Raw genomic sequence first — 921,148 nt, 5'->3', positions numbered from 1 at the left:
TTGTCTTATATCCTAGATGTAGAATTTTACATTTATCCCTTATAAACTATATTGCTTGTTTTGATTTTTCTTCTGCCTTACTAAAACTTTTCAAATACAGATTCTGCTATCTAATTATGTTAGCCTTCCAGTTTGGTATAGTATGTGAGCTTGATGACAGGGCTTTCTAAATTTTTATTCCAGATATTTATAAAGTGATGAGCAGGAGAGAGCCCTGTGATACATTTTAGGGTCTTCCCCCACCAGGTTCACATGAGTCTATTCATCAACCATTTAGTATCCTTGGTCAAGAAAATGCAAATCTCTATAAATTGCATTATAATTGAATGCACTTTTTTTTTTTTCCCACCGTGTCTACGACAATTTCACAGCTTAATGAACACTTTGCTAAAATTCAGGTGAGTTTCATCTATGGCATTTCTCAACTTTCCTGGTATGGTACGTAGCTCTAAAAGAAAAAGATGTCATTTATCATGTTTTCTTTAGTGAATCCAGGCTGACTCTGAGTGATCACTTCTTAATTTCTAAACGCTCACAAATCATCATCTAAATACTCCATCCTAGAACTTGCCTGGAGAGTCATTGTTGAGACTTTTCACTGCAGATGAAGTAGCTCTGAGTAGACAAACTGGCTCTGAGTAATATTCAATGGGGCTGAAGAAATGATCCTGTGGGTATGCATCGTCTTATCCTTTCTACTTCAGGAGATCGGCCTCCTGTCAACATACAGGAAACTGGAAAGCTGCGGTCTAATAATATAGCCACTGACAGGAAGATTGTTTAGATTGCTCTTCCAGATTTCTCAATTGAATAATGTTGGTGAAGAATGACTACTTCTTATGTTATTTATGACTTTGGATCAACTGTAAGGCTACCTGATTTTATGCAGCAGATGCGCTTCTGCAATGTTGCATATAAATTCTTTTTTTGCAAGTCAAATTCCACCTAAATTGTGCTGCTACGGGAGTTGACTTTTTAAGGCCATCTTGTGGTGAGACATTTTATACAGTCAAGAATTCTTCAGTGATTTATCTGTTTGGATTTAAAAAACCAGGGTTGCTTAAAGCAAGGCAAAGCTACACTGCATATTTATTTATTTTTAGAAAAGAAGCCTAACATTATTTTTGGGACTGTTGCCCTGAGCAAATAGGATTTGGAAAATCTTGGGACAGTCAGACAGTCAGCTAATGCATAAAACTAGGGTCTCCACCCTTAGCCACCTTCTCTGAGGCCTGCTTACTGATGGAAGATTGCTTCTTTTGATTTCCCTGATTGATATTTTTCTCATTTTTCACCTCAGTGTCTCAATCAATAATTCAAAGAGAATTCTATTGACTCATCTTCTCTGAGAATCCTCTTGTCACTCAGCTGGTAGGGGGGCGGGGTTGGCGACTCACTGGTGAGGCTTTGGTCATATTTCTGTGTTCATTACTCGCTTGGGCTGGAGCTCTGTGGAGGTCAGAACCTTAACTTAGTCACTTCTGTATCTCCATAAAACTAGCCAGAGCCTCCCAGCAAATGTGTATTCACTGAATCATGGTGACTCCCAGACTTATAGAACCCCACACCAGGTGATACAATGGGGTCCACCCCATTGCCACCAAGGGGACCATGATGGCTTGGACTGGCTTCCTGCTTCCTGTGATTCCCATCCCCTGAACTCCTGCAATATTCTGTAATTTGAGGCTCATTGGCTCTTAACCAAGATTCCTTCTTTTGTTCTTGTGTGTATGTGTGTGTGTGTGTGTGTGTGTGTGTGTGTGTGTGTGTATTATTTGTATACATGAATAGTCTGTCTAGATTCTGTGTTTAATATGTCTCCAGGTCAGGGGCACCTGGGTGGCTCAGTCGGTTAAGCATCAGACTTCGGCTCAGGTCACCATCTCACGGTCTGTGAGTTCGAGCCCTGCGTCGGGCTCTGTGCTGACAGCTCAGAGCCTGGAGCCTGCTTCGGATTCTGTGTCTCCCTCTCTCTCTGCCCCTCCCCAACTTGTACTCTATCTCTCAAAAAATAAATAAATGTAAAAAAAAAATTAATATGTCTCCAGGTCGGGTATCATGTCCTAACCCTAATCCCAATGCTTAACCTTAATTCTAACCCTTAACTTTATAACCAGAAACTAAAACAACCACAAATTTTCTATACTGTATTGTTCAATGACGATTATGGTTTAGAATGAGCATCCCCTGGCCATGAAAGAGAGGATTCAAATACTTTTGGTATAAACTCTAGTGTTTACTTTGTAACTCAGTATCTTATTGCTATGACAATTAATCTATATGGAGGAGTTAAACTAATCTTATCAGTCAATTGGAGCAGCCAATTGATTAAGACCACATCATTTGCCAATACAGCATATTTACTTATACATTTTTATTTATTGTTTTTTAAATGTTTATTTATTTATTTTTTGATGGTGGGACAGAGAGAGAGACATAGAATCTGAAGCAGGCTCCAGGCTCTGAGCTGTCAGCACAGAGCCCGATGCAGGGCTTGAACCCATGAACCACGCGATCATGACCTGAGCCAAAGTTGGATGCAACTGAGCCACCCAGGTGCCCCGATTTTTAAAAAATCCTTATTCATTTTTGAGAGTGGGGGGAGCAGAGAGAGAGGGAGACAGGATCAGAAGCAGGCTCCAGACTCTGTGCTGACAGCAGAGCCCGACGTGGGGCCTGAAGTCACCAACCATGACATCATGACCTGAGCCAAAGTTGGATACCTAACCTACTGAGCCACCCAGGCGCCCCAATACAGCTTATTTACTTTAAAGTGTGTGCTTTTTTGGGGCGCCTGGCTGGCTCAGTCGGTTAAGCGTCGACTTCAGCTCAGGTCATGATCTCATGGCTTGTGAGTTCGAGCCCCGCGTCGGGCTCTGTGCTGACAGCTCAGAGCCTGGAGCCTTTTCAGATTCTGTGTCTTTCTCTCTCTCTCTGCCCCTCCCCTGCTCACGCTCTGTCTCTTTCTGTCTCTCAGAAATAAGTAAACATTAAAAAAAAATTAAAGTGTATGCTTTTTTTAGTTTCCTTCTCTTATCACTGATTTCATAGGATAATTTACAGACAACATAAAGCAAAATAAAATAAATGAATCAATTAATTTAACCAGAACCACTAATACCCCACCTGTACCTTCAGGACCAGTGATATTTGTGGGGCCTCGTGCAGAATAAAAATGTGGCGAATTTCAGGACTCTCAAGAAGGTCACAGCAGAGCATTAGACTGAGTGCACGCCTGTGCCTATGAAGCAGCCCTCACTTCTTTCCAGATGAGGGAACCGAGGTCTAGAAAGGCACAGCAGCCGCCAGGTCCCAGCTTCTCAGCGCTGGCAAAGTGGCTGGAACCCTGTCACTGGTCGTTTGGTAACTTCTCTCTCTGCTCGGCTTCCTGTTTCCCACTTCTCCTGCTACCCGATGTCACCGCGAAGCGGCAGCTGGGGGACATCACCGGTGCTGTGAACAGGTAGGTTTGCTTTTGCCACTTTTTTTTTTTTTTTACTTTTTATTTTAGAGAAGGGGTGGGGAGAGGGGCAGAGGGAGAGACAGAGGACCTTAAGCAGGCTTCACGCTCGGCGCAAAACCCCACTTGGGGCTCCATCCCACGGCCCTGGGATCATGACCTGAGCTGAAAGCTAGAGTCCAAAGCTCAACTGACTGAGCCACCCAGGCACCCCAGCTTTTGTCACTTTTCTTTAGCGGTTCAGCTCTTAGCCTGATTTCTTTCCTACCTCCACACCCAAGCTTATTTTCATATAGCTTCTCCTCATTGTCGGCATGACCTCTTCCACTGGTTTTCTTGAAAACTCTGAGAAGATGTGTGAGATGCCGGTGAAGTGAGAGAAAAGGAGGGACACTTTGCAAACCGAATTGCTCTCCTTGGCTCAGTGCCTGGAAGGATGTGTTTCTTCACACTGAATTCTCCTCCCTTCCCAAATCCCAACATAGCCTAAATTCTAAGGACAAGCCTAGATGTCTTTGCTAAAGCAACCTCAGGAGAGGCTCCTGAGTATGCTGGATGCTAATAAAGAGAGGGAAAAAAAAAAAATTCCAATTTTGAGAATTTTTCAAATAGAAAGTATCATTACTTCAATCCCTAGGAAACCAGTTCCCAATCTCCTGCCCTACTTTATTTCATTCCCATCTTGAATTAAACATGGGAATGTTTGCCAGAATTCCGTGGCCTTGAGAATTTGATAAAGAATTCTATTTCCTTCTTTCTCTCCAGAGGGACTCTACAGTCAGTGGCCAAAGGAATTCGGACCCCTTTCTTGTGCCAAATTCCGCTGAGCCATAGTCATTGCATTAAATTCAAGATATGGCCAAGCCAGTCCTTCTGAGGAGGCCCCGCTACCCTGACCTCCAAATCTGTGCTGACCCAGCTTGCATCCAGGCCACTGACCAGCCTTTAAGTTTATTAGTAAAATTTAGGCAAGCCTGAAGAAACCCTTGATCCAATGAAAACAAGAATAGCCAGTTATTTTTTAAGTTTATTTTTATTTTATTTTTTAATGTTTATTTTATTATTACTATTTTTTTAATGTTTATTTATTGCTGAGACAGAGAGAGACAGAGCATGAGCAGGGGAGGGGCAGAGAGAGAGGGAGACACAGAATCGGAAGCAGGCTCCAGGCTTTGAGCTGTCAGCACAGAGCCGGACGCGGGGCTCGAACTCACAAACCGTGAGATCATGACCTGAGACGAAGTCGGTCGCTCAACCGACTGAGCCACCCAGGCGCCCCATTTTAGTGTTTATTTTTGAGAGAGAGAGAAAGAGAGAGAGAGAGAGAGAGAGAGAAAGTGTTCATGAGAGTGGGGGAGGGGCAGAGAGAGCGGGGAACAGAGGATCTGGAGTGGGCTTTGCACTGACAGCAGAGAGTCTAATGCGGGGTTGGAGCTCATGAATCATGAGATCATGACCTGGGCCAAAGTCAGACGTTTAACTGAGCCACCCACGTGCCCCATGAATAGCCAGTTGTTTTTTTAAAGGGAGGGAGGAAGGGAAGGGAAGGGAATTTCACATTATCCCTACACGACAGATAAAGAAAAAACATGTTTATAAAGGTTTTAAAAGAATCTAATTAAAGTTATTTATATAATCTCACGTTCCCTCCCCCTTGGCCCCAAAAACTTTTGGAAGGGATTCAAAGCCCAAGCCAAAGTTATAAAGTTGGTGCTGGCTCTACATAGTCCAGAGGCAATGTTCCTGAGTCCTCTTTGCAAACAGTAAGCACCCTGGGGAAATACTGAGAAAATGGAAGACACAGTGGGGTACTTACAGAACTTCTCCAGAAGCAGGTAGATAAAATAAAGACACAAAAGCAGAGGAACACTTTAATAATGATATAAAACAAGCTAATAAGGACTGACTGCAAAATACAGACATGTTTCTTGTAGCGATGGACCGAATGAAAGGATCAGGTCAGTTAACCAGGGAGGGCTTCCTGTAGGAGGCATCTCTTGAAGCAGAGTTTTGAAGGTGGTCTGGGGGAAGAGAAGTGCCAAGGGAAAAGGAGGGAGGAGAATCCCTCTGGAAGTGAGATGATGCTTTGGATTATCTAGTCAAATCTGCTTTTCCCCTTAATTATTGTATTTTGTCGATCACATGTAGTTTTTGCTGTAGTTTAAATGATTCAGACCTCTCCGTCTGCATACATCTGATCTCTGGGGTACCCTCGATTGATTTTGCAAGTATTTACAGCTACATGATAAAGGGTCTTAAAAAAATAGAGTGTGAATGTATAATGTGAAACCTTAACTCTGGATAAAAATGCCAAGATGTGACCTCTGCTGCCTCCTTTAGTAATTACTCATTTCTAGCAAAAAAGCAGATGGCTTAATGTACCCCAAGGGCAACTTAAAAACACTATTGCCAGTTAATTCACTCCCAACCCTGCTCCCCAAATAGTTTTGTTTCCCTTTCTCATTTGAAGCCTCATTTTAAAAATTATCACTCTTTTCTGATTTGTGGTGTGTAGGCATTTAGTGAAAGTTTAATCTGGATAAAGTTAACACTTTCCTCTAAAGGCATTTTCTCTGGGAATGTCATCCATGGAGAAGACCTATAGATTACTTTTGATAAGTGGGCAAATTACGTATATATTCCATGTCTATCTTGATCAGTACCTTCCTGATAGGTGAGCAAAAACCTTCCTGTATCTATTGATACACCCGTCAGTGAAAGCAGGAATTTAGATACTTGTTCTCAGGATTATAAATCATTAAGCTTCACAGATCTGATCCACAAAAGGGGGTGGAGGAGACCTCCTCTTGCTTCATAGAATCCAATTGCCCCTGTTCTGCATCATCTTTCCAAGAGGATTTAAAAGTTGATTTCAAACAGCTGTCAAAATGATTCCCCCTTTTCTTAAGGCACTTATTAGAAAATAAAACCAGATATAATTAACAAACAAACAAACCTATCTGCCTGCTGTTCTGACTTGTTATAATAAGTGTTATTTCTACTTACGAACAGTTTTCCTGTCAGCATCCTGCTGTTTCTTTAATAAGACTTCTGCGCTGGGGAAGAAAAAAGCTCTGCTTTAAAATTATGCGTTGACTTGTCGTCACTTCTCTTCCTGCTCATCTGCGTTCAGATCCAATTTGCTTTGAGGTTGAAAGGAACTAAAATGTCAAAATCATCACTAAGAGAGAGGAGGGACCTCCCTGCTCCTATAGCTGGCTGAAGGAGAGGGCTGCCCTTAGACTCATGATAAACACCCTGTTTCCTCCTCACTCCTGGGCTCGGTGGTTTGCGTTGCCCCCGGAGTATGGAAAACCTATTCAGGTTCCTGGGGTTGGTTTCCCAGCTGGATGATGATGTTCCAGCATCCTTGAGCAAGTTCCAGAAGCCCGTGTGAATGGACAGATCCAGAGGGGACTTTGACCCAGAAGCTGGGCCTGGGGGTTTGGGGACAATAGGATGTTGAACGGAAATATTGTGGCCAATACAGCAGCAGAGATAGTGCTATGTGATCAAAATGTGAGGGATTATGGCTTTTCCTCTTTGGATTTTTTTAAGTGAATTTTTTAAATTCTAGAGAATTTTAAACACATCCAAGGAAGGTAAAATAGACCCATCACCCATTTTCAACACTTCAGCTTCCCCTTCCTGTATTATTTTTGAAGCAGGACATTATATCATCATATACTTCATCTATAAATATTTTAGTTTGTCTCTCCAAAAAGCGAAGACTCCTTTAAAAAATACATAACCACGGTACCATTAGCATCCCTAAAAGTAATTAACAATTTCTTCATACAATCAAATAGCCTGTGCTTACATTTCTAGTTGCCTCATACACGAATTTTTTAAATAGTTTGGTCAAGATTCAAGTAAGTCTCATTTGAGAATGTTTGTTAAGTTTCTCTTTCTCTCTTTTTGAAAATAAATGGTTTATTTTGGAATAATTGCAGATTTACTGAAAAGTTGCAAACACAGTAGACAGAGTTCCTGTGCGCCCTTCACCCAGTTTCCACTAATGTTCGCATCTGACATAATTACAGTGTATTTGTCAAAGCAAAGAGATTAACATGATTTGTTACCAGTAAGTAACCCATGGCTTTATTCCGATTTCACCAATTTTCCTCCTAACGCCCCTTTCCTGTTGCAGGATCCAATCCAGGACACTACAATACTTCTCATCACGATTCCTCAGATTCCTTCAATTTGTGACAGCTTCTCAGTCTCGTTTCTCGTGACCTTCATATTGATCAGGTATTTTGTAGACAGTCTCTCAGTTGGGATGTATTTGGTGTTTTCTCATTATCAGACTGAAGTTATGGGTTTTGGGAAAGAATACCACAGAGGTAAAGTGTCCTTCTCATGGGCATTATGTGTCACTAGGACTTCAGGTCTCTTTTTAAATCTCTTTCATCCATCTGTCCCTTTCTCTCTTTTTCCACTGCAAATGACTCGCCGAGAGTCTGTATGCTTTTCGCTTTGTAGTTGCTGTTGTTTGGTTTATATACAGAGTCCATGGCCACTTTTTAGGCTGAGTGATGGAGGCCTCTGCTCCGAGCCCAGGCTGCTTTCCAACCAACCAGCTGCCATCTTGGCAATTCCTGTTTGTTTCCATCCCATAACATCACGAGACAGGGTTAAATAAAAGTCTAGGTGACTCTGCAGGCTTCCTGACAGCCTTTGATTTTAGGTAGATGCTGGAGAGAAGGTCTGAGAAAAGAGATGCCCTTAGCAGGAAATACGTTTTTAGAAATTCCTTGAAAACTGGTTCCCGTGTCATTGAAAGATTTAGATGAGAATGCGAGTGCGCAGGCACACGCGTGCGGGCGCGCGCCATGAAGAGGCCTCCAGTTTTCATACGGCGTGACGTTAGCACAAGTGAACAAAGAAGTAACAGTGGTCTCCCCCCTGAACACAGAACTTTCCATTTCACCATGTGTCTTTTCTCGTGTTGCTCAATGTCACTGGTGAAGTACTTTCAGGTCAAGTGGGAAGCATTGCCTTTCCCCAGATAAGGAACTCACACAGCTGAGAGAGGCCTTGTGACTTGGTCACAAGACTAGTTATGGATGGAAATGAGGTTAGAAAGCAGGTGTCCTTCTTTTGCATGCTGTTATCAGACAGATTCAGGTTAATGCCATCCAGGATTGACCTTTGAGGACTTTTTGCTTAGGTATCAAATATTTTTCAGTATGAATAGTTAAAATTAGAATTTAAAATGACAGCCCCCAGTTTCTCATCGTGAACAGCCCAAATGTTGATTTAGAGCACCAGATTTGTGCTCTAAATTGGGTGTAGCGTTGCTATATTGATAGATATCTTACTCGTAAGCCTCAGTGGCCAGAGGAACGCATCCCACTTTGCCTTGGCTAGTAAAGTTCAGGCAGCAGCTCTGATCCATTCAGTGCAGGGTCATGGTCAGGAAGACCAATCGCTGACAGTGGCTATGGGAGGTGCTTCTAGGTTCTGAGCTTCCCCAGGGCAAGGTCACACTTGGAGCCCAAGGAGCTTGGCTTCCTGGGAGCAGAAGGATTCTTCTGAATCCAGTCCTTGGTGGTCCCCAGTGGGGTCCCATCACAAATATGGAAGAAACAGTTGCAAAGCGTAGGAGGCAAGGGGGCGGTGAGGTAGAGGAGTGATTCATTCACCAGTGCCCTCCTGGGAAGAAAAGCGAGCACTTAAATATATCTTAACATCTCAGGGATAATTTCTGCCTCCGGTAATGGCGATGCTGACACCAAAGCACTATGGGAATTCGTTCCCCTTGTTAATAGAGGAGTGACTGTAATGAGGGTGCCCTTGAGTATACCTGTAGTTTCACAAGTAGGTTTCTGTTGCGTTTTTGTCTTGCTTGGTCCGTGGGCAGTGTGGTTTAATGATGCTTCACACTGAGTGTGCCTCAACCATGGTAAGGTATTTCAAGAAAATTCTAGTTGGGCTTCTGGATTCTTGGGCCATTAATATTTTTAATGGTGACAATAAAAGCTGGAGGGACTCCAGTCTCAGCAAGGATTTTCGAGAGGCAGTGTAATAATGAGGCATGCAGAACCCTGGGTGGTAGGGCCTCCGGGCTCTTGCTCTGCTCCTGGCTGGTTCTGTGTCCTTGATGTTGCCACTTAACCTCACTTTCTGCATTCCAGTGGAATATGCAGATAAAACTCTCCTTGACCTGCCTAACAGGTAAGTTCTCAAAAACAGCTGATGGGGAGCATAGAAGGTGGGGGAAGTTTGAAAGGAAAAGGGGGAAAAATTACATTTTGGAAGCAGAAATTACTTAATAACAAGCAGTGACAGGATGCCTGCACACTGGAGTTTTATAGTCAGAGTGAAGATTTATTTGGCATTTTGAATTTGTTTTCTCAGTGAGCAGAGGCTATTTGGGGGAGTTGAGAGAAAGGAGGAAAGGGAAAGAAATTTAAAATGCCAAGAATAATCTATGTAGAGGTCTCTACCAAAAATTCTACTGATGCACAAGTCTTTCTACTTATAGAAAAAAAGGTCTTTCTGTCATGATTATTCACACCATGTCTGTTTTCCACATTGTTTTATAGTTTGAGCTTCCTTCTCCCACCACATTCCCCCAGCAATTGTCTAAAGCTCAGAAAGCAAAACCATTTAGATTGTTGGCTCTCTGAGGCCTTAGAACAATGGATGACCTAATTTTTTCCACAAGTCCAATTACCGAGCCTGGGTGTCTCAGCTTTTTAGCCTTCCAACACTGGCTTATCTTGGGGACCTTATGAAACACTGTGCCTCAGAATAACCTGGTGGCTTAAAAACAAATAGACTAAGTCCTGTGTAAGCTTCCCATGAAGGGCATTTCTAATTCCCTCTTGGAAGCTTGATCTTGGATCAGAGTCAGTAGTTGTATTTCAGGGTCACCCGCTGAGTTTAGTTTCCCCTCTGCCCCCTTTTGTCAGAATCGTGCTTCCTCTGACCTTTCTCCCAGTTCCAGAGGACACCTGGGTCATGGCAAAATGTGGACACCCTGGTGATTCTGGCCAGAGAATGTTTCTCTCTCTTCAGATCCAGTTACTGAAGGCTAATGGCTGGATGAGAAGAATGTTAACCTAATGGGAGCCGGAAGGACTACAACTGCTTGTCCCTTTCGTAGACTAAGCCCAGATCTTGCTGGGCTCAGGGGTTAATACATCCATAGTGTCTTAACAACTGTCCCCTCACAGTGTTCCTTGTTCTATTGCTCTTGAGGTTGTTGTCCCTGACTAGTCCTGCCTTGTCCCCCTGGAGGTGGTGTGGGCAATGTGAGGATTATAGAAACATTCTTGGTCATGATTCTGCCACCGGATAAAGGCCTGTGTCTGCCTCCAGCTATCGCTTTAGTTATATTTTTGTTCCTAGTCTTTGGCAGGGGCGCTGGCTACTGAGAGGGCACTTCGCATGGGTAGCTCAACTTTCTAGAAGATTCTATGGGGCATCTTATTCCCATCTTGGACAGGTCTTAGACATTTCCTCTTGCTAAGGTAGTGTCATGGAGTAAGAAGACTACTGGATAGGGAGTCAGGACATGAGGGTTCTACCCCAGCATTACCACCTGCTTAATGACTTGGGAAATAGCCTTGACATTCTGAGGATATTATTTTTCTTTCTGAGGATATTATTATTTTCTTGCTTGTAAGATGATCTCTAAAGGCCTATGCTATAATAAGTATAAAATCGATTTGGTAAGAAAGTTCACAATTGACATGTATCTGTGTAAAATTTACTGAGAAACAAGAAATTGACAGAAGAAACTTCTTATTCTTTCTTCTGCTGTTCTTAACTCTTATATTACAGCATGGAAATCAGTTATTGTTGATTGGGGTTTCGCCTACTTAGTATAATGTAAGGAAGGAGCACTCTACCCATATTGGCCTGCTGGGTTTAGGTTTCTCAAGCCCGCCAGTGGCTATTTAGCACTTCCAAGCGAAATCAATAGTGAAAACCGAGTGCCCCAACCCTCGTGATTTGTAAGGGGCCAGCTATTATTAAACATTAGTGGTGATTTACCAAAACCCTTTCTTTCTGAAAATAAGTTATGCAAAACTGTTGTTTATTTATGAGTTTAAGACAGAAAAAAAAAAAAAAAAGATGAAAGTACTGCTTTAAACCAGACGGAGTGTGGGCAGATGCTGGCCAAGATTTCCTTCCATCCATGGCCCCTTGCAGGCTAAGCATCCAGTCTCTGGGGCAAAGGCAGGCAGTTGTGTTCAATCTTGCAAAATGGAGTGGCTGTTTGGTGAGGCAGTGGAATGAATTGAAAGCAGAGAACTACTTGTCAGTAGCAATCTAGCCCAGACCCGAAGGCTGCAATGATAAAGAAGAAGGATTAACTCTTATAATATACTCTCCTACTTCAAAAAACTTTTTGCAAGAAGCACAACACACACATGTCAGCTTCTTACAATTTTCTAATTGGTATGAACTCATTAGTACAGCATGAGCGAGTTTGGAATTTTCAGCCCAACAAAAAGGCAGTTTCACGAGGATCTTTATAAACCTCCTGTAACCTCCCCAAAGTGTCCAAGATTACCCTCTCCCTCACTTTCATTAGAAAACTGGGTTGCCAATCAGAACCAGGATATAAAATTGGCTTTTGTCTTTCTTCCTCATTTTGTCACCTGAAACCAGTCACTTAATCTGTTTGGACCTCGGTTTTGGTAACATCATTGTTAGACGTTTACATCTGTAAAAGACGTCCACGCTATTTCATTAGGTGGGAAAAGTAGACGGTAAATGATTTACTTATGCATTTGTCAGCTTTGTCACAGAAACGATGCCCCCCCGCCCCCACCAAATCTCAGTGGCTTACAACACTAATTTATTCCTCTTCCATATATATGTTAATGGCTACAGTAAGCTGCATTTCAGCTCCTGTCTCTTCTTATTCTGGGATCCAGAATAAGACTCGGTGTGGCTTATTTTGAATCTCCTGCTCATGGTGGAGGGAAAGAAGAAGATAGCTCACGGGCACACAATGGCTCTAAAACTTCTGCCTGGTGATGGTGTATGTTACAACCACTCATAGGCATTGGCCAAGGCAAGCAACATATTGGGCATGGTGATGGGGTGGGGATAGATATAGTCTTACCACAGAAGGTACTGCAAGTCATTTGACAACTGATTGATTGCCTACAGGAACTGTTTCTCCTCCAGGAAAGGGGAATAAATAGTTGGGAACAATAATACAATGTTTCACCATATATGTATCTGTACATGTAGATACACATAGAAAAAGGTCTGAAATGTTATTCACTAAAATAGTCTTAGGCCAGAAGAGTTGTAAACATAATGTTTATACAAAATCTTGTACATGAATGTCCATAGCAGCATTATTCATAATAGCCCCAAAGTGGAAATAATCGAAATATTCATCAACAAATGACAAATGGGTTGGGAAAAAAAAGTAGTAGTATATCCATACAGTAGAATGCTATTCAGGCATAAAAAAGAATGATGTTCTGATACATGCTACAATGTGGATGAATCTTGAAAGCATCACGCTAAGGCGAAAGGCTCTGGTTACCACAGACTACATGTTGTATGATTCCATTAAAATGAAATGTCTAGAGTAGAGAAATCTATAGTGATTGAAAGTAGTTTAGTGGTTGCAGAGGATGAGGGGACAGAGGAGGGAAGTGACTGCTAATACGTATGGGGGTTTCTCTGACATGAGGAGAAAGTTCTGGAACTAGCTAATGGTGATGGCTGTGCCTGTGAATATACCTGTGAATATACTAAAAAACTCTTAATTGTTCACTTTAAAGAATGAATATTATGTTGTGTGAATTATATCTCAATTTAAGAAGATTCACAGAAGTTATTGGATAATGAGATTGTAGATAATTTTTACTTCTTCATGTATTCATTCCTCTACTGCCTGAACTTTTTTACAGTGAGAAAATATTATTTTTATAGTCAGAGAAAAAGAATGAAGATATGCCAATTGGGGAAAACATAAAAATATCAGTTGAACAAAATAAAGCTCTCTTGCATACAATTCATGCATCCTAATCTCGAGTACTCGCAAGTTTAAAATTTTCACCATCCTTGAGTTAAGCACTTAAAACAAATTCATCACCTTTCTCTATAATTAACCTGGAGAGGTGCAATGGCAATGATGGAAATGTCTAAAATCAGGAAAAAGTGAAAATTGGGCTAATAGGGGTTATTTGTGGCCAACACCAATCTGCCTCATCGGGAGAAATGGTTTTCCAAGGGTCAGAGTGGGCCTGTGGCATAGTGATCTCCATATTCTTGCTTCTCCCTGGTGGAAAATCAAAACCACAGCTTTATCTTTTGGTTCTACCATCGGAAAAAATGAAAAGTTTAATTAAGTCTTTTGGCCGAGGGTCCCATTTTACTCTTGAGTGGACATGAAAATGAATATCCTAGTCAGGAAACAATTTTTTTTCAGGTCAGAGGTCTGGTGCTAAGGGGTTTCCAGAGAGCTGAAATGGAGACTTAGTCTAGAATGTTCAAGCTGACAACAAAGTGTGGGATGTCTCCCAGCAGGTGGGAGTCTGAGAGAATGAACCATATCCGGAGCCCAGAGATTGAGACCAAGCTGAAGGCTGCAGATGGGAAGCATCTCTCCTACCCCTGAAATCCTGCCCGGACCCAGAAAACGCCATTGACCCCTGTGCGTCCGAGGCTGCCTGGAGCATCAGTGGCTAGTGTCTCTCCTATAGTCTGTCCTTCTCAGTATTAAAGGAAGTGAATGAACAAAAATCAAAAAAGCCACAAGAACTCCACCAACTCAGCAGGCATGTAATGTATCCTATCGAACCGGCAAGGCCTCTGCCCACAGGAGATTTATAGTACAATATGGGAGATGAGGGAGGCCGACATGTAATCAGCAGAAAACTAGCACTCAGAAGAGCTGTACTTATGTGTAGGTGTGCATGAGCACCTATTTCTAGAAAGTCCATGGCTTAGGGTCTTTACAAATAGCACACCATAAAAGTAATTGGCCCAGACATCGCTGTTAGTCACAGCTTTGATCTGAAAGGTCAAAGGGAACTGAAAAAAAAAAAACAACAACAAAAAAACCCCACAAACCCTGTGACTCAACAGAATTTTGTTAAATGTTCTTTGGCCGGGAGCAGTCAGACACGATGTGGTGATGTAGCCTATTACTCATGATTTATTATTTGAAAAAGGAAAGGGCAAAGAAATTGTTCTCCCTTATAACTCTGGCAAGAAAATACAAGGTCTCGCTATGCCCTTCCTACAGCAATTTCCTGAAGAACAAAACCAAAGCCACAAACAGCACTGCAGCTCAGACCATTTTTACTGGCATTACCTGTAATATTATGCTAATTCTAATCTGCAACGCAGATTACATTAGCGAGGTGTAGCAAGAAGCAATCAGTGTTTATAAAGTATGTTTTCTCCTTAGCCCTGCCTGACACTGTGTCCCTGAGGTTGCCTAAAACTCTGGGTCTAACATTAGAGATGACAGGCAGGAACTTAACATGTCGCCTGACTGCCAAAGCTCTGCTAATAAGCACTGATACTTGTCTGCACAGAATCTGTATCTTATACTGTGTATAAAATACAAGTCTTTGGATTTTGATACTAATCTGGGAAAGGGTGTCATCCACAGCTAGGAGAGTACATGCTGTTTTTTTTCAAGTACCTTGAACTGTGCCCAGCATATAGTAGGTTCTCAATAAATATGTATTTTTAAATGATAAAATGAATGCATGAAATACTACTAGGGTACCTTGTATTGGTCAGGATTCTCCAGAGAACCAATAGAATGTGTATGTGGAGGAGAATTTAAATATATTTAAAAATTAAAAAAAATTAAATTAAAATTTTTTTTTTTATTTTAGAGAGAGAGAGTGTGTGAGCAGGGCAGGGGGCAGGGAGGAGAGAGAGAGAGAGAGAGAGAGAGAGAGAGAGAGAAAATCTTTTTTTTTTTTTTTTTTACATTTATTTATTTTTGAGAGACACGGCACAAGCAGGGGAGGGGCAGAGAGAGAGGGAGACACAGAATCCGAAGCAGTCTCCAGGCTCTGAGCTGTCAGCACAGAGTCCGATGCAGGGCTTGAACTCACAAACCGTGAGATCATGACCTGAACCGAAGTCGGACGCTCAACCGACTGAGCCACCCAGGCTCCCCTATTTAAATATATTTATATATAGCATATATACACATATACATAAGTGTACATACACAAATATGTATATGTACGTATATAATATACACATATACGTACATATATGCATATATACATTCATATGTAAGTTGGCTTACACAATTACGGGGGCTGAGAGAGAAATCCAGACCAGGAGGGCTGAGTTGGAGTTCCAAGTCAAGCCTGAAGGCCTTGAGAAGCAGGAAAGGTGAGGTACAATTTCCAGTCCAAGTTTGAGTCTGAAGGCAGGAGAAGATCAGTGTTTCCGCTCAAAGACGGCCAGGCAGGGAGAGAAAATTTGTTCTTATTTTGCATTTTAATTTATTCAGGCCTTCAGTGGCTTGGATGAGGCCCACCCACACTGAGGAAGGCAATCTGCTTTACTCAGTCTACCTATTCAAATGTTAATCTCATCTGGAAACATTCTCACACACACTCAGAAATAATTAAACACATATCTGGACGCCCTGTGGACCAGTTAAGTTGACACATGAAATTAACCATCACACCCATATTCTCCAAATACCCTGCCCGCCCCACCCCCATAGTGGGAAAGGTTGTATGAATCAACCACCCTTTTCCTAACTTCTTTTGTAACGAATGATATGCATCTGTGAGGCTTAAAGTCAACTGTATGGCTTGTGGCCACAGATCAGAGTTTTCTGGGCGTGAAGCTAATTGGCACAGAAGGAGTGGTTCCGCGATTTCTGACAGCATTCAGTGCCTGCCAGATACACTTGATCAATTGCTACTGTGCTTCCTTCATCATCAGCCACCCTTTAATACATGGATAATCAACCCGACATCAGAGCGTGGGACGCTGGGACTCACACAGGGCAGGCAAGGGGTGGTATCCGAGCAGGCAGGCTCCGTCGGAGAGCAGAGAGGCCAGGGTGAACAGAAGGGCAGGGTCAGTGGGTAACATCTCCGCTAAGAGCTTTCAATTAGAATCACCCGAGAAGCTTCAAAAACAACCCAGGCCTGAGCCTTTCTCCTGACCAATTAAGTTAGAATTTCTTGGAAGGTGGAAAACATTGGAGCCAAAGTGCAAGTGTGTTTAAATGTTCCTCACATGATTCTAAAGTGCAGTCTGGATTGAGAACCTCTGTTCTGGGCTGTCCAGTCTGTTCTTTATTAGAATAGAGCCAGTTGGATTCAACTTGGGAGAATCCCAAGAACAGGGCTTCTCAAACATGTTGGCACACTGGAATCAACTGGGGAGATTTAAACCCACTTGGGCCTGGGTTACACCTCCTGAGGTTGTGTTTGAATAGGTCCGGGGTACAGCCTAGGCTTTGGGATTTTAAAAAGGATCCCCCAGAAATGGATAATCTCTAGCCCCACTCCAGATCGACCGAAGCAGAGTTTGTATTAAAAATTTTTTCTTTAATTATTATAAAATAGACATAACATAAAACTTAGCATCTTAACCATTTTTATGTGTATAGCTCAGTAGTGTTAAGTACATTCAGATTGTTGTGGAACTTATTTACAGAACTCTTTTCATTTTGCAAAGCTGAACTCTACCCCCATTAAACGGCAGCTTCCCTTCGCCACCCAGGTCCTGGTAACCACTAGTCGACTTTTCCTCTCCATGAATTCCAGGTACCTTATATAAGTGGAATCATACAGTATTTGTATTTTTGTAACTGGCTTATTTTACTTAGCCTAATGTCCTCAAGGTTCATTCATATTGTAGCATGTGTCAGAAATTCCTTCCTTTTTAAGGCTGAATAGGGGTGCCTGTGTGGCTCAATTGATTAAACATCTGACTCTTGAGTTCAGTTCAGATCATGATCCCAGGGATTGAGCCCCGTGTTGGGCTCTGCACTGAGTGGGGAGCCTGTCTGAGATTCTCTCTCTCTCTCTCTCTGTCTTTATCCCTCTGGCCCTCTCCCCAGCTCACATGTGCTCTCTCTAAAACAAAAATAAGAGAGAGAGAAAGAGAAGAAATTAAATTAAAATTTTTTTTCTTAATGTTATTCATTTTTTGAGACAGAGAGAGAGAGAGAGTAAGAGGCGGAGGGGCAGAGAGAGAGGGACAATCTGAAACAGGCTCCAGGCTCTGAGCTGTCAGCACAGATCCCGACATGGGGCTCGAACCTACGAACTGTGAGATCACCACCTGAGCTCAAGTCAGATGCTTAACCAACTGAGCCACCCAGGCACCCTGAAAAGAAATTAAATTTAAGGCTGAATAACATTCCATTGTATGTCTATACCACAGATTGTTTATCCACTCATCTGTTGGTGGGCATCACTTGGGTTGCTACCCCCTCTTGGCTATTGGGAATAGTGCCGCTATGAACATGGGTGTACAAATACCTCATTGAGACTGCTTTCATTTCTTTTCAGTATATCCAGAAGTGGGATGACCTGCCATACTATTTTCCATGGAGTCTGCACCGTTTTATAGTCCTACCAACAGTGCACAAGGGTCCCAACCTCTATCTTTGCCAACCCTCCCTCCCTCCCTTCCTTCCTTCCTTCCTTCCTTCCTTCCTTCCTTCCTTCCTTCCTTCCTTCCTTCCTTCCCTCTTTTATCCCTTTTTCTTTCATTATTTCTTTGTAGCCACCCTAAATGGTGTGAAGCGCAGAATCTGCATTTTATTTTGTTTATTAACTTGTTTTATTTTTTATTTTTTTAAATTTACATCCAAATTAGTTAGCATATAGTGCAACAGTGATTTCAGGAGTAGATTCCTTAGTGCCCCTTACTCATTTAGCTCATCCTCCCTCCCACAACCCCTCCAGTAACCCTCAGTTTGTTCTCCATATTTATGAGTCTCTTTTGTTTTGTCCCACTCCCTGTTTTTATATTATTTTTGTTTCCCTTCCCTTAGGTTCATCTGTTTTGTCTCTTAAAGTCCTCATAGGAGTGAAGTCATATGATTTTTGTCTTTCTCTGACTAATTTCACTTAGCATAATACCCTCTAGTTCCATCCACGTAGTTGCAAATGGCAAGATTTCCTTCTTTTTGATTGCCGAGGAATACTCCATTGTGTATATATATATATCACATCTTTATCCATTCATCCATCGATGGACATTTGGGCTCTTTCCATACTTTGGCTATTGTTGATAGTGCTGCTATAAACATGGGGGTGCATGTGTCCCTTCGAAACAGCACACCTGTATCCCTTGACATATGCCTAGTAGTGCAATTGCTGGGTCGTAGGGTAGTTCTGTTTTTAGTTTTTTGAGGAACCTCCATACCGTTTTCTAGAGTGGCTGCACCAGCTTGCATTGCCACCAACAGTGCAAAAGAGATCCTCTTTCTCCACATCCTCACCAACATCTGTTGTTGCCTGAGTTGTTAATGTTAGCCATTCTGACAGGTGTAAGGTGGTATCTCATTGTGTTTTGATTTGTATTTCCCTGATGATGAGTGATGTTGAGCATTTTTTCATGTGTCAGTTGGCCATCTGGATGTCTTCTTTGGAGAAGTGTCTATTCATGTCTTTTGCCCATTTCTTCACTGGGTTGTTCTTTGGGTGTTGAGTTTGATAAGTTCTTTATAGATTTTGGATACTAACCCTTTATCTGATATGCCATTTGCAAATATCTTCCCCATTCTGTCGGTTGCCTTTCAGTTTTGCTGATTGTTTCCTTCGCTGTGCAGAAGCTTTTTATTTTAATGGGGTCCCAGTGGTTCATTTTTGCTTTTGTTTCTCTTGCCTCTGGAGACATGTTGAGTAAGAAGTTGCTGCGGCCAAGATCAAAGAGGTTTTTGCCTGCTTTCTCCTCGAGGATTTTGATGGCTTGCTGTCTTACATTGAGGTCTTTCATCCATTTTGAGTTTATTTTTGTGTATGGTGTAAGAAAGTGGTCCAGGTTCATTCTTCTGCATGTCTCTGTCCAGTTTTCCCAGCACCACTTGCTGGAGAGACTGTCTTTATTCCATTGGATATTCTTTCCTGCTTTGTCAAAGATTAGTTGCCCATACGTTTGTGGGTCCATTTCTGGGTTCTCTATTCTGTTCCATTGATCTGAGTGTCTGTTCTTGTGCCAGTACCATACTGTCTTGATGATTATAGCTTTGTAGTATAGCTTGAAGTCTGGGATTGTGATGCCTCCTGCTTTGGTTTAGAATCTGCATTTTTATTTTATTTTATTTTATTTTATTTTATTTTATTTTATTTTATTTTATTATTTTATTTTATTAATATGAAACTTATTATCAAATTGGTTTCCATACAACACCCAGTGTTCATCCCAACAGGTGCCCTCCTCAATGCCCATCACCCACTGCATTTTAATGTACTCTTGTTTGGTTATGGTTTGAGAAGGTGCTCTGCTCCCCAGGCTGGTTCCCTGGCTGGCCTCCCTCACTATGCATTTGCCTATATTTTGTAGCCTTACCTATGGTCTTGTGTTCTCAATGTTTATTTGGCTTTCCAGTTTTCTACAAATAGCCATTATGGCTTGAACCTGTTTAACGTCTGTTCTTTACACTATTGTTCGTTGGCAACTTTGGTGAAAAGTGCCCTCTGGGCTCAGATATAGGGAGTTTAAATTCAGAGGGAAGCTGAGTCCTGCTCCTGAGGTCCCATGTGGTCTGATCTCTACAAGAACACAGAATATGAAGAAACAGCCCAAGTGGCCCAAAGTAATGAAAAGGAAGCCTAATCTTACCTTATAGTCACCAAACAATACTAAAAAAGAATCAAGACCAGAACACCCAACAGCATTTATTGAAACCCTTTATCTTTCCTCTCCAGTTCACTACAGTTTCAAAGTGCTCTGGGATCTCTCATACTCCTTTCTCTTCCATCTCATTCTCTTTCCTCTCTCCCACTCTTCTCTGTCCCTCCAAAGTAAAACCTTGGATTGCAGGTAACTTGTTCTGCAAGTGTTCTGCAAGACGAGCAAGCATTTCTACTAAATTTTACCTTGATAAATGAGCAATGTCTTGCAATACGAGTAGTATGTGACGCCAAATGTCACAGGATCACAACTGAGCCAATGGTTATCTTCTCCGTCTCTCTCTCTCTGTCTCTCTCCCTCACTGTGGAACTGTGGGTGATCACCTCCCATACTCAGATACTCAGTCTCAGGCCGTGATGTTTGGCATCCGTAAAATCAATGTTGGAAGGTGCCAACACCTGGCACTAGTGTATTTTTTGTCACTTCAAAGCATCAATGGACAGTCCTTTGCTGTTCCATACAAGAGTAAGCTTAGGAATGCTTTGCTTCATTCTAGGTCGGGCTGCCTGTAGTTATAGACCCTTTCCTCTGCTACCTTATTGCCAGATACATGAAATTCTGTATATGACAAGAGTTTATTAATACTGTACTATAGTCAGCATCCGTGTGAGCATATACAATGGCCCCCAGGCAGAAAAAGGTTGAAAAGAAAGGCAGTAAGAAGGAGATGATTATGGTGGGAATTAAGAAAATCGAGAAGTACAAATGAGGTATGCGAGTGGCCAAAACTGCAAGATTTTATAAGAAGTCTATGTCTGCATCTCGTCTGTAGAGGAGGAGGAGAAAAAAGCAGAGGAATCCCTCACTTCAAATGAGATTAGGGAGATGTGTAAAATGTGGGAAACTGCAAAATTTTGTAGAAAAGCACCACCTGAATAAGGCTGTAGCAGTGTGAGCAATGAATCTGTTTAATGATGATGCAATATTACATTTCTGTGAAATCCTCAAAAGGAGGCAAAAGCAAATGTCATTATATAGGTTCCTTGTTAAAGTTGCACGGAAAGAAAAAGATTCCATTGAACCAATGGATCTCAATGATTCTGTTAGTGATAGTGGAAGTCGTCCTACACAATAACCCTCCTCTCTCTTGTCTCCATCACACCATCCATGAAGGTTTTCAAAGGTAAGTGCAGGTTAATTTATTTTTCTTTGTATTTTGTATTTTCTTTTTTATTTTGTATTATGTTACAGTATTATAATCATTTTTATATGAATATTTTTGGGTTGTGGAACAAATCATCTGAGTTTTCATTATTTCTTATGGGGAAATTCACTTTGATATACAAGTGCTTTGGATTACAAGCATGTTTCTGGAAACAATTATGCTCACAAACCAAGGTTTTACTGTACTTATTGGTACATCTTCCTAGTCTCTTTTATAAGCAGATCTCCTACTTAGGCCTTTATCTTTTCATTTTCCAAGACAGCATCCCCCAGATCCTGGAACTATCTGGGAAAGTTGCCTACTTCTCCAAGGGCCAGGAAGAAGCCAGTGGGCAAAGAAAGACAGAATTTTCTATGTAGGAGGGTGGATAGGTGAAGACTGGAAACTCTCATATGTTAATGGCTAGCTTTCATGTTTGTCTATTCTAGTGGATTGTGAATTCATTGAGGACTTCTTGTTTTACCCCATGTGTATCTTCCATTATAGTCAAGTTTCTGATTCATGGTGAGTGTTCAGATATGCATCACAGCCGACTTCTTGGTGACCTAATCCAGGCATAGGAGAGGAACAAAACTCTCTTTCCCTCTACTCTCCTAGATTCACTAACTGGAGCTCTGCAAATTAGACTGACAAAAGACAGATTAACAAGAGAAAAACAAATAGAAGTTTGCTAACATGTGCATTGTGCATATACATGGGAGCACTCAGAGATGAATAACTCAAAGAGGTGGTTAGAACTTGGGCTTTTATAGTATCTTAACAAAAGAACAATACATTTTTAGAGAAGTGACAAGACAAAGGAAAGGGACTTTGAGTTTCTAGGGGCGCAAATTGTGGAAAGGTGAATATATAGGGGAACTAATGGAAGACAAAGGCTAGTTGGTAAAGTTTATGTGGATTCTTCTCCAGGCTGAGAAGGGTCTAGAGGTGGCTCCAATGATTGAATTCTGTCTTTTCTGGAAGAGAGGAAAGGGGGGGCATCTTTATAAATTTATGTCCTACTTTTAGGCAAACAGGGGAAGGATAGAGAACTTTTCTTGTATCTACTTCTTCTCAATTGCCTTTAGCTCAAAATAATCAATATGTCAAGTGGCATATTTTGGGATGCCATATTCTACTCTTTATGGAAAATCTGGGGTCCAGGTGTTCATTATGCTGCCAGCACTGAAAAAAAGAGTCCCATGATACTCAGGTTATAGCATCACCAAGGATTCACTCCCTTCTTCCCTGATGCCACAGAAATAGAGCTTCTCAAGGGCTTCGGTTCCTCTTGTAGCCTCTGGTGTGTACCTGACATTCTCAATAAGACTCCTTGATGAAGGTGATATTTTGAAAAACTAGAAACAAGCAGATCCCTTTGGAAGGGATATTTCATTGCCACTTTCTCATCTGTAAAATCAATGCTTGTTTCTGACCCAGAGCTGAGTACAGATCTTCTTTCTTATTCATAAACAGTATTTTCTCTAAACTGATTCATCACTCTACACCCTGGCTCCTAATGACAGATGGCAGTTTTTCCTTTTCTTTCCTGCTTTTGAACATGGACATTAATTTGGTGGACTAAACATTAGGGAAAGTGCACGGACTGTCTCCACAGCACATGTGTGAACTTCTCCTGTAGGAAGGAACTTTAATATTCACCACCAGAGTAAGCTATAAATACCACACTGTTTGCTTTAACTTGTAACATTAATCTTTCTGTGGCTCTGGTCATAAAATAATAAGGAGAACACCACAACTTACTACAGCCAGTCAATGGGCTGATAAGATGGATGTTGTTGTGTTTCGAAATTGTGCCAAGTTTATGTTGATAAAGTGACTTTCTTCTGGGAATCTAAAACACAGTGCCTGTGGTTCTAATCCTGTGTGACTCTGACTATGTCTTAGATTTACATAAAACAGGAAATTGGCCCAATATGGCCTCATCCATCTTCATAACTCCTCTATTGATGAAATTTATGGGGAATGTAGTGTTATTATTCTCTCCCTACTAAGGTCTAGAGAGCTTAAGCTTTCAGTCAAACTAGCAAATTCTGTATTGGTTCCAGAACCAAAAGAAAAGGGATAGGTCTGCGGCTAAGTCTACATAAAAACAACAACAACAACAAAAACAAACAAAAAACTGCTATTGCATGATGGGAAGTAGGCTATTTTGTTAATCAAAGGCACTTGAGTCTCACAGACTGAATCCATTTAGGGCTGTTGATTAGAATTGACTTGTCAGTCCCCTGGAACAACTGGTCAATTCAGCCCAACCACCACTTTGATGGATTTTTTCAAAACGGCTTACATGTTTGATTTATCTATTAACTTGACAGCATGTGAACCAGAGCAGGTGGATTGTTACAATTAAGAGAGTCCTTTTAATAGCGTTTGAGATAAATAATTTGAGTCTAAATTCTGATTTATTAAATAGGAAAGGCCCAAAATATCCCCCAATCCTTCTTTCCACACCCACTGACAATGGTATATATTTTGACATGATCCATATTTCTGTTGGGAATTTTGTTTAGCCGTTAATGCAGGACACCTGAAATAGTAATACTTACACAAGATAGAAGTTTCTTTTTTTCACATGTAAAAGATATGTAGAGAATTGATGTAACTCAGAGGCCGGATGTGATGTGTTGTCCCTGCCCGGTGAAAGCAAACTTCTTCTGGTATCTTTGGCTTATTAGGATAGAGGGAAAAAAGCATCTGTAGACATAATACGTGCATATTAGATGGTCAGGATGGTGTCCATTTTATTTGCTTCAGAACAGACATAGGAAGAGGGACAGCAACAAAAGTTACTAAGATTTTGATAACTCACTAACGTGCTCTAAGATCCATTTGTTCGGTGCGCATGTTAGGCAGGTGAGTTCAATCTGGGGACATAATAGAAATCACCACTCCTTCAATTTTCTCTGATGACGATACTCATTTCCAGAATTCTCTTAAAAATATAGCCATGCCTTTGGTTTACTATTTTGTTAGGAGGGGGCAGTCCCACTACTGCTTACTTTAGGTCAGGAAGCCAATTTGAGGATTCTACTATTTACTGAAATTATCCATTCATACTGTAATTCAAGAACTGGGGCAAATAATCAGGGGTTGGACTGACAGAAACTTTGTGCCCACCGTGCAGTGGACTTGGACTCAAACTCCATTTATCACTGGATCCCCATAGATAAGACTGTTCTCTGAGTGTGTGTGTGTGTGTAGAGAAACGGTGATATTCTGAGTCACTGGGATTTAGCACACATTCAAAGCCATGTCCAATAATTTGTGAAAGGTATAGGTATTTCCCTTTCTCTAGTACACAATTACCTTGGTAAATGTATGCAGGTACTTTGAAGGGGTAGAGGAAGATTTTTGTAGGTTCTTACGATATCCTCACTCAAAGTTTTTCCCTTTCATTTACTGAATTGAGAGTCTGGATATTGGAAGATAGCTCATGATTCTCTAGTGATGATTTAAGTCAGATACTATGATTACCTAAGTCCGGTTCACCGAACTTAGAATTGTTTTTCAGGTATACAGGTCAAGTATATCCTTCAGAGGTTGACCATCTAGTTCAGTTTTCGAAACACCATCATCAGTTAATCAAAATATCCCTGCAAGTCAAATCATTCTATTTTTTTTTAAAAGTAAGCTCTATGTCTAATGTGGGGCTCAAACTCATGATCCCAAGATCAAAAGTTCCATGCTCCACCAACTGAGCCAGCCAGGCCCCCCTCATTCTGCTGCTATAATAACCACATCCACTCCGTGCCTGGTAGTTCAATCCTACTGTGTAGTGTTTGCCCTTCTGGGCATCCATCAACCCTGCTGAAATCAGGGAACTATTTTCAACAGCAATATCTCCTACCGTCGACCCCAGAGTACAGAAGAAATTCAACAAAGCACTCTTGAAGGTTCTGATTCTCTCTTCATTAATGTTTTCCTCAATGCCCTAGGAAAGGGAGTGTTCTCTAGGCTTAGTTTGGGTGTATGTTAGATGTTGTATGTTATAAATCCTTTCTAGCATTCTTATCTCTCCGAATCTCTGGACTCTCACATTTCAACTTCCTTTGGCAACAGGCCATAGTAGGATCCAGGTTTCAATCAACTCACCAAGTTAACAATGGTCTCAAGCTAAGAAGAATGAATCCAGAATTTCTGGTTTAGCGTATTCATGCCAATAATTTGGCCCATAAAGTTGTGTTTCTGGTGGAAGACCCAATATCTTCTCCAGATTTTTGTCAGTATTAGTTTTAGAAAATCTTGCAATTCTTTTGGTATGTGAGCCTTTCCATCCATGTTTGACTTTTTAAATTGGCCCCTATGGGCATGCTTGATCTGGAGCTGGTTATAAGTCTGGTGGGAATGAAAGGTCACAGGTAGAGGGCATGAGGACAGCCAGAATTCCTGTATAAGATAACTTCCCCAGATGAGGTTATTGTAAGGTCTTCAGGCAGGACCACGCTGGCATCTTCAGCTAGAGGGGGGAGGGACTGCTTCTTTTTAGTACGAGAGATGCAATGAGGTTTGAGGGTACTCAGAATCATCTAGATCCTCCCAAATGCCCTCATTCCAATTTTTGTGGCTCCCTCTTTCCCAAATAATGCCCTGACTTTCATACAAGATAATGAGGATATGGTTCGACCTACACTGAAATTAACTAGCTGGCCAGATCTGACTCTGCATTTTGCTTTTTGGCCATGCCAGCCCTGGGACTATGAGATAAAAAAAAAATGTTTTAGAGGAGTACTAGAGGCTCCCTGTTTCTCTAACGATACCTTGGTCTGAAAATTTAAATTCTTTAAAGTCTGTCATTCTTTTTAGAAGCTCACTGATGCTAATGGAGGCAGCCATCCCAACCCACGCTTCCTTTATTCCTTAGCGCCACGTAATGGTGTTTGTGGGGAGGCAATCAAAATTGGCTTCAGTAGACACTTTATTCCAAATGACAAAAGGTAATCATTGAAAAGATGTTTATTTTTGAGAGAGAGAGAGGGAGACACAGAATCTGAACCAGGCTCCAGGCTCTGAGCTGTCGACACAGAGCCCAACGTGGGGCTCAAACCCCATAAACTGTGAGATCATGCTCTGACCAGAAGTCAGGTGCTTAATCGACTGAGCTACCCAGGCGCCCCTAAAAGGGAATCGTTTAAGTTGCTGTTTTACTATCTCCCATATCATGGATTACTAGTGTCCTGTCATTTAATAGTCCCCAGATCCTTCAAACCCAACTAGGTCAGGTTGGCTAAGCTTCCTGTCCTTGAAGTCTACTGTTTGCAATCACTTACAGTTCAACTTTTGTATTGGTCAGAGTTCCTTGGGTGCAGTCGATGAATTTACTCTGGTTACTTTAAGCAGAAAGGAATTTGTTAAGGGGTGAAGAGCTTAAAGAATCATTACAAAGGTTAAAGAAACAGACTCTAGGTAGTCTTCCAGGAATAACCCCAGTGTGCACTTCCACATTCCAAAATAACCTTCCAAGGGAGCTGGAGCATATGCTATGCTCAGGAAGCCGCCACAGTGCTGGTTCTAGTTCATGCTAAAAATATGAATATGCCCTGCCTCCTTCCGTATAAACTTTAGTTCTGAATCAGTCTAATATGAGTGCATCTGATTGGTGGGATCTCAATCACCCTAGGCAGCCCAGCACAAGGAGCACTGGGAAATACAGTCTTTTATTTAGTAATTTTTGATTTATTGTTGAGAAGGCAAGATCTATAGAGTAGGGATCTATCGAAATGTCAAAAAAAAAGTGTTCTAAATATTTTTGGCCATCTGGTAAGGAGTGGGGGTGGGATAGAGAAAGGGGAGAGCAACAACTTTTTGGGTTGGGTCGTAGGTCCACAAGCACACGTTGTTTTCTAGTACTTTATAGTGAATACATACGTGTGGTAGTTTGGGTTCTCCAGAAAAATTTACTCTAAAGAATTGGCTCATGTGACTGTGGAGGCTGAGAGGTCCCAAGTCTGTGGTTGGCAAGCTAGAGGCCCAGGAGAGCCAGTGAGATATTTCCAATCTGAGCTTAAAGGCAGAAGACCAACGTCCCAGCTCAAAGAAAAGCAGGCAGAGAGAAAGAATTCTTTCTTAGCCTTTCATTCTACTCAGAACTTCAAGTGGCCCACCCACAATGGGGAGGGCAGTCTGCTTTCCTCAGTCTCCCTGTTCAAACGCTAATCTCACCCAGAAGCACCTTCACGTACACACCAAGAAATAATGTTCAACTGAATAGCTGGGCACCTGGTCACCCAGGCAAAATGACACATAAAACTGACCACCACAATATATGCTACCTACTTTTTATGTAATATATCAAATGACACAGTCAGGTACAAATGGCTGATATGCATGACAAAATGCAATCCTTTTGCTTAAGATTTTGGTGGAGGTTAAGTATAAATGCCTGTGAAAGCAACAGTTCTTTAAGTTGCTGTTAGTCGTTCGGATCTTGGTTTGAAGAATGAGTGGGTTGTTGAATGGAGTTTGGAGAGAGAGAGAGAGAACTTAATCCAGGTGTTTGAGAAGCAGGTGCAGTTGAGAGCACCCTAGGGATAAAGAAGGACAGAATGGGAGTTTGCGGCTCTAAGACAGATTTCTGCTTCTCCACATTTTGGTGGGAACCTGCTGTAACTCCTAGCACTTGCCTGACACCTTTTTCCCTTTTCCCCTTTTCCCCTTAAGGGATATTGGAATTTTCAGGTGCCTAGGAGATGATTGTTAATTTGTTACGTCTCTATCAACAAGCCCAGTGTTCATTTTTTAGTATACATGGCGGGACTCTGAATGAAAACTCTCTCTTCCTCCCTCTCTTTCTGGTTCTCTGGGCATGAGTTCACGCAGTGTGCAAGCTTAGCTTTGGCTAGCTACTTCGTTATCTGCTGCTATTTATTTCAATCCAGGATTGGAGGAGAGAAGACGAAGAAAGTCAGAAGTGGGGATGGAAAAGGACAAAAGAAACAGTTACAGAATGGTTTCCTTGTCACTCGCTCCAGTGGTCTTTTACTTCTCCTAAGAAGTAATTCATTAGTACTTTGTATACTGAAGGGAAATGAAAATCAAAACAACTTGTTCCAAGACATAAGCTGGTGTCTTTCTTACTGATAAATTTCCCCAAACCTCTTAAGCCAGATTCTGCTTTCTCCTTCATGCCACTGCTCTTGCCAAGCTGCCAAACTTCTTTCCAACTAAAACAAAGGGCGGCATTCTCAACATTATCAGCCTGGCATCTGGCTGTTGGGACTCTGTGGGCTAACAGAATGCCTTGAGGAGCTGGGGAGAAAGCAGCAGGATCCTGTTCTGCCATCCTGGCTCAGGGAGCCAGCAATTATTTGTCCATGATTATTTATTCAAATTGTCCTGATATCTTACTTCATTTGACAGTCTGGGAAATGTTCTGCTCAATTGGCTGGAAATGTCCTGTCCTCAGAAGTCCTCAGGCCTATTGAATCCTGGGATATGATCTAGAGAAGTATACACAAGCAGATATGAATGATGATCCTTGTTCAGAATTGTTACAGTAGAGTGACCCTCAGGATAAAGGCAGTTGAAGCAGTGTGCTATTAAAATGATCTCTGAGTGCAGCCACATCCATTCACAATAGTGGGAGAACTGGACCTAGAGTCAGACCACTTGGAATCTCAGCTCTGCTACGTTTATTTTATTTCGTTTATTTATTTATTTTGAGAGAGAGTGTGCAAGAGCGGGGGAGGGGCAGACAGAGAGGGAGAGAGAGAGAGAGAGAGAGAGAGAGAGAGAGAGAGAATCCCAAGCAGGCTCCACACTGGTAGCTCAGAGCCCAATGCGGGGCTCGATCTCATGAACCCTGAGATCATGACCTGAGCTGGAATCAAGAGTTGGACGCTGAGCGCTCAGCTGTGGGCCACAAGGTGCCCCACGGTTAACCTCTGCCACTTTTATGAGACCATTTTGGATGAGACATTGGTTCCACTATTATATAACTGCTTTGTCTTACAAAAGTGAAGGACATAAAGTGAAAAGTTGCCAGAATCCCTTTCTAGCACCTAAATTAACTAAGATTCATTAGCTTGTTGGCAATAAAGGCCCTGGAAAAAGAGGAGAGAGGGAGGTAACTCCAAAGAAAGAACATGGTTCCATAAAGATCTGGAGCATAATAGCATGGAACTGGCAATTCTAGCTGGGAAGCTCAGGTTGTGCTATCCTGTTGACTATGGAGCAGCGAGAGGTAACTGGCATGGCCCAAATCATGGCGTGGAGGGGTCTCTCAGGAAAATTCCATCTACTGTTAAATTCTGCCTTCTACACTTTACCCTGCTTACCATACGTAGGTAGCAGGAGAAGCACCATGGGATATGAGAAAGTATGCGATTGATGGCGGTGAGAACGAACAACGGTATATTCATAGCCAGTTGATTTTATGCTGAAGATATTTATATCCACAGCCCTGTTGAGGAAGGAGATCCCAGACTTGCTGTCAGGTTTCATCATGGGACATATGGACCTTATGCTTTCAGGTTCAGTGATCTCGGTCCAGCTGCAAGAATAACTTATGCATGAATTGGCAACAGAAACAAGCAGAGCTATTGGATGAGAACCAGGTGGGTCACAACCTCTCTGCCCCTTGATACATGTCTGGTGTCTGTAGGGTTGGTCTCATTAATTTGGGCGAATCTGTCTGCTGGGCTCCTAAACCCAGTTTCTAGGGGCTTAAGACACCTGGCCCATTCATCTTGCTCTGGATCCGTTTCCGAAGACCAGTTCCAAGTACGGTCTAAGACTGGCCAGAGCCTTAATGCTGTGTTGGGAGGATAGGCAAGATATTTGCGTTATTAGGTTGTCATAGCAGAGAACAGAAGAACAGAAGTGAGCTCTTTATTTTGCCAAGTCCAGGAGAAGGATCAGGTCCAGAGAAGGGCTGTGATTTACCCAAGATCACCTGGAAGAGCGTCTGGCTGAAGCGGGAACTTTCCAAAAAGGAATTAAAAATGACCAGCAGGCATGTTTGTTACCTTGCACCATCAGGTTGAGTGTGTCCATTGTCCTCATAGTATTAAAAAGGGAAGACATATCTTCTGCATGTTTCAAGGTTTAGCCCACTGACTCAGAAAAGACCATATTGCCAAAAGGCAATTGTAACAGAAGTTATGGCAGGAAGGCACTTATTTTACCAGTTTAGTGCAGCCCTAGATTTCGGGGAAATACCATTTTGGTTCAGAGAGACCGTGGTGGCTATTTATGCACAGCAAATTCTTGGGCCCTGAAATATTGCTTTGTACTTCCTGACTGTCTTTCTGGGCTGCCCATGGCTCACAGTAGAAGAATCCTTATATTATTCTGAAAGTAGCTGGCCAGTGGCTGTATTTTCTCTTTCGTCCTTCCATCTCTCTCTCTCATCTGGTGTTACTTCTTCGTGTTTGGAGGAAGGGTCTCTGATTCCATGCAGCCCTCGGAGGTGTAGACACAGGGCACATCTGTCTCTTTGCCCCAGAACAGGACAGTTGTGCCTCTGCACGTCTGAGGGGGCTCTAGCCTCATTCTCAGTTCTCGGCTAGAATGGGGCCCTGAGGGAAAATGAACCCGGCCAGCCTGCACCCTGACTATGGCTTTTATTGGCTAACCTTTTGCTTTTTTTCCTTGAGATACAATTCATCGTGGTTCATCTTTACTTTTCAGTTTTTCTTTTCTTACTAAGGATCCATTTTGAGACACTGTCCTTTGAACCAAGAAGATACAGTTTTCTAGAAAAACAGACTTCCATTGTTGACCAAAGGGGGCGGACCCTTCCTTTCTCCCTTCTTCATGTGTCTCCTTTCCTTTATTTTATTTTATTTTATTTTATTTTATGAGAGCATGAGTGGGGAGAGGGGTAGAGGGAGAGAGAAAGAGAGGAAGAGAGAGAGAGAGAGAGAGAGAAAGAGAGAGAGAGAGAGAGAGAGAGAACCTTAAGCAGGCTCCATGTTGAACATGGAGCCTGACATGGGTATCAGTCTCACGACCATGGGATCGTGACCTGAGCTGAAATCAAGGGTTAGACACTCAACCGAGTGAGCCGCCCAGGCGAACCGGTGTCTCCCTTATCCTAAGCCAGCCACCTTCACATGGAGAGCCTGACTGGTTCTCAGAAGACATTCTTTCACTCATCAATAAATACTGAGGGTCTGTATTAAGAAAGTTGACCAACTGCCTAGTTTACCTGGGACTGTCCAAGTTTTAGAACGTAAGGCCCTGTGATGCAGGAGACCCCTCAGTTTTGGGAAAACTCGGCCAGATGGTGACCCTAACTGTAAGCAGAATACTGCCTAGGAACTGGGTATATACCTGACCATCAGCTCCTCAGGCACTCAGTGAAGCTGAGAGGTTTCAGATTCTTACACAGGAAAGCACGACATGGGGGGAAGGCAGTTCACTAGAACTGAGGAGGAGCACTGGTCCCAGTTTGACTGTAGAAGAGGCAGGGCTCAAGGGTAGATCGCTGAACTTCACTTTGAAGAGTAGAAATGTTGGATTTGGTGAGGCACCTGGGTGGCTCAGTCGGTTAAACATCTGACTCTTGGTTTTGGCTCAGGTCATGATCTCACAGTTTCGTGGGTTCGAGCCCCACACCAGGCCCTGTGCTGGCTGTGCAGAGCCTGCTTGGGATTCTCTGTCTCCCTTTCCCTCCACCCTTGCCCCACTAGCTCTGTCTCTCTCAAAATAAGTAAGTAAACTTAAAAAAAAAAAAAAAAAGAAATGTTTGATTTGGTGTTCTTTGACTTTTTGACAATCCAGATTCTATAATTCTATTTCTAAAGGAGTGTGAGGAACCAGTTCACACTGATTCGTATTCTTAGATACGAGGCAATAGATAATAAGGTTTTGTCGACACTTGCTGATGATGCTAACATTTACAAGGTCCTTATTCTGTGCCAGACACATCCATTATTTTATTTCATCCTCACAACTTGTTGAGTTAGATGCTTTCTTTACTGTCCTTTACAGAGGAGGGGCTCAAGGCCTAGAGAGGGTAAGTAACATACCCCAAATCACCCAGAAAGTTGTGGATCAAAGGTCAGAACCTGGGAAGTACCTGGTTCCCAAGCCCAAACTTGAACTGTTGCTCTCACTGGCTAGGGATGAGTCAACAGTTGAAATGAACAGGCTAATTGTTTCTCCTCAAAGGACTGGGAAAAGGAAACAGTGGCCATTTGGAACAAGATCTTTGCATTCTGGGCTGCTAAAGGTTATGGTTCCCCAAAACAGAACGTGGTATTTGAGAAATTTGGTGTTGTTAGCTCATAGGAGGGCCGCTCCCTGCTCTTTAAGACTCAAAAAGGTGTGGTGGTACCAACTGAGAATTAGAGCATCCCCCATGCCTCTCTCCTCCTTCCCTATTTTTGGAGGCTTTAGGGTAATTGCAGGCTCAGAGGGTCACTGTCAACTGCTCCCACTGTCTCCTACTGTGGGTGTGAAAAATGATTCCATTTAGGTCAGGCTTGCCTAAAAATGTGCATATTGGGGGGTGGGGTGGCGGAGGAGTGGAGGAAGATTCTTACGAAACGATTCTTCCCTTTCTTTGGAAGGGATGATTTGAAATACAAACAAAGTAAGTCTGTGGGGTCACATTCACAGCAGCTGGTAGACTTTCACTTAATTAAACTACTGTGATTGCTTTCTTCATACATTTCACTCGCCCCATTCCCTTCCTTTCTGACTCCTCATAAAGGAAATATCGTTGGAGGGGGTGGGGTGGAGATTAAACGCTGTTAGTCTTAAGACCAACACGAATTAACAACATTTATTTTACTGTGATTGTCTACGTGAAGGTATGCAGAAGTAAATTTATATTCTGAGAATGTGACTGCTTTGGACTGAAAAAATTCCATTAAAGGGAATTAACAGTTCCTGGGAACTCACCGTCATCTGTTGTAAATTCCCCCAGCCAGTCGTGAAGCACCAGGGCTGGGGGCAGGAAAGGACAGCAAGGGCCAAAAGCTATGGCCAATTGCACTGCCAGCCACGGGCAGGATCATTCGAAAACGCAGCTCTGGCCCGTTTCCTCTCCTGCTGCAAAACCCGGGACAGGTCTCCCTCCTGCTGGCCTGCTGCGACAAGGTGAACTCCCTAGGCAGGCGCAGAATACATTCTGCAATCTGGCTCCACCTCTCTCCGGCCCCTCCCTCTGCCCCTACTCCTGTGTGCCCAGGCTCCAATCCTAGTCCCCCGTCATTCTTTCCACACTGCTGTGATTTTTTCACAAATGATTCCCTTTTCCTTTAATGCCTTCCAAACCTACCACACACCCCTCCTACCAGGTGAATTCTTCTCATGCTTTTAGTTGAAGACCAAAGCCTTCCTCTTCCGTGAAGCCTGTCTGGACCTCCCCAGATAGAGTTCGTCTCTCCCTTCCTTGTGCACCCATATGACTTTGTACATTTTGATCTGAGCGTTTATCACAGTGTGCTGTAATTTTTTTTGGCATGGGTGTCTCCTCCATCAGGCTGTGTCTTGTTTATCCGTGTTATCCCCTTCCAATTGCAGAGTCTGGCGTAACGTTGCACATGGGAGGTATGTAATAGATGCTTCTTGGATGAGTACATTATGGCTGTTATGAGGCTGTCAGTTGATATTTAGTGTGTGTTTACTATGCGTAAAGCGTCACGCAGGTGCCGTATATGCATGTGTATTGAGAGAGAGAGAGTAAAAATCTGAATGATGTGGTTCACGGTCCTTCAAGAAACATAATATTCTGTGGGAGACAAGGGGTTAAAAAGCAAAGCAAAATGATCAGTGCAGAGATAGAGGTGCCCGGTTCCGGCAGCTTAGAGGAATAGGAGTTGGCCTGGGCCGCGGTGTGAAGGAGGCACCACCAACTAAGTGGTGTGTGAAAGGATGTTGACAGATACAGAAATAGTGGAGGAACGGGGGCATCCAGGCTGAGGGAACAGTATGAGCAAAGGCATGAAGATAAGGGCATAGTAATTTCCTCGGAACAAAGGGCCTGAGAGTTCTGGTCTTGCCATAACTATGGGGACCGCACACTTAAAAAAAATCTGAAATAAATCCCATTAATATCAATAAATGCGTTTTCCCCAGTTGCCTATATTTGCATTCTTTGAGCAGGAGTGGCGATTAATCATTTCCAAATCGCTCAAGGATATGAAGCAGGGTGCTCAAAAGTCTTTAGCAGCAGGGAATGCTTGTTGCAAATAAACTGTTTGCAATTTACCTTGTGAGCATCATTTCTGTTGGGACCATGCAGCAGATAACAATAGCAATGGGTGTTAGCTCAGTCCTAACAGAAACCCAGAGAAAATGTTCATAGCCATTTTCTGTTGCAAACAACAGTTTTAATGGGCTTGGCTACAGTTCTAGTGACTTTCAACATGTAGTCAGAAAGCACCCACCATCATCAACAATACGTACGAAGCCCCTAGTTGTTACAATATGCTTTGTACGATATGAGGCCTGTTGAAGCAGAATTTACGTAGATGGGCTTTCCTGCATTCTGTAGAGGTGTTCCCATGTTAGACTCTGTTGGGTTCCTGCATGCAAGGACTTGGAGATGGCAGAATAAAGACAACCAGCCAGCAACGGTCTCTTACATTTCACCCTTGCTCTTCAGAAGTCAACATACCTTCATGTTTGTTTTTTCAGTTTTCCATAACCTGGTGGAGTGACTAGAACGTGAAAGACTGTCCTCACTTTATAGATGAGGAAACCAAAAAGCAGAGGTGATAAATCAGTCTCTCCCGCACACAACTGGTTATTGCCATGGAAAGAGCCAGAACTCTTGCCTTCTGACTTCGTGTACATTGCTACACTACAGGTGCTCATGAATAAATTGACGTCGTGTAGAGGGTTGTGGAGATGGGGAGCCAGGGTAAATATCTGACTGCCATGGAGATCAGCATAAGAAAGTTGACAATTACATGACAGATGGGAGTGACTCAGAGGAAGCCTATAGCTCACCCTTAAGGACAGAGGCCCACTAGCATTGATAGACCTGATGCTCATGTAATAGATCTATTCTCACTAGAATTTGGATTTAAAAACCTCTAAGCCTTTCACAGGAAACCAAACAGCATCACACATCCAAGGCAGTAGATAATAACGGCAGTAATCATAATGAACATCTGTAGAGTGTTTCATCTATAGCAGGGACTGTGTTAAGAGCTTTATACCCACTGTGTCCTTTAATAACAACCCTGTGAGGATGGTGCTGTTACTGCTCATGTGTTACAGATGAGGGAATTGAAGCTGACGTCGTCAAGGTTTCACGACTCCTAAACCACAGAGCTGAGAACTGAACCCAAGCGGCCTGCCCCCAAAGCCCACATGTTTCCAAGACATTATTCCAACGCCTACATGTCAGCTATGCAGTCTGTGGGGTGAGGAAGTGGAAAATGTGCAGGAGTGGAGGGGTTGAATCTGACCCTGAAGATTGAGTTCAAGTGTCAGACAACATCTGAGAAGGCAGAGGGCATGGGGAAGCCCAGGGTCACAGGAAAACAGAACCAACCAAGGCTTTTCTCACTTGGCTTCTCCCCCCAACACTGCGTCCCAGTGAACAAATCTCTGAGCAGGCAAGTAAAGGGCATCAAAGTGCCCAGGACCAAACTGGTTCGAGTATTTTCTCACCTCTGTTTACCTCTTATTCTTCAGAAGTTTATTTCTGCTTTTTTTGGTTCTGTTTGAGGGGTAATTTTCTAGGTCTTGGTTTGGCTGCAGTAGAATTAGATTTCCATCCTCTTGAATCTTAGGCTGTTTTTTTTTTTTTTTTAAACTCTTAAAAACCCACTCCTTTTGAGGAGGCAAAGTACACATTCCTTAAACATGAGTGTGATGGTCTGTGTCCCTCCAAAATTTTTGTGTTGAAACCCTAATCCCAGTGTGATGGTATCTGAAGGGGGGAGGGTCTTTGGGGGTGATTAGGTCACAAGGGTGGAGCCCTCAGGAATGGGATTAGTGGCCTTATAAGAGGAGCCCAGAATGCTAGCTCGCTCTCTTTTCTGCCATACAATAGGAAGTTAGCCATCTGAAACCCAGAAGAGTGTCCTTCTCAGGACCTGGCCATGTGGGCACCCTGATCTTTGACTCCCAGCCTCCAGAACTGTGAGAAAATAAGTTTCTGCTGTTGATAAGCCACTCCGTCTATCGTGTTTTTTTACGGTAGCCCAAACTGACTAGGGCAGTGGGATATCCAGAGTCTTGCCTCTCAGAGGAGAACACTTTCTGTTCACCTCCACGTCCTGCCTCTGTTCCCAAAGCTTAGGCGAGAAGCAGAGCCCACCTGCCCTCCTGGGACTCTGTCATTTACTCTCTACGGACTTGACCTGTTCCTACTGAATCTCAAAAGAAATGCCATGCAGCAGCCCTTTGAAATGAAATGCTTTTCTATTGAACCAGAAAATAATCACATCCTCCCATTTACTCTTTAGGGTACAAATTGATCTGACTTGATTTGTCAGAGAGCCAGAACTGCAGGCAAATAGACGCCGGAGAAATCAACCAATCTTTTAAGCCAGCAGTAATTGTTCCTCCTGTCGCCCAGCTAAATGACTTGTATCTGGAGGAGATGCTCAGAATGAATCAGAATGCCCGAGGTGACAGAAGCACAGGGCATTCCAAAGTGGGCTCTAACAGAGTGTTTCTTCGTGTCTTACAAGGGTTTGGTTGTGTGTTTCCACCCTCTTTCCCTCTTATCCTGTCTCCTGGGGCTAGTGTCATTGGGCAGAAACCAAAGGTGATGCATGTGTATAACAGCGAGGAAAAACAGTTTGTATGAGGAGAGAAGCGATGAGTAGTGGTGTTTAATCCGAGGATGTACTTTCTTGTACCTCGGTCGTTAGCAAACCCAGGAAGTTCCTTTAGAATAGGCACCACAGTGGAAGGGGTGAAGTCCCTTTGCTGGTAAGCTGGTGGTCATCTTTAAATTTTAAAAAAGGAAATAGTTTAAATATACAAGGAAACTGTGAAAAAACTATAACCGATATTCATGTACTAACTACTGAGATTTGCCATTTTGCCACCCTAGCGTTGGTTACCCTCCTTCCCTTCTTCCTTCTTCCTTTCTTAGAAATAAAAGGTTGCAGCATAGCCACATCTCCATATTTTCACTCTGCTGTGTTATTCCTTTCTCTTTCTTTCCAGAGAGAACTGGTATCACAATAATTGAATTTATCTTTCTTGTTCATTAAAATTACTTTCACTATGTAGATATATATACAGAAAGAATATGTCATCCTCTTTGGGGTTGGGCTTTTAATATTAACTCTTGTGGGGCGCCTGGGTGGCTCAGTCGGTTAAGTGTCCGACTTCAGCTCAGGTCACGATTTCACAGTCTGTGAGTTCGAGCCCCGCGTTGGGCTCTGTGCTGATCGCTCAGAGCCTGGAGCCTGCTTTGGATTCTGTGTCTCCCTCTCTCTCTGCCCCTTCCCCGCTCATGCTCTGTCTCTCTCTGTCTCAAAAATAAATAAAAACATTTAAAAGAAAAAGAAATTATTTAATATTAACTCTTGTGGTTTTTCTATAAGTATCCTTTTAACACTTTTTTACATTTGACATTATAGTGCAATTTATCCATACTGATACCAATACATTTAGTTCAATTATCTTAGCCACGGCATTGTATCGCTTTCCAAATTATTTCACTCTCCCCTATTGATGAACAGGCTTTTCCCTACTACAAACCGTGCTAGGATACATATTCCTGTTGAGGTCTTCTCAGACCCAGGTATGAGATTTTCTCTTCTGAATATATAACCAAGAATGGAATTGTGGGGTTATAAGGTAAGCCTTCCTTCAATATCATTGACTATTATCAAATTTGTGAACTGGGCACTTGAAAATCGTTTATATGGCTTTCTCCTAATGGTTAGACTAAAAAGGAATAAGCCATAGGAAACCAATACGACAAATGTAACAAAAAACTAGGTGAATCAGGCCAGTTGGGTTTATTCTCCATAACCTGGTCCATGATATATATGGTTGTATTTCCCTTCTTGAAATAAGAATATGCTGCCATCTGTTTCCTACTTGAGGTAAAATAGTGCCTGAATTAGCATTTTCCTATATTCTCTCTATATCTATACATGACATCTCTATATAAATAGATAATAGGCAAGTAGCTGGAAGAGAAGTCCTAAGTGACCCCTCTGAGCTCCAAACTTGCGTTCCATAACTTTACCCTCAAACTTAGTGGAAATATATACCCAGCTTGGGAAGTTACGTTCGTTTTGCACCTGACCTAAAACGCCTGTGGGAAACCAGCTCCTAAAAAAGGAAGGATGTACAAAGCACCTGGATGGTATCAGAACATCTGGTGCAGGTCATGGGAATCTCTAACAGATCAGGAAGAGAAACTGAAAAAGATCTTAATTTCACTGGGTAAACCAGCCTGTGTGTGCATGTTTGGACACATTCCCTTTGATGCTGCAGGTGGGGCCTCACCCGCTGAACCTCCTCTCCTTCTCCCCAGAGGCTCCCCTACTAATCTCAAGGAGGTCCCCAAAGTGTTGGCGTATCTTGGCAGCTCAGTTTGTGTGTCAACTCCTTTTCAGGGGCCCTTATCTTTGTATTGGGTGACTGGGCTCTCGGTAAGAATGGGGCCCTAGTAAGCACATCCATAGTCTTCCCTCTGAGGAAGGCCAAAGCTGCTTTCTATGCATGTTGGAGTTGAGGCAGGTGAAGAAGGGAAGAGAGACCCTGTCCCCAGCTCTGTCTCCTGGGCTCTAAAGCAGCACGTGTGTGCCTAGATCTCCTCAAGTTCTTCCTTCAGCTCTGGCATCATTCCCCTTTATTTTTTTCTGAAATTCAAAATTAGTCCTTTGCAATGGGTTTGAAGTCAGGGTGCAGAGACGACTACCCCATCCTTGCCATTGTCGCCTTGCTTTCCCATCTCTTCTCCGAGGCACCCCATGTCGGCACCCTAAATCCCGTGTTTGCCCAGTTTAAACCCCAAAGCCCGCAGGCATAGCCCTTCATGGCAGTGGGGAGATAGGACAGGACTATAGTACCTTTGAGCATAGTTCATACATCCTTGCTGCAGTTCGAGCAAGACATGCCGTGGTATCAGTTTCGTATTAGTTATGTAGGTTTAGTGTCGCTAAACATGTGAAGAGGCCTTTTGGGGTGGGGAGCATTCATTGTTTTTCTCACGTGGCAGATCAGCAACACAAGCACGTGCAGTAACCAGACTTGTGAATGGAGAACAGAGCTCTAACTACACAGAAGGAAAAGCTTGATGGGAGCTTAATCAACTCTCTCCCCTTTCCCCACCATTACTTAAAACACGGAATCGTGTTTGAAGGGTCTCTAGATGATCTGTTCCAGCATCCCACCTATTTTAGTTATCTACTGTTGCATACCAAACCGTCTGAAAATGTAGCGACTGAAAACAACAATGATTTCTTATTTCCCACAATTCTAGGGTGGCTGAGTGGTTCCTCTGCTGTTTTCACCTCACTTATGTGGGACTCACTTATGTGGCTGTACTGAACGGGGAGGGCGGGGTCCGAGATGGCCTCCTTTGTGTTCTGGCAAATCGTCCTGGCTGTTGGCTGCAGTGCCTCATTCTTCTCCACGTGGCCTCTCCTCCTAGTGGCTGGACTGGGTTCCTTACATGGTGTTCTCAAGGCAGCGTTTCAAGAGGGAGGAGGCTGCAAGGCTTCTTGAGGGCTGGGCTCAACATTCGATTGGTGAAAACAGGTCACACGGCCAGGCCAGATTCAAGGCAGAGAAACAGACTCCACCCCTTGAGGAGAGTTGTTGCACAATAGTGTGGCCATAGTTTTCCATTTACTACATCACTCAGTCCTTGCGATAGCATCTCTGATATTGGTCACTTGAATAAGATTAGTGAAGGGGTCCTTGTTTTTCCCTGAGGAAACCTGCTTCAGATTGACCGCCCACAGCCTTCTCCCTTCATACGAATACCCCTTTGGTTCAAAATAAGCTTCGGGGTCCCATGCTTCTTTATCCAGTCCTGGGGAAACAAAACATTTAGTGGGATGAGTGAAAGGAAGTGCACATTTAGGACACAAAGATGGAATAACTTCTTTTGTCCAAGTTCTATTTGAGCTAGGTATGCCTTTTGGGGGCGACAGCCTCATTCTGAAGGGCTAAATTGGGCCAGTATGGGGCTGAGGGGAAATAAAACTAATGAGCTGACGGGGCCTGTACCTGGCTTTGTCTTGAAAGGAGAAGGATAAAGCGGGCCCTTGAGGATTCTAAGTTGTTCAGCTTAGTTCACTGGAGCAAGGCAACAGATAAATTAGTTGGGGAGCTAGTCCTCGTCGGGCATAAAACGTACCCAGGGCTATATATCTCTCAGGAAATTAAGTATTGTCGTAAGTAGTTAGATGGCATGATGATAAGGAGAGGTGAAAGATGCTCACGTGGTTTTGGTCTAGCGCCTCATTACTTGTAGTGTGTTCACTGGGACGCCGGGAGAATCTTGGGCTCACCCCAAAACTACTGAATCAGAATCTGCATTTTAACAAGATCATCAATTAACACGTATGCTCGTTAAGGTTTGAGAAGCGTTGGCCTAGAGGGCCTTTCTGAAACCATTAAATCATATCCCATGGGAGGCCCCACGTAAAACTGGCCTTACTTCCAAAAAAGAACTGTGCTTGGTACCACCCAAGGCTTTCTGGGAACAGAGAGGGCCCAGTCTCACTAGGGGCACACGTAGTCTATGGCCCCTTTCTCTAAGCAGGAATTCTTAGCTATTTTTTCAGAAACAGCTTTAGTGAGACGAAATTCACATACCGTACATTATGGTATAATGCATACCCACTTAAAGTATGCAATCCAGTGGTTTTTAGCATATTCAGAGATAAGTGTAACCACCATAGTCAATTTTCAAATGCTTTTATCACCTCAGGATGAAACCTCATATCCTTCAGCTATTACCTCCCCCCACCCCCACCATTCTTCTGTCCCCCTCTTCCATCTCTACCTTAAGAAACAGCTAATCTACTTTCCTGCTTCTGGGCTTTCACACGTATGGAATCAAATAGTATGTGATTCTTAACTACTGTTTGGATCACGGACACCCATTGAAATTCTGCTGGAAGCCATGAGCCCTCTCCCCAGAATGTACACACATAATTGTATACCCCCCCCCCCCCAGAATTTCCTAAAGTTTCATGACTCCTCTGAAGCCTTTGTCCAGGGAGCCGAGATGAGCGACTCATGCTCTGCGGCCAGTCAAAATGGGTAGGTATTGCCAGCAGGTCCCGCTCTGGTTTGAGCAGCGCTGGCAGAAGGGATGGAACCACGCAGGGATAAGGCACGCAGGGTTCTCACTAAGGTGGAAAGCGACTAACGCAAAAAGCAAAAAACAGGCACCAACTGTTTACAGAGCTAAAGAAACTGTGTTTAGAACACATAGTTTGCTGAGGAGGGAGTGATAGTGAACAGATGTGTCATTTGTAATTATTCCTAAAGATGTTAATTATGCAAATGGAATCTCTGATTAGGGTTCTAAAAAAAGAACCCCATATATTACGGGGTGTTGGATGTGCACAATCAAGCATGCTTGCTGACTGTTCCTCTAGGTAATCACTGTTGGTGCCAGACTCATCACCTGGGGCTCTTGTTTTAAAATGTGCCACCCTGAGAGCCAGAGAGGGGTTCCGTGAAGTGCTTTCCAACTGCAGAATGTCAAAGCTGGAAGCCATCTTGGAGATCATGGAGTACAGCTCTGTCCTTGTAAAGAGGCAGAAACCAAGGCCTAGAGAAATTAAGCCACTTGTCACCGGTAGCACGGGGAGAAAAGCCCCCGTGTCTTACATCATCAATTCGCTTCTCCTTGCCTTATTGTGTCAAAGAGGACATAAGGCGATTATCAGCATTCTATTCGGAGTCTACTCTGTGGAGTGAGGGCCAAGGCAATGCTGTGAACCAAAGATCTCCCTCACCCACCCGGGGTACACATGTCAGTATGTGCGTAGTAGGGAAGGGGAAAGTGAGTAACCGGGATGGCTGAGGGGTTTTATTCTAAGCTGTGCTGTTCAATGAAGGAGCCAGGTGCTAGTCATCTGTGACTGTTTAAGTTGAAATTAAATAAAATTTATAATTTAGTTGCCGTAATCGTATTTCAAGTGCTCAGTAGCTACTTGTGGCTGGTGCCTCCCATATACCGGACGATGTAGAACATTTCCATTACTGCGGCAAGTCCGACGGGGCAGGGCTTTCTGGAGCCTGGTGTCAGACTTTCTGAGTCTGAGTCCCAGTTCTGCCAGCTTCCGTGCATTAGTTAGCGTTTCCTAACCTCAGTTTCCTCATCTGTAAAATGGATACAAACACAATATGTGCCTCACTGGTTTGCTGCGGAGATTATGAATGTAAATGAGACAATGTGTGTCAAGTGCTTAGTAAAAGAAGCTCGTACTTGTGAAGCACTAAATAAATGTTATTATTATCCTCATGAAGCATCTCAGCATCCTGCTGACGACTGTGTTTGGGGAGCCTGGCTGGCTCAGTTGGTAGCACATGCGACTCTTGATCTCAGGGTTGTGAGTTCAAACACCATGTTGGGTGCAGAGATAACTTAAATTTAAAAAAAAAATTTTTTTTAACGTTTATTTTTGAGACAGAGAGAGACAGAGCATGAATGGGGGAGGGTCAGAGAGAGAGGGAGGCACAGAATCTGAAACAGGCTCCAGGCTCTGAGCGGTCAGCACAGAGCCCGACGCGGGGCTCGAACTCATGGACTGCGAGATCATGACCTGAGCCGAAGTCGGCCGCTTAACTGACTGAGCCACCCAGGCACCCCAGAGATTACTTAAAAATAAAACCTTAAGAGAAAGAAAGATTGTGTGGAGAGGCAACTTGTTTCCTGGAATAATAAGGACTTGCTGGCTCTGGGCATGGGTTTCCAACAAGCCTACGTCTTCGTTGGGTTGTGGGGGAAGGAAGTCAGGAACATGGAGATGGAGGCGGGAGAGAGGGAGGCGGGGAGGCGGGGGGAGGGAGGCCGGCAACATGGTGTGATTTGTGAGAAGCAACGGAGGGCAGCGAAGATCACCCCACTCAGCAAGGTTGTCAAGGGCTGGCCCGACAAGAGACATCCACCCGTCTGTGTGGCTGCTTCCAGACTCCTCACCTCCTCACGTCCATTGTACCAACTGTGTGCCTGCTTGTCCACAAGAGGGAGGCGAGGGAAAGGAGAGAAAGAAACCCTAAAAGTCCAGCTGGTTCTTTGCCGGCAGCTCTGGTCAAAGGTTTGCTGTGGAGGAAGAGGAAGTTCCCGATTAAAATAAGACTGCCTTTCACAAAAGCCAGCAGGTCTCAGCTGTGTTTTCCCCGAACCCCTCACCTCAGTAGAGAAGATTTTTCCCAAAGGCTGTGTCTTATCCAGAAAGTCATACTTCACGGCCTCTCCGGAGGGCTAGGACCGTTTTCACACCTGCCTCGAGGCTGGGCCAGCGTCCCAGCCACCCTCGAGACGGCTTCACAGGCGCAGAAGGCAGAAGGTGTGAGTGGAGCGGGGAGCGTGGCGGTGATCCAGGTAATTTAGCCACGTGGCCTGCCACTCCACAATATCGATGGCGCTCCCAGCTCATAAAGCATTGTGTGATGGGCTCATAAAGCTTTGTGTGAGGCGTTGGGAGAAGGTATTAAAAAATAATTCCCTCTGCCCTGAGGGAATTTTCATCTCATTCAGGAGCTGGTGAGCCAAAGGACAAAGGGGCAAAGGGGACTTAGGGTGGCCAAAGAGAAAGAACATGGCGGTAGGATCTACAGATGTATTTTACTCCCTGGTCTGCCATTAATCAGCAGCATGACTCTGGCCAGTTACCACGGTTCTCTGCGCCTCCTTGCCCTCATCCTGAAGAAACTTAAGCTGCCGGACTGCGTGAGTGTAAAGTTCTCCGTGTCTAGAACTCTGATTCAGACGGTGGGGGGGTGGGGATGTGACCGCCCAGGCCAGAAAGGAAGAGCCTCCCACTGGGGTTGTCAGATTTATCACATAAAAGTATAGGATGCCCAGCTTCCCCTAGCACATCTTTTCAGTGCGTGTCCCCACGCAGTATTTGGGATGTTCTTATACTACGAGATGATTCGTTGTTTACCTGCAATCCGAATTTAACTGGGAATTCTGTGTTTTGGCAAACTGCCTTCCACCAAACAGGTCTGACCCTCTCACCATGAAGGGGCTTGTTTCTGCCTTTCTCCATCCTCTTGCTGGGACCTCTCTGGCCGCTGACTGACGAGGACAGCTGTGACTAAGGCAAGATCTTTGGCTTCCACTCAGGCTTTCACTGGACTCTAGAGCTGAGGGCTCTCTTCCCCTCCTCTCTTGCACAAGGGAAGGAGCAGGAAACTCTTTCCTGCTACCCACTGCAGACCTCATCCCTTCCGAAGGCTGAGAGAGCGAACTTGCAGTCAGTTCTGAGGGCGTATTCATCGCAGGCATGCCAAGGGCTCAGGCCCCAAGGTATAGATTTGGGAAGGAAGCGGTGGCCCCATTTGTCCTAAAGTTTAACCTGTTGTCCTCCCATCTAGCTTTTACCAGTGAACTCTGCCTTTGGGCTATTATTGGGTGCGTGGTGGCCTAAACTGACACTTTCCTTCTAACTGGGCCAGTGTGTGTCTGTATTTTCCTCTTTGGCCTAAGGGAAGGGCTTTGGGTCCGAAGCCTCTTACATCGTTGTTGTCTGTAAGATTCAGACTTCTTGGCCCACTTAGACTCAGCCTCATTGATGATAAAAAAGAAAAAGCGAAGTGGATGGCATGTGACATCACTAGGCGGGGGTAGGAGGAAAGGATCAGATGTAGGCCATCCTGGTACACGTCTTATTTATTTATGGAAATGATCCGAGAGCTTCATGTTGTGAATAATGGCTTGCGGCATGAAAGAAGGTGGGGAGGGTTACTCAGCCCTGATGTTTCCAGTTCCAGACGTTTACCTGAGACGGTTATCAGAAGGTACTTCTTTAGCGTTTATTTATTTTTGAGAGACAGAGACAGAGCACGAGTGGGGGAGGGACAGAGAGAGAGGGAGGCACAGAACCTGAAGGAGGCTCCAGGCTCTGAGCTGTCAGCATAGAGCCCGACACGGGGCTCGAACCTACAAACTGTGATATCATGACCTGAGCCAAAGTTGGATGCTTAACCAACTGAGCCACCCAGGCGCCCCTATCAGAAGGTACTTCTTGAGATCCTTTCCCAGTGGAGGTTGTTCTTCGATCATCGGCGTTTTTATAACTCAGGCTCTTACATCCTGCCTGGATCTTTGCCGCACAGCATTGTGACGGCAGGCCTCCTGTACTTGGTTGTCCTAAACACAGATCTGATTATGTCACTACGCGGCCTGAGTCTTAACTCTTTTCTACAGAAGCGAGTCCAAACTCCTTAGCATGGTACACAAAGCCTTCCCGGACTGATATGACACTCTTCGGATTTCAGCTTTTCTCCAGCTGTCCCCTCCCTGCTCCCAGGCACCCAGATACACTGCTGGCGGTCTCCTGAACATTCTCCCCCACATCGCCAAACCTTTGCGCATTGTTGGCCCGTCTACTTCGAATACCCTGCCTCTTCTCTCTTTGGAAAACATTGTCTCTTGAGAATGAACTCAAGTGTCAGCTCTCCAAAGCCTTCTTGAATCTCCCTCTCCCTGGCTGAATATCTGTTCCCTTCCTCTGTGTTCTCAGACTCTGCCATATTGCCTTGTAACCATTGGGCTGCCAGGTGGGAGACGCTCGTCAGGTATGGGACAAACATCTTGTATCATTCATCTTTGTATCCCTTCTTCAATGTCACACGCCTCTCCTATTTCCTCTATTACAGTGCCTGTCGCAGAGGGGGGGCATTCAATAAATAATTGTTGCATGCATAAGGACAAAAGAATATGGCCCACCAAGCTGATGTTTAAATTGTTTTCATTGTGTGATGTGTGTGAATAGTCAGACCAAATAAATCTTCAGGGTGGAAATGACTGCATTGAAATGTTAGTATAGGAACATACTGCAGCCCATAAAAACCCAATAGATACTGTAATTTAAATGAGGGATATTAAATCTTTATCTCAAGGCACAAATCAGAATGGAGCCACAGCATGAAACACTTGTAATGGACTAATGCCAGCATTAGGGTCAGCATTCAGTAATCCTTCTTTCTTTGGGGTAGAGAATGCCTATTTTGGTTATCAAATCACATCTCATCGACACGTGTATTGTGACTATGACTTATCAAAGGGATTTTTTTTTCTTTGTCCCGTGAGATCCAATAGACGCGCAAAACATCTCTATTGGCAACTTTGTGAGAGGCTCTAAGACTGATCACAGGGTCAGGGGCATTTATTTGGTACTTTGCCTATACGAAATCTGGTGCGACACCTCTTCTAACACTTGATTTCCTTCAATATACATGGAGCATAAATTTAGCTCTCAGTCTGAAGATCTTCAGGGGCAACCCCACAAAGCTAGATGCACTCTGGAGAAAGAGCACTGGACTTGGAGTCCAGGTTCTTGACTCAGCTCTGTTACTAACCAGATGTGTGGTCTTGGGGAGGTGACGCAACCTCGGAGGCCCTCGGCTTCTCAATCTTCATGACAAGGGGGCTCTACTCGTGATCTGTGAAGATATTTCTCTGTTCTGTCATTTTGATCTTATGTACTCCTCTGCATGGACAGATTGACCATGAACTTAATGGAGCTTCAGCTTCAGGGCTCTTTGCTTGCGTAGCTCCTTCCAAAGCCCTGGGAGGGACCCCATCAGAGTCCTTGACATGGCTATATATTTTTATAAAGTTTCAAAAGTAAAATATTTAAACAGAAAGCTGCCTCTTACTACTCCCCACCTTCATTACAATTCCCCAGGTGTTGGCCAGGCATTTCTGGCATCCAGATAAAGGGAAGCTGAGTCGGGCATATGTTGATTTTGAGTTCAATGATATGTCTTTATGCAGGCTATAGTTACTTCTGGAGATAGTTACACTGTAGCTTGCTGTTCTCGTGTCGGTGTGGCCTCCAGGAACATTTCTACCACCTACTGTGCTGGTTTAGTCACCACTGTGGCATGAAGAGGCAAAGCCATACCTGGTGTCATAGAATGAACTTGATCCTACGACCCTTAGCACTGGAAGCCTGTGGGGAGTGGGGGTGAAATGAGGCTTGAAATTTGCAGAGCCAGAAGCTGGTCTGTTGAAAATTCTTTCAATCATCAAATGTGTAAAAGTAAATAGAGGAGTCAGTTCTCAATGATGCCTTAAAAAAAAAAAAGGAAATATTCTTTCATCAAGAATATACTCAGTAGTACAGTATATGCCATTATAAACATACTGTTTTCTCTTTTCTTTTAAATTACAAGTGCTGAAAATAGAATTTACCAGAAAGCCTGTGTTTGTAGGAACAAAAACCATAATACTAGTACTGCAAATAGTAAGTCTGTGATGTTTCAGGTTTTATGCATCTCAAAATAAGTCTTAGCATAACTGACTCATCTTGTCTAGATGAATTCTGTGGGTTTCAGAAATAGCATGTAATATTGATACAGTGCATCAAAAAGCCCCAAAGAACCAAAGGGTCTGGTGACAGAACTCCTATATTCATCAGCAAGGCAACTGATGTAGTTAGAAGAGTAATTTGGTTATCCTATTACGCAGCTCAATATATTGTAGACACAATCTAAAAATGTATTTGATGCACTCCCGTGATGCCTTAGTTTCACATTCATTTTGTATCAGTTTTTGGAATGGCTGGTTATGCTAAAATCCAAATACGAAGGGAGGGATGTATCCTCCTGGAAAAGGAAGAAGACCAGCAGAAACTTCAAAATGTGGAAAACTCTCTTATTTGATCACAACAGAAGCTAAAAATTTTGGTGGTCCAAAGCATAAAGACAATCAGGAGCATGATGGCAAAGAAAATATACACAAAATGATAACAGAAGAAGGAAATTTATGTGAATTGGCACATTCTAGGGCAAGAAATAGAAAAGCAGAAGAAAAGAGCACCTGGGTGGCTCAGTCGATTAAGCGTCCAACTTCAGCTCAGGTCATGATCTCACGGTCTGTGAGTTCGAGCCCCACCTCGGGCTCTGTGCTGACAGCTCAGAGCCTGGAGCCTGCTTCCGATTCTGTGTCTCCCTCTCTCTCTGCCCCTCCCCTCTCTCACTCCGTCTCTCTCTCTCTGTCTCAAAAATAAACAAACATTTAAAAAATTAAAAGAAAAGAAATAAGCAGAAGGATGGAAGTAATGGCTCACACAAAGACGTGGGCTACAGAAAGGTTCATAGAGTGTCATTGCTACAAAGGGTATTTAAAATTAGTGACTGCACAAGAAACATAAAATACCATGACTCTTTTAGCTCACAGCTGAAAGACACTGGAGAGAGCTTATCCCAGATTTGACAAAACTCTAAAGATTTGACATGACATTGTATGTAACAAGCTGGAAGTTGAAAAAAAAACTTTTTCTAAATTATCAACATTAAGAAAAACATTTCTTGGAGACCGGATTACCTTTTTCGTCTCTCTATAGATAGAAAAATTATAGAACAAATTGTTAATCATATAATAAGATGGCTAAAAATTTAGAAAAATATTATAGATGGGTGTTATCAGTTCAATAGTATACATGTTTTGTCATTTTTCCCCCTGGATTCTGTGATGTTTGTGATATTTTCAGCTTGTAGAAGTTAGTATTTTATTGTGACTTATTCCTTCATTGTAAATGAATATTCAGTTTGGACTCAATTTTCGTTTGTAATTTTGTATTCACTTTTGGTAAAAAAGGTTTCCCAAATTATATGAGCTTTAGGTCCCACAAAACCTGGATGTGTTGCTGTTCATCTGACAGCATCCTTTATAGAGCAGCGCTTCTTAAACTTTAATGTGCATGTGGATTCCGCGGGGAGCTTGTTAAAATGCAGCTTCTGAAATTCTGCATTTCTAACAAGCTCCCAGGTGTGATCTAGGGAGCACGCTTTGGGAATCAAAGATCTAGAACAATGTTCATAGCTGGCTGTGCAGATCACTTGCAATGCTCTTAGAAAACAGAGACACCCAGGCCCCACCCCTCTAGATTCTCCCTCAGAAGGTCTGGATTAGGGCATTACAGTTGCATTAAACACCACCACCACCACCACTTTACAAGTACAGAAAGATGCCCTTTTATTTATTTTTTTTAACGTTATTTATTTTTGAGACAGAGAGAGACAGAGCATGAACGGGGGACGGTGAGAGAGAGGGAGACACAGAATCTGAAACAGGCTCCAGGCCCTGAGCTGTCAGGACAGAGCCCGACGCAGGACGCGGGGCTCGAACTCACGGACCGCGAGATCATGACCTGAGCCGAAGTTGGACGCTCAACCGACTGAGCCACCCAGGCGCCCCGGAAGATGCCCTTTTATATGCCATTGGTGGGAACTTAAATTGATGCAACCATTTTGGAGGTTGATTAGGCAATATTTTTTAAAAAAAAATTTAATATTTATTTTCGAGAGAGAGAGAGAGAGAGAGAGAGAGAGAGAGAGAGAGAGAGAGAATGAGCAGGGGGAGACAGGGACAGAATCTGAAACAGGCCCCAGGCTCTGAGCTGTCAGCACAGAGTCTGACGCGGGGCTTGAACCCACGAACCGTGAGATCGTGACCTGAGCCAAAGTCAGATGGCTAACCAACTGAGCCACCCAGACGCCCCTGATTAGGCAATATCTTCCTGGAAGAGACCAAAAACGAGGTCAGCCAGCAAGTCAGTCTGGGAAAGAGTCCCACACCAGGGTCATAAAGCAGAGGATGGGAGGATGGGCTTTGGCTGAGAGCACTAGATACATGACTGGCACACAATACATTTTCTGTGATGTAGTAGTTCCAATTCTAGGAATTTATCCTAGTGATATTTATATGTATCAAGATACATGTGCAAGATTATTCAATTCCATATTATCTGTAATAGGGAAAAATAGGCAGCAACCTACATGCCCATCAATAAGTTATACAAATTATGGAACGCCTGTACAATGGAGTAACAATAGTTAACATTCACTAAACAATTACTCTGTGCCAGACATTGTTCTAGATTATTTATAAGTATTAACTAAATTACTCTTCACAACTATCATGTTTCCATTTTGCAGATGATGTGATTTATATGCATTGACATGGAAAGCTGTCCAGGGATATAATAGGCACAAAACATGTAGCAGAATATTAAGTGTGATATATTATGCATTGCCAGTATAATACACTAGCAACAAAAAGAAATACATTCCATTGGGATGCACACTCCCTGGGAGATAACTACTGATCCAGAACAGAAACGAAAGGACATTCAGTTACATCAAACAAGCTGTTTTCATGCGATGTAGTTAACTGGTAACACGTTCAGAGAGAGACAAAATAAAAATGATCAGGTCGATTTGGTGTTTTAGAGTATGCTATCAGTCAGTGGTCAAATAGGTAGGCATTCTGAGTGATGGCGACGCAAGGGATGATGGGAAGAACTGACCCACAGGTGTTCCTGTATCTCGTTTCTTTTAGCACACACGCTAGGGAGACCTGCGCCGACGCAACTTGCCCAGGCTTTTCAGCTCATCCAAATCTTTGCATCATGCTGTTTCACCATTGTGACACCATTCCTCTTCTTTTAGTCCACAGCAAGTTTTTTTAAAAAATGTTTATTTTTGAGAGAGAGAGAGAGAGCATGAGAGAGGGAGGGACGGGGGGTGGGGGTGGGGGGACAGAGGATCCGAAGTGGCTCTGCATTGACAGCAGTGAGCCCGATGCAAGGCTCGAACTCAGGAACCACGAGATCATTCATAACCTGAGCCTAAGCCAGATGCTTAACCCATTGAGTCACCCAGGCGCCCCACACAGCAAGTTTTTAAAAAAATACTTTTTCACGGGCACCTGGGTGGCTCAGTCCGTAAAACTCTCTGCCCCTCCCCTACTTGTGCTGTCTCTCTCTCTCTGTCTCTCAAAATACATAAACATTAAAAAATTAAAAAAATATGTATTTTCAGCATTTTGCTGTGGGAATTTTAAGATATACAGAAAAGATAACATAAATTTATAGGGAGCATTGAGCCAGATTGCATAGTTAACATTTTACTACCTTTGCTTTATCGTGTGTCTATTGGTCTTTCTATGCATCCAGTGACCCACCTCATCTGGGGGACGCATTTCAAAGTAAGTCACTGACATCAGTCAACTTATGTTCCCCTAAATACTTCAGTATGCATATCAATGGCTATAGTTAAATATTTGTTTATAGTGCCTTTTCTTTCCTTTTGAGGTAAAATTGGTACACAAAAATGCACAAATCTTAAGTGTACCGTTTGATACGTTTTAGCGAATACCTACATTTGCTTAATTCAAACCTCTATCCAGAGAACACTTTATCACACCTGAGAGTTCCCTCATGCCTCTTGCCTGGGGCACTTTTCCACCTCTGTATCAATCCCCCCTACCCAACGACTGCTCTGATTTTTTTTTTCCACCGTTGATACCTGTTCTAGAACTTCATATAAATGGAATGATACACTATGTCTGTTGTGTAATGCTTCTTTCACTCAGCATAGTGTTTTTGAGATTCATCTATGCTACTCCTCGTGTTAATAGTTTGTTCCTTCTTACTATTCAGTAGTATTACATTGTATAAGTACAGGACAGCCTATTTTCCTACTAATTGACATCTGGGATCTTTCTGATTTATTGCTATTATGATGAAAGCTTCTCTAAGCATTCTTGTACAAGTATTTGTGTGGACATACTTTCATTTCTCTTGGGAAAATACCTAGGAATGTAATTACTTGGTCAGAGGAGATCTATCTATATATCTCTATCTCTATCTCTATCTCTATCTCTATCTCTATCTCTATAATCTATCTATCTATCTATCTATCTATATGGGAAGTAATTCTACAGAAATAATGCTTGTTCTTCCTGGTTCACCAGGAGCACATGTTGTCACCTCTTCCCACCACTCACCTTGGTTACTCGATCATGTTGTCTGTTGAGTCTCTCCCCCCTAAATTCAACATTTTGGCTTTTATAATTGATTAGTGTTTTATGGGAACATATTCCGAGATTAATCGATCTTCTATTCCTTATTAAACTTCTGCCTTAGCATCCATTGACTCAATGGACCACATTTATGAAGGTTGCCAGATGGTGAAATGTCTAGTTCCATCATTTCTTCCATGTTTATTCGTTGGCATTCTACTAGAACGCTTTCCTTTTCCCTCAATCATTCATTCATTGTGTATATGAATATGTACACATGGATTCCAATTTTATTCGGTGGGTTGTAATTCATTATTACTATTCTTGTTTGAGCATTTATTTGCCCCAGATTTGACCCTATCACGCTGGCTCCTGTATCCTTTTGACATCTCCCCATCGTTCATGAGCATTTCCTTATTTTCTGGCATAAATGATGTTTCAGGTTCAACTTGTACTTTTTCTGTTGCAGCCCTGGTATCCACCATTTCCCCAAGGACATCTAGTTTCTTCTTCTTTTAAAATTTTGGAGGGAGAGAGAGGGTGGGGAGGGGCAGAGGGAGAGAGGAGAGAGAGAATCTCAAATAGACATCATGCTCACTCTGGAGTTCAAAGAGGGACTCGATCCCATGACTCTGGGATCATGACCTGAGCCCAAATCAAGAGTTGGACACTCAACCGACTGAGCTACCCAGTCTCTCCTCTAGTTTCTTTTAATAAAGGACATTTAGGGGCCACCTGACTGGCTCAGTTGGTGGAGTATGCAACTCTGATCTCAGGGGTGTGAGTTCAAGCCTCACGTTGGGTGCAGAGCGGACTTAAAAATAAAATAAAGGGGCGCCTGGGTGGCTCAGTCAGTTAAGCATCCGACTTCAGCTCAGGTCATGGTCTCTCGATTCACGAGACAGCACAGAGCCTGCTTTGGATCCTCTGTCTTCCTCTCTCTCTGCCCCTCCCCCTGCTCTCTCTAGACAAAAATAAATAAACCTGAAAAAATCCCCCACAACAATATCAATAAATAAACAAATTACTAAAACTGGCTTAAAAAATAAAAGACATTTAGGAACCGACATGTAGGCACTCAGTGTGTTAATTGGTAGTGGGGTACATCGCTTTTAGTCTCACTCACTCAGTGGACAGAGATACTGTACATTATATGTGTATATGGATATACACGTGTGTACACATTTTCATCTGTGACTATTTCTGTATTTATCTGTCTGTCTGTATATATCTACACAGACACACACACACACACACACACACACACACACACAGACACCCACTAATAAAAACATAAGTTCATACTGATACCTCAGCTCCAGCCCAACACCTCAGGGTTCTTTCTAAACTTCCTGTTTCAGTTTATAAATATCTTCTCTGGCAATGAGAATTTTGGCTCGTATAATCCTCAGTGTATTTACCTATTTGCTCAATCTCCCAACCACACCAGCTGTCTTTCTCCTGCTCAGCTCCATGTCCCACACCCTTCCTGCCTGGTGCCTCACCCCTCCCTGCCCTGGATCCTTGGGCTTGGGGCTCCCTGTCCACGCCTCTTTGTGGCTTCTCAAACGCTGTCACTGCCCTGTGACTTCAGTCGTTATGCTGACTTCTCCATGCTGGGGGTGGAAGGGAAAGGAGCCTGGTGAACGTTTTGGAGGCGAAAACAAAAAAATGAAAACGAACAAAATCCACCTTCTGTGTGTGCCTTGTGCCGTGGTTCTATTTCCCAGCACCTGGTCCTGAATTTTCACAAAGGGAAGCACTTGTGATAGAAGGGAGAGATTGAGTGTAATAAGTTACTGTCTTATTTAAGGTCCCAAAGGAGAGATTTTATACCAGGCAATCAGAATTACCACCCGTGCCTGCTGTGGAATCAGGTCCAAGTGGTCACACAGTGTTGCCCAGCAGGGGCTGAGGCCGTGCCATGACAAGTGGACGCGCATGTGGCCTAGGAAGGGGTTAATCAGCAACAAGGAGTAGCAGCATAAGCCTCTGCAGAAGAGCCGGCTGTCCTTGGGTGGGCACAGCAGAGGAGGAGCCCAGCCGTCCGCACGTGTCCTTGGCGTGTGCGAGGTCTCAGCTGTGACAAGCTTTCAGGCAGGGATGTCGGGCTTTCCCCCGCTGACTTGAGCTTCATGGGCGCCTTCTCACCAGAGCCCTTGCCTATCACCTTAGGGGAGAAACACTGCAATAGTTAGTTTCACGTTTCCGAGTCAGAGAAATAAGCTGGCTTTGGAAAACCGTCTGCCAGCCCTTTCTGGAAATCGCGGGAGGGAAGCGCACCTTGAGTGCACTGGGCACCGTGCAGACGCTGGTTCTTTCATTTCTAGCTTGGCGTTTACTTGTTTCCCCACTGCATTCCTTGCACTCACCGGAAAGCATAGAGTTTTAGCTTAGTACAGATCGGGGGGGCACAGAGCTGGGCACTCTCAGGGTCTGCCTTTATTTCTCTCCACTCCACACTCTCTCCACTTACCAGGAAGCCCACTTAATTTTCTCTGCAGTATGCTTCATTTGCAGGCTTGAGGCAGCTCATGACCTAAGACAGGGAAGGCAAATGTCTTTCAATACAAATGGGAGCTCTGATTAATTGTTAGTATAGGCTGTATGGTAAAGGAATTTGTTGCCTCTTTAGGGGTCAGTGGGAAAGAGTGCTATGATTGATTAGTGATGTCTGCCATGAGCATGGAAGGGAGGAACGGGATTAATGAATGCCATTTTTGCCAGCCCTATCTTAGGATTTAACCTTACGTAGCAGAAGATAGGTAAGACACTCCTGCCGAAGGGAGTTAGTAATTAATTTCAAAACTGTCTGATTGGTACTATGTCATGTCTATTGGCCTTATTTATTTATTCATATTTTATATTTTAACACGTGTTCCTTGATTAATGACAAGAAAAGAAAGGGAGAGGGGCGCCTGGGTGGCTGAGTCGGTGAAGCGTCCAGCTCTTGGTTTTGGCTCAGGTCATGATCTCACAGTCGTGGGAGAGAGCCCTACATCAGGCTCTGTGCTGATAGCGTGGAGCCTGCTTAGGACTCTCTCTCTCCCTCTCTCTGCCCCTCCCCCCTCTCAAAATAAATAAATAAACTTTGGGGGAAAAAAGAAAAGAAAGGGAGAGAAATGAATATTTATTGAGCAACTATTAATTGTCAGTTACTTCTTTTGGGAACTTCATGAAATATATCTCACTATATATTCAAAGGAATTCTATAAAATTGGAATATTACTCCCCTTCTTAAAATACTAAATAAATTAAGCCTCAGAGAAGTAAAACATTTGCCCAAACCATAATAGAAAATTTTGACTCCAAAGACGATACTTATTCTGATATACTTGGGCAGGGGTTCCAATCTTGGGAACTTATTAAAGTCTCTTGGGGAGATTTTTTAAATATTTGAAAATTTTGATGACTACGTCTCATCCTGAATTGGTTACATCAGAATCTCTGGGGCAGGGGAGGCTCAGGCATAGGAGTGGTTTAAAAAATTCCCCCGGTGATTCAATTCTGCAGCCAGGGGGGAGGACTGTGGTGCAAAGGGAGTAGGAAGCAGGACAATTAGAAATCAGGATGCCCGCTCTGAGCCCAGCTTTTCCTTTTGTCTTTTTTCCCCCATACTCTATCTAATTTAATTCTCATACAGTTCCTTAAAGGAAGCATCATCAGCTCCATTTTACCCATGAGAAAACTGAAGCTTGGAAAGTGTAAGGCAATTGCCAAAAATCTCCTGGGAGAAGTGGAATTTAAATGCAAATCTGTTTGCCTCCCAAGCACTTGCTGTTGCATTAGATTCCGAATCCAGGCTCCACCCTTAACCTTAGTGTTGAGCAAATCTGGATGCCACCTAGCTTCCAAATTCCACTCCAAGCTATCATCCCTTTCCCTGACTTTGTTCTTTAGTTCTGGCTGGAAGAACCATTCATAGTCTCAGCACTACTGGTTTCATGGTAGAGAAACACAAGAGGCTCGCCCTCTAGCTACCACCTCCTCTCCTATGGCCTTTGGGAAGCTCAGGGTGAGGCTGTGAGTCAGGGGTCCTTCACAGCGACCCTGCCTCTGAAATACTTCCGTGTCTAGGTCAGCCTGATAAGTTTGCAGTCACCTCTTTCGTCCCCAGGCAGTTCAAAGAGGCACAGAGGAGCTGTGGCCTGATCTCCTATACCTACGAGTCTCCGGCACCTGTGTTTCTGTTTTGGCTGTTGTGATGTCACACTGACCTCAGCGTCCTCGGTCAGAATCTTGCGTCTCCATGAGATAATTGAGTACACCGTCAGAACCTTAGAATGCAGCGGACCTCCAACTTGATCCGTTTCCAACACCTGCCTAAGGCAAACGTGGCCTCTGTGGCTCCGTTGTCAGGAAGAAATGCAGATGCTGTTTAAATGCTTCCCAGGAGTGGAACAGCTCCGTCCCCTGCATTCGCTGGCACATTGTTAGGCAGCCGGGCAGTTCGGAAATGGTTTTGAAATTAAGCTTATATATTGCTCTGTATAATTTTCAAGTCCTTCAGCTGATGGATTTTCCTCATTCTTATGAAAGGCTGATTTCTATTAAGCTGATCCATCGACCAAGTTGCTTATGCGAATTAGGACAGACTGAGCACCGTTAGTTCCTGGCAAACATATCAGTAGGGTCTCCAGAGGAGCCTCCTCCCAATATCCGTACTCATGCTGCTTTCCTTTAGGGGGGCGGTCGTGCTCACCCTCTCCAGTCTAACTTTTCTTCCTCTGTCAGAATCCCTGCTGTCAGGAGGAGTCTGGAAACTCAGCCACCATCAGGTGTAAGTGACTGAGAAGGCCTGTGGCTGCCCCCTCCTAAGAGCTTTTACCGTTTACTGAGGGTGAAGCCTTGAAAGGTTTGTTGTAAAGGAACAGATTCAAAATGAACTGGAGTCATCAGGCAGCTCGAGGGAGGGTGGGGGGGGGGGAGGGAACACAGCTTCCCAGAGTTTCTGATACCTGTAGGGACACCTGACTCACCAAGGTACGTCTCCCCCTTGGGGCTGCTGCCTGGCCTGATGCTGCTCTCTGCTCTCTGAACACCGCTGGTCTCACGGGAGTTTGGAACGGAGCAAAGGGACCTGTGTTATTTGAGACCTAAGTGCAACAGGAAGTGACCGGTTTGCTAAACTTGAAGCCCTGTAGGATTTGAATAGCCACCCTGGGTTTGACGGAGGATCTGTTTTGATTCTCTTCTCAAACATTGCACCTCCAACAGTGCCATTTCCATTCAACCATTCCTGCTACAAACACAGGAGCCAGCAATCATTTAGAGGGAAGATTTCCTTGGAACAAACGGCAGTGTCCCTGGATGCAGGGCAGAGACATTCCTTAGAAGGCTTTCTGTTCGAAACAGACAAGGTCCCAGCCCGCCTTCCTATCAGAGAGATGAAAACATCACAGCCTGCAGCGGTTGAGGGCGCCGTGGAAACTAGACTCCTTAGCCCGGAGGTGCGGAGATGGGCGTGTGTGTTTTATTTATTATTCACTGAGAAACCTGTCCAAATACTGCATTTTAGGAACTGGTAGGAAACACCGATGGAAATATGAGTACCCAAGGCATGAAAGAGCCTTTGAAACCAGGACAGACTTTCATTAGAGCCTACCTGGAGTCTGTGGGCAAGGCAGTTTGTATGCACTACACTCTCATCCTCACAAATCAATTTTTAAACTCGGTTTAGACTCCGGGAAGCAGTGAAATTGGGGATTTCAAATGAGCCTTTCAGTCCAGATGTGTCCATAATAGGAACCACTGGGCAGTGGGGCATAATTAACCATCTCTCCTTCCCTGAGACCGCAGAATGGCATTAATTTTGCCAACTGGGCTTGACGTGAATTGGCTAGAATGTCTGAGTAGATTTCCAGCTGCTGCTCCTGTCGCTCTGGCTTCCAGCGCTATCCGCATTCCAAATAAAACGAGGCCTGAAATAGATGTGTGATACACGTTCAAAGCTATTTTTAATCAATGATCACTTAGTTCGCTGTGAAAGATTATCAGCAGGTCACAATCCATTTCGGATTTTGCCGTGTCCTGCAGAACGGGTCTAAACACACACTGACTTCAGTTTCCCCTGCGGTCCCTCTGCTTCATCAGCTCTGTGGATGAAGGGGAGGAGGGCACTTCAGTGGACAGCAGATGTGTTCACAGTTACAAGTACCGCAGCTGGAGGGCCACTTACTTGGGCTAAGGCCCTGTTTGAATTTGTCCTGGTCCCACAGAGAGATTTTTGTCCAGCAATCATAAGCCCAAGGGTTCTGTCCCCTTAACATCCATCCTGAAACCCACCATGCAACTGTCCAGCCAGCCAATCAACTTCAATTCATGGGAGAACTCAGACAGGAATATTTATTTCTCATTTGCTAACCCCTGTCTAGCTGTGGGGATGCTGTGAGCAGTGTAAATTTCTTTATAGACAGTATCTTCCTGGAGGCTTGAGCCTTCTGTAGGGATGGCTGCCAATATCATCCATTCGTTGTTGTTGTTGTTATTTAAATAATAGCACCTTACGTTTATTTAGCATGCTTACTGTTTGCAAGCAAATCTATAATCTCGTTTGCAAAAGGCATTTACATAGCATGAATACTTAAATGATTATAATTGCATATTAATTTTGTGTAACAGAATATGCTAATATTATTTTCCCCTCCTCTATTTCTTCCTTTTCTCTTTCGATAATGTGTTTTCTTTTTTGATCCAGTTCTTTTGACATTTTATTATTATTATTTTTTACACATGTGTTGGCAACTGTATATCAGTGTATCCCGATGACCATTAGTCTTGGTGCTTTATTTTACTACTCAAAAAAAAAAAAACTTTCTGTCTTTTATCCATAATATTCATTTTTCCCTCTTTTTTCCATCATCCCCAAATATTGCTTTGTAGTTTCCAAAAACATTGCATGGTTTATTTAGAGTTTAGATGTGACTTTGTCTTTTTTTTTTTCAAGTAAGTTCTCTTAGGTACATTTCTTTTCTCCTCTTGAATTGTATAAGGATTGATCTGTCCATCTGTCAAGAATGTTTGATTGCTGTGTACATGAAGGAAGCAGGTAGGAGCCTGGAGGTGAACATGGATTTCTTACAGACTTGAAAAAAGCCACGGTTAGGGTGACCAACTATCTCGGTTGCCTGGGACTGTCCTGGTTTTAGTACTGAATACGCCACATCCTGGGAAAACTGACAGTCCTGGGAAATTATGATGGTTGATGGCTCTAGCTCCCGGGGTGGTTTCCAGCAGGAAAGGAAAAAAAAAAAAAAAAAGAAAAAGTAACTGACCAAGAAGACAGAGCTTTGATGCCTTCAGTTCCTCTTTGTGCCTCAGTTTCCTCACCTGTTAATTTGAATCCATTAGTTATTGTGAGGAGAAAGTGAGTTATGTGTGCTTAGGATGTGCCTGGCACTTATTCTGGTTTTGCTGAATGTTAGCCATTATTATACTGTTTGTCTCCCTCCACTAGAATAAAGAGCAAGGTTTGTGCTGAATGTTTTCCATTAGCTCCTTTAGACCCATGCTCAGCCTTCTCTGTCCTACCCACTGACCCAGCAGACTGGCTTATACACGCTGCATCAATAGTGCTTGCTTCTGGCTTCAGGTTGGGTTTTGCTAATGTGGAGCCCCGACAGGAGACTGGGACAAGGGGGGAATGAGCTGGGAAATTTTATTCCTCTGGGTCACATCAGGATAGCTGTTGGCCTTGACTGAAAGTCACAAGTCCTGCCAGGTGGCCTCTCCACAAGCTCTCTCTCCAGGCTCCAAACCACTTCTTCCCTTTGCCCAGTGGGCTCAGTGGTGTCCCCTGTGACCATCCCTACACCCTGCCCACACCTCCTTGATTCGTCCCTATTATTAAACTCCTCTCAGGTTACCCAGTGTGAGCGTGTTGTCTGCTTTCCACCAGGATCTTGATGATAGAGGGAACTAGTTTGTTCACTGTTCTTCCCCAGAGTCCTGGCATAAAGTAGAAGCTTAATAAAATTCTGTGGAATGAATGGAATCAATGAATGAATGTACAAACAAGTGACAGCTGAGGGATAAGGAGGTGTAAACCTGTGCCGTAAGGTGGAGAAAAGTGTTCCAAGAAAGAGACATAATAGAAAGGCTTGGCGGAGACAGAAAGTGGCATTTTTCAGTAACTGAGAGAAATCAATTATGGCTGGATTGTGAGGTTGTGAATGAGAAATGAGACTGAAGAGGGAAGAAGGGCCAGGTTCTGGAAGTCTTTTTTTTGTGTGTGTATGTTAAGGACTCAGGACCTTTTCCTGAGGGCAATGAGGAGGTAGGGAAGGAAGTGATATGACTGTATGTGCAATGTTGCTTTTTTTTTTTTTTTTTTACAAAAATTACAAACACAGGATATGACTCTTTCCTAGAAGCCCATTGTTTCTATAATAGCAGTATCACAGCCAATCTGAAAAGTACAGAAAAGTATAAAGACAAATATATGTCACCTGAAGTTCTAAAACCAAGTGATATGACATGAGATTATATAAATAGCAACCATCACAAGAGCTATCTTTGTTTTGGTGCCTACTTAAGGGCCAGGCACTTTATAGGTACTTTATTCTTAATGACACGTTTCGTCCTCATGACAAACATGTGGGCCAGATGGAAGGCGACGTGCAAAGTATTAGGCCCATTTAGTATAAATGCTTAAAATATAGAAATTCTTCAGATTTCTTGCCAATGAACCTAACTGGTGCTCCACATGACTCTGTGCTTGGAGCAAAGTTTTAGTTAGTAGGTCTTCCCAGCCCTATGAACAAGTTAGACACTGGGAACTAACACCAGCACAGAAGCAACAACAGCTATTGTTTCTAACTTTGTATTCTGTATAGTTTTTTTGTTTTTAACAATGATTTCATTTTTGAATTAATTTTTTAAGTTTATTTATTTATATTGAGAGAGAGAGAGACAGAGAGAGCGAGCATGAGCAGGGGAGGGGCAGAGAGAGAGAGGGAGAGAGAGAGAATCCCAAGCAGGCTCTGCACTGTCAGCACAGAGTCTGATGTGGGGCTCAAACCCACAAACTGTGAGATCACGACCTGAGCCAAAACCAAGAGTCAGATGTTTAACCGACTGAGCCACCCAGTGCCAACAAAGAGTTTATTCTTCAGGAATCTCTACACCCAACGTGGGGCTTGAACTCACAACCCCAAGATCAAGAGTTGCAGGGTCCACCGACCCAGCCAGGCAGGTGCCCCTAACTTTTTGTTTTGAGAGAAGCCTAGGCTTACAGAAGAATTACGAAAATAGTACAGAGACTTTCCGTATACCTTTTGCCCAACTTTTCCTAATGCTCATATCTTACATCACCACGATACGATGATCAAAATGAAGAAACTGACGTTAATACTGTGCTATTAACTAAACTACAGACTGTATACAGATTTCATCGGTTTTCCCGCTACGTCTCTTTCCTGTCCCAGGAACCGGCCACAATCTCGTTGCATTATTCTTCTTTAATGTGGGACAGTGCCTCAGCCTTTCCCGGACTTTGATACTTTTGAAGAGTCTGATCAGACAGTTATAGAATGCCCCTCTGTTTGGGATTTCCTCATGTTTTCTCATGATTAGATTGTGATTATGCAATTTAGGAAGGATCTTATCGGGATTATATACCCTTCTCAGTATACCACATTGGTGGGTAAATGAGTCAATATATTTCATTACTAGTGATGTTAACCTTGATCACTGGGTTACGGTGGTATCTTCCAGGTTTCTCTACTGTACAGTTACTATTTTCCCATCATAGTTAGTAAATAGTTTGTGGACAATATTTTGAGATTATATAAATATCCTGTATCTCTTCAAACTTTCACCCACTAATTTGAGCATTCATTGGAAGATCTAGCTGGTAGCAGTTATTACTTTATTGTTCCTTTTTTTTTAATGTTTATTTATTGAGAGAGAGAGAGACAGAGAGAGACAGAGTGCTAACAGGAGAGGAGCAGAGAGAGAAGGAGACACAGAGTCTGAAGCAGGTTCCAGGCTCTGAGCTGTCAGCACAGAGCCCGACGCGAGGTTCGAACTCACAATCCATGAGAACTCACCTAAACCGAGGTTGGATGCTTAACTGACTGAGCCACCCAGGTGCCCCATTACTATTGTGTTCTAATGGTGATTTTCTATGACCCTGATTCCTTATATATTTCTAAATTGGAATTCTTGTATAAGGAAAAGTTATCCTTTCTCTGTTTACTTACTTAATTATTTATGTACATCAATATGGACTTGTGAATATTTCTTTTATTCTTCAGATTGTAACTTTACACTATCATCATTTATTTTGTGTTGTAAGTTGATCTAGCTTTGGCTACTGGGAGCTCCTTTAGATTGGCTCCTGTGTGCTTTATTTTATTTTAAAGTTTATTTATGTATTTTGAGAGGGGTCAGAAGGGCAGAGAGAGAGGAAGAGAGAGAATCCCAAGCAGGTTCCATGCTGTCAGCGTGGAGCCTGACATCCGGCCAAACTCACAAACCATGAGATCATTACCTGAGCCGAAATCCACAGTGGGACTCTTAACTGACTAAACCACCCGGGCATCCCTCCTGTGTCCTTTGATGTCACCACATTTTTGTGATGTAACCACTTCCTTATTTCTGACACCACGAGATGCTTCAGCCAAATATGTTTTTTTTTTAATTACTAGACTTTATTTTTTCAGACTAGTTTTAGGTTTACAAAAATAGTGAATAAAAAGTGCAGAGAATTCCCATACACCTGCCTCAGTTTCCCCTATTAACACCTTACACTGATATGCTATATTTGTTACAATTGATGAATCAGTGTTGTTACATTACTATTACCTGAAGTCCATAGTTTAAATTACGATTCACTCTTTGTGTTTGTACATTCTAGGGGTTTTGACAAATGCACAATGTCATGTATCCACATTTACAGTAGCATACAGAGGAGTTTCATTGTCCCAAAAGTCCCTGTGCTCAATCCATTCATCCTCCCTCTCCCTACCCCAAACTGCTGGCAACCACTGATCTTTTTACTGTCTCTATAGATTCGCATTTTCCAGAATGTCATATAGTTGGAATCATACAATATGTAGCCTTTTCAGACAGGTTTCTTTTACTGAGCAATAGGCATTTATGGTTCTTCTGTGTCTTTTCATAGCTTCATAGACCATTAAGAAGTTTTATGTCATGAAATATATAGATTCCTGCATGTCATACAACATTTACAAAAACTGTCCATGTACTGGACTATAAAACAAGTCTCAGTAAATTTCAAGAATTGGTAATTTACAGACCGCAAACCTTAAGCACAGCCCAATCAAGGAATAAATCAATAACAAAGGGTAGCTAAAGGATAGCTAAAAGAAAGATACCAGGCTGGAGAGAAATGAAATATTTAACTAACAGTATTTCTGAGAAGCTGTAGCTATATTGAGACAAGCTCAGTATTTTTGGTGGTGCTTGTGGGATAGTCGATACATCTTTTTAAAAAAATTTTTTACATTTATTTATTTTTGAGAGAGAGAGAGAGAGAGAGAGAGAGAGAGAGCATGAGCAGGGGAGGGGTGGAGAGAAAGGGAGACACAGAATCTAAAGCAGGCTCCAAGGTCTGAGCTGTCAGCACAGAGCCCAACGTGGGGCTCGAACTCACAAATTGTGAGATTGTGACCTGAGCCGATGTCAGAGGCTTAGCCAACTAAGCCACCCAGGCACCCCAGGATACTCTATACATCTTGCCTGATTCTTGATCAGGAGTTCCCTTGAACAAGGCTAATTTTGGCCCTCTCCCAGGATTCCCTGTAACTTGGGCATATTATCTAAAGTTAACTCTTTTCTCAGAATCTCTAAATTTCAGGGTTTTCTTTCTTCTTTTTAAAAAAAATTTTTTTTTAACGTTTATTCATTTTTGAGAGACAGAGAGAGACAGATCATGAGTGGGGAAGGGGCAGAGAGAGAGGGAGACACAGAATTGAGGCAGGCTCCAGGCTCCGAGCCGACAGCACAGAGCCCGACGTGGGGCTCAAACCCACAAACCGTGAGATCATAACCTGAGCCGAAGTCGGACGCTCAACCGACTGAGCCACCCAGGCGCCCCCAGGGTTTTCTTTTTTAAAAAAAATTATCCTAAAATCCATTTTATCTTCCTGAAAGTAGCTCTAAGTGTTGGGTCCTCCAAGCTTGTTCTGGTCAGGCCTGAATCTGGGTAGTCCTTGGGATGCTAGAGTTGTCCTGAATTTCATGTTATAGCAGAAAACAGGGAGCTCACTGGGTTATCCTGGTCAAGGTGTCAATGACTTGTACTTCTCTGTGTGTGGCTGTTTCAGAAGGTTGTGTTAGAGAATCAGAAATATAGCTCATTTCTTTCTATTACTATATAATATTCCATTGAAAGGATGTACCACAATTTGTTTATCCGTTCACCTGTTGAAGAACATCTTGAGTACTTCCAAGTTTGGGCAATTGTGAGTAAAACTGCTATAAACAGAAGTTTTCACTCATTTGGGTAAATACCTAGAAGTATGAATGCCGGATTGTATGGTGACACTCTGTTTAACCTAGGGAGTAATGGCCAAACTGTCTCCGAAAGTGGCTGTACCATTTTGCGTTCTCACCAGCAATGAATGGAGGGTTTCTGTTGCTTCACATACTTGTCAGCATTTGGTGTTGTTGGTATTTTTGGATTTTAGCCACCCTACTAGCTACGTACCAGCTATGATATTTAACTGGTCAAATCCAATTAAGAAATGCCCCCTGACATGCATGATGAAGGATGTGACTTGAGAATCAGATTTCTAGGAATTGGGAAAGGCACCTAGGAGAAGCATAGTTGAGAAAAAAATGGGACGAAGAATCACCCTAGGATGATGGATGATGGCAAGATCTATCTGAAAGCACAAATAAAACTTAACTCCCAAGCCTAGGGTCAAAACCGTTTCCTTCAAAACTGAGGAACTATGCCAGTATTTTTTTAGTATTTGGACATCTTCTTTCTTATATCTTAATTTTGGTTAGCTAGAATTCTTCTTCAAGTACATTTTTCAAAAAAGATAGCTGGGTAGTGTATTTTATCATCCCATGAATGTTGGGAATGCCCTCAAGCATAGAAGACAAGTATGTCAGAATGATGGAACATCTATTTTGCTTTTCTGCTCAGTGTCATGTTTTTGTTTTTGTTTTTGTTTTTGATTGGGGAACATTTATACCCCCAACCCATGTATTTTTGGTGCAATTATCACTTCAGAGTGAGTACATCCCTAGACCTGGTTGGTTGTGATAACCTGTCCACAGTGATTGGACTGGGTGGATGTATAATCCAAATAGGGCCAATCAGGACGCTTGAATTAAATTACATGTATGGACCATGACCTATATGGATGTAGGGTTGGGATGCCAGTGGCCATCTTTCCTGTCGTGTGAACAGTCCATCTGTAGTAAGACAGACTGAAGCCACCATGAATAAAATGAAACAAGCAAGCAAAACACAAACAAGCAGGTCTGAGAGATAGAGAGAGACAGAGACTGAGCTGGTGGGAAGAGAAGGAGAAACAGAGAAGGGTCCAGGTGAATTGTTTGAAATCTTTGATCTAGTTGTGCTTGAAGTTTTACTTTTGGGCTTTCCAGCCACACAAACCAATAAATTTCCTTTGTTTTTCTTAAGATTGTTTGAATTGGTTTTCTGTCCTATATAACCAAAAAAAAAAAGGTATAGAATTGGTATTAGGAATAAGCCATTGGTAGGTACAGACTCTATTATGAGGATTTGGATGAGTCTAAGTGTGGCACAGGACGCAGAGGACCCCTGCCTGCCCCTCCTATCAAGAGCAGGAAACTTGACAATCTTTGTTATGCTCTTCTGAAATATATGCCTGAAGGGTCACCTGTTGTTTCTTAGGACTCGGACCACATAACTGCTGACACTGGAACTTTAGAAGCGTGATCAAAATTTTACTTTTATTAAAAAAATTTTTTAATGTTTGTTTTTGACAGAGACAGAGCATGAGCAGGGGAGGGACAGAGAGAGAGGGAGACACAGAATCCGAAGCAGGCTCCAGGCTCCACCCGACGTGGGGCTCGAACTCACAGACCGGGAGAGCATGACCTGAGCCGAAGTTGGACGCTCAACCGATTGAGCCACCCCAGGCGCCCCAAGGGCTGTCAAAATTGTGGAAGGCTGCCTGCTTTTTGCATATCTTTAGTGAAAAGAAAAAGTTTCAACATAAATTGATCCCTTTGAAAGCAGGAAGGAAATACTTTGTAACTTTGTTAAGAGATGCCCTTCCCCTGTTTGGCTGTGAGTGGTAATCTAAGACTGCTGTGGGTCAGATAATCACGTGCCTCGTGGAACTACAGAAGCCAATAACCCTGCCCCAAGCGGAAGTTAGTGTTGGCTGAAGTGGGGAGGTGGGAGGGGACTCAGGAGGAATTTGAGAAATCTGGAAGCCTGATCCTTTAAGGCTTTCTTCCAAACTATCCTGCTGAGCATTTGCTGGTGGTGAAGTAATAATTCACTCTCTGGTAAACAGTCGACCAATGGCCTCAGCTTGGGCACAGCACTGATGAGCCATCATTTAGCTGAGGAGTCATTTAGCTGGGAGCTAAGACCTGCTGCTAAGGGACAGATATGCAAAAGAGTCTGGTCTGTAATCAAGGACAGGATAAGACAAGATTTCTGGTTTTCACTTACAGAAGTGGGCTCAAATCAGTAGAAGACCGGGGTTTAAAAAGAATTGAATTGGGGCATCTGAGTGGTTTAGTCAGTTAAGTGCGTGACTTCAGCTAGGGTCTCACGGGTTCGTGAGTTCGAGCCCCCTATTGGGTTCTGCACCGCCTACTTCATATTCTCTGTCTCCCTCTCTCTCTCTGCTGCTCCCCTCTCTCGAAAATAAATAAACATAAAAACAAAGTTAACAAAAATGTATTGAATTGCCAGAGGAATGACAACTCCAATGTGCTTGAGATGGTTAGGTTTCTAAGGCAATCCCCAGGTCCTTGTGAGAACACCCCACAAAAAAGAGATGCTAAGGGGCAGGACGTCCAGAAGAATTTTTGTTCTGCATTCATTGCAGGCATACCTTGGAGAAGAATGAACTTGGGTGATCTGTCTACAGGGCAAAGCCTGCGTGGCCAGATTGGTTCCACTGTCAAGATGTAAGTTATTCTACAGGGTATGGCACATGCCATGCTGGTCTTTCCGAAAGGACCTTTAATTGAAGATATGCTGTTTTCTTTCCTCTACTATGTCAAGGAGGTATAGGGGATCATTGCAGCGGTCATTTAAATTTTTTTTAATGTCTATTTATTTTTGAGACAGAGGGAGACAGAGCACAAGCGGGGGAGGGGCAGAGAGAGAGGGAGACACAGAATCCGAAGCAGGCTCCAGGCTATGAGCTGTCAGCACAGAGCCCAACGCGGGGCTCGAACTCACGGACCGTGAGATCATGACCTGAGCTGAAGTCGGACGCTCAACTGACTGAGCCACCCAGGCACCCCTAACATTTAATCATTTTTGAGAGGCAGAGAACAAGTGGGAGTGGGGCGGAGAGAGAGGGAGACACACAATCCAAAGCAGGCTCCAGGCTCTGAGCTGTCAGCACAGAGCCAGATGCGGGGCTTGAACCCACGAACTGTGAGATCATGACCTGAGCTGAAGTCGGATGCTTAACCGACTGAGCCGCCCAGGCGCCCCTAAAGTGATCATTTAAACTGCAGGTTGTTGGATCAAGAGGACCCATAGCTGGATGTCAGAGATGTGTGCATCACCCAGAGATCCAGGACACGAAATGTGACACTGGGTTGTCTCTCTTGGCAGTGAGTGCGATTTCAGTTATATATTAGTTGGAAAACCGCTAGGTGGAGACACTTTTGAAATTATATGTGCAGAAAACAAATGAATAAAGAAGCAAACAAATAAAATGCAGAAACAGACCTGAAAATACAGAGAATGTTAGAGGGGAGGGAGGTAGAGGAATGGGCAAAATGGGTGAAGGGGATTGGGGGGTACAGACTTCCAGTTAGGGAGTGAATACGTCATGAGGGTAAAGGCACAGGGAATATGGGCAACCATATTGTAATGCTTGTATGGTAACAGAGGGTAGCTATGCACAACTATATTGTACACCTGAAACCAATGTAACATCGTGTGTCAAGGGTACTTCAATAAAAAAAGAAATGCAAGCATATCCTTACTCATTTTTATATTCATTACATGGTAGAATGATAACATTTTGGGTATACTGGTTAAATAAAATATATTATGAAAAAAATGTATGAGATTAGATGAGCAGTTTTGCCTCTCTTGTTAATTTCTCTTCCTAACCACTGGGTACGGGGATGCTATGTTCTTACACATTGTAATTGCTTATCTATTACAAAATACACTTACATGACCTTGAAGAGAAAGTAATGATTCATATAAGCAGAGAATGGGAGAGTTTAAAGGGATAATCTAGCCTAACTCACCATCTCCACTCTCATTTTACTGTTGTTTAAGGTCACAGTGCTAAGTAGGACTGGGGCAGGAATAATAATAATGAGGAGGAGGAAGACCGAATAGTACTGGCAATTTTCACAAACATCATTGTGTTTAATGTTCACAAAGATCCTTTGAGCCTTCTATTATTATTATAGCCTGTTTACCAGTGAGCAAATTACGTTTTAGAAATGTCAATGTATTTGTTTAAAAATATTATATTAAATCTCTAGACTTTTGGTCCAGTCCTTCCTCTATTATTACTCAATGAAACCTCACTGGTTTTTGTTCGCTCAACTGAATTCTAATTAAAAATACTTTTCAGGGGCGCCTGGGTGGCTCAGTCGGTTAAGCGTCCGACTTCGGCTCAGGTCATGATCTCACGGTCCGTGGGTTCGAGCCCCGCGTCGGGCTCTGTGCTGACAGCTCAGAGCCTGGAGCCCGTTTCAGATTCTGTGTCTCCCTCTCTCTCTTCCCCTCCCCTGTTCATGCTCTGTCTCTCTCTGTCTCAAAAATAAATAAACGTTAAAAAACATACTTTTCAAATTTGGGTCTAGAACTATCTTTTAAAAAATTACGGTAAAATGCACACACGGTATCTAGCACCAAGATCTGATTTCCTATATTTCTTATAGTCTATATCACAAGTAATATTTCCCATGCTCCTTGATATCACACTGCTTTGTGTTATTGTCTAGTTTGTGTGTATATGATTTGTGTTGTCTGAGCACAAAGCCTTTTCCCTGCTCAAAATCTATTAACTTTCTTTTGCACTCCCTCTTTGTGACTTCTCTTAAGTTCACCCAAACTGTCAGCTCCTTCCTGCCTCTCCAGGGCAGATCGCCAGGTTGTATATATCACGCTTTTGGCTGTTTCTGTCAGCCATTGCAGCAGATTTTGTGCAAAAATCTTGTCAACAGTGTCTTGCAATGTCATGGCCTCTGCTACTAATTCCTTCTTTCTCTTCCTTTTAAAATGATGCTCAGACTCTGTTTCATGGGGTGGACCATTTGACCTTCCTTCTACGTGCGGCTAGGCTTTTCTCATGGATTTAGTAGAAGTCAACACCAAACTTTTGACAGTCAAGGGCACTTCTCCTCTTGTTCCTTAAATCCCTCGCTCCTTTGGTTTCCATTAGGATCCCTAATGGAAGCCATGTAATGTTGAACATTGATCATGTCAAAGAGTCATGTCTTTGAATCCTGGCCCTGCCATTTTCTGGTTGGGCCAGCTGGGGCAAACTTCTCCAACCTCATCTTTGGGGTGGTATCATGTTGCACATACCTCCCTGGCAGAATTGAGAAAATGGAATTAGATGAGAAAGTAAAGTGCCTAGGATTGGGTTTACTTAAAAAAACAAAATGTTGCTGCCCACTTTTATTATTCCTGTAGATAATTCTTTCTTTGGTTGAAGTTTCTCTTTGTGGTCATGCTAACTGCTTAGTCACATGTCACAAGCTCACCAAGGCTGTCTCTCTTTTGAAACATTCTAAGTCAGCTGTTTTGTTTTTGCCTAAACTCTGTATTTCTTGAGCATCATTTTTTAAGTCGGTTTTCAAAAACTTTTTAATTTTTATTTTTTAGAGAGAGTGAAAGAGTATGAGTGGGGGAGAGGGGCAGAGGGAAAGAGAGAGAAAATCTTAAGCAGGTTCCTTGCTCAGCTCAGAGACCATTGCAGGGCTTAATCCCACAACCCTGGGATCATGACCTAAGCTGAAATCAAGAGTCAGACACTCAATCCACTGAGCCACCCAGGCACCTCATGTATTTTCTGAGCATCTTGATCTCAGGAAGACACCTCTCTTTTTAATCATTTTGCTTCCTTCTTTTGCTAAGAGTTTTACTGCCTACTACTCTCTGGCATCTTTAGATTGGAGAAATAGTCCCTGTAAGTCATTCCTCTGACATTTTTAGTCACATCATATTGTCATGATAGTTTGCAAACTCCACATTTAATCTGATACGCCAATCCCCAGGAAGTCCTTTTGTTAAGATAGCGGAAAAATTATTACCTATCACTTACACTGATATGTTCTGGTAGTTCTGGCTTATTTCCTGTTTTTTTTCCCCTAGGCTCTTCAAAAACATATTCACATAAATAAACTTCAATTCTGTATCATTCATATTAACTTCACAGACTGTGATTGATAATTTCGAATTCTATCCTCTTTAGTCACGGGGCCATCAAGATCCTCTTTCAATTCTATTGCTTTCTTTTTTATATTCAGGAAATTCCTCATTTATATTTATCTATAACAATGACCATAAACAATGCTAGTATTCAGAGATGCAAAGATAAATAAGATAGTCCACCCTTCAAGGAACTCATAATAAGTAAGTTGTCCCTTTCTTATCTCTTTAAGAGATATTCATATCCTCCCAAAACTGAAACAGGAAGAAATAGAAAATTTAAGTAGACCAATTATGAGCAATGAAATTGAATCAGCAATCAAAAATTCCCAAAACCAAAAGTCCAGGACCAGATGACTTCACAGGTGAATTCTACCAAACATTTAAAGAAGAGTTAATGCCTATTTTTCTCAAACTATACTAAAAAAAATAGAAGGTGAAGGAAAACTTCCAAATTCAATTTATGGGGCTAGCATTACCCTGATACCAAAACCAGATAAAGACATGCCAAAAAAAAACACCCAAAAAACAAAAAACAAAAAAGGAACTACAAGCCAACATCTCTGATGAACACAGATGCAAAAATCCTCAACAAAATATTAGCAAACCAAATCCAACAATACATCAGAAAATCATTCACCATTGATCAAGTGGGAGTTTTTCCAGGGGTGGTTCCATGTTCAAATTAATCAGTGTGATACATCACATCAAGAGAAAGGATAAAAACCATATGATCATTTCAATAGATGCAGAAAAAGCATTGACAACATTCAACATCCATCCATGATAAAAATCCTCCATGAGGTAGGTTTAAAGGGAATATACCTTAACATAATAAAGGCTGTAGATGAAAAACCCACAACTAACATCATACTCAATAGTGAAAGCCTGAGAGCTTTCCCCTAAAATCAGGAACAAGGCAAGCATGTCCATTCTTATCACTTTTATTTAACATAGTACTGGAAGTCCTAGCCACAGCAATCAGACAAGAAAAAGAAATAAAAGGCATCCAGATGGGTAAGGAAGAAGTAAAACTTTCACCATCCACAGATGACATGACACAATATACAGAAAAAACCCTAAAGACTCCACCAAAACAAAAACAAAAACAAAAACTACTAGAAGTGATAAATGAATTCAGTAAGATCATAGGATATAAAATCAATATACAGAAATCTGTTGCATTTCTATATGCTAATAATGAAGTAGCAGAAAGGAGAAATTAAGAAAACAATCCCATTTATAATTGTATCAAAAAGAAGAAATACCGAGGACTAAGTTAACCAAGGAGGTGAAGACCTATACTCTGAAAACTGTAAAACTCTGATGAAAGAAATTAAAGACAACACAAAAGGAAAGATAATCCATGCTCATGGATTGGAAGAACCAACATTGTTAAAATGTTCACACTACTATATATTATATATAATATTACTCAGCCATAAAAAGAATGCAATCTTTCCATATGCAACATTGATGGATCTAGAGAATTTAATGCTAAGTGAAATAAGTCAGTCAGAGAAACACAAATACCATATGATTTCACTCACATGTAGAATTTAAGAAACAAAACAAATGAAGAAAAAAAGAGACAAACCAAAAAGCAGACTCTTAACCATAGAGCATAAACTAATGGTTACCAGAGGGGTGGTGCATGGGGATGGGTGAAACAGGAGAAGGGGATTAAAAGTACACTTGTGATGAGCACTGAATAATGTACAGAATTGCTGAATTACTCTATTGTGTACCTGAAACTACTATAACACTGTATGTTAACTATATTGGAATTAACATTTTAAAAAGATTTTATATCCTTTTATTTTTATAATCATTAAACTTGGCTTCTTACACAAATGACTATGTGGTCCTACATCCTTGGAATAATTCTCACTATCAGGATTATCCTAAGGCTTATATTAAGGTGAAAAAAAATAATTAGATGGTTCCCAGAAGAAGTGGTTTGTGGTTTGGGTATAATTTGCTTAATATTTGCATATGCCTATTTTGAAAAGACTTCTTGGTTTCAAGTTAAAATACTTTGGCTATAATTAAACATACTTGCTTTATGTTTGGCTGCTACAGTTAATATAGATGGACTCTTCCAGATACATAGAGCCAGAAGTGAGTTGATAGTTAAATGGAAAAGAGAAGGAAAAAAAAAAAGCCTCAAGAAATCTTCCAAGACAGTTATAGCCCCCATCTGGAATTTTCCTCTCTTCTGCAAGAGCTTTTGCAGTTAATTAGAGTGCAGTGTGACCAGGGGAGGTCTGGCTTGCATGGTGAGAGTTGACGGTTCCTTGAAGTCTGCCCCATGCTCAGTTATTTCCCTTACTGGTCTTTGAGTTACAGCATGGAATAACCCCCTGTCAAAATGGAAATGTTTAGCCATAGAATTCTATTGCTGCAAGAAACCTTACAGATTTCTCAAGCCTTTTCAAGTGCGAGCATCCCTTTTTGACCTCAACATATCTTGGTTTCTCATTCAGTAGGACTTACATGTTACGTAGCATCCATGCATCTAGCACCCAGGACACAATAGGTATTGTAGCATGCATGGGTCAGAAGGTGCACAATGACAATATGCCCCTATGCATTCAACAATCATTTGCATGAATTTAAACTTTATTAATCAGAACAGTAATTACATATATTTGAAACAACTAACTATATCTATATGAGTGTAACGTGTCATTTGTTTCAGCTATAGCATTCTAGGTGCACACAAGGATTTGGAGAGCCCAGGGATGTGGAGGCTTCCAAAGTGAGACTTGCACTTTGGGAACCACTGATCTAATCGTATTTATTTATTTATTCATTCGCAAGTTAGTTGGCATACAGTGTGGTCTTGGCTTCAGGAGTACAATCCAGTGATTCATCACTTACATATGCCACTGATCTAATCTAATCACCTATTTTAATAGACAAAGATAAATGTGGTTCATGGAGATTAAGTGACTTTCCAAGAACACAATTAGCTAGTGGCAGAGTCCAGTTCATTGGCACCTTTTCTGCTGTCCCTCAATGGTCTTAAACTTTTCAGAAATTGTCATTCATCCAGATCAACAGAGAGAAGTATCATAAATGAATTAGTTCTACACCACACACAGAAGGACATGCTCCTATACTTATCAACAGCAACAAAACATCTTCCAGGTGATTGGATTGTATACAGAATTCTTGCATAACCTGTCTAACCTGGCAAATGTTTCTTGAGGATTGCAGGCAAGTAGAGACCTGTGTTGGGTACCTTTTAAGCATAGAGTAAATTCAGGAAATGTTGGCTTTCTGGCCAAAGCTGATAGCCTCCCTGCAAAAGATGAGAAATTTTTAAAAATCTTAAATATTACGGATTTCCGGCAATGAACAGGCACAAAAGTCAGCAAAAGTGGGCATCCTCAACTTCTGCCAACTAGGGAGAAGCAGTTCTGGCTGCTGAGTTGAGAAAAGAAATGAGAAAATTCGCCAGCCAACTAATGCATTATATTATTGGCAAGCATAGGAGGAGGACTGTGTCAAAGATATTAAAAAACCTTTCAATGTTAGAATGACTTGATTCAGCTGGGGAAAAATGAAAAGAAAAATCGATATTTCTTAGGTATTTTTAATGTTTAGATACAGAGGGTGTATCAAGAGTAGTCAGGTTTCTCTGACGCCCAAGGTTTCTATGAGTGATGGATATGAGGTGAAAGATGGTGATGTGAATATAGTTCAAATCCACTCTCTCCCTGGATGACCCATTTCTGCCAGAACTGCATTGGTTTAAAAGAACTATTGGGTTCCAATAGACTAGCTTTAGGCCTCTCTTGGTCTGAATGACCTTGAGGAGCCTGAGTGAATTCTGATTCCTGTGAAAATTTGGGTCATTTGGGGGATAGGTCTCGCAGGGTCCAATCCTATCTTTCGTGTGGATGTAGTGATACTGAGGGGTCATTCAGTGGGATCCAACATGTCTTAAGAAGGTCAAGACTGCTTACCTAGATGTTATTGTGTGTGTCTATTTTCCACAGATAAGAGCGTCTAATCATAGGAGCAAACGTCATGATTTAAAACTGTGAGTTTCACAAGGAATCTTAGTTGGGGGAGAGAACTGAACACAGACAATTCCATTCTCACCACCGGAAGCTGTAACTCAACCTGCGTGTCTTTGGGGGATGGCCCATGTGAGTCTTAGAGAAGCAGAGAGTAGATCTAATTGGTGTCGACAGAAAAGCTGTATAAACAGATCACGATGAATTCCGTAGCCCTTGCAGCTGAATATAATAAAAGTGGGGTCCAGGGAGGGCTGCTTTGCATCCGTGTTCCCCTACCCTCTCCCGAGGCTCTCAGGCGTTGTAGGGAGGGACCGGTGTTTGCCAAGGAGCAGAATCCTTTCTCTCGTGTTCACCCTCTGTCAGGGCCGCAGGGCTGGCCTCCGTCCTGAGGACGGCTCTGAAAAGTGGGCGGGGTGGCCAGAGCATTCCCCCGCGCCCGCAGGCAGACGCGGCTGCCTCGGTAAAGTCCCCACGCATCGGAAGAGTGGCTCATTTGCTCCCCTTTGGGGGGCTCCAGTGCTCACCCAGGCGTGGCCCCCACGAGAAACCTGGGCCACTGGCGAGCTGGCGCCGGCTCAACTGTGAACCCTGAAGAATAAGCAAACAAAATAGTCGATTTTATTCACTACTAAATTAGTGACTACTAAAAAGCGGTCACAGGAGAGTTTTCAGTGTCAGGGCCCTAGGGCCGGGATGGCAAGTTATGAGGGAGGAGGGAAAAGGAAGAAAAGAGGGGATGGGGGGTACATGAGGAGAGAGATTGTCAGCAGTTGCCTTGGGTGGAGAGAATGGTCTAGAAAAGGTTTTAAGGACGTAGCCTTTATGATACGCTGGGAAAAAACCTCTCCCCCTGCTCCCTTATGAAAATCACTAAATATCTACAGTCTGTTCTTTCCAGCGTGGGAGCCACGAGCCAGGTGCGGATACGGAGCCATTCAAGCGTGGCTGGTCCAAATTGAAATGTGCCTGGGATTTTGAAAAATTATATGAAAAAGAGAATGTAAAATATCTGTGTCATTGATAACTTTTTACAACGAAAATTGTTGAAATGATAGTATTCTTAACATATTGGATTAAAGTGAATTATCAAAATCAATTTTACCTGTTTCTTTTTATTTATTTTTTAAAAACACGTAGCTACTAGAAAACTCAAAGTTACCTAAGTAGCTCACATTGTATTTCTATTGGATACAACTAATCTACATCATTCTTCAAAGCTTCTGGGGTTAGATTTGTGTTTATTTTGGATTGGCCTGGGCTGTGCTGCACAGCTGTCCAAGCAAACCTTCACGTTCATGTCTACTGATGGCCAGAATGGAAGGATCAGACATGATGTCTCAGGCTCCAAGAGGAGCATTTGTCATGTGTGCTGAGACTAGGGAGACATTCAGAAAGGTTCCAAATCAGAGAAACATTCAGAAGAAATGGTGCCTGACTTAAATATGTCAGAAGCGTTCCTACAAGAATGGAACTGGTGTTAACAGAGAAAGCTCAGAGGGCAAGAGTTGGAAACAAAGGGGATGCCAGAGTGGCCCTGGAAATAAGACGTGGCCTTCTTGGTGAGTGTGACCACCATGGGTCCTGCCTCAGTAAGAACAGCTGGGAGGGAGGAGAAACAGTCAAAGAAGAAAGGAAGGAGGGGAATAAGGAGAAGGAAGGGAATAGACAGAACTGAATTGAGAAAAGTAGCTGGGCGAGACGAGACATGGTTCGTGTGGTCTCTAACCAATGCTGTGTTTGAAACAGCTTGAGAAATACCACCCAAGGAGCAGAAACCCCCTGTAAAACCACCACAAGGGAAAAGAAAAACACAAGTTTTCTAAATGTTTAGTAGTAGCAGCCCTGAGTTTATTTGAGAAGTGGCTTGGGAGCTGTCCTAATTCTTAAGATAAGACTGGGGAGGAAGGAAGCATTTGGCTTAGTGGTGAGGCAATATGGCAGTGGAAGGTCCCTTTAGCGCTCTCCGACAGAAGGTCAGGGCAGCCTATATCTGAGGGAGGCCCTGGCTACATCCCTGGTATGGGATTATCATGTAGCATTGTGTATAACTCAACTATGCAGAGCACAATTGGGCCCTTCACTTCACCAGAATAGCATCCTGTTTATGCAAGAGAAGTTTATGGCATCTCGGTTTACGGCAAGATACTTGTTCCAGAGTTAGGAGAAACATGTAAAACCCTTCAACAGAGTTCAGCCGATGCTCTGAGTCTGAACAAATTCAGTCCAATTTCTTATCCTGTAATTCCGTCCTGGGCTTTGGAGCCAGGCAATGAAAATGAATGTTCTAAATAATGACCTGAGGCGCTGCAAAAGCCTGAGTGCCTCACAAATCATCAAAGGAAGATGAAATTATGTCCTGTACTTACCAAAGCCAAAAAGTGAACTAATAATATATTTTAGAAACGACTGCTCCAGGAGCTGAAACTGAAAACGTGGTACTGATTAACCCCAATTCAACTAGAACATCTAAGTAACCAAAAGGCTCCACTCTTAAAGCTTCCCAGTTACTTGATGATTCTTTTGCATATTGGTAACAGGTATGAAGAGCTTTTATGTGTTAGGTTTTCTTCGAGGCGGAATGGTTAATGATACCAGCCTGGCAGACCAGTTGCACTGGTCTAGCTAGAAATGCAAATTCTCCGGTCTCACCCTAGACCTACTGAATGGAAGTGGCCTTTTGGCAACATCTGGTAAGGGTGGGGGCGGGATTCAAAAGCACACTGAAGTCTGAGAAGCACGGGCCCAGGGGCAGATTCTAGCTCTTGGCAGGGGAGAAATCCTTTTGCCTTCAAGAGGCCTCTGGGAGCTACAAGTGCTTATTCTATGTTCTAGGCACCATATGGAGAACTTTACATGGCTCACTTATTTTAATCTTTCAACAGCCTGATGGACAGTAGCATAGAAATTAATCCCATTTTACAGATAGAGAAACTGAGATACAGAACCAGGAAGCAATTTGCCTAACCCCCCCACACTATATAGTGCAACCTGAATCCACATCTAGGCTGCTACTTGTTGGTTTTATAAGTGCAGGTTATAGTTTTGTCTATTTATTTATTTATTTATTTATTTATTTATTTATTTAAATTTTGAGAGAGAATGAGAAAGAGAGCATGAGTGGGGGTGGGGGCAGAGGAAGAGAGAGAATCATACATAGGCTCCACGATCAGCGCAGAGCCCGACTCAGGGCTTGATCCCACGACCCTGGGATCATGACCTAAGCCAAAATCAAGAGTTGGACACTCAACTGACTTAGACACTCAGTCACCCCTTGTCTTTCTTACTTAGGTTTCGAGCCATCTATCTACAAGCTGGGCAGATATGGAGTCCTGTTGATCTTGCACCCATGAGTTTTCTTTATCCTTTTCAGAAAGCCTGGAATTTCCTGCTTGAAATACCCCCAGAATCTAGACAATAGAATGACTTTCAATAGTCGCTCAGTTAATAAGGGAACCCTGGCTGGAGGGCTTGCTTTCATAGGTTACAATAAAAACAAAAAACAAAAAACAAAAAACAAAAAAAACTGAGACCAAAAAAACTGATCTGAAATTCCATCTTTCAGAAATAATATGTTAAATTTAGAGGTTTATTCTTCTTTAAAAACTTTTTAAAAGTTTATTTGCTTATTTTGAGAGTGGGGGAGTGGCAGAGAGAGAAAATCCCAAGCAAACAGGCTCTGCACCGTCAGCACAGCACGGCAGGGCTCCAATCCCTCCCCCCCAACTGTGAGATCATGAACTGAGCGGAAATCAAGAGTCGATGCTTAACAGACTGAGCCACCCAGGTGCCCCCCCCCCACCCCAGGTTTATTCTTATCTGACTCAAGAGAGCTCAACTAAAGGGGATTTATTTAAAAGTGGGGAGAGGAGAGAGACAATGAAACCCCTCCTCCCACTTGTCAAAGTCACCAAGCCCACAATCTTTGTTTCCCCGTTTTATTCCTTTCCTCTCTGCAGGCAAGTCTTCTCTGCTTCCTCCCCCATTTGCAGATGGCCACTGGAGCCCTGATTTGATAATACCCTTCAGCTCACAAGTCAGCAGTCACGGCAGCAAGGTCTTCGTGTCTCTCCTTTCTAGGTTCCCAGTAAGAGAATTCAGGGCTCGAACTCACGAACCGTGAGATCATGACCTGGGCTGAAGTCGGATGCTTCACCGACTGAGCTACCCAGGCGCCCCTAGGATAAATTCTTTAAAAACGAAATTGCCAGGTTAACAAGTATAAGCTTTTTAAAGGCTTTAAAAGTACATATGCAAATTACCTTCTGGGAAAACTGCACAAGTTCATCCTCCCACCAGCAAGGTAGTACACCTACCCACACCCTCACCAGAACTGAGGGTTATCCTTGTTTTCTTTTTTTTTAAAGTTTATTTATTTATTCTGAGAGAGACAGAGAGAGAGAGAGAGGGAGAGAGAGAGAGAATCTCAAGTCTGCTCCACACTGTCAGTGCAGAGCTCCATATGGGGCTTGATCCCATGAACCGTGAGATCATGGCCTGAGCCAAAATCAAGAGTCAGGGATGTTCAACCAACTTAACCACCTAGGCCAATAAACCCTGGGATTATTCTTTTTTACCTTTGCCAATTTGATAGGCAAAGTCTAAGGTCCTTGCTCTTTTAATTTGTGTCCTTCCTGAGGAAGAGTAGTTTTTCATATATTCATTGGCCTTTTGTATTTATTTTGCAGCACAGTTCTTTTTAAAATTTCCTGTACTTTACACAGGAAAGAGATGTCAGTGCTTGTCATCAGCTGTCTGCTCGATCCTTACTCTAGCTGCAACTAGGGACTTTTTTTTATTTGATTACCCCCACCTAAAGATAAACCAGCATCACATTTTCTCCCTTAGGATAATATTATTTGAGTCTTAAAACAATATGTAAAGTCAAGCCTATAGTCTGCTGTACATCACTGCCCCATAAACCCTTTATGGGGATGTTCTAGGAGAGGAAAATTGATCGTCCAAGCTATGTGATGAAGTGGCTGAGACCAGACTACCCAGGTGAGTTGTACAGGTGGCATTGGAGCGAAGGGAGAATGTGAGACATGTCAAGCTCATCCACTCTCACGGCAGTTGAAGTTAGCGAAGGAAGAAAGTTTTTCTTACCACCCTGATCTCTAAAGAAGGGTTGAGGAATCTGTATGGGAAGCCAACTGTTTCTATTTCCTAAATCCTTGCTTTACAGCCAGCATTGAAAAATGGACCCCTATCTCTTATTAAAGTTGAAGTCCGGGTAATTTCGAGTTTTCTGAACAATTACTGCCAGAGACTGTGAAATGATTCAGGATAGAAGATTCCCAAGACACCAGATTAAGGGGAGAGTAAGCTCACTGAGAATCACAGGCCAAGACATTTTGACAATGACTTTGTGGGATGGTGGAGCTGGGTGCACAGCTCAGGGATGTCCCTCTGCATGGGCAGTAGCCTCTGTAGTTTGAGTCAGCAAGAGTTTCCCGAGCTTCCCTCATGACAAAAATAACCTGATGCATTTGCTAAAAATAGCCAATGGCTGGCCCCATCTGAGACCCATTGATTCAGACTCTTCAGGTGAGGATCCGGTGATTCCACCATCAGGGAAGTTTGGGAAACTGATTTAAAGGGCCTGAAGGCAAACCTCTCGTAGGAGATAGTTTTTAGGATGCCCATCCGGACAGTAAGGTATTAACTAACACGTCTCACTACCCACACGTAGGACCTGAGTATTCATGTTTGACCTATGTCATCCCCACATCCCTGGCCATGAAGGGAGCCAGGCAGTGCCAGTCAGATTTCCTCTCCACACGTTACAAATGGTTTTTAGGGATGGGCAGTATCTCTCTAGAAGTGTAACATAGAATCTCAAGAACATGGGACAACTTTATTCTGCCATGTGGATAAAGAAGCAGTTGAAGTGGTCTATAGGAGAGAGGAGAATGAAACACAGAGTCCCTTTTGGCTTGAATAGGCTTGATTTGCCTTCAATAACTTGTACCCCAAGACCAAGATGTTTTAATGTATATATTTTAAAATCACCTACACTTAACTAAAGCTTTTACATTGAGGATCAGTTGGAGTTAATGGGTCTTCTACTTTAAAAATGCAAATTCTTCTGGAAGGATTAAGGCTCACAATTTAATATAAATTACTTTAACCAGATGACTGCAAAACAAGGGAATAGGAGTGTTATTTTTAGGGAAAAGGGTGGGGAATGGCAATGCAGGGGAGGTGAGGAGGGGCAGACTGGCTACCAGTTTTAGAGACCAACAAGGGAATATGAGGACTGGATATGGTCATTTGTATCTGGTGTTTACACCTTTTCTCCTCGTGATGGTGAACGTGCCTGTATTTCCAATTCAGGCTGATCTGTCCACCAGCGTGGATGTCAGGGGGCATTTACGATCTGTCACATTCGGATTTTCATTGCTGCACACAATATCTGGTTAGGATTCTTGAACTGAAGCTTAGAAACATGAAGGGGTCATTTGAAGATAACTCCATGGGCTCCATAGAGTTAATTGGGTGTTCATTCAACTAGTCAACTCCTGGCACAACTAGTTATGTCTAGCCCTTGCCCGGGACACAAGGGTAAGACAAATTTTTCCTCAGCAAGGATCTGGCAGTGGTTCCCTAACTCTTAGGGCTGGGTGCATATCTCTCCTGGGCATCTTGACCTATCCTTCCCTTTTGTTCATGATGAAATGGCTTAGGGACGCCTTTGGGAAGTTGTCTCAGTGTTCCATTATGATTACAATTTCTAGACTCACCTAGGGAGTCAGTGAGTTGTTAAACCAACTGAAAATTCTCTTTTGCTTTATTTAGTCTTATTTGATTTTGCTATTTCCTGTTTCCCTCGCTATTTTCCTATTTATTATTTTGTGTGTGTGGAGCTTGTGGGAGGGGAGCTCTTTATATTCTCCCTGGAGGACTTGCTGTTGTAGAGGGAAATATCTGATTTCTCAGGATCTCTTTAAGACCTTTCATGCTATTCTTCTTCTTTTTTTAAAAAGTTTATTTATTTATTTTGAGAGAGAGAGAGCAAGCAAGGGAAGGGCAGAAAGAGGAAGAGAATCTCTGGCAGGCTCCACACGGTCAGCGCAGGACGCTGCGGGGCTCGAACCCACGAATCCATGAACCGTGTGATCATAGCCTGAGCTGAAGTCAGATGCTTAACCAACCGAGCCACCCAGGCGCCCCCATGCTGCCCTTCTTTAAAGGAATCCGCAAACACCTGGAAGGAGGGGAAGATGCTGAAAGTTGGAGGTGTTGGCAAACCTCTTAGGATCTGATGCACTCCCACCTTTAACCTTTTGTTGCCACATCAGTGATTCATTTTGTTTTTTTTAAGGGCTTCTTTTCCTTTGCCAGGGAGGTCATTTGGAATTTTACTCTAAGATCCTGAGAAGCTGCAAGTGTGGGCTTAGTCTGGGTTGTCTGATGCAGTTGCCTGATGATCTGGGAAATAGATTTAGAAAAGGAGTTTCCGAGGGCTGGTCCTGGAAGTCCAAGCCTAGATCCCTGGCGGAGTTCACAGGAAAAACACACGGCGAGGAGAACACAGCGGATTTCTAGGAACCAACAAGACCCTGAGGGTGCATTCTGATGGCCCCCTGGCACTGGCTCTTCAGCTGGGGGCTGGGAAGGCACACCAGAGTGAAACTCAGATAAGCTATGTTTTCTCGATACCTTCTTAACGTGGGATTAACATAATGCGTGATTTGCATGTGTCATAAATTCCCGTTTATGAATTCTTATGTTGGTTTTCAGGGTGCTTTGCAAATAAATACGAGTTCGCAATCTCCTTGCATTTGCGCATTATCTCTCATTTATGGCTGGGCAAACAGAAGGACAAAGACAGACAATGGCTTGTCTGAGATTACCAAGTTAGAGCAAGAGGCAGAGCTGATGGCTTGATCATCTTTTAGTGCACGCCTTGCCCAGCCCGGCTGCCCTCACACTTTGTCTCAACGTCTCAACGTGACAGCTGCCTTTCACAGCTCCTTAGGAAAAGGAAGATCCAAATGCACATGAAGGAAAAGGAAATTGTTTTCGTCCGGTGTTCTCTTAACATTTAATCCAAACTGGGGCTGCTGGGCTGACCGCACCCACGTGATTTAATACAGTCATGAGTAAACTAAGTGTAAAGAAAAAGGGTGTATGCACAGTAAACTAACACTAATGCATATTTGGGGAGAAAACTGCTGACTTAGGCGAAATACACCCCATGAACTGTAGTGACTGCGATTTGTTTCTTTCTGTTCAGTCAGGGATTAAATTGAGTTTAAGCAGCCCGGAACAGTTTGATGGCTCTTCCTTTCAGCCATGGAAGATGCCAGGTGTCCTGCCTCTCGAATCTGACATCCTATCGGCAAGGATAACAATCCACAACAGAGATCCTTTGGCTCCTACTAGGCCCATCTACAGACTGATTTATGTTAGAGTTGTCAGTGACCTGAGACATAAGTCAGAATAATGCAGAGCCTGCTAAGAGCATGCATTTCGGAGACAAATGGTCTTAGGTTCGAATTCTGCTACTTAGTAACGGTGTGATTGGGAACTCTCTGAGCATTACCTTTCAGGTGACTATTAGACTGCAGATGATAGATGGGAAATAAAAGTGATGGTAGTGATAAGGATAATTATTAAAGCAGCTACCATTAAATACAAGGCTTACTACACACCAGCCACTGTGCTCAGTGAACTCACGTAATCTTTACAACAGGATGAGGTGGGTAGTGCTAATAAATATATACTTAATCAATGTCAGTTGCTTTCTTCCTCGACCAAACAAGTATTTATTGATTGCTGGTTACAAGTAGACGTGCTAGGTGTTGGTGCTCCAATGTCAGAAAGCTTGTGACCACTTCTCTCAAGGAGGTTTCATTTTCTCGGGGGAGTGGGGAAGAAAACAAAGGAAATACAAGATGACAAGGGCTATCAGGGCTATGTCGGGAGCAAAGGGAGAGGAGAATATAAAGTAGACTGTGAGTCCGGGAAGGCTGTGTGGCCAGAGACGTAGCTGGACTGCTAGAGGTTCAAGTGGGCTTGAACCCAAGTGGGCTTCTGAGTTCAAGTCAGTGCCCTCTGTTATTCCCTACTTCTTGGAGGGGCATCTTCACTGAGACAAGGCTCTGCGAGGCTTCTTCCCCAGGAAAGGATCACGTTAAGAAAAAAAAAAAAAGATGTTTCGGGGCGCCTGGGTGGCTCCGTCGGTTGAGCGTCCGCCTTTGGCTCAGGTCATGATCTTGTGGTCTGTGGGTTCGAGTCCCGTGTCAGGCTCTGTGTTGACAGCTCGGAGCCTGGAGTCTGCTTTGGATTCTGTCTCTCTCTCTCTCTCTCTCTCTCTCTCTGCCCCTCCCTCCCTGTCTCTCTCTCTCTTTCTAAAAAATAAAGATTAAAAAAAAAAAAAGATGTTTTGTTGTGAAGTTTTCAAATTCACAAAAACCGAATAGAATAAAAGACCCCTTTAACCGTCTCCCAGATTCAACAGTTACCCACATTTTGCCACATAAACTAAGTGAAAAGGACAATTTTAATGGGGATGCTTCTGTTGCAGACTCCATTGGTGATTCCAGAGACTACATAGATCCTGTGTCCATTGCCCTTTCCCCTATCTCCCGAAACTGGATCCTCTTCCCGCCCTCTCTTGGGAAGACACCCCTAGATTCTAACAGGGGAGTGAGCATGTGGCCTGCCCCCGCTATAGCATTAATAGAGTAAATCGGCCTGCACATATGCTGGAGTAGCATCTCCTTGTAAACTAAAAAGAGTATTTTTATTGCTGTGATCACATTTGCATTCTGCATATATGGCTTTTTTTTTTTTTTTTTTTTTTTTCCAACATCAGTCCTAATGCCTGGTTTGGTGAACAATGCCTTAATCATCACGTGGTCAGAATAGTATGGGCACTTTAACAAATGGATTGGACACAATGGGCGTCTTAGTTAAGATGCTAGACCTCATCAGGTAACTGTTGCCACTCACGTCTATTACTTTGCAATCATCCGGTGAATGCTGGATCTGATTGTGCAAATAGATTTGGACTTTGTCTTTTCTTCCCTTTTTTTTCTGTCATCGGCCTGGGTCCCCGGAATGGAGCCAGTGACAGGCTGCATGCCCTGAGTGGCAATTCTCAAGGCGGGAGAAACAACAACAACAAAATGAGTGCTTAGACTACTAACCTGTGGGATTTATTGTGTGGTACATTTGTTTGGATTATAAAAGAACTGATCAAGCGTAAGTCATTTCTGGAAGGGAAATTCTTTTTCGCATTCGGTGAAGGGATCGACAGAGGTTTACCGAAGTTGGAATAGGGCCGCTTTTGTTAAAAAGGAAGTGATTAGGTACAGGAGAAAGCACTTTGAATTGTCAGGAATCCTAAGTTCAAGTCCCAGGCTCTGCCTTTGAGGAGCCAGGTGGTATTTTGCCAGGCACTTCACACCTCTGGTCTCAGTTTCCTTGCTGTAAAATATGCAAGATCCTTTTGTAGTTTTAAGAGAGTTTATTTTTGTATAAATATTTTGTAGTCGTTTTTTTTGTTTGTTTGTTTTGGTTTTTTTTTTTTTTTGTATTTTTTGTAGTCTTAAGCTATCTTGTAGTTTTAAGAGAGTTTAATGCAGGGCACTGGTTAAAAGGAATCAGATAAAGCTGGATTTTAGGGCTGTGCCAGCTGTTTTTTTTTTTTTTTAGCTGTGTGATCTTGAAAAACCTACTTAACTTATCTGTTCTCCATTTCGACATCTGTAAAACTAGTACTATAGTAATAGCTATAGCCCAGACTTCTTATAAGATTAAATATATTGTGCTTAGCATAGAGATTGGCACATTTAGACTCTCCATAAATGGAATATATGATTATTGTGTGTTCTTATTACCCTTTATACCCTATTCTACCTAAACAATCAGAGATGCTGAAGGAAAAACAAAAGCCCTCAACAAGATTTTATAGAAAAATGAAGCAAAATGCTTGCCCTAGCTAGCATTATTTTCACAAGTACTTTGCTCTAACACAGGGCCAACGTACATGAAGAAAGGATGCATTATTTGCTCAGGGTCAAGTCTATGGTTCATTTCTAATCTCATTCATTTAAGCAACCCACCAGAAATTCAAGGCGTGTTACCTTGTTCACTGTGTGTTTCTTTCCTTGAGCTTTGTGAAAATTCTCTTGGATTTGGAATTCGGAGGCCTTGCCACTTTTTAAAAAAATATATTTTTTTAATGTTTATTTATTTTTGAGAGAGTCAGAGACAGAGCGTGAGTGGGGGAGGGGCAGAGAGCGAGGGAAACACAGAATCCGAAGCAGGTTCCAGGCTCTGAGCTGTCAGCACAGAGTCAGACGTGGGACTCGAACTCAAGAACCCTGAGATCATGACCTGAGCCGAAGTTGGATGCTCTACTGACTGAGCCCCCCAGGCGCCCTGCACCACTGTTTAAGGTTGCCCTAAAGTCAGATTCCTCTGTGATCTTGTTCGGTTCAAAGGCAGTTGCTACTTATATCCCCAGGCCACACAATCAATCTTAGATTCCCCAGGCTGAAGTCCGCAATCAGTCCGACTCTTTTTTTTTTTTTAATTATTTTTTAAATGTTTATTTTGGGGAGAGACCGAGAGACAGCGCAAGCAGGGGAGGGGCAGAGAGTGAGGAGGACAGAGGATCTGAAGCGGGCTCTGTGCTGACAGCGGAGAGACGGATAAGGGGCTCCTTGAACCCACCGACCCGCGACATGGTGACCTGAACCGAAGTCAAAGTGGGACACTTAAGCGGCTGAGCCACCCAGGCGCCTCCAACCAACTCTTCTCTTCCTAAAAACAGTTTATTTGGAAGAATATTTGAAATAAACTGGGAGAACATGCAGATGCTTGTATAGTTATTTGAAACAAAGGAGCAAACAAACAAATCAGAAGGGTGAGGAGACTTGTTTCACTTTAAAACATACTAAACTTGGTTACCTTACACGGAGTGCTCGCTATGTGCCCCGCAGCGCTGGAAGCTCTTTGTGTGTAATAATTCATTAACCCTCACAACAGCCGCGGTAAGTAGATTTTATGATAATTCCTGCTTTGCTGGTGAGAAAAATCGAAGGACCGCTAGGGTGAGTAATTTGCTGGTCAAACAACCAGTACGTGGCAAAGTCGGGATTTCATCTCTTTCAGTCTCAATCCAGAACCGGGTTCACATCCAGTAGGTTTGGAATAGCACAAGATATTTGTAATAATTTTCTATTGTTTTATTGAATATCGAACTCAAGAAAATTAAATCACAGCAGACTGCAAAATATAATTCAAAACTTTTATTAAATGTCAGAATATCGGATCCTTGGATGCATTTCACTTCTGGGCAATTATCCAGGTTTGAAGCATAGATTTAAGTATCCGCTACCGTGATTATTGCATTGATTTATAGCGGCAAATCAGATTACCCAGCAAGGAGAATTAAATCACAGACGTTCGCTTTTGGGAGGATACCTTTTGAGCTGGGTGTGTGAGTTCAGATGTTACCTTACAACCAGCAGGCCTCTCCTAGCCTGAATCTTGCCTTTGAGTTACCTCCTCTTTTGACAAAGTTGTCATCCAACTTGGAACTGGTGAGTTGTGAAGTGGAAGTTTATTCTTTTTCCTTCCGCAAGGTGCAGGCCCACTGGAAGTAGGTGCTCTTGGATTGTGAGTACATTTATAGCCACTCGTCGTAACTATTTTCTGTTTAGTTTGGAAAACTTAAAATGCTAACTATACCACCTTTCTTTTTTTTTCTTTCCTAAAAGTTCTCTCAAACATAATTCTTGTTAGTGGAAATAAAAGATCTTTCTCTGTGTGTTTCTGATACTAGAAACGGTCATTTTTTTAAAGTCTGTCTCCTCCAAGAAGTAGCCGTATCACTTACTTCTTGTGGCCGTCTTTTTTCTTCTGGCTTCATCTTCCCTAACTCCTTAAAGCTGGCTTTAAAATGGCCCCCATTCTGGGGCGCCTGGGTGGCTCAGTTGGTTAAGAGTCCAACTTCAGCTCAGGTCACGATCGAATGGTTCACGAGTTTGAGCCCTGCGCCAGGCTCTGTATTGACAGCTCAGAGCCTGGAACCTGCTTCTGGTTCTATGTCTCCCTCTCTGTCTTCCCCTCTCTTGCTCGTGCTCTGTCTCTCTCTCTCTCAAAAATAAATACACATTAAAAAAAAAAAAAAGCTCCTAATTCTAATCTCATGTCCACCTCAGTTCCACAATCAACTCTGGCAGGGGGCCTCACCTTTGGAATTAGTTCATGGAATTAGTTCACATTCTCAGGCCTTGGTCTCCAGTCATATGGCCACAAATACTGGACTTGCGGTTGGCCCAGAGTTCTTCCTTATCACACAGTACCCGCCAGCCACCTCCAGCCTGCGATCACAGCTCATTCTGCCCTGAGAATCTCTCGCTGGTGGGTTCCTCCCTTTGGGCCGAAGCTCCGTGTATCCCCAAACTCTGAACCAGGGCTGACTTCACAGTCTCCTTTGACCGTTGTGCCTCAGGCCTGAGTCTGATTCTTTCTAAGCCCAGAGCCGAGGGCAAAGTGTAATCTGGGAATGCTGGGCTAAATGCTCTGTTGCCTGTGGGGGCAGTTACAGGAGTTAAGTCCTAAAGACAGGCTTGGGGGGCCATGATGCTCATGATTCTAGAAAAGCAGTTAAACACGTTCACATGAGGAGGAAGAAGAAATGTCATAAGCCTGGAGGTGAAGGGGTGGGTTACTGTACAAAAAACCAGATGGACAGAGTGCCCAGGTAGAAATGGAGCTGAAATGCATGGCTGGTGAGCACCGAGGGCAGGCCGGGCCCCAGCAAGGGGTGGGTGGGTGGGAGGAAGAGTGGATCTCTCAGGCCCTGTGGCCCCTCTACCTGCCACGCAGCGTGCACCTGTCAGACTGGACTCAGAAACATCAAGTTTGCAGCTGGCCTGGCTTCTACTTTGCTTCACGATGCCCATTCCTGCCTGCCCTTTGCTGCCAAGGCCCCAGCAAGCCTCCTGCCTGCCTAAGTCTGGGCTCTGTCCCATTTTCGGTTTAATAGAATTGATGTTACTCAGCGCTCCCAGGACACATGGCATTGTTGTTTGGCTGAGGCCCTGGTTTCAACAGAAGGGGAAAAGAAAAGAGAGCTGCCAACAAGGCCATTTCCTTCGACTATAAGTCCCACCGTGCCTCCTGCTTCTCTGAGTGACAAGCCTGAAAGACTCTGAGTGGGATTTTTGAATTCAAATATTTTATGTTCTCAATCACAGAACATAAATAGTAGAGGGAAGAGATCATCTCTAATTAACGTCAGCAAGTGTTTATCAAAAGTCTACTGTTGATCACTCTTACTCAACATCCCTAACCTAGTTATAAAATCATGGAGGCAAAAATATAAAGTGTGGCTCCAGACTTCAGGGCTGTACCCAGAAGTCATTATGACATTAAATCATCTCATGCATATAGAAATGTGACTAATACTTCAATATGGCTCATGGATTTAGATGCTTGATGACTCAACTTATGCCAACTGAAGAGAAACCACCCAGAGAACCTTTGTTGTGGTCTTACTTTCCAGCACCAGTCTTTCAAAGAATTCTAACTTTAAGCTCTAAAGTTCTTGAGAGTCTGTTGTTGTAACTAGTAATAAAATCACGCATGCATGAGTGGGTATGCACACACACACACAGACACACACACACACACACACACACACACCCCTTTACCCCGCACATCGCTAACGAGTTGGATCAGACAGAAAGTTGGCCAATGAACAACTACTGATTGGCTGGGTGATGAGCCTGTATATTGTTGGGCAAATTGGATCAAGCCACAGAAAAGTAGCCTTGGATAAAGTGGACGATTTAACATAATATGCTTTCTCATAGTGAGAGGCTCTATTTAATTTTCGCACCCCTGTGTCTGATGTCCTTTCATGAAATATATTAGTCTACTTCTTAAAACTTCCCTGCTGGTGAAAGACATGCATTTATTTTTTTTAATACATTCTTAATTTGGGGTCTATAGGAATAAACTATGCCTCTGGGAAAGAAATGCATTGCATGGATACACTTTGTGGAGGTAAACACACAGAGGCATTCTGCTTTCTGTTAATTAATGATAGTGATGCCAAGCTTTTATAGGAAACCAATTTTGCTTTTGAACACCAGGGAGAACTTTGAACATAAGAAACGTTTCAATTTAGGAAAACTGTAGCATAGCCACAAGTCCAAATGTAACAGGTGAATTACAGTTGGTCTAGAAAATTGGATGCATTAGGAATTCGTCCACGAATGTTCAGTAAATACAATTGGACTCCTGAAAATATTGTCTCAAAGCTGAAGATAACTCCGAAAGTTGGGGTTTGTTCCAGCATTTTCCCAGAAGATGGAGTTCAGATGCACAGGCTGGGACTGTGGGAGCTGAGAGAGGCTGGGTTGTAAGCAGCCTCTGGGTTGTAAGCCTGCCTTGGGCGTGCCAGGGCCTCTCCTGGCTGATGAGAGATCCATATTCCGTCTCCAAATGGAGAGCGAGTCTGACCTTCTTGCAGAATGGGAGTTTCAGCGTCCTCTGGTTTTTATTCATTAGGAAGTTATTTATGAATGCTCACTCACTGTGACATGACCTCCTTGGTATATTTAAAGCAACCCTAGGCTGGTGTTGTCAAAAGTTTCATTATACACACAGATGCCTTGAGTCGGCAGGAACGCGGAGTTTGACAGGGAGAGAGGCACATGATGTGAGGGCTGAGTCACTCTGCAGAGCGCGCCAGATAACCTCTCTTATGCAACGGACTCTATTCTAGTGCTGCATCATCTAGACTGCCTCAGCCTTGGGCTTGTGCACAATAGTCAGCCTGGAGGAGGAGTTGGTGGGAAAAAATGATGAAAGTCAGGACAGTTACTTACAGTGAAAACATAGAAGTCTGGGTCCTCTGAGCCTTCCCAAAGGGTCTACCCTTTGACTTGCAGGATCAATTCTACAGAACTACTCAAACAAATGTCCACAAATACCTACACCGTGAAGTTAATCATGGAATCATGTATAGGCTTGACAAATTGGAAACAACATAAACGGGAGGGAGCCTTCAATTATGATACAGTCATGCAGTGGAGTATTACGCAGCTGTGAAAGCAGCCAGGCAGCCTTGTACGGAAATAGATGTCCATCATGTATTTTTAAATTTTTATTTTATTTTATTTTAATTCCAGTGTAGTTAACATTCAGCGTTACGTTAGTTTCAGGTGAACAATAAAGTGATTCAACATTTCCATGAATTATTCAGTGCTCATCAAGATACGTATTTTTAATCCCCATCCCCTATTTTACCCATCCCCCCACCCCGCTCCCCTCTGGTAACCATCTGTTTGTTCTCTGTAGTTAAGAGTCTGTTTCTTAGTTTGTCAACTTTTTTTCCCTTTGTTCATTTGTTTTGTTTCTTAAACTCCATCCAGGAGTGACATCATATGGTATTTGTCTTTTTCTGACTTATTTCACTTAGCATTATATCCTCTATATCCATCCATGTTGTCGCAAATGGCAAGATTTTATTCTTTTTTATAGCTGAGTAATATTCCTATGTGTGTGTGCACGTGCGTGTGCGTGCGTGTGTGTGTGTATCACCTATTTTTTATCCATTCATCTATCAAATGGACACTTGGGCCGTTTCCATAATTTGGCTACTGTAAATATTGCTACAGTAACCATAGGGGTGCATATATCCCCTGAATTAGTGTTTTTGTTTTCTTTGGGTAAATACCCAGTAATACGATTACTGGATCATATGATAGTTCTATTTTTAATTTTTTGAGGAACCTCCATCCTGTCTTCCATGCTGGCTGCACCAGTTTGCATTCCCATCAACAGCGCATGAGGATTCCTTTTTCTTCACATCTCTGCTGACACTTGTTTTTTCTTGTGTTTTTGATTTTAGCCATTCTGTATGTCCATAATCCATAGATTGCTGATGAAAACATACCAAATGGCATATATACATATATATAACCTATCTATATGATTTGATCCCATTTCTGTGTTTTAACAACTGTATGTGTATAACAGTGCTGTCTTTGGGGATTGGAGCTGGGGAAGGTAAGGGGGGCGGTGATCACTTTAGCTTTCTGCATTTCTGCGTTACTGGAAAGTTGGCAATTAACATGTATTACTTCTGTAACTAAATACATATTTGCAAAAGGAGATTAAATAATTTAAAAGCTTTTCAGTCAAGACTCCCAAAGTAATCCTGGGATTACACAGTAGCCCAAAAAGAATAAATCCATAATTACGAACAGAGGTTCTACAGTAGCTCCAGGCTACTGGTCGACGCATTTCATCCCAGTGTCTTTCTAGAATATGGGTTCTGTCTTCTGAGAGAAGGTAGAAGTAGAAGTCTAAGCCGTCTATTGATCTGGTCCTTTTATTCTGTCAGTTTAACAATCCTATTAATAATATACGTCTTTCATTTCCTATTTTACAGTTTACAAAGCACTTTTCACATCTTGAATAATACAACAAAGCTGTGAAGGGATACTGTTATCCATATTTTCGGAAGGAGTAATTGAGGAATAGGAAAGTGAGTTGATGTGCTCTAAATCACCCAACTAGTTTGAGCAGAATTGCAGTAGGTGTCTGACAGGGATCCTATCCCTAGTTAGCCATTATTTCCAGATAAATCACTATTTTTCTAGGTCTCAGGTTCCTCGACTACTAAGCCAGGTTGGGAAAGCTTTCTAAGTATAAAAGTACACGATGACTTAAGTGAAACCAAGTAAATGCTTTTACCCCCCACCCCCAATGAACTTTAGGACAACTCCATGCATACGTTCAAAAATACTTATGTCATGAAGACATGACAGACATACTTTCTATTAGCATATTTAAGTGGAAGTAAAAAGCTGTATATTTATGAAGAGATTTAAAGGGCTAATTATTACAAATTAGTTGGAAGGAACCCAAGGCAATGCAGTCTCATCATCCCTGCTGTGTCCCTCCTTCCCAGATGGGACATAAAGACGCTCCTAAACACTGTACATCTGTACTGACTCAGGTGGTCATGGCCCACCTGATAGACCTGTTCTTCTATCCTGGTCTAGGCCATTTCAGCTGCTTATGTAAGGATTCCCCTTGAATTAGAATAGAGAGATGGTTTCATGCAGATCTAGTTGATACATGGTAGGTCTAAATAAATATTTGTTAAGTAACTGAATTTGCAGCGTGGATATTTGGCAAATTTAGGTCAGAGCAAAGGAATTGACTTTTCTTATGGTTGAACTATCACCTTGGTCTTATCAGTTCCATCTCTCAAGCACGTGAATCGTAATGTGTTGATAATTAACACAGTTTTCATGAGCCTACACACATTAAGGCTTGGGGTTTGTTTGTTTGTTTGTTTTGGTTTCTTGGTTTTTTTGCTTGCTTGTTTGTGTTTTTCATAGGGCTGTATTTTAAGATGTAGATTTTGTTTTTATTGGTATGGTGAGGCCAGTAGATCAAGAGATGACCACCATTAAAAAGATAATTTGTTACTGACGGTTCCCAAGGGGAAGGGCTAGGCCATGCCATGGGGGGTGTGGGGGTATGCGGGGAAGCACCAGCATCAGTCAGGAGGCAGAGGGAATGAGGGGGAAACAGAGCTTTTATTATAGTTTCCACCTGAAGAAACAGGTGAGCAGGAGAAAGACTTAGGATTGGCTAGTTGGAATGAATTCCAGTGAGTTCTGGGGTGGAGGGGCTGTCTCTAGTTGTCTGGCACCTGGCTCTGTGGTGATTCGGGCAGGCAACCAGGGTCTCAGCCTCCTATGTGCCCAGTAAAGCACAATGAAAGAGGTGGCTTAGGTCTGGCTCTGGGTTGGTTGGTCTGCCTATGGAAGGAAGGTGGGTGAGGTTTTTAGTTTCTCTAGGAACTGCTTAGCCTTGGGAGGAGCAGTCTCTTCATGGTCAACAAAGCCCCAGATGTCAAAGCATCGGAATAAAAAGACATGTTTAATATAGACTGATATGAATTAAGTTGGCCTCAAAAGGAAGCAAAGAATTGGCAAACAGGAGTGCTGGTAAAATTGGATCTGTAACCTGTAACTCTGTCTAACGTGTGCTAACGTATTACTCTTTTTATTGAGGATCACTGAGTTTTGCGTTAGGAATTTGTTTATTTATTTACTTATTTGGGGGGAGAGGTTTATTTGTATGTGTTTTTTTTCCAAGACCACTAGATTACTTTGTCACGGGAGATAGCCTTTTTTTTTTCTCACTTTTCCTGCAATTGCACTATACAATTACCAGGTGGCAGTGGGTTCTTAGTGGTGGAATTTTCTAGCCACTCCCATCCCACCCCCTACTCCCTTATACACACACACATATATTAACTCACTTGTCAAGTTGAGAGGTAGTATATATTTATAAAAGTGTGAGGGTGCATGCAAGTTGATATATACACACGCCTTTCACTATCTACCTTTTATCAAGGTGCAGGAAGATAAAATATAAACCTTAATAGAAGTACTGTGGAATTTTAACAAAAATCGATCTTAAAATTGCAAAATATTTATCACAGTATTGCCCCTTTAGCCCGAACACCTGCCACTTCCCTTGACTAGTTAAAGAAAAGATCCCTGAAAAATGTACCAAAAGCACACATCTTTCATTTTTGTTTTGTTTTGTTTTGTTTTGTTTTGTTTTTTGTAGGAATGACTTATGTAAAGACATTATCAGGATCAAGGGATTTGTTTGCTGTAACTTGTGGTGCCCTTAAGCAAGTTTACATCAAAATCTAGCTCACATACATTATGGAACTTTGGTTTTGTTTTTACACTGAATGATTAGTGCCACCGACTCTATTCTCTTCGACACCTACCCTCTTGGGCCGGCACACCCTCTTGAATGCTAGTGAGATGGGGTAAGTCACAGAGCACGAGGGGGTCAAATTGGCTTTCGGCCTATGTGTTGGAGGTTTTCTTCCATGTGGGGCTGGCAAGACAATGTTTATATACAAACACCTTTTTTTTTTTTTTTTTAAATACCTACATCCACTTGTTGGTTCAGCCAGAGAAGCAACAAGGGCCAGGAGCTCTCTCTGTTGGAAAGCTATGACTGCATCCTGTAGACATAACCAGTTTCTTTCTTTCATGACCTCATTTATGGCTACACCAACACCGTTCCTCCAAGCCCCTACTCAGATCTCCTTCCCAAATGATGCTAATTAGACAGGTAGTCCAACTTCTAATAACTAACTAATGTAATTTTTTCTTATCGCAACGTCATTGACAAGGCAAAAAAACCCCAAAAAACCCACTGCTAGGGCAACAGAGACAGGAGCAGGTGTAATTCAGCTCAGTGGAACCCTCTGTGCTCTATGACTAAACCCCAATTGTTTTCTTGACACCTTTCAACTTCTATAGTGTTAAGAATATAAACGTTCTTCAGTTTCTCCTTCCTATTTTCTTTTTTTATGATAGCTGTTTAAAAAAATTTTTATTTTTTTTTATTGAAGTATAGTTGACATACAAAATTTTATTTCACGTGTACGACATAGCAATTCGACAATTACAAACATTAGGAAATGTTCACCACAATAAATGTAGTTAATATCTGTCACCATATGAAACTCCTTCCTATTTTTTTTTTTTTGGCTGTTTTTCCATAAAATATTCACCATCTAGCCACACTCCCCTGGGTTTATTAACTTAGCACCTTTTATTTCTACTGGTTAACCTTGATGTCTTTCCTTCTTGCTGTACAGTAAATTTTTCCTCTGGATCAATACTGCTCACTCAGTTTATACCTGCCTTATAAGTAACTCTCAAAAACCTTGGGTCTTTTTTTCAGACTCAATATTTAGAGTCCAAAGGCAACTGCTATGGCCTTGATTACTTGGGTTTCAGTAATGGGGGCAGTAGTTATACATTCTTCTTTCTGGTAAACACCAGGTGGAAATTCATTATGATGGAGTTCAACGGGAAGCTGAAAGGAAAAAAAAAATCTTCCCGGCTGTTTGAGACAGAAAACAGTTCATGGTTCTACATAAATCTGAAGAACTCACTGGATGCATCTTTCCTGTGACTGTAACAAACACTTGTTTGCACTTGGGTTTCTCTGTTGCCTACCATTACTGTCAACCTCTCCTATTCCTGGATGGCGGCTGGAGCAGCACTTTGGGCGAGGGAAGGAGTGCTCAGCCAAAATAAATGCCTGAGAAACATGGCCGCCTGGGCTCAAGAGGATTGGCTCAGACATTCAATCTCCAGCTGTTAGGAATTTTAATTGTCATCTCTTTTGGAATTCAGTAGACCCTTGGAAGCATGATCAAAGAGGGAGAAAGGTAAAGGAGGATGGGAAGTAGTGGGGAATTGTAGGCTACCTGTCTGTTTCCAGTTGTTGGTATAAAAGATTGTCACCACCTTAAGGACTTAAAACAAGACAATTTGTTATCTTACAGTTCTGTAGGGCAGATATTCAGAATTAGTCTTGCCAGGCTAAAGCCAAGGCATTGGCAGGGGCGTATTTCGAAGAGCTCTAGGGGAGAATCTATTTCCTTGCCTTTTTTAGCATCCAGAGGCTTCCTGCATTCTTTGGCTTGTGGCCGACTTCCTCTGTCTTCAAAGCCAGCAACAATACGTTTCTCTCACCCTACTCCCATTGTACATCTCTCTCTGACTATAGCCAAGAAAGGTTCTTTGGTTTTAAGAATGCATGTGATTAGGGGCTCCATATGGGTAGCTTAGTCAGTTGAGTGTCTGACTTCAGCTCAGGTCACAATCTCACAGCTTGTGAGTTCGAGCCCTGCATTGGGCTCTGTGCTGACGGCTCAGAGCCTGGAGCCTGCTTCAGATTCTGTGTCTTCCTCTCTCTCTGCCCCTAACCCACTCGCATTCTGTCTCTGTCTCTTTCAAAAATAAATAAACATTAAAAAAATAAAAAAGAATGCATGTGATTATATTGGACTCCCTTAGATAATCCAGGATAATCTCCCCATTCCAAGATCTTTAATCACATCTGCAAAGTCCCATTTGCCATGTCAGGTAACATATTCATAGGTTCAAGAGTGGGGAGAAGAGTTATCCTATCCTAACACAACCACGAAGTTTATATCCTCACTGAGATAGAGAAAGGAAGACCTTTAGACCTACTTTTTTTTGTCATCCTCAGGTCTAATGGGATATCCATAGATTAAAAAAAACACAAAACCAAAATCCCAGGGTGCCTGCATGGCTTACTCAGTTAAGTGTCTGACTTCAGCTCAGATCATGATCTTGCGGTCCTTGGGTTCAAGCCCTGTGTTGGCTCTGTGCGGACAACTCAGAGCCTGGAGCCTGCTTCAGATTCTGTCTCCCTCTCTCTCAGCCTCTCCCCCACTCATACTCTGTCTCTCTCTCAAAAATAAATATTTAAAAAAATTTTAAAAATAAATAAAAAATCCCTATTTGACATCAATTCAGTTTGTGACAAATGAAATTATAGGCAAACAATAATAATACTAATGATATACTTTTTTAATGTTTATTTTTGAGAGAGAGATAGAACACAAGTGAGGGAGGGACAGAGAAGGAGGGAGACACAGAATCCGAATCAGGCTCCAGGCTCTGAGCTGTCAGCACAGAGTCCAATGTGGGGCTCGAACTCGTGAGCCATGAGATCATGACCTGAGCCGAAGTTGGACGCTTAATGGACTGAGCCACCAGGCACCCCAATGATCTCATACATTTTCTTTATTCATTTTTATTACTTTAATTTCCATTTTAGGGATAAATTTGTTCTCTCCTCTCCATGTCTTCTCTTTAAACATACATGAGCTTTCTCTGCCTTCAAAAACTTGAATCTTTCTGACCTCTAGTTACAGAATGATTCCTCTCCCTCCTTTGACTGCCTAAGTTCTCCAGAAATTACTCAACATTTGTTACTTTTTCCCCCTTCAACTTCTATTCACCCCTCAGAACCCGGAAGTTTTTTTCCTGCTTTATCCTCTCCATTGACACCAACCTGCCCAAAGCCCTGGGGATCATGTCACTGAGGCCTTTTCTCTCCCTTCTACTGACTACTGGATGTTCCTGAAATTCTCGATCCCATTGACCAGGCCCTTCTTGAAACTCCCTACCACTGGCTTGTGTAGCTCGCCTGATTCACCCACAGCTGCCAGACCCTGGTTCCCTGCCCTCCATCTCTCCCTGGCCTCCAGACACGACCCCTGCTGCAACATCGTTGCCTCTAAGTTGGATACCTGCTCAATGTACTGTCCAGATAGCTGGTGGACATTTCCATACAGATATCCTTCTGTCCTCTCAAATGCAAATGGCCAGAGCTTAAGCCTCCAAATCTATTCTCCCTCCTGATTTATTTACCTACTTGCTTATGTAAATATTCTTTATTTGTTTTAGTCAACAGATCCATCATTGTCCTAGTCATTTTGGCTTGAATCTCTAGCATTTGTGTCTCTTTTTTTTCCCCCCTTTGTTTGACATATTCGCCATCTTCACTCCTCATGTTTCTGGCATCTCTTCCTTTGAGGCTAATGCCACCATCATGACTCCCATCACACAGGCCTCGGTGATCTGAAGTCCTTCCCACCACGTACTTCACCACCACTGCTAGAGTTAATTCCTAATCTCCCTTCTTTCATCAATTCTTCTTTTCTTCATTGCCTAAGATCTTAGCGTTGTTTAAACCCTCTACAGTCTGAATCTAATCAGTATTTCCAAATTTATCCTGAATTCTTCATCACAAACCTTCCATTCTCGCAGGATCAGGATGCTCGCTGTCCCAGAAACATAGCTTGTTTGTTACTATATCTGGGTGCATGTGGTTTTCCATCCCTGAAGTATTCTCCTCCTCTCCACCAATTTACTCCCATAGATCTTTCAAAGCTCAAGTCCCAATTTCCTCATCAGTACTTCTTTGGCCATCTCTATTTATAAGATTTCTCCTTCCTCTGAACACATTAACATTTTCCGAGCGTATTATAGATCAGCAGAGAACTTCCATAAGGACCAATCTCCACCCCCCCCATCTTCCTGCAACTGCCATCATGTCCTCAATTCCTTCCACTGCTCCTAGGGATGAACTCTGCATGCATCTACCTAACACAACCTCTCCACTCATCTCCCCTTGCCCATCCACTGACTTTGATCCAGCCATTCTGCTTCTCTTTTCTATATCAGTTTCTCCATCCCTCCTAGGTCATTCCCATTAGCATGCAAACATGCTGTTACCTTCTCATCTTCAGTACAACAAACAAACCCTCTCCTAAACCCACTCCTGCCTCTCCTAGTATCCACTTTTTCTCCTTCGCCTCATGGCAAAATTCCTTGGAAAAGTGATCTGTATCCACTGCCCCAACCTCTCTCTCTCCGTTCTCTCTTGAATGCATTCCAGTCAAGCTTATATCCCCAACACTCTGCTAAAAATGCTCTTTTTTAAAACAAATGTTTATTTATCTTGAGAGAGAGAGTGAGTGAGAGAGATAGAGTCTGTGAATGAGGGGAGGGGCAGAGAGAGAGAGAGAGAGAGAGAGAGAGAATCTTAAGCAGGCTCCATGCTCAGCACAGAGCTCTATGTGGAGCTCAATTTCATGAACCTCAAGATCGTGACCTGAGCCGAAATCAAAAGTTGGATGCTCAATCCACTGAGCCACCCAGGTGCCCCAACTGCTGAAAATGTTCTTATTGAGGTCACCAAAGGCCTCCACTAAATCCAATGCTCAATTCTCTTTTTCTCATTTTGCTTGACCAGTCAGAAGCTTTGAGTCCTTGATCCCCTATTTGAAACTTTCTTCACATGGCTTCCAGGACTCCACACTCTCCTGGCTCTCTGGCTACTTCCCTCAATCTCCTTTGCTGGCTCCTACTCTTCTCCTAGAACTCAACCTGTAGCAGTGTACCCTGTCTCAAGCCTTGGCCCTCTTCTCTCTCTCTCTCTCTTTTTAAAATTTATTTTGAGAGAGAGAGAGAGAGAGAGAGAAGACATGGGAGGGGCAGAGAGAGAGAATCCCAAGCAGGCTTAACACTGTCAGTGCAGAGCCCCATGTGGGGCTCAAACTCACCAACTGTGAGATCGTGACCTGAGTAGAAATTGACAGTCGAAAGCTTAATTGACTTAGCCACCCGAGTGCCCCTCCTCTTTTCTATCAACACTCCCTCCCTGGGCGACATCATCCAGTCTCATGGTTTAAAGTTCCATCAGTATATAGATCCTGTCGGCTCCCAAACTTATAGCTTAAGCCTGAACTCCTCCCCTGAACCCTAGATGTGTATTTTTAATTTCTCACTGGGCATCTCCACTTAGATATCTAATAGGCATCTCAAACTTAGTACACTCCAAGCTGGGCTCCTGATATTGTCCCTGCTCCAGCCTGCACTTGCCATAGTCTTTCCCATGTCTGTTGATGATAGCTCCATTTGGTCCCTTTCTTTCTCTCACCACACATTACACGTATCAGCAAATCTCGTTAGCTCAACTTTCAGTATCTTTCTAGAATCACCCCACTTCTTGCCCCTCTACTGTTACCACCTGTTGTAAAACACTGTCATCTCTCTATTAACCATACAGATAGCAGTTAAGAGTGCAGGCCTTGGAGTCCCAGCATGCAGGCTTTAATCCTGGCTCTGCGACTTACTAAGAGAATGACCTCGGAGAAATTATGTACTCTCTCTGTGCTTCAGTTTCCTCATTTGTAAAACAGGGATAATAATTTTAACAATATGACTACTACTAATTGCTACAAGGATTAAATAATAAAGAAAAACATATGAAGTGCTTAGAAAGTATTTAGCAAAGAGTATGTGATCAACAAATGTTAGCTACCTACAGTTATTCTATAGGTCTTTATGGAACTCTGTGATAATAGATAAAAAGTAGCAGGCAAGATCAGGGAACTGTGGAAATGGCCATTCTGCTAAGCACGAGCCATTCAAATCTTTAAACACCCAATCGCTTCTCAGCCTTTTGGCTAAGATCAAGTGCAAGTCTTTAAATACCCAAACCCACACTGACCGAGGCTTGGGAATCATTGTTCCAACCCACTGACCTGGGCCTACTGCTTAGTATCTTGCTTATTTTGTACAGTTTTTACCTATAGATTTATAGAACAGTAGTACATAGGTAATATTTTTTGATTGTGTACTATTTGCTATTGTCCCCTCTTTTTCCTTTGTCTTGAGAACAATTTCTGTAGTTCCTCTTCTCCAAACTTCCTTTTAATATCCAGGAAACTTAGACAGCCTTAGTTTCGATGCTGGCTATATTCTGGGTTGATCTCCCCCTTTCAGGATTCCATATCTAATTTGCTGTCATTGTTACCAAATATAACATTTAAAAGGTGCTCTATAAATCCAGTTAACAATACGGCTGTGAGAGCCATTTTAAGTTTTCATTTTATTGGCACAAAGAACCGGAGCTTCCTGGCAAAAGAGGCTGATGTGGAATGGAAAAAGGGGAAAGTGCTGAGTGAGAGTGGAAAAAGTAACTAATACAAACTATCCCCACAGAATTCAGAACCACAAAGGCCAGGTAGTAAAGGAGATTGAGACATTAAAGAATTTCCCTAAATGTCCAGAGAACAACCCCTTGACATTGAGATTAAACTTCAATGTTTAAAACTTCAGGGATTTCTTTTAGCTAAATACTAGAATTCTTAGGAGAGAATCCCTTTCTGTTGTGCTTTTGTTTCAGCGGGATTCATAAGGGCACATGGTCATCTGGCTGGAAAACCCTAAGAGACATCCCCCCTACCGCCAACCCCCTCCCTGACTTGCCACTCACATAGTCCAAGGCTCTTGATCACATACAGATTGCAGACACCAAATAAATTAGGCAGATGGAACTCATACATCAAAGCCACCTACTTGGATTCCTTTTTGGCCATTGGTGCATTTCCTCTCTCTCTTTTTTAATCGGCCTCATAAATCTGACCCTGACAAGGTCCTACCTCTCCATACCAATAGTCGGAGGTGAGATGGTGATTTGTCCTCCAGCTTCCATTTGCGGCTCCACTTGAGTGACCCTCAATGCCACGTGGCACCCATTCATTACAGGGGCTCAGGTGCGGCTGTGGGGAGGTGTGTGCCAAGTCCTGCCAAACTGGTTGCTCCTTCCAAAAGAACAGGATGGTTCTCCAAGCACTGTGCACATCAGATGATTACACTCCACGGTGCCTGATAAAATCCTGGCATGGTGACAGCTGCAGAGAATACAATACATTGTGGTGTACTCTTTGGAGTGTCTCATTCATGATAGCTGTTCACGTACTGGTTAATGATTCCCTGGACTCAATTTTCCAAGAGGTTTATCCAAATCAAGAACTGAAGGTAAAAAAACCAAGTTGTTCAGGACGGTGATCTCTCTGAGGTGGAGACACATGCCTGCAGACCTCGGTTGAATTCACCCTTTCCAGGGACGTAGGACTCAATTTTAGTCTCCTGGTCTTGAGAGTGTGAATCGGGAATGTTGACCTGGCTCATGTGGGCGAAGTGTGGATTTTCTCATCATCTGTGGAGAGCTTTCTTCTAACTTGTAGCAGCTGATCTTGGCTGAGTCTTGGGTCCTCTTTGAGTCTTCACTCTCTTCTCCCCGTCCTTACAAGGAGTCTGTCTGTTTTACTTCTCTCATCCAGATGCTACCCACAGCTGGTTTAGCGTCTCCTTGCCTTCTCGTGGATTCCCCATGGGGAGGGCAAGATGGAGGCATTCTCTGTCTTCTCCGAACATGATTTGTACCCATAAAATGCAGTAGCTATGGGCAGTGTCATAGAGGCCTTTCTCTCTAGTCCATTTAAAGACCTTGAGGAATGGAGATACCTTATTGTCATCTGGCAGCTTATTTTGGCTATTCACAAAATAGCATTAAACCTCTTTTATGGGCTCATAACAGAAGAACCTATTGGAAGAGCATAATGGTTTCTCATACTTTTGAGTGCCTTTCATTCCACCAATACTATAGAAGATTCATATTTTAGGGACCTTATGGTAGGCTTCCATGCTTTTCGTTAGGGCACAGTCCCTAAGAGAGTGACGTTCTGTACTGTACCTAGGATCATGGCTTGCAAATGTGAACAGCCACTAAATGTTATTGTTGCAGATGATAAATAACAGTGACAACAGCTGCTGTTTATATCCGGACCACTTATTATAGGTCAGCCTTTACATTCACTATGTTGCTAAGTGCTTTATGATCACTTACTTGGATTTGCTTTGATTTGGATTTGATTCTTACGGCAACCCTAAGAAGAATATTACTACTTGGATCCCCATTGCTCATATGAGGGAACAGAGGTGTGGAGAGGCTATGTAAGTCCCTCTTCCCCACAACAAAATCACGCTAGAATTTGAACCCAAGTCTTGGACTCCACATCCCAGACTCTGTATTGTCTCTCTATGTATCATCAGGACATATCACTGGACCCCCCTGCCTTGGCTGGGAGGGGGGGGGCATGCATTATCTTGGTGTGCTTGAGTGTTTACGAGGAGGCCTTGATGTGAACCTCTCAATTCTTCTAGCTACATTTCCCCCTAAGCAATCTTATCTCATCCCAAGAATTTAAATATCAACATACATACAACACCTATATGCTGACATCTCTACAAATCTAAATCTTCATTCCAGACTGCTTGCCTGCCTCTCAGGCTCATATATCCAACGGAGATTTCTAAATGGCATCTTCAGCCTAACAAATCCAAAACAGAATTTTTACTTCTCCCCCAAGTATCCTGACATCCCACACATAATACCACAGTTCGAACAGACCAGAAATGGGTGCCTGGGCCTTGGTTTCTCCTTTCCCTCATCTGGACTCCCAGTAATTCTGTGACTTCAACCTCTACCCACTTCTCTGTGTCTGTTGTTGTCTCTTTAGTCTAAACCACTAATAACCCTTGTCTGGACTATTGCAATAGACTCCAGACTGGTTTCCCCTGCTTTCGTACCTGCCATCCTCAGCCCCAATTCACTTTTCCCATAGTCTTCTGAGTGACATTTAAAACACAAATCAACTCATGCTCCACACCTGCTTAAAACTCTTCAAAGGCTTTCATTTGACTAAACTCCAAACTCCATAGCATGGCCTTCAAGACCACATCTGATCTGGCCCTTGGTTAGGCCTGCAACTGAATCTCATACCCACTCACTGCCTTACTTCTTGCTCTCTGGCTATAGTGGTCTCTTTTCAGTTCCTCAGTGGTACAAAGCTCTTTCGTGCCTCAGTACCTTCGCACTGGCTGTTCCCGCTACCTGGAATGTTCTCTCCCTGGCCCATAGGCGCTCAAGAAACATTACATGAAAAAATGAGAATAGTAGATTGCCTCTCCTACAAAAATAATATAAATAATGTGAAAGACATCACGTCATTAATAACTTCTTTAGCCATTTGTGTTTATGATATATAAATGAGGTGAGTTTAAGATAATTAGGTTATGGATTTTCTGAAGCCTGTTTATATGGAGTAGAGAGAAGAAGGTAGTCGGGGGGAGGGTGGGGGATAACATATTTAACATGCGGTAATCATGAATTGTGAATCCTGTGGGGTAGGTGTTGATATCCCTTTTTGTTGAAACGTAGGTGATTTGGAGATGTCAGCTAACTGGTTAAGGGTTAGCAGGCAGGAAGCGGCAGGTCTGGAATTTACAGGTGGTCTGACTCCAGTGCCTCTGTGCGGTTCCCAGATCTGGGTGACTTAGAGCAGACACAGTGGAGGGAGGAGGTTCAAAGGTAAGAGAAAGGGAGTCACCTGGAAACACTAGCTCTTTTGTTCACGTGGACAGCGTCCCCGGCTGCCGTGGACTGGAGAGGCTGAGTATCTCAACTATATCCAATTCTACACTGGTTGTCAAACGTGGCCTCAGTGAGCTGCACTAGACCCCAACTTCAAAACCCAGTATCCACATACACAGACAAGGCAGGAAATACAGTTACGTATGGCAATTAATAAGTTACCATCTGCTGAAACATCACACTCTGAGTGGGATTTAACATGGCTCTGGATTTCTTTGAATGTGTGTGTGTGTGTGTTTTTCCCACCATATGTGTTTAAAGGCTCCAAAAAGGAAACAGCTTAATCCAGGAATGTGAAAAAAATTGGTGACATTCTGTGGTGTGTCACTGAAATGAGAAACTTATCAGGCACCGTCTATTTCGGGGGTTTTGTGGTATTTTATGGTTCCAGGGTTTGAGTTAGTGACAAAATGGCACTCCCAGCGTGACTTACCACCTGCGTGGGGTGCAGAAGAGCACTGTGGTAGGCACCACGTTTAAAATTTACTTTTGGCTTTGCCCTGGGCTGAGATGACACACATACAGAAAATATGCCTTTCCCTCCAAGGCCTAACTGAGATCGCGTCTATTCCACTTGGCTTTACCTATATTCTTCCCAGTGGAAATTAACCTCTCTGTACTAGATTTTCCTCTGTGAACCTCTGTGATGGCGCTCATCCCAGACAATCCTTCCTTGCATAGCCTCTTGCATTTTTATTTTCCTTCTCCACGGACTTAAACTCCCTTGAGGGCACAGGCCCTGGTTTTTTCATCTCTGCATAATCCGGTCGGACCTAGACGTCCTCAATATATGCTATTGAATGAAATTAAAATTGTTTTAGGGAAACAGATCGGGATAATGACTTTAACACAAGATACCTCAGTTATTTGCAGAAACGACATATTGCATATCAATAACATCGTTCACTAGATCCTTATGTGAAATGCTAAAAAAAAGTCTGATATTACCAAAAAAAAAAAAAAAAAAAGCAAAAAAATCCCATTCTTTATTAAGCCAGGGGGTGGTTTGGTTAAACTTCACAGTCTAAATTCTGTGGAATCCAAATGTTTGAAATGAAGAACGATGTTGCTTTTGGTCTCAACATTGGGGCAAAAGGGTGAAAGCCTTTTAGAATGTTCATGGTTAGCATGGGTAGCTTAGCATAGGTATGTCAAAAAATCATTGCCATGGCTCTGTGACAAGTGGAGGTTTGTGCACACACACACGGACATTTTGTAAGGAAATATTTATTTAAGAACTTCCTGGTTGTGAAGAGAAATACGATGAACGTCACAAAGCACCTAGATATTATGATGTGTGTTTGCAGAAGACAAAAGTATTTTGTTTTCTAAATATTTAAACATGGCCAACACACCAGTCGGGATGTGTAAACGTTATGGGAATAAAGAAGGACTGTAGAGTAATATAGCGGATAATGTGAGTAATATAGTGGATAATGCTCTCGAACCTGGAAAGGAGAGTTGGAAGCCGAAGGATGACATAATCAAAGTCTTATTTGAGAAAGAGGCATTTGGCAACAGTATCCAGGATAACTTCAGGCAGTGCTGCTCGTGAAACCATTGGGTCCAAAAGGGAGGCTGTGACAATAATCCAGATGTGAGGGGATAGAGACATAGTGATGGCAAGTGGCAGAAATGTAGAGGAAGGACTGGCTATAAAAGATGTTTCAAAGGAAAAACCCCTGTGATTTTTGTGAACGTGATAGATAATTCTCCAATACTGAGTTTGAGGACTTGAATGACCTGTCAACACCAAGGAAGGAGAAGTGGGGAGGGGCAGCCAGACCACAGGAAAATAGGAATTTGCTTTTGCACATGTAGAATTCAATAATGCAGTGAGACACCCACATGGCAGTTCCCTGGCTCTACCCCCGTCATTTCAGGACGTTGTGGCTCCCTGAGGGATGCAAAGGGGATATCAGACCTTGCGATGGCAAAGACGGAATTTAAAGCAGATGAGAAACCACTTAAGTTTGAAAATGTTGAGGTCATAACATGGCCACAGCTGAGACATGCCACCATGTTCTGGTTGGATATCTGATCTCCTATCTCCTTGACTCTCTGCCAGGCTAAAAGCCCTCACACACTGACCGTATTCTGGCTTACACTTCTGCTTCTAGTCATCTGCAAGCATTTAGCTTGGCGTCCCGCATTAGAACATGCTGGCTTCAAGATTTAAAAATGTGGAAAACACTTCTTATTTTACGGTGGCCCCAAATATTAAAGCCTCCAAGCTTGTGAAGTAGATCTGTAAATCAAAGAGGTACATTCTGACTGTAATGCCAATATCTCTGATCTAATCCTCTTGGTAAAGTTTAACGCATCCTTTGGAACTAACTCAGAAGTTACTCTCTCTCTAAGTAGCCTGCCTGACTCCCCAGGCATGTTTTCATTGTCCGTGTTCCCACAACACTTTGTTCTTATTTCTGCTAGAGCACATGGGACTGATTATGTGATTCTCTTACCACTGGCCTGGGAGCATCTTGAAGAGGGGAACTGTTCACTCATCTTTGTACCTCCACGCCCCTAACAGAGTGGGGGTTAGTGGGTGATACTTCATTGTCAGAAATATCCAAAGGAGAATTTTTAGGAACATGGACGGTGCGATGTGCAGTTGCCGTAGCAAAGAGTGTGTATACATCATGTGTCACATCCCTGCTGATGCTGTTAATGCTGCATCGGCAGAGGCAGGGCTCTCATTACATGCTGCTGGCCCATGTTTGTAATGTGTGACATTTTTTACGAAATACTATCAAGGGTAATCCATCATAGAGTAACCTTTGGATTATATGCTGAGACTGGTTTTGACCATAGGCATAAATGAACTTCAGAAATAATTCTAAGGAGGGTATGATCAAAGAGTTCCGGCTAGGAAAATAAAGCAGAACATTAGGTTCTTTTAAGTTAAACAAAAGTGCCTGAAAAAGAGGTTTCCTTCTGTCCACTTCAGTTGGGGACAGGGTTCTTGTGTGAAGATAATCAGGTGACCCTGAAACGTGGCATAATATTTATTTCTTGCAGGATGTCTGTGCATGAAAAAGGGGTGAGGGCTTGCTAAGGTCTGATGACCCTTGGGGCTTGCAAGGTTTCTCTCAAGAGGCATTTTTTTTTTTTTTAAATAAAAAGACATGTGACAATTTGAGTGAATTTCAGATGTCAACTTTTAGGCTCACAGTTAGAGGTATTTCTCTCTTGTGTATCCACAAAGATCGAGGATTTTACACACATTATAGAGTATAAATAAAAGAAAGCTTCTAAGGCTCATAATTTTTGTGTAAATCCAGATAAGACTCCTTTGATGAGCTTAGCGTTTCCTGTTAAGGAAAAGCTTATAGGTGAGAGAAACACTAAAATTATAATTCTTTGTCTTCCTTAATTAGACCAGAGCTCCCCATAGATTGTGCTGAAGCTGTGAGAAAACCCAGGCCATAATTCACATTGTCAGGTCAGCAGATATGGGCACGGGGGTCCGATGTGCGGAAAGGTTTGCTTAAGCGACCTATCTGTGAACTACACAGCTCAGAAGAGGTACACCGTCTTCATCAGAAACATATGCTCCGAAGCTGCCCAGCACAAACAGCTATGGAAATAAATCCCAGCAAGATTCTCATGCCACCTTCACAGACACCATTCCAGAGGAAGTGTATAAATCCCATTAATACCAATTGATGTGGGGCACTAATTAATAAGTCCCATTAAATCATGCAGTAATGACATTTAGCGTCTAATGAATGCCTCATAATCTCTTGATCATTAATATTTTATAGCACAAGAACACAAGAATTGGCATCCCTGGGCTCATGCAGCAAGGTTTTCTGTCTGTGACATGGCCCCAAGGGCATTAAATGGCACCAGGGTATCGCACCTCTGTAGTAAGACGACACAACATAAGCCGTTGAATCCCTCAGTTACCCCCTGCCTTCTAACACTTCCTCATTTTAGGAAATGTGAAGCTGTCATTCTCCTAATTAACATCTATGACCGCCGAGTGCCCTGGAAGACCAGAAGAAGGCTGAGCTGTGGACTTTGTCGTGCAGCGTTGCTTTTTTGTCGACCCTCCTATCCCATGCAAGAAACTTGCGCGGGAGAAAATCATTTCTTTTTAAATCACTGATCTATCCCTGGGGGCTTTCTTTATTCAAATGCAATAATCGCCTCACAGAGCACGTGCCATTGCAAGGGTTCGTGGATCCTCTGCTCTTCTAGAAATTCCAGGAGGCCGTCACTCTGCCTGGAGATAGGGGTGGTCTACAAAAAAGCAGTCGTCTCACAACAGGCTCAGGGGAAGTGGAAGAACATCCCCCGCCAACGTTCCATCGCTCCAGTGACACTCGGTGCCTCTCCCGCCCCCCCAGCCCCCGCCCCCAGAAGAGGGGCTGGAGCAGAGAGAACGCTTAGAGGTTGCAGTGGACAAGTGAGAGGGAAAGAGAGCACCGACAGAGAGCGGCCAAGGGGTCTAAGAGGCTGCATCCTTCAGGTGTCGAGAGACAGGGGCTCCAGCTCCAGATCACGATTCCAAAGAGTTAAATATCACCACGCAGCCAGCTCTGGATGGGATTTGCTTCTGGGTGCAAAACGGGACACTGATCAAAATCAACTTGGACAAGTGACAAGACTGAGTCTGATTTCGGTGGATGTCTTTTAAGGTCGTTGGAGGGGAGAGGACGCGAGGCAGCGTGCTCGGGGGTAGGTGGAGAGAAGCTTCCAGTCCAGGGCAGGGGTATAAAGGGACACGGAGTCGGCGAACGGCGAGACCAAACGAGTGGGGAAAAGAGAGAGGAAGAGTTGAAGAAAAGTAGGGGGAAGTGGGGCCAGGGTTGAGGGGGGAGAGAGGAGGACAGGAGAGAAAAGTGAGGGCGGCGGGGAGGGATTAAAAGGGAAGGGGGATCGCCGGGGAGAAGGGCGGACGGCAGGCTCGGGCGGTGGAGAGGAGGCGAGGGGAGTGAGCGGGTGGGGGGCGCCGCGGGGCCGGGGAGGAGGGGGAGGGGGAGGGCCAGAAAGTGCGAGCGGCGCGGGGGGCGGCGGGGAGCCGGGGGCCCGGTGGGGGCGGGGGGGGGGGGCGGTCGGAGGAGCGGAGCCGGGCGGGGAGCCGGGGGGCGGGGAGGCCGCGGGAGGGAGGGAGGTGGGGGGCAGGTGGGGGAGCGCGGGAGGGAGCGCGGCGGAGAGCCGAGGCCAAGTGCATTGTGTCTGGCGGCGGCGCGCGAGCCCACCGGCGGCTGCGGCGGGGCGGGAAGCCATGGAGCCGCGGGCGCTCGTCACGGCGCTCAGCCTCGGCCTCAGCCTCTGCTCCCTGGGGCTGCTGGTCACGGCCATCTTCACCGACCACTGGTACGAGACCGACCCCCGGCGCCACAAGGAGAGCTGCGAGCGCAGCCGCTCGGGCGCCGACCCCCCGGACCAGAAGAACCGCCTCATGCCGCTGTCGCACCTGCCGCTGCGGGACTCGCCCCCGCTGGGGCGCCGGCTGCTCCCGGGGGGCCCGGGGCGCGCCGACCCCGAGTCCTGGCGCTCGCTGCTGGGGCTCGGCGGGCTGGACGCCGAGTGCGGCCGGCCGCTCTTCGCCACCTACTCGGGCCTCTGGAGGAAGTGCTACTTCCTGGGCATCGACCGGGACATCGACACCCTCATCCTGAAAGGTGAGCGGCGGGCGCGCCCTGCGCCCCGGGCGCCCGCGCGGGGAGCGCCGGTCCCCGCGGCCGCGTCCCCGCGCCCCTCTCCCCGGCCCATTCTTTCATCCTTCCCGGCCGCCTCGGTTCTTCCTTTCTCGTCCTTTCTTGCTTCCCCGTCCCTCCCCTCTTCTCTTCTCTGGCTCTTAATTTCCACGACTCTTCCCTTCTCATCCTGCCCTCCCCTCCTTCCCTCAAGCCTGTGCTGTAGCCCCCCCTCCCCCCCGGCTTCTAGCTGCTTCTTTCTTTCCCTTGCCTCCTGTGCCCCTCTTCCTTTCCTCGCCCCTCGTCCTTCGCTGTCTTTGTACACCTGCCAGACTTGGGATGCATGTGCAGCTTTTCTCGCCGCTGCTCCCCTACGGAGGGTAACAATAAGAAAGACCCGACCTTTCCGAGCCGGCCACCTCTCAAGTTGTGCCTTCCTTTTAGAAATACCTTTGGAAGTAAAGTGGTGCAAGCCTCAGAAGAGGCAGAAAGGGGCTTTTTCTTGTATTGTGCTCCTGTCGGCATTAGACGGAACTGGTGTGGTCATCCCAGCCTGGCAGGCTAATGGGAAGCTAAGGAGGCCCGAGGTTTTCTTCCCAACCCCAAAGTGCAGGGTTCGTGTTGATTAGACCTCAGATAGCATTAATTCATTGGTGAGGCAGCTGCACGCAGATAGGACGTCTACTTTTTTTCAAGCCTTCCGGATCCATCACTCCTCACACCATCCTCAGTGTCTAGGCACGCCAGGGTGAGAGGAGAGAACCCTCCAAAGCCCTTTAAAGTGCAGCTTTCTGGGTTTGGAGTGGAGTCTCTCGTGTTTGGGATACCGTGTAAGGCTGCTTTTGTCGTTTTGGTTTTGGGTACTGAGTTGTAGAGCATCAGTTTGCTCTTCTGAAGTCTATGCAACACCTGGGTCCCATGCATGTAATCAAAAGTTTGATTTTTTTTTTTTTTTTTGGTAATCTCATTCATGTAAAAATATTCAACGAGACCGTCCTATGGGTGAAGCTTCCTTCTAACTTTCAGGGTTCCACTCTTAATGTACATTCTTTTTCTCTGAGATGAAAAAGCATACCTTCTTTCCCTTGGACTCATTCTTGCAAAAAGGAAAAAGTCTAAAATCTGTACGTTTTAGTATCTAGGAGCCATTCAGGAAAGCCAGAGAAGGGACTTGTGTTGAATTATAGTGTGGAACGGAATCCTGTAGAAAGGTTTGGCCTTCAGAGTCTTGTTAGTTGGCATATTCTTCATTTCTCATACATGTCAACTTCCTCCTTCCCATGGCTAGCTCAGCTGGGGACTGCCATCTGAAACCTGTCTGTGCATGGAAGGACTCCAGAGCTTTTGTGGGGGGGGGGGGGGATAAGGACAGAAGCCTTCCTTAAGGAAGTAAACCTTTTTCTTTCCTCTCCTAACTCGCATCCAAATCTGATTTCACCTCATGAAGATGCTGCATAATTAATTCTGATAGTAGCATAGTACATGAACAAACTGCAAAAGCTGAATTTGGAGGCTCAGTTATGGAATGCTCATTTAGGCAAGGCAATTTTGAAAGCTAAGCAGCGTAGTCTGTCTTTGGAAACGAGAGAGCTGCATTGCCTTACACTCTTTCTATGCCTACAGTAGTTGATTGCATGTAAATTGGCTAGAGAGGAATGCCTGGGACAGCAGGGCAGAGTCTAACCTGACAACAGGAGAGGGACCACCTCCCCACCCCCACCCTGGGATACTGCACCTTCCCCACCTCTGGAAGTGCCCTGGCTAGCTGTGGTGCCCAGGTCTTGGGCAGTCCAGAATCAAATGATCCTAAAGGTGGAAGGGACTTTAGAGGTCACTGAATCCAATCTCCTGCCTATTGTTCAAAATCCCTTCTTCTACAGTCTTTCTGGCAAATGTTTGTCCAGACTACAACTTCCATAAGATTCCTATACTAGTTAAAAGAATTATATTTTTCTCATCATGAATGCGGTGTTTTAGATGAAAGCAGTATCAGCTTTGTAATATTGATGGTGTTTAGCTCATTCTTTGTGCAGAACACTAGAGGGTTCTAGGCTGTAACCAGAAGACACGGGCTCTGCTGCTCAGTTGCAATGTGTCCTCCAAGAAGTGTCTGGGTCTCATTGGCCTTCAGTTTGCTTGTCTGTGGTATCAGGAAAGCTGACTACTCTTTAGGGAATTTTCTAGTTCTAAAATTTAACATTGTTGTAATAATAACAGTGTAAATTTAGCTTTCTGGGAAGTTAATGAGCTGACATTATTAAGACATGAGGAGTTTGGAGAAAATGACAGATATCAGTACATTATAGGATCATAATTTGTTTTTTGGGAGATGGCCAAAAATGTGTCAAGTACTTTCAACATTCCTACTAATCTACCTTGGGCTGGTTATATAACTCTTATGGATCTCCGTTTCATTAGCTGCGAAATGAATGGGCAAAACGAACAGCTTTAAAATTCTGTGAGTCTATGAACAATTTGATTTTGGCATCAGTATTAGGGAAACATTATTACCTTTGTCTTGGCATCGGACCTTAGTGGCTGTGGTATGAATTTCTTAAATGAGTCATATACATCTAGCAGTTGAAATCACATCTCACTTAAAAATTTAGATAACTAGGGTCTTATGTTCTATTTTTACTTTCTTCTCTGAATTGCCTTGTTTATGAGTTCTAACCTTTAGAAATTTTAACCATAAGAAATGAAGGAAAGTAGATTCAAATGGGAGAGTGGGGTGGGGTGGGCAAGGGCCACAGACCTGCCTGGGATAGTTAGTGAGCTTTTGAGAGAAAAAGAAAGAGATTAGCTGTTCTACATACGGACTTAGAAGGCCAAGCGTGGAGGTGAGTAAAGTTGCGGAGAAGAAAGTGTGAGTTGATAATGTGGAAAACATTCTCATAGTTGGGATTGTTTGCATTTCGTGTTCCTGGAGGCCAGGCAAGTATATCTGAGAGATGTAGAGGAGACAGAAACAGTCTCAATGTAGAGAATGAGAGATTAGTTTAGAAATGACACGGATAGACGGATAGTCTATGTCATCTTACTCTACTGAAGAGAAATCACATGGGCCAGAAAAGCATTGGTCTCGATGGGACAGATATTTGGGAAAAGTCACCAAATTCTGATCGTCACCCTTCACTTATGATTCTAGTTCACTGCTAGCCCAGCGTGACCCTAGGAGGTCTAGACTGGCCCTACAAGCAGGACCTTCAATGAGAATGGCGGTGAAGTTATTATTGATAAATCCATTAAGAACCAAGACTAGATAGAGCCTACCAGGCTGACAGAGGGCCATTCGACAGCACAATTGGAAGACATTTGTTTTTCCAGCTGCAAGTCCTCTAACCAGCCCTACGCTGACCAGTCCACATTTCACTCTCTTGCCCATTGGGATAGCTTGTAAAGGCTTTAGAGATATTAGGTTCACACTGTATTTTTCCATAGTTTACTATCCAGTGCGGTAAGTGCCCACTGAAAGCCTATTATGTTCAAGGCAATATGAGGAAGATTTGCCATGTGCGGCTCTTTTGTGTTTGAGCTGGTCCGTTGATTCTAAATTATTCTTCCATGTAGTTCCTTCTTGCAGCTAACTTTTGATGCTAAGGAAGCTTCACTGGTCAAAGTAGGGACTATATCCAAAGAAGTCATCCTCCACTTGCCAGTAAGAATATAAAAGTTGAGAGACCCTGGTTGCAGGAACTTGAGAGAATAGACTTAAAGCATAGAGCCTCAGGCGCCTCAGTGCCACCAGGACTGCTAGAATTTTGAATGCGACCTGTCCATGCAAAAGTCACAGAAAGCCAGTAAAGCAGGTAGACGTGGCATGGATTAAATAAGAAGCCCAGGAAATGAGAAGAGGTGACCTAAAGACAGGATCTTCATTCATTCATTGACTCATTCATTCATCCATCCGATTTATTCACTCAACAGATACATATTAGGTACCCTGTATTACTGTAAGTGTGGAGGATACAGGAATGAATCAATGCATACAAACATCTGACCTCGTAGAGTTCATATCAAGTGGTGCAGTTAGTTTCTAGTGGGTTATGTAGTAACTGCACTTAGTAGGTTATGGGAAGAGCACTTGGGGAGGGCAGCTAGCACTGGTTGGCAAATGATAGAGAGTAAAGTGCATAGTGATGGAGTGCTCTGCCCTTTGGGGTCCCCGGCCCTTCTGTTCCAAGTACAACTCCTCTGTTTAAACCACTCGATGAACATTCAAATAGGAGGGCAGATGGAAGGAATCTCAGTTGGAAACATTATATAATGCTGCTTTCAGTAACTGAAAACACTGATTTTAATAAATAAACATTGATGAGACTTGTGAATACATTATGTGGTGAGCTTTGGAGAAATTAATTTTGAATGGGGATTAGTCGTTGAAATTATATCAGAAGTTCCAACTGTTCTTACTGGCCTTCACTTTAGTTTCCTAAAATTTTTTAATTAAAAATCTTCATTAAAAGCAATTAACATTATGCTTCAAATATATGTGCCTTGTTGATGGAGATCAAATTCTGATTATATATTGCCTGCAATAAACAAAAAGAAAATTAATGTTGCAGTGTTTTGTTTTTATGAAATTTAAAGGGATAGAATTTCAGAAATGTGAAGATCATAATTCTGTATTCATAATGTTAACTTGTATAAATCATTTGGGATTGAATTCTTGAAACTTGAAATAAAACATGTCCTTGTGGTTTCAGAAGCATTTTTCATCTAATGAGATAAACAGAGATATCAAAGACAGTGGGACACAAATACTTTGTCATTTTGTTCTCTGCAAGAGAAAGAAAATAGGAAAATTGGTAGGAAATTCACTGGATCACTCTGCTAATGATTTATCTGTTTCCCTTGTTGCTTATTTTCCATGAAATTAATAGTCTGTACAGGACCCACAAAGTTCTACCTGACACAGAATTAGATTGATGCTTTTCTTCAGCCCATTTGTAGACCAAAGTATCATTTGTGTTAGAATAATTATCTCCCAAGAGTAGCTATATCTAGGAAGGTTGAGAGACTAGCACTGTTTCTCCCCTCTGACCCATTAGGTCACATATTGTTCCCAGATCTTCTCTTGGACCGGAAGACGCCGCTGGCAAAGGGATTCCTTAGTTTTGGGGGTGCTGGGGATATCAATAAGACTTCCTTTTTCTTTCTTTTTTCTCAAAGCAAGTGGTCTCTGAAACTGTTTTGAGCAGCACTCCATATCGCTTGTATTTATTCATTTTTAAATTATGTGCATGGACCGTACTAACACATGCATCATAAAGCACAGACAGAAGCAAATTTTGAAGGGATGTGGTAATAGATATCGACAGAAGTTCAACTCTTTTCACCCTGCATTCCAAAAGATGGCACGTACACACCCCACTTTGAAGAGCGTTTCTCTCCCTGCTCGTTAGCAGAGCCAAGTCTCTCATCTGAGCAGAGAAAGGAGTGATCTTTCCCATCCTGGCTGAACTTCATGGGGGATCTCCCAGTGCACTGTTATGTCACACACATTCATCTTGCACGAGGGGAAGAAGACACATTTTCTTTCTGCATCATTTCTGACACTAGGCACAGTATTAAATGAGCCCTTTTTGATTAAACAACCGCCGGCTCATACCACACAACTCTTAACGACTAGATTTGTAGTTTTGCCGCACAGCGTTTTGAGGCTGAACAGAGTGTGTTTCCACACGTTCTATTGCTAACGCTCCTGAAGGTTATCTTGAAGAGAAATTAAATTCTGACTTGCCACTCTGCTAGCAAAAAAAAAAAAAAAAAAATACTTGCTTAAATTCTTTCCGTCTGCACATAGGAATTGTCTTTTAAAACGGACTTCTAAACACAAAAGTGGATGGTGTGTTAAGTGGCTTGTGAACAAAATTGCCAGAATCAATGACATTTGTATCCACCATGTCTCATGGATAACATTTAGCAATGGCTTTGAGGGAGAAAAAAGGAAGAGTTTTTGCTATGTCATAGAAAGTTCATATCCAATTATATCCAAGTTGCTGTGATTTTTTTGTGTTAGCTACTGATTTTTCTTCTCCACAGCTCAACAAGAGCCCTCAAATCCCATCAGGCAGGCTACTGGTAATTGCAAGTGTTCTTGATTGCTGTAGAAGATAAGCTTTTGTTAGGGGAGCATCTGGACGTTACATTCCATTGAGGGAGTAAGGGAGACTCCCAGTGTGGATGCTGAGCTGGAGACCGTAATGAGTGGGAACATTGAAGGAATTTAGGCGGGCCATCCGGTGTTCCCAACACTTACCAAGCATGACCTTTCCTTTGATCTCCCTTATACCTGAAGTGCAGTGCACCCCAGATTATTGGTCTGTGACCTCTGCCAAGCAAGCTGTGACCTTGGTGTGGCTGTCTCCTCATTCCCTCAGCCCACCTTGCTTGTTCCCATCTTACCTCTCAGGGAGCTTCCACTGTTCTTTGCTACCCAATTGCGTGAACATCTGGGTTCCATTTTCTGGTACTGCTTGCTGGCTAAAAGAATAAAAATAATCAGATTTGGTCATCCTCTTCACTTCCTCCCCCCTTGCAAAAGCAACTGGTGAAATAGAAAGGCCAAGTTAAAAACAATCAAACTGGAAGATTGGTAAATACGTCACATAGCCAATATGTCTCTTTCGGAGTAAAACCTAACTCCACATTTTGGGGCAATTCAGCTAAGATCATTTTTAAGACCGTGTAGACTTGCTTTAGGTTTAAAAAATTTGTTTTCCTACAGTTACGATTAAAAAAAAAAAACAAACCCAGCACAATATTGATATTGTCTAAAGCTTTGCACAACTGGTTGTAAAGATTTTTATCAAAATAAAGGCATCTGTAAATAGAAAGTGGACGTTGTCTTCGAAACCTGATAAAATTTATGTCAGTTTATTTTTTTCCCCACTTTCTTACAGTGTTTCTCTGTGGTTAAAAGTGATTGCAGTGATTAATCTATTTTATTGCAAGTTTTAACTAAAAGGATGTGACTGAACTTGGAGCATGAGAGTAGGCATTGGCCGTCTGAGGCCGACAGCCTTTGTTTGCTGCGGAGTTAACTGGAAACTATATGTCGCGCTCCATCTTTCTTGGAGTTCAGCCAGATAAACTGATTGCAGACCTAACAATAATGTCATGGGGCATCCATCAGAGGATGCATTAGCAAGGGGAAAAAGGGAAACAATACCAACCGTATTTTAGTTTCTGTGATCTTAAATTACTGCGGACACATGGAATGATTTTCTAGAACTTGCTAGAAAAGTGTTCAGACTTTTCGATGTTTTGTTCACAGGTAAAAATCAATCGACTCATTTCTCCTCTAAGGACCTAGAGGATGTACTATGTTCCCTTTTGGTTTCTCCGGGTAATTTGATACCATATAAGTACGGAGGGAAAAGATTCCAGGAACAGAAGTTGGAAATTCTGAATGTATCGATAATTCCAGGGGGGCTTGACTGTCCCTTTGCAACAGGTCACTCAACTGCAAATCAACACTGATCCTTTCATCTGCCAATAAGCACTGACATGCAGACTTCCGGTCTGTCGCAGGGGAACAGGCAAGGTTGGGAGAATGGTGGAGTGGGGAGGGTGGGGAACCTATATTTGGCTTGGATCTCTTCTGTTTAACATTTTAAGGAATTTTTCTTTGGTGTAGGGGATGTGAGCATTTGCTTCACTCAGTGATCAGTCAACAAATATTACTGAGTGTTGGAAAGGAAATGCCTTTGAAGATAAGAGGCTGCTTAGTGAAAAATATGGGTGCTATGTCCTCCCGTCTTGTGGGGTTGTACTTTCCCTAACCATACCCAGAGCAGTGAGGAAGGAGGTTTGGGTAGGTCGTTAATTTGGGTTCAAAAGCCATTTCTTAAGTTCTCATGATTTTGAAAACTGCTTACAGTAACGGTTACAGCTGTCATGGAATTTTAAGCATGTGCCTGCCGTAAAATGGTCCTCAATGAAGTTATTCCGAAAAACAACAGAACTGGTCACTTGTCATGGGATTGAGAAATCATGAAACAGATCATCACGGTGACAATGGGAGTTACAATGGGAGTAACTGAGCCCAGGCCAACTGGAGCTCAGTATTTGTTTTATGTCACTGATGCTTCAGAATCACTTCTTCTGGATCATTTCCTTCTTCGCATCCAACACATTGGAGGAAACTTTGGTGTTCAGACAATGGAAGCTTTGGCTGAAGAAAGCTAAAACTCACAAGCACTAGACAAATGATGAGACGAGCTGAAGAAAAGTGTGGCGGGAAAAGTGACAGTGACTGCTAACACGAATGTTTCTGAAAAACGTCGTCTTTTTGTTCGGGTGTCGAAACAAACAAAACAAAAGATGCAAGGAAAGCGTTTACTACTCAGCAGTAGAAGAGAACATCCAGCCAGAAGATGTCCGCCCAAGAAGCATCAAAGTCAGGTTGTAGTTCTTTCCTCCTTTTTTCTCAAGAGTTACCTTTTCTTTCTGAAGGACACTCAGCATGGTAGGAGGAAAATAGGTAAGCACATGTAGAATCAAAGATCCACAGAGTTGAAAGGAACTTTGAGCAACGATCCTCACCCAATTTTTTTGCGACGATGCCTGGGGTAGAAGATTTCCACGTGTGCTGCGAATGCCTATCAATTACATGCAATTCCCAGCACACCGGCCCGAATTCCCTCCTTTTCTTCCTGAAAGCCCATTATCAGAACGCCTGTGAGGGAGGGGATGTTGTAATCAGCAGCATTTTGAATCTGTTTTAATTTATAAAACAGTCTATCATTTGGAGAAAGGAGGCCCTTCAATCTTGTATAGAAGAAGCTGAGAGATTGCAGTCTGACAGGCAGTGGGGGGCTTTATCCACATTGCATATTCCTCGTGGAGGGCGGTGAAGGGAGCTGATGGATATTGTGCGCATGGGCGCTTCGGTCCCCGAAGTCATCCTGGACACCACTACTGACTTGGAAAATTGGGAGCTGTGTAAATAACTCATTACCGGTTAGTCTTCTGAACTGGCCCCAGCACACCTGATTTGGGACAATTTTTTAAAAGTGACAGGAGCACAGTTTTGTATGCCCTCCAAATGTGACACGGTTATTGAAATAAATATGTCTGAGAGCCTCTGAGAGACCTTAAACGGAGTCACTCCCTGTTCTCTAATCCACACATACAGATGATTCTGCAGTAATATTTTAATTACGCCACGGGGGAAATTGAGCGCTTCTTCCTAATTGGCCAGATTTTCATTTTGGAGATTTGTGGCATGGGTACTTTTTAGAGCATGTTTTTTTGTTTGTTTGGTTGGTTTTTTATTTCTAAACTATCACAGAGTTTTTGTTTTAGCATGCTTCCAGTTCTATTTACAGGTTAAAATGGCAGACTTATTTCCTGCCCCTGGCCAAGTAGTCTATATATGGAGTTTTCTGGAGTTGTTTTTATTTCTGCAAAGGTCAGGTAGAGCAGCATTTCTTTTTTTTTTTTTTTTTCAACGTTTATTTACTTTTGGGACAGACAGAGACCGAGCATGAACGGGGGAGGGGCAGAGAGAGAGAGGGAGACACAGAATCGGAAACAGGCTCCAGGCTCTGAGCCATCAGCCCAGAGCCTGACGCGGGGCTCGAACTCACGGACCGCGAGATCGTGACCTGGCTGAAGTCGGACGCTTAACCGACTGCGCCACCCAGGCGCCCCAGCATTTCTGATTAGGTATGAAACATTATAATTTGAGCTGTGGGTCTAATTTTTATAAAAGGCAATTAATAAAGTGCTTGATAAACGCCCACGTACCTAGGTGGGTTTATCAGTTGAGGATCTCTTAGTGCCAAATGACAGAAAACCTAAATAAAAACGGCTTTACCTACAAGGAAAATGTATTATCTCCCATAACAAGAAGGCTGGAGGAAGCCTGCACCTGGGCTGATTAAAGATTCAGTGCTATTAGGCTTTAGTAGTCCCAACATGGCTGTTTTTGCCTCCAGGCTTGTCTCTTCCTGGTCACAGCGGTGCCATGAGTCACTTCCCCATACAGCAACAGTTCAAACTAGGAAGGAAGGGAGACTACCCCATTTGGTGAACCTCTTTGATAAAAAGTGTAATTTCCCGTAAGTCTCCCAGCAGACTTCCCAGAGGTCTCATTGGTGAGAATTCTGTCACATGACCGTTCCCTAAACCAATCCCTGGACGTGGAATGGAATGATCAGAATTCCCGTAGACCAATTAAGTTTTCTTCTGGCCCTGGAGAAGGAAGGGCCCAGTCTTCCCGGGAAGCATTTGGCTGCCTGACAGGGCAACAAGATTTGGTTTCTGTTAGCTAAGGACATGTGGTGGTTGTGTTTACAACCATAGTGCCTGCCGCAGTAGGGAACTTCAAATGGCAGTCCTGTCCCAGCTGTGGTTATTCTGCAGGTAGATCAGGACTGAGAGGAGAACCCAGGTTTTCTACTCGCTTTCCCAGATTTACTATGTTGTCTCTCTGTATCCTGCCCTCATGGGCAAAGGGGAAGAAAAATACCTTTTTCCCTCTGCACTCCTAGCTTCTCTACTTGGGACCTTATAAATCAGATTTATGGAATTCACATTAACAAAAGGAAAACAACAGAAATTTAACATATGCATGGTGCATATACACAGGAGCACTTAGAGATGAATTTCCAACCTTCCTGGTAGATAGGGGAAGGAGGAGGGCAGAGAAGTATTCTTATATCTACTTCTTCTCAATTGCCTTCAGCTCACAATAGTCCTTATGCAAAAGTAGCATGTTTTGGGGCAGCATATTCTGCTTTCTTGGGCACACAGTAGTGCCTTGAAATCCCAGTGCCTTTGTTGTTGTTTTTTTTCTTTAATTTTTAAAAAATGTTTATTTATTTTTGAAACAGAGACAGAGCGTGAGCAGAGGAGGGGCAGAGAGAGAGAGAGAGCGAGAGCGAGACACAATCTGAAGCAGGCTCCAGGCTCTGTGCTGACAGCACAGGCTCAGCACAGAGCCTGACGCAGGGCTCGAACTCACAAACTGTGAGATCATGACCTGAGCCAAAACCAAGAGTCAGATGCGTAACCGACTGAGTCACCCAGGTGAAATCCCGGTGCCTTTGTGAAGAGCCCGTTGTGATTCTTTACTCTCTAATGACCTAGAGACTTCATGATTATTTCTAAGGAGGCTTATTTATAATTGCACTTTTAGACATGGAAGGTAAAGTGTTCAAAATTGTGTGTGTTAGGGGCTATGGATGTACTCTAAGACTTGATAGTGCAGTTGCTATAAATCTGTTGCACACTACTTTGGTGAGTTCAATGTTTTTAGTGCTTCCTGGATATACATTTGCCCCCATCCCCAACCTCCCCTCCCCCCACTCAACCCATGTAGAAGTTCAGTGCACAGTAGAGAAGAGCTCTGTGGTGACCATTATTCTGAATATACCTTTCTCCCCACCTCAAGCCAGCTTGGTTTATAAAAATCTGTTCACCCCATAGTATGACTTGTTTTAATTTCTTGTAGGAAAACCATGGTGACCATAACATATTTCATTCTCATCCCTTGACTGGTGACCGAGTGGCCATTATTAGAGACAGCATGTGTCTGTCACTACAACAACTGGAGAAAGGAAATGAGCAACTCACTCCGCGGTTGTCTGTGTCCTGATGTGTTGGTACAGGCACGTAGTCAAAACCTGAGAAGCTAACCAATTCTAATCTGAAGAAGAGCCGCTTTACCAGTGTCTTTACGGGGCTTGAATAATCCTTGAGATCTCTGTGAAGAACTGTTTGCTTTCAGAATTGCAAATCCAGAAGGCCACGTGAGGAGGCAGTTGTTTGGTCGTGTATGATCTTGGGTTTGGAGGAGGGGGTGGAGGGAGACTGTGTCAGGATGAATCTCAGTCATCTCAGCAGGAATGTTCAAAGCCAGCCCACTCCAGCGCACCTCACATTTCTTGATGGAATTGCTATGCTCCTCTTGGACGTCTTATTTGAAACTGAGCGGCCTATTTATTAAAGCTTGATACCTCTTTAGAGCAGGAATTTCAAGGCAAGAAAATAATCTGAACCATTACAGATGGGCTGAGCTAGCAGGATTTTAGCACAGAAGCCTCAGAAGATGGTGGAGAGCCACAAGGTATGTGGGTGGACATATATTTGGACCACCAGATTGCATGCCAATTTGTAGGTTCAAAAAAAAAAAAAAAAGGCAAGAGAGCAGGCAGGAAAGGAAAGAAAGCAGGAAAGAACAAATGAGCAACTATTTGGTGAATCGTTGGAGGACCATCTCTATGGGGATCTTATTTCTTTAAATATCTATTAGTGCATTAATCTTTCTAAAATACAATCTTATCATGCCTTTCCTTTTATTAAAAGTCTCTGTCTGCAGGGTTCCTCAATAAATTAAGCACAGAATTACCAAATGATCCAGCCATTCCACTCGTAGAAATAAACTCGGAAGAATCGAAAACGGGGACTCAAATGAAATCTTCTACACGAATGTGCCTAGCACCATTCATATTAGCCCAAAGTGGATACAACCCAGATGTCCATCCATTGATGAATAGGTCAACAAAATGTGGTATATTATACCATGGAACATTATGCAGCCATAAAAAGGAATGATTTGCTGATGCATGTTTCAATACAGATGAATCATGAAACCATTATGCTAAGTGGAAGGAGCCAGACACAAAAGGCAAAGTATTGTATGATTCCATTTATAGAAATGTCCAGAATAGGCCAGTCCACAGAGAAACACCGTGCCCTCTTGTCCATCTGGGCACTCTTCCTTGAAAGCTTAGTGCCTTTGTTATTTCCTCTCTAAACTTCCTTGACCCTAGCCTCAGCCCCTTGCTTGGCAAAATTAATTGCTTTATTAGCTGAGACCCCAGTGTGTTTTATACATTCCTCTATGAAAGCACTTCTTACATTGTATTGTGGTTTGTTTCCTTGTCCGTTTTTCTCCCTACCTTACGGCCAGGGACAGATGCCACCCAGCTCAGCATCTGGCACACGGTGATCTTTCCATAGAATGGCTGTTGAAAGAATTGCATTGGATTGATTCAAATCGTGGTCATCCTATCTGGTTCATTTTCTTGCCACCCCTTCCATCATTTTTTGTGCAATTCATGGGCAAGGAGAAGGGAGAATTATTCCCAGTTTTCAAAGCCTAGGACTCTAATAATGAATTCAAGACAAAGTACTTGGCATTTTTAAAAAGTAGTCATAGTTTAGATGTAAAAAAGCATTTATGACCTGCTTTTATTTTTGAAGTGTTCAAAACAATCAGTGTAAAATTAACAAAGTGCTTCTGTACGAGGGATTTTCCTCCTGAAATGTTCTTAATCCTGCACTAAAGGATTATATTATTATTGAGGTTTTCTTGTCTTTCTGCTTATCTCCACAGGAAGTCTCTCCCCTCAAGGAACTGCCCAGGTTGTCCCTGTTCACTCACAGGACTTAGCAGGGCGCTTTATAAGTACTAGGAACCCGGTACATACGTAGTGTTTTGCAAAGCTCGTTCTAAGTGTTCCTTTGTACAGTTTTGGTATGTTAAATACTCTTTTTTTTTTTTTTTTCAATAGCATTGTTGCAAGCCCAATTACATACTTCCTTTGACCAGCAACCTGAATAGCTGGAATAAACTGCAGAAAGACCTTTGGCTGTGCCCTTCATCAGGCTCGATACGGAGCTGTCCGCTGAGTCGGGCTCATTACTAGAAGGCTCTCGTCAGCTAGAGAATCGAACGGGGTACAAGAGCACTTTTAGGGCTCTCCCAGCAGAGGTGGCTCTCCAGGAGCTTTGCTGGCATTCTGAAGTGATCTCTCTCCAACACGTTTATTTTGCAGTTTTCTGAGGAGACAGGAGTCAGGAGACTTGGGGCATCCTCACCCCTCTGTTATTAACTCACTCTGTGACCTTGGGCAAGTCGCCTCACCTCTCCAGCCTCATTTTCTCATTCGTACATACAGAGATTGGATCAGCGTAACCTGTAGGGTCTCTTTCACCATTACCTGGTGGTAATTACAGGATGCCCAGAAAACAGCAGCTTAATTGACTTTGCAAAGTGTAAGGATAGGAAAAGGTCAGTTCTCTCTAGAAGCAGGTGAGCATTAGGACAATTCAAATTTGAGAGGCTTTTCCTGTGTTCAGATTGTTCCCCCATATGTCTTTCTTTTCTTTGCTTTTTTGAATGTGACAGGCTTTCTTATTGCTTAATTTTCTTTTTCGTTTCCTGAGGCTTTCAAGGGAGAAAGCAGGACTTTTCTGTATTGTTCCGGGAATTCTCTTCTGTGGGAGCAATGTTTGCCATTTGGTTGGAAGAATTCACCTGTATAATTTTTTTTTCTTCTTAGAGGATTTTATAGGGAATTGGTAATAATAAGTTATATCTGGTTTTAGGGACTAGAGTCAGAGTTTATAATAGAGAACAAAAAGGATTACCCTTTAGAAAATTGCATAGTATCATTTAAATATTGCCTTACTTGCTCATTTTTAAATGTCTTTGAGGAAGTTTTGAAAAGATTTTGATGAAAGAAAAAAACTCATATTTTTTTGTTACTACAGAAAAAATTCTAGCTTTATTCCTTCTTTGCTTCGAAGAGTGTTTAATACTTATAATCCACGTGAAGTCAATGAGAAGTCTACAGTTATGTGTTACACTTCATTTTGTTCAAAAGTTTTAAAGATATGCTTTCTGAATTTAATATTCCACTGTGTGTGATACCTGGAAGTTATATTTGATCAGTTTAATTTAATTCTTGTTATGAATCCTGATTATTCATTTCAGTTTCTTTTTCCCCCCCTCAAATGATATTTTAGGTTGCTTGCCACATATTGTAACTGACATAATAGTTAATTTTAGGGGCACCTGGGTGGCTTAGTCGGTTAAGCGTCTGACTTTGGCTCAGATCATGATTTCATAGTTTGTGAGTTCGAGCCCCGCGTCGGGCTCTGTGCTGACCGCTCAGAGCCTGGAGCCTGCTTCGGATTCTGTGTCTGCCCCTCTCTCTGCCCTCCCCAGCTTGTGCTCTCTCTCTCTCTCTCTCTCTCTCTCTCTCTCTCTCTCAAAAATAAAATAAACTTTAAAAAATTTTTTTAAATAGTTAATTTTACTGAAAGCCTTATTCAAAAAATTTGAACATGCCATGACTTTCCTTGACCCCAAATTTCCTTCTTTGCCGAGGAAAGGATATACCCAGGTAACCTCTTTAGTCATCCCTGGCCGTGATAGCACATCTGCTGCTCAACTTCTGATCCTTGATAGGAACAGTTGTTTTCACTGAAATCCTTCCACACGAAGCAGAGAATAGGTAGACAGGTCAATTATCTACATCATCTCCATTGGGGTCAGGCTGGTTCTCACCGAGAGAGCCAGAGTGTGACTTCCAGAAGACAGTATGTGGTCTAAGGTACTGAGTGTAGTCCCTAACCTGGCCCCTGTCGTAAGCATTTGGTTATTTGGAAGACCTACTTAGAAGATTGTCTAAGAGGAGGGAAAAAAGGTTAAGGAAACCACACTGAATGGTGATGGGAAAGATGGGAGAGAAGCAAATCCATGGAGAATGAGAGGCATCACAGAATGGTCTTAATTTTGGTCCCTTGATTTGGGAATATTTTTCTTAGAAAGTTTCTTCATTCTTTTGGGATTTTGTTTCTCTCTTTCCTTTTATAAACAGTAATGCTAGGGAAGAGTTTTATACAATCCCTGGGAGATTATGAACTAGGTACGTGAAATTACTCTGTCGTAGCCATGTGATGAGCATGATGCTTATGGAGTAAGAAAAAAGCACCTTAAATGTACACAGCATGTTCCTTTCACGTCACTCGAAGCAGCTTTTTACGAGGAGAAAGAGGAAACGTGTTTCCAGAGTAAGCACATGTGGTAGAGGAGAAGGACATTAGAGCTGCTGGTAGTTACCATTTGTATACAGAGGGGGTTCAAGTGTTCCAGCGGTGGTGGGATATGGGGGCAGGGGGGAGATGAGGAAACCTGGGCACCAGGAGCTACAGGCCTACCTGTATGCATATAAGACCTTGCCGAGTCACGTAAACCTCTCTAGACCTCAGCTGGACGTATGTATGTGTGTATGTATTTATTTATTTATTATATTTATTTTTTTATTTAAAAATCAGTGAAAGTTATTTCCTTATTTTTATTTATTTATTTATTTAAAAATTAATAAATTTTATTTGAAAATAAATTTATTGATTTATATTTAAAAATAAATTTTATTTATACTTAAAAATAAGTTTATGTATTTATATTTAAATATAAATAAATGTATATATTTAAATAAATAAATTTATATTTTAAATATATTTAAATTTAAATATTTAAATATTAATTTAAAATATAAATTTATTTATATTTAAAAATAAATTTATTTATTTAAACATATAAACTTATTTATTTAAGAATATAAATAAATTTATTTAAGAATATAAATACCTTTATTTATTTAAGAATACATAAATAAATAAGTAGAATAAAAAGAATAGATAAATAAAATAAATTTAAAGAAGGGGGGCAGAGAGAGAGGGAGACAGAGAATCCAGAGCAGACTTTGTGGTGTCAGTGCAGAGCCCCACCTGGGGCTCAGACTCAAACTCAGGAACCGTGAGATCACGACCGAACCGAAGCCAGACGCTTAACTGACTGAGCCACCCAGGCGCCCCTCAGCTGGTCATTTTTAAAGTGAAGGGTCGGACTTCATGAATTCTAAGAGTTTTCCAAATTATTACATTTTACGGTTTATTTATAGCATCAGGACGTCGGGGTGAGTTTTCCAGATAGCTGAAACCTGCCTTTCTGTGCATCAATACTGGTGTTTATCTAAATGGATGGATATATTTATTCAATGCCTTATGCGCATCCCTGCCTTCTGAAACAGCACTAAATTTAACTTTTGCGTAGTGATTCAGGTGATCGTTATGAACAATGATGTAGTACTTAGGTACCCGTAGGGAATGTAGTGAGTGTGTAGAACTATTGGCCTCAAGACTAAGTAACACCACAGTCTACTATTCTTAAAAAAATTGTGCTTGCTCTCTTTTTTGTTTTGTTTTCGTTTGTTTGTTTTTTAAGGCTTGCTGCTTTTCTAAATACCACTTCCTTTTGCTTCTGTTATCTGACCCGCCGCCTCTAACTTCCCTTTTTATATTCTACTTTGCTGGTTTGAATGGGCTAGGAACAGGGGGCTGGAGACAAGCAAGTAGGAATTAGGTCTGAAGTTAGAGCAAACGGCCTCTAGGAGGGATTTCAGGAGGTATTCCTGCCAGTGAAGACCTGATTGCCAGCGCTTGAGGCTTTTGGGGGCATTCTTCCCCGTTGCAGTAAGTAAGCCTTGCATGAGTACAGTATGAAGGTATATTTACGGAACGATGTAAAGTTTGTGACCATTCTCCTTGCAGGAGAAAACATGAACGGTGGTAGGGCAAGAATGCCAAGAGGGCTCAGAAATAGAAAGGGGTCACTGAGAGGGCAAATGGGCGGATCTGTGAGAGTGTCAGATGATGGACAGGCAAGGCCAGGTCTCATTTGTAGGGCGTCCCCCACCATCATCCTGTTCCCAGCCTTGGCTTGCCAGCCATTCTCTGCCGTGACAGCCCATTACTACCTCCTTTAGATAAAGCAGATACAGGGAATTGGCAGTGGCCGAGTTGAATTAGGACCCATGGATGCTGAACTTCTGGTTAATTGTCATCGTATTGATCCTCAAGGCCACTTGTAGAAGATTAAGAAAAGGCAAATTGGTTATTCATTTTCTGCATATTTACATGGAAATGCCACTTTATTAGCTTGCAAAATACAGTATCTTCCCTTTCAGCATAAATTTGGACACTGACTAATTTGCACTTGTTTAATCTTGCAAGCTTGGCAATTTTGGGAAGCCTCCTACACCCCCCCCCCCCCATCCTCCCTCCCCATAGTCTCACCTCACCCATCCGGCAAAGCCAAGAATGTTGCTTCACGCTCTAGGAGCCATATTAAAAAATACCACTGGGTTTCTCTAAGCTTTTCTGAAGTAAATTAATTAATTAATAAGCATCGCATAGGTTGGTCTCTCCTAGGGCTCTCTTTGCTGTGCTTTCTGGGTGCACCCAGCGAAGCAGTGAGACCTGGTGCTTCCTGGGACCACAGCTCCCTTGCCCAGGTGGGGGACAGGAGCTCATCCTGGGTAGGAGGGGAGCATGGGGTCTCTAAAGTCGGCAGCTGTGGCTTCATCCAGGATCGTGTTTACGTACCTCTTGAGGGTAATAGGGAGGTATGGGGGGAAAGCCACGAGGTGATCAGTAATTAGAGAAATGGGGCTACATGCGCCACCTCTTTTGTCGTGGAAGTTACGTGTGCCACGATTGTGTACCACCTGTGTTAGCTTTGTCCTCCCTTTTAACACAATCAGCGTGGGTGACGATGGGCACAGGTGCGGAAGCAACTTCTGCTTTCTTCCCTACTAATGCTGTCCCCGCCTCACTTCCAGAAAAATGCTGTCAGACTTGAGCTCAGGATTCTGGAATATATAACAGTATATATAACAGTATAGCCTGTGGGCTTATTTATCCGAGGCTTCGGATTGACTTCTGCTTTATTGATCGGGGCTGATAATCATGCAGTCTGTTGGGCTGTTCCTAATTGTTCTGGCTATCTTAATTATTGGATTGTGCATGATCTGTTCTGTTCAAATAGTTTCTCAGCAAAAAGAATTGAACCAGCTGAAGAGTGTGTATACATCTACCTCGTTCCTATCTACTCTGCCTCTAGCCCTCTGTGTCACGTTAAATGAATCATTTTCGCCTCCCTGTTTTTCATTTTCCTCTCTGTGAACACAGAACGATATGATCTTGTGGCTTAAGATTTAGGGTCACTGGATATCAGGCACTAGCAAAATGTCAACTGTTGCCACCAGTTTGGTAGGACCATTCGTGCTGACTTTCTGTCGTTTAAATCTTGATATTTTTCTCATTATGAGCTTACAAAAACATATGCTCGTCGTAGAAAACAAAAATCATTTATAACCCTGCGACTTAGTTATAGAAGCCTGGTAAAGCTTGATTTCTTCTCATCCAGACTTTACACAAATGTATACACAAAGACGTATTTGGGATAATATACTATATACTGCTTTGCAGCCAGCGTTAAGCCACAAGAATTTTTGCAGTTTTCATCATTTTTAATATCTGCATAGTATTTTAATGTGTGGACGCCCAGTCTTCTAGTTAACTATTCTTTCTGACTCTCCTATGTCCTCATATCCCTTTTTTTCCCCCCCCAACTGACAGAATCTTCTATCTGAAATAAAACTTGATCCTATCACTGGCCTGCTGAAACCCTTCTGTGGCTCCTGATAACCTACTGGGTGAGGCCTTGCAGTGGGGAGAAAGCTAGGCTGCCAGCTGCCTGCCAACCTCTCCTTTCAGATCCTTATTCTTATCACTCTCCATCTCACACCTCATGCTCCGGCAGCACTGACCCTCCTGTCCGTCAGTCCCTGCAAACGCTCCTTCCCTCTGCACTTTTGCCTTAGCTCTTCCCCTGTCCGGAATGCCCATTCCTTCCCCTGACGTCACCACCCGTGACCTGGCTGACGCTGACTCAGTTTTAAAATTCATTCCTGGATGGCATCTCTGACTTCCCCCTTTCACGGGGAACGGGTCTCTCCGGGCAGTTCTGTAACAGCCTGTTTGTACCCCCATCACTTAAGTGACTCCTGGCCCCCTCCAATCCGTTCTCTACATGAAGACAAGAATGAAGTGCTTTATGCTTGTTTCAAAAACAAAAAATCAATTCTGAGCCTGTCCTCAATTCTGATCGTTTGTAATCTGTGGCGACTCCCATTGAGGCTCTGCCTCAATCCGCCTTCAGGCTCTCCATGTTCTAGTCCCCACTCAGCTCTCTAGCAACACCTTCCCTGGCCCCCTCACACTCTGCACCCCAGTACCTCAGACCCTCCTCTTATCGCAGGATTTTGCAACTTTGAAGAATGAAGAGGTGGGCACAAAATGAGCAGCAGGCAGAAGTTTATTAGAGTATAAGATTGGAAAGGGAGAGAATAGTAGGCAAGCTCTCTTTACAGAAAGGGGGCATTCGAAAGTGAATGCCTGCGAACTATAGGCGAGGGTTCTTGTTTTATAAGGGTCTGATGCCCTCCTCCTTCCCTTCCCCCTTGTTCCTTCTCAGGTTCTACCCTTCTTGGCTTGATAGTTTTAGGTGCTGTGTTGTCCATTCCTGATTGGCTCATTTCCATTGTAGGAGGGGTGGTCTATGGCCATCTTCTGTCAGATTCCTGAGGGAAACCTCAGGGGGAGTGGGAGGTGTCTGTTACATTCTTGACAGGAACCTTATGCCTTCAGGGGGTTTGCTGTGGTCACCTGTTCCCAGCATTGTTGCAGAATAAGTGTTTTCCCCACCCAGGGACCTCAAGTCCCATCCTTTCCATCTCTGACTATTTTATCCTATCTTTTCCTATCATACTCTTCAAAGTCCTGTCCATGCCCTTCCTTCTGCCCCATGAGAATATTCCTGCCTATCCTCAAGGCCTCAGCCGTCTTGGACTGCCCTCATGGCTCAGGCATCCTGTCCCATGGTCTCAGGGAACTGTGTGCTTCTCCTTCATGTCTGAGTTGCAATGTTGCATCTATTTGTGCTATTATTTCAATAACGCCAGTGTCTTTCACTAGACTCTAAGCTCTCTGAGGGTAGGGCCTCTGTTCGTTTTCATCCAGTTTATAGATAGAATTGGATTGGGGGAAGAATCCCCACATCCAATAGCTGAGGTTAGACAAAGTCTTCAAGAGATCGAGCTGGATAGATGTGAGATAGATGTGACCAAGTCGGGCAGCGCAGGAGCTGTGGATTAAAGGTGGTCGTGCATAAAAGTACCTGCTCTTTTATAGTCCTGGGCATACCCTATGAAATCAATACTACCAGCCCCATTTTACAGGTTAACGAAGACTCAGAGAATTTCATAAAGATGGCAGGTGGTAGGGCCATAATTTGATGTTGAGCCATCCTTCAGGATGGGGAGGCAGCCTGGAATGAAGGACAGGCCAGTCCAGGCTGTCTACTAGGAAGTGATGGACCTCTTGGGGTACTGTTGTAGAGCCCCACATGTTCTTTATGTGCCCCAGGTTGTCCTTTGGCAGCTGGCTGACTCGTTTGCGTGGTCTGAAACCGGCCAGGCAGCAAAGACGTGCAGCCAGAAGCAGGGCGATCGGCAGAGGCTGATTTCATCACTGCACATTTGTGCCCCTGGCAATTAATGGTGCTCTCCCGGTCCTTTTGCCTTGCCCTACACAGGTGGGGGCAACTCCTGGCCAGGGTACCGGGATCCTCGGAGGGCACTGTGCTAAGTCCTGGGCACAGCGCTGAGACTAGGGAAACAGGTATTCCGAGCCCTGCGAGGAAACCGAGCTGGCCCTTCCGCTTCTAGTCCAAGGCTTTCGAAAGTTACCCCCACCCCCACCCCTACAGGAGGCTGAGAACAGTGGGGTTCCCTGGAACGCCAGACTTCTAGCCCCAGGCTTTGAAAACCCAACAGAGGCAAAACATAAGTCTTCTGGCAAAGGAGAATAATCCAGAAAGGATGCTGCCAGAGAGTTTTAAAAAAATTCTTCAGGATTTTCTTAAATTAGGTTTCCCTTTTAATTACCTAGTTATCCTTCAGAAACTTGGAACAGTCCCATTCCTTATCAACATATTCTTTGTCAGTTATGCACAGGCTCAGGCTTATGGTGCCGAGGGTGATGCTTAAGTACCAGGCAGCTGGAAGTTTTCCCCTTGGGTTGTGGGGGGTGTCAGGAATGCTAATGCGCTGTGCTCTGGGCTGAGCTGGTGGCTGAAGGCAGAGGCCTCACTGAGCGCTGGCCCAGGGGCAGGGCGGGGAGCAGATAAGAGGCTCGGGGTCTGCACTGCCCTCCCCAGGGGGAGGGAGGGTGGCCCCCCCGGGCGAACTGGGGGGCTGAGCGTGAATCTCTAATTTTTGTGATTCTGATAGACCCTCCCCCACTCCCTGGTTCTTAACACTGCATTCTCAGAGGATCGGAATGATGCTTAGCAAAACTGCTTATTGGCACTTTTTTTTTTTTTTTTTTTTTTACCCTGTCTGGCTGTCTATGTCATTCAGGCTGCCTGAGGTAAAATTAGGGCTGGAAACATCGTGCGGGCATGTTCTGATGTGATGTGGGCTGGAGCGTGGCAGGGCTCGTGTGCGATGCGAGGCCACAGTGGTGAGGTGCAGGTCTGGACCATTCGCGAGTTATCTTGTCCCCTCCACGTCCTCCGCCGAGGCTTCTGGGGGCTGCATGTGATAAGCACAGGTGGTCAGAGAGAGAAGCCCAGCTTCGCTGCATGCTGTCGTTGGAACTGGACCAGAAGTACGTTTTATATTTCGGGCCCAAGCACTTGACGGTTGTTTTGACCCTTTGAGCTGTGTGGGTGGGTGGGGAGTTGTGGTAAGAGGAAGAATGGGGACTTCACTTTGGAGTGTGCAGCCGCGGGGGTGGGCCTCTTTCCCCACATAGAGATTCCCAAATGGATGGAGGTTCCAATTTGGCCCAGGGGGAGATTTTCCCTTCCCATCCTCACTCTAGGTTTGGAGTGTTTCCCCGCCAATCTGGGGCTCAGGTGTGGGGCTCTGGGTGACAGAGAGATGCAGTCGAGCCCTCATTCCCGGCCACTGTGCTCCACCTGCTTCCCTCTCCTCAGGCACCCCTGTGCCCCTTCTGTTTGTTCTCAGCCCTCCTCCGGGGTTTTAGGCACCTGACTGCCTGCTCGGCCAGCAGGGAAAGAAATCTGTGCATGCAGAGGTTTGGACAGTGGTTTCCTCGAGTATTTCCTTCTGTTTCCTTGTGGGTAGAGGGCAGCAAGAGAACAAAGGAAATGGAAGCATACAAATAATACTGCGGATAAAAGCAACGCACAAGTCCAGCCGTGCCTGCCTGCTTTGTCCTCGTCCCTTTAAGGGGACCAATTGGGCACGATCAGGTGTAGTCATTAGTGACTCACATCTGACAAGGTCTGTTAAGATATCTGAGACTGGCTTTGGAAGGAGATACAGATTCCATGCCAGCTCTGTTAGCCCTGGGACTTTGGACAGATGGTTTAGCCTCACTGAGCCTCAGTTTCCTCCTCTGTAAAACAGAGGTAGCCTCAGAGTCTGTCTCACGAGGGACATGTGAGCAAAGCTCTGAGCCTAGAGTCTGGCGTCATCTAGCAATCCTTCAGTAAGCTATGCTCACAACTACTTATTTCTTTATTTATCTAAAATCTTTGTATTTTTGGAGAGAGCAGTGGGGGAGGGGCAGAGAGAGGGGGACAGAGGATCTGAAGCAGGGTCTGTGCCGACAGGCTGACGCCAGCGAGCCCGATGTGGGGCTCGGACTCACGGATCGGGACAGGCCACCTAAGGGATCTGTGCCTTGTTCTTCCTATTTGTAAAAGGAACGGAATGTCGTCCGTATATGACTTGTGAGGATGTGTGACGAGACACTCTGAACACAGCATAACAGGCTACGTGATAAATAAAAGCATGATTATGCCATTTTCCTACCAGAGCAATTCTGGTGGTCCCGCACCTGTGCTTACCTGGCTGCAGATTTATGCCATGACTTAGGGGTGTCTGTGGAGCTGCTGGACGAACCGGCACACACGGGAAATAGTGGGAAAGAGGGTCCCGCCCGGACTCTCATCTTCCTTGCCGCTGCGTCAAAAGGCTCTGGGGATGTGGTTTCTTCCTACCATAAAGTTCTTGCTGCTGGGAGGTGGTGAGTGCCATCCTCCATTGTTCACGTTGCAGTGAATCCTGGATAATCCATTCAATTTGGAGATTTTGTCCCCCTTCACTTCTTGTCTCTGGTGTCTTCCCGGCCACCTGACTATGAAGGGGCCAGAGAAGGGAAAGGAAATGAAATCGGACTTGTCAGGTTTGCTCGGTCGTTGCTCATTCTTGATCATTACTGCGAAAAAGTTGAAAATATTGTTTCCAATCAATTTATATTGTTTTTTGAAATTGATTTCAATAGCCTACCGAAGCCCAGGAGTACAACTCTATCAATTATCGAGCCAGCAATAGAACAGGTGCTCTCTATAGATCCCGAAGTCTGGCTCTAAAGGGCTCCCAGTTTCCATTTATCTTGATATGTATCTGTGACATGTCTCATCATAAATCCAGCAGCCCATCTGGTGAAGGGGACATAAGAACATTGTTCATGGTAGCAAATACGTTTAAATTTTTTCACAGTTTGAGCAGATCCATTACCCTTGCCTATACTGCCATAAATTAGTTCTACCAAACATTGCTTCCCTAATCTCCATATCCGCCAGTAATTAGTCAATTCAGCTTGATCCAGGGTTCACTTTCATAAAGGAAACAAACTTCTGAAAGTGTAGCTCAATTAGGAAGACTCTATGAAGGCACCTGGAAACAGCCAAGAGTGCATTGTTTTTAAGGATAATTTGCCCTGGAACACTGCCAACCCACTCCACAATGGGCAGTCTTTCTCCAGTAACTTGCTCTTTTCTGAGTAGTTGGGAAACTGCTAACGTCATCAGAAGTTATGGGTCCCCATGTGGCATGTGGGATATTTCTCTCCCTCTCTCTCTCTCTATCTCTCCATCCCTCCTTCCACCCTCCCTGTTTCAGAGTCATGGCATTTTTGTGGAACCATAGTCTAGATTCAGAAAGTAGGTCTTCTGTCTAGAAGGCACTTGCTAAATAAAAGTTTGTTGAACAAATGAATAAATGAATGAGTGAAAGAAAGACTAAATGAGGAGATGATTGACTTTTGATGGCAAAAGGTAATGACTGATCCTTGGCCCCTAATTTTTTCCCCAAATGCTGGAGGTGAGGATGAGGTTACAAGTATCGCAGTCCCTCAGGTCAGGACTCATACTTTACTGGTGCTACTTACAAAGACAGCAGGAAGAGGGCGTGGATGACCACTGTCCCTGTGCACTAGGCACTGTTAGGACACTTTATATATATTATCTCATTTGGTCCTCATGACAATTCTGTGAAGTTGTATTACCTCTACAGTACAAATGAGCAAAGGGAGGCTCAGAGTGGTTGAGTTTATTGCTCTAAGTCACATAGCTGGTTCTAAAAACAATATTCTCCTTTACACACTTGTGTGCCGCTGTTTCTACGCACATACTAAATGTAGAAAAGTCCCGATATTTGAGAGTACTCAGGTTTAAACTTCCAATTAAAAAAGTCATATTCATCAATGTTCATACTACTGGAAAAAAGTCACACTGGAGAGTGAATGAATAAAGCTGAGGTTTGCTTCCCACACCGACCGGATGCCTTCCAGAATCTAGGAGATTTGAACTTCAGGTGTGTATTAACAGCTTTAGACTCGTGTACTATTAAGACAGGTTTTGTTCAGACTGTATCGATCTCTCTGAGGTCAGCAGGTCATGATCAGAGCAAGAGTAACCAGCAGCAACTGTTGGCCTGTCCCTGTAACATGACATCCCCCGTGGGAAGGGAAATACCACTGTGTGCTGAGCTGGAATGTCCATTGAGCCCGTGGCTGTATTTGGTCTCACCTGGGTCGGGGCCCAGGGAGCAAGGTATGGGACAGGTGTCAGATCTTGCTTGTGTCTGCCTTCTCACCAATGGCGTAATCATATCTCCCTTGCCCACATCGGCAGCTCTGAGATGGAGAGGAAAGAATGGAACCTAGCTCCACATTGTGGTTCACCATCTCCCGTTAGACAGAGAAGGTAAAAGGAAGGAGAGGAGAAAGTGGAGGGAGAGAGAAACAAGCAGACAGCACTCCGGTGGGCTGAAATCCCCCATCAGCTGCATAAAATCACATCCTGTCTTTAATCTCCAATCGTGAATCCATGTCCTACCAGCTAATCACCAACTGCGTGCTCTCACGGTTTTGAGAAGCTGAGAATCCCTGGTTTTGATTTTTTTAATTCTATTTTTTTTTTATTGTAGATATACTAACTACACTAAAGGAAATTGAAAAATGGATTCAGCAAACCAGCGGTCTTTCACTGCTTTAACCCCGTGACAGCTGCTACCTGTGCACAAGATCATGCTTGTTTGAGCACTGTTATTTCTGGTTTGCTCCCCTGCTCCCCTCCTCCTTTCAACTTCCTGTGGTGATGTTTACTCTCTCTACAGTAGGTTGAATCTGTCAGACTTGTCACTGAATCCTCCCTCTTTGGCCCCTAGAGATCATGTGTTTACAGTTCAAGGAACTCACTAGAGTCTTGCCTTCAAGGAATAGTCCAGTTGTCTGGGTTTGTTCAGGTAAAAAAAAAAAAAAAAGTAGCAGTAGCAGAATAATGATAATAATGAATAATAATGATAAATATAATAACGATAGTGATAGAAGCTAACACTAACAGTATTATATGAATGCCTCATTTAATCCTCTGGGATAGATGGACTACCCCTGTCCATATATTATAGCTGAGGAAACTGCTGTTAGGAAGTTTGCTGAGGACACACAGCTAGTGAGTGGTGAAGCCAGAATGCAAATCCAGTTGTCTTGCTTCAAAGGGGACATAGAGGGGCACCTGGGCGGCTCAGTCGGTTAAGCATCCAACTCTTGATTTTGGCTCAGGTCATAATCTTGTGGTTCGTGGGATCGAGCCCGAGTCGGGCTCTGCACTGACAGCTTGAAGCCTGCTTGGGCTTCTCTCTTTCTCCCTCTCCCTCTGCCTCTCTGTCTCTCTCTCTGTCAAAAATAAATAAATAAACATTTTTTTTTTTTTTAAAAAAGAGAGGGAATTGGGCGCCTGGGTGGCTCAGTCAGTTAAGTGTCCGACTTCAACTCAGGTTGTGATCTCACAGTTCGTGAGTTTGAGCCCTGCATCAGGCTCTGTGCTGATGGCTCAGAGCCTGGAGCCTGCTTCGGATTCTGTGTCTCCATCTCTCTGCTCCTCCCCCACTCATGCTCTGTCTCTCTTTCTCCTTCAAAAATAAATAAAAACATTTTAAAAAATTAAAAAAAAATAAAAAAGAGAGAGAATATAGAGTGAACACAGATATAATTCCATGCAAGTGAGGTGATTCCCCATTAGTAATAAGAAACAAGAGTAGCAGAACAAAGTAGTGTGTTATGGAGAGTCTAAACAAGAACGACTTTGACACCTGTCAGGTACTTCCTAGATCAAACACTTGCTCTCAGTTGCTTTTACTTCATTTGGAGTCTTGTTCACCTTCATCTGGAACTTTCCTCTCTCCGGTACAGTGGCCAGCAGCCACGTGAGACTGTTGAGCTCTTGGGATGAGACTTGCTGTGCTTTAAGTGAAAAACAGCAGATTTTGAAGATTTAGTGTGAAAAAAGTATGTAAAATATCTCACTAACGGGTGCCCGGCTGGCTCAGTTGGAAGAGCATAGGATTGTGAGTTCAAGCCCCATGCTGGGTGTCAAGATTACTAAAAAAAATAAGTAAACTCAAAAAAATTCCACTAATACTTTTTAAAATATTGATTTTATGTTAAATTAAAATAGAAGATAATTATTCTTGCCTATTTATTTTTGTAGCATGGCCACAGAAAACTTGAAGTTCTATATATGGCTTGTATTTCCACCGGTCAGTGCCACTCCACAGTCACTAACTTTGTACCTCTCTCCTCTCAGCTCTGGAGACCTGATGATGGGTTTGCCCTCAGGGCTTGACTTCAGGACTGGTTTTGGCCATTTGAGGCTTAAAATTGCCAGCATTAGCGCACTAAACTCACTGTATTTGGTTTATTTATCTCAGTGAGGGCTGTTCGTACCCCTTAAAGGAGGCGACAAGGAAGACGTTCTCTTTTGTCTGCTTAATACCTGATTCCCTCTGAAACGAAATCTCTCTGATGAGAACATGGCAGCCCCCTTGCCCTGTGACCCCATGATGGATCTTTCCTTTCAGACTGGGATGCGTGTCGGCAGAGCTGGTGTGAAAAGAGTTCTTTATTTTTCTGTCCACGGGCCAGTTATGGAATTCCACGTTGCCTCTGAAATGTTTTAGGAAACAGTGAAAGCTGTTCACTCACCCTTTCATCTGCTAGCCATAGCTCTTACACGTCAAGGACCCAGAAAGGAGTCACAACCTCAGCTCTTAAGGAACTCGGGACACTCCGACGGAGGCAGACTCTCTGATCTATTAGGAAATGATCCAGAGCCAGATTGTGAGGCTCAGCCCCTAACATCACAACACCAGAGAAGAGAAATGAGCTGCGACGGCTGCTGTGTTCCTTCGGGAAGGCATTTTGAATGAAGGTGTTGGGCTTGGGGGGCTTAGGGGGTTTGGGGTGGTTCCAAGGTGATGGCTGTATAGCTGTAGGAAGAAAGGGGCCTGACCCTGCCAAGGCACATGTCTGGGAGTGGTGGAGATATAGCCCTGGGGACCAGTTGCAGTAAAAGTAAGTGAAGTGGGGGGCGGGGATAAGTGACAAGGGCCTAGAGCCTGGTTTTGATTAGGGGGAAGCCAATGGTATGTTACTATGTAGAGGCAAGACAGAGCCAGATGATGAAAACCTCAGGCTTTATTGCTCTCAGGGACCACGAATTTTCTCATCTTCTGTTTGCCCAAGTGTGGAAGTTGGTACATTGGCACAGCATTAAAGCTATTTAATAAACAGGTGGCATTTACTATGTGCTGGGTACTTCATTTTAAAATAAGTACATAATTCTACAATAAATACCTAATTACATTATGGGAGGTAAAATTGTGTCCCACTTGTAGTAATCAATGTAAAGAAACATATTAAGTGCATGGCACTGTAAATGGCGGGTGATTATAGCAAAAATCTTGTTTTTTTAAATTATTTTTTAATTTATTTATTTTGAGAGAGAGAAAGATCGTGAGCAGGGAAGGGGGAGGGAGGGAGAGAGAGAGAGAGAGCGCGAGAGAGAGAGAGAATCCCAAGCAGGCTCTGCACTGTCAGCACAGAACCCGACGTAGGGCTCAACCTCACCAACCCGCGAGATCATGACCTGAGCCAAAATCAAGAGTCGGACACTTAACTGACGGAGCCACCCAGGTGCCCCTTAGAGCAAAATCTTAAGGGTTGTCATAGTCTGCATTACAGATGGGCAGCTGAGGCTCCAGAGGCCCCAGACCTTTCCACAGCAGATTTATCCGGCAGTGGCAAGAGGGTGGGTTGGAGGGTGGAGAGAAGAGCGGTAAGGAGGCCAGTCGGCCAGCTCTTCAAGAGTGTAGCGATGGGAGTCTTGCACTGAGCGTTGAGTGGAGAGGAAACACGAGAGCCATTGGGTAGACCGCCGTTCAGGCGTTCCATTGCATGTGTTTATCTCTCTGTACACTTGGGTTAATCTGCGATGCACATTTGGGGTGCAGACTCCTTGTGTGTGTGGCAATAGTTCTGTATGGTGAATGTGAGCAAGTGCCAGGAGATATTTCGTAACCAAATGCTGACATTTATCGAGTGCTTCGACTGGCTGCGTCCCATGCTAAGTCCTTGAATGACCTCTTTCATTCCTCATAATAACCACAGAAGGCATCTGCCGTTTCCCACCCCCACCCCCACCCCCCGCCTTGTACAGATGAAGGCACAGAGGCTCAGAGAGTTTAAGTCACTTGCCAAAAGTCGCACAGCCGGGTTTCAAATCCAAGTCTGTCTGACTGCAAGACCTTTAGCCACCACATCATTGCCTGGTCCTAGTGACTTTTTACAGCATCTTCTGCTGTTTGTCTCTCATTTAACCTTGAGTATGAGTTTCTGTGACTTAGCTTAGAATTTGATTCATCTCCCTAAGCACCAGAAACAACAGATATTCACCGGACCATAAACCCTATTCCTAACCTCTGTGCAGTATATTTATGTATCTTCTTCTGTGGTTTATATCATCATTAAAGCGGCTCTACTTGGCCCTTTAAGAAGCTAATTAATCACTAAATATAGATCACAACTTGTTCTTTTCAACCCTCTGCATGTTTCTTCCCCCCATTGTGTGATGCCATCTGGTACTATGAGCTCATGCTTTTTGTGTTCCTTTTCAGAGAGCCAGATTCATTGCTGTCTATACCCAGAAAGCCAGTTAATTTCAAAGTTTGCATGCATGGCTTTGAAAAAATTGGAAGCTAATGCCTCCTTGTGGATTTCCACAGTATCACTTTTTAACATAACATCGCAGGGAACTTCAGTCTTTACCACCATCCACACATACACACACACATGTCTTTTCATCAGAAGGACCTAATTTGTCTTTGGCAAGCTGTCAAGCAACTACAGGTCTTTTCCTGTGTGATTTTTGTCAAGTTTCATTTTGTCAGTTTAAAGCGTATGCTGTAAGGAGCCAGACCTTAATAATATACTCCCCCCTTCGAATCTATTTGACTTTCTGAGACAGCAGCGGAGTTTAAGAACAAGAAATACAACAGCTAATGTGGGCCCCTGACACTGCTGCTGATCTGTCCTTCACTCCCACTTTCTCTCCTAATTCTGCCTGGAGTCTTGATCATCTTCCAAGGGAGTGGAGCACAGGAGCCGTAGACTGTTTTCTTGCAAGCTCAGCTGAGGGGCTCTGGGCTTGCCAGCAGGCTCCCAATCAGTGGGATTGTTGAGTACTGCTTGTTACCGTCCGGTCCAGACCTTGTCACTCTCCACACCTCCTTTCTCTTCTCGTTTCAGAGCGCTTGGCAGTTTAAATTTAGCCTGGGAGCCTAGCGGGGAAGGAAAGGTAATTTGGCTACGTGAGCACTGCTTACCTCACTCCTGGCACATGCTGGATGCCCCTGGGGAAGCAGGAGAGCATTGGCCAGCTGCCTTCCTCCTTTCTGTGGCTCTTCCTCCTGGGATCGTGCCTGTTCCTAGCCAGGGGCTGAGATGAGCCCTGAGAATGTCCCCTGTGATGTAAAAGGAACCGTGTATTTCCCTAGCATAGAAGCTGTCCTAGGGCCAGCCCCTCGCGCTCTCAGAGAACGGTTTCTACTCAGTCCACACTCCATTTGAGCATGAAGCAGCTTCTGTGAGATGCAGGTAGAATGAAGTCACTGAGTCAGCCGTAGAGCCAATCCAGTCTCCAGATAACATTGTCAAATGGTATGGGTAATATACAGACAGAAGCCTCAATTAAGTTTTGTTTCCAAAAGAGCACATGTTGTTACTAAACCAAAAAAAATGGGGGCGCCTGGATGGCTCAGTCAGTTACGCCATTGACTTTTGATCGGTTGCACGTTGAAGCTCTGCATTGGGCTCCATTTTGGGCGTGGAGCCAACTTAAAAAAAAAAAAACAAAAAAAATGTGCTTTTCCCTGTAAATTGACAATTTGCTTAATAACTCGTTGTAGCCACCCACAGAATTAAGATGCACTTCTAAAAGATTAAGGATTTCTAACTTTCCTGAGTGACTAGTATACAAAATTTGGATAACAGCATATATGTTAAAGCTTGGTTACTACTTTGCACTGTGGCCTTAGGCTAGTTGCTTAATGTCTCTGAACTTCAAATTTTTCTACCTACTTAATGGAGCAAATCATACTTATTATTTTTTAATCTGGTTCATAGGGTTGTGGGTGAGCATCAAATAGATTTTGTCAAATGCTTTTTCTGCATTTAGGAGATGATCTTGTGGTTTCTGTGCTTTATTCTTTTCATAAGACCTATTATATTAATTGATTTTCACATATTGGAACAATCTTGCATTCATGATATCAATCCCACTTGGTCATGATGCATAGTCTTTGTTATATGTTGCTGAATTCAGTTTGCTAGTGTTTGTGGAGGATTTTTGTATATAATAGTCACAAGAATATTTTGAAATATTCTTTACTTGTTATGTTTTTGGTTTTTGTATCAGGTGTAATATTGACCTCCTAGAAAGATTTGGGAATTCTATTATTTTTTTTTTGAAGAGTTTATGAATGATCGTTATTCTTTTTCAGATATTTGGTAAAATTTACCAGTAAGGATGTATGGTCCTGGGCTTTTCTTCACTGGAAGATTTTAATTGTAGAGATTTTATTTTTAAGTAATTTCTACACCTGACACGGGGCATGAACTCACAACCCCAAGAACAAGAGTCTCATGCTCTACTGACTGAGCCAGCCAGGCACTCCATCATTGGAAGATTTTTAATAAGTTATTTACTACCTTAATCTCTACCTATTATAGATCTTTTCAGATTTTCTATTTCTACTTGAGTCAGTTGTGGTAGTTTATGTCATTCTACAGATTTCATCTGTATAATCTAATTTGTTGGCATATAATTTTTTCACAATGTTCTCTTACAATCCTTTTTATTTCCATATTGGTAATGCCCTCTGTTTTATTCTTGATTTTAGTAACTTGAGTCTTCTTTTTTTTTTTTATTTCGGTTAGATTAACTAAATTTTATTAATCTTAATTTTGTCAATTTTATTAATCTTAGTGCCAATTTTTGGTCTTGCTTATTTTCTGGGTTCTTCTATTCTCTACTTCATTTGTTTCTACTGTAATTATGTAATCTCTTTTCTTCTGCTTAAGGTTTAGTTTGCTTTTCTTTTTTTGGTTTTTTAATGTAGACAGGTTATTGATTTGACATCTTGTTTTTTAATGTAGGCATTTGCAGCTATAAATTTTCCTCTAAGCACCACTTTAGCTGCATCCCATAAATTTTGGTATGCTGTGATTTAGTTTTCATTCATCTCAGAGTGCTTTTAAATTTCTCTTGTGATTTATTTTTTAAACACTTGGCTGTTTAGGAGTGTGTTACTACATTTCCACAAATTTGTGAATGTCTCAAGTTCTCTTATTGATTCTAACTTCATTGTAGTGTGGTCAAAGAACATACTCCATATGGTTTTAATAATTTTAAATATATTGAGATTTGTTTTATTGCCTAACATATGGTCTATTGTAGAGAACATTCTATGTGCACTCAAAAAGAATGTGTATTCTGCTGTGGTTGGGTAGAGTGTTCTATAGATGTGTTTTGTCTAGTTGTTTTAGAGTGTTGTTCAAATCTTCTATTTCTGTGTTGATCTTCTAAATGTTGTACCATGTTTGAAAGTGGGATATTGAAGCCTTCAACTATTCTTGTTGAATTGTCTATTTCTCCCTTCAGTTTTTGCTTCCTGTATTTTGGGGGCTCTGTTGGTAAGTAGGTGCATATGTGTTTATAATTTTATAAATTCCCAGGGGATTGACCCTTTTACCATTCTAAAATGTCTTTGCCTATAGTAAAAATTTTCGTCTTTAAGTTTATTTTATCTGATGTTAGTATACCATTCCCATCTCTCTTTTGGTGATTGCATGGTATATCTTTTTCTGTACTTTTACTTTCAACCTATTTGCATCTTTGGATCTAAAGTGTGTCTCTTGTGGACATCATATAGGTGGATCACGTTTTATTTATAATGCCAATCTCTGTCTTTTGATTGGAGTGTTTGATCTGTTTAGATTTAATGTAATTCCTTATAAGGGAGGAGTTATGTCCGCTGTTTTGCTATTTGTTTTCTATATGTTCCTCTTTTCTTCCATTACTGTCTTCTTCTGTGTTAAATGGATGTTTTCTAGTAACCTTTTAAATATGTATTATATATGTATGTATACACACACACACACACACACACACAAGTTGCCTTGTGAATTACAATTAACATTTTAATTTATAGCAATCAAGTTTGGGTTAATACCAACTGAATTTCACTCGTATATAAAAGCTTTGCTGCTTTATAGCTCCATTCCCTCTCCTCTCCTTTGCATGGTTATTATCATACACATTACATTGTATGATCCTCAACAGAGATTTACAATTATTGGTTAATGTTTTGTGTCTTTTAAATCAGGTAATAGAAAAAAAGTTACAGCACAGATAGTACATTTATATTGTCTTTTATGTTTACCCATGTCATGACCTTGACAAATGTTCTTTATTTTTTTCTAATGTTTATTTATTTTTGAGAGAGAGAGAGAGCGGGGAAGGTGCAGAGAGAGGGAGACACAGAATCCAAAGCAGGCTTCAGGCTCTGAGCTGTCACTACAGAGCCTGACGTAGGGCTCAAACCCACGGACCGTGAGATCACGACCTGAGCCAAAGTCGGACACTTAACTGACTGAGCCACCAAGGCACCCTGACAAATGTTCTTTATTTCTTCATGTAGATTCAGTTACTGTACTTTCCTTTCATCCAGAAGGACCCCCTTTAGTATTTCTTGTTGGACAGGTCTGCTAGTGACATACTCTCTGAGTTTTTGTTTTGCTGGAAATGTCTTAATTTTTCCTTCATTTCTGAAAGATGACTTTGTTGCATATAGAATTCTTGATTAATTTTCTTTCTTCCATTGCTTTGAATATGTCATCTCACTCCCTTCTGGCTTCCATAATTTCTGATGAGAAATCATCTTCTACTCTTTTGAGGAACGCTTGTATGTGATAAGTTGCTTTTCTCTTGCTTCTTTCAAAACGTTCTCTTTAGCTTTTGGGAGTTTGATTATGATGTGTCTGGGTGTGGCTCCCTTTGAGTTTATCCTATTTGTGGTTCATCAAACTTAGATGTGAGGATGTATGTTTTTCATCACATTTGGGGAACTTTTGACAATTATTTCATCAAATATTCTTTTTGCCCCTTTTTCTCTTTCCTCCTTCTTGCGACTCCCATTATACTGACATTGATATAATTGATGGTGTCTCACAGATCTCTGAGGCTCTGTTTATTTTCTTCTCTTCTTTCTTCATTTTTTTCAGACTGGATAATCTGACTTATCTTCAAGTTTGCTGATTAATTTTTCTGCCCCTCCAGTGGATTTTTCATTTTATTTATTGTGCTTTTCAAGTTCAGGATTTCCACTTGTTTTTTGTTTTTTTTCTTTTTATCCTTCCTGTCACTTTACTGATATTCTCTGTAGGGTGAGACATCATTCTCATACTTGCCTTTAGTTCTTTGAACACGTTTTAAGCAGCTGATTTAACGTCTTTGTCAGGTAAGTCCAACATCTGGGTTTCCTCAGTGATACTTTCTACTGAATGGCTTTTTTCCTCATGCATGGACCATATGTTCTTGTTTCTTTGTATGTTGTATACTTTTTTAATGAAAACTGTGCATTTAAAAAAATATTATGTAGCAACTCTAGAAATTAGATTCTTCTTCTTCCTCCTCAGGGTTTGTTATTATTTGGTGGTGTTGTTGGTTTCTTTAGTGTCTTTCCTTAACTGATTCTATAAAGTCTCTATTCTTTGTCATATGTGGCCCCTGAAGTCTCTGCTTGACCAGCTGTGTGTGAAGCTAATGGACAGAAATGTCCTTAGCTGCCTGGAACTAATAAGTCCCAGTGTTTGCTGATGGGCTCTGTGTGGATGTCGTTCATGTCTTCAGCTCTGCCTTAGCCTTCACTCCCTGCTTTACAGAGCCTCAAGGTCAGCCAGAGGATGAATACCGCTTGGAATGACAGTTTTGAAAAATACAAATGCAAGCTATTAATACATTTGCAGCATGTTATCTGCTACTATTCTCATCCTAGATTGTTTGTTCTTTTTAAGCACAGGCGTTTTCTGACTTCTATGTAAACATCTAACTTATGTGCCTTAGACCACAGAACCACTGCCACGGGCCCATGTTGAAAAAACAAGGAGAAAAATAGAGCTTCGAACTTTGAGGGAATTGGTGGTTTCATGATGAAAAAAAAAAAAAACGAAAAATCTTCCCCAAAGCAGAGGTAGTCTTGGGGCAGTGTTTCTCAAAGTGAGATTCAAGGACTGCCTGCCTCAGAATTACTTGGGATGTTTGTTAAAGTTCAGGTTCCTGGCTCCATCCCAAATCCTTTGATTTAGAATATCTTGGGTGGGGTCCATCCAGGAATGTACATTTTTTTTTTATATAACTTGAAAGAAAAAATTTTTTTTAACGCTTATTTATTTTTGAGAGGCAGAGAGAGACAGAGCACGAGCAAGGGAGGGGCAGAGAGAGAGGGAGACAGAATCCGAAGCAGGCTCCGGGCTCTGAGCTGTCAGCACAGAGCTGGATGTGGGGCTCAAACTCACCAAACCATGAGATCATGACCTGATCCGAAACAGAGTCAGACGCTTAACCGACTGAGACACCTATGTGCCCCCCAAAGTTTTATTTCTATAAGTAATTAAATTCCAGAAATTAGACATTTATTTGCATCTATGAGGATTTTTTTTTTTTTTTTAGTAGCTGCAGGGTTATCATAGGATTCAGGCTGAATCATGGGACTCAGAAGATTTTAGGGGAAAAATAAGCCCGTATTTATTCATGCAATAAAAGCATGGGTTGGGAGAGAGGGTAGGAGAAGATACTAGATAAATCAATGGGTATACTTGCTCATTTCAAAATATTGTGCCTAGGGCTGGGCATGCAGCCAGAAAAGGTAGGGAAAGTTTTTTCTTTCTCCTCTCTACTTTAATTTTCGTTTCCCTCTCTACTTTTAGTACTACTCTTTCTCTTGGGACCCAGAATTTAGGTCAGTAAAATTTATATTAAGGAAATGCATCAGCTGCCCTGGGGTTAAATAGGCTCTTGAGGCTTATCTGGTGACTGAATCACCACCTAAGCCATGGAATCACCACCTAAGTCTTCATGGAATAATGTCTTCTGGTTTCCAAATAACACACTTCCTAATGAACTTTTTGATGCAACCCGTTTGAGAGTTTGAGATTGGATCAAGTTCAGACACATGTAATTTATCTGGGTTAACTTAAAATTTTAAGCTGATTTCCCCCAACCACATGTATACTTTTAGGCCATTTTTCCTTGAGGAGTTTTGCGTTTAGTTAACACAAACTCAGCGTTGAAAAACAATTTGGGGAGTTTAGATCTTTATCAAATTTATGACATTCACAAGTGACACGTGATTTAAAAAATTATTTCACATTTTAGATTTTTACTGCTCTGACTTGCCTGTATCACTGAGAGTCATCAGGTGATTCCTATCCCTCCCCCCATTCAACCCAGTTCAGGACACATTATTGGGCTGTAGATCTCCAGAATTCTATTACAAATACACGGACTAGTAAATCGCATTTCTTATTTCCTTCAAGGTATTGCACAGCGATGCACAGCCATCAAGTACCACTTTTCTCAGCCAATCCGCTTACGAAACATTCCTTTCAATTTAACCAAGACAATTCAGCAAGATGAATGGCACCTGCTTCGTGAGTATTTCTGGGAACGGGTCAGAGAGGAAATGGTGTCTTGCCGCACAAAAAGTATTCCCACCAGCCCTCTCAGGTTTGGACGTAAGGACATTGTGCTGATTCTATGTGGGCCCAATCTGACTTGGTCAGCGACTCAGGGAGTCATTTCGACTCAGGGAGTCATTTCGCTAGGCTGCAGTCACAACTTGTTTACAGGTGGAACATGTGAAAATCAGGCCTGAGGCTTTTTGAGACAGGGCAGTGTGTGTGTGTGTGTGTGTGTGTGTGTGTGTGTGTGTGTGTTTCTGCCCTGGGGGCATCTGTACCGAAATGGCCTCCTGCATCTTTTCTTTACCAAGTCATCGTGCATGAAGATCTGCTCTGCCACTTAGGTTAGTAAACCAAGGAGATTATACCTTAGGTACTCTCGGTTTTGTTTCGTTTGTAGAATATTCATTTTAGCTACCACGTCTATCTCAGACCTTGGTATTTCTGCCAAAATATCTTTATGAGTGCATGTTGTAATTTTCTCACAGGAGGTCTGTTATCAGAGGACATCTCAATGATGGGAACTACTCTTTTTCACTGTCAGGAAAATGTGAAAATCTAGAAAGGACCATGCCATGTGATACTAAAGAGGGCAGATATCTACCTGAAAATTGCTGACTCATGCTGCCTGGTGATAGATGACTCAGGAAAGCAAAAAAAAAAAAAAAAAAAGAGAGAGAGAAAAAAACTAGACCCTAATCGGAGGCCGACACTGTCATTTGCCAATGACATAAGCAGCAAGGACGTTGGTGATCCAGTTGGGTGGCCAAGGCCACTGCAGAAAACCAAGCAGAACCTCATTTTGTGAGGAAATCTCTGCAGATGAAAGGCTCTGTTTTGAACTCCACACCCGACCATGGAAGCTCTTATGACACGGCTCCAGCAGCAATCTCAATGTTACACATACTCTGATTGGCAGATTTAGGACTTGGAAAGTCATTGGCTGAAATGTGTTTTTTTTCCTTAGTGCTATGACTCCCTGAGAACTCTCTCTTGTTGGCTGATCTTAACAAGCATTTCTCAGCAGGTCTGAGAGTTTTATCTAAGTGTTCTCACATCTGAATTCTTTATGAGCGTGTTTGGAGTTCTTTGCCTTAATCAACAAGTCTAGAAAGCCACACAGTCACTGATTTTTCTGTCTGGTGAGAAAAGATAGACATAGGAACCTGAGAAAGAGTGTCACCTCTGTACTCAAGGAGTCTGTGCCCTGCTGTTGCCCAGCAAGACGGTATTTGAGTGTTCCCTTCATCCTCTTGGAGGTTCTCCCAGAAAGAGACTTTCGGTATCTGCATGCATAGCCCTTTCTGAGAAAGTTATATTTGGTGATTTGTACTATGTTTATCAGATAAGCTTAACATGTCTGGTACTGATGCAAATCCTATGTGGATTATATCTGAACCTTGTACCTTTTAATGGTCATAGACAAGAGAATTACTACTGAAACCACAGGGAATTTAGGGAGTTGAGATACTAATGATTGAACTCTTCTGACATTTCCCCTGTTCAGATGTGGATGTCTCCAAATGACTTATACCCTTAACATTAAACTCAGCCCCTTTAAATTATCACTGTCCCTGGCCCTTGGTCTGAGGTGTCTACACTTCCTCATCTAGGCAGAGATGCTCTGCTTTCATTTAATGCTCTGAGCTGAAAATGGGAAATCCCTTTGAAAGTAAATATATGATATCACTCATATGTGGAATTTAAGAAACAGAACAGATGAACATAGGGGAAGGGAAGGAAAAATAAGATGAAAAGAGAGGAGACAAACCATAGGAGACTCTTAAATACAGAGAACAAACTGAGGGTGCTGGGGGGAGGTGTGGGGGGTATGGGATAAATGGGGGATGGACATTAAGGAGGGCACTTGGGATGAGCAATGGGTGTTATATGTAAGGGATGAATCACTAAATTCTCCTCCTGAAATCATTATTAAGCTATATGTTAACTAACTTGTATTTAAATAAAATTAAAAAATAAAAATATATACATATATAAAATTAAATCAAATTAAAATAAATTAAAAAAAAAAAAAGGAATGGTCCAAGGGTGCCCAGAGCTATTGACTGGCCTCAGGGGCACTGGATCTCTGCTCGAAATCTGTTGTCTTAAGAAGGGTCACAGGTATTCAGCTAACAATTTTAAAAATGTACATTTGTTCAAACAAAAGGTAAGGAGATAGAAGAAGTGAAATAGCAAAGGGTGGGCAATCAGAGCACTGCTTGAGGGTAGCAATCAGAGTGACAATAGTCAGGTGCCTGCAGTCCGTCCATCTCTTGGTTTTGCCTAGGAGGTGGTGGAGGGGCTGGGTTTTTGGCTCTGGGATCCCGATTGCGTCTTTGTGACAGACCATACCTGCCGGTTGTGTCTATGGCAGACCCTTGGCCATGAGAAAGGTCTCTCCTCAGCCTGTGGAAATGGGTACTTGGGCTGTGGGGCCTGTGTTTAAGGGGAGAGGGAGTTTACGAGCAGATATCCCATATGTGCACTTTGGGCCCCATTTCAGTCACCACGATTGCCTCCACTTTCTCAAATCCTTTTTGAAAATAGGCGGGAGTAGATGTAAACGAGAAATAAAACAATCGGCCATCAAGGTGCTCAGGTAAAACCATATTTCACTGTAACACACTTTGTGGGCTCTTTCTCCAAAGCCGGATTAAGTAGAGCCACTACAGTGGTGGTAAGCTACATTTCCCTCACTGTGTTAAGGGAAGTAAAGATATTTCTCTTACCTACCTCACTCTCAGTACATTAAGGAACTTGCTATCTATTACCCAGGTTTACCCTGGCATTGTCCTCTGGCCTACTCTCCGTGGGGTACAGACTTCTCCGTGGACTCAGAGAAGGTAGACTCTGCCCCCTGGATTTGCTGGACCCCGTCTGTCCTCTTCTGGAATACCTAGGGAGAGACTTCCCTAAACCACCTCGGCCCCACAGACCCTAAGACTGCCTGTGTCACTTACTAGTTTTGACAATGTATATTCAAAGCTCTTCGTTCTCTGGTTTTCAATGACTTTGCTGCTTCTGCTTTTCATTGGGAATGTTTGTGTTTCGAGAGTAGACTTGAGAAGAATCACTGCTGGCTTCCTGGGCATGGCTGTAGCCGTCCTGCTCTGTGGCTGCATCGTGGCCACGGTCAGTTTCTTCTGGGAGGAAAGCTTGACCCAACACGTGGCCGGACTCCTTTTCCTCATGACAGGTACGCCCAACACCTCAGCAAAAGTGGAGGCTGCCTGCCTGTGGCCAGCCTCGCTCTGTTAATTTTGCTTTCACTTGTGCAAAGAGCAACCAGAGGTCGTTTGGCTTTTGTGGGTAATACACAATTTAAAGAAAACAGCAGTGTTAATAGTACAGGCCTGGTTTCTCCACTGTGGGCCCCGAGAAGGTTGGACAGAAATGTCTTGGGCTTGATCTCCGTATGAGCCAGCCCTGTATTTTCTGTCTCTGCTTCATACCATGTCCCTAGCCCTGGCCTGGACTCCTGGCAAGCCCTGGTCATCATTTATCAGGAGCCCGCAAGGAGAGAAAGAGTGATCAGCACAACCCACCCCCAAGGCTGAAAGTTAACTCAAAGTACTTCTCTTAGTGATGGTGTCTTTGGTGTCATTTTTCTTTCTTTCTTTCTTTCTTTCTTTCTTTCTTTCTTTCTTTCTTTCTTTCTAGAAAACAAAGACAGCATGAGTGAGGGAGGGGCAGAGAGAGAAAGAGAGAGAGAGAGAGAGAGAGAGAATGAGAATCCCAAGCAGGCTTCACACTGTCAGCACAGAGCCGGACGCGGGGCTCAAACCCACAAACCGTGAGATCATGACCTGAGCCAAAACCAAGAGTCAGATGCGTAACCGGCTGAGCCGCCCAGGCACTGTGGTGTCATTTTTACACACAAATTACTCCACAGATGTTTTTTGAGGACTTACTACTCTAGGTACCAGAGACACCATGAATAAGGCAAACAGAATCCTTCTCCATTTCTGTCGCAGGGAGACAGAGACCATAACTTGTGATAATGATAAATACTGTGAGGAAAACAAAGAAGGTGGAATAGGGGTCTCAGGGAACACCTGGCTGAGGTGATTTCCCAGCTAAATCATGGAAAGCAGCCGGCAGAGGGCGGGCATGTGCTGCAGGGCGAGCCGCGTCCTGAGGCAGGGGTGGCTTGGTGTATCTTGAGCCATGGAAAGAAGACCAGTGTGGTTGGAGGGCAGGGAGAAAAAGGATAGTGTCTCTTGAGGTGGGAGATGCAGGCAGTGGCTGGATTTCAATCCAAGGGTAATGGAAGCCACCAGGTTTTAAGCAGAAGAGGGATCTTCAAGCAGGGTATTGGAAAGGGGGTAATGTGTGGAGACAGGCCTGTGGTCTCTTTGATTAGCAGGTGAAGGGTGCTTTTGTCTAAAAAGGAGTCAGGAGCTGAGTTGACAGCTAACACTGAAGGCGGCTACAGGGAAGAAACCTTTTTTTTCCCCGTCTCCTCTTTCACAAGGTAATTAATGTATTAGTGATTAGTAAATGCCAAATTAACAGTTTCACAAGTATACTCAGTATCGGAGCCAATATGATTCTGCATATGTCGCCATTTTGAACAAGCCTATTGCCTATTTCTCTGGAGTTCAGTTTTTCAAACGACCACACCTGGGTTTGCTAGTGCTTCTTCCTTAATAGCCGCTCCCCCACCGGTTAACTGGAGGCAGTGATGCCTGACACCATTGGCTGGCACCATTTCCTGTCTGTCCTTCTTTCAGGGTTGACACGTAGGTGGCGCTTTGCTTTCTGGTGTGGTCGGACAATCGGCAGCCTAAGTAACCCAAGTCACAGGCAGGGGCCCTTCCTTCAGCCCCTTTCTCTCTCTGTGAGCAAGATGGGTCATCGTCGTCGTCGTAAGCACCCTGACAGAACCGTCTGAGGTCACACGGCCCCTGAGTAGTCTGAGCAGAAAACCAAGTTGAGCTTTCCATATTTTGGTGAATGCTCTTAGATTGTAGCACAGGGAGGCTAAAATTCTAGGTCCTGAGGTTTTGGAGGAAGATTTGAACCCTCCAGACTAGCCATTGGGTACCTCATTTAAAATCCAAATTGCAGAACGGATGAGTCAGGGTAGCAAAAAGCAGAGAGGCCTGTCTGCCCAGAGGATCCCTTTAAGCCTCTGCTGGGGCATAATGGTCGTTAAAAATCTCATCCATGTTCTTCCCTCCCATTATTGGTTGAGCCCCCATTTTCCTGACTCTCGTCCGTGTATACATCAAAGAACTGCAGATTCGCCTCCCCTCCCAACCCTGGAAAGTCTCACCTTATATCCCCTTGTCAGGAAAATGAGAGAAGCTATAGACAAGAAAACCTTAGTGGTGGTTTTAAAGCACACTTTAATATGGGTAATGCATAAATAATTTAGGATGCTCTTAGATATAAAACAATCGTTAGCAGTAAAATAAATCACTGGGCCATAAAAGCCAGGGCTAGTGAGAGTTCCTAGGAAGGTCGCAGGCCGGACTGGTTTTAAATAAAGCGGGGTGGTTGGTGAGCACTGGGTAGGCAGGGAGAAAGGCTAGCAGCCAAGCGTCCTGCCCCCGATCCACATTTCCATGCTCAGCCCTTATTTCTGATCCTCATGTGGACTAGAACTCCGAGCCAGATTGACTCAGGCATCCTCAGGATTTATCATCAAAAGCCCATGTGCAATTGTTAAACAAAAACGAAACAAGCAAAACAATAGCCACAATCACAAAAACCCCACAACAGCCAAAAAAAACATACCCCAGGCTTAGAAACTTGAAGTCTGATGACCAGTCCTGAAGGACTAACAGACACAACATAACATCGTCCAGTTTTCTTGGCTTTTGGTTGGCCAAACAAATGTTTGGTTGGCCCAACATTTGGGAATAAGGAGAAAATCCTCTTGTAGATCCCACCACCTGAAAAAGGAGGTTGTTGAAATATTTTTCTTATTCTGGACCAAATCTTGCCCATGAGTTTGCCTCATTTAAAAAAAAAAAAAAAGATGTTCGTAACCATGATCACAGTAAAGTATTTAGTCTTCTGAGCTTCCATTTAACATCCTCCATTTGGGTTCTGTGTCTCCCTGTCTCTCTCTGCCCCTTCCCCACTTGCACTCTGTCTCTCTCAAAATAAATGAACATTAAAAAAAATTTAAAAAAGAAAGGGGAGATCCTGGGTGGCTCAGTTGGTTAAGAGTCCGACTTCGGCTTGGGACATGATCTCAAGGCTCATGAGTTCGAGCCCCGCGTCGGGCTCTCTACTGACAGCTCAGAGCCTGGAGCCTGCTTTCCCTTCCCTGCTTGTGCTCTGGCTCTCTGTCTCTGTCTCTGTCTCTCTCTCTCTCTCTCAAAATAAATAAACATTATAAAAAATTAGGAAAAAAAATAACATCCTGCCATAAGCTTTCCCCACATTGTTCTGCTGTTTTTTTGCTCTGTTGTTTTCAATGGTATTCCATAGTTACATGCTCTTCCGAGGGGTGGATATGCTGTGTTGTGTTCATCTGTTCCCTTCCTTGTAGGGTTTAGAGAGGTTTGTTTGATTTTTGCTATTTCAAATCGTGCCTTTATATTTCCTTTGTAAATGCCGGGGTAGCCACATTAATCCACTGCACGAGATAAATTAGCTGGAGGATGTTCATATGTAGTAGCAGTGGAAGAGAGCAACTAAGGGTTAAAAGAATTGATTTTAATTAAGCAGAAGTGTCTTCAGCAGCGCTTGTCAGCATCTCTCCCACAGATTTCTGATGCTAAACTTAGCCCCTTCTAATGCGCTGGCATCTTCGTTCTCTGCCTGAACTTATTAGCCAAACCTTCAATGGAGAGCATCAGGGATGTGACAGTTTGAGATGTTAAAATGGAAACTTTGAAACAGTCTTCCTCCTTCTGCCTTATTGCATACAGACAGCTCTTGATTACCCACATGTGGACCAGCAGTGCTGCTGACTGTTCACAATGGGAGCCGCGTTCTGGGCCCCTTCCCCCCCTTTGGGGCCTCTCCAGGGGCCTTCCAGCAGGACCCGGGGAAGGCCTCACATCCCCCAGAGCCCCCCAGATACAGCCTTTCGACTTCATGGCGTCTGAGCTCACCCTCCCCCCCCCCCCCCTCTCTCTCTCTCTCTCTCTCTCTCTCTCACACACACACACACACACACACACACACACACACGATCGAAGAGGCCCGAGCAGAGGACTGAGGGATTAAGACATCCTCAGGTTTATCTTCTGCTCTTGGGGTGCTGTGAAAGCCTATTTCCATCAACATTCAATGATGCATCGCCGTGGTGATATAATCATGATACTTATAATTTCAGTTATTTATACACAAATCTTTAAAAGGGTTAATTTATTCAAAGCAAACATTTTAAAATGTAACGTTTATGTTGCTGTTGCTTTTGTTTTATTATCTTTTAAAATCTTGGGAATCTCAAAAATTGGGTAAAGCTTGGGCCTTTCTCGATGGGGGCCCCACTGCCCACTGGGTCATTCCCCTTCACAGGCAGGGCTGTCCAGTGAGTGTTGTGACAGCCAACAAAAAGTGACAGAGCCCAGGCTGCCCAGCAAAGCTCAGGGACAGTCAACACCCATGTTGGGTTATCCCTTCCTTTGCTTTGATGCATTAAAGGGGGAAAAAAAAAGACTTCGCTGTAGTAGATAAATGAAATTATCTAGGTTATCCATTGATTATGACCTAAAACCACAGGTCCTTAGGACCTCAGTTGAAACATTTGGGGCCAGATGTGTTTTGGAATTCAGGATTTTTAAGTTTCATTTTAGAAAAGTAAATATGGTGAATATACCTTATATTATCTAACACCCTCAGCAGGGTCTGAAATCAAACACATTAACATTTCTGCAGCAAAACATATGAATATTCACATGAAGCAGGATCAATAAGGACTATAAATAGACTCATGTCACATCAGGTCAGGGTTTGCATTAAACAAGATTGCTGCAAACTTTCAGGAAAAGAGTGGATGTTTTGGATTTAATAATTGCAGATTGTGGACCTTCTATTTTATTTTATTTTTTTTAAGTTTTGTCTGTTTCTGTTAGTCTTGCCTATTCATTTAGGAAAGACAATTGAGGAATGGCTTTTTGGGCAATCTGCGTGAAAAATCGCAGGAGGCATTTTTGCGGGAAGAGCAAAGAGACCAGAATGATGGGCAGGCTGTCTTTTGAAGGAGTGAAAAAAAAAAATCAATGTTTATGCCTTGGGGCGTTGCGGTTGTGTTATTTATCAAGCAGGCTAACCAGGGTGAGGCGGCCTCACTCCTTTCGGACTGTTAAGCACATCAAAGGAGGATGGTCAGAAGAGTGGGCCCAGTTACCCTAATTACAGCTTGCCAGCTGGCCACAGGCACCTTGAAGATTTCAGGGAAGGAAATTAGGTTGATGATCTGGGACGGCTGCATAAATTTACTTCCATCCTGATCCGCAAAAGATCCCTTCCAACCCTATAATTCTGTGATATCCTGGTATCTTCTAATTAAGAATATTGGTAGAAAACTTTTTAATATTTTATAAGAAAAGGAGTTGCATACAGGGCTTTTCAGAACCAGTAATTATTCACTGTTTTTGCAGTCAAATGCTCTACCCCTGAGCTATACCCCCAATTATTCACTGTTTTGAAGATGCTACCAGCAATAACCATGATCGAGGCTGGGACTCAAGAACCTCTCTCCCCAGGCACCACCAGCTGGGCTGAAGACTGTCACTGGTAGCTGAGGGGGACTTCTGGCTGGTCAGGGAGTGAGCGAAAGGGAAGGAACGCCTCGGAGAAGAATGGAGGAGAGACGACGTCTCTCTCCATGGATCATCAGGAAGGACCATTAGATTTTGAACTTTCTGAGTGCAGGCGTGGTACCTTATTTATCTTTTCATACCCCTGCCCCATACCTTGCATTAATTAGATTGCTAATGATAAAAATGCAGCATTGACAGCAATAACTGGCTCTAGGGGGTAAGTCCTACACGGGGTAATTTGGGATGAACTGGTCCTTAGATTGGTAGAACTCAGTGTGTTGTAGAAGTCAGTTTCATTCATCAGGTTTTGTTGACTCCATGTGCTCAGCTCTATTAGACTCCATGTGGAACTTACCAAAAGTCTAGGAGGTCTCTACTACCTTGCCCTGAGATGCATGCTGGAGAGCAAAGTGGGTTCCTGATCATGGCGACGTCAAACCCATCATGGCTGTGACCAACAAGGACTCGTTAAACCACCTCTAATATAATCAGAACTGGATTGGGACATAGTAGATGCTTGATAACTAATCACTGAATAACTGATCAAGTAACATTTAAAATAGTAAACTCTTGCTAAGACCTATGAAAGGAATAGAAATATACTTCACGCATTGACTACACCCACAGATGATGTTACGGACTGGGTTGTATCCCTCCCCAAATTCGGATGTTTGAAGTTCTAACCCCCCTTACTTCACAGTGTGACTGCATTTGGAGATGGGGTCTTTAAAGAGGTGATTAAGGTAAAATAAGGTCATGAAGGTGGGCCTTAATCCTATAATATGATCAACACTCTTTCTTGGTGTCTTTAGTGTTGGAGTTTTTTTTTCCTTTTTAAAATATCTTCAGTGGGTTAGGCCTCTTTTATAAAGTCTTTTTGGGCAAGGTGGAAACAATGTGTTGTCTCCTGTTAGTACATTTCCTGGAAATAATCACAAACAGGCCTTCCCATCCCACAAAAAGCAGCTGTGGCAGCGACCTATGTTCAAGCTCTCTGAACGATGTGAGAGTCTGAAAAAGAGGAACTCTCGCATATGCTGTTTTGTTCATCTTTGCTTTCCTCTTTCTCAGAACAATTTCAAAAGCATCTTGGAAGAATTAAAAATGTCACCGAAGGGCAGCTTGTGAGAGCACTGGTGGGAAGGGAGAAGGGCAGACGGGGGAATTTTTGTGGGTTCACAGTAACCCTCCCGCCAACTTTAAGCAAAGTGAGTAAAGGCAGCAGAAAATAAGGCATGTTTTCATCCAGATCTGACAAGTGCCCTCTTCCAAAAAGAACTTGAGAGACATAGATATCTCACCATAAAATAAATACAAGTAATACAAATATGACAAAGGGACAATTGGGTTTGCAAGGCAAGATGGGTCCGAGGGTGAGATCAGTAGCAAAAAGCATGACATGAAGTACCCAACTTTTGCTCATGGTGGGCCACTGATTAGCTTTAGGGAGTTTCAGGAACTTGGTCAGAGAAAGAAATTTCTTTTTTTTTTTTTAATGTTTTATTTATTTTTTTAAGACAGAGAGCATGAGTGGGGATGGGGCAGAGAGAGAGGGAGACACAGAATGCAAAGCAGGCTCCAGGCTCTGAGCTGTCAGCACAGAGCCCAGTGCGGGGCTCAAACTCACAAGCCATGAGATCATGACCTGAGCTGAATGAAGTCAGACACTTAACTGACTGAGCCACCCAGGCGCCCCAGAGAAAGGAATTTCTGTTAGTGACATCTTTCCCAGTCTCCATGAGCTCCGTAGACATAAGGCACAATCATTCATGACACCAGGGGCAGAGAAAATCATCCTTCTGGTTAAGCCTTCAGGGTAGATGATTTCTTATAATCCGCTTCTATTCAGTGTAAACCGGTGGTGTTATACTAAAATTCATTTCACCAAAAGCAATTTTATGGAGTTGGCAGGGGAGAGGTGCTAATAAAATCAATGTTCAGTATAAAATCAACGGGAGCATATATAGTATATACATGGCATTCTTTTTTTGGTGGGGGGGTGGGGGTGGGGAATGTTCTTGCTCCGTGCCTTTATTTTGGAATAACAGAATCACAGAAATCTGATACTGTAAGGGTCTGCAGTAACTAAGTCCCCATTTCTTTTTCCCGGTTGAGGAAACTAAGACTCGGGTAATTTCAAGGTCACACAGTGATCAGCGGTAGATCTGGGGACCAGAAGACACATTTCCCGCATCTCAGCCCAATGCATTTGGACATCAAAGGATGCTTAAAAGTCTTAGTTTGAACTCAAGTTTTCAGAGGTCATTAAACCTACATTACTTGTAAAAAGCCTTGCTTTTAGGCATTCAGCTCTGTGCAGACAGCTGAATGCAGAATAGAGTTGTTTTTCCTATGAATGGGTCATTGTTCTATTATGATATTTTACCTGTTGATACTCCAGAGATCATTTTTTCTAACTGCCTTATTGTTCTATGACCAGCATTCCTTAGAAGGACTTTGTTATATAGAAACACTGGCTTTGTTTTCGTGCCAGTGAAAACATTCATGTAAACGTAAGAACGTTTGCTCTTCATGAGGTTTGAAAAAAGCAGAGGAGTATTATTTTTTGACTGGCCTGTTCCTTTATGGAAGAATTATTTCCATCTGATCTTTGGGGAACTCAAAATGATATGTTTGCCATAATAATCTGGAGCAGGAAGTCAGAAGATAAGATTGTATCCTTTTTGGAAAAACAGAATTAGACAAAGAGTCGGAAATATCAAATTATCTCAGATCAAGTATCCCCTTAATTTGAAACATTTCTTTTCTAAATGCACAATTGGAAAAGGATTCAGGCAATGTGCCCTTATGTGATTTAAGTGCAGGCAGAATTCTGGCACTTAAAAATGGCATTAAGGTCACCTTTATTTTCTCCCAATTGCTGCTTGCACTGAATTTGGTTTTCTGCTAGTGTTTCTGATTGCCAGAGCTCTATTAAAAAGGATGGAGGGAAATCTGTTACTTTAGGCCCTCTCTTTTTAGCCCTCAAATCTATGTCTATTATCTATGGAGATGCTCAATATATCCTCAATGCAATTTTCAAGCAAATAGATACAACCTCCATTGTTCCCTGGGATAAACCAAAGTATGAAGCAGAGAGGCACCGGACTTGGAACAGAACTGGGCATCCCATTACTGCACTAGGTGTTCATTTCTGTTTTCATTACCCATCGTCAGCAACTGCCACATTCTGATCCCCTGCCCATCAAAAGGAGCACCCCTGGCAGTCCATTGTGGTGGAATAGACCATCTATATCCTTGGAACACCACTTAAGTACTAAAAATACTGTGTTTGGGGAATTTTTATCAAAGTCTTGATTTTAGCGTTCTGGAAAGACAATTATACATACGTGTGTTGGTACAAAAAAGTAAAATTTGGGGTCTGTCCATTTTCTTTTTTTCTTTTCTTTTTTTTTTTTTAATGTTTATTTCTGAGAGAGAGTGCAAGCAGGGGAGGTGCAGAGAGGGAGAGGGAGACACAGAATCCGAAGCAGGTTCCAGGCTCTGAGCTGTCAGCACAGAGCCGGACCCGGGGCTCAATGTCACGAACCCTGAGATCATGACCTGAGCCAAAGTCAGACGCTCAACTGACTGAGCCATCCAGGGGTCCCGGTCCATTTTCTTTATGTCACTCAAATTGCCTCCTATATTCTGAATGGTTGAAGTATATTATCTCCTAACTCAGGTATTTTACATCAATTCCAACATCCTGGATTTAATTTATATTACTTAAAAGCTTTTATTCATCCATTGAAAAAAACCTACAATGATTTGTTGAGGCCTTGGTATATACCATGCTCTGTGCCTTAAAACATAATTGAGCACTTGAAAATTTCATGTAAGATATTATTTACAGGGAACATGGTAAATACTAATGAAAATAGTAATTGAAAAAGAAAATAGACTTTGTGTGATGCTTGTAACTGCATAAAAATGTATCCCATCAGGTACAGAGTAAGGGGAAAGGAAGACTCTCGTATTAGGTGTGAGTGATTATAGAAAAGATCGTTTCCTCAAAAATAGTTAGAATTTTTATTTTATTGTTTTAAGAACAAAAGCCAAGGGGCGCCTGGGTGGCTCAGTCGGTTAAGCTTCTGACTTCGGCCCAGGTCATGATCTCACGGTCTGTGAGTTCGAGCCCTGCGTCGGGCTCTGTGCTGACAGCTCAGAGCCTGGAGCCTGCTTCGGATTCTGTGTCTCTCCTTTTCTCGTGCTCTCTCTCTGTCTCTCTCTCTTTGTCTCAAAAATAAATAAACATTAAAAAAATTTAAAAAAAAAAAGAACAAAAGCCAAAAATAAGTTCAAACATACATAAAATCCAAGCAAGCTAATTCTGAATAATTCAAGATGTCGGAATTTCCTCCTGTATTCTTTCCTCTTCTACCTCCAACACCTCGTGTACAGCCTGGTGCACGAAAGTTTCTCCAGTGTTTGTGGAACGAATTCAGGCGACTTCCAGTGCGGGAATTACAGCTCCTTTACAAATTTGGAGTGACCACCTCATCAGTTGGCCCGATTTTCACAGAGGCCTGTGTGGCACTTGCCTTCTAGCAGGCAACACCGTAACCGTGTTCTCTTTTGCATTATTTATAGGGATATTTTGCACCATCTCCCTCTGTACGTATGCTGCCAGCATCTCCTACGACTTGCACCGGCTCCCGAAGCTCATTTATAGCCTGCCTGATGACGTGGAACATGGCTACAGCTGGTCCATCTTTTGTGCCTGGTGCAGTTTGGGCTTTATCGTGGCAGCTGGAGGTCTGTGCATCGCTTATCCGTTTATTAGCCGGACCAAGATTGCACATCTAAAGTCTGGCAGGGACTCCACGGTATGACTGTCCGCACTCAAGTTCACTGCTCGGTGGCCCGTCCACAGTGCCGACGACTCCTGAGAGGAACATGGTGGAATTCAAGTCGGGATCCCAAGCACAAAGTGGTCTTTTACGTTCCGAACCGTTGCCTGCCAGCCCTTTCTGGACGACTGATAGAAAATCACGCAAAACCTCCATACCTTTCTACGGACAAGACTACTGTGGATTCAAGTGCTTTAATGACTATTTATGCTTTGACTGTGAGAAATTGGGAGCAGTGCCATGGAACATTTCTAGGTTTAGAAAAAAGGGGAAATTGCAATGGGAAAATTTGTATGATTGCCGTTTATTTCAGAAAGTTTGTATATAACAATTACCCGAGAGTCCTTTCTATTTGCAAAAGGGTTCGTAACAAAGCAAGTATAATTTTCTTGTCATTGTACCACGCTTGTTAAGTTTTAATGCGGTCCCTTCGGCACGTGTCCTAATGGTGTCTTGTGTCAGCACCAAATATCTGTGCATCATTGGTGGGTGTTCCTTGTCACGGGAAGATTCCTCTTCTGTTGCCTTATTTATTTATTTATTTATTTTTAATGGAAGTCTCTTCTCTGTCTTTGTACCGGCATCCAAATCCTAGGAAGAACAGACCAACCGTGTAAGAGCTAATCTGTGACACTATGCAGTATTGTTCGATGTCTTCCCTGTTGGTTAATCTCTGTCTCTTTCTGTTAACTGGATTTCTGCATTAAATGACTGCCCTCTTGTTAGTCTGGGTGTGCTTTCTTTCCGCAGTGGTAACGGGTCTCCTTACCCATGTGCACAGGGAGGAATTCTGTTGTTTTAGTAAGACTCTTGCTAAGGCTTACTAGTTGCTTCCATTAGGTTGGTTATAATTTATCTTTTGTGGCAGCCACACACTTGCTATTTGTGTGTGTCATTTTCTTTTTTTAAATTTTTTTTTCAACGTTTTTATTTATTTTTGGGACAGAGAGAGACAGAGCATGAACGGGGGAGGGGCAGAGAGAGAGGGAGACACAGAATCAGAAACAGGCTCCAGGCTCCGAGCCATCAGCCCAGAGCCTGACGCGGGGCTCGAACTCACGGACTGCGAGATCATGACCTGGCTGAAGTCGGACGCTTAACCGACTGCGCCACCCAGGCGCCCCGTGTGTGTCATTTTCAAACTTCTTTCCATAGTATTTAAAAATTTTTCCTCTCTCTTCATCATCTATCTGGTAGTCAGCCCATGCTAAGGAACCACGGTCTCTCCTTTGTCCCTGGACCTCCTAGGCCAGCGGGTTTCAATCTTGGCTGCACATGAAGAATCACCTGGTGAGGGGCGCCTGGGTGGCTCAGCTGGATAAGCGTCCGAGTTTGGCTCAGGTCATGATCTCGGGGTCTGTGAGTTCGAGCCCCACGTCGGGCTCTGTACTGACAGCTCAGAGCCTGGAACCTGCTTCGGATTCTGTGTCTCCCTCTCTCTCTGCCCCTGTCCCATTCACACTGTGTCTCTCTTTCTCAAAAGTAAATAAACATTAAAAAAAATTAAAAAAGAAAGTCACCTGGTGAATTTCTCAGCCACATCTAAGCTAGGCCCCTCCTCAGACTGATTGACTCAGAATGTCTGCAGCAGGGCCCAGGCTTGAGTATTTTTGAAGCAATATCCCAGAAAATTCTGATGTGCAGCTGGATTGAGGTCCCTGTTCTGGGCCAGCATTGTGGTAACCTCCTTAGTAGTTAGCATTTATTTCACACTGAAGGTGTGCCAGTAAGTGGGCTATGTCTTTTTTCCCCCCAGGTATGATTTCATTTAAAAAAATTTTTTAATGTTTTTATTTATTTTTGAGAGAGAGACAGAGCGAGTGGGAGAGGGGCAGAGAGAGAGACACACATGCACACAGAATCTGAAGCAGGCTCCAGGCTCTGAGCTGTCAGCACAGAGCCCAGTGCGGGTCTTGAACTCGTGAGCAGTGAGATCATGACCTGAGCCAAAGTCGGATGCTCAACCGACTGAGCCACCCAGGCGCCCTGGTATGATTTCACTTAACCTTCTCAAAAGCTCTGTGAGACAGGGACTTTTATTCTATTTTTATGATAAGGAGCTGAGGATCAGACTCCGACTCAATTTGCTTCATTTTTTTCTCAATCTTTTTCCTATGTCAGGGTATAGGACAAAAGTTAAAATCCTTCTATTGTGTTTCCTTATTTTTAAATAGAAGGGTGGACACTAGCGAACTTCTAAGCTTTTCCTTTTCCCTCTGACATTATCCTGTTTCCTGCACGCAAGGTGTGCTAATGCTACTCTGTAAAATAGGGGAAGATGCCATATCCGGAAGTAAGACATTGTTTCAGATTTTATTTTCGTGCCAGATATGTTTTTCTTTATTATAAAAGCTGCTTTGGTACTTGTGGAAGGATAACGATAATGATCATCTACCCCCTCTCCCCTCCCGTCCCCTACAAATAAAGCCTGATTTCCAAATGACAGTGTCCACCTATTGTCACATAAGCCTATTGGAAGAGGTTAAATGATTCCAGTGACCACACAGGCTCTCGGGGCCTGTGGAGAGATTCCTCAGCAATCTCTCAGGTCTGTTTAATAAACCCATCCCTCTGAATGAGATCAGAGACATATAGCAAGGGGAATTATTTTCATTTATTACTTATGTGGGAAATGCTCAAAGCAGGAGAGCTGTTTCTTTGAAGTCTTCTTTAAAGATCCCCATAGAAGATGTCAAGACACTTCAACATTTATATTCCAACCACCAAAGCAGTGTCTGAGTGAGTGACTTTTGAAGTTTCTGAGAAGCTTCCTAGGGATTCGAGGTGAGAATGGAAAAAAGCCTCGAGTGACAGAAGGTTGAAGGGTTCACACACCACAAAGATGCCCAGAAGCCAGGGGGGTTCAGTTACATTCAAACGTGTGCTGGCAAAAACAGAGCCCCCCCTGCCTTCCAGCCAAAGTGAGCTCAGAGCAAGGAGTGATGTGCCCAATGGTTCCTTGCTTTCTATTTACTGTGAGCAAATGTTGCCCAAGTCAGGCATTGGGTCCCCAGTCCTTGGACTTCTCTTAGGAGTGTTTTCTTAATTGGCTTATCAATGAAGAATGATTGAAATGGCCGCTCGGTCCTGCATGGAAGAGAATAATTTATTGAGACGATCTATTTGTTCTCTTCACGTCCTCTCTGTCCCGCTTCTATCTGCATGCTGGTAGCCGGACTATATTCTTTTGCCTTGGGGATTTTTCTGCTGGGCACAAAGCAGAGGTGGTTGAGTTCATTGAAATGATGCAATGGATCCAGAAAGGAGGACAGGCTAGCAGGCTGACTTTGTGGGCTCAAAGTGCTCAAGGGCATCTCAGAGACTGAAATAGACAATCATGATAATCACATGACTGGCTGGACCGTACCCTCCCCGAAAGGTATCAGGACCACAGAGAGGATGGCTGTGTGGAGCGTCCAGGGAAACCAGGGTGTTCAGGGAAACTGAAGCCCTTGGAACAATGGGCTTCTCAGTCGTAGCCAGTCTGACCCCTGGCCCAGGGATATTGGCACAACCGTGTATGTGTGTGTTTCCCCAATAAAGACTGAGGGCTAATTCCTGCCTTCCTCCCCCACTCCTGCAAGATAAAGCTTTGAATAGAAAGTAAGTGGATTTACAGAACACTTGGGATTGACTAGATTAAGAGTCATGTCCATATGCCATATATAGAAAAAATTTACCAAAAAAGAGAGCTTTATCCTAAACCTTGATGAGGTAATCATAAGCCCCACAGGCCTCTCCTTTTACCAATGTTGTCCTTGGTTTCTTTGCAACATTGGGACTATTGCAGCCCACTCTGAGGGAACCCCAACCCCTCTTTCATTGGAGTATTATGGACCCTTCATAGTCAAGAGTCCAGGATGTAGGAAACTTACACAGAATGTGATTCCTCTATAAGAGCACTATATCTTTCAACAGTTATTTATTGAGTGCCTACTGTGTGCCAAGTACTATTCCAGGCATTTGGAAAACATCAATGAAGCAAAACAAAGGTTCTTGCCCTCGTGAACCTTATTCTAGTAAAATGCGGCAAAGTACAAGTAAAAATTAAAGTCGCCCTTTTAAGCCCCAAATGATTTCGTAAATCCAGGATTAAAGTAATTCAACACAGTTACTAAAATAAGTTTCTTTTGAATTACACTTTCATTGGCTATGCACTTCATATCGAATCTATCCTCAGTTACACAAAAAGTACATTATTAACTTTTTGGGGGTGCTGGGGCATGGCCTCTCCAGGATTTCCCATTTGAAATTTAAACCTGAGAACAACAAAGATGTTTGGCACAGGTAAACCTCAATTTACCTGAGCTGAGGAACCCGGGTTCTTGGGCATTTAAGGTTACCTAAGCTAAAGATGGAGAGGAATCTAGGATCCTGGAGACTCAGAAATCTGCAAGGTCAAGATGAACTACCCAATAAAAGCCAGTCCATCTGGGATGCTAATGCCACATGGTCACTGCCTCCAGGTCTCTGCTCAGGCTGTTTCCTCCATTGGGGACTCAAACTTTGCCTGGCTCACGCTGACTTTTCCTTGTGTCTCAGCTTCCGTGCAATGCTCCTGGAGCCTGCCTTTTGCCAGTTACGCTCTGCATGCTAACTGGGTATAAACTGTGTCTTGTTTGTGTTTTGTCTCCAGTGCTCAGCCGAGGAACACAGTCGGTGTTCGTCAATCTTTGTGGAATAAATGCATGAATTCCGAGTCACAAAGATAAACTTTCATCTCTCCTGGACAGAAGTGACTCCCTTTGTACCACTTATAGGGAGCTCATCAAAATATATACGGTAGTATAATCGGCTAAATGGAATGAGAATATAGCTTGGCAAGCAAGTAAGCCTCATTAGAATAATTAAAGGGACTATTAACCCAAACTAGCCCAGATGTAACTTGAAATGTGTTATGAACTAAGTACTATGGAACATTTACTTGATGGCTCAAATACTATTAAGTTAGTAACCTCAATATGATTCTACACCTCAATTTAAAGCTTTCCCATTTATGTGCGGGTATGTTTTAAATCTCTAATTGGAATTCCGAAAGGAACACTTCAAAAATGACTTCCTTTGAATGCAAATAGCTATACTGACCAAGAACCCTTTTAAATTGTGTTGGTTGAGTTTCTCCAGGACCCTGTCCTTAGATTCAAAGGAGATGAGGACAACCACAAAAGCTTGAAGATGCTCAGGGCACCCCCATTGGAGACTGGGAACATGGCTGTCCCATGTATTTCCCCCCATATGCAATCTATATTTTTCCAACCTTCAAAGCAAGATTTCTACTTCTTCTAAAACCTATTAGCATATGTCTTCTGGTAGCTTCCATAAAAGGAAAACAAACTGGTCAGCTATAAGATACTTTTCTGTCCTTCTTTTCTTTTTTTTTTTTTTTTTTTTCCTCCCCATGGCATGTACTGTAAAATACTGCCTGCTGTCTGCTGTCTGGGGCTGTGCTCAGGCTTCTCTGCAGACCGGAACTGTGAGAAGACCACGGGGCTGGAAAGGTGAGAATAAAGGGGCAGAGGAGCAAGTGAGATTGCAGAGATAAGGCAAAGGTATGTTGGCTGCCCTAAGGAAGCTGGGTTTCATTCTGGCTGCGGTAAGCCATGAGAGTGTTTAAGGAAGCACAGTGATGTGATCTGATTGCTGTTTTCCAATGTTGGTGTGGCCACTGGGTGAAACATGGATTGGAAGAAGCCAGTGGAGGTGAGGAAGCCAGTTGAGGAGGAGAGTGTTGCAGGAGTCTGGGAGACGTGATGGTGGCCCGGACCAAGAAGGTGAGTGTGGATATATTTCAGAGATGGGTCTGACAAGACTTGCTGGGTGGATGGAGAGGCGGAAATAAAGGGACATTATCAAGGATGACAACTAAGCAATTTTTAGAGTTAGGTTATTTACTAAGGAAATTATGATTCTTGTATTAAAAAAGTGATACGGATTTGAAAAGGAGGGAAAAGATACTAAGTTTCATGGTGAACCCAGTGTCACCTAGGATGGCATTTATCCTCAACTGAGTAGAACCCAGGACTGAAAAGCTACGGGTGAGAGTATGGTCCAATGACCCCAATGCACCTTCTCCCTAATTGATCCAACTACCAGCCTCATCTTCTTTGATTTCTAGTTATTCTCCAGAAGCTGCCTATGCCCAAGGCACTAATCAGTTTGAGTGTGAACTTGAGAAATTAGCGGTGACTGTGAAGATTTCAGTCCAGGCACAAGGGGAAAGCGTGTAGTGATTGGAAGCGAATGGAAAAGACAGGTCATACACGGGCCTCCCCAGCGTACATCATACCTGATAGACTATTGGTCTGCTTTTATTACGTTTCTATCATGTCTTAAGACTGGCATTGCCAACGTGCACAAGATGCACAGACCACTGCCCCATGATCTGCTCATTTTGGATGACCGAGGCTCTGATGACACCATACCCTCGAGTGCAGGTTGTGCGGATGGATGAACTATACCTCAGGCTCTTAGGGAATGTCCTCAATCCACAAAGGACCTTAGAGGTAAATTCCCCCAGTATCTGCATAGATGTGGAGTGACATCCTCTGGGAATTCTGGAAAGTACACGGAAGCCTTGCTAGAATGGGGGTTCCTGGAGGGTCTACTAGATCCGGACAAGAATCTGGACTGGGACTCCATTGACTACATCCCCAGAACACAATAGGTACCCATCAGTCCCAGCCAGATGTCAAAATCAGGGTGCTTAGTTCTTGAATCATATAACACCTTTCATTTTTATCTTCAAGGTTTTGCCTGCCAGTCAAGTTGACTGTGATGAGCACATGAGTACTTGCTTTACAAACTTGTCTGAACCGAACTTCACTCAACAGTGGCTTCAGCGGGCTTCAAACTCATTCCCTGCCCGTGACACACATCCTGTCTCACCACACGGGTTGAAACTGTTGAGCCTAAGAGGACAAAAGGAACCCAGAAAGCTGCAGAGATTGTTGAGGCTTTCTCATTTCTCTTGAAGCCCTGAGCTTCCTTTCATTACTTCCGGATTCTACTGGGTGCTCAAAAAAAACCCCACCTCTCTCTCTTTGAAGTCCCCGATTCTAAACGGATGGTGCTGGAGTTCCATTCCGGCCAATCTGGATGTCTCCTACGTTCATGTAAATGTTGGATGTAAACAAGAAGTGGAAAAGAAAGCTCTGACTTTCCAGACCCGTCTTTTGGCATTGAGAAGATGCTACATGTAGGACTCATTCAGCATTTCCTCAGTGCCAAACTCTATCTTGTTATTATCACCTCTACATTATGGATGGCACAACCAAGGCTTCATAGAGGTTAAAGAACCTTCCCTAAGATCCTAAGTGGCAGAGCCAAGGTTTGGTGGTGAATTTTTCTGCTTTCCCACATAGCATCCTACCTGAGACCCAGCACAAGCAGCAATAGTGCATCTTTAACCATATCTGAACTTATTTCCCCCGATTATACACATCTAGATAGATTCACATTCCCGCATGGTTTTCGTGGTTCCCCTTGGAAGTTACCGTTCTGCAGTTTTTTTAAGTTTATTCATTTATGTTTTAGTAATCTCTACACCCAACATGGGGCTTGGACCCTGACCCTGAGATCAAGAGTCGCATGCTTTGCTGACTGAGCCAGCCAGGCACCCCTGCTCTACAGTTTTTAATCAGGTAGCTGCATTTCTAAACCAGAGCACACACACACTACCCTTTGTAATTCTGTAAAGAATGCCAGACCTATTTTTATAAGCACAGAACCTCTCCTTACTGATTGACCTTCAGGAGCCCCTGTCCTCTGCAGTAGCCTAAAGGTATGACAGCAATTTTAATTACCTTCTTGGCACTGTTCCCACAGAACATTTTGAGAAATTCCCATGTCACCAGGACTGCTCAAAGATTAATATTTAAATGGGTAGATCCTCCTTACTTTGTCCTGTGAAAGCATCCCTGGTGGCTTTTTAAAAATTATTCAATGAAAGCAATTACTCAAAAAAGGAGGCTATATAGTCTTGTGGTTAGAGATAGGATAGGAACTCAGAGACACATGACGTTTAGTCTTTGTTTTGTGACTATGTTCCACAAAGTCAATCATCTCTCCTGAACCTCTGGAGACATTCAGGAGCTCATGGGCTTTCCAGGGACTCTGGCAATACCACACGTTTAAGAAGCCTGTGAAATACTTTGAACACCTGTATAAACTTTTATATTCTTTTCCAAGTTGAATGTGAACTAATCTTTTGTAATGTGAACGAATTTTAAAAATACAGCATGTAGGGGCACCTGGGTGGCTCAGTCAGTTAAGCATCCAACTTTGGCTCAGGTCATGATCTCACAGTGTGTGAGTTTGACTCCCTCGTCAGGCTCTGCCCTGGCATCGTGGAGTCTGCTTGGGATTCTCTCTCTTCCTCTTTCTCTCTCTGCTCCTCCCCCACTCATGCTCTCTCTCTTAAAAATAAATAAACACTGGATTGTGATCAAGATGGCGGAGCAGCATGGAGACCCTCCGCTTTTCTCATCCCTGAAACACAGCTGGATAAGCCCCAAAACATTTCGCATACCCAGGAAATTGATCTGACTATTAACACAACAATCTGTATAACTTGAGACAGAGAACTTGGCAGGTACCCAGTGCAGGTGTACTGGGGGAGAGGTGAACTGGGGGAGAGAAAAGCCATGGAGGGCAGGGAGCTGTTTTTGCAGAGGAAGGACAGAGAAAGGGGGAGAGTGCAGCACTTTGGGAGAGTGCAGGAAAAACACTCCCCTGAAAGTAGCTGGAGAGACAGAGTAAAAACACTCGCAGGCAACTGAACAAGAAATCTGTTCCCCAAAACCACTGATGGGAAGAAAGGAGAGGGTTTCAATACCACCAGGATTCTATAAACAGTGGAGTGAGAGTCTGAAGTTCCAGAGCTCAATGCCTGGTGGTGCTCTGGTGAGGAAGCAGAATGAATCCCCAGGAGCAGACAGCTGGGTCTGAGGGGTCTGTGTGCACACAAGGAGAAGCAGTTCTCTTGCTTGGAGAGCAATTGGTAGAGGCCATACAGCCTCCCCACAGGCAGAGGTGGCCACTAAACCAGCCCCACAAGAAATTTTAAGGGGAACTCTTTAAGTGGAGAAAATAAAAAACAAAACAAAAGAGACCAAAAACAACAAAGATGAGAAAGGACCAGAGAATGTCACCAGAAACACCAACTCTACCCGCAACACGATGACACTCAATTCATATCTTCCAGTACTCACTCTCAATGTCAGTGGACTAAATGCTCCAATCAAAAGACATACGGTATCAGAAATAGATAAGAAAACAAGACCCATCTATGTGCTGCTTACACGAGACTCATTTTAGACTTAAAGACACCTGTAGATTGAAAGTAAGGGGATGGAGAACAATCTATCATGCTAGTGGTCATCAAAAGAAAGCCAGAGTAGCCATACTTATGTCAGACAAACTAGATTTTAAAATAAAGACTGTAATAAGAGATGAAGAAGGGCATTACATCATAATTAAGGGGTCTATTCACCAAGAAGATCTAACCATTGTAAATATTTATGCTCCAAATGTGAAAATACCCAAATATATAAACCAATTAACCACAAATATAAAGAAACTCATTGATAATAACACCATAATAGCAAGGGACTTCAATGGCCTATTTATAGCAATGGACGGATTGTGTAAGCAGAAAATCAACAAGGAAACAGTGGCTTTGAATGACCCACTGGACTGGTTGGACTTAACAGAGATATTCAGAACATTTCATCCAAAAGCAGCAGAATACACATGGAGTGCACATGGAACATTCTCCAGAATAGATCACATACTGGGTCACAAATCAGCCCTCAACAAGTACAAAAAGATCGAGATCATACCTTGTGTATTTTCAGACCACAAAACTATGAAACTTAAAATCAACTACAAGAAAAAATTTGGAAAGACCATGAATACTTGGGGATTAAAGAACATCCTACTAAAGAATGAATGGCTTAACCAAGAAATTAAAGAGGAAATAAAAAAGCACATGGAAGCCAATGAAAATGGAAAACATGACAGCCCCAAACCTCTGGGTGATCATAAGAAGGAAGTATATAGCAATCTGGGCCTTCCTAAAGAAGGAAGAAAAGTCTCAAATACACAGCCTAACCTTACACCCAAAATAACTGGAAAAAGAACAGCAAATAAAGCCCAAAACCAGCATAAGAAGGGAAAAAATAAGGTTAGAGCAGAAATCAATTATACCAAAAAACAAAACAAAACAAAACAAAAAAACAGTAGAACAGATCAATGAAATTAGAAGCTGGTTCTTTGAAAGAATTAGCAAAATTGATAAACCCCTAGCCAATCTGATTAAAAAGAAAAAGGAAAGGACCCAAATAAATAAAATCAAGAATGAAAGAGGAGAGATCACAGCCAACACAGCAGAAATACAAACAATAATAAGAGAATATTATGGGCGATTATACGTCAATAAAATGGGCAATCTGGAAGAAATGGACAAGTTCCTAGAAACATATAAGCTACCAAAACTGAAACAAGAAGAAACAGAAGATTTGAACCGACCCATAACTAGTAAAGAAATTGAGCTAGTAATCAAAGTCTCCCAAAAAACAAGAGTCCAGGGCCAGATGGCTTTCCAGGGGAATTCTACCAAACATTTCAAGAAGAGTTAACACCTATTCTTTTGAAGCTGTTCCAAAAAGTAGAAATGGAAGGAAAATTTCCAAACTCACTCTATGTATCCAGCAGTACCTTGATTCCAAAACCAGACAAAGACTTCACTAAAAAGGAGAACTACAGACCAATTTCCCTGATGATCATGGATGCAAAAATCTTCAACATGATGCTAGCCAACTGGATCCAACAATACATTAAAAGAATTATTCACCATGACCACGTGGGATTTATATCCAGGATGCAGGCTGGTTCAATATCTGCAAAACAATCAATGTGATACATCACATCAATAAAAGAAAGGACAAGAACAACATGATCCTCTCAATAGATGCAGAGAAAAGCATTTGACAAAATACAACATCCTTTCTTATAAAAACTCTCAAGAATGTAGGGATAGAAGGATGGTACCTCAAGATCATACAAGCCATATATGAAAGACCCACCGCTAATATCATCCTCAATGGGGAAAAACTGAGTTTCCCCCTAAGGTCAGGAACACAACAAGGATGTCTACTCTCACAACTGTTATCCAACATAGTGTTGCAAGTCCTAGCCTCAGCCATGAGACAGCACAAAGAAGTAAAAGGCATCCAGATCAGCGAGAAGGAAGTCAACCTTTCATTCTTTGCAGATGACATAAAACTTAAGTGGAAAACCCAAAGCCTCCACCAAAAAACTGCTAGAACTGATCCATGAATTCAACAAGATCGCAGGATATAAAATCAATATACAGAAAGCGGTTGCATTTCTATACATTAATAATGAAGCGGCAGAAATAGAAATCAAGGAATTGATCCCATTTACAGTTGCTCTGAAAACCATAAAATACCTAGGAATAAACGTAACCAAAGAGCTGAAAAATCTATACGCTGAATACTATAGACAGCTTATGAAGGAAATTGAAAAAGACAAACCCACACACACAAATGGAAAAACATTCCATGCTCATGGATTGAAAGACCAAATATTGTTAAAATGTCAATACTACCCAAAGCAATCTACATATTCAATATAATCCCTATCAGATTAACAACAGCATTCTTCACAGAGCTAGAACAAAAAAATCCTCAAATTTGTATGGAACCAGAAAAGACCCCGAATAGCCAAAGAAATCCTGAAAAAGAAAACCAAAGCTGGAGACATCACAATTCCGGACTTTAAGCTGTATTACAAAGCTGTAATCATCAAGTCAGTATGGTACTGGCACAAGAACAGACACACAGATCAATGGAACAGAGTAGAGAACCCAGAAATGGACCCACAAACTTATGGCCAACTAATCTTTGACAAAGCAGGAAAGAATATCCAATGGAATAAAGATACTCTCTTCAGCAAATGATGTTGGGAAAACTGGACACAAAATGCAGAAGAATGAACCTGGATCAGTTTCGTACACTATACACAAAAATAAACTCAAAATGGATGAAAGACTTAAACGTAAGACAGGAAGCCACCAAAATCCTCGTGGAGAAAACAGGCAACGACCTCTTTGAACTGGCAGGCAGCAACTTCTCAATTGACACGTCCTGGAGGCAAGGGAAACAAAAACAAAAATGAACACTTGGGACCTCATCAAGATAAAAAGCTTCTGCACAGCGAAGGTAACAATCAGCAAAACTAAAAGGCAACCAATGGGATGGGAGAAGATATTTGCAAATGACATATCAGATAAAGGGTTAGTATCTAAAATCTATAAAGAACTTATTAAACTCAACGCCCAAAAAACAAATAATCCCATGAAGAAATGGGCAAAAGACATGAATACTTTTCCAAAATTAAAAAAAAAATTAAATAATTAAAAAAATAAAGTGAATGTTTTCACTGTGAAAAATTTTAAAAATTTAAATCGTAAAAAATAAATAAATAGGAGTGCCTGGGTGGCTCAGTAAGTTAAGTGTCTGACTTTGGCTCAGATCATGATCTCATGGTTCATGAATTCGAGCCCTGCATTGGACTCTGTGCTGACAGAGGCTGGAGCCTCCTTCGAATTCTGTGCATCCCTCTCTCTCTGCCCCTCCCCTGCTCGCACTCTGCCTTCCTCTCTCTCTCAAAAATAAATAAAACATAAATAAATAAATAAATAAATAAACATTAAAAAATAAATGAAAACATACAGTGTAAATTACAGAAACAATGGCATGAAGCTATCTGATGTTGAGTCAATACAAGGATATCTTCCACATTTCCTATTACACATCAAGAAAGGTACTTCATTTTCTGTTTCTCTTTGAGAGGTTTGTCCCTGTGCATTGACTTCAAAACCAAACCTTAGGACAGCCTTGGGAGTATATGGAGGCTCTGACTGCCATTCCTGTCAAAAATAGAGGAAACTGAGACTCTGAACAGTAACCTAAAGTCTTTTGGCCAGTCTCTGGCAAGGTGTCAAACTCCCTAGCAAGTGAGCTAAGTAGGTTTTGAAGTTCACATAGCTAAGTATCTGTATTCCTGCAAACACGTAGATAAACCACTAGCCTCTGCTTGAAATGCCTCTGCGGTGACTACAGTAAATCGCTCTCATGCCAACACGTTTCTCAAATAAAATGGACGTGGGAATTGAAACTAAACCAACTGTGAAAGGTAATCTGGGGGAGATAACATGAGTGATTAATGCAGTATTGATTCAAAGGATGAGCCAGTTCTTAAACAAAGAGTTTTCCAAATAAAGTAACAGTTTAAAGAGTGTTCACAGGAATGGGGAATGGTTTTCAAGAGAATTGGAGCAAAGTGAGGGAGGAAGGTCAGAGGCAGAGTGAGGAGAGGTGGGTTGAGGGACAGAGCCTCGAAAGCCACAGGCAGCCATGCCACACAGGACATGTGGATGTACCCCTCTCTCCACCTTGTGAAAAATACCAGTTCCGGCAGGGAGCCAGAGGAGTGAAGAATGCAACGGGTTAAGATGGAATTTAGTGCAATTTCATTATTTTTAAAGCAATCAGCCTGTGGGTCTGTGATACGCCTACATAATCAAGAAAGGTGTCACAGAAAATGTCAAGCTTTTACCTAGGAACGATTGGTTCTGTGTTGCATGATTCCATACATCCCAATGTCACAAAGGAAAAAAAGGAAAAAAAAAAAATCTTCCCTCAGGGAATAACAGTTGAAACATGTTTTCCTTTTCCCTTTGTGACATTGGAATGGGAGGATTTGGTTCGGGCAAGGGGGGACTTGGTCTATCATCCTGGAACTTTCTGGTTTGTTCGCTTGGTTGGGCAGATGACCTTGAAAAGTAACCTGTGTGTGGTCATTTATTTATCAGATCTATATTGAGTGACTAATATATGCCAGTGACTGACTTCAGTGTGGGGAATCATCAGTGAGCCTATCAACAAAGCCACTCCCCTCAGGAGCTGTCGCAGTAATAGCCAGAGAGACAGACAACAAACAAACATGTCCCTTGTGCTGGGGCTAGGGGCTAGGAAAAGAAATAGAGATGGTGAGGAGAATAGTGTGAAGGGTGAGGTGGTGGTTTGTTTAGGTAGGGAGATCAGGGATGGCCTCGCTGATAAGGGGACATTTGAGCAGAGAGCCTGAGCAACGCAGGTGTGGGAGGAAATGTCCCGGGAGAGGGATCAGGAAGGACAAAGGCCTGAAATGGGACGAAGCTTTGCATATTCCATGGCCAGCAAGAGGACAGAACGAACGAGTGTTAGAGATGAAATTAGAGGCCACATCAGGACGCCAAGTTTTATTCTGAGTAAAATGAAATGTCATTGGAAGATTTTGAGCAGGAGAGTGATATGTCTGACTCACACAAAAATAAAAACAAAAAACTTCTGGCTCAGTGAATTAATTTTCCTTGGTTTCCATGTTAATATCCAGAGGCCAGTACTGGGTATTTGGAGCACACAGGCAGAACACATGGTTAATGTATCCGCTCTTCCAAGATGAACTCAATCTCAAATAGTGTGGAGGTATCACGGGCAGAGTACAAAATGGCAGCTGGAAGAATGACCACGAAGTGGTAGAAATAATTAGTAAGAGAGAGGAGGGTGGGCAGGGGGGGGACCTGGAGTAATTACTTTCCTTTGTTACACCCTCGAGAAGGCAGTTACTCGTTGAAGGAACTTGATGAAAACTGACAATATTAAATGATTGTCGCATTCAGATGGCAAAATTATACTTCAAAAACTCCGGATTCTTTTGAACATAATAGATTCATGGAAATTAACCGAAAGACAAAGAAAGCTGAGCTCTTCTTATATCTAGGCATGTTTTCAGTTGTTTCTTTAAACTCCCAACGAATCCATTGCTTGTCATTCAAACATTTCCTGGATTTCGTTCCTCTTTCTTGGTCAAGCTTTTTCTGAGTGGTTTCATCCCTCCATTTCCAGAAGTCGGGGATAATCTCTTCTCTCATATACTCAGACTTCCAGCCGGCACCCCACCTCCCTCCCCACCTGCCTTTCTTTCTACAGAGCTGTCATGGCAGCATTTCAGGCAAGGCCAGTCTACCAAGGAGCATCCCTGGAGCTTGACACATAGCAAGTACTCAGTAAATGCTTGATAGCTCAGTGAAAAAAGGAGTAAATAAGTGAGCAAAAGAATAGGAGAATAGAAGAAGCTACATACACTGTAGGAAATAGTGTTGGTATAACATGTATAAAAATACTCGAGATTTCTTCCTTTTTAAAAAAAAATTATTTATTTTGAGAGAGAGAAAAGGAGAGAGAGAGAGAGAGAGAGGGAACTGGGGAGGGGCAGAAAGAAGGAGAGGATCCCAAGCAGGCTCCACACCAGAAGCACAGAACCCAACTCGGGGTTCAAGCCCAAGAACCGTGAGATCAGACCTGAGCCGAAATCAAGAGTCAGATGCTTAACTGACTGAGCCACCCAGGTGCCCCACACTTGAGATTTCATAATGACCAGGATTTCTCTGTGAAGAGTTTACATCTCACCTAATTTTAGTCCAAAGGCTTTCTTGCATAGTGGTTTGAACAATCATATTTACCTTACATCTAAGTGAGTGGTTCCTCTTGAAAATCAATATATCTTGAATCCCTGATGAGACTTAGCTTCCTAGATTCTATAGGAAGTAGGTATCCCCCTGACAGCTGTCTATCTCTTGCATGGCTTTCTGAATGTCCCTTCACTGTCCTCAGATCCACGAGTATTTATCTGCTCCCCTCTAACAGGAGCCAGTGCAATGTAGTTCAAGAAATATTAAGTGTTCTCATGTGCTATGCCCTGTGCCAAAGGGGAAAAAATACTACAGAATATTCCCAACTAGAAGATAATTTTCAAATTTTGGAAAATCCTCAAAAGGCTTTATTGCCTTATGCATTTGATATTAAAGATGCTTTAGCAGAACCTGAAACCATGATTTAATTCTGTGAAATACACTAAGATCATTAGAACCACTGCCTCCAATGATCTCTGCTGCTGTCATTCAAGTCAATGAAGAAACACATTTTTCTCTCTGTCATTTGCTGCCTCTTGGTTACACACACAAAGATGTCCACCCCCACATGTATTTTTTTTTTTCTCCTCAAGATGAAAATAAGGCTTAGACACAGAATAAAAAAGGCTGTATTTTTCAAAATCTTTAGGAGGCCAAAACATTATGAAAGTAATTTGGGGAGGGGCCGCAAAACAGAAAATCGAGACCTGGAAAATATGGCCACAGGGCAAACGCAAACCATACGAAGCACTTCAGTGAGACTGGGACAGGCCGAGCCCGCACGACAGGAATGTGCTTAGTGACCGAGGTGTGTGGGACAGAGTTCCCCGCTGCCATCAACAGAGTCTACTTTAGGTGACTTAGAAGAAAAGGAGTTTATTTTAAAATATATTAAGGTGTTTAAGAGGGCCAGAAAACCTGTCCGGCTGGCTCTACAACTGGGAACACCATCCAAACTGTATGATGGGATTGTTACCGCTGACACCTCCGCTGAGCACCCACACCACGGCTTGCACCATCGATGTTGGGCCCTGAATGCTGCCCTCTGTCCCTGCTGACCCTTGGGACCAGATGCTTATTCTACCACCCTTCCAGAAAGTGGGCTCCATTTTGGGGCTTGCTTAATAAGAGGTGATATGGTAACCGACACCCCTCCCACTTTCACCCATTGGTCTCTGTCTTCTGATTTTGGGAGAAAGAGCACCATCTATTGGTCACTGGATCAGAGCACACACAGCATCCTGCAGGGAGGCATTGCCCCCTCTCAAGGAATAATCTCTGCCACCACAGTAATGGAGCGTTCGGTAGGCTGTACCACCATGCCATGAGACCTTCTGTTTTAGGTGGTGGGGGACACGGTGAGAAATCCTCTGAGCATAGGCTTATCATCTCCCTCCCATCTCTGTAACTGAACTCTGGTGAGAAGCATTGCTGCCCGGAAATAAACGATGCTGAAGAAGATAGCTTGGCTAAGTCCATGCGACGTGCTGCCGGCCTGGAGAATCCAAACCCCGAATGCATCGTTATTCCAGTGGGGACAAGTTATTGCCCTCTCCACGACGGAATGGGTCTCCACTGTAATCTTCCTGCTGAGTGTGGTATTACAGCAAATCTCAGGGCTGGTCACTGCTCCTGAAAGTGAATCAGCAGTGGGCAGCAGACGCTTGGTGAGGAGAAGTCCTTGGTGGGCCACTGAACTCTCTCTATGCCTGAAACCACAGCTACTTTGTCCATGAAGCCACTGAGCAAGGGTGGCCAGGGAAAAAGGGAAGGCACAGGACAGGCGATCTCCCACCTGCGCACTCAGAACCTCCTCCACGGTGGTAGCTTTTGTGGCCATTCCAGTGTGACACAAATATTCTCCCATAGACTGGGCCCAGCTCGGAGACGTCCATCCCGTTCCTTTTTCCCAGACCTTCTTTCGTGACGCTGACCGTCCTTTCAACCTGGGAGCCACTACCACGACATGGTTAGCATCTGCCTCTCAGGCTGTCTCTCCTGTTCAGGAAAAGTGTACCAGGTGGACTGCTCCAAGTTCGGCTCCCTGAGAACATTTCCTTTCCCCATTGTCTCTCAGCCCCAGTGGGGCTGAAGAGCCCCCGCAGTTAAATTCCAGTAGGTTCCAGCAAAATTTGCAGGACCGTCTGCAAACCAGATGTGACTTTTTTCCTCTTTGGCGAACGGCTCGGTGTGGATTCCCCCACGGGAACACGGCAGTGAGGGAGGGGAGCGGCGCAGAAGTCAGGAGGCACATGGCAGGATAAGGCGCCGACTGTTCCTGTGGCTCATAAGGCCCATCAGCCATGGTGGTCGTATACACCCCTTCCATCTGATGCAAACGTGCTGGTGGGCTGGGCTCACCGAACTCTGTTTTGGCGGGTCAAATCACTCTCAGAGGCGCCTGGGTGGCTCCGTCGGGTAAGCGTCCAGCTTTGGCTCAGGTCATGACCTCACGGTTCGTGAGTTCGAGGCCCCACGTTGGGCTCTCTGCTGTTGGCCCAGAGCCCGCTTCGGGTCCTCTGCCTCCCTCTCTCTCTGCCCCTCCCCCACCCATGGTCTCTCACTCTCTCTCCCCCAAATCAAAATACACATTAAAAAAAAAATTCCTCTGAGTTCAACATGGGCAGTTTAGGTCCCAGGGTCACCTAGTGCCCCGTGGTCAAGCCCTCAGGGGCCAGCCAAGAGTTCTTTCTGAAAGGAGAATAATTACTTGCATGGGAGAGCTTGGCTTTGCTCCAAAAGCTAAGAGGCGACAGCTATGCTTCCCCTATTAGGACTTGCTGCAGGCTCTGCACAGCGGCCAGGTGGGTCACAGGCTTTCTGAGCACGGGGTCATAAGGACAAGTATGCAGAGCTGCTCGCAGGGGGCCTGGGCCAGCTGGAGAGCTCCCTCCCTTGCGCGAGGCTCCATTAAAAGTAAATGAGTCAGAGCAGCAAACCCGAGGGTGACATCGATTGCCTTCTGTTGCCAAGGAATTCCGCGAGGCCTCCGTGCTTCTTTCTCCTTAATGGCACGAATCGTTGCAGTTCCTACAAAGGAGGAACTATTGGTTTTGTTTGGCCATTTTAGCAGGAAGGGGGAGCCCCGGGAGGATGGCCTCTTGGCCCTCCATTAACAGACGCCATGCTTACCCCCATGCTGTGGAAGCCATTGTGGGGTTTCTGCATTTGCTGAGGGCACCGTTCCAGGCACAGAGGCAGGATCTGGGGAAATTACCACATAATTTCTCACTGAGAAAACTGAAGCAGGCAGAAGAGAACTTCCACAGCCCTACCACCACCACATCCGCCCCCCTCCCAGCATCTGCTCCCGCTTACAGTCTGTTCTACAATGCGTGCTTCTGTAATAGGCATTAACTCAAATATTATTGCTAGGTGGGGGATGATGTCACTATAATGGGGAAATTGGGTCGGTTCCTAAGTGATGTTTCCCCCATTAATATTTTGTGCCATCAGATAAGAGCAGCTGAATGTGGAGACACCAGTGGAATGAGCTGAATGAGCAAACTGCCGAAGAATCAGGTACTTTACGTGAGCCCTTTTCACTGCATCTTCTTATTGGGGCCGTTGGGCTACAGGTTCCGTCTTGGAAGTGCTTACTGTGTACATATCTGCTTCTACCCTTCCTTCTGCCAAATTCTATCAAGCTGCCTTTGCCTTCTTCTTGGAAAGGCGAAATCCTTTATTTACTGATGTACAGTTGACCCTTGAACAACAGGGGTTCGAACAGCAGGGGTCCACTTTTACGTGACAGCAAAAGCCACAAGGCTTTTATTTACAACTGCCCACCTCCGTCTCCTTGGGAGCAAATCAAAGGCGAAGGGTACAGAGGTCATGGCCGCTGCCCTCTGAGTATTTGGTGAGGCCATCGAGGCCATCAGCAGACCCCAGGGGCCCAGGACCAGGCAAGGCTGCCGGTCCCCCGTGTGCTGACAGGGTGGCTGGGCAAAGGGCCCCGGCTGGTGGGCAGGAGGCTGGGCTGAAGCAGAAGACCATTTCCGGAAGGCGGGGAGAATGCTGCAGGAGCTTAGCCTGGAACGTCTCGCCTTGGTCTTCCTGGCTCCTGGCTCCAGGACTGGGGCCTCTGCTGGGCCAGGTGCAGACCCCTTCCTGCGGGACGGTCACAGGGTGGAGGACACCTGCAGGGAGACAGGGCAGCTGTACTGTACTTGGCCAATGTCGCTACCCACAGGCCTGCCCTCTGGCTGCTGCTGCTGAGCCAAGGCCACCAGGCTTCGACCCTCTGCTGCCACTGCACTTGACCTGCTCACCCAACCAGCCTATACTTTGTTTTCAATAAACACACCTACAGTGCTGCAAATGCGTTTTCTCTTATGACTTTCTGAATAACGTTTCTTCTCTCTAGCTTACATTCATATACGAATCCAGTGTATAATACACACAAAAAAATATATGGTAATCAGTTATTTATGTTATCGGTAAGGCTTCAGTTCAACAGTAGACTATTAGTAGTTAAGTTGTGGAGGACTTAGAAGAAATTATATGTGGATTTTTGACTGTGTGTGGTTCAGGGCCCCCTAGCCCCTGTGTTGTTCAAGGGTCAACTTTATTAGGAATGTAACATGTTCTTTTAAACTATGTTAATTGGTGTTTTTGTTGGTATGCAATTTCCAAAGTTGGACAGGTTTGAAATGGTCTGCCCCATATTTCTTCCGTGAATTCTGTTATTTTTAGTGCATGAATTTGAGAATAAGAAATTTTCAGGAGCACATTTATCACGTTATTGCAGAAATGCCTGTGTGCCGCCTTCCCACTCGTAACCATGGAGAAATTATTCATGCTCTTATCGAACGCTAATTCCCCCATGTGTGGAATGTATTCCAACCCCCTTTTCAAGGACACTGCTCCAGCATTTATCCTTTTCCTACCTCATGAATTTTTTGCCTTTCTCAGAGCAGTCTCTTCAATATGAAAAACATGTTGCTGCTTCTCCCATCTTAAAAAAAAAAAGAAAAGTCTTGATTCCACATCCCTAACCCACCTACTAACTCCATTCTTCGCTCCCCTTTTCAGCAAACTAGTTGCAAGAGTTGTTTGTACTCATTACCTCCCGCTCTTCCCCTATTTTCTCTTAATTCCAACCCAGGGTGACTTTGCTCCTTCCACACTCCACCAAAACTCCCATTGCTAAATCCAAGGGTCAATTTCCAGTATCTTATCTAGCAGTACTTAATAGGTCACTTCCTCCTCCAGACCCTTTGCTCATTTGCCTTCCAGGCAACCACTCCTTTTCCTCCTGCCTCACTGGTTATTCCTTGTCAGTCTCCCTTGCAGACCCCTTCCCTTCTCCTGACCTCTTAGTGTTGGAGGAACCCCTGTTCTTCCTTCTCCTCCATTTAGTCCTTCAGCAATCCCATCCAGTTTCATGGCACCACTATGCTGAAAATTCCCAAATTTATATCTCCAGGGCAGAACTTTAAGAACTTTGGACTCTTGTATTCAATTGCCTACTCAACACCCCCCACTGGGATATTTAATGCGCATCTCAAAAGTCAGCAAGTCTAAAAATGAGCTTCTGCCTTCTCACACCCAACCTGCCCCCTCTGCAGCCTTTCCCCATCAGTTGATGGAAACTGCACTGTTCAGGTTGCTTGGCCAAATATCTTACAGCCACTCCTGTCTCCTCTCCACCTATCACACCACACATCAAACACATCCGCAGATCCTGCTGGTTTAAGAACCAAAATATATTCAGTATCTAGCTGCCTCTTACTGAGTCTACTGCCACTGCCCTGGGGCAAGTGACCATTTTCTCTTGTCTGGATTATTGCAAAAAACTCCCAATGGGTCTCCTTTCACCTTTGCCTGTCCATACAGTTGTCATAGTGATTCTGTAAAATGTAGGTTAGATTTCTACTTGTTCAAACCCCTCCAATAGTTTTAAGTCAAAGTCAGTCCTGCTAGAAGTCTTTAAGACCCCCTTTGGTCTAACCAGCCACCACCACCTGCCACTCACGTATCTCCAACCTCTCCTTCTCCCCCTCTTTCTCTCTGCTCGGGCTAAATTTCCTCTCTGCTGCTCCTCAAATGCATCAGGCAGGCTCTTGTTTTACGGCCTTTGCAACTGGCTGTTCCATGTGCCTGGTACACTCTTCCATGTCCTTCAAGTATTTGCTCAACTCCCATATTCTCAACGAGGCTTGATCTATTTAAAAATGGAAGGCACTTCTATCCCCATCCTCCTGTGTTTCCCAAACCTTTGCTCTACTTTCATTCCCCCAAACCCACACATATCACCTTCTAAGCCATCAAATAAATTATTCATTATGTCTACTGTTTCTTCCCTGTCTCCCCGACTAGAGTGTTGTCCTCTGAGGGCAAGTATCTCTGGTTCACAGATGTGAACAATGCCTTGGCAGATAATAGCTGTGCAATAAATATTTGTTGTATGAGTATGTGATAGGCTGGGTCCTGCTGGGGTTACTGTGAATTGCTTTCAGATCAGTAAGGTAGTAACTAAGTAAATTTCATTTATCACAGGTGCTCCACTAGCCCCAGACTGATTGGTGGGCCTAGCTTGATACTGGGCCAAGGTTACATGCCACACCCTAGCTGGAAAAGAAGTTTTCTGCTTCTGCTTTGGAGAGGTGGGATTCACAAGGTGAGAAATTGCCTAAACATGGAAAGGTTGTTCAAACAGTACTAAAGCAGCCAAGAACCCAAGTCACTACTTTATTGAAAAAAAAAAAAAATGAAAACCATATTTGCATCAATTTTCTATTAAGAAGATTTTCTTCTCAAGTTGTAAACACAAGGAATGCATTTCATTTAAATAAGAGAGAGGTGACATTTAAAAACATTTATTAATGTTTTTAGAAAAAGAGCAAACTTTATTTTCTATCATGTTGGAGGATACTGGCTGGATTCTTATTGCTATTATTCCCATCAATGTTTTACATTATAAAATGGGACATATAAAAGGGGCATATGGGACATATAAAAGGTATTGCAAATAAAAATTATTTTCATTCCAATGGAGAAGAAAATTACCGGCTTAAAAATTAAGTTTAATATCAAAAGAAGTAACACATCAAAGTTTCCACATTTAAAAAACTTTGATAGTTGGGGGTGCCTGAGTGGCTCAGACCGACTTTGGCTCAGGTCATGATCTCACGGTTGGTGAGTGCCCCGCATCGGGCTCCGTGCTGTCAGCTCAGAGCCTGGAGCCTGCTTTGGATTCTGTGTCTCCCTCGCTCTCTGTCTCTCAAAAATAAATAGAAATGTTAAAAAAAAATTTTTTTTTAAAAACTCTGATGGTTAAAATATCATCAACCTTGTGATGAGTGCAATATACTTTATGTGAACCTCTGAAAATTTGTGTTCCAAGTTGCAGCTCCTTCTCAGAAACTGCAGGCGGGGCACAACTCCTCACATTCCAACAGAATTCAAAGTTTGAGAGTTCTTTAGTAGGAGTATTCATTCACCGGTCTTTGGCAACTTTCAGCTCTTTCCAGAATGAAGCTGGAACTCGTCCAGCAGCCAGGCCTCCTGACCCCAGGGGAGTCTGCTTCCCTGGAACTCTGTGGCCCCATCAAGATCCTATGACAACTACCTTCGCGGCTGTACGGCTGGCTGACACGTGACACGCGAGGACTCCAACCGGCTTGCAGTGGCGAGGCTGCTAGAGTCCCAAAGAGTGCAACTTCCTATATTTGCATATGAATGCATCCGTTCTCCCAAGGCTAACTTTGTGGCATTCCACTGGCACTAAAGAGCCAAAGGGTGGTGTTTTGTCTAAGCACTCCTGGCTACTGGCTTCGAATGAAGATGACACTGTCTCTGATGTGCCAGTTTTTCCTCCAGGCTTCAAGCACTTTTTGATTGAAGGTTCACCTGTGTGGCTGCCCTCGGAACTCAAAGGGATGCTGCTCTGTTCGCCATCTTTAAGGCGCCTGTGGTGCTCTTCGCTAAGCAACAATACAATGGCTCCGCCAACGTGAAGCACCCTGTGACAAAAAAAATGGTAATTGGTATGAGTACTTCTTTCTTTTTAGACAACAAACAATCCCACTTTATTTAAAATATTTGGGGTTTTTAATTTGAAATTTAATTTTATCTATTTAAACACAAGGATTTTGATAATTAGGTAGTATCTTCCATAATGCATATTCATTATAGTAATTATGGAATCATGAGCACAAATCTGCTTTAATTATCTATTTTTACTCTACTTAAAAGGCAAGCCTCAAAGTAATTCATAGTCACATTCTAATAAGTGATTGTACAAAGGAAAAGGCGGATGAAAGAATCCTATAGAATCAGCATACATTAGGCTGATGGCAGAAGAAAAGCACCGGAAAGAGTGAGGACGTGGACAAAGGAATGACAACGGGGAAGCTCAGAAAGGGAAAAGGGGAGGCCTCAGAATGTCAGCCTGTTGAGGAGAATTGCTCAATCACTTGACCAAATTCTGCAGAGCACTTCTGTGTGGAAAAAGTGATGCCCAACCACAGTCCCCGGAGTTGCTAAAGAGATTACTGAAAGCGGGAGAGAGGCGAGTGGAGAGTTACAGAGGCTGGCGATGCCACCCTCCAGGCAAGTACGAGGTCCCCTGGGAACACATGAGCTGGGTCCCAAACGTGCACCATGAGTTAAGGACAAGCGGGACCAAGCCAGGCCAAGTGACAGCGAGGAGCTGGAGCGAGGCAGGGAGCTGGAGGCAGAAAAGCAGCAGAAAGGAAGAAGTGAGGAGGAGGAGGCACTGAAAGAAATTCAGCGTGAGGGTGAATCAGAGGGGTGGGAGGAGGAGGGAGGAAAAGAGGGCTGTCTGGAATATGCTGAGGGACCTCAGGAACAGGGCAACGTGAGCTCCAATCCACAGCTGGATATACAGCCTGGAGGCGATGAGACCAGGGTTCCAGGTAGAGATTTCGGAGCTGTCAATAGCACACGGTAGATATAGCTGTGATGGTGAATGACATCACCTGGGGAGGCAGGTTAGCGTGAGAAGAGAAAAAGGGCCCAGGAACAGAGGCTTCACAGTTAAGGAAGGAGAGAGGAGGGACGGGCCATGGAACAAAATCCCGGGAGAAAGTCTGGACAACAGTGATGGCATGGAAGCGAAAGGTGCACACTTTCAGGACGGGAATGGTCTCCACAGCATCTAATGCTACAGGATGAACAGGTGACTAGGATTACAAGAGGTCCTCAGTGAACCTGGGGACAGCAATCCCAGTTGAGGACATGAGAAAATGCTGGTCTGCCAGAATCGAAGGGGGACTGGAAGGTGAGGAAGCAGAGATGTCAAGTGTAGACTCTTCTTTCAGTAAGTTTGGTTGTATAGGTAAGGAGACAAGGTGACAGCTAGAGGATCAAGAGTTAAAGGGAATCTCCCCCACACCCAACAAAGATATCAGGAGCTTAAGTAGCTTTCCCTCATCTAAAAAATCAGTGAATCAACACAAGTTTGTCTCCGAACTCCACTATATCAGGCTCCACTGCCTATATAAAACCTCCAACTATAAAAACTGAAAAATCAAACCATAAAGGCTGTGGGCAGGTGTCAAGGAAGCGTGGTCATAGGAGTTCCTTATGTTCAAATACATACACTTTTCAACTGATCCTACTGAGGCACTGAAATTATGGGGGGAATCTTGAATATCTTCTGGGAAGTTTCAGGTTAAATATAAGTCACTGCTTACACATATTAGTATTTCACTATGAGTTGGCTTAATAGTGTGGCTGGTGAATTACCTACTGGGCACAAAGGCTGCGGTAATTAACACAGGCTGCAGGACAGAATCACCTTGGGAGTGGTTAAGAAATACACCCACGTTCTACTCTAGACCCATTAAACTGGAGAGGTGGAGAATGAGCATCACTGTTTTTCAAAAGCCCCTGAAATGATTTTAATATGAAGTCAGGGTTGCAAAATCTGCTTGAGGGGAAGGTGTTATCAGGCAGAAGGGCGTGCAGGCCTGAATTATAGGTGGTGCCCAGAAAGAGATCTCAGGTTAGGTAACTGTGTGACAGGGGAAGTTACTTAGAAAGAAGATAATCCAAAAAAAGTGTGGAGCATCCAGTTCACCAGATGGAGGTGAGACGGTTCTTAGTTGGACTTAGACTTCATGTCAAGTCTTCATATAAAGTTAAGTCTTTAATTTTCCCTACAGAATGTTAGCCTTGACACTGAATTTTCTCCATCCAAAACCCATGGCTCATTTTTTCTATTGGTGACATTATTTATATACAGGTTCTTGACCATTTACATTGTCTTGCTCTATCAAATCTCCAACTGAGACAATTTAATGAATTGACTTCTTGGTCATATCTATTTATTCCTCCATGTGTTCTAGGTTCTCTCCTTTACCAGCTTAAATGATCAGAAAAATATATATTCAGGCTTCACTGTTTGAACTTCTCAAAGAAATACTTTCCCTGAATTATATTCCCTGAGGCCAACCTTAGACACCCTGACATGAATAACACCTCTAAATTTTCATTTTACAATCAGCAGTGTTGTAGCCTCTCTATGATACTGAATGCTCCTCATGTGAATTTTGTTGTGGGGCTTAGTAGCTGTGATCTTGAGAAAGTTCATCTTTCCGGGTCCCAGTTTCTCATCTGTAAAGTGTGGCCGATTAACACATTAGGAGGCAGGGTTTTGGTGAGGTTTATAATATGTAAATTACCTACCTCAGTGATTAAAATATAGGTCACTAATCCAGATACTCGAATTTTAGCCAATAATGAAAACTCAGTACCTTTTTTGGAATAAAACTTAATATAGTATAAGATGATACAGAATAACTATTTCAATGATAACCTTCTGATTTGAAACCTTAGAAAATTTAAGTACAAAAACTCTGGGAAATTACTAAAATGCAATCAAATCTTAGCTGAAGAACTAGGATATATTTCAGTTAAATGACCAATAACTCAAAAATCATGAAAATAAACTTAAAACCTACCTCTCCATTTCTTGTAGAATGCTTTTGATGTCTTCCCCTAACTTAAACTTTTTCCCAAATGGAATGTCAGAAATAATAACATCGACACTTTCTGAAGGCAATGGCAAGTCTGAAACACAAAAACCAGAGAAACCCGTTACATTAAGTTCAAATATTTACAACCTAAATATGAGAAAACTGAAGTATGGAGAATTATTTTTGCATATTAAGTACAATTTAGGGTTGCTAACATTGTCTCCAAGAAACTATAAGTTCCTGAAAGGCTTTTCAACTGAAAAATAAATGATAAAGTTATTAGATTCTGTTCTTTGAAAATTGGTTTTTGTTATGACAAAATATGACATAAGTTAAGCAAAATCTTAAATTAATCAGAAAATTGAATTCTCTAAACATATTACATGAATACAAAGTTGCCAGACCCAAGAAGAAACACATTAAATTGTCTAGAAAAAACTTTTACAAATTATATGCTCTTTCATTTCCTTCTTCATACTTACATATAAAATTTTGCATGTGTATATCTGTGTGTTTTTAAAAGGGAGATGATCTTAGCTTTCACTGAAATTTTAAAGGAGACCCAAAGGGGGGCGCCTGGGTGGCGCAGTCGGTTAAGCGTCCGACTTCAGCCAGGTCACGATCTCGCGGTCCGTGAGTTTGAGCCCCGCGTCAGGCTCTGGGCTGATGGCTCAGAGCCTGGAGCCTGTTTCTGATTCTGTGTCTCCCTCTCTCTCTGCCCCTCCCCCGTTCATGCTCTGTCTCTCTCTGTCCCAAAAATAAACGTTGAAAAAAAAAATTAAAAAAAAAAAAAATAAAGGAGACCCAAAGGTTAAGAACATGGACATAAATCCTAAGGCTAGAGAAAAGGCTAAAAAACAAATAATCAACAAAATGAACATTATTACTAAACAAAATTAAATGTAGTATTTGATTACTGAATCTGAATTTTTTTCTCATCTTTACATTTCTCAGAAATTAGCTTCCCAGGTCATACACATAATCTTAACTTCCACATTTTCTGAGTGTACTTTTCACTTTCTACTTATTTTACTTCCCACCCATCATGTAAATTAGTTGTATATTCATAAGGTAGATGTCCCAATTTTCATTTTTTGAATAGCATTTAACTCTGTAAGAACAGAATACAATTTAAATAACCTTTGCTCTTCTAAATACCATATACATTTTTGTTGGCTGGAAATTTAAAAACAAAACAAAAAAATCCCATTATCGGGGAAAGTCTAAGGAACACTTGATGATCTTTCCTAGTTCTAACCCCTACTTGAAATTAGTAGAAAAAATAATAGGTCGTCAGAAAAAAAGTCTCAGGATAATATTCTTTTAAAGCTAGACATGAATTCTTTTTTTTTCCAGGTCATATTTTAGCTTCATGCACTTAGTTTTAGGATGTTGCTATAGGACACGTACATTTAAATACTGTTTCTATACTTTATGCAGGGCTACTCAAGGTAAATGTACAGTGAAGGCAATCATGGTTATCAGATGTTTTATACCGGAGAAACCATGCAGTAGTTGGCTCTAGAGTTTGAGTCCACATCTTTCTTTTGCATTCATACACACACACACACACACACACACACACACAAGCTGCCCAGTTTGGTCAGGTTTGGTAACATTTTTTTTTCTTCTGTCAGTCTCTATTTTTATTTGCAACTTTCCTACTCTGTATTATATAATTTGCTAAACTGCTTTAAATAATTTTAGAAGTTGAAGGAATAAACTTAAATGGAATAATTTTTTTTCAAAAAGTTCTAGAACTAAGTGATGCTATCTTACAATAGAGCATAAAGCAAGTTTTTGCTGATGTGTCTGAGAGTGCGGGCAGGCCCTGCTATTAGACGGCTTGCATCTGGCTCTGCCACTAACCAGCAGTGGGACTTCGGGAAATGACTGCTTTAGTTTCCTCGTCTGTCAAGTGAGGTAAGGGTACCTATCTCAGGGTCCTAACGAGTGAGGTCACTTATGGAAAGCACTCAGGACAGTGCCTGGCACCCAGTGAGCACTCGATGACTGTGGTGATTATGTACAATGTCCTCTCTGGGTGTACAGCCAGATGACGGCCAGGTGGAGACCGGCGGGCCAGAATCCCTCAAAGCAGCTCTGCAGAATCCTTCTCACGGCTCCTCAAATGCCCAGCAGGGCCACCGCTTCCAGGTGGGCCTCTTTCCTGCTCTTCCTCCAGCAGCGGTTCTCAAGGCTGCAGCCATCCCTCCTGCGCAGCATCCCCAGGAGACACCAGCAGCATCAGAATCTCCTGGGAACCATAAGTGCAAAGTCTCGCTCCCTTCATCCCAAACCTACTATGTAGTGCGTATCAGAACTGACCAGAGGGTTGGTAGAACACAGACCGTTGGCCTTACCTCCTGAGTTTCTGATGAGGAAACTCCTGAAATCATGAACGCCTGACCCATAATTTTCAACACATTAAATCTTTTCAATTATTAAATGCCTTGAACGGCCTGTGAACAAAGAGTTTGCTTGTAGCTAAGGAGATAAGATTCTGAAATAGAAACATAGCTCAAAACAAATATATAAAACTCATCCCTTTTGTACGACTCTGCAGGATGACTCAAGAACATGAAAAAAATGTAAAATACTGGTGTATCTTGAACAAAAGAACTGCTCTATTTCTCCCTCTTGCCAGAAGAAAAATGGGTAAGAACTGCTTAAAACTCAGAATTATGGCTCTAATATATTTTCTTCCAATAGGTTTTAAGAGCCTTCAGGATATCTTTTTGTGCCTTCATTTATTTTAAAGTTTATTTATTTGTTTTGAGAAAGACAAAGACAGTGTGAATGGGAGAGGGGCTAAAAGAGAGGGAGAGAATCCCAAGCAGGCTACATAGCCAGTGCAAAGCCTGATGTGGAGCCCGACATGAGGCCCGAACTCATGAGACCATGAGATTGTGACCTGAGCTGAAACCAAGAGCTGGATGCTTAACCGACTGAGCCACCCAGGCGCCCCTATTTATTTATTTTTAAATGTTTATTTTGAGAGACAGCAAACGTGCACAGAGAAGGGGCAGAGAGAGAGGCAGGGAGACAGAGGATCTGAAGCAGGCTCTGTGCTGACAGCAGAGAGCCCGATCCGAGCCAAAGTCGGATGCTCAACCAACTGAGCCACCCAGGTACCCCTATGGATTTTCTTTTCGAAGCATCTGATAACCCTGAAACAAAACTGGCAACGTTTAACTGTCTGCAAAGGTCTTCTACTAATGGAACCAACAAATTAATAGCTATAGCTTCATTTTGTTTATGTACATAAGAAAACTTGGTATTGAAGATGAGCAAAATTAATTTAGAATAGTCATTTGATCTAAATGAAAAGTCATGCTTTACAGAGTGATAGTTAAATGCGTTTTCTTTAGCTGCATTTGATAAATGGCTGTCTTTGGGCTCTGTCCCCTTAAAATACCTGCAATGTTTTGAAATAAATGCTACACACTTCTATACACAGATCTGTTTCATTTGGTCAGTGATATCACCATGGCCCTCCCAGCGGATGATAAATGTCAACAAACATTTTACTTAAGATATGTGTTCATCAGCTTTCTTACAAAATGGCAACTCTGTATTCACTTTTTCATTAAACATATGCTTTTAAGAACTTATTAATGCTGAAAAAGTTTGTTTCAGAATACAAGTGTTGCCAAACAATAAGAAATGATACCATACAATAAACTGTAAGGCCACTGTACCAAAGAAAACACTCAATCACTCAATATGGTAGGCTTCTTATCCCCTATTTCAACATACTTTACATACACTTAACTCATCACTTCCCACATTTCCTTCTGATTTCCCAAACACGGAGCCTGGCAGCTTCATGAATCTTGCAAAATTCGGCACAGGCCACAAGACATGTGGATGGAACACCAGGGCCCAGGCCAGCAAGAGCAGGAGAGGAATTAGAGAAAAACACACTGATATGAAAGAAAATGCAGCCACTACATTACGGGCAGCTTGTGGGTGTACTGAAAAAGCATGCCTTATTCCTACAAGGGTGGAAATGAATAACACCTAAGAACAAAGCACAGTTGTTGGCAATAAGCTTGTTATAAATTCTCACTGAAGTAATGTGTGACAGGCTATAGAATGTCTAACTGAAAGGAGTGAAAACATTCCTTTTCTCACCTGTCAACAATTTTGTCATTTTAATTAATTTATATACGTGTTTCTTTTGCTCAAATTTGTATATATTACAGCTCTCCATCTTATCCTAGGAATGTATATGTATCTGTAGATTAACAGAAAATAAAGCCTAGCCAATGACTAATTAGTTCCTAAGATGGCCTGCAACATAATACTCATTTGGTTCCAAATTTTCATAAGTAAAACTTAGGAATAAACACATGCAATTCCTGCATATTAAAGGATCATCTCTTTTTATACTAGTAGAAAGTTGTAAGGTGAAAGTTACTAAAAAGGTAGAAAAGATATAGTCATTAAAGCTCACAAAGAGAACAAAGATAGTGATTCTGCAGAAACAAATCACAACGGGAATATTACTAACTTCCCAGACATCTCCATGTTTACAGAGGTCCTTAATCATGCTGTGTGTCAGGCAATGTGCTCTGTGTGCTTATGTGATAAATCCTCACCACAGGCTCTATGAAGCAGGGATTACCTTCAGACTCTAGATGATAAAATACAGAGGTCCAGGATATTGCTGAAGGCCACAGAGTAAAGAAAAAATGGTGGAGCCAGGATTTATACTTGGTCTGTTTGATTCTGAAGTCTTTACATGCTCTTACTTACTGTAGTAAAAAGATGTGAAATCCTCACACCTGTGAACGTCAAACAATTAATGGGTCTCCCCACTCTAAGTTGTGTTTATGATTAAAGCTTTGAAACGTAAAACCAAATTAGCGAAGAAAAATAAACACTTGGATCCAGCTACAATTCCACCTCTCAAGCAGAGATGTGTTATGAAGGGCGAATTATTAGTTAATATTGGCCCCTTTGCACACAAGATATATATGGTTCCCTCTAGACTGAAATTTAACATTAAAAGGTTAGGATGATGAAACAATTTAAAATAGATGGTTTATTCTTTCCTCCAGAGTGTTACCCTGAAAACAATTAATTTGCAAAAGAAAAATCTACAAATGACGTAATGTGAAAAATGTTTTATCTCACTAGTAATTAAGGAAAAGTAAGTCTGAAAAATGCATCAAATTTGCAGTTTAAAAAAACTGCAATAAAATGATAATACCTCGTCTTGACAATGGTTTAGGGAAATGTGCACTTACAGCAGCAGCTGGCGTGGAGAAACCACGCACAACTTCTATTCCCAAGTGCTTTCCCTTCTCTATTTATCCTCATTCCCGAGGTGATCTCCTGGATTTAAACGTTACCAGGCTGCTGATGCCTCACCTCTCCCCTAAACTCCAGATCTGGGGGTGGGGCTACTAACCTGACATCTTCTCCCCTAGGTGCCTAGTGATCACGTGGAATTTAAACAGGTTCCAAAACTCCAACTGGTTCCCCAGCAGTTTTCCCCAACTCCGAGGGTGGCCACCCCACCCTCCAGCTGCTTAGGTCGTCACTCTTGTTCTTTCACATGCCACATTCAATCCAACAACACATCCTGCTCACTCCACCTTCAAAAATTATGTATCTGACCTCTTCTCAACACCCCCACGAATAGCACTTTGGGCCAAGCCACCATCATTTCTTACCAGATTATCGCACTAGCCTGTACTTAGTTTCTTTGTTTCCTGTTTCCATCCTGTACTTAGTTTCTTTGTTTCCCATTTTCCATCCTCCCTGCTGTAGTCTATTCTTGAATGGCAGTTAGACTGATCCTTCCAAAAACTACAATTTATTTGACTCTTTGGTGCCATAGAGAACGTTGTTTTTAACACTTTTATTATTATTTTTAAGACAACTGTGCCTTTTGCTTGTTTTTAAAGTGAAATCTTGTGGGAAAAGCCCCCCACATGAAAACAGATAAAAATGGAGTTGTGGTGGAGGACAGACGGACAGCTCAGTACTTCCTTCCCAACGCGCCCGAGGCTCAGGAGATAGTAAAGGGTTTGAAAAACCACCGCGCTACAACAGCTGATGAAGCCAGTCCAGTCCTCTTGCAAGTACCCCCCTCCCCCAAATAGCTTTCTGAAAGAAATTAGAGTTCACGAAAGCTGATTTTGGCCTCATCACCCCTTAGTTTCCTCTGGAAACCTGTGTCTTATCCCATTAAAAACCTCGACAGAAAGGTTGAAAAAACAGTCGTTGGCAGCAAACAACTCTGAGATCTCAATCAACAATATACCATCTTGTTGGGATGAGCATTGGGTGTTGTATGTAAGCAATGAATCATCGGAATCCACCCCCAAAACCAAGAGCACACTGTACACATTGTATGTCAGCCAATTTCACAATAAATTATATTTTAAAAAATTAAAAAAAAATAAAAAAAACCCAAAACCCCAATACACCTTCTCCTCTGGGGCTGCTTTACTATGTTTTTACCCATAGTTACCCTAATATCTTCTTCTTGATACTCTATTATTCCTCCACTACATTAAAAAATTTCTTTAAAAAAATTTTTTTTAATGTTTATTTATTTCTGAGACAGAGAGAGACAGAGCATGAGTGGGGGAGGGGCAGAGAGAGAGGGAGACACAGAATCAGAAGCAGGCTCCAGGCTCTGAGCCGTCAGCACAGAGCCCGACGTGCAGCTTGAACTCACAGAACACAAGATCATGACCTGAGCCGAAGTCAGACGCTCAAGCGACTGAGCCACCCAGGCACCCCCACATTAAAAAATTTCTAAACGATTATTTTGTTCCTCCAGATTATAGGTTTAACACTGGGACCATCTACTAAGAGAATGCCATTTTCTTAGTTGGGAATTAAATGTGCTCGTTTCTAAGGGAGAAAGATGTACTAGGGGAAGGGGAGAAAATAAGGAATGTAAGCCTTGTCTAAAATGGTCTAAACACCATTTTAGATGGATGGGTCTTAGGGAAATATTATTTTGATTGGACTCAGTAGAGTTGATTCCTAGTCTGTTTGTCACTGCTGATTCCCCAACAGGTTTCCCTCTACCTCACAGGGTGACCAACTATCCTGGTTTGCCCCAGACTTGCCTAGTTTTAGCCCTGGAAGTATTGGTTTAGCAGACACGGATGGCTGGTTACCTCATTCCTATATACCACAGGACTATTGTCCAATGTGAGGCAAGAGAAAGATAAGATAATTCAGAACATTTCAGTTTATCTGAAAGAAATCCAAAGAAGGTGATGATGATGATGATGATTCTGTCCTCTTTATTTTATCCCTATATTAAGTGGTCTGTGGTTATGATATGAGAACAGTTCACATACAACAAACACATCTTAAAAAGGCACTTGTGGGCCACCTGGTTAAGTGTCCAACTCTGGCTCAGGTCATGATCTCGTGGTTTGTGGTTTGGATCCCTGTATTGGGCTCTGTGCTGATGGCTCACAGCCTAGAGCCTGCTTTGGATTCTGTGTCTCCCTCTCTCTCTGCCCTTCCTCTGATCACACTCTGTCTCTCTTTCTCTCAAAATCAACTAAACATTAAAAAAAAAAAGGGCCTTTCACTTAAATGCTTAGGGATACTATATAAATGTTGGTACTAATAACCTTTTGAAAAATAAGTTATAATTATAGTATTGGAAATCAACCAAGTATTAGCCCCAAAGAATTCAACATATGGAAACATTTACATATGGAAAGTGAATTTTGTTTAATATTATGATTCTAAGTATATTTACATATGTTCATTTTCCCAAATGTTTGCATTTTTTATATCTTACCTATAACAGAAACTTGAAGTAACTCAATTTTATTCTTAAGGCCTGCAGCTTTCAGATTGTCATATGCACCTAGTAACTGTGAGTCACTGACATCAGCACCCACATAATATACATCCTATGAGGAAAGAAATTCATATTTTAAGTATAAATAAGACTATCAGACATTTTACATAGTTAAGAAAACCTACTTGCTTTTTCTCAAATAAAGGAAAATGAATTTAATAGATTTCTTAATTCAGGTTAAAACAAATTTGTAGTATTTCTTTAAAATGATATTCAATAGTAAAAAATTAGAAGTTTTTGTTAATTTTTAGAAACTATTAGTATATTTTCCAGTAACAAATGCCTAAAGAATTTGGGGATTATCATAATCTGCCATGACTAGTTATTGAAATTGCTCACATTTTCCTAAATTCCCTAAAATACGATTTCCTAAATAGTTGTTTAAGAAATGAAACAGTGATTTAATTAGCCCTTCATAATCCATTTTGACAATAGTACATAGCAACTCATGTAGTCAAAACTAATACTCCTGAATAGACAATCTACTTATAAATAACTGGTCAGTGAAAATACATATAATGATTAAAGTAAACATACTGCTTGATTTACCAAACGTGAGTACTTACGGGCCATTCTTTAGCAGCTTCCAAAAGTATTGTTCCGAGTCCACACATTGGATCTAAAACAAATGCACCAGCCTGCAGACAGAAATACTGATTTGTTATTATTCAGTCTATCATAATATATATTATAAAAGAAACCTAAAACTTGAGGAATCAACATTTCAAGAGCAGAGATTCTTTTTTACACTTTATTAGGAATTTCAGGTGGTCAAAGCCACAAGGCAGGTGTATGCTCCACATGTATGAAGATTAGGAAGGTCACTGGTGTGGCCAAAGCACAGTGAGTGAGATGGAAAATGTGGTGTTCACATTAGAGATAGGCTATTCCGTCAAGATGGACTGGGTTATGGGGCGCCCGGGTGGGTCAGTCGTTTAAGCGTCGCGACTTCAGCTCAGGTCGTGATCTTGCGGTCTGTAGGTTTGAGCCCCGTGTCAGGCTCTGTGCAGAAGGCTCAGAGACTGGAGCCTGATTCAGATTCTGTGTCTCTCTCTCTCTCTGCCCCTGCCCCACTCACATTCTGTCTCTCTCTCTCAAAAATAAATAAATATATATATTAAAAAAAAGATGGACTGGGTTATGCTGCATGTAGTAACAATCCCCAAATCTCAGAGGTTGAAAACAACACATAGCTAATGCTACATCTCCACAGAAGGACATCTGGGGCTTCTGGAAGCCAAACTCACAAAGTGGTCACCATCCAGAGCACTGCCATCAGAGGGGAAAAAGAAGCATGACAAATCGTGTACTTTCCTAAAGGTGCCATCTAGAAATGAGACACATTACTTCCACCAACATTTAATGGGCTAAAGCATGTCAGTCACATGACACACGCAGTTTGAAGGGGCGAAGAAAGTGTAATCCTACTTGTGCCTGGGAAAACAGGAAATTTGGAGAAAAAACTAATTTTTCCCGTTCTGGGGGAGGGATGTCTCATTACGTCACATCTTGTAGGTACCGTAAGGATTCTGGTTGCCTTCTGAAGAATGGGAAACGACTGGAAGGATCTGAGCAGAGGAGTAACAGGACATTACACTTCAAAGGGCTCACTCTGGCTGCTCTGCTGAGAATGGACCAGAGAAGGGTAAGAGTGTTAAAAGGGAGGCTAGTTAGGGGACACCAGCAAGAGATGATGGTGACTTGAATTAAGAGTGGTATTGGTACAAGTGATGAGAAGTTGTTACATTCTAGATATATTTTAAAGGTGGAGCCAATGGGATGGACTGGATGTGGAATGTTAAAGAATGACAATAGTTGGAAATGACTAAAGGTTTTGACCTGAGCAACTGGAAGAATGGACTTCCCTGTTACTGAGATGGGAAGAGATGGGGAGGTGAAGCTTTGAAGGAGACAGGAGTACGGTTCTGGACAGGTTAAATTTTGAGATGCCTCTTAGAGCAAGTATGGATGTCAAGTGATTTGTTGAACATATGGGTCTGGAGTTCAGGGGAGAGGTTCAGGCTACAGACATGAAGTTGGGAACACTCTGTGTTAGTCATAAACGATATTTAAAGCATCAGAACTACATGAGTCACCGAGAATGTGAGAGAAGTTAAAAAAGAAAAGTCTATGGGTTGGACCCTGGTGATCTCCTAAGTATAGATGTTGGTAGATGAAGATTCAGCCTTGCATACTGACAGCAGCACATACTGATGTAGGAGGAGAGCCAGAGCGGTGTTCCAAAAAAAGTGGAGAAACATGTTTCAACAAGGAGAGTGATGACAGTATCAAAGTGCTAGCAGGTAAGTGTGATAAGCAGTGTCAGTGGCGTGTTGGTGATGACAGCCTGACGGAAGCGGGCACAGGAGACAGGGGATGGGAGGAAGTGGCGACACCAAATATGGACAACTATTTTTAAGAGTTTTTCTGTAAAGGGAAGCAGAGAAGGAGCATGTGGGTTCAGGAAAGGGCTATTTTCTTAAATTACAAGATACTAAATCAAGTATATGTGCTGATGGGCATGCGCAGCAGAGAGAAAGTCCTCGAGTGGGCACGAGGCGATGGAGTCCGGTCCCCAAGCACTGGAGTGAAACAAGGACAGCTCCCTTGTTGTGATGGCGATGAGGCAAAGCATGTGGGTGCAGGTTCCAGCATGCTGGTAGATTCGGTGAGGAGAACCCGCTGACGTTCTCTGCTGATTCCAGTATTTAAGTCAAATAAGGAGCGGGAGAGTGAAAAGCGTGGGCAAGGAAATGACTGTCATGGTAGAACGCAGAATCCAAGCCATGAAGCAGCGATGAGGACAGGTGAGGAGCGATGGAGGGTGGTGAGGGCAAATGACTAACCCCCTGCGGGGCTAAGGAACTGTGTGGCAGGACACCAGAGGAGCTGAACGGGAAGGAGGAAGGTGCTAAGAGCAGGATTCTTGAAATTGAGATTCAGCCTCTGGGCACGATGAGGTACAGGATCTGAGCAGGGCAGATCGTCAGAGGTAGGGAAGCCAAGAGACTAAAGGGTCAGGTTACAGAGCGGATTCTGACATCATAAAGAACTATGACAGGCATAGTGGCCCATACTCTGTTAGAAATGATAGAAGAGAGGTCTGCCTACGACTGGGATAACTTCCCGGCACGTGCTTCAAAGGCACAGAGAGGTTCTGGGCAGAAGAGCAGAGAGGCTCAAGCAGGACACCTACCACCTCCAGGCCCTTGGTCCCTTGATAGGTCTATAGAGGAAGCAGAGCCCTCAATGGACAGCCAGGTTTCGGTCAGAGCCAGAGGACACCTAATGGAAAGAAGCACAATGTCGTTCAGGAGAGGGAAAGCTCCAGCAGGAAATTCTAAGGAGAGTATCCTATGGATGCCCCCACGAAGGGGCGGCAAGTAGAAAGAATTTAGTTAAAATTTAGTCAAAAATAACAATGGTATGAGAACTAATTTTTATTAAGATCTTGATATGTGTCAAACACTGTGCTCTTCCCCTCTCCAACATGGTCCTCGCTGAATGAGGTAATCTGACCTTAGTATCTATAAATGTCTTTACGTTATCATAGGACCTTGTCTTGCTGTGACATTTGGGTACACAGGCAGAAGCAGACAAGCATTTCTGTATCCTTATATTAATAACTAAAACTTACAGAACTTGGTTTTCCTTATTAGGATTTTTTTGTTTTATTTATTTATTTTGAGAGAGAAAGCACAAGTGGGGAAGGGGCAGTGAGAGAGAGGGAATCCCAAACAGGCTCTACACTGTCAGCTCAGAGCCTGATGTGGGGCTTAAACCCACAAACCACGAGATCATGACCTGAGCTGAAATCAAGAGTTGGACGCTTAATTGACTGAGCCACCCAGGGGCCCCTTCCTTTTGAGGATATGTAGGAAGGAGGACAGTGTGTGGTAAACATGAAAAATATCTAACATCCTCATGTTTAGATCCCACTGCTAATAGCACTGGCTTACCCAAGGTTGAGCTGTCTACGCACTGCTCTGGGTACCATGCTCCCTAGAGGGGACTGGATTAAGGCTGAGTACTGTGATCGTTTACACTGTGGGTCTTGACTAAACTCCTCCAAGACAACTGTGCTGTGCTACTTCTTACATGTTTTAACATTCCGATGCTGGTGGTCACATTTAGAGAAACATTCCTTACTCTCGGTTCTGGCAAGGCAAACTGACAGTAAGGGAAAATTTTAACAAGCATCATCTTTAGATATATTTAATTTACTTTTCTACTTTTCGGACAAATGGATGTTTATATCAAGATAAAGGTAACATTTCAAATTTGTAGGTGGTTATATAAATTTTTATTTATATAATACACACACACATATATACATGTTGTTATATAAACTGTGGTGAGATCACTGGCGTTTTGGTAACTCTCTCCTTAGACTAAAAGAGATTTGGACTAAAGATTAAAATCAAATAACAAAGAAAATCATGGATTCTGGGAACATGATAATCTTAAAGCAGCTTTCTTCTTTTCTCTCACCTCCAAGCTCTTTACTTCCCCTGAGCCCAAGTGATGCTCAGACCTAGAGGCAACTAATGCCAAGAGAAGCCCTGGGCTTGGTTTGGGTCCTGGAAGAAGGAACTCCATGGGGCCTCTTTGCCAAGGCTGGATGGGGGATTACAGACGAGCACTGGAGCCCAGACGGGGAAATCACTGCAACCGGGGAGAACCTGGTCTTCAGAGATCTACAGATCTGCCGGGAGACCAGTGAACAGAAAAGTGTTCACCTAGAAAAAGTTTTCAGCACGGCTGACAGATTCTCCTTCCACTGCCAAGCCCGGTAGTGACACAGATCCACTTGCCTTGTAGCACTTTTAGGATTTTAGCCATTTCAAATATTTTAGTAACCACAATTGACTCCCAGTGAGCCAAAAAAAAAAAAAAAAGGTAAATCTAAAAGGTAGGGGTCTACCAGTAGTGAGAGAGTAAACAGACAGAACAATCTGAACATACATCTAATGAAACAGAACTCCTGCCGGACATAGATAAGTATCTGAAGAAAAGAGGTAAGGGCTTCTGGAGATATTCAGATGTAGTACACACACAAAACTTTTCAAAGCCAAAAAATAATGATTTTTAAGCTAAAACATTCCAATGAATAAAGGAGAACATAATTCTATGACTCCTGTTATAGCCTGGAAGATAACATTCAAGAATAAGTCAAAACGTAGACTCAAACTATGGAAAGACGGAAACCATGTTCTGGAGAGAGGATAGGCAACTTGGGAGACTAGCTCCAGGAGGCTTAACGTGTTTATAATTTCGGAAGCAGGAAAAGAAAGTAGTTTAAGGTAAAAGCCACTAAAGCAAAACAGCCGGGACAATAATAATTAAATAATGAAAGAAAGAGTGCCTGAGCCAGAGAAATAGTAACAATAACTTTTGTAATTATTACACTTACTACTGGCATAGCAGCAGCGAATACTTAAACACCTCCTATATGTCACACACTGTTCTAAACCATTTAATTCATGCTAATTCACTTAATCCTCACATGATCCTAGGAGATTGTTATTTTCATCTTGCAAATGAGAAACTGAGGCACGCAGATGTTAAATATAAATATCTTGCCCAAAGTTTTCTAGGAAGTGGTGTAACCAGAATTAGAACTCAGCTTGGGCTGAATAGAAAACACACATATGTAAGTATATCCTGCTAATATTCCCAAACTTTGGAGGATTAAAGAGAAAAGTCTTACAAGCCCCTAAGCAGCTCTAAAGGAAAAGGAAATCCTACTGGCACATACCGCTCACCTGGAACACAGGAAACTAAATGACAAAGGGACAGCGTCTACAGACCTCTGAGGGCAGGGGACTGACACAACTCTTAAAGCCAGCCGAGATGGGTCTGTACCCCAGGATGAAAAACAAATTTGAGGCTGTATAGGAATTTCTGACTATGTACTACTTGGACACCACACTTGAAGAAATTGCCTAAGAAAAGACTTTGACCAAGTGACAAATAAACCAGAGCAGAGACCTCAAACAGGGAAGAACAGTGGGGAGGAATGATACACCTTGGAACACGTCTTTGCTTATACGAAAAAGTGTGTGTGTGTGTGTGTGTGTGTGTGTGTGTGTGTGTGTGTGTGCGCACAGTGATACCTTAATGACTAAGGACAGGCTGTGTAATGTAAGTGCTAAATAAGAACTTTTGAAACACAAGGGGTGTATTGCAAGGGAAATTCTTACACATGATAAATAATTTACTACAATCTAGTCGTTGGGGGCTGATAGTGGAAGGGTGCAAAAACGTTTCAAAGGTCTCATTGTAGGGAGGAGTAAAGGGGGGTCAGGAGAAGAGAAGAAAAGCACTCGAGAGGCCTCATACTGTGCTAGGGAAGAGGGTAAGCTTAGAGGATTTGGGTGGTAAAAACAGTGTCCTGACACAGGAAAGAGTTGATATCTTGTTTTAAAGCAACAGCAGAGTCCCACGTGTCTAATTAAGAGAGCTGGCAACCTGAACCATTAGTGGAACAGAACAATAAAGTATAATTTCCAACCTCAAGGAGAGCAATGAAATGATTATCAAGTAACTTGATCAAACCAGTAAAAACAAACAGTGTCAGAAGTTGTAAACAGAGTAAAATAGGAGGAACACAATCAAGTGTGTGTCATAAACACTGAATTCCCTCCCTGGAGGATAGGGACCATCGAATGGGATAAAAACAGAGCTGGGTATTTGTATAAAAAACAAAACAAAAAACAAACAAACAAAAAAACATACTGAAAGCAAAGCTGAAAATAAAGCAATGGCAAAGAAATGCAGCAAATGCAAAGAAAAAGAAAGGACTAAAAAACTATTAATAAGACACAATGAAATTTAAGTTGAAACTCACTAATCAAGATAAAGAGAACTTTATGTTACAATGAAAAGGCACCATTCCTGATGAAGCAGTAAGTCATAAATGTGCATATACCAAACTAGACCACAGCTGACGACTAGCAAAAATGCAAATACGGTTAACATGATGAGATTTTGAAATACCTCTTTCAGAATTGTGCAGATAGTAAAACATTAATACAGCAGACATTTGTTGACTAAAAAATAAAATTACTTTCTTATGTCCACAGAACATTTACAAAAATTATCAAGATCTTGGCCACAGAGAAAAACTTAAATTTTAAGAAGTGGAGGATTTACAGACCACATGATTGTGACATAAAAGATTAGAAATCATAAAAACGCAGCTATCTTTGGACTCAGCATTTTCATAGCCAAAACACTCTTAGAAGTTCAACAATATATAAAAATATCGCTGTAGCAGTTCAGAAGTGTAATGGCAAGAGAAAGAGAAGGGTAGAAGAAAAAGAGAAATGAAAAGAAGGGAAAAACAAAGAAGCAACCAAGATGCCCATCAATCAGTTGATTACAGAAAGGACCTTGCTATCATAAGATGAAAACACTTCGTCACCTGAATTTCAGCCAGAGAGGCCAGTGCCCATGCTATGGTAGACCTCAGGCCTGCTGTCTTGATGTAAGCTCGGCTGGCCAAAGGAATCCTACAAAGAAAAGAACCTGATGACGTACCCAATATTACTGTATGTTAAAGAAAAGTGTGATATAAACAAACTGATTAACCTGTCGTATCTGTGACCTCCTCCTTATATATTCATCTAACATACACTAAGTTGCCCTAAGTTACAGAATATTTTAACCTTATGACAAAAATCCCTTTTTTCATTGGCACCTCGTCTGACCAGCCAGTGTGGTATTTCAGAAAGGTACATTTGTAAGACAACTGAAATTTAAACTCTTAGGTATTTAACTTAGAAAAATCTAATCACATATGAGGGAAGTATTTCTCAAGTGTTAATATACTTCCCTGTCTTCCCATGTGGAATAGACCTTTTCTTGCTGGAGTCATCAAGAGGAACATACTGTGATAGAGATGCGGTATGGGAAGTAGGGCTGAATGGATGCTAACCCTTGAAATCTGTTTTCTAGAAAAAAATCCCTTTTGTAAGTTTGCTTTTTGCTCATTTGCATCTTTCTCAAAAGATGAAATGAAGCATTACATTGCATTGTCTAAAATAATTTATGGAATGAAGGGCTGAAGCAGACATCTCCCAGGTGAGTTCACTGGCCTCCATTATGTACCACTGCATACTTTATCCTTTGCTTCATTACTGCTACTATCAATGTTTCCAGATTTGATGGAGGTTTTCAAAACATTATTTCTATCTTTCCAATGTAATGAAAAAGCAAGCTTGATAAAAGCTATTACAATAACCTTAAGCATTCTTTTTTTACATCCTGCTTTGGGCTTACAGATGCATAAATGTGAGCTTAGGGAAAATGGGGTATTCCTATAGAATTTTTATAATCTTTGAAAATATTCCATGCCTAGAATCTAGAAAAAGGGTATCTACATCACATTATACTACGTAAACAGGGATGTGTATATAAAATGTTTTTCATTAAGATGCCAACAATATCTACATGCTTCCAAGGAACTGGAAATCACTGTTTTCATCCAATTAGCTCTCTCTTCCTAAAGCATCTAGAAAAATACCTGTTATGTAAGTGTTCAACAGATATTTTGAAATAAGGAAATGAATCATTTGCATTTATTATTATATAGTACCCTGCAAGATTAGAGAGATACCTACAGTAGATTTTAAAAACTGGAAATAGGGGTGCCTGGGTGGCTCAGTTGGTTAAGCGTCTGACTTTGCTCAGGTCACGATCTGACAGTTCATGAGTTCGAGCGCCACATCGGGCTCTGTGCTGACAGCTCCAAGCCTGGAGCCTGCTTCGGATTCTGTGTCTCCCTCTCTCTCTGCCCCTCCCCCACTCACTCTCTCTCTCTCAAAAATAAACATTAAAAAAATAATTAAAAATTAAAAATAAAAGTTGGAAATACTCTCCCACGATAAAAGAATAATGGCAATAAAATTTGTAGAATGTGTAAACGTGAATTTTAAGAAATGTGCTGTATTTTCTATTTTAATAAAAACTCCAGATGCCAACAGACTAAGGGCCTATGAAAATCATTTAATAATAGAAATAATTAGATATAATTTTTCAGTACGAATCATGTAATCAGTGCATGATTATAATCAAATCTTTTAGAGCTCTAACTGGCCAGATTAAATCATATGCGTTATGTACTAAGAAAACACTTTACTGGCTCAAGTAGAGAACTCCGATGCTTTGTCCTTAGCCCCGCTCTGTTACATCGATGTCTTATACTATAAATAAGAGCATAAAGTTCTTACTTTCACAAACTCTAAGGGACAAATCAGAAGCTTACAGAACAGTCTCTACCTGAACACAGGGATTCCCACCACAGAGTAAATGTCATTTAGATGTATGAAGATCTGAAAGAACAAATAGAGAAGTTAGAACAGAACAGGAAACGCATTACCAAATGCACTGACAATTTGAAAACTTCTATTCTGAAGCTGTATATAATCTAAATTTTATCTTTTATTTTACTTTTAATTTTTTAAATAATCTATATTAAAAAAATTCTAAGGCCTTGTTTATAATATATGGAAAAATGTCCCATTATATATATATATTTATTTATTTAATTTTACTTTATTTTTTAATTTTTTTAATTTTTTCATTCATTCTAAGAGAGAGAGCACAAGTCAGGGAGGGGCAGAGAGAAAGAGGGAGAGAGAATCCCAAGCAGGTTCCGCATTGCCAGTGCAGAGCCTGATGCGGGGCTCAAACTCACAAACTGTGAGATCGTGACCTGAGCCAAAGTCAGATCCTTAACCAACTGAGCTACCCAGGTGCCCCACTATAATATTTTTTCTTGGGCAGAGGCAAAGTAAATTTTCAGTACATTCCATAGGAAGATTCTGAGGATAGTTCATTATATGAGGTATTATATATGGAGAATCATGTTCTGAAGACATCTTGGGTTCTTTCTTCCCTGGGGTTCTCTGAACTATGACTGGGTCAGACTTTTCAGCATTTGGGGTTAGAGAAGACTTTCTAACCTTAATTCTTTCCACCTTAATTTTAACTTCAAATTGAGACTTGAGGTCACACAGGATCATCATAGGCTACACATATTTCCAGGGTAACATAATTTTCTTCAGGCCAAAGATATTATAGCAAGGGTAATCTTTTCTCTCTCCGCTATCCGTGGGTGAGTTTCTTTCTCTCCATTACCCTTCTTCTGTTAGGTCACAAAGAGGATTTAAATGTCTCAAGTTATAATTAGTAGCCCAATTAAATTTTAAAAGTTAGAATCTTACTTTTGTATAGTTTGATGAAGTTTATGGAATATTCTAACTTCGTTGTTTGATCTCAAGAGCATTTGATCCCTGATACTTTCACCCTAAAGTTATTTTTACTCTATAGTTTAATCAGAATTACTCCAATATTGACAAATTTTTATTACATACCGAATGATCTGGAGTGGACTCCAGTTAGTCCATTAAATCCTTGATCAGCAAAGTAAACTTTCCAATGTTTTGCATTATTCATTTCAGCAAAAGTATTTATTAGGATTCTTTTCTATTTAAAATTGATACTAAAGGTAAGATATACTGATATTTTTATATATCAAATATTATTGAGAATAGCTTCTCCCACTATAATTTTTCTATTAATTTTATCAAATAAAATCTGTTAAGATTTGATTCTTCTGTTAATTTTGTTCACAAATTTTACTGTGTGATTTTACTGTTGTCAATTTTGCTCTGTGTTATTTCTACCAATAATAGCTATTATTAATTACATTAAATACTGATAGGAATTAAATTAGCTATATTTATTTAGGAGCTAAAACTATGAGGAAACTAATTCTCAGACAGTGAGATGGGGCCAAGGGGAAATGGGGAGACTGAAACTGGCAAAGCACAAGATAAGGGAACTGGTGAGGGGAACTGGGAGGAGGACCCCCTCATGTTACAACATTCTTGGGGTCAAAATATTTTTCATGACAGTAATGAAGGACATACACCAGGCATTACTTTGTAAAAGTGAAAATACCAAATAGAAACATTAAAAAATGAAACAACACAAAATGTTCTAATATGGCCAGCTATTATTCTATTTAAAGCTATATAAGAATAAATTTATGAATCAATGAATCATGAAAAGGACTAAACCACCTGTCAAATTTATCAGACAGTTTTCAAAAAAGTGAAGAATATTTTTTATGGCTAGCATTGGTTTCCCCATAGAAGTGTTTTACTTTGTTCCAATGAGAAACAGTGAAATCTAATTAAATTAATTTTGAAAACAGAAAAAAAAGAAAAACATAATCCCAGAATCCTAACTAAGCCATATTAACATACTATTGAATTTTGAGTGGGCATTTTTGTTTTCTATTCATTTTCCTTTTTTTTTTAACATTGGCTAGATTTATTTATTTATTTATAGAATTTTCTATTTTAGAGATTTGTTACATATTCTAGTGATTGTAGAGGTCATCTCTAAAATTCAACTGTGGCAAAATAATTCCAACCCCAAACATCTTATTTGGATAAGACATTTTTACAGTGAAAAATACTAGGAAAATTATCTGCACTACTCCACTATTAAAGAGAAAAGAGACTGCTGGATCCACGCAGACATGCTTTTTAAAAACTCTGAAGCAAAACTGAAAAGTACAATAAGGATAGCTGACGTGGTCTTTAAACAATTAGGTTATAGGCACAGAGGATAAAATGAACATTCAGTACCTCTAAATTTGGATTCCTCAAATCTGCTTTCCATCCAAACTGTTTCATAAGAGCAATTCCAGTTATTCTTCCTACCTCCTGGAAAAGCAGAAAGTTACAGAAAGGAGCACTAAAACTGAAAATTTTATGTGTAAATGTAAGCAAAAACTAAGAGAGCATGCAGAAAAATCAGGTCAGACTATTTGATGGTAACTTAGGGCTGCAATATAAGAATATGACACTAAAGCATTTTCTGTTCAAGGCAAGCAGGCTGCATTTGACCTCTTCACCCCCCAAAATATCTTATGGCACTGATGCTTCCTCATGTGTAATCTGTCTTCTTGTAACTTTAGAGAGCTGAAATAACCAGATCGTGAATCGATAAAAATGGTCATTGTGGGTTTTAGCAAACAAACGCAAAGTGAAAGATGAACTATTTCAGCAACTACAATCCTATATGTTTACAAATTACCAGAACAGTAGCATTAGACTCAAACTTTAGGGTTTATCTGATTTTAAGGCTGGTGAAAGGACTCAGACCTTTGCCCCCCGACATCACTGAACTTTGTAAGGGCCGAGTAATAAAGTGTTTTGAAGGAAACCGTGGTATTCGCTCTCACGGAGACCTCGAGTGTCTTGTGCATTTGTGTATTTGCAGTCTGGGTCCTGGTGACAATCACACACACAAGGCAGAGCACAGAGCAGCCATTTAATAAACACAGGACTGAACTGAAGAGAAAACCCAAAAGGTTAGGACAATAACACAGGATTTCCAAACGTCAAGAATACCTATGAGTTTAAGGGAAACTTTGAGCGAGAAAGGAAAAAACGGAGGTGATTACATGGAATGGCATACTATTACTCTTAAAGCATCTGAGGTGAAGTTAAAAAGGCAAATGCATTTTTAGGGGTGCCTGGGTGGCTCAGTCGGTTAAGTGTCTGACTCGTGATCTCGGTTCAGGTCACGACCTCACCTTCTGAGAGCTTGAACGCTGCACTGTGTTCTGTGTCGGCAGCGTAGAGCCTGCTTAGCATTCTCCCTCTCTCTTTCTCTCTGCCCCTTTCCCGCGCTCTCTCTCAAAATAAATAAATAAACATTAAAAATTTAAAAAAAAAGAATGCATTTTTTAAAGAGATTTAATTATATGACATTAGGCCTAGTGATGTGCCTCGGCCTACTTAACTGTTCCGTGAAAGGCTGTCATCTCATTTTAAAGCTAAGGAGTAGTTAATTCTTTGAGAAAATGGAACCCCACCTTGGGAGGTAAGTGTACCTGTGCAGTAAAGGTCTTTGCAATAGCTCCACTGCAGCGACAGGAAACTCTGAACGTCAAGTTTTTCTGGTTTTTGGCATCAGCTACTTTTACTACATCGTTCTGAAATGCTTCTTGAGATTTTTCTCTTTCAGTGAGAAAATCTCCTTGCTCCTGTGTTTCTTCTTCTGTTTGCTTTTCCAGCGAGCATTCCCCACTCTCTTGTAACACTTGCAATTGTTTTGTTTTTAATTTCTTAGCATTGATGATCTCATTTTCCTCCACTTTTCTTTTTGGTGGGTTAGCAGCTCTTTGAAAAAGTTTGTCCTTTTTTGCATCAAGTTCAAGAAGATTTTTCCAAGTTGAGATGGCATTCAACCAACTTTCTGGATCATCATTTATAAGTCTCTGTATCTCACTTAATATTTTTCCTAAATAAGTAAGATGTCAGTTAATCCTCTATTGAAGCTTTAAAGACAGTCTATTACATCCATCACCCCCAAATTCCATTACCTTTATTTCTTTAAAGTCAGTTTTATTAAACTGCTACATGAATAGTGAATTCACCTTTACCTGGAGTTTATATAATTTAACATAAAAATATTGTGCAGAATAAAGTTCATTTTTTTTAAACAAAGTTAGTTTGTTTATTTATTTATTTATTTATTTTTAATTTTAACGTTTGTTTATTTTTGAGACAGAGGGAGACAGAGCATGGACGGGGGAGGGGCAGAGAGAGAGGGAGACACAGAATCGGAAGCAGGCTCCAGGCTCTGAGCCATCAGCCCAGAGCCGGATGCGGGGCTCGAACCCACGGACCGCGAGATCGTGACCTGAGCTGAAGTCGGACGCTTAACCGACTGAGCCACCCAGGCGCCCCCAAAGTTTATTATTTTGAGAGAGAGCAAGTCAGCGCGTGAGCGGGGAGGGGCAGAGAGAGAGGGGGAGAGAGAGAATCACAAGCAGACTCCACACCAGCAGCACAGAACCCAGCACTGGCAGCACAGAGCCCGACGATGTGGGGCTCCAAATCACAAACTGTGAGGTCATGACCTGAGCCAAAACCAAGAGTCGGATGCTTAACCGACTAAGCCACCCAGGCGGCACTAAAGTTCATTCTTATATTTCATAATTAATATCAAATTATTTTAAAATCCTATAGAATTATCATGTATTTTAGCAAGATCATTTGTCTTATGATAATATATATCTATATCTTCAATATAAGCATAGGCCTAGAGTATGTATTGATCTTTGAAATAATGCAGATCTTGCCTATAAAAACTAAGTTAAGAAACAGAATAAATTGCAAAACAAAGCTTTGAAACAAGAGCAAATGAATCTTGAGACTATCTTAAACCATACACTATTAGCATACATCATAAAATGAGTTTTCATAAAGCAACACTTCAGATACACAACCCATTCATAAGTTAGGGACTGTCAGCATGCGCAACACAATGTAATCTTTTTTTCGATGAAGAAGGGCCATCAAGATGACCCAACAATAATTACAGTGTTCTCTAAAGATGAGAATGTAGAATGTTGGGATGAAATTATATCGACCCCATAGTATAACACCTTAGGATTTGCTTTAAAACCACATTTCTGCCCTGTCTTGATTTCTTGCCATTTATATCTTTACTGACACAGTTTAGTGCAGACTGTAATATTACATGATCTCTTGTGCACGATCAGCAATTAAAATGAAGTTTAAGGCAATGTTTAGTCTAGCAGTATCTGACTATTTTTGGTGCTTCTATTAAGATCCTTAAATTATTTTAGCAGCATGTGTATAAAATTAGAGAGCGAAGAGGGAATCTCTTAATTCCCTTTAGCTGTAATGCTTTATTAATGGGCATAAGTTTATTCAAAACTTTAAATTTAAGGTCACCCAAATAGGAAATTCTATAACATAGTATTTTTTCCAATTATATAATTCATCAGTTAAAAAGTACTAAGTGATAGTTTTGATCAACTTATTAAAACCATGCATTCCGGGTTATTATACACTTCTAAATCTAAACAGAAGCAACTGATCACATGTATCTTTAGAGAAGGTGTCTGATCATAATTAACACAGAAGAAATGTGACTCAGAAAATAGGTAGCAGGTTGCAAAGAGACATAATTAGGTGATAATATGATTAATATGGTGATAGTATTCAGGAAATACAGAAAAATACATAATTGGTGATTCCACAGGTATGAATGAATCTTAAAAATATGAAATGGATACAAATTAATTATCAAGCAGAAAACTTTGGAGTACAATATATCATGTGGGTAAAAGCAATAGGCATATACTGTACCTTTACTTACAGAAGAAACATTAAGTGGAAACTGCTTTTTAATCAGCAAAAATAATCTTTCTGCAGATTTTAATTTTTTCAGCATATTTAAGTCAGAACAGGTGGTGAAGAAAACTTTTCCTGAAATATATTCAACCTAGAGACAGAAAAGATCAATGTAGTCCTGTGTCAGAGTAAGAATCATTTCCCTTTTCCCCTCTAAATGAATTAAAACATAGCATCTAGATTAACAATAAACAACGATTTCTGAAAGATGTACTACTTGTCAGACATGCTACTAGGCACTCAGAACACATTTTCCCCCTCATCCTTATAACAAACTTCTATGGTAGATTTTATCACCCCCATTTCTCAGATTATGAAACTGAGGCTTGGATAGGTTAAATAACCGGTATGAAGCCACAAAGTGACCAAGATCATAATCTGTGCCATGTTACCATTTGTAAAGTACACTTCTAGGACAAATCAGGCGTCTAGTCCAAGGTTAACATCATCAGTAGGGATTTATTAAACACCTACCTTGTGGTCTACCAGGAAACATGCAACATAAATCCTAAAGATGAATAATAATGTAACACGTACATACTGACGTACAAATTAAAATATAATATTTACAAGAAAATAACTTGAATTAAACCCAAAATAAAAAAGTTAATATGTAAATGCACTGATAAGCTGTATGTACAATAAGTAGCACTGAATATGGAACCATCATTAGTAAAAGTCTTGGGAAAGAACTCTGTAAGATTTGAGAAGAGAGATTCTAACAGAAGAACAAAGGGCAAGATGCAGAGGTGGGAGTGACAGCCTGGCTGAAGTAAAGTGTAAGTCAGCATGGCAAAATTTGCTGTTTACACTGATTGATAGTGTCAGGTGGATGGATGGTGTAGCTCAGACCAGCTTGATAAATGGTTGTGAAAATTTGAGTACCCCAGATGGTAATGGTCAACCATTATAGAGTTTTGATGAAAGCTATGACAGCACTGAATTAGCTAGCAGAAAAAATTACTTTGGAAGAGGCATAAAGTACTGAGTGTAGAATGTGATGTCAGAGGAAGAAGGAGACTACCAAGGTAGAAATAATGAAACTTGGCTGTGGAACTGGAAAAGGGATAACAGCAAGAAATATGCATCACCAGAAAGAGGTTTTGGAGGCAAGATGGATATGTGGTAAAAGCCAGCGAAGAAAGAAAATGAAAAATGCACTAACTATAGAGTCTAGTGAGGTATGGGAAATGGATCTCAAAACCAATGGAGTCCTAAAACTTTTGGAGTCAACCCAACCCTCTCAAGCTCAGGATGGATGTGGAATGCCTTAAAGTTTTCCTTTTAGCAGTGGCCATCAGCTGATTAATATGAGTCTCAGTTATCTCCTAGAACTGAGGTAATGGGGAATTTGGGGTTTCCCATGTGTTTAGGCAGCTCCCGTCCAATGGGAACTTGAACTCCAAGTGTTTTTGTATTTTTGATCTGACATGGTCTAATTAAGCTCTGGGGATGGTAATTTCTGGGGTTACCATTCCAGCTTGATGAAGAAGAATCTGCAGAGGAAGCCCTAGGTTGATACCAATTAAAGCCCAAATACTTCATTATAAGATTAACAAGTTTTGGGGATCTAATGTACAGCATGGTGATTATAGCTCATACTATATTATATAATTGAAAGCGACTAATAGATCTTAAATGTTTTTACCACAAAAAAGTAAATGGTAATTATGTGACTGGATAGGGGTGTTAGTTAATGCTCTGGTGGTAATCATTTGCAATTTATAAATGTATCAAATCAACATGTTGTACACCTTAAACTTACATAAAGGTATATGTCAATTATATCTCAGTAACGCCAGAGAAACAAATAAAAATAAAAGCCCCAGCAATGCATCTGACCAAGATAGATGGAGAAAGCAGGGAATGAGAAGAACGTTTAGGAATCAATATTTAAGGTCATAAGGAAGTAACTAAAATAAGAACTTTTGGCTTCTAGAATTTACTTCTTTCTCATTACAAAGGTGATGTTTTCCCATGAAGTCAAAACTAAATACATACCTCAAAATGCTTGGAACTTGAAAACAAAATATTCAAAAGTAACTTTTATTAAATTGTTTTTTCAATGTTTATTCTGAGAGAGAGAGACAGACAGACAGACAGACAGAATGAGAGCAGGCAGAGAGAGAGGGAGACAGATTTTGAAGCAGGCTCCAGGCTCTGAGCTGACAGCACAGAGCCTGACATGGGGCTTGAACTCGTGAACCGCAAGACCATGACCTGGGCCGAAGTTGGCCACTTACCCAACTGAGCCACCCAGGCTCCCCTTAAAAAGTAACTTTTAAAAAATTTAGATTTTATGTTACCTGACATAAAAATATAGCTGATATTAAAGCCATCACAAAACAAGTTAACAGACATGAAATACATTGCCAAGATTATGGGGTAATTGAAATAAGTATTTTACTGAAGATGTATGGTTTTAAGATTCAAGTCCTATAAACAAACTGATGCAAACATCTGGACCAGTGATTTTAATCTAAGTAGTCAGTGATCTAGATATTAATTTATAGTTATTTAACTGTACAAAGATCTTTTCTTACTTATTTGAAATATGAAGGGAAACAATTTACACAGCAAACTTCCTTTAAAAATATCATTATTTGGGGGTGGTGGGAAGAACAAATAAAGAACATGATTGAAAATCAAGTTAATTGAGAGGACCTAAAAGGTTTAATTTACTGGGGGAATCAAATCATAAGAATAAAGTCTTGAAGCATTAAAATGCTAAATATATTCTCAAAACCAAAAGCAACATTATTTTCTTTCTTTAAAAATTAATGTAAGGCCTACATTCCTTTTACAAGTAATAAGCATGTAATCAAAAGTAGTTTACTAAATTGCTAAACAGTCACTATGAGAATCAAATAATCATATACATGAAAGCACTATAATGTTGTACCCTTTGTGAAGATGAAGTATGATATCTTAAAGCAGTGGGGAGAGTGAATTTTGGTGCTTATGACTTCAAAAACTGCTGAAGCTGGTGTTAACCTTTTCCTTTGTTGCTTGTAACTGAGCATATTCAATTATAATACTTAGGGGAGAAATGTGGCATTTTACAATACTTCACCCTAATATTTGTTACTTGAAAATTTATTTATATATACAATCTGTTTTTTCCATTTGGAATGAAATCATAACGAAGTGTCTAAAACCAGCTGGTTTTATGTCTAACACTTTCAAAGATGAAATAACAGCCTTTATTAAAGTAAAAACACTTCTGTTATCAGCTAGAATATCTAAGCAGTTAGCATTTTTGCCTTTCTTTTAAAATTCAGGCATTCAAGTCTAACACAAAAATTAAAAGTTTAAGTCTTGGCAAAATGCATAGGAAGATACGGAGATACCAAAGTTCTCCTAATTCTACAAATACCATTTAGTTTTAGAATTAATTATACATTGCTAAATGAAGAGCTGAGGTGGTATGTGAGTTTTTTTGGTTCATTTTAGAAGAAAGGATTAAAAAATATATTTTAATTAATTTTTAAAAAAGCATTCAATCTGCAAGAAATGCATAGGATATTAAAAAAATCAACCTACGCAATTTACTCCTTTAAATAAAATAATTATGAAATAATCCAATTATCTGGTTAGCTCTACCCCACTACCTTCTATCACCATGACCCTACTAAAAAATGAAAAATTGGTTGGCTTATTCAAGTTCAGGTCCTGGGTTAAAAGTCTTTGCTATGTGGGTTTATAAAGACCAATTAATCCATTGACAGGGCCTTTCTGGCTAGCTGGTATTAGGCACACCTCTATTATACTGAATTTTCTCTTAAAAATAACTGTTCTTGCTATTATTGTTATAATAGCAGTATTTAATACATTATACATTGTTATAGCTTAATTTTTCTTAATTTTAAAGCAATCTAGGTAAAATAAACATATGTATGTATATAAAATAGTTTATACATATAAAAATACATAATTATACAATATAAATTGAATATTTAAAAATACCCAGGAACCTATAAATAAGTTTGCCCTACCACCAAGTGAAAAAAAAATCTAATCTGACTCTGACCAAACTCTAGATACAACTTACAAGATTCCAATTGATAGGAGATAGAGAGGACAGAGAAACATGTTAAACTACACTATGGAGATGCAATTAGCAATATTTAGATCAGGGGAACTTCTAGCAGTGCTGTCCAACAACTTTCAGTGATGAGGAAAATATTCCATAACCTGTGCTGTCCAATGCAGTCAACACTAGCACATATGGCTTCTGAGCACTTGAAATGTGACTAATGTGCCTAAGAAAGTGAATTTTTTTGTCATATATTTTAATTAAAATAGCCACCATACCCTTTTGGACACCACAGCTCTAGACTAGGGCTCAGAAAATGAGGCCTGGTGAGCTAAGAATGGTTTTTACATTTTTTAAGGGATGTAAAAACAAACAATAGCAACAAAGAAGAACAACAAGTGATCCACATATGTGAACTACAAAGCATAAAATATTTATTATCTGGCCTTTATTTTACACGTAGACTCCATGCACAGTGCAGAGCCCAACATGGGACTCAAACTCACACCTTGAGAACAAGAGTGGAGCCGAGATCAAGAGTCGGAAGCTTAACCGACTGAGCCACCTAGGCCCCCAATCTGGATCTTTAGAGAAAAAAATGGCCAACCCCTGCTCTAGACTATGGGATAAACAAACAACCCTGCTTCTTTAACAAATAATAAATTGCTGGTGGTGGGGGGGGGGGGAGAGATGGAGGGGAAATCTACAGATTAAAAGAGACTTAAAATTTTTCTATAACAAACGAGATTTAAAAGAGTATCAATCACAATACATGGTCCTTATTTGAATCCTCATTCAAATACACAGACTTAAAAAGAAAAGTGACATTTATGAGAAAGTTGAGATTTAAACACTTCCTAGATATTTGATAAGGAATTATTTTTGGATGTGATGATATTGTGGTTTATATTTTTTTTAATTTAAATTTTTTTGCGAGGGAGAGAGCGCGCAAGCGCGCGCGCACACGCATACACACGTGCGCGCGCAAGCGCGGGAGATAGGCACAGAGAGGGAGACAGAGGATCTGAAGCAGGCTCTGCGCACTGTGAGCCTGAGCCACCCAGGCGCCCCTGTGGTCTATATTTTTAAAAAGAGCCATTGTATGATGTCTTCTATATTACACTATATATATTATGCTGTGAGTCCTCTCATTATAGATATACAGTAGCCCCCTTATCCACAGTATAGCCTCCTGCCGTCACTGCATTTAACTGCATGGTTCCTAAGCAGATGACCCCCCCCACCTGTGACGTAAGAGCAACAGCCTAAGGCTACGTCAAGCACAATCCTCCTTCGGAAGTAGAAGTACCGTCAGAAAGTCAATAGTAGCCTAACGTCATGCGCCACGCTTCGTCTCATCATTTTGTCATCTCACATCATCACAAGAAGGGTGAGTACAGTACAAATAAGATATTTTGAGAGGGAGGGAGGGGCAGAGGGAGAGTGAGCAAGAAAACATGTTTGTTCACGTAAGTTTTATGACAGTATATTTTTATAATGTCCTATTCAGTTATTGTTAACCTCTTACTGTGCTTAATTTAAAAATTAAACTTTATTATGGGTATGTATATATAGCAAAACACAGTATATATAGGGTTGGTACTATCCATGCTCTCAGGCATCCACTGGGGGTCCTGGAATATGTATCTCCCATGGATAAGGACGACTACTATATAGGCAAACATTTACAGATGAAGTGATATCTTGGCCTTGCCTCAAAATAACATCGGTGGAGCGGGAGGGGCATTAATGGAGCAGAATTCACCGTGGGATAGGTGTTGCAGCGGGTCGGTGAGCATGTGAGATTCACCACACTATTCTACTTCGTGTATGTTTGAAATTCTCCGTGATAAAAAGCTTAACAGAATACACAGGACACTTTCTATTGCAAGCTGCATGTTGGAGGAAGCAACTGCATCAGTCCTCCAAGGAGGGAGAGCTTGCAAGTTAAAATGCAAACGATTGAGCTATGTACATTCCTACCAAAAGAAAAGTTTTGGGGGGTGGCAACTAGGGACACACATTTTCAACAAGCTCCCCTGCGTGATTCTTACCCACTAAAACACCGATTAGAAAGGCGTGACTAATCTGTAAAAGGAAACAATCACTTTCTAAATTCATTTTATAAATGCGGACTTCACAATATTAATTTTCTTGAAGCAAATCAAAGTTTCTAACACTCTTATTACTGCACGAATGGTTTCAAGTATTCCTGTGCAACTCATTCTTTGGGAACATTCATTGATCACCTACTAATTGCAAGACATTGTGCTACACGTGCTATCAATTTTTATCTCAAAGTTTGCTTTAATCCTTTAAAGTAGGTATAATCTTCTCCATTTTCTATCCAAGGAAAGTGAGGCTCAGAAATTCGAGTATTTACCCCAAATTCAAAAATCTATGAAAGGAAGATTAAAATTTGAACACACGTTTTTTTGCCTCTGAGATCTACATATACTCTTTTCCACGCTGTCACAGAAATAACTTACAAGCTTCGGGGAAGTTCCCACTATAATTTAGTGTACTAGTAAAGCACCTGGGCTTCAAAGCAATAAAGATCCAGATACAAGTCCCAGCTCCACCACAGAGCATCAGTTTTCTCTTTATTTCTTTGTAAAACAGAGGGGGGAAATGACGTCTCCCATAGGATTCTTCTGTGGATTAAATCATATCATGTACATAAAAGTGTCGGACACGTTTTAAGTGCTTTATAAATGTTAGATGCTATCATTGTTCTTTCGGGATTGCTTTAACTTTGAGAGTTAGCGAACTAGAGATGACATTTCAGAAGTTATTTGTTCAGATCCCATTTCCAAGCATATCTGTCCTTAAAACAGGCACAATCAAAATATGGAAATCACCAAATCTTGTGGTTGATTCCTCTCATTGCCAAGAAGTTTGTCCTATAATTAATTGAACTTTTTTGCTGTGAGGAGACCCCCTCCCCTCACATCTCATTTTGTCTTTAGAGAAGATGGAGGACAAGCAGAGAAGATAATTTTGGTAATTCGACGTATTGCAGTTGGGTGAAGGCTTCTATTTTTCATACTAAGAGCTCTAGGTTAATATTAAAAAACAAAAACAAAAAACCAGTGCAGCATGATGTAATGGAAGGAACTGGACCTGGGTACTGGCCTGCCTGGGTTAAACATGATTATATACTCATGCCTGATTTCACAGCTTGGGTTTGAATCCCAGGTCTGCCATTTTACATGACTTGAATAATTTCTTGGACTTAACCTGTGCTTCATTTTCCTTTTCTGTTACATGTAGAGCCTACCTCACAGTGTTGTGAAAATTAAGCAGGTGAGTACAGATTGAGGACCTAAGAACATGCTTAATCAATGTGGGCAATTCTTACATTGTTGCTTTTTTAGATTAGCCGTATTCAGCGCTCTATTAAATTCTGCGACCAAAACCACAAGTGGCTGGTAATCTAATAAAGCTGATGTCATTTTTCGTGACCCCCTTCTATCCCCCATGCCCCCCAACTCCCTCATTGCAGAAAATCCTTTTGTGGCTTCCAACACTATAGGGGCTGCAAGACTGACGTGGTCAATTTCATTTAGTAAGCTTTCCTTTTCCAAAAACACATGATTCACACTGTCATATACAGCCCATCAAGTCAGTGGAGTCTGTTTCTATTACATCTTTTCCCTCTGCTTTCAAGAAGCCAGCTCAGCATGTTCTAGAACCTAAACTTAAGTTTAAAACCTTGTTCATGTCATTGAAATTAACACCAGCAATTGTTACTTCCCTCCAGAAGCTGGACTACGAAGCCTCCAAGACTATTATTTTTCTAGCTACTATTTACTCGGTGTTTAAGGTGTACTTTACGCACATTGTATCAATCCCATGGGGTAAATACCATCATTGTCAGGAAACTGACAAGTCCAGTAACAACCTGAAGGCTGTACTTGTATTTAAAGGCTGGAGAAAGGCTTCTGTGACGGGTCTAACTATTGGCACTATCCAGTACCTTCTTGTAAAGAATCTAGGAAATACCTTGCCTCAAACTCCTTCCCGCCTTAAAAAAAAATACAGGCATGAGAGATACGCGGTAATGTGGAAGGGAGAACGACTGGCGATTCTTTCCTGCAGTAATTAAAGGACGTGTCAGAACTCCGAGGCCTGGGGCTTGAGAGCTGGGGGGCTCGAGGCTCTTGCTTTCCAGAGTCTACACGGACCCTGGCGGGGAGGGAGACCCGGCGCGGACGGGGGCAGGGCCGCCCTCCTTCCCGCCCGGGCGCGCAGCGAGGCCGACTCACCTGCGTGGCCGCCAGCCGCGCCCGCACCTCCCGCATCAGGAAGGGCTCCAGGCCGCGGCCCGCGGTGCAGAAAAACCGGGCGCCCGCTGCAGGCCGCGAACCGGAATCTGTAGGAACCGCCGCCATGGCGGCTCGGGCGCGGCCCCGCCGCTCGGGGTCACGTGGCCTGGGGCGCGCGCGGCGAGTCCCGGCTCTCCCGGAGGCGGGCACTGGGGCCAGGGGGCAGGGTGGAGTCAGAGGCTAGGGTTGTCAGGGAGACCCGGGGTGACGGGGGCTGGTGGGGGCCGGTGGGGCCCGTGGGGGGGCGGGGGAGCGGGTCAGCTCGGAGGGGTGGCTCTAGGGCTCCTTGGTTAACTGCTCGGAATTTCCCTGATTAGGTATTTGGAACTATTTGGAGTCACATATGGAAGGCATACAGTTGGGATCTGTAATTGGAATCTATATAAACGGTATATATCATGTAATCCATTTGCCTTATTTTTGAGATTGAGGAAGCTGATTCCTAAACAGGCCAAGGGACAAGTGGCATAGAGCTGAGGTTGGTCTTGATAGCCAGTATAACGAGCTTCTCTTTCTCCCAAATTTCTTCTCCCCTCTTCTTTATCACTCGCCATTACTCTCCTGACATAAGGAGCCCTATTCTGTCTTCACCAAGAATTGGGCCAAAGTTGGGAATCCTCAGGACCAAGAGCAGAAATTCTCACTCTCCAGTGGAATGCTTTTATGTTCACATTTCTTGCACTTCTAAGTTCATTCACCATGAAGGTAATGAATGCACTGTCTAGTTTGGGCCACCTGGTTTAATTGGCTGTCTTAACAGTATTTGAAGGGACTACTCTAATTTTGAATTTTCTTTCTTTCTTTTTAATGTTTATTTATTTATTTTGATAGAAAGAGCAGGGGAGGGGCAGAGAGAGAGAGAGAGAGAGAGAGAGAGAGAGAGAGAAAGAATCCCAAGTAGATTCTGCCCTGGCAGCAAAGAGCCCTATTTGGGGCTCAATCTCACAAACCGCAAGATCATGACCTGAGCCCAAGTCAAGAGTGGGATGCTTAACCAACTAAGCCACCCAGGTGCCCAATTTTGAATTTTGAATTGGCAATGAAAATATTACTTGGGAGGAATAGAATCCATATGACAAAGTGGACAGCATTACATAAGCTCTGTTGTTGTATAGAAGTCGACATGTTGTTATATGAAGAGACAGTATATAGAAACTATTAAATGAATGGCTGGCTGTCTTTCTGGCAAGTGCCTCTTATGTGGTTCAATGGGATACCTAGGTGAATGGCAGATACTACCTCTCTTCCTCCCCACCTCACCCCAGCTCATGGTCTACTTGGACAGTATTATGAAAATTCTTATGGAATCATGTAACATGACTGTATCAAAGTTTCAGTCCTAAAACTTCTTTTCAGAACATTTCATGTTGGCACATTCTTTAGTTTCCTTCATTCTTTTTTTTTTTTTTTTGCCTCCATATTTATGTTTTCATTCTTTTGGCAGTTGACTTAGCTTTATGCTTTGTGATTCCTGGTACTCTAGTATGTCTGGGGACACCCAGGAAACCTCCTTAGTACTTCCTACATTCTGTACCCAAGATAGTAAGCACCCAGACATATAGTTGAACAACTACTGGATACCCACTCTCTGCCAGACTCAGATGCAGATGTGAGTGAGTATTTGAGTGTGTGTGTGTGGGGTGGGGTGGGGCAGACAGGAAGGCCCCATCAGCAGTTAGGTGCTATTAGAGCATAATTACATGAGTTGGGACGTTGATGGAGATCAAGGTAGACAGGTGGTAGGGCTAATGTTATGGTAACACTGCCCATGGAGGATGAAGAAATGACTTCTCCAGTGTAGGGCTGGCTAGCAACATGCTCTCCTGCCAAACCACTGCTGAGCTGAGGCTCAGTCCTGCAGAGCCAATCTTCCCCTTATATCCTCTTTTCTCTTCTTCTGTGGTCTTTCCCCCACCCAGAACCTTTGGTCAGCACTATCAGTCTGGAGCTACTCTTGTTTCAGTTGGGGTCGGGGAGTCAAGTGCATTTGCTCATCTTTGGGCCTTGCTGTAGCACAGCGCTTCTGGGAATGCCTTTCATCATACAGTATTGGAGATGAGAGGAGATAGGTGGAGTTTTGCCTCTTTAGGGAGAAAATAATTGGTTCCCTGAGAGGAGAGTTGCCTGGAATTCTCTCTGTGTGACTCAAATACTCTTTCCTCCATCATTTCTGCTTCTCATTAAAAAAATGTCTCTACTGGAAAAGAACCACTGATCCCTATAGATGCTTTGCATATCCAGCTGAGCTTTGCAGTTTCAATATCGCATATTCAACGGGTAGGAAGCTGGTGGTTGGCAGAAACAATTTTACAACAGATATACTTTTAAGTGGGAGTGTTTAAGGAATTTAGGGCTTGATTATTTGCTTCAAGATCTCCATGTTTTGGTGCAATTGGCATTTCCTTTCATTCTTAAAAGCGTTTGATGCATGTACTTAGATATTAAAATGCAAATGCTTTAGGTTGTGAGATCCTTGAGGATGGGATGATCTCATTGATCTAGGCATCCATAAAGAGCACATTGGCTTGCCTATGGTAGGCTCTCCATCAATGTGTGCTGAATTGGATGGAATATAACTAGTTGGAAACCCACTCACTAGAGACGTCCTCTTCAGCTGGCAGGGATTGCAATAACCACCACACCAGCAGGGGCCTTTGTGAGTGCGATATGGGGATAAGGGTGGAGGACTAAGGCCAATGGAGGGCACTGAGGGGATAGAGGGACCCCGTTCTCTGTATCCCTCCCCACACAATTTATAAATAATATCACTTAACAAGGAATACTTGTCAGAATGACCTTAGGGGTCTTTTCGATGTCATATTTGCCCCCCACCCCTGTATTCTGGTACAGTTGAGTGGGGTTGGTATTGAGCCAGGCCCCTCTCCTAAGGAGAACAGGAACCATTGCTGTATCCCAAATGGATTCGATTGCCAACTTCTTTGAAACACCCACTCTTTCCCTCCTCCTAGGCTTTTGCTTCCACTGCTCCCTTTGTCTAGAATTCTCTCTTCCATTTATTTTCTTTAAGGCTGAGGCAGAATGCCACTTCTTCCAGAATGCTCTCTCCTGCCTTTCTAGCATGCTTCCATTTATATAATATTTTATACCTTTATTATTTATTCATTCATAAATATTTATTGATTCCATGTCAGTATGTCTGTAAATACGACAAGGTTCCAGCCTGTGAGAAACGTTCGGTTTAATGGGTGGTAATGGTGATGGTGCTGGATTGCTGAGAGAGACATACAAAGAATGACAATAAAATGTGATATATGGTGAGCAAAAGAAAGCAGCTGAGCCTGGCACATGGTAGGCACTTAGTAAGTAAATGAAGTTGAATAAGTGAACTTATCCTGAAGTCCAGTGAACATTTGTTATGTTTGTGGTTTCTCGTCTCCCTCTGAGCATCTTTGCCAAATCAGGACATTCTCTGTCTTCTGAAGCTCCCTGCCCAAGGTTTGTGCATACGATGGAGATACAGTGGATTTTGCTCACACAACCCAGAGTAGTAACTTTAGGATCTTACGATTTTTTTAGAAGTCAATGGAGTTGTGGCATTGTGGTAAAACCTCAGATACAGGCACAGAAGTCTGTTGGACACACACATTCCAACCAAGTCAGTGCGGATTGTGAAAGAAGGAAACAACATATTTTTACGGCGGCAACTGCAAACGCAGTTTGAGAACAAGCTATGGGCCGTATAGTAGTCACTTACGTGCACACGGTAACCACCTGGAGTGGTGCTTCCTTGAGATACATAGTCAGAAAAGAGAAAATTTAGCAGAACATTAATGCCTTGTGTATATCAATACTGCCTGTGGAGCATTATTTATTCATTAGTGTTTATGTCACTGTAGTTTTAATGTAACATCAAAATTCAAAAAGTGTAATCTCCATGTTGTGATCTAGAGGGAAAATTCCTTTATATGTATTATCTTGCTTTAGTTATGCAGTACATGAACTTATTATTTCATTATTATTTTGATGTACAAATAGAGTCTAGGTATCCAGTGCTTTTTTGGAAAAATGTGACGTGCATTTAACACATATTTCAAAACACTAGTGGTTTTGATGTGATTTTATTTGTTTAAATATATTTTGAGCTCATAAAACTGTATTCACATCTGACAGACCTTTATAACATCCCATCTGGAAGGGGGTATGGAAGTTATTTCTTTGATACATTTGCTGACTGAACAAATGACTGAATATACAATTTTCTTTAATTTACTTGGATCAACTATATTGCCTAAATAAAATAAAGCCATTTTCTTGCAGTTATGTTCACCTCACTCAGACTGTTGTTTTAATATTCCTTTTCTTGTACTGCATTTATGTGTATATTTACTATGAATTCTTTTCCATTAGAGGCTTGTTATTAACAGTCATCCTATTTCTTAGTATGAGGAAAGCCCCTCAAATATCCCAAACCAGCTAGGACTCCCATATTTTGAAATTTCTCTCATTTTCTGGTAAGACTCCCTCCTTTCTAGTAGATGGTCCTTTATTTTGCCTGTTTTATCAGTGCAATTTAAACAGAATCACCTTAAAACTCAAGTAAATGTGATCTACAAATAAAAACAACCAAGGTACAGATTCTATCTCTTCAGAAATACAGACAGAGTACCTTGTTTTAATGTGAATGGTATTTGGCAGAATAGAATCTGAAGATTTTATTAGAATGTTGGCCTAATTCAGTCAACTTTCCTTCTATTGTTGGCATGATCGTTGAGAATGGACTGTGGAGCAAGCAAGCTTGTTATGTTTTCAACTCTGTATTGTTGTTGTTGTTGTTGGGGGCAATAATTTTTCACTGCCCGTGAACATTTTGTGCTATTTTGAAAAATAGATTTTAGCACCCTTGAAAATTTATTTCTGATACATATCAGAAAAATATAATCAGGCTTGCCTTTCAACAATTTTCTTTCAAAACGTTTGATTATGGCGTGCCTGGGTGGCTTAGTCCGTTGAGCATCTATCTGACTTTTGATACAGGCTCAGGTCACGATCCCAGGGTTGTGGTATCGGGCCCCACGTTGGGCTCCATGCTGAGTGTGGAGCCTGCTTACGATTACTTCTCTCTCCCTCTGCCCCTCTCCCCCTCTCGTGCACTCTCTTTCTCTAAAATAAAAAAAAAAAAGTTTGAAATTTAATAATTAAGAATATACTACTTATATTTAATGTTACAATTTTTTATAATATGAATTACTTGGCTAAACAGAAAAGCAGTATAGATACAAGATAAAAGCATGCAACCTGCAATATAGGGTTAGGCTATAATTTGGTTCCTCCTTGAAATACCTTCAGAGTAGGACATGATGCCGGAAATTATTTGGTACTAGCTGAGCGCCTAGACTATAGGCAGGTAATACTCACATCTTTAATCAAGACATGTTGTTTTATTGCCCTGTCACTTTGGTCAACTTAAACGATACAGATTATCTGCCTCACAAAGTTCAAAAGATCTAAATGTAGCCAAGTTGGGAAAAATATTAAAAGCTGGCCTCAGAATTCATCTTAGGTACCAAATCATCTTTAAGAAATATCCTTGATGGAATTCAGCAAGGCTTCAAGTCACCAAGCGGAGAAATATGGAAATTATCAAACTGTTCTGTATAAAAGTCAACAGAAGATAGGGAATGTCCTGAGGGGGGAAAGACCTGATAAGGAAAGGGGATTTATGGGGCAACAGTGTGGGAAACTGAGGCTGGTGGGGTTAAACAACCAATGAGAGATGGCCTATAGTATGGTACCTGAAGGACTTCTAAGGATGTTCAATACTCAGTTGAAATTTGTTTCTGGTGCTGCCATGAACTGTCTTCAGTGACCCCAAATTTCAGTAAAACAAATAGACAAAACATAGCTTTTTGCCTGAGGTATTTTAGGATTCAAAGTGTCAGGGTGTTGTGATACCCTTTACATGGACTCTGGTTGACTTTGGTCAGAAAATTCAGCAGAATCGGAAACTCAGAGCAGAGCTGCCAAGAGAAACCTAAGTGTGTGGGTCTATTAACAAGGACTGTGCAGAGAGGGGTGCTGCAGGCCAATGGCAAATAATGAAAATGCCGTTGACAGCTGGGTGCAGCTGAATTTGTCCCTCACCTGGAACAATAAATTTGATATAAACCAAGTGTCTAATAGTTAAGCATGGGTAGACATTGCAATCTTGGGGCAACCCAGGGCAGGTTAACTAAGGGGGATTATGATCAGGGGTTGAGCCTAACATTCTCAATTTTATATTTTTGGATTTTCACTTTCTGCTAGTTTTTCTATAAAATTTCAAATAGTACTAGCTTTGCACTAGCACATAGATTAATCACATTAATCAGACTTGTGTAAAGCTGTTATCCGGACCTTGTACATGGTTTGTACTGGATGTTATATTGGTTGTCTGCATTGGATGTTAGATGCTGGTGTGGATTTCCCAGACTTCAGGCTGAACACACATGCTCCGTAAGTTGGCAGCATTCTCCTCACTGTGGTAGTGAGTTTGGCTTCTTTTAAATGATGAGTTTCTAAAGTTGTGAAAGAGCGTGTGTGTTGGAGGAGGGGGGGAAAACGCTGTTACAAACTTAGAGGCTCTTTGTCTGTGGACTAAGAATAGCAGTGACATTTCTAAAGGGTTTGATTTCCTCACAAGGTAGAGCACTTATAACAAATAATTCAAAACCATCATTAATCCAAATAATTCCGGAGCAATGTGATACACATTTGCTCTTTCAGACTGGTCATACACAGAATTAAAAATATTCCTACACATAACTTTTGTTGAAAACTGCATTAGGTGATAACTTGATTTAGAAATTTCTTGCTCTTCTCTCTTCTTTAAATTATGGTTAGCCTTCCCCCCGCCACCTGTCAGCACAGAGCCGGATGTGCGGCTTGAACCCATGAACTGTGAGATCATGACCTGAGGCGAAGTAGATGCTTAACTGACTGAGCCACCCAGGTGCCCCAAGAAATCGCTTTTTAAAAAGGTTTATTTGTTTATTTTGAGAGCGAGAGGGAAAGAGAGAGAATGGGGGGTGGGGCGAGGAAGAGAGGGAAGCCCAAGCAGGCTCCATGCTCAGCACAAAGCCCAATGCAGGGCTCGATCTCACGACGATGAGATCATGACCCCAACTGAAACCAAGAGTTGGATGCTTAACTGACTGAGCCACCCAGGTGTCCCAAAAATTATGGTTCGCCTTGTACCCAGGTACTCTCAGTGATATTCAAATATTTGAGAAAAGAATGTCTGAATAATAAGATAAATCTGATGGGAGCAAATTCAAGGAAAAAATATGGAGAAAGAGTAGGCACACGTTTAATCCAAATCTAGCTGTTATAAGCCTAACTGCTAAAGTGGACTATAAGCTAACCACAAATTTTATATTTATTAACTATGATTTAGCATGGTAGTTTTCAGACTATTATAATCATTTCGTTTTGACATGGATATGAAAGTGGAGAAGTTCAGGGAGAAAAATTAAAGAAGGAGCTAAGGAAAATAAATCTTACATGAAAGGTTAAAAGGAATTGAAATTGTTTAGCTTGCTGAAATGAAGGAAGGTTAAGAAAAGCCTTCAGTATCTTCAAATATATGAATGGAATCATCAGTGAGATACTGGCCTATTTATAAAGAGGACTGAAAAATGGTGCAGGCTCAATCCTTTAAAGATTTTCGGAACACGTACGTGCCATGGTCTGATGTTCTGGCTGTCTGGCCTGCTGATTCCTTTCCCATTATGGTGTTTCTGGGTGTCCCAGAGGGCAGCGACTGACGTTTACCTCTGTTGATCCCTTTCTAAGCAAGGTAGGTGTCAGATCAGATCACAAAGCCTGAAATCACAGGGCAGAGACAGATAGTTGCTGAAAAAGGTAGCTGGATCATTACCCACTTGCAAAGATGTTGATGAATGAAAAAAAGTCATTCTTCTCCCATTAGCTCTTGAGCTTTATCCCTCTATTTGGATTTATTTACCAGAATGGTTTTTTTGCTACGTTTCTGTTTTTTTAATTGTGGTAAAAACCACCTCGCATAAAATGTACCATTTTTAACTGTGTGGTTCAGCCGTGTTGACTGTAGTCACTTTGTTGTGCAACAGATCTCTAGAACTTTTTCATCTTACAAAACTGAACAACTTCCCATTTCCTTCTTCCCCCAGCCCCTGGCATGTTGGGTTTTGACAGATTATTTTTTTCATTACATGGTTGCCCCCTTCACTAGTCTCTAAATTATGGAACTTATTCATATTTTGTTCCCAGGGGCCATCACTTAGGAGGAGCTTAATAGATGTCTGCTAATGAAGGTCAGAAAGAACATCAGAATGAGTCTTTTCAAGTAGAGTTATGGGACTAATAGTAAGTGAAAGGTTGTGGCTGGCATTGTTATTTCCTTTCCTAACCCATCCTCTTTATTTCTTCTCTTTTTGACAAAACCCAGATTTCCCTTATGATGACTAGCTGCCTCATCCTAGACTCTTGAATGATCCAGTATGTGGCTCTCATCCCTACCTGCATATACAGATTCCTGCTCCCCCCGCTCGGTGATTCTGATTTAATTGGTTTGAAGTGGGGCCGAGGCACTAGGAGTTTAAAAGTCTCCTAGGATAGAGAACCATTATAAGGCTATCCTGTTCTTCTTTGCTAGCTATTTGCTTTTCCCAGCTTTTTATTCCCTGAGGATGGCCATGTGACCTAGTTCTGGCCAGTAAAATTCTGCTGGGTCTTCTGGAAAACTTGTTGCCTTCCTGATAAAAGAAACAGATACCAGAGAACTCAATGGTGTAGCCTCTTCCCTTTTTCTGTCTTGAATGCAGATATGATGCCTCATGCTTTGGTAGCCATTTTGCAACCACGAGGCAAGTATTAAGAACAGAAACCCAACAAGTTAATAATAGGGAAGCAGAACGTTGGAAAAAATCTGGATCCGTAATAACATTGTTGAACTCTTGGACTACCTACTTTTCTTGTTAAGTAAACAATAAATGCCTTTATGGTTCAATCTCCCTAACAGTGGCTCTCTCCTTAATTATCTGCTTACAAAAGCATCCTGAACTGAAACAAAGGGTATCCTAGACCAAACTCAAACTACATGCAAATAAATCCCCAGGATGAAATGATTTTCAGAAAACCCGGCTAAAACTCTAAAACAATTTGTCTAAATGTGTAACAGCTATCACAAAAGCTCATGATATTTCCCATAAAATATATTGGGATAAAATGATCAAAAACAGACCATGGCTGGTATAATTCTTACTCAGTTTACTTTTACTCAGTTTACTTTTAAAAAAGTAAACTTTTTTAAAAAGTTTACTTTTTACTCAGTTTACTTTTAAAAAATAATATCCATTCATTGAGCAAAAAAATCTTTCTGAGCATCAGTCAGCCCTGTGCCAGGCATGATTTTAGCTAAGCACATGGGAAGGAAACACCAGTGAACAAAACAAGTGTCTTTGTCTTTAAAAATACCTCTGTGGCACTTACATTCTAGTTAGGGGGTGAGGGAGGCAAGCAAAGAAACCATTATCATAATAAAGAAGCTATGTAGTGTATCAGAAGGTGGGAAGTTCTAGAAGAGACTGGGGTGCCTGGGTGACTCAGTTAAGCATCTGACTCTTGCTTTAGGCTCAGGTCGTGATGCCAGGGTCATGGGATTGAGCCCTGCGTCAGACTTCATGCATCTCTCTTTCTCTCTCTCTCTGCGCCTCCCTCCTTCTCCATCTCTAAAAATAAATAAATAAATAAATAAACATAGAGGTTCTTGTAGGGATCACAGTGGGGAAAATTCTTCACTAGCTACACCTTGGCTTATTTTTTAAAAGAAAAGTAATGTTTAATTACTTTTATTTATTTATTACTTAAATTTATTTATTTTGACAGAGAGAGAGAGAAAGGCAGAGAGAGAAGAGAGAGAATCCCAAGCAACCTCTGTGCTATCAGCACAGAGCCTGATCTAAGGCCCCATCTCACGAACCATGAGTATATGACCTGAGCTGAAATCAAGAGTGAGATGCTTGGGGCGCATAGGTGACTCAGTCGTTTAAGCGTCCAACTTCGGCTCAGGTCACGATTTCACAGTCTGTGAGTTAGAGCCCAGCATCAGGCTCTGTGCTGACCGCTCAGATCCTGGAGCCTGCTTCAGATTCTGTCTCCCTCTCTCTGTGCCCCTCCCCTGCTCACGCTCTCTCTTTCTCTCTCTCTCTCTCTCAAAAATAAATAAACATTAAAGAAATAAAAAAAAAAGAGTGAGACGCTTAACCAACGGAGCTATTCAGGCGCCCCAGAAGAGTACTCTTTTAAATGTACTTGGGGGATAAGGAATAGAGCAAACACTAAAAACCAGGAAGGACGCCTTTTTTTTTTTTTTTTTTTGTAAAAATACCCATGAAAAGGGAGATATCTTCACCATTAGCCAAACTGTAGCACTATATGGGAGTCCTCATGTTCTCTTTAGAGCAACCGATAATCATAACATTTTGCTTATAAAATAGTTTTGCAGGAGAAACAGAAGTCTCTAGAGGTCAGGGCCTTCAAGAGATGTGGTCTAGGCTGCCCGATGCCTTATGGCTGCATGGTTTTAGCCCAGTTTGGTTTTATGAAGTGAGAGGAGAAAAACAACGTTCTGTTTGGACTGCACTGTTCTGTTGCCTCCCTGAGTTATTGTGATGGCCTTGTTTCTGGTCTCAAGTTTTATGGCACCAAATGAAAACTGTTTATTTTATCCAAGCTTCAATATCTGGCAGAGGTAAATCATCCTATGTGCATCCTGGATTAAGTGTAAACAGAAGTGTGGTAAGATACGACCTGAGGAACAAATTTAAAAAGTAGTAATCATCACGGGAAACAATTTTTTATAAGTGTTTTCCTGTTTGTGCTATTTGATTGCATTAACACTAGCACTGCCTATAGAAATGATATTTTATGAAGTGACATTATTCTCTCTCTCTCTCTTTTTTTTTTTACTGTTCAACAAGTTCAGTAGATAAGTGTCAGAAGGAAAAATGAATCAAATTCCAAGTTGCTTAGCGTTGCTGCTTTGATTTTGAAAATCAGCAAGGCTATATGTTTTGTGTATGGTTAGGCATCATTCAATAAAAATATTTAGAAACCAAAAAAAATCTTTTTTCAATATACTCTAGGAAGAGGCACATCAGTAGATGGAGTGTCTATAAACTTGTTCTAGTTATTTTTCCTTTGGAATTGATACTATAATTTATTTAAATAAAAAATTTTAATTCTACCAGTGAAACCTTATGACAATGATACAACTCAAACTATTAATTTTTCAGAGTTTATTTTGGGTATGTCTAAATAATAGTCTCAATGAAAATGACCAGTTGTGATCCTTATGGCTGAGCCTTGATGAGATAATAAGCATACTACCCTACAAGGACTTACAGGCATAGGAGAAAAAAAATGGCTTTGGAAAAAAAGAAGGCCTTAAGGGTTTCCAGTGATCATTTATGAGGTTTCCACATTTTATATAAAGGGTCTCAGATCACATGAAACCCATGATACACAATGTCAGCCATGAATCAATTGGTTCTATTTATATAAAGGATAATATTCACAGTTAGAAATTTCCTACAAAAGAGATTCATAATCTTGGAAGAAATTTTATCTGAAATGATGGACATACTCTAATCTTCCTCCCTAGGCTTCCTTCATTACAAAGGTTATGGTTATTTTTTGAGTATACAAATTAAAGTGTTTTTCAAGAGGTATGTAAAGTTGAACTTTCCCCCAAGTGTCTTTAATGACCTATTCTGGGTCTAAGTTCTGCTCTTAAACCAGATCTTTGAGTTGTGAGCTTTGCCAGTTTTTCTTGCTTTGCCTTTATTTTTGATGCCTGTATGATAAGAAATGGATTCTCTAAATTGTGGTGAAGTCTGATAACCCTGTTTCTATATCTCTTCACCCCTGATCAGAATGAGTTAGAGCTTTTTGAACAACAGCATCATGGTTAGAGCTAAGAGAATATATTCTTTGTACTTCTGTTCTTAAAATTGATTCCCTACCAGAGAGAACCTTGCCACACATCTTGCTTTCTATGGTATTGATCATAAAAACATCTCTGCCTTGACCATCATTTATGACAGTCATTATTAGGAGATATTCACAGAACTAAATAAAAGATAGCCTCTTAAACGTGGATTTCCTTACATTTTGAATCTATTCTCCCTTTACTATACATGTCAGGCTCTTTCCCTGCCTCCTCTCCCACAACCTCTTTGCTTCTATGCTTGGATATTCTTACTAAATGAGAAAATAGTGGATAGCAGCAAACTGGTCTCTCAAAATATGGCTGCTTCAGTGACTAAAACAGGAAAAAGATTAAAAAAAAACGTAGAAGGAAGTAATCTCACAGCACATTGTTTCTGGAGTCATGGTGGTTTCCCAATTATCAATTGAGTGGTATCCCATTTATCAGTAGATATTATTCAGTAGTATCATAGAAAACTTCCTGTGTGTTGGGAACTATGCTAGTCCCCTTTCGTTTACATTATCTTGTTATTACTCCCAGTAACTCTGTAATCAGGTGGGTGTTATTATTAGCTTCATCTTACAGATTAGGAAATCGAGGCACAGAGTGGGTAAGTGACTTCTCCATAGATACACTGACTGTTAAGGGGCAGAACTGAGAAGAGAATTCTTGCTGCTTGACCTCAATGCCCAGGCTCTTACTGGCTTTCTCTTTCAAGAGATGTGCAGTAGATACTTCAAGTAACTGTACAGTAAATGCTTATTAAAAATCCGTTGACTAATAGTCACAGTTGCATTGAGATGTTTTACTAGTCCATACCTCTGCACTCATTTAAATTAGCCCCAACGATCTGTGCATTTCACTGTCACATTCAAATGCCTTTTCTTAAGGCAGTGATTTTCATCTTATTTATTTGGCCTTCATGTTTGTTTATTCTATAATATTGTGATTAGGGTTATATTTTGGAGACCTGTGTTATTGTGCAAGGAGGGTAGAATTAGAGCTTTATGGTAATCAATGCACTGTTTGGAAGATGTGCAGAGTCTCTTCTCTGGGTATAATGCTCGTTATATCAATGGTTGAGCAGGTTAATTTTGTTTAAATCTTCTATTGCAAGTGCTGGCAAACTTTCCTAAAGGACAGAAAGTAAGTATTTAAGGCTTCGCACGCTATACAATTTCTGTCATAACTACTCAATTCTGCTTTTGTAATGGAAAAACAGTCATATATGATATGCAAATAGATAGCATAGCTGTGTTCCTATAAAATTTTATTTGCAAAAATAGGTGGCCAGCCTGTAAGCCATGATTTGCTGACCCATGTTCTATTACTTTGTTATCTACCTGACCTATCAATTTCCATAGGGTATGTTAAAATTTCCAAATTTATCATTTATTCTTGATTTATCTCCTTTAAAACCTGTCAGTTGTTACTTTACAATCTAGAATATTAGCAGAAAATAGAGGTTGAGAATGTGAACTCTGAATCAGACAGTCTTAGCATGTTCTGTGTCTTAACCCTCTGTGCCTCAGCTCCCTTCTTTGCAAAATGGGGGATGATGATAATATTTATCCTGTGGGGTTGTTGAGGATTAGTTGAATTAATACATCTAAAGGTCTTAGAATAGTGCTTGGAATATGATAAGCACTAAATGAAGGGATATAATCATTTTACATTTTTGGCTTTTATGTATGTATGTATGTATGTATGTATGTATGTATCTATCAAGAAAGAGAGAGAGCATGAGTGGCGGGGAGGCAGAAAAGGAGAGAGAGAGAATCCCAAGCAGGCTTCACAATATCAGTGCTAGTGTGGAGCTCTTTCCCACAAACCACGAGATCGTGACATGAGCAGAAATTAACTGAGTCACCCAGGAGCCCCTGGCTTATATCTTTTAATCCATGTATCATATTCATGTTTTTCCCTGCCATTTTTGGCCTTGAATTTACTTTTATCTGACATGAAAATTTCTTCTCTGGCTTTCTTTTTGTCATACTTGCCTATTATATCTTTTTCTTCCTTTTCATTTTCAACTTGTCTGTATTAAGTTTATCTCTGTAGATGACTTGTTTTTGCATATTACTTTTTGTTTATTTTTATGCCAATCTGACACTCTATTTTTCTTGGTTAGTTTTAACAATTTACATTTATTTTAGTTATGGTCATATTTAGAGTTACTGAGGCCATCTAATTAAAATTATTTCTTTATCATACTTTTGTATGGTTAATTTATTTCTCTTCTCCTTCCTTCCAATGGATAAATCAAATATTCTTACCCTGGACGTAAGACAGTTACATTTTATATTTTTAATTATCTGATGGTTACTTAAACCTTACTAAGACCTCTCTTATGTTTATCTTTTCTTTCATAGTTCTTGATTTTATCAATACTTATGTCTTCCCCCTTGAAGACTGTACTCTGAATCAGATGGTCTGACTTCTTAAAAAAATGCTTTTGTAGCGTTTATTTATTTTTGAGAGAGAGAGAGACAGAGCATGAGCAGGGGAGAGGCAGAGAGGGAGGGAGACAGAATCTGAAGCAGGATCCAGGCTCTGAGCTGTCAGCACAGAGCCTGACATGGAGCTCAAACTCACGAGTCGTGAGATCGTGACCTGAGTTGAAGTTGGACACTCAACTGACTGAGCCACCCAGGCACCCCAGATGGCCTGACTTGGAATGATTGGCACTGCCTCTTACCAGCTGTGTGTCCTTGTATAGGTTTCTTAACCTCTCTGTGACTCATTTCCTCATCTGTAAAATGGAATCTTTCTTCTCTCTGACTACAACCTCTACTTCCCTCTTCTCTGAAGCAAGGTACTTAGTATCATCCTGTTTTAGTTATGGATTTTTATGTATTAATATACATAATATACATACCCCCTTCCTTTTTTAGACAAAATAAACCTTATTAAATTATTTGCTCACCCTGATTTCCTTTATATCTGGCTTTATTTATTTTTTCTTTCTGTTAAAATATTCTTTCTAAGAATGTTTTCACAGCAGGTCTTTGTGTGGTAAACCTTCTGAGGCTTTGCCTCCCTCTCTTTCTGTCCCTCTCCCACTCATGCTCTGTCTATCTCTCTCTGTCTCAGAAATAAACATTAAAAAAAATTAAAAAAAGGCGGGGGGCACCTGGGTGGCTCAGTCGGTTGAGTGACTAACTTCGGCTCAGGTCATGATCTCACGGTTTGTGAGTTCGAGCCCCGCGTCGGGCTCTGTGCTGACAGCTCAGAGCCTGCAGCCCGCTTCTGATTCTGTGTGTGTGTCTCTCTCTCTGTCCCTCTCCCACTCATACTCCGTCTCTCTCTGTCTCAGAAATAAATAAACATTAAGAAAAATTTTAAAAAACCGTCTGAGGCTTTGTATGTAAAGGATATTCTTACTGCTTTCTATTTAAATGTGACTTACTGGACTTAAAATATTAAGTTTAATGTTCTTTTCTTGAAATACTTTAAAAGTATTTTTCCATTTTCTCTAGTGTAGCTGTTGAGAGAATGAATAATCTGAATTTTATTCTTTGTAGTTGAATTACTCTTTCTTTCTAGAAGTTTTTAGAATTTTCCCATAGACTTTGAAGTCCTTTGGTTTTCCTCCACTGATAATCTGGATTTTGGATTTTCTTCTCCTTTTCTCTCTCCTGTTTGTCCCTTGGCACTCTGTATGCTTTCTTAACCAGATGTCTTTTCATCTTTGATTCTGGGAAACTATCAGTCATTAATTCTTCAGATATTTGCTTCCTTCTGTTTATTTTCCCATCATATTATTAAGCAGAGGGTGATGCTTTATTTTCATATCTCTAACATATACTCATAATATCCTACATATATTCTGTTAATCCATCCCTGAATCCTTCTAGACTGGTTCTTAGTCTTGGTCTTCCAGCTCACTAAATTAGTTTTCCACTCCATCTATACTGCATTTCATGATTCTTCATTGGTTCTTTAAGATTCTTATTTCTGCATCATGTCACCAATACCTGATCTTCTGCCGACTTTAAACTCTTAATCTGCTCCTTCTGTTAATTCAGCTCTGTTTGCTGTTTGCTATTGTTCATTGTCTTTTGTTTTATAGCATTTATGTTCTTTGTATGCCATTTTTCCTTCCGAGCTTATATTGCCTGGGGTCTTTGCTACGTGGGCTTTTCATGAGTATCCAGGGAGAGGAGTCTGAAGCTCAGGCCCTGGTTTATAAACCTTCTGGTGAGACTACCATTTCCAGTCCACTCACAGTCATAATCATTTTCAGTGTCTCCAGGGGTATCTTAGGAGTTTTATGTTAGTTTTTGAAAGTACATCTGATTCCTTCTTGGTTGTTTTTTGCTTTGTTTTACTTTCACTTCTTTAGGGTAGGGTTCAGGAGAGGGAGACAGCAGCCTGGGCTAGTTCAGTGTCATGTTACAAGTGTAAGTTCTTCATAGCATTGCCGGTTTTCAAGCTGTATCATGGTGTTTGAAAAGGACGGTGTATACCATGGCTCCTTCCCGAATTTCAGCGATTTTAGGAATTGCAGTAATTTTAATAATTAATCTTCTGGTGATTACTGTATAATGGACTTGGCAATATCAATCACTATCTCTAGAGACTACTGACATGGAAAGAATGGTGTGCCTGGAGTATATGGACTTGACCCAACTTCTTTTTTTTGTGGCAGGCCCGAAAGGGCCAACACTCTGCTCCTCAGGGTATAACTCATGTGCTCGAACGATGGTTCTCTGGTTCTACCTCTAGCAATCCTTACTACGTCTTGATGATTTACTTTGACAGGAAGGTCACATCTTAAAATTGATGTTATTTTAATAAAAAGCTTAAATTGGATTTTACTTTCATTGATTTCCACAAAGTCAAGCAATTCACTTCAGCATTATAAATTCTGCGACTACACCAGGTCTGTCAGGCAATAAGGTTGAAGAGCGATTCTTTCCGTTTTTGTGCCACTTTCTACTTTTATGTCTTCTTGTGGGGAGGTTTGCCTCAGAGTTCCACAGGGCATCTTACCACCAGCCTTATAGAACTCATATAATATTTATCTTCCTGGAGGAAAAATAATTAGATTTAAGATGTAGGTTAAATTAATTGGGTTTGTTTTCTTTTTAAAAGAAATTCCTGTTCAAGTTGTGAATGATAATTCAGTTGAAAAAAAGAATTTGTGTTAAGTGCTAAAATTAATCACCGAGATGGCATGTAAAAATCTTTCTCTGGAGGTCTTTAAATATAGGGTACATTTTTAGCTTTTTGAGGTGTCTAGTTTAGGGTTATTTTTAAAGATGGAGGGATTGAGGTGATATCTCTTCGAACTCTGTTTGAGTCCTTTGATTGAAACTGCTCTCCAATTTGAGCTGAAAAATGCACCTTCTTTAAAAGCGCTTCTGTGCTAATGATATTTTTCAAGGGATGTAGGTTAAGACAGACATACAGCCTTGGAGGAATTATATTTCATCTGAAATTTTATATTAACCAATTCTTCTTCTCAATCTCTCCTAATCATTCCTATCTGCTCTGGTTGCTCTTTGTTTTTGTCCTGATAAGTGCTGGAAAAATCTGAGACATTCTCCTTACTCCTCCCTAACCCTGGTAGAGGTTTTATAATTTTCTTAAGATTTACCTTATATGTACCCTCCCTTCCTCTGTCCCTAACCTCTCCTCAACCAAATATGTTACAGTGGCCTAGACTAGAGCAATAAATATTTCTATGGTGGTGGGCGGACTTTTCCCTAGCTTTATCAATCATTGTAATATTCTTGACAGTTCTCTGTCCCCTCATACATTTCTTTTGTGAAAAGTTAATTATTTGCCTAGTAAACGTGGGAACAGGAAGTGGGCATGCAGACACCCTTCCCCTCTGCTTTGCTTTGAGATCAAATTGCCCCAAGGAAGAATGCATTTTGTTCTGTTTCTCCCTGCTGCAAAATTTACAAGGTGGCTTGCCTCCATCGGTGTCCATGAGAGGCCTGTGACTGTTCCAGCCGTTACTGTGACTAGATGAGGAGGGCTTTCTAGTTCTGAGTCTGTCCACTTACTGAAATTACTGCATGTTTGGATTTAAATCTACCATTTTATTATGTGTCTTTTACTTGTCATACTCATTCTTTGTTTCTCTCTCCCTCTCTCTCTCTTTTTGTCTTCTTTTGAATTTAGTTATATAATTCCATCTTTTAAAAATCTATTATTCAAAAAATTATACATTTTATTTTATTCTATTAAGGGTTACCTTCAAAATTAGAAGTTAGCTTATAGTTACCAAAAAATAATCATTAATGATGTGTGAAAGTCAAGGGGTGCTTGGGTGTCTTACTAGGTTAAGTGTCTAACTCTAGATTTCAGCTCAGGTCATGATCTCATGGGTCATAAGATTGAGCCCCGTGTTGGCCTCTGCTCTGGGCTGACAATGCAGAACTTGCCTGGGATTCTCTCTTTCTCAAAATAGATAAATAAAATTAACAAAAATAATTTGTGAAAGCCTAAATTAATCAAGGTTTTTACCCTTCTCCAAGGTAATCCAAGAATCTTACTATTCCATTAATTACCTTCCCAATATGCTATTGTTTCCAGGTAATCTTGTTATTAAAAATTTATTTAAAAATCATAAGACATTATTTTTAGTTTATACAGCTAATATTCTTTCATATTTAACTCCTATTTTTACCACCTTATTCATCCTTTATCCTGTGCTGCATTTCAGATTCCATCTCAGATCTTTATTTATTTATTTTTTTTTGCATGAAGTATATTTTTTAGAATTTCCTTTAACATGGGTCTTCTGGTGATGACTTAGTATTTTTTCCTAATTTGAAAATGTTAATATTTTGTCTTCATTTTTGAAAGATATTTTTGCATTTATTTACTTTTGAGAAAGAGTTAGAGCATGAGCAGGGGAAGGGCAGAGAGAGAGGGAGACACAGAATCTGAAGCAGGCTCCGGGCCCTGAGCCTGAGCACAGAGCCTGATGCGGCGCTCGAACCCATGAACTGTGAGATCGTGACCTGAGCTGAAGTCAGATGCTTAACTGACTGAGCCACCCAGGCACCCCAGATTTTTGAAAGATATTTTTGCTGGATATGGAATTCCACACCCATACTTTGAAGATATTCCATTGTTTCCTGGATTCAATTATTGCTATTGTGAAGCCAGCTATAATTCTAACTTTTGATGCTTTGAAACTCTTTTTACTCTGACTGCTTTTAAGATTTCCCTTTAGTCTTTGTTTCTGCCTTTGTGATATGATGTGTCTAATTGTGGATTTCCTTGTATATATCCTACTTGGAATATTTTTGTCTTCTTCAGTCTGTGGATGCATGTCTTTCATCAGTCTTCAGCTATTGCCTCTGACACATCCTCTTTCTCTTTTTCTTTGGGAACAGCAACAAAACATTTGTTGCTCAACATATCCTCCAGATATCTTTTTTCTTTTCTGAATTTTTTTGTGCTATATTCTAGTTTCTTTTCACCTTTCAGTTGACTTTCAGTGTTTCAGTTGACTAAATTTCTCTGTATACAATATATTATTCAAACCATCTGCTGAGTTCTTGATTTTTAAAAATTGTATTTTTCAGTTCTAGACTTTTAGTTGTTTTTCTTCTCGCCTTTGTTATTTTTTATGGTTTTTAGTTTCAGCAAAGTTTTCAATCTTGACCTTTATTTATTTCAACATAATAAACATGGTTTTGGTTTTTGTTGTTCTGCTTTTTTAGTAGTGTATATTTGGCAATTTCAATATATCATATAAAGTTGACCCTTGAACAATGTGGATTTGAATTTTGTGGGTCCCACTTACATGGAGATTTTTTTTCAATATAGTACAGTACTGTAAATGTGTTCTTTTCTTCCTTATGATTTTTTAAATAACATTGTTTTAGCTTATTTTAGTGTTGACTGTTTATGTTATTGGTAAGGATTTCGATCAACAGTAGGCTATTGGTAAAGTTATTAAGGAGCCAGAAGTTATACATGGATTTTTGACTGCACAGGGGTTGGTGCCCCTAGCCACAGTGTTGTTCAAGAGTAAACTGTATTTGTGGATCATTTCTGTTACTTGTTGTTTATATTGTTTTTTTCTTAAGATGTTTATTTCTTTGTATGCTTGGTTACCTTTAAGTCTGTGCTACACATTGTATTTAAAAGATATTTAGGGAAATGTTTTGATGCCTAGGATGATGGTGTCTTCTCCCAAAGAGGACTTTCATCTGGTTCAGCTAGGTGTTTGGGAGTGCTACCATTCTGGGACCTCTTTAATCTTGATTCAAAGCTTGAGATTCCTGGACATCTTGCTGATTAGAGACTAGATTACAAATTCCTGCTGAGGTTTACTGATTTTTAGTTCACATCTATTCTGAGGGCATGTTTTTCTTAATTTGAATTGAAATAAATAAATTGAAATTTCAATTTCATAATGAAAGTGGGAATTAATTGATCAGAGTCCCATCCCTTGGCAGTGTCCAGGCTTTGATTCCTATCTCTTTGGCCTCAAGAGGACACCAAAATGCAAATGAACTTCATAGTTTCTTTTCCATCATAGGCAAGTGCCTTTGGAAAAAATGTAGCTTTGAGCAGCTGGGCTTACTTTTTCTAACTCTCGTCTAGTCTTGGCCTACCAGTACTGCATAATTTTGTAAGTTAATTTATTTTATTGGTCCAGTTTTCTTAGTTGTCCTCAGTGAGAAGGTTAGTTCAAATTACCTAGTCTGCTCTTCCTTTCTTCCTTGAGAGCTCCCTGTCTACAGAGATCAGGAATGTTGGTCTGCTCTTGTCCATGACCCTAGCTTGGTAGTAAAGGCTCTGGTGAGGCCATTAATTCTGTCACGTGCTTCTTAAATTATATTTGTAAATTGATTATCTGATTAAATATGCTTTCTCTGTGATATATCCTCGTCTACTTCCTTCTAGGCATTTGTTTCTGAAATAAAAACTGGTTTCTCAAACTGGATAAGTCCTCACACAAAATCCTGTTAGCATGAACTTTTATAATATAGTGGACAGTCACTGAAAGACTTGAGAAGCCACAGAAGGAGAAAAAATGGTCAAGGAAGACAAGGTAAAATATTAAATGAATTTGGCAGGCAAGAGATCATTGGCAACCTGGGCAAGACTAATTACTGGTAAAGCAGCAAGAAGAATGAAGGGGAGCTGAGGGAGCAGAGCATGTTTTATAAAAGACTGTAAAGGAAAGAAGAGAAGTCGGGCAATAGTTAGAAGAGTCATGGGAGCAAAAGATAACAAAGATGAAGAAGATGAGCATATTTCTATGCTGAGAAGAAAGAGCTTTTATGAAAGGAGAGGATGAGGCTCTAAGAGAGATACTTGATAGAATTATTAAGTTAATCGATTTTCAGATGATGATGCGCTCAAGAGTAGAGATGACTTGGTCCTCTGATTAGATTTTGAAGACATCTTCCACTGAGTTTGTTTGCTTCAGGACTAGGAGTCTTTAGGAGTGAGTCTGAGTATCAGCACTTAGAGTAAGTCTTCTTATATATGCTCCTAGGATAAACTAGATGCCCTCCTGTGTATGCTATTATGTATATGCTATTATTAAATCAATGAATTTTAATTTACTTAGAATTAATTCTAAGCCCTTCTCTGGCCTGAAGGTGACAACCAACTTCTCTCAAATCGCAAAGTACAAGTATTCTTATGGTAGTTAATCCTTTTTCACTTGTTTTCTCAGTTACTATCTGTGTTGTAGATAATTGAAGTTACCAGAAGTTAAGCTATGTTTTTTTAACATGCCATAACAAATGCTTGTGCAAATGTATTGAATAACGACTGTGACATTTTTCTTTACAGCTCAATAGACTTTGATTAAACTCCACTAACGTTAATTGGACGCCTACTCCCCACAAGCCACTGTGGGTGATACAAAAATGAATAACACACAGTCCTTGCCAAATGGGAACTTTCATTCTATGCAACCACTTGGAGAAACTCCTATAACTCTTCCCTTTTATATTCCCTTCATGTAAGGGTGAAAGGTAGGTAGTAACAGATGGAATTTCTCATTTTATTCAGCTTGCAGTTTTGATAATCACCAAATGTGATAGTTCTATTTTACGTTATAAATTATATCCAAGTCCTATTGAGCCATGTTTGACTCATTTTACACAGGTGGTAGCATTGTATAATAGGCCACCATATTAAAATGCAAATTTAGCTAAAAGATTGTATTTGCATATGGTACTCATTTTTTTATGTTAAAAAAAAAAAACATTTAAAATCCAGCCAGTTGAAGTTACTGAATCCTTTAAAAAAATATACACATATTGCTCTAATCTCAAAGCATGAGACAGTGAATTAAAATAAATGCTCTTAAATGATTCTTCTATTTTCATATGCAACTGTAGATGTCAATTATACATCTTAGATTTAACATGACCAAAAGTCAACTCTTGATTCCTGCACATCCCAAACTGTTCCTCCAGTCATCTTCCCAATCTCGGGAAGACATCTCCAATCTGTCTCCAATCTTCCCTTTCCACAGGTCAGAAACACTCGTGTCATCTTTCTTCCAAATCCCTTATCCAATCCACTTGTAAATACTGTTGGCACTAACTTACAATGTGTCCAGAATCTGGCCAGTTTTTACCATCTGCATCCAAGATGGTGATCTTTTTCCAAGTCATCATTACCTCTTGCCTGGCCAGCGCATTTACATCTGTTTTATAAAACAAGCAAATAATTTCATGGTATAAAAGGTAGGGATATATTATAGTTTATTTAACTATTCTATTTTTTACTAAGTCGTTTCTAGTTTTTCAAATAAAGTGCATTGAAATAAGCCAGTCACAAAATGACAAATACTGTATGAGTCCACTTATACGAGGAACCCAGAGTCATAGAGAGAGACAGTAGAATGATGGTTGCTAGGAGCTGGGGAAGAAGTGAATGAGGAGTGTTCGTTAATATGTGCAGAAATTCTGTTTTGCAAGATGATGAGTTTTGGAGATTGGAGGTACAGCAGTGTGAATGTACTTAACATTACTGAACTGTACACTTAAAAATGGTGAAGCTAGTACATTTTATGTGTAGTTTACTACAATTTTTCAAAAGGTAAAAAAGTAAATAGCATGAGGAAAAATGTCTAAAACTCAAGAGCTATAAAAGAGACTATAAGCCAGTTTAACCACATAAAAATTGAAACCCTCTCTAATAACTAGGGAAAGGCAAGTTGTTTAACAGATTTTATCCTCTCAGTCACTGTTTGGTAACAGTTGACAATACCTGTTGTTGCCAAGAAAACAGGGAAATAGGCATTCTCAAACCCTGTTGGTAGAGAGCACATTAGTAAGACTGTTTTGGTGCAATGTCAGTTTATTGACAAAAAATTTGAACGTGTATACATTGGACTCAGCAAATTCACTTCTTTTCTATAGAAATACATGCTTACAAAAATAATGCACAGAGGTGTTAATTGAAATTTTTCCTATAAAACTGAAAAATAATGCTGAAAAAAGTTTTACACCACTTTTACCCATAGTTTCAAGTATTTTTCTAGGAAGGGCACCTGTGGATTTCTGACTCAAATGTTTGTACGTTTAAAACATGAGAAGGTACTTCTTTCCAAAAAAAGCTGTGCCAATTTACACTCCTTTGAGAGTTTTTGCTAGTTTTTCCCAAGATTGGATATTATCGATGTTACTGATTTTTGCCAGCTTTTTAGATAAAAGAATGATGTCTCATCGTTGTTTGAATTTGCATTTCCCTGACTACTAATGAGTTAGAGATCTTTTCATATGTATGTTCCCCACTTGTATATTATTCCTGTGAGTTTTATATTCATATACTTCACCCATTTTCACTGTATTTTTATTGTTTTGCAGGAGTTTTAAAATATACCGAATCTGGATTTTGATCTATCTATCTATCTATCTATCACCTATCTGTTTATCAATCAATCTATCATTTATCAGTTTTGAGTCTGTAACTCCAGTCAGGTGTGTAGGAACTACCGCATTACCTTACATTCTTTAAATGCAATTATGTGCATCTCTCACAATACCCTCCCGGAGATGGACATTCATGATTAGTCATCATTGGGGTTCTTCTCCTAAACCTTCATGGATGTGGGAAGATTCTCTTAGGCAGAGCAATATATTTGGCCAGGTCCTTGGGCTGTATACTCCCTATGGATATCATCCATATGCCTGCTTTTCAAGCCCCATTGCCTCAGCTACCCTGCTGGACTTGAGTACAAGATTCTTTCCTGAGATTTGAGACCTTATTTCTTTTCATTGCCTTTTCTAGTTACTTCATTATTTATTGTGTTTTGTTTTATTATTTATTTTATCTTTAGATCTTGAACTCATTGGGAAATCACACATGCCTGTGTGTATGTTTAAGGCCTGTAGTAAGAATCTAAATTTTATTTCCTTCTAGGTATCTAATTGCCTGTTTACCGTTTACTGAATAATCAATCCATTCTTTTCATATTGTATTTTTTTAAGTTTTTTGTTTATTTATTTTTTATGTAAGTAATCTCTACTTGAACTCACGACCCTGTTCCTCCAACTGAGTCAGCCAGGCACCACAATCCATTCTTTTCAGACATGAAATACAACCTGTTACAAATATTAGACTGATGAAGGAAGTCAATTTCTGGGAGGAATAAAGGCTCCAAAATCTAGGCAACTTAAAGTGTGATAGAAAAAGAAGAAAAGAGGCTACTGGCACATGTAAGATATATAAACACACTGAACCAGAATCCAAAGAAAAATACCATAAATAGAATTAAGATGAAATAAAAAAATTGGGGAGAATATTTTGCACTTAGGTGCTAAAGGGTTGATTTTGTTAACACACAAAAAGACTATTCCAAAAAATATAAAAAAGATAAATAATTTAATAGAAAAATGGACAAAGTATTTGAAAAAGTAAAAATGAAGATAATCATATATAGTGAAAATATGTAAATATTTTGTCCACTAGGACAAATGTATCTTTTAGCAATGAGACACTGGTTTTCACCTATCAAAATGGCAAGGTTTAAAAATGTGATAAAACTCAAATTGCCGTGTGAAAATATAGCTCAAGGAATGTAAGTTGATGCAATGTTTTAGATTGTCACATTGGCAATATATTTCAAAACTATGTATTTCAAAACTCTTGAAATATACATATTGTCTTACCCAGAAATTTTATTTTTGAGGACAACTTTCCTAAGAAAATAATCAGAAATGTGCACAAAGATGTACAAAGTATTATTTGGGAGAACTACCTAAGTGCTTAACAGTTGTGGTGAGGATGGGGGTTAAAAAATATATCTATATAGACAACTGTTGTCATTAAATTCCATGCCGTGGGCAAATGTCTGCACACACAACATGTATATTGAAATCATTTGTTTATGAAACAGTTTGTGCTCTGATGTTATTTTTATAAAGTAGCATAGGGAGCACCTGTAAACATGGTTTAAAACCTCTCTGAAAGCCTTTGATGTGTCTGGTTGTTATAGAATAAGCTGCAGAGGGGCTCAATGGATGGATCTCTGTGTTGTGCACACGTATATCTGCCATATCTGGTGATGTGATTTCAGCACGTGGAGGAAACACAGTGGACCTCGGTCTTATTCGTCACTGACAATTAAAAGAAAATACCCCTCTCCCCAAATTAGATTTTCTGAAAAGCCAGAAGTTTGCATGTAAGGTTAACTCCCACAAAGGTCATGACAGCGTCAGAGTTCTTGCCTTCCTTTGGTATGAAATTAACATTTTAGGAACACTTTTGCTTCTTTCTTCCATGGCCCCAAGCTGGTAGGGCTTTCTTTCCTCCTTCCCTGCACTGTGATTAAAACTCTAACACTGAATTGCTATAAACCTACAGCTACTGTTTTCTACCCCAGAAATAGGCCAAGTGCTTTTAGAAGCAAACTGCTTGAGACTGTAATTATAGGAAGGGTTAATCATTTAGGCTAAGTTAGCAAGGAGAGAAAAATCTCAGGCAATCTGAAAATCAGGATCCCCGCCCCAGTAGAATAGGGCGAGGAAGAGGTGAGCGGAGCTGCGTGGAAAGCATCGTGTTCCGGTGGTTTGGCTGTCACATTGTGTTCAGTAAACCAAGCACCTTCCACCCACTGCTCTCTGTCTACTGACAGCAGCTGCAACCACAATAGGGCAGGAAAGGGGCTGATCCTAGAGGGAAAAGAAATTTAAAAATACGCATAATTGCTCAGAACCAGATGTCCTGTTCCAAACTGTTTTGCTCCCAGGGAAAGTAAGCTTATTGAAGTAAGTCATGTTTGTGCCACAAGATGCCACCCTTCCCTTGAAAAGAAGAGACTAAGATAACTAGATAAAATGCAAGTATTTTATGAGTCCATTTCTCTTGCTTTTACATCAAGGAGCTTCATCTTAGATGAAGGAAAAGCAATTGTCTTTTGTTCTATCACGTTTTGGGGCAAGGAAAGAAAACTAGTGCCTTATTGGCAATTTCCAAAACTCTTTTAAGCGTTATGGAAACATTACTTTTCCATCTTATCTGACAATGGATTACAGTTGTGTGCACAAGCTTTATTACTTTAGGTTCTTGGTATTAGCCTAGCTTTTCATGTAGAGTCAAGCTGTTACAAAAGGCCACAAAATAACGTTACTCTCCACAATTTGAAGCTTCTAATTTTCTCCGTGAGAGATGTTTAGATCTGTTGTCTATGAAAGCAAAAAATGGATACAGGGTTTGTTTTTGATTTGGTTGATGTTACTTTTATGAAAACCTACACCCCTCTATGCACCCATCAACACACACTCATCTAAATGTAAAATTGAAGGCTGTCACAGCAAAGCTTTGACTTATAAAGTAGAAATCAGTGTAATTCCTAATCAAATTGTCTTTATATTCTTAGCTGACATCTATACATATTTGTTAATCATAATCTTTGAACTCATCTTTGAGTTGTGTTGAAAGCAAAATGTCAAGAATTACCTATGTTGTCCTAAGTCTTTTTTGCCTTTTGCTTACCATAAACCTCCTAGTCCGAGTAAATCAGTTCACTGCTGTCAATGGTTGGTCCTCAATCACCTTTCTGCCTTGGTGAAAAAATTGGAAAAAATTCAATTATTCTTCCTAAAGGGAAGTCAGGAAGTAGATGTGACCTTGAACAGCTCATTTAACCTGTTGGTACCTCCATTTTATTTGTGAAACAAGGCATGTAACTCTCCACTCTCTAAGTTGTCGTCTGTACTTTTGAGATTTTTATGATACTCCCTCATTAAAAATTCTGATAACCAGACTAGTAGTATAATTAGTAAAGGAAAATATTGAGAATTTGAAGGACTACCAATATTTATATTAAATTCTATTTTGATTCCTATAATCCTGTTTTCACAAACCAATCTGCCTCCTGTAGCAAGGCTGATAGTATTGCTATAAAAGCTCATTTGCATATAGATATATTGATTTTTAAGATTGACATGAGGGAAGCATTTTATATTTTATTCTTCCATTTGAATTTTGTCATGGAGATGAGTCCAAAAAGATCTAAGTGCTTTTTTACCCCCATCTGAGAAAAGCAGTTCAAACTTTTTTTAATATGTATATTTAAAATTTTTAATTTTATTTGAGAGAGACAAAAGACAGTGCGAGTGGGGGAGGGGCAGAGAGAAAGGGAGAAAGAATCCCAAGCAGGCTCCTCGCTGCCAGCACAGAGCCTGATGCGGGGCTCGACTCACAAAACTGTGAGATCATGACCTGAGCGGAAACCAAGAATCAGACCCTTAACCAAATGAGCCACCCAGGGGCCCCAGTAGTTCAGACTTTTATATCTGTATGAAATTTCTGTGGTTTCTTCTATGTTTGTAGGGCAAACCATTTCTGGCCACATTAAGGAACAATGTTTAAGGCCAAGGCATGTCAGGACGAGTTAGTCATTGGAGAAGCTTGGTGTGAAACTCAATATGGGCACTTCTTTTGGAACATAAATGAGAAGAAGTGTCACTAGAGTTTAAATGATCTTTTTTCCCCATATACTAACCTCTTTTTCCAGTTCCTCTTTAGACTTCAGATAAAAATAACAAATTTTTTTGGTATAGTATATCCCCAAATTACATGCATATTATACTAAAAATTAAACTATTATACTAAATTATATTTTATTCTCATTACACTAAAAATTAGTTGTTTTTTAAAATCTGAAATTCAAGTTTAATGGTGTATACTGTATTTTCACCTGATAAATGCAATCTTAACTAGGCCCAAAGAGGATATAAGGATGCTGAAATGGTTTCTGTGCTATGTACATCCTCACAAAGAATAGCAATAAACCATTCACCTAAAATAATATAAATTTGTATAAGGTGAAAATTAGCCAGTGCATTTATTTGCGTTTCCTAGTATATCCATATGTGTATATGCTTCTTTCAGACTTTAAAATTTATGCATTTTGCCTTTTCACTTAATTTATACAATATTTCTATGAATATATACAACATTTCTATATCAATATTACTATCCAATGTCATGTTACAGATATTATTAATACTTAGAGTATATCCTTTTTTTTTTTTTTTTTGGTTTTCTGCTATAAGTGTTACAGCAACTTCTTGATGCACATAGTACTTTTTTTGTTGTTGTCAAAGTGTTTTCCTAGAAAAACTTCCTAAGAGTCAGATGACTGAGGCATCAGGATGTGATCGAATTATGCCTGAATAATCACATTAAAGTTTCCCTTTTCATCCCGTGTTAAAAGAGGTACAAATTGGGAAAGGAGAAGAGCTAGGAGTAATGCACGTGGATGCAATTTTAAATCTTACTAATTCTGCAAGTGGGAAATCCCTTTACAAGAGTATTTTAAGTTTCTGAGAGGAAGCCATTTCTATTTTTAAACTAGTAGTAAAATAACAGGCTTGAAAGTGGGTTTTTAAAAAATTCATCTGAACATGAAATAGGTTAGTAAACTATAACTTCCCCCTGTCATCCATTTCTTACCAATATGCCACCAGGCTTCTCTGATCGTCACAAGTGGCCTCATAAGTGCTCCTGGACTGACATGATTGCTTCTTAAGTATGTTTTTTACGGTCACATTATTGAAGGTATCTGCAGTGTGCATCTGTTCATAAACTAATCGTGCATTTCTCTATCAATGTGTTGGAGATGAGAAATAGGTTTGAAAAAATTGCTTCTACAACAAGGTGGCCCAAGTGATAAACCAATACCCAGCTGATTTAATAATCTTACCCAGAGAGGAAAAGGAAACACAAAACAAATGAGTCGGGGCTATCTTCTTTTAAGGAAAAAAAAAAAAAGAGAGAGACAAGAGAAGGGTTGGGAAAGACAAATATAATTGAATAATTGTAATTTACTTTCCTTTTTGACCCCGAGTATCACTTAAAGCAATTTAAAATCAAACAGGGAGGATAAAATAAAAGAAAAATATATAGAACTGTGAAGACTCCAAATCAGAGTTTTCTGTAGTTTCTTTGGCTGGTTAACTTCAGCATTATCCAAATCAAATTAGGCACCATCAGGAGATATGTTGCTGCTCACAGCCCCCCAGGGAAGCTCATAGAGAGCTAGGTTAGGCCTTGCTGGGAATACGCTGCCTGTGAGAAATTAAGCTTTCGTGGGAACTATGAGTTTAAGTTGACAGTGAAGTAGTATTTCAATAGAAAGGAATAACAGTTTGATAATGAGAGGAATATAATTCAACAAAAGTCCTCCTCTGTCTTAAACATCTTCTTTAGTGCCCTAGCTTGAAAAAGATTCTCTCCCTTCCCAACCAATCTGTAGCTGGGAGTTCTATGAGCATTTACCAAACTGTTTTTAGAGGAACACTGGTAGTTCATCAGGAATATAGTAGCTGATCTCCAAAAATGAGTTGAAATGAACTTGGAAAAGTTCTTGCTATGTACTCCTCCCTTGAAGATCCAGGATGCCCATTAGACGTTTGCAGTAGAAAACCATGTTTAACTTACAATTTCCCAAAATGTAACTAAGAAAGTCATCTTTACACAATCCTGATGTACACTACGAGGAATACCCATGTTCTAAAGAACGATCTGTGCAAAACTCTGAGTTAAATCTATCTCAATAATAAACAAAGGGGTGTAGAAAGAGTTGGTTGGAGACCTTTTCAGAATAATGTTTGGTATGTATTGTAGCCTGGTAGCTTGTCCTGCCTACCCCAAACTTCTCTACATCTACTGAATCACTTGATATGAGTCATCTATAATTTTCTACAGAGATTTGAGTCTCTCAACAGGAAAATAGAGGAGAAAGGTAAAGGTTACCGAAGTTTTATATTAGTTTATTCTTCTAGTTAAATCCTATGGCTGTAGAATCAAAAGGAGAGTGGGGAGGTGAGTTGGCTATAAATACAATTTAGCAGAGCAGGATTTTATCTAATAAATCATGACTTCTGAACAAAAAGACAAGACAGATTAAGACAAAATACATCTCATACACACTGAGAAAGATGTGGTTGGAAGGACAAATGTTTAATTAATTAGGAGGGCTTAAAATTGAATTGGCCGGTGAGAACATAGATTGGGATGGAAAGATAAAATTAGGTCCCATGGGGGATGATGCATGGCAGAGAAGGAAACATCCCAGTAGAGGCAGTGGTGCATTATTTTCAAGCAAAATTGCAGTTAAATGATTTGGAAATAATACGTATCATTTCAGATGCCTAACTACCAATGCTCAGACTCTGGAGTAGAAAAGAACATTTAAATTTTTCTAACAATAAACTTGTTATTTAATTAAATGAATATTGATTACCTATCATGTGTAGCATAGTAAAAAGGAACTTTAAAATACAAAGGAAAAATTCTTCTTTCAAAGAAGGAATATTATACATATTTTAGTAAGAAAATAAGCACATACAAATAACATATAAAGTAGAATACTGTCATTTTGAGCAGAAGAATTATGTGATAAGAACTGAATTTTGAAATATTAATCTACTGGTGATATCCAGAATGGGTTGGAATACATGTAGTAGAGGTAAGGAGACCAGAGAAATAGGAATGGATAAAAGTCCTGATTTTCAAAATGGTAATTAAGTCATGGGATTAGTAAACTTTTTCTGTAAATGGTGAGATAGTAAATATTTTTGGCTTTGCAGGCCATATGGTGCCCGTAGTGTGCAAGCAACCAGAGGCAATATGTAAATGGGTGTGACTGTTGTTTTCTAATAAAACTTTATTTACAAAGACAAGTGATAGGCCTGACTTGGTCCACAGGCTAGTTTTCCAACTCCTAAATTAAATAAGGGAAGCTTAAAGTTAACTGCTGGTGAAAATATAAAAAATCTATTAATATATCATAGCAAGGGGTGCCTGGGTGGCTCAGTCAGTTAAGTGTCTGACTTCAGCTCAGGTCATGATCTCACAGTTCGTGGGTTCGAGCCCCACATTGGGCTCTGTGCTGACAGCTCGGAGCCTGGAGCCTGCTTCGGATTCTGTGTCTCCCTCTCTCTCTGTTCCTCCTCTGCTCTCACTCTGTCTCTCACTCTCTCAAAAATAAATAAAGATTAAAAAAAATTAAAAAATATATATCATAACAATATAACAAATATGATCTTTAGAAACATTAGTGAACAAATCAGGGTTTACTAATCCATTTAAAATAGAGTTATTTGGATTTCCATGTCCAACAATGACAGAACTGGCTTGTTACTGACCAACTCTTGCATTGAAAGGAGAAAAAAACTAGAAAAGCTGAGTGCGTGTGCATGCATGCACATCAGGGAGCTACCATGGCAATGAGGACTTGCGGGGTTTAGAATATATGGAGAATTAAAATACATGGCAGAAGGGGATATAGAATTAACATGTTCAAAGATCCTGGCACTGTTCAGCAATTGGTAAAACCACAAATTTAAATTATATTTTAATAAAACAGGGTTGCATTTGTAATTTCTATGGTTACTATTACAAGAATAATAAAAGAATGTATTGTATAGCTGGGAAGCTAATGGAGGGGAAAATGGGATAATAAAATACTACTTAATCCAGAATAAAGCAAGAAGATGAGAAAAAAGAAATAGAATAGTTGTGACCAAAAAAAGTAAATGGTAGATTTTAAACCTCAGTATAGGGTAATTATATCAAATGTAAATGGACTAAACACACTAGAAAATAAAGATTGTCTGACTGGATTAAAAAACAAAATTAACCTGTATATTGTTTATAAGAGATACACTTTGATTTTGAAGCTACAGAAACATTCAAAGTAAAAGGGTATAACAAGTATATTTTAAACAGAGAATAGACTGGTTGTTGCCAGAGGAGGGGATGGGGGAAATGGGTGAAGGTGGTCCCAGGCTACAACTTCTGGTTGTAAGACGAGTAAGTTCTGGGGATATAATGCACATTATGGTGAATAATTTTTTTAACATTAAAAAAAAAAAAACAATGAGAAGGGATCATCTGTAGTGATTCTCCAAACTGTAAAAAGTGGATCCCTTAAATAGGCATAATCCAAGTATTTAGACCCACATGAAGTGAGAATATCAAAGGGATTTGGCTTCTGAGTAAATCTGGTAGAACTCTAACCAGACAGTTGAGTAAATATGACCTTGAAATGTAGGTAGCCTCAAGCTCTTTATTCTCTTCTGGTAATATTTTCCTTTATTTTTGTCCATAACGAGATGGGCGGGGCAGCATTTACTCATGATTTTTCCATGAAGGCCATACTTAGCACCTTAGTACTTCCAGCTCAGCAGGATGGAGCACCACTGTTGCAGCTGGCCACAGGAGTAAGAGAGGTAGCTAGGTGGGTATTCGTCATCCCAGTTTCAGGCCTATGCCGAGCGAACCCAAGTTGGTTTTCTTATGCTTGATGGTTGTTACAATATCCATATATGAATTTGCCAGGAGAGGCTTCCTTTCATATGGAAATGACCTGGTGCAGAGGGAAAGTCTGGACACCCATGTCTTCCCTCAGAGAACAAAGACTGGAAGGGTATGAACTGGGTGGTATTTCAGAGACTAGAGTGCTGAGTCCAACGCTAAGAGATCCTGAACAACTTCTGTTCAAGAGTTGTGTCTTATTGTTAAGAGAGGGCTCAGCAGGACCCTTCTGGGGCTCCGAAACACCAATGCTTGTGTTTCTATCTCTCAGTGAGACGCCAAGAGCCATGAAGGCTGGAGAGACCCCCCTGACAAGGCACTGCCTCTGGCAGCTTCTGCTAGTCCATCTGCTGGGCTGGAACTCGCTTGAGAAAGAGCTGCTCCCAATTGTTGACTTAAGACTTGTGGGAAGGACACAAATTGTTGGGCTTATTGTACTAGTCATCAAGGAGGGAGAGTGACAATCATCCCCTATGATATTTAGAGGATTTGAGAGACACATTTTGGGTAGGGGGTTGAGCCAGTTATAGAATCCCTTTGATTTTCAGCTGTGTGCATGTAGCATTGGGACAGAGAGTTTTCCAGAAAAGGTGCTTGTTTCTAAAAAAGGGTGACATATATTTCTGTCTTGTTTTTAGTTGAGTGAGCAAGTCTGTGTTGTGCTTAAGAGGCCCGTGTGTGTGTGTGTGTGTGTGTGTGTGTGTGTGTGTGTGTGTGTTAGATTCTTTTGGGAGCTCTTGAAGCTCCTGTAACCTGCCCTTCCCAGAATCTGTTCACACAGCCCTTAGTGAGGGGTTTAATGCAGGTAATGAAGAAACCCTCCTTTACAGCCAGAATCAAACTGTTTTGCCACAAGCACAGCCAACAAAATAGCACAATGCTGGCAGGAGACAATCATTGCTCTGATATCTTTCAGGCTGCCAAAAATGAAAATACTGTAGTAAAACTGCTGTTCCAAGCAAAAACTTTCAACTTTTGGACTGACACTATTTTATAGGGCACCTGTTCAATCAGAGCCTGCATTAGGTGAGGTTGTTCAGGTGACAAATGACCCAGCTCTATTATTTCATAATTTCCTATCTATTTTTCTCCTTATGTGGGTCCTACTTCTTGTTCATCTACCCCATAGCTGACTCCCCTTGTCCCTTCCCCCTCCTCAGATATCCTTTATCTAGGATGTTCCCTTTATCAGTATTTGTCTGGACCACTTTTTCTTTCCTGTTTTCAACCTCTCCATCAAAACATTCACTTCCTGTAAATCTTCCTTATCGTGCCCTGATAGGCGGTTGCTTTTTTATTAAGAATTTTGGGTATATCAATACGAGGGAAGACAGATGAGGTTTACAGCAGACCTATCCACAGAAACTTGGCAGGCCAGGAAGGAGTGGCAGGATATATTCAATGTACTGAATCAAAAAAATATGCAGCCAAGAATTCTTTATCCAACAAGGCTGTCATTCAAGATAGAAGGAGAGATAAACAGTTTCCCAGACAAACAAAAATTAAAGGAGTTTGTGACCACTAAACTAGCCTTGCAAGAAATTTTAAGGGGGACTCTCTAAGGGGAGAAAAGATGAATGAATGAATGAATGAATGAATAAATAAATAAATAAATACCAAAAGCAACAAAGATTAAAAAGGACCAGAGAACACCACCAGAAACTCCAACTCTATAAGCAACATAATGGCAATAAATTCATATCTTTCAGTACTCACTGTAAATGTCAATGGACTCAATGCTCCAATCAAAAGACATAGGGTAACAGAATGAATAAGAAAACAAGATCCATCTATATGCTGTTTACAAGAGACCCAGTTTAGACCTAAAGGCACCTTCAGATTGAAAGTAAGGGGATGGAGAACCATCTATCATGCTAATGGTCAACAAAAGAAAGCCGGAGTAGCCATACTTATATCAGACAATATAGACTTTAATAAAGTCTCTATAAAATAAATAAAGACTGTATCAAGAGATGAAGAAGGGCATTATATCATAATTAAGGGTTCTATCCATCAAGAAGACCTAACAGTTGTAAACATTTATGCACCAAATGTGAAAGAACCCAAATATATAAATCAATTAATCACAAACATAAAGAAACTCACTGATAGTAATACCATAATAGTAGGAGACTTCAACACCCCACTCACAGCAATAGACAGATCATCTAATCAAAATATCAACAAGGAAACAATGGCTTTGAATGACATACTGGACCAGATGGACTTGACAGATATATTCAGAACATTTCATCCTAAAGCAGTGGAATATACATTCTTCTCCAATGCACATGGAATGTGTCCAGAATAGACCACATACTGGGACCCAAATCAGTCCTCAGCAAGTACAAAAAGAGCGAGATCATACCGTGCCTATTTTCAGACCACAATGCTATGAAACTCAAAATCAACCACAAAAAAAAATTTGGAAAGGTAACAAATACTTGGAGACTAAAGAAAATCCTACTAAAGAATGAATGGGCCAACCAAGAAGTTAAAGAGGAAACTAAAAACTATATGGAAGTCAATGAAAATGATAACACCACAACCCAAAACCTGTGGGCCGCAGCAAAGGCGGTCATAAGAGGAAAGTATATAGCAATCCAGGCCTTCCTAAAGAAGGAAGAAAGATCTCAGATAAAGAACCTAACCTTAAGCTTTAAAGAGCTGGAAAGAGAACAGCAAATAAAACCCAAAACCAGAAGAAGACAGGAAATAATAAAGATTAGAGCAGAAATTAATGCTATCGAAACCAAAAAAAACAGTAGAACAGATCAATGAAGCCAGAAGCTGGTTCTTTGAAAGAATTAACAAAATTGATAACCCCCTTAGCCAGTTGATCAAAAAGAAAAAGGAAAGGACCCAAATAAATAAAATCAATAATGAAAGAGGAGAGATCACAACCAACACAGCAGAATAAAAACAATAAAAACAACAATAAGAGAATATTATAAGCAATTATATGCCAATAAAATGGGCAATCTGGAAGAATTGGACAAATTCCTAGAAACATATACACTACCAAAACTGAAACAGAAAGAAATAGAAAATTTGAACAGTAAAGAAATTGAATTAGTAATCAAAAATCTCCCAAAAAACAAGAGTCCAGGGCCAGATAGCTTTCCAGGGGAATTCTACCAAACGTTTAAAGAGGAATTAACACCTATTCTCTTGAAGCTGTTCCAAAAAATAGAAATGGAAGGAAAACTTCCAAACTCTTTCTATGAGGTCAGCATTACCTTGGTTCCAAAACTAGACAGAGACCCCACTGAAAAGGAGAACTACAGACAAATTTCCCTGATGAACATGGATGTAAAAATCCTCAACAAGATATTAGCCAACCGGATCCAACAGTACATTAAAAAAATTATTCACCACGACCAAGTGGGATTTATACCTGGGATGCAGGGCTGGTTCAATATCCACAAAACAATTAATATGATTCGTCACATCAATAAAAGAAAGGACAAGAACCATATGATCCTCTCAATAGATGCAGAGAAAGTGTTTCACAAAATACAGCATCCTTTCTTGATAAAAACCCTCAAGAAAGTAGGGATAGAAGGATTATACTTCAAGATCATAAAAGCCATATATGAATGACCCAATGCTAATATCATCATCAATGGGGAAAAACTGAGAGCTTTCCCCCTAAGGTCAGGAGCAAGACAGGGATGTCCACTCTCACCACTCTTATTCAACACAGTATTGGAAGTCTTAGCCTCTGCAATCAGACAACACAAAGAAATAAAAGGCATCCAAATTGGCCAGAAGGAGGTCAGACTTTCATTTTTCACAGATGACATGATACTCTATATGGAAAACCCAAAAAATTCCACCAAAAAATTGCTAGAACTGATTCATGAATTCAGCAAAATTTCAGGATATAAAATCAATGAACAGAAATCGGTTGCATTCCTACACACCAACAATGAAGCAACAGAAAGAGAAATGAAGGAATTGATCCCATTTACAATTGCACCAAAAATCATAAAATAAATCTGATCAAAGAGGTGAAAAATCTATACACTGAAAACTATAGAAAGTTTATGAAAGAAATTGAAGAAGACACAAAAAAAAATGAAAAAAGATTCCATGCTTCTGGATTGGAAGAGCAAATATTGTTAAAATGTCAATACTACCCAAAGCAATTTACATATTCAATGCAATTCCTATCAAAATAACACCAGCATTCTTCACAGAGCTAGAACAAATAATCCTAAAATTTGTATGGAACCAGAAAAGACCCCGAATAGCCAAAGCAATCTTGAAAAAGAAAACCAAAGCAGGAGGCATCACAATTCCGGACTTCAAGCTACACTACAAAGCTGTAATCATCAAGATAGTATGGTACTGGCACAAGAACAGACACTCAGATCAATGGAACAGAATACAGAACCCAGAAATGGACCCACAAACATATGGCCAACTACTCTTTGACAAAACAGGAAAGAATATCCAATGGAATAAAGACAGCAAGTAGTGCTGGGAAAACTGGACAGCGACATGCAGAAGAATGAACCTGGACCACTTTCTTACACCATACACAAAAATAAACTCAAAATGGATGAAAGACCTAAATGTAAGACAGGAAGCCATCAAAATCCTTGAGGAGAAAGCCGGCAACAACCTCTTTGATCTTGGCCACAGCAACTTCTTACTCAACACATCTCCAGAGGCAAGGGCAACAAAAGCAAAAATGAACTAATGGTACCTCATGAAAATAAAAAGCTTCTGCACAGCGAAGGAAACAGTCAGCAAAACTAAAAGGCAACCGACAGAATGGGAGAAGATATTTGCAAATGACCTATCAGATAAAGGGTTAGTATCCAAAATCTATAAAGAACTTATCAAAGTCAACACCCAAAAAACAAAGAATCCAGTGAAGAAATGGGAGAAAGACATGAATAGACACATCTCCAAAGAAGACATCCAGATGGCCAACTGACACATGAAAAAATGCTCAACATCATTCATCATCAGGGAAATACAAATCAAAACCACAATGAGATACCACGTTACACCTGTCAGAATGGTTAACATTAACAACTCAGGCAACAACAGATGTTGGCGAGGATGCAGAGAAAGAGGATCTCTTTTGGATTGTTGGTGGGAATGCAAGCTAGTGCAGCCACTCTGGAAAACAGTATGGAGGTTCCTTAAAAAACTAAAAATAGAACTACCCTGTGACCAGCAATTGCACTACTAGGCATTTATCCATGAGATACAGGTGTGCTGTTTCAAGGGACACACGCACCCCCATGTTTATAGCAGCACTATCAACAATAGCCAAAGTATGGAAAGAGCCCAAATGTCCATTGATGGATGAATGGATAAAGGAGATGTGGTGTGTGTGTGTATATATATATATATATATATATACACACACACACACACACATACACATATATATACACACACACACACACACACACACACACACACACATACACACAGACACACAATGGAGTATTACTCGGGAATCAAAAAGAATGAAATATTGCCATTTGCAACTACGTGGATGGAACTGGAGGGTATTATGCTAAGCGAAATTAGTCAGAAAAGGAAAAATATCATATGACTTCACTCATATGAGGACTTTAGGATACAGAACAGATGAACATAAGGGAAGGGAAACAAAAATAATATAAAAACAGGGAGGGGGACAAAACATAAGAGACTCTTAAATATGCAGAACAAACAGAAAGTTACTGGAGGGGTTGTGGGAGTGGGGAGGGGCTAAATGGGTAAGGGGCATTAAGGAATCTAGTCCTGAAATCATTGTTACACTATATGCTAACTAATTTGGATATAAATTAAAAAAAAATAAAATTAAAAATTCTGAAAAAAAAGAATTTTGGGTATATCAGGAATTATTTTCAAGACCCATTTATTTATGCGAGCAACAAAATCCGATACGCAGAGAGGTTAAATGATAGCCATGTAGGGTTTCAGTGATCAGAGGGTACTTAATTTTATTGCTTTATTAATTTATTTATATTCACTGATCCATTCAGTTGTTCAATAAATATTTATTGGGATAAGTGAGATTTGGTTTCTGCCCTTACAAAGTTTCTAGTCTAATGAGAAAGCTGGTGATATTTCAAATAATCACAAAATAAATGAAAAATTACACCTGTGATGATACTGTGAACATGTATCGTAAGGAGAATTGGCCTATTATGGGAGGTGAGAGAAAGCTTCTCTGGGTGAGTGAGAATTGAGATGAGACCTAATGGAAGACTAGATGTTGACTGGAGGACAGGCATTATGACAGGCAGGAAATAACATGTACAGAGGCTGTGTGGTGTGGGAGAGCATGACCGGTTCAAGGAAGTGAAAAGATTCTGTGATAGGACTTCAAAGTGTATTGCTGAATTTCCAAATAGCTAATGTGAGTCACTCAAAAAACATTTTTGGAGGAGGTTACATTATCAGATTTATATTTCAAAAAGAATACTGATTTAGACGGGCCGATGATTGGAAGAGTACATGGAGGTAGACTAGCGAGGAAGCTCTCAACTATAGTCCTGAGGAGAGTGGGCGTGGCTAGATCGGGTTGGTGTTGTGGTGGAGATGGAGAGAGGTGGGCAGAAATGAAGACGTAAAGTTAACAAATGAAAGGTATAAATTAGTAAAACTTGGTAATATGTTGTGCCTAAGAGGAGAAAGTGAAGTCACGCATGGGTTTTAGATTTCTGGCTAGCTCAAGTAGATGGGTGTGGAGCGATGGATGAGAACCAAATTCATGGTGGAAAATCACAAGTTAGTTTCTTGTTAGATTGAGATGCTTGGAGATTGTTCAGGTGGAGACGTCAGCGGATTCATGCATCTGGAGCTCAAGAGAGGATCTGGAATAGAGTTATAAATGAGGAAACCAAAGCTCCAAACAAACCATGCTGAAAGCCACATGGCTGTTAGGGGTAGAGCCATGATTAAATTTGAATCTTTGTGCTTCTTGATCAGACTTGTCCTTCATGCTACAAAGAGAAAAGGGTAAATGCAGTAAAGTAAGCTTATGAGATAGGCCTAGTCCCCCTCTCCTGCCTCAGTGATTCTACTGATGATGAAAGTGCAAAGGTAAAATATTAGAAGAAAATAGTATATTAATGCGTTCTTTTTAATTTGACTTGCATTGTGAGATTTGAGAGTTTTGTTCACATTTTGATTTTTCTGTTTCCTTATATCCTAAATATTAACAACTTGCTGACAGGTTAGATGTGACAAACCCCTGAGGGCCAAAGATATTATTCAATAAGTTAATGGAAAAAGGTTGAAATTGATTGCAACATCTTGTCAGGTTTTTCAGAGAGGGAAAAAAATGTGGGTAACTGAAGGATGCCACATGTGAGTCCTGCTGTGGTCTATTTTTTAGAAGACACAGAAGGAAAGAGTATAGGAGGGGCCATGGTTATCATGACGATAGTATAGGAGTTACTGGAAAAAATCTACTGTTTGTGTATATCCTAGTGAACAAAGGGCAAATGTGGCTTTTCTTCAATTCCAAGTGTTTGCTCTGAGATCAGGATATATAGAAGCACTGAGCTATTTAATACGGGAGCTTCACATTATAATTTTCTAGTGTATGCGCCCAGAACAGCATTTTTAAATGTTAATGCTACTATTAATTCCCAGTCTCTATTTTCAGATTTAAAATCACCTATTCCTCTGCAGGGTTGAAACCTGACTTTCTGTTATGTGCCATAAAAATGTCTCAACTCCTTGATTTGTTTTGCAAGGAAAAGATGATTTCAATGTTTTCCATTGTCCTTTCTCTTGTCTCAAAGATGCTCAAGGGGTTTATAATTCCAAAATTTCCATTTCAGTTAAGTCTGAAGCTGCCTATAGAAGACTCCTGGCAAATTCTCCCTTCCCTCTTCCTCTCTCTCCCTCAAGTCCACACCTCTTACTCCAAACGTCTAGGAGGCTAGTCAGGCAAAGTTATGTGTCATGTCCTCATAGAGGATTTCCTTCTGAATCCATTTTCTTATGTGTTCTCATTGTTTTCCTGGGGATTGCTTTGTCCAACACCTGCTGACATCAACTTTGAAAGAAAACATTGCTATGTCATTTCAACGTAAGGAGTACAATGATACAGTATGTTTTGAAAGCCATAAGAAACACTTTTAATCAGAACCCCCAAGTATCTTTCTTCTGGGTTCTAGCACAATACTCCAAGGCCCCACATTAATTACTGAGTTGAAGCATTGAAGTGTGCCTAAGATGTGACCTTCTTCCAGAATGGACCCAGAGGTGGGAAAAGTAAGGTATTACAGGGCATTGCGCATGCTTCTTGCTCTAACAGGGTGGTTATGTGTGAATGCCATGAGGTATTCTGGCTGATGTTCTCTGTAATGTTAGTGTCAGGTCTAGGGATCTTGCTTCATGGCGAAATAATCTGACATAGGACTAGAACTTGGAAGTGTTTCAGGCTGCCATGTGTGGTTGTGCAGTTTGTGTACTGTGCAACCAAACATTGCACCTTGGGTTAGAGGGATGGGTGGTTACCATGCTTCTTCCTCTCACAGCAGTAATAAGGGAGGGGTCTAACAGAAGCTCCTCAGGACTCTACTGAGTCAAACCTCGAGCAGCATTAGCTACAGCTGATCACTCTCCACCTCTGGAGACATGGTCTTCCCTTCACTGACTGGCATCTCTGAAAAGATTTCTTAATAAGTTCAACACTGCCTTCACGGCTTTCATCCTCTGAGCATGCTCCTTGTTCAGTCTTTTCTGTTTCAGGAAATGGCAGTTCTATCATTCCAGTTTCTCAGGCCGCAGCACTTGGAGTCACCATTGATCCCTTTCTTTCTCTCCATCTCATTTCTTCTCCTTAAGCAAATCTTCTGGGCTGTATCTTCAAAGCATATGCAGAAGCTGACAATTTTTCACTACCTCTACCAGATCTTTATTTTGGGTGTCCGTGTGCCCAACTAAAATTGGGAGGCACTATTATTATGGAACAAAAAGAAAAGTTAGATTGGCTCTGATACAGTCTGCCTGTTTGACCATGTAATAATCTGTACTTATTCTTCTTCCCTTTACAGAGTACATCCCCAAGGTCAAGAGCCCCAAATGCCATCCAACCTCAAAGTCAGGATCTCCGGGTGATACAAATTCCTTTCCATGATCTCAGATGTGGCTCTTGATGGCCCGGCAACCCATAAACTAAAACACAAGCTCTCTGCCTCCACATAGCACAATAAAAAATGGTGGAGTAGAAACAGGAAAACTGGAAGAGAGAAGAATGAGAAACACGTCATAGGCACTGGTCCATAGCGATTATCAAAGCGTGCTAGGCAAAAATGTTGCCGATTCTTTTCCGGGGCAGTAGTGTAGACTTCTAGAGTAGCTCATCCAGAGCCCCTGGTTCTGCTTTCTGGAAAGAACTCCTTTATCATTTGTCCTCTGTGACCCCTGGTTCTGTCCTTGACTACAATCTTCCAGGTTAAATCTGAGATCTTTAAAGAGGATGCATTTCTTGGGGGCTCCATAGTTTACAAAGATTGCTTTATGCTGGTGCAGATTTGAGGGCCAGGGTGGGTCCAAGGGTGAAACCATCACAGGCTTTTATAGACTAGGCTTAGGGTGTCTTTGCTTAGAAAATTCTCGAGCTAATTTACTAAATTTCCAGGAAGCTCCATGTGTGAGTATCCATAGCCAAGTTCTTGGCTGGACATAGATTTAAGGTTTAAGACAGTGATGGTGTTTTTTTTGTTATTGTTTATTTGTTTGTTTTTTGCTTCCTGGACCCTATGCTGTGCTCTTCTTGCTTTCAATTTAATGTTGCCTGTCTTGAGGCTGAATGAAACAATGGGCTTGGGAGGAAAGGCAACAGTTAATCTGGTGTCTAACAGCAGGACTTTATGACCTTTATGTGACCTTTATATGCCAGAGCATCAGTGATCTCTTGTTAAGGCTGCAGCTTTAAGTCTGCTTATTATTGTTTCCATTTAGGATGTAAAACCAGTTGGCTTTTCAGTCCGGCAAGGCTCCAAATTGCAGGCAGAAAGAACATCCATTACAGGGCTTCTAACTTTCCATCTCAGCTTGCAAACTAGTTAGCTCCAGGCTGCGCTTATCTCTTTCATAATCAAGAAGCACAGATTGCGACATTCTGGTTTCTTTTTTTTTTTTCCTGCCATTTCCCTGAATGCCACAGCCTTTGTCAGCACATGCTCTCCCAAAGTACAGTAGAGGAGAGTATAATCATGTATTCTGCCACTTTAGACAAGGATACCAGCTCTCTGTCCTATTTAAAAAAAAATTTTTTTAATGTTGATTCATTTTTGAGAGACAGAGAGAGAGAGAGACAGAGCACAAACAGGGGTGGGGCAGAGAGAGAGTGAGACACAGAATCCAAAGCAGGCTCCAGGCTCTGCGCTGTCAGCCCAGAGCCCAATGTGGGGCTCGAACCCATGAACCGTGAGATCATGACCTGAGCTGAAATCAGACGCTTAACTGAATGAGCCACCCAGGCGCCCCTGTCCCATTTTATCTGTAAACTTCTTTCTCTGCCTCAGTAGCCCAGTAGCCTAAGTCAGTGACATGTATTCTACTTTTGGTTCCATGTAGCCACCAACTTCCAGCCATAAAATTGTTAAAATCAGTTAAGATTAGGTTCAGCTGAGAATAATAGGAATGCCTGCCTCTTTGCCCCGCCAATTCCAGTGACTTACATAAGATAGAAACCTATTTCTTTCTCATGTGGAAGTCTGGGAATTGGCAGTCCAGAGTTGTGGCAGTTCTGGCCACAAAGCTCTCAGGGACCCAGACTCCTTCCAGCTCACCAATACACTGTCCCTAGGGATGGACCTTGTTCTTGTGTTTCCAGCCATCACGTCGATGTCCCAAGGAGCTAGACAGAGAGAGGGACAAGGAAGAAAAGAGGCAAAGGGTGCATGCCAGCTGAAGTTTCTGGATGTTACATGACATTTCCATTTGTATTTTGTAGCCACAATTTGATCATATAGCTATGCTGGCTTCAAGGGATCTTATGTAAGGAGAGGGGAATGGGTATTAAAGACACCTCAACCACAGTGGCCTATTCAATCAACACCAGTTAGCTTACATTCTTTCTACGGCAGCTCCTTTCTTATTGCAATATTAAGATGACTTCCCCCTCCCCCAGCTTTATTGAGGTATGATTGACAAATAAAAACTGAATATATTTAATGTGTACAACTTAGTGTTTTGATATATCACACCTTATATACTGATTCTGAGGTAACTTTTCAAATGCGAATCAATGACATTATAAGATACAGTGGAATCCAGATTCCAAAGCTCCATGGTCAGGGTTTTTTTCAATGTTCACATTACAAAATAGAAAAAAAAAGAATTCACTCCTGGTTTTCTCACTTTTCAGCTACTTTCCTTGGCAGGAGTTCCACCCAAAACAACCCTTCATGAAATGATTTTCTCCAAGTGATGCTGTTAATATGAGAAGTAGGGCTAGCACTTGGTTCTTTTGGTACCTAAACTAACTTTCTTTCCACTGTATCATTATTATCATTATGTGAATACCATATTTATGTGTAGAGACATAGACTTGGAGGACATTTTCAAACTGGTTGATAAATCACTGAACATTATACCACAAGATATTAGTGGATATGCCATGGAAAAGGAAGTATTATGCTCAAATTTGAGAAAAATTAGTTGCCCAAAGAAAACTGAGATTCTTCACTGCAGGATTTCTCAAGTCTTCAAAATATGCATTGTGAATCTTTGACATTTATATTACAAATTTATTTGACCACTGAACGTTTCACTCTACACCCTAGTAACATCCTCTGGAAAAGTTTGCCATTGAATACAATTTGGTAAATGCTCAGATACTTAAGGAACAACTATTTCACAGTGTTGGATGGTGTGGAGCCTGCAATGAATAAAACAGCCCCCTCTCCCAACAACACAAAATCTAGTTGGAGAAAGAAACCATGAATATATGAAAAATGAAATTAAATTATGTAAATTCAAGTAACATTTAACAATTGCCTAATTAGTGCCTCCTCTATGACATTTACTATTCCAACCCCTGGGGATAAAACTGTACAACATGCATGTACCTTTTCCTTTAAAGAGTTTACTGTTAAGAGTCTCTTATGGTTTGGCTCTCTCCCTCTCTAACTTTTTTTCTTTCCTTCCCCCATGGTCTTCTGTTAAGTTTCTCAGGATCCACATAAGAGTGAAAACATAGAGCCAAGCCATAAGAGACTCTTAAAAACTGAGAATAGACTGAGGGTTGATGGGGGTGGGAGGGAGGGGAAAGTGGGTGATGGGCATTGAGGAGGGCACCTGTTGGGATGAGCACTGGGTGTTGTATGGAAACCAATTTGAGAATAAATTTCATATTAAAAAAAATTCCATACATCAAAAAAAAGAGTTTACTTTTAAATGAATAATATAGCAATTGAAGACCATCCTCATTTTTGGCCAATACTTATGAAATGACTAGTGTCATTCCCAATCTTCGGACCATACATCCCAAGGGCTGCAGAATTATGAGATTCATGAGTGACTTTACAAGATTCATGAGTGACTTTATATGGGTACAAAGCATCTTCTGCAGAGTGAATAAGTAAATCAAAGTATAATTGTGTTGGAGTCTGCATCATGTTTTAATTTTAAATAGATGTTACATGCGTCATTGAAGGGCATTGTTACAGATAGAAGGAGCTATAGATTCACTGAAGAGGGGATCTATATAATAATGGCACTGGGTTTGGAGGTTAGAGCTAGTAATTGGTTTATTTTTGCTGTAGGCTTATATAGGAAAAATGAATAGACTTTTATTTTATGCTTCACTGGTATAGCAGGCCATACAGGTCTCTCTTCCTCTCTGTTGGTGTCATAGGTCTAATAGTGGCTTTATTGCAATTAGCCCCACAGCTCATTTCTTTGTAAGCAGTCGCAAAATAATCTATGAAAGAGAGAAATGATCAAGAGTCACCCTTTACCTCAAAGCAGAGCATTTGGTGGTCTGCCTTGAACATCCACCATGATGCGGACTCCTGATTAAGGCTCATGGGCCCACCTGAGGGAAGGCAAAGCTGATGCAAGATGTTGGCATCATCATGGGGGGATTGGCAGTGATGATGTGATATCCACTCTGATGCTGGCCTCAGGCAGATCCTCATACCAGTACTAACTGGGGTGACCGCTGCAGACCAGGTCTGAAGCAGTGGGATGTGGAGCACAGTCTTCTGGCTACTGTTCAGCTTCTATATCTTCTCCATTTCAAGGAGAAATGCTTGACAGTGGCTCTGCTTGAGAGAGTTTGGTTTTGTGGCACTTTAGCTTTTATTTTGGGGAGGCTGATATACAAAGAAAGGCTATCCTGGTGAATCATGTTCTTAGTGAATCATGAGTGCCCTGCTATCCCATAGTATTTATTGAGCATGTAACATGTGCCTAGATATAGGGTAGGTGCTGGGAGGGACTCATATGTATTGAGGAACACTCATTCTCAAAAATAGACTGCAGAGTCAAGATGAAGGCAGGGATCAATGGGAGAGTATATGGGTCAGTGTATAGCCATGTGATAATGTATGGCAGCAGAAGTTCAAAGAAGGGAGACATTAGTAGGGTGAGAGATTCAGGGTGTGAAAGAAGTAGAAATGAAAGATAGATAGGATTCAGGGTGCCTGGGTGGCTCAGTCAGTTAAGCATCCGACTTCGGCTCAGGTTATGATCTCACGGTTAGTGAGTTCGAGCCCCGCATCAGGCTCTGTGCTGACAGCTCAGAGCCTGGAGACTGCTTCAGATTCCGAGTCTCCCTCTCTCTCTGTTCCTCCTCTGCTCGCACTCTGTCTCTCTTTCTCAAAAATAAATAAAGATTAAAAAAATTAAAAAGAAAGGTAGGATTCAACCATAACATCTGTTTCATTTTCTACTGTTTGAATCAGTGAATTTGTATTCCTTTGGATACACGTTCCTTGTAGCCGGAGAGGGCCATGAAAATACTCTTCATTGGTATTGATGATATTCAGCTTATTTTGGTGGTTAAGATTCTGCTCTACTATTCAGGATACTTTAAGTCAGGAAGGTCGAAAAACAAATCAATCACTTCTGATAGTTCCCGGTAACTGTCAAAGGATATCTGTGGTCTGATGACTGGACATGAGAGGGCTTCAATCATAATGCGCTGGTTTCTCCTAAGTTATCTTTATGAGGAGATTGGAGAGTATGGATTAATGTTGCACACTAAGTATCATGGTACAATACAATTGTGGAATCTATTTACAGGTACATTACTAGCAGAAGGCAGGGCCTCCACTGTCCCTTTAATGTCACAATGCTCAGATGTCTTTCAGAATTACAGTGAGGCTGCTATGCAGACACCAGGCTCCAGGTGTGGAGACAGAGAGCAAGAGCTACATCATTTTGCAGCCCCGTGGGTCAATAACAGAAGGCTACAAATGATCTGTGAGAGTGCCAAGGATTCTGAAATAAGACTATTTAGGGAAAGAACAGTGATGGAGACTCACACGAAGGTGGAAGAATGACCACCACCACTATTCCCTCATCTGTTACAGTCAAAGTTTATTACCAGTGGATAAACTCTATACACAGCTACATGTGAATATGTATAGGAAGTTTCTTACAATTTTTACTGGCAAATGTACATTTGGTAATCCTGACAATTTCTTTTGTCTTCATAAAGTCCTGAAGTTAAAGATGCTCTCTCTGGGCAATCTGATAGCCAACAAGACCCTGATCCCCAGTGAAGGCAAAACCAGATAGTCAGCACCCCCAAATATTTCTATTTGGATGTGTTACATAGTTCACACCTCTAGCCAGGAAGATGTAATTCCCAGTTTATGATGTAAATTCTTGCTCAGTTTATGATGTAAAAATTTTGAAACAAGAGGCCGCACAAGATTTTAAAAGTTTATTCTATTATAGTGCTTTCAAAAGCTATCTCAGAAAGGAAATGAATGAAGAGAAATTTTGTGATACACTTAATAAAACAGTAGAGTTGATGAAAATAGCTTCAAAATAATAGTCTTTGGAAAGTGTAGCTCCAAAGCTAGGAAGCTAAGTATCAGGAAAGGGCTGCAGATGGGTTTGAAATGCTGCCATCATTTTTAGAAATCCCATTGGTTTATGATGGAAACTGCTAATATGAGCTGGAACATTCTGGATAATGAATACTACATAAGGGACGGGGAAATATTGCAAAGAAAGCTATAAGAACAAAAGAAATTAAGCACTATTGAATCCCTTGGCTGAGATTGTTGTGCCTGGAGAACAAATATCACCCCAGACTAAAAAGAACGCCACCCTTGTAACAGACACTGACTTATTTTAATTTTTAAAAGTTAATTTTTTCCACACTGGGGTGGATTTTAATGAAGTTTACTTAGGCTGTAAAGTAAAACAAATGAATAAAGGCAACACATTCTCCCTTCGACTATTCTCAACAGATACACTTTATATTATTTCCTAATTGGCAGTATTAATCACAGCATGTCTTATTAAATGGAGTTAGTATTTGTTGTAATGAGTTCTTACATTTGCAACCCTTGTTTTGGCCACATTCTTGATTTTATTGTCTTGAGCTGGACACAGCAAGAGGTTTCATTTCTTGGATTGGAACCAACTGATTCAAGTGAGCTGACTGTGCTGTGTTGAGAAGTGTTCTGAGGCTCCTTCAGGGCTAAGCAAGGAAGAACATGATCAATTTGAGATGTCTGTTATGGATTTGGAGGGAGCAATGGTAGAGGTGGGTGCCATGTTTTTATTAGTCTTAGAATTTTAAGTCCTCAGCCATAAAACTCTGAAGTTGTGTCTACCAGATTCTTCAATACTCTGACAATGCAATATTTAGTAGATATTGATGCAATATTGAAGTAAGTAGATACTAACTTTCCCAAGGAATCATTGAGTGTATCAGCCAGGTATAGATTGTTCAAACTACTTAAAGGAAAATTTCTCTATTCAACATCTTTGGAACTTAAATCCTAAGCACTGACTCCATAATACTGTAATATGAGAACTGAAGAAAGACGTTTAGTAAAATTGGCTCTGTGCTTTCAAGGCACTCTTTTTTTTTTGTCTCCAATGAAGGATTAACATATTTAAAAAAAAGAAAAATTAAAATTATCCACATACCAAAGAACAGAGTAAACCTCTCATGCATGAGATCTGAATCAGAAACACCAAGTAGTGGTAGGGCTGAAGACCCAGACTGACTGGAATCAGGACTAGATGCATGCTCGGTGGCTGGAAGTTTGGTCCCTCTGGGTTGATGGTATTAAAAATTTCCCACAAAGTGGGAAAACAGAGTCAGGGTGATCATTTGAAACCAGGGCCCTGGTAGTACTTCCGCTTCTTGTTAAAGGAATCTGGGAGAAAAAAGCCCTGTTGTTGACCAGTGCCTTGGGCTGAAGCTTTAAAGACCAAGGAATAGAAAGTACCTCAGATCCAGGCTCTTAACCAAGAACCAAAGCAAGGTGCTCTCTAGACAGAATATCTGTCATATTCTTAATACCACTGTAGGTCATAACTCTTATCTGTTAATACTCTTAATTCTGATCTGGGAGTAAATAACCATGAAACCTGTCGACAGAAAAGGGTGGCAGAGAAGAAAAGGAAAGAAGAACAACTTCGATACAAAAATAAGCTGGCAAATAAAATCCTAAAGGAAGAAATGAGAAAGGCAGCCAATATACTCAATAATGAGAGATGAAAAAGAGGAATTCAACCCACTTGAAATGAAAATAATAAAGCAACTTTAAAAGCCAGCTTTTACACACACCTTAGTAGTTTAGCAGTATGGCAAGGATCCTCTAGGAGATTCATGGAGGCATAATAACATTTACTTAAAAAAAGAGAGAGATAAATTCTTAAATAAAACATGAAGATATGAAACAAATACGGTATATACAAAAATAAAGCAATACAAATATTGGAAATAAAAGTAGCCACTGACCTAATGCAAGATACCATTATCAAATTATAATACAGAGGAATTCACCCAGAAAACACATTTTGAAGATATTAAAAGACAGTTAAGAGATATAGAAGACAGATTGACAGGTTCCAGTCTACATCTAATAAAGGAGAGGGATAGAGGACATAAAAGCAATATTTGAAAGCTAATGCCTGAGATTTTTCCAGAACTGAAGAAAGACAATTTTATTTCAGATGAAATAAAATTTAAAAATCCACATCTGCCCATATTATTGCTGACTAAAGAATAAAGAAATATCTTAAAAAATTTAATTACAAGAGAGCAAAGTCAGCTTTTTTACAACAGAATGACAATTAGACAAATGGCAAAGAATCCATCAGTAACAAGACACTGAATTAAACTGAAAAAATATTTCTGGAGTCATCAGGGAAAAATAGTTGTCTGTTTAGAATTGTGCATCCTAAATTATTACGCAAAATAAGACATTGTGGTAATACAAGTACTCAGAGTTTACTACTGATGAGTCTAAAGCAAAAGGAGTGTTAAAAGAACCAAAAGTAAAAGTAAACCCAGAGGAGGGTGTAGAGGCAATAAACTGTGGTGATCACAAGAAAGGATGAAATGTCAGTAAGTTTTAAGCATGGATTGTAAGAATAATTAATTTTGGTCTGTACACACAAGAACATAGAAAGTAAAGTGTATATAGATATAATGAGATGGGATATATTTAAAGGAATAGTTCAAGCATTTAAAAATCTTTATCTTGTTCGGAAGATAGAGATAGTGAATAACATTAGAATTTAGAAGATAAACCAAAATTATCTGGTATCCAGGAATAACTTTAATGAAACAGGTGCAAGACGGTTTTGCTTTTTAAGGACATCAGATGGTATTTAATTAAATGGAAAGTTAAAAAATGTTCATGGAGCAGATGACTATATATCAATATCAAGATATACCAATATCTTGATATCAGTTCTCTCTCAATCTATGAATTAAATGTTATTTCCAGTGAAATAAAAACTGGGATTTGTGGGGGAATTTTGACAAATTTTAACATCCTAAAATGTCCAGAATAATCTGATAATTTTTAAGAAGAGTAGTCCATTTTCCCCACCAGAGATCTAAACTTAGTGTAAAGTTATATTTACCTAGTGTGGTATTGACCTATGGAAAGGCAAAAAGACCAATTAAAGTAAGTAGAGAAACCCTAAATACCCAACATATTTAAGATGAGACAACCTGGCTTATGATAGAGGTGGTATTATGTGGCACTGAGAAAAGGATGGGTTATTCAAATGGTGCTGGGTATCCACATGGGAAAAAAGTTAAACAAATTTCTTGTTTTAATCATTTATAAAAAAAAATAATATAGATGGGTTAATGACTTGTATGTTAAAAATGGGATTTTAACACTTGAGAAGAAAATAGAGGAGACTGTCTTTATAACTTTAAGAACAGAAAAGCCTTCTCAACATGCTAAAAACCAAACTATGAAGGAAAACATTGCTAAATTTGATTTCATCAAAAACATTTTTTTTTTTTTGTACAGAAAGCCACAAATACATTGAAAATACAAGGCACGGACTATAAAAAGACACACATAACTGACAAAGGATTAGCGCTAGAATATTTAAATAACTTATAGAAATCAATGAGTGAAGAACAAACAATTCAATACAAAAATGGACAAAGAATATGAGTAGATGGTTCACCAAGAGTAAAGCTGAATGGACTATAAACAAATGGAAAAGTGATCCATCTTGATAGTGATCAAAGATATGCAAACCCAAGCAAAATCCAGTACCGTCTCATAGGATTGGCAAACATTGAAAAAGTCTGAAGATACCAAGTGTTGGAAAGGATATGAAGGAGTGACAACTCCCCACTAGTGGGGGTATAAATTGATACGACTGCTTCCCCGGTTAGCCTGGCAATAGTTAAGAAAGTTTAAGATGCACCTACCCACTAATTCTACTTTGAGTAATGTGGAGAAATTTTTGCACATGTCTTTAAAAAGGCATGCATGATCATTTAAACTAAAGTCCTGTTTGTAATCAGGAAATGTTGTAATAACCAAAATATGCATCAGTGGGACATGGAAAAATAAATCATGCTATAAGGATACATGGGAATTATATAGTACATGTGGATGGGCCACAACCGCTTTTATCAGTATAGATACTTAAACTGTTGACTGAAAAAACAAGTTACAGAATTTTTTTTAATGTTCATTTATTCTTAGATTGAGAGAGAGAGAGAGAGAGAGAGAGAGAGAGAGAGAGGAGCAGGGGAGGGGCAGAGAGAGGGAGACACGGAATCGGAAGCAGGCTCCAGGCTTTGAGTTGTCAGCACAGAACCCAATGCAGGGCTTGAACTCAGGAACTGTGAGATCATGCCCTGAGCCAAAGTTGGATGCTTAACCCACTGAGCCACTCAGGTGCCCCACGTTACAGAATGTTTTATGGAGTATGATAGCATTTCTTTAAAATGGAAACGCCCATAAAAAAAGGGGCTCCTGGATGGCTCAGTTGGTTAAGCATCTGACTCTTGATTTCAGTTGGGGTCATGATCTCATGGGTTGTGAGATCGAGCCCCACATCGGGCTCAGTGCTGTCAGCGGGGCCTGCTTGGGATTCCTCTCTCTCTCTCTCCCTTTCCCTCTCTCTCTCTCTCCTTTTCTGCCCACCCCCCCTGCTTGCTCTCTCTCCGTGTCTCTTAAAATAAATAAACTTTAAAAAAAAAGGAAACATTCATGACTATATGACTGCGATTACCTCTAGGTAGGAAGAGAGGGAATGGGATGTAGGAGTTGTTAATAGAGGGCTTTAACAATTTCTTCAATCTTTTATTTTTAAAGACAAAACAAAGAAACAAAGCACTATTTGAAGTGCATTGAAAAAAATGTCAACGTGTGTTCATGTGGGTTCTTGTGCGTTCATTATTCCTTATACTTTTCCATATGTTTGACTTATTTCAGATGTAAAATTATTAGTAGAGAATAAAAACCAAACCTGTGAATTCTCATGTTAGCTGTGGAATGGAGTTTGGTGGACACCTGTTCTCCAGGATACTGCATGATAATTTTCCAGGGATTTTCAGGAATCTATCATATTTTTAATGTATATGTATATTTTTAATTTGAGAGAGAGAGACAGAGCATGAGCAGAGGAGAGGGGCAGAGGCAGAGAGAGAGAGAGAGAGAGAGAGAGAGAGAGAGAGAGAGAGAATCTTAAGCAAGCTCCATGCTCAGTGCAGAGCCTGACGCAGGGCTTGATTCCACAAACCTATGAGATCCATGACCTGAGCCTAAATCAAGAGTCCCCTGCTCAACTGACTGAGCCACACAGGCACAGCGAACCTATTACCTTTTTAAAAGACAAGAATTAGCCCAGGGCAGGGACGTATTCTCCTTTACCCAGCCATCTCTAAAATGCAGATAAAAGTAACTCTCAATTGTATTTGTATCCCCAGGAAAAGTATCACACAGCTTGCATTTTGTGTGTGTGTGTGTGTGTGCGCTTTTACCCTTGATGCTTCATGACTATTCGGTCATTTTTTGCATCAGCGTCCGTCTCATCAACTTAAATGCAATTTCCTTGTATTTTTTGTCACTTTCTAAAAAATATTTCATATTCTTGGGTACTTGGAATCTGTGACTAAAGCTATAATTTTTGCCACTATGGGGGCCAATATTTGCTAAAATATTTTGCTTGTGATTAATATTAGTATTAACTTTCCCATAAAGTTTCCCAGATATATGTATATAAAGGGTATTTTAAACATTTTTGGAAGCATGCTTTTCTCATTATCCTAAGGGTACAAGGTCTGTTAAAAGCATTCTCTTTAAATATTTTTGAAAGGAATAATACATTATTTTTTACATTTTTAATAAACATGACGTGGATGAATAAAACCAGCTTCCTCTATTTAAAATACCTCAATGTAGTGTATATTTTAGAAGGTAGTGTTAAGTTGTGTAAGTGTCTCTGGAACTCGGAGAAAGAGCAATTACCACCCACACGGGTTGTAGAGCCTGGATGTGACTTGCTCCCCTCGCCAGTAGGTGGCGCTGCCGAGAGTCAACTCTGGGTACTGCTCCTGCTGACCCAGGCTACACGCAATATCAAGAAAATCGAATCTTTGCCGAGTGAATAGTATTGGCATGTAAATGTTCAAAACAGAAACTAAAGAGATGCAAGAATTTCATGTTAATATTTCAGGGAATAAGCTGTGGGAACCAAAAGGTTTGCTGTTCACTAAACAGCCTTAGATGTTTGGTCAGTGGGTTGGATATTTTTTTCTTCCTTCAGGAGCAACACAGATACATAGCCTTTATTTTAAAAATGAAATAATAAGCTTTTTATCAAAATATAACTTGGTCGTTCTTTCTGATGCCTGGTCAATTCAGAGATACTGATATATGGTGTGTAATGTAATAATTGCTATGTGTATAGAGCTTTCATAATACTTTGTCTCACATGATTCTTACCAGAAATCTGTGATATAAATAACTGTGTGCAGGAACTGGATTCAGGTCCAGGATTTGTGACTCCAAAGTGTGTGCTCTTTCTTTCACTATGGCCACACTTCCTGGTTCCAGTGTAAACAAAACAAAGCAAAACAAAAATCTCCACTCTCTAGAAATTTATGTCCATGGAATTCTGAGACAGATTTCTTTCAGAGTATTATGCTTATGTCTGTCTAGGGAAGAAAGCAACTGCTTTTTTTTTTCTTTTTTGAGAGCGAGAGAGTGGGGCAAGGAGGCAGAGGGAGGGAGAGAGAGAGAGAAACCCAAGTAGGCTCCATGCTCAGTGTGGAGACTGATGCAGGGCTCTATCCCATGACCCTGAGATCATGACCTGAGCCGAAATCAAGGGTCTGGATGCTCAACCAACTGAGCCACCCAGGCACCCCAGTAACTGCTTTTTAATATAAGTATTAGTTTATTCAACCACAGGGATCCATTTGGTTACAGATGTCTCATTATCCAAAATAACAACTTTATCTTTTTTTGTACAGTCTTCCAACTTATAAAGCATTTTGCATGCATATAATTTATAATTCACCTTCACAACTCTTTCAGGGATGTGGGATGTCATCAATATATAAATGAAGATTCCAACTCCCAAGAGATCCAAACTTCCATTCAGAATATCTCAGTTTAAAGTGGCTGTGTTTGTCAATGTCATGACTCTGTTTAGAAATTGCCTCTACTTCCTTTTCAATTATTTTTTGTTGGTCGATGTTATTTTAATCCTTTACAGTGTAATAGAAATAGTGTGGGAAAAGGTGTATCATTAAAATCTCTGGAAGAGTTGGGATATGTATGTAGTTTGGGGGATTAGAGTAAACCTGCTCATATCATAATTCTGTTTTTGAAAATGAAATATGAAGCCATATTTGGAAAATGAAATGAGTGGCCATTATTTTTGTAACATAAGCCACTGAAAGGACGGTTGGCAGAGATTCTAGGGCCGGAAGTGGCTGAAAAGGTTGAGAAATACCCATGTAATGAGAGGCACAAGGGCTATGAGATCAGAGGTTTGGGTCTGAATCCCAGCTCCACAGCGCAGTGGCTGGGTACCTGCAGCAAGTTACTCAGTCTAAGTTTCCAGTTTCCCCCTTGGAAAACTGAGAGACTAATAATTATTTTACAGATTTAGTGTCGACCTCAAAGGGCCATGGACCTGGGGTGGTGAAGGAACTGAGAAAAAGAGACGACAGTATAGCTAGGCACAGGGGACCCAGAGCCAATAGCCTGAGGCCCCGAGGTTTATTGTACATCTTTATATATACATTTTCAGGAAAAACAGGTCAGCGATGATTAACAACAGAAGCTTAGCAAAGCATGTCAACAATGTACATCTGATTCAACTATCATACATATGTATCTTGCGTATGAGAGCAGTTTTGCAGACACATATGTTTTGATAAGAATCTTTATGCTAGAAGCAAAGACAAAGAAGGGAGTGAATGGACTGTGCTCTATACCTCTGGCTTCCTTTGAGCAAAACATCCGTATTTGCGTACTAGAGGACAGACCATATTTTCCAAGGGCAATTCACTCAAGTCCTTTCAGGTTGTTTTTAACCTTAGGATCTCGAGTTTTCTCAGAGATCTTGGAGCCTGGATGAATATGCGCCTGTGGTCACTGTGGTGTTCTGTTTCCCACGACTTGGTGTCAAGATGTATCAAGTAACATATACATACAGATCGTCTAGAACGGTGTTTGGACCATGGGAGGTGTTCAAAAAAGAGTTTTCTTTCCTTTTATTAACATTTTTAAATGTACTCTTTTCACTCTTTCACTCGAGTAACTGTTGAGTTGCTTTGACTTGTCAAAGCTGGTTTCTAGCCCATCTGACACAAAGTTAGGCAAACACAGACTGATTAAAATAAAGGCGATTTTGGAAGAAGGGAGTCATCACAATATTTTTTTTCTTCAGCACGGGGAGAGGGATGTGTTTCACTTTGCCCAGTTTGGACTGGGATGGCTTTTCTCCCTGCCAAGTCCTCAGTGTGCAGAATGAAAACGCCTGAAAACGCCTGGGTTTGGACAGGATCCAAGTGGTGAGAGGCCAGTACACGAGAGCCCTCGGGAAGTGCTTTACCTCTTCCAGCCCGCTGAGGGGCATTTAGCACCCATCTGTCTTCTCTCAGTGATGGGAAAGATGCACTCCAAGTTTGAGACAGGGAGTGGGTTGGCCCATAATTCCCGGGTCTCATGGAAGTTTTAATGACAACAGTCTTTGAAGGCCATTCTTGTCACAAGTGGAATATTTAGAAGTTCCCAGGGCAAAACTGGTTCCTTAGCACAGCAGATTGGCTTTACCAATGGATAGAATTAGGTTCTTTCCTTCATGGGGCTATTTGCTACATGGCTGTGAGGCTCCCTGTCTTGAATATAAGACACATTCAGAAATCCCTCTTTTAGAGATTTGCTTCCTTTCTGTTAAAAATGATGGGGTGGGAACTGTAGATTGGGTCTCTCAACGTCTGTTCTGATCTTTTGTGCCCTGCAGAGGCTGGAAAACTATAAATTTTCTTTCCCAGACTTCCTTGTAGTAGGGACTTGGATATGATTTGGGTTCCACCAACTGGGTACAGTCAAAGGAGACTGAAATTCAGAAATCAGTTTGGAAGGGAGAGTGGTGGTGTTGCAGAAGGTGTCCGTTTTGCTCACGAGAGCCCAGCAGGCATGGCACTGCTCCAGGACCAGCCATTGTAATGGGGCCTCCTGGGGACACCTGGGTGGCTCCCTCGGCTAAGTGGTCATGATCTCATAGTTCTTCAGTTCGAGCCCCTTGTTGGGCTCTGTGCTGACAGCTTGGAGCCGGGAGCCTGCTTCGGATTCTGTGTCTCCCTCTCTCTCTCTGCTCCTCCCCCCCCCGCCCCCCACCTTGCGTTCTGTCTCTCTCTTTCTCAAAAATAAATGAACATTAAAAAAAAAATTTAAAGGGGTCTCCTGATTCTCAGATTACCGCCGGCAGGTGTGACCCGGGCGCCAGCAGCTGGAACAGCATCTTCCTAATTCCAGATTCCTGGCTGTGATGGGGTAGAAGTTGCACTGGTGGGCGGTGTTGCAGTGGTGTTTTGAGAGTCGGGCACAGCCTAGCCCCTGCTCCTTCAGACCTTCCAATAATTTTGTAAGCACCCAATCACTTGTATTGAAATTCTTTCTCCCGAGCATGGCTCTAATGGCTTTTATTATTTACAACTGGATTCAGCAGTCACATTTCAAAAACCTTAAAATCTTTTTGCTCACTAGATTACATCTTTCACAATTGTGGTGATTTGCAGTAGGAATTTTTATAAGGTGAAAAGAGGGAAGCAGAGTGACATTGTGAAGAGGTTGTGAGCTCTGTAGCCAGAGCACCTGGTTTTCACAACTGCTCTGCCATTTACTAGTTGTGGGTCTTTGAGCAAATTGCCTTCTCCCTGTGCTGAGTCTCTTATAAAATGGGAATAATACTAAATACATTTTGGGGATGCTATGAGAATTAAAAAATGTAAAAATACATGAAAAGCATCTTCTGTATAGCAGGCAGTAGCTAGATACATATTAGATATAATTATAAATAACTACCCATAATGTATGTGGATACGTAAGGTGAAGGTATGAAAGACTGCTGGAATGTGTGTGTGTGTGTGTGTGTGTGTGTGTGTAGGAGGGCAGAGGTAAAAATGGTAAGGAGGGGGACGTGGATACTTAGAAGAGGCATCAGGAAAGGAATAAAATATTTTGAAAGGGTTGCTGAGAGGCCATCGCTATCTGCCTTTATTGCTTCACAGTCGTGACAAACCATTTTTCTTGCTAAAATGACATATTTCTCACACACACAAATCCTCCCAGATACCTTAGCTTTAATTCATTGGTTTTCGTAATGTGAGAATATGGACTCTATTCAAATCAGGTTTCCAATCCTTGCTTGCTCCATGACCACAGGCAAGTTACTGAATCTTCCTTTGTTGCAGTTTGTTCATCAGTAAAATGGGGATTAAAAATAAGACCTATCTCACTGAATGTTTTTAGTTTTAATAACTTAATACATGCAAATCATTTAGAAAAGTGCCTGGCCCATGGGGAGTGCTCAATAAAGTTACTGTTGTTCTTATTGATGAATTCTAATTTACTGTCATGGGGTCAGCCTATAAATGCATGTGCAGGTGCATAGCTTTGTATATAGGTGCTTGTGGTATGTACATGGGTATGCACATGCATGCTTATTGTGCACATATATATTTCAACGCATATATACATGCACGGTGTGGTGCATGTGTACTTTTATGTATGTGAATGCCTATGTGTTAGGTATATATATGCTGTGTGGTGTATGTGCTTGTATCTGCATGTATGCATTAGTGTTTATGTATGGGTATATTTGTTGGAGGTACTTGCGTGTATATGTGCCTGGGTATGTGTGTATATGTTGAGTGTGTGTGTATGGACATGTGTATGTGTCTGTGTTGGGTATGTACATACATATGTTCACATATGTATGTACAAGAGTTGCTGTGTATGTTTGTCCAGGATGTTCAATATAGAACATAAAGACTGCCTTTTGCCTTATGGTCTGTGTAAGCGCACGACCCTATGAGGTGGCACTGTGTGTGACTTACAGAAGTAGGAGACACAGTATAGGTGCCATGAGAGGGCTCCATTTCCCCCTTGTTGAAATACAAAAGCTGTAGGCTTTCCTCTCCTTTTTCTCCACTCTGCTGGAAAGAAAGAAAAAAATGAGGTAACTATCTATTTTGTGCAATACGCATTGGCCTAAACTACTTTATGCCTGGTTTGGTTTAATGGGTTTTACACTTATTGTTTGTCATTGTTTGACTCCAGCACAGCTGGTTTGGCAATCCAGAGAACATTACCACTTTGGAAAGCACATACCAGCCCCAAAGTAATCTTGGCCTAAGCCATGCCAGAAATCTTGGCAAGAGCATTTCCTGGTAATTCAGGAAAGTTATGGGCCTTCGGGATGGAGGACCAAATATCACCCAGAACACTACTTCTCATTTGCTGAATTCAGTTTTCGTAAAATCATAGGCCTTTAGACGTGGCTGCCACTTTGGGGAAAGATGTAGGGTTTTAAAATCCTTTATCTGTGTCCACACTCATCGTGTGTGGTACAGTCCTATCAGGAACATCTCTCCTGACTGAGAACCATTAATTTAGAGCAGCAACTTCTTAAATGATTGAGTGTCCCCAACGCTTAGAGTAAAGGAATTTTTCCAAAGTCAAACAGCCACGTGGAACTAGAGTCTAGAGATCTTAGTCCTAGTTTAACCTTCACATTTATATTTGTTTTTATTTCTGGTTTGATTACCAGGCATGGATTCTAGTCTGGTGCTCATGAAAGCATTCTTTCAAGGGCAGGCAGGATAAACACCAAAAAGTTCAAATCTTTATCCTTGCTTTATAGGTTCCCTATGAAAAAGATGAGAGTGTACAGACCCAGGAGGAGTGGAATGAATTTTTCCAGCTCTTGTATTCCCTATCCTGCTATCTCCTCCGCTTTGGAGATAATTCTTGCAGTTCAGTTTTGATGCTAAAGAGAAGCATCTATAAAAAACATATGTTGAGTGGGGTTTAAATGGTCCCTATATAACCTTTCCCAGCTTCTGAATAAAGTATCCTGGAAGACACTGAAAAATATAGGGAATATGACTGACAGTTAATCCATAGCCAGAACTTGAAAGAACTTTTCACAAACAACGTGGCTGAAGAACTGAGTTGAAAAACAGTCGCCAGTTGCCTGCGCTTAGAAATGAACTAAGACTGCCTTCCTAAGAGTATGGACAAAACACCCTTTGTAACCACTTCTCGTGGGCTACCCATACATAAAATGTGAGATTGGTATCAACCAGAAAACCATATATCCAAAGTATATATCCATTACTCCGTGGCTGATGTGCTAATAATTTAATGTTGTTACAATAGAACCTCCTTTTTTACTTTCAGGGTAGGACCTCCACTCAGAGACTGGGACCTCTGTGGGCAGGAGGTGGTGGTGGGGGATTTGTGGGGCTCGTGATATCCTCATTGGTACTGGCTCCATGAGGGTCTGTAGGCAGATGCAGAGAGGTTTTTATTTACTCCATTTGTTCAGTACTCCACAGAAGTAGCCAGCCAGGGTTGGGGAAGATGTCGCAGAAGCCTGGCAGAGCTCCTGTTGAAGAAAGTCCACTCAAGACTGGAAACTGGTCTGAATTATGCACAGCACCCTACTGATTTGAGAAGGGATTTTAAACAAGGTTTAAATGGAACAGAGAGTTGGGTCAAGGACAACTCAAACTCCTCGTCCCTTGGTAAATGCAGGCCTGGATAGATAAGTCCCTCATTTGAGCTTTCATAAAAATAAAAATTCAAAAAACTCCCTGACAATATGCTTCCTATGAGATAGAACTTTCTGCAAAATAAATGAGAAGCTATATAATCCTGAAAATTCAGAGGAAGAGCAGACTTATTAAAATTATTTATAGTAGGGACCACAGGGGAAAATATAATAACTATTTAGCTGTCTCAATAAAAAGCTAGAAGACAAGATACCTATAAAACAAAAGCAGAAAACTGTAAAGAAAGAACAACCAGAAATGTAATGCGGACAACTGATGTAATAAGAAAGTATAAAAAATTAAAAAATGAAGTAGAATTTAAATTCTCATTAGAGGCAATAATGAGAAGAATGGATATTACTGAACATCAGATCAATGGTGTGGAAGGCAGCATAGCTTTCTCAGAATTCAGGGGAAAAGGACAAAGAGATAATAAAGATGAAAGATAAGATGAAATTCTATACCTATGCATATCAGATAGTATATATACTTGTACATCCATACATACGTGTACATTTGTGTATGTATAGATATACATACACACATGTTTGCATAATAAAGAATAGAGAACCAACTTAATCCCTTTATATGTTCTCCAGGATGCACCAGAACATTCCAAATAGAAGTAGTAACCAACAATATATTTAAACTTAAAGAAAACCTTCCTGAGTTGAAAAAAATTTTGAATAGGCTGATCGAAAACCCTCTATATTATCAAGTGACCTAAGGGTCCAATTTTGAATTGCAAGCCTATAGGATTGTGCAAAAAGTAAAAGGAGAGATTACACGAAACAGAAAGAACCAGCATGGTCTCTGACTTCCTAGCTGTAAGTGTCAGAAAACAAGGGGACCCAAGTATACAAAATCTTGAGGAATGTGATTCCTCACATTCTGTGAAATTCTGTGATTATTTCCTTTCTCTTTATCAAGAGGCAGTCCTTACTCTCCACCTCATTCTAGAGTTCTTTGTCCACATGGCTGCTGTCCTAGAGCCGATTGAGGCTGGGGCATCATTGTTGGGAGTGTGTCCAGCAGAGAATCCTACATGGTGGGCTCTCAAGAGAGATTTGGTTGCATGGAAATAGGAAGGTGTCAGGTGCAGAGCCCTCAGATTTGGACAGCGAGAGCACCTGAGTTAGAACTCTGTCCACAGGATTATTCTGGGAAACAAATTAGGCAATGGAGATGAAGGTATTTTGTAGATCACCTCACACTCTACAAGAATGAATGGCTATTTTTTATTCTGTTGCTTATTACTTTGAAGTAGATGTTATCAGGACTAAAAAAATGGGATAAAATCCATTGTTGATCCCCAAGGGAGACTTCTCCTTTTCTATTCTCTTCTTCCTTAGGTGAGTCTCTGAGTTTTGGTCTATCAAAGCCTGAATTAAGGCTTAGACACAAACCACTTACATCATAACAATAACTTAAGGACCGGGAGTATTTGGGTTCCACCATTTTCACTCCTCAGTTCAGACTTCCCTAGAAGAGAGTGTTTTGTTGATGTTGAGAGTTTTTGAGAAAATTGGGGGCAATATGGAATTTTGCCAAACAAGCTATACCCTATAGAATATTTTAGCAACAAGCCCACCCTGCCCTCCCCAGTCCAGAGTTTTTGGAGGAGTAGAGGACAAAACAGGCTTTTGCAGGGATTGGGTCCTAGAATAGAGTGAATTAGGAAGCACATGACTGTGATAAGTGAGGGAAGTTCAGACTATCACTGCCCTTTTGGGCTCTATGGGGAGAAAAGAAACTTTTGCAGTGGTTATTGATGTTCACATATTGGTTGCTACCAACCATAAGCGCTTGTGATAATTTTCTTAGGAAAAATTTCATTATGGGAGGCATCGTAGGGCATGTACAGGAGTAGAGTTCATAATCTCTGACTTTAAGGAGTTTATAATTTAGTGGTGGAGATGAGATACACACACACAAAAAAATTAGATGCTAACATAGCAAGTAAGCCTGTAAGGAGTGGGAAGGCCAAGTGCTATAGGAGATTGACTCGGCAAGGGAGAACATGCTGTGGATGGGGTGGCAAGAAATAGATAGTTGGAAGTATATGAAGTTGAAGTTCAGCTACTTGCTGGTGTCTGGAATCCTTCAGTGACCCATGAACCCATGTGGACCGGATGGTCAGAATTTGGTGGTGGTGATGAAGGGCTTGATATGACTTGGAAGGATGACTAAGGGTGACTATCAAACAGGTGGAGAAGGAGGGGGTGCTGGAAAGAGACCATTTCAACTGGGCAAAACAAGGCCCACAGGTTTCTAACTTCTGGAATGATTAACTCCCTGCTACCATGGGACTTGCCCCTGGAGACTGAAGGTGGTAGTGGAGCACAGGAGAAGTTCATAAGTGGTAAGAGTTGCTGGCCCAGCCTAATAGCCCACAGAGGAGATCGATGAGGATGGCCGCCATTCTCACTGGTTTACAGGTGAGGGCACTGAGCAATCAGTGGAGAAGGAGGAGCCTTGGGGATTTTTACTTCCACGAGGTTCTCAACCACCTTTCCCCGTGGACCGTGTTGCTTCCCTTTATATATTAAGGTGTCTGCCCTAACTGGAAAAAAATGGGAACACAGCAGATCAGGTGATAATCTGGAAGAGAGAGAAAACCAAATTCCCTCCAGCCATGCAAGCTGGCCAATGGCCCTGGTTGGGCATGCTGGACATCAGGAACCAGCCTGCACGTAGATGGGTGGCAACCAGAGAGGTGAACACATGCAGTGTTATTGCGTGATTCATTTCCTCCCCCCAGCTGGTGCGTTGGAGCGGGCTGTGCAGCTTTCAGCCAAAAGAGTTCGGTGCTCCACCAGGGGCCTGGCTCTGCTCTACTGATGTGCAGATTTTCCTTGCCTGCCTAACGCAGGCCCCGAGCTCACAGTCACAGTGCTCCAGGGCTATGAAGTGCCTGTCATGCCTTCTGTTATGAACCTGGCTCCTTGGAGAGAGCACGGTATACCCCCACCAGCGTTGAGAGCACAGGAACACTATCCGTTCCAGAGCAGCTTTGCTCCTACATGATGCAAATTGATTAAAGGTCCATTTAGTCACAGGTGGAAGGGAAAAAAAGGCCACTGAAGGATTCCAGATACTGGAAAGTAGCTGAACTTCAGTGAGCAAAGAGCATCTGGAACGTGGGGGAAAGTCTCCTTTGTGATTCAGCTGACAGGACTCAATTTGGCTAATTAGCTTTCTTGGAAGCTGTTGGGGGGCAGTACTGATCTTGGGAAGCACGTGGGTAATCACTGTTAATGCTGAATCGACAGGCCTTCTGAGTCTGGAAAGAACTTCATCTTTGTGTTAGGATCTCCATTCCCCCTCTCTTTTTCTCCTTTGATTTGCATGGCTTTGATTATTAGCGAGGTTGGGAATTTTTATTCACTTTTATTTCTTGTAAGAATTTTTAAAAATGTTTACTTATTTTGGAGAGAGCACACGTGTGCAAGCAGAGGGGCAGAGAAATCCCAAGCAAGCTCCGTGCTATCAGAGCCACTCCTGTGCTATCTCATGAATGATGAGATCATGACCTGAGCCAAAATCAAGAGTCTGAGGCTCAACTGACTGAGCCATCCAGATGCCCCTTTATTGTGGCATCCATTAACATGGCATCCATTCAGCAAATTTTTATGTGCACAATATAGTATTGACTACAGGCACCATGTTGTACAGCAGATATCTAGAACATGTTCATATTGCATAACTGAAACTTCATAGCCATTAAGCAGCAACTCCCCATTTCTCCCTCCCCCAACCCCCCAGCAAACACCATTCTATTCTCTGCTTCTAGGAGCTTGACTATTTTTTTTTTAAGTTTATTTATTTTGAGAGAGAGACAGAGAGAGAGAGAGAGAGAGAGAGGGAGAGCGAGAATCCGAAGCAGGCTCCATGCTGTCAGTGCAGAGTCTGAACCAAGGCTCCATACAGGTTTTCTAAGTAAACAGAACATCAGAATCCAACAGGTAATATTTAAACCTGAAGCCAAGTGTATTTTTTTTCCTTTTTCTTTTTTATTGTGGTAAAAACCCATAACCTAGAACTTTTATCATGTTAGCCAATTTTAAGTGTACAGTTCACTAGTATTAAGTATGTTCACATTGTTGGGGCACTTGGCTGGCTCAGTTGGTTAAGCATCTTGGTTTTGGCTCAGGTCATGATCTCATGGTTCATGGGTTTGAGCCCCGCATTGGGCTCTGTGCTGACAGTGCAGAGCCTGCTTGGGATTCTCTCTCTCTCCCTCTCTCTCTGCTCCTCCCCTGCTCACTCTCTATCCCTCTCTCTCTCTCTCAATATATAAGTAAACATTAAAAAAAAAAGTATCTTTACATTGTTGTGAAACAGATCTCCAGAACTTTATCTTGCAAAACTGAAACTCTTACCATTAACCATCTTGCCCTCCCCCACCCCACCCCCAGCCCCTGGTAACCACCACCAACTTTGTTTCTATGAATTTGACTACTTGAGATCCATCATGGGTGGAATCCTACCATGTTGTGTGTGTGTGTGTGTGTGTGGCTGGCTTATTTCATTTAACATAACGTCCTCATGCCTCCTCATGTGGTTTTCTTTCTTTTTTAAAGCTGACTAATCCATCCTATGTGTATGCCATTTTTTGTTTATCCATTCATCTGTCAATGGACATTTGGGTTGCTTCTACCTCTTAGCTATTGTGAATACTGGTGTGAACATGTGTGTGCAAATATATTTTCAAGACCCTGCTTTCAGTGCTTTTGGGTACACAGCCAGAAGTGGGATTGTTGGATAACGAATACTGGTGAGGATGTGGAGAAATTGCAACACTCGTGCCCTGTTGGGGGAACAAAAAATGGTGCAGCCAAGATGGAAAATGGTATGGAGTTTCCAAAACAACAACAAACAGAATTATTGTAGGATCTGAATCTTCTTTAACATGGCGGCATGTGGACAAATCCATGTGTTTTCTTACTGACTCTTTGTTGAGCTACAATAAAGCTAAAGCCTAATATATTTGAGTACGCATAAAAAGGTAAGTCAGAAAGATTTCAAAATAATGGAGATTAATGCCTGCTACCAGACAGAACAGAACTGCGACACTGCAAATAAAAAGCAAACCTTAGTCCCTGCTTAGACTATAAGGGAATAAGCCACAGGTATGCACAAGGGAACAGCTGTAAGTTGTTTACTATAATACCTATTTATAAGGGCTCTAAATTGTAAATAACCAAGTTATCAAACCATAGAGGAGATATTGGAAGATATTCACAAAAAGATGAATAGTGTGCAAGGCCCCTGTGTTAGTTACCTAATATACGTTGCATTCTACGTGAAACACAGCCCCGGGGTTATGCAGTGCAGTGGCCTTAAGTGGTTATTTCTGGGTTGTGGGATCACAGGTGGCTTCAACTTATTTGTAGTGCTTTGCTTTTTTGTTGTTTTTTCTTAAGCCCCATGACTTCGATTTTTTTCTTTTAATAAAAAGCATAAAAAGTGGCAAATGAAGGGACTTTGAACCTCGGAACACTTCAGGCACCAGGAACAGCGTCCTAAAACTCCCACCATGGTGCGAAGTAAGCAGAGGTGCTTGGACACAGGTGAGCATTAGGATCAGGAGGGCGTGGAAGCAGGCTGGCCCCGCCCCCAGAGTTTCTTATTTAGTGGGGCCCGTAGATAGGAACACGCGTTTCTAGTAAGACGTCGTTGTCTGCTGCTGCCGTTCTAAAGTCGCATTTTGAACGCTGCTGGAGAGGAGAGCGTTTTGGCTGAGAAAGGTCTAGGTACACTCTGGACTGGTTTTCAATTTCTGTGGTGACCGTTGTTTTTGGAGCCTCTGCTCCAAATTCTAGCCTTCCGTGGCGTCTTGTCTTCCCCACTCGCGCTGCCGGGGCCGTTTGTTACTCGGGGTGAAGTCCTAAAAGGTAGGGCCTTGACTTTCAACTTTTCCAGGCCAGGGACTAGAGAAACAAAATGGACCTTGAAAAGTTCCTTTTGACGGACTTGCTTTGTGCCTGGGTTCCCTTCTCTACAGCAGGGGTAATATAATTCTTTGTGGCAGGTGTATCGTGAGAACAGGGAATGTACTTGAGACCTTAGAAGACTTGCTCGGAACAAAGCTTCTCATCTGTTAAAAAGGAGAAAAATCTCTGCCTTTATGTACAGCCAGAGTTCTGGAGTTACATAAAGTGCTTTTAATCCCCCACAAGGGTTCAAATGAGGCTTTGTGAGCACCAAGTGGAGTGCTGTTGTGCTAAATTCATGGCATGTGGTTTAAGACGCCTTTAGAAAGATTTACATACATTGCTTACTTTGTTAATGTAACAACACTGACCGGTAAAGTCGACTTTATAACAAGAGCCTTATTGTAGATTCCAGAATGTGCTCCAAAGGTGAGAGTTGTTTGTTCTTTGGAGAAGCAAAATAAAGGACCCCCCCCCCTCCCCAGCAGTCGAGCTGGGGTGACTGGAAGCCCATGCTGGTGGCACTTCATATGTGTTGCTTTGTTTTTCTAAAACACTGGACTGGTATGTATATTTCTTAATGTTCATTTAAGTAGGCTTGGCGCTGTGAGCACGGACTCGGACGCGGGGCTCGGACTCCAGAACCTTGAGATCTTGACCTGAGCCAAAATCAAGGGTCGGCAGCTTAACCACCAGAGCCAGCCAGGTGCCCCTGCTTGACTGGTTTAAAATGCTTTCAAGTTGCCTCACTTTCCCCTACCAAACGAGGCAGGCTAGGTTCTGTTACTCATGTCTACTTTTACAGGTCAAGTAGTCGAAGTGTTGGGACTTGCCTTGCATAGTGAGTTGTGATTTAACCCCCAGTGTTTCTACTTCAAGGTTTTTCTCCCAACATATGCTGCTTATTAAACACTTGGTCACTTTTTTTCTTTAAGTCTCCTGGGGAGTGTAGGAAAAGTGTGCCCTATTCAGAAAGCTGTACCATAGTCCAGAACTGTTCTGGTAGCATTATGGACACAGAATTTCCTGTGATACTCTTTTCTTAAACTTATGACGAAGAATGTTTTTCTTTTTCTTGAAAGACAAAGTTGGCAATATCACAGAATTGTGTAATAGGGCATAATTGTATAATTCTAGAAACAACCATCAAATGAACTCCTTTTTAGCATTAGACGAGAAACAGCCTCCTTCTTTCTAATTCTGATGGGAAGGGATTTTACATTTAGAAAACCGTTCTTTTAATTTCCCTCTTTGGCACTCTCCTCTGCATCTTAAGAGCCTGGGTGATTTCCTGGCAAGAGTTCTGTTAAGCCACGGCCAAGTGTTGAGCTAGGAGAGGGAGGGGTGGAGTAGCAGCCTAAGACTGTTGAGATTCTGCTTAGTCATACTTGAGGAAAGGGTCTCAACCTTGGAGTCACGAAAACCATGGGAGGCCACTTGTTGGGGGGAAAATGGTCACTTGTCGAGATCACTTTGACAGAAGGAGCCTTGATGTCTCTGCAAAATGTGTAAGCTGGGTACATCTCTGGAGAGGAGTTCACGGCAAAACTCCTGAGTTTGAGGAGAAACTGGAGAAATAAAGGCTTTTACCTCAGGATCCCCATAGGCCTAATATTCAAATGCCAGGCATTGAACCTGGAAGCTGGGTCAGAAAGGTCTTCTGGGAGGTACGAACACCTGTCAGCCTGTGCTGGCACCCCACGGCTGTCCGTGATGGGGTCAGCCCCCCAGCCACAGTCCTGCATCCACAAAAGAACCCAAAATGGTGTTCTCAAATTCTCTGAAGCTTGAGGCTCAGGCAGTGGCTGAGGACTTTGTCAAATGAAAACAAACCTGGACTTCTGTAAGGAGAAACATTAGTCAAAGAAAAAACTGTAATAAGGAGGCACACTCGGGTCTCCAGATCTACAAGCATCTCAAAACCAAGCAGTGGAAAAGGCTTTTCTTCCATAGGGGAGGGGAAACAGGACTAGGAAGGAGGAACTTCTGTTGGGGGAAAAATGGGGCAAGTAAGTAGGATGGACAGACAGCAGGGTGGAGTGGTTGGACGGGAATGTTCTCAGGGTGGTTGGCCTACCCCAGGTGTAAGCTGTTAAGAGCTCCATGTTCTGCATTTTAGTGCTTGCTCAGGCTTGGGGCAGGTCAAAGTTCAGGGGCCCGTGGGGGAGGAGAGAAACCTGGTTAAGTCCGTGGGTAATCGGTTATCGTGAACACCTGGCCAAGCTGGAGCCCTGGACAGCAGTGGTGAGCTCAGCACCCATTCCTGAATATGGGCCCAAGACTGGCTGTACCTTGGGGGCTTATCAGAAACCAATTCCGTAATTCCACCTATAGTGGAATCTCTAGGTTTTACAAGCTTCTAACACTGATGCTTATTGAAGCCTGGGAACAATTGAGGTCATAAGCAACAGATGTAATCATCAGAAGACCTCATTTAGAAGAGTACATCTACTTGTCAGCTGGATAAACCACTTAACTACACTTAGAGCCTCTGTCTCTTGATCTGTAAAATGGGACTGCTACCTACCTCAGATCGCCCTCATGAAGACTATATGATGCTAACGTGAAGGTTCTAATAGGAAAATTTTAAGCACTAGGTTGTTACCATAGATTTTGTTTGGGTTTTTATTCCTATTTAAAGAATTTACCTTGGCAGGTCTAAGCCCATTGTGCCACACTGTGGGCAGCTCTTCACCTAACTCGACATGCTGTAGAGAAATTTCTTCTGTGTACTGCAATAGGGAAGACCTTGGGAGTATGACTTGGACAGGCTTTTGAGATTTTGATTCCATAGTGGCTCCAGGATTGGAGTCCGTCTTGTATCTGTCCAGCATCCTGGAAACTCTGTACTCCTTGGTAGGGTCATAAATCCAGAGCTAACCTGGATGGAATGTATACTCAGAACCACAATTTCTCCTGGACATGGAAAATGGGTTGGGTGGTAGACCCTTGGCAGTAGGGTGATGGAACTCTGGTCTTTTTAGGAAGTACTTTTTGCTGCTGTTCAGTTTTCATATTAGTTTGTTCTTAGACGGTATCCACACAGGGAAAGGAAAAAGGCTTGATTTGCGGTGGGAATTTTGCTGATTGGGGATCTGACCACAGCACTTTCTACCACTTTTTTTTTTAAACTTAGGACTTTCTCGGGACTCCTGTTTTCACTGTGCATGAAAGTACACTAATCAGGAAGTCACAGGTGCAAATACAGTATTTTTCCCCTTATCTGCGGTTTCATTTTCTGTTGGTTACCTGTTGTCTGGAAGCAGATAATACTCCTGACAAATTGTCAAGAAGTCTGTAGTAGCTGAATGCTATGTCACCAAGCCTACATCACTCCCCTCCACAGATAGACGTTTTATCATTGCATATCCTCACCCAAAGGTAAGTACCATGCAATGAGATGTTGAGAGACCCCATCACCTGACTTATTCGAGTCTCTTATTGTAACTGTGCCATCTCAGTTGTTAATCTTACTGTGCCTAATCTATAAACCAAGTTTTCATAGGTATATATGTATAGTGTTAAAGACCAAAATTCACTCAAGTTAACTTGAAGATCTACTTGGTTTTATTAAGCCAATCTCTCTACTAAGGGATTCATGAATTGGGCAACCTCTTTTCCAGTAAGTACTATGGGGAGAAGCTCTAAGTAGTGGTACAAAATGGAAGGCTTTTATAGGGAGGAGGTCAGGGCGAGAAGTTGTCAGCAAAAGAAAAGTTATGTGTTTTATTTTTGCAGGGGAAGGAATGGTGGAGGTTTTTTACCAAGCAGCTTATCTCACTAGTACCGATCAGGAAACCTACTGGCTGTTAAAAGGTCACATTTCCGGGAATAAGTTGAAACTAAGTCTTGGTTTGCTCTTCTTGGTGGGGGCTGGGGGAGCAGAGGACTCCTTTTGGGGCTTGCTTGTTTTGTAACACTAGAAAAATATAGGGTTCATTGCTATCTAGGGTTTTCAGCTTCCTTGGAGTCTGGAAATGTAACCTCTGCAGATAAGGTATGGGGAGGTGCTGTTGGATTTTCCTAACCTTGATAATGTGTCTAATGTGTATCCTTCTTCCTCTTATTCCTTCTCCCTTCTGAACTGTGTGTGTGTGTGTGCATGTGCGTGCCAGCACTGTATTAGATACTGTATTACATTCTGGACTATAAAGCAGAATTAAAACAGAATTCCTGCTCCCTTGGAATCTGTCCTTGTTCTCAGTGGGATTTGGACCTGGGAATGATTCCTATGGCCTCATCTGCCCAAGGAAAATAGTTAAAGACTACAAATTCTATGTGGGGTACAGGGCCCTTTATTAAGAACCCAGGGACCTGGGTCCTGTCACTTGTGAATGAGTGATTTGGCATTACACCTTCTGAAATTTATATCTTGGTGTCGGAGGAAAATCCTGAGGAGTAGGGAGAATATTCTTACAGGCTCAGGTGAGGTAATGCATATAAAATGCTGAGGGTTATAAAGGGCTTCACAAGAATATTAATGGGACTCCTAGAAGCAGTGTTACTACTAGCCAAAAGGCAGAAACACCCCGAAGGTCCGTATACCAAGTGGGTAAACAAAATGTGATATCCTCACACAATGGAATATTCAGCCATGAAATAAACGAACTACTGATACATGCTACAATATGGATGCATCTCAAAGATGTTATTCTAAATGGAAGAAGCCAGAGACCCAAGGTACCCTGTTACAAGACTTCATTTACATGAAACCTTCAGATCAGTAAATCAATAGAGGACAGACTAGTGTTGTCAGGGGCTGTGTGGGGTGGGGGAAGCAGGGGCAGTGACTACCTAATGGGTATAGGGTTTCCCTCTAGTGAGGAGTCCCTTGGAACTAGAGATGGTATTTGCCCAACACGAATATTCCAAATGCCCCTGAATTGCACACTTTAAAGATTAATTTTGTGTGCGGCTTTATTTCAATTCAAAAAGCAAACCAGGAAAGCACTAGGACTGCTTAGGATCCCATGACAATGTAACTTCTCACCCTTCACGAGGAAAGCTCTAGGGAAAAGTCAAGTTCCTTGTCTGCTTGAGAATCCAGTTTCATTGAAATGGCTTGTTACAGTCCAGGGAAAAAGTGTCTCCTTGCCTCACACACCTGGAGTCGGTCTCTTGGGGAATGACTTCCCTTAAAGAGTCTAGAAAACCTCTTTTGCTAACAAAGTTAACCTCAGGAGTTTGGGGTTAACTTGATGAAGATTTTTGCTTCTGACCTTTTAGTTCCTTCACCCTCCCCCAGGGTGGTTTGCCTAGGTGAATTGTTACCTGTTAAGGTGAAAATAACCTCTTTAATTTTTTCCCCTGATACGTGAGTATTGCTATTTCATTACTCTGTAGATCAGGGAGTCTGTCTCCAAAGAGCAGATGTGATTTAATGAACTCTCAATCCGAGACTTAGCTAAGGTTGAAAACTGGCGTGAGGGTCCAGGAAATGACTAATTACCTGAATACACCCACATGCTCAGTCATCAAGAGTCTACAGAGCTCATCTGAAGTCCAGCTACTTAAGGAAACCCACGTCTCTGCTGGTTCCCCATAACCAGCATTTTGGGGGGAATTCATAGTCCTTGTATATGTGGCTGCTTATTTGCTTTGTTCCATGGCCCTTTCTCCTGAAGGGCTTTTTTAAAAACTAAGGTTTGACTTCTGTGGCTCTGTTTGGTCTTTTAAAAGCTGCTTGCTTAAAAAAAAAAATACCTAGTATCTACTGGAGTTAATGGCCAGTGGCAGAATTCATGGGGTAGGATGAATCTTGCCCGAAGGCTTCTAGTTACTTCCAAAGCAGTAGAAATGGTGAAGTGCTTGATTTGTTCCTTAGGTAACTTGAGTATAACCCTAGTCTGTTGTGGCCCAGGATATGTTGATACTGCTTCAAACAAAGTCTAATTTGAGAAGATGTGAAGGATGTTGTCTTAACCATGTTTTGTTAGAAGGGCAGTCTAGGTAAAGTGTGTGTGTGTGTGTGTGTGTGTGTGTGTGATTTTTGAGAGTGTGTGCATGCTATTGGAGGGGCAGAGCGTGGGGAAGAGAAACCCAAGCAGTCTCTGTGCCATCAGTGCAGAGTCTGATGTGAGGCTGAAACCCGTGAACCACGAGATCTTGAGCTGAGATCGAGAGTTGGATGCTTGACCGACTGAACCACCCTGGAACCCCAGGGCAGTATAGGTTTTTTTTTTTTCCCCTCCAGCCTTCCACTCAGAAATCTTCCTAAAAATCAGCAGTCTTCCTTTCTTGATTGCCAGTTCATGGCAGCTGCTGAGGCTGTTCCTCCTGGCTCTCACTGCATGGCCCCAGTCCTTCCCTTCAGCTTCTGTACTGTGGCCTTACTCCACTGCCCTTTTCTCCAAAGCCTCTATTCTCCATAAAACTGTTTCCCAGAATGCAGTTCCCTGGAAAGCAGGAAGGGTGTGCCTTTAGTCATCCCATGGTGCGGGCCTGTCCCTGTCTGTAGGCTGGCTCTCCCAAGTTAGAACTGGCTATGCCACCAGCCTCTTCCCTAAAGCCCACATCGACACTTGGGGCCTGAAGCTGCTGAGGGCGTAGAGCTGCTGGTTTCTAGGTCTACCCACTTAAACAGCAGCTGAAAAATCTTGAGTGAGAACACTGGGGTGGCCAAAGCGCTGCCCTGGAAGACCAGAGCTGTGGAAGGGGGTGCATCCCAGGGCAAGAGTCGAGGTTCTGAAGTCTGGCAAATGGGATTTGGGTCCTTCATTTATTAGCTGTGTGACCTTTGCAAAGTTCACCCCTTTTAAGCACCACCATTCCCATTGAAATGGGTGGAATCCTATGGTGTTTCTTGTCCCAGTGCTCCAAACCTCTGGCAGGGGGTGCCACTTTCTGAGCTGATCTGAGTGGTTTGCTTTGGAGACTTCATGGGTCTTAACCTCTGAGAAAATGCCTCTAAGGGCTCCCTTTCTTGGGTGTTAGGGGCCCAGTCTGGACTACAGAAAGGCCAGCCACCCAAGTAGTTTGCATTCTCCTCTGCTTCACTGTTCAGGCTTGGTGGGGGGTGAGGTTTTTCTATTGCATCCTTGATAAAACAGGCTGCAATAGAGGTGGTTGTGTGGCTCAGTTGGTTAAGCATTCGACTCTTGATTTCGTCTCAGATCATGATCTCCTGGTTTGTGAGATAGAGCCCTGTGTCAGGCTCTGTACTAACAGCTCAGAACCTGCTTGGGATTCACTCATATTCTCTTTTTCCATCTCCTGCTTGTGCACATGGGCATGCGGTCTCAAAATAAGCATTAAAACTGCAATATAAGTAATCTGCCATTTGCTTAGTAACTTTATGACCTCTTTATTAGTTTTCTCCTTTAGGGTTTACAAGACCATCCAATGAAAAATCTCCTTGTCTATTAAGCAGATGAGCCAATGCATTAAGCATCATTCAGCCAATGTGGGAAGGTGGCAAGCCCAATAAAGAATGAAGTTGTGGCACTAAGGGGGGACAGGAAAGCATGCTGAGTCATTAGAGCCTGCTCCAGGGAAGGAACTCTAAATGCCAAACTGGGCCTGAACAGAAGGGCCTGTGTCTGACCTTGGATGATGAGTGTGGCCAAGGCTAGCTGTAGACCTCGCAGGGCCCAGAGCAACATGAATGCAGGGCCCCCTTCTTAAAGGTGAGGGACTTCAAGACCACCATGACAACATGAAACCAAGCTTGAGATCCTGCAGAGCAAGGGGTCCTGTATAATCACAAGTTGTACACCTACAAAGCCAGTCCTGAGGGTGGCTAAGGTGACTCCCCCGTGTGTTCTCACTGTGGCATTTAACCTATCGTGTTCTGATGGTAGTGTTGGTCTGTAAGCTTCGTGAGGGTGGAGTAAGGGTGTGCTGGTAAGGAAGCCAGCACATAGGGGGCAGAAGGAGAGGGAGGGAAGGGGACTCTGATCTAGGTTACTTGACCTTACCACCATCCTCTCCTCTCCTCTTGGAGCTCCAACAAACGAGCTAGAAGTAGACCTTCTCTGATGTATAGTAAACCTTGTTTAATCTCCCAGAACTTGGTTTCCTTCAAATTCCAGAAAACACTTGAATCATAAGGTCTATAAAAGGATTGGGTCCTTAAGGTTGAAAGGAAGATGAAGAAAAAAATACTTTGTCTATTGAAAGCAGGTAAAATTGGAGTCTGTTCATAAACTGGATTTGATTTTTGAATAGAACTTAATATCCTAGAAGCAGGGGTCTTCTAGGGAAACCAAGTGCTATTGAAGAATGGAGGTGGGGGCTGACGTTGTCCAATCGATTGGTTAGCAAGCTTTAATCTTGAGAAATCCTTCCCTTGGTCATTGGAGAAAATCCTCTGTTCTGGCTTCAACTCCCAAGTAAATTCTCTTCGAAACCAAACGGTATGAAGTTTTACCAATGTTGAAGACCATATTTAGAAATCTATATTTTTACGATTCTTACACAGGTAACTTTAACAGTGAAGATTTCCTGTAAGTGCTTTATATATATATATATATATATATATATACACACTGGAAAAGGTACTGAGTTTAGCTATCCCCTGACCATGGGTGATGAGCATATGCTTGAGTTTGGTGGCTTTAGTTTTTGAACTTAGTCTGTTGGGCCCTGATAGCTGCTGAGCACCATGGTGATGAAAAAGAATCCAACGTGGTGGGGGTATCCTGTAACTTGAAGTGTCCTTCTGAATCTACATACTTTGGAATACATAATTCACCTTACCCTCTAACCTTTCCTAAAGTAAATCTGAGAAAGGATGTAATGAATGTTAAGTGGTCTGCTGACAAATTAACCTAATGTATAGAAGAGGTCAGAAAACTGAGCTTTTAAAAATGTTCCATGAAGCAAGGACTTAAAAAAAAAAAAAGCAAACAAAAAACAAAACTCCACACCTTTAGTACTAAAACCTGCACTAAGAATATTTCAGATTATGACCCATATCCTAAAACTGAGTTTTTTCCCTTGATGTAAAGGATGCTCAGTGAGCCAAGAGTGACCATAATCAGTCATATTCTCTAATGTAGAACAAAACTGGATGAGGACATCTGAGTTATTGGCCATGCCAAAGACTTCTCAGAAGATTTGAGGATCTTCTAGTGATCCTGAAAGGCGAAGGACCTAGAGACAACATTTGAAATATAGGTGTGCTAAAATGTGTGAGGAAATATTGCCTCCTACTTAATAGTCCTAGCAAGTCCTCCCCAGTGTCCTTGAGAACCTGAAGTTTAGGTAGCATGTTCAAAGGCAAAACTGAAATGAAGACTTTCTATATACAAGATGGAAGTTCCGTTCTCCCAGACTGTGGTAAGGTGCTGGGAGGATTTGCCCATGTCTGTTGATGAACCAGCTTTGTTGGTCCCTACCAACAGGTGGCGATACACTGAAAGTTTCTATTATCCAAGGGAAGGGATTTTGTAGGGTATGGCCAAATTGTAGATGCGGAGAATGACGGAGGCAAAATGTGCTTATCTTAAATTGGACTTGTCCCTGTTTGACCAGCTTTCCAAAGGGATTTGATATTTTTTTTATGGCAAGTATAGACTTTCTAGGGTAGAACTAACTGAAATCTTTAATTTTGTGGGAGAGAATACTTAGTATAACCTATACTAAATGATCTAGAAGGGGTTAAGCCAGGGGAATTAATCTTAGCTGCTTATAAAGGAGGTTGTAATCAAAGACCGAACCCCTGGATTAAGGTGCCCACTGTGCCCTCTTAAGACTAACTCTGCCTCAATAAGAGTAGGCCAAGCACAGTAAAAATGGTGAATGGAATTCTGACAGTGATGCAACTGTGAATATCCCCATCTTCACAGCCATCTTTGGGGTTGACTAGTCAATCCACAAATTCTGTACATTTTTTAAGTCCTATAACTGAGGAAGGTGGTGTGATCACTATATTGCATGTGAGAAATGGAGGATCAATGAGGCTAAATAACTTTATGCAACATGGCAAATGTAAGTTGGAGCCAGTTAACTCCTGTTTTCCGAATTTATACCACTGCTTTTGTCTTGAGGGATTCTGAGAATGCAGGATCGGTGCCTACCCTTGGCCAAGTAGGATAAGAGCCATGCTTAAGCTTAGTTGGAGGATGGAATAGTTAATAGTTTCTTGCCTCTAGCATCTACTTCCCCTCACGAAAGCTATATCCTGATAGTCCATTGGGGGAATCCTCTGTCCACCAACTCTGCTTTAAGACCTAAGGGATCCTAGGTGGCTCAGTCCCTTGGGCATCCGACTCTTGGTTTAGGGCTCAGATAGTGATCTCTAGGCTCATGGATTTGAGGCCTGAGTTGGACTCCAGGATGACTGTGTGGAGTCTGTCTGGGATTCTCACTCTCCCCCTCTCTCTCTGCTCCTCCCCTATTTACCAACTGCATGTGTGTGCGCTCTCAAACTTTAAAAAAAAAAAAAAACATAGGCCAATCAAAACCTCTTATTCCTCTAGCCAAAGTGGTTGGATTAGAGACCAACATCTGATCCAGGTAAGGCCAGTAGGAGTTAATGAGACTCTGTTCTGGGACATTGGTTTGCCATCATTGAAGCAGATTCCCTCTTTTCTGCTGAACTTGAAATTAGAAGGATTAGAGTGCGACAGTCTCTTGTCCCAGAATAAGAGCTTACTTGGAGTCAGAACTAAATGCAGAAAAAAGGCAGAGCTGGAAGGAGACCCTGAGTCCTGGTGCTATCACTTGACCCCTGCCCCAAACTGTACCTGAAACTGGTACGTTGGACTTTCTAGGTACCTTGGATTGGGTTTTCACTTGCATAAAGCGTTTTTAGCATCTCCAGATAACAGCTGAATTGTGTGTCCACGGTCCTCCTTTTTCTCTGGACTCAGGTACCCATGTCAGTCCCACCTGCTCTAGAGGTATCACTTTGTCCCCTCCAGGTATCTCAGCTGATGTGCTAGTAGGCCTTTATCAAGTATCTTTATTTTTTTTATTTTTTATATTTGAGACAGAGACAGAACATGAGCAGGGGAGGGGCAGAGAGAGAGGGAGACACAGAATCAGAAGCAGGCTCCAGGCTCTGAGCTGTCAGCACAGAGCCCGACGCGGGGCTCACTCACAAACCGTGAGATCATGACCTGAACCGAAGTCGGTCGCTCCACTGACTGAGCCACCCAGGCACCCCATGTATTTTTTAATGTGCGTATTTCATTTCTCACTTTTCTTTTGGGTTAGGCAGGTTTCAGACCCTATTCTTGAAAATGTAGCCTGCTTCTCTTGTTCAAGGTTGTACTCAACTTTATGTGGTGAATGAAGTTTCTCTTAAAGTGAAGTAAAATGACAGCAGGGAGTTGGTTGGTCTTGCTATAAAAGGATCCAGAATTCTTGGAGGGCCAGAGACAGAAAGGTGGGTTTATTTTTCATTCAACAAATATTTACTGTGCATCTACATTGTGCCAGGTGCCATTCTAGGTGCTTATGGAGCTTCTATCCTGACGGGAGCTGATGGAGAAATGTGTTTGACAAGATTGTCCCAAGCAGAAGGAAGAGCAGTTACAAATTTGTCCTTGTTTGTAATACTGTTTGAAACTATTTTCAAGGCCACGTTCAACATGTAGTCACTGAAGGCAGCTCGTTGTGAAAAGATGTGTAAGAAACAATAGACTCATCAGGCTGTGAAGTGATTCTTGGGTCTACCAACTTATTAAAATAAAGATCAAAGGAGGCAGTGGAAGGAAGAGCTGAAAGAACTTGGGAAAGCCTGGATGTAGGCCCAGGTAGGCCATTAACCCTAAGAATAGTAGACTCCATTTAATTCTAAATCAGTTTTATAACCTATGAAATGAAGATGCAATATGTTCTGTCAAACTTTGTAGTCCTGAGGGTCAAAAGGAGACCTTTTGATATGGGAATGTGGGAAGTACTGCTCTCTGAATGTTTTGACATCTATCAATACTTCATACACGTTTTAATAAACACCTAAATCTATATATAATATAAAACGCTGGGAAGGAGCAAGCAAGAGTTGGAGGAATAAAGATTGGTTCCTGATCCCCTTCTGTTCCAGTTTTCAGTCCCTCCTGTGACCTCCACTACTCTTCCTGCCCTTAAGATTCTGGAAGATCCCCCTGAGTCCTTTCGGTAAAACTTCCCCTTGAAGTTCCAGTACGTTTTATTACTTTGTTTAAAAAGTCTTTAGAGAAGAGTGAATCCTAGGCTGCAGATAAGAGTTGATTTAAATCCTAGATTTTCCACCAAATTTAAGAAGCCCTCCTAGCCTCCTTGACAGATGGTAATTTGGCTTCTGACTGAATACTTCCAGTGATGGAAAGCTCACTATGACCTGATGAGGTCTATTGTCAAATGATTGTCTTTAGATAAACAGAATCAAGTTCAGACAACTAAAGTCATTTCCCTATATTTTATACCCTCTGCTTCTAGTCTGACATGCAGAGAAGTACACGGTAATGCCTTTAGGATGCTGCTTCGACTGTTGGTGAAAGTTCTTGTGATTCTTCTTCTGAATTGGAGAAAGGAGAAAATCTTTTACATATAATAGTCTGGAATCAGGCAACCACATAAGGAATCTGATTTTTCCTTTAATTGTTCTTTGATTGACTTTATATCCTACTTAGTTACCCTGTTCTGGATAATTCAGGTACATCAACCACTGTCCTTCTAAATATGGCCCCTAGAATTTAGCAGTGTTCCAGATGTGTAGGAACTGGTAGAACTTTTGAATTCCATAATTCAAGCAATAACCTCTTAAGCAGGCTCCATGCTCAGCATGGGGAGTGATAGGGGGCTCCATCCCATTACCCTGGGTTCATGGCCTGAGCTGAAATCAAGAGTTGGAAGCTCGACTTCGCCATCCAGGTGCCCCAATATTCCTGTCATTTAGCCACTACAGGACTACCTAATCTTCTCAAGTCTTTATGATAATCTATGATCCTTGGTTATCACTGAATAATATTTTAACTGTGGAGTGGTAGAATCCATCAAAGGATTCCTTTTTAACAGTACTGATTGGTGTGCAGGAAACCTACTTAAATAAATGGCAGCTATGTGTATATAAACTAAGTGTCAAATTAATATTCTGTCACTCTTAGTAAAGCATGCATATAGCTTTGGATCGCTAAAGAAATTGAGCTTTGGAGGTATCCAGTAGTTCTTTCAGTCTTTGGCCTTGGTCCTTCTAGATCTTGGTTTTCCCTTTCTTGATGTACTGTTTTACTACCAAGTCTTACTGAAAATATCCTTTTGATTGTGTCCTTAGCCTGGCAGGATTGGGGCTCAAGGAGGGGTTTCTTCCTTCTCTGCACCCCCCTTTTTTTCCCTTTCGGAAGGAAAAAATCATTGTAATGTACGAGGTTCTTCATAACCTTGTCTTTCTTAATTTTCCCTGTAGTGTCTCCCCTGCACCCTTGGGTCCACATTTTTCAATCCTCTGTCCCCTGGATTTTCTCACCTTTGCATTTTGTTTGGCATGGTGAAGTACCTTTCCCTTTTTATTCTGCCTATCATGATTCTAGTCATCTTTGAAGACCTGATTCTAATCTCTGTGCACCTTCCTAAGTCTTTCCTGTTCACAGTAATTCCTCTGGCCTTATTTTCTAATAGCGTTCAGTTTTTCTGTACAGAACAAGTAATCCTACTCATAAAACTTTCTTATGATCCTCTGTTGAACTTTTACTAATCTTATATATTCCATTTTCCTGCTCTAATACAGCTGAAAATTTTAAATGTTCTAATTAAAATTAAAAATCTATATCTTTAATGAAGGCAGGAATCTTGTGGGATTGGATGTTTTTGAGAGTCCTTAAGGTGCATTGTACTTGGGTACTTGAAAAAGCTGTCAGTAGCTTATTTATAGCCTCTAATCCAGGGATCATTTAAGGAGAAAGAAAGACCTTTCAATGAAGTTTGGTTTTAGTGTGTTTTCAGGCACAGAATGTAGAGGAGAATGAAAAATATTCTCTATCTCCTCTTTTTTTTTTTTTGAAAGGGGGGGGGGGGGAAACTAGGGCCAGTAGTAACTTACTACAATGACTAACATTTCTTAGCTTTGGAAAATATCCTCCTGCCTTAATTTGTGGCCATACATCTTAAGAAAACTTGCCTTCTCTATGGTGGGAAGTCTAGAGTTGACATTCAAATGCCACATACCTATGATCTTTTACTTTCCTCCTCTCATTCTCACATTCAAGTTTTAAATCCACACATACCTTAATTCTTCTTACTTTAATATCTATTTTACAAACCTAAAGATTTAGTCTTTATTATAGGAGATCATTGATGCATGTTGACTGAATTCTAATGCCAAACCTCAAAGAAAAATCTTAAAATTCTATGTTCCGTTTGCTGGCCTTTGGGACCTGCTAAATGTCCTAAATATCAAGGATTTGCAAAAAAAAAAAATTGTGGTTTGAACTCTCAGGCGTACCTACACTTCTTTAAAAATACTATTTAACTGCAGGATTGTTGACCCACAATGTTAGTTTCAGGCATATAACATAGTGGTTTGACAAGTCTATGTACGTTACACTCTGCTCATGTAGCTGCCATCTGTCTTCATGTAATGCTATTACAATGCCGTTGACTATATTCCGGGTGCTGTACCTTTCATTCCCGTGACTACTTCTATAATGGAAGGCTGTGCCTCTCACCCTCCTTTGTTTCACTACCAGTTATCCTCTGTATGTATGGGATCTGTTTTTGCCTCCCCCCACTAAACACATTTTTTCCATCAAGTAGGATTTGTGAAGACCATTCTAGAAAATTTCTTTCAGGATTGCAGAAGGAAAAAGAACTACTTTAGTGTTTTCTGCTAGAGTTCTCATCAGCTGAAAAAGAGCTGGCTTTCTAGGTCTTGATAAAAATTGCTTTTCTGAACTATACCCTATTTCCATACATATTTGGGCTGGGTTTGGACTTCTGGTACGAATCCTTAAATTCTAGGCACTCAAGTTTTGACATCAACATGTTTTGGTAGCCTGTCTTCGATAAACATTTATAGCCTGAAAACAACTTCTGTATTTAAGGAACGGTCACTGGAATGGAAGTTTGGCTTCCCTGGTTGGCTCTAGTTGGAAGTCGGCCGCTAGGAGGCTAGCTGGCTGCTGGTTTGGTGTCTGATGGAGGCCAACAGTGGAGTAAACTCCACTCCTAGTGGCTCTCCAGGCATCTCCTAGATCTCTCAGGCACTATGTTCTAGAATAGTCTTAGTTAAGGTCTGCTCTGACCTGGACCTAGGATCCTAGGGAAAGTTGGAGGTCCTGCTATAGGGCTGTGTTTGAAGCTGGGTCCTTGGCCTGACTTCCTGGGTCTGCTCACTTGAGGGTGCACTGACTAGCTAATGCTACCTGTCACTTAGCAACTAGTTCTCCTGTGTTCTGGTTTAACAACCTACTAATATCAGTACTTGTAGTCTATCATGTACTTTCTTACTCACATTTTGTGTCTTAAAAGCTAGACAAAGCATTCTATGCCCACAAGATTAAGGAAAGTCACTTGGTCAAGGTCATGAAAATGGCAGAGCTTCATTTAGAACCGGGTTTCTCAGCGTCACTATTGGAAATTTGGGGTAGAGAGATCTTTGTGGTGGTGGAAAATCTTGTGCGTTGTAGGATCTTGAGCCATATCCCACTTATACCTACTAGATACTAGTTGTAAACTGCCCCCTGTCCCAAGTTGTGACTGTCAATGTCTCCAGATGTCTTCTGGGGACAAAATTCTCAGTTGGGAACCACTGATCTAGAATAGAGGGATTTCCCACTTTAGGTCCCTTTTTTATGCTGCAGAAGTCCCACATTGCTTTGGTCTCATGTAATGCAATATTCACAAAACTAGAGTTTTATGAGGAGAGACCTTATGTATAATGAGAACTTCCCATATTCTAGTAAGAAAAAAGACAATTCTGTACTTGAAGTGAATCCTTTCTTGATCTTTAGAAGAATTAACTGTACTTTCCTGTTCTTCCATTGGAGTATGGAGTATGACCCCAAGCTACTTTCTACAGTTTACCAATTGTTCCTGGGAATGTTCAGTTTAACTCCCACTTAATTGAATGTGCAGGGAATGTGTTCTCCATGTGAAGTGCCAAGCTTGCCTTAAAGAGGTTAATAAACCACCAATCCAATAAAATAAGGATATATGAAGTTTGGCCTAGATAGCAGGTAATATTTTGAGCTATATCTGATGTTCAAGAGACAAACAAGATATGGCTTAATGGATCTTAAATACTTCTTGAACAACCATGTGTAAGACCCTGAGCTAGGAGCCAAAACGGATTACAGAAACTCTGCCCTTCAGGTACTAGAATCTTCTCCAAACATCAATACATAATATTACATTTTGTTAGAAGGATGTGAGGATCTGCCAGCAGCGGGAGTGTGGCATGGACTCAGCGGGTAGGGTTTAAAAATTGTATTTAGGTATTTCTAAGTAATACAAAAATACAAAAGAAATGAAAACATCCCATAAAATTAGAAAATGATTTTGATGTTTTGGATAATGTAATTCAAGCATTTGAGTATAACTGTTGAGTCATGCCTATTGGTTTTCTTCAGTCGTCTTGAGATGTAAGTAACCTATAACCTTGTGTAAGTTTAAGGTCTATAATATGTTGATTTGGTATACTTGCAAAGTGGTCGGCAAAATAGCATTGGCTTGCAACAGTCACAGCCCATAATTAGCGTTTCTTTGTCACATTTTTTTTAAAACTGCAACTTTACCAAGTGTGGCAAATCTACATAATGTCTTAGTGATAAGATTTATAATCTGTTTATGGAGGTTTGTTTTTCCATTGTCTTCTAGAATATTTTTTTTTTGTGGGGTGGGGGGGGGGCGGGGAGAAAAACCTCTAACAGCCAGATCTTGGGGGATAGAAAGCCTACCCAGAACTAAACCCTTAATAAAATCTGATTTTTTTTTTTTGAGGTATGAAGACTTTTTCTGGGAGCTGTGCCACGGGGAAGATGGAAGGAAGGAAATCTTATTTGAAAGCATATTAAGTACATTTTGTCTCCCACGTATAAGTGAGGTTTATATAGAAAAGGGAATAAGCTAAAGGAAATAGATTGGCTAAGGGTAGATCTTTATTCAAAACTCTTTATCCATTGAGTTATACAATTGCATAAAGAAGTATGTGGGCTATGACAAAATTGGACTGAGCTCTATTCTGTTGGGTTGTATGTCCAACTTTTCAAACACTAGGAGATGGAGGGGTGTCATGGGACCTCCCCTGTGAGGAGTTGGGGGAACTAGCACTTGTTAAGCATTTCCTATGTTTTAGATGACTCCGTACATATTAAATAACTGATAGTGGCACAACAACCTTCTGAACCAGGTGGTGTTAGTACCGTTTTACAGGAGAGAACTCCGAGAAGCCATGTAGTATGTGACTGGAACAGACGTGGTTCTGTTTCATGATCAAGCCTTTCTTCCCTGTTCTCAACTTCAGCTTTTTGTGCCCTGATGATTTTTATCTTGTAAATGTTATAACAGTTTGTGCCTGGGAATTGCATACTTATTTATATCCCTTCCTTCTATCCCCTTTTCCTGTTTCCAGAATAGTCTGGGGTCTCTAACGGGCCACTCACAAGATCAGGGTGTGTGGGAGAGGGACCGCCGATTTGGGATCGGGTAGTGCTGTTTCCAAATGCCAGCTCTGCCACTTAGTAGCTCTGTGACCTACGGCAAGTTTAACTAGTCTTAGCTTTGGTTTCTTTAACTGTAAAATCTAAGCAGTAATGTATATTGTGCCTGACATCCAGCAAACACCCCATTGGTGGGAGCTGCCGATCCCATTAGATCTTCGGGAAGGAGGAAGCTGTTTGTCCATCCCTCCCCAGAATATTTCCACTTTCTCCACCTTAGTTTTCAATTTTCTCTTCAAGTTGTAGCCCTGAAATGTACATAACTGTTTCTGGCAAATTTTGCAAATCTAATTGCATCTGGTATCAGTCAAGGTCTTCTATGACCCATAGTTTGAAATAGACTTGGAAAGAAAACTACCTGAGAACAAACTATGATCAATAGAAAATTATCTAGCGGGCAGAAGAGGATAGACAATTACCTTTGGTGGTTAACTTGGTTTATAGTGAGCTATTCTGAAAAGTCACTGCTGTTGGTGACCAATGGGTCCCCACTGGATCATGAGTGTCAGCCAATATCCGAGAGCTCCAGATTTCTTTTCCTTAAAGATTCTAGTATTTCCCTGAGGAAAAACCTAAACACTAACAAATTTCAGCCTTGGTCAACGTACAAGGGATCTACAGTAAATGTCACCATTCCCACTCTGGGAGGAAAAACTCAAGATGAAGTCTCCCAAGGTCACTCAGTGCTAGCCTGTCATCCTTCCTGCCCTTCTGAGAGGCTTGACCCTTTGCTAAACAGCTCTTTTAAGGTCTGGAATTAACATATAATGCCAAGATGAAAGCAGGTCAGCAGGTCTCTTGTTCTCTAAATGTGGTGTGCTGTTTTTTGTTTTTTTTTTTTTTTCCTTTTACTCCATGAGCCTTTCCAGGGTTAGAGGTGTGATGGACGCCTAGGTCTCCATTAATAAAGAACAGCTGGAGAGAAGGTATATAGCCATAAGAATTAGGATGTTAACTGGGCCAGAAGGTTTTCTCTAGTCTGAACTTAATATTTAAAATGTATTCTCTAAATGTTCCACAAGAAAAATGGAGGACTGCTGGAGGAATTGGGGTGAAACTGGGACAGCATGGGCTCTGGGACCAGCAGCCTGGATGCAGGGTGGGACCCCACCCCCTGCTAATTGAAGGTTCTGGGACAAGTGACCTTTGCTTTCTGAGACTCCTTTCTTAACCTGTTAGACAAGGCTATACTACCCTATTTCTATCCCTCAAGGTCTTGTCCATTCCTTAAAGGTTGGTTCAGATGCCATCCCTCCGTGAGACCTTTTCCTGTGTCTTTCCTTGGCACTCTGTGCATGATTCATCTGTGCTGTCCACTCTCTAGCAATTTGCCCGGATCCTAATCCTAAATGTATCCTCATTCAGTAAGAGGGAATAAGACTGCTGAGAATAAGAGACTGTCTTCTCCTTTTGTGCCCACTGCCTTAACTAGAATGCCTTCAAAAGCTGTTAACTGAATGTATGAAAGCTAAGCAAAAGTTGAGCAATTAGCCTAGACCAGGCACAGGTGAGATGCTTTAAATGGATTATCCTATTTAAACCTCCTTAACTTTGAGGGAGACCCATGGTTTTTCTCATTTTACATGGGTGAACTTCGTTTTCTGGAGGTCTGGTCATGGATTTAAATACGAAGATTCAGACCAAATGGATCTTAACCAACCTGGCGAATATGAGGAAATAAGGATTAACTTTTATACAGCCATCTTCTATATCAAGCACTAGTCTAGGCATTTACACAAAACTAACCCTCACCACAATCCCATGAGGTAAATCGTACCCATTTCATAGATGAGAAGATGAAGGTGCTGAGAGCCTAAATTTTTCTTTTTTTAGGACCACATAGCAGGGAAGTGGAAATTCAAATTCAGGCAAATTTTTGGTTTTCAGTTAAATTCTTGTTACCTGGGTAAGTGCTGCTTTGGGTGGCTTCTTAAGTGGGGGGGGGGAAGACACTAAGACTTGTTGAGGTTATGTGGTACAGTTTCATTACTTGGAAGAATTAGTTGCCCTCTAGTTTTTAATTGCCTAGTTCAGGAAACCTAAAACAGCATAAAAACAGCCTAATCTGTAAGTCTTTATCCGTGTTAAATTTTTACGAAAGATATGAAGAGTAGAAGTTGGTTTTTTTTGTCTTTTTTGTTTTGTTTTTTAAAGCCTTTCTGGTTTGGTCTCCACAAATCTGAGAAATTCTTCATTCTCCTCCTCCCTTTTTTCCAGGGTAGTTGTTCAATGAAGAGAAAGTCGGATGAAATAGCAGATCAACGATTGTTGCTTAATATCCTATTTTCACCCCTCTCTGGATTTGTCTCCCAGATGGAAATTTAACTCTCAAATGTGTAGGTGTGATCTGTTCCCATGATTAAATTGGGAGCTGTGGGTCATCTGGGTGGCTCAGTCGGTTAAGTGTCCAACTTTGGCTGCGGCCATGATCTCCCGGTTCGTGAATTCAAGCCCTATGTTGGGTTCTCTGCTGTCAGCTTGGAGCCTGGAGCCTGCTTTGGATTCTGTGTCTCCCTTTTTCTCTCTGCTCCTCCCCTGCTCGCTCTCGTTCTTTCTCTCTCAAAAATAAACACTGAAAAAAAAAATCGGGGGCTGTGGGTTGGGTGGAGTGTGCAGGTTTTAGAGTTCCCAACCTTAGTGACCTGGACAACTCTGGGTTCAAGTTTCCTTGTCTGTGATGTTAAGGTGGCTTTCCTCTTGTCTCTTGTAAGACCATGACTAGAGTATTGGGTTCAGGTAGGATGTTTCTATTTATCATGTGGTAATTGTCACTGAAATGAAGGCTATGAGGAAGAACTTGTGGTTTTAGAGTAAAAGAGCTGGCCATTTGACCTACATGGTTAAGGGAAGTCAAGAAAGGTTTTCAGCCTCTTCATTGACTCTCTTCCTTTAGACTCCTTCTACTTCTCTTGATCAACCCTTTTCAATTGGATTCTCTTTTCTGGACCATGACTGTCAAACCATTTACCTTATCTTAATCATTAAAGCTTCTAGCCCCTACCTCTGCTCCCAGTTCAGACTCCCAAAAACCACAGAAGAAAGCTCCAGTTCCTGCTTCTCTGGGAAGGGTAAATTGGTCCCCTGCACCCCCATTAAAATTTCTATCACCGTATTTGGCCAACGTCCCGAACTGGGCTACCATTGATATTCATATACTGGACTAGCCATAGGGACAGCCTCACATGTTTGAGGCCTAGTTTACATGAAGGTTTTGGTGAAACCTGTGCAAAAATTAGAGCTATTCATTTCCCATTAATCCAACAAGGTATTTTAAAAATTTCATTTAAATTCCGGTGAACATGCAGCCTAATAGTAGTTTTAGGCGTACAATACAATGTGAATCAGATTTGAGAACATCAGAATCCAGTGGGTAACATCTAGACATGAGGCTGAATACATTTTTTTTTCTTGTGGTGTAAAACCCAAAACTTTACCATCTTAACCATTTTAAGTTTAGTAGGGTTAAAGTGTATACACATTCTTATGAAACATTTCTAGAACTTAATGTCACAAAACAAATTCTGTACTCCTTAACTCTTCTCTCCCTCCAGCCCCTGGCAACCACCATTCTACTTTGTTTCCATGAATTTGACTACTTTTAATACTTCATAAGTTGAATCCTGCAGTCTTTTTTGGTTGGCCTCTTTTACTTAGCATAATGGTCTGAAGGTTCATCCATATGGTAGCATGTGGCAGGCTTTCCTTCCTTTTTAAGACTTGATGATCTGCTTTGTGTAAATCATGCTGTTAATCTATTCCTCTGAACGTTTGGGTTGCTTCTACCTTTTGGCTGTTAAAAATTGCTATGAACATGGGTGTACAAAAATCTCTTGGAGACCTTGCTTTCAATTCTTTAGGGTATAGATGCAGAAGTGAGATTGCTGGATCATATGGTAGTTCTATTCCTAAATCTCTCTAGGGCTTTTCATACTACATTCCACAGTGGTTGTACCATTTTGCATTCTCCCAAATCATGTTCAAGGGTTCCCTTTTCTCTATATCCCCAACACTCGTTTTTTGGGACTGGGGTGTGGGAGTAGTAATTATCCTAATAGGTAAAAGGGGTTTGTTTGTTTGTTTGTTTGTTTGTTTTTTGCCTTGAAGGATGGACGCAGGCTTGTGGGGAACTTCAACTTCATTTTTTTTTTTTTAATGTTTCTGACAGTGAGTGAGGGGAGGGGCAAAGGAAGGGAGACACAGAATCTGAAGCAGGCTCCAGGGTCTAAGCTGTCAGCACAGAGCCTGATGTGGGGCCTGAATCCACGAACTGTGAGATCATGAGCCAATGTCTGATGCTCCACCAACTGAGCCACCCAGGTGCCCCTCAACTTCATTGTTAAAAGCATTATTGCTTTTCTGGGAGCTAAGTAACCGGGGCCAGATCTCTTACCATCCAGAGGCCAATAAAAGAATTATCCAGAAATCCTCACTATATCCATAACTGCATCTACCCTTTTGCTTGCATAGGATATAAAATTTCTGTGAATAAAAACTCCTGGAACTGGCATGGTTAAGCAGAGTGAATTCTAGAAGACCGTTCTTTTTTAATAAGTCGGGGTTAGAAAATGTGAATGGTGAAAGCTTTGGGGAAAATTAGTGAAAAGACTTGTGAATTGGGGGGGGTGGGGTAGGTGTGGCTGGCTAGAGTAGGAGGCAGGATAAGGATGAAATTCCAGGGTGAAGTGTGCCCTGGGAGAAGCCTTGAAGGTGAGAGTGAAAATCTCAAATGGTCACAAAAAACCAAGTTGGGGAATGTGGGGCTGGGGGATAGTATTGAGGAGCTGAATGAAAAAAGGAAAGCGTGAAGTCATGAGGTGAAGGGCTTTGGGAACCCATTACCTTGTCCATGTCTCTAACTCAGCAGGAAGTAGCTATAGGCTGTAAGGAGTTGGTGGAGGAAAAAATCCCCTTTGGCCTAAATGTTATTTGATGTTCATTGCTTATGTGATTCACTAGTTGAGAGATGGTCAGGGCCTTGTCTACGCATCTTGCAGGAGAGGAAGGGTCAAAGTGTAGAGTGATGTCTTCATGTTCTCTTCCTGCTTTAGATCTTCACATATACCATTCACTTTGGCTCTCTTCTATTTTGTCCTTTGTTGTTTGCAGGGTTTCTGTTACATGAAATCATCATTAGAACATCATTTGTTCTGCCACTTTTTTGATAAGAGTTCAAAGTGAAACCTTACATTTCTGATGTTAACATTGTAAATGTCGATGGCTTGCATTGTAACTTTCATTCTTCTGTATAACTTTCAGATGGTTATATGCCTATTCTTTCACAGATGACCTCTTCCACTCTTAGACTTGGCCTTTGGGAGGAAGAGTAAAAGTCTGGTTTTGGTTTAATGGCGCCTTTTCTTCAAAAAATGTTTTGTGCAGCCAAGAGTTTTCTTCCACTGCTTAGCTCTTAAGTCCGTTCAATCTGATCTGCCATGTAACAGTGCCGTTTCATTGCTATTTCTCATGGAAGGCTGACCAGGATCCTTAGCCAGATTCAATAGCCCGTTTTATCCCTATCATTGTTTAAGGTGTTAGAATTTAATCAAAGTTACACTTCAAGAGAATTGCTAATATTCTGCACCCAATCCCTTGCTATTTACTGGGGTTTAAGGAGGAATTGATAAATCACACCCCTCTTTTTTTCTACTTATAACCAGTTGAAAAGTTCAAAGATGAAGAAAAACGTTCCATTACTAATAAAGTTGATTCCAGAACATGCCTTGACACATAGCCAGTTGGGTTTCTTAATTCCCTACCATGCCAGTTCAAATGTATCTGACAGCTCATAGGCTACCTTTCTTCTCTTGACAGCTACCTCTCCTCTCCTATCAAGGGCTTCTGTTTTCCTTTCTTGATGGACAGGAACTGCCTCCACATTTTCTCTTGCCCCAGGTGGTATCTGCCTTCCTCTTCTCTAGGGCACAAATTGAAGGGCTGTAAGGAAATGGTTACCAAGAAGGGCAAATATGCTAGGGGATACCAAAAAATTTATACACATAGACAAATGGCATTTGGACCCAATTCTCTCTTCCCTGTCTGTCCCTTCCTAATTCTAGGTTTGCTTTCGCCAAACAGGTAGTGCCCATTTTTGACAAATGACTTCTTTCATCCTCTTAGGCTTGGGTTTTGCTTGGGAGAAGCCAACAGCCCATGAGATCTTGAGAGGGTAATGTCAGTGTCAAACCCTGAGTCACAGGCTAGGCTTCCAAGGTGGCCAGATGCTTGCCAACTGCACAGATGAGGTTTCTGTGAGCAGGGATGAAATCCCTACGATCAGGCTAGAAGTAAAGGTTTTTGAGATTTCACAATTTTGGTAAATCCTGTAACTCCATACATGGAGGCAGAAAATGAAATCCACTTGCTAAGGAAAAGGGGGAAGTATCTCAATCACAGCTTGTTCACACCCTCCTTAATAATACTCCTCAGGTTTGATGCTGATTTTTCTCTTAAAGACAACAGAGAAACTAGGACTATTAAGCAAGTGTCAATAAGATCTGTGAGTTTTTTTCCAGGAAGAGGAAATTTATGTATGGCAACACTTGGAACAAGTCCCTTTAGGAATTTATCCAGAAACTGTGCCAACTGCTGTCCAGGACTAAAGTCCAGAGCCCAGTCTGCCTTAGGTCAGGTGGTTGAGTCCGGATTCTCAGAGCCATGACTATCCCTCTGAAACCATTACTCCCTAATTGGCAAAACACATCTGGCGATGCACACACTGCGGTTTTTGGCATTCCTGTGTGTACTTGGGCATAGTGTTGAGCATGGGGTGGTAATCCTGATTGCCTCCTGGTGATGGGAAGGGGAGTGAGCAGGGAATTCTAGAAGAGGGATTATAGACTCTGATGCCCATGGTGCCAGGCAGGAAACCCAAGTAATCAGCTGTTTAAAAATAAAACACAACAATAGCCCAAGATGGTGATAAAAGGCAAGCTCTGTGGTAGGGACTGTGATGATCTAGAGAGTATAGTTCCCATCTGGGGAGGCATCCTCTGTTCAGCACAGGCAGGATGTTGGCTCCAGTGCTGCTGGGCTTTTTGAACTCTGAATTACTTACCATCCTTTAAAATCAAAGATTCAAAAACACTGGACAGACAAAAGGAAACCTGTCTGGGCAATTCGACTCTGATTTGGATTCTTATTATTAGAAGACCCAGTGTTGTAAAGTGAGGCAGGGCTTTGGTTCATGTAGGACTAACACGTGGGAAGTGTGGGGCTTTCCCTTTAGACTTCTCTCCCCTCCTCCTCCCCGCCACCCCCCCCCCCCCCAGCCACAAATCCATGGTTTTCTCCAACTCGGGTTCTCCTTGACAGAATATATGAAAGGGGTGAGTCTGTCAGGCTTCTGCTTTCCAGAGAAAAATTTGAAACCTGTGGTATTTGTCTTAATTGGCTGTCTCCCTGACTTTCACCCCTTCAGAGGAGAGACACTTGGTCTTTATCTCTGGCCATAGACACACATGTGCACTTGGACACCCAGAGGAGAAATCTAATGCACAAGCCAAAAGCTTCACTTGCTCTGTGAAATAGAAGCCAAATCCGTTTCTTCAGAAGATCCAGGCATGGTTCGTATATACTGCAGGTGGAAAGTGGTGTCCTGCTGACCAAAGGCAGCAGAGATCACCCAGGGTTACATAAAACCTAAGTTGCGATATTTATGGGTAGGCATGCCTCTCCCATTTTTCACAGCCCACAACCTGTGGCCCACCTCTTACCCCACACAGTGGTCCTGCCCGCAAGAACTCTGGGGCCACATGGATTTGTGACCCCTGGCCTAAATATACCTTAGGATCAATTATGATAGAAACCGGTTCCCCCATTATATTATCCCCACCATAAATGGACAGAACAAGGTTTACTCTAAAGATTCGTTGTTTGATATGAAGTGAGCTGCACCAATTTACTGTACTTGGTGTATTCTGAGATGCTTTTTACCTTCTCTGTGCTGCCCATCCCCTCTTCACTTGGAGGACACTAATTGAGATTTACACAGAATTAAAGTGATCCTAAAAGATGGGAATCTGATTACAGGCTATATCCTTTTAAAAATGTTCTTAATGTTTATTTTTGACAAAGTAGGAGTAGGGGAGGGGCAGAGAGAGGGAGACACAGAATCTGAAGGAGGCTCCGGGCTCTGAGCTGTTAGCACAGAGCCTGATGTGGGGCTCAAACCCATAGGCCACGGGATTACGACCTGAGCCAAAGTTGGACGCTAACGGACTGAGCCACCCAGGCACCTCCAGGCTATACCTATGCTAATGCTCATGGTGGGGGTGGGCAGAAACTGTATTTAAGGCTTAAAAAATCTCCATCTAGTTCCCTAAAATCCCTGTCTACTCTGACATCCTCTTATAGCCAATACCTGAACACCTGGGGTTGTGGTCTGTCTATAAACATCGAGATTCTGGCTAGTTCTAGTCAGATGCTTTCCCCATTATCACCATCAGTAGTAGTTGGGAAGTGACTATGAATTATTAGGATTTGACCCCTCAGACTTGGAACCTCTCTAGGCTACATCTACCAGGTTCCTTGAATACCAGTGTGTCCCTTGTATTCCAAAGAAGCCTGAGTTGTTCAGGCTTCCAAAGGAGATCTGTGTCTGCATTCTATTTTTTTTTATCCTTACAAGAAAACGTTGTATCTCCCCACAATGTATTTACCGGTCACCGGGGTAATACTTTCAAACTTAATAGTTTGGTTTCCTTTCTCTCAATACAACTGCTCTTGCTATACTTCACTCAGTTGTCTGGGGGTAGGGGCTTGGGAAGTTCTGGGGAACAGGATATATTATAAAGGTCATGCTAAAGGGAAGAGCCAAGGATATACTCAGAATTTGATCAAAATCCGATTAGTTAGCAAGATAATGGTTAGTAAGCCATGGTAATGGTCTAGAGGAAGGACGTTCCAGTTCCCTTAATATCCACAAATAAGGCTGGTAGGTCAACAAATGAGGCCTCTTCCTCATACCTGGGAGGGCTCTGCTTGTCTGTTAATACCATCCTGGCCCCTCTGAAGAGGAGAGGAGAAAATGGAAGAGAAAGAAAATACTACTTCTGTTGTGTGCAGAGAACAGAGATGAGGGAGATGGCAGGACATTTGCTGCCCCTTTGTCCTTCAGGTTTAGGCTTGAGAAATAGGTGTGTTGGGTATGTGAGGCTGGTGCCAAAGAGGGGGAAAACTGCCTTGTTTCTCTGGAGTGCCACTGCAAGAAAGCATACTGGGTGGTCAGCAGAGAGGAGCCGGCAGCTGAGCTTTACGGAGTTGCCCCAATTCTTGTCCGGAAGTCACTGAATCAAGAGCCCAAGGGCCTATGAAAGGGGGTTGATGGAGTCCTGTGTGATGACCCTTGACTGAGGTGATGTTGAATAACTTGTGCACCTGTAGCCTGTGGAAGGCAAGCCGTAGTGAGTTAGCACAGGAGCCCATCTGAGCTGGGAAAAGGAACCTGAATTCTGCCGACTTCAGAGGAAGCCAGCAGACTGTTGGGGCACCCAGGAAGACTAGGACTATTGCTCCTGCAGCCTGGTACAAGGTCAGGATCCCCAAGGATCCCCAAAGACTCACACACCTGACTCCTCCATATACCTGGATGCCAAGTCGGGAGAAGTCCGCAAAAATTTTAGGGGGAAATCATAGGAATGTTTCAAGCCAGGAGATTGTCACTTAGAAAATTCTACTTAATACATAAAATGGTGCAGGCCGGCCACAAAGTCTTGCAGTCCTTCTTAAGGTTAGCCAACAATTCTTTGCTCACTTAATACCTTCTGTACGTATAGCTCTTCACTCTGTAACACACCTTCAGATGAGAAATCTCACTTTATCTCCCCTTTGATAGGGATCTGTTGAGCTAGATGGAGATACTTAGCAAGCGAGAAGGTAAGACAGTACTAAAGTCACTATCCTAATGTACCAAATTTTGTAGGTGGGCCTTAACCTTTGATTCCAGGTCTACCTTCAGCTCCGTGGCCTCTTATCCGTTGCCTTTCCATTTCTACTCTAGCATCACATGGATGTAAAAAAAAGTCTATATGATGTGTCCAGGATTTTGTTGGCAAACACAGCGTTGTGAGGTGTGGTTGTGGGCTCGTGAAGAGGTTGGGTCAATAAAGGACTGTTGATCAAAGACTGTCCTGAGGCTTCTCTCAGTCTGAATGGTATATCCTGGTAAGCTGATAGTTCTGTAAAAGAGGAATCCTGTTAATTAGAAAATACCATCTTGTTTATATTAATCATCGAAAATTCCCTTTTTATTTTTTAAGTATGAAATTCATTGTCAAATTGGTTTCCATACAACACCCAGTACTCCTCCCAAAATGTGCCCACCTCAATACCTATCACCCACCCCTCCCTCCCACCCCCCATCAACCCTCAGTTCTCAGTTTTTAAGGGTCTCTTATGCTTTGGCTCTTTCCCTCTCTAACCTCTTTTTTTTTTTCTTCCCCTCCCCCATGGACTTCTGTTCCCTTAATATTCTCGGGTTGCTGAGGCCTGAGAAGGGCCTTGGCATCTTGAGGTCAGTGTGGCTCATAGAGGAGATGGGGATTAAAGGGCTGTGGCAGGATGCCTGTGTTCCATGCTCTTGGGTATGGACCTGAGGGAACTGTGAAAATGTATCAAGCATGAAATCAGGAGATGTGCAAATGGAAGAGGTGATGCTTGCAGGGGTTGACTCCATCCAATGGACAGGGCCTGTATAGACCCTTTAGAAGGATTATGGAAGTGTTCAGGAGAAGAGCTAGATGCACAGGCTGAGATGTGAAATGCCAAAGTTCTCCTTGCCAATAAATGCAGGTGGATGGATAAATGGGGATTCCAGGAAGAAGACCTAACCTGTGCAAAGGACAAGTGAGTGGAGTCAGTGAATATGTTTCATATGACTGCAAGTAAGCTAGTTTGGAACTCAGGTTGTAAGAAATTGAGGATGATGTATCTGGAGATCTAAATGGGACAGAATGAAAAGAGCCTTAATGACTTACTACCATTAAAGACCTTAAGGTGGCAAGAATCTACCCTGCCATAAAATGCACTAGACCCAAAGGGTTTTGTAGTTCTTCAAAGCACACCTAGTATTGTATCTTCAGTGTTTCCATAACTTGAGGAAAACTGCTTGAATCCTTATACAGGGGTTGAATAACTTTGATATAAATACCAGACAACTCCTCAAAATTAGGACTATTTCATTTGTGAACATAAAGACCTTTGTATTGTGTAGACAAACTTGATGGCTTTTTAGATGGGTCATAAGCAAGTATAGCTGACCTCAAGGAGTGATTCAATGTCAGAATATGTAGTTCATGACAAAAAGGCAGATTTGAGAATGGTTTCCTTCTGTCAACACTTTTTTTTTTTTTTATAAGGATGAAAGTTGAGCTTTAATTTTTATCCTGATAGTTACTCCTAAATTGAAAGCCCTGGGCTGCCTGGGTGGTTCAGTCGCTTAAGCATCTGACTTCAGCTCAGGTCATGATCTCACGGTTCAGGAGTTTGAGCCCCATGTTGGGCTCTGTGCTGACCGCTCAGAGCCTGGAACCTGTTTCAGATTCTGTGTCTCCCTCTCTCGCTGTCCCTCCCTCCCTCACACACTGTTTCTCAAAATAAAGGAAAATTAAATATAAATTGAAAGCCCTACTTATACCTATTTCCCCCTATTTATAAAGTGCATCTGTCCTGCCTGCCCCCACTCCTTCATCTCAAATAAGAAGACTGTAGCCTACTCTGACCTCGCTGTTGTCTCTTGTCCTACCGCCGTTTCCAAATTCATTTCTTAGTGTCAAAGTTCCTCGTTTCCAGAGTAAGGATCTATTTTCTTGGTTTTCTGTTCTTTTCTGTTGTCTTTCATTGCCCTCCTCTCTGTCCTCCTCATCTCCACCTCCCTCTTTCTCCCCACCTCTGTTCCTCTTTAATTAAACCACAAGATTTAGAACTCTATCTCTACTTACTTCCTATATCTCTTCCTACTGTATTCATCTCTCCTCTTCCTGTAGAGTACCTTTCAAACAGCTTCAGTGTAGGCATATTTTCTGATTGCTCATAAATATGAAAACCTTTCAAATGCTAGCATAGTAGGACGCAATATTCTAGGGTTAACCATCTCTTTAGCAGTTTGAAGATATTAACACGTACTTATGTATCCAATGCAGATGAGAAATTGGAGATCAATTTCAGGTTTTTCTGAAGATTTGCTTCCCTCAAGAATGACTTTCTCAAACCCTTTTACAGTCTAAACTCTTTCACAGATCCTACTGTCTGGTTCTGGGAAAGTCTCTTCTGTAATTCCTTCAAATTTCCCTCCTTCTTTGGACAGTTATACTACTTTACATCTGTTTTTTATGTGTACTCCTTAATATCTGTATTTTTTGTGTGTTCTGGACAATTTCTTCAACCCAATCTTTCAGCTCACCAATTTGCTATTTAACTTTGTCCACTCTGCTGTTAATTCCTTCAACTGAGTTTTCATTTCAATGCATTATCTTTCACGTATATGTCTTCAAAATATTAAAATCCTTTATCTTGTTCTGGCTTTAGGTTTTGAACATTCATTGTGCTTATTTTATCTTCTGTCAGATCTGTATCTTTGTTACACCTGTTTCAAATACCTATTCCAGTGCTTTTCCTCATATGTAGATTATTCCGTTGGTTGTACTTCATAGTCCAGTTTGACCTGATTGTCTTGCTTTAGCAGCTCAGGACTATGTCACCACAGGCTGAGCACAGCATCTCCTCATTTCACTTGGGCTCATTAGCCCCAGTGCACTAAATGAAGATCAAGACTGAATATTTGTGTTCTCTCCAAATTCATATGTTGGAGCCTTAATCCCAAATGTGATATTTAGAGGTGAGGTCCTCGGGAGATGATTAGATTGAGATGAGGTCATGAAGGTAGATCCCCTCCCTTGGATTAGTGTCCTAGGAATAGAGGAGAAGGTTAGAATGATCTCTTTCCCCAACCTTCCCCACCACCCCCCCCCCCATGTGAGCACAGCAAGCACGCAACCATTTATAACCTAGGAAGAGCATTCCCAACAGATCTTGACCCTTCATTCTCTAGAACTCTAAAAATAGTCTAAGGTACCTTAAATAGTCTAGAAATTCAAATGGAATCGTGTTGTTGGTGGGTAATCGGAGAAGATATTTACCTGCTAGTCACATGGTCTGGCACGAATGATTTAGTATGAAGTTGTGTTTTTTCACATTAGAATTTTTAACTTTTTTCTTTTTATACTTATTTTTTTGAGAGACCTAGAGAGACCGAGCACAAGTTGGGGAGGGGCAGGGAGAGGAGACACAGAATCCAAAGCAGGCTCCAGGCTCCGAGCTGTCAGCACAGAGCCCGACGTGGGCCTTGAACTCAAACTGTGAGATCATGACCTAAGCCTAAGTTGGACACTTAACCTACTGAGCCACCCAGGTGCCCCTTACATTAACATTTTTTAAAAAACCTTTAATTCCCATAAGTCATTTGTAGGGTGGAACCTACAGCACCTGGGACAGGAAAGGAAACTATGGAAAACTGAGAAGTAAGCCAAAGCTAGTATTTCTGAAAAGATGGAAAAAAAAATCTATCTGATGCAGGAAGAAACTTATGGATATTAAAATGTAAATTCACAAAAAAATCTAGCTCCTGCTCCAGCTCTTGATCAAATAGCTTGAGGAAAAACACATCGTTTTTCATTCTGTCACTGTTTTCACTTCATAGCCTGTCAGGCTTCTCAACCAAACTGAGACAAATTCTCTTGAAAACCATTAGGAACCCAAAGTCCACATTCAGTGCCATTATTATCCACTCCGTCATCCTCTGCTAATTCAGATACATTTTCAAATAAGCCATGGGTTATCATTTTAGTGTGAACTCTCCTCAATTGCATGAAAAAGGAAAGGGGAGGGAGGAGTAGGCACAGGGGTTAGCTAGAGCAAGCCATCTGTACTCTTCTGTCCATTTGAATGCCACCCTTGCCTTTTTTTCTCCTAAAACTTCGAATGTATACTTCTAAATCTCCCCCTGTTCTTTCCCTATAGGTTTTCCTAATACACCATCTGCTGTAGGTCTACTTTGTATTAATTTTAGGAGGCATTATTTAAAATATTGTGCTTAGGTTAAGCAAAGAGATGGAGGTGAATAACTTTTATGAGATAATGTGCGTGAAACAGTGTTTGTTTGTCCTGCTAAAAGAGCCATACCAACAAAAATAGTAATTAGATGCTCTGTGGGCCTCTACGTTAAAATCTGGAATGGCCAGAATTGCATGTTTGCTCCTGAATATGAGTATCTACAATTTGAATTTGGTAACTTAACAATGTTTACTGCTTGCATATGTTCTTCCCTAATTGAAGGCAAGTAATAGATCAGAAACCTTGTCTTCATATCCTAGAATGTAGGAGAGTTCCTGACGCCTAGCAGTGTCAGCAATTTTTGAAGGAATCAAAGGAGGCAGACATGGACATAGTCATATTGTAGGTTAGCTATGAGCTGCTTAGACTATCTTTGACCTTCTTGTATAAGGTAAGAGAATAGACTTTGAAGTTGGATACCCTTACATCTTGAGATTTCCGTGTACTAGATACATTAATTGTTACATAACAAATTATCCCAAATCTTGGTGGCTTAAAACCATACATTCCCAGTTTCTGTAGGTCTGCCATCTTGGTGCAACTCAGCTGGATCTTGAGTCTCCCACAAACTAGTCAAACTGTTGGCCTGAGCTGTGGTCATCTCCTGAGGGTAGATTAGCTTCTAACTCACTCACATGGTGGTTGGTAGGAGTCCGTCCCTTGTGGGCCGTTGGATTGAGGGTTTCAGCTTGTTGCTGACTCCCGGCCAGACCCACCCTCTGTTCCACGGGCAGCTCACATCATGACATCTGGCTTCACTGTGGTGAGGAAGCTAGAAACTAGTAAGTGCTAGCAAGTCAGCAGTCTCTTGTAACCCATCCCTTTTGCTGTATTTGTTAGAAATCAGTCACTAGTAAATGTGAATACCAGAAGGCAGGGGTTGCTGAAGGCCATTTTAAGTCATGTGGCCTTGGTAATTTACCGACACTCTTGCTTAGTTTCCTTATTTAAAAGGAATACTGATAGAACTTCCCTATTAAGGCTTTCATAACAAGAAGGAGAATTGGCACATCAGTGGCTTGGTGGAGTGCTCAACCCATAGCAAAATCACTGTGCTATTGCTATCTTTTTTAGGTCCTCTTTTGTGGATTCCTTACTTGTAAAGTGAGTGAGTAGATGATCTCTTTGTAAGTCCTAGATGCTTGATTTTTCTAGCCCCTGGAATCTATGGACTTCCAACAGTCTAACATTGTTTGGACTCAACATCAGTAGTTTTTTTCCTTACCCCTCTAATACATCATTGGGATCACATTTTAAAAGACTGTTGCAGCTGTAGGGGCTATCCTCTTGATGTTTGGAGCAAATCAAACATTGTGGCACAGTGCCCTTAGAATCCGTAAGTTTTCTGAATTCTAGTCTGTTTCTGCTAGTTGTTAGAGGACTTGTCTGTCATCTTTGTGTGCAGTTCATCTCAGGGGAGAGTGGGTGACCTCTTATCCCGTCTAGTTTTAATAGCCTTTGGACCTAACTTAAATTTGCTGCCTATATTGGTTTTTAGTTCTTCTTGCCATATTTTTCATACTTAGGATCAAGTTTCTTGCCATAATTACTTAGGATCAAGTTTCTGAGATTAGTTTTCAGGCATTTAAAAAAATATTCTCAATTTCCTAAAGACTATAGGATTGATAGGAGTATAGTTATATCACTTCAGGGATAATTAAAATGTAAAGAAACTGAGACCTGATAAACCTCTAGGATAGCCTCTAAGATTCAGAGGTCATTTCTAGAACAAAAATGAAGTCAGATGTATGTATCAGGAAAAATTACTCCCAATTGATGAAACAGATTTAGGGGCCTTTAGCTTGGCTGGAATTAAAGATAAAAAAAAATTTTCTATAATACAAGTTATTGGACACTTCCTGAAGTCTCACTTGTCTTGTACCTTTTAGAGATCTACACATACACAAGCTGTATCAGTAAAATGAGGAAATGAACTAAAGGCAAAGCAGATCTTGTATATCTAATTTTTGTAAGCTGTTCTAGCTTCTTGAAATTCCTGAAACTACTTGAATCTTTTAAACATGCTCATTCTCTCTAGTGTTCATTTCTTGAAATCAAGTCCATGCTCAAATATCATTCAAAAGTAAGCACCATGGATTGAGTGATCAAACTGGATAATACTTCCTAGTATAGAAAAGGAACAATAAGAGGAGGGTAGCTTTTTTATCTTGTATTTTAAAAAACCGGCTTCAAAGTATTTCAAGAGAAGTCATCAGATTGTTTAGAATAAGGAATCTATATTGAAGAAAAACTTAAAACTTTTGCTAGATTTTGGGGGGAAAAAATCCCAGTCTCACAGTTTGTACGAAGTTCTTTGATTTGAACCTGAGCCATTTGATAGTCATTCAAATTCTAGCTAGTTGTGTGACTTAGAAATATGTGCCATTAGGAAAGAGTTGGTATTCCGAACTTCATTTTCACTTGTAATCTGGTATGTCACAGAGATAAGCATTAAATGAGATACGTGAATGTCTCTCAAACTCTAATGGGTAACCCTCAGGATAGTTAACATTAATGATATTTTATGCATGATCTCTTATCTAGATTAAATGAAATCACTAGACTCCTATATTTCACTAGATGATAGGAATGCTATTTTTCCCATTAGGCACTATACGAAGTTCTCACATAATCATATTTAACTTAATCCTTGTGAACATGGAGTTTCCATTTTACAAGCGAGGAAAACTAAGGTTCAGAGAGGTTAATTTTGCCCAGATTATAAAACTAGCAAGTGACGGAGCTGAGTCTGAGATCCAGATCCAGATGATCCTTGAGATGATTCTTTTAAGCCCTTATGCTAAACTGTTTCTGGCATCCACTGTGAAAAGGAATGCACACGACCTTCTCGTTCTGTTTCACCAGTGGTTTGCAAATGTGGCTGCATAGGAGAATTAAGTGTTAAAAAAAAACTGCCAAGTCCAGGGCACACTTGAAACCTATTAAATCAAATTCCTTGAGGGTTGGACCCAGATATTAGCCCCCGTCAAAAAAGAAACCTCTTCAGGTGACTCCCAACATGCAGTCAGCCAGCCCTCAGACTCCCATGTGTTAAATGCTCAGCCCTGGAGATCTAGCCTAGTGCTTAACAGCCCTGGGCTTGGGAGCGAGAGGACTGACTTCCATTTGGCTGCTTTCAAGTTGTGTGATCATGGACAGGTTTCTTCTTTAAACTTTGAAAATGATATGAACAATGCCATATTCATGAGGAAAATAACCCATGAAATGTTTCCAGCACACTGTCTGGAACAAGGGTCCTGCCCATGGAGGTAGAACTTCCTATCTCTCATTCATGCTCTGCAGAGTTTTGGTCGCTTCGTTCTTTTGAGCATATGTTCTTCTGTCCCTGGGTGGAAATAGGCTATTGGACCCTAAAGGCTCTTTCAAATCATTAATTTTATGCCCTTTCTAAAGGGTAGCATGGGACTTGTATTTGTGTAAGAGATCGACAATATTTAGCAACAGAAGTGATGTGTTGCTTATCCTGGGAGTAACCCAGATCACTTAGTAATGAGAACAGTTATTCGATGCCTTGATCAGTTAATGTTGGGGTTCTGGAAATGACCACATACATGCTTTTATAGACAGGTTTTTCCATTGTCGTCCTTTCTCCTTATAACTTGTTTACTTTCCTCACACAGGTGTAGGCAGCAGGGTTTGAATTAGTCTTTTAAGTGAGTGTATAATGGAGATGAGTAATTGCTTGCAGCTGCACATATCTGTAGGGATTTGTTTTCCTTTTAGTAGGGGACAGGATAATTTACCACAGAACTTTGCAAAGTGTAGTCTTGGTTGTCCCCATATGCTTGAGGGTGACTTTGCCTCTTGAATTGAAAGGCCACTGGAGCTTCCACCCATCTGTGAGACGACATGGTAGCTGGGGGACGGGCAGCCAATTTTCTTTACAGAGGTGTTTCCCCCTCCCTTCAATAATAAAGGGGTCAGTATGGTTTCATTTTGAGTAAAAACTAGGAACATGAATAGTGGATAGGTTATCCAGGGTAGAAGAGAGGTTTCAAGGGACTGGGCTCTTCCAGCTTAACATCTAAAATATCTTTTGAAGATGAGGCTTTAGGATGTGCTAGATGCAGCTTGAAAATACAGCTCAAAATACTAGTATACAAGAACAATTCCATTGTCTGATTGTAAGACAAAATATGGTGTGACCTTCAAATGCGATGTTGCAGTTACTGACCCAGAAAGTTGGCAGATGAGGATTTGTTTCTATTAGTGCTGATGGATTCACAAATGTGAAGACTCACATTACCTAGCTTTCTCCTGTCCTAATCTCTTTTGAGGCCTGGCAGACCATAGCTGACCTGGGATCAGAAAAAGGCAACAATGGCCCCTTGAGAATGTAGTACCTCTAGCCGGATCAACCTTAAACTTGTTCCCGTGTTTTCCCCTCAGTGAAGACTGGATTTTGAACCGCTGGCACTGTTGAAAGTCGAATTTTGAGATCTTCTATTTAGAAACAGGATTTTCCACAGAACTTCTTCTCTACAGAAACCTGGTAAAGGAAAGCATGGGATTGGCAGCAGAGAATGGGGATTAAGGGTCCTAGCTGTGCCTTTCCCAGCTATGTGATCTTGGATGGTCTACTTAACTGTCTTAACCTCCGATGTATAAAATAGGGTATATTTTCCTGGGTCAGCCTTCTTGTGAAGATGGAACTGGTCTTCAGTGGTTTGAAGAAACCACATTTGCTGAACCAATGTCAACATTTTGTGTGTTCAGTTTTCTGGTTAATAGACAGCAAATAAAATGGGGGTGGGTGGGAACAGTTTTTAGTCAGAAATATTTTGACTCTTGGGCAGTAGCTCACTTCTCTGTCCTCCAAAACCTGGTCAGCCTGATCTTAAGTCTTAAGAATAAGCCATCAGTGACAAAAATCTCCAACTGGTCTTCTCTACCTGCCTGGGCTTGCTCTAAGGATATGGGACAGCATAGTAGGAGGGCGTGGCTGGAGTTCAGGTGTCTGGGTTCAGGTACCCATCCAGCCACATACTATGTGACCTTTACCTCACTTTCCTGTAGGGGGCTTGTGGTAAGATTAAATGAGGTATTTCATATAAAGTATCAAGAACAGTGGTTAGTATACAGTAAATCTATTGCAAAAAAAAAAAAATCACTAAAAGTTACGGCTTTTACAGATAAAGTCCTAGGATCCTATCTTGGTAATTGTAGAGGAAAGGCTAGTATTCCTCTCATTTTTTTTCTAATTCTCCCAAATGACATTTCACCTATTCTTTGTTTCTTGAGCATGTGTGAACTGGTACAAATCTGTACCTAATAATGTCCTTTATTGAGTACCTATTATGTGCCAAGAATTGTATATGTTTTCCCCCCACTTTGTAAGCCAGGCATTATTTTAATCCCCCCCCTTTTTTTTTTTAAAGAAACAAGGCATCACAAAATGGAGTGACCGGACCAAAACCCTTAACCAGTGGCAGGACTGGATCTAAACTTGGATTGGAGATCCTCCTCATGTGTCTTTTATCTCCTGTACAACCCCTTGAACATCCTTGTCCACTGAGGAGGCAGAAACCTCCTTTACCCTTAAATGGCAATGAAAATCTCTGTACTCACACCATAGGTGTATTTCTAGAGTTGTGGGGAAAAGACCTCACTTTTGTAAATCAAATTCTATTCCAAATTTACAAGGAATATTGGTATTTGAACAGAATCCTATGACCTCTTCTTGAGTTTTTTGGTATTAGTGAGGCTTGAGTATGATCGCTAACCTACCAGCTACTACTGTTCTAGCATGCTTAATCCATGACACTATAGAATGAATTCGTTTTTAGGAAGCAGAAAGCCCTCTTGAGTGAGGTTGCTTTTGATGAGGACAGTACTATGAATCAGAAAAACCTGAGCAAACAGGCGAGTTCGGTTCTCAGGCCAGCCACCTGCTCTGGCCACTAGAGGGTAGTATTGGCATTGGAATGACACGTAGACATTGACAGCTCTTCACATTGAGAGGAAGCTGTGTGTGAAATGTGGGCTATTGCTAAATTTATACAAAATGGTTTGATGAAACAATTTGATATGACAGGAAACACCACATGACTGTAATTGGATTCTGCTGTTACTGGCAGCATACATCCTGAAAGGAATTCTTAAGGTCTGGTGCCCGTGGGTCATGGGGGTGGTTTACCTCCGGCCACAAATCAAGCCTGTGCCATTTGGGACTAAAACCGTCCCTTCTCCCTTCTCCACTTCAATTCTGCTCCACTTTGCCACTTGCAAATCGTAGGCGTATGACCACCACGGAAGTTGATTCCTCACTGAAGTGTCTTGGGGAATTCAGTTCTTGTGCCTATCCTCAGGAGGGCTCTGTGTGGTAGGTGGGGACTGCTACCCTCGTGCCCTTTTACATAGACCAAAAGATGAAGTCCTTGAACCTTCAAGCCTCCCTCCGGTTTGGCTGTAGAGCAGGAACTGGATTAAGGGCTGCATTTTGTCCAACTCGGTTGATTTCAGTGCTTAGGTGTGTGACCTTCTTAGCCCTCTGTCCACTCTGCTTCCCCTAGTAGTCCCTAGAACCATCAGGCTGAAGGTAGTAGGTATCCAGGGTGAGCTATTTAAGAGTATTTTCTTCAAGAAATACCCTTGCTGATCCAAAATCTTACACATGCAGCATGCCACCTATTTAAAAACGCTTGGTGACTGTACATCTCAAGATTGTTGCTTTTCGTGAGCTTGAAGGAAATCATGCGGTGGGTTCCCACGTACTCTTTACCTGGTTTTTTCCCTGCCGGTAACCTCTTGTAAAACTACGGCATAGTATCTCAACCAATCTATCAACTCTGATCGAGTCAAGATACAGAACATTTCCAAGGGTACCCGGGTGGCTCAGTTGGTTGAGTGTTTGACTCTCGATTTTCACTCAGGACATGATCTGATGGTTTGAGATCGATCCCCATGTCGGGCTCTGCACTCACAGCGCAGGGCCCGCTTGGGATTCTCTCTCCCCCTTTCTCTCTGCTCCTCCCCTGTTGATGTGTGTGCCACCCCACCCCCACCTCAAAATAAACTTAAAAAGATTTTAAAATACAGAACCTTTCCATCACCACAAAGATCCTTTATGTTCTCTTATATAGCCACACCTATTTCCCTCCCTGTTGAAACTGCTACCCTGTTTAACATTTCTATGATTTTGTAATTTCAAGAATTACAAAATAGAATTATACAACATGTAACCTTTTTGGGATTGCTTCTTTGCACTCACCAACTTCCTTCTGGATATTTACCTAAGTCATTGAGTGCATCAATATTTTTTCATTGCTGAGTAGTAGTCCATGGTATAGGTACACCACGGGTTAACCACTTACTTGAAGGACATCTACATTATTTCCAGTTGGCATGGTTGTGAATAAAGCTGATATGAACATTTATGTCTAGGTTTTTGTGTTGTAAGTTTGCCTTTCTATGAGAAAAAGATCCAGGAGAGCAATTGCTGGGTTACATGGTAACTTTATATTTTAAAGAAACTATCAACCTATTTTCTAGAGTGACTGCACTCTTTATATTCCCCTCAGCAATGTGTGAGCGATCGGCTTTCTCTGCTTTCTCATCAGCATTTGGTATTGTCACCATTTTTATTTTGGTTATTCTAATAAGAATGTAATTATTTTTAGAGCTTTTGAAGTCTTTTATCAGCATTGTGTAGTTTTCAGCATGTCAAGTTTGGTTAGATTTACACCTTTGTTTTTCTTGAACAAATGGTAAGTGGTATTTAACTGTCCGTGTTCAAGCATTCATTGCTAGTATACAAGAATACTGTTGATTTTCTGTGTGTTTATCTTGTATTCTGTGATCTGGTAGTCTCAATTCTAGGAGAGGTATTTTTTAAGAGCGTAGATGTCTTGGGATTTTACATAGACTATGTCATCTACAGTCAGGGACAGTTTATTTCTCTTCCCAATCTGTGTACTTTTTTTTTTTTTCTCTTGCACTGGCTAGAATTTCCGGGATAGTAATGGATAAAAAAGTGGTGACAGCAAGCATCCTTGTTTCTGAACTTGAGAAAGTATTCGGTCATTCATCATGAAGTATGATTTTAGCTGTGGGGTTTTTGTAGATTCTCCTGATCAAGTTTAGAAAGTTCCCTTCTTGAGAGGTTTCATTTTTGTTTTTAAATAAGTGGATGTTGAATTTTATTGAATGCATTTTCCATATTAATGGAATCATGGGATTTTTCTTTTTAGCCTGTTAACAGATTATATCGACTTCCCAAATATTGAACCATACTTCTATTCCTAGAATAAACTCCACTTTGTTATGATGTATAATTTTTTTTAAATCGAGGTATAATTGACCTAGAATTCAGCAATATATAAAAACTATATTTGCTGCTATTTAAGGACTTTAGACCTCCATGTTAAGAATATTCTGTGGGACGCCTGGGTGGCTGAGTCGGTTAAACGTCTGACTTCAGCTCAGGTCATAATCTCGCAGTCTGTGAGTTCAAGCCCCGTGTCGGGGCTCCAGCTCAGAGCCTGGAGCCTGCTTCGGATTCTGTGTCTCCCTCTTTCTGTGCCCCTCCCCTGCTCATACTGTCTCTCTCACTCTCACAAATGAATAAATGTAAAAAAAAAATGTAGACTTCTTTGAGTATTGTCTGGTTTTGGTATCGGGGCAGTACCAGTCTAAAATGGGGAGTGTTCTTGCCCATTTTCTGAGAAGAGATTGTGTAGAGTTGATGTTAATTTAAATACTTGGCAGAATTGCCAGTGAAGCCATCTTGGCCTAGCGAATTCTTTTTTGGGAATTCTAAAATTATCATCCAATGTCTTTACTAGTTATAGGGTATTCGTTTTGTGCATCCTACTGGATGAGTTGTAGTTTGTGTTTTTGAGGAATTGGTCCGTTTTGCCTAACTTGTTAAGTGTATGCCTGCTGGGATCTTCCTAGTATTCCCTCATTATTCCTTTGGTGTCTGTAGTGCCTGTAGGGATATTACCTGTTTGGTTCCTGTTATTGGTAATGTAGGTCATCTTTGTCAGTGTTAAGATTTGACAATTTTGTCTATCAACTTTGTGTCTCCTTGATTTCACAACTGTTTTTCTATTCCCGTTTTATTTCCTTCTACTTGTTTACTTCTTTTTGGTTCTTGAGGCATGAGTTTGAGAGCTTCCTCTTTTCTAACATAGGCATTTAGCACTAGAAGTTTCTCTTAGTATTGCTTTAGTTGTGTCCCACGAGTTCTGATCATGTCTCATTTTCATTCTCCTTCACTTCAGTGTATTTTTAAATTTCCTTGGAGACTTCTTTGATTCATGGATTCCTTAGAAGTATTTTAGCTTCTGGTGTTTGGAGATTTTCCTGTTACCTATATCTTCAGTTCGGTCTCATTGTGGTTAGTGATTCTAGGACTTACTTTAAATTTGTTGAGGTTTGTTGTATGATCCTGGATGTGGCCTATTTTGATCAATGTTCTATAGGTTCTTGAATGTGTATTCTATTTTTGGGTGGAGTGTTCTGTGTTTATTAGGTCTTGTTGATGGATATTGGGTTCTTCTATATCCTTGCTGATTTTGAGTAGCTCTATTGGTATTGAAAGAGGAATATTGAAGTTTCTAAGTATAATTGTGGATTTGTCTTTTTCTTAGTCTATCAGTTTTTGCTTTGCATATGTTGCAGTTCCATTTGTAAACGTATACATATATGATTGTTTTCTTGTGGGTTATCTTTTATCATGATAGAACTTTTTTTGGAACCAGTAATTTTCTTGCTCTGGAGTCTACTCACCTAATATTAATATAGCTATTCCTGCTTTCCTTTGATAACAGCATGATATATATCCTTAGCTTTTTTTCTGATACCTGTCTATATTTTTGTATTTAAAGGGAGCTTTTTGTAGATAGCCTATAGTTGGATCATTAAAAACAAAACAAAAACAACAAAAAACCCAGTCTGCCATCTTTCGTATTGATGGATTTAGACCACTTATGTTTAATACAATTTTGTTAATATATTAAGGCTTAAATCTGCCATTTTGTTTCCTGCCACACCCCCCTCCCGCCCCACCTTCCTATGGAATAGTCGAAAAACTTTTCAGCATTTTGAAATATCTATAGTGTTTTGGAGTCTATTTATTTTATATACAATGTCCAGGGAGTTTCCGTTAAACTTGGCAGGAGAGGGGGAATAGGGCAAAGTATGTCTACTTTGGGAAGCAACTAAACCTCTCAGGATGATGATCTGTAACCTAAGGGAAGCTGGATTAGGTGCTTTTAATTCATCCTTAACGGAGTTCAGGGAACTCCGAGAAAGAAGAAAAGTTTGGTCTGAGAAGGCTTTATGATAAGACACAGGATTTGTATTAGGCCTTGTAGTCAGTCTGGCATAGCTTTTATTAATGTAGTAGGCGGAGGACTCCTCTGATGCTGTCCTTCCTCTGAAGGAAATCTTTAAGCAAACCTGGGGCAAAGGCCCCCCAGAGGGGAGGATTACTGTGTCCAGACCAAGCTGGTTACTGCTCACAGCCAGTGTTTACCTGCATGCATCGCTCCACCTGCTGCGCTTCATGCTGGTGCACTTCTGTGTCTCCAGGAGTGCCCTCCTCCCTCTTTCGTGTCGTTCATTCTAAACATTAGACTTCTGAGTCTGTCTCCTCCAGAAAGGAGTTCTGAACATTTACACTCTTAAGGCTTTGTTATTTAAGATACTTCTATAGCTCCTGTAACACCGTACGTTGCTCTGTTCTGTCTTAATTTATATCTCCAGTTCCTGGAGAGCACAGCCATCTTGTCTATCAAAGCTCTGGAAGGGGCTTTAGAGATGGTTCCTCAGTGGATTATTTGTATTACTTGCGAGCTTTAAAAGTTATAGGTTCTCAAAGCCCATCTTCTACATGATCAAATTTTATGTGTGTATGGAGGCATTGGCGAGGGCAGGCTGGGTTAGAGGGATGTGAAAAGAAGCTATGTTTTGTTTTCAAAAGCGGTCTATAAGATATAGTGCCTCCTGATCTATATGCATAGCATCTAGTTTATATAGCTTACTTCCTGGTTCTTTGTTCAACGTAGGAATCCTGAGGTTTCTATCACTTTCTATGACCATGACTCAAGTTCCTAAGAGGGATAATTGTGTGTTCTTAGAATGGACAGCAAGCCCAGCGGAGTGCCATGCCATTCTTGTATAGAGTTGTGCTCTGACGGGTCTCCAGTAGTGTGCTCTGTACGTCGTAGCCTGAGTTTTATTCTCTTGTCTTTCTACAGAGTTGAGGAGGCCTACAATAGGCCTGATGACTCAGGAGATCTTAATGATCTAGCAAATGGACTATTTACTACTTCTGTATAGTAGAAAAGGTAATGTCTAGCTAAAAGTGTGAAGAAAATAACTTTTTTTTCCCTTTGGAACACGAAGGCATAATTTCTGCGTTTGGTGTCAGGAGTTACTTAGAAAATCCAAGTCAAACTTTTATAAAGACGGAATTGGATTCCTTTGGGTAAATCTAGTGGAAAATTAATCATACAAAATATGGTGCCAAGAAAGCATTTGCAAGAGTGCAGATGCAGGGGTATGAAACATTACATTTTCCAGGCAATGCATCTCCTTATCGGAGCAGACTCCTTCGTGACTAGAGTGATCATTACTCAACAGTGATGGGTAACAAAAGCTCTTCTGTGCTTTAATCATTCCTTTAGAACTGATTGCGGAAGGGGGAGAAATGCCCTCTTGTTTTTGTAGTGCCCGTCGCACAGTAAATGGGACACTCGAGGGTCTCTCCTCCCTGCTTCAGGGCAGTGCCTCTCTATGGACTGAACCCAGTATGGAGATACGTGCATCCTGTATTCCAACGATCTGTCTGATAGTTAATTATCACATTGAGTAGAATGTTTTGGTGCTTTGTGACCAGAGGAAGAAACAAAAGCTCAAAAGGCTTTATCTGCTTCTTCAGACTGTTTAAGGTGGACTAAATGTACAATAGTGTCCTGGAAGCTGTGCTCTGGAGCGGGGCCAGACATGGCACAATGCCAGGGGCAGCCATTGGTGTGACAGCCACTCGTGTTACAGCTTTTCAGTGGCCTGCACCCTGAGACAACCCCTGCTACTTGTCTAGGAGATTTGTTCAACTCTTATCTTCTAAGATGTACTGAATTCTAATATATATATATGGTATTTCTAATTTTCACAAACTGTGTTGTTCCACAGTGTTCCTTTTTACTCTTTAAAGCACCCATTTTTTTTTAATTTAAAATTTTCTGAACTATTCCATTGGGATCAGTTCACAACTTAGTTCACCATACATGGGTGATGAGCATTGAGGAGGGCGCTTGTTGGGATGAGCACTGGGTGTTGTATGAAAGCCAGTTTGACCATACAGTAAATTCATAAAAAAAAAATCTGTTAAACTTATAAACTTAATATTGACTTTTAAGTACTTCATCTTATGGACAAACAAATCTGATACTTAAGGAATTAATTTTAAATGTTAAAAAATGCAGATGAAATTTTATTGACCATAACTTTGAGATCTAATTTATATACAAGTTGAAGGTGTGCAGCATGTTGATTTGATACTTACTACTTTTGATTTGACTTATATATTGCAAAATGATTACCACCATAACATTAGCGAACCCCTCCATCACATCATATAGTTACCATCTCTTTTTTGTGGTGAGAACATTTAAAATCTAACCTCTTGGCAATTTTCACACATGTAATATAGTACAATGTATACAGTATAAATTGTGAATAATGCTGCAGTGAACATGGAGTGCAGATATAAGATCCTGTTTTCATTTACTTCTGATATGTGCACACATATACATACAGGAGTAGGATTGTGGATCATACAGTGATCTTAAGTTTTTGGGTAACCTACATACTATTTTCCATAATGGCTGTACCAATCTCCATTCCTACCAACAGTGTGTAAAGATTCCCTTTTCTCCATATCCTTGCAAACAGGTTCTCTCTTGTCTCTGCGATGATGGCCATCATAATAGATGAGGTGATCTCTCATTGTGGTTTTGATTTTCGTTTCCCACATGACTAATGATTTTAAAAAACTTTTCAACTCTTCAGTATTTTGATGGAGCATGGGGGGGGGGGGCGGGCAGACACACACACCCACCCCTACCTGAAGCAGGCTCAGGCCTGTCAGCAAGAGCCTGATGCGAGGCTCAAACTCATGAACTGAGATCATGACCTGAGCTGAAGTCGGCTGCTTAACTGACTGAGCCACCCAGATGCCCCTCATGACTAATGATTTTGAGTACCTTTTTATATACTTGTTGTCCATTTGTATGTCTTTTTTGGAAAAAGGTCTATTCCGTTCCTCTGCCCATCATATAATCAGGTTGTTTGAATTTGCTATTCAGTTTACATATTTTGGATATTAACCCCGCATTAGATCTATGACCAGCAAATATTTTCTCCCAGTATGCCCGTTACCTTTTCATTTTATAGATTCTTTTGCTGTTAAATCTTTTTAGTTTGATGCAGTCCCACTTACTAATTTTTGCTTCTGTTGCTTGTGATTTTGGTGTCCTATCCAGAAACTAATTGTCAACATCAAGGAATGGTTTTCCTACATTTTCCTCTAGGAGTCTTATGGTTTCAGGTCTTCTGTTTAAGTCTTTAATTCCTTTTGGGTTAATTTTTGAAAGTGGTGTAAGGTAGGGGTCCAATTTTATTCATGTGGTTATCCAGTTTTACTAGCACCATTTATTGAAGAAAAGATCATTTTGCCATGGAGTATTCTTGGGTTCCTTGTCAAATATTGACTGTATATGTGAGGGATCCATTGGACTGTGTCTTTGTTTTTTAATACCATATTGTACGGTTTTTTTCACTTTTTAAAAAGATCATAGCTTTGTAGTATAGTTTGAAATCAATGTGCAATGCTTCCAGCTTTGTTCTTAGGATTGCTTTGGCATATTCAGGGTTTTTGTTTCCATACAGATTTTAGGATATTTTTTTTTCCTATTTCTATGAAAAATTCCATTGGAACTTCTAGGAATTACATTGAATCTGTAGATGGCCTTTGGTAAAATGAACATTTTAACGATATTCTTTTGATCCATGGACACAATATCTTTGTTTCCTTTGCAGTTTGTCGTCAAAATCTTGTAGTTTTCAGGGTACAGGTATTTTGCCTCATTGATTTAACTTTATTCCTAAGTATTTCTTTATACCGTGAATGGGATTGTGTATTCTTCAGATGATTTGTTAGAGTATAGAAATGCTGATTTTTACATGCTGACTTTTTATTGTGCAACTTTACTAAATTTGTTGATTAGTTCTAACAGTTTTGTGATGGAGTGTTTAGAATTTTCTGTAGTAGAAATTACATGGGGATTAAGGAGTGCACTCACTGTGATGAGTACCAGGTGTTACATGGGAGTGTTGGATCACTCCTTTGTGCACCTGAAACTAATATTACATCCGATGTTGACTGACTGGAATTTTACATAAAAAGTTTAAAGAAAGACTATACCATTGGCAAAGACCATTTTACTACCGTTGTTATTTGAATGCTTTTTCTCTTGTCTGCTCTGGCTAGGATTTACAATCCTATGTCAAATAACAGAGCAGGCTCCCTTGTCTTGTTTCTGATTTTAGAGGAAAAGCTTTCAACCTTTTACCATTGAGGGTGATATTATCTGTGGGCTTGTCATATATGACTTTTATTATATTGAGCTATATTCCTTCTAAATTTTTTGAGTTTCTATCATGAAAGGTTAATTTGCAAAATAGTTTTTCTGCATCTATGCAGATGTTTTTAATCTTTTGTTAATATGGTGTACCACATTTATTATGTGGATGTTAAATCATCCTTGAATCTCAGGAATAAATTTTTCTTAATGATACATGATTTTTCCAATGTGTTGTTGATCTTTGGTTTGCTAATACCTTGAGAATTCTTGCATCTACATTCATCAGGAATACTGGCCTATGGTTTCCTTGTAGTTTTCTTACGGCCTTGGTATCAGGGTAATGGTGGCCTCCTAAAATGAGTGTGGGCATTATTCTCTCCAATTGTTTCTGCAAAGTTTCAGAAGGATTGGTACTTATTCCTTGAATGTTTTGGTAGAATTCACCAGTGAAGCCATCTGTTCTGGACTTCTTTTTGGAAAGCTTTTAAGTACTGGTTCACTCTCCTTACTTAGTATTGGTCTGTTCAGAGTTCTTATTTCTTTGATTCAGTTTTGGTAGGCTGTATATTTATAGGAACTTACCCATTTCTTTTAGGTTATGTAATTTGTGGGCATATAATCATAGTAGTCTCTTATCCTTTGTATTTGTGTGGTATTGATTGCAAAATCTTTGATTTGATTTTGAGTCTTCGTCTTGTTAAACATCTGTCAATTTTAAAGCAGCTCTTCATTTCACTAATCTTTTCTATTTTTCTGGTCTCTCTTTCACTTATCTCCTGTTTTCCTTCTGCTAACTTTGAGCTTAGTTTTCTCGTTTATCTTGTTCCTTGAGGTGTAATTATAGGCTGTTTGTTTGAAATACTTCTTAAAGCTTACGGTGATAAAGCCTACATTCCTTATCAAACTGCTTCTCATTATCTCCTAGCCTTTGATATGTTGTGTCCATTTCCATTTTTTTCAAGATATTTGATATCCATTCTTTAAAATGTTTGAGAGAGAACATGAACACACAGAAGAGCGGCAGAGGGAGACTATGAATGAGTGAATGAATGAATCCATCCCATACAGGCTCCATTCTGTCAGCAGGGAGGCTGACATGGGGCTTGATTCCATGAACTGTGAGATCCTGACCTGAGCCAAAATCAACAGCTGGATGCTTAACCGACTGAGCCACCCAGGCTCCCTGTTTCTTTAACCAATTGCTTCAGGAGTGTATTGTCCAATTTCCACGTGGTTGTGATTTTTCCACCTTTTCTCCTGTTGTTGGTATCTAGTTTGATGTTATTATGGTGGGAAAACTCTTTGTGGTAGTATGATTTTAATCTTAAGACTTGTGACCTATGAACTATCTTCGAGAATGTTCTGTGTGCACTTGAATGTATACTCTGCTGCTGTCAGATGGATTGTTCTGTACATGTCTTTTAGGTCCATTTGGTCTAAAACATGGTTCAAATTAATTTTTTTGTTGGATCATACAGAAAGCCATTGTTGAAAGTTGATATTCAAGTCCCCTACTACTGCATTGTAGTCCATTTTTCCCTCCAGATTTTAGTATTTATGTATTTCGGTGCTCTGATGTTGGGTGAATGTTTTTATCCATTTTCTCAAAGAATTGGCCACTATATTATATAATGACTTTGTCTCTTACCGTTTATTTTTTTTGAGACAGCATGGGTGGGGGAGGAGCAGAGAGAGAGGGAGACACAGAATCCGAAGCAGGCTCTGAGCTGTCAGCACAGAGCTTGATGCAGGGCTCAAACTCACAAACTGAGGTCATGACCAGAGGTGAAGTCGGACACTCAACCGCCTGAGCCACCTAGGCGACCCATCTCTTACCATTTTTGACTTAGTCTATTTTGTCATGTAGAACAATCCCTGCTCTTTGTGTGTCCTTAAAGCTAAAATGAGTGTCTTGAAGACCACCTACAGTTCACTCCTTTTTCTTCTTACATTTAATCTATTCAGCCACTTTTTTTGGGGACTTCAATCCATTTATATTCGGTATTGATGGGTAGGGACTTACTGATACCATTTTCTAGCTGTTTTGTAATTCCCTTGTTCATTTATCTTTGGCTACCTGCATTTTTGAATTGGTTATTTTTGTAAAAGTATGTTTTGATATCCCTTTTGTGAATCTGCAGGTTTTTGCTTTGTAGTTACTATGAGGCTTATATAAAACATGAGCCGATATGCTTCTACCAATGTGTTGTACATTTTCGTGTTACTAACTAGTATTCTTACCCACGCCAATGCATCCAAACTCTTCCCCCCCCACCATCCAAGTGGGTGCTGGAACTTCTCTGGAAACCTCGTCTGGACTTCACAAAAGCTCTTTCATCCATGGGTGATGTCTAAGACGATGTTTTCTAAGGGCTCCTAGACTGCAGCTGAGATTGCTAGAAGTGATTCATGGGCTACAGCCAGGTCCACAGCTTACGCTCACGTCTATCTGCTAGTCACCTGGTTTATGGGTGGATGAGACTCCTTCCAGGTCTCTTGGCAGTTAGTACTGGACACCCCCAGTGATTCCAAAGGTTCTTTTGTCTATGGATGGATGCTGAATTGATTGGGGGGGGTGCAAAAATGAGAAATATCATACGCCACCATGATGCTGATATCACCTCCAAGCACCTCTTTCTTGTGATGTTTTCAAAACTCTTATCTCTTGGAGCATAATGACTAATAGTTCTTCTCAAATATTTTCTTCCCTGCATTATTTCTCCTTCCTATTTTTTTCTGTTCCTGTTTTTTTTTTTTTTTTTTTTTTGGTCTAACTTAAAGGTATTCCTAAATCTTGTGATCCTGGGCTGGGCATTTTAAGAGTGGGGTATTGAAATACTCTTTGGAAAATCTCATGTGAGCATGGGACTTACTTTTGAGATCACATTTCATTGTGGAGTACTGGATGCAAAATTGAATATATGTGGATCTTTGTATTGTTTTTCTTAGGGAGAATTCTCCAGTCTCCTGGCTGGGGAGCATATGTCTGTCTGCTTTGAGTTTGGAGAGTTTAACTGGGAAAAGAACTAGAGATTTCACATGTAGTGCACGTGGGTGTGTGTTTCCTGAATTCCCATGCGTTCCAGAGGCACTTGGTACCTCCAGGAAATTCCTGTGCCTAAGGAATTTGGCCTGTCCTTTGAAATGAATTTATTGCAATTTTAGTGGAGTTGGGAAGAAGTGAAGATAAATGTGTGTTCAAGTTAGGTTTAGTTGGAACCCCAAGCTTGATACTGAGATTGATGGAAAATTCATTTACAGTCAACGATTCTGTAAGAGGACTTTAGATAGAAGGAGCATATGCAGTTTGAGTAGCAACTGATCAACTAGTGACTCTCTGGCACCAAAGAACTTTAAAGTAGTGTTAAGGACTAGGGCGAACTGAAAGACTTCTAAGACCTCTGGCCATGGATATGTGGCAATGAGCTTTCAAAATATCTAAGGATATAACTTGGGATATAAAAGAATTTGAGGACACTGCCCCTCTTTGTGATATGTATGGTTTGGGGCTTATTTTAATCTGACTTGTCTCTAAATTGGTCTTCAACTTTCCAAAGATTGACCTCAGAGTTGCTAAGGCAATACTTTATACTTGCTGAAGCTCTTCCATGTACATTTGCCCTTCCACGTTTTTTTTTAGTTATGAAAGAAATGCGTAATACACTTATTGCCACAATAGTAAAGAACTTCACAAATACCAAATTGGTTATATATCAAAGCTCTTCTATGATAGTCCCTAGTAGTACAGTGGGTAGAATTTGATAAAATTTAACCAGAGGTTCATTATCATTCTTTATTCTGGGCCCACCATCCCCCATCCCCCATCCCATGGACCTTTAGCTAAATGCAGAGCTAAGTTTCCTTTCTGTACTTCAAAAGTGTTGAGACTACTTGGTCTCAAAGAGCTAAACTGTTTGACTTTATAATTTAAAAGTATGTCTTTACAGCAGACAGCATTGCATTTCAGAGGATTGTTTTCTTTAGAACATGCTTCTTTCCTGTGTATTAGATTAGGATTTCCCTACAGCAATCAAGTCTTGTCTTCGCTGTGGATAAGTTCATGTGCATTTGCTTAAGCCACTAATGATAGGAAAATGGAAGACCTGGCTGGAAAACATATGTAGATAGGATCTTCATCTTCTGTAGTCTGAATCTGATGTAGCACAACACAAGTTAGACAGCTGAGGCCCCAAGTCTTACACAGAAGAGTGAAATGTCCAGAACTGGGAATTAATTTGCATTAAATAAACTTTTGTGTATTTTTGGGCTTTCTGTTGGTTTGCAAACTGGCTGCCTTATGTGGAGGGCAGGGAGAGACCAAAGAAAGAGACCACTTCAGATTGGTAAGTGGCAATTCTAATAAGGTTATTTATAAGGCTTGTCTTGGGCGGCCATGAGACAAGTAGATCTCCACACCTGGCTGCCAAATCTTAAAAATTTAAGTATAGGCCCTAACTGGGTTCTTAGGTATACCATCCAGATGATCTCAACACCTGAATGTTTCACTGAGGGGCACCTGAGTGGCTCAGTCCATTAAGCCACAGACTTAGGCTCAGGTCATGATCTTGAAGTTTGTGGGTTTGAGCCCTGCATTAGGCTCCGCACTAAGGGTGCAGAGCCTGCTTGGGATTCTTTCTCTGCCCGTACCCACGGTCATACCCATGGTCTCAAGATAAACTTAAGGTTTTTGTGTCCCCCCCCCCCCCCCCACCTGAAAACCTGGATGTGTTCAGGGACCTTCCGCTAGGGGATATGTATGGTTCATAAGCTGGTTCCTGAAACAGAGTCTAGATGGGAGAGTTACAGGTATGAATCTCTTGAAGTTAGTCTTGGGTCTTGGCCTGTAGGTTTTGAGAGCACCATATCTAAAAATGGGTTCAGTTTTACTGCTTTGTTTGCTTTTATTTGATCTATTATCTCCCAAACAGCAATAAAATATGGTGGACATGGTCTCCGCTGTAACTGGACTTGAAGAAGCCTTATACCCAGGTTTCAGGCAAAGTAGTCTAAGGGAGAGGAGTGGCCCAGTTAAAACAGTAACACCTGAGATGGTGGCAGGAGGTTACATATGCAAGTGTTAGTCTACATAAGATGCCTGGAGCTGAGTGGCTCGCTCAGGTGTCCGGTGACCAGATGGATTTGAAGAGCATGCATGCATTTCCCAAAGAGTCTAGAACACTTAGGATGGAAATTTGAAAAAGGCTAAACTTCTCCAGTCAAATAGGATAAGGATCTCTCAGATACTGTAATTTGGGAATTAGGGATTCATGAGAGACCTGGACCACACTGGTTACATTTGATGAAACAAATTACTTTGTAGTTTTCATCTCTCCTTTCGCTTCTATAAAAACATGCTCTATTCTTTTGATGTCCTCCTGGACCCTTATGGAGCAACAGAGGTGATTTATAATTCACGTTAATGACTTAATGACTTCCTTTCTCTTCTCTTCTCTTAATGAGATCCAGACAAATGTGTTGGTTTTCTTTTGTATTTAGTCTGATCGTGGTTGTAAACCCACTCACCAATCTCCTATCCTCCACACATGGTTCTAAGTTCTCTTGTACTTTTGAAGCTGCTGCTGCTTGTTTCCCACCCTCCTCTCTTGAGCAGGTACCCTACCACCTTCCTTGAGCTTTGTTGTTGCCTAAACGAAAAATGTATTAAGACGTTCTATGTGCTCTCTTCTCCCCCTAATTTTTTCAAGATGTTTCAGGAACTCTCCCAAACTCTGCCAACCTGGTGACTTTAATCAACACTTCAGGACTTGCTGGTTGTGTATCTGTTTCCAGTCACTTATCATTCTGTTTGTCAGTGTGTTTGCTTTGCTCAGGGTTTTTTTTTTTTTTTTTTTTTTTTTTTACTGCCAGTACATCATCTCTAGGCTTAGGGAAGTAAAAAGAAACCTGTCGCTCACAAAATGTCTAAGAACCCTTCCTTTTTGTAGGTGTAAACCTTCTTTTAAATAATTCACTGTATTTTTCCTGTTTTTGTAAATTTATTTCTTGGTTAAATATCTAGCTCCTAGAGTAGTGCCTAGTGTCGAGTAGGTGCTTAACAAGTATTTGGGGGCATGATGGATAAACCTAAAATGAACCAAAACTTGGTTTCAATTCTAAATTCTCAAAGGAGGTGTGCCTATATCTTAGGATTTTGGAATAGGGGAGGATTCTCTGGCACCCTCTTCCTTTTTAAATTGTATTAAACTTGAGATAGTTGATATCCTTTCTTCCTGCCCCCAGGCTCCCCAACACTCTGGCTTTCCTTTTCTTCAGAAAGCCACCTGTTCCTTCAGTGTTAGCGTTAGGGAAACTGATTTACGCAAGGAGAAAACGCTCATGAATAACTTCATGGTTTTGTTTTTAATAGTTAGGGTGCGATGTTGGCATCCTAAACATTTTGGTGATTTTTGTGACTGTGGTCTAATGATAGTTGACGGTCTTATAGTAGGTTTACAAACCTTATGTTTATAACTACTTATTTAAAAGATTGGTTTCTAAAGACTACTGTATTGGTGTGTCCTCTCTTCCATACTTGCCACACCTTATCACCCCTGCATTTATTTGGCACCTGTTAAGAGTCTGGCACTATGCCAGAATCTGTGGCCGAGATTCTCAAGTACCTATGTTCACCTCTCTTCTCAGTTTAAATCTCCTCAGTGTCTTCTCATTTTCTTAGGCTAAATTGTGAACACCTAAGCATGACCTTAAAAACCTGTCTCCCTCCATTCTCATGTCCTCGTCGTTCTCTACTCCCCATCCCAGTTCCCATTTTCACCTCTTCTCTACTTACAATCCCCCAAATAAATGCACTCTCCTGAATTTCTTCCAGTGATGCTGTCCTCTCAAGGTTTAACATGTCCTTCTTCTGCCTGGAACACTATCCTCTCCCATTTGTCTAAAACCTAATTTTAGTTTCTGGTTAAACTCTCCACAGGGAGGTTTTCTAACCCTCGTAGTCTGGGTAAGGGGCCCCTTCGCACCACTTCCTGCAAACCCTGTGCTTCCCTGATTGTAGATAGGCAGGGTTCTGCTTTCCATTTCCTCACCACATTGTGCTCTCAGTACAGCGCCATTCCTGGCCAAGACACGGCCACGCAAAAGGCTGTTTGGAAAAGGGCAAGTATTTTGATTATTAAAATTTTAACCGCATTTAAAAATAGGGAAGCGTTTCCTATTAGCTTCATCTATCTCGTTTTTTTCCTGGAAGGATTGCAATTCATCCATTTCTCTTCTTTGAGCTCAAAGTATACTGAAACCCTCTAGAAAGCAGAAGGAATTGATAACAGGAAACCTCTTATATTTGGTAAAACTCGGTGCTTTGTCACACATTTTGGAAACTTCAGAATTGCTTGATTGAAAGTTGTGTGTTCCCTGAAAGAAACAGGGAGCTTCCCTGGAATCCCTTGGATTAGCTATGGGTGGGTGAAGACACCTCTGAAGTTTGTGTGTGGATGGAGGTTCCAGTTTTTCTAGAGGCCACCAGCTGAACATAGTCTTGGCCTTGGTTGTCAGGGGAAGGTTGGGATGGGGTTCTTGAGGCAATGATTAGCTCCTTCAAGCATTGCTTCTTTGGTGGAAAGGACAGTAGGAACCGTTTTTCTTTTCCCACTTTACAGCTTACCTAAACACATTTGATTGGACTCTGTGAAAAATGCAACCGTAGTCATTTCCTTGAGCTACTCCTCTCATGTGCTCAGTTCTTGGGCATCACAAGAATGCTATCTATACCATGGAATGTAAGGATGAACTTTTTTGGGAGACTTGTTTAATTGCAAAACTAAGTTTCATATAGGCTCAGATTTTACAGTTAGATGCTTACATTCACCTTAAAAAAATAAAAACTAAAGTATTTAAGTCACTTCTTGTGACTCAGCTGTTAGAATTTTGGGCAGGAGTGAGGAATCCAAATAGCAAGGAAATGGTACAGTAATAAGAGGAAATGTTGCATTGTAACTGTCAAACGTCATCTGCTTAACGTTTGATCTGGTTTATGCTTCTAGCAGGATACAGGTGGAGCTGTAGAAGAAAGTGCAAACCAAAAGTACAATTTCTCTCCCTTTTCCATCGTGATCCCTAGACCTGACTTTGATTTATACCTGCCTTTTCCTTCTGTCCACCACCAAATGCATCTATTCTCCTTGCTGCTCTTGCCAGCTGTTACTCCTTTATGTGGGAATGGACCTACTGCTCCCTCCTCAGAGCGGCCCCATCCCAGCTCCCTCTCCTACTTCCTGCTGCAACCACCAGTTACTGCAATCACACTGAGCCTAGAGGATATGGCTGCTCTCAACATGGAATCTGCCCAATAATGAAGCCAAAAGAGGAAAAGCAGAGCTTAGAGCTGAAAAGAGATAGTCATGATTATATTGTTTGGACCCTGACATCCAGCCATGCCTGAAGCCAGTACTACCTTATAGACTGTTTTGCTTGTACTAGTTTTAATGACCTTTTGACAGCCTTCATATCTTGGCTAATAAAGGTCCCAACACATTGTTCCAAGGCTGTGGTCATTAAAAGCCTTAACTCCTTTCCTAGAAGCAAGCTAATGCATGCTTTTGATAGTATTTCTTGATAGTCCCAACTGGGCCTACAGCAGTGGTGGCAGCGACAAAAGTCTGTTTTCACCTCTAAGCTCTGCTGGCTTCATTATTGGGCAGATTCCATGTGGTATCAGTGAAGGTCCCTAGAAGCTCAAGACTCCTATCCTCAGAAGAGAAAGCATTCTTTTCTTCTGGAATTGGTAGAAAGATCTTGGAGGAAGATCCTGAGTGGCTTGGCTCCAGTCAAAGACTAGACCGGTCCCTGAAGCAATTATGACACTTAGGGAAAAGGAAGCTTTTGACAGGCCAGGCCTGATTTCATGACCTTCATTTGGGGTGAAGATGGGGGCAACACCATTAAAACAGGAAAGATGTGTTCTCAGGCTGATGATGAAAGGGATTATGGGAATATCCATTTGGATAAGCAAGGGCTACTCCTTGCCTTAATCTTGGTGTTGGACCAGGTCCTTGGGGAAACTCATGAACACTACTTTGTTTCTGGGAAGAGTGTGTTCCCGTCTGTGGGTGGGGAGCCTTGATGCCTGTCCCACAAATCTTCCCCCCTCCCTCTTGTATGAATACTACAGCTGTGCCTGCCTATTATTTTTGGTCTTATCCTGGTTTCACCATAAATCAGAGCCCGAGGCAGAGGCTTATGTGCTACTTCTTTATTAGGGGGTGCAATCCAAGGGAACAGGAGGAAAGGAAAAATGGAAATGGGAGAGGAGAGAAAGCCAATACAAAGGTGCTATTAAACCAGCTACCACTTGGGGTGTTAAGAGCACCCAAGAGCTCAGTCTTGCAGGATCACCTTCTGAGAGATTGTGTTTGGTAAGAAGTCTGTAAGAAGTTCTTTCCAAGGGAGAAACGAGCTCACGGATAGGAAGAATTTATCTGCTGCTGTTCAGAAGTTAACCTTTGGGGTGTTAATTTCTCTGAACTTCTTGAATATGCATATGTGGGCTCTGCAGTGTTTCCCATCTCAGTATCAACAAGAAGCCCTGGCAGGAGCCTAGAAATACTTGGTGCAGGTATGGGAAGAGGTGTTAAATTTTGCTGCTATACTACAAAATGGTGCCCTGTTGGGAAGGAGAGTGTTGTCACAGAGGCTCTTTCAAGGTAATGGCCAGCTGCAAACTCTGAAAAGACTTGGACAATGGTTTATTTTTTTTATTTAGGGGGTATTTTAAATATTTCTTGATTTATCTTTAATTTTTTTTAAGCTTATTTTTTGAGAGACTGGGAGAGAGCTAGAGCTTGAGGGAGGAGCAGAGAGAGGGGGAGAGAGAGAGTCCCAAGCAGGCTTTGCGCTATCAGCACAGAGCCCGCTGCGGGGCTTGATCTCACAAACTGTGAGATCATGACCTGAGCCTAGATCAAGAGTTGGACACTTAACTGACTGAGGCGTGCAGGTGCCTCTTGGCTGACTTTTATCTTTAAACTCTATACCTGATGTGGGGCTTGAATTCATAACCCCAAGATCAAGAGTTGCATGTTCTATTGGCTGAGCCAGCCAGGTGCCCCGTCAAAGAGGTTAATGAAACAAGTGTTATATAGTTGCTGTTGTCACAGGGTGCTAATTGATATTTATCATCTCCCTCCTCTAGGTCTTCTAGATTGTCCCCACCCATGACCAACAAGTCCAATGGGTATGGAATTCTAGGTCTTGTTGATGTCAGGCTGTGATTGCTTCAGTTGTTTGTTGTTCTTACTGAGCAGAGAAGCCCCAAGGGATTTCTCAAGGCATCTTCTGCTTCTAGACTGGCTCCTCCTTTCATCCATTGTGTAACAGCTACCCTGGGCTCCCCATGGCAGTCAGGATCAAATCCCTCCTACCAATAGAATGACTAGTAGCATGAGGAAGCCAGTGACCTTTGGTACTACACTGAACTCTTATGCACACCATCTACCCATGGAGAAATCTGTTGTTCATTCTTACCCCATTTCTACCCCCACTCAGAATTGGAAAATCGGTTGAGCAATGCATATTCTGTAGTCATCAGGAATAAGGGCCAATCCTATTTCATTCCTTGGTTTCTGAACCTCTGTATTCTATATTGAGGACATAATACTTATTCCTTAAATATACATACCATATTCTAGGGAAGAGCTCTTCAACCTCCTAATGGTTGTCCTCAGTTTGGCACCTTAGCTGAGCTTTTAACAGGCTGTTCACTGTTTTGTTAGATTGGCTGCTTTAGGGTAACCAGCAATTGACCACATGGTCATTGGTCAACCACATGGTCCCTGGGTCCAAAGCAATATTAGATGGGAAATAGTGTCAGTAAGACAGACATTCTGTAAGTTCTTAGATGGTAATATTGGCAGTAGCACTGTAGTAGGAAAGGCAAGCCTGTATCCAGAGTAGATAGGGATTCTAGTTGGGATCAATTGCTATCTCCTCCAGGATAGAATGCATCGGAGAGAATTACCCTGTCATCAAATGGTTGGTGGATTTCTTCCAGAATAGTGCCATATGAGGGACCAGCATTAGTCTTTCCTGCTGGCAGTTTGTGCCTTAAGCAGAACTAGATGAGTCTTGCTGAGAGGGAGTCAACGCTACAGTGTTCTTGCACAGCCTCCATTCCTACCACCATGGTCTCAGCTCATGGGCCCATTGTGCCATTTTGAAGTGCTCAAGGGGACATCCTGGCTGATGTCTATAGGGCGAATCATTCCTATCCATTTGGTTTTTAACAGTCTTCTCTATGGTAAATGTTCTCTGAAGGACAATGTGAGACAAAGTTTTGTCCATGGTCCTATGTTCTATTTCTTTCAGACCTTTCTCTCCACTCTTCTAATATGTTCCTGCCAGGTCCCTGACCAGCTGGCCAGTTAATTCACCAGTGCCCGGGGTTCCTTGTATATCTATACTTCAGGCCATTTAGGTCTCCTACAAAGTGAATAATAAAATACACTGCTCACATCTCTGTTAAGATATCCTTAACTACTGTGTGGGGGCCCGGGCCCTGGTGCCACGCTGAGACCAGGTCGAACAAAGGCTCCCTGTCGACTCAGCCAACCTGGTGGTTTCCCCTCCCATTCATGTGGGAGGCCGGGCCCCAGTGCCAGGCTGAGACCGGGTCGAGCAACGGTTCCCTATTGACTCAGCCAACCCGGTGGTTCCCCCTCCCATTCCCCCACTTTCAAGGGCATACGAAAGCCTTGTCAAGGCTGAGAAAGTTAATTCCTGAAGCCTGTGGTCTGCAGGTGTTGGCAGTAATGCTACCTCCCTTTTTCTACCCTGAGTCAGATAGAAACAAACATGGGAACTGTGTTTTGCTAGCAATCTATCAACAAGGTCTTGTGACCCATTCAGAAAGTTCACAAGGTACACAGAACTAAATGTTTTGGCTGGCAGTCATCATGTGAAACCCGTTTATTCTTAGAATGACCTGATCCATAAGAGTCTTATAAAAGATTGCGTACAGCAACAATAAAGCCGTCACTTGGGCCATCAGCCCAGGGGACCCTCCTGTTCCCAAACTTTCTCTTCTCTCTTTTTTTTCTTACATTCCCCTACCCTCAGGACCCTGATCTGTGTTTGTTGCACCGGTTGCAACACTACTGGTTAGGATAAGACCCGAGGCCTGAAATGCAAGGAAGTGGGAGTGTAGGAAGCATGGAGTGTAGCAAGGAAGGTGGAAAATCTACCATGATGGCATGTTATCAAAGTGACGTCAAGTGGTATTGTTCCCATAAATGACCACTTCTCAGGACTGTTTGCAGAAGGGAGAAGACCTATATCATTGGTGAGGGTTTTTTGCCCCAGGTATTCTTCACTTCACGTATGTGTGGTTTGCATTTGGATCCCATAGGGCATCACTCCCATCAACAGGGAAACCTTGGGGCAGAAGGCAAGAGAGGGGATGTGATAGGGGTATGTGGTGAGATGCGTTGTGCCCATGTGAAGTTGGTCAGATTTCCCACAGACTTGGTAGCTACTACAGCCACTGAGGCTAGGACAAGTGGCCAAATGCCCTACGGATAGATAAATGTGAGAGGCTCTGACCTGGTATGTAAGAAGGGTCTTGTTCATCTTCCCTCTTGATAGATCCCTTCCTTGAAAAGTGATGGTACACTTGCCAGTATGTTTCATACAGTCTGCATGGTTCCCCCCAAATACCTCCATGAATTAGGCAGGTACACTATTTGAACACATATGTTGTATCCACAGGCAAGGTTGAGGACACAAAGTTGAGTTAGACCTGGTCAGTTTTTTTTCTCTCAAGGAATTTGAAGTCTGTCATATCCTCATTTAGCAGATGGGGAAAATGAAATTAAAAAAGATGGCGACTTTCTCCAAGTCATTCAACTGGAATGTGACAAAGCTGGATCTATTAACATTTTATGTTTGTAATAGTATTCCAAATAAATCCTACTGCCTATACCAGTTATTGGAGCATTAAAATAGCAAATGACTGGCAAGCACAGGTCATGCCTCATTGCAGAGCTTTGAGTTTAAACAATAACAGTACATGAGATTTGTAACTTCTTCTGTAATGCCATATTGGTGAAGGTAGATTGGGAGTATTTTTTAATGTTACGTTTGCAGCAGGTGAGAGGATGGACAAAGCTATTGCTGAAGGATATTTACCCTTCCGATTGCAAGAACAGAACTAATTGTAGTATCTTCAGAAAAGCTAAACCAAAAAATACAAATAGATCCGATAACGCCAACACCAACATAAAATTTTTTGATCTTAATGTTATGACTATCTTCCTATATCCCTTAATATTTTACTACATCCTCATTTTAAGGATACTGTATTCCATTATATGGTTATAATGTGCTTAACCAATTTTGTTGGTTAAATGAAACAAATGCTTCATTATATAGCCATAGAGCTATATCTTTGTGAAACCTGTGATTTTTTTAGTGACTTCTTCCATGTGGAAGTCCTGATTCAAAAATAATGTACTTTGATGCAGATGCCTATCAGCATATGAAAGTACCTGTTTCCTTACTCCTTGCCAACCCTGGGTATTAGTTTTTCACTATGTGTTCATGTGATAGAAAAATACAAATCCTCATCTTCATGCTGGGAAGGCTTTTTTACAAAGATGAATTCTAATCCAAACAAGGATAGAGTTAACATGTTTGACATTTATATTGTAGTAAATACTTTCAAAAACGGCCATTTTTCCTATTGCCATATCTGACTTTTCCAATGTGCTTTTTGCTAAGATGAGTGGATACCTGCACCTTCCTGCCAGCATCTTTAAAAAAAAAAAAAAATCAACTTTTAACATTCATTTAAAAAAATTTTTTAACGTTTATTTTTGAGACAGAGACAGAGCATGAACGGGGGAGGGTCGGAGAGAGAGGGAGACAAAGAATCTGAAATAGGCTCCAGGCTCTGAGTGGTCAGCACAGAGCCCGACGCGGGGCTCGAACTCACGGACTGTGAGATCGTGACCTGAGCTGAAGTTGGCCGCTTAACCGACTGAGCCACCCAGGCGTCCCTTAAATGTTTATATAGAGGCTTTGAAAGGGTCTGATCTAAATGGTGTCTCCACAACCTCTATCTCTCAAGACTATATCCTTGAAATGGTTGCTAGTACGGGAATAATAGGATATGTATTCAACGTTTATTTATTTTTGGGACAGAGAGAGACAGAGCATGAACAGGGGAGGGGCAGAGAGAGAGGGAGACACAGAATCGGAAACAGGCTCCAGGCTCTGAGCCATCAGCCCAGAGCCTGACGCGGGGCTCGAATTCACAGACCGCGAGATCGTGACCTGGCTGAAGTCGGATACTTAACCGACTGCGCCACCCAGGCGCCCCTAGGATATGTATTCAAAGAATAGGGAAGGGGGTGAGAAGGCTCTGATTCCCTGGGTCAATGAGCAGTCACAATGTCTCCATGATCTCCAATAACATGTGACTTCCTTTGACCAATAAAATGAAGCAAAAATGGTATTTGCTGTTTTTGAGCCTAAGCCCCTCAGAGGCTTTTGTACACTTCCATTTGCTCTCAGACCAGGGGACTACCATGGGAGTAAGCCCAGGCTGCCTTCTGGATGATACACACATGGTCCAGGTACTCCATCATTCCAGGAGCTATCTAGTCAGCCCCCAGAAACGGAGCTGTGCACTGATCTGTAGTTAGGCACAAATGTGAAGGAGTCCAATTAACATAACCATTCAGGTAAGCACAGCCTAAACTGCTGCCACTTAGATTCCTGAGAAAAATAAGTGTTGTTTTGTATCACTACACCTTTAGTTTGCTATCCAACAAAAGTTAACTGTGAAACACTCATGATCTTAATTTGGTGAAGATATGATCATACTTGATGTAAAATTATCTTAAATGAAAAATAGAAATGTTTCCACAACCATCTATGAATCTATTTTTCCTGTACATCTCCCCTGAAACTATTTAGGTGTATAACTCAGTACCAGTATATGCTCAGGAAATGTGTACATTTACCAAAAGACACAAACAAGGATGTTTATAGCAATGCTGTTTACAATAGAACAACACTAGAAATAACCAAATGTCCATTGAAAATAAGTAAATACTGCTATATTCATCTAATGAAATGCTAGGTAGTAATTAACTGCATGTAACAACATGGGTAAATTTCATAAATGTCATGCTGAGTGAAGGCAGGCATAAAAGAGTCATATGCTGCGTGATTCCATACATAAAGTTTAAAGGCAGGGAACACTAATCTCTGATACTTAGAAAGTCAAGGGAATGGCAATTTTGGGGCATGGGTGGCTAATGATGAGGGAGGAGGAAGTGTTTATCTTAAGGATTTTAATGACAGGACACAGATGGGCTTCGAATATGCTGGAAATGTTCTATTTCTTGGTCTGAATGGACGTTACACAGGTATGCTTACTCTGAATATTGGGCCACTTTATGACTTGTGTACTTTTGTGTATTATACTTTAGTAAATAAGTTTATTTTTTAAACCAAGAGTATAGCCTGAGAGCTGTTAAATAGCTTCCATAGAACAGTCATGGTGTTGCAGATCACAATGGCACCTACATTTAGCAAAAAGCTGTTTCATTAGGAGGACCAGCACGTTGGTGCTCAGTACCAGGTCTTGAGTAGTCTGGGGATCAAGAGACCCAGAGGGAGGGGGCCAGGCCCAAACACTTTGGCCCTAATTGATGATGCAGCATATAAGCAAAGATCACAACTGGAGGGTTTGGGGAGATCGTGGAATCGACATTGGGTAAATCTTATGAATTCAGAGAGCAATGTTGAGGTCAGAGGAATTTGCAAAAATCAAAACAGAGTTGGCGAATTGAGCTCGACAACCAAATATCCTGAGCAAATAAAGGGTTTTGATAGAAATGTAACTTACAGGAGATCATCTATTAAGGAACAGGTGGTAGACAGGGCTCAGACCAGGCGATCAGGGATTTTGTGTCCTTACATATGAATAACCTGCAACTCTGAGACTGTGGCTTGCCTGTTGATCCAAGGGTGACAATGGTCTCTTCTGGTAGGTGGAAAAATTTCCTTCTTGGTGAGGACAGGGCTAATTTTGCCTCTCAAAGTGAGGCAAGAGTCGGTAGGGACCTAGTAGTGGAAGCACAGGAAGAGTGAAATTCTCTGGAAAAGGTTCAGTTCTCACGGTTGTAGTGCTGCAGGAAGGAAGGATGATTCTTGTAATTCTGCTAGTGGCCAGGGAAAACTTACTGATGTGTGGGTGCAAAACAATTAGAACTAAAACCATATAATTGGAAGATGTGCTACCTTAGCGGCTATGGCTTCTAAGCATAAGCACAAACAAAAGTTGGTCTTCAAATGAGAATCGTGATATGGCGCGAATCCATCTCCCTGAGCACGAGCCAACATGTGTTAGGAAATGGCAAGTAAAATAATGCCACAAAAAGATCTCCTTTTATGCAGCACAGTTTTCTTTTCAGAAAACTTGGATAAATAATCCCATCTGAAACTCAAAACATACTTGAGGGAGGGAGAGTTTTTCCCCACCTTAACAGATAAGTCAGCTGGGCCCCAAGGAGAAAATGGCATGTGCAGGCTTACAACTCAAGAGCTCGGGTATCCCTTACCTCATGCAAGGTTTTCCTGGCTAAGCCACGATCTGTGCTGGCAGTGGGACACTAACCTGAAGGTGGTGTGGACTATTAAGGATTGTGGATTTTTTTTTAAACTTTGGAGATTTCCCATTGCTGTTATAGGACACTTAGAAATGGAAGGGTGGCATGTGGACCCAGGTACTTGTTCAGTTTTCTAGGAGCTGAGCGACACCTGGGTATCTGGGATTCCAATGGCTGGCTTGCGCTTCCCTTGATAAGACCTCTGAGCTTTTGGCAGGAAACTCCTAATGCTGCTCAGGCTTTGTGCATTAAAGTCCTCATGTGTGTATATACGTGTTAAAATGCGTTAAGACTCCTAGGTTCTGGAATGAGGACTGAGGTCTACATTGCTGGCAAGTTTGCAGCCGACACTGCATGTTTCCAGATGGCCTGTGCAGTAGTAAGGATGGGACATGTTCTTGTGGTCACTGTGGACAAAGTGCTTTAGTGTGGAGTCTTAGGGACTGAGACGTCTAGAAATGAGCATGTCTGTCAAGAAGTAGTCCACATAGGGGTGCCTGGGAGGCTCAGTCAGTTAAGTGTCTGATTTCGGCTCAGGTCATGGTCTCGCGGTTTGTGAGTTCAAGCCCTGCATTGGGCTCTGTGCTGACAGCTCAGAGCCTGGAGCCTGCTTCAGATTCTGTCTCCCTCCCTCCCTCTCTCTCCCTGTCTTCCCCTCCCCCACTCACCCTCTGTCTCAAGAATAAACAAACATTAAAGTGTACATGAAGCTACATTTAGGAAACTCAGTTTTGGATCCACTGTAAAAAAAAAAAAAAAAAAAAAATTCCACTTTTTTTGTTCACGTTTTCTGTTGCCCAGAAAACAGAATGATGGGTCACAGGAGGGCCTACTATATGGAGCCACAATTTTAGACCCTGAGGGTAGAGCAGAGCACAAAATGGAAACCATCCCTGTCCTCGGGGAAGGGGTGAGTCACAACAGATGTGAATGTAATTTGCAGAATGGTTACAAGTGATACCGAGGACAACATTCTCTTAGAGAAGGCAGTACAGTATGAGTGTGGAGTGGCAGCTTTAAATCGAAAGGTTTCATTGATAAAAGGGCAACCGGCCTAAAGACAAGGGGGTTAGAAAGTGAGCTGTGGGAATATCTGAGGGGAGAACATTCTAGCCCGAGGGAATCACAGGTGCAAATGTCTTTCCATGGAGTGGGTCTGGCATAGTTTACAGAATTGCAGAAAGGCACGTGTGGTTAAGTAGGGGAGGGAGGGGGGTGGTAGGAAGGTGAAGATAAGTCAAAGGGGCCTCTTAGAGTGTTGTAGGCCACTGTAAAAACTTCAGCTTTTACTGAAGAATATGGGATGTCATTGGATGGTTTTAGAATCATTCTAGCACCTGTGCTTAGTTCTGTAGACAATAAAGGTAGAAGCCATGTGGCCAAGCAGGGGGTTGTTAGTCTAACTCCAATGAGAGACCAGGATGGTAGCTGCTAGTGTAGTGATGAGAGGTGGTTAGGTATATTCAGATAGGTGTGGTTTTTCCTGTGTGTTTCCCTCGATCCGAGAGGAAACCAGGATTAATTAATCTGGGGACTTGGCTCCCGAAGCTCCTGGCGGTTGTTGACAGTTATGAGACTTTTTTTTTTTTTTTTAAAGCGTACTACTTCATTTTGTCTCTGCTGCTGGATTATTTTTTTAGCCTTTAAATTTCTGGAATATTGCAAGCAATAGTATTTGAGGTTAACCTTCACCAATACAGACTTTGGAACAATTTAGCAGCTTGTATTCCATTTTTAAGTTTTATATCACAGATGGGTGTCTTATTAAAAAAGAGTGGCAGCAATTGTCAATGTTACTTTTCTCATAATTTCAACTTGAGTGTTAAAGATAGAAACTCTCCAAAGAATTGATTTTTCTGGGGATGGCAGATACGTAGCAAATGTCACTCTACTACTTTCTCACCAGTGGCAGACATTGCTAAATGATCATAACATCCTTCATCACTGAGCCCTGTTGGAGCATTGGAATCCTTATCAAAATAACCGCAAATAGATTAGAGTTGGCCTGAGTTAAAACCTGTTTGCCATTTGTGTGTGTGTGTAATCACCCCTCCTAACAGCTTAATAGGATTGGACGGGAGACCTCACTGGGCAGTGGTGTTGCTGGAGCCAGACTTCATCTTTGTCTTACAAATCCTGTCTCTGTCACTTGCTAGCCCTTTGATCCTACACTAGCAACTGAACATTATTGAGCCTCACTCTTCTCGATAAAACGGGGAAAAGTTTAATGACTACCTTATAGGGAGCTAGGAGAAGAAATGTGAAGTGCTTAATTCAGGGCCTTACCAGATTCATTTAGACACTTAATCTCAAACATTACTACTTGAGTTTGAGTTTAATGTGCTGATTTCTTCAGTACAAAAAGTCTGTAGAAGCATCCTGCCTTTTCCACCTTATCTTTATTTTTTCTTTAAACTTCCTTATAAGCATGCCTGGATTTCCTCCAGGAGAGGAAATCCTCCTTGAAACTACTTCCGTGCCCCACAGATATTCCTGGAACTCCTCCTCCTTTCAACTGCCTCTGGGTTTGGGGTTGGGTTCAGAGGAGGTAGACACCTGGTATAGTGCAAAAGCCATGGCTGGAGGAAAGGACTGTGGTTTGGTCCTGGATCTATACATCTTACATGGGATCTATATGTGGATATTCCCTTAGGGACAAGACCCCCTTAGTTAAGGTGGTATCCAGTGATCTGTTTTAGGTTCATTATGAGCAATGCAGGTTTTTGTCAGGTTGGTTTGAGACCTAATCATTTTGTTGCGCTGTTCATCTGGGAAAATGTCCCAGTTTCCAAAGGCTTTATGTACTTTAAGAACTAAAAAAATAATTTAATTCCAATGTAGTTAACAAATGGTGTTGTATTAGTTTCAGATACACCATGTAGTGATACAACATGTCCTTTATAGTATTTCAAACATCCGTTTTCTTTGCTCTCTTTAAAATTTTTTTAATGTTTATTTTTTTTTAATTTTTTTTTTCAACGTTTATTTATTTTTGGGACAGAGAGAGACAGAGCATGAACGGAGGAGGGGCAGAGAGAGAGGGAGATACAGAATCGGAAACAGGCTCCAGGCTCTGAGCCATCAGCCCAGAGCCCGACGCGGGGCTCGAACTCACGGACCGCGAGATCGTGACCTGGCTGAAGTCGGACGCTTAACCGACTGCGCCACCCAGGTGCCCCTTTAATGTTTATTTTTTGACAGAGTGTGAGAGGGGAAGGGGTGGAGAGGGGGACACAGGATCTGAAGCAGGCTCCAGACTGTGAGCTGTCAGCACAGAGCCCATCATGAGGCTCCAGCTCCCAAACTGCAAGATCATGACCTGACCTGAAGTCGGACACTTACTGAACCACCCAGGCTCCCCGTGAACCTCCATTTTCTTAATGCGGAGTCTGCCTTTACAAAACCAATTATGCTGAAATCCGTGCACATGAATGCCAAGCCCTTGTTGGGGATAGTGCAGTTAATCAGGGCTAGTCTGGTATTTGCTCCCTTGAGTTTCATCTTAAGTCTCCATGCCACAGGAATCCATTTCTCCTGAGCTGCAGGGGACAGGTCTCCGTGCCAAGTACTTGAAGACTTTCCAGTGGTGTGCTCCCTGGTGTCATTCCATTTACTGAACACAAGTCTTCTCGGAGACCTGTTCTATATATTAGCTTGATTCCTGAAATCTTGTTACATAAACTTAAGTGCCTGCCTTTTGAGATTCTGGCCATAGGAGAAAGGTGTTTTCTGCTGCGGGGTTGTAATTTCATGGAGCCTCACGGTGGCCCGTAGCTTAGATGGATCTCACTCACTCCACTCTGAAGCTTTACTTGCCTTTGTTCTGATAATGATGGACAGTAATGATGAAAGGATTTTTTTTTTCCCCTAACAGGATTGAATGAACTTTAAAATCCTTCTAAGAAGATGTAACTAGGTAATGGAGGAAGGTTTTATTTTGTACACCCATCTGTCCTCTTTTGCCTAAATCAAACTCATTTTTATTGATTCCATCAAGATTTTTATCCTCGTTCCTAATCTTGAACAGAAATCTTAATCTCATTGTTCCTTTTTTTTCTTGGTTACTCCAAGAAACCTTCTTGTGTATGTGTGTTCTGTAATTTCAGTGGTTTTTATTCTTGGGATTCCTTATGTTTCTCAATATTAAGATTCTTGTCTTTTTTTTTTTTTCCACTCTAGGCTGTGGTCAGCTATTCCTTTTTTGAAATTGCCTCTCCATTTACTCCTAGCTGTAAATTAGAGCGGCTCTTTCTCTTCTGTGCCTCTTAACATTTTATATTTTCTAACTCTGTTTATTTCATTCTGGATTTCTGTAGATCTGTCTTCTGGTTTATTAAGTCACTGAAATCATCTATTCAATTTCAGTGTCTGTATTATATTGAGACATACTGTGATTTGTTCAACTTTTTTTTCTACATAAGGTCTCATTCTTGAGCTTCTGACTTTTTTTATTTAGTAACATTTCATATTTTCTTCAAAATTGTGTAGATGAAATTCTCCTGAATTGCATATCTCTTGATAGTATCATCATAGGACTTCGATTCTTCCATTAGTGTATGTAATAATTATACTTATTTCATATTTTCTGTCAGATTCACACACTAGTAGCTGGCATTTTTAGATCAGAGTGGGGATTTACAGATGGAAGCTGTAACTGTTTTCACTTAGCATTTGGGAAGTCCCCTTCTTTATAAGTAAGTCCCAGCAATGCATCTTAAAGATTTCTTTGTTTTTCAGAGAGTGTCACTGGGGGAGAGGGTAGGAAGGGCAGAGAGAGAATAAGCAGGCACCACACTCAGCATGGAACCTGACATAGGGCTCAATACCATGACCCTGGGGTCATGACCTGAGCCAAAATCAAGAGTTAGAGGCTCAACTGACTTGAGCCACCCAGGCACCCATTAAAGATTTCTTATGTTTCATTAGTATTTGTAGGTGTTTATAGTAGAATTTTGAAGTTACCTTATTTTGCTGTCACTTCAAATGCACTTGTTATTGCATTTATTGAGCACTTGTTAATAGCAGAAGATGCTGAGAAGTGAGAGATTTATTGGGGGTGATGACTAGAAGAGACAAGTCTGCAGTGCAAGTCTCACACTTCTGAAAGGAGAGGAGGAAAGAAGGAAGATTCTGTAGATTCATAGCCTTAGACTGTGCTGTAAGAAATGTTTGCCAAACTAGGAGAGCTCTAGCTCTAGTGATTGTCCATAGGAGGAAGAATCTGTGTTGGGCAGAAATGGCCAGGCCCACGGAAAGGAAAAGTCTGTGTTGAGCAGCATCCCCGTTCAGTGCTCTGCTCAGTAATTGCTGCAGGGGCTGCCAGGTAACAGCACAGCCTCTGTTCAAATTCTGCAGCAGATCCCCAAGATGTATAACCACACTCCTTTTGGCAGATTCTCTCTTGAATCTCCATGGCTGCTATGCCCCCACTGGAAATTTCATCAACTGGACTTCCAGTTTATATAGAAGTCTCCTATGATTTTAACTGTGTACCTGTCAGTAATACTCAGTTCATTTCTGAGTCTCCAGTGCCAAGGGATATAAGATTGAAAATAAGAACCACATCGTGATGGATTCTTCTAGGTGTGATGTTCAGTCAGCCTCAGCCCTCTTGTCATCTTTCCAACCTGCCTGTTTTTGGGCAAAAACCTTTGTTTGGTGCGTAATATGCCTGCCCTTTCTGTCCTAATTCCTCCATATTGTCCTTCTTGCCCTGGTGATACATCATTTTCATTCTAGGTGTGCTTGTTGGCCTATCTTCATCTAGACTGGAGAAGGCTAAAAGTTACACTATTAGAAAACGTTGAGAATAATTATTCATAGAGGGATTTGAGATATTTTAGAAAATATCAGTATAAAAGATACTAGCAGACTACTATCATACCCTTCGAGGAAATTTTTAATTGCTGAGATATTTAACACCTGTCATGCAAAAATCAGTCACATAATTTGAACCTTTGAAATTACAGGGTGTTCTTAAAAATTTGAGAGTGAATTACTGAGGAGTCATTTATGTTCCCTTTGTATACTAACCACCTCATCAAGACTTAAATTCACATGCACCTGTCCTTGAAATCCTTGGAGTATAAAGTCGAGGGAATGTCTCTGCTTATAAAGTTTTACTTTCCTTATTTTAGGGTACATAGAATGGGATTAACAGCATGCTCTGGTTATATACCTCAATATTTCTGTTGTCTGTGCATAGAACATCATATTCTTATCTGTCCTTGAGATTTATTTAATCTGTTACGTTGCAAAACAACATTGCATAGGGGCAAGATCTTTTTTCCTTTTTTTTTCCCCCAAAGAGAATTTGAGTTCTATGAAACGCATTCTACATTTCTAGCCTTCACTAAGACTCAAGGGGTGTATTTTTGAGACGTATTTTTAAAGCAAGTCATTTGGACACATCAATCCAAACCACATTTTCCTTGGGAACCGAGTCAAGCCGCCAAGTACCTTAGCAAGTAGGTTCAAGGAATATATAGCTTCTGTGCAAGAAGATGGGAAGAAGGAAATAATCCTTTTAAAAGTTACCTTTGAGGTTAAAGAAATGGGCCTAGAACTGCAAGAAGGTCTTTTAAAATTGTATGATGTTTTCATTTACAGTCAAATGCTGGAGGTTTTCCTGAGGAGTTAACGTACATGTGGTTGAAGGCCAATTTAGGAAGGTAATCTAAGACTTGGTGCCTTCCATGGGCACAGAAGGCCTAATTCCAGACAAACTCGCTCATGCATTTCTTCCCTGTTACTATTCCAAAGTGTCCTATAATCACACCCCACCTATGTTTCCAAGACTCCTGGGCGTATCTCTGATTTGAAATGAGTATGTGTATATGATGCCTAAGTAAGGAAAACCTCTTGTAGGATCTCATCAAAGAAAACTAGTAAATGTGCAGATATCAAGGAAGGATATAATGAAATGGATAGCAAAGACCTCCAGAGCCCAAACCTCAGGAGAATATGCATATGCAAATTAACTCAGGCTACATGTTAACTGCTCTTTATACTTATTCTGCTGTTTATATAATTACTCCATTCTTTTTCTTGTGTTTTGGTTAGAGAATTCAACTAAATGTTAAGACATCAAATGAATAAACAGAACTGCAATTGTTTGGGGGTGATGCCAGCATTGAGTATCATTATTAAGGTTGTAGGTTTTAGCAAAGATAAGATTGATACTGATTATATCTAAATACTTCAGTGGGTATGTTAAAAGCTCTTTGGAAAGAGTTAAATTTTAATGTTATTTTTGAGACCGAGACCGACAATTCGAAGCAGGCTCCAGACTCTGAGCTGCCAGCCCTGAGCCCCGATGTGGGCCTCAAACCCACAAACACAAGATCATGACCTGAGCTGAAGTTGGATGCTTAACCAACTGAGCCACCCAGGTGCCTTGGAAAGACTTTCACATGTGGTATGCATTTCTTTGACAACTTCGTGCACCCCAATGTTTATAGGCGTGCTTTCAACAATAGCCAAATCATGGAAAGAGCCTCAAAGTCCATCAACTGATAGATGGATAAAGAAGATGTGGTTTATGTATACAATGGAATACTACTTGGTACTAAGAAAGATTGAAATGCTGCCAATTGGAACAATGTGGATGGAACCGGAGGGAATTAGGCTAAGTGAGACAAGTCTGTCAGAGAAAGACAGATATCCTAGGTTTTCACTTATGTAGATCCTGAGAAACTTAATAGACCATGGGGGAAGGGAAGGGGGGGAAAACAGTTGCAAACAGAGGGGGAGGGAGGAAAACCATAAGACTTAAATACAGAGAACAAACTGAGAGTTGAAGGGGAGTGGAGGAGAGTGGAAAATCGGTGATGAGCATTGAGGAGGGCACTTGTTGGGATGAGCACTGGCTGTTATATGTAAGTGACAAATTTACCCCTGAAACCAAGAACACACTGTATACACTGTATGTTAGCTAACTTGACAATAAGTCGTATTAAAAAAAAATTTCATCACCCCCCCCCCCCAAAAAAAAAGACCTCCGCTTAAAAATGTATCCTGTAGGTCCTGACAAGAGATCTCTCCTTAATTTTTAAGTCTACATTTTCATTTTGTATTTCCCCTTAGTAGTTTGCTAAAAGGCATTTAGATTTCAAGATGGACTTTCTATTGGTTAGTAAATTCTAGTTCTATTGCTTTGATCATGAAATAGAAATATTGCAAGTGACACTCTGAATCTGAGGGTTGTGCTGGAGTGGACTTGTGTATCTCTCTCTTCCCAACTTCTTGATCAGTGACATTCCAGGGAGTAGCTTTGGCCAAAGGAGGATTTACATCAGAAAAACCAGCAAATGCTGTAAGTCAGGGCTTTTTTTTTTTTTTCCTCTGAAAGAGCTGCTGCTTTTCCATCCTATCAGTGAATTTACTTTGTGTAAATGTACAGGTTGTGTGACTGTTGAAGGAGCTTGAGAAGATGTACTCTCTATTGGGAGGGTATAGAGTGTGGGTGATACTTGTTCATAAGATCTTCTCCATTGATCATGTTCAGGTCTCTCATTTTTTTTGTCCAACTTGTCATGCCTCTCGACTGCTGCATGAAAGTGTCCTATTCCTGTGATTCTATGTTTCTTTGCATCTCCTGTATTTTTTACAAAGATTGCTATGTTATTTGATACAAAATTATAAGGATAGATCTACGTTGTGACTTTCCCATCAGAAAGTGCCTCTAGTTTTCTGAGGTTTTCTGGTTGGATTTTGCCTTTGACAATCTGGTTTTACCCGTTTTTGTTAGCATGCTTTAACTCCCACCTTGTATATTGCTTATACAACAGTCAACGAGCTTATTCTCATGTTCACAGCATTATTCACAACAGCTAAAAGGTGGAAGTGTTCCAAGTTTCTGAGGATGAATGGATATGCAAAGTCTGGTGTGTGTGTGTGTGTGTGAGATGAAATTTTATTCAGCCTTCAAAAGGAAGGAAATGGACACCTGCTTACAACATGAACCTTGAGGACATCCTGCTCAGTGAGATAAGCCAGTCACAAAAAGACAAATACTGTAGGGTGCCACTTTTATGAGGCACCTAAAATAATCAAATTCAGAGAAACCAAAAGTAGAATGGGGGTTGTCAGAAGCTGGGAGGGAAGTTATTCATAGGGTGGAGGTTCAGTTTTGCAAGATACAAAAGTTCTAGAGATGGAGGATGGTAATGGTTGTACAACACAAAACAAGAATGTGCTTAATACCACTGATCTGTACACTTAAAAGTGGTTAAGATGGATTTTAGGTTATGTATATTCCACGAGAAAAGAAAAAGTACCCTTTGTCATCAATTTGATTTTCGTCTAATCTCAGACATACTACCCCTACTTCCTTATTTCTTCATCTGCCTGGTGTGCCTTTGTTCACTCATTTTTAGCCTTTCGAAACCACTTTGTTTCAGGTATATCTCTTGTATACGGTATGTGTAGTATATAATGTTTGAGCTAGATTGAACGTTTTCTTTTAGTCCAAGAGTTAAATCTATTTAGTTATTGATGTGACTGATGTTGGTCTTCTCTGTGGCAAAAACACTTGTATTTTTGCTAAGCTGCTTTTTCTATAAGGTGCGTGTTCTTTGCTCTTTAATTTTTTTTAGCTTTTAGAAGTATTTGTGTTTTAGGATTATCTTTGAACTTGTTTAGTGCCTCTAATTTCTTGGCATTTTTTGGGTAGGATTTTGCTCTTGAAGATAGGGTTTACCATTCTTTGTTACCCTGCTTTAACTCCTACCTACTGCTTATATACAGTCAAAAACCTTATTTTATTTCTCTTCTCCCTTTCCAGCTGCATTATCTACTTTGTCACAACATACAATCATACTGTAGACTTCCACTCCCCTTCCCACCAAGTTTTTATTATATCTACATTTAAATACTGAAATATTCACCTGAGTTTTAGGATTTTCAGCAAAATCCTTGGGTTGAAATTTTTCTCAGTCATCTCTTGGTTAGGTGAAGCTTATCCTGACCAAATCAAACCTCTTCAATTCGTTTTGTTACTCTACAACTATGTTGCCATTTTCCACAAAGTAAATTAGTGGCTAAAATACCAACTACCAAATATACCAATAGCATTTATATACAAAATAAGAATTGATTAGGGGGAAATAACCATTCAAACAAATGAAATCTCAAAATCCTCATTAAGCTACAGGTCTTTACATAAAATTTATCCATTTCACCTAGATTTTAAATTTTACGAGAATAGGGATTATCAAAATTGACCTAACTAGAGTGGGAAAGTTCAACTTTCATAGTAGAAAATAGTTACTAGAGAACTATTGCACAAAAAAGGCCAGGCCCAGATTGTTTGAGAAATTCTAGTAAATCTTCAAAGTCCAAGTAGTCTTAATGCTCTATAAATTGTTCAGAGCTTTGAGAATGAGGGGGAAACTTCTTTTTACGAAGCCAATATAATATTGAACTTAATCCTGTTAAACACTTGACAAAAAGGAAAATCAGGGACCAATATTTATGAGTATTGATGCAAAAACAATGTAATTCAGTATTAAGATGTACACTAGACCAAGTAGAATTCCATGTTTAGCTTTAATATTAGGAAACTCATCACTCATGGTATTAATAGTTCTAAGAAAAAAAAATCATCTATTTCTCTCCATAGATGCTGATAAAGCCATTGGTAGAGTTCAGTTTATGATAAAACTTAAATGAATTGAGGGGTACTTTCTAAATATAATGAAAGATACGTTGATCTTACAGCCAGTATCTTATTAATGGAAAAATACTAGAAGAATTTCTGAGACGAATGGATAGCATGGATGTTACCATAGTCACTAAATTTCAACTTTTTTTTTAGAGGTATTAGCCCATGTATTAGATAAGAGAAATCAAAGTATAAGAACGGATCAAGTAATAAAATGATCTTTATTTGCATCTATCATATTTGACGAACCTGAGAAATCAAAGATAAGAGTAACTCGGATGCCTCATTATAAAGATGTCTGTTCTTTTCTGAATTTACCATAATACTGATAAAATCTAAATAAGCTGCTCCATGGAACTTTCCAAGTTGATATTGAAATTCTTTGAGAAAAACAAATGTTAGAAGGATATCCAAGAAAACAGGGAAAGAGAAATTGAGAGTGGACGAACCCCATCAGATATTAAAACCTGCTATACAGCCTGTTTTGATTAAGTATTGGAGCGTGAATCAGTGGAGTAGAAAAGCTCAACAGACCAGAGTTCATATGGAAATTTGGCAGAGGATAAAAAGCAAAGATGGGCTTTTTAGAAGCTTGGGCAACCTGGCATAGCCACTTGAAAGAAAAAGATTCCATACTTGACACAACACACAAAATTAGCTCAATGTGCATCAAAGATCTAAATGGAACACTGAAACCAGTACTGTAAGAAAACAGGAGTGGATTCCTGTTTAATCCTACTGTGGAGAAGCTTCAATCTATAGGTCGTAAAAGATAACTGATAACGTTGATTACATAAAATGTTTTCGCAGTCAAAACATCAGCCCTGAAAACCAGGAGACGGTATTTACAACATATACTGCAAAGGCCAGCTATCCCTTACATGTAAAGAAACTTTAAAGGTTGAGGAACAAAAGACCAAAAACCCAACAGAAAAGTGAGAAAGTTGTGATGCCTGAGCAGACCATTTACAAATTAACATGTAAAAATGGCTCTGGAACACTGGGAAACCTTTACATTTAAAAAATGCAAAGTAATAAAACCCACCGTGATGCCGTTTTTCACTTGAGATTGGTGAAAATCAAAGTATGTGTGGTATGTTCTATTGGTGAGGCTGTGGGGAGACCATTACTCCTGCACCTGCCACTTGATGTTGCAAACCAGAGCAACATTGCTTAAGTGTTATTTGGCAATCCCTAACAAAACACTGTAAGTGCTTACCTTTGACCCAGCCATCTTTGAGGAGTCTACCCTGAAGATACAGCTCCAACAGTATGAAAATATAAATGCACAAAGCTTATTTGTAACTGAAAAATACTGGCAGAAAATCTCAGTGTCCATCCATAGGAGAGGTTGCATTGGCTGTGGTACTTGCATACAGTGGCCTTCTATGGGGTGGTAAAAAGAATTCTTTTCGAGCTGATATTGGAGTGCTTTTCAGGGATATCTTGGTTAAGTGAAAAAAAGCAAAGTCCAAGTATTACCTATGATAGTTTTTTTCCCTGTATTTCTTTCTTACATGAAGAGTATTCTATCTGCTCATTTGTTTGAAGTAAATGTAGAAAGTTTAAATTAGAAGCTGATGACGGGCTCTGTATAAAACTGGTACCCTGAACTCAGATCCCTCCTCCATAGAAGTCCTTCCTAGGATTAAGAATACTTACCATGAGGTCTATCCTCTTAAAGTTCTTAAGTGCATAGCACAGTATTTCTCAACAAGTACTATGTTGTACAGATCTCTGGAACTCCATTTTCAGTATCTGGGACTTTAGACCTGTCAAACAGCAACTCCGCGTACCCCTCCCACCTACCCTCAGGCCCTGGAAACCACTGTTCTATCTTCTGCTTTAAGTTTGACTATTGTATTTGGCCAAGGATAGGTTTAGCTTTTAATCAGATACTAAGGTCTCAAGGGCTGAGTTAGAATGATTCATTCAACTATCTTTTAAGGGGGTAGTTCTATTTGTCACTCTGTTAAATATTTGATCTTCCAACTCTTAACGATCAGGGCAAAGAAATTATAAATTGATGCAAAACCCCCGTGATCAAACACTTGCCCTGAACCAATGGAGTGTGTAGCTTGAGGTATCTGCAAATCTTCCTCCTGCTGTTCCCATATTATGGCCTAAGGAAGCTTGTCCTCAGATACCTCTGATTAAAAGCAGCTCTGACAGCTCCTTGATAGAAGTATCTCCAGTGTCCAGTGGATAATGATCAAAGGCAGAAATAAGAGCTGAGAGGTGGAATTTTGGACACATGATACCTGTATCTACGTTTATATTTCCTATCAGTTGAAATGGGAAAACCATTTTGTACCACCAGTCATATAAGGAGAAAGGAAGGATTTGTATCAGACCTGGATTTAAATCTTGATTCAAGCACTTAACCAGTGCAACTGTGGCAAAGTGCTTAGCTTTTCTGAGCTTTAATTTCTTATGTGGAAAGGTAGGTCACCCCCTTTGTTGAATTATGAGAATGGGGTAAAGCACTGTATATATTTGCCACATACTAGGTTCACAGTGAGTGGTAGGCCATTCCCTTAAGTTCTTCTAGCTTTATATTTTTACGTTGATTTCCATATTTTTTCTTTTAAGTTCCCATTCCTCAGCTGTTTTACCGGAATTCTCCATGGTTGACTCTGCCTTTATTGCTCTGTCTTCTATAGAAGTCTTCTTTATATCCATGGTCTTAATTACTATTTCTCCAAGAAGTAATATCTGTATAAGAACTGTTTATACTAATACAAGAGAATATTGCAAAACACTTTGATTTCCAACATATGGATGATTTAATCTCAGTATTGTAGCCTTCCTATGTATAAGGTATTATAATACATAACATATAACCTATAAGTATATTATAAAACTTAAATACTTTTAAAGTGGAAAACAAATTTTAAATAATGAAAGCAGAGGATACAGGTAGAACAGATGCATAGAGCATGTTATGGGACATTGCAAGAGGGAGTCATTAATTATGGCCAAGGAAATCTTTGTAAAGAAGTTGCATTTACTGTAGATCCTGAAGAATTTCAAGAGGAAAATCCTGTGCAAAATTATTTGGTGACTTAATTTTATCTGAAGCAAAAAAAATCTAAAGGGATCTAAACAAACCAGCTCATGTCCCTCAAGTTTCTCTCTTCGTTGAGTGAAAGATTTATACGGTAAAGAGTTGTGAGAAAAGGCATTTTTTCCCCGTTGAATTTTTTACTCAGTTTAATTAAAAAATCTTACTGAGACTAGCTAAGGAGTTGGTTTAATGGAAACCAGATAAGGTGAATAATCAATTATGATTATCTCTCATCTTATGTGGAAACAGTATTGAAGCTTAACAGAAGACAGATGCCCAGAACCTTTGATATGTGAGTTTGGAGACATTGGAGGGAGACACAAGTCTAGGTTGCCTAGGTTTTGGATGGAATTTGTAAAATGATTGCCTTTTGAGCAGTTGTCAGAACTGATTTCAGTAAGAATACTTTGTAGTTTATCGATTTGTATGGTGCTTTGAACAAAACAGCAACGCAGATTGTATTTGTGAGGGGCGTGACCTCTAGATTCAGGAAATCTGGGCTCACAGCTGTGTGACTTGGGGACCTTGGTTTCTTTAATGAGTGAACGTTAATTCTCACCAGAGTTGGTGAGATCAAAGGTTCAAGGGCAAATGCACCCGGTTTAAAACTGTTAAGGGCTTCCATTCATCTGAGTGACTGTTCCAGGGCACAACATTAATCACCCAACAAATTAGCACACACATGGTATAGTTTACCATGTCACAGGAGAGCAGGGATTGTTCTCATTCTGTTGGAGAAAGCTAGGAAATCATTATTCAGTTCTTAGGTGGTTTAGGTAATAGTTTGACTCATGACTCTTTCTTCCAAAACAGTGTTTTTCAAACTGAGCTCATTGTTGGGCTTTGCAACCAATTTGGAGTTGTCTCTAAGACTTTTTTTCCCCCCCCTTAAACAGAAAAAGTAGAGTAGGCTAGAACTATATTTCACATAAATGTACAAACTTTTTCATGAAAAATTTATTGTCCTATGTCTGTATACAAATATGTGCACACACATGTACTTTAACAAGTAGTAGTGAGAAATGTCAAATGTCTTTCTTCAAATGTCTTGCAGTCAATAATTGAAAAACTTTCCTCTAAAGAATTTTTCCTAGGGAGTTAATGAATTATCCTTTTGAATCTTTTATGAGTCTTACTTTCTATGTTCTTATCTTCCAATAGACATTTTCTCTGGGTTGTCTAGCTTTTATCTCAAACTAATATTCCTAAAACTGGACTGTCTAAATCTTCAACCATTTTATTCTAAATTTCTATTCACTATACTCCTAGTTAGTCTTGGTCAAGCCCTTAGTAATTTTCAACTTTTGCTTCTCTGCCCCTCACTAATTAAAAAGAAAAGGAAAAGACACTATGGAATGAACATAAATTAAGTACTTGACCTTTATCAGGCAACTTGCCAAATATTTACGTATGTTGCTTTATGTAATTCTCACAATACCCTTATATTGAAATGAGGCTCAAAGAGATTGAGTTAAACAGCTCAAGGTCACCTGGATTGTTTATTTTTTTTTTAATTTTTTTTCAACATTTATTTTTTTTGGGACAGAGACAGAGCATGAACGGGGGAGAGGGGCAGAGAGAGAGAGGGAGACACAGAATCGGAAACAGGCTCCAGGCTCTGAGCCATCAGCCCAGAGCCCGACGTGGGGCTCGAACTCACGGACCGCGAGATCGTGACCTGGCTGAAGTCGGACGCTTAACCGACTGCGCCACCCAAGCGCCCCGTGGATTGTGTTTATATAGAGTAACTCTTTTAGCTTTGTCAGCTTAGGTATCTGACTCCAGATACAAATGTTGTGTTATATCCTGTCACCTTCCCAAATGTATTTCCACAGGAGCTCAGAAGTGATGTTAAAGTGGTAACAATCCAGAATAATAATCACTACATGATCTTGATTTGCTATCGGGTACCATATTGCTGGAAAAGGCTTCAGAGCTCTAAACTGTTATTTTACAGAAGACCTAATTAAGACACAAAGACAAAGTGACTTGACTGATTTGTGGCATATCCTTGGCCAGAAATCAGGTCTCGATTTCAGTACAGTGTTCTTTTATCTTTCTTCCTAGTCTCAGGAACTAGAACAAATGGTGGATAAAGAAAAAGAAAAAACAAAAAACAACCCCGGAATCTATATGGTCAAGAATTCTTAAACACCCCAAGATGTCAGTCTTTAGATGAGTTTGACTTCTTACCAAATCCTTAGGATCATAAATCTGTTGATTTTTCTTCTGAATCATCGGGGATCAACATACTATTAAAACTCTTTAATAACCAATGCTTTGTGGTTAGAATGGAAAGGTTTTCAAGGAAGGAGAATAAAGTTGAGGGGGGCAGAAATTCTATCACTGCCGCCCTAGGGAGTTAAGGATTTCAAGTGTTAGAGAAACAGACTCACTGTGTCTTGTTCTCATCTTTCCTTCAGGGCTTCAGCTGACTAAGCTAGGGTGTAAGGGTACAAACTTTTTCATGAAAAAAACTTATTGTTCTAGGTCTGTATACAAATGTGTGGGGTTTAAGCACATTAAGCTTAAGATTGTGGAAATAGCAAGTTAGTTTTATATGCCTAGCCTTCATCCTTCCATTTTATCTCCTGATAAGCTCAGTTCTACCAACCTTGGTCCCTTGAGTCACTCATATCAACTTTGGGTAGATACATTATGGTGTTTTTTTAATTTGGTTCGGTTCAAGATAAGGTTTCCTCCCGTTTCATTTTTCTTCTCCCACCCCCCAGTAAAACCACTTTCCATTCCTGGAAACACAATCTTCATTTATATTCTTTGAGCATTAGATTTTTTTCAGATTTCTGGCAGTTTTGCAGATAATACTTGGTAAGGATGGCACAGTGGTCAGACAAGGTCTTTAATATTGGGCTTCTGTTCTTGAAATAGAAGAGTATCAAAAATAGAATCTTTATTTGAACACAGTCTCTTTAGGATGGAAATTACTTCAAAATGCAAAAGAGGTTTTGATTTTTGATGGACTTGCTTGAGTTTTCAGATTAAAGATGTACATTGTAGAAAGACTGTTCTATAAGTCTTTCACAAAATAGGCCACTAGGTAGGAGACCATGAATAATCTCAGATGAGAGGTCACATGGATATCCTGAAGTGGTATTTGTTTTTAGTTAGAAGGAAAACAGCATTCCAGAATAAAAATGAAATTCTACGTTGTATGTGTCAGGGTTTTTCTTTATGCTTTGTACTTGGACTAATCCCTCGTACCTCCCATCTTCAATTCCCACTTAGCCATTTTCTTTTTTTATTTTTTAAATTTTTTTTAACTTTTATTTATTTTTGAGACAGACAGAGCATGAATGGGGGAGGGGCAGAGAGAGAGAGGGAGACACAGAATCGGAAGCAGGCTCCAGGCTCTGAGGCATCAGCCCAGAGCCTGACACGGGGCTCGAACTCAGACCGCGAGATCGTGACCTGAGCTGAAGTCGGACGCTCAACTGACTGAGCCACCCAGGTGCCCCAGCCATTTTCTCTTTAAATCCTACCTGGTTAAACAACGTTTCAGTTACCAGAGAGTCCTTGTCAAATCCTTAGGACCAGAAGTTCTATGAGATATTCTTCAAAATCATTCTAAATTAACATACCACTAAAAGCCCATTTTTATTGGTCACATGCTGTGTGAATTTGAGTAGAATCCTATCAAGTAAAGAGAATAGTTAAAATTTCTGCTTGTATCATGAAAATTTACTGCGCTAGGGCCTCACACATAGCCCAGCAGTCTCAGCTCCTATACTTAAGTCTACACAGCTTAGCATTAATTTTTCTCTAATCATTTTGGATATATATATTTTTTATATCCACATGTAGACAAAATCTATATATACCTAAGTGTTTACCATAGAAGTCATTGCTTGGCCCTGGGAGAAGATTTTTTAAAGGTGAAATCATTACTGATCTCAAATCATTGACCCATTCATCCAATCATTTTAGCATTTTCTGTGGGATAGGCCCTGTGTTAGGTCGAGGGATGTTAATCAAAGTCACTTGGCTGTAATCAACAGGAAACCTGACCAACAGATGCTTAAATCAAGGTCAGTAAACTTTTTATGTAAAGGGCTAGTTAGTAAATATATTAGGTTTTTCCATATGATCTTTATTGCAATTACTCGGTCATTGTGAGAGCAGCAAGAGACCATATGTAAGTGAAGGGGCATAGCTATATTCCAATAAACCTTTATTAAGACATGGGCTACATTTGGCCCATAGTTTGCTGATTAAAACATGGGATTTTATTCTGCTTAGGTAATGGGATGCTCACCGATAACAACTATAGTGTTGCTATTGAGACTCAATTCAGGTTAGTTCCACTGTCCCTGAAATATCTTGGCTTTTCCCTATACCTGTCCTCCTGCTATTACAACATTTAAGGTAGTAATAACAGGAAAAGGAAAAGGGCTAGATCACTGAATATTAGGAGAGAAGTCCTCATGGCAGACTTGATGGCAGATAGGCCATAACTCCTAGCTACAAAGAAGGCTAACAAAACAAGCACTAGAGTTTGCAATCTGTAATGGGAGATGTGGCAAAGGAGGGGGCTTTGCAGATGGCTCTGGGGGGAAGCTAGGGTCTACCATAAATACAGTGGTCAGGACAATTCCTGTCCTAGGGAGTTAATAACTGTCTGGGGAAGATTGACAATACACAGGTAATTCTACAAATACATGCAGTAAGAATCCCTATAGAATTTTATAGGAGCAGACAGAAGGGGAATAGTTATAGCCATGTGGTGGGCCTTAGGTGTTGGGGGATGTCAGGATGATAATTTGAGTTATCAAGGAGAGGAGTGGCATGTAGACAAAAGTATTAAATGCCATATTATGATGGAAACCAGGAGTTATAAACATTTAGAGGGGAAAGAGATCAGATGGCTTGTACATTCTTTGATAATTCTCCTATCTAGAGGTAGGTTCTAGATTTTTTTTTTTTTTTTTTTTTTTTTTTTAAATCTTGAGTGGAAGGGACCTAGGCCAGTTTCAGGGCCTTAAGAAACTTCCTGTCTCTTGGGACTTTGGGCATTCAGCCTCCATGCTGTGAGGAAGCCCAAGTAGCCTGTGGCATGGTCCATGTGGAGAAGCCCCCCCAGGGGGGTTGGGAGTACCTCAAAACTCAGCCCATCCCAGCTTGCCCCAGTTTACCAGCCTTGGAAGTGGATCTTGTCCCAGCTGTACCAGCTTATGCTGCATGAGCAGACATGAGTCTTTCCTGCAGAATCACACCTTTGTGAGCTAAATGAGTTGTTTTAAGCTGCTAAGTCTTCAAAGATTTATTACACAGCAATAAATAACCAGAACACTTCCTATATATCTTCTTAGACTAGATTCTTAGGAAAGACTCTCAGAATATAAATATTTTTTAATTTTTTTTCAATGTTTTTTATTTATGTTTGGGACAGAGAGAGACAGAGCATGAACGGGAGAGGGGCAGAGAGAGAGAGACACAGAATCGGAAACAGGCTCCAGGCTCCGAGCCATCAGCCCAGAGCCTGACGCCGGGCTCGAACTCACGGACCGCGAGATTGTGACCTGAGCCGAAGTCGGACGCCTAACTGACTGAGCCACCCAGGCCCTCCAAGAATATAAATATTTTAAAGGCTGTTGATCGTTATTGCTTTGTGGACTTCAAGAAGGGCTGTATCAGTATCTACTCCCATCATTAGTGTAGGAGAGTGTCTGTTTCACTTGCCAGCGTTGAATGTCAAAAATCACTTCATTTTTGAATGTTAACATCTTTGTATTCGCTATCGTATATGAACTATTTTTCTTGATTTATGGAAATCTTTTAATACAGCATTCTTTTTATCTCATTAACCTCAGGAACTAGGACAGAGGGTGAAAAACAGGTTCTATAGAGCAAATATTTTTGTACCCAAAACCCATTTTGGTTAGTCCTTTAATTAAAAGGATACTACCCTCTTATATTTGTGACCTGTTTCTCCAGCTTTTAAAACTTTTATCCTTTTAATTTTGTTCATAATTTTTACGTAAATGAATTTGTAATCAAGTCTGTTCTCTCCATGAAAGAATAAGCACAGAAGGTTAATCCTTACAAAATGACCAGAAATAATACCTGAGGATCCTGTAGAGACAGCCAGATCCTAAAACAAAGCAATCTGTGGACATCACATGTATGGAGGCAGGCAGCAGTAAGCTGCTTTCCAGAGGCAAGTGCTTGGAGCTATGACTGTATCACCAGGGAAGGACGAGTTCCTTTGGGAATTATCAACTCTGCAGAAAACACAGATGAGAAAACCTCTCCCAAGTCTGTGGATCGGTTACACCTATATTAACAGATTATCACTTCTGTAATCTCCCTATGTAATGGGCTATCTCTAGGAGGGAGATAGTGTCGTCTTAGGAATCCGCATTTTAATGTAGATAATGTAAAGATGACTTATAAAGCCAAGCATTTATTTACATGTTATATAGTTCTCTTTAAAATCATAAACTTAGAATGTATTAAAGTTCTAATTCTCAAAGAAGAAATTCTACATTTTCATTAACCAGACCTATAGCTATTAACATCTTGGCAAATTTATTTTTTAAGCATTTAAAAACCTTTTTTTTTTTTAAAATATTTTTGAGAGAGACAGAGACAGCATGAGTGGGGGAGGGACTGTGAGAGAGGGAGACACAGAATCCGAAGCAGGCTCCAGGCTCCGAGCTGTCAGCACAGAGGCCGACGCGGGGCCCGAACCCACAAACCATGAGATCATGACCTGAGCTGAAGTCGGATGTTTAACCAACTGAGCCACCCAAGCGCCCCCAAAAAACCTTTTTTTAATGTTTATTATTTATCTTTGAGAGCGCGATAGAGACAGACACAGACTGAGCACGAGTGGGTGAGGGTTAGAGAAGGAAACACAGAATTCAAAGCAGGCTCCAGGTTCCGAGCTGTCAGATTCCAACAAAGGACTCCAACCCGTGAACCGTGAGATCATGACCTGAGCTGAAGTTGGATGCTTAACCGACAGAGCCATCCAGGCGCCCCATTTTCTAAGCATTTTTAAGATTTGAATTCTTTTTGTGTAAACAACAATGTGTCCTTCCCTTCTCACTTAAAGTGCTTTCATTTAATATTATCTAAACTATCCATAAACATTTTAACTACATGATGTAATAGTCATTTTGTATCTTATTTAGCTTTTCTCCGTTTTTATGACTGTTACAGATAATCTTGTGATGAACATCTTTGTGCTTTCTCCATGTTTATTACTATTCCTTAGATGAATTCTGACAGTCAAACCATGTGAAGTTTAAGTCTCATAATGTTTATGGCAAATACAGATACTTCTGAAACATTGGTGTTTTTCATAGGTCTAATTTTGCCTGGTTCACTCAATTTCTGGTTTCGATTTAAGGGTTTTAGATTGATGTGTCCTTGTTAGCCTCAGACCTCATCAGAAGGAAGGCTAAAAGAGGGGTAAACATGGCAGTGGCCCAGAAATCAGGCTTCACATGAAATTGCCCTCTGAATATGCTTGTGCTTGGGGGTGGGGGCTTATTTAGTGACCTCCCAAAGCTTCCTTATACAAGGCTGTGATATACTATTAACATAAAGGCTCTTCAAAAGCACCAAGAATTCTGTGGAAGACAGGCATAAATAAGCCTGGGGACCTTGTTGGCACGATGAATCAGTCCTTGCAGTGCTAATCCTGCCGGGCTTGTGCTGATGTATTAGAAGCCCTGTGTCCCTCCAGGTGTCTGTGGGCAGACATATAGGATGGATGACCAGCTACAGATAATGGGTCCATGCTCATGGAGGAAAATCTGCTTAGGAGAGCTGCTGAGGGGAGATTTATTTCAGGCCTGAATTTACTTTGTAAATTACATTGAACATGGCGGAATTAGTAGCTGAATTTGGAAATTCTTTTTCAACTTGGTTTGGCAGCAAGTTTTTTTTTCCCCTCATTGTATAGCTATTCTTAATGTTCACGGGGGACTAAAATCACCTGTGGAGCTTATTAAAATGTACTCTCAGGCCTTACCTTGAGAGACTCTGATTGAATAGGTTAGGAGTTGGGGCTCGGGAATCTGCCCCTTTTGGGTGAGGCTGATGCAGGTGGTTGTTTGCGGGTAGGGAAACCCTAATCTGGGACTGTGAGGGACAGCCAGTTTTGTCACCCATGTCACCTTTCCAAAAAGGATTTTTGCCCCCATAGTTGGGAGTGCCATCAGCAGATTGCTGTCAGCTCCACAGACCCTCAGAGGTTGCCTCACCTGCAGAAAGTTGCCTCTCCCACATTCCACCTCTCCTATCTGGTAACTCCAGCTGGGAGCATTAGGGGCAGTTCATCCTGTCCTAGGCCAATCTGGGCCATTTAGATCCGGAGCACCCCATGGGGTCAGCTGAGGCTGTGGGCCTTGCTTCACAGCTCAGCTTCCACCAGAATTGACCCAGAGGCCACTTTCTGGTTAAATTCCTTGCACATTAGACTCTGTCTCAGAGTTGGCCTCCCAGAGAACTTGGTTGTAAGCAGGTGCTCTTTCAGGCTCTGTCCTCTGGACAGAAGAGATGATGGTTCACTGAAATGCCCTCTGTTTCATTTGTAGCCTCCTCTTCCCACCTCCCCCCACCGCAACCCCTGCCACTTTGTCCTCTGCTATATACTGTATCTTCCCCCTTACCTTCTGCAAACTTCTCTTTTTTATTACCTAAGATTTATCCTTGGTTCATTCTTTCATGATTCAACAAACCTTTGTTAAATCTTAATCAGAATTTTTCTGTTTCAAAATATTAGTCTGGAAGAAACATGGAGTACACAATGAGATTTGTTCCAAGATCCCCTCCTCTCTAGAGAGATCATGGTTTATAAATCTCTCTGAACTTGTTATGAATCAAAGTGAACTGCTACGAGTCTTGAGTCTATTTGTTCTTTCCTTAGCTCTATCTTTCATCCATCCACCCGCTTCACCCACCCCACCTACCATCCATCATCCGGGATGCAAGGTAGAACCAGAGACTACAGTGTCAAACCAACTTGAGACACATAAGACCTCAGTAACAACTGAGCTAATATTTACAGGGTGTTCATTCTTTACTATGTGCTGTTGATTTAATCCTCACAGTTGTATGGAATAAACACTGTTAATTTCACACTACAGGTGACAAAACTGAGGCCTAGAGAGATTAAATAACTTATTGGTTACATAGCTAGTAAGTAGCAGAGTTGGGATTGAAACCCACCTGTCTAGAAGTATTAAGCTATCAAAATATCATTTATAGTACTTGTTAATAACTATGGAATCACCATAATTATTAGTGTGGGGAAAGCAACTACTTTTTTGTCTCATCAAACATCTCTTAGGACTCTCAGAAATCTTCCTAATCTGGAAAACCAATGGCTGAGGTCCAGTATAACCATATCCATTTGTCATTGAGCAGTATGTTTAGCCTGTTTTCCAAGATTGCTGGACATGAGGTGATGCTTCCACAGGCTTCATTCACGTTGCGCAAATCATTAAGGTTGTTATTCTGAGAAACATGAGTTTTTACAGAACTGTTTCTCCAAAGTTCTGTCCATTTTGACACCAGTTGCTCTCTGCAGACGATCTGTAATTGGTCTCCTATCCAACACCTAAACATTCCTGGAAAATTGGTGATGGATTGGTGTTTCAGCAATGCTTATAATGCAAACACACTTCAGAACTCCTTAGATGGCTGCTCTTGGTTTACGTTTTCATTCTCTTAGCCCATGTCCTTATTTACACCAGACCTGGAAAAGGGGGGGAAAGCCAAATTCTGAAGCAAAACTTTGGAAATGAGATGAATTCCATCTGGCTCAGCAAAAGGAAGCAGCTGTATTCAAGCAAAGCAAATGATAAAAACTGGATTGCCCTTCCTTGCTAAAGAGCAAAAGAGCTTCAAGATGTTTGGGGGAAAAATGGAATTATTTTTTCAATTTTAAGTTCAGTTTAGCTTAAGGCATCCTCTGGAATGCAGATATTTTAATCTTCCTATAGAACCAGGAAAAATGGTCTTTTAAAAAAGTGACCTTTAAAAGTACATAGAAGATGAAAACACATTGAATACTTTTTTTTTTAGAAGTGAAAAATGTTTTAAGTTTGTCACCAAGTGCTGAAATCCTCCTCATCATCATGATATACAATTGTCAATTACTGAAGGTTTACTGTGTGCCAGTCCCTGGGGTACACAGATTATCTCTCTCTACATCATGAATGTAGCTCAACACCATGAACATCTGACCTAACTTTGTACAATATTCTTTGCTCTCCTGTTGAAAATGTCATAGTCCCTAGTTAATTTCCAATTCATTTGTTTACATATTAATCTATTCATTTATTGAACTTTTGAGCATCTAATATGCACTAGCACTGTATCAAGTGCTCATAGCCCACTAGGGGAGCTGGACTTAGTCACAATCATAGTGCGGTCAGATCTGTGCTTTAATGCAAGCACTCTTCAAAAGGAGGAAGTGTCCTTGTTTCTTAAAAGATTTCAGGGAGGCTAGGGATGCCTTGCTGAAGAAGAGAAGAGAGGAGGAGATGCTGAGCTGGTCTTGAATGAGGAGAAGTTTTCTAGATTTTGCTCGGGGCTTGATTCTCTTACTGTGTTTCACAGGCCTTGAACACTGCTCACACATGTTTTTGGGGTACCTGTCCAGCCTTTGCTCACAAAAGTAGGTCATGTTTGTATGACAGGGCTTCATCTCATCACCACAGTTGATTGGACCTAGGATGAATCTCTAACCTTAGCTGCACAAATAAGATTCTCTTTAAGCTCTTAATAGACATAGAGACTATGGGGACTAGAGAACACTGGAGTCAAAAGATCAAGACTAAAATAACTCAATAATCAATTCAATGGTGCAATAATTCAATAATTGCATAAACTATTCAGATGGGCTCTGGGACATTATAGCTTGACCCGATTAAATCAATAAATGATCACGGGCTGCTAGGATAAAGAATATGGGATTTGGCAAGGGAAGTGGAGGAGATTGGCAGCCCCTTGGGATGGTGTGGTTAGAGATGGAAGCCACTTTAGTTTTTGTGGTTAGGGAAGGCCTCTCAGAAAAGGTGGTGTTTCACTTGGGGGTTGAAAGATGAGCATGAACAGGCCAGCAAGGAATGAGGGCAAGTGCAGTCCAGGCAGGGGCAGAAGCGGGCGCATAATCCTGAACTCAAAGCAGCATGGCTGGAGCAGTGATGAGAAAATCTGGGCCAGATGATACCAGGTATCATTGGCATTTTATTCTAGATGCAAAGCAGCAGCCGTCAGTGAGTTTTTAAGCAGACCGTTGACACTAAGTATTTTAATTCATTTCGAGTTCTCCATGATCTGACAGTAGACTGTCCTAGCACATGGTGTAGGCTGTCGTGATCAAGCTATTCCACATCTGTCTGGACTTCACTTGGCCCGATCTGGCCCTTATTTTTATTTATTTTTGGCTCCATCCATATTATAGTTTGCGAGCATTCAATGGCATAGGAAATTGATAATAATCCTAATGGGAATATTTATAGATCCCTTTTTATGTATCAGGCTGTAAACTTTAATAAAATTAATTTGATCGATGTGTATTAGGTCAACTAAATACTAATGGACACTGGGGGATTATGGTTATCCCCAAGCTGAGAGAAGTTCCATGACTGGTCCAAGCATGCAGCCAGTAAGTAGTGGGACTGGGACTGAAATTGTTTGGTGTGACTCAAAAGCCAGAATACTTAACCATTTTTATCTTGTTTCCTTTTCTGTTAGAGCTGAGGGGACTTGTAAGCCGAATGAAGTCCTACACTCTCATTTCAGAAACGAGGGCAGTCATGGCCAAATCTTGAGTGGTCTGGGAAAGGCTGCACAACAGTTAGCTGGTGGCCTCGACTTGTTCAAGGCCCTGTACTTACTAGTTCTCACAGACAGCATGAAACTGCATGTGTCCTGGTATCACGCGTGTTGGTGCTAGTGACTTAGGTTTTACCATAAGAGTCTTTGGTTTTGTGACACTTACAAAAAACCACTTGTGCACTGAAGACAAAACAAGATCACTGAAGAATTAAGGAAAGATGATTATCTGGGAAAGGAGGTCAGGTGATATGCTGCACAAAGATAGCTCAGTATCATGTGGTCCCTTACACGTCCATAGTAATGGCCAAAAAGGTGAAAGACTTCCTATGGTAATGCGCATCGCAATGATTTTGGCTAATCTGCATCTTCTATCAGCCAGAAAACACCTGACACAATTACAACCCCCCTTCTCCCGCCACTTGCTTGTCATCTGTGAATACCAAGTGGGGGTAATTTTATTTTTATTGTTCCTGGGCTCTGTCCTCTCTCTAGGACAGAGGAGAGGTTAATTAGGAACATTGGGATGATGTTGGGTCAGTCCTTCCCGAAGTGTGTTCCTAGAATACCAGAACTGCAATATGCTAAGAGGCATTATGGGGGAAAGGTTCTGTGGCACAATAGGTTTAGGCAAGGCTGAGCTTTATCAAACTAGGTAGTTTTTACTATTAGAAATCTCAAGGTCTTTAATATGTATTGTGAATATCAAAGACAGGTAAAGAATATAGCGTTTCTCAAATATATTTGACCGTGGAAACCTTCACTCAGGATTTCCCCTAAACTTGCAGAACTGTAAGCGCCATTCGTTCTCTGACCTAATTCTCAGGCATATAATCTGCAACAGCGAGGCTTGCTCTATATAAATAAAGCCTGCTTCAAGTATAATGGCCAAATTCTTTTCCTCCATACTCTTGATCAATTTCTTTGCCTTTATCTCCCAGTTTTTTTCCCTTCATTTTTTCTCCTTTGTAGCATCAGCACATGGCAATTTTTTTTCAATTTAAAAATGCAACTTGATATATAGGTAGAGAAATATCTAGTCTGCATAGTATAATTTCAGAAGCACAGAAAAGGTCCCTTTGCTTGAAAATCGATTTAGCTTCAGCCTATTACTTGACCTGAATGGTACACTTAGTGATTCCTATATATTATATATTATTAGTACTTAGAACATCTTCCAGCCAATGATGCATTTGGTGAATTAGATTCTCTCATTCTTAGTCCATCGCCCCCCCCCCCAAAAAAAAAACCTTTAGGGATGGGCTTTGACAAGGTGGAAATTTTGATGAGGGCTGTGAGGGCTATTGCACTCTACCTCAAGAACCCTCTGGCCCAATCCATTGTTTACCACCTCTACTCGTCCCTGGTCAGGATGCTCCTGATTCCTCAATCCACTTTACTTTGATTTTAGAAGATCTGCAAATCTAGATGAATGTTGAATAGGCAAATCTACATTTTGTTCTGTGAGGTCAAACTATTTGAAGTGGCTGCAATCATGGTTAAAATGATGCACTTGGAAATTGTATCCCCTTCTGGGGGATGTAAGGATGCTGTTTGGTAGCTAGTAGCTACCTAGATAGATGGTTATTTTACTCAGCATAAGTTTGCTTTCCTGGATCCAGTATGTCCAGCTTAAGAAGAGGAGGGTGGAAAGTAGTGACTAAGTGCAGTGGTGTTGGTGATGGAGGAATTAGCTATCCTATCTCATGGTGACCATGTATCGCAACTAGAAGGGACCTTTACACTGAGTTTAATTGCTGTGTTTTTAGAGATGACTCCTACCAGAGAGAGTGACTTACCTACAGACACTTACCAGAATCAAGGCTCAAGCCTTGTGCTCTCTCTCATTAGACTATCCTGCCAGTGACCTATGGGCTGGGTAATGTTGAAAGGGGGGTGGAGCCAGGAGAAAATGTGGGTGGAGTGTCCTCCTTTATCCCCTCCATTCTCCCCCTGTCCCCTCAATGTCTTCACAATTTTTTTCCTATTTGTCATAAAACCATCTCCTTCTTTCCCTTTTGGCTACTTTTGTTTCTCACCGTGTTTCTCCACTCTTTTACATTCCTTTCTCTGCCCATAACTTTGTTTATTCATTTTTGTCCTATGTCTTAAGTTTGCTCCTTGGTTCCATTCAAGGTGGCTGTAAATCACCATACATCTGAGCACTGCACAACTCTAGGGGTTGCAATCCACAAAAACCTCAGTATGACCAGTGTGGTCCCCTGGTCCTATCCCCAACCAAGAACTTGATTCCTATGTAACAAAATGGGGGAAAAGAAAACTTCTATTAGCTATGACAACTTCCCTTTAAAGAAAGTAGAGCTTATATGGTACTTCTGAAGAGCTTGTTTGGTTTGTTGAATGAAGGTAAGCTGAAACTGACTTTTGCTACCTTGAGAGAATTGAATGGCTTTGCACAACTGAAGAAGAGGAATTTGGAGTTCTACGAAGAGGAGGTTGAGATGAAATAAATTGGACAAGAAAACCAGAAAGATGGGTGAAGAAGTTGGTGTCATCAAAGCAGCTAGTGGAAATTTCCAAAGGTGAGGTGACCAAAAGGCATTTTAAGAACGAGGAGGCATAAAAGTTGTGATAGAACACCCTCTTATCTCGCCCCTCACCCAGATCCTTAAGTTTATTGAATTACGATCATGCGTGCTTTGGGGATGTGTTTGAGTAGAAATTGCTTTATAAGGCCAAGTGTGATATTTGGGGAAATACAGGGCTGAAAAAAGAAAGCAAGCACATGAGGAATAGCCTTGAGCAGAGGTGACCAGAAGAATGAGACTGCCCAGGAAAAATCAGAATTTAAATGTGTAGAGGGGAGGACCGATATTTTGGATGTGCATTGGGCATGGAACAGGGATCAGAGCTGATTTTTATCTACATTTCAAGGGGCCGGGATTCTTTGGCCAACATCTGGTTTGCACATATATGATTAGAACACTGATGGGTTTCCCTGGGTCCAAATTACAACCACATAGCATCTGCTTCTCATAAGCCACTAAGAGGAGAAGGTCAAAGAGGCTCTTATCCAAGGACAATGGCATGTTTACTTTTCATTTAGAAAGAAAGCATTGGAAAAAATCAAATGGATAAACTTGTTAATGCAGCAAATGTGAAAAACCTGAGAGGGGTCTCTTAACTCAAAAGCCTATTGCCAGCTGGCACAGTTCAGTTGCCTGAAGACTTGGAGAAGGGCTGGGGGGAAGATTACAAACCATTTTCACTCACAACGGAGAAGAGATGCCAAGTAGGAAAAGTGTTGACTTCTACAATGGGAAGACACTTTTCCTAATAAAATGAACTAGGATTGATTTTTCTTCTGGAATTGACTCAGATGGCTCTGTATTTGCTGTAACCATCACCCCTTTGATTACAATAAGTATTGGGGAGCTGACTTGGGCTCGGGTATTGGCGAGCAGAAGCAGTGGTCCTCAGTTTCTTTCAGAGAAGTAAGAAAGGTTCCAACAAAGAGGGCCTCTTTAAATAAGAATGTTTAACCATTAGGAAGTATTTATGTACCAGGCTTTGTGCTTCAGTAAATTCATCATATGCCTCAGTTATATTTCTCAGCACAGGTATTTGTGGCTGGTGGAAGTCCTGTGGTTGTCCTACTTGAGCAAATGTTGACTTTTTAGGTCTTTGGAAATGACTGAAGTAATCTGTCACCATCCCTGTTGATTAAGTATCAATTTTTTTACTGCAGTCTTCCAGCTCAAAGAATGATTCAAATACAGCATCTTTTATAGTTGGTGAGCTTTACAAAGGTTTGTTTTAAAAATATGGACTACTTTATTGATTACTCCTGAAGTCCTTGAGACAGATCTGTGGAAGTAGGAAAAAGAAAACCCGGTATTGGGGCAAAGCCAGGAAACTTGGGCTATGTAACCTTGGATAAATTAATAATATTTCTTAGCCTCTGATTTCTTATCTGTAAAATAAAGGATTTGAAATCTGAAATCTTGCTCCTCCAGCTGAAAAGTGTTTTTTGTGTTTTAAAGCCCTGAGAGCAGTTACTGTGTATTCTATGCTGATTTGCCTGAGTCCTGACAGTGGCCCTTATAAATAAGGGATGAAGTGTGGATTAATCATTCAACTGAGGATCAGGACACCTGATGTCCCTGAAACCAGCCCAGCAGTTTTTTTGTTCCTTTCTCTCCTCAATTGGAAATGGAAACTGTCCTCACTTTTTCTAAGTAACAATAAATAGGATCCATTCAATCTCCTCAAGTTCCATAGAACAGAGTCTATATAAACAGGACCTCACAGCTAACATGGATAGAAGTTCTAAACATATTGTTGCAGAAAAGCAAGTCACAGAATATGCACAGTGTAAGATCATTTGTGACATAATTTTATGTATGTTTGTGTATGCCTATAAATGCATTAAAATGATTAAGGGTAGTGGTCAAAGAGCATTTAAGGCTTATCTGTGATTTTAACAAGATATTTTTTATTTGAATAATTAAAAGCAATAAAACTACACTGTCATTTTTTTTTTTTTGGTGATAAAATGATTTGCATCTTTAGATGGAAACTACATTGGGCCCCTGAGAGTGGACCAGAAAAAATTGGTCAGCTGAGTGAATGCAGTTGGTGTTTGTATGGTGGGAAGGGGGGTGTGAGGGTGTTGGAAGTGTGATAGAAATGGAACAAGTGTGTATTGCTCTATTTGGACCACGTGAGTACCAGCCTCATATTTTGCTCTGTGTCTTGTCTTCAGAGGATTTGGTGTAGGTCATTTTGGGATGTGGGCTTTGGCTGGACTCCCCAGCGACTTATTTGGGGTTACTGAAGTTCTCTCAGCCCTGTCCCATCAGCCGGTCCTACTTGCTTCCCCTGCGGGCTGTGGCTATCTCCTGAGCGTGTCCAGCAAAACTCCAGCAAAACTAACATTCTCCAAATGTTAGTATACACTGTAGAGATGGTAACCTAAATAAGACTGAGGTGAATGCTCTGATGTCTCCAGATACTTGAAGGGAATGATGTTGCTTTGAGGAAAGAGGCCAAGTATATGCTTTTCCTGAGAGAAAGATGACATGGTGCCTATGCAATTGAAGACAGACGTGCGTCTGTTACATATGTGCTAGATGTTGGAAGAATATTATACCTAATTACCATTTGTCTAGGCTTTATAGCAATTAATAGCTAAAAAATTTTTCAAAAACTATCTGGGATCAGAGAAATTAAATGATTTGCGTAAACATATCCAGCATGTAAGTGACAGAACTAGACTTCTAATTTGCTTGATCTATCCCCAGCCTCTTGGTAGCCCACCTCTGCTGTGAGCTCAGAGGGCTTGGCCTGATGACACAGCTGCCTGCATGGGGTTATGACTTTTTAAAAAAATTTTTTTTAATGTTTATTTTTTATTTATTTTATTTTAACGTTAATTTATTTTTGAGACAGAGACAGAGCATGAATGGGGGAGGGTCAGAGAAAGGAGACGACACAGAATCTGAAACAGGCTCTGAGCTGTCAGCCCAGAGCCCGACATGGGGCTCGAACTCACGGACCTGGAGATCATGACCTGAGCTGAAGTCGGACGCTTAACCGACTGAGCCACCCAGGCGCCCCAATGTTTGTTTATTCTTGAGACCGAGACAGAGCATGAACGGGGGAGGGTCAGAGAGAGGGAGACACAGAATTCGAAGCAGGCTGCAGGCTCTGAGCCATCAGCAGAGAGCCTGACGCGGGTTTCGAACTCACGAACCATGAAATCATGACCTGAGCTAAAGTCGGACACTTAACCGACTGAGCCACCCAGGTGCCCTCATGGGGTTATGACTGTTAAAGGAAATCAGAAACAGCACTGGGCATCCTGCTGCCCATATGATTTGATCCAGAAGAAGTGGCAGATAATGTTATTCCTATGTATTGCTCTAAACATTTGAATTCCAGAAAACAACAGTCCTTCTGACTTTGATAAGATTCTCTGACATTGCTCTTCAGCGTCCCACTCCTTCCCACCACCTCCCGACTTCCTTCCCTTTGCTTTATTTTGCTGAGCACAATTTTCTTTTAAAGCACTGGTGGTTGCTATTACCAGAGACCTGTTGTTCAGTCTCCCAAATAGTTTGGAGTCCCTGACAAAGATTGAGGGCTCTGGCCTTAGCTGTTTCAGGAGGCAGTGGTGTGCATCTGAATAAACTTGGCTTAATCACGGCCAGTCCTGGTTGGCACAGTTTATCAGTGACATAACATCAAATAAATAAATGGCTCCTGGAAAACAGCTCATTCTAAAGCCAGCTGTTTTTATTGCTGAGCTCTGATTTCACTGTGATTAATGAGAATGTGTTCCCTCATCCTCGGAGATCAGAAGAACAGCTTCTCAAACCACTCCCCATTCCCCCCAGCCCCCCCCCCCCCCCAGCACTATCTTGCCATTAATCTATAGGACTCAAGATGGTTGCATTTCATGAATACTCCTTGGCTTGGGGAACTGGTCTTGCATGAGTAAATAGGATGGTGGTAATCTTTGTGTTATTGTAAGACTCAGTCTCCTGCTAAGAGAAATGTAGCTTCGGAATAGCACTAGTAATAATCACCACCACCCCCGCCCCCCCCCCCCACCTTTGCCTCATATACTTTAGCTCTCTGCAGTGCCCTTGAAGGATTCACTGGCACTGAAGAAGGGAGATATTCCTCTCAAGTATTCTAATTTTGCTGCATAACTGGGGTCTGACCTCCATATTCTTTGGATTTTTGCCTTTGAATGTTCCTCTGGGCTTGATCCTGTTGTGTTGTCTTTTTGTTATGACTTCCTTTATGACTTAATATATTCTCAAATAGGCTTGAAACAATACAGAAGCCTAGAGGAAAAAAAATATAGAAGTCCCTCTTCTTTCTCATTTTTTATTTCTTAGTCCAGAGGTAGCCACTGTCAAGTTAATATTCATCTTCCAGACCTTCATTAATACATTGACATACATGCATGTATTCATGCTTGTCCTGTGTATTTGTTTTGCAGGATTGTGATCCTTCTAAATGTGGTATTCTACGATATAGTCAATAATTCTTAGATTTTAAAAAAATGAAGTTTTTCAGGCACTAGAAAAGAGACCATAATATAAATCTCCACACATCCATAACCTAAGTTTTGTGAAATGGTTACATTTTGCTGTATTTGGTTTGTGGGTTGCAGTGAAGTTATATATTAGATGTATTGATATTTCCTTTATACCTTTCCTTTGTCCCTTTCTCCCTTCAGAAGTAATCTGTTTTGAATTTAGTGCTTATTCAACCCCAATGCATGTTTTTATACTTCTACTAAATGTTTTCATAAAAATGTTGCTATATTTTGAATACAGTTAAAATTCTATAAACGAACTATATATACCTATATATAACTCTATTCACTCTCCTATTCACATGGCTAAGTAGAATTCCGGTTGCTTTATATACTTCATGTGAACAATACCTCAAGTTATTCAGTTATTCTCCCATTTGGGTATGTGGATAGTGTCTCCAGTACTTTAACAAACAAAATTGTAACAATTATCATTGGGAGTCTTCCTGTTGTGCAAGACTTGAGAGAGTTTTTCTAGAGCACTGACGCATGAGTGGAATTGTTGGACTGTAGCTTCTGTGCTATTCAGCTTTAACAAGTATTGCCAGATTTTGGGGGGTGGAGTGAGGGGAGATGTAATTTTAAAAATTATTTTTTCCATATATTTCTCAATACTTAGTATTGTCAGACACTTTAATTTTTGCCCATGACTTTTTTTTTGTTTTAACTTGCATTTCCCTAGTTGCTAGTGAGGTTAAGAGTATTTTTTGTTTCTTGGATGCTCAGATTTCTACTTCAGTGATTGCCTTTTTATATCTTTGCTAATTTCTTATTTTCATAATAGCACCTAACACAAAACACTAAACATTGGACAAAATTTATAGGGCTTTATTTTATATGTGTGTGTATATGTATATATGAATTCATTTAACCTTAGAGTCATGTGAAGGGCCTCACCCAAATTCACATCAGTGGTAAGTGGCAAAACAAGGATTCAAACTCATGAAATCTGGTTTGAGTTTGTGTGCTTAACCATTATGCCAAGGTGTCTGGGTAGATAGCCTTGTTTTTATTCATATTCTTTCTTTGTATATTTCATGGCTATATTTCATGGGCCTTTTCCCTATGAGTTTCAGGATTATATGCTTATCTTCCAAGTGTGTAATAGACCATATTCTTCCAAATCTGTTGGAATTATTTTTAATAACATGGAAAGTATAGTTTGGGAAGACTTAATGCTTTCACACCATCGTTTCTTCCCATAGCTGTGTTCTCTTTCCTTTATTGACTTTTCTCTCAAGTGATTTTAATGGTTTTTAAAATCTTGTTCATGAAGGGATGGCATCTCTCCATTCTCTATCCTCAAATTTATTCTTGAAAAATGTATTGTTTTTGAATGCTGCTGTAAATAGTAGCTTTTTATAAAACTTTTAAAATCTCTATGTAAGAACATAATTACAGATTGTATATTCAGTTTTTATCCAGGAAATTCCCTATCTTCCTCATTAGTTTTACTAGTTTGAATATGAATCTTTTGGATTTTCTAAAATCTACAGTTATAATTTCAGTGAAGGAAAGTTTTTTTCCTTTCCAAATCTTACACGTTTATGGTCTCTTATGACCCATGTCTGATACCACAATCCAGACTTTATTGGCCTCTTAAAGAGGGAGAATTTCCTTTTTTTTTCCCCTCCCTGTTCATATTGTCAGGAATACTTCGCATAATCTAATATCCTCTATCCCTTGAATATTTGGTTGAACTTTGTTATAAAATCACTGGGGGCTTTTTCCCCCTCCCCCAGTAGGTAGATTTTTAATTACTGTTTCATAAACAGTTTTAGGTTTATTCTTGTTCGATTTTGATTTTATTTTAATAACACGTTCTTTAGGAAGCTATCCATGTGTTTGGTGTTAACACAAAATTCAAATTTTACTTTAAAACGCTTAACATCTTAAACCTGTTGAAAAATACATAAAATAATATAACAGTTCTATAACACCCATCAAGTTAAATAGGTTCTAACTGGAAGCCTAGAGGCTTCAGATCTCTCAGAGAAAGGAAGATGGGGTGGGGGGAGGGCAGGAGGAAGGAAATCAGGAAAGGAGAAAATAGTACAGCTCTAGCTAAAGATAATCCTCTACATTCCATTTCAGTGCTCTTCTCTCCTGAGATACCCATCAACCTGAAGCAACTGCACATCACATTTCTGTGTTTTTATACCTTCACTATGTATGTTGTGCACCTTTAAATACATACTATTGTTTGGTGTGGTCAGCCAGACTTATATATGTGAGGGCTAGAGGAAGAATAGTGTTCAGAGATTATCTGGGAACCAAATTCATCCCTTCTAAGAACAAGTGTTATTTTTTTTAATCCCCTATGAATGTATCCTTAACACCACGCTGTTCTGCTTTCCTTGTAATTGGGCTTTAGTATTCTGTGTCTATAGTCTCCTACAACTTGTTCTATCCACTCAATGTGTATTTCTAAGGACCACGTATGTTTTCCACATTGTTGCATTGATTTTCCATTACTAAATATTTTTTTGTGCACATGCCACAGTGTATTTATCCACTCACCTATTAATGAATATTTTTTCCCAGATTTTTGCCATGGGCAATGCTGAGCTGCCCTTTCTTCCTTTAATTTATTCAAAGAAAAAAGTATTGAATACTAATATGCCAGGTACTATTCAAAACACTGGGGATGTAACAGTGTAGAGGGCAAACTAGCAAAACAAGTAAAATGGATAGTCTGTTACGTGGTAATGAATACTAACGTTAAAAAAATAAACGGCAGAGAAAGGAACCCTTGGACACAGAGGAATTATCATTTTGGGAAAGATGCCAAGAAAGTCCACATTGAGGAGTACTTCGTGAAGGACCCAGATGAGTGACAGAACGAGCTATGCGTGTATCCAGGGAAAGGGAATTCCAAGCAGAGGAAGCAACAAGTTCAGAGGTCCTAAGGCAGGAGCATGCCTGGGGCACTCATGAGCCTGCCCAGAAGCCCAGAGAGGCTGTAACAGGGTTGGGAAGGGAGGGTGACCCAGAGGTAAGGTCAAAGGAGTGTAGGGGGCGGTGATTAAAGAGTGGGGAGAGGGTTCAGGTCGTGCAGGACCTAATAAGATATACAAGAATGTTTGGCTTTTGTGGTGAATGAGCCAGCAAGTCCTTTTTCTTCCATTTCTAACAGGATCCCTTTGGCTACTGTATTGAGAAAATCTGTAGGGGCTAGAATATAGGCAGAGAGGCCAGTCCAGTCCAGGAATCCAAGTATGATATGGTGGCTCAGCCAAGGTATATACTTGATCTCCCTTATTCCTCAGAACAACTTTTTAAGGTAAATATATTCTGCCTATTTCCCAGTGAGAAATCAAAGTTTGGAGGAAGTCGGTCAGCTCTGTGTCTAACTCTGTCCTACAGGCTGTTCATGGCAGAACAGAACTTGAACCTGTGTCTGACTTAAACTGCTTTGCCATATTGACAGAAATCATTCACAATTAGAGCAAAACCGTGTTGCTTAATTTAAAACCCAAAATCTTGACAAGGGATCTTGCAATGGACTAGATAACTGGAACCTGGCATCTGGCAGGAAGTGTCAGCTGTGGTGTTTCTGCTCTCAGGTTATTCATGTTACATAAGGAAGAGGCATCATTGAAAGGAAAAGGTGGCCTCCACGTGGGAAAGAGGCTATCAGAATTGTCAGCTGCAATGGTCCGCAGGCACAGCCCTCCTTGTTGCCCTCTAGGTTCAATATTGGCATAATGTGTAATCAATAGATTATAAACGAGGTTTTGTGTTCTAGAATTTCAAAGGCTTCTGTGGTCTCAGGGAGGCACTGCTAATGGTAGAGTAGGCAGTGCGGCCTTCTGCCGTGGAGTTCACATGGTGTCCTCGGGCTTCAAGCAGGAAAGAAGCTCACAATTAGCGTACTGCCTTTATTTTATAGAAGGAAGAAACGGAGACAAAGAGAGCCTGTTTAAAGGTATTCGTTGATCCAGAACTGAGCAAAGCTGTTCCGTGAGGGGCTCCAGTGTATTTCAAGGAAAACACTTTTAGGTATTAGACCTGTCTCTCCTGTCTGGCTGTGTGACCTTGGGAAAGTGAGTTAACCTTCCTAAGCCTCAGTTTCTCCATTAGTAAAAGCCGGACAATAAATATCTTGTGGAGTAGTTGGGAGAATTATAGACGTGTCAAAGCTCTCAGGTGCTGTCTGGCACTGGGTAAGCTCTAGGTCTAATTGGTATTTTTTGAGTTAAAACCATGTTTTCAAGCCTACTTTGTAAATGACTTCCAAGTCGAAGTCCAAGCCAAATTTTAAGCCTCCTCTACACTGACAAATCAGCTTTGACCCATTTATACTTATGTCTGATACATACTTGAAATATGTAATAGTGAATGATGTATTTTATGAAGGGCCTAGGGTTCCAAGCAAAAAGGAAAAAAGGGGCTAGTATTGAGTATATGTTTCAAAATTGAGGTATAATTGACACAGAATTTTATTTGTAGGTGTACAACATAGTGATTTACCATGAAATGATCACAGTGAGTCTAGTTGTCTGTCACCCTACAAAGTTAATACAATATTGACTGTATTCCGCAAGCTGTACATAACATCCTCATGACTTATTTTATAGCTGGAAGTTTGTAACAACTTAATCCCCTTCACCCATTTTGCACCCCACAACTCCCCTTCTCTCCCCTCTGGCTATCACCAATCTTCTGTCTATGTCTGAGTCTGGGTTTCATTTTTTCTTTAGATAAGTAAGATCATATGGTATTTGTTGTCTTTGAACTTGTTTCAGTTAGCACAATACCCTCAAGGTCTATCTCATGTCACAAATAGCAAGATTGCACTCCCTCTTTTTTTTTTTTTTTTTTTTATGGCTGATTAGTATTCTGTGTGTGAGAGGGAGGGAGAGAGTGCACGCATATCTTGTCTATTGTAAATAATGCTGTAACAAACATAGGGGTGCATATCCCTTGGAATTAGTTTTTGTTTGGTTATATATACTCAGTAGAATTACTGGATCATATGATAACTCTTCTTAATCTTTTGAGCAACTTCCATACTGTTGTCATAGTGACTGCACCAAATTACATTCCAATCAACAGGGCACACCCATTCCATTTTTTCTACTTTAGAGCATCTCCGTGAAGGAAATAGTTTCTTTATGGAACAAAAAGTCATTATGTAACTTCCCATTTTTAAGGGCCTGAGGGTCTCACATGTGCACCCAGCCCGGGATCTTTTGCCATGGTGCCACAAGTGTTTGAAGTGTCTTATTCTTTCTAAACACATTTCTGGTATGCTGTAGGGCATTTGATTGCAGTGAGGTAGACTAGATGAATTTTTTTGGGGTGCTGGAATGAGAAGTTACCGGATTCATAAGTTTGAAGTACACTTACCAAGGCTTCACAATAAAAATGACTCCTTATTGTTCTAACTTCTGCCTTTAGAACTACTGTTCACCAGAAACACTAAAACCTAAGCATGATAGTGGGGAATGAACTTGATCTGTTGAGAGAACACCGTGTTGTTGGAGCAAGACTGAAGAGTACTTAGGGAAAACATTTTGTCTTTTCTGCTTAAAAAAACTGATGAGTGAAGTCAGCTCAGCTAAAGCCTTACTAGATACTTCTTGATGGGGATGTTATGAATTAAGGGCAAGAGATAGCTTTCGGGATTCAATTTTCCCAGAGTTCCTGCGGCTCTTAGATACACACACTAAGCCCCCAAGAAATATGCGATGAGCCAAGAGGTTAATCTATTGATTTACAGTGGGGCAAATGCCTTTCTCATGATTGGACTAATGTGTTCGGTATCCAGAATGTCTTCTTGATGTGGTATTTGGCGCCCAAAATTAATGATCATAAAGTTGCTTCCAAATCATGGAGTCAGAGCAAAAGCAAGAAAGTTGTCCTGAAATAGATGCTATCCAGATTTTAGAGCAGTGTGATGATGAACCATGCCTCTTCTATAATAAGGCATTGATCTTAACTAGAGAGGATCTACCAACGAATACTCAGGAAATCTCTGTGTAGACCACTCAACTTCTTTAACACAATATTCCTCAGATTTTACAACAAAAGATTCCTTTGTAACTTTAATCAATTGCTGGAAGGCTATACTGATATGGAATGTATCCCTATTCTTGAGCAGTTTGGTTGCAAACCACTTCAGTCATGTGTCGAATCTTCAGTTTCCTTCTCCAGGGATCACTTTATCTTTAAATTCTAGGAACCAGTATTTGCTGTAGACTCCTACACTGTTTGACCCTACATTTGGATATCATCCTGCTGTTCATGGGGCTCATGATACACACTTGGAGATGTAAACACCAAAAGTGGTAGAAAGTAGAGGGGGGTAGTTGAGGACACGAGGACTACTGTGCCACGCAAGCTTCAAAAGTTGATGAGCTCTCAAATGAGTTATACAAAGTAAAGCAATATGTATCTTTCGATCTTTTTAAAAAATTTTAAATTCCACTAAAGCTAACATACAGTGTTACATTTGGCCTCAAGTGTGTAATACAGCGATTCGACAATTCCATATATCACTCGGTGCTCATCATGACAAGTGCATGCCTCCACCCCCACTGCCTATTTTACCCATCCCCACACTCACCTCTCCTTTGGTAACCGTCAGTTCTCTATAGTTAAGAGTCTGTTTCTTGGCTTGTCTTTTTCCTCTCTTTGTTCATTTTTTTCTAATGTTTCTTAAATTCCACACCTGAGTTAAATCATATGGTATTTGTCTTTCTGACTTGTTTTGCATAGTATATTCTTTAGCTCCATCCATGTCATTGCAAAAGACATTTTCTTTTTTATGGCTGGATAATATGCTATTGTGCATATATACCACATCTTTTTTAATCCATTCACCTATCTGTGGACACTTGGGCTCCTGCCATAATTTGGCATTTGTGAATGATGCTGCTCTAACCATAAGGGTGGATGTATTTTTTGGTAAGTACCCAGTAGTGTGATCACTGGATGGTAAGATAGTTCTATTTTTAACCTTTCAAGGAGTCTCCATACTGTTATCCATAGTGGATGCACCAGTTTGCTTTCCCACCAACAGTGCAAAAGGGTTCCTTTCTCTTCACATATTTGCCAACACTTGTTTCTTTTTTTGATTTTTAGCTATTCTGACAAGTGTCAGATTGATCTCATTGTGGTTCTTGGATTTTCATTTCCATGATAACTGATGTTGATGATCTTTTCATGTGTTGGCCATTTGGATGTCTCTGGAGAAATGTCTGTTCTGCCCATTTTTTAATTGGGTAATTTGTTTTTTGGGTGTTGTATAGGTTCTTTTTATATTTTGGATACTAACTATTGGATATGTCATTTGCAAATATCTTCTATGCAGTAGTTTGCCTTTTAGTTTTGTTGATTGTTTTCTTCACTGTGCAGAAGCTTTATTTTTGCTTTTGTTTCCCTTGCCTCAGGAGATCTATCTGGAAAAATGTTGTTGTGACTGATGTCAGAGAAATTATTGGATTCTTAACTAGGATTTTTATGGTTTCATGTCTCACATTTAGGTCTTTCATTTTGAGTTTACTTTTTGTATATGGTGAAAGTGGTCCCGTTCCATTCTTTGGTATGTAGCTGTCCAGTTTTCCTGATACATATGACCATCTTTGTCCACTTTGACTTTTATTCAAAATAGTACTAAAAGTCCTAGCCACAGCAATTAGACAACAAAAAGAAAAGGCATCCAAATTGGTAAAGGGTGAAAGTTTTACTTCTTCCTTGAACATGGCATGATAATACAGAAAACCCCAAATACTACACACACACGCATGCGCACGCGCGCATACACACACACACACACACACACACACACACTGATGAATGAATTCTGTAAAGTTGAAGGATACAAAATCAATGTGCAGACATCTGTTTCTATACACTAATAATGAAGTAGACAATTAACCACATCTATACACACTTACATATATGTATATAACTATTTTTTCATTTATGTACACATTTTTAAATACTTCACTAAAACGTACTTCATCAAAATTAAACTCTGTTCTTTAAAAGGCACCATTAAAAGGACAGACTACAGAATTGAATAAAATATTCACAATGCATATTTCTTCTGTCAAAAATATATAAAGGCCTCTTAAATTTAATGAAACAAATGACCCAAATAATGAGAAAATGGTTTGAACAGGATACTCCACTAATGAAGATATACAAAGGATCGATAACATTTAAAAATGTTCAACATCCATAGCCATCAGAGAAACCTATATTAAAACAAGATAGAACAATACACCCACTAAAAGGGTTAAAAATTACTTTTTTAAAGTTTATTCATTTGAGAGAGGGAGAGAGCGAATCTCCACCAGGCTCTATACTGTCAGCGCAGAGCCCAACATGGGGCTCGATCCCACATATTGTGAGATCGTGGTCTGAGCCAGTATCAACAGTTGGATGCTTAACTTACTGAGCCACCCAGGATCCCCTGGTTAAAAATTTAAAACCAAATTGTGGAGAAGATGTTAATCAAATGGAATTTTCCTATATTGCTGGTGGGAATGTAAAATGGAACATCAATTTTTCAGCACTGTATAAACTAAAACATCTATGTGGTAAAGTAAATACTTTTAGGTATTTTCCAGAGAGAATGAAAGCATATGTTCAAAGACCTGTATCCAACTGTTCAGAGGTACTTTAAAAAAAAAACCACTCAAATGCCAACCAACAGTTGAATGGGTTAGAGAATCCTGGCATATCCTGGCATTACCACTCAATGAAAACAAATGATACATGTATTAACATGGATGAGTCACAAAATACGTCAGGTGAAATGAGCTAGATCTAAAAGATATTCTGTATGATTACGTTCAAATGAAGTTGTGGAACAGGCAAAACTATAGTGACAGAAATCTATTGTGGCATATCACTGGTTGCCTAGGGCAGAGGTTGATGGGGCATAAATCCACTGTAAAGGGACACCAGGAGAATTTTTGAGGGATGGAGATGATCTAGATCTTGACTATGTTGATTTGTCACAATTCAATGGGCTTGACTCTTAAAATACACCTACTGTGTGTAAACTAGTTTTCAGTAAAGTTGTTTAAAAACTAAAATCACATCTAGGGTTGCACAAAAATATGTAGGAATAAACCTAATCAAAGAGGTGAAAAACCTGTTCTCTAAAAACTATAAAACAGTGCTGAAAGAAATTGAAGATGAAACAACTGGAAAACATTCCATGCTAATGGTTTAGAAGAAAAAATACTGTTAAAAGGTCCATACGACACATAGCAATCTACAGATTTAATGACATCTGTTAAAATACCAGCATCGTTTTCACTGAACTAGAACAAACAATCATAAAATTGACATGGAACCACAAAAGACCCTGAATAGTCAAAGCAATTTTGAAAAAGCAAAGCAAAGCTGGAGGTATCACAATTCCACACTTCAAGTCTGTAGTAATCATAGCAGTTTGGTACTGGCACAAAAATAGACACAAAGATCAGTAGGATGTAACAGAAAACCCAGAAATTAAACCCATGATTATATGGTCAATTAGTCTTCAACAAAGCAGGAAAGAGTGTCTCTGAATCTTTTTAATGGATAAAACCCAGTTGAGATGGGTATTCACCACTGTTTCATCCCAAATAAGGTTGTGACCTTATTTGGGGGAGCAAAACTGTTGTTAGCGTGTCATGTTTTAGAACAAAATAGTTTGTTTCTTTGCAAGATATTTTATGCAAAACACTGACATTAGGCTTACCTACTTAATAGCTCCTTCACTGACGCCATGTAGGCATCATTCCAGGATGATCTGTCAGGTTGTCTGTATCACCCAGAATCACACAGTGTGAATCCACTTTTCACAATAAAGACTAGAGATGCCAATAAAGATGCAGTGGAGGCAGGTTTCTGGTCTATATGTGAGGAGAACTCCTCTACCTCTCCAGGTGATTATGGAGTAATTCTTTGGCTGATTTCAGCAACACTTGGCAATAGGTGGGGTATCAGCTGTTTAAGCAGGTCTCTACCACTTGATGAATGTCACCTTTCTTTTCCCAGGATTAATGTCATTCTATTCCTTCCCTTTCCTTATTTGTCTTCGATCTTGGGTTGTGGATTAAGAAGGTGAGGGGAGATCCTAAACTCTTTGGTACCCGTTTCCGCCTATTCTTCATAGTACTCGAGGGTCTTGCTCCCAGTTTATCAGAGTCAGTAACAGACAAGTTGGGTACTTTAGGGGCAGTATGGACATGGGGCAGCCATAGCGTTGGAAGAATATCAATCCCTGTTTCTGCCCAGCTCAAATGCTAAATTGTAAAGCGTTGTAAACCTTTGTTGCCTTTAATTTTGGATACTAAGTGAATTTTCTTGGGGTGTGGCCAAATCTGCCTGAAGAAAGTTTTATTAAAGAATAATTCAATAAAAGATTGGTGGCTGCTCAGTTCTGCAAAAGGGCCAATGATGAGTATTTAAAGTTAGTAACTAAGTAGCTCAGAGACCAGAATAGCAGGACTTTTGAGTTCACTTCCTTGTTTTTGTTCTTTTGAGCACTTTTTCTTTCACAAAAATCAAAAGGAATTTTCTTGAATATTTTGTAGACCAAACTGAAAACAAGTGAGCATTGTTTTCTCATTGAATCCTGTCCTGTGTAGGCACTTGAGGAGTGTGTGTTGACCAAGATTGTTGGAAAGCTGTTAGGTAAGGATACATGCTACATCTTTTACCCTTTGGCTGAAGCCACTCACCTCCTAGGAATGTATTTTCTCACCTGGCACCAATGTTTTCGCCCCAGAAATGATGGTTTTATGTAAAATATGGCTAAGTAGCAGCTCTTTGTAACAGTCCACTCTAAGAAGCAGCTTTATTGTGGCTCCTCCTAAAAGCATCCAGAAGTAAGTTATATGCTGGGACCGCAGAAAAAAATTTCTTTACGGTCTGGCTTCCACCCATTCTGTTCTTTGCCAGTACTGTGCCCTCTTCCATGCGAGTGCTCCCACCCTTAACCTGCTATCCTGAACTCCTTAGATAGGAACAGTGTTGCTGGGCCTCTTGTGCCACACCCTCTTGTCCTTCATGATGTCCACTTGCCTATTTCCCATTGTTCTTCTTTCCACGTCCTTGCATTCAGTGTTCCTGTCGCATTCAAGCTGGGTCTCTGTGTGTTGCCTGCCTATGTTGGAGTTTCTTCTCATCTTGTTCAGGGCTGAAGTAGTTTTGCTAGGAAGTGCATGCCCTATATTGGTATAGCCTGGTAGATGTTCCATTGTTTCAAAAAATCCATCTGTTTTTCCCTTTGATGGAGAGGTTAGGAGAGGCAGGAGGCCTGCGGGTGTTGTGATTCCTCAGAAGCTGTGAGGTTAAGTTTACCTCCATTTTATTGTGAGTATACTTTAGCTTTCTTGTTGATGAAGAGTTTCTGTAATCCAGCAACAGGATGCCCTGGGTAAAAGAGGTGGTGAGGTAAAGAATCTAAGAATCTACATTATTGAAGATGGAGCCTTGTGAGAGGCACCTTCAGCCCATGATACAGAATGAGGAAAGCCTTGCACTGCATGCTGGAAGGTTGGCTCCTGGTGGTATTTACCAAGAAACTTGGATTTATTCCAGTAAACCAGCTGGTTAGCTGTGGCCTGGCAGGGTTGATTTACGTACCGGAGAATTCCTTCAAAAAAAAACTTCCCCTGAAACATGTATGGTGTCTGTGGACTTCGTAGTCCTCACGTTTTCCTACTGAAAGTCCTGAAGGCTGACGGAAACTTTGTGTCCCCACTCTGCAGTATTTCTGCTATTCAGTGCCATGTAGGAATTGACTGGGATTGACATGTTCTTTTCCTTGTTACCCTCTTTCCTTTCCCTCAAAGGGAACCTCCCAGGAGAGTGAATTTGTGTATATCTGTTACATTCTCTCCGTGTAATCAAAGCAATTCCTTTCAGATGCCTGCATGACCGCAGCAATCATACCTTTCCCAGAGATTCTCACTGGCTCTTGTGATGGGAATGTTTTTCCCAAGGAATCTTTGCAAATCCTATTTATCACAGGGCCTACCTGCAGTCCTATTAACTGGGGGAGCATTTTATTCTTGTACAGTTTAATGGTTTTGCTAGAACTCCTTCAGTACTGTCACCCCCTGAGCTTTGTTTCTCCTTCCCTCAACCTATTTTCACTTGGTTATTGGCTTCCTCCCAGATCTCCCACATCTCAGACTTTCTCAAGTTTTGCTCCTGTTTTTCTTATTCCTCCTCCCCCAGTGCCACTACTTCCCTTTGTTTGAATCAGGTCGGCTCTGCTTCTCATCTTTCCTCCTTATGCCTTGTTAATTCAGTCCCTCCCACAGCCTCCCTGGATCATCCAGTCAGCATCGGGATGATGATATTTAAAATAACAGCCACAACTACTGCTTTACTGAGTACCTTCTGTGTTCTATCCCTGCCCTTGCAAAACTCATTTCAAAGAAGCCTCTTAAAAAGCAAGGTGTAGATGTCATTATCCCCATTTTACAGATGAGGAAAATAAAACCTAGACGCGTTAACTGTTCCTAAGTAAACCAGTCCCTAGTTGGCTGACATGAGATGCAAACCCTTAACGCTCTGTGAGCCTGTGCTGCTTCTCCTGCATTCTGCTGTCGGACAAGAGAGCATATACCACTCCTATGAAATGACCGTTCATTTTTTCTTAAGATCTTGGCCATAGTCCTGCTAGAAAAAACTGACTCAGAAAGGTGATGACCTTGCTCATAGCCAGAGGCTTGTAAGCAGCAGACAATTCAGGATCAACATGGAGCTGTGTTTTGCATCCTATCCCCCCACTGCTTGGGGAAAACTTTGGTGCTCTTTAAAGTGTGGCTGCTGAATGCTGGATGTGATCAGCTCCATTGCTGGCTAATAGAGACAAACTGGGTAAAGATTATTAGAAAACTTACTAAAGGTCTGTTTCATATGTCATGTGGTAATTTTTCCTGCTGGCTTGAGGTGATGGACATCCATTTAGCTGCTCTACCCCCTCTTTTATGCTCACCAGCCAAGGGTCAATGTTTGAAGCTATTTTTATCTCCTCCCCCTCTGACTCTTGTAATGGCTTGACTCTCCGCATTCAGCATGAGGACAGCCACTGGACTCCCATCATCTGAGGTCAATACACAAGCTCATATTCTGGCTTCAATGTTAGAAAGGGGAGGTCCTTAAATGAGAAAATGATGCGTTGTTTTTTTTTTTTTAAGAACACAAACCTGTCTAATTTTACTAGATGGAAACTGGACACCTTATTGTAAACCTTTGGATTTTGTGCCAAAGAATTTTGCTTTATGTCAGCTCAGGTTTTATTAAATTCACAAGGGAATTATTGAAAGATTGGCTTTTAACATTAGCCAGAACTTAAAATCACTCTCCTCTTCTAAGAATTTCTTTGGAATTTTCCAAATTAAGTAGCTTTAAAATTGTATGACGTGCCTTCTAACAATCTGACTGGATGCCAGTTCTCTTTTATGTGTTTTGAGATTAAAATCCATAAATAATTACTGGGCATTATGGGAAATCTTTTATACTGGTTTAGATGTGCAGGGATCATTTGAAGCTGGAGCATGCTTGACCTTCATATGATGGTTTCTGTGTTCTTTCAATATAAATTTTGATCACATCACTGATTAGGTTTTATATAATCCATGGTTTGGGGACACCTGGGTGGCTCAGTCAGCTGAGCATCTGACTCTTGATTTTGGCTCAGGTCATGATCTCATGGTTGTGAGATCAAGCCCTGTGTAAGGCTCCATGCTGAGTATGGACCCTACTTCAGATATTCATTCATTCATTCATTCTCTCTCTCTCTCCCCCTTGCTCGCTTGTGCTCTTTCAAAAAAATAAATCTTATAAAAATAAATCCTGGTTTGATTCAGATGTTTGTTTCATTCATTGTTTGATTCAAATGTTTTAATGTCCTGACAAAACATTCAGTGATAGCTTGGTTATTTTGGCCATACAAAGTCCATCTAAACATTACTATGAAAATTGTCTTAAAAATCTATTAACTTATTTTTATTTTTATTTATTTTTTTTAACGTTTATTTATTTTTGAGACAGAGACAGAGCATGAAGGGGGGAGGGTCAGAGAGAGAGGGAGACACAGAATCCGAAACAGGCTCCAGGCTCTGAGCTGTCAGCACAGAGCCGGACGCAGGGCTCGAACCCACAGACTGCGAGATCATGACCTGAGCTGAAGTCGGACGCTTAACCGACTGAGCCACCCAGGTGCCCCTATTAACTTATTTTTAAAAAAGTCCTAGAGGATTGTCATTTGGGTTTTCTTTTTTTTTCCAGTGTGTGTATTCATCTATTTCCTTGACTCACTAATTCAGCTTGAGTTAATATACAATTTTTAGAGTTGAGAGCTTTGCTGACAAACCACTGTATAAGACTTTCTTGAAGACATGTCTCTTTCATTAGACAGTAATATTTTAATTAATCTTTAGATGCCTTAAATATAGATTCGACCCAGTAGGTATAGTCCAGACTATTTTGATCTAGAAAGAGCCTACCTGGGTTTTATGGTAATAAGCTCAACTTTTACATGCACATTGCTCAGTATCTTTATGAGGTTTGCTCTTCGTAGCAAGGCTTAATCAGCTAAGTTTTTAGTAAGAGGAACTAACAGAAGGACAAACTAAGACTCAAAGGGGATTGAAAGCAGAGATTCTCACTTGTACTCAGAAGCCCACTGAGTGCCAAATAGACCTGAAAATGGTAAACTTGGTCAAGGGTCAAACAAGACATTCCCTCTAGCTGAGAAGGAGAGGAACCTTTGCAAGTCTGCAAAGAGATACACACAGGTGACCTTCTGGAAAACAAATGCCATCAGCACATCTCCAGCACACTGTTAGAGGATACCCAAGCTTTGTAGCTGGCCTAGTTCTCCTGGGTAGATAGATTTCTTCTTGTGAATTATGTATTGACTTTGGGGCGTATACATCTTATTTTTCCTTCAATGGGCTACATGAAGCAGGGTTTAAGGATTCCTTGAAGACCTTGATTTGTAGCCATGACAGAATACCCTCTGGGCACTGGCTGGCTTTCCTGTCAGCACAGTGGTGCAGGGCTTAAACTGATAAGATTAAAACTCATGGATGATACATTTTGCCTCAGATATCAAAACGTCAGGATAATTAGTTTTGGAAGATGGCAAGTTTTCCCTGTTTACTAATGAGATTAAAAAAACAATGGGATGTTTGTGAGTAAAAAATTAGAAGGGATTAGAAGAATTTACATAAAAATGTAACAGGTCAGTAATCTTGATCATTTAAACCCTGAAATTGAGTTAATGTTGCACTTTTATTTTTTTGGTGGTGGTATCACCGTTATCAGATTCATCAAAAAATCCTGTGAACTAGCTTTGTGCAAGACATATGTCAAACACTCGATACAGAGAGCTAGTAACATAGCCCTGCCTTCACAGGGCTCATATTGCAGGGGGACAGGTTGTGTGTACTGTGGTGGTAACCTACGGGCACTGCTTTTTGAATAACTTGGGGACTTGGTCTCTTTGGTACCCATTACATCATAACTCTTCAAAGATGACTGTCCCTTTTCTAGGATCAAGCATGATGAGGCCATCCTTCTTTACTTTTTTTCCAAACCGTAGAATATTTTGGTGTTTACGTATTTCTCTTAGTCTTAGGCGGTGGCAGGTAGGAAGGAGGGGTGTGGGGTGGTATTTATGGAAGGAGAAGAGGTATGCAAAATATATAAAGAGGAAGGAATTTTTTCCCAATTGCTTCAAAAATATTGATTCTAGCTCATTATGGGTAAACCCAATAACCTTGGTGTGAGGTCTTAGGGGGATTATTACTCATCTACTTGATCATTTCCAGGACTATGGTGGTTTAAACCAAAACGAGGAAAAATCTTGTTCTTTCTCTGGTCTCAAGTCTTAAATCTCTACTCATTACCTCCTAAATCTGGAAAATATGTTGAGAGAAAAAAATGGAAGTTGCAACAGTGATCTTCACCATAGGGTGCTATTTATATATTTTTAAAAACCATTAATACAGTACTATGTATGTTTATGAGTTACATACATGAAGTAAAAAGTGTCATACATCAAAATGATAAATGGCAAATTCAGGGGAGGGTACTTAGCTGTGGGGGGAGGGAGGGAGGGTAATGCAAATGAGAAAGACTTTCTATGTGTTGATTGTATTTTATTCAAGTTGGTGTGTGCACAGATGGTCCATTATATTGTCCTCTTAATTTTCTTGGTAAATGTATTTTTTAAAAGTTTTCTTTTAAAAAAGAGGGGGGATAGAGAATGTGTTATTTTAATGCATCTATTAAATGTTGGCTGAAGTCAGTGTTACTTCATCTCTGCTGGAAGTTCATGAGCGAAAATACCAAACCTAGTTTGTGGGACTGAGTACTTTCTGCTCTGTAGAATCTGTTTTCTATCAGCCTCAGATCAAGGATGGTTGGCCATGCAAATCTGAACGTTTTCTGGATGGCAGCTTTCCACGCACACACTGAATGCTTTCTTCACTATTGATTTTGCACCAGTTGTCCTAGGCAGCTTGACTTTGGGAAATTGCAGTAGGGCTCAAAAGCATTTTTGTCCCCCCATCATTAGTACTTTGAGCTGCTTAACTCATCCCTAAGTTCAGCAGTTGTTTCCTTTGATGGAGGATCAACTGTGTGAAGGCCCAGAGCTGGTGCTCCTTAAGTCAAGAGTGAGGCTGATATCTTTTCAATGGAGACACTTCATTTTGAGGAGTTTCTGGGTATTAGTATTCATAGGTGTGTCACTGACCAAGGTATTTAAAAGTGATGCCTTTTGGCGTCCCTGGGTGGCTCAGTTGGTTGAGGGTCTGACTTGATTTTTGGCTCAGGTCTTGATGTCATGGTTTGTGAGATGCTTGGGATTCTTGCCTTCTCTCTCTGCCCCTCCCCTGCTTGCACACTCTCTCTCCCTCTCAGATAATTTCGGTTGGTTGGTTGATTTATTCATTCATTCTGCCCCATTTAATCGAGTGAAAGGGCTGTCCCCTTCCTCAAGTTTTCATAGATAGGAAAGGAACTACCACTGCCCAACATGGAACATGGGAAAGAATGGGAGGAATGCACATGGCTTTTCCTCAGCCCTCACTGTATTTCTCAGGGAAAACGGAGGACAGAAGATCTGTGAGTGTGGAAAATACAGGGATTGAACATGGAGAACCCAGCTTTGCCCAGGTGTCTATTGAGACGACCTGTTCTCAGCAGTACTTCTTTGCTCTTAACTCTGATGAGCTTTGTGGGTAGGTTCCTGTCCTCACAAGGGGTGGGGGAAGCTTCCTCTGGGGCAAAGTAAACTTTAAAAAGATTAGGAAACTCAACTCTGGCTATAGGTCAAGACAGTCTCTTGAGCTTTATCAGGAATGATGCTGTCATTTTCTTGTTGCTTATATATATATATATATATATATATATATATATATATATAATGGATTATTTTATATATATATATATATATATATATATATATATATATATATATAGGATCATTTTAATTCCAGTATAGCTAATATACAGTGTTATTAGTTTCACGTGTATAGTATAGTGATTCAACAATCCTGTACATTACTCAGTACCCACCATAAGTGTACTCCTAATCTCCTTCTCCTATTTTACTCACTACCCTCATCCATCTCCCCTGTTAACTATCAATTCTCTTTAAGAGTCTGTTTCCTGGTTTGTCTTCTTTCCTTCATTACTTTCTTAAATTCCACAAAAGTGAAATCATATGGAATTTGTCTTTCTCTAACTTATTGTACTTAGCATTCTACCCTCTAGATCCATCTACATTGTTATAAATGGCAAGATTTCATTTTTTATGGCTGAATAATATTTCATAATAAATGTATAATCTCTTTATCCATTCATCTATCAACAGACAGGTGGGGTGCTTCCATAATTTGGCTGTTGTAAATACCGCAATAAACATAGGGGTGCATGTATACTTTTGAATTAGTGTATTCGTATTCTCTGGGTAAATACTCAGCAGTGAAATTACTGAATCCTATGGTAATTCTATTTTTAATTAAAAAAAATTTTTTTTTGAGAGTGAGAGAGTGTGAATCGTGGAGGGGCAGAAAGACAGGGAGACACAGAATCTAAAGTAGGCTCCAAGCTATCAGCACAGAGCCCAATGCAGGGCTTGAACTCACGGACTGTAAGATTGTGACCTGAGCTGAAGTTACATCCTTAACCAACTGAGCCACCCAGGTGCCCCTCTATTTTTAATTTTTTGAGGAACATCCATATTGTTTTCCACAGTGACTGCATCAGTTTGCATTCCCATCAACAGTGCATGAGGGCTTCTTTTTTCCATATCCTTGGGAACACTTGTTTCTTGTGTTTATTTTAGCCCTTCTGACGGGTGTGAAATGATCTCATTGGAGTTTTGGTTTCCCCGATGATGAATGATGTTAAGCATCTTTTTATGTGTTGGCCACTTTTATGTCTTTGAGAGAGATGTCTGTTCACTCAATGTCTTTGGCCCATTTTTACTTGGATTATTTTTTTAATGTTCTTTATATATTTTGGATACTAACCCATTATCAAATATGTCCTTTGCATTTATTTTCTCCTATTCAATAGGTTGTTTAGTTTTGTTGGTTGCTTCCTTTGTGCATAAGCTTCTTATTTTGATACCATCCCAATAGTTTATTTTTTCCTTTTGTTTCCCTTACATGAGGAGACCTGATCTAGAAAATGTTGCTATGGACAGTGTCAAAGAAATTACTGGCTGTCTTCTCTTTTAGGATCTTTATGGTTTCAGGTCTCACATCTAAGTTTTCCTCTCGAGATTATTTTTGTGTCTGGTATAAGAAAGTAGTCTAGTTTCATTCTTTTGCATGTTGCTGTCCAGTTTTCCCACTACCATTTGTTGAAGAGAACGCCTTTTTCCCCCATTGCATATTCTTGCCTCTTTTGTCAAAGCCCATATAATTGTGGGTTTATTTCTGGGCTATTTGGTACCATTGTTCTGTGTGTTTATTTTTGTGCCAGTTCCATATTGCTGTGATTACTACAGTTATGTAGTAGATCTTGAAATCTAAGACTGTGGTACCCCTAGTTTTGTTCTTTATTTTTTACAGTTGCTTTGGCTATCAGGGTCTTTTGTTGTTTCATTTACATTTTAGGGCATTTGTTCCAGTTCTGTGAAAAATGTGGTTGGTGTTTTGATAGGGATTGCATGTAATTTGTAGATTGCTTTGGGTAGTATGGACATTTCAACAATATTTGCTCTTCCAATCCAGGAGCATGGAATATCTTTCCATTTGTATCCTCTTCAATTTCTTTCATCACTCTTTTATAGTTTTCAGGACACAGGTCTTTCATCTCCTTGGTTGAGTTTATTCATAGGTATTTTATTATTTTCGGTGTAATTGTAAATAGGATTGTTTTCTTAATTGCTCTTCTACTTCATTATCAGTGTACAGGAATGCAACAGATTTCTGTATATTGTATCCTGTGACCTTACTGAATTCATCTATCAGTTTTTGTAGTTTTTTTGGTGGAGTCTTGAATTTTCTATATATAGTTCATGTCATGTGCAAATAGTGAAAGTTTTACTGCTTTGCCAATCTCGATGCCTTTTGTTTGTTTTTGTTGTCTAATTGCTGTGGTGACTTCCAGTACTATGTTGAATAAAAGTGACAATGAACATCTTTGTCTAATTCCTTACCTTAGGGGAAAAGCTCTTGGTTTCTTTTTACCACTCAATATGTTTGCTGTGGGTTTTTCACATAAGGCCTTTATTTTGAGGTATGTTGCCTCCAAACCTACTTTGTTGAGGTTTTTTTTTTTTTTATCATAGATGTATATTATAGTTTGTCAAATGCTCTTTCTGCATCTATTGAAATCATTTTTTTTATCCTTTTATTGATGTGATGTATTACATTGATTTGAAAGGATCAAGCTACCTTTGCTTCTCAGGAATAAATCTCAATCGTGGTAAATGCTTTTTTTTTTTTTTTTTTTAAGCATGTTGTTGGACTTGGTTTGCTAATATTTTGAGGATTTTTGCATCTATGTTCATCAGATACATCGCCTATAGTTTTGTTTTGTTTTTGTCTTTATCTGGTTTTGGTATCAGGGTAATCCTGGCTTCATGGAATGAAATTGGAAACTTTCCTTTCTCTCCTATTTTTTGGGAATAGTTTGAGAATAGGTGTTCATTCTTCTTTAAATGTTTGGTAGAATTCACCTGTGAAGCCATCTGGTCCTTGGCTTTTGTGTGATTTTTGAGGTTTTTGATTACTGATTCAAGTTCATTGCTGGTAATAGGTCTGTTGAAATTTTCTATTTCTGGCTTAGTTTGAGGAGGTTATGTTTCTAGGAATGGATGCACTTATTATAGGTTGTCCAATTAGTTGGGATTTAATTTTTCCTAATATTCTCTTATATTTCTGTAGTGGTTGTTACTCTTCTATTTCTGATTTTGTTTGAATCCCTTCTGTTTTGTTTTGTTTTTGATGAGTCCAGCTTAAAGGTTTATTTTTGTTTTTGTTTTTTTCCAAAGCTCATTGTTTCACTGATCCGTTTATATTGGCTTTGTTTGTTTGTTTTGGTTTTTTTCTTTTTTATAGTTTCTATTTCATTCTGGTCTAATCTTTATTCTTTTTCTAGCTCCGTTAGGTATAAGGTAGATTGTTTTTCAGATTTTTCTTGCTGTATCTCAGGGGGGCTGTTTGTTATGCTGTCTCTTTAAGGGTGGAGACTCCACTTACTCTTAACCTCTCAGCTCACCCAGAACAGAGCCCACTGATTTTAAAGTTCCCAGTGTTAAGCCCTACTGATTGTTAGGCCCCTCTGGTTTTCAAAGCCAAATGTTATGGGGATTCATCTTCCCATGTGGGTGGGTCCTTGTACCTGGTACCTGACATGTGGTCTTGTTCTCTCCCCTCTTTGTGCCTGCAGCCTGTCCCTCCCTCCTACAGACAGTCCTTTGGGTCAGTTTGGCTCTGTGTCTCTGCCCTTCCTGCCCTCTTTGTGGGCTCTTCTCTCCATTTAGCTGTGGAGAGTCTGTTCTGCCGGGCTTTGGGTTTTTTTTCTCGGTTACTTACACTGGCGTGGGTGTCCTCTATCCATGGGACAGAGTAAGCTTAGGATCCTTCTACTCTGTCATCTTTCCTGAAAGCCCAGTGCTGCCATTTTCATGATCATTTGTCCAATTCTGTATCCTATCAAATGGAGTCAACCTCTTCCCCACCCCCCTGCCCCACAAGAGAGCCTGAGCGAGCTAGCAGGGGAGGGGCAGAGGGAGAGGCAGAGAGAATCTTAAGCAGGTTCTATACCCAGCACACAGCCCAACTCAGGGCTCAATCTCATGAACTGTGAGATCATGACCAGAGCAGAAATCAAGAGTCAGACACTTATGTGACTGAGCCACCCAGGCGCTGCTGGAGTCAAACTGTTAGTGAAGGATGTAGTTAATGATTATCTCCCAACCCTGGTGACTTCCATGGGGTTCTTGCATTTGTAAATGTGTGTGGAATGAGACAAGGAAGGGATATGGTGGGGTCCTTGGTTCTTTTCCTGGGCCAAACTTTGGAAAATAGTCTGTATCTGTATATCTAAATTTTTTGTCTCTGTATAGGGTTTCTTATTCTCAGCACTACTAACATTTGAGCCTAAAATTGTTGATGACTGTTCTTGCATTGTAGGAAATTAACATCTCTGACTTTAGTCTATTTTGTGCCAATAGCACCTACCCAGTTATGACAACCAAAAATGTCTTCAGGCTTTGCCAAATGTTCCCTGGGAATGGAGAAAGGGGGGCAAGCTTACTCCCTGTGGAGAACCACTGCTCCTTATGAAAGTCAATGCTTGTTTCTTACTGTTTTGTAAGCCAGACAGATGGAGAACAGCTTTCTTTAAAACCTAAAAAACTCCTAGCACTGTAAATTGTCATTCCACATGCTTCTCCCTAATATACCAGAAAAGGAGTAAGAAGGCCCAGGTTCTAGTCTTGACTTTGACACACACACACACACAGCTGAGTGACCTTAGGTAATTTACCTCCATGCACCCTAGATTGAATTTTTCTCATACATAAATTATCACATTTGAATGGTATGCGATAGAGTCCTCATTCTTCTTATTCCACATGGGGAGGTACACTTAAACTTTCAAAACTGGTTTTATAACTTTTGATCCATTAATTTTACTTCAAGTAATTTATCCTAGAGAAATACATGTGTATGCAAAATGTACATGCAAGGATACTCCTCACATTGTTACTCGTAATGGCAGATAATTGGAAATCTGTTGATTTTTACATAGGTAGAAATGCAATACCATTCAACTATTATAAAAGATAAGGCTTGGTAATATACATACATATACAAATCTATACTTATAAATGTGAAAAGATGCATTATATACGTTTGTAGGTAGAAAATAAAATTTGAGGGACACATGGGTGGCTCAGTTAGGCATCTGCCTCTTGATTTCTGCTCAGGTCATGATCTCCTGGTTTGTGAGATTGAGCCCTGGCAGCACAGAGCCTGCTTGGGATTCTCTGCCCCTCTCCCACTCAAGTGTGTGCTTTCTCTCTCAAATATATAAACTTAAAAAAAAATTAAATCTAACTGACATACAAACCTATTTATATTTACAAAATGATCTCTGTATATGCAAACACATGAATGGAAAAAACATTAAGGCCTATACACCAAGTTGTTAATATTTGAAAAGGGTTGGGTTATGAATGACTTTCTGCATTGCGTGTTTCTGTAGTTCAAAATGTTAAATTTTTTAAGAAAAAAATGTATATTTTTAAGTTTATTTTGAGACAGATAGCACAAGTAGGGAAAGGGGCAGAGAGACAGAATCCCAAGCAGGCTCCGCGCTGCCAGCTCAGAGCCTGATGTGGGGCTCAAACCCATGAAACTATGAGATCGTGTCCTGAGCCGAAACCAAGAATCGCTTAACCAACTGAGCCACACAGGTGCCCCAGGTGTATTTTTAAAAGATGCATATTTTCCTTCTTATTGGACTGAGGTGGGTAAAACAGTAACTTTGGGTCCTTGTTCTCAACTGGAGGTGATTTTGCCTCCTGACAGGACATTTGGCACTATCTGGAGGCATTTTTAGTTGTCATACCAGGAGATGGGGGTATTCTTGCCATCTAACCGGTAGGGACAGCAATGTTGATACACACCCTGCATAGGACAAGCCCCGCCCCCACAACAAAGAATTACCAGGCTCAAATGTCAATAGTGCTGAGGTTGCTATCTTAGCCTTTTGATCAAGAACAGCTGATAGAAATGTACAGATTATGATGAAGTGATTGTTAGAAGAAATTGCCTCTAAAATCTTCAGGGAGTGTTCTAGTTGAACCTGACAGATCTATTCAACAGAGATCTTGTTCCTCATCCTTTACCATGTTTTGTTTTTTGTCCTTTATTAAAAACACTTTTATTCGTCTCTCCCTGTTAAAAATCATGGCTACAATGAGTGACCTATTTTCAGCCCACTGGCTCAATGATGTCATCAAGGTGCTGTGTCTTCCATCTCTAGAGTCTCCTGTTCTTTATGTGGGCTTTGTCTTTAGCCTTGTTGTGAAATGCCTGTTGCAGTTGTAGGTGCCATAGTTAAATGCAGAAACATCCAGAGAAAGAAGGGAGAAAGTCTCTTCCCGTGACTGTCTCATAGGGACTGCTTAGGATATTTGCTCTCCCATCTCAAAGGCCAGAAGTGGTTCATGTGCCTATCACTGCTGTAATTTCTGGCCAGAGGAAGAGAATTAACTTCAGAAGGATCCACACTCCCCTGAAGCTATGGGGAAGGGAGAGTTGGTCAGCTTTCTAAAGACTCCTGATAATGGGGTAGGGAAGGTAAATACATGAACAGAATTGGGTTCTGTTTAAAAAGAGCATTGGCTGCTGGGAAGAGAACTCAGCGTCTGCTTCAAAAGAGCATCCCTGTATGCTCCCAAGTAGCTCAATGACCTCCCATTCAAGGGCAACCCAATCCTGATTAACTCTGCAGTAAGCTGAATTAGTTCTGGATCATAAACTTCTTGAGAACAGGGATAAAGATTTGTTCATAGACTTATTAATTATTTATGCTTTGACTGCTTTCAAAAAGGACTTGAAATGACTTACAATAAAAATGTGTACAATAAAACTCTTAAAACCATGGTAACCAGAATCGTGTTATGAAAAGATGGGAATAAGATTCATCTTTACCTTTCATATCACTTAGCTTAGTGCTTTACACACACACACACACACACACACACACACACACACACACACAAATTCTTAATAAATGTTTAAATAAATGGCCATCCCAACCCTTGGTTGGGAGCATAAATTTTATGAAATACCAAGAGAATCATTTCACAATTAGCAGCCAGTGCTTCCCTGAGGAAAGGCATCAGAGTTGCTTATCAGGCTAAGGTTGAGCAGATTTTTCATGCTAAGGGCAAGCAGTACAAATGATGATTGATCTTGCCTTTGGCAGCCTCAGAGAGATGGATTGTTGTCCTTACACTGATCTTTTCAGCAAGGTAGTCTTACCAAAGAACCATCTAGATAGTATCTATATAACTGTAGGATTAAAAATGTATCTAGATCAACGTGTATACTGGTTTGTCCCTGTTAACTGTATATCCGAAGGGTTCTGGGAAATCATTCCCACCAGCTAAACTATAACTTAAAGCACCCAACATCTCCTCTTGTGTTCTCTGCCCCTAACCCTACCCTCCTTGAAAATGTAAATGCACGATAGGCTGCTCTTGGTATTTGTATTTTACATAGGAACAAAGCCCTTCAGCCAAAGACCTCTTTCAAAGGTGCCCTCCTCTGGGCACTTGGAGTTGCAATGGTGAACTAGGTCATTTGGGCCAATAATTCCCCTGGGAATAGTGGAAAAGCTGGATCAACTATGGAAAACAACTGTTCTGAGACTTAACAACATAGCAAGACAGTGACAACTTAGGAATCAAAGGTTTGGGGGAAGAACAAAACCCAAAGAGGTGAGTCTGGCTTTGGGGGCTGCGTTCCTGTAAGAGACTTCTACTTAAGGAAAACTCAAGGCTGAGAAGCTTACTCAGAGCTTTGACAGCCTTATAGGGCTGGTGAGACAAACACCAGAGTTGAAGGTTCACTAAGGAGGGAGCTCTGCCAAAATCACAAGGTTTTTGTTGTTGGAACCCCAAAGGTACACTCCCAAGGAGAAAGGGTAACTTGGAAGTAGGGGGTCTTGAATCTTGTCAAACCCTGATTGTATTGTGGTGATCTGGAATTGCGAGCCACCCCTAGCCTAGGTGTAGAAGCAAATTTAAAACTCCTAGGTAGGAAGTTGCTATGTTGTAGAGCCTCAAGTTTTCTCTACATATTTCCGTATAATATGAGGAACTACAACTTTGTAACCACAAGCAAAAAGAAATAAGAAACAAAGGAACCAGACCTGCAGCGGATCCAGGTAATGGAGTTATGAGACCTAGCCTTTAAAATACCTATGCTTAATACTTTCAAGAAAATAAAAGGTGAGATGGAGAGTGAGGGAATACGACAGCTGATATTTAAAGAGATAAAAGGTGTAGAATTCTTCCAGAAATGAGAAAAACCTTCCAGCCAGAGATACGCACCCCAAACTGGACTAGTACAAAGAAGACAAGATATTCAAGAGGAAAACAGATTAAAAATAATTCTATAAATCTGAAAGAAGCCAAGGGGAGGAGGTGAGGAGAAGAGAGAAAAAAAACCAAAAAACAAAAAAACAGACCAGATGGAGCCAGTAGAAAGTAAATAGTAATATGATAGTTTAGACTCAAATACATGAGTAATTACATTTGAAGTAAACATGCTGAAAATATTCTAATTTAAAGATTGTCAGGATTTTAAAAACCCCAAAATTTGACATAGTGCTTATGGGGGATCTCCTAAAATGTACATACACATGAAGTATAAGGGTACAGTATTTCAGACCCTTGAGCTAAGTAAGGCAGGGTTTGGGACAGGAAATGCTTAGTATGCTCAAAGTAGCTGCAATACAGAGCTGTCTCTTCTATCTGTTGGACTGGGTTTGTGGCTTGAAGGTGATTTATTAGGACCTTGAGTAACTGCCGATTGATTCATCAGACCTTTTGCCCCAGATTGCATTATGAGTGTTAGGGAGTAGAAATTAAGGATTCCTCATCTTCTCACGATGAGATAATTTTTTGTTTCTCTGAAGTCTTACGTTATTGGATGTTAGGCAAGAGTAGAGGCAATGGTAGGAAGATGGTGGAGGGATTTTTCTGTCTTCTTGAAATCTCTCAAAACAATGGGGTGAGCTTTGAGCAGCTCAGCAGACTTGGAATTAGCCAGGTGAGTTAACAGTGTTTTTTTCTGGCTAAAAGAAACTGTTGAAACCTGTGGGCATTTAGAAGGGTAGATGAGGAAGTGAGGAAACACAGGTAATCATCTCAGTAGCTAGGTATCAGAAAGAACCAGACTCCAGTGCTGCTTGTGGGTACAAAAAGGGTCACCTTATCTTCTCCTTAGAAGTCTTTTTCCAGACCTCTAAATACGTGTTGTCTTTCTCCCTGCCATTGGGGGAGTGCCTCCTTATTGGAGGATAGGGGAAGTAATTTCAATTGTTATGACTGCTGTTAATAATTGAAACTAGTTTAAGATTTACTTTCATGAAGTAGTCATTACTGTGATATCATCAGTAATACAGTTTGGTATAATTAATGCTTTATAATCATTATAATAGTTGTCTATAGTAGTAGTATTAGCATGATAATTTTTATCCTAATAGGGTTCTGCTATCCCCTCTGCACACTACTGCTTGCTTTGTGTGCTTGGGGACAGAGGGCATGAGAGCAAAGACAGCTTTGGTTTTAATAGCACTTCCCCTCTCTCCAGTTCCAGCTCATCTACGCTTCAGTTTTAATTAAGTTCTGCTTTCACATCAGTGAATGCTCCATCTAGTTGATTAAAAATAATAAGGTTACTTCATTTGGGGGATTCTTTTAAATTGTGGTTACTGGTCTTAGAATCCAAGACCATTTGGAATAAAAGGCAATCCTATATTTTTGCGTTCCTGGGATATAAGGCAACTGACGGCCTCTGCACCTTCCTTCCACACCTCCAGTATTTACCACAGCCAAGCCTTCCTTGTAAGCTTGTTGAATTGAATCCAAAGGTCAAGTATCTGAAAGAAGGAGCCTTGGGACACTATATTAATTTCATCCATCCATTAAATCCTATTCCATATTTTTAATGTACTAATGCACCATTTAAAGGAAACCTTCAGAGAATCTTGTGTGATAGAACAGATTATTTTAGTAATTTAAATAAATCCTTTGCTACTTATCATACGTAATTTGTACACAGATTTTGGGCTGAAATCTTAGAATCTCATACATTGGGTTTCTCTAAAGTGAGGAGCACCTTTAACTTGCAATGTGTTTCAAGAGATATTCTTTCCTTGAGGTCATTTACTTACTGCATTTATCAATATTTTGGTAAAAGATCAAACATTTTGAAATTGGATGAAAAATAGAAGGCGTACAGCTAATTTGTCGTTTTAACATACTGGATACTGGATAAAGAGAAAATAAAAGTATTCTTCATCATCAGAGTAAACTAGTTGATGTATGCTATTTACATTGAACCCAGCATGATTTCCCAATTTTTCTATCCTAGCCACCCGCAGGGACCCTGAAGTTGCATGCATCCGTGGGTTAATGAGAAACATCATCAGTTTCCCAAAGGCAGCTATAAATGAGAGGAAAAAAAGCTACATTAAATCTAATCCTCATCTCTAGAAGCCTGCTCTTGATGGTCTTTCTTGTCTTGATATTGTGGGTTAGTGCTCACCAAGGTGCCATGGCATGGGCTAGGTAGAGCCATGTGCATTTGTATAATTCCACTCAATTACACTCATGGTTTGCCACCAAATCTGATTAGGTCAATTTATTGTTTTCACTATCATTTTCAAACTAGATCTTCCTCTCTCCCTGGAATATATGATCCGTTAAAACCCTAGAGTCAATAAACACTTATGAGGCTTCTATTATGCAAATAATTGTGACTAGGGATGGGAAAGGGCAATGTGATTAAGACTCGGCATTTTCCTTTATTGAATTATTGAACTTCCCATATGTGAAAACAAAAAAGAATTAAACTTTTTAAAGGATACCTTAACAAAAGGATCGCTTTGTTCCTATTCTGTAGCTTTCTGGTGAGAAAAGTGATAGCTGGCCCTATCCTACAAGCCACAATAAGCATGATTTCAGTGCTTCACCGCGGTTATTCCTCCTAGGGCTGTCTGTCACATTTACTCTTTTGCTGGAGTAGCCAGAGCAGTCAGCATAGGACTCTCTACCAAATGAATACATCACAGACAGAAAACTTTTATTTGGAAAAAGAAAAAGATGAATGGCCACCAGTAGGGTCAAACCAAGTCAGATGGAAGGGCAAAACCTTAGAGCTGTGAGGTCTAAGATGGTGACTTTTTGAGAAGACCTCCCCCTGGAAAAGATGATTGATTCCCGAGCCAATGTCGGGGAGGAAGTCCAGGTATACTTGGAACAGCGTTGAGTTTGAGTTCTGATTCTACTGCTTAAGAACTCCTGGGGCCTTGATGTTTTCAGCTGGAAAATGGGGGTAATACATGCTTAAGGGTTATTGAAAGTTAATAATATATGTAAAATGCCTAGCATAAAAACAGCCCCAAATAATGTGGATGATGAAGGCAACTATTGATAATATCAGCCTTGAAAACTGTTGAAGCAGCTGACCTCAGCACATCGGATTCCCATGGATTTATGCCTGCTCTTTCCTGGAATTGAATTGGACTTTCCCACAGGCACAATTTACTGTTTATCACAAATAATCTCATTCTGCTTCCCTTTTCCTAATTCCTCTTGACTTATTCACACCAACTTTGTCCATCGTAATGTTGTTTGGAATATAACCAATTCCCCAACTTTAAAGGTTGAAAGTTTATTCAACTAAGATATTTATTGAGGTCCTACTGTGTGCTAAGTGCCGGTAATTCAGTAATAAGTAAAAATATAGTTTCTGCTCCCTGGCCTATATACCCTGGTGGTAGCCCTACTGGAAATGAGGCCAATTAAATAATCATCCAAGTCAATAGAAAAATGTAGCTGTAATAATTGCTATAAAGGGAGCTACATGTTGCTATGAAAGTTAATACAGTCTAGGAATGGGAGCTGTGATCCAGAGAAGGGAGAGTTATAAATTACTGGATATCCTCAAAATATTTGGTGGTAGCAGAATTTTGTGACATGAGTTACTAAAAGGCAGAAAGGGAACACATACTCAGTAACTACCATTCTCTTGACAACTGCTCGTGATGTCTCCTGATCTTTTAATTCTTTAGACTTTTCTCAGTGAAACCTCTAGATATTAAGAATTATTCACTAGTCCATTATCAACATGTATCATTCTCATCAATTTTATGGAGAATCAGAATAGACTCCTTCCCGTTTTTTTTTTTTTAATACTTATTTTTGAGAGAGAGACTGAGCTTGAGCGGGGGAGGGGCAGAGAGAGAGGGAGACACAGAATCCGAAGCATGCTCCAGGCTCCAAGCTGTCAGTACAGAGCCCGATGTGGGGCTTGAACCCACGGATGGTGAGATCATGACCTGAGCCGAGGTTGGACGCCCAAACTGCCTGAGCCACCCAGGTGCCCCTATTACTCTTAATCATAGGTTCTAGTATATTCTGTGACCTACAGACCACAGCTCTGCTTTCATTAAGGGACATCCTAACATTTCTACCACATTGCCTCCACCATGCTTGTTGGCTTTTAACTGAGTTTGGGAAAAGTGTTAAGTTAGCTTTAATTTCTTCAGAATTAGTAGTCACCCTATCGTGAACATTTGGTATTGGAAGTTATTTCAAAAGGCTTAGCTGTCTTATTCCTTCCCTTATCAACACAGTTTCTGATTTTGATGGGCTGGATGTTGTGTATGTTCTGGTTTATGAAAGCTCTTTTCCCATCTCTGCTTTCCCCCCAGCACTTCACTCGCAATGTATTTTTATGCACAAGTGTGGCTCTGGCAAGAGCCTCCTGGTTTAAAAACAAAAAAAAATTAATAAGGAAGTGAAAAATTTTTGGTGTCTTTTAAACAAATGCAATGTGCAGACCCACAGGACAAGAGGAAGGCTAAGTTGGTCCAAGCTAGCAGGCAACACCCTTCAATTCTCTGGTGGTAGAGATTTTGTTTTGTTCAGCCTTGTATCACAACATCTTGAAGAGTGCCTGTTGTATGGTAGACGCTCAAAGAATTGGATGATTAACAACCTCCAAATTTGATTTGATCATAGGCTCATTGGCAAGTTTCACTTCCCTTTGCGATTGGAAAGATCTCAAAATCTAGCACAACGCAGAAATTTGTACTCTTCTGTCTCAGCTATGTTGTGTTTTCTTTTACGTATTCACCTTGATCGATTTTTATGTGTGAATCATGTCAGACTTTCCATTGTCCTCTGGCTGCTTTATCAACTCCGTTTCCTCATTACCCTCCAGTTTCTTAAACTGAACTGGAATTGGTCAGCATTTCAGGCTGGCTTTCCTGAGGTAGAGAGCTAGAGGGTATGGCTCCTGAATACCATGTTGTGAGCAAGGGAGAGTGAGGTGTGAAAGAGGCATAATCAGGATGCCACCGGCTAGAGAAAACCAGTCAGTGCCTTTGAAGACAGCTCTAGTTAAGGTTCAAGAGCAGCCACTGCTGTTAGTGTAATTACTATCAATGAAAGTGTCAACACCCATGGTGAATCAGACCTTGTTTCCCGAATAGCTGAGATTCTAATTGATAACACACAGAGAACACAAGCAAATCAGGAAGGAAAGGAGACTATTAATTTTGAGTATGAACTACATGAAATGAAAATGAAGAACAGGAAAATGAGTTTTAACAGAAAGAAATGGCTCCGTGCTCAGAATCAGCTTCTCCTTTTTATGGTCAATTGATTGTTTTAGGATTGTGCTAAGTGTTTTACATGCATTCTCGTGTAGTCTTTTACCAATGCTATGTATGGCTTAAGATTATCATATCTCCCTTTAATAAGGAAGCTGAGGTTCAGAAACCTTAAGTTTCCAATGGGAACAGGCAATATAATGAAAAATCCACAAATTTTAGCCGCTCTACCATTCTGCGTATATTATCTGGGTACTGATCACAGCTACAGTAGTACTTTTCTCTCACTTATTTCTAGTTGCTCATTGAGGATGATGTAGTTGTATATATTTTCGGTTCTTTTGAATTCATGGTTTCCTTTGGGTTGAACCTAAAACCGGATACTTGGACAAAAGTACAAGGTCTTTTTACTAGTTAACTTTGACTACTTTTCCTTTTAATTTTGGGTAGAGAAACACAGCCCTCAATTTAGAGGAGGGAGAACTGGGTTTGAATATAAACAGATGCACTAAGGCATTACATATGAAAAGATCTCGAATGGTGCCTGGCACATAAGACTAGGTGAAGGTGGGGGTGATAACCGCAGGAAGGAAGAGAAAGCAGAACATATGTCTAAATATGTAGGACTGTACCAACTAGAAGCCTTTCAACCTTCTGTCACCCCTTCACTACTATTCTCTCCAATTCCTGATTCACATCAAACATAAACACAACTGACAAATGAATAGCTCTCTTCAGCTAGTAAAGATTCACAGTGAACTAAACTCCAGATGAGGGTTGTGTCTGTGGAGCAAAGTTCCATGTTTGTCATCTACCCCTCTTCCCTAAGAGGGGAGCACTCAAGAGGAAGAGTGAAAAGCGAGCAGAATGGAGGAACAGAGAGCACCAGAAGAGAGGAGAAATTGATTTTTTTGGGGGGGGTGGTCAGGATCTGTCCTAAATAAATCCCATGCTTCAAATGCAATGGGAGATGGGAAGCATTTTCTAGACCTTTTCAATGCCACCAAGTGCCTGAGACTCTTCTCTGGCTATTGAAAAGGCCGTGAAAATGCTCACCTTATGTGTCAAGTATGTTAGGTCATAATGAGCTAGTTTAAATGTAGAAACAAAGATTACAAACTTGTGTCCGCCTCCAAAGTTGAAGCGGTTATGGACTCCCCTCTCTCCCCTTCAGCCTCCTTCCTTGGTTTCGGGATGCCAAGCTGAAAGACCCAAGCTACACACAAGCTATGGGGCAGAGGGATAGGACTGGTGACAGTGACTTGTGCAGTAGTCTGTGTACTTCAGATGGCTCAGCATGCTCGTAGGTCTTGCTGTTAATAAAATGTTCTGGTTGACTGAGAGGTACTAGTTGCCCACAGATGGACTGCCCGTTTTTGAAAAATCCTACAATTAAACTTAATTCAATTTTTCTTTGATGATAGCTCTTGAAGACTATGCAATTAGTGTTTCTGTCATCATTAGCAATATAAATTCTCCTCATACCAGCAAATCATGGAAGCAGTGGCTCACGGAGAGTGGATGTTAAGGGAATGTCAATGAACCCACATCTGTTCTCTGAGGGTAGCTAACATTGTGGAGATTCTGCTGGAGGCAAAGGATGTGACCACTCTAGAGGGGGATGGGCAGAGGAAGCCTCTTGTAACGGATGCTGTCACTGAAACGGTGCCCATTTGAACTGATTTGTAAACTAACAACACCGACTTCAACTATCTTGTGCTCCTGGGTAACCATGACAAGTCATAAAGGTCCACTGTCACTACACAGTGCCCTTCTAAGGTGCACACTTTGGTTGTCCTGCACATAGTGATTCAGAGGCCTGGCTTTGAATCTGTGTTAGTGCTGGCTCATTTAAGAGAGCCTTCAAGTTTTTGTTATGGCTGTGGCGAATTAAAATCTAATTGAATTCCCCAGGCATTTAATAGTGCATCTAATGTAGGCCAGGCTCTATACTAGGTGATGTAGAGGTACAGAGATGTAAGGGCTAAGGGTTGGTGCTTGGTGTAATCCAGGTTTCCCGATACTGTGAAGCTCTGAGCAAAGGGCCCCTGCATTATAGACCGATGTGAACAGGCTCATGATTGGTGAAGTGTTGACTTTCTCTCTTAATTCACATCTCCTGCCCCCCAAAGCAGACCCTGCTGGGAGTAGTTTATCTGGGAAGTGATCCCAGGAAACATGGTGGGGTAACGGGGAAGGTGAGACAGGGAAGGGAGAAAAGTCAATAACACTGTTGTTGAGCAAGCAGGTGGGGGCGGATCTCACTGGAACTCTCTGAAGTACCCCGTGGCACGCACACCAGAACTGACCTACCACAGAGTGGGGAATTTAGATGTTTACTGACTCTCAGCTCCCATAAGGTGGGGGTTGGCCCTGGGGTTCTCAGTTCCACAGCACGTCCAGGTGCCCAAGGCTGAGCAGGTGGTCCCAGTGTTTGAGGAAGCTTTCTGACGGGAGAGAAGCAGGAGCTGGAGGAGGTAGTTGGGGTTGTAGCAAGCTGGAAACCATTTATTGGTGAAGCCACCTCAGCCAGGAGATTGCTGCTTATTATAGCAGTGACATGTGTTCACCATGAAAGTTTGGAAAATTGAGAACATTTCATAATCCCACTTCTCAAGAAGTAACATTCTGCTGGATTTCTTATGAAAAATTGCTTTTCCCTAGTGTGCATGTATTCTATATGTGTATATTGGCGGGGTTTTCCTTTGTTTTGAGACTTGGTGTTTTTGTTTTGTCTCCACCGTTCAATCCTAAATACTTAGCTCAGAATTTTGAAGAATTGAAAGTAGATAGTATGTGAGGTTAGGGCATTTTCCTGTCTCTTGTAAAGACCTGAAAACATTGTGGAGATTATTTTGGATATTCCGGAGGAAAAGGGGAAACCGGGGAGCCCCTGAGTCTTCGTTTGGGTTACTATAACAGAATATCACAGACCAGGGGGCTTATTAGCACCCAAAACTTGGGGCGCCTGGGTGGCTCAGTCGGTTCAGCGTCCGACTGTGGCTCAGGTCATGATCTTAGAGTTCGTGGGTTTGAGCCCCGCGTCAGGCTCTGTGCTGAGAGCTCAGAACCTGGAACCTGCTTCAGATTCTGTGTCTCCCTCTCTCCTCCTCCACTTATTCTCTCTCTTTCAAAAACAAACATTAAAAAAAAACCCTAAAATTTCTCACAATTCTGGAGGCTAAAAGTCTGAGGTCAGGGTGCCCAGTATGGTTGAGTTGTGGTGAGGGACCTCCTCAGTGTGCAGGCTGCCAACTTCTAGTATCCTCATGTAGCAGAGAGTAGTCTGGGGTCCCTTTTATAGGGGCATTTATAAAATCCCATTTCATGAGAGTTGCATCCTGGTGATCTATTCACCTCCCAAAGACCCCACCTCTAAATACCATCACTTGGTGGGTGGGGGGTAGGTTTTACTATATGAATTGGGGAGCTGCACAAACCTTCAATCTTAGCACCTTAGTAGGAGCAGGGGAGGAGGAGGTTGGACCCAGGGTTGGAGGGATGCTACAGGCCTGAGATTCTCACATATATCAGGCTTCTGCCCAGTCTGTGGCTGTACCCTGTGTGAATGACTTGGGTGAAAAGATTGGCTTGAGGCACAGTGGTTCTCAGCCTGGCCAATGCTCCCAGGACCCCACAAGAGGTACAGAAGAAGCAGATTTGCCTTTCTGAAAGTCTCAAGCCTGCTGGGCAGTGGCATCTAGGGTTGGGGTAAGTGACTGATGCAGGCCAAGAATGATGAATGATAGAGTGATGACCTAAGGGGGCTCCCTGGGTCTTGGCTCTGCATGATGCTATAGGACTTTGCCAAAACCCTAAGGAAGGTCCCCCAGAAATGACTGATGGGAATTCTATCTTGCCTCTGTGGGTGTGGGCTTATAATTGCCTTTGGTTTAAGAAATACAGCAAAGTGAGGATTTAGATTGCCTTTGGTTTAAGAAATACAGCAAAGTGAGGATTTAGATTTTAGAGTCTGCTGTTTCCTGGGGAATTACTTTCTCATGGCCTCCTTGGCCTCTGGCTCTGATGCAGCTCACAAATATGTAAATCTTTCCTCATTTTTGACCAAAAAATAAAAATCACTTATTCTCCTTCATCTGATCAGACTTACTACAGACTGGGGGTTATAATGGGAGAGATCACATTATCTGGAGTCTCCTGCCATCTCCCCAGCTATCTTTTTTTCTATGTCTCCCCTTTCCTTTAGGTAGCAAGAACAGGTTCCTGTGGCTACCCAGGCTCTTTAGGTTGGTGTTTGTTCCTATCTGGTCTGTTCTGATTAGTTGTTAAGTATAGTCCGTTCTTGATCATCCTTCTAAGAAGCAGAACAAATATCTCTCCTTCTCATTTTCTTGCAAGTTACTAGTGTCCTTCTGGAGCTTTGATCATGCCCTTGAGAGTCTCCTATCCTTTCACAATTGCCTTAAGGAAATAGTTTGAGATAGAGACTGTGCCCTTCTTAAAAGGCCTTCTGGTTTGTTTTTTTTTTTAATTTTTTTTTTTTTCCCAACGTTTATTGTTTATTTTTGGGACAGAGAGAGACAGAGCATGAACGGGGGAGGGGCAGAGAGAGAGGGAGACACAGAATCGGAAACAGGCTCCAGGCTCTGAGCCATCAGCCCAGACCCTGACGCGGGGCTCGAACTCCCGGACCGCGAGATCGTGACCTGGCTGAAGTCGGACGCTTAACCGACTGCGCCACCCAGGCGCCCCCTAAAAGGCCTTCTGTTAACGGAAGTTATACTTATCGTATATTAAACAGCCTCTTTAAAAAGTTTGAAATTGAGTAATCGAAAGCATTATGGCAGACGCACCAAATCCCATTTCACTTTGCCTGGGCACTCAGGAAGATGTTCTCTGGCTCCCCTTTTGGTTAGGTTGTAGCTATGTGATTAGTCTGAGCTCTGAGCCAGGAGCAAAGATGGCAGGTGTCACTTCCGGGCGGAGTATTTACTAGCCAGTGTGCTGCTCTCTAGCCTCCTGCCGCAGCCCTTGTGGAAGCTAGGTGCTGAGGTGGCAGAGCTACAAAATGGAAGCAACACGGACCACGGGGCCACCTTCTGGAGAATTGCTTGACTATACCGGACTTTGTGAACTAACTGGGAAATAAGCTGGTATTTTAGGTCACGAAGATTTAGGGGTTATTTTGTAGCAGCATAGCCTAAGTTAACAGTAAACCTTAAACTGACTAACATGACCAACTCTGGAATCCGACTTCCTAGGCTCCATTGCACACCCTACCACTTACTAGCTGTTTGTGCAAAAAGAGTCTCCAGGAGACCACCGATAGGAGGTGCCTAATATACTGTCGGGCACATAATAACTGTTCAAAATGCAACAGCTTCTTGATGACAGTTATGCATAAGGATGATTAAACCCTAAAACAAAATTGTTAGTATAAGCGTGCAAGTACTCCCAAGCAATTTCAATGCCCATGTCTTTTGTTTATATTTAGAACCAATTATTCATCATAGGAAATAGCATTGGGAAAGTTATTGGTTGCGTCAATATAGGTTTATTTACAGAGGCAGCCATCAAATATTTGAGCCTTAGTTTTTCCACATTTATTGCCACAGAGTTGCCCGTAGCACTATTTTATAAATATTTTAATCTTCTGCATCTCACACGATTATGTGTATTTATCATTTCTGAGCTAGCCTATTTTTGTTCCTTTTTCTTTCTAAATCTGACTTGTTTTCACCAACTCCTCTTTCCGTAAACATATGGCCTGTCCTGCCTTTTTTCTGTGAGTGCACCTGGCAGTTTTTCTCTGATCTTGTCCCTGTCTTTGTTAGGCTGGTGGCAGGGGGTGATGGCGGGAGGGCTTGGGAGGGACCAGACAAGATGCTTTCATGGTTTAATGCCTTGTGGCGGGGAGGGGGCGCGGGAAGTTTAGCAGTGACCACAGTGAAGTGGAGGAGACGATGAGATAGGTTTGTGTCTGTCATGCGTGAGCATGCACTCTGGGGACTAGGATTTCAGGTGGTCAGCACAGAGTAGTTTTGCCACATGAGTTTGTGGTGCTGCAGAACATGGAGGTGGAGACATCCTGTGACCTTTTAGAAATGCAGAACTTGAATCTTGGAGAGATTGCTTCTGTATTTACCAATTATTTATTTTAGAAGCTAAAAACAAAGGGGTTAAGAGGGAACACAAAAAGATGCCTTAAGGTATGGAAGAAGGAACAAGAGCCAATTAAGACGGGAGAGGAGGAGCGTGATAAGAGGACATTGCTCTGAAAGCTAAGGAGGAAAACTTCATGGAGAGTGGCACCCAGACACTAAATATTTATTATTATTTTTTAATGATTTTATTTTGCAGGGGGCGGGGGGGAGGTGTCAGAGGATCTAAAGTGGGCTCCAATGCGGAGCTCGAACTCACAAACTGTGAGATCATGACCTGAACTGAAGTCGGATGCTCAACCGACTGAGCCACCTAGATGCCCCTAAATATTAAATAAATGAATGGAAGGGCATTCAACCATGCTAAACGGTACAGGCTATTTAATGAGAATGCGGTAGAATCAGCCTCGCTCCTGGCTCTATTTTCCATTCTTTTATATTCATTTGTTAATTTTATTGTTTGGTTTGGTGTTTCTCCCTCACTTCTAATTTTATTTTACCTTGCTGCCTTAACTCATTTTGGAACAAAGTAAGATCCTTATAAAAGTATTTGCTAAGTAATTCTAAATTAACAGGGTTTGAAAAAAAAAATAAGGAAAATATTTACTATTCTAACCTCCCCAGGAGATTTCTACTGAGACATTATTATAAAGCTCTGCGTAAGCACATTGTCATAAGGATTATGCCCCAGATGCATCTGGATAGCAGTCATCATTATAAATAGATGTTAATTCATAAAATATTTCCATGTAATTTCTATTCCAGTGAACGTAGTACTCTTACATAAGGGTCTGTATTCAATGCCATGTTAAGAAAAGGGGAGTGTGGACAATAAGTGATAATGGTAGTGATATCTATCTATCTATATAAAAAGATAAAATTCAGAAATCTACCTACAGAACATTTCTGGGAGAATCAAGATGTGACTGTTTATCCGTACCTTGAAATTTTTCTTTCCTAGATATTGAAGAAGTTGTAGGATTTTGGCTGCTGCCAGTCCCATATCCGTCCCAACTCTCCACAAGCTGCATTTCCTGCCTTTCATTCAACTTAAAATCCAAGACCTTGCCTCCAGCTAACTGAGCCCACAGTCTTTTCCATCCTGCACACAGGTGGCAGCAGCTAAGGGCTGCCGAACCTGTAAGTCTACCTACGGAGGCTGCTGGCTCTCTACCTCCAGCTAGTGGCACTGCGCATTTTGCTGCCGGAGGCCAGTTTCTCTTTCTGAAAACTTTCTGCTCCTTTGGCAGCAAGACCCAGAGGTAGAGTGAATTGGTAGTGGGCATGGGTGGGTTGGAAGGGAGTGGGACTCAGCAGAGGGAGTCTCAGCTGCACCCACAGAACCTCGTAAGCATGAGGCTGTTCTCGTGGAGTTGGCTATTCTCATTTATATCTGACATAAACTGCGGAAAGATGGACTGGAGAGATCAAACTAGGTAGGATATTCCTCTGATGGTGGAAACTGTATCTCTACACCATTTTATGTTTTCAGAGCACTGTTGACCGAAACCAGCTTAAATAAATGACTGTTTCTAATTCAACACATGAATTGAGGCTAATGCAAATAGATGTGGCTGCATAAGTGCAGGAGGAAGGATGAAATCATAAAGTATTTTAGAAATCTTCAAGATACGTATCTTCATGCTTTCCCCATTTGGGGACACATGCAAAACAAGTAACATGTAGGAAAATCCCCCCCAAAATGAAAGAAGCTTGCTTGAATTATTGCTTAATGCCAAATCATTAACGCTCCATAAACTTGGATTCCTTAGGTCTTGCTTCAGAGCTGACACTTATGTACCACACATATAATTTCATTCACATTTAACACCAGGTGAGAATTTTCTTTTTAAAATCAAAGTTACAAGTAAATATTGTACATTACTAAATGATTCAAACTTTAAGTTCCCAGAGTTCCTTAGTGATGAATCTTTGAATGTGATAAGGGGGCAACTGCTGCTGCTATTTAATTTACAAAAATCCTTAAGTGTTGGCATTTACCTATTTATTTCATTTTTTCCTGTACTTAGTAAACAGCTATTTAGCTTTCAAATAGTATCTTTGGAACTAACAAACCAATGTCATTACCTTGATGGATGGGCTGTTTGAATTTTAATCTATGTGGTTAGTTATGGTGGCCTACTTGAAAATGAATAATCACCATATTATTTAATTTGGCAAATGGCTCTTATTACCTCTTGTAGGAAGCGTGTCTTCTCTAGATCATTTCAACTGATTTTTTTTTTTCTGACTGCTGATATCACACCTGTCATTTTGCGTTGGGTCTATGATTTTTCCAAGCTTTTAGAGTAATTGAAAAGATATTAACTTTAGAAATTTCATGAGTAAGTACAGTCTTCTATATTAATGTGGAATAAGAGATGAATTGGAATCTCTCTGTGGTGCTTGGGATGGTCTTTGAATCCCAAAGAATTTGAGTTCTCTATCTGCTCCTTTTGTCTATACCTTCCAAGATTTTTGAGTATTTCTTTCTTCCGTTGCACTTTTCAGTTATTCTGCATCGATGTTAATCTCTCTGAATGCTGATGACTGTTATGTTTGATTATATGCATCTGTGTATATATATGTGTGTATATACATATATATATGGATTATGTATTATACTGTTGGATTATCTGAGAGAATCCAAGTAGTTAACATTATAGAGTATATTTTATGTTGAAGTGTAATTTTGTGATTAAATTTGAATTGCTGTATCTGGAGTGCTGGGAATTACCAGTATTTCCTTACAAATTATGATGTCAACAACACAGAAGAATGCTAGGAGACAGCTCGGTTCTCCTGTCTACCATTTCTTGACAGATGTCTTCACTCTCATTTCTGCTGGGCGTAGATCGTACTCTCAGAAATAATGCATAGACCCAGTCCAAGTCCTAAGTGATCTGTACTTCTTCTGTCCTCCTATTCATGCCGACGCAACTTTTTATGGGAATAAGGGAGAATATTAAATCTTGTTTCTTGAGTATTTTGTTTGAGCAAAAAAGGCTTCATAGAAAACATAACAGGTTTCTGATTGCAAGCAAACCACCTTAACAAAAAGGATGCTTGCTGCCCTGTGGCTAGTCGGAAGTCTCTAAAGTGATAAGCGACTCTCAAGATCCAAGACTGGCAAAAGGACAAGAAATCAAGAGAACCCTGGAGGTGGGGCAGCCAGGTACCCAGCTGGGATCACACTATAAAGCCCCTTTTGGTCCAAGTGATACTGCTCTTCTATCACTTCTGATTAATTTGACCTCTAACTGTCCTGCCTTGGTTGCAGTTGCTCAGGATTCTGGGTTCTAGGAGCAAGCATCCGATTGATCAAAGATCCCATGAGTTTCCATAGGAGGAGCCTGCTGGGGGAGGCAGGTGTTAGAAATCACCCTTCCACAAGGCCTCATAGAAAGATGAAGTGCTGATTGGAAGGGATATAGATGCTAGACAACCACAAAGAAGTTAATAACCAATACATAACTAAATTCTGTCTTTATTCTTAGTTGGTAATCTTCAGAAGCAGAAGTCTAGCAAATAGTACCTGAGGAAAAAGTCTAAACTGTACCACACTCAGAGTATTGCAGCTAGCTGCCCAGCAGAGAGGAGTCCTCAGGGATGATGTGCGTGCAGGGTATCAAGGTCCCTGCTCACCCTTTTAGGCCATGCACCTGCTGGTCCTTCATTGAACCAAAGGCAAAGGAGCCCCTTGCTCCATTTCAGAGCCCTAGGGCCTTCTCAGCATGGACACTGTGAGGTCTGGCTTCTCAGTATCCCGGTTGTTTTCACTTCATATCACTATCTTAGGCATCCTCCCAAGGACAATCCACTCTGCGCTTCTGTGCTTTCCAGTATGAGGAGATTAAGGCCTGTCAGAATTCTTAGAAATGTTGGAAATGTGGAGCTAAGTTAACTCAGATTTCCTTATGAGAAATGCAAATTTGCCCCACTTCACCTAGGACTCTCAAATAATAGTCTTCAGTGAAAACACTTAAAAAAATTTTTTTTTGTTTCTACCGTTCTCATCTCTGTGCCTACACATCATATTCCTCAGTCCTAAGATCATCCAGCTGGCACCTCATGTCTCAGTTGGCTAGAAAAACTGAACAATGCGTGGCATTGTTGCATGTGCTAAAAATGAGTGATTTATTATTTAAAATTCAAATAATTTAGTATGCTTTCCAAGGAATTGGTTTAGACAATCATGATGGAAAACTGAAGGAGAAAAACTACAAATAGGAAATGTTTCTGACTTAATAAAAGTTCATCTTATTTTGGGTGGATCTAATGATGGTTCAGAAAATGGGCCTTTGGCCTCCAATCTTGCCATTGGGACATTATCTCAGGTTCTGAGATTGCATGGCATAATTTTCGTTCCTTAAGGTTTCCAGAGAATGATTCTGCTACTTCACTTCTCTGAGGCTCCTGAGTTTGGGCTCCAGCACCCTCTAATTTCTCCTCCTTACTTTTATCTACTTATTATATCACCTAGTCACTCCTCCTCATTGAGTTTTTAATCCTGATTGTACCTTCCCTCTGCTTCCAAAGTCCAGTCCTTATCCAGGGTGATTTTCATGCTCTCTGGATGACCCATCCAATGCCATGGTGTGTCTGTCTGTCTGTCTGTCTGTCTGTCTGTCTCTCTCTCTCTCTCCCCCTCCCCCCCTTCCCTCCCTCCTTCCCCAAGGATCTCTACATCCCTTCAGTTTTACCCTGGACAGTTACAGTCTGGAGCCCCTGTCATCAGCCAAACATGTTGCAGAGTCATAATTCAGACTCATTATGGCATCTCTTATTCTACCATATCAAGAATTCTCACTGAGTCCTCTACGTTCTGCATCTCCCATACTCTTATTCAGCTTACGTACAATATTCTATCATTTCAACTACTCTCTTGTAATAACCTAATCTCCCCTGTCTCAGGTTCATTACACCCACTTAGAGCAACCCTGAATCCTAGATGAGTCTTACCCCCTACTTTCTCATATAGCTGTATCTACTTTCTTGGGTATCTCTTGAGAAAATGACTGGCACTTCTATAAATTGGTGGTCATCCTCTTAATCTGAGTGTATGATACTACCCAGAATATTCTTTGAAAATTGCAAGTCTGATTATACTCCTCCTGTTGTTCTAGCTTAAATGCCTTCAATAGCATGTATTTGTCCTAAAATTAAATATAAAACTTGATAAACCTTTGCCCACCTTGCCGATCTCAGTGCCCCCTGCTCCCATTTAACCACATGGCTACCTACAGGTATCTTTTAGCTCCTCTCTTTCCAGGTGTTTAAACATGCTCTTCCCTACAACACTGTTCACCATGCTCTTCTGCTTTGCTAACTCCTGTTAATTCTTCATGTTTGATACTGTCCCTTCCTTAGTTGAGCCTGATCTGACCTCCAGGCAACTTTTGCCATTACATGATTCCATAGCGCTCTCTGCTGCATATATCCTAGTACTTCTCACACCTTTAAAAATGTATGTAGTGTCTGTATTCTACACTAGCATTAAATCTGGGACTCTTGCTCACTACAGTTTCCCCAGTATGTATAATAGAAATCTTTGCTGAATGAAAGGATGGATGGATGAGTGAGTGAAACAAATATTCATCAATCTGAATAATTCACACCATTCCACCCTATTAATATAGTTGACTTGTATATTCCTTTTGTTGTTTCTCCTGATTTCTGAATTCTCATTTTGCCAGCCTGTGGAGTGTGAGATAAGGGGAGACAGAGGAATGGGTGATATATCTGTTTTTTATTGTTAGTAACCAAGATTGTTTTAATTCCTTGCAAGTCCTCTTCTGAGACAGACTCTTCTGATATCAGACATAATCAGATCTGGAAGACCCTTGAGCCTGTCCAGTGATTCTTAATGCAAAGCACCTTGTATCCCTTTGTATGGGGTTGGCAAACTAAGGGTGAGTTTTTGAAAAAAATACTTGGTAAGTCCAGCCATTTCAATTGAGGTTTAGATTAAATCATTTCCTGAGGGTTTCATTTTATTGCTGGTTTCATTGGCAGATATGTCCTTACATTAAACTACATAAAAACAGTTCTAAAGGAATTAGCTCCAAAGGTCATTCTAATATTTTTCGTAGGGAGGCAATTACTGGCCACATTTAACAAATCAACATTTCTACTTATTGGAGATGCACGTTGTTACCTTTGGAGCATTTTAAAGAAGAGAAAATGGAAAAAATCTCTTGAGTATGATCTATAGATTTCCTTTTAGCCTCTTGGAAATGACAGAGAAAAAGAAATTAGAAAAGATAAAGTGTGGGAGGATAAAGAGATTATTTTTCTTTATATTTTTATTAGTTGGCTGAATATCTTAACCTGACATTCTAAACTTTTTTAAAATGAGTGTGGAATTTCCAAGTATCTACCTGTTTTCAGAAAAATGTGGGTATTGGGGCAGTGGGGAGACTGATCAGTCTTTCCTTGAGGTGTCAAGCTAAACATAGAGAAGTTCAGGAGCTATTGCCAAGATGAGGAATCCATTATGTGATGTGACTTCAGGGGAATCAGTTATGAGCAGGTCCCCCCCCCCCCAAAATACTGCCATCATGAACCTATCACAGTGCCAGAATTTTGCCATTAATTATTTCTCCAGGATTAAGGAATGATATATTTAGGAGTTGTCTTTGAAAATGCAGTTTTTTTAATGAGATCTTAGAAGTATGCACATATGTGCACACATACCCCACTTCTCAGTTATGAACTAGGAATTAAGTAGCTATCCTTATGGGAAAGAAACACTGGGAAAGACATTCTAGTAGGTGAAACCAGCATATAACAAAAGGAAGTTTTGTCTGTTTCTGCAAAAGGAAGTGTTATGCCTGTTAATAGTAACTTATTGGAAGGACAATGGTTGTGCTCAACATTAGAGGAAGAGACAGCCAACCAGGCCTTAAGGACAAAAATAAGGGTAAGTCTGGGAACTTAGGCAAGATGATTACCTCCTCATGCCTCAGATTCCTCATTTAGGAACTCTGGAGAACTAGTGCTGACTTCGTGAAGTTGCAATTAGGATCAAATGAGTTAATACTCATGAAATTCTTAGAACAGTGGCTCACACATAGTAAGCACTCAATAAAAGTTCTCTCTTAGCCTGAATGCAGAAAATCTCAGGGGCTGCCGATGTGAAGATTGGCTAATGGAGAGATGGCACAGGCCAGGGAGATAGTGGGTGAAGTGATACGAAATCCATATTCTGGATTTACATAGAAGGTATAATGCCAACTGTATTTGCTAATGAATTAAATATGAAGTGTAAGGAAAAGAATAAAAAATGATGTCATGGTTTTGGACCACAGCAAATGGAAAGTTGGTGGTTGCCACCTATTGAAATGCAGACGGTTGAGACAGATAAAGAAGCTGTCTTTAGATATATTACATTTCAGGTGCCTATGAGACTTCTAAGAGCAGGTGTCAAGGTCAGCAGGATACAGGAATCTGGTGTTCACTAGAGAGGTCCAGGCTTGAGTGGCAAATATGAGACAGAAGAATACACATAGAAGCTGAAATAATTCTTTACTAATTACTTGCAAGTGTCTAGCTGTTAATGAATTTTCTCTGACAGTATTCATTCTAGGCTCTCCCTACCTCTAGCCAAAGCTTTAACTGGGTTTCTTTGTCTAATGAAGTGATCTGAACCTTTGTTCCAGAGGTTTCTGGGTCTTTTACGCAGCTATCAGTAGTACATTTGCTGGAACCCTCCATTAACATTTCCTGTTGGATATGGTAGATCAAGGTGGTACCCAGAGGATCCTCCTGGCTGGACGTGTCTTCTGCAGTTCTGCAGAGGGGAGCTTGGCAAAATAGGGCCATAGGAAAGCACCCTGGGGGGAAAAAGGACTGGGAGTGGGAAAAGGGTGAAGGGAATGTTCTAAAGACAGGTTTTGTCTGCTCTACTGATCACTGTTCAATGTCTTCAGGGAACTGGAACAGCCTCAGGCTACACCCAGTACTCTCTCCCCGCTCCCCCACCCCTGGTGCTCAGCGGGAGATGTGGCTGAAGGACTAGCAAGACGACCTGCCTCAGCTCCACACTTGAGCACGCAAGGTCAAAGCGTGTTGTGCTCGACTCTTCCGCTATTAATCTTCATTACCCAAACAGTCATTAAATGAAACTCAGCCCACGTTTTTTCGTTCAATTTTTATTACCACCACCTGACTAATTATTAAAAAGCAAGCAAGCATCAATTAGCTCCAGACACATACATGACAATTACACTGGGGAGACACGACAGGGTTGAACCACACATCCCCCTGCAGTGCATAATAAGCTGGCAGAAACCAGAACTCTATGTATAAGCAGCAAATGTGGCTAATTGACTTCCTGGGAAGTGAGGTCCTCATGTAAAAACATCTGGGTGCAATTTTCTGGGCATTTAAGCAACTCTAGAGAGACATGGAGTAGGCCCTGGGCTGCATTTTGATTGGATTTAAACCCCGCCCCTGCCACCTTAGTGCCTTATCCTTGGTCCTTTCTACTCCTTGCCCCACGTGTGTGTCCTTCTCTGTAGTTCTTGGTCCAACTCACCTATTATGGTTTGAAGTGATGGGCTTTTCTTCCCACATCTCATCAGTCCTCTGCCACACTGAATTTCTGGCCATTCTATAGACAGGAAAGGAGGGGCCGTAGGCACTTTGCACATGTTCTTTGCCCCATGTTTTGCTAAAAATGTGCATGTCAACTCCTGGCCTAAATGTCACTGACTTAATGTAGCTTTTACTGACTGCCCCCAAGCAGTTAGCTGTCTCCCACTTCCTGTTTCTGGAATAATACTTATCAAATTTGTGTATAATTGAACTGCTCTGTCTTTTCAACTAATGTGATCTGCTTGAGTTTAGAGAATATGTGGTTCTGATTTTGCCATCTAAGATCCCAGTACATGAACCATTCAGTGAATTTTGTAGCATTAATGAATTAGCATTCGCTTGGTTAAACAAAATAATTAGGTTAGAAAATATGGCTGAAAAAAGTTTTTATTCAACAGTTGGTATTGTTTCCCTGTGAACAGCTCACTAAGAAATATTGGTAGGTTTCATATTCTCACATTTGCACCTGTGATACATGATAGAGGAATGGTTCTTGGTGTTGTCAAAGGACCATCAGAATCATCTGGAGGGGCTTGATGGGCATGCAGATTCCTGAACCCTATTTCAGATCCTTAGACATGGGGACTGGGAGTCTGGATGTTCAAAAACTTTCCTCAGTGAGTCTTATGGACACATAAGTTTGAAAAACACTATAGTAGAAAGGAGAGAGAGGGAGTAAGATGTTCCTTCGTAAATGCAGCCAGGATGCATTATGGTATAAGATGAAAACCATCAGAAGTCAGGAGAGAGGTGAAACCGTATTCCATCCTGTTATACGAGAGGGATATCCTTTTATCTTTAACCTCTCTTGGGGTGCCTGGGTGTCTCACTTGTATAGGCATCCAACTCTTCAACTCAGGTCATGATCTCAGGATTGTCAGATCTAGCCCCCCGGCCAACTCTGCACTAAGCATGGAGCCTGCTTAAGATTCTCATTCTCTCTCTCTGCTCCTTCCCTGCTTGTGCGCATGCATGCATGCATGCTCTCTCTAGGGGGAGGGGGGAACCCACCTCTCTTATTGGCATTCTCATTCCCCACCCCTTCAGCCCTGATGCTGTGCATATATCCTCAGGCCCATATGCTTCACAATATTTTTTTTTTCAACGTTTATTTATTTTGGGGACAGAGAGAGAGCATGAACGGGGGAGGGTCAGAGAGAGAGGGAGACACAGAATCGGAAACAGGCTCCACGCTCTGAGCCGTCAGCCCAGAGCCCGACGCGGGGCTCGAACTCCCGGACCGCGAGATCGTGACCTGGCTGAAGTTGGACGCTTAACCGACTGCGCCACCCAGGCGCCCCTCTTCACAATATTTTTCATGAGTACCCCTAATAAAGGAAAATGAAATTATACTTCTGGAATTCTGGGGGTTGGGGGATTAACCCAAAGCAGCCTCCCGGGGAAAAAACATTTCTCTTAAGGCTTTAATATGCACTGTTTTTAAAATTAAAATGTTTTAAAGCACTATTGAATAACATTTAAGCTGGAAGAGGTTCTGCCTGTTTGCTCTTTGCTATAACTGCAGATTCACTGCTTTCTCTGAGAAGGCGGCATCTTATAAGTGGATAAGGATTCTGGTAAGAGACAAACAGTCATAAAACTAATGTAACTATAGACATTTAAAAAATGTATTGAGGGAAAACATAAAAGAAGTGCTAGGCAGATAATCTTAGAGTTTACTGTTAAAACAATAGGGCTTAATTGTCAAAAGTAATATCCTCAGTAGATGAAAACTTTTCACGTAGAAGCAGAATTTTGTCTGGGATGCTTTAACACACAAAGGTAAGTTTTGGTTCATTTTTGCATTTTTTCATCCAGCTAACAGAATAGGAAAGGAGATAAGAATTCAGAGACAGGATCTGAAGAATTTTTAGAGCAGTTTCCTCTAAAAAAGTATAATTAATTGAAGTACCTTCCCATGCTGGAAGTGAAACTTCCGCTGCTTGTCTGTATGGCTCTTGGTAAAAACAGAGGTAAGTGGAAGATGGAGACTCTGGGGAATTTGAGAGGGCTCTGTCTGGAGAGCTACATTTTGGGTATGTTGCACCTGGCAATACACCTTGTCAGGTGTTAAAGATTCAGTGAACTCCAAGTATTTTGCCTATTTTCCATTTGCTTCTCAACCCCCTGTACACTTAGGTGGCAATTTAATTCATCTGCTTCCTACTCATTTACACCTAACTCATAATAAATGTTTGGAGGGAAAGCTGAGAACTCTCACCTGGGTTTAGTTAATACAGATTTTCAGTTCCAGAAAGGAAAGACACAGGATCATTTAGTCTAATTCATAACATGGGAGCCCTCTCTTCAAGCCCTATGCAACATTGTGACAGAAATATCTAACCTATACTATCTCTTGGTGTCCTACTCTTGTATGTCCTGCTATCTTCCCATAGTACTCCAACCTCATGATCACCTAACACAGTTCCCTATATCTTTTTAACTCCTGCTTTACTCATTGGCACACTGTTCATCTGATAAAGGAATTCGTGCTATGATCATGGACAATATTGGGATGGAACCAGTAATACTCAAATTTTATTGAAAGTTTACTATAGGTCAGAAAGAGGATTAGTTTATTGTACTCTCATAACCACTTGAGGATAGTGTTGCTATCCTCATTCAGAGAATGGAATTTGGGTGTGGAGAAGTTGAGGGACTTGGCCTTGGTCATACTGCTTGTGTGTTGTGGAATAGAACTTGAAATACAGGCCATCTGACTTGGCTCGTACTCTTAACCCCCGTGCTCACTACCTCTTGTTGACTTAGAACCCTCCCAACGTGTTAGCATTTGAGTGGTGGTCTCAGGATCTTTAGTCTTAATGTCTAAGGGGTAGGCACCGAGAGCTACAAAAATAAGTCCTTAGGACTCTTGAACCATAAAAGTTGGGTAGGAGGATGAGAGGATTACTCCACATTCATCTAAGGCTGAGTCATAAGATGCTAAGATACAAAATTATTTTGTGGGTCTAAATCTATTATTTGAAGAATTGGCCCTTGGTACCATACCTTCAATGTAGACAACAAATGTTAATTTAAAAATCCCCACTGGAATGCAAATTGGTGCAGCCACTCTGGAAAACAGTGTGGAGGTTCCTCAAAAAAATAAAAATAGACCTACCCTATGACCCAGCAATAGCACTGCTAGGAATTTCCCCAAGGGATACAGGAGTACTGATACATAGGGGCACTTGTACCCCAATGTTTATAGCAGCACTCTCAACAATAGCCAAATTATGGAAAGAACCTAAATGTCCATCAACTGATGAATGGATAAAGAAATTGTGGTTTATATACACAATGGAGTACTACATGGCAATGAGAAAGAATGAAATATGGCCCTTTGTAGCAACATGGATGGAACTGGAGAGTGTGATGCTAAGTGAAGTAAGCCATACATTGAAAGACAGCTACCATATGGTTTCACTCTTATGTGGATCCTGAGAAACTTAACAGAAACCCATGGGGGAGGGGAAGGAAAAAAAAAGAGTGGGAGAGAACCAAAGCATAAGAGACTCTTAAAAACTGAGAACAAACTGAGGGTTGATGGGGGGTGGAAGGGAGGGGAGGGTGGGTGATGGGTATTGAGGAGGGTACCTTTTGGGATGAGCACTGGGTGTTGTATGGAAACCAGTTTGACAATATACTTCATATATTGAAAAAAAAAATCCCCACTGGATTTCCCAGGCAGCTTGAGGCCCTGAAACCTGAATTTGCCCGCCTTCCAACCTCCCTAAGACATCACTACTCAGCCCCAACCCTCAGGCCAGCCTGGGTATCTCAGTGTTGTGGTCTTCCAACCCAGCAGCACCTGAGAACCTGTTGAAAATGAAGATACTTAGGCCCTGTCCCAGACCTACTGATTCAGAGACTCTGAAGCTAGAGCCTAATAATCTGTTTTAATTAGCATTCCAGGTGATTCTGATCAGTGCTCAAGCTTGCAGACCAGTGTCTCTGGGGCAGGAGTCAATAAAATGGAAAATGGGTCCTTATTTCACACTGTGCTGAGAATGGTGGATCAACCAAAATGTGGCTAGGTCTGGCTCTATTGGCAGCAAGTATATGTGAAATACAAAATATCAGTTCTGCAGGGGGGGAAACCTTAGAAATCAAAGTGAGGAGGTAGAAAAAGCTTTAGCGGCGACAAAATGCAAAGGACTGAAATGTCTACAGAGTCCTTGTAGACCAGAACAAGTGTGACATTTGACCCCAGATACCCAAGGTCTGGGTGGGGGCCCAAGAGGAGGGGGTACATGGCAGGAAAAGGCACCAGGGTTGGCATCAATGTATGGCAGGCTGGGTAATGTAAACATCAGAACTTAGAGTTCTGGAGGCCAGAGGTCTGAAATCAAGGTGTCCTCAGAGCCCTACCCCCTCTGAGGCATAAGGGAATGAACTATTCCATGCCTCTCTCCTAGCTTCAAGCATTCTTTGGCTTCTAGATGTACTCCTCCAACCCCCCATTTTCACATGGCATTCTCCCTATGTGCTTTCACATTGTCTTCCCTCTGTATATGTCTGTGTCCAAATTTGCCCCCTTTTATAAGGACATCAGATAAACCGCATTAGGGCCCGCTCTCATGACCTCACGTTGTAAGTCCATTGCCTCTGTAAATACCTTATTTCCAAATGAGGTCCCATTTTCAGGTGGTGGGGTTAGGACTTAAATGTATCTTTGTGCGGGAACACAGTTTAACCCATGACAGTGTTTAGAGGAGGAAAGTGAGAATTGAGGCAGGAGAAGAAGAGGGGAGAGTAGAGAGTGATCCCTTGGTGTATATATAAGAGAAGTGTGCCCTTTGGAGCTTCAGTTGACCCTTTTGTGATTTTTTCCTGCTTCACTTTAGATGCTACAAATTTTGGATTAGCCCCACCCCTGACACTGGGTTCCCCCTTCCCAAAGTTGGCAGTACAGTGGAGTAGAGAGAACACTGCATTTGGGATGAAGGGTGCAAAGTGGATATTTTGCTCTGTTTATAAACCCTATAAACTCTGTAAAGAATTCAGTCCCAAGAAAGTATCATGTAAGCTGTTAACAGCTTAGTGAGCCCTTTCTCCTCCTCTGTTCCCCTCCTCAGTCCACATGGGATTTTTAAAGGACTTTGTGGTTTTATACCAAAACCTGTGTGGCATGGGAATGGGTGGATGGGGCAGGGCTGCTGCTTCAGAGCGCAAATTTTTCCAACTGCTTCTAGAACACACACTGCACAGATAGGGAAGAGACTTTGGCAGAGGGATACCGGACCTTGACTGCAGACTCTAGTTTTGTGATGGAATTGCTTTCCTCCAGTTGTATATTGAGCACTACAGCATCCACCAGTTCCAGGAAAGGCTGTTAGAAGTCATGTCCCTAAAGGAATTTACTGGAAGCAGGAGCAAATGCCACATGCCAGATAAATGGGTTTACTCGTCTTCCCACAGGGAGATCTTTTATACTGAAGAGTCCTTTCTTGGGAGAATTCCTTTTTAGGTTTCTAAGATTCCCAGGAGTGATGAAGGCTCATAACCTACTTCTGCCTTTACTCAGGGATTGTTCTGTGGCTAAATGGAAGGGGAATCAAATTTAGAACTGCCTGAAAGGAAATCTAGATAGAAGCTATTATTAGATGAGAGGCGAACTGAGGTGGTATCAGCTGGTAAGGTACTATCAATTGTGCTTGGATTTAGGAGAGGATCTTAAATAAGAGCATGGACCTAAGACCATGAAAGCAGGAGGAATAATGGGCTTTGAAAACTTTCACTCTTCAGAAGCCAAGGTCACCACCATGGCTTATATATAAGGAGGCTCACTTCACGTAATAAGAGAAATAAAAATGTGTCCTTAGGAAAGGACAGGACACTAAGGAAGAAAATAGTTAATTGTGTTTGGAGGGACTCTCTTAAAATTTCCAATGGTGTTGTAAGATGGGGAAAAAGAGAAAATACAGAGTAATAGAGTTGGAAAGACCTCTCCAGCTGCCAAACTTCCCCACCTGGCATTTAAAATGGTCTTTTCATACTCTTGGTCTCACTTTACCTGTGCAGCTTTGCAGGATCTTGGTGATCTAATTCCAAAGTCTTTGCCTGATGGATACAAAAACTGTTGACCAGAGAGTTTAAGGGATAGCTCACTCTTACACAACTGGTTAACATTAGAATTGAAATTAGAAAAGTTAAATCTCCTGTGAAATATATGGTTAGTAAAACTTGTATTAAAGAGTACATCCCACTCGTAATTGTGTGTGTGTGTGTGTGTGTGTGTGTGTGTACTCATTGCTGAATGACTGTGATTGATTTCTAGTTTCTTTTGATTGTATTTTCCTCAATATACTTATGCTTGGGAAGCATACAGGCACTATTTCAGCAACGGCCCAAACAAGGGGTGGAAAGCAGGGTGCTCTTATTCATTAGATTTCTTGACCCTGTTTCTCCTTGTGTTGGCCTTATTCTCACCTCCCTTGAGGATGAGCTTCCTCCTTGTGGCCAAAAAAGATGGGCGTTGGTAACATTAGTCTTTGTCTACACTCTGTAACACCAGGAGAGACCGTGTTTCTCCACAGGATTCTAATTGGTCCTTCAGTCATGTGACCTAGATGGATTCATAACTGTGGTCAGGAGGGGGGGGACATTCTCATGGACCCAACCAAGTCCTGTGCCTCTCCTGTCACTGAGGGCACATGGTAGATACTCCTGACAATACTTTATGTATTTCTATTTATCTTTTTTATTTTTTTAATGAAATTTATTGTCAAATTGGTTTCCATACAACACCCAGGGCTCATCCCAACAGGTGCCCTCCTCAATGCCTATCACCCACTTTCCCCTCCCTCCCATTCCCCATCAACCCTCAATTTATTCTCAGTCTGTATTTCTCAGTACAAAAAAAAAAAAAAAAACAAGTCTTCTGACTTTTCTGGTCTCTTTCCATCATCCTGTAGATCTCTCAATTTACTGTCCTTACAACTTTCCACTCCCACCAGACTTAATCCTGTCTCTGTGATGATGTTGGGATTTCCCTCTCTAACTGAAAGGAGCCTGTGACCTACACAGAGACCAGGGTTCTAATCCAACCTCTGCCATTAACTACTGAGTCTTGATGGCCCATCTCCTTGGGCCTCAGTTCTCCTAAATACTTGAGCACATGAGGATGGAACTCCAATGACTGCCACATAAGCATAAATACGGGGAGACTCCAAATAAGGTGTCTCCCATTTTCCCTTTGTATCATAGGCACACAAAATGAGTGTGTTAAGTTATACTTTTCAGGATGCACATGAATGTCAAAAGTTAGTGATGCAGACATGTTAAAATAGCGTTTTTCATAAAAATTAGTCATATAGTATTTTTTCTCATGTTTTATAAATTTTAAACACATATTCAGCATTGGCATCATCATGAATAAAGCCACTTTTGGACCATCTCACAGTTTTCCAGAGTATGCTGTCTTTACTTCCAGCTAACACATAGTCCCTTTTGAATCTGCGTATGATGTTTTAATTGGCATTTATTGTCCTCACGAATGCTTTCAAAAGACATTAGTATACTTGATTTTTCTTTTGTGCTTGATAGCTACAACATGTTGATTTTTCAAATGATCTTTTTTTAAAAAAAATTTTGAAAGTTTATTTTTGAAGGAGAGAGTGAGCATGTGAGCAGGGGAGGAGCAGAGAGGGAGGCACAGAATCCAAAGTGGGCTTCAGGCTCTGAGGTGTAAGTACAGAGCCCCATGTGGGGCTCAAACTCCCAAACCTTGAGATCATGACCTGAGCCAAAGTTGGACGCCTAACCGACTGAACCACCCAGGTGTCCTTCAGATGATCTTTAAAAGCTTGTTTGTAATGGCATCTAGTACTCACAATTCTGAGCTCACACCCCAGGAATAATTACTACTCCTTGATTAGATTTCTCATTTCCTCATTGTCCACAAGCAAATCTGTCATGTGACCTCTATAAACCTTTAACATTGCTTACGGCATTTAAGGCTAATAGGTTTAATTCAGAAGATAATTTATTCCAAATCAAGGGGCACACTCTATAAAGCTTTATTTATTTTTTTTTTTTGAGAATTTTTAAGGACGTAGATAACATGATTCCCTCTTTTCAGAGCAAACACTTTGGGAAAAACCCTCACCTTAATATTTGTGATGGAAAGGGGGAGGCAAGGAGAACAGTTGATTACAGCTGACTTTAAAACTTCACATGGGAGAGGAGAGGCGGGTAGGATGCCAGAGGAGGACTCAGTCATGCAGAGAGTTAGTCTAGGGTGATTTCCCTATAGACTGGCACAAAGGCAGGTATGGGCTGTGTTGAGCCAGTGGAAACCTCAGAGGGACCGCGGCCCCTGGAAGTATAGTTGGCATGAGTTAAAGGAAAAGGAAGAGAGGGTAAGGTTTGGAAGGATCTCCACATGGAGAAAGAACAGGGGAGAAACAGGTCACCCGTTGCACCTCAATTCTCTTCAGTATAAACATGCCCTTTCTGTAGGGCACTGGCTATTCATGAAATGTCAAATTTCAAACCTGAAACTGTGTGAAAACTTTTGATGAATATCACTGGGGAAAATGAATAGATGAATAGTGAGTAACCTCTTATTTTCTGAAAGGCTATATGAAATTGCTTACTGGATGTAGGGATGATACATGCTCATCCTCAAACGCTTGCTGTGTCTGAAAGTTAAGACTGTTGAAACGTCTGTTTCACACGGGATGAGACAACAATGAGTTGGACTTGCCTTGGTTAATTAGCACAAGCAAGGGAGGCATTTGGGGATCTCTGTCAGATGGCCCATTGTACAGGTAAGCTAGTGTTTTTTGAAACCTATTTCAGGTACGTAAACAAAATAAATGACAACGTGTGTGGATGAAACATTTTCACGAACGTGATTTCATTACACAAACCTCTGAAGGAGGCAACCATTATCACTCCCAGTTTGCAGATGAACACAAAATGGAGATGTGGGGTGGTTAAGTGCTTACGTCTACCTCTCAAAGAGGTAACCCAGAGAATGTTGGATTAGTGATGTTCCCTGTTATGTTGAAAGTTTAGAAACCATTACATAGACTGACATCCAACACTAGGTGACATTTCCCCACTCCGTTCCTCAGCAAAGTCCAGGCAGTATAGCTGCTAGGAAGAACTTACTCTGAAGGAAAAATGCCCAGTTAATAAAACTTTACAGGTTCAAAGGCTAGAAAGTTACTGTGTTTCAGAGTTTGTTTTGCTGTTGTGGGCTTAGTAAGACCTGAATGGGCATATTTCAAGTAGTACAAAAGGTTACAATAAAACATGTTTTTATGTTGTGTTCTCTTGACCTTCCTCTTCTAGTTCCAGTCCCAAGAAGTAACTTTCAAGCTACTCTCTTGTGAATGCTTCCAGAGAATTCTCTATACCTGATCATTACTTATTCCTCCTGCCAGTGTTGTTGTTTTTTTTTTTAAGCACAATTGGCAACACGTTGAAAATCTTACAACTTCTATTATATTTGAGTTTATTACAGATCATTACACAAAAATTGACCTTATTCTTTATAGGGGCTATTTAGTATTCCATTACGTTTCATCTACTGAATAGATAATTTATGGACATTTGGATTCATAAACAATGCTGAACTACACACTTTACTATTCTGTTCTTATGTGGACATATCTTTACAAAAACCCATCTAGGTGTATATATCCTGTATCAGAAAGTATGCTTTTAAAACTGGGAAATTACCAAATTGTTATCCAAAGATGGTAAACTAAGTTGCTCTCCTACCAGTTAGGAATGACATTATTTCTTTCACTACTGATTTGGTTTTACATTACCAGATTTTTTATTAGGGTCAGTTTACTGGGTGAAAATTTAGTTTTTTAAAATATTTTTTATTGATTATTTTTGAAAGAGAGCAGGCAGGGAAGGGGCAGAGAGAGGGAGACACAGAATCGGAAGCAGGCTCCAGGCTCTGAGTGCTCAGCATAGAGCCCGACGTGGGGCTCAGACTCAGACTGCGAGATCATGACCTGAGCTGTAGTCGGCCACCCAACCGACTGAGCCACCCAGGCGCTCCAAAAATTTAGTTTTAATTTGTATTTCATACATTAAGAGTTGGCATAGCTGAAGATCTGTTTAACAATATGAACACATTGAATTGTACACTTTAATGGTTAAGATGGTAAAAGTCGACATAAATTTATATATTTTAATATATTTAAACCCTTTTTGTACTCTTCCTGTCCTTTGTCCATTTTTCAATTGGTTTAATGCTATTTTCCTTATTGGTTTGTTGCTGTTTTTATTTTAGGGAGAGGGAAAGTATGAGTGGGGAAGAGGGGCAAAGGGAGAGAGAATCTTAAGCAGGCTCCCCACTTAGTGCAGAGCCTGACCTGGAGCTCAGTACCGCAACCCTGGGATCATGACTTGAGCCAAAATCAAGAGTTGGATGCTCAGCTGATGGCACCACTTAGGTGCCCCTCCATGTTGGTTTTTAAGAACTCTTGTTATACTAAAGAAAGTAGCCCTTTGCCATATGCTGTGAATATCTTTCCCAGTTTTTAAGTTTTATGAGGCTTAGAGCATTTTTTCCACTTAGATTTAAAAAAAAAATCGCATGTATAGTTCGAAACCAATTTAGATATTTGGTCTTTAAGAAATTTCTTTTGTGATTGTATTTTTTTGTCTCTAATTTTACTTTCATTTAAATCCTTAATCCATCCAAAATATTTTTGTCATAGGTTATATTCTTGCCTCACTATCTGTAAGGTGAATATGCAGTTCCAATGTGTTCTATTGTTTTTCCTCTGCTGAGTTAGAATGCTACCAAATTTCCACATGTAACTTTATTTTTGGACTCTTAACATTCAACTTATTAATCTTTCTCTTCATTTACGTGTTCTAAATTTATTACTATGATTTTATAATGCATCTTATATACTTAGAAATTTAACATTTTTATGTTTTACTACAAGTTGTCTTACTACTGATAAAGTGAAACCAGAATGGAGGCCGCAATTTGAGTATACCTGTAAGCCAACCACCCATAGCCATGATGTAACCAAAACTTAAGCTGTCCCGATTTCCCTGAAATGCTGACTCTCACCTTAAATAATACTTCATGTCAGCATAGCCTTGTAGTTTGCTAGGCAATCAGCTGCAAGCAAGTAAACTTAGTACTATTAATACTAAAAAGAATATAAGTTTCAGGAAGCTTTCTGGGAAACATGGTGGAGTAGGAGGATCCTAGGCTCACCTAGTTTCCAGGACAGTGTAAATAACCCAGAAAATGACCTGAAGACTGGCAGAATAGACTCCTCACAGCTAAATGTAGAGAAGAGGGCCAAACTGATGCATGGGACTTTCCCTGGAAGGGAGGGATGCCACATGGAGAAGGAAAAGGAGCAGACCTCCCCCGCCAACCCAGGCACAGGGGACCCACACTGGGAAGACAAATCCCTATGACATTTGACTTTGAAAACCAGAGGGATATAATTTTGTGAGTTATTAAAATCTATGGGGCTTAACACCTGAAACTTTAGAAATCAGGCTCAGCTTTGGGAGAGCTGGAGGATAAGAAACTGAGTCCCTGGTTTTTGAGAAACAGCACAACTAACAGTTGTATATACTGTATACCACGGAGATACAGTATAGAAGCAGTCTGAAAAATCCCTAGGGTATGTGGGAATGTGATTTATTTACTAATCTGTGCGCTGAAGGGGCAGGGATCTTTGGGAGACTTCCTGTCTGTGGGTGCCGTTTCCCTAACCCTGCCTGAACTGCAGGAACAAGCACAGCATTTATGCTCTGTACCTAGCTTGTTAATAGTGTGCCCTGCCATGTGCTCCTAGAAGACTTACCTTCTTCATCCCAGCCTGGGCAGTTTCCTGAGGGGCTGCAGGTCCCTCCTGCCGCTGACAGCACAGACCTGCTGGCTCTGCCCCAACCTTGCCCTCGAGTTATGTGGGCCTGCCCCCTCCAATATGCCTTTGGCCAGAGCCCATCCAAAGTGGTGCCACAAGTCAGGCAGTGTCTAAGCAGCCCTACAAGGGCTGGCACCACTCTTTCTTGACTCCTGCCCCAGGGTGAGGGGAAGGTAATCACACCAGCCTGACTGCATCCCCAGGGGTGGGATGGGGCAGACATCTAGTCTGTCTGTAGGTCCCACCCACCAATGAAAGCTCAGGGGATAGGAAAAGTGCCCTGCAATTTGGTGCTACTGAATTTCTGGCAGATGCGTGGTCTGACTTCACTCAAGCCCGAGGCAGCCCCAGACTGGCCCATTAACACAGGAACTGAATCCTGCTGACAGTAGACCATGAGAGCCATTGCAGATGACTGCCTGGAGGCAAACACAGCTCAATGACAACAGCAGGGTGTATACAGCACACAAAGACACCCCAGAAGTGCAGGTTCTGGTGAACAGGGGACATTGCACTACAGGGCACTACAGCATTTCTTCATAAGGCCACAACTTTCAAGATCAGGAGATGTAGCTGACTTTCCTGATGCATAGATACAAAGAGCTAGACAAAAGGAAACAGGAATATATCCCAAATGAAAGAACAGGACAAAACAATAGCAAGAGAGCTAAATGAAATGGAGATAACATGTCTAATAGAGATTTGGAAGTAATAGTCCTAAGGATACTCACTGGAATTGAGTAAAGGATCTCGGTGAGACCCTCAACAAAGAGAAAACTTTAGAAAGAACCAATCAGGTGAACTCTACAACTGAGGCCAAAAATATGCTAGATGGAATAAATACAGTAGAGGAAGCAGAAAAATGGAATAGTGACCTGGAGGGTGGAGAATGGAAAACAAGCTAAAAGACAAGAAGAGAGAAAAAAATAGACTTAAAGGAACTCAGTGACACCATCAAGCATAATAACATAGGGATCCCAGAAGGAGAAGAGGGGAAAGGGGGCAGAAATTTTATTGGAAGAAATAATAGCTGAAAACTTCTTGAGTTTGGGGAAGGAAACAGAAATCCAGATTCAGGAGGCACAGAGCCCACAAAAATCAACCCAAGGATGTCCACACCAAAACACACAGTAATTAAAATGGTAAAAGTATGATAGAGAATTTTTAAAGCAACAAGAGAAAGTAGTTACAACAAGTGAACTCCCATAAGGTTAGCAGCTTCTTTTTCAGCAGAAATTCTGTAAGCCGGAAGAGTGGCATGATATATTCAAAGTGCTGAAAGAAGAAAACCTGCAACCTCTATACTCTATCAGCAAAGCTATTATTCAGAATAGAGTTTCTTAGACAAAAGTTAAAGGAATTCATTATGACTAAACCAGCCATATAAGAAATGTTAAATGGGACTTTCTGAATGGAAAGGGACAACCATAGGCAAGAGTAAAAAAGTAGGAAGCAGAAAAGCAGTAAAATATCAGGGGTTTCAGATAAGGATGTAAATTATGATACTGTATACCTGAAATGTGGGGGGCAGGGAAAAGGAATAAAGAGTTCAAATTTAAGGAACTGTCAGTTTAAAATAGATTTATATTTTTATAAGTCTATAAAGTATATGGGACATATAAGATGTTATATAAAAACCTAATGAGCAAAAAATGAGAAAGGAATAAAGTATATCACTAGAGAAAGCCAGCAACTGTGAGAGAAGAGAGTAAGAGAAGAATGGGAACTACAAAAACAACCATAAGACAAGTAACAAACCCACAACTGGTACGTACTTATCAGTGATTACTTTGAATGTAAATGGACTAAATGTTCCAATCAAAAGACATGGGATGATGGAATGGATGAAGTAAGACTTATCAGTATATTGTCTACCAGAGACTCATTTGAGACCTAAATACACAGATTGGAAGTGAAGGGATGGGAAATGCAAATGAATTTATCATGCAAATGCAAGTGAAAAGAAAGCCGGGGTAGCAATACTTATTTGGGACAAATAGACTTTAAAACAAAGACTAACGAGATGAAGAGGACAAGATCCTAAAGGGAACAATCCAACTAGAAGATACAACAGTTATAAATATGCTTCCAACATGGAAGTATCCAGATACATAAAGCAGCTAAAAACAAACACAAAGTAATTGACAGTAATACATTAATAGTAGGGGATTTTAACACCCCATTTACTTTGATGGACCATTGAAACAGAAAATCAACAAGGAAACAATGGCTTTTAATGACACCTTAGACCAGATGGATCTAACAAGTATATTCAGAACATTGCATCCTAAAACAATACGCATTCTTCTCAAGAACATGTGGGACATTCTTCAGAATAGCTCACGTTAGGCCACAAAACAAGTTTCAACAAATTTAAAAAGCTTGAAGCCCTACTGTGCATCTTTTCCGACGACAATCCTATGGAAGTAGAAATCAGCTGTAAGAAAAAAATCTGGAAAGAACACGAATACATGGAAGCTAAATAACATGTTACTGAACAACGAATGGGTCAACCAAGAAATCAAAGAGGAAATAAATATATGGAGGCAAGAGAAAATTAAAACACAGCAGTCCAAAATCTTTGGGATGCTGCAGAAACTGTTATAAGAGGGAAGTGTGTGGTAATACAGGCCTACCTCAAGAAACAAGAAATATCTCAACCTGGCCTTATAGCTAAATGAGCTAGAAAAAGAACAAACAAAACCTGAAACCAGTAGAAGAAAGGAAATAAAAACAAAAGCAATAATAAATAGAAACTAAAAACAATAGAGCAGATCAATGAAGCCAGGAGCTGGTTCTTTGAAAAGATCAGCAAAATTGATAAAACTTTTGTCAGATTAAAAAAAAAAAGAAGCAAAAGTAGAAATGAGAATAACCAACACCACAGAAGTACGAAGTTATAGAATATTTTGAAAAGTATATGCCAATACATTGAATAATCTAGGAGAAGTGGATAAGCTCCTAGAAACCTATAACCCCCTAAAACTGAAGTAGGAAGAAATAGAAAATTTGAACAGAGTACCAGCAATGAACTTGAACAATAATTTAAAAATTCCCAACAAAAGCCTGGGACCAAATGGTTTCACAGGTGAATTCTACCAAACATTTAAGGAAGAGCAAGTATCTATTCTCAAGCTGTTAAAAACAGAAGAGGAAGGAAGCTTCCAAATTTATTCTAAAATGTATTCAGGGCAGCATCACCCTGATACCAAGACCAGTGAAAGACACTACAAAAAATAAACTACACACCGATATCTGTGATGAAAACATGCAAAAATTCTCAATAATATATTAGCAAACCAAATCCAATAATATATTAAAAAGTCTTTTGCCATCAAGTGGGATTTATTCCCGAGAAGCGAGGATGGCTCAGTATTTACAAATCAATCGATGTGACACATCACATCAAAAGAGAAAGGATCAAAAACATTTCAATAGAGACAGAAAAAACATTTGACAAATTTAGAGGGAACATGCCTCAAAATAATGAAGGCCATATCTGAAAAGCCCACAGCTAACATCATACTCAGTGGTGAAAAACTGAGCTTTTCCCTTAACGTCAGGAACAAGGCAAGCATGTCCACTCTCACCACTTTTTTAATTTTTTTTTCCAACGTTTTAATTTATTTTTGGGACAGAGAGAGACAGAGCATGAACGGGGGAGGGGCAGAGAGAGAGGGAGACACAGAATCGGAAACAGGCTCCAGGCTCCGAGCCATCAGCCCAGAGCCTGACGCGAGGCTCGAATTCCCGGACCGCGAGATCGTGACCTGGCTGAAGTCGGACGCTCAACCGACTGCGCCACCCAGGCGCCCCGACTCTCACCACTTTTATTCAACATAGTACTGGAAGTCCTAGCCACAGCACTAAGAAAACAAAGACATCCAGATTGGTAAGGAAGAAATAGAACTTTCACTATTTGCGCATGGTGTGATACTATAGAGAATCTTAATGACTCCACCAGCACAATACTAGAACTGGAATAATGAATTCAGTAAGGCCTTGGGATTATAAAATATGTAGAAATTCATTGCATTGCTAGACGCTAATAATGAAGTAGCAGAGAAATTAAGAAAACATCCCATTTACAATTGTATCAAAACAGGGGCACCTGGGTGGCTCAGTTGCTTAACCACTGAGTTGGTTAAGCATCCAACTCTTGATTTCAACTCAGGTCAAGATCTCATGGTCATGAGATGGAGCCCTGTGGTGGGTTCTGATTCTCTCTCCCTCTTTCCTTTCTCTCTCTCAAAACAAAAATTTCACCAAAAATAATGAAGTAAGCTTAACCAAGGAGGTAGAAGATCTGTACTCTGAAAGCTATAGACATTGATGGAAGAAATTGAAGATGGGCACAAACAAATGGAAAGATATTCCATGCTTGTGGATTGGGAAGACAAATATTGTTAAAATGTCCACACTATCGAAAGCAACCTAAGGACTTAATACAATTCCTATCAAAATACCAACAGTGTTTTTCACAGAACTGGGACAGATAATCCTATAACTTGTATGGAACCACAAAAGACCCTAAACAGCCAGCCAAAGCAGTCTTGAACAAAACTGGAGGTATCACAATCCAGAATGGTACTGGCACAAAAATAGACACACAGATCAATGATACCAAACTGCCACCCAGATAAACCCATGATTATATGGTCAGTTAATTTTTGACAAAGGTAAGAATATGCAACAGGAAAAAGAGCGTGTTTTTAACAGGTAATGTTGGGAAAACTGGACATCTACATGCAAAAGAATGAAACTGGACCACTTTCTTATACGCAAAAATAACCTTGAAATGGATTAAAGACTTAAATGTGAGACCCGAAGCCATAAAAATCCTAGAAGAGAGCACAGACAGTAATTTCTCTGACATCAGCTGTAGCACCATGTTTCTAGACATGTCTCCTGAGGCAAGGGAAACAAAAGGAAAAATAAACTATTGGGACTACGGCAAAAAGCCCATGCACAACAAAGGAAACAAACTAAAAACCTGGAAGGTAGAAGATATTTACAAATGACATTCAATAAAGAGTATAAGTAACTTTTATGACATAAAAAGTAATAAAAATAGGTAGAAGATGTGAACAGACATTTCTCTAAAGGCCTATAGATGACCAACAGAGACATGAAAAGATTCTTAATCAACATTGCTCATCATCAGGGAAATGCAAATCAATACCGCAATGAGATCACCTTACACCTGTCAGAATGGCTAAAATCAAAAACATAAGAAACAAGTGTTGGTAAGGATGTGGAGAAAAAGGACCCTTGTGCACTGTTGATAAAAATGCAAACTGGTTCACCCATAGTGGAAAACAGTTTGGGGGTTCCTCAAAAAATTAAAAATGGAATTACAGGGGGCACTGTGTGGTTCAGTTAAGCATCAGACTTTAGCTCAGGTCATGATCTCGTGCTTCATGAGTTCAAGCTGACAGCTCAAAGCCTGGAGCCTCCTACAGATTCTGTCTTTCCTCCCCTCTGCCCCTTCCTTGCTCATGCTCCTTCTCTCTCTCAAAGAATAAACATTAAAAAAAAATTTAACGGAATTACAGTATGATCCAGTAATTTTACTACTGGGTATTTACCCAAAGACTACGAAAACACTAATTGAAAAAGATAAATCCACCCCTCTGTTAATTGCAGTATTTACATTAGCCAAACTATAGAAGCAGCACAAGTGTCTGTCTACAGAGGAATGGATAAAGGAGAGTGGTCTATATATATAATGGAATATTACTCAGCTATAAAAAAGAAGGGGATCTTGCCATTTACACCACCACTGGATGGATCTAGATAGTATAATGCTAAATGAACTAAGTCAGAGAAAGAAAGATATCAATATGCCTTCATTCATATGTGGAATTTAAGAAACAAGAAGAGAAAGACCAGAAAACCACACTCTTAACTGTAGAGAACTAACTGATGGTTACCAGAGGTGAGGTGGGTTGGGGGATGAGTGAAATAAGTAAAAGGGTTTAAGAGTACACTTACTGTGATGAGGGCTGAGTAATGTATAGAATCGGTGAATCACTCTAGTGTATACCTGAAACTAATATGACACTTTATGTTAACTCTATCAAAATTTAAAAGAAAAAGTATGTAAGTTTCTAGTAACCAATCACAATGGGGAAAAATGCACTTTCCTTTTCATGCTTTATAAAGTGTGGCGTAATTGCCGAGAGCAGTTTGTTTTTCCCTAAATACTATCAAGCACAAGCTCTCTGAATTTTCTTTTGACACTCTTGTCTAGGGGGGCTATCTCCTCATTTTATTTCAATTTTTTAAATGTTTATTTTTGAGAGAGAGAATCTGAAGCAGGCTCCAGGCTCTGAGCTGTCAGCACAGAGTCCGATGTGGGGCTCAAACCCAACGGACCGCGAGGTCTTGACGTGAGCCGAAGTCGGACGCTTAACTGACTGAGCCACCCAGATGCCCCTCCTCATTTTATTTTAAAATACTCTGAACTACTCTATATTTTTCATTTGAATTTAAGTGTCATCTACTGACCCTCTCCTTAGTCTAAAACACTGTTGGTATTTTGGGGGGGGGATTATATTATAGATTAATTGTATATAATATACCTTGTTACTGAATCTTTCTATACAAGACTAGAGTATTTCCATGTATGCAAATATTCTTTTAAATCCCGTCATAATTCATTAAGAAAACCTTTTTAAAATATAGCATGCAGAGATATAAATAGAACAATAAAGAAGTAAATAAATAGAACATTGTCAGCATCCCAAGTATTATATTTCCTCCCAATTACCATGCCACATCTTGCTCCAAGATAATTCCTGACCTGACTTGTAGCATTAAAACTGTTTTGTTTTTGGACTTATACAAATCATACAGAGTGTATTTTTTTTCTGGCTTCTTCCACCTTAAATTTGGGAGATTCATCAAATCTTTGAATAAATAGTTTCAGTTTATTCATTTTAATTTCTATGTTGTATCCATCACATAAATATACCACAATCTGTTAAACCATTCTATTATCACACATTTTTTTCCCAGTCTGGGTTATTATTTTGGTTAATATTGCACACATTTCTGTTGAGTACTGGGGTGTAAAATTGTTGGGCCATAGGATATGTGTATTTATAAATATACTAGGTGGTGCTGAATGATTTTCCAAAATGATTCATCTAATTTACACTCCTACCTGACAGGGTATGAATTTCAGTTAACTCCTGTTCTTACCAACACTTGACATTGTCTTTTTTTTTAAGTTTGTTTATTTAGAGAGCACAAACAGGGGAGGGGCAGACAGGGAGAGAGGGAGAATCCCAAGCAGGCTCTGCACTGTCAGCATGAAGTGCAATGTGGTGCTTGAACTCATGAACCTGTGAGATCATGGTCTGAGCCAAAATCAAGAGATGCCTAACCAACTGAGCCATCCAGACACCCCAACATTGTCTTTTTAATTTTAGTTATTTTGGTAGCTATGTAGTAGTATTACTGTGTGTTTTTCATGTGCATTTTTCTGGTTGCTGAAGTAGTTAAGTGCCTTTTTGTGTTTTGTTTTGGTAACTTGGATACCCTATTTTGCAAGTGCTGGTTCATACTCTTTTGTCCATTTTTCCATTAGCTTCTCATTTTTTCATATTTATACATAGAAGTTATTGGAGATTGTAAGATCTGTATTTGTTGGCGTTATTCCTATATTTTTAAACTGGCATTCCGAATAAGATATGGTCTACTGTTATGTATTCTAATGTGGTTTTGTTTTTTGTTTTTTTTTTCAGTGTCTTTGGATTTTTCTAGGGACAGCAAGACTCCCTAAATATTTTTTCTTTGATGGTTCCATTAGTGTCAAAGTTTTTCATTTTGCCATCTTCAGTTTGCAAAAGGAAATTCCTGTAAGTAGTGACTGACATTTATCTTGCTTTTCTTACTGTTCTCATCTGGACTGTTGCTTTGACATGATATTGGTCAGTAGAGGCATTTTTAAGAGTTTTTGATGTGAATGTTGGCTTACTCACTGATTCTGCCATAATAGAATGTCCAGCCCTCAACCCCAAAGGCCTCTAGTCACAGTACAAAGGTCACTTCAGGACTTTCTTGGAATTACACACTCTAGTCTCTGGAATGGATTTGTTCCTTAGCAGAGAAAACACTAAGTCTCTTGGATCTGTAATTTGGTGCCAGAGTGAAGGATTTTGCCTGTTTGTGAATTCTGTTCTCACCTTCCGATTCTATTTCCATAACAGTGTTGTGTCCGTCAAAACACCCGTAGTGTGTCATAGTAAACAGTTAGGTCCCCGTCTTATTCACTTGAATTTGAATTCTGCCTATGTGGCTTACCAGATGCCCTAATTTCTCTGAAACTGCGGATTTATTTGACCACCATAAATCTTCCCAAGGTAGAGTACTGCTTCTGGACCTGTATCCCCAGAGTCTTTTGCCAAGTCCTTGGTGCTGGGTATCCTACTTTGCTGCTGTTGTATTTTTTCTTGATGTCCTGCTCTACCCGCTTATCTTAATGAAATTCAGTGGTTCTAAATACTGTACATTAGAATGTCTTTGGGGGATAAGGTTGCAGATATAGTAAGGACTTCTAGTTAAATATGAATTTCAGAAAAAGTTTTTAGCGTATATTCTGTATAATATTTGGGATATACTTAAACTAAAAATTTGTTCTTTATCTGAAATTTAAATTTAACTGGGCATCTTATTTTTTTATTTGCAGAACCTGTTAACTCTACTTGGGAGAGTTTTTGAAAAATAAACATCTACCATCTACCATCATGTGTCAAGATTTTGATTTAATTGGTCTGTAGTGGGTTCTAAGCCAAGTATGTGTATTAAATACTCCCCTAGTGATATTAATGTGTGGCCAGAGTTTAAAACCAGTGCTCTAACTGCTTAGGACTGAAATCTTCCCAATAACCTGACCTACCACAGTGGACCCTGACCTACCACAGTCTTGTCTTTAGACCCTGACTATTCCTGGGTTACCCATTCATCCACCCACCCGTCTTTCCTTCCTTCCATTCATTCATCTATTTAATACATAAGTGCCAACTCTAGGTCAAGCATACGATTTTAGCTTAATTTCCTAAACATCTTCAGTGTGACTTAAGGCAATTTAGTAAAATGAACCACCAGAAATAGTTGAGAAGGATTTCTGTACTCTGGCATATGAGGTGGGTGCGGCGGGTAGTAAATCTTCTAGTGGCTCTAAAATATTCTAACTCCTCTTTAATCCCACTTAATCAGTTACATAAAGACAATAGTTTATTCAATGTTTCTAATTATCAGTAGATCAAAAGGAAATGCCCTATCCTGGTCATAGATTTAGTCTTAAATTCTTATAAGCAGTCTTTTATGCAAAGTAATTACCCTTAAATCACTTCACCGATTAAACACATGTTATTCTTAAGATTCTCATATGCAGCATGTAAGTGATCATTTGTCATCTTCCTGGTTGGAGGAAATTAATCCCAACTTTGAACAACGACTTGCTCTCTTGTGCCTGATATGGATATAGTGTTATACTGTCATTACAGTGGAATGAAGAGGACAGTACATAAAGTTTCCCTGGATGATTAGTGACCCTGCGTCTTTCTTAGGGGCTCTTCAAATATTTGTTAAATTTCTTCCCAAAAACATACTTCATGGTCACAATAAACATGTTCTTTCACTTTCTGACCTAGTGCTACGGAAATATTGAAGGAACTATGAAAGATTCATAAGAACTTTGTCAAGTATGCTATGATGCAATATTAACTTCAACATCATTTTCTGCAATTAGTTTTCCTATGAAAAAGATTTATATGCATTTTAGAAAACTGTATTTCGGCTTAGAAAATGATATATTTCAGTCTTCTGGAATGTAATAGTTTATCAAACATAAGTGCCTGTGGTTATAAACCAAACTTCCCATTTTTTCACATTTTTTTCACATTTTTCCCCATATGGGAAAGTTAGAGTTGACTTATAATATTTTCATATGTGGGACTTAAATATGTGTGTGTGTATATATATATATATATATATACACACACACATATATAATATGTATATTACATATGTAATGTGTGTATATGTGTGTTCCCACACAATGTGGTACCTGTTATTACAGAAACTCTGTATTTCTGTAACTGAAGGGCTCCTACCACATTACAAATATATACATATATATATTATTTATATATTCATTATAGTTATTGTATGTATGCAAAAAAAATTCGGTTCAAGCAGCTTTCTGAAACTTTTTTTTTGAAACCGTACTTTTTTTTTTTTTTTTTGCATACATACAATAAACTATAATGAATCCGCAGAGTCATTAAGACCATCAAAGAGTAAAAGTTCGTTGCTACTGGTGGACTCCTATAATATAAAACTATTACTATAACACCAAAAATAAAACTACAAGGAGGAGAACAGTAAATTGCAGGAGCCAGATTTTTTTACGGCTGCTTCCATCTAGTTGAACATTTGGGTTTCTCCAGGACTGAATCTGTGTCCTGATGCCTGTGTGGGTATGAGTACAGCACAGTGGTTGGGGGTACGGCCTCTGGAGTCAGACTGGTCTTCATCCTGGCTCGGTATATCACACAAACTTCACACATTAGGAACCTCTTTAGTTTCAAGTTTTCCATTTGAAATACGGGAAGAATAATACCGGACTCGTGGAGGGTTTTTTGGTATGTGTATGAAGGTAGAATGAGATCACGTATGCTACGAGCCTAGCAGTGGCTGGCACTTTCTAAATACGAACTATTGTTATTGCTGCTTGTTACATAGTAATAAAAGTTGTGGAGTACTTTAGCAGGCATCACTAATTGTATCAATACTCTAACCCATCAGGTCAGGTTTCCTTTCTTCACTTCCCTTTTCTTCTTTTACATGCAAGGAGTCCCTTCAGGATCCTATGTCATGTTAGCACTTTCTCTCACTTTTGTACTTTTTCCATTTGTCTTTTCTCCATTGTGTACCAGTGGCTTCTGTTCGCCTCCACTTCTTTTCCCCCAAACATTAGGAATCAACTCATACTCCACTATGGATGGATAGCAAACAGAACCGGTAATAGTTCTCTCTGTCATGGCAGAGAGGATAGCAGGTGACATTTACATGGCACTCTTTTAAGTATTTTGTGTATGTTAACTCATTTTTACTCCAGGAAGTAGGTGTCGATATCTTCCCCATTTTAGTGATGAGGAAACTGAGGCACATAGTAGGTCGCTTGCCTGTGATGACAGAGCTTAGCAGAGCCAGGGTTTGAAACCAAGTACTGTGGCTTCAGCATTTATGCTCTCGGCCATTATTCTATAGTGCTCCCCCCCCCCTGCCCCCCCGGAGGCATATTGGGAGTTAAGCAACTGCAATACAGTGACGCTTAGACTCGCATGTTCATCCTACACAGTGAGAAGTGAGGCCTGGCAATTTTTCAAAGGTCACAGCAGGTCAAGCATGAGTGCGTCCCATGACTGCAAACATGTTTCTTCATCTCAGGCTTTCACTGACTCAAATAAAAATGAAGTGCCCTGGTTGACTGACCTTAAAGGGTCTGACATTTGTTTTTATTTTTTTATTTTTCCCTGTTTCATCTTTCATCAGTTCTTAAAAGACTCCGACATTTCTTTGTTCTACTTGTAGAAGAACATTATGTGTGTGTGTTGATTGCTTTTTGGACAATTGGAGGTTTTCCTTTTTTTGACATTTGAGCGTCGCTTCTGATCATCTTTGGAAAGACATGGGTACTTGAGTCATTTGTTGCTATTGAATTGAAATGCCTTTGGAGAAGGACATTTGAGAGAAGGCTCCATTCCGATTTGTCAACAGAAGGAGATTAGTTAAGAATTTTGAGTTAATCTTTCCTTTGGAATTTATGGAACTCTGGCTTACTAGGAGTCTGGATGAAGCATCATGGAGGTTCCAGTCACAGAAATACAGGTTTTTCTGTAATCAATAACAGGAACTGCAATTTTTGCCCTATTTTTTTTCCTGCAGTGTCTCCAAACATGAGTGCTCTCTGATTAATAAAAGACGAGATTTTTCTTTTTTTTATTTGCATCTTTAGGTCTGGCTTCTTTAGGGCTGGGACTTACATACAATTGGAATTTGTTGGCTAGAATTTTAAAACAGATGGCCACGTTCTTTTTTCCCCTCTAGGAAACTTGCTGGGTTGTTTGTCCTCTAGTTCTCATGGTAACCAAAGAGGGTTAACATTTTTCCTCACAAAGTAAAATCAGAGCTGTCACAACAGGTGCAGCTGTTTGTTGTAGTTTCTAGTTTGTGGAGTTCCTACTTTGTCTTGTAGTTTCTAGTTTGTGTTACTGGACTCTTGGGACACTTGTAGCTTGTTTTTAGTTACATATGGTAAGAAAAGAACCTAGAATAAATTCTCGTATTTGGCCTTTTAAATAATTTTTCATTGCCGTATGAAAATACAAATTTCCTCGCAAAATCAAATCTTGGGTAATGCAGGCCAATGTTATTACTCAGATGAAATGATTTCCTTTCATAGATGGGATATGCATGGGACCATTGTGGGTAACCTTCATATATTACAGATTTATTATCTCAGAATTTCTGAAAATATTTATGTCATTCTGTTTTTAGCCAGTAGTTGAAATGTGGAAGCAGGGGCATGTACAAAGCATCTGGCTAAGGTGCCTGCCCAAGGATTGAATGTGAACTTCTACTAATTATATATTTGCAGTGTAGCTACCATTATTCCTTGAAATGTGGTGAGGCTTTATCTGCCATTGAATGGTTGAGCACTGATCCTGGAAGAGCTACTTACGGTTCCATACACATAAGCACGTAAAGTTGTAAGCTATTGCAAGTCTACGCTTAAATATGTTCAATTTTTGAAGTTGAAAAGAAAATCAAGAGTTTACTGGCACGTCTCTGGATCTGATTATATTGTCCTTCCTTGTCAGGGTGACTACATAACAGAACACACGGAGACTGGGCACAATTGGACAGACACAGTTCACAGATGATGAAAATGGTGCTGCAACATGGCGGGTTTTATGGACAGTCCTAGAACAAAATGGTCACTTGTGATAAGGTAGAACTCCTGGTGTACTCATGCACATTTTGGTCTGGTGATTGTGCCCATTCATGGATTATCCACATAGGCATGTCCTTGTTGCTCTGGATTTCTTAAAAGAATCCTGCTCAAAATTGTGAGCGAAATTAGACTTTCTTTGGTCCCAAATCAGACATCTACAGGTAAGCAGGCCCAAAGAATAGAAATAAATATGTCCGTTCCTCAGGATTGTCTGAAATATTGAAGGTGATGTTGGATGAGCTGTGTCTACAGTGACTTTGATGAGGCATGAAAAACCTAGTGAGCTTTCCTTGCATCTTGGGGCTATTAGCTAAAGTCTCTTTACTGATATGACATTCTATAGGATTTCTTGTCACAAATTAAAAGATCTATGATAACAATGCAGGATTGTTAATGTGGAGTTGTACATCAAATCTCTATGGGATTTTTGACTTATTCATGGTGATGTGTTGCATATTTTGGTAGACATTGCTATCAATTAAAAAAAGTTTCATTTTTTTTTTTTTTTGAGAGAGACAGAGAATGAGCAGGGGAGAGCAGAGAGAGAGAGGAAACACAGAATCAGAAGCAGGCTCCAGGCTCTGAGCTGTCAGCACAGAGCCTGATATGAGGCTCAAACTCGGACCATGAGATCATGACCTGAGCCGAAGTCAGACGCGTAACCAACTAAGCCACCCAGGTGCTCCTAGATATTGCTATAGTTTTATGCCATGTAGGGAATTTGCTCAAATCAAATAGATACTTTCAAGATTTATAGAGACTTAATAACATAATGATCACAAACTTGAGCTTTGGAGTCAGTCAGACTTGAATTCAAATTCTGGTTCTGCCACTTAGTAATGTGATTTTGGGGGCAAATAAGTAAGTTTTCTAAGCCTCAGGTTTTCATGTGTAAGAGGGCAGAAATTATACTCCTTTTAGAGATTTTGGTGAGGAACAAGGATATCATCCAGGTTAAGTGTTTAGTATGTTGCCTGGTTAATAGTAAGTAATAAATGTTGGCTAAGTCTACTATAATGAAGACAGTTAGAATTAAGCACATTTGGTCTTCTCATTTCTCAGTGTGGAAAGTGATACTGGTGTTAAAGAAAAATTTATTTTCAGACACCTGTTAAAGACAGGAAAGTTTTATTCAAGAAGGGGACTGCTGCAATGGGGTTTTGCAGTAAGGGAGAGAGACTGAGCTCAACTCTGAATAGAATGAAGACATTGGGGATTTATATGCAACAAGTGAGAAGGAGGCCATTGGATGGAATATTACTAAGAGGATACATCCAAGCTAGGTAGATTTTTGCTAGACTGACTCCACAGGATTCTTGCTGAAGGCAGGTCAGAGTGTTAACATGTCAAGGATGAGGGATGAAGAATTTGATCAGATACCAAGGTGGGAGGGTTTTCACTAAAATGACACAGCAGGATTTTTGCTAAGATTGGACTAAGTGGGCCCGGGACAGAGCCCAAGGTCAGGGCCTAGTCAAGAAGAGATCTCAGAGGAACATGACTCAAGTGTGGTCAAGGAGAGAGCTTTGGTCACTTGCATTAAGGGACGTAAATATTGTATGGGCCATAAATACCAGCTAACGTTTATTGTGTGGATTATGCATATCAGGTACTATTGCCAGACATGTAATAAATGTTAATTATTTCATTCAACTCTTAGGACAATTCTCAAGAGCAGGTGTTCTTAGTCTGATTTTATATTCCAGGAAATTGAGGTTCTAAATGGTGAAGGGATTTTCACAAGACTAGATTACCCAGGTAGACTGACAAAGCTGGAATCTGAATCCAGAGGCTTCTGACTCTGCAAAGCAGCGTTGGTGGACACTGTTTCATCTTGTGTATGTGTGGCTGTATGATAGATCTAATCTTGCCTCCAGTGAGTAGCACATATTTACAGTGACTGAGTGACTTAATATGTGTGAGAATGGCAAGTTACAATTGGTTTCAATAGGTTCAGAGAAACTTCAAATGTTGTAAAAAAAAAAAAATTAGTGACACAAGGTCAAGGCATAGAACACCTGTCAATCTCATTACTGTGAGCACCACAATGGCAGGAATCACAAGGTTTTATGTTTCTTCCAAGGTACTCAATTGCCTTGGAACTTTGGGCTTCATTCTTTGACCAAATTGCTGATCTCCTGCCTTCTGACTTGGATGGATCTGAGACTCCCTTATCTCTGTCATAGCAACAATTTATCTTGAAAGACAGTAGAGGCATCTCCTTGAATAATAAAAAGGAGAATGTGCCACATTTCAGGTGTGGATTTTGCTGTCCGTGGATGGGTGCATATCTGGTAAACAGATAAGGTAATGTAATGAAATCTGTCATTGAGAAAGTATCCTAGATGTATATAAGTATCAGTCATATTCTGTGGATAAATATTTATCCCTTCATCAGCCATTTTCCTCCTCTTTCACAGAATTTCTTGATCTCCTGCAGAAACATCATTTTAGGGAATGTTAGCAAAGAATCTTAGTGTTTGAAAACCAACGCAATATACACATTTCAAGGGGAGACCTTTTAAGCATTTCTTCAGAATTAGGGTCAAATCTCTTAAACTGGGTTTTCTTTTAACTTTTAGATACGACTTTAAGACGTTATTTCTGTGAGTGATAGTTGCATTTTCTTTGGGCCGAATGGACTGTATTTTAATCCAAGATGTGTAGATAATTTCTATCTTTGTTATGTCAGAGAAACAAAATAATTTCTTAATTCCATGGAAATTATAGAAGAATGGTATAGGGGGAGTTCAGAAATTCCTCACTGGGAGATAGAAGCTTGTGATTTCTCTGTTTCTTGAGAATTCTCCTGATACTTGGTATAGAGCCTAATTCATAGTAGGTGGTCAATAAATATTTGCTGGATGAGTGAATGGATTTTTGCCTAGATGAAATGTTCCTGAGCCTGGGCTGGACTATGACAAGGAAGGCTTTGATTCTTCTTTGTTCCAGTTAGTTAACTGAGTCACACTGAAGATACATAAAAGTTGATTAAAAAAAATGAATGGCTAATTTACAAACATTTATATTTAAGTATTAGGAAATATGGTTAAAATTAGGAAAACAGCTAAGACAGTGATTTGTACAGAATTGACTAGTTCAGTCAGCGAACACATCAGAGATTACAGTTTCAACAAGATTAAATGTTACATAAAACATATATGTATGACAGACAGTGCTTTTGATTTTTATGTTAACATACCATTGATTATACACATGAGAAATCTTGCCGGTTCAATTTTGGGTTATGAAATATATAATTTTTTATAAGACATTTCAAATTACAACATATCTCAGGCAGCATGCAGGAAAAGTCATTTATTGTACATTTGTGAGAGTACACCTTGCAATAAGCTTCCAGTTTTGGGTAGTTAGATCAAGAGTATAGAAACCATTGAAATGATAGTATGGTTGAAATCAGCAGTTGTGTTTACTGACTGAGAGAGACCATTTCTGGTAAAAATAAAACTCTGAATTCATTCATTAGGAAAATGCACAGTGAGCATAAACTCAATTCTTTACGAAGTTTTTTTTTTCTCCACAATTAATTCTCATTTATTGGTGATATAGCAGCTGCAGGAAATCTGAATTCTGAGAGCTGGTTGTACATAACAGCAGGAATTCTGTGGGCTCACATGATTACAACAAAGATGCTTACCATTTGAAATCACATATTATAACAACGGTGCTATACAAACATCACAAATATTTGGTGTTTCAGAGTCTTAACAAATATTATGCTGTGGTTATTTCACAAAGAGACTAGATTAACAGGCAGTGTAAATCACATATATCTTAAGATTTTAAAAATACATTTTATACAATAGGTTTCTAATTTCTTCACTAGAATTTAATTTTGGTTTTGTCCCATACTTAGAGTCCTTAAAGAAACTATGAATCTCTGGCTCATGCCAAGAAAGTCAATAGACTTGATATTTCCCCACAGGAATATGGCTGAGTGTACATTGAATCACAGAGTCAATAAAGCAACGTCAAACTTATAACAGATTATTTTTAAAATTCAAATAAAATCTAAGTATTTTAAAAGCAGTTTGAACAAAACTATAGGAATCAAAAAATTTATTTACAAAACATTTGAATATATTTTGTAAATGGCTAGTTCTTACTAACTGCACAAATGAAGTATCCTTGGTGCATATAGTCTGTTAACCTTCTATGCAACGTTGTTAGACCTCTGAGTTGTGTGAGATGATTAGGTGGGAAGATTAGATGGTAATTTCCATCCACTCATGGTACTTGAAAGGGGACATTTTAATGCCATCCATGTTAGATAAGATCTGTCACTAATGTTGATGCCTTCATTTAAAAGGATTGACTGAAATTCCCAGAAGTGACTTAGTGCAGTCTAAGAATTTAGGAAAGAATGATATATTTACCATCAAATGTTGGAATTCTAATCCAGCATTATGCAGATGATCCAAGTTACTGTGCCTTTCATTCCCAAGGTGTCTGTGCATTACACTGATTTAAAGAATATTTTTCTTGTCCCTTAGGAATACAAAACATTGATTTCTCAAAAGAGAGAGAATGATAGGGCAAGCATTTCTTACAATCACATTCATAGTGAAAGAAATTACGTTTTCATTAAACAATGCTCTTTGGCAAAAGACTTTGTAAATAACCTCTATTTTTAACTTTTCATTTAGTCCATTTTCCTTTTTAATAATATCAGGTTTCTGGTGACTTGTTCACTACTATAAGTTAATAGGAAAACACCACAGATACAAAAATGTTTAAGTTTAGCACGTATTTTTGAAAGTTGAATTCAAAATGTATTGATTCATTGATACTAGAGAAGGTATTTTACACAGGCATTTCTAAGAGTGTTGCTTAAGATTATAATTTTAACAATATGGTCAGCAAGGAGGATATTCCCCACTACATGTTATCGCTGAAACACACTGAATGAATCCACTGGACTCTTTATTTTTATACATTGTGTTTCCTACAAAATAAGTAATGATGCACATACCTTAATATGTGTGCGTGTGGTTGTGTGTGCGCGTGTGCGTGCGCGTGTACTCTGAATGGCAAGTTTAGAGATTACATTCATTGGCCTAAAGAATAAAAACTGAAAAACTCAAGTATCCAAATCCATTACTGACCTACCACCATTCAGGAATTTCAAAGTGCGGTGAAGTTTTTTTATAAATAACTTTAGACATGTGAACATTTTCCAGGACCAACTAGAGGAATATTAGGATTGCTTACTTCATCTTTCAAGGTAAGATCTCTTCCTCTCTGTTTTTATTCTCTTCTTTCCACTCTCTCCCTCTCTTTGAAGGTTATTTGCAATGGGTCCTTGAAACTTTTGCATACGGGAATAAGCTGTTATTCCCTTTTTTGCCCTGTGCAGGGGATTCATGATCACCTCTTAGGGAGAGGTGGTTTCTGGCCCAATGACCTGCCACTTTTTTTTTTTTTTTTTGTATGGATTGCCTATTCTGGCTCAGGATGAGTTCAGTTTACTATGAAAGTCTTTACCAGGCTTACTCAGTGGGAACGAAAGCTGTCCGTAACCACTGAAGGCAAGAGAGAAGTTCTAAATTAGTTCCCGTTTAAATTCTCCCTTCTCAGTTGTCTCTCTTTAGAATACTTGCAGTGGCACAGAGCAGTGCATATATACCATATGTACAATATGCTAATTCCTTTCATTGCCCTTGTCTAGGAAGCTACAAATGTCTTCTCAGTGTGAGCTTCCTGCTGTCTACAAAAAATTAATAGATGAAACCCAGGGAAGTCCCCATTGTAATAACAGTTGTGCCAACAATTATTATGGCTTATTAGAATAGTGTTGAATTGCACCACGGACCTATGAAAATCACCATGAATGGCACTGAAAGGCAAAGCTATTGAAGATTAAAACAATTATGTTACCTTCTAATATCAAGGTCTTTTTGATGTACCACATAAGAGTCTTTAGCGCATATAACTTTTTTCTCCTAATCTTTCTGAAAGAAACTTTTAATCTAGGTTGTTTAAAGGTTTTCGGACTTGAGTCAATAACATAAACCATGAGTTGTGGACTAAGGTCAGCAAGGAGGATATTTGCTACAGCAAAGCCACCACTGTAACTCTGCCTTGGATTTAAGAGTGTAAAAATACCACAGTGGACTCAAGTTCTGCAGGAAGGTCAAGGCTCTGGACCTGCGTGAATCCCAGGCAATCTGATTCAGCACCCACCCCTGCTCCCCCAAGGTGTACTTTCCATCACCAAAGTGTCTGGACATTGGTGATTATTCTAGGAAGCATCCTCTTAGTGAGGCTTTAACTTTTAGTAAAATGATATGCAAATGGCTATGTGCACAATGGTGGAGACAGAGGAAGGAGGTACTGCTTGAGCTGAGCTGGAGCTTTCTGATGATCAGGTGCGGAAGAGACATAGGATGATTGGGAAAGAGCCAATGAGGAAATGTTTTTGGAGACAGAAAACAGACACTTAAGATGTTCAAACTTTGACCAGCAACAGGAGAGGAGCACAGATTTTAGAGAAGCAGGCAGAACACATTATGATCTATCCTTTATTCTTTTTCAGTAATTTCTAAAAAAGCAGTCATTCCAGAATATCTGACAAACTTGACTCCTTTAAGGGAGGCCTGGAATGAGTGACAGTTATAGAATTTCTCTCCAGAATATCATGGTTGAGCTTCCATTTTAAGGCCTCCTTTTGTACACTTTGCATTATTTTTCTGGATCCCCAAAGGAAGGGGGTCAAAATATATATGGATGTTTTAAGTATGATCTTTTCAGGTTAGATTTTTAGGAAACATGCACACACAATAACAATCTTAAGTTCTACTTTCCGAGATCTCTTTATAAGCAAAGTCACTTGCTGACTCTCCATTTCTGCACCAATTCAAACAAGAGCCAGGAAGGGTGCTCCAGAGGGACTTGGGATGATGTCTACGTTATCTGTGCTTTTTATGAGGTTTTATGAGCCATACTGAGATTTTGAAACTATCTTCTAAAACCCAAACTCACTCATAACCAGTAGTTATTTTGGCTTAATTCATACTCAGTTTTCAAACCAACAGACTGTGTCATTAAATATAACTCAGTACTGATACACGATGATGTAGTATTAAGGCAAATGGTCCAGAGCTAATCAATTAAAAGGGTCCAAGGTCATTATAGAGGCCCTGCGCCAGTCAAGCAAAGCAGAGTGACTGTTGGTTTTTTGAAAGAACAGGAAAAGCTGATTAGAAATCTCGCTGATTGTGGAGAGCCTGCCTGAAGTTCAGTTATGCCAGGAAAGAGTATTTGCAAGGATTAATTTTCCTTCAAATTACATTTTAATTCCAGTGAACATTTCTGTCCATACATCAGAATGTACAGGGCCCACATGAAACCTACCGTTTAAGCTTTTTCTTGTGAAGATGCAGAGTTTGACGGTGGGCCTATCAAACCTGAACATGCACCAGAATCCTCCTCAAGACCTTGTCAAAACCCACATTGCTGGGTCCACTTCCAGAATTCGATTCATAGGTCTGGGCTGGGGTCTCTGGTAGAACCAGAGAAGTTGTATAAATAACAAATTTCAAAATTGTTGCTGATACTGTTTTGTTGGGGACCAAATGTTAAGTGTCACTGTATAGCTTATTCTAGAACACACTACAGTTTTCCAAATCACCTTAATTGTGCTCCCAGGACAAAGCTTTTCCATGTGGAACGTGAAGGTCGGTATTGGGTTTCCCCCCCCCCCCCGATGTTTTTGCAATGTAGGTAAGGGACAGATTTGATAGATGCTGATTTAATATTAAAGAAAGGATCTGAAGTTTAAGTGCCTTATCTGCTTATACAACAAACCTGTAAGTGAAATGTAACCAAACTCTAACCTATGACCTCTGAAGGGAATGTTTTTCCATATCATCAAATTTGAGTCTCTAAAAGGCTTTTTGGAGAAAACTCTACAGTTTCTCTTCTGAGGGTAGTATTTTAGCCCTACCATGAAGTTCGTCATCACACAGGTGATATTCCCTCTACTATTTCAGGGTGGTTAACATAATAGCTCCTTCATAGTTTTTTACTGAACACAAAGGTTGATTGTTTTTTTTCTGGTAAAATCCTCTTTAAAGTATATCAAATCTAAGGGCCTATATGCATGAGTACAGAGAGGGCAAGATCATCAAGGGAAAAATCCGAGAAATTCATCTGATGGGGAATTGAACAAGATGTCAGCACACTTAGAGATTTGCAGTTTGTTTGACAAGTGGAGCTGGGTCAGTTCAGGAGGCTGGATTGGTACAGGGACTTGAGGAGGAAGAGACATGAGGGTCTGAATGAGCAGCCATCTATGCAGAAGGGGGACTCAGTCTACTCACAGGCTCTCTCTGCCTTACAGCAAGCACCCACCACTGATGGACAGAGCTACCTAGATGGCTTAAGGCAGTCATCTTTGGAAAATGCTTCTGGTGCAGATTTGTGTAAAAAAGACAGAAAATCCTACCTTTCCAATTTAGGATCTCCTGATCAAATATGAAATGGGGGTCAAATTCAATGTGAGGGACTTATCAAAATATAAGAATCCCATGCCTACTGCAACTGAACAGCGGCTCTATATAACAGTTAGTGATGAGAAGGAAAAATAAAATTTTATCCCTCAGTGGAAGTCAGAGCTACTAATATAGTTATAAAATAATGTTACCTATTTTAATTTTTTTCTCTCGACAGGCTCACAAGATCACTTGATCTGTTACAGTGTTGGGAACATTTGTTTACTTTTCCCCCGACAAATTTGGCCCTGTGCCTCAATGCTAATAAAGCTGGAATATACGACTTATGATGTTGAAATGGTTTTGCCATTTCTAATGACATACTAACTGGGATTCCTTCAAGAGAAAGCTTACATTTATTCCACTAAAACATCCTTTGTTTATGTAAGCGGAGTTCACCACTGTTGCTTTTTCTCTTCCCCATGGCAATGTCTATTGCTTCTTGCTATGTTTTCTCTGTGTGCAATTTCAGATTGCTAATGAAGCATGTGGGCTGTGGGCAAACCAGATGATTGCTAGGGGTGGGATTTAAGTCTTTATGAAACCTTTTTGAGTAGTCATTTTCTCCACAACAAGGGAGGCTTTTAAAAAGACAGTTGAATCTGTAGCATAAATGAAATTCCTTTTTCATCTTCCTTTACAGTCTTAGTATCTTGTTGTCCAGTCAACACGTATCATGTTTGTATTCACTCCCTTTGGTGTAAAATGACTGCTCTCAGTCTTCCTCCTAAAAGATTGTCATTAAGTACAAAGAATGAAAAGTGGGATTATTATGGGAAACTGTATGAACTTACACTTTAAGTTCAGAAAAAGAGTGGATTCAGCCTTACAAAGGTCACTGGTGTGGAATCCATTCCAATCTTGTTAAATTTTCTATTGTAGGTCTACCGCAAAGGGAGAAACTTTTCACTCCCTGTTTGGGAAGGGACATTTTTTTTTTTCCAGCAGTGCACAAAGAATTATTTCAAAAGAGACTTTTAAATTCCCATCAGACTTAATGTGGTTTTATTGGCTTGACACTTGCAATCAAGAATTAGGAGGAAACTTGTTCACAGTGGAAAGCACCTTCAACCCATACCCAGTAGATAACAGGGAACTACCAGATCACATAGGGCTTGATGTATTGTGGGAAAGCAAGCTAGAGGTAAAGTCCTTCCTTTAATGATGAGGAAATCCAAGTTCAGAGAGAGCCAAAGATTCATAACCCTCTGAAACAAAGACTAATTTTCAAAAGAGGAAAGCCTTCGGGTCTCCTCTCTGATGACTAGTTGATGTTGAAATGAAGAGGACCTTGTGTATTCAGACGTCGGGACTGAGGTCCCTCCTAGTTGGCTGTTAAAATGTGACAACTGGAGTTGTAACTCACTGAAATGTATATAGCCGGATACCTCAAGAAGAGCAACAGGCAGAGTGAAGAAAATCCAGTGATGATTTAGTATCCACACTCAATAGAAAAAAAAAATTCAGGAACGGGAGGCAAATGATCTTTGAAGTCAGTTTTCCCCAACTTGAAATGTTGAAGACTGTATATCAACCTCACACAGAGTTTGGCTCATTGTACACTCAGGATCTGTTAGTGGAGTCTAAATTCATTTGTTTCATTGGTGAAAGACTATGAAGTTAACAGACTTAGTATTTCTATTTCTGTTAAAGAAAAGCTTCTTGATAGGTTTCAGGATGGCTGCATTAAGCAGTCTCAAATTGATAAAATGCCTCAACCAAAATGGAAGGTGACTTTGAGTGCCACAAGTGGCCTCTTCCTGACTGAATTCAGGGCTAGTGTTAATTTTCTCGAAATTACTGTGTCTTGAATTCTTCATATCCTCTTAGAATGCCTAATACAATACTTTGCACAAAACGCTTGAGATTTATAGAATTATAGGATTGAAAAATATAATAGACTCTGCCATTTGATTTAAAAATGGTTCCACAGCCTTGACTGTATAGATTTTTAAGTTTTAACTACATACAACATGCATCAATGGTTCTGGAAAACATACTTGCTAAATTGACTAATTTCCTGTTCTGTTTGGTTTAGCTTCTGATTCTTTTTCCTCCAATAATGTGCCATTTGATGTTTTTCTAGCCTCAGTAACCAGATCTGAATTTTAACTGATCATCACTGTCCAGACACTCTCTGCATCTCTCAAGTTTTATTGATTTGTGAGGACCAGCAAGGAAGATAAAGTGGCATTAAGATCCTAGTGTCAAAGCAATTTCTGACTTTTGATTAGGAGTTGGAAATATCAAATCTTTTTATTGGATTACAGTCACAGTCATGTTAAAGATACTCTGAATGGTCTGTGCTTTTGTAAAAACCTTCTGGATCAACCAGAAGGCAGCTATTCTTTCTGTTTTTCTTTTATATTATGAGCTAAGGAATGGCTGTTTCTCCTGGGAGAATTAGGAAATAAAAGGCAGACTCTGGAATTATGTCAGTGTCCTCCCACAGAATGAGTATGGGGAAATACTCCACTGGGAACCCTGACAGATAAAAATTTACAGGGAAGAGCAAAACATTAAGAGAGCCTGTCACAAGCTCTGCCCTCCTCTTTAACCCAGAAGCCTGTACTGAAGCCTTTTCATTGTTTTCAAATATTATTACATATCTTGTCTGTTGTTTTAAAGGGACCCAAACCAGTTCAGGTTTGTTCACAACATAAAACTCAGTCTTTGGGTAAAGTCCTAATACTACCACCCATGGATCTGGTTTTGGTTAATGGAAGCACTAAGCTCTAAAGAGGCATGATTTCTAACAGCGACAAAGCAATTATTATTTTCATTTTACTAACAGAATGACTTCAGAGTTGGGATGCTAGTGTATTGGCCAGGAAGAAGAAAACACAAGCTTGGACTCCTTTAAGGGTAGACTCCTTGCTAGGTCCAATCCACTTGGCTCTGCTGCTTTCGTAGTGTTTTTAAAAATTGAGTCCATGGAAACCAGTTTGAAAAGATGGGTTCACTCTCCAGGCAGGTGACAAGTACGACTCTAAAGATCTGAGTCAAAACAGCCTGGCTCAGAGCAGAGAGGAATCGCAATAGGTAATATTCATATTAAGTGAAAATAATACCCTGGCATTGTTCTAATGTTCATAGACCATATCCATCATGGGGGTGAGCAAGGGTGGGGTTGGGCTCGAGACTAGGTTTGGACCCATGTATCTTGTATAGTTCCCGACTCCACCTAGTATTTGAATGGTGACGTGACTTATGACATTGATAATGATTTGTCTCCCCTTCCCAACTGCTTGTTTGCCTCTAGAGACTATAAGTGGATGGCAAGTGTTGAATACTGATGTTACTAAATCCTATGTCTCAATAATTATGTTTTCTTTAAGGCTTTGCCATAGAGATCTTGGCTTCAGAATTGGCATTTAAAAGCATCTCCATGGGTATTTAAAGTTTTAAATTTTAATTTTTTCAAGGTGATAAGCAGATTTAGTCCATTTTGAAAGTGAGTGCAACCCTTTTAGCTTTCTCTTATCATCTGCAGTTGTTTCTGAAAGATGTGCCATAGAGATTGAGTCAAAAGTATGAAAAGGGGCATAGAAGCAGAGTCGTTGATACAACCCTACTGCTCATGGCTTCTTTGGGTACTAGATTTTTTTCTCAACAAAATGAAACCAGTTGTTGGGAAAATTCCCAATCTATTTTGATGAGAAAGATACTCATTTTTTAAAATGTAAATCTATGCAGGATCTGTGAAGACAACCTGAGAACTTCAAGAATATTTTAAGCCACTTGCATACATTTACCATAGGATCATCTGTCTCTAAGAAGGTTCGAAGTGTCAAATTTCCTAAGGGATTACTAATGGCAGCAAAAGTTTTGTTGTTCTTAAGAGTTTTAGACTAAAACTCAAAGATAATATTTTCCTACAAGATGTAACAATAGGAGAGCTAATAAAAATGACTTTCAGTTTTTGCATGATGTTATCCTTTGCTTAGATCCAATACCGCAAAAATTTTGTTGAAATAGCAATAAGATAAAGTCCTTCCAGTATTTCTAATATTGGGACAATAAGTGTCCCAAATAAGGTCCGGTATGTAATGAAGCAGTTGGTTAAATAGGCTCCAGTGACCTGATGTCAATAGTACTACCCCTCTCTGTACCCACTCCTTACCCTGACTGGACCCCTTGGAGAAATCTCATGTACTGGTTGGTTGAAATGGTTAGTTTGTCTGTTAGTAAGATCTTGGAGGGAAAATGCTAGTCACAACACAGCCAGCGTATGTGCAAGTTGACGGTTGCTTGAGTGAAAATATCTTAGTTAAATTACAGCTAGTGGAAGATCTACATGGTTGTAGATGATTAGGTTTTTGTGGCAGAACTGGGTAGGAGTCTCATTCATGCTTTCCTATTGTGCCAAAACATATTTCTAGAAAATGTCAAGTGATGTATGGGAGCCTGCCTGCTCAGTGCTATGTTTCCAGGGAAAATATAAAATCTCATTCTTTTAATCCCTCAGGATTTGACCTAGATGAGCATAATTTTTTTTCAAGAGCTGTTTTCAACACCCTCCAAATAACAGAGGGTAATTGGAAAAGTCAGAAAGGTGCTCTAATCGATCCTAAAGACTGTCTATCAAAAATGCTTGCTAAATGAAGGGAAGAAAAGTGAATTTCTTTCTTTTAAAGATCTACTCCTGTTTTTAGAAGGATATATATGATTAACATTCTAGGCAGCTTTCAAACAACTTTGAATTTGCATCTTTAGCAAAAAAAGAAAAGAATCAGGAAAACATTTCTTTCTGTATCTCTCTCCCTGTTTTCATTTATAAAAATTTTTAAAAATCTTTATTTTTGAGAGAGAGAGCGTGAGCAGGGGAGAGGCAGAGAGAGAGGGAGACACAGAATCTGAAGCAGGCTCCAGGCTCTGAGCTGTCAGCACAGAGCCCAACGTGGGGCTTGAACCCACAAGCTGTGAGATCATGACCTGAGCCGAAGTCGGACGCATAAGCGACTGAGCCCCCCAGGCGCCCCCTCCCTTTTCTCATTTATAAAAGATTCTGATAAAAATGAACACTAACCTGACACGGGCTTTTAGGGTAATCTTAGACATCCAAAAACATAGTTCAAGTTATCTGGCATACGTTGTGTGTTTTTGTATTTATATATATATCTCTCTATACTCTAGGGAGAGATGGGACAGAGGAGATTTAATGCTGAAATTGTGTCTGATTCATATCGAAATAATCTTCAAACCACCATTTCAAATGTTTTTTTTACACTGGTTGAAATGGCAACTTTTGGTAGGAAAAAAAGATTGAAAACAACTCTTTTATTTGCATGAAAAGGCCAGTGTTTCAGAAGCCTTTCAACTACTGATAGGTCTGTTTGAGCTTTATTGTTTATTTGGGTTAGACTCAAGCTCAATAGCCCATCTAATGATTATTTAAAATATTAAAATTCCGAAATGTTAACATCAAAATGAAATCAGCCTTTTATAAATTGTCAAATTCTGAAATGTAGAAACTTCCTGCCCTCCCCCTCCCCCCAAAAAAGAGGGAAATTATTGAAGGCATTTTTATGAGACACCTGTATAGATCCAGTGTATTCCATAAAATAACTCAATAATATGGAAAAGGCTGCCCAAAGCATACTTGCATACTTTTTGGGGGTTGCCAAAGCCAGAAGTTATGTATGCCCAGCTTTGATTTCCATATAAAAACAATACAAGCTGAAATTGTCCTGTTTTGGGAAACTGGAAATTTATCTTCCTTAAAGTTAATGACTTTCAAATATTTTAGACAAGAATAGTGATGAAATCTTACCTCATACATTTTATTCGTGCTAAATTCTCTCATTTTTAAGTACGTTCTGTCAACAACTAATTAACTTTCACCTAAAACATTATTTTATCCATATTACTCACTTATTGAACATTAGAATGTAAAATCTCGAGATTTCTTCTTTGGAGCATTTTTCCAAGTGTAATGGTAAATATAAGAAGGCAGAGAAATGTACCTATAGAGAACATTAAACTATTTTTCTCAGAACTAGCTATCTGGGTCATATAACTTTTATCTTAAATATTTATACAGTTGATTTAAGTGAAATATTTTGAAAAGTGGTTATATATTTGGTTATTAGAATTGTTCCTTCCACTTGGAAAGAATGGAAACTTCATATTAGAAGATAGGTCAAAACAAATAGTATCACATTTTTAAGAAAGCTCTCCCTAGAGAATTTATCTCTTGTCCTACCATGTGGCTTCAAGAAGGGTCTGACAAAAAGTTCTGTAAATTAAGTGGGTTATTTCAACTTGGGAATGTAGGGGAGAGTCTTTGGAAATCTCTGGACCAGATCCTTCTTGGTGGGTAAACAGCTTCCAGTACAGAGGGCTGCCTAGGAATTCCAGTACGTTAATTCCCCTGTCACCCCCAGTACACTCCTGGATTTGGCTAGGTAGATCTGTCTTTGCAGCCAACAAATAAGGAGAGCTGGGCTGTGCATTAACTGTCAAAATCGATTCAGTAACACTGAAGTTAGCTAATTTCTTTTTTGGTGTGTTTGGTTATTGTGAAATTTTACTATCCTTTACATGCCAGGAATATAATACCCACAGAGAAACTTTTTTACCCACTCAAATTTTTGGGGAGGCATGAAAGCTATACGTTAGGGTTTTCTAGGTTTACATGCTTCACTTTTGTAGAAACTTTCACAAGAGTTGAGTGTGTGTGTGTGTGTGTGTGTGTGTGTGTGTGTGTGTGTTGGGGGTGAGCTCCTTAATTCTCATCCATACCTACATATTTTGATAGAATAAAAAGCTAGGTAGAAGACACTGAAGAATGAAAAATTCAAAAGGAAATAAAATCAATAATACTGTTGCAGTATATAGCTGTAGGGTATAATCTGTCCCAAACATTTATAGAGATACCTATTGTAATGATTGTTTTCGAAGTAGAATGCCATTATATTGGTTTCTTCCTATGGTAAATTCACTTTCAGAAAAACATGCCCAGAGGACTTTATCATGAGCCTCTCCCTATTGCTGAGAGGTAATAGTGAGCAGTACTAACGATGATGAAATATGATGGGAATAGCCTTGGAAGAAATACAAAGGTTTGGAATTAGGGAAAAGAAAGACTAAGATTGCATATTTCCAAGGGAACACCTCTCTGGATCTTTGATAAAGGTTAGGACAGCCTGATTCTAAAGAATGTGAGCAGACCAAGGAGCTGTGAAGACCTGCACTGATTACAGATAAGGTGATTCTGGGCAAGCAAGTCTTCCTGTAAAGATAGGAGTCGTGGTTTTAACTACAAAGTCATATTGCCTTTTGAAGTTGTGAAGGAATGTTCTTTCCTACAAATAAATCAAAATAATAATATATACAATGACTGTTGATTTGAATGTCCCTTAGGAGATTAAATCAGAGGAAACTTGGCAAAATTGAAAATTGGTAGAGCCTCTGAGGAAATCTTTTGGGACATCTTGGCAGGCAGGGAAAAAGTCACAGAAAGCTACTCACCAGTTCTTGTGGGCTGGAAAGCTTAAGTGCTCTCTCTCTTGGGAGACCCAACGCTCAGTGGTTGTTCCTTCTATAGGTAAGACATCTCTGCCTTGGGAGATGATTAACCATGGCCTGATTAAGCTCCAAAAATGAAATATCTAACTGTTGGAATTGTTTCCCCTTCCTTTGTCATCCTTGTAGGTGGAATACCATTTGGACCACACAACACTTTAAATGTGCTGGGTGGAAGACCATGAACATGGCTAGAAGTGATAGGAACATAATATTGAAAAGAAGAGTAAAAGTGCCGTCCATTAACAAAAATCTGTACGTAGATCTGAAGGAAAGCTAATACATGCACTCATAACAGCATCTTTTTAAGAAAAATATGATTGTGTAAAGCTCTTCTGCCTAGTGCACTCACTTGTTTATCCATTAAAATGCTCAATTTTGCCCATAGCTAGAATGCTTTCAAGTGATTACTGTAACAAAAGCTGTGAATGCCAGGTGTAGGTCTGGATGAGATCTAAGGTGGTGCATTGTCAATCACGAAATGGCCATTATATAGTTATGAAACTAGATGCAAAACTTGCTCTGAATGCAACTGCCCAAGATCAGAGACAGAAAAGCAGAATCAAAAGAGACACTCAACATCATGAGCCAGGAAATGCTTTTTAGAAGAAGTCTTAAAGGGGCTGACTTATATTCTTGAGGAGGTAAAGTTTTGACAGTGTTTGAGAATGGAGGGCTTCATCATCTACCGGAGGAAATTTTTTTCTAATTCCTTCCACAAAGTTCTCAGATATGCGTAGAACAGACCAGTCAGATTGACAGATCAGTATCAGGGATCCTGGGTTGTGGAATCAACAATGAATTTCCCTGTGTGGAAAAGGCAATGTGCTTCTATTAACTGAGACCACTGGGGGAAAGATGCTGTGTTAGGGATTCTCATTGCAAATGAGATCCACCTATCAGAATGCCTGCAAAGTGGTTTAAAAGAGCAAAATTTATAATTTTTTCTTTGAAAAGCAAGAAGAAAATGTGTGTGCTATATAGAAAGCAAAGCTCTCAAATCTTTACTGGTGGTAGGCTTGAATCATTATGTTTGAAAGAAAATTATCTTCTAAGAGGTTGAAAAGCATTGAGCCAAGGCATTTCCTTGAAGGGTAAACAGTCAAGACTACTCTGGTCATTGAATTACTCTTTGTTATTTAAAGAAATAAATATCGGCTGCTCATTTTGTGTTATACCAAAGATTGGTAACTGGGAGACATTAATTGCTGATCCAAGAAAATACTTAAATTATACCTTATTTCCTTCACATGTGAAAGTGTGCCACATTATATACGGACATAATGAGGAATTCTAAAGCAAATTTGAAAGACTATCAGATGAATATCATTTACATGAACACAGTGGATTCTATTGTAAGAACTAAATCCACTGATAATTTATGTGGGCTTGCAAATAAGTACAAACTAGAGGTCACGTTTTTCCCCCTGCAAATGCTTATTTCTGGTGTCACCTCTTCCTATATTATTGATTGTATGACACACAAAGTCACTAGCATGTAATTAGTCAGAAATTAATGCAAGGAAGTTCTATTAGGGATCAAGAGGAATATAATATATCGATACCAGAAGACTATCGCTTGGACCAGTTTTATCAGAACTGATTTATTAGCTACAATATTCTAACAAGTGGTTGGATGTGTAACTGTTTATGGGTTAATGTTCTTGGATGCAGAAAGGAGGCAGGTAAAGGGTACTAAAAGATGTAAAAAAATTAGTGAAATGGAGAAACATCCAACATTTATCTCCGTACCATCAGATAGATACATATTCTGACACTGTGCTCTCTTGGGACATTAAAAAGGAAATACTATATGACCAAAGGGTTGACATTTGCAAGAATCTGAATACTGGGTATCTATTGTCTGTCTTTTGGATGAGGATACCAATTGCACAATAATACCTTTTTGGTCTTTATTTCTTCAAAACATGAAAACAAAAATGAAGTAGATGACAATGAGAGAAAACATTCCATACAGAATATGCTGTATCACTAGTGATTAAGTCAGAAACAATTAGAAACTTTATTTGTGCCAATAACGTGTACCATTTATAAGGAACAGCACAATTAGTGCACTTCCCCCCTAAAGCTGTGCACAATACACACAAAATAAAATAATTTTACACAACTACAATTATTAACAACCCTGAACAATCAGAATCATATTTTCCCTATAACATGAAACTTTAAAAAGCAAACAAACCAAAAAGCTTTGAAATTAAAATTCAGTGGCAAGAATTTCTGAAAGTCCTCTGTGAAAATCTGCGGGATTATTGACATTCCAAATATGCCTAAAATTGCAAAAATCTAATATTTAAACAACTCATGTCCTTTGACTATATTTACTTGGTGTTTCTAGGCTAGCTTTCCATTTACTAAATCTTAAAAAAAATGGGTTAGAATGTGCCCCCAAAAGAGGCCACCAGTTTTGGACCACGGCCTGCTGGGGTGAGTCTCCTGGAGATATGAGGAACAGTAGAGGTGTGGGGCATAGAAAAGTACTGTTGTCCAACAAAGATAAAAACTGGGATTAATTGGACCCGTTCAGTCCTCTGGATCACCAACATGATTGCCTTTCTTGGCTTACAATGGGGAGATGTACAGATCTGCAAGATTGGCCAAGGATACATAGGATGCTTCCCCTAACCTGTGCTTTATCTCTTAAGTTAAAATCTTAGATATTTGGACAATTGTATTTGTACAGTTTCAGTGTGTTTATGTTAAGAGTTTTATAATTGTTTTTTCCCTGCAAGATAAAACTGTTTTCATATGGCTGTGATCACTTTTACCCACCGAGAGAGCAATCACATTAGCTGTGAGCCCACTGAGGGCAGGGATCTGGGCTGTCTTGTTCATGGTTTAGTCCCCAAGAGTAGCACAGTACCTGGTATATTGAGTAATAACCAGCATTTAATTATTCATTCAGTCACTGGATGTTTATGAAATGATGAGTGATCATGATTAATGAGTGGAAGAAGAGAAAGTAACTCTGAACAGCTTTTATCTCTTAAGTATCTTTGAATCGATACAGAGGGCCAGTGGTGTCTCTGGCCTGGGATGCTCTATAGAGAAGTCTCTGAGACAGGACCAAAGTCATTGCATTTTGCCTCCTTACTAGACTCACTACTTCGGAATGTTGGGTTTATCCATGCTCTTTGGTATTCTGAAATAGAAAGAGCCATTCCTTTTCCAGGGTTAAAAACCTCCCAGTGCAATCCTCCTGGGAGGCACTAATCTCATTAAATTGCTTCCTCCTTAGTCACAAGTACAGAAGATGCACTTTTAAAGGCCCATTCGTCTCCCTGGCTTCATTCCTACTCAGGAACTGAGTGCAGGTACAATCAGAGGAGTCTGGATGTTGAAAGTAACAGGGCTCAAAATAGCCTTTTACATTAAAAAAAAAAAAAATGAACAAACCACTATCTACCATCTGTCCCAGACAGAGCAGAAGTGAAATAAATACTTTGGGGGCAGGGCAGGGGTGGGTGTCAGGGAGGTAGAGGCTCTCAAAGCCTGGGCACATCGAATCTGGCCACTGCTCTACACCTTTCTCCTTCGCCCTCCTGAATCATCAAGAGGTGATTCTTTAGAGGCCTCTGGTGTATTCCATGTGGCTAATTTTCCATGAAGATAGTTGGTAGTTTGCCTGCTGTCCTCTCAGTAGCTTTAACTTCCCAATGAACTGTTATTGCTTCTTAGAAACGAATGTGCAAGTCCATGAACAATAAGCCATTTTCTCCTTTTATCCCTAGTAAAATCAAACTCACAACACAAACGTTACAACTCAGGTGAAAAGGAGACTCACTTATATCTTCAATGTCCAGTCAACGTTGCTGAATGGGAGAACAGTATGCGCTATACTCTACTATATACAGATACGCTTATTTTGTTTTTCATCCATGCACTGTGTAACAGGTATCACGACAACATTCCCCAACAGGCACACGAAGAAGGAGCAAATGTTCAGTCATGACTGGAACAGGATTGTGCAAGCCATGGATACTTTCAAAAATAAAGCTGACAAATGATCCCAGGCAACAGCGAACATGGGACTGGGACACACATGATGCAAATGGAAAACGATGATGTGCTTTTTTGAATGGGGTTATTCCTGTTTGCCTGAGAGATGGTGGGCAGGAGGAGGAGGATTGGGATGGGGGACCTGGGGGTTAGCCAGGCTGGAAAATCAGAATAAGGGCCTTGCTAATCATAGTCCAGACCTGAAGAGATAAGAAATAAATGATTTTGCACATTCTTGGGAATCTAGGCACGTTATTCCTGTACCTGTTAAACAGGACTGTCAGGCATCATATCTTTAAATGTCAGACTGTATCTAGAGCCATCACTTCTCCTGGCTCCATTCAAGCGCCCATGCTTCTTCTTGGAGGCAGCTTTATCTCTGCTCATGTCCCAGAGAGAAGCACGGAATTTAGTGATCGAGCGAAGACCTGCCTCTTCTTCAGCGCCCATGTCCTTTCTGAATCCCAAATAATTTGTCAAGTGTTTGGAAGAGAGGGCAATTGTAACGATTTAAATTTTTACCAAAAACCCATTTGCACTTAGATTGGTCATCACCTCCCGCAAGGGAAACAGAAACTTTGACCCTCCCAACAAAATAATACAAAATAAAAGTCAAACGTCAGCCACCTCCCAGCCCCCACCAAAAACAAGCGGAAACAGAAAACAAATCAAAGACTTAATGATTTATGAACCTGGAGAGAACACAGTCCTTCTAGGCTGAGCTGCAAAGATGCCCCTGCCTCCGTGCCTCGTTCAAAGTGGCGATGCCCCCTGGGAATAAGAGGTGATGGTTTCTCACTTCCGCCCTAGTACAGAGTATGCTCTTGAAGCTGGGTTCCATCAGCAGGTAAGTGAACATGACAAATGTCAGTTTCCTCTGTTCATTATACATAATATTTTATGTATATATTTATATACGTATATATATATATAAATTTACTATATCTGTTCCTTTAGAAGCCTTTTATGTGGCAGTAGGCCTCCAGGGAGGAGAAGAAAATGTACAAGAGCCATAGGAGCACGAAGAGGCAGGATGTGAGGAGCTTGGCAGTCCGGGGCCCACCCAGCTCACCTCCGATCTCCGGCCTTCGCCGATACAGCAGCACCCCCACATTGATGAAAGCAAAAATGGTGAAGAGAGTGACAGAGAAAGCTAGCGTGCCAGGGGACACTTTGAACTGTTCCCCGTTGGCTGCGTGGTAGATGGCAGCAATGGACCAGGCCACGCCGATTCCCAGGAAGACGTTCACCGCGTTGCTGCCAGTGACGTTACCTATGGATGCATCTGCGTACTGGTCCTGGGTGGCGGCCACTTTGCTTGCAAACGTATCTGTGGAGGAAGAAAAAAAAGGCAGTGACACTCAATATTTTAGGTCCGTGGAGTACTGGAAGCTTCTGCGATGTACTAGGGTCAAATCCCCTGACGGAAACCTCGTGACCAGGAGGAGGTTTTCCTCTTCTCTGGAGTTCCCCTCCTGTGGTCAGAACAATGGGATCTAGACATCAGAAGTCAAATGTTTGGTGTTGGCTGTGTTACCAGATGATCTTGGGTCAATTTCTTTGCCCACAGGTAGCACAGTTCTTTGTGAAACTGAGTTTGCAGGGCAGCATTTTTCAGAGTGATCATGACCCGTCTACATTAGAATCACGTGGGGTCCTCAAGCGTGAATGGTACAAGGTTCCATCCAGCTGGGCTGCATGCATCAGAATCACCAGGGCCAGGAATCTGCTTTAACAACATCCCAAGAGATTATAGGTCACTAAAGCTTGTGAATGGCTATTGGAGGGAATTGCTAAAAGGTTCTGTATCGACAGCTCTAGGTTACAGATGAGGAAGCTAAGGTATCAGGAGATCTTTCCAAAGATTCAAGAGCAAATCCTCAGTGGAACTGAAGCTAATTGAACCATAATAATAGCTGGCATTGGCCTAGAGCCTTAGGAATAGGAAAGCCGACTCACCTACATTACTGCACTGATTGTGACAATTCTATGAGGGGGCACACTTTATAGGTGAGGACACTGGGCTTCTGGACGATAAGTGATGGGTGCAACATCACGCAACAAGGGAGAAGCCATCTCGGGGCTTGCGCTGGGACTTCCCGCCGTCACTGCAAGTACTTGTTCACTGCAGGCAGCATCGTACCTTTCACTATGCCATGCGTACCAGTGGCCATTCTCAAAGCTTTGTTCACCAGTAATCCCGAGTGCATCTTCTTCTGAAGATAGGAAAATCGTGGTCCATACAAGGAGTAGGACAAGTGACTGATATTTGTGATGAGTAGAGCATAGGGCATGTTTGTGCCATCAAATCCTGTCGTCACAACTGAATGTGTGACCCCAGGTGGATTACTTAATTTCTCAAGCCTCAATTTTCCAATCTGTGAAATGGGGATAGTGACACCCACCTCAGGGTGCTGTTGAAATGCTATAGGTAAAATGCTTATCTATCTTGGTAGAAAGTAAGAGTAGCTCTCTTTGTTCTTTTGCAAAGACCATGTGGGTAAAGCTGGCTGATCAGTTTACTAAAAGTTGAGGCAGGATCCGAAATCGCTCCTTTCTTTAAGCACATAAACAGAACTTGCAGGATACTCGGTTTCTTTTCTGTTCAGCTCCCTTGTTAGTATCGAAGCCCTCTCAGTTACCTTGGCAGAATACCTTGCACAGTAGGCTTATAGAAGACGTGAATAACTGTGAGATTGAACTCCTATTTGCAAGAGCCGGTAACGGCAGGTGTGATATTACCGTAAGGTGCCGCGTCATCTACTCTGGTCCTCTGGAGGTTCCTGGGATGCTCTGGGCAGGCATGGACTTGTGGGATATCTGGATCACTTTCTCCCCTCTTTTGCTACCCTGTTGCCACCATCCTCCTCCTGTAGATCTCCAAGGGGGATGGTACATCAAGCATGCAAGCTTCTATCAACCTGTAGATTTTTGTGCTTTACTCTGGGTGAGTTGGTTATTTAGGTTGCTCAGAGGATAGTTCCCAGCGGCATCCCTTTCTTTTTTGAAAGGAAGTCAACATGGAGGGCCCATCTCATTAATCTTGACCTTTCTGGTAGAAAGCAGGTTTTACTTAGTTTTATAATTAGACAAACGCTGCCTGCTCTGTACCAGGCACTATCCTACATGTTACACGCGAATTCTCATTCAACCTTCTTAGCCTTAAAGATTTTATGGTTTGGGAACACCTCTTGGACATGTCAGTAGAACAAGGATTTTTAAACCAAATTGTTATAACTTCAGAGCCCATTCTCCGTACACCCTGCACTGTCCCTCCCAGAAAGGCTAAAGTTTTCCCTTCCTCATTTCAGATGGCCCTGTCCCTTCCCCTCAGAAACTCTGAAACTGGTTATCCCAGAATGCTCTTTCCTGTCTCAGAGCAAAGGCTGCAGGAGGGGTAGGCGGTTTGCTCAGCCACCCGCCTGTATTTGAGCCGCTTTGTGTATTCAGATCACACACCGCAGCCCCATCAGGACTATCATGGAGACTGGCGAGTGAAAGCCAAGCGAGGCAGATCTTAATGGTCTCTTGCACTTCATCATTAAGAGTTATTAGGAGCTGCAGCCTCCACAAAATGAAGTCGTTTTGCTTTTCTCTTTCAAGGACAGAGGGCTGAGCAGGGGAAAGTGAAGGCAAAGAGTAGAAGGCAAGGGAAAGTAGCTCATGGCTCAGCTGCTTCGGAGGAACACTTGAGATGTTCTGTGCTGACATGGCTGTTGGCACCAGCTGGTGGTGAACAGATGGCTGTGTTAGGCTGGGCCCAACAAGGTAGGGGATGATCCCTCCCCGTGCTGCAGGGGCAGGCGACCTGGCACTCACACCTGCTGACCTCCCTTGGCCTGTGGCACATGGCACACAGGACTTCCTGGGTGCCCCATCTCCACTCCAACCCTACGCTTTTCTGGAGGCTTCTGCCACTGTGCCAGAAGGCGATGAGGCGTAAAATCAAAGATTCCCGGGGCCCAGGGACCCTGAACACCCAGACCAGTCCTTTTGCCTGAAAGACGTCCCTGGGTCTGCAGGGATGTCTCCCTCCCTTGTTTTTCAATAGCCTATTGTGAATACTGAATTGGAGTTCTTGTAACAACAGGTTCCTGTTTTTTCAAATGCCTTTCTCTGGATTCCCTACAAGATGAGTAGTGGAAGTAATTAGCTGATCAAAACAGTGAAACCTGTTTGGGGCCTATTTGAGTCTCGTAGGTTTTATTTACCTGGGTTATACATCAGGCCTTTTATCTGCTTTAATTCAAAAGCTATGTAAAAATTACAGAGACACATGCAAACCCAGACCAGTAACCTTACCTCCATCAGAGACGACTCTGTTTTCCAAATAAAGTGTGATGGGATCTCCCCAAATTGCCTTCTGTCACTGCTCTGCTGCTTAGTGCAAAGAGCAACGCATCACCATACGTTAGACTGCCAAGCCTTACCCTGGACACTAAGCTCATACCCTGCTTATGGCTGAGCAAGGCAAAGCCACTCAAATGCCATTCCCCAAAGCAAAATCCAAGAAATAACTACCGCTGTGGTCTCAGAGGGGTTGTAATCATATTCAGAACTTGGCCCATTTAACAAACACATGAATCAGGTTTCCCATGTGATTGGCACAAACTAAGACATGTTGATAATTACATATATGTGTCTTCCTACCTATACAGCTTAGGTCAGATTTCTAGTAGGAATTGTTGCTTTTAACTTCACCTTATATTCTGAGGCATTTTGGATTAGTCCTATAGTCTTAGACTTTTGGTTCTGCCTCCTGGTACCTATGACTGTAAATCAACAGGGAAGATTCAGTCGGGAGACAGTGTGGCTGGAACTAAACCATACATCACAGAGTCAGGACATCACTGTTCTCTGCAGACCTATCCTGACTCTGTATAACCTTGGCCAAGTCATCTGGTAAATGTGCACAATAGGTCGGCACATTCTCCTTTCCTCCAGGAATTGTTACCTGAATCTTGCAAACTTTACAGCGACATACAGACCAAGCCTTAAATGTCTCTTCTGTAAAAACGGAAACTTATTATATTCCTGTAGGTCACACACAAGGTTGATTATCTAGAGCAAGGGTTTCATCCCAGACGATTTATTCTTGACTTTTAGCCTATTTGGGGGGCCAGCTGTTCAACCCTCAAGCACTTTGTGCCTCAGGAACTGACACCGATGGTGATTTTAATTGCCTGCTTGTCAAGGCATGGTTACTTCCCCAGCACCTGTGAATTACAATATAAGAGACAGACCAGGGGGTACAGAGCTTCATGATATAGTAGTGAGAGAAGCTCATTAAGGAGACAATCGTAGGTCTTATGTGCGTTGTTGGATAAGACACTTCACTTTTTTTTTAGTTCTAGTTTCTTCATCTAAAATAAAAAATTTAGAAGATCTCTAAGACTATCCCTAAGTTTACTGTTTGGGTGGTGTGCAGAATACATCAAAATACTAAATTCATATGTATGATTTTGCTGTGTTCTTTTTTGTAGGAGTTTGTACATGAGCACCCATCTTCATTAGAACCGATTAATCTCATTTTAAAGAATGGCCTAAATGAAACATTCAAAGATCCTAGGAAGAAAGGTCTCTAGACCCAAAGATATTGCCATTGATCAAATTGTGGCAATATTTATGAAACTAAACCACACCGCCCGGAGTCATTTGCCTTTTCAAAATAGATAAACGTTGGCAAAATTATTTACTTGAAACCCCTCTGACCAGCCAGCCATTTATATGCGTGACCCATGGTATATAAATGGCGGCAGTGACGACCTTTGCAAACTTGGTGGTTACATCAAGTTTGCATACCACTGGCATGGGAAATACTGGGAGCGCCTGGTTCAAAGATCTGGGGCTCCACCCTCAACCCACTTAATCAGGCTGTCTTAGGAAAGGACACATTTTAACAAGGGCCTCACGTTATTCTTCTTTATACCAAGGTTTGAGAACCATGGCTCTGAGCCAGGGAAATGGCTGTTGCTCCAAACACCCATTGTTTGGGGGGCTTTGCTGAGAGGGATAGATGTTTCCGTTTGGGGGAAGCAGCTAATTTCTCTTGGAAACAGTGATGCCCTCCGGTCTAGTGGTGGTTTGACTCAAACCCACACTTGGGTGGGTTTAATGGAGGGGCCGGGGCTGCCCCTCCAGTTCTAATGCCCTCCAACTCTTGAATTATGCTATGTTCTTATTATTTTTAAACCTTGTTCCAGCATGAATGCTATGAAAGACCAAAGGAGGAAGGAAATTTACTTAAATTCGTAGAATTCTGGCTCCACCATTCACCAGGTAAGAAGCTTACCTACTTCAGAGGGTTTTGAAAGAAACCCTGTTAACCTGAGCAGCACGCAGATTAGGGCCTGAGACCTCATGAGTGTTCAGCATTATTGGCTATTTTTATAACCCAGTAGCACCAGATCCTAAGAGAATAAGTGGTGGGGAATTCTGACTCAATGTGATAATTCTAAACTTTCAGGGAGTTATAACATCCTTTAAAGACTGCCTAACTTTATGATCATGTGCATTTAAAAATGCGATAAAGCATAACATTATTCTCAAAAATCAAAGCGATTCTTTATTTTGAAAATTCCATATAGCCTGAGTCATGGAATGGCATTGGAGCTCTTCTAGTTTTAAGGCCCTAATCTCACTAGTGACTGAAAGGCAAGCAGGCAGGCATCTATTCTCTTCTAGGCGCTTTTTGTCTTGCTTTTTTAGCATTCAAATGAAAATCATTTACATGCGAATTCTTCTGTCACTGAGGACTTTGAACAAGATTTTGTCTTTAGTTGTGACATTTACCCAAGTAAATACGAAAACCACACTGCCTCACACACTCACTCCATTGGTTCATCTCAAAAGAATCCTTATTTGACTTTCAGGTGAAGTGCAAGAGGTCAAGGAATTACTGATGCTGATGGATTAATGACCAGTTAGGAATTGTAAAAACAGAAAAAGGGAAGAACACTTCAATGAGATTTCTGCCCATAAAAGCTCCCTGAAAGAGTGTAAAAAAGAAATGGAGATGGTGACGTGACTTATTTTTAGAAGGGAACAGAGGTAAGTAAGCTCCAGAGGATTCGTGTTGGCACATCGGAACACCTGCTTCTACTCATTTTTATCCCCAACTGCAAATCAGAAGCACCAGGGCAACATTTGAAAAATACTAGCTTCCTAGCCCCACCCAAGCTTCTGTTTAATTTGTCTGGAGCACCAGTATTTTTTAAAGCTCCCCCAACCAGACTGCGATCCGCTAACCACTCAGAGCCTTTGTTTCTTCATCCGTGTGAGGACAATGGCACCTCCCGGATAGCGGATAGCCTATGGAATAGCCCTGATGCACAGATCCTCGAAAACCAGCCTTGTTTTGTTACCAAATAACTGTTTTCATTTTGATATCTTTGCAAGGGTACCTCCAGGACATTGTTTTCCTGTTTTGTATTTGAAATCCTGGGAGATTTGAAATTCAAAGAGATTAATTCTAATTAAAAGGGCAAAGTAATGGGGGTTTATTTTTCTGAGGAACACAAAGTGGAGGAGAGAATGAACACAAACCAACAGTGCTATTTGATCTGCCTTCCAAAATGTAATTTGATCCGTGCTCTCAAAAGAACATGATAATACTCCACTGTTAAACACACCCATAATGGGATGATTGTTCAGTATGATGTCCATGAAGATTCAAGAGAGGATCCAAGGTTCCCCTTCCTTATTTAAACATCTAGCTTCATGAGGTTTGCTGAAATTTTCTCAAATCCCTGGTTCTAAATCTTTGAGGTCAACAACAACTTTTGAGCCTCTCAAAGAACTCTAAAGGTTTGTCTGAGATGGGGCTAATTCAATTCAATTCAATTCATTCTGTTCAATTCTATTCACTCCTCCCCATGCCCACTCTTGACCTTGAAAAAAGCCCCAAACCAACTAGCTGGGTGTGGAGCAAAGAAGTGGTATTCTGACCTGGTTGTCTCCTGAGACTTGCATTAACATGGTCTTGGAGTGGACCAGATTATGTATGTTAAGTGGGTTTGGTACTTTCACTTTGGGGGTCCTCCCTGTCTATTTCCCCACATAAAAAGGTTCATGCAGATTATTGTGGTGGAAGCTGCAACGTGTGCCTGATAAAATAAGGGGTGCAGGGTTGACTGACTTGAGAGAAGTCTCCTGTCTCTGTTCAAGTGGTAAACAGGCAGCTTGATGATGACCATAGTATTCCACAGTTCCCACTGAGTTCATGTGAATCATTGGTTCTGCTTGGCATTGAGAGCCTTAGTAAGCAGAGGTCACTGTCCATAGTTCATTCGGTCACCTGATTCCATGTTACTCTGTGGTTAACCACTGTTGTTACTGAAGGATGCCAGTGCTGATTACTGTGGACTGCATAATGTCTCTAGTTATAGTAGGAAGGAGCCTAAGCTATGGAGTAAGACCTGGTCCTGGTCCCATTTACCATGTACTGGGTGTGTGGCCTTGGGATAGCCTCTCTTTAAGACTCTGATATCTGTAAAATAGCGAAAATAAAAGTTCCTATTTATATAGCCATAAAGATGATCAAAAGAAGCACTACAAAATGGCTCAGGATGGTGTCCGGAAGTTAGTAGGTGCACAGCGAATATTTCCTATTTCAGAATTCTTTCTTCTGGTGATAACAAAGGGAATGTTAATGATATTAACCACTTTTTATTATGGTTTCCTTCAGCTAGGTGATTTAAGGTTAATAAACCTATAGGATTTAGGGAGAATGTGTTTCTGTCTTTGATGTCCACAAATGATAGTGGTGATAAGGGCAGTGATAGTTAACATTTATGAGACTCCTAGGCGAGGCTCTATATATGGCTTCCCATCGGGGCACCTGGGTGGCTCAGTCGGTTGAGTGTCTGACTTCAGCTCACAGTTCATGGGTCTGGACCCCACATCGGGCTCTGTGCTGACAGCTCAGAGCCTGGAGCCTGCTTTGGATTCTGTGTCTGTCTATCTCTCAAAAATAAATAAACATTAAAACAATTATATATGGCTTCCCATGTAATCTACAAGACAATCGTATGAAGTAGGAACTTTTATTATCTTCATTTGATAGATGAGAAAATTGAATCTCTGAGTATAAGAAAGTTGGCTAAAGTTATCTAGCCAATAAGAGGTGAAACTAGTATTCACAAACTAATGTGCTCCTAGCCAGAATTCATGTTCTTAACCACAAGTGCACTGTGTATTGACTGACTTTATGCATAAGAGCGTGGGGTGTTGACAAGGACTAAATAACATACCTGAAATTTGAAAATGGGCAAAGGGTTCCAAGAAAATATCCAGAAACCTTATAATGTTCACCTCTGACTATAACTACACAATACTAAAACAGCTTATCAGTTGAAAGAAAAGGATTAAAATGGTTGTACAGAGAAACATCAACCTGACTCCTTTAGAAAAATATTTGTACGGGTCAGAAACAGATTAAGAAGGGGCTATTTCCATGGATGACCCTTCATACCTTTAGGACAATATTAGAGATCACTGACAAAGTAATTTTTTCAATTCCTAAGTTCCTGGCTTCTCTTGCTATTACATTATAGTACATAAAAACAGGCTTGAAGGAACCTACTTTTAAAATAACATCAAGGTTCTGGTATTTTCAATTTTGAGCCAGAATTTTATTACTTTTATAATGAACCTTTATTAATACCAAGTCCATGGGGGTAAAACATTGTTGAGATTTAGATCAGCAGCATTTTGCTAATTTTGAAAAGGCAAAAAAAGGGCAGGTTTGGGGCTACAGCAAGTAGCTAACTGTCACTTTCCCAAGCCATTTTGTTATTAGATACAACTGGAACTCCTTGCCTCCAACACAGTCCAGGGTTGCCTTGCGTGAAACAGTCAGTGTCTTCCACCTTGCTGTTCCTTCCTTCCCCATAATCTCCCTCTGTCCCTCAACCCTCCTTGCCTTTGAAGCCTGGTTTGTTCTTCTATGCTTTGTTCTATTTCTGGAACATCTGTCTCCTGTCTGAATCTTCTCAAGTCCTGCTTTAGAGATGGTAAAGCCATAGGTGCCCCAAGCCTTGCTAGAACTACAGGTAGCTGAGTGGGACCCGACAGAAAGACTGTACTATAACTTGGAGAAAACAGAAACGCTCACTGCCACTTCCAGATAGCCCTAGTAGGTTACAAGAGAACTTCCCTTTCAGCTGGGCTATACTGGTATAACTCAAAGTCTACAGATCTAGATAATACGCTGAAGACCCCCAACATGTGCCCGTGTCCTGTGGATGGTTACCCAGTTATTTATTCCTCATAAACCTTCTTATTTTGAGAGGGGTTGCTTTGTGCACTATGAGTTCAGGAAAGCGTGTACACTACTAAAAGTAGGCAAATAGAGTCATCTCAATAAACAGTAAAGGTCACTTTCAGTGATCAGGGCTATGGTAGTGGGATCCTAAGGGGGAAGGCATCATAATACTGCACACACAGCAGGTGCATCTCAGCAGGCGTCAGGATGAGGAGGGGGGTGAGAGTAATGAAGAGATTTCCTGGCCATCAGGGGTTTCCTGGCCTGGAATTTAGAATTAGGAAGGTGCTCAAGACAGACCATAAAGTGGAACAAGAATCTTGAAAAACAAACTTCATCCACTATAAAACTTTTCTGAGGACGAGCTGTGAAGGGGAGAGATCTATGGGTCCTTGTTTCCTTCGAACCATTCTTGTCAGGCAATGATGGACTACATGACAAGGCCAGAATCCTCTCTAAATTCTGTATCTGTGTTATGGTAACATTATATTGTATTTACTGAAAGTATATTCCATTGACTTCAACCCACAAAATTACTTCGCATGTTCATTTGTTAAGAGCTCTGTGCCCTTAACATGTCTGAGAAGGGATATAATACCCAAGCCTTCCATCGTTTGTACTTGGGCTCTTACTAGAGTTGTAATTTGGAATGCGGAGACTAGAAAGTAAGGTGTAGAGCTCCATCCAGGGTGCTAAGGATACGTGATGAGGCTGAGCTCTAATGTCATATTTTGTTCTTGTCTCTTTCCCAGGCACCTAGCACTGCTCTTGGTAGATAATTTTTAAATGACTTTTGACAAAAATTTCTTATTTTTACATCTGAGAGCTTTCAGAGCTCTTCCATAGATGTTCTACTATTTGTTCTTTCTGACAATTCAGTGGGTGGGTGCATGGATGGGTGGGTGCCGTGTTGGTTTTTTTTTTTTTTTTCAGGGGAGGAAGCTGAAGCCCCCTAGGAGGCAGAAGGAATGTGAATGCAGGGGTGGGCTTAGAATCCACATTTTGTGATTTCTGGTGCCCGGGGTCTCATGCTGGAGGCTTGTTTCCAGGATCTCTCATCAGATTCCATTCTTGCCAGATATTATCCCACGCTCTGAACCTGATGACACATCTAGATTGCCTAACTTCCAGGGCTGCTGTGGATATCAAAGAGATAATTTATACAGATGTACTTTTAAAACAATGAAGCTATGCAAATGTGGTTACTGTTGAAACACTTTTTGTGTTAAGTGCAAATGCCCTGCCCTCATGAAATCATCATTCACCACTGATGCCTTAATGTGGATCATTTGTTGGATATTCCAAAGTAATAACTAACACGGAACATTTAGATTGGGAGGGGAAGAAGTATTGGGAAGAAAAACCCAGGGAAGTTGGGTACTATCCCCTAAGAACAGATGTTGGTAGGGGTAATAAGAGAGTCACAGCTGTCAGAGAAGAAAGTAAACCACCGAAAACCTCAAAAGGGTTATGTAAAGGAATAGGTCAAGAAAAGGTAACGCTTTTTCATAATTTTTAAGGTTAGAACTGCTGGGATAAGTTTGCAGGGGGATAACCAGAGGTTTGAGTGAGTAGGTAATTTTCCAATGATTGGTGTATAAGGAGTCATACTACCCTATTAAAATACCCCTCCGTGTGTATAGTGTATACATGCTCTTGAGTCCAGGATTCCATAATCCTGTTTTATTTTCTTCTCAAGAATGTTCATCTCATTGCTATCCGAAACTTTATCCTATTTTTGTTAAGTATCTGTTTTCTTCCCCTGGGGTATGCACTTTGTGGGATTAAACATCTGTCTCGTTTATCCCTCTGTATCTACTATGTCGAATGGGGTATACTACTTAGTGGGTACTTAATACTTGTAGAACACATGAATCAAAACACATGCAAAATGGCTCTGAATCCTATGCCTTGCTACTGTATTATACTGCTTCCTTTGATCTGATGTTTAAAAAATGGTTTTAAACTTAACGTCTAATGACTCGTGTAGAGGGAAGATGTCTGGAATATTTGATGATCGAGAATGCCACATTGTCTCACACTCAGTTTGTGCTTCCTGGCATCATCTGTCAGAACACAGTTTTTATTTTGAATATTCTCACTATTCCACTGTAGCCTGAGCTCTGGTGTAGAAGTAGAAGAAAGGGCTTAATCCATACTCTCAGGAAAACAAGACTTGGTCCTGAAGTTATCAATGTCAGGTTCTTCTAGGTGGTTTGACCCTTGTCTCCCTACATGTGGAACTCTGGAAGCACAGATGGAAACAGACAAAAGGATGAGCATTTTCTGGTGTGGTCTCACGCTGGATGTTGACCCCTTTCTGAGCACCCTGACCAGCGTCTTCTAATTGGACAAGTGGGTTAGTTTAGGGCTTTTGCTTTGCCATTTTTCAGCTGTCTGAAGCATCATCATACAAAGAATCCTTCCGAGAAGGACATTTTCATGATCTTTTTGCACATTTGTGGTTAGTTGTTGTTTCACAACTCTAACTTAGGAATGGCAAGGTATAATTTGTCCTCTGCTGGCTCCATTTGTGGACCCCAGTGGGGATCATTTCAGTTTGGAACCACAGCAAGTCTCGCTTGTTGTCTCAACCCACGAGTTTTTAGGGCGATAACCTAATAATAGCTTACAATTTATGGAGGACCCTGTCAAAAAGCCTCCTGGGCTCCAGAACAGGAGGGAGAGAGGGGAAAGGAAACAAACACGACACAGCATTTCCTGATTGTAAATAATAGAACCAAAGTGGCTATTTTCTCCTTAGCACGAAACGTAGGATTTATATGTGCTGAGTTAAACAAAGGTTATCTAATATGGCCACCAATAGATTTGGCATTTCTGGGTCATGCGCCAGAAAAGGTGGCTGAAGAATGTGAGGCATTTTATGGATTTAAATCCTTTTTGTGGAATGAAGCGGAGTATAAACTGGTAATATATAGCTTAAGTTTCAGTCCTGGGCAAAGGCAGGATGTGAGGTCTGTGCGCTGAGGAGCATTGATGGCATTCCAGCTGGCTTTGTACTTAAATGCCAAGCACCATGATTTCATGTCTGTGATATGCACTATCCCCAACAGGTATTAAAATGCTTTTACAGTCCCATGTAAGATTTGCTTTTTAAATTGAATTACCATTTTATTTGCCTTCTCTTCTAAAAATAGCAATGAGCCTTAAAGTCATTTTGTTTCTCATGTGGTGCCCATGACATGGCAATTAGGTTCTGCTTTTTTTTGTAGCCCAGTTTTTTTTTCTTTTGAATTCAGTGATAATATTCTGTGTGCAGGAGACATGTTCACAGCCTATGTTCTAGGCCCTGGTCTCTACTCTCTTCCTAATGGTTTTCATGGATTTGTATTGATCCAGGGGCCAATGACCAGTGTCTACAGGGTGACAGCTAGGGCTGGGGATAATAGTAAGAAGCTGAACTCATGAGAGTTGCCTCATTTTCAATGTGTTATGATTACCTGACTGAATTGGCCACGGATATTTAGCCTCTATAGATCATTAAATGGGGGTTTTACCCCAAGATTCACAGTGCTAATTCTAAATACCATTGTGTGATATTTTCCCCCAGCGATTTCAAATATATGAGCTAAGGCTACTGTTGTGGGGAGGGTAGTGGGATTGTTTTAAAGGGTGCACATATCTCTATATTCACAAAGCAATAAAGACCAAAAATATCTCATATTTGTAGTTTGCAAATGACTATAGAGATGTTATGGTGAATAAAACAAAAATTATCTTAAAATTTTACAGAATCTGAGGTAAATCCCTACATTTATGTATTACTAAAGTATAGTTACCATCATGTGGAGGATCCATGACATTTTTACATTCAAATTGGTCATGGAGAAACGCTGAAAGAAGCCGAATCTGTGGGGTCTTCAAAGTTACATTAGTGGCTCCCTGGGGCAGGAGGCAAAGGTGGGGATTACCTGTCTGTAGCCAAGAGGGAAGTTACAAGAGGGAAGAAATTCATATGGGTAGAGGTGGGGATTACCTGTCAGTAGCCAAGAGGGAAGTGATGAAATGTTCTAAAGCTGGATTAGGGTAATGATTGTAGGGCACTGTAGATTTGCTAAAAAAATAAAAAAATAAAAAACTCCCTAAACTGTACATTTCAATGGGTGACTTTTATGGTATATAAATTATGCCTACAAGGTTGTTTAAAAATGCAGCCTGAGGCCTGAATTTAAAAGAAAAAAAAAGCACAACAGTGGTTCTTGAAATTTTTCATTTTCATTATCTAATTTCCACATGTGAGAAGGGAGAAATGAAAGTTATCACCTCAACATTATTTTCAAGTCACTTCTAAGAGACCCAGGCTATTGTTAGTCCCCTTGGAGCAAACAGGCCTAAGGTCTTCACTTGTTTTTTTTTCCCGTTTGCAATATACCTCAAGACTAAAAAGGAGAGGAAATCTACATTCATTCGCATTGCACATTCATAACACCAGCTCTCTGAATACAATACACACACACACACACACGCACACACACACACACACAAACCACTGAACGGCATGATGTTTCTGCCAATATCCTTGCTTTGTCTGACCTAGACTAGGCAGGAAGGCCCAGAGAAGACTAGGGTGAAACATTTTTAGTTTCCCTTCTTTTACACCATGATTTTTGTGGGAATGAGTGAAGGTGGTTGGCGTGGGATTGGGGCACTAATCCAAAGACAGGCTTATGTCACATTGGGCATGACGCGTGCTGCATTCTCAGCTCCCCGGGGCCACCTCCTGGTAGATGACATCATTGTCAGCATCCTGGTCCCCCTCCAGCCTTGTGCTCCATGCCAGGGACCCCATACAGTGCTACCTCTTGATACAAATTAAAGATTGCAATTGCCAACAAAAAATTTGTAAGTACTAAATACAAATTCTTCTTTTGGGCTGTAAGAATAAGGGATTCAAATAGTTTTGAAATGGGTGTTTCCCAGGTTTTTACAAAAATGCTTTGGGTCTGCTGCACTTAGTCTATTCCCCACTGTGTTTTAGTTTAGAATAACAGGCAGTTCTTGTGCCATTTGTGGAGCAAATCTTGTGAAATCTGGTATCCAGCCTTCCTTTGTTTCGCTCTGTCCTTAGAAATGCTTGCTTTTGTAAGCTTCCTTCAAGTCCTATGACATCACCTATTCATGAGAAAGTGTGCTGGAACATTCCGAGCGTTTTACCTCCAGCTGGCTGGTCACTGGTGTGAGGGTGAGAGAAGGTCCTGTGGAAAGCCCTCTGAGTGATTAAGGGTTGCCCAGTGCTGGACCTCTGGCCGTGTCCCTGGGTGGCTCTGCCTCTTGGCCTGACTGTGATCAGAGGGCCCATTTTCAGCAGCCCTGACCTTTCTTGGTGGCAAAGAAACTGACTGCTTATTCAGGTATCAGAAAACAAAATATACCTGCCCTTTCGGATCTTCCTGGGGGAACCAACATTATAGCCATGGGGAAATCCTGGTGCAGAGTAAAGCAATTCTGTTTTCATTCCCATGTAAGCTGTTGTGAAATGTTAATCACCCGATTAAATTCGAATACAGGTAATATGTAGCTATGGTATGTTCTCTTCAACCGCGTCCGAGTTGAAATGCCAATGTTGAGTGTAAAAGCTCGGGGTAAAATTGCAGGAAACAGGAACACAATTGAGAATGTCCACCAAACCTGAATTCCTAATGTAGGAATTCCTAACACACGACCTCATAATGAAGATGGGCTGCGAATTTACTTAGTTTGCTATTTTTCACTTGCTGTGATATAGCTGAGCTAACTACCGGGAGGCCTAAGTCTATTTATCAGTACATTGAGGTAGAAAGGAAAAGAGATCTAATATTTTTTTCAAGCACCAATTATATGCTGGGCCCTGTACCGGGTGCTTGATAAAGGTGCTCTCATGCCATCTTCACTACAACTCTGAGGTAGATTTTCATGTCCCCATTACTGTTATTCAGATTAATGAACTAAGGTTGACAGGAGTCAAGCAATGTGCCTCTAGAGGTGGGGTGGGTGGATTTGAACTCACGTTGACCTGACTCTAAAGCTCATGTTCTTTTCTACCGTCTTGTGGAGAACCATGAATACCCCACTAAGAGATGATTTTGCGTAATTCTTATATTGAGGCTGTTTCCCAGTTAATCCGTGAACCCAGAAATGAAAACACCAAATCTATCTGAAGTAGGATGGAGGGAGAGGAAATGGTTGTATCAGTCAGATGCCTCGTTATTCTCCAGGGTAGATCAGATGGCTGTGGGATTTCAGAATGGCTGGATACAATTTACCCTGAGAAGAGGATCTGATTGTGCTGCGTTTCCTTCTGACCGCATCTCTGTTGTTAAGTAAGGGGGAGGCTGAGTGTATGTACTGATAGATGCCTTGGATAGTTACTTCTAGTGATTGCTACTCCCAGGCTCCTACTCCTGCTCAGAGACCTAGAAAACGGCTTGATTTCCAGAGTTTCCAGTAAGTCTGCCGAACGTGACTGCTGGGAGAACATCCCCGATATGCCCTTCCTGATCCTGACGCCCGTGCCTGGCCAGCCGTGTATCACAGGAAGCTTTGGTCTCGGCCCAGAATGACCAAGCCTCCTTTAAATTTTTACAGGTAGGAAATGCTAAGTGTTTATGGGTATAGAAATAGGCCTTTATCATTTCTGTAATTTTTTGAAGCATGTACCCTACTAGGTGCTTTCCATGCCAAAGGAATAAGGATATAAGGTGCCTGACCTCAAAGAGCTTGAATATAATTCTACTGTGGCATGCTTTAAAAGTAGGAAATACTAAATTGAAGCAAAGAAAGAAGTAATTTCCCACAAATTATAAGATACGTGGGAAAATATGGGATACTTTAAAAATAAATCCATATAAAAAATAAATCCACATAAAAAAATAGAGTGGTTGAGTACCAGATTATGGTAAGGAGAGACAATTTGTCATCGATTGAAACTTGGACTGAATATGAGCAAATAATTTATTCTCTGTGGGCCTTAATTTCATTATGTAAGTGAGGATATTGGTGCTGTCTTTACGTGATAAAGGGACTTTTAAACAGAGGCACCGCTGTCTATACCACCTGCATGACTGTACTAGTTATGTTAGGATCCCCTGGGAAATAAAGCAGCGGGATTTAATAAATTGTACTGTCTTTGTTACTCAAGTATACTCTATGATGTAGTTTTCAGAGTTTTTAGAAGTTAGGAAAGTAAAAACCAAAACATGTTAACCATGAATAAATAATATGTTTTATATATGTTATATATATATATATGTATATATGTATATATATATTGTGTGTGTGTGTGTGTATATATATATATATATATATATATATATATATATATATCTGCAATGTTTTCTAGCACAATGCCAAAGAAGTAAAAAATAAATTCACTTTTAGAGAATGGTTGGGTCTCAGGGACAAGAAAATCTCAGAGGAGACAAAAATCACTTCATGTAACTTAATGATATGATCTAAATGAAATAATAGATAATATAAATACAGTGTGTCTGCCTAACACACAGTGGAGTGGTAAAGTTTTAAAAGTTTCCTTCCCTGATCATAATATTTTTCCTATTCTTTCTCATTTTCTGATGGTTTCTATTCCTTTTGACATTTTGAGAGTTGATGTCAGTGTAGAGAATGTTATTTCCTAGATTTATAGCAATTTTCGGTTGACAAAGTGCTCTGAGATCCATATTACTTTAATCCTCTCATCAACTCTGCTTAAATTGCCATGTATCGGGGCTCCTGGGTGGCTCAGTCGGTTAAGCATCTGACTTTGGCTCAGGTCATGATCTCGCTGTCTGTGAGTTCGAGCCCCACGTCGGGCTCTGTGCTGACAGCTCAGAGCCTGGAGCCTGCTTTGGATTCTGTGTCTCCCTCACTTTCTGCCCCTCCCACGCCCGTGGTCTGTCTCTCTTGCTTTCAAAAATAAATAAAACATTAAAAAAAAGTTTAAACAAATTGCCATGTATCATCATGCCTGTTTTACAGGCAGGAAAACCAAGGCTGAGTCAAACAACTGATTCCAGTCATACAATGAGTAATGGTTGGAAGTCCAGCTTCCTGGATTCAGTTCTAAAGCTCTGTACCTATAGTTCTAAAACTCTCTACCTCCTTGGTGCATATTCATGACGCTTCACTAAGCAAACATAGTGAACAGCTAGTATAACTAGTTTTTTGTCAAATTCTTCCTATGGTGTTTAGAAACCTGGAAGTAATGTAACTTAAAAATAGCATACATTTTCTCTAAAATAAGGTTGTATTTTTTAAAAAAAGGTTCTATATACAGAATGGGAAAAATGCCTAAGATCATCTCTTTTCTTTCTCTTCATGATTTAAAGTGTCTACAATGCAATAATTCCTACTTGACAAAACTCAAAGGATATTCAAAACACTGGAAGTGAACAGAGAAATCTAACAATACCAGAGGCTAAGAAGCAGCCTTAGAATGCCCAATTTTAAAACTGTTGTGGTCCTAGGAGTAAACAGCTCCTAATGGGAAGATACAAGGGGCAGTAGGCCAGCTTCAGGCACAAGCCTAATCAAGACGTATGGACCACGACCAAGGTAGACTGAGTGAAGTCAAAATATTCCCAACTCATTAACATCTAAGAGTTTTCTCTGTAAGGAAGAATGCTTGCTTCTACTTGATTCCAATAGAAGCAAGAGATGCAAGGAACACCTGTGTTTGGAATGTGATATAGAAGCTGGAATATTTTGGCCCAATGTACCCAATTTCATCCAAGTAAATGTATGCAAAAACAGTATGTGCTATAGGTGGTGCCTCATACAAAAATGGCTGGCTTCTAAACTTCTTGCATTAATTTCTTTGAGATTTCGAGCCTATTTCCCATAGAAACAATCTGACATAACCTAGTTATGGTCCCAAGTCAGGCTACTGCAGAATGCCTAATTAGTACTACACAAAATATACCTAAAGTTTTAAAAGTATTGGCCTGAGTTCTGGATCTGAAAATCAGCGATGATAGAGAAGAGAATGAAGAAAGAGACAAAAAATATCTTGCCCCTCATCACCCTTCCCATCATAGCCACATTATGAAAGAGGAGACTCACTGCTCTCAAGTTATCCTTGCCTTTCTTACTACAATAACCTGCCCAAATATATTCTTCAAGAATAATCCACACTATAAAAGTATCTACTGCTCATCTCCCTCAATCATAACTTTCTTACTTGTCTCTAGAAGGTGTTAAGAAAGTCATCTGAGTACTCACAGTAAAGTGTCAATGGATGATTTGTCCGTTCATTTATAGACACAACACATTCACATACACGGCCAAACACATGGGCACATGCAATTGTATTATCTGTTATCTGGGCATCATTTTCGAAGCCAAAAATATGAGAGAGAGACATTAAAAGGGCAAGGTTTCTGCTCCCATGAAGCCTACATTTCAGTGGGGAGAGGTAGACAATAACATTCAAAAATAAACCAAAAAATCCAGAAGGTAATAAAGACTCTATGGAAAAAGGGTGATATAACACAAATGAATTGTTTGAACCACTTCACATTGTGTGGTTAGGAAAGGTCTCTTCGAGGAAGTGATATTTAGGATGAACTATAATTGAAGACAAAGAACCAGTCTTGGGTAAATGGAGGGGGAAGAGCATTTTTGACAGCTAGTGCAACCTTGAGAAAGGAACGAACTTGATGTGTGGAGGACAATAAAAAGGCCAGTGGGGCTGAAGAACAAGGCGGAAAACAATGGAAAGACAGGCAAGGGCCAAGTCACATAGGGCTTTCTTTGTAAGCCAGGAGGATACTTTTGAAGTTTATCTTCAGTGAAGTAGGAAGCCCTTGGAAGATGGTAAGCAGAAATGCGGTCTGATTGCCATCTTAAAACAATCCCTAGAAGCATGGAGACAAGAAGCTACTGTAGGAGTCAGAGAGAATGGCCTGTCTGGACTTGGTTATAGAGAACTAAGTGGTCCCATCATGATGTACCGTAGTGGTAAGATCCGCAGGACCTAAGGATGGCTTGACTGTGGGGACAAGGAAAAAGAAATCAAGGACACTGGGTAGATGATGATACTGTTTTCCTGAAAAAAGGCAAGATCTGGAAGGAATAGGTTTGGCTGAAGGATAAGGCAGCTGGGCAGTGGAAATAAAGCCGTTCCACTCTGCACATGGTGATTTGGAGCCCCAACTTCCACATCCAGCATCAATATAGGGAGGGCAGTTGGCATATGAATCTAGAACTCAGGAAGGTGGAGACTGGAGATACACGTTTGGTAATCATTGGCACGTTGGCGGCATTTAAGCCATGGAGACTGGTGTGATGGGCCCAGATGGGGAAGGGGGAACTGGAGACTAGGCTCTGCCTATGCCACCATTTAGAGGTGGGAGAAGACTATTCAGGAAGCCCCTCTTCTCTGGAAAAGAAGGCTCTTGCTCTGCTAGCAGGTGTGAGTCCTTAAGGTCATCTCAGCATACCTAATGTTGAGGGGGAGTGCAGACCCTCAGGGGTCCTCCTCTGCCAATAGGCTAGAATGAATATTTGATACCAGTGGCATGAGGGAGAAGCTCTTTTCCTCCCATAGAGTTTGAAAAATATGATAAAAATATAAAAAAACAACAACTTTGAGATATTTAAATACTTAATCCTGCTTAGGGCAGGCCCCCAAGCTGAGAGTTCAAGGGTCTCACCACAAAGAGGCAAGCAGCCCATCGAACACTAGCCGGGAACCCTTCTGCTTTAGGAAAAGTGTCAAGACATCAACCTAGAGAAAAAGTGGGGTCTCAGGACCAGTGCCGATTAATGGTACACTTTCGGTGAAAAGAATTAGTCTCTCCTTTATTCTTCTACCTGTACCAACCGGGCTTTGTCATCTGGGAACAATAGCATCTTTTTTTTTTTTTTTTTTTGAGGAGTCAGAAGCTATAATAAAGCATTCTCTGAATCATCAGGGTTGAAGAATCAAGTCAGAAATATTATGTTTGCTCAGCATCTCGTTCAATTTGCACAGCTTTTTGGGGGGGGATGTCTGTTTATATAAATATGATGAGATTACCTGTGAATATATTGTGTGGGGAGCATGCTGTGCAGCTAATATTGCAGCAAATTACAGGAATTCTCCAGGTAGCAGAGCGAAGGAATCTGTTTTCCGATGGGAAGAATTTTTGGCGGTGAAGGGAAACCGTTCTGACAGCTAATGATTCTGTTGGATTCTCCCCAACAGGCTTTCTTACCTCTTGATGCCCCTACCTGGGTTCTGAGCTGGTTTTAAGTGGCAGAACAATGACCCCTCCAAACACTGAGGTTTAGTGTCATCCACATTTCATGTTCCAGAAAAAAAAAAAAAACAAAAAACTTAATGATATGGTATGGCTGCCACACTTTTCAAGAGTTTAAAACAAGAGAGGCACACAAGCACGTTGGAAGACTGGTATATAGGGAAAGGAGCCAGTTTTGAGGTATTGAAATGAGCTGGGAGATTTTTAAAAAATGTAAATATTTAGAAACAAGGATTTGACTTAGTAAAATCATTTCTTCTGATCCTTTTGAAAACAGGAGATGCATTTGGTAGGACCACTGGCTGCGTTTCCAGAGAGGTAAGCTGATTTTGAGTAATACTGACGAGAGACCTAAGTTTTGCTTTCGTTATCCTAATTTGCACATATTCTCCTCGAGGGTTAAACCCAGGGCCAACAGTGCATGCTAACCTGAGCACCAGCCTTAGGGAGAGTAGATTCCAAAGCATAGTTTCCTATAGTAACCTGAGATAGAGCAACGGATAGCTGTTATGTTTTGTTCCTTTTGGTACAGTTGTTCTCTAAACAGAACAACTCTCAATAAAGAATATTTTAAGGTTCTCCTCCTGCTTGCTAAATTTCTGGTTATTTTCGGGAAAAAATTCAAAGTAAAGATCAAAATGGAAACTGCTAGAAACAGCTGGGGTTGAGAGGGTGTCTGCTTCCTGCCCCCCCCCACCCCCCCACCCCCGAGGATCAGCAGTCAAATGGAAGACTGCATAGTCCTGCTCCATGGCAGGAGTGAAAGTACCCCCTAGATCCTCTGGCGCCTCCATCATCTCAGTTGGACACCGGAACTACACCGGACCCCTTGATCAGGACTCCCAAATGGTCCATCAGTTGGATAATACCATGTGTAATATAGCTCACCAGTATAAATCTGGACAGTTTATTCCCGGTTACTCAAAGATGAATTGTCCAAACTTACACCGGTCAGACCATCCTCAGCCATTCATAAATAACTAATTAACAAAAGCTGCTGTTTGAATCAAATTCCTTCTGTTTCAAATGTTTTCGTAGATGCATAATTTATAGGTGTCTTCTCCAGTCCGTACCACAATTCTGCAAGTTATATAGGACTCTCCCAATTTTACAAATGAAGGCTCAGAGACTTGTCCACAGTCACTGAGATGATAAATGTCAGAGTGCAGAAGAACAGCTAGTAACTTCCAGTGAGGAGATATATACATGATTTAAGCTGTACTTGTTTTCAGACTCAAAACCAAAAGCCAGGGTTAGCTGTATATCTGCCATGATGTCAACTAGTGCTGGGGACTGGATCCAGAACTTCAGTTACAGTAGGCTCTGATGTGCACCAGAATCACCTGTGAACTTAAAACACACATTGTCTGGGCCTGTCCTCCAGATCTTCTGACTCCTCAGGTTGATGGTAGGTTCAGGGTATTTGCATTGTTTTAAACAGGCTCCCAGGTAATTTTGATGCTCACCAAAGTTTGAAAATTACTGCTGTCAATGTCAAGTTTGGGAGGAGGATTTCTTAGAAGTCTGAGCAAATATAACGAACTACAGTTGTAGGTGGGAAGAAAAATTCAGCTTATAAGGAATGCATGAAGGGACATCCACGAAATGTGTAGCTGCCCTGCTCGCTTTGGCCAGAATTACTTTTTCCCTGTCCTGCTCAATGTCGACTTTTTTTGTAAACTTATTCCCATTAACATTTGGGTCAAGAGAATATTGTATCAGGTTTTCAGTAGGTATTTATCTCAGGTATCCAACCATACAGTTTCATGGAAATTATCCAAACGTTAGTAAATATCGAAAAGACAAATTTTGTGCTTGAAGATGATCCTGTAATTTCGTGTTTTTGAAAGTGCTAATTGTAATGGGAAGCTGATCTATCGATCTATCCATCAAACCAATGTGCTCTCTCCACGCAGGCCAGGCAGTCCCTCTGGGAATGCTTTCCTGTCACCATGATGATACTGGCCAGCGTTCTAACCTTGAAAACTGCCATGACAGTTTTCTGGCAGTGACATTATTTATATCTCTGGGCTCTTGTCTTTCATAAGCCTGGTTTGTTAGCACAGTCCTTGAAATTGTGAGAAAGAAAAGGTCAGGAAGGCACATGGGCTTCCACGTCTGGGGGAAATCATATACGAATGCATTCTCTACCTGGTACCGAAGTTCCAAGCGCGACGAACACTACCGCAGTCACAGAATCTTTCAGGCCAATGGTGCATCCGAAGTGGGAAGCCAGGTCTCCAATGAAAGCTGTCAGTATGCCGATCATGAGGATGGAGACAATGAAACAGGCCCAGCCATTCCAGTATTCTGTAGGGGGGACGAAGGCGAAGAGGACCTTCCAGAACACAGTCAGGAAATGCATCACATAATCGAAACAGGAGGGTAGCTTCTCCTCCCCACATTCATCGTCGTCGTCATCTTCCCCTGGAGACAGGAATGAAGCACATTTCATCACAACCTGCACTAATTGGGCTCTTCCTCTCTTCAACTGCCTCCTTCCTAGGCCTGAGTAACCAGGAGGTCATTAGAGGTGACTGAAGCTTAGGGTTTTCCAAGAGCCAATCATAATTAGTCAATTAATTATTAAACTACTGACATACCCCCTCACAGTGGTTCACCGGTCACTGGCAAATACTTAAGCCCCACCCAGTTCTGGTTATACTCAATCAACACACCCTTTCTACTGTCCTATCACCTTCAGAGAAATGCAAAGGATTTCTTCCAACAGACTGGGAAGCCCTGTGCCAGGCTCAGAAAGAAGCTTCTTTTGATGCAGGGTAACTACGACAGAGCCCTTTGGCCAAAGTTCTTTCCTTCCAGCTTGAAGGCTGGCTCTGGAGATCCATGGTGAAATAATCACCTACAGGACAGTGTTCAAACAAGGCCCTTAATCACAGCTCTGGGCCCTACACATTTCTTCAGCTTTATCTCTTGCAGTTACTTCAAACTCAAACTTCATCCTAGCCAAATGGAATCGTCTGCATTTGTTTTCAAACCATATGTACTTTCTCCAACTTTTGTCCTTTAGAACTAAATGTGTTTGGCATGTCCTAATCCCTCCCTCCCTACCCTTCCCCACTCATCCCTTAAAACTCACTTCCTTTGTGAAACCTCTCATGGCCCCCTTGCCCTCCAGCCAGTACTTCCAAACCACCCCCCCCCCCTACCCCGACACTTGTGACACTAGATCAGGGTTCTCAAACTGTGGTCCCTCAGCCAGCAATATCAGCATCACCAGAGAACTTGTTAGAAAAGCAAATTCCTGGCCCTGCAGAATCAGAAACTAGAGGACTGGGGATGGAGTGGAAGGGGGGTGGCACAGGCGATTTTGATGCACACTCAACAACCAGTCTCTCTCCAGACTGTCCATTCACTTTCTTTTCCAGTTGACTGTGAGCCTGTCGAGGGCAGGAGTTTGTTCATTTTTGTGTCCCTAGTGTTTGGTCCCATCTCCAGCATCTGTGATAAGCTGGCTAAGTGCTTGTTAAATGAAGTAATGCTTGCATGAATTTCCACTGACTTTATATAACTACTTAATTACATAATATATACACACACTGCACAATTCTGCCAATTACATCCTACAATCAGTGCATAAAGAAATGCACCAAGCTTATTATTTAAAGGAACCAGGAAATCAATAATAGCATTCTAAAACAGACTTCTTCTAGAATGGGATACAGTTCTCATTCACATGTTTGAAAATTGGGATACTGAATGTCAACTCTTCTTGAAGTGGTGGCCAATATAATTTAATGTGTTTTGTGCCATTTTGGGAAGAACTCCTTGAGGACTTTGTTCATCCCCAACTGCCACAAATCTTGTCACCAAAGATCCCCTTTGTCCAACGAATGCAGTTGGCAGCAGCAGGTGAGGCTGTCAGACTTCCCATCTGACTGTGTGACCAGAGACTACCAGAAAGGAGCAAATGCATGTGCACTCTGTGAGGCACTCTGGTGGTGAAGCCATCTGGTGCAGATCATTACGGGGAAAACCCTTACAGCAGAGGAGCTTTGAGGGAAGAGGGTGTCTCACAAAACACGAGAAGAAAGTCTCCATTTGTCACCTGTCACCTCACAGAAGAGAGACGAGGCAATGGCTTGCTCTCTCTTTGATGAGCACATGCTCATCATACAAACAACCTTTGGGGATCTGTGGAGAAAACAGACTCCCCTTGGAGGCTTTGGACCATCTCCAACAAAGTGTTGGTAGGAAGCTCCCAGCAGATGAATGGAATCACCTTTGGAGACTAGGTGGGTAGGGAACTCAAGTCAACCAGCGGGTTGTAAAATGTGTGACTAACTAGAGTAAGAAAGCATTATTAACCATGTTAAAGTCACTGAAGGAGGCCCTTGGACTAGGGTGGCTCTAATGTTTTGGTAATCTATGTAAGCAAATCAAAACCTAAACCAGATCAATTTCCATAAATGCAGTCTTGTCTGAGAAAACAATTTTAGAGCAACCAATCACAGGCGGCCACCTGGGCTTTACCAAATAAGGCAACCACTTAAGCGACAGCCAATCAAGTAATTTCCTTGCTTTGCTTCCTCCTCTGCTGTATAAAGGCCTTTCCCCTAGCTCCTATTGGCTGAGTGCCCCTAAACCACTTTGGGTTGGCTCTGCCTGATTCCAATACATATTTGCTCCAATAAACTCTTGAAATTTTTAATGTGCTTCAGTTTATCTTTTAACACCCATCTCCTTCAGTGTCATGTTGTACACTGATTACATATTTGTAACATCTTGCCTGAAAGGAGATGATTTTAAATAAAAGCACATGTTATGGGCTGAATTATCTCTCCCAGATTTTTAAGGTGAAGCCCTAAGCTCAGAGTGTGACTGTATTTGGAAATAGGGCCTTTAAGAGATGGCTAAGTTAAAATGAGGCTGTTAGGGTGCCCTCATCTAATCTAATCAGACTGGTATCCTTTTAAGAGGAGGATATTGGGACATACACCAGGGATGCATGCGAATAAAGATGACCATGTGAAGGCACAGCAAGAAGGCTGGGCTGCCCCCAGTCAAGGAGAGAAGCCCCAGGAGAAACCAAACCCACCAACACTTTGGTCTTGGACATTTATCTTCCAGAACTGTGAGAAAAGAAATTTCTGTTGTTTAAGCTACCCAGGCTGTGGTCTTTTGTTACAGCAGCCCTGGCAAACTAATACAGTCCCTTCGGAAGCCTCCTGGGTCATGACACTGATATTTAAGGACAACCACTCAGTGTTTCTATTACCCACTCCTTTCTTATTTGCTTATCCATTTCTTCTTTTTTCCCCTCTAACTTTTCTTCTCATTTCCCTTTCACCCTATGCTTTGGGTCCAGAAGAACTCACTGTGAGAGCAGCTGTTGTTAGGGCTTATTGGAGAGAAAGAGGAAGAAGAGAATCCTGTTAATTTCTCCAACTCCTCTTCTTCCCAACTCCCCATCCCAAAGATGGGAGAGTTGCAAAAATACCCCACGGAAGCTCAGGAAAAACACTGGAGTTTCTGGTTATATTTATTTTGTATATGAGCCTCTATATTTTTGGACAGTTTGTAATTTCATAGGATATATGATTAAAGCAGTTTGGAAAACATGGATTTTAATTATTTATAGAAACATTATTCTGCCTCTAATTCTACAAAATTACTTAATTTGGGGTGTCTAAGACTCATTATGAAGAAAAAGCAAATAGTGAAGCTTCTCTGAAGAAATGACACTTGTAAATCGAGAGTAGACATTATATTTGTCTTCAGGATGGTAATAATAGCACCTTTCCCATGAGGGATGTGCAGGGGAGTAATTAGATCATCTCTTCAAAGTGAGGATATTTCAAGATAATGATTATCATGGTAGTTATCATTATTTTCCCACACTTGGGATTGTACTGTGTTTCCTTGCCATTATTTAATTGATTAGTCAACATGCTGGGTCCTAAGGTTACTTTCTAGGCTTTTAGAAACAAAATTGAATCTTGTCCTCTGGAATTATCTTCATGATGTATAAGTGTGCAATGCAAAATAAGTGTGTGCGTGTATGAGAGGGACAGAGAGATAAATTTCCTTCTGTAGGTCTCCAGCATTACAAGGTATCTGAAATATATATATATACACACACACATATATATATGTGTGTATATATGCACATATATGTATTTATACACATATATACATATATAAAACATACACGTATATTATATGTATATAAAACGTGTGTGTGTGTGTGTGTATATATATATATGTATGTATATGTATATATATATATATATATATATATATATTTTTATATTTATTTTTTTTTTTTTTTAAGAGCGAGAACATGAGCAAGGAGCAGAGAGAGGGAGAGAGAGAATCCCAAGGAGGATCTGCACTGTATGGAGCCCAATGCGGGACTTGAACCCATGAACTGTGAGATCATGACCTGAACCAAAGTCAGACGCTTAACCAACCGAGCCACCCAGGCACCCTGGTGTCTGAAATATTTTAACACATAAATCTGGAATGGGAGGGCCCATCTGTTTTATTGCATTTCTAAGTAGAAGTGCCTTCCCATCCTTCTTCCTGGGATCACACTGCTCTTTATAAATTTTAATCTCCAACTCAGATGCCTAAATATTAAAAATGACCATTAACTTCCATGTATGAAGCACAATTACCCTGTCTTGGAGAAGGAAAAATACGATGTTTGTCCATCACCACCAGGACTGAGAAGTTTGTTTCCTGCAAAGAGCAGTGGAACATTAAAAAACAAAAAAAAAACACCTGGAACATCTTTTCTGTGATGGCAAAAGTGATAGCAATGCTCCAGTTCTGTATGTTTGCCAGCTTAGGCTTACTGGAGGCTACATGATTCTTTCAAGTCCTTCCTCTGCATTAACAAAGAAACAGGCAGTTTGGTGGGTTCCCTTTTATAGGATCCCAAGCAAAGGATCTTCTTATGTTAGAATCCTCCTTTTCAGCTTTATGGATTCCACTAATGGAAAGATAACAAGCTATATTCGATTAATCCTTCCCATGGCCCTTCAAATGATTTCCTTGAGACCTGCTGGACTTCCTAAATATAGCTACAAAAATAGCCAAATCATTAAAACCACAGAGAAGAGAGCATCAGTTCAACTACTGACATAACAGAACTTGAACTGACCCTGCTCTGGAGCATGGGAACAAGGTAGCATTAGCATGATTGATCATGATAGAGAATCCTCACCTTGGGACCTGCAGATAACTTAGCATCTAATGTAGACCAGGTGTTAGAGTGCATCCCTCCCAAGGTACCCAGGATTTGGCCTCGGTAAGGGCTTTATCAACCAGAAAAAGAGGTCTCTGGGGTATAGGGGACACTTAGGTCAGAAGACTTAAGACAATTTCTAATTCTCATAGCTTCTTTGGGAGCAAGACTTGACCTTCCTGAGCCTCAGTTCCTCATCAGTCAAATGAGTTTCTTAACTCCCACATTACAGATCTGTGGTAAGGACTGGAAGAGGAAATGTTAAAATCTTTTGTGAAACTGTGAACCTCTTTACAGACAGACGTCTATGTTCCTTCTCTATTGCTAGTCAGAAGGAAGGTAGTAAATCAATATGATCTGAGGATCCTGATTTCACAGAATCTATATTCTGTTTGAGTCATTATCACCACAGCTTTCCCAAGTTGCTTGAGTGTAAGAAAAGAAAAACGGAGAGAACATGATAGTGTCTACTAAGGCACTAAACTTTTTCACATATCTGATCTTATTTAATCCTTACAATAATGCTACAAGGTAAACGTCATTAATCCTGTTGTACATACAAAAACCCTGAAGTTCACAGGGTTTAAGTGATTTTCTAAAATAATCACACAGTTGGTAAGTGGCTGATTTGGGATTTGATCTAACAGCCCAGGAAACATTTTACCACAGGTGATGTCTTTTTGAAGCAAGTTGAGAAGTATAGCATCTATTACATATTGATTCAAAGTTTGAATCTGAGAATACTTCTAATGCTTAGTGCTGTATAAATACAATGTTGCCTTTTTTAGGAATTTGAAAACATTGATGTACCCTGTTTGTATCGTAATTCATATGGTTTCTTTCCTAGATCTGATACATTTTTGGGTCAGGTCAGCTGTATGATCTTTCCCAAGACCTTGGGGACCAACTAAACATAGAAAACAATAAATAAAGGGAGGGCATCATGGTTATGACCATTTCAAAATTTCTACTTGAGTGTAGCCAGTTCTTATTTCCATTTCTAGTTGTCAGAGGTCAACCATGTAGTTCTGAATCAAACACCCTGCCTACATCTGGCTCTTCTCTCTAGAATTTGGGAAACTGGCCTATGTTGTCACATAGGGGACATGTGTGCTGTTGTCACATAGGGGACAGTTTGGGGAATGTGTGCTGCTATTAATCTGAGGAAGGGTCTGTCGTTCAATTACTTCTAGGTATTTACCTATCATTAGTCTATTTTTCTTTTGCAAGAGTATCCTCCAATTAAGGGAATATGAGAATGACCAGATACTTTTCAGGAGTATGACAGAGTGGATTTAGGATGACATCTGCCAATTGCACCGCCATCCATATGACCTGAGCCCCACATACATTACTCCACAGCCCCATGTAATATAGAAACCAATAACTGTGAAGCTTGATCACCCTACAGTGGTTTTCTATATTCAACACACATTGTTTTGAGCCTAAGTTCTTTATGAAATTTTATTCCTTTTTTTCCAAGTGGGATTGATTTGATTTGGTGTCTATCTAGTCTCTGAGCACAAAGATTTGTTCAATCCAATGAACAGGCTCATTTGATTGAGCTTTCTCCTCCGTAGCTATCACTTTTTTTTTTTTTTTTTTGCAACATGATACACAGGAATTACCAAAAAAAAAAAAAAAGTTCTCTTCAGTTGTAGACTTCCATTTTTCTTTGCTTTCAAAGGTTCTGACAGAATCGTAAAGCGTTAAGACAAAAGAAACCTTAGCAATCTGTGAAATCAACCCTCCCCATTTTAAGAGGAAAAACTACAAGTGGATCTGAAAATTTTTTGTTCTCTTGCTTTCCTGTATCTCTCTCTCCCCTACTTCCCCCCCATTTGAAACATAAGGTTTTGAGTTAAACCCAGTAGCTTTTACTGTCTTGCTCACTCAGGGACCTAAAAACTTTTCTCTCCATTCCCTCCCTTTTTTCCCCCTCAATTTTAATGTTTATTCATTTTTGAGGGACATAACATGAGCAGGGGAGGGGAGGGGCAGAGAGAGAGGGAGACACAGAATCCGAAGCAGGCTCCAGGCTCTGAGCTATTAGCACAGAGCCCAACGCAGGGCTCGAACTCATGAACCATGAGATCATGATCTGAGACAAAGTCAGACGCTTAACCAAGTGAACCACCCAGGCGCCCCTCCATTTCCCCCTTTAAGTGTTTCTATGTTATTTCTAGTGAGAAAACATTTGTGCGTCTCTTTCCATTCTTAACAGTTTCTATATGCCGCTAAATTCAGTGACCCAAAGATTCATTCCCAAACAAGAACTTGTCTCTTGTTCTGGATTTTGAAGAAGTGCTATAAACATTTTCCTATGACGTAATGGCTAGGAAGTATTTACTTTATGTATATTCTCTGATGACAAGTAGAAGATATCAGCAATTTTTCCACTAAGTACACTGCAGGATAACTCCTTACTAAAAGAAATCTCAAAACACAGTTTACTCAGATTACTATATCTGTGCATTGTCAAAGCACAGAGGAAAAAATGCAGACATTTGCTTTTATCAAATGAAACATGTGACTATTAGAAAATGCCTGGACTTAAAGCATTGAGAGGGTTTCAGAGCTTTCTCAGGTCAATTTTCTGCTTAAGATGAATTCCTTTAAAATCTGTCTACCAAATGGTCAACTGTGCTGCACTTGAGAGTCTTAGCTACTGGACAGTTCATGATCCCACAGTCCAAGGTTTAGAGGGCTCTGGGTTAGGTTCCGTTCATTTGCCCAGATCCCATAGGCTCTCAGGCCATATGGAATAGGTCCATCTTGCTCCGTATGCCATTCCTTCAGGCAACTGAAGCTGGATACTCTCATATCGACCTCAGTCTTTGCTCCAGGTTCCTTTGGCAAGCTGGCCGTACTCCTCTGAGCACTAAGTCCTTCTCCTGTTTTAGAATACAGTATGTGGAGCTGAGTGTAACTTCAAGAGGCACCTAACTCACCTGCACTGTGGGAAGGTCTCTTACCTTTCGCATCCTGGACACCATTCACTTTCATTAATGTACACACTGGGCTTTTGGTAGCCACCTCAAATACTGTCCTACATAGAACTTACTCGTACCTGTATGTCAACAACTCTTTCAATGCCATTTCTAGGTCATGACTCCCATTTCCCATACTAGTATAACTGATTTGGGGGGGACTAAAACTATACAATGTTTTATCTGTCCTTGTTATGCTCTTTAAGAGACATAATTCCTTACTGTCTGTTCAGTCCACTAAAACTGAATATTATAATACCTGTACTTTTTATTAGAATACCAGGTATTAGAATACCTGCACTTTTGACATCATGCCAGCTCTTTCTAAGAACTTTCCTTCTTGAAGCTTTCTTCAAAATGTATTTGGATTGTGAAAAAGTCCCTGGGAAGCTCATTGTCCTTCGGGAGAGTGTGAGGCTTGCTGTTCATCTCTAGTCTGCCTTAGTCCCTGCAGGCAAAGGCCTGAGAGCAAGCCTAGGGGAGAGAAGTCCATCTTCACAAACTAGTGGGGACTTGAATTAGCGTGGAGACTCGATGTCTAGAATACAGTGTGCCTGCACACCCACATCTAAGTGTACTCCTAGAGACTTGACTGCTCTCTAGTTTTTATTCTGTGTCCCTAGATAAGTAAATGCATTGGATATCAAAACCACTGTGCATGAAGTTTGAGTTCAAGATTGCTATAGATTTGTAACTTGGACCTCTGGCCTGTTCTGAGATGGAGAGGACACCTACATAGACCTTGTTACTCATCCCCAACCCCCAATTCCAAGCCAGAGACAGCTATGGGCGATTCTGCCCCATAGGATCAGTGCTAATTTCAGCCCATGCTTGGGGGGTTAGGGTCATGTGATGTGTGACAGTGCTGGAAGGGACACAAGGCAACTCAATCCCTGTGAATCCGTTCAACCTTGTCTGGAATAAATGAACCCCTGGGTGAAAGAACAGAATCCCTACTAGCTTAGGCCATCATGGACCTTATTAGGACAGTTGGCTCAAGAAGTATCTCCCGTGTCAGAAGTATTTCTCAGCAGATGTGGCCAGTGTCAAAATGAAAAGCGATCCACTAAGGAGTGCTCGTTCCAAGTAAGTCTGAATATTAGCAAAACGAATCAGTTTAAAGCTGAAAACGGACTGTGTAGCTTCACCCCCTTTCTCTTTGTAAAGAGTTCCTTAATGTGAGTTGAGTGTTCCTAATGATTGTAGCTTGACATAATTAGTCATGCAATTATGCCCCAAGCTTTGTCTTTGCGAAATAACTCCAAGTCAGGCTAAATATCTTGAAACTCAGTGTACTCTTACCCTTTATTGACTGTAGGATGAACAGAGTTCCAGGCTTCTGCAGTAGAGAAGCATATTCCCTATAGACTTGAGCACCTACGAAATAAACTTCAACAAGCGGAATTGATACTCGGCAAGTGTGGATGCCTCCTGCTAGTTTAGATGGTTTAGTTACAGTGGGTGGATTGTGAGCATACCAGGTTCTGAGACTGGCCTGAGGGCTCTGATAACACTTTGTAAATATCAGCAGCTGAGTCTGAATTACCCTCCTAGAGTGTAAAAGTTGAGCTTTGGAGGAACTCTGGGCAGCAATAACCCTGTGATTTTCAACAAACAGCTCAATGTTATGTCCTAGGAAAATGCTGAAATTTATGTAAAGGTAGACATGTACCAAAGCCGGCCTCACATGCAGAGCAGCATAAAGACTGGATTCTCTTAAGATATTGCTGTGATCAAGCTAGGAGTTCAGGTTCACTTACTGAGTGTGTACTCTCATGCACATGGGTAAACAGATACATCCCATCTAATCTTCGTCCTTGTAGCAATCTGGTCAAGGAGGTATTATTTTCTCCATTTTAAAGGTGAAACCAAACCTCGAAGAGTTTAAGTGACTTGGTTATGAAATCTGAACCTCTTTCCACCACTTCACTGAGATTAACTTGACCCAATGTTTCCAGTGGAAAAAATTCTCTGTGGTTTGTCCAGCAGAAATCTAACCTGATAAAATCTAAGCTCATTAAAATATTCTCCTTAAATACTCCTAAAAATACTCTCCTTAAAATAACCCTCTGCATACATCATGTATAAAATACTGAATGCTCTTTTGGGGAATGGATGGATGGCCCTAGTTTCTTCTTCTGCAAGAGTCTGATTTTCCTTTCATCTTAGGGAAAATCCTCTACTGGTGGTTTATATTGGCCCTGTTGAGAAGTGGGAACCTTTTCATTCTGGTGGCAAACATCTATCTCTCTGCATAGCAAACAGAAGGAATCCAGCTCTTCAGGAGCTCTTGCCCACCCCTACCCCCAGCACCCCCTGCCCCCTGCCTGCCTTCCTGGTCTCAAGATCACTCGATGAAACTTTGTTCTTTTTGTTTGTTTTTTAATTTTTCAATGTTTATTTATTTTTGAGACACAGAGATAGAGCACAAGTGGGGAAGGGGCAGAGAGAGAGGGAGACAGAATCCGAAGCAGGCTCCAGGCTCTGAGTTGTTAGTACAGAGCCTGACGGAGGGCTCAAACTCACTAACCGTGAGATCATGACCTGAGCCGAAGTCAGACGCTTAACCGACTGAGCCACCCAGGTGTCCCAATGAGATTTTGTTCTGATCTCAAGGTTTGTGAGTTGATTTGCTGGCAAAGTGGCGATGTACACTTAGTATCTAAAATTAGAATCATGGCTTTGGTTCATACAATACAAAATGATTGCAATTACTTAGCACCCCTCATCTGCTTGCCTGTGTTTCCTTCTCTCTGTTGTGATTTTCAGCGAGGCCCCAGTAAATAGGCCTGCCGCTGACAACAAAGGGACTTCATGAAGTGATTTACATGTTCTCGGGCACAGATTCTCCATGTGCTTCAGTTTCAACTCCTGGAAATTGAGGATAGCTATTACTAATTTAATCCTTAGTGATGAGAGAGCATAAGGCAAGTTGAGGGCAAAGCACAAGCTAGCACGCCCCCCTCCCCAGGGGCTGTCCAAGAACAAAGGAAAGGGGAAAACAAATGGTTAAAGATCACAGTCAGGCAAGACATCAGTCTCCATCAGTTTACAAATACATTAGTAAATTATAAGCAAAAGGCAATCTTACCAATAACCTAATCTCCAGAAACCTGTAGACTCAGTTTCCAGGAGCCCCCAAAATCACCCCTCCATAATGATATGGGGAACAGAGGCAAGAAGGAAATTGCAGGTAAAATTAAATTTCCTTATAACCTGCAGCCCATTGACAAATACTTGAGGCAAATAAAGAGAATAACATTTCCCCAGTAACTCTCTACTGTCTTAATGTTAATGCTTTGCTAGAGGGACAAACAACCTTAGCTTGACAATGCCTAGGCCTCCCACATCCTGTGAATCTGCTTCGGCGTATGAAAATCCTTTTGGAAACTACCTCTTGACGGTATCTCCCCCAACTCCATAGTATATAACCAGTCACTCTTCACAACCCCGGTGCAGCTCTTTATGACCATGGGTCTGTCCCCATACTTTAATAAAATCACCTTTTTATGCTAAAGAAGTCTCACGAATTCTTTCCTGGCTGTCAGCTCTGAACCCCTACCATTCCAAAACCCCATCATTAGTTCTGATGACAAGATAAATGAAGTTTTTAAAAGAAGCTGTATGCTTCTATGTAGTAAAATCTGTTTTGGACGGGAGGATTAGCTCATCCAGATGGGGTACCTCCATTCCCACCGCTTGTGTGCACTTTCCATAAAGGGTAGGCTGGTTACAGTGGGTGTTGACAATCAAGTTTGTCTGCCAGGAGCTTTTTAATCTTCCATAAATAATAGCCCTGATGGAGCTCTGGTGATGGTTTTCTTCCATATAAACCATCTTAAAAAGATCTCTTTCCCTCTCCTTATCTGTAAGTCTATGGCCTGTTTTTCTTATCTGGTTAAAGCACAGAACAAATGCGATTAAGTTTATGGGTCGGAACTCTAAGAATATTTTACGTCGCTGTTTTGTACGCAACTCTAGGCCGAACCTCTAACCTGGACCAGTATCTGTAGTCAATCTTTAAAGGGAATGGAGTGGTTGAAAGAGTGACTTTATTTGTACCATTCATTTTTTTTTTCGGTGAATATTTAGTAATAACTTATGTGTCACGGAGAGTTCTAGGCATTGGAAATATACACAAATAAAACCCCACAGAACTTCCATTCTGACCGGGAGAGATAGATAGCAATCAAGTAAAACAAATGAACAAACCTCATGATTTCAGATACTGATATGGGCTAGGAAGACAGTGAAGTCAAGTAGTATATTCGTGTGAGAAGTAAGGGAGGTGATTCATTTTCAGAAATATCAAATAAAAGCTGTGCTGTCTAGTTAACAATAGGTTTCCAACCTAATGAAAATATGTATGAACCCCGCTCCCACCACAATGGAGTCCCAGACCCTTGGACACTTCACTTTTTGGTCTTTTCCCCCCTCTCTATCTCTTGGGCTTATTTTCACAGGCTTTGCAATGAGCATGCACCGAAGAACAAAGGAAGGACTGTACATCTCTGAGTCACCTCAGGAAATGTACATTTGTTCCAGTCAGACTACTTGTTGCTTTACATGGGCAGAGGTGACGTCCAGGTAAGGCTGTAACCTCTGTAGAACTCAGCCAATGAGGAATCAGGGGTGGGACTTATATGCTGGGGGATAAATTGTCTGCTGTAACTACCCTGAATGTGCCTGTCCATCAGATACCTGCTCTTGCAAGAACGTTGATTGAAGCCTCACTTCAGTGTGCTCCAAGTCTCCATGTCCCTCCTTTGATTGGATCAGTGGGCTTATTCTCACACTAGTGACTGGGTAGTTGAGACACTCCTCTGAAGAGGTGACCTGGAAGCTGATACCTTAATGGTGAGAACATCCAAACAGAGGGAAAGCCTTTCTTGTGTGTGTGGGGAAGCAGCTTGTGCAAAGGCCCTGAGGCAAGAGCATAGTGTGAAGAAAAGGACTAAGCCTATGGCCTACAGGCATTAAACTCTGGAGTCACAAGTGTGACAAGATGGAAGGAGGATTGAGTCTAGAATCAGAACCTATAGGTTGGGGTCTGAATCCTAACTTCTGTACCTCCATCTCATAAATGGGTTCATGGATACATACTGCACAGGGTTGCTGTGTGGCTTGTGTGAACAGGAAACTGTCCACCATTGGTGAGATCATTCACTCATTCAGTGCTGCAGAGTTGTTGACTCAGGAAAGTTTTGGTCTTTGCTTTGTCTAACCCTAAAGTATCACATCATCAAGAGACTCAGAGGTCCTTGGGGAAGATCAGGGGCCAGGCATGGATGGAATAAGTGCTAAGGTGCTGGTTCTACAAATACCAACTCTAAAAGAAAAAATGAGAGCAATACTATAAAGTTTGGCAAGGGCTAACAATTCTAAAACAGGCTCTGTGTGACCTTGGATGAGACACTTTCCCTCTCTGGTCTCAGTTTCTTGTTTATCAAAATAAGGGGAGGTTGGAATAGCTGCTCAGTAAGCTCCTTTTTAGCTCTGGGCAGATTCTGTTCTAAGATGCAGTTTTTTTATTTTTTTATTTTTTTTTTTATAACATTTATTTTTGAGACAGAGAGAGACAGAGCATGAACGGGGGAGGGTCAGAGAGAGAAGGAGACACAGAATCTGAAACAGGCTCCAGGCTCTGAGCGGTCAGCACAGAGCCCGACACGGGGCTCGAACTCACAGCCCTCACGGACCGTGAGATCATGACCTGAGCCGAAGTCGGCCGCCCAACTGACTGAGCCACCCAGGTGCCCCTAAGATGCGCTTAATAGGACAGAAGACATAACACCAAGCCAGACGTGTTGAGACAACGGCAAGGCAGGAGAGCTGAAATGGGGTGGGGGGGGTGTGTGTCCAAGCCTGTTGCTTCAGGTAAGTGGCTTTGGTTGCAAGAACCAGCATGACACGGTCTTTACCAAGGAAGCAGACTGAACAGCAAGAGATAATGCTGCAAGTCACTTTTATGAGGCTCCCCTCTGCCTTTGGGGTGTGTGTATGTGGTGGCCGTGGCCATGTTTTCTCCTCCTTCCACCTCTTTGGATTATGCCGAAATGTCTCCCCCACTGAAAACAGTGTACGAAGGCTCTCGCCTAGGGATGAAATGCCCCCCATGCCTCATGCATTGATTTGTAAGCAACCTCTAGAAGAACTGTATTCACATCTCAGCAGCCAACGCCAACAAAAGACCTACTGGATCCAGTGATGGAGCATTGTTTGCAGAGCTGAGCTGCTGCCTCTCCAGACAAAAGCTGCATCAGAGACGTGACTTCAGGCTTACAAATAAGAGCCGCTGAATCATTCTGGAGCCCTTCAGCACTGTGTTTTCCTGAAGATTTTGTAATAAGCAATTTAAGAGAAAAACAGCTCAACAAGCCAATATTCTTTTCAGAAATATCAGCTAACGCATATCCAAGGGACAGAAGATAACTGCTTATTTCTCCCACCCTCTCATACTCCCGCCCCTGCGTAGCTGGCCTGCGCTGTTCTAAAACAGGGTCAAAGCTACCTGGTTCAACATTTTACCCTGTCACCACTGACATTTTTAAGATGATAGATATTCTAGATTTGCTTTGCCTAACCTGCGAATAGGGCCCCAAATAGTTTTCTCTCTGGAAATTTCTGTAACCCTTTGTTCCTCATGCCTTGTGCCTTTCCTCTTTCTTAGTTAGGATCAGGATTATCAGCTAAATACCGGTAAAATTCCACTAAGAAAACTGACAGAAAAAAGCCACTTTAAATATAGATTTGTACATTCAATTTGCAACATACAAAAAATATTTTATGTGTACAAACATGCATATGAGTAGCTGCATGTTCTATGTATTTGTATTTATTAGACAAGAATTATGTATGCCTGAACGTTTTTGAAACATGGCATCTGTCTATATGAGAGTCTGTACGTATTTATATAGATTTTCTTGTAGATCAGACATAGCTGCATGATGTAGTGAAAACAGGCTTTTAATCCAGTTACATGTGGATTGAAAAACATTGACTCACACATAAATTCATTCATTCTTTTTCCACAAATAGTTATCATGGCTTAATATTGTCCTAAGTGCTAGAGAAATAATGGTCAACAGGACAGATCTGCTGTTATTTAAAACTGAAAAGGATTTTAATTTAGATTCTTAATACTTCTAAGAGGATCTGAGCGGATCTGTACCTACTAACAGAGCATAACATACTTTAAGATAAAATAGGACACAAATATCCAAAGAAAGCATAAATAAAGGAGGCTTTCAGACACGTGAATTGAGTGAATTTTGACCAGTTGGGGGAAAAAACATCAAGTGAGCTTTCTGACAGCCAGAGCGAATAAGGAGACATCGAATTATACAGTTATGATTTTCTAACTGCAGAAGTGATAAAAGTTAATTTGCTGGGAAAATAAAATGTCTTTAAAGTAGGAATTTATCATGCTTTATAGTGAGTGACATCATGAAGAATTATTCTAACTCTAAGGAAAGATAAAACAATACTTTTCAAATATTATACTTTAAAGATTAAAATTATAACTAAATTATAATTCAGGGAGGGCAGTTTTGAAAAGGACTCTGATAAAAAGGTAAAGAAGCTTTATTTCTTAATATCTAATTCAAAGCAAGGAAGAGCAGCTACTGAATTTAGTTAATGTAACCATCAGATGGTGTGTCTTAAACATTAGATGTCTCAAATGAGCTTCAGCCACGTTGGTGTAATTACCCAATTTATCAAACGTGTACTGTAAGGCAGATACTCCACTTGATTAAAGTCAGAGCTTTAAGTTTCAAGTAGTAGGACCAGGGAAAGCAAGTTGACATTTATTGCTGAAAATGAAGGGTCCATCAGGGGACCCTTTCATATTTCCATGTTCCAGAGACTGACGTCACCTATTCCAATCCCCTAATTTCACAAGTGACGTTAGAAGATTTGTCTAGAGCCGTCCAACTAGTCGGCGGCTCTTTGATCATTTGAACTCAAGTCTCCAGATAAGCCAGAGATTCCAGTGGACGATTTTTACATGAAATGCTGTCACCCATGTTACGTGCACTATCGCAATGCAAGTGAATATTTTAGCTGTATGCTAGAAGAAGGAACGAGAACCAAGTTGGAGGGCAACAGTGTTGTTCACATCTCCTGTTAGAGTTTAAAATAATCATTCTTCCTATTAGTTCAAGCATGCTGGTGGTGCAGAGCATGAAAAACCTGCCTGAATTGCTGATCATACCACCGGGAAACAGCAGGAGCTCGAAAAAAAGAATGGGCATTGATTCTGTTTTGTTTCTGAAGACCTGACATGATTTCTAGCAGGAGATATAAATACAATTCCAAGATCACAAAAAGAATGTGGAAGCCCTTCTGGGTTCCTCATGATGGGATTAGCCTTGCAGTGACTGAACCTGTCCATTTCCGCACCTGGTATTCTTTCTGGTCTTTCTGTGCCTCTGTCCAGTGCTTGCAGACTCATTTCTAAACACTTCACTTGCTGTGTGTAACCAAGAGTAAAGGACTCGTCAACTTTGTCCCTTTCTCTTGCATTAACTCATTTGAAATCTAGCCACTTAAGACCTGAATGAAAACTGTAGGAGGGACAGGGCACCTAGGTGGCTCAGCCAGTTAAGCATCCAACTCTTGATTTCAGCTCACAGTTGGGGAGATCGAGCCCTGCATTGGACTCTTCGCTGATAGTGTGGAGCCTGCTTGGGATTCTTTCTCTTCCATTCTCTCTCTGCCCCTCCTTCTCTCTCTCTCTCTCAAACCTTAAAAACTTTTTAAAAATTGTGGGAGGGACACCCAGGGTTTCACTGAAAGCTTATCAACTTTGAACTCAAAACAATGGGGCTTCCTATTCTAGCTGGCCACTTGCTAGTTGTGTGACCCTAATGAAACACGTTATAGAAGCAACCTCAGGACTGTAAGCTCATGAAAAAAAAATACTTAGGATATAGCTGTGAGGATTAGAAATAATAGAGGGTATCGGCCATGTAGAAGACAACCAATAAATGGTAATATTGTTTAAGCAGATGTGAGCCACAATTTCATACAGAGGTATAGGCTGTTGTGCCTATTTCTCATGAAACCAGCACACCCTTGTTCATTAAATGAAAAAGTCAGCTTATCATTTGTAGGTAAAGGATAATTAATCTGTAGAGTCACACAAGAAACAGGGCAAAATGGAAACTCCCAGTCTCTAACACCTTCTCCCTCTACTTTGCCAGCCCTTCCTTCCTTCCTTCCTTCCTTCCTTCCTTCCTTCCTTCCTTCCTTCCTTCCTTCCTCCCTCCCTCCCTCCCTCCCTCCCTCCCTCCCTCCCTTCCTGCCTCCCTCCCTCCCTTCCTCCCTCCCTTCGGATTGTCTTATAGTTATGCTGAGGCTGCGCCAAACTTGACCCAGCAGCATTTTTTTAAACTGCTTAAATGGGCTTTTCAAATGACCCAGGGTTAACACATTAAGTAACGAGAGTGCCTCTTCCTTAACGGTGTTCAGTAATAGGAGAGATGCTAGCATGATTCCTGCTTAGACCAGATTGCATGGCAATCCCATGCTCACTTGAGGCACCATTTTTATTATTTTCATTTAGGCCTATGGAGTGGGTCTGTCGTCAAGTTGACAGTATTTTCAAGTGAATTACTGTCTGGGGCACCAGAGTTGACAGTTTTTGCTATGAAGTAATTCAATTTAATTGAGAACACTTATTTCTCCACATAGCATGCATGGATGATGAGTTGATGACGAAGCGTCCCCCAAACCTGAACTAGTTTCCACACTGGCTTGGTAGGCATTGGGAGAGCATGCCCTCCTTCTGTAGCTGAAGTCGGGTCTCTGGTTGTAGTCTACTGTGAAGTGGAGTGAGTGTGGACAGGCCAGCCACATCCACCAGCCTGGCCGAGTTTTGAATGTCTGTCCTACAGATTTCACAGACATTTCTGATTTCCCATTAAGGAGCAGGAAGAAAATTCAGCACTTTCAAAGCATCATCTCACTTAGATTCTTTGAGGCTACACTTTAAAGACTATCTTCCCGTCCCTTTCCTTTTGGGAGAATGGGTGTGGACCGTATACTGTTACTGTGCAGAAGAGCTAACTTAAGCAAGCCAGGTGGGTGGGAAGAATAGAGGTTTCCATTGCCGAAATCAGGTGGGCCGTGAAACACAATGCTGTCAGGGGTACTCTAACACTATGCCGTCTGCTGACAGAACTCCCAAATTTCAATACTGGATGGGGTCTTTCTTAGAACTTGCCTAGTCCAACCCTCTCATTCCATTGCTGCTGAAACGAAAATTCAGAAAGGTTAAATACTTTGTCAAGGTTTTACAGCTGATAAGATACAGAACCGAGACCACAAGAAGGATTTTTTTTTCTTTTGCCGCCTTGGAGTGTTCCTTTGTTATGAGGATGCCAGCAGATACTATGTCGGATATGCAAACTCTATGTCAAAAGTAGTAAAAGAATTCCGGAAAAATCCCTAGTGCCGGATCCCCAAAATTACCAGATAAGAGAGAGGGCAGCGTGTTGACTTTCTTTAAAGAAGGTCACAAATTATGAGGCAGGAGAAGTCTATGGATGCATGTAGGCAAACATACTTCTTGTTTGGGGAACTGGCTGGTGTATCCTCCCTATGGGCCTATAAACTAGGCTTAGGGAGACTTAACGAATATTAAAGGGAAAAAAACCCTTCATATTTTAAGCTGGGCTCAATTATCCAAATGACGAAAGATACATGCTGTGTAAGATACACGTGCGTGTCTGTACGCGTTGTGCGTATCTGTGTGTGCACACGTCTGCGCGTCCCTGTGTGTTCATGTGCACACACGTGCATGTCTGTGCATATCAGATATCCCCTACCAGATGTGTGTTCCATACGTGTATCCATGTGTGTGTGCACGGGCACAGACTCAGTCCCCAGGTACAGCGAGTGAGTGAACCCTTCACACTGGAGAGAATCCTGGGCTGACCTGTACCGTGGCGCTGCCATTTACCAGCCTTGCTTCTTGAGCAAGTTCTGTTGCTTTTCTGAATCTCAGTTTTTTACCTATTCAGTGGTGTGCCTGATACTCACTACAAAAGGGACAGTGGTTTTTAGTCACTTCGCCATTTTAGCAATTAAACTGAATCGACTGTATTCACACAAAATTTGGTTATGTTGGAGACTCTTCAACAAGATTTGTCTCCCAAACAACCAACTCTGTTATCTAAGTGTAGAAACAGCCCTCATGAAAAGATGAATTGCCTTGACTAATCCTTATAGCAACTCCATAGGTGAGGACTAGTTATCTCTGCTTTACGTTTGAGGGAACAGAGATTTAGAGGGGAGGTAATCTGTCCAGAATCACCCAGAGAATTTCTGGAGATCTGGGACACAGATCCACATCTGACTCCAAAGCCAGGCTTGCAACCACTCTCCTTCACCTCACCATGGCCCAGGACTGCTGTGAAGAACAACAATATGGTGGTTGTGGAGTTGGGGCACTGGCATCTGGTTCTCTTCACCCAGATGGAGTCTGCCATCTTCCTTGACCTAACCGTGTCTCCTCTATATCCCAGCTGGTACACATTTTCTTAAGGTCGGCCCTCCATTCTGCCTGGATGGAGACACTGGGAAGAAGGAGGACATGGGGACAGTTCATACTGGACATGGCAGTGAGTGCTAGCCTCTCGTCGAAGAGCAGCTGTCTGCTGACACATCTTAGAAGCACCCGACGGTCGCTTAACTGCTTCATGCTACTGCTCCTGGTATCCCACCCAGGAGGCGACAGAAGGACCACCACGGGGACGAGACTGTCTAGACCCTACCTCATCTCTGGAGTCTTATGAATCCTTGAACTCTTCAACTGTTAGACTCTAAGAACTTGGTTCCCAGAAACAGTAAGGTTATGGGAAGCCCAGGTATTGAGCCCAGGAACTGAAGTTAAGTAAAAGCAGGGGAACAAAAAGACTGCCGGGGGGTTACCTCGAAACTAATTTAATCAGTGAGAAACAGAAGTAAAATCCTATTTCCAAAATTATTATTTGTTTGGCAAGATAGATAGGCTCAATTTTGCACAGAAAATTGCATAGGAAAAAGCGTCTCAGTAGAGCCGTTTAACAGCAATTTAATATTTTAATAAGGCAAACGGTTCTGATTCTCAACTCTTTTGCAATGAAATCTTAAAATCCAATGAAAGTCTGTTTTCAATACCGCTTTACAAATTTTATTGTCCATTTAACAACCAAAGAACATTAACATTCTTTAGACACTTAAATTTAATCATAATGACAAATATTGAGCTTTCTAACTGCCCTTCTAATAATTTAGTGCTTAAAAAATATGGGTTTGCTTTTCTGATATTTTGTCTCAAAATTGTAAATAAGGTCAATTTACCCAGCGGCCTGCAAATGTCTGAGCAATTTTGTGTTATTCCCAAGCAGTCATTTAGTAACATAAAACACAACATGCTGCATGACAAATAAGAACACTCGAGAGGTTTTGTATTTCATTCATTAACAACAGTTCAAAGGATCTGGGCAGGAGTCGGTCCCATCGTGAGAGTGCTGAAACCATGGCACCAAGAGAGGGGACAAAACCAGAGTCCCTCAAGCAGACAGAGGTGCAGAGGGAGCAATTTGACTCATTTTGAAACTTCTCTTTCTTAAGGGTAGTAGAGAGCCCACTGGACTAGCATTTGGAAGACTGGGGTTCTGAGCATTGTTCCAAAGACATATTGCCTCACCAAGGCTCAGATTCTAGAAGATCAGGGTAATCGTAATACCTCTCACATACGATTTTGAGAGGATTTAATTCAACGTTATAAATGAAAGTGTTTGCAAACCAAATATGCCCCTTGAAAGTAAGGAAGCATTAGCGTCTTTATAGTTGGTTCGCTGTATACCTATTCTGACCAGGATCACAACTTTGGTCTTGTGTGTGGCAAAATCTCTCTCACCGTTCTAAGCTGCCCTTTTGCCACTGTGAAGGACTGGCCATTAAATGTGTGTGCTGGTCCCTGTGAATTACAAAAATGTGTGAATAAACGAACACAAACCCACTCCACTGCTCGAAAAGAAAATGCATGGCTAATGTGTCTATTGATGGTGTCTTCTTGGCCACAGTCGAGTGCAGCCTCACGTATATTTCTCATCTCTCTCCACAGCTTTGTTGCTCTCCATGATAAGCTCATCGTCATACACACACTTGATTTTGTTTGCCTTATTTGCTGCCTCCTTGGGTAGAATATAAGCTCCACTTGGGCTGGGGTATTTGTCTGTTTCCTGTGCTGTCCTATCTCTTCCACCAAGAACAACGATGGACATGTAGAAAAATGAATTAATGATGTCCAGCTTGTGACCATTATATAAATGCTCATATGTCTGCAGCCAAAGGAGACCTGTGAACCATTGGGAATGGTTCATTAAAGTTTATGCTACTTTTAATGTTTTTAACGTTTCAATTCTGCTGTAACAAAGCCCATAAAATAATTCCATTATTTTTAATGTTTTCAACTGGTCTCATCAGCAACTTCTTGTTCAAGCATTTTTGTCCTTTTAGTTTTTGACTCTGTGAAGAGGGAGTATAAAGCTCATGCCTCAGATACTAATGTTTGGTTTAAAGGAAAACATAAGACATAATGAGCGAGTACTGTAGACTGTGCCCCCCACCCCCAAATTCATATGTTGAAACCTAATCCCCAATATGATGGTATTAGGAGGTGGCGCCTTTCGGAAGTGATTAGGCCATGAGGATAAAGCCCTTATAAAAAGGACCCCAGGGGTGCCTGGGTGGCTCAGTCGGTTAAGCGTCTGACTCCTGATTTTGGCTCAGGTCAAGATCTCATGGTTCATGAGTTTGAACCCTGCAACGGGCTCTGTGCTGATGGTGCAGAGGCTGCTTGGGATTCTCTCTCTCTCCCTCTCTCTGCCCCTCCCTTGCTTGATCTCTCTCTCTCTCCCTCTCTCTCTCTCTCTCAAAATAAATAAGTAAACTTAAAAAACAATAAAAAATAAAAAAGATCCCAGAGAGCTCTCTTGCCTGTTCCTCAATGTGAGGACAAGTCAGAAGACAGAAGTTCCTGTCTGTGAACCAGGAAGCAAGGTCTTACCAGACACCAAATCTGCCAGTGCCTTGATCTTGGACTTCTCAGCCTCTTAAACTGTGAGCTTGTTTGTAAGACACCCAGTCTCTGGTACTTGGTAAAGGCAGCCCCAAGGGGCTAACACAGGGAGTTTTCCCCTCCCCCGAGGAGAATTTGCATGTAAATTCCAAATCTGCTCTCCAAGCAATTTCCCATTATTTAAGGTTCATAAGTTTCCTTTATTTACTCAATTGCAAGAAACCAAAGTGTGATTATAAACAGCATTAATAACAAAGAGGCACAAAAATCCTACCACCCTCTGTTCCCACTTCGGAGCATCTGTCAGATTATTCTACGGCAGATTGGAAAGAGGGGGTTGTGTTAGCAGTCACGACCTAACGGCCAGTGATGTTGGTTCCATACTTTTCAGTGGGAATCACTATTTAGAACATTCTAGTCTTGTTCAATAGCTGCAACAGTAGAAGATGGACCTGTGGGGAGTGCTAAAGAGAAAGAACCAGTCAAGATGGAACGGAAGGATTAAGGGGGGAAATCCCACAATGGTGTTGCTTTCATGCATCTTTGAGAGGGGCTTTCCTCTGTCTTTATACGATCATACAGACAGTGGACAAGGTTTGAGAAGCCAAGAAAAAGACCTTTCTTTCTATATTTAATTCCCTCGGGTCTCTGACTCCTTGAGTTTGAAAACAACTTCGTTTTGGTAGGATTTTCCTTTGCACTTCTAGAGCCAGTGCAAACGCTGATCTGTTAGACACGGTTGAAGAGAGTGTAAAATGATACAGATGGTAGTGATAAAGTGTCTTAATGTCACCTTCTCCCACCTAGCATTTTGCCCCTTCCTTAGTGACCTTCATTTGGCCACTTCTCCTGCTTCAGGGAAATTTCCGGACAAAGACTCGTGATTGGCTGTCTGTGAATTAGAGACACAAAAGCCTTAAACACCTTTACGTTTATCTTGTCTATTTCCAGAAAGAAAGACACAGTGTAGATGGAGAAGAATGCCATGTTTGAAGACGTGTGCTTCATCTAGAAACTCCAAGGCAGTCTCTGAAATGTGCAGGTATGCTACCAAAACATTTATTCCTCTTTTAATTTTACCCTGGAAGGTCGTTGGTGCTTTGACATAGACCAAGTGGTCCCAGTAGGAAAAGCAAGCTCAGTGTGGGCCGTTGTCATTTACAGCATGCAGAGAAAGGTACTCACCAGCGCTGACAGTGATGGCTTCGATAAACTGCTCTCTCCAGCTGTTTGTCCCAACCACAAGGGCTAAGTTTGTCTTCTTAATAAGTTTGTCCACGGTACTCTAGAAGGGTTGGAAGGAATAAGATAACTGTTGGGTTGGTTAAAGCCTTGGGAAATCTAAGACCTTGGTGATTTTGAAACCCCAGAGTTCTACGAAGGGTAGGGGATGTTAGGCTCAGAACAACAGTATTGACATCAAACACTGTTATGATTATGCAAACGAGCATAGCCCTTGGCTGGAACCATTCGGAAATAGAAATTGCTTCATAGCAAATTCGAGCCTCTTTCACTGCCTAATGGCCAGTGAAGAATGGCCTCAGTGTTTAGAAGAGCAGACGTTGCAGAAGCCCATCCCTTCCCCTTGAATGCTTCATGAACTTGCTTCTTTCCCGGCTTCAACTGTGGCATCCTGTCTATAACTGAATTAGTATATGGCCTGCTCAGCATTACACGTTTCTGAATAGCTGGAATTGGCAGATAGATTATGGAACTAAAAACTGTTAGTATTGTGCTTTGGTTTATCAATGAAATGCAGCCAGAGAGCAGAGCCCCAAGAATTCTGCTGCAGGATCATCAATAAATGGATTTTTCTGGGCTACTGATTTTGTCAGCCTGGCGGCTGTTAGAGAAGCCACTCTAACGCTACTTCTGTTGCAAACAAGAAAAGGCGAGACAAGAGAAGTTTAATTCATATGGTTTAGGGCACATTGCAATTGATGTTGCACTAGATTTCCCTCTCTGTTACTTTTCTCTTTAGACTTCTTTTTCTCTCTTAGACTTCTTTTTAAGCACTTGGCTTTCTACAGTGAGCACCCTCTAACTTTTTAAATGTCAGTTAAGGTAACAACAACAACAGCCAAACATTCACAGGAGAACCAAGCAGGCAGATACACCCAAAGCACTACCACCAATCATAGCGACTACAGGGAGAAGGGTCACTCCCAGGACATGAGGGTACCCTGCCCAGAGAGACTATCGCGTGGACTAGTCTACCACACATATCCACACTTACTGTCAGAGCATCCTCGAATCCCCACTAATTGCAAAGAGGCAGAAAACACATATTATTTGTCTCGGGTCAACATCTATACACGTTTAATGCAATGCACGTCAACTGACTATGGCTTGGGAGAGAGAGAGCGAGCAAGTTCTCAGCCAACTGGGAGTGAAGAAAATGTGATCTGAGCAGCCTGTACAGAAGGCCAAAGCTCAGTCGGAATGTCAAGTGTGTTAGTTCAACGAGAGTCATCCGAACATGGAGATGATAATAAGCATGAAAGGGCCCACCTCCAACTGGCCCACTCTGTATTTTCAACATCATTCCTTGCTAGATGTTTTCCTTAGGGTGGTGACCTTTCCGCCCTAGCCTTGTGTCTAGAACTGCTAGCACCCCTGATAACCGCTGTAACCGTCACTGCTCTTGGCCACAGTATCTTCAGGCACAGGACAGGCATGTCTTTTCTCTCTGGACTCAGCCCCATTTTATCAAGCACACTGAGTGTCTTGGCTGGTGCCAACTCACAGTTCTGTGCAGGATATGACAAGAAATGACTTTGATTTTTCCTAACTGTAATGGAAACTTGGGGAAGGTCTTGCCAAAGGAGCCCTCTGTTCTGATGCCAAGGCAGAGAATCCCATTACCTGGGAGATAAACAGTTAAAGAGATAAACTACTGTAATAGTTAAACACACAGAGTTGCCTCAAGAAACATCTCTAAAGAACAAAGTTTTAAAATAAATGAAAGTTAAAATTTATGTGTATGAAAAACCCAGGGTAGATTGTAAACTTTGGTTCATGTTGACTCTGGGGGACTATGGGACAGCCTGGTTCCTCCGAGGGCTTAATTTGCATACGTGTCCTCCCTTGATCCACGGGAAGAGGGGACACTAAGTAAGATGAATTTGAACTCTCACTGCACTGGACCTGTAGGCTATTGTCATAGCCTCACCATCAGCAGTGGGTGTCAGGAAGCCAAACCCTTAGTCACAAAATAGTAAACAGGAACCCAGCAGGCAAACGCAGAGTGGGACATTGTGAGGTACCACCCAGATTCGAGTCTCTCATATATTTCTAAGAGCTCTGAATAGGTTCTTTAAAAACAGCTATGGACCTAGAAAAATAAATTTCTTAAAAGAATAATATCATATTGATATTCGAGGGCACTTCAGGAACATGCCCTCAACCTCCCTTTCCTTTTAATAGTAACTACTGGTGAACTTTGAGGAGACGGGAGGAAATAGCCTATGGAAGCTATTCTAGAAAGATAAGAACCCCGAACAAGTGGACTTCTGTAAAGAGACTGGGGAGCTTTCAAACGTCCAGGTCATTGGAGTGGTTACAGGAGAGAGCTTTGGACCCAAGAACGCTTTGCCGCCTGGAAGACCGTGCCCTGCCACACCCAGTCCGATGCTTCCTGCAGAAAGTTTCTATGACTGCTCTTTCTAGTCTTGGGTGCATGGAAGGGGAAGGCCGGCTGTCCCATAAAGGAGAGACAGCCTGTCCCATAAAGCCTGTCCCATAAGGCAGGCTGTCCCATACAATTATTCCCCATGAGAGCCCTGGAGGGATGGAGGGCAAACTTGCCCAGAAATGCCAAGTAGTAGAATCTCCGTTACAGCAGGTGGCACCAGGCACTCTGATTCCAGGTGAAAAGAGGGGGCATGAGGAAGAGTGAGGTTGGCTACATCTGGACAGACTGGTCCGTGGAAATGGACAGTCTGAGGTATCTGCACCCCTGGGATCACAGGGAACCTGTGTATGTGTGTGTCAGTCCGCAGGTTCTAGATCAAACAACAGGTGAGCTCCGATACTTGGGGTCTGCCCAGAAAGCACAGGTCCCAGTGTTTACCCCTGTTCCTTTGCATGGGAATGAGTGAAAGAAACAGAGATTTGCAGCAGCCTGAAGGGGAACGTTTAATTGCATTTTTTATTTTTTAAAAAATTTCACTTCAATTGCAAAAAGACATTTTCCCTTCTACCTGTCTCCTCTCAGGCACCTCTGTTTGTGAACTAATTTTAAAAAATAATTAATGGATGCAGCTAAAGGAAAAGAGGCCACTACTATGAAACATCGAGATAAAATACTGAGGCTTCTAAGGTCCTGGCCTGATTGTCCCTGTTGGGATCCTCATTCTGGTTTTCCAAATAGGAGCAGAGTCTGCTTTTGAAAAATAATTGGGGAAGATGCAGCTGCACCATGGGTTTGTAGTTCTGGAAAACCAGAGAACGAGGTTCCTTTTCATGTCCCGCTCCAGAATTAGCGTGTGGCTCTCCTGGGGTCTTAGCTGTCAGGGCTGTGTGAACGAGATGGGTGGGAGGTAGAGTAGGGACAGAGGGAGCAGCTAAAATGGACAGCAAGTTTCGCCTCAAAATTCTAAGCTCACCCTAAGGCCCATCTGCTTAACTTCTGAAAAATGACTTTTCATCATCCAGAGGACCAGGAATCCAATTTCGTCTGCTCAGTTGTGAACTCTCTGGTGACAGGCACTATATACCTTTAGTATGTTGACTGTGCTAAAATGTCCTAGGATCTGAAGAGGAGGACTAATTATAAATGAGAACTTGTCAATGGGGTGGATGTTTTATAGGGAGAGCTTCCCATTCCCCCTCCAGAACAAAAGCCTCCTAACTGTCTGCAGTGTGAACGGTTTGCTTCTAATGGATTCACTGGCTTCTTCAAATAGAGCTTGGTTTCCTCCACACATCACAATCTCTTGGAATCCACCTTTGCTTCTTCCTTGCTCTCCCCTCAGACAAAGTCCTCCCTTTGGGGCACCTCTGACCCTGGGCGGTGACAGATGCCACCCACTGGCCCCTGGTTCTGATGCTGTTCAGTTTGCAGGACCTTTTGGTTCCCTACCTTTCTAATTCTAGTTCTGCCCTGAAAAAATTCTCAGTTCATGAGCCAGTTCCTGACATTGACGGCAGTCTGGACAGTCTGGGTCCCGAGATGGGCCTGGCCTCCCCCGTGGGCAGCATCGGTGAGCATACCTTGAATTCGTAGGATTCTTCAATGATCACTTCCAGCTTGGTGTGTTCTCCCAGAATGGGGCGCCCCATTTCTGCAATGCGCCTCTCCTCTTCCTCTTTGCTGGTCAGCGGCTGCTTGTCATCACATTCCTCTGTGAAAGGGAAGGGCAAGAAAGTTAGCCCGGTGCTCAATTTTCTTTGGAAATCCCTGGGTTCTGCTACAAGAAAACCGAGAAGGAAGGAAGCCCTAATGACCTACTAAAAGTCCCTTGGGTGAGATCATGAGGCCGGAGGGGAGAAGTGCTGGCATGTCATCACTTCACATCACATCACTGTTAACAGCAGGTGACTGTAAATGACCCACAACCTGAGCACGAGCCAAAGTGCAGATCAGGAAAGCAGCTTGTATGGGCATATCCCTGGGAAAGACTCTGCCTGCACGCCGTCTGTGCTGAGGGATCACCCAGCTGTCCCCTGTGATGCTGGTTCACCTGGCTGTTTTTATACATTCCTTCAGCAGGTGACCAAAGGAACCGTAATGAAAAGCGCTGGAGTGACACAAGGGATGGGGGGATCTGGCCTCCTCCTCTCCACTCTCCAGAGGCAACAGAAAATGCCCCAGCGCCAAAAAATTGGTTGAAGGGAGATTCTGATCTGAGCCAGAGCCCCTGTTGCAAGTTAAGAAGCAAGCCATCCATTCCGTGTTTCACAACGATGCCTGTGTCCTCGTGCTTCCGCTCTGTGGTGCAAAGTTGAGAATTGTTAGGAAGACCTTGACCACGCTCATCTTAAAGTAAACGGGGGGCAAAGGTGAAGCCTTTGGGAGTTAATACCACTCACCATGTGAGCATGATTATTTCCAGAACCACCAGGTTCCTTACACTCCAGGAGAGGCTAGTGGGTGTTAAGAAAATGTTAATGGACTTGAGAGTCCACTAATGAGGGGAAGCTCACAGTTGGCTCCTCGCTATGTGAAGGTCATTAGGATAAATTTCAGACTGAAAAAGGCCATGCACATGGCAAACACCATTCCTATAATCACTCTACCTCCTTATCCTTCAGGCCCAGGATGCTGGAATGAGACAGGCTACTTGAGTCAAGTCAAATGTACCTCATCTCCAAGGGAGTCGTATGGGTGGTATGGAAAGACCTCTGCCCTGATGCCTTTGCTTCTAGAACTTTCCAGGCAAACTGCCTGTGGTAGGAATCTGTTGACTGAGGAAACATGAGAAAGGGAGGGACTTCTAGCCCAGTCTTCTTGCCTTTTGTGTTTATTTAGGCATCAGCTTCTGCAGGAGTCCATACCTCTCATTCCCTCCAAAGACAAGTTTTCCCTCTGCTGAGGGCCCTGCTGTGGTGGTTCCATTGCTCTAGCAAATTTTGTAGAGAACCAGTTCCTAGGCCAGCTCACTGCTAGGGCACAGAGAAGATGGGCTAGGGATACTGCTAGCTAGCATTTTAAATACCAAGTGTCAAAACCAACCCAAGGCAAAAGCAGGATGTAGCATATTAATGCTTTAGTATGTATTCATAGTGTCTTCCTAAAAGAATATTTTAGAATCTGCTTTTCTATCCCCAATCCTTACGTGGCCTCAAGGAAATTAGACGGAGACTAAAAAATAAGTGATTTTGGACTGACCAGAAAGTGCTAAATGTTAAGAGATACAAAGGAGAGGGGCAAGGAGATTAATTTTAACTGCAGAAGTAGTAGAGATTTTTATAGCAGGCTTGGGAAGTTATGACCCAAGAGAAGGGAAGGGTTCCAACTGGTGTCCTCCAGATTTGTCCTTGAAATTGTATACGTAGTCAAGGAAGTAGTTAGTTGAGATATGTGATGTCTAGTCTACCCAGTGCTCAAGTCAATCGTATTTTGATTCCTTGCTTTCTGATCCTTGAACTCAGGATAATGTTATTGGTAGTTTTCGTAGCAGTAGGTTCTTTTAGTGTCTTTGTTCAAAACCTTGGCTGAACATGGATGTCTTAGAGACTTACAGCAAATAAAAATTATTTTTCCAGAATAACAGCCAGGATTATTATTTGAATTGCAAAACCATGGAGAGAGAGTATTTATTATGGCTTCCTTTTCCGTAGTTTACTTATAAGTGATAAGTTGCTTTAAATGGGACTCAGGCACTTTATGTAGAAAATTGGAGAAATTACAGAAGAAAGGTGATGTGGTCACATTGTTTAATGCCACATTCCACAAAATGAAATTATTTGGAACATGGCATTGAACAAATGGACATGGTAGCAAACGAAATTGAATTACAGTGATTAAAAACGGTTATTTATTCCCTTTTTAGTCATCTTTCCATCCTTCTGATCAGGATGAAATGCTTAGTTTGGTGCTATTATATCTGTAACTAGTTCCTGACATTTGCTGTATATGCATATAAAGATCCTGTTTGTTGTTCACGTGAGAAGTGAGGTATAGAGATGGGAGAGCTTAGAATGCAGCGAGGTGAGGCTGAGAAATCAGGGTGGGGAAGCAGCTTGCTCTGTCTAAGGGAGTCAGGGAAGCCTTCAGAAAAGAGGAAATATTTGAAATTGGCCTTGGAACCTGCAGAGCAGCTTGCCAGGTGAAGTTGGTGGTAAGGTTGGCTAGAAGGTGGTATAGAAGGGGGCATTCCAGGCAGACAGATGTCCAAGCACAAAGGCATAATGTCATGGAAAGGTCAGGGCTATTTGCACTTAATAAATGTCATGAACATTTAAGAGAGAATTGTATGTGATGGAAAGGAAGCAACTAGATAAATCCTGGTGTTGCTCTGAAACGATATTGATAAATTAGTATCTGTGGTACAGATTTTTGATGCTGGCAAATACTGGTCTGTTTTTTTAAAAAGTGTCCTCTCTTGGGGTGCCTGGGTGGCTCAGTCGGTTAAGCGTCCGACTTCGGCTCAGGTCATGATCTCACGGTCTGTGAGTTTGAGCCCCGCGTTGGACTCTGTGCTGACAGCTCAGAGCCTGGAGCCCGTTTTAGATTCTGTGTCTCCCTCTCTCTGCCCCTCCCCTGTTCATGCTCTGTCTCTCTCTCTGTCTCAAAAATAAATAAACATTAAAAATTTAAAAAAAAAAAGTGTCCTCTCTTTGGAGATACCTGGATGGCTTAGTCGGCTAAGCGTCCAACTCTCAGTTTCGGCTCAGGTCATGATCTCACAGTTTCCTGAGTTCGAGCCCTGTATCAGGCTCTGTGCTGACAGTGGGGAGCCTGCTTGGGATTCATTCATTCATTCTCTCTCTCTCTCTCTCTCTTCCCCTCACACTCATGCTGCTCATACTGTCTCTGTCTCTCTCAAAATTAAAGAAAGAAAGAAAGACAGAAAGACAGACAGAAAGACAGAAAGACGGAAAGAAAGTGTCCTCTCTTTAAAAAAAAAAAATCCTCTCTTGAGATATCTTTTATTGGTTGGGGGAAACAGTTTAACATCATTTGTTTGGATGGTCTATTATATTTGTTTCCTTTTCACTTGGTTGGTTTTTGTTTTTGTTTTGTTTCCTTTTCATTTTGAATGCTGGATCAAACACAGTCCATTTTACTCTGGCCAAGTCAGTTTCACATCCTTACTTATGCACAGTGATAACATACTGGAGTTTTAGTTTGGCTTGTCAGAGAATTCATTCTCTGTCTCTGTCTCTGCATACATATACAAGTATTACTTTTAAAATTCACCATATTTAATTGAGAAGTTGATAGTAAATCACATAACATCATAGGCTTAACCAACCAACACAATTTAAAGATCAAATGTGTAATTCATACTCACTGTAAAAATCAGTATTTTTTTAGAGTTTATTTTTTAGAGAGAGATTGAGAGAGAGCGAAGCTGAGAGAGGCAGAGAGAGGGGGAGACAGAGGATCCAAAGTAGGCTCTGTGCTGACAGCAGACAGCCTGATTTAGGGCTCAAGTCCACAAACTGTGAGATTATGACTTGAGCCGAAGTTGGATGCTCAACTGACTGAGCCACCCAGGCACCCCATAAAATTGGTATTGACAAGACATAAACCAAGCCTGTGATAAAACCACAGTCAAGTCTGGGTATCATGATTATTGAGTGGGTAAGTGTGATGTGAGGAATAGGCAAGTCCTACTGGGGCAGGAGGAAGTGTTTCTACCACAGTAGCCAGTGATGGCAATAATTGAGGAATGAATATCCCTGTCCTCATCCAGAGACTTGGAGACGCTGCCTGGGCTCTATGCTTATGGTAGATTTGGGATGACTGCGTGGTCCTCTGGTCACCTTGGCAATGTTCCCTCTAGAGAACCCCCCACAGATGTATTATCATCAGTGTGTATGTGGCTATCATCACATTGCCTGGAGGCAAGAAAGGCAGGCTCTGGAAAGAAATACAGCTTGCTTTTAAAGAAACTTCATTATACTTGGAAAGAAAGACCCATTTTGAGAAGCAAGACTTGCGAGAAATCTGGAATATGTTGAAACTTGAGAGGGAGAGGCCATGGGGTCAATCTTCTCTTTAGGTCCATTTGCTCCCTTGACTATGCATCCTGTCCTGTGTGGATATGCTTGTGTTATTGTTGATGACCCACCATACTCCCAGCTGCAGAGAAGCCACTGTATCCTTTAGCAATGTTCTAGAGGGGACAGGGGCCAAACTGTTTCATGTCTAAAGACTTCAAGAACACTTGAAGGCAGTTAACTTCAAGCTAACTAAACTGTGGTTTTCAAGAACCATGATGCAATGAGTACCTGCAATGGTGATTACAGTAGAAGGGATCGGATGTTCTCTAGCATGAACTTTCCGGAAGACAGGCTGGCCTAGCAAAAAGGACAGGCAGAAAATCAGCAGAATGGATGCACTGGTTTGCTACCAGAGCTTTGTGGAATTAGTAAGCTAAACATCACATCCAGATGCACACATCACAAGCAGTGTTAGTTTGGGGATTGAGTTACTCCTATGGAGGTCACAGAAGTGAACAAATAAATGAAGTAAGTGTTCTAGGAGCCAAGCCAGATTATGTGAATGAACCACACCCTCCTCAGTAGGGGGTGCTGCTAGATTCCTGCAAGCGTCTGAGGTGGAGTGTCCATGCCCTTCAAGTGACTGCTTCCAGAGGCCTCACAAAACAATGGAAAGCACTTGGTGTGATGACAGGTAACCTGGTTTTGAAGCCTACTGGTGCCAATGACATAGCCAATAACCTTGAGCAGGTTATTTCCCAGTTTCCCCACATGTAAATGGGGATAATAGTACCTGCTCCATCCACATCATAGGTTTGTTTGAGGGTCTAGTGACATAGCATCTGGGAACATGCTTATTTATTTCCTGGGCAGTCTGAATAGGAGAATGTTTTATCCACTGGTAGGCTTTGCAAGGGTACACCATCATCACAGTAACTCTTGGGTTATTTGGGCCTAGGGTTTTCGTTAAACTTCTGGCTCAATCAACTGCCAAATCCACCTGCCGTTGACTTCTACTAAGAGCTACCTAGAACTGATCTGAGAATTGATGAAATCGACTTGGTGCCAACTTTTGCCAAAATGCTTGCCATCTAAGTTTGGGCAAAGCATTCTCTTCTCTGAGACTCAGTTTCCTCAACTGTAAACGAAGCTAAAATTGAAGGGGTTGGTTCCTCTACCCTAGGTACTGCAGTGATTGAAGTGTGTTACAATGTCAGAATTTTCATACTTTGGCTTTCTTAAAAAGCCACGTACCTTGTTAAGTCTACTGTATTATGAGAATTATCTAACTGGGAGAGCAACTTTTAGAGAAGTATATTGACTTTTAATATACAACTCTATGGCTGCCTGTTTAGGGAATCACACATGCCTCTCTCTTTTCCAAATTGAACTGGAATACTTAATTTTTTTTAAACAATCCAAATTAATGCGCTCTAGTTTCACATCACAAGCAGTGTGATGCACACGCAATGAGTCCCCCTCATTGCTCATTTGACTGGAATTCACACTGATGGCATTTATGAGCCATGGCTGGGCTTTGGATTGCAAAGGGGTTAAGATGAAGGTAGGAATGGAGAGGTTGAAACGGAGGAAATGAAGGTGCTAGAACACTCATCATTAGAGGGACAGGCTCTGAATCCAGATCGGTGATTTGGGGTAGATTGATTAATCAATTGATTAATCTCTTTCAACCTTCATTTCCTTCACATAGGTGAGAACAATATTATCTTTGTAAGGTTGAAGATTAAATGGTATACCAAATTACAAACTCTAATGAGCTATAACGTATAGGAGGTTATCATGTTTTATGCCATAAAGGTCAAGGGAGAATGAGATCATAGGTCCCAACAAGGGCCTTTCAATGAGGCAAGGTCTAGGAGCAACACATAAAGATTTGCAAATTCCAAAATCACCTCCAGCACTTAATGTCCACCACTAATGAAATCTCTGAAATATATTGGGCTGTGAACCAAATGGCTTTTTCAATTTCCATATATTCTGCTTCAGATTTAGATTTTCACACTCAGCTACACAAGACTACAGAAAAGCTGCAGGCGGAGGCCAAGGGCTAGATTAATTCTTCTCTACTGCCCTTGCATCTCAAAGCCTTGACTTCAAAGCCTCAAAGTGACTTCAAAGGAAAGTTCTTTAGGCTTAAAGCTGCTTTTCACTGTGTAGACCTAAGTTTTAGAACCTTCCCCAGGGCATCTATAGCGTGTGGATCCCAGGTATTCTGACCCAGCTCAGGAGAAGAAGGGTCATCTAAAGTGAGAGGGGCCTGCCAATGTGGAGATTCCCAGAGAGTTTTGGAACATTCTCTTGTTCTAACTGTATCAATTTCAAGTGTTGGGAAGAGGGGGGCAAGAACAGAAAATCTCTAGTTCAAATTAAAGCCTTAAGAAAGATTTAATGAAGTAAGTACATGAAATGAGAGAAATCTTTGGAAGGAGTGATTCTGTTCTCTTGAACGCAAGATGTGTCCAAGGCAGGAAATGTTGGGCATTACTGGACAGATATTCTAGAACATGATATGAACAATTTCTGGGGAAAGAAAACTAGGATCCTGTTATTACCTAGATATTTAAAAGGGAGGGTGCTTCAAGTGACACAAAAGGAAGGCCCAAAAAGCAAAATCCTGACATAGTCAATTATCAGGAAAATAGGAAAATAGCTAAATACATCAATGTGTTTTAACAAGGCACTATGTAGCCAATGATTTTCTAGTGAAGATCTCATTATCAGGCTGCACAGAACTTAAGGTGCTGCTAGACCCTACAATATTTCTCCAATGGTTGACTTTTTCATTTCTAATTATTTCAGAATCCATGAAGGCTACCTTGCCCAATTTCCACCTCCCTCAAATCTCACAAGGACAACCAACTTATTGGGTGCCAGGAGCAGAGGATTTCCAAGAAGCCTTCAGTGAGTTCAAACATGGGATGAGAAAAATAAGATAAAAGTTTTAAAACTAAATGCAAATTCCCACACTTGGATTCAAAACCAGCATCTTCAGCAGTGCACAACTGGGGAAACTTGACGGCGGCGGGGGGGGTGGGGAGAGCTTCACATGGTTCAGATTTTAAAAACCCTCTGTGAGGACTTGTCCTGTTTTAGCATTTTTATCCTTTTCAATGTCTGTCTCTGAGAGTCTGTGGATTATTTTATCATTAAATGCCGTGTCCGGGGAGGAGAAGCAGAGAGCAAAGACCCCCTGTGAAATTGCTCTCATTCAGAAAGTTCCACTTTGGACAGAATCATATTGGAACGACCTGATCATGAGTTTATATGAACAGTGGTTTAATTAATTCCCAACTCCCCCACCATAGCATTTGCAAAATGGAAATTTTTGGAAATATTTCCCCCCTTAAATATTTTGGTTCAGCTGATTTCAGGAAAAAAAGAATGCCACTGTTGGTATCTGCACAACATATTGAAAATGCCATGGCCATTAGGATGCCTTTAGAGACATCTTCAACCTTCACCTTCACACAGATCAGACCTACCATTTATTATTTCTGTCCCTCTCTAAATCTGCATAGATGATTCTGAAAAAGTGAGAAATTGCTTAGGGTCAAAAGGGAGGATGCCGTAAGGAAACATCTTCCTTCTGTACACAAGAAAATAGCTTTAGAGTGTTTGGAATAGTTTAATGTAATCAACACAGGCTGGATACCAGTATGAATTTGAGAGTTTTAAACTTTTTGACTCGCAGTTTGGGTTTTTATAGAACACTCTGTAATGCACCCGAAGAGGCCATGATTATAAAGCTCAAACTGAAGTCCCCAAACAGGAGCTCAGACTGGTGCTGTGGGGTGAGGGGAAAGGACTGCTCTGTCCTCTGCTAACCGGGCATCATGTATTAGTAGGAGCCTGAACTTGGGCCATGGAGCGGTCCTAGATGTCAATTCCTCTGTTTCCTTAAGGCCAGCAATTGTCTTATTTATTCTGGCACTCTGGAGCATCTGGCAGGGGTACACAGCACATCATCAGTGCTACGTGAACATTTATAAATCGACCAGTATCAAAATGTGAACAATTACAGGTTCTCCATACAAATGTGCATATACAGGAACACAACACACACGTTGTTAATGTGTAAAACGTTAAATGTGTAAAGTCAACAAGAACACACCATGTGCCACGGCTAAATGTTAACGCAGGTTACCTAAAATGTGGTTTTGGTTTGATTTTTAAGGGCATTTGGGGGAAAATGAAGAACATTAAAAAAAAAAACTGTCTTACCGTACAGGTATTTTCCTTCATAAAAGCAAATAAAAATGAGAAGTGATTTTTAAAAATGTAAACAACACATGGTGAAAACAGCAAAAAAAAAAAAAAATTGACGTCATTAGCTTTAAAAATTCATACCTGTTATTGTGAAGCCACCTAAAAAAGAAAAAAGAACAGATGTTACAATTTATTTAACTTACAATCTAAATAACAAATACTAGTGACATTGGCTGCCTGACCACCCATCTAAGATACAGAAACTTGCCAAATTATATTCACAATTAGGAAAAAACTGAAAACATCTGCACATGATTTAATCGCTACTCATTCTTTTAAGATTACGGGGCTTAGTGCACAAATTTAATTCTTGTGCATACCTAAGCAACCGCTGGTTTTTAAAGAGACTGCACTGAACTAAAAATGGAATATAAACTATCTGAACTACACAAAAATGAGGCCAGCGGCCCTACACAACAATATGGCTAGTAAACCAACAGAAATAAAAGAAGAGTCAGAAAGGTACTGTATCACCTGACATTCATGGAAAATAACTTAGAAAAATGGAAAGGAAATGCAAGAAATGAAATGCTTACCAAGCTCATTCAGTAACAGGGCTGTGAAAGAAACAGACAAAGACAAACACAGAATAAGAGACCAGATGAATAATGAAAGTAAGAGGAATATCAGCAGAAAGAAATCCAGGCAGATCTGATTACAGTGGTAGGGGCCACTGCTAACATGGGTGCACCCCAAGGAAATGTGGCATTGGGAATATTTTCAAATAAACAATCCCAACGCTAATTTTTGCAAATGTGTGTGGTTGATTATATATGTGTACAGTTCACCTGGGGACTTCATAAAACATTTCTACTGTATATGTTTACATATACTATATGTATCCAGTTTACCACACACAGTAGAAATATTTTACGGAGTTAATCTTAACTTTATTTGACTGAGTCTTCCTGATTACATATTGCCAGAGAGTTACTGAACTCAACATACGGGAGTCTTAAATCATCCAGGATCTCAGGTATGATACCTGTCGTTCAATGACGATAGATAGACCATCTCAGGAAATTCTATTTTGGCTGCCCTGCCTGACGGAGACTTTGGCACAAGGTAAAGCCCTCTCTGGAGGTTCTACTTATTTGGTATTCACTGGCCATCAGGGGATGCTTATGTTTTTTAAACCTTCAAAACTTGAGTCCCAGGAATTAGCACTTATGTGTGTGTCCTTATCTATGACTTATGCATATTATAAGTGCACGATCACACTACTTCTTGTGGACCTGTAACTTCATGGAAACCGACAAGGCAGGTGGAGGTGGGGTGGGGTGGGACATCCGTGATTTATCTTCCAGGTTATGTGCTTTAAACCCAGACTATACAGTGGCGCTTTATTTTGGTGAAAGCTACCTAGCTAAACATATACCAATTACTTCAGGAGTTGTGGAGGAGAATGCTACAATTACATTTTCAGCCCTGTTTTCCTGCTAATGGTAGTGGCATTAGAGGATACTTTCTAAAACAAGTCAGTAATTTCACTTATAGTGACAAGAATCCACTTGGAAGGGTGCGAAACCAGATAGTGCTATCAAGGAATTTTAATTTGCTTTCACATGAGGGCATATTTTACTAAAATGGCAATTGAAAGAGCTGTATCTAAGATGCTCTTCCTTTAGATAAAAGACAGTGTTTTGGAGGAATACATTTAGAAGTAAGTGCTTTTTTCCTGTATGTTAATGAGGCATTTTTGATCCCATCTTTGTAAGAAATCAGCTCAGTTTTCTAAAGTGTCTTTTCCTTCTGCCTACTGCCTATGGAGCATATTAAATAGACCGCATTAAAATGAGTCCCCAAAATGTTCCTTTGGGACATGATTAAGTCAGGACATACACTTTTTTTTTTTCTGATGGACTCTGAAGTCTGTGAGTTCTTACAAATGTGAGATCAAATTCCCCCAAATGTTGAGTCTATATAGGAATAGACTATATTTGATTTTTTTTTCTTACATGTAAAAGTATAAATTTCTTACCAAGTGGTCTAATCGTCTCCTATGCTACTGCATTCATGTTTGTATGCAGTGAGTAAGAGCTATTAATGTGTAGAGTGCTCATTTACATAATCTCTTTAAAATGGCCACTAGTAGAGGGTAATTATATGAAGCCCTTGTGATAATTCAGAACAAAATATTATCTTTAAGGGTGGTATAAAGTTCCTGTCCTTCCTTATGAAAACTAGGCAGTGGAAATAGATATAAAATCAAAGAGCACAAAGAAATTGGCTTCTTTGTTCAAATATTTTCTAAAAATATGTAAGTACAAATCAACTAAAAAAAATCTAGTTTTAAGGATACTGCTATTTATTTTTCCTTTTTACTATATATATTAGAAAACTGTCAATTCTATAAGGATCAAAACATTTTGGAGCATAAGGCTGGCTAGGCCTTAAGCAAGGCCTAAATTCGTGTCTACCTCTTGTCCCTTGGAAATGTCATATTTGATGATATGAAAAATCTTAGGCCAAATGGATGCTACAATGTGTACAACAGTATTCTTCAAGGGTCTTTGCTCTTATTAAATATCTATTTTTTGAAAACTGGGTTGTGGAAAGGAGCCTAATTACTGAATTATCTCAAAAGTTCCTATTAGTTGCCATTAGACTAATGGCATTAGTTATAAGTCATTACTTATTAGTCATTACTAATAAGCATTATCACTAAGTTTTTATGACTAATGTTCAAGGGGAGATTTGGTAGTCAGAAGCACATTTTAGAACAATCCCTGAATAGTGAATAACTGAACACAGAAATCATGCTTTTAGATCATCACTTCTGATTTACAGAAATCTCTTACGGTATTTCTTAAGTCTGCGTTTCAATCCAGGTTAGTGGGCATTTCCTGAAGAGAGGGGGCATTTCTTGGTGCACTTGTGAATGAGGGAAGGGGATGCAATTGCTAAAGCTTCCAAGGAAATAAAGGATAGTACTTGGAGCCGAGGAAGAGGAGAGAGTTAAGTGTGAGAGTAGGAGACACGGAGAGAGAAGAGTACAATTTCTCGCTGGTATGTCTTTGTATACTCTCACACCTGTCATTCCTCTTCTTATCCATTTTGGTTCCTCAAGCACAAGGGAGAAACTGCACTCTTTCTCATATTCCTCACGGTCAAATATTCTAATGGTAATGATCTTCCTGTGGGAACACAAGACAAAGGCAAAACAAATGGTTGGCGTCACACGCTCATGCTAGGTGTTCACCAAGCTGCATGTTACTGTGATGTTATGAAGGTTGAACTGGCAACACATGGACCTCCAGAAGTATGTAAAAGGGCATCACGGCTACTCCCAGCTGGCCCCGGTGACGTTTTCTTCCAATTTACCACTTACACCATTTCTTCCTGCTTCACTTAGCCGTCAGGAAGTATCCCAACTTAGGAAGAGAGATCAGAAAGTTGGCTTCATTTTGGCCTGGCAAACATTAGCACCATCTTTCCCAGAAATGGAGGCCTGATTGACTGCACTGAACATTCGTTTCTCAGCCCTGCAGCGTGCAGAGTGGCCAGAATTGGCTGATGGAGCTACAGGTTGGGACCGCTGTGCCCCCCGGGGGTGAGATCTATGCCCTGTTACATAGGTGGAGGGATGTGTGTGTAGTGAGTCACGTCTGAAGAGTGCAGGCATCCAGGGGTGGCACAGGCCAGCAAGAAGCTGTTGGGCTCAGCCCTGGAGCAGCTCCCCCACCTTTCTTCTCACTCATCTCCACCAGGCGGGGCTCTCCAATCTCAAGGAAGAAGGTCTTGTTTTTCTCATACTCCTCATCATCAATTACCTTGACTGATATTGTTTTGCTGAAACAGAGAAGAGTAGAAATTGACGAACAAGGGAAAGAGAAGGAACATAGAGAAGAGGAAAGCAAGGTTAACGAGCTGCACTTCCAGACAAACTTCTGTACTTCCAGAGAACCTTCCGTACTGTGACTTTATTCTTCCAGAATGGGTGTGGGGTAGGTCTGTAAGATTATAGAGGTCACCCAATGCATAGCTCCCCTGCCCAAGGCCATGGAATGATTTTAGGCAACACGTAGCACTCAGGACTAATAGGTTTATCATCAGCATCATGAGGAGGAAAAGCAGAAGAACACAGATCACAATAATAAGAAAAAAAATATTTACTTAGTAAATGACTTAATCGTAGGATTGTCTGAGCTGTGCCCGGGAAATCAATCCTTTAGAACAAATAGGTAAATCACATCAAAATATCAACAGAGGTTATCTGTGAGTGACTGGCTTATGGGTCATTTTTTAATTTTTTTACCTTTATTCTGCTTTACTGTATTTCCAAACATAATAGTTTTATCATAAAGTTTTATTAAAGTAATAAATGTATAAGACCATCACAAAATAAAATCAAACACTTTTATGTTACCCCACCCAATGTCCTAGAATCAGACTCTTCTTCAAGTTAGTCAGATTTTCCACCTAGATCTCAAGGGGAAGGTGTTCATGTTTTATTTGTCTTTCTAAAGAAGAAAGCTGAGGCCTCCCAATAGCTGTTTTGGAAGGTGGGGGATGGGGAACCATGATGTTATAGTTATTTTCATCCCTCCAAAGTTGAATTTCAACCCTTACAAAATATACCATTTATACTATTTCCAACTCTAGCAATACACCAAGGCATTTAGTTAAGAATTCTTCCTGTAATCCATCCATTAGCACTTGTAGCCTTACGGTCCTCTGGTTGAGAGTGACTGACAGACAGTAGGACAAATGCAAATATTATGCAAATGTCAATTTCCCATAAGCCTGATGACTGTGAAAAGAAATCTAATGTTACCTTCTAATTAATAAGGGCTTAATCACTTCCTATATTGCAACTTACTCAGAGCCCCCTAAACACTTGTTTGTCCTTGAAAAAAATTTTTTTTCCAGTAACATTGGCCAAGAACATTTCTGACTAAAGTTTTTGAAACAATGAATTTACATAGGCACAGTTTTAATGTCATGGACGTTATTTAGTTTGAGTGGAGTTTTCTAGATCTTCTGGAACAAATTTTGTTTATAATCTTTTTTTTTTCTTCTAGTTATTGACCAAAGCCATCAAGTTTCATTTAGACCTATGTATGACAAGGAGCTTCAGTGTTCTTTCCTAGTATTAAATAAAGGTAGAAGTTGCTTTTAATTTTCTGAAAATCCTAGTTCCTAATGCTAAATGCTTTAGTCTTACTTTCTGGGGTTAACATTGTGGAAATGAGATCAAATGATTGCATCTGGTCCTTTGGAGCCCCATAACCGGCTCTCTGTTCCTCAGCTAAAGAATATCCCTGAATGATGCTCATATCTAATTTCTCATTACTGAGGAATTGCGGTTCATAACAGGGCCTTTTCTATCTCAGCTGTGTTCTCAAAGACTGAAATACTAAGGCCAGGTGAACATCTGTAAATGACTAAAACAATAATTATTTTTATTTTTATTTATTTTTTATTTTTTAAATCATTTTTAAAGAGTAGTTAGGTATTTACAAAACTACCAACAATGTGATGAAGTCCAACTACGTGTATACAGTGAACAGTTCCTGTCTAACTTCTAGAATTGTTTTCTGGAAGTGACCCATTTACTTAGAGAGAGAGAGAGTGAGAGAGTGTAAATATATAATAAAATCAGCCTGCCCTGACTATATTAAGATATCTGATCATTCCTCAATCTCCAAAAGTTAAAAATTATAAGAGAGAGCACAAGAGATGTAAGCCATGATGATACATGAACTCTTTATTTCAGAACTGAATTTGATGTTATCAGTGAAATCAAGTTTATTTTGCAAAACCTGCCAAATGTCTATCCTCTTTGTCATTGAATTTATGCATTTGGGGTATTAATTTCCATCTTCCTGCCTTATAGTCATAAACTGCAGTTGTACAATTCCACTAAAGAAATCACCCGTAAGACCAAGTGTGGCAAAGTGCTGATGGGCATTAGAAGGGCCCTGCCACCATCTTCTGGACTTGATGGTCTAACATGCCTTATCAAGGCAGCTTCATGAAGTTGAATGAATGTAGCTTAATGTAGTTCAGCTACATTAAGCTGAATGTTATGTTGCAATGCTCTTGCTTATATTACCTAAAAACATTTGACTTCTCTTTCTGCATCTTGCAGTCCCAACCCATCCTATGTGTAATCCCACGTTTTTTTGATTTGCATAAATAGAGCACCATAGAGACGACTGGAGTAGCCTGGCTAACCGGGTAAGTCTGTTAAGAAAAAACTACCGGTTTTCTTCCCAAAAAGCAACATGATCACTCATTCACAAATGAATGGAAGTAACCAAATAACATTGTTTCATATCCTTTGTGAATTTAATCCTCTATTGTTGTAGCAGCTTTATTTTCTATACTCTGGAGTATGAGAAATATAAAATCCCACACAATTTGTATAATACAATAAGCACTGAAAGTTTACCTTTAGATTATCAATATTTACTAGGTCCATAATCCTTAGAAAATGTTTCAGGATTTGATAACTGTAAGACTGGAAAATCAAAGATGAAGAAAGAGAAAACAGTACCTCTGTAGGTGCCTGGCAAAGACACCTAAAATAGATGGGATTTGCATAATGGCATATTATTTCAAAATCATTAATAATACCATCAATAGTATCCCTGACAGGAGGAACCATTAAATTATAAATTGATTTTGGTGCTCTTGCATAGTAAAACTATTAATAGGCAACTTGATTATTGAAGGACATTTCAGTCCATTTAAAGAGGCAGGATAAAGTTAATCCTTATGAATTAGCCCTTGAAATCAAGAGAGGCAAAAATCAGAAGAGATTGCTAATGTTCACCTTTCACTTCTCCCCCTAGCAAAGGTAGCAAAGGTGAAAATGACTAACATAATTTGAGAGAGAAAGAGAGAGCGAGCACGAGCAGAGGAGGGGCAGAAGGAGAGGGAGAATCTTAACCAGGCTTCATACTCAGCGCAGAGCCCAGCCCAGAGTCTGACTTGGGGCTCGATCCCAGGACCATGAGATCATGACCTGAGCTGAAATCAAGAGCCAGAAGCTTAACCGATTGAGCCACCCAGGCACCCCCTAACCAATGTAATTTTTAAGGGAACTTATCCTTAGGCTGTCCTTTGCTCACTTTTCAGAGCCTAATGCCACTTCTTCCATCACAGGGGAAGTTACATGAGATGGGGTGGATTTGGTAAGGACTCCAGTTATTCTAGTTTGATAATCAGCAGAAGCACACCTCTGTCCCTCATAATTTTGCAGTGGATATAGAATCTCAAGGACTGAAAAGATTAAAGGCCCTCCCATTTGCACCCCACCCCCACCCCCCATTGCCACACCAATCCCATATTCAAAGGGCTTTTGCTTTATAACAGGGACTCCCTCTCCCTGAGAACACAGATTCCTGTTGGCTGTCCTTTTGTTCTCTTTACTGACAGGTAGCAGTCAAGTCAAGTTTTATTTCTTTAGACTGAAAGGTTAACCAAAACAAGACTGGAAGACTCAGGTAGACATAGCCCTTCAACCAATGACAACTCTTGTACTCTGATTGCCCTGATAAGGAACAAATAGAAAAGCTGGTATCGTGCAATTTTCATCTACCATAATTATGAAGAAGGTAATGAGAACTTTTCACTTGATTTTTTTAAAACATCTCTCTAAAGTTGTTGAGTGTACTATAAAAAAGATGTTTTCTGGAAACTAGCAAAGTAGTTACAGATCTTATGATAACATTAGATGATTTCTCAATATGGCCAAAATTTTTATAGTAATACACCTTGGTTCCATTTCTAGGGGGGAAAAGATTTTAAGGAAGATCAATTTGTTTAGTGGAAAAATACGGGCTATTCCTTTTGATTTCTTTGTAGTGCTTTTTCTCTGATAATAAACCAACAACTATTTTGACTTCTCAGTCTCTCTGGTATCTGATGGGTCTCAAAAGACCCAAACACCTTATAACATTTGGCCAAGGAGTTTGTATATCTGGTGGTGACTCAGGCAGATGGTGGGAAAGGAAAGGAAGAGGTGGCTTTTGTAGCAGAGGTTAAAAAAAAAAAAGAGGAAGAAGAAAATCTCTGTAAAATATATTCTGATATCTCATCAGTAAGTCAAAGTAGCATCAGGGCCTCTTTTTCTATGTCAACCTCAATTTGCCCTTCTGTGGTTTTTCTCAAGACTGTTCTTGATGTTAAGAGAAGTGAGAAAAAGATGAGTTTGGGAGGTTAAAGAGAAGAGACTCTACTTTTAAATCCCCATGTAAAAGATTTTAGTGAGTATTTCACATATTTGGATACTGCAATGGCTATTTTAACATTTATTTAAAAAAAAAACCTAAACTCTCTTTAGGCCTACTGAGAAGTCAATGAACCTATGAGCACTTTACATTTCTTAATTCACCTGTCTTCATAACAGCCCTAGAAGTAACTTCTGCTGCTTAACATTCACAGAGGAAACAATGACTCAGAGAAGTTAAGAAACTTCCAAGGTCACAAAGTGAGACTCCTATGACTGGCTTCAAAGACCAATACCTTCAATTATATGACGCACAAAGTTCCTTATTCATTCAGCTGTGCAGTATTTTTAGGACCACTTTAAAGGATCTGGATCATTATTTTAAATTAATATAGAGGTTTATTGTTTTATCTTTTTGTTAAGGATTGCCTAGATTAGCAATAATAGAATTTCAATTCTATTTTTAAAAGGAGAGCAACACATATATTTTATGATGGCTGTTCTAAAAAGTGGAATCCCTGAGGAGATAGAGGTCCTATTAGAAGTAATCGAAAAGTGCCATGAATATGTAGGGACTCACCAATTCTGAGAACTTTGAGCCACCGATCAGTAGCCTCAGCCTCATAGGGAGAGGTGGGAGGCTTGATGGAACTTCAGAATCTCAGGCCTACCCCCAGGCCCACCAAATCAGATCTGTGTATTAATAAGATACCCAGATGACACTATGCATGTTAAAGTTTGAGAATCACGGATCTAGAGAGGACAATGCGTTCTTTTACCAAGTCAGATAACAAATTAAGAGTCTGGTGATAGCTGGGCTTGTGTTTCGGTTCTGTCTGCATACTAGAATCACATGTGGAGCTTTGCAAACTTTAAGTGGGGGGCTCGGCTCACTCGAAAGCAGTGAAATCAAACACTCTGGTTGTGGGGCCCCAGCAAGAATACAGTTTTTAAAAGTTTTCCAGGTGATTCCAATAGGCAGTAGGGGCTGGCAACTGGCTAATGGGGAGCAAGACTGTATGCCTGATGTTTAAAAGAATGTATTAAATAAAGAATAGATAGAATTGTGAGAAAGTCAGAGTCAAAACTAAATTTCAGGTCTAATTAGCAACCTAGACTGAAACATGGGAGAAACATTTTGCTTTGTCCTTCACTAAAGTGGATTATATAGACTATTTAAATTGCTCTTTTCTCCTCTGAGGAAATGCTGGTCTCCTCAGGCCACCCTAATAGTATAGGTGAGAAAACACCTTGAGCATTCAGGCAGCAGGGTTTACACTCATACAGAGTTATTTCCTTCCCAACCAAGTGATAGGAACTCTGGTGATAGGCTTTTACACAATGGAAGTTCTACTGGGAGAGTAGGAAAAATAAGGATTTCAGTTGCCACAGAAGATAGTAACGCCTCATATCCCCACTCTCAGCTTCTGAGCCATGTCAGTGAAAGGCATGTTGGTGGAACTGAAAACTTTCCACATTAGGGCTACCATACTGAGACTCAAGAAAGAAGTGACCCAGGATTGATTACATCTGAAGGGAAAAGATCTGGCAACGTCTCCGACCACAGCGTGATGTCATCAGGTGAGGCAAATTTGAAATTTAATGTTAAAAGCTTTGGTATAGACTATTACTCAAAAGGACAAGCCAACTGGCAAATGGGCAAAGGATCTGAATAGACATTTCTCCAAAGAAGATCAACAAATGCACAATAAGTATGTGAAGAGATGCTCAACATCATTAGTTAGTGGGGGAAATGCCAATGAAAACAGCAATGGGATACCAATTCAAACCCACTAAGATGGCTAGAAGCAAACACACAGGTAATGACAAGTGTTGTACAGAATGTAGAGGGGTTAGAACTCTCTTACACTGCTGGCAGGAATGCAAAATGCTGCAGAAAAGACCTAGCAATTCCTCCAAAATTAAAAAACAGAGTGACCGTATGACCCAGTGATTCCACTTGTAGGTCTTCACAGCAAGATTATTCATGAAAGCCCCAAGGTGGAAACAACCTAATTATCCATCAACTAATGTGCGAATAAACATAATGTGGTCTGTCTACACAATGGAGTATTACTCAACAAGAAAAAGAAATGAAATTCTGACACACACTAACTGAAGGATGGCAGAACATGTCACGTTGGTATGCTGATAATTTTGAGTAATAGGCACTCGAAAAACAGCAAATGCAGGCACAGCCTTTCTCTGAACCGCACCCCCTGCCCCCCGCCCCCCGCCATCTGCCTAAAGACAGATACTCTAAAAGGAGCTTGACTGTCACAGATTCCCTCCCTGCGAGTGTCATCAGCCATTACCACAGGAGACGAGAGTACAAGTGGATGTCACATCCTGACAAACTTTGTCACAAACTGTCATACTTCCCATCTGTTCTTCTAAGGGTCTAATCATCTTTCCTAAAAATCATCTACTTGCTTCTCAGAGGCCTACATTCCCCACCTCTTCCCCTACTAAGATGGTATGTAAGCATGCGTTTAAGTACCTTAGGGAATAACTAATTGTTCCCTGGGTGTCTCTCATGTAGACATGAAGTATACATGTTAGTAAGTTTTATTTCTCTTATTTATCTTTCTTCTAGTCCATGGTCTCAGCCAAGAACTCTAAAAGGTAGAGGAAAAATTATCTTTCCTCCCCTACACTTCAACAATGGTTGAACCATGGAAACATTATGCTGAATGAAAGAAGCCAGACACAGAAGTTCATATATGGTATGATTCATTTTTATGAAAAGTCCAGAACAGGCAAATCCATAGGGGCAGAAAGTAGATTAGTGGCTGCCTAGGGCTGAGGTTTGGTGGGGGGCGGGGGGGGTTGTCAGTAATTGGATGGTGACTATTCATGGGAATGGGTTTTCATTTGGGGGTGATAAAAATGTTCTACAATTGATTGTAGCAATGGTTACACAATTCCAAAAATACACTAAACCTCATTGAGTCACATATTTTAAATAAGTGAACGTATGACATGTGAATTGTGTCTTCATAAAGCTGTTATTATTTTTTTAAAGCAAGCTTCAGGGTAAATCCTAGTCTTTAGAAAGAACTGTGTCTTGGGTGAGAAAATGCTGTGAGGATGTTGAGGCTTTCTGGTACGGAGTTTCAAATTTTGCTGGTCCTGCTAAACAGAAAATTGGAGTGCTGCATGCCAGAGACAGGGAGGGCCATGTGCCCCAAAGCTAAGCACCATTGCTCAGTCTGTCAGCACCATGGGCCCTCAATCCATCCCTTTCCCCAGGTTTCCCCACAGAATCCTGCCCTCCAGGATCAAGGGTTATTGATGTTGTACTTTGACATGCTAAGCATTTCTGGTGGCTCTTACCTCAGGCCTAGCTTCCTTGGCTGGTTTCTTTTCCCCAAAGTACAAAGTATTATGAAATGTCAGAAGTGGCATTTCCCTCATGGCATTTATTTAAAAAGAAAAGGAAAGGACCGTAATCATAGGTCATGCTGCTGCCCCTTGCTGAGTCCACAGCTCTCTACGTATCACCTCGGGCATTATCCAGCACCGTTGTTGACATTGATTTCTCTCTGCCTACAAGGAAAGATGAGCTTGCTATGGATTGCCTTTGTATGCTTGGTTTAAATTCCTGGCCCATTTTAAGCTTTGTTTGTTTGTTTTTTCCTTCAAAAATTGATTTGATGAGTTAGTTGGGGATTTGGAGTAACAGAGAGAAAGGGGCAGTCAGAGAAGACTCACGCATATATTCTCCACACTTTCCATAAGTGACCCAAATCCACTCCCCTAATTAACATTCCAAATAGGATAAAACACGCTGCTATTCATATTATTTCTAATAATGTTTTCCCATCATCTTTAGATTAGGAGAAACTCTGGGTATAGATCTACTTGGGAATTTGCTCAAGTTTCCACGCTAAGATGGGTCATAAAGGAGGGGCCAGGCCATGACTCAATCTGTTGTTTCCTTTGTTGACAGGTCGAGAGCATCAGACTGGGATGTGGATTACACAAATTCATTAGTATCTTGATTCGGCCACTTTCTAGCCAAGGTATTTGGACCAGTTCTGGCATCCTTCTAAACATCAATGTTACCATCTATCAAATGGGGATAATAAAGCTCACTGCACAGTAACTGATGTTCACAGTGTCGTGATGATCAAATAGGGGGTGTCATCAGTCATCAACTGTAGATGATACAACTTCACAGGTAGTCACAAAGATGAAATAACACAATGCATGCAAAATAATTTTGCAAAGGACTCTAAAATGTTATGAACAGTTGTTATTATTAGTTGAAAAGGAGTGGCTTACTCTGTAGTTCTTACTTGCCTGTTTACCTAGTCACCTCAAAAGGGGCAGTTGGCGGGGCGCCTAGGTGGCTCAGTCAGTTAAGCGTCTGACTTCAGCTCAGGTCATGATCTCGCGGTTTGTGAGTTCTAGCCCCACGTCGGGCTCTGTGCTGACAGCTCAGAGCCTGGAGCCTGCTTCAGATTCTGTCTCCTCCTCTCTCTGCCCCTCCCCTGCTCATGCTCACTCTCTGTCTCTCAATAATGAATAAATGTTAAAATTAAAAAAAAAAAAGGCAGTTGGCAGATGGTGGAGGTGGGGGTCAGGAAATATTTGATAGAGTCATGGGCCATACCCTCAAATTCACTCTCCTGTGTAGCTTGGGATCACATCCTATATAATGGCCTACCTAGTACAGAACCCTGAAATCAGAGAAGCAAGTGGCATAAAGGCTAGTAGTGTTCAGCTTCCCAGTCCCAGCTCTGCTAGGTCCCCTTTTACATCAGCTAGTTACACAGAGGGGACTGAAATCATGCTTTTCCAGAGCTCCTGCTCTGAAGAGAGGTTGACAAACAGGGATAGTACTATTCTGGCACTTAAATAGACTCTGAGGTTGAGAGTTGCTAAAGTAGCTAAATGAAGGGAGTTTTTCGGGAGGCTTGTCATCCATGCCCTGATCTCCACATTATCAAGTGGTAATTGAAATGATTGCTTCAAGCAAGGCAAGAGGCAGGGCCAGCTAAAATCCTGCTATTCTCTTGGGATACCCACAGAATTTTACAGAGCACTGGATCAGGGGTTTTCCAATGGCGGCTTACCCTATTTTATTTTTTTCTGCTTACTTTTGTAACTGAAAGGCAACCAATTTATTTTTTCCAAATGCAAAATAGGAACAAATGTAATTCATTTTTGATCTTTCTCCTTTCAGCAAGGTCAGCTTTTGTCTCTAAAGAAAAGCCTGTGAGCTCCCTTCCTGTCCTGTGCTGGTTGACCACTTGAAAGAAACATTGCCGGGACCCTAGAATTATTGCTCTAATAAATAATATGCTAAGAATTCTAGTATCCCCCAGGGTTCTATTCTATTATAGCAGGCTAGTGTGAAAACTACATGAGTAAAGTTTTGAAGAGAAAATGGTATGAATGTGTTAAAGTGACCATAATTTTGTGATATATAAAATCTATACCTTACCATTGCCTCCTTGCTGTACAGTCGATAAACTTTAGTCTTAAGGAGGGTAAAGATCCTGGGTTTGTTACCTAAATGTACATGCTGACAATTGGTCAGTATAGTGAAAAATAAAATGGATCAAGCATTGGACATCATGTTGAAATACATGAAAACAGATCTTTGTCTAGATGTTTAAAGACCGTTTAAAATTATTGGTGTTGTGCAAGTTCCATGAGAGAGAGACTTTTAACCAAATGATGGCGGGTTCTCAGCATCTTGAAACTGCTCCCTTAACTCGTCAGGACAGCTTAAGTGTCCACAGTCTGAGATCTTTGCTGTACTCCATACAGGGAATGGGAAAGGCCAAATTCTGTAGAAAATGTTGTTTTGACAAATCCCTCGAAGTTGAGGATAATGTTCAATACTTTGTGGCATCAAGGATAACACATAACACATAAATATCTTTGGTTCCATTTTTGAAACTTCTGTCAAGTCCTCAATTTATAATTTTTTTTTATAAAAGGCCACTGCCCTTAATAAGAATTTGGAATTAAGTGAAATTGATGCTGGTGAATTGCAACAAAACTTTTGAGTTCCCATCCTTTTCAAAAGCTCTCTTCATATTGGACATTTCAAACATTGCTGGGTTATTACTGAATCTCTCTCCAGAGATTATTTCTGCCTTTGGACTTTCTTCCTCTGTCAAGATTCTTTGTTCAATGTAGAGTTTCCCTGGAAAACAGTGGAAGGATTTCACTCCTAGAATGTTACAGAACAGCAGCTAGTGTATGCTGAAAGCATCTCTATCCAAAAGAGTCCAGCTTTAAAAATAGAACATCATGAAATAGGGCTGGGCTTTCTTACATTTTTTTATTTACATGCTTTCTCTCTTTTTCTTCCTTCCCATCCTTTCTCTATGGCCACAAAATAATCAATGGCAAATCAGTCTCTCTGCATGCGTTCATACAAAATATTCTAAAAGACAAGATGCCAGATATTTTCTTGAACAGAGCCAATAATCAATAATGAGTGAATTGTTGCTGAGTTTTGTACTTTGCATTTCTATTGCATGTCTAATATTTTATTGCTATTTTACATTAGATTAAGCAATCAATCCTTATGTGTTCATACTACATATTCTACAAAGATGTTTGGACTTTCGTTTTGCATCTCACAATGGGGGCTTATTGATTTACAAAAAATAAAACAATAACTAATAATATTTATTGACTACTCACCCCATGGGGTATAATGTGAGAAATGCAGGTGGGGCTCTGGTTTGTTTCTACTGGAGGTGTCATGTAAGAAGCTCTCCAGGAAGTCTGTTAAACTATTTCAGTGTTCATTTATTTCCATAAATAACATAATTATTAAGGCTAATCAGGACACTGTGACCGTGACCATGGCTCTGAGTGACTCCACAATAGGGGTGCAAAAAAATGACCTTCTAAAATGCTTTCTTAGGAAAGGGAATCAGGTTGCAAACTTCTCCTTCTGTCATTTATTAGCTGCACCCGTGTGAGTTACTTATTCTTTCTAAGGCTCAAGTGCCTGCTCTGGAAAGTGGTTATAATGATGGTATTTATCTCATCTGATTGCTGCAAACAGTCATTGTGATAATACATACAAAATGCTTAACACAGAGCTTTAACACAGGCATTATAGGAATAGGAATATTAGCTATTCCTATTATGACCATGATCAATATTATGTCAAGTTAAGAACTGGGACTTTTGGGAATGAACTGTCTATAACTCCTACAAGTGACTTAATCTATAAGTTTGTCTTCTTGTCTATAAAAATGGAATAATTATATCTATGTCATAAGGTTGTTGAGAGGATTATATACAAAAACAGAATAGTAAGCAATCAACAAATGATGGTTGTCAAAATTATTATTATGGAAACCAAGGAGAAGACAGACTAGGAACTAAAGTATTTCAGTAAGGCTTTTTTACTGACATCAAGCTTAGTAGAAATCGATAGGTTAGTAGTAGAAAACTGATAGGTTAGTAGAAATCGATAATACAACCCTTTTTCTTTTAAATCAGATTTTCAGTGCCTATCTTTGGCTTCTGCTTTCTCTGATAATCTAGAAAAAAAAACTTGATTCGGAACAGAATTCTGTCCATCTTCATGTGAAATATCAGCTAGTCTGTATTTCATGGGTTCTTTTCCACTAAATACAATTAAAATAATATGAATTACTTTCAGTTATTCTGTGTTCTTTCTCTTAAATTGTTTTTCCTGCCCATCAAGGTAATACTTACTCGTTGTTGAGAATTTGACAAATGCAGAAATGAAGAAAAATGAAAATCACCCATAAGCTCACCACTAGAGATCACCATTTAACATTTAAAAATGTTGACTTTTAGCTTTTAAAATATACAGCTACACAATTCAGACTATATATATATGTGTATATGTATATATATACACGTATATATATATATGTATATATATACACATATATATATATATCCATATATGTATATATATACATGTATGTATGTATACGTATATATATGCATATATGTATATAGTGTGTGTGTGTGTGTAAATAAAAATTGGTATCATGATTTTTCACTTAATGTTCAACATTTGAACATTTCCCATGGCATAAAATTTTTTAAAACTTTTCTTTAGAATGGCATAAGATATTCCATGAAATGTCTTTACAATAATGTAATTAACTCTTTATGAATGGATTGTGGGCCATCGTTTTTCTCTCTACTGTCCCTATCTGTCTAGACTGATCTATATTTTATAGGGGGAAAGAAATAAAACAAGCCAAAAATATTATGAACTTTTTATGTTTTCCTATGGATGCATTACTTGGGATCAGTTCTGTTAAGGATGAATGTTTATTTTCCTTGTAATCTTCTTTACATGCTTGGGTCCCACGCTGGACTCCTACCACAGGTGGTAACCTTCCTCAGCTCCGTTTTCTATTGGCCCTTTTTGAAATTCTTGTCTGGATTCTGCCATGTAGAAAATTCATACATCAATTTTTAAAAGGGGAAATTCTCTTCTCAGTCATTACTAATCTTCTGGCTAGTTTTGTTGGAAAATTTTTTCAGGAATCCTCTGCCAATGTTGTTTCCCTAGAAGGCCATTCTGGCTACCTCACTAAGCTCCTGTTCATTTTGTAACAAATAATTCCTCATGCTAAATCACTTGCAAATACTCATGGTTATGCCCTTCTCCTGATCACCCACTCCTGTTGTCATCAGAATAGTATTAGTCATTTTCTACTCAAATTCAGTCCTTGCCTTCACCAACACCCTACCCTCCAGTCTAGAAGCATAATCTCCCAATGCTCCCCCACAGAAATCTCCCTCTTCACCTCTCATTATACAGGTGAGCAAACTGAGACTCACTGACATTGGCCAACACCTCAAAAGTAGAGGATGCCAGAGTCAGGATTAAAACTCATCTCCAGAGTTTGAGTCCACATCTGGTATTTATCTATTCTGCTATCATCCGAGTGTTTTTCTTCTCTCGTGCTGATGGAATCCAATTCACCACTCTTTGTAGAAAACCTTTCCTTCCCTCCTCTCTTTTTAATGAACTAAAAACTGATGCCGATAACAAAAGGAAATGACTGGTTTTGTTAACTTGCTGCCTTTTTAAATCATTGTCTGTCATCCTGATGAATGCTTTATAAATTAAAGGGCCCATCCAATGGAGACATGGACTTCCTGTAGTAAGGATGACTGTGTAGAGTGTGACCTGGTGAGTCTTTGACATGAAAACAGTCTGAAACATCCACAGAAACACTAAAGAATAAATCAAAACCAGCCCATAGTCTTATTTGTATCCCAAGTCTCCTGGGCATCATGTTTAGCAGTTGTCTATCTTTGCATTTTTCTATGCTTCCTTCCTTCTTCCCCCAGAGTCATAGAATATCCCTATTAGCCACTAGACAAGGAACCTGAAGATCTACTTGGACTGAGATGAGAATGGTCCATAATTATGTGTAATTTTTTCCACTTAAGGAATAGAATTCAATTTTTTAAAATTTATTTTTAGAGAGAAAGCACAAGCAGGGGTGGGGCAGAGGGACAGGGAGAATCCACGCTCAGTGCGGAGTCTAACGTGGGGCTCGAGCCTAGGACTGTGAGATCATGACCTGAGCCTGAAATCAAGATTTGGATGCTTAACTGACTGAGCCACCCAGGCACCCTGATTATGATTGAATTTTATGGGGACTCCATTTCCTAATTCAAAGAGAGTAATTTTGGAAGGAATTAGCTTTGCAGCAATATAGGGAGCCATAAATGCTCCGGGTAGTGTGCCTCTATATGGTGAAATACTTCCTGAGTGTCTAATCACGACCAGGTAAACATTAAAAGTGATATAAACTATCAAAAATTATTACCAGCAAAATATCAAGGGTCTCAGTATGCCCCCTGCTTTCTGCTGCTGCTTTCCACTCTGCAAAACACAGTGATTCACTGGCTGTGGACTCTCGCTGAACTTTACAGCACAGCACTTGTTTGGATGTTTAAATCTTTTTCGGGTATTCTACTTGGTTTAAAACTTCACCAAACAGTTATTCTTTTGGAGCTCATATTTTTAACAGAAGGGACCCAAGGCACTTTATAGGTAATCATCGCAAGAGAAAATCAGCAAGAAGACAATTTAGCCTCCTGTGGATGCCAGCAGTTTAAAGCTTAAAATCAAAATTAACCAAAACCAGAATAGAGTTCATTGGCTTTGTACCGAAAATGTGTTTTGCCTTTTTCCCTTTTATGTTTTTAATGGGAGTTGTCCCCAGTTAGACTTTACAGAACCAGAACAGGTTTATAGAATGCAAATAAAGCCATTGTTTAACAAAAAATTGAGCCACTAGACCAAACACAGTGAGAAAGTACTTGGTGAGCCATTCTTGGATTAATTACAGGACTTCTGATGAGATGCATTTAAAGTGTGCATTGATTTTAGGAGGAAATATGTAAGTCAGCTTTTAAATTTTTTAAAATTTTTAATTTTGTTATGGATTGTATAATGTACACAGTACACAAAAAGCAAATCCTCACTATTATTTTTGCTTTTGACCCAGACATAATCTTCTTACAGGGAAAGGTTATTATTGTTATGACTTGTGCTATTTGACAAATTCTCTAAAAAGTCTACACTTTTGTTCAGGGAATCTGGTAGGTCGAAGGGGACATATGATATCTAGATTGGCATTGGCATTGACCGATTTGTAGCTTATAGCTGTAAATATATAAATGTAACAGCTCTTACAGTAGCATGACCTTGGTCAAGCCACTTTCCCTCTCCAAATTTCAATTTCATCAAATGTAAAGTAAGAACCCCATAGACCTGACACGAAAAACCAGTGAAATAACATATATGAAAGAACCTTTCATACTTAGAGTATTTTCAAATGCTGCTGCTTTATTATTGCTATCTAACTCAATCTTTTCTCATTTTACAATTGAGCAAACTTTGGTCTCTTAAAATTTTTTTTCATGTTAATTTGCTTTTGAGAGAGAGAGACAGAGCATGAGTGGGGAAAGGCGAAGAGAGAGGGAGACACAGAATCCTAAGCAGACTCCAGGGTCTGGGCTGTCAGCACAGACCCTGATGTGGGGCTCAAACTCTGGAACCATGAGATCATGACTTGAACCGACGTCGGATGCTTAACGGACTGAGCCACTCAGGCGCCCCAAGCTTTGGTCTCTTGATTCCAACCATCTTTCCATTAAAGCTTCCTCAGCTCCTCTCTAAAATATATATGGTGTGTTAATCCTAATATTCCAATATTCATTTTGTAAAATAAGAGTTTACTCTGTAAACAGAAAGTCGGTAATATCTGACACGTATCCATGGATCTCCTTTCAGAGTTATATTTTATGTTTATATCACTAAAACTTAGAAATTATAGTAGCAGATATAATTGACTTCTAGAACATGAACTAATACTTTATTAACTATGTATTATGATACTATCCTATTGGATTTTAACTCTTCTATTAACTTTAATCTTGTAGAATTGGATTTGACTCATATTAATTATAATAACTGGTTCATTTCATAAAATGAAGAAACAAGGGAGACATAAGAGTACATCTCATGGACTGGTTTATGTATCCTGAATAAATGCTACTAATTCAGTAGAAGTAATAATTTTTTAGTATTTTGTACTAAAAAATGAGACCAGAAAAGGCTTAAAAGTTTATTTATGGATTTTCTTATCTATATTAGCTTGCTGTCTTGGTGTAACATTCATAGGGCCTAAAAACTTTTTCTATTAAATCATCTTTTAGTTTCTAGAATGATCAAAATCCTCTCCATAATTCTAGCTAAATTTCTTTCACAAGGTCAGACTTCCTGATACAGATATGCAAAGGTTAGTGAAGCCATAAAAATACAGTTCTGGGTCTTCAGAGCCCCAATAATGCAAAATCTTCTGTCTAAGCTATCCATACTCAATAGTAACCCAGCTGCCAAGAGCCAGGATACCACTAGGTACGCCATGTGCATTTCTTATGACAGTGGACATAATGATGGCACGAGGTATTTGCTTCATAGACATTTGTGATGATACAGCTATTCTCACTGTCACACTTTTGTACTTGAGTTTGTGTTGCTTTACCAAGGTCTTGGAGATTTTTCGGTAAAAAGCACCCCACATATTGTTTAGATGAAAAGATAGGCTTCTTAGTGTAGGTTTGGCCATGAGAGTGAGCAAAATGAACAGTGTGTAGGTGATTCAAGCTCACGACTTGGACCTCACCACAAAAGGCCAAATGAAGTAATCAGGCACACTCTGGATTCCTACAGCATGTTATTCTGTCCAGTCATTCCACAGACCTTCACCTAGTATCCACCTATGCATCAGGCCCGCGTTAGGTGTCAGGGATAGAAAGAAGAATATGAATCCACAGCTTAGAGGGGTGACAGACATGCAGACTGAAGACCACCTACCCCCTTACGTGATACTTCTTAAACAAGGGCTCTGTGCAGAGAAAGCTCAAAGGGTGGGGAAGTTTAAAATGGCAGGAATAACTGGGCTGGGTCTTGAAGGAAGAGCAGAGGTTTGTCAGGCAGAAATACATTTAAAGCTCAAAGACAAAAACAAACAAACTTGGTGCAAATAACAGAGAAACGAAAAGATGTGAAAAGTGTGAGGTGCTGTTGGGCTCCTGTTTTTGTGCTCAGGTATGTGCAAGAGGGTTGATGGAAGGTGAGCCAGGGAAGAGGGCTTAGGAGAAACGTTTAGGGTTAAGAGAAATGCTAAGTCATGTGGGCACAATCTTGTAACAGAAAGCCAATGGGCCACTTTGATTATGGGTTGTCATGATCAATTTTGACCTTTAGGACAATCGATGTTACTGAGTAGAGCTTGTGTTGTAGAAGAATAGAAAGACAGTGAAGGGGAGAGGGCAGGGAAGCAGCCACGGAGAAAATGCCGTCTCCCGGATGGGCAGAGCCTAATGTCCCTGCCAGAATAGCTGGCCAGGTACCCCGCCAGCAGCATGTTTTGAGAAACTGTTTGGCCCCCAGCCTCCAATCTAGATCTGTCAAAGCTTTAAGAAATAGAAATTGCTTTAATGTTTGAATTCCTTTTCTGCAACCGCTTCTTCCGGAAAACTTGTCTGTGGGTTAGAGAAAACAAATTGAAATTCCATGAAATGGTCTCTTTGAGCTCCTGCTTCCTCTTGCAACAATCAGTTTCTTCAAGCCAGGCGAAGGTAGTAACATACAAATTCTTCTGGAGAAAACATCAGATTGTAAAGCCGACCTGATTTTCATGAACAGAAAATCTAATTATCTGCCATCAATTCCGGCCTGAGCACATATTTCATTTTACTTTTATCAAGTGTGAGTGGTTTTGGCAAGCATTTTGACAAAATATCTAGATGTACACACTGAGTTTTTAAATGAAACTATCAAAAACTGAAGTCTCAGGCTAATGAATTACATGGAAAATTGCTATCACATTACATTATCTTATACAGTATTGGCAGGAGGACTGGTGAGAGAACTGCAAGCAAAATGATGTAATAAAATGGAAATTTACAAGTTGCGGTGTAGGAAAGGTTAAAAAGAGTATCATTCTTCTCATAGAGTGAGCAGAAAAGCGACTGACTCTTAGGTTACTTAGCAAGCCGTGTGTGTGCGCGTGCGCGCACACACGCATACATGGCAGAGAAAGAGAAACAGAGAAAGAAAAAATAGAAAGAATAGTGTCTTGAGGTCTCTGATGAGAAACAGCAATTTGCTATAGGAGGTAAGTGAGACGTAAGAAGACTGAAGGCATGAATAGAATGACATCTGCTCCTTGCTCTTCTTTGTTTAGGCAGACAAGAGCAGTGAGCGGTTTAAGGCAAAAGAGATAACAAGCGTTCAACAGCAGCAACTGCTCTTATGTCCAAGGGCCAGCCCTGATTCATCACAATGGGATGAACCAGACTGAACGACGACGAGGCTGGAACAAGATCTAGCCCACTGGACCAGAGCAGGGAGCTGGAAATGACAGAAGCTGTACAAATCCACCCAGAGGGAGGAGGCCCATTCCAACGCAGAAGAACATGGCACCCAGAAAGAACGGAAATGGTAGAGGGAAGCTAGGTAAACCACTGTGTGGGATGGGCAAGAAAGCATGGAGCTGAGTGATGTAGACTTCAGGATGAAACAAAACCGAGAGGTCAGGCAAAGCACTGCATACAGCATCACGTGGCAGAACCCTGTTCTCCTGAGAGGTACTAATCCTCCAAGGGAAATGATTGCAGTAATGATGGGCCTTCATCAGGATGAGGTAAAGTCTTAAAGTCAAGACAGGAAGACAGAAACTAGATAGGAAACCAAACCTGACTTTCAGATAGATTTCAGAAACCTAGCAGTTTATTGGGTTTTTTTGGTGTGTGTGTGTGTTTGTGTTTGTGTGTGTTTTTCTTGAGTGCCTGGAACAATTTGTAGCAATTTCATGGTGTTTGGTAAATTACAGACTGGACTATTGGAACTGGAGAACAGGTCAGAATCTGATGATCAACAAGCTTATTGTGATGCTGAGGTCCAGAAGGCTAGGAGGGTTTCTAAAATCCCTCCTACTTCAGGTCAGGGTGGGGTGGGGCTAAGAAAGCTGGGTGGGATCAGTCCAGGGTGGTGGAGAACTACAGGAAAGGGATAAAGCCGAAAAAAATTTTGGAGAAAAAAATTGCAGCCACCACAATGTCTTTCCTTGGGCTCTTTCTACCTGCTTCCTCCAAAATCTCTTCTGTATGGTCCTATCTTTCCTTGTGATTGTGTACAATTATAATATACTTAAATATTTAATATACTTAATGTATTTAAATAAATACAACTATAATATATATAAATATATATTATTTTCCAAGGAGATAGCTGACATAATAATATGGAAGGCTAAGGAATTTTGTGCAGAGGAGATAAGAAACTCTGATCTTGACATATTTAATTTAAGCTATGATGGGAAATGTATTACGCTATGTGTGGAATATGGGACTTCAGTGAAGATGAAGTGTCTAGATGAAGACTCTCTATATATTTGCCATGAATGTTGAAATGGAAATTGAAGCCATTCATGTGAGTTGATAGACTCTTTCCAAAGGAGTGACCTTGGAAAAAAAAGCCAAGGAAGATAGAACCTGATACTATAATATCTCTGGTAACAGTGTGAAAAAGAGGACACGTGCGCGCATGCACACACTCACCCACACACTCACACACACACACACACACACACACACACACACACACCCCAAGGCACCAGTCATGGGAAGGTGAGAAATTGAAGCTCAGGGTAGGATGTCTTTAAATTTGAAGAGGGAGGCTCTCACATGTCAACATCAGAAGCTCCACAATTGTAGACAAAAAAGAGGGGTCGTGATTTGGGCCAAGGAGAGACTTTTGGAAATAAAGCCAAAGAGCTGGTTTGTGTAGTGATTCAAAAGAAGATAGGAAAGATTTTTGAGTTAGTAATGTTGTTGTTGGTTTTTCTTTTCCTTTTTTTTAAAAAAATTTAAGTTTATTTATTTATTTGAGAGCGAGAGAAAGCACAAGCAGGAGAGGGGCAGAGGGAGAGGGGGAGAGAGAATCCCAAGCAGGCCCTGCTGCCAGCACAGAGCCCAATGCGGGGCTTGAACTCACAAACCGTGAGATCATAACCTGAGCCAAAATCCAGAGTAAGACGCTTAACCAACTGAGCCACCCCTGTGCCCTATTTTTATTGGTTTTAACACAAAAGAGAAAGTAAACAAGATGGCCTATAGTATGGGTAGTCATAGTGAATGGCGACTCTCCACATAGGAAGTGACCAGAGCATGGATTCCCAGTAAAAATAAGATTTGTGCCATGTTGAGAAATCAGATTGCAGACTTGTGTGGTCCTGAGGCTTACGGAAGGAACATAACATTAGACCAACAGGTCCTCAGATCCAGCTGACCATTAAACTTTCCTGCAGAGCTTTTAAAAACAAACACACAGATTTCTTGTCCTTACCATAGACAGAATCTTTGGATGTGTAGGGGAAAGGTGAGTGGGGGGCTCTCTCGAGTTAAAAATCTCCTCTAAGAATTCTAAAGCAATGATCCATTGATTGTCATGAGGAAAATATTTTACTCGCCCTGCACCTCTCCCCAGCTTAAGAGGCTCAATAGCAAATATAATTAAGAGAAGAGCCTTTATATAAACCCATCTTTCAGGGGTGCCTGGGTGGCTCTGTCGGTTGAGTGTCCGACTTCGGCTCAGGTCATGATCTCACAGCTTGTGAGTTCAAGCCCCGCATCAGGCTCTGTGCTGACAGCTTGGAGCCTGGAACCTGGAGCCTGCTTCAGATTCTGTGCCTCCCTCTCTCTCTGCTCCAACCCACTTGCATTCTGTCTCTGTCTCTCTCAAAAATAAATACACATTAAATAAATTAAAAAAAAACATCTTTCATGTTGTCTCAGTTCTCATATTTAAGTAGTTCCTGAAATTTATCCTTTTCCATAATTTCTTAGATTCATCAGATATGACATTAGCTATTGTTTCAGGGTGAAAGCGGAAGGTGGTTCTTCACAGCCTTTGTGGATTCTGCCCACTGTAATGTAGCAGGCCATTTTTCTATCAAGTCTAATCTCAGTACACAGATTAGTAGTAAAATCCATTTGTTATCTCATTGAGTTACTAAGTCTATAAAGCATTCTGCAGAGGGGGTATTCTTTATGGTAGACCAATTTGTTCTGCAACCTGTATAATTGTCCCCTTAGAAGAGCTCATGGAAATGACCCTGGACACATCACATACATCAGTGGCTGCAAATAAAATGAAGTCTGGCATTTATCATCGTGGAATTGCACCAACTTGGTCTGGCACGACTCCACGCAGTCGTTTGCCCCAGTTCCTATTTAGGGGCCAGATGAAATAATATTCAGTGTGCTTCAACAGTCATATCCTCCCTGATAAATTTAGCATTTACTGAGGGATCCACTTTCCATGCACGCGGTAACTGCACTATTGTCTCTGAGCCCAGAGATTATTGGCAGAAGTAACAGCTGGTGCCTCAGGACGGAGCTACAATTTTATGGTGTGGTGGCTAAGGCTGGAAATGGAACTAGTAAACCACAAATGCCAAAGACATCATAAAGAAAAATGTTCCTTAGGAAGCACTCGCCAATTTCTGGGCAATCAATTATTCCCTAACCTACACATTGACTTTTATGAATAAAACAGCCCAGGAAATGCATTTAATTCAGCAGACAGTTTCGATAAGGTGAGGTGCTTTCCCTCCTTAGCAAGAGACTTCTCTTCCACACCATCCTCTGGCTTGCACCCTTGCCCTCTGGTAGATACACTTTTGGGTTCACTTCTATTTCTCAAACTCTTTTGTAAACAAGGATGGTCAAGCAAAACTGAGTGCTCTTTGAATAAAAGAGAACTGAGTATTGAGAGTGAAACTGATTGTCTCCAAGACTCTTTCCTGTTTGGAAATTTTCTCATCTGGCTACATCTTTTCTTCCCCACCTCTGTGGAACCAAGAGAGTGGTGTTATCTGTGAGGTTCAAAACTGCATCCATTGCTAAAGTTCCAGGAGAGAATGCCTGCCCAAGAATGTTCCTTGGGGATGGCTTTAGCAGAGGAAAAGCATGCCTCTCTCCTGTATCTTCAGTTCTCTCACTTGCCTCTAGTGCCAAATAGAAGTCAGGTTCAGAAGGACCCTCATGAGTGCCCATCAGAACCATAAAATTTAGCTTAGGTCCAAACTTCTAGAAGGACATGCCAGCTCTAGTTAGGCCTTTGAGAAGAAGGAAATATTGAGGGTCTTTGAGTCTATTTCTCTGTGAAAGCGTAAGGTGAAATTATGTAATTAAAATTTATTTCTACCTTAAACAACTGACAACATTGTGTGTGTTAACTTCTCAAATGAATTTGTGATAGCTTAAATGAAAGATATAGGTACAAAGAAAACATGGGTAAAACATACAGATTAGAAATACAGGAGGAGTTAATGATAGAGAAGATAATGATAGCAAAAAACAAAGCAAAACAAAACAAAAACAACAACCCTTTTCTTGGGAAACAATTGTGTTTGAAATGTAGCATCAGTCACATGCACACCAGCTTACTGACTGAACATTCTTTCAGGGAATGCTACCAATCTGAGCTGGTACTTGAATTTCCCTAGCCTAGAAAGATGATAAATAAATATCAGTATTATATATTTATGTAGGGATAATCTCTTAAATCCCCAAACACTTGGTGACATATCTAACTTCTACAAGTTCTATAAAATATTTCAAGTGTTATTAATTTCATTTGCTATGAGAAAATTATTTATTGATTTTTTTTTTTACCAGACTGCATTTAGTAAAACTGACTCAAACTGTAAATGCAGAATGTAACTCACAATGAAAAATGAATTCCTCAGCGGTATGGAAAGTGAGGAGAATCTGAAGTCAGAGACCTTGATATCTGATATACTCTCCAGTTTTCCCAGAAGCAATCTTTGGAAGCATGTAAATAACACTGGCAGAATACTGGGTGGTTCCTTCTTTTAGCCACTAATGACCCTGAAGTTTAGACTGATTTTCAAGTGGAGCGCTCGGGCCCTTATTATAGTGACAAATTCATATTAACTCAATTGTCAGTCCTTTTCATTATGGATACAGAGTGGAAGGGATCTCTCGGCACTCAGTTCTTTGAGCTTGTAGAGGCACTGCACAGCTCTCTGGAAAGCCAATTGAAGAAAAAATGTAAAAGGGGTTCAACTAGGATCTGTTTTAGGTCTCATAACATGATTGCTCATTAAGTTTCCTGATGGAAGGCATTATTTTTTAAGTTCTGTAGTAATGCACTTAATAAATACAGAAATTGGCTAGTAATATAATGGAAAATGGTTCAATTTTAAGACTCCCAAAATTAACATGATCCCATTTCAAAGTGGAGTTAAAAATATTTCCATATTTTTCAGTCATCAGATTGAAGGTATGTGATGAGGCCTGCTTGGAATCCTGGAAAACAGAGGAATTAAATAATATAATATGCATTATACAGCTCTGCTTGCTGTGGTGGAAAAGGAAGCCACTCACTCTGAGACCCCCGTTTGCATTAATGTTGGCTCACTGGTTCGCTTAGGATGGGGCTTAGGGTACAGGGCCATATCTCCTGAAGTAGGACTCCTCTAGACCAACACATGATGCTCTTAATGCATCACAGTCAGACTACAGAGAATAGGCCTCCACAAGGATTATAAGTAGAGCCTGTCAGTACTATACCACAAGTGATCTAAACACTGGCAGCCAGTAGGATTTATTTTCCAATGGATGGAGTCTACTCCAGAATAATGATTAGGCAACAAAGGAAGGCTTTAATGATTACGCAAAATTGTTCAAGGTGCAAATCCTTCTTTGTATTGCCCAGACCATATGAATTAGGATTCTGGAAGCAAGCAGAGCAAATTCTCCTATACTACTTGCCAGGAAACTATGTCCTCAAAATTCCTCTCCTTATTTAGAAAAACACAACTACAAAAATTCAGCTTCAGAGTTTGTGCATTTTGATACATGTTGATGATTCTACCTGGTAATTGATCACTTGGAAATTGACAGGACTTACATTAGGCTCTTGTTCTCAGTTCCAGTCTTAACAGGGGAACAAGGAGACGCATAAAGCATTACTCATCAGTGGCCGTATTTGGCAAAGGCAGGTCTCTCCCCCCTACTGTTATCATTCATCCTGATAGAGCCGTGACACAGACCAGATGTCATTTCAATGTTAAAATTACATTGTTTTCATAACAAAGTCAGCTTACATCACTCTTAAATAGATCACACTAAGGTTCTTCTGTATACTGTCATGGAGAGAGTGAGCTAGATCTTTCCAGAGGACTTGCCAAGCACAAACTATAGGAGAAGTTAAGATTTTCTCAGGGCACTCACCAGCTGGCTCACAGCCTATATATCTCCATATCTCTCTGCAGCATACTTCGAGTCATTGCAATATAGAATGCCCTTTCTACTGATTTCTTTGATTCCTGGAGGAAATGACAGGTACTTGTTCTTGTGGGACGTAGAAGGCCAAAGATGTCATTGGCTGGAGCTCTTTTCTTGCCTGTTTTCCTTGTCCTTTCTTCTGGAGCCCTAGTGACTTTGAATTTACAGTCCACTGTGTAACAGTATCATGTGCACTACTTTTCCCATTGGACAGTTGGAACTTGGAAGATAACAATTTTGAACCCAAGGTCAGAATCCATATGGACTCAGCCCATGGAAGCCATGATTTTGGAAGCTTAGTTCCTCCTCTCTCCCTTATCTCTGTTACAGCCCCACTTGCCTTATCACCTCTGTGGCACTGATGATATGTTCGGGGAACAAGGGCTGCAGGCACTAACAAAAAATCATCCTCAGGGGACTCTCATGGTAAAATGCCAAATGAGGACATCCTGTGCTGACCGAGTCCCTGAAACACTTCAAACTATTACGATGAACCTAAAGAAAGAACGTTTTCCTTTTAGTTTTGGAGATTTTGCCCTTAATTGACCTCATGCATCTAACTATTCACAATAGACATTTTTATATGAAAGGTCATACTGGAAAAAAAATACAATCCACTTAGATACCTGTATATGATTATGCAGATAGATCATCTGCCAATGATTATGAGCAGGATTGGTAAAACAGGCTAATATGTTGAATATTCTAGGGAATGCTAACATGTCTTTAGTTCCTCGCCACACTCCCTTCTCTTGTTTTATTTTCTACCCCCAGTTTTTTTTTTTTTTTTGCCTTTTAAGAAAATAGAAAAACTCAAAGGTAGACTGTAAATTACCAGATGAAAATACCCAGAAATATTCTATCCTTGAATGGGGACCCTAATCCCTCAAAAAAAAGATGAAAAATTATTCATAAATAATATACTTCTCCTTGAAGATTGCTAGCAGATATAAATGCCACCATTGTTTCTCATGGGTCTTAGTGAAATTTTGTGGTTTTCTGTTTCTCAGTTCCTTTTGACTTAGTTAAGGTATGACAGCTTGGGATATAATCAGTGTTTCCTACTTATTCAATGCCCTTTAACTCTATAATCAAAACAAAATTAAATTTACTGACTTTTTTTTTCTTTGCTGTATATTTGAGATTATCTATTCCCCAAACCAGAGCTTTTAAGGCAAGTATTTTATTTTGAGGAGAAATGACCATGAAGCTTGATCTAGGTGATCAACCTCAGTAAAGTCATCCCTTGCTGAGAAGCACTGCCATTGCCTGAAGGCACATCTCCACTTTCCCCGAATGACTACATGATATTTGACTGAGGTCTGGCTCTGAATATTCAAACATAGAGGGTCCTGCATACTCTGGTTTGGAGAAACTTATGCTGATATGGATCATGTAGACCAAAGGGCTATACGATCTGGAACATGTTTGGTCATAAGAAATGCTGAACATTTTATGATTAAGTGTGTGTGTACATGTGCGCCTGTGTGCGTGTGCACACGCATGCCCCAGACTTTTTTCTGCTATATTCTCTTTACAGGATGGGTTTCCAGAAATTAGATCAGCAGCATGCAAAGAGCAAGGGATAAAGATGAATCCACTGTTGTTAACTCAGTGTAGTCGGGTGAACAGGTAAAAGTGTCAGAGTTCTCATCAGGATCTGACTGTATTTACTTTTTGATTCTCTTGCCCCCACCTTCATCATGCCTTTGTAATGTCCAAAGCCTATTCAGTCTTTTAAGATAAAGCTATAAGGCCACCTCCTCCACAAAGCCATCCGTGCTTCATCATTTAGAATTCCCTGTTTTCTGAATTTACTGTCACAGTTATTTTGTAAATTCACATGGAATGTGTCACTTTCTGATTTGCGAGGTGAGTATGTTCCTGCCTGATCACGAATACTGGGCTAGAAACACTTCGAGAACAAAATCTCTCTCTACTTCAACTTTGTATTTCTGAGAAGGGAAAACAGTCAAGAAGTATTTATTGAATCAGAATATATGACTATAGCCATATATATGTATTTTTTCTTCTACGCTAATACCATTCCCCACCTCCCCCCCCAACCCTCACCATGCCATTGTAAAACAAAAACCAAAACATTTACAAAAAGCACTGAGGCTCACAACTTAACGGTAGCAAGGTCAGGAGTACCACCGGAGCAAACTGTGGACACCCACACAAGCAGGGAGAAGCTCACCTGACAGAGTCATTGGAGTCATGGCTCTGGGCAACCAATATGTCACTTCATTAAAAAGTCACTGTTCATGAATTGCAATTACCATTTGGTTTGAAAGCATATGTTCATGACTAAGAAATTGTCTCTAGGCCCAGAGAAAGGATCTTGCTGGCTTTTCTAGAGGAAGTGAATGCCAACCAGAATGGCATCTATGTAAGCAACATTAGGCATGCTTTAAAATGTGCCCCCGTGATGAGCCATGAGAACTGACTTGCTGCATGAAAGAACTCAGTGACTCTACCCCCATGCTACGCTCCGTGCCCACTCAGACAATAAGTTGGGATGGCTGTTTTATGCTAACTCTTCACATTCAATAAAACAAAGGGAAAGCTTTAGGCAGCCTTCCCTTCTTCTCAGTAATTGACGTTATTAGCGTGCTTTGCTCGGGGGGCCCCCCCTTAAGCATGTTTATTTGCAATTCCTTCCAAATGTCACTTATTAGAAATTCCGCCTTCCTGATCCTGGAGGTAACAAACCTGGACACACAGCTTTCAACAGCAAATGGAAAGAGGCTCAGTGTGTATCCAGAGATAAGCAAATTAAAGGGCATAAAAGACTGGGGCAATTTACAGCTAAAGAGCATCAGTGTAATGTATGTAGAAATCACGCACTCTATTGCCTCATAACATTGCACTCCTACTGGCTCTTTCCCTTTACCCGGTGTGGTTGCCAGCAAAACCTAAACACGAAGTGTTCCACAGCCATGAACTAGTCCCAAATCACTGGACTGAAAAAATGCCATTCTGTAGTATGCCTACTGCTAAAGCTTCCATTAGTTGCCCAAGAGAGTGGCAAGAATAGCTCAGAGTAAGTCTTAGCCAAAAATACGTAATGACAACATATGGAGAAAACCAAAAGAATTATAAATGGAAAAAGATTAACAAATTCAGTGCTGCTAATGGGGCGGGGGGAGCTTTATGAGTTCTTTATGAGCTTAATGAGTTCTTTCATTCTAACATGGTGAGGGTTAAAAGCAATTTTATAAACCTAGTTTAAGAGAGGAAGGAAAAAGCTGCAGAAAGATCTGTGTGTTCTTTAGATGACATTTGAAACACACTTACATGCTTTTAAAAGCCATTTGTTGCTGTTACCATTCAGGTGGTATGCTTGAATGCTCAGAAAACAGCTTAAATTTGGGATACAGTGTTCTATCCTTAAAGGTTGGTTTAGATCGCTACTTTACAATAATTGGGGAATTATTCCAGGTGTAATAGGTATATAGAAAATTCTAAGGTCTGAAAATTCCCATATAAAGGCATTTTAAATTTGTCATATTTCCCATGATCCTTTAACAAAATCAACTACAGATTTTCAGATTATTTTCCCATCCCGATTAAGGGTAACCACAATAACAACTACGTACTTCAGTGTTTAGCAGAACCGACCACACATTTTTGCCCTTAACTGAAGGGAAAACAACCATATGGACCTTGTTCTTAGCCAGGGCTCCATTAGCTAATTGAATTGACAAAGCCCAAGCAGTGAGAGACCATGGATTAGCCACATGTTAATGATTCCATTCCTTTGGCAGAGCTAATGGTGTCTTGTTTCAGCGCAGCCTAGAGAAGTTTGCCTTATTTTGAACAGGTTAGACAGATCAGTGCAATAGTACCAAAGCGCACCAAATATATCATTGTTTTGAGGAACAAGAAAAGGCAAAGTTAATTGCAGTCCCAGACCTTAAATGCCCGATATACCCAAAATATTATTCTAGCATATAATCAATATAAAACTTGTGGAGGAGATAGTTTATATTCTTTTTTTCATTCTCGATCTTTGAAATCCAGAATATATTTCACAGTTGCAGCATTTCTCAATGTGGATTGGCCACATTTCAAGTATTGAGTCCTTAACAGCCACATGGATTGGTGGCTAGTATATTGGACAGCATAGGATTGAATGGTGACGTGTCACTCCCATGTCTTTCCGTTGTTCATACCCATAGTCCTTTTAAGAGTTTAATGCTTCATGTTTATTCCTAAACACGAGCTGGACACAGAGCCATTCATAATGGTAAATTAACCTAAAGATAAAAGAATAACAGCTAGCTTGCTCCCTGTTAAGGAAAACTGGATCTCTAATGAAAAACACATAATTTGTTAAGGTCTAAAAAGTACTAGGGGCAGAATATGGCCATTTTGATCTGTTTTGATCCACTTTGAAATAAGTGATCACATAATGCTTCAAGCCCCTTAAGGCATGATGTGAAAGTGTGGGTGTGAATAAGCCTCTTCCAAAATTTTGTAAACTTTCTGCTTCAGTTGTGTTGTGTACAACTAGCCTAGGGGGTATAGTGATCACATTTTCCTATCTGGAAATAGGGAAACATGATCTGACGAATGAATTGTGCCTGTGTGATTTGTTGACACAAAAATCCTCATCCAGTCATGAGACTAAAATATGTTTAATGGAAAGACTGGACTGGAAAAAACAGAGTTATAGAAAATTAGGTTGTCTTCAGAGAGTTCACCAAACTTAGGAAGAGTAAATAACTAAGGTTCTAGTTGGCAACGATAATGGGACCAACGAAAAGATTAGGGCTATGAAGAACCAACAGAGAATCCATTAGATTGCATCCTTACCTAATTTCTGGGATGCCAGTGTGAATAAGCCAGTGTTATTACAAATAACCAGAATTTTAAAAAATTGCTGAATTTTATTCCTAAAGTCAGGGTATCTGCCACTTCCCTCAATATCTACTTCTAGAATTAAAGGGTGTCATTTCATCACCTTGGGACATTTATTTTAATCTGTCCTGAATGTAATTATTCCATCAAGCTATTGTCACAAAATCCTATTAACTCAAAGAGTGATTGCATTATTCACTCCTTACTCATTCCTTGATTTCAGTGCCTATTAAATGCAAGTTTCAGGCAGCCAATATGAAGGATAACCTTAAGGGTTCTTACATCTTTTTGATTTTAGGCATTGTTTTCTACCTGGTATTATGAACATTGGTCTCAAAACGAGAATGTGCTAATATTATAGTTCATCATAATGATGCGTCTAGGCTTAAGAAATTCAGAGAAGGCCTAATAAAATTTATTAATTTTAATAAAAGTTAAAAATGAGGTTCATCAAGTGACTGAAATACTTCCTTTGATTATCCTAAAAGGCAATCATCAAAAGCACCAGATTAGAACCAGTATAATGATGGATTCCTACACAAACAGTGGGATTCTACTTCTTGAATAACCTCTACAGAAATCAGGATTACAGTTTCTTAAACCTGAACATGTGATCCAAGGTAAGACAAAAGAACTTTTTATCTTGATTTGCAAATTTAATTACTCAAAATGACTTTGAACACTTTACAAAATGGATTATATTTATACATTGAACAAATCCACTTAACTAAAAAGATAAAAATAATATGAAATGATTGCTGAAGAAAATATGAAGTAGGAGGTCCCCATATCATAGATGCTGGTTACAAGTTTCTAAATTAGAATATGGAGTCATGACTTCCGGAAAGTTAGGTTTAATCATTTATGTGGTTGGCCCTAGAAAATGTCTTAAGTTGGTGAAATGTAACTTCTCTCCCCCTTTTTTAGCATCAGTGGGGTGCTCCTCTTTGGAACTCCCACTAGTTGCATATCCAAAGATATGACCCTAAAATATATCTCTCTTCAAATTCAAAGTATGCTGCAACTCTTTGAAAGTGGCCAGATTGAAGTAACCTTAAGGTTTACGAAGCAGACCTCCTTGATTGCCATATCACTGGAAGGACTTCTCTTTCTATAATTCAAGCTATCCAAAAGAACTACTATAAATGTTTTATGCACCGCGAGTACCTACAGCCAAGGAAGAAGAAGAGAACATAGAGGGTGAAAGGAGGGGCAGGAACAAGAAAGGACAGTCGTAGTGTCTAGCTTATAGAAAGAACCCAATGTATGCCTTTATCCAGTGAGTATTGAAGCACTTTCCTAAATTGATCTTTGGGGCCTCTCGCTTTCTAGGTCTAGACCTCTCTCCCTGGTCAATGTTCCAAAGGCCCACCTCCTCCTCCTTGCAAGAATAGATCTAAATATCATTTACACACACATGACAGGTAACTAGTTAAATCTCTCCTGGGAATCAGTAGGCACTCAATAGGGAGTGAAATTGAAGTCAAGTGAATACTGTGAATGTTAGTTGTTCAGGTACCACTGGGCAGGAAGGAAGGCATGGGAAAGAGATCTTAACACTTTGTTTCAGAGAGCATGGCAGTTTGTCTGGGAATGCAACTGGAACCCTTTTATTTTTAATTAAATTAATTAATTAATTAGTTTGTTTTTTAATCCTGGGGTTCGGGTTACTGTAGTTGGAAGTAAAATTAAACAGAGGGTAACAGTTTTCTCTTTGGCACATTAATCAATTGCTCTGCTTAGGAGGTCCCTTAAACAGAAAAGAGTGAACAAATTTGGGCACCAGAGGAATCCTCTGGGCCTGAGCAATCACCTCCTCTTACCTGATGGAAAGCAAACAAAAACTGAGCCAGGGGGCAATGATGGTCTTTTTCCCCTTCTCTTCTCATATGCCCATTTAGGCTTAAATGTTCTTTAAAGAATTCAGAACTCTGTGCACTACATGAAGGCTTACTTTTGAGGGGAAAAGAATCAGAGAATGTCAAATTTAGATTTTTTATAAATGTTTATTCATTTTTGAAAGACAGAGAGAGACAGAGCACAAGCGGGGGTGGGGCGGAGAGAGAGGGGGACACAGAATCTAAAGCAGGCTCCAGGCTCCGAGCTGTCAGCACAGAGCCCGACACAGGGCTAGAACCCACAAACCCTGAGATCATGACCTGACCCGAAGTCAGGCACTCAACCAACTGAGCCACCCAGGCACCCCCAGAGAATATCAAATTTAGATTGTTCTGTCCAGAGACCAATGATTCCATTTTTCCTTCCCCCACTCATGCCAGATATCATTCATTTATCATTCATTCGGCAATTATTTACACACACCAATTATGTGCCATAGAGACTGTTCTTGGAGCTAGATATAGATTAGTGAAACAAAACAGGAAAAGGTCCTTGCCCTCTCCTTGAGGTGAGACATATGTATACTATATATATATATATATAATAATGTATAGAGTATGTTAGAAGTGCTACGAAAAACATAAAAGGAGAGTTAGGGAGAGGAGTGTTGGGTGGGGGGTGGCGGTTGTAATTTTAAATAGAACGTCAAGGTGGGCCCTATTGAAAATTTTGCACTTGAGACTTCAAGGAAAGGAGAGAGTTATCTATACAGATTGTTTTTTCAGTGGGGGTTAGGGGGAGGCAGTGGTAAGGAAGATCATATGTCCTAGGGAAACGCCTGTCTTTTTATGGTTTAAGGAGGTTACTGTGGCTGCAGAAAAAGTGATACAGAGGTAAGAGCAGGATAGGGGAGGAGGGTGGTCGGTGAGGCCAAATCAAGTGGGCCACATAGAGTCTTTTTTTTTTTTTAATTTTTTTTTTAATGTTTATTTATTTTTGAGAGAGAGAGCGAGCACGAGCAGGGAAGAGACAGAGAGAGAAGGCAACACAGAATCTGAAGCAGGATCCAGGCTCTGAGCTATGAGCATGGAGCCTGACATGGGGTTGGAACTCACAAACCATGAGATCAAGACCTGAGCCGAAGTCAGATGCTTAACCAACTGAGCCACCCAGGTGCCCCGGCCACATAGACTCTTGAAAGGACTTTGGTTCTGAGTGAAATCAGGAACATTGTTTTGAGCAGTCAAGAGATTTAATTTGACTTGAACTTTAATGGATCACTCTGGCAATTTGTGGAGAATAGATCCTTGAAATAAGAATGTAACCAGGAGGCTACTGCAGCTAATGTAGATAATGGTGCCTCTGATGGGAATAGTAACACTTAGGAAGGCAAATTTGTAGCTATAGACACTGGCAGATGGGTTGGTGTGGTGGCAGGAGTCTGTGGTAAGTCTATTCTGATTGCTTCTCTTTCCTCAGGGAGCTAAGAAGCCAGATCATCAGCTGAGAGTGGGGACAGAGGAGAGGAAGTGCTGGCCCTAAGAGTAAAGAAGAGGCCGGGCTGAAATAGCTGGATAGGGAAGAGGAAATGAAAACTAGGGAAAGACAGCATGACTACTGGCATCAACAGTGCTTACTGCTCGGTACTGCCTCCGTTCCCACAGGTATCAAAATCTTCCTTCGCCCAGAACCTCCCAGCAGCCCTATTGATCGATCTGAGTTGGCAGATGAGACAATGTGTATTTCCCAGTTCTGATCTAATCTGACCTACTCCTATGGTAAATTGAAGTCCAGAGAGTGTCTTTTAAACTGCCATCTTTGAGGATCATTTGAATTACCAATTAGCAAGTGCTCTAGTAAGGAAAACAATTAGAATGCCTATCTAAATATCATGCACCACGAGGGCCTGATAACTACGGCTCCTGGGAATTCATGCTATAGGATAAGGGTACCAAGGGCTGCAGCTGAGTGTCTGAAACATGAATCATATTAATGCAGTGGGAATAAGACACCTGCTCAATGGATTTCTAATTAACTCTTAGATCTTTACATTCTGGCTCAAAGTTATATCTACTGCACATCCTGGCTTTAGTTTTCAAAAGGTTCCAGGGAGATCAGCCAGAGTTTGTCTTTTGAGTAGACTGGCATGACTTTTCAACAGGACCCAATAGAATCACATTTGATTTCAAGAAATTGAGGAGATAATTAAGAATGTGCTAGTCACTACTGAATGTAGTTATGTATGCTTGCTTCTGCAATTTAGAAGGGGGAAAAAAAGGTCCATTCAAGTCATCTTAAAAGGGTTCTTGCTATAAAATAAAAGAGGAGGGGTAAATCTGCAACGCCAATGATTTTCTTGCTTTACCAGTAACTTAGTATTACATAACGAATGCTGAATTATCAAAGCATTTACTGACATTTCTTCACACACACTGGGAATTGGTTTGTGGCCTTCAGAACTCTCCACTCTTCCTAACTGCTTCTCAAAGTTCTCTCTCTCCTCTCCTTCCCACTCAGTTTACTTCTTGGAAGCCTTGTTGACCTTTGCAATCATTTCCTCTCTCTTACCTGATCTTCGTCTGCTCCTAAGTCCATCCCTTTTCTCATGTTCAGCATCTTAGAATGGAAAAGTTTATAAAGCACCATCAACACCACAAAGCCACATGCAATTATGAACAGGTGCCCAGGGCTAGCTCACACATGACAGAGTCCTTGTGGGATTTTATCAAGACTCTCATTTTCAAGAGGGCTATCCCTTTTAGAAAAATCAAGCCATTCTTAAGCGGATCTTTTCTTTGTTTTTCCAGTCCAGAAATAATTGCTATGTCAAGTTCAATAATAAAATGAATGGCTGCTGTTGACTGAGGACCTACTCTGGGGTGTGGAGCTAGTGAGACTCTCCTAGTCATCTCACAACAACCGTGCCAGCCTTGTCCCTTTTCATTTTTTTTTTCCTGTGGATACTCATTAGATCTGAAAGTCCTACAGATTGGCATCTCTAAAGTAAAGCAGTTTGTCCTATAACATTTTTTAATGATGTTAGGACTTTTAAATTCAGTTTGTGACATTTTGTTTGTCATTTTAAGGAGCCAGTGGAACCTCCAGTTGGTTTTTTTCCAATAGGCAGCCACTAATGTGGACCAGAAGTTTACAACAAAGATACAGATGAGAAAATCATCGATGCTGAGATGCGAGTGATAGGCACAGGTCTAGCAAAAGAAAGAGATCCTCGGAGGCACAAGAAATGGCTGACAGCAGCATCTTGGGAGATTTTCATATTTTGGTAGTGGGAAGAGAAAGACAAGCCATAAAAGGATCCAGTAGGGGCAATGGAAAAAGCTAAGTAGCAGACTTCTGAAAGAGTTAAGGAAGTCGAAGGAATAACTCTTTAAGGTGCTTCAAGTGGTCAGGGCTATAGAGGTCAGCACCATAGAACTCTTATAGATATGGAACTTAGAAAAAAAAATCATGGAACTTAGGAAGAAAATCAATCATCCTTAAGAGGGTTAACAGCAACATGGTGGGTGAAAAAGACAGGTTCCAAGGGACTAATAATACTCTTATTTCATGGGAGTGGATAGAAACTTGGGGACAAATGGAAGAATGTTACTTTTAGAGTGAAGGGTAGAGTGATTCATGGGTATCACAATAAAAGCCTAAGAAGTGGTACATGAATTGAATAGGGGACTGTATATGATACCATAATTCTATACTTAATAAACACTCAATAAGCAAAATGTAAAGCAGAAATAAAAGAAGAATGAAATACACAATGAAAAATGATTTAGCCATAAAAAGAGGGTATAATGCTAAGCAAAATAACCCAATCAGAGAAAGACAAATACCATATGATTTCACTCATATGTGGAACTGAAGAAACAACACAAATGACCAAAGGAAAAAAAAAAAGAGACAAACCAAGAAGCAGACTCTTAACTACAGAGAACAAACTGATGGTTACCAGAGGGGAGGTGGGTAAGGGACGGGTGAAAGAGATGATGGGGATTCAAGAGCACACTTATCACGATGAGCACTGAGTAATGTGTGGAAGTGTTGGATCACTATATTATACACCTGAAACTAATACTAACCATTGTATGTGAACTACACTGAAGTTAAAATTAAAAAAAAAAAACTTGAAAAAAAAATAAAAGGAATTTTGAATAAATTCATAATATATTCTCCAGCACACTGCATTTCTCTTCATTTTTAAAATATATAAATATTTTATGTAATTTAAATAAACAGTGAAGAAGAGGAGGAGGAGAAAAATAAAGAATCTCAATATGGCTCAGAAAAGGGGGCTGAGGAGGGGACATAATTCTTAGGCATCCTAAGGGAGGAGATGTAAGTGATAGTTCCTTTTTCTGGTGACTATCTGATACTTATCATTAAGTGCTAGTCAGATGAGATGCAGTATCTTGAAGGCATCATGAACACCTCAAAGAAGGAAGGGTAGAGCACTAAAGAGTGAAGGCTTTTGAGCCCCCCTTTTCCCTCCAGGAAACATTAAAATGTTTTCAAATTCTAGGCCAAGTGGCTTAGTTTCAGAGTTCCTCTTATGCAGCCGTGCTGTCTCCTTCCAGCAGCCACATGTCCTATGGATGGATCTATAAATTCGGGACAACAAAGTGAATGTGTAGAGGCCGGGTTGGGGGTGGGCAAGAGAGGTAAGACTGAATCAGGGCCAGCGGCTGCCTACAGGCAACTCAACGGAACACTCATGTCTGATTTGTGGAAGTGACATCATCATTAGCTTCAGATCAATACTGGCCAAAATTGAAGAACTCAACTGTGGTGTGGCAGCTTTAAATCTTTAAAATAGATGACCAAGTTGACTCTTCCCTGTAGCCCCCCTCTTGGACTTCAGAACTGATGGCACATTTTCATTTCTAATTTTCAGCCTCATCCAGTTCCTGGTTGATACTAGCCTGCACAGATGATTTGCTGGGACAATCACAGTGTGACTCGGGAATAAAACCTGCTGCTTTAGGTTAAAGATGTCTATTCAGAACTGCATTCCTTGCTTTCTCCCCCACCCCATCCTCCTGTGCACATGGTCTATAGTCCAGGGAAATAAAATAGCCTTTTCAAGACGAATGTGTTTTACCAGTAGATGGAGTAAATGCTTCCCAGAATCCTGTACCTACTAGTTAATGGACTGGTGTCTCAAAAAGAGACAAAGCCACCACCAACAACTGATTCTGGAACTTAATGTATAATAGCAGGTGGCGAACGTGATCAATGACATGGATGGCTCTTGCCTGAAATGTTTTGTAAGAGAGGAGACACTTATTCACATATACATATATGAATAATGAATAAATGAATATATGAATAAATATATGGATAGATGAATATATATGAATAGATAGATAGATGAATAAATGAAGGTAAGCAAGAGGACACAGAGGAAACTTGGAGTACTCACAATCCCTTCATTTCTTCACAATTTTGCCTAAAATGAGCCCAGCACCTGGGGTACGATCCCAAGTGCAATTTTTCCCCCCTTCATCTTAAATGTTTTTCAAAAGGGATCCTTTTACTCTGTGGTTTGGTGAAAGGGCAGGATGGGGGGAAGTCCACTTTGCAGCTGGTACAACACAGAAGAGAGCTGCGTCAACTCTCAAAGGCTGCCAAGCCTTTCTTTTGGCAGAAGCACTGGGGATATTACACTGGGGATAATTTATCACGCTTGCTTTGGATGTTCCAAATTTGCAAGCCGTGGCTAATTTCCAGAGACAGCAGGGCAATAAACTCCACTTTCCTAAGAGAAAAACAGTAACCGCACCACCTTTCAATTAAATGGGCCATGGAAAACGAAGAGCCACCCATGATCATGGATATTCAGAAATCCTCAGAAAGCCTGAGTGTGGCCACTAGTGGTGGGAATAATGACTGTGCACCCGGAGAAGCCTGGCTTCACGGATATTAGGAATTGGCATGTGCATCTGCTTCCACATTTGTCTCTTTCTGTACATTTTCCTGTATGAACACACAGGCACACATGAACCCTCACGTGTGCAAGACCAAAACACAAGTATTGGATGCTCATGGAGGAATTATAGCCTCTTCTGTTATGCATCAGGTGAAGTTTTCCTCACAGTCTCTGGGATCTCCTTTTCTCTGCTCTTTTCTTAATCTCCTGGTGCCTCCTTGATCATCCAAGGCCCCTTGGAGCAGGAAGCAAACAACTCCTCCCTCTAGATCAGTGAGCCACACTGGGCAGTTGTCCTCAACCCCTCAACACTTCCTAAATAGGTCTGCGGTCTTTTATGTTTCCTGAGCCAGGTGTTCAGAAACTGTGTATCGTGTTAATGAATCAGTATTTTACAGGGGGTTCCAAGCCACCATTCAAAGGAACGCAGATGGTGGGCATTTTGAGTGGGTGACTGGGGCGTAAAAAGGATGGATGTTTGGGGGTGAGAATCTCATCCTAAGTGGGAAGCCTACTTTCAGATGGTCCTACTACTTTTGTGGTCCAGGATCATGCCATCTGATTACATTAACATCTCATGTGTTCATTACAGAATCCAGACCAGGACCACACGGTGCCTCTAACTTCAGAGAAAGTGAAGCAACCCCATTAGTGTGAGGTTTACACAACCTTTGACTCAACGGTCAGTTTCTCTCCCCTCTCCAGTTCCTGCAGGGTAGGCCGCCAGCTTAATTTTTGTCTCCTGATTTTTGTTTCTATGGATATGTTAATGGTTTTACAGGATCATTTCCTATGGTGCAGAGGAACACCTTGGGCCAGTCTCTATTTTCAAAGTCAGAAATGCTGTGAGGTCAGGCAGGATCTCGTGAATTCTGTAATACGCTAGAAATATCTTCTAATTTCTTTTTTCGCACTAATCCGTAAAGGTAACTCAACAGTTTCCCTTCTTTGCCCTGATGAAACATTTATAAAAAAATATGCATCTAGAAAGAGGCCAATAGATGTTAGCTCTTATTATTTTTATCCTATAATTGCTGAAGCTAATCCTATTTCATGGTTTGCAACCCCCAAACCAGTGGATGTTCCCTTTTGTCAGGATCCTAACAAACTTCTCTGCCCTGGTCTGATACCAGCAACTTGTGTTTAGGTGTTTATGGCTGGTGGTGGGTTGACATATATGCCTTCCTAGTGCATGTTATTTAATGACCTGACCTCTTCTTCGAGCTTCAGCTGCTTTCGGACTTCTACTCTGTCCTGTATGGTCTCTCAGATGCGTCTCTTCCAGACCCTGTTGAGGCAGGTCAAGGTCATCTTCTGAGTTCAGAGAATTCTCACTTTTTAGTGAACTGTGATCACAATCTCCACCCTAGACCATGTACAGGAGCCAAACTAACCACAAGGTCAGGCTTTGCTAAAATTATCCCGTCTGTCAGTCTCCTGGCAAACGACTAGTTTGAAGATTTTAATCACAACATTGACACACACAATGCTAATTTCATACAGTTATGTAACTTAACTGATAAGCCCATCTAAGCTTTACCTACATGGTAAGAGACCTGAGGTTAAAAAGTGAAACATATTAACTAACCATGTGCTTAATTTATATTTACCCAACAGAAAGCATTTCTGAAATCTGAAATAAACAAACATGGGGTGAAGGAATTGCGTGAAGGCAGGTCTTCACATCCAGAACCAATATTAAGAGCAAGAGAACAACTAATTTGTCTCAGTGGGGTAGCAAAGGGACACAGCCTTCAGAATGTCTTCGGAGATTATATTTCAATGACTTACAGTTAATTTGAAAACTGACTTAGCTCTGGCCCTATTATTAATGACAGTTTCAATCAATGACCATTTTGTATCTAAATTTCACTTTATCTGTATTTCTCCTCTCTTCTACCTATTAGGATTCCTGGACTACCTGACTTACATTAAAAATGTTCTAGTTTCTGTGGCTAGTTGTGTTTTGCTTTGATAAACTCATTGCAAAGTGTGTGTAATTATTGCATTGCGAACAAGGGCATGGCAATAAATTTAGGCATAGCATTTTTGAACAAAATACAAGCAGCTTGAAAAACTGTTTCTGAATGACAAGAAATTTGGCATGACCAAGTAGGTGAAAAGTACCATTATACATCTTTATGTATTGAAGTTTATGTCTATAGAGCAAAGGGAGAAAAAGAGGAAGCATACTGGAGGTATTAGCCTGTGTATTTTTCTGATTTTACGGATGATCACATTTATCTAGGGCCTATAATACTTTATAAAAGATGAAAACATTCTTGTGGGAGGAAAAAACCAATTAACTTCCTTGCTTGCAGAGATGGGTAACCTTGTTTCTTCTATCTTAGATTTCAGTAGGACACCCCCATCTTTGGATGAAAAATGCTGACCGGTGTGTTCTGGGAATCTTGGCTCACCCCGAGGCTAATGAGCACAGTGTCCTGGCTGTGTGCCCAGCTTTTGTGGCAGGGAGTTACCCCCAGTGCTTTTTTTAACTTACACTAAAGTTTGGACTTAGAAAGCAAGATCTGCCAGCGCATCAGAGGAAATAGGGCTTTCCCTCTATAACCATCGACATCAAATTCTATTTCAGCCTGCAGCCCTGGAATCAGCCTCTTTGGTCTGATTTAATCGCCATATTCACACCCATCTCTGTTGGCGAAGTTAAAGAGGGAAGAGTGCGGGTAGGACTCTTCTAGTTTGGGGGAACCCAATCTATGTGCCCCTTTCAATGGGGACGCAGGAGAGGGGTTGGGTCGTGGGGATGAGTCCTAAGGAGTGTATATATGCACCGAGGAGGAAAGGCAGAGCATGTGACACAAAGGGCAAGTGCAGAAGAGTAGCTCTCACTTGACCTTGTTAGGCTTCCTGCATGGAATTAAATTTCAGAAACTGGCGAGGCTCGCAAGGAGTAATTACTGCAATTGCCTCACCCCCTACTGTCAGCACATGGCAAAGTTTGCTGTGGGTAGGGCAGTAGGCAGTTCTTTCCGAACATTTCAAAATATTGGTAACATTTTCTTAAATTTCTCACCAACCCACAGAGATGATTTGGAGGCATCCGAACTCTTCTGTCCAAGTCAATGCTCAGAAAGTATCCCAAAGCAGCAGGAGTAGAAATGCAGTGACAATGTATGCATGCATTGATGTTCTCTGATATACAACGCGACCGAAGGGCATTTTTACAAAGGCCCCAAGCACCAAAATCACAAGGTAATTTTTCCCCTTCAATCTTTCATTTAGTAAACTGTTAGCCTAGCTCACAAGTCTTCTGAGATCACTTCAGCCTATAGCCATGATGTTTTTATTTATTTTTTTTAACGTTTAAAAGTAGCCATGAAGGAGTCAAATCAGTATCTTCACTAGTTTTACTGAGTCCATAGGAGAGATGTATTACAGTTCGGTTTTCCATCCATGAGATGGCTTGGAAAACGATGCAGCCCAGTACAGCCACCCCTACCCACCCCCCCCCCCCCCCCTGCCGGAGAGAGTGATTTTTTTAAAAGCGGTATATCAAGTCCAGTAAGGCAGAATTTGACTGAAATTGCAAGTAAATAAGATGATTTTTGTCTTCCTGAGAGAGGTGGATCACTATTTCTTATGTTTCTTTTCTTTTCTTTCTTTCTTTCTTTCTTTCTTTCTTTCTTTCTTTCTTTCTTTCTTTCTTTCTTTCTTTCTTTTTCCTTCCTTCCTTCCTTCCTTCCTTCCTTCCTTCCTTCCTTCCTTCCTTCCTTCCTTCCTTTCTTTTTTCATCTCAGGCAAATGAAGCCAAAGTCTCTTGGCTCTTGTTGTACCTTTGAACCTGCGGCCTTACAGCTGGCTAGCAATGAACCTGAAAAAGAATCATCATGGCTATGACTCTATAGGTTTTTCTTTGACGAAAAAGAGGGAATAGGAACAAAGAAGAGGAGAGAGAGAGAGAGGCAGGGAAAGAGGAAGAGGGGGGAAAACAGTGGAGAGAAGAGGAAATGGAAAGGAAGGGAAGGTCAGAGATGTAGGTTAGAAAGGAGGAGAAAAAACAATTGACGCATCAGGGCTCCCCGGGGAGTGGAACTCTGACCGCTGAGGCATCTCTTATTTGGCTCCTTCACCTGCCTAGAGAGAGAAGAGCGCTGTTTTGAAAGGGGTTCATTAGTGAATCAGGCTCAGGCTTGATGCTTTAGCCATCAGGGTTTGGGTGCTTGTTGCGAGGGCCCTGCTTGGGCACAGGTCTTTGCCCTTTTGCTTTGCCGCTTGCTGACCAGCTAACCAGCGGATCCAGAGACTGGTTTCATCTCACAGCTCTTCAGTTTTATTTTCCTGACAGTGCAGTACTTCATTAAGAAAAAGGCACTCAGCTATTAATTTCTGCTAACGCTTAGCCTGGCCAATGAAATATAAGCATGTGCCATTCTGTGTCTATTTTAGGGTAGGGATGTGGGGGCGGTTAAACTCTGCTTGGCTTACAGCTCTCTGCATTCACCTCATTCTTCCCAGCTCTGTCTTCTTTGTTCATCCTTCTCTTGACAGGCTGCCTGATGGTTACAAGAACGGTGCAGAATTGTAACAGGCTCAGACTGGATGAAGGAGGGAAGGCGATCAGGCGATCTTCTTAATAGTTTAAAACATACATATAACCTTTTCTTAAGAGAATATCTGAATGCTCTGAAGTATTAGTCACTGCTGTTTGAACGTTTTATCTTCCTAGGGGGAAAATTAAAATTCTCCTGTGCCCGCCTTCCATCTTCTCTCTCTTCCTAGCTTGTAGAAATGACTGGGGGGATCGGGGGGTGGGGGGGTGGGGTGGGGGAAGACCCATTTGTAACTAGTCTCTGGTGCTGTATTGATCACTGCTTTACAATATCTAATGTACGAAATGTTGGCCTCAGGAAAGCAAGCAGCAATTAATGGGTTAAGTATACAAATGATTAAATATCTGTTGGATTCACTTCCATTAAGTAAATATTTTTATCGCGAGAACAACTTTTTTCTCTCATCTGTTGGATTGTCAGTGTATTAGAAGTGAGCATATCCTGGAGGCGCCTGGGTGGCTCAGTCGGTTAAACGTCCAACTTCAGCTCAGGTCATGGTCTCACGGTCTGTGAGTTTGAGCCCCACGTCAGGCTACGTGCTGATAGCTCAGAGCCTGGAGCCTGCTTCGGATTCTGTGTCTCCCTCTTTCTCTGCCCCTCCCCTGCTCATGCTCTGTCTCTCTCTGTCTCAAAAATAAATAAAAACAAAAAATAAAAAAAAAAAGTGAGCATATTCTGATTTACTATAGGAAAGGGGGGCGGGAGGAGGATGAGCGAGAGATTTGCCTTGTGTTTGTAACCATCAGAGACAAAGCAGGAATGAGCCTTCAAGAACCAGAGCAGGTCTTGCCTAGAAACTACACAGGGGGCCACCTAAGTGGGTCCAATGTAGCTCAGCTATAAATACGCCCACCACAAAGATATTAAAGGGCCTGAAATTTTCATTTCATCAGGACTCATGTGACATTTGACAGGGAAATGACAGTGAAGTGTCTAGTGATATAACCATCCCTTAGCATCATACTATTTCAACCGAACAGAAAAGGTATGGGCATAGCATGAGATAAAGCTGTCTCCTAGAGTCTGGTTGGCGTCCTGGGGAGGTCAGAAAAGATTGGGATTCTGCTAATGAGAAGTTTCAAGAGGCAGAGGCAGAGAAGCCAAAGAGGCACCTTGCCTCTTTTACAGATATGATGGGAATCAGGCCTTCCTAAAAGCCCCTCGTTAACTTCACTATTTAGAACTGGAAGGTACTAAAAGCTACAACTCCATCCTTTTATGAGAAAGGAAGCAGAATCTCATGGAGGTGTTAAAGAAGTCACAGCTGGAGAATAGGAATATTTTAGTATGTGCTTGGCACTCTGCTAAGTGGTTTGAGGTGCGCATACCTCATCTAATCCAATGATTACCAGCCATGGCTGCGCATCTTAATCACCCATGGAAACGAGAAAATACATAGTTGCATATGTGTTCCAATCCACCATCCACTGGACGCTCAGATTTCTTACGCTTTGGGGTAGAACTAGGTGAGTGTAGTGTTGAGTTTTCTGTTTTGTTTTTTTTTTCCTTTCTTTTTTCTTCTTCTTCTTCTTCTTCTTCTTTTTTTTTTTTTTAGCTGCACAAATGATTCTGAGTCACCGCAGGGTTGAAGACTATTTGTGTAATTCTCACAATTTTTGACTCAGGAATATTACTCCATCTTCTCCAGAAGATGAAAGTGAAGTTCATGTCTTGAGGGGACTAGAACCCAGGTCTATACTTTCTGGTTCCTTAGTTTTTTTCCGTTTAACACAACTTGCCCGGAGGGCTGAAGTCTTGGGTTTAGAGTAGATAAGCGCGGTTCTTCCAAGTGTATTCCACTTTATCCTCTGAGTGTTCCATGAGAAACCAAGGAATATATTTGCCGGCAGCAGGGTGTATGGAAAAGAGCACAGGGATTTGCACTGCAGTGCTTTTCATGTTGGTTAATTGCGTGACTTATGGGCATGCCACCTTGCTAAGCCTCAGTTTCTCATTTCCATAATGGGAATGGCAAACAATATCTCAAATTGCATAGGAATATGAAATGAGAAAAAAATCTATACAGTAGTGAAACGAGTGCCTGGAACATAGTAGTAGTGTACGAACCGTTCACAGTACTGAACAAACAGCAATTCTTTTTGCTATGTTTATGGCTACTAATAGCTTTCTCTTTGCCAGACCATGGCATTTATCCCGTTTTGCAATCCTTTCCCCTTTTCTGTAAACAAAAGAAAGTAGTGACTGGGGAGATGGCACTAGAGGTGGGATAGAGTCAAAGATTATAATGAATCACGCAGAATCTCTCTCACACCTAGTGTAAGATGCATAATTTCTATACACGGGGCTTGATGGGAAAATGAGGTTGGAGCAGGGGATGTGTCGGGAAGCTGCATTTCTGCCTATCAAACCCTCTATTTTTTCTCAGATGGAGACGGGTGGGGGAGGTGAAGGTCCCTCCCAGAGATGACACCACTACCTAAGCATCACACTACCTTGGCCTCACTTGGATAAGCACATTTGTCTGGTGTAATCCTAGGAGCTGCTAGACATAGACAAGTACTTTCATCACTTGAACGGTGAGCTTCAGTGTTAGAGTTGCTCTATTTATACTTTGCTCTGCAAGCAATCCTGATGCTTTTACATAAGTGGCAAGCTCCACTACCTTAGCAAACAAGTAAATAAGGTGATAAACAGTACTCTCTTTTCCGTAGGGGCGTGTGATGAATTCCCAAGCCAGCTTCACTTCCCATTATTCTGGCCAACTTACCTATTTTAAATCACTTGAAATGACAGTGGGTTTTATTGTTTTCCCCTCTCAAAGCCGGGCCTTGATATGACAGTTAATTTGCAAACACATGGGAGCTGGCTGGGTGACAGGCAGGGCAAGGGATGGCGAAGTGGGCTGGTTCAACTCTCGCAACGTAATTGCTCAAACTTAGCCTTGCTGGGTCTATTCAGCACTTCTGTGATTACATACTGTTCCAAGACTCAAGAAGATGAAGGTTTGGAAGCATTGCATACCATGTGTATTTTCTCGGCATTGCAAACTTCTCTGGTTTCAAGGGTCAGCTTTCTGATCCATGCAGAATTAAAACAGAGGCTTGGGAAATCAGAGATTGCATGGGGGAGCCACACACCTGCTCAGGCACAGGAAAGGCCTGGAATGTCAAGGCACTTGAGCATAATCTGGTTTCTGTATACAGACCTGGATCCTTCCTCCACAGATGAGGCAGTTACAGACACTTAGGATTCTGGAAAATACCTGGATGCTCCTACCCTACCCCTTCTACTCTGAGGGCAGAGGAGAACCAACAGTATAGGTATTAGACTGATTTACATTTTGTTTCCTTCTTCGAGATGAAGTGGAAGCACTCTTGATTAATGTGTCCACACTTGAATGTCCATAAAAGTAGCAAATGCTGGCGTCCAGCTGTTAATGAATGATCTAAAAGATTACTTGGTAGCTTTTAGTATAATCCTGAAATTAGTTAATGGAAGTGCCACTAATGAACATCTATTAATAGAGGCAACTGATGTTAACACTGCTAATGTAACGGCCAGGAGGTGTAATAAAACGTGTGGACAGAGCAAACCTAATACTGTTCTATATCAAAGTAGCTCCCTTGAAAAATGTAAAGCCAGGTAATGATTACAACTAGGAAGCATTTTAACAACAGGGTCATTGCTGGCAGGGCTCACCATCGAGTTTTAAATAGAGTAGCGGACAGCTAATACTTTGAGACCTTCATTCTCTGTGGGACCTTTCTTGATTACTCTTACTGGGTGTCAAAGCTCTGATTATTTCTCTGAACTCTTATTACATAACAAGGAGCTTTTTAATTTGATATTTAAGTTTCTTTATGGTTCTTTGTCTTATGGGTGTTGTAAATTATGAGCAATAGAAACCAGGGACTCTCTATCCATAATAGGACGGCTTTTTGTTTTTAATTTTTTTAATGTTTTATTTATTTTTGAGAGCGAGAGACAGAGTGTGAGTGGGGGAGGGGCAGAGAGAGAGGAGACACAGAATCTGAAGCAGGCTCCAGGTTCTGAGCTGTCAGCACAGAGCCCGATGCGGGGCTTGAACTCATGAACTGTGAGATCATGACCTGAGCTGAAGTCTGACGTTTAATCGATGAGCCACCCAGGTGCCCCAAGGATGTTTTTCATCTCACCCGGGGCTGAGTCCCATCCTCTGTGACCTCTTAGAGTGTTTTGTTTCTTTATATCCTAATCATACCAATGTGCAAAAAAAGAACCATTAATTTCTCTCCTTTACGAGGTTCTTTGGAATTAGGCATTCTGTCTTGTATCTCTGATTCCCTACCTCCGGCACCAGGCTCTGCAACAATGCCAGGGCAGTGCTGATTATTGTGGCCAAAGAGATAATTGTGTCGTTTGGACTCAGTTTGTGCCTTTGTCTTAGGAAACTCAGAAAACAAGGGGCTGCTCCCTGCCTTCCAAGGGCTCACAGTCTAGACATACTTATGTAGAATTCAGCTCATCCTGGGAAATGAATTCCCGCAAGAGGAAATGCACTTAGCATATGTGTAGTGTGTGCTGAAAATTGCTTTTTTCTTTCCAAATGAAATCATTTATTTCATTAAAAAAAAAAAAACAATTTCCCTTGATTACTGCCCTTCGTAAATAAAATTATCGTCAAGGCCCTGACACAGCTCTCTGCTATGAAATACAGAACTCCTGAAAGTCAGTTATTCTCCACCTCATCGCGTCTCAGTGTAAAGGATACCCACGCTCTAGTATCACACACGTGAGAGCTTTTCTTTCTTCCCGCAGTAGATATTAGCGTTCACTCTGCCTATGCGCAGATGACATACACAGCTACGCCTCCGTGGGAATTCACGTACATAGAAGCAGCAAGATGGAGCTAGTTTTAGCTTTGGGGGCCACAGGATGATGTGGAAAAGCCTGCCGTCTACACCGGCGTGGCACTGGAATGACAGCCAAATGGAAGCAGCTGCAGCCTCCTGAGAAACAAAGCTGGAGAATTTGACAGCAGAAGCAAGCGGCTGCAGCCCAAATCCCCGGGTGTCAAGAGCCCTGCTGTGGGGCCTGGCGAAGGCAGTCGTGGATTGGCACCACTGAAATCATGGGTTTCGCTAAATGGCTTGCCTTTTATGAACCTTTGAGAAAGGGAAAGCAAGTGTTCTCTCGTGTATTCAAGCCGTTATTTGTTGAAAGGCTACTGTGGGTCCGTCACGATTCATTTCATAATGGTTATATGCTAAAATGCTCACATGTTAATAAATTGTATTTATTTTTTAATGTTTATTTATTTTGAGAGAGAGAGAGAGAGAGAGCATGCTTGTGAGCAGAGGAGGGGCAGAGAGAGAGAGAGAGAGAGGGAGAGAGAGAATCCCAAGCAAGCTCCCTGCTGTCAGCGCAGAACCTGACGTGGGGCTCAATCTCATGAACCCTGAGATCACGACCTGAGCCAAAATCAAGAGTTGGACACTTAACTGACTTAGCCACTCAGGCACCCCAAATTGTATTTATTTTTATACGTAATCTAATAACCATAATCATGATGCTGACTGATTTCAACCTTTCATTTTGACTATGTACTAAAAAGCTGGTTACCTGGCTGCTATTCACATATAAACCGAATTTCTTCTGTGTGCAATTAACATGGATAAAACTTGAGTAGAAAAGGTGCCAATTAGAGACAGCTAATGACCTCTGACCCCACTGAGATGCATGAATACCATTTTCCAAATTATAAAAAAATAGAAAAATAACAATGCAGTTCAGAAAAATATATTTTCCCATAAATAAAGATAATTTGTATTGAAGAACACAACTTGGGAACTAATTAAACAGAGAAAACACTTCAAACGATTGCCAGAGAAACCCCTTAATTCTTTTCAAAGTAGAACCTGTCCTCGTATTTCTCTCTCTCGTACTCTCTATGCGGCTACAACACTTCATTTGTTTAGTCAATCAAGAGTTGACATTATCTGCAAGATGCTCTGCTGACAACTCTCCCAAATACTTCTAGATCATTCTATTCCCACAGCACTGCACCACTGTTGTTGATGTGCTCCATCTCCATGTCCTTTCCTGGAAGGGACTGTGATCTTCTGAGCATCACCCGATGACTATGCTTTTCTAAAAATGCTTTGGAAACAGCCCGGCAGCATTTATGTTGTGTGTCATACACATTATCTCTTTACCCCATTGTATTTTGTGCTTGGTTCCTTAAGGAGCAGTTATTCGTGTGTAAAAGAAAGACTGTTAGGAAGGAAACAGTATGTAGGTTGAAGCTACGAATGACGTACATCTACAAGAGTCAAGTTACTAATGACCATGACGTTGGTACAAAAAGCTGGGTTAGTTCCTGTCTCACTAGATGGATTCAGATACTTTTGTGGTGGTGGTGTTGATCTGTGAAAAGCCCAACCAAAACTCAGAACTAAGGTCTAGGAAGATGAACTGATTTTTTAAAATACAAGTTCCAAATCTGGCGCTACAACTTCAGCTACCATATATCTCTATATCCCCAGTTTGCGGCCTTTGTGCAGACTCCAGGCTCAAGGAGAAGCCACTGTATTATGAGAAGGCTTTGTGAGCTTATGGCTTACGTGAGCCCCAGCCGGTCCAGAGACATTATGGGTTCCCCTCAAGATTAAGCTTTTGTAGGTTTGCCTTGGTTCCTCAGTTCTGTATACAAATCCTCAGCTCCAGACAAACCCTGGGCACTTGCGCCTTCTTGCTGTTCTTACTTTGTGCCTTTCCCGCTTCTTGGAATGCTCTGACCCTCATTACTTCATTCAAGTTCCCTTAACGCACATTCTAGAGGATGGCTTTCATCCTAACAACTCAGGCATTACATCTGAGGTCAGATGAGAAGCACTACTTAGCTCTACACTGTAAAACAAGATAAACACTTGCCCTTACCTGTTTTACAATCTTAGTTCGACAAAGGAGATGGTTACAATTTTCCATCTCAGCTTTTACTTGATTGCTAAAAGGATGCAGGAACACAGTATGCATGGTTCGGTAAATGGGAAGTGTTTATGTATTGTTCAATTTTCCGTTAAAATTATAATTAATTGAATGTTGTTTAGAATTAATGAGCCTAGGCAGATATTTCATATAAAATGTAATGCAAATTTTGTATGTAAATCAACGTCTGCTCTTTACCATATTTACTTTACAGCCTGCACGAACAAGAGCTAATAGTACGTTTGTCAACAAATTAAAAGGATGACTTTTTTTTTTTTGCTCTCCATTTAGAAGAGCCCTTTCGTCTTTGTTTGAAAGCTTCCTTCATGTGGGAGGAAGTTTTCCCTTTGCCGATACCTGCTGCCATATATGTGGAAGGCAGAAATGATGGATATGGCTGACAGCAGTTTAAAACAAACCTGTCTCGATGTACCAGCAGTTAAATGCTCAGACTGTATCACCAAACTAAGAGGGAAGGGAGAAATCAAGCCTGACCTTTAACACCTTTCTCAAGCCTTGCTCGATTCTCTGAACGGGCCCCATCACTGCTTGCTAAAATCTTCCTGGTCTGCTTTGTCTTAGGACACACCATAAGGAATACTCAGTATTTCCACAAGAATAGTAAATGCCACATATGCAAGAGAGGTACTACTTCTTGGCAGTTTTTTCTTTTATTCTGAACTGAAAAAGGTAGTATGCGAAAATAAGGCAAAATTCAAGTTAGATTTTGAAGAGTTTCATATCCATATCCGTATAAGAAATAGAAAATATCCATCACCCTTTTGGCATTAACATCAAATTTTGGTGAGTATACCTGATATACATCTACAAATCTTCTTTTTTTTATTTTTTTAACGCTTATTTATTTTTGAGAGAAAGAGACAGAGCATGAGTGGGAGAGGGACAGAGAGAGAGGGAGACACAGAATCAGAAGCAGACTCCAGGCTCTGAGCTGTCAGAACAGAGCCCAACGCAGGGCTTGAACTCACGAGCGGTGAGATCATGACCTGACCTGAGTGGACTCTTAACTGACTGAGCCACCCAGGTGCCCACATCTACAGATCTTTTTGATGGCTCAGGACTCCAAACCTTCCCACTTATTTTCATAGGTGACACTTTGGAGGAGTGACTATTTCTCTCAAAATGGTTGTATCGGGCTATATTTTCATCCCCTTGTTTTTTCTTCTTGATTTGAGGTCAAAATACCCATTCTTTTCTTCAAATGGGTTTTCCCATCTATGGTGGTGAATCCAGAACTCTTACTTTTCTCTGAAAATTAATTCTTCTGCAGAGCTCCTTACACGGATCTCCTCCCCTGAGCTTTGGGCAATTACATTCTCTCATGTCTTTCACATAAATCTCACTTAGAAGACAAACCCCTCAGGTTAAACTGCTGTTGGGTGTGTGCATTTCTCATGGAGAGCCAACAACACCTACATCCACAGCAGCCACCTTCACCGCTACCTGTGAAAGCATCTTACTTTGGGAACCTATTTTCTTTTTTCAGCATTCTTGTTTGAATGTGAATCCAGCCCAGGACAGGGACACTGGAGTCAGGCTGGCCACCCCCGGACTCTGGCCTGGGACACCTATGATGTGGGGAGGCACTGGACTAGGAACTAGAGGGGTGTGGTCAACAAGAGGGAGATGAAGTTTCTGAGATGAAGAAGCCTACAATCTAATAGAATGAGGCCGTGTCCTAAGACAGAACAGGCCAGGAAGGTGTTAGCAGGCAATGGGTCTGGTTCAAAGAGGAAAGCAAGGCTTGAGAGAGGTGGTAGGTCATTAAAAGTCAAGTAGACAAAGGGTGAGAATCTACTTAGGAGTTTGTGGAAGCAGAAACCCGGAGGAGACCTTGGATATGATCCAAAAGACTGTGCTCTTTTGGACCTTTAATTCTGTCTGGGCACCTAAGTCACTGGATGGTCATTAAAGGCAAAGAAAATCAGGGGCATGTAGGTAGGGATGTCCACATTAGGCTGGCACATAGATGCTCCAATTACAGTGTGTTATTTTAAGAGAAATGGAACATGTGAATGTGGCACAGATCACTATTTTTTTGGTCTCCAACTGTTTTCCGTGGAATGACAAGGTATATATATTCATAATGATGTGCTGTTTAGACGGCATCTATCTACACAGAGAGACTGGAGATTAGAAGAGTAGGATTGTATAGCAAAGGGGGGGGGACTTAATGCATATCTTCGAACTCAATGGCCTTTGTAGGAGTCCTAATCACTTTTTGTTACTGTCCAGCTTCCTCTTCTGTTTCACACTAGCAATACCCCCTAAGAGCTATGACGTAAATCTTCCAAATTCCTTACAACATTTGCATATTCTAGGAAGTTAAGTATGAGTTTCTGTTATATAAAATAACTCAAATATTGTTCAAAGAATTTCTTTTGTGGACTTTTTTTTCTTCTGGAGGAGATTAATGTATATTATTATCTATGGAAGCCATTCTCTCCTAAGAGCAACAATGTAGGTACTTGGATGTTGTTTGCTATGGAACTTACCTTTACAGAGATAATTGCAGTAACCTTTCAAACGAACATATGCATATACCCGAACTTGCACCTGTCACTGTTGCCATGGAAACGGTTCCAAAACATAAGATATGATTCTATTATTGAGGCCGTATAGTTTCCCAAATAAATCTTAATGGAAGTGTAACAGGAAAAAAAAAGAATTTTATGGAGAATAATTTTAAATTATGTAGTGAAGTTTGTGACCACATCTTACTCAAATCACATCAGTAACCTTCATCTGAATAGGAAGCAACAGTCAGTAAATGTCAAGCATACATAAAGAAACATAAAGGAGGTTTATTTTAAGATAAGTGAAGTGCCCAAATGCTACCTCTCTAATGTTCATCTTCATCATTGTTCATTTTCGATCACTATTCCTATCGTTGGCTGAGGCATAGCATTAGCTGTCTGGGTGGCGCATCCTGAGGTCACGGAGTCATCTGATGATTTTTCCAGTTTCTGGCATCTTTGGACTTTCTGTTGTTATGGTAAACAGACTTAGATCTACAAAGCTTTTAGAGCTGAGAGACCTAAAAGATGTCTGTTCCAGCCCCTTACTTTGCAGATGAGGGAACCGAGGTCCAAAAAGATAAATGCTTTGTCCAAGGTACAGAAAGAAGTTCATGTGGCTGAACTAAAACTCAGGTCCCTGACTCTCCTCCCCACACACAATCAGTGTGCTGCCTTGGGAATGCTATCCACATCCCTGCCAGTTAAAGCTAGTGCATTCTTTCCTGGAGAGAGGAGTCAAGCTCTGGAATTGAATATCAGGACCTTCACTGCCCACGTATATATTCAAAGGAGCTAGTCCAATTTGCTAAGTGAAATAAAATTTTAACTCCTCCCTGAAAGTATGTATCTCCTCACAAAAATCTATTGATTATGTGGGGATTACTACTTTGCACCTTAGAAACTGAACTAATGCCTTAATATAATAAGAGAAGGAAAGTGTTTTCAACCTCTTCTGTACTTTGATGTCACGTGAATCAAATGACCCAGGTTCATAATAAAGCCAACTGTGAAATCAGTGTTCACCTCCAAGTCAAGTGCCTGGGAAACCCATCGGTGGGGCTTAATTTAAAGCTATCTGATGATGGTTGGGGTTTCAGTGTATTATTTTGAGCACATAGTTATGGCATTATATGTGGGGAAAGAAAGCCCTCCTGGTCATAAATCATGACTGGCAATGGGTTCTCCCAGGGACAGAGAATACTTATTATGTAACTCTCGTTAAGGGTTGATGGGTGGCCGACTCTGAGCTGAGTCTCTGGCAGAGCCGAGGACTCCCCAAGCTCGAGGAGGCCCCCGAGACAATGTGTCATGCAGCGATGATGGGTGGAAAATACTCTCACTGTTCAAGTTGTGATTGTTTTGGCTTCCTCTGGGGTAGGCTTTTGGCACTTGAACTGGCCCCAATGTAAGACCGCAGCTGGAAAATGCCATTATTTGGATTGGTTAAGAGGAGTTTTTGAATTGAACTCCACTGTAGCATTAGGGAAGGAAAAACGTTCCTGCCACATTCCGCAAGTCTCAGAGTAGCCATCTTCCTACCGTTCATGTCTCTGCAGATGAATGGGATTATAAACACTTTTTTGGGGTATAGATACACAGGTATACAAGACGCTCAAAGTTATGTAAGTCTAGAGTACTAGAGTAATCCACTCCATAAATACGTATTGAGAACACACGAAGTACCAGGCATACTGTTCCAGTATGGACACATGTATACACACACACATGTAGACACGCACGTGTGTCACTTTTAAGACAGACAGTGAATTCCTTCCTCACAGGCATTAAAAGACATAGCATGAGTAAAGCACATGGGGTGGAGAAGGCTGCCATAACTATTAATTCCCCTTACACCTTTTCTTCGTCATCCCCCAGCTTTGGGATATCAATAACCTTCCTGCCCTTCCAAATTCTGCAAACGACCCTCAACAAGGGAGAGACGGAAGGGTGCGAAAGTGATCTGTTGTTGGCCCAGTTCAGAGCCTGTGACACCCAGGCTAAACCTTCTGCTTCTATAAAGGGCGCCCACAGACTCTAGCTTGTTACCTTTCGGGTCTGGAAGGGATGGGAGTTTTTTCATCATGAATATCTGCTAATTTGTCTAAATGCAGTGAGACCAGACACATAGACATAGGTGTGTTTCCTAACAATAAAATTAATACATTTATGTTGCTAAATATTTGGGGTAGAAAAAAATAATTATGCATAATCCTACAATTCAAGCAATGTTACCCCAGACAGTTTGGTGTATTTCCTGTAGCTTGCTACTTGCTCTGGGGCAGACTCCCAAGAAAGGAACACAATGGCACCATGTTGTTTCCGTTTTGACTACGTAATTGCTATATACAGCAGCAATGACTTATGACTTCCTGAAGCAGAGGAAAAGACGTGTAGTGTGTGAGAGACAGAGAGAAAAAGAGAGAGAGGAAGGTGGGGAGAAAATGTATATGTGAATATTGAGGCGCAATGAGTCTGCTAGAACTGAAAACATCCGCGGTATTTAAGTAGGCCTGTCTAGTTCTTTGTAAATACCATTGTAGAAAAACAAGCTAAAACCTAAGGGTAAAAAGTCTCCATTTCATTCCATATTTGCAAATAAAGCCCATTCCATCAACAGTAAAATTGCTTTGTGTAATTTGCAATCTCATTGTCGTCCTGGCTATCCCCCCGTCAGGCTGCCTGTGTTTATGTAGCTTCTCCCCATGGCACGTGCTCGGAGCAGAAAATGATATAATTATAGATCTCCATCCACTCACAAGAACAATGGCTGCGCCCAGCCACTGGACTCTCCCTTCTCGAAGCTCTCCATAGGAAACAGAATGGCGCAGCTACTGTTTTGAATGTCCAAGGCCTAAAAATGTTAGGAAGACAGCTGCCACAAGTTCTTTGCGCGAGGCGCCTCTTTGAACGTTTACCCTCGCTATCGCTTTATTCATCCTGTCAGGAGCAGACCAAAGACCAGAGGTTTTAAGATACCCTGCCTATAATTACTCAATAATAGCAGAAGACCAAGAGGGATACAACCATAACGCGGTTCAAGACTTTCTACGCTCGCTTAGAAAAAAAAAAAAAAGGAAGCTAAATTTGCGTCTCTGAGCAAAGTCAGCCCGGGCCATTTCAGAACCCTTAGTTTCTACGTAAAGTAGCTATGATGCTTTGGATACTAAGGAAACCCCTAAATGTTTAGACTAAACTAAGTCAATACTTACTGGAGTGATTTCCCACTCATGAAAAGCAACTGGAAAAATTTCTCAAGTCTAAGTTTCGCTATCAAAATATTAGTGACATCATGGCTTGAGAGTTGGTTTTACCTGTTTTAGACTAAGAAACCCATTCAAATGGAGTCTGTGGCCCATGACCTCACTCCAGGAAAACGAGAAAAGGAATGCAAAGTGACATCAGCACCATATATCTTCTGAAGGGTATTGCACTCCTCCTCTGTGATGGATTGGCCTGTGCACTCCAAATATATTCACTGTGGCAAGGGCACCACCTCTGCTGTGCATTTAGAATTGAGTATGTTTTTTCCCCCAGGACAGATACAAAATATTCAGACGGTATAAGAATTTCTATGCTCTAGGACCTCCCCCTGATAGGTCTACAGAGGAGGATAAAGAAACATGTCTAAGACCTCGAGAGGACCACCTGAATCAGGAACAATGTAAAAGGAAAAGAGGTAGAATGGGCACAGCTTGTAGACAGCTTGTGACATTTCTGAGTAATTACTGAGTGCAGAAGGTTCTGGAGTTGGAGGGCCAACTCTCCATCAGCAGCCCGCCTTCTCTGATACGAAAAATGAACATTTGAGCAATTTAATGGAAAGCCGTGAAAACGCAGCTGCAAGCATTACATTCCAGCTAGATTGCTTCCTCTAAGCTTTCCTATTTAGAAAATTTGAAGTCTTCCAGACCTTCTCCCTAGGATATTAGGAAGTAAGCAGAAGCTCTGGATTCTTGGATTTAGCAATGGGAGGTGAATCAGGAAAGACTCCATGCAAATGAAGAGGGCCACAGGATAACCACCGCCATTTTGTTTATTGAGCACCTACTACTACGTGAGTGTCCGTCCTGAACATTTCACATCTGTTATCTCTTAAATTTCCCAACAACGCTAAGGTAATGACAGCCTTTCCTGCCAACCTATGAAACCCAGGCTGGGAGTTGTCCAGTGACTTTTCCTGTATAATCTCACCCTAAGGGAAGACGTTACTCTGATTTTTCCACCTCATGTTTTTCCCTGGCAATTGCTGTGAGAGAATGTTGTTTTTGGAGTTGGGTAGGCAAGTGTTGTGCATGATATGAAAAACCGAAAAGAAAAAAAAAAACAGAGAAAAAAAATCCGACACAAAGCACTAGTCAATTTCAGCCCCTCTCCAAATGATCAAGGCCTTTTCCTACTGCTGGATATTTTGAAACGAACAGGTTTGCCTCAATTTTCAGCCGGGCTTTTGCTCTTTGTGGAGTGCAACCCCAGCCAGCCTCAGGAGAATCAGTGAAAGAGGATCAGTTACACTCTGGAGCAGCCACACGGGGGCACTCCTGAGATCCTGAGGCGTCTTCCTACTAAGGAAAGAGTTGCTGGAGTCCCAAGTGATCCCGCGGGTGTTTAACAAAGGGAAGGAATGTCTAGAGGATAAGACTCTGTGCACTCACTCTTTGGAAAATGTCTGCTGTATATATTTGCCAAGTGATAAGGAATCTAGTAAATCCAGTAAATCAGAGGCCATTTGATGATTTACAGTGTTCAAAGGTAGCTTCCTAGCTCTTGAAAGAATTATAAAAATGGCTATTTAAAAATAGGCAACCAATATAATTGAGCAAGCTGAAATGGGCTATGATACAAACCATATGTTACGGCCATGGAAAATCAAAATAAAAGTAACTCAGTATAAATTGAGAATCATTCCCACTTGAATTGACACAGTTTCATGGAAGTGGCACACAGCTTGGAATTCTAACCCTTGTGCTATTCTAGATAAGGGATCTTTCTTCCCAACATGACACCCTCCTCTTTAGTTTTAAGGGTCTATTCCTGATACCCCTTTCTGCCCAACACATGCTACACTACGTGGTCACACGAAGTGCCTGTAAACGAAGAGATACGTTCAAGCCATTTTTATCTTGTGACAAAATTAGCAGTAAAAGTAAACAGGAAACAGGAAATGCCCACCTGGAGAGAATAATGTGTAAACCTCAAGTAGATTGGTGAGAATTTCTCAAGACAGAGTGCTTGGGAGGACAATTTAGCAAAGCATGGAATTTGACAAGGTAAAACTTCTGCACATTCTGACTTTATGCTGTACTCATCTGTTTGTTTCTGACTAGAAAAGAACCATTAATACACAAGGCTCACTGGAACCATCTAGTTCAGCAGAATAAACCAAACCAGAGAAAGCATGTCGTTGCATTAATATTTTCATTTGATTTCATCTTATTTGTAAAGTTGACTCTTTAAAAAAAAATCACTTAATCTTATATACACCCCTATGTTTATTACAGTATTGTTTATAATAGCCAAAATGCGGAAGCAACCCAAGTGTCCATCCACAGACGAATGGATAAAGACGTGAGATATGTATCTATCTGGAATATTACTCAGCCCTAAAAACGGATAAGCTCTTGTCATTTGTGACAAAATGGATAGACCCAGAGGGTATTATGTTAAGTGAACTAAGTCACACACAGAGAGATAAATGCCGTGTGATTTCATTTATATGTGGAACCAGAAAGCAAGGAAACAAAAAGCAGAATCTGACCTATACAGGCAGAGAACAAACTGATAGTTGCCAGAAGGGAGGGAGGTGAGGGGACGGGCAAAATGGGTGAAGGAAAGTAGGAGATACAGGCTTCCAGTTCCATTATGAATAAATCACAGGGATAAAAGACACAGCATAGGGAATACAGCCAATGATATCATAATGGTGTTGTATGGTGACAGATGGTGGCCACACTTGTGAGCACAGCCTAATGTATAAACTTATTGAATCACTGTTTCACACCTGAAACTAATGTCACATTTGTGTGCCAACTACATTCCAATTTTAAAAAGTAGATAAATCGCTCCTTCCCTGCACTATTTGCCGCTCTCTTGAGATGCCTATTGTGATAAATGCAAACAAATGTTTTACGATAATGGCAAATGTCCCCAAACAGACATCATGTCCAGTTTCTAAGCTGCAATGATAGCTTACATTTTATTATAATCTTTAATAGAACTATATATAATTATGTATTATGTGTCAGAGAGATGTTGATTGTTTTATATATATTACATTATTTTATTCTCTAAAACCTCTTTTATAAATGAGGAAACATTAAATGATGTTTAAAGAGGTCAAGCAACTTGTCCAAGTTGGCACAGTTAGGAAGTAGCTGAACTGGGACTTGACAGGTTTGTCTCAGTGGCCTATGATTTTAGTTGTTATACTATATGATCTATCTTGGACTAGTTGATAAAACAGCTCTTTAGTTAACCTCTCTTCTTTTAAGAGTTTTAGCAGATTTTAAATATTTCTTTCCTAGCTAGTCAGTAACTTAATTTTTAAGCTGCACACATACACAGACAAGTTCAGATGAAGAAAAAAAAAAAACACACAAAAAAACCAAACACAGGCTCCAGATAGACTATAGTTGCATTTCTTGCGGATCCGTGGTTGCACCCACACTACAAGCTCATGATACACATCCCTCCAGACCTGGCTTTAGAAACCCATTTTGAACAGGGGAAACTTGAAATATGCAGACTGCGGTCTTGACTCCCCTTAAGAATGCCTGCTTTTATTGGGTTTACCCTGTAATCCTGCAACTTTTGGCCAGAGTCAAATAGGGCGACGATGTTTTTCTACTTGTCTTCTACACAATCCGGTTCATTTCAAAATGCTTCCAACTAGTCCCCACTGCAGACTTTATTCATTGCAGTACTCTTCTTGACTTTCATTAAGCAGAACCTCAGATCAGAGCAGCGTGGCCCAGACATTGGGCTGGTCGGTCCACTCAGGAGTCGATCCTTCTGTGCATCCACCTTTAAGACCCACCAGTTGAGTGTGTTGTGTTTCCAACACTGCATTCCAAAGAGACCTTTTATAAGGAAAAGTGGCTGCTGTTTAATTCATTTCAGAAAGTAGATGGTGAACCCTTATTGCTTTGATCTGCTTTCACACTAAGTCCGTTTGTTCATGGGAGGTTTGCATTCTCTTCAACATAAAATTTGTTTAAAAAAAATCCGACTCCTTGTTCCTGGGCTTCCATAATGACGTTTGAGAGAACTTTGTTTAATTCGGTTTTAATTCTGTCCCTTTCAAGGAAAATGGTCAGATGCGACCAGGACATGGAAACATGATCTTGCTGTCAGTGCCTAACAAAGCTTGCAGTCTAACAGACTTCTATTAACAAACAAACAAACAAAAACAAACAAACAGAGCTTTTTCCATTATTGCCTCATATTCTTCCTTCTTTCCCCACATTTTCTGAAATGTAATTTCTAACGGGTGGGAAACAGTCATTTTAGTGTGAAAACTTGCTAGAGTGGAAAGGCCATTGTGTACTTCCTGTAGACTAAAACGCCAGAGGAGAATTTGCCAAGGAGAATCCTTGGCAGAAGGGGGGAGGTGGTACCTTGGAATCAACTCTTAACTATGTGAAGGCTTTGGGTCTTGGTGAATTTTCCAAGCATGGGGTATTGGCTTTCTGGAGGCTGGACTGAAGAAGTCTACTGCCCCCTGAGAGCATGCCAGGGGCACTGCTTAGCTGAGGCCCACCATTGTACTGACCAGTCAACTAGGCCACATCCAGAAGGGCTTTGCTTCACATCACTTGACAGGTGATTGAAAATGCTTAATGTCAGAATACAGAAGAAGCCTGACCAAAGCAACTTTAGAACACAGCAAAGATGTGTGGACTTGTGTATGTGTGTGTTTGGTATGTGTGTGGTGGGTGTGTGTATGTGTATAGAGATGGGTCTGAGGCATGGATTTTATTAATGTGATTATTTAAATAGACTCTCCCAAATGCAAGAGCAGCAGATGTTGCCACAAAAATGAAGAAAAAAGGCTCGGGGCATATATGTCACATTAACTATATTGGACAGCATTCAAATGATAAACATTTTAATCACTCCAGGTTATAGTTCTGCTTTAGATTTTGTTAATATGTTAATAGAAAAATGCAAATTTACACATCGGATTCTAATAAATATGCATAAATAATTAGATTTTACAAGAGAAAAGGACCTTAGGGATTATCTCCTCCAGTCCTCGTGTTAAAGGTGAGGTCAAGACTTTCACCAGACTGCAGAGAAGTTCAGTGCCTTGCTAAAGGTCTTACAGGTAATTAAGGGCAGAACTGTGATTGAAATATAGACTCTCTGACTCCAGGTTTAGTGCTGCCTCCTCTATCACCTGTAATAGATTCAGAGGCAAAAACATAAACTTGTGTCTGCTATGCTCAATTCCCAACAAAATGTTGCAATGATATTTTGTGTCTATTTCCTGCCTTGAAGCTTGATGGAAGGTAGTGATTCTGAGTTCATTAAAACAGATGGCTTGACTTTTTTTAAACCTTAGTTCTCTATCACACTGAAACTATTTCTAGAATTTAAAAAAATCACTTTTTAGGGGATAAGTGAATTTAAAAATTCAGTGTTTGAGGACATTAAGGCATATTAAGCAAACTAAATACTCCAGATTGTATATTAAACATCAAGTACCAACTATAGGGTGCATTTTTCCATAGTCATTTGAAATTTATTTTAAGGTTTTCCTATTGAGATCCTATTGGGGGAGATAATAAGATATGTCAGGTTTTGTTTTGTTTTCTCCCTAGGTTTAATAAGTCTCCTGTGAGTGACATATAGCTGGGAATAAATGGATTACATTTGTAACCAAATTAAGGTGATGGTAGACAGGAAGAAGCCAGAATATGACCTACTGCTTATTGATAGAGAAGATGTAGCTGGAATCTTGAGAATCTTAGGTCATTTTTGGCTTTGAAATTGTTGTATTATTTGTTCACTGTAAAGTAACGTTTTGCCCATAAACAATTTCAAAACAAACAAATAAGTCTACACCCAATGATGTCTTCTGTGGATGATTCCCCATCCACCAGGGGCAAAATGGATTTTTATTTCTAGGGACATTCGGTGAGAACAGGATGAGCCGAAGATGGGGTAAGCCTGCCAAATGTCACAGGACTGTGTCCTTGAGCCCTTTGTGTCCTGCTGCAATACCTTCTAGGAAACAAACTGATGAAAACCTAATTCCACAAAACGATATCGCTCTGGAGATGGTATTATGGCTCCTTCCAATTTTCTTCATGATCTTACAGGCAGGTGAATAAGAAGTTTATTTAATAAAACAATGACTTGCTGAAGGAGACCAAGCTAAGAGCTGCATGTCACCGTGACAACTAAACAGATGGATTCATTTGGTGTGGCCCCTCTCAGGGCTGCCATTAGCCCATCAGGAAGGTCTCCATTACAATGCTGACCAAATGGAAAACAGGCCTGTTGATCTACAAATGCCCCTACAGTCTTGAAAGTAGTTCTCTCAAAACCTTTTGAAATAAATAGAATACCAGTTACAAAATTGTAAGTACCTTTACTTGGGATGAGTGCTGAAAAACAAAACAATGTGTCCCATGACATCAGTGGTTTTCAAAATTCAGTGTCTGTATGATTCATTCGCATAATTTACCATGTTTCACATTTTCAAAAGCTTTCGTGCTTCTCAGGTAAGTGGGGAAGCCTGGGCCTTTCCCTGCCAGTCTCCATCAAGGTGGTAAGAGGGATGGGGTGCCTGGGTGGCTCAGTCAGTTGAGCATCTGACTCTTGATTTCAGCTCAGGTCATGATCTCACAGTTTGTGAGTTCGAGCCCTGCATTGGGATCTGTGCTGACAGTGTGGAGACTGCTTGGGATTCTCTCTCTCTCTCTCTCTCTCTCTCTGTCTCTGTCTCTCCCCTGCTCACTCTCTCTCTCAAAAATAAATAAATAAACTTTAAAAAAAAGGTGGTAGGAGGGAAAGGAGGTGCTGACTTTTCCATTTCCCACCCTGAGAAGCATTATTCTCCATGAATCCTCAAGAAATATCCATGCTTTCCAATATCCATGGAAATATCCATGCTTTGAAGAACTTTTTTTTAAGAAATTTTTAATTTAAAGTTGGGAATATTACCATTGTTTTGTTTCTCAGGTTGTATGGTAGTAAAAATTGCCAAAGAATCATTTAAATAGTGAGAGTACTGACAAACTATAATGTATTATGTGGCTCAAAATGCTTCCTGATCTGATTAGCTACCAAGACCTTATTTAAGACAAGGAAGGGTGGAGACTTCACTGGAAATGACTCATGGATGTTCAATTTGTGGATTTTATTTGTGGAAAAAAAAGTATTTTGATAAGTAGAGATAGCTGTTTCAAAGAAAAGTGTTGAGGCTCTATTAAGAAGTACACATTCAAATCTATTAATCTAGATATCTAGTCTCAAAACGTGTATGTATGTGTGCATGTGTGTGTGTGTGTGTGACATTTTTAAAGTAATTTAAACAAAGCCATTGTTTCATACCCTGAATTAACAACCCATGAAACAATTCCCTAATTGTTAAATGGATATTGTGATGAATATTAAAAATGTTAGCAGAATAAAAATTGTCTGGAAATACAGAGAATCGTGTCTTAGGTATTGCTTTATTATTAGGGGGGAAGACATTTAGTATGGTGTAAGGAGAATATATTTTTGGAATTAGGTTGAGTTAAAGTTCTTGTCTTATCCATAGGTGGCATTAGACAAATCACTTAACATCTTGCAGTTCCCTTTCTTGATCTAGAAAATGAGAATAGCATATGCATTATGAAGAGATTGTAAGTACTAACTGGATAAAACAATCTAGGACATGCTTGGCAAATAATCGGTGCTTAACATCACTCTCATTAAAGTTGGTGATTATTAACTGGCACTTTACAATTAAAATACTCTGGACAAAAATAAATAAATAAGAATGACTGGTCCAATTAATCTTTTCAATAGAGGTACAGACAGAATATATATTTTATATTTTTTTAATGTTTATTTATTTGTAGAGAGAGAGAGCATGATAAGGGGAGCAGAGGAGAGAGAGAGGGAGAGAGAGAGAATGCCAAGCATTCTCAGGCTCAAGCAGAGACTGATGTGGGGCTTGAACTCATGAACCGTAAGATCATGATCTGGGCCGAAAACAAGAGTCCGACACTTAATCGACTAAGCCACCAGGCACCCCTGGAATATTTTTTGGGTCACCATTGCAGTGATTTGCTACTGAAGAAACCTTCTTTCTCCTCACCAAGTCTCTATGGCCCGTATTTAATTTGGGATTTGGAGAAGGACAGGTGGGATGTTTTCCCAGAGTACTTCAGTGCTATATAGCTGAAAAAAAACCGTAAGTATGTTAAATGCAAAAAAGTGCCTATGAATATTCAGTAGTTCCGCTAATGGGATCATAGAACTAAGGGAGGTAGGAGTTTGATTCCCACTCGGGCCTTTTAGTTTTCTTGGCTTCTCAGCCTCTGGCCCCCACAGGCCATTGCCATGAAGGTATCAAGCAGCAGCATGTGTATGGATCTACAGAACCTCCTGAAATTACAGAGCAGAGTTCAATGTTAGCAAGTTGTAATAAAGAAGACATGTTTTGTTCAATAATCATACTGAAGGTTTTGCTTCAGAGACCCCGCTAAAATACGGGATGTCTGAATGGCATACTACTAAAATATTAGGGTGCGAAAATCATTCTTCTTTTTTTTAGACTGCATTTAAAAAACTCACTACAAAAGCTCAGTGTGTGAGGTGGATAAGCTTCAGACAAAGGAAAAACCAAACCTGCTAGTCAGCGGTACAAAAAAATGTCAACTTCTACTTCATGTTGCCAAAGAGACCGGGTAAACAGACTTAAACAAAGAGAAGTGGCTGTCTTGGCAAGAAGGCTAATGTGGAAAACCTCTTCATTGTTGTATGGCATGCTTCTTTTCAGAAGAGCAGACAGGGAGAGAGGAAAAACAAGAATAGAAGCATCTTTCTTCCAAAGAGGGGCATCTGCGTCCCTGAGAGATGAACTTAGCCGCCCAGGGACGACATCTTAGTAAATCACTTGGAAACAAAGCTTGAAAGGCCTATGGATTGTCTCACGATTCCCTCACTACTTTACCCTCTGTTCTTTGATCAGCTGTGTGAGGAAGTGGTCTCATAGGAGATCTTTTTATTCAAGCTTTCAGCCTGTGTTTACTCTGTGTTTTCCAGGCAGGGCAATGCCTGGAAGTTGGGGGAGAGGGTGAGTAACGGAGTCTGTCTGACTGATGAAGGTCACCATTTAACAAGTAAATACAGAGTTAAGTCTCATCTGACTTACATCTCTTTCCTCTTAGAAGTTTATCCAATCCAACCACATAGCCAGATGCCATTATTTCCCCCACATTAGCTTCAACACATACGAGGCATTACAGATAAATGCAATGGCGTTTCAAGTGATCCCATTCCTCAAGATATTTACAGTACATGGTATAGAAAAATGCTCTCATTATAGGCTTTGGTGAGAAAAATGTTGTGTTTTTACACCACCATATATGCAGTATGATTATACATCTGTAAAGCTCTTCAGCAAACGATAAGTCAACAGTGATCATTAATGATGGATACAAAAACTAGAGGTTACTGTTTTCTTCCTTCTATTAATGTCTGTCTCCAAATTTTCTAGAATATGTCCATATAAGAATTTATAATTTATTAATGTGAATCTGGTTTCAGATGTTGAACTTTGTGGTTTATTCTTTCATGCAGTTTGAGGCGAGCACAATGAAGTTTGCCAAAACCAAGATATAATGAAACAGTTCTTTCTACATCTGCAAGTTTGTTTGCAAGTTTTTTAAAAAAGAAAATGCCTTTCTTTTAATGTGTGTCTTCAAACCCGTCACCATAGAAGTTGCTTGTTTTGAAAGGGAATAAAATAAGATTGCAAACCAGCTCTAACTTCATTGGGAAGCTTCCACCTAAGCAGAAGGCAAATGTTAGCACTGGTAAGTTACACATTACAAGAAAAAGAGTTCTTTCCAATTGCTAAGTCATCAATAGGTTAAAAATAGACATGAGATTGGGGTCTTAAGTCATTTCCCTACATTGTAAGGGTCAAAAAGAACACCACTTTGTAAGAAGTCAGCCAATGCTCTGTGCCCAGACTTGGCACGTTGAATTCATAACACTGCCTATCAAGTTGCTCTTAACGAGTGATGTTAAACATGCATTCTTTGCAGGCTGTTACAGTGCTGCGTCACACAGATACAGCCTCTTCCTCTTCCGAAAGGTCATCAGAAAACATGAAGTTCAATGCAGCAAAGAATTACTGTTTGCAACTCTTAAAAATGTCATTCTCTTTATAGAACTGGGTTAAAAATCTACTTGTTTTTTTATTTCAAATTTCACTGCAGAGAGTGGCGTCTTAACCTACAAGACACCCACTCCAAGGTAATGCCATCCTAGTGAGGGCTAGCTGGTCTGAAGAGCTGGTCAACTTGTCAGATCTACCAAACTCTTGGGAGATTGTAAACTTTTGTGGGCATATTGGTTTCTGTTCATTTTCACAAGATTGACAGGCTCATTATGGTAATACGGACATCTCTACCTGAGAGCTCATACTGTGCAATTGTAATTTTGCATATGCTAATGAGAAGACAATTCTATCAGAGTGAACATTTGGGCTGAGGTGCAAGGCACCATTTAATTATAAGAACAGTATGGGATTGAGCTCTGTCATGGATTCTTCCATTCCTTCCACCTTGTCTCTTTCCAAATTCTTCTATTTCTTCCTAGATTTCCTTCCTCCTCTGCTTTCTCTCTCCTTAATAAATGACAGATCCTTTTTTTTTCTTATGCCATTTCTATGGCTGCACTTGAAACAAGAATTCTTTCCCCCTAGTTGTTGGTTAACATCTGCAAATGTGAGAGAATTTTAACATGACAAACAACAAGGAAAGAAATAAACTAAAATGAAACAGTGTCTCTTCTCTCCCCCACCTCCATGGTGGAAATGATGATATCCTCACCATCTGCACATTCGCAGGCTGTGAGTGGGCAGAAAACCAGCTGGAGACACAGCCCATGGCAGGGATCCAGAGCCTCAGCTTCTGGGAGGTCCTAGAAGTTCAGGATGCCTCCCAGCTATTGGATTATCTCTTGTCACGTACATTCAAAGGGACAACGTAAAACACTCTTCCAACCAATTTTGTGTAGAGAAGATCTCCACTAAGGTAGAGTAGGGGACGGTGTTCTGGAGTTAGTGTCAGGGAACCGAGTCCTTGAGGGTCATCCATTTGCAATTGTGGGATCTTAGGTCTGTCACTTTACGTCTCTGGAGTTTGGTTTTCTCACTTAAAAAGTGAGAGCTTCTGGCTTTACCATTCTATAATTTTGTTATGGAAAATATGTGCAGAATTAAGAGAAGAATGAAAATAGTTTAGGGATGCCTTCTTTACCTTGGTTGACAAGTTACATTAAGAGTAGAATATTGCTGTGCTCCCAAAATATATCTCTGAGGCAAGAATTGTGGTGGAAAAGTAAATAGAGTGCCATACTCTTCCCACCAATTAGGCGAGGAAATGTGATTACTCTGAGCCCAAGAGACTTCTGCTAAAAAAATGGAGGCAATGATTCCATTTAGTGCCCTCACTGGCACCCACCTGTGTCCATGTGTGTGTCAGAACTGAAGTTAGGGCCATGGTAAGGTCATCCCTGTTTGCAAACTGGGAGAATGGGGCTGAGAGACCCGAGGAGCTGTTCCTGGGGCTGTGCTGGAACACAGAAATCCAACATAAGCCGCAAGAAGGATAACCACCAGGAGACAGTGGCATGACCATATTTCTGTGAAAAGCTACCTTGTGACCTTGTAAGTAATTTATAAAACCATGAGATACACAGTATTTTAATATGATTCCTAAAATGAACATCCAGTGAAACTGGTCCCTCCCACTCCTAACTGAATGTCATGTCAACACTGTCTTAAGGACACTTTGCAAATTCTGTGGAAGAAGACTGGAGAGATATGGAATATAAATTTACTTTTGTGGGGGTGGCTCCTTGAGATTCTAAAGGTTTAACTCTAATATGTTTTAAAATCAAGGCTCATTGGCCAGGTATACTTTTGTGAATTTGAGAATATATAATGGTTATGATACAGCCGTACACATGTGCATATATTTATATATGACAAAATTGTCAAAGTGAATGTGAAAGTTCTCTTTTCAAATGCTCTTTAATGGAAATAATTCTGGTTTTACCATCTATATAGTCTTTTACTGCATATATTTAGTATTCATGTTTCCTCTAATTAAGTTATACATTCCCTTTTGGGCACATTTTTGTTCTATACATGAGCTTGGTAAGTTTCTTTTGTTTGTTTGTTTTTGTTTTTGACATCACTCAACACTTCCTGGTGCTTAAGCCAAGCAGTCAGGGGAAAGCAAATAATCTGTAGAGAAGCCAGAAAGCTTTTCCTCGGTCCTGAGCTGGGCTTTCCCCAGAACATATCCGGGCCTACTGTATGGGTGAGGCCAAAGGCACTTGCTGCATCCACAGGCTTGGGATGCTGGATCTGTTTTTCCAACAAGCCACCTGGGAGAGGACAGCCTATCACACCACCTCTGGTGTTTCTCCCTCTGTAGTTGGGGGTAACAACATGGGGTGGAGGGAAAATACTGCTGCAATTTAAAACAGCAGGTGAGCCCTGGGGTGCCTGGGTGGCTCAGTTGGTTAAGCGTCCAAGTTCGGCTCAGGTCACGATCTCATGGGTTGTGAGTTTGAGCCCTGCATTGGTCTCTGTGCTGACAGCTTGGAGCCTGGAGCCTGCTTCAGATTCTGTGTCTTGCTCTCTCTGCCCATTCCCCGTTTGCTCTCTCTCTCTCTCTCTCTCAAAAATAAATAAACATTAAAAAAAAATTTTTAAAAAGAACAGTAGGTAAGCCCATCGCTAGCCCAGCCCCACAATCTCTGCAGCTCTATCTGCCCCAATATTGGACAATGTCCATCAAGAAAAAAATACATTATCTATATGTATGTGTATATGTATATATGTGTACATATATTTCATATATATGTGTGTATATGTGTAAACATATACGTATACATATATTCATAGTTCTCAGCCTAGATCTTATAGTCAGTTACAACCTTTGTAATTACATTTTAGCTAAAGGCATGGTGAAAATTGCTTGCAGATCTTAGCTCATTTGAAATGAACCCCGGTGTGCTGTGGAGGCTTTCTAACACATCGACACTTTTCCATATATTTCAGAAAACCTTTTTAGATACAGTACAGGGGAATATCTTTTAAACAAGCTCCCTTCATGCAGTTCCTAAACAGATGATGGCATTTGACTCACTATGTCCCACTCACTCATCATCAGCTACTGGGGGAGAAGTAGATGGGCCAGAGTCAGAGGAAACCTGAGAAATGATAATGAAACGCCTGTAAAAAAAAAAAAAATCAATGACACTTATGGAAATGAGCTCTTTACCACCCTTTCTATGACCTTTCCTTCCTTCTTTTTTTTTTTTTTTTTTTTTTTGACCCTTCTCATAGGCAGCCTTAGTTTACAGCAGGAGCATCATCCAATGAGGTTCCAGAGAAAGAAAAATGATTACAGAGATAGCCACTATTTGCAAGAGCATATCAGATCATGGCAAAGCACATCATGTCAACACTCCCCCTGCGACAATCTAGTTTTTACTGGAGTTAATTAAAGCAATTAATTCCCTTCCCTTGCAAAGCAGGGTGATTACATAAATAGATAATTTCCCAATCCATACCCATAAGGCAAGTGATTTCTCTGCCCTTCCCTCAGTATATCAAAGAACGTAACTGAAGTAAATTATCCTTTTTTAAAAAAAATATGACCTTTCAGAAATTCTCCATCAACTTTCTCCGCTTTGTTTTCCTATCTGGTTGGATGGTGGAACCACATCTCCACACAGACACAGGACTCCAAGGTTAATTAAGCCTTTCACATAGCAAAGATCGGTGACGTCCAAACTGTAACCCCAGTGACAGGAGCAGAATGACAGATGAACACTCTGACAGTCACCACTGAGTCCTCTTCAACAACAATTTACCAGTGTGGGTGATGCTGACAATAATTAGGCAAACAAAATGCCAAACAATTGTAAGAAAAGCTGTCAAACATTTTGTGTTATTATCCCCTGCACAGGCCTGTGATTTATCATCACAGAAAAAGTACGTTAAAAAAAAAAAATCTCTAAACAGTGACATTTTGTTCAAATTACAACCCCCGGCTTTCCGGACTGCCTGCAGACTGACATCTCCAATGTCAGATGTGACGCTCAGCAATTTGTTCCCTCCTTCGTTGAGCGGGTCGCTGGGGTGGGTTCCTGCCACTGTCGGGGAGAGCTGGTGTGCCAAGAGCAGGAGCAAAGCACCTCTCAATGCACGGGAAGCCACTCACCTTTCAGATGTCAAAATGAAATACAACAACTGCCATCTACATTTCGTTCTTCGATTCTTTGGGTCATGCTGGTCCCAAAATTTGAAATACGGTCTTTTGCACCAAATCTCCTACCATCACCTCTTCCTCCCTTTCTACCCAAGACCCCATTTGGGATTCTGGACTTGGATGAAGTATACTTTAAGGGCTTTGATTTTTCAATATAAAATCGAATTTCCAGGTAATGTCCCCAATGGCTGTAACTGGACCAGAAAGAAAAAAAAATGGAAACAATACTTTTCTAATTCAATTTCTTTACAGGTTGGCACAGTTCTACAGATAAATTCGGATACACTGAGAAGTACTGCAGGGGACCTCCTTCCAGGGATGCCAGGCCAATGAGACAGACGTAAGGTGCTAATATTACGATTTTGTAGAGAGTCCACCGGCAGTCTCTAACTTAGATGTCTGGGTTGCTAAGTGTTGAAGTGGACCCTGGAGGTCACGTAAAATACCTTTTCAACTAATGAGAGAATTCCTGTCTATGATACTTCTGGCTGAGGTTCTGAACTGGAACGCTTCCAAGGATGGGGGTGAGGCAGCCTTCTGCATTACAAACACCTGAAAAGCCTAAAGTTTGGGTCTTTGCTGTCTGCAACAGCCCCTCCTACCCTGTCCCGACATCAAGATCCACTCAAGGGTAAGGACCCCTACTCCCTATATATCGCCTCGTTTGAATAGCCATTTCTTTCTATCCTGGTGAAAGGGCTCCTTCTCACTCCTTCCTTCATCTTTGTCTCAATCTTTACACACACAAGAGAACTTTATCTTTTGATGACGCTCTTTTGTGACAGTTTGGTTAGTCATTGAGTCTCATCAGTAGAGTAAATCTTCATTTTATTTGGGTTTTGATTTTTAGAAAGAGCCAAGAGTCATTTTACTTGAAATATGGCAAATCATGCAGGTTAGCACACAGACTCAATGAGCTCTAATTTCCCCCCGACCATGTATCTTCTTCTCTTAATCTTTTCACAAGGCGTTCAATAACTCCATGCTGACTGCTGGCTACCCAGGGACCCTCTCTCTAGAGTAAGCCCTGGTGGATGGCACTTAGGACCTTTTCCAACCATCTTTCCTACCAAAATCCACATGCCCTATGTCTCATATCCGAGAAAGGTGATAGTGAATTCCGTGGAAAAATGTAAACTAGGGTGTTGACAGCTTCTATCAGAACACTTTGATGTGTTGCAACCTAACGTTTACACATCAATGGTGACTCACTTCCTTAGCCCAGCAAAGTAAAACTAAGGTTTTATTCTCTCTTTTTTTTCTTCCTCTCTCTCCTTTTTCTCTTTCCTCTTTCCCATTCCTCTTCATAGACAAATGTAAGTTATCCCCCACAACCTGTTCATCTAATTCTGGAAGCTGTTTCTCAAGGGAAAACCCATAAGGAAGGGCTAGGTAAGGGATGTGCAGAACTCACTGAAAAGTCACTTCAGCTACAGAAGGAAAACTCAAAGGTCTACAGTCTGTGGAAGGCAAGTCTGTGGTATCCACTTTGAAGATAAAGAACAGTTTTGACGAACTTTACCAAATTGATTTTAACACCCTTTGGTCCTGTGGACTTCCAGCCTACCCTGATTGATCTAGGCTGATGAGACACAAAAGCATTAGCAGTAAAGACCAAAATAAACGAGCTTTTAGAAGTCTTCCCTCTCGTTCAAGAACATTTAAATTTATATGAGTTATACCCACAGTCACTGGAGGAAAGGTAATATGAATTCACCCTTCCAGTAAAGAAGAGGCTGAAATAATAACTTTGAGTTCCTTTAAACCCAATTGTGACGTAGTCTAACATGTGACATGGCTGAAATATATTATCTTTCCTTTCTGACACGAGAAGTTGAATGTGTGTATGAAGTTTTATTTCTTTGTTTGTTTTAGATCTTCTACAGGTAACCACAGTCTTTGAAACAAAGTGGCTCATTTTATATATCTGGACCCTTTCAGGCAACAAAGCGAGGTATACAATTTTTTCTCCCTCATAATCAGACCTAGGATATAGGGCAAACATTTCAGAGTTCAAAGTTTTTTCATGAACTTTTCATCTTGTTTCCATCTAGATACTGAAAGGGGTGGAATTACCCAACGGAGTCACAGATGGAAATATAGTTTGGTGAAGAAACAGGAAGCAATAGAAATGGAAGGACTCCCATATATTTTTCTTTACAGTCTAAATATGCTGCACACATGAAGACTGCAACAGATCCAGATCAAAATGGCCCTTGCTGTGCTTTGGGAAATCTGGGCTGTGAAGATCTTCTGCAGTAGAAAGGGTGGTTCTATCACGCTACCTGGAAGGCCAGTCTGGGGTGTGCTCACTGGATGTGTTGAGATCAATTACCCACAAGTCCCCACGGAGCCTCTCTTCGGTAAGAACAGGGGAAGCCCGAGCCATTGGTATTCTGTGCACACATACTAACAGCTTGTGTGCAATCATTTCTTGCAGAGGCAATCATTTCTCAGCTGCTTTCAGATTCTATTTATTGTTTATTTTCCCCTTGGCTGAAAAGGTTTCTCCTTCATACTAAGCAGAGGCACCAATCTAGGAGAATGCATTAGAAACTGCTCTATTGGTATCCTGCTGGATTTCCCATGGGGTTGAAATGCTCCAACAAAACGTGATGAAAATTTTAGGGTGTTTTGGGTGACTTCAGTCCCAAGGTGTCACTAGGGTGACTTGGTTTCCTGCTCTTCGAGATTTAGGCAATGCTTGTTTCAGAAGGGAGATCTGGCAGGCCTTGAAAATGAGGCGGCTTTTACATCAGCCTTTCAGTGGTGGAAAAATCCATGTACTCGCGATGTCAAGATACTATGCCCTCGTTTGGGTGCAGGTGTGAAGGGTGAATGAATTCCTTGAAGAGGAAAATGTGGCCGTGGGCACTGTGTAGTGGTGCAATTCAGTCTTTGCACTGGGTTTTTCAAGAAGTCCAAAAGGAAGTACAAAGATTTTCTTCTCACGTCTTCCTAAGACAAACAGATGATGATATAAAGGAAGCTTTGGGGGTAGAGAAGAGAAGGTCATTCCTTTCCTAATCTTACCAAAGTTTACAATTTGTCTTCCTTTGGGTAGTGTCTATTTGGTGCTTGCCCCACAATTGAGTTGTAAGCTCCATGGAGACAGGGAACGTGTTCCTGCTCTGTTCATTACTACATTGCCAATACCGATCACAGTTCTTGGCACAGTGCAACAAAGGATAAATAAACACTTAGTCTCTTTTAACCCATTGGTTCTCCTTCTCCAAGTGTGACGTTGGTATGGATTTTCTTGAAGTTTGATGATGACCAAAGCCAGTAGTGGAATGAAAATCAGCTGGAAAGCGTGGTCTCTGATTCACAGGGAATTCTAATATTTCCTGGTACATTTTGGTGTATGGTCTGTAACCCATTTTTAAGCCATAAAACAGAAACACCAATGCTGTCTTTTTTAATGATAAAATATAATAGCGGTCATTTATACAAGTCAAGAAATATTTTCTGAGCCCCTATATTGTGCCAGGAACTGTTCTTGATTCCTGATGAACATGGCACATGGTTGTTCATGGAGCTTTCAGTCAAATAATGCCTATATGATTGGAACTGGTGGGCATGGAGTTCAAAACAGCTGTTCTAAGCCAAACTGCTCTAAACAAATGATGTGGATATCATCAGGGACTTGCTACAATTTTGATTATATTTAGCTCTCCTGACACCTCTCTCACCAGCTAAGTTGGGTAGGAAGAGGTCTACCTGGGAAGCACAGAATGAAGTGGGAAGAGAGGTACCCAGGGGTCAGTGCGGTAACACTGTTCTTAGCAAATGGTCCCCTGGTAATTTTCAAGAAGGTAAGATATTGAAATATTGAATTGATCTCATGATTGATCTCATGATATGGCCACGACAGCTCTAAAATGGTTCTATAATGTAAACCTGCCTTCAGTGAGTGATCTAAAGTTTGAACAACTTATGGAACAGGGTGGGGAGTCAGTTGGCACAGATAATTGAAGTCGTGGCTCCAGACCACTTGCCGATTGATTCATGAGAAATTTATTTTACATTTCTAAGCATCAGTTTCATATGTAGAGAGGAGATAGCATTATATACAGGGTTGTCGTGAACACAATATAAAATGATATAGTGCATTGTTAGCATGGTAAGTGACACATAAGAGCAGCTGAATACGTTATTATTCAACAGAGATTGAATATTTCAACGAATCACAATATTCATTAATCACTACATTTCATTAATTGCAACACTCAGAGGAGAGGAGCGCAGGACTGGCAGATAAGACAACTGATGCTTAAAGGGATAGAACATCAATACTTTCACTGCTCTGGGCACAGGGGAGGCTTGCACTTCACTTTCCCATTGAAATTAGATATGGCCATGTGACTTGCTTAGGCTAATGAAACATGAAGAGAGAAGCAGGTGTTGGTTTTGGGTGGAAGCCCCTAAAAGCCATCTTCCCTTCCCTGCACCACCACGTAGAGTGATGTTTCAGGAGGTGGACCGTCCAGCATCTTGTGTCCTGAAGTGAGGACAGTGCAGAGCAGAGCCCCCAGCTAATACTGATGGAATGCAGCGTGAGCAAGAAATAAATGCCCGTTGTTTTTGCCACTGAGATTTTCGGAGTTGTCTGTTATTGCAGCAAAACCTGGCTTATCCTACTTTGCCCAAGATTAAAACTATTTGGATCCAGGATTCAAACTCGGGTCTTATGAAACTAAAGCCAATGCTTCTTGTACCACCTTACAGACATCCTTATCACTTATTAGTAATAAAAAGCCCAGTGGATGTGACTTCGTCAAGAGAAATTTGACTTTCCTGTTCCTCTTATCCTTGACTTGGAACAAAATTAATTTTTTTGACACAGATGTAGGGAGAAAATTCTCAGATCCAAGGTCAATGGAAGGTAACGAAAAAGTTGGAGAGAGGTGGGAAGGTAATAAAGCTGGTTGAAAAGATTCATTCGTTTTGCAGAACTCTCTTTTGCCAGCAGGTTCATGACCTGAAGATTACACAGGATGAAGGGAGGTCCTTATCAAAAGCCTGCAACTCTGTAGCAACTAAATCAATTTTTAAATGATTTATGTGATGTTCTTCGGGACCAAAGGCAGTAATTCATTCCCCATGTGGCACTCAGGCTGCTGCTTAGTTGTTGCAAAATGATTAATTTTTATTTACAGCGTGCCTCCCCTCCTACATTACTGGCACCAAGATTCGAGAGCATGACATTTCTATAGCATGGAATTATTTACTGGGGGAATTCCTAGGCAAAAAGAAAAACAAACATTTACTAAAAGCCAAAGATCTCAACATACGCTAAAACAGCCACTGTAGAAACTTTCCAAGGCCAATTCTTCCAATCTGTTCAGTTCAGTCCATTTAAGGTAAACAGGCCAAATTAATTTCCCAAGGGGAGCCATTGTTACCTCAATTCAAACTTAACACTAACTTCAACAAGGAGAGGATAAAGACCCTCGAATTCCTATGGTTCTTATTTCCCTAGAAGACTGAGTTCAAAAAGTTTCTAGAATTTAGAGTACATAGCATATTTCAACTTAATTTGAAATAAATGTGGCATTTACAAAATGCTATAAGGATGTCTCTTCTGGGCCACCATATGTAGGTATGTCTTTTTTTTTTTTTTTTTCAAAACTGCAGAAGAACTATATTCCCAGGCTTCCTACTCTTTAGCTTGCCAGTCTGAACCCAATATGTCTATCACTAGCTGAGAACCAACCCCCTCAAAGTAAGGTTCAGATTTTTCTCATCAGCCATATCCTAACTTGAAACTCCTAACCAAGGGTCCACAATAAGTTGATAATGAGGAGTTATTTTGTATTTCCTTTCCACATGAGATTTTTAGGTTTGGGGTAAGGACCTTATACAGCAAGGAGGGAAAAATAGAAACTACCCTGAAACCATTAGAAAGAAGTCTGCCCATCGCTCCCAGACACAAGAAAATTAGAAGGCCTGGAGAATGGTGCCTGCCATTTTCCCTTCTCCCATCTTCTAGGACAAAATTTCCCAAGGGAACAGTTAGGAGAAGTCAGCTTGGCCACTTACCAGTTCCATACCAGAGACTATTCACAGATTCCTGTACATTTCATACCACATCCTTCTCCTTGGATCATCGCACACTTTCACCTCATCAGGCTAATGATACTGGTTACACTGCAAGCTGATGCCTGTGGATCGCTATTTCCTGAATCATGATGCATGCTGTATCCCACAAGTAGATTATGGATCAAATTAGTACTCTGCATCTACTCTAAGTTGGATTGTTTAAAAGACATGGCTAGCTCATCGGCAAATGGCTTGAACTGGTATGACGAAGGATGAAATATCTCGTCAATTTAGGTTATTTGTTAAGCCTTCTAGAAATAAAAGCTGTGAAACCAAAGGGCCAAGGCTGAGGGTTTTTCTGGCTTGTGGTTTGTTTTGTGCATCAGCAAACTTTGGGAATCCCAGTTCATCAGGTTTGCAGGTGGGCAAACCTGTTGTCGGGCAAAAGGTGGGCAAAGTTGTTGAAAACAGAGTTAAAAAAAAAAAAAGAAAGGAAAAGAGGGCTCTTCTATCACCACTCTACCACCACTAATGTTGAAGCACTTTCGTTGACTGGAATATAAAACAGGAAAACAAAAGAGCAAAGGCTTTGCTGACATATTAACAAGACCCTAGATCCTCCCCCTGTAGGACCTAGGGGTCCCCTAGATATATCTTATGTCTCCAGATAACTTCAGCTGTAACTCTTATTTGAAAGTAACGGAAGTAAAGGGATGTAGACTGGGAGAATACATGGACTGATATCCTAGGAAGTTAAGAATATTTGCTTAGTGAGCGAGCTCATAACACATACAATGACCAATTTTTTCATTAACATTTTCCTGTCATGTCACTTTTCTGCATGCTATGTTTTTCTTCTCCTCACGTCCTGGACTTGCTTCCACAATTACCAGTCCAGAGAAAGACACTAAGTACTCAACCCCCAGTACTTGCCTACTTCCCCCCATTCAGTTGTAATCTCTGTGAAATTTACATGGACTGTCTATCCCAGCAGCCATGGGAGTACCTGATGTGCAGAAGGTTTTCAGCAACTATTTGTGAAATGAATGAATGGATGAAAAAAAAAATGATAAAAGCTGCCATTTACTAAGCACCTATTACGTGGTGGGGAATGCTAGGCATATCACTAACCATGTTTTGAATTCTCATAACAACTCTACAAACTAGATGTTTTTTTGTCTTGTATTATAGAAGAACAGCTTCAGTGACTTTCAGGTGTGTGTCCGGCATATAGGGAGCCATTTGTACAGTGATGCCCTCCTCTGTGACAATCGGGGCCCTTCCCACATATTTTCCTGAGTATATGGTGTCCAGTCAGCAGGACGGCATGAAGAAGATGGTTAATGACAGCTTGCCTTTACTGTTGAGCACGTGTCTCTTGGTCAGCGGGATGGGAGGGAGAAGGAAAACACAGTCATTGAATTGTGCTGGGTATTTTACACATTTGATCACATTCAATCCTGAAAACAAACTTACCATGCTGACATTAGCGGTCTTGTAAGCAAATGAGCGATCAAAAGTGAGGAGAGATGAAGTGACTTTTCCCAGACTCTAACCCATAGTGCATAATCTATGGGTGCTGAAGATGAAGGATCCTGGGCCCTGCCTGATTCACTAAAGTGGAATTCCTCAAAACGGGGCCCCAGAACCTCCTTTTCTAGCAACTCGCTAAATGGTTCTAATGGCAACTAAAGTTTGAGAAGTGCTGGCCTATGTCCAGCTGCCTCGAAATGCATATTCTTGGGGCAAGAAATTTTTCATGGACTTGCACACCACCAGGAGCCAGATGTTCTATAAACGGAAGAAATGTCCCTTTAGCAAGCATCAGGGCTGCATTTGCAGCTCAGAATATGAAGAATGCCTTAGTACTCCCCATTAATGTTAATGGGAATCATGTGGCTCATTCTCTATATTCCATGCTGAAAAGTGTTCCCTTTAGAACCAGGAGAGGCTATATTTAATCAAACCATCTGGATTCCTATGCACATGTATAAGGGCAGAAAATAGGTCACAGTTGGTAAGCTACTTTCTGGAAACAATTGCATTGTATCAGCAAACTCCAAAGTCCTGAAAGGGTCCCTGCTCTCCTGGCTCCCTCAGTGAGTGACAGCCCCACAACTAGGAGGGGTCAGAGAAATTCCAAAAGTTAAAGAGATGAAGTTTGAATAGCAAGACAATGCATAAAGCAAATCATCCCCAAAAGATAAAGTGTGGAATAAACTTGTTAAAAGCTATCAACCTCCCCCAAATAACACGTTTCTACTCCAAAGAGCCTCACTTGCAGCTTAGAGAACAGCATGAAATTAAGAAACATAATTGGGACAGCATAAGAACTCCAGATATGAACTATGGTGGCCATCAGGTTTACAGTCACTCAAGTGCCTATGAAAACTATAAACCCTGAGAGAGTCAGAGAACCTGGTGGAAAAGAGTAGTAAGCATTCACAAGGCTTTAAGGACTCAACTCTATTATTGGATATTTCTATTAAAAGAGAGAAGTTATAGAACTGGGTGAGGAATCTGAAGACAAGAAGAGGACTTACCAAGCTCAGTCTAGATATGAACCTCAGTCAGGTCTTGGAGAAGGAAGCTACTGATTACAATGGAGTGTGAGGACTGCTGAGTACTAGGTTCAGCAGAATTTACAGGTCGTTACTCCCCGTCACCACGTTGCCCTTAGGTTACTTCTTTAAGTTTATTTATTTTGAGAGAGAAAGGGAGAGAGAGCGGGGGAGGGGCAGAGAGAGGGGGAGAGAGAGAGAGAATCCTAAGCAGGCTCCACACTGTCAGCACAGAGCCCGATGCGGGGCTTGAACTCACTAACCATGAAATCATGATCTGAGCCAAAATCAAGAATCAGACGCTTAACCGACTGAGCCACCCAGGTGCCCCATGCCTTTCAGTTACTTCTTATGGGTCATTTTGACTGTCACTCTTTGGAAAGCACCAAATAAGCAGAGGCAGGAGAAGGTGGAACACTGAAGTCTCCCAAGGCCTGTGGCATGGGGGATGAATGGCAAATCTTACACCATTTGCCTTTTGGTGTGCCTGAGAGCCTGAAGCTCCCTAGGAGTCCCAAGACTAAAGCCCCTAGGCTACAGTGAGCAATTGAACAAAAACCCACATGATAAATGATCAGTAGGCTTTCAAGCCAGCACTCGTGGAAGCCATGCCATCCTTGAGGTATTGGGAAGAGAGCAGAGCCCCATAATTACCACTACTGTGTCTATGGGGAAATTCAAGAGCCCAAGTTATGCAAGAATCTCCTCACTTTCTCCATCCTAGGATCAGGAACCTTCCAACTCCAGCTTCAGATCCAAGGTGGTGCCAGGAGCTCTGACAAAGGGGATGGCATAGGAGGGTGTCTTCATTTTCTATTCCTGATGTAACAAATTCCCGAAATTTAGGGGCTTAAAACAATACAAATCTATTATCTTACGGTTGTATAGGTTGGAAGTCCTAACAGATATCACCAGCTTGAAATCAGAGTGTCAGCAAGGCTGTGCTCCTTTCTGGAGGGTGTAGGGGAGAATCAGTTCCATTGCCTCTTCTACCTTCTAGAAGCCACACATATTCCTTGGCTCGTGGCCCCTTCCTTAAAGCCAGAAACACTGTGTCTCTCTGACCTTTCTTCCATAGTCGCCACTGACTCCAGACAAAAACGGTTCTCTGCTTCTAAGGACACATGCAATTAGACTGGACCCACTGAGAAATCCAGGATCATTTTCCCATCTCAAGTTCCTTAACGTAATCACATCTGCCAAGTCCCCTTTGCCAAGTCTGCTAACACATTCATAGGTGCCAGGAATTGGGACATGGACATCTTTGTATGTGTGTGTTTTGGGGGGGGGCATTATTCTGCCCATCACAGGGGTAAAAAGTGGTGAAGGAGAGAGATTCACAGAGATTCAAAGGATCCTAGATAAGAAGCTCTCTGGAGGAGGCTCCCTTTGTGGGACTTCAGATTGGTGCTATTTTTCCAGGACCCTTTAAATAGTTCAGGCTGGTTTTCCAAAGTCCCCACTTTTTAAAAAATTACCTTCAGGGCTACCGTTATCATTCTGGTCCTTCCCTTCTCACCTGGATTATATGCTAATCCTTCCTCACTGGTCCCCTATGGCCCTACATGCAAATTTGCCCTGCCCCAGGCTCACTTTCCACACAGCAGCCAGTTATCCTTCAAAACTGTGTCTTGTTATGTCACTCCCATGTTTAAAACTTTTTAATACTTTTCTCTCCTACTTACACCAAGACCCCCAGGCCCCTCACCATGGCCAACAGAGCCCTACCCGGCATGACCTAGGACTCCTCTCCCATCTGCCCTCACCCTACTTCCCCCCGGGGTCACCGGGCTCCACCAGCACGGCTTCTTTGTTGTCCCTCCAGCTCCCCAAGCCAGCTCTCGCCTTGGCCTCTACGGCACCCTTTGCCTAGAAGGGTTGACTCCATATCTTTGTGTGGTTTCTTCCCTCCCTTGTTTCCAGACCTAGTTGAAATGTCACCTCCTCAGAGAACTCAGACCATTCTCACTCCCTCTGCCCAACCCCTTCCTTCGCTCTCTATCCCCCTAACTGAACATATTTATTTAGGTTTCGTGTTCCTTACACTACCTGACATTACATTTTTGTGTGTGCCTGTTCTCCTTGTGGATTATCTGTCTCTGCTACCAGAACGCAGAAGGTACCTGAGGACAAGGAAATGCCATGAGCTAAGAATAGTGCCTCACACGTCAGAGGCACCCAAATACTTGCCGAAAGAATGAATTCAACACATATCTGTTGAGGAGCAATTTTAGGGAAGGACACTGTAATATAACGATGAAAATGACGGACATGGTCTACTCTTTTCCCCGAGTGTCCCCCTGATTGACCGGTTTTTCTGTCCAGAGTCAACTGTTACTGATGACCTACGGTTATTTTTAATTCTCATGTCCATCTCATGGCTCTCCCTGTCCTCATTCATTCTTTTATTCATTCATCTAATCACGTATTTATTTTGAACACCTAAGCTAGATCCGTAATAGGTCCCCGTCCCTGAAATAAGATTATCAGTTAGGGAGGTTACTTTTGCTGGTGGCCATGATGGGAAGCAGATAAGGGATAGAAAGGTTCTATGCACACTCCTCTAATCCCTCCCCTTTCTCATATGAATTCATTTGCAGACAAAGATGAAAGCATCTTAAAGTGGTAATAGAGACTCCTTAGATAATCAAAGGATTCCAAGGATGTAGGCGTCAGGAGACATGATCCCAGCACCGACAATGCGAAGATTGTGCCATGTGGATGGAGTCAGGTGACTGAGGATCCTGCTGCATGGGTCTAGAAGGTCACTCTAGAAGGTCTAACTGGCCAAGTTAGAATAGGTGTGTAATCCTAATCCCCAGCCCAGCCTCGGTGGCAGTGCACCAGGAATTGCCCTTTTAACATTTTCCACTCCTTATTCACCATTAGGCTTGTAATTTCTGTGTTTTACTTACAGAACACATGCTAAGTGAGTGGTTCTAAACTAGCCTGAGCTAATTTCAACCTCGAGCTCACTCTGCTGCCTATGGCAAATCAGATAGGGGATATTGACGCATGCCCTATGTGTCCTACAAGATGCGTTATGCAGAGTTAGTTTGGGCTCTGTGTGGGAAGATGCACATGTTTCAAATACTCTTAATAATCAAGACACATAAGGAGATGCTTCCTATGAACAGATGAGCCAAGAAGAAGCTACACAAGGTACACAAATCCCAGTCCTGCTCACTAGTTTGTGGAGGAGAACAAAGAGCTGGATGTCAGAAACTGTATTTTGAAATACTCTGCAAGCATAGTTCTTTCCGGAAACATGCTTGTAATCCAAAGCACTCATACATCAAAGCAGATATCAAGAACCATTGGCTCAGTTGTGATCATGTGACATTCGGCCTCACGTACTACTTTGCATTGCAAGACATCGCTCGTTTATCAAGTTAATCTTGGTCAGAAATATTTGCTCGTCTTGTGGAACACTCGCAGCACAAGTTGCTTGCCATCTAAGGTTTTATTGAACAAGCAACATGGAAAGCCACAGAGTACTTTACAGGGCGTCCAAAATTTGATGCTATTTACTATGTCTAATGAGGACTGATAAGGGCGAAGTATAAGCTTTTACTCTGAAAGCGAGGCTCAGTAATCAGAAATTAATTAAACAAGTTTGTTAAATAACACCTTAGCATTTCAAGCTCAGTCTGAACTTTTCTTCTCTCTGATTTAATGCTTCAGGATGGGGTGAAGTTCCTAAGCCATTCAGCCAGGTACGCTCACACAGCAAAGAGGAGGCGGAAGAAATAATGTGTCATGTTCCTCTCTTCCTTTCAGCTCGGCTGACAGACAGTCTTCTGTCTTGGCCAGAGCACAGAGAGGTGGTCCTGCTTCTCTGCCAGGCTCTGTGTCTCCCAGGGCAGCTGGGTGTTGCTACTCAGTATAGGGTCTGCGTACCTCTCTTACGATCCTGCCCTTCAGACTCTTATAAAGAAAGCACCACACTGCTGCTTCTAGATTTAGTTACTTTTGTGCATTTCCTTCACTGAGTAGTCTCGGATGAGAAGACCTTGGAGGATGCAGGCCAGTTCTTCTGGATGGAAGAGACTAGGGGCCCCTGCCTTCCCAGCTGTTTGCCTCCTGTGATGACATTCACATACCGTCTTCCACCAAAGAAACCCAGGGCACAGCCGCTTATGTGCATAGCCCCATCTACATGGACTAATTTATCCAAATTTGCCCGTTATGTACACAAACATAATTTCTAGGATTAAAAATAAACTAGTAACACCAAAGCTAGGCTGTCTAGCTTCCGTGCTAAAGGGCTATGGAAACTGCGCCCCAACACTTTCCAACCACAGCCACATGAAAAGCCACAGAGTGGAACTGTCTGGAAGATGAGAATATCAGAGAGGCTTAGGAACTCTGTGTGGGGGAGGATGTTATCAAGAGATGGGAAACTGTCCTGACCATTTGACTTTATAAATGCTCATTAACAGTTTTGCAAAAGACTTGGTAAAGACGCAGGCATATCAGCAGGCTTCTCTTCGTGCTGTAGGGAATCCGGATATAGGGATTCTTGTTCTTTTTGTCAGAAAACTAATTTCACTACTGACAGTAAATCAAAATGCTACATGGCCACCCCAATAAATGTAAATGACTCTAAGATGCATATCTCCATAGAAAAAAAGAATAGCAAACACTTATAAAAACGGAAAATACTCCTACATGTAATCTGACTGTTCTGAGTGGGGACTGACTTATCAAAAGGTCTCTCTAGAAATGGACCAGAGTTGAATCTGTGTTGTGCGTCCACCATTTGGTTTTTTCTTTATATTAAATTGAGGCTATATATAGATATGAAATTATAATGGCACAAAGTGCCTGTTTTCCATAAGCAGTCGGTAGACTCTAAAAATAAGAATTCATTCCTCTCTTTGCTGCAAAAGGGCACCAAAGCTGAGGCATTTTTATTTAACATACCAAAGTTAATCAAATTGGTATCAAAGTATGTGGCAAATGGCTAAATCCCCCCCAATTACCTTATTTTAAATGAATGGACGAGGAAATACATACTTCGGTTTTGTAATCAGAGCTTATTATGATCAGGCCGAAACTACTGTATTACAGTTTTTATTACCTTGGAACAAATGAATAGACTGAAGAATCCGTCCACACCACTGGAGTTAGGTCACTAATTCTGACCTCGAGGTACCTACATGCCATGCGACTCAAATTGTTATCTGAACAAAGGAGAGAACTGTTTTATGTTAAGGGTCCACAGAGTTGGCCGTCGACGACAAATGTCACTCCAACCTGAAATGCAGTATACAGGTCGTTGCAAATAAGCCAGTCTACTAACTGTGGAGAAAAATCCTTAAAGTTAATTTCCAAAAGCAACAAACTCTATGCTGGTTGGGGGAGACCCTGCTTTTATCCACAGTAGCAGATTGTCTGGAAGTCTGGAAGGAGAACAGGACCTTAAGTCAGAGGCCTGGGTTTGAGGCCTTTCTTGTCAGTTGGCCTTTATGTAAGCTCGGGTAAACCACGGTCCTCAGTAACCTGGTTTTCCCTGGATTAAAAAAATGACCTAGCATTGGGGCACCTGGGTGGCTCAGTCAGGTAAGCGTCTGATTCTTGATTTTGGCTCAGGTTATGATCTCACAGTTTGCGAGATCTAGGCTCTGCGCTGACAGTGCAAAGCCTGTTTGGGATTTTCTCTCTCTCCTTCTCTCTCTGCCCCTCCCCTGCTCTCTCTCTCTCTCAAAATAAATAAATAAACTTAAAAAAAAAAACAAACCTAGCACGGTCTACCTCGAAAGCCTGTTGTCAGGATCACAGGGGATAATTATGTGAAAGGTGCTTTGTAAAGTGAGAAATACTCTCCTAAGGCAGGGCACTGGGCCTTCCACATTTGAGTGAGGATGTTCTGCAGGGAGATCAGCCTGGATAGACATGGGGTGAGGGTAACTTCTCTGCCTGATAGTTACCTCCTTCGAGCCGTGGAGGCTGAATCCCCCTCGGGCTAGACCTGTACACGGCACCTTCGGTTATCACGAGAGCTGACTGAGCACCGAGGATGTCTCACTTCTAACTTCTGAACGAGTCTATACAGCTGGTCGTAAAACTCAAACAGGTGAAAATCTGGCCTAAATTGTGCCAACTCAATGGCTTCATGTTGGCAAATTTGGCAAATATTTGGGAAGGTGACCTTTGGGAGCTAATTACGAGCTGCTTTCCCTTCGCTTACGTATTCTTGCACCTGTGCTAAAGCCAGAGCAAGGAGAAGAGAGAGCAGAGAGCAGTGGGATTTGCCGCCTGATGATCTTCGGGGCCTCGCTTTGTGACAGTCTTGTTCCTTAAGTGGAGATCTTTGTAACAGAAGTCGGTTAAGCTGCGTCAGCACGTGGGGAAGACACAGGATACAACACTGAGACTATGTTCCCCTTCAAATCTCCAAGGCTTCACGACACGATGGGTGAAAACAAAAGGGCCTTAAACAGATTTGATGCATTTTCCTCATTTCAGACAATGTCTGTTCCTTACACGTTATCTTCTAGCCGACAGCAAAAACATGCCAGCTCATCCTTACTTCGTGGACACTGTGGCTTTAAAGGGCAGAAACCTGCAGCTCCCAAAACAGTCTAGTGAAGTCAACTCATATCAAGGTCAGCAGAGTGGATGATATAAAATATTCAGGGACGGGTGTGGTGAAGAACAGGGCTTTCTTTCTTTGTCTTACTCAGTATGTTGATAATTCTACTTCATTAACCTTTCTTTTTTTTATTTTTTAACATTTATTTATTATTGAGACACAGAGAGAGACAGCATGAGCAGGGGAGGGGCAGAGAGAGGGGGAGACACAGAATCCGAAGGGGGCTCCAGGCTCTGAGCTGTCAGCACAGAGTCTGACGCGGGGCTCGAACTCACGAACTGTGAGATCATGACCTGAGCCGAAGTCAGACGCTTCACCGACTGAGCCACCCAGGCACCCCACTTCGTTAACATTTCAAAATGCATTTTAAAGAAGCCATTGTTTTCATTGGACATCTTTATTCCAAAGTGCACCCATTTTTTGTTTCTCTGCTTTATTATTATCTATAGTAGGCATTTCCCATGGTTGAAGTGATGCACATTAGAGGATTTATTCTGGACACTGTCAATGCACAACTTGCCTTGAGAATTTTATGGGGGAAACTTAACCTTTTGTGGTGGTTCAGCTTAGGATGGTTATTTTGAGTGAACTGGTCTAGGTTATAAAGTCTAGACAGTGAGATTCTACCCAGTGGCCCAAAGTGATTCACCTAAAAATAATGTGACGCACCAATTAAAAATCAACGATGGAATCCTGCTGCATGAACTTCATTGCACAGGGTGCAAGGATAGAGGAAGAGGAAGCTAATATAACAAACGTAGAAACGGCTTATGCTGTTAATAACAATGACACATATGGGCGTATTCTGATTCTGCTATTACCACTCACTAGCTTTGTTACTCCGACAAGTTGCTCTCCCTCTCTGTGCCTCATTTGTAGCTTTTTTTCTTTTTTTTTATCTTTAAAAGAGGGATAGTGATAGTAGCTACCTCATGAAGTTGTCATGAAAATTAAATGAAATAATCACTACAAAGTATTTAGCAGAGTGTCTGAAATATTGTCAATACTCAACAAACACCAGCTGTAATGAGATCAGTAATGCTTATTCATTTGACTACATGGATAGATTAAAAACTAAGAAGAACCAGGACAACAATAAGCATGTACACAGTTTGTTTACTATATTCTGGGCACTGTCCTAAATACATACAAGCATTATATCTATTAATGTACTTAATTCTAACACCAACTTCATGAGGTAGCTGTGTTATTATCCTCATTGTACAGACAGGGAAACCAAGGAACGAAAGGCAAAGTGACTTACCCAAGTCTCCATGATGGAGCTAGGATTTGGCCGGCCAGTCCACAGGTATCTCAATGTTTCCTGAAGTTAATTAGCACATTTTTGTTTTTATAATCTTGTTTATTACATCATGAGTTTCTGTCTTTTAAAATGTGCAATGGTTGGGGCACCTGGGTGGCTCAGTCCATTAAGCGTCTGACTTTGGCTCAGGTCACGATCTCACGGTTTGTGAGTTCGAGCCCCGCCTCGGACTGTGTGCTGACAGCTCAGAGCCTGGAGCCTGCTTCCGATTCTGTGTCTCCCTCTCTCTCTGCCCCTCCCCTACTTGCACTCTGCCTCTCAAAAATAAATAAACATTAAAAAACTTTAAAAAAATAGATTCAATGGTTATTTGATAGCAGCCATCAGCTGTCATTTATTTACTTGTATCTCTCAAAATAAAGGCATCACAAAATGATGATATGGGGAAATTGGAGTTACTTTGTGTATTATTCATTGACACGTGGGGAACAAAAGGTATCTCATGCCAAATGTGGGCAAAGCAATATACTTTTGGGCTTGGAGAATGAGATCTGGAGCTTAAGGGTTTTTTGATCTCTCTTCTAATTTTTCTTACAAGGCATAAACTGATAGGATGCCCGGATTTATGACAAGATGGCCCTTTATCCCCTCTTTTCTTTCTGTACATTGAGCTCCTATTCTGTAACCAATGCCTGTATAAGAAAACAGAACCCCCTGCCACTGCTCGCCATCAGAGCTCTTAAAAATCTTGTCCAATTTCATCAATATTCCTTTTTTACAGTTTTTCCCCCTTCTTATTTTATAATGATTTCCCCCTACATGTTTTTCAACTTGTCTTCTAAGCCCAGATGCTTAAATATTGGTTGCTCTGGGTCTTAATGGTTACTCCAGAGCCATGGAATTTTAAATTTGATCTCAGACTTTTAAGACGTGACAGCTTGATTATTTTACAAGGCCAAAACCCTGAATCAAGTCTGTAATTTTAAGAATCAAAACTGTTTTCCCACTGATGTAGACATTTTGAAATGTGTGGTCCACAGCTATTTATGAGTGGTTTACAGCTGTTGTCTCTTTGTGCCCGAGATCACGGAGAGTCCAGAGTTGATCCTCTGGGACTGCTATCAATTTAGCTCTCATTTGAGACAGCTTTTCCTTCAACTATCAGTTTTTGGCTCTCTTATGCTTACTGTAGTCTCATGCCATTCAGGCATTCACAGGGCACTTGGACAATTTAGCGATGATCTATAATACAGGCTTTTAAAACAAGTGACTTATTCAAATGCCAGTGAAACAAAAAATGACTCTTGGATTAAAAAAAAAAAAGCAAGTGCCAGCAACTGAGAAAAAAATTCCAGAAACTAGTGTGAGGGGTAGGTCACTTCTTTAGCATAAGGAGATGTGATTAATACAATACCAGTTTGGGGCATCATGATATCTGAGACCCAATGCAACGATTCCTAATGTTGTCACCGAGGAACTCAGTGGACTGAGGAACTCAAAGGAAGGCTCTTCAAGGCAAACTTACTGATTTTTTATTGCACTTGGACCTGATTTTGCAAGTGCTCTATCAGAGGCCATGTTTGATAGGGCCCGGCACCTCATTTCCCAAGCGTGTTCTGGAAATCCTATTCCAGTCCTTCTTCTAAGGGAAAAAGTCATTATATCAGCCTTGAGAATGGGATAAACCTAAAGTTCACAAGGTAAAATCTGTTACCAGGGTGAAAAATGGACACGTTCTGGTTTGGGGCTTAAACATGCCTCCAGTGGGCAGACTTCACTAAAAAGCTCTAGATCTTGACCCTCCTATGGCTCACGTTTGCTTTTGGTCCTTGATCACTTATGCCTCAAGCCCCCTACATTAACATTTTATCCCTTAGTTTCCTTATCTATAAAACGTCAGTAATAATAATACCATGGGATTGTTACAAGCGTGAAATTCACTTATATTTGTAAAATGTTAGAATTATGTCAGGCATAGAGAAAGCACTATATAAATGTTTGATTATAAGAATTGTTCCCTGCTTCTTTTCTATTGTGATAAAAAGAAATCTGATTAATACACAATTATATCTGAGTATGGTAGACTGTGCAGACCATATGATAGTTGAAATCATGGAATCCATTTTTTTTTTTTAAAGAATGAAACGTTTCTGAATTGCAAACTCTGGAGAGCACCGAATGCCATATTGAGAAGTTGGATGAGGAAAATAAAGAATTGGAAATACTAGACGTTTGGATATTGGTTGCAGCTTTTTAGGATTATCTCTGGCCCATGTAAATTGCAAAAGCAGATGTGAACATTGACAGTGTAAACTCGACTAAAATACTACTCTAAATATGAATGTCTGCTATTATAAAAGAATCTACTGATAATAAAACCTGAGGAAATAAACAATTAGAAAATAGCAGGTTATTTTCTCTTCCTTAAAAGTCCTGAAATTTTAATTTCACCATGCATGGTCACAGGATAAAACATCTGTTCTAATGGAAAAATAACAAAAATCCCTTTCTGAAAAGCCCCACAGAGAATTTTTCACATGAGTAGATGGAAATATGTATTCCATTTTTAGATAACTACTCTTTCTTGATGCAAAAAATTTGGTGGTTAAAAAACACAAATATATCACATTTGCCTTCAATCACGAAAGCCTAATAAGCACCAGAGTTGCAAAACCGTCATGCTTAATGAACTCATTCATTTATTCATTCTTTCCTTTCGAGAAGTGAATGACATCCAGGCACTGGGAAGGCTGAAATAAAACAATTAATCCCTGCTCTTAGGAGTTCACACTTTAGCCGGGAAAGTCAAACCCCAACCCCAATTAAAAGATGATGTCATTAGCCCTGAGATAGAGATACACACAGGAGTGACTTGAGAAGGGACAAGGAATCCAGATCAGCAGTATCCGGAAAAGCTCCTAAGAAGAGGTGACATCTGAATGGTGCCTTTGAAAGCGCTATGAAGACAGCCAGGCAGAGATTCTCTAGACAAGGAGGAATGATTTATGCAAAATCATTGATGGGTAAAAATGCACCAATCAATCTCATACACAGCACCTGAGCGTGTTGCCTATATTTCTGTTAGCATGAATCTTACGCCTATTTTTATGGGCTTTTATGTCGCCCTTGGCAAGCAGTATACTCTTAGAAATGGGCCGATCCATTCCCGTGCTTCCTATTTTGTCTTGCACTTACAACTCGTCAGCATAGGTTCGATGCAATGAAAAAATGAATTACTGTGAGGTTTAATAAGATCATTTGTGAAACATACACTTCACCAAAACGTCCACAGAACCACTCATTAACAAGGGCAACTCTTGGGGTTTTGCAAACATGGCCCCCTTCCCAGGGCAGGGGCAAGGGAAAGTCTCTAGTCTTTTCAAAGAATCTCATCCCCAAGGCATTTTTGTGGTCATGTGGAAAAAGGGTCTGGGAAATGTGCTCTCAGATGGCATGGCTGGAATGAGGAATGGGAACAGTTTTGCCTTCTACACAGTTTCTGGAAAAGGCAATAAGAACAAAAAAAAGCATCAGTGTGGGTCAGCATTCTCGGTGCCTGAGTTGAAAGGTGCTATAAACAGGGGCGAGTCTGATAGACCATCTCCACCCCGGCCCCATGCCAAGAATAGCTACAGGGTGGCAACTCAAATCAGGGCTGGTGAGCTCTGTCTCACGACTTTGGAGTCCCAACCAGCATCTGGGAAAGTCGCTCTGAAGAGACAGCCACCTTCCCGGGCACAACGAGCGTCGTGCCCAGGTCCCACACAGAAAGACGTTCATCTCAGAGCAGAAACAGGGCTCCGCTCCCTTCAGGCAACTTACAAAATAAAGCTTTAAGTATGGGGAGCTGGGAATTTCTGGAAAGAGGGAGGCCTATCATCTAAACCTGAGTTCTTTTTTTAAAGCAAGTAAAGCAGAGAACAGCAATTATTTCCATGCCAGTTCTCAGGGGAATTGCTGTAGCCAGAATCAGCTAATGATGGTTATTAAAGGTAAATGTTCCCTGATCCTCAGGAAGTGATTTTTCATCCTGGTGCTTTTGAGGCTTTGTCTGCACTTGAATCCTGGGTAGAAGAAAGCCCTCCTGGATTCATCCTAATCTAATACTCAAAGTGGGTGATTCGCAGGAGTCTGTTTCTTCTTCTAAATATTGTGGTAATGGGAGATTCACTCTTGGCTTCGACTCTTCACCCCAGCAATAGAAGAGTACAGCTTTAAGACTAGAACTGGTACATCTGCTTATTCCCTTTTATTTACTTTTTTTTTTTAATTTTTTTTTAACGTTTATTTACTTTTGAGACAGAGAGAGACAGAGCATGAACGAGGGAGGGTCAGAGAGAGAGGGAGACACAGAATCTGAAACAGGCTCCAGGCTCTGAGCAGTCAGCACAGAGCCTGACGCGGGGCTCGAACTCACAGACCGCGAGATCGTGACCTGAGCCGAAGTCGGACGCTTAACCGACTGAGCCACCCAGGCGCCCCTGCTTTTTCCCTTTTAACAACAAAATAATAAAATGCAACAAAATGCCACTGTTTCTGTTTTTTCTTTTTTCCTTCTTCATCTTCTAGGGTATTTACCTTTCTTACCTAATTCAGAAGCATGCTGGGAAGTCTAACTACATCTGAAAGGGGATGTTCTGTAAATCCTTAAGATCGGAGTAGTAACAGGGAGTCATTTCTAATCCGGGATAAACTCCACTAATCGGCTTTCTTACCCCAGGTACAAAACACAGTAAAGCCAACCAACATTTGGAAGAGGAAGGAAGAGCTGTTATAGTTGCCCAGTGAAGTCCTTTTCACACTCAGCAGAGGGCAAATACTATTTCCTCCGTATCTCTATGCTAGCCAGAACATCGCGTATCATGTCGTCAGCAAGCATGCTGCTTCCTGAAATGCAAAGGCTGTCTACTTTTGAAGTTTGTGTGTGTACGTTTGTTCGTGCACTCAGGCACATGCAGGCTGCTAAACTTATTACTACCCAAGATTAAGAAGCGTAAATGGAAACTGAATGACTCTGCTCTTAAGAGACCTTCCTTCCACCAACTGCAGTGCTAGGTGAGAGGTATCTGTTTCATTTTCACACCCTGCTTTGTTTGATTGGGCCTCGTACCAAAAGAAAGACATGTTATAGCTTTGGGGGGAAGGGTGAGGTCCAGTTCTTGCTGGAATCAGTTACCAGAAATTTTATTTACTTATTTATTAAAAAATTTTTTTTTTAATTTATTTGTTTTGAGAGAAGAGAGAGAGCACAAGCAGGGAAGGGGCAGAAGAGAGGGAGAGAGAATTCCAAGCAGGCTCCAAACTGCCAGAAGAGAGCTAGATGCGGGGCTTGAACTCACAAACTGCGAGATCGTACCTGGGCTGAAACTGAGAGGAGGATGCTTAACGGACTGAGCCACCCAGGCGTCCTCACCAGCAATTTTAAAAGGGATCATCCCTTTTAAACCCCGTGTTCAGTCCTGCCCAATAATAAAGAATTGCTGTTAAAACTATCCAAACACTGGCTGCAAAGGGAGCCAGTATAAACCCAACAGATGCAAACATCCTTCCCACATCCCTGACCGTGCCCCTCCCCTGCCAGAATATTGAAAACCCTGGAGTTAGCTTTATTTTTTGTCGCTGCAGACGTGGCCTGAGCATATTCCTGAGGAGTCCTGCCTCATGAAGGCTTCTTCTTGGAAGAATCTTCTTTTCATCAGCGTTCTCTCTCACTCACTCATTCTCAAGACAGCCTGGATTCTTTATCAAGTCACTAGTTTTGCTTTATTAAGTTAAATAGTCTACCAGATCAAGACAATTTAGGAGCTATTGAGGTGGGAACATGATGGCAGACAAAACTGGTCCATTCAATGAAAACAAAGGAAACTCCAAAACCTTTGAACACTTTTCCTTTTCTTCCCCCAGAAGAAGGAGAAGGATGTCTCATCCAGTTGTACTGGGGTCATAGGAAGAGCTGGGTGCTCATATTACCTTTGGGTTTTTTGATAAACCTGAGGAGCAAGCAAGACAAATGGTAAAACATGTGGATCTCTGACAGGCAATGACATAAAAGAGAATCGCGAACAGCTATTTGGAGAGTGGTACGTTATCCGGAGAGTGTTATATGGTTCATCGGGGACCCCTTTAAAGGTGTTTGTTCAGAGTCTACCTCTCGAAGACACCTACACAAGAGCCGTCAGCTGCCGATTACACGGAGGAAGATTTATACATCATCCCAAGAGTCTTTACGACTGCCCTTTCCAAAATCACGAAAGAAAACAAAGACACAGAACAAAGAACCACAGTGGGTGCTGCTTCATATTCTCTTGCACCCAGCCCTTGAAAGTATCAAAGCAGAGCTCCTTATCAGGGCTACACTTCAGCTCTCCTTTTATTTTTTAATTTTAATTTTTTAACGTTTATTTACTTTTGAGAGAGACAGAGACAGAGCGTGAGCAGGGGAGGGGCAGAGAGAGAAGGAGACACAGAACCCAAAGCAGGCTCCAGGCTCTGAGCTGTCAGCACAGAGCCCTAAACGGGGCTAGATCCCATGACCCGTGAGATTACGACCTGAGCCGAAGTTGGACGCTTAACCGACTGAGCCCCCCAGGCGCCCCTCTCCTTTTTGCCACAGGCAAAACAACTCCATCTCTGGAAGAATCTGAATGCCACACTCTATCCTTAAATAGCCTTCCCAGCAACAGACACAAGATGGGGTAGAGTTAGACTTTCACTGACAAGGAGGGCTTTGCAAATAGAGAGCTACAATCAGGCAGAAGGAAAATAACTGGAAGAGTCAGTGGTTTGGCCTATTCACCCATCCCCTCCCCCACATTTTTCTATTTTCCTGAAAAGCAAAGCTGTATGACCATTTACCCCAGGGATTCTGGCCAAGTCCAGGAAAAGTAGGCTTGTAATTGTTCATGTAATTCTAGTGGTTTAAGAGAAGCAGTGGTCTCGTCCATATTATAGACGACTTCTGCAAACATGTATAGCCCAGATGCTCAGGAGGTTAATCTTCAAAACACATTTTTTATCTGTATAAAGCCGTGCACACGATTCTTATTTCCATTTCTTCTGAAGCTTTCAAGCTTTCAATTAAATAGTTCTTTATTATAAATATATAAATATATGTGTGTGTGTGTATATGTATGTGTGTGTATATTTTTTTTTCCAATTGAAAGACTTGACCGCACATTAATGATGGGTTTGTAAGATGGGAAGTCTGACTTCTAAGGCAGCTGGGCTGAAGTAGCAGTCTAATAAACTTTGTATCACACAACTTATACTGGTGTCTCTGTCCATGGATGACCTTCTGTCTAGTTCTGAGCTACAACGGCCAACTATGTTCACGCACAGTCCATTGAGAACCAACCTTAGAGTAACTTTCAGTTGAAAACGAATAACCGTGGACCTACCATGTGCAACTTAGAGCAGCGGATGATTCTAGGGCTGCATGGATCACGCTTCTAAGTCACATGGGTTTAATTGGTCAGACCAAAGTTATGACTGCACCAGCTCTGCACGTGTGTTCTTCCGTGGACTTTCCACTTAGACATCCCTTGACAATAGGCAGGATGGAGTCATGCCCTCAGACCAGTATGAGTGCGATTGGGAATCAGACTTCAAAAAGTGACCCCCTAGGTTCCTTAAGTAATGTCTAGCCCTCTTCCAGAGGAGTAATTAGCCATCAAGTTCCCTTCCTCCCCCACTTTCTAAAAGATATTTCAAACAATTTAGAACTGAATGAGTGATTATTATACTCAACTTCCAAGTCTTGTTTGTCTGGCAGAGAATATTTAAAAGGATGTAACATTCACCTTGTTCCCCGTCTGTCAGTAAATATTTATTGAACAATACCACCTCGAGACAAGAGCAAAGTATAACATGCAGTCCTGTCGTGTCTAGTTGAATAGAAAAGACCAACACAAATGCAAAAATCATAGAACAATACAAGGTAGCCTAGGTGTAGGATTGGTGGTTGTTGAAGATGTCAGTGGGTCAAGAGCTTATAAAACGGTTGTTTCAAAACATGCTTGTGAGTTGGCAGCAGTCTCTATATGTCCTCAGAAAACTAATGGGAGTCAGGCTCTTACAAAAGCTTACATTATATATAACGCCCCTGAACCAGAGACTTAAGAATACGAACTCATGACTTGTTATTGTTCCAAGAGGAAAAATACCTGGAATATACCTGGTCCAGGAGCTCGCTGTAGAGGATAAGAGGATACTTCTTCTCTTGGGGGGAAGGGCAGAGAGCGAGGGAGACACAGAATCCGAAGCAGGCTCCAGGCTCCGAGCCGTCGGCCCAGAGCCCCACACGGGGCTCCAACTCAAGAACCGTGAGATCATGACCTGAGCCCAAATCGGACGCTTAACCGACTGAGCCACCCAGGCGCCCCTGTAGAGGATAATTCCATTCCTGATTCTCTCAGCCGGCCAGGCAGGGGAGAGGTCGGGTGTCGGTGAGCACGTGTGTATACGGACAAGGACAAAGGGCCTCGCAGCTCCGGCTCACGACACCGGGAGGACAGGGGCATGGGGCTGGAGTGAAGGTCAGGGAGGGGGAGCAGGGATGGAGGCTGCAGGATGGGAAACTAAAATGGGGGCTCTGCAGGGTGCGATGATGAAGAGCCATCCTGGCAAGTGGGAGGATACAAGTTTGTCTCCTCTCCTCCCACCTGCTCTACATTTGCTCACTGTATGACTCCGAGCCAGGCACTTTCTCCCTCTGCGTAAAGACAGAACAGTGCAGCGGTTAACTAGTACCCTGCTGTTGACTTCCTTAACTCCTGGCTGGTGCCAGAGGGCAGAGAGGAAAGACGGAAACAGAAGGCACTTTCCCTTCGCTTCCCTGCTCATCACGGATCCCAATTCTGCCTCGCCAAGCCCCGCACCCGATTATCGCTCCTGCAGGGATGCGGGAAAGGGAAGAAACACACACCAGGTTATCAAACCTTAGTAAGTCGCGGCCTGAAGCAACGAGGAAGAGAAGAAGAAGGGGATTGTAGTCTGAAAACACTGCCTGATCCTCTGGTTTAGAAACCACTTCTGCTTTCCCCTCCGCTGTCCCCAGCCGCACTGCCCCCTGTAGACTCCGCAAACCATAGGGGGTGCTTAAGGCAAGGTGGTCTGTTCCGTTAATAAAACTGCCTCGGAGACGGGATTCGTGACAGCATTTCCACGAATTTTCATTTCAGGAGCAAATAAAGACACTCCCGGAGAACGACTCCTAGGGCCTCGCACACGAAATGACCTTCTCATCCGCTTTGTTTTCATTCAACAGAATCACATTGTAGGAAAGCGAAGTCATTCGTCGTTAAAAGACCTGACGCAGAGAAAGGGTTTTAGGAATAGCCCTCCCGGGGAATGTGCCTTCAGATGAAGAAGAAGAGAAATGGGAGGAGTGCACCGGGGAAGTGTTGGCTTCAGCGTGGCTCCTGAGGAGGAGGAAGTTCTACCTAACTTGGGCCAAGTTCTCCCCACCTCCCAGCCCCTGACCTCTACTCCTAACCTCAGCTCAAACGCCGACGCTGAGGCGGCCTCCACAGTGAGTATAACTCCCGTGCTGGGCAGGAGAGACTCAATTGTGCACACACCCCTTCCAACTCTACGGTCAGCAAATTCACGTTGGTAGTTTGAAATCCTCCATCGCGGAAGAGTTTACATCATGGGAATAGACCAATTCCACAAATCGGGACTTTTCTTTGGAGGGGACAGCCTACCAGCACACCAGTGGGTAAAAGCAAACAAATACATTTCTTCCCCCAGAGAACCTCAAAAAGTACTTCACTTCTAAAATATCTCTGCCAGATGACCCTATATTTCGACTTAGAATATTATCACATGTTCTATAAAGCCATGGTTTACGAGCTACATTTAATGCTCAAGTACAGTGATGATTATTTTCTTACTCAATTGTGTTACAAAATCCTAAGCGATATCATTTTTCCTGTCTGGGTAAAGTATGGGGATGTAAGCTATAAAAGAATAAAGAAGCAAGGAGACTGACCCAACTGTGTGTTTTCAAAGAATAATTTGACAGAGTCTGATAAACATGTTACATTATTTGGAATACTGTTTCCGGTTATACAATTTATGAGTATGGCTTGTGTTACAACATGAAGGGCAAAATTTTTCTTCTTTAAGTTACAAATGTAATTTCACATGCGGGGTAGATGAGGGACTCCCAAAGGGTTCCTAATGAATATTTTGCCTGTGTGCTTTAAAGCCCCAAGTGTCTTTCTTACAGTCTATCTGCAGCATTGAGCTACTCTGTCGAGACAATCTCATTAAAATACACATTGGTACCCCGGATAGGTAACATGGCAACAGAAGATTATCAAAAATTGTATATTTTTTGTATCAGATTAGTGGACAGACATAGGGTTTGAGGAGTGGGGTGAAAGACAACCATATTTTGGTAGATAGCTAGCTGGACCTATGAGCTATGAGGAGTCTTGAGTAAGCATTCTCTTGGAGGAGTAAGAGATTCAGAATAGTGAATTTGGGACAACATAAGGGCACTTGGAGGACCTGAGGGAGGGAGAGTTTCAGTCTCAGTGTATAGGCTAGACAGCCGGCTCCAATATATCAAGGACTCTCTGATGGCACCTGGATCATATTAAAGTTCAAATATCCATTGATATTTGATATTGAATGAGAAATGTGGTAGGGGAGTTAAAAAATCACCGGTTTTCAAAATTTTTGTGTTTTTATCTTAGTTTAGAATATAAGTGAGATAACACAGTGTTAGGCAGATCCTACGTCTTCTCTTTGACCCATACGTGGCATCGATTCTCACCAGGTGTGGCGAGAACATCGGCTCTTACACTTCCGTTCTTTCCACACTGATGACCTCTTTCCTTCCAATAGATGAGGAAGCCAAGCTAATGAACTGTCAAAGAGAAAGACCATGGCAGAATCAGGGCTACATTTGCAATAATGTATTTCCTGGGATAGTCTGCTACTTTCTCATTATCCAGGTTTACTGCCCTATGAGGTTTTGTTAGGTGCTCAGAAATAAGAGAATTACAGCAAAGGGACACTGCATCCCTAAAAAAACAACAACGCATTTTTTAAAAACCAGGAAACAAAGCAGGTTTTGGTTGCTGTGGGTAATTTTATGTTTTAGTCATCAGGATTTGAAGGACCCCAAAGATCCCATTACTATGTTTTATGATAAGCAATGACTTTCCCTCCATTTCCGCAGACATTTTAAAGTGGTTCGTATCAGTACCTCCCTCTCTTCAACTTTGATACCCAGCAGTTAAATAACAAAAATAAACATACAAATGTCTCAAGCAACCTGGTTAAACTCTAATTGACTCCCCTGACAACTTTGATATTGTCCCCCTGGTTTGCGCCCATGACCAAAATGTATAACCACTGGGCATATTTTCTAGACATAAAAATTCAATGTAATATACGGGCAGGCAAAGTTTATGCCAACTCAATGTCTGTGTTTTTTTATTATAAGAAGTGCTTTCTCAAACAAACTTGCCGGACTACAATGTAAAGCCATAGGTGAAACAAAGAGAAGGAAAGTCCAGAGTGTTAAAATGAATGGCTTCGGGAGCTTATGAGTCCACGGCTTTAAATCCAAGTGCCTTACTGTGCTTAACAAAATTTTGAAAATGAAAACAAAGTCTGTCCATTAGCAATAGGGAGGTTAGTTTCCCGGCTGAAGTTCTGGAAGTTACCAGGATCCCAAACTAAGAGGCCCTTGATGAAACCCAGGGTTCTACTGTCACAATATGACCCACCTCTGTTTGCAGATGAGTCACTGGGGCATTTCTTCAAAGAGGCAGGAAAGCGGGGGCACCCTTCTAAAAATGGCACCATGGGGATTTGCATTTTGGAATGGCCTCCGGGTGATTCTGCCCCCTTGTCACTCCAGAGCAGTGTTACTTCAGGCACCTTTGAAAGAACTATATGACCTCACATATTTAAAGAGCAACTTTCCATCTCCCTCAAAAAGCCCTTTGTTAGTTTACATTAAGGTAATGATCCACTGGATCTTTCAGTTAATGTAAACTTCTTGTCTTCATAAAATAAGCTAAAATGGATACACTCTTAATTTTTACTGTGAGATTGAGGTCTTACTGCGTCACAAGAATGCCCCGACTATTGGGAAAGGTCCCTTTATCTCTATCACCACCTACCAACTCGCTTTTAAAATCTTACACGTTGCAAATCACTAAAAACACCTGTACAACCAATATACGTCAACGCTCTAATATCACACTAACCCCCGGCAACACACGGTTAGCGGTTTCATTATTTTATTTTGAGTCGTCACATGTACTTATGAGTTAAATACGAACTACATAAAGAGTTTTACATGTGAAACAGTGGCAAACAATCAAGAAGAGAGGGAGGAAAAACTAAGCATGAAACCAACATACAGAGTTTTCTCTTTCTATGACATGTGTGCTCCCATCAAGGCAATGACAAAAGAAAATACATTTTTTCAGGACTTTTCTACCACAACACTAACACACACCGGAGGAGACTTCAAATGCCACCTACTGACAAGTCAGACTATCGACCCATCGTCTCTCTCATTTTTATTTCCCCTGCACCGTAACGTGATGGCCTTTGGAGAGTGAGGCAACAAAACCACCAAAGAACCAGGGACTCTCATGTGGGGCTTTGGGCTTTGTCTTCAGTGTCTGAGTTGGATTTGGAGTCATGCTCCTGTGGAACAGCTGTTTCCGGAGACACCCCTCTAGAGACATACCTGGTCACTTGCCATGGTTTACGTGATTATCCGTTATGGGGGTAAATGCATCCAACGAAAGCTCATTTCAGAATATAATATGGTATGGATTGAAGACCTAATAGAAGTGTACCCAGAGGGGTGATTGTGATCTTTTAAGTCAATAAAACCTTGGAAGCCTTCTGTAAATTGACTTAAAAAAAATGGCTCCCTTCTCAACACCCCACTGTAGTTTTTGATTTGTCTTTGGTTAAGTCATTCTGAGCAAAAGGCCAGGCCAGGGTATTTTAAACCTTGAACAGTGTCACCAAGGGATACAAAGAATGTTCTATTATCTTGTTTATTGTCTTACCAAACTTAGCAATACAAGCTTCTCTTCCTTCATCTAGTGGATTTTCCACGGATATGAAAGCCTCAAAAAAGCAAAGAACATGTCTGCTATCATATAACAGGAGCTAAGTAAATATTTGCCATAAAAAAGAATTTTTTTAATAATTGAATGAATAGAGTTTCTGAAAAAAATTGGCAGCAATAATTGTGGACTTAAAAAAAATTTTTTTAATGTTCATTTATTTTTGAGAGAGACAGAGATAGAATGCAAGTGGGTTAGGGGCAGAAAGAGAGGGAGACACAGAATCCAAAGCAGGCTCCAGGCTCTGAGCTGTCAGCACAGAGCCCGACATAGGGCTCGGACTCATGAGCTGTGAGATCATGACCTGAGTTAAAGTTGGATGCTCAACCGACTGAGCCACCCAGGCGCCGCAATAATTGTGGATTTTAAGTAAAGCTGTAGTTGTGTCATTGTGTTCAATTAAGTAAACTTTAAACTAGGAATGTAGAGCTTGTACACAAATCAGTGGAACTTTCAATAACACATATTTAAAATTTCCATTTTTCTGAATACAAAAATGTCCTCTAGGTGAAATTTATACACTTCTCTCTTCCCTCAATATCAAAGATTTTTTAATATCTAGCTTTACAGGGCTTTAGAAGTACAAGAAAAATCACTGTATTGATGCTAAGTGAAGGGTAGAGAAAGCAATTATATTAAGCTGTTGACCTAGTTTCTTTCTCTCTGGTTTCTTTAAGGCAATTGAAAAGTCCTCAACTGGGTACAATTCAAGGGTGGCTATTCCACTGCTGTCCAGTCAGAAGCACATAGATAGAATGGCTTTTATAGACTTATCTGTTATATTCACTTATATAATTTTCTGTCATCAAGAAGAAAAAAAGGTCAAACTCTTGAGATTACTGGATCCACTGTAAAACAAGGTATCCAGATGTTACATTAGAAACAGTACTGATTGGTACAGAGTTCAAGGCATTTTCAATTATGATATGAATATATATATTATATAAATGTCACATATATATATTATATATATGTCACATATACATATTATATGTGACAGGTTTATAAATCTTGTGTATAGAAAGTATTGGGATTAATAGAATCCATGACAACCTGTTTAATGTTTTAAACAAAGCACTGAGTGGTGTGACGGAAACCAACCAGAATCTGCTACCGTTCACCTAAAACTGCAATGAGATATCTTTATGGTTGAAATTAGCAAAGAGATTACTTATGCATGCCCTTTATCCAGCAATTCCAGTTCAAAGAGTTTATTTGACAGATTGTTTCACAGGTATATGAAAATTCTCATGTACCATTACTGTTTATAAAATAAAAACCCTAGGAAGCACCTGGGTGGCTCAGTCGGTGAAGTGTCTGATTTGATTTCGACTAAGGTCATGATCCCAGGGTTGTGATTTCAAGCCTCATGTTGGGTCTATGCTCAACGTGTGGAGCCTGCTTGGGACTCTCTCTCTCCCTCTCTCTGCTCCCCCTCTCTCTCTCTTTCTCCCAAAGTAAATAAATAAACCTAAAAAATACCCTAGAAACTTTTAAATGTTGATCGATTTAGGATTTTTTTTTTCTCTCCAACATACACTGTTTGCTGTCTGCCAGAAATTGTTCCAAGTATTTTTCACACACTCAGTTAATCCTCAGAACAATGATCTTCTGTCTCCACTTTACAAATGAGATAAAGTAGCTTGTGGGAGGCCACAGGGATATTAAGTGGCTAACCTAGGGCTTGAACATAAGCAAGTATTGTAAAAAATAAGATAGACCTAAATTTAGTGAACCAATATCAAAGACATATTTTTAGGTTACAAGAAAGAAGCAAGTTGCATATTAAATATAGTTCTAAATAAAGAGCACATTCTCTCTATATACATCTACATATGCATACAAGTGCCTAGAAAAGGTCTAGAAGTATCTATCCAAACCAATGATCTGTTAACTCTTATTTCTAAACAGAATTCTAAGGTGGGCTTTCACCTTTTACATTTTTTACACTTCTGAATAGTTTAATTTTATATATTTAAATGGCAAAGAAATGATGTGTTTATTGGGTTATTAAAATAAAGTTAAATGCCACCCACATTCCCATCCATGCCCTAAAGACAGTGATTAAAAAGGAAGAACACTAAAAATAAACAAACAAATAAATAAAGTATAACATTTACTGGTTGTATTTTTGTTTGTAATAATGAAAAGATGTTATTAAAGAATCCAACTTTATACAGTCTATAGTCACAAGTACATGTATTCTGTATGTGGCAAATGTATAGTCCGGAATAGAGGACTTTCATGGAAGAAAAAAAAATACACAAGGAAAATTAGATTATTAATGTTAAGTTCAGAACTATTCCCAAATTTCTTTAGACACACAGCACATATATGAGAAAAACAATGATAACAATGAATCCATAAAGATAACAGTATTACTTAATGATAGATTTACAAGAAACAGAGAAATATATTGAATGTGAAATCATAATGGGAGTTGTAATGATTTGGTATATACTATACTCATGCTTAGAAGATTCATGTTCAAATTTTCAAATATTTAGTTTTTTAATTTATTAAAAAAGTCTGACTATAAACATGACTAAAGAAATGGGAAAGTTATTTATCCTGATATTTGTTATATTTATTTAGTGTTATGCTTTGAAATCCATCTATAAGATGAATGCTGGAAGGCAGGATTACAGCCCATTATAAGATTTTAATCACAACAAGGAAATGTGGTACATGTAACACCCTGAACAAACTGAGGGTTGAAGGGGGAGGGGAAAATGGGTGATGGGCATTAAGGAGGGCACTTGTTGGGATAAGCACTGGGTGTTATATGTAAGTGCTAAATCATTGGATTCTACTCCTGAAGCCAAGATTACAATGTATGTTAACTAACTTGTGAATAAGAAAGAAAAGAAAGAAAGAAAGAAAGAAAGAAAGAAAGAAAGAAAGAAAGAAGAAAGAAAGAAAGAAAGAAAGAAAGAAAGAAAGAAAGAAAGAAAGAAAAAAGGAAGGAAGGAAGGAAGGAAGGAAGGAAGGAAGGAAGGAAGGAAGACCTGTGAATCGTGACACATTGGCATGGAATTTTGATTCGTCTTACATAGCAATAATGTGATCAAAAGATTATTAGCCCTGTAAATTAAACTCAATAAGCTCCTGTGAACCCAAGCAATTTACTATCAGTCCACCCACAAACAATACACATTTAGAATATATTACGTCTAGAGACACAGCTACACTAGGACTTAGTGGCAGATCCTCGCTCTTGTGAAGAGATGGAGGAAAGACAGAGGGTGTGCCTGATGGTGGTGAAGAGAAAACGGAAGTGTCCAAGTGCCATATTGAGAATTCATGAAGTGCCCTTACTACCTGTAGAACTAGTCACTGCTCTTGGATTTTGGCTAGAAAAATCTAATCTTTTTTTTTTCCATATGAAATTTATTGTCAAATTGGTTTCCCTACAACACCCAGTGCTCATCCCAACAGGTGCCCTCCTCAATGCCCATCACCCACTTTCCCCTCCCTCCCACCCCCCATCAACCCTCAGTTTATTCTCAGTTTTTAAGAGTCTCTTATGGTTTTGTAGAAAAATCTAGTATTATACTCAGTTTTACAAAGAAATGAGGAACAGCCCTCAATCCACTCTTCTTAATCCGTTTAGTCAGATCCGATTTGCATTGTACATTAGTACTCATTCCATGGCAACTGAAGAATATTAAAAGTGATTCCAGAAAAAAAATATGCAAGAAATTGCTTCAGGTATTTTCCCCTTACCTGAGAGAGCCCAAGGGCAGAATGAGTAGGCCCCCAAATTTCTAGGAATGACATCTCCTTGTTGAGAGCAACCTGAAATATGCAGTTGCTGTAGCCTAACTCCTAAGAGACACCTCCAGTTATTTAAAGAGAGTAACGATAACACCAGCCAAGCAAAAGCAGTAAACTGATTTCTTTTTTATGAATAGGTATGCCTCATTTAGGAGATCTATTAAACTTCCAGTTAAAATGAGATTTTTCTACCTTCTGTAGCTGTAAGAAACACTAATCTATTTTCTCTTATTAACCACATGGGTGGGGAAAACTAGTTGGTGGCTTCTTCAAACTCTCCACCTACGAAATGACCTTTTGTAAGCGGACATTTGAAATGGGACCTGAATGGTAACCTGGATAATTTCTATACATGAATGCATGCTAATAAATGAAACTCTAGGAGTATAGCTACTATGTACTTAAAATGCCTACCATTTCTTCTACAAATGTGTTGAGACAAAATACTGAGTATAAAAGATTCACTATCTAAGGCACAAATTCCTAATTGTTGCTTTAAGGCACTAAGAAACCCACCCCTTGATATATACTCATAGTAGAGTTTCCTAAATCTTCCTGATTCTTTTTTATTTTTCTTTTTACCAAATAAAATAAAGACAGAACTCTGTTAAAAATATTCACTGGAAATAAAGTAGCTAAGTCATTTTAATTAAATGTATTTATCATCAAGCTAGATGGTTCCATGCAGTATTTTGTATTTATTCCTGTTACTTTTCCTTATTTTATTGTTAACTCATTTTCCATCCTGTGGGGATTGTTAATGCTGAGACTGTCACGTAGAGTTTTTGCTCTCTTTCTTTTATGTCATCATCAAGTTCATTAATCACCCAGTGATTACTCAAGTAATTGACAAAGCAGTGGATGGACCTCTCTGAGGACTCTTCTATGTGTCTCCACGTGAGACTCCCTTTAGGCCAGATTGAGACCAAGCATCACACTTTGGTATGGTTGTTCCTTAATAGTTCCATAATCCAGCCCTCTTTGATCTCAGAGTTCTTTGTGTTGGTCACATGACTATAATGAAAGCTTTTCTTAAATGTTTCGCTGAACTAAAAGCACATAATACACACGGTATTCTCCTGGTCTTATCAGTAGGAACTAGGTCAAAGACATAGAAATAGCAAGCGGCTTCCTTGATGTTGCAAATGGCAGACATTATATCCTATCCGTCTCTGAATTCCCAGTTTCAGACCCAGTGACTACATGACATTAAGTATATAGGTTAAATAATTTTTTATTGGGAGAATCTCAGATTTTTAAAGAAGTGTTTTTGTGGTCCTAACTATGCCATCTTCACAACTCTTAGTCTCTATGGATCTGGTTCTAACTCTGCTAAGAAATTCTAAGATCTCTTTCAGATATGAGACTCTTACCTAGATCGAACATTCTTTAGCTTATAACTTATACCCTCTTTCCCTAACTCTATGCATTCTTCTGAAAGAAATTTAAAAAATATATTTTCAGCTTGTCAATACATACCAAGGTAACAGCAACTATGTTTAATCTCCACATGTCTAAAGCAAATATTTAATCACATGTCTAAAGACTCAACATGGTGCCAATCATTTGTAAGCTTGCAAAAATAATGCAGTCCGATTTTTCTTCCAGCTATTTAACATATGTAAATATGAACTTAGAAACCCTAAAACACTTTACTGGAAGTGTGATAATCTTAGCATTAGATTGGTATAGATTGATCATTTCAGGGAATTAGTGAACCCTTAATGACTCACCTTCAATCAATCTTCTAAAGAGGAGGGGGCTACTATTTAATTTGTTAAAATGAAGAATTCTGGGCACAACTAGGAGAAACGTGTATGATTTAAGTATGAACTTCATACAGAATGGGTGAATTGTAAAATCCATATTCTAAAAATCCCCAGTGTCTGTTTACTATGGCTAATGAGTGGGTGGGTGAGAGAAATGGAGAGCACACGCCAAATATAAATTGGCTACTCTGTCCAGTAAATTGCTTCCACCTGCCTCCTACTGGGAGCCACACTGACTTCTTGGCTATTTTCTTCCTGTAAATGATTGGGTTATAGGTTTGGAAAACTCGATATACTTTATTTTCAGCAGCTTTAGTTAAAGTGGGCTTATGAATGAAATCTACTGTTTTTATTAAAAAGAGAGTTTTCTAAGGGATGGGGGTGAGGCATATGGGAAATGGATGGAGGTGTTACTTTCAGGGAAAAAAACTATACACAGATAATATTTACCAACATTTTGCTGTCCTTCAAGCTGATAAACTAGTTTAATATTTTTAGAATAGTTCCAGAGAAGTCCTGACATTTACTCTATGTTGAAAGAAGTTAAAAAGCTATGGTTTCAACATTGTGGTCAACATTTAACTTGTAAAATGGTAATAACTTACACAATCTGGGGCACTATGGTAAGGATCATGCGGAGATGGCACAGGGAAGCTGACTGAAAACTATAGAAGGTTCTATGAATATTAATTATAATTGCAGAGTACTGTTATTGATGGTGAGATATCATAGATGATCATTTATCTAGAATTTAAAAATGTTTATGTAGACCACTCAGACTAAATGGTTTAGATATTTACAGCAACTATTCAGTTGGTCCATACCCTGCCCTGGGCTCATCCTTCCTGCCTCCCCCACTCTTCCCTGGCCACATACAGGGAGTAAGAAGAGTGGCCATGAACCTGGATCCACTGGGGGGTATAGGCTATTCAAAGAGTAATGAAAAACAAAGTTCCAGACTCAGTTCTCCAGCAAGGCAGCTACTCAGACACCTCACCTCCAGTGACCTGGATTTGGAGCTGGTGGGCATTACCCAGCCCAGCTCTCCGGACAGCAGAACCACGTGAGGAGGCTGTACAGCACCTAGCAGCTAACGTTTCCATGGCTCTGTGTCACAAACAATTTGTTTCTACATCTTGTGCCATCAGGATCCCGGGAAAGATGTCCATACTCATTATCCATGAAAGGAGTTGATTGCCTAAGTGATTTGCCTGCTTTCCACAGAGTGGGGAAAAACTATTAAAGGCACTTTTAGCCATAAGATTGCACCGTCAGCAGCCAGGCTCTCCCTCTTTCTTCCTCTTTCTCACCCTCATTCTCTAATAGAAATTGTAGATCAACTCATTCCCTGCCCGGATTGTTCATCTCGGGGTCAAAAGCCCTGGGACATCTGTGAATCCTGTCCTGAAACCGGATGTGACACGAAGAAGGGGAGGGACACGTAAGAAAGTTAGGAGGTGCTGCCTCACTTCCCAGGAAGGGGTGCTGAGAGGTGCTTAGGAAACGTTTGGACTTGTGAGAGTGATGATCCAGGGAACTGGAGGACTGGCTTCTCACCTACATCCTCCCTCACCTTCCATTCCCTTGCTCTATATTTTCGCCTACAAGAGTTGCCCATCTGTCTCTGCCGAAACATCCTCTGAGGTGAAAACGCATTTGGGTGGAAGGGGGTTTTAGCACAGTAAGCCCTAAGCCATAGTCTATGCTCACGAGAAAAATAACTCGAGTGACTTTCCACGGAGCAGATCTTTCTTCACACTGGTCAGTTTGGGGCAGTGGGAACGAGGCAGTGGCAAAATCTCCAGAACAGTCTCCCTGTGAGCATCCCTGAGACTCCTGAACTCCTGAGCCCCAGGCACGCATACATTACTCCCATCACAATCCTGACCCTTGGGAAAGAAATGAGCACATAGCACTAGTACTTCTAAAGGGAAAAGACATAACACCAACTACTGGCCTTGGTGACGAACATCAAACACAAGCATAGTTTTACATTCCCCGTGCACCAACGGCTCTCTGAGTAAAATCTAGGACACTTAAGTTCCTCTAGCAAATGCCAGACGTGTGCCCAATACGACCTCATTTTGTCCTCACAGCAATCCTACGAAGCCATTATTATTATATCCATTTTACACATGAGAAAACAGGTTTTGCGAGGTCACATAAGTAAAAGAAAATCATGCACTTAGTACATCGTGGAGCCAAGATCTCCATCCAGCCCTGGATGATTCCAAAGCCTTTATGTTTCACTGCATTAGAGAGCTGGCTGCTTGAAATCTAGGATGTTCTATTCTATAGAGAAGACAGTGTACATTTCCTATTTGTTTCCTAGACTGGCTCATGATAAAGTATGTTTCAGCGCCTCGGAAGAAAGCTGTGGCAAGAGATGCACGGGAGCACAGGAGACTAGAATTCTTCTCGGTCCTATTGTACCCCAGGGACGAAGGCATTTTCTGCAGTTCAAACCTAAGACATAAGCTGTGAGGTGCAGCCCCCTGAGCTTTGAATTTTGCCACAGCCTAGAAACTGAGCTCCAACTTGGGACTAGAAACCCACCCATCCTGATCTCGGAGAGGGACTGGGATATTACCACACATGACGGCTATCCAGAAGCAAAGTGGGCTGAGCAGCCTACTCAGGGAAAGGCTGAGGACAGCAGCCTTCTAAGAACTTACACCAGCTCCAGCAGGGCTCATTCTTTTCTTTTCTTTTTCTTTTTTTGTCTTATAGAGAATCTTTGTGCTTTGATGGTCTTAAAAAGCCATATGGAGAAGTATTTAACCAAATCTGTAGGCCAAAGAACTGAAAAGGGGTTACCAACATATGCCTCACGCTGGTGGGTTAAGGCAACTCAACTCACATTCAGGAAAAATCAATATTTAATCATCCTTTTTGGGGAACGGTTTTGCAAGGCAAAGAGACATAGGAAAATGTGATTAAGCAGTGAGGTTTTGTAGGCACAGAGGGAGGAAGGCGGGTGGGTGGTCAAGTAAGTTCGCACCCCTGGGAGTCAGTGGGCCGGGTCTGTGTCCTGTCTCTTGCACTACCTAGCTCCATGACCATGCACAATAACAACAATACAAATAGTTGTTTGTTCCCTGAATTCTACATGTTGAAATTTTGCTGAGTGCTTTATATGTATTGTTTCATTTAGGATTTAGAACAACCCTATAAACTAGGTGTTGTAAGTCCTCTCTGAGGGATTAAGAAACTAAGTCAGGAGGAGTTGATATAACTGGCCCAAGGTCACAAAGCTAGTTCACGGCGAAGCTAGTAGTAGAACATAATGAATCCAACATTCAAAGTCATGGCCTCTAGGCTACTCCGTCCTTCAAAGCCTCCATTTCCTTTTCCACAAAATTGTGAACTTGGGCCAAAGGATCTGAAAGCTTGCCAGCCTAGCTCTGGGAGTCCATGGAGTTCTAAACATCTGAAAGAGGCAAAGCCAATAAGGCGTTTTCAAATTCTTCCCTCCTTGCAGACTGTAAGCACTAGCAAAAAGAAGTGAATCTGTGCACCATGACTATACTCTATCAGAATCTGAATCATTTTGGACAAGCGGCTGTCTCCAGAGGTACAATTCTCAGCTAATGATATGATGCCATGTTCATTCAGTTTAAAAACTGCACCATTCCAGGTTTTATACCTCCAACCCCCACACCCATTTGCAGGAAACAATCCTCCCAAAGAGGAGGACATTCTACTTCGGTGACCATTACCTGCTTAGCTGAAAACATGCTCCACACTTTCAGAGTCTAATCAGTGGCCAGAGTTCTCATGGGACCAACACTGGGTGGGGTGAGTGGAAGGAGGAGGTATTGTTTGGGCACTGAGCACTTTTGTGGGCAGAGAGCACTGACTTCTGTCAAGTATGACCCATGCCAAAGTCACACTAACTTGACTTTGCTTTTCTTGAACCATCGCCAAGTTTAGGGGATCCCTAGGTGTCTGGTCACCTCCTAAGTTCCTGTGTGCTCCCAAAGGTATTAGCAGAAGAGAAAAGCATATACGGCAATAGTTACAATCTGAAATGAAGTTATGGACACAACTCAGAAGTATAATTTGCTACTAAAACATACTCAGAGGGATCACTGGTGAATTTCCAGAAGATTAAGCAACTTGTCCTCTTGGCAACAAGAAGGGATTCTGGGTTTCCCAGACTTCGTGTTCAAGTCTGAGATAAGTCTGACACATAGACAATTGCCATAGCTAATCTGGGGCAGGAAAAGGAAGACCCTTAGTCTGCTAAAGTCCTAAAGCAGTCCCTTACTCTACTAAGGGACATGGGTCTTCAGGCCACAGTCTGGGCAGCTGGCAACTTTCTTTCATCTTCCAGAGCAAGTAAAATGTCCAGGTGATGGTTAGGCTGTGACAGAAGCTCTGAACAGCAAGACGTCATTTACCAAGAGAGCTTGGTTAAGTCAACATCTCCTTAAAAAAGGGCTCCAGTGGTTTGTGAACAGACAATATCAAAGTCTTTTAACATCTGTCATATGCTTTAATAATGTCACAATGTTCCAAAACAATGGTTGTATTTTGATCACAGGCAAATACAAAAAGGCTGCTGGGAAACCTGACAAATGCTACCAGAATGAGATTTCCTTCGTCTAGTTCATTTTTGCCCTTTCGCTCAGATTTTTCGTCCACTTGATTCTTCGTGAAGGAAATAAGGAGGATGTTGGAATAGCAATTTTCAATATCCAGATTCCAGACATATCAGCCTGCTACAGACAGAACTCAAATCCAAGGCATTCCTGGAATCCCCATGTTAATTACCACATTATCAGGTCCTGGAAGGACTGTGAGCTATTGTATAAGGATTCTGAGTAACTCGATTCCCCTAATGAACTCAAGCCACCCAGACAATGGAATGAACAGCCTGTAGCCAGTCTGGGCCGCTGCCTCTCACCCCCGCAGTCTCAGAGCCTTGGCCTCTCCCGGGTTTGGCACATGGCCGGTCCTTTCCCACTGTCAGCCTCCTTGGTGCTGCCTGGCGCTCTTTCTCTTCTACATGGACCGCCCAGAGTCTTGTCCCACCCCTTTCCTTGACCCAGCCACTGCCACCCGTGTTGCAGTGTCTTCTCATTCATCACCACCACTGCCTTCTAGTCTACTGGTATTGCACCGTTTCTCCTGGGTTACCAGTTACCGCTCTGTCCCCAATTCCAACTGTATTCTGGGCTGTACCCGTGCTCACCTAAACCCTGTGCTACACAGATAAATCCACAGATCAATCTGTGGGCTCACTGCTGCCAGGTGAACTTGGACCATTGCTTCTGAAGCATCTTCAGCCTATCCACCTCACCCAGGTAACTGTAAAACTCTTTTGATCAGGGTTTCTCCACTTTGATGTACAGGTGAATCACCAGATGGTTTTGTTAACATGCAGATTAGACCATAGTAGGTCTGGAGTAGGGTTTGAGATTCTGCATTTCTAAAAACTTCCCAGGTGACAGCAACTTGACTGGTCCAGGATCAAACTTGAGTAGCAAGTCTCTAGAAAAGGGGCTTTGTTCTACTACTCTCTGCATTCCTGGCATTTCAACCTTAGTCTCACAGCCACCACTTGAAAAAGTCCTTCTACATATGTGGTAGCAGAGATACAAAATGATTATGACACACATTGATAGATGAATGGATAAAGAAGATGGGGTGTGTAATACAATGAAATACTACTCAGCCATAAAAAAGGATGAAATTCTTTGCAACAACATGGATGGATCTAGAGAGCATAATGCTAAGTTAAATAAGTCAGAGAAAGACAAACTTCATATAATTTCACTCATATATGTGGAATTTAAGAAATGAAACAAGGGGTGCGTGGGTGGCTCAGTCGGTTGAGCGTCTGACTTCGGTTCAGGTCATGATCTCGTGGTCCATGAGTTTGAGCCCCACATTGGGCTCTGTGCTGACAGCTCAGAGCCTGGAGCCTGCTTCGGATTCTGTGTCTCCCTCTCTCTCTGCTCCCCCCTGACTCGTACTCTGTCTCTCTGTCTCTCAAAAATGAATAACGTTAAAAAAAAAAAAGAAGGGGCGCCTGGGTGGCTCAGTCAGTCGAGCATCCGACTTCAGCTCAGGTCATGATCTCACGGTTTGTGAGTTCGAGCCCCGCATTGGGCTCTGTGCTGACAGCTCAGAGCCTGGAGCCTGCTTTTGCTTCTGTGTCTCCCTCTCTCTCTGCCCCTAACCCAGTCACATTCTGTCTCTGTCTCTATCAAAAATAAATACACATTAAAAAAAATTAAAAAAGAAATGAAACAAACAAAGAAAAATAAAAAGAAACCAAAAAACAGACCCTTAACTGTAGAGAACAAATGGATGGTTACCAGAGGAGAGATGGGTGGGGGGGATGGGGGAAATAGATGAAGGGATGAAGAGTACATTTATCATGATGAGCCCTGAGTGATGTACAGAACTGCTGAATCACTATATGGTACACCTGAAACGAACAGAGCACTGTATGTTAACTATACCAGAATTAAAATTTTAAAAATTGATCATGACACAGTCCCTGCCCCCAAGACCACACAGTCGGGGGCAAGGTTCTCAACCTTAGTATTATTCACATTTTGGGCTGATCATTCTTTGTTGTGGGGGCTGTCCTATGAATGGTAAGATGCTTAGCAACATCACGGGCCTCGAGCCACAATGTATCAGCAGCACCTCTACCCACCAGATATTGAAGCACCTACCTAATTGTGACAATTAAAAAAATGTCTTTAGGTATCGCCAAATGTCCCCCGCGGGGCAAAATTGCCCTGGCTGAGAATCCCTGGTCTAGGTGGGAGACAGACTTGTAAAGAACAACTGAAATGAAGGATCAAGTTACAGAGCACAGTTTAGGAAAAGGGATTGCTAACATTTCAGAGTGTGTGATGAGCATTAGGCACATAGTAAGTGCTCAAGAAAAGTTTGTCAGGTAACCAAGTGAACTGCCGATGTCCTCACATCCCCTGGTAACTGTAACAATTTACCTTTCTGGCCTCAGTTAGTGGAAAGGACATTTGCACATTCCAAAGATAAACATCTAATTACTTCCCGACATCATGAATTTCCATGGATACATTTACCAGGTGCATCACAAGGGAAGAAAGCAAGCTTATCTTTCAGAATAATTCAAATGGAGCGTGGCTATTTGGAAAAACATGAGACTCTTACAATAATAAATCACATTTTTTTAACGGAAGTTGGTACTGTTTTCTTTGACATTATAAGCACACTCATACTAGAAAATGACAAAAAGGAGTGTGGGTACATGTAACTCTGTAAATGAATTCAAGCAGAATGGTGGATTTTGTAGCTTGGCTCACCTTAATGCATTCTCTTAAGCAGCTGCGTCTTTTTCCCCTCCAGGTTTTGTGAGGATGAATGCATTTCCAAGACTATTCTGAGATGCTCATATTCGTACACAGATGCATCTGACATCTGACCACGCATAAATAGGAGGGCGAGTCAGCAAGCAGATAAGCTTAGGGAACCCGAGTCAGAGGGAAGCCAGGAAGAGTCCACATTTCGGGAATGGAGACCTCAGTTAGCATCAAGTGGCAGAGCAAAGATTATGTCAGCATGTGGATTCATTAACAGGGCCGCACAGTCAAGATGTTTAGGTGATTTATCTTAACAAGGTGATTTATCTCAATAAGGAAGCAGGAATAGAGAAGAGTCTGATTTGGAAGCAGAACAATGAGTCTGTGACTGGAGAATACGGAGGTGCAAGGGCATTTGAGGACAAATAAGAGGAAGGGACAAGGGGGGTGCATAGCATGGAACATTTCAGTGCGAACTTTCAGACACGTCCTTGGTAGATGTTATTATCCCTTAACATTTTGTAAATGGAAGCCAAAAATAGGCCCACGAGGAAAGTTCTTGGAAATATATACTGATTGGACTGGAATACCCATAGTTGCCAAAGGAAAGTGTGACACTTGGTCCCATTGCCAAAGTCAGTAAGCCTTGGCCCAGATCATGGCAAACCTTTTCTTTTAGAATACAGTTTCTTAATTTAAACCCCAACTTCAGTCCCTGCACAGAAGTGGAAATCAGCAGGTCTGATGCTGAGGCCAGGGCTCCATGGCTGGTTGGCTATGTGAACCAACCTTTTTGCTCCAATTTTCCTATCTGGAAAATGGGGAAGCTAATACTTTCCACCAATCTATGCTAAAGGAATATTGTGATAAGTCAGAGGACAAATCTCTGATTTATTTTTTGTTGTTATTTCATGAAGGGCATTCCTGCACTTAGTATGATAACAGCTTCTGTTTCAATCCATAAATTTGAAAAAAAAAGCAATAAAATAAATAATTCAACCTAAGAAAACCAAAAACTCTTGAATAATACCCTTTGGTTTTTCAGACATTAAATGGAAGGATACAATCTCTGGCTAGATTTCTCAGCAAGGGCAGTTAAGGCCCCTGTTTACCAGAAGCATCTGGTTAGTAACACCATTCATAGAAAGGAAACACATTCACAAATGTCAATTTAGGACTATTATCCCATGTTCTGTCTAGTTTGTGTCTTTCAGTGCCATGGGGTAACAGCAAAGCCTCTGGAACCATCTAGAAGGGAAAGTGGACAGTCAGTACCAAGTCTGGGTTGGCGGCCATTGACAGCACAGAGTCACAATTATGTAACATCCAGAGCGACCAACTCTGAAGACAATTGCCAGTTCTGCGTCATTAGGAGCAAGCAAGAAAAAAAAAAAAAAACCACTAAGAAATAATAAAATGAAAAAAGGAATAATGAAATGAAATGAAATGTCACAAACCAAAACAAACACTATTCAAGAGTGTTCTGTTTCTCAAGCCTAAGAAACCCATTCTGGCTCAATACACCAGAGGATTTCTGGTCCCTACCAAAGTACAGAGTGGCTCTTTTTTGGTGGCAGCTGCCTTTTGCTAGTTTCAGAGCAGACAATGCCTACGATTTGCTGCCGCGATACTATCTTAATAATTCTTACTGTTGTGAAAGGAGCATGAATCTAACTGGAATGATGGGGACCTAACAGAATGGCAGCGTGGCATGCTGGGAATAGGGAACCACTCAGCTAGTGCCTCAAGGTCTGGACTCTCAGTCACCACCTTACTGGATTGTCTCGGGCAAGTCTGTACCTCATCTTAGTTTCTTCTTCTGCAAACGGACAAGACTGAGCTCGATACCTCGCTAATCTGCCAGGAAAAGACGGGGGGTAAAGTGGAAGGAGTCAGAGGACACACTGAGGCAACATGTGATGGAAAGTAACCAGCGACTGCTCAATTTGGGTGAACGTGGGTCATTTGTGTGGGGCGGTGAACGAGAGGCAGCAGCTTGGGAAATGATGCTGTAACGCTCCGAGCCACCGGGGTTTCTGGGGATCATCACCAATATCTTAGTGCTGTACTTTACTCTGGAAGCGGAAGGAATGTCTCTGTTGGAAAAATACTCAAAACAAAAATAACAACAAACCCCTAACGGTGTGTTGGGCTCACAGTTATTTCCGATAGTGGTTCGGTCCCGTGGGGGAGGAAGGAGCCAGGTAGAAGCCATGGAGATCAGACACCTGGCCAATTAGCTCCACAGGGAATGCTGCATAGGGCAAGACTCTGTCATCCCATCTCTTTGAAGAAGCATCTTCTCTGGAGGCCTTTAAAAATAGGACACACTCTCAGCGGGTAAGATGACGAGGTATAAAGCTACCTGGGGGAAGTGAATAGGGAAGACGGCCTTCCATAATATTTGGGGCATTGGGTCCTATAGGCAGACTCCAAAGCTAACTGAAAATACTGACATGATGTTTATTCAACAGAAAGCTTCCAGACCCAGTGAAATACCCAGCTGAATCAATTTTTTTGAAGAAAAAAAAAAAAAACTCTGCCAGTGAAATCCAACTTGTTTTTCTTATTGTTGATGTTTCCATATCTATCTATGTATCTATGTATCTATTTATCTATGTATCTGTGTATCTATATATCTATCTATCTATCATCTACTTATCTAATTTGCTGAATTTAGCTTTTGAAGGGACAGATCCCAAGGAGACAGTGCTTCAGGCAAAATCTCATTTCTTCCCTATTTACCTTCTTAGTCAAGACGAATTTTTAATGTTTTGGACAGGAACTACATTAACAACCCAGAAACAAAGTTTACAGACGTTTGCTGTGCTCTCTCAACAGTAACCAAGAGAATCACCTCCCTGGGAAAGGAGGGTGTTAGGCCTTGGAAGGCACCCAGGTAAAAAGCACCTGTGTTTTGGCTGTATCTACATGGTCTTGACCACCTCACTAAAATGGTTACTGAAATATTTCCAAATGCTTAAGCAATTCATGTCATATAAATAATGATTACCTGAATATATTAATCAAATATTTTTGAGATATAATTCATATACCATAAAATCTACCTTACTAAAGTGTATAATTCAGTAGTTTTTAGTGTAGTTCACTAAACCATCATCGCTCTCTAATTCAAGGACATTTTAATCACCCAAAAAAGAAAAATACCTTGTACCAATTACCAGTCACTCCTGTTTCCCCCTCATCCAGCCCCTAGAAATTAATAACCTATTTTCTGTCTCTATGTATTCGCCTATTCCGAATGTTTCATATGAATGGAATCATACAATATCTGGTCTTTTGTGATTGGCTTCTTTCACTTAGCACAATGTTCTCAAGTTCATGTTGTAGTATGTGTCAGTACTAATATCTTGTACGCAATTACTATGTACAAGACAGCTAGGTATTGAAGTTTTCCTTCCAGATGTATGGAATTGAAGCAAACCCAACTCACCCTCACCAACCTTGGATGCCACGGGTCATAGACCACATGTTTGTGGTGCAGGCCAATGGTTACCAGGGCCAAAAACAAGTGGGGTCACCCAACGAGACACAGCAGGATTTCTCAGTACACAAGCAAGAGACAGAGCATAACTGGAGAGTGAGGAAAGAAAGCGTAAGATGAAAAGGAGGTATCCGAGGGGCACAGTTACGCTCTAGGTACCAGATGAGAAACCAACTAAGAAAGAAAGAACAGTGGGTGAGATGAACTCAGTGGCCAGAGATATAAGCCAATTAACCAGGGATGAAGTATATGGGTCTGTAGCCACAGCCCTGACTAAAAGCATGGGCTCCAGAGTTCTCAGATGCAGAACCACAGAATATCTGCACTGGAGGAACTTAGACCTACCTTCTCCAACTCCATCATTTTAAAGATGAACAATCTGAGCCCCAGAGAGGCTAGAACACCTCCCCAAATTCACAAACCTTACCCTCTTAGTCTCCATCCTCTCAGTAGAATACATTTTCCACAGGGGCGCCTGGGTGGCTCAGTAGGTTAAGTGTCCGACTTTGGCTCAGGTCATGATCTTAGGGTGCATGGGTTTGGGTGTCGCAACCGGCCCTATGCTGACAGTTCAGAGCCTGAAGCCTGCTTCAGATTCTGTCTGTCTCTCTCTCTCTCCTCTTTCTCTCTCTGCCCCTCACATTTTCCATAATAGCTCATTGCCACAGGCCAACAATACAATTTGGTCACATGTTAGTGTCAAAATGCAGCTTAGCAGGCCTGTGCTCCTATACCCTCACGGTATGCAAGAACTCGCTAAATGTCTTAACATATTTTCACATTAGTTTAAAAGAAAAACTTGGGATCCTTTGACCTAATGCTTTTTGGCTAACTGTCTAAGCATACAAGGTTCCCTAATATGTTAAATAAATTTCATAAATTAGTATCAATCTATAGAGTTAGAAACGGAGGAAAACAAATGAGGTTCCCTGAGAGGTCAGCCAAAGGAAAAAACCTAATTCTGTACCATTGTTAGACCAGTGATGCCCAGAATATGCACATAAATATCATGTAATGACCACTAAAAAGTCCTTAGTGTTCAACAGCATTGTAAAATTAACAGTTCAACAGGCAGGACTCCAAAGCACTTGGCCATTTAAAATTCAGAGCTGTAGCTTTTTAATCTATTTTTGCTAGAATTATGTTATACAGGAAATCTTTGTTCCTTCAGGAAAATGAAAAATTAAAAATAAACAGACCTTAACACCTTGAAATGGTTTAAAATTTTTTGGTATATTCATATTATGAAACAACTGAAGGCATTAAAATGGTGGTATAGAGGTATATTTCTGGGCATGGAGACTTTGATAATTTGTTAAAGAATACAGGCTACAGAGGAATATTTAAAGTTTGATGTCTATTTACATATGTATTTTGTATTTAGGCATAAATACAAGGAAAACATCTGGAAGGACATCCATAAATTATTACAGAATTGTGTCCCCACGTGGAATTATAAGAGGAATTAACTTTGGTTTTGTTTTGCTTTTTTTTTTCTTCTTTGCTCTCAAATTCTAATTTTTCTACAATGAAAACAGATCACTTGTATCATTTAAAATGTTAAAAAGAAAATTCACTTTGAATATCGTGATTGTTAAGACTGCTTCATTATTATTCGTTCCTACAAAAATATCTTTTAGAATCCACAACAAAATAAACCTTAGTTATCATCTTTGGAAACCCAGAACAAAACAATCCTTCTACATCAAATATGAATCAATACAAAAGGAAGCTTGTGAAAGGAAAGAAACACGTGGGGTCTTGGTTTACTTCCCTCCCCTCCCCCTTGGCACCCACGCCCTTGTAGCTCAAAGAGGTACAGTTTCTTTTCATTTATTCTGATGTGTTAAATCAGTGTCTTCTCTCTAGATCACACATAAAACTCATGGTTTAGAATTTATTCTCACGCTTTAGGCTGCCTAGTCACCTCTGTCCTGTTGCCAAGTGTTCAGGGTCCGTCACTTCCACAGGCTTATTTTCATCCATGAGCTTGTTTATTGAGGTTGTTTTCACCGATGTTTACCTCAGAGAAAAGTCCAATCAATAATAAGGCACTTTGGGGCGCTGGGTGGCTTAGTCGTTTCAGTGTCCCACTTTGGCTCAGGTCATGATCTCAAGGCTCGTGAGTTTGAGCCCCGCATTGGGCTCACTGCTATCAGTGCGTAAGCCCACTTTGGATCCTCAGTCTGCTCCCCACCCCCGCCTCTCTCTCTCTCTTTCCCTCTCTCTCAAAAATAAATAAATGTCTGAAAAAATAATAAAGCACTTTGAATCACCCCATTCCCTAATTCATGGAGTTGAAAGCCATAGATCATGTTTATGTTCCAAGAGATCAAACTACCAAGGCCATCATGAGGAACAATCGTGAGAGGCACCATTTTCACCATCTGTTACAGTGATGGTTTTCTCTAGAGTTGTGTAGTGCACATTTTCTAACAGTGCTCCAGGAAACCGCATTCTGTAATCTAATTTAATTTCATATAATTCCATTTTTATTCATTATTTGACTATATAGAGAGGCACATTCTCCTCATGTGTCCTATAAATTTCAAGGATATTTTTAAGAATAGACTTCTAATTCTAAAACCAATGGATCACATTCACTGAAAAATACAAGATACGATTGGATAGCAAGTTGATCATATAAATAGAAGCAAAAGCTCCTACCTCTAGATTTAGAATCATGGCTTGTCAAACTTGGTGTTAAGTTTTATTAATAGTAGCAAATGTGGGATAGTTTTATGTCTCATAATTTTTTATAATTATTCTCATGTTCTCAATATCTATAGCTCCATTTTTTAAAGAAACAGTTTTATTGAGATGCCACTAACATACAATGAGCTGGATATATTTAAAGTATTCAATTTCACAAATCTGCAAAGTTTTGAAATATGTATCTATGAAAGTATTGCTTCAATCAAGATAATGAACATATCCAGTCACTCCCAAATTTTCCTTGGACACCTATTTGTCCCTTTCTCAGGCAACACTGACCTTTCTGTCACTATAGATTACTGTGAATCTCCAAAAGTAGAATGACCCATCATTATATATTTTCTGGAGGAGGATGAGTCTGGCTTTTGCATTGGGCATCACTATTTTGAGAGTCATCCACATCGTTGAATGTATATCTTTTTTATTCCTAAACAGTATTGTGGTTTAGGAATACCACAATTTGTTTACTCATTCACTTGTTAATAGATATCTGGGGTTGTTTTTAAAAGTACAAGTCTTTGTATTGATAAATGCTTTTTTTTTTCTCTTGGGTAAACACCAAGAGATAGAACAGCTGGATCATACAGTAGAGATATGTTTAACTTTTTTTTTAATGTTTTATTTTATTTTTGAGAGAGAGACAGAGTGCAAGTGGGTTAGGGGCAGAGAGAGAGGGAGACACAGAATCCGAAGCAGGCTCCAGGCTCTGAGCTGTAGCACGGAGTCTGATGTGGGGTTTGAACCCACAAACCATGAGATCATAAACTGAGCGGAAGTTGGATGCTCAACTGACTGAGCCACCCCAGCACCTTGAGATATATTTAACTTTTTAAGAAACTGTCTTCTCATGCTCACAAATATTTGATATGGCCTTTTAACCTGCAGCCATTCTATTTGGTGTGCACTGAGTTTTTTCATTGTGGTTAAATTTTTTTTTTCAACGTTTATTTATTTTTGGGACAGAGAGAGACAGAGCATGAACGGGGGAGGGGCAGAGAGAGAGGGAGACACAGAATCGGAAACAGGCTCCAGGCTCTGAGCCATCAGCCCAGAGCCCTGACGCGGGGCTCGAACTCACGGACCGCGAGATCCTGACCTGGCTGAAGTCAGACGCTTAACCGACTGCGCCACCCAGGGGCCCCTCATTGTGGTTATAATTTGCATTTCTTTAGTGATAAATGCTGCCAAGCATCTTTTCATGTGTTTGTTACCTGATGTTTTCTTTTTTAACATTTATTTATTTTTGAGACAGAGAGAGACAGAGCATGAACGGGGGGAGGGCCAGAGAGAGAGGGAGACACAGAATCTGAAGCAGGCTCCAGGCTCCGAGCTGTCAGCACAGAGCCTGATGCGGGGCTCGAACTCACGGACCGTGAGATCGTGACCTGAGCGAAGTCGGACGCTCAACCGACTGAGCCACCCAGGCGCCCCTGTATGTTTTCTTTAGTGAAATGTCTCCTCAAATCTTTTGGCAAGTTTTATATTTTCTTAACTGTTGAATTCTGAGCATTCTTTATATAGTTGGGTAGAATTCTTGTGTTAGATAAATTATGTGCTGATATTTTCTTTCAGTCTTGCTTATTTTTTTTTATTCATGGAAGGGTATCTTCAAAGAATAGAAGGCTTAAATTTTATCAATTTTCATCATGTTTTTGGCGAGGCCCCTAAGAAGCCTATAGTATGAGGTATCTTTTTCTGCATATAGGTAGCCAGTGTTTTCAGCAACATTTGTCCTTCACTGAATCGCCTTTGTGTTTTTGTTTAAAAAAAGTTGTTCATTTTAAAAAAGTTGTTTATATATGCGGGTCTATTTCTTTCTCTTTTTTTTAAAGTTATATTTAGGTAATCTCTACATTCAACATGGGGCTCGAACTCATGACCCTAAGATCAAGAGTCTCATGCTCTACCAGCTGAGCCAGCCAGGCTCCCCAGTGTGTATCTACTTCTATACTTTCCATTTTGTTTGATTGATCTTTTATTTTTATGCTACTACCACACTATCTTGATTATTGCAGCTATAAAAGAAGTCTTGGAATCAGGTAGTGTTACCCTCAAATTCTGTTCTTCGTTTTCAAGCTGCTTAGCTATTCTGGATCTAGAATAGATCCTCTGCCTTTCCATATGAATTTTTAAAGAACTTACTTGACAATTTCTACCAAAACAAAAAAAAAAAAGGTTGATGCAATTATTGCTGTAATTATGTTGAATCTCTGGTCAATTCGGAAAGAACTGATTACTTAAAAATACTGAATATTCATAAAAGATACGTCTCTCCATTTACTTATGTTGTCTGTCTCAGCTAGGTTTTGAACTTCTCAGCGTACAGGTCTTGCCCATCTTTTGTCAGATTTATCTTTAGGTATTTCATGATTTTGTAACAAATTGTACAAAATCTTGACCTTTTTCTCAGGTCTATTTGCATATATTACTAGTATATAGAAATACAATTAATTTCTATCTATTGATCTTGAATCCTGCAAACTTGTGAAATTCCCTTACTAGTATTAGTAGTTTCACTTTTACAAAAGATTACACTAAATTTTCAATACAGGCAATCGTGTTTTGTAGATTCCACTAAATTTTCAATACAATCATGTTTTGTAGATTACACTAAATTTTCAATACAGGCAATCATGTTTTGTAGATTCCACTAAACTTTCAATACAGACAATCATGTTTTCTACGAATACCAGGTTTTATTTCTGCCTTTCCCATCTGGATGCTTTTTTTGTACTGACTAAAATCTCTAGTCTAATGTTGAATAAAACTGGTGAGATGAGATAGCCCTGTCTTCTTCCTGATCTTAGGGAAAAAGCATTCACTCTTTTACTATTACATGTGACACTAGTTTTAAGTTTCTGATGGATATCCTTTATTAGAACAAAGAGCTTCCCTTCTATTCCTAGTTTTTCTGAGAGTTTTTACTAGGAATGGATATTGAATTTATTCTTTTTATGCTTCTACTGAGATGATACTATGTTTTTCCATTTTCAGTTTGTTAACGGCACTCATTCAGCATAATAATATGTTTAATTTATTTTTTTTCTGCTGTTAAATTCTCAAGTGAAGCAATTTCTGAATAAGCAGAAGGCTAGTCAAGGTTGCTGCCTCCATAACATTAGATTGGCCTGAGCGAAGTAAATAACTACTTTCTATTCTAGGAACAGTTTTGAATTTCAATTGTTTAAATCTGTTATAACTGCCTTTCTGTCTGTATTTGGTAGATCCAATTGAATTAGTTCTGAACTAGTATTAGCAAAGAGAAAATGTGCAGTGAATTTTAAAGTTGATATGTAACTTAAAATGTGTCCCCAAATTGGATTCTGTGTCTCCCTCTCACTTTGCCCCTCCCCTGCTCATGCTTTGTCTCTCTCCTCTCTCCTTCAAAAATAAATAAACATTAAAAGATTTTTTTTTTAAACGGGTGCCTGGTGGCTCAGTCGGTTATGAGTCTGATTTCAGCTCAGGTCATGATCTCACAGTTTGTGGGTTCAAGCCCCGCATCGGGCTCTGTGCTGACAGCTTGGAGCCTAGAGCCTGCTTTGGATTCTGTGTCTCCCTCTCTCTTTGAGCCTCCCCTGCTCATGCTTTCTCTCTCTCTCTCTCTCTCTCTCACTTTCTCTCTCTCTCTCCTTCAAAAGTAAATAAACATTAAAAAAAATTTTAATGTGTCCCCAAATCATGATTTCTGCCTGAAGAATTGGTCAAAATAGATAATTTCAAACAAAAATGGGTCACATATCTTGAATGGCACTCTCTTATCCAAAATAAACCTTCTGGAATATTTACCTAGAGTCTTTTCATGAAGCCGGAGTAGAATCATCTTAGAAAATGATTTCCAGTAATGGGGTCCTAAAGAGATAAATTTATCTAAATTTTACATGATTCTATGTAAACTTTGGCACATGGTTATAATACATTAAGCAACAAAAGGGGGGGATATTCAAAAGCTCCTTGCAATGAGAACATTTATCACAGTGCTGTATCGAGAAATGAACTTGGGCACACAACCAAGATAAGTAATTGTACTGGTCCCAGGCCAATTTAAATTGTGTACTATAGACCTTCTATGTAGAAAAAACAGCTCATAGGCTTTGTATTCAAACATTATGTGGAAAAAACATGATATGAAAGTCTTTTGTTCTCCAATCAAGACCTGAGTTTCTGTTGGCAAGACAATCTCTGTGGATGTGTAGAACTCCTTGACATAGTATGTGTGGTCCAAGGGGAAACACTGGTTTGGGCTGATCACGTACAATGAAAACATATTTGGTCTATAAGCCGAGATCCATTCACACTGGTATGATTCTGGACTAAACTAGACTTTCTTTTGTAGTTCAAGGGCATAAGGAGACTGACAAGGAGACTTACTAGAAAAAAAGTAATTATTAAAAGGAACACCACTTGAATAAGTTTAGATACCTCTGCAAAAAAATGTGTTCACTTCGCTGCAAAAGACCTAGAGACAGTCAAAGGGCTTAAGGGATTAGAAGAAGGGATTTGGGGGGGGCGGGCATTAATTTGGGCTTTGTATATGAACATGGAATTTGGCTAAGTACTAATAAATACATTTTGTGTAAAAAGTCTGCTTAGCTCATTATAAATATTAAAATTAAGAGCATATTTTCTTCGTTTAAGCATGATAACAATTTAGCTAAGATCACAAATTTCCACAAAACAGTTTTCCATTCTCAAAGTTCTTTTCTCTTTTACAATAGCTATAAGCATGAATTCAAGGACATCAATTTGTAAAGAAAATCTCCCCACCATTTTTAACAACTAGCCAGCATTTCTAAATCAATTTATGATAAAAAGTCTGAATTGTTACAATAGGTCATATGGGAATTACAAGTAATAACAATACTAGTAATGCCCACAATACTAAACATAAACCAAGTTCCAGAACTACATACATCCATACCAATGTTCATTGATATTTAACTGTTTAATAAAAAGGAAACACTTGTTGATCTCAAAGTGTACTTTTACAGAATTAAAGAGATGAACATTTTACCCAAGTGATTGTTAATTCAGATAAAAAATTATTTGATAATATTACTGATATTCCTATAAACCAATTAGTTATTGGTGATGTATAGGCCAAGGCTGCCTGGGAGGTGACATGATGATCTGTAGACCCTGAATACCTCCATATAGCGTTCCTACATGACTTGTGAACTTCAATGAGTTTAGTCAATCTGAAAAAAAACTCAGTCAAGGAAGAAGGTGGATGTTCCATAAATACTTCTGGATAAACGAAGTGAATTCAAAAATAAAATGAATCTAGAAAAGAAAAGACTAGACTACCTTACGAGGAATATGATAGAGGATAACCCCAGTCAATTTGGCCAGTATGGTCTTCTAGGTACTGAAGTATATTTTCCTCAGACCCTGCTTGCAGTGTCTCTCAGTTATATTTGTGAATGGAAACACAATGGATTGAGCAAGTTCACTTGTAATTCCAAGGCTATGGATTCTTGAGCGCCTGGGGCCTTCCCTTTAACAGATGAGGTTAAAAATTTAGCAAGGTTGATACTACTCACTTCTAATTCCCCCTCTACCCCCTTCACCAGGCATTATCTGGGTTTTGAATGTATGTACCCTTGGGAAGCAGTATACTATATGGGTTTGTTTTTCAAGCTTTCACATCCTCATTCAGTGAAAAACCTGTATAACTGCTTAAAGGTATCTCAGTGAAAAACTTAACACAAAGATAACCAGTGTGCTGAAAACTGAGATAACTGGAGCGTGATAGGCGATGCTGTCAGCTCAGTGACATTCTGGATTCTCAGAATACCGGCTACCACCATTTTGGAAAGTTTCACCAAGCACCATCGAAAGCCTCCGATAAATGGTCCTACCTGCTGCACACACAGGCTCGCGTGTCAATTCACATCATGATGTATTGCTTGCACCTTAAAACATAGCCCTCAGTCATGCTAACCAGTGCAAGGATGTGGCAACAGAAAAGGAAGGAATGCATGCCAGTGCTAGAAATAGACAAGTAAACCAAACAACCCCTATGCTTCATTTTACTGGTATGAGGGAGACATAATCAGTGTGAGCATGTGAAGGAGGAACTTTCAGAGGAGAGTGAGGAGAGAAGGCTTCACAGAGAGGGTGGCATTGAAGTTGTACCTGGAAAAATGAAAAGGTGTGGGCTGGCAGATAATGCAGAAGTCACTGATGTTTGACTTTGAGGCGTGTTTCCAAACTACCTTTGAATAATGGTGAATTTGCGATTAGAACTGGAGCAAAGTTCCACTAATGTGTAATAGTAGCTAAGCCAGACTGCTGGGTTGTGTATACCAGTTCTTCCACGAAGCTAATAGTACAGTATCGGCATGTTATTTACTTTTCCTGGGCTCAGTTTCCTCATCTTCAAAACAGGGATAATAATATATCGTACCTAACTTACGGTGCTATTGGGAGGATTACCTGGCATATACATTTAACATGCTTAGGACGGTACCTGATACCTAGTAAGCACTCAACGAATGTCATCTATTATCATCAGGATTAACATTATCCTCATCTTAAAGATGATGAAACAGAGCCCTGGTGCCCCCATTCCTAACCTGTAAAATATGTTTGGTAAAAGATTTTAACTGTCAAGTGCTGGCTGTGGAATAAAGGTTTGAGCGTAGGGAGTTTGAAGTTGGAGCCTGTGGATAGGACAGCCACATTCGAGGATGTTCGCAGCATATCTGGCTGCCGCAGCATTGTGGACACAGCTGCTCTGATATAATGTGCCTAACAGCTTAACAAACCCTGTGAACTTCAACCTACCTTTGCCCCCCATAGGCGATTTCCATATTGCCCCATTTGTGAGCCATTTTTAAATCCTTGTTTCTTCTAATTCTAGGCCTCTCTTAATGGAATCATGTAATTTTAGTAATACTAAACATCAGGTTTTGTTATGCTGTGGGGTGGAAAACAAGAAATGGTGTACCCAAGTCCCCTGCTCTTCAGAGAGACTTTTCTCCACCATCAGAGCCTCGGAGATCGGACAGACAACTTCAAAGAGCTTCCTTGCCTTAACAAGGGGGGTCCTTGGGGCTGGTCAACAGCCCTATTTATCGAAATTGTTCCCGGAGAAGGAATGGAAGACAGAATAAAATTCCTTCCCAGGCGAGGCGCTTCTTCAGAAATAAGTCTCCAGGATGACCTGATGGTCCTATCAGACACAGACCACAGAGCTCCTGATTCAGTAGGTCTGGGCTGGGGTCTGGAATTTGCCTTTCTAAGAAGTTCCCCCAACAGGAAGACAGTTCAGAAGGAAAAGAAAGCCACCACAAAATGAATATAATAATACATGAGGCCAATGGCGATTCCCCTCCTGCAGGTTTTGCCTGATAGTATTTGTATGCAATCCTCCCCACTTTGCTTCTCAGATCCACTCTGAGCATATTTCCAAATAGGAGTCTATCTTTACATGCAGAGCCCTGGATGGCTGCCATCCAAACACCTCCCTGGTGATAGTCCCGCCTCTTAGAGTGGTCAAAATCTAATTTCAGTCTTATCAGGACAAGAGAAAACAACCAGGTTTAAGGGCCTTTGCCATCCCTAAAACTCTCTAGAGCCCCCTTATGCTGCCTTACGTTACCACCGCCTGACCCATTTATTTATTTCTGCCTCCTTCCACTCAAATATAAGCTCCATGCGGACACAGAATTATGTTCACTGGCTGGTAGTAGGTGTTAAAAATCTTTGTTAAACTGATAACATTCATCTTAGTAGTATTAGTAACACTGAAAATAAGTTCTCCCCGAAATAAGTTGGTCAGCTTTTTAAAAGTTCAGCTTCTCTGAAGATACCTTCGGCAGGGACAAGGTTAATTCTCCCTGACTCAAGTACAGATACCATTTTCAAACTTCTCTTGTTCAACTTCTCTCTGATTTTTATTCCAGGCTGGAGACAGACAGTATCCATCTCGTCTCAGACTGATGCAAGGCAGTAGTAATAAAATAAGCTACCCACATCATATATTCATATTGGTTTTATGATTCATATTTTTCTGAGTTAGGAATAATGGCTGTTTTGGTTTAGGCTGGAGTAGAATTCTGACTCATGTCAACAAATCACTGACAAACTGGGCACCGACAGAAATTAAAAACTGAAAGCAGCTTTTATTAGGGCGAAGCTATAACAATGCTACACAACTATTGGCTAATTACAGGTTGGCTCCATATCCTTTACAACAAAAACACACACGGGCAATGTGCCAATAATTTAAAAATAGAATATGCAATTAGAAAGATGGGGATGTTTATTTAAAAGGTTATTCGGCATGGTGCTTCTTTTTAAAGATAAGAACTGCTGAAAAATGAAACAAGTTCAACTTGTAATTTGGATCCAAAATTCTGCAATTCCTTTAAGTCTGTCACTTTAAGTGGTCCTTGTTCAAGAGAACTATTTTTAATCTGAAAATCATGGCAGCATGTAAAGACAATAAGCTGTGCTATTTCCTCAGTTTTTAGAAATTGCATTTTATTCTCCTCACACTAGAAAACTGATGCTGGCATTTGCTTCCCGCCTGGAAGTGGGGTCTGAGTTCTTTGATGTCACTGCTGTGGATATTCAGCGTGCAAGGACAGCACAGATTTCTGCAGGAGGCAGGGGGCGGGGGTGGGTGTGGGATCGGGGCTGAGAAAAGTATGAGAGCAACAAGAGGCCAAACATGATCTGGTTGGAAAAGAGTGGCTAAATATGGATCCATGGTAACAAGTGCTAAGTTTCAAAGGGCAAAAAGTCAAAATCATCAGGTGATTTTCGAACTCTGGTGTGCCTCAGACTTTCCCGGACAAATGCACTCAGACCATGAGCATCTGAGCTTCATCTCAGAACTGCCTGATCAGAGACTCTCATGAAGGAGGCTGGACATCTGTGTGTTTAAAAACCCATTTCAGGTGATTCTGAGACTCGGCACATTTGCACAGGTGCTGGCTTAGACTTCACACTTGCTATGAACCACAAACTACTAAATCATTTCCGTGTATACCCTCCGCTACAACTCTTATGAGGCAAGTATTATTATTATCCCCATCTTGCAGAGAAGGAAACCAAGACGTGGTAACTTTCCCCGGGTCACATGACTAAGTAAGTGGAAAGAATAGAATCATCTGTTCCCAAACTCACACACTTAACCACTGTACAAAGCTGCCTCCATCCATATGGAGTATAATGTCCCATATACATGGAGACCATTGCTGTCTAAGTAAAACATAGAGCTATTTATGGGAACTGGTCCAAAAATAATGCTACTATTTTTATCTACTGAGTGTAACCAGTAAAGAAAAATACATACATTGAAATTCAGTCCTCAGGACTCTTGAAGTTATATTAGGATCGATCTGGCAGGAGCCTAACTGTTGTATTAAGTGCCTTCTGTGTGCAACGCTTGGGAAGGTTATTCTTGGGAATTTTTTTTTTCCTTCTCACCCTTTTAATGAGATGTTTGGATGTGAGATCGGTGCCTGGAATAAAAAAATTCCTGCGGATATTAGAGTGACTAGGATTTGAACAACGGCTGCATGGATTTGTCAGTAGTATAAAAATGCCCACTGGAAGGCTTTCAGCGTCCAGGAAACTGGACTTGGAAAGGAAGACGTGAACAGGCAGCCGCGTAGGTAATCTAGGTAGACACAGTGAGAGGCCTTAATTTCCTGGCACAGTCCTGTTTATAGGGGGTTGGGGCAATGGCTTCACTTCACATCAGAGAGAAATCAAAGTGACAAATCATTTTACAAGATGCACGCCATTGCAATGAGGATTTCCAGTTTCCTAAGTGGAACAATTAGCAGGTGTTCATGAAGCCTCTAGCAGGTAATACCGTTTGGAATAAGACACAGATTGCTCAACATTGACTCTATTTAATTTTGCCTTTCTTACCCGGCTCAGGGGCAACTGGACTGAGGGACCAACTGTGCCTCACCTGACGTCACCGGGCTTTTATTCCTCTTTGGTTTCCTGCAGCATGGACTTTTACAGTTGCTATTCAATTACTTCTTAGAGCTTCCTTTGTTACCTGGCTGCTCCAGCTTTGTCAGTATCGATCCCTCCCTAGGCCATATGTTCTTTATAGGAGATGTTCGATACATGGTTTCCTGAACAAACAATTAAATTAATGAAAGAATGCATGCCTCACTAAGCAGCCCATGCCATAATCCCGTGCATGAGCAGTTCTGCCTGTCATAAAGCTGCTCATGTCACACAGTACTCTCCTTCATTCAGCCCTCTATTAGCCACAGTGCCGCCTCTCTGGGCCTACAAACAATCCCCCCTGCAAGCAGCTCCTTTAATATCTGAAAGAAGTTACAATGAACTCTTACATCCTAATTCTTCTTCCACATTCTTGTCAACTGTTTCTTTATAATATGACTTCCAGATGGTTCACAATTTTGATCGCCTTCCTCTGGAAAGAGTTTGCCCTTGTCCCCATGAAAAAGTGGCGCAAAGAATTGAGCACAGTATTCCTGATGGGAGCTGAACACTGTAGTTTCCTTTGAATCTTTACAGTTCTTCTCCTCAACACCCTTGCTACTTCCAAAATTAGTATGTTTTATCAACACAGATGAACATAGAGTTTATGAGTTATTTTAGGTGAACGGTGGCTTACGATGAACGAAAATGTCATCATTTTTCCTAAAGGCTGCACTGTAAAAACATGGAAAGTAAATACTAGTTTTTGAACACCCACCACGTGGAATGTACTAGGAGGTGCACTTAACATATTCACCTCTGATGCATTGATCTCTGTGTCATTCGAACAAAGAGGAAGTATTCAATCCACGTTTTCCTGAATACACGATGGTTGCTCTATCTTTTTGTGGGGTTTATGGTACCTCCCTTGTAAGTTGTGGCGGGGATATGGGATGTAGATAAACTGCCAAGTGCAGAACGATGATGCATTGAGTTGGGATTCGATTAATATTAGTATTTGTTGTCATCATCAGCATCAGCATCGCCATTACCAACATCTAAGTCACAGCCTATATAGTTGCAGGTGCTTGTTGTTGTTGTTGTTGTTAACTTCAGTGCCATATAATACATTTGTATACATGTACACATATATATTCAGTTTGTTCCAGAAAAAAAAGATGAGTGATTATCGTTATTCAGTGCAAACTTAATAGACATCCAACGGTCTTCATCAAAATACTGATTAAAATATTGGCAGGGCTGAAGGGGGCGGGGGGAACCTTATCCTCCATTATTCCATAATTCCCCAAACCACTATATCCCATAGCGCACCTATGCTTTGTTGGCTGGTCCACTTTGCCTGAGATTAGCTGATGCCTTTTTGAACATAGAGTCTGCTTTTGTGTTTGTTTCAAGCTATAGATAACCCTAAACAAACCCACAGCAAACTACAACTTGATGTTAACATTGAAAAAGGATGGGATCTTCCCAAGCTCAGAAATGTATTAAATAGAGTAGTCCTCCCTTATCCAGAGGGATACATTCCAAGACCCCCAGTAGATGCCTGAAACCATGGCTAGTACCCAGACCAACTTACATATATTATGTTTTTTTTTTCCTCCTGTGTATACATATGTATGTTGAAGTTTAATTTGTAAATTAGGCACTGTAAGAGATTAACAACAATAACTCATAATAAAATTGATTATAATATACATACTGTAATAAACACTATGTGAATAACATCTCTCCGTCTCTCAAAATATCTTACTGTATTTTACTCACCCTTCTCTTCTTGTGATGATGTGAGATGATAAAATATGTAGGTGATAACATGAAGTGAGGTGAATGATGTAACGCTAGGCTACTACGGACCTTCTGACAGTAAGTCAGAAGGAGGCTTCTCTGCTTCCAGAACCCGGCTGGCCGAGGGTAACTGGAACCACAGAGATTGAAACCAAGGATAAGGGCGGGGGGGGGGGGGGTGGGTAGTGTAATAAGGAAATCGCTTTCAGATGAGCAGTGTTAGGTCTCTTTAAACTCTTCAGCACTTCCTTTTTAATCACTTTGATGTGTATCTCATTGTTAAGAAGAGGGAAGAATGGCTTGATCTTAAATGGATCACGTAAGATGTATCATACTTAAAAGGGACATTTTCCTCCATTTTCAATAGTTTTTAAACTTGATCTTTTAAGACTCTCCTCCAAAAAGAATTTGGCGAACTAATGAAAATGCATTAAAATCAAACATGGCTGACTTCTGTCCTCCCTGTGCCCTCAGAACATTCTATCAGAACAAAATTAGCCAATTTGGCCATTAGTCATCAATAGCTTTTACTCCCTGATTCTAATAGCCTGTCCCCCTGGCCTTCCCATTTGAATCATCCCATTTGAATGGAGGTGGAGAGACTGTGAATGAGACAACGCCATGTAAATCAAAGGCAAAATACCGTAAAATCCTCAGTTTGAGAGTTGGTAATCCTGTGTTAGATTTGGCTCCGTATGTTTTTCAAGGTCATACATCTACTTATGGTTCCACTGTCTCAATTTCCTCATCGACAAATTAAGCAGTATATGAAACTTCACCTTTCCTAAGTCCCAGGGTATCTCTCTTTTTGTCACATAAATCCAACAGCTGGATTTTTCCTTTTGAAATAATTATTTTAACATTGCATAGAAAATAGCTGTTAAGAAATGTATTTGATTTTTCTGATATGCTGGTGTGTGCTTTGCACACATCAATTATCTAAGGCATTCGTGGCAACCATGACCATTTGTATCAGTTGTAACTGGGATGCTGTCCATCAGAAAAGAAACTGAGCCTCAAGATTGATATGCTTAGGGGCGCCTGGGTGGCTCAGTTGGTTGGGCGTCCGACTTTGGCTCAGGTCATGATCTCGCAGCTCACAAGTTCGAGCCCCGCGTTGGGCTCTGCGTTGACAGCTCGAAGCCTGGAGCCTGCTTAGGATTCTGTGTCTCCCTCTTTCTCTGGCCCTCCCCCATTCGTACTCTGTCTCTCTCTCTCTCAAAAATAAATAAAAACATTAAAAAAAAATATTGATATGCTTCGACAGGCAGTGAATCTGGAAACAGACTAGAAGACGTGCACTAAGGCATGGGGTCTATGTGTTAAATTCCATGTCAGGAGTCACCTGAGATACAGGTACATAAAGTATTTCCTACTCATAACAACAATTCACAAGCATTTGGTAAGCTTCTGCTGTCTGTTTCAACTAAGGAATCCTGTTACTCATTAGTCACCTTAAAATTTGCTGCCGAATCTCTAAGAAAATGGCAAAGACCATGATGTCTGCCACTAGAGCAAATATAACATTTGTTCATAAAATTCACACATTCTTAAGTAGTAAATCAATTTCTTTGATCTTCCTTACTCCTGTTACACTTCACTGAATGAGGCAAAAAAAGATTGCATCAGTAATGATTTCAGGAAGGCTGCTCCGTGGCTTTGCATAATATAAGAACAAAGGTTTCCAGGTATCCCTTGGTTCATCAGTTAAGGTTCTCGAATCAGAAAATGATTTCATTCATTTTTTTTAATTCCCAGGAACTATCCCACAGTAAGTATGATTAGTCCATAAATGGTTGTTGAAGGAAAAATAAGCCATCATTTTCTCACTTTAATACCTTCCCAAGTTGTTATTAAGTCAAGTTTGAACAATATCAGTTTAATCAAGTTAGTATGAAATAACAAAGTTGACCATATAAATGCCACTTGTGTTATGCCCGTCATGTATCACGTATGGGGTAATGTGTATGAGTGTGCACATATATATCCATATACACATATTACTATGTACACACATATATCTACCATATAATCTTATAAATAATTATATAATACTCTATAAATATAAATATATTCATATTCCCATTTAATCCTTAGAACAATCCTTTATGGTAGGTTTATGATCCATAATACAGATAAACAGAGATGTATTTAGCATTATTCAAGAAGGAAGAGTCACATTCCATTGCATTCCTACTAAAATTTTAGTCCCAAGGCTTTTATAATTTAAATCTTATTTGATTAAATAACAGTTGAAATTAACTAATGATAGGTAGATTCTCAGGTTACTGACAGAGGGGGAAATATCTACAGACGTATTCTTAATTCTTTGTAAAGCTATACTGCACAGACACGATAATGCTTTCCTTCCCAAGAGCCTCTACTGTCTCTATCATAGACAAATTACAAAGTTGATAATCATTTTTCTTGAAAAGCTATAAAGATTGACATTCATAGCATAGTAGGTACTTGATAAATAGTCATCCTGATTTTTATCAATATTTCCTTTTCAGGATTTGAAATACAAATAGAAGGAACTTATTACTCTCATAAGAAACTGCTGTCCATGAAACGTTCAAAGGTCTTGCAAATAGAATTGTCATTTTTGTGTCTCAAATTATCTCACCTTTTTTTTTTTTTTTTTAAAGGTCAATAACCCTGACTGAATAATCTATTTGACATGAAACAAGTCTGGATTTCTGGCTCCCTTGCTTAGGATAATCTTCTTTTTAAAATCCCTGATTTAAGGGACACCTGGGTGGCCCAACTTCAGCTCAGGTCACGATCTCGCCATTCGTGAGTTCGAGCCCCGCATCAGGCTCTGTGCTGACAGCTCAGAGCCTGGAGCCTGCCTCAGATTCTGTGTCTCCCTCTCTCTGCCCCTCCCCCCCCCCACACTCTCTGTCTCTGTCTCTCAAAAATGAATAAACGTTAAAAAAATTAGAAAAAATAAATAAAATAAAATCCCCAATTTAAGAATCTATTAACACCCATTCCACAAATATTTGTATGGCAAAATTCAAGTACCAGGAAATAGCATAATGCAAAATTAACAGAGCGGCATTATCAAGGAGCATATGACCAAAACAGCTGCCACTTGATGATTATTTGTCCCACTGCCCAGTTTCTGGAAGGGGAAATACAACAAAAACAAACTCTCTTACCCAAGCAGCTTCTGGGAGTGTTTAACCAGACTCTAAATGCATTGTAGGGATTTAGAAATATTCCAAATTATTTAAATGATTTGAAATGATGTCAGATAGCTCTCTTAGCAAGGTGTTTATTCCATCTTTGAATAACAAAATTATGAGAGAGGTGCTTCCAGTTTTGTGAACGTAATTTTTTTAGAAGAATTATTAGAATAAGAAGTAGGCTGTAAAAATCTTTTTCTCATTTCCATGCATGCTTAACTTATAAACAGAATTACCATATGACTTCTATTCTAAACTAGGACATGGGGTGAGTAAAAGGAGCACTATTAAAAATGATAATGTGTAGGGGCACCTGGGTGGCTCAGTCGGTTAAGTGTTCAGCTCCGCCACAGGTCATGATCTTGTAGTTTGTGGGTTCCAGCCCCGCGTCAAGCTCTATGCTGACAGCTCAGAGCCTGGGGCCTGCTTGGGATTCTGTCTCCTTCTCTCTCTCCCCCTCCCCAGCTTGCGTGCTCTCTCTGTCTCTCTCTCCCTCTGTCTCTCTGTCTCTCTCTCTCTCTCAGAAATAGTAAATTAATAAACCATTTTAAAAAATAAAAATAAAAATAACATGTGGAAACTAAGATTGTCTCATGAAAACCGGGACATGCAGTCACCTTATTCATAAATATACTTATATAATAAAGAGACAGAGATATCTAAACCGAAATCCACAAGACTGAAATATGATGAGCTTAAAAATTAATAAAGAGCTTTTAACATTTAAACAGACACAGGATTAGAAGATGTGGCTTTAATTGATACTGTAAATGCAAAGGTAAGAAAGACCTACATTTTTAAGCAGAGAAAACATCCAGAAAAATCAAGGAATAGGAAGGGGCGTTGCATCTGGTTTTGGAGAGACAACTGTAAAATGGTGTTCAAGGTTAAAATGAGGCTATCTCAGAGGCACTTCCTAAATCTACAAGGCAGGATCATTTCAACTTCCTGTCGTACGCCTAAATAGGACGAAACATTCCATTTTCTTTTCTCCCAACTCTGTAGCAGTGTCCTTTCCCTTTCTTGTCACTATAAGAGGAAATGTCAAAAATTCCTGTTCTAAATATGAATCAAAGTGAAGTGGCTCATGCATTTATTAAGAATGTAAGGCTTTCGTCTCCACAATATGGCCACTTTGTGTTTTCTCTTTTTCTCTCTCTCCCTCTCTTCCTCTCTCGGTCCCCCTGCCTGCCAGCCTCCCTCCCTTTCTCTCCTTCTTTTGATTCGAAGCATACCCGTCTGAAACCTGAAGTTCATCAGAAGCTTACTACTTCTGATTCCTCGCAAAGGCTGTATCTTGCCGACCCCTTGGTTTAACCGGAAACGTCACGGCCCTGGGACGTGTTATAAAAGCACTTCTACCCACCCCATCTTCTTTCAGGTGAGTGTTACCATATCTCACCTCCTGCTATGGGAGGACAGAATGGCTGCCAGAGGATGTGGGAAACATGTGGCCCACGGTGTGTGCCACAAGTTTTAGCCCCTGCTTACTTCCTCCCTGTAATTCCCTCCAGAGCCTGACGGCGTGCTCAGCATACTCCTCCTGCTGCACTCCAACCCCCTTTCTTTATTCCCTGGAAATTCCCAGCACATCCCTTCCCACTCTTTCCTTAAATAATGACCCAATTTATTTATTTAAAGGCCTGCTTTCTCCCTACAAACTCTGTAGAGAAGATCTGCAATTAATTCCTGCACGGAGAAAACATAGTTTCTGTTTCATGACCAGAAAGACAGTTGACTTGTGAGGCTCTTGCTTGATGTGTGGTGATTTAAGGGAGAACACAACTCTGCCCCTTCTAGGAAATGCAATGAAAAAACTTGACCTCTTGAGCTCAGTCAGAAGGAGAATGTTTTTGGAGAAGACCTTCGGGCCCCTGGAACCAGGGAGGAGGAGTCTTAGTCTAGCCCAGGGGTGCCATTCTCCCCTTTCAAACCAAGAGTGCCAGTTGATAATTTGGCTAATGGTGTGCCTGAGAAAGGCTAGGCGGATTGGCTCCTTTCTCTAGAAAGTCATTAACCAATTATGAACAATGTGAGCATGAAAGAAGGTCACAACTATTTAATATTTTATTATTATGCATTATAATGTACATTTTATATATTATACATTTTATAGTATATTAATATAAAATATTTATTTATTATGATATATTATATATATTTACATATTTATTATTATTTATATATTTATATATTATATTATACATTTTTTATATATTATACATTTTATATACTATATGTTTTTATATATTATAAGAATGCTATTTCAAAAAAAAAAAACAAACCTTGGTTCAGTTCCCTTCAGATCCTGTCCTGAAACCTGAATCAAGTGGTGTCTGATTTACCGTCATGAAAAATAAACACCTCTTTGCTTTGACATCTTCTTTAAGTTTCACTTGCCTTTATAGATTACCCGGAATGAGGAGAAAGTTAAATGGACACTAATGTCTGTGCTGGGGCACCCTACTGGGCCTGTGTTATGTGGGCAAGCATCGGTTGTCTTCTTCAATAGCCCAACAGACAAAGCCTGCAGCTCTGAACCGTCCAGAGCCTATTCGATTCACAAGCCTGTGTTAGGCACCCGTGTAAGCTGTTGTGCAGTTTGTGTGGCGTTAGAATCAGGGATCATTTGTTCCGGATTTTTCAGGCAAGTCCAGGCAGCAACAGCTCAATCAGCACCAGACTTTTCAAATTCAGAGCTAGGAACCTTAACGTGGTAAAGGCTAAATGGTGCCCGGGGAGGGCATCCTATAGTTTCCCTATGAGCCCACATTCTTACTTTCCCTTCCTACTAAGGTATTCTATTTACCCCATGATTTTGTCCGTGTCTTGGCTGCAAGGCTGAGGCTCCCACTTCTGGTATAGTACGCTCTGTGATTCAAGAGAGTAGGTCTCTTTCTTGCCAAGACCACCTCAGAATATTGATTAGAGGAAAGATAAAAAATAGTCCTGGCTTTTGAAAATACAGTGCTTCTGTTTGAAAGGTTCCATTGAGCAGCAGGGAAGAGATTTTTTTAAAAGCGAAGAAAAAAGCATCAGAAGGAGGCAGACACACTTATCTTTGAGTGAAAAATCTTTCTTCTCTGCCCTTGGTCTTTTCTTGTCTCTTCCTATTTCTTTTACAGCCCACTCAGTTCCTCGCTCCCCTTCTCTTGGACCTCCACCCTCTTGACTCTCCTCTCACGGTTTCTTTCTCTTTTACCCTTACAATTGCCAACCATTAAAAGACAAGATGGTCCACTTGTCCAAGATTGTAAGCTGAAACAAATTGGTGGTGCTGATCAATGGTAATGATCACTACCATGGGCTAGTAATGGATCCTGCCAGCCTGGTAAGAACTTGCATATTTAAAGAGGGCACTTTTTGGATGAGGGGATGGGAGAAACAGATAAAGCAGATTAAGAGTATACTTATCACAATGAGCACTGAGAAACGTATAGAATTGTTGAATCATTATATTGTACACCTGACACTAATTTAACACTGCATGTTAATTAAACTTGAATAAAAAATGAATAACAGAAGCAATGAATGAACGAATGAATGAATGAGACACGTGTAGCCCTTCCAGAAGGGCCTATACCTTAAGTATGTTGCCTTAGTCAAACCTATCTGATCTATCTGGATCAACAATGTAAGGTTAAAGATGATTGGGTGGAAATAAGAGAAGGGTCCTAACCAGAGTGCAGACGTATTGATCCCATGATCTTGGCTCATTAATAGAAACCTCTAATGGCCCAAGTAACCTTCTAAGTTCACTGCACATACTAGGTTCTCCATAGGAAAACAAAACATCACTTTGATGTATGATGACTTATTACGATAATATATTACAGCAAATTCTAAACAGGAAAGAAACCACTTGCAATGTTGCCTCTCTGAAAACTTACTTTCGTCTATTCTTTTCCAATATTTTCCATATGCACATTTTATACATTTGAAGCCACAGGGCACAAATTATTTCGTGCCCTGCTTTTTAAAAAAATATTAACCACGCTTCTAAGTTGGTAAGTAGTCTTCATACTTTTTAACAGTTGTATAATTCCATTGAATGAAACATTTATATAATTCACATAAACATTCCATTATTACAATACTGGACCTTTGAACTGTTTGGAATAGAACCCCGGCAAGTACGTTTGTGTGTATGATGTTTTCACATTGCAGATTATTCTTATAAAATATAGCCCCAGAAGAGGTATTAATATATCAAACGTGTCAACCATTTTACAACACATAATACATATTACCAAATTTCAAATCATAGCTTTTTTCCAAAAAAAATTTTGCATACTTTCTTCATGCAAAGCATTTTGGTGGACTTTGAAGCATAAATGAATGGATTTAAAATACAGTCTTTGCCCTGAAAATCAGACAGTCCAGTTGGGGAAGTAAGGCATACACATGTGAAACGAGAACTAACTGTATCAACTACAGAGATTCAGAGAAGAAAGAACAAGATCGTTTTCAGCAGGAGTAGCTGCAGAGTTAGGCTTTTGAGTCTTAGGACATTTGTAGGTTTGAATGATTTGAGATGGAAGAATATTAAGGCTGGTAAATAATATGATAAGAAAGAAAATTAAGCAGTCTAAGGAATTCCCTGTGACTCAAAGCACCATATGAATAATTTAACTCATTAGCCTGATACACATAGATTGCAAACTCTCCAAGGATAGTTTCACTACTAGTAATGGTTATTCACACTTGTCCTTGAAACTTTCTCTCCTCTTGTTACATTTGATATGGTACCTCTGAGGTTCATCTCCTCTGCCTCTAACCAGTCCTTCTTTCTCTCAAGTTCTTCCTCTAATAGCCTCTGCAAATAAAGCATTTCTCAAAGTTTTCTTCCAGTCCTTTTGTGCCTTTATATTCTTTCTGTAGGTCATATCACTTGATCTGTTGGCTCTAACTATAACTTCTTGCTTCCAACTCCCCAATCTCTCCAGCTCTCAACTGTCTTTTTTTGGTCTGATACATACCTTTCCACCTGCCACTGACAGCATTTGAAATCCACCATGTCCAAAAGTGGCCCCTTCCTGTGTTCTCCAGATCATTTGAAAGCACTGCAGTTCAGAAGAACATTACCTTCTATGGTTCTTTCATCCTCATGGTTCACATTCAGTCAGGTTTCCAAATTTGTTCCAAGCTACACAGCGAATTCCAATTTCTTCCTATTGTAGGCCATCAAAGTCCCTCACTTAGACTATTGCAAGGATTCCTATCTGATCTGTTTGCCTCTAGCCTCATCCCCTTCAGTCTGCACTCCACACCATTACCAGGTGCCTTCTGAAAGCATTATGTCACCTGTCTACTCAAGGACTTCCAACAGATCTAATCAGTGGGCACAGTTGAATCCAAACACATTAATGTGTCTCCCCTGATCCTTTATTCTTTGGATCCACTCTATTTCTCTAATTTCATCTCCCCATCCTACAACTGTCTACACACACACACACACACACACAGCTTAGACTATTTAAAATTCAATGAAAACAGACATGGCTTTTCAATAAGCTGAATCTCCTGCAACTTCCTTAGAATTGAACACTCTCACACACTCTTGTCTACTGAAATCTTATACAATCTTTTGGTCCAACCAACTATTATTATCACTTCGAAACACCTTCCTCGACTTCCATCTCCTCAATTTGATCTCCTGTACTCTAACTAACTAGCACAAAGTAATTTACATTTCTGTCTGTACAACTACAGTGTTCTCTTTCTGAAGGCCAAGTTGAGAAATTCAATAAATGCGGGTGTGTTTTCGTTTTTATTCTCTCTGGTCAAAGGCTGAGCTTCCTCCTGCTACTTGATAAATGGCCAGTAGAAGATCACCGGCTACACCCAAAAGCCTTCAAGAAGATGTTCAATAGAATCTTCATCTAAAAGGTGTGGAGAGGAGGAGGGGCAGAAGGGAGAAAGAGCTGTGAGAAGTTACCCATGATTTTCCTCTCTAATCGGCCCTAGGCCGTATCTTCAAAATGAAAGCCAAGACCTCTAATCACTTGTCATGGTGGGTTCTTTAGCAATAATGTAGCATTGTAAATTCAAGTTCTTGTATTAGGCTCTTTTGTCCCCATTTAAGACCCTTGCTGAGTTTTCAAAGTGAGAACTTTAAGTTCAGAAGACTCTCAGGCTCCAAGTGCTTCCCAATTGCTTCATGTGATGCTGACTGGTGTCCCAGCACACTGTGGGATGCCCGGGTCTCCAAATAAATCTGAGGTAGGATAGAGGGGAGAAAAAGGAAGGGAATTTGCAACTAACACTCCAACTTTATTTATCACTTACCCTGGGAAAGTCCTGAGCTAATAAAAAGAGCCAAGTTATTTAAAGAGCAGGAGCTAAACCATCAGAAACATAAACTAATGTTTCTAAATAAAAAAAGGGTGTGGAGCATGAGTCTTTTTTTTTTTTTTTTTAAAGTAGATGCCATATATTAAGAAAGCTGAGTTTTAAAAGATATTTTTGAATGGACTCTACAGTTTGTTTATTAGGATTCGGGGTTATTCCCAAGACCCATTTCTGACTTCTGGGGTTCATGACATTAGGTGGCAGTTGTGTTTTTTCCATTTGCGTCGTAGAGCCAGGATAATGATAGTATCTGCTTTTGCCTGAAGTGAGATTGGTAAAAGAAACACATTAAAAATGAGGACAAATGGTCATGTCTCATTAAGCCCAGTTCTTCCTGCAATTCTTCAGGTTAAAATTCCCCGTTATTCAGTTTTATTTGTTCAAACACAACACATGTTGTTGGATTAAAGGGACGAGAATAAAATAACCAGTGAATAATAAAGGCGGTCTCTAAGGCTGACTACATTTAATAAACTAAAGGGAAAGAGAATGCTACGAGACATAAAAGCAGCACCTGATGCTTTTCCTAAATCACCATATCAGCCAGTTATTCCAACCCGGTGCATGTATGCCAACAGACCACAATCCCAAAGACAGAAGACTATACCCAGAGTGCCTCCTATTTTGAGTCTGTTGGTTGTATTTGCAAAGTTGAGTACAGAATCCACCATTTGCTGGCTCAGAAAAAGGAAAAAAATGAAAACATAGTCCCTTTTTCTTTTTGCACTGACAGCTTGGGAACTGACTGTTTATGATTCAGTAAATTAAGGCCTTGTGGACAAATGACAGAATTCGCTAATTTGGAATCTGATGAACGCACCTGCTAAATCCAGGCCTATATCTGTAGATAAATATCTGCTCTAATGCTATCCAGTTACCTGTAAATAAGAGCCACAACATGGAGTAGATCAAATCATCTCAAAATAATCATAAATCTTTTCTTTTCCTCAAGTATACTAAAGTATTATTATGCAGTTTGGAGCAGTACATGTATAGGCTGGGAGCCCTGGCCTTATAGGTCCACAGGCAAGGGTTCAAATCCTGGCTCGGCCAAGCCCTCACCGGCTCATGATTTCAAGAAGTTGACTTAATCACTTTGTACCTCAGCTTTCTCTCTTGGAAAATGAGGATGATAATATCTATGTTATGAGATTGTTATAAAAATTGAGAGAATGCCATAAATCATGCTAAGCTTAGTGCCCGACACGCAATACATTCTCAATAAATGTGGGCTTTTTATAAAAATTATTATTAGTGAAGCTGAAAAATTGAACAGTCTAGACAGTGCTTTTAACATCATATACTACAGGAAATTCATAGAATAATCTAGTTCAAACACACACACACACACACACACACACACACACTGAAAATATTTCTCCCGGTGCTCAACTGTGTTTGGTATTTCTCTGATTCACTTCCATGGCCCATTCTGATGCCTACACAACCCTATAGCAAAGAACTCCCAGGAGAATCAGAAAATATCCTATATATTAGTGGGATTTTGTGTGAATGAACTCCATTAAATAGAATGGGCTTTGTATAGAACCTTGTCAATTATTTTCCTTTATGATGGCTTTTCTAAATGGAGATTTACTAAAGGATTTGTGTAGTGTCTTGACAAACTATAAACATTTTATTTCTAAATCTTTTTATGTCTTTGTAAAGGTCATGGGCTGGGGCTACGTAATTCTCTTTGCAGCACCACATCTAATTGGCTGCTTAGGAAATGCTTTTTGAGATGGTGAAGAGCTCTGTTTTTCATTAAGTGGCTTTGAACTTTGGCACTGCAAGTCCTGACTCTGGATTTACCCTTCACTTTACCACATAATTCAATTCAAACAGTAAAATGATTATCCTCTCTCTCTAGTACATGTCGGGGGAGAGGAAGGGGTTCCTCCTGTGCCTTCTGATGTATCTTTATCAAGCTAGTGCATTTTAATAAAAGGATTCCACTCTTCTCTAAACTTCCTTATTCCGACCCTTCTTTTAACGTTATGCTTCAGCACTGTGTGGTGAAGCTAGGGGGGGAAAAGGACCAGTGAGTCAAAAATGGGTTAGGAACATAATTCTCTACCATGCTGCAGAAAAGAAGAAAGTTGGCTAAAATCCAAAGGTCAAGTATATACAGACTTTCTTATGGGAAAGGAATTTCAAACCTGATTAAAAATCTTCTGAAGTGAGTTTATAATCCCAGACTACCAAAATTAACCATCCAGTTGAATCATTCTGATATTTCTGTGAGTTATGTTACATTGATTAACCTTTCCAGGGTTATCTGTTATCAGATAAACACAGCAATATATTTTACATAAATACTTTTGAGCAAACTGGCAATGTGGAGCACAAGAAGTTTAACAGATGCCCTCTAAGACTGCCCAAGTTTTTTCAGACAGAAAAAGCAAATTAGCCACATGAATGTAGTTTTCAACACAATACTGTACAAGCTGAAACAAACATACCGTCTTCTTTCCTCACTTTTTATTTTTAACGCTTCTAAATTATGTTAGAATTTGAGGGCTTCCAGTTGAAGGTTGGCTGAGTAGGATGATAAATTCTGGGGGGAGAAAACTCTTAACAAAAATGCTTGTTGCGCTCCATAAAAAGTCACTTTCATTCCAGAATTTCATTCGTCAGAATGGTGAGGTACCCAATGTTATGGGGATTCTCAAGTCTATTTTATTTAAGACCCAGGAGCTTATTCTGCTCTGTAATGGAAAACATACAATTTTCTGTCACCCTTATTTTCTCAATAGTGTAAGGAAGAACAAAAGAATTGATTTCTAGGGCTTCTATAACTTAGTATTATTTCAGCATATAATCAATTGTCCTCTATTAGCGTGGAGCCAATAATCATCACATTGTAAATATATCTATATGTATACTACTTGGATGTCCCATCTTGTTGTACCATCAGCAATATATACACAGAGACACAGAATGTTAGAGTTAGTTAAAAGGAGCTTCAGAGATTATCCGGCCACCTTATTTCGGAAGTAAATAAAATGGAGTTCAGGGAGGTTAGTCATTTTCCCCCAGAAAAGCTTGTATCTGATTTCCCAACCCCCACCCTGAGTTCCAGTCCAGTGTGATGTTGTGGATGGAAGAGAGTAAAATGCCCATGTGCTGAATATTGTATGAGGCTTTCCTGCCTTTCAGCCCATTCAAATATCCTCAACAATTTACTATCATATAGATTATCATTTCAGTTTTATATATAGATGTCTTAGCGTAGCTTAAGGTCACATACCTGGACAATGACCACATTTTTAGTCAGTGCGCACAGTTTTGAAATAATATTAAAAATGAAATTTATGAATATAATTTAGTTTATAATAAATAATATATATACATTAGCATTCGTAAAAGCTGCATGGTACCAGCAACAAAAGCATTACCTGTGAGTCTACCATGGAGAAAGAAGGGTAACTTCAGTAATGCACTCAAAGGCAAAATCATTCTAAGAAGAATGCCCTTAAAATGTCCCCCAAAACATTTTTATTCAGCCATAAATATGAATAGCTGAAGTTGAGGGTTATAATGACAACATTCTCAAACCATTGATGAAATGGCATGCCCTATTTTCAGACAGATAGCTCCATAACAACAAAGAGAAAAGATATCTAATTTGTGTCTGAGACGTTTAAATTAAATCCAATGACAAAGAACTACTGAAGTGTCCCTTCCTGTAGTCATTCTCCCTCATCTTGAACCGAAAACTCATCCCTCAGACTGCTGGGGTGGAGTAGGGGGTGGGGAGGCATTTAATGCCATCCCGCCATTATCTTTTTCTCCCCCTGACCTCTACAAAGGCCTTCAGTAAAAACTGCTCATCCCTCTGATAGCCAAAACCCCCAAAGCCTCATTCATACACCTCATGGGAAATAAACCATTAACCAATAAAATAAATAAAATATATTCTATCAAAATATATATATATCATAATATATCATAATATATATATATATATATTTTTTAAGTTCTTTTTAAAGTAACCTCTACCCCCAACATGGGGCTCAAACTCATGATCTTGAGATCAAGAGTCACATGCTCTACCAACTGAACCAACCAGGTGCCCTGATTTTATATTCATTATGTATATATGTTCATCCTCCCACAGGTGGCTTTCATTCTTATTATCTTAGAAATTTAAGTTGTTTAAACAAAATACACAGATATATACCCAGAAAGTTAGCAACATGTTCATATATTTTTCTAATTTCCTAAAATATCAAAGCATAAATAACCATTCAAAGAAGTAACATCTACCATTTATTTGCTTTCTTTCAGATTCAGATATGGCTTCATCTGGAAAACACACTCCCTCTAACTAAACAAAAATGGTTGCTCTGTAACTGTGATTAAATTTACATTGTTTTGCCAAATTAAATATATGAAGAATGCTGTTCATAAACAGAAAAATAAGATAGAAATGATAGTAAATTAACTTCTTTTAGTAAATATGATGAGCACAGCTTCCTTTCCCTTACTTGTATTTTTTTTAAATCATGTGAATAATACAAAAGTACCTTCTCTTCAAACTTAAAACTATAACAGCCCTAAACAAAGAGTAGAAGTGATTCTTTTCCATGGACCCCAGGGCCAGCCCAGGCATAGTCCTTTACTGAAAACTGCCTGGCTCAATTTAAATAAGCTGATTTTTTTTTCTCAACAGAAGATGAATGTGTTTTGAGGCTCTGTCTTTTTCATGATCAGCTGGCTGTGTGTGAATATAGGCTCTTTGGAATCTGACCTTATTGTATAAGTGGAATGGCCTTATTCCATAAGTCAAGAAAGAGATAGATGAATGAGTTTGGAAGGCGCTGCTAGTTGGTATATGAACCAAGTGCTTGGGAATGAGTGGGATGAAGGAAAGATTCCTCAGAGGAAGTAATGTTGGAGCTACATCTTGAAAAATTTGGGATTTAAAGTCAGAAAAGATAGCACTGTATATTTCCCTATGATGTCATGCCATGGTGACAAACTAAAATCTCTGCCTATGTTGAAGGGCAAATGGCTGGTCTCTAAGATTCTCCACTCTCCTTCAATCTCAAGGACAACTGTGGCTTCCCTTGGACCAGTTTGGGTGAAATCCTGAAGATGTGAGCATCTTTAGTACAGCAGCGATTACATTGAATTACAATGATCTGTTTGCATGTTTCCTCCGCTTAAAAGCAGAGGATGTATTTATATCACGCTGCAACAATGCCTGACATATTCTACACCCGCAAATGACTAAACACATCAATGCACAAATGAAGATTTAACCAAGACAGCAAAGGCCTTGCAGGGGCCACTCTGCCCACAGTTTATAATGATGTTCACTAAAAAAGCTCAGAATGCTTCATACTATAGACAGTTCTGAGCACCCCTGGTAGGTCTAAATTAGTTCAGAGGGCTCCCCAGACTTCCAGATAAATCTTGCTTAACAAAACTCTCTTCTCTGAAAAATAACTTCACATCCCTTAGGGAGGTTATTTAAACTGGCCCTTTCTACTGGGACTCCTCCAACTCCTGGTCTAGGCTCCATTTCTGGAGATGCTATCATAGATATGGGTTGCTAGGTTCACTTTGGTTCACCACCAAAACAGGCATAAACTTCTGTGTCCTGCCAGCATGTTCCATTTTAGGACACCTTAATATTTTTATTCCTGGTTCCTTTTAAAATAAAAAATGAAAAAAATATAATATTAAGTTCATGGAAAGTTCGTGGACTTTGGTGTCAGAGATCAGAGTTTGGATTTTGACTCTGCCACTTTCTGTTTGACCCTGGGTAAGTTAACTCCCTGAGCCTCAGTTTCCTTAACTGGAAAATGGGGATAATAGTACTTACTTCACAGGGGGTAGTGAGCATTAAATATGATATACCAACACAGTGTACCAAATAGGTATTCTTTTTTTTTTCAATATATGAAATTTATTGTCAAATTGGTTTCCATACAACACCCAGTGCTCATCCCAAAAGGTGCCCTCAATACCCATCACCCACCCTCCCCTCCCTCCCACCTCCCATCAGCCCTCAGTTTGTTCTCAGTTTTTAAGAGTCTCTTATGCTTTGGCTCTCTTCCACTCTAACCTCTTTTTTTTTTCCTTCCCCTCCCCATGGGTTTCTGTTAGTTTCTCAGGATCCACATAAGAGTGAAACCATATGATATCTGTCTTTCTCTGTATGGCTTATTTCACTTAGCATCACACTCTCCAGTTCCATCCACGTTGCTACAAAGGGCCATATTCCGTTCTTTCTCATTGCCCTATAGTACTCCATTGTGTATATAAACCACAATTTCTTTATCCATTCATCAGTTGATGGACATTTCGGCTCTTTCCATAATTTGGCTATTGTTGAGAGTGCTGCTATAAACATTGGGGTACAAGTGCCCCTATGCATCAGTACTCCTGTATCCCTTGGGCAAATTCTTAGCAGTGCTATTGCTGGGTCATAGGGTAGGTCTATTTTTAATTTTTTGAGGAACCTCCACACTGTTTTCCAGAGTGGCTGTACCAGTTTGCATTCCCACCAACAGTGCTTGAGGGTTCCCGTTTCTCTACATCCTCTCCAGCATCTATAGTCTCCTGATTTGTTCATTTTGGCCACTCTGACTGTCGTGAGGTGATAATCTGAGTGTGGTTTTGATTCCAAATAGGTATTAAATAAATAGTGGCCTTATGCCTAAGAAAATAGGAACACTTTTGTAATGTGCAAAAGCCAATCGATTTTTCTCAAGATGACGAAACAAGGCAAAGGTCTGTTTGAATATAAACACGGATTGTGTTAACTATTTAATTAATATATGGGGCATATTTTTCAGCTGCTGTTTATCTTTAAAAATGTAAAATACATTTTCTTTTCATTTTAAGAATGGGGGGAAGGAAATAAATCCACTGTCTCAGAACGATGTTTTGAGATTTATATTTGAATTGCAACATTTTGTTAGGAATGACTTTCCAAGAAAGGATGCATCATCATAAAGAATGATACTGTTTTGTAAATACTGGAATGCTGCTCTGAGCAGTTGATTCATGCAGAATATTTTTTCTTTCTTGCCTTATGACCCTGAATTCTCTAAGCGTTAAGAAAGTACCTAACTAGGGTCGCCTGGGTGGCTCAGTCAGTTAAGCGTCTGACTTCGGCTCAGGTCGTGATCTTGCAGTTCATGGGTTCACCGCGGGGGCTGCTGACAGCTCAGAGCCTGGAGCCTGCTTGGGATTCTGTGTCTCCCTCTCTTTCTCTCCCCCTCCCCTGCTCATGCTCTGCCTCTCTGTGTCTCTCAAAAATAAATAAATGTTAAAAAAAAAAAAAAAGGACCTGACTCAATAGAAAGCTTATCAAGGGGGTGAGGTAAAAAAGCAAGAAAAACACAAACTACTCATTTCCATCCACCCCAACCTCAGTAATGCAATAGTAGTTAGTAGATCCAAATAGCAGGCATACAGGGATTATATTCAATATGGATTAATCTCTTACTTTTCTCTTTCTCTATATACTTTTTCCATCGTCTCTTAGACTTCTTCCCTTTGGTTTCAATTCAATTTATTCTTTATTAGTTACATTCCTGTATTCCTATTTATGACTCTAGAAATATATGAAATCATTCTTCCTATTTGTGGAGAAATATAGTATCCTGATGACTCCAGGAAATCTGTCTGTTTCAATTATTGTACTACATCAACATGAAATTCCTTGATTCTTTTCACATATCAGTCCTATCTCTTATTTAATAATCCTAAATCATCAAAATTAGATCTGTTTTACTGGTATTTAGCTCACAAAATCACATTTCATTATGCAATGTAACTGTATAGGAAAGGTCTGAGGCACAGAGAAGTAAAATAACATAAACAGTATCACCCAGCTCATATAAATGTAGAAAATATGGAAGTTCATAAGCTGTGCTCTGTCTTAACCTTCTTCCCAATCCCTTCTCTCTCTCTCTCTCTCTCTCTCTCTCTCACACACACACACACACACACACACACACACACTCTTCAGTGAGGTTATAATTCAGCCAATGGATAATCCTTGTGGGTCAGCATCTGGTAACTTTTTCAGAAGGCAGAAACATTTAAAGATTTACAATAGAAGCACGGTCATCCTGCCATGCTGTAAGACAAATCTTAACACACATAAAAATAACTTTGGTACCTACTAATCTATAAAACAAACAAACAATAGTGTGTGTGTGTATGTGAGAGAGAGAGAGAGAGAGACAGAGACAGAGACAGAGACAGAGAGAGACAGAGAAAGGCAGTTTTCTATAAACTGGATAATATGAATGAATACCAGCTATTCTGAGAACACTGAGCCTGCTGACTGAAGATTAGTCTAGAATGTAACGTAACCCAAGTTAAAGCTTCTGGCCCACAAATCATGGCTTTGATTCCATTGCTGCTCTGTAAGCTTCCTCACATGGCATCAGATTCTACTGAAAGCACTCAATAAATGTATGTGAATAATTATTTAAAAGCAAATTAGGGGCGCCTGGGTGGCTCAGTCGGTTGAGTATCCGACTTCGGCTTAGGTCATGATCTTGCGGTCTGAGTTCGGGCCCCGCGTCGGGCTCTGTGCTGGCAGCTTGTAGCCTGGAGCCTGCTTAAGATTCTGTGTCTCCCTCTGTCTCTGTTCTTCCCCTGCTCATGCTCTGTCTCTCCCTCTCTCTCAAAAATAAACAAGCATTAAAAAAAAAATGTCTGGCATCTACATGGTGATGATGTTGTGAGCTGTAACCAATTTCGGAAGAGTAAAGAATTAGAATTCACCTTGGGTGCCTTTTATCATCTGACACTACTAACCTCAGTTATCCCCCCCAAAAAAAAAAAAACATTCCCAGGGCGCCTGGGTGGCTCAGTAGGTTGAGTATCCAACTTCAGCTCAGGTCATGATCTTACGGTCTCTGAGTTCGAGCCCCGCGTCAGGCTCTGTGCTGACAGCTCAGAGCCTGGAGCCTGCTTCAGATTCTGTGTCTCCCTCTCTCTCTCTGCCCCTCCCCCACTCATGCTCTGTCTCTCTGTCAAAAATAAACATTAAAAAAAATTTTTTTTAAGTTTTAAAAGCAAAATTAATGACATAGGCATGTTTCTATCAATAAGTCACAATAAAACAAGTTTCCATCACAAAAACTAGTGATGATTCTTCATCTGAAATTAGATGGTGAATGTGTTCACTAACTGGATTTTCTGCTTTTTCAAATTTCCTAATCGGTGCCAAAAGGCATACACTATACCCCACAGGAATACAATAAAATACTAGCTGAACTTGAAGTCATAGCTGTGTTTCAAAAGATTTGAAAACAAGATGCTATATGTCATAAATATAAGTAAGCATGAATATTAAAATAACTGAAATGAAAAACAGGGATTAAAATTTGAATGCTAAATTAACACATGATCCTCTGATGGAACTATCGCTAAGCCAGAGACAATGAACTTTCCTGGAAAGCAAAACGTTGGCCTTGGATAATGTGCTGTTCTCATATTCCTAAGGCAAAGAAAATTAGTTACCCTACAACACGGATCACATAAACAAAGAATCTGTCAAATTTCAAGAACCAAGACGATTTATATTAGTAAACAAACGCTATTTCCTTCCAGCACCTTCTTCCATGTTTGTTTAGTTCTTAGTGAGCATGGAAATAACAGATCACTCATTCCCAAGATGCCATTATCGGCAGGAACCACTGTCTTTCAGGCTGTCATGTTTCATGTCAGACCACAGTATCTTGTTTAAAGATGGCCAGAGATTAGATAAAGGTGCCGTGCATTCTCTGGTTACACTTTATTTTGGTAGAAGCAGCAACGCTTTGAGCCTCTCTCAGGAGCTGCAGCAATCCAGCTACAGGGAAGTTGAGAGTTTTCTCAAGTTAGGCAGATCCAAAATTCACTTCACTATTTTTATACACACTCGGTTTTGGAATTTGTTTTAGAAACATGTATGCTATCCTTTCACAATACCGGGTTGTGAAAAGAGAATCATCGAAACAAGTTATGTACATGTATGAAAAACTGTCCAGTACATGGACATGTCCAGCACACGTCCCTGTGAAGTGAATAATGGGGGTTATAGAACAAAATGCAATCTAGGATCCTGTTTTGCCATTTTATAGGTAACCAATGAGTATGCACAGGGAAATTTTGAAAGTACCTGATTATTAGCAATGAACCGGGGTAAAGAAGTGTGAGTTGGGTATTTTGGGATACTTTCAATTTCTAAGACATACCTAGATAGACAGATGTATAGATAGATGTTACTATGTAATTAGAAAATCTTGAACAAATATCATGATGTAGAAAGTGATCAATATACAATGCATCCTATTGTATACCTATTGTGTATGCCTTCACAAATTCAGTTGAAGATGCTAGGCAGATAAAGAGAAATATATTTCATCACTTCATGGCTTTTCAGAGTTTTTAACCTGCACTCTGGATGTCTATTGGGAATAGAACCTCTCATTGCTCATCGTAGCCTGTACCCCTGGGAACTTTTGGCCAATTTTCTTTTAGTTAAGATATATTAGGTACTCTCTGGATATTAAAAATGGAGATCTAGGATATTGATCAACGTATACCTCTAAGAGCCATGAGGAACATGTCCATTTCAAATGCCCTGTCCTATTTCTGTGGCTCACTGGGGCAAATGGGTCACAAAAGGAGTTGGGAGGCTGGGTGTGTCAAACACAGCTCCCCATCCCTTCCTTGTGAACCCCAGGTTTAGGATTTTTGCTCTGTAATCCTCTGCCTAGCAGAAGGGCCCCACAGGGCTCAAGGTTTTTGAGTTTAATTCCTAAGTCTGGCCTGGGCTCATCCATTTCTTGCTAAATTGCCAGCTCAGTGTGGGAGTAGGGAAAACGCAAATTCATCAGGCTAATCAGCCTTATGGGTCTTGAGGGTGGGAAGAAGTCTAACGCCGTTATTTCAGAGGCAGCTTGTCCTCTCTCTGCCTAAAACACGCTGGATCGTTATGTGTGAGTTTCTGTTCTTTTTGCTTAAGGCTTCGATCCCTGCACAGACGCAAATTACCTTGAGAAAGCTCACCCTTTGAGCTATTACCAGCCATTTTAAAACCTACTATGAATTGTTTTATGTGATCCATATGGGAGAGAGAGCTTGAAGGGGGCTGATGCCCTGGAGTAGAAAGCGGTGCAGTGGAGTGCAGGCGAGGAAGCGACCTGGCCTGTTCCCTTGTTTGCTGTGGTACCAGCTTTGCTTCACGTGCTCCCTGGTCCTTTGTGCCTATTTTTTTGGCATATAGAAAAGCGAGATCAGCAATTCATTGGCTCCCTGAAACAGGTTAATTTATCTTCAGGGAGGAGCTCTAACAGCACCAGCTCTAACGGTACCAGCAAGTACCCCTCCCTGGGGTTAGCTTGATTTTCAAATGCACGTCCCCAGTTTGGATGGATATGTAAGAAAAGCCAATGGCAGGGGTAGCAGTTGCCTACTTACCTGGCCTTGACTACCCTGCTAATTAGAACCACAACACCATGACTCATTTAGATTACTCTGGAGTCCAAATCAAGTAACTGAGATGGGAACGCTGGGCATTTATGCAGGTTACTTTATAAAATGAAGGAGAGTCCCTTCTAGGACTTTGATGGTTTTGCAAGGCCCTTCCTTAATTTGCCCTCTATGAATTAAGGATGGTCTCTTTGTTAAAAGTGACAAAAGTGTTTCAATGTTTGCAAAATAGAAAACAAATCAGACTATTGTGTCCTTGAGGTCTTAGGAGATCCCAGAAAATATCAACACACAGTTAAAATATCACACTTCCGGATCTAAACTTCTGGTCCTAGGCTTTGCCACATATTAACATTACGTTCTGGGGAAAGTTTCTTAACTTCTCTGAGTCTGTCTTTTTTATGTATAAAACACAATTAATATCGCCTACCTCTTAAAATTGTTTTTAAGATTACATAAGTGTGTGTGAATGTACTCTTCTAAACTACAAGGTTATTTTTAGAACATTATTAATGTTGGTTTTATGCATGACTTCCATTTCTGACATCCACAGGGCAATAGTGATCGTAGGTCAAATCCCACTGCGTGCACCACCAAGAAAGAGCACAATTCTTATCCTTGAAGTAGATTTACCTGTAAATGAATTCTTCTAAAATTATGTACCCTATCTGCCTAGAGCATGGCCACTGTTTGTGATAGTAAGGAAAAATATTTACAACCTTAGAAAAAGGCAAATGTGAGTTGCACGTCCTTTCAGTGCCATATGAAGGCAGAGACATAATCAAGGGGTATTTAATTATTTAGGGAAAGTGCATTTTGTTGACTCTCTTTATTATTGATGAAAGTCCAAGACTTAGTGAAGTGTCATATTAACCTGTGTTTGGTAGAGATACCAATAATTTTTGTCTAGTGAAGATAACCCCCAAACTTGCAATTTATTGCCCTGTAAGATACATTTTAACCACTTCTGTACCTAATGCAGCAATCTTATTGTAATATTTATTAAATGGACTGTGCAGGCTCAGGTCTTTCAAATGATCTTATCATCTTACTAGATCCTAAGTAATAAATGAGTTGAATGAATTTTTTGACACATAGTCGTTTTATGTATGTAGGTCATGTTTTTAACTTTTGAAAATTGTACTTTCACTGTGATAAAGATATTTTGCTGTTGTGGAGGTAGTTATAGTGGGATTTGGTGGACGGTAGAATATATTCTGATGTTGGGAAAAAGAGCATTAGAATGTGAATGGGAAGAAAGATGGATGGATGGCAAGTTAGGAGTGAAGTTTCTGGAAAACGTAAGTGAAAATGTTAAAATTTGCTTCCTCTCTGTATTTCTCTTGAGGGAGTCAACATGCTGTTATATGGTTTATGGTCAAAAGGTGGGGATCTTGCTTAAAGAGCAGTGCTTTCTAATAACAGGAATATATACGATTACAATTGTACTCGGTGATTCTAAATCCTCACAGAATAAACTTCAATGAACATTATCATCCATTTACACTTTATGTCTGAGGTAGTGGAGACCCAGAGAGTTTTGGGGTCACCAAAAAGACGAGTCCCTGAAAATACAAACAGTACTCAGTGTCCTTGACCCTGTGCTAAGGGTACTAACCACTTCTAAGATTTATCCGTGGGTGAAATGCATCCGCACAGAGGTCCTCATTGCATACACCAAGGGATGGTATGCACGTTTCCAGGCATATCCTGAAATTTCTGCCTAAGCTTGAGCTTTTAAGACTTAAGTTTTTAGGACCTCATTTCAATTTTGAGTAACATGAGGATATTGGGCTAATGCAAATTTCTCACTCCTCTGTGAAATGTTCTATACAAAAAAAACAGGGAAGGCAAAAGACATCTGACGGATTGTGAAACTTGGGAAACACCTCCTTAAAAAGCAAGTCAGGGGGCGCCTGGGTGGCGCAGTCGGTTAAGCGTCCGACTTCAGCCAGGTCACGATCTCGCAGTCCGGGAGTTCGAGCCCCGCGTCGGGCTCTGGGCTGACGGCTCGGAGCCTGGAGCCTGTTTCCGATGCTGTGTCTCCCTCTCTCTCTGCCCCTCCCCCGTTCATGCTCTGTCTCTCTCTGTCCCAAAAATAAATAAACGTTGAAAAAAAAAATTAAAAAAAAAAAAAAGCAAGTCAGAGCAACATATAATTGACCCTCAAAAGAGTTCAGCTGCAAATAAACCTTTTCAAACCTGTTTAGCCATGCACGTCCTCAAACTGGCCATGGGCTGACCCTCCTCTGCCTCACCTTTTCTTGTCCATCACCTGTGAATGTGCCTATGAATGTCACCTATTAACTGAAAACACAAATTTCATGCGGTACTTTAGGAAATTCTGTATTAATCACCTCTCAGGTCACTTGAGCACAAGTACTTATTCAGCACTTAGTACCTGCCAGGCAGGTATCTATTCACCTCAGATATCAACCCACCCCGATCAGGTAAAAATGCACAAGATGTTTAGAATTTTTTGCTATATTCTTTAAAAACATTTTCTTTTAACATTTACTTATTTTTGAACGACAGAGAGAGAAAGAACAGGAGTGGGAGAGGGGCAGAGAGAGAGGGAGACCCAGAATCCGAAGCAGGCTCCAGGCTTTGCGCTGTCAGCCCAGAGCCCGACGCGGGGCTCGAACTCACGGACCGCGAGATCGTGACCTGAGCCGAAGTCGGACGCTTAACCGACTGAGCCACCCAGGTGCCCCTTGCTATAATGTTTTACGGTGTCAAGGACTGAGTCTATGCCAACATAGGCGAGGTAAGATGCATTGAAGGGAAGGATTCAGTGCAAATTGGTAACAGTTTCTATCCAACCCTCCCTTGCTCCCCAGTGACAAAAAAGTAAAGGGACAAGAAACCAGATCACTCCAGGTGTGTCCTACAAACATTTCATAGTGGTTCTGGCTCTGAGAAAGTTCATCTTTGAATAAGACGCCCAGATTCGCTATTTGTTTTAATGTAAACTATTAGGAAAACGTCTGGGAGGAATGCCCTCAAAAAAAGCATTTGTTGAGAGTAAGCCGTCTAGTGAAGCAGTATTTAAATTCGATGAGCAGAAAGAAACCCCAAAACCTCAGGTCTCCTAGTAGTAGCCTTAGTCTTGGCCCATCTAGCCCAATGTACACAAATCTGAAATCTTGCGGCGGGGACCTGCCAGGAAACTCTTGTTCAGAACTGGGCGAAGGTCGTGTACCTAGCGGGACCTAGATTCCCAGACCGATGCCAAGAAATCTTGAGCCTGACGCTCAAAAGTAAGTATTGAAGACAATAATGAGTGTGTGAGATCCCAGGGCACATATACAGGCTTCCCCCCCCCCGTCTCTCTCTTGCCCTGACACCCACGTTAAGAACCAATCATCACAGGCCAGGAGGAGCACACGGTCGAGAGCTCTGGGAGTCACCTTCAGTGTTTTGTCCGTCTGGTTTCAAAATGGGCAAGCCGTGGATTTTCACCTCTTACAATTGGTTCAACTGGAGTAGTCCAGGCTTGGAAGGCAAAGCTTTTCTAATATTTGCTCCTCCAGAGTCAAGGCTCTGTCTTCATTTTGCAGTGGGTGCTCATGTGTCGTGGTGATGAGACTGAACATTAGACATTTAATATTTCCTCTCCTTGCAATGCAAGCAGATACACGCACAGGAAAAAGCATGCACTCTGGGTCCTGCTACCCTTCCCAGATCCCTATTTCCTGTCACATGCTTGAAAAGGAATCAACACCCCTGCCTCGTCAATAACCACATAGGTTTTTAAAAATAAACACACTTGTGGGGCACCTGGGTGACTCAGTTAGTTAAGCCTTCAACTCCTGATGTCAGATCAGGTCATGATCTCGAAGTCTGTGGAATTGAGCCCGCGTCACACTCTGCCGACAACAAGGAGGCTGCTTGGAAATCTCTCTCACTCTCTCTCTCTGCCCCTCCCCTGCTCTTTTTCTCTCTTTCTAAATAAATAAATAAATAAACATAAAAGAATTAAAAACAATAAACAAGCTGTTTAAAACATTTGATTTCTTTCTTTACTTATTTATTTATTTATTGTAGAAAGAAAGAGAGTGTGAGCAGGGGAGAGGGGCAGAATCTTAAGCAGTCCACACGCTCAGCCCAGAGCCCGACGTGGGGCTCAATCCCACAACCTTAGGATCATGACCTGAGCCAAAATCAAGAGTCGAACACTCAACTGACCGAGCCACCCAAGCGCAACCCCCCCCCAAATAAAGATGTTTAAAAAATGTTGGGGGTGCTTCATAAATTATATTTCCATTTACCTGCAAAGGAAATTGGAGTGATGGGGAAGAAAACATGTGTGTATCTTAATTATGTAGGAAAGTAGTCAAAAGATTACTGTGAGCCCAAAGAGAATGTCCGAGGAAAAAATACACTTAAGAACAAGAAAGATGGTTCCCTTCAACTCTGGCAGGGGCAGGGCCACTGATTTATTCCCAGAGTCATTGGTCTATGAATAGAAGAAAGAAACAAGGCAAATTTGTGTCTGAGTATCCCCAACTCTGAACCAACATGCTTTACAATGACCAGCAAATCTGCATTTTGAGAATGACAAATTTTCTTGTGGTTTCTCAACTGTAATCTTCAATACTAACAAAAGCTGGCATGAGACTCTGAATCTGTTCATTTCTTGGGAAACTTGGCTATATATCTCTATTTGTGGGGTTGCCGTAGTTCCGCTCAAACAGTGAGTGATAGATGGAGTGACGAGACAGCTAAGCCTTCCCTTTCTCGTGCTGTTCTTTCATTGGATTTGGGATGGGCAGTTTCTTGCCCCATCATGAAACTCACTGCACCCCAGGCTCGAGTGGATCGACATCGCAGGGGACTTGTTAGAAATACAAATCAAGGGCTCTACCTTCCATGAACCAGAATCTCTGAAAGTGGGGACCAGCACTCAGTGTTGCAACAAGTCTGCTTTGCGGTCAAAGGGCCACAGCCTGCCATGAGTTAGTGTGACCCTTTCTGGGAAAGGGGGCAAGTTTGAGTCAGTGTTTTATTCTCTTCCCCCGGAACTCTTGCTGTGATGGAATTTCGAAGTCTGGCCTTTCAAGTGCAGTCCCCAAAATGGAATGCGGCACACAGGAAGGCAGAGAGGGGAACGAGTCTGAGAGCCAAACAGAGAAGAATGACCTGTATGGCTAAGTTGTTTTGTCTGCATCCTGTCTAAAGGCACCAAGATTTACAGAGAATAAACTAAGGGAAGGGGGAAAAGAAATTGGAGCTCAATGATCTTTCCAGTTTGGAGTCATTTTATTTATGTATTATGTATTTTTACACTTACTTATTTATTTTTGAGGCACAGAGAGAGACACAGCACAAGTGGGGGATGGGCAGAGAGAGAGGGAGACAGAATCTGAAGCAGGCTCCAGGCTCCGAGCTGTCAGTACAGAGCCCGACGTGGGGCTCGAACTCACAAACCGCAAGATCGTGACCTGAGCTGAAGTCGGACGCTCAACTGACTGAGCCACCCAGGCACCCCTTTTTTTGGGAATCATTTTAAATTGAGCAGTAATCTGAGCAGATCTTCAGCCATTATGTGTGTTCCACTGAATTTCAGGCTGGCTTTTCCTCCCCTGAGTAATCAGCCCACACACAGGCAGGTGAAAAGGTAGAAAAAAATGCTTATTTCATTTTCCATTTCACACATCTCCTTCTGTATACACATCGACATATAGCACTTGTCAAGAACACCTTCCACAACATCAAGGTAATAGAATTTTAGATAGACTTTGGGTAGTTTTCTGTGCCTGGGTTCAAATTCTGTCTCTGCGGTTTACTGGCTATTTGAAATGTGGCAACTAACCTACTCTCTGTAGGACTCATTCATTTATTGATTTATTCACTCAACAATGATGCTTTGAGTGGCTACTATGTACCCAAAGTTGTTACATACATACAGAATGCATACACAGAGAATAAGAACGATGCTCTAATCTCATAAAACAAACATTCCAAAAGAAGACATAAAAAAAAAAACCCAATCAAATAATAACATACATGAAATAATACCAATGCTACAAATAAAAATAAAACAGCATAGTGGAGATAGAAAATGAGTGTTAGTGAAGGTGCCATTTTAAACATAATAGGTAGTAGGGGTTGCTGGGTGGCTCAGTCGGTTAGGCATCAGCTTCTTGGTTTCAGCTCAGGTCACGGTCTCACGGTTAGTGAGTTCGAGCCCCACGTTGGGCTTTGCGCTGGCAATGTGGAGCCTGCTTGGGATTCTCTCTCCTTGTCTCTCTCTGCCCCTCCTCACCTCTCTCTCTCTGCCTTTCCTCTGCCCTCTCTCTCTCACTAATAAATAAATAAACTTAAAAAAATAAACATAATGGGTAGCAAAAGCCTCTTTGATATTTGAGCAGAGAGCTGAATAAAATGAGAGACAGGACACTGTATGGAGAAAACTTTTTTTTTTATTTTTTTTAATGTTTTTATTTTTGAAGGAGAGAGAGAGACAGAGCATGAGCGGGGGAGGAGCAGAGAGAGAGGGAGACACAGAATTCAAAGCAGGCTCCAGTCTCTAAGCTGTACGCACAGAGCCTGATGCGGGGCTCGAACTCACAAACTATGAGATCATGACCTGAACTGAAGTCAGATGCTTAACTGACTGAGCCACCCAGGAGCCCCTGGAGAAAGAACTTTTTTGAAGAGAATAGTAAGTGCAAAGGTCCTGAGGCAGAAATGAGTTTGGAGTTGTTGGGAAATCAAGAAGGTATGGTGGCCACGAGGCATAAGGAAGGACAAGAGTAGAGCTAGACCACATGCAGCCTGTAGCTAATGGTGTGGACTCTCATGCATGTGTGATAAGGACACTTAAAACTTAAGATCCACCCTCTTAGCAAATCTTTAAGTACACGATCCACTATTGTTAACTAAAGGCATCATACTACACAGTAGATACGCAGGATTTATTCATCTTGCAAAATTGAAACTCTGTACCCTTTTACTAATCCCTCTCCTATTTCCCTTCCCTCCATTCTCTGGCAACCAGCATTTTCTCTCTGCTTCTATGAGTCTGACTACTTTGGAGTCCTCATATATGTGGTATCAGGTAGTATCTGTCTGAGGTCTGGCTTACTATTTTTTTTAAGTGTGCTAGAAACACATTGGAGGTATTTAAGCAAGAGAATGCTAGGGTCTGGCTTAGACTTCAATGGATCATTCCAGGGGTGCCTGGGTGGCTCAGTTGGTGAAGCGTCTGACTCTTGATTTCAGCTCAGGTCACGATCTCACAGGTGTGAGTTCAAGTCCAGCATCGGGCTGTGGAGTCTGCTTGGGATTCCATCTCTCCCTCCCTTAGCCCCTCCCCCCTCAAAAAAATCATTTCTAAAGGATCATTCCAGCTGCTGTGTAAGAATTCTCTGTGCCGCTAACAGGAGTGGATCACACGCGAGAAAAGAATCAGGGAGACTGGAGAGAGACAGTGTTGTCTTGGACAAGCTGTAGACATGATGAGAGATGAATAGGTAGGACGTTTTTCTGTAGGAGGAGCTAACCAATCCACCGATAAAACAAACCAGGGACAGCTGCCAGGTTTCTGCGCTGAAGAACTAGGTAAATGGTCATCGTGTTTGGTGAAATCAGGCAGCCAGACAGAGGAGCAGGTTTGAGCAAGGAGAAGAATGTAAATCAAGAGTTGCTTTGGATGGGTTAAATTTGAGATACCTATTTCCTAATCTTTAGCTATATAGTAGACACGTCCTGGAGTGTGCAGAGCGTGAAATGGACATAACACACATCCACGTGAAACCCTTACGGTGGGGTAAGGCATGTAAGAAACATGCAGTAAATCAATAGTAAGGAGACACGTAGTATCTCAGTCATTCAAGGGAAACTGGAGTGTTATCTTCTCAGGCTGGAAGATCATTTAAGAATCATGTGACTGTGGGGTTGGCACCTGGGTGGCTCAGTCGGTTAAGTGTCCGACTTTGGCTCAGGTCACGATCTCACGGTTCATGGGTTCGGGCCCCGCATCGGGCTCTATGCTGAGAGCTCAGAGCTTGGAACCTGCTTCGGGTTCTGTGTCTGCCTCTCTCTCTGCCCCTCCTCCACTCATCTCTGTCTGTCTGTCTCTCTCTCAGAAGTAAATAAACATTCAAAAAATGATAACAAAAATAATCATGTGACTGGGTGGTGAGCTTGCGATAAATGGTAAACCAGTGTTATTTCAACACTTCTTAGAGTACAGAAAACCACACCTCATGCTTCTAACCTGTAAATTTAAGCACATGAAAGGCAGAATCTTTTTGAGAATCTCCTCTCCAAGCTTTCTCCTACCCCAGACACCCTTTTAAACATACTATCAAAGAAGTCAGCATGGAACAATGGGGACCAGCCATGGTTCTGAGCCAGACAACTTGGGCTCAGTGTCTCACTTCACCTTTCGCTATATATGTGACATCAAAGAAGTTACTTATTTAACCTCCTGACCCTTAGTTTCCTTCTCTGTAAACAGGTAGAACACCCACAGCACAGACCTCTTGGAAACATTCAGTGAGAAAACATGCCATTTTCCCTGAGTGATACCAACATTTTCTTTTAGCTGTGTAGATCATCTACTAGTTTAATTACTAGGTAATTAAACTCTGTACTAACAATTTTTAAATAAAGGAAACCAAATACTTTCAAAATATTCTACATTGCATTCACTTATGACTCCTGAAAAAGAGGTCAAACTTTATTGGCCAGAAGAGAGATATTTATTTAGTCCCCACTTACTTATCTCTTTGGCTGTTCCTTTCTTTATTTTAGAAGACATCACTAAATAAATGCATCCATTCATTGCCTATGGTGTCTTTTGATGTGCAGTCAAGCACAGCAGCCTTGTTTTAAAAGGGAGAAACAGCAGTGAAATCGGAGATAAGAATACACACTTTATGTTAGATACAAAAGAGGATGCTTCAAGAGTTAGTAGTACAGGATACTGAAAGGAAATAATACACAATTAAGGAATTTTGTCTTTTTATATGGCATTCTATCCCATGTAGATTTGTTAGTAAGGAGATTTTAGCACCTCCCTCCCCTATCATATATGCTTAGTGAAATAAAAGTTATTAAGTTTCTTCTATAAAGCAGGCTACTAGGGGCTTTCATAGATCACCTTCTTTATTCTTAATGACACAATAATTTATTATTTTTATCCCCATTTTACATATTTGCAAACAGGCTAAGAATCAGCAAATGAGAAAATCAACACAGATATAAGTGTCTAACCCTGAGTTTAAACCAAAATTTCTCTATGTCTAAAGCCCATGTATTTTCACCTTTACACCAACCACATCCTGAATAATAAAGATAAAAAAATGAAATAAAACAATGGCTTACTGTCCATGTGTTCTGTGTGTTCTAAAAAGGCACATTCAGGGGCGCCTGGGTGGCTCAGTCGGTTGAGCGTCCGACTTCGCTCAGGTCACGATCTCACGGTCCGTGAGTTCGAGCCCCGCATCAGGCTCTGTGCTGACAGCTTGGAGCCTGGAGCCTGCTTCGGATTCTGTGTCTCCCTCTCTCTCTTCCCCTCCCCTGCTCATGCTCTGTCTCTCTCTGTCTCAAAAATAAATAAAAACATTTAAAAAAATAAAATAAAAAGGCACATTCAAATTTATAAGTAATCTGAATTAGAATTTTTAAAATGTAATCTAAGGTTGTAAAAAATAAGCTATATTTGCTCCAATGCTTGCATATCTACTGAAAGAAGAAGGTCAGTAATTTGGCATACATTTTATGTATGTATTATTATCTTAAGCTTAATATATCTCTTGTACAAAACTGGAAGATGTTATAAATTATAAGGGCATAAGAACTAATCTTTGGATGATAAGTATAAACTACCATTTTTTGAATACCCGTAATGAGCCAGACTCTCTGGTAGATACTTTATATAAATATAATAACCTCTCATCCTCAAAATACACCTGTAAAGAAGATAATTATTACTGCTGCCATTTTATAGTTGATGAAATTGGGACTTCTAGAGATATGTGACCTGTCACAGCACCCAAGTAAAGCATTATTACTGGATTTTGCTGAGAATGAAACTCCCCACTGGACTTTGTATTGCATTTTACAATATTTGCATGTTAGTTAATTATGTCAGGGGTCATGTCGTACACACTTTAGAAGGCAGAGACTGTGCCTGAATTATATTTCTGTACATGCGGGCATCCAAACTCTGAGGATACGTGTTTCATCCAAACTATATGAAGACAGTGTTTGCAGTGGGAAGTCCTAAAGGAGGGAAGGATATACCAGTCACAGAGGCTCTAACACAGCACTTCCCCCTCCAAGGTGGCTTCCTGGCTGCCCAGGACATATCTTCTGAGATGCTTCAGTGCCCTAATCTCCATTCGAGAGTCTGTTCCTAGCAATACATTAGATCTGAGACCAGCCTACTGAGTATTGCATTCAACAAAGAGCCAGAAGACCTGTATTTTAGTCCAGTTTCCACCCAAGACAGACTAAACACTCACAAACAACTCTCTGCATATGCTAAAATCTGCCCCTTTGTCATTAAATTTGAGAAAGACAAGGCTGGGGGTTGGCGTGGGGGGAGATGGTGTTTGATGGAGACAGTGAGGAACTCTATGTATTACAGTTAATGGATTAGCTTGCCTGAGTATTTGAGATTGTGCAGATTATCCAAAAGAAAGATTCAAACCAACAAATCCAAGGGACTCCCCTGTGATCCAAAGGCAATGTACAACAAATACAAATTAACGGGTTTTCAGAAGACTCTCTCATACTGTGCAAAATACGTACATATATTTATAAAAAATTCAACTCTTATCCAAAAGAAGCAAAAAGCCAATATAAGGAAAATGGAGAGGTTTTTTAAAAGGCCATTGCTTATGTCAATCTAACGAATAATTAACCTAGCAACTGTGACAAGGTAATCCTTCAGGAATGAATTAGATAAGTGGTTTTATGTGCTTGGTTTGCTTTTTGTTGTTGTTGTCATTTTTGTTGTTATTGTTGTTGTTTTTAAATTTAATCAGAGGAATTTAGAAAAGAAACTTGCAGTTGTATTAAAGTTTGGAGCCAATGTATCCTGTGAACAATTCAATTTAAGAACATACTCAATTAGGGAATTAAAGTAGCAGGAGCTAAACTTAGGCCAGAAAATTAAGATTATTATCTCTGAAATAATATTTTCCAAAGCTAAGAATAATCCATGATGTTTATCGTGGAGCATTAGATTTCAATGAATATCTCAAATGGCTACCATATGTGTTCCCGTGCTGTTCCTTCCATTGTGGAATGGACATTTCTATTTGGTATCCAAAAGCTGGTAAGTTCTCTTTCTACAATCTCTGGGAATTCAAAGAAGCCTGTGAGTCATCAGAATTCATCATCACAAATAGGCATGGCATCTAATTTCCTACACAGATTATAACACACAACTTTGGTCTCTATGAATCTGGATGCAGTGTTGGCTATGGGCAAAGAATGACTTAAGCGACCTTCCTGATAACGGTCACATTTTAGTCAGAAAACAATTAATTTTTTCATATAACTTGATTAACTTAAAAAGTAGACTACTGCTTTAAATTAATACCAGGGTGCTAAGTTACTAAAAATAGGCACTGATGTTTGTCCCTTGGACCCAGGTGGGCTAGTCCCTACTCTCCAGTCACGTCTATACAAGTAAGAGTCTTCCAAGTCTTTGTAGCTTATCTGGTGTATCTATGAAAAATCAGGGAGGGTGTTAAAAGCTGGAAGGGTGTAAAACTCATTTACGGAAAGTCCACACCCCACCTTATTTTTAATGTCCTTATCTTTGATTCTCAAAAGGGGTGGAGATTTCATAGCCATGCTTTTGTGTTCAGCTTCTGACTCCTCATTCATCTACAACCTCCTGTCATCACTTACAAAGTTACATGGGGGGGGGGGGGGTAAATCTTTTTCAGAACCAGATAAAAAAAAATATTTTTTTATGAGAATTTTTTTAGGAAACCTTCTGCCTGCTCAAATCCACCCTTCCTCAAATACGCATTGGCCATCATATGGCTAGAGCTTGAAGTCTCCTTGGAGGCCACCTCTTGACAGCTAAAAATAAAGAGGAAGTCCTCCTAGAGCCCTTCCTTCTGGCCCTGTCCTTCTCCCGGTCATTCAACTATGAAAACTTGCCTTTATCTGTGATCCCCCCCTCCCCCCTCTCCCCGCCACCCATTCTTCCCAGGCTCTCAAAGGACTGTTGGTTTTTCATTAAGGAAAATGGCCCTAAACCATTATTAAACAATTTCCACCCCAACCCCCTCCTCTCATGGCCCCATTACAACATCACTAACACATGGAGCCCAACACTCTAATACTATGAGTACGACATATTCTCTGGAGCTGTGAACTGTGAGAAGAATCCTCAACTGTAGTAAACTTTGGGCATGGCAGAATCCACCTTTCTCCCTTAATATTGCCCACATACGTTTCTACTTCTTCCCCCAGATCCCACTCCTATTTATCCCTTTGGAATCTTCTGTCCCATTTTCATTTCCCGAGTTGGTCCCCAATGGTGGTAAATGACACTACCATAATTACAGTTACCACTCAGCTACCTGTACACCCTTCAGTACAGGTAAAAGCCTTTGAAGGGAGGAAGGGATCAGAATAGGAGTCAGTTCCTCATGGCCCCAGATCCTCTGACTCAGAGAAGGGAAGGGGAATTAGCCATTGAATAAGCATATCATTTTAACTGACACGATCACAGTAAGTGGTCAAACAATTAAAAACAACATCAAATTGAAAAACATTATACATAAGTCATTTCATTCTTGTGCAGATGTTTTTATAGGACAGAGTCCCAGAAACGGGGTTGCTAGGTCAAAGGACAAATGCATCTCCAATTCTGTTAATTATTTCCAGATCTTCCTCCAGAAGGGTTATACCACTTTGCACTCTAGAGATGTACAAAAGTGCTTGTTTTCTCCCAGCTTTGAAACAGAACGTGGCATCAAACTGCTGAATTTCTGTTAGTCTTATGAATGAGAAATAGTTTCTTGCTGTGGTTTGAACGTACATTATTGTGAGTGAGATGATCATATGTTTACGGGCCATTTGTATTCTCCCTCAGATTTCTATATTTGACAGAAGGCATTTTTCAATCCAAAGCACTGTTTCCTTAACTTCAAGTCACATCCCATAGGCAGCCTACCCACGTGCTAGATGTAAGGACAATGCTGCTTATACATGTTCTGCCAATTCAGTGAAGATGGATGGGACGCGCGTGTCAAAGGAGCAAAAGGACTTCAAAGCCTTCATGCTCCTCAAGATCAGCCATCAGTTACTGGTTTGGCAAAAGCTGAATGAAGTATGAAAAGGTGACTGCAGACCACAGTAAGGAGGGATCACCTGTTCTGTGCATTCACATTCTGTGTTATTTGGGGAATCTTGCCTGGATGATTTGTGTCCTCCTTTTTCTAAAAGGTAGTAACTGTATTTCTGTAACTTGTGCAGATTAGAGAGAGAGAGAGAGAAGAGAAAGCAGGAAAGAAAGGAAGGAGGGAGGGAAGGAGGGAGGGAGGAAGGAGGGACAGAAGGAAGAAAAATAAGAGAGGGAGGGAAGGAGGAAATATCAAGAAAAACTTCTCACATCTGGCCATCAATGTGGTTTATAGCATTCCATTTCCAGACATATCTCATTGAATAAGTTTTATTTACTTATTTATTTTTTATTTCTTTTTTACTTCTGGTTTTTTTAATTGAGATATACTTGACATATAACATTATATTAGTTTCACATATTATAGCTCATACCATATCATATTCATGGGGAATATGGAGGGCCCTGATGGTACCCTCTCCCCACCAGATGGCCTTCAGAAATATCCCTGGACTTCAGGAGTAAGGTAGCATAGCACAGAGAAACACCTCTTCTAGAGTGGCAGTTCATAATAAATTTTGTATTAACTATTAGTAAGTACTCCTTAAAAAAAATGTTCTGTTGGCAAATACATATGGGAAGTGTGGGATCGAATAAGGATAAGCAAGCTCTTCTCTTGCAAGATCTCTCAAAGCCTTAATATGAAGACGCCTTAAAGTAATCAGTGTCTCCCAGCAGAATCTGGCTGCAGAGTCCTCGTCCCAGAAAGCAATAACAACAAAATAACAAGCAAACGAAAGAGGACCTAGCATTGGGGGTAATGCTGGGAAATGGCAGAAGAGGGAGAGAAGCCTCTAGCGAGGCGATCCCGATGAGTCTGAAACCTGAGGACGGGTTGTGTGTCCCAGCCTCTCAGGGCTCAGGTCACCCAGCTCTAAAGTGGATGCTTCTACAAGGTCACTTTCGGTGACCACAAGTGACTCCCTTGGTCCATCTCAAGGGTACCGTGTGAAGGGAGTGAGATCGACGCTTCTATAATGGCATGAGAAACAGCCTAAGAAACATTGAGGGTTTTCTCTCGCACGATATCATGGAGAACATGAGACTCATTGTCATTCTTCTTACATGTAGAGCCTGCCTTCTTCTCATTGATTTTCACGGACTTACCAATGTAGGTGGCGGTATACCCTGAGTTCAGGTCACCAAGTCAGTCAGGAAACAGCTTTACTTAACTTGTGGTGACTGCATGTAACATACACCTGTCCTCCGCTCCTATTCGGTATTTCAATACCAAAATAAACCCACAGGCGGTTCTAATCACTCTGTTTCTTTGGCATTCGCTCTTCCTGGTATTTTCTGTCAGTTTATTACAACAGAGATTCTAACCTGCCAATGTTACTAACCTATTAAGATGTAATCGGTTTCTGTGAACCCCTGAAGTGGGATTTGTTGGAAAAGCCCAACGCTTTGCTTGGCCCCTTCCCTCCTTCTGTCATGAGATGTATTGAGCCTACAGGTGCCAGGCACTCTGCTGAGAGCTACCGGTGCAAAGGCATTCATGGTTGCGCACACAGTTGTTGTTTGTTTGTTTGTTTTTCTGAATGCTCTGACACACTCCCTACAGATGCAGTCAGACGCCTCCTCCTCCAGGAAGCCTTACTGAAGCATCACGTCACGTCACGTCAGTCTGGATTATGTGCTACCCACTCCTGGGACACACACACTCCCAGAGAGCTCCTTCTACAGATATACAACATTTACACTTACACTACTGTATACCTGCCTCCCTCTTAATCTCTTATCACCTCAGTATCTATGGCAGTGACAGCCACATAGGAAGAATCCAGACTTATGGCTGATCGACTCAATCACAGTAAGAGAAACAATTCTTTGTTCTCACAGATGACATAAAAAATCCAGTTCAGCTTTTCCAAGTTCACAATTATGTTTTTTTTTTATTTTTTTTTTAATGTTTATTTATTTTTGAGACAGAGAGAGACAGAGCATGAACAGGGGAGGGTCAGAGAGAGGGAGACACAGAATCTGAAACAGGCTCCAGGCTCTGAACTGTCAGCACAGAGCCCGACGTGGGGCTTGAACTCACGGACTGTGAGATCATGACCTGAGCCAAAGTCAGCTGCTTAACCGACTGAGCCACCTAGGCACCCCTCCAAGTTCACATTTGAACTCGCAGTTCATATGTGCAATGTCTTAAATGCAAATTGCATGAAAATGTCTTACATTCACAAATATGTTTGGATTATGAAATGTTCCTATTTCCCTTTCAGAGGTAAATCTGCATAGTGTTAAAATTATTTGACGTTGGTCTCAAGCTCAGTCACGGTCCTGCACACAGAGAAGGACCTGAAGTGGAAGCCAGACTAGAACACAGCTGCGAGAGACCTATCGCATTTCCCTCTGTTTAAACCTGCCTGCTTTGGGGGACCGTCCTCTCTTCGTACTTCCGCTTTTGCACGCCTGTTAATGTGAGGAGAAACCAGTGTGAGACGTTAGCAGTAACATTTCTAGTTTAATTACAGAAACACAAGCCTTACATCTCTGTAAGCCTCAATTATAAAAAAAAAAAAAATGACAAAAGTACATGTCATGTCTTCTCTGCTTCTCATCACCAAGCATCTTGTCCTATTATAAACAAAGACGCTCCACGAGTATTCAGAGCATAATTACAATACAGCAGTCAGTCTGCCAGTGACATCTGCAAAACACTGCAATGAGAACTTGCCTAAATGTATGTTGGGGTAGGAGGCAGATGGGAGAGAGGGCCTGCTTCATCTGAGCAAATCACCTGGAAGAGCGTATTTTTTATGATAATCCCATACCCTTGAAATGACATTCTAAAAGACATTTAAATGTAGTTCTTTATTTAGAGAGAGGGAGAATGTGAGCAGGGTAAAGAGGCAGAGGGAGAGAGAGAGAGAGAGAGAGGATCCTAAGCAAGGCTCCACACTCAGCATGGAACCTGCCGTGGGGCTCGATCCCATGACCCTGGGATCATGACCTGAGCAAAAATCAAGAGTCAGATACTCAACTGTCTGCGCCACTCAGGCGCCTAATATTTAAACGTATTCAAAGAGAGACTATAAACAGCAATATTTCTGTGTTCAGTGTACAAGTTACTGCCTCCCATTACTACCAATATATAAAATGCCACTGAATAATGATCAGATAGATTCAAACCTCTTGGCTTATGTGGCATTCCTTTGGTGCACATGATTCTTCTTAAGGAAAGTCCACCTGATGGCTTCTCGCTCCCCCTTTCCCTCTCTCTTCTATCCCCTGACTTTAGGGAGACTTAAGCTTTGGGGAAGACAAATCTTTGTTTTTGAGTTGCCTGGTTTCTCTCTGCTTCCAGATATTTTATCCTGATGTGTTTGTATAGAAAGGAATAAAAGGGAATCCATCACAAAATTATTTTTGCTCAGTGAATGCCAAAAATTATGTGCAACCGAAGCAAAAAAATAAAATAAAATAAAGAGGGGGATGCTGGTAGTGACCTAGCCCTCATCCCTGTTATGACAGGCAAACAGGAAGAAGACTGAGGAATGCATTCATCCATCCACTCCCCGCCCCATTCCCCATCCATTCATTATTCAAGCTAAATTCAGTAACTAGCTGCAGGTTTTATATCATTCCTCAAATGCATACACTTTTTTAAAATCCAGGCAGAGGATTAAAAAAAAAAAAAAAAGCCTACCACATGGTGCCTATGTTTAAATATGTCCTAAAAAGTGTGGTTGCAGAAATACCCACAGTCCACATAAAGCATATTTTCACAGATACCCTGATAGCTAAAGAACTGGGTACTTGGGAACATCAAATACAATGCCTGCGTCAGAAAGTTCCCAAGTTTGGATTTTCTTCCTTATTGTTGCATCAAGGAGAGAACAGAGGTTTGGAGCAAGAAAATCCTGTTTGAGACCTAGCTGTGTCCCCTCCTACTTATTCTATTACTTTGGGGAGCTGGATTGAGGATCAAATAAATTAATCCATGCAATAACCATTTGATTGATTGATTGATTGATTGATTCATTCATTCATTCATTTAACAACCTTTGCAATGACCAGGGTACTGTTCTAGGTGCAGGAGGAATACAAGGATGAGAAAAAAGGGACAAGGACTTTACTCTCATGGGGTTCTTCATCTATGAGGCAGCCAGATGCTGATAAAATAACCACGCTGATGAATTTATAATGACATATTAGAGTGTGTGCTCCTATGGAGTGTGTGCACTGCTCCGAGCTTGATAAAGGAACCAACAAAGACAGGGACACTATGGCAGACTTCACTAAGGGAGACACTTTATAGCAGAGAGATAAAGGAAAGAGTACCGGGTGAAAGGGTGGAGGTCGGCGTGGGTAGAACAGCATGTCTGAACAAGACAGAGAACCGTGGTAAGGGGGTGCTGCGAGAAGGTCAGTGTGGCCATAAGGTTGGGAATGGGCAGGAAAGAAGGGAAAGTGAAGAGCAAGGTGGGGGGTGGGGTGTTCAGCACATATGTAACTGTTGGAAATGAAAGGGGATGTGAATATAAAATTCACACTGAGTTTGGAAGACATAGCATGAAAAAATGTAAAATATATCAATAACTGTGTATATTGGTTACATGTTGAAAGGATATTTCAAATATAATGGGTTGAACAAAGCATATCATTAAAATTAGTTTCATCTGTTTTTTTTTTTTAATTTTCTGAAGGTAATTACTAGAAAAGTTAAAGTTACATACATGGCTTACATTCTATTTCTATTGGACAGTGCTAGCCATGCGTGCAGAGCCTTTGAATTCTGGACAAGAGTTTTTATCCTGAGCACAACTGGGAGGAAGCGTTGGAAAGCTTTAGACAGAGGGATGATGGGATTGTTCCAGCTTCTGGATGGAGAACAGATCAAAACACAGCGAGAGGGTATATGGAAAAGGAGCCCTGGACAGCACTCGACAGGCCAGAAGCCTCAGAACAGTGTGGTTTAAGGTCAAGGAGGACAGAGGTGACACATGGAGGGAAAGGAAAGATGTGTAGGGGGGAAACTTCAACAGGCCCCAGCAGCAAATGGGCTATGGTATCGAGAACCTTCACAGGGCAGAAGGCCAGCTGGGAATACAAAGATACATATGGAAATGTAAAATCTAACACTGTGAGTCCTATCCTAGAGATCTGAATTCAGGGCAGTTGGGAGCACAACGTGGGAAGAAGTGCTTTACACAGCACACAGCACGGCTGTGGCTGCTTTTGTTTTAAGGTGGGCTTTACTGAAAATCAGCTTCTAACATCACGTCAAGAAACTACATTCTGGTTGGAACATTAAATCTCTTTTAACCAGAGTTGATCTGAAATCAACAGATGCATAATGAGTGTTGACTATGTGCAAGGGACCACGGAAGGGCTTGAGGAGAAAAGGTAAAGGAATTAACATTTATTTAGTGTCCACTCTCATGTGCCAGGAGCTTTTATGTTTAACTCATTCAGCTCTCCTAAGAACTTCAGGAAGTCATCTCATTATCCCATTTTAGAGATGGGTAAAATGAGACTCAATGAGGTTAAAAAGCTGACTGAAGCTCCATACAGACACAGGGCATGTTGTTGGGTTTTTTTTAATTTTTTTTTTAATGTTTATTTATTTTTGAGACAGAGAGAGACAGAGCATGAACGGGGGAGGGTCAGAGAGAGGGAGACACAGAATCTGAAACAGACTCCAGGCTCTGAGCTGTCAGCACAGAGCCCGACGCGGGGCTCAAACTCACGGACCGCGAGATCGTGACCTGAGCCGAAGTCGGCTGCTCAACCGACTGAGCCACCCAGGCGCCCCCAGACAGAGGGCATTTTGATTTTGCTCCCCACCGTATCTCTAATGTCCAGCATACTGCCTAGCTTAGAGTAAATACCCAGTAAATAAAGGCAGCATGAGTGAATAAAGGTTATACAGCTCATAAGAGGTAGAGCCAAGTTCCAACTCTGTTGTATTTGACTCAGGCACAGCGTAACAAACTTGAAATTAAAACAAAAAAATAGAAACAGAGACAGCTTATACATTTGTATGTGGTTAACAGGTATTTATGTAAGAGCCCTTTATCTATGACAGATGGTTATCCCACACTTCATTGAATAATAAAACTTGTCAACATTTCCTGAAAACTTACTGTGTGCCAGACACTGTTCAAATCATTTCACTTGATTTATATTATTTATGCTTCATTCTTAACAACTCTGTGGGGTAGGAACCATTATTTTCCCCATGTTACAAATTGGGGGAAACTAAGGTACAAGAGGTTCGGTCATTAGCTTCAAGTCACGTGACCGCCAAGACATTAAACCCAAGGAAACTAACTCGAGAGCCTATCCCACACTCTTAGCTACTGTGAGACTGAACCCTCTACTCCATGAGACTCTAGTTCTTACGAAGATCTCCCCGGGATTAGGGCAAAGTCTGCCTTCGCGGCATTGGTCCCACACCCTTTCCTGGGGCCACACAGTATGATGCTTTATTAGGGCACACCTTTTGTGAATCTAGGAAATCATTCAAGGATAAATAGTGAGTCAGACATTTGGAGAGTCGGAGAAAAGCGAGCACAAAAGAAGCCCATGTATCTGTGTGCATCTCATTCAGTGCAAAGAGCACATTTATCCTGGATCTTGAAGTGTCCACTGGCAGAAAGCTATCAATTGTCTCCGATGGCATCAGATAGAACAGGGAAAAGATGTGAAGCAAGAGCGTTAGTAAGCTGAAAATTTCCCAACAGCCCAGACCATCTCAGTAGGGTGTTAACAAGTGAATTCAAGAGACCCTCGTTCACTAATGGAGCTTAATAGTTAAGATACTCTCTAAGCACACTGGGTGTTAAGTGCTTGCTAGCAGTTCAGGTAATGAACTGGATGCTTATGACCAGCCATCCAGGCATTTTCTATGTGCCATTTACTTCAAGTGTCAAATTACAGATTGATTCTGTGATGGGTAAGAGGGCTTAGTGCTCTGATTTGGAAAATCTGTTGGCCAAATATGGACCTAATGCGAACATTTCACTTCTTTCAAGACTGTAACATTGCCATGCACATTAGTAGAGCTCCTAAAGGAATCATATTTTGTTTTGTTTTTGTCTTTCTAAAAAAAAATAGTTGCCAATACTGTACAAATTTTAGAATAATATTCAGTACCTGGCAGTTTGATATAAAGGGATCCCACTGGTGCCCCATCAAGATGATCTGAAGGGCAATCAAGGTCTCATTATAAAGTGGTCTAATCTAGGGGCGCCTGAGTGGCTCAGTCGGACAAGCGTCTGACTTCGGCTCAGGTCATGATCTCTCAGTCCATGAGTTCGAGCCCCGCGTCAGGCTCTGTGCTGACAGCTTGGAACCTGGAACCTGTTTCAGATTCTGTGTCTCCCTCTCTCTTTGACCCTCCCCCGTTCATGCTCTGTCTCTCTCTGTCTCAAATAAACATAAAAAAATAAAAACAAAGTGGTCTAATCTAAGTGCCTCACTGCCTATAGACTGACATCAGCTTGATGTTTCCCTACTCTTGAGGTCAACTGTAGCCACCGCGAATCATGGAAGCAGACCAATGCCCTACGTGCTAAGTGGACATACATAGCAGATGGGGAGGACTGTCCCTGCCCCCTGGCAACCATGAGAAGTAATTCTGCCAAGATTCCCAACACTCACTCTGTCAGAGAACATCTTATACCGTATTAGAATTGCTTGTCTAATTTTCTCTTCTTCTAAACTAATAACCCCAGGAGGGCAAATCCTGTATCTCTCTTTCTCATTACTACACTCCTAGTATCTCGTGCAACATCTAGCATATAGTAGGCACTCAACACACAATTAATGAATACAACTACTTTTGCATGTTGCATTATGTTGTTGGTAAATTATCAGTTTTAGAAGACATTACGAAAACAGTGTTCTAGAAATGTATTCTCCACAATGTTCTCTGATGGCCTTTACAAATGTGCTAACATTCAGATAAAATTCTAAGACCAGAAAATGAAGGCTTGGGATTGCGGTGAGGAGAGAGGAGTTCGTAGAAAAAGGGGTAACTGAAAGTATTTGAGAAGGTAATGAATGAAATAAAAAAGGAAGTCAACAATATTTAGTCAGATATATGGAGAGAAAAGATCGGGAATTAATACAAGGGGGGCCAGGGTGGGAGGCTTTGGGTTTTGTATTTTGTAACACAAAACAAAGAGGAACAGCACATTATTTTTACCTTAAAATTCATCTAGGAAAGGGTTCTTTGAAATACATGTACCTTCTTCTTGGAATATTGCTTCTCAGATGCCTGGGTGGCTCAGTCAGTTAAGTGTCCAAGTCTGGGTTTCGGCTCAGGTCATGATCTCAAAGTTCCTGAGATCAAGCCCTGCATCAGGCTGTGCTGATGGCACAGAGCCTGCTTAGGATTCTCTCTCTCCCTCTCTCTCTCTACCCCTACCCTGCTTGTGCTGTCTCTATCTCTATCAAAACAAATAAACATTTAAAAAAAAGAATATTGATTCTTTCTTTTAAATACCATACCAGATATTTTTAATTTGAATTCAGTCAAATTTAATGCAGCAGTGATTTCCATTAGTTCCTCAAGTGTAACTGATGTGGAACATTCTGGACCTGGTTCTGAATGATGGAGGGAGGAGAAGATGAAGACTGATGGGACCCTGGCTCTTCACATCATTCCCAGGTAAAATTATAGTTGTAGACAAAACCAATGACTGTGGCAAACTTTGTTCAAGTGGGAAAGTTTAAAGAAAGTTAAATCAATATTTGGTGTTTGTGCTTCTTCAGGTTGTTTTCTCTTAGAAGATCAAATAATTTGGAAACCTGGATTAACTTCACAAGATGGGTCATGTGCTTCATGTTACTTTTAAGCTTGCTAAGACATCGCCTCTATCTCTCTTCCACTTCTCAACTAATATAGAAGTAGTCCACACCTCTACCTGGATGTCCCACAGATATCTGAAGTTAAATGGCTCACACTCCCAAACTAACCTAGTAGGTCCCCATAGACCTCCTTACTGCCCAGAGTTTTCTACCTTGATGAATGGACATTTACTCAAGGTGCAAACTTTGGGATCATGTTTACTTCCAGGTCATTCTCCTGCTTCCTTCTTTCATCTGCCCATTTCCGGTCAGACACCAAGTTTTCTCAATTTTCTTTTTCAAATACCTCTTAAATCCCTGTCCACATTTCCCCTCCATTACCACTCTGGTGGTTCCAAATTTAAATAACTTGCGAAACTGGCTTCTTTTTTCCCAGTTGGCCCCCATCTCCCAGATGCTTTCCCCATTATGTCGTAATTATCATTGTAGAATAAAAGCCTCCTCATGTCACTTCCCTGCTTAAAAAGCTGTGTAGCTCTGTGTTGCTTAGGGTGAAGTTACAACTCCACAGAACAGCATCATCCAAGTTCTTTCCAGCCTGGTCTCACCTGCCTTTCCAGGCTTATCTCTTCTCCATCTGGCAGTTTACCTTGACCAGGTATGTCTCCCAAACTATGTGAACCTATAAGTTAAAACAGATCCAGGGGCACCTGAGTGGCTCACTTGGTTAGGCATCCGACTCTTGGTTTTGGCCCAAATCATTGGTTTGTGAGTTCAAGCCCTGTGTCAGGCTCTGTGCCGTCAGCACGGAGCCTGCTTAGGATTCTCTCTCTCTCTCCCTGCCTCTCTGCCCCTCCCCTGCTCGTGCTGTCTCTCTCTCTCCAAATAAATAAATAAACAAAACAGGCCCACACCAGCAGGAACCAAGAGTATGTCCATGGCTCCATTTCTATGCAATGTGAAAGAATAGTAACCCCTTAAAATTCCTCACAGCCAGTTCTTGGGAGATCCTGAAAGGAAATTATTTTTGTCCTCACATGAACTATAATCCAATGTGATAATCTTTTTATCACATTCAACACCAGTTACATATTATTACTTCATGAAAATCATTCCCTAGGAAAAAAATAATAATGAATGAATGTCTAGGGGATTGGTTCTAAATTAGCAGGATTTCCAGAGTTTAGCTTAGCATGGTGCCTATCAACCTCACCAGATCCAGTTCCCCTTCATAACAAATATTTTATAACACTCTTCTTCATTACCCTGAAATGAAATTCGTAGGTAATTAAACCCACCCATCCATAATCAAAGAGAAACATATAGGTATAATGCCTAGATTGTAATATAAGTGAAAAATGAAATAAGTTTATAATAAAATATTCTATAAAAATTTCTAATAAAATATGTAATTGTTCACTAATTACATTAGATAGCCAGATGGTTATACCTTCCAATCATGAATAGCAAGAATGTAAAGGAAAAGATGAGAAGCCATTCCTGTCTAAAGGATACTGAAAAATTAAAAACAGATACCATATTAGATGGGTTCCAGAAAAAGAAAAGGAAAAACAAAACCAAAAGCCAGTGTTAGGTTAAGTAATGAAAGACAGATTTCTTTCTATAGGAAAGTAGGAAAATGTAAATAATCTTAATTTAAGTAAGAATGAATACATCCAGGACAAATTACCAACTCAAATTGAAGAAAGGAAGAAAGGATTTATCGTTGTGTCCACAAGGTTTTTTAGTACATACAGTGGCAAGAAATAAAATATTTCTACATGCTTTGTAACTTCGTGTTTATTAATAATATATTATGTTAGTAAAACCACATATTTTCACGTGACAGTTGTAACTGCAGGTTGGTATGATGTATTGTATTGGTGACTCAAATACCCCAACTGCTGCTGCCTAGGCGATGTGATTTTCCAAACTTGTGACTAATTCTGGGCAAAATACTAAACCCAGTCAAGTGCAATCTTCCCTTGATTTACATGATAATTGCATTACTCAAACATTCAGTACATACTAAAACACTGCTAAGACTACTTTGTGTTTTGTAGTTAGGTTCTATGGATCAGACACCTATGTACTTATAGTATACATAAGTAACTGAAGTTTTACTTCTGGGGATTTCTGGGAGACACTCAGAGTGACCTAGAACTCAAGGAGATTTTTTGTTACTTGAGACCATGCCATGCAAGGTAGTTTATGCGCTCCTGGGCCCCCACTCAGTATAATTCTCACTCTACTCCCTCCTAGTCACTAGAATAACAATAACAGGCCCCCATAAATATCCCAAATCACCCCCCTCCCAACCTATAAGCCCAGGAGGTACCACTTTCATTCAGACTACTGGCTTAGGACTCTTCTGTATCGATTTGTACACCGGATCTGGAGGAAGGAGATCGTTTTTACTGATGAAGGTTGGTATTAGATGAGTGCTATAATCATTCCTCTCCATGTAAATAAAACCCAGACCCACAAAACCCTACTTTCAGTCAATGAGATAAGCCATACATTCAACATACTTTCTTTTTTAAACTTAAATCTTATTGCCCAAAGGATAAAAAAACAACTGATAGTAAAAATTGCCTTCTTCTCTTTTCCTGCCCAACTTCTGGACCCCCTGAGATGATAATGACGATTTACGTGAGGATAGCTAACATTTATTTACTTAAACACTTACTTGGTGCCACCGCTAAACTAAGTGCTTTAAATAGCACTTAAGCTACACAACAGCCCTGAGCTTGTTAGTGAGGTCCTTGTGAAGACTTAGAGGTGATCCACGAGAAATAACGTGGCATACCATCTGCCACATGGTAAAGGGTTAAAAACCAAAAGCTATTGCCATTAAATCCCAAAGCACCCCGAAGCAATAACCCAATATAGCATGTCTTACCATCATGCCAGTTGTCCGGTAATTATTTATTTATACCATGGACAATACAATTCTTAAAATATGCATGGAAACAAGCCCATCAAAGCCAGAGACTTCCTTTAGATCTGCACCTCTTGGGCAGACAATAACACGTGGGCTTGGCTTAGATTATGTATAACTGGTTGTCATTAGGACCGTGCCTACTGCAGCAAATGGTAGCTTTGTGTTTGGGCCCTGAGTTGTAACATTCATTTCTTCAAGGTTGATCGATTCTGGACAGTCACATTATTTGCCTGTTCAGTGGGGCAAGAAATTTTCCGAGGGAGAATTTTTTGGGTAGCGTTTACACGTGTACCTGTGAGTCTGGGGAGAAAAAAAAATGTGAGTATAATATGAGGAGTTTTAAAAATGACTAATGAGAATTACCCTGGATTTTTTTTTCACCTTGTTACCTCTGCACCCACAGCCGAGGTTTTATAAGAGCAGCTTATATTTCTCTCTCAGTCAGATGGTAAAAAAGTACACCTGCCTGACAGTACTTTGCTCTTACAATCACGTATGCTTCAGACTTTTAAGAAAAAAATAACAGCTAATAAAAGCAATTAAAACATATCAGTTGATACTATTTTTCTCAATGATCAATAGATGAATTAAGTGATGGGAACATAAAGAAACAAAATAATTAAGCAAAAATAGTTCTAAAACCACGAGGTCTTAACATTATCAGATTTCAAACTCACTGAAATCGTCCAGTTACTAAGAGGTGTGTGTGCGTGTGCGTGTGCGTGTGTATGTGTGTTTTAGGGTAATAGGCTTTAATCATTCATTTAAAATGTAAATAAAATAAGCTAGAAGGTATGGTAAGTGAAGCTAAAAAAATTAGAGCCTCTCCATCTAAAAAGTTCACAATCTAAAACAATTGAGTAACTTTATTTTTGGTTCCTTCTCTAAACAATTATTTTGTCCCATTCATGTGTATGTCCGCCAAATATTTTCAATGTAATTTTCCATCATCAGGTACTTAGATTACCTTTGTCTGGGAGATGACAAATTGTGCCAGCTGTTCTTACTACTACCCACCCCATTCATTTATACATGCACCATGGGGAGAAATTGTTTTTTAATTAAAAAAAAATCCATAGCCAGCCTCTTTTCCTCTATTTAAGAAGATCTTGCTCTCCAAGAAGGTCCCCGCTTGCCAGTCTGTTTCTTGGCATTTTTATGGGGAAAACTGGGAGGAAAGAATGAGGAGATGAGAAAAAGGACAGGCAATGGGTGCAATTTTTTATCCTTTTTAACTGTTTTTTATTGAGAGAAGAAAGGGAGCAGCTTGCGGGTATGTCAAATACCAGATGGGAGAAGAAAAGGGGATTTTAAGTTTACTGCTGGAGCACAGGTCTCTTTAATCAAGTAAGGGACATGAGTTATTTTACGATAATATTAGATTTCATGGCGCGCATTCTTTCAAGCCTGACATTACTCTGGGACTGATCCATACTGGCCATGTTCTCAATGAGTTATTTATGGCACTTGACCATTTTTAGAGTGTATTTAAATGCTTTCCCTTATTTGAACCTCAGAAAACCATAGGGTAAGCAGGGAACAAATTATACTCATATTTTACATATGACTGAATCAAAATGATGAAAATGGGGCAAGACTTTCTAGCGCCCACGTTGGTGGGCATTTTATCAGCAATATATTAGTATATCATGTTGGGATACTTAGTTTAATGTGGATTTGCTTCAGAGACACATCATTACAAATTCAAAAACATCTCAATAACCTGCAGAAAACAAAATCAATGATTCATGTGTTTATAATTACCCAAATATTTGGCATTCATATATAACTGAGAAATGATTAACTGCTCACTTCACTTTTCACCTAGATATATGTGGCCAAATAGTATTTTTCTACTTTTGGACTTAATCACACCATTTAAGAATTCCTACAGTACGGAGATTCTGAGTCCCCTTTGGAAGATCTCTTCAGGAACAGTCCTTCTTATGGAGATGACAAAGGTCAGGTTTCCTGTTCAGCTAATGTCCTGACCACACCTACATTTACACACACCAATATGTCACTCATTTGCATCGTACTTGAGAGTCTAAAAACTGCTTTGCTATACTTTTAAAACACAGATTTTGGAGCCGGAGAACCAAGGCTTCATTCTTCCCCAGGACATTAAAACTCCCTAAAAACAGGTAATGAATATATCTCTTTTATCTCTATATTCCCTGTTTGTAAAACGAGGATAATGAGCACCTGACTCCATAAGATCTCTATCGAATGTGCTAATAACATACGTACGTACTTAGAGCAACTTAACAGTAAGCACTCAGTTAACGACAGCTTTTAGTTTTATTCATACTACATTTGTCAATGCTTCTTAAGTTAGCTGTAGCACACAGTAGTCACAAAATAAATGTTTATGGGGTGCACATGATATGCGTGCACCAGTTCTGACAATGTGTGATCTGTGGGGAAGTTACTTCACCAGGAAAATCAGAATAGAACACCAACAATAATGAAAACAGCTTCACAAGGCTGTTCTGAAGAGCAAATGGAATAATATATGTCAGAGATGCTTTATAAATTATCAAGTGTGCAATGCATGTTAATTATCATGTTGATTCTCTATTTTCATTCTCACAAATACACTCTTCTGCAGACGTGATTATCTTCATTTTATAGATGAGGCAACAGGCTTAAAGAGGATTATGTAACTGCTCAAGGTCATCTTGATGCTTGGAGGAATACTCAGACCAAAAATAGGTCTTTTTTTGTGCCTCCAATTCCAGTATTATTTCTATGTATTTCTATGCTTGTTTTTTTATATATAAATGGACTTCGAGAATGTTGATACAAATATAGGTTTTATTTTAGGGATACTGTGTTATTGTCAAAGAATTAAAAAAAAAGTGGGTGGCAACAATCCAATGACAGCAATTAACAAATTTAATCACTCTAAAGCCCTCTTAAAAGGACTTCATCTATCAGTTTTAGATTACATATATTAAAACTAACCATCTCAAAATTTCCCCTGACGTTAACCTTGGGCATCTGATTTTGAAGGGTTTGAAGGTGGGGTCATCAAAAAAGACAGCTGAATTGCTGTGGTTCTGGGTCATTTCATAGGGATTTTTCACAAAATCAAACTGATAGAATTTAAGGCCCCCTTAGAGAGCCCAGTCCCCTGACAGTGTGCTTGTCCCCAAAGGCAAGTTTTCACATGGCGAAAGCTCACACCAACTCTTGATTCATCAAGTGGATGGCACCAGGTAGGATCTGTAGTCCCAGCTCTCTCCATATCTGTGCTGGACTCTGAGGCACCACTTCTGGCCTCCTCATTCCTCCTCCTAGTCTCTGCTTCCATTTACCTCCCAAGATCAAATGGTGACCCTATAGCTCAGAATCTGCTTCTGCCCACGTCTTTCAGCCAGTTGGAATTTCCTGACATTGGCCCCAGCTCACCTTCTCTGCCACCGCACAACAACTTCTAACATCCAACTCTGATCTTTTCTTTGCCCTCCGCATTCATGGTACCTACGTGTCCCCTTTTCCCTTACTGATCTCCCACCAAGTTGTGGCTTCTTGAGATACTAGCCCAGCCCCGTTTCTACCTCTACTCTCTCGATTTCTGATTTCTGGTAAACAGTTTCTTCTAATTGGAACACAATTTACTAAACTGTGGTACGTCTTTTCCTTATCCTGTTGAAAACCACTGTCAAGTGAGACAAATGTGCATGTATTATCAGTCTGTGCCACTCTGCTGTAGATGTTAACCATCTCATCAAGATAGCTCTAGACTGTCAATGACATCTGAAGCTGCAGGTCTAAAATGGAATTGAATAAGGGAGCTGTGGTCTACCCAATACAAAGTGTAGGTAGGGAGACAATGACACTGAAGGGTTCTGGATACACTGTTTCTGTTAAAATGCCATCTAGGGTTACATTAGCTTTGTTAACAGACACTTTATACCAGTAACTCACATGAAGCTTGAAGGCAACAAAAACCTTCATATCTCGTCCACAGGAACTCGTGCCAAGGGTCTCCCACATCCTCACTATTCACTTGGTGTTTTGTTAAATCAAAATTCAGTTCTTTATGTTATCCCAAATTATTTCTACAGTCTATTTAATATTAATGAGATTGTATTTACTTATTAGAATATTATTCATATAATCAATATAACATTAACTTAATCATTCACATAAGAGTCATTCTTTCACTATAATCTAGCATTAATATTCTGACTTCAAATTTTATTGGGAAGAAGTAGGATTTGCCGGTTCCAGGATAATTCCCCTCCACTTTCATGAAAATTGGGGAACATTTTGTATTATTCCTGTTTTTGCCACTCTCGTATTGTTAACATTTAAGATGGGTTGATTCTTCTGTCTGCAAACCTCCATGATGCTCAGGGAGAGAACTAGATGACAGCCATTAGCTAAGGACATAGAGCATTAAGTTGGGAACAGAAGCCATCAGCACATAATCTCTTAATTGTTAATGTGCACGGGCTTGAACAGCTCCACTCTGAGGAAAACTGGATAGTGTTAGCAATGCTAATTTTAGGACTTTGTCTGGTTTTTCAGCCTGGGATGTTTCACTGGACTCCAGCCAAATCTCAGTTGTCTCTGTCATGCTTAGTGGGTCATGGACTAGCCAGCCCCAAGGCCCCTTTCTTTCCATCTGTGGCCGTCAGCCATTTCAGTATCATGGAGCACACAGGCAACAAAATTCTGGCAAGTCCCTTTTGATTCTCTTTAGCAGCTCTTATATATGTCTTTCCAGTTAAACTGTTGAGCTGTTAGCTGGAGCTGATTTGAGGGACCATCTAGAGGTTAAGCCCGGCACCCCAATTTCGAGAGCTGAGCATCATGAGAAGGAAGGGTATTACTCCACTGCTACTGGGAGGGGACAGAAAGGAAGTAAAACACTGGTCAGAAACACTGGAGAAAGAATACAAACCTTCCCCTTTGGGTTGACATCTTCTCGATATTTCCTGAAGGATAAAGATGTATGAAATAAAGAGCACAAAGATATAAAGTGGAGCTAACCATAAAACTTTATGTGATGCTTATGTTGGTCTTTGAAAACATGGCATGGAGACATGCAGCATTCGAACAGCTGCACGTCCATAATTTCTGGCTACGAATTCTGGGCAAACAGATTCAACAGAGATATAACGCAAATTAAAATGAAGGAAAAGCATCTCTTTTCTCTGTTTGTCACTGAGTCACTGTACGGACAGAGGTGATAACCCTTTCAGAACCTCTCCCAGAACCATACCATAGGTTGGCGAGTTCTTAGGGCTCAGGAATTTTTCTAGAAGTTAAACAGAGGACAGGACACCAGACCGCTAGGAAATCAATTTACACTTCCAAATTCCCTCCCATGTACACTCCCCCCAACTTCTTGTCTCAAATGTCTTCTTTTCTCATTTCCTCTTCATTTCACCTCAACCTTGTGTGTTGGCCTTACTGGCCTAGTGCTGTTTTTTAAAGCAACTTTGTTTTTTCCTGTGTAATTGACAGCCTATCCTATTCTTGGGTCTAACACAATCTCCTGGGAGAAATTTTATTTTTTACGTGTCTTATTTTTATCAGACTGGAGCTTCTTGCTAAAAAGTGTGTTTACCTCTAATAATGAATTACAAAATAAATTAAATTTACAAAGTACATTAAGGTAATATATATATTTCAGTGAGAGCAAAGGAAGCCTCTATTATATTTTTGAATCAGTATCTCAAGAAATTAATACCAACTCTAGAGCTTTACAATTTACAAAGCCTTTCACATTTGCATTTTTATTTAATTATGACAACCATAGTATTAACTATGTAAAAACTAAGTATTTAAAAAAACCTTTTTTTAACGTTTATTCATTTTTGAGACAGAGAGAGACAGAGCATGAATGGGGGAGGGTCAGAGAGAGAGGGAGACACAGAATCTGAAACAGGCTCCAGGCTCCGAGCCGGCAGCACAGAGCCCGACGCAGGGCTCGAACTCACGGACCGCGAGATCATGACCTGAGCCGAAGTCGGACGCCCAACCGACTGAGCCACCCAGGAGCCCCAATACTAAGTATTTTTAAAAATTTTAATATTTATTTTTGAGAGAGAGACAGAGTATGAGCAGGGTAGGGGCGGAGAGAGAGGAAACCACAGAATCTGAAGCAGGCTCCAGGCTCTGAACTGTCAGCACAGAGCCTGAAGTGGGTCTGGAACCCACAAACTCCAAGATCAGGACCTGAGCTGAAGTCAGACACTTAACGGACTGAGCCACCCAGGTGTCCGGTATTAACAGTATTTTGAATACCACATTACTATGGTCATCTCCATTTTACAAATAAAGATATCAAAGGTCAGAGGAATTAAGTAACTTGAGATATTGAGGAATTTAACCCCAAAGTTCATGATTCTAAATTCAGTGCATTTTTGGTTTTTTACCCAGCTTCCTAGTAGTTCTCTGGAAACACACCCCCTCCATAGCTATAAGGACCACCTACATCTCATTTTCAGTCTTAGGAGGCTTAAGGCTCTCTGCTCCCTCCAAGTTTCAGAAAGGTTTGTTTTAAAACCAGAGGAGTCTCTTTTTCCAAAACTGTGCCCAGGGCTCAAGGATTTTTAAGTATGATACTGGTTAGTGGTCCCAACCCCAAACCTGGTATGATTCTAGTTTACTTAATTTCAGGGTCTTTACACAAGAATCTGAATTTCAAGTGTAGGGGTCCGCTTTGAATTAATCTGAGAAAATTTCTCAGATTAAATATTCTACATTGGTGTGGGGTGCCTGGCTGGTTCAGTTGATAGAGCGTGGGACTCTTGATCGTGGAGTCATAGTTCAAGCCCCACATTGGGTATAGAGTTTACTTATAGATAAATAACAAACAAACAAACAAACAAAATTTTAAAGAAATTTCTGCATTGTTATCTTTCATGTCAACATCACAGCTCCAGAGATAAGGAAGCTTTTGTGGGTGGGATAAGGGGAAAAGGGGCCAGAGGACCAGGGCAGCCCCTGTCCACTATCACGGATCTGACTGGGAAAATCAAGTATAGTTTCTGGTGCTTCTGAACATGGGTTTTTGTGTCAGACAAAGCTTGACTCCCAATTTTCCCAAGGCTCAGTTTCCCAATTCCTAAAGGATAGAAGAAAGTAATATCTTCCACCTCAGGGATTTGGTGAGAATTGAATGAGTTAATGAATGTAAAGCACAATGCGTATTGACTTGCACATAGTAAATGCCCAATCAACCCTAGCTCTTTTTGTTAGTATGAGATACCATCAGATTCTGGAGATAGAACAGAGACGCACATATTTAAAGAGATAGGTGAAAAAATGAAAGGCTGAGCTATAATTCTTTGGAATGGGGTATGCAAAATTGTCTCCGTGTAGGGTTGACCCTGTTCTGTGGAAACACTGTCTCTGGCAGGCAGATTCTGGGCATGTGACATCACTGGCTGGTTCCTCTGTTGCCTTAGCAGCAGCCCAGCAGCCAGACAACACACTTTTACAACAGAACAAGGTCCGGAGTCAGTCTCGGGGGCAGGCAGGGAGACCCAAAAGCGGAGCTATTTTCGTACATGAAATTGAGATGTAATGCCCTAACCATCTTTTAATTTATAAGCATTGCTTATTCCCTACAGAGCAAATTCAATGCCTTTCCAAGGCATGGTTGCAAAAGCCAACTAATTTAAAAAGAAGCAAATTATGATAAGCCCCTCTTAATGCAGGAAGGGTTAGACAGCTTGCTACTAGAAATCAAGAAATATTTACAATAATCACATTCAACTCCAGACTTTCATCTATAAATCTAAACAGAAAACTTTAATCCTACAGACTGTGAGCTGATGCCATGGATGGCTATATATGGTCACAGAACTCCTAAGGGGAAGCAAAAGGAAAAGAAGTTGGAAAAAACCTCAGATGTCATGTCTCATAATTTGTGTATATGCTCCACCATGGGGACCTGTTAACTCTGGCAAAATTTACAAGTAAGATTCATTAATCAGCTTTACTCAAGCACACGTAGCACTCTCCACTTTAAGGAGCCACAAACTCCTCTCCCTTTGGGAAATCTCACTGTTTACCATGCTGAAGTATTTTCTTCACAGATAAAACTGTTATGACAAACATCAAAGACAGCTGGATTACATATTCTGGGGGCTCGACAGCCCCAGAGGGGCAAAAGAAATTAATTTTTCTTGCGGCCGACTTCATGAACGTTCTCTCAACTCTTTTTTCTCCCCCTCCTTTCTCTTTACCTCTTTTGGCCTATAGGTTAGAAAGAATATATCTTGAAAGTGTTCAAATATTCTTGGAAATGGCCACATTTTCCTGTATTCTTTCTAGGCTGAAGACACTTCCAGGATAAATTTGGCTTCTAGGGAATCTTGCTGAAGACACTTCCTCCCCTGCAGTTAACAATCCATTGTTTATAGGATGATATTTTGTTGTTTCATTCATTTCCCCAGTGTAACAATGGAAAGTCATTATCTCTGGCTTTGGTCTTAACATAGGAAGGGATAGCAAATTGCCTCACCTACTAGTGAATGGAAGGGAAATCCCAGGTGTTTATGGGGAGAGGTGTTGAGGGAATACAAAGGAGGAAGAATGCTAAAGGGAAAAAATAAATTCTTACAAAATATCAACATCAGCCTTATTAGACCGCATTTAAACTTAACAAACCAACTTGGAAAAAAAAAATTAGACTACGTCATCAACTGTAAACTAAAGAACAGAGGCCAGAAATCTCAAAATGCTTATACTATCAACATTTTTATTACTTTTTTGCTCTAAAGGATGTCTCTTTTAAAACCTATTATTAGCAGATTTTGTGTTGTCACAATATTAAGAGTGAGTTTATAAAGCTGGAAATGCCATGCTTCCTGATTTCAAACTACACTACAAAGCTATAGTAATCAAAACAGTATGACACTGGCACAAAGACATATAGATCAATAAAATAAAATGGAGAGCTCAAGGAGAAAAAAACATGCATCAATGGTCAAAAAATCTGTGGCAAAGGAGGCAAGACAGGCTCTTTAATAAATGGCATTGGGAAAATGGGACAGCTGCATGCAAAAAAAAAAAAAGAAATTGGATCACCGTCTTACACCACACACAAAAATTAAATTCCAAATGGATTAAAGAGTTGAATGTAAAATGCCCAGAAGAAAACATAAGCAGTAATCTCCTTAACATCGGACTTAGCAATATTTTTTCTGGACCAGTCTCCTCTGGCAAGGGCAACAAAAGCTGAATAAATAAATGGTACTACATCAAACTAAGAAGTTTCTGCACAGTGAAGGAAACTATCAACAAAATGAAAAGGCAGCCTACTGAATGGGAGAAGATATTTGAAAATTATACATCTGATAAGGAGTTAATATCCAAAATATATAAAGGACTTGCACATCTTAATATCAAAAAAACAAACTACCCAATTAGAAAATGGGCAGAGGACATGAACAGACATTTTTTTCCAAAGAAGACATACAAATGGCCAACAGGAACATGAAAAGATGCTCAACATCACTAATCATCAGGGAAACGCAAATTAAAGCCACTATGAGACATCACCTCATAACTGTCAGGTTGGCTATCATCAAAAAGACAAAAAATAACAAGTGTTGGTGAGGATGTGGAGAACAGTGAAATCTCACGCACTATGGTGGGAATGCACATTATTACAGTCACTATGAAAAACAGTATGGAGGTTCCTCAAAGAATTAAAAATAGAACTACCATGCAACTCAACAATTCTATTACTGAGTGTTTACCCAAAGAAAATGAAAACACCAATTCAAAGAGATAATATGCACCCCCTATGTTCATTGTAGTATTACTCACCATAGCTAAGATACAGAAGCAACATAAGTGTTCATCAACAGATGAATAGACATTTGAATATATAGTGGTATATATTGAGTATATAGTGGTATATGCATACAATGTAATATTACTCAGCCATAAAAAAGATAATGAAATCTTACCATTTGCAACATGGATGGACCTAGAAGGCATTATGCTAAGCATTATGCTAAAGACAAATAATACCATATGATTTTGCTTATATGTGGAGTCTACAAAACAAAATGAACAAAAAAAAATAGAGAAACAGACTTACAGATACAAAGAACAAACTGGCAGTTACCAGGGGGGTGGGGACAGATGGGGGTGAAATAGGTGAAGGGGATTAAGGGGTACAAACTTCTAGTTATAAGATAAATAAGTCCTGGGGATGTAATGTACATCACAGGGAATTTTAAAAAAGAGTGAATTTATAAAAAGGTGAATCAGTTGCAAAAGTAAATTTCTCTCAGCATATATGACTGTCATTTTACGAAATATACAAAACTGTCTTACACTCACTTTTCTCCCCATAGGTCTCCGCTGGGGTCAATCTCAGTAAAACAGGGATCTTCATAAATAGATAATCACAGTCATCATCAAATCCTCCTTGCTCAAAATTTACAGCTTATAATTCAATGTCAATATGAATAATATCCTAATTCGCCAGTAATAAAGTTATAGTCACCCTCTTTCCTTCCAGCTAAAATGACCCAAAGACTCATTTAGGGTTTGAGGGAAAACTGAGATCTCTTGAGTATCTATTTTAAGGTACGCATTTTACAAGGTGTTTTACATGTACTATGCTATTTAACTTGCCTCAAAACTCACTGGAATAGGTATTAATATATTTAATTTATAGATCAGGAAGCGAATGCTCAAAGAACCTGGGTAACAAGTAAGATCTGCAGCCCAGAACTCTCATGTCTCTTGCCAACAAACAAACAAACAAACCAGTAGATATACAAAACAGGGTAAAGATCAGTGGCAAGTGGTCTGGAGGTAATGGATTTCATCATAAATATATCTCCACCCTCCTTTCTCCCATTCTTTCCTATTTGTGCTCTACATCTCTTAACGCTGCCCCTAAAGTACTAGGTTTAGGTATTCTTCATAAATCTTCAGAATATGAGTATGGATCAGATGGTTTGGGGGGTGGCAACTTGACAGAATAAATGAGTTCATGTCACCTTCCCAAGAGATCTCAGTGATATTGGTCTGGGCACAGATATACTCCTTGCTGACACAGTGTGAAAAATGAAGTGAGAGTCTGGACTTTTTTACCCTCGGGGCACCCACAGGTTCACTAAAGATTCACAACAACAACCAGAAATAACGTTAAATTACAGAAAGAGCTCTTTAAATGCCAAAACTCATACAGACAATGAGAGGGAAGTCGCTTTTTCAAGTGATTAGGAAAACTTTAAAGGAAGAATGGGATGAATGAATAGAATTTAATAGAATTTAGATACAGAACACGCTTAAGGCTATTCTGGTGTGTGTGTGTGTGTGTGTGTGTGTGTGTGTGTGTGTGTGTGAAGAATTTTGAATTCTAGACTAAATTTTGCACAAGGGAGACTAGATCATAGCAAGGAAGATGAATTTGGCTATGAATGAACTAGGCTTGTAAAGGGGGAGAACTGGAAAAAAAAAACCATTTAGAAGCTATTACCCAAGTCCAGTCTTGCTGAAGATAAGGTATACAAAGGTAGTGGTACAAAGAGAAAGGTCCGTCCGTTTCCCAGGCTGACTCCCGCACAGGATCTACAAGAACCCCATCACTCCATATTGTGATTATAAGGCCTTTTCAACTGCTTTGTGAATAACCAAAGATGACATATGTTTAAGAAGATACCGTGTTTTTTGGTGCTGAGGCACTGAAATATAGACTAGGCATTTTAAAAATAAACTATCCTTCTCTTTTAAAAAAGAAGCCCCTTGCAATGTCATCTTTCTTGTTTACTAGATCTAGCTACATCAGGATGAGGGAGAAAGGTAATTCCAAAGCAATAAATCTTCCATGGAAAGCGCTCTACCTCTGGCTGCTTGATAATGAATTTAATCAGTCGGGAGAACAGCCCTGTCATTACAGATTAATCACCAAAGACTCTGTTTTGGTAAGTTAATTGATACTGTGTTTGCAGCTGATGGTGGGCACAAGACACACTTGATATTTTAAAGAAATTTAGAGATCGAAGGAATGCTCAATCCGTTCATTAGCAACTGCAAAACACAGCAAACAAACACAAAAATGGAGTTGTCTAACTGCAAATACTCAGATAGCTGTTCCTACGGGCTTGATGAATTCAAGCCAGGAGTGACTCAAATTATTGGTAATATTTCTCTTCCTGTTGGTTTGTTTTGTTTCTTTTCAACTCAAATAGGGAATTATAAGACAATGGAGTCTGGAGCAGGGGTTTTTCCAACTAAAAAACTTACAATATACCATTTTGCAAAGTGCAGCTTGTTTTTCAAAGATATATCTTAATTGGACAGTTTTGAAAGATTTTTTTATGTGTTCTATTTTCAACATGATGTCAAATACTGTTCATCTTTATTAAACTTCCATGTATAACGTATGACTCTAGATCATTAGCACAGAATTCAATGAAATTGATTTAGAGTTTTCTAGCCAATTATTCTCTCAAAACATATTATGGATTTTAAATAGGGTGTGAGCCATCCCTCAAGAAACTAAACTAACTGAAAAATTCAGCAACTCTATGGACCCAGATTTAGGGTCTCTAGGTTGACTTCTGTAGGTCAACTTCTTTAGCAAGGTATTTAGAACTCTGAATAAAGACGCAGACTTTCCAACTTAAAAGTTTCCCCAGAGTACATTTTTTCCAACATCATTATCATGCTATTTTTAAGTTTCACTAATTGCTACACAAATTTGTGATTTACTGTTACCCTAGCCTTCTAGTATTTCTTGGCAACCTCAAGTGTGTGAAAATGCACAGTGTAAGCGCCCTAATGAATTCTTTCTCGTGTAAGCTGACCTAAGCCAATTTGCTTCTCAATATTTTGGAAAAGCTTCACCTGAAATTAGAGGTAGATGGTAGCTATGGTCTCTCCTCCTACAATTTCACTATCAAGTGGGCTTTTCCATGAAAGTAAATCTCAAACTAAATTCTTTTAAACTTTAAACACTTATTCATAAGTGGGCACAAAAATGGACACGTATTGTAAACCCAGGGAGGTCCCACTCTGTTGAGAGTCTGACATGTGCCTCATGAGAAATGCTCACGCTGAGGCAGATATAACTGTGTGGCACAGTAGGACCACGTAATCATATGGTCAAGTTGGGCAGCAGATCCCCCCGTGAAATGGGAGAAAATGGGACCAATGGCTCTCTTACCAAAAGAATTGTTTCAAAAGTGCTAGGCAGCTGGGCTAGTAGCTTCTACACATGCTTAATACTGGCACAGAGGGACCCATAAAATCTCTCTGGCCAACGAAATATTCTGAACAATTCTTATTTCCAAAATGGAAAGTTATCTCTCTGTGAGTTTTCATATCATGAGATATGAGTTCTATCTCATGATAATTAGCAAACTGTCTAGGATGGTGTGATAGGCACAATTCTAAGATGGCCTCCAGTGGCTCATGACCATGTCTATTCTCTGTCTCTTCAGAGTGGGAAGTACTTGCTTCCAACCAATGGAATATGGCAAAGGTGATGGGATGCCACTCCTAAAACTAAATTACATAATATAGCAAGATGAAGATAGTAGGCAAATGTATTAGGTCCCTAATCATTTGACTTAAGTTCATCAAAGAGAGTTCTTCCTGGCTGGGTTTGATCTAAGGAAGGTCTAGGCCTTCATTGAAAGAAGATACTCCAAGAAATTCTCCTGCTGGCCTTGAATAAGTGAGCCACCATGAAGCCTGTTGATGCAAGGAAAAGAATTCTGCCAACGACCACATGAGCTTTGGAGAATACCCCAAGCATCAAATAGACCCCAGCCTTGGCCAAGGCTTGACTGCAGGCTTGTGAGACCCTGAACGGAGGGCCCAGTTAAACTGTGCAAGCCCTTCTAACCCATGGAAGTGGTAAGGTAATAAATGCATGTTGTTTCAAGCCACCATGTTGCTGGTAATTTGTTATGCAGCGACAGAAAACAGATACATACGGATTATGATAAAGAGACTTGAAGGGATTTCTTTAAGTGCCACTTCTGGGATGGGTACTTCATATGCTAAGTAACAGCCCTGGAGCAGAGCTCAAAAGGAATCAATACACACATGTGCCATGCCGTTTCCTCATATGTATATTTCAGTAAATGTCTACATAGACGATAATATATTCTGTCCCACATATTTGGTCTTTGAGCTCTAGGTATTACACTACAGAGTAAAAGCTGGAAGTATCCACAATGTTAGTCCTCTCCCTGCCTCTCTGCTTCTACCACGCTCTCCCTATTAGAGACAGCCAAGTAGAGTCATGGGAAGTTTTGGCGACTTCCTCAAGGCCATTCAGTTGAAGACTAAGACAGAAGCCTCACATCTTGAAAGTCTCACAGCTATTTGAATTTTTTTTTACTCTACCCAGCTATATAACCCTTCTCGCCCAGCTATAATGCCTACTTAAACTCACCTTCAACCCACAGGTTTTGGAGAAAATTATCCTGTACCCCATGGCATCCATTCATCCACTCATTGAATATTTATTACACATCTACTATGTGCCAGGCATTGTTCTAGGAGCTGGTGTTAAATAAAGAATAAAAGAGACAAAAGTCCCTGTCCTCACGGAGCTTAAATTCTGATGAACGGGAAACAGATAATGAATGAAAAAAAAATCAAAACATGTAGTAAATTTGATGTGGGTTAAGTGCTAAAGGGAAAAGGAGAATAGGGAAAGACAAGGGAGCCAGGATTTCCTGGAGTCTCGGGGTAGACCTCTTGGAGAAAGTGACATTTGAATCATGGCCTAAAGGAGAAAAGGAAGCAAGCCAAGAAAATGTTTAGAACAAAAGTGCTTCAGGCAGAAGAAAGAACAAAAGCAAAGGCTGTGTTTATATAGAGACCTTGAAGTATAAGACCTAGAAAAAGTGAAGGTGGCCAAGGGGGCTGCAGCAGGGTAAGCAATGGGGGTGAGATGGGGGGTGAGAACGGTCTGAGGGGCAACAGAAGACCAAGTCTGGGGACCATCATGCTGAATGAGGCAGGAATCCAGGAGAGGGTTTTGAAAAGAGGAGTGCCTGGGAAAATCAGCATCCTTTCTCAGGAGTTTTAAATCAGAATCAAGTCAGAGTAGAAGTGGCCTCCTCCTGTGGCATAAGAAGCAAAGTCCCATTTGCAGAGAAAGAGGGATGAGTCATATCCATGGAGAAAAGCTGAGGTCGGAGCCTGGGAGAGAGCTCAGCCTGGTGTTCCATTCCTGCTCCTGGAACTCTTAAATTTGTCTTCTGGCCCAGTCCACTCTCTGCCTTCTTTAAAGTGGCTTCGCCTTGGGACACCTGGGTAGCTCAGTTGGTTAAGCTTCCAGCTTCAGCTCAGGTTTTGTCATGATCTCACAGTTCATGAGATCAAGGCCCTCACTGAGCTCTGGGCTGACAGCACAGAGCCTGCTTGGGATTCTCTCCCGCGCTTGCTCTCTTTCTCCCTTTCTCTCTGCCCCTCCCCAGCTCGCTCACTCTCTCTCTCTCTTAAACTAAATAAACATTTTTTAAAAATAACAATAAAATGGCTTTGCCTCTCAAATGTCACCTCCTCAGACAGGTTTTCTCTGACCACATCTCCTAAAATATCAGTCTCTCAAGCTCCCTCCCACGATCTTGCTTTGTCTTCATAACAATTTCCCGCCACTTTCCATCATTTGTTTATTGATTTGTTTACCCTTTGTCTCCCAGACCAGAACGCACACTCCATGCAGGCAGACCCTCTGCCCACCTTTTTCACCTACCTCTAGTTTCTAGAAGAGTGTCTGGCTCATGATCGATGCTATTTTAATACTTCTTTGAGTGAGTAAACGAATAACTACAAATGCTTAAATTCCCCATTGTTATTTACTCCAGTATCAGCGGTTCCTCTATTTGGAGGACTTGCTGAAACACGGATGGCTGGACCCTCTTGCCAGAATTCCTGCTTCAGGTTTGAGGTCCCAGGTGACGCTAATGCTGGTCCTCTACGGGCCACACTTTGCCAAGGACTCTTCTCTCTCCAGTTAGCTTCTGTGACTATCAAGAAGTTTTGGTGAATAGAGAGGACTTGGATTTTTTTTTTTTTTAATCTAGTAAAGTTCTCAAGCTAAAGTTAATGTAAAACACATACCCGTTGTAAAAGCTTAACAGCTCACTCAAATATTTTGCCAACATGGAACTATCAAGAAAGAGCTCTGGGAGATCTCACACCGTTTGAGGTGTGAACATTAATAAAGCACTTCACATCTGGTTTATGTAACTCGATACCACACCCCAGCAATGTGTGGCACTATACTTGTGTCATAATGTCCACAATGAGTGTCATGAAACATCGCAAATTAATACCTTTAACTTACTTAGTGCTTTGCAATTTGCACGGCAAAACACCCTTGAAAAAGAATAAATCGGTCATTAGAACTGCTATGAAACGCCACAAATGTAGGCATTAATGTGTGACCGACGTGTGACTTACTCGATCTCTTCATGAGACTCTACAGTCTCCATAAAAAAGTTTCACCAGGAAAAAAAAAACTTATCTGTGTCATCCCCCCCCCCGCCCCCCCCCCCCCCCGTTTTTTAAACCAAGGGCTCTAAGACAGATGTTTAGATAATTCTTTGATTTGTTGGTCGAAGTTTGACCGAAATCATCACTAATTATTCCACACAAGTGGGTTCTGCCAGCTGCACTTGCATGCTTCCTTGTCCTAATAAAGCAAAATAAAGTCACTTGGCAAGTGACGAGCGTCTTAATTATTTTACTGCTACACTTACTAAGATTTCAACGATCGTACTTAACAGAATTTCCTGAGTAATGAGGGTCCACACGGATCCGAGTGGGCTTTTCACAACTTCAGGAAGGCAGAAATTACTTATCTGGCTACAGCCAAATTTGGCCTTTCTACTAAAATAAGGGTTACCAGGTGTCCTACTTCTTTAGGGAATGTGCTACTTTTCAACAAATCACCCTGCATATCTGACCCAAAGTAGGGCAGTAAAAATGTCTCTTTTTCCATGACATGCCAGATTCTCCTCCTCCCTCCGCTTTGACTCACTGAGTTTCCACACCTTTTGGTGCTTGAGTTTGAAGTTTTTCCCAGAATGAAACAAACCAGAATCTCTGGGCCCCATGAACCTCTATGCTTCCTACAAGAGAATGTGATCCCAGGGAGAAAATTTTCCACCAAGCAGGCTAGCCAACTTTACCAGTTTGTATATCCACATGGACCACATCTGAGGTTGTTCCAGACATCAGAATCAGGGGTTGGCTATGCTCTGCAATAACACTCACCTTACCTGAAATCGTCTGCGGCATGACTGTCACTTCCTCCAGGAAGACTTCCCAGCCATCACATCCTCTACTCCCCCCAACCCCTCGCACCACACCCCCAGCTGGAACTAACCTTTCCATTCCCCTGTCCTTCAAAACTTTCTTTTTATACTTGTCTTCAAGTGATTATAACAAGCTGCCTAGAATCATAGGGGCTCCAGCGCGATAAACGTCATTGCTGCTACTTCTTATGTATCTCGGTGAATTTGTAAACCCTCAGCCTTTATTTCAAGAACAGTCTTCTCCCTCTTCAGTTTGGCAAAATTGTATTCATTTTGCAAAATTCAGGTCAAATGTCCTCTACTGTGCGCCCCTCTCCCCGCCATTCCTCCTGTCTCCATACAGCGAGTCTAACCTTCCCTCACAATTTCAGACACTGACACATCCCTCTGTTGAAGCACTTAATACTATATTGTAATTACTTCTTTTGTAGATTTATGTATCATTGATGCGCTGAACTGTAATCATTTCTTTACATCTCTGTCTACACTAGACCGTGAATTTATCAAGATAGGCTAAACCCAGTGGCCTTCCACAGAGCCTAGCACATTGTAGGTGCTCAGTAGGACTTGCCAGTCGAAGCTCTTGTAACGGAGCTCTACTTAAAATGATTTTTTTTTTAACGTTTATTTATTTTTGAGACAGAGAGAGACAGAGCATGAATGGGGGAGGGTCAGAGAGAGAGGGAGACACAGAATCCGAAACAGGCTCCAGGCTCTGAGCTGTCAGCACAGAGCCCGATGCGGGGCTCGAACTCACGGACCGTGAGATCATGACCTGAGCCGAAGTCGGCCACTTAACCGACTGAGCCACCCAGGCGCCCCATCGGAGCTCTACTTAATGATGAACTGATGATGACCTTGATGACAAGCTTAATGCTCTGCATGGCACATTAATCACCTGCACCTAGTAGATTATTCTCAGGTGTGCTTGGATGGCGTCACTGCACGGTCACCATGAGTCAGTTTGTTTATTCCCAGCGTGTTATGCCACTTCTGTTGTTGTCATTACATAATTTGATCAAACGCTATTTGAACTAATGGGATAGGACTATTTAAAAAAAGTTATTCCTATGACAATAAAGTGGAATGCTTTTATAAACACTCAACTAATACTAGTTTTTAAAAAACTAATTTAATTTAAGGAAGACCATTGTAAAAGGTTGGGGAAAACATGGATGAACTCTGCAATGAAACTGCGTCACAACTCTCTTCAAAGAAACTGAAACTGAAATCATACATTATGGGTGTGGTTTAAGTAAATAAGAAAACAAAGAATTACAATTGCTGGATCCTTACTTAAAGAAAAATTCTAATTATTCTATGAAAATATTACCGAATGAAAGTACATATATGTTTTAGTTAAACTGTTATTTATTTTAAATTTATTTAAAATTCCTGCTGAGTAAAAAAAATAAAAATAAAATTCATGCTAATTTGATTAGCTGCCAGGCATAAAATTAGAAGAATTCTACTGCAATTATTGTATGTCCTTCTTGATTGATTCATTTGAATATTTGATAAATACTATACTTCTCTTGCTTTTATATTACCTAATGCACAATCTATTGTCTAATGATTATAAGCCTGTTGACCTACGAGTATAGGATACAGTGGCTGGCAAATTAGAGGTACCCAAGGGTTGAATAATTAATGAGTTAATGAGCCTGTTAATCCTTATTTTGATTCTGTTTTTTAAAACGTGTCCTTTTTGACATACCCTCTTAATAGGAAAAATGTAAAAGTGGGGTAAAAGTGGGAAGAAACAAGTTTTTCATGAACTGGCTAAAGTATTCAAACTTCAAGTATGTTTTTCCACATTTTTGCAAAGCTAACTGAAACCAGATACATAACTCTGTAGCCAATCTACCTAAGAGGGGTTGACTGTTACTTCTTGGTTGTTTCTGACTTTTCCTGCTACATATCTGTATGAAGGGGCACCATGTAACTTATGGTATATAAAATTTACATGTATTTTCGTAATACAACTAGCTATGCTGATTACGTTGAACTAGACTTTGCCGGCAAGATATTAACTTAGAGTTAAAGAATTACGACTCTCTCACACCAAGTAATCAATTTGGCCAAATTGATATATAGATGCAATTATAGTGCAGATAGAAGCACAATCCTGGTAAGCATCTCAGATTGACCGCTGGAAATTGTGACTGAAAACTACAGGATCCTTTTTCAAAGAGAGTCACTGAAAAATGTTTCCTCTTAGGCCTGAAAAATAAATGTTTGTGTTACTGATGAATGGAGCCATTTGGAAAAATCATCATAACTTGCTTTAGAGATCGCTATTATAGACATTGATTAGGACACTACATTTGAGGGTGTAATTAAATGCATGAAAGTGATTAAACTCGAATTGCTACAAAATATGGCAGCCCTTTGGAAATGTTTATGGATCATGTTAATGCAAAATATCCCGAGTAAACAGAAAGCATGTCCATACATTTCATAGGAGATACATTTATCTCAGGACGATCATAACTCCCCACAGAATGCAGAAAAAAAGACTGATCATAGAAAAAATCCTGAAAAACATCTCTTTTTAGTACTGACTTCAAGTTTCCAGACCACAAGAAGGGTCTATTTAAGACAAGCTCATTTACTGATGAGAGTGGGCAAAACAAAACCACCCTGTACATCTAAACTACCCTGTGTAATATTGTGAGTGGTTCATGCCACCTTGGTAAATGCTTTTGTTAAACCCACTGCTTTCTGGCAACTTTTGTTAAATGTTTTCCTTCTCTAAATATCTTGTTTTGCTCAGAAGTTTGGTCAAATCAAGTGATAACTCAAAGAGAATTATGTGAATATATTTATTCATATTCATATTGACTTATATAAAATAAACAAATATATACATACACACACACACACACACACACACACACACACACATATCCCACCATTAACCCTTGGATATTTTAGCTGCCCCAGAGCGTCATCTGAATCTCTTATCCCCAGTCACCTGGCGAAGGCCCTGTGTACTAAGGGGGTGATCTGAACACCTAATTCCTAAACTTTTGTGTGCCCAATGGCAATCTTAAACCATGAATTCACACTTCCTGTTTATAATCTAAGTTAAGCTTCTAGAGTTTTCTCACCCTGATAGATACAACGGACATTTTTAAATATTTACCATGAAGCCTAAGTTTTAGGAAACAAAATTGTTATACTATGGTTGTGACTAACTATGGTTACAAAATTCTCTAGGTCAGTTACCCAAAATCACAAGTCCACTGCTCAGACTACTTTTATGTCTCACCTGAAAGCACACAGTGCCCCATGATCTCCAACTGAAGAAGCGGCCCCAATCCCCCCACTGTTATGCTTTTTCTAATCTCATGTCAGTTTGGGGGTCTTATAACCAGCTGCAGGGGAGCAAAGAAGAGTTTAAATTATGAGAAATTGTTTTCACGTACATTTTTATGATTAAACTGTAAAAACTTGGGAACGATGGAAAAGCACAATGAAGAAAATTACTGTTCTAATAATTCAGTCTCCCAAAAAGGACCACAGCTGATAATCTGGTTGTTTGATTCCAATTCGTAAACACACACACACAGACATACACAAATTTGGTATTCTACTGATCAACAATATGTCATGAACATTTTCTACTCGTCATTCAGAATTCTTCAAAATTACGCTTTTTCAGTGGCTCCACGATATTCCATTATATGGATACAACATAATTTATGGTTGGACAATAGTAACCGAAGCATTTTTCTGGAAGATCTGGGTTACGCCACCTCATCACTATAGTAATATAAGAGTATTCAGAGAAAGTTTAATATTTTCAGATGCTGTGTAAGTAACAGATTCAGCTGCCTTTTCCTGTTCTCTTCATTGGTGTTTCTTAAATGGAAGGATCTGTTTATCTTGCAGCTATCTCTTGGCTTAGAATCATTCACCACTTTTTTTCCCCTAAGTTTTCGATTGCGAACAAGGTGTTATCTTAAGTGGGGCTGATTTACCTCAACTACAAAACCTATAGCGACTTCTCACATACTTCCTGCTAATTATTCTAAATAGTTACAGGAGTATAATTATGATCCCAGTGGTCCTCAGATTATGCTCTCTGGACCAGAAATATCAGAGTTACCAGAGAGTTTGCTAGAATAGCAATTCTTGGCACCATTCCAGACCCACTAAATCATAAACTCTGGCGATCAGATTTAGCAACCTGTGTGTTAACAAACCTCCAGGTGATCTTGACGCTTGCTCCAGCATTATCTTACAGATTGACCACGCTGTTGAGGTAAGCCACTTTCACACTAGCGTAAGCCACCAACACATCCACCAATCCTTTTAACAGTCCTATGCATAGCATTCATCCCAACAATACTTTAATATCACTAGTCTGCATTGATCTTAATCGGAACACTTTCCTGTGATCATTCCAAAGGCGCTGCTTAAGAAAACGAGAAGTACATTTCTTCAAAGATCTCTAACCAATTTGACGGAGGTTTTACCTCATCCTAGCATTTCTCACCCCACGTAGGAAACCGCCTGAAGGGGCAACAGTAAATACGGAACCTACCAAATGACTCTAGGTAGGTTGATCTTGAGGCGGGTCTAGAGTGCTGTGGAGCTGTATCTAGCTAGACTATTGGCAAGATAGATCATTTCACAGAAGCTGTTTTTATCTTCTTTGACTTTTTTTCTAACTTGAAAAATGTGCCTCTTAAAGAGTGCTCCTCCACTGTTCTCTCCCGCCAAGTGTTCTTTTCTCCTTTATGTATTAGGGTATATTTTTAAACATATTACATGTAAATAACTCCATTTTAGGGGAAAGGCTGCTTTGAAGAAAAGCAGTTTATTATTCAGAATGGGAAGGCGATGCTGGTGTGACATTTTTAAGGGATTTGTATAAATAGAAATATGCATCCTTTTGAAAAAGCAGACTATAGAAGTAGAAATACTTCCTGGAAACTCTTATCTCCTATTTTAAGAATCAGTTGTTCGGGCTAATGGTAAACCAAGAGCTTACAGCCTAATTTCTCTCTCCCCACTCAATGTGGGGTAGTCATACAGCCATACGGGATTTGACACTAACCATAAAAGCTTCTCTTGTAAATCTCCCAAGATTTATGACAGCATTATGTCTTTCATGCTCTTTCTTTCCCAGATTTTTGACTTCAAAGTCTTCTGGGACTAGAAGAGCCACTCAGCAGTCATCCAGCCTCCACACTGTAAAACTCTGAGTCACAGACTCTAGAATTACTGAACCTAAGAGGAAATTTAGGGGGCACTGAAACCATTTGTCAGCTGGTAAAATGCAGTCAGGTAGACAAAGAGTGACAAAAAGCCAGGGCTCCCCATTTTCATGCAGAGCCCTTAGTCTAAAGTCACTATCCTCCGTCACTACCAACGTCATGCTAGTGACTAAATGTCCTTACTGTTGGAATATTTTTACACAGAGCTAAACTAAGTTATCCCTGACCAAGTTCAACATCATTTCTTCTCATTCAATCCTCAAGTGGAGACAGCAAAATTCTGGTAAATCCATTTACCTAGAGATCTTTTATCTTAACTTTTATCGTAGAATTTCAGATCAGAGGAAATCTCAAGAGGCCATCTTATCTATGTCTTGCACCCGGACATTACTGAACAGAGAACAAAACAGTTAGAAACTTCTCTATTACTAAAGATTTTTAGAAAAGAGAAGAAATGCCTTGATAAATTCAGGTCACATAAGGGTGTAGGCCTTTTTACTGATGAAAGCGAGCAAAACGAAATCACTCTATGTATCTATGTAACACTACCTTGATACACACACACACACACACACACACACACATATATATTGTATCTTGATATATAACGAGCTGACATTAATTGTTGTAGGCAAATGCTACTTCCTGAAGAGCTACCAAATTTGCTTTGTGCTTTTGCTACAACATCTCTGAAACTCCCAAGACTTTTCAAGATTTTGCTTACTCTGTCTATCCTGTCTAGCTCCTTCACATTCACCCATTTGTTGGCAATGAAATGCTGACAATCAAAATATTCAAGGGAAAGATGAGAAAACAAATAAGAGGACGAGGAAAACATCATGGTTGTGATTTACGGAGCAGAGGAGGGCTTCTGGTATCAACGTTCATAAACATTGAGGCAGATTATACTATTCATCTCTGGGTTCACTTATCCTTCCCCTACGTGAAATTAAATACTTATTTAGGTCTTGTGAGAACCCTAATGATCATAGTGTACCAGTATATGCACATACTTCCGGTAACGTGTCAGCAGACAAAACAGGGGCAGAGAGAGAAATTGCCAGAGCAGTGTTGATACTGACTGAATTTTATCTTTCATTTTTAACCCAGATATATAAACACATTCAGTCTTTAAAAACTATGTAAACTGGGGGCACCTGGGTGGCTCAGTCGGTTAAGCGTCCAACTTCGGCTCAGGTCATGATCTCACAGCTCGTGGGTTCGAGCCCCACATCGGGCTCTGTGCTGACAGCTCAGAGCCTGGAGCCTGTTTCAGATTCTGTGTCTCCCTCTCTCTCTGCCCCTCCCCTACTTGCACTCTGTCTCTCTCTGTCTCAAAAATAAATAAACATTAAAAAAAATATGTAAACTGTCTAATCTTGTAGAGTGGCTGAGTCTTCTTACAGAATTATAAAAGGTCAAGAACAAAATGATAGTATCCAAAGTACACAAGTTAGCATCCCCTCTATTCTTTCTCAAAATTCAAAAAGTGTGGTGATTAGAACATGTTTCCAATCTCACAGCTCTGTATTATTTTATTCGGTAAAAATCCCACCAACCACCCAAGACTATTCTATTGTACTTTGGGATCATTTCTCAGAGTGTGTACGTTAAGAAACCCAGCAATCTTTGCTTGTGGTCACTGTCTCTGGCATTATATAATACAACAAAATCTCACAAGTAAAATGTATAAGGCACATATAAGATCAGAGGAAGGACCCCTATTCTCCAAATGCTTATCTGTGCTCTTTTAATTCAGTGGTTTTTCAGTCCATGAGAACAATCTGCACTCCCATTTGCAGTAAAATATTACTACACCCTTTCCTTATTTCCATTGTGAAGTCTTAATTCCAGATACATACTCCAATTTATGTAAATCCTTCCCGATTCCTTATAAAACCATATGAAGATGCTCCCAGCAAAAACAGTTAAGGAAATAACTTTTTAATGTAGAGAGGTAAAGGAGTAAAGATTTGGAATATTATCCCCATGTTCTTTGATTTGTCAAAAATCACCTTGTAACACAATTAAATACCGCAGCTGGAAAAATCAGTCATTTTATTTATATAATAGGCTCTGTCATTAGACAAAGAAGAATGTAATCCAAGTGGGTTAAATCACTGAGTCATCCAATCAACCAAAAAGTTGAAAAGTTCAGCATTCATAAGTTGGCATATTGCCCTTGGCGAGGCAGTGGGCTCCTTCAGATATTACAAACCCTGGGAACACAACTAGGTTACTCTAAACCAGTGATCATTTGCCCTCTAGGTGACAAGTGGCAGTGTCTAAAGACATTTTTAGTTGTCACAATTTGGGGGATGCGACTGGCATGGAGTGAGAAGGGCCCAGGAATGGTGCTAAACATCTTAAATGCACAAGACAGCCCCCAGAACAAAGGATTATCTGGAATAAAATGTCAAGAGTGCTCAGGCTGAGAAACCTTGTCCTAAACATTACGAAGAATCTGGACACCCAATGCCATTGCAACATGTTATACAAATCTCTACGTTCTAGGGGGGCCGGGGTGGGGGAGGATAGCCATTCCAGGGAGAATCATTTGTTCCACTTGGGGTGTTTGTGACCTCTGAACCAGCAAGATGTTCATGCCTCTGAAATGGATTTATCAGGAAAACGAAATATAACTATTATATTTAAAATACGATGTGTGCTCTTTGTGGGTTTGTGTGTGTGATTCTCTGAAATAGAGATAATTGTAACAAAGCAAATGACATTTAATTTTATCATCAAATTTCTGCTACACTCTTTGAGAAAACCGTTCAGAGCACGGAGTAGAGATCTAGTACATATTTATTGACTTGTGGGTGGGGTGGGGGGGTAGTTCACAAACTGATGTCTGCTCTCTTCCTTTCTAGAGAACTGCAGTTTCATTTTCCCTCTTTTTCTAATATGTCTAGAGTACCTGCTGCCATAGCAACCACTGATCTAGCACAACAACATGTTTTTTCCTCCTTCTTTAAAAAAAAAATGAGTTTCCATTCTTGCCAAGAAGGAACATATTAATCTACCCATTATGCTAGCTTTGGGAAGTTGAAAGCCATGGAAGTTGTCACTTACGCAAAAATTCCAAAAAGTTAATTGTTAGTATCTTTTGTGCCAAGAACTCTACCCTAGTCCCAGAGAGGAAATGGGACACTGAACTAAGATTCTGGAGCTAAGGAGGTGAGATCTCTCTTCTTTCCCACAAAGTTTCCCAGCAGGGTGTAAACCCTCCAATTCCCTGGTAGAATATCATGTCTGGCTAAACAAGCTAATCTCCTACTGGATAATGCTTTAAAAGATCACTGATGTCCAGAAAACAGTGACTAACTACATAATGCTTCTTAAGACAAAAATTAACCTTAAAAATTAATCTACTTACCTTTGAGGGTAGGACAACAACAACGATAATAAAAACACACAAAAAATCCTTGTGGTGACTAATACACGACGTAGGCAAACCTTGTTGAAGAAACCAAAAATCAACTGTTCAGTTCTTGATAAAACAAGAAATCCTGCTTAGGTCTCCTGACTGACTAAATTCCTTCTAGTATTAGGTAATCATATCTCAAATCTGATTTAGCCTTGCTCTTCCAACCATGGAATGCCTATAAACATACCTACCCGGAACTGTGTCCAGGCCTGTCCTATGACAATGGTTGGTGATATCCTGGATTTTTATAACTGACACTCCAATCTGTGAGAGCCAGATTCTTCCCAGTTTTTCAAGACAAATCCACTGGGTGTTCTGTCTATGGTGTTCCACATGTGTGCCCAACACCTGATGGGAAATGCCACCAACGGGGGCCAGAGCATTTGAACCAGAGGAAGAAGGAAACAAAGGTTGACTTCAGACTCCTTAAAATTCCAGACCTATTTACTGTCCTAAGAGGAGAAGAACTGAAGGATTTTCAATATTCAGAAACGTCTGCTTATTATCAGAGCAATGAGAATTCAAAATTTAGTCACTGGGAAAGAAAAGATTCAAGAGGGGGAACTAAAGCTGTCACTTACTCAAAGGCTTTACAGAATTGGATCCTGGCGTACGTTGGAGCCTCAACACAAGAAAGACCTGCTGTAAATGAGAACAGATGAAGGGGAGGACCATTCACTTTTACTAATAGTACACATGGAGAATGAACACACAACACCTTTTAAGTAGACCCTTAGAACTACCCAGATTGTCGTGTAAATTCAGCATGTTTCTTATTGTTTTCCACAACAAACAAAGACCTGGCTATGCATTTCCTTTTAACTTCATGGAAATGGGCAAGGGTTTAAAGGGAAGAAAGATATTACTTCCTGAAACCTTGGATGTTTTGCTGAAAACATGCTTAAAGGAATGAATCTCTGTTACAATAACAAAAACATTTGACAAAATGCTTTTAAACAATTCATCTCTAAGGGAAAATGTGGGAAATATGTAACTGGGAGTAAATATGCATTCAATTGCACTGTTCTGCTTTAGATCCTCAGTTCAGAGAAAAGTATTTGTTTAGTAGGCAGCAACTTAAAAGGTTATCACCTTCCCTCCAGATGTCAGCTGTTAATTCACACATCTCCAAGGTTACATGAATCTATGAACAGTCTGCAAACCATTTAAAAGTCCAACTTCAATTCTATTGTCAGTAATCTTAATAATAATACCCCCATTCTATTCCAGTAGTCTAATACAAATTTGAGATCATTAGAAAATGATAGAAATTTGAAACAAACAAAACAAGACTGCCTGAAAAGATAACTGGCAATGTAACACCTTTCAATTGCCTACACAGCTTGGGAAAAAAAAAAAAAAAAAAAAAAACCTGATAATGACAAGTGTAATAAGAAGCACCTGACTAACACATTAAATTTTTCTGGAACCTGATATTTCATGAAAAAGAGAAGTTATTGGTGCAAATGAGCTTTTATCTCTGTCAGGCAGAATCCTTTGTCTCTAAAAAGTAGGTAAAACACAGAAGAGTTCCATGAAAGAAACAAGCCAGAGAAACTATAGGTTGCTGTGTCGACAGCAAGTAATCCAGTGATGAGGACTTGACTTTCTAGGTCAGTCCTCCAGTCTATAGGGACCTACCTCTCAGGGTGGTGCAGGGAAAGTGTGCTTTCTCAGTCTCCATAAAATTTGACAGGTTCTAGGCAGAAAGAACGGGATTCAAGTCTGCAATTCCTATGGCCTTGCAAAAGTAAGGTCTTGATGTTACTTCCTTAACTGAAGAGGGTGATGAGCATCTTTCAGCACCCCACATAGGTAATGGATCAGCAAGTTTTATGAAACTGAAAAAATGAACTGTTGTTTTATGGATTAAATAAAAATAAATGCATAGCACCTAAAGCAATTCCTGATACATAGCAAGTATCCAATAATGTGTCTTACTCTACCTTTTCCCTTTCTCTCTTTCTGAGCCATACTCTGGTGTTTGATATAAACACCTCATTATATATACCATATATTATTATGGTATAAACATCTCATTAGCCAATATGTTCCTTTGACGGTCTAGCTTATGGCCATCAGTCCAGTTTTCTCAGCTGATAAAATGAGTATAACGGACAACAAAGTTCAGGATCAGTTCCAACAAGGATTAGTTGGCTCTTATTCCATAGTCAAAGGCCGTCTCCACCAAGTTTTCCATTGCTTACAAAGAAGATGAGGGAAGAGACCAGCCACAAATCTGCTTTCACTGGTGGAAAACCAATGCAAGGAGCATCACCCACCCATCATGGGCATGAGCACCATCTATGCACTCAAAATTTTCACTGTGCCTTTATTATACATCTGGCTACATTTGCTGGGTTTGACTATTCTAGATGAATCTTCTCAATACTGGCTACACATGAGAATCATTTATGTAGCTTCATAAATATGTCAGTGCTCAGGCTCCACCCTGAGAAAAGTGGAGCAAAGCTTCCTGAAATGGAAAGGATTCTCACCAAGATGACCATCCTGAGAATCAATAGAAATAGAGATCATGGGTCAAAGGCAAATATTCTTTCTCCTCTGGGAATCACCAGCATTTGCACGGATCTCTATGGCTGGCTACATGACCCAGAGCACTTTCTTAAAGTGGGACACAGTGTGCTCTGAATCCAGACCTGATACTGAATTTATTATGGTTGGGTAGATGCTGTTATGGCCCATGAGACACTGAACTTACACATTAGACAGCTGAGCCAATGGATGCTTCAATAGCCAAGAAAATAACAGAGTGGGGAGACCCTCTGTTCATCTGACATGGGTGCCAGCTTGGCAAAAGAGCATTTTTTCCCTCCAGAAGTCACTGAAAGAAAATAATGTAACAACACCCATAGCCTTTTAGCTCTTAAAATACGGAGTCATGGTTTCTTTTTCCAGTTTATTTTCAATGCAAACCAGATTCCAGGTTCGACAGGAACAAAAAGCATGCCTTGGTGCCTCTTGCAGTCCTGACTTGCTTTTTCAATTCCTCTGACTGAACTGGACTCCAATCTGGTTGGCTTTCCAGACAAGTCTATCAGCACTGGCATTTTGAGCTCTGTTGCTAACAAATACCCCATATCTGAGTCCTATTCTGTACCTGGTTACTGGTGGTATATTGATTTTTCTACCATATGTTGTTAAATTTCAAATAACTGAGAAAATGATAATATCAGCACAAGTTCATTATAAAATATATAAATAAACAGAAAGAAAATATCCACTATACTACCACCAAAGGTCAACACCTGTTAACACAATCTCCAAACACGTTTCCTATGTACATATTCTTTTTTGTTTTTACAAAAATATGCAACCACAAAATTCTCAATATTATATCATTTTCCTTTTTCATGAAATAAAATGTATGAATATCTTTTTGTCAATAATCAGTAATTTAGAATATTATATTTACTGGTAGTACAGTCTCTCCTTGTAATTGACATAGCCATCTCAACATTGATATTTAGTTGTTTTGAATATTCTGCTGTTAAAACCTACGCTCCCATGATACTTGTAAACTCTTCAACTGCTACCATGCCATCATGACCGGCTGGTGGCCTAGGAAGAAGGAACAGATTCTGATGTTTACAAAGTCTGTCGCCGTGTCTTATCAAGAAACAAGCCAATATGTATTATCGTCACATCCAGTGCTTCAAAAGAAGGAAGCACTGCCATTAACTGAAAGGAGAGTTTATGTGTGTGTGTGTATATATATATTACATATGTTATATAATTACATATACTAGATCTATAAAATCTCCTATTTGTCACTATTTTGTCACTATTAGTTGGGGAAAGAAAATGGGTTACGAGCCAGTCTTAAGTTCCTACCCTGTTATCATTTAAAATTTAAAATTTATGTTTAATTCCTCGGGGCACCTGAGTGACTCGTCGGTTAAGCGTCCTACTTCGGCTCAAGTAATGATCTCACAGTTGGTGGGTTTGAGTCCCACAACAGGCTCTGTGCTGACAGCTAGGAGCCTGCAGCCTGCTTCGGATTCTGTGTCTCCCTCTCTCTGCCCCTCCCCAGCTCACACTCTGTCTCTGTCTCTCAAAAATGAATAAATGTTAAAAAAATTTTTTTAAATAAAATAAAATTTACATTTAAGTTTTCAAATCACTGTCAGTGCTAAATCACTGAAGTTACTAAATTAAAAAAATGTTTTTTAATGTTTATTTATTATTGAGAGACACAGAGAGACAAAGCATGAGCATGAGAGGGGCAGAGAGAGCAGGAGACACAGAATCCAAAGCAGGCTCCAGGCTCTGAGCTGTCAGCACAGTGCTCGATGTGGGGCTCAAACTCACAAACTGCGAGATCATGATCTGAGCTGAAGTCGGAGGCTCAACTGACTGAGCCACCCAGGCGCCCCTTTCTTTCTTTCTTTCTTTTTTTAATTGTAACATATACCTATCCTGTGAGTAGGTCTGGGTAGGGGGGGAATGTTCGCTGTAGCCACACTTGGTACAGGCCTAGAGCTTACAAATCCCTTGTTACTGGGGTGTCAGAGTGGGCGAACAATAAAGGCTATCATAATGCAAATATATACCCATTTGGCAAAAGAGTTTAAAAACTGACTTTTAAAAATGAAATGAGGAATGTGGAGGTACAAATGGGAGAACATCTCTCAGAGAATCATCAGTTGGGATTAGCTACTATTTACAAAGTCTACTATTCACTAACCTTTCCTTTTCCACTAACCTTCTTCCAAAAGAAGAAAGGATAAGTCAGGTAGCCGAGGTATGACTTCATGCCTTTTGACTGGGTTAGACCAGAACTGCAGAAGTGCTGGAAGATTCTCCATCAGTTTGAGCTTCTCTACAGGAAACCTGGAAGGCAAGCTGTGACTAATAAGGCGCCCTGGGGAAAGCAAAAGTGGGATTGGCTGACATGACCTTGTGAGGCCCTTCCTCAGCCCCCCTTCCTCACCCCACCCGAGGATCAGGTCCATTTGGGGAACACCGTCAGCAGGACCACATGCCAAACTGGTTGTGGTCACTGGCACTTTGCTCCAGGTCAGGACCACTCTAGCATGATTTCTGCAGAACCCTTAGAGAAGAAGTCAGTTGAAGGAATTTTACTCAGGTCCGGAATGGCCCAGTCTCTAGAGGTCTGGATCCAAAATATAAAGAGACTGCAGTTTTTTTTTATCTGACTCTCACCAGAATGAAAAACGATTTAAATGCTCCCTAGGGGCCTTAAATCGTTATGTTTCCAAAAATGCTATACTGTGGGAAACACTAATATTCAATAAATAGCCCCTCTCTCTTTTACTCAGACTACTTGAAAAAATAAAATCACTGATGAAGAACTGGATGCTATTTTAAGTTATCAAACCTGACAAAATGAAAACCACCATTTTTCTAAATTCCACAGCCAACGAACAACCTACATCACTAGTCACAACATTAAATTCCATTGAACAAAGAGGTATGTTAAGTTGAAGGAGAACAGAGCTAGAGGCTGAAGGCAGATCCTCGAGTGGAAGCATGAAGGTAGATCGTTGAGGGTAAGGCTCATCCAGCAGAGGAAAAGAAAAGGCATCGGTCTGGCTGTCTGAGAATTCACCAAGGAAACTACAAGCTGTGTTGGTCACGATGTCCCTAGCAACACAGCAAATTCATTTAAAATCAAGCCATACATTCACTGGATTCTTCTCTCCCAATCTCCTGTTTTTCTTGGCCTCTGGGTAAAGGTCATTTCTTAAACTTTCATGGGTCAGATGGGGAGGAAAGGGGAGAAGGAGCGGCAGACAGGCAGGGAGGGAGGAATGAGAGGGTGTTCCCACTGGCGAACTCAGCAATGAATGACTTGCCTACTCCAGAATGAAGTGGGAGGCATAGCGTGCCACGGGGGTACAAGAAGCCCATTCCCTGGCAAGTAAGGGGGCAGGGGAGGGCTCCTCTCTGAAAACTGGGAGAGATTTTGGTGGCGATGTCAGAAATGGAGCAGCTGCCTTGTAAGGACTTTGCCAACTGGCATAGGGGGCACGGTCCAGAGTGCCAGTTCTCTTTGTAATAAGGAAAGGCAGGAAATGGGCAGGGAGCATCAAACACGGGGGGGGGGGGGAGCCAGATTTGAAGGACAGGAGAGGGGAAAGAAAGGGCCCCACGTGGAATCATGGTATTCTTGGTGAGGGAGACATCCATATTTTATATTTGTGTGGTGTTTTACAGTTTACAAAACACAGACACTCTTGGATCAAAACCTTGCAGTGATCTGTGAGATGGGCGCAATTATCACTATTTTCCAGATGAAGAAATAAGTGATATAATCTAAGAAATAAGTGATACACTTGATTGCAAGTCTTCTTATACAGGTCAAATGTTCTAGTGTTCTTTCTACATGTATCTGAGCAGTTTTACTGGGGCAGGTCTGCACTGAATGAGTCGGGTGAGAAGGGCTTTGTATACAGCCATGTATTCTTAAATTACTAGTTATTACTATTTTCAATGTTATTAGACCAGTTCACAATTAATAGGAACAGTCAATATTTCCGTGGGTAGAAGGAAAGAAGACACAAATTCTGAGATTAGAGGTTAGATGTTCAAGATTTTTTTCCAATGCTTACCCAGTTCAAAACACCATGATATCAAGGGTCTAATTCATCCATTTCCCAACAGGAGAGCTTCCTCTGACCTCCAAATGAGTGTCCCACAAAGGGGATACATCTTGCCCTCTCCTACCTTCTAAATCATCTTACTTTGCAGCCTCCCCAGCTGCAGCTTCTATGTATTGTCAGCCCTCTTTACGAATGCTACAGATCAGTGACAATTCTATAACAGCAGGAAATAAATGGGGATACACTATCAAATCGGAGGGTTCTGGTGAATCCAAATACAGTTCTGATTTTGTTATGTGTTCGAATATCTCTTTCAAAAAAGTCACATTTCCTTGGTTTTGGAATCCTCATTTAACTTAATAGTACTCCAGAGCATACTGAATTTACTGTCGAATCAGGCCCTGGTTGAACATCTGGGTTCAGGCAGCTTTTGCCATGAATGGGAACAATATGGCGTCACTAATAGGCTGCTGGAAAAGAAGGATAGAGACCCAAATCTCAAGTCTGATTCAGTCTCCACCTCCTAGTGACATGCTAGGAAATGCTAATAGTGGCTATCTTTGAGTGCTTATTATGTGCCATGTGCTTTACACATAGTATCTTTAACCCTCATGGTAACATGCAAGGCATATCTAAACCCCGTTGTGCAGATGAGAGACTGAAGCTCAACCAAGGTCACTCAATCAGCACACAGGGAAGCCATCTTTCTCAGCATCTAGAACCATAAAACTTCCAACTTTCTCTACTGTACACGAAAGTTGTTTTTCCCTCATCTACTTTATAAACATCAAAATGATGGACAGCATCTTTTGGAGGTTGCCTTTTTCTATTATCTTTTAAATAAGTCCGACATTCCATACATCGATCAACGATGGTTGACGCATTGATTCCACAAATGGTGACTGAGAACCTACTGTGTGCCAGCCTTGGAGGCCCAGCCAAGAATAAAAGCAACAACTGAATGTTGCCTTTAAAATAAGTTTGTGTTCACAGAGCTCTACACACCTATCTATCTGTCCTTTGGCTTTCTTCCCCTACCTGGTGGACCTGTTGCTTAGTCCTAGGGCTGAATTCCACCCACAGGTCAGTAGCCTGGGAGGTGAGTCCACACTCCCATCCACTGAAGAGTCACACTGTGGTAACAACAGCTTCCTCATCACTCCAAAAGCTATAAATGGCACACAGCTGATGACCAATAATTACATTTATCCGTCATATACATTTCTTAATGAAATTTAGCGACAAAAAATTACAAATCCTGTTCTTCACTGTATGCAATGCAGTGTAACTGCAGTTAACGTGGCACTTCAGGTTGAATTTCTTGTAAATTTGAATATAATCACAAAATAAGATGCCCAATTTTGGTATTTTTCTGTTTTTAAATGTAAATTTCAAACCATAGCGTCAAGAACCTCGAGTACTCTGGCTTTGAAGTGGCTTCCCTCCATCCCAGTGCCTTTCTCTTTATTCTACTGCATACACAACCATCCTTCAGGAACTGCTTAAAATCCAAGATCTGAAACTCTAAAATCCCCCTTTCAACCCTCAGTCTCCTTTCTGGCCACTCCTTATCTGTCTTTTTTACTGACTTCAATCAGTTGCAACACTCTATAGATTCTTGGTTCGCAGTATCTGGAAATGCCATTGGATCTCACAAAGGCACATCCCTTCTTTCCATTTTGCCTTCCTTTGATGTTCAAGGTTTTTTCCAATGCTTATCCAATTCAATTAACAAACCTATACTAACGTGCCATCAGATTAACTGTCATAGAACGTGAACCTAACCTTTTTTTAATGTTTATTTATTTTTAAGAGAGAGAAAGTTGGGGCGGAGGGGCAGAGAGAAGGAGACACAAAATCTGAAGCAGTCTCCAGGCTCCAGGCTCTGAGCTGTCAGCACAGAGTCTGACGCAGGGCTTGAACTCATGAACTGCAAGATTATGACTTGAGCTGAAGTCTGCTGCTTAACTGACTGAGCTACCCAGGCGCCCCAAACATGAACCTAACTTTAAACTTCTGCTCAAAATCGTTCAGCCATTTGCCCCCTGAATATCAAAAAATCAGCTTGGCATTCAAAGCCAAGTTGAGCCCGACTAACCTCGTCAGTGTTATCTTCCAAACACCATTTATTTTCAGGATACTACACTTTAGGCAAACTGTATTCGTACTATTCTTTAGACAGGCTGCAAGGTTTCCCTAGCTTTATGCCTTTGCTCATGCTATTTTCTGCCTGGTAAACTCCTTTGCCCAGTTTGGATTGTTAGAATATTACCCGTATCTTTAAACATCTAAATCTCCATGTTAACTGTTTTTCTTCTATGATATTTTTATCATGATTCTTTGTATTGAAGACATGTATATACATTTCTTCTCCCATACTAAATTTAACTTTGAATTCATTATGCCTAATAAAATTCTTTGCATACTCTAAGAACTTAGTTTCAGATGAATGGCTAGCAAAAGCAAAAAAAAAAAAACCTTTTTGAGTTTTTAATATATATTTCTTTGTACATTAAATGAAAAATATTCCCTAATGCCAAAGCAAATTCTATTTACAACTAGTGCAAAGTTTTACTAACTGAATTCTATATCCCATATTTATGGAGAACTATCTGTATCTATTTCTATATGACATAATATTTTGTGTGTATGGTTATAGAGCTATTTAATTATTAAAATGAGTGAAAATTCTTGGGGGTGCCTGTTTGGTTCAGTCAGTTAAGTGTCCAACTTCGGCTCAGGTCATGATCTCATGGTTCATGAGTTCAAGCCCTGCATTGGGCTCTATGCTGACACCTCAGAGACTGGAGCCTGCTTTGGATTCTGTGTCTCCCTCTTTCTCTGCTCCTCCCCCAGTGGCTCTCCTTTCTCTCTCTCTCTCTCTCTCTCAAAAATAAATAAACATTAAAAAAGATAAAATGAGTGAAAATTTTTAATCTTAGTTTAGTTTATGAGTCATGTCTATATACAGAAGTCAGTGCTCATTGAAAAATCATACATAGATACTAAAAATACAAGTGCTAATTGTCCCATATCTGGATTTCTAGCTTTAAATGTACAATTAATTCTAGGGTTGCCTGGGTGGCTCAGTTGGTTAAGCGTCCAACTCTTGACTTCAGCTCAGGTCATGATCTCAAGGTTCATGAGTTTAAGCCCCACATCAGGCTCTGAACAGACAGCACGGAACCTGCCTGGTATTCTCTCTCTCTCTCTCTCTCTCTCAAAATAAATAAACTTTTAAGTGTACAATTCTAAGTTTTTATTGATTAAAACATATGTGCTAACCAGAACCTCAAATTTTACATTGACTTTTGTCATGACCCAGGTTAGTATTCATTTTTCCCTTAGTTATGGCCACCATGTTTCCAGTGTTGAAGAAAAACCGTCTTGAGGCAGCTTGGTGGCTCAGTCTGTAAAGTGTCTTGACTTTGTCTCAGGTCATGATCTCACAGTTCATGAGTTCACGCCCCGTGTCGGGCTCTGTGCTGACAGCTCAGAGTCTGGAGCCTGTTTTGGATTCTGTGTCTCCCTCTCCCTGCCCCTCCCTGGCGCGTGCTCTCTCTCGCTCTCTCTCACGCTCTCTCTCTCTCTCTCTCTCTCTCAAAAAGAAACAAACATAAGAAAAATTTTTAGAAAAACTATCTTCACCACATCATACTGCAGTGCTTCCCTCCTACTTTTCCCATCACAGGAAAGTGAAAAGAAAGCTTACAGGTGTTGTTCTGGAATCATCCTTCAGCTAACCCACCTTGACTATACCTCCTTGCTCAGTAAGTGCCCCTCGCGGATTAAAGCCTTTGCTATTAGCTACTGACACAACTGCACCATTTGATTTTTATTTGTGACTTATTGCTCCACATCACTGTTGACAAAATTAAAGCCATGAATTTCTCCCCCGATAAGGCATTTGTGCCTTTGATAAACAGCACTCAAATGTATAACATATAGGTTCTGTGCACAATACACATCAATAGCACCACATGAAACCATTTTGGAACTTAAATTTAGATTCAAATTGGTATTTAAAGTTAATCCTCACTGAATAGGAAACATTAAAAATGAGGCAAGTTTGAAAAATACCAAGCAATTTGGCATTATGCAGTGTTGCATGCCAATTCCCTTTTTCGAAAGCAAACATTTTTCCAAAGCAAAAAATTCTCCCATTAAACTCAAGCATTAAGAAGAAAGTAGAGTCTTAATTACTCAAGGAGGAAATTCATTTGCTCCATGGTTAGCTGTGTAAACAGCCCGGGGAGCTTTCTCAGTGGCTGGCCTTCTAAAGAGCCCCAGTCAGACTCCATTCCTTCATTCCCCCCAAACCACAGGGGCCAACACCTTTGTCCAATAGCAGCAGTTTCCATATTGAGGAAGACGTTATTGTGTACCTGACAGCAGGGAGTGCTCACTCAGGTCTTTGCCCTCACTTTCCCTGTTTCCTATTTTGTCCTCACTGTCCCAACTTCCCTGGAGGAAATTCAGTAGAACCTTTAATTGGTCTGAAGCAGTCAAGTCACTGACCATCTGACTCCTAGGTGTTTCAGGCCATCTCTCAGTAATCTAGACAACCCTTTGGTTATAACTTCCTCTCTTCGTTATTCCTGTGCTTATACACAGTTAGCTTGAAATTCAACATTAGCTTCAAACTAGTAAGAGAACATTTATTGTTTGAGATTGAAGAAGTACAGAACCTATTCATAGAAAGCACTCTGGCATCCAAAACAAATGTGTAAGTAATAATGAATAATAATAGCATTGTCTCTGAAAGCAAGAACACGAATATATAGCTATGAAGTAAAAATAAACTCCTGACAGGGCCATATGTGCCCTCAAGGAAATAAGTAGAAAGCTTTTCTTGCTTTTGAATATTGTGTCACTATTTCACTTGATTATTTTAAAATGTAACTTTTCATAAATTTAAGATAATATGTATTTGCAGATCCACTGGAATCTAACACAGCACGTTAACCTGAGACTGACAAGATAAAGTAGACCCATGAATTTTAATATATTTCTCTACAGCCTTCTCACTTGCCAGTCATTAGTGGGAGAAATGCTTCCCTCTGAGCATATCTGACAACAAATCTTTTTTCTGTTTTTTTTTTTTGTTGTTGTTGTTTTTGTCCTTCTGTGTGTATGCCTATGATCACCAAACCTAGCCTTAGTTTTAGTCATTAGCAAACGCCACGATCACGTCTACAGTCCCTCTGTAATACATGGATTTACCTGATGCCTGCAGGAATATATTTTCTGAAAAAAATTCATAAATTGAAAAGGCCGTATTAAAACATCTCATTTTATGCAACAGCTATCAAATTGGCAAAATTCAATAGCCGAAGGAGTTCATGCATTTTGGGGAAACGAATCCGAGAAATAGTTAACCCCATTAATGCATCATCATTTCGTCACTGGTCATCAATACCCGAGATTCACTAAAAATTAGAATATGGGCACTAGGCCTGCTGGTCTGACTCACAGTGACATTTCCTGCATTTTCACGATTGGAAAGGAGAACTAAAGCATTTCAGCAGTTTCAGGCTGACACAGAGTGCTTTGCTCCCTGGGTTGAAATGCATAATTAACCAGAAAAGTAGTTGCTGAACAGCTAAACAGACTGTGTAAAAATGACCCCATTACTGTTCAAATGAATGCTGAAAAGTAGGGTGCCACGGGGAGGTTTGTTTTGGAGAGAAGCTAAATTCAAGCAATTGACAAAGACTGATTTTTCCTCTTTTCAGAAGCTGATGAAGGCTTATGGGTAAGCCTTCTGTTTGTGGATTTATAATCCCATGAAAATTCTGTAATTTACGGAACCACTGAGCAAGACCAAGCTATCGCCCCTCCCAGCCCCATGGGACGTAGCTCATTTCAGCAGAGAAATAGAGTCAGTGTTGTAAAGGAGGTAGTACTCATAGGTAGAAGGCAAACAATGTTAGGAAAACATGCTGCCCAACTTCCATATGAAACACCCAAATTATTGGACAGAAGAGCCAATCCGTTTCAGAGCACAAGTGAATCCCATTTTTGTTGCTAAGTGAAGACGTCAGGGCAGAATTAGTGGCTTACATTACGATGGGCTGTGTACCTATATTTGATAAAGCAATTACTACAAGAAAAGATAAACATGGGAAATATTGTGGATCAAAGCCAAGGGGTATCTTAAATATAGACTGCTGAAGAAAAGCACATGGATGTTCCCATATCTTGTCAATGGTAGCTTTTAGGAGGTTATCTTTAAAAGAAAATGGATGAGTCATGATATAACAGCTGGCCCCTTTCTCAGCACATTCTACAAATTAGAATTCTTGGGAGACCTCGTGCCCCAATTCATCTTCCAATTTCCAACAGACAAGGTACTTCACCTTTTTGCACCGCATTGGCATTTGCATTGCGGTGCCTGGATTATGGTTAATGGCTGGTCTGGGCATGTTTCCTTTTTAGGAATGGGAAGGATGAGATCATTCTTCAACTGTCTTAATCTTTAACTATTTTAACAAAATGCAGTGTTCATGCTTGAGCCATCAGGTGTTTTATTTTTTCCCTGTCCACTCTGCTTTTTTTTTCTACTCTAGTCAATCCATGCAGCACTCTAGCTGCACATTCTTCTGATTATATTAATAAGCTGTGGCATGAAATCTAACTTAAAGTTTCATAAATTTGCCTTGTTCCTTGAAAATAATTAGCATGAGTTTGAAACATCTGTTGGCTGAATTCTCAAAGACTATCACAATCCTGGCAAAATCATTTACACAATATGTCTTATGTCATTATATGCTACATCTATAGCATCTTTTTTCCATTGGTTGGAGCTTCTAAATGTTTTCCACTCATGAGAAAATGCTATTAATAGTGGATTCATGTGTCATCAGTCATCTTGATAATATATGCATGTATAGAAACAGAGAAGCTCCAGTTTTTAAATAACGCATTTCCTCAAAAATTCATACAAATAAGCCAAAGATTATGCTAAGTAGGTCTCGAGAAACATTTAGAGCATGCTCCCTGTTATATGCAATTTTAAAATAATAGAAGATATCATTGCTCTTGGAGCTTTGGGCATTCCTGGACCTGCTAATTCTTTGTGAATGCATTGTTACTTTGGCAAGATGCCAGAGTGTTGCCCAAGCGATGTTAATGTAACATTAGGTATATAAATGCCAAACAGGACATTTCAAAACTTCTGAATGGGTTATGGATCTATCAGTGTCTACAGCTTTTTACTACCAGACAGGTAAGAGTAGAACGGGTGTTAACACCTGCCCCGTGGTAAGGGCTGAGTGTCGAGCGTATGGCAGGAAGTTACAGGAGTGGAGAGTCTTCCCAGACCAACTGATTACATCAGTGTGGTGGAGCTGTGGGAACGCCAAGGGTCCCTGCCCCCTAACACCGTGGCATGTTTGGTACTGAGGGCCTGGCCATGAAGACAGAGCTGGTGTGGTCGGACATTTCCAACAATCCCGCCATCTAACCATTGTCAGCTCATCCTCTGTTAGTTCCAGGCAAAACCCTTTTGTGAGTCACTTCTCCGAAGCTCAAAGACATCCACAGAAGAACCTAATGTCCCACAGTTCCCCTTAGGATTTAAACTCAGGAAAGTTAGCATCTGATGCATATTCCCCGTATCTAAGTCATGTGCTGACTGCATGCACATAAAACAGGAACAAGTCAGTCTCTCTCTATGTTGTGTTCTCCCCTTTTTCCCCACGATTTTCTTCCTTCATCATGCAAATGCAAAAAGTGGCCAGGAGGGTTAGGCTAAGTGGGTTCTAGGTAGTTCCTACTGTGTGATCTTAGTAAGTCACTTACTAAGGCTTCTCTTAAATGATTTCCTTATCTGTGAAAGGAGATGTTTAAAACTCAATGCTATCTTTGGTTCCTTCACTTCTAAACGTCAATGGTTTCTCCTTTCTTGGTACTATGCCGTCTCCCTGGCTGTTGCCTGTGTCCATTTCTTCATTTCTATTTTAGGAAGTAGTAATCCCTCACACCCATGGAGCCTCTCCCACCCCACCCCCCACCCCCCACCCTGGAAAAACACCACCAGTCTGTAATGGCAGGTCCTCTAGCTCTGGGTATATTTTGTTTACACTGCTCTGCCTCTGTAAACTGTCAGTTTCTTCAACAAACACATTCTCCACGTTCCCAACTTTGGGAAACTTGGTATGCACTCAGTAAGTATCTTGTGAATAAATGACCTTTCTAACCTTCTCCTGGAGGGTCTCTTCAGGCAAAGGGAAGGGTCAAGAGGAGTCATCCTTTGCTTTTCTGGACAATTCTCTTCACAAAGAGCCAGTCTTGCCTCCTGTCTCTTCTGTCTGAGGTGACTTTTTGAAGCTGTGGGTCTTCCCTGGTGATTGGGATTACTGATCACCTCGCATTTACTCACAAGTGTAGGCAAATAACTGTATTGGGTATCAAGGAATATATCCCATAAGTAATAAAGTCACAATTATGTTATCTCTATAACAATTTGATAATCTCCTATCATACTAGACTATGAGTTTGGCTATAGGAAGGGCCATATTTTCTTCATCCCTGACATAGTCTGAGGCATCAGATATTAGGTTTCATACATTTTCACTGAAAGTTTGTTTGGGGTTGAACCAGATCCCATTCAGTCTGAATTCATGCCCTCAAAAGCATTTTATATTGCTCCCTGTAAGATGCGCAGGCACTCTGGCTTTAATTTATCAACGTTTTCTTTGATCTATTTTCTGGGAGGCAGGATTATCAACAATTTTTTAAATTAAGATATGATTGACATGCAACACTGCATTCGTTATAGGAGTACAACACAACAATTCACCATATGGATAGATGGTGAAACGGTTACCACAGTAAGTTTGGTTAGCACCCGTCCCCACACAGAGTTACACTTTTTTTTCTTGTCCTGAGGACTTTTAAGATTATACTCCTGGCAACTTTCAAATATGCAGTAGAGGATCATTAACTACAGTCACCAGGCTGTATGTTATATTGTTTTATTTTCCACATTTCCCTTTGGAAACCACGTGGGGTTTTGGTACTTTACACATTCCCCTTTACACAATAAAACATAATTCAACTGCCTGCATCTGGGCGAAGGGAGACAGCAATTAGGACAGCTTTGGGAAATAAGAGAGTGACAAGTAGGTGGCCTAACTGGGGAAACTGAATTCACAACGACAGAACTGCTAATTAACAAACCATTGCACACTGAAGCATGCCTTCATGCTCACAAAAGTGGTAAAGCAGCACCAAAGGCCCATATTTTGGAGAGGCTCTAGTGAGATACTTAAAATTCATGAGCTTGATCAAGGTTTAGCAATATAAATGACTTGTCTCTTGGGCTTGACCAATTCTGCTACGCTGAAAGATACAGCATTGGAGCACATTTTATTTTAACTGCAGTATTGAATTAAAAGACATAAATATAGGGAATAATTTATAGCCTCAAGATGCCTTAAAAATGAATTCTCCTTGGTAACTTAACTGCAAATGCACAGGAATGAAAAATGTTATAATTATATAACATGCTGAAGTCAGAGTAAATTTTTACCTTTAAACATTACTTTTGATATGATCGCAAAACACCCATTCAAAAAAGGTCTATAAAATTCTTCTCAGTGTTGAGACCCTGAAAAAAGAATGCAAGATGCTTTCCTCAGAGAGAGCCAATCTCCCTGAAGCAGGCACACTGGTTCATTTGAAATTGCCTATTAGTTGAATAAACTAACACCTCTAAGTAGCCAGTAGTATTTTTTTTACAAGGCTCTATTCTGAACTTTTTTTTTCCTATTGGGAAAACAAATCTGCAGATTCAGGCTTAGAAATACACTCGGAGTCGGTAGAAAAAGCAGGGTTTCTGCCTTGCTTCCTAGCCAAAAGATAATGGATCCTTAGGCAGTTTGTCAAGAACTCTTGCTTCAGAATTGTCCAAAGCAAGCAGCTGGCCAGAAATAAAATTTGAACCCCCCAAAGATTTTTTTAATTCACAAACCTCCAGAAACATGCCCACAAAATACCACCATCAGAGCTTCAGTGTTTCGAGTGTGGGTATGTAGTCAACAATCTGGAATACTCTAACTCTCACGGCATAACCTCCATCTGTCATCTAGCTTGCTGAGGAGAAAACAAGTTGGAGGTGATAGCAACTAATACAGCTGGAGAATGGAAAGGAATAACAAAAAGTAAGATCCTCAGGGTGTTAGAAGTAATTACAACAGAAATCATCTCGCTCAGAGTACAGTGGAAATTACGCCTCCTGGTGCCATATTGTCCAACGGTTGCCCCTGTCAATCTACAGGGCAGAGGTGGTGACAAGAATGTACTCATCCATGTACGGGCCCCTCGTTCCTGCTTTGCCTTCAGTCTCAAAACTGCCTATCAATGAACCGATTAGGCCGCAAATTTGCTAGCAGTGCTATTCCATATCTCCCATACCTTCACAACCAAAAATGTGCTGTGAGCTGTGCAACAGGGGCCACCATGGGCGAAGAGTGTGAAGAGTAAAAAGGGGGAGAAAGAGAAAAAAGAAAGAGGAAAAAATGAAGAGGTAACCTGTGGAAGCAGGAAACTAGAGGAAATAAAAACTTTCTAGTTTAACTTCTCAATGAGTCATGGGGGCAAGGGAAAGAACGCATGCCTCTTTTCACTAACGCTTTTGACAGTAAATCTTAGAGATGGTGTTTGTTAGATTATTACCGTACCCCTCTGAGAGCAATAACAAGATGCAATTAAAAAAAATCAGGACATCCGAACACTAAATTATCCCAATTTACAGAAAGCACAGCAAAATCTTTCAGTTGTCACTGGCTGAATCAGAATGAAATCCACATCCCGTACAAGAGATCACACTGAAAGTAGTTTTATTTGGTTTTCATTAAAAGCTTTCTAGATTGTGGCTAGTAAAAGAGGCCTGTATATTCTACCAACAGTTTAGTGTTTATGAGCATTACAGGAAAGAATAAAACTTTGCAGATACCTATTTGCAGAAATGGCAGTGGAAAGTAGGGTTGTGAGATTTTTCTACTGTATAAATATAATCATCATCATCTCATCATTCTCAGGCCATTTTAACTCATCTTCCCACTTTTTGAATTCACCTACAAATTACCTCCAATATTTGCTAATAATAATATTACCAAATACCATTTTCTCATTTAAGAAGCATTTTCACATACCTCATCTCATGACATTCATCCCAGCACTTTGGTTAAGAATTAATTTCATGATTTTTCAGAAAAGAAATGGCATCTTAAGAACACATAACTAAATTAACTATGCCCCTAAAGCCAGCGAATTTGGTTCAAAATGAGATTTTTTTCAACACCAAAATATGCCCATTCTATAATACTGAAATATAGCTGCAAGCTTGATACATAATTTTGAGAAATAGTAATTTTCTTAGATTGGATTGATTTGGGGACCATCAAGTTTTTGGCACTGACTTTTGAATAAAATGAATGATCAGGCAAGACAGTGCCATATGAAATTTTTAAAAAAGAAATTACCTATGGTTCTGAAGATAATTTCAAGAGAGGAATTTAAGATTTTTCAACAATAATGGTATATTGGAATCCAGGCGCACTTTAAGGGTAACAAATTTAAAGTATGATAATGGCTGCCACAATATTTTGCACCCAGTAGGCATTCAATAAATACTCACAGAAAAATTTTAAAGGAAACATTCCCTATACAAGTACTGATAGGATTTCCTAATAATCAGTTTCATCAGAAAATTATGCATAGATATTAGAAATGCAAATTGGTACAGATGCTCTTAAAATAACTTTGTGAAAGCTATGAAGAGCCTTAACATGTCTACATATTTTGGTCTATGTATTCCAATTTAAGGATTTAACCTAAAGAATTAACTTAAGATGTCGGCCAAGATTTTTTCTTTTAAATGTTCACTATGACATTCATTATTTATGTGTACCCATTTGTAAAAAGAAAAGAAAAAACAATAGCAAAACAAAAACCATTAATAGGGGATTCATTAAGTAAAACTGTATGCATATAATAGAATATCATTCAGCTGTGAACATATTATTTTAAAGAATTTTATTTATGTAAGGAACACTTGAAACACAGACCTTCAAAAAGCAAGAGCACAACAAAGACTCCATATACCGCAGAGTAAAAAGTAATCATCTCTGATTTGTGTGACTGTTTACAATTTTCTCCTTATCTTTTGAAAATACTTTATTTTGGGTACATTATTTTTATAAAGACACCTAAGTTACAGTCAGTAACTAAACATGGGTGGAGTTTTTAGCATGTGTCAGGCAGGGTTCTAACCTTTTTACACATATTATCTCATTTAATTCTTATAAAAATTATTGATACACAGCTAGTTATCCTATTTAAGAAGTGAGGAAACTGGGGCAGAGAGATGCTGAGCAACTAACCCCACATCACCTTCCAAGTAACTATCTGAGCTGGGTTTCGAACCAAATCATCTGATTCCAGACCTCCTACTCTTTCCTGCCATAGTATATTCTCCTTATCACACGGGCTGCTTAGTGATGTGCCTGAATACATTAAGGTCATGGAGCAAGCCATCTCTGACAACTGTGATCCTTGTCTACGAAGTTTTATAACCCTATTGGTGAGCTGGCTTATGATTCTGATGGCGTGTTCAGTGTGCTTTACTCTCTCTATAACCAATTTTCATGAATGTGTTACTTCTTCATCTTGAGAACACAAAGGTTATTTAACAGAGAGGGACATTACATCCATTTGCATCCACTTCGTGATCATCCATGTATGGTATATCAAGCACTGAACTAAAGTTGAGAATAATTAGCTGGTTAGAGCTCTCTCTACCACAAATTTAACACTACCTTGGAGGGGGTATCTGCTTTTAATTAAAGCTATTTCTTGACCATGAGAAAAGAGCACTACTTTAAGAGCAGGGAGATTCAGATTGTTTCTCGCTAAAATTGCTCCTTAGCCATTAGGGCCTGCGACAATCAAAGACAGCACAGTAATTTCATTGGTTTCGGAAGTTCCTGTTAAATTCACTGGCAAACATGTCCGCAAAACCACAGCCGCTAAAATTTTAGAGGTGTGAGTCAGTCACGATAATAAAAATAGAGAGTATTATAATGATTGTATCAGGTAGGAAGACACAAATATAGTTTTACTATGGATGAAAGCTATCAATAGACACTTTTGTTACTGATTCTGTTTAAATGCCCTCTGAAAACTTAGAGTCTAATATAGAGTGGGTTTTTTTCTGGTTATTATTGTTGGGTTTTACAATTACCTATTTATAATCAGATCCCTTTTTTTCCTTTTTAAAAATTTTTTTAATGTTTTCTAATTTATTTTTTGAAGGAGAGAGAGAGAGAGACAGAGCATGAGTGGGGGAGGAGCAGAGAGAGAGGGAGACATAGAATTCGAAGCAGGCTCCAGGCTCTATGATGTCAGCACAGAGCCCAACGTGGGGCTCGAACTCACGAACCATGAGATCATGACCTGAGCCTAAGTCAGCCGCTCAACTGACTGAGCCACCCAGGCGCCCTGGGATCCCTTTTTTTTCTTAATAAACAAAAAGTCGGGAAGACTTGTCACTAGCATGTTACTAGCACGGATTTACTTTATACCTTAAATTTGTTCCTTCTCTCCAGATACCATGTGAGTCTCCTATCAAGTACAAGTGAGAACACCCTTGTCCTATAGCCTGTCTGAAGCTTTATTACATATATCGTTGCAAAGCATAATATAAATCAGCATCTTTTTGGCAACAACTCAAAGGCATATATAGGTATAAGGTGTGTCAGTAAGTTTTATTCCAATTTTCTTTGCTTATAAAGCAGATATTTATTTCTACTAATTCCAGAATAAACAGGTAGGAGTATAATAGATGTAAATAGAAGAAGGTCCATTATGTTCTCATAAACTATGAGTTGACCCACTGCAAGTATATGATGGGTGTATCTCTACATGTTGCATATAATAATACATACTGGTTTACCACCTAACAGCTCCTATGAAATTTGGTTCCTGAGTACTGTATTTTATACACGTAATAAGAAACTTAATGGCAATCATACAAGAGAAATAACCTAATGTCTAAAGGCACCTTAATTCTATGAACAATTTACAAACAGAAAATTACTACCTTGATTTCTACAAGGTAAAAATATTGTTCCTATCCTTCAAGTATTTTATAAAATGAAACACAAATCAAAGTGGATACAGAACTACTAATGATTGAAATTGCAGTCTTTTCCTTCTATTTTAGGTATTGATTTTATTGGAAAACAATATCCTATATTGAGACCAAAAACTCTGGGAACTGCTGAGGTTCTAGCCACTGAGACAACAATTGCGTAGGGACGCAAATATCTGTACACATTAGCTTCCATTTATATGGTCCCACGGGAGATGTAGCAATAGATTAAGCAATATCTTAATGACACAGTGTAGCTGATATATGCCAAGCACACGGGGAGCATCACATGGTGTTACCTGTACATTCTGCTGAGTAACTTCAAACTAACAGTCAATCCAAACTCAGACATCCAAAAAGAAAAAAAAATATTCTTTACTTTAGAATATTTCCAGGTCTAATGACTCTGATTCTTGCCTAATTGATTTCCTTGTGCTAAATTCTGTATTGTCCTCCCCTTCACTGATCTATAATTACCTATCACTTCATTAATTAACATATTTAATTCTTCAAGTATTTTTCTGTTCCATCCGCAGTCTTATGTTTAAGTGAGGACTTGTTTTCGTCTCTTGGAGGTTCATTCATTGTTCATGCACTTTTGCAATACCTTTTCCCTCTTTTTTTTAAGTTGATAAGTAAGCTTCACTTGAGATACTTTTAAGATAAGTCAGTATATATGGGAATGAATTGCCTTATGCCTAGAAATCAATATATTATTCCTTCCACTCCTACAGCCATCTTGAAAATGCTATTGGTTAAATAAAAACGATACTGATGTATGTTTATAATAGAACAACAGGCATCCATTTGACAAAAAATCCTTTGTAGGTGGCTTGACTGGGGAGAGGGCGGGGAAGACACAGACAGATCTGTGTCATCTGCATACCAAAGAACTTGGCCTATCTGACTGGGATAGTTGTTGCAGAAGAGAATGGGAGAGTATTTAAGGACAGAGCCCTGAGGAGTGTCCACGGACATTAGCACAAAGAAGGCTGGTGGGGATAGCCTAAGGAGGCATGGTACATTGGAAGCAAACCAAGCATTCCTCTATGCTTGAACAACCAAGACTAAGAGAAAGATAAGGTGAGACAAGGTCGTGGGGTCTCAGGAGAGTATAACGCTGCCAAAGAATTGCTGGAAGGGACTTCGGGGATTTTTTTTCTTTAATAAAGACATAACTGGCAACTTTTTGAGTGCCACAGAGTCAACACTATCCTTAAAATCTCACAGATCTATTTCAGCTGCAACTCTACAAGCTCCCTTAAGTCAGAGAAGAAAAATCAATTATTTAATCCATGTGAAAAAAATTAAAAAAAAAAAACTGCCAATGTGGTTTGACTAGCAAACCACTGGAGTTGTGGTTTGTGCATAATGGATTCCCTCTTCCATTGCCTCTAATCTAATTAATTCCTCATATCCGTCTCCATTCCAGCAGACGTGTTTACTAGCCAAGTTGCATTAAGATGATTTTGAATAGCTTCATTGAAAAAAAATGGATAGGAGGTGGGTAAGTGAAGCAAACAGACAGAAACATCAAATACAAAGTTTTTCATTTCTGTGGGCTGTTTCTTTCTTATTACAAAGGTCTTCAATAGAAAAGCAATCTCTACTTTTCTGAGACACCATGCATATAGAGCATGGCTAAAATAAGGTGGGCTATACCACATTTCCTAACTATTACACCTGCATAATTATTCATAGTGCCCCCTTTTACTCAAAAAAGTGCTCTGATTTGGGCAATAAAATTATATGGTTCCCATAGATATGTTGTGACAGGAATGCCAATTTACATAAGACATTGAAACAAACTTGATATGATCCCTTTAACAGATCAATACAGTGGACATATATAATTTTGCAAGTTCAGAACTGATCAAGTTTTCCTAAGAAAGGATTTAAGTTCCTCTTATTTGTTTTTTATATTATTTGTTGTCTTTCAACATGCCTCTTTTTAATAAAAAGCTATGTTAAGAAAACTAAGACAAAAGGGGCTCCCAGGTGGTTCAGTAGGTTTGGCGTCTGACTCTTGATTTCAACTCAGGTTTTGATCTCATGGTTCATGAGATTGAGCCTCATGAAGGACTGTCTCTCTCCCTTTCTCTCTGCCCCTCCCACTCCTCCCTGTCTCTCACAAGTAAATAAATAAACTCAAAAAAAGAAAACTAAGTCATGGAGTGACTAAAAATGAAAAGAAATACAAATCAAGTCTCCTCATGCTTGACTATAAATCTTATTCAGTGTTATGTGAATTTTTTTCAGTGTTTTCTCTCACAAGAACAGCAACCATTTTTGAGATAGAGGAAAACATAGATCATTTACTTCAACTCCTTGATTCTACTTTCAAGAAAACCAAAGCTCAGGGAAATGCAATGACTTGCCCAATGTCACAGGTCTGGTTAGTGCAGAGCTAGGTCTGAAGACCTGGTCCAAACACTGCTTAGTTTGCATTTCATTCTGTCTCCTGCATTAGACTCCTCATTTATTTTATTACTGATGATGCTCCTGGCAGGGAGACAGTCCTCAATATCTAGCTTTGCCCTAAGCCTTACATTTTCCAATAGGGAAAGGTAGAAAAAGCGAAGGATCCCACACAAAAATTTCCACTTACCAACTTTTCTGACAGGGGGCAAAGCAAGGTAGTGTCTGTAAATCAGCATTGTAAAATCTCTTAGACTGCTGATATTTGACTGTTCTTTTGTTAAATTTTTTAGGTTTCTTTATTTTTGACAGAGAGAGAAAAAGAGAGAGAGCACAGACAGGGAAGGGGCAGAGGGAGAGGGAGACACAGAGTCCGAAGCAGGCTCCAGACTGAGCTGTCAGCACAGAGCCTGCCACGGAGCTTGAACTCACAAACTGTGAGATCATGACCTGAGCCAAAGTCAGTAGTTTAACCCACTGAGCCCCTCAGGTGCCCCTGACTGCTTCTCGAAATAAAGCAATCTCTGTGTCTTGTCCCTGATTTCAATGCAACAGAGTTTAATGTTTTTTAAGTTTTATTTTATTTTTGAGACATAGAATGAGCAGGGAAGGGACAGAAAGAGAGGGAGAGAGAATCCCAAGCAAGCTCTATGCTGTCAGCACAGAACCCCGCCCCCCCCCCCCAACATGGGGCTCGATCTCATCAACAGTGACATCATGACCGGAACTGAAATCAAGAGTCAGACCCTTAACTGACTGAGCCACCCAGGTAGCCCAATGCAACAGACTTTAATACAAAAGAACAGTAGGGACTTAGGGAAAACTGGCCCATGAAACATCACTGGGAATTCTGAGTTTAAGAAAAACATAGTCAAGATTTATTTCTTAACATTCAGTGTAATAAAAAGTTTAATTTGTTCTAAAGCAAGTGTTAGGATTAGTTTAGCCAAAGAATTTAAAGGTAAAATTTTAAAAATACAAATGTGTTTAAAGCAATATACTTGTTAAAACAAAACTACTGTAGTAAAAAAACCATTTTAAGTGCTTTTATTTCCTTTATGTACCGTGTTAGATACTGAGTTGAATCAGAATGTGCATTTGAATCAGGGGAATATATTTGTTTACTGAATTTATATTATCAATAAATTCAAGGAGAAGCAATTGCACTAATTGGATTTTAACACACTGAAATTTCTTGCATGAAGGTTTAATACATATTTGATGACCCCATCTGTCCTACACCTAAACAAATTTAGATGAAACATGTTTATTGAGAAATTATTTTCCATCAAGGAATCAGTCAACATGATGTGACTAACCAAAAGGGTCATAATTGTAAAAAAAAATTATTGTATTTCCAGACAGCTCAAATGATATTTCCACATATTTTTCACAATTACCAAGAGGATTTAGTTCTTTATAGCAAACATATCCTCAGATCATTTTAAAAAGAAGAAAAAGAAAGGAAAGAAGACAGGAATTAAAGTAGTACAATTACAGACCAGAGTTACTGAACTCCCCTGACATTGTATATACCTCTCTATCATCAGAATTATATCACTTTGTAAAATCGTATTTCTTTTTTTTCCCCACTAAATGTTAAGCTTGAATAAAAGGGACTCTCTTGATATTCTTCACATCTCTAGGTTAAGCACAAACAAGCCACAATTAAGAAGTTAATATATTTGTGGGGTGCCTGGGTGGCTCACTTGGTGAAGCATCTGACTGTTGATTTCAGCTCAGGTCATGATCTCACCGTTTCGTGAGTTTGAGTCCGGCATCGGGATCTACACAGAGAGTGTGGAGCCTGATTGGGATTCTCTCTCTCCGTCTCTTTCTGCCCCTCCCCAGCTCGTGTTCTGTCCCTCTCAAAATAAGTTTTACAAATTCAAAAAAGAAGTTAATATATTTGTGCTGAATTAACTGATTGATTAATACATGGATGGATGGAGAATCATGGTTGGTGAGGAATCAAGATAAGTTTAGACAGTAAGGATAACAGTAGCATGTCAGGTGAGATGAGGATCCATGGGCAAGCTGCTAATGGAACTGGCTTCTTTCAAGGCAGCATCGACATTGAGGGAAAAGGAACCACTCAATTCCGCACCTGTTTGTTGTGGGTTAGGAGTAAGAACGTGATCCAGGCAGCATCGCAGGAGGAATTTCATTTCCTAGCAGCCGTAACAGAAGTGAACATCCCACTACTTCGATACAGCATATGATTATTCTTACTATTTCAATCGTAACTCTCCCCCAACTCTAACCCTGAATAATTTGATGTGTCTTATAAACACTTCTCAGGCATATTTACATCATCATCATAGATATTCCTCTGAGTCAAGGAGATGCAGGACGTAGTTTTGCCCTCCTTGGACAAACAATTTAATCCAGGTGGAAACCTGTAAAATACTCTTCAAAAGGATCACAAGGCAAATAAGATGTGATGAAAGGGGCTGAGTGGGTACCCAGGCAGGAAACTTCTCCTGAGTCGGCCTTGCTGGTAGCAAAGGTAAGAGCCACAGGCTAAGTCCCAGACCTAACAACTTCCACTCGGGAGGGTGTCAAGATCACCAGAGGAGGTGTCAACGCACTTAGTTTCCAGTTTGGGCTCTGCCACTTAGAACAATTCATTTAACTCTTTGAACTTGAATTTCCCATCTATCAAGGTCTTTGATGCTTCCTTCTTTCTTTCTGCTGTCTAACAAAAAACCATTTGTTGAGCTCCTATTAGGTATTAATCACTGCGGCACTCCTCTGCCCTAAAATAGATGTGCTAATGCTAATGCCTCTTTGAAGATCAAAGAGACGAGATGTGCAGGAACCTTGTAAATAGCACAGTGTTATATAAAAGGAAAAAGCCTTATCTCTGACCCCTCCCATGTTCCCTATCAGCTTTAACACCCTGGGTTCCACATTCTATCTTGTTTCCCTCCCTTCCCTACCAAAATGATGATTGCATTGATGAGGCACACTCTGGAGAGAATCTTGTTATGATTTTGATCACTTTCTATAGCTGTCATTTTTACTAGGCTATTCAAAGAAAACTATACACCTTAGAGTGCCCCTACTTTAAATGTGAGCACGCACACAAATACACACTCATGCACACCATATACAGAATCACAAAATACAACAATGTGCTTTTTTTTTTTAAGAAAAGAAGCACCCTGTGCCTAATTCCCAGCAAGACTAGATTAGATCTGTGTGAACAATCATCTGGAAAGTAACTAAAAGCAACAACAATAACAACTAACACTTACTGAGTCCTTACTATAGGGCAGGTACTGGCTAACTGGATGTAACCTTTTATAATAGGCGCTATTACCCTCATTCCGTAGATGATGGAACTGAAATGGAACGAGGTTAAATATTTATGCATTTATTAGTTTATGAGTGAGAGGAAGGATTTAAACCCATGCTAGTCTGCCCCCAAAGCCTGTGCTCTCAATCATTCATGTTGCTGCAGAAGATGCCTCTGGGTGGCCACAATGTCACGAAACCCACCTGCTAAACGAAATGCTAAGCACGACTTCATAAGGTTGTCATTTGGGTCCACAATGAATGTGTACCATTCACTCTAATTCTGTGGGCAGGTTTGAGAGGCAACAAATTTAAAATGAACATGATTAGAATTAGGCACACTGATAGCCTTACTGAGAAAAGGAAAAACATATTTTCAATATATATGTAATATATATGTAATATACTATATGTATATATGTAATATACATGTAATAAATATACAGAGAGAGCACATGCAAGGACTCAAAACTCAGCAGAGCAGAAGACCGGAAAACTTTACTGTAGGGCCCGAGACCCAGATCCACCTCAAAATATCTCAAAGCTTCATATGCAGGAAGGAGTCATTAGGTTAATACCCAAATAAAACCAGATCAATTTAAGAGAATACAATATACAAGGATTACGGAAATCATGGAAATTAGGAAAGATGTTCCTTTCCTGAAAGAATTCAAACCTATAGAAGATGCTTCAGTTATTCAAACAACTAAGTTTTGCAGGATATTTTAGCCCTAGATATTGCCAGGTTTCCATCCAGATGAGGACTTCATATTATACTATTTACCTTATCATTTTATTATGTTTATTTTTATATTTTTATCTATACACATGTTTGTACTGATTGTGTTATGAATACATTGTATTAATATTGTTAATAATCTACCGTTCGATTGGACTATGTGTAGGTCAGATGAATCATTTCCTTGGAATATATAAGTTTAAAGCAACCCAGGTTTCATCCACCTAGAGTTCTTTTTTCCATAGTAACACACAGCTTAAAAAGACTCCCTGCAGCTTTCTGTCTTTCCTTGCTAATCTATGTGTCCTCCTTCAACACCCTATCAGGATATTCTGAGATGCTAGCCTACCTGAGTCTGAGACCCCGAAGGCACTAAGCCCCAGTCAATTCCTAGCTAGGAAGCTATGATGTCTCTAATAGCCTTGCTTGTTCATGCTCAGTAAAGTCCTATCTTTTAGAGGAAGGACTCAGATGGAGCAACATAACTTCACAGGATTAGAAAGCAGTGGAAGACAGGTGAAACCAATACTGGTACATTTCCTTACTTGACATCCCTGTGAGTTCATTACTGCTATCAACAAAGGTTCAGATTTGAATTGTTCCCAATATCTATTGTTCTGGTCTCCATTAAAGAGGGAAGCCAAACAGGGACAGGAGACCCCCGGGGTGGAGACCGGGAGGGAGAAGACTCTTCTAGGGAAGAGCAGGCACAGAGTGGGTTGCCGCTGTCAGAGGTGGCCGGTAGGGATGCTGGCAGCTCATTATCATTTGCTCTCAGCCTAAACACAGCAGCAGAGCCCCATCAGTGCTAAGAGCACTTGAGAGGATGATGCCAAGGAAGGCACGGTGGTAACGAAACATCCGCACTGGTGTTTGGCTGAATATCTGCACCTCCACCTCCAGGAGAGCAAAAGACACGAGGTTCTCTAGGGCAGGGGCCATGTTGGAGTCACCGATGTCGTTTCACAATCTTGCCAGGAAACGTGACACGGAACAGGTGCTCATAAAACATTTGTTGCAAGCAGGAATCAGTGGAAAGGTACCAGCCCTATCCATTCTATCAAACCTAGGAAGATTCCACAAGCTTCCTCTGGCTCCTCAAACATACTCAGGCAGTTGTAAGTACATTTGATTTCAAGGACAAAGTTGCTGTCTATTTTTAATAAAGAAGCAGCTTGAGTGAATCCCTTGTCTATTTTCTTACTCTCTTATTGCCTTTTGTTTGCTTGAGCAAGAATCTGGACTAATTTCAGGCTTCACTTCATTTTAGTAATAACTGAAATCTAATCAGGGCTGCATATTCGTTGCCTGTGTCTCTGTCCCTCTGCCTGCCCCCTCTTCCCTCCTCCCTTTCTCTGCCTATCCCTCCCTTTTGTACACTGGGAGCCTCCCCTCTCTCTCTCTCCCTCTCTCTTTCCCACTATCCAACGTCCTCCTCTTCCCTCTGACCCTAGGTACCTCTCTGCCCCTCTCTCTTTCCTTCTCTCTCCCTCTCCTTCCCTTCCTTCCACTCTATCTCCCTGCTTCCTTCCCTTGCTCTGTTTCTGCCTCTATCACAACCACCATTCTGTCTCCCACTGCCCTCCCTCCCTACCTCCCTCTGACACCTCCCCCTTGCCCCATTTTTGGTCCCCAATCTGCCCCCTCTGACTCCTCTCTCTCTGCCTCCTCTCTCTCTCCCTCTTTCAGCTGATAGGTAGAACTCACACTCAGAGATACACACATTGAACTAAATAGCTCATTTAAAAAACTGTGTCAAGTTAATATTATAACATTTAGTGTGTGAGAATGAAAGCTGTCCTCTGGGAATTGTTTTTGTTTTATCATGCCCTAAAATTTAATCTCTACATAAACAGGACTTAATTTCACTTTCCCACCTTTATCTCTGTAAATAATGTGTGTGTGTGCGTGCGTGTGTGTGTGCGTGCGTGTGTGTGCCAGAGAAAAGTTCTCTGTTGGGAGGGAACATTTGGAGGCTTCTGTTAAAGGTTATAATCAATTACATTTATAAACATATTGACAACAAGCATCCTCTGGTCCTGCCTCTCTGTTGTCATTAATTCACACTGTCTTGTAATATATAGAGAGGAAAAAAAAGACCAAGAAACTACTATTTTAAGTATAGAGAAAAGCTACATTCATTGTTCAGCCATATAAGGAAGTTAAACAGTAGAGGGCCAGGGCAGACAATGACAGAAAGCTACTAATAAAGACGTTTCGTTTTTATTTAGGAACGAAGGAAACATAAGAGAGACAGAAGACTAGATAGTCATTGAACAGGTCAGGTACCTGGAGGGCTTATAACATCAGCATTTTTCTTGCTTTTCAGACTCAGTCTGATCACGGATCTTTTAGGTTAATGGAGAGTGGGGGTGGGGTGCAGTGTGGTTAATGCATGTTCAAGAATTCCAGAAAGATAAATGACTACTGTGTTCTGTCCATTCTGAGCTGCATTGAAGGGACGTTGTAGTCAGGGTCAAGGCACGACAAGCCCCCTGCGTGTCCATTCTCGCCTATGAAAGCCATTCAAGAGGAGAACAGTCCCTGAGGCAGCAGCACAGATTTTGCCCTCAGGCAGTCCTACCGGTAAATTCTGGATCCAGCCTTCTTAGCTGTGTGACCCTGAGAAAGTGAGTACTCTCTAAGCCTCAATTTCTCCACCTGTAAAATGAGTATAGAAGCATCTAGCTGATGCAGGCGCTGTGAAGATTAAATCCAAAGCACATCGTAAGAAACACAGCACAAAATCTGGTTCTCAGCACATCTTATAACACTCCCATCACCACCAAAATCACCGCTGCAACTGCCACCATCCCCATCATCCCCACCTCTACCTACATCATCCTTTCTTTCCAGCGAGATGAGCGTAAGCAACTTCCTGAGAATCACAAAGCTTGTAGGGGACCAAGGTAAAGCTCAAACTTGGGTCTGGAATCTCAGTTGAGGACTCGTCCCAAGTCCATCTTTATCTCAGGAAGTCTAATGTGGAAAAGTGGAGTGCTCTTGGTGTCAAGGGTCATCACTGGGCTTCAAGAGTACCCAGAACTCCAGATATCTCATGCCTAAGCCTACCGGAAATAAAATATCCTAGGCTGCTTCCTTAATATCTGAATCACCAGGTGTAGGAAATTTCCCTGGTTGCTCTGTTATCGTGAGCACCAGCCTGAAAGGCCAGGGACCAAAGTTCTGCGTTTGGCCCTGCTTTTGCCCCCTGCCTCCGTATCTTCAAGTGTCACCAAAGAACAAAATGTCTATTTCCCTATCTGACCCCGTGGAGACATTGCAAGAGGGAAAGAAAATGTCATCTAGAGCCCAAATCCTCAGGAGAAAGGCAGGAAATGAAAAGGCATTGTTTATTTCGCCTGGCTCTGCAGTGAGACAGCTGTATGGGCCTGTGAATAAAAAAAAAAAATGAGCCCTGGCTGGCTCAACCTTTGGCAAATAGATGGGTATTACGTGGGCAGGAGGCTGAGCCAGGAGAGGAAGCAAAGGAGGAGATTTCCTTTAATTCTGCCCATATTGTTGACTGCTTGTTTTCCCTCCCAGGACCTGCTGGACTTCCCCGCTGCCAGAGCACAAAGTACAAGGCAGTGTGGGAAGCCAGCAGCTAAAGCACCAGCTGCCGCAGCTGCTTGCCTGCTCCGTCAACACCTTCCACAGGGCTCCCCTCAGCGGGCTCACCCTGAGCAGCTACAAAGATCATTGCTAGTGCCACTGACTCACCTTACATTTGGCTGTCCTCTCTTCCCCTCCTGCCACCTGGCCCAAAGCGACTTCTATTCTATCCTTGCAAGGATAACGCTTAAGACTTGCATGGCCTGTACAACGTAATAGGGGCCTAACAGCTTTTGCATCCCCAAGACTGCAGGTCCAGTGAGCAGGTATCGGTATCCATGACCGAACATGAAGGAGACATTTTATGGGAACACCTCTATGGTTCTCAAGATACTGCAATCCATAGGCAAGTGTCTACACCTCAGCAAACAAGGACAGAGCAATGTAACAACAAATAACCCCATTATAGGCGTTATACCCTCAAGGTTGCTCCATTCAAAAGAATTAAGCTTACTGAAGTCTCTTTCCCTGGGTCACCAGTGTCCTCAGGAAGGAAGGAAGGAAGGAAGGAAGGAAGGAAGGAAGGAAAAGAAAAAGAAAGAAAGAAAGAAAGAAAGAAAGAAAGAAAGAAAGAAAGAAAGAAAGAAAGAAAGAAAGTCTCTTCCCATTTCACAATGTGGTATAAAATCTTCTCAGGTTTTACCAAGATGGTGGCTATACGCTGCTAATTCTGAAAAAATGCGGCTAGAGTGGGAGGCACATGGGTTAAGGGCTGCTCAAGGAGGTAGAGGATTAAAATAAGTCAAAACCATTCATAGACATCAAGGACTAATTCACAAAGTGCAAGATAAAATACTGACAACATTTTGCTAGAAATCTTGTTCATTTTCCTTAGAAATACAAGAGGCAATGCAGTACGGGGCGGGGCGGCGGGGGTGGGGGGAGGCAAGCACATAAGCTTTTTTTTTTTTAATAGAGCAGTTCTTTTATTTATATTTTTTAACTTAATTTTTTATTTTATTGTACTGAAAAAATCTTGAGATCTACTCTCTTAACAGATTTTAAGTGCACGATACAATATTGTTAACTATAGGCACACTGTTTTATGGTAGTTCTCTAGAAGGTATTCATGCTGCATGATTGAAACTTTATACCTATTGATTAGCAGCTCCCCTCTCCCCCCCCACCCCTTGCCCCTGGCAACCACAACTGTGCTATTTCCAGGACTGACAATTTTAGATATTTCAAATAAGTAGAATCATGAGGTCTTTGTTCTTCTGTGACTGGCTTAAAGGGATATATGCTCAGATTAATTTAAATAACTTCATAATGATTTTAAATCCCATTAAAGAAAATAAATGTCCACTGAGGTTTTCATTCAGTTTGATACCCATGCTGCCTGTTTAGTGAAATTTTCCATACTTTCAGATTTACCAAGATACTACTCCATCTTAAAAAAACACATTTTTCTCTCCAGTTATGCTTTCTGGTCCTTCAAAAGCAAATGCAAATATTTTGTCCAAAATTAAGACTTCTCCTACAGCTTACACCATGCCTTCATAGTGATGTCTGACTTATCAAAACATGAATTATCTCGTTATCTCCCATTTTAGAGTATCAGGAGTGTATTTCTTCTGTTTCCTTCATAGTAACTCACCCAGTGCTGGGCACAAATCAGTAGCTTATTATGCATGTACAGATTGATTGATATATAAATTCTTTTCTAGCCTTAACCAAGTGAAGCAATCGTCCCCCTGTGGCATGGCCTTGAATGATGATTCAGAAACGAGTCCGTACTTTAAACACTTCAGTGTGTCTGAACTATGAAATTTCCTCATTTGGTAAGATAAAATTTATTTACATAACTATATTATAACCCTAAACTCTAATTAGTAGCGGGAAAATGAGATGACAACAGTAAACATGGAAATCTGGTAAACAACCCTGCTTCACATATCAATTTAGGCTCCTGGCAATAGCGAATGGGAAGTCAAAAACTTTTTTGGCGCTTACCCTGTCTTATATTTGTAATAGTTGTGCATACATGAAAATATGCATTTGTAAAAGCACTTCTTGTAGCTTTAATTTAGATTTGCAGATGATACTATATGTGGTGTGGATCTAAGAAGAGATAAATATTCCAGTCTGAAAAGATAATCCACCAAAGCAGAAATCCATTAAAATCTTTAAATTATTCCATCTAAATTTCTTTTTTTAGTATATTACCTTGGAAAATTTTATGTCAACATAAAATACCACGCTTCTATCATTTTCATAGGTTAAATGTAGCAAATAAAATTCTTCCTCCATAAAGTAAATCTTGAGTATGTTGGATTCAAATATATGCCAATGGCCTTTCTTGCCTAACATTATTTTCTATAGTATTTTTCATCATTTCTGATTCCCCCAAACACACCTAATTATTCTTCCATTCTGACCACTTCAGGCTTTCTTACCATTTTTGCCTCATCTCTTTTTTTTACAGCTGGCTGTTTTCTTGTATTACATATTTGTTCTACTCTCAAAATTGAATTGCCATCTCATAGAGCTAGGTCTTTACTCCCCGGAATTCTATAGAGCAAGAGAAGAACACTGGTGATATAAGTAGCAAAAACAAAGCATTTACTTTCCCTGGAATATAATAAGAAGAATGCCACAGACCCTATATAATAACAAAATTTCATTTCTATCTCTTTTTCCAAAAACAGGAATATAAATATTTAGTGCCAAAAAAGCTATATTTGTTGAGATGTCTTGCATATTGTATTTCCTAAAGGGAATGGAGTTACAATCACACTTGAAAATGTACTAGTTGTTAAAACAAAATTAAATTTGGACAGACCCATTGTTTAATAAATTATGCTGTGGCTAGGAACGCCCAGTAAACTGATTTGCTAAGCAATATGTTACACAAAATCTCCAACCTACATACCTTGTCCTTCAACTCTGCATCTTAAATATATAATAGTAAATGCTCATGATCTTTGAGTCATTCTCCAAAAATATTATTGGGTTACGACTAAGTCATTGAACTTGATTTGTATCTACGTTAGTTAATTAACCTTAACATTTTACAGAACAGTCAAGCTAATGTTGGACTTTGGAAGACCAAACAACATTTTGTAATAAGTATTACCATTAAACTAGCATCATTAAAAAACGGCCATTAGCAGCACTTCAAATTTGTGGATATCACCTACCAAACCACAAATCAAATTAGCATGTTCTTCATTCTTTATTAGCTGTTGACATTAGACAGAATTCCCTGTTAAAAGTCAAGATTAGCTGGCATGGGTTTAGTATTTGTCATTGATCGAGTTTATACAAAAGCACGTGCTAAATGTTAATTATATCTATTAATGGGTCTTTGCATTGTAATTGTAAAATGTCTTGTCGAGAATACATTTTATTTAAGACTACAAGCACCACTCATCACTTATCAGTATCTTTGTCAGATACATATTTTGATCTTAAGCAAGGTCAAATTGAAATAATTCAACTCATTTATATAAACATGTGAATGAATAGGTACAGATATGCTTGTATCAATTTAAATGACTTCTACAAAAATAAGGTCAAAGATTAGGAATCTACCTTGATCTTGATACCAAAGAATCAATAAAGTTGACTGCCTTTTGATCTCCATCCTTGATCACATTGGATCCAAGGCAGAAATGGTTACCTTGGTTAATGGCTTCTTAAAATAGGTAAGTTTGTTTTTTGTTTTGTTTTTGTTTTTGTTTTTGTTTTTAAGGCAAGGAAGATTTTATTTAAGACTACTGCAAAAGAAAAGAGAGATTAAACTCAATTCTATAGAAACAAAAGGTTGGAGAATTTTCAGTGCTGAGTGAAATCACAAAAAAGTATTAAAGGACAGGAAGGGAATATAATCCAGGCTTTTCCAAGAATCTCTTTATGGTGTTCTGGAAAGAATCATAAATTCTGACTTCATGCACAGCATTAAACAAAGACAAAGATTTTTTAAGTGGTAAATAAAGTTCAGTGGAATCAACAGTCCTACCTATACATCGCAGGTTTCTAAGAAAGTCACCTCTCAAGATTAACTGCATAATTGGATGAGTTATCAATACATTCTTTAAGAGAAACTGGGTTGAGTCCATATCGTTCACCTTCACTGCCTGATGATAAGCTCTGTGGCTTGGATCTGATAGTGTGGATCTGGCATTAGGAACAACACCTGCGTGGCTCAGTCGGTTAAGTGTCTGACTCCTGATATTGTTTCAGGTCATGACCTTGTAGTCATGTGACCAAGCCTTGCATCTGGCTCATGCTGAGCATGGAGACTGCTTAGGATTCTCTCTTACCCTCTGCCCCTTCCCTGATTGTTCATTCGTTCCCTCTCTCTCTCTCAAAATAAATAAATAAAATTAAAAAAAAAAAAAAAAAGAAACAACTTCCAGAGGAAAAAATGATCCACTTAAAAAAAAAAAGAAGGGATCATTGGTAATATTATGTTTTTCTAGAAACACTTGTTGAAATCCTTGGTGCCTAGCTGAAGGCTAAGCCCCAGTCACCTAAACAAATTTATTTGAGCAAGAGATATATTAAAAGCATCTACAAAGCTTGTCAGTAATAACTCCATAATGTCAGGATGAAGACTCTTTAAAATTAAAATTCTAGAAAAAAGAAAAAAAATTGAGGACCATAATTTTATTCTACTGATAAATAAAATGTTTGCCATTTCTAAAATTTCGTATTTCAACTTAGTGACTAAAATATAGTAAGAGTTTTATTAAACTAGGAACGAGTGATTGATCTAGAATACTCCAAAGAATACATACACAGAGGTAGTATGCCAATAATTCTACCCGTTCTTACCAATTTTCACAAGATATCTAAATTTCTAAAGCTGGAATTTGGCAATATTCCTTCCTTAGCAAGAATTAAATCAATTTAATAGCATAGGGCAAATGTTTTAAATGGAGCTTGGCAGAATAAGCTATTCCATCAAATCAATGTCAGTTGTTTTTTGTTTATTTGTTTGTTTGTTTTCCCTTCTTCTTCCTCTTCTACACTGTGCCCAAAAGAAGGTTTATGGTTTGGTAAAAGTCCTGAACGGCAGAATAGAGAAGGAAAGACCGCCTCTCAAATAAAGAAGTACAGATCCATTATTAACAAAGTCAAGACATTTCCAGGAGAAAACATCCTAAGTAAAATGAATAAACAAAACAAAACAAAACAAAACACCCATTTGGTCATATTTAAGGGCTACCTTGTGAGTTCACTTAATAATATTCAATATTACTTAAGTGACATGTAATATACTTTTATATAGATCACAAGTGCTATCTAATACAAGAGGGTTCAATAACTGAAATGACTAAAAAATATAATGAGAAAAAATTCCTACCAAAGGAATAAAGTTTATGAGCTAATGTGGGCAGGATCACATTCAATGCAAGGCCTCTGGGAAAATCCTTCCTTAAGTATGCAAGGTATTCATTTGCTTCTATATTACTATCTTTCAGTAAAATACATGTCCCAACAAAACACATCCCAATAAGGGGAGTATTAGCAATATGAGAACCAACATAAAATAAATATTCATCCGAAGTTACCCCCACACACACACGCATCTGAAGATGGATATCATAATCTCTGCTTTGCTTGATTCCATCATGATACCACACTCGGTAACTGTCCATCTTTATAATATAACATCAAAGAGATGTAAAGACATCGGAAGCCATCTTCAGGAATATCTGTTCCCTCTGCCCATCTTCCCCTGCCCCCTCACCCTCACTCTACACTTTTAGCAGGAGAATGTAGTTTTGGAGAGAACATACTTGGCATTTGACATATCACATAACATTTACACAAGAGTTAACCATTTTTAGAACAAACTGTATTACATATTTTTTCCTGGAAATTCAACCAACATAATCATTCATTTTAATACCCTTTGTTGTCCTGGAGATATTACAGTTTCCTCCCTTTCCTCCTTTCTTCCTTCCTTCCTTCCTTCCTTCCTTCCTTCCTTCCTTCCTTCCAGTTTGGACATTGCTCATTGACTCAAACTTTCTGCTTTGCATTTGGTGAGTGCAATGCCCCCTCCTAGGTAAGGAAGGAGAAATAGCTCTAAATAGCAGCTGTCAATGGAAGAATCATCACACAACCAGGCACTCGGTGTGACAACATTGGCAAGTGTCACTGTAAAGTGTCAATAGGAAGAGTAAATTGTTCCCAATCCTTTTCCCTAACCTGTTCCTTGTCAAAGAGGATGCTTGAACAGAACCTTATTCTCTCTCCGTCACTATTATCAGTAGGGTAAAAGGGTTCACGTAATCATGGAAAGTACAATCAGACTAGAACTAAATAAGAGCTATATGACTTTTCCCACGTTGGCATAAAACTAAAAAAAGCAGAATTGGTCATGAAGTCATAATTAAGCATTAGCATGGAAACAGAAACATTATCTTATATTGTCACAAAAACACAGTATCAGATACAAGCAGCAAAAAAATGTTCCAGTCAAGCCCTGGTAGCCAGGAAATTCTTTTCAAAGGTGTTTCCTTTTTGGGCTTTCCCAATTTGTACTCAGTAAAGAAGTTAGGGGCCTAACGTGAGGGTTTAAATATTCACTTTCAACAAATAAGTAAGTAAATAAATATCTTCTTTTTTTTTGTATGTATATCATGTGATTGAAAACAGAATGCACATTTTCAACCCATCGTAAGTAGTTTGATAAACTGTGTCACAAAACTCATTCTATCATAACCTCTATAATGTACTTAAAGTATGCAAAAATACAAAAAAAATAAAACCAAATCAAGATCTCTATATAGACCATATTGATAAGTGGCACGTGAGGGAGCACTAGTATTTTTTAAGGGGCCTTTACAGTAAATATTCCATTCCTTGTATGCCTTTTCATTAAAAAAAAAAAATGCATACGCTCTCCCATTCACAAATGCACTCAACCCCACACAGGTGTATAAAAAAAAAGAACTTACACAATTTCGTCGTTCTGGAACTCAAGCTCTCCGCAAGTGTCCTCAAAGTCCTCCCCACCACCTCTGGCAGTCCCTTCGATGGTTTTATAGGGAACGATAACATTTCCTCGAGCTCCAGATGTTCTCAATACCTTCACCTCCATAATGCCAATGCTCTCGCTCACATGAGTCACAGGTTCCTCAAAAGTAAAGATGCCAGCGTGGTCATCATCGAAGATAGTCACAGTGGCAGTGGAGGGAGAGCCAAGGCAAGCGAGTGTAGAAACATGATTGGCTTCCAGGATGCCATCTTCTGAGGCTTCGGAAGATACTTTAACATTGCTCAGATGCACAAGGAAATTTTCATCCTCCTCAAAGATATCGTCATCAATGATGCCAACTCTGATTTCCTTCTGGGTCTCACCAGGCTTAAAGACCACAGTTCCTTCGGTAAATTCATAATCAGACCCAGCATTGGCTGTGCCATCTTCTGTTCTGAAGTCAACAAACACAGTGTTGGTCAAATCACCACCTCTGCGGAGAATGGTCAGGGCTACAGTACCACAGTTCTCCAGACACTGGTATGTCCCTTGTTCAAAGAAGATCTTACTAACAGGGTCATTTTCAGCCACTTCAGTGTTGACCTCATGCATGCTGACTGCCTTCCTTGCCTGGTCAGCTGCATGCCTCTTTAAAATGTTGCCAGCTCCAGTCATCAGGCGAGTAGCTTGGATGCGGTAAAATGCTCGACTTTTTTGCTGCTGACTTAGGACTTGGTAGTTAGCTAATTCTATTAATTGCTCTATTTCTTTCTCCGGATGTTTCTGCTTGAGCTCCTTCAGAATCCTAGCCATTTCTCGCCTGGCCTCTTCATCATCTTGGTCCCTCTCGTCAACCTCCAGAACCAGGGCACCATCTAAGAAATTGTCAACGTGGGAATTGACCACTTTCCCATCCATTTCAATTTCAGTCTTGGAAGATGGCCTGTCTCCTTCATGTTCAATAATCATTCCCCTCTGCTTGCCAGCCCGATACCTCTTGTAGACATACTTGTAAAACAGAAGCCTCCTATCTGCTACCCAAGCGAACACAACACAGATGGGAAAGAAGAAGAAAGTAAGCAAACCTTCCCACACCTCCACGACCCCAGGAGAGATGACAGACAAAATAATGTAAAGCCAAGTATAGGCAAAGATGCTCCAGGCTGCTGTCACAAAGAACACACGCAAATGCTTAATCTTCCTCGTCTCTCCATCTGGGACCACGTAAACACAAAGCGCGATAATGATGAACATATTGAATGCAGCACTTCCCACGATGGTGCTGGGACCTAGGTCTCCCGCAGTGAAGTTATGGCCACACACTTCAATTACCGAAAGGAGAATCTCTGGAGCAGAAGATCCCAGGGCCATCAAGGTCAGGTTCGAAACAGTCTCATTCCAGATCCTCACAGTGGTCTTGGTGGTCTCTCCATTGGGTTTCTTTATGGTTATTTCTTTTTCTTGAGACGTGATGACTTCTATAGAGGACATGAACCGGTCGGCAATGATAGAGACTCCGAGAAACATGTAGACCATGGCCACGAAATACACGGTAGCTCTAGCAATTTTGTCTCCAAAGGAAGGGTCTTGGGGCTCCCAAATAGGTAAAATCACCCCCTTCTTACAGTAATATGAGCCGGTACACTCGCCAGTTTCATTGCCTTCTCCTTCCATTTCTGTGTCAGCACTTATAAGGTCCACATGGGAAAATAAGAGAGCCACGAAGGCTAACAGATGAAATCCCACTGAAAATGTAGGTGAGAGTCTTAATCGCAGCATGTTGTACAATGGTAGACTTCCAACTGTCCCAACCTACCAGTAAAAATAAGATGGAGGGAGGGTAGGGGAAAAAAAAAATCACACCATCAGAGCCAGATCCAAAGCATGACTAATTAATTACTTTTATTACTTTTACCAATGATTTGTTTATTTTTGGCTACCATAACATCTATGGTGAATCATTATTCTAAGTATCCATCATTGATTAAGCAACCCTTTGTAAAACTCACAACTCAATCTCTCTGCTTTTCTACATGAAGCCTCCATTCCCGGAGCAATGTATACAATTGACTTCCTGGAAGTGAAAAGTTGAATTATAGGTTTGCCTTGTTGAATACATAGTTAGGCATACTAGCAGCCAATAAGGGGCAGGGGCGGGGGAAGACTTCTGAAGCACTGAATAATTTTCTCCTTGTTGCTAATGCAGGTTTTCTTTTAAATTTTGGTTACTATAATCACCTTCCAGAAATGGTTTCATTGCCAAAATCACCTTATTAAGACTGCTGTTTTAATGTTCAGACTCTAAAAACTTTACCAACACAAGGCCTCTCAATGATCTTAAATTCTGGAGCACACCTTACACTGCATTTTATGAAATCATGTCCTATGGCTCCAAGCTTACTTGGAAACACAGGGGTATCTTCAAGGTTTCCCACAAAGTCAATGGTATTTGTACTTGAGAGGAAAAATATTCGGCTGTAATGCAGTATTTCTGCACGTTAAGTATAGTTTTTAAAAACATATTTTGAGGAGAGTACATTTCCTCCTAATTTTCAGCAAGCCCAGTTCCCCGGATACGTTAGCAGTTGGGCATCTGGTTCTTGAAGCACAGCTCTTCGAATCTGGGTACAGATCTCGCTTTAGAATCTACAGGCTGTCCACAGCAGGAAAGGGAGATAACCAGGTCCGGGTCTAGTCGTGTGTTAAGGCTCTTGTCTGACAGGCTGTGAAATCAGCTTTCCCTAGCCATAAAATGTTCCTTCTCGGTGTTGATGTCATACTTTTCCATGGTCATTCGAAAACATATATTGGTTCTGCACAGGGTTCAAGTGACCAAAAAATCCAGGAGCAATAATTCCATCTAAATTAGCTCATGTGGCAGAACAACAGTGACCACAAAGTATATACATGATGAAGGGCTGTAAGTAATTAGGGATCTAGCAGCAGAGTCACTGAGCCACATAAAGCTTGGTAAACAAAGCAAAGTTGTGGACTGGAAAACCATGGCACTAACCTCACCCACCAGCTCAGGCAAAACTCCACTTGGACCATACATCACCTCTGCCTCTAAGGCTTGGTTAGGTGCTGACATAGAGGAAGGTCTGGTCCAAGTCAGGGTAACTCTGGTCTGGAAGGCCAGTTATGACATCAGATACAGTGTTGGTAAGAAGAGGTCCTGAGTCAGAACATCACCTTGTGGCCTGATAAAAACTTAAAAGTGGAGGTAGACTGGAGCTTTTCAGAGCCTGGGGCAGTCTAAGAGCCTCCCACACATTCATCTACATTCTCTGGCCCATGTTTGCTACTGATGGCATATAGTGGAAATTCACCATGGCCCAGGAGAAACCCCCTGGCCCGGCACATTCTGGCAGACCCTCAGAGAGCCCACCGTTGCCAAAAAGCCCCTTTTATCTCATCGCTATTGGGAGATAAGCTTTGACATTTTCCCCACACTAAAGACACAGCAGAGGGTCGTGGTAGCAGAATTACATTCTACATAAAAGGCCGAAAAAAGAGAAAAAAGCATATTTTTAAAATATGCAAGATTCATGGTCCGTGATTCTACTTGTTCGGTCATTATAGGGCTTGGGTAGGTTGTGGGATCGCCACTTAAAACAGGGAGACATTGAAGCAACCTGCAAGAGTAGTGGGAGACCTAGTTTAAATTCCCTTATGCAGCCATTTATTCCACAAATATTTATGAGTGCCACCTACTACATGCTTTAGAATGACCTGCGGGGCTCTCTCCTAGGTCCTAAGAATTCATCAATGAATTAAAAGCAAAAAAAATACAAAGTCTCTGTCCTTGAAGACCTTATGTTCTATCAGGGAGGAAACAAATAAATAAATGTCAGATGCGAAAAAGTGCTGGAGAGGTGGGGGCAGAAAACAATATAAGTAGGAGAGGGAGTCCATGTGTGTGAGAGCATGTGTGAGTGTATATGTGAGTGTGTGTACATAGCATACATGATTTTATATTGGATCGTTAAGAAAGGCATCCCTGATGAGATAACATTGGAGCTAAGTCCTGAAGGAACTAAGGGACCCAGCCCTGTGGATATCTACAGGAGGAGAATTCCAAGTAAGTGCCAAGACCCTGTTGGGACTTTTCTTTGCGTAATCTAGGAGCCATAGAGGAACCAGTGTGACAAGAGGGCATGAGCAAGGGGAACAGGGCTCAGAAGCTGGGGACATAGTGGGAATGGAATGGATCAGGAAAGGAATGGAGTCCACCTTAAAGCACCGGCTTTGATCGTGAAAGAGATGGAAATCATGGGGAGGTTCTGATCAGAAGCGTGAGATCAGCTGATTTTCCTATTACAAAGATCTTTCTGCTTGTTCCCTGAAGAATACAGTTATAGGGACAAGCAAGAAACAAGGAGACCAGGTTTTGCCTTTTATTTAAAAATCTGGGGTCACTTGAGTGGCTCAGTTGGTTAAGCTCCTGACCCTTGGTTTTGGCTCAGGTCATGATCTCACAGTTCATGAGTTCCAGCCCCACATCTGGATCTGCACTGACAGATAGATAGATAGATAGATAGATAAATAAAACTTAAAAAAAACACCCTGAATTATAAATGATCCCAATGCCTGGCAGGTATAAAAAAGGATACAATAAAGATTTCTAGTTTAAAACCTTTGGAAAATTTACAACTTAAAACGTCTTGGGAACCTGTGAAGATCAGAAAGGTTAAGTATTTGCTCACAGAGTGTAGTATGGAATGGAGAGAGGAAACCCAGAACGGAGATTCCAACCTGTGCCTGTCTCCAGGACTGATATAATTCACCATTTGCTTCAAATCCCTGCCAAATCTCATCATTCCATTTTCACATTTCAGCCAAAATGAGCTTTCTAAAGTACAGCTCTGACTCTCTCACTCCCCTTAAAACTCTTCTTTGGTTGCCTATTGCCCTGAAAACAAAACCCAATCCCCTCAACAAGCTGTTCAGACCTTTTAGGATCTAGCCTCTGAGTTCTAGAATATGGAAATTCTTTCCATCCCCTGACCATGACCATGCGTTCTTACCTCCAGCTCTTCGAAGACTGTGTGTTCTGTGCCCCCAACTATTTTCTTTCTTAGAAGTAAATGTCAAAACAGCACAACAGCAAATCATGGCCAATTGCCTGAGAGATTAACAGGAGGTTCTATTTACAAACACTACAACAGACTCTATGCTAAATTCTTTATATGTATTCTTATATCTAATACAATAACCAGCATTGCTATTTTGTACAACTCCTAGTGTTGCCATTTACATTACAGTCCATGAGAATAGCACTGCCTGGAGTTATGTAATGCTCAGTGCCCTTACAATCACCCTATGCAGTAGATATTATTAGCCTACTTCAGAGACGGGCTTCACTGAGGCACAGACAGGTTAAGTACTTGGTGGAAGTCATAAAGATAGTAAACTCCCAAATGAAGATTCAAACCCTGGTCTGTCTCTGAGACTGGTATCATTAACTGTTCCATAACAGCATCCCTGATAGTGCATGAAGTAATCTTAGAGAGCTATTGGATTTGGACTTGGACTGGCCCATTGGAAAACCTCTTGGCTTCCATGAAGAGTTAGGAGGGCCTCAGTAGCAAAGCCCCATGGAAGGTTTCCAACAGCCTCACTTTGATCTTGTGGATTAGGGACTCAAACAGACAAACATTGAGAGCTGTGGTGTAATGTACAGGCTGGCATGTTCCTAGACACAATTGCCCTAAACTTGCTTGTTTTTTACCAATTACCTGGCCACCTCTTCCGGCACACACTCTCAGGGCAATCCCTTAGGTCAGCCAAAAAAAAAAAAGTCCTGCCCAACCCACATCTCACAGCATATTCTTAGCCAAAAGGGTACAGATGTCTAAGGACGGATGCATCAGTAAAAATTCCTATCAGAGAAAAAGGAAGGGGGTTTCTGAGGTTAACTTCAAAACATCACAATTATATTCAAAAGGTGGTAGTATTGTAATCTGTGAAATCAGTGGACACAAAACCCTGATACAGATTTTTGGCAATGGAGCGACTGGAAAGAACTCTCTGGACCTCAGTTTCTTTCTTTACTAAATTAATTACCAAATCCAAATGCTTTGGAGGATGTGGGGCAGATGTTATCTAAATAGGAGTTCCTTCTTCATTCTTTTGTTTCAGGGTATTTCCTCTGTCATCAGATTCAAGTAGAACTACCTGACCCTTCCCACTGTCTCCTTAAAAACCTATTTCCATAAAAAATTAAGCAGGGAATAGAGGCTGTTGATATGTCATTCTGTTGCCCAGCTTTCTTATATTCTGCCCTGGTCTACTGAACTCTGTAACAAAGGGGAGGCTATTTTTCACAGTGGTTTCAAATCAACTCTTACATCAAAGGCTGATTCTTGCTTAGGAATATCCATTACATCATCTAAATGAGCCTTCGGCACAAAGTCAAGAATACCCAGATCGTCTTCTGCTCACTATTTATTTTAAAGGAAAACTAACAATGCCACATCTACAGATGTGAATGGCAGTGATGAAGGTTAGTGAAAAGGCCCAGACACCAGTGTTGAAGGTGGCGAGGTCATAGGAATGGAACATGCACCTGTAAGACAGATGTTTACCAAGACAGATTTCCTTGGTAAAGAGTGGGGAAGAGCCCCCCACTGCAGGGGCCTGAGGAATAATCAGTGTAAGGGTTTCCCCGTGGGGGTCTGTAGCCAGGTTTGACTACCAGAGAGGACCCGACTCAGAGAGAAGAAACACCTTTGGCACCCCCACCAGTCCAGTGCACAGGGCAGCCTAATCTCATTCTATTGACTGGCAGCTTGGGTTATTCAAAGGAACTCCTTGACTCCCTCATCAGGACCTAGAATTCCTTTCTATGTAATTCGTGCTGACTGAATGCATCAAAGCTAAGCAATTAATCTGTTTCTAAGGCAACATTAAAGCAACCATACGTTTTTACCCACTATTGAGACAAGCACTTGCAAACACTTTAGACAAAGGGATGATGCCAGAGGATGATCTTCCTTATCTAACTAGCCATCTAGGGTGCAAATTACTGTTCTGGCACCCAACCTCAGGCTAACAGACCGTGACCACATGTTAGGAAGGATCTCTGTTTCCACAACGACTCTCCGCTATTATCTTTTTTTTTTTTTTTTCTCAAAGAGAATTTCCTCTTTGTTGTTTAATACTTTGGGACAGGTCCTCCAGAGTACAGGCAGTGAGAGGTCATAAAAAGGGCTCCCGCCCTCTGGCTGAACGTACTAGACTACAGTCAGGATCCTGTCCCATGTCAGAAAACACCCAGCTCACTCATCAAAGGAAGCAACTGGGGTAGTGGTCAGGCAATGTGGCCAAAAAAATAAAGATGAATTTAGGATTTAAAATAATGAAGAAGTTATTGGAAAGTCATGAGATGTACTCCCTACTTTGTTTTCCTATGTAGGACTTATTACCCTTTACGTGCTAATATAATTTATTTAAGGGTTCTTTTTGTTGCCTATCTCTCTCTGATAGATGTAAACTTTGTTACAGGTGAAGATGTTTGTCTCTTTTGTTCATCAACGGAGCCCCAGTTCCTGGAGCAGAATCTGGCACATGAAAGATACACAGCACCTGCTTATTGAGTGAATACAATAATTCTCAGAAAGTCATGTGCTGATTTCACCAAATCTCTGAAGGTGAATCAGAACCTGAGAGCTGGGACTAGGCATCTGATTTTAAAACTGTGCCCTGTGCGAAGTAGATGCCCCTAAACTGAGTAGAGGCCGGTATCACACTGAAAAGCCAATGTCAGCATTAGGTGGAGGAGAGGAAAGGGGATTCAGGTTCACGGACAGAGAACCTCACCCTGGAAAAACTGACCTCCAGCATAAAAAGAGGAACTGGGGCTTTGACAGTTTCCCCAGGTCCTGGAGGTGGGTCCTCCTGCGTGAGCTCTGGCTTGCTGATTTCTTTTGGAATGCCAAGTTCATCCTGATATTTTGAATATCCCCAACAAAGCCTATCTTCTCCTTGCAGTAAAATAAACAGACATCTGGTCAAACACCAACCAAAAATGACCTCCATCAGGGAGGTCCCATAAAAGGGAAAGCACATCAGCACATCAAGAGTATACATTTAAATATAGTCACTCTGCATACTGGCGTGGAAATAGGAATAAGAGAAAGAAAGCTGGACAACAGAGTCTTTCAATAAAAAAGGGAAGCTGCTCGGCTAATCTTGGACCAGGACTGTCCTCAGATTCATTCTGCCAGTGCCAAGGGCAGAGGAAGGCCCCCCGTGAGGGTATTTATGACAATAATGACTGCAACCATTGACTGAGCACTTGCTTTGTTCCAGAGGCTTTACTGACTGCTTTGGATTCACTGTCCCCGAGGTTTCTGACAACATCGCAAGGAGATACTATCCTTCTAATTTTACCAATGAGAAAAATAAATGGTTCATAAAAGTAAGCCGGTTGAAGTCATACAAACCTAAGTACAACTACTAGGAGTTTAATCCAGGCACTTTGCATTAATTACACCATCATGCTTTCCAAAATGGCAGCCTCTTTTTGTTTCCACTTCCTGTGTGAACGATTCTGTTATTTGGTAAAAAAGAGCCCCCTGCTTAGGTGTTTCGTGCAAAATACCTTTCCATGCCACCCTCCTTTCCCCCTAAATAAATGTCTATCGTTTATACTATCTTATCAAGAGCTTTCATGGCCCTCTCTCCTGTCTCATGCCTCCTCACCCCCTGAGTAAGCATTTTATAAGCACTCCTATTCATCACATAGTGAGGGAAAGATGATCCATTTGGGGGATCATCAGCTAAAATCTGAGGTCTGAAATCACTCCAAAATCATGCAATAATCTCAAGGATTTTCCCTTTGGTCCGGAGAAAAGAAAATAGAGAAAGAAATCCTAGCAGGGAGCATGCAAAACTAAAATAAAACATGGGTGGGGTAGGGAAAACGATACCAAATTTTAGCATGACATGTTAATACTTTGCTCTAGGAACAATAAGTCAATATTTTTTCAAGAATTTCAATGCAGCTCACAATTTTGCTATCTTGGGGTCATGACTTCTTTTTTTTTTTAATTTTTAAACAAGTAAGTAATCCAACAAAACAGGAAAACACATTCATTCATGGTTTTGTCTGCCAAACTTCTCTTAGCCACTCACATACGCCAGATACTGTATTAAAAAGGATGAATTAGAGGGGTGCCTGGGTAGCTCAGTCAGTTGAGCATCAGACTCTTTCAGCTCAGGTCATGATCCCAGGGTCATAGGATCAAGCCCTGCATGGGGCTCCATGTTGAGCGTGGAGCCTGCTTAGGATTCTCTCTCTCTCTTACCTCTCTGTCTCTCTCTCTCTACTCCTCCCCAGCTCATGCACTCTCTCATAAAATAAAATAAAATAAAATAAAATAAAATAAAATAAAATAAAACAACACAAAACAAAATAAGATGAATAAGATAATATCCCCCAAGAAACTCATATTCTGGTGGGATGTTATAAAAGCCAAAGTGTAGGTCCCCCTTCTGGAACAGAACTCTTTTGTTACTAGAGAATCACAGAAAAGGAGAGACTTTCCAGGCATTCAGACCGTGAGATCATGGATACACCTTGACACACTCAAAGTGGATCTCCTCATTACCAAGTTAATGCACTTGAGCTCTTGGGTTAATACAACCAGGGTTCTAGAAACCTCAGACTTCCCAGCCTACATCTCTACAACCCAGGGTTTTTAAGCATAGTGAACTCCTCGAGGCAGGGCCTCGGAACACCTCATCTGTGCTCTGTGACTCTTTCAGGGGCCTCGTTATGGACAATAATAACTATTTCAGGTAATAATTTGTTCGGCATCCACCCTGAAGAGAAAGAGAAGCCCTTCTTTGAGGTCTGACCTTACATACTGGGAACCAAAAATGAGGTCATATGCATGCGTTTATATCTAGGTCACCAAAAAAGATTTCCTACCTAAAAATATTTTCCACACGAGCTTGTTGACATTTCATCTTAAGAAATTTGGGTTTTCTGAGTGAAGTACAGCCCTCGGTATATTTCTGGCTCTAGACAGTGGACCAGTCATTTATTCATCAAGCACTTATTGAGTGGTGTCTATGTGCAAAGCACGAAACCAAACACTACAGGGATTACAAAAATGATTGCACCTGCACCTGATGAACTCACCGTCTTCAAGCAACTCAAATAGTTAGTTACTCAAATTACCACGAATACTAGGAAGGATATGGAATACTCCATAAAAGGAGAGGATCGAGGGGTACCTGGAAGGCTCAGTCGGTTAAGCATCCGGCTTCGGCTCAGGCAGGTCATGATCTCACAGGTCATGGGTTCAAGCCCCGTGTCGGGCTCTGTGCTGACAGCTCAGAGCCTGGAGCCTGCTTCAGATTCTGTGCCTCCCTCTCTCTCTCTGCCCCTCCCTTGCTCTTGCTCTGTCTCTCTCTGTCTCTCAAAAACGAATAAATTTAAAAAAATTTTTTTTAATTTTTTTTTTGACGTTTATTTATTTTTTGAGACAGAGAGAGACAGAGCATGAACAGGGGAGGGTCAGAGAGAGAGGGAGACACAGAACCTGAAACAGGCTCCAGGCTCTGAGCTGTCAGCACAGAGCCCGAAGCGGGGCTTGAACTCACGGACCATGAGATCATGACCTGAGCCGAAGTCGGACGTTTAACTGACTGAGCCACCCAGGCGCGCCCCCAAAAAATTTTTTTAAAGGACAGGATTGGAAGGATGACAAAAGCATCCGATGTACAGTACCTCTGAAGAGAAAACCCAAATTCGAACTTTAATAAGCACCCCAGCTGATTTGATATGGGCAGTCTTGGCAACACCCCTCAGCGGCATTGGATTAAAGGGAAGAACTGGGTAGAGAGTAGAACTGGCATGGGGTATCTTCAGCAAACACAGACTGCAGAGCAGAGCACTTAGACAAAGTACTGGACAGAGACTAGTACTGAAAAACTAGAATTAGTGTTTCTTGCAAGAGCAGCAAGGTGTTGATGTGAAATAATACATCAGAAGGGCTTTTCTTCCCACAGATTGGCACTCCAGATGGCATCAAAATATGAAGCCCCTTGGTGAGTTGGAGGGTGGGGGGTCGGGAGGTAGGAGAGAAGACAGTGGAAGAGAATGGACGCTAACAGGAGATCACGGGGGCTCCCAAAAGAGATTAAAGCATTGGGAGTCATTTATGCCTACTTCATAATTTTGCCAAGGGTTAGTTCTGCCCTGTTGAAATAGAAACAGCTAAGGACTGCTGGGACATTACATCAACACATGACAAAGACCCAGGATAAATGGAAGAGTTTGGAGACTTTCTATCCAGGTTCCATGCACAATTCCTGAATAGAGGAGACAATATGCAGAAACATAAATCCCAAACCTGAAGCTTTAGATGCTGAGGAAGGCTGTGCTCTTTAAATTATAGGGTCTTTGTGGGGCTTTTCACCAGCCCCTCTGTTCACTTCAACTCAAGGCTAAATCTTTGTAGTCGCTTTGTGCATTCTAGTTGGCTCTTGGGACTGGGAATATTTAATACAGAATCCTATTTCAAGCTATGTGATAGGAACACCCGGAATGCCTTTTTTTAAAAAAAATCTTTTTTAACAAGGAAAATGCTGGTTATGTGAGCAGAGGCTGGTGAATTTCATCAGCTTTTTCCCTGAGTCATTAAGCTTCATCTTCAAGTAGATTGCTTTTCAGAAGACGGAACCCTATCAACTTGAAGTTTGTAAGTCTTTTAAATTTTTCTGCATAGTGTCAAATCACAGTCCTTGAAAGAATAAGATGTTCTTGAGAAACGCAGTAGTAGGAAGGGAAAAGAAATATTCTTTTAAAAAACTCAAGTTGATAGATGCTCGTGTAATGGTGACCCTTCGTCAATATTCTATGCTACCGTTTTCTAAAGTTTCTGACAATATACCTAATGTCATGGCTCTAAAACTAGATGCACATGTATATACAACAAATAGATTTTTTTAAATGGAAGCAGGGTAGAAAGGAACTAGCCAAATTCTAATATTTAGAGGAATAAATTGAGTAGTTTATGGGAAAACATGAAATTTTTACACAAATCCCTGAGCACAGTTTATGAAACATACAATTTCTCCACTAGATAAAGCATCTAGTGAATATGCCCTTTAAACCAATCCCATATACCTATATTTGAAGAAGTGTTTAAATATTGGCTGAAGTGTTATGGTTTTAATGTTATGTAACCATGCCAAGACGATTATGTTATGGTCTTTTTGTGATAGGCCAGGATTGGAGAGGAGCCAGTGGAAAAGAGTTGAGAAAAAAAGTCAGTGGAGGAAGAAATGCCAATCATTTAATCATTTAATTAGCAAGTGAAGATAGTAACTTACGCCTTTTAAGCAAGGATTATTTTCATCAATATCAACGACTTATGAGAGAACGTTCACTCACTCATTCAACAAACTCTGAATGTCTATTACCTGTCTGGAATGGGAGAGGCACAGGGGCTAAAATCATGAGGTAAACAGATACACTCTCTCTCCTCCTGGAATATATTATGTAGCTGGGAAGACAGACGACAGATGTTATTTTAAATTAGTTCAAAAAGAAACAATTGTTAACTCTGATAAATGTTGTAAAGGCAACACGCAGTCCTGCAAGGGTAAGTCATAGAGAATCAGACCTGCTAGGGAAGGCTTTGCTGAAGAAATAACATGTGAGCTGAAAATTAAGATAGTCAGCAGGAACCCAGGCAAAAGATTGTTGGAGTACAAGGTCTTGGGTTAAACTTTTTGCAGTTCACCTTCTCTGGAATGGGGTTGGTTACCGACAGACCTAATTTCTTAGATATGCTAGGGGATGCTTTCACATTTAGAAAATACTGAAAGTGGCTTCTGCAATTTTTTTGAGACTTGCCCCTCTGAGGTCACAATCATGTAATCACAATTAATTTCTTTCCATCGCTCTGCTAGGGACAATGGGGTAGACGGAAGGGTCATCAGTCTGGGGGCCAATGACTGCTGATCTCAAGGATCAGTCCTGTGGCCTTGGACAAGTCATTTTCTCCTTCTCGGCCTGGTCTGTAAAACTGGGGAATTTTGCTAACAATATGAAGTTACAATATCCTAATCCCTCCCTTTGTTGTCCATGGTCAACATTCACAATACAGCACATGTCTATCTTCCCAGGATTTCTGTTCCTGGTAATCAACTGAGCTACTAAATAAAAATTACCCAAACGTGCACAGTTTTCCCTTCTCATGCTTTTCCACCAGCCCTCCATGATCCATCTTAAATGTACAATCTCCCTTCATAAAACTGCTTTTATTGCTAGGAAGTCCCCTGAAAGCCTAACTAATTTGCCTCTACTCCCTTTTCCCAACATGAAAACTCAGGCCATGGTAACTTAAAAGACCTTTCCAAAGCCACACATCTCAGACTTGCCAGAGTTAGGCTCTACCACGAGGTCTTGGATACTAGGCTCTAGGCCACCTCTCTTTGCGCAATCCCAACCCCAAATGCTAGGATTCTTCTGACTCACTAATATCGCCTTTGGGTCTCTCACAATCTAGCTGTATGTCAGGAGTTGCCAAACTATGGCCATCAGGTCGAATGTAGCCTGTCACCTAATTTTATAAGGCTCATTTTGTTAATTTTTTTTTACCTTCGTAAATAATTGGAACAATGAAAACATGTTTTTTGATGTGAAAATTATATGATGTTCAAATTTCAGTGTCACTAAATAATGTTTTGTGGCACACAGCATGACCATTCATTTGTGTATCGTCAACGGCTGCTTTCCTGCTACAACAGCAGTGTTGACTAATTGTGACAACCCTATGGTCCACAGAGCCAAAAATGTTTACTATGTGGCCCCTTGGAAAACAGTTTTGTGACCGCTGGTGTATGTCATTCTGTGTGTCCTTATCTTCCTCCTTCCCATGGCGACCTCCCATAATTACCCTGTTCATATAAAAGCATACAGGCAGGGACAGAGCCTCACCATTCATCTCAAGGAATAAGAACAAATTCTTATTGAGCGCTCACGTGCCAGAAACCAGTCCAAATGTTTCACAAGTATTAATGTATTATTCCTCACAGAAAAACCCACATGGCCTTTTACTATGATCATTCTCATTTAATAGATGAGGAAAATGAGGAAAAGGGAAGCAAACTGGCATGATGCTAACTATCCCTTTTGCTGAATACACATCAATATTATGACTATCATGATATGTCTCTTGACTTCAGAGAACTTTAGTCTGAGTATTCTAGGGCCCTTCATTTTATTAGTCAATACCCTCAGTCTAGAAGCAAAAGTCATAGTTCCCTTTCCACCTTGGGGAATCATTAATAGACATCCGGACACTCCTGAGGCCAGAAAACACAGATACATTTCTGGAGGCCTTCTATATTATCAGAGAAGAAAAGGAAGATGGGACTTTGTGGAAATGACCTCAGAGCCCTACTGAATTCAACTGTTTCCTACTTCACTCTGAAAAGTCATGTACTTTCCTATGGCCTTCATTTGCTTATTTGTTTCATTTGCTTATTTGATCTCTGCTGTTTCTTCCAGAGCTAGCTGTGGTTCAAAGCAGCAAGAGCACAGATAAGGAGCAGCTCTTCAAAGGGGCCACTGACAGGTGCATGGCCAGGAGAAGAGAGGCAGCAAGGAGTCTGGGGGAAAAAGAGCCAGCAACTCTGCCCAGTCCCAACTCACACATGTCAGCTCTAGGGAGCTCACATCCTCCAGCATTTGGCAGGTAGATTATTTTGGAAGAGCGACTTGGAACTTCTGAGAGACATTCGATATATGACTTAGCACCTCTCCAAACTCTATCCTTTTGCCCCTGCCCGATGCCACTCCCTCTGGGGACTCTGCCCCAGTCTACGCAGGAAGTTGAGGTCTGCGGGTAGGGTAAGCAGTCTGATTCTCTAAACTTGCTGTTAGGACTGGATGCTATACATCGAGCAGAGCAGAGCCACAGTGGGCCCTGGGCCTTATGTTTTAAGGAGAAGCAGAAGTGAGGAGGTGGACAAGTTCAAGAAGCTCAAGGGAGAAAGCACCAGAGCCATTCAGTGCCAAAGAAAGAAAGAAAAACCACCTGTAATGGCCCAGAAAGCCTGACCATCAAATTTCAGGGAGGAACAGATTGGCAGGTGGTCTGTCCCTTGTCTGACCTCTCGAACTGTTACAGCTTCTTTCCTTAAAGGTCATGCTGGAAATTCATCCTGAATTTGGGGTTTACTTGTAAAATACACGGATACAGTGGCCTATGCTATCATTGGTTCCAGATCCCCTGTTCCATGCCTGGTTCTGACTAGACACACAGCTGATTTCAAAAGCCTGGAAATGGCCCGAACATCGCCCCAGGGTTGTCCTTGCTATAAATTAGCGGGGACTGGTTTACAGGTTTCAAAAATAGCTAGGCTTGATTTATTTTAGAAGTCCTTTTCACTCTTTGAAAATGAACTAAAATGCCTCTTCTTCCATGAAGGCTTTTCCAATATTCTCTTCTTCCTTTCAACTCTATAGAATTTTGCTCATTAGACAATCATAGCAATAGTTCTCACTTGGCCCAGCATTTAGGTGCCCTAGACCTAAGAATAGAAAACATGGTACAAAGAGCAGGGCTCTTGAACAACGTCAAAAACTGGTACTGTCACCTACTAGCTCTTGGATAAGTTATTTAACTGAGCCAGGGTCTCATCTTTAAATTGGGAGAACGACGCTTTCTTGCAGGGCACTTAGGAGCATTACATGAGAAAACATACGCAGGGTGCTTAGATTGGCCTTGGGCATGCAGTGGGCACTCAGCAAATGTCAAATGACTCCTCTTCATTATCTGCATTCTCTGAAAAGCCCAGTGCAATGCCTTGCATACACTGAGTGCTCAATAAATATCATGGTTGGGTTGGAGTAAATTGCTGAATCACCCTCTTGTCTGTCTGACTTTTCATCTCACGTTCGATTCAATGAAGAAATTATTCATTATTCTGACTTCACATGTAATGACATCTACAAAGTGATTATTTTTTCTGTCTTTTTAAAAATTAAGATGAATTCTAATACTTGAATTTATTTTTCTGTCTATATTATATATGCATGAAACCATCTGTCTGAATTGGTATCGTATGTGCATTTTGTAGGTTATTGGTATGAGTATTTTAAAATGACACAGAGTAGAAACCATTTGAGATTTTAAGGATAACATTTCACACGGGGGGATACAATGTGCCCATTCTCAGAAGAATTTAAAAAGCTAAGTTTTCAAGAAAGGATCAAATTTTTGATATCTTTGCCTCTGTCTGGCTACTCTCTACTTCCTCTGAGGGCACTCAGGTCCCTCACACTTCCCCACCAGAAGGAGCCTCTGAGGGCACAAACTGGGCACCAACCCAATTTCAAACTACTTTCACTTCTGCTTCACCTTCCTGTGATCCAGGCCTTCAGGACTTGTCTGTCAGCTGATCTGATAAACCAATACAAGTTAACGAATACACAGACGTCAATGGTTTATGAGAATTAACGGTAGCTCTTTCCTGGGTGATGTCCTTGCGTTTTATTAGGGATCTACTAGATAGAATTACTTAATTCAAATGAAGGTCCCATAGCGAGAATTTCTGATCTTATGTTTACAGATGGATAAACGCTTCAAACCCAAAGATGTTTTGCCCCCCTCCAATCACTTTATAGGCGGCTGCCTACAATGTACTTGCCCTTGACCATAAACACATTTCCTTCACTTGAGCTGCCAGTCAGGACTTTTCTCCTTCCATATGTCCTCCCCCTCCTCCTGAAATGGGCTACAAAGTTTCAGGTAAAGAGAAAATGTGATTCTCTTGAACCTTTGTCTATCTCGTTACATACTACACTCTCCTGGAGGGGCGGAGCAAAGGATGATCATAGATGTGGAAATAAAACACTTAGAGTTCAATAAGAGTTGTCAGCCAGGAGAGCCCACACAAAACACTTGAGGCAGCAAGGGCTGCAAGCAACCATCTTCCAAGTTGAGTCAACACACTGGAAAAAGGCACCCAGTCTCCTCATTCGTATTCTGAACCGCTCTCGATGAAAACATGCCAGTGAGAGTAGCTCACCCTAGAAGTCTCCAGTTCAGAAAATGGATTGTTTGATGTACAAACCTTACTGAGAGCCTAATTATTGATTAGTTTAAGCATGCAAAATATGTGTTCTATAAAATATATTTTGTGGGGTGTGTGTGTGTGTGTGTGTGTGTGTGTGTGTGTGTGTGTAAGAGCCTGGGAAGGGAGGGAGGCAGGGAAAGAGAGAGATGGAGAGACACAGACACAGACACACAGGGAAAGAGGTATCTTTTGGAAGAGAAGGAAAGAAAACGGAAAATAATCTCACTGTATTTAATGAGGCCCCACCGGACTAGCTCTGAGTCCAAATCAAAATCTCAAAAGCTGACTGTGAAAGCTCACATTTCCGGAATCTACTCCATCCCAATGGGTCAGAAAGCATCTGACATGTACTTTCACTAAATCTCAAGTATGTCTCCAGGGGGTAGATTTCCCTTTGTTCAGAGAGAAAACTGGAAATGCCTAGTTCAGCAGCCCACTGTCTTGGTCAGCCACAAATATTACTGAGATTAGAACCCAAGTGATAGGCAGCTAACGGGGCCTTGAGGGATGGTAGTTGCGATTCTGAAATCTGGGGAAAGTCAGGGAGAATATTTGCCACAAGAGGGAGCAGGAGAATTTGATCAGATGGGAGACTATTTGGTAGAGGTTATGATGAGGGGTCTAACTATAAGGTATGGACAATACTGGGAGATGTTCTGGCAAGAGACATCTATCCCTTACAAGAAAAAAGGGTGGGAGGTGGGGGGGTCGAAAGGAGCAGGAAGAAGAGAGATTGCCACGTTTTGATTCCTAAATTCTCTGCAAATGTAAAGCAACAACTTAACAATTTTTGGTTAAAAGCAACATTCATTCACACTGCAAAAAATATAAAGCATGCAAGATATGTACTGTACCATCCTCTTTTACTCATGTGTTTCTTTTTCCAGATTTAATTTCTAATTCAACTGGGATCTTGTTTGTTTCCATGCTGGTGGGGCAGACAGCTTGCTTCTTAACCTCCAAGCTGTGCTCCCTCTACCTGAAGGCATCATGCAGAAAGGGCTCCTCTCACTGAATTGCAACATGAAAATCATATGGCAAAGTCCTAAAATGCACTTACTTTGGGAGAAACACATCCATGACCTAAATGGATGCTTTAACTTGCTTTAAAGCAGGAATGCAACTTCATTGGGTCTGCAGAGCTTTTATCCTCATTTATGTTTTTCAAAGAAACAGATTAAATACTGAGAGGGAAGAAGCCATGCGTTTACTTTGCAAGATAAATAAAAGTCTATTTTTGTCTGATAAAAAACATGTTAAATATAGCTTGCTAACAAAATACTGAAGCTCTCTTGGAATTTTTTTTTTTCTGAAACATCATAAGCTTGAAAGAACAATTAATGTGATTCCTGCAACTAGTCCTGACTATACTTCATCTTCCTTTTGTAATTTTATTTGGAGTTCAAACACTGCTATTGCTGTATCACCTCTCTTCCCCTTTATGGTCAACAAAATGGTTATCTAGCCCCTACTCTTAATCCAAAATGATCTAGCAGAAACCATTAAATAGTAATGATAGATAGAAAGATAGATGTATAGACAAGTAAGTAAGTAGACGGATAGACGTAGAGACCGACAGACAGATAGATATAAAGCACAGCCTTCATATTCTTTTGATTCATTACTCTCCTCTTCCAGCCCTGTTAAGCTTTCAAGACGGAGTAAATGAAGTCTGATTGTCGTGGATACTTACATCCTTTGCAACCCCTGCACAGCTCAACAGTCAATGATGGTCTACCTCTGTCCAGTTCTTTATCCCCTCCCCCAGTAATTAACATCCCATATTTCGTACAAGACAACAGCTATTTGGGGGGGGGGGGCAGGGAAGCAGGACTCATTTTTTTTAGTAGGCGGGAGAAATCTTAGCAAAATAGCACTTAGAATCAAATGGAATTCTTCAAGCAGGTGGAATTTGTAAAATGAAAACCACTCAAGAAAACACATCTTGCTTCTTGATGAAATAAGTGGGTCTTCCCCCACCTTCTCACTCACAAGGCCCCGAAGATGGAACTGGCTCTCCCTTCCTTCCTCCTTTCACACCAGCCTCAGCTCCCAATTAAGCAAGTTTAGCAAACCCATACCAGCGAAATCCAAGTAACACAGGATTTGAAAGAGGAACCTAAAGGCAATCACCCTTATTCTGGTTTCGTTTTCTGATCTGAAATGAATGAAACATCTAGACACATTTTCCTCCCTCCTTTCTGGACTTGCTGCAGGAGTAGCTCTGAGAGAGAAAGAGAAAACAGGCGTGTGTGTGTGTGCGCACGCGTGTGTGTGTGTGTGTGTGTGTGTGCGCGCGCGCGCGCGCGTGTGTGTGTGTGTGTGTGTGTGTGTGTGTTTTGTGGGGCGTGGGTGGGAGGTATACTTGCAGAATCCCCTCTTGGTTGCTCCCCATTTCCCTTAGGAAATCTTCACACAGATGCTGGATTGTGGGTGTTCAATTGCTCATATTTGGAGATACTCAAGCGATGCCTTTAACCAGATCTGATCAGAATCTCCACCTACTCCGCAGCTCCTCCATGATCTGGATGCCAGTACTGTCTTTACCACATCTGTCATTTTTTAAAAAGCTTCTTCCACTACACCTCCTACTGATATCCTTTTTTCTCTTTTTAGTCTTTACACCTCCAGCAGGACAAAGTTTGTATTGTTATAGTCACAACCACTAGTGGCTGACTAGCAGGAGAGATAAAGAGCGCCAGCCAGGGAGCCAGGCTAAGGGGGGGAGGGGGGGTGGCTAAACATACCCAGTGCAAAGCATGACTTTCTTTCCAGTGACTGCGGACACCATGCACTATTATAGCTCTCTTCAAAAAAAAAAAAAATTCTTTGTTAAATTTGATCACTCTGCTTTCAACCCAACCACTGCCACTTTGTCTGGAGAGGGAAATACAAATTGCCAGCCCCAGTCATTCATCAAATAGTCAACAGAATCCTGGGGGGGCGGAGGGGGGGGCGGTGGATTTTTAAAATCAAGGACGCACACATACTGTATTTTTAAAAGCATCGCCGGGGCAGATTTGGTGTCTTTAGCCGACCGTCCACCCATAAGACCTCCCTCTTCTTCATTAAGGAGGAGCCAAGAAGGATATCCTCACATCTCAGCACACAGACCATTTCCCCAAGAGCCAGCAAAGCTCCAGAGGCAGATAATGCAGCTGCAAAGTTCCCTTCGAATCTCGAGGGGGAAAGATGCCTGTGCGCGCCCAATCCCCACCGCACACCGCTGCACGGTGTCCAGAGACCGGGACCCTTCAGCCCACTCCCCGCTGCAATCCCCCCTTGCCTGTTCCGTCTGCCCTGGCCACAACTCCCTCCTCTCCGCAGTCCGTGGCGAAGGAACACCTAGAGCTTGCCGGAAAAGAGACTCGCGAGTGTGGCCTTGGGGGAAGACCCCAGGGATTACCAGGAGGAGGGATGACCTCGGAGCAGAGCCCGGTGGGTGGGGACGCCTGGATGCCCAGCAGCGCAGCATTCCGGGCGGACTTAGCTCTTCGCGCCCTGAAGCCTCCGAGCCCCGCGCCGCGCAGGGTGCAGCATCCCTCCCTAGCAGCCCTTTCTTCCTCAGGCAGCCGGCGCTGGCAGGCAGGCACACTCACGCCCAGACGCACCAGCCCGAGCAATTTCGCTCCCGGAGAAGCGCGGACACCCCAGAAAACGTGGAGGGGCACACGCACGCGCGCGCACACACACACACACACACACACACACACACACACAAAATTTAGCAGCCGGTCCTGTGCCCAAGCGGAGCGAAGTGTAGCCTTAGGAGCACGAAATGGAAAAGAGTTGGCGGTAGCTGACCCCATCCCTTCGGCTGCCCATCCTAAGAGCCTACCTGGTTCGGGAGAGTGTGGCTCGATCCTTCCCCCGTTCCGCGGCGCTAGCAGGCAACGCGGCGCGCTCCCTCCTTTTAAATAGCTCCCGACCGGGAAGAGGTCGCTCCCATCTTCTGGGGGAAGCACAAAGCGGGCGGCGGCGGGCAGGCTCCCGTGCAGCGCCGGCGCGAGCGGGAGCGGCGGCTGCGGGCAGCCGGTGCGCGCGGGCGGGAGGCAGGCGCGGAGGCCGGGAGGCTGGGAGGGCCGGGGCCCGGGCGGCGCGCGCGCTCCCCCTCCCTCCCTCCCTCCCGCGCACACTCGCCCGCCCGCTGCCCGCAGCCTCGCACTCGCTCACACGCGCGCTCGGCCCCGCCGCGGCCCGCCGGGCCCCGGCGCCCTCGGGGACCGCCCGGGGGAAGAGCCGGCGGGTTGGTGCCGCCCCGGGCGGGCGGGGAGCCCTCCCGGCCTCCGCCGCCGCCAAGGTTTCTCGGTTTGGTCCCGGCCCTCGGCCCCGCAGTGCGTTCCGGCCGCGCGCTAGCGCTCTCTCGGGCACCCAGCCCATGGATTACACGCGCAGACGGGCGCTGCAACTTTTCTTTTCAACCTTCCTCGCCTCTCCCCGCAAGGCAGAACCCTAACCCCGACTTGCCTGCCCATTTCTCACCTCTGAAATTGTTACTCCAGATGTATCTCTCTTCCACCGCCTTCTATCCCTTGTGCTGAAGGAAGCTCTCGTTTAGCAAAGGGATGTGGGGTTGCATCAATGATTTTCTCTTACCCCCTCATTGTGTTTTTCCTACATGTAGACGTGCACAGCAGTACCGTGGCTAGAAGCTGCTGACACAAGCAGCTAAGGACATGGGGGTGAGGGGAGAGGTGGTCCCCAGCCAAGATCTCTGAAGGATTCTCCGTGTGGCTGTTTCTCTCAAAGATTGCAGCTCACCTGGGAATGAAGACCAAGAAGCTGTTTAACGTGAAAGCCGTGCAGCTTTTCAACTACAGAGAGGAGTAAGAGCTGAGCGGTAAGGTTGAGTTGAGAAAAATCTAATGCAGCAATCGACGAACCATTCATTGGCCTTTCCAAGAGAAGCATTATCATTGCCAATACATCACTTCGCCATAATTAATAAAGGAGCATTGCACCAGGCCCTTGCTCTCTTGACAGCTCATTCATCCTTACAAATCCTTAATGACTTGGCAGGATGAAAGGCTAGACCCACTGTGGAGTTCACAAACCTGGCCCCACATCAGACACACCTGGGAAGCTTGTTAAAAATGCAGATTGCAGCGTCCCATCTCCAGACTCTGATGTTGAAGTTCTCAAGAGAGACTCCAAGCTCGTGTGTTTAAAGCCCCCGTGGACATCCACCGCTGGTGCAGTCTGGGCGGTTGGGGATGGGGTGGGGTAAGGGGCAGCTGTATGGAGAAGGCGAGAGGAAAAGAGCACCAGGGAGAAAGTTCAGTCCTTAGCAGGGTTCTCCCCGCTACTTACTGTCAGTTCTGTGGCAGCCAGGCCACGGGGGAAAGGAGAATCTGACTCTAGGAACCCCACAGCTTGAGTATGGGGCCAGTGGCTCTCAACCCTGCCTGCACTTCAGAATCTCCTGGGGAGCTTTTAAAACTCCCAGTGCTTAGGCCACACCCCAGACTGATTAACTTGGAATCTCTGGGGGGTAGGACCCAGGCAGCAGTATTTTTTTCCTCTTTTCTTTCTTTCTTTCTTTCTTTTCTTTCTTTCTTTCTTTCTTTCTTTCTTTCTTTCTTTCTTTCTTTCTTTCTTTCTTTCTTTCTTTCTTTCTTTCTTTCTTTCTTTCTTTCTTTTTTTTTTTTAGATTCCCCGGTTGATTCCTACAAGTAAACGAGGTTGAGAGCCACTGTTCCGGGCCACTAGCCCTCAACCTTGAATGTGCATTTGAATCTAACCTAGGGATTGCGGTTTCTTATGCAGGCCTAGGATCTGCATTTCTAGCAAACTTACCAGTGGTGTTGGTACCGCCTGAATGAGGACGGTGATTTAATTAACAAGGGTGTTCTGCATGGATCTAACAGTCAGGGGTGCACAGCTTCGCGGAGGAAACCAAGCTTCTTATCTCGTATGTTCCCAGGAACCATTCTCCCCAAGCAACATTGTCCTTGCCTTGCTAGAAGTTAAAATGTTCTTGACTCTCCACAGACTTTTTGTTAGACTGCACTGACTAGTGGGTGTAAACAGAATGACATGTGGGGAGACACAGAAGGTCACTACCTCTGTGTAAGAGTATGTCCTTAGCCAAAAATTACTTAGGGTACTGATTTCAAGGGAGTGTGAGAGGCAGACGTTTGGCTCACACTCAATGAAAGGGACTTGGAGAGAAAAGCGGCTGCTTTCTAAATGACACGGAGCAAAGCATGTAACTAAAGACTCCACCCCCAGGAAACAGGACCAGGCTAACTGAAGGACACTTTTTCCCCCAATCTAGTCTTTTTTTCCCAATCTAGTCTGATAGTAGGTTAATTTGAATTTTGGGGAGAAAAAATCTACATTAAGGTCCTCTCTTTACCTAACGCCATTAAAAGGCAGCCTAGGACCCAGTGATTTGGCACCCTTTTTTGATTTGGCCCCATTTCTGAATACTAAATTTTTTTATTCTTCTTCTTCTTCTTTTTTTTTTTTTTTTTGCCTTTTATTTCTCATTAAAGGCATCTTTACAGGGGTTCCAGGGCCCGAAGGCAAATCAAACCTTTTGCTCCCTCCAAAATGTCATACATGACTGGATTTTTATTGCAAGAATTATCAAAGGCTACATCACTGGCACAAGGCTTAAGGTAAGGAAATTGAGTGGTTTCTGCAGGCTGTGGCTTTGGAAAGAACTATTGTATGTAGGAAGGTGGTGATTTACATTCCAATGCCAATAGTATTTCTTAATTGTAATCTTGAATATGGATTTCCATTCTTTTCATTGAGCTTGGTTATGGATTGCTAATGTTATGTATCCAAAGCAGTATGGTATGACTGTCTGGGGACTCCACAGGGAAATCACTAAGATTTGATATATTCTCACGATGGTTCTGATTTTCATGAACCAATTCCCTTCCAACCTTCAGGAGATCTTTTAGCAAACTTATTCTCAGACCAAGTAGAAATGTGAATAGGCCCTATTTTTTCATCCAGTCTACAGAGCAATTGGACATATGATCAGGGCTACCAAAATTTGTTTTTTAATTTTTTTTTAACACGTATTTATTATTGAGAGACAGAGAGAGACAGAGCAGGAGCAAGGGAGGGGCTGAGAGACAGGGAGACACAGAATCGGAAGCAGGCTCCAGGCTCTGAGCTGTCAGCCTAACGCGGGGCTCGAACTCACAAACCGCAAGATCATGACCTGAGCCGATGTCGGATACTTAACCGACGGAGCCACCCAGGTGCCCCCAAAATTTGTTTTTAATGTTTAATATTTTACTAGAACCCTCAATAATCTTTCCTCATAAGGAAAACAAGTACATGAGTTGTATACAAGTACACAAGTATAAAAAAGTAAACAAATTGTAATATCTTTCATTTTTACTTTGAATCACTTAGGTCAGAGGTACCATTGTTGTTTTTCTAGTCTTGGGTCTTCTCCAGGGCATGAATTTGGAGCCAGTTGGAGCCAGTCATTCCCCACCTCGTTTCCTACTGTGCTGGCCTTCACACTCAACTACCTGCTCATTCTTGGGCTTAGTCTGATACAGATTTGTACATAAGAAACAAATAGTATAGTCTCCGGAGCCTAATCAGCAAGCAGAGCTTAGCCTTGGCCACTCTCCCACATCTAGGAACTTCACGTGGACCACTGGCAACATATGTGCTTTGGGTTTCCTTTGGAAACAGGGCTTTGATTCAGGGATGACTGCAGGGACTTTCTAAGTGCTATCGTTCTAAGTGCTTTCGTTCCTCCTCACTGAGATCTTGTTCCTGCAAGTAAACTTTTACTTCTCTGTTTTGTTTTGACTAGTTGAGCACCACCCTGTGAATTCCATCCAGTAAGTGGACCCTGCTGCTGGGTGGGAGCAACCTCCCCAGTAGACTCAAACTTATAACCCATAATTCCTTCACTGGCAGATCGCCTACTTCCTCTGAACGGCTCACAGTGTTTGGATCAGGGACCTGCACTTCCACATTTGAGCAATTTATAGTCAAGGATTGGGCTTGGACCAAATCCTGACACTTTTGTTCTCCATTTCTGCACCTTATTACATTAAGGATATTACCTAGTCAGTGTCCCACAGTTTTACCAATGATAAGGTGACCAATGAGTAACTCCATGGCAGAATCATTAGCTAGAGCAATTAGTGGATCAGTAAAGAACAGAAACTGGTTAAGAGTTAAGGATTTGGAGTCAGAATATCTGGGTTTGAATCTCATCACTGGCTGTGTAGTCTTGCGGAAGTTCTTTATCCTCTCCAAGTCACAGTATCTTTGCCTGGAAAATCTAGATGGTAAAAATATCTTTAAAGGAGCCATAGGAAGGATGAAATGTATATAATATGCTTGACATAGTTCCTGATCGTAGTAATTATTTAATAAACGATGCCGATGTTATACTATTGTTGGTAAAGTTCCATAAAAATGATATTCATAAAGTAAGAAAAAAAGTGTCTATATAATTGGGTTCTACATAATCAGGCCATCTCATTATCAATAATGATCATGCTATCATTTGCACTATCCAGAATTCTATACAATAAATAAATCCAGGAAGACGGATGCTCTACAGTAGAAGAGTACTTTCATTCACTGTAATGAAAGAAGCTGTTGTGTACTTTCCAATTTTGTCTTAAGTACAGAGTGTAGTTATATGTTGGATAAAAGGGGCACCACATTTGTTATATTGGTTTGACACGATTTCAAATCCACTTGTTTATGACAAAGACCAAAAAAAAAAAAAGTTGCTTTTAGAAGTAAAGTTGTTCTGATATAAGAATGAAGGAAATTGTGTCAGGATATCATCATCTCATCTCTTCTCACCAATAAGAACTCAGCAGCTCAGCTGCTGAGGGCCCCCGTGAGGCTTCTGGATAAAAACACACAAAAAACAACTAAGGCAAATGGGCATTTAGACTATAAATACCGGAGAGTTTGTAAGGACTATCTGAGAGTGTTCGGTCTGGGCAAGGCGACTCCTTGCTCATCTAAAATAGCTCTCCAAAGACCTTGGGGCATTAGCTCCTGCCTTGGTAAAGGCGATTCTTACTGGCAGTGATGAAAACCATCCAGCAGCCCTTGCAAAGATCATCTTGCCCATCAACACCAGAACTACCGTTCCCTAGCAGCGTGGTCTAGCAACAGGGAACTTTTACTTTTGCACTGACAGCTGGACATCAGCTCGCAGTGGGCTAACCCATCTCTCCCAAGTGCCAACTCCTATAAAGGTACAACTGAAGTGAATGTGGACTTTATTCCTTTCCTTTCCTCTTGCCTGGAACAATAGTGTGGTTAATCAATCATCGATTTGGAGTGTATTATTTCTTCATTGGAGGCATGTTATTCTTTATTAAGAGGCATCCTGTATGCTATTGACTTGTGACATTCCCGCAGTGAATCTGCTTCAAAGACATATCTGGCGAAACAAACTCTGTCTCTGGGCACTAATTTGCTTTCCAAAACAAAACAACATTCTTACTGGATCACAGTATTTCTTTTCCTTTAGGTCTGGGTATTAACTTGATCCCATCTCTGTGATAATCTGAGGGTATGATTTCCAATAGAGTCATTTTATTTTTTTTAATTTTTTTAAACGTTTATTTATTTTCGAGACAGAGAGAGACAGAGCATGAACGGGGGAGGGGCAGAGAGAGAGGGAGACACAGAATTGGAAGCAGGCTCCAGGCTCTGAGCCATCAGCCCAGAGCCTGACGCAGGGCTCGAACTCACAGACCGTGAGATCATGACCTGAGCTGAAGTCGGACGCTCAACCGACTGAGCCACCCATGTGCCCCTCCAATAGAGTCATTTTAAACAAATTCCACTACAATGAAAATTTTGCTTATCACATCAATTTTATTAACAGATGAACTTAACCTGCAGGACATAAACTTCTTCACTAAGTTTGCACAAACGTTCCTCAGTGTTGATTCAAGGACTCTCTACCAACAGAGATTCAAGATCAAAGCCTCCAGGGTACTCTGTACCAGCAAGCTGTTCCTCGCAATCTCATCAATCCAGTTCCGAAGCAATGTCCCTGCGAGATTACACTTCAGCTTTTTTCAGTAAATCTCTTTTCTAAAGCATCATCTATGACATATAGCTCCCTTACTGCATCTTCAATTGCTGGCCACTGATCAGAATATTCTGAGAACCACCAATGTTTTAGCAGTTACCAAAGTGTCCAGACAGTAGCCCTTGAAAATGGTGACAGCAAAGATACCTAAGAAGGACATAGACTGAATTTACGGATGTCTTCATCCGTGGTTTTTAAGATGCCGATTCTGCTACCACCAGAAGTATCTGGAAATAATGAAACTATATGCCTTTGTCTCTAAAAATTCAGAATCTTTTCTAGTGTGGCCTAGAGTCTAGCAATCATGAGCAAGAAAAGTTCCAAAGCTACATTCTATTTTTCTTTTCTTTTAAAATCTTATGCTGTCACTCAAAAAGCTTAACCGTCTTTGGATTTGCTTAACGTTTTTTGAGAGTGTATACCAAAAGAAATGTCATTTGTGTAGCTATTGAAATCATTTGCCATATACAACCTAACTTGTGTTTACGGAATCCTTAGGAACCAATGAGGGAGTTATGATTACCCTCATTTTACAGACTGAGATAGTTCAAACAGATTTACCCAACCCCGGCTACGCGTAAGTATCCATTAAGGATACTTAAGCCCAGACCCACTCTTGGAGTTTCTGTTCTCATTGGTTGGAAGTGAAATATAGGCCCTGGAAATGTTTTCAGTTCCTGAGTGGTTCTAAGTTTCAGCCAGAGCTGAGAACCACTGGCCTAAGATCAAATAGGTAATTAGTGGCAAGGACAAGTGAAACAAAAAAATCCCTTTACATCTGCCACAATGCTGCTTGTAGTCTGCTATTCCATCAAACATTGGTATTTAACAGAATATAAAAATAAGGACTCTTCTTGGAAACTTAAGAGAGCGTGCAAATGTTTGAGGGCCTTTTACATCTCTAAGGGGCATAAGTGAGTTGTGTAATTGACCTGACAAAAATATACAAGCAGATTAGAAGAGATGATCAAGAAAACTGAGTCCATTGGCTGCGTGGCCTCTTTCTGTTTTGTTGAACACTTAATCCCCAGCATGTAGAGCAGTTTGGGTATATGGTAGATGAATTAATAAAGCACATATTGTCCCCTGTAAAGGACTGGCCTGTGTGGACAGAAGATGGGTTTTGGTTCTAGGGTAAAGTAAACTCTTTGGCCCCTGTCCAGTGCAAATTGCAACTCAATAGCAATCATCTCCTTGTAGCTATAGTGCAGGCCCTGGTTAGCAACTGACATGTCACCATATCCACACCCACAGTCCTGCCTGGCCACCTGCTCTGTGATGACAGACAGATTGTCTGTGACATTGCAGGAGGCCAGACCACACAGAGATGGCAATCTGACCAAGCCTCAGGCGTGCGCCTGTAAACTGACCCTTTGTCAATTATCTCAGGAATTACTTATAAGCTCATTTGGCCCACTTTGTAAGAATGTCAGAGAATCTCTTATTTCCTGTTAAGAGAGGCTCTTTAGGCATACAATTTATGGATATGTGCTTGTTTTTTCATATATTATTTTTCAAGAATCAAGGAATCTGTGAATTCTCTGATATGTTCAGAGTCAGTCATCAAGCAACTCTTACTAAAGGCAAAAAGTGAGGAGGGGCAGAGACAAATAAAATGCAGTTAAGAATAGTCATGTTCATTCATTATTTCATTCATTCCTTTATGTGTTCATTCAACAACTATTGATGAAAGCCTACTCTGAGCCAGGCACCGTCCCAGATCTGAGATACAATGGAGAAAATATCAGTTAACTTTCCCATCCTGGGGGGACTGACATACTACTACAAAAAGAAGAGGCGGGTGGCCACATAAACAAATGGACACATAATAGGGTATCAGATGGATATACTGCTATGGAGGAAATGAAGCAAGGCAGTCAAGATCGTGACTTCAGGAAGCAAGCACTAGTTTAGGTGGTCAGTTTCGCAGACACCTCAATGAAGTTGGAATTTCCTATTGACCATGCGATCCCTTTTTTTGAGAGTCCCAAACAGACGAATTGATAGAGTACAGTGTTTTGTTTGCTTGATCATTTGAGTTGATCTGCCTTGAGCTGAGGCTCTTTTAGAAATTCCCACCTCAGAGTAGCTGGGCATTATCAGTCCAAGTTGCAGAGGCACAGACACGTGGTTTGCACCTGTGCGTTCAGGTGCATATTCGTCTGAAGTAAATCCAAGAGTTGTTCCAGAAAGACAGCTCCCAGAGGTCGCACATAAAATGCCTGTATTTCTTCTAAGGCAGAGCTGCTGCAAGAATTCTGAGTGTCCCTTCGGTTTTTATTTAAAGGATGGTGACTTCATACAACTGGATGGCAAACTTTACATAAGAGAGCTGTCAGACCTCTGATCACAAAGTCAACAGCACTGGCGAGGAGGGAAGGGAATAACATATGTGTAGTTACTGATGGTTCTAGTGCTTCCTCCCATGAGTTTGTCACACCTCCTGTATCCTTCTTTCTACATTCTTATCTGAGATCACAAAATACATATAGCACACACACACACACACACACATATTGAGCTCACACACACAACACTCTTACACAAACGCACACGTTTACAAGCACAAATCTTAACTGTGGCTAAATATCTAATTATTGGTAAATCATCATCTGTGAATTTGCAAAAACACATGAAAATAATAGCTGACTTCTAATTTTTTTCTGACTTTATTTAACCTTAATTGTCTTCAATTGGCCAGATCTTAAATACTGAGTTTCACATCTACTTAGCAGCTCATAGGCTAACACAGAGTACGACCCATGTACTGCCCTCTTTCAAAATGAATGATGATAGATTTGAGGCCTAAAAAAGAGACTTGATTTATGTATCTTACAGATCTTAAGAGACATTTGGTTTTTGTCTTCCTGTTTCTTATGTCAAAAAAAAAATCTCTGCATCTAGAAATTGCTCAAAGAAAACCAGATTTGATATGGAAATTATTCACAGCAAAATGCCAACCTAACTCAAAATAGATGATCAATACATATGTGTTGAATAAATGATGCAAATTAATGGAGCATGCCTTATTATAGGGCAATCATGTAAAGAAACTTTGCAGATTTACTGGCGGAATTTGTAAATCATTCGGGCAGCAAATAGTAAGTGACTACTCCATTCAGTGCCATGAACTAAGTCCTGTGGGAGTTAAAAACATGAATTAGATACTTCTAGGAATTTAACTCCACAGTGAGAATCAGACTCTGAAAATTTTTGAGCACATGAGGGCTAGAGCCAGAGAAGCACTTCCTAAAGGTACATCTTGAGGAGGGTATGAAATGTGTCAAAGTGAACATGGTCAAGGATAAAGAGACCAGTAAGGAGATGATCGCAGTCATTTCACAGTAGGCCCCAACCAGTACGGGGACTCTAAGCGATGACTGGAAAACAAAGGAAGAATATGTTTCTCTTTCTCCTTGGCTCAGAACTTCAGCAGAGTCTCATTACTACTGCTCCTTCCCCAGCCCAGTATTTTTTTAAATCACTGAGTTTTCACTTTCAGAGGAAGCCTTCTGGATAGTTCCAATTGGAACACATATGATTTCTGTAAGGCTGTTAGTATTCTAGGAAACAAGTCTCCTTTAAGTGTGTATACTAAAGGGGTGGGGGTGGGGGGTCATCTGGCCCAACAGGCAAGGAGAGTATTTCATCCCTGGGATGGTGCATGGTGATAATAAAGAGTAGACAACCCTCAGTTAGTTTTATTATTATTTTTAAATTCTCCACAAACAATGAGTCCCCTATTTTTTGCACCTTAGTGTTACTGTTCCCACTGCCTGACCCCCTTGATGAGGATTACTGCCTTTTTTTAATAGGATATGGGAAACTGAGAGTATCTGGTCTTCTTTCTATGACTTATATCTGACTTGTAAGTAGAGAGCAGGTGAAAAGATCCTAACCCCCTCACCCCACCCTTACAGCCACTCCACTAGTAAATTGTCAGACATTTACATCTACTGTGTGGGAAAGCCAAATGGAGCCAAGTTTGACAAAGTATGGCCTTTATAAAGAGCCTCTTACTTCCCCTTAACTAAAACTACTTTTAATATTATTTTAGAAATATATAGAATAGATGAAGAAACTCTGAATGTAGTCATAACATTTAATCAAATATTTTGTGTCTTTTGATCACACACACACACTCACTCACTCACTCACTCACTCAGAAGAACACTGTTTTGCTGAAAGCAGTCTTATTTGTTGGATAAAAGATTCCGGAAGAACCAATTAGCTTGATTTTTCATATGTGTCTCTGACATCTCTTGTGACACAGCCTTATTCTGACACAAATTAAAAAGCTGTACATTTGTCATTAGGAGAAATCTAGTGTTAATTGATCACTAACAATACTTGGCATTGTAAGATATATTTTTAAAAGGGAAAGCATGTATTAGATGTTTAGATCTTCATCCTTTTGTTTTAAAGTGAAATGTTATTATGCATCCCGATGTTTATAGCAGCACTATCCACAATAGCCAAAGTATGGAAAGAGCCCAATGTCCATCGATGGATGAATGGATAAAGAAGATGTGGTGTATACACACACACACACACACACACACACACACACAATGGAGTATTACTCGCCAATCAAAAAGAATGAAATCTTGCCATTTGCAACTACATGGATGGAACTGGAGGGTATTGTGCTAAGCAAAATTAGTCAGTCAGAGAAAGACAAGTATCATATGACTTCACTCATATGAGGACTTTAAGAGACAAAACATATGAAAATAAGGGAAGGGAAACAAAAATAATATAAAAACAGGGAGGGGGACAAAACAGAAGAGACTCTTAAATATGGAGAACAAACAGAGGGTCGCTGGAAGGGTTGTGGGAACGGGGAAGGGCTAAATGGGTAAGGGGCATTAGGGAATCTACTCCTGAAATCATTGTTGCACTATATGCTAACTAATTTGGATGTAAATTAAAACAATAAAATGAAAAAAATAATAAAATAAAATAAAGTGAAATTTTATTTATTTTATTCAAAAAATTTAAGACATTTGATTTTTTTAATGTTTATTTACTTTGAGAGAGAGATAGAGCAGGAGAGGGGGCAGAGAGAGAGAGAGAGAGAGAGAACCCTAAGCAGTCTCCATGCTGTCAGCACAGAGCCCTACACAGGGCTCAAATTCATGAACTGTAAGATCATGACCTGGGCTGAAATCAAGAGTCAGACACTTAACTGAGTGAGTCACTCATGCGCCCCTAATGCATTTGATTATAAATTAAAATTAAGTTTTAATAAACTTATTTAAATAAAATTGCATTAATAAAGGAAACTTTTTTTTTCCTTTTTCTGTGAGAGAAAGTATCTTATGGTCAGAACAGATGTGAGCTTGAATTTTGTGGAAATGGGCTTGAAATTTGGTAGTTACCTGCTAGCAATACAATCACAGATAAAAATCATTTATTCATGCAATCATTTATTGAGTTTTTAAAAGTAACTCTTAAGAAAGAGACCGTGTGAGACATAAGGAATTATCGAGAACACATGAGAAAATTGGGCTTTCATACTGAGGAAGAAAAGAGACATTAACCAAATTGCCCAATTTTCTACTACAGGAAGATGACCATTTTTAGAAGAGTCTGTTCTTTTTATATCTTCCATAAATGCTTTCCCAAATTACCCTTTTACACCTATAGATAAGAAGAAATATTGATAGCCGAAGTGAACAAATTAATTCTGGTTCAATTCTGAAATTGACAATGCATTTCATAACTAAAAGATTCCTATATTTCCACCTGTTTACTTGAAGTTAAAATTTCTGCATTGTAGTATATATACAAATAAGCAATTATGCACATTGTGTTATGTACTCTGTCAGGAGTTGTGGGAGGACAGTACTCAAAAAGTTCCTCCTCTTTGAGTAATGAGAGGAGGCTCCCAAAGGAATTGTTTTAAAGACTGTAAGAAGCAGAGACTGATACCTGATTTCCCAGTCTTGTCTCCAATTTGCTTTTGAATTATAAAGTCCTGGGGTGATGAAAAGACCACCAAGGAGAAACGGGGTGTGGTGGTCTCAGAAGTGGGGCTGTAGCATGGAGATGAGATAGGGCTGTAGACCCAAAACAATAATCCAATCACACAGAAGTTGTTCCGTGCCTGGAAAAGATGCTGAGGAAAGGGTTCCTCCCCAGTGGGAACAGTTAGGGACTTTACCTGACCACACGAAGCATATAACCAATGGGATGGGTCAGCAGTAGGATCCAACATGAAGGAGTTGCAACCTTGCCCCTAGAAGTGTTCCCCCTCCTGCATCCCTGCTGGAATAGTACAGGAATGTAGAAGAAAGAGGGTGAGCAGAAGGTAGACAATATCCCTTCCTCCCCAAGTCTTTAGAGCAGTGGTTCTCAGTTGGGGTGGTAGGGCTCCTTAGGGGCAATTTGGAAATTCTTGGGGGTGTTTTGTTGTCACGATAACATGGAAGTTGCTATAGACATTTAGTGGGCCAGGGTCAGAGAGGCAACGCATATTGCAATGTGTGAGCCAGTTCCATACAGTGAATAATTGTTCTTCATTTCATAGAACTTTCATATGTTCTATAGGACACTCATATAGGTGAAGAAACTTACTATCAGAGCCTAGAACCTAACTCTCGTTTTTGTAGGAGTAAATATTTTTTGCATGTTTTGACTTAACGCTGATTTTTCCAGGAATGTAACAACTGTGTGTATTCAGGAAAGATTCTACTTTGTTTTATTTGAAAATTAACAAGAGCTGTCCACAAGTTTGGAAAATCACTTCATTGATGGCAATGTTGCTTGTTAACCAACGTTTGTAGCTGTTGCCCTCAGGGTAGTTCTACATAATGGGACAAGCATCTGACTGCTCCAACAGATCTTTTGGAATGGTGATACCTGAGTTTTATAAATTGAACAGCATATTAGCTCATTTTTAGAATATTGGCATTTATTCCCCTTTTATGGTATAATTAGAACATTTTACAAAATTGTTAAAAATTATACATGGAATAGGTTATGTTATCCATTAATTTTATTTCAGAATCATGAAGAGCTTGCGACAGCATATTTGTTGTAGGCGAGGGAAGTTGGATGTGAAGGAATTGATAACCTCTCTCAGTTTGTAACTGTCTAATACTTGCAAATGTAGTCTGAAGTGTCAAGGACAAGAATTGGGGGAGAAATCTGCATCAATTATGAGCTTGAAATTTAACGATACATGTGAATGAGTCAATTACAATAATGAGGCTCACTCAATAACTCAAATTGACCAAAAATTTTCTGCATTGGTATGCCTTTTAGGGAACCACTGCTGGAGAGGAGTTCCACCAGAGAACTCCACTGGAGACAATCATTCCAAAATGACTTAAGGACCTTCCCTGTAGCTTTTATATTCCAACTGGATGATCACATACTGGAAAGGTGGAAAGAATGTGTAGTTACAGTTTTGCTACTAACTAGTCGCTGCCAACCTTGTCTCTTTTCGTCTCTTCTACAGAACGATGATTTGCTAACTTTTGCTTCTTCATTAAAGGTCACAACAGCCCTGAGCTTTGCATCTCTTGCAAACTGAGAATTCAAATAAATTTTCTGTCTCTTTCAATATGATTCTGAGAATCATAAAGTGCAAGAAGCATAAAGTGTTTGCAATGACAGGAACTGTGATTCTGTACCTTCTTACATTCCAAGATACTCAGACCCATAGCTCATGTTGATTGCTTGTCCTTCTCCCAAACCCAACCCAAGGAGCATAGATGCTAGAAAGTTTCACTTGGTCTTTCCACTTCCAATGGATGATGCCAATTTCTTTATTCACATACATGATGTACCTGAAAAAACCTATTTATGATTACTTAACATCAGTAACTCATTCTAAATGGCCCAAGAGGGCACTAAATATAGGAGTGTCTAGATGTTGAGATGAGTTAATCATATATTCGTATAGGAACAGGTGCTCTAAAAACAAAATATACAGAGAAAGAAAGAAGCTGGGTACGTGCTTTAAAAGATGGATTAATTTGAGAGTGAAATCCCACCAGGAGGGAATAGTTAATTAAATCCTCTGAAAAGAATGGAATGGAGCCCCAAGGCTGGCTGGAGTCTAAACTGATAGAACACAGTGTTTATCATGCCCCTTAGGGTTTATATCTGACCCTCGGGAAGGTTGTTCAGCTTCAATTTTTTTCTGTCCAAAGATTTCACTGTTAAGCCCCAGTTACCCATCTTGAAAATGTCTCCTACTGCCCAGAGATGAGACAGGGGTAGGGACTGATGTAAACCCAACGCCACTAAGAGGACAGCTCAACGTAAAAGGATCTGCTTTATAGAGCATGGCCCATAGATCACACAACAGCACTGCCCTCCTTAACAAGGGTCAGCATCCTGATGGTTCAAGTTGCTTCTGATGAGGGATGATGGTGCTATTAATTGTTTAAGTATTATAGAAGAAGGAAAAACTCTAAACTGTTCCATTCACTTCTCTAAATTCTCTTTTTCCTCTCAAAAACACTGCTAGCTACCATTTTTGTCTCCCTTTGTTTCTTCTATAGAACGCCGACTCGCTACTTACTACTTTTTGCTTCTTCATTAAAGGTCATGTGATGTCTCTTTGCATTTGACATTCACATAAACAACTTATGTCCTTTTATTCCCTCCAGAATGCTATTTTCTTTCATTAAGTCCTTATTAATTTCCACTTTTTCCCCCCAAAAACAATAGTGGTTTCCTTTGATCCTTTGGAATTTACTATGTGTTCACCATCTTTTTCTACCACATTCATGATACTACATTTTTATGGCTATCACCTTGTAATCTTCACAAAGTAATTTGCAATAACAACATTGAAGATTTTTTCAGATATTATCATATTCCTGTGCAAAAATGAATTATTATTAACTGTGTCTATAATGTTAAGCAAACTGGTTCAGGATCCTAGATCTCAGGTTGAATGTATACAAAATGGGTATTGAACTGATTTCTGTCTCTTTCCTCCATTAAACCATTGAGATTTCATGATATAAAGTCTCAGCATTCACTTTAGGTTTCAAAGCTCATGTTCCATCATTTAGTCTACATCATATGTCACAAGAGAGGTGATGTGGATTTATCAGCATCCTCCTCCATATTCGGAAATTCCCTTATCTTGTTCAAAACACTGTCATTCACTTTTTCTGGAAAGATAACTTTGAGACAATACTGACTGTAGTGGTGTTTACTTACTTAAAAATTAGTGGCGTTTGTGTATTTTTTACTGTTTATTGCTATTGCTTTTTACAGAAAAAAAATGTTCTTTCCTGTCCATCTAAACAATAATTTTCAAGTCAACAATCACTCAATTGTTTTGATGAGGAAGACTTTTCATGTCTTTCCATGTGGTTCCCAGCATCGCCCATTAAGTTTAAGTAAGCTCCTCATGAAAGCAAAAGAATTTTTAGATTATCATAATTTTCTATCTTTATTGTAATTTCTCTTAATTAAAAGTAGATTTTCTTTTCTGCACTTTGTGTCTAACTCGGTGTGCAGAAATTTTTTGTACATAATAAGCTGCCTTTAAATACATCCCTCACCCTTTATCATAGTAAATTTCAAACATAAGTAAAAGAAGGATAAGTAGAGCTAGTCCCCAAGTACCTACTTTCTGCTTCGCCAGTTAACAACAAATTGTCGAGTCTGCGGCATCTAGATGTCTCCTCTAGTTGATATTGTTGATATCAACTAGTTGATATTTGTTGATTTGTGTTGATATTTCAAAGTCACTCCTAGATATTACATTATTTTCATCAGTAAATACTTCAATGTATATTTCTAAAAGAGGACTCTTTTTCATAACTGCAACAACATTGCCACACTTAAGAAATTGACAATAATCATTTAATTCCATCAGATATCCCGTGAAGAAATGTCTCTGATTCTCTCATTAAACAATATGTTTGCCATTAGTTTGTGAGAATAGTGATCCAAATAACATTAAAACATTACATACGTATGAATTGTCTTTAAGAACCTCTTTACCTATAAATCCCTCCTCTCTTTATTTTTGCAGTTGAATGTTCTAAGACATCAAGTCCTTTGTTCTGTCAAGTTTCACACATTCTGGAATTTGCTGAACACATTACTATGATATCTTTTAATGGACTTCTGTCTTCTATCTTTTCTATAAATTTCATTGCTTATCTGGCATGACTGTGTGATAGGGAGTCTTGTGTATATACCTCACATTTTGTCATATCAAGAAGTAAATAATGTCTGGTTGCCCTCTTTCTGTGTTGTTAAACTTATTAGTGTGTTCAGGTATCCTTGGCTTGATTCATCTATCATAAAGTTCCCATCTAGGGGCGCCTGGGTGGCACAGTCGGTTAAGTGTCCGACTTCAGCCAGGTCATGATCTCGCGGTCCGTGAGTTCGAGCCCCGCATCAGGCTCTGGGCTGATGGCTCGGAGCCTGTTTCCGATTCTGTGTCTCCCTCTCTCTCTGCCCCTCCCCCGTTCATGCTCTGTCTCTCTCTGTCCCAAAAATAAATAAACGTTGAAAAAAAAAAACTTAAAAAAAAAAAGTTCCCATCTAGTGTTTTCAGCAACCATTGATGATTATTGCCAGATCCTTTATTTCATTGGAGATTTAAAATTAGAAATATTCTGTAATTACTTCATAATTTACTAATTGGAATTCTTAAAAGCAGAACTTTCTCTTGAAAGGGAGCAGTATTTGCCACCCCAAATATGTCTCTTTGGTATATGGATTATTTTAGAGTTATTATTTTTTAGAAATTTTTGTTTTGTTTTGTTTGTTTAAGTGTGTTTGTTTGTTTTTGCACGCGAAAGATTGAGAGTGTGTGTGCACAAGCAGGAGAGGCAGAGAAGCAGAGACAGAGAGAGAGAGAGAAGCCCAAGCAGGCTCTGCACTGTCAGCTTTGGTTTTGTTTTCGTGTTTCTTTTTTTAGGTTTATTCATTTATTTCTTTTTGAAAGAGAGAGAGAGAATGAGAGAGCATTCTGGCGAGCAAGGGAGGAGAAGAGGGGGAGGAACAGAGAGAGAATCCCAAGCAGGGTCCATGCCATCAGCACAAGCCCAACATGGGGCTTGAACTTGCCAACCGTGAGATCATGACCTGAGCCCAAACCAAGAGTCAGACGCTTCACAGACTGAGACACTCAGGTGCCCTTAGAGTTATTATTTTTAAGAAGCAGACAACACAGGAGAAAACTGAATAGAAGCTACCATTTTGTGAGAAACATTTACTTTTACAGGGAAATCTCCTTCTCTGTACCAGAAGGAGGATGACCAACTTTCTAGAAATTCTTATCAATGGAGAAGCCATGTATTTAAATCTCAATAACAACCATATACTTGATTTCTGTGCTTTTCTTGATAGCCTTTCATAACTGGACACCCTCAGCCCCAACATTTTTCTTTTTTTTCTTCATCTGCAGATGGCATTTAAGGTGATGGTTTGGGCCATTTTAGGAGTTATTCAGTATTCCTGCATATCTTCCAACATTTATACAAGAGGTATACACGCTACTAAACTTCTGTTTATTTTTCTCCTGTCATTCTGTCTTTTATTACAGGGGGTCTCCGCCAAGAACCTAGAGAAGCACAGGGAAAATTATTTCTCCTCCTCTACTCTCATCAACTGTTAGGTTACCCTGAAGTTCGATTTGAAGAGTGTTTTAATACTTTCAGTAATCCTACTTATGCACACTCTTTCCCTATTTTCTCCTATTTGGCTTAATCCACTTTTTAATGTATCCCCCCCTTAAAACAGCATTTAATTAAAAACTGAAAAACAGCATTATTTTAGTTAAGTCTCCATACTTTATAGAGACTTAAACATTTCCTGTTATGTTTAAATCCAGGCAGTTTTTCTAGAGGGCAATCTGGCAAACTTTTTATTTTTAATGCGCACGCCTTTAGTCAGAGTAATTCTGCATCAAGTAACCTAGCCAAAGAAAATAATTGAAAAGTATGCACAGATATAAATGCACACAAATTCAACACAGCATTGTTTATAATAGCTAAAAATTATTGCAAACAATCTAAATGTCTAGCAATAGGCTATCTAACACATTGTGGTAATCATGAGCAACCATTGAAAATGGAATTATAGATCCATGTTGACATGAACAGAATGAGCTATAGATCAATATAAGATACAGATCTATACTGACACAAACATATATTGTGTTAAAAGCAGGTTACAAAAAATATCATGTACAGCTAGATGCTATAATTATAAAAGGAATAAATTCATGAGAATAGATACAGATATACAGTTATATGCATAGAAAAATTCAGAAAGCTTATCCCTTCAAATGTTACTTATATAGATTTCTGGACAGTGGCACTGAAGTAATTTTCTCTTTCTACTTTACTTACTTTCATAGATACATGCCTTTTTTTTCACAATTAACAATGAAAATAAACCAAAATTTTATTTATTTTTTATGATTAAAGAAGACTTTTCAATCAATAATAAAAAAGTCTTTAATTGCAAAGAATCCAATAAATCAATTTTCAATTTGTAAATAAAGAAGATCCTTGTTCACTGTCACTTGAGCCTAACACACACCACTCTTTCTTCTTCCCTTAAATGTCATGGTGCAGATTACAGTTAAATAGTTTTGCTAGTGCTATGATTTCCACCTTCCAACTTTTAAAATTTTATGTCTACGCTTGATGCTTCTTCTTATCACCTGTGAAATTGCTGATTTTATACTAAACAGGGCTGCTGGAACCTTTACACTGAAGGCTAAGTTTCTCAAAAAGAAGCCTTTGCCATTGCTAATGTTCCGTGGTCCGTGGAGACTCTGTGCATATTATGCTCTTAAATTTTTAGTCTCACTTTGTGGTATAAGTATCGATAACCTCACTTGACAGAGGAAAGGCCATGTTCACACAGCTAATAAACTCCTAAGCTGGGAATCGGATCCAGGATTTTTGACTCTAAAGTCCATTCCTTGCCCTCTTGACCACCGTATCCCCTATTGGTCTCATTCACCTCTTTCCTACCTTGAAAGTCTCATCTGACAAGTCTTAACCACACAGAGAAGAGCTTACTTAATTCTCTGCCACCACATTTATTGGGATAGATTACCTTATCCATCAATGTCTAACCCCTCATCACTAGCACAACATTAGCTCCTGTGAAAGAGGGACATAATACTTCTTTCACCACCCTATGTACTGAAACAGTCATAAATTGCGAGCCAAGCACACTGAATTGTTATTGCTGCCTAGACATAATGTTTTTCCATCAGTCAGATAGAGGAAGCACACCCTTCATTCAAGTAAGAAGTAACCAACCTCAGACATCTGTCTGGAAATACCCTACTCATATACCCCGTGGCAAGAAAGTTGACAGGAAATCTGAAATGATTACTCCAATTGCAATGAGCTGAAACAGGTTGTTTAAAACTACAACCAGTGCAAATATCAGATAACTGGCAAGAGAGGGCAAGATTCACGTTTCAATCAAAATTTCTAAGGCAGAAACTTTAATATGCATGTTTCTATATCACATGGGCAAATCTTAAAAAAATTAAGAAGTTTTAAAAGATATGTATCCATCTATGATGCGTCACCTGAGGAATGAAAGGGGCAGGGCATCAACTATGTAGGATAGAGCACTCTTCCGGCTGAGGGGAGGAATGTAGTGAGAAGGACAATGGACAAACTTGACCTATGTCTAAGCCAGGGGGATCAGGTGGGCATGAAAACAGAGGAATCGAAGATGTATAGAGAGCCAAGTGCTGTCAACAGTGACCTAACCTGCATGTGATAAAGCAATGTCCGTTTGCATGACAGTCTTGCAGTAAACTTACCCTTGCATGTTGTGAAGTAAAAAAAAAAAAAACCCTAAGACCTTGAATTGGAAGATCTAGATTCCAGCTTGACAACATGTATCACTCAAATTAATCTTTAATCTCTGTGAGTTACTCCTTTTATAAAATGGAAATGAAGCATTTCATCCCCGCCCCCAACCCACGGAGTCACTGAGATTGAATGAGAAAACACTAGGCATAGCATAAAGCATCATGTTAATGCAAGGCTGAGATTTTAGAATTATTTGCCAACTACCTGATCCTAACTGTGTTCTTGCCTGTTTCAGAGATGCATCATCCGTCAACAAATGTTTTCTGAGAGCCTACTTATGTACCAGGCCTGTTCGAGGTGCTGCCCGTACAGCACAATAAAACTGACTGCCCTTCTGGAGTTTACATAGCCAATCAGTGGAGACCAAAATTATAGACTACTAGATTTGTGAGGGCCATTAATGCATCCAACTCAACAGACATTCCTGAGCACCTCCATGGGTCAAGCACAGCGATGGAATGGAATGTACACACCATCTGTTGTAGAGCTTATGGCTTAGAAGCCTGGCGTTGGCCAAGTTTAAGGTGAACCATAATACAGCATCGTACAGCTAAGATAATGCAGCGGAGACACACAACCCCTGTTTAGGAGTCAGGAGAGCATCCCGAGGGAAGCAGTGCACATGGCAGAAGACAGAATAGAGAAGAGAGCTAGTGACAACTTTCCCATGCTACCCTGCAGTTTTGAGTACAGTGTTCCTGGCTGCGTGCATCCAAGGAAGAGACCTGAGACACAGAGGATCTAGAAATTGTTAACACATGGTACATGATGAAAACAACCCCTGATGATATCTATCTTGGAATATTAAAGACTTAAACATAATAAATATCTTATTATAAATAAAATAAGCTTATTTGGTGTGATTCTTAATATAAAATTTCAGTTTAATGGCCAAATATAAATCTTCCTAAAATCCCCATTCCCATTTCTTCTGTTTTTCTGGAAATACCCTTCCTTCACTCTTTAAGCAACTCACATTGCCACTCCTCCACTCCAATATTCCTTATCCTCTTCCCTGCTTTTCTTTTCTCCATAGCACTTAACACCTTCCTACATGTATATATTTGACTAATTAATTATTAATCTGCCTTGTCTCAAAATAATATGTCATGTGAAGACAGAGGTTTTATATGTTTTGCTTATAGCTATATTTGAAGTTCCTAGATAAATGTCTGCCCTATAAATATTTGTTGAATAGATGAAGGAGACATGTCCAGAATATGAAATGCCACATAGAACATGTTATTTCTATTGTAGCCAATTGAAGGTGATGGCATTATTTCTTTGAGTATTAATGCAGTGGGTAAAGAGTATAATCAGATAGACCTACGATTTTTTTTTCTGATAGAAAAATATATTTTTCCTTTTATGCTTCCAGTGGTAAGGAACTCATTACCTCAGGCAAGGTGGATAGACAACTCTGATCTCTCATTTTTCTTCTTACATTAAACCAAATTCTGCCACTTTGTAAACTGTCCTTAGTGATATTAATTTCAATATAAATTGATATTCAATATAGAGGTAGACATAAATCGGTTTAGGGTTGAAAACATGCCTACAAGTTATAGTACTAATAAAAAAATAACTTTCATGATCTAAGGCATTCCATTTAAGATTAGTCCCACTGTTCTCCTTTCTGCAGTGCAAATGATGAGACTGGCTGTCTCTCAGTAGGTTGTCTTCTTGCAAGGCTGGTTTTCACGGATCCCATTATCCTTGATCAGGACAATTGCCCTCTAGCTATATGATTTTAACTATGGCATCCTGGCCTGGGAAGCAATGTTATCAGATGATGTTTTTAAAATTTTTTAATGTTTATTTATTCTTGATAGAGAGGGAGAGACAGAGCATGAGCAGGGAAGAGGCAGAGCCAGAAGGAGACACAGAATCTGAAGCAAGCTCCAGGCTCTGAGTTGTCAGCACAGAGCCTGATGCAGGGCTTGAACTCATAAACCCCGAAATCATGACCTGAGCTGAAATCAGATGCTCAACCGACTGAGCCACCCAGGCACTCTGATATATTTAGCCCTAACGGATTATCTTTTCCATAATTACTAGTCATAATCTGCAGTCTTTGTTTTCTTCTTTGGGGCATATGTTTAATGTGCATAATGAAGCCTTATCTCATGGCTACTAGATAGAGTACCAGAAAGGGAAATTTACTTTTGGACAAAAATATATATGATTTCTCAGAAAAGGATACTGTCTCAATGGTAAGATTATATTTACCCTTCAATTTATTATTATTTTTTTTTTAAGTTTATTTACTTATTTGGCAGGGGTGAGGGAGGGCGGGCAGAAAGAGAGAAGGAGAAAAAGAATCCTAGGCAGGCTCTGTGCACTCAGCATGGAGCCAGATGCAGGGCTTGAACTCACTAACTGTGAGATTGTGACCTGAGCTGAAAGCAAGAGTCGTATGCTTAACCAACCAAGCCACCCAGGCGCCCCAAATGTATCTTTCAATTTCTAATTACTTTGAAATCATACCTCCTAAAGCTTTGATGTCAACTTCTTTTTTCCTCCACCGTGCCTTCTAATATTTTGATATTGTTTTCAGTAATGAGTATAATGGTAGCTGACATTTATATTGACATTTATATTGACTATAATAGTAGCTAAAATTTATTAAATGTACTTAGCACTGCTCTGAACACTTTATAAGTATGAAGTTACTTAATCTTCTTACCAGCCCTTCGACATAGTCGTTGATAGTATCTATGCTTTAAAGTTAAAGAAACTGAGGTACAGAGGCGGGGAGTAAATTCAGGCAGTTTGGTTCAGGAGAATCGTGCTCGTGACCACAGTGTTAGAGCTTAAATGGATTCACATTTGGATTCATGTTTGCAAAGCTTTAGTTACTTGTATGTGCAAATAAGTTGAAACAATAGTCTAAGAGTATACTAAAATCCTTTGTGGAAAGAGGAAGACATAATGAATGCAAAAAAAAATCATGACTTTCTTGGAGTCCTAAGAAATGTATGTAACTAAAATAATCAAGCTATTTAACTATGTCTTCATCTTAAACTTAGTTATAAAATAATTACTTAGGGATCTATCTGTTGATAGCTTAGTGTCTTAGATAGGCAGTTTTTGAAATTTGTGGGCCCAATTATACTCTTAAAAATCAGTGAGGGCCTAACAGAGCTTTTGCTTTTGTGGTTATATCTCTGGCTATTTATTAGAAATTAAATTTATTAGAAATTAAAACTAAGAACGTATTCGATATGAAGTTACTCATTCAGCAAAAATAATAATATGTCCACTACACGTTAACATAAGTGATAAATTTTTACCAAGATAACCACATTTTCTATAACAAAAATATTCCGCAGTGAGAATGGTCTTGCTTTCCAGATCTGCAAATATTGCTAACGTTTGGCTTAAGAGAAGGCAGCTGGATTTGCATATCTGATTTTCCATTTAATCGGATTTGTCGCAATATCACGCACTAGGTAACTTCTGGAAAACTCCAGTGTACGCTTGTGAAAAGATGAAAAAGAAAATGGCAAATTACACCTTCATATTATTATGAAGAAAAGAGTGTTCACCTGAAAGAATTTCCAACACGTTCAGCAGCACCCGCCTCACACTTTAAGAACTGCTGTCTTGCAATGACTGACTAGGAGAAACACAAAATAAACCTTAGGACTTCCCGTAGATACTTACATAAACTAGATTCTCCTACTTTTGGTTCTATTGAAAAAAAAAAAAAACCCAAAAACAGCAACCAAAAAACAACCACATAGCTTTCGATGATGTTTCTGAAGTTCTAAGGAGTTCAGAGGAATTTTGCTCCCCTCAGCAATTTTCTATTCAAAATGTAGTTAACAACCTTAACATAGTGCCAGACTTGTTTTATCTCTAAAGGGCTTTTGTTTCCTTTGAAAGCACGGAACTAAATAAGTAATGAGGAATTAAAAGCAAGTTTTACAAGTCAGTTAAAGCATTTTGAAGACAATTGTGGACTGTTTTGATTTTGCTACATAAGTGTCAGATTCTCTTAAGAACTATGATCTTTTCCTGTTGACATACTCTTCATATCATCCAACTTGCAGCAACCTATTTTCCTTTGTTTTCCTCTAAAGGGACCCTATACAATCTCTGGGTCCAAGGCCTAAAGCAGAGTGTTGTCTCAGTTTCCCAGGGCCACCACAGGCTATTGTCCAGACTCCTTTGCCTTGATACCTGCTGGAGTTCATGCATTCATTTAGGGCTAGAAAGATCAAATCTTACCCTTCTGAGGTTTGCCTTAGACTGAAAATAGACAAAGATATAATCTAATGTTAGATAATAATAAGCCCTAGAAAAAACGTAATCATGTCATGGGGATAAAGAGTGACAAACAAGGGATTTAGGTAAAGTAGGCAGAGAAGGCCTCCCTCAGCAGATAACATTGGCCTAGACATCTGAATAAAGTAAGGGAAAAATCTATTTCTGGGGCAAGGGCAGTCGTGGTAGAGGTCCTAGAAAATGCTAATTCCCTCATGCCAAGAAGCTTGGATTCTTTGCATGCGAGGAAAGAGCAGGAGCCAGTGTGGCTGGAGCAAAGAGAACAAATGATAGAAATATAGGAAAGGAGATGAAGACCGAGAGAGGTTGTAACAACTTATTCTAAGAGTGCTGGAAACTAATGGAAGGTAGGAAGTAGAGGACTGTCACGTTTGAAGAGAATGGCTCCACTGTGGGGAACTGCCTCAGGGGCATGATGGAAGCAGGAAGGCCTGCGTGGGGAGAGTCGCCAGTGGCTTTCACTAGGATGTTAGCAGCGGGGAAAAGAGGGATCCAATCTGAGATCTAGTTGGACGGTAGAAACAACAGAATTCGTTGACGGATCAAAAATGGGATATATGAAAAAGTAAGAAAACAAGGCTAAGTGGATTTTTCTGCTGAGCTGCTGGGTGAATGTAGTTTGCTCTTTACTCTCATAGGGAATGTAGGGGTGAGAAATGAGAAGTTTGGTTTTGAATGTGTTAAGTTTGAGATGCCTCGTAGAGCTCTAAGAAGGGACGTTGACGTCTCGGTTGAGAATGTGAGTCTGAAACACAGGGTTGGGGCCTGACATAAAAATTGGAGCATTGGTGACATGTGCATCGTTGCTAAAATCCATTTAAAAAGTTGGGAGCACGCTGGAGCCTGGTACTTCCAGGATTAGCTTTGTCCTGATGATATGACTATATCAAGAAGACTAGAGTATCTTGTGAGAAATGTACATTTCTTTTCTCTCCAAGAAAAAAAAAAAAGCTAATTGCAATGGAGAACATGCACTATTCTCTTGATTTCTGAGCATCTAGGAATAGTGATCACCCATTTCAGATTTTCTAACATAATTACCTCTCCATAGTCTGTCCTTCACTCCGTTTACATCACCAAACTTAATGCCTACTGCGTATTAAGTACTCATTAAATTTTTGAAGGTGTGAGGGAACCATTAAATCAATGAATAAAAACTTAACCGTCTATTTTCTCTGATATTTTGGTCTGGAAAATATGGTTATGATTAATGTACAGGTACATCTTACTTATAGCAAATGTAATATTGCAGTGACAGTGTGATGCGTTATTTGTAGCATTCAGTGTTTAAAAACATATAATACTATCCTCTGAAAACAGGAATAGAAAGCTTGTGAAATACATACGTAAATTTCTTGGGCAACATAATCTTTTAAAATTTATGTAGTGATTTTAAAGTTTACTTATTTATGTTAAGAGAGAGACAGCGCAAGTGGGGGAGGGGCAGAGAGAGAGAGGATGAGAAGGAATGCCAAACAGACTCTGAGCTGTCAGCACAGAGCCTGATGCGGGGTTCGAACCCATGAACTGTGAGATCATGACCTGAGCCGAAATCAAGACTCTGAGGCATAACCGACTGAGCCACCCAGGTGCCCTTAAAATTTATTTTAGTAGGCTGAACTACCATGGAGTCTGAAGAAAACGTCAGGTTTCTTTTATCTTAACAGACAGAGGACCTTACCATGTAGTCCTAGATTGGGGAGCTAAGGTTTTGTAGCTCCCTATTCCTGGAACCCTCTGAATGCCTGCGAGTAAATCAGTTCAGTCCTCTGTGCTTCAGGCTGTTATCTGTAAAATAATCAGCCTGCTCTTGTCTCCCTACCCGCTCCCTATTTCTTTGTCTCACATTATTAAAAAGAGGTAATTTCTTGGGGGACCTGGGTGGCTCAGTCAGTTAAGCATCTGACTTCGGCTCAGGTCATGATCTCACAGCTTGTGAGTTCGAGCCCCGCATCAGGCTCTGTGCCGACAGCTCAGAGCCTGGAGCCTGCTTCGGATTCTGCGTCTCCCTCTCTCTCTGCCCCTCCCCAGCTTGTGCATGCACGTGCTCTCTCTCTCTGTCTCTCAAAAATAAATAAACTTAAAAAAAAGAGGTAATTTCTTGCCACTTAAACAATATTTTAGAAATGATTGCTCAACTTTACAGTCACTACCCAAATGAAAAAGACTTTTGACCTTTTGCTGAAGGAAGAAAAGGGGGTCAGTTGGCATGGAAGTTTTCTTCCTTTGGCTGAAGATGAACTTAACTGCATTTTTTTTTCTTCTCTGTACACTTAAGCCGCATGAGTAATTTATCCTTGTGTTGAACTGCTGAGTTTCAGTAGGGGTGTGTGTGTGTGTGTGTGTGTGTGTGTGTGTCCATGCATACGTGCCTGTGCATGTGCATGTTTGTGTATAGGAGACTTGGTTGACGTAGGAACTAAATACAAAGACACTGGTTGATAAACTTTCAAGAGGCCTAGAGTAGGCTCAGTAAATGTTCATTTCTGAATTACAGTAGCTTGATGTGGCACAACGAATTTCCAGAATAGTTGTGACTCAGTACTTTTCAGGAGCTATCTGGACTGCAGCTTGGAAAAAAGTCAGAGATGATCACAATGTGTTAACATCTTTTCAGAAAAAAAAAAAAGCTCTATTAATACATAGCATTATTATTATTCCAGCCTGCCTCCTTCGGCCACACATTTCGGCATCAACTTGTAAAAATCCAGTGATACAATTTCTGGAGGGTTGTTTCACTCTCTCTCTTTTGCCTATTCATTAATATTGTTTGAGAGGTAATTTCTTTTTTCTGCCTTTTTATATTCAGCTGTATCTTGGTTGGGGGTGATAGAAGTCCTTTTCTTTCTCAGTTTTTCTGCTCTCCACACATACATTCTCTCTCTCCTTCACACACACACACACACACACACACACACACAATTACCGATTTTCTGAAAAACAAAGCAAGTCACTTGTTTAAGGCTGTTCTACTTGTCATAGGGAGGACAGTTGTTATTTGAGCCATAATCAGCATAGTACTGCACTGAAACAGGCAGGTGTCTTTCAGTCCCTGTTTACATATTGCTGAGGCCGACTCAACTCAGTGTGACCTTTGCAGAGCTAAACTATCCCAACAAATTGCAATCGGCCGTCATGTTTGTATTTATAAATTCAAACAGTGAAAAAATTATTTAAAGCAACGTGTGTTAGAGAATCAAATGTACTGTCCATTTAAAAACCTATGATTTCATTTGAGTAATAAAACGTCACGTGCTTAGTTTTTTTCATTATACATATACATTTGCATTATACATATATACATGATACATTTTTCCTGTATATATAGAGTGCGTGTTTCTCTCCCTTTTAAAAGATCAGTTTCTGATGGGTTCCAAAGGATCTCAGTGATAGCAAGATTTCAATATAATTTTATTCTTTGGTGGATTTTTCTGGGGAATTTCACATCCATTTCACGGGATATTGCATTTCATTATTGATCAACTAATTTTAAATTTCAGGAAAACTTGCAAGTCCATCAATTCAGCACTAATTCAGAATGCAATCATTTAGACATTGATTGTTACTGAATAAACATTTAAAATATCTGACTAAATTTCTGAGGTCCTTTTGGGGGAAATTCAATTCTAAATCAGTATTTTAAGAAAATAAATGATTAAAGGATATCAGAATTTATATATTTTTGTATGTAATTTTAACTTACAAATTTAAAATTGATTTTTTGTGTCAATGTTTTTCGTTGTTTACAGCATATAGTCACAATGAATTCTTGTTCCACTAAAACCTGAAACCCAAATTTTTGATATACTATTTATCTTTTAATCAGGATTTTTCTCAGGCTTAGGAAAATCATAAGTGTTCTTTAGATTCATAGAAATCTTTCTCTTGGTCACCTGGCTGGATACCACTTTTTCCCTCAAGTTTTCCTGATATAAAGATTATAGTGATAAATACTTCTTACATTCCATAGATGAGGAAACAGAAATTTCTCATCTTGGTTAGAAAGAGAAAACACACCAGGAGAAATAAACAGAGTTTTCGTGTTCCTATCTCTTAAAACACTACCTTCATTTATTTTTTTTAAATTTCTGTAATGTTTATTTATTTTTGTGTGAGAGAGAGAGAGAGTTAGCAAGGGAGGGGCAGAGAGAAAGGGAGCACAGGATCTGAAGCAGGCTCCAGGGTCCAAGCTGTCAGCACAGACCCCGACGTGGGGCTCGAATTCATGAACTGTGAGATCATGACCCAAGCCCAAGTCGGATGCTTACCTGACTGAGCCACCCAGGTGCCTCTCACTTCATTTCTAATTGAGAAAGATCACTAAAATATGAGTGATAAATATTTCCATCTTAGCTTGGATTATAAGGTGCTTTGACATCTTAAGGCTTCTGGACTTGCGGAAAACATTTTAAAAGTTGTGAATATGGGAGAAAAATGCAAGACTATTTAACATCATTTGCATTGTTTATCTCTTCATAGTGGTCCATTTAATAGCTGTGTAACTGCTTATCCTTAGTCCCCACCCATGGGCTGCTCATTAATGTACCCGGGCAATTTCTTCCTGATGCCACAGCTATTGATACAACTATGAAAATTGAGGGCCAATGATAAGATTGCCGTAGTGACTCAATTTTACCGAGGAATGGGAGAAAAATGGGACAAGGAAAGGTCATATGATAAAAAAAACTGCATAGTTTCATTACTGTTTTCTTTTTTTAATTACATTCTGATTTTCTGTGGTGCCAGTGGAGAGGCCATCAACATTTATTCTTTAGAACTAAAACAAACAAAAAAATCCCTCATGAAACACTGAAAGAGGAAACCAAAAGTTGCTCTGTTCCCCAAATGCAGTGCTTTTGGTTGCCAAATGTTAGTTGCCCTAATGATGCTTTGATGAAGGATGTTGAGTGTATTAGTTGAATCCCAACCAACAGTTCTTGTTGGGGTGCAAGGTGCTCATTTCCAAGTTGTGCTGAACACATTGGCCACTCTAGAATACATCTCTTCTCTCTGTCCATATCTCATGAGGAATGAATGAACTCAATGACATGGTAAGAGAGGAAGACCATGATATTGTGCAGCATTTGCAAACAGTACTCACTGTCTAATCTTACATTTTGAAGAGATTCACCAGTGTCTATAACTGCATTGATTTGGTGCTTAAGCACAAATATCTAGTAACATAAAAGATCACAACCACAACCTTTTCATTATAGAGATATCCTTTAATGTGGGAGGGGGAGAGAGGAGTGTGTTCTTTGCCGTTAGATACAAGGGCAATTTATTGGTTCTGAGGTATATTGTATCATAGCATTTTAAGGTTTAGGCTGTGAATGTCACCGCACATACAAATGAATGCTATATTTACTTGTAAGTGCCATGGTGTTGGAGAACAAAACAGGCTTTGGATTCAGTCATACCTGGGGTTGAATCCCTGAAACATGCGAGCTATGTGCTTTTATGCAAGATTATTTCATCTGCTTGGGTTTTAGTTTTCTTCCTCAAAGAGGAACATGGCACCTTTCTTGCAGGATTGCTCTAAACATTCAACAAGATCCCATTTGGAGAACATGTAACAGTGTGTCTGAGAAAGAGTGACATTGACTCTTAGATCCCTCTTCTCTCCCCAGAAGAGAATATAGCTTGATTTGGGTTAATAGAATCTCCTATTGTAGAGAATGATCATAATCTTCACCACCGGGCTTATGAGTAGGGGAAGAAAATGAAATATTTTATTTATTCTTGAAAATAAACCAAAGAAGAACGAATTGTTCACAAGTCTTAACGCTTTTAGACAAGTTGTGTTTACATGTTGAAAAGTGGGATCTCAGCTTTTCATATCTCCACCCCTTTCTGTCTGTCTCAAAATCCCAAGTATGCCTTGCCTTGGGCAAATCCTGAAAGAGGAGGACAAATTTCTGATTCTTCCACAGAACCTTCTGATTCTTCTTTTGATTGGTGCTTTCTCAATCAGGATTATGCAGTTTAAAGTTAGAATTTCAGAGTTGGAAGAGCTATTACAACAGTGTCTTAAATCTTAAGGCACATGAAAATCACCTGAGAAGCTTGATCAAAATGGAGATTTGCAGCGCCTATCCCAAAAGATTCTCATTTGGGAGGTATAAGCTCCCTGTTCCTGCATTTTTTTAGATTATTTGAAAGTTGTTATGTAAATTCCAGTTCGTTTACATACAGTGTCTTGTTAGTTTCAGATGTACAATTGAGTACAATTGAGTACGATTCAGCACTTTCACACATCACCCAGTGCTCATCACCACAAGTGCACGTCTTAATCCCCATCACCTATTTAACCACAGCCCACCCACCTCCCCTCTGGTAAACAAATATCCCAAGTATCTCTGATTCAGTTGGCGACACACCCACGTAGACCATCTCCAGCCTTAGGGCTGCCTAATTCAAGGTTCTAACTAGTGCAGGCGTCTGAGAGCTTCTGATTCAGCTGAGCTGCCAGGGGAGACTTTGGATTTTGTGTGAACGGAAGCTTACACAGTTTGGAGTCTGTGTTAAGAAAAGAAACAAACAGGGGCGCCTGGGTGGCGCAGTCGGTTAAGCGTCCGACTTCAGCCAGGTCATGATCTCGCGGTCCGTGAGTTCGAGCCCCGCTGTCGGGCTCTGTGCTGACGGCTCGGAGCCTGGAGCCTGCTTCGGATTCTGTGACTCCCTCTCTCTCTGCCCCTCCCCCGTTCATGCTCTGTCTCTCTCTGTCCCAAAAATAAATAAAAAATGTTGAAAAAAAAAAAGAAACAAACAAACAAACAAACAAGTTACTTTTGTAAATGTTACCAAAGCATAGGATCATGTGAACATGTTACCAGGCCTTCTCCCTGGGCCTGGGAAGGGACCCATGGATATGAGGGTCCCCGGACATAAGCTTCCAAGCTTCACAGTACGTTCATTTCTGAGTCCCACCAAGGCAATCCATCCTTGTTATTGTCCCTATTTTACACAATGAAGAAACTGAGGAATGTAACTTGCTACGGCCAAAGAGCTAGTAAGTGGCAGAGCTCGGATTTGAATCCAGGGCCTGTCTCCAGAGCCTTTGTTCTTTTTACCATGACAACATAATCTCTCTTACAGATAGTTCCTGTTTTCTGAAAACCATACAGAGACGATACTTCGTCTTATTTCTGTTACAGGACCCACAGTTACACTCTTACTAGACGAAATAAAGGTCTGATGACAACAAATAAACAGATAAAATGATTAGTCGAGTAGTTTTGCATTGTTGATTACTATGAAGTTACTCTCCTTGTGTGTTTTTATATTTTAAAATCTAAATTTAAAACCCACAATCACTCAGAATATGTATTGAGGCATACCTGAAAAGTAGTTGATGAAGGCTCTGGGGGATTAAAAGTAAAAGAAGGTACATCTATCACCCTGGAAATTTATAATCTAATGAGCCAAGGGTGTTCATAGAGTGGTGGTATATCCCAAGGGTGAAATAACCCTGAACTTTACAAACAGCATGAGCAAGTATGTGGAAGGATTCCACATTTAGAGAGGAGAGAAAGCATAATCCTAACCTCCACAAAAGAATAGCTACATTAAACCAAAACAAAACAAAATTAAAAAAAAAACCAAACAACGAAAGAGACAGCTAATTGTTTAGTCCAATATTCTGTTAGCAACACGCCCCTCCCTTTTAGCTGCTTAGAATAAAGATGACTTTGCCGTGAACAGCGGGCACATGACTAAGTTCTGCCTGATGAGATCAAAACAGAAGTGTTATGTGAGAACTTCCAGAAAACCTTCTTAAAAGACAGCTGACTGCTCCCTTTGTTCCTTTCTCTTCCCCTTTCTCCTTTCTGCTGGCTCCAGTGTGGATTTATGGCTGGAATTTGAGCAGCCACTGTGGTCCATGAGGCAGTGTACTAAAGTTTGCAAAGCGTCAGGATACATAGGAGTCATAGTGACCATGAAGCTGCTCTATCAGGCTTGAACTGTTTATTTCCAGGTTATGTTCACCAGAGAGAGAGAGAGACCACTATTTATTTAAGAAATGTTTATTTGGGGTTTCTGTCATTTACAGCTGAATTTAATCCTAACTTATAAAAACCTGTACCATGAATGCTAACCCCAACTGTCATTGTGTTAAGAAGATTTTAATTGTATAAAGTAGGTATAACTAACACTATACAACGACACTTTAAATTAAAAAAACCAAATGCATCATTATTATGCATCCAAATAAAATAAACACTTGCTAACTCTCACTCTGGGTGAAAATATGATCATTTCAATCATTCCATGTTAGCCAAATTAGCATTAAATCTTTTTCTTTGGTAGTGTGTTCAGATGATTTGCATACATAGCTTCTTCCAAATTAGGTCCCTGTAGTGGATATTTATTGTATTAAAGGTAGTTAATAAAATTAATTCTACCAATGCTAGGATTTCTGGCAAAAAAAAAAAAAAAGGAATATATTTTATATATAGTACCTTTCTGGTGATGCTCAAAAAATATGATGCAGAAGATTCCATATATGATCTGAGCATATCAGGCATTCAGTGTTTGTTGAATGAACAATTTGATAAATAAATACTGTTCTACAAATAGCACCATTGGTGGCTATGATGCAAATGAAAACATCTGAGATATAGAGCTTGAAGTTGGTGGAAAGTGCAACAAATCATTTTCATGGGATAAGAGGAAATGTGTAGATGGTAGGAGCAGATGTTTGATCATTGGAGCAGGATCAACAATGCAATGCTTGGACAACCAATAGTACTTATGAGAAATCAGCCATATTGTAAAATAATCACTTTTAGAGGGATTAATAATTAATTAAACTAACAAAGCATGATATTTCAGAAAAGAGAAAATCGATTTCTTCCAAATTAATTGATTAATTCAAGGATCAGAGAAAGAATCAATTGTTCAATAATGATTTGTTGAAATCCTGTTAAGTGATCAACGCTGGGAGATGACATATACTCTAAATGTGCCTCAATGCTATGTCTATTACTTGTAATTTTAATGCTAGTAATTCACAGTCAAACATGTTCTGTATTTTCCCCAATTGACCGCATTTTTTGTTTGTCTCATAGATATCACAGTTATAGAGGTGGAAGAGATCTTGAAGAGTGTTTCACTAATATTTAGGCCAAATTTTGCTAAATGCAATTTTTTACCTGCAGGGCATTTTTTTTTTTAATCATAAACAAGCTTGATATAATCTTTTTAAAAAGTAGGCTAGGGGCACCTGGGTGGCTCAGTCGTTGATGTGTCTGACTTCAGCTCAGGTCATGATCTCATGATCTGTGAGTTCAAGCCCAGCTTCAGGCTCTGTGCTGGCAGCTCAGAGCCTGGAGCCTGCTTCGGCTTCTGTGTCTCCTTCTCTCTCTGTCCCTCCCCCACTCACATTCTATTTATCTCTTTCTCTCTCTCTCTCTCAAAAATAAATATAAACATTAAAAGAGAGGGGGGGGCACCTGGGTGGCTCAGTCGGTTTGAGCGTCCGACTTGGCTCGGATCATGATCTTGTGGTCCGTGAGTTCAAGCCCCGCATCGGGCTCTGCGCTGACAGCTCAGAGCCTGGAGCCTGCTTCAGATTCTGTGTCTCCCTCTCTCTCTCTGTCCCTCTCCCACTTGCACTCTGTCTCTCTCTCTCTCAAAAATAAATAAATGTCAAAAAATTTAAAAGTAAATAAGTAGGCTATCCATGATAATGATGTATAAACAGCAGGACTATGTTACATATATTTAATGTGGCTTCCCATAGTACTGTATGCTTTTCTGTTGTCCATGCATTTTCATGTTGTTTGTATAGAACTGCTACATCCATTCTATAATCACTTTAAAGTTTGGTTGCTATTTTTTCATCACTCAGCTCACTAGGGAATATGGTATTTCCTTAAGAAAACTTTCCCTGCTTACCCAGACCAGATCAAATCCCCTGCTATGCACCCTATACTTCTAGAAATACACTTACCATAAGTGTAATGAGTTAAAAATGTAATTTGGGTTTAATATCTAGCTCTTCAACTGCAATATAAGAGCAAAGAATGTTCACTCCAGTGTTCCCAGCATAGTACCTTGCACAAAGTATGGGCACCCAGCATAATGCCTGGCCCATACGAAGTGCCCAATAAATGATTGCATGCATGGATGAACACAACGGGTAGTCATTGAGAACCTACTTTGTGCTTCCCACAACTGTGCAAATTATTTAATAGCAGGAGTTTGATTTGGGGCCCTTTTTCTTGGCCAACCTACTACTTTGCTTCATCTGAGATTGCTGATTTCATACTCAGGCCCCTTAAGAATAGTTCTCCTTTGCTCCTTCAATTAGTATCTGTTTTCACATGCTATGTGTGAAGCTGAATTTATCTTTGGAATCTTCCACTTACTGATAATTTGCTAATTGTATAATTTTTAGTGAATTGTGGGGTTCCTTGGTTGGCTCAGTTGGTTAAGCATCCGACTTTGGCTCAGGTCATGATCTCACGGTTCATGGGTTCGAGCCCTGTGCCCGTATCTGTGTTGACAGCTGGGAGACTGGAGCCTGCTTGGGATTCTGTGTCTCCCTCTCTCTCTGCCCCTACCCCACACTTGCTGTCTCCCACTCTCTCAATAATAAAATAAACATTCAAAAACAATAATAAATAAATAAAGTATTTCAATTGCAAAGTGCCCTTAAAGACTATACAGTCCAAAATATTTTGTAATAAAATATTTCCTTCACTTAACATAGCTGAAAATTAGTTGTCTGGCACTCTTCGAACACTTTTAATCACCCTCAGGAAACACACTTCTTTGCAAGGAAGCACAACCCCTTGTTGTACCTCTCAAATCATTGGAAACTTCTTTATGTTGTTTGGAGCTCTTCCATGCTATAAAATCTCCAGGGGGTGCTGTTGTTATACTCTAAACAAAACCCTTAACTTTTGGATGATGGGCCTCTCCATATGGGAAGATAGCTCTTATGTCTTCTCAAATAAATGTAAACACCATGTCTCCTCCACCTGTGTGCCACTCAAGTTTTTCCCAGATGTTTTGCCTTTCTCATTTATATTTCATTCACATATTTATATTTTAACTCTTCAAGAATGAGTATATAGTATTCCCCAGGTGAACAATTTGGCGCTTTGGACAATGGGGATTTTGCCTTAGGTAAGGATTCCTTCCTAAGGATCACAGGATTCAACAGTAACTCACTGGCAGTTTGTCCTACGATCACAGGGCATGATACAAGGACTTGTTTTGTAAGGTAAACTGTGCCCAATGCCACAGGAAAATGAATAGTCCAATCACCGGCAGAGGCACAGTTATATTTTATCAATTCATTTCTGCTCACAAATGTCAATGATAACGAACCCATCAACCATTGCTTTGGACTGATCTACGTATCTTCTCTACTTTGACAGGCTGATGATACGAAGGAATGAAATTGTTTATGCTACAGAATTTTAAAGAAATGATCAACAAATTTATTCAAACAATGTCTGCCAGAAAAATACATTCATGTTGTAAGAGAAATAATATAGACTGTGAAAGAGAGTATTGATATCCTCTGCTTCATTCTGAGTATCAAATACAATGGTATTTATTTCAGCATGCCTCAGTCTGGATGCTTAATTCTGTTCTTAGACAATAAGATCTATTCCTCTTTCTAACAATTCTCATACCCCATAGTGGGTATTATGTGAGCCATTCTGATGTTTTAAAATTTTTGAAAATTGTAACACTTTTGCAAAACACAGAATATAGCATATCCAGAAGGAAAAGTTAGAAAGAATACGTAGAAATGGGAAAATATGTCCCAGAACACCATAGGAGTGAGGTTTCCTATTGGTATCGTCCTAATTTATTGTCTACAATATTGTTACATAAATATTTTTTGAAAAGATGGTATAAATAAACCAAGCATTGTTGAAATATACACTTCATTTTTTTCCAATTATTCAATCTACAATATGCATTATATGTAGGAAACATGCCAGCCTATCAAGCTGCCAGAGGTTTAAAACACATCCTGTCAGGCTTCGTTGAGGAGGTTGCATTCGAAATGAAATATGTAAGATGTAGAAAGCCATACTGTTAGACACGGATTTACCACTACTCAGATTTTCTCCTTAATATTTAGCAATTGTCAACAATTTAGATCCACAATGTACATTTTCCCCAAGTATCCTAGAAATTACTTTAGTTATAGAAGATGGCTGATTGGGGAGGACATTTCACCTTTCCCTCTTTTTTTAGTTCTCCAATTGACGTTAAGTCTAGTTTGGATTTTTCTTCCAAAACTAATGTCTCAGATCTCCTAATGACCTTTTATTTTGCTTGAATACAGCAGCATGGAAGTCTTTACTATTCTGGAAGTTTTGGCAAAGATAATTGGATATACTGACACAGTACAGGGAGGGGAAAAAGCGTCTTCCAACTCACTACTCCAAATGACAACAGCAGTTCAACTGAGATACTTCCTTTAAAATAAGCAAAATTGCCATCTCCCCCTCCTTTGGTGTTTACTCTGACTCCAAGGAGAGAGGAACAGGAATGAAAGGAGCCCGTTGCGGTGCCTGCTGACTCAGACTGGTTTTCCCACCGCTGCTAAAAAGGCAGAGCAGGCTACATAATTGAGAAAGCTTAATGGTTGGCCATGGCTTTGACACAGACACTTGGGCTTAAGCACTTTTTCATGCCCCGGTAAGTAAATTGTTAATGGACAGATAACACCATCTTAATCTCCGACACTACTTCATGGAAAAACCATACACCCAGTCCCAGGGAAGGAGAATTTTAAAATAATAGTACACGAGGTTAAAAAGTTTAAAGCCAGCCTGACTGCCTATCTGGCTTTGGGTTTAGCATTAACCTTCAGATAGGAATGAGTATTTGCATAAGTTTACCCTTTGAGAGGCATGAGCTATTAAAGGGTGGATAGGCAGAAAACTAAAGGTCTTTGTGCATGTGTGAAATATCGCAAGTATCACAAGATTAGATGAAATGCCAGACCAGCCTTTGCTGTCACCACAAGGGGGACACCTTCTGTGTGCAGAAATAAATAGACTGAAAGAAAGTGAAGGCTTTTTTGTCCATATTCCTCCTCTCTCACTCCCCCCAAGTTCACTGAGAAAGCTGGTGAAAGACTATAAATGCCTGGGAACTTCCATGAGATAGACTTTAGGAGATTTGGGTCCATTAATATGCTCTTAGGGTTGACTGTTGCCATCTCATTTCATAGACGTGCAGGCAAATTCTCTTGAAACGCGATTCCTAAACTGCTTACTCTCCAGTTTTTTGTTCTTTCTGTGTGTGTTTTTTGTTTTGCCTTTTTTTTTTTTTGATCCTGCCCAGCACGTGGAAAGAATAAGCATGTTCCCTTTTAGTTGTCAAAAGGGAAGTCTCAGATGACAGTGTACTTTTCAACAAAACCAACTGCTTCTCTTTTTAAGTAATGTGACCAAAGGGGGTGGGGGGAGGCAAAGAAATCCAAACCTTTCGCGTGGTTTACTCACGCATTAATCTCCTTATTCATAGTTTGTTTTCCTCCTAACCAAAAGGTGATTCGACTTCACAGGAATTCTCTCCTTGTGCCATTTTACTATTAAGCATCATTTTATTTCTTTACTTAACTGAGACTTTACAGGACTGTGCTCACGTCTTAGCATTATTAAGACCTTCAAGAGGAGCTACTCATTGTAATATTTCAGGGAGAACAGAGAGGGGATACACAGTGTTCTCTGACTGAGCCTTCCAACTGCCCCGAGGTAGATTGCAATGGTGTGTGAGACTATGGCCCTGTGACAGCAAAAAGAATGGTAGGCTTAGACGTGGAAGACCTGTGCCAGAATCCCACAAGATAGCCTTAATTGTGGAAATAATAATGCTCTAGTGATAACAACTCTTGTTGATTGAGTGCTGACTCTGTGCCAGGCATAACACCGAGTGCCTAACAAACATCTCATGAAGGTGTTGCATCAACCCAGGGACATTATCAGGATCCCTGTTTTACAGATAGGACAGTGAGCCTAAGGTGACACATTGCTGGTCATTTATAGCAGAAACAGAATTCAAAATCAGGTCTCCCTGCTCAGCTTCACCATCTGTAAAACCAAGGTATAATTTCCCTCATACTTTGCTGTGCTTAAATGGGAGGGCCTGGGCCTTGTACATCAAAAAGAAATACACACACACACACACACACACACACACATATATATATACAGCATAGCATTTGTGTTAAGGACCACGTGACATATGGACTTGATGAAGAACTGAAAATGGACTCCTCATAAGGTGGGGTACAAGGCAGAGGAAAGTAGGAAGAACTTTCCTTCCCAGGGTCATGGTTCTATGCCATGTCACCAACCTAAAAGTCTCTTCTTGTTTTTCTGACGTTCAGCATTCCTCCCAGGAGATGCCAGAGAAGCTTTTATTTTTTATTTATTTTTTTTTACTCTGGTGGTAAGGGGACTGTGGCATATTGCTGGAAGGGGAAGTGGGCTGGAGACTCAGTTTTACTTTGGGTTTAGAACATTTCAGTTGGAGAGAGAGGGCAGAAGGCTGGAGGGCCAAAGAGCAGGCAGACTTTGTCCTTTCCCTTGAGACAGATGCAGCATTTAACTCTCAGGCTCCCGCTCTGACAAGAGCCATTAAATGGCGTCCTCACAACCTTCCTCTGTGCGGTTGGTCTCTGAGCAGGAAAAGGATCAGGTCCGTTGGCAGAACTCTCCCATAGGAACAATCTCAAAACTTTAGCCAATCAAACAGTTTTCTAAGTCCCCAAGGAGCCAATACAGCGTCGCCTTATTAAAAAGCCAGTCCTCAGATTTTTATAGCCCAAGGTGAAATGAGGGAACTCACTCGCCTTCACACGGTGATACACTTCTCACAAAATTTATTTGTTATAGTTAAATACACATAACATAAAACTTACTATCTTAACCATTTTCAAGTGCATAGTTCCATGGTATTCAAGATATTCATTTTACTGTGTAACCAGCACTGCCACCTATCTCCAGAATTTATTTTGCAACAGCACAGGTGAAGCTGGAGAACACTATACTAAGTGAAACAAGCAAGACGTAGAATAACAAATGCTATATGATCTCCCTTACATGTGGAGTAAAAAACAACCAAACGCAACACAACACAAAACAAAACTCCAAAACCCGAACTCTTAGCAAAAGACATCAGACCTGTGACTCTGAGGCAGAGGGTGGGGGTAGGGGGCAACTGGAGGAAGGTGGTCAACGGGTACAAACTTCCAGCTAAAAGACGAGTAAGTCCCGGGGATGTAACGTACGATGTGGTGACTACAGCTAACACTGCTGTCTGGTATATAGGAGAATTAAGAGAGTCAAATCCTGAGAATTCTCATCACAAGGAGAATTTTTTTCTTCTGTGTTCTTTCTTTCTTTTCACTGTATCGGTATGAGATGATGGATGTTACCTGAACCTACTGTGCTAATCATTTCACAATGTATGTAATTCAAGCCATCACGGTTCACATCTTAAAAAAATTTTTTTTAACGTTTATTTATTTTTGAGACGGAGAGAGACAGAGCATGAACAGGGGAGGGGCAGAGAGAGAGGGAGACACAGAATCTGAAACGGGCTCCAGGCTCTGAGCCGTCAGCACAGAGCGCGACGCGGGGCTCGAACCCACGGACCGTGAGATCACAACCTGAGCCGAAGTCGGACGCTTAACCGACTGCACCACCCAGGCGCCCCACGGTTCACATCTTAAATTGACACAGTGATGTATGCCAATTGTTTCTCAATAAAACTGGGAGAGAAGAGCTGGATTCATAGTAATATAGAGTATAAAGGCAGTTACCAGAAACTGGGGAGAGAAGGAAGAGGGGTGTTTAAAAAAGGGATAGAAAGAAAGAAAGAAAGAAAGAAAGAAAGAAAGGTGGTTGCCAGGGGTGGAGGAAGGGAGGAGTGATGATACACTTCTAACATTTTACATGGTGCCATTAAATCTGTGTTAAAGACAAACACACACAAAAATATTTTTCCCTTACCTACCGAGACACATTCATGAGAACTTTGATGGCATTAAGTACGTACAAGTTGTTGTTGTTGTTTCCACCAATAAACTGGTGAAAGTGTGTGGATATTTTACTTCCACCAGGGAAAAATATGCATCATTTAAATATCACCAATCACTTGGAAGGGGCAACCATGTATTTATGAGGGCAGAGGCAATGTGCCTGCCTTTAAAACACGTGGCTTATTGGAAAACATGGAGAGATGGGTTTTTGTTAGTGTTTTAACCTTTGAGGATTGATGTGGATTCTAAACAGAAACTTCAGTATTTCGGAAGGCAATAAGCACAAAATAGTTTTGTTGTGAAGTTTTCAGATCTTCATTCCTTTCATATCCTCTGTTTTTTCTGAAGCTTCTGCTCACATATGGAATGCATAATGTTAGGCTTCTTCTTATAAATATGAATATATTAATTCATTCAAGACTGATTAGAACCTCCCAGATACCTAGCATCTCAGTAAGTGTTGAGGACGCAAAGATGAGTATCTTCTAGGTACTTAATGAATCTTCATTATGGAAAGTTTTAAGTACACACTGAAGGTGCAAAGTTGAAGGTAATGCGGTAATATTTTGAGTTGATTTGTGGGGAGCAAGATGGAGTCAATTCACAATTGCTTACTCCAATAGCCAGGGATGTCCAAGGATAAAACTCAAAATGTAAGATGTCCAATGTCAATCTGACAAAGATATTGAACACAGGGTATCAATAACATCAGTGAAAAAGAAGCAAAAAGTATAACACATGGTAAAGTTTTCTGATGGCTGACATCTAGTTGGAACAAATGGGCAAAGATGCTAATCATGTTATAGAGAAACATGTGTTATACTAGACACAGAAAAGGATATCTACAAGTCAGTAACACTGAAGAATTGGTAAGCAATGTTTTCTCCAATCTGGATTTAAAAACCGTGCCATTTGGGGCGCCTGGGTGGCTCAGTCGGTTGGGCGTCCCAATTTGGCCCATGTCATGATCTCACAGTTGATGGGTTCGAGCCCCGCATCGAGCTCTATGCTGACAGCTTAGAGTCTGGAGCCTGCCTTGAATTCTGTGTCTCCCTCTCTCTGCCCCTTCCCTACTCACGCTCTGTCTCTCAAAAATAAATAAACATTGAAAAAACATTTTTTAAAGAAAAACAAAAGTAAAGAAAAAGAAAAAAAAAAAAGAAAACCCTGCCATTCACTATACTTCTACTATAGTTACACTTCTTCATATAAGAATGTGAACATGACAAGCCTGATGTTAAAATACAGAATTTCTATTTTGAAGTTTTAAGGCCAAAAGACAAACCAACACCAAAGAGATTCTTTCCAGATAAAAAAGGATATTTCATAACATTATCTGTGTTTCTCCTGTGAATACAATTTGACAGTTGTGAGGGACCTTTGGTAAACGTCCAAGTCAGGCTCTTATTTTATGATCAGAGAAGCTTCGATCCAGAAAATGAAAATAAATTTACTGAGATCACAGAACTGGGGCATTGGAAAACCAGGCTTAGACCCCAGTTCTCCCTCCATCATAATCCAGCAATCTTTCCCATATTATTTATGCCAACGGACAATCAATCGGTAGTTATGTTCTGTCTTTGTGATGGAGTTTCCTCTTCTTTATTTTCTCTGTCCCAAGTTGGTTAATACACTTGATACTTATTCCCTTTTTGCAGCTCTGAGAAACTTCAGGTCAGACCTGATCCACCCCAAAGTGTGTGCCTTCTCCCCTCTGCAGGCCTCTGCAATCACTACAATCAAATAGTTGAATCATTTGGCCCAAATTCGAATAACGGGCCTGACAGGTCTGGCTGTCCCACTGCCTTTTGGTGACTCATCCATTTAACTTGTAATTTCTTTCAGGTACCTGGACATTTTTTGTCCTCAATCCAACAGCTTTTCTGAAACACATTTTTACTGCAAACGCTAAAAATAAGCTCCAGCTTCCAAAGAGGAAGCACAAGTGTGAGAAATTGGTTTTGAGACTAAATAAATTATAATCATGTAAAACCAAATGGGACCTAGAGATTATTTAGTTCCACCTTTCCTTTGGCTGATGTTCAGAAGAGTTCATGTCATTCATTCCTGAGTGTAATTCGTGTCAGCCATTAGCGGAACTGGGATCCAGAAGTAAGTGCTTCTGTCTTTCTGTCTGATGATCTTAGTTGTATTTTCGGAGGAAAATATTGGGAGGGGGGAGGAAAGCAAATTCTTTGTCATGTGTCATGTTTTTAAGACTTCTCACCTATTATTTCATTTGCTCACACCCCCTCAAATGCAGTGTAATCATTGTTATTATCATTCATTTACAAATGACACCTGAAGCTACAATTGAAATGAGAAGTCACAGCACTGGGAGATGAATTTTGATGCTGGATATATCAACTTTGTACTTTGTTTACTTTGAACAGAAACACTATGATAAATAAAGTTGAAAAGTTATGTATCATCTGATACACAATTTTATGATTGTTCACAGACATGATTTCTTCTGTGTTCACGATAACAAAACCTGCCATTTTGAATGATGATTCTCCAGATCATAAGATATGGTAGAAAGAGCATAGATTTTAGTGTCAGGTAGACGTACATTCAAATTCGAGCTTGTCCCACTTCCAGTGTAGTAGCTCAACAAATGGTAGTCATAATCCTTTTTATTATTATCCTATGTCTGAAAGTAAGCCATCTTCCCTTTGGCGGGGGGGGGGGGGGGTTCGTTTCGATCGTTTGTTTTGTCTTTTCAATTCCATATGAATGAAATCATATGGTATTTGTCTTCCACCGTCTGATTTGTTCCACTAAACATAATATCCTCATGGACTATCCATGTTGTTGCAAGTGACAAACCACCTTTTGAGGAACAACATATCCTATATTAAATGTGCAGGACAAAAGAGAAGCGTCCAAGTCAGGACATGCTCTTAAAGCATCTTTTTATTTCTTTTCCATTTATGCCTTAATTGTCATCAGATGACAAGGACCGGGGCAATTTATGTAAAAATGAAAAGCCATACCAAGAACGAAGGCTGGGTTTGGGAGCAAATCACGGATGTATCAGTTAGTGAGCAAAAAACCAACATGTGCATATGAAAGCCTTCCTACATTTCTCCATTGTCGCACACACTTTTAACCATGAACTTTACAGCAAGAAGGCATGCCAGTGGTTATGAAGTCCAAACTTCTTCATCCCACAGAGAAAACAGGTCTGGAAAAGATTAGTGACTTGCTAACTATTTACTTTGTGACAGAATGGGATCGTGAAGACAGGATTTAGGATTTTCAGTGTAGTAGTTTTGCTCCTAGTCTCCAAGCATCGAAATTCATGCCTGTTTAACGATTTACCTCCTCCTGTGGTAGAGTTAGTATTTTTCAAAGAGGACTGTCAGTAATTACTCAGTTGTTAGATGCCAGAAATTATTTGGTTCTCGAGTGGTATCATTTTATCCTTTAAAAAAAAAAAATAAAGCAGACCCATTCAGTGGCTACATTCAGGTACCTACACCTTACTCATTATCATTTTTTCCTCACTGGCAAGAAATACTTTGGCTCTAATAAATGGAACAATACAAAACTGAAGTCAAGTTTTAGATGCTATCTAAGTTTTTAGATGTTATCTAAATGAGATATCCACATTGGCCTAAATAAACAGATTATTTGACGAGGTATCCTTGGCCTATCTAATTGTGTACATTGGTAAACTGAGTTAAGTTTCCAGATCCAAATGGAGGCACTACTCAAATGGTATCTGGTGTCGTCAGATTAAAATCCATTTCTAAAAGTATTACCCAAAAGGATTCCAGAACTATCTAAAGATAGGAAATACCACTGTATGGCAAGTACTTCAAACAGTTGGATCAAGATCTGGATAATGTTGCTAAAAATGCTAATGGAAGCTTCTCACTATCACCATGTGTTATTTTTGCCCTCATAACCAGATAAACCTGTGCTTGATTTTTAAAAAGTTATTCTCAGAATATTTCTGGTATTGGAATATAAAATCATGAAAGAGAATATTCATCTAAAAAAGAAAGATTTCAATTACCCTCTCTTCTGTGTAAGTTCTCTCATTTTGAAGCTGGGATAGCTTCTGAGGTTGGTGAGTCTGGAGAGCCTCAGAAAAAATAGACCACAGTTTGAAGTTAATCAACCACCAAAGGCCACACATCCTTCAACATGTGAATCAGTAGTGTCCCAAGAAACTGTTTATCAGTTAGTCAGGTGGACCTTAGGATGTAAAGAGCCAGTCGGATTCTTAGAATTAACAGTTTGGGGGTCAATGAGGAAGGACAGGCCTCCTGCTTGGGCATGTGGAAGACAAAAGACACATGATTCCTTAGCGAACATTCTCTTCTAGTTCTCCATCCAATGAGAATTATTCATTTCATTATTCACTAAGCATTTGTCGACTACACCCACTGTATGTTAGACACTGTGCCAAGCCTTTCACATACAAAGATGAATAAGGTAAGTACATGCCCGCAAGTTGCTTAGAGTCTAATGAGGAGGCCGAAAAACACATTGACAATACTAAGTGTGATCATGGAGATCTATGCAGGGTGCGGTGGGAGCACAATGGAAGAAAAAAAAATCAGAATAGGATAATGGGGGTGGGGCATTACAGAGAGAAGCGTTCTTGTTTTGAGTCTTAAAGCAAGGGCAGGGTTTGTTAAGGGAAAAGAGAAAGAAACACTGAAGAAAGAAGGTAATGAACATGTAAGAAAATGGAGATCAGAGCCACTTTTGACTGTTTCAGTGAATCGTGAATAGTTTGGTAAAGCTGGGACAAGGAAAGTTTACTGGGTGATAGAGAAGAACAAGCTTAGAGATATAGGCAGGTCTACGATTTCAAGAGTCCTTGGTACTAACCTAATAAATTTGGATTTTATCCTGGAAGTTATAGGGATTCATTGAAAGGTTTTACATATAAGTATGCCTGATTGAAATTGTGTTTTAGCAAGATCATTTTGGCAACTAAGTGGAGCATAGTGGGAGTGGCCAGGCTGGAGGAAGGGCATCTCATAGCATGTTACTGAAATAACTCATGTAATAGCTATAAAAGGCAGTGGTGATAGATATAAGAGACATTCAAGAGATAGGAACTATAGAATTTAAGGGCTTATTTGTGGCAGTAGGGAGACAGTCAGTCAAGGAAAGGAGTCTAAGCTGACTTTTTGGTTTAAGGTTAATCAAAGAGTTAGATAAACCAGGAAGATCAGTCAGGTGGATAGTAAAAATGATGAGTTTAATTCTGAAAATATAAAGCATGAGTCAAGGGATCTGCAGACATGGGTTGAATAGACAGTTGGATGTATGGATAGGAAGGTGGACAGTAGGCATTAGTAATGAGAAACTAGAGTCAAAGTAAAAGTGATGGTAAGATAGCACCTCCTTGTTCCAAATTTGTTCGTATGCTTTGTTTAAGTAAATTACATACCAATGTATGGAAATTTTTCAAAAGATAACCTTGAACCAATCAGTAGTCTGAGGAATTCTGGAGATTGGAAGAGGGGCCATAAAATTGCTAATAAGCAGGAATTTGATAGGGATAGGTCTCAAGGTCCTGTGCATGGAGCCCTTAAAATTACCTGCAACACACTTGTTGGCTGAGTTGTAGCTTTCAATCCCCTAAACACAGCAACTAAATAAATTAAAAATGGGAAGAGGGGAGCCTGGGTGGCTCAATCAGTTGAGTGTCAGACTCCTGATTTTGGCTCAGGTCGTGATCTCACAGTGGTGAGAGCAAGCCCCGAATCAGGTTTCGCATTGGGTATGGAGTCTGCTTGAGATTTTTCTCCCTCTCCCTCTGCCCCTCCCCGGGGCATTCTCTCTCTCTCTCTCTCTCTCTCTCTCTCTCTCTCAAAAAAAAAAAAAATAGAAAGAATCTAGTGCACATTCAAAGAAGAGCTTTAGGCATTATACTGAGGTGGAATTCACACACATGTCATAAGAGGACCCACTGAAGAAACTGGAGCCATAGAGAAAGTTTGAGGGAAATGTAACCACTCTTCTTCAGAAACTTCAAGGGATGTCAGTCAGAATAGGAATTGTGTTTTGTAAGATTATAAGGACTAGAAGTAGCATTAGTAGATACAAGTAGTTATCTTTTTTTATTAGTATCTGCTATGTACTTGCCCATAGTGAGTGGATAATAAGATCGACTCTGAAGCCAGATTTGTCCAGGTCTACTATTATTAGCTGTGTGACCTTGGGAAGATTTCATTAGTCCCTCCCTGTCTCATTTTCCTCATCAAAAAACGAGGATGACAGTAGGATCCAGCTCATGAGCTTATTGTCAGGATTTCATGAGTTAATGCATGTAAACACACTGAGAAAAGTGCTTGGCACATAGAAATTGCTTTATGTGTTAGCTACCATTGTTATTAGTAGCTATAGAAATATAAAGGGCATTTGCCCTCCACATCCATGGAAATGCTAAGTAGAAAAAGAGATTTAGAGAGGTACTCTTTAAGCAACTTTTTAAAATTTATGAATTATTTGTAAGGCAGTGTCTGCAAGTTAAAAATAACTCCACGCACCTGCTTACTTTAGAAAACTGACATTTTAAAATAATGTTGCCAATTTTCATAAATCTCCTCCAGTTCTAGGTGCTTTGATTAGCAAGTACTCTCTTTGGACATGCATGCAGTTGTTGGAAGGACATGGAATCAATCTATGCTCTTCATTTTTGAAAATTGATCTGTAATTGAACCAGAGACACATGGAGGCAAAGAACTTTCAAGAGATCACCCAGTAAAACACCCAATAAGATAGGGAAAACACTCAGGAAGAGAAGTGTTCCTTCAAGTCCTTCACTGGATGTATGGACATTTGTCACCTTTGAGTTTGTTCTTCATCATGCCCTTTGGGAGCTGTCTCTTGACCACCTAGCAGCAATTTCAATTTTGTGGCCCCATCGCCTACAGCATACAAGTGGACCTGACCGAATCTTAATAATAAGAATATGTTATCCACGGGAGCTCTAGTAGTTTCGGCTTTCCTCATGTCATAGTAGCATCCCCACTGGGACTCTGTGCTGAGAAATTTTCCTCTGTAGAGACTGCTGGTCTGAGGGGTCCTGGGCCCTCTGGCCTATGGTTCCAGCCAGGACAAGGTGTGGTCTCAGTTTCTTCGTGTTGCTAAGACTTTATCTTTGGTGAGTGACTTCCCATTTATTTTGAGAAAAACACTTAAGCCTTGGGACTTTTGGTTAGGCAAATTGTAAAGATGTGTCTAATATCCTATTTTAAAATAAAAAGGTTTAAGAGGCATCTGAGTGGCTCAGTGGGTTAAACATCTGACTCTTGATTTCAGCTCAGGTCACTATCTCACAGTTTGTGAGTTCAAACCCCACACAGGGCTCTGCACTGACAGCACAGAGGCTGCTTGGGATTCTCTCTCTCCTTCTGTCTCTGCCCCTCCCCTGCTAATCATGCTCATGTTCTCTCTCTCTCACTCTCTAAATAAATAAATAAGCTAAAATAAAATAAAATAAAATAAAATAAAATAAAATAAAATAGTTTAAAACAGTGAGAGAGAGAGAGAGAGAGAGAGAGAGAGAGAGAGGGGATCTTTAATCCCCCTATGGATGCAGTGAGTGGCACAGGTTTTGATGATACAACCAGGGCATCAAAGTATCAAAGGAAATTTTTCTATCTTCCCACTCTTTACCCTAAACCAAGCTCTTTTAGTTTTAGTTTTATTCTTTACCCTAAACCAAGCTCTTTACCATGAAGCAGCAAAGATGGCCTTCATGACCTTTACACATTATCCTAATACAGTCATATAGATTATTGAAGGGAAAAAATGAGCTTTGGGACATATATTCTCTATATTATTTATTTTGTCTGTGTTCCAAAGACAGCATGGGCCTAAATTTTGGCTTTGGGACCCAGGGATTGAACTTAAGCTAAGTATATAGTATTACTTAAATGTAGTTTCTTAATCGTGAAACGTTTGGGGTCTGGTTTTTAGTATACGGTGTTTTTGTTTTTGTTTGTCAACACTCTGAGTTGCTCAGGAAGTCATGTGATTTAATTTAATGGGTTATTATGGCTGTCTGTTGTTCATATGGTTGTTGACTGTTGTTAGTTTAAAAAATGTAAACTATTAGGGCGTATAGATTTATGGGGCCTGCAGAGGCCCCATTTTTTGTCTCTAATCTTATTTGCTTTCCCTTTCCCCTACCTGCATCACAGTAGAAATTTATCTTATAAGGCAAAAGAATATTTAAATTAATAGTAGCAAAATCATCTCCAGGGAAACAATAAGAAATGATCTTGCCTATGTGATAGAATAAAAATAGAGTGGTAGAACGTGGATTTGACCTCTATTCCTCTGCACAAGCATGATAAAAAGAGGAAAAAAGTTTTCATTACATGCTCTTTGCAAAATCAATCAATCAATCAATAATAAGTGGCCAACTTGTGTATAGTTTGTATTGCCATAATTAAAATATGTTTCATTATAATTTTCATAAAACTAATACATAATTGTGCAATGTTACATGCTGAATTCCTGAAGGTCCTGTGCTCATAAGCCTGATCTAAATGCAACTTGAATGCCAAGTGCAGCTCTCATTCTTCATTTTAGGTTTATGAACTGGAATTTAAATGCCATTTAACATGCATGTGAACTGGGTCCCTGAATACAATACTAACTTTCATTTGAATGATTCTTATCTCATTTTTTAATTTGTGTCTAGCTCATCTTTGCTACGTAACAGTGAAGGATGGGGGGAAGGATATAAAAATTTTGCCGCCTACTTATTGAAACATAATGTGATGAAGAGAGGAGGGAAGAAGATGGAATATAGTCACAAAATAATAATTTATCCTCCAGGTCTGAAAAATATCCAGTCAACAATTTGGAAACGTTAGTTTATAAAGAACAGTCAATGTTATTTCTTATTCAGGGATATGAAATATTATTTAATGTATACTTGACCTTAATAAATAAAAGTAAATAAATCTTATTTCTTATTACACTTTCTTTTCAGAAGCACTATTTCCAATGGTTAGCTTGCTCATTAAACATTAAACTAAATGAACAGTAATCTGAGAAGAATAACACGGCTTGCTTTTTTTATCAGACACTATACTGAATATTTTTTGACATTAATTTTTTCACTCATTAATTTATTTGTTTCCATTTTTAAAAGGCCAGGAAACAATTGTGAGACAGTTAGAACACGGAGGTTAAGCACAGGCTTCAAATCCTGCCTCTTCCGTTTACTTGCTGTGTGACCTTGGGCATATTATGTAACCTTTCTGTGCCTCACTCTTTTTCTGTAAAATGGCTGCTTATCTTATAGAGCAATGATCAGAATTAGTAAGTTAATATATGCGACTTGCTTGGAAGCATGCTTGGAAAATAATAGAGCGCAACACATGCCAAGGTAGTTACTAGAGAATTTGCCCAGCATGGCAATAAGATGCATAATTGGTAGTTGGTAGATTTGTCTGAATCTAGAATTTGGAGATTCAACCAAAACCAAAACCAAAACCAAACCTTTTTATGTCATTGTATGTATTGTATCCATATGGGTAAAACAGTGGTAAAATTAGTTGAAATTTAGAAATAGTTTGTTAAAATTATATTTCTTTAAATGAAATTCAAGAATAGCTTGCAATCAATAATGTCATTTCATAAATGATCACATCTTATCTCTCAGGGGGTAAGCTGCTGGGCAGACTAAAGGCCTAGACTGATAATTACTATTATAAATTATTACTGATCAGAATGTAATACATTACTCTTCATAGAGCAACTATTCAATGAAGTCTTCTACTTCTACCTAAAACATACCTTGCTCAGAAAATGATTCAAGAAATGTTAACTGATGCCCTTCTCATCCATGATGATACGAGTTCATTTTTGAAATTGCTTTTTTTTGTATGTCTCTTACTATTCATGAGTGAATATATATCTGTATTTATTTCTTTATTTTTGATATCTTAAATGACAGTTTCAAGGCTCACCTTCATGGTATAATTTAGAGTAGGAAAGGGATTCAATGTGCACATACTCAACCAATGAAAGAGTATTTAATCAGTGCTTCCCAAAGGCTCAGTTTTAGTGCTGGGTTGATTTTAAAAACTGACTTGAAAGGCATTTAAGAATTCATCTATACGCTCCTTGAAATATGATCACTCTTCTGTGTAATATTCCTAGTTTCAGAGACTTCCTCAAGAGACTGATTTGACTTTAATTTTGCTTACAAAGATGGTACCACCATTTACTGGCCACGATGCTAAATACCTTGTGCACATTCTGCCACTTAATGCCTTCCATGTGGTCATGCTGTTACTATCCAAAATTTATAGTGAAGAAAATGGAGGCCTACAAAGATGATGTTACCTGTCCAAGGTCACCCAGCCATGATGTACATTGAAGAGCCAGGATGAAACTCAGATTGTCTGATCCCACCTACCATCAGCAGTCAGAACTCTGATTGTTGCTTCCACCCACCATCTTGAATAATCTTCTTTATCCAAGATCTTTAAGTTGTATTTACTTGCATTTGGCCCAGACTCTTTCCTTGCAGGGTTGGGCAGCCCAGTCTTCATTTCCCACCTTAAATGGAAGGAGTCTCTTGTGGCCCTACATATCCTCATCATATTTTGGCTACCATTAGTTTCTCATTCATGTATTTTGATATGTGATAAACAAATAGATCTCCCGCATAAAATCACTCACTCTCTTTCCAGAATTATTGCCACTTAGAAAGGCAAAAGGCAAAAAAGGCAATGATTTGCCTATTCCTAAGAAAACTGTTGCTATCCAAAATTAACAAGCCCTTTCAAGATGGCTGTCTGATACTCTCGCTAAAATAGTATAAAATGTCATTTACCGTCTATAATTCAGAACCATAACATCACATATACATATTTTTTAACGTTTCTATAATTGTGGCCAGCACACATAAATTTCAGGCTAAAGAAGTATGAGCGATATCACATAGATCCATATCAATCCTTTGTATAGAGAAAACTTCTTTCTAAATATGCTGAAACCTGTAAAGAGGATCTCCTTGTCAGCAAAGATTACATCAATAAAGCTTTCAAAGAAATCTTCTCTTTGGGCAAGAGTTCAGTTTTGATATTCAGCTGTGTTCTGTTAACTTGCCTGTCGAGATCAATTAAAGTGGTTACCGCTTTTTTATTTCAAAAACGAAGTGGTTCTTGATCCTGGTTGTGGCTTTACATTTCATTGGGTAGATTTAAAAAGTAAACTACCCTTGCCTGGACCCCATGAGCATATGTAGTTCATCTGGAGTGCAGTGTGGACACTACTCCTCCTAAGTGATTCTCAGGTGCAGTTAGAGGTGAGAAGCATGGGAAGAAGTCAGCAAGGTAGGAAAGGCCATTTTCTCCGCAGCAGCACTAAGTCCCACAGCGATCTGTTCCCTTCTCATTACTTTATAAACCTTAAAACTACCTGCAAAATTCTTCGGTCACGGAATTCTTCTAATACCTTGCCATGACACTTGAAACTATGTAACTTTAAGCTTAAGAAATTGAAAGAAGTGCAGCATGGGCAGATTAGCTCTGATCAGAAAACCAAATTATCTGGGTTCTGGGGAACCCATCGGTTAACCATTGGAGAAAGATTAATCCATTGATTAACCTTGGAGAAAGTATATAGCCTCTCTGGTCTTCAGATTTGTTCCTGAGTCTCATGCCTGCTGTCATCTTTAAGGTTCTTGAAATCGTCAGTGGTCTGTCTGAGACCACTCGATGTCCCACAATTTTTAATCATCGGAGAGATTTTTATTTCATTTAAAGATCCCAAGGAGATTTTTATTTTTTTCTTAGTTTTTTCTTCTAATTTTTATTTAATTTCTAGTTAGTTCACATATAGTATAATATTGGTTTCAGGAGTAGAATTCAGTGATTCATCACTTACATATAACAGCCAATGCTCATCGTAACAAGTGCCCTCCTTAATGCCGGTCCACCATTTTGCCCGTCCCCCACCCTCTTCCCTCCATCAAGTCTCAGTTTGTTGTCTGTCATAAAGAGTCTCTTAGGGTTTGTTTCCCTCTCTGTCTTTTTTCCCCCCAGGGGATTTTTAAAAAGTAGCCCAATGCTATCATTTCCTTGAAACTTAATGTCCTTTCCTGTGGATCAAAATCCTTTTTCATACCTCTGGAGAAGTAAACCTCTCCAATCACTTTCATACAAACTCCGCCCTCAATGTTCAGGGAACTTGTTCCCCATCAAAGCCCCTAAAAGACTTGCTCTTCCTGCTCATTGGAGCCCGAGTGACCTGGCCCAGGAGCTATCCCGTCTGGCACCGTCATATACACAGGAGCCTCAAATCTGTGCTCTGTGTTCTTAGGATACATTTCAACTTCTTTATCAGTCTTGGTCACCATGAATTTCCTTCAGGTCATGACCTCCCCAAGATTGTCTACATGTATAGTCATCACTGAGTGCTTAAGAAGTCATAGTCAAAAGGCCAAGTAGTTTATTTGTCATTTTTTTTCACGGATCTTTACATACTATTTAAAAAATAGCAATAAGTCACTCTTTATTACTGATATTGCACTTCTTAAATTTGCGTACTAAAGACTAACAGGAACAGACATTTCTCATGAGGAATGAATACTTGAAATGTACTTGGCAGTAAGCATATGAGAAAACAGTCAATGACATCATAGATGCATTGCATCTGGTCACAAATACCAGTGACATAACTTACAATAACCTTTTGCTTATTGAAAATTGCCCAGACTCCTGCTGTACTGTTCCTTTGGAAAAGCTGCTTGGTATGTAGTGTTTAATTCAGTATTTTAAAGCCATCCTTTTGTAGGCCCGTTCCACTTTAGCGAAAGTTACAACGCCTTGTGTGTGTTAGTTTAAAAAAAAAAGCAAAGTTTATCGCCTGCCTCTCTCTCTCTCAGTATCAGAATATTAGTATTTTTAGGTGAATAAAATAGCCTATTTTAGAGATCTGTAGAGGGTAAGCTTGAATGTGTTGTTAATTTCATGTGCCGTCAGGGTGAATAGATATGAAAAGGAATAATTTGATGAAAACATCCATGCTTTAGTATTATAATTATTTTAACAATGATGAAGTTTTATTATGGGAATAGAACCCTGTTTTCTCCTTCTCTGCCACTTTTTTTGGTATTATGGAATATTCACAATTTGAGAGAAGTCACTCCATCACTAGAGTCATCTTATCTACAACCCCTAAGCGAATTGCTTTTCCCACTATCTAATTTATCCAAAGAACATCTCCCTGGTCAGTATTACAAGCCATTTTTATTATTTTCCTACACTTGTTTATTAAGCATTTTGCACGTCATGTTTTGTCAACAGGAAAGGAAATGTCACATCCAATTTTTTCTTTCTTTTTTTCCTCTCCTGCTCTATTACAAGATTGAAAGCCTAAAGAACAAGAGTTCAAATCTTGCTTGAAATATAGACACATTTTTCTCAACCAGAGAAATTCTGGATTTACGTTTCATTTTCTTGTGGAAAAATTACTTTAATTCAATTTTGGAAAAACCCACACATTTTACATGTGCGACCTGTAAATTTGTCCCTTGATTTCATTTAGGTGCTTGGCAAGAGTTCACAGATTTTGCCAACAACTCTCAAAGAACTGCTTTAATGGTCTAATTGTTACAATTTGGTAATTAGCCAAAGTCGCATTTCGAGGTGTGACCGATAAGATTTGGCAGTTAGCCAGTATTTCAGAAAATGGACTAGAGTCATAGAGATGCTACTATTGTTCTCGTCTTCACGTTTATACTTTTACTTTGGACTCCTGAGACATACGGCTTTTGTGACTCTGCCACAACCTACTATTCCCAACACATCCCTGACAGCTGCAAGCATCTTTGGGGAAGTGTCCCCCCAAGTTCCTGTTTCCAGTCATTAATGCAAAAGAAAGAAAAACGCTAGAGGCACTGAGAACCATCCAACGCTTCAGCTGGCTTCAGCAATTGCCACTTGCGCAAGACCCGTGTTTGTGAAAGCAACCCAAGAATCTTTGAACAGGATGTAATCAACCTCCGATCTGCTGAGAAACACTGCAAAAATGACTTCCCCCTGCCAAAAATAATAATGTCGTTTATGAGCAGCCCTTCCATGTCTAAGGAAGAAGTAGCCCCACGTGTGAGTTTCTGCTGGCTTCGGAGGAGCAGGCGAAGAAAAGGGCAAATCCTACCAACCCCAGCCTAAAATACACGGCATCAGAACGCACGGCAAGCTGTGGCTCATTCCAAACGTGCTGGCAATATCCGGGAAGACTCCTATCCGCAAAAATCCAAAGGGTAAGTGACCCCGGACAAAGGGATTAGATTTGGCAGGAATTCCGTGCTGTCGCTTTCCCTCTGTAACCAAGCTGCCTTGTCTTGTGAAGGCAGAGCTGTTAAATACCTCTCAGTCACCAGCCCCAACCCAAATCTTTCTTTCTTTCTTTCTTCCTGTCTTTTTTTTTTTTTTTCCAAAATATCATTTGGCAGCTTCCCTTAAAGGACATCAAGAGCTCAGGAAGGAATATTCATGAATGCTCCTTTAGATAAGTTTCATCACAAAAGCCCTGCACCTACCTCCGTCAAGTCTGGGCTGCTCGGTCCGCATGGGCTGGCTGTGAGAAAAGACCCCGTATGATGGCTGCTCCGAATTTACCAGAAAGAGAGGACCTGAGATGCTTGTCCTTTAAGTGTCTCTAAACATGGTTTGCATAGCTGGATCTCCGCTTATCTGTGCCTTTCGGCTTTCGCTTCCATACATGGATCTGTTCCCAACAGTAACTCCAAGCTGCGGAAAAGAAGCTATCTGGCAGCTCTCCGCTTCATCCAACACATGGACGATAAAAATACACATATAGAGATCCTTCCAGCCAGGCCCGTTTCCCACCCCGCCGTCCTGCCACTGTGCCTTTTTGGAAATACGCTTTCAGATTGGCATTTCTACTCCCCGGACGTTTAGGGAACAATCACTTTTCCCCTGATTCCCACGTAGAGCTTTTAGGATGTGGGTTTGCTTAGCTTATGAAAACAGAGGCACAATTATAACTCCTTACCACGGTCTGGTCTTCATCCTTAAAGATTTCAGCGATAAGATAGGTACAGGACCTGAAAAATGTTGAGTGAATGGTGAATGTAAAAATGAATGTCTGGACAAATGGATGTGAATTTGTACACGAATGAATACATACATACTTAATGTATTTATTTAGTTAAGACGAGCTGTGAACACTCTGAATTATTTGTCTTAAAGGATAAGGTAGCAACGGAAGGTCAGAGTGATCAAAGTCTTCAAGACAGAAGGAGAGGCCAGGTTCTTCCGGACACAGCTTCTCATTTAGGATTTTGTGGCAATTCCTACTAATCTACCATCTAGCATACAGTTCGAGATTCAGAAAACTTTTTTATAATGTTAAAGAATGTAAATTCGAATAGAAGACTAGTTGCTATATTTATTAAGTGTCAGCGATGCTTTAAAAGACGCATAACCTGGACCGGAATTTGAAGGGTAGGGAAGGAGAAATCTGGCTGCGGCTAATAAAGCTCTAGGTGAGAGGTCCTCCCCCAGGGGGCTGTAGAAACTCCACTTAACCTTCCAGTTCCTGAAAATTTGGCTTCTCTGTTTCAAAATTTCTCTCTTTTTTTCAGTCTGTTGTGACGCGGACGTGTGTGTGTGTGTGTGTGTGTGTGTGCGCGCGCGCGTGCGCGCACGTATGTGAGAGAATTCCCGAATAACATTTTTCCATTAGCCTTTTTGTTCCCAGTCCTGTTAAAATTCCTATAGACTCTCTTATCTGAAGAAGAAAAAATAAATTCGAGGTATGCAGAGATAATTCATTTTTGTGTACTGAAATGGAACAAGTTTGCTTAAAGCCTTCCAGAGGAAAAGGAGAAGGATGGATGATGACACAAGATTGGCAAAAGGATCATTGTTGCGGGTGGTTGACTGGTCGCTGGGGGACTCATTATATTATCCTCTCTCCTTTGCGTACATTTTAAAATTTGTGTAAAAGAGGGAAGGGTACAAAATAGCTGTACTAATGGCAAGTTGGAGGAATTCTGGATTTGAGTAATCTCTGTGCAAAGCACTAAGGCCAGAGCAGGGAGGGGCAATTTTTTTTTCATTCAAAATATTATGACATTCAAACCTTCCCCTCCCTCCCTTCAATCAGACATATGTGTGTGTTTGTGTGTGTGTAGAGTCTATATCGTAATACATTTTATGTTATTATTATCTGTATATCTTCAATCTGACATAAATGTATAGATAGATTCCACTTATTGGTGCATTTTATGTTGTACAGTATCTACACATTATACGTATGCATAATAATGTGTTATCTGTATACAAATATATATTCTATATAAAAATAATGTATCCGAGGGAAATGAAGATATGATATTTAGTTAGTTAATTGGTTACTTTTTAAGACACGGTGTTTAAAAAGCTGACCGTATGTAGCTCAGTGGCGGACCCAGCAGATGGCGGCTGTGCCGAGGGAGCATTCAGTGCCCTCTCTTCCCTTGCCTTTTTCTACTTTAGAATTCCTAAAGGGAAACTTTGTTTTTTCACTGCCCCTTGCAGCCAGGGACAACCGTGTAACACACGTTCTGGTCAAATAGGCATAAATAGGATTCTCCTGGGTGAGACTTCAGGAAAGTGTGTCTTTATCTGTAAAAAGGGACAGGGTCAGCTTTGCCCCACTTGTCCCCCTACCACCTATTTCCTTCCCAAAGAATGAACCTGAAGACTGAAACTACAGCCGCTGTGTGGTGACCCGGAAGGGACAAGGGAGAGGACAAAGGCCTATGAGGTAAGGAAGCTGGGCCAGACAGGCAGAAAGAACTTCAGGTATTGACAGCCTCACTGAGTTGCCCACCCCGGACTTCCTGTTCTTGGAGAAAAATAAAACCATAATTCATACAGAAAGTGGACTTTTAATTTTTTTTCAGATGCGGGTGTTTGGGTGGATGATGGTAACATTCAGACTCCAATTCTGATTTTTCCACTCCCCACTCCACACTTTTCAGTCTTTCCCCAAAACGTTTAGGATAAAATATAAATTGCTTAACTTAGTTCTCAGGGATGTTTTAAAATTTCCTTGCAATTCACATATTTTTTAAAAAAGTTTTTATTTATTTATTTTGAGAGACACAGAGACAGTGGGAGGAGCAGAAAGAGAGAAAGAGAGAGAGACAGAGAGGGAGAGAGAGAGAATCCCAAGCGGGCTCCACACTATCAGCACAGAGCCTGATGCAGGGATCAAACCCCTGAAGCCGTGAGATCATGACCTGAGCCAAAACCAAGAGTCGGAGGCTTAACCGACTGAACCCTCCCAGGAGCCCCAATTACAATTCACATCTTAATCTCGTCTCTGGTCACTCACCCACCCAGGTCCTTTCATTGAAGCCACCTCCAGTGACCTGTACTGCATGCACAGCCTGACTATGTAGAAAGCCGTGGCTTTCCTCACATTTCTTATGCTATTTTCCTGCGCCTTTTCTTTCTGCGTAGAACATTCGTCATTGTCTTCTGTGTTTAGCTAACTCTCCTTGAACTTCAAGGCTCGGATCAGCTGCTCTTTCCTCCAGGAGGACGCTGGCCTTTCCAGTGCGGTTTAGGATCTGGAGCACACGTTGTACAACTCTGCCTTCCCACGCTATAACTCTAGGGTAACTGCTATTTCACCCGTTTGCTTTTTCAATTCAGCTTCAAGTTCCACAAAGTCAGGGAACAGATTTCACCTGCACTTGTATTATTAGGACTTAGCCTACAATAGGCATTCAATACAATATTTAACTAAATAAATGATGGAATGGATAGATCAATAAATTATTCTTGATCAGAGAGAGAAAGAAAGATTTCATGGAATAAGTGCATGGCTTGGAATTAGACTCCTCACTCTTGAAGCAAGGTTAGAACTGAGACAGGCACAGATTCAGGCACAGACCAAGGACCAAGTACAAAGGTCCCGAGTTCCTGAGTGAACAAATGGTAGATAAGAAGGCAGGAATTCCAGGTGGACAAAGTTGAGTCAAAGCCAAGAGGCAATATGGTACAGAATCTGTTTGACTAACTGTGAGGAGTCCACCTGGGCTGAGGCTTGGGATGGAGGAAACCCAAAGGACCTTGAGTGACAGGCTTAGCATGTTGGTTTGGGGTATATTAAGTGGAGGAGTTACAACACAATCAAAGTTGCGATTTTTTTTATGAGACTTAATTTTCCTTCTTGATGAGTTTTGATGGTAATAGAATGCTATAGGAATCTTGAAAGCAAACGTTTACAAAGAAAAGCGGGTGGGTGGGTTCCTACTTGGCACTCTCTGCAAGAAAATTCTTCTTTTTTAAAGCTTATGTATTTATTTTGAAAGGGGGGAGGAGCACAAGCAGGGGAGGCGTAGAGAGAGAGGGAGACAGAGGATCCGAAGCGGGCTTGGTGCTGACAGCAGAGAGCCCCATGCGGGCCTCGAACCCACAAACCGAGGTCATGACCTGAGCTGAAGTCAGATGCTTAACCAACCGAGCCACCCAGGCGCCCCAACTCTGCAAGAAAATTCTTAATGTCTTCTTTGCTCCTAAAGGGACATCTTACTTTCTAGGTTCACTATTAAATTTAATGTGTTAGAAGGGAAGAAGGAAGAGGAGGAGGGGTGTAGAAGTGTATAATCACACCTCAGAATGAAGTGTTGGGGCTTCAGCTAGTTTAAAAATTTGTCTGCATGCTTATACGATCACTTGTATTTTAAATTCTTCCCAGGGCTTTGAAAATGCAGAACCATTGTGCTTAACATCAGAGATTGCTTCTAGAAGATCTCTTAAGTAATTCTTTTTTTAAAAAGTTTTTAAAATATTTATTTATTTTTGAGAGAGAAAGAGACAGAGCAAAAGTGGGGGAGGAACAGAGACAGAGGGAGAGACAGAATCTGAAGCAGGCTCCAGGCTCTGAACTGTCAGGACAGAGCCCGACGCAGGGCTCAAACCTATAAACCGTGAGATCATGACCTGAGCCAAAGTCGGATGCTCAACCGACTGAGCCACCCAGGCGTGCCTATCTCTTAAGTAATTCTAATAGCTCTAATATAATAAGGATATTTAATTCATTTGATGTTTTCATTATTAAAATATTTGATTATATGTGGTGTATATCCTCATATGTCAGATTACGTGATCTGGTGCTTTCAAGTCATCAACAACGATTTGGCTCTAACCGAGCTGGTGGCACCCAGGGAGATGATCTTGGGTAAATTCATCTCTTTTTTGCTCTTCACAGGGTTTGATTTTGTTCTTCTATGCCATTTGCAAATGATGAGCCCTCTTCCTCTGCTTTGGAACTCATGTCCCATGATCTGCAAGAAACATTTTTTTAACGTTCATTTATTTTTATTTTTGAGAAAGAGACAGAATGTGAGCGGGATGTCAGAATGTCAGAGAGAGAGAGAGAGAGAGAGAGAGAGAGAGAGAGAGAGAATCCGAAGCAGGCTCCAGGCTCTGAGCTGTCAGCACAGAGCCCGATGCGGGGCTCGAACCTACAAACTGTGAGATCATGACCTGAACTGAAGTCGAATGATTAACCAACTGAGCCACCCAGGCCCTCCTGCAAGGATTATTTTTAAAAAACTATTTGCAAACAGATTTTTGGGGGGTGTTTGGGGGGAGGTGCTTCCAATGATTAACACCTGAACAACAGAATAGAAAGCCCAAACTGGTCTCGTATTCCTTCTGGGCTTTAAGGTCTCAAACCCTTCATAGGTGTCCAATGATACTCTTTTGACTATGTGAATGTAAGGACCTCCCTGTAGAAGCAAGCAAGAGAAATGGTATAGTCATAGTTACTTGTGAGTTTAGTCCTATTTTAAAAACATTTTAAAAACAAATCAAAGAATACAAAATCAACAGTATTCAATTATTTTTGCTCTCTATTGAAACTGTAGATTCTCAGGGGCGCCTAGGTGGCTCAGTCGGTTAAGCGTCTGACTTTGGCTCAGGTCATGATCTCACAGTTCGTGAGTTCGAGCCCCGTGTCGGGCTCTGTGCTGACAGCTCAGAGCCTGGAGCCTGCTTCACATTCTGTGTCTCCCTCTCTCTGCCCCTTCCCTGCTCATGCTCTGTCTCTGTCTCAAACATAAATAAACATTAAAAAAAAATAAAAAATAAACAGAAACTGTAGATTCTCCTTTGTAAGTGGATTAGAATATTCCTGACTTCAGGAACTGAGCCCATTATATACTGTATAATCTATTTATAGTACCTAATATGGTGTTCTATACTAAATAAATTCCTAGAGTAATATTTCTAAATAAATAAATTTTAAAAAATATTAAGGACATTAATCTACTCAGATTTTGCTGTTATTAGGATTTTTTGTCACCAGACACTGACTATATAAAAAAAAAATCAGTGTTTAAAAGGATTTACTAATTGTAATAGTGTATCATTTAAAGTGTATTCTATCTTCCTGTGTAGACAGCCTAGTTAAGCTTGATCATGTCCCTGGGCTTATCACTAGAGAACAGGCAGAGACATTAATGCTAATGTAAAATATAATGAAGAAGTTTTTTGTTTTGTTTTGGTTTTGCATATATTTCATTGAGGTATAGGGAGAGCTTGAAGAGATTAAAGGGAAGAAATTGCTTACAAGTTATTTTCACTGCAATTGTTGGACACCGGAGTAGAGAGAAAATGTTGGAATGCCATAGCATTCTCTCTCAACACCGCAGCTGGACCCTAGTGATTTTTGCAGGAGAAGGTGATTAAAGGCACTGATGAACGAGGAGGCATCCCGTCAGGCTTAGTTGGAACGAGACTGATTTGGAAGAACTGAGGGGTAAAACAGAGAACTATGAGGCTGTGAAGGCAGGGAAGCATTTCTCCAAACACACTTGGCCATTGGTTCAAAGACAAGTTGAAAGACTTTGCAAAAGTGCATGTTACTAAGCATTTCTTACAAAGTAACCATGCCCAGGGGCTCACACAGCCGTCTACGCCCATAAAATATTGTATATGTCATCTACGCTATGCATTAACGTAGGAAAAAGGCATGATGAGTGTTTAGAAAAATGCACAGACATTACACGAAGATATATATTTCTCCAAAATGGAGCTTATTTTATTTGAGATACTTTCGGACTACCTACAAGCTACTTTAATGAGATTGCTTTCTGAAGGCAACAAGTTCAATAAATCATTCTGCTTTTCTCCAGTCTTTTCATCCTGCATGTGCAATTTTAACCATGATGGAAGGAGACTCTCTGGTCCAAAAAACTCAACATATTTCTTATCCACAGACACAGGTAAGTGGAAACAACCGTTCTTCCGTGTCGGCATTAGTCATTGTGATCTGTTTTTAACTTGTTGCAGAGTCAAATAACACTGGTACGTGTCATAAAATGTCTCCAAATATTCCTGGGCTTGTTCATTTGCTTCAAGCACATAAAGAGGCAAATGTTAAAGCAATGTGTTCTGATCAAGAAACAGCTGGAAATGGCAGCTGCCTGATACGGAGCAATCAAGAATGGAAGGTTTATTTTGGACGAGAGGTGTTGTCCAACTGTGAGACTGAGTGATTGCAGCTGAGAATAAGTGCAAACACAATCAATAGTGGCTCCAGGTCTGAACTCATTGAGAACCTGTCTCGTGTCATGTCTTTTTCTGCTGCCACAGTCACACTACATCCGTAGACGCCGATACTATCCGTGGAGGAGGTAAAAAGTTCTTCAGTTTATTCTTATTCTTAAGGACAGCTTCTGAGCCATCATGATTTGAAATTACAATGACCAAAAGGCTCCTTCAGAAAAAAAGAAACAATATATTCCAAAGTCAAATTGTACAACGGGCAGGTAAGAATGCCTCAACTTTAAATGGTCTTGGGTGGGCATTGCCTCAAGAGCCAGCCAAGTTGTTCTCTGCTTTCTGGAGTTGTATGACTATGGGCGAAGTGATTTCATTCTTCCCGGTCCCTAACAGTGTTGTTATTTTATCAATACAGACCGTAGAAGCAGCTCAATAAATATTTTCTGTTGAACAATCTATAATCGCGACATTTGATATTGAATTTCAATACTACTTCAGCATAACCTGATTGAATTCAACTCCACTTCAACACAAATATATTGTTCAAAATATGTGTTTCGTTATGCCTCATTATTTATAGTCATACTTCATGTATCACACACAGATATATCACAGACACATAAAGACAGACACGTAACTACGTAAGAAATATTCCTCAAACGTATGCTTTGTGGAGGATATCTTAATAATAGCATTTTTTAAAATAAAAATCTTTCTCCTGTTTATATTACAAAAATGACCACTTGATGGTTCATAAATCTTTCCCTTCTTTCCTTCCTGCCTATATCTGTGTAAGGCCTTGATGGGCCAATCACCACATGGAATACAAACACGGATAAAATAAAGTTCCTGACCTCGGTGGGGATTAACATTCACTTGTTCCTTCACCCGATCTTTCCCAGCTAGCATTCTCATTAGACGCTTTCAGTTAAAAACACAAAAACAAGAACAAACAGGGGCGCCTGGATGGCGCAGTCGGTTAAGCGTCCGACTTCGGCCAGGTCACGATCTCGCGGTCCGTGAGTTCGAGCCCCGCGTCAGGCTCTGGGCTGATGGCTCAGAGCCTGGAGCCTGTTTCCGATTCTGTGTCTCCCTCTCTCTCGGCCCCTCCCCCATTCATGCTCTGTCTCTCTCTGTCCCAAAAATAAATAAACGTTGAAAAAAAAAAAAAACAAAAAAACCCCCCAAAAACCAAGAACAAACAAAAAAAAACCCACTTATTTTAAAACCCCGGGAGTCAGCCTGGAGCCTGGGCAGCCTTTACCCTTGCTGTAGCTCTTCTCTGCTTTCTACACTCAGATGTGCAACCCTCTTTTTCATCTGGTTGCTTTTATAATGCCAAGGGAAGAAACACATTATTTGGAGTACAATCTTTGGCTCCAGAGTATCGAAACGCTCCTCTTCGTGACAATGCCAAGTGACTTTATTTGTTCCATGAAGCCCTTGAAAACAGTAAAGCATTTGAAACATCGGAGGGGAAGCTGTCAAAGGAAAAATAGAATTATCTCCACCACCACCTACACTCTCTCGAACAAAATTATAATGTCGTCGTATGGAAGGAAGTCCGTTCCATAGAGCACTACTTTTATTAACATGGGCGTGTAGTCCTGGAGGCTTAAAGGTGTGAGGTCTGACCAGGAGATAAAATAGAGTATACCATTTGTTGGTATTCATGCAGCATTTTTCTTCTGAGGATCCCAAATCGATTAATCTTCCTTGTGGTTTGAAATCTTAGCCAGTGTGCTTTAATATATCTAGCAACCTCGGAGTAAGCAGGTCTCAGGGTAGATGAAGCTTTTAGGGATTTAATTTCTTGTTAAGCCTGGAAAACAAGAGGGTAATGACCTCTAAACCCCGGCAGCCCATGCACCCAGGCAGTGTCTTCATGGACTGTTGCTGCATGGGTATGGGGACATTATTCAGAGCCCCAACCCCAACATTGCTCCTGCCCACGTGATCCTCTGCCAAGTAACAAATTGAAAGGCCCAACTCAATCACTTCTTTGAAGGCCCAGCGTCCATACTCAGAAATGGCAGAGGGTTCATTCCAAAATGTTTGTTTTCTACTGAAAAGGCTACATCAAACTTTCTAGCATCATAGCAATAGCTTTTAACTTTTAATTTAAAAAAAATGTTCTATTTAGAACATTTATATTTCACATCAGCATAGTTATTTTGGGGTTGAGATGCCATACTAAAGAACCATTAGGTCCTTATGATATTAGGATTTATGCAAGAAAGAGCACATTGTTACCATGGGGATAAGTAAATAGTCTTGATCTGAGACACTAGTTCCCACTGCCAAGACATGGGTGGGAGAAGGTGGTTCCCACAGACTCTGTTTTCTCTAGGCTAAAAATATCGTATGATTTCTACTAAAGGGCAATTAAAAAAATTCTCAGTGATTTAACCTAAAAGAAGCGTACCCTATCATTTTCAGAACAATTCGGCAGTGAGCTCGCTATCTAATACTTAGGGACGGCATTTGTATGCAGTATTAATTATGCTCATGCGCCGTCATAGCAAAGGTGGTGTTGCAACTGCAGCTTTTTTTAGTGATGTTTCACATTGGCCTTCAAAAAGAAATGGTGTATAGAGATACATACATCACAGACATAAATGACTTCTTTTTAAGGGTTACGATATAAATTTAGCACCTTGAAGTTAACTCTTCAAAATAGCTGTTTTGGGAGCACCTGGGTGGCTCAGTTGGTCAAGTGTCTGACTATTGATTTAGGCTCAGGTCATGATATCATGGTCAAGAGGTCGAGCCCCGCACAGGGCTCCACACTCAGTGCGGAGATTAAGATTCTCTCTCTTCTTCTGCCTCTCTGCCTCTCCCCTGCTCACACTCTCTCTGTCTCAAAACAAACAAACAGAAAGTTGTTTTGGCTTGTGAAATGTTGCTTCAAAAGGTTGTGATGTACGTGAATTCTCTGACTGTTGCTTTCACGGCCTCTAGTCAAGAAATCCAAAACATTACAATTCTTCTCCTGAAGCTCACTACTAAGTAATACGTCAAAGTATCTACAATTAACCCTTGCATTCACAAGGTGCTGTAGAATCTGCAAAGTGATTTTACCGTCAATCATTGTGCCCCATATACTTCACAATCCTATGAGATAAGCAGGGTTGGTAATAAGGTAATAGTCTCCTTTTGTATGATGAGATTGAAACGTAAAAAGGTCAGAATGATTGCCTAAACCTACAAGGTTAATAAGCGAAAGACTGAGCGCGAGGTCTCACAATGGAAGAGACTCTTCTTACTGTGGTGTTAGGAAAATGACACGCTTCATTTCATACAATTGGTCCTATAAACTCTATCATCATATCATCAAGACTTCTGGATTCAATTCGGTGACAATGAACACTAAAGTGTGATGTGAATTATTGTCTGAAAATGTTGTTGAACTAAACAGCCGTTAAGTCACATTATCCATTGGGTGGGGCAGGATATCATTCATGGCCCTGTAAGGGCATTTATTTTAAGAAAATTTGACACACATTGAAAGGAACTAAATTTTAGTTCATTATACATTTTGCCAAAATTAAGTTTTATTTTACCACTTAAAAGGTAGGTTTCTTCTCCTCCTCGTCCTCCACCTCCTTCTCTTCACTGCCCTCCCCTCCCCGACCTAGTGTGACTTGTGAGCCCTTGGTAAGTTTATCATCGCACAACTCAACCTGTTTCTTTTTTTTTTTTTTCCTCTTTGTTTTTTGTTCTTTCATTACTTTGCTGGAATTAAGGTAGCACCGCCAGGTTTAAAACATTATTATTATTCCTCATGCTGTCTTCTTCTGAGGTATGTGCTTTATATAGAATATTTGTTGGGCTCTTTCCAGGTTTAAATGAGTATAATTCATCAAGGGATCAACACTAACTGAAGAACTAAAGTCTATGCATTTTGAATGACTGCTTCTCAGAAGTTCCAAAGCACGTTTTCTTCTTAAACATCGCTCCTTTTCCTGCCGGCTCGTTACTCCCTGAACATCATTTTTAACAGCACTGGCTTTGATAAGAATTTTACTTTTTCCAACTGTCCCCTTTGGAGACTTCTGTTGGCTCCTACTACCCACGTCCTAGAGTCCAATGTTTCTAGTCTTCTAGGCTTTGTTCTCACCTTACCTTTCATTCCCATGAGTCACCCCCGTGACCTTCCACAAGTTTTATTTTCTCCTTAGATTGTAGAGTTGGGTTCTTATGTTTGCTACCAGAGACTCCCACTTGCTATACAAGAAGAAAACGAAAGTGTTATAATTAATGCTGTTTCCTCATGCAAATAATACTATGAAATAACCAAATATTTTTGTTACCGAGCATTATTTATTACAGCAGCATTATAGTTTCCTGAAATCACTAACATTCATTTATGGAGATATTTTTACATTTTGCTTGAATCTCACATTATTTTTCACCGACTGTGCTTATCCCGTTCTGAGGGAGGGAGCCCAAATAAAATATATCCACTTTCAAAAGCTCCCTACGATCTTTATACATGGAGCAGTGGTTCCCAAACCACATCAAAATCTGCTGGGCTTGAGACTCACTCTTTTGGATAGTATACCACTTACCAGGCTCATTTAGGAGACATAGAAACAGAAGTTCTGGTTGCCCAGGTAATTTCTCTAGGTCAAGGACAAAAGTCATTTAGCGTTTTCTCCAGTCTAGGAATCTGTTTGCTCTGCTAATTGACCTAGCCGAATCAGATCAATAATGCCCCTTATCCGCAGTGAAGAAGGTAAGAAATCCATTCCAAAGTGGTGGATGCTTTGCTTTTCTCTCCTTCATGCTGCCTGCTAATGTGAATCTGGGCGTAACAGACACTACTTGGCAAAAGGTAAGTGCACCAAAGTAAAAACCATATTCTTAATGAGTTCATTTATTCCTGACAGAGGCTTAGGTTTTTACCCATCCAAGATCATCATGAAGTCACTGTGAAAAAGTGCCTTCCTATATTTTGAAATCTTGAGGAGTGGAGACTGGAGGGAACGGGGTGAGAACATTGCCCGCCAGGGTCCCTCTGGGTTCAGGTGTCGGGCATCTGTGGATTTACAACAAACGCAGTCCCCTGGAAGCTTACATTCAGATTGGGGCCAAAAAATAAGCACAAGAATAACCAAATCCATTCTTTACCAATTATATATATATTTTTTCCTTCTCCTTAATATGTTAAAGAAGGGATGATGGGAATTTTTGGAAAATAATTGGGATAGAAACTCGTTTTCTCTAATCCAGTCTACTGCTTGTCCTGTGTTCCCACATCCATAACCATTTGCCCAATCACTCAGGTTTGGGACCAGCCTTCCAACTGGTCTCCATGCCTCCTGCCTGGACTTCCTCCTGTCTTCTTCTCACATTGCATCCAATATGATCTTTACTAGGCTTGTATCTGATTTTATCACTCTGCTGATTTAAATCTTTTAGTGGCTTCCCAGAGCTTTGTGGTTTCTCTCAAAATCCCCAGCTTGCTATCCAAGCTCCTTCAAGTGACATGGCACCTGCCTGCTTCTTTTGTCTCATCTTTCATTTCAAGCCCACAAGCATCTTCTGCTCTGGTCCTATCAAACTCTTTGCCTCTGTCCTCAAGAATTTCCCAGATATCATTCTCTTCACTGAAAACATTTTTATTTTTTTTTAAGTTTTATTTATTTATTTATTTTGAGAGAGAGAGAGAGAGAGAGAGAGAGAGCATGAGCAGGGGAGGGGCAGAGAGAGGGAGGGAGAGAGAGAATCCCAAGCAGGTACTGCACTGTCAGTGCAGAGCCTGATGTGGGGCTTAAACTCACAACCCACGAGATCGTGACCTGAGCGGAAACCAGGAGTCGGACGCTTAACTGACTGAGCCACATAGGCACCCCTTTACTTAAAACCTTTTTAATCTCTTCTACCCATTTAATTCCCATTCTTCAAGACTGAGTTCTTGAAAAATACTCCTTCTGACTTCTTAATATTCCCGCCCCCCCCCCCCCCCCCCGCCTGCCTTGTCTCCAAATCACCCTTAGCAGCTATTTTAGGACTTGTCATATAAGATTACACGTTCTGGTTTATGGTTCTGTGCTGTCCCCTGGATGTAAAACTCTATGAGGAAAGGGCCACCTGGGTGGCTCAGTCAGGTAAGGGCTTGACTCTTGATCTCAGCTCAGGTCTTGATCTCAGTGAGTTCAAGCCCCACGTTGGGCTCCGCAATTGAATGTACTTAAAAAAAATAAAACAGCTCTATGAGGGGAAAGGGTGTGCCACTATGTCTTTATATGGCCAGCACCTAGAGGCATGCAAGTTATGTAGCAAACAATCAGATCTGCTTTTGGAATTAAAGAAGAAAGTGAATGAGTTAATAAAGCAAGGAGATAGATGGATGATGTAAACTTAAGTTTGCCAGGAAGGCAGACTTGCAAAGCACACGTTGCCACAAACAGTTTCTCATGGCTGAGTATCTCCTTTTGCAATCTCGTCTCCACTCTTTCCCTTCTGCGGAAACCATGCTTTTCAGGCCCAGCCCGCCAGGACTCTCCCCAGGACTCTAGGTGAGGCTCATTTCCCTCTCTAATAAACATCTACTGGCTATCCCGTACTCTTGCTCAATCAAGTTATCTCATTTCCCTGAACCAATTAACTCAAAATTTCCATCTCTTCTGACATGTTTTTCTCAATTAATTAGAAAAGAGAGTAAATTCCCATTAGTACTCTTGTATCTGAATGTGGAGATCATCATCCACTTCTTCAGCCCCAAATACAGCTCCATTGTTTCATTAGGCTCACAGCACACTAAGGGGTGAATGAGAACCATAGAGTCCGAGACCTGAGCGTGAGCTCCAGGCTTCCCACTTTCTGTCTGTGTCATGTAGGGTCTGTTACCTCCTCTTTGCGTTGCAGGCTCTTTTCCAGAAGGTTGTGGATTGCAGCGTCCTCCACGTACAGATTTGATAGTATGACGTGATAAGATCGGTTAGCCTCTAATCCCTGACACATAGGTTCTCTGGAGATCAATAGTCGTTATGTGTGTTAATATGAAAGATCTTTCTCTTGATATTAGATAGGTTGAATTTCATTTTGTTTTACACTTCTAGGTCATGGACTTTTCAATATTGCAAATCTTAGTAAAATAGGCACTTTATCATCTCCCGTCATCACAAGAAAAAGAAGGGTGAGTAGAGCAGAGTAAGGTATTTTGACCGAGACCCCATGCACATAACCTTTATTACAGTACCTTGTTATAATTGTTCTATTTATTATTGGCTATTAAGAGTTGTTCATCTCTTACTGTGCCTACTTTATAAATTAAACTTCCTCATAGGTATGTATTGTAGGAAAAAACGTATTATATGTAGGGTTAGTACAACTGCACTTTCAAGCATCCACTGGAGATCTTGGAAAGTCTCCCCACAAATAGGATGTACCACTGTATGACCTTCTTTTAGCTCCTTGAAAATGTTCTCCTCTCACCACTGGACCTTTGCACATTCTGTTCCCTATGTTTAAAGGCCCCTCTGCACCTCTTGCCATTTATCTTTTGATTTCTATAAAAACTTCAAGCATTAGCTGAAAAATACCTTGCTTGAGGGAGCTACCTCTGAAAAGCCGCAGACTAGGTGAGGCCCCCATCATATATGCTTTTGTAACAACCTCCTACTCTTTCGAGCATCTATTAAAATTCTAATGAAGTTAAGTATGTTCACTTGCCTATTTTTCACCTTTTGAGAACTGGTATGATTTCTATTTCTTCACCACCTTATCCACAGTATAAGCTCCAGCGTTGTGCTTATGCTAAGAGCTCAATAAATAATTTTTGAATGAGTATGTGAATGATGGTAAATGACCTGGACTCCAGGAAGGCACTGTGCACCTAAGGGGGAGTGATGATAAATCAAGCTGGAGAAGACTACAAGAGTCAAATATTTTTTTTAATTTTTTTTTAATGATTTTATTTATTTTTGAGACAGGGAGAGAGAGAGCATGAGCAGGGGAGGGGCAGAGAGAGAGGGAGACACAGAAACCAAAGCAGGCTCCAGGCTCTGAGCTGTCAGCACAGAGCCCGACACAGGGCTTGAACTCATGCACTGTGAGATCATGACCTGAGCTGAAGTCGGATGCTGAACTGACTGGGCCATCCAGGCACCCCTACAAGAGTCAAATCTTGAAGGGCGTTGAGTGCATAACAAATCTGGACTTACTCTCAAGTGTGATTAGCAGCCATTAATTTTTTTTTTTTTAAGTTTGGACTTTTTCAGGTTTGTTGACTGGCTGAAGAGTGGATTGGTACAGAAAGAAGCTGGAGTCGGGCAAAACAATTAAGAAGCGAGTGCAATTATCTGGGAGAGGAAAATTAAGAGCATACCCTAAAGTAGTGTTTCTCACATTTGTTGCATACCATAATCGTGTGGATGGTTAGTAAAGCCCACAGAGGCCCAGGCCCCTTGATGTAGGAGGGCTCATGGGCCTCTGTATTTGTACCAATACAGTTTCCCCAGGGGATTCTGAAACCCATACATGTGAGAACCACTGAAGTGAATTTAAGATAGTGAGATGTAGTCTTGATAAAGGTGAATGATTTTTTTCTTTTGAGGCGGGGGATGGGTACAAGTAAGGAATCCATGCTAAATTCTAGGTTATTGGCCACAATAGCCAGTTCTGCCATTGGCTAGAATGGAAAGAGATCATTAGTTTTGCATCTTTGTTATTGGGATTAAAGTTAGGCTCATTCTCCTCATTTCATTGGTGTCTCTCCTCTACAAAATCTATCCCAGTTGGTCCGTGAAGAGCTGGGGTCGGAATCCCTCCTGCCGTGATGATAGAGATTATAATAGAACTCACCATTCCCCCTCTATGATAAGGTCTTACCAATTCACAAGTGAGAAGTTGTATGTATCTCAGAATTACATGCTTTTTCTCTACGTGTGTTGTGTCACTGTCCACTTGATTTCTCTATGAAGGAAAAAGCATGTGACGTTCACTGCAGTGCTTCTTATTTTGGTAGTGTTAGGTATTTGCCCATTTGTTGCCACATCTTTTGCGATTCACAGAAGTTTACTCTGAGCACCCAAACTCTGGATAATATTAAATCTTGTGAAAGAACAACTGAGAAAGTGTTTACCCATCATCTGCATTAGGTACCACCCACACACTAGTATGGTGCTAGTATTTGCTGATCTTTAATAGTACTACTGAAATTGAAAAAAATGTGTTGCAGATTTAATATTAGTTTGGCGTCTTCCTAAGGCCTGGAACATGGTAGCGTTCCTTGGGATTTGTACTCTAGGGGGAAATAGAAGTGTAATTTAAGGGTAAATACAATTTACTGTGTAACGTAAGAGTAAATATCCAAGAGCAAGAATCAGGGAAGATCCAAAAGGTACAATGGTCTGGGTTGATATTCCTGTCTCTAGTCTCACCACACAATATAATTCACCTTAAATATGTTTTTAACTAAAATATTAAAAACGTCCCTTCATTTGTCATAGTTACAGACAACTGGAATCACAGAAAGGGCTTGAGCGCTAGTCCGGACACATAACCAACCGTGGGACCTTGTGCTCATCACTTAAATGCTTTGTGTGTCAGTTTCCTCAACTTTGTTTTATTTTATTTTTTTAGGTTTATTTATTTATTTTGAGAGAGCACACACGCACATGAGTGAGTGAGGGGCAGAGAGACAGAGGGAGAGAGAGAGTCCCAAGCAGGCTCTACACAGTCAGCGCAGAGCTCCACGCGGGGCTCAAACTCACCAGCCGTGAGGTCACGACCTGAGCTGAGATCAAGAGTTGGTCGCTCAACCTACTGAGCCACCCAGGAGCCCCAGCATCCTCAACTTTAAGATGATGGGAATGGCTAGTCTCTAAAAATCCCTTCTGGTTCTACGGTTCTGAGATTCTAGGTTCTATCAACTGAGCATCTGTATAGATTTTAATAGAAATGTGATTTCATCTGGGAACATCTGTTACAGTGTATAACATATTTTGCCAAGTCCTTGACCTTAATTTTATCACTGGCATCAGATGTTCCTTTATAGATTCTGCTCTGCATCTTACTGAGGGAACACCAGTTAGGCTTGTGTCTTGAGTAGTGTCAGTCTGACTCAAAAAATTGGCCAGATTTGTTAACATCATCATTAAATGACTTCTTAATTAAGATTGTCAATACCACCAGTGATACAGTTCAATGCTATTTTAGCATTAGAAATTACATAAACTACTCATTTACATTTTTATTTTTATACTTACTGCAAAATAAAAGTATTTTTGTTAAAGGCGTTATACTTTTTCCCAAATAAACATGGATTCTAAAATAATTCTGTAACACACATATTAATTGAATAAATATACTGCTGTTCCATTTCTCCTAATAAAAGAAGATTCCCTTAATAATAATTATACTACTTCTATTATTAATTTAGAAACCTGCTTCTTTCCACTGAGAATTTTATTTTTATGATTTTCTGGCTATAAGAAGAATTTAGTGTGGGCCATAGAAGTCCCTCAGTTTTTACTTAGTTGAAACCAAGGAGATAGAAATAGATTTTTTTTTCAATTTTTGCCTTTACGGTTTGTTCATTAAGAGAAAAAGTACAGGGGTGCCTGGGTGGCTAGTCGGTTAAGCATCCGACTTCAGCTCAGGTCATGATCTCACAGTCTGTGAGCTCGAGCCCTACATCAGGCTCTGTGCTGACAGCTCAGATCCTGCAGCCTGCTTCCGATTCTGTGTCTCCCTCTCTCTCTGCCCCTCCCCCACTCATGCTCTGTCTCTGTCTCAAAAATAAATTTAAAAATATTTTTTTAGAAGAAAAAGTGCAGTCTTCTATGGTTAATTATTAAATCCAGGCAAATCTTTGATCCCAAGGGGAATAAATGATAATAAATAAAGAGCAAACAAATAATGCATTAGACTCAGTACACTTGGTGATTTGCCTCTCGGCATCTCTATTTTCCAATCTACAGATGACGGTGGGAAGGCATGAAATAGTAATCACCTTGTGAAATGTACTGAAAATTATTTGAGGTAACAATAGGACAGCTCGTGACCAATAGTATCGTTGCCAGGAAGTAGCTACTATTTCATGATTAATTTAATATGCAGAATTAAGTGACATGTAAGAAGTTTCCCTGGGCTCGTGCTACTTTGTGATTGCATGCTGGAAACACGTTCGTTGTATTTGACCTCATCCTCTTTCCTTTAGAGTGAGGCATACAAATGTCAATAAGCATATTGGGCCTCCTAACACTGTCTTCCTTCCTTCTGTTCCTGGTACTGTATTGTTGGTCATAACTTGTCATGTATTTTTAGCATCTGGGGATGAAGTGTTGATTTTCTCTCCCAATACGGTTTAGTATTTTTAAATGAGCTTCCTATTGTAGTCTCTTTTGGTTAGCCTTGCCTCTGTTTCTTCTGAGAAGCTTTTGATTACTCCATAAAGGAAACTTCAAGGTGTAATAGGATATATATCCTTACAAGAAATAAATACTTTCAATGTTTTTCAAAAGAAATTCTAGAAAGCATGGTGGAGACATGCATTACCTTTTCTGATTCTTTCAGCCTATTGTCTTCTTTGGTTCCTTTATCCCAGGCCAATCTCTGTCCTCCACCTGTCTGCACCGGGTGACCTGCTCAGCCACTTGGAATCTTCTGTTCCCACAGAGCTGGGTCAGCAGTGCTGGTGTTTTCCGGGCACCTTGCAGAGAGGGGTGGAGACAAGTGACAGGAGGAAGGGGAACAAACATACCCATTTGCACTGTTCTTTTCAAAGGTGAAAAATTGTGCCTACAAAGAGTAACTCTTCTGTGCTCACTGTGTCTTTTGGTGGCTAACTGGGGCAGGAACTACCATCTCCAAAGACGTTGGGAATCATTAGGGTTAAATGATCTGCATAAGGTCATGCAGTCTGGAAGCATTCCAGATCAGTTTTAGTCTGTATCTTCCAAATGCAGCTCCAGGATTCTTTCCACTCATTGGTTCCAACATCTCTATTCTGGGAGTATTATCAGAAGTGCCTGAACTTGTCTTTGGGAAATCCCGTCATTCACTCAAGTGCTTCATGAGGCATTTTGATTATGAAAACAGAAGAAATCTTAAAGCTTTGCTATGATGACAACTAAGAATGTTAACAGTCTTTTAAAATAAGATGTAAGGATTTAGGAAGATATGTATATGCTCACTGTATCTTCTCAAAAGCAGAGTGATTCATATTGCCAGAAGCTTCATCCGTAGCAGACCAGAGAAAGACAGTAGCCGTAAACAGTTTGTTCTGTTTCTGGAATAGGTAAGTTTTCTTCTATGAATGTGGGAGAAAAGGATGGGGTTGTTATAGGCTCAATACTCACCAATTTGTATTCCATACAAATAGCATAGTACCAATTGCAGACAAGATACTAAAATGCCTTTTGAGAAATGCAATGAAAGGTTGACTTGAGGTCCTTGTAAGGTCGTGGCTAAAATGAAACAAAATAAGATACAAAAGTTGTGACACAGTGCCTTGAACATGTGTTAGAAACAATTAAATAGTGTTGTTTTGTTTTTGTTTTTGCTGTCAGATGAATGAGATCAAAGCATTCAGAAAATTCCCCTTGATTTCAGGGAAATAAAAGCTTAATAGTTCATAACAATCAAAATTAATTATTTTAGCAATAAATATGCATGTAGCATACTTCGGAAATTGTCTTTCTGTAAAAGTGGTCCTAAGCTCCAGATCATATTATAATCATGTAGGAAGTTAAGAAGAAGAAGAAGAAGAAGAAGAAGAAGAAGAAGAGGAAGAAGAAGAAGGTGAAGGAGGAGGAGGAAGAGGAGGAGGAGGAGGAGGAGGAGGAGGAGGAGGAGAAAAAAGAAAAAGAAAAAACCAACCAACCAAAAAAAAAAAAACAAACCACAAACCAAAAGAACCACAAAATATCAAGGCCTCCTTACTTCAGACCAATTAAATTTGAATCTCTAGGGGTGGAGTTTGGGGTTTTTTATTTTGTTTTGCTTTGTTTTGTTTTTTAGCTTACCAGACCATTCTAACATGTGGCCACAGTTGAGGAACATTGGTTTGTAACATGAATGGTCTTGAGTAACAATTACAGAACATGACTTACGTGTGTCTATTTCACTAATAATGGCCCGTGTTTTGCCGTCCTTTCCTTCTTATGATGGCCCTATTCATAATTGTTCAATTTTCTGAAGAGGACCTGAGGCAGACACATCAGCCTGCAGTGTCCCTAGTGACGTTAAATAAAGTGTATGAGAAGTAACAGGAAAGATGGTCCAGAGCCCAAGTCTTGCAGCTGGAAAGAGGAAACGATTAGAAACTTCTTACTGTTTGATTACAAGTTGCTGTGACTGTTTCTTGCTTTCTCCTTGTCTCCCTGGATCCCTTCCTTTCTCCTTTTTTCTCATTACCTACCTTCTTACTCCTTTGCGCTTCTCAGTTTCTTGAGCATCTTCCTTTTATTCTTTTCTTTCACTCCCTTTTCTCAGATACAATATACTTGCTTTAGGATAAGAAGATTAAGTTGAAATGCAATCCCTGTTGTAATCCCAGCTAGCTGTATCAGCTCCGTTTGATTTTTGGTTCCATAACCATTTTGGAGTAGCTTAGATATTTGTCCGATTCCCAACCCTCCTAGACTACCATAGTACAACTTAGCTTTTGTATTAATGTCATGTGTGAGGAACACTTACCAAACGTCAGTTGGTTAAATTTTAGTGGTTACCCAATTTGTTGGTGTACAACTGTTCAAAGTACTCTTTTTTGTTTGTTTGTTTGTTTGTTTACTTGTTTTAAAGAGAGACTGTGAGTGGAAGAGAGGGGCAGAAGGAGAGAGAGAGAATCCCAAGCAGGCTCCACACTCAGTGTGGAGTCTGACACAGGGCTCGATCCCAGGAACCTGGGATCATGACCTGAGTGGAAATCAAGGGTTGGACACTCAACTGACTGAGCCACTCAGCTGCCCCCAAAGTACCCTCTTAATATCTTTTTAACTTCTATAGAGTCAGTAGTAGTGTCCACATTTTAAATTCTCATTTTAGTAATTTGAGTCTTCTCTTTTTTCCTTCCTAGTCCACCGAGTTAAATGTTAACTTTGTTAGTCTTTGCAAAGAACCATGTTCTGATTTCATTAATTTTTGCTATTATTTTTCTACTCTATTTCATTGGTCTCTGTTCTAACCTTTATTATTTCCTTCCTTCTGCTAATTTGAGGGTTAGTCTTTTCTCTTTCTAGTTCCTTAAGTTGTAAAATTAGGTTGTTGGTTTGAGATCTTTCTTTTTTTTTTTAATATAAACACTTATGACTGTGAATTTTCCCCTTAAGCACTGCTTTTACTGGTCTTATCAGTTTTTTTTTAAATGTTTTTTATTTATTTATTTATTTTTGAGACAGAGAGAGACAGAGCATGAGCACGGGAGGGGCAGAAAGAGAGGGAGCACAGAATCCGAAGCAGGCTCCAGGCTCCGAGCTGTCAGCCCAGAGCCTGACACGGGGCTCGAACTCACAGACTGTGAGATCATGACCTGAGCTGAAGTCGGACGCTTAACTGACTGAGCTACCCAGGCCCCCTGATCTTATCAGTTTTGATAAGGTTTTTTTTTTTTCAATAATCTCTAAGTATTTCCTAATTTCACTTGCATTGTTTAATTTCCACAAAATTGTGAAATTTCCAGTTTTACTTCTGTTCTACCTTCTAAGGTGGTGGGAAAAGTTACTTTTGTAGAAGGATGATAGCTATCCTTCTATATCTCTTGAGAGTTAATCTGTGTCCTAACATGTGCTCTCTCCTGCAAAATGTCCTAGGTGCACTGAGAAGATTGTGTTGTGCTATTGTTGTTGTATGGAGGTTTCTGTATATGCCTGGCTAGTTGGTTTATTGTATTGTTTAAGTTCTCTATCTCTTCAGTTATCTTCTATTGGTTGTTCTATTTTCATTATTGAAAATGGAGTATTTAAGTCTATAACTATAATTGTAGAACTGTTTCTTTCTTGAATTTTATCAGTTTTCGCTTCATATATTTTGATGGTCCGTCATCAGGTGCACAAATGATTACAATTGCTGTATATTCTTGCTGTATTGAAGCTTAAAAATATATAGTACTCTTCTTTGTCTCATGATCTTTTGTGATTTAAAGTCTGTTCGTCTGATGTTAATATACCATCCTTGCTCTGATTGATACTATTTGCATAAAATATCTTTGTCCTTCCTTTCACTTTCCTTCTATTTGTTTCTTTGGGTCTAAGGTGGGTATCCTGTAAACTGAATATACATGTGATGGATCATGTGATTTTATCCATTATTCTAATCTCTGTCTTCTGATTGGAGAGTTTAATTCATTTATATTTAAAGTAATTACTAATAAGGAAGGACTTCTGTTATTTTCCTATTTCTTTTCTCTATGCCTTATAGCTTTCTGTTTGTCCTGTATTTTCTGTATTACTGCTTTCTTTTGTATTTAGTTGATTTTCTTGTTTAAATTATTTTCTCATTTTCTTTTGTGTATGTTCTCTCGTTATTTTCCTTGTGGTTATTTTGGGGAGTATATTTAACACTCTAAAGTTAAAACATACTGTTTTGAGTTTATACCAGCTTACCTTCAATAACATAAAGAAACTTCTCCTTTATAGCTACATCCCTACCCATTTAGGTTGTTGATGTCACAAAATTACATCTGCCTACATTGTGTATCCAAAAATATAACCTAATAATTCTTTTGAATGCATTAGTCTCAAATTATATAGAAATCAAAACTTGGAGTTACAAACCAAAGTTATAATGACATGAGCTTTTAGACTAATAATTGGTTTTCTTTTAATATATTAGTCTCATAAATCATGTAGAAAACAAAAAGTGAAGTTACAACCTTCACAGTTGTTACAAGAATATAAGCTTTTATAATTGCCCTTTTATTTTTCTTTATTGAGATCTTTATTTTGTCATATAGCTTTGAGTTACTATCTGTTGTCTTGTCATTTCACACTGCAGGACTCCTTTGAACATTTCTTGCAGGGCAGGTCTAGTGGTAATGAACTCTTTGAGCTTTTGTTTATCTGGGAATATTTTAATGTCTCCCTCACTTTCTTTTTTTTTAAGTTTATTAATTTTTGAGAGAGAGAGGGAGGGAGAGAGGGAGAGAATATAAGCGGGGGAGGGGCAGAGAGAGAGGGAGATGGAGAATTCCAAGCAGGCTCCACACAGTCAGCATAGAGTCCCACATGGGCCTCAATTTCATGAACTGAACCATGAGATCATGAACTGAGCCAAAATCAAGAGTCAAACGCTTAGCCCACTGAGCCACCCAGGCACCCCAATGTCTCCCTCACTTTTTAAGGACAATTTTGCCAGATGTAGGATTCTGGATGGACAGTTGTTTTCTTTCAGCACTTTGAACATATCAGTACACTGCCTTGTGGCCTCCAAAGTTTCTGGTGAGAAATCTGTCCCTCAGTGAAAACCCCTTGCCTCTCTCTCTTGTGCGTTCAAGATTCTCTCTTTGTCTTCGTCTTTCAAAGTTTAACTATAACGTGTCTCAATATGGGTCTCTTTGACTTCGCCTTACTCAGAGTTTGTTGAGCTTCCTGGATGTTTATAGGCATGTATTTTAGTCATTGTTTTTCACATTGTTTCTTCATATATCCTCTATGTCTCTATCTTTCTCTTCTCTTTCTGGAATCCCCATAACGTGTATGTTGGTCTACTTGATAGTGTGCTATATATAGGTCCCTTAAGCTCTATTTACTTTTCTTCAGTCTTTTTTCTTTCTCTTCCTCAGGCGTCATAATTTTCATTGTTTTGTCTTTAAGTATGCTGATTCTTTCTTCTGCTGACTCAAATTTGCCTTTGAATTCCTCTAGCAAAAATTTTGCTAAATTTTGATTAATGTACTTTTCAGCTCCAGAATTTCATTTTGGTCTGTTTTTAGATTTTCTCTTTTTTTGACATTTCCATTTGTTCACACTTTTTTTTTCAGTTGTTCCACATCTTCTTTAGTTCTTTAGTTCTTTGGGTGTCTTTAAGATGATTGTTTAAAAGCCTTTGCCTAGGATATCTGCTATCAGTTCTTTCTCAGTGACAGTTTCTGTTGACTTATTTTTTTCCTTTGAATGGCCATCCTTTCCTGTTTCCTTGTATCCCGTATGACTGTTTTTTGAAGACTTGACATTTGAATCTAACAATGTAGAAACCATGGGAATCAGGCTTTTCTTCTTTCCCAAGATTTGCTATTGCTGTTGTTGTTGCTGTTGTTGTTGTTGTTGTTGTTTCTGTGTGATTGCTATAGACTATCTCTGTGCTGAGGATCAACCTGAGATGCAAACATAAGGTCATCTCAAGTCATTTCTGAGTCTTCTGCCGGGCATTTGTGGTTACTTTTTAATATCCCCTATATTTGCAGTTGTTTTGAATGTCCTAGTCTTTGATGTCTGGCTCCCAAAAGGAGGCAAATGAAAAAAATGAAGAGGTGGGGGAAGGAGAAGTGACCCTTTAAGTCCCCTGGAAGTCACATCAGCCAGAAGGGAAGGGACTTGCAACAATGGGATGAAGTACAGCAATAATGGCTGCCACCTCTTTGGTCTGCATCTGTATGATCAGCAGCAGCAATCAGGGGTCAGAGCAAAGATCCCAAATATTTGGAGGACGAGGTCCATTTTGCCCACTCTGGCTCTCACACACGGTAAGGTGATCCGGGAATGTGTGCAATGGCTGCCATGCAGTTGGGAGTGGGGATGGGTAGCTGCTACTGTGCAAGAGCTGAAATAGACTGAAATTAAGCACAATTTAGTGTCCAAGCCTTCCTTTGGAAGTTGCAAGCTTTCAATAGAGTTCAGAGTTCCAAAAGAGTTACACCAGACGGATTCTGCCAGTGCAATTGTTGTCTAGGTGGGAAGACAGATTCCTGGCGCTTCCTATTCTGCCATCTTCCCAGAGTCCCATGAATGGCAACTTTTTCATCATCTCAGTGAGGATCATTTTTTATTAACTAATTTAGCTTCCAAAATAGATGATCAATCTGGAATTTCAGGGAAGAAAACTTTTCAAAAGAGGTTTCTGACCATCTTCGAATCCTTTGTTCAGTCTTCATTGTCCAAAAGCAAAGTACATACTGGAGAACAAATTTCACAATAGACTTTTAACCTTTTCCCTGTGATCCAACATGTTCAAATTTCAATATTCGTGTGCAAGCATTATGCACTAGCGATGGTCACAAATAGACTTAGGCCACATTTCCTTCCTTTAATGTTTGTATTTGTGTCAATACCAACACCTGAGCAGCACACAGTTTTTCTTCTCTTTAACTCAACAATTAAACTCAGGATCAATTCCAGACACTTTGACCCTTCCAGGTCATGTTGGGGCTGTAGACGGGAGAGGAAAATATTTCTGCTTCAACGGAGATTTTCCCTAAGAATGCAGCTGTGTTTCTCAATCCATATTGAATGAAACATCTGTTTAATTGTTCATTTATTAATCTATAGTCTGAGTTCTTGTTTCCACTAGAACTTTCTAAGGCCCTCATCCCAGTCTAGTGAGTCTGATTTCTTAAGGAACCCTCAGGCTCCTGGGTGAAAAAGACATTTGTGATCAATTGTATTAAGGCACAGTTAAGTGAAGTATTACAGGGCACAGAAGGAGAAAGGACAAATGCTCAGAGGAGTCATGAAAGGACATCACAGTGATGATTCCTGATCTCAGACTTAAAAGATAATTAGGAGTTAATGAGGCAAGGAATATGAGAAGAGTAAAATAAGTGAAGGGAACAGCATATACAAAGCCACATTGGCATGATCAGAGATGTGGACTTCAGAATGCTACCAGGATGTTCATAGAAAGAAGGGGTGGGTGGAAGGAAGATTCTGAAAGCTAAATATGGATTTTTAGGTCCTCTGACCTAAGGACATTGGACTTGATTCCTTAGGCAATAGAGCATAAATAGAGGGAACTTTAAAGCATAAAGTGGTTTGTGAGCATTTGTTTTTCCAAAAGTTATTTCTAGCAGCACACAGACGATTAATTAGGAGCTGGTAGCAAGAAAGAAAATGCCCTCAGCCTTGGTGAGAAGATGGAGAAGAGGAGTAACGCTTGAGAGACCTTTATGAAATATTATTGACAGAACTTTCCATTGGTTGGGTTTAAACCTTGAAGGAGTTTGCTTAGGAAAGTTAACTTGGAAGTACCTGAGGTCACTACAGGTAATGAACAGGTCATTATAAATTCAGTCTTAGTGTTTGAGACAGAGTTGAAGGGATTTCTATATATGAGGTAAAGTAGAGTGCAATGAGATAAATTAGCCAAGGGCAAAACTCAAATGGCAGGGTTTCCACTTCAGACCTTAGCTAGGTCTTAGTAGATGGCACATTCAGAGTTTAGTAGGATTTCTGCAGGTTGGACTGAACGGATTATCTTCTGAGTCATCTCGTTTAATATATTTTACACATCTTTTGAGTCTCTGAGAAAAGATTGGGCCTAACTGATAGTATATTACAGTAACCCCCCGCTTATCCATGGGAGATCTGTTCCAAAACCCCCAGTGAAAGCCCGAAACCAAGGATAGTACTGAACCCTATATTTGCTATGCTTTTTCCTATACATACATACCTATGATAAAGTTTAATTTGCAAATCAGGCACGGTAAGAGATTACAGCAATAAGCAATAAAACTTGAATAACCATGACAATGTACTGTAATGAAAGTCATGTGAATGGAGTCTCTCTTTCTGTCAAAGTATCTTATTATATACCATACTCACCTTTCCTCTTCTTGTGATGATGTCAGATGATAAAATGCCCATGTGATGCGATGACGTGAGGTGAATGACGCAGACATTGTGACATAGCGTTGGGCTACCATTGACCTTCTGATGATACATCAGGAGGATCATCTGCGTTTGAGCTGCAGTTGACCATGGGTAATAGAAACTGAAAAGTGAAACCACAGAAAAAGGAGGACTACTGTATTCTTTTATTTTTTTTTCAAAAGTATTAAAGCAGCAGTGACTTGTTTCTTAATAAGAAGAGTTGATCATCGTTTTTACATGTTTAATAGAAGTGCAATGGTAGGGGTTGGATTCACAATCTTATAAAGTAAGAGCAATCTATGGCCTCATACTACAAACACCCACAAAGCTTAGATAGTTTAATAATTGGGAGTCAAATCCAGGTCCCATGTCTTCAGATCCCATGCTCTAAGCCAGTGCTTTTAAAACATTACTGATGCCCAGATCCACCCACCAGAGACTTGGCTTAATCACCTCAAGTGAAGCTCAGGCATTGGTCCTAAAGCTCCCCTGGCAATTCTAATTGCAGCCAGAGATGCAAACCATTGCTTCCCATCTCAATACTTTACTGCCTTCTGTTTTGGAAGATGCCACCACATCACACTATTTCGATGGCTCCCCCTGGAGCTCAATGCAGATAGTGCCCCACGGAGATGGATAGTTTGGCAGCTGTGTCTCAACACATATTCATTCTCTGGGGAAAAAAAATAATAAACCCTTCAAATCCAAGACTTTTAATAAGTATAATTAATCAGAATCCTTTGTGTATGTGAAGACAATCGGAGCCTGGAAAGATTTTCTAACTCTTTTAGCTTTATGTAGTAGTTTTTAACAACTTCAGAGATCCTACATATGTGTCAGGAATTCCCATAATCAATATATTTATTTGATTACAAATATAATCAATAGGGGCACCAGGGTGGCTCAGTCGGTTGGGCGTCCAGCTTCTGCTCAGGTCATGATCTCACAGTTCATCGGGTTCTGTGCTGACAGCTCAGTCTGGAGCCGGCTTTGAATTCTGTGTCTCCGTCTGTCTCTTCCCTGTCTCTACTTGCACTTTGTCTTTCTGTCTCTCTCTCAAAAAGAAATAAACATTAAAAAAAAACTTTTTAAAAATATAATCAGGATCACAAACACAAAACTGGGTAAAATGCTTTAGCTTCTAGATAGAGCACCATGTCATGCATTACTATTCAGAGTGTTCAGAGTGATGTTACTAGGAAAAGGTAGGAATGTGGCCATCGAAGTAGGGAAGTTACAATAAGCTGCCATTCTCAATTCTTACAGCTTTCTTAACATTTTTGAAAACTTTTGGCTTCATTTACTCTTGTGAGGACTGCACAGAGCTCCTTACCAACTAAAATTGGTCTGATCTATTGGAAAACCACAACAAAATCAGGACAGAGGTAGGCCAAGAGTTTAGACGGAGTAAGCTTTGCTGTGATCCTGGGTGGGTAATAATGTCATCCGATGCCATCCAGAAGATTCCTGAATACAGGCAATGGGAATGGAACCAGAGCAATACAAACATTAGCTCTTATAGAAAGAGAATGGGCACAGGAGACGGTCCAACCCATTCTTGCCTGATACTTCAGTAGCTGTGTGACAATGGGCAAAATAATTAACCTCTCTGAGTTTCAGTTTGCTCTTCTACAAAAGGAGATAGCGATGCTTTCCTTACAGGATTTACGTGAACTCCTAAATATGAAAGGACCTAGCTCAGGGTCTCTTTATTCATTCTTCCTCCACACTGGCCTTGGCTGAAGGACAGCGGTAGCAAAAGCAGAAAGTGCCAGGGATTGGCAGCCATGGTGGTGGTAAGTCAACAACGATGAGGTGACAATGAGGCGGGTTGGACACGGAGCACAGCTGCAGGATTTGAAGCCTCCATATGGCCACAGACACAATCAATTCCATTTGTTTGCAAAAAAAAAAAAAAAAAAAGGAACCACCATTGTAATGTTGTAGCCTCCTACCCCTCAGGGAATAATTCAGCTCGCCCTGCTTTCGACAGGGTCAGCTGGATCCCCTTTAGGTCTCCTCAGAAAGAGCGCAGGCTACAGTCATTTCATTTTATAATGCTGCCGCCTGAGTTTTCATTTAATTAAGAAGCCCGACCTTTAGAAAAAGAGTTTATTTTTTTTCTTGCTTTAACTTAGCTTACTGTGATCCTAATGGAAGCTGAAAATCTGACGGTAAAGAGTGCCACGTTTGCACTGATAAGGCTAACACATTGTTCCTCTTTGCACAGAGAAATTAAATAAGCATAATTATAGATGCATATACCAAAATCCCTTTCAGAGGAACCTGATCTCAAGTAGATGGGAAGGTGGGAAGAGTAGGAAATGAAAGATAATCCCTAGAGGAATGTATACCAATATATATATATATATATATATATATATATATATATGTATATATATACACATACATCCCAAAGAACTGAGGCCCCCAAGAACACATATCCTTGTAACTAGCCTTTACCCAAAGCAAATTAAAGTCAGATTCTTACCCAATCCTTTAAACATCTGGATATGGAAAAGTAGCCACATGAAGCCTCTGTTGTATACAGCATTTGTGGCACTTTTTCGATAAAATGGCCACATGAACCAGTGAGAAAGGAGACTGTGACCTGTCAGAGGGACCACAACAGGACCACATCACCACACATGCTGCATGTGCCAATGGTTGATGATGTCGTGCTCTACAAGGGAAGCAAGCAGATGGAGACCTTCAAGCTCTGGTGGAGTCTGGAGAAGTCTCTGGCATTTGCCCTGCCCTGGGTTTATCCCCAAACTCCCCTGAGCCAGTCTCTGCTCAGGAGGACCCATGGGCCTCTGTCCTGACCCGAAAATAGCAGCTACAGCTACTGTGTGTGTGTTCTTCATTTTTGGTGCCCTTTTTTCTTTCCAGTAGAGAATGCATTTTGTCTGGCCTTCACAGAGACTGTTGTCCTGGATAGAATGACATTGTGTACCAACATAGACTACCTGGCTCTCAACTGAGTCATAGTCATCATTAAAAGCACAACCCTGACACCACTGACAACTCTTTCGGGTGGTGATGGGCTTGTGCCCCTGGAGTTAGCAGTGCCCTGCTTCCCAGTTTCATCCAATCAGCAAGCAAGTTTTCTTTAATCAGCTACCATTGATTTATTGACAGATGAAACAAAAACAATGCAATGTCGACTCAAACTGAAGCTTTGGTCCCAAGAAATTCTGGTTTGTGTCTCCCCAGCTGTGAGCACTTTTACTTCTGTTCCTTAAGAGTAACAAGGGAATATTAGAGCTGGAGTGTCTGTTTCCCTCTTTTTAAAGGTTGTAAAATATCATTCAACACCAAATGGAGCAAAGAGATAAAGAGACAAAATATGAATGAGATATTTGAATAAACGCTGCTAGGTTAAGTCCTAAATCCCATCATTATACCCCTAGTTTTCTTTGTCAGGGTTCGTATAGTCAGTAAATCAGCCTCACTTTCCCAGGCATGTTTGCGCTGCATGAAAACAGAGACTATCACGTTGCTAATTTAATAGCCTTGCTCCAGAGATTGGCATCACCTTAAATGAAGAAAAGGTCAAGAAAGTATGCGACAATAAACAGTGCTCCACTCACAGCATCTCTTCCTACCTTCCCAATGGCCTTCCCGCCCTTGAATATTTTCAGTCCATTATACATGAACTCATTGCTGGTCACATCATTTACCACATGCATGAATGAGCTCGAGGAAAGGAGTGTCATAAACAAAATTGGTTTTGTGTACCTATTGGTGTCTATTGTTAGACACGAACATGAACATGAATGCATGCATAGCCCTCATGTTAACATACCTCCCCCCCAATAAAGGTCGTTGTTCAACTTGAAGCTCTAGTATATAACAGATCCCTTCTCAAGTCAGCTCATTATATACCTTAAGGGAAACTTAAAGCCAAACAGCAAACCTTATAGTACGCTATTCCTTTCTTCCAACAGCAGAGTCTGACTATTTTTATTTGAGCCAGCATGGCATTTAAATGTATTCTCCTAGGAGCACCTGGCTGGCTCGGTCGGTTAAGCGTCTGACTCTTGGTTTTGGCTCAGGTCATGATCCCAGGGTCGTGGGATCAAGCCCTGCGTTGGGCTTCACTCTGAGCGTGGAGCTTGCTTAAAATGTATCCTCACATATGATAATAGTGGTCATTGCACACATCACAGTGGAAATAAAGTCCATCCACAAGGAGAGTACTAGGTGGAGGGGAAGCATGTCCTTAATAAAGGCTGTGGGGGGAATCCTACAAAGGCTTTAACTTCTATTTTTGGTATGACAGATATTCTCTGATAGAAGGATTTTTCTTTCTCACCTATATTTTTTTCAGATGTTTGACAACATCTGCAATATTTTCTCCCATTGATGATATGATCCATGTGGCAGATTTACACAGTGCCGGTCACTTTGCCTAAGTCCTCCCAGGGAAAAGCAGTTTTGCACACACTGCCTCATGTACCAGGTAGCAACTATCACAGCTCTCCTGAACGAGTGACACTAGACCCCCTCCCTCCCCAGGGGGCCAGCTGTATCTATTTGAAACACACTTTTAGGTGAGTATGGGGCATCTTTGCTGCATAGAAGGGCTCTTAGTAGGATGCAGAAGTTTCTGTTTTTAAGTTTTATTTATTTTGAGAGAGAGTGTGCAGATGTGAGCAGGGGAGGGGTAGAGAGAGAGAGAGAGAGAGAGAGAGAAGGAGAGAATCCTAAGTAGGCTGTGTGCTGTCAGTGCAGAGCCTGATGCAGGCTCAATCACATAAACCGTGAGATCATGACCTGAGCTGAAATCAAGAGACGCTTAACCGACTGAGCCACCCAGGTGCCCCAGGATGCAGAAGTTTCTGAAAAATATAATATTGGCCTTGAATGTACAGGACAAAATTGGGGTTTGTGCATCACTGTAAATGAAGGTCAAGATGATCTAATGTGGAAATACAGTAACATTATTTTCTTTAGCATTTTACTATTAGTAGATGAAGAATATCCAGGGAGAAGGGAAAAGGCTAAAGAGGGTCTATTTTCCTTTCTTGGTAATGGCCACTTGTGACCTTGAATGTGTGTAGATGGACACACAGCTGCAAATCTCATTTTAAAATAAATTTTTTGATTATTTTTTTAAATTAGAAACCTGAATTATTCTTTTATAAATATAAATATTCCATTCTCAATCTCCTTTCTCTTCTCTAATCATTTTTGCTTAAAAAAAAAATCTCCATGGCTTCATCTCTTAATCCAATTCATACCACTCCTCTTGACAAAGAGAGAAAAATGGAAAAAAAGACCAGTGGCAGAATGTCAAATGTGACAATATGACACCATCATAAGGTACAGTGACCAGGAGAGGGCAAGAAAGGCCCATGGTCAAAGGGAGACATAGGTAAGGAGAATAACAGGACAGGACGCAAGAGAGCACCAAAGGTGGCACAGGTGCTTTTGTCCGGCAAGTTTGCATCAAATGGTTGGCAGCTACCGTCTTCAATGCTGTGCTTTCTAATGCTATTTATAACCTACTCACAGACCTTACAAACTGCTGGTGTTTCCATTGCATCACTTAGGTAATAGCGTATGCAGTTGCCTATCTTCCCCAGTAGGCCACTGGAGCAAATGGTCTTGGCTTTCTCACCTCTATCTCCCCAGAGCCAGCAGAGAGCCCGACACACAATAATCACCTAACAAATGTTTATTAAATTTGTGTTTTTGAAAATCCAGTCAAAACTAGCGTTGACTAATAGAACTCTAGAGGTAAGAAAACATAGATCAAGACCCCAAGTTCCCAGGCCTGGGGCTAACGCCCAAAAGTTCCTTGAATTTGATGAGAATGATTTCTGTGTGATCGGGCAGGGGGTCTGGGAAGAAAGTTTACTTGTTATTCGACATCGGGAAATAGAAACGAGATGTTAAAGAGAAAACTCGGGAATTCGTGCAGCAAGATGGCGAAGGAGAGAGGACCCCCTAGGAGAGTAGAGGTGTCTGCTTCCCATGCAAAGTTTTCAGGAAAGACAGGTGCAAGAGGACCACGATAAGAAGGGAGATCCCGAGAAACTCACAAAGATTCCGAAGTGAGAGGATAATCTGGGATGTACAAATGTGTAGCCATCAGTTTCAGAGGTCAAAAACACTGTCTACATACCCATGGCCACTTATATTGCAGAAATCGCCTGAAAGGAAACAAAAGGGAAAGGAAAGAAAGAAAGTAATGGGGTTGAAGTGGATGCCTGCCATTTGTATAATCTGTGACAGCGAATGGGTGAACAGTGCATACAGGTGGACATAAAGAGGGTGTTGAGAGAGGGAAATTTAAGTTGGGTCCATATATTTTACAAGGCAGTGCCATATCTTTTATTACTTCAAATATTTCATCCAGTCTTGCCAGTGTCTATACATTTACTTTTAGATGTATTTAGTCACAATCTTTAATTTATGCCCTGTTGCTATTTTACCACCTATGCCGTATTTGAAAAAGTCTTCCCCTCATTTTCTGAAATACAGATTTGAGCCAACACGAAACTATGAAAGTGTATGTCTGGATTTTTCTAATATAGAAATTGTTATTTGCTAATTTGTAGAGTTTTATTTCCTTGTTTTTCAGAAGTTGTTCTTTCTTCATCATACAACACTAAAATCCTTTCATTACCCTCCTTTTATGATATAATTATAAAGCTTTGACTTTGGTTGGGAAAGTCACAACTCTGCTGAAAGCAGCCTGAACCACATTATCTCTTTATCATTAACTTGCCTTTTTAACCATATAGACCAGTGGGAGACCAAATATCAAAATAAATTTTTCCTGGAGCACCTGAGTGGTTCAGTCGGTTGAGTGTCCAACTTTGGCTCAGGTCTTGATCTCATGGTATGTGAGTTTGAGCCCCGTGTTGGGCTCTGTGCTGACAGCTCAAAGTCTGAAGCCTGCCTCAGATTCTGTGCCTCCCTCTTTCTCTGCCCCAACCTGCTCATGCTCTCTCTCTCTCTCTCAAAAACAAATAAACATTAATAAATAAATAAATAAATAAATAAATAAATAAATAAATAAATTCTTCCTTTCCTCAAGAGAAGTTAGTAGCCAGTATTCCTATAATGCCATCGGGATGGTGAAAGAAAATGGAGTGTAGTATTGTGGACTGATGTTAGATCCGGTACAGCTAAGTTTTAGGGAGAATTAAGTAATCCATAACCACACATTAGGTAGGGATAGCATTATTTTAGCTACTCTGACTTTATCCTTCTTCCTCATCTCCGTTGGTTTCATAAGTAGAGCATTTTACTTGTAGAGCAATCTTACCATCTTATTTATGCTTATCTTACAGAGCACAGATAGTCGAATGAGCTCTGGCCATTTTACTGTCACCCTGCACCAGGAGGACAATCAAATGGTTAATGGAGTTTTGGCATTGTCCGTGGATTTGCCTAATATTCCGGTTACTTTCTGGATCACAATTTCAGAAAATGAGATAGCTCTTAGTTTTAGAGGCACAAATTTGTTCTTTACCCTAACTCCATTCATTTCATCAAGTTGTTCATTATCAATTGGCTTCTGATCGAAAAGTAAGACTTGGAAAATATTAAGTTTATTTTCTCCCTGCTAATTTGTGCTCTGTCTTGTTTTAGTTTTTAGGAAATAAAAAGTTTGAAAATTATTTCACATTTCATTAATATTCTTTCTCAAAGTGAAACAGAAAACTATTCTCTTTGGCTTAGGGCAGATTTTTAACTTTTTAACAATGGAATTTAGCCTCAGAGTGAATATTTTGAATGAATGATTTTTATTCCCTAATTTTTCTCGTAGATAATATTACACATTTTATTAAACATCTTTAAAAAGACAGAACCCAGTTCAGCAAATATTTACATTTTTTAAAATGACAATACAATTGCCTTAAATAGTTGTTCTCTTCTTCTTCTTCTTCTTCTTCTTTTTTTTTTTTTTTTGGTATGGTCTATTTAACACAAATCTTTCCTTTCTTCCTTTCTCTTCATTTGTGAAATGATCATTACTATTGCCATTAGTATTTTTAATTTATTTCCATGGGAAAGCTCCGATCGATTCTCATAGGATCCAAGACTCTTACATTTTGCGAACAGAAATGAAAGACTACATCAATATGCATTTATTCAATTTAATATTTAAAAAATTGTTGAGAGCATCTCTCTGAGTGTCAGCATTTCTGATGAGTGTCTGTTCGGCACTGAGGCCAGAACATCACTGTAGCCCTGATTTCGGAATCAGGGAGTGAATAAAAACAATTTTGCCTTTTCTACACCTATAGTTATTTAGGACAAAGCTCTGTGCTGGTGTGTTATGCCTTATTTGAACAATATTAAAGTCAGTAGAACTGATGTTTAAAATTTTTTTTAAACTGCTAGATTTTAGTCTTGAGAAGCCAATACCTAATCTAATTATGACATCAGAATCAACTCAAGCACATTCTGTGTTAAATTTGAATACAGAAAAGTAAACTGATGGAAATAAGAGCCACTGTAAAGAGTTTAAAAGCCCAGGAAAAATAATGTATCAGAAGACTTCTGAATCCTCAACAAGTTGGTTCTAGTTTAGTATTTTTTTTCTTTACAAAGATCTGGCATGTGTTTGCTGTTGCTGGATACTCAGTTTGTGACTGTGTTGATTTTCAGGGTAAAGTCTGAATGTTACAATCTTGCAACAGACGAATACACTCTACAACTGATAATTTGAGAAGTCACCAATTTGTAATGGGTTTTATTAATAGGATATAGGTGTAAATATAGGCACATTTACAGATCTATATTAGGTATCATGTAATATATAAAAGATATAGCCAATGGTCTTTGTCTGAAGAAGCTGCTCATTTTGAGAAGAGAAAGTTCATTTACCTGGAATATAACCCAAAGCAATGTCAAGAACAACAATGTTCAGGTCCAGGGCAGGCAAGATCTACGTTGTGCCCGAAATGACGAGGCAAGCAGTGGAACTTGCATTGCATCTCTAAGAAGAAATAAGCTTTGCATAGATGGCGACTGGGGTGGAGAACATTTTAGCCTAAAAGAATAGTATGAATAAGGGCAGAGTGGTATGAATGTGGCTGATGGGTTTTGGGGACTGTTTGCATTAGTATCCTCTGAGCAGAGGATGTAACGTGCATACATACGTGTAGAGGAAGATGGGAGTACAGTGGAGTATTGGAAATAGGCAGTGGATGATTTTGAAAGCCAGAAGGGTCAGGTGGACCTTGAATTTTATTCTGAACTTTATTCTATACATAGTACTTTAAACTCTAAAGGACTTCTGAGCTAAATGATCGGCTCATGTGAAACAGTTTTTTGGAATATTAATCTGACAGTGTTTTGCAGATTGCTTTTGAAAAGGAAGAAAAGACAGCTCAGCGAGGAAAGCATTTAATAATCCAGGCACAATAGCTACAAACCAAAAATAGTATGGTGGAGAGGAAAAGATAAAATTGCTAAGCGATGGTTTTAGTTTCTCAGTTCAAGGTGAAGCAGAGAGCTACCTTATGAGATTTGTCTGCTGTTTTTAAAGGTAGCTTCCCCATTTTCTTTCTGCCCATCTACCTGTTTATATTCTGACCTGATACTCTGATAGAGGATGTATTTTGGGATTGTTCTCTGTCTTTCATCCTCATTACAAAGGACTGGCCCAGTGATTGTGATGCCTATAAAACTCTTAGCCAGGCTGAGGACAAAGAATCTAGCTCAGATGAAGAAAAATAGATCTGTCTGTCTGGATGTTGCAAAACATTCCATTTCTAGTGATCTTTAAACCCATTGGGCCACATATATTATAACTGACTTCCAAAAGTTTGGGAAAGTCAAGAGCTCTGAGGTGAGGCGACCTTGTTTAATCCTAGATTTATCCTATTTTATGGATGACTTTGCATCAATGAGAATTTATTACTCTTTGGCTTTGAACTTCTAGCTTCTGTCACGGTCTCATCTGATAGTGTTTGAGGACAGACACAAAGGCACGTATAGTACACAGAATTCTTTCTTTAGCATGTCATTAAACCTTAAAGAAGACCTGTAATAATCCATCTTTCCTACCCCAAACCTTTCCATAATTAACCAACATCTAAGTAGGAGCCAGCAGGTACTTGCTGATACAACAAAGCGTGTGTTGACAGGAAAAGCTAGGTTTCAGTTGATAAAGGGAAAAAGTACTCAACTCTGCTTGCTTCTTCCAGGCAGTTGACGGTAAAGCCAGTGGTGGTGGCCTGTGTGAATGGCTTCAAGATGCACAAGGCCTTCAGGCAACCGTTTGGTAGGGTCAGTGGAAAATATGGGACATCATAGGATACTTGTACCTGAAATCAATGTGCAGGAAATAGAGGCTAAGTAGTTCCACCCACAGAGTCTGTAGAGAACAGTCTGAAATCTTGTTACAGTGATTTGGAGTGTAAATCTATAATATTTGATACTTGTGTTTTTGAAAGATACGTCTTAAGCAGCAATAGCTCAAAAAACACAAATGCATGTAAAGCTTGAAAATAAGTACTACATTTGCATTTCTTTAGCAACTTAATGATTAGTGCTGAATTGCACAAATTTTTGTCCATGTTTATCATTCTTCACGAGGGCTGTGGTGGTGTCCCTTGACACTTAAACAAAGACAAATCCGCTGAATGAGATTTTGCATCTACTTCAAAGGCTAACGATTATTTTAAGAAGACTTTATGAAAGAATAATTTACACGTGGAGCCGCAGGAACCAGTGTTATCTGATTCAAAAACATAATTCAACTTTAACCCAATTCATAGAATTCAAGTAATGCTTTGGAACTTCATTTAATAAAAGGTGAAATAATTCACAATTATAGATTCTACTGCTAATTTTTGAAAATGAAACTCCTGATTTTGATAGCATTTGTTTTGCAATTTTGGAAATCTTTAGCTAAAGGATTCGATTAATAGAGTGCCAACATTTTTCAGTGTTTGAAGCCTTAGCGAATTGCAAGTTATTGAAAATAAAGCAAGCAAAAACATATTGAAACATTTCCCTACAAAAACAAAGAGGAATGGAAGAATTTAAACACAGAGAGTAAACAGTATATAAGACTGAATATTAAAGTTACATAATTGGGCTCTGGGATAGCTTGACTTTGGGAAAAATCTTTGAGAGAATCTCTTAGTTTTAATTGGATTCATGTCTACTTTGAGAAGACCTTTCAGTTTCGTGGCAACTACATTTTGCTAAGTGTTCAAATAAATCATGAATAAAAACCATTTGATGAGTTTTGACTTATAAACATATTTGTCCAAGAAAGTATGTTGAATGGAGGTAAATGATTGTACTTGTGAAAAAATTTGACCTAAAACATTTATGCATTTCAGCTGAAAATTGAATCAAGGCTATTTTTTTCACACAGTTTGCTCTGAGCTTATCAAGTATCTCAACCCCTGCGGCAAGGGGATTTACAATAAAACTGTTATGTTCTACAGAAAGGCGTGAACTAAAGATGCCAACAAACAATTTCACATTCATTAGCTATAAAATAAATCCTTGAAAGGAAGATTGTACCAATTTTATCAAAAATTAAAAGAAGTAAAACAATATTAAAAATGCATTCTTTAGGAAAAAAAATCCCAATGTTACAACTTAAGATACAGCTAAGAAATTTATTTATGGGACACCTGGGTGGTTCAGTAGGTTAAGCATCTGACTTTAGCTCAGGTCATGATCTGGTTCTAGGGTTCGAACCTGTGTCAGGCTCTGTGCTGACAGATCAGAGCCGGAAGCCTGCTTTGGATTCTGTGTCTGTCTCTCTCTCTGCCCCTCACCCACTCAAGTTCTGTCTTTGTCCCTCTCAAAATTAAATAAATAGGAAGATGAGAAAGAAGAAGAAGAAGAAGAAGAAGAAGAAGAAGAAGAAGAAGAAGAAGAAGAAAAAGAAGAAGAAGAAGAAGAAATTTATTTATAAGCATTTTGGAGTAAGTGCCAAAATTAATTATCCTGCTTATATATTTAAAAAAATTTTTGACGGGTGGGGGTGCCTCACTGGCTCAGTCAGTAGAGTGTGTAACTCTTTTCTATTTATTTTTTTTAAGTTTATTTATTTTTGAGAGACAGAGAGTGCAAGCAGGGGAGGGGCAGAGAGAGAGGGAGACAGAGCATCCAAAGTGGGCTCCAAGCTGACAGCAGAGAGCCTAACCCAGGGCTGGAGCTCATGGACTGCAAGATCATGACTTGAGCTAAAGTCACAGATGCTTAACTGACTGAGCCACCCAGGTTCCCTAAGCATGCAATTCTTGATCTCAGAGTTGTAAATTTAAGCCCCATATTGGGTGTAAAGATTACTTAAAAGTATGATGTTAAAGTATATATACACATATATTTATCAATATAAGTTCCAGTTTTGTTTTGTTATATATGCTATTTTTATTTTTAGAAAGAATTTTATCTTCAAAAATTGTTGAATACATCGTTTTATGTCCGTGAACATAATAAAACCAATTTGATGTCACAAATATATCAACATGTTGAACAATTTTTATTACTTTTAATGCACCTTTGACTTTAAAAATTGTACTAGTTTGAAAAGATAAATCTCTGGAGCCCAGCTTTCTGGCCCCAACATCTTGCTCTGATCTCACTACCTCTGAGAAGTTAAATACTTATTTTAACTATTTCAATGACCTCAATTTCCTCATTTATACAAATGGAGATAAAAAGAACACAAGTGTCCTGGGGGCATGAGAATTAAATGAGTAACTAATTGAATGACGATCATCAGTCATCATCATCACCATCATTGTCTTCTAAGATTTTTGCCTACGTAGCCTAGTTTTATTCCCTATTTAGAATTACCAAAATTCAGCAAAGTATCTGATAGGTATTGCAAAAAAAGAGAAAGAGAAAGAGGGAAAAAAAGGATGCTAAATAGGGAGTAACAAGTTGTAGATAAAACATGGAAAGAATCATTTGGTGATTATTATAACAGGTGGGGGTTTTTCAAAAATATGAGCGCTTCTTACTTAACAATGAATGTATAGGGGCGCCTGGGTGGCTAGGTCGGTTAAGCGTCCAATTTCGGCTCAGGTCATGATCTCACATTCCGTGAGTTCGAGCCCCGCGTCGGACTCTGTGCTGACAGCTCGGAGCCTGGAGCCTGTTTCAGATTCTGTGTCTCCCTCTCTCTCTCTGCCCCTCCCCTGTTCATGTTCTGCCTTTCTCTGTCACAAAAATAAATAAACGTTAAAAAAAATAATAATGAATGTGTAAATTTAGGAGCTATTTTTTTCCTTATGTGTGCCAAATGCATGTTTTTAAATCAAAATATTATGTAACTATAATAGATACATCCAATGCTGTAAGATATTTGAAGATAATTGAAGAACTACTTTAAAGTACTATTTCTTAAAACAAGAAAAAGAAAAATAGCAAATCACACGTGGTACTTCATAGTCTTTGCCTAAAGGAGGGTTGTTTGACTAACAGAGATTTTGGGCAATAGTTACTATTATGAATAGTTGCTTCATAAGAAGCATAAGATATGGGAGTCATATTTCTTCTTTGTACATGTAACAGTTAAGAACACGGATTACTGTTTGTAGTAGAAAGGAACACTTTGCAAAATTACTCCTCACTTCAGAGTTAGTTTCTTTTTGCTTAGTTGCTGTTTCTCTTTCTCAATGGCTAAATGAAATGGTATTTGCATTTTACAAACTCTAATTAAAATGTACCAGTCTCATATTTCATTTTACAAATCTAAGATTCCTAAACACTTACATGAACTAAATTTTAAATCAAGGTCTTAATTAAATCTTTAAATAATTGGTGTTCAAAGCAACAGTGTGAACAGAATTTCTGTTAATTAGATTGTTCATTTATCTATTCTGTTCTAGACAGAGATACACATTTGGATCTTAACCGTAAGTGTTTACAGAGAAGAGACAGGTAGTGGAAATTATTTATAAATCTATAGTAAAATATAGCTTTTTTCTGCTAGGACTGTGTGGGGGAGGGCGTGTGTGCCCGTATGTGTGTGTATGGTGTTAAATTTGAATTTTAGAAAAACAAGTTGTAAGTTTTGGGTATGTTCCAATCTTCTGCATCTTGAATATACATTTATTAAGTCACCTTGGATTTCTAACCTAAAAATCTTTCAATATAATGTAATGTCCTCCAAGATTACTTTAGTTCAGTATCTACCTCTTACTAAAAAAATTGGGAGGGGGTAGGTTAGAAAACTAGAGTTTTTTTATGGACAACAAAAACTGTTCCACTCTAATTTTAAAAGGCGGAAGACTTCAGGTTAATAAGCTCAGAGATTTCTCATAGGGGAAGGAAACAGAAAAATTATTACATTGAGAACATAATGAAAACAAAGAAAGCCTTTATAAGCTAATGCTGAATTTCAATTCTTCAAAACTTGAGAGAAAATATCTTTTGACAAAATTAAAGTATGATAATGTATATATTTCCATTTATGAGAATAACGCTAGAATAAATTAAAAATAAAGAAAATCACAAAGGGCTGTCTTTTCCAATTTCTTCACGATTAAGATCTTTGTTTCTTCCAATTGATTAGTATACAGTATGTTTATATAACAACAAATCTAATTGCTAAGTGAAATATAGGTGCCATCTATAAAGTAAAACAGTTTTCAAGTGAGCATCCAGTAGAGTGTTCAAATGAAGGTTGATTCAAGATTCACACATTTTGTTAACTGATTTGAATTTAATATAAATTGATTCATACAGTATATATTATTCTTTTGCCACTTTAATTTGATAGAATATCTGTTACATCCAGCTATCGCATATAGTTGTAGTTCTTTTCTTTTCTCTATAATCTTCCACTGAATGTGTCTACTCATTCTGTCATTGGAGGATATTTGGTTTGTTTCCGATTTGGGGCTCTTACAAGTAGTGCTGGGATTGCTGGGTCATATTCATATTTTCAGCTTTTGTAGAGAATGCCAGACTCTCTTGCTGTAGGATTAAACCAGTTAATACTGCCGTAAACATTGCATGAATATCTTCATTTTTCCAATATTTTAGGATACGTATCACACTATGATTTTAATTTGCATTTATGTAGTGATTAATCATTAGTAAATAATACACTTAGTAGTCACTAGTGCATACATCTTATGAAGTGTCTATTCAAGTACTTTGTCCGTTTTTATAATTAATTATATTTTTCACATCAGTTTTTGAGAGTTTAAAAATATATAGGGGCGCCTGGGTGGCTCAGTCGGTTAAGCGGCCGACTTCGGCTCAGGTCATGATCTCACGGTCCATGAGTTCGAGCCCCGTGTCGGGCTCTGTGCTGATAGCTCAGAGCCTGGAGCCTGTTTCAGATTCTGTGTCTCCCTCTCCCTCTGACCCTACCCCGTTCATGCTCTGTCTCTCTCTGTCTCAAAAATAAATAAACGTTAAAAAAAAAATTAAAAAAATATATATATATTTTTTGTGTGTGACCCCCTATTAAGCATATATGTTTTAGATATTTTCGTCCACTTGCCTTTTTACTCTGTGATGTTTTTGATAAAGTTTTAACGTAGCCCAATTTATTAATTTTTCTTTATGTACAATGGTCTTGTGTCCCACATAAGAAAATTTTCTGTACAATAATTTTATAAGATAGTTTTCTGTTTTATGGCCTAGGGGCACTTGCCTGTTATGTTTATTTTTTTGCCATTCATCACTAACTGATTTTGTGATAGTGTGAAATAGGAGTCAAACTTCATTTTTTCCTACATGGTTATCCATTTAATCCAGCTCCATTAATTGAAAAAACTGCTCTGGGGGCACCTGGGTGGCTCAGTTGATTAAGCGTCCGACTTCAGCTCAGGCCATGAGCCTCTCAGTTCTTAAGTTCAAGCTCCATGTTGGGCTCTGTGCTGACAGCTCGGAGCCTGGAGCCTGCTTCAGATTCTGTGTCTCCCTCTCTGTTCCTTCTCTGCTCGTGTGCTGTCTCTCAAAAATAAATAAAGATTTTAAAAAATTGAAAAGACTGCTTAAATCAAATTCCCACATGTTTGCAAACTTGCTTGTAGATTCTCTATTTTGGTCCACTGACCTATTTTTCTAACCTTGAACCAACAACACATGGTCTTAATTACTGAAGGTCTGTAGTATGTCTTCATGTCTGATAAAATAAGTCATCATATCTGTTTTTTTCTGCAGGCTTCTTGGTAATTTTTTGTTTTTGCATTTCCATATATATTTTAGAATCAACCTTGTCTACACACACACACACACACACACACACACACATATTTTCAGATTTTGATGGCGAATGCACCGAGTTCTACAGAGTGATTCGACCTAGTTAAACTTTTGAGATTTTAAATCTAGGAACCATGTATATTATTCCATTTTTGAAGTTTTTCTTGATAATGTTTTATAGGATGCTTACAGAGAGGTCTTATGCATCTGTCATTAGATTGGTATTTTATCTAAGTACGGATTTATATAAAATATTTCACATTTTTGATGTTATTTAAAAGACCTTATTTTTTTAATTTTTAATTTTTAAAGAGTTTTTGTTAAAACATTTTTTAAATGTTTATTTATTTTTGAGAGAGGGAGAGACAGAGCATGAGCAGGGGAGGGGCAGAGAGAGAGAGGGAGACCTAGAATCCAAAACAGACTTCAGGCTCTGAGCTGTCAGCACAGAGCCCAGTATGGGACCGGAACCCACGAACAGAGAGATCATGACCTAAGCCAAAGTCAGAAGCTTAACTGACTGAGCCACCCAGGTGCCCCCTTTTTTTATTTTTTAAAAAATATTTATTTATTTTGAAAGAGAGAGAGCAGGGGTGGGGGAGAGAGAGAGAGAATTCCAAGTAGGCCTTGTGTTGTAGGAGCCTGAAGCAGGGCTCAATCTCAGGAGCAGCGAGATAATGACCTGAGCCGAAATCAAGAGTCAGACACTTAACTGGCTGAGCCACCCAGGTGCCCCCAAAATGGCATATTTTCAAATATCTTCATAACTGTTTACTGCTCGTATATAGAAGAACTCTATTTGTTTTGTTTTTCATTACAGTATCCTGCAGCCTTGAAAAATCACTTACTATATATAATAATTCATTATAGTTTCTTTTAGATTTTCAATATTCATGTGCACATCAACTGTGCATAATGGCGTTTTTACCTCTTCCTTTTCAATCCTTATATTTTCTTTTTTCTTACTGTTCTGGCTAAGACTTTTAGCAAACTGTCAAATGGATTTGTGAATAATGAGCATTTGTGCCTCACTCCTCATTCAGGCAAAGAATAATTTATCGTTTATCATTAGTCATATGCTCCAATGTGCTCCAAGTTCTTACCAATTCCTTTTTATCAGATTAAGGACATTCCTAGATATTTCTAATTTCCACAAAAGGAAGTTCAGTTTTCTCGAATGCTTTTTCTGCCTATGTTAAAATGTTGACATGAGTTTTCTTTTTATAAATGTTACTTCATGGTCGAACTATATTGATCTGGTTGTATTCCTAGTATAAACCTATCTTGTACTCCAAGCGTTCGTAGTATTCCTAGCATAAACCTACCTTGATAATGATGTCTTATTATTTTCTAATGTATTCTGATAAAGACTTGTTGTTTTTCATTTTTATATTTTAGGATACATCTGTGTGTCTATATCCACAAGAAACATCACCTGTAGTTTTCCTATCAACTTTTGATATCAAAATTATTTTGGCCACATAAAATGAGTTGGGGATGTTTTCTTTTCTTTTTTTTCTGTTATCTGGAAGAATTTATGTAAGATTAATATATTTCTTTTTTAAATGTTTGGAAGAGTTAACTTGTGAGGCTATAACATCGTGGAGTTTTCATTAAACAAAAGTGCTATTTACTAATGAAATTTCATTGATAGTTATGAGATTTTTCCATTTTTTCCTTTAAAAAATTTATTTTATGTTTTATTTATTTTTGAGAGAGAGAGAGAGAGAGAGAGAGAGAGAGAGAAAGCAGGGGAGGGACAGAGAGAGAGAGGGAGACACAGAATCCAAAGACAGGCTCCAGGCTCTGAGTGGTCAGCACAGAGCCCGATGTGGAGCTCAAACGCACGAACCGCGAGATCATGACCTGCGCCGAAGTCGGAGGCCCAACCGACGGAGCCACCAAGGCGCCACTTTCCATTTTTTTCATGTCATTATTATTTATTAACTCTTGTGGAGTTTGTCAATTTCACCTAAGTTTCTCCATTTAATGGAGATGTCCATAATTTAAAAAATTTTATTAGTTTTTATGCCAAATTTTGATGTTACTATATTGCATAGCTATTCTGATTTACTAATTATTAGGTTCTGCTCTTTATATCTGCGTTTATTATTTCTTGATTCTTCTCTGATTTTGCTGATTTTTTTGAATTTTCTGTGTTTTAAAAATCTATACACTATATGGCATATGTATGTTCTTTTCTTTTGTGTGTGAGTAGCTCTTATATTTTAAAAAGTTAGTAAATTTGGGACGCCTGGGTGGCTCAGTCGGTTGAGCGTCCGACTTCAGCTCAGGTCATGATCTCACAGTTCGTGGGCCCGAGCTCCACATCGGGCTCTGTGCTGACGGCTCAGAACCTGGAGCCTGTTTCGGATTCTGTGTCTCCCTCTCTCTTTGCCCCTCCCCCAGTCATGCTCTGTCTCAAAAATAAATAAACATTAAAATAAAATAAAATAAAATTAAATTAAATTAAAAAGTTAGTAAATTTGTGCTAGCATTTTTCTCTATTTAACATAATGTCTCAGGTCCCTCTTTTCATATAGCATCCGGGGGATCCTTATTCTGATGAATCATACAAATGGTTTATTTCCTTTTCTACTGCACTTACTCTGTTCTCTACCATCCAACTTTAGTAAATAATGATTTCCCCTTATGACATTTTTGTAAGTTTATTTATTTGTTTTTTGAGAGAGAGAGAGAGCACGAGCGGGGAAGGCACAGAGAGAGAGGGAGACAGAGAATCCCAAGCAGGTTCCACACTGTCAGCACAGAGCCTGATGTGGGGCTCAAACTCCTGAATCATGAGATCACCACCTGAGCCAAAATCAAGAGTCAGATGCTTAACTGACTGAGCCACCCATGTGCCCCATTTTTCCTTTTCAATTTTGACTTTTGTAACGCTTGACATTAGTACCTTATGTTTCTCAACCTAAATGTTATCCTATTTCCTCCCAGCTATCAGTGATGAGACAAAGATGAAACTTAAATTGGGTCTGATATTCTTCCTTTCTTCTCACTTCTATTAGTTGCATCATTTCACTTTATGGAGGAACATAATCCTTAAACTCCACTCTGCTAACTAACTAAACCTCCTAATCTGAGTCCAACTTCTTTTAAAAAAATGATTTTAAATATTTATTAATTTTTGAGAGACAGAGAGAGAGAGAGAGAGCACAGAATCTGAAGTGGGGGAAGGGCAGAGAGAGAGGGAGACACAGAATCTGAAGAAGGCTCCAGGCTCTGAGCTGTCAGCACAGAGCTTGATGCGGGGCTCCACGAACCGCGAGATCATGACCTGAGCCAAAGTCGGACTCTTAACCAACTGAGCCACCCAGGCGCCCCTATTTGAGTCCCACTTTTTACAGCAGCTCCTCACTACCAGGTTCCCTGCCACGTTGCACACCGCCACCTCTCCCCAATGACTGAAGTTCTACTAGTTTCCTCAAGCACGCCAAGAAATCATGGCAAGGATATTTTCTAAGTCCTTGTATGTTCATAATTAGCCTGGTTAAATATCCTTAAAATTGCATTCTACCCTGTTGTCCTTTCACCAAAGAAAATGAGCCAAAAAAGGCCAGAATTGGACTTGCTATTCATACATTTGCATTGATTTAAATACATTACATACAAGGTCTACCGCGCAATGGAAGAACAACGCAGGCAGCAGCATTCTCCCAGCCCGGCTTCTCCTCCCTGACACAGGGACAGGGCCTGGGGCTGGCTGAGGGCTGGGCCGTTCCATGAATGTCACCCACAAGCCCGCCTTGGCAGTTTGGGCCCCTGGTTCTCCCCAAGTTCACAGTCAAGGCAGCCTTGAAGGAGAATGGCTTCAAGGACAATGGACACATGCCACAAAAGGATCCCCCACACTCTTGCCTGCCAGCCCCCTCATACGATGAACCCAATTTCCTTCTCATCACAGGACTGGTCTGGATGAGGGATAGTCTGGTGAAATATAAAACTCTTAGCTCACACTTTCTTTTCTCATATTGACCAAAACAGCCTTATTTTTCCCCTCAGTCTGACTAAATTTTAAACATGTTTCTTCCTGATGATAGGCTCCTGAATTCCCTTCTCTTAGAGCATTTACTTTAAAGACTTTCAATTGTAGGTTCTTTCTCTGCTCCTTTGACCTGTAAATGTTCTCCTAGCCTCTTTCCAGTTTTATAACCCAGAAATGACCTTTTCAAGGACCTGGGAGCCATCCTTTTGAAATGTGATCATTGGGAAACATAGAGCCTCTATCTCCCTGACTTTGTGGACAGGTTAGAAGCCTACCTTCATTGCATGTAGACTAGCAAACACAGAAGCCTATGCCTTCACATTGAACATCTTCCTCCCTGATGCCCTTTGGTACTTTTCTGCTGGCTTAGCCTAGTGCTAAAAAACGATCTGACCTCTTGTTTCAATCTCTCTTCCCTGTGGTAATAGTATTGAATAATGTTTTCTTTGCCAATTTAACGATGTCTGGTGAAACGTTTCTTTGACAATGTGTCTTGTAAGTGTTGTTCCACTGTCTCTGTTATCATCTATTTCTGTGAAGAAATCTGAGGTCAGCTTGACTATTCTCCCGTTAGAAATGTCCTGAGGGACATGTGGGTGGCTCAGCCAGCTAAGTGTCCGACTTCGGCTCAAGTCATGATCTCACGGTTCGTGAGTTCGAGTGCCCCATCGGGCTCTGTGCTGACAACTCAGAGGTTGGGGACTGTTTCAGATTCTGTGTCTCCTTCTCTCTCTCTGCCCCTCCCCCACTTGTGTTGTGTCTCTTTCTCTCAAAAATAAATACACATTTAAAACAACTTAAAAAAATTAAAAATTAAAAAAATTAAAATGTCTTGAATTTTTACCTGGCTATCCTAATATAAATCTCAATAACTTTACCAAGGCATGTCTCTTGAACCTTTACAGTTCAGCATTCACTGTAGAAAAGTGAATCTATCATGGAAAAGTTTTCTTAACGCATGGTTTAAATATTTGTTTGGTTATTGTTTTGGTTGTTTTCATTATTATCTCCAATCACATCTACATTTGATCTTGTTTATCTGTTTCCTATTTACCACATGCTCCCTAGTCCTTTTTCCATCTTTATTTCTGTTTTATTTTGCTCTATTTTTCCATTTTCATACTTCCCTCTCCATGGTAGTTCCCTACAACTTTTTATACATTTATGTGTCGGTTTTGTTTTCCTTTCTATTTCACTTTTTGCCGACTTACATTTCAATTCCTTCTATTTTTTTTTTTTTTTTCATCACATTTACCCTGACCTCTTGCACTTTTTGCTTGGGTGGTCTTCTTCTAAAGCCATGATTTCTTCTTTAGTTGAACACATTTTGTGTCAAGATGTTTCATTATGATTCATCTATTCTCTTTCACAATTTCAATTAATTCTATGAGTGATAAAACTATACAAGAATATGTACAATAATCTACATTTTTATCAGTCAGGGTCCTTGTTTGAAGCATCAATATTTCATTCTGTGTAAGTTAGGCAGAATGGATTGATTCAAAGGATCTTAGGTGACTAATAGGAAGACTGGAGGTCAGGGATGAGGAAACAGGCAGAAATCAAAGGGAGCTTTAGGGCCAGAGGCACTCTTGCTGTCACACCACAGAACTCATGTATTTAGCACACTGACACTAATCTTGCAAACAGAAACTGGGGCTATCATTGTCCCAGCTGCCACTGGACACCAGACTCCACCATCAACTGACACAATGAACTGTAATGTATACCTATTTCCTGTTTCTATTCAATGTCCCAGGCAAAAACATATAATTAGTTGAACGTGGATCACTTGCCTTCCCCTGGTTGCCAGAGTACAGGAAGAACAACAATTTGCTTTTTTTTTTTTTTTTTTTTGACTACAGGAAGACTCACACATCAAAAGAATCTCTATTTGGTGGGGCTCCAGATTCTGGGCAGTCAAGTTAATATTGGTATATGACCGTTTAAAAAGTTACATACTGGAATGATAAAGATGTGACTTAAAGGGCCAAACTATTAAAGGAAAATGAAGATGTAAGTTATAAAGAAATGGGAAAGACATAAATGAGAAGGTACCATGGGGTGATGAGCATGTATTGTTTTTGACCACTGGCATCAGTTTTTCCTTATTCTGGTAATAGCATCTGGATTTTACTTTGAGAACCACCTCACCACTTCTAGTCTCTATAGGGCAGGTAGGGATAACCCAACTCATTTGGTGGTAGGTCCAGGCCTGGACTTGATCAGTCAAGGCAATCTACCTCACTGGTGACTGAGATTAGTTCGGAGCTGGGCATGTTACTCACACAAGGCAAAGGAGATCTCTGAAAAGGAAATCATGACAGATCATTTCAGGAACTATTGGAACAGAGATACTTCCTTTTCAGAATGACTGCTTGTTTGTAACAGAATCTTCAAGCTTCTGGTAGCCATGTTGACTCTATGTGAGACAGTATCATAGATGGCTACACTGAGGCCAATGAGAGGAAAACTGGCTAGAGGTGGGTAGATTTCCTGACCACATTTGTTGTAGTTCATTGCAGTCCTGGCTGAAGTGTGTAAGACTCCTAAGAAGAAAACTCTATTAACTTACTGAAAAATATATAAAAGGCGGCTCGAATTTCCAGTACACATTTTCATTTCATAAGTGAAATCTTACAAATTCTAAAGTTGATTTCCAAGACAATTTGGATTAAAAAAAAACGGCCAGAAAATTTCAATACCCATAAGATGATTAACAAATGTCAAAGCATACAGTAATGCTCCAGAAGTTAAAAAAATGTGACTCTGGTGCTGAAACTTATTAATTAATGGAATAGAAGAAAGTCAAGATAATTCATGCATCCATTGAATCATTTTATAATACTGATATTTCATATTAGTGAGAAAAGAATGGGATTCAATACATAATATTGGGAAAGTTATATCACATGGAAAAATAAGTTAGATCCATGTCTCAGAAAACTAATTCTGTGTAGATGTAAAAATAAAATTCCAGAAGAATTAAATACCTGTTTAAAAGAACCAGAAGAATGCCTTTTTGTAATTGCTATGGACTGGATTGTGTCCCCCACAGATTTGTATGTTGAAGCCCAGGGCATTTAGAAGGTAATTAAGATTAAATGAGGTCATAAGGGTGAGGTCCTAATACACCAGCATTGTTAGCCTTATAAGGAGTGGAAGAGAGAGAGATCTCTCTTCATGCACAGGCATTGAGGAAAGACCATGTAAGGATAGGGTGAGAAGCTAGTCTTCTGAAAGCCAGGAAGAGAGCTCTCACCAGAAATTGAGCATGGTGGCACCCAGATCTCAGACTTACAGCCTCCAGAAACTGTGAGGAAGGAAATTTCTGTTGTTAACCACATGAGGTATTTTGCTATGGTGGCCTGAGCTGACTAATGCAGTAAACTGAAATTGAAGATCTTTCAAACATGTCATCAAGACTGAAAATCAAAAATTTAAGAAGTTTTACAAATTTGATTACATGAAACTTTAAAACATCTGTATCATGGAAACTACCACATTTCAGGTAAAAAGAAGCAATAGACAGACATGGACAAAATAGTATTCATTTTCTCTATATAATAAAATCAATAGCCATCATCTAAGGAGTTTCTAAAATAGAGAAGAAAATGACAGTTCAATAGAAAAATGGACAATTAATGTAAACAGAAAATTTGCAGAAGGAAAAATGGATTAATAAATATAAGACAAACTGCTTGACCTCATTTGTTTTTTAAATCTTTTTTTTTAATGTCTATTTATTTTTGAGAGAGAGAGGGACATTTGGGTGGCTCAGTTGGTTAAGCGCCCAACTTTGGCTCAGGTCATGATCTCATGGTTCATGGGCTCGAGGCCCACATCGAGCCTGGAGCCTTCTTCGAATTCTGTGTCTCCCTCTCTCTTTGCCCCTTCCCAGCTCATGCTCTCTCTCAACATTAAAAAAATTAAAAGAGAGAGAGAGAGAGAGAGTATGAGTGGGGGAGGGGCGAAGAGAGAGATGCACAGAATCCAAAGCAGGCTCCAGGCTCTGAGCTGTCAGCACAGAGCCCACCGTGGGGTTCAAACCCACGAACTTGGGGATCATGACCTGAGCCAAAGTTGGACACTTAACTGACTGAGCCATCCAGGCACCCCTGACTTCATTTGTGATCAAAGTAATACATAAGGAAATAATAATAAAATGCTTTTCCTTGTCAATTTATAAAGAAAGAGTTGAGTGTCAGCATCTACTATTGGCCAGATGGAACAAAATAGCACTGTTATGTATCATGAATTGTGGTATCTGTTATGCCCAGAATTCGCGATCCCCAAAGACCACCAGGGAGCCAAGTGCGATGCAAAAGCAAAGAGCCTTTATTTGAGCTAGTAGCTCGAGCTCAATCCCCTACCTGCACCCACGCAGCGGTGAGATGCTGGAGAGAGCCAGCGAGTTTCAAAAGCACAAAGGTTTTATAGGAGTCTAGGGGCAGTTGGTGAGGTAATGGCTGTGGCCTTAGCTGATTGGCTGGGGAAGGGTCGTGGCCTCAGCCGATTGGCTGGGGAAGGGTCGGAGTCCCGTTAGGCAGGTTGCTGGGCATGTTTTGATAGGGAAGTTTGAACGGGTGAGCGGGAGGTTACTCAAGGGGAGGAGGCGTGGTCTGAGGTTTCTGCGGTTTTCCCGGAAAGGGGGCCAAGTTGGGGACATAGTCACTCAAGATGGAGGACACAGAACACGATGGAGTTGGCAAGGGTAGGTCCGCTCTTTCAGTATCCATATGCTGATATAATGCTTCAGTATCTATTACATCTAAAATATGTATCCCACTGATCCAGCAAACCTCCTGTTCAGAGAGTATTTGACAGAAATGACCTTACTGTGAACAAATATATATTCATTGGAGCATTGTTTATAACAGCACAAATAAATTAAAAAACAAAAAAACCTGAACATCCACCAAAGAAGGTTTAGATAAATTAGGATACATGCCAATATGAACTATTATGCATGGGTAAAAATAATATTCTGTTTTGTATATATGAGGGGAAGTTCCAGTAGGAATTGCAAAGCCTAAAAGTTATTCACAAATATGTGTAGTGTGATGCTATTTACAAACATTCTAAAATCTGTGTGTGTGTGTGTGTGTGTGCACACCAAAGGAAAAAAGAACAGAAAGATAAATGCCAAACATTCAGGTGTTTACCCGAGAGAAGGGAGTAGTATGATGGAAATACTTTTGCTCTTTTAGTCTCTACTGTTTAGCTGTATTACAATGAATAATAATAGAGTTTAATTTTTTAATGTTCGTTTGTTTTGAGAGAGTGTGTGCATATGAGCGGGGGTGGGGGGGACAGAGGATCTGAAACAGGCTCTGTGCAGACAGCAGACAGCATTATGCACGGCTCTTAACCCATGAGCCGCGAGATCATGACCTGAACTGAGGTCACACACTTAACTGATTGAGGCACCCAGGTGCCCCCACATACGAATCGAGTTTAAAACATAGAATTAGCACTTATTCTGGAAAAGTTATGGTAAAAAAAAAATGAAAATGTTGGTACCATCATCAAATAGTTCTCTTTTGGAAACAACAATTGATATAGTAAAAACCACAAACTTACTCACATCTGGTTATAAAATAGAAGTAATAGGTTTTACATATCTTGTTACATCACTTCAATTCTACTGACAAATTGATATTAAAACCCTGTTTTATCAGTGAAAACGACTTAGGTTCAAACATTGACTTCAGTAGGAAGTTAGAGCAGTGCAGGTGGGCACAGGTGTATCCCTATAAAACCTCTTCAGTATATCTGTTCCAGGTTCAGAGTCATGGCCTATGGGAGGGAGGTGGGGAAAGGGGACTAAGTAATCTGACCTTGTCCTCTGTTCTCCATGCCTGCCACACCTCCCACTGGGAGACTCCAACTAGAAAATGGAGGGCTAGGAGCCTGGGTGAGACAACCCCTAATGTAACCCAAAGGCAGTTCTGGGCCACAGAGCAGGGAGGGGAAGGGACATCTATAGCTTTGCAGCAGCACAAGGAGAAGAGCCACCCTAAACACCATACACCCAGATGGTCTCCACCACTCAAGGCTTTTCTACTTTCTCTCTTCTAGGAAGGCTCTTCACAGACCACACCTACATCTGACTAATTGTCTTTCAAAGCTGAACTCAGCCAGTCTTTTAAATTGCTAAGGTCAGGTGCAGCACTCCCCAAAGAAGTAGAGTTCCAGGCGTTGGTGTATTTTTCCTATTGCTTCACACCTGGAACCAGCAGCATCCATTACAGCTCCAGGAAGACATGCAGGTACCAAATGAAAAACCTGGAATTTGTGTTCTGAGAACTATGACACAAGAGAAAACTGGTGGACTGTTACCAGTAATCTCAAAATTAAAATAAAAATAGCCAGCCTCTATGTTTTGTCGAACGAAATTTGCAGGTAATTTTGCAATTATTAAAGACAAGAAGGGGGATTGCTAAGGATTAAAGTCCTCACACAGCTCCGATAGATACATTTTAAAAGAAACTCTACTAGGGGCACCTGGGTGGCTCAGTCGGTTACACGTTGGACTTAGGCTCAGGTCCCGACCTTGCAGTTTGGGAGTTTGGGCTCTGTGCGACAGCCCAGAGCCTGGAGCTTGCTTCAGATTCTACCTCCCTTTCTACCTGCCCCTCCCCTGCTCAAGCTCTGTCTCTCTCTCAGAAATAAACATTAAATTTTTTTTCAAAAACAAAATAATAGATATTCTACGGAAGGCAAAAAAGACTTTTTCTCAAACATATACTCTAGAAAGCTTGAGTATTTATATATAGCTACCGGCCTGCACTATGTTATTATTCTTGTGGGTTTCCCTCTTTTTAATGATGCATGTGCACTTAGTATATTAGTAGGCTTCCCCTTGTTTTTAAAGGGAGAACCCAGCATCCAAAAATAGATTGATTTTATGCTTAAATACTGAAGTAATAGTTCTGGGAATAAGAGCCTTCAGAGTCTCTTAAGTTTCTTTATATCCCTTATTTTATTTGCTAAGAATATTATGGAAACTCTGCCAATACCCTTTGGTAAGAAGCTAATTAACAATGAATGAGTATAGTCAATTGAGATATTGTTATGTAAGCAAATAGAACAATGCCAGGCTACATCGTTTATTATAAAACATGCCTCAATTAAAATTTCATGTGATATAGTGCACGCAGATTTTCTAGGATAAACAGCAATGTTTTAGAGACTAAAACCCTTTTATAGTGCTCTACTAAACCCTGAGACAGCAAATCAATAGAATATTCAAGTCAAGCAAGACAGTTTCAGAGAAGGACAAACTATTAACCTTAAATGTGAATGCATTTGCATTTATAAATTTAGCTTAAATCAATTTGTGTCTAATCTCCTTGTAATTATATCCTGTTATTTAGAAATGATAAGTATATTTTTAAAACTTTTTAATTGACATTGTAATGATCCAAATGTAACTCAGAGTGGCCTTTATTATATTCTTAGGGAGATAATATCAAATCTGCATATGATGACTGCAACTTGTTCCATCTACCTGGTAAGTATCAGTGATGAAAATTGCTTATAAAATTTTGAGCTCCCTGGATTCAGCTTTTCATGCTTGGTTGTCTAAAGACATTCCTTCGGTCTTTTATTCCTTGAGATAAAATTCACATACCGTAACATTTATATCCTTTTAGTGTTTTAATATATCCACGATGTTGTGCCATCATCACTACTATTTAATTGCGGAATGTTTTCAACATCTCCAAAGAAAGCCCATACCAATCGGTGGTCATTCTCGATTACCCCTCACCCCAATCCCTGGTAACTAGAGCTGATACTCTGTCTCCATGGATTTACCAATTCTGGACATGGTATATACATGGAATCATATAATATGTGGCCTTTTGTCTTTGACTTTTTCAACTTAGCATAATGTATTCAAGGTCATCCATGTCGTGGCACCAATCATTAGTTTATTTCTTTATATGGCTGAATAATGTTCCATTATATGGATATATCACATTTTGTTTAAACATTCATCAGTTGATGAACATTTGGGTTGTTTGCATTTTTTTGCTATTATGAATAACTCCACAATGAATACTTGTGTACAAGTTGTGGTCATATGTCTTCAGTTCTCTTGGATATATATCTAGAAGTGGAATTGCTGGGCTGTGTGGTCACTCAATGCAGAATTAAGTTTTGTGGGATCCCTGAAGAATTTCACTGCATCTTTTTAGGTTCTCACCAGCGAGGTATGAGGGTTCCAACTTCTCTACATCGTCACCAACACTGGTTGTTGTCTGTGTTTTTGTTTATATCAATCCTTTCCTTCATGCTTTTTTTTTTTAAAGTTTATGTATTTATTCTGAGAGAGACAGAGACAGCGTGAGCAGGGGAGGGGCAGAGAGAGAGGGAGAGAGAGAGAATTCCAAGCGGGCTCTGCACTGGCATCGCAGAGCCCCATGCGGGGCTTGAACTCACAACACCATGACATCATGACCTGAGCTGAAACCAAGAGTTGGATGCGTATCCAGCTGAGCCACCCAGGCACCCCTTTTTCTTCATTCTTAAATAAAAAATCCAATTAATCCCTAGAATACCTTTTTATATTGACACTGACTATCCTAAATAACTCAGTGATTAAAGCTTTTCTTTCAACTACTGTTTTCATCATTTTGAGCAGAAATATTTTTGATATCTGTGAAATGGAGAAAATCCTACACACTTGAAATGAATTCGTGGAGATTTCATGAGTATATTGGTTTCCTAATGATGCTGTGACAAAACAAATTTGGTGATTTAAACAAGATAAGTTTATTATCTTATCGTTCTAAAGGTGACTATTCTGACATGAAACTCACTGGGCTGAAATCAAGATGTTGGCAGGGCGGCATTCCTCTCTGTAGGTCTATTTCCTTGCTTTTTCAAGTTTCTAAAGACCACCCGCATTCCTTGACTCATGGCTTTCTCTCTCCTACCTTCAAAGCCAAGAAGGGCAAGTAGAGTCCTCCACCTGTTTCCATCTCTTCACCTAGAAAAGATTCCTCACTTGTAAGGATGCAGGATTAGAATGGACCCACACAGACAACCCAGGATAATCTTTCCTTCTCCAGGCCCTTAAACTTTAAAACAATTTTTTTATGTTTATTTATTTTGGGGAGAGAAAGAGACAGAGCACAAGCAGGGGAGGGGCAGAAAGAGAAGGGAGACACAGAATCCGAAGCACGTTCCAGGCTCTGAGCTGTCAGCACAGAGCCCGACGTGGGGCTTGAACTCACAAACCGTGAGATCATGACCTGAGCCGAAGTCAGTCACGTAACTGACTGAGCCACCCACGGGCCCCTCCAGGCCCTTAATTGAACCATATCTGCAAAATACCTTTTGCCACGTAAGGTAACATGTTCAAAGATTCTATGAATTATGGCATAGACATCTTTGTGGGACCATTGTTTTCCCATCACAATGAGACAACGTATGTCTCGTGACAGGTACAGGACTGGCACACAATGCTGGATAACCATCTTTTTTTTAATTGTTTATAATAGGTACTATATGGTAAAATGGCAATGTAGTACATTTCTACTGTGTCAAGAAGATGGATGGCCAAATCTGAGACAGCTGTACATAAAGACTTAAAGTTCATACACTACTGTTACTCCCACAGAATAATTCTTGTCATGGGATATTTGGCAGACGAGTATCGTGGCATTAACCACCGGCCACAACTGCCTCATCTTTCCTCTGGCCTGGCAGCCAAGACATCTCAGGGCCATTTGGAGATATTTTGTTTTTGTGACGTGATCATCACAGTCCTTTACCTAAAACTGAGAGGACACTGAAGAGACCTTGAGAGAGGAAAAGAATATTGCCAGAATTCTGAAAAGTGGACTGTTGGTTCTGTCACCTGTGATGAGCGACGTTTTTCCTTCATTTATTCACATCAGTATCACTAATTTCTGGGTCTTCTAATGCTTGATATGTACCCATAGCTTACTTTTAAAATGGGGAGAGTGGTCACAATAGTGTTTAGCGAGCAGAGACATTATTAGCCGGATAGTTGCTAAAATTCCCTATGATGAAGAAAGTCATTTCCAATATCTCGCTTGTGTCTTTGCCACACACACACACACACACACACCCTGATAATTTCTTCCAAATACCTGGTTCTATGGCAAGAGTTCCACTCCCTGACAACTTTGGGGTTTGAAAGAAGATTGGGTAGCATTAACATAGTAAATGTTCACATTTCATAGTAACATTAATACAGTAATTGTCAATTATCTTAAAAACAACAACCACTACCACCATCACAACCACCACAGGAAATAGACCTCTGTTAATAAAATGAAATAAATTTCTAGCTCCACAGGGAAACAAAATGTTGTGTCATTGGTGGAGACCAGAACCAAAACAAATCACTTTATTCATAATAACTGGAAATGTCATTTTCTCCCTTAGGATTAGCTTTTCTCTTCTGTAACCACAATCACTTTTTTGCCTAAAGGAATTAATTCTGAAATTAAGACTAGCTATTTTGTATTACTTCTTGTTTCTTTGATCAAAAAAAGGCAATTACAGACTTATTGAGTCAAAAATAATTCTTGATTTTTTTTTTAAAGCAATTGTTGCCCTGGATAAGTTAGGAGTTTCAGTCCAATGCCACCAAATTTTTAAATTAAAAAAAAATTTTAAGATTATTTATTTATTTTGAGAGAAGGGAGAGAGAGAGAGAGAGAGAGAGAGAGATGACAAGTAGGAGGAACAGAGAGAAGGAGAGACAGAATCCCAAGCCAATCCCAACTCGAGGCTCGAACTCATGAATATGAGATCATGATCAAGAGTCGGACGTTTAACAGACCACACCACCCAGGCGCCCAATGCCATCAAATTTTTAGTAAAATCATTGCATTGTCAAATGGCTACAAAAGAAATAACGTTTTCTGTATTTTGTGGACATTCCCTAAATGTCTCTAAAAGCTTTGCCAATATTTGCCAGTTTGAAAATATGTTCTAGTAGAAATTCAGCTAGTGGTATTTTAAGCAAATTCCAATTAGAAACCATTTAGATGTCAGTGATCAAAACATAGGAGGGAGAGTTGGTATCTAACGATGATAATGCACATTTATAGAATACCTTTCCCTGAGAAGATCGGAACAGGTAAGCACATGTACTTGTATCTGTTTAACACTGATGCTTGGAGTTGGGCACATACGCTGACTTTTCCAGGTGGGGCTAAGGAGGAGAGCTGTGTATTTACCTCGCACATCTGACAGCACAGGAACAGGCTTGTTTTATTTAGTGGGGAAAGAGCGGATAGCCAGGGGTGAATTGACACAGAGGAACAGATAGCCTCGGTTCAAGCACTGTTTGCCTCTGACATCAGTGTTACTGTTGACATCTTCTGTCCTTTGTTGTCAATCCCTAAACTAAATTACGGATTTTGTTCCCCCATAAAAAGAAAGCTGTAATTCATTGCTTCATGTGCGTTAGCAAAAATGCTTCTGCCAAAGGCTGTTTCTGAAATACTGCAATAAAAAGACCTAAATCAATAGAGGAGAAAAATGAAAATGATAAATAATAATAAATGAGAGAAAAATTTTAAGATGTCTGGCAATGCCATATTCTATTTAAGGGTCAAGCTAAAAGTATGTTGATGCAGACCTTAGAAGGGTCTGAATGTGCTCCGGTGCCCACAACTTTTTCAGCTGGTGATTTGCAACATACTTTTAATAAAGAATGTGGGTAAAATAAGAGAAAAGAAATCAAGTAAAAAACACCTACACTCCTAGTATCTGTACAAACTACCGTTCATCTTTTGGTGTATTTATTTTCTTTTTCTGCAAATTATCATACTTTTGTTTGTAAATTTTTATTTTGAGATGATTTCAAATTCACGGAATATTTTCAAGATGCATACTATAAATTCCCTGATACTTTTAACCCAGATGTAACAACTGTTCAGTTTTGCCTCCTTAGCTGTATCAGGTTCTCTCTCTTCACCTGTGTGCACGTGCACACACACACACATACGCACACACACATCTACCTGTGTCTGCGTAAATATTTGTAACCAGATACATATGAAAAAATTTTTCCTGAATCATTTGGGGGTATTATATCTTTACTCCTAAATACCTCTAAAAATCAAGAACTTGAACATTGTTGTAATACATTATCTAATCCACGTATTTAACTTTTTCTAGTTGTTCCTGTAAGGTATCTTATAATTTTGTCCCCTTAGTACAGCATCTAATCTAGATCACATGTTATGTTTACTTATTATGTCTGGTTGGCTCTATTAATCTGAAGAAGATTCTCAGCCTTTCTGTTTTGTTGACCTTGACAAGATAATACTAATACTAATAATACTACAAATAATAAACTCGTAGAATGTGCTGCACCTTGAGTGTTTCTGGTGTTTCCTCATGATGCAATATGAGTTCTATATATTTTTTGCAAGAATACCATAGATATGGTGATGTGCTCTTTTCACTTAATGAGGCACATATTGACTACTTGCTCCAACATGAGTAACATGAACTTTGGTCATGGGGTTAGGCAGTGCCTGCCAAGAATCTCCACTGTAATTTAATTATGTTTCTATTTATAATGAAGCTGTAATTTGTGGATGGGCACTTTGAGACTATGTAAATACCCTATTCCTCATCAAACTTTAGCCATTAAATTTAGCAAACACTATTGATTTCTAAGTCTATCATTTCTTCCATATTTTATTAGCTGGCATTGATAGAGATTTCTTATCTCCTCTATTATTGATTCATGTATGTATGTGTGTATGTATGTGTGTGTGTATGTATATTCACATAGATTCATGGATTCCTATTTTATTCAGTTACAATTCATTGTTATTGTATTATTATTATTATTATTATTATGCTCAAGTGGCCCTAATTTTGGCCGGTGGGAACATTTATAATCTTTTTGACTCAGCTCCAAGATTTATTGAGCATTCTTTTAATTTATGGTGAAAATGTTCCAGACTCATGTTGGATTTTCTCTGCCCCAGGCTTGGCATTAGTATTTACTTCAATGAGTCCTGATTTCTTTACAGTAGAGAATGGCATTTAGAAACTAAAGTCTAGGGAATAATGTACTCATTGCTACTGGGGTGTCATTTCCTCTAGGCCCGCCCAGTAGACAGGGCTAGAAAATATGCACATGGACACACACACACACACTCTCTATGTAAACAGATGTACCTATGTATGCCTCTATTTATCTGTTTAGTAGTAGACAGTAATAGTTATATGAGTTGATACTAATTCCAATACCACACCACAGGACCATGTTAGTCTTTCCCCTTTCCATACTTGTAACTCCCTTTTCCCAAAGTGAAAAAAAAACTGGCTCTCATTATCCGTTATATATATTACATTAAATATTACATATATACTACGCATGCACATATACATTATAAATATAATGGTGGCCGGGCACATGGGTCATGTTCCCATCATCTCAGAGGGGCACTGGATAGTTGTAGGTCGTGGCCGGGTTGGTGATGGTGGCTACTTGGCGAAGGGGCTCGGTGGGGGCAGAATTCTAGCGTGGCCTCTGATGGTGCAGGACACACCCAGCACTGGCTCCCTGGTCCAGGTATTCTTGTGGAAATCGTGAGTCCCCACCGGTCATCTTGATCTCAGTGGCAGTGGCAGCCATCATCATCACCGCTAATCCAGAGTTTATCAACCTCTCTCAAAAAAAAAAAGCCCACACTCATTAGTAGTCACTCCCCATTATCCCTCGTCTAGCCCCCGGAAAAATGAATCTTCAGGTAAATAATAGGTAAAGAATATACCAGCCGCACTTCCAATTACTGCAGAAACAATGGAAAGAAAGAAGAATGGTATTCATGTCCTGGAAAATGCAGAGGCCTCTTGAAGTGTGCATGATAGGGGAAAGAGATCCAGCTGGATTCAAGTTTCTGCAGCATCCCAAGCAGCTTCTGTCAAGGAATCTAATGAGAGTGAGTTTTCCAGTTGAAAAAAAAAAATATAACGACCAGATGCGAACCTTCCTTCAGGGCAAGTTTCAGAGCTGAAGTAATTTCATAGTAGAGGTAGTCACTGTGAAACAGGAATGAGAAATCTACTCATGAAAGATAAGACCAGCTGTGATGGAGCAAATTTCTGAGTATTTAAGAGGATGCAATGTCTCAACTACTATTCCTGAGCTAGGGGATGGGATGCCTCTAGGGATTCACATACGATGAATGCCAAGTGCCCAGAAGCCCCGATGGATTTGGATTTCCCCACACTAGGGGAATGGCTACCCTGCTGCCTGGCCCTTTTCTTAGTGGTTAAGTCTGAAGGAAAAATGGAACAAAAGGATTGTGGATAAATGTTCGGTGGGCACACTTCTTCACCAAGACTGATGTTTTCCTCCAGGGGAGGAAGTTCTGCTAGGATGGAACTCCTGTGCTTCCTCCATCCCCAAATTTAAGCATCCCAGGGTTGGAGGAAGGCATCGGTTGGTGAATTTTGGACCAGGAAACTAGAACGCATATTTTGTTGTTCTTTGAGAGTAGGCTTAGCCATAAAACAAGAATTTTGCAATGCTCTTTCATGCTGAGCGAAGGGAGTATTTTAGAAAGAATTTCTGCCTGGTGTAGTGACCCATACTGCCTCAGTGATGGTCATTTGACCATTGAATTCTGAGAATCAATATTTGGAGCCCCTTTTCTTAAAAATATAAGCCGAATTCTTCACAGTTCATCAAAATTAGGTGACTCTTTTCTTCTCATTTCCCAACCGGTTTAGTACTTTTGGAGACAAGAGTTTATTACTGGGCCACCCCAACACCTATTTTCACTCATTAGTATCCCGGTGTTGAACCCTCTGAGGTCCAAGTTACTGCGATATCTCTAACTTCAGCTCATTTACTTCTCATTTTTCAGAATTATGCCCAGGATTCCTATCATATTGTCTTTCAAAGTGGCTATGTATCTCTGTGTTAATGATATCTCTGTATCATTGGGGTGCCTGGGTGGGTCAGTCGGTTAAGCATCCGAATCTTGATTTTGGCTCAGGTCATGATCTCATGGTCATGAGACTGAGTCCCACGTCAGGCTCTACACTGGGCATGGAGCCTGATTAAGATTCTCTCTCTCTCCTGGGGCGCCTGGGTGGCTCAGTCGGTTAAGCATCCGACTTCGGCTCAGGTCATGATCTCACAGTTCGTGAGTTTGAGCCCCACGTCGGGCTCTGTGCTGACAGCTCAGAGCCTGGAGCCTGCTTCACATTCTGTGTCTCCCTCTCTCTCTGCCCCTTCCCTGCTCATGCTGTGTCTCTCTCTGTCTCAAAAATAAATAAACATTAAAAAAATTTAAAAATTAAGGAAAAAAAAAGATTCTCTCTCTCCTCTCTCTTCCTCAGCCCCTACCCTGCTCGCACTCTCTAACCCTCTCTCAAAATAAGTAAATAAATAAACATTTTAATAAAAATAAAAATACTTTATTGTTGCAATGGTTTTGGTGCAGTGCTATCAGCTTACAGTACAACATGGTCAAAACTAGATTTCCCACCTGATTTCTGTTGTTTGGCTTTCTTTCAATATTTTAATATAAAAAATGATCGGCTTCTTATTTTTACCAAAATAATTAAATTTCTTTGGTTTTCTTTTTACTTATATTCTATCCTGAGTTATAAAACATACTTACGTGGAGATTTTGTTCAGTACACTAAAATATTTTCTTGCGTTATATAATATATATTATATATGTATATATATAACCCATATATTTAAAACATTCGTTACAGCAATGTATCAGTGTAGTATATTCCTTTCAAACTTCTGACTTTTTTCTTTATTCTCTATGTCTCTTACACTTATTCTTTCTTTCTTAAAATGGGGAAATGGTAGTGACAGGCAAAGGCATAAAAAGATAGGGTTTACTATTGCTTTCTACTGGTTTTTCGGACTATATTTTTGACAACTGAATGTATTCACAGGACAACCCATCAGTGTATGACATTGACAACATACCATTGTGTGTAAAGCAAGAAACACAAAATATTCAGCAGTACGAAAAAATGAGAGTATTTCTTGTTTTGAGAGAGATTTTAGAAGTTCCTAAGACCCTTGGGGCACCTGGGTGGCTCAGTCGGTTGAGCATCCAACTTCCACTGAGGTCATGACCTCACCGTTCATGGGTTCAAACCCCGTATCGGGCTCTGTGCTGACAGCTCAGAGCCTGAAGCCTGCTTCTCTCTCCCTCTCCTTCCTTCTGTCCCTCCCTCTCCCTCTCTCCCTCCCTCTCTCTCAAAAGTAAGTCAACATTAAAAAAAAAAGTCAGACACTCAACCAACTGAGCCACCCTGGCACCCCTGAATCGTACACTTTAAATAGGTAAATTGGGGGCACCTCGGTGGCTCAGTCGGTTGAACGTGCAACTTCGGCTCAGGTCATGATCTCGTGGCTCATGAGTTTGAACCCCGTGTCAAGCTCTGTGCTGACAGCTCGGATCCTGGAGCCTGCTTCAGATTGTGTGTCTCCCTCTCTCTCTGCCCCCACCCCCCACTCATACTCTGTCTCTCTGTCTCTCTCTCTCAAAAATAAACATCAAAATAAATAAATAAATAAACAATTTCCTAAGGGCCTTAAAAATCAATATGCAAAATGAAATAAGCTCATCCATGTAGATTAATTAAATGGGCATAATCATTTTAGAAAGCAATTTGGAGACATATACTAAGATCTTTAAAATATGCACATGCTTTTTTCATTTCTGGGGCATTGTTGTAAATAAAACATTTTTAATTCTTTAAAGAAGACTTTATGCACAACGGTTTTTATAATAGTCTTATCTATAACAGTAAAATATGTAAAACAACTAAGCAGTTTAATTAATATAATGATAAATAAAGCATGCTCTATCAACATAATAGAATATAGTAGATTGTGTTCCTGAGTCCATTTTAATATGCAGGATATATAAGCCAGAACAAGAAGAAATTGTACAGTCACTATGAGGACAACAATATAAAACTGAAAAAAATCCAACTCTATGATTACAGAAATACTGAGAAAGAAATAAGGTGAAATATTTATAGGGGTGGTCTCTGAATGAATAGATATAATACTTTCCTTGAATCTTTTGTTATCACCATTTCAACGGTTGCAAACTGTCTTGTAGTAACATTCCTAATAAAAAAGAACTTTGTAGTTTAAAAACGAATGTACGAATAATACCAAGTGTACAGATTTCAAGATGACTATATGATTTCTTGCATTGGGTTGATCCAAGAAACTTCTCAACAGAGTTGAGTTTAACTTAAAATTTGGAAGTGGGGATACAGAGGGCTGAAAAAGAAAAGACATTGTAAGTTCTTATTTGATGCATGTGTAGTGATTGTCGCTCACAGGACCGTGAGGGGGGCAGTATGGGTTGACTGGCTTTATTCTTTCATATGGATTCAAAATAAATAAATAAAAAACTTCTGTAGCTCAGGAATCTTCCTGTCATAACTATCAGCTTTTATTTGCTGTTGTAAAATGCTGTTTATGGCCCTTACCTATATTTTTCTCTTGATTTTTAAATGCTATACCTCCAAAGCATGGCCAAATACAAACAATACAGTACAAATAATACCACAATTTCTGAAATGGCAAAGAGAATACCTTATATTCTCATACTCCAGAGATAATCTTTTCATGATACATTAATCCTATATGATAATATGTATATATATGCACATGCAATATATAATGCAACTCATTATAGTTAAAGTATCAATAGCATTGCAGCATACCTACTTTTCTCTAAAACATTTTTTATTAAACGTTTCCTGCTTTTATTTTCCCAAAGTATAAGGGTCATCTTCACTGTCCTTAAAATTTATCTTGTGTTTTATTGTGAGAACGAACCATAACTAGTTTCTTTAATTTCCTACCGATGATCATTTAGAGCATTTGTAAATTATGGCTTTTTCCTCCATAGTAAACAATTCTGCAATCACTACCCTGGTATATATGTCTTTGCTTTGATTACATTTTCAAAGCAGGAACATTAAATATAATGGAGAGGTAGTTGCTATTGATTTAAGCTTGTGCTATACAAATAAGGAATAGGCAATATATCAAATGACAGTGGAATCGGAGCAGTACAAATCATTTTATCTTTAGACTTGCCCTTACAGGGATTAGATCATAAGACAATAGTCCAATCAGAGAACTAAGAGATATCTCTGTGATCATCAATCAAGAGAATACAGGTAATGATTATAATGATAACTTGTATTAAAAGATTATGACATCCCAGTCAGTGAATTAAACCATCTGACACAATTCCTACAAAGTCCTTATTAGGAAGATGATGTTATTATGCCCATTTTTTCAATGAAGCATTTAAGGTAGATTAATTTGACCTAGGTCACATAGTGAAATCTATCTTCAGGGCAAGAATTCGGTTTGCATTATGTATAATGGCACTCACAAGCCAATTAATTCTATCAAAATAGTCTGTGAGAAAGTCCCTTACTCATATATAAGTACAGAAAGGCTGAAATATAAGGGAAGTGGGAGAAAATCTATAGAATAACTGAATCACTACTCAATCTTTCTTTAATTATGCATATATAAATATTATCTAACGATGGCTATTTTTTACTAGCTCTGATATTATTTTGGCCACTTAAACAATTTTGCAATGAACCAATAGTGACTGAAGTCATTTTTAAAAAGCAACGTGCAAAAAAAATAGTAAGGATAAATAAATAAAAAGCAAAGTGCCTATATTGTAAACTTCCACAACAACCACTTAGGTATTAAGCCAAAACATTTGATCCACTGTTGTTGATTTCCTTCTTCTCTCTTACCTCCCACAACCATAGCGTCAAGTTTGATTGATTTTTCACTTCAAAAGAATCACTTACATCTGTCCCTTCTTTTCTGCTATGATTAAGAATGCTATCTTGATGACAGAAGATGAAGAATGTTCTCCCACTCTGGAGTGGGACCCATGGAAACCAGATAATTTGCACTGAGGTAGAAATGAGGTAAAGGACATGTTTCCTAAATAAGGAACACGAATAGTTGAAGTTGGTAGAGAGAGATTTTAGGGAAGATCAGAAAGAAGCTTCTCTGAGCAACTTCTCAGATCCCTCCCCCTGGTTCCCAGGCAAAGAGTCAAAAAGTAATAGGCATGTGTGTGTATGAAATTAACATGTTTCAAATTCTCAATACTTGTTACTATTAACATTATATTTATGTGGACTCTTTATAACAATACATCTGATTCAGGGCCCTTTGAAGAGAATTTGTCCTGGAATACAAATAAAAAGTTGGCTCTCTGTCTCCACATATATCTATATATTTCTATCTATCTATCTATCTATCTATCTATGTATCTATCATCTATCTATCTACTTATCTATCTATCATCTAGTTATCTTTTGTTGGGCTTTTTGTTGTTGTTTTATTTGTTTGATGCTGCTATAGTGATACATATGTTTCTACTTTGAGCTGCAATGTTTTTGCAGCTAAGGAATAGGGGGTAACATCACAGAACTGGTAAGAGCAAAGTAAATGATCACACTTATTCTTTGGCTCATTTCCATCATTCAAGCAAGCAAAGCAAGCCCTTTAAAGGACGAGAAGCAAAAACATTATGACTAGAGGAAACTTTCCATGACTCTCTTCTTATCGGCCATGTTTTATCTGTTGGCTGTTTATATTTCTACCCCTTGTGGCATCAGCAATCTGCAGCTTGGGGAAATGAATGTTTTTAAAATGCTTTTGAGGCTCCTCAAACTTGATTTTCCATGTGGAAATGTAGACAGATTTATCAGGGAAGGACAAATGAATACCAGTACCAAAGTAATAATAACAGTAACCTCTGAATCGATTGTTGGGAATGACTCCTTAACTTTGGATTTTCCTGTGGTCGGAGATGTGATCTTCTCCAGTGTGTGGACCTTCTCTGACTTGCTGTGGCTACATCTGGCATTCCATTTTGTGTGCCAGCTAAATTCTCTTCCAGGAGCTTAGGAATGCTTGTTAGGAGAGTATGCATAGGAGTAGCAGAAAAGAAGAAAGACAAAGAAGATAGAGGGGAAGGTGGAGGAGGAAGAAAATCTGTGTCTCAAATATTCTCATAACTTTTTCATTGGGGAAAAAAATAGTTTCATTTGAATTACTTTTCAAATGAAAATTTATCATTAAAAAACGGACTGTCTCCGGGCGCCTGGGTGGCTCAGTCGGTTAAGCCTCTGATTTCAGCTCAGGTCATGATCTCGTGACCCATGATTTCAAGCCCCATGTCAGGCTCTGTGCTGACAGCTCGGAGCCTGGAGCCTGCTTCAGATTCTGTGTGTTCTTCTCTCTCTGCCCCTCCCCCACGCATGCTCTTTCCCTCCCCCCCCTTCTCTCTCAAAACTAAGTAAATAATTTTTAAAAATGGACTGTCTCAAATATGTACAGACAAAGGAAAGGAACGTGATTTGGTTTTATTGTTTTTGGCTAATTTAATTATCCCGGAAGCAATTTTTTTTTAATTTTTTAAAATGTTTTTATTTATTTTTGAAGGAGAGCGAGAGCATGAGCAGGGGAGGAGCTGAGAGGGAGACACAGAACTTGAAGCAGGCTCCAGGCTCTAAGTTGTCAGCACAAAGCCCGATGCGGGGCTTGAACTCACGGACTGTGAGATCATGACCTGAGCCGAAGTCGGACGCTTAACCGGCTGAGCCACCCAGGCTCCCCACCTGGAAGCAATTTTAAACATGTGATGAATTCCATTGATTATTTAAGATATTGTTTTCATTAGGTATACAAAAGTACCATTTAAATATCCAGAGTGAGTCTACAGATCTCATTTATTCTGTTTTCCTGTTTTAGTAAGATGATACTCGTAAGGGTATCTAGTACAAGTTTTTTCCTTGATTTCTCTCCTTCATTTCCCACAAAGAGTACTCATTTCCATTGTCTTTTATTCTCTTCCTACTGGCATTAAACTTGACTGGAGTTCTGGCAGAAGCATGCCCAAGGTTAGGAGATGTTTAGACAATCCTGCAGCAGCCGCTCTGGGGCATCCCAGGCAATCTGTCATGAGATAACAAGAGTCATTCAACTAGGAACCTAGGGACTTAATGAGTCTGTCACTAGGAGAGTGTGCTACAAAGTATAGGGCATTCCACTTCCACAAAAAAACATAATTTGATTTATGAGAAGGCAATAAAATAAGTACATGGTAATCTTTAGATTGTGTCTCTTCCCTATAATGCCTATTAGGTACCTGTTACCAGCCCAAATTAGAATAAAAAGGCTGTAATTCTGTGTCATCATTCTTAGCTGTCTTGTATATTAAAAATGAAGACAGAGCTCAAAAAAAAAAAGGCTGTGCCTAGGTCTGTTCATAGTCTTTAACTGGAGACACTCTTCTGTTTGTGCCCCCCTAAAACCAGGAGGCATCTTCAGTCTTGGTCATATAGCTGAAAGAATTAAAAAAGAAGAAGCCAACAGAAATTAAGGAAGAGAATAAGGTTATGGGCAAAGCACGGAAGAACACGGAAGGGTAGTTTCTGATAATCCCTTAATTTTGTCTTCAGTTGAAATGAAGAGATTTTACTGAAAGATCTTTTTAACTCATGTTGTACTCTTAAGAGTTCTGAACCTTTCACCTTCATTGACTTTGAAAAAGACCCATTCGTTAATTTGGGACATAGTAAGGAGCAGAATTCTCTAACAATATAGGCATATGTATGTACCTATTGAGTGGCCCAAACCTGGAATACTGACCATGCCAAATGCTGGCAAGGAAAACGAGGAAGTTTAAATGAGCTCCTTTTAAGCAGAATATACGTGTGTGTGTGTGTGTGTGTGTGCTGAACTTCCTCTTGTTTTCTCCACTGGGCCTTGCTTTACAGGCAAGGCAGGCAAATGTCACCATGAATATAATGGAATTAATCCACTGGACCTGTCTGTCAGGGACAGCTGCTCATGTCTGAGTTCCAGGCAAGGACCACACTTAGGAAAGGTCTGTTATTTTAGAAAACCGCCTAGTGAAACTTGTTTCTGAGGGCAGTGTTTTTGCACTGAAAAATGAAACTATAAATTAAGTTTAGAGTGAGTCAAAGACATATGCTTGACCCCAGGCATATATAGTTTGTCATCTAACACACGTGAACTATGAATTTTGGTATACTTAAAAGCGGTGTAATTTGAAATTTTACTTTGTTCCTCAAATGTTACAGAATTGGGAGATTAATTAGTGATCTTGACCATGTGGCAACTTGTCAGCTGTGCTTGTAGGGTGGTCAGCATGTAAAGGTGACATGGCTGGAATAATGCAGGCTATTATGAAAGGCGTGCATTGATTCAATGGCCACATCCTGGTTCTCACCCATTTCCCCATAGGTCCTGTGATTAAGTCAGAGTCCACAACATCATGGCCATTAGCAGAGGATTCTCTGACTGATTATTGCTGCCTTTTCAACTTTAATAGATTTTTTTTTTTACCATCAATACCACAGACATTATGGGATCTGCTTGGGGGTAGGAATGCCTATGTGTTACTAAATTGGTGGACGACCCTTACAGAGATGAGTGAGGAAAGAAAAAAACCTCTGGAGTTTGAAAGTGGTTGACATTTGACCCAATTGCCTTTGAAGAATGGCAAATTTTCCCTTAGGAGAGAGTTTCACTTTTATTTAGGATATCACCTTTTCGAGTCTGAAAAGGTCGTGCCTTAGGGCACTGCGCAGAGAAGGGAAAAAGAGAAACAGAAAAAGAAACAGCTTGCTCAGCAAAAGCAAGAAATAATAGTTTTCAGGCTTTGGCTGGTAGGCCAGAGGACTGCAGGAATCAGGAATCCAAAAGAGGAGGCCTGGACGAAGGGTCTATAAACAGTAATTTTCAACCTGGCTGCACACTAGAATTAACAAGGGGAACTTTTAGAAAATACCCGTTTCTCATTTGCACTCCCCAAAGATTCTAATTCCTTGGTAGGGAGGAGGGGGGGTTGCTGAGCAACAACAGTTTCATAAAGTCTCTCCAGAAATTCTAATTCTCAGCCGGGGAAAGAATCTGTGGGAAGAAGGTGACCACGTCCCGGAATGGAATTTATGGCAGAAGATAAGACAGTAAGAACCCCAAAGAGTGGCCAAAGCAAAAAAGCTTGGAAATGAGAGCTGGGGGCACCTGGGTGGCTCAGTCGGTTAAGTGTTCGGCTCTTGATTTCAGCTCAGGTCATGATCTTCCAGTTCGGGAGTTCGAGTCCCACATGGGGATCCATGGTGGCAACATAAAGCCTGCTTGGGATTCTCCCTCTCCCTCACTCATGTTCTGTCTCTCTCAAAATAAAAAAAAAACAAACATTAAAAAAGTGAAAAGAAGAACTGGATAATATTTAATCTTAAAATTATTTGTTCTCCTAGGTGTTCTATGCTGCCCCTGTGCTAATACTCTATCTTTGGTGAAATGTACATGCACAATCTTGTATTGATGAGGTTTTAGGGAATGGGAATGAGAGTCCAGTTCTGGTTAGAACCGGTACCAAAAAAGGGAAGCAACTCTGAGAGCTGAAACAAGAGTTCTGCAGAGATCAATCACAGAACAAGAGCTAATTAGAAGACGGGATGGTGTAGGATACACTTCAGAAATCTCTGGGGTTCGGGGCTTCCCACCACATGTGGCATGGAATCTTAGGACTCATTATTTAGAAATATTATCCCAAACAGAGGGACGAGGTAGAGTTAACCTTTTAATAGTATCAAGAGTCAATTTGAGTTTAATAAGTTTTTAATGTGCTCGTTAGATGTTAGCAACCATTTTGACTAGTCCTTGTTTGAAGCATCTTGACTAATCCTTGTTGGAATCCAGATCTCATCCCTTTTAATAGGTGTGCGATTTAGAATTTTACTTATTTTTTCTTGAGTAACATGGGGATAAGTGGTGCAGTTTTGAAGTGTAGGCATGTCTGCAGGGCAAGCATGTTTTGGAAATTAAAATTTAGGCCATCACTTTTCCTTTTAGAAATTTATCTTGAGGGAATAAGCATACAGGTATGCACAGGTATTTGGATGATATTTTTGATGGCAACAAATAAGAAATATTTTAAATATTCAACAATAGGAAATATGTTAAATTAAATGTAGGGCAACCATATAATGAAATGCTCTGTATTTATTATGAATGACTACACATGTTTATATTTACTGACAAAATGTCCATATTGTTTTCCATATTACAGTTATGTGAAAAAAGTGCGTGAAATAGTCCAGTTCTCTGTGTGTGTGTGTGTGTGTGTGTGTGTGCACATGTCTGTATGTATGGGCAAGTTCCTAGAACAATGTCTGGACGGATACATACAGACATGGAAGTCTAATCATTTTGTCAGTTTTATATCATCTTTCTTTTTAAAATGTAATAGGCTGTTTAAGGCAGCAGAACAACAATCTTGCAACAAAACCATTCACACACACTTGTAACACAAAGATAGACAGTGTTTTTTGAGAGGTGTGATTGTTGGGGCGCCTGGGTGGCTCAATTGGTTAAGCATCCAACTTCGGCTCACGTCATGATCTCACGGTTCATGAGTTCGAGCCCCGCGTCGGGCTCTGTGCTGACCGCTCAGAGCCTGGAGCCTGTTTCAGATTCTGTGTCTCCCTCTCTCTCTGACCCTCCCTGTTCATGCTCTGTCTCTCTCTGTCTCAAAAATAAATAAACGTTTAAAAAAATTAAAAAAAAAGAAAATGTTTGCAGTGTCTAAAACTGACAACAGTTATTGCATATATATTATCTTTTGTTTCATAAATAAACTATTAAAAATCCTAATTTGGGGCGCCTGGGTGGCTCAGTCGGTTAAGCATCTGACTTTGGCTCAGGTCATGATCTCGCGGTCCGTGAGTTCAAGCCCCGCGTCGGGCTCTGTGCTGACAG

The 921,148-nt window shown here is 40.6% G+C and overlaps 3 protein-coding genes and 7 long non-coding RNA genes across 87 annotated transcripts; 4 read left to right on the top strand and 6 right to left on the bottom strand.

Moving 5' to 3' along the window:
* Nucleotides 1–54,058: 54,058 nt before the first annotated feature.
* Nucleotides 54,059–56,580, bottom strand: LOC106988608 (uncharacterized). The gene is made up of 3 exons (XR_001432380.3): nt 56,468–56,580; nt 54,842–54,904; nt 54,059–54,535 (listed from the first exon to the last, which is right to left on the bottom strand). It is a non-coding gene; the product is annotated as an uncharacterized LOC106988608 (long non-coding RNA).
* Nucleotides 56,581–109,777: 53,197 nt separating this feature from the next.
* Nucleotides 109,778–161,663, top strand: TMEM178A (transmembrane protein 178A). 2 transcript variants are annotated; one of them, XM_027033612.2, is made up of 4 exons: nt 109,782–110,294; nt 147,210–147,323; nt 150,415–150,552; nt 160,679–161,663. In XM_027033612.2, the coding sequence occupies exons 1-4, from the start codon at nt 109,895–109,897 to the stop codon at nt 160,918–160,920; spliced, it is 894 nt and encodes a 297-aa protein (XP_026889413.1). In that variant the 5' UTR covers nt 109,782–109,894; the 3' UTR covers nt 160,921–161,663. The 2 variants fall into 2 exon arrangements, with proteins under 2 accessions (XP_026889414.1, XP_026889413.1); XM_027033613.2 differs by lacking the exon at nt 150,415–150,552 and having other exon boundaries at nt 109,778–110,294.
* A 15,669-nt stretch (nt 161,664–177,332) lies between these two features.
* On the bottom strand, nt 177,333–183,413 carry LOC128311271 (uncharacterized). The gene is made up of 2 exons (XR_008289565.1): nt 182,772–183,413; nt 177,333–181,423 (listed from the first exon to the last, which is right to left on the bottom strand). It is a non-coding gene; the product is annotated as an uncharacterized LOC128311271 (long non-coding RNA).
* Nucleotides 183,414–183,430: 17 nt separating this feature from the next.
* THUMPD2 (THUMP domain containing 2) lies at nt 183,431–218,996 on the bottom strand. Of its 4 annotated transcripts, none has more exons than XM_027033615.2 (10): nt 218,830–218,996; nt 210,481–210,616; nt 208,173–208,600; nt 206,938–207,015; nt 204,557–204,609; nt 202,701–202,788; nt 195,841–195,912; nt 195,212–195,326; nt 187,408–187,516; nt 183,431–184,443 (listed from the first exon to the last, which is right to left on the bottom strand). In XM_027033615.2, the coding sequence occupies exons 1-10, from the start codon at nt 218,953–218,955 to the stop codon at nt 184,119–184,121; spliced, it is 1,530 nt and encodes a 509-aa protein (XP_026889416.1). In that variant the 5' UTR covers nt 218,956–218,996; the 3' UTR covers nt 183,431–184,118. The 4 variants fall into 4 exon arrangements, with proteins under 4 accessions (XP_026889416.1, XP_026889417.1, XP_026889418.1 ...); XM_027033616.2 differs by having other exon boundaries at nt 208,191–208,600; nt 218,830–218,995; XM_027033617.2 differs by lacking the exon at nt 206,938–207,015 and having other exon boundaries at nt 208,191–208,600; nt 218,830–218,995.
* Nucleotides 218,997–285,008: 66,012 nt separating this feature from the next.
* On the top strand, nt 285,009–574,945 carry LOC113592500 (uncharacterized). 50 transcript variants are annotated; one of them, XR_008289511.1, is made up of 17 exons: nt 285,009–285,148; nt 477,623–477,698; nt 478,292–478,469; nt 493,198–493,238; nt 507,587–507,710; nt 507,821–507,980; nt 518,149–518,239; nt 529,633–529,734; nt 532,026–532,164; nt 533,249–536,204; nt 537,194–538,664; nt 541,875–542,004; nt 543,231–543,303; nt 553,024–553,295; nt 560,697–560,788; nt 564,511–572,514; nt 574,151–574,939. It is a non-coding gene; the product is annotated as an uncharacterized LOC113592500 (long non-coding RNA). The 50 variants fall into 50 exon arrangements; XR_008289528.1 differs by having other exon boundaries at nt 553,024–565,301; nt 567,526–567,639; nt 572,392–572,514; XR_008289545.1 differs by having other exon boundaries at nt 553,024–564,642; nt 572,392–572,481; nt 574,847–574,945.
* SLC8A1 (solute carrier family 8 member A1) lies at nt 459,079–849,539 on the bottom strand. Of its 15 annotated transcripts, none has more exons than XM_027033627.2 (12): nt 849,375–849,539; nt 795,100–795,378; nt 773,492–775,323; nt 534,785–534,891; nt 531,636–531,656; nt 531,181–531,198; nt 531,055–531,069; nt 527,101–527,169; nt 522,412–522,542; nt 518,383–518,482; nt 495,072–495,347; nt 459,079–472,749 (listed from the first exon to the last, which is right to left on the bottom strand). In XM_027033627.2, the coding sequence occupies exons 3-12, from the start codon at nt 775,288–775,290 to the stop codon at nt 472,373–472,375; spliced, it is 2,913 nt and encodes a 970-aa protein (XP_026889428.1). In that variant the 5' UTR covers nt 775,291–775,323; nt 795,100–795,378; nt 849,375–849,539; the 3' UTR covers nt 459,079–472,372. The 15 variants fall into 15 exon arrangements, with proteins under 15 accessions (XP_026889428.1, XP_053056976.1, XP_026889427.1 ...); XM_053201001.1 differs by lacking the exon at nt 795,100–795,378 and adding an exon at nt 818,061–818,131 and having other exon boundaries at nt 849,375–849,458; XM_027033626.2 differs by lacking the exon at nt 795,100–795,378.
* On the bottom strand, nt 554,691–688,582 carry LOC128311270 (uncharacterized). The gene is made up of 2 exons (XR_008289564.1): nt 687,375–688,582; nt 554,691–554,829 (listed from the first exon to the last, which is right to left on the bottom strand). It is a non-coding gene; the product is annotated as an uncharacterized LOC128311270 (long non-coding RNA).
* LOC113592504 (uncharacterized) lies at nt 574,949–624,814 on the top strand. Of its 10 annotated transcripts, XR_008289558.1 has the most exons (6): nt 577,938–598,874; nt 603,609–603,987; nt 605,232–605,310; nt 605,411–605,719; nt 618,431–618,570; nt 621,960–624,814. It is a non-coding gene; the product is annotated as an uncharacterized LOC113592504 (long non-coding RNA). The 10 variants fall into 10 exon arrangements; XR_008289554.1 differs by lacking the exons at nt 618,431–618,570; nt 621,960–624,814 and adding an exon at nt 574,949–575,015 and having other exon boundaries at nt 591,165–598,874; nt 605,411–606,402; XR_008289552.1 differs by lacking the exons at nt 618,431–618,570; nt 621,960–624,814 and adding an exon at nt 574,949–575,015 and having other exon boundaries at nt 581,132–598,874; nt 605,411–606,402.
* On the top strand, nt 847,557–857,514 carry LOC113592497 (uncharacterized). Of its 2 annotated transcripts, XR_008289562.1 has the most exons (3): nt 847,568–849,095; nt 851,532–851,608; nt 852,310–857,514. It is a non-coding gene; the product is annotated as an uncharacterized LOC113592497 (long non-coding RNA). The 2 variants fall into 2 exon arrangements; XR_008289561.1 differs by having other exon boundaries at nt 847,557–849,095; nt 851,532–857,514.
* Nucleotides 853,635–868,903, bottom strand: LOC113592501 (uncharacterized). Its single transcript, XR_008289563.1, has 3 exons — nt 867,874–868,903; nt 860,491–860,592; nt 853,635–854,141 (listed from the first exon to the last, which is right to left on the bottom strand). It is a non-coding gene; the product is annotated as an uncharacterized LOC113592501 (long non-coding RNA).
* Between the last annotated feature and the right edge of the window lie 52,245 nt (nt 868,904–921,148).

The sequence above is a fragment of the Acinonyx jubatus genome, chromosome A3 (genome assembly GCF_027475565.1).
Source record: "Acinonyx jubatus isolate Ajub_Pintada_27869175 chromosome A3, VMU_Ajub_asm_v1.0, whole genome shotgun sequence".
Lineage (NCBI taxonomy): Eukaryota > Metazoa > Chordata > Mammalia > Carnivora > Felidae > Acinonyx > Acinonyx jubatus.
Note: the sequence above shows the minus strand (reverse complement) of the source record. Positions and strands in the feature narration are given on the sequence as shown.

What these genes read in the sequence shown, in the direction of transcription:
- TMEM178A (XM_027033612.2), top strand. Translation starts at nt 109,895, where the DNA reads ATGGAGCCGCGGGCGCTCGTCACGGCGCTCAGCCTCGGCCTCAGCCTC. An exon ending in CGACACCCTCATCCTGAAAG is followed by an intron (nt 110,295 to 147,209) that starts GTGAGCGGCGGG and finishes ATTTCCTTCAAG; the next exon opens with GTATTGCACAGCGATGCACA. An exon ending in ACTCCTTTTCCTCATGACAG is followed by an intron (nt 150,553 to 160,678) that starts GTACGCCCAACA and finishes CATTATTTATAG; the next exon opens with GGATATTTTGCACCATCTCC.
- THUMPD2 (XM_027033615.2), bottom strand. Translation starts at nt 218,955, where the DNA reads ATGGCGGCGGTTCCTACAGATTCCGGTTCGCGGCCTGCAGCGGGCGCC. An exon ending in CGCGGCTGGCGGCCACGCAG is followed by an intron (nt 210,617 to 218,829) that starts GTGAGTCGGCCT and finishes TTCTGTCTCTAG; the next exon opens with GTTGAATATATTTCAGGAAA. An exon ending in TGAGGAATCCAAATTTAGAG is followed by an intron (nt 204,610 to 206,937) that starts GTACTGAATGTT and finishes TTGTTCTTTCAG; the next exon opens with ATCTTCATACATCTAAATGA.
- SLC8A1 (XM_027033620.2), bottom strand. Translation starts at nt 794,092, where the DNA reads ATGCTGCGCTGCTGGGCATCCAGGCGTCCCCACCCACCGGGCTCTGCT. An exon ending in TTCCAGAACGACGAAATTGT is followed by an intron (nt 534,892 to 773,491) that starts GTAAGTTCTTTT and finishes TCTCTGTTTCAG; the next exon opens with CAAAACAATATCAGTCAAGG. An exon ending in GGAGATGAGTGAGAAGAAAG is followed by an intron (nt 531,657 to 534,784) that starts GTGGGGGAGCTG and finishes TTTCTTTCACAG; the next exon opens with CCCTGTTACTGAATGAGCTT.